This window comes from Chaetomium strumarium (genome assembly GCF_033439665.1).
Source record: "Chaetomium strumarium strain CBS 333.67 chromosome Unknown B0T15scaffold_2, whole genome shotgun sequence".
Lineage (NCBI taxonomy): Eukaryota > Fungi > Ascomycota > Sordariomycetes > Sordariales > Chaetomiaceae > Chaetomium > Chaetomium strumarium.
The window spans coordinates 353394-1375613 of record NW_026944430.1 but is presented as its reverse complement, the minus strand read 5'-3'; the positions used below and the strand labels follow the sequence as shown (position 1 = coordinate 1375613).

The 1022220-nt window shown below is 55.5% G+C and overlaps 306 protein-coding genes, 8 non-coding genes and 2 pseudogenes across 316 annotated transcripts; 158 read left to right on the top strand and 158 right to left on the bottom strand.

Annotated features, from left to right (window-relative positions):
• Positions 1-4163: 4163 nt before the first annotated feature.
• B0T15DRAFT_523563 (nuclease-like protein) lies at positions 4164-7628 on the top strand. The gene is made up of 6 exons (XM_062868696.1): positions 4164-4535; positions 5017-5053; positions 5120-5454; positions 5510-5607; positions 5658-7096; positions 7168-7628. Exons 1-6 carry the CDS (start codon positions 4529-4531, stop codon positions 7445-7447), a joined length of 2196 nt encoding a protein of 731 aa, XP_062723888.1. The 5' UTR covers positions 4164-4528; the 3' UTR covers positions 7448-7628.
• On the bottom strand, positions 7629-8804 carry B0T15DRAFT_523562 (uncharacterized protein). Its single transcript, XM_062868695.1, has 4 exons — positions 8502-8804; positions 8377-8430; positions 8246-8278; positions 7629-8131 (listed from the first exon to the last, which is right to left on the bottom strand). Exons 1-4 carry the CDS (start codon positions 8584-8586, stop codon positions 8091-8093), a joined length of 213 nt encoding a protein of 70 aa, XP_062723887.1. The 5' UTR covers positions 8587-8804; the 3' UTR covers positions 7629-8090.
• Positions 8805-10965: 2161 nt separating this feature from the next.
• On the top strand, positions 10966-11610 carry B0T15DRAFT_508615 (uncharacterized protein; the record flags this gene model as incomplete). Its single annotated transcript, XM_062867736.1, has 2 exons — positions 10966-11116; positions 11168-11610. The coding sequence occupies 2 exons, from the start codon at positions 10966-10968 to the stop codon at positions 11608-11610; spliced, it is 594 nt and encodes a 197-aa protein (XP_062723886.1).
• Positions 11611-12355: 745 nt separating this feature from the next.
• Positions 12356-13413, bottom strand: B0T15DRAFT_98051 (uncharacterized protein). Its single transcript, XM_062871511.1, has 3 exons — positions 13389-13413; positions 13161-13248; positions 12356-12968 (listed from the first exon to the last, which is right to left on the bottom strand). The coding sequence occupies exon 3, from the start codon at positions 12947-12949 to the stop codon at positions 12494-12496; it is 456 nt and encodes a 151-aa protein (XP_062723885.1). The 5' UTR covers positions 12950-12968; positions 13161-13248; positions 13389-13413; the 3' UTR covers positions 12356-12493.
• A 400-nt stretch (positions 13414-13813) lies between these two features.
• B0T15DRAFT_523546 (anion-transporting ATPase-like domain-containing protein) lies at positions 13814-15495 on the top strand. The gene is made up of 2 exons (XM_062868694.1): positions 13814-14528; positions 14595-15495. Exons 1-2 carry the CDS (start codon positions 14139-14141, stop codon positions 15225-15227), a joined length of 1023 nt encoding a protein of 340 aa, XP_062723884.1. The 5' UTR covers positions 13814-14138; the 3' UTR covers positions 15228-15495.
• Positions 15496-15851: 356 nt separating this feature from the next.
• B0T15DRAFT_97950 (DWNN domain-containing protein) lies at positions 15852-18310 on the bottom strand. Its single transcript, XM_062871510.1, has 3 exons — positions 17869-18310; positions 17524-17809; positions 15852-17469 (listed from the first exon to the last, which is right to left on the bottom strand). The coding sequence occupies exons 1-3, from the start codon at positions 18041-18043 to the stop codon at positions 15999-16001; spliced, it is 1932 nt and encodes a 643-aa protein (XP_062723883.1). The 5' UTR covers positions 18044-18310; the 3' UTR covers positions 15852-15998.
• Positions 18311-19626: 1316 nt separating this feature from the next.
• Positions 19627-20936, top strand: B0T15DRAFT_97748 (PRELI-like family-domain-containing protein). The gene has a single exon (XM_062871508.1). It carries the CDS (start codon positions 19788-19790, stop codon positions 20502-20504), a length of 717 nt encoding a protein of 238 aa, XP_062723882.1. The 5' UTR covers positions 19627-19787; the 3' UTR covers positions 20505-20936.
• B0T15DRAFT_97504 (Alpha/Beta hydrolase protein) lies at positions 20822-23124 on the bottom strand. Its single transcript, XM_062871506.1, has 4 exons — positions 22820-23124; positions 22585-22760; positions 22256-22530; positions 20822-22198 (listed from the first exon to the last, which is right to left on the bottom strand). Exons 1-4 carry the CDS (start codon positions 23016-23018, stop codon positions 21139-21141), a joined length of 1710 nt encoding a protein of 569 aa, XP_062723881.1. The 5' UTR covers positions 23019-23124; the 3' UTR covers positions 20822-21138.
• A 977-nt stretch (positions 23125-24101) lies between these two features.
• B0T15DRAFT_97612 (uncharacterized protein) lies at positions 24102-25737 on the bottom strand. The gene is made up of 2 exons (XM_062871507.1): positions 25448-25737; positions 24102-25384 (listed from the first exon to the last, which is right to left on the bottom strand). The coding sequence occupies exons 1-2, from the start codon at positions 25533-25535 to the stop codon at positions 24186-24188; spliced, it is 1287 nt and encodes a 428-aa protein (XP_062723880.1). The 5' UTR covers positions 25536-25737; the 3' UTR covers positions 24102-24185.
• On the top strand, positions 25668-27697 carry B0T15DRAFT_523542 (uncharacterized protein). The gene has a single exon (XM_062868693.1). The coding sequence runs from the start codon at positions 25940-25942 to the stop codon at positions 27407-27409; it is 1470 nt and encodes a 489-aa protein (XP_062723879.1). The 5' UTR covers positions 25668-25939; the 3' UTR covers positions 27410-27697.
• A 9-nt stretch (positions 27698-27706) lies between these two features.
• On the top strand, positions 27707-29175 carry B0T15DRAFT_97488 (uncharacterized protein). The gene has a single exon (XM_062871504.1). It carries the CDS (start codon positions 27963-27965, stop codon positions 28758-28760), a length of 798 nt encoding a protein of 265 aa, XP_062723878.1. The 5' UTR covers positions 27707-27962; the 3' UTR covers positions 28761-29175.
• An 87-nt stretch (positions 29176-29262) lies between these two features.
• B0T15DRAFT_390563 (gamma-glutamyltranspeptidase) lies at positions 29263-31247 on the top strand (the record flags this gene model as incomplete). Its single annotated transcript, XM_062864547.1, has 4 exons — positions 29263-29427; positions 29479-29497; positions 29558-29907; positions 29982-31247. The coding sequence occupies 4 exons, from the start codon at positions 29263-29265 to the stop codon at positions 31245-31247; spliced, it is 1800 nt and encodes a 599-aa protein (XP_062723877.1).
• A 95-nt stretch (positions 31248-31342) lies between these two features.
• On the bottom strand, positions 31343-32493 carry B0T15DRAFT_97496 (thioredoxin-like protein). The gene is made up of 3 exons (XM_062871505.1): positions 32072-32493; positions 31680-31989; positions 31343-31575 (listed from the first exon to the last, which is right to left on the bottom strand). Exons 1-3 carry the CDS (start codon positions 32096-32098, stop codon positions 31394-31396), a joined length of 519 nt encoding a protein of 172 aa, XP_062723876.1. The 5' UTR covers positions 32099-32493; the 3' UTR covers positions 31343-31393.
• Positions 32494-32606: 113 nt separating this feature from the next.
• On the top strand, positions 32607-34169 carry B0T15DRAFT_97911 (uncharacterized protein). Its single transcript, XM_062871509.1, has 4 exons — positions 32607-32625; positions 32680-32775; positions 32835-33372; positions 33479-34169. Exons 2-4 carry the CDS (start codon positions 32765-32767, stop codon positions 33962-33964), a joined length of 1035 nt encoding a protein of 344 aa, XP_062723875.1. The 5' UTR covers positions 32607-32625; positions 32680-32764; the 3' UTR covers positions 33965-34169.
• Positions 34170-34374: 205 nt separating this feature from the next.
• On the top strand, positions 34375-35658 carry B0T15DRAFT_490695 (CoA-transferase family III domain-containing protein; the record flags this gene model as incomplete). The annotated part of the gene is made up of 2 exons (XM_062866702.1): positions 34375-34435; positions 34517-35658. 2 exons carry the CDS (start codon positions 34375-34377, stop codon positions 35656-35658), a joined length of 1203 nt encoding a protein of 400 aa, XP_062723874.1.
• Positions 35659-36791: 1133 nt separating this feature from the next.
• On the bottom strand, positions 36792-39958 carry B0T15DRAFT_523534 (Dynamin central region-domain-containing protein). Its single transcript, XM_062868692.1, has 6 exons — positions 39580-39958; positions 39379-39513; positions 37894-39283; positions 37565-37835; positions 37418-37502; positions 36792-37320 (listed from the first exon to the last, which is right to left on the bottom strand). Exons 1-6 carry the CDS (start codon positions 39639-39641, stop codon positions 37152-37154), a joined length of 2112 nt encoding a protein of 703 aa, XP_062723873.1. The 5' UTR covers positions 39642-39958; the 3' UTR covers positions 36792-37151.
• An 863-nt stretch (positions 39959-40821) lies between these two features.
• Positions 40822-42900, bottom strand: B0T15DRAFT_482913 (WD40-repeat-containing domain protein; the record flags this gene model as incomplete). The annotated part of the gene is made up of 5 exons (XM_062866134.1): positions 40822-40933; positions 40998-41142; positions 41208-41688; positions 41742-42169; positions 42234-42900. The coding sequence occupies 5 exons, from the start codon at positions 42898-42900 to the stop codon at positions 40822-40824; spliced, it is 1833 nt and encodes a 610-aa protein (XP_062723872.1).
• Positions 42901-46681: 3781 nt separating this feature from the next.
• Positions 46682-47109, bottom strand: B0T15DRAFT_97291 (uncharacterized protein). The gene has a single exon (XM_062871503.1). The coding sequence runs from the start codon at positions 46989-46991 to the stop codon at positions 46773-46775; it is 219 nt and encodes a 72-aa protein (XP_062723871.1). The 5' UTR covers positions 46992-47109; the 3' UTR covers positions 46682-46772.
• A 3517-nt stretch (positions 47110-50626) lies between these two features.
• Positions 50627-52759, top strand: B0T15DRAFT_390162 (uncharacterized protein; the record flags this gene model as incomplete). Its single annotated transcript, XM_062864526.1, has 3 exons — positions 50627-50689; positions 50750-50896; positions 50978-52759. 3 exons carry the CDS (start codon positions 50627-50629, stop codon positions 52757-52759), a joined length of 1992 nt encoding a protein of 663 aa, XP_062723870.1.
• Positions 52760-54182: 1423 nt separating this feature from the next.
• Positions 54183-57501, bottom strand: B0T15DRAFT_482911 (CAS/CSE protein; the record flags this gene model as incomplete). The annotated part of the gene is made up of 8 exons (XM_062866133.1): positions 54183-54804; positions 54861-55164; positions 55220-55302; positions 55357-56666; positions 56726-56896; positions 56958-57125; positions 57181-57323; positions 57432-57501. 8 exons carry the CDS (start codon positions 57499-57501, stop codon positions 54183-54185), a joined length of 2871 nt encoding a protein of 956 aa, XP_062723869.1.
• Positions 57502-58675: 1174 nt separating this feature from the next.
• Positions 58676-63671, top strand: B0T15DRAFT_390166 (uncharacterized protein; the record flags this gene model as incomplete). Its single annotated transcript, XM_062864527.1, has 2 exons — positions 58676-58993; positions 59061-63671. The coding sequence occupies 2 exons, from the start codon at positions 58676-58678 to the stop codon at positions 63669-63671; spliced, it is 4929 nt and encodes a 1642-aa protein (XP_062723868.1).
• Positions 63672-64280: 609 nt separating this feature from the next.
• Positions 64281-64798, top strand: B0T15DRAFT_97213 (uncharacterized protein). Its single transcript, XM_062871502.1, has one exon. The coding sequence runs from the start codon at positions 64373-64375 to the stop codon at positions 64715-64717; it is 345 nt and encodes a 114-aa protein (XP_062723867.1). The 5' UTR covers positions 64281-64372; the 3' UTR covers positions 64718-64798.
• On the bottom strand, positions 64785-66254 carry B0T15DRAFT_96942 (uncharacterized protein). The gene is made up of 3 exons (XM_062871501.1): positions 65861-66254; positions 65031-65800; positions 64785-64936 (listed from the first exon to the last, which is right to left on the bottom strand). The coding sequence occupies exons 1-3, from the start codon at positions 65967-65969 to the stop codon at positions 64877-64879; spliced, it is 939 nt and encodes a 312-aa protein (XP_062723866.1). The 5' UTR covers positions 65970-66254; the 3' UTR covers positions 64785-64876.
• Positions 66255-68493, bottom strand: B0T15DRAFT_96941 (uncharacterized protein). Its single transcript, XM_062871500.1, has 4 exons — positions 68293-68493; positions 66719-68186; positions 66502-66645; positions 66255-66435 (listed from the first exon to the last, which is right to left on the bottom strand). Exons 2-3 carry the CDS (start codon positions 68168-68170, stop codon positions 66607-66609), a joined length of 1491 nt encoding a protein of 496 aa, XP_062723865.1. The 5' UTR covers positions 68171-68186; positions 68293-68493; the 3' UTR covers positions 66255-66435; positions 66502-66606.
• Positions 68494-70122: 1629 nt separating this feature from the next.
• On the top strand, positions 70123-72919 carry B0T15DRAFT_96526 (Mis6-domain-containing protein). Its single transcript, XM_062871498.1, has 8 exons — positions 70123-70382; positions 70446-70821; positions 70877-70948; positions 71007-71130; positions 71184-71354; positions 71419-71682; positions 71736-71853; positions 71910-72919. Exons 1-8 carry the CDS (start codon positions 70328-70330, stop codon positions 72812-72814), a joined length of 2085 nt encoding a protein of 694 aa, XP_062723864.1. The 5' UTR covers positions 70123-70327; the 3' UTR covers positions 72815-72919.
• A 231-nt stretch (positions 72920-73150) lies between these two features.
• B0T15DRAFT_391233 (P-loop containing nucleoside triphosphate hydrolase protein) lies at positions 73151-74029 on the bottom strand (the record flags this gene model as incomplete). Its single annotated transcript, XM_062864576.1, has 1 exon — positions 73151-74029. The coding sequence occupies one exon, from the start codon at positions 74027-74029 to the stop codon at positions 73151-73153; it is 879 nt and encodes a 292-aa protein (XP_062723863.1).
• Positions 74030-74690: 661 nt separating this feature from the next.
• On the bottom strand, positions 74691-79214 carry B0T15DRAFT_96711 (uncharacterized protein). Its single transcript, XM_062871499.1, has 2 exons — positions 78667-79214; positions 74691-78608 (listed from the first exon to the last, which is right to left on the bottom strand). The coding sequence occupies exons 1-2, from the start codon at positions 78739-78741 to the stop codon at positions 74829-74831; spliced, it is 3855 nt and encodes a 1284-aa protein (XP_062723862.1). The 5' UTR covers positions 78742-79214; the 3' UTR covers positions 74691-74828.
• Positions 79215-79774: 560 nt separating this feature from the next.
• On the top strand, positions 79775-82309 carry B0T15DRAFT_96452 (kinase-like domain-containing protein). Its single transcript, XM_062871497.1, has 4 exons — positions 79775-79976; positions 80045-80112; positions 80173-80340; positions 80398-82309. The coding sequence occupies exons 1-4, from the start codon at positions 79925-79927 to the stop codon at positions 82132-82134; spliced, it is 2025 nt and encodes a 674-aa protein (XP_062723861.1). The 5' UTR covers positions 79775-79924; the 3' UTR covers positions 82135-82309.
• Positions 82310-83245: 936 nt separating this feature from the next.
• On the bottom strand, positions 83246-85014 carry B0T15DRAFT_523487 (RAI1 like PD-XK nuclease-domain-containing protein). Its single transcript, XM_062868691.1, has 8 exons — positions 84711-85014; positions 84356-84598; positions 84252-84280; positions 84148-84175; positions 84086-84093; positions 83919-84019; positions 83698-83868; positions 83246-83630 (listed from the first exon to the last, which is right to left on the bottom strand). Exons 1-8 carry the CDS (start codon positions 84861-84863, stop codon positions 83257-83259), a joined length of 1107 nt encoding a protein of 368 aa, XP_062723860.1. The 5' UTR covers positions 84864-85014; the 3' UTR covers positions 83246-83256.
• A 1-nt stretch (position 85015) lies between these two features.
• Positions 85016-89052, top strand: B0T15DRAFT_410321 (Sec8 exocyst complex component-specific domain-containing protein). The gene is made up of 2 exons (XM_062865372.1): positions 85016-87865; positions 87940-89052. The coding sequence occupies exons 1-2, from the start codon at positions 85317-85319 to the stop codon at positions 88652-88654; spliced, it is 3264 nt and encodes a 1087-aa protein (XP_062723859.1). The 5' UTR covers positions 85016-85316; the 3' UTR covers positions 88655-89052.
• A 1546-nt stretch (positions 89053-90598) lies between these two features.
• On the top strand, positions 90599-92587 carry B0T15DRAFT_549971 (uncharacterized protein; the record flags this gene model as incomplete). The annotated part of the gene is made up of 2 exons (XM_062870239.1): positions 90599-90606; positions 90805-92587. 2 exons carry the CDS (start codon positions 90599-90601, stop codon positions 92300-92302), a joined length of 1506 nt encoding a protein of 501 aa, XP_062723858.1. The 3' UTR covers positions 92303-92587.
• Positions 92588-93647: 1060 nt separating this feature from the next.
• Positions 93648-94383, top strand: B0T15DRAFT_508589 (uncharacterized protein; the record flags this gene model as incomplete). Its single annotated transcript, XM_062867735.1, has 3 exons — positions 93648-93740; positions 93836-94194; positions 94320-94383. 3 exons carry the CDS (start codon positions 93648-93650, stop codon positions 94381-94383), a joined length of 516 nt encoding a protein of 171 aa, XP_062723857.1.
• Positions 94384-95110: 727 nt separating this feature from the next.
• On the bottom strand, positions 95111-96022 carry B0T15DRAFT_508588 (uncharacterized protein; the record flags this gene model as incomplete). The annotated part of the gene is made up of 3 exons (XM_062867734.1): positions 95111-95619; positions 95676-95873; positions 96001-96022. 3 exons carry the CDS (start codon positions 96020-96022, stop codon positions 95111-95113), a joined length of 729 nt encoding a protein of 242 aa, XP_062723856.1.
• A 5932-nt stretch (positions 96023-101954) lies between these two features.
• B0T15DRAFT_96138 (kinase-like domain-containing protein) lies at positions 101955-103958 on the bottom strand. The gene is made up of 5 exons (XM_062871494.1): positions 103460-103958; positions 103135-103391; positions 102729-103077; positions 102258-102656; positions 101955-102192 (listed from the first exon to the last, which is right to left on the bottom strand). Exons 1-5 carry the CDS (start codon positions 103503-103505, stop codon positions 102059-102061), a joined length of 1185 nt encoding a protein of 394 aa, XP_062723855.1. The 5' UTR covers positions 103506-103958; the 3' UTR covers positions 101955-102058.
• Positions 103959-105085: 1127 nt separating this feature from the next.
• B0T15DRAFT_96149 (uncharacterized protein) lies at positions 105086-106658 on the top strand. The gene is made up of 3 exons (XM_062871495.1): positions 105086-105964; positions 106097-106348; positions 106497-106658. Exons 1-2 carry the CDS (start codon positions 105289-105291, stop codon positions 106273-106275), a joined length of 855 nt encoding a protein of 284 aa, XP_062723854.1. The 5' UTR covers positions 105086-105288; the 3' UTR covers positions 106276-106348; positions 106497-106658.
• On the top strand, positions 106028-109200 carry B0T15DRAFT_428689 (MIF4G like-domain-containing protein). Its single transcript, XM_062865692.1, has 4 exons — positions 106028-106348; positions 106497-106966; positions 107049-108129; positions 108185-109200. The coding sequence occupies exons 1-4, from the start codon at positions 106282-106284 to the stop codon at positions 109021-109023; spliced, it is 2457 nt and encodes an 818-aa protein (XP_062723853.1). The 5' UTR covers positions 106028-106281; the 3' UTR covers positions 109024-109200.
• A 486-nt stretch (positions 109201-109686) lies between these two features.
• Positions 109687-111090, bottom strand: B0T15DRAFT_96170 (uncharacterized protein). The gene is made up of 2 exons (XM_062871496.1): positions 110964-111090; positions 109687-110896 (listed from the first exon to the last, which is right to left on the bottom strand). Exons 1-2 carry the CDS (start codon positions 110975-110977, stop codon positions 109735-109737), a joined length of 1176 nt encoding a protein of 391 aa, XP_062723852.1. The 5' UTR covers positions 110978-111090; the 3' UTR covers positions 109687-109734.
• A 274-nt stretch (positions 111091-111364) lies between these two features.
• B0T15DRAFT_490676 (TOM7 family-domain-containing protein) lies at positions 111365-111778 on the top strand (the record flags this gene model as incomplete). The annotated part of the gene is made up of 5 exons (XM_062866701.1): positions 111365-111391; positions 111458-111504; positions 111568-111596; positions 111655-111691; positions 111757-111778. The coding sequence occupies 5 exons, from the start codon at positions 111365-111367 to the stop codon at positions 111776-111778; spliced, it is 162 nt and encodes a 53-aa protein (XP_062723851.1).
• An 89-nt stretch (positions 111779-111867) lies between these two features.
• B0T15DRAFT_96107 (mitochondrial carrier domain-containing protein) lies at positions 111868-113469 on the top strand. The gene is made up of 2 exons (XM_062871493.1): positions 111868-112413; positions 112488-113469. The coding sequence occupies exons 1-2, from the start codon at positions 112290-112292 to the stop codon at positions 113414-113416; spliced, it is 1053 nt and encodes a 350-aa protein (XP_062723850.1). The 5' UTR covers positions 111868-112289; the 3' UTR covers positions 113417-113469.
• Positions 113470-117093: 3624 nt separating this feature from the next.
• B0T15DRAFT_508583 (uncharacterized protein) lies at positions 117094-118690 on the top strand (the record flags this gene model as incomplete). The annotated part of the gene is made up of 8 exons (XM_062867733.1): positions 117094-117338; position 117526; positions 117583-117747; positions 118015-118055; positions 118142-118252; positions 118284-118372; positions 118443-118477; positions 118610-118690. 8 exons carry the CDS (start codon positions 117094-117096, stop codon positions 118688-118690), a joined length of 768 nt encoding a protein of 255 aa, XP_062723849.1.
• A 3281-nt stretch (positions 118691-121971) lies between these two features.
• On the top strand, positions 121972-123949 carry B0T15DRAFT_95942 (uncharacterized protein). Its single transcript, XM_062871491.1, has 3 exons — positions 121972-122952; positions 123015-123197; positions 123259-123949. Exons 1-3 carry the CDS (start codon positions 122146-122148, stop codon positions 123805-123807), a joined length of 1539 nt encoding a protein of 512 aa, XP_062723848.1. The 5' UTR covers positions 121972-122145; the 3' UTR covers positions 123808-123949.
• Positions 123950-126399: 2450 nt separating this feature from the next.
• On the bottom strand, positions 126400-126887 carry B0T15DRAFT_390021 (uncharacterized protein; the record flags this gene model as incomplete). The annotated part of the gene is made up of 2 exons (XM_062864518.1): positions 126400-126517; positions 126592-126887. 2 exons carry the CDS (start codon positions 126885-126887, stop codon positions 126400-126402), a joined length of 414 nt encoding a protein of 137 aa, XP_062723847.1.
• A 321-nt stretch (positions 126888-127208) lies between these two features.
• Positions 127209-130155, top strand: B0T15DRAFT_523422 (WD40-repeat-containing domain protein). The gene is made up of 2 exons (XM_062868690.1): positions 127209-127624; positions 127681-130155. Exons 1-2 carry the CDS (start codon positions 127448-127450, stop codon positions 130078-130080), a joined length of 2577 nt encoding a protein of 858 aa, XP_062723846.1. The 5' UTR covers positions 127209-127447; the 3' UTR covers positions 130081-130155.
• Positions 130156-130281: 126 nt separating this feature from the next.
• B0T15DRAFT_523419 (uncharacterized protein) lies at positions 130282-131168 on the bottom strand. The gene is made up of 2 exons (XM_062868689.1): positions 130806-131168; positions 130282-130676 (listed from the first exon to the last, which is right to left on the bottom strand). The coding sequence occupies exons 1-2, from the start codon at positions 130912-130914 to the stop codon at positions 130471-130473; spliced, it is 315 nt and encodes a 104-aa protein (XP_062723845.1). The 5' UTR covers positions 130915-131168; the 3' UTR covers positions 130282-130470.
• Positions 131169-131313: 145 nt separating this feature from the next.
• Positions 131314-132193, top strand: B0T15DRAFT_523418 (RF-1 domain-containing protein). The gene is made up of 2 exons (XM_062868688.1): positions 131314-131590; positions 131749-132193. Exons 1-2 carry the CDS (start codon positions 131387-131389, stop codon positions 132139-132141), a joined length of 597 nt encoding a protein of 198 aa, XP_062723844.1. The 5' UTR covers positions 131314-131386; the 3' UTR covers positions 132142-132193.
• Positions 132194-132398: 205 nt separating this feature from the next.
• On the bottom strand, positions 132399-134502 carry B0T15DRAFT_95678 (actin). Its single transcript, XM_062871490.1, has 6 exons — positions 134191-134502; positions 134039-134069; positions 133835-133890; positions 133704-133734; positions 132876-133647; positions 132399-132821 (listed from the first exon to the last, which is right to left on the bottom strand). The coding sequence occupies exons 1-6, from the start codon at positions 134195-134197 to the stop codon at positions 132591-132593; spliced, it is 1128 nt and encodes a 375-aa protein (XP_062723843.1). The 5' UTR covers positions 134198-134502; the 3' UTR covers positions 132399-132590.
• A 1697-nt stretch (positions 134503-136199) lies between these two features.
• B0T15DRAFT_508576 (nucleotide exchange factor Fes1-domain-containing protein) lies at positions 136200-136907 on the top strand (the record flags this gene model as incomplete). The annotated part of the gene is made up of 1 exon (XM_062867732.1): positions 136200-136907. The coding sequence occupies one exon, from the start codon at positions 136200-136202 to the stop codon at positions 136905-136907; it is 708 nt and encodes a 235-aa protein (XP_062723842.1).
• A 247-nt stretch (positions 136908-137154) lies between these two features.
• B0T15DRAFT_490666 (ribosomal protein L5 domain-containing protein) lies at positions 137155-138397 on the bottom strand (the record flags this gene model as incomplete). The annotated part of the gene is made up of 4 exons (XM_062866700.1): positions 137155-137280; positions 137335-137423; positions 137489-138084; positions 138153-138397. The coding sequence occupies 4 exons, from the start codon at positions 138395-138397 to the stop codon at positions 137155-137157; spliced, it is 1056 nt and encodes a 351-aa protein (XP_062723841.1).
• Positions 138398-138582: 185 nt separating this feature from the next.
• Positions 138583-141199, bottom strand: B0T15DRAFT_410292 (uncharacterized protein). Its single transcript, XM_062865371.1, has 2 exons — positions 139821-141199; positions 138583-139769 (listed from the first exon to the last, which is right to left on the bottom strand). The coding sequence occupies exons 1-2, from the start codon at positions 140812-140814 to the stop codon at positions 138820-138822; spliced, it is 1944 nt and encodes a 647-aa protein (XP_062723840.1). The 5' UTR covers positions 140815-141199; the 3' UTR covers positions 138583-138819.
• Positions 141200-141439: 240 nt separating this feature from the next.
• B0T15DRAFT_490664 (putative low-temperature viability protein) lies at positions 141440-142757 on the top strand (the record flags this gene model as incomplete). The annotated part of the gene is made up of 2 exons (XM_062866699.1): positions 141440-141459; positions 141515-142757. The coding sequence occupies 2 exons, from the start codon at positions 141440-141442 to the stop codon at positions 142755-142757; spliced, it is 1263 nt and encodes a 420-aa protein (XP_062723839.1).
• Positions 142758-142895: 138 nt separating this feature from the next.
• On the bottom strand, positions 142896-145593 carry B0T15DRAFT_95614 (pyridoxal phosphate-dependent transferase). The gene is made up of 3 exons (XM_062871488.1): positions 144933-145593; positions 144237-144840; positions 142896-144165 (listed from the first exon to the last, which is right to left on the bottom strand). Exons 1-3 carry the CDS (start codon positions 145108-145110, stop codon positions 143034-143036), a joined length of 1914 nt encoding a protein of 637 aa, XP_062723838.1. The 5' UTR covers positions 145111-145593; the 3' UTR covers positions 142896-143033.
• Positions 145594-146035: 442 nt separating this feature from the next.
• Positions 146036-147668, bottom strand: B0T15DRAFT_95632 (uncharacterized protein). Its single transcript, XM_062871489.1, has one exon. The coding sequence runs from the start codon at positions 147464-147466 to the stop codon at positions 146063-146065; it is 1404 nt and encodes a 467-aa protein (XP_062723837.1). The 5' UTR covers positions 147467-147668; the 3' UTR covers positions 146036-146062.
• A 151-nt stretch (positions 147669-147819) lies between these two features.
• On the top strand, positions 147820-153580 carry B0T15DRAFT_523395 (uncharacterized protein). The gene is made up of 2 exons (XM_062868687.1): positions 147820-148486; positions 148535-153580. The coding sequence occupies exons 1-2, from the start codon at positions 148100-148102 to the stop codon at positions 153158-153160; spliced, it is 5013 nt and encodes a 1670-aa protein (XP_062723836.1). The 5' UTR covers positions 147820-148099; the 3' UTR covers positions 153161-153580.
• Positions 153581-154840: 1260 nt separating this feature from the next.
• Positions 154841-158172, bottom strand: B0T15DRAFT_95578 (uncharacterized protein). Its single transcript, XM_062871487.1, has 4 exons — positions 157201-158172; positions 156479-156909; positions 156023-156348; positions 154841-155923 (listed from the first exon to the last, which is right to left on the bottom strand). Exons 1-4 carry the CDS (start codon positions 157889-157891, stop codon positions 155047-155049), a joined length of 2325 nt encoding a protein of 774 aa, XP_062723835.1. The 5' UTR covers positions 157892-158172; the 3' UTR covers positions 154841-155046.
• A 3202-nt stretch (positions 158173-161374) lies between these two features.
• Positions 161375-164088, bottom strand: B0T15DRAFT_572305 (uncharacterized protein). The gene is made up of 4 exons (XM_062870887.1): positions 163769-164088; positions 163666-163704; positions 163581-163608; positions 161375-163510 (listed from the first exon to the last, which is right to left on the bottom strand). Coding segments are annotated over exons 1-4 (1854 nt in total). The 5' UTR covers positions 163771-164088; the 3' UTR covers positions 161375-161725.
• Positions 164089-166598: 2510 nt separating this feature from the next.
• On the top strand, positions 166599-170197 carry B0T15DRAFT_95387 (SNF2 family N-terminal domain-containing protein). Its single transcript, XM_062871486.1, has 3 exons — positions 166599-166768; positions 166959-169644; positions 169714-170197. Exons 1-3 carry the CDS (start codon positions 166726-166728, stop codon positions 169922-169924), a joined length of 2940 nt encoding a protein of 979 aa, XP_062723833.1. The 5' UTR covers positions 166599-166725; the 3' UTR covers positions 169925-170197.
• A 536-nt stretch (positions 170198-170733) lies between these two features.
• Positions 170734-173962, top strand: B0T15DRAFT_523382 (uncharacterized protein). Its single transcript, XM_062868686.1, has 2 exons — positions 170734-173347; positions 173424-173962. The coding sequence occupies exons 1-2, from the start codon at positions 171097-171099 to the stop codon at positions 173669-173671; spliced, it is 2499 nt and encodes an 832-aa protein (XP_062723832.1). The 5' UTR covers positions 170734-171096; the 3' UTR covers positions 173672-173962.
• A 391-nt stretch (positions 173963-174353) lies between these two features.
• Positions 174354-175625, top strand: B0T15DRAFT_490656 (uncharacterized protein; the record flags this gene model as incomplete). Its single annotated transcript, XM_062866698.1, has 5 exons — positions 174354-174405; positions 174502-174601; positions 174667-175016; positions 175082-175552; positions 175615-175625. The coding sequence occupies 5 exons, from the start codon at positions 174354-174356 to the stop codon at positions 175623-175625; spliced, it is 984 nt and encodes a 327-aa protein (XP_062723831.1).
• A 3201-nt stretch (positions 175626-178826) lies between these two features.
• On the top strand, positions 178827-183934 carry B0T15DRAFT_549957 (P-loop containing nucleoside triphosphate hydrolase protein; the record flags this gene model as incomplete). Its single annotated transcript, XM_062870238.1, has 4 exons — positions 178827-179626; positions 179677-180325; positions 180418-181493; positions 181555-183934. Exons 1-4 carry the CDS (start codon positions 179298-179300, stop codon positions 183932-183934), a joined length of 4434 nt encoding a protein of 1477 aa, XP_062723830.1. The 5' UTR covers positions 178827-179297.
• Positions 183935-184608: 674 nt separating this feature from the next.
• On the bottom strand, positions 184609-186649 carry B0T15DRAFT_523374 (uncharacterized protein). The gene has a single exon (XM_062868685.1). It carries the CDS (start codon positions 186202-186204, stop codon positions 185083-185085), a length of 1122 nt encoding a protein of 373 aa, XP_062723829.1. The 5' UTR covers positions 186205-186649; the 3' UTR covers positions 184609-185082.
• Positions 186650-188239: 1590 nt separating this feature from the next.
• B0T15DRAFT_95144 (Fcf1-domain-containing protein) lies at positions 188240-190010 on the top strand. The gene is made up of 10 exons (XM_062871485.1): positions 188240-188450; positions 188514-188617; positions 188679-188730; positions 188800-188817; positions 188873-188926; positions 188977-189032; positions 189087-189130; positions 189197-189258; positions 189321-189366; positions 189420-190010. Exons 1-10 carry the CDS (start codon positions 188415-188417, stop codon positions 189530-189532), a joined length of 585 nt encoding a protein of 194 aa, XP_062723828.1. The 5' UTR covers positions 188240-188414; the 3' UTR covers positions 189533-190010.
• Positions 190011-191911, bottom strand: B0T15DRAFT_549941 (NmrA-like family-domain-containing protein; the record flags this gene model as incomplete). The annotated part of the gene is made up of 2 exons (XM_062870237.1): positions 190011-191531; positions 191573-191911. 2 exons carry the CDS (start codon positions 191909-191911, stop codon positions 190488-190490), a joined length of 1383 nt encoding a protein of 460 aa, XP_062723827.1. The 3' UTR covers positions 190011-190487.
• A 3403-nt stretch (positions 191912-195314) lies between these two features.
• On the bottom strand, positions 195315-196630 carry B0T15DRAFT_410273 (C-8 sterol isomerase). The gene is made up of 2 exons (XM_062865370.1): positions 196118-196630; positions 195315-196053 (listed from the first exon to the last, which is right to left on the bottom strand). Exons 1-2 carry the CDS (start codon positions 196443-196445, stop codon positions 195689-195691), a joined length of 693 nt encoding a protein of 230 aa, XP_062723826.1. The 5' UTR covers positions 196446-196630; the 3' UTR covers positions 195315-195688.
• A 71-nt stretch (positions 196631-196701) lies between these two features.
• B0T15DRAFT_95128 (putative exosome 3) lies at positions 196702-197800 on the top strand. Its single transcript, XM_062871484.1, has 2 exons — positions 196702-197454; positions 197535-197800. Exons 1-2 carry the CDS (start codon positions 196957-196959, stop codon positions 197703-197705), a joined length of 669 nt encoding a protein of 222 aa, XP_062723825.1. The 5' UTR covers positions 196702-196956; the 3' UTR covers positions 197706-197800.
• A 688-nt stretch (positions 197801-198488) lies between these two features.
• Positions 198489-199813, top strand: B0T15DRAFT_523364 (uncharacterized protein). Its single transcript, XM_062868684.1, has one exon. It carries the CDS (start codon positions 198633-198635, stop codon positions 199563-199565), a length of 933 nt encoding a protein of 310 aa, XP_062723824.1. The 5' UTR covers positions 198489-198632; the 3' UTR covers positions 199566-199813.
• Positions 199814-201525, bottom strand: B0T15DRAFT_523361 (pseudouridine synthase; the record flags this gene model as incomplete). Its single annotated transcript, XM_062868683.1, has 2 exons — positions 201249-201525; positions 199814-201188 (listed from the first exon to the last, which is right to left on the bottom strand). Exons 1-2 carry the CDS (start codon positions 201304-201306, stop codon positions 199816-199818), a joined length of 1431 nt encoding a protein of 476 aa, XP_062723823.1. The 5' UTR covers positions 201307-201525.
• A 432-nt stretch (positions 201526-201957) lies between these two features.
• Positions 201958-204172, top strand: B0T15DRAFT_508558 (uncharacterized protein; the record flags this gene model as incomplete). Its single annotated transcript, XM_062867731.1, has 4 exons — positions 201958-202228; positions 202288-202718; positions 202771-203996; positions 204061-204172. 4 exons carry the CDS (start codon positions 201958-201960, stop codon positions 204170-204172), a joined length of 2040 nt encoding a protein of 679 aa, XP_062723822.1.
• A 369-nt stretch (positions 204173-204541) lies between these two features.
• Positions 204542-205945, bottom strand: B0T15DRAFT_490646 (S-adenosyl-L-methionine-dependent methyltransferase; the record flags this gene model as incomplete). The annotated part of the gene is made up of 4 exons (XM_062866697.1): positions 204542-204701; positions 204787-204904; positions 205012-205724; positions 205785-205945. 4 exons carry the CDS (start codon positions 205943-205945, stop codon positions 204542-204544), a joined length of 1152 nt encoding a protein of 383 aa, XP_062723821.1.
• Positions 205946-206445: 500 nt separating this feature from the next.
• On the bottom strand, positions 206446-206560 carry B0T15DRAFT_t47. Its single transcript has one exon. It is a non-coding gene; the product is annotated as a tRNA-Leu (tRNA).
• Positions 206561-207763: 1203 nt separating this feature from the next.
• B0T15DRAFT_95079 (uncharacterized protein) lies at positions 207764-213648 on the bottom strand. The gene is made up of 2 exons (XM_062871483.1): positions 213370-213648; positions 207764-213308 (listed from the first exon to the last, which is right to left on the bottom strand). Exons 1-2 carry the CDS (start codon positions 213446-213448, stop codon positions 208072-208074), a joined length of 5316 nt encoding a protein of 1771 aa, XP_062723820.1. The 5' UTR covers positions 213449-213648; the 3' UTR covers positions 207764-208071.
• An 875-nt stretch (positions 213649-214523) lies between these two features.
• B0T15DRAFT_392246 (peptidase family M1-domain-containing protein) lies at positions 214524-216559 on the bottom strand (the record flags this gene model as incomplete). The annotated part of the gene is made up of 4 exons (XM_062864622.1): positions 214524-214814; positions 214887-215389; positions 215446-215555; positions 215622-216559. 4 exons carry the CDS (start codon positions 216557-216559, stop codon positions 214524-214526), a joined length of 1842 nt encoding a protein of 613 aa, XP_062723819.1.
• Positions 216560-217450: 891 nt separating this feature from the next.
• B0T15DRAFT_508554 (uncharacterized protein) lies at positions 217451-219643 on the bottom strand (the record flags this gene model as incomplete). The annotated part of the gene is made up of 10 exons (XM_062867730.1): positions 217451-217651; positions 217805-217857; positions 218350-218485; positions 218826-218866; positions 218896-219019; positions 219103-219204; positions 219334-219372; positions 219411-219441; positions 219472-219496; positions 219616-219643. 10 exons carry the CDS (start codon positions 219641-219643, stop codon positions 217451-217453), a joined length of 780 nt encoding a protein of 259 aa, XP_062723818.1.
• Positions 219644-224688: 5045 nt separating this feature from the next.
• B0T15DRAFT_490643 (Up-regulated during septation-domain-containing protein) lies at positions 224689-226818 on the top strand (the record flags this gene model as incomplete). Its single annotated transcript, XM_062866696.1, has 3 exons — positions 224689-224941; positions 225000-225877; positions 225943-226818. 3 exons carry the CDS (start codon positions 224689-224691, stop codon positions 226816-226818), a joined length of 2007 nt encoding a protein of 668 aa, XP_062723817.1.
• A 1775-nt stretch (positions 226819-228593) lies between these two features.
• On the bottom strand, positions 228594-230491 carry B0T15DRAFT_94773 (uncharacterized protein). Its single transcript, XM_062871481.1, has one exon. It carries the CDS (start codon positions 230420-230422, stop codon positions 228728-228730), a length of 1695 nt encoding a protein of 564 aa, XP_062723816.1. The 5' UTR covers positions 230423-230491; the 3' UTR covers positions 228594-228727.
• A 1-nt stretch (position 230492) lies between these two features.
• B0T15DRAFT_94772 (uncharacterized protein) lies at positions 230493-231506 on the bottom strand. Its single transcript, XM_062871480.1, has one exon. It carries the CDS (start codon positions 231292-231294, stop codon positions 230854-230856), a length of 441 nt encoding a protein of 146 aa, XP_062723815.1. The 5' UTR covers positions 231295-231506; the 3' UTR covers positions 230493-230853.
• Positions 231507-231851: 345 nt separating this feature from the next.
• On the top strand, positions 231852-232790 carry B0T15DRAFT_392592 (putative nitrilase; the record flags this gene model as incomplete). The annotated part of the gene is made up of 1 exon (XM_062864642.1): positions 231852-232790. One exon carries the CDS (start codon positions 231852-231854, stop codon positions 232788-232790), a length of 939 nt encoding a protein of 312 aa, XP_062723814.1.
• Positions 232791-233065: 275 nt separating this feature from the next.
• B0T15DRAFT_482879 (Spermidine/spermine synthase) lies at positions 233066-234824 on the bottom strand (the record flags this gene model as incomplete). Its single annotated transcript, XM_062866132.1, has 5 exons — positions 233066-233343; positions 233662-233902; positions 233970-234262; positions 234328-234363; positions 234794-234824. 5 exons carry the CDS (start codon positions 234822-234824, stop codon positions 233066-233068), a joined length of 879 nt encoding a protein of 292 aa, XP_062723813.1.
• Positions 234825-236394: 1570 nt separating this feature from the next.
• On the bottom strand, positions 236395-237162 carry B0T15DRAFT_523330 (uncharacterized protein). The gene is made up of 2 exons (XM_062868682.1): positions 236943-237162; positions 236395-236889 (listed from the first exon to the last, which is right to left on the bottom strand). Exons 1-2 carry the CDS (start codon positions 237133-237135, stop codon positions 236744-236746), a joined length of 339 nt encoding a protein of 112 aa, XP_062723812.1. The 5' UTR covers positions 237136-237162; the 3' UTR covers positions 236395-236743.
• Positions 237163-237477: 315 nt separating this feature from the next.
• On the top strand, positions 237478-239354 carry B0T15DRAFT_94766 (guanine nucleotide-binding protein alpha-2 subunit). Its single transcript, XM_062871479.1, has 5 exons — positions 237478-237874; positions 237936-238120; positions 238192-238349; positions 238408-238666; positions 238728-239354. Exons 1-5 carry the CDS (start codon positions 237754-237756, stop codon positions 239070-239072), a joined length of 1068 nt encoding a protein of 355 aa, XP_062723811.1. The 5' UTR covers positions 237478-237753; the 3' UTR covers positions 239073-239354.
• Positions 239355-242210: 2856 nt separating this feature from the next.
• Positions 242211-244505, top strand: B0T15DRAFT_390894 (glycoside hydrolase family 3 protein; the record flags this gene model as incomplete). Its single annotated transcript, XM_062864560.1, has 5 exons — positions 242211-242427; positions 242482-242570; positions 242639-242742; positions 242793-243086; positions 243134-244505. 5 exons carry the CDS (start codon positions 242211-242213, stop codon positions 244503-244505), a joined length of 2076 nt encoding a protein of 691 aa, XP_062723810.1.
• Positions 244506-245168: 663 nt separating this feature from the next.
• Positions 245169-245259, top strand: B0T15DRAFT_t68. Its single transcript has one exon. It is a non-coding gene; the product is annotated as a tRNA-Phe (tRNA).
• A 454-nt stretch (positions 245260-245713) lies between these two features.
• B0T15DRAFT_t46 lies at positions 245714-245803 on the bottom strand. Its single transcript has one exon. It is a non-coding gene; the product is annotated as a tRNA-Arg (tRNA).
• Positions 245804-246275: 472 nt separating this feature from the next.
• Positions 246276-246367, bottom strand: B0T15DRAFT_t45. The gene has a single exon. It is a non-coding gene; the product is annotated as a tRNA-Glu (tRNA).
• Positions 246368-246553: 186 nt separating this feature from the next.
• Positions 246554-246646, top strand: B0T15DRAFT_t69. The gene has a single exon. It is a non-coding gene; the product is annotated as a tRNA-Ala (tRNA).
• Positions 246647-247364: 718 nt separating this feature from the next.
• B0T15DRAFT_94617 (POT family-domain-containing protein) lies at positions 247365-249526 on the bottom strand. Its single transcript, XM_062871478.1, has 2 exons — positions 248218-249526; positions 247365-248129 (listed from the first exon to the last, which is right to left on the bottom strand). The coding sequence occupies exons 1-2, from the start codon at positions 249368-249370 to the stop codon at positions 247435-247437; spliced, it is 1848 nt and encodes a 615-aa protein (XP_062723809.1). The 5' UTR covers positions 249371-249526; the 3' UTR covers positions 247365-247434.
• Positions 249527-253597: 4071 nt separating this feature from the next.
• B0T15DRAFT_392498 (major facilitator superfamily domain-containing protein) lies at positions 253598-255135 on the bottom strand (the record flags this gene model as incomplete). Its single annotated transcript, XM_062864637.1, has 3 exons — positions 253598-254606; positions 254688-254830; positions 254938-255135. The coding sequence occupies 3 exons, from the start codon at positions 255133-255135 to the stop codon at positions 253598-253600; spliced, it is 1350 nt and encodes a 449-aa protein (XP_062723808.1).
• A 3023-nt stretch (positions 255136-258158) lies between these two features.
• B0T15DRAFT_94588 (uncharacterized protein) lies at positions 258159-260953 on the top strand. The gene is made up of 3 exons (XM_062871477.1): positions 258159-258260; positions 258398-258912; positions 258961-260953. The coding sequence occupies exons 2-3, from the start codon at positions 258467-258469 to the stop codon at positions 260888-260890; spliced, it is 2376 nt and encodes a 791-aa protein (XP_062723807.1). The 5' UTR covers positions 258159-258260; positions 258398-258466; the 3' UTR covers positions 260891-260953.
• A 1942-nt stretch (positions 260954-262895) lies between these two features.
• B0T15DRAFT_482873 (glycoside hydrolase family 37 protein) lies at positions 262896-265395 on the top strand (the record flags this gene model as incomplete). Its single annotated transcript, XM_062866131.1, has 5 exons — positions 262896-263066; positions 263127-263190; positions 263247-263371; positions 263434-265175; positions 265248-265395. The coding sequence occupies 5 exons, from the start codon at positions 262896-262898 to the stop codon at positions 265393-265395; spliced, it is 2250 nt and encodes a 749-aa protein (XP_062723806.1).
• Positions 265396-266094: 699 nt separating this feature from the next.
• B0T15DRAFT_410236 (nucleophile aminohydrolase) lies at positions 266095-268736 on the top strand. Its single transcript, XM_062865369.1, has 4 exons — positions 266095-266758; positions 266836-267819; positions 267876-268306; positions 268369-268736. Exons 1-4 carry the CDS (start codon positions 266498-266500, stop codon positions 268403-268405), a joined length of 1713 nt encoding a protein of 570 aa, XP_062723805.1. The 5' UTR covers positions 266095-266497; the 3' UTR covers positions 268406-268736.
• A 291-nt stretch (positions 268737-269027) lies between these two features.
• B0T15DRAFT_t44 lies at positions 269028-269114 on the bottom strand. Its single transcript has one exon. It is a non-coding gene; the product is annotated as a tRNA-Lys (tRNA).
• A 776-nt stretch (positions 269115-269890) lies between these two features.
• On the bottom strand, positions 269891-271615 carry B0T15DRAFT_94316 (uncharacterized protein). The gene has a single exon (XM_062871476.1). The coding sequence runs from the start codon at positions 271477-271479 to the stop codon at positions 270370-270372; it is 1110 nt and encodes a 369-aa protein (XP_062723804.1). The 5' UTR covers positions 271480-271615; the 3' UTR covers positions 269891-270369.
• Positions 271616-273376: 1761 nt separating this feature from the next.
• Positions 273377-274824, top strand: B0T15DRAFT_523302 (mitochondrial ribosomal protein subunit L20-domain-containing protein). Its single transcript, XM_062868681.1, has one exon. The coding sequence runs from the start codon at positions 273647-273649 to the stop codon at positions 274349-274351; it is 705 nt and encodes a 234-aa protein (XP_062723803.1). The 5' UTR covers positions 273377-273646; the 3' UTR covers positions 274352-274824.
• On the bottom strand, positions 274825-276830 carry B0T15DRAFT_523301 (uncharacterized protein). Its single transcript, XM_062868680.1, has 4 exons — positions 276304-276830; positions 275901-276198; positions 275606-275838; positions 274825-275539 (listed from the first exon to the last, which is right to left on the bottom strand). The coding sequence occupies exons 1-4, from the start codon at positions 276543-276545 to the stop codon at positions 274957-274959; spliced, it is 1356 nt and encodes a 451-aa protein (XP_062723802.1). The 5' UTR covers positions 276546-276830; the 3' UTR covers positions 274825-274956.
• Positions 276831-279921: 3091 nt separating this feature from the next.
• Positions 279922-283410, top strand: B0T15DRAFT_94263 (glycosyl transferase family group 2-domain-containing protein). The gene is made up of 3 exons (XM_062871475.1): positions 279922-281999; positions 282107-282753; positions 282855-283410. Exons 1-3 carry the CDS (start codon positions 280090-280092, stop codon positions 283211-283213), a joined length of 2916 nt encoding a protein of 971 aa, XP_062723801.1. The 5' UTR covers positions 279922-280089; the 3' UTR covers positions 283214-283410.
• A 142-nt stretch (positions 283411-283552) lies between these two features.
• On the bottom strand, positions 283553-286027 carry B0T15DRAFT_428612 (acyl-CoA dehydrogenase/oxidase). The gene is made up of 3 exons (XM_062865691.1): positions 285636-286027; positions 285345-285561; positions 283553-285285 (listed from the first exon to the last, which is right to left on the bottom strand). Exons 1-3 carry the CDS (start codon positions 285730-285732, stop codon positions 283608-283610), a joined length of 1992 nt encoding a protein of 663 aa, XP_062723800.1. The 5' UTR covers positions 285733-286027; the 3' UTR covers positions 283553-283607.
• Positions 286028-286209: 182 nt separating this feature from the next.
• B0T15DRAFT_523292 (P-loop containing nucleoside triphosphate hydrolase protein) lies at positions 286210-289760 on the top strand. The gene has a single exon (XM_062868679.1). The coding sequence runs from the start codon at positions 286268-286270 to the stop codon at positions 289421-289423; it is 3156 nt and encodes a 1051-aa protein (XP_062723799.1). The 5' UTR covers positions 286210-286267; the 3' UTR covers positions 289424-289760.
• An 869-nt stretch (positions 289761-290629) lies between these two features.
• B0T15DRAFT_94164 (isocitrate lyase) lies at positions 290630-292882 on the top strand. Its single transcript, XM_062871474.1, has 5 exons — positions 290630-290981; positions 291042-291197; positions 291265-291607; positions 291677-292235; positions 292397-292882. The coding sequence occupies exons 1-5, from the start codon at positions 290751-290753 to the stop codon at positions 292752-292754; spliced, it is 1647 nt and encodes a 548-aa protein (XP_062723798.1). The 5' UTR covers positions 290630-290750; the 3' UTR covers positions 292755-292882.
• Positions 292883-298460: 5578 nt separating this feature from the next.
• Positions 298461-300926, top strand: B0T15DRAFT_549931 (uncharacterized protein; the record flags this gene model as incomplete). Its single annotated transcript, XM_062870236.1, has 2 exons — positions 298461-298642; positions 299270-300926. 2 exons carry the CDS (start codon positions 298461-298463, stop codon positions 300657-300659), a joined length of 1572 nt encoding a protein of 523 aa, XP_062723797.1. The 3' UTR covers positions 300660-300926.
• Positions 300927-302618: 1692 nt separating this feature from the next.
• Positions 302619-304056, bottom strand: B0T15DRAFT_94137 (uncharacterized protein). Its single transcript, XM_062871473.1, has 2 exons — positions 303227-304056; positions 302619-303160 (listed from the first exon to the last, which is right to left on the bottom strand). Exons 1-2 carry the CDS (start codon positions 303633-303635, stop codon positions 302673-302675), a joined length of 897 nt encoding a protein of 298 aa, XP_062723796.1. The 5' UTR covers positions 303636-304056; the 3' UTR covers positions 302619-302672.
• A 574-nt stretch (positions 304057-304630) lies between these two features.
• B0T15DRAFT_508533 (uncharacterized protein) lies at positions 304631-305392 on the top strand (the record flags this gene model as incomplete). Its single annotated transcript, XM_062867729.1, has 2 exons — positions 304631-304849; positions 304952-305392. 2 exons carry the CDS (start codon positions 304631-304633, stop codon positions 305390-305392), a joined length of 660 nt encoding a protein of 219 aa, XP_062723795.1.
• Positions 305393-307121: 1729 nt separating this feature from the next.
• B0T15DRAFT_94127 (cytochrome P450) lies at positions 307122-309765 on the top strand. The gene is made up of 4 exons (XM_062871472.1): positions 307122-307533; positions 307605-307704; positions 307785-308389; positions 308445-309765. The coding sequence occupies exons 1-4, from the start codon at positions 307410-307412 to the stop codon at positions 309563-309565; spliced, it is 1950 nt and encodes a 649-aa protein (XP_062723794.1). The 5' UTR covers positions 307122-307409; the 3' UTR covers positions 309566-309765.
• Positions 309766-310137: 372 nt separating this feature from the next.
• Positions 310138-311593, top strand: B0T15DRAFT_508531 (uncharacterized protein; the record flags this gene model as incomplete). The annotated part of the gene is made up of 3 exons (XM_062867728.1): positions 310138-310217; positions 310490-310708; positions 310795-311593. The coding sequence occupies 3 exons, from the start codon at positions 310138-310140 to the stop codon at positions 311591-311593; spliced, it is 1098 nt and encodes a 365-aa protein (XP_062723793.1).
• A 1016-nt stretch (positions 311594-312609) lies between these two features.
• B0T15DRAFT_508530 (uncharacterized protein) lies at positions 312610-313689 on the top strand (the record flags this gene model as incomplete). The annotated part of the gene is made up of 1 exon (XM_062867727.1): positions 312610-313689. The coding sequence occupies one exon, from the start codon at positions 312610-312612 to the stop codon at positions 313687-313689; it is 1080 nt and encodes a 359-aa protein (XP_062723792.1).
• A 257-nt stretch (positions 313690-313946) lies between these two features.
• On the bottom strand, positions 313947-317742 carry B0T15DRAFT_523280 (uncharacterized protein). Its single transcript, XM_062868678.1, has 5 exons — positions 317521-317742; positions 317151-317465; positions 315756-315796; positions 315534-315697; positions 313947-315459 (listed from the first exon to the last, which is right to left on the bottom strand). Exons 1-5 carry the CDS (start codon positions 317562-317564, stop codon positions 314218-314220), a joined length of 1806 nt encoding a protein of 601 aa, XP_062723791.1. The 5' UTR covers positions 317565-317742; the 3' UTR covers positions 313947-314217.
• A 555-nt stretch (positions 317743-318297) lies between these two features.
• On the top strand, positions 318298-320520 carry B0T15DRAFT_93924 (rab-GTPase-TBC domain-containing protein). The gene is made up of 4 exons (XM_062871471.1): positions 318298-318341; positions 318407-318532; positions 318583-319936; positions 320020-320520. Exons 2-4 carry the CDS (start codon positions 318513-318515, stop codon positions 320275-320277), a joined length of 1632 nt encoding a protein of 543 aa, XP_062723790.1. The 5' UTR covers positions 318298-318341; positions 318407-318512; the 3' UTR covers positions 320278-320520.
• On the bottom strand, positions 320353-322417 carry B0T15DRAFT_93701 (uncharacterized protein). The gene is made up of 2 exons (XM_062871469.1): positions 321429-322417; positions 320353-321352 (listed from the first exon to the last, which is right to left on the bottom strand). The coding sequence occupies exons 1-2, from the start codon at positions 322235-322237 to the stop codon at positions 320764-320766; spliced, it is 1398 nt and encodes a 465-aa protein (XP_062723789.1). The 5' UTR covers positions 322238-322417; the 3' UTR covers positions 320353-320763.
• A 1143-nt stretch (positions 322418-323560) lies between these two features.
• Positions 323561-325208, top strand: B0T15DRAFT_490617 (flavoprotein-domain-containing protein; the record flags this gene model as incomplete). Its single annotated transcript, XM_062866695.1, has 10 exons — positions 323561-323723; positions 323838-324054; positions 324140-324150; positions 324224-324247; positions 324322-324347; positions 324431-324544; positions 324623-324748; positions 324807-324817; positions 324894-324919; positions 325114-325208. 10 exons carry the CDS (start codon positions 323561-323563, stop codon positions 325206-325208), a joined length of 813 nt encoding a protein of 270 aa, XP_062723788.1.
• A 913-nt stretch (positions 325209-326121) lies between these two features.
• Positions 326122-331238, bottom strand: B0T15DRAFT_93696 (uncharacterized protein). Its single transcript, XM_062871468.1, has 4 exons — positions 331075-331238; positions 329676-331022; positions 329564-329616; positions 326122-329499 (listed from the first exon to the last, which is right to left on the bottom strand). Exons 2-4 carry the CDS (start codon positions 330985-330987, stop codon positions 326287-326289), a joined length of 4578 nt encoding a protein of 1525 aa, XP_062723787.1. The 5' UTR covers positions 330988-331022; positions 331075-331238; the 3' UTR covers positions 326122-326286.
• Positions 331239-332992: 1754 nt separating this feature from the next.
• On the top strand, positions 332993-336089 carry B0T15DRAFT_523245 (Sec1-like protein). Its single transcript, XM_062868677.1, has 9 exons — positions 332993-333281; positions 333343-333482; positions 333554-333627; positions 333682-334067; positions 334123-334136; positions 334200-334439; positions 334495-334645; positions 334713-335154; positions 335220-336089. The coding sequence occupies exons 1-9, from the start codon at positions 333242-333244 to the stop codon at positions 335878-335880; spliced, it is 2148 nt and encodes a 715-aa protein (XP_062723786.1). The 5' UTR covers positions 332993-333241; the 3' UTR covers positions 335881-336089.
• Positions 336090-338177: 2088 nt separating this feature from the next.
• B0T15DRAFT_508523 (chitin synthase I) lies at positions 338178-340952 on the top strand (the record flags this gene model as incomplete). The annotated part of the gene is made up of 3 exons (XM_062867726.1): positions 338178-338330; positions 338390-340173; positions 340232-340952. 3 exons carry the CDS (start codon positions 338178-338180, stop codon positions 340950-340952), a joined length of 2658 nt encoding a protein of 885 aa, XP_062723785.1.
• A 2033-nt stretch (positions 340953-342985) lies between these two features.
• B0T15DRAFT_93739 (uncharacterized protein) lies at positions 342986-344016 on the top strand. The gene has a single exon (XM_062871470.1). It carries the CDS (start codon positions 343305-343307, stop codon positions 343791-343793), a length of 489 nt encoding a protein of 162 aa, XP_062723784.1. The 5' UTR covers positions 342986-343304; the 3' UTR covers positions 343794-344016.
• Positions 344017-344988: 972 nt separating this feature from the next.
• Positions 344989-346736, bottom strand: B0T15DRAFT_523239 (Actin2-like protein). Its single transcript, XM_062868676.1, has 3 exons — positions 345961-346736; positions 345444-345899; positions 344989-345378 (listed from the first exon to the last, which is right to left on the bottom strand). Exons 1-3 carry the CDS (start codon positions 346267-346269, stop codon positions 345043-345045), a joined length of 1101 nt encoding a protein of 366 aa, XP_062723783.1. The 5' UTR covers positions 346270-346736; the 3' UTR covers positions 344989-345042.
• Positions 346737-346771: 35 nt separating this feature from the next.
• Positions 346772-348376, bottom strand: B0T15DRAFT_549913 (S-adenosyl-L-methionine-dependent methyltransferase; the record flags this gene model as incomplete). Its single annotated transcript, XM_062870235.1, has 2 exons — positions 346772-347425; positions 347509-348376. The coding sequence occupies 2 exons, from the start codon at positions 348374-348376 to the stop codon at positions 347100-347102; spliced, it is 1194 nt and encodes a 397-aa protein (XP_062723782.1). The 3' UTR covers positions 346772-347099.
• Positions 348377-349910: 1534 nt separating this feature from the next.
• On the top strand, positions 349911-351780 carry B0T15DRAFT_482861 (S-adenosyl-L-methionine-dependent methyltransferase; the record flags this gene model as incomplete). Its single annotated transcript, XM_062866130.1, has 10 exons — positions 349911-349952; positions 350044-350067; positions 350144-350249; positions 350330-350371; positions 350535-350636; positions 350730-350773; positions 350832-350869; positions 350945-351085; positions 351151-351570; positions 351678-351780. 10 exons carry the CDS (start codon positions 349911-349913, stop codon positions 351778-351780), a joined length of 1062 nt encoding a protein of 353 aa, XP_062723781.1.
• Positions 351781-352206: 426 nt separating this feature from the next.
• B0T15DRAFT_490610 (uncharacterized protein) lies at positions 352207-352666 on the bottom strand (the record flags this gene model as incomplete). The annotated part of the gene is made up of 2 exons (XM_062866694.1): positions 352207-352279; positions 352455-352666. The coding sequence occupies 2 exons, from the start codon at positions 352664-352666 to the stop codon at positions 352207-352209; spliced, it is 285 nt and encodes a 94-aa protein (XP_062723780.1).
• Positions 352667-353343: 677 nt separating this feature from the next.
• B0T15DRAFT_523219 (GHMP kinase) lies at positions 353344-355261 on the bottom strand. Its single transcript, XM_062868675.1, has 3 exons — positions 354606-355261; positions 354213-354511; positions 353344-354118 (listed from the first exon to the last, which is right to left on the bottom strand). The coding sequence occupies exons 1-3, from the start codon at positions 355039-355041 to the stop codon at positions 353777-353779; spliced, it is 1077 nt and encodes a 358-aa protein (XP_062723779.1). The 5' UTR covers positions 355042-355261; the 3' UTR covers positions 353344-353776.
• Positions 355262-356760: 1499 nt separating this feature from the next.
• Positions 356761-362479, bottom strand: B0T15DRAFT_391282 (uncharacterized protein; the record flags this gene model as incomplete). The annotated part of the gene is made up of 3 exons (XM_062864581.1): positions 356761-356804; positions 356877-358749; positions 358808-362479. The coding sequence occupies 3 exons, from the start codon at positions 362477-362479 to the stop codon at positions 356761-356763; spliced, it is 5589 nt and encodes a 1862-aa protein (XP_062723778.1).
• A 1760-nt stretch (positions 362480-364239) lies between these two features.
• On the bottom strand, positions 364240-366096 carry B0T15DRAFT_93046 (interferon-related developmental regulator-domain-containing protein). The gene has a single exon (XM_062871467.1). It carries the CDS (start codon positions 365872-365874, stop codon positions 364495-364497), a length of 1380 nt encoding a protein of 459 aa, XP_062723777.1. The 5' UTR covers positions 365875-366096; the 3' UTR covers positions 364240-364494.
• A 1762-nt stretch (positions 366097-367858) lies between these two features.
• Positions 367859-370586, top strand: B0T15DRAFT_549901 (uncharacterized protein; the record flags this gene model as incomplete). Its single annotated transcript, XM_062870234.1, has 5 exons — positions 367859-367871; positions 367962-368128; positions 368231-368415; positions 368467-368984; positions 369041-370586. 5 exons carry the CDS (start codon positions 367859-367861, stop codon positions 370264-370266), a joined length of 2109 nt encoding a protein of 702 aa, XP_062723776.1. The 3' UTR covers positions 370267-370586.
• A 6710-nt stretch (positions 370587-377296) lies between these two features.
• B0T15DRAFT_92778 (WD40-repeat-containing domain protein) lies at positions 377297-378701 on the top strand. Its single transcript, XM_062871466.1, has 4 exons — positions 377297-377432; positions 377499-377520; positions 377590-378085; positions 378153-378701. The coding sequence occupies exons 1-4, from the start codon at positions 377411-377413 to the stop codon at positions 378567-378569; spliced, it is 957 nt and encodes a 318-aa protein (XP_062723775.1). The 5' UTR covers positions 377297-377410; the 3' UTR covers positions 378570-378701.
• A 592-nt stretch (positions 378702-379293) lies between these two features.
• Positions 379294-382526, bottom strand: B0T15DRAFT_523186 (armadillo-type protein). The gene is made up of 7 exons (XM_062868674.1): positions 382269-382526; positions 382060-382197; positions 381892-382002; positions 381674-381820; positions 381245-381618; positions 380897-381191; positions 379294-380838 (listed from the first exon to the last, which is right to left on the bottom strand). Exons 1-7 carry the CDS (start codon positions 382389-382391, stop codon positions 379582-379584), a joined length of 2445 nt encoding a protein of 814 aa, XP_062723774.1. The 5' UTR covers positions 382392-382526; the 3' UTR covers positions 379294-379581.
• A 1137-nt stretch (positions 382527-383663) lies between these two features.
• Positions 383664-386125, top strand: B0T15DRAFT_523181 (uncharacterized protein). The gene has a single exon (XM_062868673.1). The coding sequence runs from the start codon at positions 384090-384092 to the stop codon at positions 385902-385904; it is 1815 nt and encodes a 604-aa protein (XP_062723773.1). The 5' UTR covers positions 383664-384089; the 3' UTR covers positions 385905-386125.
• Positions 386126-388522: 2397 nt separating this feature from the next.
• On the bottom strand, positions 388523-391504 carry B0T15DRAFT_428579 (aconitase family-domain-containing protein). Its single transcript, XM_062865690.1, has 2 exons — positions 391415-391504; positions 388523-391356 (listed from the first exon to the last, which is right to left on the bottom strand). Exons 1-2 carry the CDS (start codon positions 391457-391459, stop codon positions 388966-388968), a joined length of 2436 nt encoding a protein of 811 aa, XP_062723772.1. The 5' UTR covers positions 391460-391504; the 3' UTR covers positions 388523-388965.
• Positions 391505-392163: 659 nt separating this feature from the next.
• B0T15DRAFT_92731 (uncharacterized protein) lies at positions 392164-394611 on the bottom strand. Its single transcript, XM_062871465.1, has 4 exons — positions 394301-394611; positions 393565-394208; positions 393475-393510; positions 392164-393416 (listed from the first exon to the last, which is right to left on the bottom strand). The coding sequence occupies exons 1-4, from the start codon at positions 394306-394308 to the stop codon at positions 392320-392322; spliced, it is 1785 nt and encodes a 594-aa protein (XP_062723771.1). The 5' UTR covers positions 394309-394611; the 3' UTR covers positions 392164-392319.
• Positions 394612-395501: 890 nt separating this feature from the next.
• Positions 395502-396704, bottom strand: B0T15DRAFT_92716 (Cut8 six-helix bundle-domain-containing protein). The gene is made up of 2 exons (XM_062871464.1): positions 396511-396704; positions 395502-396354 (listed from the first exon to the last, which is right to left on the bottom strand). The coding sequence occupies exon 2, from the start codon at positions 396346-396348 to the stop codon at positions 395518-395520; it is 831 nt and encodes a 276-aa protein (XP_062723770.1). The 5' UTR covers positions 396349-396354; positions 396511-396704; the 3' UTR covers positions 395502-395517.
• A 1263-nt stretch (positions 396705-397967) lies between these two features.
• Positions 397968-399638, top strand: B0T15DRAFT_92650 (uncharacterized protein). Its single transcript, XM_062871462.1, has one exon. It carries the CDS (start codon positions 398083-398085, stop codon positions 399505-399507), a length of 1425 nt encoding a protein of 474 aa, XP_062723769.1. The 5' UTR covers positions 397968-398082; the 3' UTR covers positions 399508-399638.
• Positions 399639-400255: 617 nt separating this feature from the next.
• B0T15DRAFT_92681 (uncharacterized protein) lies at positions 400256-403378 on the bottom strand. The gene is made up of 2 exons (XM_062871463.1): positions 402893-403378; positions 400256-402803 (listed from the first exon to the last, which is right to left on the bottom strand). Exons 1-2 carry the CDS (start codon positions 403019-403021, stop codon positions 400383-400385), a joined length of 2550 nt encoding a protein of 849 aa, XP_062723768.1. The 5' UTR covers positions 403022-403378; the 3' UTR covers positions 400256-400382.
• Positions 403379-405287: 1909 nt separating this feature from the next.
• Positions 405288-407277, bottom strand: B0T15DRAFT_92554 (uncharacterized protein). Its single transcript, XM_062871461.1, has 5 exons — positions 407071-407277; positions 406840-406974; positions 406769-406786; positions 406404-406686; positions 405288-406341 (listed from the first exon to the last, which is right to left on the bottom strand). The coding sequence occupies exons 1-5, from the start codon at positions 407150-407152 to the stop codon at positions 405459-405461; spliced, it is 1401 nt and encodes a 466-aa protein (XP_062723767.1). The 5' UTR covers positions 407153-407277; the 3' UTR covers positions 405288-405458.
• A 1809-nt stretch (positions 407278-409086) lies between these two features.
• B0T15DRAFT_92550 (CASC3/Barentsz eIF4AIII binding-domain-containing protein) lies at positions 409087-411656 on the bottom strand. The gene is made up of 2 exons (XM_062871460.1): positions 410786-411656; positions 409087-410715 (listed from the first exon to the last, which is right to left on the bottom strand). Exons 1-2 carry the CDS (start codon positions 411457-411459, stop codon positions 409215-409217), a joined length of 2175 nt encoding a protein of 724 aa, XP_062723766.1. The 5' UTR covers positions 411460-411656; the 3' UTR covers positions 409087-409214.
• A 1793-nt stretch (positions 411657-413449) lies between these two features.
• On the top strand, positions 413450-413563 carry B0T15DRAFT_t70. The gene has a single exon. It is a non-coding gene; the product is annotated as a tRNA-Leu (tRNA).
• A 522-nt stretch (positions 413564-414085) lies between these two features.
• On the bottom strand, positions 414086-416462 carry B0T15DRAFT_92534 (uncharacterized protein). Its single transcript, XM_062871459.1, has 4 exons — positions 416121-416462; positions 415065-416037; positions 414535-415008; positions 414086-414478 (listed from the first exon to the last, which is right to left on the bottom strand). The coding sequence occupies exons 1-4, from the start codon at positions 416289-416291 to the stop codon at positions 414243-414245; spliced, it is 1854 nt and encodes a 617-aa protein (XP_062723765.1). The 5' UTR covers positions 416292-416462; the 3' UTR covers positions 414086-414242.
• Positions 416463-416605: 143 nt separating this feature from the next.
• Positions 416606-420591, top strand: B0T15DRAFT_499875 (aspartic peptidase domain-containing protein). The gene is made up of 5 exons (XM_062867356.1): positions 416606-417509; positions 417565-417637; positions 418829-419224; positions 419297-420127; positions 420211-420591. The coding sequence occupies exons 1-5, from the start codon at positions 416794-416796 to the stop codon at positions 420295-420297; spliced, it is 2103 nt and encodes a 700-aa protein (XP_062723764.1). The 5' UTR covers positions 416606-416793; the 3' UTR covers positions 420298-420591.
• A 729-nt stretch (positions 420592-421320) lies between these two features.
• On the bottom strand, positions 421321-422512 carry B0T15DRAFT_490593 (t-SNARE; the record flags this gene model as incomplete). Its single annotated transcript, XM_062866693.1, has 3 exons — positions 421321-421683; positions 421743-422360; positions 422450-422512. 3 exons carry the CDS (start codon positions 422510-422512, stop codon positions 421321-421323), a joined length of 1044 nt encoding a protein of 347 aa, XP_062723763.1.
• Positions 422513-424054: 1542 nt separating this feature from the next.
• On the bottom strand, positions 424055-425078 carry B0T15DRAFT_490592 (anticodon-binding protein; the record flags this gene model as incomplete). Its single annotated transcript, XM_062866692.1, has 3 exons — positions 424055-424695; positions 424774-425017; positions 425073-425078. 3 exons carry the CDS (start codon positions 425076-425078, stop codon positions 424055-424057), a joined length of 891 nt encoding a protein of 296 aa, XP_062723762.1.
• A 5347-nt stretch (positions 425079-430425) lies between these two features.
• On the top strand, positions 430426-431758 carry B0T15DRAFT_490590 (AhpC/TSA antioxidant enzyme-domain-containing protein; the record flags this gene model as incomplete). The annotated part of the gene is made up of 2 exons (XM_062866691.1): positions 430426-430785; positions 430919-431758. The coding sequence occupies 2 exons, from the start codon at positions 430426-430428 to the stop codon at positions 431756-431758; spliced, it is 1200 nt and encodes a 399-aa protein (XP_062723761.1).
• A 395-nt stretch (positions 431759-432153) lies between these two features.
• On the top strand, positions 432154-433541 carry B0T15DRAFT_523160 (uncharacterized protein). The gene has a single exon (XM_062868672.1). It carries the CDS (start codon positions 432421-432423, stop codon positions 433159-433161), a length of 741 nt encoding a protein of 246 aa, XP_062723760.1. The 5' UTR covers positions 432154-432420; the 3' UTR covers positions 433162-433541.
• A 1008-nt stretch (positions 433542-434549) lies between these two features.
• B0T15DRAFT_549887 (uncharacterized protein) lies at positions 434550-436127 on the top strand (the record flags this gene model as incomplete). Its single annotated transcript, XM_062870233.1, has 3 exons — positions 434550-435343; positions 435427-436004; positions 436065-436127. Exons 1-3 carry the CDS (start codon positions 434890-434892, stop codon positions 436125-436127), a joined length of 1095 nt encoding a protein of 364 aa, XP_062723759.1. The 5' UTR covers positions 434550-434889.
• Positions 436128-436526: 399 nt separating this feature from the next.
• Positions 436527-437865, bottom strand: B0T15DRAFT_391646 (aminotransferase; the record flags this gene model as incomplete). The annotated part of the gene is made up of 2 exons (XM_062864598.1): positions 436527-436700; positions 436774-437865. 2 exons carry the CDS (start codon positions 437863-437865, stop codon positions 436527-436529), a joined length of 1266 nt encoding a protein of 421 aa, XP_062723758.1.
• Positions 437866-440040: 2175 nt separating this feature from the next.
• Positions 440041-441984, top strand: B0T15DRAFT_508494 (uncharacterized protein; the record flags this gene model as incomplete). The annotated part of the gene is made up of 3 exons (XM_062867725.1): positions 440041-440522; positions 440581-441745; positions 441898-441984. 3 exons carry the CDS (start codon positions 440041-440043, stop codon positions 441982-441984), a joined length of 1734 nt encoding a protein of 577 aa, XP_062723757.1.
• Positions 441985-442897: 913 nt separating this feature from the next.
• Positions 442898-444459, bottom strand: B0T15DRAFT_92390 (uncharacterized protein). Its single transcript, XM_062871458.1, has 2 exons — positions 443820-444459; positions 442898-443745 (listed from the first exon to the last, which is right to left on the bottom strand). The coding sequence occupies exons 1-2, from the start codon at positions 444407-444409 to the stop codon at positions 442920-442922; spliced, it is 1416 nt and encodes a 471-aa protein (XP_062723756.1). The 5' UTR covers positions 444410-444459; the 3' UTR covers positions 442898-442919.
• Positions 444460-445221: 762 nt separating this feature from the next.
• B0T15DRAFT_92376 (uncharacterized protein) lies at positions 445222-447110 on the top strand. The gene is made up of 4 exons (XM_062871457.1): positions 445222-445538; positions 445599-445716; positions 445776-446511; positions 446563-447110. The coding sequence occupies exons 1-4, from the start codon at positions 445439-445441 to the stop codon at positions 446905-446907; spliced, it is 1299 nt and encodes a 432-aa protein (XP_062723755.1). The 5' UTR covers positions 445222-445438; the 3' UTR covers positions 446908-447110.
• An 895-nt stretch (positions 447111-448005) lies between these two features.
• Positions 448006-449590, top strand: B0T15DRAFT_92329 (WD40-repeat-containing domain protein). Its single transcript, XM_062871456.1, has 3 exons — positions 448006-448428; positions 448480-448931; positions 448994-449590. The coding sequence occupies exons 1-3, from the start codon at positions 448165-448167 to the stop codon at positions 449349-449351; spliced, it is 1074 nt and encodes a 357-aa protein (XP_062723754.1). The 5' UTR covers positions 448006-448164; the 3' UTR covers positions 449352-449590.
• B0T15DRAFT_92325 (uncharacterized protein) lies at positions 449591-450727 on the bottom strand. The gene is made up of 2 exons (XM_062871455.1): positions 450450-450727; positions 449591-450363 (listed from the first exon to the last, which is right to left on the bottom strand). Exons 1-2 carry the CDS (start codon positions 450618-450620, stop codon positions 449830-449832), a joined length of 705 nt encoding a protein of 234 aa, XP_062723753.1. The 5' UTR covers positions 450621-450727; the 3' UTR covers positions 449591-449829.
• A 2977-nt stretch (positions 450728-453704) lies between these two features.
• Positions 453705-455616, top strand: B0T15DRAFT_523147 (acyl-coenzyme A:6-aminopenicillanic acid acyl-transferase-domain-containing protein). Its single transcript, XM_062868671.1, has 2 exons — positions 453705-455185; positions 455246-455616. The coding sequence occupies exons 1-2, from the start codon at positions 453924-453926 to the stop codon at positions 455400-455402; spliced, it is 1419 nt and encodes a 472-aa protein (XP_062723752.1). The 5' UTR covers positions 453705-453923; the 3' UTR covers positions 455403-455616.
• Positions 455617-455743: 127 nt separating this feature from the next.
• On the top strand, positions 455744-457405 carry B0T15DRAFT_549883 (endoplasmic reticulum vesicle transporter-domain-containing protein; the record flags this gene model as incomplete). The annotated part of the gene is made up of 3 exons (XM_062870232.1): positions 455744-456190; positions 456239-456829; positions 456936-457405. The coding sequence occupies exons 1-3, from the start codon at positions 456052-456054 to the stop codon at positions 457403-457405; spliced, it is 1200 nt and encodes a 399-aa protein (XP_062723751.1). The 5' UTR covers positions 455744-456051.
• Positions 457406-457500: 95 nt separating this feature from the next.
• On the bottom strand, positions 457501-460799 carry B0T15DRAFT_549879 (uncharacterized protein). Its single transcript, XM_062870231.1, has 2 exons — positions 459222-460799; positions 457501-459169 (listed from the first exon to the last, which is right to left on the bottom strand). Exons 1-2 carry the CDS (start codon positions 460368-460370, stop codon positions 457667-457669), a joined length of 2652 nt encoding a protein of 883 aa, XP_062723750.1. The 5' UTR covers positions 460371-460799; the 3' UTR covers positions 457501-457666.
• Positions 460800-462458: 1659 nt separating this feature from the next.
• B0T15DRAFT_490577 (glycoside hydrolase family 76 protein) lies at positions 462459-463993 on the top strand (the record flags this gene model as incomplete). The annotated part of the gene is made up of 4 exons (XM_062866690.1): positions 462459-462537; positions 462594-463073; positions 463126-463367; positions 463424-463993. 4 exons carry the CDS (start codon positions 462459-462461, stop codon positions 463991-463993), a joined length of 1371 nt encoding a protein of 456 aa, XP_062723749.1.
• Positions 463994-464091: 98 nt separating this feature from the next.
• B0T15DRAFT_92185 (uncharacterized protein) lies at positions 464092-465205 on the bottom strand. The gene is made up of 3 exons (XM_062871453.1): positions 464417-465205; positions 464211-464326; positions 464092-464158 (listed from the first exon to the last, which is right to left on the bottom strand). Exons 1-2 carry the CDS (start codon positions 465023-465025, stop codon positions 464243-464245), a joined length of 693 nt encoding a protein of 230 aa, XP_062723748.1. The 5' UTR covers positions 465026-465205; the 3' UTR covers positions 464092-464158; positions 464211-464242.
• On the bottom strand, positions 465206-466737 carry B0T15DRAFT_92194 (uncharacterized protein). Its single transcript, XM_062871454.1, has 2 exons — positions 465810-466737; positions 465206-465685 (listed from the first exon to the last, which is right to left on the bottom strand). The coding sequence occupies exons 1-2, from the start codon at positions 466441-466443 to the stop codon at positions 465387-465389; spliced, it is 933 nt and encodes a 310-aa protein (XP_062723747.1). The 5' UTR covers positions 466444-466737; the 3' UTR covers positions 465206-465386.
• Positions 466738-466946: 209 nt separating this feature from the next.
• Positions 466947-469149, bottom strand: B0T15DRAFT_92137 (ABC1 family-domain-containing protein). Its single transcript, XM_062871452.1, has 3 exons — positions 468663-469149; positions 468456-468606; positions 466947-468399 (listed from the first exon to the last, which is right to left on the bottom strand). Exons 1-3 carry the CDS (start codon positions 468974-468976, stop codon positions 467083-467085), a joined length of 1782 nt encoding a protein of 593 aa, XP_062723746.1. The 5' UTR covers positions 468977-469149; the 3' UTR covers positions 466947-467082.
• Positions 469150-469809: 660 nt separating this feature from the next.
• Positions 469810-470748, top strand: B0T15DRAFT_499856 (uncharacterized protein; the record flags this gene model as incomplete). Its single annotated transcript, XM_062867355.1, has 2 exons — positions 469810-469843; positions 470109-470748. The coding sequence occupies 2 exons, from the start codon at positions 469810-469812 to the stop codon at positions 470384-470386; spliced, it is 312 nt and encodes a 103-aa protein (XP_062723745.1). The 3' UTR covers positions 470387-470748.
• A 1251-nt stretch (positions 470749-471999) lies between these two features.
• B0T15DRAFT_549872 (uncharacterized protein) lies at positions 472000-475382 on the top strand (the record flags this gene model as incomplete). Its single annotated transcript, XM_062870230.1, has 5 exons — positions 472000-472107; positions 472276-472468; positions 472519-472651; positions 473005-474988; positions 475029-475382. 5 exons carry the CDS (start codon positions 472000-472002, stop codon positions 475182-475184), a joined length of 2574 nt encoding a protein of 857 aa, XP_062723744.1. The 3' UTR covers positions 475185-475382.
• On the top strand, positions 475303-475849 carry B0T15DRAFT_92118 (uncharacterized protein). Its single transcript, XM_062871451.1, has 2 exons — positions 475303-475315; positions 475478-475849. The coding sequence occupies exon 2, from the start codon at positions 475555-475557 to the stop codon at positions 475777-475779; it is 225 nt and encodes a 74-aa protein (XP_062723743.1). The 5' UTR covers positions 475303-475315; positions 475478-475554; the 3' UTR covers positions 475780-475849.
• On the bottom strand, positions 475638-477525 carry B0T15DRAFT_523133 (methionyl-tRNA formyltransferase-like protein). The gene is made up of 4 exons (XM_062868670.1): positions 477115-477525; positions 476983-477053; positions 476786-476913; positions 475638-476660 (listed from the first exon to the last, which is right to left on the bottom strand). The coding sequence occupies exons 1-4, from the start codon at positions 477362-477364 to the stop codon at positions 475919-475921; spliced, it is 1191 nt and encodes a 396-aa protein (XP_062723742.1). The 5' UTR covers positions 477365-477525; the 3' UTR covers positions 475638-475918.
• A 501-nt stretch (positions 477526-478026) lies between these two features.
• On the bottom strand, positions 478027-479833 carry B0T15DRAFT_508481 (uncharacterized protein; the record flags this gene model as incomplete). The annotated part of the gene is made up of 2 exons (XM_062867724.1): positions 478027-479169; positions 479831-479833. The coding sequence occupies 2 exons, from the start codon at positions 479831-479833 to the stop codon at positions 478027-478029; spliced, it is 1146 nt and encodes a 381-aa protein (XP_062723741.1).
• A 10-nt stretch (positions 479834-479843) lies between these two features.
• Positions 479844-480803, top strand: B0T15DRAFT_490569 (uncharacterized protein; the record flags this gene model as incomplete). The annotated part of the gene is made up of 2 exons (XM_062866689.1): positions 479844-480320; positions 480408-480803. The coding sequence occupies 2 exons, from the start codon at positions 479844-479846 to the stop codon at positions 480801-480803; spliced, it is 873 nt and encodes a 290-aa protein (XP_062723740.1).
• A 54-nt stretch (positions 480804-480857) lies between these two features.
• Positions 480858-482504, bottom strand: B0T15DRAFT_91793 (Pex19 protein family-domain-containing protein). Its single transcript, XM_062871450.1, has 5 exons — positions 482410-482504; positions 482016-482323; positions 481783-481958; positions 481166-481729; positions 480858-481109 (listed from the first exon to the last, which is right to left on the bottom strand). Exons 2-5 carry the CDS (start codon positions 482164-482166, stop codon positions 481011-481013), a joined length of 990 nt encoding a protein of 329 aa, XP_062723739.1. The 5' UTR covers positions 482167-482323; positions 482410-482504; the 3' UTR covers positions 480858-481010.
• Positions 482505-482970: 466 nt separating this feature from the next.
• B0T15DRAFT_91396 (ubiquitin-conjugating enzyme/RWD-like protein) lies at positions 482971-484070 on the top strand. The gene is made up of 4 exons (XM_062871447.1): positions 482971-483378; positions 483462-483622; positions 483684-483707; positions 483781-484070. Exons 1-4 carry the CDS (start codon positions 483344-483346, stop codon positions 484032-484034), a joined length of 474 nt encoding a protein of 157 aa, XP_062723738.1. The 5' UTR covers positions 482971-483343; the 3' UTR covers positions 484035-484070.
• A 1172-nt stretch (positions 484071-485242) lies between these two features.
• B0T15DRAFT_482842 (uncharacterized protein) lies at positions 485243-487682 on the top strand (the record flags this gene model as incomplete). The annotated part of the gene is made up of 10 exons (XM_062866129.1): positions 485243-485268; positions 485426-485476; positions 485546-485571; positions 485660-485686; positions 485771-485806; positions 485861-486009; positions 486078-487070; positions 487132-487415; positions 487472-487576; positions 487643-487682. 10 exons carry the CDS (start codon positions 485243-485245, stop codon positions 487680-487682), a joined length of 1737 nt encoding a protein of 578 aa, XP_062723737.1.
• A 736-nt stretch (positions 487683-488418) lies between these two features.
• On the top strand, positions 488419-489685 carry B0T15DRAFT_490565 (eukaryotic porin/Tom40; the record flags this gene model as incomplete). The annotated part of the gene is made up of 4 exons (XM_062866688.1): positions 488419-488463; positions 488576-488698; positions 488766-489476; positions 489536-489685. 4 exons carry the CDS (start codon positions 488419-488421, stop codon positions 489683-489685), a joined length of 1029 nt encoding a protein of 342 aa, XP_062723736.1.
• Positions 489686-489787: 102 nt separating this feature from the next.
• B0T15DRAFT_523112 (uncharacterized protein) lies at positions 489788-491121 on the bottom strand. The gene is made up of 2 exons (XM_062868669.1): positions 490794-491121; positions 489788-490716 (listed from the first exon to the last, which is right to left on the bottom strand). Exons 1-2 carry the CDS (start codon positions 490985-490987, stop codon positions 489936-489938), a joined length of 975 nt encoding a protein of 324 aa, XP_062723735.1. The 5' UTR covers positions 490988-491121; the 3' UTR covers positions 489788-489935.
• Positions 491122-491285: 164 nt separating this feature from the next.
• Positions 491286-493037, top strand: B0T15DRAFT_91372 (peptidase M24, structural domain-containing protein). The gene is made up of 4 exons (XM_062871446.1): positions 491286-491398; positions 491452-492596; positions 492651-492737; positions 492791-493037. The coding sequence occupies exons 1-4, from the start codon at positions 491356-491358 to the stop codon at positions 492845-492847; spliced, it is 1332 nt and encodes a 443-aa protein (XP_062723734.1). The 5' UTR covers positions 491286-491355; the 3' UTR covers positions 492848-493037.
• A 619-nt stretch (positions 493038-493656) lies between these two features.
• Positions 493657-494531, top strand: B0T15DRAFT_91364 (PRELI-like family-domain-containing protein). Its single transcript, XM_062871445.1, has one exon. It carries the CDS (start codon positions 493783-493785, stop codon positions 494377-494379), a length of 597 nt encoding a protein of 198 aa, XP_062723733.1. The 5' UTR covers positions 493657-493782; the 3' UTR covers positions 494380-494531.
• Positions 494532-495082: 551 nt separating this feature from the next.
• On the bottom strand, positions 495083-496303 carry B0T15DRAFT_523110 (uncharacterized protein). Its single transcript, XM_062868668.1, has 2 exons — positions 495820-496303; positions 495083-495659 (listed from the first exon to the last, which is right to left on the bottom strand). The coding sequence occupies exons 1-2, from the start codon at positions 496027-496029 to the stop codon at positions 495303-495305; spliced, it is 567 nt and encodes a 188-aa protein (XP_062723732.1). The 5' UTR covers positions 496030-496303; the 3' UTR covers positions 495083-495302.
• A 90-nt stretch (positions 496304-496393) lies between these two features.
• On the top strand, positions 496394-498223 carry B0T15DRAFT_572218 (P-loop containing nucleoside triphosphate hydrolase protein). The gene is made up of 4 exons (XM_062870886.1): positions 496394-496745; positions 496946-496975; positions 497033-497383; positions 497624-498223. Exons 1-4 carry the CDS (start codon positions 496670-496672, stop codon positions 497881-497883), a joined length of 717 nt encoding a protein of 238 aa, XP_062723731.1. The 5' UTR covers positions 496394-496669; the 3' UTR covers positions 497884-498223.
• Positions 498224-498505: 282 nt separating this feature from the next.
• Positions 498506-499654, bottom strand: B0T15DRAFT_508471 (uncharacterized protein; the record flags this gene model as incomplete). The annotated part of the gene is made up of 5 exons (XM_062867723.1): positions 498506-498743; positions 498813-498960; positions 499038-499090; positions 499214-499262; positions 499639-499654. 5 exons carry the CDS (start codon positions 499652-499654, stop codon positions 498506-498508), a joined length of 504 nt encoding a protein of 167 aa, XP_062723730.1.
• Positions 499655-501218: 1564 nt separating this feature from the next.
• B0T15DRAFT_499842 (uncharacterized protein) lies at positions 501219-502515 on the bottom strand (the record flags this gene model as incomplete). The annotated part of the gene is made up of 3 exons (XM_062867354.1): positions 502351-502515; positions 501948-502267; positions 501219-501831 (listed from the first exon to the last, which is right to left on the bottom strand). Coding segments are annotated over exons 1-3 (975 nt in total), but the record flags the coding sequence as incomplete, so codon positions are not given.
• A 210-nt stretch (positions 502516-502725) lies between these two features.
• B0T15DRAFT_91215 (glycosyltransferase family 69 protein) lies at positions 502726-504310 on the top strand. The gene is made up of 2 exons (XM_062871444.1): positions 502726-502959; positions 503017-504310. The coding sequence occupies exons 1-2, from the start codon at positions 502818-502820 to the stop codon at positions 504156-504158; spliced, it is 1284 nt and encodes a 427-aa protein (XP_062723728.1). The 5' UTR covers positions 502726-502817; the 3' UTR covers positions 504159-504310.
• A 631-nt stretch (positions 504311-504941) lies between these two features.
• B0T15DRAFT_523098 (cytokine-induced anti-apoptosis inhibitor 1, Fe-S biogenesis-domain-containing protein) lies at positions 504942-506729 on the top strand. The gene is made up of 3 exons (XM_062868667.1): positions 504942-506023; positions 506076-506283; positions 506343-506729. The coding sequence occupies exons 1-3, from the start codon at positions 505188-505190 to the stop codon at positions 506388-506390; spliced, it is 1092 nt and encodes a 363-aa protein (XP_062723727.1). The 5' UTR covers positions 504942-505187; the 3' UTR covers positions 506391-506729.
• Positions 506555-510306, bottom strand: B0T15DRAFT_91115 (fungal-specific transcription factor domain-containing protein). Its single transcript, XM_062871443.1, has 6 exons — positions 509886-510306; positions 509731-509797; positions 509400-509652; positions 509180-509344; positions 508952-509130; positions 506555-508893 (listed from the first exon to the last, which is right to left on the bottom strand). The coding sequence occupies exons 1-6, from the start codon at positions 510042-510044 to the stop codon at positions 507029-507031; spliced, it is 2688 nt and encodes an 895-aa protein (XP_062723726.1). The 5' UTR covers positions 510045-510306; the 3' UTR covers positions 506555-507028.
• Positions 510307-514183: 3877 nt separating this feature from the next.
• B0T15DRAFT_91110 (type I 3-dehydroquinase-domain-containing protein) lies at positions 514184-516857 on the bottom strand. The gene is made up of 2 exons (XM_062871442.1): positions 514276-516857; positions 514184-514202 (listed from the first exon to the last, which is right to left on the bottom strand). The coding sequence occupies exon 1, from the start codon at positions 516639-516641 to the stop codon at positions 514356-514358; it is 2286 nt and encodes a 761-aa protein (XP_062723725.1). The 5' UTR covers positions 516642-516857; the 3' UTR covers positions 514184-514202; positions 514276-514355.
• A 2229-nt stretch (positions 516858-519086) lies between these two features.
• B0T15DRAFT_91003 (uncharacterized protein) lies at positions 519087-520434 on the bottom strand. The gene has a single exon (XM_062871440.1). It carries the CDS (start codon positions 520172-520174, stop codon positions 519140-519142), a length of 1035 nt encoding a protein of 344 aa, XP_062723724.1. The 5' UTR covers positions 520175-520434; the 3' UTR covers positions 519087-519139.
• Positions 520310-521513, bottom strand: B0T15DRAFT_91056 (SAM-dependent RNA methyltransferase). Its single transcript, XM_062871441.1, has 5 exons — positions 520918-521513; positions 520881-520883; positions 520732-520857; positions 520564-520682; positions 520310-520502 (listed from the first exon to the last, which is right to left on the bottom strand). The coding sequence occupies exons 1-5, from the start codon at positions 521234-521236 to the stop codon at positions 520446-520448; spliced, it is 624 nt and encodes a 207-aa protein (XP_062723723.1). The 5' UTR covers positions 521237-521513; the 3' UTR covers positions 520310-520445.
• A 552-nt stretch (positions 521514-522065) lies between these two features.
• B0T15DRAFT_490552 (pheromone-processing carboxypeptidase KEX1) lies at positions 522066-524133 on the top strand (the record flags this gene model as incomplete). Its single annotated transcript, XM_062866686.1, has 3 exons — positions 522066-522235; positions 522310-522670; positions 522724-524133. 3 exons carry the CDS (start codon positions 522066-522068, stop codon positions 524131-524133), a joined length of 1941 nt encoding a protein of 646 aa, XP_062723722.1.
• Positions 524134-524754: 621 nt separating this feature from the next.
• Positions 524755-528067, bottom strand: B0T15DRAFT_523088 (Spc98 family-domain-containing protein). The gene is made up of 2 exons (XM_062868666.1): positions 527758-528067; positions 524755-527689 (listed from the first exon to the last, which is right to left on the bottom strand). The coding sequence occupies exons 1-2, from the start codon at positions 527901-527903 to the stop codon at positions 524980-524982; spliced, it is 2856 nt and encodes a 951-aa protein (XP_062723721.1). The 5' UTR covers positions 527904-528067; the 3' UTR covers positions 524755-524979.
• A 210-nt stretch (positions 528068-528277) lies between these two features.
• B0T15DRAFT_499835 (transcriptional regulator of RNA polII, SAGA, subunit-domain-containing protein) lies at positions 528278-530597 on the top strand. Its single transcript, XM_062867353.1, has 4 exons — positions 528278-528818; positions 528883-529172; positions 529228-529339; positions 529396-530597. Exons 1-4 carry the CDS (start codon positions 528587-528589, stop codon positions 530136-530138), a joined length of 1377 nt encoding a protein of 458 aa, XP_062723720.1. The 5' UTR covers positions 528278-528586; the 3' UTR covers positions 530139-530597.
• Positions 530598-530900: 303 nt separating this feature from the next.
• B0T15DRAFT_572208 (MRC1-like domain-containing protein) lies at positions 530901-535061 on the top strand (the record flags this gene model as incomplete). Its single annotated transcript, XM_062870885.1, has 2 exons — positions 530901-533926; positions 533987-535061. The coding sequence occupies 2 exons, from the start codon at positions 530901-530903 to the stop codon at positions 535059-535061; spliced, it is 4101 nt and encodes a 1366-aa protein (XP_062723719.1).
• Positions 535062-535859: 798 nt separating this feature from the next.
• B0T15DRAFT_490548 (uncharacterized protein) lies at positions 535860-537329 on the bottom strand (the record flags this gene model as incomplete). Its single annotated transcript, XM_062866685.1, has 6 exons — positions 535860-536102; positions 536202-536278; positions 536357-536462; positions 536515-536562; positions 536626-536919; positions 537021-537329. The coding sequence occupies 6 exons, from the start codon at positions 537327-537329 to the stop codon at positions 535860-535862; spliced, it is 1077 nt and encodes a 358-aa protein (XP_062723718.1).
• Positions 537330-537669: 340 nt separating this feature from the next.
• On the top strand, positions 537670-540262 carry B0T15DRAFT_572206 (major facilitator superfamily domain-containing protein). The gene is made up of 4 exons (XM_062870884.1): positions 537670-538683; positions 538764-538829; positions 538899-539051; positions 539133-540262. The coding sequence occupies exons 1-4, from the start codon at positions 538081-538083 to the stop codon at positions 540096-540098; spliced, it is 1788 nt and encodes a 595-aa protein (XP_062723717.1). The 5' UTR covers positions 537670-538080; the 3' UTR covers positions 540099-540262.
• Positions 540263-541285: 1023 nt separating this feature from the next.
• Positions 541286-544891, bottom strand: B0T15DRAFT_482832 (uncharacterized protein; the record flags this gene model as incomplete). Its single annotated transcript, XM_062866128.1, has 2 exons — positions 541286-542041; positions 542120-544891. The coding sequence occupies 2 exons, from the start codon at positions 544889-544891 to the stop codon at positions 541286-541288; spliced, it is 3528 nt and encodes a 1175-aa protein (XP_062723716.1).
• A 2963-nt stretch (positions 544892-547854) lies between these two features.
• Positions 547855-550334, bottom strand: B0T15DRAFT_90734 (mediator of RNA polymerase II transcription subunit 1-domain-containing protein). Its single transcript, XM_062871439.1, has 2 exons — positions 549672-550334; positions 547855-549618 (listed from the first exon to the last, which is right to left on the bottom strand). The coding sequence occupies exons 1-2, from the start codon at positions 550026-550028 to the stop codon at positions 547927-547929; spliced, it is 2049 nt and encodes a 682-aa protein (XP_062723715.1). The 5' UTR covers positions 550029-550334; the 3' UTR covers positions 547855-547926.
• A 234-nt stretch (positions 550335-550568) lies between these two features.
• Positions 550569-552727, bottom strand: B0T15DRAFT_523071 (uncharacterized protein). Its single transcript, XM_062868665.1, has one exon. The coding sequence runs from the start codon at positions 552256-552258 to the stop codon at positions 550918-550920; it is 1341 nt and encodes a 446-aa protein (XP_062723714.1). The 5' UTR covers positions 552259-552727; the 3' UTR covers positions 550569-550917.
• Positions 552728-554230: 1503 nt separating this feature from the next.
• On the top strand, positions 554231-555672 carry B0T15DRAFT_523070 (uncharacterized protein). Its single transcript, XM_062868664.1, has one exon. The coding sequence runs from the start codon at positions 554494-554496 to the stop codon at positions 555283-555285; it is 792 nt and encodes a 263-aa protein (XP_062723713.1). The 5' UTR covers positions 554231-554493; the 3' UTR covers positions 555286-555672.
• A 215-nt stretch (positions 555673-555887) lies between these two features.
• Positions 555888-557416, top strand: B0T15DRAFT_499829 (uncharacterized protein). The gene is made up of 2 exons (XM_062867352.1): positions 555888-556284; positions 556390-557416. Exons 1-2 carry the CDS (start codon positions 556044-556046, stop codon positions 557094-557096), a joined length of 948 nt encoding a protein of 315 aa, XP_062723712.1. The 5' UTR covers positions 555888-556043; the 3' UTR covers positions 557097-557416.
• Positions 557417-557598: 182 nt separating this feature from the next.
• On the bottom strand, positions 557599-559748 carry B0T15DRAFT_523067 (putative zinc finger in N-recognin-domain-containing protein). The gene is made up of 3 exons (XM_062868663.1): positions 559486-559748; positions 559370-559424; positions 557599-559319 (listed from the first exon to the last, which is right to left on the bottom strand). Exons 1-3 carry the CDS (start codon positions 559599-559601, stop codon positions 557880-557882), a joined length of 1611 nt encoding a protein of 536 aa, XP_062723711.1. The 5' UTR covers positions 559602-559748; the 3' UTR covers positions 557599-557879.
• A 129-nt stretch (positions 559749-559877) lies between these two features.
• B0T15DRAFT_428486 (MCM2/3/5 family-domain-containing protein) lies at positions 559878-563145 on the top strand. Its single transcript, XM_062865689.1, has 3 exons — positions 559878-560079; positions 560155-562555; positions 562631-563145. Exons 1-3 carry the CDS (start codon positions 560075-560077, stop codon positions 562889-562891), a joined length of 2667 nt encoding a protein of 888 aa, XP_062723710.1. The 5' UTR covers positions 559878-560074; the 3' UTR covers positions 562892-563145.
• Positions 563146-563260: 115 nt separating this feature from the next.
• B0T15DRAFT_90684 (uncharacterized protein) lies at positions 563261-567895 on the bottom strand. The gene is made up of 4 exons (XM_062871437.1): positions 567463-567895; positions 565244-567320; positions 564428-565173; positions 563261-564352 (listed from the first exon to the last, which is right to left on the bottom strand). Exons 1-4 carry the CDS (start codon positions 567515-567517, stop codon positions 563631-563633), a joined length of 3600 nt encoding a protein of 1199 aa, XP_062723709.1. The 5' UTR covers positions 567518-567895; the 3' UTR covers positions 563261-563630.
• Positions 567896-569218: 1323 nt separating this feature from the next.
• On the bottom strand, positions 569219-570677 carry B0T15DRAFT_90518 (uncharacterized protein). Its single transcript, XM_062871436.1, has 3 exons — positions 570469-570677; positions 570302-570339; positions 569219-570243 (listed from the first exon to the last, which is right to left on the bottom strand). Exons 1-3 carry the CDS (start codon positions 570469-570471, stop codon positions 569379-569381), a joined length of 906 nt encoding a protein of 301 aa, XP_062723708.1. The 5' UTR covers positions 570472-570677; the 3' UTR covers positions 569219-569378.
• B0T15DRAFT_523059 (HAD-like domain-containing protein) lies at positions 570593-571870 on the top strand. Its single transcript, XM_062868662.1, has 2 exons — positions 570593-570916; positions 570985-571870. The coding sequence occupies exons 1-2, from the start codon at positions 570815-570817 to the stop codon at positions 571804-571806; spliced, it is 924 nt and encodes a 307-aa protein (XP_062723707.1). The 5' UTR covers positions 570593-570814; the 3' UTR covers positions 571807-571870.
• A 522-nt stretch (positions 571871-572392) lies between these two features.
• On the bottom strand, positions 572393-578896 carry B0T15DRAFT_90514 (uncharacterized protein). Its single transcript, XM_062871435.1, has 3 exons — positions 578594-578896; positions 572674-578523; positions 572393-572611 (listed from the first exon to the last, which is right to left on the bottom strand). The coding sequence occupies exons 1-3, from the start codon at positions 578765-578767 to the stop codon at positions 572597-572599; spliced, it is 6039 nt and encodes a 2012-aa protein (XP_062723706.1). The 5' UTR covers positions 578768-578896; the 3' UTR covers positions 572393-572596.
• Positions 578897-579897: 1001 nt separating this feature from the next.
• On the bottom strand, positions 579898-581805 carry B0T15DRAFT_390511 (uncharacterized protein; the record flags this gene model as incomplete). The annotated part of the gene is made up of 4 exons (XM_062864543.1): positions 579898-580530; positions 580582-580877; positions 580938-581523; positions 581680-581805. 4 exons carry the CDS (start codon positions 581803-581805, stop codon positions 579898-579900), a joined length of 1641 nt encoding a protein of 546 aa, XP_062723705.1.
• Positions 581806-583742: 1937 nt separating this feature from the next.
• Positions 583743-585293, top strand: B0T15DRAFT_482824 (acyl-CoA dehydrogenase/oxidase; the record flags this gene model as incomplete). Its single annotated transcript, XM_062866127.1, has 1 exon — positions 583743-585293. One exon carries the CDS (start codon positions 583743-583745, stop codon positions 585291-585293), a length of 1551 nt encoding a protein of 516 aa, XP_062723704.1.
• A 4230-nt stretch (positions 585294-589523) lies between these two features.
• Positions 589524-591968, top strand: B0T15DRAFT_90073 (DNA repair protein endonuclease SAE2/CtIP C-terminus-domain-containing protein). Its single transcript, XM_062871434.1, has 2 exons — positions 589524-589759; positions 589849-591968. The coding sequence occupies exons 1-2, from the start codon at positions 589672-589674 to the stop codon at positions 591879-591881; spliced, it is 2121 nt and encodes a 706-aa protein (XP_062723703.1). The 5' UTR covers positions 589524-589671; the 3' UTR covers positions 591882-591968.
• Positions 591969-592906: 938 nt separating this feature from the next.
• B0T15DRAFT_390329 (uncharacterized protein) lies at positions 592907-595964 on the top strand (the record flags this gene model as incomplete). Its single annotated transcript, XM_062864533.1, has 5 exons — positions 592907-593545; positions 593610-594470; positions 594524-594630; positions 594680-594842; positions 594894-595964. The coding sequence occupies 5 exons, from the start codon at positions 592907-592909 to the stop codon at positions 595962-595964; spliced, it is 2841 nt and encodes a 946-aa protein (XP_062723702.1).
• A 1694-nt stretch (positions 595965-597658) lies between these two features.
• B0T15DRAFT_89890 (uncharacterized protein) lies at positions 597659-599874 on the bottom strand. Its single transcript, XM_062871432.1, has one exon. The coding sequence runs from the start codon at positions 599759-599761 to the stop codon at positions 597710-597712; it is 2052 nt and encodes a 683-aa protein (XP_062723701.1). The 5' UTR covers positions 599762-599874; the 3' UTR covers positions 597659-597709.
• Positions 599875-600562: 688 nt separating this feature from the next.
• B0T15DRAFT_522985 (uncharacterized protein) lies at positions 600563-602869 on the top strand. The gene is made up of 4 exons (XM_062868661.1): positions 600563-601046; positions 601107-601556; positions 601608-602461; positions 602545-602869. The coding sequence occupies exons 1-4, from the start codon at positions 600890-600892 to the stop codon at positions 602641-602643; spliced, it is 1560 nt and encodes a 519-aa protein (XP_062723700.1). The 5' UTR covers positions 600563-600889; the 3' UTR covers positions 602644-602869.
• Positions 602870-603746: 877 nt separating this feature from the next.
• Positions 603747-605457, bottom strand: B0T15DRAFT_89740 (uncharacterized protein). The gene is made up of 3 exons (XM_062871431.1): positions 605192-605457; positions 604275-605121; positions 603747-604214 (listed from the first exon to the last, which is right to left on the bottom strand). The coding sequence occupies exons 1-3, from the start codon at positions 605241-605243 to the stop codon at positions 603902-603904; spliced, it is 1212 nt and encodes a 403-aa protein (XP_062723699.1). The 5' UTR covers positions 605244-605457; the 3' UTR covers positions 603747-603901.
• Positions 605458-608056: 2599 nt separating this feature from the next.
• B0T15DRAFT_428463 (DNA glycosylase) lies at positions 608057-609503 on the bottom strand (the record flags this gene model as incomplete). The annotated part of the gene is made up of 2 exons (XM_062865688.1): positions 608578-609503; positions 608057-608511 (listed from the first exon to the last, which is right to left on the bottom strand). Exons 1-2 carry the CDS (start codon positions 609239-609241, stop codon positions 608057-608059), a joined length of 1119 nt encoding a protein of 372 aa, XP_062723698.1. The 5' UTR covers positions 609242-609503.
• A 2805-nt stretch (positions 609504-612308) lies between these two features.
• B0T15DRAFT_391650 (Anp1-domain-containing protein) lies at positions 612309-613805 on the top strand (the record flags this gene model as incomplete). The annotated part of the gene is made up of 6 exons (XM_062864599.1): positions 612309-612481; positions 612553-613181; positions 613236-613283; positions 613337-613417; positions 613475-613612; positions 613660-613805. 6 exons carry the CDS (start codon positions 612309-612311, stop codon positions 613803-613805), a joined length of 1215 nt encoding a protein of 404 aa, XP_062723697.1.
• Positions 613806-614606: 801 nt separating this feature from the next.
• On the bottom strand, positions 614607-615514 carry B0T15DRAFT_522972 (cytochrome b-c1 complex subunit 7). Its single transcript, XM_062868660.1, has 2 exons — positions 615208-615514; positions 614607-615068 (listed from the first exon to the last, which is right to left on the bottom strand). Exons 1-2 carry the CDS (start codon positions 615321-615323, stop codon positions 614810-614812), a joined length of 375 nt encoding a protein of 124 aa, XP_062723696.1. The 5' UTR covers positions 615324-615514; the 3' UTR covers positions 614607-614809.
• A 953-nt stretch (positions 615515-616467) lies between these two features.
• On the top strand, positions 616468-617683 carry B0T15DRAFT_508437 (mitochondrial carrier domain-containing protein; the record flags this gene model as incomplete). Its single annotated transcript, XM_062867722.1, has 2 exons — positions 616468-616819; positions 616881-617683. 2 exons carry the CDS (start codon positions 616468-616470, stop codon positions 617681-617683), a joined length of 1155 nt encoding a protein of 384 aa, XP_062723695.1.
• A 2128-nt stretch (positions 617684-619811) lies between these two features.
• Positions 619812-620627, bottom strand: B0T15DRAFT_410067 (merozoite capping protein-1; the record flags this gene model as incomplete). Its single annotated transcript, XM_062865367.1, has 2 exons — positions 619812-620115; positions 620314-620627. Coding segments are annotated over 2 exons (618 nt in total), but the record flags the coding sequence as incomplete, so codon positions are not given.
• Positions 620628-621635: 1008 nt separating this feature from the next.
• Positions 621636-622365, top strand: B0T15DRAFT_391431 (NADH-ubiquinone oxidoreductase; the record flags this gene model as incomplete). Its single annotated transcript, XM_062864588.1, has 2 exons — positions 621636-621698; positions 621850-622365. The coding sequence occupies 2 exons, from the start codon at positions 621636-621638 to the stop codon at positions 622363-622365; spliced, it is 579 nt and encodes a 192-aa protein (XP_062723693.1).
• A 310-nt stretch (positions 622366-622675) lies between these two features.
• On the bottom strand, positions 622676-623368 carry B0T15DRAFT_392809 (uncharacterized protein; the record flags this gene model as incomplete). Its single annotated transcript, XM_062864661.1, has 1 exon — positions 622676-623368. One exon carries the CDS (start codon positions 623366-623368, stop codon positions 622676-622678), a length of 693 nt encoding a protein of 230 aa, XP_062723692.1.
• Positions 623369-623877: 509 nt separating this feature from the next.
• Positions 623878-624779, bottom strand: B0T15DRAFT_392496 (uncharacterized protein; the record flags this gene model as incomplete). Its single annotated transcript, XM_062864636.1, has 2 exons — positions 623878-624677; positions 624728-624779. 2 exons carry the CDS (start codon positions 624777-624779, stop codon positions 623878-623880), a joined length of 852 nt encoding a protein of 283 aa, XP_062723691.1.
• Positions 624780-625189: 410 nt separating this feature from the next.
• B0T15DRAFT_410056 (acyl-CoA N-acyltransferase) lies at positions 625190-626464 on the top strand. Its single transcript, XM_062865366.1, has 2 exons — positions 625190-625669; positions 625806-626464. The coding sequence occupies exons 1-2, from the start codon at positions 625357-625359 to the stop codon at positions 626249-626251; spliced, it is 759 nt and encodes a 252-aa protein (XP_062723690.1). The 5' UTR covers positions 625190-625356; the 3' UTR covers positions 626252-626464.
• On the bottom strand, positions 626465-629171 carry B0T15DRAFT_522962 (uncharacterized protein). Its single transcript, XM_062868659.1, is given in 2 exon segments — positions 626465-627136; positions 627155-629171. 2 exon segments carry the CDS (start codon positions 629017-629019, stop codon positions 626614-626616), a joined length of 2388 nt encoding a protein of 795 aa, XP_062723689.1. The 5' UTR covers positions 629020-629171; the 3' UTR covers positions 626465-626613.
• B0T15DRAFT_522961 (uncharacterized protein) lies at positions 629172-631267 on the bottom strand. Its single transcript, XM_062868658.1, has 3 exons — positions 630917-631267; positions 629779-630864; positions 629172-629723 (listed from the first exon to the last, which is right to left on the bottom strand). Exons 1-3 carry the CDS (start codon positions 631012-631014, stop codon positions 629630-629632), a joined length of 1278 nt encoding a protein of 425 aa, XP_062723688.1. The 5' UTR covers positions 631015-631267; the 3' UTR covers positions 629172-629629.
• A 358-nt stretch (positions 631268-631625) lies between these two features.
• Positions 631626-632574, top strand: B0T15DRAFT_508430 (50S ribosomal protein L30e-like protein; the record flags this gene model as incomplete). Its single annotated transcript, XM_062867721.1, has 2 exons — positions 631626-631986; positions 632057-632574. 2 exons carry the CDS (start codon positions 631626-631628, stop codon positions 632572-632574), a joined length of 879 nt encoding a protein of 292 aa, XP_062723687.1.
• A 431-nt stretch (positions 632575-633005) lies between these two features.
• On the bottom strand, positions 633006-634493 carry B0T15DRAFT_89180 (uncharacterized protein). Its single transcript, XM_062871428.1, has 3 exons — positions 634149-634493; positions 633368-633806; positions 633006-633298 (listed from the first exon to the last, which is right to left on the bottom strand). Exons 1-3 carry the CDS (start codon positions 634159-634161, stop codon positions 633247-633249), a joined length of 504 nt encoding a protein of 167 aa, XP_062723686.1. The 5' UTR covers positions 634162-634493; the 3' UTR covers positions 633006-633246.
• A 610-nt stretch (positions 634494-635103) lies between these two features.
• B0T15DRAFT_89042 (NLI interacting factor-like phosphatase-domain-containing protein) lies at positions 635104-637303 on the bottom strand. Its single transcript, XM_062871426.1, has 2 exons — positions 635675-637303; positions 635104-635535 (listed from the first exon to the last, which is right to left on the bottom strand). Exons 1-2 carry the CDS (start codon positions 637092-637094, stop codon positions 635384-635386), a joined length of 1572 nt encoding a protein of 523 aa, XP_062723685.1. The 5' UTR covers positions 637095-637303; the 3' UTR covers positions 635104-635383.
• Positions 637304-638442: 1139 nt separating this feature from the next.
• B0T15DRAFT_392470 (cytochrome b-c1 complex subunit 8) lies at positions 638443-638734 on the bottom strand (the record flags this gene model as incomplete). The annotated part of the gene is made up of 2 exons (XM_062864632.1): positions 638443-638497; positions 638550-638734. Coding segments are annotated over 2 exons (240 nt in total), but the record flags the coding sequence as incomplete, so codon positions are not given.
• A 596-nt stretch (positions 638735-639330) lies between these two features.
• Positions 639331-640539, top strand: B0T15DRAFT_89128 (band 7 family-domain-containing protein). The gene is made up of 2 exons (XM_062871427.1): positions 639331-639751; positions 639828-640539. Exons 1-2 carry the CDS (start codon positions 639428-639430, stop codon positions 640332-640334), a joined length of 831 nt encoding a protein of 276 aa, XP_062723683.1. The 5' UTR covers positions 639331-639427; the 3' UTR covers positions 640335-640539.
• A 204-nt stretch (positions 640540-640743) lies between these two features.
• B0T15DRAFT_428421 (P-loop containing nucleoside triphosphate hydrolase protein) lies at positions 640744-643500 on the bottom strand (the record flags this gene model as incomplete). Its single annotated transcript, XM_062865687.1, has 1 exon — positions 640744-643500. The coding sequence occupies one exon, from the start codon at positions 643498-643500 to the stop codon at positions 640744-640746; it is 2757 nt and encodes a 918-aa protein (XP_062723682.1).
• Positions 643501-644266: 766 nt separating this feature from the next.
• B0T15DRAFT_88974 (uncharacterized protein) lies at positions 644267-646213 on the top strand. The gene is made up of 2 exons (XM_062871425.1): positions 644267-645940; positions 646011-646213. The coding sequence occupies exons 1-2, from the start codon at positions 644480-644482 to the stop codon at positions 646110-646112; spliced, it is 1563 nt and encodes a 520-aa protein (XP_062723681.1). The 5' UTR covers positions 644267-644479; the 3' UTR covers positions 646113-646213.
• A 556-nt stretch (positions 646214-646769) lies between these two features.
• B0T15DRAFT_88849 (PapD-like protein) lies at positions 646770-648285 on the bottom strand. The gene is made up of 7 exons (XM_062871424.1): positions 648154-648285; positions 648033-648103; positions 647958-647980; positions 647835-647893; positions 647665-647780; positions 647499-647612; positions 646770-647445 (listed from the first exon to the last, which is right to left on the bottom strand). Exons 1-7 carry the CDS (start codon positions 648191-648193, stop codon positions 647002-647004), a joined length of 867 nt encoding a protein of 288 aa, XP_062723680.1. The 5' UTR covers positions 648194-648285; the 3' UTR covers positions 646770-647001.
• Positions 648286-648629: 344 nt separating this feature from the next.
• B0T15DRAFT_522939 (ubiquitin-related domain-containing protein) lies at positions 648630-650463 on the top strand (the record flags this gene model as incomplete). Its single annotated transcript, XM_062868657.1, has 4 exons — positions 648630-649048; positions 649113-649329; positions 649392-649542; positions 649600-650463. Coding segments are annotated over exons 1-4 (941 nt in total), but the record flags the coding sequence as incomplete, so codon positions are not given.
• On the top strand, positions 650464-651712 carry B0T15DRAFT_522937 (uncharacterized protein). Its single transcript, XM_062868656.1, has 5 exons — positions 650464-650648; positions 650756-650995; positions 651103-651158; positions 651274-651428; positions 651574-651712. Exons 2-5 carry the CDS (start codon positions 650904-650906, stop codon positions 651616-651618), a joined length of 348 nt encoding a protein of 115 aa, XP_062723678.1. The 5' UTR covers positions 650464-650648; positions 650756-650903; the 3' UTR covers positions 651619-651712.
• Positions 651713-653852, bottom strand: B0T15DRAFT_522932 (uncharacterized protein). Its single transcript, XM_062868655.1, has 5 exons — positions 653279-653852; positions 652832-653217; positions 652612-652778; positions 652159-652558; positions 651713-652086 (listed from the first exon to the last, which is right to left on the bottom strand). The coding sequence occupies exons 1-5, from the start codon at positions 653490-653492 to the stop codon at positions 651877-651879; spliced, it is 1377 nt and encodes a 458-aa protein (XP_062723677.1). The 5' UTR covers positions 653493-653852; the 3' UTR covers positions 651713-651876.
• Positions 653853-654157: 305 nt separating this feature from the next.
• B0T15DRAFT_508420 (60S acidic ribosomal protein P1) lies at positions 654158-654717 on the top strand (the record flags this gene model as incomplete). The annotated part of the gene is made up of 4 exons (XM_062867720.1): positions 654158-654226; positions 654292-654369; positions 654458-654599; positions 654671-654717. The coding sequence occupies 4 exons, from the start codon at positions 654158-654160 to the stop codon at positions 654715-654717; spliced, it is 336 nt and encodes a 111-aa protein (XP_062723676.1).
• Positions 654718-657211: 2494 nt separating this feature from the next.
• B0T15DRAFT_390944 (uncharacterized protein) lies at positions 657212-660976 on the top strand (the record flags this gene model as incomplete). The annotated part of the gene is made up of 3 exons (XM_062864563.1): positions 657212-659501; positions 659559-659957; positions 660045-660976. The coding sequence occupies 3 exons, from the start codon at positions 657212-657214 to the stop codon at positions 660974-660976; spliced, it is 3621 nt and encodes a 1206-aa protein (XP_062723675.1).
• A 165-nt stretch (positions 660977-661141) lies between these two features.
• On the bottom strand, positions 661142-662967 carry B0T15DRAFT_88465 (uncharacterized protein). The gene is made up of 3 exons (XM_062871423.1): positions 662656-662967; positions 662496-662584; positions 661142-662423 (listed from the first exon to the last, which is right to left on the bottom strand). The coding sequence occupies exons 1-3, from the start codon at positions 662731-662733 to the stop codon at positions 661307-661309; spliced, it is 1284 nt and encodes a 427-aa protein (XP_062723674.1). The 5' UTR covers positions 662734-662967; the 3' UTR covers positions 661142-661306.
• A 150-nt stretch (positions 662968-663117) lies between these two features.
• Positions 663118-664553, top strand: B0T15DRAFT_88391 (S-adenosyl-L-methionine-dependent methyltransferase). Its single transcript, XM_062871422.1, has 2 exons — positions 663118-664191; positions 664267-664553. Exons 1-2 carry the CDS (start codon positions 663468-663470, stop codon positions 664434-664436), a joined length of 894 nt encoding a protein of 297 aa, XP_062723673.1. The 5' UTR covers positions 663118-663467; the 3' UTR covers positions 664437-664553.
• Positions 664554-668459: 3906 nt separating this feature from the next.
• B0T15DRAFT_88323 (NADP-dependent oxidoreductase domain-containing protein) lies at positions 668460-670019 on the top strand. The gene is made up of 3 exons (XM_062871421.1): positions 668460-668932; positions 669006-669300; positions 669367-670019. The coding sequence occupies exons 1-3, from the start codon at positions 668660-668662 to the stop codon at positions 669837-669839; spliced, it is 1041 nt and encodes a 346-aa protein (XP_062723672.1). The 5' UTR covers positions 668460-668659; the 3' UTR covers positions 669840-670019.
• A 269-nt stretch (positions 670020-670288) lies between these two features.
• Positions 670289-671582, top strand: B0T15DRAFT_490503 (fatty acid desaturase-domain-containing protein; the record flags this gene model as incomplete). The annotated part of the gene is made up of 3 exons (XM_062866684.1): positions 670289-670483; positions 670547-670825; positions 670884-671582. The coding sequence occupies 3 exons, from the start codon at positions 670289-670291 to the stop codon at positions 671580-671582; spliced, it is 1173 nt and encodes a 390-aa protein (XP_062723671.1).
• A 2103-nt stretch (positions 671583-673685) lies between these two features.
• Positions 673686-676811, bottom strand: B0T15DRAFT_88312 (vacuolar segregation subunit 7-domain-containing protein). Its single transcript, XM_062871420.1, has one exon. It carries the CDS (start codon positions 676637-676639, stop codon positions 673778-673780), a length of 2862 nt encoding a protein of 953 aa, XP_062723670.1. The 5' UTR covers positions 676640-676811; the 3' UTR covers positions 673686-673777.
• Positions 676812-679579: 2768 nt separating this feature from the next.
• On the top strand, positions 679580-681153 carry B0T15DRAFT_87757 (arylamine N-acetyltransferase 2). Its single transcript, XM_062871416.1, has one exon. The coding sequence runs from the start codon at positions 680025-680027 to the stop codon at positions 681069-681071; it is 1047 nt and encodes a 348-aa protein (XP_062723669.1). The 5' UTR covers positions 679580-680024; the 3' UTR covers positions 681072-681153.
• Positions 681154-681717: 564 nt separating this feature from the next.
• Positions 681718-684171, bottom strand: B0T15DRAFT_88240 (uncharacterized protein). The gene is made up of 2 exons (XM_062871419.1): positions 683261-684171; positions 681718-683197 (listed from the first exon to the last, which is right to left on the bottom strand). The coding sequence occupies exons 1-2, from the start codon at positions 683895-683897 to the stop codon at positions 681870-681872; spliced, it is 1965 nt and encodes a 654-aa protein (XP_062723668.1). The 5' UTR covers positions 683898-684171; the 3' UTR covers positions 681718-681869.
• A 1140-nt stretch (positions 684172-685311) lies between these two features.
• Positions 685312-686090, bottom strand: B0T15DRAFT_482791 (50S ribosomal protein L30e-like protein; the record flags this gene model as incomplete). Its single annotated transcript, XM_062866125.1, has 5 exons — positions 685312-685410; positions 685577-685625; positions 685797-685834; positions 685895-685990; positions 686043-686090. 5 exons carry the CDS (start codon positions 686088-686090, stop codon positions 685312-685314), a joined length of 330 nt encoding a protein of 109 aa, XP_062723667.1.
• Positions 686091-686342: 252 nt separating this feature from the next.
• Positions 686343-687591, top strand: B0T15DRAFT_87869 (ribosomal protein L10e/L16). The gene is made up of 3 exons (XM_062871417.1): positions 686343-686530; positions 686713-687097; positions 687154-687591. Exons 1-3 carry the CDS (start codon positions 686486-686488, stop codon positions 687381-687383), a joined length of 660 nt encoding a protein of 219 aa, XP_062723666.1. The 5' UTR covers positions 686343-686485; the 3' UTR covers positions 687384-687591.
• A 1990-nt stretch (positions 687592-689581) lies between these two features.
• B0T15DRAFT_87748 (uncharacterized protein) lies at positions 689582-691953 on the top strand. The gene has a single exon (XM_062871415.1). The coding sequence runs from the start codon at positions 690082-690084 to the stop codon at positions 691861-691863; it is 1782 nt and encodes a 593-aa protein (XP_062723665.1). The 5' UTR covers positions 689582-690081; the 3' UTR covers positions 691864-691953.
• Positions 691954-693301: 1348 nt separating this feature from the next.
• Positions 693302-697237, top strand: B0T15DRAFT_87702 (uncharacterized protein). Its single transcript, XM_062871413.1, has one exon. The coding sequence runs from the start codon at positions 693408-693410 to the stop codon at positions 696942-696944; it is 3537 nt and encodes a 1178-aa protein (XP_062723664.1). The 5' UTR covers positions 693302-693407; the 3' UTR covers positions 696945-697237.
• B0T15DRAFT_87715 (CHAT domain-containing protein) lies at positions 697237-703647 on the bottom strand. The gene is made up of 6 exons (XM_062871414.1): positions 702189-703647; positions 702035-702109; positions 701430-701906; positions 699587-701334; positions 697479-699469; positions 697237-697417 (listed from the first exon to the last, which is right to left on the bottom strand). The coding sequence occupies exons 1-5, from the start codon at positions 703446-703448 to the stop codon at positions 697591-697593; spliced, it is 5439 nt and encodes a 1812-aa protein (XP_062723663.1). The 5' UTR covers positions 703449-703647; the 3' UTR covers positions 697237-697417; positions 697479-697590.
• A 214-nt stretch (positions 703648-703861) lies between these two features.
• Positions 703862-704791, top strand: B0T15DRAFT_490493 (uncharacterized protein; the record flags this gene model as incomplete). The annotated part of the gene is made up of 1 exon (XM_062866683.1): positions 703862-704791. One exon carries the CDS (start codon positions 703862-703864, stop codon positions 704789-704791), a length of 930 nt encoding a protein of 309 aa, XP_062723662.1.
• A 696-nt stretch (positions 704792-705487) lies between these two features.
• B0T15DRAFT_428374 (uncharacterized protein) lies at positions 705488-707869 on the bottom strand. The gene is made up of 2 exons (XM_062865685.1): positions 706235-707869; positions 705488-706142 (listed from the first exon to the last, which is right to left on the bottom strand). Exons 1-2 carry the CDS (start codon positions 707368-707370, stop codon positions 705572-705574), a joined length of 1707 nt encoding a protein of 568 aa, XP_062723661.1. The 5' UTR covers positions 707371-707869; the 3' UTR covers positions 705488-705571.
• Positions 707870-707879: 10 nt separating this feature from the next.
• B0T15DRAFT_522872 (S-adenosyl-L-methionine-dependent methyltransferase) lies at positions 707880-710427 on the top strand. The gene is made up of 11 exons (XM_062868654.1): positions 707880-708400; positions 708470-708511; positions 708574-708788; positions 708861-708965; positions 709024-709072; positions 709125-709144; positions 709204-709236; positions 709300-709328; positions 709394-709460; positions 709513-709900; positions 710040-710427. Exons 1-11 carry the CDS (start codon positions 708184-708186, stop codon positions 710069-710071), a joined length of 1197 nt encoding a protein of 398 aa, XP_062723660.1. The 5' UTR covers positions 707880-708183; the 3' UTR covers positions 710072-710427.
• A 1300-nt stretch (positions 710428-711727) lies between these two features.
• On the bottom strand, positions 711728-715150 carry B0T15DRAFT_490490 (uncharacterized protein; the record flags this gene model as incomplete). Its single annotated transcript, XM_062866682.1, has 3 exons — positions 711728-714476; positions 714544-714965; positions 715043-715150. 3 exons carry the CDS (start codon positions 715148-715150, stop codon positions 711728-711730), a joined length of 3279 nt encoding a protein of 1092 aa, XP_062723659.1.
• Positions 715151-716520: 1370 nt separating this feature from the next.
• On the top strand, positions 716521-718346 carry B0T15DRAFT_87322 (WD40-repeat-containing domain protein). Its single transcript, XM_062871409.1, has one exon. The coding sequence runs from the start codon at positions 716617-716619 to the stop codon at positions 718273-718275; it is 1659 nt and encodes a 552-aa protein (XP_062723658.1). The 5' UTR covers positions 716521-716616; the 3' UTR covers positions 718276-718346.
• Positions 718347-719194: 848 nt separating this feature from the next.
• On the bottom strand, positions 719195-720941 carry B0T15DRAFT_87354 (kinase-like domain-containing protein). Its single transcript, XM_062871410.1, has 5 exons — positions 720733-720941; positions 720508-720640; positions 720379-720445; positions 719992-720306; positions 719195-719908 (listed from the first exon to the last, which is right to left on the bottom strand). Exons 1-5 carry the CDS (start codon positions 720843-720845, stop codon positions 719295-719297), a joined length of 1242 nt encoding a protein of 413 aa, XP_062723657.1. The 5' UTR covers positions 720846-720941; the 3' UTR covers positions 719195-719294.
• Positions 720942-722129: 1188 nt separating this feature from the next.
• B0T15DRAFT_482782 (protein-tyrosine phosphatase) lies at positions 722130-722743 on the bottom strand (the record flags this gene model as incomplete). Its single annotated transcript, XM_062866124.1, has 3 exons — positions 722130-722402; positions 722451-722542; positions 722605-722743. The coding sequence occupies 3 exons, from the start codon at positions 722741-722743 to the stop codon at positions 722130-722132; spliced, it is 504 nt and encodes a 167-aa protein (XP_062723656.1).
• Positions 722744-723859: 1116 nt separating this feature from the next.
• On the top strand, positions 723860-725628 carry B0T15DRAFT_87485 (uncharacterized protein). Its single transcript, XM_062871412.1, has one exon. It carries the CDS (start codon positions 724179-724181, stop codon positions 725433-725435), a length of 1257 nt encoding a protein of 418 aa, XP_062723655.1. The 5' UTR covers positions 723860-724178; the 3' UTR covers positions 725436-725628.
• B0T15DRAFT_87451 (uncharacterized protein) lies at positions 725629-727393 on the bottom strand. Its single transcript, XM_062871411.1, has one exon. The coding sequence runs from the start codon at positions 727129-727131 to the stop codon at positions 725821-725823; it is 1311 nt and encodes a 436-aa protein (XP_062723654.1). The 5' UTR covers positions 727132-727393; the 3' UTR covers positions 725629-725820.
• Positions 727394-727779: 386 nt separating this feature from the next.
• Positions 727780-728860, top strand: B0T15DRAFT_508398 (nucleophile aminohydrolase; the record flags this gene model as incomplete). Its single annotated transcript, XM_062867719.1, has 5 exons — positions 727780-727786; positions 727854-727916; positions 728055-728149; positions 728207-728419; positions 728474-728860. The coding sequence occupies 5 exons, from the start codon at positions 727780-727782 to the stop codon at positions 728858-728860; spliced, it is 765 nt and encodes a 254-aa protein (XP_062723653.1).
• A 2113-nt stretch (positions 728861-730973) lies between these two features.
• On the top strand, positions 730974-731975 carry B0T15DRAFT_508397 (uncharacterized protein; the record flags this gene model as incomplete). Its single annotated transcript, XM_062867718.1, has 4 exons — positions 730974-730986; positions 731199-731436; positions 731563-731728; positions 731844-731975. 4 exons carry the CDS (start codon positions 730974-730976, stop codon positions 731973-731975), a joined length of 549 nt encoding a protein of 182 aa, XP_062723652.1.
• Positions 731976-732594: 619 nt separating this feature from the next.
• On the bottom strand, positions 732595-733747 carry B0T15DRAFT_87172 (uncharacterized protein). Its single transcript, XM_062871407.1, has 3 exons — positions 733115-733747; positions 732885-732977; positions 732595-732808 (listed from the first exon to the last, which is right to left on the bottom strand). The coding sequence occupies exons 1-3, from the start codon at positions 733479-733481 to the stop codon at positions 732738-732740; spliced, it is 531 nt and encodes a 176-aa protein (XP_062723651.1). The 5' UTR covers positions 733482-733747; the 3' UTR covers positions 732595-732737.
• A 713-nt stretch (positions 733748-734460) lies between these two features.
• B0T15DRAFT_87208 (uncharacterized protein) lies at positions 734461-738148 on the bottom strand. Its single transcript, XM_062871408.1, has 2 exons — positions 737603-738148; positions 734461-737521 (listed from the first exon to the last, which is right to left on the bottom strand). Exons 1-2 carry the CDS (start codon positions 737839-737841, stop codon positions 734560-734562), a joined length of 3201 nt encoding a protein of 1066 aa, XP_062723650.1. The 5' UTR covers positions 737842-738148; the 3' UTR covers positions 734461-734559.
• A 407-nt stretch (positions 738149-738555) lies between these two features.
• Positions 738556-740243, bottom strand: B0T15DRAFT_522848 (uncharacterized protein). The gene is made up of 2 exons (XM_062868653.1): positions 739670-740243; positions 738556-739601 (listed from the first exon to the last, which is right to left on the bottom strand). The coding sequence occupies exons 1-2, from the start codon at positions 740008-740010 to the stop codon at positions 738881-738883; spliced, it is 1062 nt and encodes a 353-aa protein (XP_062723649.1). The 5' UTR covers positions 740011-740243; the 3' UTR covers positions 738556-738880.
• Positions 740244-740384: 141 nt separating this feature from the next.
• B0T15DRAFT_522843 (glycoside hydrolase family 47 protein) lies at positions 740385-742651 on the top strand. The gene is made up of 4 exons (XM_062868652.1): positions 740385-740710; positions 740800-741420; positions 741509-742242; positions 742368-742651. The coding sequence occupies exons 1-3, from the start codon at positions 740464-740466 to the stop codon at positions 742153-742155; spliced, it is 1515 nt and encodes a 504-aa protein (XP_062723648.1). The 5' UTR covers positions 740385-740463; the 3' UTR covers positions 742156-742242; positions 742368-742651.
• Positions 742652-745081: 2430 nt separating this feature from the next.
• B0T15DRAFT_392862 (uncharacterized protein) lies at positions 745082-745866 on the bottom strand (the record flags this gene model as incomplete). Its single annotated transcript, XM_062864664.1, has 2 exons — positions 745082-745710; positions 745761-745866. 2 exons carry the CDS (start codon positions 745864-745866, stop codon positions 745082-745084), a joined length of 735 nt encoding a protein of 244 aa, XP_062723647.1.
• Positions 745867-752731: 6865 nt separating this feature from the next.
• B0T15DRAFT_409956 (uncharacterized protein) lies at positions 752732-754508 on the top strand. The gene is made up of 2 exons (XM_062865365.1): positions 752732-753360; positions 753437-754508. Exons 1-2 carry the CDS (start codon positions 753157-753159, stop codon positions 754310-754312), a joined length of 1080 nt encoding a protein of 359 aa, XP_062723646.1. The 5' UTR covers positions 752732-753156; the 3' UTR covers positions 754313-754508.
• Positions 754509-754846: 338 nt separating this feature from the next.
• Positions 754847-755943, top strand: B0T15DRAFT_522832 (HotDog domain-containing protein). Its single transcript, XM_062868651.1, has one exon. It carries the CDS (start codon positions 755022-755024, stop codon positions 755742-755744), a length of 723 nt encoding a protein of 240 aa, XP_062723645.1. The 5' UTR covers positions 754847-755021; the 3' UTR covers positions 755745-755943.
• Positions 755944-758239: 2296 nt separating this feature from the next.
• On the top strand, positions 758240-758998 carry B0T15DRAFT_565311 (uncharacterized protein; the record flags this gene model as incomplete). Its single annotated transcript, XM_062870668.1, has 2 exons — positions 758240-758586; positions 758631-758998. 2 exons carry the CDS (start codon positions 758240-758242, stop codon positions 758779-758781), a joined length of 498 nt encoding a protein of 165 aa, XP_062723644.1. The 3' UTR covers positions 758782-758998.
• A 383-nt stretch (positions 758999-759381) lies between these two features.
• On the bottom strand, positions 759382-761605 carry B0T15DRAFT_508388 (uncharacterized protein; the record flags this gene model as incomplete). The annotated part of the gene is made up of 2 exons (XM_062867717.1): positions 759382-761432; positions 761491-761605. 2 exons carry the CDS (start codon positions 761603-761605, stop codon positions 759382-759384), a joined length of 2166 nt encoding a protein of 721 aa, XP_062723643.1.
• Positions 761606-762919: 1314 nt separating this feature from the next.
• On the top strand, positions 762920-764068 carry B0T15DRAFT_391453 (Nicotianamine synthase; the record flags this gene model as incomplete). Its single annotated transcript, XM_062864590.1, has 2 exons — positions 762920-763210; positions 763277-764068. The coding sequence occupies 2 exons, from the start codon at positions 762920-762922 to the stop codon at positions 764066-764068; spliced, it is 1083 nt and encodes a 360-aa protein (XP_062723642.1).
• A 1015-nt stretch (positions 764069-765083) lies between these two features.
• B0T15DRAFT_572142 (uncharacterized protein) lies at positions 765084-766600 on the top strand (the record flags this gene model as incomplete). The annotated part of the gene is made up of 5 exons (XM_062870883.1): positions 765084-765248; positions 765477-765563; positions 765657-765750; positions 765793-766280; positions 766342-766600. The coding sequence occupies exons 1-5, from the start codon at positions 765217-765219 to the stop codon at positions 766598-766600; spliced, it is 960 nt and encodes a 319-aa protein (XP_062723641.1). The 5' UTR covers positions 765084-765216.
• A 755-nt stretch (positions 766601-767355) lies between these two features.
• On the bottom strand, positions 767356-768474 carry B0T15DRAFT_572141 (uncharacterized protein; the record flags this gene model as incomplete). The annotated part of the gene is made up of 3 exons (XM_062870882.1): positions 768139-768474; positions 767820-767951; positions 767356-767756 (listed from the first exon to the last, which is right to left on the bottom strand). Exons 1-3 carry the CDS (start codon positions 768443-768445, stop codon positions 767356-767358), a joined length of 840 nt encoding a protein of 279 aa, XP_062723640.1. The 5' UTR covers positions 768446-768474.
• Positions 768475-771725: 3251 nt separating this feature from the next.
• B0T15DRAFT_482794 (uncharacterized protein) lies at positions 771726-773194 on the bottom strand (the record flags this gene model as incomplete). The annotated part of the gene is made up of 2 exons (XM_062866126.1): positions 771726-772549; positions 773161-773194. 2 exons carry the CDS (start codon positions 773192-773194, stop codon positions 771726-771728), a joined length of 858 nt encoding a protein of 285 aa, XP_062723639.1.
• A 1180-nt stretch (positions 773195-774374) lies between these two features.
• Positions 774375-775288, bottom strand: B0T15DRAFT_86933 (trimeric LpxA-like protein). The gene is made up of 3 exons (XM_062871405.1): positions 775114-775288; positions 774813-775051; positions 774375-774739 (listed from the first exon to the last, which is right to left on the bottom strand). Exons 1-3 carry the CDS (start codon positions 775150-775152, stop codon positions 774421-774423), a joined length of 597 nt encoding a protein of 198 aa, XP_062723638.1. The 5' UTR covers positions 775153-775288; the 3' UTR covers positions 774375-774420.
• Positions 775289-776633: 1345 nt separating this feature from the next.
• Positions 776634-777737, bottom strand: B0T15DRAFT_86845 (Rhodanese-like domain-containing protein). The gene is made up of 3 exons (XM_062871404.1): positions 777363-777737; positions 777037-777151; positions 776634-776968 (listed from the first exon to the last, which is right to left on the bottom strand). The coding sequence occupies exons 1-3, from the start codon at positions 777537-777539 to the stop codon at positions 776775-776777; spliced, it is 486 nt and encodes a 161-aa protein (XP_062723637.1). The 5' UTR covers positions 777540-777737; the 3' UTR covers positions 776634-776774.
• A 1-nt stretch (position 777738) lies between these two features.
• On the bottom strand, positions 777739-778437 carry B0T15DRAFT_86838 (uncharacterized protein). Its single transcript, XM_062871403.1, has one exon. The coding sequence runs from the start codon at positions 778323-778325 to the stop codon at positions 777921-777923; it is 405 nt and encodes a 134-aa protein (XP_062723636.1). The 5' UTR covers positions 778326-778437; the 3' UTR covers positions 777739-777920.
• A 514-nt stretch (positions 778438-778951) lies between these two features.
• On the top strand, positions 778952-780445 carry B0T15DRAFT_508381 (Intradiol ring-cleavage dioxygenase; the record flags this gene model as incomplete). Its single annotated transcript, XM_062867716.1, has 6 exons — positions 778952-779181; positions 779269-779417; positions 779462-779628; positions 779730-779898; positions 780016-780390; positions 780429-780445. The coding sequence occupies 6 exons, from the start codon at positions 778952-778954 to the stop codon at positions 780443-780445; spliced, it is 1107 nt and encodes a 368-aa protein (XP_062723635.1).
• A 25-nt stretch (positions 780446-780470) lies between these two features.
• On the bottom strand, positions 780471-783379 carry B0T15DRAFT_565304 (isoprenoid synthase domain-containing protein; the record flags this gene model as incomplete). Its single annotated transcript, XM_062870667.1, has 7 exons — positions 780471-781226; positions 781292-781446; positions 781512-781613; positions 781718-782009; positions 782071-782474; positions 782535-782707; positions 782775-783379. 7 exons carry the CDS (start codon positions 783377-783379, stop codon positions 780909-780911), a joined length of 2049 nt encoding a protein of 682 aa, XP_062723634.1. The 3' UTR covers positions 780471-780908.
• A 2264-nt stretch (positions 783380-785643) lies between these two features.
• B0T15DRAFT_522801 (uncharacterized protein) lies at positions 785644-786240 on the top strand. The gene has a single exon (XM_062868650.1). The coding sequence runs from the start codon at positions 785749-785751 to the stop codon at positions 786025-786027; it is 279 nt and encodes a 92-aa protein (XP_062723633.1). The 5' UTR covers positions 785644-785748; the 3' UTR covers positions 786028-786240.
• Positions 786241-787651, top strand: B0T15DRAFT_522800 (metalloprotease). Its single transcript, XM_062868649.1, has 3 exons — positions 786241-786581; positions 786669-787201; positions 787289-787651. The coding sequence occupies exons 1-3, from the start codon at positions 786321-786323 to the stop codon at positions 787365-787367; spliced, it is 873 nt and encodes a 290-aa protein (XP_062723632.1). The 5' UTR covers positions 786241-786320; the 3' UTR covers positions 787368-787651.
• Positions 787652-787734: 83 nt separating this feature from the next.
• Positions 787735-788897, bottom strand: B0T15DRAFT_86811 (uncharacterized protein). The gene is made up of 2 exons (XM_062871402.1): positions 788331-788897; positions 787735-788234 (listed from the first exon to the last, which is right to left on the bottom strand). Exons 1-2 carry the CDS (start codon positions 788757-788759, stop codon positions 787926-787928), a joined length of 738 nt encoding a protein of 245 aa, XP_062723631.1. The 5' UTR covers positions 788760-788897; the 3' UTR covers positions 787735-787925.
• Positions 788898-790178: 1281 nt separating this feature from the next.
• Positions 790179-792593, bottom strand: B0T15DRAFT_499757 (uncharacterized protein; the record flags this gene model as incomplete). Its single annotated transcript, XM_062867351.1, has 3 exons — positions 790179-790913; positions 791814-792101; positions 792374-792593. The coding sequence occupies 3 exons, from the start codon at positions 792591-792593 to the stop codon at positions 790243-790245; spliced, it is 1179 nt and encodes a 392-aa protein (XP_062723630.1). The 3' UTR covers positions 790179-790242.
• Positions 792594-794780: 2187 nt separating this feature from the next.
• B0T15DRAFT_499756 (uncharacterized protein) lies at positions 794781-795775 on the top strand. The gene is made up of 3 exons (XM_062867350.1): positions 794781-795219; positions 795334-795513; positions 795618-795775. The coding sequence occupies exons 1-3, from the start codon at positions 794944-794946 to the stop codon at positions 795681-795683; spliced, it is 522 nt and encodes a 173-aa protein (XP_062723629.1). The 5' UTR covers positions 794781-794943; the 3' UTR covers positions 795684-795775.
• Positions 795776-795873: 98 nt separating this feature from the next.
• B0T15DRAFT_522794 (uncharacterized protein) lies at positions 795874-797049 on the bottom strand. Its single transcript, XM_062868648.1, has 2 exons — positions 796225-797049; positions 795874-796153 (listed from the first exon to the last, which is right to left on the bottom strand). The coding sequence occupies exon 1, from the start codon at positions 796918-796920 to the stop codon at positions 796285-796287; it is 636 nt and encodes a 211-aa protein (XP_062723628.1). The 5' UTR covers positions 796921-797049; the 3' UTR covers positions 795874-796153; positions 796225-796284.
• A 428-nt stretch (positions 797050-797477) lies between these two features.
• B0T15DRAFT_508375 (uncharacterized protein) lies at positions 797478-798150 on the top strand (the record flags this gene model as incomplete). The annotated part of the gene is made up of 4 exons (XM_062867715.1): positions 797478-797733; positions 797791-797813; positions 798029-798046; positions 798100-798150. 4 exons carry the CDS (start codon positions 797478-797480, stop codon positions 798148-798150), a joined length of 348 nt encoding a protein of 115 aa, XP_062723627.1.
• Positions 798151-799999: 1849 nt separating this feature from the next.
• B0T15DRAFT_86706 (general substrate transporter) lies at positions 800000-802231 on the top strand. The gene is made up of 4 exons (XM_062871401.1): positions 800000-800301; positions 800377-801396; positions 801455-801562; positions 801619-802231. The coding sequence occupies exons 1-4, from the start codon at positions 800103-800105 to the stop codon at positions 801861-801863; spliced, it is 1572 nt and encodes a 523-aa protein (XP_062723626.1). The 5' UTR covers positions 800000-800102; the 3' UTR covers positions 801864-802231.
• Positions 802232-802898: 667 nt separating this feature from the next.
• Positions 802899-804672, bottom strand: B0T15DRAFT_428309 (uncharacterized protein; the record flags this gene model as incomplete). The annotated part of the gene is made up of 2 exons (XM_062865684.1): positions 803772-804672; positions 802899-803735 (listed from the first exon to the last, which is right to left on the bottom strand). Exons 1-2 carry the CDS (start codon positions 804342-804344, stop codon positions 802899-802901), a joined length of 1410 nt encoding a protein of 469 aa, XP_062723625.1. The 5' UTR covers positions 804345-804672.
• Positions 804673-805643: 971 nt separating this feature from the next.
• Positions 805644-807993, top strand: B0T15DRAFT_482758 (uncharacterized protein; the record flags this gene model as incomplete). Its single annotated transcript, XM_062866123.1, has 3 exons — positions 805644-805694; positions 805759-805954; positions 806015-807993. The coding sequence occupies 3 exons, from the start codon at positions 805644-805646 to the stop codon at positions 807991-807993; spliced, it is 2226 nt and encodes a 741-aa protein (XP_062723624.1).
• A 6145-nt stretch (positions 807994-814138) lies between these two features.
• Positions 814139-815604, top strand: B0T15DRAFT_549733 (uncharacterized protein; the record flags this gene model as incomplete). Its single annotated transcript, XM_062870229.1, has 3 exons — positions 814139-814270; positions 814418-815198; positions 815296-815604. 3 exons carry the CDS (start codon positions 814139-814141, stop codon positions 815355-815357), a joined length of 975 nt encoding a protein of 324 aa, XP_062723623.1. The 3' UTR covers positions 815358-815604.
• A 4545-nt stretch (positions 815605-820149) lies between these two features.
• B0T15DRAFT_86545 (uncharacterized protein) lies at positions 820150-822379 on the top strand. The gene has a single exon (XM_062871400.1). The coding sequence runs from the start codon at positions 820379-820381 to the stop codon at positions 822134-822136; it is 1758 nt and encodes a 585-aa protein (XP_062723622.1). The 5' UTR covers positions 820150-820378; the 3' UTR covers positions 822137-822379.
• An 897-nt stretch (positions 822380-823276) lies between these two features.
• B0T15DRAFT_549727 (NADP-dependent oxidoreductase domain-containing protein) lies at positions 823277-825145 on the top strand. The gene is made up of 2 exons (XM_062870228.1): positions 823277-824125; positions 824291-825145. Exons 1-2 carry the CDS (start codon positions 823742-823744, stop codon positions 824984-824986), a joined length of 1080 nt encoding a protein of 359 aa, XP_062723621.1. The 5' UTR covers positions 823277-823741; the 3' UTR covers positions 824987-825145.
• Positions 825146-828449: 3304 nt separating this feature from the next.
• On the bottom strand, positions 828450-829819 carry B0T15DRAFT_409911 (putative SIR2 family histone deacetylase). Its single transcript, XM_062865363.1, has 2 exons — positions 829211-829819; positions 828450-829115 (listed from the first exon to the last, which is right to left on the bottom strand). Exons 1-2 carry the CDS (start codon positions 829647-829649, stop codon positions 828568-828570), a joined length of 987 nt encoding a protein of 328 aa, XP_062723620.1. The 5' UTR covers positions 829650-829819; the 3' UTR covers positions 828450-828567.
• Positions 829820-829989: 170 nt separating this feature from the next.
• B0T15DRAFT_499748 (uncharacterized protein) lies at positions 829990-830938 on the bottom strand (the record flags this gene model as incomplete). Its single annotated transcript, XM_062867349.1, has 1 exon — positions 829990-830938. The coding sequence occupies one exon, from the start codon at positions 830936-830938 to the stop codon at positions 830258-830260; it is 681 nt and encodes a 226-aa protein (XP_062723619.1). The 3' UTR covers positions 829990-830257.
• Positions 830939-834278: 3340 nt separating this feature from the next.
• B0T15DRAFT_390344 (major facilitator superfamily domain-containing protein) lies at positions 834279-835981 on the bottom strand (the record flags this gene model as incomplete). The annotated part of the gene is made up of 3 exons (XM_062864534.1): positions 834279-835179; positions 835245-835783; positions 835811-835981. The coding sequence occupies 3 exons, from the start codon at positions 835979-835981 to the stop codon at positions 834279-834281; spliced, it is 1611 nt and encodes a 536-aa protein (XP_062723618.1).
• Positions 835982-837875: 1894 nt separating this feature from the next.
• B0T15DRAFT_390781 (NADH-ubiquinone oxidoreductase B18 subunit-domain-containing protein) lies at positions 837876-838314 on the bottom strand (the record flags this gene model as incomplete). Its single annotated transcript, XM_062864556.1, has 3 exons — positions 837876-837980; positions 838087-838211; positions 838284-838314. The coding sequence occupies 3 exons, from the start codon at positions 838312-838314 to the stop codon at positions 837876-837878; spliced, it is 261 nt and encodes an 86-aa protein (XP_062723617.1).
• A 2051-nt stretch (positions 838315-840365) lies between these two features.
• B0T15DRAFT_522758 (uncharacterized protein) lies at positions 840366-841037 on the top strand. Its single transcript, XM_062868647.1, has one exon. The coding sequence runs from the start codon at positions 840518-840520 to the stop codon at positions 840983-840985; it is 468 nt and encodes a 155-aa protein (XP_062723616.1). The 5' UTR covers positions 840366-840517; the 3' UTR covers positions 840986-841037.
• Positions 841038-843896: 2859 nt separating this feature from the next.
• On the bottom strand, positions 843897-844374 carry B0T15DRAFT_549706 (uncharacterized protein; the record flags this gene model as incomplete). The annotated part of the gene is made up of 3 exons (XM_062870227.1): positions 843897-843919; positions 844004-844199; positions 844261-844374. The coding sequence occupies 3 exons, from the start codon at positions 844372-844374 to the stop codon at positions 843897-843899; spliced, it is 333 nt and encodes a 110-aa protein (XP_062723615.1).
• A 2534-nt stretch (positions 844375-846908) lies between these two features.
• Positions 846909-847726, bottom strand: B0T15DRAFT_508365 (uncharacterized protein; the record flags this gene model as incomplete). Its single annotated transcript, XM_062867714.1, has 5 exons — positions 846909-846938; positions 846998-847036; positions 847258-847357; positions 847401-847543; positions 847709-847726. 5 exons carry the CDS (start codon positions 847724-847726, stop codon positions 846909-846911), a joined length of 330 nt encoding a protein of 109 aa, XP_062723614.1.
• Positions 847727-849685: 1959 nt separating this feature from the next.
• Positions 849686-850859, bottom strand: B0T15DRAFT_490449 (uncharacterized protein; the record flags this gene model as incomplete). Its single annotated transcript, XM_062866680.1, has 4 exons — positions 849686-849824; positions 849915-850172; positions 850285-850488; positions 850573-850859. 4 exons carry the CDS (start codon positions 850857-850859, stop codon positions 849686-849688), a joined length of 888 nt encoding a protein of 295 aa, XP_062723613.1.
• A 7233-nt stretch (positions 850860-858092) lies between these two features.
• Positions 858093-858170, top strand: B0T15DRAFT_t71 (annotated as a pseudogene). The gene has a single exon. The product of its transcript is annotated as a tRNA-OTHER (tRNA).
• Positions 858171-875808: 17638 nt separating this feature from the next.
• B0T15DRAFT_86228 (uncharacterized protein) lies at positions 875809-880040 on the bottom strand. Its single transcript, XM_062871398.1, has 7 exons — positions 878509-880040; positions 878432-878437; positions 877869-878362; positions 877718-877738; positions 877502-877641; positions 876914-877412; positions 875809-876840 (listed from the first exon to the last, which is right to left on the bottom strand). Exons 1-7 carry the CDS (start codon positions 879896-879898, stop codon positions 876211-876213), a joined length of 3180 nt encoding a protein of 1059 aa, XP_062723612.1. The 5' UTR covers positions 879899-880040; the 3' UTR covers positions 875809-876210.
• A 616-nt stretch (positions 880041-880656) lies between these two features.
• On the top strand, positions 880657-882204 carry B0T15DRAFT_390981 (uncharacterized protein; the record flags this gene model as incomplete). The annotated part of the gene is made up of 2 exons (XM_062864564.1): positions 880657-881673; positions 881902-882204. The coding sequence occupies 2 exons, from the start codon at positions 880657-880659 to the stop codon at positions 882202-882204; spliced, it is 1320 nt and encodes a 439-aa protein (XP_062723611.1).
• A 1217-nt stretch (positions 882205-883421) lies between these two features.
• B0T15DRAFT_86264 (uncharacterized protein) lies at positions 883422-888812 on the top strand. The gene is made up of 2 exons (XM_062871399.1): positions 883422-885772; positions 885912-888812. The coding sequence occupies exons 1-2, from the start codon at positions 883817-883819 to the stop codon at positions 888378-888380; spliced, it is 4425 nt and encodes a 1474-aa protein (XP_062723610.1). The 5' UTR covers positions 883422-883816; the 3' UTR covers positions 888381-888812.
• Positions 888813-889565: 753 nt separating this feature from the next.
• B0T15DRAFT_549674 (putative hydroxymethyltransferase) lies at positions 889566-892172 on the bottom strand (the record flags this gene model as incomplete). The annotated part of the gene is made up of 1 exon (XM_062870226.1): positions 889566-892172. The coding sequence occupies one exon, from the start codon at positions 892170-892172 to the stop codon at positions 889566-889568; it is 2607 nt and encodes an 868-aa protein (XP_062723609.1).
• A 1375-nt stretch (positions 892173-893547) lies between these two features.
• B0T15DRAFT_86079 (RmlC-like cupin domain-containing protein) lies at positions 893548-894802 on the bottom strand. The gene is made up of 2 exons (XM_062871397.1): positions 893960-894802; positions 893548-893815 (listed from the first exon to the last, which is right to left on the bottom strand). The coding sequence occupies exons 1-2, from the start codon at positions 894474-894476 to the stop codon at positions 893751-893753; spliced, it is 582 nt and encodes a 193-aa protein (XP_062723608.1). The 5' UTR covers positions 894477-894802; the 3' UTR covers positions 893548-893750.
• Positions 894803-894934: 132 nt separating this feature from the next.
• B0T15DRAFT_t72 lies at positions 894935-895018 on the top strand. Its single transcript has one exon. It is a non-coding gene; the product is annotated as a tRNA-Thr (tRNA).
• Positions 895019-895589: 571 nt separating this feature from the next.
• On the bottom strand, positions 895590-896955 carry B0T15DRAFT_522714 (uncharacterized protein). The gene has a single exon (XM_062868646.1). It carries the CDS (start codon positions 896713-896715, stop codon positions 895834-895836), a length of 882 nt encoding a protein of 293 aa, XP_062723607.1. The 5' UTR covers positions 896716-896955; the 3' UTR covers positions 895590-895833.
• A 10549-nt stretch (positions 896956-907504) lies between these two features.
• On the top strand, positions 907505-907581 carry B0T15DRAFT_t73 (annotated as a pseudogene). Its single transcript has one exon. The product of its transcript is annotated as a tRNA-OTHER (tRNA).
• A 32165-nt stretch (positions 907582-939746) lies between these two features.
• B0T15DRAFT_86037 (armadillo-type protein) lies at positions 939747-944905 on the top strand. The gene has a single exon (XM_062871396.1). The coding sequence runs from the start codon at positions 939964-939966 to the stop codon at positions 944701-944703; it is 4740 nt and encodes a 1579-aa protein (XP_062723606.1). The 5' UTR covers positions 939747-939963; the 3' UTR covers positions 944704-944905.
• Positions 944906-950670: 5765 nt separating this feature from the next.
• On the bottom strand, positions 950671-952294 carry B0T15DRAFT_409892 (uncharacterized protein). Its single transcript, XM_062865362.1, has one exon. The coding sequence runs from the start codon at positions 952062-952064 to the stop codon at positions 951081-951083; it is 984 nt and encodes a 327-aa protein (XP_062723605.1). The 5' UTR covers positions 952065-952294; the 3' UTR covers positions 950671-951080.
• Positions 952295-952574: 280 nt separating this feature from the next.
• B0T15DRAFT_391504 (1, 4-beta cellobiohydrolase) lies at positions 952575-953808 on the bottom strand (the record flags this gene model as incomplete). The annotated part of the gene is made up of 2 exons (XM_062864594.1): positions 952575-952791; positions 952874-953808. 2 exons carry the CDS (start codon positions 953806-953808, stop codon positions 952575-952577), a joined length of 1152 nt encoding a protein of 383 aa, XP_062723604.1.
• Positions 953809-955058: 1250 nt separating this feature from the next.
• Positions 955059-956751, top strand: B0T15DRAFT_549668 (uncharacterized protein; the record flags this gene model as incomplete). The annotated part of the gene is made up of 3 exons (XM_062870225.1): positions 955059-955167; positions 955226-955941; positions 955984-956751. 3 exons carry the CDS (start codon positions 955059-955061, stop codon positions 956281-956283), a joined length of 1125 nt encoding a protein of 374 aa, XP_062723603.1. The 3' UTR covers positions 956284-956751.
• B0T15DRAFT_522682 (GTP cyclohydrolase II-domain-containing protein) lies at positions 956675-958311 on the top strand. Its single transcript, XM_062868645.1, has 2 exons — positions 956675-957994; positions 958071-958311. Exons 1-2 carry the CDS (start codon positions 956873-956875, stop codon positions 958116-958118), a joined length of 1170 nt encoding a protein of 389 aa, XP_062723602.1. The 5' UTR covers positions 956675-956872; the 3' UTR covers positions 958119-958311.
• Positions 958312-958469: 158 nt separating this feature from the next.
• Positions 958470-963056, top strand: B0T15DRAFT_490434 (uncharacterized protein; the record flags this gene model as incomplete). The annotated part of the gene is made up of 2 exons (XM_062866679.1): positions 958470-958738; positions 958805-963056. The coding sequence occupies 2 exons, from the start codon at positions 958470-958472 to the stop codon at positions 963054-963056; spliced, it is 4521 nt and encodes a 1506-aa protein (XP_062723601.1).
• A 2579-nt stretch (positions 963057-965635) lies between these two features.
• On the bottom strand, positions 965636-966373 carry B0T15DRAFT_390813 (ribosomal protein S24e-domain-containing protein; the record flags this gene model as incomplete). The annotated part of the gene is made up of 3 exons (XM_062864557.1): positions 965636-965715; positions 965833-966080; positions 966291-966373. 3 exons carry the CDS (start codon positions 966371-966373, stop codon positions 965636-965638), a joined length of 411 nt encoding a protein of 136 aa, XP_062723600.1.
• Positions 966374-966457: 84 nt separating this feature from the next.
• On the bottom strand, positions 966458-967864 carry B0T15DRAFT_409875 (uncharacterized protein). Its single transcript, XM_062865361.1, has 2 exons — positions 967518-967864; positions 966458-967457 (listed from the first exon to the last, which is right to left on the bottom strand). The coding sequence occupies exons 1-2, from the start codon at positions 967764-967766 to the stop codon at positions 966672-966674; spliced, it is 1035 nt and encodes a 344-aa protein (XP_062723599.1). The 5' UTR covers positions 967767-967864; the 3' UTR covers positions 966458-966671.
• Positions 967865-969484: 1620 nt separating this feature from the next.
• Positions 969485-970886, top strand: B0T15DRAFT_508350 (transcription initiation factor IID, 18kD subunit-domain-containing protein; the record flags this gene model as incomplete). Its single annotated transcript, XM_062867713.1, has 4 exons — positions 969485-969526; positions 969589-969678; positions 969748-970749; positions 970881-970886. 4 exons carry the CDS (start codon positions 969485-969487, stop codon positions 970884-970886), a joined length of 1140 nt encoding a protein of 379 aa, XP_062723598.1.
• A 264-nt stretch (positions 970887-971150) lies between these two features.
• B0T15DRAFT_499735 (uncharacterized protein) lies at positions 971151-972247 on the bottom strand. The gene is made up of 2 exons (XM_062867348.1): positions 971775-972247; positions 971151-971688 (listed from the first exon to the last, which is right to left on the bottom strand). The coding sequence occupies exons 1-2, from the start codon at positions 971810-971812 to the stop codon at positions 971175-971177; spliced, it is 552 nt and encodes a 183-aa protein (XP_062723597.1). The 5' UTR covers positions 971813-972247; the 3' UTR covers positions 971151-971174.
• A 433-nt stretch (positions 972248-972680) lies between these two features.
• B0T15DRAFT_522671 (mannose-6-phosphate isomerase) lies at positions 972681-974367 on the bottom strand. The gene is made up of 2 exons (XM_062868644.1): positions 974083-974367; positions 972681-974012 (listed from the first exon to the last, which is right to left on the bottom strand). Exons 1-2 carry the CDS (start codon positions 974224-974226, stop codon positions 972795-972797), a joined length of 1362 nt encoding a protein of 453 aa, XP_062723596.1. The 5' UTR covers positions 974227-974367; the 3' UTR covers positions 972681-972794.
• A 608-nt stretch (positions 974368-974975) lies between these two features.
• Positions 974976-976088, top strand: B0T15DRAFT_482739 (SGF29 tudor-like domain-containing protein; the record flags this gene model as incomplete). Its single annotated transcript, XM_062866122.1, has 1 exon — positions 974976-976088. The coding sequence occupies one exon, from the start codon at positions 974976-974978 to the stop codon at positions 976086-976088; it is 1113 nt and encodes a 370-aa protein (XP_062723595.1).
• A 747-nt stretch (positions 976089-976835) lies between these two features.
• B0T15DRAFT_85796 (ADP-ribosylation factor family-domain-containing protein) lies at positions 976836-977838 on the top strand. Its single transcript, XM_062871395.1, has 3 exons — positions 976836-977193; positions 977258-977404; positions 977475-977838. Exons 1-3 carry the CDS (start codon positions 976938-976940, stop codon positions 977627-977629), a joined length of 558 nt encoding a protein of 185 aa, XP_062723594.1. The 5' UTR covers positions 976836-976937; the 3' UTR covers positions 977630-977838.
• Positions 977839-978621: 783 nt separating this feature from the next.
• On the bottom strand, positions 978622-980705 carry B0T15DRAFT_85773 (kinase-like domain-containing protein). The gene is made up of 2 exons (XM_062871394.1): positions 980201-980705; positions 978622-980124 (listed from the first exon to the last, which is right to left on the bottom strand). Exons 1-2 carry the CDS (start codon positions 980427-980429, stop codon positions 978761-978763), a joined length of 1593 nt encoding a protein of 530 aa, XP_062723593.1. The 5' UTR covers positions 980430-980705; the 3' UTR covers positions 978622-978760.
• Positions 980706-981172: 467 nt separating this feature from the next.
• Positions 981173-982912, bottom strand: B0T15DRAFT_522659 (actin-like protein). Its single transcript, XM_062868643.1, has 3 exons — positions 982744-982912; positions 982227-982646; positions 981173-982148 (listed from the first exon to the last, which is right to left on the bottom strand). Exons 1-3 carry the CDS (start codon positions 982760-982762, stop codon positions 981418-981420), a joined length of 1170 nt encoding a protein of 389 aa, XP_062723592.1. The 5' UTR covers positions 982763-982912; the 3' UTR covers positions 981173-981417.
• Positions 982913-983168: 256 nt separating this feature from the next.
• On the top strand, positions 983169-984028 carry B0T15DRAFT_390915 (Asp/Glu/hydantoin racemase; the record flags this gene model as incomplete). The annotated part of the gene is made up of 2 exons (XM_062864561.1): positions 983169-983282; positions 983351-984028. The coding sequence occupies 2 exons, from the start codon at positions 983169-983171 to the stop codon at positions 984026-984028; spliced, it is 792 nt and encodes a 263-aa protein (XP_062723591.1).
• Positions 984029-984093: 65 nt separating this feature from the next.
• On the bottom strand, positions 984094-986949 carry B0T15DRAFT_390503 (major facilitator superfamily domain-containing protein; the record flags this gene model as incomplete). The annotated part of the gene is made up of 3 exons (XM_062864541.1): positions 984094-985527; positions 985973-986291; positions 986351-986949. The coding sequence occupies 3 exons, from the start codon at positions 986947-986949 to the stop codon at positions 984094-984096; spliced, it is 2352 nt and encodes a 783-aa protein (XP_062723590.1).
• Positions 986950-987466: 517 nt separating this feature from the next.
• On the top strand, positions 987467-989552 carry B0T15DRAFT_522651 (uncharacterized protein). The gene has a single exon (XM_062868642.1). The coding sequence runs from the start codon at positions 987508-987510 to the stop codon at positions 989260-989262; it is 1755 nt and encodes a 584-aa protein (XP_062723589.1). The 5' UTR covers positions 987467-987507; the 3' UTR covers positions 989263-989552.
• A 761-nt stretch (positions 989553-990313) lies between these two features.
• On the top strand, positions 990314-991771 carry B0T15DRAFT_85639 (uncharacterized protein). Its single transcript, XM_062871393.1, has one exon. The coding sequence runs from the start codon at positions 990558-990560 to the stop codon at positions 991365-991367; it is 810 nt and encodes a 269-aa protein (XP_062723588.1). The 5' UTR covers positions 990314-990557; the 3' UTR covers positions 991368-991771.
• Positions 991772-993145: 1374 nt separating this feature from the next.
• Positions 993146-993757, top strand: B0T15DRAFT_391887 (uncharacterized protein; the record flags this gene model as incomplete). The annotated part of the gene is made up of 2 exons (XM_062864608.1): positions 993146-993502; positions 993551-993757. Coding segments are annotated over 2 exons (564 nt in total), but the record flags the coding sequence as incomplete, so codon positions are not given.
• A 671-nt stretch (positions 993758-994428) lies between these two features.
• B0T15DRAFT_482728 (cyclophilin-like domain-containing protein) lies at positions 994429-996014 on the top strand (the record flags this gene model as incomplete). The annotated part of the gene is made up of 2 exons (XM_062866121.1): positions 994429-994508; positions 994577-996014. 2 exons carry the CDS (start codon positions 994429-994431, stop codon positions 996012-996014), a joined length of 1518 nt encoding a protein of 505 aa, XP_062723586.1.
• A 5680-nt stretch (positions 996015-1001694) lies between these two features.
• On the top strand, positions 1001695-1003367 carry B0T15DRAFT_428227 (uncharacterized protein; the record flags this gene model as incomplete). The annotated part of the gene is made up of 3 exons (XM_062865683.1): positions 1001695-1001751; positions 1001914-1002021; positions 1002103-1003367. The coding sequence occupies 3 exons, from the start codon at positions 1001695-1001697 to the stop codon at positions 1003261-1003263; spliced, it is 1326 nt and encodes a 441-aa protein (XP_062723585.1). The 3' UTR covers positions 1003264-1003367.
• A 2872-nt stretch (positions 1003368-1006239) lies between these two features.
• B0T15DRAFT_522639 (uncharacterized protein) lies at positions 1006240-1008387 on the bottom strand. Its single transcript, XM_062868641.1, has 2 exons — positions 1007705-1008387; positions 1006240-1007615 (listed from the first exon to the last, which is right to left on the bottom strand). The coding sequence occupies exons 1-2, from the start codon at positions 1008067-1008069 to the stop codon at positions 1006298-1006300; spliced, it is 1683 nt and encodes a 560-aa protein (XP_062723584.1). The 5' UTR covers positions 1008070-1008387; the 3' UTR covers positions 1006240-1006297.
• Positions 1008388-1009879: 1492 nt separating this feature from the next.
• B0T15DRAFT_85528 (uncharacterized protein) lies at positions 1009880-1011605 on the bottom strand. Its single transcript, XM_062871392.1, has 2 exons — positions 1011120-1011605; positions 1009880-1011044 (listed from the first exon to the last, which is right to left on the bottom strand). The coding sequence occupies exons 1-2, from the start codon at positions 1011382-1011384 to the stop codon at positions 1010317-1010319; spliced, it is 993 nt and encodes a 330-aa protein (XP_062723583.1). The 5' UTR covers positions 1011385-1011605; the 3' UTR covers positions 1009880-1010316.
• Positions 1011606-1022220: the final 10615 nt, after the last annotated feature.

Sequence of the window (1022220 nt, the reverse complement as noted above, 5' to 3'; positions counted from 1 at the left end):
ACAACTTCTTCCGAGCCTCTCATCGCCAATCTCCTTTCGACCCTCATGTCGGCGAAGGCAGCGATAAGACGATGACATAAGGCGGTCCTCCCCGGTTACTCCACAACCGGGAGTATTTTGAGAATACGTACGGGGGGAAATGCAACGGGCGCCCTTGGGGCCGGGAACTTACAGTGAAGCCTTCCCCCACAGGAGTGTGATTAGTTGTGATTCAGTACAGCCCATACCATGGGTGCTAGTCCTCCCGCGGTTAAGACCAGCGGTGAAGACTGGAGGGCGATGTACTGGAATACGACACTGCCCAATGCAGTCTGGAAGCGGCGTCTGCAAGACTGTGGCAGATGCACGCCCTCCCAAGCCGCAAGATCCGGATACTTGGTTGAGCATGGTATTGGCCAGTCATGGACAAGTTTGTCTCGAAAAGGAAGCTACTAAACCGTGGTGAATCGCTGTGGGGGCCCCGTTTGGAATGACTCGGACGCCTTAGCCACCATTGAAAGAATACGGCTGAGCTCACCACCTTGCAGGTAAGGTATGCACAAACTGTTGGATGCCTGGAAGCCTGGGCTGCAGTGTGTAAGCACAGGGCTAGGTGGCTAGGCGGTTTGCACAATTGTGCTTCAGTTCAAGTAGCCGCATTTTTTTCTTCGCAGCGACACCGAACGAGAGGCGATCGCCTCCTCCACCAATCCGGACCTGTTCCTCGCTTACTGTGTGTATTGATGCCTAGGCAACCCATTTCCTGATTTCGAATCACGGACTTCAATTTCTCGTTTGTCTTCTCTCTACTCCGTACGAACGCAACATATCTCATCACCGCATCTCACCCTCATGCTGGGGTGCTGCTGGATCCAGCGATGCCGATTATGCAATCCCGGGTGGGCGTAGCACGGCGTTTCCGCATTCCGGCTCCGTGGTAGCGAAAAGCCGGACGACTCGCGAACCTGTCGACGCAGGGTTCTGGTGGTTCACCACACACACTTGTTGCCGAAGAACCAGACATCTTCTGGCCGTTGAGTCAACGGCTACTCTCACCGGCGGTTTCCGGATTGCTCTGTGTAACACTATTAGATACGTCATATCTGACACCAGACGGAAAACGCGCGCGGCCTTGGAACCTGGAACCGGGTCATAGGACGAAGTATTCAAGGGGGCTATGGTCCAACGTGACACGCCATTCGACCGTTGTGCCGCCGGAGCGGTGCAAAGCCTCAGGAATCCCGGCCGTGGACGGAAGACACGATTCCTGGTGAACCCGCGCAAATTTACTCGGTGCGGCGACTTCTTGATCCCCATTGGATGGTCGGACAGGGTTCCTGCATTAAGCACGCCGCATACCACCGACTCAGGATAGTTACCACGCGCACGCGCTGACCAGCAAGCCTCATCGAGGTTCGACTCATTCGGAGAAGCACTTCTAGCATTCCGGACGCTTCTCTCAAACGCGCACTGCTATCCACAACTGCCGGGATGGCATTTGCGAAACCGGGAGCCGCGGGAGTCTCCAGACCCGCGTCAAACCGGCTTTGCCCAATACCCCTAGCCACGAAGGTGATTGATTGCTTACTACTATGACTGCTTATTTAGTTGACCTCGCTGGTCCTCGTGCAGCCTACTTGGGTCAACCAAGCGGCGCAGTTACGCGAGCCAAACCGCGGGCTTGATGTCGTCTCCCGGAAGCTTTACCGAGCGTAAGGTGCCCGAAAGGAATGCACCGGTGAGCGCGGATCCAACCTTAATGCCCGCGGCACCCCTTACCTGATCACCGGTATCACGGTATGGCCACGCTGCGCAGCCGGTGCTCCTGTTCCGCCCATTTCAGGTTCACCACAACGCCTGCATAGCAGGTTGCAGCACGATAGAGGTAGGAGGGTTGTCTTCTTGCGGCTCTTCATTGCCATGTGCGATGCAACGCGAGATGGAAATCAACTGCGTTCGAGCGGCATGACGTTGGGTAGCACCGTAACACTGTCGGTGCCACCACGTGCGGTCTAGCATCTCGAGACTGAAGGGCTGAACCGCCCCGCCACCCCTTCCGCTGTCTGCCGTGAACAGCCCTGTGCTCGCCGCAAAGCGCTAGCTCCGGCCTCCGGGACGTCGAATGCTTGGCGCGGAGGTGGACGGATTTTGACGCTGAAAGGGAGTTCAGCACGAGTCTAGATCTGGTTAGGGCTGTCCCAAGCTGCCATCTAATAAGACTCAGACGGGAAATAATAGCCCGCAACCATCAGCACTGCTGCGAACTACCTCTCAGCTTTACAGCTTAGGTAACTTGTGATGCTATACTCAGCAAGAGATGCCTGGCTTTGCACTGAGCGTTACTAATCAGCTTTCGGCCCGAACTCGTGTAACAGTTCTGTTCCTCTTCTCGAAGAACTGCGCCCGTTTGGCGAAACGGTGGGTTGCGAGAGTTTCGGTCCCGTTGGACAATGCCTCATCATCAGATAAGCGAGTGGACAGCTTGTTTTGTTCCTTGCCTTCTCTTGGGATGGGAAGTATTGACATTGAAGCAAGCCGTTTTTTGTCTGTGCCATTATCCGACATCGAACACTGCTTGGCACCGGGCAGCCATTCCCCTCCCTTAGCACACAGCTTACTATCCCATTGAGTCATGTGCAGCTGGAGGTCATCTTCATCTCAAACCGCAACAGGCCAGCAAACGAGCCGCTACCTCAAGAGGCCGCCAGACAGCCATTGGCCGGGGTTATACCTACATATGTCAACTTCTACAGGAACATACGTAAACTTCAACACGGATGGCGGCGCCGTGCCAAGCCCTATCCCGACCCCGACCCCGACTGGCCGTCTCAGTGTCTCCGGCCCAAGAACGCCGTCATATTCCTATCCCGAATCGGGCACGATAGGACAAATGCTTCCCTGAGGCGTTTGTTCACTTATTACACTTGTTGAAATATGGATGGGAAAGGGACTTGGAGCACCCGAGGTGCGAGGGTGGACCTGAAAACACACCTAGCCCTCATCCCGTTGCAAAGAAGTTGACGCTTTGGACCCCAAATCTTCTTCTGATGCTGTTCTTGCCGTCCGTTCGGGCCCGGGGTTGATAGTTTCGGCCTCGTAGCGGTGCGGCGCGGCGCGGCACGAGCGGTGAATGCCCCTTTACTCGGATGACGGCCGGATACGAGTTTTGATGTTTCCCCAATGATCGCAGACACGTCAGCACCTAGTTATGAACTCGCGTGCCAAGCCGGGATGCGCACAGGCGACTCTGGCTCATGATAAGTCTCGTGCATGCTGAAGGGGAAGTAAAGAAGATGAAACGGGCGCGAAGAGGAAGGTGAGTGACTGCAGGGGTGGGGCGGGGGGTTACCCCATGTCGACTTTGTGGTTATCGATTAGTACTTCATGCTTGATCCCCTCGATCCCTCAGCTGATACACGTTGTGTATCTGGAATCTTGGCCTCGCGGTTGTGAAGGCGCTTCAGGCATGAACAAGCACACAGCTAGCTCCGTCAGGGCTGCTTATTACTACCCAAGTACCTAGTATTAACCATTTGCTTTCTCATGGGTTCCATGCGCGTTGTTGTCTGTAACGGATGTTGCTGTGGTTGAGGCAGCCGCGTCATGGAATGGTCTAACTGGTCCTATAAAATAAAAGGGCGAGTGGTCACTTACAGATCCTAACATTGAGTGTCCAGAAAACGTTGTTCTCGATGGAAATTGGGTGCTGGGAAGAAGTAAAACAGTCTCGCAATGGAATATGTTACCACTGGCACGCTTTTATTTAAGCAGGCGTGGCAGGTTTCCGTTATAGTAAAGACAACGGGGACTCTTGAATGCAGCCTTAAAGTTATCAGTAACCAACCGATGCTGTCGAGTCTACTAGTGTATTTACCTCCCAGGCTTTAAGCCTTCCACTCTTTACTCGATTCAAACTTTCGAAGACCCGTTAGTATCATCCGTGAAGCGAGCATTCGTCGCGTGCAGCTCCATAGCATTGATTCAGTTGCCCATGTACTAGTGTACTCTGATGGACTGAGAAGGTTCATACCGTCCATGATAAGGCGGTGTCTCATCTGGGTGATATGGGCACAGTGTAAATTCACATTACTCGGTAAAATACACCGTCACACAAGAGCTCGGGCCACACTTAGCTTTCCACAACCTGTGGTGGGGCCCATTGACCCTGAGCCTCAATTCCAAATGGAACCTAGCTCGACCTCTCCTCCACGAGAGCCCTGCCCGTTTGACCTTGTGGCCTGATGATGGCCAGTGTTTGTTGTTGACAAACTCGAAGTCACTCATTGAACCCTCTTGTTCGATTCTTTGGCGCTCTTCTGTCGCTTGGTAGAAAGCTGTGTCGCGTGAACTTTGTTTCGCGTGCAGGTCCGATTCGATTTAGCGGCGGCGGCCGGTTCGACTTTGAGCTCCACCATCACTCAAGTCCGGCGCTCTTGGAACCTGGAAGCAAGGCGGCGGAAAGGACCACCCTAGCTTCTGGCCTCAGCCGCGTGGGAGAAGAGAGCTTGCCGCGATCGTTGTGGGACCCCTCTTGGGCCACCCCTTCACGATGCCGAGTAAGTCCAGATCTCATCGTCATTGCTTCCTGTTCGGGTTTCTCTTTTGTCATTACCCTCCTACCACCTGGTAGGTAGTCGCGACCTACCGCAACTACGACCGTCCCCATATCCTCGTGGACCGATTCCTTTCCTCATTTTTGCGCCTGGTGTTTGTTTTCTTGTGGAAATATCAGGCTCGACCCTTTTTATTGCACTGCCCGCAGAGCCAGGTTGTTTTGCATCCCCCGCGATATCACCCCGCTGCAGCTCACACCGGATCTCCATCTTTAACGTCCTTGCGCAATCTGCTTCACATGCTCTGGTGTACCTAGACAGTTTGCGACATCTAGCTGTACCGGTTGTGACTGGCTGTGTGGGGGAGCTGGCGACTCGGTCTTGGTATCACGAGCTCTGGGCGCTCGGTTCATCCACAGTCCACCTTTCGCTCCGACACTTCTAGGCCGCTTTGGTACAATTGACACTAACGAGAACATGGAAGACATAATTGGGGACAGCTTCATCTTCGCTCAGCAAGTGTACGCCAGTCTTGCCCCTCCATACCCTCACTTCCGACTCGCCCAAGGCTGCTGACTCTTTCCTAGACTCTATCCACTGAGCGAGATAGAAGACTGTGCGATTGCCGTTGATGCGACATACTACCTCCGGCTCCACCTCGATTTTCTGCCGAACAATGAGCCGCTCCTCCCTGCCCTCGGCGGCTTGACTGGGATTCGCGGGCGCATCGAGCAAGAGCTGGATCAATGGAAGGCACATAAAGTTACTCCCTTTTTCATCTTCGATGGCCAGCCTATGACCGGCCAGGACGATGCGGCGGTCAGGGTCGGTCGACAGAACAATATCAAGACCGACATAGCATGGGACCTTTATTTCAACAGCCGCGCCGAGGAGGCCGTCGCGGCGTTCGGCACGAGCACTAGTACGTAGGCCGCTTGTACAATCATCGTCTTGTAGCGTTTGGCTAACGTGACGAGGTGCCTTTCCTATCCGCGCGCTGTACCCCCTCCTTCAGTCCATCCTGAAGCAGCGCGGCCTTCACTTTCTTGTCCCCCCCTTCAGCGCCGCGGCACAGGTGAGCCTAGTTGCCTTTGTCCGTCATGGAGGTCTTCTGACACTGGGTAGATGGCATATTTCGAGATCTGCGACTCTGATCAATGCGCCGGAGTCATGGGTCCCTCCGAACTCCTGCTCTACCCAATCCGGGACTGCCTCATCCGCACTATCGACTGGGATATGAAAACAGTCAATGCCGTCTCCAAGAAACATGTCTTGAAGATGCTAAATGTCAGCGAACCCTTGTTTGTCGACGCCTTTCTGATGACGGGAACATCCTTCCTCTCGCCGTTCCCGCCCCTGGAAGACCAGACCATCATCAAGACGCAGCCTTACACGGTGGCTGACGCAGTTAACATGCTACGCACCGCTGAGAAGTCTGTGACGATGGTCTGCACGAGTTTCCACGACATTTTGAAGGCGCAGGATCCCAATTGGTTGGACAAGTACCGCAAGGCTCGGATGGCGGTCGACCACTTCATCTACATCGCCGAAAACGGAGAGGTCAAGGTTCACGACTACGAGCACCTGACGAAAGACAATCATGAATACCTCGGTCTGCAGCTTCCCTCAGAGCTGTTCCACTACCTCAACACTGGCCTGATCGGACCCCGGGTTCTATCTTGGATCACTCACGGTCAATTGCACGTGCTCCCTACGGTTGATGGGGTGGCTTCGGACGAGTATAAGAAGCTGGTCACAACGCAGTCAGCACGCATCAAGGAGGCCGCTCTGAGCCTGGTTATCCCGCGGCTCAATCGAGGCATCGGATACAAGAACATCAGCATGAAAGTCTGGTACGACCGCAACTTCTCTTACACCGTCTGGGATCGCCATGAGCCCAGGGCCAACTTTGAACCTCAGGTCGCCAGCTGGAACACACGGGAAGGGGTAGTTGCCGGACACTTTCCCAAATTCGCGCACGGCTCGATCCTGTCGGAGGTTGTGGCGCTGAAAAACTCTGAGTTCGTCGCTTTGACTCGTGCAAAGCCCAAGGAAAGGCTAAGGGGCGTCGAGTCGGCTGCCTGGATCAAGTCGATCTGCCTGTGGAGATTTCTCCATATCCGGGGCTATATTGACGATCAGCATGAGCTCACGAAGTGGGGCTCGGCATTGGCTGCTGCCCTATCTGCGATTGAGCCGACCGTCAACAAGTACCCGAGCTTTGGGAATCTGTACGAATCTGTGCTTGTTGCTTTGGAACTGGTCCGCTTCGAGCTGCTCAACGCTAGGAACAAGCACGACGAGTTACGTGGCCTTCCCCTGAACGGGTCCGAGGATGACCAGGCGAGCCTCCTCCTGATCAGCCGGTGCGCGAGTCTGCTTAAGCTGCGGCATCACGCAAACGGATACACGGGGCCCCTCAGCAAGAACTTGTTGGCATTCCGCTCACTCGTGTCTGAGGTGCGGTCCGCAAACCGTGATCTCGTGGAAGCAATTCTCGCCTCCATGTTTATGCATGCGCAGGCAAAACGGAAACGGGATGACGGCTGGGAGTTGAGCCATGAGTATGTTTTCCTTGACTATATGAGTGCTAACCTCCTTAGCCTCCACCATCGTACTAACGTCCATCTCGCAGTCTCCCCTTCCTCTACGATCCGGACGTCGCCCTTGGCATTGCTGTGAAGACCTACTTTGACGACCTATTGCCGAACGATCCTGACAAGGAGAACAAGTTGCGGGTCTTCCCCGGCATCTATGTACCGTATGCTGTGAATTTCGCTGAGGATCTGGATGTTGCCTGCAACTTCTTTGAGGCACTTTATGCCGGTGTTAAGACCTTGGACTCCAAGGAGATTCCAGTTGTGGACCGCGTCACCTGGGATAAGGCGGCTAAGTACCTGGCGTCCAGGCGCTAAGATGATGGGGTTGGTCGAGGAGCCGGGCGCGAGGGGATGAGAGAGTATGAGCCATCGCTAAACTGAGGCTGTTTTTGACCTCGAAGCTGCGAGAGCCCTTGACGCACTCTCCGGTGTGCAAACAGGGAGAAGCTCGACTAAAATCTGACGAAATTCGTCAACAATGAAGTCAACAAATCTACATATGGTCCTTATGCAGCGTGCTGTGTAATGCTATCTAAATCCATACAGAAAGGCTATCCCAAAGAACCATGCACAATCCAGAGGTGGGTTCAAACCACATCACGAGAAAGTTGTGTTCATTTACAATTGCTCTCACCGCAGTGGAAATACCACACGCCAGCCTGGGGCTGACAATGTGGGATAGGTATCTTGCGCCGCACCATTTCCTGCCGCTTCCCCAGTTCCCAGTAAAGTTTCTACCCTTCATGCTGATGGCCTTCCTGTATTTATAAGCCCCGCCCCCCAGCAGCAACAATCGCCGAAGTTCCGTCTCCCGTAAATCACGTACGAGGTGTGAGCGCCGAGTTCGTCCCGAAGTACTGCTCACATGCTGCCTCGATTCCTTCTGCCTCGATCTATTCTGCCTCGCAACCATCCAAATCGTTCTCGGTACGCGGGTGAGTCCGATGAGTTGATGGGTTTATGCGCCGCCGACGAGGATGTTGTTCAGGGGGACGTGGACTGATTGTGCCTGTTAGTCTGGTTCACCTTCACTCGGCGGGCGTGGTGGTGGGCAGTTCGCGGAATTGAGTGCATGTATCAAGCAAGTTGGGATGGAGGAGGGAGAGGGCGTACTCAGTTTGACGAAGTACCCGACTGCGCCCATGACTGTTCGTTGATATGTCGTTAGTGATACCGTTCACAATATAGCTGTCCAGAACGGGAAAAGGGGGGTCCAGTAGAATATGGTGACCCGGGAGGCGTACTGAGGAAACCAACGCCGACTGCCTGTGAGATCTTGATGAATTCGCGCCTGTCGGCTGTTGTAGGATTCCGTGTTAGCAAATGGTCCTGCCTGACATCTTCTCGTCTGTCGAGAGGTAAGGCGTACGCTTCTGGGCCCTGTTGAGGAACTGGATACCATCCTTCAGGAACTCGCGCGGCACGTCGAGGATCTCTTGTACTTGGTCGGCCATTGTGTCGGTGGGGAAAGGGATCGTGTATGTTGGATTAGAACAGATACAGGAGAGAAATTGCCAATGGGCCGGTTCCAAGGGTGACGGCAGATCGTGGTTTTCGAGGTTGGAGGGCACAGGGGACGATCAAGCTGGGCTGCGTCGCGTGAATTGGAGAGCTGGCAATTCGCTTTGGGTTTAGCCTTTGCCAATGTGCCACATCGCCTCAAGCATTCAGGCCTTGGCAGTGCTTGGGTATGGCTCAGTGGCCCGTGTGCTTGCTCAGGGGCTGAAATGGGGCTGATAGGAAAGTGGGTCGCTACCTACCGCATTACGGGTACTGTGTAACGGCTTCAATGCAAGTAATGTATTCCGTATAAGTAGAGTATCTCACGTTCTTTCATAAAGCCCTCCTAGGCCGCGGTTCTTCACTACCGTAGGTATGGGATATCAGCGAGTATTTGATGACCCTGAATACACAGAGCTAAATCCTCGGTTCGCCGGCGTTGAACCTCAGCTCCTCTCGAGACCACCAGTCCAGGGTTCAGATCCCGATCCCAGGAAGTTGACAAGACGGGGGAATCTTTCTTCACTGGATCTCCCACCTGTGTACTGAGGCAACTTGGAACCTGGAAAGCTTCGAGCTGGTCCGTGAGCTCTTCTCCCTACACTACGGGCCTGATTCATGGCCGATCTTGCTGTGCAACTTGCAAGATGGTCCATGCCGCAACCTGCAAACCCCCACATATCACCTGGCCGAATGACAAGCGTAGCCAAACAGCAGCCTCAAAAAGCGCAGCTACACTGAGACATGCAGATATCGCGATTGGATTGAGACGCATTCGAGAGCACATTTTTCTGAGACTTCGGCCCCTCGTACCAGCAGCGGTGAGGATCATGACGCTTCCCTCAGTCCGGGAGCTTCCGGATGGCTGCTGCAGCCTGCAGTATCCCACAGTCAACACAATGGCCGCAATCAGTCATCCAAACTTCGTTTTATTCATCCGTTCTCGCTGCGATGTACAATTACGGGGTAGAGCCCAGAGGCGTCGGCGGGTCGCTAAGGCGGCCGGCCGTCTATAGGGTCCGTTCGAGGCCAGGTCGATGACACCGGTCTCAAACTGTTCGTCACTGCATCAGAGCATCTGCTCAATCTATGCTCAACAGATCCCTAGTTCTCGACTAGTCTTCGAAAAGCCGCAAAGAAAGCGAGATGATTTCCTGGCTCGAGCTGGCATTTCAGAGGAGTTCCCGAGAGATCCCCACTGCTCGCGGGTGCTGCGTGATCATGCATCTGCAACCTGCTTCTCAGCAAGACATGGCCACCAATTGTTGAACCCCGCGGAATGCCGTCTTTCCCGAAGACAGTTTAGAGCGCAGCCGGCGTGCCGGCTGAACCGTCTCCGCCTACGCAAATGCAGAGCGCCATGGGCGGCGAATCGGCTTTCCGATGGACTATGGCTGCCATGGCTCACACCTTTGACTTGGGGCCACTCGTCGCCCGCTTCTTGAAAAGCCCAGCAACCCCCCTCGACATGCCGTCTTCGATGGCTCTCCTTTCTACATCTGCGAAACCGCCACATTCAAAGCCCCTCTATACTCACCGGGACGCATACCCCGACCCATAGCCCAGTCAATACGTCAAAGCGAGCCTTTGTTTGGCCAGACATCGAAACGACAACCGCCTGATCCTCGATTGGCCGTCGTTGTTCGGCCTGCCGCGCGCCTGATTCGCGGATTCTTTGTACCCGCCCCGGAGGGCTGCCCCCACATTTTAAGCTCGGCCAAGGTGAGTGAAGGCGGCCCTCTCAACCACCAAGTGGTAGTTCACTTGCACAACTCGAGACCAGGCCACGCAACCAAGCGGCGATGGTCTGGACGGGCCCAAAGTAGCATTCGTGCTATTGCGTCGGATGAAAAAGCATGGCTCCCTGTATGACATGCGGTCGCCTAGCGGCGGCCATATTACCGGCATCATGCCCCATTGTTGAATTCAATGGGTCTTTTGGCCTTTGTACCGGGCAATTCATAAGACCCGTGAGACTATTCGAGCACACAGCCCCCCCTTTCCCGGAGGTTTCGCACTCACTACCCAAAAGAGCCTTCACCTAATAATCCATTTCCTGCAACACTCAGGAACACCTGGAGTGTCTCCTCTCCGCTGTTCGTTTGGTTGAGTTCTCACCTTGTTTCTGTGAAGCAAACCATCACTCATTTCATTGCTGTTGATCGTTGTTAAGAGCGACCCTGGACCATTAGCATCGGCATATTGCCGACTGTTCCGGACTCGACAGCCCAAGGCAGCTCCACAGTCACTACTCGCTGCGCCTTGTCTTTCTCGTCATTTACAGAACGATCGTCGGGACCGCGGAGGGAATCATATACTAAAGCTTGCCCAACATGCGCAGACCGAGGTTTCGGAGGACCTCTTCCTCAAGGACTCCTTCCTGGAGGTCCAGCGAGCCCGACTACGTCATGCCTGCCGCCCCAAGCCCAACACAGATGTCGTTCCGGAACAGAGACACGGGCTTTCCGGAGCCATTCTGCGGGTGTAGGTACCCCTGTCAAGCAGTGGTTGAATCACCAACTCATCATCTTTCAGGTCGGAATACATCACTACCGCACCCCGAAGCAAATCTCAGTCCCGACGCTTGCATCACTGAGGAAGATGTCAACCCGGCGCGCGCGCTCATCAGATACCGGATGACGTTCAAGGCCAGGCAGGGGTTTCGGGACGGCTCACCAAACAGACGCGATCGAAGACCCAGTTACTCATCTGAAGAAGGAACCTTCGCCGCCCTTGGCCGGTTCGCAATCAACTCGCTTCGAACTGCGGAAATTCCCGGATTCGATGCGTTTCTCTCCTCGTCAAAGGACGAGGAGAGTATTATTGAGTCGTCGGACGGAATGAGCAGCAAAAGTCCTGATTCGCCGCTACAGCCCGGGAAAGAGTATGGTCAGGCCTTTGACCCACGAGACGCGACGCGGGATCGTCGACGAGGGCGGCGCAGAGGAAGCTTCATTAGCAGGCTGGTGCCGAGGTAGGCAGTTTACACCCGCCTGTCCCTGGGTATGCTTGCCGCCCTCGGTGTGTTTGTTGGAAGCCACATGAGGACGCGGGATATCTATCAGAAGACTGCAACATTTTACAGCATTACTTGGAGCGCGGAGTACGGTTTATTTTTGCATTGCATTTTCAGAGGCTGGAAAAACACGAATAACGAATGGCTGGCGTTCTACATCAGGTGCGGACTTGGTAAGCAACGTGGTCTGAAGGGCATAGGAGTCGTATTGGATATTAAACTTCTCTCAAGAAGTCAGTCACTCGTTAATAGTTTAATAGCGTCGCGATATCAATGCATGGTCCTACAGGCTGGGACCAGCAGAAACACTCGTTGGGCATCGTGGATCACAACGCACGTCAGATTGCTGTAATCTTATCATGTTAACAGACGCCGAACGCAAAATCGGCCTTAGCTTCAGAACGATTTCATGAAGACACGTCCGTGATAATTATGGTATGAGCACACACAGGCACCGCCAACTGTTGATAGCAGGTTTGGCTCACAACCAGACAGACGCGGACGAGGTGCTGCCTTACTTGGCAGCTGTGTGGTAGTCAGGAATGTATGGGCAACTGGTGGCAGACTCATGAGACCACACTGTGATGTTCAAAACAATCACTTTGCCTTTGCACTCATCACTGATCATCCCCTGTCTCTTAACAGAGATAAACGTCATAATCCATCGCCATGATCAATTCAACACCCTGTCGCTATGACGCCAACATAATTTCCCGTAACCTCCCTCATCTCCTTCATAGTTGACCCATCTCATTATCATATCACAAGCCCTCCTTCAACATCATCGTGTTCAACCCCCTCTCTCCCACCACACATCCACCCAGCTCTTCCCCTCAGCTCAACACTCAGCTGCCGCGGTACGTAGTATACCCGTAGGGCGCGAGCAATAGCGGGACATGGTAGCGCTCGCCCTCCTGCACGGTAAACACGACGCATACTTCCGGGTAGAAGGTCCGGTCCGCCCCGCCAAAGTAGCCCGTGCTGTCGAACCGCAGCATCCACCGGCTCTCCCCCGTGATCCCGCCCAGCACGTCCTCCAGCGTGTAGACGGGCACTTCGCCCGACGAGGTCGCGCTCGAGTAGGGCAGCCACGCCTTGATGCGCCCGTCGTCGTCGGTCTGCGACTCGAAGACCTTGTTGTTTGGCGGCGGGGCCGTTGAGAGATTCGCGGAGGAGGCAGTGCTGGGCGTCGGGGTGTGCGTGGAGAGGAGCTCGAGCTTGACGCGCAGGCCGCGCGCGGGCTGGCCTTGCGTCGTGTCCAGCACGTGGCAGGTTATGCGATCTTTGCTTTCGCTGGACATCGTGGATGGCTTTTTGAAACTGTCGGCAGCTTGTCTTGGCGATGGGTTGGGAGTGTCAGCCTAGGGACCAAGTGTGGCAGGAAGTAAGCTGCAGGGTCTTCCAAGAACAAGCGTGTGGAGAGTGGGCGATGAAGGCGAAATGTATGATGTATTTATATGCATGTTGGGAAAGGCCATCCGGTGAAAGAGTTGACTCACTTGCACGACAAACGTTTGTTGTTTCCTTCTAATCGTTGCTGGCAATGAATGTGTTGATGACTACCACAGCATGGTGGGGTAGCGGGGTTGTTGAGATAAGGCTGGAAGGAGTTGGGTGTGAGCTGAGGGTACTACTAGTAGTACCCCACAAACGAGAACAACTGGCCTGGGGAGAGGAGCGAGCACGGCGGAGGAAAGGTCTCAGAAGGGATCAGACAAGAATAGGTGTTTATATCTGTACCTCCGAGATGGGTTTATGTCCGTATCAGAATTCAACTACTCCCTGTCATCTTCCACGCGGCCTGGGGGCTGAAGGACATCCACTTCGGCTCAGCCCCGCTTCCTTGTCCCCAGGATAAAATGCGGTTGTCCGCCAACGCCTTGAGAGCTCTGACTGGATGTACGGAATATGGGATTCAAGAATGAGTGAGAGCCATCAGTCCACATGCCTTCGAAGTGACTCGCGGCGGTACCAGCTCGCCGCCATCGTGTGTGCCAATAGAGCAACGGAGATTCTCATAGACACATTGAAAGATCGTCAGCCTCCCAGCTGAAAATCAACTGCTCAACTGCCTCAACTGCAACGGTGAGTGAGCGCTGATCAGAAGTTTCAGCTGAGGAGCGACTGCACATGAACGCCAAGCCCACCTGCCCCCTGCCAAAAACCCAATGACGTTGCTTCAGCGGCGGGCCAGATCAACGGAACCGTCCGAACCCTGAATGTGACTTTGGGTTTCCAATTGTTTCCAAAGGCGAAGTCTACCTAGAGTATACATGTCGTCGTGCCCAAACTCGCACACGTGTTTTTGGTCCATCGATACACTTGAGAATACAACACTGACCTCTATTTCCCTGTCCAACCTTGAGTCCTTGCGCTCCTCAAGCACGACACGACGTTGTGTAAGTGCTTCTTGCGCAGCCCGCAAACCTACCAATTTGAACAACACCAGACCACCTTCAACCCGAACCCGACATTCACAGACCCGCAAATATGTCTGCCACGCTCATCAACGCCGACGACGGGGATGCTCTGGAGCCGACACTGCAGTCAATTCTCGATCAGCGCTCGCTGCGGTGGATCTTTGTCGGCGGCAAGGGCGGCGTGGGCAAGACGACAACGTCGTGCTCTCTCGCGATCCAGTTGGCCAAGGTGCGGCGCTCGGTGCTGCTCATCTCGACCGACCCAGCGCACAACCTCAGTGATGCGTTCAGTCAAAAGTTCGGCAAGGAGGCCCGCCTCGTCGACGGCTTCGACAACCTGAGTGCCATGGAGATCGACCCCAATGGCAGCATCCAGGATCTGCTGGCCGGCCAAGGCGAGGGCGAAGCGATGGGGGATATGGGCGGCATGGGCGGCATGATGCAGGATCTGGCGTTTGCTGTAGGTTCTCGTTCTCACCTGGCCATTCAGCTGGTATGCCCCCGCTGACACTCGATCGGCGCCCAGATCCCCGGCATCGACGAAGCCATGTCCTTCGCCGAAGTCCTCAAGCAAGTCAAGTCGCTCTCCTACGAGACCATCATCTTCGATACCGCGCCGACAGGGCACACCCTCCGCTTTCTGCAATTCCCCTCCGTCCTCGAAAAGGGGCTCGCCAAGGTCTCCCAGCTCTCCAACCAGTACGCGCCCCTGCTCAACGGCTTCCTCGGCAGCAACGGGACCCTCCCCAATGGCCAGAACCTCGGTGAGATGATGGAGAAGCTCGAGTCGCTGCGCGCCACCATCTCGGAGGTCAACACGCAGTTCAAGGACGAGCGGCTAACAACGTTCGTCTGCGTCTGCATCCCCGAGTTCCTGTCACTCTACGAGACGGAGCGCATGATTCAGGAGCTGGCCAGCTACGGCATCGACACCCACAGCATCGTGGTCAACCAGCTGCTTTTCCCGAAGCCCGGGTCAGACTGCGAACAGTGCACGGCCCGGCGGAGGATGCAGAAGAAATACCTGGATCAGATCGAGGAGCTATATGACGAGTTCAACGTTGTCAAGATGCCGCTGCTGGTGGAAGAGGTCAGGGGGAAGGAGAGGCTGGAGAAGTTCAGTGAGATGCTGGTCAAGCCGTTCGTGCCGCCTTCATAAGGGGGCTTGGGGATGGAAGATGCAAAGAGGGTCGGAAAGGCGTTTGGGGATACACCTGCGTCAGCATTTATCTAGACACCTATGTAGTCCGAGCCAATACCGCTTCGTACGTTGCTCGGACGAGACCTACACATAATGGTATGAGCGAGAGCAGGCAACTTGAAGATGCTGCGTCCACAAGTAGGGCCCATGAGGTAGCATTAACAGTTAGAAACGAGCCATCGAAATCGGAAAATAATCCTCGTCTCGCACGGGTTCAACTGTTTCATCTGGATTGCCACCGAGAGTGGTAATCGTGAATAAATCAAATGTCAATTCGTCTACTGCGCGGCAAGCGAAGTGACGGATAAGCACAGTTAACAATAATCATATTTTTCCGAGGTTTCTTCGCGTACTGTACTGTCTTTGGGCACATGCTTGTCTGTCCTTTGCAACCAGCAAACCAAACCCAGACGACAGAAGGCCCATCCACTCTCATGCCAAACGCCAACGCCAAGAATAATGCCGCCAAGTGACTCAAGTCCTCCCTAAATAGCGTCTAAGTGTCAGATGAAACGTCATCCCGAAGCGGCTGGGGAACAGAAACGCCGCTCCATTGGACCCCCCAGCCAGTTGTAACCCAGGTGACATGGCATCCCGTATATACTGTTTGTCGGCCCAGCTTTGTGTCAACAGCGGTGCGGGTCAGACATGGAAAGGTACTAGTAGTTATGTATGCATTGTCGACGACTTCGTACGGTCGGTCAGGATTGCTTGCGAATCCACTCCTCCTCATAGCTCCCTGTAATCGCTCGGCCGGACCCGGCGCTGACGATTCTGATGCCGATGGGGGTTCACCGGCTTGCGGAAGTAGGCATCCTCTTCGTCAGCGGGCTGATATGTGAAATTCGGGTGCTGTTGCTGGAAAGCCGGCCCTTGCTGCTGGCCCTGCTGGGGTCCGCCGCCATATCCGCCGCCCATGCCCATTCCCATGCCACCATGCATCCGCGCGCCGCCGCCGTTCATGTCCAGGCCGCCCATGTCTCCACCGCCTGGGCCAACCCATCCGCCGTTGTTGTACCCTCCGGGGCCGGCCATGCCGTTCATGCCGCCGAATCCGTTCGCGCCCATGCCCATCATGGGATTCATCATGGGGTTCATCATAGCCATGTTCATGTTGGGCATGCCGCCCATGGGACCGAAGTTGCCGGCCATCATGGGCATCCCAGGGAACATCATCGGCATTCCGCCCATGGGACCGATGCCGGGCATTCCGCTCATCCCGGGCATACCTGGCGCCATGCCAGGCATCCCAGGCATCATTTGCCCCATCATATTTTGTTGCTTGACTTCCTGCGCCTTCTGCATCGCTTTTGGGGCTTTAGGTATCTTCGGGTTCTCTAAGGCGTCCTCCGCCGCACGCTTCTTGGAAACCTGGGTTTGTTCTCCTGCCGTAGTAGAAGTCGAGGTAGGTGTTGTCCTTTGGCCTGCTTGTGTCGTGGCGGGCGCGGCAGCTGCAGGCGATGGCGATTGCGACTTTGTCTTCGTGGCTTCTGTTTTGCCGTCGACGGCTGTCTCTCCGTCGGCGGCCACCGGCGAGTCTTGCGCTGCGGCACTCCTGGGGCTCCTGGAACCCTCCTTTGCCTTACCGTCCTTCTCGGCAAGAAACGCCTTGATTCTCTCAACAGCCTCCTCGTCCGGTTTTAGATCATCGATGAGGACGCCCTCTGTCTTGCAGCTCGGGCAGATGAAGTCGCTCTCAATGAGAGCATTAGTGATGCAATCATTGCAATACGTCTTCTCACAACACGGAGTCTTCATTGGCTCTAAGAACATTTTGTTGTCCATGGGGCACTCCAGACCTCGCTCCCGGATTTCCCTATCCTCCTCGGCACTTGCCTTTTGAGCGGTAGGGTTCACTTTGGCTTTGGCCTGGAATTGCTCCCAAGCGGCCTTATCAGGCTCAGCGATCACGAACTCTCCGTCTGCATTAACCATAATGCCAGAGGGCGCCTTGGAGTCAGCGCCATCGCCGTTCTGGCCGAGCGCCGTGGCCTTGTCCACTGTTTTGAGGAACGACCTGGGAATGCCGGTTGTTCGCTTGACGCGCGGACGGTTGTCATAATCTGGGTTGTCGTTGGTAGGGCAGAGCTGGATCCAGTGCCCCTTCTCACCACAGCGGTAGCAGATATACCCTTGAGGTGGGTCATGGTCTGGCACATTTGTCGGCTTCTTGGGGCCTCCCTTGGCCACGTATTGTTGCCTACAGCGGTTTGTTAGTATTCAATGCTGGTTGAAGGGGTAGAAGGGGGCGTACGTAGCCATCTCCTCTTCGCGGGACGTGAAGTTCTCAGTCTGTGCCTGGAAGACTGCCGCCATCTTCTCCTCCTCCGTCATGGCACTGCTTAACTTAGCTAGTGTGTTAGACTGCGTCTTCGCGACTGGTTTTGCGATGTGTTCCCGACGAGACGAGTTCTTCGCATGGACGGGCATCTTTCCAGACACATATCGGGCAGCCCCTCCCCTACCAGGAATCTTCGGAGGCAGGCGGCGGGCAATGACGGTAGTGGACCGGGGTATGATGGTCGTATCATCATCGTAAACTGCGTCAATGTCAGTATATGAAAGCCCATTGCGTAACTACAGACCGCAGACCACTCACCCTCCTTCATAGCCTCGTCCGCACAGATCACAAGATCGAAATCGGTTCCATCGCCGAGTCCGCTCCGTAGAATGATTTCACGCTTTAGCTCAAACACAGAGATACCCGTTCCGTCAAACTCCACACGGGTGGGCTCCTTCTGGGACTTGAACTTGAAGAAAACTGACGAAGACATCTTGGTTAATGTCAACTATGCGCTTCACAGCTAGAGTGCTGGGCGATAGTAACTATCGGAAGAAGCAACGCTCAGAGAGCGGGACGCTGTACGTGGATCAGGTGTCTCTCGAAGCCTGTCTCGTGCACTGTGAATGGGGCGAGAAGTGACGTGCTCGCTTGGTTGTTTGTGTTTTTTTTTTTGGTTTCGCTCTGCCGGGATCCCGTTGGGCTAAGCAGATTGTGCTCGTCTCTTCTTCAATCCAGAGACTGGATGATACTTAATTCTGATTTTGTAGAGCAGACAAAAGCGCATTTATGAATGGAGGTTTAGCAACAATAGAAAGGAAAGTACAAAGACCCCTTGCGAAACTCTGGTGCCGCCTATTGAAAGACTGGGCGAATAGTGGAATCGCGATTGACTTCCATCGAGAATAGCACCACCCACGGCCAGCAACTCAGATCACCAAGCAAGACGCCAAATATTAGGCTTGAGTCAAGCGGCTGAGGACCTCGGCAACGATGCGACGAGTGTTGTACGACGATCTGTGATGGATTAGGTAGAGTCGACGTGACAAAAATGTCCCGAAAGTCGGTCACTGTGCTTTGTCTTGATGGGAGTGGCGAAAAAGCAACGTATTGAGAAGATGGTATCCAGAGCCGCTGCCTGGTATAATCGTGTCGCACGATTGCAATATGCGCGATGCTTTGATGTTGAGCGATCGGGGTACTGAATGTCGTGGTTGCAAGAAGAAGAATGAGGAATGAGGAATGAGTGTTGGCGGAGCCTGGAGTTGCCTGCACAAGAGCCACCCAAGTGGCCTGTGCGCACGGAAGTGACTAAGCAAGTGGAATACCTGCATGCACATGACCTGTCATGTGACCAAAAGTCAACTATGCCCCCCTATTCGAGTCTCGAGGAGCCACAGGCCCCACATACAACATCGCAGAGCGCTCATAACGCTGGCAACCGTAGTCCCTATCTGAAAAAACAGCTCGGCTTTAATATCAAGAGGTCGACTGGCAAGTAAGAGTCAAATAATACGGACTGTATCGGCCTTCTATGGTTCTTTTTGTTCTCAACAACCTCTCGTCCTCGTCGATATCTTCAATACCACTGGTTTACAACCCTTGAGGTGTTGCAGCTGTTAAGCCATGCGGTACCCGCTGAGGAACACGTGATAATGACGCTCGGCCGGACCATTTCCATCTGCAATCGAGACAGGGCCACTTAAAAGTGCAGCGATTTGGTATTGTACACCCGATGATATCGTCAGAGCTGCTTCCCGTCTCTGGCTCGTTTGGCCACCCATTTTCCCTGGGACAGCTCCCAATTAGACCGATTCATTATTACACCTCCACCCCAGTCCTCTTCAGACTACCTCAAAATCGTGTTTATTTGTCCGTTCGGGCCACCCCAAGCGAACTGTTTCGCCGGAGCTAAGAGCCCATTCGACTTCAAATTAGAGCAAGAGTTGAACGGTCTTGCTCGGGGAAGCACATCTCCAATGTCCAACTCATACCCAATCCGACCGTGAGCTGCATCCTCACATAAATCTCCAAACGCACCACACAGATTGCTTTCATCATTCGGCCGATCTAGCCCCGTGTAACTCGATATTTGCCTTCCCCGCATCATCACCAGCTTGCCCTCGATCCGCCTTATAAGCTCCCCGCGACGCTCCTCGCCACCCATTTCAAGCTGCCTGCCAGGAGTCTGTACATCAACGATAACATCATTCAAATAACACAACAGACGACGCAATATGGTCCTCACGCACACAACCAACCATACTTACTCTCACCCTTTCCCAACCGTCACCCTCGCCTTCTTCCTCCGCTACTGCTCGCCGCAGCTCAACCCGTTCGCCAGCCATGTGCTCAGCACCGACACGATTGAGTCCCGCGTGGACCCGGTTACGGGCCGCCTGCACACGACGCGCATCCACCTGAAGAAGTCGCGGCTGCCGCCCGCCGTCATGAAGCTTTTGCCGTCGAGCCTGACGGGCGGCACGTCGGACAAGGCATCGTACATTCTCGAAACGAGTGTTGTGGACATGCGCGAAGGGTGGATGCAGACCGAGAGCCGGAACCTGAACTTCGTGGGCGTGCTGTCGGTGGTGGAGAGGCAGCTCTACACGGTGCCCAAGAACAAGCCGGCGGTGGAGAACACCGAGGTCGAGACGAAGGTGGTGTTCCGCTCGCGGCTCGGCGACCGCATCCGGGACCGCCTCGGCCAGGCCCAGGCCCAGGCGGAAGCGGCTGCCAACGATGGCGGCGGCGGGTTCTTTGCGCGGCTAGGTGCGCGTGGCGTTCAGCGCAGCATCGAGACACTTGCGTCGACGAAGACGCAGGACCAGCTGGGAAAGAGCCGCGAGGGGATGCGCATCATCCTGGAGAGGCTGCGGCAGACGGGCATTATGGGCGTTCTTGAGCTGAGGAAAATGGCAAGCCAGCGGAGTTCGGAGGCCGTTCCGCATTGAGCGAGGGCATGCCGTCGGCACTTGCGCAATAAAAACCCAATGCTCTAAGGCAGACTCAAAGTTGATGCGTCGGGCCGCACCTCTGGCCACGGACTCGTCATCGGCAGCATCATCGCACTTGCTCCCTTTCGACTACTCGCGCGCCACGATGGGGCTCCTTTTACGCCTTTGGCTTCGAATTATCCTGTCACGTAAAGAAGAGGGTCCTTCTGAGGGAAGTCGGCTCCAGGCTGTCCCTGTGTTGTACATTTACGCCTTTTACCATGTCTTATATCTTTTAGCACGGCGTATCGGATACCTGTTTGATGTCAGCGCGATTTAACGAGGGAATTACGCTCATGAACACCGGCCACGGGAAGGAAAACTTGGGGTGTTATGGAGAGGAAGGCATTATGCCCGGTTCCACTCTTTGTATGATAGTGACATTATAGATGTTATTGGGGTCTTCAGCCTCGACGGATGGTTTCGACGAGGAAGGGCACACAGAACGGGATGGACAAGTGGACGCAGTCATTACTGGCCATCAATTCAAAGTTCATATCCTTTATTTACTAACTGCCTTGGTAAAGAAGGGCGATGTGCAGACCATTCCTCTATCTACCTGGTGCAGGGATCCAGCGCTTTTAACCTCTACCTACTTCCTACGCCTCCATGGCCGTCCCCCCTTCCGTTTCGTACTCCATCCCTGCGGCGCGGTCCCCTTCCCCAGCGGCTGCGTACTCTGCGGCGTGCCCGGGTCCGTGGTAAAGGGCGTCGTGCAGTTCATGCAGTCCACCCTGCCCAGCATGTACTCGACATGCCTGTACGCCGCGCTCGGCGCATACTGCGGCACCATGTGGCCGGCCAGGTCCACGCCGACGTAGGTCAGGCCGCGCTCCGACACCAGACTGCCAAACACGCCGCCGGCGGCCAGCGTGGCAAGCGTCGAGATGTTATTGTACGGCACGTAGAACGGCTGGTCGGGCCGGGCCTGGAAGCCCGTCTTTCCGCCCCACGTCATGTTCTGGATCGCCAGCAGCGTGCCGTTGGCCAGCAGGATCATGTCCAGCGCGCTGTGGCCGATGATGACGTTCTTGGTGCGGTCGATCACGCCCGGCAGGACCGAGACGGTCGACGGGAGGGAGTTGTCGGTGCCGTTGGCGAACACGCCGTCGGAGGAACACTCTTCCCAGGTGGTGTTCGGCGGCGCGTGGATCGCCGCCTTCACGTCGGCGCGGTCGAAGTACACCTCGGCGCCCTCGGGCAGATAGGAGAAGGAGCCCGGGAAGCCGAGGACGTCCCACAGCAGCGGGCAGGTCGTGGCCACTTGGTAGACGTCGAAGCACGGGTTGAGCAGCGAGATGGCGTCGAAGATGTCCCAGTAGATGTTCCAGCACTCGTCGCGCGTCTTGCCCGTCTTCTTGTCGGTTCCCGGCAGCGGCATCGGGATCGGGCCCTTGGGCGGGTACACGAGGTACTCGGCCAGGAAGTCGGCGTAGCCACACTCCTTCTCGCGGCGCTTGATGTCGGCGCGGAACGTGTCGTTGAAGGGAAACAAGCCGGACCAGTACTCGGTGAACTGCACGACCGGGATCGGCTCCTGGATCTCGTCCCACGTGAGGGACGGGTTGTAGATGGTCATGCCGGACAGACCGTAGTACGTCTGATCCTCAGCATCGAGGAAGGCGCTGGCGATGTACGGGCAGTAATAGCCCCTGTTCCCCCAGTTAGGACAGCCATTCCCAATCTAGCTCCGACGGTGAAAGACTTACGCGTAGGACTCTCCGGCAATGTAGACCTTGTAGCCGTGCATGCCAAAGGTGTCGATGAAGTTCTTCCAGAAGCCCATAAACTGGGCGGCAAGTTCTTTCTCGTTGGTGATGGTCACCGTCCCCGTCGTGAAGCCGGTGCCGATGGGTTGCTCGACATAGACGATGTTGGTCAGGGTGTGCCAGCTCCAGGGGTTCTTGACCGGCTTGTAGGTGCCATACTGCCACAGGAAGGGTCCGTTCTCTTGAAGCAGACCCTCAAAGGACGAGCATCCAGGCTGTGTCCACGTTAGCGGGTGAGTGAGCGAACATGGTGCCAAGAGAAGACTCACGCCACCATTCAGCCAGATCAGGATCTCCTTGTCCGCTGCCGGATTCGTGGAAGGGAAGAACCAGAAGAAGAGGTTATTCTCATCGTCCGGGTCGCTACTGATGGGCAGAAGGCCGGCATAAGACTCGCCCACGTCGAAGTCAACGTCCGGTATGCTGGTTCCATTGACAGCGAATTCTGCACACATGGGGTATTAGCATGACTATCCGGGCCTCTTGAGCTTATCGAGCACTCACTTGTAGTGTTTGCGTTCAGGAACTTGTGAGGCGCAGCTTCGCGATCGAGGAGTGGAGGATGATTCGTTGTCACAACAGCGGGCGTCGCCCTCTTTGCCGCATGTTCGACATGGCGCTTTCCCGCGTGTGCTATACTTCGACCTGCAGCTTCGGCCGTCCCAGACAACACGAGCGTGAAAACAATGCCTGCCCACCTCATCTTGGCCAATGGATGCTGTCCGACCTGTCGTCTGGCATGGGCTTGTAGACAGCACCAGCGGTGTCTTACAGCGGCAGTTTATATGCTCGCACACCAGCGCTCCTAGCTACCTGGCTCATAGGCAGGGCGACCATAAAACAAGTGAACATTTCCTAGGAGAGTGGCAGGAGGAAGGGGAGGTGAGTACTAATAAAATCATATCCATCTTCCAATCAAGCCGTCATCCCTGTGCTCTGACGTCCCTTCCCCGTCCTGCCCCTCTTGGGGAAGCGCACATGAACCAGATCAACGAGAGAGCGACATATTAAATGCATATGCGATGCATTGTCCAATGGGATATGTCGTATGCAGAAGGTCAGGGTGCAGACCGTAGCCCAGCTCCATGCGCGATGCCACCGCGGGTGAATGAGTCTCGTTCTGCACCTACCCGTCCAGGAAGTTTCCCGCGGCGAGCAGTGGATGGGTCCGGTTCTGTGGTGAATCATGGACAAGGTCGTAGATAAGAACAGGCGGGGGCGGGATCCAATTACAAGGTCTTCAGTCCAACTACCCACCTAGGTACCTTACACAGCATCCATGTTGCGGGTGTCGGGAAGTCGGAGAAATCCACGCCAACAATGGCCAAAACACATGGAAACGGAACCCTGTGGAGACAATTGCATCTGACTCGAGGAAGAACACAAGAGCAGCAAAGCGTAACGAGCACAAAAGGCTCGGCACCAAGATGGCACGGGAACGGCGGAAGTCGGATTGGAACGGTTCCATGCAAAATGTGCCGATCGAGCGGACGGCAGCTGGAGACCGTCCGCCTACTGTAGACGGCCAGACGGCGTTGAGGAAGGTGCTGCTGGGCTGCCAAGGACAGGGCTGGGGCGCTGTCCGGATTAGGGAGGTGGATGAGTTAACCATCCCGCCTGATTGGGCAAGCACCCGGCAGGCAGTTGGAGCTTGGGGCCCTGGGGGCCGAGCGATTGCGGGCGATTGCGGACGGGAGGGATGAACGAGTTGCAATGCTGTATGACGAGGCTGCGGACACGGCGTCGGTTCAAATGTCGGTAGTCGGTACCGGTAGTCTTGATCTATGTATAGGGTATTGGGTCTATCGTTTCTCAATGTCGTACTGTACATACCTTACTTTTCAAGATGTTTCTCACACGGAAGAGCACATCACTTGCCCTCTTTCCCAGCAGCCACGGCAGCAGCCGCCTCCTCATCGGCAATGAGGGCCTGGATGTCCTTATTGATCAGCCAAGTTTGAACGCTCTCCATGACCTTCCCCAGCGTCTCTCCGCCTCGCAGCACGTCCGGAAGATTGTGTGCATCCAACCCGCTCCGATGGTCAGTACACCGGTCCTGCTGGTATTGATATGTCCTGATCTTGTCTCCCCGCGTGATTTGATTATTTGCTAGTACGCTGCTGCGCAATTGGCGTGCCATTTCCTCCCTCGCCTCGCGCCTCTGCTGTGCGATCCTCGAGCGCAGCAGTCTCCAGGCGCTGGCGCGATTCTGTTGTTGCGACCGCGAATCCTGCATGCTGACCGTGGTGCCCGTGGGTATGTGCGTCAGCCGGATGGCCGACTCGGTCTTGTTGACGTGCTGCCCGCCCGCGCCGCGGGCCCGCATAGTCTCGCTGCGCACCTCGGTCGGGTCAATGTAGAAATCGCTTTCCGGGTTGTCCCAGTCAGCCTCCGACTCCGAGGTGCCGTTCTCCGGGAACGAGGGGAGCACCCAGACGGCAACGGCGCTCGTGTGTGTCCGCCCGCTCTTCTCGGTGGCGGGGACGCGCTGGACACGGTGCATGCCTGCCTCGCCGCGGAAGGTCCCATACGCGCCTGGCTCTTGAATCTCGAGCACCGCTTCTTGCAGTGCAATCTCGCCCTCTGAGCCCGTCTGGCCATCGCTGTCTGAAGCCTCGTACTTGACTGTCCGCGTGCGATAGCCCTTGTTCGAACAGTACGCCTTGTACATGTGGAAGAGCGAGTCGGCGAAAAAGCGGCCCTCTGTGCCTCCAGGTCCAGGACGGATTTCGAGCAGGCAGGGCATGTCGGCGAAGGGGTGCTTGGGCGTCAAGGCGACCGAGAGGTTACGGCTCGAGTCGGCAAGCTGGGCGTGTGTCGCCTCGAGATCATCTTTGGCCAGTTCTCGTAGCTCCGCATCGTTGGAGTCTAGCAGTCCCTGTAGCTCGCGAAGCGCCTCCTTCGCCTTTTCAAACTGTTGCAGCGCGCTGGCAATTCTGGAGATCTCGCCCGCACGCTTCGCCTTCTTCGGGTCGAAGTCCTTCGCCAAAGCCGCGCTCAATTGGTCATGTTCGGCGGCGAGTCTCCGGGCGCGCTCGAGAAGGGCAGGTGGAAGCTTGATTGACGATTCTGATAAAGGAATTTGGTCAGCTTGGACAATTGCAAATTGATTGCGGATGTAGGACAACAAACCTGTGCTCGATCTACGAATGAAGTGGCAAATGCCAGTGCGTGCCAGCGACCGCGCACAGTTCCAACACACCCATGGTGCCGTCAGCATTCTTCCAAGGCACCGGGTGATGTGGCGTTGTTGGCTGCGGGCAGCAGACGAGACTGGAATCACGTAGGTAAGGTAGGGACGGATGTAGGTATATAAGAAGCTCAGGGACCCTCTTCATCGCTATCCTCGAGTCTTCCTTTCATCACCAATTCTTAAGCTGAACCCAAGTCCTTATCAATTTTGCCGGATATCTCCGCCTGCCCATCCAGGCAATTGCCAAGACAGCTTTCTTGAAGTGCCCCTCCCCCACATTGTGACACACTGGCCTACAAGTGAGTCGAGTGTCTGTCATTCAGTTGAGACCTTGAGTGAGTCACCACATTGCGGAAGCATTCTCGGTCTGCCTTCGAGCCTATCGCACCACGACCTGGGTCATAGAACGCAAAGACAACACACACACAATCATGGCGACACACGTCAACGCCGCGGCTCTCTCTGAGTCTCCCGTACCGCAAGACGCACAACCAAAACAGCAGACCAAGCAGACTGTTGACCCTTACAATGTTCAAGGCGAGGTCGACGAGAATGGCGTGGTCCAGGCGATCGATTACAACAAATTGGTCGAGGACTTTGGGACAAAGAAGATCGACGACGAGCTGCTCGCGCGCTTCGAGCGCGTGACCGGCAAGCGACCGCATCACTTTCTGCGGAGAGGCATCGTCTTCTCCCACCGAGACTTTGAGCTCATCCTCGACCGGTACGAGCGCGGCGAGCCGTTTTTCCTGTATACCGGCCGGGGGCCTTCTTCGGATAGTGTCCATGTCGGCCACACGATCCCGTTCGAATTCACGAAGTGGCTCCAGGACACCTTCGATGTGCCTCTCATCATCATGCTGACGGACGACGAAAAGTACCTGTTCTCAGAGAAGAGAACCATCGAGGAGGTTCAGGGGTACTGTAATAGCAACGCCAAGGACATCATCGCCATTGGCTTTGACCCAGCCAAGACCTTCATCTTCTCGGACTTCGACTATGTTGGCGGCGCTTTCTACCGGAATGTTGTCCGCCTATCCAAGCACATCACCCTCAACCAAGCACGCGCCATTTTTGGGTTCAACGACAGCACAAACATCGGTCGTATTCACTTCGGCAGCATCCAGGGCGCGACCTCTTGGGCCTCTTCGTTTCCTCACATATTTGGGGACAATGAGGCAGAGACGGTGGGGATACCCGCCCTCATCCCGTGCGCCATTGATCAGGATCCATACTTCCGCATGACTCGCGATGTGTCGGCCAGGTTAAAATATCAAGGCAAGCAGTATGCCAAACCATCACTCATTCATGCCTTGTTCCTGCCAGCGCTGCAAGGGCCGGGCACGAAGATGTCGGCGTCCATTGACGAGTCTGCAATCTTCATGCGGGACACGCCAAACCAGATTAAAAACAAGATCAACAGGTATGCTTTCTCGGGCGGCCGCGTGTCGCAAGAGGAGCACCGGCAATTCGGCGGCGACACCAGCGTCGATGTCGCCTTCCAATACCTGCGCTTCTTCCTGGAGGACGATGACGAGCTCGAGAGGATCCGGGTGGCGTACGAGAAGGGGGAGATGTTGACGGGCGAGCTCAAGGCCATCTGCATCGAGCAGTTGCAGAAGTACGTGGCCGGCTTCCAGGAAAGGAGAGCGAAGGTGGACGACGAGACGGTGAAGCTGTTCATGGAGAGGCGGCCTCTGAAGTGGGGAGGCAACCCGCGGGCACCGATAGTAGTGCCCAAGGTTGAGAACGGCGAGGCGGGTGAGGCGAAGGAGGATGGAGAGGGCAAGATGACCAAGAACCAGCTTAAGAAACTGGAGAAAATGAGGCAAGCGGAGGCCAAGAAGGCACAGAAGAAGGCGGAGAAGGCGGAACAAGCGGCTGCCAAGGCGACCGCGTGAGCGGATGCGTGTCGAGGGAGGGTATACCACGTTGTCGTGTAGAATCTCATGCCGTTTATTAGCGAGAGGCTTGTGATCTCGAGCGGAATCAGATCAGATAGATGCACCCACCGCGAGCCATAATCGTGACTCCACTTGATCCTAAGCGAATGGAGTTTGGCCAGAGGAGAGAAGCACATACGGTGCAGATTCGGAAGAGCAACACTGGTTATCAGGCATGAGGCGTACTGCGTCGTCGAGTTGCCTATAAGAGGCAGCAGTGCGGGAGATGTCTATGGGGCCCGGGCCTTCGTTACAACTGTGAAGCCTCACCGGCTCACCTCGCTGAGTCCCACCACCCTTACCCCCCGGCCCTTATCCCCACTTACATGCCGAGTCATAATGATATACCGAACAGAGAGGTGACTCACTCACGCCAGCGTCCTTAATAAGAGCACTAGCACCCACCCGCCATGACATTCACCTTGACCACCCCCACCAAGCCAACTTCTCTCAATCACCTTTACGCCCATCCACCCGAAACGTCTAGTTACCGTCCCTGATCGAAGACAAAATGACCTACCACCTCTACATCACGAACAAGAACTACTCCTCGTGGTCACTCCGCCCGTGGCTCCTGCTCCGGCAACTGGGCATCCCGTTCGTCGAGGAATTCCGCCCGCTCACCTCGGGCTCTTTCCGGCAGCCGCAATGGCTCGAGTTTTCCCCCGTCGCCCACGTCCCGTGCTTGCACGTCCTTCCTCCTACTTCTTCATCATCTTCTTCTTCTTCTTCTCCTTCGGGGAATGAAAAGGAAGAAAAGCAGGAAGAGAAACTCGTCCTGTGGGAATCTCTCGCCATCGTGGAGTTCCTCGCCGAGCAGCACCCGGACAAACCCGTGTACCCCTCCCGGGAGGCCAGTCCGGTCGCGCGGGCGTGGGCGCGGTCGGCGGTGGCGGAGATGCACGCCGGTTTCGCCGCGCTGCGGCAGGAGATGGGCATGAACATCGGGATCCGGGTCGAGCTGAGCGGCGCCGCGTTTACGCCGGCGCTGGTGGCGGACTTGAAGAGGGTGGATGAGCTGTGGACCGAGGGACTCAGGAGGTTTGGCGGGCCGTTCCTCGCCGGGAACGCGTTTACGGCGGTGGATGCGTTCTACGCGCCCGTGGTGCTGCGCCTGCAGACGTACGGTGGCGCGTTGGAGCGCATGGGCGAGGAGGCGAGGGGTTATGTGCAGAGGATGCTGGAGCTGGACGGGATCAGGGAGTGGGTGGAGGAAGCGCTCAAGGAGACGGGGAGGGAGGTGCTGCATGATGCGGAGAATGTGGAGGGCGAGGGAAGGAGGCTGGTTGCCGACTTGAGGGCGAAATGAGTTCGGGCCAGCAGTCATCAGTCAGGCAGCATTTCAGGAGCAAGCTACGCGAATCAAGTCAGGGCCTCCGATTCAGTAGTGGTACTGGTGCAATTGATTCATGGATAACGAGGTAGAAAGGCCGCGGTGTTTCTCAGTTCTCTGAGCCCGTAGAGCAAGTGAAACCAGAAGAGAAATAGGCGGAAACTGTCAATAACCGAAAAGGGGTCCATATTGGCCCGGTGCCCCGTTCCCCAGCACGCCCCGCGTCATCTCGCAGTGAAGTTGCCGGCCCGGCCCTCGGCTCCCCGCGGTCTCCACAGCACTGTACTTCCGCTCAGAGGGCGGGGGTCGAAGACTGAAAGGAGGGGGATGCCGCACCCGGCCGGCTATCGGTCGACGATCATACAAGGGGGGAATGGCCATGATAAGTTATTTATACCAACACTTACACTTCCCAGTTGCCAATCGCCCTGCATACTTCCTTATTAGAAAATTATCGACCCAGGCCTCAAGACTCAACATGCCTCTCACGACGCCATCCGTGTTTCCCCCGCCGTCCGCCGAGTTCATCAAGTGGCCGAGTCGGAGGAGCGTCGTGCACAGCACCAAGGGCATTGTGGCATGCACGCAGCCCCTGGCGGCCAAGTGCGGCATCGACATTCTCAATGCCGGGGGCAATGCTGCTGTAAGTGGCCGTCCCGCATACCCGCCAGAGCCAAGCTGACTGCTTCCGTAGGACGCTGCCGTGGCCGTAGGTATGGACTGGTGCTCTGACAACACAAACTCAACCTGGAATCCATGCTGACAGGCCCCAGCCGCCGGGCTCAACATGACGGAGCCCTGCTCGACGGGCATTGGCGGCGACATGTTCTGCCTGTACTACGACGCCAAGACCTGCAGCGTGTCGGCCCTGAACGGCTCGGGCCGCTCGGGCGCCAAGTGCACGCTTGAGACGATCCGAAAGAGCCTCGGCGTGGCCGATGGTGTGGTCGGCGAGATCCCCATGAGCAGCGTCCATGCCGTCACCGTCCCCGGAGCCGCGGCGGGCTGGGTTGACACGGTCGAGCGCTTCGGCAGCGGCAAGCTGAGCCTGGAGCAGATCTTGGCGCCAGCCATCGAGCTGGGGGAAAAGGGGTTCCCCGTGTCCGAGGATGCCGCCTTCTTCGTGAGCAACGCGACACCACTGTTAAGCTCAAGCCCCTGACATTCCAGCGCCTGACTCCTCTCTCTACTCTCTAGTGGCAACGCTCCGAGCAGATCCTCCGCAGGGCATCACCAAACTTTGCCGAGATGCTGAAGGCAGACCCGTCTGCACCGGACGGTGTTCGTGGCCCGCGAGCAGGGGACATCATCAAGCTGCCCAACCTGGCCCGCACCTTCCGCACCCTCGCCACCGAGGGCAAGAAAGGCTTCTACTCGGGCCGCATCGCCGACGAGATCATCAACGTCGTCCGCGACCTGGGCGGCCACCTCGAACTCGCCGACCTGCAACACCACCTCGAGCAGGGCAGCGAGCCGGTTGACCCCATCTCTCTCGAATTCCGCGGGCAGGGCACGGGTTCTTCCGGCGTCGAGCTCTGGGAACACCCTCCCAACGGCCAAGGCATCGTCGCGCTCATGGCGCTGGGCATCATCCAGGAGCTGGAAACCCAGGGCAAGATCCCGACCTTCACCGCCGCCGACCACAACACGGCGCCGTATCTGCACGCCATCATCGAGGCCCTGCGCATCGCCTTCGCGGACGCCTCCTGGTTCGTGACCGACCCCTCCACGACCGCCGTGCCGACGTCCTCCCTCATCTCCCAGCCTTACCTCGCCCAACGCGCCGCTCTCTTCGACCCCGCTCGCGCCAGCGACATCCTGCGGCACGGCTCGCCGGCCCTGCGGTCAAGCGACACGGTCTACTTCTGCGTGTCCGACGCGCAGGGCAACGCCATCTCCTTCATCAACTCCAACTACGGCGGCTTCGGCACAGCCATCGTCCCGCGCGGGTGCGGCTTCACGTTGCAAAACCGCGGCGCCAACTTCAGCCTCGACGCGGCCCACCCCAACGCGCTGGGCCCGCGCAAGCGGCCCTACCACACCATCATCCCGGGGCTCGTGACCAACCTGTCGGACGGGTCGCTGCACTCCGTCTTCGGCGTCATGGGCGGCTTCATGCAGCCGCAGGGCCACGTGCAGGTGCTGCTGGGCCAGCTGGTCGGCGGGCTCAACCCGCAGCAGGCGCTGGATGCGCCGCGCGTGTGCATCGGCAGCGGCATGGCCGACTACGGGGACGTGTACGACCGGACCGTGTACGTGGAGGAGGGCATGCCCGAGGAGACGGTGCGGGGCCTGCGCGAGCTGGGCCACAACGTGCAGGTGCTGCGAGGGTGGGGCGGCAAGGGGAGGCAGATGTTTGGCCGCGGGCAGATTATACGCTGGACGGTGGACGAGGTCGACGGGACCGGCGTCTGGTCGGCGGGGAGTGACATGAGGGGCGACGGGGCTGCGTATCCGGCGTGATAGGTTAGCATTAAGATGAAATCAGGCAGATCAGATAAAGTAGAGGGGGGAATATGGTTACAGTTCTAACATGCCATGGGCCGTGGTATCGTTGGGTTCCGTAAATATAGTATACACAACCGCTGAGCTTGCAGTAGTTGGCACTTCTATTCCTTCGTCTCGCCCTCCGCTTGCTGTCCCTCCTCCTTCAGCACCACCCCCTTCTCCTCCAACAGCTTGGCCAGCTCCCCGTTCTGGTGCATCGACACGATGATGTCGCACCCGCCGACGAACTCCTTGTCGATATACAGCTGGGGAATGGTCGGCCAGTCGGAATACTCCTTGATGCCTGTTCGGAATTTGTCAGCACCAGTCCATAACACTTTCTCTCATACCTCAAACCAGCCCAAACACTTCCGGGGAGAAGCGGGGGAAAAGAAAAAAGGAACATACCCTGCCGTAGCTCTTGGTCCTCCAGCACGTTGAAGGCGGCGAACTTATTCGGATCGACCCCCTGCAGCCCTAGCACCTGGATGCTCGCGCGCGAGAAGCCGCACTGGGGCGTCTCGGGCGTGCCCTTCATGAAGAGGACGACGGGCGCCGAAGCGACCGCCTTGTCGATGGCCTGGCGGACGGCGTCGGAGAGCAGGCGGCGCTGTGATGCGAGCGAGAAGAGAAAGCTGGTAGCGGGGGCCGGGTGGGAGAGGGGTGTTGGGCGGGCGGCCGCGAATGCGCTCGACCGGGAGGCGGTTTGGCGCACTGCCTGTTGAAGGTAGTACTAGTAGTTAGTAAAGGCGTTTTATTCTTCAATTTTAGTCGGCTTCCGGTGGGATTTGAAGGCTTACCCTTGAGAAGATCGTTCGGGAAAACATGGTGGTGGTTCTGGTAATAGTGTCGTGAAGGGTGGTTGAAAGATGGAATCGGAGACGGCGAACAGGGTGCTGCTGATATCGCGACTTTTTTTGGTCGATTGGTAATGATGTCAGGCGGGGAGGTGAAGGACTTGGGTAGTAGGGTTAGGGGCAGATATGATTGCAACAGTCCTCTATCTCGGGTGCAATCCCAACCCTCAATATCGTACCTCTCGCTTCCAACCACACAACATCTTCACAGGCTCATCGTCCTCAGTTTGTATCATTAATCCAGCGCGTCCAGGTCCACGGGAGTGTGGAAAGGCAGATAATGACGGTAGCCGTCTGACGGGGATGACCGTGGGTCGTCGATAGGAAGCAAGATCAATACATCTATTCATCCTGCTCGTCTCAGCTCTTGGCATTTACCAAAATTGGTTCTGATAACTACTATGCCCAAACGGGGAACCACCTGTTGACGGAACCTCGGGAGTTTGTTGGACCTACACAGTAACATTCTATAGGGCTGGCAACACATAGCTTATTAGGTAACTCTTTCAACTCGATGTGTTCGCTCACTCGCTCGCTCAGACTCAGATTAGCCCAACATCACCAGCCCCTGTTTGCTCCCATCACTCACAATCGATCGATCTTAACATACCAATTTTACTACTCCCTTGATTCGACATGGCCAGCCTGTAAGTCCTCTGTTACGCCCCCGTCAGTCTCCGCCGTCCGCTTACACACCTCCTCCTAGCCTCGCCATCGGCTGGCATTTTTTCCAGCGCCAGCTGCGTTCACTGCCCGTACCGACCACGTCGTACGAGGGACGCACCGTCATAGTCACAGGCGCCAACGGCGGCCTGGGGCTCGAAGCGGCGCGCCACTTTGCGCGTCTGGGCGCTGCCCGCGTCATTCTTGCCTGCCGGCGCACTGACGCCGGGGAGGCGGCCAAGGCCGACATTGAAAAGACCATCATCGCCAGCACCGACAGCAGGTCCGCAGCAACGGCGATCGAGGTGTGGCCTCTCGACCTCTGCTCCTTCGACAACGTGCGGGCCTTCTGCCGGCGCGCGGACCGAGAGCTGGCGCGGCTGGACGTGTTGTTGGAGAATGCGGCTGTGCTGCACACGGAGGGATTCAAGATGGCGGAGGGCTACGAGATGCAGGTGACGACCAACGTCATCTCGACGTTCCTGATGGTGCTGATGCTGCTGCCGTTGATGCGGCGGACGGCGGCGAGGTGGAATGTCGAGACGGCTGTCACAGTCGTGGCTAGTGAGGCGCACTTTCTCGTGAGTATACGTAGACACCTCCATGCACTACATCTATCTAGAATCAATCTTGCGCAGTTATCATCTAAGATTTGGTTAACTAACCAGGATTTTTTTTCATGGATAGACTAAGTTCGTGGAGAAAGACCAGCCTCGCATCTTCGAGTGCTTCCGCCCCGGTGGCGCCGAGTACGATCGCTACGGCACCACCAAGCTGCTGGACATTCTAATCGTGCAGGAGCTGGCGGAGCGACTGGACGCGGCGAGTGCCACCGGCAGTCCTGTCGTGGTGAACACGGCAAACCCCGGGCTATGCAAGTCCAGCCTATTCCGGGATCTGCCCTGGTATGCGCAACCCCTCTTGGCCGGCGCCATGCTCCTGCTTGGGCGCACGCTGGAGGAGGGCTCGAGGGCGCTGATGGCAGCGGTCGCTGGGGGCAGGGAGAGCCACGGCAAGTACGTCGACAGCAGCAAGGTGGACCATCCCAGCGCCTTTGTCCTGTCCGAGGCGGGCAAGGCGGTGCAGAAAAGGGTGTGGGATGAGCTGACGGAGATATTGGAGGGCATTGAGCCGGGCGTCACGGCCAGGTTCACGAAGGCCATCCCAGTCTAGAGGGACCTAGTCGGTGGGCTGATTGGGTGGCTTCCTCAGCCGGCTGTCAGCACTTAATCTGGCCAATGCCCGATGCACAAATGCATCCGATCCATCCCACGTGGTATCGAACGGAATACGGCCCAACCCGTTCTCCACCAATCCCCACAACGGGCCGGAAATCCGGAACCTCGGTATCCAAGGCGGACAGGCGGGGCCATCCATGGCACCACCTGCAAGTGCGGCATATCCAATCGACGAGAGGGCCAGGAAGGTAGCGCGATGGAGCAATGCTCTCCGCGCATTCATTCAAACAGGCCGACCCGGCGGACCGCCCCCTAATCTGGCTCATTGATGATACCCAGTGTTCAAACCCCGGGCATTGATTCTCCTCGCCTTTGAGAACCAATCTTTCACCGAAATCCCTCACAATGCCAGGCCAGCCGCCCCTAACCGGGCTCAGAGTCCTCGAGTTCGCTGGGCTCGCCCCAGGTAAGTTCTTCCCCCCTTCCTGGCTCCACCAACTCTCTCCCAGGCGGGAAGCATCCGACCGACTGACCCAGCCAAAACCAGGCCCATTCGCCGGCATGCTCCTCGCCGACGCAGGCGCCTCGGTCCTGCGCATCGACCGCCCGCCTTCCCTGACGAGCACCCCACCGGCGCCCGACCTCCTCACGCGCCACAAGACCTCGGTAGCCATCGACGTCAAAGACCCCGCGGGCGCCGCCGTCATCAAGCAGCTCGCGCGCCACGCCGACGTGCTCATCGATCCGTACCGCCCGGGCGTGCTCGAGAAGCTCGGACTCGGCCCCGCCGACCTCCTGCGGCTGAACCCGCGGCTCATCTACGCCCGCCTGACCGGCTTCCGCCGCGAGGGGCGCTTCGCCCACATGGCCGGGCACGACATCAACTACCTGGCCGTGTCGGGCGCGCTGGCCCTGTTGGGCCGCGCCGAGCACCCGCCCACGCCGCCGGGGAACCTGCTGGGCGATTTCGCCGCGGGCGCCGTGTTTGCCGTGCTGGGCATCCTCATGGCCCTGCTGGAGAGGAGCCGCCGGTCCGGCAGGGGCCAGGTGGTGGAGGCGAATATCGTTGACGGCGTCAGCTACCTCGCCACGTTTGCGCGCTTTGCCATCCGGACCCACGTCTGGAACCAGCCGAGGGGGCGGAACCTGCTGGATTCCGGCTGTCCGTTCTACGATGCGTACGTGACCAAGGACGGGAAGTGGATGGCCGTCGGGGCGCTGGAGCCGCAGTTCTTTGCCGAGCTCGTGAAGGGGCTGGGCATTGACGGGCAGGGGTGGGAGACGGGACGGAGGAACGATATCAAGCAGTGGCCTGAACTGAGGCGGGTTCTGGAGGAGACGTTTAGGAGCAAGACGAGAGCGGAGTGGGAGAGTGTGTTTGAGGGGAAGGATGCCTGCTGCACGCCGGTTTATGAGTATGAGGAGTTGGCGGTGGATGAGAGTAAGGAAGGGGATCAGAGGCCGGCGGTGACGCTGAGGGAGACGCCGTGGCTGGCTGTGAGGAAGGACGCCTCCGATGTTCGCCATGGCCAGGGACCTGGTGTGGAAGGCGAAGGGTTTCGTGGGTATCCGCTTGAGCCAGGGCAGGGAGGGGAAGAGACGTTGAAGGAGTGGCTGGGTTGGACAAGGGGCCGGCAGTTTGAGGTGAAGGATGGGGGTGTGGTTCTGAAGGAGACGGCCAAGCTATAACAACCAGACTGAGTGAGGGTGGGGTGGGACGATGATGGGACGATGATGGGACACAAACCAGGGAAGTAAGCCCTGTCTCTCCGGTGTACTACATTGATGACGCAGAAAGAGAAATGAGACATGACATTGATACCCTCCATGAACTCGTCCTGGAACACACAAACTTCCATGATTAGGTACTTTTGCCCACCAGGATCAACAAGGACACTCGTCCCTCACCAAACACGTATTGAGACGCAGAGCTGAAACAGACAGAGCAGAAGAGTCAGCTCACCATTACAATGCAATGCACCTGAGAGCGAGCAAGAACGTACAGTTTTCTCAAGCCGAATGTCGCCGTCACATACCACTACGCCGGGCTAGGAGGCGGATTCGGCGATGGTTCTGGAGTGGGAGGATCTTGCGAATTCTGACCCATGGTTTTTTTGGTCGATGGCTTTTTCAAACCCCGCGACTGTCTCTCACGCTCAGCGGTGTTGGGTCCCGGAGCTTTGCTCGAACGGTAGCTGGGAATATGCCCGAGAGCTTTCGGCCCCCCCTTATTCTCTTGGGCGTATCCGGTTTATATCACCACCGTGTGGTTTTCGGTGCGCAGCTGCAGCTCCAAGACAGCCAGCCGCGTCCTATAGAAGCTTGCGACACAGCCATGAGGGCCTCGCTCACCGGCAACCGGAGTTGCGAGCGGCTCCTGCTGGAACGACCCCGACTCGGCGGCCATTCCCTCGGCTCATCCACACCGCACGGCTCTCGCGGGAGATGGCATGCATATAATCCGTACACTACGAGAGCTCGAGCCCAAGCCCAATTGGATGTCGCCCCCGCATTTTATCTCCTTTTCGAGAGATCACCAATGCAGGGTATAAGTGAGTGAATGAGGCTGGCTGGGCCGCCTGGCTGCTGTCCAAGGTCCCGGCGCGGGATGGTGCAGAGGAATAAGCAAGACTCTGATCGAGATAACCTCCCCTTTTTTCACCGCCAATCTGAGCCGTGGCTGCATGCCACACCGAAGACATGCAGCACATTCTTTATGCAGTATTCAAAGCAAACGGGGTCTGTCTAGGTCGGTAGTCTTGCCATTGCGGGCTGGTGAGAAGGGTGACGGGCCTCTCAGCATTGTCTCGGTCTGTCCTCCAGTCCAGTTTCATTACCGGTAGTCAAGCTTCACTTCCACCGGCTGGGATACATCAGACGGGAGATAAAGCAGAAACTGATCTTCATAATCTACGAATGGTATCGAAAAAGGAATAAGGAGCAGATATGAGCATCCCTCTACAGCAGAACTCCCTCCAGTCCGATCCATCATCAGGGTTCTCTGTTACACACACACATCACTTTAACTCACTCCCCCCTCTCTTTCACACCACAGGCATATCCATATCTCGCCTCATCTCATCTCATCTGGTCCCATTCATCAAGTCTCCACTGTGTAACACACACGCGCTTGCTGGCCTCATTCAAATCATGCATACATAACCTGGCAGCCAGACTCGAAACTACTGCACCTGACTAACAATTTCGCTAGCCCTCGACAGCGAGTCCACCATCTGCTGGCACTCCTTCCGGCGACGGATCGTGTAGTCGCTCTCCTTGAGCAGGTCGTCAAGTTCGCTCTGGCGGTACATGTTCTCCAGCAGCTCCTTCTGCATCTCGTCTTTGGTAAAGCTATAGACACGCACAAGCTTATGTTAGCACACAGGAAAGATACCTGGCAATATAGGGGAAAGTGAGACGATGGAAGAAAAAGGCAAGAAAGACGTACCTAACGAGATTCAGCATGATGGCCTTGGGGACCATGTCGATCATGGTGCGCTTGACAATGTTGTAGTAAGACGAGATGAGCAGTTCTGGTAGTCGTCGTCGTTAGTCTTCTTCTCGTCTCCGATGCAAACACGCAGAGTCTACTCACTGATGACTTCAACCTCGATACCCTCACGCTCAGAGAGTGTCCCCGACGCCTTGAGCGTCGGCGGCGGCGGCTCCATGGCGGCAGCCTTCTTCTTGTTCTTCGCGGCAAAGAAGCTGCCGAAGAAGCCCGTGTTCGAACTGTCCGAGTCCGTGCCGGCGACCAGCGTAGGGCTAGCCGCCCGCGCCGGTGTCGAGGACAGGGGCTTGCCCGTCTTGGGGTCGACCTGGACTGGTTTGGATGGGTTGTGCCTTTCGTTCACTATCGCCATGGCCTGTGCTTCGTTTTAGTGTACTGTCAACCATTATTGATGAACACGGAGCAAAACTTACCCGATGCCCATTCAGGAAATCAGGATGCGCCGTATTGATGTAGCACGCCTCCATCGCTACCAGATCCCGTACCAACTTATTCGTCGGCTCCATGGCCTTCTTGAAGAAAGAGATCACAACCGCATGGATCTTCTCCTTCAGCTGCGGGTAGCGCCGGTACAGTTGCTTGCTGAGGAGTTGCGTGAGGATGCGCACCAGCTCGTCGTACACAAGAGATGCGCACTTCAAGCTGGGCTCCTCCAGTCGCTTGATTTGCTGCTTGACGATCAGCTCGAACGCAGTGGTACCCACGAACAGCGCCGGCGAGGAACCGGACGAGTTGTACAGGATCGTGCGGATGTCGACGTCCTTGACCTGATCAAAGGGATCCACCGCCTTGACACCGTTCGAATAGAGCTCGTGGAAGACAAAACTGATTCTGGCGCCGCCCGACAGTTCTGTGCTCGACAACTCCGTGTTGTTGCCGTCCAGCACGGTGCGCCACTCATTGGTAAACTCGGTGATAATGTTGAGCACAATGTTGGCGCTATTCCCAAGCATCGACGGTCCCAGAGACTCGAGCTCCCGCGAGTACTTCTCTAGCGAGCTGGAGATGCGGGCCTTGATATCCGGCAGCGTCTGCTTGATATGCATCATCAGGATAAGGTTGAGCTTGCGGGCGAGATATGGCGTGCCACAGTACGAGCTCTTGTTTCGGTACGCTTTGTGGTTCTCGAAGAAGTTCTTCTCGGCCTCGAGCGCTGCTTGAATGGGCTTCTTATTGTCGATATCCCTTTGCCCACGGTTCACGACAGGGACGTAGCCCAGCCGCAGAGGAATGATGCGCCCAGCCAGAATGTCAACCACATCGGTGCCCTCGTCCATCAAGTCGACCTTGGTGAGCACACCAATCGTCCGCTGGCCCTCGGGGTCCACCTCCCTGGCCAGCTTTAGACCGTCCGAGTTCGCCAGATCAATATTAGCGGCCGTCACGGCCAGAATAATGGCGTTCGATTTCTGAATGTACTTAAGGATCATGTCGCGAATCTGCCTCTCGATATCACGCGGTTGGTCACCGACAGGCACGCGTGTCAAGCCGGGAAGATCGACGAGGGTAAGGTTTAGCACGTTGGGTGAGTAGATGCGCAGGTTGATCGGGGCGGGCGAGATGCCGGCATTCCGGCCAACCTTGGCCTCGGTCTCCCTGCTAATCTCATCGCGAATCTTGTTAAAGTCGTAGAACTTCTGGCCGGGGATGTGCAGGAACTCGCCCCACTCCTCGGTGTTCGCTGCCTTATCGGTGGTGTTGGTGATTTCCTTTTCCACCCCGTTCTGCAGCGGGTTGCCTGGCCGGTTGATGAGCTGGAGGACGAGCGGTCGCCGGGTGACGATACCGGAGCCACGGGGTAAGCTGTCCCAAGTCGCGCGCGCGTTAGTCTGTACAGGGGCGCCCGTGCGGCAGATGCAGGGGACTAGGGCAGGGAGGGGGCGGGGTGAAAGACTCACAAGTCGCGGCCGACGATGTTTTCTAATACCGAACTCTTTCCGCTAGACTGGCTACCGACAACGACTATTTGCGGCAGATCGATAGGGTTGGTGACACCGACAGTGGTGAAAACATCCTGTAACTTGTTGACGAGCCTGTGTGGGGCACATGTCAGTGCCTGAAGAGCCCAAGGGCGACAGCTTCAACATCGAGGGCCGTACTTGATGAGGCCGGGGTCAGAGATGCCACCGGGGGTTGCGAGCGACCCGGACACGTCGCCCATATTTGCTGTGTGTGCGGAAGGGAAAGCGGTTGCAACTGTTGATGTTGGGCGGCCAGGGGGCGGGACGCAACGGGTCAACGCTGGCGGCGAGCGGCGTTGGGTCTGCAATGAACAGTTGGAGGGGTCGTGATACTTTAAAACGCTCGAGCGCTTCGCTGTGCCTGATCGAGAACTTTGAATGTCGTTACCGGGAGGCTATCTGGCTATTAAGAGCTGGCCGTTCGTGGGATGGGATGGGCGGAATCTTTGGCAGTTCGATGGAGGGTTGCAGACCGGTTCCCATATGTCGGTCTTGATGTGGATCTGCAGGCCGCGCAGCCTCCCCCCCAGGCGCATGCAATCAGGGGCCCGCTATTCTGCCGAAGTGTTTCACGTGATCTCACTTACTAGGTACTAGTACCTATACGTACCACATTGTGAAATGTGAACCCCCTGACTCGCTGTCTTCCAACCAGCTTCTTATCTCTGTCATCGCAGTCATCTCGTGGTGGCTGCACAATCCCCAGCGTCACCTTTGCAATGCAAGAACTCAAATCCTGGTCGCATATGCTATGAAACTCACAGGACTACCATATAATGGATTTTTCCTACATTTCTGCCTACCTAGACATGTTGCGTAGTAGCCCGCTCGAAGCGTACGTCAGCTCGAAGCTAAGGTACTCATTACGCAGCATAGCCACCCAGCGGGCAGCGTTAACAATGTGAAATCACATGAGACAGAACGGCACGCGCTCAGTCCCGTGGAAGGGAGCACCTTGGGGATCGTTGTGTTGAGTGGAATAAGCTCGATGCGGTACGAAGACTAAAGCAACGACGTCCGCTATTCTAATGGCCATATCCTAATTCCCGAGACCCTTGCCCACGGTCGCCATTGTATTATCTAATTAGTGCGTCCTGAACGTCGTACACTGCAGTTTCCAGCTATCCATTCGAACCCGCACTCGTCTTGAAGCCAGAGAGGATAGTATAAGCGAAGAACTGAGTGGTAATTCCATGTACCGTGATGAAAGCAATGCACCAAGCCTTGTAAACCAGCCCCGCCATCTCCAAGCTTCGCCGGCCCATGCTCATGACTTGATCCCGTTCGATCCCACAATGACAACTGCGAATATAAGGAAATGGAAACAGAGGGAAGGGAATGAAAAGCACATCCCCGTCTTCCACGATCCGGCCTGCCACGTCAAGCCCACATCTCCTCGGAGTACTGGCTGCCGTTGCTCGAGCCGCGCACAGTTCCGTTAGTGTGCCGGGCTGCTGACGACGCTGTCCTCGCCCGCGCCCTATTAGACCAACTACAGAAACAGGAGCGGTCAGTAACATGAGCATTGGTCCGCCAAAGGATAGTTGCAGACTCACATCTTGATCCTCCCGTCATCTCCGGCTGTGGCATACATACACGGGTCCGCGGGATTCCACGACGGGGCATTGCAGCTGGTGTGATGACCTTCCGCCTCGTGGACTAAGATTCCCGTCGTCTTGTGCCAGATCAAGACACGACCATCTAAAGGCTATGCGTCAGCAAACGCTTTCCCAAATGTGTCTGCTTTGGTTAGGGCACCGACTCACCTTCGCTGCCGGTGATGATGAAGTTCTCATTGGCACCACCGAATTCGCTCCTTATGATAAACTGCTCGACGCTGTGGCCCCGATACTTTTGCACCGTCTCACGGGTCTCCAGGTCGATCAACAGTGCCTCGCTATCTTGCTTGTTCACTAGAAGATACCGCGAGTCGCGGCTTATGCTCACCGAGGTGAGGCGCGTATTGAGGGTGAGGTCGTAGAGGTGCTCCCGCGTAGCAAAGTTGTAAAAGTGCAGGTTATGCCGGTCGTCCATGGCAACCAACCACCGTTGATCAAGTGACAGTGTGAGACCTTCGGCCCGGTATGTTTTGGCCCACGTATGAACGCACTCTCCAAGCAAGTTCCATTGGCAGACCGGCTTCGTCTTGTCGAACGAACCGGTGATGAACGTCTGACCGTCGGCAGCCCATACACAGCTGCTGACGGGCTCCTCGAAGTCGTTGAGAACCCTGAGACACTCACCGTTCTGCAGGGGAGCGTTAGTATGGTGGGCTAGGATCCGTCACCAGAACGACTTACATCGGTATCCCAGAGCTTCGCAACGTTGTCCATACCACAGCTTACCAGCAACTTGCTGTCTGGCGCCCATGCGACATTACCGATACCGCTCCTCTTATGACCATGTAATTCATGCAACAGAGTGAAGTTCTCGGTCTCCCAGATGCAGATAGCCTCGTCCGATCCACAGCTGGCCAGGCGTTTGCCATCCGGAGAAAAACGTACCTGCCAGACTTCTTCAGCCCGCTTAGATGACTCGACCCTCGGACTATATAACTCCATCACCACCTCCGTAGGGAAGTGACTTCTGTCGCACGAATGATCTACATAAAGCGATGGTGGGTTACTCGCGGTGTGAAAGAGACACCGTTCCACCTGGCTGCGTTTCAAGTCGTCCAAGAGAACAGCCAGGCGGCGCTCCGGGAGCATAACCGAAGGTGATATTGATTCTGCGTGAGTAGCGTCAGCCACGCGGCACGAGGACCATCCAGGCGATCCTTCCTCTAAACTTACCTGAGAGCTGTGCTAACAATACCTGCCTCGACCGGCCACCCGCGCCATCCCAGTGGGCCTTAATTTTGAGATCCTCAGCGTCCTGGCACATGAGGAACCTAGAGAGGAGATGTAGAGTCTGGTGCTGTTGCGCACACAAGGGCGTGAGTTCGTTGCGGAGCACGGACAGAGCCTGGGACGTCTCCCGCTGTTCCAGTAACTCCAGAAACTTCTGCTGCCGCAGCCGAAATCTCATCGCGTTGCGGTCCGCTCCGGGAGCCAGCACAAGCCCCTTCCCAGAGGCCTGATCGGGACCCAAAGCGGCATGCCCACATAGCAAACCCTCGGCTCTAGTCCAGTCGCCGCCCAGCACAGCATGCCGGAAGGCAACCACGTCTGGGCTCTCGACTTGAAAACCGCTTTCCTCGCCGACACTGTCCGCCGCCGCATGGTAGCCTAGATCATCCAAGGCCTGTATCAAGATGCGTGTGATCTCCTCCCGGTTGTGGCCAAAGTAGGTTTCCTGCTGGCGCCCACCAGAGCCTCCATTAAGGCGAGAGGAGTGCATGCCGCCTGCCGGCGTCTTACGCGCTGTTGCCGATGGGAACTCGCCGCCGGCCCGGGACCCGTTGGACACCACCCGCGCCGCCCGGCTTGAAGGTTCGCCGTTATCGACTTCCGCGGGCATGTTTCCGCCGCGCCTTCGCTTGGAGTATGAGTGGGAACCCGGGATGCCTAGGGCGTCGCTGTCTACCCCGTCTCCCCCTGTTGTTCTTCTTCTTCGAACTCTGTTCTCCGCCTCCTTCCGAGTATCTGCGCCGGGGCTGCTGTGGATGACGATGACGGAACTCTATCTCCGGAACCAAGCCCAGTGTGGAGGGGAGATGCGGAGAAAGACGACGTCGGGTTCCACAATTGCAGCGGGGGAAGTTGTGAATGTGACACCGAAACTTGGGGCGGCAGGGTCGAGTTCGAAGATGCGGCCGGTGATGGGGTGGGCGGGTTGTCGGGGCCGGGTGGGATGTGGATGGAAGACCTCTCGGGGGCGTGGTCCGCCACGGCGATAGAGTTCGGTTTCTGCGGGACCGGTGTGTGCTCCCGCAGAAGATCAACCTGAGGCCGTGTGCTTGTCCGGCAATGTTGATAAATCTCGGTGGCAACCGTTGGCCGAGTTGATGCTGCGCTCGGGCATACAGCTTAGCCGTCGGTTGACAGCTACAACTCAGTCGTTGACGTCTTTCAGATCCGTCATAAAGGTTCCCGGGCTGCCGATGCCGTCATCAAGGCGTCGGGCCACGCAGGCTGCCCGATCAGTACGGTGCGGGACGTGCGCACTGGGAATAGTCGAGTCGAGTAGATGGCTGCCAGTTGTGGCCGTTCTGAGAATGTTGAAGATGTAAAAGAATAGATGTAGCTGTTGGCTCGTTTTAAGCAGCAGATCGCATTTCCACTTGTCGACCGTGCTGTGTTGTGAGACTGTGATAACGTTAATGCCTGGTAACTAATCAAGCTGCGTTACAGTGTGTGGTAGGGGCAGGCTTGGCTCTGCGGGGCTTGCCAAGATCGGATTCGGGACATGCCTGAGGTACGTACTTCCGTAATCCAACAGCACTTGGGTTTGTTGAGGAAAGTTCCATCAATGGACGGGAGGATCACAACTGGCACCTGCGTGTTTCCCACTCAGGCTTCAGGCATCTGATGCTACTATAATACAAACAGCACAACTGTGTAACCTGTACCCTAGCACGCGTCTGAGATCGAAACTTCGTCCTGTTCGGAAGACAACAGAGCAGGTTGCAAATCAGCCACTGGTCTAACGGAGGTCTGCGGTGCACGGAGGTAGGTAGGGAGGGGACTCGGAAGCTAATAAGAGGTGACTCCTGTTGAGAGCTTGACGTGGAAGGAAACGGTGCACACGAGCCACGGCATAGAAGGAGGCACGGCCCGGGGGTTCGGGTTGTCAGCCAACCCAGGGCAACCTGGAAGGCACCCTCTCAACAAGCACTTTCAATTCTTCAATAAAAAGAGTTCGAGGGTCTCGAGGACGCAACTAAACTGTAGTAAGTGGTTTGTTTCCCGTTTGACGGCATCCTACATGCTTCAGATTGTAGGTTAACTCTGGTCGAGCTTAGGTGGATCACTATTTCAGATGCTTCGGATTCATGGCCGAGCGATGAGAATTCACTCCTTGATCTTAGTCCCTATAAATGAGACTTACCCAAGAGAAACCCGAATTCACCGGTTCCAGGTACCAGGACACCGCGTACCTCCGCTGGTCCTTCAAGCTATGTACAGTGTGACCTTTGATGAAGACCTGCCGCGAGCCTGCGTACAGGGCTGTTACCTCGATGGATGGACAGAACCACAACTCACACAGCCCCATCGACTCTGATTCCTACGGTTCTGTACTGTGATCTTATCTTTACTTGATATAGTCGCTCTTACTGAACCACTTGTATACGCCCCCTTCGCCGTCCATGGACATGATCGGTGTGTAACTCTCCCGTGATATCACGCCCTGGACGGCAACTAACAGGTGAAAACAGGCCAAAGCAAAAGAGCGTAGCGTCTCGGTACTCTCTGAGTTGTTAGCCAACTTTGAATGGTTCGGAAGGAGGGTGGAATGTCAGAAACCAAGAATCTTCGCTTCCGTCCAAACCCAAGAACAGAAAAGCACTTCGCCATCAGGACGACGTGCGGAGGACATGACGGCGAGAATGAAACTGATTCGAGAGACGTTAGGCGGGCATGTTGACGCCCTCGACCGGCCTGTCGAGGGACTAATGACCCCGAACAAACGAATCGGGGGGATCTGCCCCGAGCGACATGATCTTTTTAATAATCTAACAGCAAGTAGGCGGAGAGGCTCCTTGCAACCTCCGGGGACAAGACGTTCTCTCTACTGACTAGCGGACTTCCTGTCAGCCGGCGATTTGAAGTCATTACTCATCAAGGATCAAGGCCTGGTCTGAAGACTCACACGACTTTATGCGGCCGAGAGGGCAATTGAGGCAGTCCAAAGCTCCGCCTCCCAAGGTTGTCCATCGCCACATCAAGCCGGACATACTCCCATCGACGCATGCCGCCATTAAAAATTCGCCAATTTCGGTTTCTCCAAGAGCCCGCGTAGAGACTTCGATAGCGCCTAGTTACCGTGAGCTTCTGCAACAAGCCGTCTTCTCCAGCCGAACTCGAAACCGCAACTCGTTCAACCCAGACAACATCAACCGGACACTGAACAGCCACGCTCAGACCAATGAGTGGCGGTGCTCCAGGAGCATCGTAGCTTGCTCGGTCGTCTGGAATCCCAATTACACCACTCTGAGTACCCCTATGACATCGATTGGCTGTCAATGGGAATAATTTTAGTAGGTACGCCTGAAAGCAGAACATATATGGTTGACCTAAGGTGTCTTCCAGCATTGCCGCCTCTCTACCTATCTAATCATATGGGGAATCGAGCCAAAGGGCTAACGAGACGAAACCTGGATGCCTCGCCGGTTGGCCACCCACGCCACCTTAGCTTCCATGAACCCCTAGGACAGTTCCTGCAAGGTCGTCAACTGGCAGAACAACTTCCCCTTCCCGGACGGCATCCAGGTTCACCCGAGTGAGCAGTCCATCCCATTCGAAGGTACGCTCTCTCCTGAAGGGACGTAGTGGGCCCCCTTGGCTACCGAACCACCGTTCGGTCCCTTCGTTGGCAACGCTCCTCGCATCCTAGAGGTGGAACGGGTTGGCAGGCAGAATGCCAATAACCTGAGGGGAGGGGGATCAGATGCTCCAAGACTTCCGGTTCTCGCTACACATCATTAGTATATTTCCTTCTCTGCCTGCCACGCTCCGTTAAACGCTGAAAAGACGCTGCGACTATGAGCTGGACGGAGCCTGGATGTTGCCGTCGATCTTATTCCTTAACCAACGTCTCCGGCGCTGTTTGCGGGGATAGGACTAATAATAAGTCTGGCGGGGACATCGGCAGCGGGCCCGAGTCCCAGCCTCGAGTCCGTAATAACGTCGCAAGCAGCAAGACTCTGCGGTTGACACTTGTCGCACGGTGACATGGCGCTGCGGTTTTATTTCCCCTGAGCGGAGTGTACCGTCAACCATTCTCACCGGCTCACCACAGCAGAGCCACTCTGCCAACTCAGATCGGTCTCAAACCATGGTACTGGAACCTTCGAACCATGGTATTTGGAACCTGCAGGTCTGGCAACAAACATGCCCAGACGAGCCAGACAATCAAGCCCGGCGCCACCTCCATTCCCAGAACACTGCCAGAGGCGCCCAGAGGGCGGACGATCAGCAAACATCCCGCCCATCTCGGAGCTTGGCGCACGGCGTTATGGAGCCTCCCTCGCCGTCGATGGCTACATAACTAGGTAATATCGTGGTGCTTCCGGCGCTGGCCGCGATAATCGGTGACCGCGCTGTGAAGCCCGCAGGCCAATATCTCCATGGTGTCGAAAGGTGACAAGCCGACTCTCTGTTCTCCTAACCGTCTTCCACCATAGTCCATGATTGATGTATATCAACTTAGGACGAACCCAGTGCGGAGCGTCAGCTCCGGCGAGCTCGAAGCTGGGCGGTCGCCTGCCCCGCGCGAATGCTGGGGGTTGGTTCTGTCAAAGTGCCACTAGCGTGGCGCTCACGGCCCGCCGTGGTGATCCAGCGGATCATATTGCGCCAGTCTGGTGCTGACGTTTCAGCGGAAGTAGCCGTCGAGGACAAGAACACAAGCATTGGCAGACCTTGGACAATCCTTTTTTTGTTGCGCATGTGGCCCACCAGGATCCGAAGGTAGGGGGGGAGGGAGGTGGGGGGAGGGACGCAGCTACCACCTGGACATCTTGATCATTCTCTAAGCTGGAATGGGAAAAGGCTATGTCTCACTCCCAAGAAGGTGTTGGCAACCTATCCGTGATTACTGGCGATAGTGAACCCTAGCGTTGAGGAGAAGCGGGGGTGATCAACACTCCGCGCACCAACAGACCAACCAGCCATGTACATACATACTATACTGTATGTAAGTAGACACTGGAGATCACAAAAGGTGCCGTGGTAGTGCATGATGGTCGATAACTTGATAGGACCGCGTGTGAGATATCGCAGAAACTTGCAGAATATCTGGGGGCTAAAAGCATGACAGATGGGACTCATTGATCCACCGGTATTGCCCTGTCGATCACCGATGCGATGTCGTAGTCTGCTGAGGAGCGGGACCTGATGCAACCTGAAGGAACCGCTTATATAATATGTAATGGCTGTGTATGCATGGCTGCAAACGGAACTCGCCCATATCAGGCGGCATACAGGTGTGTGTGCCTTCGGAGGGTTTCGGGACTATACATGTACCTACCTACTCCAGGTAGGTACATTGGCATGGCAAAGCATGACGGAGCATATCTAAGGTTATGTCTCGCTTTCTCAAATCCTCAAATAGAGTCACGATTGCTCGAGGCATGTTTCCTAGTACTGTACAGACAGTTGGTAGACTGGCTCGAGACTGGCAGACTTGATGCCCAGAAATGGACGTCTCACAGTTCAGTTGAAGCTTAAAACAATGCATAACAAACCAACCAATAACGACAATCGGTGTCAAACGTCAATCCAGGCTTCGAGACGGCCCGAGTAGCTAGTCGAGTCGAGCCGACCGCTGGCTGCAGGGGCGACTGGATGAGGAAGATTGTGGGTCCTGCTGCTGGAGAAAGACGAACCATCCTCGCATAGCGCGATGGACGCACAGGCCAAGATTGCGTGGAGCTCCTGCAGGCGCCGCAAATGCCCGGAGCAGCCATGCCGCGACTTGAGTGCACAGTTCACCAAGTGCCCAATACGCAGCTGTTTAACACACAACATAAGGTCGAGGATTTGGTGACGGGACGGCGCGGGATACGGGGCCCAAAAGAAGAAACAAAGTTGCATGCCGTATGCGATCGGCAAAGGATTCCCCGGTTGGCCTGCGGCGGCGGTGGGCTCTGTCATTGGAACCTGGAACGGGAATGTCAAGGGTCCGACCGACAGGGAGTCAACAACTCACAACGCTGTAGGAATCGTCGCAAGGCTCATTGGAAGCTGAGGTTGGAAGGCCACAGGATGAATTCACATTATGGCTCCGTCGGATAGTTACTGCGCAGCACCACATCTGGCGAGGTACTGCACCCTTCAATCTATATAAATTGAGGTCCGCAGTTCGCACCATCGGTCTTCTGGGGGAGCCACTCCAACACGACGATTGGCGATAAATCTGAGGCCAGAGTGGTTAGATACTGGCCGTTTGCTCGAACGTTGTTTGGTATGTACCACCCCGCAACTTCGGCGGCCCAAGCGTGTTGAACGATGCTGTCGGGTGCGTGTGATTTGAGAAAATGCGGTCAGCCGTTCACCGTCGCCAGCACCGTGGCTCGCGTGGACACTGGACAGCTCCTAGCCCGAAGTGCTGTTGGACGCAGCTCTGATCCTGCCGTCTCTTCCGTTCCCGTCAGAGATCGGGCAATCCGCAAGGGCTTTTTGCATTTGCCTCTCTGGCGATCGGGACCAGCACCAAACTGCTCTTGGCTTAGTCCGACGCTGCAGACGAGGGGTGCTCACGCTACTGTCGGGAATCGTTAGCACCGTGTGGCCAAGACTGGATGGAAGGTTCGCATAGCAGCATGTTGCCACATACGGGTCAGCCACATGGTTCTGAACCAAGGACCAAGGGCGCGGTAGGCTGTATACAATGAGCGTTCTAAGCTATTACTTATTATTAGGTATTGTACCTACCAATGCTCTATGCCCGGCTTATTGGTAGTCTCATCTGGGTAGTCTCTTGTTGCTGTTGAACTGGTAGTCCTGCACACAAAAGTATAACTATACCGGAGACCGGGAGAGGCGGCGACATAATGTCCCTCGGCAGGATGCAACAATAGGGTTCTTGCGTGGGCGCGTCGCCTCGCCGTCAGAGGCGGGATTCCTACATAGACTAAATGCTTCACTACCCCATACATACGACCTAGATACCTACATTGTAAAGCCACATCCGGCAACCTTGTCGAACTCTCTCTGTGATCTACGTTGGCCCGCAGCAATATCGGACTCCCATTCATCATTCGTGCGCGCCGAGATTCCAGAAAAACTAAAATGTCACCCTACCGCAGTCGCAGTCGGCAAGACTCAGGCTTCTGTCCAATCGATTGTACACGTACTTCGGGTAACCATCGTGCTAACCAGGAATCGCCTTAGCGGGATGCGATGTTGCGTGTTCTGACCTTGCAGCTTGTATGTAACTCCTCGCTTCGATTTGCAATTGCACATGCGTTATCTACATAACATCCAGGTTACAAGTCCGGCACATTACCCACCTAAGGTAGGTACGTCTCTGTCTTCTCTCAACAAGCCAGCGAAAGGGCTCTAGAGACTTCAGGGCTTCCATATAACGCCCACCGTTCCGATGAATATTGTCGTCTGGGCTATATAGGTACCGTAGATAGGAGGAATCAGACAGATGTCACTTGGAACCCCATAGGGTCTGTGCTGCTGGTGGTTGAATTGACTTGTCTGAAACGGCATGGCGAAGCGAGCGATGGAGGGTCACCCTGGCACCCACAGTCGACACCTACCTAGTGTATGTACGCAGCCTGTAGATAAGATCCCCTGGAAGCACAATCTCGGAACTAATTCAAGTCAATCATTAAAATAAGTTCAGCTGTTAGTACATACAATTTATGTCTCAATGTGAGGAAGAGAGAATGAACTGTCCTCGATGCCGTGTGAGTCCCGAAGATTGCCGGCCCGGCCTTGTGGCGGAATCATCGAATGAAGAGTGGGGTTCCACCGAGCCCGGTGACGGAGAGGTATCCTTGCCCCTTCAGGGTTCAGTGTTGCACCACCACTCCACCTCCGTTTGTGGCCCCTGGGGCCAATGTCCCCAACTTCTCCATCGAACATTGCGGCTAGCGCATGCTTTTCTGGAAGATGCGCAGCACTTGAGCTTGGCACAGTCCACATGTTACGGAGCGGGCTGTTTTTTATTAATTTGGCTCCATACCATCTTCGGCGCGCGCTCGTCTGGTCACTTGTAGCCCGGTTTTGGCTTCTTTTTGGGGCAAATTCCTCCGGCCTTCAAGTTCGCTCGCCCTATTTCCTTTCTCCTTGCCGTTCGTGCGACTTGGAATGCTGAACCGCGGTCGATAACTTTGATGGTGTGTCTTTTTGGTGGACGGTTTTCGTTGACGAAGTCGCCCTTCTGCTCGGTGCTTGCTGGGAAACGGCTGGAACGGCTCTTCGTCCTTTGGCAGTCCACTTCTTTCTAACAACATGCACCTCCTTTAATGGCTAATGCGTTCCATTCCCGCCCGAAGCCGACACCCCTAATCGGGCTCCCTTTTCGGTCTCCTTTGTCCACCAGCCGACGAGAAAGCATAGCATCAACTATGGAGGGCGCTCTCACCATGCCCCCTGACCGGGGGACTATTATCGGCAGAGCAGCCTGGAAAGTGAGAAACCGGTCTCCTTGACTATCGGCTAGGATCACTCGCTGACCGTCTGTCTGGCAGATGCGATATGTGGTCGTCGGAGGCGCGAACCGAGAGCAGCCGCAAGCCGCGACCATCAACCGGCTCCAATCCAACCGCGCTTCGAACCCCGGGGAACTTGGGAAGGCAGCTTCGGAAGGCATTTATCTCTCCATCTACAAATCCAAGGTAAGTGCTTTTCGCTACTGGTCCAGACGTCCCATCAGCGCGGCGCGCCTTCTGTAACGCTGACCATGCCTGCTCGAACAGGAGGATCCGGAATCATTGATACAGCAGTACTCGATCACTTCAATCGCCGAGTGTCAAGTTCAGATGCTGGCGCACCGCAAGCAAGGCCCGATCCTCCCAACACTGGTCATCAATGTTCTGCCAGATCCCGCCTTGGACAAGGCCAGGAAGCGGCGTTCGAGTAGGACCGCCGGTTTCACTGCGCCGAGAGAAACGGGCCCTACGACGCTGCTCTTCCGACCTGGGGATGAACAGCACACGCTGCAAGAATGGGCGCAGTACATCCGGCAGCTCATCCTACCCTTTGCCTATGATAGAGCACCGCTGAGCCCGGTAACGCCTGCCTCGCCCACCTTCATCAACCCGTTCTCGCCTCGCCCCAGGGAGCCCAGCGACCCGCAGCAGAGGCCAGACAGTAGGAATGGCTCCCGTTCGGTCTCCTTTCTGAAGAATTCCTTCCAATCGCAAGCTGGACGCGACCGTCCCGTGACATTTTCGGATTCCCCAAGCCTACGCTCAAAACGAAGCGATATCTCATCACAAACTAGCTCGGTGAACCAGTCTCACATGGGTTTCAATAATTACACCACCATGGTCGGTCCTGCCGATCTTCCGTCTCCAGCGACAACAATCGGGGAATATCAGGGGGAGTTTATCGAGGGTTGGACGTCTGCTCAGGGCAGATCGTCAGCGCTCAGCTCGCCCATCAGGGGCCGTGAGAGCGTCAGTTCGCAAGCGCCAACCGCCTTACCAACAATACCGGATTTCCACACGCCGCCTGGCCCGCGAGAAACGATCCTTGATCGGGCGTTCCAGATGCGCCTCATTCCCGGTTCCGAGCGGGAGGTCCCGGGAGAGGAGAAAATGAGCTCTCTGGCTAGGTTCGACGCGCTGATGCGAGAGATGGACGAGAAGAGGAGACAACGCGAAGCTGAGGAGGCAAAGTCGAAGCCTGAGGCCGCCGCCGCGCCATCCTTCGGAACAGAGGGTTCCGAGCCGAAGAGTGCCTTCGATGACGATGACGATGACTCGGACTCGGACTCGGACGATGACAGTGACAGTGACAGTGATGATATGGTAGCGGAGGGAGACGTCGAAGATTACTTTTCGGCACCAGCGACATCTGCGCAGAGAGCTCTGGATTTCATCACTGGGAGATATGAACCCACCGGACGGTACCAGTTGTCGTCGCGTTCCATGAGATCCTCGTCGAGTTACAACTACGAGGCTTACAGGACACTATCAGCTTGTGGGCCTTCCCAGCTACGGCCGCACACAGGCTATTCCAAGAGCCGGAGCAGGCCCGGGATGGCGCAGAGAACACACAGTCAGCCGCATATGGCATCGATACTGGCATCGTCATCAATGCCTCTGGAGGGCGCTGCGTCGTTTCCAACCGGAGACTCCGAGGACGGGCCTGGGACATTCAGTTTTACTCCAGGGTCGCCATCGGCCGTCCACCGCAACTCCGGCTCAGCCGAAAAGCGGCAATCGGCGTCAAGCGCCAAGCATCTCAGCTTTACCGAGTTCACAAGACGGCTCAGCAGCACGAGTAGCTTGCTGATAATGCAGACGAATGCCAGCGGGGCCAACAGCAGCCGCGCAAGCAATAGCGACATGGATCTGCAACAGCCCCCGCATTCGCCCCAGCAGTCTTTGCCTCATTTGCATCCCAGAATCGGGCCGGCCTCGCCCCTTCACCAGTCCCTGCCGCAGTCTCCGCCGCCGGCGAGTGAGCGCGAGCGGTGCGGATGGCGGGGCAGTGTCGGCGTGTTTGGGGGCGCCGAGGGCGGCTTCCTGTAAAGCGAGCGGCGCAGGCCACTCCTCCAATTTCAAACCTCATAGTCTCTTCTCGACGCTTGATGATATTCTTCAGAGCACGTTTTCGGTGTTATACAATATCCGGTATTTCATTCGGAGTCATAATGCGATGTTTAGTGGAGCCACGGCCGGGGAGCAACATGCATTCAACTTAGGTTCCATCTTGAATTCTTTCGGCAATCCCGAAGCTTACCCTTGCCTATTTCGCCATCGCCACCCTTTCGAAGCCGCCTACCTTCCTCACTCAACCATCTTCTGTCCCCGACCCCGTGACGACCGGCTCAATGACCGAGAGAGCATTTCCAAGTGCGTCTGGCGTTAATCATTAATCTATCACAACACCACCGGGCTTTTTTCGCCCGCGAACTTGGGGATGAGCAGCCTGGAGAGTCATGAAGAAACGGTTATTTGGGTCTGTGTAACATGCTTACATTTTCGTTCTTCTGCCTCATTGGGATCAACTTATTGCTTCTCATTCGTCTTCTGGGTAACAAGCAGCATTTTGGATTCCCACATTGGGAGAAGCTATTTACGGTGCATGAAGAAGGGCGTATTGTACTGTCCATACAGATATGTAGTACACTGAAGCATCCTATGCATACCTCGCCTTCCAGTACATATAACAGAATTGACAAAGATTTAAAGCACATGCACCATGAGTACCAGGTAATAGGTAGACTTTCATGTACCTGCACGCACATACCTTACGTAAGGTACCTAAGGTACCTTATCTCCCACTCCCCTTATCGTTAGATCAAAACAGTCCATACACAACGTAAACTCAGTCAAGCAGGGCGACATTCGGCTCAGGCCTATATTAACTATCCTCAGACTCTCATAGAGCCAACCGACCCGTGGCTCGATTCATGTCTAAACCTCTCCAGAAGTCACATGTACGGTACTAGTACACTTATATTGCTCCCTGTCTGTGTCTCTGCAAGGCTCCTGGCAGGTTGTAACATGGGATCAAGGGTTTCTCCACCAGTTCTATCTCTCACCGAGAGCGACGTCTTCCCTTTCCGTCCGTGTCCCCCATTATCATGAACGATATCGTACAACATCTACGCACTCACGGCTGAGAGATTGCTGATAGACCCGAATTCATCTTCGTGTCTGAGTCCTATCTAACCGAACACACAGGCTGAAGATACATAACCACAGTCACACCCGTGTCTTCCAAACGCCACGAGTCGCAATTCCCACAGATTATTTTCATGTCATGGCAGCATACCTACTACCATACCTACCCGGTCCCTCGCTGTCTAGATCCCGGCCAAACCATAGTTAAGCAGTTCAGCCTAGGCACTCGCACTTTTGACCCGGCACAAACACCGTTCCCAACCGCTGCCCCCGTCCAACGCGATCCATCACCGGGGTCAAACTCCACCGCCATTTTCGGCCCCTCTTAGGCGAGGTACGGAGCCAAGGCGGCCTTCGCCTCGGGAGACAACCGCTCCTGCACATAAGTGACAATCGTGCCACCATGCCGCTGGTTCGCCTCCTTCATGTACTGGCTCACCCACTTGTCGACCTCGACAATATCGGGGAAGTCGTCGCGGGGCCCGCGCTTGCATGTGTTCAGCGGTGTGAAGCCGACGCCAAAACCAATATCATCGACGTCTGCTTCGTTGACGATCTCGTCGCCGACCCCGGCAGCCACCCGCGGCGGGTTCTTCAGCAGGTCAAGCAGGTTGTTGCACGTGAAGCCCCAGCCCTTCTTGTAGCGCTCTGCGAAGTTGGTTGACTCGCAAAGCGTCTTGGTGTACGAGATGACGCCAAGCTTGCGGTCGACGGGCCGGGCAAACTGGCCCGTCGTGGGCAGGATGACCGTGAGGTAGAAGGGCGTAAAGACGTTGGCTTGGATGGCTTCGGCGTGCCTGATGAAGAAATCGGCGCCCATGCCGGCCCTGGCCGAGACGAGATGGTAGAAGCGGGTCACGCGAGACTTGAAGGAGTCGGTGGGGTTCGCCTGCAGCTTGCTGAAGATGAGTGTGACAATGGTTCCGAAGTACGGCTCCAAGACATCCCTAATAATCATTAGATTCAAGTTACCGTCACGACACCAGGAAAGCCGGTTACGTACGCAGGGAATGTGCCGACGATGGCCTCGAGAATATCGAACGCGTTCTGTTCCGTTTTCTTCCCAGCCAAAAGACGCTGGAAGATGGCGAGGAAGGCTTCCAGCTTGTTCTCCGCCTTTATCTCCTCTGCCGCCTTGGGAATGATCGCTGCAATGAACCTGGACAGGGGCGGTACATTGCCTCTCGTCTCCCACGGGCCCGGGCCAAGCACAACTTCGATCAGAATCTTGAAATCTCCCGGAATCTGGCCCGAAGGGTTGAGCTCAAGGAGCAGCGCGGAGATCTGGAAGACGAATGGGACGAATTCTGCCGGTCGGGATCGTCAGAACACGTTCGGAAGATGTGTTTCCAGCCTACTCACCAGAGACGTCCTCGGAGAGGATGGCCGCAAAAGGGGCCCATAAGCGACCAATTAAGTCCAACTTGGGGTTGTTGCTGCAGTACCTGCGTGGAGTTAGTTGAGGGACGAAAATTAGGAGAGATACAGCGAGTTCTCACCTGACTAGAGCACCGATCGCTTCGAAGTGGTAGTAATAGAAGCGAGGGTTGCTGGGATTCTCCTTGATCACGTTTGTAATGCTGATGAGATGAGTGAGAACATTTCCGACGCCACAGTCGAATAGGCCCTCCTTCATGACAATCAACACCCTCATAATGCACCTCATCAAGAACTCGTTCTCTTGCAGCTTGGCAGCAGACGTGTCCTTTTCGATCAGGGTGAATAAGTGTTCTAGCAGATCCTTGGCATACGGCTGGATGTCGTCCCGCGTAAATAAGTGCTGCCCCTGGTCATCGGTCAGGAACAGCACTCTCTCAACAGCAATCGCCGCATAAGTGTAGACGACATAGTTAGTCGAGCCGAGACTCTGGATGAGGGGCTGAATGGCCGTGGCCCACTGCGCCTTGTTGAGCTGACTCCGGAAAGTATATAGATACTTGATGGCATCCACCTTCGCAATGGGCTCGCTCTCGTTGGAAAGGAGGTCCGCAGCGATGTTCTGCTCGAAGAACTCGACGACATTGACGTAGCTGTTAACCGTCTTCACTCCATGGGCGGCAGTGACGGCGCCCTTGGCGGCGATGGCAAGGAAGAGATAGACGGCGGTGTCCTTCGCCTTCCAGTCGTCCTTGCCGGCGGTCAGGTAGTGGTTGATGTATTTGAATACCACTTGTGTGACGAGCATTTCGAAGTTCTCAAGGAGTGCCCGCAGGAAGTCGGTTGCCGCTCTCCTTCGGGAATCCGTGTCTGAACCCTCAAGGTCGCGCCTGATGAACTCAATAGGCTCATCCTCAAACAGCTCAATGTCGGACTCTCTAAGTGCGACATTCGGAAGGATGACCTTCTCCACGATCGTGCCTAAGACCTCCGGGTTGTTGAATATTTCGGCATGGCGCCGCACCGAGGCAACCGCCGTGAGGAACTGCAGGGCCTTGCTAGTGAGGATATCATATCTCTTCTCGGGGCCGAGACTCGACAGCACATTCCAGACGTTGTTGGTGAACTCCTGAACGTATTGCCCAAAGTCGTCGTCGTACTTATTGGTAAATAGCTGAAGAGCATCGCATATGTCCGACTTCAGAGTCTCCAGCGGCGTGGCCTCGTCCTCCTCGCCGTCGAAGACAGGGTTGGTATAGGACATGTACTTGTGGAGGAGCAGAGTGATGTCCTTCAGGTGCGTCTCGATGATTGGCGGGATATCTTGGCATGAGAGGTCATAGAGAATCCTAATCAGTAGGCTCATAGTCTCGAGCCACCCCCTGAGGGCGGTGGCATTGTCTTGGTTCGCTCCGATTTGTTGGTCCGCGATCTATCACATGCCTGTTAGACGCGGGTCACGGGTCGCTACTCAGGGAGACTCTTCCTTACGCTCAGCATTTGAATGAAAGGCTCACCAAACGTCCCGACGACGTGCAGGATCTCCCTGTTGAGATCATTGGACTGAAACAAAGGCCGCCACCGCACAAAGATTGAATGTGCAACTTCCAACACGCCATTCGTAATCTTGTAGTCGGTATTGGAAAGACGGCTGACAAGGTCCTAAATCCACCATGTCAGCCGCGATTGTCCAGCAGGAATTTGCAATGGCTCCGGGGCGAACCTTGGTCAACGTGTCCCAACGCTCCCAGAAGTCCGAGTCGGCAATAATGCTGATGGCTTCGCCGAGCTGTGTCTGTATGGAGGGCGGGGACGAGATCATCAGGCCGACGAGCTCCTGTTTGATTGTTTGCACCTCATCCAGAGGGAGCTTATAGCTGCCCTCTTCGTCCTAACACGAAGTTAGACCCGTCGTATTTCGACCAAAACAGATTGATTGTACGCACAACATAATTGTGGCGGATGAAGTTCTTGAACGCGAGGGCAGCGGCAAGGCGAATCTTGAGGGGTTGAGCTGCGGAGCTCACGATGCTCAGGAGCGATAGCGAGTATTTGGGCTTCTTGGCTTCTTCTCTGAGAGCCGTCTCAGCTGCAACATCACATGTATTAGTTCTACTACGTGCTGCTTCCTCGAGCCCATGGTACTAGGCATGGCGGGGTTGTTGTTTGGGAACCGTAGCTCATGATCGAAACTTGCCTCTGCGATGGTGTTGCGCATCCAAAGTTGCGTTGAGCAACTGCGCAAGATGCTCCAGGGTAGAAGCCATGATGGAGCGGCGTGAGCTTCCTTGGGCAGCGTGGTGATTATGTCGAACTTCACAAGCCGAAGCAAGAAAGCAAAACACCAGAAAAAGCGGCAGCGGTTGCTAGAGTTATTGGTGGATTCTGCCGTCCAGCTTCTAGAAGCAGCATTAAAGGCAAGCCAGAGGGGAGCTGGTTCAAGGTGGGGGTGTTGCAGCCGCGCGAAAATAAAAGTGGGGATCCGGACAGACTGCGAAGAGCTGACCAATGATGTTTACTTTCACTGCTTGCCAGGCGACCCGCCTTTGCTGGTCCCCTTGTGTGACCCCGATTATGACTGGGCAGGGCAACTTCGTCGTCATATACCGTCTTGCTGTCCTGGTTGGCGGATGCAGCAGAAAAAAGTCTCTTCCTACAATTTTGCCCTGTGCATCCAGCAGCCACGCTAGTTATCATCTGCTGAACGATCGACAGCAGAGAGAAGCGACAAGTTTGATCACGCCAGACGAGCAATCACCTGTGAGGACTAGTTGCAGTTGGTACCCCACGCCGTGATGGTGTGTGGACTTGGTTAACCGGGAAACTTGGAAGCTGGTTCCCCTCATCCGCCTCTCTCAACGAAATCGAAGGTTGCCCGGTGGTCGCCTGATAAGTGGTGTCTTTACATTGGGGCCTTCCTGCCTCTCTGCCTGATATTTGGGCTTCACACCCTTTCATGCAGCTAACGTTTTGGCGCGTAAGTCATGTCTGATAATTCGCGGCTTGTGTCTCACTTCTCATATTTCGGCGCATGCCTTCGCGGAGTCCTACGGCCCATCTCACTCACCGGGGCTTTGTGGTCCATGCCTGGCCCGGCCGGCGACTCGTGCTGCACCTCTGCTCCATTCTGGGAAGCTACCTACCGTACCATGAATAGATGCATAGCTACTTATATTGCATCCCCCGACATCTGATCGATCGACCGGGACGATTCCAGCCCGCCTGCATGCGGCTGCTGCAAGCTCCTGCATCTTGCTGCAGGGCGGAACTTCTCCCATCCCGCGTTCTGGGTCTTGATTGTTGAACGTCACACTTTTCCCGCCGCTTTATGCTCAGCAACCTTTTTACCTCCCGGTGGTCTCGGCCACCCATGAGCCGCTTGCTAATATGTTGCGGAGATTAGCTTCTATAGGCGGCCACTCGGTCTCGGAGGACCGGCCCATGTCGCCTTCCCCTGGAGATGAGCAACAATCGCAGGAGACGAGGGCTACCGGTGGTCTTGCCGGCGTTTTCAAAGGGTTGGCAGGCGCTGGGAAATCGACCAAATCCCCGCCAATTCTGCAACAACCGTTCGCACCTATCCCCGGAGCTCATACGCTCCCTGGACGATCCGATGCCCGTCCTCCGCCGTCTGCCCTCCATGGGCTCTCCTCTGAGCACTCGGAGTGGTTCAGACACTTGAGAGATGGGCAGCTGAATGAGCGGGTCGCTGCTGCGAACTCCTTGCGTTATGCCATCTCTGACTTCCCTCTCAACCCGGTACGTGGTAATGCCCTGGATGTAATTGCTCACGATCGGAATCTGGTTCTAAATCATCCACTGCCAGGTCCATGACATTTGGAACGCTGCCAAAGACTTGATCGATCCTGAGCAGCCGGCACATGCTCGACAAGCCGCCTGGGAACTCCTTACCGAATGTATCAAGTACCCAGCCTCGACCGAGCTCGACCGCCGCGGGTATTTCCTCACCCTGACAGCGAAAGCTCACTCGGATGACTTCTATCTCCAGCTGGCTGCGCTAGATGACCTGACGAACCGAGGTCGCAATGTCACGGGGTTCTACTACGAAATCTTCCCGCTCCTGACCCAATGGCTACAAGACGCGTACATGGCTGCGAAGACCGCGCGGCGACAGGCCTCTCGCGAACCCGGCAGGCCTTCCAAGGGGAAGATTCTGGCGTCTGGCGAGGACAAGAACTTGTCCCAGCTGTTCACGCTCCTCAAGGATGTCATCAAATTCAACTCCAAGTTTGCCACGGATGCCGTGGTAGGGAATCTGATGGACATACTTCTCAAAATATGCATGAACACGAGCGTGGAAGATGACCTGAGGGCCTGTATTCAGGTCATTGATGCCGTGGTCACCTTCGGCTCCATCCCAAACGATAGGCTGAAGGACTGCATCCAAGTCCTCAGTTCGATCCACTGCTTGGTGCCAAACCTGCAGAAGGATTCGTGGCACACTTTATCCATGATTTGCAAGTCTCATCATGGCCAGTCGACCGTCAGGATATTGCTAGATCTATTGCGGACGTTCTCGACATCTCCCGACAGGGAAATGGATAAAGACCGGGTCAGGGACGTTCGCGGTGCGCTTTCCGTTCTGAAGAAACTCCTGTCCAAGACTGTTGAAAAGGGCTATCCGGCGGTCCCCTTGGCACTTCTTGTGGACGGGCTTGAAACTGTTGCCAAAAGCGGTTCCACGAGGATAGCGACTGAGATTCTGAGGTTGATCAATTCATTATTCGACGACCGCGAGGGCAATATCAATCCCATCCTAGTTGAGGAGCATTGGTCGCCCATATTCTCCGTGGCTGCGCAGTGTGCGACCAAGGCGGTCCATCTGCCGCCCAACACCGAGCCCAATGCGTCTGCCCTGCCGACAACCGCCAAGGAGGAAGCGGAATCGGAAGACAACGTGGCACACCAAATTAGGCGTCTGGTCAACCGGATCGAGAAGCTGGTGGCTCGCAACGACCCCGAAATGTTGCAGCACGATGAATGCATGATGTTTCTGGCTCAGGTCCAACAAGCTCTTCCAGACTCAGCAGCGGCTCTGGTGGTCGCATATCTGAAGGAGACTCGGGCTTGTTTCCCTTCAGAAGTATGCTGGAAGCACAATCTCGACCTCGTTCTGGACCACTTCTATCTCAATCGCGGCCGGGACCCCCCTACTCGACTGCGTGCCCTAGAAACCATCATTGAAGTGTACGACTTCCTATGTCTTGCCGAAGGCCTAGTCGGGGAGGAGTCGGTCGATGACCTCGTCCAGCGGCTACTTTCTGGGCTGCCCGAGGAGAACGATAGTCTCGTCCTCCAGGAAACTGTGGCTTTCTTGGTTACTGTGGCCGCCACGGCGGGGGATCGTCTTTTCGACGGCATCCAGGATGCGTTCAGGGGCGTGATCGCCAAGGACATGTCCAGGCCACCTCTGTCGGTGTTCGCGCCGGCTCCGCACAAGGCTGACTCCTCCAATTCCCGCCAGTCGGTGTATTGTGCGAACCAAAGCCTGTCCAACGTGGTCACGCGGGGCTATGTCCAGATATTCATCCAAGCAATGATCAGCGACGGCTCCAAAACTGCCAAAGCATACACGGCACTTGTTCATATTGCTCGCTCGAACTCGGTTGAAGTCGACGCTCGGCTCACGGCTATGAAGATGCTCTTTCGCCTGCGGGCCGACTTCGAACACCAAGTCTACCTCACGAAATCAACTGGGGCGGAAGCTCTTGCCGGAACCCTGTATAGGACCGAAGCGTCTCTTGCGCGCAAGTTGGCTGAAGATGCGGCGCAGCCCGCCAGGCCATCGAGGCCGGACTACAGCGGAGGACGGCCGACGCGCGGCATATCATTTACTCAGGGCCAGACGGCAGAGAGAGGAGGAATCCCCATTCGGTCGGCTTCTACCCCGAAGCCTACCCTCCAGCAGCGTCAAAGGCTCTGGTCGGTGCCCGACGCGGATGCTCTGCCTGGATCTCCTCCGGCGAGGCCGAGCCCGCTTCTCGTTTCGCACGAGCGCGACACAAGCGCAACAGTGTTGAACATGAATTCCTGGCTGGAGGCTCTGTTGAGTCTCCTCGTCCAAGGGTGCGATTGGGAGGTCTACAGCTTTATCCTCGTCCACCTCCCGGCCCAGCTCAGCAATCACCCCCTGTTCCGGGGTTGCGTCCCTCACATCCAGGAACTCCGGCGGCTGATTTGCGAAATGATCCGGTCGAACAGCTTCCAGGAGCCGCCGCATTCGTCGGGCCTTCGCCGCACCGACGTCGCCAACTGCCTGTTCCACTCCCTGATCATGGTCACCAGCTACCACCATCACTTCCAGAAGGTGGACGAGGACGAGATCGTGAGGACTTTCATGCATGGGATATCAGACAAGACGGCAAAGACATGCATCCACGCGCTCTCGGTGTGCTCTCATGAGCTGCCCATGTCGGTGAGCAAGTCCCTGGTCACGATCCTGCAGAAGATGTCGCAGGTCATTACCCAGCCGTTGGTGGCGATGCACATCCTGGAGTTCTTAGCCTGCCTCAGCCGCCTGCGTCCGCTGTACTCCAACTTCCGCGAGGACGAGTACCGCATCGTTTTCGGCATCTGTTTCAGATACCTCCAATACGTCCGCGAGAAGAAACTGGCCATTCGTGCCAGCGTGGCGAGCGAACCGACTACGCCGAGCGTCGGCACGGCGCATCAGCCCGACGTCCTCGCTCAACAACCGGCCGTGGATGATCTCCCGCAGTACGTCTATGCGCTCGCATACCATGTCATCACGTTTTGGTTCCTTGCTGTCAAGCTGCCCGATCGACCCAACCACATTGGCTGGATTACCAAGAACCTGTTCACAGATGTAGACGGGAGCGCCAGTAATGAGGAGCACGCACAGATTACTCTCGACTTCATGCAGCGTGTGGCTTTTTCGGATGCCAGCGATTCCGCCCAGGACCCTCAGTTTAAGGAACAATACTTTGGCGAGATTCAGAAAAAGCGGTGGGTCATTGGAAACAGCATCGTCACGATTCGGCAGGCCACCGGGTCATCCTGGGCCGAGATCACGCGTCGCTATCCTTCTGGCACGTCGTCGTATGCGCTGCGTGTCGAGTTCACGCCGACGCCGGATCTGCCAGCCCCTGACGGCTCCGACGCGGCGGCGTGGGAAGGGCGTTTCCAGCATGGCATGACCATCTTCCCAAGCCACCTGTTAATGCAGCTGCTGGCCCCGATGCCTCAACTGTACGACCCGACCATCCGGCCGATCCCGCTTCCCGATGAGGACGGGGTCGACCGAGCGATCCGCGTCTTTGATCGGAACTCGCCTGTGGACGGTCATAAGGTGGGTGTCATCTACATCAAGGAAGCCCAGACGCAGGAGACCGAGATCCTGGCCAACACGGTCGGTAGCCCGGACTATCTCCACTTTCTCAAAGGGTTGGGCGCCTTGACGAAGCTGAAAGGGGCGACCTTCAACACTCAAGGCCTCGACCGGGAAAATGATATGGATGGACAGTATACGTATTGTTGGCGAGATCGGGTCACGGAGATTGTCTTCCACGTAACGACACAGATGCCGACCAACCCGGAGACTGACCCACAATGCATCATGAAGAAGCGGCATATCGGCAACGACTACGTCAACATCGTCTGGAACGACTCGGGCGTGCCCTTCAAGTTCGATACGTTCCCGTCCCAGTTCAACTACGTCTACATCGTCATCACACCCACGCCGTTCCGCCCCTTCACCGCCTGTCACATGCAGCAAGAGGAAGACAGCCCGCGGTTTTGCATGGTGCAGGTCATAAGTCGAGCGGACTTCCCCGAGATCTCGCCCGCGGCGGAGCCGAAGATGATCAGCCTCAAGGCGCTCCCCACCTTCATTCGGCTGCTCGCGCTCAACGCCTCGGTCTTCTCGCTCGTCTGGGCCCGCAGGGAGGCGGGTGAGCATGTGTCCTCGTGGCGTGAACGTCTCCGCCAGATCAACGAGCTGCGCCGCCGCTACGGCCCGAAGGGAAGCCATCCCGTCGCGCCCTCACCGCCGCCCGGCGCGATCAACACCACTGCGGTGGCTGCGGCGGCGGCTGCAGTAGCAGCAGCGGCGGCCAGCGGCGCGTCCGTCATGGGTGGCCACCACCAAACCGCCAACCAGGGACCGTCATTGGGAGGAGGAGGCGGAGGAGGAGGCGGCAGCGGCAGCGGCACCGATGGCAACGCCATGGCTCCTGGCATGGGTAGCAACGCGCCGCGGGGGGGAGGCATGCGAGACAGCTTCAGCAGCAGCCTGCGGAGGTCGTCGGTCGCGACCTTCTTTACCAGTGCCACAAGCGCCGACCAGTCGCATCGCTCGAGCATGCTGTCGACGGTGACAACGGAGAATACCGAGGTGCTGCAGCCGAGCACGGCGGAGGCGTTGGTTGACTCGGTGGATTTCTCAAAGTGGACTTGACTTTTGCCGGCGCGTGGCATGGTTGGCTTCTTCTTTCTATCCTGGGAAAGGAATGCATACGCATGGACGGGCAGCTTTGCGTTAGGTTACCGTGACCAGAATGGATATGGGTCGGCGTAGAAAGAAAAAGAAACAAAGAGGAGACGGGCGAATAGTTCCAATAGCTTGGGAATGTGGTGTTAGCATGTCCTTGTCAATTTAGAGGATACTAATGGAATCTCACGAGAACAAAGGCCTATCATCCTTTTCCATCTTCCACCCCCTATTCTCTTCCATGAAGTGTATACCAGCATCAGCGATCCGGCTTTCCTCCCCACCGGTCAGATCATCACATTAGATGACCCAGATGCGGTGCTCGGATGATAATATTCATTAAGCGGTGTTACACAGTGAGGCAGAGCAATATGGAGCAAGAGGAAGGTGAGAATGCCGAGGAGTTGAGGTTGGGGTGGGATAGAGTTGGACCGGACATCATGGGTGTATAGCACGCGCAGTATTGACTATAGAATAGAGTATGCAGACATGTGCATGGGAGGTCTTGCATAAATTCCACAGTACAGGAAGGTGTGTGCTTTTCATGCGCAGAATTTTTAGGAAGAGAACGATATCTGTATTGTACCATACCACCGAAACTCATCAAAACCTGTATCACCTCAGCTCACCGCCAGACGCCATGGTCTAGCCTTGGGATAGATATATGCATGAACATGTCCGTTGGCTTTGCGATGGTGATTGGGACCTGGCCTTTCTGCGCTTCACACGCACACCACATGTGCGCGTTGCATGCTCGACATGTTTCTTTGTGCTTCTCTCCTCGCCACGGAGACGCAGGTGGTGTGGCAAACGGTTGCCAGAAGCCGTTTAGAAGGCAGCACAGGACCAGGAGGAAGGAACCCAAGCGTTACACGGCATCCTTCACGTTTACCATTAAACGAGGTTTCGGGGAGGGACGGGGGGACCCAGAGACGGAGCGAAAAGTGAAGCAACGCAGGAGAAATGGGATGAGACAGACATCTCCACATCTCCTCGGTATTTCATGCCGATAACCTAACGCTAGATTCGACAGGGTCGGAAGGTTGAGGTCCCGAGAAACGACATAAGCCCGGATCGAGAAAGATGAAACTGTCAACCTTGGGAACTTCCCTTCTTATCCCCCCATTTCCTTTCTCGACAAGCCAGGCCTAGCTATCTCCCATCTCCTCATCCTATGGACCCCCACCTCCCCGTTTCCATCTCTCCCATCCCCGATTGGTACACTGGGATAACCAACGCAGGAGGTAGCTTAGTATTGATGTGCCGGACGGAGACTGGGAATGGGGGGCGGGGGATGGCTGGCAGGGTAGGCCGGGATGTACATACTCCATGGTTCGTGCCCAACTGGTCGTGGTCAAGGCCATGCAGCTTGTAGGTCTTGTCGTGCTGAGGTCGCAGTGCCAACCCATAAGCATGTCGGGTTTCTCCTATACTATAGCGACGTAGGTGCCGCTCCCGTGCAGAAGATCCTAGGGCGGACAAGTCCGGCGCGGCGTAGCCCGTACCGCCGCCGCCGCCGCCTTCCCACATATCGACTGGGGCCTGAGGGACCGAGCGTGGGATTGGGCGCAGGTACGGATAAAAATCCTTCTTCCTCTGGGAAAGGGTTGACGTGAGTCCGGTGTATGTATGCACACTGACCCGGCGGTGTGACAGCAGACGCCGAGGTTCATCCCACGCCATAACAACCCCTCTCTGGCCTGTTTGTTGAGCATCACATGTTGTTGTGCCATGTACAGTCAGCCAGGTTCGAACGGGCGTGACCGTATGAGGCCTGGTTACACAAACCGGACGATATCGGGTAAGCGGCGTTTTTGGCCACAGCCACTGAGACCCCAGTGAGAGAGTACTCAGTAAGATCGGGTAACCCGCTGCGGAAATGCCGTGCGAGATCCAGGGCGGCGAGGGCAATGACAGAGGTAGCTGCCCCAAGAACAAAATGGCCACTCTTGCAACGGCCCGTGTATCAAGCACGGCGTGGTGTTGCGGGGTCCTGTTGTTGACGGCGGTTGACTGTGAGACACACAGGGGAAATGGCCCACTATTTGGATGAATGAGGCAGGCGATGACGGTTGAGACTTGAGAAGTATAGGTACCTATGTACTGACCGCCAGGTCACTGCCGTTCGCCAACAGTGGGGCTTCGCATTCTCTTACTGGATAAGGCAGTTTTTTGGGTCAGGCAGTTTTGCTCAGAGTGATCAGTAAGGTATGTACCTAAGGTAGTTATCCCGTATTCAGGTGCTTGGTTGGAACGCTCGGTCATTGCTGACTGCGGTGTCAGATGACGGGTCCAAGCCAGTTATTTGCCGAGGAATCGCGTCGCAAATATCAAGCTGCGCAGCAGGCCCGTGCTGCATGTCGATTGTAACTCTTGGTGGTGTCGAAAAAGGCGGACAAGCAAGTATGGGTATGCGGTCGCGCAGCCGCTGGGTGTGCAACTCTCTACTCAGCTCCGTGGCTTGCTTGCGTTTGGGGGCAGCTTCCCGCCATTCTGTCCGATTAAATAAGGCGGACCACTGGCTGGTGCTCTAACAATGTCATTTGGGGGCCGGAGACTGCTTTGAAAGCCCAGGTTGAACCGGCCGTCCACGCCGCATAATCTGTCGGATGAACTTTGAGAACTTTGAACCTGTGTTCCCCGTTTGCCCTCGCTTTGCGCCACGGACACCGGAACGCCTTTCTCTAGACATCTCGCCAGACGTCTCTGTACGTAGCCCACTTCTGGAAGCCTGATGTCACGGTCAGTCAGTGTTCGTAAAGCCAGCCATGGATGGTACTTTTTGGCAGCAACTCACCCATGGATTGGAACCCCTCGACCCCGCCTTTGATGGCGTCAATGAGGAGCGAATTCATCCCTTGATCTGCAAGAAGGCGGATGCAGCTGTCAAGCAGCCTAATCATTATGGCATCTCGCTTGGTTGCACCATCTGGTCCCTCATCTGGGGGTAATTGTCAGCATTCATACATTGAACACGGGGGGCGGTATTCAACAATGCCACACTCACTGCTTACGGCGATGCATGTGACACCCCCGACATCGTCGCCGATGGTGTTGGCCCAGGGGAGATCTTCTGCCGCCGGGCTTCCGGTGCCTTTGGAGTACGTCAAGGCTGCCGCGATGATATTGCCTCCTTCAAACCCGACGATGACATCCCGGATGTTCATCGTGCCGGCCAGCTTGGCGTACTGGTCGTACCATCCCAGCGTGCCGTCTTTCTTCGACACCCTCCCGACGAAATCCAGCATCATGTCGAAGTCGCGGAAATCGCAGGGCCGGAAGGTGAGCCCCGACGGCATAAGGCTTGTTGCCGGCCAGTCCTTGAACTTGAGAAACCAGTCCGAGACTTCCTGCCCCGAGCCAGGAGCCGCCGAGAAAGGCTGTATTGGCCACCGTCTCCGTCGAAACCAGTCCTCCGAAGGCGAGCCGATCGGCAGCCCGTAGAACAGCCGAGGAAAAGTGCTCCCAAGCTGTAGACGGAAGACCCCGCGCGTCTTGGTAAGTTGGCGCAGCGCATAGTCGTGCAAGCTCATTCCAATGCCCCTTTGTCGGTAGGATGGTCGCACGAGGAGAACCGCCAGAGAGCCGAGCAGATGCTCCCCGCCGCTGTCGGCATAGGTGGTGTAAGTGGCACAGAACCCCAGAACCCGTGAGCTTCCGGGCTCCCGGACGACGTAGTGCATGGCATACCCGTCGCGGCGGAGCAACGATCCGAGCTGGTACCGGCTGAGGCGGAATGCGGCCGGGAAGCACTGGCACCACAGGTCAAGGATCTCGGGTACGTCACGATTCGCATCCCATATTTCTACAGGCCAGACTCTTGGGGCTAACATGGCGCTCTGTAGGTTCAGTCCCGCGGGGCTTGGATTCCGGGACTTCCCAAACAGTAGATCGGCTGTTTTCTCCAGGTCTGAGGGGAAGAGGCTAGGCACATGCGCGACCGTCGAAAAAGACTTCTCGAGCGGTCCCAGTTCTTGCATGTCGCAGCAGGTCAGAATGATCTGGGGTCGATGGTCGCATAGCTGTCGCGTGATCTCAGCTAAGGCCATCTGTGAGGGCTGTCCGTGACGAGGAGGACCCGAGACGACAAACACCACAGCGGCGGCGAGTCTGATATGTACGACGTGAGTGCCGGTGATTCCATTCCGCGGCATGTACGGGACATGACGGACCCATGGGTGATACCTTGCCAGAGCTTTCCCGAGAGGCTCGAAGGGGTCGCTGGACGGGTGGTTGGGATCGCGATTCAAGGGGCTCACCTCCGGTATGACTGCAGGCGTCAGAAGCAGGATGATGTCGCCATCGTTGAGCAAACGTGAGAGGGGAATGCAAGACTGTGAGTCTTGTATGGATATCGAGCCTGGCCGCCCTGTTGCATCCATCTCCAAGGGGGGAGGAGTGGGCGCAGGTCGAGGGAGAATCCCTCTTAGGCCAGCTTTAGTGGTGAGGAGCTTCGAGGACCTCATCAGGCATCGATGTGTTCTAGTTGTCTGGTTAGTCATTGTCTACTTCAGCTTGCTTGAGGCGAAAGAAAACAGGTCCACGGTTATGGCTGGAGCTTGGGCTGGAAGCCCTCCCTCACACGTACTTGCCAGGAAACTTGATACTAAGTACTGTCCGCAACACGGCGTCGCCGTATGGGGCAAATCGTTCACCACGCTGCTTTCTCAGTTATGTGGTGGCTGAACACATTGTCGGTGGCAAGCGGTATATCAGATGTGAGTGGTCAGGCTTGACATCGCCTGCTTGTGATCTGTTCGGTCGTTATAAACCCCAAGTAGACGGGACCCTGGCGAGGTCCAACGGGTGCTTTTAGACGCACGACAACGGAGGATTCACACGCGCCTTCCTCGGGAACGCCGGGCTCGAGCCAATAGGATCGGCAGGGGGATGCACCACAGCAGCACCTGCTGTGTCGAGCAATGAGATACCGTAGCGGAGCAGGGACGCAAATTTTCTGCAAGTTGCAGCTCGGTCTGAGAGCGCTGTGACACTCAAGGACCGAGATGTCTGGCTGCCCGTCACACCCTGATCTTAGCCCATATAAGACTGGAGAACCGCAAAGCCGCGATCATAAGCAGTCCCGGTCATACCAAGCCTCTGTCAGCCAAACACAAAAAGCCGCCTGCGCCTTTGGGTGCCGGTGCGACCTGCCGGACAAGACTAAGCGGGTCAGACCATGTTGCAGCGTGCGTAGGAGCAGCACCGTCATTCCGAAGAGGCGTCGAAAGAAAACACCCATATAGACGGGGATCGAGTGCATGAGCAGTGCATCTGGACCCTAGATATCATTGGTCCGGCCGACAGGCCTGAAAGCATCTTCGGGTGGTACAGGAGCGCGCGGATAATGTCTCGCCGCGCATGACGCCAACCCACTACTTGTCACTGTAGAATCCTTGTGTTCGACAATACGACAGAGCGCTTGATCTGCTCGATGTTCGATGTCAAGTTAACGGGCTACCCCCTTGTCTTCGTTCGTTAATCGCAAGGTGGTAAGAGACATATAGGCGGCGCCAGCTCAGAGCCCCAGCGGTATGAGTCACTGCCCGTGTGCGTGCCTGGTGATATCGATGGGGGCATGAAGAGATGGGGCAGCAGCAGGTAGTATGGTTACACAGAAAACCGGCGGTTGCATCGAGACCATCGAGACTTGACAGACGTGGTAGCCCATGCCGTGTTGCGGGCGTCGGGAAGTTGGTAGGCCGTCCAGTCCTTTCCCGCAGGTATGTTCAATCGGGTGACCTCATGCCTGTGGCACCGCAAGGTGTCGAGGCTGGAACTTCTCAGATCCCGTTGCCAAGGCAAGCGACCTCCTTGGTATCCAATTTTGCCTTAATGACGAGGAGGGTTGGGGTCGCACAGGCGGACACAAGGATCGAGGTTAGACGGCCTTCTAAGTATTGACTGCGCAGCTCGATAAGTTCTTCAAGGCTCGGTGGTGTGTAATAAGTAGAGAGAGGAAGGGGGGTTGGGGGGGGGGGGGGGGGGGGGGGGACAGTGCATGTGTGGGGGCAATGGCGCCCAGAGGTCTGACGCACAGAAAATCGGAAGAAGGCCGAATACGTTGTGAAAAGGGCCCCGAGTCCTTGGCTAAGGACAAACCAAACCCTGATCCAGGCAGTTAAGGTATGCCGTATTAATGCACCAAGTCCAACAGTCAGGCAATAGGTTGGGGAAGGCACGCCTTGGGCAGCGTGAGAGCAACATTAGCTACATAGGTAGATAACGTTACGTGGTAGTGGTGAAATTTCAGTAAATACAATGTCAAAGGTGGGGTTTCAGAGAGCCTGAGAGACAATTTAATGGTATGTGGATTATCTGTGGGTAAGTTACGCTAGGTATGTATGTAAGGTACTTACGGACCCGTACAGAAAAGGCGGCTTACATCGATGAGGTATCCGTATTGTACCCACATCCAAAGGTAACGCGTCTGAGACGCGGGAGAATGTAGTAAAGCTGTTACAGCCTCGGGCAGCCTTACAATCACCGGGATCAGGTAGTGCGGTTGGTTGCATATGGGTTGACGCGCTGAACGCAATGCAAAAAATGCCACACTGACAGGAACTCATTAGACTCAAAAGGAAAGAAAAACGAGGAGAGGAAGAAAAAAGAAACGGCGAAAAATGACATCTCCGGAAGGCGATGACCTCGACCGTCTTCTAGGGGACCTTGAGGCGGGTATGGATGTGACACCCTTAGCCAGCACACAGATGAACCAGCGTTGCTGATGACTTTTGGTAGCTTCCAAGGTGCCAGCGAAGCGCCGTCAGGTTAGCATCAAGTCCACCGTCGAGAGAATAGCATCGCTCCTCAACGACCGGGGCGCGCTCCCGGATGAGCTGGCGCGCATTGTCGAACTGGTGACTGTCCGGAACCAATTGGACCAGGCCAGCCTCGCCGCCATTCTCCGGAACCTGTATCCGTTGGGGAAGGTCAGCGATGAGGTCGTCTTGCGCATTGTCGGTGCGCTGGGTCACGGCCAGCTCAAGCCTTTACTCCCTCTCCAGGCTTTGATGCTCCGGTGGCTTGTGATGGTCTACCACCTGCTGGAGAAGCCGGCCATCCTGTCACAGACATACGGCGTTCTGTTCGGCCTGCTCGATACCGCTGCAATCAGGTAACCATACGTCGGGCCCGCCCTTCAACCGAACGGGGCTGACCCCTCCTGGCAGACCGCCGCTGTGCCATCTCCTTGCGCTGGTGACGAGGCGAAAGCACGTGAGGGCATTTCGCATACAGGCCATGTAGGTTCATTTATGGCGTGGCACTGCGGTCAGAGCAGCCCTGACAAGGAGACCGCAGACTCAACCTGTTCCGGCAAACGGGCGGCGACCCCAACCTGACGGGTCTGCTACGCGTCTTCAAGAACTACTATCCGGAGATCATTGTGGGCGACGCCACCAAAGGGCGAGCAGCAGCCTTCAAGGTAGGCTCTGACTGGGAACGTCCAAGGTGTTCAAATGCTGACCTCGTGTGTAGCACCCCGATCCGCAGTGGCGTGCAAGGCTCGACGAGATCCAGCAACAGCACTCCGAACACCAGGACGATGGGGGAGTCAGGAACGGCTTTGCTGTCAACCATGCCCTGGGTCGGCGGCTGAAAGGGACGAAAGCTCTGTTCCCAACCGTCCACACCCTCCACGCCCACGAGGTATAGCCCCCCCTCCCGTCGCGAAAGATGGAACATCTGCTCTTTGTATCTAACCGGTCAGTAGGACTCGGTCACCCTGGAAGAGATCGACAGCGCCGAGTCGTTGGCCAAAAATCTCGAGAAGATCGAGCTGCCGAGCCAGCTTGTTGCCGTCCTGGCCGATCCGCTCCTCCAGAAGCTCCTACTCTTACGGCCAGATGCGGAGGCTTCGTCCCGCATCTCCAACTGGTTGATGGCATGCGTGGATGACGTCGCCAGAGGAGATGCTGACCCGGCTTACTTGGAGGACATGCTCGAAGTGGTTCACGACTATGCAGTCTCCACCAAGGTCAGTAAACGTCGGTTCGGCCGAGAGACGGATCGGCTCACTCGTTTTGACAGACATTGCCCCCGTTATTACTCACTTTCTTCGAGCGGTATCTGAGCGTCTGGAATGGATCCCACAATAGGGATTTGGTCTTCGAGGCCTTGAGCTTCGTCCCATTGTTGGAATTCAAGGGTCAGTATCTCTTGTCATTGATCTCGCAGCGCTGAGACTAAAAAGAGCAAAAACAGCTCTGTCCAGGATTCTCGAACTGCTGGAGCATGCAGTACTGGACAACACGCCAGCCTCCCAGGTGTCCGTTCTGAAATTCTACACCCTCCTTCTCCGGCGTTGGGCAGTCACCGTGGAGGTCTCAGGGCATCTCGACTCCCTGCCATGGGCCTCAATACCAGAACTTATCCAGCGCGTCAACAGGCTCGCCCTGACGCTGACACAAACCTCCCCCACTGTCGGCACTTACCTAGCCATCCTGGACTCCCTTGCGGCTTCCTCCCGACTGTACTCCAACCCGGAGATGCTACAGCACATAGAGATAACGATTCCGCCTCCCACCCTCGTCTACCTCTTATTCTTCAGCCCGTCGCTAGCAGTCATGTCACGGCTGTGCGGCGTGTTGGTCGCCTATAAGCGTGCCCTGGAGGCCGTCATGTCCCCGTCGGCTGGGCGCGAGCTGTCGCAGCGCGAGAAGCCCCAGGTCAACGTGTTCAATGGCTTCCTAATGGACCTTTGCAACTGCCTGTGGCGTGGCCGTGCCTTCTCCACGACGGACGTCAATGCCCAGGGGTGCCGCATCCCGCAATCGATCCAACCAGCACTCCAGTCGTACCTACGGGCAGCAGACCCGGACCTCTCGCTGAGTACGGCGTTTGACTTGTCGCACTCGCCGCTGCTGTGTCTCCAGTCTATCTCCTCCGTGCGGTTGCTGGAGGAAGTTGACTTGGAGGGAATCCGATCCAGACACGCCGGGCCCGTAACGCAGTCTTCGCTAAGCCAGCTCGCTCATCGGGGAGGTCTGAATCTGTCGTGGCAAGAGTATAGGGCTGGCGTTCTGGATCACCTGGAATCGCAGGGGTTTTCGGGTGTCTCTCAGCTGATGCACAACACGATGAAGAATCTCATGAAGGCGAAAAGGTGACGATGAGTCAAGGACATTATATGGAAGATAACCCCCCACCCCGTGTGTATAGCGAACTCGGAACGATAAGTGGACAATCTGTGTTGATGCGGACTGTCGTGAGTTAAATATACCCATGTATGTACCAGTTGATGTACGGATTATCCGATTCCCAATGCTCCTTTTTTTTTCGACCCTTCTGGGACGTCCCGCTTGCAAACCCCATGTTAAATGCCGCCTGGGTATCATGTTAAATCACCAATCCGGACCCGGACTCCGACCCCGACCCCAACACCACGCAAAAAGATAGGGAAATCTCGAAACATCACACCTCGTGGGATTTTCTGTCCCCCAGCCCTACTCGGTCGAGTCCTTCCGCTCGTAACCGTAGCCTCCAATGCCCGTCACGCTATACGTCCAGCCCTCGGGGCCCCGCTTGTGCTGGCTCCGCGGGCCTCTCTCCTTCAGATCGTCCCGCAGCCACCTCAGCACCAGCTCGCCCAGCTTGCTGTTCCCCGGCGCGCCCGCCGGGCCCTCGGTCTTGTTCCGCTCGTCCACCTCCCGGAGCATCTCCTCGGCCAGCCCCCAGCCCTTGACGGTGCCCAGGTGCATGTGCACCAGATGCGTCGGCCAGCCCGCCAGGTTGTCCAGGATATGCGTCGCGTAGACCACGGTGCACTCGCGCGTCTCCGTCTCGCGCCTCAGGAAGCCCAGAAACTGCGCGCGGCTCCAGACGTCCAGGTCGACCGTGATCTCGTCCAGCAACAGCACGGTCCACGGCCGGATCAGGCCCATGGCCAGCTGCACGCGGCGCCGCTCGCCGTCCGACACGGCGTGCATGCGCCAGCTGGTGTCGATGTCCAGGACGCCGACCAGCTCGTCCCGGCGCGCGGGATACACGTCGCCGCCGACGGAGCGCAGCAGCTCCTCCACGCCGATGTCGGTCCGCACGATCGCGTTCAGCACCCATTCGAGCCCCAGGTAGGTCACGCCCTCGAGCCCGTCCTTGAACGGGTCGACGCCCGACACGCGGATCGTCCCCGCCGGCGCCAGCCGCTTGCCGGCCAGCAGCCGGAGCAGCGTGGTTTTGCCCGCCCCGTTGGCGCCGATCAGCAGCGTGCGCGAGCGCGCCGGTAGCGAGAGCGTGATGTTGGACACGCCCGCCGATTGGTCCGGGAACGTGTACGTGAGGTCGATTGTCTCGATGGTGGGCGAGGGGGCTGTTGAGGGCGCCATATTGTGAACGGGTGAAGAAGGGATAGATAAGAGATTCGGTGCTCGGTGGATGTCTGGATGACGGGCGAGAGTCGGGTATTTTGAAGGTGCCGGTGAGAGGTGTTTGTGTTGTGTGTTGTTGCTGATGGGAGAATATTCATGCGAGAAGCCCTGAAGAGTGAGTCAAGGCAGCGCAGCCCCTGATGAGTTAAATATCTGCAGTCCAATCAATGACATAGCGGGAACACCATTTGGGCAGGTGGTTGCCATCCAGCCGTACGATTAATCAGATGCGGAGGAAAAGCGGAGCTTGCTCGGCAATTGCATCACTGAGTGTTTGCAACCGCAGCGGAAACGAAAACGAAAGCTGCCAGGACAAATACCAGTTACCTTTGGTACGGTACTCGTTCACCAGCCCCGAATATCCTTACACGGATATCATTGATGCTCTCGTCTTCAACCCTACGGATACCTCCCTCCCCCATCCGTTAGACCATCCCATTCAGCTCTCGCCCAGCCTTGAGCCCCGTACACGAGTTACGTAGATAGAATTAACATTAACGCCCCTGTATGCAAACCAAGCCAGCTGATGAATCACAACAGCTCAAGCAGAAATACAGCCAAAGCCCGCTAAAATAGAAAAGAAAAAAACAGAAGAAGAAGAAGAAGAAGAAGAACAGCAGATGCCCCATACATGACGCCGGAGTCTTCTCTGACCAACTGAGGGGAAAGGTCCGGCCATATCCATCACACAGAAAGTAATTGATCCAACACAGATTCCGATCTTTTTTATCAAAAGATCAAGTCAAGTCCAAGGATCTCAACCCTCGCAAATCCACTCCGCAAAAACGCACCACCTCGCCGTCCGGTCGGCAAGCACCAGCCCGCGCCAGACGCCCCGCTCCGAGCACTTGATGATAGTTTCCCACACCCCGCCATCGCCGGCCTCTTCCTCGCCGAACAGCGGCCCAGCTGCCGGCGATTGCGGACCCCGTCCGCCGCCCAGAACGCCTCCGAAGCCGCGCCTCTCCTCCTTGCGCATCAGCCGTAGGATCTTGCCACCCGGGGTCTGGATCGCCAGCTTGGCCGGCTTCTTGGAGTTGCTCCCGCCGCTCGCCGCCGATGCCGCGGTGCTCGGGTTGGACCCGGCCGCGCTGGAGCTGGTCATGCTCAAGGCACTGCCGGGCCGGACAAAGGGGATCGGGCTGGCGTTGCCCGGGTTCGTTGACGGCGTCATGGCCGAGGTGCCCAGAGAGCTGGGATGCTGGCGGATGGCGAAGACAAACGTGTTGTTGAGCGCGAGGCGCTGGCACTGCGGCTGGACGACGTAGATGTCGTGCCGCTGGGCGTGCGGCGTGGGGTGGCGCATGACGAATTCGTACGGAGGGTTCTCGCCCGTGTGGATGATGGGCAGCGCGAATGCAAGTGGGTGTGGAATGTCCTTGATGCTGTGCATCAGGCCCCGCTTGCCGGCGTAGACCTTCAGTACACCGGTGCCTTCGTCGCCAGGGAGGAGCGCCTTGACCGTGTACCGCTTGACGCCACCGAACCACTCTGCCTGCGCAAGCGCACGCTTCTTCACCGTCTCGCCCGACTCGAAGAAGTCACCATCCGCGTCGCGCGCATAGCTACGGACCTCGACCTCGGCCGCCACCTCGACGTCGGCGGGGACACTGACCTTGACGTGCACCATCTCGAGGTCCTCGATCCGGGTTAGCGACGTGTTGTAGTCGACCATCTGCAACCCGCTCTTGAAGTACGGCGGGCAGGCGCAAGGGAGGTTTAGGAGGATCTCAGGCGCCACCGGCGGGCAGATGTGCTGCTGCTCGTGGTGCTCAGGAATATGCGTCCAGCAAATCTCGGTGGGACGTGCCAGGAACCACCACGGATCGGCGGACGAGCTGTTGTGGCTCGAATACATGACTCTCCGTGGGTTCGACGGGCTGGCGAGGCAGCAGTCCATCATCCGCCACTCGTCATCAACCAGCACGGCATTCCACCAGTGGTTCGATCGGGGCATCATGTTGACGTCCGGGATCTCGCCCGGCGATTTGAGATAGCCACGGACGATCTCGCAGGCCAGCCCAACTGCAGCGCACATCTCCAGCACCAGCGTTGCGTATTCCTCGGCGCATGCCCGCTTCGTCTGGATAACCCGCCGTGTGTCGATCGGCCCGTCAAAGTCCTCCTCCCAGCAGATCTTCTCAGACACCCATGTGAAAATAGACCGGAGGCGCTGGACGTCACTGCGGTATGGCCGGCAGACATACGTGGTTGCCAACGTGATCGGCGTGGTGGTCGGCGGAAGGTTTGTCAAGAAGCGCGAGTTCTTGTCTACCTGACTCAGGTTGATCGCGTTGTAGTTTATCGGCTCGGCCACCGGCATCCCATCAGCGCCCTCGTCCCCATCAATGCTGTTATACAGCTCGTCCACGGGGTCCAATGCTGGATAATCCAGCATCTGACACCTCTCCTTCCGCTCCAAGAGCTCATTCTGGCTGAGCGAGTTGGACCGATTAACATCCCGCCGGACCTGGACCCAGTCCACACCGCCTCCAAGGCCCGTGTCCCTCCCATGCTCCCGCCCGGATCTGCTAAATGGGGAGCTTGCTAGAGAACGAAGACCGGGCGTCGATCGACCTGAAGCAGGCAGCTGAGCAGAGCTGGAGCTGGAGGTGGCGATACTGCCCCTCGTGTTGGCGACACCAGTCTTGGCTGACTCGAGGATGCGCTTGATGAAATTCTGCCTTTTCGGCTTCGGTTGGACGAGCCCTCCCACTGGCGGCATGGCGTCCTCGTGAAAGCCCACCTGGGACTTGGATCGCGGCGCATCGGACGCGTGGCTGCTGTGATACGTGACGCCGGTAAATGGTGTTTCGGGACGATCCGAATCGAGATCCCGCATGGCAAGTGCGCTATGAGCCCTACTCCGCGTCTTTCTTGCCAGGCTACCGGCGCTCGTGGCGCTGATGCCTCCCGCTGACACACCGCTCATCAAGCTACGATCGGTGCTCTGCGTCGCTGACGAGCTGTTTGTCGAATTGGTCTTGGTAGTGAATGTCCTATTGAGAACCTGACGGCCGATCTCGTATGCAGACTTTTTGTGGCGCAGTGTCTGGTCCGGCTCTCCATGCATGTCCATTGAGGACTTGGGTCTGTCGAACATATGTTTGCCCTTTGGAGGCACAGGGGGAGCTTCGTCATCCACGTCGGCTACAGTTGAGCTTTGCTGCTGCATGCTTCTTAGCCTCGACTCCATCCGTTCGACGTAGTTGCTAAGTTTAGGGGGTGGATGCTCTGTGTAACTGTTGTGGCGGGCGGGCTCCTGTGATGATCCCGCACTCCCGCTGTATGTCTCATATCCTTCATCTAGATGGTGCAGAATACCCGCAGATGTCTGGGGTCTGAGTTTCTGATCTTCCTTCTTTTTTGAGCGGTAGTGCACCATATCGAACGACTCCGGAGACCAAGGATCCAACTCCCGCTCAGGAGACTCGGCTTCTCTGTCGACCTCTCTGCCGGAGCCCAGTGCATCAAGCTGCTCCATCACATCATCCATCGCCTCCCTCAGAGGAGACGGGGTCAACCCGCCGGGTGAGGGAGGGCATGGCGACGGCTCCCTGGGGGTATGATATCCTGAGGCAGCGGGCTCGTATGATGCGTTGAAGTGTTGCCGCGGCTCGTAGCCATACGATGCATTGGAGTGCTCTCTCGACAACGCCGACGGCTCCCTCGATGACGACAAGGCCCCAAAGTATCCCTCGTCGTATGACGCATGTGGCACATGTCTGGACAGCCTCGAGCGATGGGGCGGAGGAGGCGGCGGAGGAGGGGAATCACCCCCTTGTGAGGCTGGCGGTCGGTAGGGATCTGGCCTGTTGTCTAAACTCAGGTGGTATGCATGTTGGCGAGACTGCGGCGGCCGGTATGGTATGTATGAGGGCGCGGGCGATGGTCCCCTGGAGCCGAAACTAGGAGCTCGCGAAGGGGATGGGTCCCGGCTGATATTGCTGCGCGCCGAAGGAGATGGCTCTCGCCCCAGGAGACTCGGTTCTCGAGAAGGGGAGTGCTCTTGGCTGATGAAGTTCTGTGCTCGGGAAGGAGAAGGATCTCGTGCGATGAAACTCGGGGGTCGGGAAGGGGAAGGGGAAGGGGAAGGGGAAGGATCTCGTCCAACGCTGGCGTTCGCACCCGCATTCACGTTCACGTCGTCGAAGGAATTGGCTGAAACCTCGCGAGACCGAGCAGTCTTTCTTGGATTTGCCTCGGCTGTCTCGCGCGGTCGCACCGCTCCATCCTTGTATGTCTCCGGTGTCTTGGCTGTCGTGTAGTGCGGCGCTTTGGCGTAGGCCTCGAATGGCTTGCGGAAGGTCCTGGACTTCTGGGGAGTGCCCTTGGGGCTGGGTGTGTTGCTGTTCGGTAGGGGGCTGACTGATCTTGTCGTGGGACGGAAGGTCTCTGGCAAAACCTCGACGAAGTTAGAGGGAAATAACCCAACTGCTCTCCTGTCACGGAACAGTCTGCCGGTCCACCACGAGCCGTCGCCTGCGTTAAGACACTCGATGAGATCACCTTCGATGAACCCGAGATCGCGTTTAGACTGCAGCGCGGCTGTGGTCAGTACAAGTCACGGCGGCATAACAGACCAAAACACGCACCTCGCCTCCCCACGAGTATACTGCTCGGACCCAGCACGGGAAGCGCTTTGGCAGCGCTGGTGGTGCCGGAACCATTGTTTGTGTTTCTGCCAATCCGCGCCCTTCCTCTTTGTTTCGGTTCCAGATTGCTTCGATGCAAACTCACGAGGCGCACGCAGTCGGATCAAGACAAAGCTGGCTAGGTTCCTATGACGGCACCAGGCTCAATAAAAATCGCTCGGGAAGCAATTGTGGAGTTGGAAAACAAGGAGCCATCCAAGCTTCGTCTGATATGCGACGGGGTGTCTGGTAAATCGTGGTGAGGGACGCTAATAAACCCTGATATGGTCGGTATGTAGTGTCGCCGCAGTTGAATGGGGTGACCTAATTCCCCCACAGTTCGCGGAGTGGAAGCAGGATTGCAAAACGAAGCAATTGCCTGACGTTAGCAGCTGGCGGGCATTTTACGAACTGGTCACGGCCACGCTCCGAAGTGAGGCGGACCAGCTGATCGGTGATGCTGCGCAGGTCCAAGCTTCTTCCCGGAGACAACAGTTGCTAGGGGCAACAGCTGTGCCCCACCTACCCAATGTGGTTCAAGGGAGGGGTGCAAAAGCAGGGGAGCTGGAACGATGCATGCCACTCAGGTGCCGTTCCTGTCTCAATTGGCCCGGGCCTGGGCGTGGCCGTCTGTGCTGCCCTGCGTTGAAAGCGGCTGAAGAATGCGACCACAGCAAAAAGTCAAGGTCCTGAGTTGTGTTCCCGGCAGCGAGACTGCCCTGTCCAAGTCTGCATGCGAAGGTGCCGATTAACGCAGGATTTCGACTCCAGCACTTTTGCGTCAATTTCAAAAGATTCGACGCATGGAGTCTCGAAGCCTTGAATTGCTGCCTTGTCCTTCCGATTTGAGTGCGTTGAACCCTGGCGTTCAGCTCCCCCACCCGTCATCCAAAGTAAACAATGGCCCGTGCCCGTCATCCCAGCACCCGGACAACGATAGCACCCTGTTCGAGACGGACTTAATTTAAGAACCCTGGGCTCGCCTACGGCGAGGTCGATTTTGGCTTTTCTCTCCGGTCAGGAAATCTCATCATATCCTCGCTCTTCCCAGGTCCAGGCACCAGGTCATCACCGGGTTGCCGCTTCGCTCGGCTTAGCCCGCCCCGCGAGCCCCGTGTTTCTCGGTCTCCACCGTTCGTCCGAACGGGTCGTACCATAGTGTACGGCCGGCCCCGAGTCTTGCACCGCCTCACTTCCACTTCGGCATCAACGAGGAACAATGGCGGACCAAGGCATTGCAAGTCGCTATCAGGTGCTCGAGGAGCTCGGACGTGAGTCACGTCGATGGCCGCGCTGCATATGGAGCATTGGGCTAATTGACGATGTGTGCACTGTGTAGGCGGCAGCTTTGGCGTTGTGTACAAGGGCATCGACAAGGCGACGGGGGAGGTCGTCGCCGTCAAGCACGTAAGCGCAGCTGGGCAGCCGTGAGAATCCGGACGAGCGTTAACTGTGCATCGCGGACAGATCGATCTCGAGTCGAGCGAAGATGACATCCAGGAAATCCAACAGGAAATCTCGGTGCTCAGCACTTGCGCCAGTAGCTATGTCACGCAATACAAGGCCAGCTTCTTGCGCGGGCACAAGCTGTGGATTGTCATGGAGTACCTGGGTGGCGGATCCTGCCTCGATCTGGTATGTCTCGTGGCGAGTAATGGCTGCCCGCCGCGGATGGCGCTGACGACTGCGTAGCTCAAATCAGGCGTCTTCAACGAAGTCCATATCGCCATAATCTGCCGGGAGCTGCTGCTGGGCCTCGAATACCTGCATTCCGAAGGGAAGATACACCGCGATATTAAGGCCGCCAATGTGCTGCTCTCGGACGCCGGCAGGGTCAAGCTCGCGGATTTCGGCGTCGCTGCGCAGCTGACCTACATGAAGTCACAGCGGAACACCTTTGTCGGTACACCCTTCTGGATGGCCCCGGAGGTAATCCAACAGGCTGGCTACGACTTCAAAGCCGATATCTGGTCGCTGGGCATCACGGCCATCGAGCTGGCGCTTGGCGAGCCTCCACATGCCAGCCTCCATCCCATGAAGGTCCTTTTCCACATCCCAAAGAACCCGCCCCCGAGGCTCGAAGGGAAATTCAGCAAAGAGTTCAAGGATTTCGTGTCGCAATGCTTGGTCAAGGATGCTGATTTCCGGCCGACGGCAAAGGAGCTTTTGAAACATCGCTTCATTCGGTCGGCAGGTAAGGTGGAGGCGCTGCAGGAGTTGATCCAGCGCAAGCGGATGGCTGATGCCAGGGCGGACCACCTGAAACATCCTGTCTACTACCAGGAGACGCTGCATACCATCTCGCCCAAGGATGAAGCCGACGAATGGGTATTTGAGACGGTGAAGTCGAGAGTGCCGAGAAGGGGTACTGTTCGGTCCAGGAAACCGTCTTCCGTGTACGCCGTCGAGGATGCAATGCACAAGCTGGACCTGAAGGACGCGCCTCTTCAACCGAACACGCCAGGCACGGCGCGGAAGACTACGGTGCGATGGCAGCCGTCCTCTGCCTCCCGCCGGATCTCGCGTCAGAATTCGGTTCGCCGACGTGAATCCAACGGCTCCCCACGACAATCTCTCGCACCAAAGCGCCCTCTTCAGCCGGATATGTCGTTCGGCAACTCCGGTTCAACTATGCGTCTCTTCCGCCGCGTGCCCTCCGACAGTTCCAATCCAGGCGCTCTCGGCTCCCCTCCTCCGGAGTTTGATAATGAAAACCATCCTCCGCCGGCCTACCACGCACCGGCCGAGCCAAACAGCAAGGAGGCCATGCTGGGACGTCGACTATACAGCAAAGCCCTGGAGCCCTGTCTCGACGAGCTTCACGCGCAGACAGCCGCCTCCACCAAAAGGGAAGCTCTCGCGAAGCTATCCGACGCCTTTGCTTTCCTCGACGCAGTCGACCCCGAAGGGGCTTACCATCTCCTCCGCAACCTGGTGTCAACGATTTCCCAAGACACCAAGCTCGGCAACGCCTTTCTACCACAGCACAGCAGCAATCCGCCGTCCAAATCAGCCGGCGACGGCGTGCCACCACCGCAAGGCACCGTCCTGCACAGATCCCGCGGGACCCCTTCTTCTACGCCTGCTGTTCCACCGTCAACGCCACCCTCGAAACTGGTCTTCAGCCACGACAACCCTCATCTCCTAAGCCATCGCCGTCGCAGGGGGAGTATGCTCCCGCAGCCGACCCCGGCCGACCATCACGGTAGCCCCCGGTCATCGCCCGAGAAGGATCGGGAACAGCCGCTCCGCGATAACAGGGACCGAGAAAAGGAGAGAGAGAGAGAAAAGATGGCCGCGCTCGAGGCGAAGTTCCCCGGCCGCCCGGCCGTGCCCGGCATGGAGCATTGCAGGGCGCTATCCGACTTGCTGTATGCCCGTTGGACGGACGGGTTGAGGGCAAGGTGGGGAGTTTTGGCCGGCGCTTGATCGGGGGTGTATACATGGGCCTCCTCTTGTAGGAAGGAGGCTCGTTGAAGAAGAATGGTACGCTGGTGGTGGAGATTTGGGACGTTCGAGGGCGAGGATGAAGGGAGAATGAGCAACGAACTTCTCGTCGATTCCCTTTCGCTGATGGGGTACGGCTGATTTGATGGAGCCAGATGTCAAGCAATGTCATGTTACATCCCATGAGGACGGATGGCTTACACTCGCTACATTGGATGGCTATTGTGGGTCTGCTTTGCTTGGTTGAGATGATGGACGGGTCGATGAATGCGCTGGAGGTCTGTATGATTGAACGGATGGATGACGAGGGGCGGCGGATCCTTTCTGTTGAATGATTGTAATGTGGGGGTGTACGGGGTCTTGGTACAAGTTCGGACTTTGGAGCCACGCTTTCTTGCTTCACACGGGGGGCTCCGTCTCGTTCATTCGTTTTTCTGTTCCCCCAAGGGGTCATAGCATGGCATATCGAGTAGCATACAGTTGGTTGCACTATTTCATCCAGGACAGGCTTGGGGTTCCCGGAGTATCGAGCTTGTAATCTGCACCCGAACCAACGGTGGATTGGATAATACAGTTTGTTCTCCATCCCGATCCTGAATTGTTCACTGTCCAGAAGCTGCCTCGCCGAAGGATCCTGATTCTATGTTGCAAACCAGCACCCGATCCCATGTTCCGCCATCCCGGTGCTCCGCACTCCGTGATACTAACATACAATGAATGACCCACGCCGTGGTATCCATCCTAGTCCTCCTGCCTTCCTGGATTCTAAGAATACAAGTCCGTACCATCTAACACCGGTGCTCTACCCGGATGCCACCGGTTCGAGCGTGGGTCCTCGTTCTGGTGTCGGCGTCCGCTTTGTCGACCGTCTCCGTTTCGGCGATGGCTCAGGTTCCGGTGTTCGGCTCCGTTCAAGCGTCGGCCCCCTCGCCGAAGATGATGCATGGTCCGATGGCTTTGACTTATTGAGCGTGAGCATTATCCGCCAGTTCATGAACTCATCCGTGATAATCTTGCCGTGCCCAACCTCCTCGACTTTGAAGAGCTCGATATGGTCTGCCCCACGTCGCCGCCTGATCCTCCAAACGCCTTCGTCGCTGATGGTCATACGGAGCCCTGGGCACCGGCGGTCAGCGTTCTTTGATATAGTCGGTAGGGTGACAAGGGGTATGTCTTACATTCAAGGAAGAGGGCGGCAAACTTGATGCAAACGTTCCCATCCCACTTGGCCATTCCTCTGCGCTGGACAGCATATGGTATGTTCATGGTCTGAAACTCCTCGACACTCGTGAGCATGCCGTTCTTCGATCGGAAGCCCACTATGATCTTAGGCACGCCAAGGAGGAAGGATTGGATCCAGAATTTCATGAGTTTCCTATCGAAGACGAACTGGTCGTTGTAGGAAGTGATCTCTGCGCTTGTCTTGAGCTCTACCCAGTTGATCGGATCTCCAGGGGTTTCAGGCTTCGCGTCCCAAACTATGCACTTCAGGTCAGCATGTCGCGAGGAAAGCAGGACTCGCGAGTCAGGGGAAGAGCTTCTTACTCGCGTCGACCTCTCCTCCGAGGCAAACTATTGTCTTTCCGAAACCTGTGCGAACTACCGAACAGTACTGCTCCTTGTTGTTGACGATCTCCTTGCCTCGATTTTCGATATACTCTCTTGACGTTTCACCCCAAGGGCGTGGTAGTGTACTGAGAGTCTCAAATTTGTAGCCTGCCAAGGACTTAGTCTGGCACTCGAAGGAGAAGAGAAGCGGGACTCACCCCAGTATTGCATCTCCGAAGATGGTATTCCGTTCTTCCCTCTACGGTTTTTTTCGAAGGCTCGTTGCTGCTCCTTGAAGGCATGGTTCTCTTCGATGAAGCTTTCGTATTGTCAGTCTAGGACGAGTAGAAACAGCTTGGAGGTCCCATTCATGTCATTCGCTTACATGCAGTCCTTTGGAGAAAGTCAGCAGGGAAAGACGCAGTGTGAAGGGACAGGGGAGCATACACGATAAAGCGTAGCATTCATCTCAAACCTAATGCATCGAGATAGGTAACTTAGCAGTGAGTCCTAAAAAGCGCAGCAAACTAGGAACTGAGGTTCTGGCTCACGCCTGGTCGTCAAAAGGTGTGGCCATGATCTGTTTGTCGTCAGCGGATGCCATTGCCCGCAAAGGTGAAACAAGTCTCAAGCCCGAGAAGACGAGAAGCCATACCTTGGTCATCATGCCTCGCCAGGTGACGATGTGTGCATCGATCGGCTCGCCCGTTTTCCGCTCATGGCTCGCAATCGTTTTAAGCAGGCTGTCGAGATGTTCGTCTATGCGATCGTCGTGTTGGACGAACTTGTCGAGTCCCTCTGACAGGTTTGCGGGGATCTCAGGCGGATAGTACCATTTTAGGGACGAGTCGTCCTGGCGGAAGTTATGTTCCTTGTCATATGAAAAGCAGGCGATTTCCTGGCAACGATATGTGCCATGTTAGCTGCTACTTCTACTAACTGAATCGAAGGACACTAGACTAGATAATGACAATCTCCCAGGTCAACGAGTCCAGACTGAGGCTTCCCACCTTTGGCCGCTTCACAGGCTCACTTTGTCCTGCATAGCGTGCAGGTGGATAGATGGGGAACGTCAGGGCCATCGCAGTCGCAGCCGCACGGGACAGGTGCCTAACGAGCTTAACGACGGGTCGTGTTCTGACGGGTCGTAGTAGCACCCTCATCCCCCGGTGCGTCCAAGTAACCAAATGGTCTGGACGCTTGCCTGCATGAGTAGGTACAGATTATCTGTACAGAATGAAGCATTGAGGGCCTGGAAGGAGATGCTTGGCGCTCTGGTGCCTTCGCGACTGGCGACCGGGAGTTAGATGTTAGAGGTGGGGCTAACGTTAAGCTGCAGGGGTCAAACCCCAAACTGCTGCATCCATGTCATTGTGCCGGCAGGAACACCGACCACGCAGAACACCAACCTAAGGCACGGGAGTGCCTGCGTCGAGCAACGTTGAACGAAGCTCGAGGCCGGACTGAGTTCGGAAAGCTCAAGGGCTTAAATCCCCCACCCGGGAATAAGTTCGGCTCTTTGACGAGGAGTGCCCTTCAATTGCCTGACCGAGACGGTGACGAGAACTCAGGATGACGAGCAGCTCGATGCGATAGCGTCCCGCCTCGAGTCCACCATGTCAAACCGATACGGCCAGTCGTATCGCAACGGCGGTTACGGCAATTTCAGCCGTCAGGATGACGAGTACGACCCGTACGGTGAGGGCTACGGCAGCGACCGCTATGTGCCTCCTGCCCGGCAGACGAATCCCCGGCCTCCTCCCGCCGTCCGCAATGCCGCACCCCCGGCCCGGTCTGCCCAGCGGGTCCAGGAAACCAACGCTGAGCGCGAGATGGCCAAGGTGCTGGAGTTGATCAAGCAGGAGTGGCCCGCAATGTGCGACAACGACTGCATTCCCGTCCAGCTGGCCCTGCAGCTCCTCGACACAAGCTCCGTCGGCCGCGCCCGGGAGTACGGCAACTTCCAGCGGACGCACCAGTATCTGCAGGACTCGCTCAAGAAGATCGTCCACGAGTACCACCAGGGCTTCAACAGCTCCATCGGCACCTTCCACAAGATCCAGGGTAGCATCCAGACATCGCAGAAGAAGGTGCGCGCCCTCAAGGAATCGCTAGCTGCATCCAAGGCGGCCCTTTGCGCGACCGACCCAGAGCTCAAGAAGCTTCACGCGACGTCCCGCATGTACGACGAGGTGTTGCAGACGCTGAATGAGCTGGACGATTTGCGGACTGTACCCGACCAGCTCGAAGCTAGGATATCCGAGAAGCGCTTCCTCACGGCTGTCGAGGTCCTCCAGAATGCGCTGCGGAAGCTCACGAAGCCTGAGCTGGATGACATTGGCGCGTTGAGCGACTTGCGCAGCTACCTGGCAAACCAAGAGACGGCACTCATGGACATCTTGGTTGAGGAGTTGCACGAGCACCTTTACCTAAAGTCGCCCTATTGCCAGGAGCGGTGGCAGAACCTGGCCAAATGCCAACGTGCACTCAACGAGGCCTTCAAAGACGCTCCGGCTGTGCCACCCTTTCACGCAATCCTTGACTCAATAGATTGGGATCGGTCCGTGACAGAAGATCCGCACAAGAACCCCGAGGCAGACACGTTTTCCTACGTCATGCTCTTGGTCGAGTCACTGAACAGGCTAGGGAGGCTAGAATCCGCCGTTGACACGCTGAAGCAGAGGCTGCCAGTTGAGTTGTTTGCGGTGGTCAACGAGACCATCGATGACATCGACCAAAAGCATCCTAGCTCATTACGAGGCGGCTCCAGTGGCTCACATGGGCTCCATATCTACGGGCAGCGCGAGACCAGGATGAGGGCAGACGTCATCTACGATCTGCTGTGGACTCTTTATGGCAAGTTTGAGGCCATTGCAGAGGGCCACCGCGTGTTCCACGAATCCATCAAGGCCCTGATCCGCCGTGAGGGAGCTGGCAACAACATCGCGCTGCTAGGCAGTTTCAAGGAGCTCTGGAATCTGTACCAGAACGAGATCCGTTCTCTTCTGCACAACTACGTCACAACAGATGCCGACGTTTACCAGTTCCGCTCGTCGCTCAGGCCGGGGGCGGGTTTGAACGGCAATAAAGATGCGTCGCGAGAGCACCTCTTCAAGTTTTCCGAAGTTGACTCCAAGTCAGTCGAGATGACGACCGAGTATGAGGCGTTGGACGGCATCATCCGTGCTGCTGTCCCCGGCTTGACGTCCAACTCGCGGAAAGGGCCGGATAGCAAGAAGGTGGGCTTGGTCGTTCCTCGGTCCGATCCTGCAGCCGCCAGGAAGAGCACAGGTGCCGGCTATGGGAACAACCAGGGAAGTGGGACGTACAAGTCTCTCGTCGAACCGAGCGTCTTCAACATGAGTCTGCTGCTGCCGCCCACCCTTGTTTTCCTTCAACGATTGAAAAACATCGTCCCGCCCGGTTCGGACCTAGCGACGAGTACCCTCACGTCGTTTCTCGACAACTTCCTCGTCAATGTCTTTCAGCCACAGCTCGACGAGACGCTTGGAAAGCTCAGCGATACCGTCTTTGGCGAAGCAGACGCCTTTTTGCAAGACTCGGAGTGGGCTCGCGTTGCCAAGCGACCAGTCTTCAAGGGCGCGACGGCCTTCTTTACTATTGTAACTGCTTTTTGCAGAATGCTGGGCACAATCCCGCATGACCAAGCACTCAGCTCGCTTATCATAACGCAAATGCTCAGGTACTATGACAGGTGCTTCAACTGGTACAAGGCACTTGTGACGAAAACTCAGGAAGAGGCATCAAGCGCCCAGGAACTGCGAGCGTCTGCGGTCATGGCGCTTGGAGCCAGTGAAATCCACGAGACGATGAAAAAGCTGTGGGAATCGGAAACCACGGATCTCGAGCTTCTCGATAAGGAGACCAGCTTGCTCATGGCACATGCTAAGCAGAATGTGCTAGGGGCAAGCGATATCATCCAGGACCGTGATACCATCTCATCGCTCTGCCTGCTGTACACCAGCATGAAGTGGCTGTCAGTCAAGATTCTCAGCCTGCGACACATTACTAAGAACGAGGCAGATTCTTCCCGGTCCAGCCTCCCCAAGCCAGAGAAGAAGCGCTGGACATTGCTCAACGACCCGAGCAAAGCCACGACGGAAGAAGGCCCCGTCTACCTCCCCATGACGCAAGAAACCGTCCAGTACGTGCACTCTACGTCTCACTTTACCTACCTTGGGTAGCCTCTATGATTTTCTGGCTAACCCGACTCCGCAGATCTTTCGACAGCATCCTGACCTCCTACACCGAACTCGCCACTACCGCCCTCCTAACTCTCCACTCGGAAGTCCGCTGCCGCATCCTCCACTCCCTGTACACTGCCCTCTCCCCTTCCCAAACGGCCCCTTACCTCCTCGACCAGGAAGTCACCGAGCCCGACCCGCAGATCCTCTCGCTCAACGCAGAAATGGTCGCCTTCGACGAGATCATCTCGCACTTCCTCCGCGAGCGGGAGGTGTCCTTCGTGCGCACCGGGCTGGGCCTGCTGATAAATTCGTACCTCGTGGGCAACGCCCCCATGACAGCGCCGATGAACAGCAAGGGGTGCGGGCGCATGCGGCTGAACGTGCTGGTACTGCAGCAGAATCTGAAGAACATCGAGGAGGGCCCGGGAGCCGAGCTGGGAAGGGCGGCGAGGTATTTCGAGCTGTTTGATGAAGGCCCTGACGCCGTGGTAAAAATGGCGCAGGAGGAGGGACAGAAGGCGAGGACGCCGCTACCTGCATCCGGCGAAGAAAGCGGTGACGGGAAAGGAGGTGATGATACGCAGCGGAGAGGGGCTGTCAGGTTTACCTATGATGAGCTCAAGGCATTGTTGGAACTGTGCTACAGTGAGCAGCTCGCCGATCCTGAGAGGGGCGTGGCGGCTGCTGCTAAGAGGCAGTTGGCCGATAAGCTGTTGGGGTTGAGCGAGTATATGTGGCAGAGCTAGACCACTCCTGTGTTTCTTGCTTGGTGCAGTTGGAAAGGAACTTGCGGTGTTCAAGGGGCGTCATGGACATGACGGCTTAGCGGGAGGTACAAGTCCTCGTATAGCTGTTGAGATGAACCCACGAGCGAGATGAGGTGGCCGTAATACGAACAGAGGCGTATTTTTCTGTCACTCCGTTGTCCGTGTTCATTTTTGATATGATCCATTTTGGGATGCGCTTATCTAAGGCAGCTAGCTATGTTAGTAGGCTGTGATGTTTTGTCATGTATATATAGCAGATTCAAGTCATGATAGCGCTGCTGCTGTCTTCAGTCTGGTAACTGGAGCCTGCATGTTCTGCTTGGGGTATCATTCCATATCAATATACATAGAGTAGGGCTAGTAGAGATGATGAAACAAGTGGCTTGCATGAGACCTGTCCACTGTTTCGTTGTATCTTACGGATATGCCCACATCAAGTCCGGTCTAGACCCTGTCAAAAATAACTGCCCTGTGCCAATACAATACATATGGCGGAACCCGGCCTAAATGTTTCGATAACTACTAGTATACTCGGGGACCGAGGAACAAGAAGCAACTAAATAACCACCTTATACTGCGTACGTCATGCGCAACCACTCCGAGGCGGGGTTGGAACTTGAAACAACACAATCAGCTTTGAATGGTTGGCCACTCGAGGACGCAACATGAAGCTTATGTCGTGCGAGGGCGGGAGGCAGCGCCACCTCTGCTGATCCTGTGCCTGAAGCTTCCAATGATGTCGACTTCTCATCGTGTCGGGAGAGATGAGGGGAGGACGATGTCGTACTCAGCGGGCAACTCGAACCCGAAGCTGCCAGAATACCTAACGTTACCTCTGGGCTGGGCTTGTTCTGCTTCGACTGCGGCCGCAGGCAAGTGTTCCAAGGCAAGGAATAGCCAGCCATATACCTCCCTTACCTAACGTGCCACCTACATACCTCTTCGTTTTTGTACGTACGGAGTAGAAAATCCAATCTGAATACGGGATGGCAGACCTCTCAAACTCACCCCTGTGTTGCTTAACTGCTGAACCCGAGGACCCTTGGAGACAACTCCCTGACTAATACCTTAAGTTAACGTTAAGGTAAAGCTTGACGCAAGGAACAGACACAGTGGAGCATTTGACCATCACAGATGTCCAGACGAAACCATAAACGACAATGAGAGATAATGACGTTTGGTTCCAAGTTCCTGAAGACTTCAAATCGCTTGAGGTGTGATTGAGCCTGGAAGCTTGGTTCTGCATTAAGGTCGAGAGATGCAGATAGAGGGTGACGTGAAGTTGCCCCTGCTGTCGCTCGAAGAGTTCGGTATTGTCTCAACAATGTGCATCTTAATGCGCTGGTCCTGCGTTCACACCAGGGACCTGACCGCAACCGTCCTTGTCCAATGGGAGCTGACGGCTGCCACCGGCAACTCATATGTGGGACCCCGAAGGGTGCCAGAAATCGGTGCTGGCCTGGCCTATCAGAGGCCCACATGTGCGCGCGAGTGGGAACCATCCCCCTTTAGCACACCCTTCCTATTAAAAATGTTGTCCTGCGGCGGGCTCACCGTTTGACAGGCTTACATTGGCTGATTTCTTCCCCCGTTGTTGCAACGCGGGAGAAGCTTGGAAGCCACAGCAACTTTCGGATCGTCTCCTATTCTCCTGCAGCCGCCCACTACATCATCGCGTCCACGCAAATGCATTGGTGCTCCCCTCGTTATTCTTCTGGTTCCTGATTTCCTCTGCGGTTTTGCGTGGGCCTGGCTCCCTCCCTCTGCTTCTGCGGTATCAAGCTCGCCCTCGTTCACTCTTGAGACAAATCTCCCTCCCATCGTTTAACTGCTTGGGAACGCGGTTTCGCCCGCGCTAATTCGAATTCCTTCTCCGCCGCTTTCCCTGTCACTCCTCACCACACTGATATCCGGTTGCCCGACATGGCTGGGTATGTACCAACAACCCGGTGTACCTACTGCCGGGCGACTGCTGACCATATATTCGCGACTCCAGGATAGGATCCGCTTTCAAGACGTTCTGGCATTCTATGACCAGCTATGATCGACGTTGGCACGCCCGATATCAATCCACATTGGCTCTGGCTGCTGACCATAACACTAGATTCCGGACCCGACTCTCCTTATAGAACAGGGCGCCATGTCCCCCTGAATGCGAGGAATGGTTTGACTTCAATCGCGACCGCTGGCGAATCGCGCGCCGATATCAACTCGGGGTACCACGACGAAGGCCGCCACTCCACGTCCACCTTCGATGCTGCTCATGGCGGCCCGGTTACATCACCCGGTTTCAACCCTCCTTACTCTCCCGGGATGAGGTCGCAGACGGCGCAACGGTCGAGTGCAACCGATGGATTTGAAATGCAGAGCCCAACGGGCGAAATCCCGATGCAATCTTTCCGAGATGGTGTGCCGCCGCCGCCTTCGGTCGCTAGTTCCTGGACCAAGATCGACAACTGGGCTGATGAGAACTACCCCGAACTATTTGACCAGCTCTGCGAAGGCTGCACGACCAATGACATCAACGAGCTCGAGTACCAGCTCGACTGTTCACTTCCGCAGGATGTCCGGGAATCGCTGCAGATCCACGACGGTCAGGAGCGAGGCGGAACCCCCACGGGTATCATTTTTAGCGGGATGCTTCTTGACTGCGAGGAGATCGTGCAGGAATGGGAAAATTGGCGCAAGGTCAACCAGGAATTCTTACTTGAGCCGACTTTCCCCAGGCCGGCGGTTCCTTCAAAGGCTTTCGGCGGAAGCAACCAGGCATCGTCATCCACGGCAGCGTCGTCCAGCTCGGCTCCGACATCACCTCGAAACGTGAACTGGAGGCAAGATTTACTGGCTCGTCAAGACTGCGTTCCTCCAAATGCGATTCAAAAGGCCTATGCGCACCCCGCCTGGATCCCCCTTGTGCGGGACTGGGGTGGCAACAACCTGGCGGTCGACCTTGCGCCGGGGCCAAAAGGCCAGTGGGGCCAGGTGATCCTCTTCGGCCGCGATTACGACACCAAATACGTGGTTGCGCGGTCATGGGCGGCCTTCCTGGGTATCGTTGCGGATGACTTGAGCAGTGGGAGGTGGTTTATCGACGAGGACTCTGGCGAGCTCAAGCTGCGTGAATTCAAGCAGGCTCGTGTCGAACCATCTTATTTCGACATCCTGAGGTGGAGAACGGACCAAAAATACGGCCGCACGGCCGCGAAGCGGAAGTCAATGGCACCAGCGGGTTCACTTAGCGCGCCGAACTCGCCCTATGCCAACCCTACGGAGCCCGGTGGTGAACCCCGCGGCCGGTCGATGCAGCGTCTTAGCGCCATCTCGCCGATTCCCAGTCCCATCCGGCCCGGTTATGGGAAGTCGAGCCCGCTGGCGCGTGTAGCCGAGGAAGGGGCGGCAACTAGTCCAACCGTGGGGTTGAAACCCGGAGAGAAGTTAGTCGAGGTCGATACTCCTCGGCATAGTAATGAAGAAAACAAAGAGACCGCCCCGAGGTTACCGGACCTGGCCAACGGCGAGGCGTCTGCGGATGAGACCAAGCCTGAAACGCAGGCAAATGGTTCGACAACAGCGAACGGAAAGCAGCCCGCTGAGGAATCCGAAACGATGAAGACAATTGAGATATGAGGTGCAAAGAGCGGGCGCGCAGCTACGCCGGGCAATAGTTTGCAGGCGGATGCTCAGCCCTGGACGAATTTCATACATACACACATCGACGCGGGACCGAGAACTACTTCTGGCGTTTAGGGCGCCTTGATCTGATACCGATAAAACGATTGCGGCTTGGGAAACTTCTGTTCTTGGCGTCATCAAGACCTCCGCTGCTTATTATCTTTGGGGGCTTTCTTTGTTCCCCCCGTTACACGCGAACACAAGAGACCTGCCAATTCCTACGCCTTGTCTTCCCCTTGACTTTCGCTTTTTGAGTGGACTACATTCTTGCCTGTGCTCAACGCAAGAGGGCGGAAGGGCGTCTTATTCTTCTGTACATTATACCTGAGGTTTAATCACCTAGCTACCTACCTAATTGCCAGGGCTCTACTTCACTTCGGCCGGGAAGCCGAACGGGTGAAGAGACCTCGTACTTGTTCGAGGGATCGGTGAGGTTACTTGGGCCGCGACTTCTGTTTCTGTCAAGAGCGCTACCTCCGGGCCTTGGTTGCGCAGTACCGATGAGGCAGGGAAATTCTACAATCGTAGATCCGACCTCGTGGAGATGTAATGCGAGCGCTGAGTGAGTCTGTGGCCAGGGGGCGTGTGGGCTGCGGAATGGGAGGACCGTCGCGGATTCTGCGTTTCTTCCATTATACTGACCCATCGTGAGGCTCTCCGTCGTCTCGAGTCGTCTCCGTGTTCCACTGGACTCGGTGGGCGTGCGGCGGAGTTTGATAGTCCCGTAGCCTGAGGAAGAACCATAGAGCTGCGTCGTCGCTTGACTTACATCCCATCCCATGTTCGCCTCGGACTCGGGCGGCGTGGTGTGTACCTCTTCCTCATCAGCCAAACAGGCGGCATCCTTGCTCCTAATTAAATTCAAGTATTCTTTGAATTAACAGTATGCACCCCAGTAAGCCAGGAAGGTAGTTATTACTATGCCATGCGCAATACAGTGAGTCTCGAAACACGAGTAAGAGTGCGAGTGGCATCAGAGTGGTCACGTGTCTGAGCTCCGTACCTGAAGTCGTCGGGGCTCTGCCATTTGCCAAGCTTTGACAGCCTTGGCTGGGTGGAACTGGGTGGGCCGGTCCGCCGAGCGCTCCAACATCGTCATCCGTCACAAGCAACTTGAAGCTGAGCTCAGCCCTGTATATCTCCCACCGACAAGTCAACAATCGCTAGCACGTCGAGGCGTAACGGGCGAGAACTGACCGGAAGCATTCCGTACGAGACGAGTCCCCGGAAGACAATCGGACATCCATCCATAGCTTCCGCCTTTTTCAACCGCGCAAGCGGACCAACTAAACTTACCATCATGTCCGAAGACCGCCTCTGGAAGTTCAAGAGACCAGAATGGCTCAATAGCGTTTGGGCGCGCAACGCAGGGGTCTATGCCGCCGGCGGCCTGGTACGAACCCGAGCTCGCCCCTCCCCCTTTCGCTGTCATGCTGTGCTGTTCTCGGACGACAACTGACCATGTCTGTCTCTGTCGCATCCTCCCAGTTCTCCCTCGCATTCTACACCCTCCTCGACTCGGCCGTCTGGTCCAAGTCGGCGCTCAACGGCTCCACCCTGCACGTCACCTTCGTTGACTGGCTGCCCTTCATCTTCAGCAGCCTGGGCATGCTCATCATCAACAGCGTCGAGAAGGCCCGCCTGTCGGCCGACAGTTTCAGTTATTCCGGGTCGGGCGTGGCGTGGAAGGCGCGCGTAGTGCTCTTCCTCGGGTTCGCCGCTCTCGCGGGGGGGATGGCCGGCGGCGTGACGGTGTTCGTGCTGAAGTTCGTCGTGCCGGGCGTCCCGTTCCCTGCTATGACTATGGGCGTGGAGAATGTGGTGGCGAATGCGCTTGTTGGGTTGAGGTGAGACTTCTTTCTATCTATCCTCGTTGTTCTCCGGGTCCGCGCCTTGTTCAGCTGCGCAGATCAAGGTGGGACCTGCTTGGGCAGTGATGGCTAATTATGGACTTTTTTTTTCGCAAAACCAGCTCGGTCGTGCTTTGGGTCAGCCAGAACATGGAGGACGAATATTCATATAACCTTGCTCTTTGAGTTGAAGCATGGGATGAGGGTGATTGGGGCTGTGGTTCCTCAGCCGTGAAAGCTCATCCCTGGGGGAGGATTGAATCATGGGATAGGGGGTGAGTTATGGCTGCTTTGGGAGGGTCCAGTGGCTTCGTCGGGCTTTGGCGTTCTCGTTGACACTGATTTGGCAGGCAAGGCGCTTGGATTGAGATGTATGATGCGTTGGCAGTCAAATATTTACCACCTAACCTCTACACCGAAGTCCAGTCCATCGATCCACGGCGTCAATCGCATTGAACCCAGTCGCCGGTCAACAATTCTGCGCTCTCGTAGGTATAACTTATTTCTCTAGCTATACTCACTCTTTGGCTCCATCATTTCTCTGGTTTTCTTGAGAGAGGCCAAGACGAACAAGCGCCGGTCGACAGGGAGATAGAGTACCACAGAATCTCGTGGGAACAACTTGTAAGAGCATCGATGGACGGAAGACCTGACTATCCAAGTCTATTTATGGAGACTAGGCAGTGGGATACGGCTTTTCAAGATTCCTATACAACGTCTTGTCATGGCTTCGCATCACTTCATTCGCGTCACTCGCGGCACTCTCCCAATTGGAACATCACATTGCAAAGCAGGCCACAGAGACACGAGTTTCCAAAAATGTCGCCGGTATCAAGTATTCCTTAGCAGCTTACAGGGAAGCTGCGCCCACGTCAAATCTTCATGACATTAGTAGACCGCCGCGGTGGGACGATCAAGTGCAGATGGCGGACGTCTGCTCTGACGTGAGGAACTCATAATCAGGTCTGTAGACCCAAGGGCGCTGGTCCTGGCCTTCTTTTGGCCAAATCTCGGGCAGGGGCGATCCATTCAGAGTACTCTGCTCCCTGATTTCCGTGATCCAGCGCCTTCCGTCGATTTCCTTGACGACAAAGTAAGCTGCGTTGGGAGCATAGTAAGGCTTCCCGGTTGCCTTCAGGATACCACCGTTGTATCCCATACCAGTGACAACACCGCCTCGACTGCTCGTATTGAACGCGTCGGCAGACACGACGTAAAAGTCGCGCCATGGGTGCCATTTGTCACCATAAGATTCTGCAATGGCTGCACTGAAGAACCTGTAGACCTGGACGTAAGTGGTGTAGTCGAAACGCGTGCTGTTGAAAGACGCTCGGAGGGTAGGGTGAAAAGTGTCGTAATAGCCCTTCTCCCAAGCGGAAGTGTCGCTCAGGTTCTTGGGGTCGCGTGGGTAAGGATAAAAAGCTGCGGATTTCTGGTCAGCTACTAGAAATACGCTCCCCAAGGAGAGATTGGCTCACCTAAGATCTGGCATTCAAGCCAAGCAGCGAGCTGTACGGCGCGAGACTGCGACTCATCATCGGCTTGCGCGCAGGCCTTGGTAGCATCGATGGTGATGCGGGCATTTTCCGCCTCCGTAGGGAAGGGCGAGGGCGCCACACCGGGAGTGAAAGCAGCGGTGGTAGGACTGGGCTGGGGCTTGCCTGCAGCAGCAGCAGCTGAGACGGAGACGGCAAGTCCAGTCACGGAAACTAGAATGCCATGTTAGCCTTGCGATGCCAATGTGGTGGGCGCAAGCAACACGCGCTATGAAGTTTGACAGTCTGCTTGCGGTGTAAGACATACCAACCAAACTAGACCAAAGCATCTTGACGGGCAAAACAAGAAACAGTCTGAGAGCCAAATAAGCTCGAGTAGTCAAGGAACAAGAATGTACAAGAGAGAGAATCAAACGAACACCAGCAACACCGCTCCTTATACCTCCTCTCTTCTCCCCCTATCCCCCTCCCTATACGGAAGTACACACTAGCCTCTCTCCCCCTCCCTCGGTTACGGCCATCTCGTCCACGGCGGAGTCGTGAGGGATGCAAAGCGCTCCATCAAGCAGGCTACCAATACCACCTTAGAGGAAGGGCCGGGATCCAGCAAACGTTTACCTGGACGTTGAAAACAGATTTAAATCGTTGCCCAACGCACCAGGAAAGTAAACTACTGTACGAACGTCTAGGTGTGTTGAAGAACGGTTTATTATTGACAGGTTGGAAGTTGGAACTGCGTCCAAACGTTCAAGCAGCACAGCACGGAAAATCATGATCCCATCCGAGGCTCCCGCCATCGCTTATATTATAGCAAATGTTAGCAACGCTACCATGCGACTAACGGGCACCGTCGCCGTCGGCCCTCCATTTCTACACATTCCCAGCCTCGATGAAGTCCACTGTCCCGCCCCACCCGTTGCAGCACGGGTCGCGCCAGCACACGCGATTGGTCTGTTGTTCAAAGCCCCTCAAGGTAAATTTATCCGCAAAGCCCACAAGAACCGCAATAGCAAGCGAACATCGCTTACAGCCCGGCACGGCCCTAATCCTTAGTTTACAGATCCTTAGTGAATACGGTAGGCATAGTAAGCACTATACCTTATCCCCCTTTATGGTCGCTAAGGTGCGATTTCTTATATGTGTGGTAAGCTAGCTATCTGCAAATGCCCTACCTCGCGGACGTCTGTTCTACCATTTTTCCGGCAACAAGGTCCATGATAAAGTAGGGCTTAAGCGGTTTTGAAGGGGAGCTATGCATACACCGAGCTGAAAGGTTCCTCCCTGAAGCTTAATAGTTGTTCTCATTCAACTCCTCGGTCCACGTAGACCTTTCTGTGATAATGGTAGAGTTCATTTGCACAAAGTGTTGCCACGCAAACCTTCCATGCCGTTTCGCTCCGGCATAACAGACCAATCCGGGCACTCAAACAGCACGAAGAGGGCATACCATGCGGTTTCGGATCTGCATCTCAGTCCGCGAATAGGACGTATAAATCCCCGCCCCCGAAGAGAGCAGCAGGGCAGCGCTCCCTCCTCGTTCCCATCGCCGCTCGGTTGCCGGCTTGCTCAGGCCGCCTACAACACTGCAAAGCCCTTCACCCCGAGGATCTGCGGCATAGTGGCAGTGCTATAGGGATCATTGGGCAGGTCAACGGGATATTGGTTGCAACGACGGCTTGCTGGCTTCCCGCGACCTCGTCATCCGGTCTCAGGGCGGATGTCGCGGGTTGCCTGAGACAAACCCATAACTCTCTGTCTGTCAATCCGCTGAATACACGGAGAACTTTGGGCGCGACTAAGTGGTACAAGCGTAGAACATGCATAGGGTAATTGCGCGGACGCGCGAAATCGCCGGTCTGCTTCTCCCGGGTGTTCCCGACGATGCCTAATCTCATTGCTTGTTGTGTAAATTGGTGGAGGATGGAGGGAGCGAGTCTGGAAGCTGTTGCTAGTGATCGGAGGGACTCATGAACGCCGGGTAGTCGGCTCCCGTACCCATGGTTGAGAGAGAGAGCGCCACGGGGAACATCGCGGCGTTTCTGATTTATCCAACCACCCGTCACGTCAGGCGCTCACTTTGCTGCACGCTGCCCAAAGGGGTCAAATAGGCCCAGGACCGGCGATTACCGACTGGATAAAGGGAGGCGAAGGAGGGGGGATGGCCTTGCTGACTCGCGAGTCTTGGGTGGCACAAGCTACCCAACCTAAATAGAACAATCAACAAAGTAGGAAGTCCGCCATAGCAAGGTGGCGAGGAGGTCGAAAGAGAATACTGCAGTGGCGGCGACCGGCTGGCCGCCACACTGGGCGCTTGTATGTGGTTACATGGCATGCCTCGCCCATGTGTTAGTGCAGGGAACGGAGATTATCTCTCAAGTCCACGAAAAAACCGGAGGGTTGCATAATGCGGCAGATAAGTAATGGCGTCTGGGTCACATTTCCTCGCCGCTGCGGCCCAGAGAGAGCACTCGAACCATAACTGCCCAGACTCCAAGAGGGATCGCGAGGATGGCGGCGCGATGGTTTGCTGGTGCAGCCGGCACAGTCAGGGCACCTCGGGCCGGTCCTGGTGCCCCTCCCAGTTCCGATTACTCGGGTACTATGGCTTTTGACGGCGGACCTGAAGCCGTCGTCGTGGCACCGAATCACGTGGATTATATCTCTGTTCTTGGTTCGTTTTCGGGACTTAAAAGGTCACGAGCTTTGAGCCAACGGACAGCCCAGCCATTGCCTGCCGTCCCGTCCAAGAGGAAGCATGCACTGGTACACTTCAGTTGACCCCGAAGGAAGCTGAGAAGGCATAACTTGAAAAGTAAGTGGCCGGTGTTATGCATAAAACGTCGAAAGCCAGCAAATGAAAACGAAGGGCATGCAGCAACAGCTGCGAGAAGGATTGGTGTTACCGCTTTGAACCAGTCCAGGACTCGTGTGTCGTCCCTGTTTGTGTTCAATTGGCTTCGTCCTTTTCACCTCCAAACAGCACTGCAGGCCACCAAGAGTAACGTGATTGACGATGGAACTGAATTCGAGTACAAGTTAACTTGCAAGGTGCTCCGAGCCCGTCCATGAAAGTCGGATGTGGTCAGTGCGCACACCCTGTGGAAGGTGGCTCGAGGGTAGTACCATGTAGGTGACCCCACTGCATTGACTCCACAGAGGGCACTGACCACCATTGCTGCATTGCAGCATCGCAGCATCGAGCCCCCCACCGGAGTTGAATCCTCCAATGGGAGTGACTAACGTTGGGAATGGACGGAACACATTGAGACTCTCGAGGGCACAACAATAACGCCGACATTCAGGTGTCGTCATGATGCTCTTGGGCTCACGGGAGACATCGTACCTCTAGTGGTATCGTGCTCTGAGCGCGGCTTCATCCGGGCAGCGAGAAGAGTCAAAGACCTGTCACCAATCACGGCGTTTCGATCGCCATTGATTTCAGACGGAAACGTTCTGGAATTGGTCATGACAAAACTCCGGGAGTGCATTCCTTCGGAGGTTGTGGGTTTCTATTTTGGTAGAACGCTGGCCGGATGATTTGCGGTGGCACTTGTCTCACGCCCGTCCACGATCCGCGCGGGCGCTATCTTAGGGCCATGGCCTCGGGATGCCGTCAACGGTCCATCTCGGCTTTCAGGGGCTACGAGTCTTCCTGGTTTACCTAACCTTCAATTGTCGGTGGTTTCTAGCCTCGAGGTCTCAAACGACCACCCTCTGGCGGATGAGGCATTGGAAAGATCCCAGCCGTTCCAGCCAAGCTCCCCAGCTGGCAGGAGAAGGTCTTCATCCGCCGTCGGTTACCCGACGAATGTCAGTCGAATGATGTCTCGTTTTTCCTACCCAAATGACTGCAAATGACCATTCCGCCTCCCTCTGTTGGGTCAGCAGGTCTCCGGCCGTATCATGGTCTCCCTGTCCAGCCCTGAGGATTAGCGCCCTTCGGATGGTCATGAGACTCGAAAGAGCTTCAACAAGATCCACCTCTCTTACGCGCAGGTCCCCAGACATCGGGTGGGTCGTGGGCATGGCAGAACCACAGGCGCGGCGACGACGATGGCATCGTTGGGCACCAGAGAGCCATGCTTCCAACCCGTACCTACATTGTTATGTGCCAATGAGCAATTGGGCGTTGGCAGCCGACGTGATGACGCATGTGAGCATCGAGCTATTTTTCAGCCCCAATCGGAGATGATTGATGTTTGATGCTGCGTGGCAGCCAGGGGCAGAGCGGCACTTGCATATGGCCCCTCATCTTTCGAACCTTATTAAGGCAAAGTGAGTTAGTACCTACCTACCTAGGTCGACGTCGGCCATGAGTGAGGACGGCAAGTACGACCAAATCGAGAACATCACAAGGTGTATAAAGAAACTGTCTGTTAAGCTCCCAGCTCCTGTGTCTCTGCACGCTGCACAATGCAGAGGTTGCTGTTGCCAATGCAGAGAGACACCCGCGACGGAAGGCAGGAAGACGCTACCCATGCCGACAGACAAGATGTCATAACTCATGGTGATTCGAGCTATGGTAGCCATAAAGCTACTTACCTATAGGGAGGCATCTAACGTTATGCGGAGAGGAATGGAACAATCCCACCCTGAACTGTGTGCCCCACTATCCCTTCCAGCATGTTTGGGGAGTATCATTGCCTCACTCGCAAGTAAGGTACTGTGCGGGAGAGGAGAGAGAGACACTGCCGGCAATCTGCCCATGGGGCACGGTGGAGTGATTATAAATGTGCAATGCATGCCTTGGAGAAGGGGCCGATGATTCCGGACCAAGAAACATGAGAAATAACCCGGTGCTGCACGTTAAACATTGTTGAAGGCAAGGGGCTTACCACTGTGCAGAGTTACTGGTACCTGTATCTTACAGCCGGCTGCCGGATCTTGGCTTTGGCATTCCAAACCAAGATGGTGGCATAGAATAGTTCACGATATTTGCCACACCGTATCTGCATATAGCACTACTAGTAATAAGTAAGTAGTCAAGACTTAGGTCCAGGTTACTGCTCGGGCCGGGGTGTTTCAAGTCGGTGTAGCCATACCAGTTCCACAACTTGCGGTTGTCAGCCGCTGCTGAACTTGACTACCTAACTTTCATACGAGTAGCCTTCTGATAGCGCTGGTTGACTCGTATAAGGGCATCTCATTCCATCATATTGTATGATGCCCTCCAAGGGGTAGTGCTCGAAATGATCACCTAAGCAAGATGAGGTAGGCAATAAGCAATCAAAAATGATTTTCTTCGCCATGCCCTAGAACCAAACAGAGGCAGGGGAGTGACCCAGCCCGTGTATGCCCATTTTCCCAGCCAGCCTTCCAAGAAGAAGGCAATGTACGGTAGGTAACATGGCTGAGTTAGGCGCACAGACCGAGCTGGGCAGCCTCCCCTATTTTCGCTGCGACAACAACACAATAATATCCCATCACATTCCTTTCTTCTTCTTGTCGCTAAGTAGTCATCATCTCATCTACCCGTCGACCATAACAACCCTCCCAGGCGGCCAGTCCACCCCAACCATTCGATATCGGTACTCCCATCGAAAACCCCCTTTCCCCTTCGTGATAAGGCCCCCAGGGGTTTACGTAGCGAGACAGGGAGAAGAAAGGCGCAAGCCAACGACGTCGAACCCCCGGCATCTGACCACAGCGGAAAAAGACCAAGCTTATACGCTATGCCGTAACCCCGTCCATCGTAGCCGTCCAGGGCAGCAAAGGTGCATGAAGGGTTAAGGAACTTTCAGAAAGCCGCTCAAGAAGCAGAAAGGAAGGCCTTAGCCATCATTTTGTAGTTGCCATTGCCCGCTGCTGTGGACACCCGCCGCAGCAACGAAAAGCCGCGTCCTAGAAAAGATGGCGAGTGATGGAATAAGTAAAGGCCATCACGGTCATGCAGGATGAAGAAAAAAAAAACTCTAAAAACGAAGGAAAGAATCAGAAGAGAAATGGACCGTGGTCCAGCGGCATCATTGCCACCGACGCGGCTCTCCTTCAAACACCTGATTGTGCTTGCGCCTGCGAAGACGACTGTTCGCCGACCATGGCTGCGCCTCGACCCCTTCCACGCCCGTACCTCGTACGCCATCTCTCGACACAGCTTCGTAGGACAGGGAGTTAGTGGCAGGGTCCCAAGTCTCATCGCCTTGTATGTAGGTTCCATTGCCACCTCTCGCTCATGTGCGCATCAGAATAGCATTGCTTCTTTCTTGTCATGGTGGACGCGGCGAGGGACGGAAGAATCGCTGCCTCCAGCTAAATCTCGTGGCTGGTGGTCGCGCTGACGAAATACAGCATAAACTGCCCATTATAACCGACGCTGTGAACGTGAATCGATGGGAAGCAACTTCGTCAACCCCGGCCCAGCCAACTCAATCTAGCTTGGCCATCATCTCTTGCTTGTTCATGGGTGTGAAGTCGTCGATATCGAGCCCACGTGCCGCGAGGACAGGAACCATGTGTGGGGGTACGAGCTGGTGGTTCAGCTGAGGATTGATGGACAGCTCTGGGACGAAATGACGTCAGCAAACCGAAGCTAGAAAAGTTGGACCATGGTAACGGAATCCTTACCGTGACGTGAGAAATCGAACAAGGGAGGCAGATCCCTGAGTGTGCCTGTTCCGTGCCTTGAATCGGGGAGCTTCGTGTTGGGATCACGGAGCTCGTCGAAAAACGGGTGAACCATGGCATCGATGGCACCCAACCGTTCTGTCGGGGTGTATTCAAGCAGCCGCGCGATCAGATCGATGGCATTGGCGTCCGCCTTACGGAACACCTTGTTGAAGGGGTGGGGTTTGATTTGGGGAAACTTGTGCTCCATGTAGTTCGGATTCATAGTTCGAATCTGTTCGCGGGTCGGCGTTCCCAGAACCTTGATGATCTCGACGAGTTGGTCGATTCCAGACTCTCCAGGGAAGAGCGGTTGCCCCAGCATGAGTTCAGCCATGACACAGCCGGTGGACCAGACGTCTATTAACCATGTGTCAGCGGGGTGCAATGACCGAGGGGCAGTGGACCATCCCGCCTGATGATCTCGCTTACCGATCTTGGTTGTGTAGTTCGTTGCGCCAAAGATCAGCTCCGGGGCCCGGTAATACCGCGAGCAAATGTATGACACGTTAGGCTCGTTCTCTACCAGGATCTTAGCACTGCCAAAGTCGCATAACTTCAGCACACCGGTGCTAGGGTCCAAGAGAAGATTCTGCGGCTTGATATCCCGATGGCAGATTCCTTGTGAATGGATGTAGGCAAGGGCCCTGAAAAGCTGATAGATGTACAGCTTGACTTCTAGCATGGGCATCGTGGTCTTCATCTTGTTGAAAAATCTCGAGGCCCTGTATACGGTCTCGGGCACAAACTCTTGCACGAGGTTCAGATAGACCTCGTCTTTCTGTGGCAATGATGAGCATGAGAGCCACATGTCCTTGTAATGAGCAGATGAACTTACGCGCTCGCCGTTGGAGTAGTAGAAAGCCTTCAGCTGCACGATGTTGGGGTGCCGCACGATCCTCATGATCTGGAGCTCGCGGTTCTTGAACCGCTTGTCCTGCAAGACTCGTTTGATCGCTGCATCCTCATTGGACGGCGACAACTTCGTCTGGAAGACTACGCCAAAGGACCCGTTGCCAACGATCTTGCACTGGGTATACTGTATTTCCCGCGTCTCCCCGGTGACACCATCTTGAACCTTCTCACGGATAACTTCTGCATTGCTCATCAGTACGTCTGTTCATCCGTCCGGCGTCCGGAATTATGTTGTGGCGTAATCTCACCTCCCATCCGCAGGGTGTTGAATGCTGCCGGCCTATTCGACGACATTGTTGAGGGATGCGAACCAAGTCCGTGTTACTGTTGAAAAGGGTCGAAGGGTCGTAGTGGTGGGTGAGAAGGATGGATCGCGGAAGCTCTGGTGACCGCCGTGGTGGGCAACAAGTTGTCGAGTGCTGACGACGAGAATAGTCGAGTTTCTGGGCTCGACGTTAGGGCCCAGGCTCGATGGCGACTCTGTAGGTTGTCTGTGTAGGAACCCAGGAAGCGCGCGGTTGGAGATCGGATTGACAATTTTGCGCAAAGCTTTAAGGCTCGTTTTGGGTGCTGGCGCCTGCTCGCCCGATGCCGGGGTATCGGTCGGTCCTGGAGCGGGAGCGATGCAGCTGGCGGCGCAGGAGAAATTCCGGGCGGGGGAGCTGAGGCAGCTGGCGGACCTGCGACAGACTTCCAAGGTGGTATTGGCTGTAGGTGAAGAACTGAGACCCTTTTGTTAGATGAAGAAGGTCTTCACCGTTCCTAACTCGTATAAATGTCGAGAGATTTAGCTGAGGAGGAAGAGTCAAATGCTTGCGACGTAAGAGGTGGAGACCATTTGATGTTGAGAAGGAAGGATGCGAGGGCAGCAGAAGTTAAGGTTGAATTCCAGAGGTTGAAGTGAGGGTTTGGAGGGGCGGGCACGCTAGCTCAGTGAAATGACAGCGGGGAGCGACAAGGGCACCGTGGTGCATGTGGCGACCGCACAGGACAGCCTGGTCCTGGCAATGCAGCAGTGCTCCAGTGCCAGGGTCAAGTGGTTCCGCGAAGAAGTGGATGCAAGACGCATGGACTCGGCCTGAGCTTGCTGGGTTGATTTTGGCTGTGGAAATAAGAATCACTCCAATGCGATCAATGGGACGCGATCGCTCACGGGGGCAACGCCGCTGAACTTCAGGGAGCAAAGAAATCGGGGTGGAATGGGGGGAAAAGAGGAAAGGAAGACCCGACGGAAGCCAAAAAACGACCTGGAGGGACGGATCGACAGGCTCGAACAAGTCTTCTTTCACTTTGCTGGTGCAAAATTCCTGCGTTTGCATGCTGCGGCAGCTTCGCACCTCACATCTGGTGAGGTCAGATGGCCATGGACTTGGCGCTCTGTACGATCGCTGCAGCCAACCAGAGCAGGCCAAATGAGGGGTTGGGGACAGGGGAGGGGCAGGTCGGAAGGCAGGTGAATCGTTTTGGACAGCTCGGTGTAGAGCTGGACACCGGGGAGGTGAGATGCGAAGAGTTGAAACCGACAGCGGGAAACCTGACACTTACGCGCGCTTGTATCTCGCGTTGCAGCGAGATCGTGTGCAGCCTCGTCGCGGTTGGAGGAGAGGATTGGCGAGACAACCCACTGGTTCTGCCCAGGCTGCTGAGGGGTTCGATACGCTCGGCCCGTGAGTTCGGGTTTAGCTCGAACGCAAGGTCGGCAAAGTGGCTCGGTGCGCTGGATTGACAATGGAAACGGGCCACGCCCGGTTGGCTCCAGCGAGTTTGTGCCTTTTTGATGTCACCAGCGCAGCCGCAAACCGGTCGACGGGTCGAGAAGCCTGTATATAATTCACCAAGGGCGGTAATTCAACGCTCACCGTTTTGTGAACAAAAAGCGAGGCCGGAGCTCCTCCGATCGAGAACACCTGCTAAAAGAGGTTGACGTCGTGTGCTTCGATCAGTTCGACGGCCGGTGCCACTTTCAGAGTATCACTCTTTGTTTTTGAGGCGGATGGAGGCACCTTATGATGCTTCTGTTTCCAATGGGAAAGGAAAGCAAGGAGAATCTATCACATTTGACTGACATCACGGCGTAATGCAGGATCAGTACAGCTGTACTGGACCAGACGGAATCCGGTTGGAAATAGCCTCAAGGCAAGCGCCTGTGGATAAGGTACTTTCCAAGCTGCTTGCCTGGCGTCTCAGAGTGTGTGGGTCGGCCGCTGCCAGATCTTCCCAGGCTTCATATTTGTCGCCCCTGTCGGAGACCCGAAGTAGGCATGGGGCAGATTGTAATGCTCAGGTGATCACCTGCCTCGCTCGCTGCTGGACGAGAGACCAAATGGATACGCTATCATTCAGAAGCAGGTGTCCCGACGCTACGGGCCTTTGTTTTGGGGGAAACACTGAGCTGGGGGTACTTGTACAATACAAATTACGTAGCCAGAGATATGGGACGCTTTGTGGTCTTTTCTCTGCCACAGGTAGTTCGCCTAGAACAAAGGGACTGAAACTATCAAGCGACCAAATACCAACACTGCCCGGGTTGTCGGTGTTTTGGTGCTGTGGTAAGTTAGTATCCGTACCAATGAGGTATTTCAGTGGCTCGCTGCGTTGCTTGTTCTTGAGCATACTCCGTACGCAATCCACAAAAAAGATCTCAGGTAGGCCCCAATACGAAGTCAACAGTATGCCTAAAAGCATAGTGTACTCGTTTGCCGAATCAAGCATCTTGCTGAATCAGACTGATGATTTCGACGCTTATTACCAAGGTAGTGACCTACCTTACTGTTTGTTGTATTGTGAATCTCATGAACCGCTGCTCCACCTACTACCTTAGATGTAATGCCTAACAAATCAGGCAACAGAAGCACCCTGGCTGCTACGGTGCTAACATCACCTAGGACCCACACCCAAGTCGCGCTTGGCATGTGCAACTTCTCGTGAAGCCGTTTCTAACCAGTTTCTCTGCCACCAATCCCGAACCAGAAGCACAGCCAGCAACCGCAACAACTGCTTATTCAACCGCCATACCCATCTCACAACTCATCACCATTGCGGCTGGGGTGACACAATTAGATAGCTTACAATGGCGGATTACGACCGCAGATCAGGCGGCGGCAGCAGCTACAACCCGAAAAAGCGTCGCTATAGAGGTGAGCCTCGCTTGCACACATTCCTGGAGCGTTCTCAGCTTTACGTTTGAAGTTTGGAAGCGCGGCAAGCTGTTTGCCGAATTCCCTTCTTACACACCTGTCTACTCTCCTCCACAACGAACCGGAGCTGACAAGGACTGTGCCCCAGATGATGACGACTACGACCGCCGTGCGCCCCGCAGGCGCTTCGACGCGCCGCCGCATGTGCGCGTGCGCAAGCAGCTCATTGCCATTGCCGAGAACCCCATGCGTGCCTGGCACGAGGAAGTCCAGACCATCGCCAACCTGTTCACAGACAACTGGGACGACGAGCTGCTTCGGTCTAATTTCGTCGACCTCGTCCTGCAGCTGGCAGTGGAGCAGCCTCTCAAGACCCCCTTCTTAGCGGCTGTGGTGCTTGTTGCGAATGGGAACAAGCCCGAGGTCGTGGATATGCTGTTGGAGAAGGTGGCTAGGCTAGTGGAAGATAATATTAAGGCGGGCGAGTGGCGGGACGTGAAGCTCCATCTGAAGCTGTTGGCCTGCCTGCAGGGGTGTCTCGAAGGGGAAGGCGTGTTTCCCGTGCTGGAGGGGCTTTTTGAGAGGGCGGTAGACTTGCAAACTGCTAGCTCCGATGATGTAAGTTGTCCGTCCGAACGTGCTGGGGGCTGGGGGGTTTGGGGGGTTGTGGTGGGATTGTGCTAACTGATTGATGGCGCAGACGATCGGGACGGAGATTGTCAAGATCATCCTCTTAACTCTTCCATACGTCATGGTCGCTACTCCAGGGCAATGGGTGCAAAAAGCGGCAGATTTGATGGAGAAGACGGAGATTATCGCTTCGGAACCGCACACCCTGCAGGCACTCATCGAGCCGTATCACCCGGAAAACGGCGACGAGAACCCGCCGCAGTCGCAGAGTCTGATTGGCCTCCTGCAGACTCAGCTCCAAAACGAGGCGAACAATGGGTGGGCATTAGCCTGCCTGCCGAGGCCGTGGGAGTTCCCCCTCAACGAGGTCGAGAAGCGGTCGAAGCTTGACGATGCCGCTAAGCATGCTCTACCTACCATTGCAATCCCTCAGACCGTCATCGCCGGACCACGGCCGCTGTTCCCAGAAGTTTATTTCTCCGTCTATGCGAATCAGGAAGTCGAGTCGGTCCCTCCTCTCACTAGCGCTTCCGCGTCTCTGATCCGGGATGCTTTGTTGGACACGATCAACGTACTTCACTTCAACCGGAACGTCACAGCACGCCACCTGATTGATATAGACTGCTATTTTGCCCCACGAACGTTTGCAGCAAGAGCTACGCCCTTCGACAAACTGCGTGGCATCGAGCCACCGAAGTCAACTTGGAAGCCGGAAGACGTTGCGGTTGATGCCGTCTTCTCCCAAATATTCCAGCTGCCGAACCCCGAGCACAAGCTTGTTTATTATCACTCAGTTCTTACTGAGGCATGCAAGCTCGCGCCAGCAGCGATAGCACCAAGCCTAGGGCGCGCCATTCGGTACCTCTACCGGAATTCTCCCCGGCTCGACTTAGAGCTCGCGTACCGCTTCATGGATTGGTTCTCGCACCATCTAAGCAACTTTGGCTTCACCTGGAAGTGGACCGAGTGGGTGGATGATGTGTATCTGCCGGACGTGCACCCTCGCAAGGCCTTCATCGCCGGGGCGCTCGACAGGGAGATCAGACTCAGCTTTGCGCAGCGCATCAAAGGCACTCTGCCGGATCCGTACAAAGAGATGATCGGCCCAGAGAAGGAGCAGGATGTGCCCAAGTTCAAGTTTGCCAATGACGGTGAGCCTAGCCTGCGGGAGTTCATCATTCATACCTGTCGCTAACCACAATCCAGACACCCCCTTCGCAGCCGAAGGGCGCGAGATTGCCAGCCTACTTAGGAACAAAGCGCCCGACGAGGAGATCGAGGCCGTGATTCAGCGCATCCAGTCCATGGCCATCGACCGCGACATTGACGCCCTCGTGGCAAGCACCGACGTTTTCGTGACTTGCGTCCTGCACGTCGGTAGCAAATCCCTCTCGCACGTGCTAGCCGCCATCGAGCGCACCAAGGATCGCCTCACCAGCCTTGGTGCCGCCTCGGACGCCGCCCGCACCCAGATCATCGCGGCTACTATGAGTTTCTGGTCCGCCCACCCGGGCGTCGCCCTCCGCATCATCGAGAAGCTTCTCAACTACAGCATCCTGATGCCCGAAACCGTCATCAACTGGGCCTTGCTGGCCCGTGCGGGAAGCACCCGCGGCGAGGCGCTCTCCATGTCGTACATCTATGAGCTTGTCTTCAACACAGTTGTCAAGGTGACAAACCGTGTGCGGCAGCTTGTAACAAAGTCCTCATCTTCCTCGCCCTCAGATGCCGACGAGTCCGAAGTGCCGATCAAGCAGATGCGGACGCTATTCACTGCCATTGAGGACGCGCTCGCGTCGTGGGCGACGGGCAGCAAAGATGAGATGGTCGAGACGGGCGATGGTGAGAGTAGCAACGAAAAGTTCGTGCGGCGCTGGGGTGAGCGGTGGCTGCGGGTGTTCAGGAGACGGGCGGCGATCGAGGAGGCCTTCTTGGTAGAGGCCGAGAAGGAGCGGGCGAGAACGGCGGAGGAAGATGCGCAGAACGGCCATGGCGGGGAGGCGTCGGGCGAGAAGATGAATACCGACGCTGAGGAGGCCGCGTAGAATGCGGGAGTCATTATCTGAAAGTGGATTCGGATGGCTCGTTGCTCTTCTTAACTCTGTAATTTACCAGGACTCCTCCAGAAGGGAGGCAAGGACGAACACGGGGAGGCATTCTGAACTATTAGTATTATAGTCTCGCCACAAGAACAGATCACCAGGCAGGGCAAAGTACAGAGTCGTGAGACAGAACCAATTGTAGTTTGCCATCCATGGGTATCTATCTCCAACTGAATTGCCTTAACCCGAATCGGGCTACCCGCTTTACCTATCCTACCCCATACGCCGTGCCTGCAGCCTACGAATTCTCTGTGGCTTCATGCCACTTCTGTTTAAGTACGGTTGCCTCCTACGACCGCCAGCCCGAGCGGGGGATGCTGGGACATACTCGGCGCATCGCTATCTCGCTTGTTAGCTCCCGCGGTCGAGACGTAGAAGATGTGAGGGCCGCTTGCTAACCCTTTTTGAAGGAGACGTTGACAGCTCAGGGGCACCCTATGAGGCCATCGGGCGCTGCGATGTATTCGACTACAGGGTCAGCCGTTTGATATGCGCCCATTATAGCCGTAGATCCCGAAACGCATCACCGTGTGTCATCAATTCGGCACCGGACGGTTGAGCTCTGCTGGGTTTCTGCGTCCGGCCGTTCTCGATGGAGTCCCCCAATTCATCTTCAGGTATGACATCGTCGCCGCTTCTTTTCTCCCAGTTATTCTAACGCCTAGCGAATCCAGGTGGTGGCGGCGCTCCAAAGCCCTGTGGAACACCACTAGGCGGCGGCATAAAGCCGGGTGGGGGTACCGGTGCGCCTGGAGGCGGGGCGCCAGCGAAACCACCCGGCGCTGGCGGCATGCCGGGATACATCGGTGGCTGCCCTGGGCTGGGCTGAGGACCGCCGGGGAACCCCGCGGGCGGATGATGGAAACCACCCACTGGCCCGCCAAAGCCGGCGTGGCTGGGTGGAGGGCGCGCGGGGAGACCGGACGGTGCTGGAGGGAGCCCAACGCCCATTGGTGGGCGACCGCCGAAGGCTGGCGGTGGTGGGCCTGCGCGCCCCATGCCGCTTGGTCCTGCGGGAATGGCACCGTACGGAGCTGCTGGAGGCACAGCCGCAGCGATGGGTGCGACGGGTGCGACCGGGGGGATAACGGCAGGAGGAATAGCTCCTGCCCCGTCAATAGGGGAGGGAACAGCAGCGGCTGGGCCGGTAGGTACCGCTGCTGCTGCTGCTCCGACGGGGGCGGTCATGTGGAAAGCCGGGGGTAACGGCTGCTGTTCGGGAACAATGTTGTGTTTCTTGCCTTCGGCGGCCAGCTTGCGCTCCGCCTCGTCGCCATGGCGCTCACCCTTGCCGTCTTTCTTATATGCGTACTCGACAGTGATAGCTTTGCTGAGCAGGTACTGGCCGTTCATGGTCGCAAGCGCAGCATCACTGGCCTCAAACGAGTCGAAACTGACGAAACCATAGCCCTTGGAGATGTTGTTCTCGTCACGCACGATGTTGGGCTGGCGCAGAATCTGGCCGAACTGGCTGAAGGTGTCGTAGAGGATCTTCTCGTCGACCTGAGGATCAAGATTGTTGATAAACAGTTCTGCGCCAATGTCGACCGTCTTCTGCTTGTCGGCGCTCGCCTTGTTGACGCGGATCGGCTTGCCCCATATGCGGATGCCGTTGAGAACCTTGGCAGCGTACTCGGCCGAAGCGGGCGTGTCGAATTCAACAAAGCCGTAGCCCTGGTGTGTTTGCGAAACCCTATCTTGGGGCATATGCACCTGACGCACCGGTCCAACCTGCGTCATAAGCTCCGAGAGCAGCTCCTGGGTGAAGCGCTCGTCTATGTTGCCGACGTAGACGGTGGCATCTTTGTTTTGTTCCCTGCAAGTTGTTAGCGCGAGGGCTCCTGGTGCTGAGATAAAGCATAGCTGGCCGGGGCAGAGCCTACCAATGCTTTGACATGGTCGCGGATATTTATGGCACGGCGAAATAGGATTGTTGGGTTGATGCGGTCGCCTGCCCTGCCTGAACTCTAGGTTCCGCGTTGGAGCAAGACCCAATTTGTGAGCCGGATTTCTGGACCGCGTTCTTGAACAGTGGGGCCGATGCAGGGACGCTCTAAAATGCTGGAGCCGCGCCAGGCCCGAGTGGGTCAAGGTTTCGCGACCGCCCAAAAACGACAATTCATTCTGCCGCACCTTACGGATCCGTACCGTTGACAACCTGGAAAGCTTCCGCCTGCCATCCACAACTCGTCAACAAGTCCATCTGCTTGCGCCCCATCGTTCTCGGCAACCACCAACAAGCCACGAGGACAACCCGACGTGTCTACTGACGCCGGCATTCAAAATGTTTGCCCTCTCAGAAGAATCGAAGGTTCGCCGATTAATCACGCTGCGGCAGCAACACACCGGCGAAAAGAGTCGCTGACAACCTTGACAGGAGCGCATTGGCAAGATCATTGAGATCTCGCGGGTGGCGATTCACTAGTATGTGCAGTTGAAGAAGGTGCCGACCTCTCTCTCCCAGTCCGGTGGGCTAACCGTAGCAAGTGGCTACCTCCCTCTGATCCTCTATCTTGGTATGCACCCTTCCTCTGGAGCCCTCCTACACTGCGAAGCCGTGCTAACTTACCCCAGGCTACACCCGCAGCGATCCTCGGCCATCTGTCATCCGGTACGTTTCACGGAGATATTGTGCTTCAGCGCCATCCCAGGTCCGGTCTGACAGTGATGTTGTAGCCTTCTCTCGCCGCTCTCTTAAACCAGCTAAAAATCACGATCGACGACAAGGATTCCACGCAATGTATCAATATAACGAAGAATAAAAGGGCTGCCTTATTTATTTAGGGAATGGATGCGCTGCGGGGCGTAGACGGGGTTGAGCAAGAGGGTGGGGATATGGGACTACAATAGGTCACAGGGTACCATGACCAGAACTGTATACTATAGTAACGGGCCAACTCCGCGATGATGAGCACGATATATCGGGGACATCTCAACGATCTCGAGTTATTCTGTTGTTGCTGTGTGGATAGTAAACTGTTCGGCTCCCATGGCGCGATTCGGCGTTTTCACTTTCGGCCGAGAGCGTCTGTTAGTTTTTCTCGAAGCCCTTGCGTCATAGGTACGACACCTTTAGGTTTTTCTCTCTGCGCCTCTCCTCCCACGCGACCATAGCATTACCGCAGCGCTCGTTCAACGATGCGCGACCTCAACAAACCCCCTACAGCGTTTTTGACGGGCCCATGTAGCGACTGTCGCCAGGCGTCTCCATGACGGAAACCAAAGATGCGGGCCTCTCCCCCGCCTTTGTCGAGACGGTCGCCGGTCTGTCGGCCGGCACTATGGCCACCCTGATCGTGCATCCGCTCGACATTGTCAAGACGCGCATGCAAGGTGCGATAATGCAGCCCCGCCTCCCCCTACCCCTATGATTTGTTCGTGTGCAACTAAGAAATTTCCACACCCAGTCCACCGCAGCACCCTTGTCTCCTCCGGCAGCAGCACGAGCAGAACCCTGACCACCGTCTCGGTGATCCGCTCGCTGACCCGCACCGACCGCCCGCTCGCGGCGCTGTACCGCGGGCTGACGCCCAACCTGCTCGGCAACGCCACGAGCTGGGCGTCCTTCTTTTTCTTCAAGTCGCGTCTCGAGCGGGGCCTCGCACATCTCCGTGGGCCGCAGCACCATGACCACGACCATGACCGTGTAGAAGAGACGCAAGCCCAAGTCAAGCAGCGCCTCACGCCCGCCGACTTCTTCGCCGCCTCCCTCGCGGCCGGGGCGCTCACCCAAGTGATCACCAACCCGATCTGGGTGCTCAAGACGCGCATGCTGGCCTCGGACCGGTCGGCCGCCGGCGCGTATCCGAGCATGTGGGCCGGCGCGGTCCGGCTGCTGCGCGAGGAGGGCGTGCGGGGGTTCTACCGGGGCATGGGTGTCGGCATGCTGGCTGTGAGCCACGGCGCGGTGCAGTTCGCCGTGTACGATCCGGCGCGGAAGGTGTACCTCGCTCGCAAGCAGAAGGGGAGGGCGCGGCTTGGCGGCTGCGGAGACGAAGGGCAAGGGCAAGGGCAAGGGCAGGTCAGTGTCTCGAATGAGGCGACGGTTGTGCTGTCTACTGTGTCGAAGCTCGTCGCGGGCGCCGCGACGTATCCGCTACAGGTGCTCAGGAGCAGGCTGCAGCACCATGATGCCGAGGAGCAATTTGGGAAGGGGATCCGCGGGGTGGTGAGGAAGCTGTGGCAGGAGGAGGGCGTGAGGGGGTTCTACAAGGGGGTCATGCCCGGTGTAGTGAGGGTACTGCCTGCGACATGGGTGACCTTTTTGGTGTATGAGAATGTGAAGTACTACTTGCCTCGGTGGGCACAGGGCGGGAAGGAACATGTGGTGGCATAGACATAGATATAGACAGGCTCCAGACGTTCTGGAGTGGTGGAAAGCGTTCATCGTCCGTGATGATCCAGTTCGAAACGCGATCGATCCGGGTAAAGGCCCGTCCGGATCATACCGAGACACGTATGATTTGTTGCTGGATGTAGATACGTGAGAGCTCACCTGCTGTCGCAGTAGCCGACCTCTGTAACCGACACTGCATCTTTTGGATTATACACATGAACAGCTCTCCGAGGGAGTGATCCTTCAGGGGCTACGTGGACCGTCACACACTGAAATCACTACCAGAGCCTCTCACATCGGTCGTTATATGGACCTCAACTTAGGGAGATTACTAATATCGGGCATCCGTCCCTTTCTGTCGCAATCGCTGCCAATGTCTTGAGTCCAACACTCACTCGACACTTGGCAATGCCTTCTCCGGAGGATGAGAGCGATAGCACCAGCTGAGCAGGACAGGAAAGGCGAGTCTGGGCAATCTTTCGTAAAGACCGGCGTTCCGATTACCGGCTCACTTATACTCCGTGATGTTGTCACGCACCAGGACAACAAGCAACAAGCGCAGCAGGAACCACGCCTCGTCCCTGAGGCAACGGACCGCCAACCCCCACGCACGATCCATCTCATACCGGATAAATGAGATCATCGCGGCAGAGACCCGGTCACACACAAGACACAGCAGTCTCGCCGTCCGGGCGATGCCCAACTGCACCCATCCATTAAGCTGTGTAACTATCCACAGTGCCCATTATCGCGTCATTGGCCGGCGCGCGGGGGCAGAACCCCAATCATCAGAGCGAACATAAGGGATAGTATCCGTATTTTCTTTTCATTCGATAACGAGAGACGAGTTGGGATCGTCGGCATCTCAGGCGGCACGCCCCCTTTCAGCCGTCCACCGACATCCCCCCTCAGAAAGGTCGGGCTCAGAAAGGTTGGGTGGCTGAGGGTGGGTGATATGGTAAGTGTGGCAACGATGGAACCATTGCCCAGAAGATCGTCAAAACTTCTATCTGCCACTCAGCCAGACCGGACGAGTGAACCCCTGGGTAGAGGAAGCCGCATTTATGCCGGGTGTGGCACAACGCGCACGGCATTCGACGATGACAATGAAGAAAAGACAGCCAAGAAACACGGGGAGAAAAACATAAGGATGCCCACAACAGACAGTTGCAGAGCGGCCGCAGCTCGGCAGCGGTACCGTGGGATGTGGCGGTGTAACTATTGTCCAAGCAGACTGGGCCACACATGATTTCTGCATATTTTGCCTGCCCACGACGTGTGTGGTGCAATAACTTATGTACTTGTACATACGTATACCTATACAGTCGTTAGCAAGTTCGACAAGAGACCGGAAATCTCCGCCTCCGCAGAATCCGGACGGGAATGGCAGTCAATGGCTGGACATTAGCGGGCAGAAGATACGTTAAGAGGCTCAACAAGCTGATCGTCTCATCCGCGCAATGCGTCGGGCCGGAGGAGACGGGGAGCCGGCAGGATTCACCGACGCCTCCGGCACCATCATCACCAAGAAAGGGGACTGGGAGGATGGAACAAGCACCTTCCCATTCCATCGTCAGTTATTAGACCGAGACTGCGTGTACGCCCGGATGTACAATAACTACCTCTCAGTTCTGTATGGCGACAGCTCGCTCTTGCCACTGCCCACTGGGAGATGAGGGATCCAGACATCAGGCCATGGCACTCTCCTCCGCTCTCCTTCACGGACAACCTCTATCACGAGAACCCAACCATCAGTCGATGCGTCGCTCCCCCATCCCATAGCGCCGTCGATCACCCGGCGGAGTATCTCCAGTCGTCCGCACGGTAGGGTAAGACATTGGTGCCGCCGAGACCCCGGACACCACCTGCGGAAGTCCACTCACTAGCGGGCCCCTTGAAAGACGACAAGCCAGTAGGGTGGTCGACGCTAACGTTAGTTAGGTGAAGAAGCCAGGGGAAATGGTAAGACATTGGACCCCGCAAATCTCTCTTGGCTTGAACGATCTGGATTCTGGACCGCCGTCGTCAAGGGGACCCCAAGCACCAAAGCAAGCACCGAAGAATTGGGGGGGAAGGGGGGGGGGGGGGGGGGGGGGTCAGTCATCATCCATCCTGGAGGCTCATCAACGCCATTGCCGCTCCCCCTGTGGACCCTAATTCCAATTCCGAGGGTAGGCCCTTGCCTTGAAATCCCCCACTGGACGGTTTATGAGCCGAGCAAGGGTCCGCGGTTTCAAAAAGGGTGAAGAGAGGAGGGAATCCGCAGTCGCGGCTGACGGCTCTGCCCGCCCTAGTTGGTGGAGATTGTCGAGAATGTCATTAACTAGTAACGTTAGTTAAATATCCCGTTGCGCCTCTCCACGAGGGTGCGGCTGTCGACGGCCGTGCACACTATTGCCCGTCACTGCAACCCCCACTGACAACGTGCCCCGACCTGTTGGTAGGAAAGGTCGGGAGGAAAACAGAGAACACGCCTTGGGCGACGACCCGGATGACTGCGAACCCGGGCGATCTCCATCCCGGCTTGACGGACCCCTCCGCCACTGCCGAATATTGGACAGGATTTGGGACCGACTTGACCAATCCGGGTTGGCTTTAGGGGGGTGAGTGAGGGCGGACTGGCTTGCCCAGATCGGCTGCCCCCTGTTGGAACCAGGAGGACGGGTCCATTGGATGGTACGTACTGTACACTACGAGGATGTGCAGAACATACACGGAATACGGAGTATTCGTACCTGCACGGTAATATGTAGTGTAATACTGTATGATAGGGGTTGTCAAGCGAAAATCTCCGTAGTGAACAAGTCTATTATAATGTAACGACCAGCTGGTGAATCAGTGATCCACTGGTCGCCGTCTTGGTTGATGCGGGTCACCGCGATTCGGGGACCTGGGATGCGGCGGATGCCAGATACGGAGGAGCCATTCGTCCAACCGGTTGTTGCCGTGGCACGCAGCACAACATCCGGGGCTGCGTCCCGATGCAGGTACGGAGTGCGGCGGCGGCCACGGCGTCTCGGGATTGTCTGGGAACCTGCTGGATCTTGGGAACACCAGCAGCAATGCTGTTGGGAATTGCTTGAAAAAGCTCGAGCCGCAGTGGGCGAGAAGCAAAGTCCAACGTTAAGTTATCCGAGTTCAGCTGAATCGCCCGTCGCGGGTGCTGACATGGCCATGGGTCAAAGCGGCGCCTGCAGGTGGAGATGCTGAGTCCTGCGGTCAGTCACTACTAAGATAAGTTAGGTACGGCAATCAACTGAATTCAAGCCAACAGGTGTGCTCGAGATGTTCTCGTAAACAGTCGTGGCGCAGTTTTGTGTTCCCAAGGTTTCACCCAGCTGTCGACGACGCCTTCCTTTCTGAACCTGTAATGGCCATCTGTTTCCCGGTCCCCGACAATCCTGTTGCTATGCGAGCCTCGGCCTGGGATGGAAGAAGCTACCAAGGGGTTCCTGTGCAATTGAGCGGTTCCGGGTGCCGGGTCCCGGCCCGTTCCACGAAGTTCCACAATAGTGGACAAGTCCATCCTTTCCAGGACAGATTTGCGAGAGTGGAACCCTTTCACGTTACTCCATTCTGGATGGATTCTCTCCGCGATCAGACAGATCTTGCAGTTGCGGGCGCCTCCATCGATACGCTTGCCCGGCGTTTGACAATGATGAGCAGAGGCAGCCATTATGCCCGCCGCCGGCATCGCTCAAGACGAAATTGCGCAATCCGCGCTAAGCGCAATATGCGACCGTTTCACGACGTCTTCACCCGATTTCTATTTCCTCGAGGCCTCGAGCGTGCGCATTATTTGCCCCGCCCCCACCGAAGTTGGGGGTAGCATGAAGGAATTGGCGGATGAGTGCAACAACCAATTCTGCCGTGAAGCTTCTGCCGAGTGCCCCCCGTGCGGCTTGCAGAGCAGAGGGATATAGTTAGTATTCTCTGCCCAATAACCATCAAGGCAGAATCTAGAGGTTAGTATCGTGGCACCTTTTATAAACCGGTTCTCCCAAGATCCTGTAGGAGATTAATGACAGCTCTCCCTCGCAGGCCATCAGCTGACTTCCAGCCAACTGGAAGGGAATCCGCGTCTGCGGCAACATGATGTCGGTGCGTAGTGTATGTCGCTGCAGCAAGCAGTAGGTACCGTGCTCGTATGTATTGTACCTAGGCAGACTTGGAGGAGCCGGATCACGCCCGGAGACCCGGAAACCGAGCGCCGGCCTCTGCGCCCGCATGACTCCAGCGAGAGTGAGCCGTTTCATCTCAAGCGCAAAATCGCGGAAGCAGACCCGCGGACGTGGGACGGGGATGCCGAGGTCAGGAAACCCCGTCGCCAGGTAACATTCACCCACCTTCTCACCCCCATCGACGTCGAGGAGCCGCGCAAAAAAGGCTAGGTTGATAGCATTAGCGTGCTTAGCGCGTTATCCCCCCCCTCGACCCGCGGCTGGAACCGATGGGTTTGGAACCCGAGCTCGGTAGCCAATGGCGAGCCGGGCTAGAGCGTTGTAGGCGGAGAGGCACCTTCGTGGCCACTGGCTTCAAAGGCTCCAAATCTTGACCCCCGCAACTGCTGACAGACGCCATCAACCTTGGCGGTGAAGGGACGGCTGGACGACCCGGCATCCCATGATATGGCGGCGACGTGGGCATGAGATGACAGTAGCCTCGCCAAGCGATGTGGGCAAGGCTGCATGCAGTGCACTAATAAGATGGGGCTGATGTATGTAGTCGAGAGGCACGCAAAGCGTTGCTTTCGTTTGAGGTTGCCAAACCGGGGATGGGTCGGACTGGGGTGAAGAACCTTCATCACGCCTACTTAGGTCCTGTACCTAGTGTAGTGTAGGTAAGGTAGTAATAACTTGGAAGGTAGATATTACATCACCTCAGATGTCGGGACGGGACGGGGTCATGTCATGGTCTGCAGTGCCCGGAGCGCTGCTTTGACGGAAGGAAGCAACGGTGCGTGCGGGGCTGCTTCCCGTCTCCAAGGCATAAAAATAATAATAAGCTAGATAAACTGGAAGTGAAGTGTTGCATGGAGCCCCCCACGTTGACAAGATTGCGGTGAGTGTAGCAACTCCGTTGATCCTCCTGGTTGCGGGTGTTGGGTTTTCGTGCGCATGTACGAGGGGCTGTTTCCCTTCCAAGTTCTCTCTCTGTCAAGTGAAGGTGTCCTGATGTTAGAACTTAAAACAGCCTCCAGTCCGGAACGCTACCACTTGCCGACGCCATGGCCAGCACGTGTCCTTGACCATGGACCTGGAATCGGTGGACTGAATAGCTATAGTGTGTCCGTCGATGGAGGCGAGTTGGGAATATTTGGGGTATGAACTGGGAGTCTCTGGGACCAATTATCTCCCAGAGGATTGCTCCGAGTCCGACCCAGATCGACCTCAACCACAATGCTGGAATCAGAGACAAGCAAGGGCGGAGCCGCGGCACGCAACATTCCTTGCCAGAGGCACCCTTGAAACAGAAATTGGCTTAGCTGCCCAAGGTCGAAGGAGGGCGGGACCCCATGAACGATACATTGGATACCACCCTACCTACCTGGGTATCTCCGGTCTTTCAGCCCTCGTACACTAGAATGACGACAGAGTCGGATTTGAAGAACGCATCTCACGGAAAATGGAACACTCTCTGATGCAGGTGCCCATGACCGAGCCTGTATCTGTGCGTCAGAACCATATGTCTGCCTCTTGCCTCTGAGATGAGGCTGATTGGGGGTGCGGTGTCCTCGTTAGCTCCTCGTTAGCTTCCCCGGGGAAGCATCAACCTCGCCGGGTATTTCAGCCGGCCGTAGTCGAACTGCAACCAACAGGTTGCTGGCTGAAACGGCCCAGTCCCCCGGAGTAGCATCGGCGGATAAGCATCAGAGAGTGACGGGAGGGGGTACGAGAACCCGGTTTTGCTGCTCTGGCTTGTTCGCGAGAACCTGCCATATCTGGCGTCACCTGCAGGGGGCCGAAGAGGGTTGCAGGAAAGATGATGGCTCACATCTTGGCTTCCGGGGTGCTCTGAAAACCTGTGAGCTAAGAATAAGAACTAGTAACTACCGGCTCGCGGTTGGTCGAGGCCCAAGTCCTCGGATCATGTGTGGCAGAGACACGCGGGCGAGATGTCTTGCTTAGGCAACGTTGTCCCATTAAATCAGGAATGGGGACTTTCAAGGATGTCGGTAATATTCATCAGCTGTAATCGCCGAGGCGCTGAGTGAAGGACAACGCGCTGGGTAATATCGTACTGTCCCTTCTACATTCCATGAGACATGGAGATCGTATGAAGTGTTAGGGTCGATAGCGTACTCTGCTCGGCAAGTCAGCTATCCGCTGCGTCACAGCGTTACCTTTTCTATGTACATGTATATACTGTCCTGCGTACATGGCATTTCGAGAGATATCGCTCATTGCTGCGACCTGCAGTCCCACAAGTTAACTCGTCATGCGCGGGGTAGGTAGATGTGATGGACGGTCGCGCTGGAGCTGAAGCTGGAGCTGAAGCTGAATGACTTGTCATAGATGCTGACCGCTTCACTCACCCTTGGGCATGTAACTCATATGTGATTGATCGAGACAAAGACGCGTCTTCCCTGCGACGTTCTCGGATCAATATCAGAGTTGTGTGTGTCCTGCAGTGTATCACAGCACCCGGGAATAATTGACCAACGAGAAGGCCCATGGCTGCTGCTGCAAAGCCACCAAAAAGCCTCCTCCGACTCTAGCATCCAGTGAAGTCGTGTATACGCTGCATGAAACTGCCTGCCTTGGCTCTCCCAGCGTCTGTTTCCCCAGACTCGAGACCAACGGCTGGGTCTGTTGCCTGGGTCCCTTATTATTATTATTATTATGGAGGACCGGCCTTACCTAGGTATAGGTACCCGGGGGACTACGTTAGCCATAGATGAAATAAGGTATCCTGTGAAGAAAACTACCTTCAATTCTGTTTCAGATCGACGAGCGTCTTGCAAAAATGCAAAAACAACCGAAACCCGTGGGCACAGGCATGGCTCGAGGTTGTTGATAGTTACACGGTAATCCGTATATGATGCATCAAGCCTGAGCTGGGCTCCTCTCAAAGAGGGGCTGGGATGCTTGCTTGCCTCGATAGCCGCGATGCACGCACGGTGCATGGCGGGATGCAGCTCCTGGTCCCCCGACGCGGCGCTGAGGCGCCATCCATGGTAATGGGAAACGACTGCCGCGCTCGGGTTGCTCGATCCGGTTGGCATGCGGACCTTGATAAGTAATTGCTGTTCCAATTCCAGGGGCAATTCCCATGTAGTACAAAGATACGCACGTGCATGGCAATTGAATGCGGCAGGGCGAGTTCTTGAGAGCTTGGAGAATCGGCGATACAAGCGCGACATGCGAAGTCGAGCTTAATTGTTGTTTGGGACATCAGGTATTGTACCTGGTAGGTAGGCTGATGGCTAGTAAGGTACTAGTAGTACGGATGCGTAATTTACGGATCCGTACTACCTAACGGAAGAAAGCGGCCTTTCAAGTTTGTTGAGGGAACTTGCCGTGGTGATGGACTAACAAGTCAACCCATGTCCTGGAGCGCCGAACGTCAGGGGAGGTTTTCTCCCAATCACTTGGCAGGTTGCCTGACTGCCACTCAGGACCCTTGTCGCTCTGTCGTCTCTGCTACCACACCCGGCTACTTGCAACCGACTTGGAGAGTCTTGCGAAGTTTCCAACAGTACTACCTACCTAGGTACAGATCCATTGTCGATTCCTCATGGGAGCAGTTGCGGCTTCCGAAGAGTCGCTCTTGCCAAAAAGCGGGACGAAGTGTTATGCACGCACAATATTGCCCGGGGTAGGGGCAATGGGAAGCGTAGCCGATAAACAGGCTCACAGGACACTTTGAACCCGAAAAGGCGAAGCACTTATTTTTTCATTGTTAGATCCTGGACCGGGAGCTGCAAGTCAGCGAGAGATCTCAAGTCGTCTCCATGCCTCCTGCAGGATCTTGTCAAAGCGCCGAGCGGCTGCCGCCGCATCGAAGCAAGTCAACTGGAAGCAGGTCACGAATCATGATGCCCCTCAACACCAGGAACGAGGCATGCAGCGGTAATTTCCTAGGTCACCCGCTGGGGGCGCTGGGGGAACTTGGAGGAGGTCTGGATGCCATCCATGGATTGTGGCCCACAGAGGTAGTACATACAGATTATCCTTGATGTGGCTGCTGGCCCATGTCTCAATCTCACAACCCTGGGATGGGCAAGAGAGGGCTCCCCCCCTGCTCCCGGGCCACTTCACACACCCCTCGACGCAGTGTACAACACCACACCCCTCCCCGGCGACAGTCATCCACCCTTCTGAAAGCCACTCTCCGCTACCTATGTGGGGGTAACCAACACAAGGGCTCCATGGGTTTGGGTTAGGCAGCGGAGCCCATTCGATGAGATCGAGGCGTGGTGGCTTCCAATCGTCTGGCTCCTCCAGATCCGTGTAGTTACCCTGCCGTCCAAGTAGGATAGGTACTGATATAGAGACAGTCTCTCCCCAGCCCAACGCTTCTCCCCCCCCGTTGTCTTGATCAACACTCCGCATGGCGAAATGACCACATAAGGAACTCCCAGTATCTTGAACTAGATTGAAACGGCCCGAGTTCTGTTTCAGTACTATCTCATTCCTATATCTGTTCTGCCTCTCGTGGCCCGAGCTGCACACAGATCTTTCCGAAAACCGGTACCCAACAGAGAGATTGACCACATCACCGCCGAGATGGCCCTCGGAACCTTGCCTTCCAACGCGGCTCCTTGGGGCCGCTGGCCTCATCAGCAGCATGCTAGCACCGAGTGCGACTTGGTGGAAGCCAGCAACATGGCACCCTACGACTGCCGGTCAGGCACCGTGGCCCCTATCGCGCGGCCCGAGCTGGGCCAACAGTTCCTTCCAGGGCCCTTCACACCGGCTCCGCCGATGCACTCTCCAGTCTCTCTACAATACCAAGTGCCCGTCGCCTATCCATCATTCACACCATACACGCCCACGCCAGCGCTGAATGCCCCTTTCCGGCACCGTGAGTCTCTGGAGCACCCGCAGCCGCGTGGTCTGCCTGCGCTACCTGCTGTCGTTGGGGACTTCCAGGGCCGTCATGATGCTTTGCATGATGAGAGAAGCATCAGTCCATCCATCAAGAGCGAACCCAGGTCGACCGTAGCAGAACCCGCCTCCCCGCACTCAAAGACCATCGTCCCGAACTTACGGGTACAAGGGGCCCCCGTCTACCAATTCCACTCTCCTATAGACAGGCTTGCCAGGGTAATCGAGATCAAGCGTGGGATTCTGGACCCGCCAGAGCACAAGACAACGGGACCGGCAGAAGCAAGTGTCAAGCCAGAGGGAGCTGACACCCAGGAAAGCCACGGCAAGACGAAGCGGAAGCGTTTCTGCTGCGATATCCCTGGGTGCAACAAGATGTTCGCCCAGAAGAATAACCTGGACACCCACCGACGAGCTCATACTGGGGAGAGTCCTTATATATGCCCAATCTGCCGGCACCGTTTCACGCAGACTGTCAACCTCAAGGTAAGAAAGCCCCCAAAACTATTCCACGATGGAAACATTGAACCAAGTCTTACGCGATCCAGTCACACATTCGTCGCCATTTTGGAGACCGGCCTTACAAATGCCCGCAGTGTCCCAAGGCATTCTCTCAACCGTCCAACGTCAAGGCGCATATAAAGACGCACGAGAGGAGAGAGCTAAGGGCGCATTGGGTTTGCAGGTTTGATGGTTGCAAGAAGTCGTTCACTGCGAAGGGCAATCTCAAGGTGAATCGGTTCCGATGCTACGTACCCGCTCTATAGCATTCGACTAACCCCTGATTTTCAGAGCCATCAAAACACCTATCACCGCGAGGCCATCGAAGCCTTCAATGCTAAGCTCGCTACCATCGAGGACAAGAGCATGATCTCGGAGGAGGACAAAGAGATGGCGCGGTACATCGCCGATGTGCACAACCTCGCCAACAAGGGGATCAAGGGCCGCGGCAAGGGACGCAAAGTCAAGCGGATCCTCCCGCACCCACTACCGCAGGCGTCCGCCACTCCCCATTCGATCATCACAACCTCCACCACCCATTGTCCGATGCCCCTTGTAGCCCATGGGCTCCCTCACCTCCAAGCCCCGCCCCAGCAGCAGCCTATGGCACCTCACGGCCACCACTTTCACGGCTTGAACAGCCCTGCCGCCTACAGCATAAGCAGGCCATCCAGCTACCCCTACGGCGTCCCTCGGGATGCCCATGGACACGGCAGTTATGGCATGCTGGACTCGGACCAGATCAGCGAGACTAGCAGCCTGCACTCTCCTTCGCCGGTCATGGATGTCTTTGGCGATGAGCATGACCGAGGATTGGCATTTAGCGAACGGATGTACTGACCAACACTCTACAAGACGAAACGAAGATTACGGCGGGAGGCTAGTTAGTAGGTGGTTTTCTGATTCTTGTGTGTTTTGGATCGGCTGTCTGAACAGTGTGTTGCTTTCTGGTCTCTCTAACTCGACCTGTTGCTTTCCTTAAACTGCTTCCATTGCTTGTTGCGTTTCTGTACACCTCGGACCGGACGTAAAAAGAGGAGCGGCGGTTAAGCGGCTCATTATACCTAGGGAGGCGGCTTTCTGACTTTTTTTAAAAAAAAAAAATCACACGGGGCTCGTTGGTCATGGGAGGGGGCTCTGCTTTGCGACTTGGGGAGGAAGAAGGCCATCTGTTTCCGTTTGTTTGCTTCTCTTTCTTGTTGCCTGTAATGCAAGGCTCGAGTGTGCAAGTTGCTTTGTTGCTCTCGCTTTTGATCCTTTCCAGTCACGTGCAGTGTACGGCGGATCACAGCACGTCGGCCCTGGATAGGTTACCAACACAAACAAAAGTGGAGGCCGTTTCTGTTTCCAATAGTCGCATCCGAGGTCACATTAGGAGGCGGTCTTTGGAATTCCTTATTTGGGAGACTCGAATGGAGGAACGGACGATGCAGCTGCAATTACATTGACACGCGGGTGGACATATGACTCGGAGGCGAACTGGAAAGGACACTTGTTGATGGCCATCGCGGATGCTGGCTTAACTATGCCAACATCACGACAGACTGCCTGGTATGTACATACATACCTTACATATTGTACACAGCCGGATAGGGACGTACCTACTGTGTAGTTATGGTATGCGTGTTATGGCGTAATTAGTTGTGTCAGATTTATGAACCTGAGGTATGTAATTACCTCCACAACCGACACCGATCTCATCAGACTTTCCCGCGTGATGCAAGATCCAGCGATCCCGTTGCAGCACAACGTCGCATGCTTTTTCCCTTTCCCTGAAAGCCATTTCAAAAGTCCGATGTCGACAAGCAGGTCCGGACAAGGCACCTTCACCCAATGAAATCGGTCCTGAGTAATGAAGGCCTACGTAACCAGGAGGGCGCATAGCGGATGCACTCGCCGGTCTTCTTCTACACTACCTACTGTTTACTCCGCACGAAGGTATCCGTAGGTACATTACCACACTAGGTAAAACGCCGATCTCTCGCCCTCAATCAATTGGCTTCCCCACTTCCCCGGCGCCGCGGAGTGCTTCCGGACCCGAGGCGTCTTCAAGCCACCCCTTCCTGTCCCTTGCTTTCGACAAGGATCCGCCCCGGCTCCGGGGTTCCAGTCCCGGTGTCCACACTCTTCAAGAGGTCCACAGCAACGTTAGTGTACATACCTATTGCTTGCTTGCGAGGCCTGAGCCAACTCGAGAAACTGCCGACATACCGGCACTACTCCGTAGGTGACTGTAGGCTTGTTAATAAGGCGGTCGTTGTAGTTGTGTGGTTACATATACACAAACTCGCTAGTATATGCATTACCGCAAGCCACATCTAAGGACAATCTAGGTATTGGGCCCCCACATAAGGTTCAGACTGATGTCTTCGCATCGCAGCGCCATAGTGTGCATTATGTTATTTATTGTAGACACCGCCTGGGCGAAGGCGGGACGGTCAATACTAGTACCGTCGGGAGATTCAAACTCCCGCCGTGCCCATGTGCCTATGTCATGATCGAGAAAGACCGGCTGACGAAATTACTGTGTGGGAGGGGACAAGCAGCTTCGCTTTCACTTTTTGAGGGTGTGCGCATCACTAGCTTGATTCGATTCGGGCAGCTCCGTGTTTGTTAATTACTGAGTAAGTCAGGTTGTTCTGGGATAACATGTTTTCCCTGTCCCCGGGTTCAACCCGAAGTTTCGGGGCGGCCACCCGACTCGCGGCAGGGCCTTGTGTTCCTTTCGCCCACCCCTGGCCTATACCATACAGTTGTTATTCCCCGCGATCAGCCGCCGTTTTCTCTTCAGCTGCCTTGTAAGGCAAGGCGGGATGACATGGCTTCAATCCGCTTTTCGACCTGGTGACCGTCTCTCCGAGTTCGTGTTCAGTGGGTACGGTACCGAATGAGATGAGCAGTGTCCCCTTGAGCGTTGAGCAGGCTCCCCGGCTCGCCGTTTGCCCGTTTGACCGCTTGGTTTGTTGGCTCGATTTTGTGTGAGACATAAGCCGGCGCACCCCGGTAGAAGTAGAGGTGTGGAGCATGTTGGTTATATGCAGGACCGAATGGTCAGGTGAGTGGCAGCGAGTCAACGACCAAGTACCTTACCTACCTGTACCTATCTTAAGGTATCTGGTAAGGTATGGTACAATACCTGTAACCAACTCTCAGTTGTCGCCTCAAGTTCCTTGCTTCAGGCGCCGATATCAGAGGAATCTCAAGCCGCACCGTGCACCGTGCGCAGAAGACAGGCCTGTACAGTACGAAATGCAGCGGTACTGCACAAAAACAGGAAGAACTTTACTGGTTCTTGGGAATGATGCTCGGCAGGACAGGCCTCCGGTTGGACATGGAAGATTGAGATTACCTAGGTAGAAAGAAGGGGTTGCATGGCTGGCTGTTGGAGGTTGGAACCTGTAACATTGACGTCGCTTACCCCAGGGTAGCTGATCAGCCACCATGGAGAGTCGAGACAAACAGGATGTTGTCGTGCGGCTGGATCACATAAGCTTCCTCGCCCTCGAGTTCCCAATCGGCGTCGTTGATGAGGACTAGGATACCTGGGCGGCTGTCTCAACGGATCAGCCGGGCTATATCGGGCTGAGATAGATCTTAGAGAGAAGAGATGACTGTGAGACATACATATGCTTGTCCAGGACGAATAGGTCGACTCTGGGATCTTTCATGAGGTTTTTGCAGAGGTAGTCGATGAGGAAGCCAACAGTGGCGGGCTTGCCGTCGTCGTTGACGGCAGGAAGTGAGACAGAGTGCCGGCGTTGGTTGTCGAAGAGCATCTCGAGACCTCCCCTGAAGGCGGCGTGCCATGTCAGTTGTGAGATGTGGCAAAAGGAACCCCCCTTGCAACAAGGCTGTCGCTGGAAAGGGAATGTTGAGATTGACTCACGAGAAATCGACGGTGATCGGGATCGGTGCGGCATCGGTTACGTCAGACATGGTGATGTCCGCAGAAAATATCGCGCGTTGGATGGGTCCGTTGCGCAGTTGGTCAAGACCGACAGAGCGGGACTGAGTGAGGTTGTTACCTTTATTAGGCGTTCAAAGTTGATCTTTATGATCTGTCTGCAGGTGTTCCAAAGCTGTAGGGAAATCCCGGGGGTTTCAGTAAAATCGGGTACACTGATGCAAGTGGTGTTGTAAACGTGTAATACATGCAATGTGCCGTAAATTACATCAGTGACTCGTAAAGTCCTGCGGTCTGTGGTATTTTGAAATTGTCTTTACGTAACGACTGCATAATCGGCCGCCAGAGACTCAGGTATAGCTGGTCTCAAGTGTATTGTACAATACATGTACTAGCAGCCATAAATAAGGTAGTGTACCATGAAATTTGGTTTGCTGTTTATTACGCAGCTCAAGCTCTGAATTGCGCTTTCCTCTTCCAGTGTCTTCAGGTCTACAATAACTACAGAGGTACCTTAGTTTTACCTGCCCGAGAATCTGCACGGACCAATCAGACATCGCCAGGCGCTGCCTAACGATGAGCGATGAGCGGGAGAGTGAGAGTACGCGCACGAGTGAAAGTATGGGCGGAACCACTGTAGAAAGCCAGTATCTCTCGGCGGGCGCAAACAGATACGCGGCCGCTGCCGACTGGGGTGAGGCTGGGCTGGCTGCATTTGGTTCCGACACCAACGTGTGTTTATGGGACCCTACAGTGAGTTGCGCCTCGCTTCCCACTCACCGGAGACGCCTCGCTGATGGTGGTTTTAGGACCCGAGAGGCATATCACGCATTCTCGGCGGCCACGTTGCGCATGTGCGGGCGGTAAAATTCCTGCCCCGAGATGAGGGGGAGAAAACCGCCCACCTGGTAACGGGCGGAGACGACAAGCAGCTCCGGCTTTGGGCCATAGACTCGGAAACTGGCGCTGCTTCGTGTGTGCAGCATGTCCAGGAACACAGTGAGCCGATAAACTGCATAGCCGCTGTGCGAGGGGCAGCGTCCGCAAATGTGGCAAGACGAATTTTCGTTACCGGGGGCGCGGATGCCACCGTCAAGGTATGGGCTCGAGAAGGAAGCGAACTCGCCCTCCTCCAGACCATCAAAACGACCAAGAGGTACATGCCCCTCACCGTCGCCCTAGTGGCACTCGACGAGGAGGGCAGTGCGCTCATGCTGGCGGTTGGGGGGACCACCAATTCGGTCCAAATATTTACTGCGTCAGGGGCGGACGGGATCGAGGGGGTTGAGTTCTCGCTGCAGGCCACCTTGTCTGGGCACGAGAACTGGATTCGCTCGTTGGACTTCATCTGTGAGAAGCCGGAGCAGGGCAGCGACATCTTGCTGGCTTCGGCAAGCCAGGACAAGTACATCCGTCTCTGGCGCATTCACCAGGGCACGGCACTGTCTGCGCTGAATGCCGCGGGACTCGACCTCTCAGCCGAGGCTCTGACACCAGGGAACAAGATGCACAAGATCTCCGCTGGCGGGACCAAGTACTGCATCATGTTCGAAGCTCTGCTCCTCGGTCACGAAGACTGGATTTACAGCGCGAGGTGGTCCCGCGCCGCCGACGGCAGGTTGCAGCTCCTGTCTGCCTCGGCGGACAACTCGCTCTCCCTTTGGGAGTCGGATCGCGAGTCGGGCATCTGGATCACGATGGTGCGGCTGGGAGAGGTCAGCCGGGAGAAGGGAGCAACAACCGCCACAGGGAGCATCGGCGGGTTCTGGACCGGCCTGTGGTCGCCCTCTGGCACGACTGTCATTACCCTCGGCCGGACAGGCAGCTGGCGGCGGTGGGACTACGACGCGGCCGAAGACGTGTGGAAGCAGAGCTTTGCCATCTCTGGCCACACCCGTGCAGTGACGGGCATCTCGTGGTCCCAGGACGGCAGCTACTTGCTCTCGACCAGTTCCGACCAGACGACCCGCCTCCATGCGCAATGGGTCGTGGACGAGACGAGAGCTTCTCACTCCTGGCACGAGATGTCGCGGCCCCAGATCCACGGCTACGACCTGAACTGCATCTCCACGCTTGGCCGCTCCTCCTTCGTCTCCGGCGCTGACGAGAAGCTCATGCGCGTCTTCACCGAGCCCAAAGCCGTGGCACGCATGCGCAGTCGCCTGACCAACGCCACCACTACCACCACCGCCGCCGCCAACCCCTCCGAAGCCGACGACCTCCCCGACGCAGCCAACATGCCCGTGCTGGGCCTCTCCAACAAGGCAATCTCCACCATTGACGACGACGACGCCGGCCTCTCCTCCGCCCTGGTCACTGCTGCAGATCCCTCCAACCCGTCCAGCGACCGCGACGCCCTGGTGGACCCGGCCTCGGCGGTGCGCAAATCCGCCCTCGAAATCGACCACCCGCCCTTCGAGGAGTCCCTCTCGCGCCACACGCTCTGGCCCGAGGTCGAGAAGCTGTACGGCCACGGCTACGAGATCTCGTGCCTCGCGGCGAGCCACGACGGGACGCTGATCGCGAGCGCCTGCAAGGCCAGCTCGATCAACCACGCCGTCATCCGGCTGTTCGAGACGCGCCGCTGGACCGAGGTCCGACCGCCGCTGCCCGCACACACGCTGACGGTCACACGCGTGCGCTTCTCGCCCGATGATCGGTTCCTGCTCAGTGTGGGGAGGGACAGGCAGTGGGCTGTCTTTGAGCGGGTTGCAGATGACGAGGGTTATAAGTATGAGTTGCGGCAGGCGAACCCCAAGGGGCACACGCGTATGATCTTGGACGCGGCCTGGGCGCCGATGCCGGCGGATGGCGATGGAAGCAGCACGAGGCTGTTCGCTACCGCTGGGAGAGATAAGCAGGTCAAGGTGTGGATTAGGAGCGATGGCGGGGGCCAGTTCGAGCCAGCAAAGGCGATAACTGAGGATCATCCCGTCACGGCGCTGGATTTTGTGCCCGGGTTGTCGAAGGCGGGGCTGTTGCTCCTGGCTGTAGGCACCGAGGCCGGCAAGCTGCTGGTGCTGTCATTGAAAGTTGAGGGCCGGGAGGTCGATGTCGTGTCGACGATGAGCGTCAGGCCGGAGCTGTGCTTGCCCAAGGCGGTAATGCAGCTAGCTTGGCGGCCGGCGAGAGAGGGACAGCAGGGCAGGGACCTTGCTGTTGCGGGTGAGGACGGGTCTTTGAGGATATACTCGTTTCCTCTGCTATAAAAGGAGAGGGGTCATGCGAGAAGAAATAGAAATGAGCATCCCCTAGGTGACAATCGTTCCGTCTCGTCGAACGGCGCCCATGAACCGTAAGGTGTTACATGTCATGTCGTATTGTATTAGTCTACTATCGCCCAAACAGCGGGCTTTATTATCCTTGACAGCTGTATCCCAAACGCCAGATCCGCTTTCATCCTACATCTAGTCATCGGTATGCGACCAACCGAGAAGACACCGCCCGCCTCGACCATCGACACCCGCCTTCGCGTCGCAGCATTACCATCCTCTCCAACCAAGTAAATACAACCCATGAAACCAGCCCAGTCCTCAACCACCAAAAAAAAAAAGAAAAAAAAAGGCCCATTAACCAAAAGAGTATGTACTCCCATACGCTCATAGTTCCCTCATAGCATCTACCGCCGTCTGCGCCGCCATTCCAGTAACCGAGGTCACCACGCCCTTAGCCAACTCCCCGGCCGAATCGCACGCGTCGCCGTGCATGTAGAACCACGCGCGGCTGATGATGAACTGCACGTGCTGCGGGAGGTAGAGGACGGTGGCGATGAAAGTGAGGGAGATGAGCAGGAAGAGGACCGAGTCTGTTTGGAACAATGTTTCATTAGTTTCTCTGCGTGCTAGTGCTAGTATGCTGCAGAGTGGTGGTTATGGGGAATCTGGGACAGCCGCAGCCGCAGGAGGCCTCGACCAGATAAACAGAGGAGACGCACAGATGACGAATTTCTCGAACGGCGTGAAGATATATACGCTGAAGTGCACCTCGAACTGGTAGATCTTGAGCTGCAGCCACTTGCTGAAGGACTCGAGTTGGGAGGCCATGGTGGACGGCTTTGTGGTGATGGGAGGTGTGTTCGCGCGAAAAGGGGCTTCCAAGTCGATGTGGTGCGAACAGCTCTCCAGCGGCCCTGTTCCGATAAGTACGCGTCGACCTGATCGCTGTTGACAGATTGCTGGTTTCACAACTTCGGGTTCAGATTACTCCTTGATGTACAACAGGTGCTGGGATTTTTTGCTCAGAGGTCCTGTTTGAGAGGTCACTGTCGGGAAACACCAGGATCACTGCACTTTCTTTCGTGACGCTTGCCAGTAATTGACAAGGCTTGCCTGCTGAACGGAAGGGCCGGCAGACACTTTGATTGGCCAATCCTGTGCCCCGCCGGTTCCCATGCAGCTCGCAGGGCTGCCTGCGCGTTTGACAGCCGCGGCAGCATCCGGCGACCGCATTGGGAACTCGGTAAGCGATCCTCGACTGACAGCACGATGAGCTGAGAGAGTCCGGCTTACAATCGCCATGCTCCGGTTCCTCCCCAACGCGCGTCACCTCCTCCATGTGGCAGGCCCATTACAGCGCTGCAACGGCCCGCTCATAATAGCCCCGTTCACGACCACTGCCCCGGCCAGTCTGAAACAGCTTCCCCCTCGACCAAAACCGCCGCCCGAATCCGAAATCGAAGAGTCCTTCCTCAAGGGAAGCGGACCAGGCGGGCAGAAGATTGTATGCATACGCATCTTTCCCCTACCCCCCCGTGTCTTATATATTTATTCATATTCGTACCCGTTTCCCTTTCCCCTCCTCGGGCATCTATACAACTAGCTGTATTCACGCTACTACTGACTACAACACCATGACCCTGATCTGACCTGGGAGCGCAGAACAAAACCAACTCAGCAGTCCAACTCCGCCACATCCCCACCGGCATCGTAGTCAAATCGCAAGCGACACGCTCCCGCTCTCAAAACCGCAAGATCGCGCGCGAGCTGCTGGCGGCTAGGCTCGACGAACTGACCAACGGGACCCAGTCGCGCACGGCCATCGTGGCTGAGGTGAAGAAGAAGCGGGCAGCCAGCAAAGCCAAGAAGAGCCGGCGCAAGTACAGGAAGCTGGCAGAAGAGCAAGAAAAGGAAGGGGAGGAGGAAGAGGAGGGAGGAGAAGACGAGGATGAGCTGGAAGAGGGGAGCAGATCCGATGAGGTAGAGGAAAAGACAAAAATCACAGGAAGCATTAATACCACTGGCACACAAGTGATATCCCAGGGGACGGGATGAGGTAGGGTTGGCAAGAAACAATATTAACAAATACCCGGTTGTCGAGCCGAATGCGCAACCAGTCATTATCCTTGTATTCCTCTGCCCGCTCTAAACACAAGATATCCCTTAACGGCATCGGCCAGCTACGAAGTTAATTGACAACGACGGCTCGGTACGGCAGAACGAAATAAATGTATCATCAAGCTCGGCCTAGTTGTCCGCGCCAGTCTACGCACTCGCCCGCCCGCCCTTATGCCAAACGGAGAATGCTAGACGCCCACCAGCCCCTGACCAGCGTCAAAACTTTTGTAAGAAATGAGAGTCTTCCAGGAGATACATGCGCGACGCCAGATTCGTCCGTGGCGCGGCCAGCTGTGCCTTGCAACGATCCGGGAAGTTGCCAAAGTCCTGCGCTAAACGCTTCGTGAGCTGAAGCTACTATCGGAGGCGCCCAGTTGGTTCTTACCTTAGAAGCACTTGCGGTGCACGATCGACGGGCCGCTCTCGTCGTATTCCTGCTTCGAGATCCACATCTGCTGGAACGTGGACAAAGAAGCAAGAATCGAACCACCGATCCAGACGGAGTACTTGCGCTCGGGCGGAGCAATGATCTTGACCTTCATCGACGAGGGAGCAAGAGCAGTGATCTCCTTCTGCATACGGTCCGAGAGACCAGGGTACATGGTGGTACCACCAGACTAGCGCTCGTTAGCTGTGTTTCCCAGACGACCCTGCTTTCATCCGCTACTCACCATGACAATGTTGCCGTACAGGTCCTTCCTGACATCGACATCGCACTTCATGATCGAGTTGAAGGTGGTGACGTGGATACCGCCGCTCTCAAGGCCCAGGACAGACGGCTGGAAGAGAGCCTCAGGAGCACGGAAGCGCTCGTTGCCGATCGTGATGACCTGGCCGTCGGGAAGCTCGTACGACTTCTCCAGGCTGGAGCTCTGGGCGGCAGTCTGGATCTCCTGCTCGAAGTCAAGAGCGACGTAGCACAGCTTCTCCTTGATGTCACGGACGATTTCACGCTCGGCCGTGGTCGAGAAAGTGTAACCGCGCTCAGCCAAGATCTTCATCAGGTAGTCCGTCAGGTCACGGCCAGCCATGTCGACACGGGCAATGGCATGCGGCAGCGAGAAACCCTCGTAGATGGGCACGACGTGGGTGACACCATCACCGGAGTCGAGCACGATACCCGTGGTACGACCGGAGGCGTAGAGCGACAGGACGGCCTGGATGGACACGTAGAAGGCGGGGGCGTTGAATGTCTCGAAGACAATCTGTGTCATCTTCTCACGATTGCTCTTGGGGTTGATAGGAGCCTCGGTCAAAAGCACCGGGTGCTCCTCGGGAGCAACACGGAGCTCGTTGTAGAAGGTGTGGTGCCAGATCTTTTCCATGTCGTCCCAGTTGGTGACGACGCCGTGCTCGATGGGGTAGCGCAGAGTGAGGATACCACGCTTGGACTGCGCCTCATCGCCGACATACGAGTCCTTCTGCCCCATCCCAATCATGATGCTGAGATTGCGTTAGCTGACCGAGCCGATATCGCAAACGTCTGGACCAGAGCCTACCCATGATGGCGAGGACGGCCCACAATGGACGCTGGCCAGAGCAGTTAGCTTGTCCGTTCTTATCCCAAAGAGAGGCTCCAGCTTGGTTATCGCCGACTGGCCTCATATCGGATCGGATATGCGAGACTTACGGAAGACAGCGCGGGGCGCATCATCACCGGCAAAACCGGCCTTGCACATGCCGGAGCTGTTCGCAAGTTAGCTCCATGTATTCATATCACCTCTTCTCTGAAGCTATTGTATGTAGAGACCGAGACAGGTCGCGGTGGACAAGTGGGCCGCAGCTGAGGATACTCCGCTCGTCAGGTCGGTGAGATTTAAGGGGCTCGGCTTACCCATTGTCGATGACGAGGGCAGCAACTTCTTCTGCACAGTGAAAGCTAGATCAGCAGCTGCTCTAAGAAATGCAAGAAATGCGCGATGATGATGGAACTAGAAGAGGAGAGCTCGGGTTACGGGGACCGGAACCGGGACTGGGGGAGCTTACCCTCCATTTTGATCGTCTAGAAGGCGCAAGAAAATCGAAAGGGTGAATTAAATATCAACTTGCGCGATCCTGGGATCGTTAGCGCGAGTCGTGACGGTATCTGATGCGAACACGCAACAGAGGTAGAAGGAAGAGATGGTTGGTGTCGTGGCGCGAGGTTGGAAAAGGGAGGTGAATTTAAGGTCAGTGCTTGGGTTGGCGTGGGTTGAGGGGGGATATGTGTGCGGGTGGAGGCAAGGAAGGAGATGTTCTGTGGGGCAGCAGGCACGACCAGGTGGGCGGTGTGAGGAAGTGCTTGGTGGGGCTGGCTGGGTCCCTGGAGGCAGTTCAAGGCTGCGCTATTGGAAGAAATGAGGACATCTCCTGCCCGCTTTCTTAATGAAGGCTTCGTCATTTGTTGCGCTTGTAGGTTGTGTCCGGGATTTTTGGTCTAGTCCAGCTTCAAGACCGGGTCATCACCTACAGAAGCAAGCACAGGTTCTATCCGCAGGCAGCCAGAAATATGGCACGGCGCTGTAGACGGACACTCCCACTGCTCTCTGTCAACCTTGCTAGGTCTCGGCCGGACCTGCCCAACGCTTGAGAAAGTACGTGGCAAACCGCAATGCGGGACAGCAATGAACAACGGTCCTCTTCTTGGCATCAATGACGAAGACCACCCAAGATTAATCGTCCAGAAACGGTGCAGGTCTCGAATTTACGTTGCTCATGCCGTTTCGCACTCAACATATGAAAAGACACACGCACCACCCTCTACTGCCAAGCAGGCACCCCCATTTCATGTGCTCGGAGTTGGTTTAGTCATGAGCGTCTGGTTGAGGAGCCTTGGAGGTTTACGTATGCTGTCTCGCGATTGGGGAACTCGACGGGTTTCACGGAATGTTTTCGGCATTTCGGCGCCTATTACTGACTTATGCCAACTCTAAGTCTTAGAATTGAAACCCCATGATGCTTGATATGAGGTAAGCTCTTCTCGGAAAACATCCTTCATGAACACTAAGAATCTCAGATGATGCTCCCCGATCGCCATTCGGTACGCGGTATCCGTATGACATCGCTTTGGTTCAGTAGTACTATTGTAAGACTCGAAGCTCCTTAGGGTGCTTCAGGTCGACGGTTTGGCTAGTACTGTGAAGCAAATAGACTTATTATTAGCCTGACGGTGAATACGGCGAAGGGCAACGATGTAGAGACTTATACAGTCTACGCCAGATCCATGTACCTTAGTGAACAGGGAGAGGTGCTCCAGTTCCCCTGAGGAAGTCGGCGGATCTAAATATCTTTCAGTGCAATTCCATACACTACCCGTTGTTTTTGACGTTTATTATTAGAATACGATCCCGGCGGTAGTGACGGAGATTGTTCACACCCGAGACTCAAGATTCCATCCTCATCAGCATCCAGCCTGCTTACACTTTATTAGTTACTCAGGCTGCGTAATTTCCTTTAGGGGATACGAACGAGGGGCATAAGTTACATATAACTACGGTAGTGGGGCACTGAGCTCTTTCCAGCTTTGGCATGGAGGGGTCAGTAACGCACATACCAACGAGGTACCTGAACAGAAATAAATTAATAGTGAACGCTTTCAACATGAGCTTCCTCAATCACGCACAGGGTGAAGAACATGTATGAAATTTTCTGTCCAGGGATAGTAGGATGCTGTAACCTACAGGTAATTCTCTATCGTTTAAAATCCCGATCTCTGGGACTCTGGGAGGTTGTCGATGTTCTCCCATGTGAGTCTGATGCTAGCCACTTTGGGATGGAACTTTCATGAAAGTTCGTGAATTGCTAGCGTAAGGATCGCTATCGCTGAGCGCGGCAGGCAGAGAACTCATGGGATTAAATATATTCAACGGACTTCCAAATACTGATGTCACTGTTGCATCAACAATTGGAAGATATTTGCCAGTATATCGGCTTTCTCGTTCTATAGGACAGACTGACCTAAACCCCTCGACAAAAGCAAGACTAGCTGGTACGCGCTTCCACAACGCCCCTCCAGGATGGACAAGAACCTCAACAACTTGCTCCGATGGGGCATCGAGAATTCGGCGCCGGCATCCACAAACGGCGCCAGCGGCGCAACGGCCGTAACTGCCCATTCCGCCGACAGTAACGCCTCGTCGACAAACTCAGCAGCGCCACAGGCCCCGCGCAGCGACCTCAACCCCGAGCTCCTGCAAGCGCTTTTCGGCGGGCCGTCAGAAGCGGAGCTGATGAAGGCGGCCATGGAAGTGATCACCGACCCGTCCGCAGACCTCGAGAACAAACTGGTCGCCTTCGACAACTTCGAGCAGCTGATCGAATCGCTCGACAACGCCAACAACATGGAGCCGCTCGCGCTGTGGACGCCCCTGCTTAGCATGCTCTCGCACGAGGAGCACGAGCTCCGGCGGTATGCGGCGTGGTGCGTCGGGACGGCGGTGCAGAATAACGTGCGCAGCCAGGAGCGGCTGCTCGCGATGGGCGGGATCCCGCCGCTGGTCGGGCTGGCCACGAGGAAGGAGGAGCACGAGGCCGTGCGGAAAAAGGCCATCTATGCGCTCAGCTCGGCCGTGAGGAATTACCAGCCTGCTATGGACGCTGCGGCGGAGGAGTTGAGAAAGGGCGGGCTTGATCACGGGAAGGGGGATAAGGTGGATGCGACCGATATGGATGCGATAGACGATATCATGGCGTGGTTGAAGCGGATGGTCACGGAATCGGCGTAAGGACCTCGCGAGCATTGTGGCCCGGGTGGGATAGATTGGGTGGCTTCTGGTCTGGATTCGGCGGCGTTATAGGTTACGTACATACCGGCATTTGACATGATCTGGACCCCGGGTTTCACGGAAACGGACATAGAGAAATAAGGGCATGTGGAATAAAGCCGTCTATATTCCGCATCGATCATGCAGGCTCTTCTTTGACTGTTAGAGTTATACACAGATGGTATTGTACAATACATCCATACGGGCCCTAGTCCCGGACGGTTCCATAGAACGGCACGCCGAACGCCTGCAGCAGTAGCCGCGCTTGTCTGTCTGAAGTCGCCGACGTCTTTACGTACACCCGGCAACCGGGTACCATCTTGGCCGGATACAGCTGCGAGAGTCAGTCATGAATATCCGCTCAGGGATGACCCATTTGGGACCTTACCCAGTAGTTAACCTCGACCTCCGGGAACAGCTTTATCTCCTCCGGAGTGAAGCCCCAAGACAGGTTCCCGGAATCGTCACCCGTCGTCGCTACATCCCCTTAGTCAGCGCACAGCCTCCAACCACAGTAATCTACGTCAGGACAACAAACTCACCCCTTATTCCCCTCCAGTCCTTGATCCTCGGAAACACCATGTGCACGCACCGGTCGAGGAACTCGTATGCCGCGTTTCCGTAGATGGTCGTTTTGACACCCGCCTTCTCCCCGGCCTTGATCCCCCACTGCACGACGTTGCTCTTGGTGTGTGTGATCTCGGGCGTCGTGCCCGTCAGCGCGAGCAACACCGACCGCGCCACCAGCAGGTGGTCCGGGTCCTTGATCGCGTCGGGCACATAGCTCGCCAGCGTGACCTCCTTGATCTCGGGGATGTTTCTGAAGTTGATATGGCGCTCCATCAGAGGGAGCGCCGAGTTGCCCATTGGGCCCCTCAGCGGCCGGTTCTTGTGGTAGGGGGACGAGCCATCCCAGGCGCGCAGGCGTTCCGGAGCTGGTTTGGGCGGTGTCCCTGGCGGTACGTGCATGTAGGTGAGGGTCATGAGGTCGGGGGCGATGGTCGAGTGGTAGGTTTGTTTTAGGCGGGGCAGGTTGAAGGGGCCTGGGACAAAGTCCCGCGCGACAGGGTCTGAAGACGGAGGGGACTGGATGGGGTGGAGAGGGCCCCGTTGGTACTTTGGGGGGTGGAATTGGTATCTGAGAAGGTGGTTTGATTTAGCAGCGTCCGGGAGCACGAATGATGGGGTGTCAGGGTCGTGAAATACCTCCCGCCGGGCAGCTGGAACTTCCTGTCCGCTCCGCGCTTCCATGGCCTAAACTCCTTCTTCTCCTCCGGACTCAACTGTGGCGCCATGAGTGTCGACTGTTCAAGCTCGTTCAGGACTGGCGCGGCGGCCTCTGCCGCTTGTGACGAGGCGCATCTTATCGAGCCGGCTGTGAAGGTCTGGCGGGATAGTTGGGAAAGTGGGAGGCTGCGGGCCGGTCTCGACAATCCCCGGAGGCTCGCCATGGCTGGACACGCGGGGGTCGACTGAAGGGAGCGAGCGAGACACGGAACTTCAGCCACAAACCGCGAGACCGTCTAAGATCGCAAGGGGAAATATTTTCTGGGTCAAGGTGCAGAGACCGGATGAGCACAGGGTTAGGGTTCGTCGCAGCAACACACACTAGTATTTGATCGCTCTGAGAGACTGAGGCTTAACTGCGAATACATCAACTGCTTCTTGAAGCCCTTCGAAGTAAACTTGGAACCTGTTTGTTTACTGATTTGGGTGTATCCGAGAGATAGATACTACCTCAACCGTGGTTCAAAGATCAATTCAGCAATGCTGGAGCCCATTCACCTCAATTCGTGCCATCTCTACTCCGTACTGTATTCTATTCGGACAGGTCATCGTGGATTCTGACCGAGCCATGCGCCTCACCAAAAGTTTAAGGACGATAGTCCTCCTCGTCAGCATCAGTCCGGTGCTTTCCCCTCCCCTTCTGTCTGCCCTTGAAATGCTTCTTCCCTGTCACCAATTGCACATCCTTGGGATCAATCCCTTTCTCGAGTGCCACCATCGTCCGCAACTTCCGCCCGCTCAGCTGCTTCCCTGCGGTTGCTGTCATCCCCTGCTGCGAATATTTGTAGTTGAACGGCATTGACATATGCCCGGCGCTACCCTGGCCGGCCTTGAAGAAGGCCTTGTCCAGGTTCTGCGACTTGGCACCCTGCGGGACGGGAACCATGTCGGACAGGAGGGATGCGGTGTCATCGCCTTCAACCGACATCTCCTCCATCGCGGTGACGAGAGCCGCCCGTCTCTTGGCTGGAAGCTGTGACATGTCGTAGAGCTCGTGGTTGAACTCTTCGGGATCACTGATTCCGGGAGGCGGCTCGACGTAGAGCAGCTTGCCGTTGACGTAGTCCTTGAGCACATACCTCGCCGCTCTTGACTGATCTGGCTGGCCAAGTCCCTGGGTCATGAAACCTCTCCGACGGGCGTATGCGCTAAGCAACTCCTCGCCGGTAGGGATTCCGGTTCCTCCTTCCTCTAACGGACGGGTACGTATCTGGATACCGTAGACGGCCTCCAGGAAGGCTTTTGGGATCCTGCGCGCCACCAGGGCAGCTGGCCCGCTGTACTCCCGCAGTTGGTCGATGGGAAGCACACCGTTGCAAACAAGTTCTGCCTTGGTACTGGCAAAGTTCGGGAACACGAGACCCGGGCAATCGCACAGGATGACCTTGTCGCTGAGATGGATGGTCTGGAAGTGTTTTGTCTTGCCGGGAGTCGACGAGACTGACACCTTCTTCGCTCCGATGAGCGCGTTGATGGTCGACGACTTTCCAACATTGGGATAGCCCACCAACCCGACCTGGAGTTTCCGATCAGGGTCTGTTTCAAGTTAGCACCGAGTGATTCGGCCGACTCGAAGATATCACAAACCTGCGTCTTTTGGCGCGTACTGGAGGAGCATGCTCTCCAGTTCGTCCACGGTCAAGATCCGAGTGTCTGCCTCACTAGCGTCCTCCCGTTGCTCGACACCCTCTTCGTCTGAACCCTCCTCGCTTTCTTGGTCCGACTCCCTCTGTTTCAATGGTGCACCGGCCTCGCTGGGGCCAGCCTCCTCGCTCTCGTCCTCGCTTTCAGATTCCTGAGCCTCAAGCATTTCCTTGGCCAGGTGGGCCGAGAAGAACCGATAGGCGATACCGGCACCCTTCAGGTAGTTTGCCCACGCTTTCCTTTGCTTGTACGTCATCATGTCCGCCTTGTTGATGAGCAGCAGGTTTTGCTTTTTAGGGTCGACATCCTTGACATATGCCTCGAGATCTTCGGACCGGAACATGAGCGGGTTCCTAGCATCGACAATTTGCACAACCACGTCGGAGCGCTCGATGACTCTCCAGAGCTGCCTCCAGACCTCCAGGTTCCTCTCGAACGGCGTCATCAGCAGATCCTGGGTCTCCTGAAGCTCTGCAAGCCCCTTTCGCCATTCTAGAAAACTGTCGCGCTCAAGACGGTCCAGTTCCTCGCGCGTTGTCGACGCATCCCAATGCGGTCTCCGCGGCACTGTGAGACGGGCCTTGTGTTCCTTCTGCTTTCCCAGCACTGCTCTCTCCTCAGCCGCCGAGAGAAGGTAGGGATTCCGCTGGTCCGCGTGGATGATCTTGACGTTGTTGATCTTCTCGGCCGTGAAATCAGTCCCGGCGAGCTCGGCAGTGGCCAAGAACTCGTCCAAGGCACCCTGCTCGGTGACGGACCGCATCTTGACCCATGATGCTTCCTCTCGGTCGTTGGTGATGTACTCCTGACCGGTTGAGTGGTCGACACGCGTAACTGCCCCGACTCGCTTCCGGTCGCCGCCCTTGCCCTTGCCAAACCGGTCCTTCATCAACTGGTTGCCAAGGCCAACCGACTTCTTTGACTTTGCGAGCACCATCTTGGCGGTCTGGCTGTTTCAACTTGGCTCCAGTAACACTAGTTGGTGGACGTTGTTGCACTAATTTGAATGCTTTGGCTGGTAAAGCTGAAAAGGCAGCAGTAGTCTTTCCGCAGGAGGCGGGGGGCGTAATGTAGGGGAGCTTGCTGATAAATGGAGGGGCAAATTTGCGACGGAGTTTTGTCGCTTAGATTCAAGAGACGTCACTCCTAGTACTAACTGTCATATGAGGCGCAACTAACCTCCATAGTCATGCGACGATCGGGGGGCTTGGAGTGCAGCGGACACGGTACTGAAGTAATGGGAGGGACATCCAATAATCCTTTCTGCGCAATCAGCATGGCGTACATTTGACTCCCACTCCTCTGACCCCAGAGCTGTTGTTAGTACGCTCTGTACATGAGGCATGTTGTGAGGTTAAGTCTTACCGTGACCATAAGTGCGTATCGATAAGATAAGGCGCGTAGTTACCCCACCAAAATTTTCCCAGTCTCGAGGTGCCGCTTGCTGTGCGCACTGGATTAATCCCCCCACCACACAGCTTCCATCGATACGGTGTAACGCTTGGCTGACCTACAACTGTACCTCCCTACGAAAACACTCTATCTTTCGAATTGTAGTCAAGATGCCGAAAGGAAAGTGGATGTATGCATACCCCACGATCTTCAACCCCTCACAGCAGCCCGCTGACCCCTCCTAGCGACAAGAAGACGGCCACACACTTCACCTTGGTGTACCGCCCTCAAAATGACCCGCTCATCCACGACGAGTCGGCACCGGCCATGGTGCTCAACCCGACGCAGCGGCCTAACAAGTCAAAGGGCAAGGGGCTAAGCGACCTGGCCTCCGAACTCGGCTCCGACGCGCTCAGCATCCGGGACAACGAAGGCGAGGCGGCCAACTACGGCATCTACTACGATGACACTGAGTACGACTACATGCAGCACATGCGAGACCTGGGTCAGGGGTCCGGTGAGGCCGTCTTCATCGAGGCCGACCCGGTCATCAACAAGGGCAAGGGCAAGCAGAAGCAGTCGCTCGAGGACGCCCTGCGGCAACTGGACCTGCAGAACCAGTCCGAAGATCTGCTCGACGGCGAAATCCTACCCAACAAAAACCTCCAGCGGCTCACATATCAGGCGCAGCAGGACGTGCCAGACGCGATTGCCGGGTTCCAGCCTGATATGGATCCGCGGTTGCGGGAGGTCCTGGAGGCGCTCGAGGACGAAGCCTACGTGGATGAGGAGGGCGGCGAGGATATCTTTCAGGAGCTGGCCAAGGATGCAAAAGATCTGGGTGGTGAGCTGGCTCCGGACGAGTTTGAGGAGTCGTATGAGGACTTTGAGGACGATGACGGCTGGGAGTCGGACCGGACGGTGAAGGCGACGAGGGAACATACGAAGGAGGACGGCGGTGCGCCTCAGCTTACCGATGCGAACGAGGATAAGCCAGTGGAAGGCGCGTCAGAAGATTGGTTGGAGGAATTCAAGAAATTCAAGAACGACCAGAAGGCGGGAAAGAAGCCCAGGGCGGCGGCCACGCCATCTGAGTTGCAGTCGTCAATATGGACGACCACGACGAACGGCGGGCGGAGGAAGACGAGGAAAGGAGCGCTGACGAACCCGTCCGCGTATTCCATGACGTCGTCCTCTCTCGTCAGAACCGAGCAGCTAGGCATTTTGGATGCGCGGTTCGAGAAGATTGAGGAGGAGTACAACGCGGATATGGACGATTTGGGGTCCGTGTCGGCGGTGTCCACCATGTCGACGGTTCAGGGTCCAACGCGGCAAGACTTTGACGGCATGCTGGACGAGTTCTTGAACGACTACTCGATGCGTGGCAAGAAGAGAGTGAAGAAGGGGAAGTGGAAGAACGGGCTGCAGGAGTTTGACGAGATTAGGAAGGAACTAGGGCCCCCGATCATCCCGGCGAAGTATCGGTAGAGGGGCGAGGTGTGAACGAGTGGCATGGAACACACCTTCAATACCTGGGCGGTCTACTTCGTGACACCAAGTGATCCCATACTACCTAAGGTAGTACCTACTGTGACGGGTACCTTGATTTACCGTATCTTCCAAGACATTGGCATCCGCTCATTCCCGTTTCATATGAACTCTAGCCAGGCGCCGGGTTGTTTTGGCGAGAAATACATACACCGAGATGAACAAAAGGGGAAAAAAGATAGCGAACACCCCACCGTATGAATCAGCAACACTTAATCAGCACCCCATGTACCATCCCAGCTTACTCACCTCGTCATCCGCAGCCCCAAGGTCTTCGGCATTCCCGTTCGCCTGCGTCTCCAGCTCCTCCAACAACCGCTCAACGACCTTTACATCCTCGACCTCCCAGAAGGCATGCACGCCCTGGACAAACCTGTGCGCCGCGCGATCGATGTTCTCCTCGGCCTCGGCGGCGAAGCAGATGCGGTAGTACGCCCACCCTTCGACCTCGCGGATCTGCTCATCAGAACTGAACATGGACCCTGTCGCAACCAGCACCAGGTACGGCTTCGTCGTCAGCCACACCATCAGCGCCGTGGAGAGCGCAGGACCGTCCAGCATGGGGAGCTTCGGGTTTCGCGTGGTGGCGTTCCATAGCGGGTGCGACTCGAGATGCGCACGCAGCCAGATGAACATGCCTCCGCGCGGCCAGGTGTAGGTGTACAAGGGCGCGGAGTGGATGGCGATGGTGGCATCGTCGCCAGGGATGGGGGAGGAGGTGACGAGGCGGGCGCCGGCGTCCAGGATGCGGCACATGCGCACCATCCGCCGCTCGTAGGACCCGCGCAGGCCCTCGAGCCAGCGCACCCAGCCGGCCATGTCCCAGCCTTTGAAAGCGGCCTTTTCGCGCGCGGTGCGGAGGAGGGAGAAGGCGGAGCGGGCGGAATGTTGCTGCGGGGAGGGGGAGGAGGAGGGGGGCCCGAGGACGAGCTCAGAGATGAGGCTCTGCACAAAGCCCGACGGCTGCTGGGTGGTCTGCTCGTTGATCCGCTGGAGGCGCTCCGCGAGGGCGGGCTGCGCGGTGATCCAGCCGAGACGGCAGCCGGGCGCGACCGTTTTGGAGAAGGTGTCGAGGCGGACGACGCGGCCGTCGCTGTCGATGCTGAGGAAGGATGGGGTGAGCGAGTCGAGAAAGGCGTAGCCGGAGGAGTGGGCGGGCTTGTGCGGCTGCGCCGCGGGAGGAGGGGGCAGCCCGCGGGATTGGGCTTCTTCGGCGGCGGCGGAGGGGAACTGGAGGTACCAGTACGGCTCGTCCTCCACGATGATGACGTCGTACTTGCTGCAGACGGCATAGATCTCTCTCTTGCGCTCAAGAGAGATGACCCTGCCCGTGGGGTTGTGGCCGAGTCTAGGAGAGCCGGGGTCAGCGACTCAGAACGGTTGCAAACGGCCACTTCGCCGCCGGGGAACGGCACCTACGTGACGGTGTACATGAGATGCGGCCTCTTCCCCCTGGAGGGATCCCAGTTGGCCAGGACATCCTCCAGCCCTCCGGGCCCCTCCACTGCCATGCCGCCAGCATCCGCCTTGACGGGAACGATCTGCACGCCCAGCGGCCGCGCCTGGTCTAGCGCATTGCTGTACGAGAAGGTCTCGCAGAGAAGGCCGGGGCGTTCGCTGGCCTCATTGATGCCCTCGGTCCACTGGTCGACGAACAGGTTCAGCGCTTTGGAAAAGCCGTCGGTCGCACCGCAGGTCAGAACGACATCGGGCCCGCCACGGTAGGGCGTGTCCGGGTGGAGGTGCTCGCGTGTGAACTGGCGGACCCAGGAAAACAGGGGCGGGTACCCCTGGGCGAGTCCGTACTGCAGAGCCGTGGCGAGGTCGATCTTCTTGAGGGGGTCGGGTTCATTGACGACCTTGGGTACGGCAATGTGCGTGGCTGCCCTGGGGTCCGAGGGCGAGGAGGAGGACGACGATAGCGCGGCCTCGCCGGGATCGTTCGGTGAGGGCGTCCATCTCTCCGGCTTGGCCGCCTGCGCTTCGAGAGTATCAAAGGGGAAGAAGTCCACGTTGGGGAGGCCTAACGTCACAGCCCGAGTCAGTGTCTCCAAACTCGAGGACGCTGTGATGAGATAGATAAGGGCCGAAGACGGAGAGATAAGAGGCACGCACCGCCGGCAGCGTTCAGGATGCCTGGGATCTGGAAGAACTTGTACGCTCTTTTGATCTGGGACGGCAGTCGCCGCTTGGTGACCACCGAGTAGTGGTGACTGAGGTCCAATGGCGCCGGCTTCTCATCACCTGTCAGTCGGTGGGAGGCCATGGTCTCTATCGTTGATGGCTCTGCCATTGCGTTACCGAAATTACCCCCGTTGATGCTATATTTCGGTATGTCTACTTAATTCTGATGTCTTCAGGAGCCGCAAGGGTACCGGGCTTCAGACGCAATGATGGCGAGCTTCCAACAATGCTAACAGACGCAGATGTTGTGAAAGATCTCAAGTTGATATGCTTATAAATCCTCGGATGCGGTGGGTGAAACCCACCCTCATGGTTGAAGGATCCTGTGCCCGGGCGAAGAGATAGCTAAACTAACAATGCTCTGCATGGCAACGACGCCAAAGACTTACTCTTACTCTATTGGTATGTGCCAAGCCACATTGTATGTATCTTATTGGGGATTTTGGCACTCACTGTACTGTACCTGACGTTATGTCTACTCACGGAAGAGCTTACAGACCTCAAATGCCTGTTAGGCAAGTCGTTTTCCAAGTTATCCACTCCGAGCCCTACTGCTTGCCGATAGCATTAGCGATGTGAGAGCTGTACAAAGTGGGAAACCCGAAAAGAACTAGACACTGTCCTAGTAATCGGGGCTAACAGTTTGTTGCCAGATTCGATAAGATTGGCTATCTAGGTAAGTAGCTCCACTGCGTCCCGGGCCTCCGGTGGTGCGCCCTTCCGGTAAGCAAGGGGTCGCATTGCAGCGTGGGATCCGGATCCGGATTCGGATTCTGCCAACGTGCCTTATCTGCGGCCGTGGCTTTCCGCATTCTTTTGCAGATGAAGCCTTTTGGCCCCGGACCCGGGCTCGGTCCTGCTGTCCACGCGGAGTACGGAACGTCGCCGGCGATCAACCGCTCACTCGGCGGTCAATGCGAGGCATGTGAGACATGCATGTGGCTGACGCCCTATCGGAACTCCGTACCGATCCCGCCACTATCTGTATCCTGCCCAGCCTGTCTCTAATTTCTATGGTCATGGACATAAGTAGTTTGGTCTAAAACAGGAGAATGTCCGACTTAGCTATTCTCCACATTTGGTGAGTATTTGAAACCGAGTTCTTCAAGCGTATGAGCCCTTCGCCCATCCAACTCGAATTTTAGCTTGGCTTGGAAGTAGATCTGCCTCTGCCAAACCAGTTCCGGGTCCCAATGTGGCGGTTCCTTCCCCGGTGTGCCCGACCGCGTGATCAAGTCATGGACCGAGTTTATGTACGCAGCATCGCCTCCCTCCGGCCAAACATGGAACTTGGCCCCCTGTCTCTGGGCCTCTTCCTCCTCCCACTTCCTCATCTCCTGGGCGGGCGGCAGCGGTAGTAAATTCGCCCATGTCCTCGCAACTACGGCGGCCTGGCTCTCGGAGAGTGGGAACGGCACCACCTTTATGGGCAGCCTCGAGAAGACCAGTGTCGGGTGGTCGATGTGGAACAGGTGCTGGTACAGGCCGTGCACCCGCCGCCCGTCCGCCACAACTGGCGGCTTGAGCGACCGCAGGAAGGGGAAGGCAAACAGGTAGCCGGTAGCGAAGATGACGGTGTCAACGTCGCGTTCAACCCGTCCATCCTGGAACCGGATACCTCTTTCGACCACCAGGAACTCCTCGATCACCGGAACTTCCTCGGCGCCAGCGTACTCTAGGTTGGCCTGCGGTGTGGGGGACTGCACGGATAGCAATAGCGGCTTTTTGCACACAGAGCTGATTTGCGCCGCGATGTCGAGACCGGAGGCGGCATTGCCAACGATGACGACCTTCTTATTGGCGAATGGCGCTGGAGACCGGTACTGCTTGGAATGAAGAATGACCCCGGGGTGTGCCTGGTGGAATTCACGGATCCCCCTCGCATCAGGAATGTGCACGGCAGTGTAATGGCCAGATGCAACCACGACGGCATCATATGTAGCGCTCGTGGTCTTGCCCGTTCGAAGACACAGAGCGTCAAGATCCCACCGGTCCTGGCCATCCACCTGCCTCAAGCGAACATCCCGCACTTGTGTCGAGAAGCGAATGAGGTGGCGGATATCTTTTGCGTACTCAACCACATACTCCTGGATGTGCACCCTCGACGGGAAAATGAGCGAATCCTGTCGTATCGGAAGATCCGAATACCGCATGAGCGCGCGCGGGATGTTGGTGTGTAAGAGCTCATACATAGGCGATGGGAACACGGGCGCCTCTTCGCCCGGGACCGACAGGGGCGGATCGGCAGGGCAGTCCGCGCTCACCTGCGGCACTTGGAGCGTATCGGAAGGTCTGGGGCTATAATTCCAAACCCCGCCCGCTTCGGACTGCTGCTCAAAAATGTCGATTTTCTTGAACGCATTCTGAGCAAGCAAGTATTTGGCGAAAGCAAGACCGCACGGCCCAGCGCCGATGATTGCGATGTTGCTGACATCGAACTGTCTTACCACTCCTTGCGAGCCCATAGTGAGTCCTTGAGGTAGCGAGCGAAATAAGGAGAGCAACACAGCCTTTAGGCGAAATACACCGATGCAGCAGAACACCGAGGTACTAAGGAAAGGAGCTGTGCTGCAACTTGTCTATCCCGAATCTGCTCTCCTGAGTGATGGGTCGATGAGCGTATTATTACTGCTCCGGTCTCGGTTACCGTTAGGTACTCCATACCGGTAACAACGTCAGGTTGTTCTTGGCTGGGGGAAGCCACTCGGAGCTCAACCTGACCGCCTTCCAATCACAGCGATGATCGTGTGACAGGGGTGCGTTAACTCTAACCAGGTGTAACGTACCTGGTACTAGTTAGTGTCAGCGCGCAGCAACTGAGCTTGCCGCGCTTCGCTTCGTTTTTCTCCAGAAGCTCTGGGAGCTCCTGCTCTCTTCTTTCAAACCACGAACAGGTCAAGACCTAAAAGCTTGCTACCTACTGGTACCTCCTGCCATCGCCTTCCAGAATTCATTTCCTTTCCCCATTTTACGAAATCTCCATCCTCCGTCGCGACCCACAAATGACCTCACCAAGAGCTCCAGCAGCTCCGATTTCCATGACATAGCTGCAGTAGCTGCAATTCTGGTCGACCACAACGCTCTGGCCGGCTTACAGCATGACTTCGGTCAACATCGACAGCGCTGCCCGGCTGGCATCGCAACCGCCTACGCCAATTGCGCAGCTGCATCCGGACTTGCCAGATCAGGTTTCGCGGGTCGTTCGCGGCGAGATCACGATCACATGGCCTTACAGCTCAGTCAACAAGACCTTCGCCTTCTTGCTCGCCGAATGCGACGTGCGCCTTCGACGGGCCAGGGGACAAATTCGGATAGAGCTCCGTGGGCCCAGCGCGAAAGCAGCCTCTGAATGTGGCCTCGGGGCCGGCGATGAGTTGCTCGTTAGCTTAGAAGGTGTGGTGTGGGCTAAGGATGAGTCTCCAGGCCGCATACCTGGCGCAAGGGTGGAATGGCAGCTGCAGTTTAGCGAGAAACTTATCCTCCAGGTATGAGAGCTCAATCGCTTGCTTGTGCAGCATTCTAAACCTGTCCAGGCCAAATCTGGTGAATCGGGCGAAATAAAGCATATCAACACCGACCACAACACAGCACAATCTGCAGACGGCCCTGTACCTGAACCGCCGAAAGCAGCTACCCCCGAGCCAGAACCTGCCACGCTTGAAGTGCAATCTGCCGTTCGGAAGATATCGGAGTTCCCAGCGAACGAATACCCTTCGCCAGCGTTTGTGAAGAGGGCCAGACTTTCATATGGTGCTCTGTTCGAGGGCGGCTTTGATATTTTTGAGGAGGATGGCGGGGTGAGAGGCAAGGGTCGGAAGAGGACCCGGTTTGAGCACGGCAGAAGCGCGTGGAGGTATGCTAGTCAGTCACCTAGCCCCGAGCCTACTTCGCCTATTCAGGATGAGGCCGGAGAGGATGCTTCAGCGGATGTGACACCGCAGCCGTCGCCTAAGCCGCAGACGACGGACGAGGGTTGCCAGACTATCGATATTGAGATGGCGGAGGCTGCTCCGGAACCGGTCGAGACGGCCGGCGCACAACCGGCGCAAACCTCAACTCCGGTCTCCCAGGAAGGCCCGACTGCTCCTGTGCAAGAGGGAGAGGTTACAATACGTCAAGTCGACGATGCGTCCGCTATCCCGACCCCCGAAGAGAAATCGCCCCCTGTGGTCGAAGAGGGACAGGCTAGGGAGGAATCGGCCATGGCTACACAACCGACGACAATTGTAGAACCACAAGGGCGATCTGTCGAGGAACACGCCCAAGATGAGAAGGCCCAAGAGAAGCAGGCCCAAGAGAAGCAGGCCCGAGACCAGCCTATCACGGAAGCCCCGAGATCAAGCCCGCCGCCGCCGAATACTAAGAGCACTCCAGTCGGCGATCCGTGGCCTCTCGGTTCTAGTTTCTCCATGTTTGGCACTAGCGCACCTGTCCGAGCAGAATCGGCACTGAGCCTAGCAGATCAGGTCAGATTCGGCTTCTCCCACATACCGCACACTACACGCCCATCTTCCCCGCGGAGACCAGAGCATGATCACCAGCCTAACGATCAGGAGGAGGACCCATACCCTGTATCCTACCTTAACGAAGGATCAGCTCCCGGGAAGTATGCTGATATGAACACCTACACCAATGACGCGGATGAACAGAGCGACATGGCTGTTCTCGGTCAACCCGTAGCACTAGAACCACCCACGGTAGCGCGTTTCGACCCGGATCAATGGGAGATATCGACCCATTCTCCACATTACAACCCAGTCGAGGGCGGTCACTTCAGCACGGATGCTCTAGAAGGAGCGAGGGTCACAGCGGGACACGAATCACCGCCTACGAGTGGCGTTGTCACAGAAAAGGTTCCTGAGGGCTTTGCCAGCTACGGACATGGAAGCGTATCCGACAGACAACAGGATAGACCTCCGCGGGAAGAACATGGCCACGATGAACAGCTCCTCGTGGAGAAAGACGAGACAATGAGTGAAGACGGGGTCAGCATTGATGGGCAAGAGGAGGAGGAGGAGGACGCCAACTACGAGTATGCATATGGTGAACAGCTTGAGGAAGGCGACTATGATCAACGCGCCTATGAAATCCCTGACGATGATGACGAGGGCTTATCGGAAGAAGATGACGAGGTCGAACTAGAAACCGAGGAACGCTACGGCAATGCGGAGACGTACGATGAGGATAGTGAAGGCGAAGAGTGGGATGAAGATGATGATGAGCAAGGCGAGGAGGAAGAGGATGAATACGAGAGCGGGGAGGAAGACTTTGAGGAAAAGTATGACATGGGGGGGTGCCAGCCTCGGAAAGCAGCTGCGCCTGCGCCACCAGGAGAGCCAGTCGTTATCAGCCTTCTCTCCGATTCCGAAGATGAGGATGAGGATGAGCCAGCTCCACCACCGAGCAAGCCAGCAGCTGCTACGCCGCCTGCTCCTGTACAGCATCCGCGTCCGCCCATCACCTTTAGAAAAGCGTCTCGTCCAACGCCACCTGAGCGTTCGCCCCGCGTTTCAAAGACGGCCGACTCGGACAGCGTTGTGAAAGAGCCTGAGCCTGAACCTGCACCGAATAATATCTTTAGCCAGACCCAGGTCGTCGACTTCGCTGAGCGGTCAAACCAAGGTGCTAGTCAGCAATCGACAGTACCGGCAACTGAAGCAGGTGCCCTTACTGAAGGCAACTCATTCACCAGCCAAGTTCCAGGCTCGTTCGAAGTCTCCAACGCACGGGGAGAATCAGCTCCGCCCCAATCCGAACCTGCGCCGAGTGAAATTTCCTCAGAAGGCCTTTTTGTCTCACATTCGAAGCTGCAGCCCGAGCCCGAGGTCGGGCCCGAGCCAGCGCCGAGCGAGACTTCTTCACAGGGCCTGTTTGTCTCACAGCCCCGTGCTAGGTCTCCAGCTGCGCATGATGAGGATTTTCGCGAAGACCGTCAGGAGCCCAGCGAGAGACCCACAGATGGTGACATGGAGTGGGATCAGGAACAAAACCGGTCTAGGGGCGTTTCTATGAGTGTGGAAGAAATAGAAGAGAGCGAAGTGATTCAAGAAGAAGCGAGATCTCGCGGTGATTCTATGAGTGTGGAGGACATGGAACAGGCTGGGTCTCGGGGTGAATCCATGAGCGTGGAGGACGTAGACGAGGAGGGGAGCCCACACGCCGGCTCCCGGGGTGAATCCATGAGCGTGGAAGAAGCTGGAGAGGGCGAAACTACTCCCCGACCCGTTAAGACTCAAGTCGATACGCTCAGCTTGCCAGATGCAGATGACGATTCCTTCGCCAGCCAAGTCATGATGGAGGACGTCGTGGAGAATGAGGATGAGCATATGAGCACCGAAGACGACCTGCCAAAGGATACCGTCAACCTGGAAGAGCCGTGGTCCACAATCGAGGTTGAAGAGATTGCAATGTCGGAAATGGATGTGGACATGCTTGACGCGGGCTCACCGCTGGTGGAGTCAGCTTCGTCAGTGATGATGGCTTCACAAAGCCCCCAGCCGGGGACTTCGGCCCAAACAGCGGTGTTCGGATCTGATTTCATGGTCAGCGAAGTTGTATCTGAGGTTGCCGTGTCAATTGCTGCGGACGAGTCTATCCCGAGTTCTCAGATATCAGCGGAACAAGAGGCGGAACTCCCTATTAGTACTGCAGATTGGCAAGAACCGACTGAAGCGGCGCGCTTGCAGGAGACACCACGAACAATACTCAAACCGCAAGCTGAGGTTTCGGCAACAAGTGCTGACAAGTCGGGGGGAACAGAGGACCAAGAGAAGATCAGGTCTACGCCTTCGGATGTCATCGAGGGACCCTTGGATGCGCTGCCATCTAAGACCCAGCAGGAGGTGGATGAAGAGGTAACCACCGACATCAGGTCCGCCAATGCTACACAGAGTATTGGTTCGCCGGAGCTTGGAGAAAAGGATGCTATGGAAGATCAAGTCGCTGAGCTCCCTTCTCAGACGGAACAGGACGGGGCAGAGCAGGGGGCGAAGGAAGGTGAGGAATCTGCTCAACAGACTCCGGGGCCTGAGCTAGCTCCGCAGGCTACCTCCGCGGAAGCAGAATATCTAGACGACGAGACTATGATACTTCAGCAACTCACCCAAGAATCCCTCGATATCAGCGTCAGCCTAGCCAGGGGAGCTCTGGCCTCCCCCTCGAAATGCACCCAAGAGCAACTCACCCAGAGACTACAAGTCCAAGTAGCGGAGGCAGCAGAAGGCCAAACACCCGACTGGTCATCGTCTCCTGATCCCAGCGCCAGCCTAGCTAGGGAAGCCCTGGCATCACCCTCCAAGCATGCCCAGGATCTACAAGAATCCGCTGAGGATGAGGCAGCAGAACCTCAAGTACGAACCCGATCACCGTCTCCTGACGCCGGGGCAGCAGTGGCCTCGCTCTCGAAGCGCGGCACCCGGCGCCAAAAGAAGGCACTGGAGCCACTTCGAACGAGAATGAGCCCTCCTGTCACTCGCGCACGGTCGAACAGTCTCCGATCGGATACCACTGCGGAGACTTCCGAAGACTTCAGCGTCAGCCTAGCCAGAGAAGCCCTGGCCTCGCCCTCTCGGCGCGGCGCTAGCCCGGCAGCTACTACTGCCGCGACGCTAAAATCAGAACTCACCAAGCGACTACGCACGGAGCTGCCCGAATGCATCCCGCTGAAGTCCCTGCGCACGTACGTCGACAAGTTCCCCAACGCCGTCGTTGTCGTGACAAGCCAGCCTTCCACGCCGACACGCGCTAAGGGCGGGCCGCGCGAGTATTTCATGTCCTTCCACGTCACAGATCCGTCCACCGCGCCTTCGCAGGTGGTCGAGGTGCAGCTGTACCGGCCACATAAGGACTCGCTGCCGGTCGTCAAGCCCGGGGACGCGATTCTACTACAAAAATTCCAGATCAAGGCGCTGAGCAAGAAGGGGTTCGGACTGCGCACGGGGGTCGAGTCGGCTTGGGCTGTTTGGGATGATGGCGCTGACGACGATGGCGGCGCACCCCAGATCAAGGGCCCACCGGTGGAGGGTTGGGAGACTTATGTGCCATACGTGAAGACGTTGAGGGAATGGTTTGGCTTGCTGGTTGCGGATGAGGCAGCAACGGCGAAGCTGGAGAAGGCGGATCGGAAGTTGGCCGAGGTTGCCGGTGTTGGTGGGAAGTGAACAAACGGCTGGCGCGGATTTGCTAGGCATCATATTCTGAGTTCGGTTCATCATTGAGAGGTGCGTAGAAAAATGGTCACGGGCATCGGGATGGAGTTTCCGGGACAGGGGTAGCTATCTGCTAGGTATGGTAATATGGTAATGGTAGACGGTTATGCGATCTGCACTACCTCCAATATATCCTCGATTGGAGCCCAGCTTCTAACTCCAATCTTGCCTTGCAGCAGCATCGGGTAACCCCTTTCTGGCAGCGTTCTTTGCTTGGCTGGTACCGGGCTGGATGCCAAACCGCTTCCTGGCCAACACAGATCAACCCAATAGTGTAAGCACAAACACGTCTGTCCGCTGAGTTGTTTGCCTCATTTCTTTTCTACGTAACTCTACGTACTGCGACGTCTGAAGTTATGTCATGCCATATCATGCCTCCCACGTCGGTGGAGAGTAACCCCCCACGCCACCATCAGCTGATAGACCCTGTTCAAGGCCAAGACCGTTCAACACGCCCTCGCCCATTGCCGTCCACCCCTCCCTCCCTGGCGCCACGTGGTTGTAGCCGTGGTATCCAGCCGCCTGCGGATCCTCATCTCGGCATTAGGTACAGGTAGCTTAGACTACCTCCCTGGGTAGGTACCGGTTAGTGTATGGACGACCCCCACGTCCTACAATACGAACCGTCCTATAACTAAACCCCACGCCATTCAACTACAGCTCATATGTATATCCGTACCACTGCAACAATGCAGGTAAATAAGTACAGATCAGCCGACCGGTCAAGCCAACTGAGGCTGTGGTCGAGCATTAACTACCGTACCTTACACGTGTCTGGAGATGATGGTCATGTTATACACATGTCGATGTAGTTAGTATCATCCCGGTCTTGTATGGCCCCATTCTCTGTGTGGCGTGACACATTCTGCCCGATACGACCACATGAGTTTCCTAGTGTATCGTTGCTGGTCTTTGAAAGAGCAAAACAACAGGACCTAGTACATACATACATACAGTTTATGACGCTAATAAGCAGAGACCTGCTTTTTCTGGGATAAGTTAGCACCATCGTTTCCACATGGACTAACTCTGGCTCTATCCAGCCTCTCCCTGATCCGGCTCTAAGCTCTGCGTGACTGACGAGGTTGAACGTGATGGGGCTGCAGGAATGAAACATAGCTGTAGTTGAGACAGTAAAGATATATATACCTAGCTGTCGGTTAGGTGAGGCATCCTGTGGTGTGCGCCAACTGGTCGATGTTCACCGTGTCAGGTAGCTTGATTTCTTTACCTGGGCTGATGATGTATGAGTATGAGCAGGTCGAGGGCTCCACGGATGCATCTGCCTGAGTGCTGTGCCCCTCCCTGCTGGGATCTTGGACGCGACAACAAGCACATGCGGATTGTAGTCATTGCCACCTCTGGTACCAAACATCTTTAGGAGCGCCAATAAAATGTATTCAACCTCAGTCCTGCCCAAACCCATCCCCCATCTAAGCGAATGCGCTTATCCCCATCGAAACAGGAACAAGCCCGAGATGCTCACCCTCTGGCGGGCTCTTCTTTTTGTCTATGCGCTAACCATACTCGAATAAACCAGCAGTGTGAGAGTGTGTTCCCCCAGGCCCAATGCAAAGTCCCATCCAAGCCCAGTCCAAGCGCGTTTCAATCATGGGGCTGTGCCGTCCAAAGCAAGACAAAGGCTAGTTAAGCAATCAACCAGCCGGGGAATCATTAGGTAGTTAGTAAGAAAAGGGGTCGCAGCGTCAGGCGGTTGTGGGCCGGTCAGCCGAGAAAGGAACACTGCGCTTGGACAAGCCAAGGCGAAGCAGACGAATAAAAGAAACGCTATCCTTCTAAGAAAATGCCTCGTTGCGTAAAGACGCCCCGCGTCTGGTTCAAAGCTGAGGATCGTAGATCTGCGCCTTGATGTACTTGTCAAGAGCCGGGTCTCCCCACTCCTCCCACTCAAGCCACTGGTCCTCGGGCAGCTGGCTCACGCCATCGCGCCGCGCAGCCTTCATGACCTCGCGGGCGACGATGAGACTCGCGTCGCGCACGCGATCGATCCGCGGGTAGATGAGGCCCTTGTGGATTTCGTCGGCGTTGAGCGTGCCGGCGAGGGCTGCAGCCGACGTGTAGATCATGTTGTCCGTCACGCGGCTGGCCTTGGAGAGGATGGCACCGAGCCCAATGCCGGGGAACACGTAGACGTTGTTGCCCTGGTTGGGGTAGTAGGTCACGGCGTGGTCGCTAGTCTTCACCGTGAAGTGCGAGAACGGCGAGCCCGAGGCAAAGATGACGGTGCCGTCGGTCCACGTCACGGCCTGCTCGAAGGTGCATTCCGCCTTGGTGAGCGGGTTGCTCAGAGGGAACAGGATGGGTCGGCGCCCGAGACCACCGGCGTCAACGGACGCCTTGAGAGCGCGGACCACGGACTCGGTGAAGACGCCATAGGTAGCCGTCAGACCGACCAGGGCGGTCGGCTTGACATACTCGATGACTTCCTCGAGGGTGCGGAACTGGTGGCCGTTGTTGTCGGTGCGGGCAAAGTACTTCTTGTGCTCGGCGAGCTTGTCGCCGCGATCCTTGGTCACAAGACCCTTGGTGTCGACGAGCCAGAACTTGTCCTTGGCCGCCTGTTCCGACAGACCGCGCTTGGTGTAGTACTCGACCAGCTGCTTCGCGACACCGACACCGGCGGAGCCGGCGCCCATGAAGACGAGGCGTTGCTCCTCGAGCGGCACACCCGAGAGATTCACGGCGCCAATGTAACTGCGAAGCGGGTGAGAATGGGTAAGTCGCAGTTCGTGGTACGGATTACAAAGTAGGTACGGAATACAATAACCATGTGGGGCCCGGATGAACACTTACCCGCCCAGGACGACGGCACCAGTACCCTGAATGTCGTCATTGAAGCACTTGTAGTTATGCCGATAACGGTCGAGATAGTTGAATGCCTTCTCGCTCTCAAAATCTTCAAACTGCACCACCATGTCCGGGTACACCTCGGCGGCAGCCTGCATGAACTCGTCCATGAACTCCTGCTGCTCGGCAACCGAGGGGCGCTTGGCGCGCAGGCCGAGGTAAAGCGGGTCCTTGAGGTTTGCCTCGTTGGCCGTGCCGCAGTCAAGCACAATCGGAAGCGTCTTGGACGGGTGGATGCCGGCAGCCGCCGTGTACAGGGCTAGCTTTCCAATCTAGGGCATTGGACACACGTTAGCCGACCCATCGCGCCATTGCATTGGGACCCGTCCGCCCACGCCGCCCGCACGATTGAGAATTTGAGAGATTCGCTTGGGGTCCGTGGGCTCTGCCGAGGCCACCTACCGAAATCCCGACGCCGTTCACGCCCAGGTCGCCCAGGCCGAGAATGCGGGAACCGTCCGTCACGACGCAGATCTCCGGGTTCTGGTAGCGCCAATTCCTGAGGATCGTCCTCATTGACTTCCGCTGCTTAATCGAGATGTAGAGCGCCTCAGGCCGCGTGTACAGCGTCGAGTACTGCAAGCAGACATCGCCAATGGTGGGCGTGTACACGAGGGGCATCAGCTCCTTGGCGTTGTCGATGAGCAGACGGTAGAAGAGGTCGACGTTCTGGGCCTTGATATTCGACAGGTACATGTACTTGTCGATGCTGGTCTGCCGGGACCGGATCACTTTGAGCGCGCGCTCGCACTGCTTGCTGGCGTCCTCCATGACGTGCGGAATGAGACCGGTAAGATTCTTGGCTATGCGCTGCTCTGGTGTAAAAGACAGGCCTTGTGGAGGAGGTAAGTTAGCAGCCAGGGCGCGAAGACGAGGAAGGGCTCGCGAGGAAGACATGGTCAGGGCAGGTGAGGGAAGACTGGACGGCGTTGCCTTCTAGGAGTAGAAGGTGCGAGAGAGACTAAAGAAGGAACGAAGTGACAATGCTGCTCGAGGTGAAAGAGCGAAGCGATGAGGAATTGGGGGGAGGGGGGGGGGAGAGACGGGGGTTGGGATTGAGTGGAGGAAGTAGAGACTCGAGTCAGGGACACCGCTCGGGAGTCGGGACTGCCAAGCTGACTCACCCTTATTCCACATGGGCTCGCTGAGCACCTGGTAGCCGAGGGCCTGGTTCTGGCTAATGTATTCGGTACTAGCATATTGGTGCACCTCGGCGTAGTGGTTCTGGGCGTAGCCCCGGAGGACGTCTAGGTTCGCCATTCTCATGGCTTCCTCGATGGCGACAATGTCAACTGACGACATGGGGTTGGCAGCCGAGATGCGACGCGATGACGAGATGGACATGCGCTTGGAGCTAGATATAGACGAGTGTGACGACCGAGCTGACGCCACGGAGGAAGGAGAGATGGACCGAGGTGTGTTGATGTCGGAATTGGATGCGCTACTGTTCGCAGACGACGCCATGGCAGGTGTGAGTGAGGGAAGGGAGAAGTCGAGGAAGGGGAGCCGGGCGAGGAAAACGAGACTGTAAATCCACGGCGCGAGGTCGAGGCAGGGCCGGATCAGATGCAGAAAGAGGGTCCCCTGCTGAGGCGTGATTCTAGCAGTACGTGTATTATTAGAATTACGACTGGGACCGCTTGTCCCCTGGTTTGCAGCAGCGGTCGTCCGGGCCACCAGAGCCTTGGTCAAAAGAAGTGAGAGTTGCAGCGTCCGGCCAACGCGCCTGTTGCTGAGGGCGAGGCGGTTTAAGACCTTCTGAACGCCGGACGCCCGCGACGCGAGCAGCGCCAAACCGGCTCCTCGTTTGACCATGCCCAGCCGACACGGAGAAAAAAAATTAGTGACGGTGATGGACGATGCGACAGTGGCCGGCTTGTGAAGGTTACGCTTCGCGTTTCAAGACAATGCCGGCGTCGAGGGAGCTTTGCCGGTACACGCCTCCCTCATCTGGACCAGAAGGGGCGCGGGAGAAATAAAAGTGGAAAGCGTTTGTCACCTTGTCAACAATTCCGGGCACCCCCGGTAAGCAACTGCGTACTGGTCCGAAGCCAGGAATGAACCGGGCGTCACTCTTTGGCTCCTGTTGAGGAAAGGGGTACACTAGGTAGGTAGGTACATGGCTTCGGTGCAGTTCGAATCGAGCATTCCTTTTTTGGAAAGCACTTACAGTACGGATGTACACACGAGCAGGCTCGAGGAAGGAGTCACCGAGATGACATCCCGGGTGGAGTCCGGAGGGACCGTCCGTTCGCGCCATGGATTTTCATCATATTGCGGATTGCAACAATGCCCCTCGTTTTTCTTCATACAATTTCCGTTGTCTCCCGACATGTTGCCAGATTTATTGGGAGTGCAGTTGGCTGGTTGGCTGACCCGAGAACTTCTGAAAATGCTGACTTTGGCCGCCGCGCCGTTGTGCGACGTCGCAGGGTTCTCTCGGAGCTTGTGCGGCTGCCCGCGTCAGACATCATGCCAAGTGCCAAGGTATGATGGACCTTAGACCTCGCAGCTTGGCGGCACCTTTCAACGTCCTAATGTGTAAGTAAGCAAGTTCAGCAAAGACTCTGACCTGTTTTCCCCCCCGGGGTTCTAGCAGCGAAGCAGCAGACATCCGAAGTCATTGTCACGCGTTCGAGCTTGCTATCTCATGATTTGTCTGTCCCCTAATTGGCATCAGTCATGCGACACATTTCCAGGGCAGCCGATGAAGAGTTGGTGGACCGCAGCAACGGCATGCGAGACGGTCAGGGCAGTGCCCTGCTGTCCAATCAGAATTCAGACAAAGGGGAATCGGTTCCCTGTTTGGGCTAAGAGGTTGCGTCCCGATCCGTTGGTACCTACCTGAAGTCGGGATCTGTTCTCGGTCCTGTTGCTCAAGCATAACCGGCCGCTCCTTACACAGGCTCGGGCACGAACGCAAAGGAATGCCTTCTGTCGGGGCATTACCGCTAGTTTGTTACCTAATACATTAACTAGCAACTACACTGCTAATTAGCCGGCAGAAGCTGGTCATTCCCCAAGGGTCCAAGAAACACCGTCACTCTGTCTCGGGACACGGCACGGTCTTCTGCATAACGTTACTCTGTCAGCGCCGGGAAATTCTCTATCTTGACGGGACTCGATAATGTTACGGAGCAATTCCCGAGACTGTCAGATTGCAACATACCCAAGCTAGTGACTACGTGACTACTGTACCTTATAGTACTGCGGGCTCGACAAGCGCCTTCAGAAGTTCATCAGACTTCAGACGGCCAAGAGATGCACGCACACCTGTGCGCATCCCGTCGTTCTGTCCCTGGGGCCTGGGCCCACAAGCCGGTCCCCGTGGTGGAGCATTGGGCATTGGTGGGTCTCAAAGGTGGAGTTTCAGGGGAAGCTCAAGAAGCCGAGAAGCCTGCATCTCACAGCCATGGCCCCCGACATCACCCGATTTTCGACAAGGGCATGGTGCCGAACCCAGTCACAATTTTCCCTTTCGGAAAACAACCAGGCGCAATGCTTGGATGCCAAGCGAAGTGTTCCAGAAAGCACCGCTGCGTGATGAAACAGGCCACACCCGCGTCTGATGTCTGACGTGCCGCTGCCTGTGGGCGGCCTCCAGTGTCTCAGACAAGCCCTCGCTGACCGAGCATCTCCCTTGGCCGTCCCGAACTCCTCTGGTTGGGAACAGTTCGCTTGCACTGACTCGTATGTACATACCCCCGCAGACCACCACCACGAGGACCCCTTGTCGACAAAGGAATGCGGTCTCCATCTTCGGGACGAGATTTACGGTTGCAGCAGGCTGCTTCTCATCAGCTCCATGAGGAACACGGCGAAGGAAAGGCTGGGTTCGAGGAAGTTTATCTACGACTAATCTACGGTAGATCTCCGCTAGCAGACCGGATAACTACGTACATGTACCTTACATACATACACCAGTGTAGCGCATCCTGTGCATTCAGTGATCCGAAGGTCAGCATAGCGGTCGGTTGTGACGCGGCACATCGCAGATGTTTGATCACCCAGGCTCTGCGTCCTTCATCTTTAGGGAGCTTTTCAGCTGCTTGACGTTTCGCCGGAAGGGACCAACTGCTTCTCATTTAATTCACTGTCACTTGTTTAGCTCCACGATCCACCATGGCGCTTCTCGGTGCTTGGCCGGCAATCCTCCCGATGCAAGCCGGTCCGGCAATGGGCCTCTCAACAATCTCGGGAAGCAGCCTCCACCCGTTGCTGACCTGTTCCCGAACATCGGACACCGGGGGGGATATCGGGAGCACATGACCGCGTGCTTACGCAAATCGACGGCGAGAGGACGCAGTGTAATGCCGATAACGGCCCTCAGCATACATAGTGTACTGTACATGCCAGAAGGCCCCGACAGGACGCTAAGATGCATCCTCAAGCTTCCCCGGACCCCGCAATCCCCATGAGCCCAGAAGCTCGACCCGAGTCTAGCCCGACCATGCATACTCCACCTCCGGCCAAGCCCCAAAGCTTCGAGAACCTCACCGCTCCTACATACCTGAGGTATCCCCGGGCAACGGCAGCGACCCAGGCAGTCTTATCGCGCCGCCACCCCCGGATTTTACGCCGCGCAATATCGCCAGTCTGCTTTTGCCACCGAGGCTAATAACCCGCCGTGGGCCCAACAACCGCCAGCAGAATCTAGACACCTTGTCCATAGGTACACTGCCAGTGTTTCCTCTGTCTATTATGTACATACATGTATAGTACCGGCCAGTCATCGCTAAATTGGCTTTGCCCATTATGCAGTCTTGGTCCCGCAACTGGGGACTCAGCACGGCAACTACGTAGCTGCGAGTGGTCACGGAAAGGACTCTCTACCTAGCACGAAGGGACCGAGAAGCTCGACAGAGGAGTTCTTGGAGCTACCGAGCCCCAACAGCCCCCGTAGGCTCCGGCTACACTTGGGACTGTACAGGATGCCGTGACAGAAAAACACTTACAAGCGAGGATGAGCTCTATGTCGGATTGGGACAACCCGCCATTAACTCAGTACTCCCTACAGGACTCGCACCAATATAGGTACTTTTAGATATTACAGAGTCTAGTCGTCAGAGGTTATGTGGTCAACCTCAGTGACGGACCTCCTCTATCAATGCCCTTCGGACCATCGATGCTCAGGTACCCTGTTATGGCGCATGAGGCGGGCAATCACGTTGCCGGCAAACAAAGGCCTGGGCTGTTGGCTTCCGGTGGTTTCTAGATAGAAGCCAGGATGATGTTCTCGGAGGCACATCGCATCGCCTGATCTAGAAGTACATGTACAATACAAGTCTTGAATGCACCCCAGCGATACCCATCCCAGTCTTTAGACGTGTGGTGTAACATAAGTCGATTTCTACACGAACTGCGCATGGAGATATTCTATGAGCAAGGTTAGAGACCGAGGCAAACTATCAATCCCGTATGGATACCTTTTAGGCACCATTTGGCCGAGTTCTGTGAAATTTCCGCCTGTCTCAAAACATAAGCCAGCTTGCTCAACAGCGAGATTCTAACCCCCTTGGGCCCATGATGTGTGCTTGACTTTGAACACCAAAAACACCATGACCCAGAAGCTAGTCGTTGCTGCAAAAGACAAACCGAATCAATCAAGATGCCTCTCTCAATTCCGTCACTGCCGCCCGTGTTAATGTCTCACTCATTATCCTCGTCATCACCCTCGATAACCATTCCCTTGGCATTCGGGACGCCAACAAGGATTTTGCCTCTCGGTACCCGCACATCTTTGACTTTCATGCACCCAAACACATTCAGCTCCCGCAGGTTCGGACAGCTTCGGAAGATGCTGCCCGCCACAAAGTCAGTTACCTCCTCGCAGAAGCTGATCTCCAGCTTCCTCATCGCGTCATAGACCTTCTCAGGTCCAAACGCCTCCTCGAACGCAGCCGCCTGGATGTGCCGGCATCCATGGACATTGAGGAACTTCAGCGTCTTGCCCGAGTGCGCCATCAGCGCGCGGAAGCCGTCCGAGCACAGGCCGATCCCGTCGGCATTGGCTCGCGGGTGGGTTGAGTCGAGTTGCCGGCACTTCTGCAGGTCCAGGAACACTAGGCCTGGGTTGGCCCAGTCCTGGAACAAGCGGACGAAGCCCGCGTCGGTCATCTCCTCGCTGTCGGTGATGCGGAGTTTCACGAGGGAGCGGCAGTGGGCGTGGATGGCATCTAGGATGCTGTTATCTCCTGTTCTGACGCGGGTAAGGGAAAGGGTCTCGAGACTCGGGCCGATTTTGCTGAGCACGCCGACGTAGACGTCCGGATGGACCTCATTGCGCAGATCGAGGCTGAGGTGGCGGAGGCAGTTGAGGTTGCCGATGGTTACCACCCCCGTTCCGGTGACTTCCTGGTTGTGGCAGACCTTGAGCCGGGTCAGGGAGGGACAGGCGCTCTCAAGGAGTGACAGGACTTCATCGCCGAAGTGCTTGTCTGTCCAGTAAACGCGCAGGGAACGCAGGCTACGGCCCTTTTGCTGAAGGAATTCTTTCCACTTGGAATTTGACAGGAGGTTGGCGCCATGGACGTAAAATTCCTCCAGTTCGATGTGACGCGACATCAGATAGTCCAGAACATCGTCCTTGAAGTGGATCCCGTTGCGGACTTTCAGCCTCTTGAGACCAGGAACTGTACGGAAGATGCGGATGAAGTCGTCAGACGAGAGCTTTGCACCGTCATACACATGGACCTCCTCCGCCGTGGGGTTCAAGAGCAGGCTGAGAGTCCGTGAGTCAAGGAGCCGGTGTTTGGATAGCTTCCGAGCGACCATGTCCATGATTGACGGGGGGAGATCGCCCAAGTCTTCGGCCAGGTCAATGTTCTTTGCAAGAGTCTCGATGCATAAAGTCATCAAGCTCTTAGCACCCAAGGTATATGTCCCATCAAGGATGTTGCTCTGCAACTGTCGTCGCATACCGACCGCTCCGCCGCCGGCTCGCTTTGCCTGCTTCTTCTTCTTCGCAGCTGCGTCGTCTTTCTCGAGTTCTTTGCCGCACTTGTTGCAAAGCAAACCCCCGTTGGGTCCATTTCTAGTGTACGGCGTAACGGTGAATCGCGTCCCGCAAACCTCGCAGTTCTCCATCTGGCCCGGGAGCGGAGCGGAGCGTTTCAGGAGGGCGTCGACTAGATCATCCTCGTCCTCCGAGTCCCCAAGACCGCGCTTGCGCTTCTGAAACTTCTTGCTGGCCTTGATCTTGTCAATGGCCTTCTGCTCTTTGCTTCGCGCCGCCTCGTCCGGCGCACCCGTCCCTTCTGCGCGTCTTGACCGGGTAGCCCGCGCAGGGCTAGCGGACACGGCTGGAAACGGGGCTGGAGTAGATGCTGCGGCTTGGTCATTGGTTTGATCGTTCGCCTCGTCTTGTTCATTCTGCGCTGCTCTACGGCGAGCATCGGCATCCAGGCGGATTTGATGAGCAGAGATATTGTGAGACTGGTAGTACCAGCAACTAAGTCAGCATCTCAGCAGCCTTAAAGAGCAAAAGGATTGTGCTTAGACCCACCGCTAGAAAGTCCGTCAGAGCCGATTGCCTGCATTGAACACCATCAGTATAAGAAATCATTCTACCCAACGACGGAGGCACTCACGGGCCTACTATACGCCGCGGCGGCCGATTCTGTCGCGACCTGAATTGCGTCAGCAGAACTGCAAGTCAAGTGTAGGTTTTCTCAGAAGGAACGTTGAACTCACATGTTGGAGGATCACCATCAGAAGTGTCGGCAGCGTTGTGGCAAGAGTCCCAGAGATCAATAGGATTACAAGATTGGCCAAATTTTGAAAGGGGTGATCGAAGGATGGGACTTCGTTGGATTTAACACGCTTTGACGCGAGAAGGGGCGAAATCATTAAAGTGGCGGCGCCAAAGCACGTGACTGAAATGTAAAAGAAATGCAGTGCCAGCAAGCTTGTAAGAATAATGAAAGTTCAAGTTATTGAAAGAAGCTGCCTAACCATATTAGGTACCTCTGCGGTACCTTAGCTAGACTGCCTGCAGCAACTTGACCAGGCAAGCACAGACCGCCAGACTCGAGTAGGTAGTCAACAGGCGAATCTCACTATCATGTCTTCTGTCATGGCGATATTAATTTCTCAAACATGCTCAAGTCAACTGCTGCTTCGTTGGCGTTCTTTGAGATGTCATCTCATTTGCATCATCTGCTCCCAACCCAATAAGTATCATTCTCTTATCTCAGGAATCAGACGTCCTTCCAGGGTGCTTTTGGGGCCTTTGGCCGGTTGGGCTGGTATACTCGCTGGGCTTCTTAAAACGGCGATCAACCCCCCACTCTTGTCGGCTCCATTGATCGGACCCATGGGTTACGTGGAAAAGGCACACTCCAGTCCAGATTGTTTGTTTCTCGACTTTTGGAAGGTGTGACATACAACACCTGGGGTATAAAAACCTTTTGCACGCACTGGCCGGGCTCTGAGAAACCAACTTCTCTTCACTTACCAGTCAGTCCCCAATCCACATTTTACACTCATTCCATCCACCGTGTTTTTGCGCATCAAGAACCAACGCACATCCTCTGCAACAGCAACAAGCATTCTACCATGGCGCAGCCAGATTTCGATACGCTGCAATAGTCCGTCGACCAGCTGCAACGGACCGTTGAACAGCTGCAACAGTCCGTGGACCAGCGGCTCAACCAAGTTGACATCGCTATCAGAACACTGTACGTGGTATGCTCTTTTATCGTGTTCAATACCAGATATCTGACTGTGTGGCCTTTCTAGTGAGAGCAATGCGGTGGCCCGCACAATCAACACAACGGCGACTCGGCCAGAACATTTGCTACAGCCTTTGCGGAGTCTGAACGATGGCGAGGAGATTCCCGGGTTTCCACGTAATGTCGAGGCGATTCATACAATGCCCAGTATGCAAATGTTATTCTGCCCATATTATACCATTGTACTAACGTTTTTGTGTTATCTAGGCGCACAGTTGAATCAAATCTTGGCCGCACTAGGAGAGCCTACCACGGGTGACGTCCAAAACAGACGCCGTCGTCCCCACTTGGTGATTGGCGCCATAACAAAGCATGTCGTGGTACGGGGCGGCGTTTGATGTTCTTACTCAGTTCTTGTTCTTCGTTGGTTCTCGTTTTTCGTCGGTGGGAAATGCGTTGTTGGAACGCATATGGCATGTATAGAGCATTGTAATTGAAGACTCGAGTGCGAGTCTTTTTTTTTTGTTTTGTGGGGTTGGGGTTGGGTGGGGGGTAGGGGTTGGGGTTGGGGTTGTTACGGTCAGTATGGGTGCCGCCCCGGTTGGGAGTCGAACCCCCGACCTTGATGAACTGGTGGAACGGGTGGAGTGGGGCATAGGTCACGTGATCCGCAAATTAGGAAATATCTCTGTAATTCTGGGTCGGTTACCCAGAACCTTTTCCTTTCCTTTCCTCAGGCTTAGTTTAATAGAATTAAGTGTCACGAACAGCCGGCTTGACCACTGTTGAATGCACCATACCGTCACACCAGAGCGATATATTTGGTTGGTTGGAAAACGAAGCTTATAGTCAGTGGTTGGCTTTGACGAAGAGGATAAGAGCCGGGCCGGTACGACGGGGCCTCTAGGGCTCTTGGGAACCGAGCCTCGGCCGGAGTTATCGGGATTAACAGAGTGTGTCGACGTCGATGGCGGGTGCACCATAGTTGCGGTCGACGTCGATCTAACCGTTGGTCACGACGACGGTCTCGTCGTCCATAAGAGGCTCTCCCACGCCCCGCGCTGACCGTTCGACAAGGTCGTCAGCGTCGAGGCTTGTTGTAGGCACCATTTGCTAGGCGATATGGTCCTCGAGCAAACAAGTCCGGCTCCTTAGGCCGATGCCGACATTCGAGGTAGTCGTAGACTACTCACCTCCCCCAACTAAGGAAGGGTAGTGCGAGCACCAGTACTACTTGGAATAGCCGAGCCGTTGTCGACCGGGCCTATAGGGGCACCACTTGTAACAGGACAAAGTAATGTAGGTAAGATGGTTGAATTTCGAAGATGTGGAGGGCAACAGAGGTGCCAATCTATATACAGGTCTGTGGTGGAGCCCACTGTGGGTCCGGGTGCCGGGCAGTTGCGCCCGGGTTGCCGGAGCCAGGTGTGAGCCCACTTTTCCAAATTTCCAAGTGCCATATTCCTCCTGTAACAGCTGGACCCAGCACCCCCTGGTGGTCAAATCAATTCAGTGGGTGCTGCTGCCTGGGCCTTCTGTCAGCAAGCGATTAAAATTGCTCCGCAAGTCATGTGCCTTCGCGTTCGTAGAAACGCGACCCGCCTTCCTTCCCACTTAACGAGGTGGCGATAACTTTCTGCTTCACCGCACTGGACTTTCGTATTTTGTCGCTTTCCCATAACCAAGTTGTTTCACAGACGGGGCCTTCAGCATTGTCGTCCATTACACAGAGCCGGCCACGCTCATTCCATTCGCACCTCAAGTGCGCACAGCCTTGGGTTGCAGCCTTGATCAGCTGCGGCGGCCTTGCTGCAGATCGTACCCTCTCTTTGTCAGGACCAGCCTAGTGCGCCTCCTTTCTGGCAAACACTCGTGATCTTGAAAACTCATCTTTCACAGCCTGATCCGTTATTGTCTTATGACCTCTACTGAAAGGTTGCGTTTACACTTTACACCGCATGTGTGTGCAGAAGCAAGATGGTGAGGACAAGAAGGTCGGCGGTAGCCGAGGAGATTATTGGTAAGGTCCCCCTCCTTTCCTCACAACCTGGGATCTACTATTCTTTTACAACATTCATCAGCTTGGACCGCCAATTCCAGCCAGAACCCCAGAACCGCGCGAACAAAACGTGGTACTGTTTATCTCACGCACAATCGCGGTCGTTCCATCTCCAAATCTCAACGCATTTGCTAACATTTCATCCCATCAGCCGCAACTTCGCCACTCGATGCGATGAATACGTCAAAGAGACCTGGAGGCAGATGTAGTGCGTCGAGTGTCACCTCCGACTCGTCGGCTGTTTTTACATCAGTCACACCCTGCTTCGGAAGCGGTTATACGACCCCTCTCACTAGCAACACGGCAACCCCGGCGGAAATCGGGAGCCACCAAGCTTCCTCAGGCAAGCGGATGAATAGGATAGAGGTTCACTTACCTGCTGTCAGAGCGCCCGTAAACCGCACCCTCAAGAACAGCATATTTTCCATGAACAGCAAGCGCAAGCGAGATGTGGTTGACGACAGCGAGGAGGAAGATTTCTCCGATACCTCGCCAGATGCGGCACTTGCGCGAAAGTTGCAGGCAGAAGAAGATGCAGCCGCCACCAGGATAATTGAGCCCGCTTTGGAACCCAGCCCTGCCCCACGCCGTAGCCTGCGAGGATTGGCAGAGCCAGCTAAGGCCGCCACCCGTCTCGGTCCCGCACGAGTTCCCGACTTTGGCAGAGCCACCAGCAAGAGACGGGCCATCACCGTTGCTGATTCGGAAGACGACGAGAGCGCCTCGTCGGAATCGGATGAAGAGGACGATAGTGACGAGCCGCTTCAGACATCAAGCAGACCCCGGCGTGTTACTACGCGCCCACCCGCCAAATCCAAGGCTAAGAAGGGTCGGAAGACGGTGCGAGCACCTGCATCTGAAGAAGACGATGATGACGAAGACCTGTCGGACCCCGATACTAGTGATACGGAGTTCGGCTGGAAGGCTCTCCTCTCTGATTCTAGTGATAGCTCTGAGGTAGAGAGCGATGCCGAAGCCGGCGATGCTGGCAGTGGCAACGATAACGACGGTGGCGGAAATGATGTTACCGCTGCACAACGCTCAGCCCTGCAGACTGCGATGAATTCGCGCCGTGCCTACCGCCAGTATACTAGCAGACGCCGGGTCAGGAGGGATAGAGCGCGTCTCGAGGAACACCATCCGGAGCTCACGACGATGTGGAAGGAGCTCGAGGACATGCCTATTCTGAAGGCTGGTAAGGCAGAGCAACCCGAGTCCATAACCAGGCAGCTCAAGCCTTTCCAGCTAGAAGGCTTGGCTTGGATGATGGCGATGGAGAGGACCAAGTGGAAGGGTGGGCTTCTCGGCGATGAGATGGGCCTGGGCAAGACTATCCAGGCCGTCTCTCTCATCATGTCCGACTTTGGCGCCGTCAAGAAGCCTTCGTTGGTGCTGGTGCCGCCCGTGGCTCTGATGCAATGGATGACCGAAATCGAAGCCTACACTGACGGGAGGCTCAAGACGCTCGTCTTTCACGGGACTAACTCCAAGTCGAAGAACCTCACGGTCGCAGAACTCAAGAAGTACAACGTGATCATCATGTCGTACAATAGCCTGGAATCGATGTATCGCAAGCAGGAGAAGGGGTTCAAGCGCAAGGATGGACTCTTCAAGGAGAAATCCATCATCCACCAGACCGAGTTTCATCGCGTTATCCTCGATGAGGCTCACTGTATCAAAACGCGGACGACGATGACGGCGAAGGCGTGCTTCGCCCTCAAGGTCACCTATCGGTGGTGCCTGTCTGGTACGCCCCTGCAAAACCGCATCGGCGAGTTCTTTTCCCTCATCCGGTTCCTCAACATCCGCCCCTTTTCGTGCTACCTCTGCAAACACTGCCCATGTACCCAAGTCGAGTGGCAGATGGACGAAGATAGCCGCTGCACAAGCTGCAAGCACAGCAGCATGCAGCATGTGTCCGTTTTCAACCAAGAGCTTCTCAACCCGATCCAGAAGTTCGGTAACTATGGCCGCGGCCGCGAGGCCTTTCAGAAGTTGCGCGTCCTGACTGATCGCATCATGCTGCGTCGTCTGAAGAAGGACCATACCGATTCCATGGAGCTGCCCGTCAAGGAGATCAATGTGGAGCGTCAATTCTTCGGCGAGGAGGAGAACGACTTCGCCAACAGCATCATGACCAACGGTCAGCGCAAATTCGATACTTACGTCGCTAGCGGAGTCCTGCTCAACAACTATGCCAACATCTTCGGTCTTATTATGCAGATGCGTCAGGTAGCTGACCACCCGGATTTAATCCTGAAGAAGAACAGCGAGGGCGGCCAGAATGTTCTCGTGTGCAACATCTGCGACGAGCCTGCGGAAGATGCGATTCGATCGCGGTGCAAGCACGACTTCTGCCGCACCTGCGTCAAGAGCTACTTGAACTCTACGACCGACCCGAACTGTCCACAATGCCACATCCCTCTTTCGATTGACCTCGAGCAGCCGGAGATCGAGCAGGATGAAGCGCTTGTCAAGAAGTCGTCCATTATCAACCGCATCAAGATGGAGAATTGGACGTCTTCCTCCAAGATCGAGCTGTTGGTGCACGAGTTACACAAACTCCGCTCCGACAATGCCTCGCACAAGTCTATTATCTTCTCACAGTTCACGACCATGTTGCAGCTCATCGAGTGGCGGCTGCGTCGCGCCGGAATTACTACTGTCATGCTGGACGGCAGCCTGACCCCGGCCCAGCGGCAGGCCTCAATCAATCATTTCATGACAAATGTTGATGTCGAGTGCTTCCTGGTCTCTCTCAAGGCCGGCGGCGTCGCCCTTAACCTCACCGAAGCGTCCCGGGTCTTCATTGTCGACCCTTGGTGGAATCCTGCAGCGTAGGCCTTCCCTTCTTGTTTTTTTCCGGCCCCGGACTTATAGCATGACTGACCGTGGATACAAATCAGTGAATGGCAATCTGCCGATCGATGCCACCGGATCGGTCAGACCCGTCCCTGCACCATCACGAGACTCTGCATAGAGGATTCAGTGGAGAGCCGTATGGTTCTCCTTCAGGAGAAGAAGACGAGCATGATCAACTCCACCATCAATGCGGACGATGCGGCCATGGACTCGCTCAGCCCGGAGGACCTGCAGTTCCTGTTCCGCGGGACTTGATCGTTCGGTCTTTGCTGCGCAGTCTGCCGGGGAGTTTCGGCTCCCGAACAAGGCTTCTTCTGCTTTCTTTCTGCTTGCGAGGGTGCTACTTTTGCTATTATGAGATTCTGGACAGCTGGTACGACACGTCATATGGTTCGTGGACCGCCAATCTAGACACAGGAACATTGTTTATGGGTGTGCAAAGATGTGCTTGCTAAAAAAAAATTTTTAAAAAAAGAGGAGTAAAAGAAGAAGAAGAAGAAGAAAAGGAAAGGAAAGAAAAGAAAAGAAAAAGAAAAAGAAAAAGAAAAAGAAAAAGAAAAAGAAAAGAAAGTGTTAAGTAATGCTTTGAACGGTATAAATGGCTGGTTCCGGTAACCTTGATGGCTGCCCAGGTGGTGTTGCGGGCCGCAAGGAAAGGACCCGGTGAAGAGGGGGGGTGCTTTTGTTTTCGTCGGGATGGTCACTTGCTACTTGGTTGTGCTCTGTCTGTCTGTCTGTATCGTACACATTGCTAGATGACAAACGCAATTGCTATCACGGACAAATTGTCTGTGTTGCAGCCTCAAGCCTCGGAATGGTTGTGAACCTGAAGGTCCATATCCGTAGTTACGTACTGTGCATCCGTCCGTTCATGTGCTGTTCGAGACATCCCCCGTCTTGAGAGACTCCATTGTCCTGGGTTTCAGTCATCGACCCCACCAGCTGCTTGGCGGCGAGGGGAGCTAAGTACTGGGGCCATGGACCCCACCATACTGAAACATGACATCCTGGATGCGGGGAAGCAAGCCCGCAGCCCTGTGAACGGGCCCCATGACCTGGAATGAGGTTGACAATGGAAACGCAGCCGCTGAGCGCCATTCGGGTTACCGCAGCGCAGCTCGAGTTCTCCTGAGTAGGTAAGTAATGTAGAACATCTAACTACCCTCTTTAACATCGCTATGTGGTTGCATTCTTCATCTCTTTCTCTTGAAGTATTGGATACCTTAGTCATCTTGTTTTGCTGCTGGTTCAGTGGAGCCAACAACAGTCTTTTGTCTTTAGTCTGTTACTTGCTCGCCCCTTGCTTGTCGAGCTGTATTACCTTTGCGGTGGTTGGCCGAGTCCAGCGATGAGGAGCTGCTGATAATTTAGCCTCCCATCGCTCTGAAAACTTGAATATTGCTTCCTTTCCGTCCTGACGGTCCAGGATGCGGCTCAGCCTCCTGGCGCTGGGCGCTGTGGCCGGCGCATCGACACTCACTCCCAATGTTCTTCCGTTGATCGTCCGGAATCCGTACCTGAGCACCTGGCTCTACAACGCCCGCGATGCGCCCTGGGAGAATTGGCCTATGTTCTGGACCGGTGCTCATGTGGGCTTCTCCGTTATGGCATCCGTTCCCGAGACCGGCACGGTCTACCCCTTGCTCGGAAGGCCCCATGACTCGTTGCCGCGAGGCCACCACGTGTATGAGGTCGCGTACCCGGAGTATCTCGGCGCGACCTTCGATGCGTCAACGACGAATCTGACATATCGGATCCGAGGGACCTCGCGTAACAGCTCTGCGCGCTTGACCCTCTCCTTCCTGTCGCCCATCACGCCCTCCTCAACGTTCAGACAGTCGATCCCCGCCGCGTATCTCACTCTCACCGCCGAGGGCTGTCTTGATTTTAACATCTACACGGACGCCAACGGCGAGTGGGTTACCGGGAACCGGGACAGTATGGTCAAGTGGGAGCTGCACAAGCTTGTTCGCCGTGACGGCGACCCGGGAACCGCACTCAAGACATGGAAGGTCGCCCGTGCTCATGAGCAGCTCTTCACCGAATTTGCTGACCGCGCGGAATGGGGGACACTGTATTTCTCGGGCCCGGCAGACGTCCAGCATCAGAGCGGGACGTCTGCCGTTTTGCGCCAGCACTTTGCTGAGAAGGGCTTCTTGAGAAACGAGGTGGATAACAGGTTCCGTCGGGTGATGGATGATGAACCGGTGTTTGCCTTCTCAAAGTCGTTCAAGCTGGGGAGTACACCGCGCGACCGCTGCCGCCCTGGAGAAGAGAGCATCACGTTCACATTTGCGCTGGTGCAGGACCCGGTAGTTCAGTTTGCCAGGGCAAAGGGATTGGCCCACATGAAACCGCTATGGAAGTCGTTCATCGGTACCGCCGACGAGCTGATCGCCTACCATCATGCTGACTTCAAGACGGCAGCCGCCCTAGCCAGGAACTACTCGGACACGCTCGCCCGCGATGCCTACAATTCAGGCTCGCGGGACTACCAGGACATTGCCGCGCTCTCGGCCCGCCAAGTCCTGGGCGCGACCCAGTTCTCCGGCACTCCAGACAACCCCATCCTCTTCTTGAAGGAGATCTCCTCAAACGGCAACTTCCAGACAGTAGACGTCATCTTCCCAGCCTTCCCCTTCTTCCTGTATACCAACCCGAAATGGCTGGCGTATCTGCTCGAGCCCCTTCTCGAGCACCAGCTGAGCGGCCAGTATCCGAATGATTATAGCATGCACGACTTGGGCGCGCACTTCCCGAACGCGACCGGCCATTCCGATGGGAACGACGAGTACATGCCGGTGGAGGAGTGCGGAAACATGCTCATCATGGGTCTTGCCCTGGCCAATGCCCTGAGATACGACACCGAACCGGCTTTCGTGGAGGCTGCTGCTGACAGCAACGCGGAAGCGCTCGCCGCTTTCAGCGCGTGGAACACCTGCGTGGACGAGTACGGAGTCGACTTGCGAAGGGGAGAGAAACCGAGCTCGAGGACGACAGGGTCGAAAGCGGCGGAGAAATGGCTCTCCCGCGCCTACAAACTCTGGAAGCAATGGACGGGTTACCTCGTCAGGGAGTCGCTCATCCCTCACAACCAGCTGTGCACCGATGACTTTGCCGGATGGCTGGCCAACCAGACGAACCTCGCGCTCAAGGGGATCATCGGCATCAGGGCCATGAGCGAGATCGCCCACATTGTCGGCCAGGAAGACGACGCAAGGCACTACCGGGACATTTCCGGAGAGTATATCGACAAGTGGCAGGAATACGGCATCTCGAGGGACAAGACGCACGCCAAGTTGGCATACACCTGGTATGGCTCGTGGACAACGTTGTACAACCTTTACGCCGACTCTTTGCTGTGCTTCCACGTCAAGGACCGGGAGGAGGGGGCCGAAGGGGAGGGGGACGAGGACAAATCTGTCTCGAGCCCACCGAAAGGTGGCCAGAAGCCAATCGGCGGAGGAGGAGGTCGAGAGACGTTTGTCCCGGACAAGGTCTACCAGATGCAGAGCGACTGGTATCATGCTGTGCTGCAGAAGTACGGCCTACCCCTGGACTCGAGACATCTATATACCAAGAGCGATTGGGAGTTCTTTGCTGCGGCCGTCACAGGGCGGAAGACGAGGACGGAGATCCTGACCGCTGTGGCGCGGTGGGTGAATGAGACCGTTGTCGGTAGGTGATCCCTTTACCCTCCCATGTTACCAGTGTTTCGCCGGGCCATGTGTAGCCCACTGACCGTGATATATAGATCGCCCATTGACGGATCTGTACGACACAGAAGGCGATGGCGGATTCCCAGGCATCTACTTCATGGCGCGTCCAGTTGTGGGCGGGCATTTCGCCTTCCTGGCGCTGGAGAGGGCATGCGGGGGCAAGGCGGTGGAAGCGCTGTCGTTCCTGCATGAGAAGCTGCCTGCTGGGGTCAATGTTGAAGAAGCACTGCGAGAGGATCGGGATGGCGGGATGACAGTAGGCCGCGAGTGGGGGGAGCTCTAGGAGAGTAAAGTGACGAGGCATCGAGCGGCATGCCCCTTACCATCAAGTCGTTGAACTAGCATTGTAAGGGAACACTCAGTTCAGGGCTGCTCTGTGCTGACCCTTCATCTGTGGCCCCATGGAGGCTTCACAGCGACAGAGGATTGAATTGATCAATACTAGAATACAATATCTGAGCTTGACATTACTTGTAGGATATCATTTGACCTCCAGTACCGACTCCAGGCTTACTGAGCTGATCGGTTATTGAATGGATAAGGCTAGTACGCCAATTTCCGCGGGAATAAGTGGGGCCTCGCAAAAGAGCACGTCGCCTCCAAAAATTTCGCCTTCCCTTCCGCTCTTCTTGCCTCGCGTTTGCCTTGACAGTTGACACGCACCCGCCCGGTCTTGAATTCCATTGGTATTTCTTTGTTGCCACCAGATATCCCCCCACCCGCTCGACATTCAACCATCTGCTTTCCAGTCACCCAGTGCGAGGCAACAGGAAGTTTCGCGCATTCCATTGCTTCCACAAAAGCTGAATTTCGCCCTCGGATCGCTTGTTTTGCCCTTATTATTCATTTCACTTTGACCTCACTTTTGCAACTACTTCTCCGCCTCGCTCCACTCGACCACAGCGGCTATCCCCGTTTCCCTTTTCTATCGCGCCTCAACGACGTAGCGCATCCATTTCATCGCCATGGCGACCACCTCCATGGACTACGAGAACGCGGCTGGTGATCGGTTTGACGGTAAGCACTCCATTAGATGCATTCCCTTCATCCGCCTGCACGCATTCGCGCGACGACATTGCTTCTCCTACCGAACACTGCTGACCATCGTAATAGATGACGGCGCCCGCTACGACCGCGATCGTAGCGCGTCCCCTCGTCGCGATGATGGCCGCGATTCTCGCCGTCGCTCCATGTCCCCGAACGGCAACGATCGGTGCGTCGTCTATGCATTGAACCCGCCTGCAACGCTCGCAAAACAATCGCTAATACCCACAACAGTGCCCCGGTTAAGAATGAGAGCGGCTCAAAAGGTGGTGATGATGACGCCATCAATCCCGGCTCCAACCTTTTTGTTACTGGCATCCATCCCCGGCTGGAGGAGTCGGAGATTACTCGCCTCTTCGAGAAGTATGGCGAGGTTGAGAAGTGCCAGATCATGAAGGACCCACACTCCGGCGAGTCGCGCGGTTTCGGCTTTGTCAAGATGGTTACACCCGAGCAAGCTGATGCTGCCATGGAGGGTCTGCGTGGTGAAATCATTGAAGGCCGCACTCTGAACATTGAGAAGGCGCGCCGTGCCCGCCCCCGGACCCCGACTCCGGGCAAGTACTTTGGTCCTCCCAAGCGTGGTGAGTCTGGCCGTAAGCATCGTTGATCCCAATCGTCGATTCGCATCGCTAATCAACCATTTCAGAACCCCGTGGTCGTTTCGATGACCGTCGCCGCGGCGGATACGGCGGCTATGGAGGCGGCTATGGCCGTGATGACTCGTACCGTGGCGGCTCTAGGGGTGGCTACCGCGAGGACCGCGGTTACGATCGCGGCTATGACCGTGGCTATGACCGTGGCTATGGCGGCGGCGGACGCGACTACCGTGACGACCGTGGTTACAGCCGTGAGTATCGGGAGGACCGTGGCTACGATCGTCGTGAGCGGGATGACACCTATGGTGGTAGTCGCGTTGATCGTTACGCCGGCCGTGAAGACCGGGACCGCTATGGTGGAGGCCGTGGTGGTCCGGATGAGCGCCGTGGCCCTAGCTACGACCGCGGCGACCGTTATGACCGTCCCACCGACCGCGATTCTCGCCCTCGTGACTCGGCTCCAGGCAGTGCTGGTGCGTACGCTGACCCGGCCCCGCGTGGTGATGCCCGCGAGCCTTACGGTACCTTTCCTCTCCCTTCACCCTTATGCTCATATGAAGACTAGCAATACTGACTCTTGTAGGCGGCCGCTAAACCTGTCACTCATCGAGCTCCTGTCCACCAGGCTGCTAGCCATCTGACTAGTCTGCAGCACACTGATTTCCTTTTCTCTCGTTTTCGCTTTCATCATGGTCACATAATTCGGTTGTTTACGAAATTCGATCGATTGGAGTTCACGGCAGGCACTGGGGGATCAAGGGCCCTGTTCCATCACACCGCCTCTCGCCAGACAAAACTGGGCGCCTAGATTAGCCGGTTGGTGGTTGCGACAACTCGACTTTTTGATGGCAATGGGATCTAGCTCGGGCTGCAGCGGCACTAGTCGACACTGTCTTGGCCTCCATCTATTCCTTCTCTCCGCCACGGTTTCGGATCAGAAAAAAAACACGGAGTAGATGGGAGCCGCCTCTGTACCATTATCTTTTCCATTGCGCCTATTCACGGCACAAACGGCACGCTACTATCGTGACAACTCTGCTGTTGCAGCAGCAGTTTTATCGCCAGGGTTTTCACTTCCATAGTCGGCATGATACGAAAACAGCGTCAACCAGCAGCATTGATCGTGACACCGTCGAATGCCCTCGATTTGTGGCAGCGTCTTCCCTGACTTGGCAACTATCGGCCTGTTTCGGAAGCTCAGCAGCCTCTCCGACCCTGTAACGTTAAATGCGATCCCGGCGTCGCCTATCGCTCACACCTCATACCTTCTTGACCATATTCGCCTTGCAACCCGCGACTCGTGCCGTGCGTGAACCTTGCAATACCCGCCGCCTGCGATGGGCGATGACCTCAGATTGCACACCATTCGTTTTTCGTCCAAACCGATTCCGTGAATGGCGATACAAAATGGCCAAGCTCTTGTCTGTGGGCTATATTGGCGGCTCCCGGGATGTCAGCGCGTTCGAAGTTGAAGGATTGCACACTTCCGATGGAAGAGCCAAGGTATGTTTCTTGTTTGACGAGACGAGAAAGTTAACGTGGGTTATTTCCAGGGCCGATGCAACGGCATATACTAACTTGACGCACCCTTACCATGCCACCGACGGACTTAGGCCATCCAGCTTTGGATCTCGTTCTCAGCGATTTGCGTCATCCGTCTTGGCGATGGTGTTTGATCACCTGGCTCCACAGATGACTGATGAGACAATGATCTAGTCCCCCTCTCATGCCATGCTACACACCGGTCCGGCTTGCCGGAACCCCTTGGGTTGGAACCGGTGCGGCTCGTCCCGTCCCATCGGAGTGAGTTGTATGGGTGTGTTGACTTCATCTCGGGCCTTAGCTGAACTGGACACGCCGACTGGACTGTTCCATGCGAACTGTACCACTGAGGTTATTGAATGCTTGCCCAAAGGTAAACACGTCTCTTCATTGGTTCTCTCCTTTTGTCTATTCGCGTCACCTGGTTCCTCATCATCTGCTGGTCTCGCTAGCATGCTCCTTTTGAGCATTGAATGTTGATTGCCTAAGCCAAGTGGTTTACCTTCCTATGCTTTTATTGTCCTCGGGGCCTGGAACTCGATAGCAGGTGGCTTCAAGCCAGAGCTTCGCTGTATAGCTTGGTTGTAGACAAGCATCGAATTCCATCGGCGCAACGTAAGTCTCAGTTACCTGAGGTTCGTAGCCAGGGAGTCTGCATATGACTTGTGACTGATTCGGTCAAACAAGGCCAGCATAAGCATGTGAATAAGATCAATCCATACAATAGAAGACGATCTATCTAGCTTGGTGCTCTGTGATGCTGTCGTCGTCGTCCATTGTGAACCGTTAAAGCATAACATGAATTGCAGCGCCAGAGCCCGGCGCATGCCTGGTCAGATCGAGTCCGTGATGCAAGCGGAAAACCCGCCTTCTGTTACATCTCAACAGTAATAACTAAGTCGGGCATCTTTCATTCCTATGACCATCGATAATATCTGGACTGAGTACCATCAACAGCACCTCCCCGCGCAACGACCATCAGCAATGTGGTACAGGAGCGGGACTGACGGTTGGATAACTGTCCAGTAAAGCGGACTAGCCGCCAACGGACGCGGAGAGGGGACCATAGGGTGGGGAGGACCGGAGCCGGACCAAATATATCATTTGATTCCCGGCGGCTTCTTGGGAGCCTGCCTTGGTTTCCCAACATGGAATGTCACTATGGGCCCAATACTAAGGATGGAACTTCGATGGGTATCCGTATAGCAGGCCCTTACTTGATCTACAATCGACAGGCTCTCGGCCGAAGCGGAAGTCGGAGTGCGGTGTACTAGTGTCCGGCAGGACCGGTGAGATCAAGGATACCGTACCTTGCGCACGGTCCCAGCGTCATAATCTCGAGATTGGAATCCGACAAGAACATTATGTATGGTAATTGCTTCGCTATAGTGTAGGATTGGCGACATATGGCCTCGGAGCCGTCTTCTCTTCCGCCGGAGTGCAAGCTCGGGCAAGCTGCCACGGTATGATCTTGTCGGTGACGAGGGTCGATGACCGCCTTTTCCGTTCTTCAACTCATCAGTCGGTCAAGCCATAAGGCCGCGGCCCTGGATTTCACAGTCCTGGTGGAGGCTCAAAGGGGAACGGATTTAATCAAGCCAGGCTTGTTCTACATAAGTTTCGGTGCGGAAGTCGGATTTGGGGACTTCAATCCCAGGGTGACGCAATGCACACACTTGCGGAAGTCTCAAGCCGCTGTCTTCAGGCGGGTAGAAGAGTTATGATTTAACGATAAAGCTCTGCCGATCCACTAGGAGCTGTTGGTTGTCAGTTGCAGATTGCAACCCCTCATGGGAAGGGAACTCACGCATCGGCAGTGGAAGCACCGCATGTCGGGAGTGTGCATACATGATTTTAGTGGCGTCTTTCAAACTGCCATAATATAAGCGTGGTCCCGTCACCAGCTCGGTCTCGGATATGTTGAGGCAGAAGAGCCGCGTAACTGTATTCCGTACTGTACCGTGCGTTACGCGAGGACCAACCAAACCGGCGGTCCAAACGGATGGGAGGGAATGTTCTCTCCCGATATCCCCGAGCTTTTTTGATTGGTCATCAGGCCCACTTCAAACCCTGGATCGTGCCTTCCGGTGACAAGAAGAGCCAAGCCGGGACCGGACCGCCAATTTGTGGACTCCAAGACTCCGCAGAAGAAGCGGCAGAGTCGGAGCTTTCCCCTGCCGATGCACCGACGAACAGGCAGTTTTTTATTACCTAGCTCCCTAGCTAGGCAGGTCATCGATGTCATGGCTCGGGGGACGCTAAAAGCCTGCCCCTCCTGCTCGGCTGACCGGTTGCAACCATTCGGATCCAGACAGGGAAAGCATGGGACGGGCAGAAAATGGATGGGTCACTTTGAAAGTTTCCGACTCCTCCAGTCTCGCTGCAATCCCTCAATGTCAAATGATGGCTTATTTCCGTTAGAGTCCTTCCCAGATATGTAAGTCAACGCTGCTGCTGTTGTGCTCTCCGTTTGCTCTCTGCATCTCTGCTTTGGTGCCGCCTTGAAAATTGTAACACATTCAACACCGTCGGCGTCGTCATCGTCGTAACTGTTAGACATCGGCATTGCAGCTCCACTGGGCATCGCAAAGTGCAGCAATTACATTTTTCTTTGTGCAACACATCTGTCTGGTATCAATCTGCCGATCCCAGAACCTCTTGGCCTGGGCCGTGCTGCACACCACTCCGAGCCTCTGACGAGGCTTCGGCCTGCACTGCTCAGCCATGACGGAGCCATCGCATGAAAAGCAACATGAGGCTGGCGCATCAGACCCTCTGCAACCCTCGCCTCTCCGGCATTCAAACGATGCATCGATTCCCGAGATCTCAGAGAAGTCGGCGGCGCAGGGCCAGTTCCGAACGGAGGATGGCGATGCTTCGGGGGACAGAATAGCCGAGCACGGCGGCGGGGATGACGACCGTCCTGGCTTGAATCGCATGATAACCACGGCTACCACGACCAGTGTGACCAGCACCGTGGCAACAGCGAGACTGCCGGAGCAGAAGCCATGGTACAAGCAGCCAAACCCCTTACGATGGGGCAAGGTCCCCCAGTGCCCAAGGAGAAGAGTGTTTCTCCGGAACACAAGGCTGGCTTCCTCAGCCGGCTCGTCTTCCACTGGATGGCTCCGCTGATGAGCACCGGCTACAAACGGCCGCTCGAGTTCAACGACATCTACAGCGTCAACCCGGATCGCGCCGTCGATCCCCTGACCGACAAGATGCGGGGTTCCTTCAAGCGCCGCGTTGCCGCAGGCGAGAAGTACCCGCTACTCTGGGCCATCAACGAGACCTTCTTCTGGGAATTCTGGCTGGGTGGCTTCTGCTCCTTGGTATCTGCCGTTCTGCAGGTCATGTCCCCGTTCACGCTGCGCTACCTGATCCAGTTTGCAACCGACGCCTACATTGCACGTGTCCGCGGAGGCCCAGCACCACATATCGGGGAAGGCATCGGCCTAGTGCTGGGTGTGACGGCCATGCAAGTATGCCAAAGCCTGGCTACGAACCACTTTATCTATCGCGGGATGGTCATAGGCGGTATGTCGAGGGGCTCTTTGATCAGTTTGATCTACGAGAAGTCCATGGTGATCTCCGGCCGTGCCAAGGCCGGAGGTGCTGAGCTCCCGGACATCCCAGCAGCGAAGGCCGTCAAAGGAGCGGCCAGGGACAATAAGGCTGAGGAGAAGAAAGGGTCGGCGGGAAACCGACCGGGCGTCTCCGGGGACGGCGTCGGCTGGGGCAACGGAAGAATCGTAAGTCAACAACAACAACAACAACAGCAGCAGCAACAAGAGCACCGAGCGGATTTGCTGCTGCTCCTACGTAGATGCTGACGATTTCCTAGGTCAACCTGATGAGCGTTGATACGTACAGAATCGATCAAGCATTCGGTCTGTTTCATATCATATGGACGGCTCCCGTTTCTCTCGTTATCACTCTCGCCCTGCTCCTCGTCAACCTGACCTACAGTGCGCTCGCCGGCTTCGCCCTCCTGGTGATCGGCATGCCACTGCTCTCCGCGGCCGTCAAACGCCTCTTTGTTCGCAGGAAGGTCATCAACAAGATCACAGATCAGAGAGTGAGCCTTACACAGGAGATTTTGCAGTCGATTCGCTTTGTCAAGTTCTTTGGCTGGGAAAACTCCTTCCTCGAACGCTTGGACGAGTTCCGGAAGCGCGAGATCTCGGCTATCCAGGTCGTTCTGTCCATCCGCAACCTGATCATGGCTATCGGCCTGTCCCTGCCCATCTTTGCCTCCATGCTCTCGTTCATTACCTACTCGCTGACCCATCACAACCTCGCGCCGGCCGAGGTGTTCTCTTCCTTGGCCCTCTTCAACGGCTTGAGAATGCCGCTCAATATGCTTCCCCTCGTCATCGGCCAGGTTACGGATGCGTGGTCGTCACTGTCGCGTATCCAGGAGTATCTCTTGGCCGAGGAGCGCGAGGAGGAGGCCGTGTACAAGGCGGACGCCCCGAACGCGGTCGAGATGCACAATGCTTCGTTTACCTGGGAGCGGACACCGACGCAGGACCCGGAAGGGACGGTTGCTGGGCCGACAAAAGGGAAGAAGGGAAAGGCTTCGAAGCCGAAGCCGGAAACCCACGATAGCTCGGCAGCGGATTCCAGCGAAGAGGCTAGCACCCTGGTCGAAGAGCGCGAGCCGTTCAAGCTCGAGGACCTGAGCTTCGAACTTGGCAGAAACGAGCTGGTTGCCGTCATCGGCACGGTCGGAAGCGGCAAGACGTCCCTGCTCGCCGCCTTGGCTGGCGACATGCGCAAGACAAATGGCGAGGTGGTCTTGGGCGCCTCGAGAGCCTTTTGTCCGCAGTACGCCTGGATTCAGAACGCGACGGTGCGACAGAATATTCTCTTCGGAAAGGAGATGGACAGGGATTGGTATGCCGAGGTCATCAAAGCGTATGTGTGCCTGCATCCTGATTTGCTTCCAGTGATCCTAGACTAAACATCACACACGCAGATGTGCCCTACAGCCGGATCTGGACATGCTGCCCAACAACGATATGACAGAAATTGGCGAAAGGGGCATTACCATATCCGGGGGCCAAAAACAGAGACTGAACATCGCTCGAGCGATTTACTTCGACGCTGACATCGTTCTTATGGACGACCCCCTGAGCGCCGTCGATGCGCACGTCGGGCGTCACATCTTTGACAATGCCATTCTCGGCCTGCTCAAGGACAAGTGCCGCGTATTGGCGACCCATCAGCTCTGGGTCTTGAGTCGCTGCGATCGGATCATCTGGATGGAAGGTGGCAAGATCCAAGCCATCGACACGTTTGACAACCTCATGAAGAACTCGGAGGGTTTCCAGCAACTCATGGAGACGACGGCCGTCGAGGAGAAGAAGGACGAGGCGCTAACGACCACGTTGGTGGGAAACGACGGCCTGGCTGAGAAGAACAAGAAGAAGAAAAAGAAGAATGAAGGCGGCCTGATGCAACAGGAAGAGAGAGCCGTCTCTAGCGTTCCTTGGTCGGTGTACGCTTCGTATGTCAGGGCGTCAGGTTCGATACTCAACGCCCCGCTCGTCCTTGGGCTGTTGATCCTGTCTCAAGGAGCCAACATCGTGACCAGTCTGTGGTTGTCATGGTGGACCTCGGACAACTTCGGGTATTCCATGGGAACATATATGGGTGTCTATGCTGGCCTTGGAGCGACCCAGGCCATCATGATGTTCTCCTTCATGGTCTCGCTCTCCATCTTCGGTACCACGGCTAGCAAGGGGATGCTGCGACAGGCCATCACCAGGGTGCTGCGAGCCCCCATGTCCTTCTTCGACACGACGCCTCTCGGCCGCATCACGAACCGCTTCAGCCGCGACGTTGATGTAATGGACAACAACCTTACAGACGCGATGCGCATGTACTTCTTCAGCGTTGGCTCTATCATCGCGGTGTTTGCCCTCATCATCGCCTATTTCTACTATTTCGCCATCGCGCTGGTGCCCTTGTTCATCATCTTCATCCTGGCCACGAGCTATTATCGCGCCTCGGCGCGCGAGGTCAAGCGTATAGAATCACTCCTCCGATCCGGAATGTTTGCCAAGTTCTCCGAAGGCCTGTCTGGCATCGCCTGCATCCGAGCCTACGGGCTGCAAGACCGCTTCGTAGCCGACATCCGCAAGGCAATCGACGACATGGACTCGGCCTACTTCCTCACCTATTCTAACCAAAGGTGGCTGTCGATCCGGCTGGATATGATCGGCAACTGTCTTGTGTTTACGACCGGCATCCTGGTGGTGACGTCGCGCTTCTCGGTCAACCCTTCGATTGGCGGCCTGGTTCTATCGTACATCCTTTCCATTGTGCAGATGATCCAGTTCACCGTCCGCCAGCTGGCCGAGGTCGAGAACGGCATGAACTCGGTCGAACGCCTCCAGTACTACGGAACGCAGCTCGAGGAGGAAGCGCCCCTGAAGACGATTGAGGTCCGCAAAACCTGGCCCGAGAAGGGCGAGATCGTCTTCGACAACGTCGAGATGCGGTACAGAGCGGGGCTTCCGCTGGTGTTGCAGGGCCTCAGCATGCATATCCGCGGCGGAGAGCGTATCGGCATTGTCGGACGCACCGGCGCCGGCAAGAGCTCCATCATGTCGACCCTGTTCCGACTGGTCGAGCTCTCGGGGGGTCACATCACCATTGACGGCGTCGACATCTCGACCATCGGCCTGCAGGACCTGCGCTCGCGCCTCGCCATCATCCCGCAGGATCCCACCCTCTTCCGCGGCACCGTGCGCAGCAACCTGGACCCCTTCGGCGAGCACAACGACCTCGAGCTGTGGTCCGCCCTGCGACAAGCCGGGCTCGTCCCCGCCGACACCGGGCCGACCACCGCATTGCAGGCAGCCGATAGCAACAACACGAAAGACACGGGCCGCATCCAACTCGACTCGGTCGTTGAGGAAGATGGCCTCAACTTCTCGCTGGGCCAGCGCCAGCTGATGGCGCTCGCGCGCGCCCTCGTGCGTGGCTCGCAGATCATCGTCTGCGACGAGGCCACCTCCAGCGTTGACATGGAGACGGACGACAAGATCCAGGCCACCATCGCCAGGGGCTTTCGGGGGAAGACACTACTGTGCATCGCCCACCGGCTGCGCACCATCATTGGCTATGACAGGATCTGCGTCATGGATAAAGGGCGCATCGCCGAGATGGGCCCGCCGCTGGAGCTATGGAAGATGGAGGGCGGTATTTTCAGGGGTATGTGTGATCGCAGCGGAATAAGGGTGGAGGATATCCATGGTGCCAGGGAGGCGCTGGCTGGATATGACTATGATGGTGGCGAGGGTGAGGGTGAGCTCGGAAGGGGTGTGGTGGAAGAGAAGAAGGGGGAATGAGACAGGGAAGTGGAGGAGGTTGTTTACAGCTTTACCTAATCCGTACATTTCTGACTGACTGCATCGTATAGAGAATAGCGCCACATTGCAATGCCAGTAACACTACGGCACCACACAGTAGAAAATACAGGGCGTGAGTTTCTGCAGATCGTGGGTAGCTTTTAATGAATGACAAAGGCATAGATCGGCATAGGTCCATCCGTCGGTTCTGTTCCATTTGGCAGGGTCGTTGACTTTCGTACAGTGGGATGGGCATTGTATGAGCATTGCGGAATCATCCAAAATAAGTTACACTGCTTTATTTAGTCTCTATACAGCATCACCCGCTCTAAGTCACAGGTGTAGCACATACAAACTCAACCGATAGTGTGTAACGGTGTAATTAGAAGTCGCCGAATAGACAAGACACCCTTGGCTGGCCACCCCATCACCTCTTGTCAGACACCGACGTCACGAAGGAAAGATACATGTATTGTATTGTACCACCGTTCATGTGGTGTTGTGCAACATTCCTGACCCTGCCTGTCAGACCGTCCGTCCCACCTACCTGGCACCTGGTAAGGACTTATTATATCGAGATCTGATCTGATCCGAGTCCCCGTACCCGGGAAGCTGCAGGATCTCTAACAGAACCTAGTCACGTTAGACAAGACACCCTGTGAATGCGGACTAGCGATGACACGTTTTCCGTTCATTCTGACGATGGCACTCAAGAGGACTGGCATCAGGATACATCGCTGTCTTGCTCCTGCGAAGTTAGCCCTAACTGAGAAGCGTTGGCGCATTACGATGCCTGAATATGTTCATTACTGACGATGGAGCGTAAGCAAGTAAAGCAAAGACTATGTACAGTACTTTGACCCAAAAAGAGAATCGGGCAAAAGAAAGAAGGAAGAAGACCAGGCACGCGGCCACACCACAACACCTTCTATGCCGTGCAACAGGGGGGGGGGGGGGGGGGGGGGGGTTTACTCGAACCGAACAGGAAGAACAAAACTCCGCAACAAGAACCCCACGACAAACATGCCTCCCCATCTCGAAGCAGTATGCAAGTCTTGCCTTCGAAAGCACAAGCCAGGCCCAAACGAAAAGAAACCGCTGAATGCGTCGCAAAATCTTTTCCACCTCCGTTCTAGTGAAAGTAGAGTCTAATATCTCCGCCCGTGACTGCCGTGGGGCGACGGACTCCCGGCGGGCGGCGGGAACTGGCCTGGCTGCTCATCCAGCAAATCCTCCAGATAGGCGCTGGGCGCCCTAGCACCAGCACTTGGCGGGCGGTTCAGGTTGAGCGAGCTGGCGCTGAAATTCCTAGAAACGACACGCGGCCCGACATTGGGCGACTCCGGCGGCGACGGGCCCAGCTGTCCTCCGCGCCCGCGCGACGAAGGCCGCAGCGTGCTCATGCTTATTGAGTTGCCGTGGCCGTGGCCGCCCGGGCTGCCCGGCGAGGCAGACGCGTAGAAGCCCGAAGGCAGGAAGCGGGCCGAGTCGCGGTTCGCGCCGCCCAGGCCTGATGCAGAACCGGCAGCGGTGGGAGAGAAGAACAGGTTCGTCTGGCTCGGCGTGGACGAGGGAGTCGGTCCGCGGTGGGTACGTCGTCCGGTGGGACCGGCCAACCCCGCGGCGGCAAGCGAGGGCGAGGATTCGCGCTCCATGTACTTGTAGAACTGGGCAGGCGGCGCGGGGAACGATGCGGCGTTCTTGTCGCCCGCGGCGCGGCCGTTGTTGGCGGCGTGCTGGGCCTTGGCGGCGCGTTCAACGGACCGGTGCAGGAGGCAGGCGACGATGCCCCGCCATGCGAGAATGGCCACGCCGAAAGCGCCGAGAATGGCGCCCACTGCAATGAAGACTGTTCCATCGGGGAGGGTGGAGTGATTCATGAACGGAGCATTGTGTGTTGGCGGGACCGTTGGCGGAGGATAGTCGGGAACCGCTGTGTCGACAGTTTTGGACAGAGTTGGGAGGCCACTTAGTCTGGGGGGGGAGGAAGATGCAGAGGTGGTGGCTGTGGTCAACGCCGGCAGAGTGCGTGTGCTCGAGGTCGACGTTGATGTTGCTTGTGTCGTCGACGACTCCCTTTCCGAGGTGCTTGTTGTCTCGGACGTTGCGGTCGAGGTTGGGGTGGTCGAAGTTTTCTCTGCGTCCTGCGTCGGGGTAGATGTTGGCGTACTATCTTCCTCATTGTTGTTGTTATCTTGAGCCATGACTCTTAAGGCAAAGAAGGCCGTGAGAAGCAGTGCGCGCTTCAGTGAGAGCGGCGATGAACCCATGGCGGCGGTTTGACTCTCGATGGGAACAGAAACGAATGGAAGGCGCGTGGGGTCCAGGTCCAGTGGACACGGGATGGCCACCCCGGAAGCGCGGTGATTCTTTTCGTGAGCAGAGCGTAGTGGAAGTTGAGGGAGAAACTCGAGTTGCTGGCCTGTGAAAGCGGCTGAGTGCTTATTTGCGGCGCAGAAGTCGACGTCTCACGACAGGGCCCTGTGACTACACACAGGGGCAGCGAGACGATACCGCGCAGATATGGCGAAAGGTTCCCAAATAAAGACGAACGAGAGGATGCGACACGTATTTCAACGGCCGGCTGCGAGAAGGGAGGGTGGTGAGCGAAATGGATACGGATCGCGATACTCAATTCATGACCGGCAGTGAGGGACGGTTGAAGTGGGTTGGGTCGGCGTCGCATGGGGCAAAAAAGGAGGCAGTTTGTCTGCCTGGGCCCTGGGGTCGATTCTCTCTTGGCAGTACCTGCCGTATTGGCGAGCAGGACTCGGGCACGGGGTCTGTGCGCTGGTCGTAACGGCCATTCCATCGGGTCCGAAAACGCCGTGGATCAGGAAGGAACAAGACCCTCATTCATATCATTCGTATTCTTTTCTTCCTCTCGACCACCTCCATTCCGCTTTCTTGCACTCCTCTTCTCGTCTCTCTTTGATTTTCTTTAAAAAATGGATTCTGCTTGATTGACCCCTTCTTTGCTCAAATGTCGGGCTACCAAGTTTGGCGCCCGGCTTGTTGCAGAGTACGTACCTACCTCATGCTCCTGAAAACGCCAAACATGCAGCTCAGGGTCGGCAATCTACGCGTTGGCTACATGAAGAGATCGGACCACAAGCGAAGCCTGCAAGCCGCACGGCGATGCAAGTTCCCGATTTACAAACTACTCCGTAAAACCCTGGGAATGCCACTTTCGACTAGTCCGCAACATGAGCTCGTATAAAGATAACTTATAAGTGGTTGTGTTCCCTAGCCCGACAACATGGTGCTGAAGTCGCTGTGTGCATTCATCAACAAGCACACAAACATGTTGATCAGTCAGGGTGCCGAACTCATGGTCATGTAGACATGCAGTTGCAGTTGCCCCAACGACCATGAGTTCGGATGATTCGTCACCCGGACTGATTAAGAGCCAACAGGAGAGGTCTACCTACCTTATACTCGACCCAGGGCTAGACCCAGCAATCGCCGCTTTCTTCATTGTTCACCAACCTCTTCCAGCATAGGCTCTTGAACTTCAGGCCATCAACGCCCTACCCCCCAGTGCCTACTAAGATGGCGCTTCCTCACCTTTTCAGGAGCGAACGGGCCGATGATTATATTCTTCCTCGCTAACAACCCAACTCCGTACCTTCTACCATCGGCACCTGGACCGTCGACGCATAGAGCATCGGCACCTCGACCATTCCACCGTCCACTAGCCTACTCCCCTCCACCGCCGTACATCCTACGCATGCCGGAAACAGGACCCTCATCGAACACACTTACGACCCGGCCACTTGAACAAGCAGGTCGGCAACTACACCGGCAAGAGGCCTCGGATCCCACCATTTTCTCCGTCGAGATATCGACTGTGGTATTGTGGAGCGTCTTAGTCTTTGTCGCGATAATCGTCGCGCTGGCCGTCGTCAGGGCACTGTGGTGGGAAGTATAAGTCTTGGGACATGTCGGGGTACCGATCGTGATCATGATTTTGTGAGTGAGATGGCTGGTAAGAACGGGCCTGCAAGAAGCTGGCAGCAGAGCCACAGAGAGCCCGCGAGCCCTGGCTAGGACGCGGCGAGGTAGTCACATGGCGGGAGTTTCCCATAGGATGCAACTACAGAGGAAGAGAATGTAACACGGCTTGCACCTTGAGATCAAAATCATTGATCGAGCTCTAACGAAGTCTCTTGTTGTATGTACTAGTATGTATTTGCATACAATACAATACAATATATATGTACATTACCAGGGCTGGAATTCCAATTCAGTCCAAGCTCAGCCGCGCGTCAGCTGGCAGTCAGCTGTCCGTGTACAACACCTTCCGTTTACGACTTGCGCCCAACGCCGTGGTGAACGATCCATTGAATTTTCACATCAAGAGATCACGACGAAGTGACTAAGGTCTCACAGCAATTACTCGCAGAACCGCCCATCCGTCCTATACCGCCCAGAATCGATTCAGACTCCCATCCGCCTTTCGCTGTGAAAACATTGAAATATGGGTGTCGCCAAACGAACAAGAAAATTCGCCACGGCACGTGACCTTGAGATGCCGTCCTGATCATCACAACGCCGCAGAGACTAACTACCGAGACAGGTCAAGCGCATGATCGGTCGGAAGGATGACCGCCGCAAAGAGGAAGCAGTCAAGAAGGCCGAGATGGAACTCAAGAAGAAGGAGAAGCAGGCCGTGCGCGAAGTGTGCGTTGCCTCGCCTCGGCCAATGCTCTCGCCGTCGTTCTCGTCTGACATGTCCATATAGACCTCAGATGCCGTCATCTATGTTCTTTCAGCACAACGAGGCTTTGGTCCCTGTGAGTACACTCCGTCGAGTCCTTGCACGGGTGGTCGAGGGACCCGGATACTAATGATGGAACAAACAGCCCTACCAAGTGCTCGTAGTATGTCCTTCCATCGCGGGAGAGCAGGCCGTCCATTCCTCTAACCCCGTTTTAGGATACCAACTTCCTGTCGAGGACAGTAGGAGCCAAGCTGCCGCTGTTAGAAACGGTATGTGTCTATGGACTTGGCTGCTCGGACAGTCACTGATGTTTTCTCAGGCCATGGACTGCCTCTACGCATCATGCAACATCATCATCACATCCTGTGTTATGGCGTGAGTATTTTCTCCGAATTGCCATTGTGGTTACGTCTGACATCCATGACCTAGTGAGTTGGAGAAACTAGGGCCAAAGTACCGGGTAGCTCTGATGAGTGAGTGCCTACCATCGCACACCGGCCCCTCCGCACCGCAAGCATAGGCTGACCGCTCCTACCTAGTTGCCCGCGATGAGAGGTGGACGCGCCTGACTTGCGATCACAAAGGCACATATGCCGATGATGTCCGTTTGGAACCCCAGATGTCGACAACTCTCAGGCGAGTTGCTAACTGACACGGGTGTAGTGCATCGTGGACCGCATACAAAAACACCGCATTTACATCGTTGCCAGTATGTCTGTGCCGCTCATCTCCTATTAGAACCCCTTCTAACATTGATAACAGCAAACGATCGTGATCTCAAGAGGAGAATTCGCAAGGTCCCCGGCGTACCTATCATGTCCGTCGCAAAAGGCAAGTATGTCATCGAGAGACTTCCGGGCGCCCCCGCCACCTGAGGCGTCCGCGGGATATCCAGGACAGGACACCAGTCAGCGACCGGTCGGCGATAATGTTGCCTAAAGCGCCGAGGCCCGTTGAATGAGCATGAGCTCCGACAGACCTGCGGCGCGTAGAACGCTGGCTCGTTTCTTCATAACGACGGCTCCTCCCGAATTGCCCGTCTGTTTCCTCCTGAATCACATCATGGGTGCCTCCGGGCCTACGATGGCGTTGTTCTCGCAAGTGGGAGTCGGTCGGAAAAAGAACAATATGCTACAAAGTAGCGGCTTGACAGGCAGACACGGCCCTGACATTGATGGGGTTGGGAAAGATGGTGCGGTTGTCCCGGTGTTGGTAGAGTTCGCCAAGGTGAAGAACGGTGGTTGGTGTCAGCTAGCCGCCATTACTCGCATTGTGCTACCAAAAATGATGGGGAGATTGGAATGCGGTTGGTACGGGTACCGTGAGACCAAAGTTCGATCAAAGCTGTCGCTGGGGTGGATACCTATGATTTAACATCCTGCAAGACGGCCTTAAACGGAACAGCTGCTCTAAAGAGTCTGCGCCGTGACAATGCCCGTCCGAAGAAGCGCTGGAGCAACTTGGGACTCACCATAGTATCTATTTGTTTAGTGACTCTCAAGCAGAAGTCTTCCCATATCACTGCTGATGACATATGCTTCTTCTAAGGCCCTGACCGACCTTGGCCGCGCCTAGCAAGTTTATACATAACCATGTCTTTGGAAAGCACGTAAGATACAGGCCGAAACGATCACTCCAGCGCCCACCACGTCACCAAATGACGCCCTTCTCCACCTGACCCGACCGCCTTTTTTGATTCGCCGCACTCCGGAACAGATGCTTTTTTTGGAGTAATATCGTCATCGAGATACTTCGTTGAGATGAGGGGGAGGGAGATGGTGCCATAAATAATCGCGGGAAAAGCGACCCGAGGAGAGCGGCAAGCTGGTCCTAAGCAAGCCACTCCTCGTCGTCCCGCTTGACGCCGCGCATGACCAAGCCCTCGTCATCGTCATCGTCGTCGGCATCCGAGTCGAGACCAATTTGGGCTAGTGTGGTGATATACCCGTTCATATGCGGAGCATGGCCATTTCGAGTTGGATTATTCCCGCCGCCGCCGCCAGCACCACCACCACCACCATCACCCTCATCTAACATCCATGTCAAGCCATTCGCCTGCTCCTCCAGGGGAAACACCTCCCGCGCGTACTCCTCCAGGCCCCGCGGTCCCTCCCAAAGCTCCAGCGCAACCTTTGGGCAGCTCTTTTCGAGCTCGCGGTCCCCAAAGTAAGGGGGCTGCTTCTTGGGGTCGTCGTGGCCCAGCCCGAAAAGCTCCTCCAGCGCCTCCAGCTGGGAGCGGTAACCCTCGGGGATCGTCACCTTGATCTCGATTGGGCCATGGACGTAGCGCACGGGCCGGCCCACTCCTCTCGAAAACACCTCGCAGGCCTCCTTGGGTGAGAGCATCTCGTACGCGAGAGCAATGCGCTTGCCGCCTCCCCACTTCTTGACGCCGTCCTTGAAGATCTGCAGGATGGCCGGCCCAACGTCGTGTTCCGCGTCCAGCCAGGGCAGTTTCACGTCTGGGTGGAAGGGGGCCTGCCAGATCCAGGACCCGTCCGGCTGGAGCTCTGTGCAGAAGAGGGGGTAGGGAAGTGAGGTGAAATTGTTGTTGTAGATCCCGGTGTAGACGAATGTCGCTGGGAGCCCGATCTGCTTGATGTATTCCTCGACCTTGTGCTTGTTCGCCCAGAGTGGTAGCGATGGCCAGTCCTTGTTGTAGGCTGCGTGGTCCGGCATGGACGAATACACGTAGTGCTGGATGCCAGCCTTCTTGGCCGCGTCGGCGAGCGCCTCCCCTATCTTCAGCTCGTCCCCGTAGAAGGTGGTGTTGATGAATGCCAGCTGAGCCCCCCGGAACAGCTCCGATATCAAGGCGTGGTTGACGCCGATGCCGGAGATGGGACCGTTCCGCGTCACATCGACTTGCGCCGTCTCCGGACGGTTTTCCTTTGTGTACAGCTCCCCCGGAGGACTGTGACGTTGGGGTTGGTGGCTACCTCGGTCGCCACAACGCCCTCGAGATTCCTCAGCTGCGCTCTCACATGGTACCCGACCGCAGTGGCCACCCGGATGAAGGAAGCGGCCTGCCTCCCGCTGGCGTTGATGACGGCGATGGTTTTGTTTGGGGTGGGCATTGGGCGCTTCGCCGGACGGAAGGTCAATGAATTATTCCTCGACGTGAGGGGGGACGCCTCCGAGTACGATGACCTCGAGTGCTTGTGTCTTCTCTCCTCGCTGGCGACGTTGCTGACTGCCTTGATGTCTCTCGGAACCGGCCTGATGGCGAGGTCCGAGTGCAGTTCGGCCGCCATCATAGGATGGGATTGGGCGCAGTGCTACCCAAAAAGGTTCCCAAACCGGGAGGCGTCACCTGTCTTAAAATCCAGTTCCTTTCGGTAATTTCTGCGGTAAAGACCCGCAAAGCCGGGAGGAACGCGATCGCGTCCGGGGAGGGCGAATGGTTTCCCCCTGGTTGCGGAACGTGGTGGGATGGTTGGCGTCCGGGTGTATTCGAGTAGGGACTTTTGATGCAAGATGGTCTACGCCAGCGAAGACGCCGGACCATGCACAGCAGATGGGCACGGGAACACCAAGATATTGGGAACGCTCAGGCCGCAGTGAGGTAGCCTCCCAAATGCTGGAATTGGTCTGCAGGTGTATTGGAATCGGTCGAGGGCCTTGATGGGCAGCTCGTGCCGCATATCATAGGAACTTAGGTACCTCAAGGTATATCACAGATGGCGTATAATTTTGGTCGCGTTTATCTGTTAGTGGGGTTCATAGTAGATTGCGGGGCAGGCGGCATGGCAGGGTCGCTGATAAACGATATGGTTCGGGCAAGAGCTTGATTGTGAACCCGAAGGCAAAGGAGGGACGGAGGGTGGCAGCCGAGAAACAGACAGCGTTTAAGGCCCCTTTTTTGCCCAGAGCAGCCAGCGATGGTGCGAGAGCAAGTGAGAATGGACGAAGTCCAGGCGTTTGTCCACATGACGAGCCGCAGCTTCAGATGGAGACGGTGTGCTGCAAGCATCGTGTCCGAGATGGAGACATTGAATGCCCCACCGAAGCCGCGACCGACAAGCTCTTTTTTGTGTGATGCAGCAATTGAAGGGGACGATTTCAGCACGCTAATCCGACAAAGCGAACTGCAGAAGCCCACCATACATATCCACACGCTAGGGCTCAGCAGGCCAGCAAGGGGGAGGAAAAAAAGGACTTCGAGGAAACAGGCCCTACACCCGTCCAATCGGGAAGACCAAAGAGCCGTGTGGTGCTGTTTGACGGATATCAGAGGACCCGGGCGTCAATCCAAGCAGCATCCCATGTTCAAATTGTTTGCGTCGGTCACCGACTTCGGCCGGAAGGGCACGGGCCATACACAGAAGCGGAAAGAAAGCCAGTGTGTCTCAGATTCCAGGGGCCTGGTCTGCCAACCTTAAAAGCGTGCATTCTCGATGAATCGACAGCCTGCCATCGAAAACGCCTGGGTCATGCAGGATAAGAAGGACTGCATGCAAGAACAGGAACTGACCGGTAGATAACACGTGTATCGGTGCACGTCTTACAGGCACGGAATGCAGATGCGCCAATCTCAGCAGACGGATCCTAACGAGTCGAGCTTGTTAAGGCGGTACTTCAGACAATGGCCGTGGTACAGGAGCGTAATAGGCGAGAGTAAAGATACGCCAGGCTCGGTTGCTGGGATGCTGCTTCCGGGCACCATTCCTCGTTGGCGCTGCCTCTAAAGTCTGTCCGAAAGGGGCAACTGCGGTAGGCTGGCGCTTGCTTGCCTTATTGCGCAAGCTGGTCAGCTGAGAACATCTTAGAGATAACGACGTCTGCCGGGCCACTGACAGCATCGTTCCCATCAGTTCCTCTCCCCACAAAGAGAAAATTTGACGAGGGACGTGAGCCGGGCAGAGGCTCCAGTCCTATGCAGTTAAGAGGTTGTTGTTACCTGATGAATACCTTCCAGGTTCATAGCAACGATCAATTCTTTAGCAAAAGGTCTTGGCAATCCGGCGGTCGGCGGAAACGGCCAATTGGGGGCAGTTGGAAGACACCAGAACTTGGAACCTTCGAACCTTCGAACCGCGAACCCAGGAGTTGGGACGAGGAACCTCCTCAAACCTCACGGGTTGGAATTCGACAGGCTGATTTTGAATGATCAGTCTCGGTCACCCGCCCATTCAACGATGGATCGTTGAAAGATACGATTCCCTGTGGTGCCTCGGGCTATGATAAGGCAACGACCATGCCTCCAAAAGGCCTTCCTGACCATGGCCTATAACATTAACGTCCCGAGATAGCGCCGTGCCGTTTGCTTGCTGTCGACTGAGACTTGGTTGTTGAGGGTGTGCTGCTGTCAACCTCCTCAGCGGTTCACACAGTTTGTTGAACGTCAATAGACTAGGGAAAGAGCGCGTTCCATTCTTTTCAATTACGTACAAACCCGGCCACTAACATGGTTCCGGCAGGCCTGGGCCCTCTCACGTCACGCAATGCGTCACGAACGGCACCCAACCTTAGTAGCGGAGCCTGAGCATCTCCGCGGACACTGCAACGCCAACATGACAGTCGCAACGTGCTGCGCCAGACTGCCTGTCGTCTTTGAGAAAGGAGTGCCTTACCATCATGCGCTCGATGACCCAGGAGACAATGACACTACGTAAATAACTCTAATTTCCCCGCAATTCACCGTTAGCGGATATGCTCCGAATCGTGGGGAAGACCACCGGGGGTTTCTGTTGGCCCCGGAAGCGTGTTCGAGCCGACTGGCCCCGGCCGGGTGCTCCGCATGCTGCAGCGCCGGACCCACCATTCTCGGTTGGCCTTCCGCAACGGGTTCAGATTTTCCCTCCGCCAATGATTCGATCACGGGACCCAGGCAGGCAAACTCCCAACGACGCCTGAAATTCCAACTCGACGACGTTCAGCGACCACTATGCTTTACCGCCGATCCGTCTGAACGTGGCTTGCGCCGGACAGTGATTCGGTCCAGCGTCGTGACACGACCGTCAAGGCTTGAGACGTAATGACGCGAGGAAACACTGGTGAACCGAGCAGATGCCGCCTCAGGTGGTTGACAACGGCGCTCTCGCGACCGATTGTCCGTGCCTGGCATTATTAGCGTACAAGTTTTCGTCTGCCACAAATAGTCCGTATCGGGGACGGTGCAAGACACTGAGCGACGCTGGGTGTGTATCAAGCTGTCAGTCAAGGGGTTATGCCCATGGAGACAATTGGTGTGCGGGAGGAGCGCGTTTAGTCCTCAAAGCGTAGATCGGCGCATCTAAGTTCCTTGTCGTCGCAGGCTCGGCGCCTGTCCGCGTCGAGAGCAAGACTGCTAAGGCGCTAACATGTAGGATCGAGTTTCCCGCTCCAGGGGCTGTCCGGCCTTTAGAAGAGCCGAATGGCCGCACAACTGATAGTCCGCAATGGTATCAGAGGCCCCGAAAGAGCTTGAGCTGACATGACACCTTTTGTCCGCAATGGTTTGGGCGGAGAAATTGCGTCCTGCAAGCAGCACCCTCCCTGGGCGCTGAACTGATACGGATTGTCGTGGTGCTCGACGTCTGGCTCAGGGGCACGCAGCTGAAGCTCCGTTCCAAAGGCCACGACGGGGACGCAGCGGCTCCTGGTGTAGACTGACGAGCCTTGAGGGGGTGATAGTATCCATGGATGGTTGCCGCCCATGCGTGTTCTTGTGTTTGCCCAGTATTGTTACCGTTGAGCAAGCCTGGCGGCAGGGGAGTTAGCAGAGTTGCGCTGGAAGTTGATCCGGGACGATCGCATGCTCTCTCAAGCCGTTGACGGCCCGTGAGCAATTCATTACAGATTAGATGGCCCTCTAAGTCTAGATACATGGATGGCCTCCATATGCCGATGGGCCTTTACCCATCCAACCCGTCTAGGTCTAACCGTCTAATATCTGACTCCAAAAGAGCAGGGACAGCACTCTCTATCGTGCGACCCAATGGCTGGTTGGTATCGAGTGGCCCGCCTTCTCTTCTCCCTGAAGTCCTTTCCTTCAATACCCAACATCCCGGGACCCCAGTCCCCTCTGCAAGAGCTAGAGCCCCCGAGGATCAGAACTTGCCCCGCGCCAGGTTCCCCAGCATCTGCTTTCCCGTCACCCAGACCGTCCGCCACATGGTGGGCAGGTCCAGCGTGCTCGACAGGCCGTCGGCGAAGCCGAAGAAGAGCATGGGCGGGATCCAGCCGCGCGCGTACTCGAGCGCGAAGCAGCTTTCGGGCATCTTGTACTGCTTCACATCGCCGCGCCGCAGGTGGTGCACCGAGCTCGGCGGGTACACCTCGGGCTCGTACTCGCCCGGCACGTACGCCAGCTGCGTGCCCGTCAGGATGTGGAAGTAGTCGTCGGCCGTGTGCCGCCCCGTGTGGCCCTCGGTGCCGACCGCCGTGCCGAAGATGATCAGGTACTCGGTTACGCCTGAGTTCATGGGTTAGGATGATGAACGGGTTTCATGGTGGAAGGGAGGAAAGAAAAAACGCACTGGCGTGGATGATGTACATCGCGCCCATGGCGCCGCCGGCGTTGTTGAAGATCCATTCCTCGTCCTGGTTGATGTAGCTCGTCAGGCTGACCTGGCCGCTCAGCTCATCGACAATGTGCCGCACGATGGCGCGCGTGTCGTTGCCATACGTCTCGATGCCACGTTTCGCGACGTCATGGAGCTGGTCCAGCTTGAAGATGTAGAAGCGCTCCAGGTTCTGGTCGAGAAGGTAGTAGACCGGGGTCATCACACCGAGCAGGATGGCGAAGAACTTGAGCCAGCCGCTGAACCCGCTGGAGCCGGGGGTGGACGATGATTTTGGCGCCATTGCGACTGGGCGACGGGCGACGATGGCCGTGAACGGGGAGGAGGAATGGGAAAGAGGAACTGCCGTGACCCCGGGAAGAGGACAGACCGGGGAATTTTCCTTTAAGATAGGTAGTGAGTGCGTTGTCAACTTTGTCCCAGCCTAGGTTCAGGGGCCCCCTGGGCGACGGTCTTGGGAAGGCGGTGACATGGGGTAGCTGCAGCTTGGGTGGGTTCGGCGAACAAACACCGCTTATCCCAGCGAATGGAATGCCATCTCTTAACCCAGCTCCGGACCCTTTGGCGGCAGAATTTCCTTAGCTCAGATTTTCTTCCCACTGCTCATGATCGCACGACCCGGGTGCACAGTTTCCGACCGACGCCAAGGTTCAGCATCTCCGAGCATCTCGCGTCGTCCATTCCGCAATTCCAGAACGAGATTCCGCACCATTTATTCTCTCCCACTGCGGGGCATTAACAACGTCCAGCCCAGCAGCTACCGTACTGTGGTATAGTCGCATCGAATCTCCCCAATGACGACAAGCGCCCCCACCCTGGCCATCCCCGGCCAGCTGCTAGGCCCCGCATCTAAGTACCAGCCGGGCCCGGGCACGCACCTGCACGAGTCCAATCTCTACTCCTCCCTGCTGGGCCAAGTACACATCACGCAGCCCGCGCGTGCGCCCGGCCCCGCCAAGCGGCTGACCAAGATTACGCCCGCACCCGCGCCGGCTGAACTGCCTACGATTTCAGTCGCACCGGTACGAGCCCCTTCTTCCGGGTCGGCGGCGACGTCTGGTGGCAGCACAAAGAAGAGGGAAGTTCTGCCGGAGGTGGGAAATGTGGTGCTGTGCAGGGTAATCCGGATCACGCCGCGGCAGGCGGTGGTCGCGATCCTGGTGTGCGGGGACACGGTGCTCGATGCGGAGTGGCAGGGTTTGATTCGCGTGCAGGACGTCCGGGCGACGGAGAAGGACCGGGTGAAGATCTACGAGAGCTTCCGGCCGGGGGATATCGTTCGGGCCGAGGTGGTGAGTTATCTGGACCTGCAGCTGGCCGGGAGGGAGACACGAGGTGGGCAAGTGCTGACTGTGATGGGATGGCTGGGCAGATTTCACTCGGCGACCAGGCGAATTACTATCTTTCGACCGCAAGGAATGAGCTGGGTGTTATACTGGCCACGAGTGAGGCGGGGAATACCATGTACCCCGTCAATTGGAAAGAGTACCGGGATCCGGAAACCGGGCTAACGGAGCTACGGAAGGTTGCGAAGCCGTACTGAGGGGTGCCAGCGGCCTACTAGCTTTGGCTTTCAAAGTGTGATCACATCGCAGGCGCAAGTGCAGGGCGCTGCATCCGGCCGTTGGAGCCAGGTTGAGCAGCCCGTGACGGCGTGCATACCAGGACCGGGTTTGGGATTTGCAGTCCAGCTCCGCTCAGTTCAAGTTGTTCGCCGTCCGGGCCGACCCCCATGAGTTTGCCTGATCAGCATGGGAGGTGGGCAGATCGAGATACCAAAAGGTGCTGCGATGTCTATGGAGGTTCCGGTGACGGGCGCCTTACGCCTGCTTCTTGGGGCAGTTACACAGGCGCCGTCTCCTCCTGGCGGACTTTGGTGATCCTGTTCAACTACAAAAACTATCTACCGCAGTTGAGCGTCGGCATGCATGGCGTATAGTGTGTACTGTACATAGATACATAGATACCTGTAGGGCAGGACGGTACCGTAAGGGCCTGGATGAAGCCCTGCTTAGGACTACGTGAGTATTGGCCCTGCATGACAAGCATGCACTAAGGTACCTAACACACACCCAAGCTTCATTGGAGCCGTGGACCCAACAACGGGGTGGCGGTACCTGCAGCTACTTCGTTTCTGACGAGTAACCACGTAAGAATCCGTCAGTTCTGTGTATCTACATGTACTATCATGTCCGAGGATAGAATTGTGTCTGATTCTCGGTATCCCGTCGCCGATCGTGGGGGCTGAACAATGCGAGACGATGGCCGACGTCAGAGCTAACAATGGATCCTGGCATGCCAAGAACCAGCCACCCCTCGTCGATCCGACAACATCTCGCATCTCTCAAACTTCCAAGTCATTGCCGCCACCGCGAAAAAAGAAACGGTCGGCCAGGGTGGTCCTGAAATTCTCAATCGGTCGCGAACACATTCAACCGAAAACATTCTCGCACACAGCAGTTCCGGCATCATGACCATCGCAACCATGACTGTGGCAGGCGCGGGGACCTTGACGACTATACCATCTTCCACGTCCTGTTGCCCAAACTGTGGCTTCAAGGTGGACCTGCCACCCTTTGAAGAAACACAAGCGGCCCTCGCCAACGCGCAGAAGCAGATCTCCGACCTCGAAGCCCAAGTGCGCCTCCTCAACCAAAAAGCCTCCGCCGCCGTCGATCGCTGGGCCGACTACGAAGACGAACTCGCCAGACTGCGCGCCCAGCTCGAGTCACGACCGAAAACCCCCACACCACCGGTCGACTCCGCATCAAACCAACAACCAACCTCTCTCCCAACCCCGCCCAGCTCCGTAGCCGGGCTCCCTACCCCGTCGCCCTCTCGCGCCTCATTTCTCACCACCAGCGCCGCATCCCGCATCTCGGCTCTCCTCTCGCGCAAGTCAGCCCCGAACCTAAAACCTCTCCCCTCAGCACCACCACCACAATCCTCCCAGCGATCGTCGCCGGCGGCACCAGGACCGAGTCCCATCCCGTCACTACCCTCTTCCGCGTCGTTCGCAACATCCACCACCGCCACCACCACCGCACGTGCCGGTCCCGCCTCCCCGCCACCATCAGTACCCACCTCGAGCCACCTGACGACCGAAGACCTGCTCTCCGCGTTGTCGCGCGAGCAGGCGCTGCGGCAGGAGGCCGAGGCCAGGATGCACGACGCGAGCCGCGAGGTGGAGGAGCTGAGCGCCAGCCTGTTTGAGCAGGCCAACGAGATGGTGGCGACGGAGCGGCGGGCGCGGGCGAAGCTGGAGGCGCGGGTGGGCGAGTTGGAGCGGCGCGAGGCCGACAAGAGGAAGAGGCTGGACAGGCTGGAGCGGGCGGTCGGGAGGATCGACAGGGTGAGGAGCGTTCTGGGGGAACTTGAGGAAGAGGAGGGGAGGGCAAAATGAGGAAAGGGTGGAAAGGGAGGAAATGCAGGGAGGGCGGTATATGACGACATGATATAACACCGGTTTGGGAATGGAAAGCCCCATAGATACGGTAAGGTCTCGCTGACCGAGTTCATAATTGGGATTGCATCTGGGGATATATCCGGCACAGGTAGAGGTACATAAGCGATGGGAGGTTACGGTCGGGAGCAGGTCTGGGGCATCGGAACACGCATCTTGGTAGGCGTTGCAGGTAGAACAAGAGTTTGAATCAGTTTGCTTGCGGAATAGCTTCGGCGTCTTCGGCAGCCTTTCCGCCTTCCTCAGCCTTCTCCGACGCCCTTGCCTCTTTGTTACTCTCGGGCTGCCCCTTGAGCTCATCTTTGGGCTGTTCCTTGGGCTGTTCCTTGGGTTGTTCCTTGGACTGTTCCTTGGGTTGTTCCGCTTGCTTGGCCTCTGGGTTATTCCACAGCTCCAACATGTTGCGGACCTTAGGGCCCCAGATATCCTCCCCCTTCAGGAGCTCCTCGTACTCCATGCAGTTGGCGCCGCCCAAGACGAACTGGCCCTGCCGCGTCCGGCTCAGCTCGGCCATCATGCCGCCACAGCCTAACTTCTCGCCCAGATCATGGCACAAGCTGCGCACGTAGAACCCCGATGTCACAGTCATCCGGATCTTAGCCGCGGGGGGGCCCTTGCCCTCCCAGGGCGGAGGCGTGTTGGGCGCCGGCGGCGGGGGGACCAGGTTCGAACCCTTGCCGACCGGCGGGGAGGGCAGTGTGCCGAGCGCGCCGGACATCATGGGCTCGGCGCCGCCCTCGTTGGTCTTTTTCCGCTTCGCTGCCGGCGGCGCCTGCTCGTCACTGACGAGGCTGTCGACGCGCTCCTCGGCCTCGCGCTTCTTGCTGTTGTACTCCTCCAGCGCCTTGGTCTCCTGCTCTTGCTGCTCGGGCGTGGGCCTGCTGCCTTCTCCCTCCTCCGAGGCTGCGACCTGCCGCTTCGCTACCTGCCAGACCGAGTCGACCAGGTTCTTCTCGGCCTGCCCGGCCTCCTCCGCCGGCCAGCGGTGGTTGTGCGTGCCCGGCTCGTACCACTCGACCAGGTCGAGTTCTGTCACCTCGACCTCCCTCGTCTCGATCTCGCGCGGGATCGGCTTGCCCTCGCGCGCGTACTCGTAGAGCGGCTTCCCCTCCATCTTGAGCGCCGAGTAGAGAGGCGGCAGCTGCCTGAACTTGCCGCGGAAGCAGTCGAGCGCCTTCTCGGCGGCCTCCCGCGTGACCTCGTCGTACTTGCCCTTCTTGATGATGCGGCCGGTGCGGTCGTACGTGTCGGTGCTCGCGCCGAAGAGGACGATGGTCTCGTACGTCTTGGTGCAGTTGAGGAAATTCTGCAGCGATTTGGTGCCCTTGCCGACGCCCAGGATGAGCACGCCCGTGGCCAGCGGGTCCAGCGTGCCGCCGTGGCCCATCTTGACGCGGAGCTCCTGCTTGGCCTTGCTGCGCCGCCTCTTCTGGTACTTGTTCTCCTTCTCGCGCATCGCCTTTTCTTGGGCGATGAGCGGCGCAAAGAGGTTGGAGGGGTTGAAGTACAGCTGACAGTCGCGGATGACTTGGGCTGAGCTCATGCCAAACGGCTTGTTGATGGCTGTCTCTCAAAATTAGCTTGAGTCAGCAAACTAATGCCATACGGATTAGATTTGCGCACCGAAGACGCCTTCGAGGACCTTGTCGGCAGCCATCTTGGCCAGTTGAGGAAGCCTCATAAGGAGGGAAGAGCTCAACGATTGGGACCTAGCAATGTCTACGCATCGAATGCTACTTCCATTAATCCTCCTTTACCCAGGCTAATAGGTGACGGTCTACGCTTGGACCCCCGCGGTAGTGAATAAGTTTCGAGACAGAACGCATGCTTTACGCGCTAACCTAACGCTAGGCATCTTATCGATTGCATGCATTGGACTCGGGCCGAGCGAGCCGATTGATGTGAAGCCCAGAGTAATAGTGAAGTGGGTCTCGTGCTATCGAGGACTGAGACCCACGTTTATAATTAAAGCTCGACCCCACCTCCACAGACCCGCGTTCCCTAGCCGCGTTTGCGACGTGCCTGGCTGGATGTGTTACCGCGTGAGCATTCCATGTTTCAAGCTTTCAACCAACCGGCGCCGGCCATTACCTCAGACACTCCTGGCAGTCATCCCCTCCATTTGATCACTCGTCCTTCCCTGGCAGACAATTCTGATTGCGAATCAGCATCGGCGACTCAACCACAGTCTGAGGTTCAAGCAACATCGAATTCCTGTGGTTGCTCGTACGTTAGACAACGGCGCAGCCAGCAATGCCGCGGCGCGGACGTCTACGCCCGCTAGACCACTGACTCCTGTTGTCCCGCGTTTCTGACGACGAACATAACCACGATGGCGGGCCGCCCGCGAAGGCGCAGGTCATCCTCGGCTCCATCCGTTGAAAATGGGCAATCGCATATTCGGTACTCCAAAGAGTCGTCTATGCTTAGAAAGGCTCCACAAGATGTCCCAGTCGACGAAATACCCTCCTACGTGCTGACGGACGCTTCAATATATCAAAAAGATGGCAAGTCGCTGGCCAACCCGCTCCTGATTAACGTCCAAGGGCCTGTGATGGTCCGCGGCTTTCTCGAAGAGGTCGAGGAAAAGTGGCATCCTTACCGTGAGCCAAATTACTATCTCACGTACCGCTAGGGACGTTTGGCTAACCATCTGTCAAAGTGGTCCGGTCGAGTGTGAAATCTGGCTACATCGAGATCCCGCATTCAGAGGAATACTCCATCAGCGACGGCCCGCTCGCTTTCTGGGTTACGGGAGCTTCCGGCTTTTTCGAGATCCGGCCGTCCCGTATATACCAGCCCATGTACGATCAGATGATAGAAGCGATTACTCTCTATTACTCCGCTTTGGAAGTGTATGATGAATACGAGAAACAGTGTGGACAGAAGAAGAAGAGGAACTGGCCAAGTCCGCCAACTTTAGACGATATCTTTCTCAGGTATGCTGTCAGGGCCGGTGACGGCATCCTGCGGGACGAAGTCGAGCCTCTGTGCCATAAATGGGCCGAGTTCATGATTGCCCATTTCCCTAAGGAGGTCGACCTGGATTGGGAACTCACCTATTTCGCCAAATGGCTGCGCGATGCCCACCCGGTAGGTTACGATCATCTGATATACTATGCTATCCGGCGCTAATTCTAAACAGGACATTGAGAAGAAAATTCACGATATAGCGAAGGGTATAATCCCTCCTCAGCCTCCTCCAGAGACGCAGAACTCGGATGAAAGCAGGGCCCTGCACAAGCGGGGAAGCACCACGGTCAAGAGGGGCGTAGAGAAGCGAGATTCACGCAGTCCGCCGCCGAAAATATCCATTCCAAGGAAGGCCAAAACCAGCGAAACTCCCATACCGCTGCCAGAGAAGTATAGGCAGCATGTCCAGGCAACAAGTGTCAAATCATCCTCCGCGCCCATCGAGACCTCACGGAGTACGCCCACAGAGACGCCGGCGGCAGGTGGCGATGCCGACTCACCCGTGGACAGGCTGCTGGGGGCACTACAGGAGATATGCGAGGAAACTGACATCAAGAAAATCACGCAATCCAAGCTGCACTCGATGCTCTACTTCAAGTGCAGAATCCCTCAATATAACGTGGCTAAAGACGTGACTTCCTTTTATGCGAAAGAGCTCCTTCTCCGTCTAAGCCCCGAGTGGAAGGGCACTCCATGGTACGAGTGGCTTAAAGATGCCGCGACACAACCATGGGTACCGGGCGAGTTGACGGCCGAGATGGTCCCTAGTATGACCATCCGACGAACCAAAATGAAAAAACAACAGCCGGATCCTTCGAACAGACCCGCCGCGGAATTACCCGCTTCTCTCAACATCAAGGCAAGGACCAGAAGTGGGATTCAAGAGGAAAGCGAAGGCGAGACGGACGACGAGGATGTCACGGCGTTGCAGGCGCTGCCTCCGATGCGCAGCCGCAGGTCCGGCAAAGCGGCCGGCTTACGCCTCGTCACAAGCGGCAAGAAACGGCCGCATTCAGACATGGACGAGCTGGTGGTCCAAAGCCGACGAGGTCGGAAATCAGCCAAGACGATCCATCGCGAACGCGTTGACGACGATGTCCAAGAAGACGCGAGCGATGATGAGGTCGCCGGAGACGAAGACTTGGACGTCGGCTCGAGTCTGCCTCCGCCCGAGGGCGCAGTCCGCCTTGTTGTTCACGCTGAGCGGCTCCCGTCGACGAACCCGACCGGACCAGATGGGACCTGGACATGCGATCAGGAAGGGTGCACCTACGTGGTGCGGTCGGCGGACGACGAAGACGGGCAGCAACTGATCCAGGAGCATTTCCGCGAACACGAGGCGCAGGCTGCAAAGATTAACCTCGCTCTTAAGGAGAGCCGAGGCCATATGCCGATCAAGTTAGTCTATCCCCAAGCGCTGCTGTCTCACATATGTACGACTCTTACTGACTTGATGCTACAGCCATCTTCTCGACAAGATCCAGGCTATCGGCCGGGCTGCCTTGAAGAAGAAGCGGGGGACCCTCAACGGGAAGCCAGTTCCTGCTCCCGTAAAGCGGCGATTGCTGATCTAAAGGGCCTCACTCCATCTAAAAGGGGGGGTCGCGTGAATTCGACTCATGATGGGGACCGTCTTCTGTGTTTGTTTGTCATGTAATGATACGATACCCCGTGCACCGGCGATCAGAGGATATCTGGTGTACATGGCAGGTTGGGTCGATAGGCGGGTTCAGGGCCGTTGATTCGGCGTCGGTCGGATGGGTTGAGATCCGACAGCGGGATGAAGGCCGGTGTAACGGGTTCCATGTATTAAAGGTCGGGTTCCTTTCTTTCTGAGGGCCCCAAAGGGATCTAGTAACTATCTAGCTCCCGGTCTCTAGCCGAGATTTATATGATATGCGAAGGTACAGCACCCCATCGCTGTCTCTAAAGATGACCCCGGATCACGGCTTCACAAATGACATGACGGCATACCGGAAGCTCCCATTCGCATAGCCCCTCCTCATGGCGCGGAAAGCTTGCAGGAAGGCAACGCCGTCTCGCCCCTGGCTGAAGGCGAATGCCCACAGGGAAGGGTTCTGCACCAATGACCACGAAATGTCCCTGCAACCCGTCAGCCTCAAGCACTTACTCCAGAGCATCAAAACAGCTTTATTTTTGATGCAGGACAGAGAGCGGTGACACATACCAAGTCTTACTAACATCCCTACTAATATCCTTCGGCTCGCTCAACACCTCCAACCCGGCACCTGTAGCCAGGCCGATATACCCTTGCTGCGTACACAGCGGCGGGAGGAGCATCCCATCTAGTCTTTTACATCAGTACTCCTGTCTTTCTCTGCAGCCGATAGAGATAGCAGGGACAAAAAGGGGGGGAAGAGAAGGAAGGAAAGAGAGGAAGTGAAATACAGACCCTCGATAGGCTTAATATCAGCCTCAAACGCCCGCTGGTCCAGCCCCTCGGCCTTGAACCAATCCGCCAGCACAAGCTTCCCTCCAGGGCGAAGGAGCGTGTGCGCGTTCTGGAAGAAGAGGGCCTTGTTGGGGAAGTGGGACAGCGCTTCACTGATCCAGACGGCGTCGAAACAACCACTGCCTTCTTCTTGCCCGTCTCTTTCGGAAGAGGATGTGGAGGAGGAGAACTCGCCCATCTTCTCGGCGTCCAGCTCGATGAAGCGGACTTTGCCTCCCTTTGGGCCGAGGGGGATGAAGGAGGAAGGTTCATCATCATCATCATGGGCTTGGGCGCCTCCGTTTGCAGGGGTACTACTGCTACTGCTGAGGGTAGGAGTGGTGGCGGATGAAAAGGAGGAGGAGGAGGAGGAGGAGGAGGAGGCGGCGGCTTTGCTCAACCGCGTAGCGATATGGACTTGCTTGCTTGAGATGGTGATGCCTGTTACGGTTGCGCCCAGTGTGCTGGCCAAGTAGCGGGTTGTGCCGCCTATTCCGCAGCCTACGTCGAGGATGCGGAGGGGTTTTGCATTGGTTCCAGCGGTGCTGCTCTCGTCCGGGGAAAGGTGGGAGATGTCGAGGAGGAGGCGGATCAGGTTGAGCTGGGCGGTTTCTTTCGAGTCGGAGGCCTTGGACTCGTCCGTCGGCCAGTAGCCGTGGTGGATGTGCTCGCCCCTTGGTTCGAGTGAGGAGGTGAGACATGAGGGTACGAGGGGGCAAGGGAAGCTTGCGTACCACAGGTTCAGATAGTAGTCGCTGGCAAGGTCATAGTGCAGCTTGATGCGGTCCTTGAGCGCCTGCATGGTGCTGTGGGCGAGCCCCAACGGCGTGTCATATTGCTTGCTGAGACCGGTCGTCTCATCACTGGCAGCAGGGGAGACAGTGGTGGCGGACATGTTGCTGATGTCTTTGGCAGCCAGCAGCCTGTTGTCTACTTCAAAGTTAAAATGATAATGGGCTGTGTACACGACGGCCCTAGGTACCGTATTGCGGAGGGAAAAGAGCAGGTGTGTGCAACAAGCTCTCGGTTTTCCTTGTTAAACCCCAAGCTAGAGAGAGCTGCCGTCGGCACCTTCCCGGGCCGGCTCGATGACGCCCGGTTTCCAACTTGAACCATGGCACCCGCCCTTGCATCGAGGCACTGGACCTCAAGACCCTGTTATTGGTCGGGCGTGTTCATCGTCAGAGCACACCTAGTGTAAAGGGTGCTAGCATCATCACGGGCACTGGCATCTTAATAACCGAGGTGTTTCTGCTGTTCATACGCAGATGGTAGCACACATTCATTGCCGGTTCGAATCTGCGACACGGATAAGATGACTTAAAATGGACTCGGAAACAAAAAGCAAAATAGATCACACAGGATAACGAGGCATGTGTAACATAGCAAAAGATATGACTGGAGCGCGATTCGAACGCGCGCCTCTTTCGAGAGTAGAATGCACCCCGCATTTCCAGGGCAAGAACCAGGTTCTTGAGTCTACCGCCTTAGACCACTCGGCCATCCAGCCAATTCGATGGAGGGACAGTTCCGCACAGAGGTACAGTAGGGTGCGACAGGAAAAGCCGGAAAAACAAAACTTCTCTGTCACACCGTAGACAACCACAGTCGTCCCGGACCGAAATTGGCAAGTTATGATTTTCCGGATGAAAGGTCACTGCGCCCTCTTGTTTCATTCATTTTGCATAGCATTGATCCCGTGGAGCTGGCCATTTCCAGGTTCAGGACCAAGAAGCGATCATGGCCTGAACTCTAAAGGGCTTTTTTTCGGAGCCTACATCTAGACGTTGCGTCTTGCGTCGTCGACTACTGTGGCTGATTGTGAACTGTCGGCCACGTCTGGCGCTTGGAGCGGCACGGGAACACATCCCACACTCCATGTCCACACTAGTACTGTCGCTGGACTTGCTGGTCGATGGAATGGGATTGATCTGACCGAGCGGCTTCTTGATGCTTGATCGCAATGGTTCAGCTCCAGGCTTGGGACCTCCTCCCTCGTATGGACGTCGACTCCGCCTCGTCATGCCAGTCATTGCCGCGTCCAACCTGGGGACTGGCTGGCCCGCATATCACTCCGTATGCAAGTCTCGCTGCTGTATATTGCACTGCGACGGAAGCATAGTCGGTTGAGACGATTACTCTCTCCGCCACACAGACACCCGCTTCTGGCATTCCTTATGACTGGTTGTATTATGTATATGCTAGGCTCCCCAAACGAGTGTGCCCATTCTCGGGAAGGTATGGCGCAGGATCACCATGGGTGCAGGAATACTTGGTTGGGAAGCATCGCTACTCATGATGGGTTCGCTCCTTTATTATGTCTGTCGATGGACACTAGGGATGGACTTAGGGGCGCACTGGTCTCCCATGCCATAGAGAGTTCTGTCTTTATTTGTCGCCGATGACGGGCATATAAGCTCAGTCGGTGGTCTTGCGCTCTCCTAAGGTGTCAGATAATGTATAAGTCCTACGGTACCCTCTGCATCTCAAATCGATACTGCTGCATACGTCTCATTGTCTGGGAACCAAGGGGGTATACTATCTAACGCAGATACTCAACACGTTCATCACTCTAGTAACAGTAATAAAGCACCGTCACCCATCTCGCATGTCGCCGTGAAGCGGTCCTTCCAAAGTACGTCTATCCTTCCTGTCTAGGTAGGTACCTTAGGGTATCATCGCACTGGAAGAAAGGGAAAGCAAGTTGAAGATGGCATGTAGGGGCATAAGCGAGCGTAGACCTCGTGCATTCATACCAGGTATCCTTTCCTACCTGGGGTGTGCCATTATGGAAACGGAAAGACCAGTATAAAGAGCCGTCCTGGCATCTATAAAAACGAAAAGAAATTTTCGAAAGAATAGGGGAAGAAACTCATTATCATCCCCCGGGGTATCCCTAAGAATCGATCAACCCTGTGCTGTACTGCCGCCACGGCGCCTGTAACCCACCGCCGCGCCGTCTATCCATCCATCTAAATATCCATCCATCGTAGGTAGGTAGCTTCAGCCACCACTAGGTAATCACCAACCGCCGACCCGGGGACTGACCGCCCCGCTCCCGCTCGCACTGACGCTCGCGCTGCCCATGGCAAAGCTCTGGTCGATCTTCCCGACCCAGTCCAACTTATCCCGCTCGGAGCGCGCCGCAAACAGCCAGGTATTGTCCGTTCCGTAGACAGCAAACACGCCGGCCTGCAGCCGCTCACTGAGCTTTGTGATCCCTCCACCTCCGCCTCCTCCGGTCGCTGCTGTCCCGTTGGCATGGCGAGGAGGGCTCTTAATACCGCCACCGTTATTACTCGTAGCGCCAGGCCAAAGCGAAGCAATCAACCTCCCGGTCCCACTACCTGCAGTAGGAGTAGGAGCAGGCGGAGATCGTGATGGCGAAGGCGAGATGCCGCGCCGGGGCGTCGTGAACCCGTACCCAGTCTGTTCCGTTGTCGCCCCCTGCTGTTCATGCTCGTCACCGTACCCGTTGCTATGGACATCCAACAACCCTAAAATGCCGGGCTGGCTGTCCACGCGTGCATTCCGCAGACTGACGACACCGATCTCCTCGCCGTCGCCGACGGAATGCACATGCAGATAGGGCCGGCGAAGCTCGACGAAGCGCTTCACCCAGCGCGTGGAATCGGCGTTGGGAACGAGCAGGTAGCCGCCCTTGAGGACCGTCGGGTTTTTGGGTACGCGGATGACGGTCGCGACGAAGCATGGCGCTGGCGGAGAGGAGGAAAAAGGGTCGGCGGGCCCGTCTTCGGGAGGGTCGGTGTTCGCGGGGGAGAGGATCTTGATCGTTGGGTCTGGGTAACGTTGCCAGAGGTTGAGGCAGCGGGTCAGGAGCGAGATTTGCTGTTCCGAGTATTCGGGAGCTTGCGCCGCGGTTTCTTCCGACTGTTGGGGGACGGCGGCGTCGTCCTCGGCTGGCTGGGGCGATGCCGTCGCTGGGGATGAGGCTCCAGAGGGTTCTGGGGTGTCGTCTTTGAGGAGCTCGGCGATGGAGTCGGCATCCGAGTTGATTGCCGGAGGAGGAATGTCTTCGTCTCCAGGCGCTTCGTGGCCGTTGGCCTCGTCCTTGAAGCCGACCTTCTTGAGGAACGCCTGGACGGCCGCAATCTCGGCCATCATTCTTCTCCTCTTCCTCGAGCTGATGTGGTCCGCTACAAGCGACACGCCCCGCGGCGTCCACGCGGTCAGATTCTCCTCGCCCTTGACGTAGTCGTGCTGGCTGTTCATGCGCCACAGATCGCCCACCCGCTTGATCGGTGCCGGCCGCATCTGCAGCGTGAAAATGCCTGTGGCCGAGTGGACGATGCGCACGTGCTGCCACAGGGCAGAGAACATCGAGGTCTGACGGACGAAGGATCGCGACAGGATCTGGCAGCAGACGTTCATCGAGAACTTCATCGGCTCGGCGAGCTTCTCGGAGCAGATCTCCCACGACACGGTCATCTGCACGCGGTACTTATCCGACGTGACCCGGTCGAGGAGCAGCGAGTTGTGCAGACTCGAGTCCCACTGGCCGACCATAGAGACGCTGCGGGTGCCGTTCGCATTCGTGCGGAACGTCGGCTCCGTCGCCAGCTTCAGAGGGATCTCGGAGCTGGCGGAGCCCATGTCTGGCGTCTTGCCCGCGCTGTCGAGGAGTTGGATCTTGCCGGCCCGCATCGCCGTGACTTCGTCCCACGGCAGCGCGTCGCCCGAGCTGTGGGTCAGGGTGATGGCGATGCGCCGCTGCAGGCCCTGATGCAGCTGGAAGGTGCCGCTGTCCAGCTCGCTGTTCTGGTTGACCTCCACTGGCACATACTCGCCCTCCTCGTTCAATTCCAGGATCTGCACCCGCGCTAGCAGATCGTGCTTCTCTTCCGTGAAGAAATGCGCCTCGCTGATCCTCGCACCCCTGGGCTTGCCGCGGGAGCTGGGCACCGCGTCCCTCATGTCGTCCCAGCTGAGCAGCTTATCCAGATGCATCGCCGAGACCTTGGCGAAGATTGCCACCCTCAGCATCGTCTGCGGCGGCGCGAACAGCGGGACGCTCATGCTATGAACGCTCTCGAACCGGATCGGGCCCTCGTCGAAGTCCTTGATCATCTGGGTGGTGGTGATGCCGTCTTCTTCCGAGATGCCCGGGATGAAGAGCTGCGCGTGCACCTCGGTGCCTTCGCGCTCAGCAAAGCCCACCAGCTCGTGCATGACGATGTTGAACTTGAGCGTGTTGCTCGGCGCCCGCGCGCTGGACGGCTCCAGCGCGAGCTTGATGATGCCGATGGCGTGTGACGTGTGCGGCGAGAAGACGTCGAGCGTAAAGTCCTGCACCCGACTCTCGAAGACGGCTTTCAGGGGCACGTCAACCTCGCCGACCAGCGTGTACTGAGGCATGCAGGCCTCGATGAAAGGGTTGTCGATGCTCAGATGCTGGGCGTATTCCGGCTGATCGAGGTACTGGTACATCTGCCGCATCTGCCGCACCCGGTCGTGGAGCTTCTCGATGCTCCACAGATGCACAACGCTGTGCTTGTAGTCGATGACGCGGACGCCGATACAGGGCTTCGGCGCCTCTTCCAGCGCGATATCATCCCCCTCGCCGGTGAGCCCGTTGAGGACCATATCGTAGGACGAGCACACCATATGGCCGACGTCGACCACAGTGAACTGGAACACGACGTGTTCGTCCAGCTCATGGCTCATGATCTGGGCCTCCTTCAGCGTCGCAGCGTGTTGCAGGACTGCCTCGGCCATCCGCACGTAGTGCCGGCTCCGCCAGTGCCGGACGGCCACTTTCGCACGCTTAATCTCCTCCTCGGACAGCCTTGGCTTGGCCTTTGGCCGCTTGAGCGGATCCAGCTTCTCGATCTTCGCCTCGAACTCGCGCCGCTGGACCTCAAGCTGCTTCTGCATGTCAGCCTTGAGCTGGACCAGCGTCTCCTCCATCCGGGCCTTTTCCTTCTTGATCTCCTCAACCTCGACGTTGGCCGCCTCAGCGGTCTTGAGCTGGCCGCGGTACTCCTCCTTCTGCCTCTCCAGCTGGGTCTGCATCTCCTCGCGTATTTCGCGCAGCTTGTCCTCTGCCTCGCCCTGCTTAGGAGTGGACGGCATTGTCAGGACGGTGTCCAGCGAGAAGTTGTCGAGGGTGCCGGTGGACATGTACTTTTCCCTAATCGGGTACGATGCCATCGACTCCATGTCTTCGTCGCCTTCCCGACCGTTGACGCGCTCGGCCCGGGCTCGCTGAACATCTTCGAAGAGGGCATTGAGTTGGTCGTCCGTCAGGTCGGCAAAGTTCTGGTCTGTGCCGAGTATCGCAGGCGCCGCTTCTCTCCGCGCAAAGGACCAGTCAAACTCCTTTGCATTGCGTTGGAACGTTGCTGGCGAATCTGGACGACTATCGCCCCACTCCGAGACGCCCATGCTTAGACTCCGATCATGGCCCAGCCTCGAAGGACTCGGAGACGGCGACGTTTTCTCTAGGGCTTGCAGCTGGCTGGCGGTGATGGACTGCCGCAGAAGACTCTGCTCCTGCCGTTCCTGCCGTTCCGCCCGTGCTTCCATCGGATGGTTGAACCTGAAAATGTGGAAGTCGCCCAGGATGATGCGGTATCCCGAGTGCAGTCTCGTTGGCTCCGCTATTCGTTTTCCGTTCACCATCACTGCCGCTCCTTCCTTGGGTACAACCGTGACCGTCCCATCTGGCGCATTCTCGAAAGTGCAGTGTTCGTGGAGGATTTTCGAGCCGTTCAGACGGATATTAGCCTGGTGATCTGCGTTTGACTCGACGTTGCCAACCGTTGTGACACCCGGTTTCAAGTTGTAAACCAGGCACTCAGCCAAGAGGGGGTCATCTGAAAGATTGACCAGATGAGGCATCTTCTTCGGCGTCGACATGCCAATGAAGCCCTTCTCGATGCTGATTCCCAGCTCCTCCAAGGCAGCCTCTCGCTCCTTGTGGATTTCCTCTGTCTTGGCGAGCTTTTGCTCCCACGTCTGGTTGAGATCCTGCAAGAGCTTCTCACTCTGGTTCAGCTGCTCTGCGATTTCCGCCTTGGAAACCTTCTTTACAGTGCCATCGGCCTGCGTAATGCTGACGATTTGCTGTTCTAAGGGCGTGCCTTCAGCGTACACCTCCTCCGGAGGTACCTGCGCGCCGCCGGCACCACCTCCGCTGCTCAGTTTGCTGCGGAGCACCGCCAGTTCCTCCTTCAGTTCGCGAATCATGCGAGCGTTGGCGTCCTCGTTGATGACTGCGTGGTTCTTAATGCGTTTCGCAGAATCTGCATACCGCAGCGTACTGAGCGTCTCGTCGTAGTTGATGTCCGCCGGACTGATGGCAGCAATCATGGCTGTCATGCTGTTGCCGCCGAGCGAGTCCTTCAGGAGCCAGGTGAGAACGCTGTCGCGGTAGGGAACCTGCGCCGCGCCGCCTTTCTTTTTCTTGCCAGTCGACAGATCTGCCAACGCAGCAATAACACGGCCGAGCGTAGAGAGAGAGCGATTGATTTCCGCGCCTTCTTTGAGACGCGCGCCCGTGGCGCCTGTGGAAGTTGCTCTTTCCGAACCTGCAAGATCGACCAGACTGATCTTCGCTGCTTTCTCCATTTCCATTTTCGTTTCCGGGTCGAAGCGCTTCTGGGTCAGCATCAGCGTAAACACGGCGTGACTTCGACTCGATGTCTCATTCATGTTGGTCGCCGCCACCGTTCTTGCCTTGTTACCCTCGTCCATCAAGTGCTCGATCTCCTGGAAACTCCCTACCACCAGCTTCGCCAAGTCCTCGACGTACGGGCCTGTGGAAGGGTGTTCGCGGACCTTCAGGTTCCCTTTGTTGGCGGGGTTCAGCAAGTCGCGCACTCGCTCGTTGTAAATCTCGAGATACGACACCTCGACGGTGCAGCGCAGATTCTTGTCCTGTTGCATCTCCCCGATTCTCCTGAACATGTCCTGGCAGATGTTGGGGATAATACCGGCGTCCTTGCCATAGCCCATCATCGAGTACGACTTGCCAGAGCCTGTCTGGCCATAGGCGAAGATACAGTTGTTGTACCCCTGAAAAGCGTTGTCCAACAGCGGCTTGCCCAAGTCCTGGAAGAGATGCTCCTGCCCCGCGTAGTTGGGCGCATTCTTGTCGAAGGACCAGTAGGACTTGTCGAAAGCGAACACCTTCGCGCCATGGTCCTTGAGCACTTTCCCTCCAGCATCCGGTGGCGGCGTCAGGATGGTTTGGTTGTCTTTCATTTCTACGATACATTTTGCGCCTCGGTCATGTTCTATTCGGGCACCAGCATCAGCTTCCCTGCGTCTCCTCTGGTTCCGCAAGGAACGGCTTACCTCTCCCGTTGAAGGGACGGACTCTGACCACCACCTTGATATTCCCTCCCCCTCCCGAGGGGGCCGCGCCCGGAGCCATGGTTGCGGCTTCACGGAGATGCGCTGGCTCGGATTTCGGGATGTGCGACGGACGACTGCGTCACGCCTGGCCCTGGGCGACAGAGGGAGACCCCTATTCGAGCAGATGGGGTGTTCTCGGGATTATTGAGCGGTCCTCGGGGCTCCTAGCATATAATTCCCGGCTCGTAATGCAGCACCCAGGCGCATCCTCGCGCTACACACCCGTGTTGGCCAACTCAGGGCTGTCGAGCCGGGACCGGGCTCCAAAGGCTGTTCACTGTTGATTGAGTGTGCTGCGGGGCCGGGCGGGGACAACGGCCGGCCTCGGTAGATCGAGTCGTCGAGCTGTCTTGTCGCTGTCGGGATGATGTCTTTGTTCCTGTGTAGTGAAATAAGCGTTTGAGCGTTGTGCAATTGGGTCAGGTGTGCGCGGTGTTGGTGATGTTGTTGCCAAAGTGGCGGCGCAGGTTGATCAGCGGCGCAAAGGGATGAACTTCGAGAATGCGTCTCTTGTGTCAACAAATTCGGGGATCCGACGCGAGGCGCGAACTCACCCCTGTCCTAGGCGGACTAGCGGCTGTCCGGAGGGCGGGCCGACCGCCTATTGGTGGGTTTGTGCCTGCGTCATCACTAAATCATGTGCCTCGGTGGCAGCATCTATGACGAATGTTGTACGGATTACGGATTACAAGGTACGTAACAATCCTAGCGACGGTATCGAACCATTTTCATATACTGGATTCTGGTGCTCATTGCATTGCCCTCTTCTACACCACCCATACCTCGGCCTGCTGTACCTTACCGTACCTAACGTACCAGAGCTCTCTAGTCAATGCCCATTGTTCTGACCAAGCGTCCAATGGACTCAATCTGGGTTGGCTGGACGTTATAATAACCAGATGAAGTGGCTTACATTTTCGATGCTTTACTGCACCCGGGAGTTATCCTCAGATGATACCAGCGCTTGCCCTCTGCCTGATATCGCGAATGTCTAGTGTTTGTGATTCAAGGCGTAGCAGATCAGATGTGGCTCGACACATGGCGTGAAGATTGACGTCCTACCCGATCCAACTGCTCCAACTAGTGCACCTCTATCAAGACGATTTCGCATCAGCCAAGCCCAAGTCTTTCTCGACCATCTGCCGGCAAATCGGGTGGTAGAAATCACGATTCTTCTTGAACGTCTCGACGGCAAGGTCATGGTCCACCTTGTTCAAGCTGCGGAACAGCGGGCGGACAAACTTCATGCGGCCGACCTGTCCGAGCAGCTCAGCGACACTCGGATAGCAGCTGGCGTCCTTGGCCCTCATCGCAATCTGGTAATACGCCGACTTGAGCTCGACGTTCTTGGAGTCGGCGATGTTGTAGACTTTGCCCAGAGTTTGCTGTGATGGGGGGTGTCAGCTATTCGTTGCAAATTACGTAGGTAAACACATGTCGGCAGCAGCTCAACGTACCGATTGCTCCACCGTCAGGGGCTCCTCGAAGTCTTGGACGATATTTAGGAACACGAGGACTTGATTACCAGTCCAAGATGATATGTCTGACGGACTGGGTACGAAGTCCTTCTGCCTCCACTTGCTCGCCAGCTGGAAGCACACATCGACAAGCGAAGTGTTGAACTCGGGTTTCGGGGGAAGACCCGTGTTGTAGAAACGGCCCTCCCAGTCGATCGTCGAGATCTTCTCTTTTAGGCTGGAGTACTCGGGGCGGGTGAAGAACGCGAGGAAAGTGTCCTTGAACTCATACGAGTCCAGTGACTTGTTCGCCCACTTGGTGAAGTAATACGGGATGAACTTGTCAAAGTTCTCTCGCCCGACAAGGCGGTCAAGGTAGTAGACGAAGTGAAACCCCTTCTCATAGGGCACCGTGCTGAAGGCATCATCTGGGTCGATGCCCTTGTGGCTGATGCAAAGCTTGGTGAACTCGTGGTCACTACCGTACTCCTCGATCGCCCCCTCTGGAGTAGACAGTCGTTAGCGTGACCACCGCACTATAATGGGGAGCACTACCTACCAAGAGCCTTCCACCCGATGATGGCAGAAAAGTCGAAATAAGCATCACTCTGGTGTACGGAGGCAACGATGCGCCGCTCCAGATACATGGTCCAGCCTTCATTTAACCAACTGCGTAGTCCGGATTAGCATCTGGTCGACGGCTTGGCATCCCTTCGGGGGCAATATCGGGCTCACTAGTGCTCCCAGCTGCAGCTCGTTACTAAGTTGCCGCTCCAGCTGTGGGCGAGTTCATGGGCAATGACATCGACGTTCTGCCGGTCGCCACTGATGATGGTGGGAGTCGCGAAGGTGAAGATGGGGTTTTCCATGCCTCCGTACGGGAAGCTGGGAGGGAGAACAAGAACATTATACTCTCCCCATTTATACGGGAAGACAATCTTTTCGGCAGTATCCAAGAACTTGTCCATGTCACCCTGGAGTTCCCACTGCGAAGCCTTCAGCTCATTGGGGCCCGTGGCGACCGAGGAGCACCTTCCGATGGGCGCAGTGACGATGTCTCCGGAGGCCAGGGCAAAGAGATAGGAGGGAATCGGGACCTTCTGCTGGAACTTGTACACCTTATCCTCACCCGCATCCTCGGTTGCGGCGGGCACGGGGACGCCGCTGGCGACGACAACGTGGGGGCTGCGAATGATGAAGTCGTAGGTGCTCTTCACATCAGGAGTATCCTGGCAGGGAAAGATCGAACGAGCATGGATGGCTTGGCACTGACTGAACATGAAGGGGGCCTTCTTGTTGCTCGTCTGGGCAGGAGTGAGCCACTGGAGCGCCGTGCACTTGTCCGTGGTGGCCAGCTCAATCTCGAGTTTGACTACCTCGCCCTTGCCGGCACCACCGGGAACCGAGACATGGACGGGTGAGCCGTTAGGCTCGGAGCGTGCCTTGATCTCCCATTGCGAAGGCGCCGCGTTGAGCTTGATGGATGAGACATCGAGGTGGCTCGAGTCGAGTATGATCTCATTGCTCGCCTTGTCTGTCTGGGACTCGAGCTCGAGAATCACGGACCCGCGCAGACGCCTCTCGGCAAAATCCACCTTGAAGTTGGCGGTGGTGTGCTTGGTCCGCCACTGGTCGTAATTGGACAGCGTGTTGGGATCCCGGACTGGCGCCATTCTCGATGTGCTCAAGCTGAACCAACGACGTTGAAATTGCTCTGGTGTTGCTTTCCGAGCTGTTGAGTTTGCTGTTTCTCGAGAGAGTCGGCTCCCAAGTCGAAGAAAACCCAACATTACTGCCTAGCACTCCACTCTCCGCTGTCTGCAGCTCTCAGCTTAATAATGCCCAGAGCCACGCTGTTTGTCTCTTCACGCCTTCCTCCTTTGTCATGCGGGCGCTCAATCGACCCATCTGATAGGCCAAGAGTCGTGATACCAGCTACATCACGTGACGCTCAGGCGCGCGATAGATTGCACTAATTGCATCCACCTTCCGATTGCGTTCCTGAGTCCTGACAACACAAAGCATTAACAACAATAGGACCTCTCCTCGCTCCTGTTAGTATTGTTCTCAAGTCCTCACTTCTCCTCGCCGCGTTTTGTTCAAATCCCCACCTGACTCATTCATGTTGCTTCAATTCGCTTGTTCCTGGCTCTTACGTAAAGCTACGTTCATTGCCATCGTTAATAAGGAACTTACACTAATCCTCCAGCTGACTTTTGACTTGCGGCAGTGTTTGGCACCCCGAGGTGAGACATGGATGTTTCAGCGCTGCCGGGAAGCCGGGACCTGACCGTGATGTTCGGCTGAGTGGTCAGCACGGAGGCATGGTATAACCGCCCCGATGAAGAGATTTCCTTCTGACTTCGTCCGAATCACCTTCTGCAAGTGCAAACCAGTCACTCGGTCCGATCTACAAGGAGAGCTTTATGAAGGGTTGATGCTCGGTGTCCTACCTGATGAGAGCTTTGTGCCTCTCGGAGAACATCAAACCAGCATCATCGACTGCGGGACACCGACCGTGGAGCATCGGCCGTGTAACGGCGTGCTTGCCGAACAATGCACACCTACACGGTGCGGTACGAGACCGCAGCTCGAAGCCCAAGCTGCACGTCGGCCCGGTTGGGCAGCTCCAGACGGTTTAGTGCTATGGGCAGCCAGCCACCAAGGCGCTGCCCATGGAATGCGTCGTTGTGTTGGCAGGCGGAAAAGGTGCACTGGGCTTTCTCGGCCGTCTTGCCACTCAATGTGGGAGATTGCGACTCGCCCTGGACTCATTATATGTCGACATATGGCAAGGCATATCTACACCGGGCATGGTTCGTACCGCTAAGATGTCCATCCCACCGCTCTCATTGCTCACACAGATGATGCCCCTGATGCTCGTGATCGCCCGATGGAGGCTTCCCTCGCAGACTTACCCGGGCCACTCCAATATCTGCGCACCACAAATCCAACTCATGGACGGTTACGACTGGGAGGTTGAACTAAAGTCTATTAACCGGAATGCAGGGCGGCGAGCTTACCAGATATGGCCGGTACTACTCAAGTTATCACTTGCTTTGGCCCTCGCTCTATGGCAACCCCTTTTGCTGTGACAGTCCTGGCTAACGGTAGGAATGATTTCCCTAAGCTAACTGACGGCATAGTGAACTGATATATATGACTCCACTCCGCAGCAGAATTCTGAAACGGATTCTCGGGTTCCGGCCATAACGCCGTGACAGTTTACTGGAGACAGCTATACCTGTGCCGTGCTATTATAAGATCATCGGCCCCGTCATATCCCGAGCCTGCTGCTACATTTCGTTTGCAGTTCGGATGTTTCGTTAGTCATGTGACTTTACAAATGAGGCTTCATGAAACAGCTGACGTCTCCGAAACATGAAGGCCCCCATGGTTATATTGGAAGCTATCCTCGCAGGGCCGCACAACATGGTTCCCAAACAGGAGGTTTATAGCATACGTTCTTGCGGCAGACCGTGAGGGTCTTTGCTTGATGCATGGCAAGTGCCCCGTCTCAGAGCCTGGCAGGCGCAGAAGTTGCTCATGTAGCCTGCTGATGTTCCCATCCTAGCCGGGGTCAAGCAGCAGGTCTTGTACTGTTATGTTCAGTCCAGTCTGAGCCCGCCAAGTAACCCAACTTGATGCTTCGATATCTCTATCACTATGCGGAACAGAAACCCGGGCCATGGTTACCGCAATGCTCCTGACTATGCCGTTAGCGACTGAGATGAAGAGCAAAGGTAGCTGGCGCCCGGACCACCGGACGGCTGTCCGCTTGTCTCAGAAACCTTGTTCACTGCATCGAAGCGACCTCCGCCTTTGCAGCTCATGCAGCGCCCGCCACGGATTTGGACTGGCGCCAATGCATGAGCTTGCTGCTGGTGGCTTGCCCGGCAGCACCTCGTCACAATCCAGTGTTTTGCTGCATATCCGTACATTATCCTTTGTCCGCTCGGACTTCCTCGTGGGATCTACTTCTGTGCGTGCATACCAAGTACCTACGTACGGTGCGACAGCATGGTCTCTTCTTGGAGTACCTCTCCTCCAGGTTCGCCCATCAATGCAGCTCGGCCGGTGAAGAGACAGCCAGCGTGGCCACACGCCGTTAGTGATGGATGGATGCCTGTGCGCTGCATCTGGTGGCACAGATCGCTTAAGCTTAGCACGCTAACCTTACTCTAGCTTCATTTCTTAGCTCTGACACACAGCTCACCAGATGTTGGCGCTTGAACCAGAAGAGCGCAAGGTCCGATGCGAGGTCCGAGTTTTGGGACGTGTGACATCCCAGGCCATTGTTCTGCGCGCGCCACAGGCCCTTTGATGAATTGATGAAGAAAGCAACCCGCCAGCCCGGTCCCTGTTTGGTTCCCCTCTCTCGGTGACCGGTCCGATGTCAGGGGTCAGCTATAGCTAGGGCATCGCCGGCCAATGGGAGCTGGCTTACCCAGTACGCCGACAGCAGGGCGTCGTGAAGTGATGGAAGCTTGGAAAATATTCCATGAGACACCAGCCGAGGCTGACTGTTTCAGAGAGCTCAACCTGGCCACCGGGGCTGCTTTTTGTTCTAAGTGGCTTAACTGACGGTTTCTGGAATCCGGAGCATCGGCCTGTTGGAAATTAAGGTTTTTAGCATTTCCGCCGAGCAGAAGACTGAGAATCAGATCCCAACCTGGAACCCATGTTCCCCCTTCTGTGCCCCCCTGGGGCGATTGATGAGAGCTCTCACCCCGCGTGTACACTAGCTGCTGCGCCATCTAGCCCGACCGGGCCGATGCGGAGATTTGCCCTGTACTCAGGATCTATGTACTGTGGTATATGGGTTGTAACTTGTCCGCCGCCCTCCCTCGTTTCTTGACTCGATGATCATTGATCGGCCATCACCCTCTACGCGGAATCCGGGATACATACCCGCCGCACGTATGTAAGAGCCACCGTAAGTGAGCCAAGATGTGTCTAATTCTTGTTTGGATTCGCGGGTAGGTGTGAGTAGCCCAAGCCCCTGCGCTGATCACTATCACTGTTGCTTTGCGTTTAACTTTGACGGTTTACGGACTACTGAAGCTCTCATGTCTCTACTGTCACCCTACGAAGCTGACTCCTGCCCAGTCCGAGCTGTGGTGACTTGTGTTGTCAACACTCAACTGTGGCCTTCGACTCTGGAAGAAGATGATGAAAGCAGTTGCTTCGAGATGTCATTTCAACAGGGACTCCGGTTGTAACGGTGGAATAATTCCCTCTCTGGGGTAGTGTATACAGAGACCAAGCTATATCGCCAGTCTATTAATACACTACTGCGCGAAGCCAATCTTTTGACCCCCTCATCTTGCAGTGAGAACAAGGATCTAACCTCAAGCGATATGCACTAGTTATAGGTACCACGGTAGGTATGTAGTGTACATACCTCAACCCCCACTGTCACTACAACACAGAACGTCAAAATCGTACGATGCGCAAAAGCTTCTTGCTCGCACATAGCGAGTTTCCTCCGCTTCGCTTGGCGCTACGACGTATGGCGAACTCGACTCTGTTTCCAGTCTAGACTCGTCAATACTTCGCACAGACCTTCTTCCCCCGAGAAGACGAGAAGACGGCACGGGAGAAGACGGATCACTGCAAAGTGTCTGTCTGTATTCCCTTGATATGCATTACCTACCTTACTGTCACAGCACGCCGGGCGAGGAGGATGCGCGGGAAAGACGGCAGGAAGACGGGTGTGCCGCGTTGCTACAGAGAACACACTGGAAAGCTCTACAGTAATGTAGGGGTAAAGTAAGGTAATCCCTTCCCGTCTTTTGGTGGGCGCCTGAGCACTCACGGCACGTACAGTACAGTACAGATATAGCGTATAGTGGAATGTGCTTAATCAAGACTTGTTCATCTCGAGCCGTCTTGAGTCTCTCTCTCTCTTTCTCTCTGTGGTGCCTGTAAGACATGTACGGTACGACCATGACCGAGCCTGTATGTACCTACGTACACAGTAGGTAGCTACTAATAGTAAAAGGAAGCTGGAGCAGATCGAACCCCAAATTCCGGACGCAATCGACGAGTGAGGGAGGTGCCCCGGGGATGAAACGGTTTCTCTGGTGGCCCTGCAGTCTGATGCGACCTTGCGCGTGAGGCAAGAAATCTTGCTGTTGAGGATTGGGGAAAGGTTTCGTTTTGGGATTTGGAACGGGATTCCTGCCGTGGTCCTGGGACGAAGCGTTTCCCCCTTGCATCTGGCATCTGCACCGTTGCTCTGTTTCTTCGAGCTTCATCCATAGTTACATACACTGTGTATGTAGTTCCCATTGGTGTTTTCGCGTCAGGCACCACCACGCGGCGGAAAACTTGCCTCACACGTCCGCACTCCGCAGTCGGTCACTGTTGCTCTCGCTTATTTAAGTGCAAGGTCAGCCACAGATGGGTGACTTGGAATTGTTGCGTGTGAGCACTGAGCAGTCATTTCCCATCAACACTGGCCAACAAACGTCGAGGGGTCGTCGATGGTAGAGGCGCGCACCGGCTAAGGAGCCGAGATCACGGCCCCTGCCCTATAGCGTGTGACATAAGGTTAAAGCTTGGAGGATCTCGGGGAGATCGCTGCTTTTCCCTGGGTTCCACAGCCAAGGTGGGAAGGGCAGTCCTTCGGTTAAACAACAAACTCGAAGCGGGAAAAGCTCCGGAAAGTGGAACGGCCAGGGGTCTCTTCCTCTCCGTCCCCGAATCGTCTTGATACCGGCACTGGATCTCGCCGTGTCTCTTGATGGAGCCAACCCGAGCGTTCAATGCGGGTGCTCAGGCGCCCTGATACGCTCACAGTGGTGTATGTCGGGGTACACATGGGACATTGACTCCGCGGTCTGCATTTCTTCCCTTGAGGTAAGTACGTAGTGTAGTGTACAGGATTTCCTACTGGCTGAAACCGGGGAGAGGGTTAGGTTAGGAGAACGGCTCCCCATGCGCCATGGGAACGGCAGTTGCGAAGATCAGCTCTCCATCAGAAAGCAATGGGAAGCAGGGTGTTGCTCCCGAGCCAAAGACTAACCTACTAGGTATACAGCTGGAGCTGGAATCTGAACCACGTTTTTGTCGCTTTCTCGGCCTACCAGCCTTATTGTAACCGGCTGGTGACAGGGACGGAATACAGTACTAAGAGCCCTCGAACATTGCCCCGGATATTTGCATCTCATACGAAGTACCATTAGGCCGGTTCTTTGGCTGGCCAGTTCTGTGTCTTCGTGTGCTGTTGCTTCATCAGAATCGCAGTCCCATTGCCGAGGGGGAATGAAACTGCAGAAAGATGCCCGCTGCTGGTCAACTCTGCCCAACATCGATCTGTGAAGCCTTGATGATTAGTAATGCACAGTAACAATCCTCGTTGACTTTTGATTTGAAGTTTTGTCCGTCCATCATATAAGTTATTTTAGTGTAGTCCGCCGGCTGCCTCTGTTTCGTATGTATCCTTCGCTTCTGTGAACGGATCCGCTTGCAGAAAGATGGCCGACGAGGATTTTCAACGGTTGTTTCTGATCAACAAGGGCCAATTGGCAGCGCCCTGGGCTGAATCCACCAGGTGCAGGGATATCCTGTCATATGCAGTTTGACAGTTCAGGTTGATAGCGGCTCCCTGGGGGTGAGCAAAAGGTTGCAACGCGATCCGGATTGATGATGTCAATACAAAGTAGGTTCATCAGTTGAATCGCAATCCAGGTCCAGTAATTGAACCCGGTTGGTGTTTGACACTGTTCCCCAGTGTACATACGTACAGGCGCATACCTCGTCTGTTTCGCCGAGTCGTGCATTCCAAAATTTGCACAAACATCGGAGTGCCAGTGGTATGAGATTCGAAGTTTCAAATCTTTCGAGAAGTTTCCCCACATTTATAAGTTCAAAGTTGCCAGTGCCGGCAATGTGAGAGCGCTCTTGAGTAAGTCTCCATCTTCTTTGCCACAAACATCATGCAACAAGATGCCTCGAGCTAGCAGAGTGGAATGCGACTCCATGCACATGACCAGGATGAGCCGGCGACACACTTTCCACTATTCCCCATCAAAGATCGAAGACGACCACGTGCGGTTTGGATGAGAGACGCTGTTGAGGAATAGGCATCGAGAGGGCGAACAGTCATCGCTTCACTATGAACTATCGTCTGTACATCGACCGCCATTGGGCCACTTCGGGAGACATCACGTCCGGGCGGGAAGTTTAATCCTCTGACAAGATTCACCTTAACCTTGGTTCCAGGTTGTAGAGAGTCCTGCTAACGAGCAAGATGAGGAACTCCCCGAGCGTTTGTGCTGTGCCTCCTGCAAAGCTAGTACACAGTACTCCGTAGGTACTGTATTGTACAAGACAGGCGGGCACTTGGCTGAAAAATGTCACAGCGTCCCTGAGCCGAGTGGCGAGTCAGCGACTCTGTCGATGGCTGGAGGCTTGCAGTGGTCCACGACTATGTCCGCCGAATCTCGAGCGTCTGTTAGGGCGCGTGCGGGGTTGCTAAATAAGTCTTGATCTGCATCACGCAAAGCGCAAACAACTCAAGGCAAGATCATCAGCGGCTCTCAGCACGGACACTCCAGCGGTGGATATCTTGAAGCCATCGCCAAAGACCCAGCATCTCCAGCTCGGACCCCATGCTAGCTCGTGCTGCCTTTACCCGTCCTGTGGGGTTTGACGTATCAACTGCTCCTGTCCTGGCCGCATACACTACATAGCTTAGTTACATACAGTATGCACCTCAACTGCACCAAATGATGCACTCCAGCTTCGACCGATATCTCTTCGTTTAGCCAAACAACACCCATTGGATTGCTGAAGAGGTCTGTTGCACCCGTGGCGTGCGTGGGTCCAAAACGAATGCCCCGATGCGGACAGGTGTGGATGCGGCGGCAGCCCCCTGCTGACTAGTGGGGCGGGACCAGGCCCCCCCGGCCACACCCGAATCGGCAACTTGCTAGCCGGCTCGACAGGGATGCTGCTCAACAAGGGGTCTTAGCGGTTTCATTGTCCCTTCTCGTGCAGCTGCTTCTCACCTTGCAGGACGGTCACAGTGTTCCCTTCGCCATGGCCATTCCCTTCTCGGCTCGTTCTCCATGCCCCCGAGCAACCGACAAGGTGTCCCAGACATGGCTGCGCCTCTGTGAGTGAGTGCAAGAGCTTCGCAGAAGAAACAGACGCCTTGTCTCCGACCCTCCTCCTTGTCATTATGGCGTCGAGGCCGAAAGTGCCCCGGTACGGGAGGTACCTTTGGGGATCGCTCAACCTGTCAAGCCAGGGGGTCATCACCGTCCCAGCATCGGTCCCCTTGCTCACACAATCTTGCATTGGAGCACATGGGCTTCATTCCTCTCCGAGCTTTCGCTGCCCTGTCACAGGAACCCAGTCTCGAAGGACCCGCTTAGCCTAGACTGTTGTCGGAGCTTACAAGCACAGTAATATATTATATATCCTCACCACGACCTACCCGCCAGCCCGTCAGTACAGGCGGGAACCTTGACATGTCTCCCGGTCCTTATCCGCACTGCACCTCCTGAGCCAGTGTGTGCCATCTACCTCTTACGCAGACCAGACCCTGCATCCACTCCAATGGCCCACATCGCCAATTGCCTGTTGGACCTGGACTCGGACGATTTCCCAACCAGCCTTGATAATTATATAGCAAAGAACGTCTCCCCGCAGAACTCCAATGAGTCGGTATGCAGCCACTTTATCCTCTCCAGCCAATGTCACGTCCCTTGCCGTTGGTCAAAGCTCACCTGTGTATCCTCTCCAGTTAGGTAGCGCGTCCCCTTCGGGAGACAAACCCTTTGCTTGGAGGATGCAACATCCCGAGAGGAAATACCAACTCTTTCCCAAGGACAGACCAGCGGCCACCGCGCCGTGTAAGGCGCTGGATCCCGAGCAGGCATTTGCGTTGGCCATGGCCCAAAACAGTGATAGGAACGAGAAGACGACTGGCGGGACAGGCTTGAGGATCCGGATCAAGGAGCACAACCTCATCCGCAGGCGGAAGATTAGCGTACCGGAGCTGGGTCCCATGACGACAGTGCAAGAGACTCCTATGGACTCTCGTATGTTGCTGAGCCCCTCTTCGATTCTCCCATCCGCCCCGTGGCTGACACTTGCTAGCTACTATCCCGGGACGACCACCCATTCACGAGAGGTCCATCAGCGCTCCGGGAACTTCATGGAAGCCGTACTGCCTTGGAGACTTCACAATGGCATCGGGAAGGACACAAACGGCAGATGACAAACCCGAGCTTAGATCGGCTTGCAACAGCAATGGGGAGCCGCAACCGCAACGACCTGAAAACGAGGCCCGACAGCCATTATCGCCTAAGATGCTGAGGCCACTCGTGATTCCGACCTCCAACGCACCCGCTCCGCGCCTAGCACGGCAAATCTCCGTCAACCGACTCCGCTCCGGTACCGCGCCCGGCGAAGGGCCGATACGCCCAGCGAGGCCCGAAGACTCTCCTCGGACAAGGACGCCTTTCACGCCACTGTCTGCGTCTTTGACCACGCCACGATCTGCCGCGACGACTGCCATGACAACCTCAACGCTGCCGACTCCGCTATCAGCACCAATCGAGTGCAGAGCATCTCCGAAATCGTGGGAGAAGCCAGTGAACTGTGTTGTCTTGAAAACGGCCAAGGAGACCACGCCAGATGTTTCCACCACGCCAAAGGCGGAGCTCAATGACCCAATGGAGAGCGTTCCCCATTGGCATAGGAGGCACCAGTCCGAGTCGGGAAGCATCATGGAGCGGGGGCGGCCGCGGAAGCGGTCCGAGACGTGCGGGGCTGCTACTGTGAAGCGGACCGGTTCAAAGAGGAGCAAGAGTTCGGATAGGCGAGCGTTCGAACAACTGCCCAAGGGATGGAAGGCAAGCGACGCGGTGAACGTGCTGAGCCCGCCAGAAGTGGCGTCCTTGCACAAGCAGGCTGTTCAGCAGGCGGCTCGTTTCGAAGTCTTGAGGAAGGAGGAGGTTGACTGTCTCTCACGGGTGCGTCCACTCCCATTTCGTCAGTCCCCCTTTGGAGATCCCATTGCTTACTTATCTTCTTATAGGAACTTCGTCATCTAGACGAGCGTACTGAATACCTCCGGCGCACTTACACGTCTCTCCGAGCGGGCAGACGCAATCTGCACACGCGTATCTGCCAGTATCTTCGTTCCCCGCGGACAGCCAAGTTCAGCCACGATTCCATGCTCAAGCAGGAGGAAGCTCTTGCGGAGCTCGATAGCTCCATCGACGAGTGGGTCAACAAACTCGAACAGGCTGAAAATCGCCGCACTCGGGTCCGCCAAAAGCTGCTCGAGCATGTCGCCGCCGCCCTTACTCTGGCTCCTCCCAAGGGAGACATTGTCGGAGTCAGTGAGAGCTTGCAAGCCGCTCTCGGCGTTCGTCCGCTCAATGCCGTCGACCTTTCCACACCGCCCCGTAGCCCGACCAAGGTTTCCAGTCATACCAACTCCCCTTCTTCGCCTTCCCCGCACCGGGTCGCTCATGTGCCGTCCACGATTCTTGAGCAGCCCCTCTCCGAGGAAGCCGCGGCCGCCGATGAAGCCAAGGAAGGTGAAGACAAGGGAGGCGAAACTAAGGCGCCCTTGCGCCGGGCCGAGACCATTCGCATCTACGCCGATAACGACGTCTATGCTCTGCTCGCTGACGTGGAGCACACAATTACCAACATGGGCAGCGGCGACACCTCGGCTAGGGAACCTGCAGAGGCGCTATCGGATGCGGAGCGGAGAAAGCTATGCCGCGCCCTCAGCCACGACGTCTTGAACGGGTCGCCCGCCAAGAAGCCGTTGCCCCTTTCGAAACTGGCCGAGAAACCGTCTTCTTCATCTCTGGCTTCTGCTGTTACGGTCCCACCGGCGGCTGAGCCTGCCACTGAAGAGGTCCCAGTCTACCTCACCAGCGCCGTCTTCAAGCCCTGAGCGCTGAGTTATGTATTCCTTCATCCCATGTGTCGATCCTGATTCCACTGCCATCTCCGAGAGTATGGCGCCCACTTTACACTCTCACTTTCCCCCATCTTTTTTCGCAATGGCGTTCTGGTTTACTACGGTATCATCACGATGCTACGGCCGACCACATGCTACCATTCTCATGTCATTCCTTTCAAGTTCGCATTTTTTATGATACCCTTCTAGTCATTCCTTCAACTCGGCTTTCGACTATTACCTTGTATAACTGAGGACCATCGCTATCATTTGTACTTTTTGCATCTTGCATTCTTCTCCGTTTCCTTCTGTAGATGTATTCCAGCATACACGTTACTTCAAGGGCATCAGGGCGTCTGTGGAGGCAATCTTGATTCCGATCTGAAAAGGCCCTGTTCACTTCGTCACGGCCGGAACTATAGCATGACGTGCCTGGTGCTCAAAGGGCAAGGTAGTCATTAGCAACGATACCAGCGGGGGATAATTCATATTGGACTCTTTCCACATTCGTCTCTATCTGTGTTCACGACACTAGTTACCCCTCATAATGCAATATGATCACCTAAGTGTACCGAGCCGGAAAAAAAGCCAGGGTGGTCCGAGTGAGACAGGTCTCGGAGGGGCGCAGGATCTTGGAAAAGGGGTGGTCGTGTGAAGGGTCAGGAGAAGGGGGTCTTGCGTGTTCTCTCGAGGTAGAATCTCACGCACAAGGTTCTGCCTGTCTTCGTTCACAGGGAAAGCAAACTCCATGCTATGTATGTACCGTACCGTACGAACCTGTGAGTCCACTGGGAGCAAACACTCGGTTTCTACCCCGTACTACTGTGTAGGATCCGCGAGTCAAACACGCATCTCCGGACCCAGATCATTACCGTGACCTATATCCATAATCATACGCTGCCATGCACCGCATGCTTTGTATTGTACTTACTACAAGACATGGCTCCGGAAAAGTATATGCTCTGAGAGCCCGAGCCTTCGGACTCTGAAAGCTCGGGGCACCCCAATGTCTCGCACATTCTCCCTCCTCTGCTGTGGTGCTGTGTAACGGGTGCGCTGCATGTCAATGGCGTAGGTGGCATATCCTGTCTCAGCTTGGTTACCCCATGCTGCTTTGTTTGTATTCTAGAATCTGCACATCAGTTACCTACAACCCGAGACTGAGGTTATAGTTAAACACCTTGGAGTCTCTGCTCGCATAGTTACAGCATCTAAACAACCCCCCTCTCCCTATTCCCCCCTCCAACCACGCCGGCTCCCCAAACACACCCTGTCAAGAGTGTGACAGGCACTTCACCCAAACAAAAAAAAAAAAAAAAAAAAAAAAAAAAAAAAAAAAAAAAAAAAAAAAAAAAATTGAACTCAGTCCTCGGTGATGCCGTCCCCTGCCAGCTTGGCAAAAGTTCTAAAAGAGTCTCAAAAAAGTTTTCACGAGTCTTTACACTAAACTACGGATCTTGTCTCGAGTCATGTCTCCTGCGTGTGGATAGTACTGCGGATTAAGGGGGCGCGAATATTCTCAAGTTTGCCTTTTGTTTGCTTCCAGTCGTTTCCGGGTATTCCCAGTATAACTGACTCGTTTGTATTGTGCAAGAACGGAACCCGTTGTTCAGATGAGAACATAACTGACTCGCGACAAAAGGGGAGTGTTGTACATTGACATGGGGGCGACGTCGAGGTTGTGGACCGCCCGGGACAGGTACGGTACATGTTTTGAGGAGGGGAAGTTGAAGAATCGCATATGAATGGTTAGCGGAGTGTATTTTGTACACTACAAGCACGTGTAAAGTTGTGTTGTCGTGCGAATGTGTTGGCTTACGACATGAAATTCCCTTCCATTGTCCACTGCATCTAGAAACTGAAGCTACGGTGAAGCCAGCCCGGTGATCAAAGACAGGATCTCTCACTGCTCTTGGCCCACTTTATTCCGTCTGCACTGCTTTGTGTACTCCGAGCCGGAAGTGACCGTATCAAGCTTCCCCTGACACATCATCAAGCCAGCTCGAGCGCGGGAAAGAGGGATTTGGGGGGGCCGCTCTTCGTCCTCAAACTCCTCAATTGGATCACTGTTGTAGTTAGGGAGTGCCCGAATATCCGCTCGGCCATCGTTAGCCCGCTTCTTTGGCCGACCTCGCTTCCTCTTTGACAAGGTGATGCCAACACCAGGCCCTCCCACCAGGTTGGGCTGTGGCGCGTTTGAACGGCGGCCCACGAAGGATTTGGGCTGGACAAACCGGAAGTATTCTCCCGGCGTCCCAGTTTCACTGGACGCAACATGGGAGCGAGCGGGTGCGACCGCTAGCGAGGTTGTTACCGAAGGCGGACCAGCGCATGGCTCTGATAGAATACTCTCCTTGCTTTGCACAGATCCCGGCCCGGTAACATCTGAGCTACCAATAGCATTTGCTACCGACACGTTGCTGCTACCCGCATTGACCTCAACACTGGGGGCGTGGGCAGGGCTCGAGATGTCCATCGCTGGTTCCGACTCATGGTATGCGGCTTCGAGGCTTGAAAACGCGTCGTTGAGAGGGTGTGCGTCTACTGGATCGGATGGTTCATCATAAGGAGGCGCGATTAGTGTGCCGACAGTTGCACTGTTGCTGTTCGCATCTGAATCAGGTCTATCGTCAAGGAAAGCTGGTGAAGTTGATTGTTGCAGATTGCCTATCGCTTCGTGTCTGGCATCTTCGAAGGCCGCCTGACCGAGTTCTTCGCTGCCCTCATTGCCGAAGACGAAGCTTTTCCACGCATCGTCGGGGTCGGATTTCTCTGACACCGCAGGCCCTTGTCGTACGGCCAGAACCTCTTGAGCACTTGAGTAGTTGGGAGGTGTGGTGTTGAGATGGGCAGTATCACCATCGCCAGTAACCAGAGAGTCAAGGCCCTGTTTGTTGGCTTCGAAAGGCAGACTGGCATTTGTCTGCACATTGTAAACAGCGGGGTACGCCGTACCCCCCTCGCGAGTGTGGGTGTCATCGCTCAGTTGCCCAACATCGATGTTTGCTTCGACAGCATGCTCACTCGTCGGATTGCTATGCACAGGTGTATCGGGTCGTTCAAGCCGCCGTAACCGAGCAATAAACTCTTCGTACCGACTCAGTATCTGGGAAGTGTCACTAGAACTAGGAAGCTTGCTGGAATCTCGTGGCTTTCGCAGGTTGTCACGGTCAAGCTCCCCTGGAAGTGAACCACCCGTGCGGTCCGGAGACTGAGGGTCTTGCTTCAGTCGACGAATCTCACTGACTCCAGGACTCACCCTGTTCTCGACGGATAGACGACTCCCTTCGACCGCGACATCACTGCTGACAGGGCTGCTGGACTCATGCAACAACTTGTGCCATTTGGCATTATCGATCTTCTGGGATGATGGCACGGGCGATATCGCCCGCCCGACCTGCGCGACGGCGGTGTCGGTAGTCTCGGAATCGAACCGGTCTAGGAAGGAAACGACCTCCGGGATGGGCCGTAATGAGAGCGGATGAGAGAGGGAGGGGAACGATCTCAAGATTCGACCGTCGGCAGAACTCGAGATGCAACAACGCCCCTCATCCCTTTCATCCCGATGATGACTTGGCAGTCCTCTCCCTGGGAGCATGGAACGTGGCAGTCGCTCCTCACCTTGGTACGGACTGTCCGAAACCGAGATACCTATCGGGCCGTCAGTACAAGAGTCGACGCAACGGGAGTTGTGGAAATCGTGCCATTTGTGGTTCCTGACACCGGTTGCCTGACTAGCCTTCCGGGTTCTCGCTGCGGCGAATTGCGGACCGAAATGGTGGCTCGCGACCTCGTCACGCTGGAGCTTTCTCCCGGGCGCTTCTCCTGGCTCCCAATTCGAACCGTCACGTCATGACGGTCCAGGAAATATGTGTGTTGCTTCTCACGTCTCAGGGCCTGGTGTCTGTCGTTGAGTAGATGAGACCGCCTTTTCCTGATCCCTTGCGGACTTGCAGTTGGGCTCTGAATATGCGATCTAGTAGCTGAGCGCTTCCTGGGAGAACTTGGTAGAGGCTGGCGAATGGTTCCCTAGTCCTTCTTCGCGAGCAGCTTCTGCCTCATTCGCTCCAGTGCCTCCTCGTCATATTGAATAGGTGAGGCAGCGGACTCTACGGCGCCGGAATATTCCTGCAGAAAGCGGCTGATGGTTGGCAGCGGGGTGTCGTGAGGAGTGCTGGCTGTGACCTTGCACCACTTCCTGTCCGGCTCGGCAGTCCGTCGGCTTGGTGGTCGGGAGGCATGGCGGCCGGCAGAAGACGCAGACCTATTTGAGGTCTGGGAGCGCCGAGACAAAGGGGAGCTGTTTTGAAGATACGAGATCGGAGGCGGGCCGTTCTCTACTGCAGCCTTTTGCTCCGCGTTGCGGGCACGGGCACGAGCGAAGTACTCCTTCTGGCGTTGACGGTCCGGATTTACTTTCCTCAGCCGGCCGCGTTTGTGTCGATAGAGGGCACCCTCGGTCCAGTTCATGATGGCGATTTCAGGCGTTAAAGATGAAGTTGCGTGGTTTATCTTTCCTTTAGGGGACACGAGATTACAGGGTCACCGGATCAGCTCATCAGCAGGTGATCTGGCGGACAACTCCGAGGACTAGGGGTTTGTGAGAAACATCAGTTCAGATCTTAGTGCTAGGAGGAGGTTCGATGTTAGAGGATCCTCGAAAGTTTTGAAGTAGAGTATACGGTCGACATGTCAAGCCAGGGGAAGCTAAACCCAGGATCATTGGCGTCAAGACTCAAGTTGTGCATCGGCTCGTTCCTTCCGTCGTTACCCGCTGTCCCGCGCCGCCAGATGGGACCCACTCGTCAACACCCCGCGCCGATGACCTTCCGAACGCCGAGAGGGAGTAAAGCCCACCGGAGCCTCTTCCATCCAGCCCCCCGCTTACCTCCGCCATGCTAGTAATAACAACAGCTTGGAGGACGTTCCGCGTCCTCGCAAACTCCCTTGCCCGACCATCCTGCCGCCACCGCGCTTCTCTATTGAAACGGACCCTCCCACCATCAATAGCCCCGCTCTTCCGCACAATGGCGTCATCAGCAGCAACACACTCCCCGGTCCTCAAACAGTCAGTCAAGCTTGCCTGCGTGCAGCTCGCCTCTGGCCCGGACAAGACGGCCAACCTCCTGCACGCCGCCGACAAAGTCCGCGAGGCAGCCTCCGCCGGCGCCAAGATCGTCGTGCTCCCGGAATGCTTCAACTCCCCCTACGGATGCGATCACTTCCCCCGCTATGCCGAGACGCTCCTCCCGTCCCCTCCGTCGCGGGACCAGAGCCCGTCCTTCCACGCGCTCTCCGCCATGGCGCGCGACAATGGCGTCTACCTCATCGGCGGCTCCATCCCCGAACTCGCAACCACCACGGGGGAGGGCGAGAGCGAGAAGAAGACGTACTACAACACCTCACTAACCTTCTCGCCCACGGGCGCGCTGTTGGCGACGCACCGCAAGGTGCACCTCTTCGACATCGACATACCGGGCAAGATCACGTTCCGGGAGTCGGACGTGCTCTCGCCGGGGAACAAGCTGACGGTAGTCGACCTGCCCGAGTACGGCCGCGTGGGCATCGCCATCTGCTACGACGTGCGGTTCCCGGAGCTGGCCATGATTGCGGCGCGCAGGGGGTGCTTTGTGCTGATCTACCCGGGCGCATTCAACATGACCACGGGCCCGCTGCATTGGCAGCTGCTTGCGCGGGCGAGGGCGGTGGATAACCAGGTGTATGTGGCGCTGTGCAGTCCAGCAAGGGATCTGACTGCGGGTTATCATGCTTGGGGTCATAGTGTTGTGGTGGATCCCATGGCGCAGGTGCTGGTGGAGGCGGAGGAGAAGGAGGCTGTTGTAGTTGCGGACTTGGACGGGAACAAGATTGAGGAGGCGAGGAAGGGGATTCCATTGAGGGATCAGAGGAGGTTTGATGTCTATCCTGACGTGAGTCAGGGCAAGGTGAACTTCGAAGAGCCGTAGGGTGCGTTGTAATCGCAGTATTTGTGGTCACACGAAGACTCGCTGTGTCCCCTTGGAAAGGGAAGAGCTGGTCTATTCCGGGCTTTCGCCCTCCTCCCATGGCCTGCCAGCCTTCTGTGGCAGTCTGGCGGTCTATGCCAAGCACCGTCGTCTATCTGCTAATCCAGCAGCCTTCGGCATCGTTCTGATGCTCGCTGCAACCCCCTTTTCCTGTTGGGCTTCTTAAATCAAGCCAATGGCCCCGAGCTTGCTTCAACACGTCATCGTCCCGCGATTCATTGCAGAGCCTCCTGAGCAAAGGTGGGAAGGATGAAGCTGGCCCTGTGGATCTCGGAGTTGTAGTACTTGCACAGCTTACGTTCCTCCTCCTTGGTCCACGAGCGGAGAGGCTCCCGGACGTTGCGGTTCGCGTCCTTGCAGCAGACCATGAAGCCGATCTGACCGGACGGGTAGGTCGGGATGGTGGTGTAGGCGTATTCAGCAACAGGGAAGATCTCCTTGCAGTCCTTCTTCAGCTTGGTGATCAGGGGTAGGTGGAGCCATTGGTTCTCGGCTGTGTCCAGGAGTTAGCCAACGTGATAGCGTCCAACGGTGTCAACGCGTACGGAGTAAGAGAGATCTGGGAGAATCATGTGTTGGACTACAAGAGTAAAACGAGAAGTGAGATAAGCGGGCAGGAGGAAACGAGTTGGCGGAGCCGAAGAAAGAGAAAAGGAGGGAATTCGTCACAAAGGTGAAAGCCGAGACGAACTACCACTCGGTAGCCTCCTGAGAGATGACAGAAGATGGGATCAGGCAAGTTGAGTGCCTGGCCCGGTATAGGTGGACATTCCTCCCAGGTCTCGACTTTCGTAGAGTAAATGAGACATACAACCTTGGGTGGTGATAACGCCGCCCTCGCGGAGGGCATCGTGGAGCAGCTGAAAGTAGGGCTTCTGGAAGAGCGACTCGGCCGGGCCTTCGGGGTCGGAAGAATCCGTGATGATGACATCGAAAGTGTTCTTGTAGTCGTCGAGGAACTTGAAACCGTCGCCAACGTGGACCTTCACCTTGGGGTGGTTGAAGCCTGCTGACATGGTCGGGAGGTACTGCTTGGAGAGGCGGATGACGGCCTGGCAAACATGTCGGTACGCGGCACAAGACTTGTGTTGGTGGCCCAAAAAGGAGCAGGAGGCTTACCTCGTCGATGTCGCACAGGATGGCCTCCTCGACACATTCGTGCTTGACAACCTCGCGGAGCACACCGCCGTCACCGCCACCAATAACCAGGACCTTCTTGGGGTCGGGGTGCGAGTTCATGGCAAGATGAGTGATCATCTCCTGGTAGGAGAACTCGTCCCGCTCAGTGCACTGAATGACATTGTCCAGGACCAGCACGTTGCCGTGGTTGGTGGACTCGAAGATGAGCACATCCTGGTACTGGCTCTTCTCATGGTGCAGGACCTTCTTGACTCGGAGGGTCATGGCCTGGCCTATCGAGGTGGATGGTCAGCGCCAGGGGTCCCGTCTGATGGAGGTAATCTGATGGATGACTTACCGGGCCACATTTCCGAGATCTCACGGAACCAGCCATCTATTTGCCCGCCCGACCTGGTCAGCAATGCCTCACTTGAAAGAACAGACGAATGTGTGAGTGCAAGGCGGTGATGTGCGTGATTGGATGGCTGCACCATGGCCACCCTCTGAGGCTGCCCGTGTGAGGCACAATCCGCCCGTTGGTGCCCTTCATGCTGCGAGTGTGGTGATACGGAACGGCACCGCCTGAACTCGGAAACCTCCGCGGCCGACAATGGCGAGAGCGGCGGCAGAATGGGGAGTCGGAGTTTAGCAGTGCCGGCAGTGCAGGCAGTGCAGGCAGATACACAGGTAGGGGGACTATGAAGGGAAACAGGTGGCCGGGGTCTGGACAATATCCGTTGGGAATGGCGGGGTAGCTGCGTATCGACCAAATCCCACGGTATGGACGAGATGGAGGAGACAACGAGGGGGGGATCGTAACATACCCTTAATGGTAGCGTGCGTGATATCACCCATCTTGCGAGAATGCCCTAGGCGGAAATGTCTTGCAAAGGCAGAGTTGTTGACTTGAGGCGGCTTGGGGAGGAGCCGTCGTAAGCAGAGCAGAGGTAACTTGAGCTGAGCCAGTGATGTCGAGGCGGGGTAGTGTGTAATGTAAGCTGTCTGTGTGTGAGTGCTCTTCTCTATGTATGAGTGTGACTTCAAGTTTGCAAAATTTTCGTCCTGCGGCCGCGTTTCTCAGATCCGACCGATGCAGTATGAGCGAATAAAAATCGCTACACGGAATAGTTAAACCCTCAAGTGGCCGGAACCAATGATGACCGGAAGGTGGAGAGCAGGCTGTGAACATCCAAACATCTCCTGAACGGGCAACTGGAGAAGTCAACATTCGCGCCGCAACTCGCCGCAGTGTTGCATCAGACCGAGTGTCTTTTTATACTTCCCGTTCCGCTGCATACCGTCTTTTGGGATAGAGGTCCTCATTGTTTCTCAGCGGATTCGGGGACCTCATGGACAAGTTCCATGTATCTGATGAATCCGAAATGCCGGCCCCGCTGAGTGCCCAAGGCCGCCGCATGCCCCGCTTTGAATTCTTCGGCAGGGCAGGCAGACCGACAACGGACTCGGCGGTGTTTGGTCGGTGAATACCGTACCCGAACCGGCCTAAGCTAACTCACCATGCATCACCAAAGCACTGTTCGCCGGACCATGCGAGGTTCAAGTCGTGGTTGGAGACTGCTAATGCTTCTAGCTTTCCCGTTCCCAACACCCTGGCGAGCTGAAGATACCACGGATACCAACAACGGTGAACTAGCCCCGAGTGTACGACACATCCTGTAGCCTGTTTAATATGTGGCTTGTACGGTAGTACAGGACGGCTGTCACTTCTTGTCAGCACGACGGAGACCAACCGGGAGCTGGTTATCGCACTTCCAGCGGCACGTGCTCCCCTACAGTACGTACAACTTACTCACTGTCGGCTTATATCTGACTGCCCACGCCGCTGCCCGTAACGATGTGAGATGGGTAAATGCTGCTTGATGTCAGGCACGACAGCATTTATATAGGTAGATTTATCGAGCGCCAGTGGCGTCCGCAACAAAGACGCTTCTGGCAGCTATGCGATACATCACCGACTGCTCATTTGTCGTCCATTTTTCAAGGTCATGTATTGTACAATACAGACCAGGAATAGTAAGGTCTCACAGTAATATATATGCATGTATGTATGTCAACATGTACAGATCCGTACTATATTCTTATTTAAGAGAGAAACGTCAACTGGAGCGGTGGAAAGGAACCTTCAACTCAACTCGACCAACGCTGGTAACAACGGACTCCGCATGGCGGCCATTTGCATCAATTTTCAACATCCCCAGGAGCAGTGGAAACTCGCGTGGCATCGCGTGTGGGGTCTGACAGTAGCTTGTGGAGACTCGGGCAGCGCTTTGACCAACCGCATGCCGCAGCCGCGGTATTTCGAAGAATGGTCCGCGATTGGCTAAACGCTTGTCCGGACCCGCCGTTCTCTTTCTCTCATGCCAACGCCGATGCACGAGAGTCCCATGTCCACATGGGGCGTACCACAGAAATTAGGGGTTGAGCATCAAGTTCCACTTTCCGTGCCCGTTGCCGCGCGACATCTTCCACCGAGAGATAGTGTATTGTACGGCCAGATACCGATAGGACGTGCCCGCAAACTCAGGGGCTCGGCGATTCAAGGATGAGAGAGAAACCGTTAGCTCGCAGGCACAGATATCACACTGGGAATTGTGAATCCTAATCGGATTCAAGGACCTGTATATAGGACTGTGTTTTGCAAGTTTTCACTGGGGAATGAGACTTCGAGACAACCCTACACTACGAATCGCTGATGTCGATTTCTCCCTGCCATCCCGCGCACCCGGAAAGGGACCAGGTTCGGATTGCACGGACTAGCCATGCGGAGCTAGTTTAAACAGTCTGCAAAACCGCTGGCACGTTCTGAAAATGGAGCCATTTGGTTGCGATCGACCACTTGTGGCCGTTGACGACCGGCGTGGGCGGGAGAGCCCGATGGTCCCGTTCTTGAGGTCGATTTGTGCGTTCCCTTACCACAAAACAACGGGCCTTATGTACACTAATACACAGGAGGGTGAGGTCGAGTCGGACCGTGCCGGACTCGGATGTCTTCAAAACAACGTGGTTTGGGGAAGAAATGTGGAAGCAGTGGAAAAGATGGTGTGGATCTAGGTAGGCAGAAAGCCACATGTGGGCTTGCCGGGCCCACCCTTGCTTGTCGCGGGAAGAAGCAATGGACAAGGGCGCCGAGACGCCACGCCGACATGGGGTCTGGTGCGCGCGGCAGCAGATGATTTTAATACGTAGGGGGTGGTCGCACCTTGTTCTGCGCCCCAAGTAATGTTGTATGCACCTCTTCGTCTTCGACTGGCTCTTTCTTTTTCGTGTCTAGAGTTTCAATGCCGATAACTCACACAACGTTCTTTGCACCTCTTCAGCCGTACCTCGTACGCTTGTCTCGCTCTTCCTCCTCGCCTGAAGTCGACTGATCCCCGATCACCAACACCTGCGAGAGCTTATTACCTACGGTACACAATACCTGAATCCAGGCGTCTGGGAGAAGAAGCACCACGAAAGTCGGATGGAGTAGCAGGAACATAATCACTCTAGCTTTCCATTGACTTGCGTTTGCATCTGCATCGATCGCGCGGTGACTGGGTTTCACACAGCTCGGAGAAGCTCTTCGGCAGCTCCCGTATCGGCGTGTTTCAAATCGCTCCGTCTCTACCTCTTAGCACCCGCACCTGCCCCGCCGGCATCATCCCACTAACCACTACTCGCGAACTTGGACGGACGCCGGTGGACTTTCCACTGAATCTGACGTTCGGGATTGGATTTGGGATTTTGACTACGAGGTGAACGTTTTCCGAAGAACGACATCACGATGTGTTTCGGGAGTCGCGGCAAGAACGATGAGGAGGGCGCTGCCCGGTCTCGGGAGTTGGATAAGATTATTCGCGCGGACGAGAAGAAAATGTCCAAGGAAGTGAAGCTGCTACTTCTAGGTGAGGACTGGTCGTCCCTTAGCCGGGGGATCGTCGCAAAATTGACGTTTGGGGAATACAGGAGCCGGAGAATCCGGGAAGTCGACAGTGCTCAAGCAGATGAAGCTCATCTATGCGCAAGGGTTCAGCAAATCCGAAAAGATGGAGTGGAAACCTGTTGTGTTCACAAACATAATCCAGTCCTTCCGGCTCATCTTCGATGCGATGAACGACATGAATCTCAAGTTCGAGAACGCGGACAATGAGGTGAGCTGCCGCGTTCTCTTGCCCATGTCTGGCACAGAGGCCACCCACATGCTTACTCGCTGTCTGGACAGAAAAACATGGCCCAAATCATGGTCGACTACGAGATGACGGCGCACGAGCCGATGCCCGAGGAGTACTTGGAGCCCATAAAACAACTGTGGATCGACGCGGGTGTCAGGAAGGCTATGGAGAAGGGGAATGAGTATGCCCTACACGACAACTTGGATTAGTAAGTTGGAAGCGATGCGTTAGGTCCGGCGCGCGGCAACTGACAGACTTCCTTCAAGCTTCTGCGATGACTTGGAGCGGATTTGGGATAAGGACTACGTGCCCACAGACCAGGATCTCCTGCGGTCAAGACTAAGGACAACCGGCATCACCGAAACCATCTTCGAGCTGGGCCAGCTCACTTACCGGATGTTCGACGTGGGTGGTCAGCGGTCGGAGCGAAAGAAGTGGATCCACTGCTTCGAGAACGTCAACTGTTTATTGTTCCTGGTGGCCATCTCCGGGTACGACCAATGCTTGGTAGAGGACAAGGACGGCGTATGTACTTGGGACCCTGTTTGCGTGGAGCGGTGGGGGTGACTAACAGGGCATGCCACAGAACCAAATGAACGAAGCGCTGATGCTGTGGGAGTCGATCGCCAACTCCCACTGGTTCACCAAGTCAGCGCTCATCCTCTTCCTCAACAAGATGGACCTGTTCAAGGAGAAGCTTTCCAAGAGCCCGATAACAGAACACGGTTTCAGCGACTACCACGGACCGCCGGATGACTGGAAAGCGGCCAGCAAGTACTTCATGGACAAATTCCGGGCACTGAACAGAAATCCGGAGAAGGAGATCTACGGCCACTTCACTAATGCGACCGACACAAACCTGCTCAAGCTCACGATGGGTTCTGTACAGGACATGATCATCCAAAGGAACCTGAAGCAGCTCATTCTGTAAGAGGCGATATTCACACATTCAGGAACTCTTTTCTTTCCTCATCCTTGCGGGGCCCCAAAGGCTTTACGGTCAACGCAGCACCATGCGCCAGGCGCAGGCGCAAGCAACCGTGTAAGGCATCCAGGCCGGAGTGTTTGTTACTCACTCGGCCAAGGTTGCGAACAACAGCCGGGCCCCTTTTTGCACGTTTTCATGATCTTTATGATACCATTCTTGCAAGTCTCAATTCACACAAAGTGCTGCCCTACCTAACACTGGTGACTTGTTGATAGGGTTTAATTGATGCGCACTCCACTACCGCGAGCCCGATTCCTGTCGAGATGATTTTCAGCCACATTGCTTTCCAAATCTTCTCTTTGTACGTATAGGTGCTAGCGGCATGGCCATTTGTTTTCGTCTTGTCTATATTAAGAACTTGGTACGGTACGGAACACTGGGTGGATTCTTGCGTTCATCATCCCACAAACGACCGCCAGCAGGAACCGCCGATCCCGCTACCCGAAGCAACTTTCTCGGCACTATCCGCTCGCTCTACTTTCAAAGATTCGGATTATTATATACCACATGTGCGCGGAGCTCTGGCTGGCTGGTATTACTGGCCTGGCTCCGTGGTTGACGGTAGAGACGGAGCGTGATGACCAGTTATTAGACAGAAAGATGGATGGGGGAAAGGGGTGGTTTACCCAATCAATAATACACCCTACCCGGGCTGTGGAGAAGGGGGCCTCGGTTCTGGTCTGCGGTCCTGGACGCCGACGCCGCCGGGCCGGGGGATGGGGTGGATATGAGAACGACACTGGCGTCACAGCGGCTTGAACGCTTTTACCATGGTGTAATGTATGGTACACGTGTATGTAGTGGCCTGGTATTGTGGTATATTGCACAAGGGGCAGAATCTGGCTTGGCTTGCGATCAACTGCATGAAGCGATGGAGGCAATCAGAGACGAAACGCCAATACTGGTATGTTAACTTTCAACATGGATTTATTCCTACGCATGCTCCCTGTCCATAAGACTCCCATCCGGCCGGAAATAATGTGGGTTGATCAGCGTTTTTGATGTGGAGGTCTTGTCGTCGCTTGGTAATAAAGCCCCGTGGATGGTAGCGCTCTTGTGGGGGCAATGACATTCGCTTTCGGCTTGTGCCCGAGACAGCGCACGTGTATGTCGGCAGTTGCTGGGATGTATTCGCGATAAGTCAACTACAGGAAATGATACAGGCTCGAGACAGGCTTGTGATAACCCAGTTCCAGGCGCAGCATCCTAAATATTTTCTTACGTGTGCTGGTGCTTCGTTGATCGCCTCGCCGAGGGAGCCTTTCCCCTGCTAGGGCAACCTTCCCGCAGATCAGCGCCTCGTTCTCTGGGCTCGATTTGTTGCTTTTCGGCAGCCGGCCAGGCCCTCCGGAAGCCGTGATAGTGGGGGGTGGTCTGTGGTAACTCCACGTAGTGTACGGAAGACGCTACCAAAAGAAATGGTACACAGCCCGATTTGGCCTAGCGGGTTACAGCGGGTTTTCTGCCAGGCAGAACCACTGAGCGCTAAAAGGCGGTGTCCCATTTCTTTTGGTAGGGTCATCCGTACACAGCAGTTATCTGATGGACCCGAGGATCTGGTGTTACGCGGTGGACTGTTTTCTTCCTTTTCTACATATGTTCCCGGGATGGCGGTTCCAGTCCGCACGGATGGAGTTTGATTTGAATGTGGCTGATGGGAGCTTGCATAAGGCTTGTGCTTCCGAGCTGTGAATCCTGGAGTATTGCGCATCATAGGACGGATGACATTTTGACTGCTCTGTGGAGGACTATTCTGTTTCCTTATTAGTTCGTACCCTGATGTGAAACATTAGATTTTGTGGCTTGCAGAACACCATCAGACGCCACCATGCAAGAGGATGAACTGGTTTAAACATGGCTGACCACCAATTGACCAAACCGCAGGCGCTTCCCCACGACCACGGCCCGATCGCAGCGAAGAGCACCATACCACCGCGTCAACAGCTGTTGTTGCTGTCTTAATAACACAAGCTTGAGGGCAGAAATGAGAGAGAGACATATAACGAAGTTTACCAGAGTTTTGCAATCACAGCAAAGCTACCACAGTTGACTATCTGCCGTCAAATTTCCGTCCTTTTAAGAAATATCCCAACTCCAGGGGGGCTTGGCCCAGTGTTGCTCGGGTGATACCTGAGGCAAAGTAAACAGTGTCCAGCGCACCTTCTCTGAGCTTGAAATCCCACGGCATGATACCGCTTGGGACCCGCCCCAGCTTTCAGAACGAATTCATGTTTTGTGTTAGTACTGATCGCTGAACATCGAGCAACGAAATCAGAGTAAATGCACAAATTATAGTTTCTGTTTCGCTGGGAATTTCGCTACGTATGCTTCCCCCCTGACCTGCACTCCACGCTCGTCAACTCGTCAACTCTCGCCTACTCCACAGCCAGCACAATGGCGACGAACTCCGCCAGAAAGCCCCTCATGAGGGACACCGCTGTCGCCGCCGCGGCGACCCCGAAGACTATGAGCACTATCTCTCAGCCACATGTCGCCGCCACGAGCAGTTGACAATCAAAGCTGACGCGGCGCTTCCCCTTCCTCAAGACGAAGCGCGGCATTGCCATCCTCATCGCCGTCATCCTTGTCATCATCGGCGGCGGCCTGGCGGGTCTTGCCGCACTTCCCAAGAACAGCAAGAGCCAGGCGGCTGCGGCTGACCAGCAGAGTGAACATGACGGGGAGATCACGGATGACACATATTTCTACGGCCAGTCGCCGCCGGTCTATCCTTCGCGTGAGTGTGCCCTTTCTCCTCAATGGCGAGAGTATATGTGGGGAAGAAGGGCAGGAGGGCTGACCGATGGCCGGCCGCAGCGAACATGACGGGTTCCGGTGCCTGGGCGGAGGCGTTTAGCAAGGCCAAAGATTTGGTGGGGCAGATGACGCTTGAGGAGAAGGTATGTACAAGACTACAAGTGCATGTACATGTATTATGTAAACGACGCGGCCAAGGACTGGCGTCTTGCTGGTGACGATGATCTGACTGGACGGGTTTAGCTCAACCTGACTTCAGGCGTCAAGTCGAACACCAGCTGCCCTGGCTTTCTGCCTGCCATCGAGCGCCTAGGTTTCCCTGGCATGTGCCTAGGAGACGCGGGCAATGGACTCCGCGGTACTGACTTTGTCAGTAGTTGGCCGAGTGGCATCCATGTCGGTGCCAGCTGGAACAAGGCGTTGGTTCGTGAGCGAGGCGCCGGCATGGGAGGCGAGTTCAAGACCAAGGGCGTGAATGTCCTGCTGGGACCTGTTGTTGGGCCCGCTGGCCGGGTCGTGCTCGGCGGCAGGAACTGGGAAGGTAGGACAACGCGCAGAATGTTGGTGCAATAGTACGGTCGCTGACACACGCCAGCCTTTTCAGCAGATCCCTACTTATCGGGTGCTTTGGTGCATGAGACGGTGTCGGCGGTGCAAGCTGTTGGCGTGATCACCAGTACCAAGGTGCGGTTCCCCAGGCGCGGGCAAGTGAGAGAAAAAAGCTCGCTGACGCCCATCTCCGCATTCTCCAGCACTACATCGCCAACGAACAGGAGACAAACCGAAATCCATCCGGGAACATAACATCAGTCTCGTCGAACATTGACGACAGGACGATGCATGAGCTATACCTGTGGTATGTTCATAACTGCCCGGCTATCTCTCCCTCTTCTGACGTGTTCCCAGGCCCTTTCAGGACGCTGTTCACGCCGGTACCGGCAACATCATGTGCTCGTACAACCGACTCAATAACTCGTATGGGTGCGCCAACAGCAAGTCGCTCAATGGCCTTCTCAAGACAGAGCTGGGATTCCAGGGCTGGGTTGTCAGTGACTGGGATGCCCAGCATTCCGGAGTTGACACAGCCCTGGCAGGCATGGACGTAACTATGCCTAATGACGGCCATTGGGGGTCTCGCCTTGTGGAAGCCGTCAACAATGGTTCGGTTCCGGAGAGCCGGGTCGACGATATGGTGACAAGGTAATTCGATGCTTCAGACCTCCGCTGCTTCTTGCTGACAACGGTAGGACTATTGCAGCGTGGTACCAAATGCGCCAGGATCAAGACTTCCCGCAACCGGGGATCGGCATGGCAGCCGACCTCACCAAGCCCCACCGGATCGTTGATGCGAGGAACTCATCTTTCCGCTCGACTTTACTCAATGGCGCAGTCGAGGGCCATGTCCTTGTCAAGAACATACGCAATGCCTTACCCCTTGACCGACCGAAGATGCTGTCCATCTACGGGTACAGCGCCAAAAACCCCGATCACAACTATCCCGCCGGCGGCAACTCGCCCTGGCTCTTTGGCTCCGAGTCGTTCAACTACACCGAGTTTGGCAACGGGTTCTTTGGCGGGTCCAGCGACTTCGGCCACGCAGCGATTGCCATCAATGGCACCATCTACTCCGGCGGCGGTTCCGGAGCCACCTCGCAGTCCACCGTCATCTCTCCCTTCGATGCCCTCGTCCAGCAGGCCTATGACGACGGGACCGCGCTCTTGTGGGACTTCGCTAGCGGCGAGCCCGTGGTTGACCCCGTCTCCGATGCCTGCCTCGTCTTCGGCAACGCGTACGCGACCGAGGCGGCCGACCGCCCCAGTCTTCGAGATGACTACACCGACGGGCTCATCAAGCGCGTCGCAGACCAGTGCAACAACACCATCGTAGTCCTGCACAACGCCGGCATCCGGCTGGTCGACCAGTTCGTGGACCACCCCAACGTGACGGCCCTCATATTTGCCCACCTCCCAGGAGAAGCCAGCGGCCGGGCGATCGTTTCGATTCTGTATGGGCAGTCGAACCCTTCGGGGAAGCTTCCCTACACGGTCGCCCGCAACGAATCGGACTACGCCGTGCTCGGCCCTGACCAGCCCGAGGGCATGTTTGCGAAGTTCCCGCAGAGCAATTTCACCGAGGGTGTCTTTGTCGACTATCGGCATTTCGACGCGAGGAATATCACGCCGCGGTATCCCTTCGGTTTTGGGCTGAGCTACACGAGTTTCAACTACAGCAACCTGTCCGTGGTAAAGGTGGAGGATGGGAACTTTGATGAGTACCCCACGGGCCAGGTCGTCGAGGGCGGCCAGGAGGACCTGTGGGATGTGCTGGTGAACGTGTCGGCCGACGTGTCCAACACGGGCGGAGTGGATGGCGCCGAGGTTGCGCAGTTGTATGTGGCCATTCCGGCCGAGGGTGCCCCGATACGCCAGTTGAGGGGGTTTGAGAAGCCGTTCCTGAACGTGTCGAGCAAGGCGACGGTCACCTTCGGGCTGACCCGGAGAGATCTGAGCGTGTGGGACGTGGTGGCGCAGAAGTGGAAGCTGGTGAGAGGCGAATATACCATTGAGGTCGGCGGGAGCAGCAGGGACCTACCGCTTGTTGGGAAGGTCACGATTTAATGAGTAATACGGGAGCGGATAATGAGCCTACGGTTATGCGATGAAGGACGCACGAAAGCAGGGCATGACTGATGGGAATGGTAACGATTACGAGCGTATAGGATTTATTGTATGGTCCGGTATTGTTTGTCGGCGTTTCTGAGGGCCTAGAATATATAGTAGTAAACCAGGATGATATGTTTAGTATAGCCTGTGGCCTAGTTCTGCCCTGGCTCCTTCCCCTTTCCTCCCCGCTTTGGTCACCTCATCTAGGGGACCGTACTACTTCAGCATCTGATCGAGCATGGCAACGACTGTCTGTTCAAAAAAGAAATCCTGGTATACGCTCTCGCGAGAGTCGCCAAACTAAGAACCCTTCCCTGACCTAAGTAAGGTAGTAAGGTGCATGTAGCTAAGGTAGATATTCGGTGGAAGAGCAAGTCCGCCCACGCACTCCGTTCCTCGAGTGAGCACTACTAGTAGACAGCATCCGATGTCCTCTTCCACATGCCATTATTATTCCATGAGCCATAACAGAGACATTCCCTTTATCAAAAGGGTATAACTTCAGGCGGTTTTTGAGTTCTCGTTTGCCTGGGTGAGTCAACCCCCGAGGCCACGTTGGTCTCCACAGCAGTCCTCCACATACATGAGAATTTTCCAACCACATGGACCAGTCAACAAGCGGGTTTAGCTCAGTTGGGAGAGCGTCAGACTGAAGTCAAACTTCAGGAACTCAATCTGAAGGTCGTGTGTTCGATCCACACAAACCGCATTGCTAGGAAGGGTGTTATCGGCGAATCCTCAGCTTTTTACCCCTCAAGACACCTCACTGCAAGTAACCCCCCTCGTTGCCTTGCTGGGCTTTTTCACACCTGCAATGAAACGGTGCGCGAGCTTTAAACCGAGACTTCATTCTTGATTCCCGTCTTGTAAGACGGTTCCCCCTAGCCAGACTAAAGAAATCATGGTCGGGGGGGAAGTAAGCAGTCTTGGGTGTTCTCTGGTATGTGCGCTTCCACTTATCTCTAATGGACTCAGCAAGCCGCCATTCCAATATCAAGCCTACCCCGAGCTACCTCAAGCTGCGGGGAACGAACGCAAAAGAAGAGTAACTAATCAATCTTACGAGTCTGCGCACCGTCTCTTCTATTCTTTCTTCTGTTTCTCTCATTCGAATCACGAGCAAAAAATTGATGTGGGCTCCAAGCCCTGGACAGCAAAAGACTCGATGATACTGGGACTCGAACCCAGAACCTTTACCAACCTGAGATTTCAGGAGACCGGAAAGTAACGCGCTACCATTGCGCCATACCACCGTTAGTTACATGATAAGTTTTAGAGAATGAGTTTATGGCGAGACGGAGCAGGGTCCGATAATGACTGCTCTGGTGGGGTGAAATGGCGGGGTCGTGCAACCTTCTCTCAAGTTCTTGTCTCACCTCAACTCTTGTTAAGAGCAGTTGGTCTGCGCAAAAGAGTGCCTATTTAAAACAGACGCTAGTGGTATATAGGATAGAGTTAGCTATTGATGTCCCTTCTCAACCACTAGAGATTGCCTTGCTATACCTACCTGCCTCTCAAAGTTTCTATAACGTCTATACTAATTATGTAGGTATAAAAAAGAAAAATGGAGCTAGCTAGAAAGCTCTTCCAGCCATAGGTAGATAGGTGCGACGTTTCAATTATCAGCAGCAGCGTCGGATCATGTCACCTTACGCTTATTAGTTAGATAGGTAGGTAGGACATCTAACAGGAAAAAAGTTGTAGACATAACCCTTGGACATCTAACTCGGATACCGGGAGTCGAACCCGGGGCTGTTGAGAGAGCAGTCACTCCTGAGAAGTGAGAGTCAACGATGTTACCGCTACACCATACCCGATTCCGCAATCGTGTGTGGTTCCGACAGGGGTTGCTTGGTTGGACATCGAGGTCGGTGGGAGGAGTCTTTATCTTTTCTTCATGGAGCAGAAAGGTTGGTCGTATTTTGGGGCAAACGGGGGAAGTTTCCCTTGACCTTACTGCACATAATGCTTAGGGAGGTAAAGTGCCTCTTAACAGAGCCTACGGGCGTATGGTCTAGTGGTATGATCTCTGTTTTGCAAAGCCCCAGCGGCTCTACAGATACAGATGGTCCCGCGTTCGATCCGCGGTACGTCCATATGACTCTTATTTTTCCTTTTTTTCCATTTTTCCCTTTTTCTTTCTATAATATCCGCATGATCTAAGAAATGGCTAGACTGTAAGAGAAGGTGGTTGAATAGATTTATGGAACGAGGGGCAGTGCTACAGAACGCTTCAGCATTTCGCGGTACTCCGTAGGTAGGTAGAAGCATGTTCCCAAGACACCCTTCCACTGTCCAATCCATCCTATGCTTTTGAATGGAAGACGATTTTCTGTATCAGTAACAAGCACCTTCAAGCAAGTCAAATGCTCGATAACCTTCATCATCACCCCTCCATACAGGCCTACGCTAGCCGTTCCCTTTCGCGCAATCCCCTACCAGATCCGTGGACTACGAAAGCAGCGTGCCTGTTGTACGTAGCTAGGAGGGACTGAGCCAGACCACAGAGTTCGAGATTTATACAGGTCTTTTGGCCCACGAAACAGGTCCGATAACTGTATCCCGGCTTCAGGGGAATCAACTGTTGGATGATGTGGACAGTTCTTTCATTTGGTGCTTCCGTAGGGACATGGTGTGGAAAGCGGAGGCAACGGGCGGATGGCTTCCTAGTACAAGTAGCACTGAAACAGACTGGGCATCAAGTGAATGAAATAGATCACAACCACTGGGTATATTTCCCCTAATATCCCACCGCCCAAGCCCACACACACCCACTGTCTGTCTCTTTCCCCCGAGCCAAATTTGGTATCAAACATGTTACATAGGTAGGTATCCATTCATCCCATCGTCCCAGCCCAACGCAAAACAAAGCGACGGAATGCGCTTACGCCCTGGCATCGGCCTTCTCGTCGTCGGCAAACTTGGCGGCCGCGACGTCGCCGCCGACCTCGCCCTTGGGCAGCATGTTGAGCTCGTCCTCCTGCTTGTCGAGGTGGCGGAACTGCAGCCAGAACATGGTGCCGCCAAAGACGGCCAGGATGGCGACCACGGCATAGTTCCAGATGAGCAGCGGGTCGCCGGCGAGCGCGACGAGCGCGAATCCAATGGCCGACGCGATGGCGTTCATGAAGAGCGCGATGGACTGCACCATGGAGCGCATGTTGGCGGGCGCTTTGGAGTGGGCGTACTCGAGCGACGTGATGGAGGCCATGATCTCCGAGAAGGCGATCAGCACGTAGGACCCGGTCTGGGCCCACATGCTGATCTCGACGTTGGCGCACTCGCGCGTCGTGCCGTCGGGCATGTCGCCGTTGGCGTAGTAGCCGCACTCGCTGGTCTTGTAGATGTAGTACTGGATGACGCAGGCCCAGATCATGGCGGCCGCGCCGGCGAAGTAGCCGACGGCGATGCGCTTCAGCGGCGTCGGGTTGATGCGCATCTTCCGCAGCGCCGGGTAGATGACGCCGTCGAGCAGCGGGATCAGGATAATCAGCGCGAAGGGGTTGAGGTTGGTAAGAACGTCGTTGGGCACACCGCCGATCTTCATGGTGGCGGCCTGCGAGATCAGGTTGTTGTTGACTAAGTAGTACAGCGAATAACGATTAGCGAGGAGGATCGGCAACCCAGCGCACGCAGAATAGGAGTCCGGAGTCCAACCACGACTTACTCTGGTTGTAACAAAGCCAGAACAGAGGGTACCACAGGAACACGGCGCAGGCATTGAAGCCGCGGCGGACCTCGTCGACCCAGGCATCGTTGAAGTCCATCCACTTGGGCCGGGTGGCGGCGTCGAACCGGGATGGCTTGACGCTCTCCCAGAAAGTGCCGTCGTGCAGCTGCCGGTACGTCTTGACCGGGTTGATGGACCAGCGGCCCTTGTTGGCGAGGAAGAACAGCTTGAACGACCGGCCCAGCACGGAGCCCTGCGGGGGAACACGCTTGTAGCGGCGCCGCCCCCACAACATGACGAGCGGGCAGAAGCACAGCAGGATGGTCGGCAGCGTGTACGACAGCCAGAAGCCGACGTAGTGCTCGCAGTACACCATCCCGAGCTGGCCGGCCAGGGCGCCGATGTTGATGAAGAGATAGAAGTAGTGATAGACGCGCGAGGCGGTGGCAGCAGGGTCGACAATGACCCGCTCGCCCGTCTTGAGCGTCTTGACCACCATCCTCTCCAGGTCGAGCTGCTCGATAATCAGGGGGTTGACGTTGGGCTTGAAGCCGCCGGTGCCGATGCCCATGAGGATGATACCCATGGAAAAGGCAGCAAGCGAGCCGTTGGCGGTCTTGATGACGGGAGGAAGAGCCGAGACGATGAGGATGATGTGGCCAAGAATGTCGATCATGAGAGCACCTCCAATGGTCCGGTAGCGGCCGAGGTAGCTGTCGGCGACATAGGCGCCGAACAGGGGCATGGTGTACTGCCAGAACGAGTTGAACGTGGTCAGCGCGGTCGAGGTCCGCTGGCCCAGGCCGAGCGCACCGGCTTGGCCGTTCTCGATGTCATAGCTGGCGCCGGTGGCCGAGCCCTCGGGTAGCGGCTGCTGGATGAAGTTGGTGAAAACGGCGGTGGTGCCGTAGTACGAGAAGCGCTCGCACAGCTCGACGAAGGCGATGGTGTAAATGGCCCACGGGATCCTGTCCGGCACCCGCCGGAGCGTGTGCAGCTCCTCCTCCGTCGGGGAACTGCCGTCGGCCCCGAGCCCGATGCTGTCGTTGTCCTGCGTCGTCAGAACGGGAGCCAGCGCGAGCTCCTTATTATCTTGGACATCAGCGCGGACACCGTCGGCGACGGCAACGTTGGTGGGGTCCGATGCCATCGTCGGGCAGGACAAGCTCGCTACCTCAGTCGAGGTTGCGACTGACTATCTTAGGCCAGGAGGCGAGGGAGAACAGAAGAGCGGGAGATGGGAGAGCTTGCCTGGAGAAGGTTGCATTGGGGCGAAGTGGCAGCTATATAGAGTAATCGTCCACGGGCGAGTCCCGGCGGATATCAACACGGCATGTGACAAGCTCTTGATGTCGTCTATACTTTTCTTCATCTTATCTCCCGCTCGCCCCGCAGCCCGTTACGGTCTGCTTCAGCTGCCTCTCATCTCGACGCAGGCCGTTACGGGCCGTTGCGCGCGGTAGCTAGCTCTCAAGGAGTGTATAAGTGACTTGGCCGGTGGCAACGGAGCAGCGTGATGCTTCCGCATGGGCCTGTTTCCGTCCGGAGAGAGGTGGTGAGCCATCCACAGAGCAAATCACAATCCTCTGGCAGACTGGAGACGATTGCAAGCTCTGGGCAACGGACCACGCAAAGGAGCAATGTCCATGTGTGGAAAGCTGCGGTCTTGGAAGCCTTGCCACCTTCCGGAATTGACCAAAGCGCCAAGTGATATGGCGATCTTGGGGGATCCTGCAACCTGTTGGTAACGGCTGGGTAGTGTAGAGGTTGTAGATTATCGTATCGTCGTCGCTATCCAAGGGCGTCGCCCTCCATACCCTTGAAAGCATCCGCCATCCGCAGCAAAGGCCGGTTTATGTATGCATGTTGCTCGCCTCCACACCGAGATACTACATGTAGTGTAGTGTACTAGTAGTCAGAATCTGCTTGAGCGAAGCTTTCCTACCACGCCGCCACCGCTTGGCCTTGATCCTTGAGGAGCCAGGACGCGCCTCATAACCGCCCGGCGCCCGCAACGGCTCGCTTCACCCTCGAAGCTTGATAACTAAGTAAAAACTCAGCAACGGGAGCTTCCTAAACGATCCATGCCCAGCATCTTGGCGGATAAACGCCCAACCCGCTACTGGCTCGACGTTGATGCGGATGTCGCGAGTCCGCTTGGCAGCTCCCACCTCCGGTTGCCGCCAAGGAGCGCCGAGAGAAGTCGAATTCTCGGCGATTCTCGGCAGACAAGTTCCGCTTCCCACGCCCGGTCAGGGCCGGAGCTAACGCCGCTCCTGCCAGCGCGCTGACTCCACTCCTTCCCCGGACCCCGAGGCGAACAGCCACGTGCCGGATATCCAAACTCGATGCCTGGAGTCCTGGACGGCAGTTCCTCCCTCGCGCAGGCGGCAGGATACCGCTATGTCAGTATCAGGGCGCCGTTCTCTCCTCCTTCCCAAATGGTAGGCTGATGCTCTTATCTTTGACAAACGAAATCGAGTCCGCGGAAGAGAGTTGCCGCTCTACACCTCCATAGAATGCCTTCTTAGTTTCTCTTTAGGTTGAAGTGGAAGACTGCCAAAGCCTATACACGGAGATCGCCAGAGATGGCGCGTGACTGAGCATCTTGCTCATAGTCATCACTGCGTGATGCTATTTCTCGTGTTATGGGCATTATCATACCTGGATAGAGACTCCCTCGCTTGAGGGGTTAGATTGGCTGGTCCTTCGTCGCGCTTTGTCGGGTGCTCTCTCTTCTGAACTATTGAGGCTCTGGGCTTGTTGTCAGAAAATTGGAAACCAACCGCGGGGAACGTCTGCGCGCCGAGACGCCCAACACGCCAGTCTTAGTTGCACCTTCCAAATTGGGAGACCATTACGGTCAGAAAGCTCGGGCCGAAATTGAGGTGCCTAGTGGCAGTAAGTTAGACATTACGGATGTACACACATGAGAAAAGCCAACGATGCAATGCTCGTAGTTGGCTCGCACTGCGACGCCCTATTCTAGCGAGATGTCATAATGTGTAGAATAAGCTGCAGCAACTCGGGTTGAGTACATGTGCATACAATTGTCAACCTTACCTATTCAAACATAACATCACTCTCCATCTCGTGCACGTCCCGCGGCTGGGCATTGGGGAAGGGTAATACACTTACAGTATAGTATATAGGGTAGTGAGAGTGAAACTAGCACATAAATTCTCGTAACAGAGAGGCTCAGGTCAACCTTTCCATATGCGAAGCACGTCTGACGGACTGAGGAGAATCGCATTCTACACTGTAACTAGGGAATGACAAGAAATTGCAGGGCTCAATCCGGGCAGTCCGGAGAGAGTGGGTTCAGCGGGTTTTTATAAAGTCATTTATTGTACTACAGTATTTTATGGCAGCCCAGTGTTAAAAGTTGTACAGCAAGCTCTTCGCCCCAATACCTTAAGTAATGAATGCAGTAGAAAAGAGTGGGCAAAAGAGAAAACAGAGAAAAGAGAAGAGAAGAGAAGAGAAGAGAAGAGAAGAGAAGAGAAAAAGAGTGAAGGAGGAGATATAACAGGAAAAGAGCAAGTAAACAAAGACGATAAAATGTGAACCACTATGGAAGAGGACGAGGAAGAAAGTGTTAGTTAGTAGATAAATAAAAATTGTTCCGCCTACTACCTAACGTGCGTGTCTAATTGAGAGGATATTTAGGTGAACGGCACATATGATAGGACGTAAATGACAGTTCATATTGGCAGGATGTCCGGTATCGACGACTTAATAACAAATCATACTTTAAACTGTCATCATTAAATGATTGAAAGTTGAGTCAGCTTCAGAGTGCTGGAATAAAGAAGGTGTACAGGACCAAGTGAGTACCTTACCCTAATGACCTCAATGTACCTGACCCAAGCTGGCTGTATTACGGTCACCGTTTCTAAGTAACGTTGCTCACCGTAACGCCGCCACCGTTCAGATCTAGGTAGTTGCCTGGTCTAGCTTGACTCCAACGCGATGTCGTCGAGCGAGGGACGGTTCGTCCAACAGAGATCTGGTAGGTCTGCGAGATTCAAAATTGATGAACGATACTACGCTTTGACACTATGGGTTTGATGACCTTGGCAACACACTGTATAATATATTGACTGTTCGCCGCCGAGTACCGTGGGCCAAAGGCCTCCACCAGAACGTTGACTGATCAGGATTAACCACCTATGCTGCCTCTGGGTCCGTCCAACTCTGTTGCCACTCTCCTGTAGGATCACTCAAGCGGAAGAACGGAAGTTGAATTTGTCTCAATTGAATAAACATGGCGCAGCGAGGAACTTGGGCAGACGAGGGGCGCCTTGGGCTAGTGTTGCTCAGCCAGGGCTTGATCGGTCCAGTTTAGCTGTTTATCCAGCCAGGCTCTTCTGCTCGATCTAGCCCGGGTAGCTGGGTTCAATCCGGACTGGATCTGTTTGATCCCGGCTTCGCCTATATTCAACGTAGCTGTTCAGTCCGTGCAGGCTCTGTTCAGTCTAAACAGCCATGTTATATCTTGGCCGGTCGCTGTAGAGCTCATCTGAACGGGAGTCTGGCCGAATATTTAAAGGAGAAGCCCTGCTCGCAAATTGTTCACTCTGTTGTCATTCCACACCTCCACTTCCTCAACTCCTCAGACCCCGGAGAGCCGAAGCCGGCATTGACAACGAAAAGGACCAACACCCTCCTCACGTTTCACTATGGCCCGCTACATGGATCTCCCTCCGGAAATCCGCCTCCTAATAATGGAAGAGTTGGTCCACAACGAGGGTCCTATGGTGGCGCTCCATAACTTGGTGGCAGCGTCGCCGGTAGATTACCGGCTCTTCGCCCGTTACGGAGCTGCACTGCTGGGCAGCAAAGAGAAAGCGGAGAGATTTAGACGCAATCTCATCAGCCTGTGGTGGAGGTGGTGACTCCCCTGGTCATCACACCACTAGTCCGGCAGGCCAAAGAAGGGATTATCCGATTGTCCGGAGACAAAGATTCGGGATGAGTATGGTTAAGGGGATATTCGGTTACGGGGGAAGTAATATGGGGGATGTGTGTGCACGATGCAGTGGTTCATGGTTCGGGTCATCAGATGTATGGTAGAGCCCTTCAGTGAGCGGTTAGATTGGCATAATGAATGTTATCGGGCATGAGACGGATTATTATCCCTACCTCAAGTGGCCATGTGACATAGTAAGCAAATGCGTGTTACATACACCTAAGGTATATAAACCGGCACTCAGGGGCATAACATGTCTGTTGCTGCACACCGTCATATGTAAATTACCGACTGCATGTTATAGGCCCAGCGTCTTCTGATTACCAATACCGTCCTTTGAGTGATTATTGAATACAGCTATTTACGCTTCGTCGTTTGTACCCCGGCTTTACCTAATCTAGTGCCTTATGCCCCGTTGGCCCTGCAGCCGAGTTCCTTCCTCGCGACAGTCTGCTCGGCCAGTCTCCTCGCCCTGCGCCATCGGTCCACCCTTTCCCGCCAGCCCTTCCCCCACCAGATGGTCGCTTGCGTCGCGGCCGTACTGACAATCAGGAACAGCGCCGTGATGGTCGAGAACCAGCCGACGCCAATCGCCTCGACAGCGGGCAGCACGCAGGCCGTGGCGGCACACGCAAAGAGGTAGCGCACAAAGTAGTTCCCCGCGATGACCTCGGCGCCGCGGCCCTGCATCACGTCCAGGCAGTACGTGTTCAGGCTGGGGAAGCAAAACAGCTGCGCCACGCCCTGCACAAACAGCGTCACGACGGCCAGCGGGATGCCGCCGGCCTCTTTCTCGATGCCCCAGCCATAGATGAGCACGCACGCGGGGATGACGACGCCCATGAACGGCAGGGCCGACCGCAGCCTGTCCTCGGGCACTCTCACGCCGTCGCGCCTCCGGATCCAGCGCTTCACGACGTGGTCGGCATAGCGGCCGCCCACCAGCGTCCCGACGAGGTAGCCGGTGCCCGGGGCGAGGTAGAACAGGCCCGACTGCATCGGCGTCGTCAGGTCGAACCGCGGGTTCAGCACGTACCGGATCGGCGTGAGCAGCGAGTACATGTTCCAGATGACGGCGGACGAGGCCAGGCTGGCGGCGATGAGGTTCGGATACACGAACAGGCGCAGCACCCGCACCGGGTTGACCATGCGCCAGAGGACGGTGAGCTTCTGCCGCGGCGAGTAACCCTCTAGGTCGTCGACCTTGCGGTGGTAGATGGTCTCGGGGAGCAGCGGGGTGAAGGTGAACAGCGCGGCGAGGCCCGACAGCCCCGTCTGCAGCCAGAAGATCACGCGCCAGGACGTGTAGGTGACGATGATGCCGCCGATGAAGGGTCCCAGGGCGGGCCCGATAAGCGTCCCCGAGAGGAACCAGCCCAGGGCGGTGGCGCGTTCGGTGGGCCGGTAGATGTCGCTTTTGGTTTGTCAACTTGACTCCTATAAAAAAAAGGAAGAAAACAGAAGCCAAGCGGAAACTACTAGTACTGGTACTCACCCAATGCAAGCCGACCCAACCAGGATGAACGCCGTCCCCTCAAACGCCGTCAGCACCCGAAAGACGAAGAAGGCGGCCAGGTTCGGCGCGAGCGCGGTCCCGATACTACACCCGCAAAACAACACGGCCGTGACTTGATTTACCTACACATGCCATTATTAGTCAAACGAAACCCCCTCCCCCCCCAACTTTCCCCTCTCCCCTTTCCCCACAACGTGGTCTATGCATGCAAGTTGTTACTAGTACTGACCCTGCGACGGCCATAGACCTCGCTCATGGGGCCCCAAACGACCGGGCTGAGGCCCATCATGAGCATGTACACGGCGTTGACGACATTGACGACCGTGCCGTCGGTGGCATACTCGCGCGCGACCTCGGGCGTGGCCGCCAGTACCGACGTGCTGGAGACGGGCGCGAGGAAGGAGCAGAACGAGAGCAGCGCCACCATGGCCAGCTTCCGGTGGCGCGGGAAGCGGTCGTACACCTCGTCGGGTATCTCCACGAAGGACGTCGTGTGCTCGATCGGGTTGTCGCCCCCCAGCGAGACGTGGTCTTGTTGGTCCGGGGTTATTACGGGGGCGATGTCCGAGGCGGAGGACCGGCGGGAGGAGGAGGCGGTGGAGGAGGAGGAGGATCTCCGTGTTCCGGTTGTAGCGTGCTCCGCTTCCGGCTCCATCCCGGTGCCCGTACCCGGCGGCACTTGTGGATGCCGCTCTGTGGAGGAGTTCTCGTGAGGTTCTTCTTCTTGTCGCACCCCAGGAGAAAGGTCCTCCGGGACGGGCCCGTTTTGCTTCTCATCATGCGCCTCCTCTTGAAGTCCTTCTCCTGTGACTTTCGAGTGACTCATGGTTCATACGGATCATACCGGCTCTCAGATCCTACGTAGATCGTGCCCTCGCCCCTCTGGCGCGCTTGGCGACTGCTTTGTTAGCTAGGAGACTGCTGGTATAAAGATTTTTTCTTTTTCTCTCCAAGAAGCGAGAGTAATAACAGAGGTTAGGCTGATATCATGTGGTCGGATCAAGATTTTTCTTGGTTGGGTTGCTCCTGCCCGGCGGAGATAGACCGGGCAAGGGGTTTACCTCCGGTTCTCGGCTCCGTTGCGGCAGGGGTGCCGGCCCGTTGCCGAGGCATTGACCGGGGTGGGCCGGATGGTAGATTGGGTCTTCATGGCTTCGTCGCCCCATATATAAACACCTTATTAGTGATAAAAGGTTCCGTTGGAGATCACATATGTCTGCGAAATCAATACGAAAAGAGGTGGAGGAAGCAAGTGGCAATGCAGTCAAACTTGCTCAGCTGGTACTTAGTTACAGGAGCCTTTTTAATTTGATTTCTTGAAGCAACAAAGGAAAATGGTACTATGCTGTGGCCTGATCATAACATGGATTTGGACAAAAGGTCATCCTCCGTCGGACTTGAAGAAGCTTTAGGGCTGATTCCTTCCGAGCTCGCCTATGTTTGTTGACACCCGATGATGTCGTTCCGGAACCTGGGGGCCAGGTCCTTTCAGAGCCCAAAATGGTAAGGGTAACTAAGGCATGTCTCGTTCAGGTCCATCGCGTCCAAAATATTACTTTCGCCAACAGGGGCGTTGTCGCTTCGCCCGGGTGTAATCAGGGATGGGGGTTGTCCATCTTTGGCCGCGGTATGCGTATCGCTGACATAGAGTAAGCACAGTCCCGAGCTGGTTTTCATTCTAGGTGATTCGCCTAGACTAGGTAGGTAACCATCAACGCAAACAGCGGCGACGGGCGTGCCGACGTCCTCTGTCATGAGACCAGCGGTCGTATCACTGGCTGGCTCAATCGCGCAAATGGCATGGTGAATGTTGGCCTAGGCACGTTTGCAGAGGCTTGGTGGATTCATACCCCCTTGAGTGTGCCTTCTCAACGGCAGACTAATAGCGCACTGGTGATTCTGTATGGACCGTGCCGACCTCCGTTTCGCCGACGTGGAGAGGTCCGGACGAGCTGATATCATCTGGCTCGACAAATACACAGGGGCGGGAACGGTTTACTCCAGCGCTCCCAACAACGCAAACAACGCAGAGGCGGCCTTCGCTTTACGTTACGTTGCGAGGAACGGGCACCTTTGTGTTGTCTCTCCGTTAGTGCAAGCATTCTTTGTCTGGCAGTACGAAACAATCTTACCTACCTACCTACCTACCATAAGGTACCTGTATGTATGAAGCACTGTTTGTCTCAGACAGATTCCCTCGAGCTCCGAGGTGTGATCCGAAGGTTCTAAGTGAGGCTTTTGGCGAAATGTCCCGATGACAGAGTCCTTTGAACTTCGACGTCGACAGTACAGGCCACATTGGCACTTCCTTCTCCGATGGACACACGTGCTGCTGCCGTGGGGTTGGCAACTGCATGGCACAGATCGCTCGGATCTAGGTAGCTTCCAGGGCAGCGGATATGGCATGAAACGGCTCTCACAGTCCAGGTGCGGCGTCTCGAACTGGTATTGTTTCACGGGCCTTTTTTGATATGTTTGGTAGGTTTACCGGCGGAGTACTTGTGACACGCTTGTCACAATGAGCGAGCATGCCTACCCGGATAATCGATTAAAGTGTTCGAGGAGGGAATGTTAACATGTTGAGACTTTGTGTCTCGCTCCCCAGGATGTATGTATGTATCGTACAATACAATACATATAAAATTTACATCCGTACACTGACCATCACAGCTTGCTGCAAATAAACCCCCCGAAAGAGGATCTGAAACTTGGCATTCTGGGTGTTGGTTTTGGGTCCTGTTACTGGCATTAGAGTTGAGGGATGATGCGCGGCGCAGCATCCGCAAGTCTTTGTTCGTTCTAGAACAACAGGTTTGGGGAGTGATGTAATTACTGTACTACGTACCTATTCATACTGTGGTACTAGCACTATTACGGCTTCAGCACAGTACGAATCAGAGTTGCTTCTCATTACCACACGTTGAAGCCTTGGCAGATCCGAGAGGACGGGACTTGGTGGTTTGCAACCTCTATCGTAGGTCTTCCAGGTAACTCAACTAATAAGGGATGCACGGAATCATTTGTTTTGTGCCACAGTTTTGAGCTCTGCCACTGAGTCGCCACAGCACTCATCGTCCTGACTTGACCATTTTCGGCAGAGGCCCATCTTTGCGACATGCTTACATCACTCCCGCTCACATCCATATCGTCTGCCTGGTGTTCCAGGCCACTGAACCGCCCTCTTGCCGCACGGAAGGTCAGAAGTGCCACATGCCGGATGTTATGGGATGCGAGGAGATCCACAATCCGGAGGGATTGTAAGAGGCTCTGGCCGTGCATTTGACGAGGCACCTATGGCGTCTGCTCGCTAGGGCATGGCCGAGGGGCGTCTGCCCTTGTGTCGCCGGAAAACCTTACGGGCATTCTTACGGTCTCTCACGCCTTCGATGCTGATGCAAGTGTACAGTATATGGCCACCCGACCGTCTCTGGTTATGCTGTGAACTAACTCGCTTCCCGTTCCCATGCCTGGTGCCCGGTTGGTTGCTTGATGCCCAGTGTAGGCTCTGACGCTCTGGCGTATTTGTGCTGTTCCCGTCGTCTGATCTTCTGGGTACGTACTTGTACCTAGCGTCCCTTTGCAAGCACCTCTACCTTGGAGAGCTTAAACATGCATTGCTTCCTTCCCTCCTTCTCCCGACTTCCCGCTTCTCTCATTTAGAAGTCGTCCCTCGCTTACACGCTCGCTAGACGCTGTCGTTTGCTGGTTACCTTAGCCAGGACGAGGTTTTGCCTAACCTCGCACCCGCCTCCTAAGCGATGGACCACCGCTCGTTCCTCAAACGAAGTTCTTCATTTTTATCGAATCTCTTCTCCAGCGACAAAGGTAGCCTTCTTTCTCGATCGCCACACCACAAGCCGAGGGTTCAATTACGGTCGCTTCTCTGCCACAGCTACATTCACCGTGTTATCCTCTGGGCTGTCGGATCGCTCCTTCTGCTATACCTCGTCACGCGCCCCATCGGAACCAGCGTGCAGAGGGAAAGGCATCTAGCACGGATAATATTCGAGCAGGCTGGAGATGGCGACGATGCTGACGCCAACAATGCTCTCGACAACACTGCTGGCGGCCACATCGCTGACAGCAACAATGTCGGGGACACCGATGCTGACGGCATGGTCCTTATCAGCATCGATCCCGGGTCAACGAAAGCCGACAGCTCATTTTGGCGCGAGCCTATGCCCCGTTGGCTGAAGTTTAGACAGTGAGTGTTCACACCCAACCCGAGGAACAGCGAGCGCTGACCCAGCAGCCTCGACGGTTTTTATGTCGGGCTCAAGGCCTTAGTACCGGTCAGCGAATACAGGCCTGAGCACCCCAGACCAAGAGGCGAAGAATACCCTTTCCCAGTCACAGTCACGTACACGGGGTTGCCAACTCCCACCCCGTTTATACCCCAGCCTGATTACAACTCGGCGGACTACACGGACCAGTACCACCACGTCGAGCCGTGCCATCTGGACAAGGATGGGAAGGTTCCGGTCCCTGACCTTTACGCCTACACAGGTCTCATCCAGGCCCAGCCCGAGCCCGTCATCGGCTCGCATAAACTCCTGGGTCTTAGGGACGATATCTGCTTTGACAGGTTCGGCAGGTTCGGCCCCTATGGCTTGGGCTACAGCATCGAGGACGGAGGTGTGGAAGTCGGCTTGGATACTGAGCGAGCCGGGAACGAAGTTGTCTGGGCCAAGACGGGCAAGATCAACTACACCGACATCGATTGGGGCGATGCCCAGGCTCGATGCTACCAAGCCAACAAGAAGCGCTTTCTTGAACCGGACGGCCAAGAGGATCCGTTGAGGATGATGAGCCAAGGAGAACCGCCAGATAACGCGGAGCAAGCCTTCCGGGAGACGGAGCGACAAAGGATACCCCGGACAGCCGTCGTGGTGCGAGCGTACACCGGGTTTCAATGGAGCCATCACGCGATTCTCAATTTCCGAGCCATGATCTCGGAGCTTGCCCTGCGGTCTGGCGGCGAGTATGCGGTGCACTTCCTACTCCACGTCCGCGACAACAACGAAGCCATCTGGGCCGATCCGGTAACTGCTCAGCGAATTCTCGACGACAACGTACCGGCCGAGTTCCACAGCATTTGCACGCTCTGGTCCGAGGAGCAGATGCGCCTTGTATATCCGACTCAGTTTGGCCTCAGTTTCACGAACCCGAGTGGTCAGGCTATCCATGGAGTCTACCGCAGTGCGCACATGCCTCTTCAGTATTTCGCCATGACCCACCCGGAATACACGCACTTCTGGAACTGGGAGTTGGACATGCGCTGGATCGGGAACTACTACGAGCTGTTCGACCGGCTCGGGGAATGGGCCAAGCAGCAGTCGCGCGTAGAAGCGTGGGAGCGATCGGCGAAGTACTATATCCCCAGGTATCACGGAGACTGGGACAACTTCACCGAGCTCGTCCACAACGAGACCAGAGCCAGCGGGCGCCCCGCCGTGTTGGGGCCCGTGTCCTTCCCTGGCCGCACGCCTCTCCGCTCTGAGCTGGGCGGCGAGAGCTTCCTCCCGTCCTCATGCTCCTCCAGCTCCGACATGTCACAGTGCGGTGTAGGCGAAGACGCTGACCTGATCACGCTCAACCCCCTTTTCGACACCGATCAGTCGGGCTGGATCTTCGCCAGCGACGTGACGGGCTACGATACCAAGCTCCCCATCCCGCCCCGCCGGTGCGCCATCGTCACGGCGGCCCGCCTGAGCCGCCGTCTGCTGGCCGTCATGCACGAGGAGAACTGGCGGCTCCACCACAACATGTTCAGCGAGATGTACCCGGCGTCCATGGCGCTGCATCACGGCCTCAAGGCTGTCTACGCGCCCCACCCGGTCCACCTCGACCGCGAGTGGGAGCTGCCCGCGGTGGACAAGGCGTTCAACGGCGGCCGCGACCACTCGTCTAGCGGGAAGGGGAGCCCGTTCGACCTCAGGAACGAGCACAATCACAAGGGCACCAGCTGGTACTACCACAGCGAGTTCGCCGGCCTGCTGTGGCGCCGCTGGCTGGGCTATGCGCAGTATGACGGCCGGGGGCCGAACGGCGGCCGTTCCGGCGAGGGTACCCTGAGGGGCGGCAAGCAGGAGGAGGAGAGCAGCGATAGCACGGGCCGGATGTGTCTCAGGAGTATGTTGCTTCATCCCATAAAATGGGAACATCCGTCTGAGGTTTCATAACCTGGAAGGTGCCGCCGCACGTTGTGTTTTGGTTCACTTATTTTTTTCTCTTCTATTTTCATTCTTGGTTTTGTTTTTTTCAGCACTCTCTGCATAACAACGTTCCGACTTGCATAATAATGGCGTTAAGGAGCTGAGTTCACATCTGTACTTTTACCATGTACAATACCTTGCCTTTTTCTTTCCCATGTTTGGTGCCCTGGCCGGGTCCCCGGGGGGGGAGGGGGAGGGGGGGGGGCGGACCGGCCAACACGTCCGGGCTATGAAAACGGCGTTGGTCGGGATTTGTTTCAGGATCTTCCCAACACTGGATAGAAGCTTATTTTGGTACATACCGGTCTGAAGACGGGGGCATATATGTACACGTGTACTAAGGCGCAGTCGCCGATGTATTGTTTAATGTACATATGTAATTATCATGACACTAATGAGATGAAAGAGGCTGCGTTGCTCTGGCTTGGGTGAGACCCCCACGGGCAGTCTGAAAACTGGTACATCCTCCAGCCATGGCGCCTATGTGGCTATCTATACTAGCTACCTTACTTTATTAGGTAAGCCAACTACTTGGAGCGCTAGCGCTATGACGCTGTACTATGTACCAGGATTAGAGTGGTCGGCGCCAAGCTTCGAGAACCATCGGCGTCGTTTTCGAAGAGATGGAAGGCGACGGAGAAATACCACAGGGTAGGTAAATTGAAGACAGAACCTTTAAGTCACCAGGTGTTCACGCGTGATTTTCCTTCAGCGACTTCTTCCCGGAAACGGAATGGAAATCGTGGGGTAGGCGCGGGTAGTGTTGTACCTACCGGGCCGTGACAGGACTGCGGGGGTCAGCTCGGAATGATGACATTCAGCCCTGTGCGCTCGCTTTCCGAAAACACCGCGATTGCAAGTTTCCGGTTTCGCAAACAGGAAGCTAGACCTCGGTGTCGGATCCGGGACAGATACTTGACTTGTCGTGCTTGTGAAGAGCTATGCGTTTTCAGCTTGTGCCACTTCCAGTTTACTCCTCGCAGGCAGTTCAGGCACTGAAACGTGAGAGAGCTTCGTCATAGTGGAACCAGCCCGCTTGTTCCGTTGCTGACTTGCATCCGTACGTCACCCTTTTACTGTTATGATCCACATGTCAGTGCATCTGCAAAAAGGGAGTTTGACGATAGCACGATACTGTCTACCAGCAATCCAGTGTTTTATCCTAAGACAGTCGCAGAAAATAGGGCACAGACGAAAGATTGCCTCCTAGCTTTGCTTAGATATAACCCGGAGGCTTCCTCGTGTCTAAGAGGTTATTTGTGAATCGGGGCTGTCAATGAGGAGGCCAATGGAATCAGGGAATCAGAGATCTGCATGCAGGCTCATCATCACGTATCCGTAGTGTAGTGCAGAATTTATCGTGGGTTGCCACAGATCCACTATGTACAAGCGTGTGTTCTCTTCAGGTTGCACGAGCTCTTCAACATTAACTGTTGTCCTTGACACAAGATTACCTACCTGACCTTATCTGAGCAGGAGCAACCGGTTGAAGCTCTCGAGATTATCAATCCAGAAGCGAACACTGAACGCATTTCCCCGCTTTCAACCCAACGTTCGCATTACACGGCAACATTACGATAAGACTCGCCTTCGCCTTCGACTTCGGCAATCTTCTTGCCAGCTGAACCCCGTTGCTGCTGCAAGGCTAGTTAGTTGTGGTCCTTTTTTTGGGTCCGCGTGATCTGATCCCAATCTCGGCCGCCCCTGCCAGTTTCCGCGGACCCTGTCCTCCTGAACCCGGCCGGACTTCGCCGGACTTGAGGCAACTTCTCCTAGCAACGCCGCAGACCTTCATTTGCACCTGTCCTGTCCTCCTTACTGCTACCAACAACAGACCACGAGGCATCGTGTGAGCGATCTTGATCACCAGGGGACAAACTTTCCTCGATACGAAGCACGAGCCTAGCCCATCCAGTCCTTCCTTAGCTTTGTCCGGCCACCAATCCGCCTGTTCTGACCGTCGCGATTCACGATGCCCGTGATCAAGGAGCACGATCTCGTGGGACCCGCGCCCCCTGGTCCCCCGAGGGCGCGAGGGTCAATCGATGAGTTGGGAGTCTACGACGATGCGAGGACATACTATACCGCGGAGGAGCGCCACAGGAACAATCGGGCTGGGCCGCGAACACGTACCTACTCTCAGGTAGGCGACAGTGAAGCTCTCGAGTACACGGCTGGTCGCTAATCAGGATCTACCTTGCAGAATAGCTTGTTGAAACAGATGGAGCAGATGCGTATGCATGAGCCGTATAGGCGAGGAAGTCATGGTACGGGAAAGGTCCTCGACTGCAACCCGAGCTTTCCGCTGACAGCTGGTTACTAGACGAGTCTACGATCCCCCATGGCCGCCGCTTCCTGATCCAGGTCGAGCCGACGCTACAAAGCCTGCAATTGCAGGAGGACACAGACAGGAACATGCAAATCACAATTGAGGACAATGGGCCTAAGGTGAGTTAGTTAGCCGTCCGAAGACCTCATTGAAGCAGAAGATTGACAGATTGGCCGCCCAGGTTCTTACCCTCCGCACAGCGGCTTCCAACGGGCACAATCGCTTCGACGTCCGCGGCACCTACATGCTTTCCAACCTTCTGCAAGAGCTCTCGCTCGCCAAAGAGTATGGCCGGAAGCAGATCATCCTGGATGAGGCGAGACTGAACGAGAACCCCGTCAATCGGCTATCACGGATGATCCGGGACCACTTCTGGGAGGGGCTTACGCGGCGCATCGACGCTTCGAGCATCGAGATTGCCGCGCGGGATCCAAAAGACTGGACCGATGACCCTCGACCACGGATCTATGTGCCCGGGGGCGCCCCTGAGCAGTACGAGTACTACAAGAAGCTGGCGGAAGAGAGACCCGAGATCCGACTGGACGTGCAGCTGCTGCCAGAGAAGATCACACCGGAATTGGTCCGGGACATGAACTCTAAACCCGGGTTACTGGCAGTGGACATGGAGGAGGTGACGGATCCTAAGACAGGGGAAAAGACTATGAGGGGTCGGCCATTTGTGGTCCCTGGAGGTCGGTTCAACGAGTTGTATGGCTGGGACAGTTACATGGAGTCGCTCGGGTTGCTGGTCCACGACAAGGTCGAGTTGGCCAAGTCGATGGTTCTCAACTTCTGCTTCTGCATCAAGCATTACGGCAAGATTCTCAACGCTACACGGTCGTACTATCTCTTACGATCACAGCCGCCATTCCTGACCGACATGGCCCTCAGGGTGTACGACAAGATCAAGCACGAGCCGGGCGCGCTCGAGTTCTTGCGAACCGCCATCCTTGCTGCAATCAAGGAATATCACAGTGTCTGGGTAGCCGAGCCGCGGTTAGACCCGGTTACCGGTCTCTCCCGCTACCGGCCCGAAGGCCTCGGTGTGCCGCCGGAGACCGAGGCTGGCCACTTCGTCCACATCCTGGAGCCTTACGTCAAGAAGCATGGCGTCACCTTCGAAGAGTTCGTCGACGCTTACAACCACGGGAGGATCAAGGAGCCCGCGCTGGACGAGTACTTCATGCATGACCGCGCGGTGCGCGAGTCGGGCCACGACACGACGTACCGCTTCGAAGGCGTCTGCGCCAACCTCGCCACGATCGACCTCAACTCGCTCCTCTTTAAGTACGAGACCGACATCGCGCGCACCATCCGCAACGTCTTCGGCGACAAGCTGGTCATCCCGGCCGAGTACTGCGTCGGCAGCATGACACCCAACCACGTCGAGACTTCGGCCATCTGGGACCGCCGGGCTAAGCGCCGCAAGTTGGCCATCGACAAGTATCTCTGGAACGAGGCCGAGGGCATGTACTTTGACTACGACACGGCCAAGCGCGAGCAGTGCACTTACGAGAGCGCGACGACCTTCTGGGCACTCTGGGCGGGCGTGAGCAGCCCCAAGCAGGCGGCCGCCATGGTGACCAAGGCGTTGCCGCGGTTTGAGGCGTTTGGCGGGCTGTTGTCCGGGACCAAGGAGAGCCGCGGCGAGATTGGGCTGGAACGGCCGAACCGCCAGTGGGACTACCCTTACGGATGGGCGCCGCAGCAGATGCTGGCGTGGACGGGGCTGTATCGGTATAGCTTCACCGAGGAGGCCGAGCGGCTGGCGTACAAGTGGTTGTTCATGATTACCAAGGCGTTTGTCGACTTCAATGGCGTGGTCGTGGAAAAGTATGATGTCACGCGCCCGATCGATCCCCACCGCGTCGATGCCGAGTACGGGAACCAGGGGCTGGACTTCAAGGGTGTTGCTAAGGAAGGGTGAGTCTTTTCTTCAGTTCTATTTCCGTAAGCGTGAAGCAGGCAACATGGGGACTGACTGGTGTGGCACAGATTCGGCTGGGTCAATGCCAGCTACGTTTACGGCTTACAGATCGTCAATGCCCATATGCGCCGGGCACTGGGCACGCTGACCCCGTACGAGACGTTTGTCAAGGCGCTGGAGGACAACCGTGCCAAAGCTCTTGCCGAGTTGGTTTGATTTTTTGGTTGAGTTCGGGAATTGCTGTTGCTAGCGTTGTACATGCTGGGAGATGGCCTTTGTTATGGGAGTCATTCCGCATCTTTCGGTGGAGAGGGGCAGAATACTGCATATGCATATTCAGGTTGACTGCATTCGGGTTTAGGTGCAAAGGGGACCAAGGAACAAGGGGGCAGAGCCGTACGGGACCTACTAGGTGAGACGTCAGTGGCGAGAAGGCAAATGAACAGCATGGCAGCTAGACGCAATAGCTATGCTACTGCAAGGTTATCAGCTTCTGGCTGGGAATCAGGGGGACATATTTCCCATTGTCCGTTGGTGTTTTAGGTAGGTTCTAGGCTAGGTATGGCATTCAGATGCGGTCAGTTAGTCTGAGGTAGCATTTAGCTTGCGGGTCTTTAGCAGAATAGCGATAACATAAGGTAGTCCTTATCAACCACTTAGTTGCTAAGGTTTCAAACGTCATTGTGACTGCCCGCTTGTGTTCCCCTGCGCAAAGAATTTGGACAGGTCTTGCAAGCTGTGACTTCGCCGTTCTGCCACGTTCCGGATCTCTTTCCGGGCCGTTCTGGAAATCCGGGGTTCGGCAACCGCAGGAGTGGCAACCAATCATAATAAAAGTGCCAAGCCACAATCAACAAACAGCGCAAGACGGATTTCACATGCCCCGCAAAGACTTGCCCCTCTAGAAAATTTTCCCCGCCATATATGGAGAGCTGTTGTTACCCGTTCTCCGGTTGAAAAAAGTCAACTCCTAAAAAGATGGAATCAAGTACAGGTTATTACTATCACTCCTTCCATTTGGTCCTCCTGCCACGAGGGTGAACTTGAATTCGCGGGGGTTGCTCCTGGTCTCCCCTCCCCTCCACCGTATCTTTGACCCCGTGCCCTTAGCCTTATCCCGGGGACAAGACCGACTTCGGCACCGGCCAACATTCCCTGTGCGTTGCCTCCGTCGACCAATCTTTCAAGTGCCGATTTATCGCGCTCTGCCGGTCTCGTGTTCCCTGCTGTGCAGTACCTTCAGTCATCGATACCGTTCATCCATCCGAATTATTCGTGTATTCCTGAGGGTGACAGTGTGCCCGAATTCGGCAATAAGATGTGCGGCATTCTCGGCCTCATCCTCGCCGACTCGTTGAGCGTCGATGCGGCAGTTGACCTCCATGAGAGTCTGTACTATCTCCAGCATCGCGGCCAAGATGCCTGTGGCGTTGCGACGTGCGCGGCCGGCGGCAGGATCTTCCAGTGCAAGGGCAACGGCATGGCGTCCAAGGTCTTTGAGGACGGCAAGCGCGTCGCGGATCTGCCCGGGTACATGGGCATTGCCCATCTGCGGTATCCGACGGCAGGGACTAGCTCGGTACGGTGCTCTTGCCCGGCGTGAATCAAAGCTGTCTGGTTTTGTTTAGTCAAGCTGACCCCCTTATTTGCTCTCAGAGCGCCGAGAGCCAGCCGTTCTACGTCAATTCCCCCTACGGCATCTGCTTCGCGCACAACGGCAACCTGATCAACGCCCCCGAGCTGCGCAACTTCCTCGACAAGGAGGCCCACCGCCATGTGAACACCGACTCCGACAGCGAGCTAATGCTCAATGTGTTCGCCAATGCCCTGAACGAGACGGGTAAGGCTCGTGTCAACGTCGACGACATCTTCAGCTCCCTGGCCCAGACATACCAGCGCTGTCAGGGCGCCTGGGCCGCTACCGCCATGGTTGCCGGTTTTGGCATCCTAGCCTTTCGCGACTCCTTCGGCATCCGCCCGCTGATCATGGGAAGCCGGCCGTCGGCCACTGTCGAGGGAGGGACGGACTACATGCTGGCCTCGGAGAGTATTGCCCTCCGGCAGCTGGGGTTCCGGAACTTCCAAGACATCCTCCCGGGCCAGGCGGTCTTCATCCAGAAAGGCGGCCAGCCGCAGTTCCACCAAGTCGCCGAGGCCAAGGGCTACTCTCCGGACATCTTTGAGTATGTCTACTTTGCGCGGCCGGACACGATCATGGACGGCATCTCTGTCAACAGCAGCAGGCAGAACATGGGCGCTAAGCTGGCTGACAAGATGAGAGAGGTTCTCGGCGAGGAGGGTATCCAGGAGATCGACGTCATCATCCCGGTACCGGAAACCAGCAACACGGCGGCGGCCGTTGTGTCGGAGCGCCTGGGCAAGCCCTTTTCGAACGGTTTCATCAAGAACCGCTACGTATACCGTACCTTCATTTTGCCCGGCCAGAAGGCGCGGCAGAAAAGTGTTCGGCGGAAGCTGAGTGCCATGGAGTCCGAGTTTGAGGGGCGCGTTGTCTGTCTGGTGGACGACTCGATTGTCCGGGGCACTACCAGCAGGGAAATCGTCAGCATGGCCCGCGAGGCTGGGGCGCGCAAGGTCATCTTTGCAAGCTGCGCCCCGCCTATCAAGCACCCTCATATCGTATGTTCCATTCAGCAGTTAACCTCTTGAAAAGCAGCACCTAACTAGTTGCGCAGTACGGCATCGACCTGGCTACCCCTCAGGAACTGATCGCGCACGAGAAGACCAGGCAAGACATCGCGCGGCACATCAACGCCGACGACGTCATCTATCAAGACCTCGGTGACCTCAAGGCCGCTTGCATGGCGGTGGCGCCGGGTGGTAAAGTTAAGGACTTTGAGGTCGGCGTGTTCTGCGGCAAGTACAAGACGGAGGTTCCTGAGGGCTACTTTGAGCACCTCAACGAGATCCGCGGCAAGAAGCGGAAGATGGCCGAAGAGGCGGGCACCCAGACCGCGGTTGGCAACGGCGGTGCCGTCAACGTGGCCAAGCGCTCGCTCACGGATGGGAGCGCAGGGCTCGAAATCAGGAGCCAGAATGGTGCCGATGGCGGCGTGGAGGATAAAAACGCGGGCATGGCGAATCCTAACAACCGGCAGGATATCAGGTATGTCTTGTCATTGCTCTTTTGAGTGGCTGGGTGCAATTGCTGACATTGAACTGCCGTAGCATCCATAACCTGGCGAACGAACCGCCCACCCAATAAGAGGTGTTTGACTACCCAGGGAAGGTGGATTGGGGTATTGCACATAGACAGATACAGGCCGTGTCCTGAGTAATCATGTCTTTCCCAGGACATGTCGCATCATGGCGGGATTCATAGCTGGCGGCTGTTTGTGTCAGTTTCGTCGGCAACATAGACAAGGATAGTTTAGGGATGGAGCAAACATGTAATCAGGGTTCTCTTGGGAGTCTTGACGTGCTACCACAGTCGTCGTGTAACGCCGGGGGGATATTACCTCGCTCCAGTCTCTGGCCCTCTTAGCTGGGATATTGAAGCCATCTACATCAAGTCCTGTGCCACCCCAGTCACTACATGCATAGGCATACATGAGAACACATTCTCGTCTATTGCAAAGACATGGTAAGGAGTTCGACTAGGTGGTGAACAAGGCAATCATTAGAAACGGCGAGGTAAAACTAGAGGAGGCTCAGACTTGAGGATGAAGACAACTAACTACCGATGTAAGAGCTAGCTAGATACGGTCTCAAAGGAAGGAAAGCCACGGTGGGCACCTCAGAACCGGAGCATATAGCAAAATGGACGAAAAATACCAGAGATACGTGATGGAAAACAGTAGAAAAAGAGAGTCGTTCGACGGGAATTGAGCCCGACGTGGGGGTCGAACCCACAACCTTGAGATTTCGGAGAACTCCTTAAGAGTCTCACGCTCTACCGATTGAGCTAGCCGGGCAGGCTATTATTTGATGTTGAGGTCGGGTCAGAAGTTTGTTCCTATAAGGTCAGCGTGAAATCAACAATTCCTAAAACCACTGCACAACCCTCTCCTTTACCGCCAGGAGACTTCTGGAGGGAGATGAGCAGCTGCCTGCTGGAATTATTTAGGTGTCACTGCACGGCTTCGATACCCCCTGAGCTTCTAGTACTAATATACTCAGTCGAGGTGCCATGGCAACGAGGACACCGCAGACTGCATAAACCCGCCCCCTTTTCTCCTAAGCTCAATGCAATACCATTGCCACATTGGTGAACGGTTTATTATGAGACTCTCTGAAATGGTTACGTGACCTAACTAACAAAATGTAGTAAATACTTATGACCCTATACTCTGGAGAACATGACCGAAAGTTGTTCTGCCACGGTGGTGGTCGATCCGCCCTTCTGGGGCAGACTGACTTGCGGCGACAGGGACACGTCATGAACGCTCGCAGGCTGCCCGGCCCACAGAGAAGTCGATGAGTACTAGTAGTCCAAATTGGAAGGAAACCACAGGAGCATCTTATTCCCTTCCCCACTGTTAACTTCACCGTACCGTTCAGGGGTAGCCAAACCAGTCGACAAATAGACACATTTCCTCCGATTCTCAGCGAAAAGCTGGGGCGATGAGGAAACCCCTATCAAAACAATGGACCATCGGGGACAAACATAGGAGGGGCCGGGCGGGGTAAAGACAAAATGGCTGTAAATAGCCCTCCGGCCAAAAGAAACGAAGACCCCTCCCCTCCTCCTCTTAGGAGAGTTTGACTCTGCTAGGTAGAGCCTTTGGTAATTCGGACGCAAAATAGGAGACAGCGGAAAGAACAGAAGTCGAGACAGCAAGGGAACCAGAACTCCATTTCTCCAACGGTAATAGGCCAGAAAAGTAAAGCAAAAGTAAAGCACGAAGCCCGTCCCGCCCACTCCATACTCGCTTTACCCGCTGTATCCCATCGCGTTGTCAGCTGGCTGGCTGGGTATCCTGCGAAATTGCTGCCCGCAACACAACGCTCTACAACCTCTTCCCGGGTCTGCCCCTATGGAAAGGCGACAACCCTCTCCCACTTAGGGACCCAACCGTGACATATGCCAACCCTCCCTCGTTCTTGTATCACTTCCCCTCTTCACCCTAGGCAAAGCAGACAGTCTGCCCCTCGTCACCTCTTAGACTTATCAGCCGCACACGCACATCACCTCTCCTTTCCTCCCTCTCCGACTCCTCGTCATGGTGACTAAATAGGACTCGCCGGGAAACTCCTCACTCCGCCACCACTGCTCAGATCCCCGCTCCCCGTCCTCCTCAGCGCCTGCGACATGGTCTCGATGGCAATCTCCCCGCTCACCGTCGGACCCCCCGCACCCAGCGCCAGGCTACCGTGCTGCATGCTCATCATGCTGGTCGGACTCCCGAGAGGTTTGCGACTGGGCGACATCTCCAGGCCCTTCACCGACCCGGACTTGCTCGTGGGCGGGCTGCTGGTTCCCGGCCCGCCGGCGCTAGAGACTGGGGAACGGATGGGCGACGGCGAGCGGTTGTTGCGCCCCCCGCCCATCGAGGCGAGGGACGTCAGGCCGGCGAGGTGCATGCTGTCGCGCGAGCCGGCGCCGGCGGGGTACTGCGCCTGCTCGGCTTGGACGACGTCGGCAAACGAGATGAAGCTCAGACGGCGGACGTCGGTCGTGTCGAAGCTGCCGTAGTTGGACGCCGTGTCGGTCGCCGGCGCCGTCGCAGCCGTGGTCCGTTGCGCCGAGAAGGCGGCCAGCTCGTCGGCCCACGAGGGCTCGTGCGGCACGAGGCCGATGCCGCCCGCGACGGCGAGCGACGCGGGCTGGTGGGACGTGTGCGTGATGATTTCGACGTTGTCCGGGTCCAGGTGGTCGTCGGTGATGGCTTCGGAGGACGCGTCGAGGACGGGCGGGATGTAGTTCTCGGTCTGGATGTGCGAGGGGATCGCGGGTGAGTTGGGGATCAGATTCTCTTGCACGTCTCGTTCGAATATTTGGCTTCCGGCGGGAGAGGAGAGGCGCGGCGAAGAGGCAAACCCGGAACGCCCTGGCGAGGAGGGCTGCATACGCCTGTGATCTGTTTGGATGGGTGATGTAGTATTTGCCCGACCGGTAGTCGGCGCGGGCTTGCCCGTGGAAGTGGGCTTGGATTGCGACTTCGCCGAATCGTCTGCCTTCTTCTTCCCAAAACCGAACAAGCTGCGCTTCTTTTTCTTTTCTTCTCCGTCTGCTGTCGCTCGCGGGGTCACGTTGCCCGTTCCCGGCTCGGACTCAGGCTCAGCCAACGTGGGCACCGCGGCCCTGCCCTGGGCGGGCATCGAGGTCGCCAGGCTCATGCTGTCGATAGGCCGAGATTCGCGCTGCTTTCAACACAAGATGGCTCACTAAGATGGCAAGGTCCTCGCGGAGCTGTTGTATGCAATCTGTTAGCAGGGAGGGCTTATAGGTGCAGGTACAGCTCTGAGGATCCCCCAATCTCCCGGCGGAGTGCACCCGCAGGCACTGAGGATGAAACGGGTGTCTCGCGACAGGAGAAGATGGCGTGTGGCCCGTTGGACCAGTTTGCCGATTCGCCGCAAATTAATCACTTGTAAAGTGGCCTTCATGTATGGGACCAATTACCGCGGCAAGAGATGAGAACGGTCGTACCTTGCTCGAGACCCAGCGCGGTGCGACCAAGAAACAGTTGAGCGAATGCAAATTTGGAAGTGGTCGATGCTGTGTGTTAATGTTTGGCGTACAGCTTTTGGCGGCTCGGGCGATACGCGCAGCGTGACGCAGGAAGGCCGGGCGGCTCTCAGCGTTTCTTTAGCCCAATGCAATTCGAGATGTTTCTCTTCTTGCCGTTTTCCGCTTGTCGGTTTCGGCCCTAATCAGAAACGGGTATTCCGTTCGCGCAACCAAGGATATTGTCGTTATGGGAAGTGCAGTGAAAAATGCCGAAGATCGTAGAAGGGAGGATGAAGCTGTGCGCTGCTTCGATTGTGGGCGGATGCGGTATTATTGAGTCGTGAAACGGGAGTCGCGGATCTTGCTTTGTCTTGTCCTTCAATGCCCGCTTGGGATCCGGTGACCTCGGAGTGCTCAACAGGAATGACGCTGCTTCTATCATGCTCCACAGCGTTAAAAGAGAGGGGCAGCTCAGGGCCTTCAGCACCGTGACGCCGCCAAGTCGGATCCGCAGGAATATCCGTATGTATACCTTGAAAACGGGGACCTTGCTCATTTCAAGTTGTCCTTCCCGGGAGCCGTTATTCTAACAAGTCGACCCCTGACTGCGCCTCACGATTCATCAATTTGGAGCCAGGAACTGGGCTGATAAACATGACATCCTTGTCATGATCTTCGATTTCTGGTACCTACACACCTACAACATTCATGGGCCTACGCGGCCCATCGCGCCGCATGAACTCATGTAGTGAAGGGAGCGGGAAGAGCGCCGCGATGGGTGGGATGCGCAACCACATGCTCCCTTCTTCACCCCTTTCCATCTTCTCAGCCCAATTTCCGGATGCGATACGATGCTCGACCTGAAGGCGTATGCGTTCACCCAGCCATATCTCTCCACCTACACTCCTGGCCTGTCCACACAGCCCGAACCGGAGAAACAATCGCATGGAAGAGCAGGCCCCGGTGACGGCATTCTGTCGACGGCAATAAACTAACTGGAACGCGTCCTGGAATCAGATGCGGATGCATGTCTGCATTCCTTGACTTTGTCGCACAGTACGGTTGCATGCGGGAAGGGTGTCAGAAATGGACCTTTCTGTCTCACACTGCAGCATTGCATCCGGCGGGTGGTACCGACTGCACCGGTACCTTCACTTGTCAACAGCAAATGACAGACCTGTTGGCACGCTGCTTTCAATTTTGCGATGGACCTTCTACAAGGCAGTAAACCAGGACTGTAGGCTCACCTGATCATGTAAGATGGAAACCAGAAAGTGATTATGGTTCTACATGGGACGGTTACTAGAGTCGTAACAGGAAATGCGGTATCCTCTGCGTCCATGGTATTGAACCATGGGCAGAGGCGCCCAACCGGAACGCGGAGTCGATGTCAGCAGGAAGTCAAACCCTTCATCTGCCAGTGGGTTAATTCAGGTCATCCAACCGGTCCTCCGGTCAGTCCACGCATCAGCAGACTCCACCCGGCCGACCTCCGGAGAAGTGGAGCATAGATTCGGCGCACCGATGATTGGCTTACGATCCACAGCGCCCGACACCGTACGAAGACGGTCCACCATCCACGTGACAATACCCGAGATCCTCCAATGCATTGAGAGAAAAAGTTCATTTGCATCGCGACCCCCAGACCGCAGCTGCCGAGCGTGAAGGAGGTGGACGGCGGCCACGACAACACACAAGCCTAGCCCGGTTGCTAATTGCAGTTCCTACTTCCCGATCCGCACACCAGGCGGGTTGACGTCCCATTCTTTTCTCTCAGTTGTGTTTTGGTAGTGTAAACCTCTCCTCCGCCCCTCCTCCTCCACCACCAGCACGATGGAGGCCATCGCAGCACGACCCGCCTTCTCCTGCTGCCGCAGCGCCGTTGCTGCCGGCTCAGCGTCTCGTCGGCTGCTCCTCAACACAAGCCCCGCGAGCGCCCGCCAAAAGTCTAGCACAGCCCGGACAAGAAAGGCGCTAAACATCCCACCGCACCAATCCTTCCTCAACTTCAACGGCTCAGATGGTGCGACCCGCCCGACATCTGACCAGATCATCTTCAACCCGCCGTCGTCCGCCCCGTCCGTCTTCCACACGCCGTTCAAGTTCCTGCCCCCGTCCGACCCCCGTCGCCGGGCCAACCTCGCCTCGGAGCTGTTCGCCTCATCGGCCCACAACAGCCCCTCCAGCTCATCACAACCATCATCATCAACATCAGAAGCCGCGGCTACACCGGAGGAGCTCCCGCTTGCGGGTGGGGTCCCGCCCCTCAAGCCGCGGCACCACCTGTCGAAGGAGGATATCGAGGAGATGCGGCGACTGCGGGCGGAGGACCCGGTGAAGAACAGCGTGCTGAACCTCTCGCGGCAGTTCCAGTGCAGCAAGCTGTTTGTGCTGATGTGCTGCCAGGCGCCCAAGGAGCACCGCGAGAAGATCCAGTCGCAGCTGGAGCAGGTCAAGAACCGGTGGGGCCCGCGGCGGCGGGCGGCGAGGGAGGAGAGGCAGCGGCGGTTTGCCATGCTCTTCAGTGGGGAGCTATAAAACACGGAAAGGGCACGGGGGTGGGAGAAGAAGAAGCAGTGGTGGGTGGCAATGGTGCCCACTTGTTCTTCTCACACCAGACCACGATGGCACACCTTCTCATGTGAGCAAGGGCAGGATGGCTGCAGCAAAGAGGACGGCACTGTCCACGGGATTGGGCGGACATGGGGCCAGCCGCTTTGAACATCACCGACGACATACTACTGTTGTCCGGTCTTGTACCTCGGAAAGGGGGGAATAACCACAGGAAAAGACGCTGCGGAAACTTTGTACGGGATGTTGGATGACACGGGAAATGCCACTGTACGATCAGGAGCATAGGCATATTAAGAGGCGCTGGGGGGCATAGACGGAGTTGTAAAAGAGCCGAAAGGGTTGGGCGGCCGGATTCTCCAGTCTCAAGCCACTGTATAATGCACAGAAATGCACCTTGTATGTTTCCCATGCAACGGAGCCGCGCCATTGGACGATTGATGGACTTTGAAGTGTCTTGACCATGGAGCACCCCGTTTATTCATAGACACCTTAGTTAACCCCTCTCCCGACCATTTTTCGAGCTCTAAAAAGACAAACCCAGCTCCTACCACGACCAGCATCCCGTATTATCACCCCGTTAGCTGGGGTTCCGGGCCCTCCTTTTCTTTCCCTTTCCCCTTAGCCTCCGACCGCCCAGCCTCCTCGTAATCCTTCCTCGAGGGGATAACCCTCCTACACCAGCCACACCAACTCCTCCGCCTGCCCTGCACCTCGCGGCCCAGGATCTCTCCCTTTGCCCGCTCATCGTCCCATTCCGGCACGCACGCGCCTACCTTTACCATTCTCACCATCTTCTTCTTCAGGACGCCACCAATCCCTTCGATCTCATGCCTCTCATACCCTGGCTTGAGCGCCGGGCTAGGCGTCCTGCGATCGAACAGCGAGGTGCCTGACGAGCTGCTCAAGCTCGCCGTACTACCAGGGCCGCTGAGGGTCCAGGGCGCCAGGGATGAGACGACGCTGCTGGCACTGCTGTGGGAATAGTGCTCAGCCTCGCGTGCGTCCTCAGCGTCTCCGTCTGTCTCCTGCTCTCGTTCACGCGCAGCACAGCACTCTGTCTCGCGGCCGCAGATGACGCCGCGGTCGCCTTCGCCTATGCCGGTGCCGAGGCCGCCGAGCACGTCGGTGTATTGGTTGCGCCATTTCCATATGCTGGGTGACGGGGTGCACGGTGAGACTGTGCCATAAAAGGGGAGAGTGGAGTGGATGCTAACTCACCCCTGATATTCGGAATCATCACCAAGGATAGATCGGCCGCACGGCTGGCAGAGCCAGACAGCCTCGGATTCGCACCTGCAGATCGCTCGTTGCATGTCATCTGACTCGATGCGGACCTCTGGCCCGAGGGTTGGCTTGACAAGCGAGCCAAGAGGTGCGTGCACGCATGCCTCGCAGAGCCGCCGATGTCGACCGCTGAGGGCAACGGGCGCTGGAGGCTTTTTGGCACAGTTCTATTGTGGGTGGTTAGGTTTAGACGTGGCCGAAATTGTCATTTGGGGCCCTAAGCACTTACCCGACAGACAACAGTGCCGCACCGCCGGCACTCGGCCACTAGATCGCGAGCACACCGTCCGGACTTCCCACCATGCTGCGACCTTCCAGCATCTTGCATATAGTACCAGTTGGCAGCACGGGCTCGGTAACGCAGTGTCTCCTCCGGATCTACGGGAAGGCCCTCGTTGACGCAGTGCAGGGTCGAGATAAGCAGCATCTTGCGGTACTGGAGCAAGCCCTCCCGGATCTGTTTGCAGGTACGCGACAGGTTATCGAGCGTGTTCAGGTCGATGTGGGAGGCCACCGACATGATGATACTGATTACCCGGTCAGCAATGCTTTCCCTTGGCAGGTGGAACTGCCAAGGTGTTGACTGTTTCATGCAACGGGAACGCAAGCATGAAAGGGTGGTGTCCGCCTACGGATAGCATCCCAAAGCCTGCGTCATGGAGTTCCGGTTCAGGTTCTCCCTGACGGCGAGCCCGTGAGCCTCCTCGCGTTGCTTGCCCTCCGGGGTGTTGATCCCGGAATCGGCGCCCGGCAAGCTGCCGCCTGCCGCGGTTACGGGCATCGGCTTGACGGCATCGACTCGGCCGGGCCACAGCGGACGTCCGTCCTGTTGAGGGCTATCATCTTCCTCGGCCAAGTCTACGAACACGGCCATGATTGCTCAATGCGATGTAAAACGTGAGGATACGAGATGTGGTGTCCGTGCAAGAGTCGGGTCGTTGCCGAGGATCAGCGGTGTTGTTTATCGGACTCGGAACATAAACGAGGAGAGGTCACAAAGTGAGTGGTAAGAGGCGGCCGAAACACAGAGAACGATCATAGGAGAATTGGATACGAAATCAATGGGGCGGTCATTGTCACAACGGACGAACTGGCATATATCTGGATGCCAGCCCTCCTTGACGTGTACAATCCAGCGCGCCTTGTACCGTAATAATAAGGTAGCTTGAATCAGGGAAAGGTTTCCGGACAGAGCATCTCCCTTCCAAATCTCCACTTGACGAACCCCGCTCACTTGGGCGCAATCGGAGCCCCGCCTGCTAAGAGTTTGGCAGAAGGCTCACTGCCGCCACTAACTAACGTGAACGAACAGCTCCAACTCCTGCACAACCGCAGGTGACTTCCCGTCTATGGAAAGTCACCAGCTTATAGTAGGTCCACGGGTAGGTACCCGTACTTACCATTTCATTCAACACCGACTGAGCCCGTCCACCACGTGGATTACCGCAGGTAAACATTATAGCTGCACACCAATCGTTGCTGCGGCGATTTCCCGGAAGTGTGAGGCAATGCCGTTTGTGCTTTCTTCCTCAATTGCTTTGGGGAGTTTCGAAACGCAGTCGTTCATGTCGAAAGGGTTTTCAATTGATGATTGGAGACACAGCCACCGGATAAACGGTCTACGGACGACTTCTCTCAATGCTCGTCTGGGGCATCCTGAGATTCCGGTATGAGGCATCTCGTTCGCACGAAGGAAGATCTCCCGTTGTGCAACGTCGAGGCTTCGTATTCTTATGCCCCGTTACTGGGCACTCGAGGTCAATAAGCGCATCGAAGACAGTGCATTGATCTCCTTCCACGTGTGTAAAGCACGTTGTTTTGTGTGGAACACCTCCTGGCCTGCAGTCGCCTCGTCTACGGACTACAGCTTGAAGGTCAACGGGCGCCACGCTGCGAATGGCAGCGAACTAAGGGTCGAGACATTCCAACGCGCTGGAAATTGACCTCAAGAGGCTCAAGGTGGTGTAGCCGATAAGATAAGCCTGTGTCTGATATACTACCACAGTAGGTTGTTTGTCCCATGGCAGGTGACGGTCGCTGATCGTATAAGCAGGCAGGAGTGTCTCATCGTATCTCCCGGCGCAGTCACCATCACCTGCAGCTTCTTTGCGTGCGGATTCTGCGGCCGTCTGAGTTCGGCGATTATGCGCAATCTCCTTTCAATGTCGAGCTCGGATTGGGCGGTGACACCATCGATAAGGCAGAATTCGGGGAGTTCGATGTTGCGATACTGATCATCGGAAACCCGAAGCGATCCTCCTGCGCACTTTGCTCAGCGGCCAGTTTTGCAGAAAAGCTGCTGCATGGCAGGTTCAGCTTCGTCGGGAAGAGCCATGGAACTGTTATACCCCCAAGGACGTCAGGTTCTACTCCGTACATCGCTGGTTGCTTGATTACCTACACAGTATGCACCATGATCACCGCCCGAGCTCGTGCCGAGCCACCCTGGACTGTTGTCTATCTTTAGCCCTAACAAATCGTCGATCATTTCGGCGGGGGGTTGCAGCGGATCGGCGGGATACGACTCGGCCCAGCGACAGAAGCGCCGAGCCCGTACACTATGCGGACCAGATCGCGAGGGATTTCGAGGAGTCAGCTCACAAAACTGCAAACAGCCATCGATAGGTCGCAGCCAACGACTCGCGTGGGGGTCCTCGACCTTTTCAGAGCGGCAGGCACCCGTGGGCCCTCCTCCCTTTTCTGCTGCTATGGTTTGACATTGGCTTCACGCCATTGAACGCCAACACCGGAGAGGCTTTCGGGTACATATGGTGCCGAGCAAGGACAGCTTAGTAACTCAGACCTCGAGCCTCCTGCTCTTATTACTACTATCACCGGCACCTGGAGCCATTTACACCGGTTAACTAGCGGGAATGGGAGGCGCTAGAAAATTTGGTTGTGACAAAGCGCGCTAGTTGTACGGACGGCAGAGCGGGCCAGCTGAACGGGCTATGCAGCCAAGACGGCATATGTGATTTGAGGTGCCACGATATGGCAACGTGCGACGCCCAGTCAAGCCGCCGGTGTCACAGACTCATCACAGGTTCCCGGCGGTTGCTGGAGGTTGGGCTTTTAGATGTCTCGTGCATCACCAATTGGTGCTAACTAACTAACTATTTACTGTGTAGTGACAGTACCGGGTGGTGAGGATCGACGTCTGGGATGGAAGGCGGGAGCATGTTGTTTTTAGAAACTCCAACTGACGCGCCGTGTCTCGTTATTGCTTCATTTTTATCGAGAAAGAAGCCGTTCTGGATTCTTGGCATTCGTTTCCGTTGATGCCGGTATTCCGAGACCAGGGCCAGATCCGGAAAAGTGGAAAACAGCTTCTTCCACAACGACAGCGACCTCTCAGCTCCCCAGGGCCTGCGCTCTTGGGCGTTGCATGGTGCGTGGGGTTGCGCTTGTGAACTGGCTACTAGGCTATGCCTGATGCGGGAGACTATCAAGATGGCCGACGGCCACCACCGCCAGCCGAGGCCGCCTCATGCAGGAGGATGCAGAATTCCATGAGCATGGGTTCGCGCGAGGCCTGCTCCCTTAGCCAGCGCCAAACGAGGGCGCAACACAAGCGGCAGCTCGAACCGTCTGACGAGCTCTCGAGAACGCACGGGTGTTGCTCGGATGGTCTGCTCGCGTAAAGGGGGGCGGCAGCTGGTCTTCGGCGGTGAATTTGTGAGACGCAAACCTACAGTGTACGGAGATACGTACAGAGGCTGAACCTACCTACCCTTGTCTGGATAACCACTCTGCCTGCAGGGGTCTCGCCGATCGATGCGTCCTTGGGAGGGGCCCAGGCGGCTCGCACACTGGGACGGTGCGTTGGCCCTCTCACAGATCCACTGCTGTTGCGTTGTCCAGAGCGTGCTGAGATGAGCGAGCTGAAGGGGCCTGCATCCTGCATCTCCGTCCGCCGAGATAAACATGGGTGCGCGAAAAAAAGAAGACGCGGACGTGGGCCGGGGCTGGGAACTATGGACGCCTCCAGGTTAAGGCCTTGGCAGCACTATCAGTGCTCAATTTCTGACGGCTTGCAAGTGTCTGAGCGGTCGCGGCCGAGGGTATCTCTCTCCCGATGCTAAGTAGAGACCTAGTGGCTCTTGCTCTATGCCCGCAGGGTACCCAAGGGCCCCGTTCACAGCAGCTGTTGTGCCCAACTGCTCTCTTCTCTTCTGTTCCTTCTCTCTCTCTTTCAGTCCTTCTGCACCTGTCGATCACTTCCTTACCAGCTTCCCGGCTCTCCTGTCTTGGGTTAGCCCTCCCCGGTGAAGGCATCTATCTTCCTTCGACACTCTCCCTCGACACAACGGAGCAAGTGTAACCAGCCCGGAGGTGACCCGACGGCGAGGTCAAGGGGTATTCCGGGGCGCACCTTGAAGAGACCCACGCGCACCGATCCGGTCTGGTCGTTGCCGAACATGAAGAAGTTAAAGTCGTATATCTCACCCACACCCCCCGCGGGGGAGGAGCGGAAGAAGGAAACGAATGAAGGGACAGGGGCAGCCGGAGGCCGGTCGAGGAGAGCGGGCTCCAAGACGCCGGCACATCAACTACAGCAGATCCGGCCGCAGCCAGAAGGGAGCTCATTGCAGCCCGCGGCGGCGGCGGCAACAACAGCGCCATCGGCACCATCAGCGGCCACCTCAGCACGAGCGAGCATGCTCTCGATTCCGGGGGGCGGCACCGGACAGGCCAGCCAAGGCAAGTCGCACAACCACAGCCCGGGCACGTCCCGGCCGGCGTCGCTGCGGCACTCGTCCTTCCTCCCCGCGGGCGACGTCCGCAACGGCGACTCGGAGGCCATCAACGAGATCCGCAGCGACATCATGGTGAACTGGCTGTACGAGCAGCAGCTGCGCAACCAGTACGCCTCGGGCCAGCACGCCTTCGAGGGCGTGGTGCTCAAGCGGGCGCGCGGCACCTTCACGTGCTGCCCGCCGCAGATGGCCGCCATCCCGGACTCGCTGTTTGCCGTGGTGGCGCGCATGAACGTGCGCTGCGCCATGACGGTCAACACGCGCCTCGTGCGCGCCATGCTCGACTCGGTCCTCTCGCGCACGCGGCTCGACTACGTGCCGCTGCCGGACGGCCTGCGCGTGCAGGTGCTGCGGACCATGGCCGACCTGCCGCGGCGCGGCCAGCTGCACCACTTTGCCGCCTTTGTCGAGGACGTGCGGCTGCTGGTGGTGTGGGACGACGAGCCGGAGAAGCTGCTCGCGAGGGCGCAGGGCCTCGAGGCGAAGCTCATCGAGATCACCTGGGGCAGCGGGGACGACGCCGAGGCTGTGGACGAGGACGACGGCGGGGCGGAGAAGAAGGGCAACAGCAATACGGCCGTGGGCGTGCAGGAGCTGGAGCTGGACCCGGCGCAGCTGGAGGAGGCGCTCGCCAGGGAGCACCGGCCGGTCCGGCTGGAGAGCGCCGTCATCGTCACGTTCACGCTGGCGCTCTGGCTCGTGTGTCCGGCGCTGGGGATCCGGTGGCTGGTGTACCAGTCGGTCGTGGACGGCACGTACCTGCGATGGGCGCTGCTGGCGGCGCTGCCGGCGCAGCTGTTCGTGAGCCTGTTCTTCTTCCAGTCCATGGTCACCAGCCTGTTCCAGGTGTTCGGCCCCATCTCGGCCGTGGCGAGCAACAGCAGGTACTACAGCGGCAAGCCGCCGCGGCGCATCGACCGCAACCAGGGCCCGCTGCCGCACGTCACCATCCAGATGCCCGTGTACAAGGAGGGCCTCGCGGCCGTCATTAAGCCGACCGTGGTGTCGCTCAAGGCGGCCATCAGCACGTACGAGATGCAGGGCGGCACGGCCAACATCTTTGTCAACGACGACGGCATGCAGCTGATCTCGGACGACGACGCCCAGGCGCGCCGCGACTTTTACGACGAGCACAACATCGGCTGGGTCGCCCGCCCGCCGCACAACCCAAACCCAACCGCGGACGGCGACGACAACGCGCCGGCCGAGAAGCGCTTCGTCCGGCGCGGCAAGTTCAAGAAGGCCAGCAACATGAACTACGCGCTGCACGTCAGCAACCGGGTCGAGGACAAGCTCGCCGGCGTGGAGCGGGGCAGCCGGTGGGACAACGAGCAGGAGACGGCCGCCTACCAGCGCTGTCTGGCCGACGTGCTGCGCGAGGACGAGGGCCGCACCTGGGCCGAGGGCAACATCCGCGTCGGCGACTACATCCTGCTGATCGACTCGGACACGCGCGTGCCGCACGACTGTCTGCTGGATGCCGTCAGCGAGATGGAGCAGAGCCCGGAGCTGGCCATTCTGCAGTACCAGTCCGGCGTCATGAATGTTACCAAGTCGTTCTTCGAGAATGGGTGAGTAATATCTTTTCTTTATCTTTCCTTTTCTTTTTTTTCTTTTTTCTTTTTTCTTGTTGATATTGTTCTCTATACTTGTATATGCTTACATCCGGCCCCCCCAGCGTCACCTGGTTTACCCGCCTGATCTACTCGTGCATCACCTTCGCCGTGGCCTCGGGCGACTCGTGCCCCTTCGTCGGCCACAACGCCTTCCTCCGCTGGCAGGCGCTGCAGGACGCGGCCGCCTTCACCGACGAGGATGGCTACGAGAAGTACTGGTCCGAGTCGCACGTGTCCGAGGACTTCGACATGTCCCTGCGCCTGCAGGTCGCCGGCTACACGATCCGCTACGCCTCGTACACGGGCGACGGCTTCAAGGAGGGCGTCAGCCTGACCGTCTACGACGAACTGGCTCGGTGGGAGAAATATGCCTACGGCTGCAACGAACTGCTGTTCCACCCGCTGCGCTTCTGGCTCGTCCGCGGGCCCTTCACGCCGCTTTTCCGCCGCTTCATTACGAGCAGCATCCCGCTGCCGAAGAAGCTGACCATCCTGGCGTACATTGGGACTTACTACGCCATTGCGTCGGCCTGGCTCCTGACGCTGGGGAACTACTTTGTGACGGGCTGGTTCTATGGCCACCACGACAAGTACTACCTCGACTCGTTTGCCATTTACATCTCCATCATTGTCGTCTTCACCGCGCTAGGCAACGCCTCGCTAGCCGTGCTGCGGTATCGGCTGAGCGAGCAGTCTCTTCTTTCAGCATGTACGTTTCTCATCCCCCTCTTTTCTTTCTTTTTTGTTTTTTTTGTTCCCCCCATTTCATTCACACGATGAAAACTAACTAACACGCCCCCACCCCTGCAGACTTCGAAAACCTCAAGTGGATCCCCATGTTCTGCATCTTCCTCGGCGGCATCTCGCTGCACCTGTCGCAGGCCATCCTGTCGCACTTCTTCGAGATCGACATGGTCTGGGGCGCCACGGCCAAGGAGCTCGAGGAGGTGCGCTTCGGCCCGGAGATCCTGCGCATCATCCGCCGCTTCAAGTGGACCTTCCTGTACTGCTTCGCCTGCACGGCCCTCATGGTCTGCGGCAACACCGTCTTCCCCGTCGAGTGGCGTATCAGCATGTTCTACAGCATCTATCCGCTTGCCGCGACCGTCGTGTCGCATTTCTGCCTGCCCGTGCTGCTCAATCCGGCGCTGATGATGTTTACTTGGTGAGCTGGCGAGCGGGGGAGGTGAGGGAAAAGGAAGGGTGGTAAATTGTTAACCTATTTCGTTTTGGGCTTCCTTTTCTTGGCTTTGTTCTACTTTGCCTAATGTTTATTGGTCGTTATCACCCTTCCCCCCCGTAGTCGTCTGAAGGGGTCTGCGGGAGTGCAAAGTCACAAAAGGCAGAAGATCGGCTTTGGTCAAGCTGCCCTACCTACCATTCGGGTCCACATAAGTACTAGTACCTACTAGTAGTTTACTTCCATATATTTCGCCCATGCCATAGAGATGTCGTAGAATCGATAGCAGCGGTGGATATCGTACCAGCCAGACAGCACAAAAACAACTCGTTTGGAAATACTATAGACCCAGTGCCCACGAGCGCTCCTCAGCAACGAGACTCTCAGAGCTTAGAGCCTGCGGCAGCCCCTTGACCGGGCGCCTTGCCAGCGCCGTACACGATCGCCTGGTCCATGGCCAGCGCCTTCTGGCCACGCCATTCCTGCTCCCCCATGAACCGCTTCTTGACCAAGTACCTCCTACACATCTCCTCAATCTCCGCCCCGGGATGCACCGCCGCATCCACCATGTACAGCACGGCAATCAGGACCTCGGCCAGCCGGAACACAACCCCCCTCGCATCGGGTAAGAGGTCCTCTTGGCTGGTCTGTTCCACCCTCTTCTTTAGTTTCTCCCATTCTCTTCTGACCCCTTCCTCCGCCTCTTTGGATAATACCCCTTCTTCCATCCCCTCCTTGTTACCGCCCCACCTCTTATCGTTAACAACCCCTCTGACGAACTCCAACCCGGCATTGACAAACCACCCCACCGCCGCCTCCACCGTGTCCTCCCCTCCTTGCCGGGAATGCTTCATCGCCCGCAGCGTATCGCCCGCCAACACGTCCGTCGTGCCTTCCCAGATGGCGCCGACACAGGCGTCGCGGAACAGCCGTGCCACGTTGATGTGCTCCGACTCCGAGTTGAGCAGATACCCCACGCCGCCGAGGGCTTCCATGCACGCGTAGACCAGCGGGATGGCGGTCTTGCATATGTAGGATTTGTGCAGCGACGACAAGGCACGCAGTAGGGGAATCACTAAAGCGGTGGTGGGTGGTGTGAGCGGTGCCACGGGAGGGGCAGAAGCAGTACTAGGGGAAGGGCGTTCGGATAAGCCCAGGAGATAGACCGTGTAATACGTCAGGAGCATCAGGCCGTGGTAGTCCGCGGTAAGATCGGCGAGCGTGCGCATGTGCAGGCGGTGGGAGGACAAGGGGACGCGGCGGCCGCGCCCGGCGCCGGCCTCGCGCACGCTCGCAAAGGATCGCGCGATAGCTAGGCCGCGGCCCAGGTAGCCTACGCTGGACACGGTCGTGTGCACGCGCGTGATGGTCAGGATCGTGCTGATCTCGGCGATGCCCTGGCCCTCTGTCCCGATCAGCCAGGCGCGCATGTTGTTCAGCTCGAGCTCGGCCGTGGGGAGCGACTGCGTGCCGAATTTGTGCTTGAGCCGCTGGATGGTGACGCCGTTTAGTTCGCTGCCGCCGATATTGCCTGTTGCGGAGATCAGGGCAGGGTTGTGCCGGCGCATCGGCGCCAGGAAGGCGCTCACCCCCTTGGACGGGTCGGTTTTGGCCAGCAGGATGGCCATCTGCGAGTCGGTCGCCGAGGAGAACCACTTGAAGCCCGAGATGGACCAGGGGCCGAGGGGGATGTTGTCGTCCACGTCGGCGAGGGGAGCCGGGCCGGACTCCTCGGGATAGGGGTCGTAGGTGGCGACTGTTTCGGTTCGGGACACGTCGCTGCCGCCGGGGCGCTCGGTCATCCATTGCCCGCTCGTCCAAGCCCTGGCCGGGTCCCGGGAGGTAAGATGGCCAAAGGCGTTCTGGAAGACGCGGCGCTCTGTCGGCGAAAGGCCCGTCTTTTTGTTGGAGAGATGCCGCTGCAGGAGCCGGGCGGCGCCATCCTGCATCGCCGCCGGGCACAGCGTGTTGGCGCACGACGCCTCCCAAAGGTGGCAGCGGATGAACTGCACCAGTCGAGTGTACGGGCCATAATCCGAGTCGTAGTTGAGAGCAACGACGCTGCGGGGGGGTAAGTCAGGCTAAATACGAGGACTAGGTAGGGGTATCGGCCTGCTTACCCCTTTCGGAACCCGAACTCCTGCAGCTTCCTCCAACCCTCGCTTACGACCAGCTCACTCTTGGGCTTGCCAAAGGCGTCGCGCCCGCTGCCACGCAGATACGGCTGGCTGCGCTCGGCATCTATTACCCAATCGAAGACTTGTTGCGTGAGAACTTCATCTCCGAGCTGCGCGGCTTCTGGGCTGATCTGGTCCCGTACGGGGTGAGGTAGAAAGACTAGAGCGGTCAGCATCAAGCACGGCGTGACAAGGCTAGAGGAGTTGAGGAGGGAAGAGAACGCGGCTGCATACGTCTGGTTATCCGCTGCAAACTAACATCGTCGTGGAATTGGTTCTTGATGACGGGCTGCTGCTGAAAGAAGCCTGTGTTGGAACTGGACGGTTCCATGGTCTCCGATAGCTGCTCACGTCAACAACGAATGACTGTTGCCATGAAGACGCCTGGAGCCTTGGGAGGACGATCAAGCGTGGACGAGTTCAATGGGGGTCATGTCGGTTCGCCCGTATCGATGAGCACAATGCAAGATACCTCAAGGATACCTATGTAAAAAGGCAAATGCTCCCCGTGGCATTGGATGTTAACGTTGCTAAGCATTATCCCCTTCCGGAAGGCCGCCATTAGGCCCGCGTCACCTGAAGCCTCGGCTCGCAGTGCCTGAACAAGGCAGTTTGTGAGCCGTCCCATTCCAAGCCGTTGTCGAAGCCGGGAACTGAATAAGAGCACGCGGGGGCAACAGGGGTTGAGCGCTTGAGTACAGGGTTAGGGTATCTGCTAACATCAATTCGTCCAGCTCATCTCACGAGTCACGTGCGCACGTTCTGCGATCGCGCTTTGTCGCGTAACGTACTACTCCGTAAAGCAACCCCGGAGTCTGTGTGGCACAGCTCACCCTGCCTCGTCGCAATGCCACAGATTTCCAACAATGACCAATGCAATCGAAATATCCGACGATGACCGCACAGCGTCATCAGTGGATGACAATACGTCCTTGAAACCAACGACACTCGGGAAACGGAAACCGAGATGCGACTTTGAAGAAAAGGTCGCCTGGACCGACGATGAGTCCGATCGCGACGAGTATTCGAAGCGCCAACGAACGACAAAGCGCAGGAATTATACCAAGGGGAAAGGGAAAGGGGCAGTTGGGAAGGGTGCCGCCCGCGGGACAACGCTCGCGAAGAAGACCGCCGCCGATGCATTCACCACGCAGGGCCAGTATGCCGACGCCTGCGTGCCAGAATACCTGCTGCAGCGAAAGAAAAACTTCGACAGGGACAGAGAGCTGCTGAAGGATGCGGGGCTCAAGCTGCCCCCGGATTATTCCGACATCTACTTCTCGGACGACGAGCTTCTATCGGCCCTCGAGGAGCGCCCCAAGTTCGACGACAGCAGCGGCGTCAAGCCGTGTCGGCCCTACCAGGACATTGAGCTCGAGTATTCGGCAGGCATAATCCCGGCCGCGATTGCACAGTATCTCCGCGACTACCAGATTGCCGGCGTCAAGTTCCTGCACCAGCGGTTCGTTTATCAGAAGGGCTGCATCCTGGGCGACGACATGGGTCTGGGGAAGACGATACAGGTCATTGCGTTTCTTACGGCCGCCTTCGGGAAAACGGCCGACGAGCGAGACGCGAAGCGGATGAGGAAAATGCGACGGGCGGGCGACCACTGGTACCCTCGGGTACTGATCGTCTGCCCCGGCTCGCTGCTCCAGAACTGGCGGAACGAGCTGGATCGCTGGGGTTGGTGGCACGTTGACACATACCACGGCGCCGGGAAGGAAGACGTTCTGCAAGCGGCCAGGGCCGGGAGGCTAGAGATCATGATTACGACCTACGGCACCTACAAGAGGATGCGCGAGGCAGTCAATGAGGTCGAGTGGGACTGCGTCGTCGCCGACGAGTGCCATGTTCTCAAAGATCGCAAGTCCGAGACCACCCAGGCCATGGATGAGGTAAACGCCCTCTGCAGGATTGGCTTGACCGGCACGGCCATACAGAACAAGTACGAGGAGCTCTGGACGCTCCTGAACTGGACAAACCCCGGCCACTTCGGGACGCTTGCCGAATGGACACAGACCATCACGAAGCCTCTAACCGTCGGCCAGTCGCATGACGCTACGCTCAAGCAGCTCAGCATTGCCAGGACGACGGCCAAGAAGCTGGTTCAGAACCTGCTCCCTGACTTCTTCCTGCGGCGCATGAAGACGCTCATCGCGCACCAGCTCCCCAAGAAGAGCGACAGGGTCGTCTTTTGCCCCCTAACAGATATCCAGCGAGAGGCCTACCAAAATTTCTTGGAAGGGGACCAAGTCGTCACCATCATCACCGCGTCCGAGCCCTGTGACTGCGGTTCGGGGCACAAGAGAGGCTGGTGCTGCTACCAGTCACTGCCCGATGGGAGGCTGTGGAAGAGCCTGGTATTTCCGACCATCATGACTCTCCAGAAGATCTCGAACCACCTGACACTCCTGATTCCCTCTGCCACCGACCCCAGCGACAAGCAGAGCTCCGAGCTTAACGCGCTCCAGACCTGCGTGCCGGAGGACTGGGAAGAGCTATACCGGAACCGAGATTCGATGCTCAATCTGGCGAACCCCGAGTTTTGCGGGAAGTGGAAGATCCTGAAGAAGCTGCTGCGCTTCTGGCACGAGAATGGAGACAAGGTTCTCGTCTTCTCGCACAGTGTGCGACTCCTGCGCATCCTACAGCACCTGTTCCACAATACGAGCTACAATGTTAGCTTTCTAGATGGGTCTCTGAGCTATGAAGATCGGCAGAAGGTAGTCGACGACTTCAACTCCGATGCCTCCCAGTTTGTGTTCCTCATCTCGACTAAGGCCGGAGGAGTCGGCCTCAACATCACCTCGGCCAACAAGGTGGTCATCTTCGATCCACACTGGAACCCGTCGTACGACCTGCAGGCTCAAGATCGAGCATACAGAATCGGTCAAGTGCGTGATGTCGATGTGTTCCGCCTCGTGTCAGCAGGAACCATCGAGGAGATTGTCTATGCTCGCCAGATCTACAAACAGCAGCAAGCCAATATCGGCTACAACGCGTCCAACGAGCGACGCTATTTCAAGGGCGTGCAGCGGGACAAGCACCGAAAAGGGGAGATCTTCGGGCTGCAAAACCTCCTCAGTTTCCACGACGATCAGGTCGTCCTGCGGGAAATTGTCAATAAGACCAACGTCGCTGAGGCCAAAGCCGGCGTCTACCTCAGCGACATCGACATCGACCGAATAGCCAAGGACGAAGACGACGAGCTGAACTATATCAAGCAGGAAGACGACGACGAGGAAGGCGGCATCAGCCAGCTGGCCAAACTCCTGACCACCGAAAACCAGGAAGAGCTGATCAAGGCCAAAATGGCCACCAAGCCGAAAAGCGACGCCATCGCGGCCATCCTCGCCTCCGCCGGCGTGGAATACACCCATGAAAACTCCGAGGTGATTGGCACCAGCCGCGTCGAGGCGCAGCTCTCGCGCCGCGCCGAGCTGGCCGTGATGCCAGATAGCCAAGACCCGGAGGGCAACAGCGCGCTGTTCGCCGACAGCCAGGCTAACCACGTGGCTCCGGCGGGTAGCGGCGGCGGCGCTGACAACAACACTAACAAGGCCTGGGGGAAGAACAACCCGTGGAGGATGCACTACGTGTTCAATCCGCCCGACGACGTCATGCGGCGCCAGTTCTGCTCCATGGCGAGGGAGTTTGGTTTCTCTAATGCGACCGAATTCGCGCTTGTCGTCGAGAGCTGGACGCAGGAGCAGCGCAGGAACTGCTTAGATATGTTTTACAGGGTCAGAGAGGTCAAGGTGTTGGAGAGGGAGGTGGCTGCGTTGAAAAAGGAGGAGCCGGATCCTACTGATACTGCGGCTAAGGCGGCGGAGATGGTCAAGACTGAGTCGGTTGCTACTAGTAGTACTACGACTACTAAGACGGAAAGTGAGGGGGCTGTGGTCAAGGAGGAGAAGATGGCATCGCCGTCTCCGACCCGGGTCAAAGTTGAGAAGGTAGAGGTTAAGAGGGTGCCGACGATATCCTTGTTTGACGATGACGAGGATGATGAGCTTTGATTGTAGCTTGCATTGGCTTTTTACACTGGCGTTGGAGGATGGATGATACCCCGAGCGTTTTCGATTTCAAGATTCTAACTTCCCGGTTCTCAAACATAGATGCTAGTGCGTTTAGGTCTTGACTACCTACCGATATAATATGGCCAACGGGATCCTTTTTGCCCGTTGGACTTTTCCCTTGTCACAGGACATTCCCACAGGAATCAGTCTTTCGATCAGAGGGCCTACTGCCTGCTCACAGGCATCATGAAGGTACTCAGGGCACTACTCTAGTATCATCATGTTACCATTGACATTACAGAGTTTCGGACACGGGGATCGATCCATGAAGTACGTAGCTGAGTCATCAGTAGCGGAACCACTACAAGGACCCCACCAAATCCACACACAGCAAAGGTATCATCTTCACATGCCAACATGCCAAAACCGAGTGTGAGCCAGCCCAGCCCAGCACGTGACACTGCGGGTTCCAACTTTCAGACTCACTCACTGCAGCTCCTTTCTTGCGGGGGTGGGGCGACCGCGGATTGGGGCCCCCCAGCCAATCAGCCCAAAGACGAACCAATCAAACTGCGCCGGAGCCGGCAGGGCTCGGCAATTCGGTCATGGATGGGCTCGTGGGTCCAATGCCGAGGGCGGCGAACATTGGCAGACGCAAAGCTCGGCTCAAAGGGACTCTCGGAGTCGGAGAGCCTCTGACACACACACTTCTCGAAGCCCACTTGGCCAATCCAGTGCGGTTTTAGCATGTGACGTCGACATCGAGACTTCAGCCTATATGGTGCTCTGAATCATGGGCAATTGGCCTCTGCGGGATCTCAAGAGATCAATTGAAATGGCGAGGACGCCGGAATCCAGAGACGAGCCTGCCATAGGGAGCTGCTCACGGATTATCTGGGCATGGAGAACTATTAGAGTCATCAGAATGGTAGTCCTCTGCCCGCGGACCAAGTGTGGAATGTGGGGCCAGGGTGATAGCCGTTGGACCGATCCGTCCCGAGTCCCTTGTCGTCCTCAGCCCGGGAGCTCGCCGGTTCGGTGCCGTTCTGGTCCCTGTCTCTGTGACTGGGCCTGGTGTTTTTAGTCACTCGTGCAATTCGATTCTGTGTGCTTCTTCTTTCCATCTTCCCGTTGCTTCCTCCCTCTTCGCCTTTCTCTCTTCTCCTTCTTTGCTGAGGTGTTTGTTGTCAACGTATAGACCCCAGTCTCATCATCCCTTGCGTCGACCGCTGCGCCGGCACCGCACCGCTTAGCTGTTGCAACACCATAACGTCATCCCGGTTCTTGACTAGATCCTACTCACACTACAGTGACTAGACCGCCCAGCATGGCTGCCAACAACATGGTGAATCCCTCCGTGGATCCAAACCTGGAGGATGAGCTCTTCGCCAAGGAGGTTGAGGAGGTCAAGAAGTGGTGGAGCGACTCGAGGTGGCGGCACACGAAGCGGCCGTTCACCGCTGAGCAGATCGTCAACAAGCGAGGCAACCTCAAGATCGAGTATGCCAGCAATGCCCAGGCGAAGAAATTGTGGAAGATCCTTGAGAAGCGCTTCCAGGTGGGCAGCAGAATACGCAGAATGGCAGAAGGCATCCATGGCTGATTGGAACGGTAACAGACGCGAGACGCCAGCTACACCTACGGGTGCTTGGAGCCCACAATGGTCACGCAGATGGCCAAGTATCTCGACACCGTCTACGTCTCGGGCTGGCAGTCGTCGTCCACGGCCTCGTCGTCCGATGAGCCGGGCCCGGATCTTGCTGACTACCCCTACGTAAGTCGGTTCCGCAAAGGGGGGCAGAAAAGAGAAGAGAAAAGGGGGCGGGAGCTGACGGGCGCAGACCACGGTGCCCAACAAGGTTGGCCAACTGTTCATGACCCAGCTCTTCCACGACCGCAAGCAGCGGCAGGAGCGCATGTCGGTGCCCAAGGCGCAGCGCGCGAAGCTCGCCAACATCGACTACCTCCGCCCCATCATCGCCGATGCCGACACGGGCCACGGCGGTCTCACGGCCGTCATGAAGCTCACCAAGCTCTTCATCGAGAAGGGCGCGGCCGGAATCCACATCGAGGACCAGGCGCCCGGCACGAAGAAGTGCGGCCACATGGCCGGCAAGGTGCTGGTGCCCATCAGCGAGCACATCAACCGCCTGGTGGCCATCCGCGCGCAGGCCGATATCATGGGTGAGTTTTCTCTCTTTCCGAGACGGCGTAGCCCCAGCAGAGATTGATGAGAGAATGTGTGGCCGCCAGGCTCCGACCTGATCGCCATTGCCCGCACCGACGCCGAGGCCGCGACGCTCATCACCTCGACCATCGACCCGCGCGACCACGCCTTCATCTTGGGCTGCACCAACCCCAACCTCCAGCCGCTCAACGACCTGATGCTGGCCGCTGAGAGAGACGGCAAGGCGGGCGACGCGCTGCAGGCCATCGAGGATAAGTGGCTGGCGGAGGCCGGTCTGAAGCGGTTCGACGACGCTGTGCTCGACGCCATCGCCCAGGGCTCCTACTCGAACTCCAAGGGCCTCGCTGAGCAGTACCGCAAGGCCGTCCAGGGCAAGCAGCTGTCCAACACGGAGGCCCGCGCCATCGCCCGGGGCATTCTGGGCAAGGACATCTACTTCGACTGGGACGCGCCGCGGACGAGAGAGGGCTACTACCGCCTCAAGGGCGGCTGCGACTGCTCCATCAACCGGGCCATCGCCTACGCGCCGTACTGCGACGCCATCTGGATGGAGAGCAAGCTGCCTGACTACAAGCAGGCCGAGGAGTTTGCCAGGGGTGTGCACGCCGTCTGGCCGGAGCAGAAGTATGTTTCTAAAAGTTTCTCTTTCACTCACCCATCTCTCTATCTTTCTCCCTCTCCCTCTTACACACATTCCCACCAACTCACCAGTCAGTCACACACACACACACACACACACACACACACACACACACACGCACACATTACTGACCTCCGTGGTTCAGGCTAGCCTACAACCTCTCCCCCTCCTTCAACTGGAAGACGGCCATGGCGCGCGACGAGCAGGAGACCTACATCCGCCGCCTGGCCAAGCTGGGGTACTGCTGGCAGTTCATCACGCTGGCGGGGCTGCACACGACGGCGCTCATCAGCGACCGGTTCGCACGCGCCTACTCGCAGCAGGGGATGCGCGCGTACGGCGAGCTGGTGCAGGAGCCCGAGATGGAGCTGGGCGTCGACGTGGTCAAGCACCAGAAGTGGTCCGGCGCCACCTACGTCGACGAGCTGCAGAAGATGGTCACGGGCGGCATCAGCTCGGTCGCCGCGATGGGGAAGGGCGTGACCGAGGATCAGTTTCACTAGGTAGTCGGGCGGTTTTGCAAGGTGAAGTGCCTACCCAAGGTAGGTAGGTAGATGAAGAAGAGGCATGAGAGAGTGTGTTGGGAGGTTAGGTGGTGAACGGAAGGGCATGGAGCGGACTTTTTTGTATGGGTTTTGAATTTTGGGATAGTTTAGTATATTTCTTATATACGGGAACGCTGCACTTGTCCTTTTATTCTTGCAGTTGCCGGCTCTTGTTTGGTTTATTAGCGTCAACTTGATAGCGGGGTGGATCGGCTATAGTTGGCGCGCCGGCGTAGCCAGTTGAGGGAGGCCTATACTACTTACATGTAGATTACTACACCAGCGGTGCCGGGCTGGTGGTAACAGGTAAGGTACCTTAGGTAAGGTAGGTTTGGAAAGCCTCCACGGGAACCCTCCCGAGGTCCTCGTCAAACTCGCGGCGAGGGCTAGGTGGCACGGAGAGGGCTGGCACCGGTCTAGGGCGTGGCTCCATAATAACAGCCCGGTACCCTTCAGCGCTCTGAAATTCCATATCCTATGTTTCGGGCGCACCACTGAGGAAATCAATGTCCCCTCTCCGCGGGCAACGGTTATGAGGTTTATGACGGTTTCGGGCACACCGATAAGAAAGTGCAACGTCCATGTACCTTCTCCGTAGCAACCCTCCGTGGCAGCCTTGCGCAAATCTATGACGGTGTCGGGCCCACCGCTGAGGAAATCGATGGGCCCGGACCCTCTCTCCGTGGCAACTCTTCATAGGAACCTCACGGAGAGAGCTGCTACTAGCCTAGGCCTAAGGCGTGGCTCTATAGCAACCACTTAGCGCTTAGAAAGATCGGAGCATGAGCCATGACCCTTTGGCGCCTCAAAAGAGCATGTCACATGGTTTCGGGCGCACCGGTCAGATCATCAATGACGTCTCCTCTCCGCGGCAGAATGACGAGAGTAGATTGTCCGAGCGGCGGGCGGCTGCAAACGTGGTGGAACAGCGACCAAAGACACATGAGGGCAAATCAAGACCACAGAGCTGCGTATCGCGTACCTTCTGTGTTCTGTGGATGTTCACAAGTTAACGGTTGCACCATGTATAAATAAGTCGGTGACCGCGGTTTTTCACCGTCATTGCCCGCATCCAGACAGTGCAGTACTCCGCGTCTAGCCCAAACTCGCGTCAAATTGACTGAACTTTCAGGTCTGAGGGCAGTGCTGGCTTGGGATGAAGACGGGAAGGAGGAGTTCAGTCCAGGGGGCATCAACCGGACGGCTCCAGTACCTTACCACAGTAAGCTTCGGTTTCTTCCACAGCAGTATCAGCGTGCGAACAACATGGCAATGCCACTACAGATAGGAATCCAGCTCGAAGGGGCTTCGGGAAGCAGAGGGCAACGCCGCCTCACTTCGCGGGCTACACCCTTCGCATCGAGAAGGCGCCCGATCTTGAACGTCATACATACGTAGAAGAAATTTTTTTCTATTCTCCTGAACATTCAGAAGTACCCCTCATACATAGCACGCAAATGAGGCTGGCTAGTACCGTAGGCCGGGAATTACCTAACTACCTTAGGTACCTTATCCAAGAAAAATGTATAATACCTTGGTACCTACGGTAACTCCCTTATCCCTGTGTGGCTGCCTTCCGGACCGAAAGTCGTCCGCAGAAGCTCAAGCACAACCCCAACCCCCAACGAGACGCTTGTTACCTATCAGTGCGTATGAGGCGAAGGGGGCTGGGGGGAAAGGGGGGGGGTGGTATTGTTCCACACACACCCATCACACATCCTACAAGTCTAGACCGTGTGAGGTTGCTGAAGAAACCTGTTGATGATCTCGGCTCTGCTCGGTGCCGGGCTAGGGATCACCGTTGCGAGCGTTTACTGGTGCCTTAGGTGTGCAATGAGATAGGAATCGGCGATGCTGAACTGTATGTACACTGTAACTGTATCGTACTAGTACTTGTCATAGACGGTGTTCAGTTCAGCCGCGTCAATCCGATACGGTACGTCCATTCAGCGACGGTTAGTGTAATGCACTGACTATGTGTAATACCGGTACTGACAGGCTGGCAAGCCGTAACGGACGGGCAGGCAGACTGAGAAAACACTTGTTGGAGTGCATGTTTGAATAACCAAAGTCAACCACTTGACTTGGCAGCGCCCTGCTCCCGCCGCAGATCCAACAAGCAAGACGAGATTGTGTGGTACTGGAACATTGACATGCGGCACAGATCCTCGACTTTGGTTTATTAAACCTTCACCGCCGCCTGGGGTTTCTTGACGGGCTGGTCTTGGTGTTGGGTCGAATTTCTGCCGTGCAGTGGGATCAGTGGCCTCAGGAAGCTGCCCATTGTATGCATTTTCGTAGATCATGAAAATGGCCGATGAGGGGAGAAGGGGGTTTGAGAAGAGGCGTGGCAAAGGGAGAGGCTGTGGCATGGTACAAGTACGAAAACAGGCATTCGAGAGGCTCTGGACCGTGCAGCGGCAACATTGCCAAGTTTTTCGAGGGCTTCGCCCACGAGGTGTTACCTCCGGTCGGTTTTGTCGATAGTACCTTACGTTCCATTGGTATCGACAACGATTGAAGTGGACAACGAGAGAGTAGCTTCTGATTAGCAATGATGCCACCGTGCTGCTCAGGATCCCGGTAAACTGCCCAGGCACTGCGCCGCAGCCTTGCCGCCCCCATCGTCTGAAGCACGATCCTCACTCCAAGGCAATTGCCGTATCTATTTTTGCTACCCGACATCAGATTTCTCTTCTTCCGCTCGGGAAGGATGATACAAGCGGGTCAGCGCGGGATGGTCACCTGCCTTACCTACCTTACCTATGTTGCCATCTATCTTGCCGGCCGATTACCTGGCTGCCGCATTCTGTATGTCGGGCATGGTATTGATTATTGAGCCTCTGTGCAATTTTGCAGGATGCAAATCGCAAGCTTGAGAAGTACGGAACAAATACACGATACTGTGCAGAATGCCCCATAGGGTCAGTTTTGTGAATTGTTTCGATAGACCATTAAAACGGCACGGGGTTTCTCTGCTGTGGTCGGACTCTGCCCAAGAGTACCTAGGTACTTACCTGACCTACTTTCAGAGTAGTACTAGTACCTCGTGTACCTCGTAGGTTGCACGAGGTGCATAGGCGTGAGGTGCAACTGGACCAAGGTAAAGTCGAACAAGTTCAGTACGTCGGAGTGCAACTTGGTGTTCGCTGACTTCGCTCCCTCTCATTGACTGTAACTATTCATCTACATGGAAGAAGCCTACCTGGTACCTTAGGTACCTACTCACTAACCACGATGGTACAAGACCGTTGCCGACATTCACAAGAAACTTGCCAGCTCTGGCAAAATGTCATCGCCATAGCACTGCAAACCGAGGAGTTGGTCAGAAGCCCACTCCCTGATGAGCGAGGCCTCTCCAATCTAGGGCTGTGCTGTCTCACCAGTTGCACGGAATATGCGGGTGCACAATTCCGGTGTCTCTGAGGTTGTGGGGCCCGCTCGGTATGGTAGTTGACAGAAAGAATACCCGCTGAAGGTGAAGAGGCCCGATACTGAACAGTGTACAACCGTACGGTAAGGTAACCGGTTCGCAATCCCGCCAAGAAACGCAGTCAGGGTTCCAAAACCCGGTGTGGAACCTAACCCCAAGATCAGCAACCAACCGCTTCCAGGTTGTTTCCCGTGGCAGGTACCAAAACATACCTAAGCACATACCTAAGGTAAGGTTACTACCTCAGGTGGTAGTACTAAGGTAGAATAAGCTCAAAAAGAATCCTTAAAATGTGCGGCACTTGTAGCGTCATTGGCCAATCGCAAGATGAGCCATCATACAAATCACTTACAATCATACAATCATACATGCCTATTTGGGCAATGTCACTGTTAGCCTAGGGGCTCATCCGTAGGAGGTGGTTCGTACACATGGTCTTATTCGGCTTGGAATGGCGGAAGTTACCTTGATGCTTACCATTGTATGATGGGACCATCTGTTAGCATCTTCACTAACCGTGACATGTATGAAGGATCGCAATTCAAGCAGCCTCTGTAGTGGGCGGCAATCATAGTACTGCACTGTGTGATTAAGCAGCCCTTCAGCCCTGCGAGAAAATGCTGCGAAGTGTGGATCAAATCACCGTTTCGCGGGATGCAGGGTCTGTAGAGAATTCCCCGAGCCGTTGAGCCTCCTGTACATGCGTACTGTAACTTACCGTGACCCACCAGCCTTCCCAAGCTCTAAGGAGTACTCCGTAACTAAGGTACCTTACCTTACCTTACAGGTAGGTAACCCTCACAATAAACGCTGCTGGTCAATTGAGGGCCGGAGCTGACAAGCGCAGAAGAATCACTTGCCTATCAACAAGTACGAATTCATCTCCAATTGAACTGTTATTTGGCTCCCGCCAGTGACGTCATCTGGTGCATTCCATTCAGTGAACTGACAAGGTGCTAGGGTACGGACTCATCTGGATAGGTACAGGTACGTATTGCATACAATACCATACGCATGCCCCATGGATGATGGCACCCGGACTCACACAAGTCTCGGCGACAGCCGTTTCAGCCCCACCTCACACAGTTTCAGCCCGTCGATCTTGAAGCTGTTAGTGACTCTACTGCGCCTCTTCCACCACCACCACCAAACTATAGCAATGCTATCAAGCTTCCTTTGACAGCACCATCTAAGAGACACTTAGAAAAGGTGGTGCTTGGTGGTCATAGCATTGAGAGTGAGTCAACAGAACAATGAGAAGCAAGAAACATATGAAGCTGTCGTATTTGTGAAACTGTGTTCGTCCTCTCGCGCAGCGGAGTTAACTGTGCCAGAACTTCCAGGTTAGAAGAAAATGAAACAACGTAAGAGCGGCGTATCGGTACCGTGACCGTGAAAGTCGGGTCAGGACGTCTGCACTGACGCCTTTCGAGTTACTCCTCACGATCATTGACGCAGACGTATCTGGGCCGGGCGCCTCTTCATGATGACCCTAAGGGCGGGATCACGGATGGGTTAGGTTACTCTTAGGAAGGGGTCCCATGCGCATGCTCCACCTCCTGCACCACATCGGAGTGGGTGGTCCCAACAGCTGACGTTCGTTTGGTGCCGCATTAAGGCATTTATTAGGACCCGTGCCCCCAAATGATCTATGGGCGACGTATCTTTCTTCTTCATTTAGACGAACCTGCCCATACACACGCAGCTTTTCACGTGCTGGGCTTCCTTTTCACCTGCTGGCCTTCCTAATTTGGCACGGTCCTACGAATCTTCGTCATTTGTTCACGCCCGGGCTCAACATGCAGATGATGGCTCCCCCAAATCAGCAGGGATGTTCCGAAAGGCTGCCGGGTGTGGCGGCCCTGTTGAAGGACATCGAAAGAATGGGATGGTACCAGATGAATAGCTCGGTTCTGCCACTCTCGTTCGGTATGCCACATCATAGGCCACAACAATCGTTGGCAGATCGAGATCGGCCACACCCGCACGTGCGCAATTGTGTTCGGCCAACCCAGCCAGATCCGCTGGTTTCCCTCGAAGTTGTGACCTACAAAACCCGGTCGCATACCAGGAGGCGTTCACTCTCCTCACCAGAACTTTCACCCACCACAGTCTCCCCCACAGTCAATCGATCTGGACAACATTCGAGATTCTCTTCACTCTCCACGCTTGTTGACTTCAGCACAACCGAGAACACATCTCAAGTGAAGCACCTCGATAATACTGGCAGAATGGCTGAGATGGCGCCCGTTGGCACAAGCACAGACACGTCTCAAGCCAAGATCGAGATAGATAATGCCACCAGAACGGCCGAGATGTCGCTCATTCCCGCGAACGCCTCTCAAGGGAAGAAGGAGATCGACAACACCAACAGCGTAGCTGATATTGCGCCCGGGCCCGGGCCCGATCCCCAGTGAGTTAGATCATACTGATCGTCCCTTCGTTACTTTCGCCCCGATTGCCGCTGCGGCGATTAGGAAATTACCCCGGAAGCCCGAAGCCCTTTTTTCGTGGTTTACGTACCCCTGCCCGCGATCTGAACGACGATGGGCTTCATATTCGGGATCGTCAGAGTTCAGATCGCGGGGGTGAGTGCCCGTGGTTCCATCGCGCAAAACACTACGTCCTCATTCACATTCCCACAAACCGCATTCTGATTAACGCTGGGGCTATGCCGCCGCTCTCGCTGGGACCCGTCTGAAAGTTCAGATCGCGGCTGCTCAAGGCTTGGTTCATGGGCGAACTTTCGGCTCTCAAACCAAGAGTCTCCGGGGACACCATCTTTGCACATCCTCCCGATGGGATACCTACTTCCGTGCAAACCCCGCTTGACTTGCGGCTCCCGGAGCCGGGCATGCCCCACACTCGCGCCGAGACCCACTTTCCTCCTTCCCTTTGCGGTTACCCTTTCAGCCTTGTATGGCCGACGTCACAACCCGGTTCCCGGCCCCACCTCCGCATCTAATGTTACCTTATTCCGTACAGACATCCCCCCCAATTCACTGCAGGCTAACCATACAATCAGACCCGAACCATGTAGATCGCCACACCATTACCTGTGGCCTACTGGGTTGCTAGACAACGCCATTGGCCGTCTCTTTACAAATCAAGAAGAGATGGAGAGGTGGTTGAATATCCATGACCCCACCCCATGCAAATGGGATCCCAAATGCCCACTGGTGTTTGGCGAAAACGACCCACCTACTCGGAAGTCGATGAGCCATATTTTTGGCCGCAACAAAACTTGCACGAGGTCGATCCCCTTTCACGTGTGGCTGTCATTTTGTCGAAAACACTACCAACGAGAGAGGTACCGCAACATAGCAGAGTATGTGGCCAATCTAGCACAGATCGTAGAGATCCAGGTTTTGCGGGTCGAGTCATGGAGTTACTACAACCATCACAGCGGCACCCCAGAGAACGGGATCGTTCAGTCCTGGGCGATCCAGCTGCGCAAGCGTCAGGCACTCCTCCTGGAGAAGAAGAAAGCCGAAGCGAAGGCGGAGGCAGAGGGTGAGCAGGCGATGAGCCCCCAGCCTTCTTCCAGTGTAGTCCCGGTGCCTGACTGGGTGCACGACTGGGTTGGGCAGGATTACACGGCCGCCACGATCCAAAAATTTTTGATCAAGATCTATGACGAGTTGTTGAATAGTCGCCTGGGCCAATTCCCGGAGATTGAGATCCTCCCCACCATTACAGGGGCGAACGCGAAGCCGGAGAATAAGCGTCGCAAACGTCAGCAAGACGAAAGCGAGGCTGGCCCATCTCAACCCCCGAGCAGACGGCGCCGCAGCCGCCAGGAGAGCAGCACGCCAGCACAACTGGCCCCGGCACCACCACCCGCCAGTCAAGCATCCGCCATACCGCAAGTGGCAGCTGGACCGGCACTGCCGGTGTCCCAGCCGCCCCCAAGGCCGCGTAGAGCGCAGCCGGCACGTCCACCCCAGCGGGCCCAGCCCTCTGTTACCGCTGGACCGGCACTGCCAGCGTCGCGGCAACTGCCCATTCCCCAGGTCCCGTCACCCTACTCCGGGGTCATGGGGCCCCCACCGCACAACATGTATGGTGCCCAGGCTTGGGATTGCGTCCAGGCGCCACAGCAGCAGCCCACATTCCAGCCCTCCCAAGTCCAGGATGCGTACAATTTCTGGCAGTCACAACCGGCTGTCAACTCGTTCAACACACAAAACATCGAGCCGCGCTATGCGGGAAACCCTTTCAGCGGTCACAATGTCGACCCTCGTTATCCGGCCAATACGTTCACCTTCCAGAACGTCAACCCTAGCTATCCGGCCAATACGTACGCCTTCCAGAATGTTGATCCTCTCGTTCCGGTTTACCCGTTCGACTCCCAGAACATTGATCCTCAGCTTGCGAACTACTCGTTCAACAGTCAGAACATCGACTCACGCCGTTCTGGTATGTTGTAGAAAAGGATGGAGGGCGCAGGATGGGACGGGGACATAGCATGGCGTACAGGGGATTGGGGCAGGAAAAAGAAAAAAGCATCTGGTGGTGGTGTTCTGGAGATGGGTTTTGGGCCTTTTGGTTTTGGGGTTTTTTTTTTCTTTATTTCCTTTGTAATATTCTCTTTCTGGTCTTTTGGGAAAGGGCGGGGAAGTCAGAGGTCGTTCCCAGCTCGTCGTTATCGCCAGGTCGGCCATCAACCGACCAGGTAAAAGCACGCGGCGGGCTCCCACTTGGATGGAACGGACATCAGGCAGTAGGGTCGGTTAAAATCGCCCTGCATAAGGCCTTGGAGTTGCTTTTTTCTTTCTTTTTTCTTTGCTTCGTTATGAGATTAGTGGCCTTGTGAGCGGTGGCCAAGCCATAGAGTTACCTTAATCATCGTTGAGTTCTCACTTTGCTGTTGTTGTTCTTGCTGTTTCTGTTGCTGTTGCTGTTGCTGATGCTTCCCACGGTCCTATGTGGATTTTGGATACCCGTGTGTGCGCGCTGAGTCACGCGGTGTGTGTGCTTTTATGGATTTGTTCCTTGACTTTGTGCTACCACCTTTGGAGATTGTGTCGTGCCTTGACATCTATTCTATCATTCCTTTCTGTCGATCATTTCTGGCTGTTTATCCCTCCTTACCTGTTATTCTGTTCATTCCTTCAGTATACCTTTATCTTAGATAGTATCGTCTCCCTTGATGGCCAGGCATTAGATACCTACATACAGTAGTTAATATTACCCACTACGGTGGATGTCACTCCTTAAGTCAGCTTGGCAACTCCTTGTCTGAGAGGTTTGTGTATATGTGAGGATCAAGTCCACGAGATGCTTACTTTTTGTTGAGTAGCCGTAAGAACGAACGGCTACTTTGACAAAAGCTGAGAGTTTCACTTGTATGTACAGGGTGCCTGCGAGCCGGGGATACGGAGGGGTTCATTGACTGGATATGTTCAAAGTATCACGGGTGTGTGTGATTGCATCAGGGCGGTTTCCCAGGCCTTCACTTAATACTTATGTACAACTATCCGGGTGCAATTGGTGTTATGAAGTCCGCCTGTAGCCCACGCTGTCAGTCTCTTCAACTACCCGATTGACCCAGTGCTGGCTTTGACATCATACACACAGAGTTCTAAAGGTATCGAGCCAGTCCCAGAGCTCCGTCTGTTCTGTCATTGTGGTGTTATATAGCCCAGGGAGGTAGGTGAGAGAGTCTGTGACGGTTACTGCATTGGCCTAATAGGATGCTAATAAGCGTTGCGTGGCCAGGCTGCGAAGCTCGACATGCCCGTACGATCTAAAAAGGTGGCGGCGGCTAAGCTTAAACCCCTCAACTCATCTCCAACACGGCCACTCCTTGCAAGCAGGGTCCAGGTCTTCGGAGGTCTTCCGTCTCTTGGGGACGTTGGTTCAGACGGGCTCTAGGATCGCACCGTGAACTAAGTTGCCGGCGTAGATCTCTGGCATGCTCATCCCGTCTTAGCCATGATCATCGGGCGGGGGCAGGGAGGAACTGCCGGGGTCCCCAGGGGAGGGATGGGATCAGAGACGTGAAGCCCGGGCCGAAGGGTATGTGATCGATGGCACCTGAGTCATGTCCTCTTGACTCGTCGCCGTCCGATTTGTGGCGCACGGCCCGTGGCCGAAGGGAGAATCCGGGGCAGCTATCTCTGTGAGGGCCCAACTTCACGCATAGTACTGGTTCGTCCGAAAAGGCGTCGACAAATGTGCTCAACGTTGAGATGTTCGGTTAAGGCCAAGCTAAAACTGGTAGATCAACGGTGCGGAGTCCCCACCAGCCCTCTGCTGTCCGTTAGTATCGTAATTCAACATTTTCGGTATTTCTCATTACGGAGGTGGACGGAGAAGGGGAAGGGGGGCTAGACTCCGGGGATTCAAAGAAAGTTTAGTAGAGTGATCAGAGGTGGTTCTGACTACGTGAACAATGGGGAAGAATTTGACGCTTGCCTTGAGCCACTTTGAATGTCCTCTCACAACCACGCCTTCATTGTGCTTTCCTCCCCCTTCCTCATCGTCTGCACCGTCTGTAGGGCGACCACCCGGATCTCCTCTCCCAGGCCAGATTCCTCCTTAGCCAGCACTTGCAGGCGGTGCAGCCAGAAGCGCCAGCGCTCAATGCACATGATGGCCGGGCCATCATACAACGGACCTCGTTTGATGTAATTCGAGCCGTCCTCCTCATTGCCGTAGCTCTCGTTCTCCCGCGCCCACCAGAGCAGAGGCTTCGCACCATGTGTAAGCCATGCGCAGGCCACCTTGACCCTCCATCCGGCCATCTCCACCTCGGCGCCAGAGAGCGTATCCAGCGGCTCCTCGAGCGCGGATTGCACCGCATACATAGCCTGGGCGTGGACCGCAAGCACTCCAGCTGCCATGCCTCTCGCCCCGAAGCTGCTCAGCTTATGCCAGATCTGGGCCGCCTCTGTAGTGAAGGACTCTTCCCCCTCACAGGTGGGGTCTGCGATTTAGACTGTAGTCAGCAACTCTACCCCTTCCCAGGACTATGAAAGTCAGCACCACATACTGGTATAAGAGGCGTCGAAGCAGTCGGCAAGTCCAGGCAAGTCCCTCCAGACCCGTTTCTCGTCCAGCTCTCCCTTCGCGCACTGTAGCAGCTCCTCGAGAATGGTCAGGAGACGCCCGTGGACGTTGTCCTCCACCTCCGGGCTGCTAGCGATATCGAGCATGATCTCCCAGGTCCTCCAGAGGTAGTCGCGCGCGTCTTCTTTGTGGTCCAGAGAAGGGCAGAGACTGTTGAGCCGGTGCGCCGCTTCTATCGCGGCATCTGACGCGCGGCTGGCTCCAGGCTCAGCATGCAGATTGGGGATGGCGAGAGCGAAGGCGTTGAGAACATTGCTTTCCTGCTCCGACAGCGGCCTACGTTTAATGAGCTGGAGCTGCGCTAGACTCCCTGCGTTTGCATTGTATGCCATGTTCGGTTGCACGCGTCTGCCTCCGTCATGGGCGATGAGAGTTGCAGGCTGCTGGAGAGTCACGGTATTAGCGGTTCGAGATACTATCCATAAGAATCATGTAGTAAAAAAAAAGAAGGTTCGACTAATGCGTGGAGAGCTCCACCTGTCGGAAGTTGGAACAAGTTGGCCGTTGTAAATGGAACGTGAAACAGCGTCACTACAAGGCTAATCCAACACGCTCCACATAATGTGGATGACCTTGGTGCGGCGTAGCCATGTGGTCGTGGGTGAGGCACCTTAGCTATCAGGTACCCAAGGTAGGAAGTTACTGGCTAGGTGAGACGCTATAGGATGCTAGGGAAACAGGGTTAGATAATTTGCCTCAGGCTTTCAGCCAATTCAGTTCAGATTTCAGAACCGACCCTGGCACTTGACTCCCTGATCTCAACCAGCAATGAACGTCCCGCTGGGAGTGTCGCGGCGGAGAAACTACCTGGTATTTGCTGCATGTTTTGTGGGTCATCGCTTTGGACCTAGACGACGATTAGCTGTGTGAAATGTAAATTCAAAGCGGAAGCCAATCGTTGCTGTTGACTCCCGTTGGCCGATCGGCCAGGCCTAGCATGAGCCTATGACTCCATACGGTCGGCCACCTGAGATGTTCAGCTGAACGAACAGCCGCTGCGGCCCCATGCAAGTATGGTTTCAGAGGTTGGTCGACAAATGAACTCGAGGACATGGCCAGACATGGATGGTGCCATGGTGGACCAGACGGGCAGGCAGTAGGTACTTAGACGGACGGTACGCAGAGTAGAAAGCAATATAAAATCCATTCATCTCCCGGCATCGTCCTTCAAACTCCCATGGTCCATTCTATGCTCCGTAGTTGACAGAATTCCTCGCTACAGCCCTCCTAACTGACACCCAGCTTGCATCTCGTAATAGTCGGCGGGTCTCGACCTTCGCCCTCAACCCTTAGTCAGCCCAGGTTGCTTCAATTCCCTGAGCACAGCATGTCTAGCTCTCGTCCAAAAAAAACCACGACCACCACGACCACCACCACCATCTCGCACTCTGGTGGTGGTACTCGCTCTAGTGCGAGCACCTCCGCTGCTTCGAGTAGCGCGACCCACAAGATTCCCGTCAAAATCACGGACCGGAACGGGCAGCCATACGCCGGGGACCCGTACGAAACCCCCGGCTCTCCTCCTTTTGTGCGGCAGGGTTCCTATGTAAGCGATCCCATTGCCTCTGTGCAAGTCACATACCAGAGTAGGCAAGCATGCTGGCAGCTTGGTACTTTTGTATCTGACAGAGTACGGTGTACCACATAGTACGAGACGAACTCCAACAACGAGGAATTCAAGTACCTAAAGGCGTCAGACGTGCGCCGCCAGGCCCAGCAGGCGCCCGCGCAGAACGCATCCGTCGGGCGCTATCCCAAGCCATTCGCCAACCACGAGAAACTCAACCTAACCTCGCAGGGGCCGCACAAAGAGTTCCCCCTCAGCCCAAGCCCGGGTGCGAGCACGAGCACGAGCGGCAAGCCGCCTAGTAACTACCGTGGTGGCGACCCGGGTCCCGTCCGCGCCGTGTACAGCGATGACAGGAAATCCGTCGACGTCGTCTACCACGATCCCAACGGCGCACCCGTTGCCCCCCGAAAGGGCAGGGCGAAACCGAGCACGCCCTACGCGATGGCCAAGTACCGCGAGAGCCCTACCTATGCGGATACCAGCAACGTAAAGCCCAGCTCCTCCACCAAAGAACGCTGAACCTGACTGAGGTGGTAAGGTAGGTAGGTCGGCGGGAATGGAATGGCGTGTCCTCTACTTACTCCCGTGCTGGCCGCGGGGTTTCGGTAGGACTCGGTTCTAGTTGACGATTTGCAGCTCGATCTTCAACATAGCATTGTTGACTTCCAAACTTCCTCATATAAACGGTCCCCCTTTTGCTTGCCGGGCATTGCACCTTTTTTTACCGATTCAAGGTAACGCAAGTGACATCGAGGATATACCACTTCGTAATTGAGCTGAGCGGGAAACTAAACCTGTGGTGGTACACACCTAGGGAGGTGAATCAGGCGACCATGGTAAACCTAAGGCATTCTCTGGTTCTCGCTTGCAAGCAGATACCTATAGGACAAGAGCCTTTTAATTCAACCGTTGAGTTTAGAATGAAATTATCAATCTGGAAGCGATGAGCATATATGCCCCGGAATGTGACAGCTTTGTAAAGATGTGCCTCCTCGCCCTGTAAGGATGTGCTCCTCGCTCACGTTCGACTAACATCCATGGTAAACGCTATTTCTACATCAATCCTAGCTCATTCTCATGAATCCATTGCGATATCTCTGCATTCACTCCTCATAGTTCTTGTTGCCCTCCTCATCACCCTCGCTGGCAGGTGACTCCCTCAGAATTGTGAAATGGAGTCAATGATCTTCGGGTGAGGTCTGTTTCCCAAGTTGGAAGGAACCTGTGGGAGGAAACCACCAAGTCCTCTTGGCATGTCTGTTTGGCTGCCCAGCCTTTGTTGTTCTTACCTGTGCCGTCAAATGCAATGCCAAGAGGACTTGGTGGTTTCCTACCACAGCGGCAATTAGCTCCGGATCTTTGACTTCCCGCTGCGGGTCTCGGCTTGGCCTGCCATGTCAGGTGTGGGGCTTCCGCAGGGAACTTTCAAATGGAAGGGACTTTGTAACCCCGATCATTGCGGGCGCACAAGATCAACTTGCCACTTTGCGCCATTGGCAGAGAGCTCACCACTAGTATGCTCGAAAAGTCGCGAAAAGCCTGGTACCCTCGAATGGATTGACTTGAAATTATCATCATCGGGATTGTTTCATCAGCTCGACATGTCGTCTTGAATCGAATGCGACACTACACTAACCAACACCTAGTGGAGTCCAGGTTCTGCATGCTGTTGCATCCACCCCGCTGGGCCGGCCCGGGGCGGCCCTCCTCTGGACACTCGGATGAATTCGCCAAAAAGACAGTCAGTGATAATGTTGCTGCGGATCCTCCGGATGGTGGGAGCGAGTTCACAATTCCGGTCCCAGTCCGATGGACTGGGTCAAACATAGCAGCTAGCTCACTTACACTACTGGTCGTCGCAGCGGGAATAGACGGGAGATATGCTGTTCAGTACCTATGTATTGTACCTAGTGTATGTACGGAGTACATACTCCTATTCCAACAGGAGATGGTTTCCCCGGCCGCCTCGGTACTGACCTATCATCCACGCAAGCTTTTGAAAGCGTGGCTGACGAGTGACGACCAGGTTATGTGGTGGCCGAATCATTGGCGCTTCCCAAGACCGAGCTTCTTGTTCGAGGCAGCGCCGCCTAGTACAAGCCGGGCGTGGAACTTTCGCACAGCAATGGTTTCACTGGGTGCTGTGAGTGTGGGCAAGGCGCGCCGAGAAGCTCCGGATGTAACATAGCCGATCTTCCAGACTTTTGGTGTTCGCTTGAGACATGGCGCATCACAACAGGGATTGGAACTTTGCCCCACCTGGAACCCCAAGTTCTCAACCATCCCGGAGTACTAATTCATTCCCCATCTCCCTCTTCGATATTTAAACTCGTTTCTTCCCGCCGCCGTTCACTTGTTGCCGGCAGCTACATACCCGGGTACTTAGCTCCTGGGCTCGATCTCTTCGTGCTCCATAACCCACCCTTAACCAATCTCAACAGATATCTTCAATGAAACACTGTCCAGTGAAAGACTGCTAGAGCACGGAGCCACGTAGGGCCCATCAACCTCCGCTCAGGCGTGGTGAGGCGTGGCCATGGTGTTCCCTATCCTCGCTGCCGTTGGCGCTGCGTTCGCAGTCGCTATCTACAAATATGTCTCGGGTTTGCGAAACAACCTTGCCAAAGCGCGCAGGACAGGCCTTGTCTATATAACTGTCCGTAAGTGGTGTTCCGCGTCTCTGATGCCCATACATGCGCATCCGAGCACCACTCTGACGAACGGACTCCAGCTGTGAATCCCATCTGGGTCGTCTGGCAGCTCACGTTCAAGCTATGGGTCCCCCTGATCAAGCTGTTCTTGCCCAGGTCTTGGTGGGAGAACTGGCTCTTGTAAGCCCTCGTCTCTGCTCGCCTGCTCATCTGCCCCCCTCCCCCACCCAGCATGATGCTATGATACTGACCAGCATCAGCGTCATGATCCCGGAATGGGGATATAAAACGGGCCAGACACACTTTGACCGGCTGGGTTCCGAGACCTTCTTGGTCGTTACTCCCACCAAAATACTGCTGTACAGCCAGAACGCCGAGGTGATACACCGAATCACGCAGCGCCGCGAGGCCTTCCCCAAGGATGTGGCGCTGTACGATATCCTCTGCATGTTCGGTATGAATGTGCTCACGACGGAGGGTGCCCTCTGGCGTATGCATCGCAAGATCACCAGCGCCAGCTTCAACGAGAAGAATGCCGCGCACACCTTCGCCGAGGCGATCAAGCAGACCAGGGGGATGCTCAACGTGTGGTTTGGCCCGGAGGGCGAGGAGAAGGGCACGACCAAGACCATCAGATCTCTGGAGCACGACACCATGACTTGGGCGCTCAACATCATCGGCTACGTCGGGTTTGGCCTCCGCCTGCTTTGGCCGGGCGAGCAGCTGCCCAGCGATACTGACCCCAAGCTGGCCAAATACGGCAGCTTGGACCCGGCGCCCGGGCATACGATGAGCTTTGCCGAGTCGATCGCGCTCACGCTGGAGAGGATCATAGCCATCCTCGTCTTCCCCGATCTGCTGCTGAGTGGGTTATGCTGCTCTTGCTTCGTCTTCCTTCGTTGAAACTGACTCCCGTGTAGGAATCCTGCCTTTCAAGTGGGCCAGAGAGACCCTCCACGCCAAGGTCAACTACACCAAGTACATGGACGAGTTCCTGCACGACAAGATCGAGGAGGCGCAGAGCGGCGGCGCCCCGAGGGAAGGCATGGACATCATGGGCCAGCTGGTGCAGTCCAAGTACGGCGCGAAAGCCAGCAAGGAGGGCGGCGCTAGCGGCGGCGGCAGCGGTAGCAGCGCCAAACTCGAGGACAGCGACATCATCGGGAACGCCTTCATCATGACGGTGGCGGGGCACGAGACGACGGCCAACACGCTGCACTTCGCGCTCGTCGAGCTGGCCGAGAACCCGGCGACGCAGCGGCGGCTGCAGCGGGACATCGACGCGCTCTTCGGCGACGCGGACCCGGCCACGTGGGACTACGAGAAGAGCATCAACGCGGTGCTCGCCAGCCACGTCGGCGCGTGCGTCAACGAGACGCTGCGCCTCGTACCGCCCGTCACGGGCGTGCCCAAGATCGTTACGCCCGACGCCGACCAGCCCATCACCATCGATGGCCGCACCCACGTGCTGCCCGCCGGCACCTCCTGCACGCTGCTGGCCGTGTGCGCCCAGCGCAACCCGCGCTGGTGGCCCACCAAGCCGAGCGAGCGCACGGGGGCGCCCCACGACCTGGACGACTTCCTGCCCGAGAGGTGGTACCGCTCGCGCAGCGACGACGAGCACAAGGACGACCACGACGACATCGACGACGCGGCCGACTACGGCGGGTTCCAGGGCAGCGACGTCAGCGCGTCGCTGTACCGCCCCGTGCGCGGCAGCTACATCCCCTTCAGCGACGGGCCGCGGTCGTGTCTGGGCCGGCGCATCGCCATGGTCGAGATGGCCGCCGTGCTGGCCGTCATCTTCCAGAGGTACAGCATCGAGCTGGCGGTGGACGAGTGGGCGAGCGACGAGCAGGTGGCGGACATGAGCCCGGCGGACAGGAGGGCGGTCTACAGGAAGGCGCAGGACAAGAGCCGGGCGACGGTCAATGGGGCGGATTCCGTGTTGACGCTCAAGCTGCGCGGTGGGAACCACGTCCCCGTGCGGTTGGTCAAGAGGGGGATGGAGAGGTTTGTCAGTGATCCGGAATTGTCATGATTGCTTCATGGTTTTGGATGGATTGGATAACTGCGTTGGTTGTATGTACGGGTAGGTAGATTGGCATTTCACAGCGCAGCCATGTCTAGCGAGTATGCAAGCACGATATCTTCACTTCTCTGCTCAGTAGTAATAGGTAGTTACACCGCTACGGATGCAAGATAGTTAAAGCCAGGACATTGATCCTTTTGGATTCCCAGCGTTGAGTGAGTTTTCGAAGTGGAGTGTAAATCGTCAGGTCCCCAGCCACCTCAATTTTTCGGGCGCTGCGAACGGCTTAAAAGCTGCCGCGTCGGCCACCCCTAACCCCAAAGACGTCAGACAAAACGTAAACAACTTGAACTGAAACGCACTGGCACAGTTCACCTCTGCAGCCCCCTCCCCCTCCACATCTCATCCCAGCATTCTTGCATCATAGCTCACCGCAGCTTTCGCCCCGTAGCTCTAAACAACATCCCAGCTCCCCCGACCGCACCGCGCCAGCTTTCCCTCGCAACCTGCACATTTTTGCAGTCGCCTTCTTTGTGCGACCAGAACGCTACCGATCACGTTGAGATTCGGAAACCCGAACCATGTCTGGCGCAAACAGCTGGCTCGCGCGGCAGCGCAAGTCGGATCTCGTTGCTTTGGCAGAGGCGGTCGGGCTCACAGAGTACGTCACTTGAAGTTTACGTTGCCTGCACGTTCGTTAGATAGTTCATCCTGAGCGAGAACTCGATCTTTGGGTTTCTTGCAAGCGTTTGCCACTTTTTTCGCAAGTTGGAACGCGTGTTCGGTTTGAGTGTTACTCGAGTGTGGAAGCCGCCTCGCGTTGCCTCACCACCACTCCCTGTCTCCCTGGGCCGTCTCACCGCGACGCGAACGCGTCTCAACACCTGCTGTGCTCCTCAAATTGCATTATCTAACACGTATTGCCGCCAACAGTTATGATAGCATGCGAAAGAGTGAACTGGAGGTCGCGCTCGACCAGCACCTCTCCGAGCATGCCACGCGCTACCAGTCCAACCCACGGTTCCAGGACTACTTCAAGAGCCGCGCCCGCGCAGGGGGGTCGCCCGTCAAGAAGGAGCTCGCGCATGAGCTGAAGGTATCGAGAAGGCGAATTGCCAAAGCTGTCAAGGAGGTTATGGCACCTGAGCCTGAGTGAGTTCTACCCCCATGGGAGGGCGCGTTCCGCCCACCTAGCCGAGTAAACAAACACAAATCACCTGACTAACACCCCCCGAAAGAGATGAGGAAGAAGAAGAAGAAGAAGAGAATAGCGAACCCTCCCCGGTAGCACAGGCCACTCAAGCCGCGTCCACCGCGCTAGCCCAGACTCCGGCCCGCGCCATGTCCCTGGCGTCGCGCCTCCAACTCCCCGCCACCCCGGCCGACGTCGCCCAGGCCGTCGACCGCGGCACCGTTGCGGTGCGCGAGCGCGTCGTTTCCCTCTACCAAGAATCCGGCATCACGGAAGCGACGCAGACGACGCGCGAGCGGCTGTCGACGGTGCACTCGGTCATCTCGCTAATCGCGCTCTTCGAGCTGTACAAGCTGCGCCAGGAAGTGCTGCCCGACCGCTACGCCTTCACCATCCCCGCGCTCAAGCTGCTCCACACGCCGGACTACCCCGTGCACCTGCCTGACATGTTCGCGCTGCTGACGGCCAGCTTCTGGGGCCCCGCGCTGACCTGGCTGCTGACGAGCGTCGTGCTGCCGAGCCTGTTCGGTTACTTCTTCAATCTGAGTGCCGCGCATCACAGCAACAGCTCTTCTGCTTCTTCTTCTTCCTCCAAGAGCAGCAGCCGTCGCGCTCAGTATGCGGCGGCGGTGTCTGAGTACGCTGTCGATCCGCTCACCTTCAGCATCGTCAAGGCCGTGGCTACCTATGTCGTCTACGCGCAGGGCGTCACCTTCGGTGGGCTGATCAACCCGGACTCGGTCAGCCGCATCAACTCGGCGCTGTACAGCGGCTGGAGGGGTGTGCTGGTTGGCACTGCGGTGTCGGCGCTCACCTCCGTGTATGATGCTGTGTTGAGCAAGTAAGGGGGCATGCCATAGAAAAGGCCTTTTTTGTGATTCTAGTTGGGGACGGAAGGGGAAGGGCGGACACGCGATGCTTCCGACTTAGGCTTGGCTCGAGTGGGAAGGGGGGCGAGAAGCGTTCCCGGCTATCTTGGGAGTGAGCGGGAAGACGGGCTCCGCGGCGTTCGAGGCGTTAGGATTGTGTTGCAAGGAGCCCCTTTTCTTGGTTATCATTTCAGATTTTATTTTTTTCTATTATCTTTTTCCGGCGTCACGGAATTCTGGATTCTGGAATTGCCTGATACCATCCTCTTCTCTAGTCTGACTTCCTCTCCTCTCCGTTGTCTCCCTCTCTCTACATTGGGACTCTGGTCTACCGGACTCGTCACAGAGGGGCCGCCAGGAACACGACGGAGGAGTGGTTCGTGTTTATATTCGCCTTTCCCTTTCCTAGAGTTGCTCTCTTTTCATTGTAAGGATGGGGTCTGGGTTTCGCGGCGCCGTAAGGGTTGTGGGATGCTTACCGATGGGGATGGGGTCTTGCCGACGTTCTTACCTCCTAGTCTTCACAATGTTTTTGCAAGATGCAATGGGACAATAACCTGGAACCTCTACACGGTGCTCTGTTCCGGGATCGGCTAGATTGCGGCGTGTTGTGTGCAGAACCGTAGGGATTTCGACATACTTGCCTTAATCTGTCGCCAGCAGCTTTCCTGGAATCTTGGGGGAAGTCATCCTCCGTGCTAGTAGGACGCACATGTGGAGAACAACTTTGTTGTGAGATTGTTGTCGCAGCGGACTTGCTCGCTCAGTGTGTTAACTTGAAAGACATGGAGAGACTCGAGATAAGATACTGGCCTCTTAGACGGCGGGGTCAACTCACCCCTCATCTCAGCATCACCCGAGGGAGCTCTCTTCTTCAACCACCAGTAGACCACCTTTTCACACTCTCGTCATAAACCCAGCCCAGTTGGGACAGGACCTACATCTCTCATTCTTACAAGGTACTCAGGAAATAGAAAGAACATCCCGCCCGCATGGCCGACGATCAGCCCATCCAGCAAAAACATACCCTTTCGGAGTTCACCGAGGAGGAGGGCCTCACCCCCTCGCAGCTCCACGCCTTCAACCGCGACGGCTTCCTCATCATCCCCGACGCCCTGCCGCCGTCCACCGTCTCCGCCTTACTCGCCGAGACGCATCACCTCCTCGACTCCCTGGACCTCTCCACCCACCCGCTGACCCGCTTCCAGACGGGCGGCGAGACGGGCAACAACCACGTCGGGGACGAGTACTTCCTGACGTCGGGCGACAAGATCCGCTTCTTCCTGGAGGAGGACGCCTTCGACTCCCAGGGACAGCTGGCCAAGCCCAAGCACCGCGCCGTCAACAAGATCGGGCACTACCTGCACGGCCTCTCGCCCGCGTTCGCCTCGCTACTCACCACCTCGCCCGACGACGACGATGATCCGCGGGGTGCTGGTGGCTACGTGGCCGGGATGAAGGCCAGGCCCGCCGCCGTGGCGAAGGCGCTGGGCTACTCGGACCCGCGCGTGCTGCAGAGCATGGTGATCTGCAAGCAGCCCGAGATCGGCGGGGCGGTGCCGCCGCACCAGGACTCGACCTTCCTGTACACGGACCCGCCCAGCGCGGTCGGGTTCTGGTACGCGCTGGAGGACGCGACGCTCGTGAACGGTTGTCTGAGCTTTCTGCCCGGGTCGCACCGCTGGTCGGGGATTGAGAGGAGGCTGGTGAGGAAGAACGGGACGGCGGAAGGGACCGAGATGGTTCCCAATACGGAAGGGAGGAAATTCCCCGCCGGCGGCGGGGAATTATTCTTCGGGGAAGAAACGCGGGAGCTGGTGAAGGAGCAGTTTAGAAAGGAAGGGCTGGAGTATAGGGAGGACGAGTATGTCCCCGGGGAGGTCAAAGCGGGCTCGCTGGTGCTGATCCACGGGAATTTGCTGCACAAGAGTGAGAAGAACACCAGCCAGAAGGGGAGGATTATCTATACCTTCCATATCATCGAGGGCGACGAACAGACTTGCAAGTATGATGAGCGGAACTGGTTGCAACCGCCTGCCGAAGGGTTCACGCGGTTGTATACGGACAAATGAAGGCTGGAGTGGAGGAAGCGAGTCAGCAAATACCTACATACCCAGATAGCAGTGTTACACCAACACGCCACCCATTGGTTGGCTCGTATTTTCATCTTACTCTACCTAGTTATTCACTACGGCTCCGATATATACTGGGAGTAGTGCTACAGGTGACGGGAAGAAGCGTAATAGATTGTGCAGCCAAGGCAACTATACTATATTGTACAAACGAACCAAGAACCGTAATGGAAACACCCCCCCCCCCCCCCCCCCCCCCCCGTTAGTGTTGCTGATGCTCTTTAGGAAACCCCAACGATTGTTCTCTTCCCCCTTTCTCGGATTAGCCCCGCTGCCATCCACCTTTCCTGCACAACATCCTTGGCCTCTGGGAAGCAAACCCAAACAGTACCATAAGACAGCCAATGCGAATAGACTAGCCCGTAAAACGTCGAAGCCAATGCCGAAGGAACAGCAGAAAGGAGACTAGCAGTGCGTGGAAGGCCAGACCAAACGATCACTCTCAACCCACAAGAAGCAAGGCTTCTTCTAGCTCCTCGCATACGGGTGGAACCCTCGGTTGCCTCCACGCCCACCGCCGCGATAGTTGGCGCCCGGCCGGCCCGCGTTCTTGGGTCCTGTCGGCGCGTTCGGGGGCGGCGCGTTTCCGGGGTCTACCGGGCCCTGAGGCATCATCTGCTGTCCGCCGCCACGGCCGCCGCCCTTGTGGAACCCACCACGCCCTCCACCAAAGCCACCGCCAGGACCGCCGGCTTGGTTCATCATGGGCTGGGGCACGTCGTCGTACATGCCCTCCCAGCTGGTAGGGCCGCCCTGTCCGCCGCCAAACCCGCCCTGGCCATAGGCCTGCTGGTGCTGCATCTCACCACCGCCCGGTCCGCGACCGCCGCGCCGGCCCTGACCCTGTCCCTGCTGTCCCTGCTGCTGGTCGAATTGCTGTTGGTCGTAGCCGCCGCCGTAGCTGCCCCGGTTCGAACCGCCGCTCACACTGCCGCCGGAGCCGGCACCACCGCCGTGGCTCCCTCCGCCAGGACTCATGCCGCCCTGGTTCATAGCAGCCGGACCGCCAGCGCCGCCGGCCTGGTTCATCATCTGCTGCATCTGCTGCATCTGCTGCTGCATCATGGCCGGGTTCATGTTTCCCATGCCGCCGGGCCCGCCGCGTCCCTGCTGCTGCGCGGCCAGCATCATCTGCTGCATCTGCTGCATCTGCTGCATATACATCATCTGGGTGATGTTGGGGTTCATGTTGCGGTTCATCATCATCTGCTGCTGCATCATGGCGAAGGCTTGCTGCATGCGCTGGATGTACTGCGCCATGACCTGGGGGGACATGCCCGCGGTGCTGCCGCCCATGCCGCCCATGCCACCCATGCCGCCCATGGCTCCCTGCCCGCCGGAGCCGTCGTCCATGCCGCCGCCCATCCCCTGTCCCTTGCGCCCGAACTTGCCGCCGCGCCGGGCCGCATCCTCCTCGTCCCGGAGATTGCCGCGGGGCTGGGCCTTCTTAACTTCGATCGGCTTGCCGTGGATCTCCAAGTTGGCGGACAGACAGGCCTCGACGCCGGCCTCGCTCTCAAAGGTCACGAAACCAAAGCCGCGAGGGCGGCCCGTGTCCTTGTCCATCATAAGCGTGGCGTCGACGACGCGGCCGAACTGGGCAAAGTACTCGCGGAACTCGTGGTCGGTGGTATCCTGGCTGACGCCGCCGACGAAGATCTTAGATGTCTTCTCCTGCTCATCGCGGGGGATCGCTCGCTTCGGATCGATCTGATACAGGTGTGTTGTGTGGTTAGCATGCGCTGCAACAATGCCACGACAAGCGCCTGGGGGAGCCCATTTACAATTTTGCCGTCCAGATAGTGTTCCTTGACCATAACAATGTTCACTGTCTTGGGGTCTTTGAACGTCAGGAAGCCGAAACCGCGCGAGCGCCCTGTGGCGCCGTCTCTCATGACCGTGCACTCTACCACCTCGCCGAACTGCGAGAAGTAGTCTCTCAGGGATTCTTCAGGAGTATTAGCATACGCGTTTCGGCAAACAAGCTATCTTAGGCAGAAACCTACGGTCCGTGGTTTCCCAGTTTAGTCCACCGATGAACATCTTTCTGTTTTCGCAATACTGTTAGCACCATCTCCGCGTCATCAGACTGACTCCTCTCAACAGCCCTCGTCGGCAAACATTGACTGGGAATGAACAAGCAGGCAAAGGATGTGGTGGGTTAAAGTGCAGGCAATCAGTGGCTGAGCGCGGGTTCCTCGTCCTCGCCGCTCTAGCACCCCCCATCAGCATGGCTGCTCAAGTAAAGCATCCGGTAGGTGATGGTGTTGGTAGCCACGTGGGGTCTCATGGACTCCGGTGTGCGTGAAGCGAACAATATGCAATGTGCCGCTGCTGCGTTCTCATCCCCGCTATGTCTGCGCGCGCCGTTGGGCACTCATGGCTGTCCCAACCTTCCATTCGGCCCATAGACGTCGTTGACATTGGACGCGTCATCCTCCGTGTTGTCGTCGTCATGGTCGGTATCCTCAATCTCAAAATCCATTCGACCATCAATCTGGAAGTCGCGGGAGGTTGAGGGTTGTGGCGCTGGCGATGAAGACACAGAAGTGGGCGACGAGCTGTCGCTGTCGCTAGAGTCGAAAGGGATGAAGTCGGGGCATGGCGATAACTTCGGTCTTCTGCATTGGACGACCCAAGATTTGCTGTCTGGCATGTTGGCGGCGGAAAGGCGACTGTCTTCGAAGCGCGAGGTGTTGTAGAGCCCAATGCAGAGCACGCTACAGCGGTTCTCACAAGTGAGAAGAAAGATGCAGCGCAGAGTGCCAGTGAGGATGCTTTGCCGAATTCTTTTCTTGTTCCTGTCTCGTGCTCTTGCCTATCGTCAAGCTAGCTGCTTTGCTGGTTGCTGCGCTATTCGCTGCCAAATCTTGACCTAGATACCGGCGCCATCGGTTCCCAAATCTGCTGGGCCCGTGGTTTCCTGGTGCTAAGATTATCTGCGACTGGGCTAACAAGACAGGAGCACAGACTCCCAATCTATCGTGTTGGCGGTGTATTATCGGCGAGCGTGCGTTCAGGCAGAGTCCAGTCCCTCCTCTTGTTCCTTTTGGCCTAGTTGATTGCGCACCATCTGCAATGGTTTCTCGCCCCGGTCGTGGGTCCGCCCATGTCGGTCCCGGGATGCGAATCAGAACCCTGGGGCCAGACCCTGATACCATCTGCGCATACACCTTCCCAATGGCTCACGCCGAGACCTAGCCCTGCTCCTCAAGTCCTTGCTTCCAAGGTATCCAGCTCTTCGCCGTCATGCCATCCCACATGCCTTTGCTTTGCCAAAGCACTGTGAAGTTCAGGCAGAGTAACACTGCCACGATGCAGTAGGGCATATCACATCCAAGGGTTGGGAAGGTTCGCGTGCGTTCATGTACGTCGTCTCAAGCAGAAGAAGATTCACTTACCCGTCTTCTTTGGCATTTGGGCCCTTTGCCGGGGCAGCGGGTGCAGGCGGTGTACTATGCATCGGCCTTTCTTCCTGTTTTATTGTGGCAGAGGGTCCATTCCCGAGATTGAAGTCGATCTCGTCGTCATCTTCTTCTTCAGCATCCTCATCGTGGTTCGGTTGTGCGTCATACCCTCCGTCGTAGTCTTGGCGCTGGCCAGTATCTTGGGTACGCTCATTCCTGCTCTCTGTATCCGCGGGTTGTACAGCAGAGTACTGTTCAGGCTCCGAAACTGGCACTGGTTTGGCCCCCGTCGCGTCATCATCGTTATATCTGTTAGCCATTAGTATTCGCTTCCGACGCAAGGGCTGGTTAAGGTCGGACATACAGGTCGGCGAACAGCTCGTCGTCGAAGTTCTCGGGCTCCGTCATGATGACGCTGTCTTCGGCGTGGACAAGAAACGGGACGCGTCGCAGTTAAGAGGAGTGTAAGAGAGTGGAAGAAGTTCGCAGAGGTAAGTAAAGTCCAGATAACCTCTGCGCTCGCGTATATTGAGTGGACCGGATGGAAGTGTATCGCGTTCGCTGTTGATGGTCTGATAAGAAAGTTGGTTGAAGTTGTTGCTCCAAGCTCAGGCGCCTGCCAAAGGCGCAATTTTATGTACCGTGGTACTGTACATACATCGGTGCCGGAGTGGGGCCAGTTGCCTTGTTGAGCGACGGTGTCGTCCAGTCACAGCGCCCCAGTGTCCTCGGGGTGGGTCGCCTGCCGTGCAGGAACGCTAATCATTGAGCACCTGCTCGGCTGGCCACGCCCGGCAAGCAGCTGTCACCTATAAGACGGCCGGCTCACTGTCAGCGCGTGACGGTATGTAAGGTAGGTACTGATGTACTAAGTTAGGTGGAAGGTCAAGTAGCGCCTCGAGACAACGGCCTCGGACAGGAAGACAAGCCATGCGATTGCTTTCGGATAGCGCAAGGAATTTATGATGTTCTCTTCTTCCGCCGGCGGAAAGAAGGTCCCTCCCCAGGTACGGTTGCCAACAGAGTGTCCTGGCAGAGACATGGCTAACATTGGCCGTCGCGGAAGCAGGAGATGGTGCAAGTCGGTATGTACCAACGCCCAAGACGACAGCGAAGGATATGTCGCCTTCACCACAGCAACACCTGATGCTAACTGCGCCTTGTGTCTGATTCAGACAGATCCGAGTATGTCTTACCTTTTTCACTTTATTCTTTTTCACCTTGTTCGTCGCTAACCATAAGGCTGCCAGCTCGGCCTCGCCCTTTTGGAGGGCCCCTCCTCGGGACACCCCGCCTCCAAAGAAGACAACACGCGACTCGGGCCTCGTTGTCGGCGCCGCATATTCCCATGCAGACATGCTCAAGATCGATTCTTTGTATGTACACCACCTAGTACCGGCACATTGCGCCGCTGACTTGGCTCCAGGTCCCTTTCGAATTCGGGCTCGCGCCCAATGACCCCTCCGTCCGCGACTTCGGGACACGAACGAAGCGCCTCACTGAGCTCTGCGTCGCGCCAAAGGAGCTCCAAGTCGCCACCGCTCAAGACGTACATGAACTTCCTTTCAAACACCAACGATGACTGGACTGTGGACGAGGAGGAGGAAATGTACGGCTACGAGTCGGACGACGGGGATGACTTCGGCCTACCAAGCCTGTCTAACATGAAGAGGAGGACAAGACGGATAGCAGAACAGAGTAGGGCACAAACCGACAGCGGCCTAGGTCATGACAGTCATGGCGACGCGGTGGGGGAGCAACCCCGCCAACGAAGGAACTCCGACAGTGCAGACATTGCTATTGAGCGGCCGACACCAGCCTATCCCGTGCCCAAGAAGAGCGAAGGGAAGATCCTGCGACCACAATACAAAGACATACTGCGCGACCCTGCCAACGCCCTCCATCTCATCAACTACCCATCGATCCCGCCCAACGCGACGCCCAAGGAAATCGACGCAATCAACTCCAGGATAACAAGGATAAACAAGTTCAAGAGATTATTACAAGCATCAACAATACCCCTCTCCGACCTCCGGGCGCTGGCTTGGTCCGGTGTGCCAGAAGAGGTTCGCGCGATGACCTGGCAGCTCCTCCTCAGCTACCTCCCAACTAGTAGTGAGAGGCGGGTAGCGACCCTCGAGCGGAAACGGAAAGAGTACCTGGACGGGGTGCGACAGGCCTTCGATAAGGGAGGCGGAGGAGGAGGTGGTGGGGGTGGTAGCAGCGCCCCAACACCCTCAGCCCGCGGCGGGCGCGGGCTAGACGAAGCCATCTGGCACCAGATCAGCATCGACGTGCCGCGTACCAACCCACACATCGAACTCTACGGCTACGAAGCTACGCAGCGCTCGCTGGAGCGCATCCTCTACGTGTGGGCGGTGCGGCACCCGGCCAGCGGCTACGTGCAGGGCATCAACGACCTCGTCACGCCGTTCTGGCAGGTCTTTCTGGGGACATACATCACAGATCCGGACATCGAGAGCGGCATGGACCCGGGGCAGCTTCCCAAGACGGTACTAGACGCAGTCGAGGCCGATTCCTTCTGGTGTCTGACCAAGCTGCTGGACGGCATCCAAGACCACTACATCGTGGCGCAACCGGGCATCCAGCGGCAAGTGTCCGCGCTACGCGATCTGACGGCGAGGATAGATGGGGGGCTGGCGAAGCACCTAGAGAAGGAAAACGTCGAGTTCATTCAGTTCAGCTTCCGCTGGATGAACTGTCTCCTGATGAGGGAAATCAGCGTGAAGAATACGATCAGGATGTGGGACACATATATGGTATGAAGCATCCAACCCTCTCCTCCGCCCCAGTTGCGTAACCACGATGAACTGACACTCTATTTTTTTTGCCGGCAACTCAGGCCGAAGAACAAGGCTTCTCCGAGTTCCACCTCTACGTATGCGCCGCCTTCCTAGTGAAGTGGTCCGACAAGCTGGTGAAGATGGACTTCCAGGAAATCATGATGTTCTTGCAGTCGCTGCCCACGCGCGACTGGACCGAGAAGGACATCGAGCTTCTACTGAGCGAGGCCTACATATGGCAGAGCCTGTTCAAGGGGTCGTCGGCGCACCTGAGAGGTCCGGAGAACCGGGTGCCTAGCACGAATTTCCAGTTATGAGGAGTGGCTCGAAGAGCGGACATGTATGAATTTTAATGATCGAGCTTTTCAGGGCGCATAGCATACCTACGTAACAGCACAGGCGAGAGCATCTCAGAAACGGATAGATAGGATAGCAGTTACTAATACCCGGGAAGTGCCACCGGTCGAAGGCAAAAAGGCACAACAACAATCATCTGTCTGATTAGTTGTATTTTTCTGTGTCTGTAACTCACATCGTCCTTGCGCCCCTATCCCAGAACCGACCATTTTGCTCTTAAAGACATCCCAACCCGTAAAGTACGCCGCCCCGAACAGAGACTCTGAGAACAGAGACGGGAACAGGAAAATGAATACATACTAGTACATCGATGCCTTCCAGATGCCAGTTGGGACTTCCTTTTCCATCAAGCCAACAACACCAAACTCATTACCAGGGCTTCATGCGTAGCTGAAAGTCAGCTATCAAGCTCAAGTAAGAGCATAAGCAAGCACACACGACCCCACCTAGGTCATCTTCGCATCACCATCTTCCCGGGCCTTCTTGGCTTCGATCTCCTGCTCCTCAGCAGGCTTCTCCTCAGCCTTGCGCTTCTTCCTAACCAGACCGGTCAAGTCGGTAGCATTGTTCTTCACCTCGTCCGGCAAGACCTTGGGAATCTGCTGCTGTGCGGAGGCGGGGATCCCGAGGGCGGCGTTGATATCGACCGGCGGCTTGCGCAGGTCGACCAGCCGCTGCTCCATGTCGGCGAGCACCTCCTTCACGTCGGCGATCTGCCGCCGCGAGGCCTCGTTGTCCTCCGGGTCGTGGAGCGTCGCCAGCTCGACTTCCTTGTTTTGAAGCTTCTGCTTGGTGCTGTTGATGGCTGCCTCGAGCTCGGCTGCGGCCTCGTCGCGGAGTGCTTGGTCGATCTTATCGTCACCGCTGCCGCCGCCGGCTTCCTTGTCGTCGTCTTCGGATGACTTGGTTACCGAGGCGAATTCGAGGGCCAGCGAAAGCTTGAAGTGCGCTTCCGCGATAACTTCGGATTCGAAGGGGTACAGCTGCTCTTTGTACTTGAGCGAGGCGCGCGAGTCAGTGATGGCGTTATGGTACCTTGGTATGTCAGCTTGCGAGAGTCGGGAAGGATTTTGCGGTTTTGTGTGTGGTCCTTCACGACCCTGCGACATACCTCTCGTTCTCGAGCGAGATTTCCGCGAGGAGATCGTGCGTATCGGCGAGTCGTTCCTTGATGTGCTTGGCCACGGCAGAGTCACCGTCCTCGGCAGCCTCTTTCCCCTTGCCTTGCTGTGCCTCGTCCTCTGCCTGTGTCGCTTCGAGACGCTTGTTGAAGAGGACGCGCGCGAGGTCGAGAACCTCAAAGGCAACAGCAAGGTCATCCTCCTCCTCTTCTTCCTCATCGCCCTCACCCTCCTCAGCTCCATCTTCCTGTTCGGAGTCGACAAAGTTGTCGTCGCCCTCGAACTGGAAAAGCGGCTTCTTCTGCTCGGGCTTCGGCGCCTCCTCCTCCTTGGAGGCGGCCTCCGCAACAACCTCGTCTAGTTTGCTCTCTGCCTCGGCAATTGCAGCAGCCGACGAGCCGGCGACCTCAGTTGTGTCGTTCTTCTTCTCCGCTGTAGCCGGACTGCTCCCGTTGGCGGACTTGGCTGCCTTCGGAGGCTTCATTTTGGCCGGTTTCTTGGACTCGGGCGCCTTGCCGCCGAGAACGTCACTCTTACTCTGACCGACCTTAAACAGAGCACGGCCGTAGAGAAAAAGGATCTCGGCGTTCTCGGGGTCCATCTCGCCGTTCATCTCAGCCTGCATTTCGGCGGCCTGGGCGTAGACTTCGGCAGCCTCCTCATATTGCTTGTGCGCGTAGAGAGCCGCCGCCTTGGCTGCACGGTCGGCGAGCGACACCTTGAGGCTCTTGGCTGTCTCCTCCGGGTCGAGCTCGACCTGTGGCGTCGATGCGCCGGTTGCGGGCGTAGGCGTAGCCATTGTACCAGCGGTCCAGTAGGTATGTTGTGGTTTTCCAATTGATTGTCAATGTATCCTTGACAGGGAGCAATTGATGGTGTGAAACACTGAGGAAATTGATGCTGAGATTCGGTCTGAAGGTCTGCTGTTGCATCAGGTGCTCAGCCCGCTGTTGGTCGAAGAAGCTCGAAGTGACGGAAGGAGGGAGCTCTTGGTAGGCGGGAGGCTGGGTAGCTCTTAGCGGAGCTTCGAAGCAGTGCACGGGCAACCCGTCGCACTGCCCTTGGCTTTCGCGACGCCGGGCAATGTCACTGCTGTACCTGTCCTCTCACTTCTCTATTGCCATGTAAAAGGCCAGAGCACATACATCACGCTTCTCTTTCAATTCGCATAATTGAGATCTTGCTGTTTGCACCGCTTCAAGAAGTCTTCGTCCTCAAAGGGGTGATCAGGGTTAGGGCTATGACGTAGACTTCGGTTTCCCACCATGCGAGCAAAATACGCTGTACTGTACAGATTCGTTACATGCTCCGCCCCATGGATTACCGATATTGTATTCCATACACACACACACACCCTGTTCGTGCCATTCCTTTCTTCCCTGCTCTTAATCATTCTCCTTTTATAAGTCCCCAACTACTTATTTACTTTATTTCCCCGTACGCAAACTGTCGGTCAGTTCAATTTGGTGTGAGCGAACAGATGTACAGTACATACATGGTACATACATATGGCTTTTGAGAATGTGGAGCAGCTCTGCATGAGGGGAATCAGACCCCGCATTCTCAACTGTTCGGGTTGATCGCGTCAACACGCCACTTAATAAAGCGGCCAAAGGAAGACCCGAGACTCAGAACATAATCAAAGCAGATCGACTGCTCTGCCTTCGGATCGCTAGTTCTCGTTGTTTCACAGTGTGTTTGGTAGGAATGTGTAAGCGATTCCCTCTGGCTCGCCTAGCATTCGATATCATTGTCGAAATAGATTACAGAGCAAGAGCCGAAGCTTTCCGGTAACGCTTATTTGCTGCCTTCCCTTTGAGATTGGTGTCGTGATCGTCTCGTCGCAACATTCCACTGTCAGCGTCCTATCACAAGCTGCAAGAAACGGGCTGGGGTCATGCATGGCCTGAACGGAAGCTGATGCGAAGCAACCTCCTCCAACCGGACACGACTATCCTGACGATCGAGCATATCAGTCCCATGTCGGGAAGGAAGTCATCGCCACCAGATACCGTTGAAGCAATCCCCAAGTGATTGTTGATATATTTAATTGCGTTTTAGTTTTCTCGCTCCACGACGGTAGTTCCACGCCACAGGGGAAGAGAACTTGAATCGACTCAAGATGTTGCATCCTATCAGTTCAGAACACGACACACACTACGAGCACAGCCAGTCGAACTCTATCGAGGCTCTAGTCGCAGCGCGCAACGATGGGAAAAAGCATCTGCTCCTAGCGTACGCTCCTGATTTCCGCATAGTGCACCTGCCTGATACCAGGAAGCTTTGTATCTGACACATTCTACCCCAGGGCGTCTGGCTCCGTAGCCACCATCAAAAGCAAGTAGAAATCCTTATCACCGTGCTGCTGCTTCGGCTCCCGACATACTGATGGACCGCAGTCCCCGTCATCGTCGAGGCTCTGGCCAAGTATGAGGGCACCCTCTCGATCCGCATCATCCTGACTGAGTCGGCTACCCACTTCCTCGGCGGGCAGAGTGCTGAGCAACCTACTGTCTCCTCTCTGCTGCATCTGCCCAACGTCGAGGCTGTGTACCGGGACCATGACGAATGGGGACCTCAGCCATGGCGCCGTGGGGCGAGCATCTTGCATATTGAGTTCGTTCTTTTGCCTTGCCGATCCGTCGGTTTCATACGGATGTGTCTGGTTAAGTAGACTGACGAACATGGACTCGGCGGGCAGATTGCGGAGGTGTATGTGTGCTGCTTTCAACTGCGGCTTGGAGAAGTGTGTTATGATGATCGCTAATATCCGGGCGGCACATAGGGGCTGATTTGCTGGTGGTCGCTCGTACGTGGTTCCCGGGAACTCAGACAACCCCTTTTACGACAGACGCGTGGGCCAACTAACAAACTCGGCAACAGCACTTAGCGCAAATACACTGGCCAAGGTGCGCCTATGGGAAGATGCTACGCTATCACTCGGGGCCTGTTGCTGCCTCGATCCCTGATCTCATTGCTAAACAGAAAACAGGTGGTTAACGGCATGTCTGACAACCTCTTGACGTCCGTAATCCGCGCCTGGGACACAGATGCCAGTATCGACATGAAGAAGAAGATCATCATCGTCGCGCCCGCGATGAACTCGGTAACCACCTGCCCGATTCTTCCTCTCCATATGCTTCCTCTTGCAAAGGCACACTAACCGCCGTCCTGCTATGCCCAGGCCATGTGGAGAAACCCAATCACAGAGAAGCAGATCCGCGTGCTCACAGACGAATGGGGCGTCAAGGAGGAAGAGCACGCCGCGGGGCGGGTGCGGTCCATCACGGGGTGGTTCCAGATTATCATGGTAAAGCATCCTTTGGGCTGGTCAGGGACAGATACGCTTACTGACCTTCTCTTTGCAGCCCGTTAGCAAGTATGTTTCTGCTACCCATCCGCCTGTAATAGAAACGGAATGGGCTGGGGCATTGCTGACGTGGACTCCCAAACAGAACGCTTGCATGCGGTGACACAGGAGGTGCGTCCTTCGTCCTTCCCCACAAACCCCCCATTCTCCCCCTCCCGTATCCTTTGCCAGATCTTATATGCTAATATTACCCGGTACCATAGACGGTTAGTCATTCCTTCTAACTTGAGACTTTCAGGGACTCAATCCTCCTTCCCTTGACCACTAAGAGGAAACTGTGGGTGTCGCTAACCACGTCTATGCAGGTGCCATGGCGGCAGTGCCCGATATCTGTGCGGCTATCGAGCAGAAATTGAATCTGACTGCGGCGGGTGAGCCAGGTCCTACTCATACAGGATGACAAGACGGGGTTAGAGAGCACTCCCGGGGGGTTCGGACACAGACGATATGATATGCTCCTCACCACCAATGGCTTGAGCCACAAGTATACCTAATACCGCCTCCATTCCTCGTACTTGTTCTCTCCGTCCCCTCAAGTCCGATAGTCTAGAAATGGAGCTCATGAGTTTAGATGGATTATACAACTGCCTTCTGGATCTCTTGCTCTTCCCCGGTCTTAAGTTGACCCTTTGACGGCCGTCATCCGGGCTCCAGAGCTGCCCTTACGATCCGTACCGACTGACAACTTGACAAGCGTTTTGCATCTTTCAACCTAGCAGCCGTCTGCTCCCATAGTGGTTTACGAACGCGGACACAAAATGTTATATTCGCTTATGTCCTACTCTTGTGTACACATGCATTGTATTGCACACGCTTCACTTCCCGGCCATCAGACATACTGTTGTCATGTCCAGGTCCAGATGAATTAGGGTACCTTAGTATCCGACAATTGTAATCTACAATACAGTAGTGCCTTTTTGACCGCCGCCAATGCCAATGCCACCGGGATCTCTCAATCTGGATCCCAGAATCCATTTGGTAACTGGCCCTCTTCTTCATACCAGTTCGGCGAGGACGCGAAGGGTAACACCCCTTCATAAATGCCCAAGCTCGGAAGAATCCTCTTGCGGCGCGAAAAAAAGAAAAACAAAGTATGCCGTCCCAAGAAGGCGAGGTGATGGAGGCAAAGACAAGAGAGATGACCACCATCTCCTCCGATCATGACCGTGACCGATGATGCATCGCATGCCACCTTGCTATTTGCGCCCCATGGAAGAGGGAAAGCAAAGAAAACAGGCGAAAAACAACAACAACAACAACAACAACAACAAAGTAAGCCTCCCACATGCCGTGAGCCGCTCAATGAATGGATAAAGTAACGTTCCATGCAATCGGATATCGCCTATCCCTCGTGCCGTAGTCCTCCACGTTGTTGGGAGAGACAAGATACTTAGTTTGCTCTCGCAAAGGGCGGATAGTGCACCAATAGTGAAGTGAAACGAAAAAAGGAACAGCGAAGCCAACCCAAGCGAGTACGCCTACTCATGGCGGAAAGTACAGTTCTCTCCTTTTGCACACTGACCCTTGGCCCAGAAGGCGCAGGTCTTCGTGCCGATGAGGGCGCGGTTGATCCCCCGGAGATGGTCGGGGACCTTGTCGTGCTTGTTGCCGCCGCCGCGGCCCTTGCCGCCACGGTGGTGAAAGTCGCGATCACGGTTGTTGTTCTCGCGCTCGCGCTCACGCTCGCGGTCGCGCCCGTAGCTGTCGCGCTCCCGGTCTTGACTGAGGCCGTATGTCTGCCCGTATGCCTCACGCTCTTGGTGGTTGGCTTGGCCATAGCTTTGGCCGTGAGTACCGTACGCCTGCGAATTTTGGCCATAGGAGTTCCAAGTCTGCTGGGCGCTCTGGCCAGCTTGGGCTTGCGTCTGGCCTTGGTTCTGGGCGGTTGCCCACCTCACCACTTCCATTACGTACTGGGTGCTCTGAGGATCGGCTGGGGCGGGAGCCGCGGCCTGGCCTTGATTGCCACTGGTAATAGCAGCTATAATTGCCTGGAGCGGAGCATTGGGGTCAGCAGCAGATGGGTGCTGAGGCTGCGCAGCGTGCTGCTGTTGATTGCCGAGCGCGGCGAGGATGCTGGCCACTTGGTTGTTGGGGTCCGCGGTCTGCTGCTGAGCAGTCTGCGGGGCTTGAGCCTGCACATAGGGATTGGCAGCTTGAGTGTACGGATTCTGATACTGGCCGTACCATGCTTGGTGCGCCGCCTGGTGCTGCTGCAGCTGGTGCTGTTGTTGGGCGGCGTAGTACTGAGCCCAAGCAGCGGAGTAATCAGGGGCCGAGGCCTGTGCGTCTTGTGCATTGGAAGCTTGGGGAGCCGAGGCCGCTTGCTGCACGGGTTGAGAAACAGGGACAGGCTGCGCGGGCGGCGCGGGCTGTGCGGGCCGCGGGGGGTCCTTGGGGATAGATGCGACAATCGCCGCGATGTCGGCAAGCGCTTTTTGGACCTTGGCCTCCACTTCGGGATCGGGATCGGGATCACGCCGCGCAGTCCTCGCGAGTTCGTGGTTATACGGATCGGGGTCCTGCCAGTTCCTGACGCGATCCGAGTGCAGGAGGTCTACGACTTCCTGGTCGCGCCGGGCGGCTGCGGCGGGCTCGTACCAGGCGCGCGGATCCTGAACGGCGGGCTGCTGAGCGGGAGCCTCGGGCTGACGAGTGGCCTGTCCGTTGACAGACTCTGCGATCGACTGAAGGGATTGCAGCGTATTGGTATAATTGGCATAATCCGGACGAGACTGGAGATCCGCGCGGGACTGGGCTGCGTGAGAAGCATGGCGAGAGCCCCATGATCTCCACTCTTGAGTGCGCCGCATCATCTCATCGTATCCAGGAGTGGCGGGAGGCAGCCGCGACTCCTGGCCAGCACTGGAAAGCGACGGCTCATAAGGGGGCGACCTCGGAGTGGGCGGTATGTCCGCGCTGTTGTGGTAGATAACCATCAACTCCTTTGACTCTCGCTCCATGGTGAGCTTCTGCTCCTCGGTCTCAAAAGTTCTGAGTCCGCCCCGGGTGTCGTAGGTCTTCGCCCTCTGCTCGGAAATGATGTGGGCGGCGAAGTCGATGCCAGACAGCTCCTCCCAGTCGCGGTCATTAATTTCAAAGGCTTTGATGCCTTTCCCTGAGTGAAGCCGCTTCATCATCTCGCTCTCTTCGCTGTTTTTGTAGCGGCCTTCCGTCGCGGCGTTGCGGGCCATGCTAAGGCTCTCGGCAATTTCTTCGGGGTGCCGCATAAACTCGCGGACTTCGACCAGTGCGTCCCCGCTCTTGAACGCAACTCTCAATCCTCGGCGGCTCTCCTTACGAAGTCGGCGCGCCCGCTGCTCTGGAGTCTCGTTCGGATCCGGAAGGGTGGCCCGCTTTGCGGCCGTCTCCGGCGTCTTGATCTTCTTTGCTTCGTCAATCTCCTGCATCAACTCAGAAAAGATAGACCTGCTCGCGGGAGCTTGCTTGGTCGCTTCGGCTGGCTTGGGTTTGGCGCTCTTCGCGGCGCCGGACGCGGTCGGTGTGGACTGCGCCTTCGTGGTGACCGACTTGGATGCGTCGGCCTTTGTGGCTTGCATCTTGGAAGTCGAGCTTTTCTGAGCATCGACCTTCGCGGGGTCGGATTTGGGCACCGGCTTTTGAGCCGGACGTGCCTTTCCAGGAAGCAAAAGTCCAGACCGCGGCTTGGTCGGGACAGCGGTGGAACTAGAAGCCGTCGTGCTTGTCGATGCCTTCGTGGCGGGAGCCTTGGTGCTGGGACCCGCCGGTGACTTCCCAGCAGCAGAAGACGCCTTCGTGCTGCTGGACGATGAATTGTCGGTCGCAGGCTTCTTTACTGAGCGCACTTCGGCGCCGGCAGCATCCTCTTCACGCGACCGCTTTGCTCCGGCAGCGGGGGCAGGCATCTTTTTGGGTACCTTCGCCGCGGTTTGGTCAGCCCCTGTGTTAGGTGCCGTGACTTTTGATGAAGCAGGTAAGGATGAATTTTTTCGTAAGTCGGTCGTTGAGCTGGCCGACTTGTTCGTGGACGAGGGGCCCATTTTCTTGGTGTCGTTTCCGGGAGTCGATTGTTTTGAAAGCACCTTGGTCTGCGCAGGCGCGGCTTTCTTCCCACCGCCACCTGACACCGTGCCGGCCGAGTCACTTTCATTCTCGGCCTTTTTATCATCGTTCCAGCTGGCCATCTCAAATATGGTAGCCATCACCCCCTTGGCCTCCTCGTCTCCTGCCTTCTCCAACCTGTTCCTGATCTTGTTCATTTTCCACAACATCAGCTGCTCCGAAGTCACCTCGGTAAGGCGTGTATACAGACGGAGAATGCCCTTGACCAGAGAGGAGTTTGCCTCGCCCGCGTTGATGAGGTTGACGAGGACGTTTATCAGTGTGGCGAACAGCTTGTTTTGGCTGCTCAGCTTCGCCAACAAGCCGACAGGTTTGGCTTGAAGTCCTGCCACAATTGCGCGCTCCAGCAGGTCTTTAGCCAGACGAACCTGAGCCTCGGCGTCGACCTTGTCCTCTTGCGACTGTTCATTGGGCTTTTTCAAGGCAGTCAGGAGGCTCTGGGCCCTGCTGTGAAGGAACACGCCATACTCGCTGCACACGTTCTGGATTACGTGCTTGTTGTCAACATGAGCGGGATGAACCCGCAGGATTTCTTCCGCCTTGATGGTGGTGTAGAGCGGCTCTGCTGGAGGACCAAGACGCTTGGGCTGGGTGATCACCGCTTGTCAGCAAACATCCGGCATCCGACATTGCATCTGGACCACGACCTACCTCCTTACCCAGACCATCTTTCAACCCTTTCCTCCACCAATCGGGGGCGATTTCTAAGACACGAGATTAGTAACCACACGTCAAACTATTTTTTGTCTGCCCTGGGACTCACCGGTATTTCCCCGCTTCATCCAAATCTCAAGGCAAATATCAGCCCGTTGGAAGTCCACGTCACCCGTCGCGTGCTGATACGCATAGAGATGGTTTCCAAGGCACTCAGCTGGAGTCCATCCCCGCGGCAACTGGGGGAACAGGGGAGGTTTGCCGCCTTTTGATGCCAGAGTCATGTTTCGAATCGTCGGCGGCCGACTCTGGAGTCTCACCGGTGCTGCACCAATGACGAGATTGGCCACTCCTGGCAACATCGCCCCGGGACGGCCCTCGGCAGCCGAGAGCAGATCATTGTCCTGAAAGTTGATCGAACATATTCTCCCGGACACAGTTTGGGGTTGGGTCTGCGTGGATGCAGAAGGGGAGCCCACAGAGGCAGAACGAGGACTGGCAGCGGCCGTGGGGAGCAGTTTGGCCTTCTTTGCGACAGCCGAAGCAGCTTGCGGTTCTGATGCTGGCCCGCGCTTAACACCTGCAACAGCAATCGGAGCCGAAGACTGCTGGGCATGCAATCCTGCTTGAATCTGATTGACCGGCTGTTGGTCAGAGGTCTGCTGGCCAGCTCCGGCGGCGCGAGGGGCAGGCTGGACACCAGACCGCTGAGCTACCTGGTGGGGGACCTGCTGAGGGGGTTCCTGGCGAGGAGGACCAGGAAAGGTTGTATCTCGCGCCGGCGGCTGCGCGTGAACACGTGGGCTGCCAGTGACGGCCACCGGCTGGTCCAACGCGCCGTCGAACGACGCAGCAAACTGCGGGTGTACCGGGCGTGGCGCTTGCTGGTGCTCTTCTTCCTGGTATCTGTGGCCAGAGAAGAACGGCGCGGGCGCGCCATGGGGAGCCGGAGCTGAAACGGCCGGTGGCCGGGCAGCAGCAAGCGGATTCTCGTACTGGGGACGAGGTTCATATCCGGCCCACTGTGCAACCGGAGCCTGGGTATACCCGGCAAGCGCAAATCTGGTATCGACCGTCTGATTAGCGTCGGTAGGATGGTGTGCGTCTCCGAAAAAGGCTTGTCCATACCCAAGACCAGCGTCATGAGAGAACGGGGCGGCTGCCGCCAGAGGGTCATCTGACCAAGCGCCTCCCTGGCCATAATAGGGATCAAAAGGTCGAAATAAATCGACCTGGTTGTCTGACCTCGCTGGCGGCGGGTTCAGACCGCCCCCAGCGAGGAAGCCTGGGTTGGCAAAGGCATTGTCTTCGCCTCCGCCTTGATAAGCTAAATGCGAACCGCCGAAGTCATGATCCCACGGCTCGCCGGGATAGCTAGCCGGATCCCAGCTGCCAATCCCTTCGCCATGGCTTTGATCCATGGCGCACTGGAGTGCGAAAGGGGCGTCACGTGAGACTATCAAGCAGTTAATACTCGGTTAACGGCATATCTCCGGCTAAACACATACAGTTGTATTGTTTTGTGGCAATAAGCGTTCAACAATGTCGTGAAGATCCGTGCACGACGGTTAAACGCAAGGTTGCAAATAGCCGGAGTTTTTGCGGTGCAATGAATTTGTGGGAAAATTTGTGGGCAGGTTTGAAGTGGGGCGAGCGCGCTGCGCCAGATTCGGACTAGTGCCAAAGCTAAACTCACAAACGTCAGCCAGCGAGATCCCTCAAAATTTTGCAGTCCCTGCGGGCAAGATGCCAGCCCTGAATCCAGCATCCATCATGCTGGCTGCAGACAGCCAAGGAGAGAAACCAGTAGCAAAGACAGCAGCCATTCCGCAGCAAGAGCAACACGCAGCTTGAATGAATGGTCTTCCAACATGGCCAGAGGAAGAGGTGTTTGCTGGCTGTGGGACTGTAATGGATGCAATAGCATTTGCATTCGAGCATCGATTAAGCTGATCCCGCGTTACCGGAGGAGGGGGGTTTGCAGGTATTCCGTGGTCGAGATCGGGAATCCGGTCGTTAGGGTTGGTTCCCCTTGTTGCCCGCCCTCCATGAAGCTCGAGATGCGATCTGCGTCCGCTCGCCAAGACCACGAGTCACCACCTTGGAACCGCTCAGGATTGACTTTGGACATTTGTGTCTTCAAATTTCCCAATTTCCCTCCTCCCAACTTCGCGTTGCCAATTTCAACGAATCTCGCAGAGATTGAAGCTTCCGGGTAGAGAAGGGGAGCGAAGAGTGACAGCTCCAAGGCCGGAGGTCACCCCCTGAAGTTGGAGCGTCCATTCAAGGGTTGGTGAGGCCCCGCAGTGCCATCATCACCAAGGCCACGTAGTGCTACTGCGGCACCAACAGCCCAAGTTGACCTTAGTCCCAAGGGGAAGGCGACCAGCAACTCTGGAACAATTAAAGCCCAGCAGGGGCGTGCGGGTGACTCCGATGGCTGATGGGTGCTGTGGCATTTTGAATATTATTGCCAGCGTTTGCAGGCAGAGACCTCTGTCTCCCCTGGAACAGCGGTGGCCGTTCTTGGCCTTCTGCTCTCACATTGCTGTCATGCTGCCTTGCTCTGTGCTGGTCTCTCCTGGGTTGGCTGCCTGCATATCTCGTGACAGGGTTTTCAAGCGCTACTTGCAGCGTATGGCGGTTCCGTTGGACACCCCAAGCACGCTTTCGCTGTCGCTTTGCAGCTCTTCAGCACGCAGATCAAAGCCGCGGCGTCCAGGCCGCTAGGCTGAGCGGGCATTCAAAGGAGGAGAGAGAACACGCATTATGCTGCAGGATGTTTTAGACGGGGGACGGGTGATTTATGCATACCCTTGATTTGAGTGAGCAGCAGTCTTTCTCCGCTCTGTGTTGCGACGCCACCTCACAGGGCGACGCCCTCTGGAAGGCAACGACAACGCTGCTCACCGGTTCTTACAACATGACCCGCGTATATATTAAACAGGAGACCTGTATGGCAAATTGACCAGAGAATAGGGGCGCGAACGTGCGGGAAAATGACCCGGTTGAGAGGTCAACGTGCGTCTGGGATGTGTCGAGAGGTGTTCAACTGCCTATACAACTGGGCTGACGCGATAAGATATCACGAGATCCCGCAACCTGAGCATCCGGGTGATGGCTAGAGACGGGCGCGTTGATGAAGGAAGATGGGAGAACTGTCACACCAGGGATGCTGTGGTTGCTGATGAAGGGAAAAGTTGGCATCCACCACAGCAGACCGGGCCGCGGCTGCCAATAATAAAGCGGTGGCTGTTGGCGGGCTTGATGGTGGTCAATGCTTTGTGGCGGAGACACACACGGAGCGTGTCCCACCTTCAGATACGCTAGTCCTAAAGAAGCTAGCGATCAATCCGGGCTTGGTAGGTACGTACCGACGTGCTGGACACAAAGGTGTCTTCATGTGGGGAAGCTTCGAGCCATGTTGTTGAACATCTGAAGGAGCTTGGAGATAAGAGAACCTAGCAACGAAGAAAGGCTTTCGTTTACGCCCTACCAAAAGTGTGACAGCATCCTGACCTTAATGTCCCGCCGTTCGTTCGACAAACAAGGACTCTAATGCTGTGCAGCCGCCTTCTCTGAACGGCAACTACAACCCAGAACTTGCTCATCCAGGGCAATTGCTTCGACCTATCCTCCAGTGTCAGTAACGTAGACGTTGATAAGGGGCCAACCATGGCGGCGCGGGGGAGTTCCTTGCGCGACAAACAGATCTGTGTGTGCCTCCTGGAGAACTTGAAGTTGCATATGTTCCCCGTCAAGCTAATGCGCCTCAGTCGCGATCAAGAAGTTACTCAACCTTAACGAGCCCCTCGACACAAGCGAAAACGATGACGTCCATTCCAATGGCATCGCTGTGCCCTCTGCGCCGATAACAAAGGATGGGAATCCGATCTGGAAGCTTCTCATATTCGATGTGAGCGACACCCTGTGTCTCCGCTTTCCTGGAACCGTATGAACAGGAGCTGAGCTGACGGCGCCGGACAGGACCTCGGTCGCGATGTGATCAGCCCGGTGCTTCAGGTGTCGGACCTTAGGTCTATGGGTGTGACAATGCACATGTGAGCTCACACATCTTGATCTCTCTCCACGGAAATAAACGCTGACCCAAGAAGGCACATTGGGTCCCAGAGAGCCGCCATACCCGATGTCCCGGCGATATATTTGGTCGAGCCGACTGCCGCGAACTTGAAAGCGATCACGAAAGACCTTCAAAAGGGGCTCTACAGCTCAGCCTACCTCAACTTCCTTTCCTCCATACCACGACCTCTGTTGGAAGACTTCGCCGCGCAGACTGCTGCTGCGGGCACCTCGGAGCAGATCTCGCAGGTCTATGACCAGTATCTCAATTTCGTTGTCACTGAGCCCGACCTCTTCAGCCTGGGAATGCAGAAGGAGCACACCTACTGGGCATTGAACAGCGCAAAGACAAAAGATGAGGAGCTGGACCGTGTCATAGACCGGATCGTCAGTGGCCTGTTTAGTGTCGTGGTGACATCAGGTACGGCTTCAATCCTCCGCCAAGGCACCGAGTCGTTGGGACTGACACCTCTCAGGAGTGATACCCATTGTATGCCCCGATTCCTGGCTCCCGCCAATTTCATCTGACGTGTACTGACTTAGCGTCACCCAGATCCGCTGCCCTAGGGACTCTGCCGCTGAGATGATTGCTGCCAAACTTGACCGCAAGCTTCGCGACCACGTTGTCAACTCGAAAGACAACCTGTTCTCTTCACAAACGCGATCTGGCCCTTCGGCTACCGGGACTCCCACATCAAGACCTGTACTGATAATTCTTGACCGCAATGTCGACCTGATACCCATGCTATCTCATTCCTGGACATACCAAAGCCTATGTTTTGATGTCTTTAAGGTGCGCCCTCCTCATAGATACAGAGGCATGATGTCGTTGCTAAGCTCGGTCACAGTCGGAGCTAAACCGCATCACTATCGAGACCCCTGTCGACTCCAGCAACCCAGCAAAAGGGACCACGAAGAAAACATATGATCTCGCCGCAAATGACTTTTTCTGGGCCAAAAATGCGTGCTTGCCGTTTCCCCAGGTCGCCGAGGATATTGGTAAGGCACCCCGGGCTTGTTCCATTTCCCTCGCGAGACCCGTCTGTTGCTGACCCCTGGGACGTAGATACTGAGCTTACCAAGTACAAGGAGGAGGCGGAGGCGATCACCAAGAAGACCGGAGTCAGTAACTTTGAGGATCTCCAAAATGACACAAGCGCTAGCGCGCAACACCTCAAAGCAGCCATCACCCTTCTCCCAGAGCTCCGGGAGCGCAAGGCAATACTGGACATGCACATGAACATCCTTGCCGCCGTCTTGGGAGAGATACAAAATCGGCAGCTCGACAACTATTTCCAACTCGAGGAAAATGTGATGAAGCAGACCAAGGCGCAGATGCTCGAGCTTATCAAGACGGGCGATAAAGGGCAGCCGATGGACAAGCTGCGCCTCTTCATAATCTGGTTCCTTAGCACCGAACAGGATGTGACGCGGCAGGAATGGTCACAATTCGAGGAGGCACTAACTGCGGCGGGATGTGACAAGACATGCCTGGCATATATCCGACAGTGAGGCACAACCAGACTCTGGCTCCCATCTTTCGCGAACGGGTTGTGTACTGACGTGCGAATAGGGTCCGAGCAACCAACAAGATGACACAGCTTACAACCATCAACAGCCAGGGGTCAGCAAACCAGCAGCAATCGGGCTCTTCGGACCTCTTCAACCGTTTTTCAGCGATCTCGACGCGCCTGACAGACCGGCTTAAGGAGACGGGCGTCCCGACAAGCGCGCTGACATCCAATGTGGCGTCACTACTGGGCGGCATTAAGAACTTCCTGCCCGTCGATAGGGATCTGACAGTGACCAAAATCACCGAGTCGATCATGGATCCCTCAAGTGCTAGCTCGTCGGCGATTGCTAAGACGGAACACTACCTGTACTTTGACCCTCGCAGCGCCAACGCGCGTGGGACAATGCCTCAGCCGTCGGCATTACGCGCTTCCGGGAGTGGAGCTACGGCGCCGGGCGGACTGCCGGGCTCAGGTCTTGGCACGCAGGTCGGCGGTACCGGGGCCACCTTTGGGCAGCGGAGGCAGGGGTTTTCGGAAGCCATGGTCTTCATGGTCGGAGGCGGGTCCATGGATGAATACGGAAACTTGCAGGAGTGGGCAACCCGCACAGCGGCCGGAGATCGGGTCAAGCGAAGGGTCATTTACGGCGCCAGTGAACTGGTTAATGCAAGCCAGTTCATCAGGGATGAACTGGATAAGCTCGGCAGGGAGATGTCTTAAATCCCCATGGCTCCGGTATGGATTAGGCTTATATGTACAGTACCTTCCAGGGTCTCAAAGCATCAAGGGTACTTGGTGATCGCTTCGGAATGATGCTTATACAGTCGCCGATGCCTATCAGGACGGGCCGCGATGAAAGCTAGGCGAACGACCGAAAGCTCAAGGCATTGTATTGTGTGCTGAAGTGAAAGGCGATCAAACAGAGCGAGATACCAGTGAACGCTGTTCCTGCCCTTGACTGTCCCAAGCCAGGGGTTTCGCTCCGCTAACAAATCTCAGGGTCTCGAATGCGACATGGCCTTGCATATGCAACTTACCGTACTGTCGGCAGTTAACTAGTCGGAGTCCAACAGGACGCGCGTTCAACTGCTAGTTACGAGAAAAGCTTACGCTGTACAGTCACCTTCAGCGGCCGTGTCTTCCGTGGACATTGGAAGTTGCCGGGCAGTGCCTCTTGGAGGCGGCAATGCGACAGTTGAGCCAGTAAGTTAACGTTGATTCCGTCTGCGGCTGATAATGGAGCCTCCTGACAATCGCGCTATTTTTGATAGTCCAAAGGTTGATATCAACAAAGGCTACGACAGCGAGACAGCCTAATGCCATCCCGCATACACTGTACTAGAGAGAGCTTCACCCGATCTATGGCAAAGGGCCAAGCAAGCAGCTGCATCCGTTACCCAGTGACTAGGTAGGTTACACAAAGATCTCGCGAATCGCGATATCTCAATCATTTAGGAGGCGCGTTGAGATAGTGGTGATGTGGTGACCGCGGGAGTGAAGAAACGGGAAGCGGCATGGACCGCTGCGAGGCGGTTTCTGTGGTTTCCGTCGCGCACAGCCGCCAGGTCTAAGCCTTCCAAGTGTTTGTCGTCGTGTCCCTCAGCTGCCAGATACCAAACTCTGCTCTTGTGGATTCTGGGATGGATAACCCCCTTACCCTGGGCCATCATTGACCTTGCTTTCCCCGCACTGCCGCATTTCCGACAATCGCAGGGTTCAATAATAAAGTGTCGATCCCGAGACTTTAAAAACAACAACTGTTGTGAGACGCAAAACTCCAGGGCAACGAACGGGCTTTATCCACCGTTACCGCCTCCTAAACGGAAGCCTCGACCCAATCACCAGCGCCGAAAGGCTTGCGACGTCGCACTTGCCCAGATTGGGTGCTGAAACAACCACACGCTCTGCCGGCGTCTTCCCGGCAAGGAGAGCCCCTTCATTCAATAGCCCCTCGATAGTCTTGGCAGCCGTCCGAACAACTTCCTGATTCTGGGCGGAAATCTGCCTGGTCTGAAACTGCGACTCCTGTTCCTGCTTGCCGATTTTCCGCGCCTGTCGAGCAGTTGCGACAGCATCTGAGCGCCGTGCTAGCCAACAAGCCAATCGATCGAGAAAAGTCGGCTCGTTTTGACCGCGGCGCGGTGCAGATAGACAAAGGCCGAGCGCTACGGATCGCGCGCCAAAGGAGCGTTTGCGCACAGCCAACCGATCGACATCTGCGCCTCAGTTCGACAACTGCGGCCGCGCGGCTGCCGCAAGGGAAGGCAGACAGGCGGGAGCCGAGGAACACGGGGCCGCGCGCCGACACCACCCAGACATTCACGACACCTCGCATTCCCGGCGGGGAAAAGCACTTGGAGACGCGCAGCCGTCCGAATTGGAAACGTCTCTTTGGAACCGGTGTTGGCATTCGCAAGGGAGCATTTACATACTTGCGCCTGGGGTGGCGTTTTGGCACATTTTCTTTCGAGATACCCGGTCCAGTGTGTTTCAAGTCCACCGCAACCACCACTAAGCAACCATGTCGTATAATCGATTAGGCAAGTCGAAGTCTCCATTCCTTATTTCACGGCCTTTTTCGCTCTTGTGGGCCGGTCTCCTCACGACCCGACCTACGTACCGTTTCCGAAGTTCTTCCCTTCAGTCCCCGTCCTAGGCGTACGTGCCTTATTTTGGTATCACATTCTTGTACCCAAGAGGCCGGTTCCCTGGGACCCGTTGCTCGTACGCCTGACCGCGGCCTGGAAGCCGTTCCTGCGGGCTGTTGCTTGTGCGGTAGTTTTGATCCCATTGCCCGGTGCAAGGAATACCGCGATACCAGCTTGGACCTGTCCGGTGTTGAGGTGTATCAGATTCCGCGGCGCAAGCAGCTTGGCTTTTCACCATCGCGGGTCCGTACTTTGTTGGCCCGCACGCGGAGGAATCTCCGACGTCCGGGCCTGGGGAATACTGTTGCACGACGGATTGGCTAACCTTGGCGCCATGTTGCAGACGACGACTATTACGAGAGCCACCCCATGGAGAGCCGGGTGCATAGGACGCCCTCCCCAGGGCATCCACTCCAACACGGGTATCACCTAGAGGACAACCCGTACGGCCATTCACAGCTAAACATACCGGCCGGCCCCGGGAGGTACAGCCCGGGCGATTCATTACAGATGCAGACTGCAGTTAGTAAAGCTCGTTGTGCGGGGGGTTGCGCTGTGATTGAAGCTGACGGAACCACAAGCAATCCGTCGACAACCTCGGGAGCTACTCGGTCAACCCCGAGGCGCATCATGATGCCTACTACAACCAGCCGTACGAGCCAAATCCCGCCCAGGGCTACGATCCAAATGTGCACCAAGGTTACGACCAGACACCCCAGGGCTATGACCAGACGCCGTATTACGAAGACGATAGGCGGCCGATGTTGACGCATAATGACTCGCAAGTTGGCGCGAGCGACCCCTTCCACGACAACCCGCAGCCTCCGACGAACAACCAGCCGATTAAGAGGTGGAAGACGGTAAAACAGGTGCTCTTGTACCGGGGCAACTTGGTTCTGGACTGCCCAATCCCTCCTAAGCTGCTGAATCAGCTGCCGCACGGTGAGCGCGATGAGTTCACCCACATGCGCTACTCGGCGGCGACATGCGACCCCTCGGAATTCTACGAGAACAACTTCACTCTCCGGCAGAAGCTGTTTAGCAAACCCCGGCACACCGAGCTCTTCATCGTAGTGACCATGTACAACGAGGACGAGATTCTGTTTGCGCGGACCATGATCGGCGTGTTCAAGAACATCGAGTACATGTGCAAGCGGACCGAGAGCAAGACCTGGGGCAAAGACGCCTGGAAGAAGATCGTCGTGTGCGTCGTCAGTGATGGTCGTGCCAAAATCAACCCCCGGACAAGGGCGCTGCTGGCTGGTATGGGTGTGTACCAGGAGGGTATCGCCAAGCAACAGGTCAACGGCAAGGACGTCACGGCGCATATCTACGAGTACACAACACAGGTCGGCATGGCGATCAAGAACGATGTCGTCCAGCTTATTCCCAAGCAGCAACCGGTGCAGATGCTGTTCTGCCTCAAGGAAAAGAACCAGAAGAAGATCAACTCTCACCGTTGGTTCTTCCAAGCGTTTGGCCGTGTCCTAGACCCCAACATCTGCGTGCTGATCGATGCCGGTACGAAGCCGGGCAACAACTCAATCTACCACCTGTGGAAGGCTTTCGACCTGGAGCCTATGTGCGCTGGCGCTTGCGGTGAGATCAAGGCTATGCTGGGGACCGGAGGCAAAAACCTCATCAACCCGCTGGTCGCAACGCAGAATTTCGAGTATAAAATGAGCAACATCCTGGACAAACCACTAGAATCAGCTTTCGGCTTCATCTCCGTCTTGCCCGGTGCCTTCTCCGCCTACCGATACGTGGCGCTGCAGAACGACAAGAACGGCCAGGGCCCGCTGGAGAAGTACTTTGCCGGCGAGAAGCTACACGGCGGCGACGCGGGCATCTTCACGGCGAACATGTATCTCGCCGAAGACCGTATCCTCTGCTTCGAGCTTGTCACCAAGCGCAACTGCCACTGGATCTTGCAGTACGTGAAATCGGCGACCGGCGAGACAGACGTGCCGGACACGGTCACCGAGTTGATTCTCCAGCGCCGTCGCTGGCTGAACGGTTCTTTCTTCGCTGCCATTTACGCCATTGTCCACTTCCACCAGTTCTTCCGGTCCGACCACTCGCTCTTCCGTAAGCTGGCCTTCTTTATCGAGTTCGTCTTCAACACTGTCAACATGATCTTCGCCTGGTTTGCGATCGGCAACTTCTTCTTGGTCTTCAAGATCTTGACGACGAGTCTGGGCGACGAGACGCTGCTTGGCAACGTCGGCTCGATCCTGGGTGTCGTGTTCACCTGGCTCTACGGCGTTTCGTTGATGACGTGCTTTGTGCTGTCCATGGGCAACCGGCCGGCTGGTTCAGGGCGGTACTACATGGCCATGGTGATCTTCTGGGCGATCATCTTCGTGTAGGTTGCCCTATTGCTTCATCCGCAGCCGGTTGCAACACCAAACTGACCTTAGCAGTTACCTCATGTTCGCCGCAATTTACATCTCCGTCAACGCCATCATCACCGACCTCCAAAAGAACAACTTCTCGATCGACTCGCTGTTCAAGAATGAGGTCTTCTACACGCTCATCATCTCAGTCTTGTCCACCTACGGCCTCTGGCTGATCGCGTCGCTGCTCATGTTCGACCCCTGGCACATGCTCACCTCTCTCATCCAGTACATGCTGCTCTCGCCGACCTACACCAACGTGCTCAACGTCTACGCCTTCTGCAACACCCACGACATCTCGTGGGGCACCAAGGGCGACGACAAGCCCGACAAGCTCCCCAGCGTCAACACCAAAGACGGCCAGGGCAAGACGGACCTGCCGGACGAGGGCGACCTCAACGCTCAGTACGAGCGCGAGCTGCAGGTCTTTGGCCGGAAGGTCGTCAAGGAGAACAAGCCACCCACGCCCGCCCAGCTCGAGGAGAAGCAGATGGACTACTACCGCGGCGTCCGCACTGTCGTCGTGCTCTTCTGGATGATCACCAACTTCGCCCTCTGCGCCGTCGTGCTCTCGACCGCAGGGCTCGAGAACATCGTGCCCGGCAAGGGCCAGACCGAGGAGGAAGTCAAGACCAACCGCGCCAACATCTACCTCAGCGTCGTGCTCTGGTCCGTGGCGGGCTTGTCGGCGTTCAAGTTCCTGGGCGCCATGTGGTTCCTGGTGGTGAGGATGTTTAGGGGTGTCTAAACGAAGAATGAAAGCGGTTTACAAGTAAATAAATGGCGGGGAGTGGCCGGTTTTGGCTTTCGGGTTTGGTTGGGGACGGGGTTGCGCTTATTTATGATGATTCGATACTGTAATGTTTGGGCATACGTTCTTCATTTCAACACCCCTTTCTGTGGGTTGGCTTCTTCTTTTTGAGCAGTGAGTGAAAAGGGGGGTGTGCGAGGCCCGCGTTTTGTATGACTTACGCTTTGTTTGGCTTTGCTTCTGTCGCCGTTGGAAGACTCATTTAGCGACGTGATTTTGTGGGGAGCGATAGAGACATGTGTATTCCCTATGTAAAAGAATAATACCCCCTCGTCAAACGCGGTCAAATCCTTCCCAAATGTGATGAGTTGGGAGATCTGCTCCTTTTTGAGTTCCGATGTATATGAGACAATGACCTAGGTATATCATTGTTACATCATCGGTCCGAGAATCTATTTGACAAACCCTGTTGTACCATGTCATTCGAATACCTTAGTGATATACATGAACGGAACGTAGCACCGCATTTATGAAAAACATCCATTTCCGTGGAAGCAATTTGCCGAGCTTCGCTTTTCACACATTTAGAGTGGGCATACCATTTAAAGCCGCGCTGGCTTCACCGGTTTGAGAAAGCTCGGAGGAGAACATGAACAGAATATCTTAAGCGGGAAGAATGGAAAAAGTGAGGTATCAGAAAGGGGAACCAAATCGGGCACAAGCACCACTGCCGTCATTCATGAGATGAGGAGGGGCGATGAGGCGACAAGGACCCGGAAATTCAGGTGAGGCGAGCTGAAGCTGACGTTGGGGCTGAGGCTGGGAAAGGCACGCGCCCAACTTGCGTCCGCTGGTTGCCCCTGCCGAACCAGCAGAGCGCCCAGATTGGTTCGGTCAAGACCGGAAGAGTTCATACGACGACCTACTCGACGACTTGCCGGGCTGTAGCTGTTGGACAGCACCCATGATTTTCTGCTGAGCTGAACCGCCGTCGGACCGAGCATTCCTTTGCCCTACCAGGCAGAACAGAATACTGTAGTACGCAGATTGTTTGCTTACACTACACGTGCAAACTACACGCCTCCAATGGAAGTTGATCGCGTCCACCTTGACAGGCTCGAGACAGGAACCGGCAGCCCCATGACCCATGAAAATCCGGGGTAGCGTCATCGACAGGGGCAACAGCCCCGCCATGCCCTCAACGATTGGGTTTCTCCTGAGGTCCACATCCGTAACATGGGAAGCTTTCTGTGAAATGGCAAATTCTTCCAGCTTGTTCGCGCCAACTCACGAGATATGAAAATTTTGGCTGCCAAGTCCCGAGGCTTCAAGGTCAGCCTGCAGGCAAAACGCAACTGCGGCCATCCGATGGCGATGTTCCTGCCGAAGGGATTCAAAACACCCCCGGTCGAATCGGAATTGCCAAGCCCTTGCTTTCGACCTGTGACGTCGAGAACGCTTGCAGGGCTTGCAAGCCAGGTACCCTATCGATCCATGCGAGCCATGTCGGCCAGAGAAGGGACAACGTGAGAATGATGAGAAGGCGCGGCTCGAGTGCGCAGGTGGCATCGTCCCTTGATGTGGATTGTGCCGAGACAGGAGAGGTACCAGAAGGCTGGAAACACAGCAGAAGGGTACCTGAGCGGGGCGCAAACCATAACGTAACAATAAGACCCTAGCGGCCCGCGTGACTCTCCCCTGAGTTTCCATCAGCTAACGGAAAGCTCGAGTGGACTCGACAACACGCCGGCATCAAACTTTGCAGCCCAGAAGCGCTGGAGCTGAGCAAGCAGAGCACCTGACACCATTGGCGCCTTTGAAATCTGGATACTTCTCTGTCTTGGCCATGGCCCATCAGGCGCCGCAAAAACTTGTAGGTATTGCCAAGTGGCGGAGGCTGTTCGTCTCAACAATGGCCCGGTTGGGCAAGCGTTTGCCCGTTGTTGTGGTATATTGCGCGATTCTAGCGCAAGGGCATGTTAGTCATGCGGCTTCCCGCCCAGCGCTTGTGCTCAAGTTGGAGCTTTGTTTGCTAGTTCGTACTGTACCGTGTACACCGAGGGGCTAGTGCCACTTACACAATACAATCCCTTGGAACCCATCCTGGATCTTAAGGATCCGTTCTCTCCCTCAAACTCTCTCCAGATTTCGGACCACTTTCACACTCATCCACCGAAAGAGAATCGCAAATTCAAACACTTCTACGGGCCAGGTCCATAGAGTTTCCCAGCTACCTCTTGTCAACAAAAAGCCTTCTCCAACAAACCGACTTGACGCTCACTCACCAGACCATATCCATACAACCCCAACATACGGATATAGCGTCGACGACCTAACGAAGCAAACAACATGCCTTCTCTCAAGTCCGCCTATACAATCACCGAACCGCACCCCACCGTGCCCCAAAACACATACACCCACTCCGGCCGCGGCGGCCTAGGCAACTTCTTCCGCGCGCCAGCCACCACCCCGTCCTCGGGTGTTCCGACGCCCGCCACCTCATCCACAACAAGCAGCAACAGCAGCAGCAGCACCCGCCGCTTCTACTCGGGCCGCGGCGGCGCCGGCAACGCCCACGCCGCGGTTGAGCGGCCCGTGCTGTCCTTCGACGAAGAGTTCCAGCGCGCCGAGGTGCGCGAGAAGACGGCGACGATCAGCCACGTCGGCCGCGGCGGGGCGGGCAACATCTTCAGCGCCTTTTCCCCGTCCTCCTCCAAGGGCGGCAGCGGCGACGACGGCGAGTCGCTAGCCCGCCACGAGTCCGGGAGCTCGGACAGCAGCACGCGGTCGGTTGCTGACCGGCTATGGGGGCGGATCACCAGCGTGGGACACCATTAGCCGGCGGTTGTGACAACGGATTCTTTGACGGCCCTTCGAGAGGGATAGCTTTTTTTCAGTCGGGCGACCTTTCCTTTTATGTTGGCGATTCTTGTTTTTCTCCTCTCTCGGCATGATGTTGGCCTCTCTCAAGCATGGCGTTTCCAGGGTTGTATCACGGGTTTTTCCAGGCGCCGGTTTTGTTCGAGCCGAGCAATGAGTCAATGAAATGGGGCCAACAAAAAAGTTGATTTCTTTTTACGGTGTCCAGTGGGCGGGCAAGGAGTTGGGGACTCGTTTGGTGTGGTTGACTAAGCCGTCTGGGCAGAGCAGACGGTGACTCTCAACGGCATCACCGTCATCGGGGTGGCGAGAAGGACCTCCTAGGAGTCCTCCGAGCAAGGAGCAAGTCCAGGTGGTTCCGGCGCCGCGTCCATTATTGGCTCACCCAGATGCGAAAACGGCGATGTGTGAGGGATTGGCGTTAGTGATGGCGAATTGCGGTCTTCTGTACAATTATATCAATATACCCCCCAGCTGCGGTGTTGGTGATGAAACGATGCGGTCACTTGCTTCTACTCTTGGACACTGCTCACGACCATGCTTGTATATGGAACTGACTTATTGGTGCTTCTCATGTTACCGTCTCAGCTGGCATCTTGGGGTATTGTCACCGAACAAACACGCCGGTGCTGCCCCCTCAGAGACGACTCGGAAGAAGCAAACGTCTAGCGGGTCCGTGGTCCTCAATTAACTAAGTAATTTCATCAACCAAACCTGGGTATCATTCGTTCCTCTAAAACGCTCGCGGCCAGCCTATCTCGATACAGTGCCTCCGGGCAGATGACCCGGATCCCCCAGTTTATTTGTACGCCAGCCGACCCTTTCAGACATTCGTCCACCCAGCTGCCACTATTACTCTCTCCACCTCGAGACGAAGATCTCTGATAAAGTCTGCCTGCCAACCTTCTCCTTCATCCCACCCGCCAACTGGATTCAACACCTTCCACGCGTGACATCTTGCGGCAGGAGTTACGCCTAGGGGGAAGCGGCCGTGCCGAGATGCAAGTTTATCGTTTGGTGAGTCCATAGAATTCCATACAACGCCGCGAAGCGCGGAAAGCGCATGTTGAATAGAATACTAGGCGATCCCGGCATTCACTTAACGACAGCTTTAGGTGAACTTGGTGTGGATAATGTCGGGATTCTCGTGCCAGTCGTCAATGCTGACCCACATCTATGGGGATCTTATTAGCGAAGGCGTCCGTGGCTAAGATGAAGAGGGACTGACCTTTCTGAATGTACTGAGACCAGCAAGAATGCTTCCGCCGATCCACGTCGAGTATTTGCGCTCTGGAGGGGCAAAGATCTTTATCCTCATGTCCTTGACCGCGACACGTTGCACCTCGGACAGCAACCGGTCGCCGAAGCCCTTGGTGAGGGTGCTGCCGCCGGAGAGCACAATGTTGGAATACAGGTCCTTTCGCAGGTCGAGATCTGTCCTGTTGATCGAGTCGACCACAATCTGATGCACGCCGGGGTACTCGAGGCCAATGATTTCCGGGTCAAAGAGGATCTCTGGCGCACGGAACCGTTCTGCCCCGATCTGTTGTGTCATGTCAGTGCTCCGCGTCGCCAGAAGAAAAGGACAAGAAGGAGCAGTGGGCGTACCTTGAGCTTGTTCCCATCCGGCAACACATACTCGGCGATTTTGCTTTGGTCCAGTTTGGCAGCCGCCCACTCCTTCTCCTCCTTGCGTGGATCCCTGGCGACGTAGGTGACCGCCTCTTTTATCAGCCGAACCACCTCCTTCTCGGCGCTTGTATGGAACACGTAGCCGCTCTTGCGGAGCAGCGTTTGTAGGTACTCGGTCACATCTCGGCCGGCCACGTCGATCCGCCGTATGCTGTTAGGTACTGTAAACCCCTGGTATACTGGCACGGCGTGTGACACGCCGTCGCCGGCGTCCAGTACCACGCCCGTTGTCCGGCCGCTAGCGTACAGGGACAGGACGGCTTGTATGGACGTGTAGAGGGCGGGTACGTTGAAGGTCTCAAAGAGAATTTGGGCGGCTGTGTCGCGGTTGGAACGTGGGTTCAGGGGCGGCTCAGTAAGAAGAACGGGATGCTGCGGCGGGTCAGCCTGGGTTTCGCACTATGGCTTGCCCACCCAGCATGGGATCTGTTACCTCTTCGCTCAGTGTCTTCAACCCCTCGTCATATACATATGCCCAGATCTTCTCCATGTCGTCCCAGTCCGTAACAATGCCGTGCTCGAGGGGGTATCGAATCTTGAGCAGCCCCCGCAGTTCCGTTGCGGCCTTCTGGCCGATGAAGACCTCGCCTTCTAACGCGCCTGCAAGCACACGCAAATGTTTCGGTCTCCCTACCCAGGAGGGAAAATGGCATTTCGGGACATCCTCCCCAGCAAACCCCGCACGGATGGTGCCCGACCCATTATCGAGCACAATGGGCGCGTTGTGGAGTGAGTCTGCCATCTTTGGTTGAGGGGGGCTGAGAAAGGCTATCGGTCCAACATGCAGTTTTCAAGGGCTTTTATTACTCGGGGACCCGGCTGTTCCGTCGGCTAATGCCTTGATCGCCGCACCGATGTAGATGTAGAGGACCTTCCTCGACCTGTCACGCCTCTTGGTTACGTTGCCCGAGGAAGAGCTCGGGTAACCTCGACTGAAGCTTGCCGAGGATTGTCCGATATGTTGAGCAGAGCGCGTTGGAATTGGTGTAAGAGTGCGTGATAGTAACGCGATCGCAAAGTAGCGGAGGTTGCTGCTGTCCGTTGTCCGTTTGGTCCCCTCGGCTGTGGCAGGAGCTGCTGTCCGCGACGCGTTCTTCGAGACGAAAGGGCGTTCGTAGAGGCGCATTCATTGGCGCTCGCACTCTGCCGAGTCTGCCCAATTCAGGTTGTGGATCTAGGACCGCTCTCTGCACAGACCATCAGGGGCTGGATTGAACTTCCAAGTTGATGCCAAGCTCGAATGAGCCGGGAGCTCCTTCCTCACCAAAACTCCCGAGTGGGCACTTCAGTGACTATCGCTCCCTGGGGGGCAGAACTGCATTGGTAGACTCCTAGTCAAGGGCAGATTTATGAGTCCTCTCCAACTTTGCCCGAGCAAGGCAGGACAAGATTCGCCACATACTATAGTATGAGTGCGGTCAGTACCGGCATCAATACGGTCATTGCCAGCATTACTACAGTCAGTCCCAGTATCAGCCTTATCAGGTCGGTCAGTACCACCTTTAATTAGTATGGTCGGTATCTACCTAGTACACCATTCGACGTAGGTTGTCCCAGCGCAAGAACCTCTACTTATCTTGAGCGCTTCAGCCGAGTCTCGAGCTGCACCGTTGCCCCGATGCTTGACGGCCACACCTTGACTAACTCCAGTCCCACGGCATCGAACATCTCCCTGAACTCGTCAAGCGTCTTTTCCTTTCCGCTGATGGACATCAAGTTCAGATCCAGCCAGTACAGCTCCTTCAGATGGCCCGGTTCAACCTTCTCCGGCACCAACATGTCGCAGACGATCAGGCGGGACTCCGGGCCCATGGCTGAGACCGTGTTTCTGAGGATGTCAATGCACACAGACGGGTAGAAGTCGTGGAGCAGCCGCCGCATGAAGTATACATGCGCGTCTGTAGGTAAGTACGAAGGTCAGCCGATCAGCCTCTGACGTTGTCTGTGCAGAGGCATGGCCCGTGCAAGGAGAGGAACTCACTCTTTACCGGCTGTGGTGTGAAGATATCATACGCCATCGGCTCAATGTTCGGGATTTCCTCCGGCTTGAGCGAGTTGATGACGATAGGCAGATCCTGCAGAATCAGTTTGCCGCCAAACGTCCCAGGGATCTCCTCCTGGAGCTTCAGACAAGCTTGGCCACGGCCCCCGGCCACATCAACGAAGAACGGCCGCTCTGGTTCCTTCTCCACTTGCTCCTTGAGCGACTCCCACGGAAACATGCCCGAGATAGGCATGTTCTTCTCAATGATCTGAAGGCACTTGTTCCAGATATCGCGCTGCTCGGCATCCTCATCTATCGCCTCATAGTATGTCTTCCCTTCCTTGCCGATGCTGAAGCAGAACGGCGACTTCTTCAAGTCGTAGATCTCTTCGGGCTGGTGCGTCTTGAAGTACTCGGGAAGCGTCATACACATCTTGTTGAAGCCCATGCAGAGGACGAAGAAGGGCCCCTGGGCATCGAGCTGGTACGCCTGCGAGAGTGCGTTGTGCGCGTACGTGTCGGGGGCGGTTTCGGCGAAGAAGCCGGAGACGATGGCTGCTCGCATCAAACGCTGAATGGCCGACACATCCATGTTCATCTCGACGGCAAGCTCCCTGGCCGTGATGGTGCCCTCGTTCGGGACCTTCTTGATGGCCCCAGTCATGATCAAAGTGTACATGACGCCAGCAGCGCACATGACTTCCTGCTGCCTCTCCATCACATCGTACGGCGTCTCGAGCAGGCTGCGCACCTTGTCGACGCGTTCGAGCAGGGCGAGGTGCTCGGCCTTCGACGCCCGCGGATGGCGCTTGAGAGCTTCGACGAGCTCTTCAGCGGCTCTGAGCGCAGCGCTTGTGTCCTCCATGGTTTGGTGCTTCAAGGAGATCTGGGGGTTGCAGTCGGGAGGGGGAAGAGGATACCGGACTCAAGTGAGTTTCGTGACGGTCTTATTGAACGGATAGAGAGGCGGAGGAACGCCCCAAATAGTCTAAAGCGCAGCAGCTAAAGCGACCAGGGCCTGCTCGGTGCCTTATCACGCATCCCATTCCTGACTGATGGTCAGTTACCTGGTGGGATTCGCCCTGGCCAAGAGGACCTTAGTGAACAGCGGCCCGCAGGGTTCGCTCCACTGGGCTCCAAGCTCTCGGCATCTGGTGAGACATGACGATAACTTAACCAGGTTGACAGCGATCATGGCCTATGGCAGTCGCGGCACAAGCGAACTGCCACCCTGACCCTTTGGACTTTTCGCTCATCGGGACGGAAATAAAAGCCGTTCTTCAACAAACCTCGTGGAGACCCCGCAGGACAACCCTGGCCGTCCCCTTCTGCGGGGCCACAACCAGGTGTTGCAACGTCTCAGCTGCAAGATGGTGGGAGCCCACCAACCACGGGATAGAACCATTGGGTGGTTGGCCGTCCGTAGTGCATGCTTCGTGCAGACACACGAACTGAGCGCCGACCACAGCACATAGGAGCCGGACCCGCGCAACCCTCCAGTACCTTACCATCTCATACCGAACAACCTGGAAGGCGTCATGACGCTCGTGGTCAGCGTATCAACCCGTGCCGGGCACCACACACCTCGACAACAGACACAAGCCACCACCGTGTTGATAAAGCCAAGGAGCCAGTCGGCTGTCTGAGGAATCCGGCTCCCCGCGCAAAGGCCCGCAAGCCGTAGTTGTACCTGCACCTACCTACTGTGGTACTGTAGCAAGAACAGCATTGTCGAATCAGCATCTGCATTCGCACATCTGGTGCGCTCGCCTGCATGTTGAAGTCGATAGATGATGTGACTGCTGCTCAACGTTATGAAAACAGGTGGCTTGATGCTGCCAGGGGGTAAGATTCTGAACGCGTCTCGTCTCATGTCCATACCCTCTTTTGCGATGGAATGCTGGCCACTTGTATGTACGCTGCTCTTGATTGCGTGCGTTCTCACCTACACTACCTTGCCTTACCTACATTACAGGTACCTATGTAGCGTGTGGGCTCGCCTCGGGTCGTCGATAGGTGTCCGCTCATTCTCCGCGCTAGCGGGATTCAGCTACCCCTGCCGAAGAGCTAGGGAGGTCGGCTTGTTTTCCGCTTTGTCACTCAACTCGCTCAGTGGGCCATGGCCCCCCCGGAACGTCCGACTAACGTACATACCGACGGCGGACCGGTTACGGGAGGAGCCTATAATAGCGCTCATAACATTTTAGGCTATACCACCTAACTAAGAGTGGCAGGAGCTCCCATCCGTGGCTCACTGCTGCCGACACGGAAGAGTCTCCGCGACCAACTCCAATCTCGCGAACTATCTTTCACCTCAAGAAACCCCGTCTCCACCGTTTTTTCGCTCGACGAGTAACTAGCGTGACTCCTCCGGGGCGCCCAAGGACGCTGGAATCATAATGGCCAACCCGCAGCAGCAAGATCCGATTACCCCTGACGATGTAAGTTGTATGAAGACGCAGTCGAGTGTTGACCGACATGGTGCATCACCACCCACCCAAACCAAAGCAATGGACTGACCGAATGCGCTAGGCCTGGGATGGTTGGGACGACGAGGTGTGTGTGTTTTTCTCTGTCTGTTCCCGACGTAAAACGTGTTCGTCCACCAACCGAAACATGACTCGCTGCACAGGGCGCTGAGGTGATGAGTTCCGGGACGTCATTGACGTCCATCACCTCGTCGATTCTTCGGGGCAAGGTCGAAGATGGGCGTGTATATGCCGTCTACGGCAAACAAGGTATGTCTCCCTCTTACCTTGGCCACAGCGGGCGCCCTGTTGGATGGGAATACACGTGCACAGAGTCTCACACCAGCCAGAATACGGGATGCCGATGGACGACGCGGAACTCGATAGAATTGGTCAGTGTTCTCTAGTATATTTACCTTCTTTGTGGTCATCAGGCCGGGACGGAGACGTGGCTCGCGAGGCCGTGATTAACGCCAGACCGGACCGGAGTGATGATGGAGACTGCTCCAAGAGGAGGAGGTAAGACCCGCGGCTCTGACAATTGGATGCGTGCAGATATGTGCCACGCAAAGTACTACGCATTACTCGAGAAGAAGCGCTTCATTGCCCCGATCACAGAAAATCCTCAGAAGATCCTAGATCTGGGTTGCGGAACAGGTAGGTTTATTTTCTGTTTCACACCGCATGGCGTGCGCGGTTAGGCTTGGTAACTACTAGTACCGCACTTCCCCCTGCTGACTCATGTCTCAGGAATATGGTCGATTGATGTCGCCGATATGTATCCCTCGGCCGATGTAAGCATTCTCCATGCCTAAAGTCGTGACTGGCCACGTAGTCTAACATGGTGGCGAGGTTCTGGGAGTTGATATTGCGCCTACACAGCCAGAATGGTAAGAGGACTCGGAGTTGTGGCACAGGAATGTATATTGTATGGAGTCTCCTGAAGCTGACAATGGAATTCTCAGGGTACCGCCAAACTGCCGCTTTGAACTCGACGACATCGAGCAAGACTGGGACCGCAAAGAGAACTCGTTCGACTTCATTTTCGCCCGCGACCTCATTCTTGCCATCCGGAACTGGCCCCGGTTGATAGACCAGATCTACACGTATGTGCTTGTACATATTGAATCCCATTTCCATTCTCCGAGCAATCCACTAACTGGCTTCCAAGACACCTCAAACCCGGCGGCTGGGCCGAGCTGCACTGCGTGACGGGCGTCCTGGGCTGCGACGACGGCACGCTCACCGACGACAGCCCGATGAAGAAGCTGTCGGACGCGCTGTACGACAGCACGCAGAGCTTCGGCACGCCCATCGACGACCCGACCCGGTGGAAGCGCTGGCTGGAGGAGCGCGGCTTCGAGGACGTCACCGAGGTCGTCTACAAGATGCCGTGCAGCCCGTGGCCCAAGGACGAGCGGCTCAAGTTCATCGGCGCCTTCGAGCTCGAGAACCTGCTGTACGGCCTGAGCGGCATGGTCACGCGGCTGTTCTGCAAGGGCCTGAACTGGACGCCCGAGGAGGTGCAGGTCTTTCTGGTGGACGTGCGGAAGGAGTTGAAGCGGCGGGATTTGCATGTTTACTGGCCATAGTGAGTTTTCTCTTTGCTTTTTCTTGTTTCTCCGGTTCCTTGCTTTTATTCCTTCCCCAAGGAAGGCTAGATACTACTACTGTCTGCTGACACCACGGACCTGAAAGCTACGTCGTGTACGGGCGGAAACCCGGTGGCTCAAAGACCGCTGAGAAACCAGTGCCCCAGCCATCAGCGCCCGAGCCAGGGCCGTCATCAACAGCAGGGTAATAGGATGATAGCTGGCACTAAAAAGGAACCCCGGTCGGGGGAGTTTGTTTGCCAGTCTTGCAAGCCGACTGGGTCCATCGCGGAACTCGGGGCATATGTACAAGACAGCGGCAGAGCTTGCGATGCCTTGTCTTGCTTACGACGTACAAGCACATATGGATATCCACCTTTCTGTCAACTACTTATTGTAATGATACCTCTCTCTCTCTCTTTCCAATCTATCCAAAACCAAATATATTGCTCTATGGCAGTCCGTGGTCTTTAGCCGCGTTGAATAGAATCGGATATCCAAAACCCCCCTTTAGAATGCTCCACCATATCCAAAAACGCCGAAGAAGCAAATGCAGTACTGGGTAGTGTAGTATGTACGTAGGTATGTATCTCGACCAACCCTTCCCGGATTCTTAACACCCTCCGATCCGTGATTTAGATATTCCCATCCAGCATAAGTCTAGCTGCATACGGCCACCCAAGCAGCGTGAGGCCCAGAGGGAAGTACCTGTTCATTCATCCGCAATTAGCATCATACTGAATCCCTCACAGATATAGATCTGTGTGCGAGCCATTCGAGATCGGTAAAAAGGGAAAGGAATGCATCAGGCGGTTGCAGGGCACCTCGGAGAACATGGAACGGAACGGGAACGGGAACGGAAATGGAAACGGAGAAAACGTACACCATAGCCTGCGCCCCAGCTCTCCGGACCAGCCTGCTATAGTCGGCCGGCTGCGGCTTGCTGGCCACGGGCAGGCGCTGGAAGGGATGCGGCTCGAACTGGCGGGCGAAGCTCCGCAGGTTTTGCATGAGGGAGAAGTTTGCCCGTTGTTGGGGGCCCGCTCGGCGGGCGAGCACTTGGAGGGTTGGGCGGGCGGCGGCGCGGGCGAACATCTTATTTTGTTGTGATATTGGGCGAGGAAAAGGGGCGTGTGGTGCGATCTTGGTTGGAAGGTGAGGTGAGAAGCGAGAAGCTCGAGAGATCTCAGCGGGGGGGGGGGGGGGGGTTGGTTCAGGTTGGAGTGGAGAGTTTGAACCCCCGGATTTGTATTGTACAACAGAGATAAGGAAGATGATTGAGTAGAGTTGATTGCAGGCGTTGGTAGCCAAGGTTGATGATGCTGATGCTGGTGCTGGGCTGAGCGACAACACCACCCATCCAGGGCACACACATCACATCTTATAACAAAGTCGAGCCCGACAGCTTCCAACCGAGATATCCCGCAGCTGCTTCCTTCGCCTCTTCTTTTCCCGACTAAGATCTTCTCCATCTGACCACCGCGAGCACGCTCCCATACCAACGCGCCGGGTCTTGTTCGTCCTCCTTCCCCAGCATCTCACATGGCGGGAGCAGGCGGACCCCCCCGCGGCCTAGTTTCGGGGCGCAATACGGCGCGGAGAGGCCAAAGGGAAAAAGAAAAGGACAAATCAAGCAGGAGATCACGCCAAATCGCCTGGAAAGCATCCCATCGCAGGCCGATGCTTATAGGCGTCCAACCAATGGGCGGTGGCCATGACTGAAGGTAGCCGGCGCGGTGGCACGATTCTGGATCGAGTTGTGAGGCTCGTGGGCTGATCGAGGCTTGGGTACCCGGGGACCTGGGCCAGGCTCCACCCGACGTCGGGGCCGCCCGTGGTTTGATTAGTTAGGAGGGCAGCGATTGGTCAATCTCGGCAGGGGCTTCTTGTTGTGGGGCTACTGTGGTAGGTACTCCGTAAATCCGGTGCCTTCCTCCAAGTTTCCAGGTTGCTTCACTGTCTCCTGTTTTGAAGCAGGTGTGTAAGTAACCCGACTTTGACAGTTTTGTGGTCTCCCGATCGGATCTGGCTGTCGGGAACTTGCATTGCCGGGCCGGAGAAAGCATATCAAGGGCCATCCGGTTGAGCCTCCGCTGTTCAACATGCACGCGACAATCTGAATGGTAGAAATAAAAAAGCGACGGAGAACAACGAAAATGGGGTATCACGATTATATTTCTAGTCCCATCCCCCGGTCAAACAAGCCTACGCCCTGATCACCTGCGTGCCCTCGGCCGGCTCCAGCACCTTCCAGTTACACACAATCTTGTTCTCCTCGAACTTGGCGATGATGCGGTCGGCAATCTCGCCAAAGTGGCCCGTGGCCAGCGCCAGGATGGTCGGCCCGGCGCCGGACAGGCAGACGCCCAGCAGGCCCGGCTGTGTGGCGGGCGTCATGGACTCGACGATCTCCGTCAGGCCCGGGATCAGCGTCTGCCGGTACGGCTGGTGCAACTTGTCTTGCATGGCTAGGTAGATGAGCTCCGGGTCCGGCGGGGACTGGCCGAGCGCGACGGGGAGCAGAGCTATTCTTTGGAGGTTGAAGGTCTGGTTTCGTGCCGTTTTAGTATTGCGCCGGTTCCGATCTAGAAAGGCCATGCATGGATCTGAGGTATTAAGGTAGTAAAGTAGTAGTACTCACCACGTCTGGACGAGGATATTGCAGCGGGAGAACCTCGCGTGCCTTGGCCGTGGGAACCTCAAACTCAGGAATGATGGCGACAGCCTTGATCTCGGGCGCCCAAGGGAACTTGATGTGGTGGCCGATGCCGTGTGGTGGCGCCGGCGGCTTCGCACCGGTGTCGACACCGCCGGCTGGTGCAGGAAGCACCTCGCTCAGGGGGATCTCCACGCGCGCCACATCCTCCGGGGCCAGCGGCTTCAGGTAGGTGCCGACAAAGCCGCCGAAGAGTGCAGCGCCGACGTTATCCGGGTGACGCTCTTATTTTCATCCATCCCGGGTTAGTCATGGGCTAGATAAAGACCAACCATGTACATGTACATGTACATGTAAATGGGGAGAAAACAGACTCACCGATCATCAAGCAGAAATCAAACAGGCGCTCAGGAGTGAGATGATGCAGACCACCGCATTCCTTGCCCAGCATGACACCGGCCACGACGGCCGCACCGGACGACCCGAGTCCCCTGCCGAGCGGGATGGGGTTCTTGATGTGCACGTGCGTCTCGACGGGGAAGCTGCGCTGGTCGTGGCAGCGCAGCACGTACAGGGCCACGCGCGTGAGCAGGTTGACCTGCGGGTCGAGGCTGATCTCGTCGGTGCCCTCCCCCTCGCCCTCGTACGTGATCCGGCAGTTGAGCGGGTGCTCCGACTTGGTCTTGGTGCGGTCGATGGTGACCTGCAGCTCCAAGTACATGGACAGCGCCAGGCCGATGACGTCGAAGCCCGGGCCGATGTTGGCGCTTGAGCAGGGGGTTTTGATGGTGAAGGACTCGGTAGCGGACGCCATGGTTGGCGGTTGGTTGTGTCACTTCAACTTGAACTCGGCAGAAAATTCGTCCTTTCTCTTATTGTCCCATATAAATAAGTTATCGGGTTCGACGTGAGAGCTGGGCAAGTTGAATCAACGTGAGGGCGTGACTTCCAAATCGACACATCGACTCATTTACTGTGTTTATGAGTTGCGTAGAATGAGCGGTGCTCAAGACGACTCACCCCCGGGGCTAATAATTCGATTTTTGCTGGATCGGGCCACCGATCGCGGAGCGGGGGCAGACAAGCCGGTCCACCCGGTCGAGCACGCCCGAGGCCCCCACAGCGGCTACGACCGGGAGGCGTCGACCCCCCCCGAGACCGATGCTCAAATTGGGTGCATCCCGCACTGCCCACCCCGAAGTTCGAGTAACAGACGAAGCTAGCAATAGTGTCATGAGAAAAGTTGAGAACACATGTTTCCGTGACGCCTTGGAGTGTATGTACAATGGATGTATGTACCTATGTATGTATTGCACCCCACTCATCTGAGGAGTTGAGAAACGAGTATCTCGCTGAACATATCTAACCGAGCGACAAATCAAACCTAGTAATTATAATCATCCCCTATATGTCACACCGGCGAACTCAGTCCCTATTCCGAACAAAGACATAAGTTAAGGCAGTATAAACGGTCAGAACGGCTCTGAGGGAAGGTTGCCAACATGTCCCCCAGAAACCCGCTAACATATCCCCCACGCCAAAATCCCAAATTGTTTTGGAAACTCTGCGAAACGGGGATCAAAGGTCTACATAGCGGTAAACATCAGAACGTTGTACACACAGTATCAGCATATCTACCAGAAGCACAAGCATTATGCGAGAGGACTCGGGAGCATTCCTTTGTATCATCACATAATCGTAACCCAACAAATGGTATAGAGTCAGAGCAAACAGTTTTTGCTTACGGCCCCTTTTCCCTCCGGAGTCAATCAAAACGACACCAGCTCTCTCAAGGCCTCCTCGTCTGTCTGTATGTACCCCCGGCTTCCCAACCATTTCTCCCAACCCCCTCTCTCCAAGTTAATGTGAATCATTAACGGCATTTCCCAACGGCATAAGCTACCTCTACGCTCCTCTTAGAAGAGATACCCATAACCAAAACACACGAGGTAAGAGGAAAAACAGCCCAGCTAGATCCAAACCCATCATTCCTGAGCAGGAGGTAGATAATAAAAAAGTCTAGGTAGTCATATAAAAATCAGACCCCAGCAATAACACACACAGATACACACACGCACAGAGAGAACCTAAACATCCATTCGTTCAGTCATTCATTCCACCCCCGCCCCACCCCTTAGCACCCCAGAAATAACCCCCGTGCTTCCATTCCATCCCATCCATCCACTTCCCAAGCCAAAAAACGTCCGCCGAATATTGTAGGCAGCCACACCAAGCTCTTCCGCCCTCTCCCGCCTAACCCGCTTTCCCGCCAACTCAAGATTACCTAGATACGGTACGTGGGGATGCTTCGTACGTCAAAGAACCCAATACAGGAATATATCGGGGGTGAAAAGTGGTAAGAGAGTAGAGAGGAAGTCGGCCCAGACCAGCCGGCAGCCTGGACCACATCGCATCCCATGTGAATTCACCCAAAAATCCAATGCCATGAAAAATTTCTTTACCGACACCTCGGAGGCATCGGCTCTGGTGCCTACAGGGTGGTGCTGGTGGCGGTGGTGGAGGTAGCTTTCACCTAGAAAGTCTCCGTCTCCTGCGAGGCCATGGTGCCAAAAGTATCTGAAAAGTTTCACAGGGTGTCAGCAATCCTCCTTCAAGACCCCACCCTGAACAAATAAAGAAAAAGCTAACCTCGTTTCCGCCGCTCATCCTCGCCCTGCGCCCCCGCCGCCAGGGGTGACGGGCTACTCCTCCCCATGCCCTTGGTAGGCGTCATGGGCCTCGGCCCGCTCGGCCGCCTGCTGACGCCGTCGCGGCCCAGGGCGCCGCTCAGGTTCCTGTTCTCCAGGCGCGGGCTACTATTGCCGCCCGTGGCCGTCCCCGTCGTCCCGTGGCTGATGTAGCTTGCCGTCGGCGCGCCGTGGGTCATGGTCCCGTACCCGCTCTCGACGCTGTGGTGAGGCAGCGGGCTGCCCGGCTGCTGGTGCTGCAGCTTGCTGAGCCGCTTGTTCTGCGGCGGGGTGGCGTGCCTCATCATTTGGCTCGGGCTTGAAGGGGGCTGCTGCTGTGGTGGCTGGTCAAGTGCCTCCTTGGGCGGGCGCGGTGGCGGGCCGCCGGCCGTAGGCGTCATGTTTGCCGGTCCCGGGGAGGACGAGGTCCAGTGCTGCTGGTAGTGGTGGTCACCGCCCGCCGAGCCGTAGCTGTCGGTGTGCTGGTGCTGGCCGAACCTGTTGAGGCTGGTTGCCGAGCCGGCCCAGTCTGCGGACTTGGGGCTCAAGGGCGAGTCGAATCCAAGAGCTTGGGATTCGAGCGCTGCCTTGAAGCGCTCTGTCTGGCCCTGCCGGGGCTGGGGGTGCACCAGGTTCAGCGAGTCGCGGTGGGCCTTGTATTTGGCCTCCTCGGGCGTCATGTTCATGCTGACCCAGTTAGGATCAGTCTGCGAGGACTGCATGTGCCCGTACATCATCCCTTCGTGGTCCTCGTGGTAGCCGTGCTGGGCCAGGTCAGTCTCCGAGAATCCCGTGTGGAGCTTGTCGCTCTCGATGGGCTGCGGAGCCGAGAACTGGTAGTTGTCCTGATAGTGGTCCAGGGAGCCCGAGCGAGAAGCTCCGGTGGGGAAGTTGGCGTTCTCGTCTCTGCTGGATTGCTTGCTGTGCCCGGACTCCGGGACACCGCTCGACGCCGTCGTTTCCGACCACCGCGAGATTCTGGGAATGCGGAACCAGCTTGATCTCCCGGACTTGCGCTTCTTGCTCTCTTCAGTTCGGGGAGTGTTCTCATTGCTCATCGAGTGCTGCGTTTGTGCAGCAGCGCCAGGCGGGGTCGCCAACGGCACCGAGCCGCCGCGTTGCTCGTGAGCGGCAGGCGTCATCATATGGAGCTCGTCGTCCCTTCGGCCGTGGTCGTAATCCTCCTCGTTATCCTCGGGCACGGTGCTTATCCTGTGAGCAGAGACCTTGCGGTTGTCGTAGCCCTGCTTGACCGACGTCCCGCGGGATTGGATCGAGAGATAGCCAGACTGCGACGCATGGCTGGTGGTGGAAGTGCCGGCATGGCCTTCGGGTTCGTAACCGTGATCTTGCTCGTCCTGAACCTCGGGCTGGAGGTGGTCGTACGACTGCTCGCCGAGCAGCTGCTGGCTCTGGTTCCCCTGCATATTGCCCGGCGCCGTCTGGGCCTTGAGCACGTCCACCTCGTTCAGGAGCTGCATGAGCATATCCTCGATCCGGCCGAGGTCGTTTGCGCCCTTGGCACTCAACCCCTTCAGCGCACGCCGGAAGATGCTCCTCTTCTTGGCGGTGACGTCGTCACCGTTGATGGTGCCGGCCTGCGAGCCACCCTGGATGGAGTGCCGAGCGCTGCCGGGGTAGGGGCGCGGGCCGTTGATGGCACGCTGGACGGACTTCTCGGTGTTGTCCTTGACCTCGGTGATGATGACATCCTCGGTGTCGGCAAGCAGCCGCTTGAGATCCTCAAAGTTATTGCGCATCTCGGTAGCGGAACGGACGAGCGTGACCAGGATCTCGGTATCCCGTGCACTGCGCTGGGCATCTCGGACCATCAACTGCAGGCGTTGTTAGCATCTTGCAGCACCCCCCAGGAATACGAATTCGAGAACTCACGTGTTGCATCAAGGCGATGATATCCTTGGACTCAATCCGCTCAATGCCTGTGCCGGTCGCGGCGTCATACATCGGGGTTCCCATCCCCTGCGACATACCGCTGAGGTGTCTGCTGTGGTTCGAGGTGAAGAACGGATCCTCAACACCCTGACCACCGGGCCCGGAGGTCATGCTGAAATCGACGCCTTTACCCTTCGGCACCTGGATGTCTGGCGTCTTGTTGGGGCCCTGCGAGATGTAGCCCTCGTCGAGAACCTTGTGCCCTAGTGGGCTGCGGGTGCCGTACAGATCGCCGTAGCCCGAGTTGTCGAAGCCCTGGCCGCCCAGGAAAGTATTGTTGATGCCCGGAAGGTTGGCGATGGGACTGGATCCTTCGTACGGGTTGGTGACAATTGTGTCACGCTTGTTGTCCTCTGCGTCGCGGTACCACTCATCATGCTCCTGGCTCGGCTGGCGGCTGTGACTCTGAGCAGCCGCCATGCCCACAGCTGCGCCGACTGCAGCTGCTGCACCGGCGACGCCGGCAAGGTCCTGCCCACTCCTCTGCTGCTTTGGCGTCCCGTCCAGGTGCTGGTAATCCACGTCGTCCTCTCGGCGCTGGGGATGTTGCCGAGGCGTCGCATCTCCCCCCCAGTGCTCCTCCTCCTCGTCGCGGCCGCCGTGACCGTCGAGAAGAGAGGGGTTGGTCAGCAAGTCGTCGTCCTGCCAGTCTCCTATTTCCGGCAGAGGATCGTTCGGGTCGGGCATGCTGCTGAAGCCCAGCTTCGGCTTCTCCGCGTTGTTGGCCAGCCCCTCAGCGCTCGCAGTGTCGATACCCGGGCGCGGCCCGTTCTTCGTACGCTCCTTGAAAGACTTGTTGCGCTGCACACCGGCTCCTTGGAACTCGACATCGTCATCCGAGACGACCTCCTGCTGCGCTTGGGCATGCTTGGCCCGGAGGACCGCGGCCGCGGCACCGACTGCGGCGCTGGTGATGGCCGCCTCGGACACGGTCGGCGACTGCCGGTAACTAGTCTGAGGCACCTTCCGGCCATACTCGTCGAGCTCATACTGGACGAACTCGCGAGACTGTTGGCTCCTGGCGGACGGAGTCTGTGCCCGCTCCTCCGCATACTCGCGCTGACTTGCCACGGACCGCTTTGTCGGGGTGCCCGGATCGCGGGACTGCTCCTCCTCGAGCGTTGCCATCGATTCCCGTCCGTTGTAAGCCTGGTTCCCTACCGCGCTGGAGGCGGTTGTCAGGGCAGAACCCTCGAGCATCGATCCGTCAACAAGAGATGCCACGTTTGACTCAACGCCGGGCGGGTGCACGAAATCTGGGTTCATGGCCACGGCCCGAACAGCTTGTCCGGATGTGATTCGGTCAACCTCGCTGCCGGGCGGGCTCACAGCATCCCCCTGATCCACGACTGAGCTTAGCCCGCTTCGTTCATCCTCGACAAGTTCGTGGCTTGGCCGCGAGTGCATTGACCCGTCTTGCCGCGGCGACCTCTCTGCTGAGGACACGGATTCGTTGGTGCGGTGAGTACCCCCCGACCCGCGATTTGGTCCTTCGCTGCCGGCATCCGTGTAGCCTGATACACTTGGGATCGGACTCAAACCCCGTCGCTCGGGCTGATAAGGAACGTACTTCAGCGGGGGAGGAACGTCCTGAGTGCTGTAGTAGTCGTAGGGACTCTCGGGCGCATACGCCGGCATGTCACCGTTATCCTCATACTCCTCGTCCTCCTGGTACTGTTTGGAGAGACGCGAAGGGACTTTCTTGCCATTGTCATCAATGACGTATTCATCCCACTGCCCGGTCCGTTGATTGGGCAATGCTTTGAGGTCTCCGTGCGAGACGTTGGCGTGCTGAGTGCCCAAGGCCTGCAGGGTGGTGGCGGGAGTCCTGGTTGGTGTAGATGTCGTCGATGGTACAGACAACTGATCCTGCGAGAGACCGCGGCCCGGAGCCACTTCTTCAGTGGCCGAGTGCGGACGATCCGTTTCGGCCGATAGGATGGATGCCCGTGTCACATCCGAGGCGTTCACCTCGCTCATCAAGGGCATTGGGAGCACCGGGGGCCCGAGCTCGGATTCTTCGTCCTCGAGAGCATGGTCGGACCCGCGACTCCGCATCTCAGCCCTCCGCCGCCTCCTGGAGCGGTGCTTGTCGTCCGAAGGGGACTGGAACACCTCATGTGCAGCGACGGCCGCCGCGCCCATAGCCGCACCAGCAACAGCAGCCTTGAGACGGTCGTTACTGCGGGTCGGAGTGTCTTCGATGACATGGTCGTCTTCGATCGAGTCGTGACTGAGAGCGCTGCTGTCGTCGAAGTCATTACGCGCCTCGCGATCCCGGCTCTCTTTGCTCCTCATGCTGTCTCGCTGTGTTACCATCTTCTTGTCAGTAGCGCCGGATCGCCGTTTATCACTCGCGAGGTCATCCCTTGAGACGGTCGTTGTACTGGACGTGGTCGAATCGCGGCGAGTCTTGCGACTGCTCTGCTCCCTCTTCAGGGCGTTGAGCTCTGGCAAGATGAGACGGCGGATGGCATCCTCGACCGTCTCGAGCAGCTTTGGGTTGTTAATAGATGATGCCTTGGAGGCCCCTGACCGGATAGAGTGTTGATCCACCGACCGATGACTTGGAGCCAAGGCTGATGACACGACGCTAGAATCGGCCGCGGAGACAACAGACTCGCTGTAGCCTTTGGATCGCCTGCGAGGAGATTTCGCACGCTCGGCATACTTATCCTCCTTCGCAACACTGCTAGCCCGGCTTTTGCTAGATCTATGCCTGCGATCCCTCTCCTTCTCCTTCTCCTTCTCTCTGTCCCTGTCCCGAGTTTTAGACACGCTCACTCTGTCCCTTTCACGCTCATCACGGCTCTTGCTCCGGACCCTGTCGGCGGCGGCCGCGGCGCCCAAGCCAGCGGCAGCACCAAGGAGATAATCACCGGTCCGAGACATCTCGGGACTCCTACTCCCCGTACTCTTCACGTCGGACATGCCGAACGATGTTGCCGGTCCCGATCCGTCAAGAAAGCTGTCGGCCGGGATAGCGGAAATCTCACTCGCGGTGCCATGATAGCTGACCTTGCTGTCGGCGGCTGGAATCAACGGACTCGCTGGCCGGCGGCGGCGTACGTTGCCACTCCGGTCGATTTCAATGTCGATGGGGTTGCGGCTGACGGTGCTCTCCTCCGTTGCCGAAGCATACGAACCGGCGTCCTCCATATCCCCGCTGACCGCCGAAAGCCCTTCAACTTCGCTGCGCGTAGGGCCACCGGTAGGCACCGACCGGCGGCTGGCGCTGCTTTTCCTCGATTTTGTCTGCGTAATCTGGATGCGGTCCCGGTCCGATCCGCCCTTGGACTTGGTCTTACTGCTCGGTGTAAGCCGGACGCGGACGCTCGGCTTACGCTGGTCGGTGGCACCAGATGCGCTGCTCGCCTTGCCGCCTTCAAAGTATTCTATGAGCAGTGACGTCTGAGACCTGCTGGCGCGGTGGCCTGTCTTGATGGTGACGGGTGTGCCGTCGTCCGGAAGCGAGTAGGACGATTTCTCGTCGCCGGACTTGGACAATTCGGTCCCCACGTCGCTCAGAGGGGCGCTTAAGAGCGTCGAGTTGGTCTCGGTGGGGGCGGGGAGCGGCGGAGGAGCGGATCTTTTTTGGCCTTCGACCCCCATGGTTGTGTTCAGACCCAGCGGGCAGCGATGTGTTGGTTAGGTGTCAGCAACCCCTTGTCCTTCGTCCAATTAGTCCCTTCCACGGAGTCCTTCGCCGACAATTCAGAGGCAAGGTGGAGCCGGAGTCGACAAGCGAGCAATCAGTCGGAAAAGCCGAAACTACTGTACTGGAGAACAATTAAATCGACTGGCTCCCGGTCAGGCGGACATCAGGTGCGCGAAAGTCTGTGGAGGGCGAGGGGAATGTCAGCCGGCACTGCTCCCATACCCAAGGGCGGGCTTCGACGAGAGGTTGAACACAGCCGGTCAACACAGCCGGTCCGCTGGTGAAACAAGCAGAGAAAATGCGCCCGAAGAAGCCGCGGTAGTAGAAGGGGAGTAGTGATGGTTGTATGCACGTACGTACAGCAACGGAAGCACGAAACAATGGGAAAAAGGTGGCCTGTAAAAAAGCGAGAGGCGGCGCAAGACGGGTGATGGGGCGTTGTCGAAGCGGCAACTAAGGTCGCGGGCGCAGCGGGGCAGGTCGTAACGTTAACCAGCGCAGGTCCAATCGCAGCGGCCTCGGCTGCTGCAACTCGACGGGGAAACGGGCTGCTGGTGATGCCTCGGGGAGGTCGATCAAGACGTGCGCCGAGCAGTGGTGATGGCCTAGTCCAGTGGCGGATTTGTGATGAGCACAGGCAGAAGAATTGGGCTGAATCTCCCGTTCCGTGGCTTCTCACAGAGACCTCCCGGCCTCCGTCTTGGTCCTCAACGTTTTCGCTGGCGGCCAACCTATGAGAAACTGTGCTATGGCCAGGAGTGGCTGGGATTGCTTGATGCGCTGGCGGTGCGTATTGGAACCGGCCAATGGCACTCGGAGTCCGGTGATTTTCATGCAGCAACGTGCAGCTTGGGAAACGGCGGAGCAGACAAGAACGAGACCAGGCACACAGGTTGCTGCAAATGCCGTTGTGGAACTTCGCAATGCAAAAGTGTCGAGAAGCTGAGGTTATGCGCAACGGGCTAGAACTTTTCTATCATTGAGACACAGTTTTGTTTGCGCTCCTGCCCTGATGGGTTGGCAGATCCCGATGACGGGATGTGGTCAAAATGCCGGAGGCTGGAGGAGGTTTGTTGACATTCAGCTCACAGCTCCTCCGCCAAGGAAAATCGGCAGGCCGCCGGTTCTATCAAGTGGGGCCTCCCACGACAGGGACGAACTGGCTGTTGGCCTTGCCCCTGCTCGGTTGGTCGACTCCACGCCGGCGTCGATCTCTTGGGAAACCAGAAGCGCAGGCCCACAGCTCAAAACCGGCGTCACTCCTGCCCACGCACATGCCACGCTCGCCACGGCCACCCCAAAGTCCGGGTAGGGTACGGAATACGGATAGTGTACAGATTACTACTAGTAGTCTCGCAAACGCAGACCCCACCACCCGCGGCAGGTCCCAATCGACCAATATCAGCCGTCTATCCGTTTTGATAACGATCCTACGGCCTGTGGCGAGTCTGTGCGACATTCGGTGATCGGGTCTGCTTTGATTTCGCCGGGGCTCAGCCGCTCAAACGGCGGGGTTTACGTCTGCTGCCACGGCCATGTTCTGACGAGGAAGTTTCCATTTACTTCATGGCTCTGTTCGCTGTCGTACAATACACTCACTGGTTAGGGCATGCTTCGACATTGGAATTTCAATCAGGGACTGGGTTGTCTGGAAAAGCTACGGACTGGTTGACAGGCTGCACTCGAGCTTAGATCCATGGTGTCCCGTCCTTGCCGCCCTGTCGATGCGCTCCCGCTCGGCTGGACTAGAGCAACATTCGTGAGGGCAGCTTACTAGGTGTGAGCTCCATGTTGCACGGCAAACGAAGGGTGAAATTAACAATGTAAAGAAAGTCGGGACGCTAATATTAAGTCCGAGTGACTTCCATGCTCTCTTAAGTACATAAAGAACCAAAACATACTTCCAACCGACTCCAAGTCGAACCCTGCAAAGTAGAAATTACCTCATACCCATACCAATTCATTCCGTTTAGTCTCGAGTATTCCTCCGCAACTTCGCTTCCTCCTTCCTCCGTTTGCCTGTCGAGATGAACTCAACCTCAGCATCGTTGAGAATATCCTTCACGACTGGGTTCTCCAAATAATGAACACCCAGCCCGCCGCCAAGCAGAGTCTTCAGCAACTCCGCTCTCGCATGGAGTGACCAGGTGTCGATGAGCAGGACCTGGTTGCGGATCCGAACTCGTTCCCGGTAACCAAACTCTTGGACATCGCCTTGGTCGTCGGCCTTGGACCCACCGGTGTGTGGGTTCGGCCCTGAACGACCGGCTGTCGAGTATCCTGGTCCCGTGCCTCGCTCAAGGGATGTAACGATGCTGGAGAAGTTCGACCGGATGTGTCTCCGGCCCTTCTTCGACACCGCTTTCGATGAGTCCCGGACAATCTCGGCCATCCGAGTCATAATCCGGTACCGATTGTACTGCATATCGAAGCTCTCGCCGGTTTCCTCTTCGTAATCGCGTGCAGCTTCGAAAAGGAGGGCAATGTTTACCCCAGCGCTGGTTTGGACATCCGGATCTCCACTGTCCAGCTGCTCCATGAAAGCCTCAATGGCGGCCTCGCTTTGGAGTGTCAGGTCCTCCATATGGGTCGCCACGAACGCCCATGCCTGCAGTGCCGCCGTCACTACCGGACCGCTGTCGTCTGCTCCGACCGACTGACCATCGCTTTCGATAATCTCGAGGAGGAAGTCGAGCGTCTCCTCCGCAGTGCTGCCTGACCCTCCTCCGTACGAAACGGCGATACAGACGGCATGGATTGCTGCCACCTTGATGTCGTCGCCGTCTGCATCATGGCATGCCGCTTTCAGAATCGGCAGTGCTTGCTCGAATATCGTGTCCGAGGGACATGTAAGGACGGTAAGGGTGAAAGCTCGGAGCGCCCGGAGACGCTCTTCGTCGCTGCTCCCACTCCTAATACCCCTGAGAAGGATAGGCAAGAGCTCTGCAACCGACCGGTCCAGCTCTCGTTGGGCGAAGTGGTGTTTGAGAAGATGGTTGTAGGCTCCGAGCGTCGCTTCACGCCCCTGCACGCTGCTTCCCTTGCGATCCTGTAGCTCCGTCACACGGTCGTGCAATCGGTCGGCCCACGTGTTGTCAACCTCGTCTTCGTCTGAAACGGAGTTGGTGCTCATGGTCATGGTGTCATCCATTTCAGACTCGCTGTCAAACTCGTCCTCCGAGGCGTAGCGGCTACCGGGCCGTGAGCCGGCGTGTGAGCCCGCTCGCGAGTTTCCGGGAGATCCATTTGGGGAATGGTTGGCAGAGGAGAATCCCGATTCAGGCTTCGAGCGCGCCTTGCGTGACACCGTCTTCCCTCCCCCGAGAGCCTTCCTCCGAAGCTCAGACATGTTCGCCCTCAGTTGTCTCGCGGTTCTCTCTTAGGAGGCGAGGTAGGAAGTAGTTTGCGTATGATTTTGCGGTGGACGTCGAATGTTCTTGATGACAGGTTTTATTGTTTCTTGCCGTACACAACGTGCTCAGGTCACCGTGGAGATGGCTGGCAAGAGGCGGTGTGTGTGGGAAGATTTCAAGGTGGAATGGATTTTTGCAATGAGGATTGTGTGGACTGCAACAGGTCCATAGGGATAGCTGAAGATAGTGTTGGGTGAGCTGGGTGGCCAAAGCCGTTGGAAATTGTTGGTGGTTATGAAGGGCGATTCTTCAAGACTGGGAAAGTAAGGCAGAGAAGGTGAGTTTGGTTGGGATGAAGGCAATCGGGTGACGCTGAACTCCATATATATACCTGCCCGGGTTTGAGCACCTGGAACACATGACAAAGTTGTCCGTGCGTTATCACGCAGTGACGCAAGCGAAGCAACGCAACCGCCACCATACCAGTAGACAATGCACGCTCGCACAGTAAGTATCGTACGTTACACGGTGAGTCGCACAGTAAGCTGTCGGCTCGGGGTGGTTCGGAATCATGCACACAACGTCGTCGCTTCCATTCGCGAACCCGACATTGGATAATCCACGAGACCGTATGTTAGGTAGCTTTTGAATGCTGTCTCCTTTCTCTGTAGCTGTTTTTGCTCCTTTCGGTTGCCAGTCTCCCAGTATAGGGCTGTCTGTACGGATGTACGGAGCACTGTAACAGTCAAGCCTCGACATTGCGGGGCCCTCCGCATGGAGGTGGAGTTGGCATTCATACAGTAAAGTGGTTGCATAATGTACTGTACTACTAGCCTACACAGTATGATAAAGAAGTATCTCGGCAATGATTCAACACATGTCAGGTAACAGCATGTGAATCCTTGAGATTTACGGAGTAAACACCTGAAAGTGGACTGGACAAGTATCAGTGTACGTATCTAGAAGAGAAGAGTATAGGTAGGTGTGTAACTTGGGAAAGTCGCGGACGATAAGGCAGCTTACACCAAGGGGCCGTACCAACTTGGAGTGACACTGTTTGTCCCTGGGGAGTGATGCGATGGAAGTTGCTACATGCCCTGATGCCTTATATTGAGTTCGATCAGGGTACGAGGCATGCTTATTAGCTATCTCATTTATTACCTTAGGCATCTGATTCGATACATGTCACAATAGTATTAGTGGCTCAAGCTGGACATAAGTACCGTCGTTTCCTTCCACGTTGCTGAGCTGTTGTTCAGCCCCGCATCCCGTCCGGGGGAGCTCCGATCCACATGACTTGCAATTAGGTGGTACCTACGGAGTACCGATTCCCGTCATCCAACGCAGGCCTCAAGCGTGGAAACCTCTCCTTTCATGAAGTGATTAGAAACCAGAGTATGGTCGGAAACAAACCCTCATTCTTCCAATATTCTGGCTGCTTTTCAACCTAGGTAACCTCTCCCTGACCTCGAGCACCTTGGAAAGAAGTGATAAGGCAGTCGTCCAGCTTATCATCGACCTGGAGGGCTGGGCTGCCTGGAACCCCGCCTTCCGAAACCGCCTGAACCAACAGTGTTACTCCTTTGACTCGTCATCTCGTCACCGATCCCCTCCTCTACTCGAATTCATACTTCAGTCGACCGACTAGTTTCTTTCTCGTAACCCTGGTGCATGCACACGTACAAAGGCCACGGCAAAGACAAAACAGTGGCATCAGCGAAGCCGAGGGAATCGAGCTGCTGCACTCCGTTGGGCCTCATTCTGGGAGTACCGGCTACCACTCGAGCCTTCTCTGACGTCGAAGACTCGAAGCACACCACTCAAGCTCGAGCCTTCGGCCCTTCTCTGACGTCGAAGACTCGAAGCACAACACGCATGACCGACCGTTCCCTCTAGGCCGCCGTCAAGCGTTTCCCCACTCGTGTAAACCACCTCACAGTTCAGGCAGGAAACCGACTGTAAATGGGCACAGCTCGCAACATGTCAAGACACGGTGCGTTCGGCTTCTAGTTTTAGCCTGGCTCACTACTCGCCATCCTCACGAGCCCCTAACTACTTGGAACTAATACGACTCCATCATTAGTCCTCCTTAGCCTCTCCGCGGATTCGCCTTCGGGTTCCAACATTGTTTATCCTGAACGTCGCATCATACTAACCCCAGAGAACGCTAAGATTACCATTGGCCGAGCGTCCAAGAAGCTGGACAGTTGTTTCGTCGCTGCCCTTGACAACGCGTGGTTTGATTGCGCAGTAATGTCAAGACTGCATGCACAAATTTCTGCGAATATGGACCAAGAGGTGCGATGCCATCCATCCCGTCTCCTTAGTTGTCGGCTTGCTGATATTCAGCAGAAGCTCGAGATCCATGACGTGGGCTCGCTCCACGGAACCTTTATAAACGGCGGCGGCCGCATCCCCCGCACGGAAACCCGAGAACTCAAGGATGGAGACATGCTTCGATTCGGCGCTCCGATCTGGCGGGGTACGGAGCAGTATGTGCCGACCACGGTCAAGGTTGGCGTCCAGTTTGTCAATCCGTAAGATCCATCCCCCGTTCACTGCTTGGCCAGCTTCTAAATAAGTATCAGCGATACATCAGCGAGTGGTACATTCCAGGTACCCGACTCTGATGATGAGTCGGATATCGATGTATCCACCGATAGCGATGAGAGTGGGGAAAGCGCGGAGCAGCGTTCGCCCACTGCGCAGAGTACCAGAGTCCTCACCCAGCCCAACGTGATTGACCTGACGAGCAACCATGGTTGTGCCGGATCTCGGCAGGTGATTGACTTGTCATCCGACTGTGGCTCTCCCATCTCGATCGGCGACGACAATGAGCACCACGCTACCAGTCATGCGGATCCCGTCAACCGCAACTTGGATGATCTCGACATCAACCACTCAGCCAGCCCTGATGGCACAGATGACCTGAGTGACTTGGGCGATATCGATATGGACCAAGACACTCAGATCCATGACCACGCCGAGGACGAGAGCGGATATGGTGAGAACTCTCGCGGTGGTGTGACCGATGACATCAGCAATGCCACGGACGATGGATTATCTGAGTACACCTCAGATGATGACAGCTGGGACTTTTCCGATGGTAAATACCATTCTGCATCCTTGAACTTCATATCCTCAGCCGCTGACGCTCTCCAGACCAGAGTAGTGACTCGAGGGACGACCCGCTGAACCCTCCTGGCCACCCTCCTGACTACACTGGGTCAGTTGAGCATCCAGAGACATTGGCGCTAATCGAGTCCTTGTCACATCCCATACCCCAGCCAAGGATCGTCGCGCCAGTAACCATCATGGGCCTTCTGAACAGCGATGAGCCAGAGCCTCCTGCTCTCCCATCTCCTCGCCTCCTGCCTCGTCCGGAGCCGGAAAAGACAAATCCGGAGCAGCCAGTCAGCGCCACCAGCCTTCAGAACTTGAGACCTCCTCGGGACCTTATCGCAGATTTATCATGCTCGCTTCCCCACGACATCAGTGCTGAGTACCTCGGCGCCAAAACGGGGAAGACGGAGTTCTTCTTGGCGCGGGAGCAGAACAAGTTGGCGCTCATCGCTGCTGAGCAACAGCAGAGGACACTCATGGAGGAGGTCCAAAATTCCCAACGACGACTGGCCTCTGTGCAAGCTCCTCGCTTTTATAATCCTGAGAACATGGCGCTACCGTACCAACTTGGCCCTGCATGCTTGGAGCCTCTTGGGCCTTTATCTAAAGGCCCAAGTCTTCCTCGTCTTGCCGATGTAGCGGAACCCTATGCTCTGCCCACCTCGTCAGGACTTGGGCGGGCCGATCTAGACCGGCCATTGTCTCCTCCCATCATAGCTCCTTCTATAACCATGGCTGGAGATGTGGACAGCTTTTTCCGCCGGACCCATGTAGGGATCTCGGACATCGTTGAAACTCACCAGCAGAGCCCTAGTAAAAAGCGGAAGGCCGATGACATGTCGTCAAGCACTCATAAGCAGGAGCGCTGGGCCATCGAGACCGCCCAGACACCTCAGACAGAAAACACAAACCACACGGTTGCCGCCAGCCGGGAGGACTCTTCGAAAGAAGGCGAGCGTGCACCGGCTAGCCACTGCGAGGATAACCTCCTCCGTGTTATGGGCCGTGTCAGCCCTGCCCCAACACACTTTTCCGATCAACCTTCCATCGTGGAGGAGCCGAATCAGTCGTTCGTTCTCTCCAAGCAAGGCAAGGAGAATACCGAGAGTAGCGTCATCACGCCCCCCCTCACCCCCGAGAGACCTGTGAAGAAGCCCCGCATGATGATGGTTGCAGAGCGACTCGGATACGCAGCTCTCGGAGGCGTCACCGCGGGAGCTATGATCATGGGCACACTCATCTATACGGCTCCTACATTCGGTTAAGCGGCAGTAGACATACACGCCGCTTTCCATTGAGATTTTGTATTCCCCATTTGCTATAACTTAAACATCTCACTTCATCGCGCGACGGTTTTCTAGGCGGAGGGTAGGTACATTCGGATGGCGTTAGGAGCACCATTCGCGTCACACTCTCCTTCATTAGGACACTGGATGGGTCGGGTTGACTTGGGACATGCGGACTGGAATGGTGCATGAGGTGTCCTGGAGGACACCACAACGGGGCTTGACCGGGTTATGGGACAGGGAATTATAAGGGGTGGGTAAGGCCGGAACGGAAGGGATATTCTACCGAGTGACACCGAGCTCTCGGGGGTCATGGCGATCGGTTCCGTATTCTCATCATCTTTTTTTTCGTTCTCTGCAGGGTCTGGACATGGCCATTAATTCCTCTCTTTCTGCCTTTTTTTTCTAGTCGTTGCATTACGGAGGCCATCTGGCTCATTTCTCTCACCTAAGTAGGCCGCCTCTTTACGTGGCCGACTGGAGATCGGCTGAGCAATGGACTACAGTTCTACAGGGCTAGGCAGTGAATGATACGCGATTCGATCCATAAATGACCGACTATCTCTCTCTGATGTTACCGAATGATCTAAGTTCCTGGAGCGTGATCGAGGGGATAATGAACGCAGCCCCCCCTCTTGGTCTTCGTTCGCCTGCCCTCGATCTAAGTAGCTACCTGATTCATAGCTTCAACCAGGCAACTCGCATCAAAACAGCAAGGGTGGAGACAACAGATGATAAGATAAATGAGCAGGAGGAGCAGATGATTTATGTTTAAAAGCCAGTACAGTTCGCTGTGTAAGCGCTGCAAACCCTCCATTCTGGCTTAGCCTTGTGTAGGTAGGTAGGTATCTGGGGCATGGAACGGTATTTGAGACGATCTCATATCTTCTTCTTGACCCCCTTTTCCCTAGCGACCTTATTATTACAAGTAGACGAGTCCGGAAACTTTTGCTTGGAAGATATCCTCCTCGCCTAGGTATCAAAGGTACCTATCTATCCATTTCTCAGCTGTTGCGTTTCTTCATTGCAACGCAACGACGCACATAACTTACCGCAACCTAGGTTTTTATGCAGTCGGTCAATTTGTGTTGGATGGCCTCTGTGGCGGCAGCAATAGGCAAATACTATGGGAAGTGGGAAGACTGAGGATTCAGTATGCCTAACCTTGGAATAAGGGAGGGACGGCAGGGACGGGTGTGTCGGCCCACGCCCCCCACCCCCACCGCCCAGCCAGTCTGCAAAGCTAAATCCGGTCGCCTACTTACCTACGTAGTAAATAAGAAGGATGAATGAGGTGACGGGGGGATGCCTGGGAGCCTGGGAGTGGATCATGACCAAACACCATGGGCCGTTAAGGCCGCCATCATCAAATCAGCTGGGATCTATGGTACATTAGTTAACCCTCGAGAAACATGTAAGTGTCTTTCAAAGTAATTCCTGCTTTTGAACTTCCTCTGCAGTTTCAAGTCTACCGTTACGCGTTTTAGCAGCAGAGAGCCTACGAGACTAGAAGCGAAGCCATAAGGACAAGGCTTGATATGGGCATGGTGGCACATAACTACTGAGGTTTATTGTACAATACATGTACAAATGCATGGATGAAAAGACGGGGAGCTCCGGGGGGAGAGGCAGAGAGGGTGAGTGCTGTATGTGTTCGGGCGAACAAGCAAAGGAGGGTCTGGTGCTTATGCCGACGAAGGCATCCGATTCAAGTACAGAAGTAAATATATCCACATATTGAACATTACAAACGGGAACTGGGTGGGTATTCATTTGGAACTTGTCTGGAGGAAGCCAGCCACGCGGCTAGAAGCCGGAACATTCCATCGGTGGTGATACTTACTACCTGCCGGATCTCTTCCAGAGAGAATGGAAGTCTGAGTGTCGTCAGAGCACTCTGCAATCAAAAGCCGTGCTTGGCTATACTGCGGCAACAACAAAGCTCCCTTGCTTCTCGCCGTGCCATGAAAGGCAGTCTTGCATCATACCAGTATAACTGCTGCTTTTTACGCCCGAAGCTCCCAGACCAAGCACAAAAGTCAGCCAGCAGGAGCAAGACAAACTAAGCAAGGCAAGGCAAGGAAAAGTAAAAGCACAGTCACACAACATCTGAAGTATCTCTCCAGCTCATTCTGCTTCCGCTCTACCGACGACAAAACGACGACGTGTGCAGGTACCGTCCTATCTAGTATCAGTATAAGCGGCGATAAGCGGTTGGTTCCTTGAGGTTCATCAGTGACGAGCTCGAGCCGCTGGCTAACCGCCGACACCGCTGCTGCATAATGCCGGGCCGGAGGGAGAGGGGGAGCGTGGGGGAGGGAGGCAAGACAGTGCAGTCGTCCCCTTGCCGGCCAATGCTTAGCCGAAGGTAGGTGAAAGTGATAGTTACCTAGCATTCCCGGTCTCTACTTCCATCACGACAGTCGTCCGGAGTGTAAAAGCTGGTACTCCAACTGTAGCTCTCAGTGTGTGTGTGTGTGTGCGTGTGTGCGTGTGTGCGTGTGTGCGTGTGTGTATGTGTGCGTGTGTGCGTGTGTGTGCGTGCGCGCGCGTCTCTGTTCGTAGGTAAGGTAAGCAAGGCACAAGGCGGGATATTGGACGAAGAAAAGAAGAGGATTGCCTGTGGACAGCAATGGATGTCCATCCCACGTGGAACCAAGAGCAAGTGTGGTCGTTTGGTTGCCTCACTTCCGTGCGACTCTGCTCACCGACAGTACCTCTGGTCTTCCGCGGATAGTGATCCTAAAGGGAAGGTGTGCCAGAGCGTACGGACCGGTGAACCAGTACATATCCGTTTCTTTTCCGTGGTGTCATCCAGGACAGCCTATTTTGTCTGACAGAGTAGGGGGAGCTATCGTCCTTCTCAATCCAGGGCATTCTACGAATGAGACTACGGAGGTATCCCCGACCTTTGGCCCTCACAACGGCAGCTACGAAATGTGCATTATTAAGGGGCTGTGCTATGCAGAGCGTATAAGAGCGATGACGTACATTATGCATATAAGAGAGGTTAGGAAATGGCCCGACTCGAAGGAAGTGACAGGTCGGAATCTGCGAATTTGGGAACGCACGTGTTTGGGTCCTGCATGATGTGCAGAAGTGCTTGCCGAATGTGATCAAAATGAGCTTCTGGATAAAGACCGCCTGCCGCGATCCCAGGTCTGAAGCACCAAATTGACCAGAGATTGACTGTCCCCCCTTGGAGAGAGAGGCAGCGACGCTGCGTTTTGGGATCTGCAGTTATGCTGTCTGACATGGTTGAACATGGCCGCTGCAGTTAGGCCAAGCCACTTTCGCTTTCTGAGCCAGTCCGCCTCAGTTCCTCCTTGGTACCTTTCTCATCGAGTTCCTGCGAGGAGAACCGGTGTGACGGCTGTCCACACGCCACAACTGCCCCGCGGGGGTGGTTCGCTTCCAGCTGTTTCGGTTTCCAGTTAACATCGTGAAGTCGTGATAATGGGATAAGGCGACCCTCTCATGTATCGCCGCGATTCCGTCCACCGCAGAGTCGAGAGGCTTGCTTAATATGTATATAGTTGGGAGTTGGCTGTGGTTTGTGTGAGACCTAATTCTTTTGGTGTAGTTGGTATTGGAATGTTTTGAACCATCTGATTTTCACACCAGTGGCCCCAATACGCCCTGCCGGACTTGCCCGCTGCAGATGCGGCGCGCTTTCCAGGGGATCGGCACATGACGGTTTGGGGATGTATACAAAGCACAGGTCCCTTATCAATCTTGGGGTGAGGGAACGAATAGCCTTCGTTCGTGATGGCGTGCTGGCTTTGGTTACACAGCTCCCAAGCCAAACATAGGTAGGTAGCTTTTATCTGTCGACGCCAGGCAGCCGGTGAACCGTAAGGGTGCATGGAGCGTTTCTGCCGTTGCCTTTCGGCACCACCTTCGACCGTTGCGGAAGCTGCCCGGAGTAGCGGCACGGAAGGGGCCTCGGACAACTACTAAGAGTAGTGCCTCGGAAGTTGAGGGTTGTGACGGTGTTACCCACCCGCATCATACAGCTAGACCAATGCGGAGAGCGGATCCTTAGGCTATTCGTCCAATTCGCATACTCAGCACCCGTAGGTAGCTAGCTCTCTTCATACAATTGACGCACGTGCGTGATTATGTGCTTGCTGAAACAGGGCCCGGCGCCCTGGAACTATATTCGGCCCATTGCATGCGGGCCTTAACAGTCATGGCCGACCCTATTGTGTGCTCGACTTGCAAAATAGGAGCGGGGGACGAACGGATACGGGGTTCAAGTGAAGTTACGATCCGCCCCGACTGAGACCCCAATGGTTTGGGTATTCCTGTTGCAGGGCTAGGTGGCATTTGTCCCTACTCTGGGGACCTGCGGGTACCCGAAGGTGGGCTTCTTTTCGAAGGCCGGCAAAAGTTCGTTGGCAGGAGCAAGGAAGAAGTGGCGCCCTATCAAAAACCGGTATGTTGGGCTCGAGTCGCGGGTAGTTGCAGCTGATACGCATGATCTCGGCTTCAGCCCGCCGGTGTAGTCGTCTCGTTGTTGGCTCTAGAGTACCAATGACGAGGCCGTCAGCTAGACTTTTTAGAAAATCGTATCATGTAGACAAGGCAACCGTGACGGGCAGCCAGATAGCTTCCCAAGCAAGAGTGGATGGATGTGACTCAACCGGGTTAGCAACTTCAGGTCAGGTCTTCTAGTGGCACATCGAGTCCCATAGTTGTCTCACCGGCCGGCTTCGTTAGTCGTTGTGCCGTCTTCCCGACCTCTGAGCTGACCAGTCGTTGGTGCCGGTATCGCCAATCTTGGCATCAAATCATGATCAGCAGACCGTCTTCGTCCTCGCTTTCAATATCGTCATTGGCTTGTGGGATACCGATGGCCCGGCAATGATATATGGATACCGGGGTAGGCGGTGAGTCGGAGTGTGGAAAGGAGTACCAGAAACCTGGGCTTTGAAGCCGAGGAGGGTCCCTCATGTCCATATAAGGCCAACATGTCCTGTGTGGATCTTGAGCCCAGTCCTGAATGATCCCCTGTGGTTCGCTCGCACTTCCCAGGTCGCAGGTTCCCAAGAGACTTCTCTACAGCCCAACCAGACGTCAATCAACGTTTGATGTACACCCACCATATCGGATCTCATCCATGGACTCTTGCGGATGTATCTCGTTCGGCGATGGGCGACTGTACGAGCCGGTGACCTGCGTATCATGCGGAGGAAACATGAGAGTGTATGGCGTTAATGTCCGTTCCCATGACTCGGAGATGAAGCTGAATGTCCTAGGTATTGTGATCAATGTGGTGGCCGAGGGTACGTGTATGTCCCATGCTCGCACCAGCGGTCGATGGGTATACACGCCAGCCCCTTGGCTAGGTCGGAAGGCGTCCCGTCCCACGGCAGCAACGTCGCTTCCAGAAACAGCCACTCTTCGAAAACCCATGCGACAATGACGCCCCATGGGGTATGAACCTGCCAGAGCCATCAACGCCCCAAAGCGGCTGTGCTATGGACAAGCACAAGAGTCTTGTCCTGGGGTATTCTTTTGTTTCCTCTGAAAGTCTGGAGTTAGAAATGGTTCACGGGGGCTTCGTTGTGCATATTTTCACACCTTTTGCTGTCTCTCCTTGCATCCACGAGCCATTGACGATACTAAGAATCGGCACTGGGCTTATGAGTCAGGGCGTGGACAGCATTGTGGCTGCTCGATGTAGGCGTATAAGTTGCATTGTATCGCATCTGCCTTTGAGAGTTTGTGATTGTTCCAGTTACGATTCGTGCTCTATGTGTCAGTTATCATTATAGCACATGACTTTCCCCCTATAGCACAAGTAACCACATACCTCTTTCCAGCCACGTCGACTCCTTGTGCCCTCTGGATTGACCTTGTACCTGGATCGTTGCTTCATGGAAGCCACGGCAACACCGCAGTGGAATTTATTGAACAGGGACGTCATTTTGTGCCACGGGGCTCGGCCGAGTCAGACAAGGCCGCAAGGATAAAGTTGAAGAGCACAAGTTGTATCCATGTTTAGTACCTGGCTGTACTTCGAAGTTGGTGACCCCGGGAGGCTCGAATTCCCCAATAATGAGACTGCATAGTCCGTTGCTGTAAGTCGAACAACGAGGGAGGTGTTCGAGGCGTGCTGACCTCACGCAGTCACGGCTAACATCATGGATGGCTTTCCATTTTGCTGGATCGATTTGAGTATCTTGGATCTTGCATCGGTAGCGGCAAGCGGGTTGCGTCTTCTGAGTCTGAATTTGCTGCGATGGCTCATAAGAAGTTCGTAACTAGCATTGCCGCGATCGATCCAGCTTGTCTTTATGTCCCAGAATTCAATCAAGATGCTTGAGATGGTGCAGTGATGCCAGGGTTCGGAAGAGGCACGAGGGAGACACGGCATGAGCAAGCCACACGGCATGTCTCTGGGCAGGAGCCGATTGGACGCAACCACGGTTCATCAGGGAGAGCAAAAAGTGAGAAGTGAGAAGTGTGATGGATTCGCTGCCACAACGGATGCATCCTGCTTCTTCTGGCCAGTTGAGGCTGAATTGAGCAGTCGGAGGTAGTCGTATACACCCTCAGAGCGCGCCTAGAAACACCAGGACCATTGATTGAATTGCAACACGCGGATTGCCGACGGGATAGACACTCTTAGATTGGAGCCTTGCCACCGAGAGACAGCGAATTCAGGTTGTGCCGGGGTAGCACAATCCGCTAATAAGTGCACACGGTAGAACAAGGGATTCTCAATCTCTAGTTCAAGAATGCTGTCTGTCTCAATGAGTAACTGCGCAATTGGCAAAAGAGAAGAAGAGGACCCACAGATAAGTTGCAATAAGGGGCCTAAACAGGAATGATTCATGGCTAGAGGTACTTCGTAATAAGCCCTACTGTGTAGCCGCTTCAATGGAAGTTCGGTGATCGGGATCGCGACCCCGCAGGCCCGCGACTTGAAATCGGACGGTGGAGCGGCAAGGGGTCAAAAGAGCCCCACTTGGTGAAAGTGAGTTCTGGAATCGCGAACCATCAGCGCAACTTTACGACCATTATTACTTTCGGCTTATTACACCGTCTCATTTCTCCCCACAACATTCACTCTATCAGAAAGAATCGCCATGATGGGCATGTGATTGTCGTTAAAATGTCGGTCATTCTTTGCACAGGTAATTATTCCCTCTCATCGTATGAAGCGCGGTATACCAAGGTGGTTGCTGACATGATGAATACAGCTGGTTACGACCATACGATTAGGTACGCCGTTATTCAGTGAACTCGGCCATCCCATCGTGGGTCTCATCGCTGGGCTGACCTGTTGGCTAGGTTCTGGGAGGCCCTCTCTGGAATCTGCTCACGAACCATCCAGCATCCCGACTCGCAGGTCAACCGGCTCTGCATTTCTCCCGATAAGCGGTTCCTGGCGGCTGCTGGCCACCACACCGTCAAGCTGTTTGACATCCGTTCCACAAACCCCGCCCCGCTGCTCGAATTCGAGGGCCACACCAACAATGTCACCGGCGTCCAGTTCCACTGTGAGGGAAAGTGGATGGTAACCAGCTCCGAAGACGGCACCGTCAAGATCTGGGAGACGCGCACCGGCACTATCCAGCGGAGCTACAATCACGGCTCGCCGGTCAACGATGTTGTCATCCATCCGAACCAGGGCGAGATCATCAGCTGCGATAGGGGCGGCAGCATTCGGCTCTGGGACTTGGCTGAGAACACCTGCGCCCACCAGCTGATTCCGGAGGAAGAGGTCGCTGTCTCCAGTGTGACCGTGGCCAGTGACGGCACTCTGCTCTGTGCCGCAAACACCTCGGTATGCTCACGTCCTACCCTATATCCCAGAACTTGGGTGAGGCAATTTAACTGACGACTTTCAACAGGGTAACGTATTTGTCTGGCAGCTGATCCAGGCGAATGAGCGAACTCAGCTCATTCCCCTGACGCATTTCTCAGCGCATAAAGAATACATTACCCGGATCCTCCTCTCCCCCGATGTAAAGAAGCTAGCTACCTGCAGCTCCGACCATACCGCCAAGATCTGGCAGGTCACGGAGATGGAGCCCGTCGGTCCCGACACCGAGCCCCGAGCGTTCCCGCTCGAAGCCACCCTGACGGGCCACCAGCGCTGGGTGTGGGACTGTGCCTTCAGCGCCGACAGCGCCTATCTCGTCACTGCCTGCAGCGACCACTACGCGCGTCTGTGGGAGCTGCACACGCAGCAGATCATCCGGCAGTACAACGGCCACCACCGCGGCGCCGTCTGCGTGGCGTTGAACGACTATTCCGAGGCACGCTAGGAGCTGCCCAAGGAAGAAGTCCTTCGCGTAATGTCTGCCACCGAGAGACGCGCCTACATCGAGGCTTTCAGACTCCTTCACTCCGGGTTTGAGGAGAAGCAGCCCCTGGAGGAGGGGGAGCAGTCCCTGGAGCCTGAGGGGGAGCAGTCCCTGCGGGAGGAACACTTGATCCAGACCCAGAGCGCACTGGAAGGCAGTGCCCAGCCGTCAGGTTCAGGATCGGCCTCCGGCTCGGATCCGCCACCCACGGCAGGGGAGAAGAGATGGCTTGGGCTGCCACCATGCTACCAGAAGGACAATGTGTTCCTGGCACCTATGCGTCCCGACTCTCCCCCTCCAGCCCCACCCGGGTCGGATTATCGACCCGAGCCGACTCTGACGCCGATCCCACGCTCGGCCCCGAGACCCATCACCCCGAAGAAGAAGGAGTGGGAGCACTGGCCTATCGCCTAGAGAAGGGCTTTTCTGTTGCTGTGACCCTGTGTCTGTGCGAGTTAGTATTGTACATGGTGATTTGGTTCAGTGAAGGGAAGCTAAATTGGTTCACGCAACGATCTGTCGGCAATCGATTAACTCTTCTGTCACATGGACTGAGTGGGAACGAGTGCCTTCATCTGCTGGATTGATAGCATAATTCAGGTCATCTTGCTCACAAGATGTACTTATATTTCTTTGCACGGGGTAGGACTTAGAAGAAAACTGAAATCACCTGTATTTCTGGGGTTTCATAGTTGCCACTCTTCCACAATGATAATGCGTGTTGATGCCTCCATTCAAAGACTTGGCGCATCGGGATCGTTATGCACTCTACCATCACTCCATATTATCTATCCGTATTCCTAAACAGAACCTCATCCAGACGCCACGCATGCCCTTCCAGAAACCTAAACCCAGCGTGCCGCTCTTTGCTGAAGGATTCTATACCAAAAGTCAACTTCCCATTCACTTAGCGCTCTCTACCATGCAACACGCTCCCTCCAGCCCCTGGGCCTTGAATCTTTCTTAACGGGTTTCACCACCCGCCCCACCCATCATCTTCATCAGTCTCCTTCGGCTTCAGCTCAATCTTCTTCTTAGCAGGCGCCGCCGTCACCTTCGGCCTCGCGACCGCACCGCTGCTATTCGTCTTCTTTGGACCAGCAGGACCAGACCCCTGAGTCCCGGCACCTGAAGAAGAAGACTTAGCCAACCCTTTGGGCAGCGCCTTGCCACAGCTCTTCTTCTGCGCTTGCGCAGCCAACCAGCCGGCAAAATCGGGCTCGGAGCCATCGTCGAATGGTGTTGCGCTCGCCGTTGTTGTTTTCTTTGGTATTGATGTTGTCGATGACGAGGATGAGGGTCGTAGTGGCAATCTTGAAGACTTGTCGCTGTTGCTTTCTGCGGCGGCGAAGACAGTCTCTCCCGGGGAGTTGTTGTTGTTGTTGTTCTCGTCGTCTACCATATCGTCCATGTCACCCCATGCGTCCACGGCGTCGTCTTCGTTGTCTGCAGACGCGGACTCGTCTTGGAAGAAGGAATCCCTACCCAGGGAAGAGGCTGAGGGCGGCGGAGATTTGAGAGCTTGGCGGTGCAGCGCAGAGGCGGAGGAGGTGGATGGGGTTTGGGACACTGCAGCGGGGTGTTTGGGCGGTGGTGCAGCGGATCCGTTGACGGGGGTAGAAGATGGTTGGATCTCCCCTGCTGCAGCGGAGAGCTTGTTGGTGAAGGAGGAGATGGCCCAGCCTGCCCAGGAAGATGCAGAGGATTCGGCTGGTTGTGGCGTGCTCATCCTAGGCCCCCCAGCAACAGCGATGCCTTCTGGTGCGAGCGTGGTGTCGGGCATGCTGGCTGCCGCTTTCTTGATCTTGGCTAGGTAGACGTCGACGGTCTTGCTTGCTTGGTCGCGGACGAGCTTCTCCTTGTCTATCAGGGAGGGGCAAACCGCTGGGAGAATGCGAACCGCGCAGTCCTCCTCCGAGAAGTATTCTGATGTTGCGCCGAACGCCAGGAGCGCTGCATTCCTAGCATGGACGAAGGGATCCCGGAGTGATCGAGTAAAGGCAGCTATCAGGACCTTGGGTCTCGAAGAGGACCCAAGGTGCTTGGCGATCTTGCCAAGACAGATAGTTGTGTTAGTGCGGATGCCTGGCTGCTCATCGTTGGCGGTTTTGGCCAGATATCTCAACAATTCGCCATTGATGGTCCGATCTGAGAGCTTCGGGACAAAGGTAAGGACAGACTTCAACGTCTGTTCTCTTACGACCGGCGCAACATCCGTAAACCCGGTTACCTAGCCTACGTAAGTATATGCCTTTCATCAAGCCTGCCGGGGAGGGCTCTGAACTTACTATTTGAGGAAAGATTTTGTCGTTTACCACTTTCTGGGACAGACGATCAATCATACGCGGCAGATTGTCTAACAAGCACACCCTGATCGCCCTGTCTGGATTGCTAAACAGCCGAATCAAAGCCGGAGTGACCTTGGCATCGAAGTCCTCATCCGACAGCTTCGTGGCAATCTTCATGACAAGTCCAAAGGCCTTGGGGCCGCCGTTGCCGAATTCTACCGATTTCAACAGCTCAGGCAAGACTTTCATCTTGAAGAATTCCTCAGGAAAGTCATCTGTAAGCTGCTCCAAATCACTGAGCGGGTCAGCACAGAGCGATGCAGGGGGAACGGAAAATCAAACACTTACTCTAGGAAGGCTTCCCGTTCCTCCTCCGTCTTGACGCCCAGGTTCTCGATCCCGTCGGTTAGTTTGATTAGAGGGGTATCAAAAAAGGCGCCATTCCGGCGGCCCTGTTCCAGGAAGTGCGCCACGCTGAGCCGCGCCTTGGGGTTGGCGTTCGTAAGGCGCTTGTAGCTGGAGTGCATGCTCGGTGGGATGTTCTTGGTAAGTCCCGCCTGGTCTCCGCCATTGAAACTGCCGTTGAAGACCTCAAAGATCAGGGCGCCAAATCCATAAGCATCAACAGCAGAGTGAGGGCTGCCCTTGAGCGCATCCCAGCCTGACGTTGCTAGTTCAGGCGGGGTGTACCTTCCCGAGTCCGGCACGAGGCTGCTATAAGTCTGGTCCTAGGTTAGACGCTACGTGTGAGAATCGCGATCGCGGTGGAATACGCACGTAAATCACGGCCTCGTCGTCTTTGACATTGCTAAGCACCTCAAAGCCGCCAAGCTTCCACTCGCCGCTCTCAGTTGTGTAGACTGACGCAACCTTCAAGCTGCCGTGGACCGATGATGCCTCATCATTGATAAACTTGACTGTCCTCTGCGCTCCGCGTCAGTTTGTGTTGTCAGACAGAGCTCGCAGTGTGCCGCCGAGGCCTCCGTGACACGCACCGCAATGCTATATAGACCCCATTTTGCCGTCTCCGGGCTTAGGCTCTTCCGTTTAACGTGCCACCGAAGAGGTACCACGCGCTCTGTGGCAATGTAGATGTACGAATCCGACTTCCCGCAGAGATGTCAGCCTCGGTCGCCATTTCAATCGTCGAGCAGGTGTCGTACCTCGGCCGTGTCTAGCACCTTGATGACTCCGGGGTGCCGCAGCGTTCGTAGCTTCTTCAGCGCGTTCTTAGCTAGGGGCAGGGCGGAGCGGTTGGCGGAGATGTCGAACGAAAAGATGCTGCAGTTCGAGCCGTCTTCCTGCAGCACAGGGTTAGTGAGACGGCTTCGGCTAGCGTCTGGCGGGGAAACAGCCGGTCGTAAGGACATACTCGCCGTGTGCCATTGTAGAGTGTCCAAATGGAGGGGTCGAGGTCGACCTTGTCGCCGAAGCTGTATGGGAACGATGGGCCCTTCGCTATTGCCGAGGCGACGGCCGACTTGAGGAAGTCCATGGCGCGCAGAGGAATCAGGGGGACTGCGCGGAAGCCTGTGTCGACGTCGTGGATCGGACAATACGTGGTCGCCGTGGGGCGCTGTGTAAAAGGAGGCTATCGCAACTCGCAAGGTGTTATCGCGAATGCCCAGCTTGGCGCGCTAATCCGATTCGGTGGACGAGACTCGAGAGAGACAGCGCCCCACCCGACTTTAATTTGCCAGCGTTCACTCTTCCCCACGCTTTTCCCTCGTTATTTCAAATACACATGCTTCTTGCAAACCTATCGCGAGTTGTCGCAACGCCCGTCGTGCTATTCTGTGGCACGTTCAGAGCCATACCAACGGCTGCTGACTCGGGTCTACAGAGAGCCGCAGTTTTCCACGGCCGCGACGGCTACCACGTGGCTGATCCGGGTTATACTCCCATGACATAGCTTCGCCGCGCCCGCTAGTCGAATGGTCGCGAACGGCGAGAGAAGCGCGGCTGTAGCGGGCGAGCTCGCGCTACGACAGCGCTGGTCATTCGATTGCCAAGCCGTACTCTCGATTACTCAGGTAAGCACCTCTTCACTGTCTCTCTTTTTGCTTCGTCCGGCGTTTTGGTGTCAGTGATGAGCGAACTGGTAAAAGGTCAGACGGCCAAGTGCTCTTCTGGTTTTGTGTTTCTGAGTGACACGGCTATTGCGCCTCGGCGCGTCCGGCTGCCTGTCTCCGCTACCGCACGCTGCCTCAAGACAGCTGGCAGTATGGGGCCGCGGTGGCCGGATATATCAAAACAACGTCAGAGATCTCGGTCGATGATGCTGCCACTTCCCGGAGTCTGGTTTTCATTGATTTCACAAGACTGGGCCCAAAGGCTGTGGTAGACACTAGGCACCCACCGGGCTAGCATTGGAGGGCTCGGCTCTCCCCAACGCCTGCCCCGAATACCTAGTCCGCCCGTCACTCCAGAACCACGAAGCCGCTGCAGCTGTGCCGGGTGATGACTCTCTATAAACTGAAAAGACCTGAGACACCTCCTCCTATTTGATTTTGGACGTGTTTTGAAAACTCGCCTGCTCAATCTCGTAGGCAGAGTGGCGCTAACCCTTGTTTCACAATCATCACAGGACGCCCTCCGAGGCTGAGCAGGACGAAAAATGGCGCGCCGTTGTAGACGTTGCAAAGGAGAAGAGTCAATTGACAAACCACTCTTCGGATGTGTCCGCTGCCGAAGATATTACCATTCTGCATGTCACCGACCCCATCCGAGTGCGCCCGCGTAGGTCGTCTTTCTCTTCCATTCCTATCTTGCCAGTCTCCACAATCCTCTCAACCCCATTACATCAACTCCAGCCAATGGAAAAGTCCTACAGAGTCCGAGCGGTCCAGCTGGGCCCCACTCGTAGCCTATTTTCCTCGTCCCAGGGCAGCCGTGTTTCCTCTCCGGCCTCGCGCTTACCTTGCCTTGCCCTCCTCCTGCTACAGCACACTATTCTTATTATATAGTATTGACTACGCGATATTCAATCGATCATTTTTGGACGTATTTCTAGCCAAGAATAGTAGCTAACGGAGCCCACAGCACCAACTGGGTGTGCAAGCGCTGTCTTGCCGACCAGGGCCTGGGGAAGCGCCGCTGCTACCATGACAATTCGTTCTTGTCGTCGCGGGCCGCCTCTCCCAGCTCCGCAGCAGCATCATTATCGAGCCGTGACAGGTCCCGCGGCACCAGCATGGCTACGTCTAGCGCCACAGATACAGCCACAAGTTTCTCATCATCATTTGTAAGCCAGCAGAAGGACTCAGCCGCGCCGATCATTAACTGCCCGGTCCCCGGGTGCTCGGCCAAAATAGACGCTAAGCGTCAAGTCATCTGTGAAGCGCATCTGCGGTCTATGTCAACCGCTGACCGGAGTCGCGATGCTTCTCAAGAAGTTGGCTCACGCACGGCGGGGCCGCCGGGCACCTCCAGCTTGGCGCGCCCACCTATGCCATCCACAAGCCCAAACCCGAGGAAGCTGCTGCAGGAGACCGACAAAGATCGGCCAATGATCCTGCGGCGGAAGACCGCTGGCAACCTACCGCAATTCATTCCTCAACAGCCAACTCCCGGACTAGCTTCTCGCAGCGGCCCAACTCTCACACCACCCTCACCTCAACCCTTGGCGCCCCCTCCACCTGTTCACTCACCACCCGCTAGTCCTGCTCAGTCACGGAATGGTGAGCCTGCGTGGAAACGGCAAAGATTATCGCCGTCCCTAGAGCACTCGCCGAAAGGCAGAGTGAATGGGATCTCGTCCAGGCCGCCGAGTGCAGAGTCTGGCCAGGGGGGCAAGTCGGTAGACTCAGGGAGCCCGCAGCTCGGCCGCCGTCCTTCTAATGTCTCGCCTCAGCGTATGAAGGACGTCAAAACTAACTCGAAGCCGAATGTCAAGCATCCCGTGAGGAGAATACCGCTGCAGCTATCCAATCTTAGGTTTATTGATAGCGTCGAGGAGTCTACCTCCGGGGTCCTTTCGGAGCAGTCAAGCTCTGGTCTGAACGGTTGGCCGAGAAATGTCTCACCATGGAGTGACGGCGAGTCGGTCTTTGCCCTTAGGGAAGGGTTAAGGGGCTCCTGGACGGAAAACATGGGCTTTCCAACCCCGACCGTAGCCCAGGTTGACGCCACAGACACACCGCGTGAGGTGCAAAGGACCTCTGATTTATCGAACGGGTATAGCCACAAGGCACCGCCTCCTTGGGAGACACCGGATGGACGGACCAGTGCTCAAGGGCTGCTCCTCGCCAAGGGCAGCGTGGTCTCAAAGCAGCCAAAACCATGCCCTCAAACAGAACAGACTCCTGTTCTACCGGCCCCTATCGCAAAATCCAAGCGGCCCGTAATACCACCACCGAAGAAGATTGACCCAGCTCATTTTGACGCACTCGTTTACTCCCAACCAGGCGCCTCAACGCCGCCACCGGGCGTAGAACTCGCCACCATTGGGCCCGCAGAGCCCCCGAAGTCCAACCATGTGAAAAAGGACAGCATAAAAGACGAGCCACTCTATCTTGACATTGACCCGCGGATTCACTGGCCTCAACGCCATTCCGCGGCGTGGCATGCCGCAAAACAGCGGGAGATTCGCGCCCGCGGGAATAAAAAGGCGAACTTTGGGCGCGCGGCAGAAAGTCTGCGGAGGCAGCGGCAGGAAATGGTGAAACGGGGCGTGACCTTCGAGGATACGTTACCGGACAAGATCCTGGAAAACCCCGCGTGGGTGAAGGTTTTGAGGAAGCTAAACGGTTTACCGCCGGCTCCGGAAGAAGAGAGCAGTAACTCTGGCGGGACCGGAAGCGCCGATACCAATGGAGTGGAGGGGCACGGCCAGGAGCAGGGGCTTGAGCAGGGACACCAGAAGAAGGGGAGGAAACAAGGTAGGATAACGGGCAAGAAGGTTGGTCCGGGCCGGGTAGTGGTTACCGGGCTGAACGGGTTGGAGTTGAAGAAGCGTCTCGGGGACGGACTGGCGCTGAAGAAACGCCTTGGGGGAAGGAGTACCTAACCAACGAGTCATACTGACAAAAAGCGACGACGTCGGTGAGGTCACGAGGGAGTGAATAACTTACTTAGCTTGGAACGACGACGTTGCAGCGGCGAGGAGCAGAGGACTCTGGTCTGTGGATCTTGGAATATAACATTTTGCAAGGTATTATTGCTGGCTGCTCATTGCTGCCGATGTATGTATACAACAGTTTTGGAGGCAGGGGGCGGGGGAAGGGAACTTGGAAGGGGGCCATGGGACCGGGTTGCATTGTGAAGGCGCACCGCACCGTTTCTGCCAAAAGCGGATTTTTGCTTCTATAGTGCTTCTTCCTAGCTCATCCGGAATATCTATGAGCGTGGGGAAGAGTTGCTTATATTTTCTGGGATGTAGTCCCGAGAAAAGCCATTTCTTGTTGGTGTTGGGCTTGTGAGTTACATGTATGTAGCCTTGGTCGAGAGCCTAAAATAATCCCACCCGTGTACCGTGTACCTCAGCTTGTGCGACTGCCGCCGTGTCCGAGAGTGGCAGATGTGAAGCGTCCGGTGAAGGGGAAGGTGCAAGGAGGCAAATATGTCTACCTACCTTACCTACCTCTGAACGCTGATGCAACTGCCTGACCCCTACGGTACGGTGTATCTCCGCACTTGAGCGAAGGGGAGGAGTGAAGAAGCTGCAGCAGAACTGCTGAACACGAGTGAACCGGAAAGCAGAACGCGATTCGTCGTGATCGATATGCATGTATGCATACATCGAGCCGCAGCTGGACCCATGTAAGCACAAGTTGACTAAGGTAGGTAGGTAGGTACTGTGGTAAACAGAGACTATTGGGGATTAGGGAGAGCCAAGAGTCTGGTAAGGTGGTAGTTACCATGCCAATGTTGTTCTCGGAATTCAGTACAGTACTACAGCCTCATGAACATGATCTTTCTCTCTCGCACTACCACACCTATCACTAACGGCCTTCGCAATCTTCGCTCCATATTCCTCCGCGAGGGGGCCCGGATGGATATGATATGGCAGGGGACCTTCACTAAACTCGGGCCCACCCAACGCCGGATTCCAGATTCTCGGTTGGAGTCTCTCTAGATGGGTGATGACGATGGACAACTCGGATTCGATTTCCGTTCAAGTAGGATGCTGATTTGGAGATGATGTTACAATAAAAGAACCCTGCCGCCAACTTGTTCCCTGACGAAGCATCCAAGGTAGGTAGTTGGCGGGTTGTATCGAATCATATTCGGTAATGAAAATTCAAAACGGTATGGATTTCCATTAAAATGGGAGAGCTAGTATTAGCAGTCACAGTGGTCACCTAACACAGATTGAGCCTCCCATATCCATAGTCGACGAGACATCACCTCCTGAATTGTCAGTCATACATCCGATTCCTACGTCGAGACAATCACTTCCAGCAGGGATCAGATCCATGAGGAAGTTGTGGTTGATGGTCAAGTATCCTGCAAAAGAAAACTACCTACTACCACATGGCTCTAGCAGAGCTAAAGACTCACAAGTCAGCGGTCATGTACCTACCTCCATGGACTCATACCCCGTCTCTAGGGTTCGACCTAAGGCAGGTAGGTAATACCTGGACTGACATGCCAGGCGCTGTATGCTTACGGTATTTTGGATTTGATACTACACAGTGGTCACACGGTACACCACCTTCCACCTGCACCCTAGTAGGAAGATTTGGCATGTCAAGCTACCCGGGGCGAATCCATGGCATCATCGTAACCCGTCCCAGAGTCCAAGACGAAGCGCTGTCCTGTTACTCCTGTCAATATCCTCTTCCGCATCTCTTGTGACAGGTGAAAGAGGTAAGTAAGGTTACTGATTTTCTCCGTGACTCCGCGAGCGCGTGTCGAAGATGTAGAAAAGGGCCATGCTGGTAAGGTAGGTAGGTAGCGAGCCACCCTGGGTTGGTCTAGCTTTGCTCAGATAACGGGAACTAGAAATCATGACATAGTACCGTATTTGTAGTAGAAGCGTAACTTTATTCGAAAAGCGTCGCCAGATACACCACCTTCTCCGACGCGTTTCTGCTCATGTTAATGCTACTTCGGTTAATCTACTGCGTCTGGGACTAGCGAACTGTGAAGTTTATGAGACAGGTATAAAGTTCATTAACGTGAAGCAAACGATCCTCTTAGCGATGGGCTAATACTAAGCCCGGTAGCGCCTACGAAGATTTCGAGGTAGGGAGCATTGATGCCAGACTTCATTGAGAACGCCATAGCTGCTGACAAGGCTGTGTAGCAAGGGTCCGTAGAAAATGAATACCAACACACGTGGATTAACAGTAAAAGTTGTCATGTTCGGCTAGAAAAGCTACTAGTAGATTTATCCCCAAGTCAGACTTGTCAGGGTGTGATTACCGAATGTAAATGTGGCCACCGTCGCGGTGGAAACCAAGTAGCGTTTAGCTACCAGGTAGGATCGTCTGTTTACTCGCTGCCATCTCTCCTCCAAAATGGCGATCATGGATTTTCGTCTCCTTTAAGTTGCTGTGACTTACTCAGCTCATAGACGGCCCACCCAATCACCTGGTAGGGTCGATCTTGGCACTGGCATCGGGCGACATTTGTTACCTACCTAGGGACCTACCTACCTTACGCAAACTTGCAGAACGGAGTAACGGTCGAGTCAATCACTGACGGCCTGAAATGCAGTTAGATTGACTACCTTGCCTAAGTAAGGTAATTATAACGCATGGTCAATGGACACCTCCGAGGGGTAAGATGGGGGTGAAGTGAGCGAGTACTGTATGCATGTACAGCACACGAGGTACTTGTATCACCTACATTACCTTAGGTGAGGTCTGTGTATAACATAGGTAGTACTAGTAGAGGCAGATTGACACAATGTAGACTCCGAGTCATTACAGCAGCGGCGAGCTGAAGCCCTTGTCTTATTTTATTCCACTATGTACCAATCCCTTCCCATGGCAGCACCAACACTTAGTGGGTAACGGGTATACGGCATTGATCCTTCCTACCTACCCTAGCACAAACACACCTTAGTATCTCCATCCCTTGCGTACCTAGGTAGGTACGGATAGGTATCTTAAGTTTTCTTTTCAACCCCCTCTAGCGAGCAGGTTCAGCGCGCTCCCGGCCAGAATAAACCTCGCCTGGTCCGCGCTAACGGCATGCTTGACGGGGATGAGCACCTCCTCGCCCGTCGCCCGCCTCTTGACCTTCAGCTTCACCTCGCCCCGGGCCCCGTTCCGCAACATGTCGTACAGCCCGACCGTCTCGACCTCGTCGCCGGCCCCGATGCGGTCGTAATCCCCCTGGTCCGCAAACGTGAGCGGCACGACCCCCTGCTTCTTGAGGTTGGTCTCGTGGATGCGCGCGAAGCTCTTGCACACAATGATCCTGGCGCCGAGGTAGCGCGGTTGCAGCGCGGCGTGCTCGCGCGCCGAGCCTTCGCCGTAGTTGTGCTCGGCGACGACCAGCCATGGCTGGCCCAGCTCCTTCCAGCGGCGCGCGAGCTCGGGGATGGTGAACTTCTTCTTCTCCTCCTCGCCGCTGCTTCCGCCGCCGGCATAGTCGTACGCGGCGTTGACCTCGCCCGTCTCGGCGTTGACGGCCGTGTTGAGCGTGTTGGCGCTGATGTTGGGCAGGTGGCCCTTGTACTTGAGCCAGGGCCCCGCGGCCGAGATGGTGTCGGTCGTGCACTTCCCGGACACCTTGACCAGCACCCGCAGGCCGGTCAGGTCCGATTCGGGGAAGGGGTCGAACGGCTCGAGCAGGGCGAGGCGTTCGGACGCGGGCGAGATGGCGACCCGCACCGAAGGGTCGGGCGGCTGGGAGGCGACCGAGAAGACTTCCTTGCCTTGCTCGAAGGGCGTCTGCGGGCCCTCGAGCCCGCGCGGCGCGGGGAAGCGGAACTCCTTGCCGTCCGGGGTCGGGATCACATCGGTCATGGGGTTGAAGGTGGTGGAGCCCGCGTAGGCCATGGCGGTGACGACCTCGGGCGAGGCGAGGAAGTTCATGGTTTCCAGGTTGCCGTCGTTGCGGCCGCGGAAGTTGCGGTTGTAAGACGTCAGGATGGCGTTCGGCGTGCCCTTCTGCACGCCGTCGTGGCGCTTCCACTGGCCGATGCACGGGCCGCAGGCGTTGGAGAGCACGATGCCGCCGGCCTTGGTGAAGGTCTCGAGCGTCCCGTCTCTCTCGAGCGTCGCGCGGATCTGCTCGCTGCCGGGCGTGATGTAAAAATCCGCCCTGGGCTTCAGGCCGGCCTTCTCAGCCTCCCGCACGATGCTCTCGACGCGGGTCATGTCCTCGTACGAGCTGTTCGTGCAGCTGCCGATGAGGCCTGCGGAGAGCTTCTCCGGCCATTGCTGCTCCCGCACTGTCTTCTTGAACTGGGACAGCGGCGTGGCAAGATCTGGTGTGAACGGACCGTTGATGTGCGGTTCGAGCTTCGAGAGGTCAATCTCGATCAGCTCGTCGTACTGCGCACCCTCGTCGGCCCCGAACTTGAAGAAGGCATCGTCGGCGGCGCCAGCGCCCGGGAAGTTCTGGAAGAGCGCCGCGTTTCTGGCGGCCTGCTCCCTCCGCGTCGCCTTCAAGTACCGGCTGGAGGCTTCGGTGTAAGGGAAGATGGATGTGGTGGCGCCAATCTCAGCGCCCATGTTGCAAGCCGTGGCCATGCCTGTCAGGCTCAGCGTCTCGACGCCAGGGCCGAAGTACTCGACGATGTAACCGGTCCCGCCGCGGACGGTGAGAAGCCCGGCAAGGTGTAGAATGAGATCCTTAGGGGCCACCCAGTCGTTCAGCTTGCCCGTCAGCCTGACACCCAGAATCTTGGGCGCCTTCAGCTCCCAGGGAGCGCCGACAAGCGCCTCCACGGCATCTGCCCCCCCCACCCCGATTGTGATGGTGCACATCCCGCCGGCATTGGGCGAGTGACTGTCCGTGCCCAGCATCATCAGGCCCGGCAGCGCGTAGTTCTCCAGCACCGTTTGGTGGATGATGCCCGCACCGGGGGGCCAGAAGTCGATGCCGTATTTCTTGGCCGCGGACTCGAGGAAGTCAAAGACCTCCCGGTTCGTCTGGATCCCCGCCGACAGGTCGTCGTCAGCACCGCGCTCGCCCACGATCAGGTGGTCGCAGTGGATGCTGGCCGGGATGGCGGTCTGCGGCAGGTTGCAGGACATGAACTGCAGGAGCGCCATCTGCGCCGAGGCGTCCTGCATGTTTACGCGGTCGGGCCGCAGCTTGAGGTTGGCCTTGCCGCGGATGTCGCGCCCATCGTTCGTGTTGGAGAGCAGCGACTCCTCGACGTTGTCCAGGTGGCTGTACAGGATCTTCTCGGCCAACGTTAGCCGCTGCGCGCCCAGCACCCGGCGGACCTCCGAGTACTTGTTGTAGAGCTTCTCGTACGTCGGGGGCAGCAGCGGCCCGTTCGAGTATGGTCGCGTGATGGCGATTCGGCGGAGCTGCTGCGCTCGGAAGGCCCTCTTGCGTGTCTCGTTAGTGAACTGCTGGAAACCGTTTGGCCTGAACACCAATACACACCTTCAGGGCAGCGCCCGACCGGCCGGCGAGATCAATTGGCCTCATGTTTGAGTGGCCCGGTGAGTCTGCTGGCGGGGTTCACTGAAGAGGGAAAGAAAAATTAAGGACTTTGCGCCATTCGTCAGACTGTCAAGGGTCCGATCGCGGAACCGAGAATCCGGGGAACCGGGGGCGGGCGATCAAGGAAGGCTTGGCATCATGCTAAGATCTTAAACCTATCACAGCCGGACCAATTCAAATCAGCTCCTGGTATTGAACTTTTCAACTTCTCTCCGCAAATTGCAATGCAAACGACGCCCCCCAAAAGCCATCCTCTTGCCGGGAAAGTGGGACACGGATCGGGTGGAACGTACGGCAAGCCGGTCAGCTTATGCTTCACTGCACTGAGGGGTTATGTGTATCCGTACTCGGTACCTGTATGCTATATACTATAGTATGAATAGTAGGTACATTGGTCATCGCAAGGCAAAGGATGACCTAGTGCGCAATTCATGTGACGGGATCCCAGCTTTGGATAGACTGGGGATATATCCACCCAGCAAGTCGTCGTTGTCTCCTCAATTCCTATGCGTCCGAGCAAGAGACTCGCCATAAACATTCAATCCAGCTGCCCGTGAGATAGACATATATCCCCGCAGGTCCCGTTCCATAAAAGGAGCCCACAGTAGTAGAACCTTGGGGCCTTTCCCCATCCCATGCAACGCCTACAAGCAAGCCTGTACCATTGTATCCCGCCAGAAAAGCCGAGCGAGGATGAGGTAATGAAAAGCCCAGAAGCAATGAGCGCAACTCAATCCGGAGCGGTTCGATCCCGCGCACATAAGCCACATCTGATCCGCACACTCCCTTCCTAACCAATCCACCTCCCTCATCTAAACCGACCCTTCGTCGTAAATGAACTCATCCTACGAAGTCCGCAGTCTCTTCGCATCCGGCTCAGACGGATTTCCTCCCGCAGCCCCCACCCCAGGGAACGGGTTATTCGAGACGTCCTCCAGCGGCACCCTCGCCACGCCACCACCGTTGTGTCCAGGACCAGAAGAATCAACAGCTGCAGGCCTCTTGACAGTCAGCGGCCGGAACTGCCCGCGGTTCCCGACCGGACTGGACGAGATAGGAGGCGCGCCGATCCGTCTTGTCTGGTCCAGCTGTGGGTTCACAACATTCCCTGGTCCCGGTCCCGGTCCCGGTCTCCCATTCTGCACGACTGGCCGACTAGGACCGGAGCCGGCAGCTGCGGCGGGTTGTTGTTGTTGTTGTTGTTGTTGTTTTGGTTGTTGTTGTCCGCCCATGGCACCTGGTTTGATTGGCGCGGCAGTCGCGCTGATGTCCGGGTCATTCACGTCATCGGCGATACTTATCCTCGGTGGGACGTGCTGGCCGCTCTTGGTCACCGGTCTGCTCGTCCTGCGGTCTACGCCTGGCGTCCGGCGGATGGACGGGCTTTCGTAGTGAGGGTTAAAAGCTTGGTCTGCTTTGGGGGCTATCGTGCCATGGACCAGGATGTCTTCCGGGATCTGTTTCACGGCTCGGGCGGAAAAGAAGTCGCCAGGTTCTTTCGTAGGTGCCGCGCTGTTGTTTCCAGCGGCTTGTGGAGGTACCTTGTGAGCTTGAGCGTTCTGATTCTGGTTCTGGTTCTGATTCTGATTCTGGTTGGCACTATTGGACTGAGCCGCTGGCCTGTTTTGGTTGAATTGCTGCGGAGGCCGTGGACCCTGAGGAGGACCACGGTTCTGTGCCCCGGGGAAGTTGTTGGAGTTGGGCCGCGGTGGTTGCTGGACTGGCGTCTGTGGCGCCTGTCGAGGAGGGTTGCTGCCTGCTGAAACTGACCTCGCTAACTGTCTTGCTGGGGGCTGCATAGACTTGTTTCCGGCATTGCCAGCTTGGTTACGGCTACTGTTCGACGCACTGGACTGATTTGAGTATGTCTCACTCGAGTTAGGTAGGAGAACCTCGTCTGGATGGCCCTCATCAGAAATGTTGAAGTCTGCCTCGTCCAGCTCTAAGAAGGAGTGTTAGCCGAGTATCAGAAATCAGTCGTTGTCTTGATCAACCGTTACCTCCCAGGAAATCCTCGAATGATTCTGCACTTGGCACTGTCTCCGATATTAGCCTGAGCCCTCCCCCAGAGACATCTTGCACGGGCTTACACTGCGGCGGCGCCTGCTGCGGCGCACTCGTCTGCTCCTTGGACACCTGATTCACCACCGGATCCGTCTTGACAACGAAATCGGGATGCCGATGTAAACCGCTCTCATCAAACTTTACTGGCGCGGCCTTCATCTTGGTGACCTTTGCCAGGTATGCCTTGTCGTAGATGCAGTTGCCGAGCACATTTCCAAACTGCCTCAGCGCCCGCTTCAGCGCGTCTGTGGTTGCTTCTTTCTTCGCTTTCTCGTATGCAGCCGCCTTCCCCCTGCCGTTCTCAATGTGGCCATACCCGATGTCCTCATGGTATGTGCCGTCGCGCAGCGTGACCCGGACGATGACGGATAGGCCGATGTTGACCTTGAACGTGTTCGGCTCCACATCGCAATAGTCCAGCTGGAGGTTTACGATGCTCGATGACCATCCGTTGAAGCCAAACACTTCATTGGCAAGCGCAATGCACTTCTCGGCGCCGATGTAGTAGACCTTTTGGCCATTGTGGCCAGGGCGTGATGAGAGGTACTCCGGGCCGAGCTGCTTCTCGAGTCGGCTCTGGAGTGTGGCAATCTCCTGGGCAGTGTACTCGGATATGCGCTGCTTGGGTTCCTCAAAGGGGTTGGGAATGCTAGTGTGCTGGTCGCCGGGGCTGCGTTGCGCGTTGTCAGTATCAAGCTATCAACTCGAGGTGAGGACCTGGTTCGCGCATTGATGTCACGCGCGCGATAGTGACGAACATACGCAGGCATTTCGGCGACGTGATGAGAGGCGCTCTCTCATAGAACGGAGGGCAGCGGTGACAGAAAATTCAATAGCTTCAAATCCCAGCCTCTCGTCGGTCTGGGCGCTCCTTGGGCTTCTGCCTGGGCTACGACAAGATGCCTTGTGTCAATACGCTACATCAGGGTATGTAAGGTACCGAACCGTGTCGGGCAACGCGCAGGTGGAAGCTGCCATACGCGCTGTGGGGCTCATCCCGGACAGGCTGTCACGTGAGTGATTGCGTCAACCTCGGAACAATTACTGTGTAAATCACTGAAGAATCATGCAAGTAATCCACAGGTTGAACCAAAGTAAAGATTCAACCGCCGTTTTCTCAGATAAATATTGGGTATGTCTCGGTGAAGGCAAGAAAACGGGAATGGTGCTTGAATATGCTGCCAATGGACCCCCACCCTGAGTTGGAAGTTGCAGATCGTTCATGTCACTTGCAAGTTGCAACTTCAAGTCCTTAACGCATGACAAGCGGGCCCAACTGAAGGTCGAGGGACCAGTTGTTCTTACTTTCGCTCACCTACCTATTTTCTTCCATGCCGTGGACTTGAAGAGCGGCCGGGAATAGCTGCAGCTCCGCCTAGAACTCGCGCTACGCAAACTGAAGAGATGCCAGAATCGTGCCCACTCGCTGGATAACGGAATTGGAACAACTCAACCCAGAGACCGGGAGGGCCCCTTGTGTCGGACGTCGGCCGCATGTGTAACAGGTAGCTGGTGCGCCAATGGACTCTAATCCAGGGTTCCATGTGAGCACCGAGACGGCAATGAGAGAATAAAGCGATACCAAGAACACACGTCGTCGCGGCGTTTAAGTTCGACAGGGATCGCCTCCAAGAGCACCCAGCAACGTTGTTATACGCGCATCAAGAGACCCCATACACACAACATACAAAACCCAGACGCTTGGCCTCCCCATCCCGCCCGACCGAGCCCTTCGTATAGGAGGGAACATGATGACGCCATCTGGAGTGCGAATACATAGGAAATGGTAACGATGGATATCCGAGGTAAGAGAGAAGATACAAACGCCTTTAGGCAAATACCCCCAACTCCCCAGGTGTGCCCCGTTCGCTGCATGAACTGTGTTGGCTCGTTGTGGGGCTTCTCGTCGAAGAGAAAACCATTTGGACCGCTATCGACCAGTAGATAAGATGAAGTGGGCGTTCCTGTCCATGGCGGCTCTATCTCTGCCACGGACCGACGCGTACAGGGGCGCCGTACGTGTTGTTCATGAGTTGATTGAGGATCGAGTTTGGGTCAGACAGCTTCGAGGTGGGCGGTGCGCTTGAGTTTGAGTTGCCGATCCATCCAACTTCGCTCGACATCACATTCATTGCCTGTTCCAGCTTTCCTCCCGACTGTTGATTATGCTTGGCCAATCGCTGGTCCCATCCACCCCTAAGCAAAATGATGCCCCCTCCTCTTTTAGCCGCCTCAGTGATAACCACAGCCCATGCACACGAGATTTCGTCATATGCATTGTCCTTATGGTGTCGGTGTGGTCGGGTCTCCCAGTCGGGCAAATCATGGATTAGTTTTGTCACAGCATCCAGATATTGTAATGAGACGCCTGCCTGTTGTTCGACGGGCGGAAGGAACTGCGGTGTGAAGTCCGAGATGGCATCGACAAGTGCGACAAGTGGTTGCTTGACTCGGAAATATATGTAGTCGGAACTCGACTGGCCGAAGGGAACGGCGGCTCGCAGCTTCTCCTGGTATTCGCCGAGTACCTGGAGCGCCGAAGCGACGGAAGGCCGCGGCGCACTTGTCACAACCTCCTGACCAATATCTGGGTGGCGCTCGCAGATTGTTTGTAGGACTGTTCGCAGCTGTGCGTTGTCCAGTGTCTCGAGGAGTCTTGGCAGCGATAAGGGCCGGCCCGACATGTCTCTGACCCCTCGCACTTTCTTCGATGGTCTTGCAAGCTGTCTAGAAGACGTCGCAGGCGAGCTTAGCGGTGAGACCGACATCTCTTCGTTTTCGTCATCCGCCTTTCGCTTCCTGGAAGCCATGGTGTACTGCGACGCTGCCGAAAGGTTAGTAAGCCTGGGCTGCCTGGCTGCTTACGAGCTCACACCGCGAAATAGCCGCCTTCTATTTCTCGTCATGCGCCGACGAGTCCGATAGCGCCTACCCAAGGTGTTGACACAAAGACTATGGAGGGCAAAACTCACCAGGGAATGGCGGTGGGAGTCGGGCCGTTTCGTACTTGAGGGCAAAGATCGGGGGATGCGGCGATAAAAGGACGTTCATTTTCAGACGCAAAGACCTCGGGCGAGTTGTCGACGGGCCGGCCTATGTGCATACAAATGTCAAGCCGCCAAATTGCCAATGTCGAGCACGAAATGGAAGGGTTGTTCCTGTGGAGGAGTTCTGGGAAAATGGGGGGTGCGGCGAAAGCAGCAACTTGCAAGGAACCATCCAGTGATTCCAGGCGACCAGGTTCCGGTGCTTGGCCAGTCATGTGTTGTTGTGGAAGAAGTTCGGTGAAGTGGAGCAGATGTGCTGTTGCTGGGTAGGTAGCTTTTCTAACCGAATTGGGTAGTTAGAGTACGTAATGATGACGCTCTAGCTGCAAATAGCAAACAGAGCTGCGTCGTCCTTTATTATTGTTAGTGTAGCTAGCAGCTCTCCCTCGCTTAGCTTTGTCCGGCAATGGTCGGGTGTGCGTTTGGGTATCAATTCGCCCCGCCACCCTTGTCCATTTGAACTTATGCAAAGTGGTTCCTTGGGCTTTGGTCGTGCCGCGTGGCCGAAGACGCCTTACCTAGGTACTCCGTCCTACTATTCAGTTACTACCTATGGAATCGAAGCTCATTCGAGCACAAGAGTTACCGGGTTGCCGAGGGCATTGCGAATGTGATAGGTGATCCCTTGCATAATGTTGCTTGGCCACCACAATGTCATGTACAGTAAAGTTAAGGTACAATACGTAAATCTGCCCGCTACTTATCACTGCCCTGGATGCTTGCCTCAGAGGTTGTCCACTGTTCGAAATACATGGCCTTTTTTATGGCATATACTGGTATTTTGGCCATCAATCCTGCTGTGTCGCGCAAAACTTCCGCCCATCCATACTTCGGCCTTCCCTATCCATGTTAAGTCTTGAATGACGGCTGGACTGGAACCGATTGCCCGTGAAGGGTAGGTGGTGTCCCATGAGACATGATCAGGTGGCGGGCTCCCTTTGTCAGGTCCTGAGTAGTGGGAGAGACACAGCAATAAGAGATCCCCTGTGAAAGGAGAAATAACAAGGAAAGGACCACCAGCGAATTCAAGAATCGAGGCCCTGCCAGATCAGGGAGCGAATACCTAGACAGGAGCTAAGGGTTAGGGGCACCCGTTCTCAAGCAGCTTGTTGAGTGTCAAGATGCGAGTAGTAGATTTGCTAGGACATTGCAGCTTGTCATAAAAACAACGCTCGAGGTCAATGGCTCACAAAGCTTTCAACTTGATAAGATGATCAAGGGGCAACAGTTCACAAACTCTCAGCTTGGTAACCTGTCGCAATGTTCAAAGTATCCGGGGTGATTTTGGCGGGGCAGCTGGAATAACCCCGCCAGGAGCTAAGGTTACCACGCTAACTGAACGCTAAAATTGGAACAATCGCTTATCACTTATCAAGCTAGGAGTTGGTGAAAAAAAATAGGGTACCTCGTAGATGCGTAGACATCGGATGCTTGGAATTCACGTCTGAAGCTTAGTCTCGCCATACCAGCGTCCATAATAAAGCTAGCTCAGAGACCATGGCAACAAAAACCCTGGAAGCAACCGCTCCCGAAGAGCAACAAACCGCCTCTTCCACCAAGAAGCGCAAGTCTGCTCTCACCGAAATCGAGGTCGATCTCTCGCTCCCGGAACCACCTTCCAAGAAGGCGCGCCGCGCCCTCAAGAAGGGCAAGACACTGCCCGCAAAGCCATCGTCAAGCGATGATGAGGACAACGAGAATACTGCCGCGGACGGCAAAGCTGAGGGAGGCAAGGACGGCAAGAAGAAAACGAAGAAGGAGCGCTCACCGTACGGCGTCTGGATCGGCAATCTCCCCTTCACTACCACCAAGGCCGACCTGCGCAAATGGCTGGTCGACAATTCGGGCGGATCCATTACCGAAGAGTCCATTACGCGCATACACATGCCGACGACGAAGAAGCCCGTGGTAGGAGCCGGGCCGAAGAAAACGGCATCCGAGAACAGGGGCTTCGCCTACGTCGACTTCGCATCGTTCGACGCCAACGTCGCAGCCATAGCGCTCTCCGAGACCGAACTTAACGGGCGCAAGCTGCTGATCAAAGACAGCAAGAGCTTCGAGGGTCGGCCGAAGAAGGAGGAGTCCGCAGCCGCAGCTGACGCGGCGGAGGCCAAGGCCGCGTCATCATTAGAGACCAAGGGCCCCTTCAGCGGCAGCACCAAGATATTCGTGGGCAACCTGTCGTTCAACACGACCGAGGACGACCTGCACGCACACTTTGAGAAGTGCGGCAAAATCCGGTGGGTCAAGGTGGCCACGTTCGAGGACTCCGGAAAATGCAAGGGATACGGCTGGGTCAACTTCGAGGAGCCCGAGGCAGCATCGTGGGCGGTGAAGGGGTTCGTCAAGGTGCGCGAGACGGTCGAGACGTTGGAGGATTTCATGGACGAAGACCAGAAGCCCGCAGAGACGGAGGCGGAGGCGGAGGGTGACGGCGACGCGGCCAACGACTCAGGGGAAGAAAAGGCGAAGGAAGAGTCTGATTCTGACTCCGACGCCGAGTCCAATTCCAACTCAGACCAAGAAGCAGAGAAGAAGCCAACGCAACCCAAACCCAAAAAGACCACCACTACCACCCCGAAGAAGGAGCCACCCCGAACCCGCACGCGCAAATGGTGGGTCAACCAGCTGCTAGGCCGCAACCTTAAGATCGAGCTGGCCGAGGATGACCAGACCCGCTACCACAAGCGGTTTGGCAAGGGCGCCAAGAAGCACCAGGAGCAACAGCAACAGTCCAGAACCAAGAGGGAGCAAGAGAACGGAGAGCAAGCCAGCGGCGCGGGGGGCGCGGGGGACAACAGCTACAAGAAGGAAAGGAAGAAGGAAGTCAAGAAAGAGGCCAACTACCAGACGGATATCAGCGTCGCTCGGCTGACGGGTGCGGCGGTTGCGCCGCAGGGCAAGAAGATTACTTTTGACTGAGTGTGAATACAGAGATACCCTAGCTTGTGGGTGGTGGCGAGCTGGGGTTGAAGCTCCCGTCGGTTCAGGGGGAAGGCATGTTGAAATTGCTGACTGGAAGTCCATGTCTGCCAACATATCATCGATATTTCACGGCTTACTACATCTGTAATGTGTGTGTGTTGCTGTTCGTCCCGGATACCCTGCCTGTAGCTACCATGAATACACTAGGCCATCAAGGTCGTGCATGTAAGGCTCAAGTAGAACGCGAACATCGATTTCATGTTTCCCTGGCCTGCGGCCCTAGCTACGGGAGATAGATGTCAATCTGAGAGAAGTACATTCGTGACACACTCAAGCAAAAGCAGACCTGTACAAGGAAAGTGGGGAAAAAGACAAAACAAATCCTGCGAAGGCAAAGCCATCGCGTGGTCGTCCAAGACCAACTTGAGCGTTCACACCCCGACAGAGTCGGCAGACGTGATCGTCCAGCCGGAAAATATCCGCCTTTCAGTTTTCACCGTCCTGTTGATAATCGGATCTTCGTACGCCCCATCCGGCGCAAGGCCTCTCAAGAGGTGATCGGCATCTTTCAACCCGGCGCATTGGTGTGCGCCAGTTGGATGGTCAGCTTCTTGTCGCCCAGTCCCGTGGTACCTGCTGCGTTGAAAAGCGAGTACGAGAGAAAAGGATAATCAGGAAAGTAAAGAGAAAAGAAAAAGAAGTGGGGGAAAAAACGAAAAGAAAGAGCAAAAACCATGACCATTTCCCATGCCCACGAACCCAAGCCAAAGAATCCTTTTGCCCCAATCCCTATCCCTAAATTACCCGCTCACGCAAGGCCAGATGCAGAAAACCGCGAAGCAGCATGCCTCCGTCATACCTTGGCTGACTCCTTATTTCCGGGCCACGCTATTACCCACGAATTCGTCATCGGAGGCAGTAAGGACGTCGTACTCCTCGTCAGTCGAGAAGCCGCTTTCGTCAATGTCGTCTTCCTCCCACTCAGGGTCCTCGCAGTCCTCGAAGTCCTCAGAATGCTCGTCCACGCCCACACCGTCGGCCTCAGGCTCGACAGCCTGGTCAGAAATCGGCTCAGCCTTGATCTCCTCGTGCACGCTGGCGACGGGCGATTCTTTGTCGAGCTTGGGAAAGATCATCAGGCTGTGCTCAGGCCGAAGCTCGGGCTCAGGCTTGATGACCTTTGCCTCGTTCTCCTGCTGCTTCACGGGTTCCTCAGCCGCCGGCGGCCGGGGAACGGGCTGCGACTCCTCGACGACAATGTCGCACCAGAGACGATGGCCGAACCGGAAGCCATCCTTGGTAGTCAAACGCCAATTTGACACGAAGCGGCCGCTGCGGCGAGGGGCTCGCAAGACCACGTTGAATCTGAACTCCTCGCCGGGCTGAACGGGCTTGTGGCAGAGGGCAGATTCGCACGATGAGTCCAGATCCTTTGAGGCGGCCGGGTGCTCAGAATCAAGCTGACCCATGTAATCTCCACCAACAAACTTGATGAAGCAACCAGCCGGCCACGCGACATTGCCATCGTTGCGAAGGAACCAACACTGCTCGAACACGTCACCAGGCGCAAAGACGGTTCCGTCAGGGACTTCGTCTCGCACAAACGTGGCAACGAGAGCATCGGTTGTAGCGGGCTTTGAGGTACCAATCATCGAGTCCTGCATCATTTCACTGAGACGCTTGATTGCCGTCTCAATCTTGGCAGGCTCGACCGTCCTCTCAGTCTTGGCGGGCTCGACCGGCTCTTGGTTGACGACCGTCTTAACCTCGCCAATCAAAAATGAAGACCGCTCGCTGTCCCGGCGCGTGGGAGCAGCCGGACGAGGCCGGCGTAAACGGTCACCCATGATGGGCATAGGCCGGCCATTCTCGTTCTCACCAGTAGTCGTCACGTTCACGTGGCGCACCGGAGTCTTGAACTTGATCAAGGGGTGAGTGCGGTTATGGGTATTCGCGGGGCTCGCCTCGCAGGAGGCGCAGAAATCGGTGTCGTCGCAAACGGCACATTTGTAGCGGTCACCGATAATGTAGTTCGACCCAGAGGTGCTGCGGCGGTTCGTGCACAACGGGCCGTCGCAGTAAATGTGAGGATGGACGACGTTCATGCGGGCTGCATTACCCAGCGGCTCATAGATCGGTGCGAAACGATGGCCAGGGTGGATGTAAGGAGCATTCACCACGCAGCCAGAGCAGTAATCCCAGTCAGGGCAGTTCAGGCACTTATGGCGCACGCCCTCGACTCGTTTATCGCAACCGTCGCAGATGACGGGGTGCGGTTGTCCACGGCCAGCGGAGAGACGGCGGACGACCTCTGCCTCCAACGTGCTGGACTCGACAACTGGCACAAAGGTATGCCCGGGGTGGTGGCCATGGCGGTCCTTAGCGAAGCAGGCCTTGCAGAGATCATAGTCAGGGCAGTCCTTGCAGTGGACAAACTCGGCGTCGGGGAACTCCGTGACGCAGCAGTTGCATGTACGGATGCTGGCGCGGAACGCCAGAGGCCCGTCGAGGAGCGTACGGCCCATTATCTCCCGAGCAGGCGGGGCTGGAGTCGAGACGTTGTCGGTCTGAGGCTCGGGCTTCGGTTTTGGCGCCAGGCGATCGGTTGTGCTATTGATGATTACACCATTCTGGACGAAACGCTTGATCAGCCAGTGGTTCGGTCCCTTGCATGTGACACCCCGGTCGACACAATCCTGGCATAGGTCGAAGTCACCGTCGTCACAGGTGGAGCAATGGTAATGAGCGTTGGGAATGGTGCGGTCGCAGCTGTTGCAGCAGACACTGTAGTTGACACGGGCCACGGGGCCGGGCACAGTCCAGACCGGCGCACAGTGTGCATCGCGCATTGTCAGCGGGGAATTGACCGCCAACAGATTGTCCAGTTGACAAAGTAGCTCTTGCTCTGTAGTCGTCGATTCATTGTCGACGGTGGTCTTGGGTGCATCCTTAGCGCTGATGCCCTCAGATGTGGTAGGTACATTCGTCGAGTTCGAGTCGCTGGTTGGCGCGGCTTCCCGCTCGATATCAGTGGGCTCAGCACTGGTGCGGGTCTCTTCCTCGGGTTCGTTCGTAGCCTGAGTCGACTCGGGCTCCGTCTCCTCTTCAGTCTGGCTTTCCTTGGGCGTCGTCGTGACGCGGAACTTCAGCTTCAACTTCGCCTTAGCAGCGCGCTTGAGCTGCTTGTACGCCGGTACGTTGGCTTGGTTTAACACCATGTAGCCTTGAAGCGAGTCGGACCACCGCTCGATGAGGGCGTCCTTATCATCAGGGATGTCTAGCGCCGTACGCATCTGTCATACGTTAGTAACTTAATTTGATACCGGAGCTGCCACGATCTTCGGCATGAGACCAGATCCCGTGTAGAAAAATCATGACGCACCTTGCCCTCGAGCACATTTATGCCCACATCGCTAAGCGGCAACTTGAAACGGCGAGCAGCGCCGTCGATGGTCACCTTGCAGGTGACCATGGTGGGTTGGGGACCCTCTGTATTGCACTGGGATTCCATGGTGCCGATAACCAGTAGCTATGGTCACTAGTTGGGCTATTGTTGAGACACCGGCTTTTCCGGTGTCGATATGGGCAGGTAAGCTGATGGACGATGATGACAATGACGATATGAGGCTGCGGAGGCAAACGCGGAACACAGGGAACCGGTGATGCTCGCGAGCGAGTTTGATCACTCGCTACTTGTGTTGGCCTTTTTGATAGCCGCAACAAACAGGGTAAAGTTTCCGTGATTGAGTGCGTTAATACGCTGAGATTCAAATTGTGTCCCCAGGGTTGGGAAGGATGGGAGTTGGTGGACGGTTGGAAGAAGCGGCTGCAGCTTGTCGAGCGAGGAGATGGGGTGGTAATATGGGCGGCACGGGCCAACTAGCGCTACAGTGCGCAGAGTGACGACACTGGGGTAGCGTTGACCTCGCACTGCTAGGTTCCGCTCACCGCCAGCTTGCCTCCCTGCCGTTTCGCCTCACAATCAACTGCATCTGCGTTGAGATTGGCAGACTACCTTACCACATCTCAAATACACATACACAGAAGTCACAGTGCCGCACACCCAGTAGCGGCCGCGATCCATGATTGCCTCACGCTTCTGTGGTCCAGCTTAAGCTTGCTGTCACCTTGGAGGGGTGGAGCAAGTGCTAACAAAGCATCGGTAACTTTCACTTCCCCATCAGATTGCCCGACGTAATCCATCTGCTGCCTACCGATCCGATCGGAATAGCGCAGACAGAAGCGTTAAGTAGGTACCTTAGGTATGTGTCGACCTTGTACTGTAGGAGGTTATCCCCGCTCCCAGTTGTTTCGAAAACTCACCTACACTAGGTACCTGTGTAAGTAGAGGACATGGGAGGCACGAAGCTGGCGTGTCCGTCTGTAGGTACTACCCTAATAACTACCAGTACCTGATCTCCATAGGATGCCGTCGTTCGCTCTTGTGTATGCGAATACTGCTCACCTTGGCTTCCAAGTTCCTCGAGGCGCTGCCCCCTTTACCTCTGCTTCCGGCTTTCTAAGAAATGGGCGAAAGAAGTGCGATCTGGAACCGCGATACCATTGCCTTGTTAGTGACATCCAGGCCAGACTCAAGACGGCTGACGCAAGTCCCTCACGTGGGGCCTGGGGAGGTGCATTGGGGCCATTTTGGTGGCAAGCTTACCCGTGTCCTACCCCACCTTCATCGCGCATTTGATCAGCAGCTCGGAATCTGGAGCGCGAGAGCGCGTAGCAGGGCGTCGCCTCTTTAAGTTTAGGTTTCAGTTGGCTAGGCGCAGGATTACGTATGGAGCAACCTGTGGTGATGTTCTGAGATTTACGTCGCTGTTTGCACCGCTCTGATTCATCAAGTCGGCTGGTGTTTGCTTCTGACCTTCACCAATCAGTCTCAAGAGCGCAGCGTTGGTTCCAGCACTGGATTCATCAGAGCCTTGCGTTGTGTGGTCGTCCTCGGAGGAAAGGAGCTCAAGAGGAGATCGTTCCAAGATTTGATCGGGCCCATCTTGATTACCTAACCTTCCCATAACAACCATCTCCGCCTATTCAAAGACCGATCGAGATCTGACATCTACATGTAATACCGAAGAGAGCGGAAGGGCACGGCTTATTATCGATGGCGGCAGCTATACGTACGCATCCGTGCGGCTTAGGAGTCCAGTTGCCATCCGATGGGTTGACCTGCCGTCGGGAATAGCGGGCTATCATAGGCTTTCTCTCGCGGGAGGTCGACGTCAGTTTCTTGCCTGACCACATCATCACCTTTGACGTTGCCTCGGAGCGATGCTGTCGCCGTACTCCCGATCCTGGCGACTTCCCCCACGGCCTCGATCACTCCGACTTGCCGTGTTCTAGATGGCGAACTACACGCAAGCCGTTTCAGCCGCCGTTCTACAGCGTCTCTTGGCGCATCTGTTGTGCGTGCTCCCTCTCTCCGCGTTACTGACAAGCATTATTCCAAGGAAGCCTCTAGATACCTGCCCTGAAATGCGTTGGGCTGTTGTCTGCTACCACCTGCCGGCTCGAGCCCCTCCCACGCCGCTGCTTCATGTGACACAGAGTGTTCTCGGATCACCCCGCGGTGGTACAGGTGTTCAAGTCTGCTAAGATGCGAACTACGATGTTTCTTGAGATGCCTCTGGAGATAAATCTCTCTTGGTTGGTTGTGGTGTAGAAGGAGCTTCGCCCTTCATGTCGTCTCCCCAACGAGAGTCTGCTCATAAATCGACAGCATGCTGGATAGAGCGAGGTGCACCGGTCCTAGCGTAGCCTCTATGCCGCCATTAATTATTCTAAGCTGCTTTGGAGAAATAGCTATGTCCTCATCATAATCGACAGATTTACATTAAGCTTCAATTACGGCCTCTATTCCACGGTCATCTGCCCAGTTCCCACGATAAATAAGGGCCCATCCTGTGTAGATCCGTCACTAACACCGCAGAATCTCGTCAGGAATCAATGATAGCCTCCAAGACCTCTCCCAACGCTGCCTCATCGTACTTCACCGCGCCCTTCTGGCCCGCACCGCCGCCAACCGCCTTCCCAGCAACCTTGACGCACTTGATGCCCAGCCTCTCCAGCTCGTCCACATCCACCGCCGGCCCTCCCGCAGCGCCGTCCAAATAAACCAAGTGACTCACGTACCTCCTGAGCAGCTCCTCCCTCCCGACCTCCGCCGGCGCGGTGCTCTCCACGCAAGCCCGCGCAATCGCGGCGACAAAGTCCCTAGCCGTCATGGGATTCGCCCGGGGCCCCGTCTCCCTGTCGATCCTGCTGTTAAGGATCAGGACGCGGTGGCGTATGCGACCCGCGGCGGCGCCCTCGCCGATGGCCTGGCCGACCTTGCGCAGCACCAGGCTCGGGATGATGCTCGTGTACAGGCTCCCGATGCTGTAGATGACGGTGCGCGAGCCGCCGAGCGCCTCGACCACCTTGGGGTTGGCCGTCGGCGCGATCTCGTGGCCGTACGGGTTGATGTACCAGAGGCGCTCGATGCGCGCGGGCAGGTCCTCCTCGTCGTGCTTGCTGAAGGCGATGTTGGGCCGGCGCAGGGCGGGCAACGAGCCCGGGAGGTTGGCGTCTTCGATGCGGTCGTGGTCGGCGGCCGTCAGGGCTGGCGCGATCTCGGTGTCGTCTGGGAGCGCGGTCGGGTAGGACGGGTGGCTGATGGCAACTTGGCCTGCGATGGTGCTGCCGTCGGTAAGGCCGGCCGAGATGTGGTGGGTGAAGTTGGAGTTGATAGCGGGGAGCACGGAGACGGAGGGCGGGATGGAGCAGATCATGGACAGGAGGTAGATGGCGGACTCGAAGGAGCCCGAGAAGATGCGGGCACTGACAGCCGGCACGTCAGCGGGTGAGCAATCTTGTATGGATAGATCTCTTGAGGTACCCACCCAGTAAGGAACATGTTGCCAATGCTGGCACCGGCAAAATTGAACACGTTTGGTGGCCGGGCCCTCTTGACGACCTCCAAGTTCAGAGTGTTGAGGACGGAGCGGATGAGCTCCCTTTTGGGGCTCGAGATGAAGCCCCATAACAGGGAGCGCGACTCGACGATGTCCAGCCACTCTGCTCGGGCTTTCAGGGGATCCGAGTCGAGCCGATGCTCGAAGAGCAGCTTGAGCGCCGACATCTCCTTGTCTCCCTCATGATTGGGAATGAGCCGGACCAGACGGCCTATATCAGAATTCAGAACCAGGCGATTAGATTGTGGTCCCCAGTCCCACACGTAGTCAACCGCTCCAACATCGAGACTCACTCCGGATATCGCCCACGCCTGCAAAATGGTCAGCGTATGCCGTTCCAGCTTTGAACACATTTCAGACATACTCGGCCCTCCGACAAACCTGATCAGCTCCGACGAGCTGCCGCCGTTGTCGCTAATGGGAATGACGTAGTTCAGGCGGCATCCCCGCCTCTGCACGATTTTGTTGAAAACATCCACGAGGCTATTTGCCGCGGTACCTTCAGGACGAATAGTTAGTCACTCATTCATGGTTTGATTCGTGGTGGATGGAATCTGGAATATGTTTATGTGCCAGCACCTCATCATGCACATACCTCCCGAGAAGACGGTAATTGCCCCCTGCTTGGTCTCGGTGTGCCCGTTTACGTTTGTGTCGTCAAGAGTAGCTGAAGCCATGAGAACGTCGAAGATATATAGGGAGTGAAGCGAGCGATCGGACCCGACGAGGATTGTTAGAGGTTGGCGTTGCTGTGGTGAACCCCTGACTGATGTTGCTCTACCTAGGCACCTACACTTACAAGACGAGTCTGTGGGATTTGTAGCGTTGCCGGGGCCACCAATTTAGGTAAGACCGACACCGAGCGGTGGTAAAGAGCGGCGCCGAACTCTTCCCAGCCACATCCATTCAACGTGTCAACTTCGTATCATCATTCCTTCAATTCTCGATGAAACAAAGGATTCATTTCCGAGTCACTAAGTTCTGAACACGCTGCTGAATTCCGGACGGAAACCAGTACGATGATAAAAGTCACCGGCAAATCTACGGAGATTACAATCACTAACACAGTCACCCTGACTGAGGCTGTGATGCACATCAATCTCGCCGTTCCAAAATGAAATCAAACTTTATTAGCTGGATAACCTGAAGTTGGATACAAAAGACCACGTTGACACAGTAAAACCCCCATACTAACTTACAAACAACGAAAGTGCAACGTCAGCTCCTACGTGGCCTCAACTTTTCCAGCCGCCCGTTAATGAGGATGAGTACCTTAGCTTCCATCACGGTCAAACAGCAATGCCCAGCACTGACACGGGAAAGCCAACTGGCACGAAGACAAGCACCTAGTATGGCAGACAAGTCCACAATACTACATTGCTTTTAGTACGCCGGAGTACCGTAATCAAGCAAAGCACCACCTCAAGCCAGAAAGAGCAGCGCCGCCTATGATTCCGCAGAAGCCCAAACCCAACCCAGCCAAAAAAAACTTGTGAACCTCGATTGGGGGAGCCCGGTATCAGACCCAGACACCGTTACCGTTCGCAGTTCCAATGCCATGCTTAGCTGGAATTGACCATTGAACAGTAATAAAGGAGAAGAGGCAGACAGGAAACCTGAACACCTCCAACACCGCCAGTGCCATACAAATCAAAGAAACTAGGAAAACAGAGAGGATGTCATTGAGCAGGAGGATCATGTTAGACGAAAGTAGTCTTCCTTGCGTTGTCCTCCATAGACGAAGTCGAATTGCAATTTGGACCTTGCCCCTCGATGCAATCCAACAAAAAGGAGAGACAAATGAGAAGCCCCTCGAGCCATGAGCAAAGCGACGCAAAATGCAGCATTATCATGAGAGCATTAGCAGAAGCAGCAGCAGCAGTAGAAGTAAAAAAGAAGAGACAAAGGAAAGGGAAGGAAATAAATGAAGGGGCGTTCACCCAAAAAACAGAACGGAAAGACCTGAGTTCCCGAAGCAACCAAGCACGATAACTACCTAGTCATCCATACACCCAAGCAACCAGATAGTCAGACGATAAAAAGGAGATTGAAGACAATGCTTGGTGCAAGAACCAACTGCAACCCTCGAGTAAGGATGGTAAGACATGGTAAACCAAAGGACGGACTTTAAAGCTTCTTCCCTCTTACCCGCCGCCACCACACCATCCGTCGTGGCATTTCTCCATTCCACAACGGTAAGCAACATCCCCTCCTCTTCAGCGAAAACCAAGTTGAACAAACAAAGCAAGAGAGGCGGCTGAGCGAGATGATGAGGATGAACAAAACGAGCTGGTTGCGCGAACCCGTCGTAACTCTGTGATTAAAGGAGGTAGACGTAGGATAGGTAGGTATGTGGGTAGGTAGGCAAAATGATATTTCATCTTCCTAACAGAGCGCGCGCGTCGTTCGTCAACCGCGAATGAGTTTCTTGGGTAGGTAGTAGGTAGCGTAGCGTAGAAGCTCCGACGTCCTCTGCATTTCATCCTCACCCGTGATCAGAATGTCCATCCTCAACATCCTCTCTTCTTCCTCCTCCGCTGCTTCTCCCCCGTCCGCGAAGAGGATTCCCTTTCGCTCTCCATCCAACTCAATACGTTCCTAACACCCGCCTTCCCGAGAAGTCCAGTCCAACACCACTCGCATGCTTCAGCCTACCACCGTGGAAGTCTTCAGGCCATTGAAAGGACCTATGCCCGGCGTCGAGAGCACAAGACTGGCGGTCTTCGTTACTATCCCGTACTACTGGGAATAGTAGATCATGGGCTGTTGGTAGTAGAACGTGTCGGGACTGGGCGTCATCATACTGCCCATGCCCACCATGCCGGGAGGAGCATAGGGTTGGCCAGGCGGCGGAAAGTGTGCGTAGCCGGGCATGGGGCCCACCTGAGAATAATAATCGTAGTACACGGTGCCTTGGGACTCGCGGGGTTCCACGAGGTTCTGAGACGGCGTGCCTTGCGCGGGGGGCTGCGCAGCAGGTCCGTCGCCTTGGGCCGGCTGCGTATAAGGGACCGGCTGGGGCTGCTGCTGGTGTGTTGCCGGGACAAAGGTGGGAGCGTTTGCGTTAGGCCCCATGTTGGGGCCAAATGCTTGGGGATAGTAGAAACCCTGCTGTGGCTGCATCGTTGCGTATTGCTGGCCGTAGAAACCGGGTTGGGCATACGTGTTGGGCTGGAAAGGAGCGGCATGGACGGCACGCTCCGGGATCTGTGACAGGGGTGTGGCGGAGGAGAATTGCGACTGATAGGATAGATTCCGCGCGTGTGACTCTTGGGCGAAACCACTGGACACCTGCGGCGGAACCTGTTGATGAAAGGCCTGCTGGTAGGGAGTCGGAGCGTTTGTCGTCTGCTGAGCGGGTGACTCGATGTTCTCAACGGAGACAGTCTTCTGTGGACGTGGTTGGTGCATAGGTATTGTGTTTGGACGGTTTTCTTGGAAGGCGGGTTTTTGCGGGAGTGGGTGCATCTGTGGCTGTGGGAGCTCGCTGATAGACGTCTCCGGTGCTTTTTGAAGAGCATCAGACCTGGGCGGGATAGGCATCGGCCCAACTGGTGGTTGAGCTAGCGGGGGGAGCCGGACGACGGGTCGTACAGTATCGACCGGGATCGGGGCGCGTGAGATGGCGGAACCCGTTGGTGAGAGCAAGAACTCCCTACTAAGGTCGGGGGCAATGGATGACCGCCGGCTGAGAGCGATACTGGGGGAGTAGATGCTCCCGTAAACACTGCCGCCCCACATACTAGTCCCGCGCGAGAAAACCCCTGAGCCTAGTATCGACCGTGGACCTTTACCCCTCGTCCGTTGCTGATTCGGCCGCATTGCGCGCGGGATAAAGATGAACGATCTGTCACTGGCCGGGAAGATGTAACGCGGCATCACGGGAGGATCGTGGTCGGGGAGAGAAATCCGAACAGGTTTGTCGCGGCGAAGAGGTGGGCGGTGATCGGGTAGTTTCGTGTATTGCTTCAATGCAACGCCGGGGAAGAGCTTGGGCGCAGTCATTGGCGGTAGAAACACCCTGATCGTCGCGTTACCAATGTGCTTTTCGGTTGACATGGCTCGATTAATCGGCGTCTTGCTTGTCGGCGCGGTAGGAATGATGCCGTTACCGTTCGGGGGGCCCTCGTTGTTAGGAAGGTAGCGGGTCTGCCGTGGCGGTTGCGGCTCGGCGACTACTTCGTGCATGTCATGTTTCCATACCCCGTTCGCTATCGGATCCGGCACATTTGGGATTTGGCTGCAAGCATCGGTCAGCTTCAACGAGGAGCGTTTCAGTCACGGGCAGAAAACCAGCAGTTGCAACATACCTGAGCGGGACGAAAGCGCTTCCAAACGCCCCTCGTCCCCGACCACGAGCCCCCCGCGGAAAGGGCCGGAAGCCATTCGCGGCAGGGCCAGCATGCCGGTGGTCGTGCAGGAAGAAAGCACCCCTGTTAGGAACGAAGGTTGGGTCTTCGTCCCTCCTCCGCCTGTACTCCTCGTGCTCCCGCCTCTTGAGCTCCTGTGAGGGCAGCCGTGGCTGTTGCTGAGAAGCAGCGCTCGAGCTCACGACAATCGGGGCCGCGTCCTTAGCAGGCGGCGCTTGTTTGATGTCGTCGAAATGCAACTCTTCCGGCCTGTTCTCCTTCTCGGCGAGGGACAGCTTGGTGAGCATAGTCTCGGCGTCGGCTATTGTGGGCTGCAGTGGCTTGGCCGCCGGACTCTTGGTGGGCTCGGAACCGGTCCGGCGGCGGAACCCGCCCTTCGCGTGCCCGTTGCCTATGGGTTTCCGGACGTTAGGCGATGTCGGAGACACATCGTCGATGTTACTTGTATCGCTATCGTCGCCCGGATCGTGTTCGTCGCTCGCGATGGAACCGTCGGTCACAGAGTCATCTTCGAGGTCTGCTAAAGACTCGACGACAGTATCGTCTTCCCCCTCATCCTCGACGCGGCGTCGTTGGCCGATGATTTTCCTGCGTCTTGTTCCCGCTGCGGCCATCGTACTACTGTGGAAGCGGGCCCGGCTCGGCGCTGAGTCGGCAGGATGATGAACCGGTTGCACCTTGGTGTGGAGGTGCAGAGAGTCGTGATGACGTCGAGCTGCTCGGTCATGCGTAGGTGGGTGGCTAGACGACTCTGTCTCTTGCTGCCGCAACGGATGTCTGGATATGCGTGCCGCAGCAACCGACCTGTGGGCGATATTAAGTTAAATCGAAGGTGGAATCCCGCCACGATGTGCACGTCGGGAACCAGGGGAACAGCGATCGGTTTGCGATTTCCAGGTCAAGCAGAAAGATGCAAGCTCGACGGGATCAGCCCAGTGCGAAAGTGCAGCTTCAATGTGGGTGGGAGTGGGAACTCTGCGGTGGATGTTGCTGCCAGGTGGAACAAGCCTACGGATCCGTAGAAAACTCCAGACAAGGCTCAGGCCTGCGAGAGCTCGGACCGTGCTCAATCAGTCGGGGGTTGCCACAAGCCCAGAAAACGGAGCTAACGGAGGAGGGATGGCGGGCTCCTCTAGCGCTGCTTAGAGGAACGAGTAAGGCAGATATCGTGACACGGGAAGGACCAGAATTTGACGAGGCTGCAAGATAATGATGGCGTTGTCCTAGTGTAGTTCCCATGTCTTTCACGAGATGGGCTTGAAGTCCGTTGACATGGTTGCTCACTGGTTCACTGCGGTCCAAGAGCACAGTGGGAATAAGCAGCATCTATCCGCTTCCGGTTAGACTAGCTAGATGACGACCGTCATGTCTCCGTCATGATTCATCTGCGCATTTGACGGCGCGATGAATCCATCGTCTTTCTAACTAAACTGCACTGCGCATCATTTATACCTTACTCTGCCTGCCACATACAAAAGACCGGGGTTGACAGTTTTCGTGCATTCCCACCATTTGGTTCGAGCATGCTTTGCGCAGGTGCAACCCCCACGGAGCCAACAGCAGTCGCATATGGCATCCTCTGGACGTCCCGCCCGCCACGCATCCAGCAACCAGAGGAACCGGAACGAGTGCGATGATGCACAGAAGCACACGGCTGCCTCTGGCAAGCCAACAGAGCCAGCCATCTCCCCAACCGGAAAAGCACGGCGCGTTCACAGCGCGCCAGACCCCGTCCGCCGTCAATAGGCTTCGATCAGACCACTCCAATCCCAACGGCGTCCTGCAAGTGCACTCGCCACCTATGGAATCATGAGATGAATGGCAGTCCCCTGCGAGCGGAGGTCCTGAGGTCAGTTATTAGAAAGCTGTTCCCGGGCGGCCAAAGCGGGGAAGGTTTTAGCTTATGAGATCATGCGAGGGTTGACCATGTCTACCTGGAAGTGATGACGAGCAGCATCCGATGGATGGCGCTCCGCCGTATATGGGCCGTCCGTCTAGAACTTGCAGACACTACGACTTATCGGCACTGTACGTCGAAACAGCCTGTATCCCCATCCTTCATGAAAAGGCCCGGGGAGCATTCCGTCTTCTGGGTTTCAAGTCTCACCTAGCATGTGATTCTGATTGGCGATCCATGTCCCATTGTCTGTTGCTTGTCAAAGCAGACTTCGACAGCTCCATGGCCTTGGGATTTCTTGTTTTCTGAAGAGTCCCTTTTTCCCGCCGGCGTCTGCTCAATCTCTGCCGGTCTTGATAATCTTAAGTGAGATGTCTAGTAATCACCAGCAGCGCGGTCCTTGGTAGAGGCTTAAATCCGGAAGCCCCGACCTCTTGGCTGACATTACTGTGAATGGGCAATCATTGAGTTCCCAAGCACAGGTGTGTCTAGGTAGGTACCTTAGGTATGTACTTATTGTGTATCCAATCTGGAGAGTTGCATGTGAATCCTTACCTCGGCCCGTGTCTACTCGCGATGCGGTAACCTACTGCCTGCTTGGTTAAGAAGAGAAACATTCAATTTCAACCTCTTCCCGAGCCTACCCTCAGGGCCTAGAATGTAGGCTTCCGCTTCGCACTGTCTGTCTAACCAATTGGTACGAAAACGGCAAGGTGGCCGAGCGGTCCAAGGCGCCAGGTTCAGGCCCACCTGAATTTGATATCTCCACGAGATTTCCTGGTCTCAGAAATGGGGCGTGAGTTCGAATCTCACCCTTGTCACAGTAACTTTTGCTCATCCTTGTGGCTTAAGGTGCCTATGAGCCTCTTATTTATCCCGGTTGAAATTATTTTTGCATATACCTTGAATAATCGCCGTGGGTCAAAGAATGCGGTACGATTTTGGCTACCGTTAGAGTACCTCACATATGACTTTACGATGATGGGAGCAACCTCATCTTGTCTCATCCCCCACCAACACCTTGCGCCCCGCAGAGTAACATGTGAGTGAAGTAACATTAGCTTAGCTGCACCAGGTAACCGTAACCTTTTTACAACACCCGACAACGCTGGATGCCCTAAATCATCCTCAGGCACCTGCGCAACGATCATGTCCTTTCCCCGTAACTTCCACAACCGCGATATCATATATAACAGCCAGCCGTTTTCACTGAGGGCATCTTTTCGCTCCTGTAGCAAAGGGCCCCAATTCCATGTACAAAGAAGGACCGTCGCCCTCTCCCCCCAGCTCCAGATACCTAGTTACAAAAGAGAATCCCAGAGCCCGTAATGTGCTTCTTCGTTAGGTCAACCCAGTTATGGGCTGCATCTGTGGTTCGTTCTTTATATACATCAACATATCTCCGACAGACTCGCCGGTGGATGGGGCAGTCTGCTTGATTTTCTTTTCCCCCTGAATCATCTTCTAACGGAAGGGTCATTGCGGGAGTGTAATGACGCTTTATCGCATCACGCCCTGGCCCATGCCCTGCAGCTTGCTGGCCAGCTTCGGGTACTTCTCCTGGACCTGGATTTGGGTTCTTGTCGCCTCTGCGTACGATAGAGCATTGACCAGTTCACCTTCGGTCCGGGCGAGTTCAGCTGCCCGCTCAAAGTACTTGAGCGCCTCTGTCACCTTGCCTTGCTGGAGGAGTAGCTGGGCCATGGTGGCGACGGCAATGTCACACTCGGGGTCGACTGCAATCCCACGTTAGCGGGCGTGCAGATGTCCTCTGGGAGCGGTGGGGACTTACTGATGAGGGCCTTCTCACAGAGCTTCTCAGCCTCTGAGAAATCCTGCTTCCACTGGAACAGCGCAAGCGACTTGTTGATGAGCGGCAGCACGTTCATGCACGTGGGCTTAGTCTCCTTCTCGAGCTCGATGGCCGTGTCGAACTTCTCGATGGCCTCCTGGTACTTGGTCTGGTCCAGGAGCAGCTCGCCATAGTAGTTGTAAACGTCCGGCGTCTTGTCGAAGTTCTTCATGCATCGCCGGAAGGTGGCCATAGACGAAGCAATGGAACCCATCTTATACTGGGTCACGCCGAGCTGGATGTGGGAGAAGATGAAGTCGCGATCCAGGTCAATCGACTTCTGGTAATCCTTCTGCGCCTCAGCGAATTCGCCCTTGATGAAATGCAGTTGAGCACGGTGATAGTAAATATCGGGATCCTCGGCGTTCTTCGCCAAGGCAGCTGTGAAGTCTTCCTCTGCTTTATCCGGAGCACCTACGCAGAGATCAGTCACTGAAGGAACCACATCAAACAGAGAGGGTTGGACATACCAAGCTCCAAATTCATACTCGCCCGCTTGATGTAGCTCTGCGTCATCTCAGGATCAAGCTCGATGCTCTTCGAGAGATCCGCCAACGCCTCCTCGTGCTTGCCCTTGAGGCAGCGAAAGGTACCACGCAGGTTGTACGCGTACGCCTCATGCTCTCCCAGGTCTCCCAGCTCCAAAGCCTTGTCGAAGGCTTCCGCAGCCTCCTCGTAACCCGGGCCGGTCTTGCTCTCCAGTGCCTTCAGACCCTTTTGAAGCTGGCCCTTTCCGGTCCCCTCCGACAGCTCCACCGAATCCTCCAGGCCCTCAGGGCGCGGTTTGGCTCTGAAGCTCTGGAGGTAGTTCCCAACAAATGTAGAGCTCGGGAGCTTCGCCGGTTTGGTCTGCAGAATCTCCTTCGCTTTCGACTCGGCCAACTTTTTAAGCAGCCGCTCCACTGCTTGGGCACTCTGTTCGTTCCTAAAGCCGTCGATAATGCAGCTCGCGGTGAAGTCGAGAAGAGCCTCGCTGTACTTGCCGAGGTGATCGTAGGCATTGGCGCGGCGATTCAGAGCCTTGATGTACTCGGGGTCGAGACTGATGGCCGCCGTGGTATCCTCGACGACCTTCTCCCATTCGCTGAGAGCGTTGTAACAGGCGGCACGGTTGGAGTAGTAGACAGGGTCGGGCTTGCAAAGAATAGCTTTGGAGTAGAGACCGATGGCTTTTTCGAAGTCCTTAGCATTGTACGCCTTGTTCCCGGCCTCCTTCAGCTTCTGGGCGTATTCCTTGCGCTCGAGCTCCGAAAGTCGCGGGACGGTGTTCTCGTCGATCTCGGGCAGCTCGTCGGCGGTCTCAACCGTGGCAGTCTTGGCCGCAGAAGCAGCAGCCTCGGCCTGCTTTGCTGACGCCGCTGCCTTCTCTTCTGCTTCCCGCTCAGCCTGCTTCCGTTTCCGCCTCTCCTTCTTGCTCGGCCTGGGTGCTGTGTCCTTGGATTCCTGCAGGGACGCGTTCGAGGGTCAGTACGGGACAGCTAGACCCGACAAGAGGTGGGGCAGGTATTCGAGGAATGGAGGCTCACGCTGCGGATGTAGTAAACAGCACCGGCCGTGGTGACGACAACGGCCACGCCGGCAATAGTGTAGACAACGGCCTTGTGCTCCGAGACCCATGTCGAGATGCGATCCCACAGCGACGAATCGGGTGGTAATGGGGCCGAAGGTGTCCCCGTGGCAGGGATAGTGGGAGCCATGGTCGTGTTGATCGCACAATAACAATGGGAACTCTGGGGAAGACGGAAAGGTCGATCGAAGAACCTCGTTGCGGCAATACCAAAGGAACGGGGAGATGTTGTGAACCGACGTGGTGCTACTCGATTCGATGATGCATGCGCATTGAGCTGGTCGGCTGCGGGCAGTTCGGCCGGCGGGAGCTTGGAACAAAAAAATCAGCGGCCTGACGCGCCCAATTGCAGCGCCTCGGAAGTATCCGCTTGCCGCAGCCCCTTGAACCCTTGTCAACTTGGGACGCCAAGAGCCCAAGCTTTCGAGATCCGTGACAGGGTCAGGCAACTCAAGCTTGATACTATGGGACGCAGATGAAGATAAAAACACCGACACGCGCCGGCCATCAGCTTATCTGCCATCTAGGAGGCTCTGCGCTCAAACACAGGACTCAAAGCCGACCGCTTGGATATAGGCGGCCAGCCTGCCCCGCTTATCTGCGTCCCCGGAGCAGCCGCGAGTTTCGCAGCAATGGAGGATGACTTTCAGCTGTTCTCTTCTCTGCGCTATGACCCGGCGCTGCTGCACGCGCCCGCCAGCAATTTAACTCATGCTGGGTGGAATTGGAATAACTCTTCGCCCTTATACATGCTTGATTACCACAGGGACCGCATGCTACTAGCAGCCACTCATTGGGGCTGGGATGCCGCCGTTGGGGTTCTTGAGGGCGATGCCGGTCTGAAAAGGTTAAGGGATTTCATCATGAGCAGCGTTGGGGACAACCAACCAACCCCAATAAGAGTGAGGGTGGCCGTCACGAGAGAAGGGGAGTTGAGTGTAACTTTCGGTCCGGTTCCAGAAACACCCCTCGCGAATCTCTTCCCAGAGCAGCTTCCGCCTCCTGGAGAAACACACAGCAATGGGTTGAGCGGACATATTCCGACTAAAGCAACAGAGTACCAAGTCTTGGTGGATGGCGTTAGGGCAGCCTGGACAAAGCACAGCCACTTCAAGACGACGAAGCGAGCGGTGTATGACGTGGCTCGGCAACGGGCGCAGATCAACCTTCACGACAAGGAGGTTCTGATCATCAACGAGGCGGACGGTACTGTGATGGAAGGCTCCACGACCACTCCTTACTTCTGGAGGGAGGGCAAGTGGGTCACTCCCGCTGTGAGCATGAAGCAGGGCCCCGACAAGGGGATTGGCGGCCAGAACGGCACATCGAGAAGATGGGCGCTCGAGAGGTGCGTCACGCGCTCTTCCCTGGCCCAGTTCGGGGCCTATCACTAACAGACACAGGGGGCTCGCCGTTGAAGATACCGTCCTGGCAAGCTCGCTGAGGGACAGCGAGGAGTGCTGGTTGAGTAATGGTGTCAGGGGGTTCATTTTCGGGAGAATAAAGCTCTCATGACACATCCTTTTGCCCCCCAAGGAGGCTTTTGCCGAGGCAAGTCTACAAGTCGTCCGAGAGGCCAGCTCCCACGGGGGATATCATACGGCCTCCCTATTCCTGTACAGGACTGATAGTCTCTGTCCTTCTTTCCAATGAGCTGAGAGAGGATTCGGATTATCAGTGCAGGTCGTGACCACCGTGGTCAACTGTCACTGGCGTTGGCGCTTGCCTATGCAGGCTCGGCAGGGACGATGCAAGAACACCGAAAGCCTGGTCCAGCCCTCAACTTGAGTGCACAGAGCAAGGCACCATGGTTCGATACCAGCAATCAATGTCCAACCACACACCGGGAGCACTTAATCGGAGACACCACACGCCCCACTGGACGCGTAACGTACACATTGTAGCCCGGGAAGCTGCACTCTGGCCTTGGCACCAAGCGTGCCTGGCATTAATGTGGTCGGTTCGACTAAGGGAACCGAGATGCATCCCGCGCGGAGAGCTTGAGCGGGTGACATCACTCCTCGATACCTGCAGGCAAGTGGGATTTGGTTTGGGAGATTGCCTCCAACTTGGGGATCAATAGGGGCCATCCCTGGCCGATGTAACCTACAAGCAACGGCAGCTCGCCTTGTTTTGACGTCCACGCATGTTGAGCCAGTCACAGGTTGTGCTTCAGGTCCAATGCCGGCTACGTCCGTTACATACCCGACAGGACCACTCAGGATGGCCTCTCCCCTCCGCCCGGCAAACAAGAAACATCTTCATGCTTCGTTCATGTCTTGCAGGAAGAAATGTTCGACCTGGGTGTGCTCGACAAGCTGTTTGGCTGCCAGCCAGGGATGGAGTTGCCCGTTTCAGTCCATAGTCCCTGGTCTTACCCATCGTCGCTTCCCTGTCTGCCATCGTACTGCCATCGTCAGTGGCGCACTGGCATCGCATGATGTGCTTTCCGTTCGCTGAAGAGGACCGGGCAGGGACACTTCTCCCCTCGGGGTATTTATGACCCATTGCTCACCACCTCAAGTTGTTCAGACTCTCCCTCGACCTGACCTGCGCCACTCTTCATTCGCACGCTCCAGTCTTTCTCGCTTCCTTTCAGGAAACCCGATCAAATCCCTCAAGACTCATCAGCGTCTTCTGATGCCATCTCTGTTCCACTATCGACAGTTCTCTGCCAGCCTCCAGAAAGCCACCGGTCTGCCCTCCATGGACGCGAAGTCTCTGCACAAAGTGAAGGCCATTCCCAACCAGAACTACAAGCGCCATGGCACCAAATCCTATGTCTACCTGCTGAACCGCTTCGGGTTCCAACCCACCAAGCCTGGCCCCTACTTCCAGAAGTTTGTCAAGCCCAGCGCCGGCACAACCCCCGGCAGGGCCGCGCCAGGTGTGAAGCCGGGCCTGGTGTGGGAAGGCTTGTACAAGAAGACCAAGGACCAAGAGCAAGGGGAAGTCACTGCGGAGGACCAACAGAACGATGCCGAGTACCTGTGCGAGGTCTCAATTGGCACTGAGCCTCAGAAGGTCCTCCTAGACTTTGACACCGGCTCTGCTGATCTCTGGGTATGGCTCTTCTTTTCTCTTTTATCATAGATATTTCCCAACAGCGCCCAATGCTGACCGGGATTTGTGCAGGTAAGCGAGAAGAGCTTCTCGCCCAAAAAATCATCGACCTTCAAGCTACAGAAAGGCATGACCTGGAGGATCCAGTACGGCGATGGGAGCTCGGCCTCGGGCACCGTTGGGACGGATGTCCTCACGGTTGGCGGTCTTGCCATCAAGAACCAGGCCATCGAAGTGGCGAACCAGATGTCTGCCCAGTTCAGCCAAGGCAGCATGGATGGCCTCCTCGGCCTTGCATTCAGCAAGATTAACACCGTCCAATTGAACGGCCAACCGGCACCCCAGCCCACTCCTGTTGAAAACATGATCTCCCAGGAGGACATTCCTAAAGACGCGGAGCTCTTTACGTCCGCATTCTACAGCTCCCGGGACCAGGGAGAGAAGTCGTTCTACACGTTCGGCTGGATCGACCAGGACCTGGTGAAGGAGTCCGGCGAGGAGATCGCCTGGACAGACGTCGACACCTCGGAAGGCTTCTGGATGTTCCCGAGCGAGAGCGCGACGATCAACGGCCAGAAGATGACGCTGTCCGGCAACAAGGCGATCGCCGACACTGGCACCACGCTGGCGCTGGTTTCGGACGAAGTCTGCGATGCGCTGTACGCCCAGATCAAGGGCGCCTCGTACTCGGAGGAATACCAGGGCTACATCGTCCCCAAGACCATCACGGTCGCCGACCTCCCAGACTTCAGCGTCGCCGTCGGGGGCAAGGAGTTTGTGATCCAGAAAGAGGATCTGCTCTTTGCGCTAGCCGACGACAACAATTGGTACGGCGGCGTGCAGTCCCGCGGGGAGAACCCGTTCGACATCCTGGGCGACACCTTCCTCAAGTCGATCTATGCGGTATGTGTCTCCCCGAAGTCGGCTGACAACTCTATGACGTGTTCTGGTCATGAGACTGACGGGTGGTTTGTAAACAAATCTAGATTTGGGACCAGGGCCACAGCCGCTTCGGTGCCGTCCCCAAGATCGAGAAGACGCAGAACATTACTCCTCCTTCTGATGAGCAGTAGCCCCAGACGTCAACGCCTCGCTAGGCGGAACGGCGACTTTCGGCATGTTACTTGGCTGAACCACGGCGTTCGAATATACCGACACTAGGGCAATAATTGGTTCTACTAACAGATTCTGTCCTGACTTTTCAGTCACTTGCTCTGCTTGTTTTGCTTTTCCGTTGAAGCCTAGAATTGTTGGAGAGTGTTTGGGTGGGGGAGTCAAACTCAGCCGAGTCCACGTTCCTTGTACTGGTAGTGTGGTATTGTTAAGCTCTTTACGACGAGATGAAATAACGAGCCTGTATTCTTTTCACCTCGCCGTATTTGAAAATCGTGGTGCGTTCAATCGGTCGACAGTGATTGAACCCTCTGTCGGGCCAGCTACCTAGGGATGACGACTCACTGTCACTCGGCATCGAACTAACGAAGTAGTTCAAGTCGTGGCACATATGCAACTGGAAGTAGACACAGCAGAGAGATCCTCAACACACCATGGCAACACCAACAACCTAACTGAATCACCGTATTTGTATCGTCTTCTCTAACTCAATTCGCAAATGAACCGAATATTACTGATAGAGGGGAATCATTACTCGATGGCGGATACACAATACATGTATGTACGCTTTGTGTGTCGTACACCATCCTAAACCACACATAGATAAATCCTTTATAAAGAACCCGTCGCATCCCATCAAGTCCGACATCCCCAGCTCAAGACGAAGAAACCCTACCAATCCCCAAAGGCATACCAAGGACAAGTAGGCGCCGCTGGCCCACACTCACTGGTCCGTTGAACCGAAGAGAAGCCAGGCCCTCCCACGCATACATCAGAGCAACGTAAGAAATACCGACGAAAAGGAAACTCAACGGGAACACACCCGCCGGTGGGACCATGATCCATCCATCCCAAATGAGCGGGTGGCATTTGTTGCCCGTCTCCCGCTGTCGCCCAGTCACACTCCCTCCCAATCCGGATAGGTAAATCACCACCACAAACTCACCCCTGCTAGACCTAAGTTAGGTAAATAAGGGTCCTTACTAATTGTTGTTGTTGCCGCCCCCTCTGTTGGCCATTGAGACGCCCAGCCCGACGCCGAGCGCGATGACGATGCAGATGAGGACGACCACGCCGAGGCACCACCACTTGAGCTTGCGGGCGCGGCGGGCGCTGCGCACGCCCTGCTCGATCTCGACGTTGGCCTTGTTGAGGTGGCCCGTCGTCTTCTCGGCCTGGTCGGCGATCTGCTCGACCACGGCGCCCTGCTGCACGACCTGCTGGTTGAGGATGTCGAGCAGGTCGAGCAGCTCGATGATGGACTTTTCGATCTTGACCAGGTCGTTGTGCCGCGCGCGCACGGCGCCCAGCACGGCCGACGCTTGGCCTGATCGGTTGGTGCGTAGCTACGAAAGGAGGTTAGTCGGGTGGACAGATAGATAGGGGGGCGAAAGGTTGAACATACGGCAGTCTGGAAAATGCCCTCGTCGCCCCAGTCGGCGTCCGCGGCCTGCTGCACCTCCTCCTCGGTCGCGTCCGGGTTGACGATGCGGTACTGCCGCGCGATCTGCTCGCGGTAGCGCTGCTTGTATTGCCGCTCCTCCTCGAGGAAGCGCTGGATCGTGTCCTTGAAGTCGCCGTTGAGGCTCTCAAACTGCCGCTTCTTCAGCCCGAAGCTGGCGTCCGTCGTGCGCTCTGTGTCCGCCTTGAGCTGCTGGATCTGGCTGCGGATCGACGTGTTCTTGATCTGCGTCGCCGCCACCAGGTCGTCCAGCTGCTGCCGCGCCGCGTTGTCGCTGCTGTTGAGCGTCTGCTGGTGCAGCGTCGCGATGTTCTGGATGCTGACCGTCAGGCCCTGGATGTCCTGCCGGATCGCCGACACGCGCTGCAGGAACTCGGTCTGCGAGAGCACGTTCACGCCGGCCCCTTGCTGAGGGTGAGGCGACCCGTATTGCTGCTGCTCCTGATGCCCGTACTGCTGTTGCCCGTACTCCTGCCCATACTGCTGCCCGTACTGCTGCCCGTACTGCTGTTGAGGAGAGCCATATGACTGCTGTCCGTATGATTGCATCTCATGTTGCTCCTACCGCGTCGCTCGTGTTAGCTACAATATCAACTTGCGGTGGCCTGGACCGGACCTGGGGCTTCCGGCGCGTCCGGGGAATCACTCACTGACTGGCCGTGTCCGTAGCCGGACTCAGCGGTCGGCCCCTGGTTGTAGGGGTTGTAAGACATGGCTGCTCAATTGTGTGCCTTTCCCTACGTTCGGTGCTCTGAAGCGAAAATTTTCAATCGCCGATTGTGTGATGGTTTCGTCTTCGCGGTGAATGATGCGGCAATCGATGGCTCTTTGTTGAATGGTTTGCACAGGGGCTGATAGGTAGGTAGTCTCTTTTTCTGGCGCGACTGTTCCTTGGCTGCTGCTTCGCCCTGCTGAGTCCTTGGACGGGTCCGCTGTGGCTCGTTGGGGTCTGGTCTGCGAAAGGAGCCCAATTGGAGGTCCCACCGCCCGCCGTTTTCTCCGCATTCAACGTCAAGTGTCCACTGAGATCCAACCTGTCAGATCATGCCCCTGCTTCCTACTCCACAGTTACGAACCCAGGCACTGACACAGCCTGAGGTTTACGACAGCCCGAAAGACACGGGACTTAACATACGGAAGCTGGGAAGGAAGGAGAGGCAACGGAAGTATCTCATAAAGTTGCGAGATTCATACCCGTATTCGTAAGTCTAGTGTACATTACTGTAGAATCAACCCGACCGTGGGCTTGTTCGGTTCGCGGATGGCAACTGAGATGGCGTCACTAAGCGAGGCTGAGGACATGATCTGAAGATCCCCACTTCCTGCCCTTGTTGCCCCATGACGCCAGCCTCAGCCTTCATCTGCGTAGAACAGCGCCGATGAGCATGCCCAACCCTTACTTGGTATATGGACCATTGGAATGTCCGAGGCTCCACGGCAAGCTCCCTGCTTTGTGTGAACTCTGTCGCTGCGGCTTGTGAAACCTCGGCTTCTCTCTTGCACGAGGTACAATACCTACGTCGGCACACCTAGGTCAAAAAAGCTGACTCCCCAGACATGCACCGATTCGAGGAAAGCAAATAAAAGTAAAGTCGAAAGGGAGGAGGGAAAAAGGAAGAAGGGGAAAAAGGTGCAAATAAGCAGGAGATGAAGAAAGAGGAGGAGGTAGAGAGAGAGAGAAAAGAAATCAAAGAACAAGACGAAGAAAAGGAATAATAGGACTTATGTCCTGATCCCCGCGTTGCAAGTCCGTGCAATGACGACAGGAGGCCTGGCGTACGGCTACTTTTGTCCACAGCGAGACAGGTAAGTTCCTAGACTCGCCCGTTGGTAAGGCACGGGGGCCAGATCTCCTAGTGGCTAATATATTGACATGTCGTAATTGCGAGGCAATCCCTCGTCAACGACGCCCATGATGCCCCGACAGGTATTCCACGGTGATCCCTCACGGGAACTACTTCTCATCCTTCCCCAGGTTTGGCTCTTCCACACCACAAGGTGAGACACAATCCAGCGACCGTCAACGACTCACGTACCGCCATGTACTGCACGCTCGAAGCCCACGCGGAGTGGACTTTCATTCTTTAGTCGCGCCACCTTCATGCCTCCTCTGTGGGAGTTCCATTGTTTCCCTGACGGACCAACACGATATGGCGTTCCATACACCAGCTCAGCCGTCCGGTCTGGCAGAATGGCCTGCCACCTCCACGATGACGCTGAGACGAATTCGGCAAGGTTATGCAAGCAAGAACCACCTAGAAATAGTTCTTCTTCCGGCCGGTGCGCGTGTACTGGCTGAGATGCCACTCCACATCCGCGTCCTTGTTCTCTAGAGTGCCCATGGTGATAGAGAATGGCCTCATGGTGAACCGCGGCCCAACCTCGCTCAGCTCCACGGACTTGTAGCTCGTCCTGACGTAAACGTGATGGCGTACTTCGATACAGTCGTCTTGGTTCACAAAGGTAATGACCCGGTTGCCGGCTGTCTTGCTGGCAGTGGGGTCCCGCGGAGGAAACAGGTGCTTCAGAATCTTGACTATGCGTTGGCCGAGCGGGGTCTTGAAATTCTCGAAGATCAGATGGGGATAACTCTCGCTCACCGTCCCCTTGATGGATCTAGGAATGTCGGCCCGCAGCACTACATTGTGCAGTGACGCCATCAACGTCGGCCCATGAGGGAAGTGACTGATAGTGATAGCTGTCGGTGTCCCGCGGTGTTCGTGGAGGAGAACCACATCGCTAAGGCGTTCGCTTTGCGCCGACCGGACAAGTTCTGGGAGGACAAGGTTTCCTCGGTTGAGCCGGATCGCCGTTGGGAATAACAACCTGATCTCTTTGGAGAAGGACATTAACCTAGAGCTGGGATCTCGTGATGTCGTCACCAGTACCCTCGGATCTGCAGCAAAGTTAATAACTGCCCCCAAGATGCACTCTGGGCAGAGCGTGCGGCAGACGGCCACTCAAAGGCACTTACCAACAACGCCGGATAACTCTGAGTATTCATCATCGATGTCGAGGGAGTCGTCCTGGGCGACATCCCGGGACGCATCGTAGTCGTAGTCCTTCCGTAATTGTTTGTCATTCGCAATCTCCGGATCCAAAGGCTTCCCCGAGGCCAACGCTGCTCTCAGCTTCGCCCGTTTTTCCGCGACTTCGGCATCGCGCAGGAGAAGTGCTCGGCGGTAGAGGTAATCTCTTCTCTGACGGGCTTGCTTACGCTGCAACGAGTATTAGTATCGTGCGTTCTACGGAGGGGAAAGTACGAATACATACAATCATTTTCCCTTCTTGACGTTACTTGACAGGACAGCCAGATTAAAATGCAGAAATATTCCCGGCTGGCCTGGCAAGGCTGCAAAAGACAAGGGGATTTTGGCGCTGGGCGGACTGAAGCAATGCAGGGCCCCGCTAAAAAGTCCAGCGCCAAGACCTCTGGCCGGGGCTTAATTCCGACCCACCCTCTCCGCCACTTTCCATTTTCAGCAGCATCTCCTCGTCGTTCGTGCCACACTACCGTGCCGCCAAAAATCGTAAACTTCCCACAACAGCGACGGCAAGGGATTGGAGCGTTGATTCAACAACAGAATAGACGAGGGCAACGCAGTCCGAGAACCGCGAGCTCGTAGCCGCTTCGACACCTGCCCGCGATGACGTGACGGTCTCTCTGCTTGCAACTTTCCCAGCCTTTTCCGACGAACTCACTGCAAACGAAGCCGCCCGCGCGCGCTGACGTTTAAATTTATTTCTCGACAGTGGTGACTCGAAGGTAGTTTCCACCCTCTTCCTTGCCCACCGTTGGTGCTGCCGACGCTGCAGAGATTTCGGTACAGCGCGATCCGAAAGGCCTTGCGATTGGTGTGCCTCTGCGTCAATTCCTAGCATAAACTAACCGTCCGGTTTTCCTAGCCGCCACTGTCCCTGCTTCGCTTTCTCCGAAATGGAGGGCGCTTTCACCCACCTCGGGAACCACCTCATTTCCGACTCCGCTGCTGCTATCAAGGCCGGCGGCTCTGACGAGTTGTCCAACATCGACCCGGACGAGAACCTGCTGTACAGCGGTTACGGAGGACGCGGTGCTCGCGCTGGTCTGGGCAATGCAAGGCGCCGCCAAGATGACGAGGACAACGAGACCGAGGTTTTCGATGATGACGATGAGAGCTTGGCTAGCGTCCCCGTTGATGGTGTGAAGGCTCTCAAGTTGGATGCTCCAGAAGTGGAGAGGGAGCTTCCGGCGCACGCCTGCGCGTGAGTTGTATCCCTACATCCAGCAAATGGTGAAGTCTATTAACAAGATGACAGGTACTGCGGTATTCATTCTCCAGCTAGCGTTGTGAAATGCCTTGCCTGCAACAAATGGTTCTGCAGCGCTCGTGGCAGCTCGAGTTCTTCCCACATTGTCAACCACCTCGTCCGGGCTCGCCATAAAGAAGTTCAGCTTCATCCTCAATCATCCCTGGGCGACACCATCCTCGAGTGCTACAACTGCGGGATGAAGAATGTGTTCATGCTCGGCTTCATTCCGGCCAAGTCCGACACCGTGGTTGTTCTCCTGTGTCGGCAGCCTTGTGCCGCATCCACGTCAACGAAGGACATGAGCTGGGACATCTCGAGATGGCAACCCCTAGTGGAAGATCGGTCCTTCTTGCCGTGGCTTGTACAGCCGCCCACAGACGCCGAGCAGCTTCGGGCGAGACATCTCACGCCACCAATGATCGCGAAGCTCGAGGAGATGTGGAAGGAGTCCCCTAGCGCCACTGTCGCCGACCTGGAAAAGGGGGTCGGTGTCGATGATGATCCGCATCCAGTTCTGCTCAAGTACGAGGATCCCTACCACTACCAGAACATTTTCGGCCCGCTGGTGAAGATGGAGTCGGATTACGACAAGAAGCTCAAGGAGGCGCAGTCCGAGGATAATCTTACCGTTCGTTGGGATACTGGGCTGAACAACAAGCATATCGCCAGCTTCATCTTGCCGAAGATCGAATCGGGTGATGTCAAGCTGGCGGTGGGCGACGAGATGAGGCTGAAGTACAAAGGCGACCTCCGCCCTGCGTGGGAAGGTGTGGGCTATGTCATCAAGATCCCGAACAACCAGTCCGACGAAGTTACGCTCGAGTTGCGAAAATCGGGCAATGACAAGGCGGTGCCGACCGATGTCACCACCAACTTCTCTGCAGATTACGTCTGGAAGGCGACCTCATACGACCGGATGCAGTTCGCCATGAAAACGTTTGCCGTTGATGAGATGAGTGTGTCGGGCTACATCTTCCATAAGCTGCTCGGCCACGAAGTCGCAGTGGCTCCGATGAAGACGCAGATGCCCAAGAGGTTCCATGTCCCGGGCCTGCCGGAGCTGAACCACAGCCAGATCACGGCCATCAAGACCGTGCTATCGACCCCGCTCAGTCTGATTCAAGGCCCTCCGGGCACCGGGAAGACGGTCACGTCTGCGACCATCATCTACCACCTGGCAAAGATGAACAACAGCCAGGTACTCGTCTGTGCGCCTTCTAACGTCGCCGTTGACCAGCTTTGTGAACGGATCCACCGCACCGGCCTGAAAGTCGTCCGCCTGACGGCGAAGTCCCGCGAGGATGTCGAGTCCTCTGTCAGCTTTCTGTCGTTGCACGAGCAGGTCCGCATGAACGACTCAAACCCCGAACTCGCCAAATTTCAGCGGCTGAAGAGCCAAACCGGCGAGCTGATTTCTGCGGACGAAAAGCGGTACAAGCAGCTGACACGTGCCGCCGAGCGCGAGATTCTCAACAACGCCGACGTCGTGTGCTGCACCTGTGTCGGAGCCGGGGACCCGAGACTCGCCAAAATGAAATTCCGGAACGTGTTGATCGATGAGTCAACACAATCGGCCGAGCCGGAATGCATGATCCCCTTGGTTCTCGGATGCAAGCAGGTGGTGCTGGTTGGCGACCACAAGCAGCTCGGTCCAGTCATTATGAACAAGAAGGCGGCCAAGGCAGGCCTGAACCAATCGCTCTTCGAGAGATTAGTGAAGCTCAACCTGACCCCGATTCGGCTGAACGTGCAGTACCGTATGCATCCCTGCCTCTCCGAGTTCCCATCCAACATGTTCTACGATGGCTCCCTGCAAAACGGTGTCACGGTTACCGAGCGGCTCAGAAAGGATGTGGACTTCCCCTGGCCGGTGGCCGAGATGCCTATGATGTTCTGGTCGAACAATGGCCACGAAGAGATTTCGGCATCCGGCACGTCCTATCTAAACCGTACCGAGGCCGCAAATGTCGAAAAGATAGTCACCCGCTTCTTCAAAGCAGGTGTCAAGCCGAGCGACATCGGCGTGATCACGCCGTACGAGGGGCAGCGCAGCTATATTGTCAGCACCATGCAGAACACTGGCACTTGCCGTAAGGAGGACTACAAGGAGGTGGAGGTCGCATCGGTCGACGCGTTCCAGGGCCGGGAGAAAGACTTTATCGTGCTGTCTTGTGTTCGCTCCAACGATAACCAGGGCATCGGTTTCTTGTCGGACCCTCGCCGACTCAACGTCGCGCTGACCCGAGCCAAGTACGGCCTGGTCATTATTGGGAATCCGAAGGTCCTCTCGAAGCACGAACTCTGGCACCATCTCCTTGTCCATTTCAAGGACCGCAAGTGCCTGGTTGAAGGCCCCCTGACGAACTTGCAGACCTCGCTCTTGCAATTTAGCCGACCCAAGGCCGCCTTCCGCCCGCCTCGTCACGGCGCTCAGCAAACTCAGCATGTGGCTAGCGGCTACCGATACGGCGGCACGAATGGCTCGACCAGGGACTATGAGACGGGTTCGACGGTCTCGTACATCCCTGACGATGTGTCATCCATCCACAGCTCCACCTTAGGCGGCGCAGGGTTGAGCTCGGCTTACCCCCACATGTTCTCGAGCTTCCATCCCGATCAATGGCCGGGTCTGCCGGGTGTGGGTGCGCCTGCGGGTGCGGGTGGTCGTCCTGGCGCGAAAGCTCGGGCGCGCGGTACCGAGAGCGTCGCGGGCGAGAGTGTCGCCAACAGCGAGTTTACGGACGCAACCGCCAGCGTGGTTGGCGGTAAGGGTGTTGGCCAAGGCGGAGCCAGTCTCGGAGCCGGCCTTAGCGAAGCCATCGGCTCGGCGCGGCCGACGTCTTACAGCCAGAGCGACCGTCTCTTCAAGCAGTACGTTGAGAGTGGTGGGCGCATGGGCAGCAACGGGTATGGACGGCGGTTCGAGGACGACGAGAAGAGCGTCAGCACCGCTTTCGCCAGCCAAATTGGGTCCGGGTTCGACTGAAGGATCCGAGAGAGATGGTTTGTTGGTTTGCCACGAGGCAAACTAAGGGACAGAAACACAGGCACCACATCAAATCCCCACGAGCAACAGGCTGCCTGCTTGCTCGCCTTCGGGCCTCTAGACCTCGGATGCGACCTCGAACCTGCAGGCATCGCTGGATTCGCAGACCAGGGAGAGCCGGGAAGATGCTTCTCAAAGAGCACGCCCGCTCGACCGGTCGGGTACTTGCTTCTACGCCGTTTGCCGCATACTGGCCGGGAGCACACCGCAGGAGCCACTCCGCCTGCCATCGTTAGCACGCGGGGTTCTCGGCTCCTTGGCCGATGTGTTGGCTGGCGAGTTTGCTAAGTATTGTTAGGCTGCGATGTTGACCGTCAATGCGCTCTACAGAGACCAGCTGGTAGCGGAGCTTCTGGTCGGACAGGCAGCGGAGAAGTCAGCGAGTGCCCCGTTGGAAACGGGCCTTGCTATTCTGCGCCTGGTGACTCGAGGGGCGATCTTAGGCAGCGTTGGACGAGGTGGAACTGAAAAGAACGGGACAAGGATACTCACTCATTTTTCAACCGCCGATACAGACGTTCACTTCATGAGGGAGAACCCGGATGTGCCCTGGTTTGGGATCCCGGGTGGTTAAAGCTGCCAACAGCCACTCATTTCTGGGGCAGTTGATTTCAGCGAATTGCGTGTGGTCAGATAGGAATAGACAGACAGACAGCTGATGTATTCATTCGTTTACTCACTAATTGAGCGCCACATCAGCATGCTTCCATACGAGCAGGTCCAGAGAGAGTCGTCTTGCTTTTATCCCTCCCCTGTTGCGCTTAGAGCGGCTAACTCGCTGGAACCCAAGTCCAACCTACCTGAGCGGCTCCCGGACTTTGCGCGGCGTCTGCACGGCGCTTCAGCGGTAGACCATCCCAATCCTCAGTCACAGCAGCTCATGAAGCGTGAAACACCGCCATGTCTTGGCGGCATGTGATACGTCATCGGCGCCTAAAGCTCATGCCACATTCAAAGATGGTGAATTGTAGCTGTTTTAGTTCTTTTCGTTGCGTTTAACAACTTCGTTTCTTTACCCTACCCCTAGTGTCATAACTGCCCAACAAGCGCAAGCATCGATTCCCACTCAATCATTGGTATCAAGCGCCCTTGAGAGCTGCCACGTGCGTCACTCCGCTGGACGACTTACAAGGACACAGCCACCCTCGTGCAGCTGGCTCTGCATGTTCATATTTACTTATTTCCCACTCGAGGTTGAACTTCTTTCCTAAGCCCTCTCCACACCACCGAACTGTGACTACGGTATCTGGTTCTATCCGTCTTGTTTTCCAACACTACGAAAGAACAATGGCATCAGCACCGCAAGCCGTCCCAGGCGCCATCCCAGGCGCCATCCCCACCACCGGAAGAGACTCGACCAAGAGGCCTCCGACGGCGACGACAGTCGGGTCTGCCGCCGCGACCGCCCCGCCGCAGACGGATACCGCAGCCGTGACAGGCGGCGAGGGGGTCGACCCGCTGGAAATCGAGTTCGACGGCTCGGTCGACAGCAACCACGAGCTGCCCAGTCCGGAAACCATCCGCAAGATCGACAACTACGTCGTGCTGGACAAGGACGGCAAGTCCCACACCTTCCGCAGCCTCTACACGGGTCGGCACACAGCGCGCCGCGTGCTGATTATATTCATCCGGCACTTCTTCTGCGGGGTATGCTTTTCCTCTCGCTCTTCTCTCTATCTCTCTCACCTCCCGCTCGTCCTTTTCACTCCCCATATTGTGTGCAAACCAAAAATCCAAGTGGCTAAAAACTAGATATACACATTTCCCGTGGTGGTTACAGAACTGCCAAGAATACCTCCGCGCCCTCTCGGCCTCTAGCATCACGCCGTCCTCACTCCTAGCCCTACCGCTATCCACCTTCATCTGCGTGGTCGGCTGCGGCGACCCGGGGCTGATCGACATGTACGCGGCCGCGACCAGCTGCCCGTTCCCCATCTACGCCGACCCGACGCGCAGGCTGTACGCCGAGCTGGGCATGGTGCGCTCCCTGGCGCTGGGCCAGCGGCCCGCCTACATGAAGAAGCACCTCGTCAAGAGCAGCCTGGAGTCCATCGCCCAGGGCCTGAAGCAGATCCCCAGGGGCTTGGCGCTGAAGGGCGGCGATAGCAAGCAGATTGGCGGGGAGTTCTTGTTTGAGCCTGTTGCTATGGTCACAAGTAATAATAGTAGGAGTGGTGGTGGTAGTAGTGGTTGTGGTAGTAGTGGTGGTGGTGTTAGTGGTACGAATAAAGGCGGGGAGGGGGGACTTTCACTTGGGGGGGAAGATGATGATGATGGAGTAAGTCCCCCGCGGGCATGGGAAGAACAGAAGAAACAACAGGGAGAGGACGCCTCGAACCTGACGACGCGCAAGAGGATATCGGAGACCAGCCTGGACGGGAAGGGCGAGCCGGGCAGCGAGGGGGAGGACAAGGTGGTGACATGGTGCCACCGGATGAAGACGACGCGGGACCATGTCGAGATCCCCGAGCTGATGGAGGTGCTGGGGCTGGATGGCCACGGGCGGCCGCTCACGGGGGATCGGGAGAGGTGGGAGCGGGCTTTGAAGGAGCGGAAGGGGACGGGCACGAGCTTGGCGCCGCAGATCCGGGAGATGAATGCTAAGGCTGAGGTGGCCTAGTAATTCTGCTCTTCTTGGTTGGTTGAAGACTGGGCTGAGAAGAAGAGATACCGGGGTTAGGCTTGGGATATGGAAAGAGTGCGGATCTTTGCCTGCCTCAACTTTGGGTTGGGTGTTGGTAGGGGGCCTGGGAACCGGCGTTGGGCCATTGTCAGTCATACTGCTGAATGATACCAAATTTCTCGTTTCATGACACGGGCATCAGGATCCTCCTACCTAGGTGGGCTCAAAGCCGGGCTTGGGTTGTGCAGGAGAAGCTCGGCTGCTGTGTGACTGGCGTGACAGGTTGGACAAGAGCAGCGAGAATATCCTCCGCCACCAGTTGTCCCAAAGCAAGCGGCTGACTGCCCCGGACGGAAGACACGGTCGTGCAGGTACGAGCTCATCTCAACGGTCCGGCTACGTGGGCGCTCTTCTGATGGTAGACCAAGGCCAGTTGCACGCAATCATGCAAACCACTGCAGTCCCGGTCTCTCTCGAATTTTTGCCTTCGTGAGATGTTGCGCAGACATGGCGGGTTGCTGGCTCTTCCATCCCACCAACCCCCCTAGATCCCATTTCTCTCTCTCTTCGTGCCTGTCTGAAACTGTACATCCTCGTCCATCACATGCCATACCGGACTCTGGACATCAAGACAATGCGACGATACCCAGGAGCCCATTATGTCCACCGTGTGCACCATCCAAGGTAGCCCGAACCTCTACGGCCTCGGCATCCGTGTCTCGTTCTACCTCCTTTGGTTTTTTATCCCGCTCGCCGAGCGATGGCATGAGGATCATGCTGGAGTGCCTCGGGCCGCCGAGCTGATTCTAGCCCTTGCCGTCTTTATCGGCCTGGCTTTGGCCCTGTCAGATGGGTATCTCTTTGCCGTCGAGGTCTATATCGCACTGCTACTTCTTTCGACAGGGATCTACCTCCTCGTCCCTCGCAACGTAAGGCACCTGGTGGGCTGGATCCGCCCGGACTGGGGCTCAGGGACCCGGCGTAGTAGCTTCGGTATCGGTGGAGTGATCCGGTTCCTGTTTGTGCTCATCATAGTCAGTCTTCAACTGTGGTTCTGGGCTTCTGGCGTTGAGTCGACATCCATCGACCGTAACTTGAGAAATCCGAGCGGGTGCTGTCCGTGTGAGCCGCCGCAGCAGGTCGGCTTCATTTTCGGCCCCGTCGAGATGCATAGTGGCGGGTTCCGGGCTACAAACGGCCTGTTTATGCTGGGAGTCCTTCTAGGAGCGTTGATCATCGGTGCTATGAAGGCGGGAGTCATCAGGAGGAGGAGGGCGAGACGTCGAAGGAGAGCCAAGTATGTAAAGGGATGCAGGCGGGTCCCCCTGCTACTCCCGCGGTTCTTGCTAGCCCGGTGCTCCAAGCTGACCATTGCAGCCCCTTGCCCAATGCCGTCATAAAAGAGGTCCAAACCTTCGGTGGTCTAACCGTTGCAAGCCTTCTAGTGGCTGCTATTGAACTGACCATCGAGTGGAACGGAATTTCGGCTGCCGTTAACCAGGTGAACACGGCTGCGCAGTTGATCCCCCTTGGCATTGTCATTGGGATAATTCTGGCGTTCCTGTATGATCGGAGAAACGACTCTCCTGGCAACGACAGAGAGAGCAATACCAATGGCGGCAGGGGCAGTAATGGTACCGGCGACATAGACCCCACTGCCTCGTCGATGTATTGGTGGGGGGATTACCCCGTGAGAATCGCCAGGTCAGTCACTGCCTTAGATACACGAGGGTAGTTGGACAGAAGACAAGACTTACGATGTGCTCTAGCCCACGGCTTCTTCGTGCTCCCCCTTCCCCTGCTCATTTTTCTCCCCCCATCGCTCGTCCGGTTCGACCTCCAGTACCGTCTCCGAGCCCGTCTCCGGCTCCGTCTTCGGCTCCGTCGTTAGCTCCTTCTCCAGGCCCTTCGCCAGGTCCCTCACCAGGTCCTTCTCCTGCCCCTTCTCCTGCTCCATCACCTGCTCCGTCTCTTGCTCCCTCTCCAGCTTCGTTTCCGGCTCTTTCTCCTCCACCAGATACTCCTCCAGATACTCCTCCAGCGGCTTCCTCAGCTCAGTCTCCCGTTCCAGACCCGCCTCCCAGCTCGGCGCCTTCAACTTCAACACAACCGCCAAGTACTAGTGCAGGGCCATCAGCCATGGCAGAGCATCCGGCGACCCCAGAGCCGCCTGCAAGTCCAGAACCTCATCAGTCTCCTCCGGCAGCGCCGGCGAGTCCAAGAGTGAGGTTCGAAACACCGTCACCGTCTCAGTCGTCTAGAGAGCCACCTATGGTTGTTGACGTATCTCCCAACCGCAGACCAAGGCTGGTGAGAGGCGTGTGGACACTCTGAGAACTGGTATAAGCCAAAATTCATCAACCATCGGCGACAAGCGAGACGTAGGGTTTCCAAATCAACGTCTATACGGCAGAGCTCGCCAGCCTGGACGGTCCAATGTGCTCCATGGCATCTGACAGGTCCAAAACGCCGCGGGAAAGCCCTAAATACTGGCCTGTCAGTTATGGGTACCGAACGGAAACCAGCTCTATGACCTATCCCGAGCCACGTCACCGGCATCGTTGAAAAGGAGAGGAGCATCGTCTTATATGATGCGTACCTATATGATGCGTACGAGTGGTTGGGCAGGCCTCATCAACCAACTCAACGCCAATGGGTCAAATTGGTGCCATGAAACGTAACGTGAAGTCATTCGATCATGCCGCATCACGTCATCAGATTCCAGTAGTAGAAGATGGTATACCACGGACTCATGACCAGAGAACGTCGAAGACAAAACAGGAGCACCAGTTGATACACGTCGTTTTCCGAAGAGCTTTGAGCACGGGCTCTCGAAATGCTGCAGTGTTCAGTCCTTATGGGAACCCCGAGTTGGGCGAGCTAAGGTAATCTGAACCCTCACGACTACCAGCCGGTCGCGCCTTCCTTCGTGGTTCATAACCAGGCAACCAACCCCTCGTCCCGGGCCATCCTAAGGTTAGTAGGTTGATATTGACAATCAAACAAAGGCCGATTATTCTTCAGTGTCGGTACAACGGCATGGTGCCGGTCTGGATTGCGTGTAACTTCACAACATCGCTCAGCAGCAACGCCAACGCACTTGGAATTACATTCATTGTATCCTCACCATGTGTTCATCCACTGATACACCGCCGATTGAACCATGGACCGAGAGACTGCGGACAACCCGGGCCCGAAGCCTCAAGGGGTCTCCGAAACAGCAGCGTTCTCGCCGCCTCCCTTCTCCGAGACCAACAAACCTCAGCAGCACGGACATGGTTGCCTCTTCCTCTTCGCCAAACAAGCACAAGTCGAAGTCCAAGGAGAAATCACTTCAGTCCCTCCGCGAGCGCCTCAAAACGCCAGCTAAGAAACTCACCAGCCTCTCGCCCGTTGCCAATGCGACAGCTAAGAGACCGCCGGCCAAGCCCTCCGTTGCCCCTTTCTTCAAGCGCATTGAGGCTGCCTTCCAAGATAAGCCAACAAACACAGCAAGATCTACCAGACCCGCCCCTCGAGCGCAGGAGCCAGTCCGCCGTGCCGCTTCGCCAGATGCAGAAGACCTGATCAACCAGCTGAAGGGTATTGTCCTTCCAACCATTCCCAACCACTCCGCGCATAATCCTCTTTCAAAACTAACCTTCGCTCCATGTATGCATATGCAGAACACTACCTGCGCACGGCAACCAGTCTCCACAAGCAGGCAACGATGCGCCTCAGCCTGACACACGCCGACCTGAACCGCAAGCTGACGCAGTCGCTGGTCAAGGACGACGAGGCGTTTCTGGCCGACACGGAGGCCCACATCAAGAAGCTGACCCAGCCGCTGGACAGGTTCCGCATCCGCTCGCAGCAGCGTGTTGGTGGTGCCGCCGCCGCCGACGGGGACGGCGACGGAGCGCTCCGCTGCGAAGAGAACAGCGTGGGCGAGCTGATCGCCCGCGCGGAGGAGCAGGTGCGGCTGTTTGAGAGGGACGTGGCGGCGCTGTGGAAGGAGTGGGCTGTTGCTGAGAGCGAGGTGCAGAAGTTGTTACGGGGGGTTGTTCATCCTGCTTCTGCTTTGGGACAACAGGGTGGAGGTAGTGTTGGCGGCGGCGACGGAGAGGGATATGGTGATGGTGATGAGGGGGAGGAGATGCTCAGGAGGTATAGGGAGGTGGTCGAGAAGGAGATTGTAGAGGCCGAGGAGGAAGTTGTTGAGATTGGGGAGGAGGCGGTGGCGATGATGAAGGATGTTGAGAAGGTGCGTCCGTGAAGAGCAAGCGAGTTGAGTCTGGGGGGGCGAGGGCTAACGGAAACACAGGACTTCAGGAAGACCACCCTGCCTGACTTGCACATTTTCTTTCAGTCTATTGACGAGCCGTGAGATTGTCATGGAATCTGAGCTGATGATTTGCTTGCTTTTTTGCTCGGGTTGTGTTGCCAGAACTTCACTTCACTTGCCTGTTTCTGAAGTCTAAAGTTACATCCCGTCACCTTGCATTCATCCTCGCAGGCCATGCATGCGTCAAGCTAATGGTTTATCAAATGTCTATTCGGATGCTGCAAGTTATACGGAGCATCTCTTATGATCAGCCAGAGGCGGCTGAGTAATCCCATGCATATGCATGAGGTGTGACCTCTTAATCTGAGGTATATATGCTATGCCACGGTCCCATTTTCTCAATGACCTGATCTCCCTGAACGCCCTGCCCGAAACCTCTTCTTGCAGCCCGTCGCTCAACTCTATGCACGATGCAACGGAAAATAGTACCAAATCGCATATTTACTGCTCCTCTTCCACCACAACAGCCCAAGGATGCGACGGCTCGTTACCCCACATGATATCGGCCACCCACCCCTTGAGCTTGGATGTGTATTGACCAGCATGGCCCTTGACCATGGGGATGTGGACGTCGTGGTTGCGGTGTCGGATCTGTGAGACGGGGCAGACGAAGAACTGAAAGGAAACGTCAGCAACCGCTCACATGTTGGATGGACGTTAGAAACGAAGAACAAGGCAGAACACATACCGCCGTGCCAGCGGCAAAGGCCTCGACCAGCCGGCCCTCCTTATCCGCCTCAATGACCTCGTCGATCGTGTATTTCCTCTCGACCACCTCCAGCTCGCCCGCCAGCCGCTCCCGCGCCAGCTCCACGATGCTCCGCCGCGTCACGCCGTCCAGGATGAGCTTGTCGTCCAACGGCGCGGTCACGAGCTGCAGCTTCCCGCCTTGCTCCCCCTTCGTCCGCCACACGACGAAGAAATTGCTCGCGCCAGCCTCGGTGCAGTACCCCTCGGGCCCGTACAGCCACAGGATCTGGCCGAAGCCGCGCTCGCGCGCCTCGTTGGTGGCCAGCAGGCTGGGCCCGTAGTTGGCGCCCACCTTGGCGTAGCCGAACCCGCCGACCCACGCGCGGATCATGTCCTCCGGGTTGGTGTGCAGCTTCATGCCGCCGGGCGGCGCGTCCATGCGCGGCATGAAGGACGCCGTGATGAAGAGCAGCGCCTCCTTGGGCGCCTGCACGCCCAGCTGCGGCTGCGTGCCGATCACGGCCGGGCGCAGGTACAGGTAGGAGCCCGGGCGCGACCGGGGGAGCCACTTGGGCCCGTCGACGGCCATCAGCGCCACGATCAGCTTCTCCAGCTCGACCGGGTCGAAGCCGGGAAGCGAGATGCGCAGCGTCGACATGAGCATGCGCTTGGCGTTGAGGTCCGGGCGGAAGAGCCGCAGGCGGCCGTCGTGGCCGCGGTACGCCTTGAGGCCTTCGAAGCACTCGGTCGCGTAGTGCAGCACCGACGCGGTCGGCATGAGCGAGAGGGGCCCGTACGGCTTTAGCTCCGGCGCCGCCCAGCCCGTCGACGCTTTCCAGGTGCAGGTGATCATGTGGTCGGTGCAGATGGTCTCGTTGCCCGACGTGGCCGTGACTTCGTCCGGCACTTGGCGGGCGTTGGGGTCAGCCCGCGTGACGACAAGCTTGGAGGCGTCGAGGCCGGCGAGGCTGTCTTTGCCGTTGGCGTGGTGGCCGTTGCCGTTGCTGCTGGTGAGCGCCGGCTGCTCAGCGATCTTCTGCTCCATGGCCGTCGAGGTGAGATCCTCGGTGGGGGAGCCTTGAGAGATCATGTTGGCACCTATTTTTCTTGAGATCTTCGAGTCGGTGCCGAAAAGATGGAAGTGTGTGTGTGTGTGTGTTGTGGAAGTAGCAAGGTACAAGGTATTAAGGAGATATGGCCCGGACACCAGACAAAGGAATGGGTATGGGTATGTGTATGTGTATGTGTAGAGTAGGAGGGAGAGAACGCTCAGAGGAGTCACGGGGGTCTGAACTTTTAACTCGGTCTAAAAGTTTACTGAGACGAACTGGAGCCCGGATACCGGCTTCGACGTTTCTGTTACTTGCCACCGACTGATTGGTCAATCGAGACGCCCCCAAGTTTTACCCACCTGCACCGAGTCGACGATAGGGCGTAGGGACCTTGTGGAATCTTCTGCCGCACCGCACTTACACGGCTCAAGGCCGAGATACCGGCTCGATTGTGCCGGAGCTTACCGCGGAGCGTCCGTTAGTCGGACCTCCCGCCCCCGGTTACATAGAAGAAGAAACACCGTCATTGTTTACTGCTATATTGTGGAGATGGACTTAGTCGACCTATACATACCGTATGACCCTGCCGCAAACTCCGAGCACCGGAGCCTGAACTACATTGGCGAGAGACGCGAGTTTCAGTATCGTACAAGGCCCGCTTTGTGAGTCAAAGTTGGCGGCGAGACTCCGGGCCTAACTTATCTCTGGACCCGGACGGACCAGATCCCGATTCCTCGACCCGGTGGTGGAGTCGGCTCACACAAACGGGCCTTGTTTGGTACTGGACCTCGAGCTACTGCCCCTCGGACACATGACGAGGAGATCACAAGATCAATCGATGCCCTTATTATGGCGTAGCTGAATTTACCCCATTACACTTTGTATGCACAGAAACCCGACACAACGCGCGGAAAAGCGGTGGGATTTCCTCGTTGATTGCCTTTATCGGACGTCAGATCTTGAAGCAATTGGCCCGTAGATAGCCGCTCATAAGCGTGACAGCGAGCGCTGTGATAAAGACCGCTCTCCGCCCAATCAGACCCTTATCGCTGTGCCCCGCGCCGAGACGAAGAGTTTCCTGGAATGCAGTCATGCTGTCATGCTCCGCAGTCTCATCGCTCCGAACAGAAGTTAGACCCGGCTGCTGGTCAGGCCGATGCTCCCCCGCCGTGCGACCCGGCCGTGATCGGGGGCCGGCGCCAAGTGCTTGTTTGCGGTGGTCTTTCATGATATTAATGGCCGAGCGCCAAGAAACCGGGGGCGGCCAAGTCAGCTGAACCGTCGTCACGCGCTCTCCGTTACTCTTCCCACCAGGAACGTCGCTGGTTCTATCTCACCGGCCGCTCCTTTTTCACTTTGAACCTCAGGCTCGCTCTCCGAGCTCGCAACTTCCGGGAGCTACTGCCAAACTCGACTGCCGGCCCGGCCTCCTCTGGCGCCGCCGACGGACGGTGTTACACGTGGATCCCGGATTGCCCTCCGGACCCGAGCCAAGACGTCAACAACTACCTCAAGACAGCCAAGGTCACTCGTCCACAAGACCGGACCATCCAAGTGCCCTCACGCGTGCTGACACGCGGCGATGCACCGTCACCTATACGCAATTGCCAACTCACCGCTCCAACCTCGGTGGCCGTTGGTGTGGTTGTAGACGGCAAGCCGCTCCGTGGCCGGACCAGGACTGCTGAATAAGAAACTCCGAAGTGGTTGCTCTCTCGGGTGTGTCACGATTCTCTCCTAGAAAGAGCCGCGCCCGTCCGCCGTGGATAAGATTGTGAGTCTGGGTCTGCGTGACCGCCATCGACTTCTTGGAGGAGTCGCTCAAAATAATCACAGAAGGTGAGACTGTACCTGAATCTCAACCCCACACTAGTAAACAACACTTTGCATCGAGTGATGCCAGATGGCACGACGGGAGCAGAATGCTGCATGATGGGGACCTGCCGCCGTGATTGGGCCCCGCACTCATTGGCGATGCCGTGCTGCAGTTGTGGCCCAACCTCCACGCCCGAACTCCCGTCAGCTTCAGCTTCATCAGCACACTCCTCAGTGTCTGTCCATGATACCAATTGTCGCTCTTGTGAGAGCAACTGCGTCCTGTTTTTCAAGGCAATTCCATGTAGCTTTAGTCCGGGCAGAACAATTCTTGATGGTCTTGTCATCTAAAGACCCCCCTTTTCCTTCTCCTTTTCCCTCGCGACCCGGCTATCGCTATGTCCAAAGACGCCAAAGACCCAAAACATAGATTTGAGAACTCCCGCCAGCCGCATAGAAAAGACTCGCTGTCCTCCATTCTTTCGTGGGCCGCATTGCATGGCAAGATCACGGCTTCCAAGACATCGCCATTGTCTTCGTCTGCTTCGCAATCACCTCAGACATCCCTTGGCAACGGCAGTTCCAAACGGCGAAGGCACAGCCATAGCGCTAGTACCGAGACAAAACCGAAGGCACGTAGAGGTTCCACCACATTGCGGAACTTCTCGCTTTCGAATCCGGCGGCGAGCCAGGCTGGGGCTGGTACTAAGACGAGACATGCAAAGACTTCTATGGCGCCCGATCCGAAAGCTTCTCCGGGAATCTCCAAGACAGGAAGTGATGACTTCTCAGAGAAGGTCAACGAGACCGCCTCCCCAGGCTCAGGTGGAAAGGACACGACACAGACTCGGATCGCGCAAGGACCTCAAGACAAGCCAAGGTAAAGCGCAAAGGTCATGGGACCCCGTCGTTCGGTACACTAACACGCACATCTCTAGGTCTGCTAGTGCTCCGATTCCCATCAAGTCCATTCTGCGTGTCTCAAGCCCAGACGGATCCAAGCGGCCAAAGCAGTTCGTCAATCCGGAGAGCCGCGAGCCGACGAGCCCAGGACTGCCTGCTTCCAGCCCGGAGACGGGAGGAGGCATGTCGCCAGCCTCATCACCGGGCTCCGATCTGACGTCGCCAATGAGCAGACCCATGTCCCCAGGCGCGACCGTCCGCTTCGCCAAAGCCACGATCCACCGGGTCGAGGTTGGCCCAGGCCGGCGCTTCCTCCCCGTCAAGCGCAAGAGCAAGAGCACCGTGACCTACATCTCGCCGCTCGACCCGGGCCCGCAAAAGAGCGCCCCCAAGACGATGCTGCAGAGCCCCACCAAGCTGCGCCGCCACCAGGAGAACCAGAAGGCCATGGGCCGCTACTGGATGCGGACCGAGGAGGAAGAGGCCCAGTGGAGAGCGGAGGCCGAGCGCAGAGCCCAGGAGGAGGCCGAGCGGTACCGCAACGAGCCCGCCAGCCCGCCGCCCGCGTCTGCTTTGCCCAAGGCAGCTGTTGAGGGCTCACTGGCGGATAAGGTCAAGGCCATCGACAAGCTGGCGCCCCTGGAGAGCGATCCGTCCAAGGATAAGGTGGATGAAGAGTTTGCGGATTCGGAGATCTGCGATTCCGACGAGGATTCGGGGGTGGAATGTGGTCAGGGGGCGGGAGAAACAGAATCCGTTGCGTCGACGGAGTCAGCCCAGGACAGAAAGGTAGTTTACAGGCCCGAGACAGCCGGAGCGGAAAAGGGGGGTGCGGAGAATCCGAAGGTCACCGACGTGCAAGCTCGGCTTTCTGTGGCAGGGCCAGATGAAGCCAAAACTACCCCTACTCCCACCGAGAAGGCCAATAACAAAGCGCCCAACTCAGTTCCGGAAATCGCAATTGCTGCAACCAGCGCATCCATGGCAGCGGAAGCTCAGCCATCAGCAAGAAAGGATGCCAATCAGGCGGAATCCGGATCGTTCTCCGGAAGGCTAGCAGAGAAGCAAGCGGGAGAAGAGGAATCAAAACAGGTAGCAATCCCAGTCGGTGCATCGAAGGCAGATGTGAACGAACCGAGCAAAGGAAGTTCGGCCCACATCTCCTCCGACTCACCCTCAAGGGATAAGCCAGAAGAAGCAGTGAGCCGACTGTCAAGGAGTCTCAGCACGAGCAGCCTGCACAGCTCCTCCAGCTCAAGCTCACGCTCGAGCTCGGGCTCCACGACAGCGCGACTGCGACTCGTCAGGGCCCAATCCAGGGATATGAAAGGAAAAGAAACGGAAGGAAATAGCAGAGAAAGGCCGAGGCTAGAATCATCACCGACCACCAGAGCTTCTACTTCCTCATCATATTCGTCCAAATCATCAGCGGGAGTTAGCAGCACGTCAGACAGACCCCGAACTAGTCCAAGCAACAGTCACAGCCACAGTCATAGTCATAGTCACAGTCACAGCAGCAACAGCAGCAGCAACCATTTGCATTTGTCTGGGCGCAGGAGCAGGCGGCGTTCTGAGGATCATCGGCAGGGGATTGTGGCTTAATTGCCTACTTTTCTTTTCTCTTTTCCTCCTTTCTTTTTTGTCTATTTTTTCCCCCGAGGAGCGTAGCATCACGGAGTCCTTTACCATCCGTTTTTTCTTTTCCCCTTTGTATTGTACACTGCTACTACTATCCACGGCGGCACTCTCTTCTCTTTTGTTCTGTTTCTCCCCTTAATGTTCTGTCCTGATTACTCCTGCATCCAAGGTGTTCAAAATATTTGTTGCATGATATGAGATATGGGCGATGTATGATCTTCAGCCTCAGCTTTCAGCTTTTCTTTTCTCCGCGAGTCAGCAGCGTCTCTGGACGGGTGCTTTTGGCACATCATGAACAGCCGCTATCCTATTAGGTTAGTAGTTCTCAGATAGCTTGCATTCTGCAAGCAAAATAGTGAATGAACCACGCCGCGATTCATTGACCATGATGCAATGTACTATGCTGGGATATCTCTCATGCCATCATACGTCCCATCCAAACGCCGGTTGCTTCTCTGATATCCGTCAACCACCAAATTAAACTCGAGACCATGCATGTTCGCTCAGCCGAGCCACATAGATCCCTTCCTGGGAGCGACCCATTCCTCCTCTATAACCTCCCAACGCTCATTAACTTCTCCTACTCGCCGCTGCACCCGGGAATAGATGGGCCAGCGACTTCACAGACTCGTCGTGATGATCCCCTCATCAGCCGCCGGCGGCTCCTTTTGGCCCCTGATTGCACGCCCTGAAAGGACCATCCACTTGACCAACCTCGCCTTCTTCCCAAGTGCTCTCACATCAACCCACCCAAAACTACCTTGCCCACATTCGCCACCTCCGCCTTGACCCCGGCCCGCCCAGACTCCTCAAACTCCCTCACCACGCCCTGGATGAACAGCTTCTTGATCTTGCTGTCCGCCTTGGTGAACAGCTCCGCCACCGAGCCCGTGCAATCCCTCGGCGTGGGCAGCAGGCTCAGCAGCCGCGTGTACGTGTCAATCAGCACGTCGCACAGCGTGGCGAACGTCTCGAAGAAATCCGGCTCGAACGGTAGTGTGGGCGTCAGCAGGTACGTGTACTCCTCCCCCGGCAACAAATCCACCTCGCTCGCGCCAAACGCCATCACGCTTCCCGCGGGCGGGCCCAAGTCCCCTGCCGCACCACTGAAAGAGGAGGAGACGGTGGTGGAGGTGGCGCCGGCGCCGGTGTTGCTCTCGACTTGCTCCAGCGGATACCCGCCTCCTCCTCCGCCTCCTCCTCCTCCTCCCATGTCTCCGTCGCGCCCGGCCGCGCTGCTGCTCCGCCTGCCCTTGGAGACGGGCGCGGCGGCGCGGCGGAACATTTGTGGGATGCGGGTTCGGGTGAGCGAGGTGGCGCCGATGCCGTTTTCCGAGTGGATTTGCTGGAAGGTGTCGAATTCGGCGAGCAGGGTGTTGAGGCTGCGGAGGAACTCGACGGGCGTGCTGGAGTTGAGGTCGATCACCGCGGGCAGCGAGACGCCGAGCAAGAGATAGTTCGTCGCGCGCCGGCCGAGCTTGCGTGGGTCGAAGTACGCCATGCGCTGTAGGTCGGGCTTGTCGAAGAGCAGCGTGTTGAACCAGTAGATGCGCCCTTCGTGGCTGCTTTGGGTCATTAGCGATTTTTTGAGACGCGGGAGAAGGAATAGGTTTGGAAAATGGGGTTGGGCGCTTACGCTTTGCGCAGGTACTCCAACGTTGATATCCTCTTGTTGGCCGTCTCTTGTATCTGGTGGTGGACGGCCCCCAGCTCGCTTGGTTGCGCACCACTGCCGCCGCTAAGCATAGAGCCCGAGACTGACATGCCAACGGGGTAGCCGGATACCGGCGTCACGGCGCCCCGGCTGAGCATCTTGGAGAAACCGTCGCCGGTCCTGGGGGAGGGGTCGGGGAGTTGAAGCGCGGTATTGTCGGAGAATTGGATGGTGCCCGAGGGTCGACGCGCATTACCAGCGAGGGCAGCCCAGTAGCCATCGACTGGTGGCCCGGTGTTTGAGAACTTCCTCTTCCCTGGCGATGTCGAAAAGAATGATGGTTTGCGGCCAAACGAGGGTTTCCGGTCCTTCTGCAACAGTTTCTGCCTGGGACTGTCGCCAGCAACGTCTTCGCCGGAGGTAGTCGGTCGTTGCAATTTGCCAGTTGGTGATGATGGAGCGTTCCGTTCGGCTTTGGAGTCCTGATTGTTGATGGTGCCGCCGCCGCCGCCAAAAAGCGACGAAAAGAAAGGGGCGGCGGTCTGCGTCGGAGTGGCTGCCGAGTGCTGCATGGCGCCTGTTCAGGGTTCAGCAACGCCGCGATATCATTTGCTGTCGCGGCGTTAGCGTCCCGGATTGGGTAGGAAGCGCTGGCAGGGCTAGAAGGCGCAACCAGGGTCGTCAGCAGGGGTTGGGTCGACGCCGGAGAGTTAGGTATAGGATAAAGTTCTTCATCACAACCACGAGGAAGAGCGGCTATATACAATCAAGAAAAAGATGTTGAGAATTGAGGAAGAAGACTCGACCCGCCGGCGAATCGCTGTCGTCGAAGATTTCGAAATGATCACAGGATGAAAACAAGGCGACCATCCAGGGTCTCCCACGCTCAACTTTCAAGGGTCTCCCTATTCAACATTTCGGCTCATGTGTTGCGGGTTACCTCCATCCACGGCTTCCGGCCATAATGGGTTCCCCCACTCAAGCAAATGTCGTGCTTGGGCGATCACAGCATGAATGTGTTGTTGCAGATTCAGCCGCCATCATCAACGGAGGCCTGGGACATACATCCTTGAAGTCGGCTGGTTTTGGTCATCATTGCTAACCCCAGTGTATGTAGGGGACCACCAAGTGTTGGAGAATATTGGATTGACGCCCCTGGGACTCCATGCCGCCGTATGGCGAGGCTGTGGTAGTTTCCCTATTATCTGCCTGCTTCGCATCCATATCCGTCCTGGGTTTGGAAGTCGCAGCGGCATCAATCGAACCTAACATTGCGGGGCCACCATTCCACCACGAGTGGTGTGGGGGAGGGGCACCTATGTACTGCGGGAGGGGTTAATGATGCCTTAGAAAACAGTGGTGCAACCTGATGAGGCAGGTTACGTATTAGCAACCTCGCTTGCAAGCTTGTAATGCAATCTTAATAAATGAGCCACTTTGGGTTTAATGACATCTCAAACACATCATCGTTATTTGCTGGTTCGCAGTATACATGAGCCACTGCTTGCGCCTGCCACGGTCACCGGACAGAACCCAACGGACTGTTTTTAGCAAACAGCCGTCTTTGCATACTGGATTGATCCCGCATAGACTCACAAGCAATGGCTGCCACAAATGACACTCTCCCGCCTGGAGACCCGGTGCCCGAGCTGCTCGAAGGACGCCTGTGGGTTGACGGGTGCTTTGACTTCTTTCACCACGGTGGGTTGGCGTCTCGGCGCCTTTAACAGTTCAGTCATGTTGGCTAACTCAATGTCTCAGGACATGCTGGAGCCGTGGTGCAGGCCCGCCAGCTCGGCGATGAGCTTTACGTGGGCGTCCACTCTGACAAGGCCATCCTCGAGAACAAAGGTCCCACTGTCATGAACCTGAAAGAACGGTACCTTTTCTCTGTGCCCACTTCCCCTGCCGGCACCGTCACTGACGGCACCTCATCAGCCTCCTCGCCACAGACGCGTGTCGCTGGGTGACCAAATCGATCCCAAACGCCCCCTACGTGACCCAGCTCGACTGGATCAGCCACTTCGGGTGCAAGTACGTGGTGCATGGCGACGACATCACGTCCGACAGCAGCGGCGAGGACTGCTACCGCTTCGTCAAGGCCGCCAACCGGTTCAAGGTGGTCAAGCGCACACCTAGCATCTCGACGACAGATCTCGTGGGCCGTATGTTGCTGTGCACTAGGGGTCACTTTATTAAATCGCTTGAGAAGGTGCTTGTCGGTGAAGAAGGGCACGGGACCGAAGACGAGAGGAAGGCCAATGGTGAGGCGATGCGGGAGAGAATCCGGTTGTACGCAACCGATGAGACGGCCAAGAAACCCGGTGCGGATGTGTGGTTCTGGAGCCCGCAGGGCGGATTTAAGGAGCTATTCCGTGGGATTGGCCCGAAGCCCGGCCAGAGGGTTGTGTACGTGGATGGCGGGTTTGATCTCTTCTCCAGCGGCCACATCCAGTTCCTGCGCCTGGTGACAGAAGCCGAGGAGGAGTTGGCCAGGAAGGACGGTTGGTACTCGGAGCAGGCCGTGAACGAGAGGCGAGGCAAGGGCGCCGATTACGGGCCTTCTTTTGTTGTTGCTGGCGTCCACGACGACGAGGTCATCAACAAGTGGAAGGGAGTCAACTACCCGATCATGAACATCTTTGAACGCGGCCTGTGCGTTCTTCAATGTCGAGTGAGTTGGAGCCTAGGGCTGTTAAGGAGATCATGGCTAATATGACAACAGTATATCAACGCCGTCATCTTCGGCGCCCCGTTCACCCCTACAAAACGCTATCTTACCTCTCTACCCTGGGGCACTCCTGATGCTGTCTACCACGGGCCAACGTCCTTTATGCCCTCCACCGACGATGTCTACACTGACCCCAAAGAGATGGGCATCTACAGGGAGATCGGACACCACGAGTTCGAGGACGTCAACGCTGGCACGATAGTGCAGAGGATACTGAGGAGCAGGGACCTATACGAGGCTCGACAAAGGGCCAAAGGGATGAAGGCTGATCTCGAAGCTGCCCACAAGCAGCGTGAGTTGCTCGAGGAAGAGCAGCGGAAAAAAGAGGCGGCGCGTTAGAGACGCGTGAGGCGGATCGCCGTGAAATTGGTGTTTCAACCAAGAGCATGAGAGGAGTGGGCTAAAATGGGGGGGTTCAACAGGCCGGGGGCCAGCAAAGGCGGCCGTCATAGACATAAACCTAGTGTAAAGAGTACTACCTAATTCAAACAGGAATAATCGTTGGGCAGTCCATCAGATACCATAACGCATTCCGAGTCATCAACGGGGTCGCGCGACGATTTACGCCGGCTCCACCTCAGAGCTTGACTCTATAAAATGGATTATCATCACTTGAACTGCGACCCTCTTTAGACACCGGGACTCGGCGGCAGGCAGCACAGACAATGGGGGCCTCCCGCGAAGCCTAGAGTTTCCGTTTGTCCAGCTGTTTGCTGACCGCAGAGCACCGGGCCTTAGAAAAGATCAGAAAGTGCGTTGAAGCCCCCCTCGCACCAAGAATGAGCCCCGTCGAGTAACTCGCCCCCCTGGCTCCAGGAGAGCGAGCAATCGCATATCTGTGGTATCTTGACGAAATCTCTCGAGCCAGCCATGACGCTCCCAGTCCAGACCGGACCAGCGGCAGCCCCCCATCGGCCAGTCAACCCACCGACAGGCACAGCACATCGCGGCCCAGACAGCCAGAGCGCGGACTCATATCTTCGTCCATGTGGTCTCCAACCCGGGAACCGGACTACTGCATGAACCCTGCGATGAGCAAGTCGGCCGACTTTGGAGTGGATGGGCCGGGCGGTAGCCGAGACAGACAAGGAACAGGCGGCCGAGATCAGCCGCAGTGCTTCTATGGCGGCGCGTTTCCGCGACCAGCTTCTTCAGTGACAAAGAAGGTGGATGTCCGGGGACTTTCTCCCAAAGCTTGTTTGTGTGTGTGAGTGAAAGAGCAAGTGCTCTCTCCGTTTGTGAGCTTCGAATAGCGATTTTTCGGACGAGGGGGCCTTGAAGAGGGAAGAGGAAGAAAGAGTTCTCGTCGCAGCTGGTTGAACTTTTTATGCAGCTGAAATTTTGGGATTGTGGGGCACCTTTGGTGGCCCAAGCTTCTGGCGACTACGTATCTGCACGGACGGGGGTGGTCTTAGCGCTCGCGACTCGAGCTGGAATCCAGCCTCTAGCGCGAAGGCAGCGTTGCCACTTGTCGCGGTCGATTTGACATCTTTCGTCCGAGTCCATCTGCACCCAGATACGGAAAACTGCTAGACAAAGAACGCACACCCGTCTGGCAGCATCGCAGACAGACTCAAATATCCAGCAACCGCGACGATGGCGGGCCTTTTTGGATCGGCATCGGCGGCGACTTCTAACACACTCGGCGACCTCAGTAAAGATGTCGAGCTCGGGAGCCCGCCCGAGGACAGCATCTCGGACCTCGCGTTCAATCCCAATCCGACCGACCCCAAGGATTTTCTGGCCGTGGCGAGCTGGGACAAGAAGGTGCGGATCTACGAGATCATGAGCAATGGCCAGGGCCAAGGGAAAGCGCAAATCGAGCACGACGGCCCCGTGTTCTCAGTCGATTTCTTCAAGGTGGGTGAAATGCCGTGATGGGAACAAGAACAGTCGCTGACCGCGTGGCAGGACGGCCAAAAGGTCATCTCTGCGGGTGCCGACAAGCAGGCCAAGCTGCTTGACCTGGCCACCGGACAGTTGGCGCAGGTAGCGCAGCACGATCAGCCCGTCCGCTGCGTACGGTACTTCGAAGTCAACGGGACGCCGATGGCGGTCACAGGCTCTTGGGACAAGACGGTCAAATACTGGGACTTCCGGAGCGCCCAGCCGGCGGGAGTGGTCAACTGCCAAGAGCGGGTTTATACCATGGACGTCCGGGATAACCTTCTGGTCATTGGCACTGCCGACCGGTACATTAACGTGATCAACCTGAAGGAGCCGGCTAAGTTCTACAAGACTCTGCAGAGCCCCCTGAAGTGGCAGACGCGGGTTGTCAGTTGCTTCACCGACTCGCAGGGGTTCGCCATCGGCAGCATCGAGGGCCGCTGCGCGATCCAGTACGTCGAGGACAAGGACGCGAGGTAAGCCATCCCTCCCGGCTCAGCTGCTGACATCCACAGATGCTGACCATGCATTTAAACAGCATGAACTTCTCATTCAAATGCCACCGCGACCAGCCTCAGGGCAACGTAACGAACGTCTACGCTGTCAACGACATCTCGTTCCACCCACAGCACGGTACCTTCAGCACGGCCGGTAGTGACGGCACGTTCCACTTCTGGGACAAGGATGCCAAGCATCGGCTGAAGGGGTACCCGAACGTGGGCGGGAGCATCACCTCGACGACGTTCAACAAGACCGGCACCATCTTCGCGTACAGCATCAGCTACGACTGGTCCAAAGGCTACCAGGGCAACACAGCCAACTACCCGACAAAGGTCATGCTGCATCCCGTGCAGCCGGATGAGTGCAAGCCGAGGCCGAGCGTCAAGAAGAGGTAGGACAACGGAAAGACGTCTCGGGCAAGTAAGTGATGGGGCACCATGGGGTAAAGCAGTTTGCTAGGTAGCAAAGAGGTCGACTGCTCGGATTTGCATACCAAAATAAAAAACAAAAGAAAAACCGAAGATACCAATCGAGATAAGGGGAATGGACAGTCAACAAGTCAAAGTCGACGGGGAGTAATACAGGCGTAAGAGAGCCAATACTCATCTGTCTCGGGGATGGTTAGTGTAGTTGTTACATTGTTACAGATAGGTAGCCAAAATTGCAATTCAAAAGCCCACTCGTGGCGACCATAGTAATAACAACCTGTGTACCTAAGGCCCGTGGTTGAGCTTCGGGCCGTGCTTCAAGCGCCCTCACAAAATTACAACGTTAGTACATCATATATCGTCATGTCATCCTAGATAATAAAAAGGCAACCACACCTCCCCCACCGCCTCATGTCGCAGACAAGTCAAGGCCACCCCACCTCCATCAAGCAGCAGCAGCCGAACCCCCGTTCTCAGCGTCGCCACTACTACTACTGCCACTATTCAAAACATCATCCACCATCCCGCGCCACATCCTGATCATCCCCTTGCCCATCTCAAAACTCTCTTCCACTTCCCTGCCCAAGAGGTGTGCGAACCCGAGCTCCACGCCGTCGACTCCCATCCCTTCAACCTCGGTCAGCGCGGAGGGGAGGACCTGCTCCGGATTCGCCGCGACGACCACGATCTCCGGCTGCGGCAGCGGCGCGTCCACCGCCTCGGCGGCGCGCAGGCCCGCGGGAGGGGAGGTGTTGTCCGGGAGTAGGGGCACGCGGATGTGGGCGTACGGATCGTACTGCGCGTCCTGGGCGGCGAGGTCGGGGAAGATGGCGCGGTCGATGGTCACGAACGAGGGGGCGGCTGGTTTCGGGGCCGAGTGGTGGAAGGTCTGCATGAAGGGGATGGTCCTGGGCTTTGACTGCGACGGCGGGACGGGACGGTGAGGGGATGAGGAGGAGGTTGTTGAATGGGCGCGATGCTATGAAAAAGGGAGTGTGATGTTAGTGAGCTGGGGATTGAACCTCGAGGCGCACCTCGGTGAGGTAGGTGATGGATGGCACTTACGTCGGCCGAGGTTTCCTCGGTGACCGGTTTCCTGGCTTTCCTGCCTGCGCCGGTGGCAGCTGCTGCTTTTGAGGCCTTGTTGAGGAGCTGGCTGGGCCGGGCAGCGGCGGGCGTGCTGCTGAAGGAGCGGCTGACCAGCTTGGAGACGGGAACTGTAAGTCGCGACGACATAGCTATGGTACGGCTCGGAGATGTCGCTGATGGTTCTGGTTGATGGAATCTGATACGGATTGGGATCACACAGACGGGGACTCAGGTCAGGAACGGTTGGACAATGATAGAGCTTTAGGTAGAGTCGGAGAAGGAGGGGAGCCAAACTGACTCAAACGGAAGAGGAGGGCAGGTATAAGTGACGGCAGATCCGGACCTCCGACTGAGGATGGTGCATGGAAGGAAGACCACAACAGCACACCTCCCTGACACCCAGTGGACCGGCTAATTCCATTGGCGTCAAACAAGGGCCTAGAAGGTGGTTGCATACCGCACCTGGACGACCGTTTCTGCAGACTCGACACGGTACATGTCAGGTATGTAGAAGGTGGTTTCATGCTTGCGATGAGCCGATGCTTGCGTCGCACCAACCCCTCACCGGCATGCAACGAAATGCCATTTCGTCTTCAAGAACTTCGACAATTGGATGCCAAATTGATCTCAGATTCGCGGTTCTATCTCAATGGCCACGACTGAATTCGCACTCCTTCCCCTGTCACCTCAATCTCGACAATTCCCAACGAACAGGGCTATGTCCGCGCGTCGGAGTCCGACCCCGGTCGACCACGCAACTCCCGACTTGCGGTGAATCCACTTTTGTTGAGTCGGAGCTTGGACCATCGGTGAACGTCCCGTTCCCTTGGGAGGCGGTCAACCTTAACAGACATGGATGACGACCTCACCAGATTCGTGTTAGTGTAGGTAGTAGTTATGTACGTACCTTATTAGCGCCGGTACGCTGTCACCGAATCTCGGGGCGGAGAGGCCGGATTCCGAGCGTAGCGAGGATCTGTCAAGTCACCTGAGCACTTTGGCCGCCTCACTCACTGGCAGTTTGCAACCCACTTTCTCTACACGTGTACACATTACACAGTAGTGTACGGAATAGTAATAGTGTAAGATGATTGTGGATAACGATGTTGTTCTTGATCTCCTTGCCAATATCCTGTCCTTGTCACGTTCGCCCAGCTCGCGGACTCCCACCCCGTGGGGTTGATGACTTGCATCCGGTTCAGTCGATCCTGAGCTCTTCCCGAGGCCCGAATGAGTCGGAACGACACTGCCGCAACACCGGCCTCTTATCGTGCCAAGGCGGCAGAGCCGCAATTCCTCGGGCGAAAACTAATGTTAGTTTGAGTCGACAAGATGGGCTTGCACATGTTCAATCATTCAATCTGTGTCAGGCCGCTGTCACTCTCCGGTGCAATGCCTTCGACTGCTTACTAGGGATATGTGACAGCAACCGGACGAGAGAGATGCCGTGTTTTGTACCCCCTGAGCTGTAGTTCATAGAGTGAGTGATGGGTTGCCAAACCTTTGTAGTCTAGTGACTACTTTGTATATGCCCTGTGTTTCCCATCCCACAAGGGCATGCCCCGTGGTGACCGGCGTGACGACACACCAAGGCGTGCTGCTTGATAAAGCCAGCGCAAGCCGGAATGTGACCAAAGTGTCCATCGACCCTCATGCAACCCGGTTGGGATTTGAACTGGTCTGAAATTCTGGATGAACAGGTTTGGAAGAACACGGTACAACGGGTAGTATCCCTGTGGATCCGCTCAACATGAGAGTCTTCAAGTAACATGTAAGGCGGAAAGGTGAGGCGGTCGACGTGGCTCCTACGTCAGGCAAGTCACCTTACCTTAATTAAGGTACGGTAGGTAATACCGCCCATGGAGATTAGCCCACCTCACCGTATTTCACATAGAGCTGCATACTTGGCTGAAGTTCCTGCCGGGCAAGTTGCAAACTCTTCCACCCTCAAAACATCCATTCCGGACGGGGGGTTTCAAACGAATATAGTCTGTTGACAGTCTGTTAGAGCCGCAACATCCAGATCACGACTCGAGCATACTTCTGACATCATGTTCAAGCCAACATAATAAGGGCTGCTTACGATGCTGTTCACTCAATAGGCTTTTCACTTGATAACGTACTCTTCACACTAGCCTAGGTCCTATAAAGCTACTTTCTCTGTTCGTGGCCGAACAGACTGTTCTATCTAACAGGCGGATATCCTGCTGAACAGAGCCGTCAGCAGAACCCGCCTAGATTCAACAGAGAGAGGCTCGCACCTGCCACCATCGCAGGCGCCAAACCTTTCCAAGGTTATTCGTAGACTGCGACTTCCACACTCTCCTCAATGTGTGCTTGCCTTCGTAGTACGATCGTAAACATCGCAGCTTATACCTTGTAGTCCCAAGATCCTAGGTTCGAATCCTCGCTTTCCCACGTTCATTGAATTGAATGATACTATCAATTGAGAGAAAGAAGGAGAGCGAGGATTTAGCTTTTGGCATTACCCCCTCCTATTATTGGAACCATAACCTGGTAGGTAGGTGATCTGTTTCACTCTCTATACAAGACATTAACAGACTGTTATAGGGGTAACAGACTATTGGTGAGACAGGCTATTTCTGTCTAAATAACTCTACTCGGTTAACACTATAGCAAAGGGCGCAAGCCTCCAGCTGTTATACTTTTCATAATATTCTCCAATACTAGTAGTTATGCTACGCAATACTGTTTCAGTCAAAACGCTGTTACCGACCTAACAGACTATGGTGACGAAAGGCTCGTTGTATGACCCCACCCTCCATCCAATGATGTGGTGGCGAGGCGGCCGGAATGAGATCATGAATCATGATCGAGAATGGATGAGCTCAGCTCATTCCGCAGGGCGGCCCCTTCCTAGGTCCGCATGTTTGGAATTAGCACACATATTAAGGGACCTAGGGGTGGGCTCCTTCCCGAGAGCATCACTGCCCTGGCGCCAGTGCTCTTTCCGTCTCACTGGGTGTCATTGCCTTCGCTTCCCCATCTTGACCACCAGTCTCCTTCCCCATGTCACGGTCCTGCCGCCGAGCCAACATAACTTAACTTCCCGGTTTCCTTGCTCTGTTCGTGTTCTGACCGACGAGGGGAACTACAAAACAACCCGCAGGTTCAGTTTCTTTCGACATCAGTAACAACTTATCCAAGGCTTTTCAATTTATTTCCACGCAGAAACACCATTCAACAGTCTCAGTCGACTTGCGGAGTTTACACAGAATACACTATACAACCCATTCAACATTGTCAAAATGGCCAGACTGAACGGCTCCGGGATCACGGACGAGCCTCTTAGGCTCTCGGAGATCGACTATGATACCCGGCACAAGATCTATGGGGGCATGGTTCTGAAAGGAGGAGCCCTGGAGCGCGGCATGGCCTACGGAGGGGTCTTTGCTGACAAGATCAAGGCCAATGTCCATCGACGCATGAATGACCCGAACATGCCCTCATGGTAAGTTGACGACCTTCCTCGCCCAGGGTATTCCGAGTGAGCAAATCGAACCGCTGACCGTTGTCGTCAGGGAGGTCTGCTCGCAGCTGATCATACAGCACTACATTCCGTCCCTGAGGGACCAGTGGCTGATTGGATTCGATGAAATGCGCGGCATTGCATTGGGAAGCGGCGTGCCCCTCGAACGTGTGGTCTTCCTCAATGTATGGGAGGACCTTGCCGCCATCGGCCACATAGGAAAGTCGGGCGACCGACGCGGGGGCCGGCCGCCGCAGCCACAAGATGCAGACGAAAGCATCAGCGCCTTCTTCTCTCCCACGGCAACTGTCGACGGCGAGACCGTCCTCGCGCATTCCTTGAGCTCGTCCAAGAAGATCCAAGACGAGAACCTCATGGTTTACCTTGAGATCCGTTATCCCGAAGCGGATTTTCCCACCATCTTTACCGTGGTCGAGGCGGGCATGATCAGCGGGTGCGGCATGAACTCGGCAGGCCTGGCGGTGACGGCCAACTGTCTCTGGTCGACCGATGACCACCTCCCTCAGACCGGCCGCGGCTTCTACTTTCCTGTCACGTGCATGCAGCGCTTTCTTCTTGAGAGCTCGGACATCCACGAAGCCCAAGCGGCTATTCACGACATGCGGCGGCACGCATCAAAGCATGTGCTGCTTGCGGATGAGTCTAGATCACTCTCGTTGGAGCTCGGCCCGGAGCACGTCTTTACCCACCATGCGAGGTACGACAGCAAGGCCAAGGTGCACACGAACCACTTCCAGTCGTTTGAAGCATTCCAGTGGCGCCGCCAGATCTTGGACCGATACCAGGGAAAAAGCAGCCAGGCCCGACTCTACCGCCTCGAGCATCTCATCGATGACCGCGTGCCTGACCGGATGTCGAGACAGGACATCGTGGATGTGTTCTCTGACCACAACGGCGATGTCCAAAGCATCTGTCAACACAACGACGAGGGATGCCAAGACAGGACGACCGTGTCGTTCGTCATGTTCAACCCGAAGAGGAAAACTATCTCGGCGTGCAAAGGTCCCCCGTGCGAGGGACAGATGATGCACTTTACGCTGGAAACGGCCGCCGAAGCGGCTGCGCGCAAGCAGCAGGAGGAGGCGGCCAGACGTCTCCGTGGCAGCGGCGGTATGCGTCGGCGTGTCAGGGAGGAGATGGATATGGAGACACCGCGGTCTCGGGCGCCGTCTCCGCCCAATCATCGGTTTGACGGCCTTGTGTTGGTGCCCGAAGAGGGCAGCTCGGACGACTACAGCCCAGTCCTATTGACACCTCCCAGGTACCCTTCCCCGGTCGGGGTTACTTCGTCATTGGACGCCATGTTCTCGCTCACGACGAAGGACTTTGAGAAGCTGGAGAGTGTCCGGAAGGAGAAAAGAAAGGCCAAGGAACCAACCGGTGCCAGGATGAAGTCGACGAAAAGGAAGGAGGCTTGAGCATCGAGTATCTGGTAAGCAGGTACTGCAGAGGAAGGAGAACAAGACTCAGTTGTAGTGTGTAGGGATAGCGGCATTTCTTAGTGGAGGGCGTGTGGTATGTGGGATAGAGTCTCTAGTGTAGGTTTGCTTTTCAAAATTCATCAAAGCGGGAATCCAGACTCCTGTCGGGGACTCGGATGAAAAAAAGCTGCCAAGAAGTGATGTGCCGAACCCCTGTTTGACGATCCACATCCGGCTCAGCCCAGCGAGCAGCATGGCCAATGAGTGTGAGCAGGCCCTGAACAAGGGTCCAGCGTACGCGGCGTCTAGGCTGGGATTCTTTTTGGTCAAGCTGTCCTCAAGCATCTGATGTGACGGTGTTGGTTGCTGATGGTTTGGGTGACGTTGCTTTGGGACAGCTCTTCAATTCGATTCAATTTTCCGCGCCTTGCCGCGTGGACTGGCAATCAGCGATGCGGATGTGACTTGGCTTTCAATTCTTGCTTTTTTACAAAGAGACCCGACGTTTCTCAAGTCCTTGCCCCGTGGAGGGCTTCCGGCTCAACCTAATCTCCGGCGTTGGCCGGGAGAAGCAATAGAGACAGCTACCCCGACGAAAGACAACGAAGCGCAAGTGACACCTCTGTGAGGTCGCGCAACCATCGCCATGATGAATGGCTACGATGAGAAGCGCGAGCTCGACGATGATGCCTTCGGCGCAAAGGGCAGCATCGTGAGCGCCTTTGACGCATTCCGTACGACAATCCCCGTCCCAATACTCCCGACCCTTCCTTCTATACCCGTCCGTACGTAAAATCTACATACCCACTGACAGCCACTTCCCTTCTGCACAGCCAAATCCAAACCGCAGTACGTCCAGCGCACAGCCGGCGGCGGCAAATGGACCGTCGCCATGGCGCTGGTCTCGCTCGTGCTCTTCTGGAGCGAGCTCGCGCGCTGGTGGCGCGGCGAGGAGCAGCACACCTTCGCCGTCGAGAAGGGCGTCTCGCACGTGCTCAACATCAACCTCGACGTGGTCGTGCGCATGCGCTGCGCCGACCTGCACGTCAACGTCCAGGACGCGGCGGGCGACCGCATCCTGGCCGCCGAGAGGCTGCACCGGGACCCGACCCTCTGGCAGCACTGGGTCGACGGCAAGGGCATGCACAAGCTCGGCCGGGATGCCCAGGGCCGCGTCGTCACGGGGGAAGGGTACACGGGCGTCGGGGAGCACGACGAAGGGTTCGGGGAGGAGCACATCCACGATATTGTCGCGCTCGGGAAGAAGAGGGCGAAGTGGAGCAGGACGCCCCGGTTATGGGGCGCCGAGGCGGACAGTTGCCGGATCTATGGTACGCTGGAGCTGAATAAGGTGCAGGGGGACTTCCATATCACGGCAAGGGGCCACGGGTACAGGGGATTGGGGGAGCACTTGGATCATAAGGGTATGCTGCCGTCCCACCGCTCGGCTCATCCCCCCTACCCTCCCCCCCTTCCCCCCGTTCTTGAAACTCAGCAGCTAACCCTCAACTCGGCCCCCCCTAATCACAGCATTCAACTTCTCACACATCATATCGGAGCTCTCCTTCGGGCCCTTCCTTCCGTCGCTCGTCAACCCGCTCGACCGGACCGTCAACGTCGCGTCGGCCCACTTCCACAAGTTCCAGTACTTCCTCTCGGTCGTGCCCACGACGTACAGCGTCGGCCACCCGGGCGAGATGGGCTCGACCTCCATCTTCACCAACCAGTACGCCGTCACCGAGCAGAGCCAGGCGGTGCCCGAGACCACGATCCCGGGCGTCTTCGTCAAGTACGACATCGAGCCGATCCTGCTCAACATTGTCGAGACCCGCGCCAGTCTCTTGATGTTCCTGCTCAGGGTCATCAACGTGGTGAGCGGCGTGCTCGTGGCGGGCCACTGGGGGTATCGGTTGACCGACTGGGTGACTGAGGCGCTGGGGCGGAGGAGGAGAGGGCATAGCGAGGGCATGTTGGGTGTGAAAGGGCATTTTGATGAATGAATATTACTAGACTGGTTGAGGCGGGCCGGGGTGGTATATTGTACAAGATGCCTCTTGGTTGGAGGGGTTCCAATGGTTTAGTCATGTCAGGCGTTTTGCATTGCATTGTTATTTCTCGGCGGAGTACAAGTCATAAAACATCGCTGTTCATTCTTGCCAGTCCCAAAGACACCAACACATCCGGTTCTTCCCCTAGTAACATCAGGGGAAAACTCACTCAACGCCACCAAGCGGCTAGAGGAGCAAAGATCCCTTACCAGATTAATACCGCTCCATCAACCACTGCCGCCGCTCTTCATCTCCCATCTCGCCGAGAAAGTTCAGCTCAAACTCCTTGAGCGCAACATACCGCTCCACCAACTCAGGCCCCATCAACTCAACCAACTCCTCATCCTCCTTCAGCGCCGCCAGCCCCTCCTCCACACTGCCAGGCAGCATCTGTGTCACCCCGAGCTCCTTGCGGTCATTCTCGGTCAGCTTGGCCGGATCGATCTCGCAGTCGTCCCAGTTGAACGCCTCGCGATCCGCGAACCCGTTCACGCCCGCGAAGAGCACGGCCGCGACGGCAAGGTAAGGGTTGGCCAGCCCGTCGAGGCACTTCAGCTCCCAGTGCGAGCCCTCGATCTTGCGCAGCGCCGCCTCCCTGTTCTGCGTGCCCCACGTCACCCACCGGCCACCGGACCAGGTCCCGTCCGACATGCGCTCGTAGCTGGCCGGGTTAGCGTAGGTGAAGGCCAGGACCGCGCGGAGGTGTTTCAGGACGCCCGCGTAGAAGGGCTGGTATACCTCCGGCTTGTCGCCGTTGGCGTTGGGCGAAGTGATGGACAGGTGCATATGCGAGGCGGTGCCCGTCGCGTGGGCGAAGGGTTTCGGGTGTAGCGTGAGCCTGAACCCGGCTGCTGTGGCGAGGGCGGACATGACGTCGCGCGCGTGGAGGAGGGTGTCGACGGCTTCGACGGGCGGGTACGGCGGCAGGACGAGCTCGAATTGCCCCGGGGCGCTCTCCGCGTGGACCTGCTCGGCGTAGATGCCCGTGTCCTCGAGCGCGGAGACCATGTCGCGGAGGAGTGCGGAGATCTTGGGATCGGCGAAGTAGCGGCTGACAGACCAAGCGTGGCCGTCCGTGGTGAGGGTTGAGTAGCGGGTTGTGGTGCCTGGCTTGTTGGACTCGACGCGCTCGATGAGGACGAACTCGATTTCGAAGCCGATAAGGAAGGACAACCCATTCTCCGCGCCGAAATCGACGGCCCGTTGAAGGGTCGAGCGGGGGCAAAAGGGCACCCGAGCGCCGGACTGCTCGCGGAATTCGCCGTTCATGCTGATATGTCCCTCGACCGGGCCCTTCTTGAGCGAGGAGAAATCCGGGTGGAGACGGTATTCACCTGTCGGATATACGCCCGGTAGCAACGAGTCGTTCTGGAGCAAGCCGAATACAGCCTTGGTGATGCCGATGTCTGTCGATTTGCCCTCGTTCAGGAGCGTCGTAAGCTTCCTGAAGGGGATCATCCGCATTCGCTGTGTCGCGGTAAAGTCGTTCCAGCAGATCCTAACAAAGTCAGGAGCCGGCTGGGTCTTCAAAAAGGCCCGAAGGATCTCAGCATCACTGAGGTAGACACCCGGCGCCAGACCCATCTCTTCCTCCAGCTCAGAGAACTCAACTTCCAGATGATACAGCTTGTTGGCGTTTCTGAAAAGAACATCTCGTACGAGGTCGATTGCGGCCCTCCAGCCCATGTGTCCTTTGCGGACATAGTCGCACAGGACCTGTACAGGGTCAGTCATGTGTCCGTGGCACAGCAATAAGGAGAGCTCTTACCGTCTCGAAAACTTCCCGCATCTGCTTAAGGGCGAGCAGGTATGTCTCGGGAAACCAGTGCCCATCTGTGCTCCACAGGATCTTGGACCACGGGCAGAGCTCTAGTATCTCCCGCAGAATCCGCTCCTGGCCATCCTGGCTCACACAGGGGAACACTTCCCCAATGTCTGCGTAGACGTTCCCATAGACCGATGCCAAGTACCCGATCTCGCGAGTGAAGGGGTAACCAGCGTGGAGGAGCACGATGGGAACCGTCTCGTACGTCCGGATGAAGTCCTGGAGATGAGACGGGGACGATTTGAGCAGGGTTAGGTCGTTGTCGCCCAGGCCGGTATGGAACTGGATGGGCTTCTTCTGCCCCGTTGGATTGTCGCGGATGAGTTGGGCCGTATAGTGAACCAGCCAGTCGTTCAAGCCCTTCGCCTGCACTCTCTCAAAGCCCGAAGACTCATACGTCTTGATGATATTCTGGAACACTTCGCTCCCTTCGGAAAGGCCAGCGAAGCCATCCGCGCTCACAATGTCGAGCCCGGTCCGATAACATATCACCGACTTGAACCCAACCACATCAGGATCGTCAAGGGCCGTCAACATCACGGTCTTGAAGTCGCGCTTGAATTCTTCCCACGCCTCATCCAACACTTCGATCGTAAAGTCTGCCCCTTGCCGTGCTTTGCCAATCCGATGGATGAGGTCAGCAGCGACCTTCTCGATCCGCACGATGCGCTTGCATCGGCTCCGCGTGTAGTCGTCGTGCCACGCATAGGGATTAGCATCGTCCTGACTGTCGAGCCCGTCGTCGATCAGAATGGTCTCGATACCCGACAGGCATTCGGCCGTCCAGTCCTCGGGGCAAGACAGACGTTTCTCTTCAATGGCGGCCACGACCGATTCCCAAGTGAAGCCGCAGCTCAGGGCGGAGGCCAGCTGGCGGACAGCGCGGAGATGGGGTAGCGAGGTAGTGGCCGAGTGGATGGCATCCCCGTTCGCCTCAGTCGTGATGGACAGCAGCGGGTGTTTGCTGAGAGCCTCCGGCTTGAGGAGGGGATGCGCATGATGGTCGATGATCGGGGTACTGCGTATGGCGCGGGCGACAGCGTCGACCTGGGACGGCGTTGCCGTTGCCCGCATCCCAACCCACGAGGCCATGTTTCTCAGCGGCCAGAGGACTCTCCTTGTGGTTGGTAGGCTGGAACGCCAACAAGAAACCGGGTCGCTGGTGACTTACGTGTCGTCACGATGGACGTCGTTCGGTCGATGCTGCCAAGCCGCTATGATGCAAGCTGACGATCGAGATCCCGTTGGTTGGAGCGGCTGCTGATAGCAAGCCCGATCGGGAGAGCAAGCTAGAATATGTGCATGTACTTGCCGTGCCGGACAGACTTACGAAGCTGACGAATACTCGCCTGTCTGGAAGCTGGAATGCAGGACACTCACTGCTACACATGAGCTGATTCGGCCGTGTGCACAGAGTTGTTAGATCCCCAAAAGGGAAACCAGCTCCCCAACGAGCATTTGCCATACTATTCGCGAGTTTGTATGGCACATGTGTGTACCTCTCATCGTAACGCAACATGGGTACAGTGTGTGGTGCAAACCTGTGAACACGGCGATTCTTAGCATATTGCAGAAAGATATCCGACCTGTGACTCCGCTTTGCAACAGGTATCTTCGCTCAAGGTTTGTAACACCATCTAATGGAGGATGTTGTTGCGATGGAGGATCGCAAGGGTTAGTGTAGCCAGTCCCCATCTTATATACAAGAAACTTGGTAAGTCCGCATTTCATCGCTGAATGCAGCACAGATGAAGGGCTCGTCCAAACCGCTGTCCAAACATCGAGACTGAGAAGGGAGCTCATGCCCAAGGAAAGGAATACTTCGAGACTGTAGCAAGACAAAGGCACTCTACTGCAATTTGTTCCACCTAATCAGATTTGATATTGCGCAGAGTAGTCCGTACACATGCACGGTTACCACGCATGCGTCTGTACAATACGTGCTGTACAGATAAGGAGATTTACGGCGTTCTTTGTATGGCTGGAACCCTGGCTGTGACACTAGGATCCAAGTGGGACTCGGGACAGTTCTTGGCATTGAACCCGAAGATCACTTCGAGTTGCAGTGGCAGCCTTTGGTGTCGGACGGAGTCAGCCTGAGCAATGAATCTTTTTGTTGGTCGAGTCGGCTTCAACCATTCCAGGTTTCCCTCGAGACATTGTCGATCAAGCGACTGATTTGCACATGCCGTATAGAAGTGAGCTTTGTGATTGCAATTCAATGTCGAGTCTGTTCCGTCCAGAACACTGCTGCATTGCTGGACTCACCTGGCAGCATCGCCATTGCGTACCGTCAAACTGTACAGTCCGTACAGTACTGTGCAAACCTTTGGATATCGCTCGTTGCCATCCCATCTGATGTTCACCACTCAAGAGCACATGGTACATAGTAGGGAGGGACTAGGTAGGTATCATGTCGCTGTGCCGTCGGATTGCTTTGGGGCGTATCTCGCTTGGCAACGCTTGTTTAATCGCCAAGAAGCATGGCGGCACGAAAACAAGCTCAATCGCCCAGGAACGCCCAGAAGATGCCCAGCAAAGCCAAGATGATCTTCTCAACTCCATGTGGAATCACGTCACATGCATTTTATGGCTAGAATAAGAGCAAAGAATTCTGACGGTGAAGTGTTAATTGGAGCCCCGTATTCTATCGGACAAAATGCCGAATAGGCGCCAGACGGAAAGTGGGAGATTGCATGCTTGCCTGCTGTTGTTACCTTACGCGTTCATCCCAAAGCGTCTCCACCGATCAGCGAAGACGCAGCGTGGTTCGCATGTCCCGATAGCCGAATGGCGACGCATGGGTGGCCATGAATCATGAAATGACGGGTGACCACCTCCAGCTGGGACCGGTGAGCTGTTAGACTCGTGCCCCTACTTTCCACGCTTTCACTATTTCTTGGCTCGTACCTCTCAGCGGAGGGACACTGTAGCTCGAGCGCACCACACTCCGCTGAGACAGGACGCCCGGGTTCCCCCAATTCCAACCTGGAACTTTTCCCTTCCCCTTTCATGCAGCCAATCTCCACTGCAAGGCGCTTGTCCAAGGAACAACACCATAACCCTCGTCGATGGTCTCAGTCCAACCGCCATCGTAACTGAGGGCCGTTCGCATTCTATCTTTTCTTCCCTTACTCTTCGCGCGTCCTACCTTAGTCGCTCACTTACCATTTTCATACCATGTTTCTGCCACGCCTCGCAGTGGCAGCCCTCGCAGGTGCTGGCGTCACAAACGCTCTCTACAGTATCGCGACAAACGGTGCGCGCCCATCGCTTCGATAAAGCTGGGGTCAGATAGACTGACAAGGCATGCAGCCGACATCAAGCAGACAGCCGCAGATATCGCATGGGACCTGTTGCAATACTATCATGGCAACGAGTCGGGTCAGACACCAGGAATCCTGCCCGGGCCGCCTCCGGCAGGCGATTATTACTGGTGGGAGGGCGGTGCCATGTGGGGGACGTTGATCGACTACTGGAAACTGACGGGCGACGACACGTACAACGACCTGATCATGCAGGCGATGCTCTGGCAGGTCGGTCCGAACAAGGACTACATGCCGCCTAACTACACAGCATCACTCGGCAACGACGACCAAGGCTTCTGGGGGATGTCGGCCATGTCGGCCGCCGAGAATAACTTTCCGAACCCGCCATCGGACCAACCGCAGTGGCTGGCGCTCGCTCAAGCTGTCTTCAACACCATGGCAAATCCCGATCGGCACGACGACACATGCGGCGGCGGCCTGAGGTGGCAGATCCCGGTAGTGAACAACGGATACAACTACAAAAATAGTGAGACACGCGCCAACGTAGTTCGTTGCTCGGACCTTGCTGACGGTGGTAGGCATCGCAAACGGTGTTTTCTTCAACATAGGTGCGAGGCTCGCTCGTTATACCGGCAACAAGACCTATTCCGACTGGGCAGAAAAGACATGGAACTGGGTTAGGGGCGTGGGTTTGATGGACGACAATTACAACATCTACGACGGCGGCCACGTCGAGTACAACTGCACCGACATCAACAAAGCGCAGTTCTCGTACAACAACGCCGTCTATCTCTTAGGAGCTGCCCACATGTACAACTACGTAAGTTTCAGCCCTCGCGGATGTGGCGGGCGCTGTGGCTGATTCACCTATTACAGACAAACGGGAGCGATGTGTGGAGGGGCAGGCTGGAGGGCATCATCAACGCAACAATCAACACATTCTTCAAGGACGGTGTTGCGTATGAAATTGCCTGTGAAGAGCACATGTCGTGCACCACGGACATGCTTAGCTTTAAGGGATACCTCCACCGGTGGATGGCAACGGCCACCACGATCGCGCCCTTCATCAAGGAGCGGGTTCTGAACGTCCTCAACACGTCAACCGCGGCTGCAGTGGCCACATGCACGGGCGAGGCAAACCAGCGAACGTGTGGCTTCAAGTGGAGCACAAAGACGTACGACGGGAGTCACGGGGCGGGCCAGCAGATGAATGTACTAGGGGCGGTGTCGTCACTCCTGATCGACACTGTTTCGCCACCATACACGAATAACACGGGCGGTACCAGCAAGGGCGATTACAATGCAGGTGCGCACTCCGACTCGTTCAATTCCAAGCCAAGCCCCCCATCAGTGGGGGACAAGGCAGGCGCGAGCATCCTGACTATCGTTATCTTGATTTCGGCGATGAGCACTTTTGGGTGGATGAGCACGGGCATATCGGAGTAGCTTGCTGATGGGACAGCGATAGGGACGGCGATGGGGCGGCGATACGATGGGGGATGAATCGTTACTTAGGTATGCTCGATGTGGTGGCTTTCTCATATAGCTGGGCTGCGCTTTTCTTTTAAAGGACCTCGCGGCGTTACGGTATGACGTGGATATCCCTATGTTCTATGGATTTAGTTTCTTTTCGGCAGCTCATCTTTCACTTCAGCTTTCTCACCTTTCGGATGATGGCGGCCGCAGCTTGTTGGCTCATGGCCATATTGCACGAATGGCCTTGATAATCTTGCAATCGGCCTTGTGTCCGCCCTCGTTCCAGCCCTTGACCTGGCAGTCCTGGAATCATCACAACCACCAGATAAGTCATCGCACTCCCGGCACACAGCTATCGCCATCAACTTTGTGAGACGAGATACTTGAACTCACCTTACTACAATAGGCAACCTCCCCACAGCCAGTACACTTCCTCATCATCAGCCCTGCTTCCCTTCCTCCACCCCTTTTTGGAGTCTCCCTACAATTCTCACAACAACCCCCCTCACCACCACCACCACCCCCTTCCCCTTCCCCATTATCCCTCTTCTCCCGCTCCCTCAACCAGGCCCCAACTCGTACAACTTTGTCCAACCCCGCGGGAATAACCCTCACACTGGCTTCCTGCTCCCTCTGCACCGCCACAAATCCCTGGCCCCCCCCACCACCACCACCACCACCACTGTCTTCCTTAGGAGGAGTGCGCTTGGCGTTGGGTATGACCAGCGTCGAGCCCTTCTTGAACCCCAGCTGCGCGAAGAAGGGCGTCTCTGGGCCCTCCTCGGCGGCGGACCGGGAGTCATACACAAGCGCGAAGGAGGTTGAGGAGCGGTCGGTGAGGATGAGGGTTGGCTTGGTGAGCGTCATGTTCTCGGTTATTTGTCCCAGGAGGTAATAGTCGTCGACGTCATCGCGGGCAGAGGACGACGGAGAGGAAGTGGTCAGGGGGAGTGAGGGGAAAGGGGGGAAGATGGTTGCGGAGGTGAAATCTGGTAGGGGCATCGTTTGTCTTTTCTTTGGTTTTTTTAGAGGGTTGGGTTCTTATTGGGTTCTAGATTGGGACCGGGTGAGTGGATGCCTTGATTGGGGGGATGAGAAGAAGGACGGATAGAACGCGAATATGTCCAAGCGCGGGGTCGGGGATGAGAATGAGGTTTAGGAAGCTCCACCTGGGCTTGGCATGGCCGTGCTTGGCGTGGGTACGGTACCATGAGAATTCTTGGTGATGATGGTGGGTGTAGATGGCCTTTTCCTATATTTTGTTTTGCGTATCTGGGACGGCACGCCCCAGCAGATACCTTAGGTGTACGCTAAAGGGGACTACTACGCTGTCCACCCACACTTCCCCTCAAATGCAAGCCCCTTACTCGCCCCTGACGAGCTCATACAGGATGTCGGTCCGCATGGTGTACTTAGTCCCAGCCAGGACGTCCTCTCCAGAATGATACAGCCGCCGGTGCTGGAAGATGAGCACGCGCCCCGCCTTCGGATTCACGTCAATCTTCCTCTTCTCGTCGCTCGAATAGAACGTCGTGGCGCCGCCAACCAGCTCGGCACCCTCCACCTCGGCCTGGGAGTCGTTCAGGTACAGATGGATGGTGAACATGGTCCGGACATGCTTCGAGTCGTCTTTGTCCTCGAAGTACGGCGCGTCACAGTGTGCTGGTCAAGGTCAATCACTCTAATTCATCCCCCGACATCAAAACAAGCAGCAAAAATAAAAAGGAAATCAAAAAATAAAAAACAAGAAGGAGAAGGAGAAGAAAAGAGAAGAAAAAGAACTCACGCCTAAAAAACCCGCCCTTCCCATACTTCAAAAACCGCATCCTCTCATTAACCCTCACAAACACCCACTTATCCCCCTCCCCCCTCACCGAGCCCGTGATGCCCTTCTCGCCATCCCCCAACTCAGCAAACCGTTCCGCCAACCCTTGCCCGGCACCACTGAGACACCGCTGCCAGAGCCGATCGACCACCTCCTGCCGGTCCCACACGATCCGCTCGCCGTTGCGATACCCTTGCTCCAGCACCTCAAACCCGCCGCCGACGTTGACCAGCGCGGGGCCCCACGGGTCGTCGGGCCCGTTCCGCAGGACCTCGCCGCCGTCCGGCGGCACGCTTGCCTCGGCGAGGGAGAGCAAGGTCGCGCATTCCGAAGGCGACAGCACGTTGTCGAGCACCACGGCGTAGCAGTTGGCGTACTCGGGCAGCGGGCTGGTGGCGAAGTCGATGGGCGTCACGGTGATGGGCTGGGCGTCCGGGGGCAGCGTGGTGAGGAAGGAGTCTGGGAGGGGGATGGGCACGGAGGCGTAGGTGGTTTGGATTGGTTTGTTTGCCTTTCGCTTTCGTACGGGCGGCGCGGGGTCCGGCGGGGTGGGTTTGACGGTTGACTTGAGTTCTGCCATGAGTTTGGAGAGCATATTTGGTGGTATTGGCCGGGGTGGTAATTGTATGTAGTTGTAGTTGGAGTGGTTGATCCTTTTGATGGTGTGGATAACGGTATAGACTTCAATCACCTTATTACCGGTGGAACCGAGAACTGTAGGGTGGCCGTCAATGAAAGTTTGGGATATGTCCTGATATATGATTTTATCCAAGAGTAGACACTGTGGCAGTGTATGTTGATGCCTGCCAGGAGAAGTCGCGTGGTGTGCTTGGCGCCAACACCGCCCCTGTCCAATCGCGAAGGTGACCTTCCAATAGTTACGGTACTACCTAGAGGTGAACATGAGCCGGACTCACACCTCGAGTGCGTCAAAGCAGAGCGTAAAAGACTGGACATTGCCATCGCCTTGGTGGTTTGACTGATTCACGGATCCTGGCGACGTGTCAATTCCACAGCAGTCTTCACCAAACACCCACCACTTACAGCGATTCGAAAGTGGAAGCCTCGAAAGTGGAAGCCTAAAAAGATGTGCGCCGTCTCTCCTGATCGCCCAAATATCGCACATCAACACGGCCAGGCAACCTCCATTACAAACCTGTTCATTAGAAATAGGAACATCTGGAATAAGTACTATAGTACCCCCACGATACATCAACCCGACCGAGGTATCTCTCTATGCCATGGCGCCCAAGTCTATCGTATGCTGATGATGCCGTGACCCAAACGCGCGCTTGATGCCAATCCACAGTTCGAACGCCTCCAGTTTGATTTCCACCCTCAGCAGCCCCAGCCATGCCGCAAACACCCGCAGAGCGTTGGGCGGCCAATACAGCGACCCGCGCTGGCGTATCTCCTCGAGCTGCTCGCGGAACACGGTCCGCATGCAGTACCGCGCCAGGATGAGGAACTGCCGCACCGGCCCCTGCCGCGTCTGCAGGTTCTCGTCCAGGCTGCGCGTGAGGTCGTTGGTCTTGAGGATGAGCAGGATGATGCGCGGCACCTGGCCCAGCATCTGCACCAGGTCCACGAGCAGGCCCTCCTGCAGCGCGCCGCTCATCGTTTTCTGCTCGCTCGGGTCCTTGGGCTTCATGATGGACGAGCTGACGATGCTGAAGTCCCGCCCCGTGATGGCCGACGCAAACAGCGGGAACTTGTCCTCGCCCACGCCGGCGACCTCCGTCACGTACTTCTTCATCCGCTCCATGTCGCCGTCAATGATGGCTAGCCACATCTTGGCGTACGACCGCCGTAGTGATTGCGGGATGTCCCGGTACAAGCCGTGGTCGTACAAGATGATGTCGAAGTTGGCTCCTCTCCGTCGAGAGGCGTTCTTGCGGATCGCAATGTTCCCGCCGTGCGGGTCGCAGTGTAGCGGCGCCCCGTCGCCAAAGATCATCTCGTTGAATATCCTGGCCAGTGTTGCTGACACCTCGTCGCGGTCAATCCCGTTCGAGTCGAGATACCCGAGGTCGTCCAGCCGACGGCCTGTCTCGCAGGCCATGACGAGGATGCGCTTCTGGGCCCAGATCACGTCCGGGATCACGAGCGGCAGTTCGGGAATCCGTGCGAAGTACTCCTTGGTGCGTCTCGAATTCTCCGCCTCGCACTGGAAATCTAGCTCGATGGGGAGAGACACCTCGATCTCGGACGACAGCCACTCGAGGTTGTATTCGGGGAAGAAGCGCTTGAGGGTGGAAAAGGTGAACTTGGTGAGGGACAGATCCAACTTAGACCATTGTTCCAGGTGCGGATGTTGGACCTTGACGGCCACCCTCTGTCCCGTCTCCTTGATTGTTGCTAAGTGGACTTGCGCTAACGAGGCGGCGCCGATAGGCTCAGGCGAGAAATCGGAGAAGTAGTTCCACAGCTCTTCGCCTGTGTCCTTCTTGAACATCTGCTCAATCGACTCGAAGGACGACACTGGGCATTTGTCCTGAAGGGGTATGAAGGTAGTCGTCCATTCGGCTGGGAGGAGGTAATTCATAGCGCTCTGAGCGTGGGTCAGCGACGGTTCTTATTTGCCTTGTCCTCGTTGGATTAACCTACCAAATGTTGCCCAAGCTTTATGAAGATCCCCCCGTTCTTCTCAAGCACCTTTAACGTCCTGACAGCGCATCGCTTGTGGCAGGCCTTCAGCACATGATCCCTCTCCTTTTCGTCTTCTAGTTTCTCTCGCTGGTTAAGTGTGGTCCTGTAGCTGTCCTAGGTCTTAGCATTCACTCGATTGCAGTTACGACTGGCGATATAGCTTACTCATTGATACATAGAACAAGAGTCGCCGCCACCCTCCCCGTCCGCTCCATTGCCTCGTAGCTATTCTTTACATCGTCTCCGACCGACAGCAGCATCGCAGCCGCGCCGCCTCCGGCCGTGGCTAGGAGCACAGCTACCCGCCGTCGAGACTGAGGCTTCGGTACAGCGAACGCAGGTGCCGCTCTGCTGCCATATTGCCTTGAAAGTGGCGTCCGGACGAGGCTCGGTTTGGGAAGTTGGCTGCGACACCGGGCGCATGTCCAGCCCGGCGCCAGACGCTTCGCTACGAGCGAAGAAAAAGTAGGGTTCATCATCCTTCTCGGTCCAGGAATGTCATTGTAAGTGTATGCTCAACATCTCAGACAAGCGCAACTACTCAGCGCATGTATCTACTAGTAGATGGAGGCAGACTCGGAGGACAGTAGAAACAACCCCTGCTAGAAATTTCGAGCCGGCATCGCATTCGCAAGAATTTTGGATCACAGCCCGGCTGCGCCTCGGGTGACTCCGGGCCAGGGGTGCCAGGTGGCCATGGATTGCAGTCAGTAGGGTTAGGGTTATTCTCACATTGTCTTGTATAAGTCGTCGATCAATATAAAAGGAACAGTGCGCTCCTTACATGTACAGCTGTAACAAGCCCGTGATTAGCTAGAGGAGCCAGGGGCGGAGGCCAGCATAAGGGAATCGTATACTGTAAGGTAGCCGTACGCTTCTTGGGCCCACAAAGTGTCCGGCGATGCTAGGCGACATCTATCAGCATTGCGTCAAACAACAAAAGTGGGAGGTTAAGGTTGAGTCTAACATCTACAATTTCCAGCTCACGAGTGCCTTAACCAATACAGTTGATAATATCGTTCTCCTACCATACTCACTCTGACCTGGATCACTCGAACCAGGCGCAGTCTTGAAGCCCGCGTGTACACTGCAAGCGACTACCCGATTTTGCTGTATCCCTGGATACCAGACGCCGCTCACGGCATGAAATGTTATGTAGATCACGACGAATGCTGCCTTGACTGATCGTAACCGTACTCGAGCCGTATTTAATTGTAGCGGGCTGTGATATCAACATTGTGGAGCGACCAGAAGCAGATCGGTGCCAAGACCGGGCCTACTGCAAGTTGTTCCGGGGTAATAAATGACGTAAATGACGTCACCGCCACTACCCATTGAGGTCCCCAGTACGGATAGAAGCAACTCGATATCGATATGTAGACCCGTCTCCGTAGCTCTCCGTGCAGTATTTAACTTCTAACTTCGATTCAAGTTCCAAACTCTTGCTTCTTCATTCTATCATTGACAATCATAAAGCACAGCAGACCAAAAAACCTTTCGAAGAGCTTTGAGACTCTTTCTTCGCAACGCTTTACACACTCACATCCAGTAAGTTGGCCATGAACGAGTTATACCAAGAACTCGAAACCAGTTAACTAACCACCGATCCAGAAATGGCGCAATCCAAGGCCGACAAGATTGAGCAGGTCAAGTCCAACCTGCCTCTTCCCGAGCAGCCGCCCCAGGCCTCTGACTGGCAATCGGCCGACACCAAGACCACCGCTGTATCCAGCGGCGGCGTTTCTGCTGGCGACGTCTCAACCGGCGACGGAGTCACTTCTGGCCTGCGCGAGCCTGCTACCAAAGCTTCTGGCGACGTTGACATGAGCGGTATCGGTCGCCAGGGCAAGGAGGGCTTGGAGGATACGCCAAAGGATGCACGGAGATAGGCCACTTCTTCCCTGAAACACAAGGTGGCTAAGGAGGGAAAGGAGCATATCCATTGATTTATAGTGGTCATTCTGGCGTTAAGGACAATCTGCATTTTCTCGTCTCGGCATTGCGATGGATATGGGTGCAGTAGTCAATCGGTACATTTACCTCTCGGTATCCAGCTCACTGGACACTGGACAAATCATCAGCAATTGACTCACAAGCCTGGTTTCCGTAATCACTCCCTGCTCTCTAGTACCTGTAACAAAGCTCTGACGACCCCGGCTTTACCATAGGAGAGTGAAACCTGAAGCAAAGGGAATGGTCACCAAGGAGCTTGATACTAGCTTTGAGACATGCAATTGAACCCGAATTCAGATCACATGTCATTTCAATAACACCGAGATCTTCAGAAGAGCATGTGTAATTTGCGATGGAACGTTTTAAAGCTGCTCGGCGGTGCCAGTGACGCTAGCTTTAACACGATGGTGGCACACCCGGGCACCGCACGGACCATATCAAGAAGCGCCTTGAATTACGAATAGGGGGTAAGTAAACAAGCTGCCTAGCAACGCATAAAGAGAAGTAAGTGAAGACGCTGATATGAGATTGAAGTGCCTCCTTTGGTTCGGCCCTAAGCGATTTGCTAACCGGAAGTAGGAGAAGTCCCTCGTAATGAGAGCCTCATCACGGTGTTGGCGACAGGCGTTCCGCACCGCAGCTAGGGGGCCATCGTCAGTCCGATACGGTGTGCCTCAGGAAGGGGTGTCACGCACTGGTCTGGCAGCACAACGGCCACGATGTCAAGGCCGGCGTATGATATCGTGATCTCGGCGAATGACATCGTGCCTCCAGGCTGAAAGCCAGCACCGGAAGGAGGGCTTGCGCCCTACAGCCACTTTCTCTTCTTTCCGCCGTGTTCCGGAAGCCCACGCCCCTGTTTACCCATAGAGCATATATTGTTGAGCTCTTCCTCGGCGAAAATTTTCTTTCCCTTTTCCTCTTCCTCCAACACAAGCTTTCCAAGGCGGGGAGCACCTCCATTTCTTTCCTCTCTCCCCTAAACCAGCACCAAGACTGGCTGCAACCTTGCTTATTTCTTTGCATATCAAGTCTCTCTCTATTTGGCTTTGGGCAAACCAAAGCGCAGGTTGGCTTATTTCTTCCTGAGCAAGGCACTCGTGGCAGTTGTGTTGAGCTGGTCGGTTCGGCTCGCTCGACCATCTCCCTTGGGAAGGCACGGCAGGCGCAACTGACGGCAATCTTTCTTCCTCAACCGTTCCTGCGCTTACCAACTGCGCCTTCCTACCAACTGCAATACTAGTCCTGGCACAGTTTCGTCAGCTCTCAGTTTGTTTCCCATCTTTCTGCCTTCTTTCGTATCCTTCTTCACGGCATCGATAAACCTCGCGCCGCCACGAAGACGCCTAATCCTGTCTTGGATTTCTGACAGCGAGACCGATTACTCTTCGTTCTATTTTCATTAGCTCTACAACCATCAGGTCGTTGACCAAAGTCGGTTGATCCATCCTTTTCGGTCGATGTTCAAGCCAGACCTAACCTTCTACTCAGCGAACCAGCTGACTACCTTACTCCGAGCACGGCTCTCGACTTCCACGGAATCGTCACCATGCCTTCCATTACGCACGCTCAGCTGCGTAGCGGCGCGTCTACAAGCCAGCAAGCTGCAGGCAATGAAGAAGAAACGAGAAGAGCTGCTATGCAAGCAGCAATGATGGTGAGCGTTTTCGCTTAGCACCTGTTTTCCGTCACTTGGCCGTCCGCCCCTACTCCACCCTTTGCATATTCGCTGCTTCACGGCATTTATTTAGCTCGAAACATCTCGCCCTTGTTCTTTCATTGATGTTCGATGTCGTTGCCCTGACCAGTTGCTGACAATTGATAGGATGATCTGGGCATAGCTCGCGTGGCAGAGTTACCCCTGGACGATGGACATGGGGGTCGTGATCGTCACAACCGCGGCCCTGGTGCCAATCTTAACCACCCAGCGCCTCTCCCGATGCCCTCGGCGTCTTCACTGTCACGCCAAAGTGGCAATGCTGGAGCAGCGAGCTCGAGCGCGGGTGATCTGTGGAGACGTATGTTTACCCAAAGCTAAGGGCGTATCAAGTTTGCTAACCCTTCCTAGAGGCTTATACTGCCGGCATCTTCGATGATGAGGATGCCGCGGCAGTCAGGGGCCTAGATGACCTTGGTGGTGGGAGAATCTACGAACGGGTCGTTAGCCAGACGATGGAGATCCTCAATCAGCACACCAGGAGGTTTGTGGTGCACCATGGACACTCGAATAGCTGTCAGGGCTAACTCCTAGTTTGTAAAGGTCTAACCGCCAATCCGCTGAGCAATCAACCGCTGATAGAAGATTCCATTTCAATGTACTGCCGAGGAGAATCGGCCACAGCCATATCCAGTCTCGTCACCAGGATACGAACGGAGCACAAGCCTCTACAGGCCGGGCTTCAGTCCTCCCCTCGGCCAGCTCCAGGCCGCCCTCTCGGGAACTCAACCCACTGGCGAGACCGGCGAGGGTGCCATCGCGGCCGCGTCCCGTGGGGCCCCGTCCGGCTCCAGCGCCCCGTCCGGCTCCAGCTGCCCCCTCTTTGGCTCCTGCAAGCAATCCGATGATTCCAGCAGCCCCTGTTGCTGGTCCTTCAAGCGGTGCGGTAGTTCCTAGCTCCAACACTCCGCTGCCTTTTGTGGACACTTTCGTGGTACTCAATGTTGTCTACCAGCGGTCGATCAGGTTTTCGAGCCGGGATATCAGGGAGCCGGCTCCTGCGATTGTCCTCCTATCAGCAGTCGGGCCGCCAGCAAATGGCGGCTTCACGGTCGTGATTTGCAACCACAAGTACTGCCAATGGCCGATCTCCGCGTGGTACGATTATACCAGCGGCCCTGATCTGCTGTTGGGCGTTTTCTTCAAGGAGGACAATGGAACCATGCACGGCTATGAGCTTCATTTCGATGAGCAGAATGACCTGCTGGATTTTATGGCTTTTGTCCAGAGGCTCAGGGAGGGCCGGATCTCTCCTCCAGTCGGCCAAGCATATACTTCCCATAGGTCGACGGCGCTACATTCTCAGCCCGCTTCCGGCGCACCTCATCCTGGTCCCGCGATGGTACCAACTCAACTCGCTCCCATCGCGCCTCTTCAGCACACTCAGACTGCTCCTCTTCAGTCCGCGCCTGCTGCTCCTCCCCCGGCTCCGGCGATCAACGCAAGGAGTCCTCAAACTGCAGTTGCTGGTTCTTCTGATGCTGCGGTTGATACTCAACCTAGACGTGGGTCGGAGCAGCCGCAGGATAGTCTCCCATCCCATCGGACCGCAAGGGGTCCTACGGGCGAATCGAATCAACCCGAGGCACGAGCCTCCTCGTCCGCCAACACTAGCAACACCGCACCGGTGGTTGCTGCGGCAAGTACTCGGTCAACAGTGGCTTCGATTCTTGGAGACAGCCTAGCCGAGAATAAGACCGAAGATGTCAACTTCGTCAGCCATCAATACACGACGTCATCCCCCGGCCATGGCACAGTCGATGCTACTTCCATAGCGGGAATGTCCCCGGAGGGAGTTTCGGTTGCGGTTCGCGGTCTCTTCCAGTATTTCCTCAGCAACCCAAACCTTGCTGCTATCTGGACGGCTGAAAAGAAGAAGGAGATGGCTTCGGCAATCAAGACAGGTGTTTTAGACCACATAGCACAGGAGGCAAGATCTCAGGGACTCGACGATCAGCAAGTTCACGGTATCGGGCAGTTGCTCGATGACACCCTTGCTCCCCTCATTCAAGATGGCCAGGGCGAGTCTGATCACCAGGGCGAGCCGGACCACCAAAGCGGGACGTCGCGTATTCGATACCCCATTGAGGAGCTGATCTCAATGCGACCCGGCGCCGTCAGCCCTCCTGCCTTCTTAGCCGATATCCCGCATCTCCCGAAGCCGAATGAGCGGAGACAGCTTCAGAGGGTCCTTGATGCCATGATTTGGGTCCAAGGGGAAGCACCATTGATGGACATAGAGGAGACTCCCAAGGTAGAACCGGAGGCGGCCGCAGCTCCCGCCCCAACTGTTACGAGACCTGCTGATACTCAGGTCACGGGCCTTCGGGGCTCACGTTGGGCATCTGACGAGGCTCAGATCAGGCACGCAAATCACTTCACTGGTCCGGCGTACGAGAATGTCCGGTCCGGGCACGGTCACATGAATGATCTCGCTCAACTTGAGCCCCAAGCCCAGGTGACTGGTTCAAGTGTAGACCTTATTGGTCTTGACTTCCACGTCTCAGACACCGACACGGCTAGAGCGGGACTTGAAAACTCTCAGGTAGCAGTTGACCACATTAGTCAGGCGTCTGCCCTGACTAATAGCACCTATACGACCACCGATAAGATTGAGAATCTTGGCCTCAGCATGTCTCGCCTAACGATCAGGTCCCCGACAAAGGCTCGAGCGCAGCTGGTTACGACCTCAGCGGCCCAGTCATCGGACCGGGGTTCAGTTTCCTCTCCCGGCCCCGCTGCCCCGACTACCCTCCACCCGACCGCGCCGGTGTTCACACCTAACACGCTCCTACGTCCCTCGGTGAACCCTGCCCCGGTGGTAAACCCCGCCCCGGTGGTAAACCCTGCCCCTGCGGTAGCTCCGCAGTTGCCGGCAGCGACGGCGCCACGTCAGACCTTGCCAGCCCATCCCTTGGCCGCTCCTGAAACTCAGGCAAGGCCGCGGGGCCTTCTTGCGTCAAGACATGCCCCTGGAAGTGGACTTGCCCGGAAGTAGCCGCCGAGCCACCTACTAGGTGCTGACTCCTGTATCCGGCCTCCATCTACTCATTTACTGGAGAAGAAATCTCGGAAGTCACGGTAGGAGCGACTTTCGTTTTTCAGGATCACAGACATCGTGTGAAAAATACACCATGTACAACTGAATGTACGTACCTCGTCGCCAAGGCACTCGATCAACCTGGGCAGAATGCCTACATGCTACGGTTCGTGGGCGGCACGTTGGGCTCATCAAACGAGATCAGGTCCTGTCTCGACAATGGACCACATCTGAATTCTGGTCGTACTGAAACCCCTAGTTCGCCGACAGACTAGATCTCGAGCCAATTCCGGCGCTCGCTGTCGACATGAACCTCCCCGGCTTAATGAGGTCTTCGACTTGGCTTCATGAGCCGTATGCTCTCGTTTCCTTTCTCTCTGCTCTCTCTCTTCTTCTTCTTCTTCTTCTTCTTTCTTCTCTTTTTGGCTTTGCGAGTTTGGGGTTCCTGGCGTTCACAGTCTTGGTGGATGGAGTTGGGAAAGATGGTTTTCGGGCTATTAGTACTTGGGCTCCTGGGTGACACCCCGCTGCTGGGAGTGAGCAAGGATTTGGAACTTCTCGCAGGCTATTGACGGTAATGGCATGTATGTACGGATAAGCAAAATGTAAATATGTCGGAGTACAGAGAATGCGGGATGTTGATTCCTGCCAAATTCTTTATTACCAGTGCATGGCCGAGCAGTAAACTAGCAGCAGCACGACGCGAGTAAATCATCTCGGTCTCATGCTCTCCAGAACGCCCCTTGCGGGCTTAGAGATGGAACCTTCAACCTTGATTCTTCCCACCCTCAGCCACGACCCGTCGACCATCTGCACAAGAATGGACTTCCCAGTGCCGCTACCGCCCACGACATACCTCAACGTGACGACTTCCGCCTTGCCCAGTGCCGGATCCACACCCGCTTTCCCAGCGCCATCTGACTTCTGCAGCCAGGTTACATGTCTCGCCCCTCCTCCTCGCCCTTCTCCCTCCCCGGACCTTCCAACAACTGCCTCCTCAACATCCTCCAAAATAACCCTCTTTCCCACCCCTTCCTCTATCGCCAGATGACTCCACAATGGACCCAGCACCCTAGCCTGCAGCGCCACCCTGCCCGCCCCGGACGCAGTCCAGCGGATCTGCCTGTCCGCGGTCGTGATCTTGGGCGCATGCCGCAGACGGCGCCCTTCATCATCATCATTATCATCATAATCATTCTCCCTGACAGGCCGGTACGGCGGGACGTGTAAGCGGCGCCGCAGGGCCTCGACCAGCATCCTGGCGCCCTCCGGCGCGAGCAGGTCGTGCAGCTGCTGTGGCGTGCACTGTGGCGGGATGGGGATACCCGGGCTCGGGGTCTGGAGTAGGATCGTCCCTTCGTCAAAGGCCCGCGGGGAGAGGGTCTGGATGGAGATGCCGGTGTGGGTGCGCTCGGCGAGGAGGGCGTGGTGGATTGGGGCTGGGCCACGGAGGCTGTGATTTTATGTTTAAGAAAATGAGGTTTTGTTTTTTAAATTAAAGGTAAAGTAATGACTCGTTGGGATGAGAAGGGCGGGGTGGGTTAGGGGTTGAATCGTCTGGGGAAGGAAGGGGCTTACTCGGGCAGCAGGGAAGGGTGGACGTTGAGGCCGCCGTACTTGGACGCGTTGATCAGGCGGGGCGGGACGAAGAGGCCGAAGGAGACGGCGATTATGAGGTTGATGGGATCGCCATGGGGTTTGGGCATCTGTTTGTTTGAGATGTCAACACAATCTGTGCGTGAGGGAGGGAAGAGGGGTGCGAGCGATCAGCTTACAGCCCAACCCGTAAACGTGTCCCTCACATGGACTGGGAGATTGAGCCGTTCTGCAAGTGTCCGGATAGGAACTATGTCTATATGTTAGAGGCTTGTCGTTGAGGGGGAAACTTCTTTTGCTCGGCTTGTTACCTTCTGACATCACCTTGTTTCCTCTCCCCGTTGGCTTGCTTGGTCTGACTACCACATCGATGGAACGGATAAGGTCCGTATCACGCTTGTGCTCGTCGTGCAGAGCTTGCAAAGACTCGCAGCTGAACTTATCCGAGCCGCAAAACAGAATCCTCAGAGGCTCGGACGCTTTGGTGGCTATGCTATATGATTGCCGCCATCGTATAGGTCTGGCGGCTGTCCGAAGGAGAGATCTCGTGAGATGTAGCATCTCACCTTGGGTAGGGAGCTCTCGGGGACCTCACCATTTCATACTTTCCAACGGCCCACAAGTTCGTGCCTGATGAAGTGAATGACACCGAGAAGGCTTCTTCCTTTCCTTGTTATGGTCAATCACATGGGTTGAGTGACTCGATCATTCATGTTTTGAGCTTACCACTGTGTTGTTGTGGTGGAGTTTAAACCCCTGGCGGCGAGTTGAGGTGCGAATCCCTGCGCGGCGCACCATCTGGGAAGTACCAATGACAACTTGCGCTACGGTTCTTCGTAGTCTATATATAACCCTAAACCTCTCCATCCACGTCCGTCACCCGCGTTCGTTGTTCGTTCTTCTTTTTTACTTGATTCTACCACCGATGCTTATTGTATAACCTAGGCCCCTTTAATTTCACTCTCCTCTTGTTTTTCTTCAGTTATACGCATGACATAACAACTGTATAGACCGGATATCTTCTCAGCCACTTGGGCCTCGGTGGACCAGGGGCCAGTTTTAGAAGTTAACAGCGCGAGCTCAAGTCCCAGGGCACGTTTTCTGAGGAGCGAGCCCGACACGACAAAGTTGACTGTGTACTAAAGACATGCGAGAGGGCGTCCTTAGCTAGCTGTGCAGCCATGCTCAGCAGTTCCCAGCTCAGACTTCCGCTTCCTCCTTCATCATCCGACGTCGCCGCCAGGCCGTTTCACCGCCTCCCACCGGTAAGCAACTGCCCACCGGCTGTCCAGTTCCACGTCCCACGCAGGTGGTGCAATAGAAATCACCGCACCAGGAGCAACCGAGCCCCGATTCCCACCCCCTCGGCCACCGCCCAGACCCTCGATGTTTCCCTCCCCAGCCAAAATCAACCTCACTTCGGCGTCCTGTCTACCACCGGCAGGGGCATCCACTAGTCGACCAGATATCAGCGTAATCCCCGGGCCGCTGAGGGAAGCCTCGTCCACGACCACGCTCGCCGTGGTAGTAGCGGAGCTGAAACTCAGAGCGGCCGAACTGGTTTTCACTTCTCCCGCCCCGTCCACCCCCCCTTTCACATCCACCAGCCAGTCACGCAGCTCCGCAGCCAGGCCGCCGGGGAGGTACCTGGCTCCGCGACGCTGCGGAGAGAAGGGGTCTGTTAGGTAGATATCAGGCTGAGAGTACAGCTGGTCGGATGGCTCGGTGACTTTGAAGCGTGGCGCCGCGCGGAAAGCCGGTTTGGCCCTGGTTGGCCTCGGAGTCGCTTGATTGTTTTCTGAATCAGCTTTTTCGCTGTCGGAGTCCACGGACCCGAATTCGCCTTCTGATTTGATATCTGGAGACTGTGGACATCTTGGGGAGAAGGCGGCAGACTGGGAGGGTAAGATACTAGCTTCCCTGCCCCGTTGGTTCACCTCATCGTCGTCGGTGTCGGAGCTGTTAGAGAGAATGTGCTGGTTCGGAGCGTCTGGGAGAAATTCGACATCGGTCCGCTCTGACCCCTGCGAGCTGGGTGCTGAGCCTGTCTCGGAATCAGAAGAAGCGATCGATATGCGCCTGCGCTTTGGCGAGCGTCCTCGTTCTAACGGTTCAGGATGCGATGATTGGGGCACTAGGGAGGAGTCGGGTTCAATAGGCTCCGGAACCGTAGTGCGCGTGTTAGGCGATGCGGATGGTGACCCTCCATTGGGTGAAATTGGCGAGCTGTCGTCAATGATATCCTGGGTTGAGCGAGTCCTCGGCGCTCTGGGCTTAATGGCCAATGCTGGCGTTGTGAAACCCGCCCTCGCCTGAGTTGAAGACGGCCTCGGCGTCGAGGCAGCAAATCTTGGCGTGGCATAAAACTGGCGTGGCCCATTCGTATGCTGACTTGGTGTGTGACCTTGGGGCTGCTGTTGCTGTGTACCCGGTCTTTTCGAGGCCAGGAATCGAGAAGGAGCCGGTGTCTCCATCTCCAGTCAGTCATGAGCCTGCGGTATGGGACATGCTAGCCACACCCACTGCTGGCGGCATCCTTTGCGTGAAAAAGTGAGTAAATCCAAAAGCCCAATGCTGAGGGGTGTTTAACTCAGCATCTGAGTCCTTTAGAGTGTCTAAGTGTTTGTCTGGTCAGTATTCGTATGATGTTGGTTAATAACCTAGTAGGTAGGCAGCAAACTGGTAGATGAGTGAGATGGCGATGAAGCGATAACTGGGTGACCCTAACCCTGACCTAAGCACCGCTTCCCGCACCGCTGTTAGTGCACCTGAAAGTTTCAAGACCGCCAAGCTGCAATTACGCCACGAGTCCGTGCGTCCAATGTTGCCATTAAACGAAGTCGGCAGCGCGTAACCGCGTGACGCTAGCGCGCCGCGTCGCAACAGTTTCGCGTTCTCCCGCATTAACTTTCCCGCTATCCTACCAGCGCCACTACTGTTCAGAGTGGCACTCAAATTGGCATAAGCATTCTCATCATCGCTCAGCAAGAAACATTAGTCCTGCCATCCTAACTGAGTTCAACTTACCATGTTTGCCATAATGCCACAAACCCCGCCGAAATTCTCGTTCAGCCGGAGTCGTGACCACGCTCACCGGCCCACGACCTCCTCGCCTCTGTCCTCCTCCCCAATACGAGCCTCCTCATCCTCGCCGCCGCCGCTACCACCCCCGCAGCAACAGTCAACAACATCGCAGCCGCTCTCACCATGCGATCCCAACGCACTCAACACTCCACTACAACAGCGCGGGACACAGTCCTCTCCGATTTCTGGTCCATCCTCGTCATTATTCTTTGGCAGCAGCTGCAACAGTACTCCTCAAACTAGCATCAGCAGCGGTAGCTGTAGTAGTAGCAGCAGCAACAGGAAATCCCGCTTTGCCACACGCAACCCGCGGCCCAACCCCGTCGTGAAGCGACGCGAGGAGGCGCAGGAGAGCAGGCGGCGGGTGTTCCTGCAGAATGTGCGGCAGAGACAGGACGACAAGAGGTGGGAGATGCGGGGCGGGGAGGATGAGGTAGGCCGATTGAAACCCCCGCCCGCCAGGGACGGTACTTCTCTATGGTTAGACCCGTGAATCGGCTGACTGGTTTTTTGGTCACAGCTCCTCAAACTCGAGTGGTATCGCCTCAATCGCGAGAGGCTGCAAGCCAGGGACGCCGAGTTGGACGAATATCTGGCCGCGATGGACGCGGATTTGGTGGCGCAGGAGGAGGCGGAGCTTCGTCGGATATGGGAGCAGCAGCAACTGCAACAACAACAACAACTGCTGCAACAACCCGGTAATGCGGACGTGGACGCGCTGATGGCGGATGTTATCGCGCAGGAGGAGGAGGCGGAGCTGGATGCGTTGGTTTCTGCGTTGCAGGCTGACTCTGACGGACAACGACAGTCGACGCATTTCTCGGATGATGAGGACTACGATGGGCTTTTTATGGATCTCATTCAACAGCAGGACCGGGAGAGGATATGTTACTCCCAGGATGTGGAGATGACCTGATGAGGCTGGCTTTCCTGTGCGGGTACTAGTAGGTTGTGCACATGTACTGTATCACATGTTGGTCGGCGCTTTGGGTCTTGCTGAACACACAGGGAAGTGTGATGGGCTCTTGCATTGAGTTATGGTATTAGAGTTGAAGAAGGGTAGCGGTTAGAATTATGCTGAGCTATCCTGACTAGTTGCTACGCCTTCTCGGATTGGTTAGCACTATTGGGGATTGCACGACTCGTCTGGCATGTTGAGCACATCCTGAGTCGAGGGCATATCCCCGACGAGGTCTGAGGGCGGCGACCCGGAGGCTTGCATCTGCTGGCAGTTAGAAGCATGTTGCGGGTCCTTGAGAACAACCAAGGCTCGCTCACCTTCTGCATCCGGTCAACGATGTATTCCCGGTGAGCCGTGCTAGCGTCCGAGTACGTTGGTTCCTCAAACTTGGCGACGATCTCTCGCACCAGGGTCTGCTGCTCTTCGTATCTTTTGAGATCCTCCGCGGAGGTTTTGTCCCTATTCTTCTCTAGCCATTCGGGGAACTTTTCGTCGAGCTCTTTCATGGGCTCGTAGAGAATCTCCTTGTTGGTAAGTTGCTCCATCATCCCCATGAGCATCTTTGAAAACTCCTCGTCATTGCCTTCGCTGCTGTCAAGACTACTACTCTGCATCGCTTTGAGGAGTTCCGCAATGAAGTTGTCTGAGCCCTCGGCCGCGGCTGCCGCTGTCGCCTGCTCGCCCGAGGTCTGCATCCGCTCCATTGTCCGTCGGATGGTTTCTTGGAACGATGCTTCAGCACCGGCGGCGGTCTCTGTTGAAGCCGAGCCGCCGGCGCCGAACCCTGGAGGGGTCGGAGCTGTCGAGGTCTGCTCTGCGCTCGCCGATGCAGCGGCGCCCAGCTCTTTGAATATGCTCTCGAATTGCGCTTGCATCTCCGGCTTCGGCAGGGTCAGTTCGCGCGTCTTCGCCATGATGGGTCGTTGTCACTCACAGAACTTTCCAACTCCCCTAGCAGATCGGCCATACCGGCCTGCAGTTGCTTTGCGAAGTCATCCTCGGACAAGACCTGGTCCTCCTTGACGCCTGCGGCACCTTGCTGGGGTGGTCCTGAGGGCGCCTCTGGCCTTTTCGCATCGATCCTCACCGCGGAAAACTCATCCAACATTTCTAAGTCTGACCGTTAGCTGCGACCCCCTCCCGTTTCACGCGCTGCTCGAGGCTTGCCATCAAGATCGTCCAAGTCATCCTCGTCCGGGTCAGGAACGTCGTCCACGTCCTCTACCGTCACGGTCTTCTTCCCCTGCGCGTCCACGGCGGATGCGCCTCCCTCTGCATCGTTCTTCGACCCACCAATATCACCTGCGGGTGATGCCATTGTGATGGTGTCTCAAAGCTTGTGCCAGGGTGAGTTGCGAGGGGCAGATATGAGACCCCGGGGTGTGGGTATGGATCAGGAAGTTGGAACCCCACGTGGGAGAGCAATCGCGGGGAAGACTTAAACTAGCGCGCGGGGGATGCTTGAGGCTGTCAATCTGTAGGACAGTCGTAGATGGGTGAGATCACTGCCTACTGGGACGAGAGCATGGAAATTACTGCGGTACAAAAGGTAGCTACCTACCTAGGTACTCCGTAATGCTTAAGGTACTTGGCGACGTCGGCATTGGCATGTGCAAATTCCCCGACCCAATAGCTCCATGCCCCACCATGAGCCGAGGGCATCCCACAGCGTACAATACCTATATATTGGGATATGTATGTAACGGATCGGGTACGTCTACCCGCGCGCAAGGAAAGTCGGGTAGGTAAGGTATTGGCGAATTAGGCGCACAGGACCGCCCTCAAGTTACAGTTTGGCTACTGTTGTCTTCCTGTCTTGTTTGTCAACTACATAATTTGGGCTGCGTTGACTCCTCCACTGGTCTCTAGTAGCTCCTACCCCGCGATTTCGGGCAACGATCCGGCGGCTTACCGGATAAGTCTACAGTTGGGTATCTCCGGGCCGTCGTGTTCTAGTGGTTCCCTCAATCTTTGGATACGCCAGTATGAGAAAAAGAAAGAAAGGCTATGACAACGGGGCATGGAGGAGTGAAAGAAAATAACAGCTCTAGTTAGGTTCGCCACGTTACAATATGTGAATTGATGCACAGGGCAACTTCTCAAGGTACTTCCAATTCCTCTCCGCCTTCCTGTTTGAGCTCCGGCAGGCAACCACTGGCGTCCGTGCGGATACCAGAATTTCGGCCGCGAAGCTTCCGGTTGAACATCCTCAAAGGTCAAATCTAAGAGCCGCCCGTTCGTCCCATTTGTTGAGGCGCGCTGCAAGCTTATCTCGTTGCACATTCGAAAACCAAATTGTCCCCCAGATTTTGATCTCTCCGCCATCAGCTCCGTGCCACCTCGCTTCTACAAGCAGCGTTCGAATCACCTTTCCCCACGTTCCTCTCGCCGTTGACTGCTCCAACCCCCGCAGCAACATCCGTTGGCGCTGCTTTTGCTTTCAAGAGAATACCGAATACCTTACTTCTCTCGCGCAGTCCAAAACAGCCAGCATAATGTCGCTATGCCAGAATCGCTTGCAGGAGGAACGGTGCGTAATCAATCGCACCCTACAAACAGAGCTCGTCCGGTGTGAAACCACGACGGCCCGGCTAATCTATCTTGACGCTCCAGGAAGCAATGGCGAAAAGACCACCCGTTTGGCTTCTATGCCCGGCCGCAGAAGAATGCCCAGGGAGTGCTTGATCTCAAGGTTTGGGAGTGCGGCATTCCGGGCAAAGAGAAGACGATTTGGGAGGGCGGTCTGTTCAAGATGATAGTGACGTTCCCTGACGGTATGCGATCCTTACTTTTGTCACAGTATTTCGTGGCTTCTAACCATTCCGTTCGAGACAGAATATCCCACAAAGCCCCCCAAATGTAAGTCGAAGCCCCTGTTCAGCGAGCATCGTGATCGGCAGGCCAGGTGTGACTGACACGCGGCTCCGCGCAGGCAAATTCGTGCCCCCGCTCTTTCACCCCAACGTCTACCCCTCTGGCACCGTCTGCCTGTCCATTCTGAATGAGGAAGAGGCTTGGAAACCGGCGATCACGATCAAGCAGATCCTTCTCGGCGTCCAAGACCTCCTCAACGACCCCAACCCGGAGTCTCCAGCTCAGGCGGAGGCGTACAACATGTTCAAGAAAGACCGGATGCAGTATGAGAGGCGAATCAAGCAAATCGTGCGCGAGAATGCCGCGCCGTAAATCGACCACCCCTTTCAATGTTTCTACCCAGCATCGGTGGATGAGATCGGCACGCAGAATCTGTTACGGAGTTTACGGGATACCACTTGGGATGGGCATATGGAGTTCGGACGACACTATCCATTGGGGTGGCCTTCCTTCCGCCACAATTTGACGGGTGTTTAGTTTGTAGAGACGCGCTGGGTGCTGGGCGGGTGAGTCCAGTCTGCCCGACTTGTGTCTGTGCACACGTTCCGGGGCACATTCACCGTTTCGACCCATCGTGTTGTCTGCGAGAGTGACGGGCTATCTCAGGAGAGAACACAGGAGGCACGGCTCGTGACCTGCGCCCTGAGATGCAGCATGACGCATTTGGCGATGCTGTTAAGGGCCCAGACTCCCAGCTTCACTTACACCCCGCGCAACCTCAGTTCACAGCTCAACCTATTGGTCTGACCCCCACAATGGAACTGTGGGATTTCAACTGGGAAGATAGTTCATGCAATTTGCCATTTTAACTTCTCACCAATATGTACCACTCTCGCACCTCTTATACACAGTACTAGTATAACGCTTCACGTGAAATTTTGCCACTGAGCGGCCCAGCTGCCCCTTATCATACTGATTTAGGTAAGGGAGCGGGTGGAACTCCAAGAGGGTGTCGGACCAATCATTACCATGCCCCGACATCGGCCTAGGAATTTGTGACTCCGGTTGCCCGCCGCTTGGAGCTCCGTTCCCAGCTCGGCGGGCCTCCTAGCTCACAACTGATAGCCATTGAGTCAAAGCAGACTGGCCATTGCCAGAAGGCCAGATCTGGGACCTGGAGCCGCTAGTCAAATCTCTAACCTTGCCATCGCCCGGGGGTCCCTGAGGCGAGCCGGCCGGATGTACAGTACATATGAACAAGCGCCGAATTTAGACACTCCACACACTTTTTCTGAGGAGTGTGACTCTTCTCTCCCTCTTCCACACACCTTCCACTGTCCATATCATCCCACTCTGCCCCGTCTGTGATATCCGTTGTGCAGACAGTTACCCACGCCATCATCCAAAGCGCCCAGTAGATCACAGGCCCCCCGTGCCGGCGAGCGTAAGTATAAAAGGCCCTTCCTCTCTTCGCTGACGGTGGTGACTAGGCTCTGCTTCTCAACGCCCGCGCGCAGAGTTCTCCTCAGACTCAATCCCATAACTGCCTTGCCGAACACCCTGACAAGCCTACTCCCAAGATGTGTGGCATCTTCGCCTGTCACAAGTGAGTTCGTCCATATCGGCCCTCGGTCCCGCGATAGTGTTGCGAAAGCTCCATGCTGTGTGCTTCTGATGGAGGGGCACCTTTCTGCCCCGCTATCGAGACTCTCGGCGCAGACAAGGCCACCAAATTTGCGGCGCGCTGCTAACATAGCCGATAGCCACCCAGACGTGGTCAAGTTCAAACCGACTGCTTTGAAACTGTCAAAGGCGTATGTGCCTCCGGATTGAGCCTACAATTGCAGGAGAGACGGTGTAATTGACATTGCCTCACCGCGCAGGATTCGGCATAGGGGACCTGATTGGAGTGCGTTGGCCGTTCACCTTCAACACCTCCCTCGGCCCCTGAGACGAGAGAGACAAAACAGACACTGACACATATGACACTCTTCCAGGCGGCAGCGTCACTTGTCACAACACGAGTATGGATTGCATCCGGGCTAAGAACACTCCCTTCTTGCCAAAAAACCTCGGTTGATTTAGAGGCATTGCTGACAACTTTGCAGTACTATGCCATGAACGGCTCAGTATCGTCGGCGTTGGTGGGTCCGGTTCCGTCTATGCGATCGAGAAGCGATCTTCTCACACTAAAGCAGAGAGCGGAGCTCAGCCACTCACCAATGCCGATGAGAGCATTGTACTCGCCGTCAACGGCGAGATTTACAACCACCGTCTTATCCGGAAGAACTTGAAGGAGCCCTACCACTTCAAGACCACCTCGGACTGCGAGGTCGTGATCCCTCTGGTGAGTCTGCGCCCCGGGATAACATGGAGCGGCGACGGGACACCGAAGATGCTAATCATTGGCGGCAGTACATGGAGCACGGTCTCGATGCGCCCAAGCACCTCGATGGCATGTTCTCTTTCGTGTTGTACGACAAGAAGCTTGACCGCACGATCGCCGCGCGTGACCCCATCGGCATCACCACTCTCTACCAGGGTTGGTCCTCGAAGGAGCCCGGCGCCGTATACTTCGCCTCCGAGCTCAAGTCCCTGCACCCCGTCTGCGATAAGATCGAGTCCTTCCCACCGGGACACATCTACGACAGCAAGACCGGCGAGCGAACCAGGTATTTCGAGCCGACGTGGTGGGACGGCCAACGGATACCTGAGAAGCCCCTGGATCTGAAGCTGCTGCGCGAGACGCTTGAGAAGTCGGTCAGGAAACGGCTCATGGCCGAGGTTCCGTATGGTGTCTTGCTGTCGGGTGGTCTGGATTCCAGCCTGGTTGCGTCCATCGCGCAGCGGGAAACCTTGAGGTTGAAGAAGCTGGCTGAGGAGGCCAACGGCACTGCCGAGGAAAACGTAGACCCCGACAGTGGCGAGGGGCTGGTCGGCATTGACGACGAGAACAAGCTCTCCACCATGACCTTCCTTCCGCAGCTGAACTCCTTCTCTATCGGTCTCCCAGGATCGCCAGACAACGAGGCGGCGCTGAAGGTGGCGAAGTTCCTCGGCACCAAGCATCACGTCATGACCTTTACAATCGAGGACGGCCTCAACGCGCTCTCGGATGTCATCTATCACCTAGAGACGTACGATGTGACCACCATCCGTGCCTCGACCCCCATGTATCTGCTGTCCCGCAAGATCAAGGCCATGGGTATCAAGATGGTTCTGAGCGGCGAGGGGAGCGACGAGATCTTCGGCGGCTACCTCTACTTCCACGGCGCCCCCGACAAAGCTGCTTTCCATGAGGAGTGCGTCCGTCGGGTCAAGAACCTGCACCTGGCCGACTGCTTGCGCGCCAACAAGTCGACTTCGGCTTGGGGGCTGGAGGCTCGGGTGCCATTCTTGGACAAGGAGGTGAGTGGATCAGCAAACTCGAGAACGCCGGCGTGCGTCCAGAGAGCTAACTCGTTATTAGTTCCTTGAGGTGGCCATGAACATCGATCCCAAGGAGAAGATGATCACGGACGAGCGCATCGAGAAGTACATCCTCCGGAAGGCCTTCGACACCACAGACGAGCCTGAGACCCAGCCGTACCTGCCCGACAGCATCCTGTGGCGGCAGAAGGAGCAGTTCTCGGACGGTGTCGGCTACGGCTGGATCGATGCGCTCAAGGACACCGCCGAGAAGATGGTCACCGACGAGATGATGAAGAACCCCAAGCCCGAGTGGGGGAGCGATATTCCGGACACCAAGGAGGCGTACGTCAAGCCCCGGTCTCTCCCGGGCCATTTGCAGAAGCTGACCGTGAAAACAGATACTGGTACCGACTGATGTTCGACGAACACTTCCCGCCGTCCTGCGCCTCGACAGTGATGCGGTGGACACCGAAGTGGTCCAAGCAGACCGATCCCAGCGGCAGGTGAGTGAACCGTCCTCTGGCTGGTTTCTCCTGGTGTCTGTACGGTGGGCTAACCCGGTTCCATAGAGCGATTGCGATCCACAAGGCCAAGTACGCCGATGCGTGATGTCTAAAAGCAGTTGTGTCCTTTCCGTAAATATCTTGCCCTTTAGATGGCCTGGTCCGTTGCCATGGCGTTGTATGATTAGGTCATATACCTCGAACGTCTGAATGAAAACGGGCCACTTCGGTTGTCTTGTCCCTTATATCGGTCCAAACCCTTATTAACATGGTTGAGGAAGCTGGGTATCCTGGCCACAGTAGCTGTCCGATGTCGCTGTTTTGCCTCATCAGCTTCTTGTATATATATTAGTTGAAACATAGCATGCATAACACACGACCCTGAGTCGGGACACTAAGGAGAAAAGAGCGAGGGGGTTCGGAGATATCGCTGTTTGGCAGGTCAGGATATTCCGCGAGTCGCCCTTCCTGTAACCGTATTATCGCCTTGGATTCCATGATGTTTGTTTGAAAAAATGATCGAGGTGAGGAACTCGGAGAGCTGCCCGACGTGCAGATTCGGAAATGCATGGACTCAATGCCATTGGTAGGCCCACGTGGTTTCAGAACGCTTCATCGTGAATGGGCGAGCGAGAGATCTCCAGGACGAGTGTAACCGAGCCACCAATCACAGCGATCAAAGAAATTCTCGTAGCATCGTGTGGCCGAATTCCGACCCCTTCCTTCCCAACAAATCCCCAGGCGTTTGTAGCTCGATAACAAGAAGCTCGCTCACTTCCTTCCCACCACCTTCGCACCAGGCACCAATACTTCAAAGTCTGCCCTTCCAGACCACCGCCAACATGTCTGTCCCGGCCTTCTCAGATATCGCCAAGGCGGCGAACGACGTATGTGCGATTATGGAGCTTCGGCAAGCTTGCGCTCGGCGGAGCGGCATTTCTCGAGAGCTTCCCCCCTCAGTGCGCGAAAACCACTGACCACTGACTGGCTTCCTTTCAGCTCCTCAACAAGGACTTCTACCACCTCTCCGCCGGCACCATCGAGGTCAAGAGCAACACCCCCAACAATGTTGCCTTCAAGGTCACCGGCAAGAGCAGCCACGACAAGGCTACCAGCGGCGCGGTATGTCATTGCGCCCAGCCCGGAGCAGGAACCGACGAACGACATGCTGACCAACCGCGTTGAATAGATCGAGGGAAAATTCACCGACAAGCCCAATGGTAATTTCAGAGATCCCCCAAAGAAGTTGAAGAAGATGCGACCCCCGGCCCTGATCGACTGCCAAGTGGCGCTGGGCCGAATCCCCGGGCCGCGGATCTATAACGCACGAGTCCAGTGGATGGTTGCGATGAGCGCGCGCAGACCAGCACAGCTGCTAATGCACTGGACACGCGCAGGCTTGACCCTCACCCAGACATGGAACACCGCCAACACTCTCGAGACCAAGGTTGAGATGGCCGACAACCTGGCCAAGGGCCTCAAGGCTGAGGGTATCTTCAGCTTCCTCCCGGCCAGCCAGGCGCGCGGCGCCAAGTTCAACCTGCACTTCAAGCAGAGCAACTTCCACACCCGTCTCTTCTTCGACCTGCTCAAGGGCCCCACCGCCAACTTCGACGCCATCGTCGGGCACGAGGGCTTCCTCGCTGGCGCCTCGGCTGGCTTTGACGTGCAGAAGGCCAAGGTCACCGGGTACAGCGCCGCCGTCGGCTACCAGGCTCCGACCTACACCGCTGCCATCACCGCGACCGACAACCTGAGCGTCTTCGCTGCCAGCTACTACCACAAGGTCAACAGCCAGGTCGAGGCCGGCTCCAAGGCCACCTGGAACTCCAAGAGCGGTAACACTGTCGGCCTCGAGGTCGCTGCCAAGTACCGCCTCGACCCCGTCTCTTTCGTCAAGGTAAGTCTCTTCTAAGACAGGAATTATATGTCGAGCTGGATGCTGATAAAGTGAAACAGGCCAAGATCAACGACCGCGGTGTCGCTGCCGTTGCCTACAACGTCCTCCTCCGCGAGGGTGTCACCCTCGGCGTTGGCGCTTCCTTTGATACCCAGAAGCTTGACCAGGCCACCCACAAGGTTGGCACCAGCTTCACTTTCGAGTCGTAAGCTGCTGGCACCTGATTGGCGGGCGGTTGGTCTCTGCGACGGTGTGGGCCATGGGATTTGATCTGCGGACTCACCATGGGGTGGACACAGCTCGGTAGCATTGTATCAATCTAGAGCTAATGTGCACTGTACAAGTAACGCCGCTGCGACTGTACATGCCAATTGCACGCGGCCTGATGACTTATGTGCGTATGTATATGATGAGAGAAGATGACCAACCATCCGGAAAGCCTTCGCTACGAACTACTCATCACTTCGCCTTGTTTTCCCTCTTGCTCTCCCTCGCTGCCGCCTGCGCAGCTTTGTCATTCTTCGTGTTCCTATTCCCAGTGAGCATAAGCGGCGCCATCACCACAACCGCCAAGATGGCGGCCGCGGCAAAGAAACTCATGTTCGTCGGCGAGTCGGGCTCATCAGGATTCAACCCAGCCCGTCGCGCCGCCCGCCGCGCCCGCAACTCCTCACCCCTCCTCTGGGCCCTCTCATGCGCGTCCCTATCAAAATGCGGGACGTCATCCCTATGTCCGAATGGGTTCTGCCCGGGCCCCATCCCTCCTACACCCCCACCACCACCTCCTCCACTCCCGTGCGGCGGCGGCGGCGGCGGTGGGGGCTGCTGATGCGCAGCCCCAGCAGCGCCTGAGCCGCCCCGGCTAGAATCGGTGCCGTATCCAGCCCCGAACCCGGTACTCTCCTCGTGCGCGGCGCGCCGCTTGGCGGTGTGCGCCCCCCACCCACCGCTGCGGAAGAAGGACGGTGGCGGGCCCTGGTAGGTGCCTCGTCGCCGACTGCTCAGTCCGGACGCCGGGCGGCCGCCGGCGGGTCCCGTGCTGTGGTACGAGCCCTTCGGTGCGTGGTGATAATGCGGATTGTTGCGCGTTGTGCGCATGACGTCACGGTCGTATAGCGCGCGCTTGTCGGCGTGGCTCAGGGTCGCGTACGCCTCGCTGATGCGCATGAAGCGGGACGGCGCGTGCGGGTCGGATGGGTTGTGGTCTGGGTGGTGTCGTTTGGAAAGGAGGTAGAAGGATCTGTTGAAGCGGGAAAAGGGGGGGCGGATTAGTGACATTGCATAGTTGAGAGAAAGGGGAAGTAGGAGGAGAGTTGCCTTTTAATTTCCGCCGGAGAGGCATCGGGGCGGACGTTGAGGGTTTCATAGTGATTGGAGGCGTCGCTTGTGTTGCTGTCAAGGTGGAGGAGACGCGGGGAGGTGTGGAAGAAGCGTCGGCCGCTCCATGCTGCGGTTTGAGTTGCGAGCTGGGCGGTTATCGCCGTGCCGGTGGGAGCGTAGCGGAGTGGCATGCCGCATCCCGATGGTTTGGCACATTGTCTAGAGACGGCGGGATGGCGGGTATGTTCTGGCTCGCGGAGGTTGAAACGAAAGTTGCCCTTGTACTGGTTGGATTGGCGGTTCCACTTTATATGACGAGTGACGAAATCAATGAATGAGCGGGCGAAGCTGGAAGGAGTGGCTCAAGCTGATGCCAAGACAGGGCTGGAGTCATTTAACAGCCCGAAGCCACAACTGCCCCGCGCCGCTCTGGTGGGTCCAGAAAAAGAGACCGTTGGCGGGGCTTTGAAGCGTGAAACGGATTCTTAGTGTTGGTCGTTGAACCCTCCAAGTTCATCGCTTTTCCTCTCCAGCTGATTTTTAGTACAGAGCCTTCAAAATGGCGGCCCAAGCCCCTACTGAAGAGCTCAACCAGTTGAGTGGTAAGTGTTGCTGACGCGCAATAGATGATGCAGCGTTTTCTAATTGCGCACAGTCGAAGACGCCGGGAGTAAACCGAAGCCAGATGCGTCTGCCACCAGCAACGGCAATCTAAATCATGACAGCGATGACTCCGAGGATGACGCTGAAGACCCTGCCGCCGCCGGCGGTGAGGGCGGTGCCGCTAAGAAAAAGAAGAAGAGAAAGCCCAGGAAGAAGAAGAAGAACCCAAAGCAACAGTCGGACCCTCCGCGAGTCCTGATTTCGCAGCTGTTTCCGGACAAGAAGTACCCGAAGGGCGAGGAGGTTGAATACGTGAACGAGAACCGCTACCGCACGACCAGCGATGAGAAGCGCCATCTCGACAACCTTAAGAGCGAGTTTGTTAACGACTACCGCCATGCCGCTGAAGCTCATCGGCAGGTTCGGCAATGGGCGCAGAAGAATATCAAGCCCGGACAAACGCTGACCGAGATCGCCGTGGGTATTGAAGACGCCGTTCGCGCCCTGACTGGCCATCAAGGACTCGAGGAGGGCGATGCTCTGGTCGCCGGCATGGGGTTCCCCACCGGCCTTAGCATTAACCACTGCGCAGCGCACTACACGCCCAACGCGGGCAACAAAATGGTTCTGCAGGACGACGACGTGATGAAAATCGATTTTGGTGTCCACGTGAATGGCAACATTGTCGACAGCGCGTTTACCATGGCCTTCAACCCCCGCTACGATCCACTCCTGGAGGCCGTGAGAGCTGCCACCAACGAGGGCATCAAGCAGGCCGGCATCGATGCTAGACTCGGTGAAATCGGCGGCGCCATCCAGGAAGTCATGGAGAGCTACGAGGTCGAGATCGACGGAACGACTTACCCGGTCAAGTCAATAAAGAACCTGAACGGGCATACCATCCTTCCGTACAACATCCACGGCACCAAGAGCGTGCCAATCGTGAAGAGCAACGACACGACAAAAATGGAGGAGGGCGACGTCTTCGCCATTGAGACATTCGGAAGCACGGGTCAGGGGTTCGTGCGTGAGGATGGAGAAGTATCGCACTACGCATTACGAAGCGATGCCCCGAAGGGCGACCTTCGTCTGACCTCAGCCAAATCGCTGTTGAATGTCATCAAGAAGAACTTTGGCACACTGCCCTTTTGCAGGCGATACCTGGATCGTTTGGGGCAGGATAAGTATCTGCTTGGGGTGGGTTTTGCTGCGAAGCCGAACAAAATCGACGGCCTGCTGATATCGCTGTAGTTGAACAACCTTGTCTCGAACGGCATCGTCGAGTCGTACCCGCCGCTGGTCGATAGAAAGGGCTCCTACACGGCCCAGTTCGAGCATGTGAGTGGCTGGCGACATCTGGAAAAGTCCGTTCACCTGCTAACGCGCTGCAGACCATCCTCATCCGGCCTACCGTAAAGGAGGTTATTAGCCGTGGAGATGACTACTAGTGGAACTGTCTGAATAGGAATCGGGTTGCGCTAGTCTTCTCCCTGTCGCGGCGTAAAGCTGTTGACACAAGTTTGGTTACGCAAATGGAGTTGATACTATGTCAACTGGCTCTACTTGAGGCACATCTACACTCAAACAAAACAATTGATTGAATTCCGAGGGTCGTGGCAGTCGGATGGTACGAATCCGGACCCCGAGCTACGAATGCCGAGACTGGGATGCCGAGACCGGGCCGGGACCCGGATACCTCCGCAAGCAGACGGAACGTCATAGATCGCGAACGCCGTGGAATGCTCCATCCGAACCCGGGGGTGCCGTCATGGCCGTAGTGTACCACTGTGTACCTCCACAGGTGCCCCTACTGGACAAGTAGTGTAAATGCACCGGCCTCCCCGGATGACGCACGGTGGAAGGGACCATGACGGCAATGAGAGGAGTGGCAGTGGCAAATGGAAACCTGAACCCTTCTGGAATGGTCACATTCGGTCATTGGTCACTAGCATTCAAAAGTTATCCTGGTTTTTCCGAGATTTTTCATCACTGCCCCACGCCTTTGTCCGTTTTGGATCCTTGGCGAGCGGGTCCGGGGGTTGCCACCTCATCCCGCGAGATAAGAAAAAAAAGCCTCCCATAGAAAAGACCCGGCCTGAAACCCATCTACGGCGTTGTTGGGATTTTTGACTCTTGCATGTGCCACAGCGGCTTCCACAACATTCACTAGAATCATCCGGGAATTGCATAAGAAGCTTCCTGGAGTATATCGACAACGCGAAGGCCGATTGTCGAACTGCGATCTACGATTCAGCGATCATTTAACCTCGCAGCCAGCCGAGAAGGTTTTGCCGATCTCTGCGCGTCTCTGCCGAGGCACGCGAGCGACATCTACATCATACTATATCGCAACTCAACCAACTCTTGCCGCATACCGACGAAAATGAAGGTCTTCTCCAATTCAGAGACCTTTAACTACTCCTGGGAGGAAGTATCAACCGCCAACTGGCGGAAGTACTGCCCATGGAACCAGAAATCAACGCACGTTGTGGCCGTCGACACGATTACCCGGGCGGTCGACCCAGACACTGGCATCCTGCGCACAGAACGTCTGATCACCTGCCGACAAAGCGCACCAGAATGGCTCAAGAGCCTGATGGGCGGCTGCATGGACGAGTCACAGGTCCTCGAGACATCCTACGTCGACCCGCGCAACAAGACAGTCACGATGGTGTCGAGCAACCTGACGCTGAGTAATCTGATCAACGTGCAAGAGACGGTCGTGTACCGTCCGCTCAACGACCACCAGACGAAGTTCGAGCAGGCCGCACAGATCACCGCGCTCTGCGGCGGGTGGCAGCGGATTAAGAACAGCATCGAGGACACGCTGGTCAAGCGGTTCCGCGAGAACGCCATCAAGGGCAAGGAAGGGTTCGAGGCAGTACTCGCCATGAGCCGGCGCGCGTTCGCCGAGGAGCGCGAGCGCGAGGGCATGATGATGCTTCAGGCGCAGGCCCAGAACATCCGAGCGGCTGCGTGACCGGAGGATGAGAAGCGCCATCGACGCATCACGATTTCAACAATGGGGTGGGTGGGCGCGCAATAATCATCGCGCCATTGTCACTACCCCGTAATCGGGAAGAGCAACAAACAGGGGAGCCACAGCTTTGCACACATATGGCGAAAAAGACGACGGTTGGCGTATGAATGACGAACAATGAGACGAAGGCAACCTTCAACATAAAAACATTCTTTGCATCTCTCGGGCAGGACCGGCTTGCATTCTCGCCGTCTTACCGAGCCGGTTAGGAAAAGGGGTTTCATCAAAAACGGCAGCATTAGAGATGGCGATGGTTCAAAGCGGGTTCGAGCATGGCGTCACGGTTGATTTTCATTCCCTCGCTGTCTGTACTTGTACAACACAGGGTCGGGTTTCTATTTCTATTTCACGGAGTCCGGGATATACCCGTGTTAAGCAAGAGCTGCCTTTGTTTCCTCCGCGCCTCACGCTGCCACGCACCGATAGATTCATTCGGGGCTTCCTGTCATGGGCGGAGGGGCTGTTTCTTGAGAGCGACAGCCGCCCTAGCTATGGGGCCCCAGAGCATTGATAGAGGATAGATACCTTATGTATAATTGAAAAGGCTACACTCTCCCCTGCGCACATATTCATGACGCTGCGTCACATTTGTTGGTGCATTGATGAACGCAAGCCATCATCAGTACCTCACCGAAGCTGCTCCGTCGGCACTGCTATTGGAATTCCAGATATTGACTTTAACGGTATCCATAACGTAAAACAACACTCTTCAAATAGGGGGTCTTCTCCATGACGACAGACGGCCCCGGTAGCGTAAGGTACCTACTCCTTTCGTGGCCCGGTACGGAGCTCAAGTTAGTCATTTACATGTTTCTCCCATTCTAATCCGCATTTCTTTTATCCAACCGTCCCTCTCTCCCCACCTAACTAACGAATTCAGATAACCCCTTCTGTCCCCGTTGTTGAGTGTTCTGCTTACGCGTCTCCTCATCCGAAGACAGACGAGCGAGACATCGACGCTGATAATCCTGCAACAGCCACGCCGTCTCACCATCGATCAGTCGTTGTTCCGCCTTGTCCTCCCCCTCCGCAGCAGCGACAACATCAGTAGCAGCGAAGACCTCCTGCAAGAAAGCCGCTGCCTCGGCGTACCGCCGGAAGAAGTACAGCTCTTCTGTGGCGTGCAGCAGCGCTTGGGCTTCTGGTTTCGATAGCTGGGCTCCACTGGATGATGATGATGACGGTGATGGCGAGGTGGGGAGTTGTATTGTTTTGTAGATCTTGGTTGATTGTTAGAACTACTACTTGAGATAAACAGCTATATATGTCTGTCTGATTGAGTGGTCATGGGAGGAGAGCGTTTCTCAGGTGATTGTCATGGAAAAGGGGGGAAGGCGGGAGGGGGAAGAAGGAAAGAAGGGGAGAAGACAAAAGATATACATTGCCGTTCTCAATCTTGGGCCGATAAGTTTGTTTGAGGCGTTGGAAGGTTTCTTCTGAGAGGGCGGTGCGCTCGGCGCGGGTGGGCTGGTGTTCCGTTGTTGTCTTGGTAGCGGCGGTGGTGGAAGGGGCTGCTGCCTCCTCAGGCTCGGAGTCGGACAGGGTAAGGGAGAGGAGGAGATTCGGGTCGAAGCCGTCGCCTGTCTCCATATTATTGAGGATGCCCTTTTTCTGTGAATGTACAGCCAGATGGTGATCGGAGTGAATTGTCGTTTTGGCTGAATGCTGTCACTCTTGTGTTTGGTGATGAGATGCGACTCTCACTAAAGATGGAAATTATGGTGGCCCCTCGTCAAATCCTTAGTAGATGTTGGATAGTTTTGTATCTGGGTGCTCTCTGCAAAACAGATGGAGTTGAGCGAGATAAAGAAATATAGCAGGCCCGAAATATAGTAGCTGGCATTTCCAGACAGCGGAGTCTAAGTTGAGCTAGCGCCGAGACAGCTTTCGGCGCCGTGTGTATTGTGGAGCTCGAAACCGGCGCCGAGCCGTGTCGCCTCCACCTCCGGCATTTCTCCGATCTCCGCAGTAGATACACGCTTACACCTTCCTTCCTTCCCCCCCGTTACCCGTTGCGACCGTTGACCTTCAAATTTAGAGCGAGTCTTGGCCCAGACCAACAGCCATTATTACCTCGTATTAACAGTACGCTGACCGGGTCATAGCCTCGGGGGTTCCGCATCTCGCACGGGTCAAGGGGCATCAACACACCACACCCCTTCCAGGATCCCGCCGATTCGTCCACCAGTGCAGCTTTCTTACCAACCCGAAGGCAAGCCCTCTAGCCGCCATGGATTTAGCACTGGACCGGCTGGTCGGCGAGGCCTGGAGTGGATTTCTCGAGACGCCCAAGAACATGCGGTACTGTAAGTTCACATTATGTTACGATCTGGGTTTATGTGAGGGCTCGCCATCTACAGGCTAGCCACATCGTTGGGCCTTCATCGGCGATGGGACCCATGATACTAATTGCTTGCTTTCTATCCTGCCCTTTCACCTCTCTCAAATACCTTAGCTCTCCCACAACACCAAACTCCCCTTACTAATAGCTAACCCAGTCCCACAGTGATTGCCATAGGCGGCATCCCCGGCTCCGGTATACACACCGCTTTCCCACCCTGCCTCCCTCCTTTCCACCTACTTACATTTCCAGGGAAAACGACCCTCTCCAAGCGGCTCACAGCGGCCCTCAACGCGCGGCACGCCGCTCAGTTTCCGGACCAGCCCCAACCCGTGGCCGCGTTCGTGCCGATGGACGGCTACCACCTCACGCGCGCCCAGCTGGACGCCATGCCGGACCCGGCCACGGCGCACGCGCGGCGCGGGGCCGAGTTCACGTTCGACGGCGAGCGCTTCTACGGCTTAGTCCAGCGTCTGCGGGAGCCGCTTACTGATAAAACGGGAACGGTCTGGGCGCCGTCGTTTGACCACGCCATCAAGGACCCCAAGGAGGATGATATTGCTGTGGAGAGGACGCATCGGATTGTTGTTTTGGAGGGAAATTGTAAGTCTCTTTTTTCCCCTTCTCTCTCTTCTGTTTTATTCTTCTGCTTCCCTCCTTTTCTCCTTTTCCCCTCCCCCCCCTCCCCCCCCCCCCCCCCCCCCCCCCCCCCCCGGCTCTCTCCTTTTCCCTTTTCCTGGTTTCTTTCAACCCCACTTTCTTCTCTTACTACCATTATGATTTCGCGTTTCGTTTCATTTCAATGGAAGATAACTCATATGGATACTCTGATGTTTCGGGCAGACCTACTCCTAAACAAACCCCCTTGGCGCCAGGCCTCCCAACTCGCCTCCCTCAAAATATTCGTGTCTGTCTCCCCCGACCTCGCACGCAAAAGGCTAGTCGCAAGACACCTGGCCGCCGGACTGTGTGCCACGCCAGAGGAGGCAGACCGCCGCGCGGTCGAGAACGACCTCCCCAACGGGGAAGAAATCGTGCGGCTACGGATCGAAGACGTCGATGACGTTGTGGAGAGTCGTGAGGATGGTTCATGGTCTAGTTGAGTTGAGCGGCTTCAATAAGCGAGACCTCACGCCGTCTAGTAAGTACAATCAAGACTTCGAGAGGTCGAGTGAGAAGAAGTTGAGACCGAACCGGTGGGTAATGGTTATGGTACAATGAGGGAAACCAAGGCCTGATGGACGAGTGAGTCAATGAATGATATACGAGACACGACTATAGATCATAAATGGATTTTACCGTAGTCAGGGGTCTGATACTCCTGCTTGTACGAGACGACGGGACAGGTGTAGGGCGGAACTTGATGAATCTGTTCTGATCAAGACAGGACACAAAGGTATCGCATATTGACCTACCCCTGGCAGGTACATGCACTCATGAACCTGGCAGAAATGACACGTGTATGAATTGTGAACGGACCTCGTCCGTCAACTGTGAAGTTGATGCTATCGTACAGTGCGGTATGCCAACCGCGTCATAGCTCGATGAGCTCGTCGTCATGTGTGGTAGTCAGATAGAAGGCATCTTTCCCGGCTGCTGAATATCGCCCCAGAACAGAAACGCCCTCCGCCATGATCCATGGATTCCCGCTATGAAAATTCATTCGCAGGTGACTGCCGCACTCACATCGTATGTAACATATTTCGCGGTACCTCTAGCACACGTTCACAGGTCCTTGTGGGGGGCCTTGCCCTCGTCGACACTAGTTGCGCTCGACGAGCTCTCCATCTTGTCTTCCTCGTCCTCGGGACCCATGCTCTCCTCGAAGACGGGCTCGGGCTCATTGATCTCGAACTTGGTCTTGAGGTTGTCTAAGTTGGTCGACAGGGTGCTGCTGTTGGAGCGGCGACGGGGGTTGGCGAAGTTGAAGTCCTGGTCGATCGCCTCGTCACCGGCGTTGCCCCTGGGGATACAGGTCAGCACTGTTGACTTGGGACATGTCGAGACCGTTTTGACTCGAAGGGCAACATACCAATTGGCCTTGCCGGCACCGTTCTTCTTGGTCTTCTTTGGGTCAGCATCGGGGAAGCCATGCTTGGCGAAGAACTTCGGGATATGCTCCCCGGTGCCGTCGGCCAGGCCCGAGTGGTCCTTGTCGTTGAACTTGTGAGAACGAGTCACTATGGGTAGAAGGGCAACTGGTTAGCTGCTGATGATATCACGCCGGACATAAGACAAGAGATGAGCCGAGCCTTACTCTTGATGAACTGAGATGGATGAGACTGGAGGGGATAGCCGAATGGGTTGTTGCTTGAGTGTTGCCGTTTAGTGACTGCTGGGTAGAGGTCAGCGTCGTACAAGGGATGCGGGGTCGGTTGATATGAAGAGCCAGAGACGGGAGTAATGAGCTGCAAGAAGCAGGGGCTTTCTCACCTTTCACCGATGTCGTTGGTGTCGCAGATGGCTAGAGAAGGGGGATTAACTGCCAGAGGTAATATAGAACAAGTGGTAGGTCGGTTCCTGGCGATGGAATTGGATGGAACAAGTCGATGGAGACAGATAGTTGATCGTTTGTGGCTTCAGTGAGACAACGAGGAAATGGCGACAATGCGGAGGATTGGAGCAGCTGCCTTTAAACCATCGAGCAGCTCATAATGACTCCAATCGCCAGCTCGAGTTCAGCCAGTCACAACCCGAATTGGTCAGGCGAGCGTCTCCAAATGGCAAGAACAAGGGGTGCTGGCGGAACACTGCTCCTGAGCCGCAACCAGTAGGGAGCCAGGCAGGCGTTGAGGGAGTCGCGTGATGAGGTGTGGTATGTATATGGAGTCTGGGCCGATCCCTTACCAAGAGCTCACCATAGTCACCGTGCATCTGTGATCTGCACGAAAACCTGGCCTTAAACCGAACATCTTGACCTCCATTATCAATTTACCCATAGTGGAATTTGCGCATCTTTCTCATACCCAATTGATGCCTATTGAGGGCCATAAATGCAGTGCTGTTGCTGCCCCTTTGTGAGCTTCGCCTCGAGACCGTTCTCGAGTGTTCTTCTCGCAGGAAGCTGCCAAGATGCGTGACATCAACTCAGGCCCCGCACGGCTCCCCATTGTCTCAGGGACTGTTGCTTCCATCCGCCGGACCCCGGCTGTCATTTTGCGGGGTATGCAGTAACCAACGCAGAGCCATCCTTTTACTAGCTAGCGTCGTTTGTCACCCAACCAGCTGGGTCTTGATAGGATCTTCGCCCTTACACTACCCAGACTTATCACTAATAGGCGGATAGTCGGGGAATTGAGAGCCTACCTACCTAGTTGAGGAGTAGTTGCGGTTAGAGCTGTGTGTTCCTTTCCGAAATGTTATTGTGCACTGCCCTGGCAAGGTAGCGCAGGGTAGGTAGCATCAATGAGTCGCAGCTAGCGCCTCTTTTCGCTATGATCAGGCCAGCCCCATCCCGGACGTCTCCGCGGTTGTATCGATATGCACCCGGGGCCATCACGCAACTCCTGCTGGTGTCTGGCTCATGACTCGATCTTATACATACGAAATATGCATGACAGCCAGGAGCGAGATGCATTACACAGTGGTATTGCTCCATCGTCTACCAGGATTTCTGGTTGCTATTCACTTTGGAGACCATGTATAGGTGATCCTGGAAGAACTTGAACACCCAACGGCTGTTGACATCGTGTGACGTTTTGAGAGAGGCCATTGGTCGTGATTCCCAGGCTCCTACCTCTATGGCCAGGAACCGCTTGCATCATGAACATACGCGTCTGTATGGTGTCATTGGCGGCATCAGAAGCCATTCTAGTTTAACAGTTCGTTTATTCCATATATAACTCCGTTGCCAATCTATAGTTGATCTCGTGAGGCAGGCTTTGCTGACTGGGAATGACGTCGGCATCGAAGCGACATCGGCCCGACCCCCAGGGCGAGAAGTGGACAGTGTCCGTTTCGTATTTCATACTCAGGGGTATGCTGAGTCAGCCGGCCCGGAAAAGTTACTTGTAATTGTAAACCTTATCCACATTTCAAACTCCACGGATATCTCAGCCAGCATGATGACATCTCAACCGGAAATTTCAAGGTGGTCTGCAACACCGCTGGGTCCCGCGATTGACTGCTCTCTTTGTATGGCTCTCGGCGCTTGCATTATTATTGCCGACTCGTACTCTTCTCGCATCGTTAGGCTCACTCTGGCTCGTCTGGTTCCACGACTCTTGCGGCCGCATCGATCGCGCAGGGTCCAGTTTGGTGATGGGGTCTTGCCACAACCTCAACGCATGACCTCCTCCACCGAGTCCCAAGTCATCCGCCACTTTCAGACACAATGAGGACCAAAGGGGTTTCAGGAGTGTCTAACAGCCACTGCAAGGCTCCATAGGTTTGATACATTATTAAAGTTCTACGACATCCGATGGGAATCATTATAGACCTTGTTGCGCAGGCAACTCGGCCGGTGGTAGCACTGGTGGCTCGCCATGGTGGTCGTAGACAGGCAGCTCCCATCGGCCGCTTTGTTCATACTGCATCTTCGCCCACACCTCTTGGTCCCACCGGCCTGCCGATGGACACTTGTCTTCCAGGGTGGATGCTTCAGCGGCACCTGCTTCCCGTCGACGAGCGAGGTTGTTCCGCAGCAGGTAGACGACGGCAATGATGCATCCTACCACTAGTGCCAGACCACCTATGGCGCCGCCGATGATCGCCCCCGTGTTACCGGCGTTTTCTCTGCCGCCGCTGCTGGGGCTGCTATTAGAGTCCTCGAAACCGCTGTCGCTACCGTTTTCGGTACTCTTGTAGTTCAACCCGGATGGGCTTGACATCGGAGAGGGCGTTGTGGTCGAAGTTGGCAGGCTCAGCGAGGAGGGGCTGGCTGACGGTCTTGATGATGGTGTCGTCGTGGCCGGTACAGCGATGGGCACGACAAGATAGGTTGCTCGGCCGGCGCTGCGGGCACAGTCGACATAGTCGTAGGTTTGGTCGGGTCCGAAGATGAGGGACGCGGTCGAACAAAAGACGGCGTTGAGTTGTTGTCCGCCTCGGGGCTGGCGTGTGGAGGTGCGTGTTAACGACAGTGTTCTTCATGTTGACACTTTAGGGGTTAGTGAGGCGTACCAAGTCCAGGTCTTCACGTTAGGGTTGTTCTTCAGGCTCGCGCGACCGCAGCCTGTCCGACACGGGCCAGCGTCGAAGCAGAAGCCGCCCAGGCCGCAGTCGGTGGCGGCGATGACGGTTGTTGGGAAAACCCCCAGATGCCGTGAAGCGTGTCAACGCGGCAGTTGAACCCGTCGGGCGCCACCCACGACTTTGCCGGGTCACCGTCACGGAAACCGCACGTAGACAGCGCTGTGATGGCCTCCCGGCCTTCGAGATAGCGTGGGAAGGCGGTGCTTGCTGGGTTGGGCAGTGACGATGTGACAAGCGCGCTGCGTCCGAGCACGACAAAAGGGCCGCGAGGCGCATCTTCTTTTGGATGCTGATCTAAATGAATGGCGCGAAAAGAACGGAAAGAAAAGCACTTGCATTACCTCCTACACACATGTGCCTTATATATAGTGAGGTACTGTCACCGGTCGATTTATCCCCCTGGGAATGCTGGCTCATCATACCCGCCAGCTCATAAGACTTGATACTCCCCGTCTATAGCTCTTACCCTAACCGCCCGGTTGCCGGTCAAATTTCAAACGTCGTCGGCGGTCTGTTGGTGTCGTTCACAGGGTGGTTCTTCACTTTGGGAGGCACGGCGGCCGCATCAGCAACCGGCGCCAACGGTAGCGATGCTATTGGCTCAGCGGTCCCGACAGTTCGGCTCGGCGGCTATTCCCCCCGTTTTCCTCCCTATATAGCAAATTATTCAGTCACTTAGCCTAGCGTTGCATTGACCAAGCGCTGAGTTCTCTCTTTTTCTTCGTCTTGAGGTTCTGTTCCCTTCCAAACTAGATCTTATCAGTCAATCCACGTCTTGGCCTTGGACTCGGCAATGGTGAGGTTTACACCACGTGCTTCCGATCCTTGGGCACATGGATGAACGATGCCTCGCCGGAAGCCTCTTATATACGCCCAGGTTGCTGTCATCGTTCTAATTGCGCTGGCGCTGTACATACATAGCGATGCAGGGGCTGCAGTCGGTTGGCGGTCGGGGGTCGACGGTTTCGCTGATGTGCCTGCGAACGGTATATCCTCACACTGCTTTTGATTGACCCGAACCCTTCTAACGTAATGCACCACAGCGACACTATCGCGGGCAGAACTGAAAGGGTATGTCAAGGCGATACTTGACCCCGACGACACGGCGCTACCGCGGCTTGAGTGCCCGCGCGCAGACATCTCGCGTTACGAGTACCTCCGGGTAACGGGCTCGGCATCGACGCGGACGCCCTACTTCTTCGCGCTCGACCTGCGCAACTGCGTCGGCCTGTTGCCGCGGCTTCTCGGCAGCGTCGTGGAGGCGATGCGCTTCCTCGGCCCCGAGCACTGTGCGCTGTCGATAGTGGAGGGAAACTCGGTCGACGGCACCGGCGACGTCCTTGCGGCGCTACGCCCACGGCTGGCCGCTCTCGGCGTGCGCACGCACCTGGTGCTGGGTAACGAGATCGATCCGCTCGCGGAGGGCACCCAGCGCTTCGCGGCGCTGGCCGAGCTGCGCAACCTGGCGCTGGCGCCGCTGCGGGCCGAGCCGGAGCGCTATCTGGGCACTGGCGACCGGGACGACGAGTCAACTGTGATCTTCATCAATGACGTCGCCATCTGCCCCGACGACATCCTCGAGCTCGTGCACCAACGCCGCCGCCAGCGCGCCGACGTCGCATGCGCGATGGACTGGATCGGTGACGATCCCCCCGTCTTCTACGACTCGTATGTCGCCCGCGCTATCAATGGCGACACCTTCTTCGAGATCCCGGCCGGTGGCAGCTGGGCACGGGCAACCGACCTCTTCTGGAACGAGCCTGTCGCTCGCGCGCGCTTCGCCGCCCACCGCCCCTTCCAAGTGTTCGCCTGCTGGAACGGGGCCGTCGCCTTTACCGCGCGGCCTGTTGCAGAGGGCGCAGTCGTCTTCCGCGGCTCGCGGGCCGACCGCGGAGAGTGCCATCACGGCGAGCCGCAGCTGTTCTGCAAGGACATGTGGGCCGCCGGGCGTGGTCGCGTCATGGTTGTGTCCTCGATCAATCTCGAATACTCGGACGCAGCGGGGCGCGCTATCAAGGCCGCTAAGGGCTTCACGTCACAGTGGGTTGCCGCGGAACAGTCCGGCGGCGACGGCGGCGACGACGGGGCCCTTATAGACTGGCAACCGCCTCCTGAACAGGTCAAGTGCATGCCGACTTTCCAGGACCAAAGTTGGCGACCCTGGAACGAGACGTTGGATTTGTGATACCACGGATATGGTGAAACTGTTACACTCTGTACAGCGCGAAATATGGTCTTAGACGGATAATGACCAGCCATGAACAACGATCTCGGTGCCTGATTCCATTTCCAGATTCTTGTAGGACAATTCTCATGGGTGGTTTATAGAGATTCATAAGACACTACCTCCCAGCTGTTCTAGTAACAGTGCGAAGTTGCCTTGTTTACCCCGAGTCCCTTCAGTTATTCGCTCAATCGCTTTACCCTATATATTGACACCCTTTTAGTCCTCTCTGCTTTCATATTTGTTCTCCCCTTGCCCCTCCGTAATGATCAGAAATCTCCCAACGTTCAAGCAGCAGCATAACCGAACCTCTTACACGGAGGAATACAGACGACTATTCCGTACATGGAATAAGATATATAGTCGCGACCGATATCGGCCCCTCTCTGGTATTATACAGAATACGTACAGTACGTATTGTACATACCAGCGTTACCTCGTTACGCCCCGATCGTAATACCCAGAGCTGGACAGTTCACCACACGACAGCCGGTTTACCTTTCAAGACCAGATCCGGCATGTAACATGGTCTTGGCTTTGCACAAGTCCTCTTACCTCCCGCTCTTTCCTTTGGGAAACGCTTTATATGTACCGAGTTTCAGCGGATATGAGTACTAGTACCTGATGCCGCACCTTTCACTGGAGCTGCAGGTGGTCCGATACCGTATCGCGGGGCGTGATTACATGGTTTGTGGCGAATCTTTCTCCGTTTGCAGCATGGTGCGTACCTAGGTAACTACTGGTATCGATTGTGGCAATGCTTGGCAATGCTTGGTAATTGAGCAACTCCACGGAAATTCTCGCCATGATTTAGCAATCTTATCAACCCCTCCATAAGCCAAGGGTCCTCCTACCTACTAATCGGGCTGCCACATACAAATCTCAACGAACACCTCACTCGACACCATTCACGTTCCCGTCTTTGCGTAAACCGACCGGCGGCATTCCTCTTATTCTCATCCCACCCACTCATTTCGCCGCGTCTGCAAGATGTCTCCGAGTCTCGAGATGGATCTAACCCCCGATTTCGACCCCGCCAACCGCGCGGGGGCCGGCGCCGGCGCCCCTCCATCCACAAAAACCGCCACAACAAATGACACCTCTTCTTCTTCATCATCATCATCCAGAACCCTCCTCCTCGCGCCACCCTCGCTTGCGTCCCGCCAGGACCGCATCGGCGCGCTCTTCGCCACCCACCCGCGCGCCACCACCGACCTGCAGATGCTGGACCGCCTCGCCGCGGGGCTGGTGACGCTCCCCGCCGCGACATACGACCTCGTGCTCGTGCTGACCGACCCGGACGGCTCGCGCCGTGCCGAGGCCTTTGCGCTCCTGCGCGACCGAGCCGTCTGGGCGCGCTTGGTGCCTGCGCTCAAGGCGGGCGGGACGCTGCGGAGCGAGGACGGGAGTCTCGCGCCGGGCCCGGATGCGGGTGCGGAAGCGAGGGAGGCGGTTCTGGCTGGGTTGGTTGCGGCTGGGGGGGACGGTGTGGATGGGTTCACGAAGCCGGAGTATGAGGAGGAGGTGGTGGTGCCGTTGCGGTTTGGGTTGAGCAAGACGAACGGGAAGAGTACAAATGGTGGGGAGGAGGCGACGCAGAAGCAGAATGGGACGAACGGGGAGGCGAAGGCTGCGGCGCCGGCGGGGGTTGGGTTTGTTGATTTCAGCGACGAACTGGATCTAGATGTGGATCTGGACGCGGAGGATGACGACGATGTTATTGACGAAGATACCCTGTTGACGGAGGAGGACCTGCGGAGGCCGATCCAGCAGCCGCCGGAGTGCCAGCCGCAGCCGGGCAAGAAGAGGAGGGCGTGCAAGGATTGGTAGGTTCTCTGCCCGTAAAAGACTCGCCAAAACAAAACTAACAATTCCCAGCACATGCGGCCTGGCGGCGAGGATGGAGGCCGAGGACAAAGCGCGACGTGCCAAGGCTGACAAGGAGCTGAACACACTGAAGCTCAAGTCCGAGGATTTGAACGAGTTAGACTTCACCGTCCCCGGCAAGACCGGCTCCTGCGGCAGCTGTTACCTGGGCGACGCGTTCAGATGTTCTGACTGTCCCTACATCGGTCTTCCCGCATTCGTATGTACCTCGCTGACGTCCCCTGATGTATCAAGAATGAATGCTAACGAGTTAAACAGAAACCTGGTGAGGAGGTCAAGATTCTGAACAACACTGTTCAATTGTAAAGGTGGCGGGCTTAGGAGCATAGCATGAGAATAAGGAATACCACAACCATTTGGCAAGCTTCGGCGGACGAATGCGGATAGTGCGAAGGATTTCTGGCCGTACGATGAGAGGCACCACGTGGTTAGTTCTATCACTGCCGTCTCTGCAGAAGGATACGGTACTGGGTTCGATGACCAAACGAGTACTCAACAGTAAGAAGAAACCCTGCCCTTAAAATTGTGAATGAGCTGGTGAAATAGAAGGACCCTTGGCAACGTCTGGGTAATGACACACTTGTTGATGATCTGTTGTGCGATAATGGCTTATTCTAGTCCTGTGTTGTGAAGCGCTGTGGAGGCAAATACATGTCTCTGTTAAACTTGGATGTATCTCGCACTTCGAAGCACAGCGTCTCCATGTCATTGTTTTTGATTTGTAACCCATAAACCAGCTCAAGGCTGGTCATCTACAGAATCCCAACCATTCCGTTCATACACCCCGCCAGCAACTCCCAAGCTCGCCGAAGCCCATTTCATCACCCAAACTCCGTACATGTATGGGTATCTTTTAGTACACATCAACCCTCACCCGACCCTTTGGGCATCTCACGCGCTCGGTGCAAGTAGCTGTTTGAGCACTCTTGGTGGACCCCCATCCATCATCCGGCGTTGGGGGCTCCGTTCAGGAAGAAGTCTAGCTCGTTGCCGGGACCCATGAACGACTCGTTCTCAGCCAGCTGCTCCAGTAAGCTGAGGAATGGGTCTTTTTCTTCTCCCGAGCCTGTCGTAGCGGCACTCTCGTTCGGACTCGTGTCGTTCGGAGCGGCGCCCAACCCGTTGCTCGGTCTGTTATCTCTCTCCTCGTCGCCGTGCCAGGCGGTGGGCGTCGCAAATGCGTTGGTTGGCAACTCGCCAAACATGGGGTCAAACCCTTGCGGTCCTGCACTTGCGCCGGGCGTTGAGCCAGAAATCTGATTGAAGTTGAAGGATGCGCTGAACGAGCTGCTGTCCATGCCGCCGAAACCTGGAGGGATATCACTTGGTTGATTGTCCGGATTGCCGTTGCCAAGAGAGAAGCCAGTCAAACCATTCGCAGCATTGCTATTGTTCCCGGCCACCGGGCCATGCGACAAGCTCATATGTCGAGTTTGTTGCGGGACCCCTAGAGGCGAAGTCAAGGAGGCAGGCGTGTGAAGGACCCCCGGTGATGACTGCGGCGGTAAGGATGCTGGCGAGAACAGCGGACGATGCGCGGTTGATGGCGCGGATAACGACGGAGTGGCTGGCGGGTTCAAGGCGGTTTTCAAGGAGAGGAGGGTCTTGAGCTCTGGCCTGGGGCGCCCCGAGGGAGCCGTGTTCTTCCTCTTGAGGTTCGGCCGAGATGTCCCAGGCTCGGTGGCGTTGAGACGCGGTGCATAGAGACCCTGGCCCGGATACGTGTCTGCCGTGAAATCGACTACCACATCGGCGAGGCTCAGGTTTGCCGCATCAAAACTGAAACTCTGCCCTCCGGGTCCACCAATGTTCGAGTACCGGTCGAAGAAGTCCTCTAGCTGGAATACCGGAGAGTACCGCATTGGGCTTTGCGCGAGGCTCTTGACGAGCTCCGAGTGTGCGTTGTAGATGCCCTGAAGAGTCTCCCGCTGGTGCTGGACGCTCGCCCAGGAATACCGAAGCTCGCTCAGTTGCTGCATCTCCCTCGACAAGAAATCGGTCGACGAGCTGAAGACGTTGACCTCGCCAGCATTTCCGATCCTGCTGTAATGCGTCCCGTGGATGTGTACCGTGCCGGCAGTGCAGATGCAGTAACCCACGAACGCTGGCCACTCGACCGATGCTGTTTGCCTGCCGAGTTCCACCAGCTCGGCGATAGCATTTGCGTGCAGGAAGCACATATTGGTGGCCTCAATTTGCCACGACTGGTGCTGCCCCGATCCTGCCAGCTCCGCCAAGTCGATGGGGAGAAAAGGACGATACACGAGGCAGTGAATAAGGTGATAGATCAGCTTGCTGAGCACGAGAACCGTAGAATCCGGCCGACCAAACAGCGACTCTACGCTGGAGAACACATCTTCCGTCCCCGATGCCCAGACATCCAGGTCCTGGCGGATCTTCGACAGGTTCGACAGCGAGTGCCACGGGAAGTGGGAGTCGCCCTTGACGCCCCCGGCCGCCAAGTACTGATTCGTGGTGCCGAGGATGCGGCAGATATCGATCAACATCCCGCTGCTGCCCTGGGGTTTCTTCCCGCCGCCTTGCAGGTGCTGCAAGTTCGTGTAGCTCTGAAAGAAGTCCCCTTCAATGGGTAGCGAGCCGGGTGTCGGAAACCAGCAAGGCAGGCGTAGGAGAATGGCCCTATCGGAGATGAGGGAAGGACGCTTCGACCCGCATGCCAGGAATCGGTCAAGCAGGTAGCAAGTCCAGAACAATCTCCGGCGAGTCTCTCGTTCAATCTGAGTAACGCGGGCATTGAAGTCCATTTCCCTGTGCAGTTCCAGGGCCATGGCCATGCCGACAGCATTGGCTAGCCACGACAGTCAGCTGGCAAGCTTCGAGGGCGGGAGGAGAAACGGAAGCCATACTCAGCAACATGTATGCTTTCTTGCCCTTCCCGGACGCTGTGAAAGCGGTTACGAGGAGGACCAAGGTTTGCAAGGCGTCCACAGACGGTTCGTCTGTGTCAATTCCCTGCCTCGCCTTTGCGGCATATTCTTCGCTGAGTTTTACGGCAGCTTGATACCCGCTCGGATGAGGCGCATACCTTACCAGTTTAGCAAAGAGGTTACCAGCAACATGAGGTGGGCGCTTACCTTGCCGCTACTGCGTAGATAGCATGAACCAAGTAGGTTGGTACTTGGTTGAGCTGGAGGCGCTGTCGTAAAGTGGACTCATCGAAGATGTGGAAAGGCTTGTCGTGAAAGCGGGTGAAGTAGATATCGAGCAAGATATCAGGATGAACCCCGGCAGGCAATTCACTGCGACGAGTCAGACGACACAGCCCTGGCGAAACGCGAAACATGAACCTCTCACCTTGGCGGGCTAGGGGAGAGGAGCATAGCTGAATCTTGGGATGCTTGAGAGGGATCAACATTTGCTCCAGCTGTCCCGTTGGATGTTTGTTGAGTGGAACTTGACACCTCAGAGCCTTTGTCCACGGCGTTCTCAGAGCTTGAGGTGTCAGATTCTGCCTTCTTGTCCTTCAATCGGGCTTCGAGCCCATCGACCCTCTTCAACAACGCTTCCAATACGTCCGTTTTCGGCCCCCTTTTCTTCGGAACAGCATCTGTAACATTGCGTGAGAAATCAGATCGTGAAAGGAGGCTAGGCATCGGAGCTTAGCTGCGCTTGGAAAAGGATTTACCATATATACAGGGACACTGGAAGACTTGGCATGCCTCGCAGGCGGGACGAAGCCGGTTGCACTTGATCTGGATTTCCAAGACTGCATTAGCTTATAAAGGTTCTACAGCAGTGGGTGTGAAGGTGAGTGAACTGCTCAGCAATCGAGTGGCATACCTTGCGCTTCCGACATGACTTGCAATTCATCGATTCCCGTGGTTCGTTGCTCAGACGACGAGTGGGGAGCCTCTCGATGCTGACTTGCGGTCGTGGCACTGGTGTTAGCGGCATACGGGGCAGCGTTGACACCGCCCCTGGATCGAAAGGCTGAGCCATGGTGTCTATCAAGATCGCGAGGGTAGGCTGCGTGAACCCGGCGACGGATTGTGTCTAGAAAGCTTGTAGACTTCGCAGTCACCGAATTTTTCTGGGCATGACTCTATTGGACGAAACGTCTAGGACACAGCGCGAGGCAGTTCTTCGCCAAAGAATAGCGTAGACTCGTATGAGTTGTTGGCAGACACTCGATCCCGCCGAGTTCGGCTCAAGCGAGCCCCTAGTCCCGAAATGCTGTCTTGTTGCAGGCCGCTTGCTCGTTTTCCAGATGCCCCGTTGGTGCGGACTAAACTGTAAGGGCCGTGTTCCCCAGACTCATCTATCATTCATCATCGTGTTCAAATCGCGCGAGGGTGCCTTCCGTCCCGGAGATTCTAGCGGAGGGTTAGCCGGCACCGGAAACCAGTGAGCTTGCCAGCCCGGATGGGTCCTGCAGGAAGCCGGGGCGGAGCTGGACGTCGACACAGTTTGTGTCTAGAGGCAACAGTCGACGAACCCGTACTGCGATGGCAGAGCAAGAAAAGGTATTGTAGTTCAGAAAGACGCGGCATCGGCTAAGCAGCCGGAAGTGAAAGGGGCAGGCGCTTCTTTTGGGGACAACGGGTTCTGGCCCTGCCCTGGGATTTAAACGGGGAATCCCTCCGTCGCATTCATCCACCGTGGACCGGGGTCGGCAGGTTCAGGTCACGGGGATCCATCTAGCCACGGCACCCATTGACAGCTTCACTGTATGTATGCACATACCATCAACTGTGCCTGATGGCAACTTGACACGGGGGTTGAGGACGATTCGTAACGAGCACGTCGACCGGGAAAGTGTGAATGAAAGATGAAAGGTCAATTGCTTGGGTAGGATTGAGGTCGCGAGACACCGAGGTCTATTGGTCGCTCCACCTTACCATGTCGAGGACCCCAAAGCTTCGGGATCAACGAGACGGAATGTGCACCTCATGCTGTTTGTGTCAGGGCAAGTTGAAATTGACGGGGGCACAATTGAAAGACAAGCCAGTGTGCCCGTCCATCCTCGTAGGTAGAATTGTACGATCCGGAGCGTTAACTCTTCCAGAACAATTGGCCGGTGCAATGCCGTCCCGAGAAGCACTGAAGAACCGACGAGGATCGTGGATCGTGCGGGGATGGGGTGGAAGCGTGGAAGTGTGGGGTTAGCGCTGAGGAGGTATGGAGTCTCGGTGTCACCCGAGCTCCACTCACCTGCGGCTTTGGGTAAGGCCATCCGCTGCAGTTCCCTGAATTCGACTAGGACCGGACCGGACAGAAGCGAGCTTTCAATGGAAGTCAACACCTTGAGCAACACGCGAACGTGAAATGCCAGAATCAGTGACCTGCCTCGAGCCTGAAAGCCTGAAAGCCTGTGTGGTATAGAGCGTGCATTTGATTATGCACGCTTCGAAATGGCCGTATCGGTGCCCATCGAAACCGGGACGGACTCTGGCTGTCATTCACATTCGCATCCATCCTCTGCATCGGGTCATTCGATGAATTACTACCGCTCTGATGAAGGCGCGTTTAAGTTCAAGTTGCCTTCCTTGGCGCCGGCAGGCACTTGAGTGCAGGTTGAGTGCCGGGCCTCGGAGATCCACCCTTCCAGGACCAAGCGATGCTGCAAGCACCACGACCCGAATGGAACCATCGCTCCCAGGACAAGCTCTTTGCTCCGAGTCCCCTCAGACTGAATAGTAGCAAGTCCTGAATATACTTCGTACACCCATCGATTCACCTCGTCCCGACGTCTCCGAAAGTGCATTGCATGCGGGTGCAGGATGACCGAGCATAGCTCTGCTTGCTCCTACTGTTCGCGCTTGCGAATTATCTGCAAGACCTGATGGCTGATGTGGCCGCTGCTCGGGGGTTCAAGTCACTGTCACGTCTATCTACAAAATGGTCTAAGGAAGCCAATCGGTTGCCACATTCCCTGTTTGCCGCTCCAATGACGAATGGTTCCTCGCGACACAACGGGCCCGGCCTGCACGGACTGGTTCAATCTCAAGGCTGTTGCCGGTACTCCGTAATGGCCATGCTCTGTCCCAAGTCCAATCGGGCTGCCCCATATGGCGGACTGGATATGATCTTAGATGGGGACTACTGAATCACCGTCCCAGCTATGTCGTTATGGCAGTCCCGTAGCAGCATTTGGACTCAGCGATATGATGGAGGGCTTCTCTACGTCTAGCAATGCCACTCACCCACTACGCGCCGTACCAGGTCATCCAGTCGTGGTATAAGGACCGAGCCTCGGCCGAGAATGTTCCTCAACCGACGGCCGAAGCAGCAGCGAAGCTGTCGTTCGTGTGTCGCTGCAGACGGGGGGACGACCCCCCCCCCGAACGGAGCTCTCGAAGTATCCCTATTCACTTAAGCACCAACAAAACGGCTTCTGCACCCCGCAAATCTCGGTGTCCAGGGGCAAGCCCCTGGACGTACCCGCCACTGATGAGCGTCGCATCCGCGGATGCTCGACTCCGTGTTCGAATGTCTTGTCGCCTTGCCGGTCCCCTTTAACTACATCTGGATCAAAAGCCGATCAAAGAACTTGAGCTTCCGGGCTCTCAACAGGGGAAGTGTCGCGCTCAGTTACACCACCTCGCATCGCGAGTCTGTTGCAGGGGACTATCAGGGTCACTCCCGTGAGGCGGTTACTATGTAAACTCCGGCAATCTGGATCCGATTACTGCGTCTGCCTATCTGATTAGGGCCCCCTCCAGGGGTTAGGCTACTGCCACGCGAATTCACCCCACAAAGGGCTGAAACGAGTCCTGGATGCCGCTTCGTCGAAGTCCGAGCCCTGACATCGCCGGTCGTTCAACGACTTCCAAAGCTCGACCTGGGCTGGAGTTCCTTGAAAGGAGCGCTGTTATGAAAGGGGTGTTGAAGTGGGCTCACATGCCAGTATTGTAGCACTGCATCGTGCAGACGACAGACGGAGAACGACATGCCGGACGCCACACACACATAAAGGTCACCGCTCTTCGTACAAGTACATACCTTACATTAGGTACATAGCAAGCTTTTCTCAGAACTCTCTAAAAGCTACGGGCCATGTCTCCTCAAAGGAGCTATCGGACCGAGACAGCTCCGTCCGCCGTCTCGTGTGCGGACGAGCTGCGCATGCTTTCGGCTCCACGGGGACGTTTACCGACAGGCCCGGATGTTTGGCCAACAAGGTTCATTATTAAGATGTCGGGCCTGGTTTCTCTGCTCGTGACATCGCGCCTCACTTGGAGAGTCCCAGCTTCCCGACTCGGGCATCAGGGGGGCCGGTCCGGTTCCAGCGTTGTCGCTACTGGATCTCTCCTCGACAACCATTTTGGGCTCGCTGCATAGAAAGTGGTGAAAGATCGCCTTCCGTGTCTACTTAGAAAGTAGTAAATACCACAGGATTACATCCATGATCATGGTGTGATCCAGCCATCAACAGCTCCATGGTCTCTGTTACAGCCTTGTGGGTACTGCAAGTGGGCAGTCATATAGGTAAGTACTTATCTACATACCACAAAAGTAAAGGAGAATCGTCTTCAGGGGTAACCTTAAGTGGCCCTCTGGTCTTGCTCGTGTCTTCCCGCTCCTCCGGCTCCATGTTACACCTTTTTCCCCATCACTTTGGATCCGACTCCTCGCTCGGTGCGAACTGAGGTCACAGCTCAGGGGTAAACAACCTTGAAGTGGGCAGTGATCCCTGGTGTTTTCACCTCCAGGCTTCAACAACCCTAGCTACCTCTGACTTGTTTCGATGATGCAGATAACCATGTGAGACATGGGATTATGTAGTTCTCCATTGTATGTGCGGTAAAGTACGTAGTCCTCGCATACATACAGCTCGGGGAATCTTGGAAAGATGGCTGAGTTGTCTCGTCGATCCAAAAAGCCTTCAAAGAATTCCAATGCGTCCATGCTATGTATCGGTACATGTCAAAAAGCGACATCCAGACCGGTCGCGCAAAATGCTTCTTCACACACGCCACCCTCTCCGTTCTGGTCTGGTCTAGCAAACTCACAGAGCCGTCCCCTGAACTCCCCTCCATCGCGCCCCACTAACTCCCTGAAATATCATCCATGTGCATCGGTTACATCAGACCCATATGCCGAGACAGGTGTGCGTCGTCTGAGATCGTTGAAACTGTCGGTACCGGCGCCATGTCTCTGCAGCATTGCTTTAGACAGGTGTGCAATTCTAAGCGAGCTCTTCTGAGCAAGTTGGCGGTCTCGTGCTAACCTCTGATACCGCCGCCGGGCTAAAACACCTTGCCAGCATCACTTCGGCCATGATTGGAACAACAAACCCGGGCTCCATGCTCAGAATAATGTCCGACCACTGGCCAGCCGGACAAAGCTGTACGGGACATTTTGCCCAACCAGAAGCCGCAGAGTTTCCACCGTGGTAAAAGCTGTGACATCGGCAGCACCGTACGCTGCGAACCCGCTCTGCTCGGCAACCAAGGCTGGATCGCCCTTGCGGGATGCCGAGCGATCGGCCAGATCCAGAAAGACTTTCCGAGCGTTTGTCGAGCCTCGCGAGCCAAACAGCCGAACCAGCATTCCCACGAGCGTGCTCTTTTCTGGCCCAAGAGCGCTCACGACCAGGAACGGTGATCCCGTCCCTGCCGACACGTCCGTCCCAACCCCGCCGACCGTGCGTGCTCGCTGAATGCTCTCAAGGCTGGTAAAAGGCTCAATGAGTAGGTTTTTGCCGAATGCCGGGGGCGTCTTGAAGCCAACAGTGTAGACCTTGCCAACCTTGAGAGCTTTAAGGGCGAAGAGGGCGCTGGCTGCGTCTTCGGCTGATGACGCCAGTACTACAGCGGCACATCCAAAGTATGCCGAAGGGGCAAGGTCGCGCGTCAGAGTGCTCAGAATGCCCTTCCATGACGCATTGTCGAAGATAAACGACGTGGTCGGCGGAAGGCCGGACTGTGCCGGGCCTAGTGTACCAAATGAGTCCTCGGTTCTGTGTCGTGGAGGGCTCGACGGGTTGGATGTTGGCGCTGAAGGCGGAGCGCTGGAGGAGTTCGGCCGCACGACGATGGTGTCGACCATGCCAATGAGGCGAGCTGCTTCGCTGAGGATGGGCCCAGCTCCGTTGTTGAGAGATGAGAGGAAATCGCTGTTGGCTACCAGGCTCTTGAAGCTGACAGCCGGGTTGAAGTAAGCACCACCGAAGTTCTTCTGGTTACACCAAGTCCCAATGCTGCCGTATCCTTTTGGCTGCCACTCCACGACAGCAAACTGGTGCGGTAGCCCTAGCTCGTTAAAGCACTTTTCGTAGAAGGGGGCTTGAGGAGTGGCGCTGCGCATTGACGGGCTAGTAATGCCATACATGCTCTTCTTTGGCAACTGCCCGAGCATAGCCAACGCCTGATTGATCTCGGCAGCGCTCATCTGACCGGGGGCTGCGATTATGGGCAACAGGGGATGAGTGATGGGCGTGAAGAACTTGTTCAGGGTTCGTGACCATTGGCCGGTTTCGCCCATGTTTAGGGCTGACAGGGGCACAGCGTCGGAAAACTTAGCTTTGATCTTGGACCGGAAGTATTCCAGCTCGAAGTTCTCGTTGTGGTCGTTGATGATGGCGATCATCTTCACACAGTCTGCATACCGCCGTGATTCGAGGAAAATGGACTCTGCCCTTTCTGAGGTCCATTTAAATGTCCCAGAAAAGTCGTGGAAGGCTGACATGACGCGGCTGTTTCCTCGTTGTTCGTACAGTTTTCTCCTGATCTCCTCTGGAAGCCAAAGTTCAACGTCGATGTACTCAACACCCCACTGAATGGCTCGGTAAAGGTAGTCGTAGTACAGGCCTGGATTGTCCATCGGGAACCGGCCATTTTCTCTGGTACACCTCGTCGTGAAGATTATAGGTAACTCAGTCCGCTGACGGAGCAACATGACCTGCTCGCCAACGTAACTCAGACTGGGGACCTCGGAGAATGTGCCGTCGCCAAGTGGCTCTTTGAGGAGATCGACCCGGATTTCGATGGCGTCTGCCCCAACCGTTAATATGTCGATGTTCGGCAGGGCGGCATGTACGTCTGGGAACGTGGTCGAGATGATGAAGGTTCTCGGCTTCGCCACCAACGCTTGGTGCTGGCAAAGTTGCCCAAGAATGTGTGAGGTGAAGCGAGCCAGATCCCGGCGGAAGAAAGGGGTCTCGGTATAGAGGAACTCGTAATCGCAATGGGCCGAGAGATAAGTATCAGGAGGCATGCCCAGCCCAGTGCAATGGGCATTGATGGCAACAACCAGCCCCCTGTTTCGCGTCTCAATGTCGGCTTTTGCGTTCTCTGCGGCGAGCCCAATAACCCAGTCCCGGTCCTCCTGGCCAACATCCCCAAAACGACTCTTCATCCTGAAAGGCTTCCCAAGCACCTCCGCAAAAACACCGACGATCTTTTCCTGGCCATGGCCGTACATGATTATGACAATCCTGGTGTCTCCTCTCCGCGGCTCGCTACACAAAGGCGTGCCGGGTCCAAGCGGCACCGGTGCCGCGTCTATATCGACGTCCCTGGTGAATGTCCCGCCGTTCATGCTCTGTGGCCGCGCCAGCGTCGGCACCGGTTCCATGTGCTGCACGGCCGCCATGATGATAACCCCTGGCCCCGCTTGGGTTTGTTGCAGAAATAAGTTAAGAATGCTCGATGTCGTAAGATCTCAGGGCCGGGAGCAGACGTCTTCAAATCCAACCTAGGTGAGAGGTGCAGCTGCCCGTTCCCCGCCCACAAGGTTCGTCTTCCAAATCCAACCGGAAACAATCGGGATGGTATTGATGCGCATGGCCCTGGTGTCTGGCTCCGGGGAGTTCCTCAGGGAGATGATTCCCAGACTTTAATCCCGGAAAAGTGTCGTAGGGCTAAGAGTTACGTAGTCGTCGATGCTAAGGGAGTTGCATGGAATCGGAGATTTGACACTGTCTCTTAAATGTTATGGAGCTGTCGCTCTCTTCTGTTCTGACAGCTGAGACTCTGGAGTCTGCCACGACCAGAAAGGACCTCGGAGAACGAGAGGTTCGGATGTATGTTGTTGACCTTGCGCTGGTACCGAGCGGTCGGTGACTTCTTGGAGTATCCAAAGACACCTTTGTGGCCACCACTGCCTTCAAGTCCTATTGGCAAGTGGATCTGGCGCCAGAGGCTCAAGAAACAGCCGGAGACACGCAGCCGGAAAAAAGAAGGACGAAACGGAGCGGCTAGAACAAGGAACGAAGATCCGGCGGCGATAGCAGCTGGTGTACTATATCACTGCACCGGGGCCCGCCGTGTCATGGCTTTGGAGGAACAGATTCCCGGGAATCAAGATGGAAAGAGCTGCAAGCAGTAGATAGAGCAGAGAGCATATACTGGCTCTCGGGGCCACGCCAAGGCAAATGGAAATTTCGCCGGTGGTTCCTCAGACGGCTGGAGACAGTGATAAGCGTCCAGACGATGCACAGCTCGGGAATTTGGGACGGACTGGCGGAGGCCTAGCTAGACAGGGTTGTAACGGCGACGACTGGTTGAATTGATAGTTGAGGGAAGACAAGTGGAGCTAGACCGCCGAGCAGTTCCGGGGAACTTTGCGAGATCCACGCGTTGTGTCACTCCTCTAGCAAGTCGGATATTGTTGCACGGTACGAGCCTTCGCTGTTGAATAGAGCTGGTCCGTTTACAAATTCGAGAAGGCAACTTCAGCTACTATAATGGAAGAGCACTGTCCAAAGGTAGAACAATAAATCGTATTTTGGACAGAGTTGCGGGCAAGGAAAGCATTTCCAATTCGAGATCCGCCTGCTCGATGTTTCGGCCCAGGCCGACCGTTTTGCAAGGTCGAAGTGGACAGCCGAGCAAGGTACCCCGCATAATCTCCACAATTCCTCCAGCTCTGGAGAATTTGTCCACCAAAGTCCGCCAATGATCGCTCGCTGCAGCCTCGTCCCCACACGCCGCGTCCACGTCAAGGAAGAAGCGACTCAGCATTTGGGGGCCTGAGAGACAGGGCAATCGGGCCTGGGGTGCAGAAGACGAGCCCCTGAAGGACTGCTAAGCTTTAGGTAGCGGTCCATTCAAACGGGAGAAAACCCGGCTGTCTCAGACAGCATCCACCATTCAAACAGACCGTGACACGCCTTGTTTTCACAAGATCAATCGCTCAGTCCACACCTCGCGAGATGTACAGAATTCCTCCGGCGTGCCTATTATCAGCCATGCCAAAGGAACGGAATTCTCACTTTCCATCCATATCTCGGGCCCTGTCGGGTTGATCTCGCCACAGCAAGCCGCAATCTTCCGTCTTCGAAACGGTAACATCATTCCGGAAGCCCGTTTCACCTCAACCCTGCTGGATTACCATCGTGCTTTCAGGCTGAATAGGATCCCATATTCCCGTCAAAGCCAGGCTTGGGCAACCCCCAAATTTTTAGGGGAAACTGCTGCTTCGAGCCAGCAACACACTGGGCAAGGCTACCCGGTTCTCTCATGCGTTAATTCCCTGACGTCACTAATAATAACTTATCGTCGGTCCGTGATTCAAGCCCACAACCAGGCACGAGGGAACCGAAGAGAGGTTGAAGGATGGGCATACAAAAAGAAAGCATGTAGAGGACAGTAACCGCAGAAGCGATTCTTCAGTTCCTAGGCTTCTGGGTAGCATCAGCATGCTGATATGGTCAACCTCCCGATTCGACGGCCCGATCCATGCTGACCGATGGACCATACCACTACGGCCAAGAACGAGCCGCTCCTTATCTCTGCCTGGAACGTTTTCCACTGCTGGAAAATTTACATGTCCTAGCTACCCGAGCTTGTTTCGCCAAGTCGTCGTCTGTGGCTATTGCGGCCCATGGGGAGAGGGCGGGCTATCGCAAGAAGAAAAGGCGGCCAACGGTCCCATCACGCCATGTGCACAGCTGGCTCATTCGCATGTAGCCAGGGTATGGGACCACCAGTCAAACGATCTTTCAAGTCGGGATGCCTCCAACCCGGAAGTCTGGGGAAACTGAGAAGCGGCAGATACAGTCTGTCCTCGTTCTGATCCACATGGTGGCTCGACGCTGTCTGGTAACCGGGGAGATGACCACAGTGTCCGGACGAGGACCGGGAGACGCCTTACCACTCCCCTCGCAAGCCCGCCTCAATCTCTCCGAATATGTCCACCCCCTTCAAGCCCAAGCCAGTCGCAACACCGACCACATGTGCCCCCACAGCCCTCATACGGCGATATCCCTTGGCATCAAGCACCCCGCCCACCCCGATGACCTGCACATGACCCAACGTCGCAGCCCTCGCCGGAGCATCCAGCATACGGCGAATCGTACAGACGTTTCCCAACGCAAGCGGGTGGAGCGGCGCTCCCGCCATACCGCCTAGTCCAGAATCAGGTAGGGCGAATGAACCGAATAAGGATAACGTGGGGTCCTCAACCTCGGAACCAGACTGAGGAGGCGCAAACACGAGACATGATCCAAGCGTGTTGGTCGCTGTGATGAAACTGACGGGGCATACCCCGCCGGCGGCCGGGGCGGCCCTTTCCAGAGCCGACATCAACGCTTCGTACTCGGGGGCGTGAGTGAACGGCGGCGTCTTCAGGCCGACGGGGATGTGAGGGATCTCCTTGTCACCGGCGTCATGGATAGCTTGTTGGAGATGGCACAGGTAGGTCGAGAGCGCTTCTTCGGAGTATGCTGGCGGCGGCTTGTTGCGAATGTTGGGACAGCTGAGGTTGATCTCCATGGCGAGGGGAAACTGTAGGCCCAGAGCCGCGGAGGCGACCAGCACGTAGCTCTGCGCAATGTCCTCCGGACTGCCTGTAACGGACACGATGAACCCTTTACTAGACCTGGTAGGCAGAGCGTCCGAAATGGTTTTGATGAATCCAAGGTAGGTTTCTAACGTGAGCGGGCTGTACCCGAGAGAGTTGAGGCTTGCATTTTGGGCGAGACCGGTTTGGGCTGCGTCGAACAAGATGTACTGATGCTTTGCCGGATCATGGTCAAAGCCATTGATCAGAGAGGTCCGCGTCGTAACCGCTCCTGTTGAGGGACAGGTATAGAGACGCCGCAGGTCGTCGAGGGTGGTTGCCCAGGGGTTGGCCGAGTTGATCAGGGGCGGACTGATCTCCAGACGGGGAGGCGGCCCAGTCATGATGCACCATACTTCTCAAGCCGCACGCCCCTCTTTCTTGCCCCGAGCGCTGTTAGACTGTATGAGTGTCTATCAAGCCCTTGACGGGAGTCGATTGCTGCCAGCTCATCTGCCCTGTGGTTCATTTCGGTGAGGGTTGTACGTAGATACCGTGAGCTTCAAGATAAGCTGCAATAGACAACCCCACTTAGACCCGGACCAATCAGAGGATCGAAGGGACTACGGCAAACGGGTCAAGATGTATCACAGGATGAAAGCAAACACTGCATCATCAGAATAGATCATCAATTGCCTTGTCAGAGTCCTTTTTGATCAGATCAACCATGCCCTGCGCCGTGTTCGTTAGCAGCCTGAGATTGAGGGAAGAGGACGACATCAGCAGCACTCACCTCCGGCATGACGGGTTTCCCATCCTCGCCCTTGACATAGCGGAACGGCATCTGGGTGCTCTCATGTTCGTTGAACTTGAGCTCCGGGTGATCGAGATAGGGAATCTCGCTCAAAGGGGCTAATACACTATTAGTATAGATCTCGAATTGGGACCCAGATCAGCATACCTTTGTCCTGGACAACCATCCGAGTAACTCGTACTGCCGTGTCCGTGGTCATCTGCACCGGCCCAAGCCGGCGGCCTTCAAAACCCTTCTTGCGCAACTCCGAAGTTCGATCTCTCGGCGGATCATCTCCTGTGGGTGTATCAGCAAACATCCTAAGCGGCAAGCTCTCGCAGTCGAGCCACACACCTAGAATCCCGCCGAAGAGAAATGCGTCGAACTTGTCTCCATCCTCCGGTGCCAAATCGCTGGCGGCAGCAGGGTCGAGTAGACACACACGTGACTTGTCATTGGCATAAATCTCTTCAACTCCCCTACTCTCAGCCGTGAAGGAAGGAATCTGCTTCAATGCCTCGGGGACCTTGAAGTTCGGGGGGAGGGATGACAGACAGAACTTGGCCCCGGCATCGTGCGACTCGCGGGCGATGGCAAGGTATTCGAGCTCTGACCAGGCTCCCAGTTCTGGGTCGAGATGCTCGACGATGTAAGTTTTGCTCATGGAAGCCATCGCAAGAGCAGAGGCACATCCGATATTTTGATTTATGAGTCGTTTATTACCTCTCGTGATGCTTGAAATTTAGCACCATAACGCTACGCTAGATTTGGCGCCGATGCCAAGAATGCTTGGCAACCGGAGCCGGCACATCGGGACCCCGCCCCACCTGCTAGCGAGGTGACGGAGAACGGATATAGCTCTTCATCAATGTGAAGCATTCATAATAATTTAACAGATGTCGCCGCAAGGGACCGAGCGATAATGTAGTGTACAGAAACATAAACGTTTCACGAATATCTTGTAGTCACGGCGATCGAGAATGCGGCGTTTTATTCAACCCCTATTCCGGAAGGGCCGCCCGTGCGGGCCAACTTTGCCTTTGTTAGTCAGAGACACCAGCCTAATAACGTTTTGAAACGGCCCTGGACGCAGAGCATCGGTTCTCCGACTTGTTCGCCACCTACCTACGGAAGTAAAAGGGAAAAGAGAAAACGAATTCTTCAATAACTAGATACCTCTTGTAGCACAGCTGGGTCCTTTTGTCGTTACTTAGGCGGGGCCGTAGAACCAATACCTTTGGTCCTACCGTGACCTCGCGCGAATGCCAAGCTGCTGCGGTCGTCAGCCGCCGCCTGCATCCGCGCTCCCGTCTGGCCAGATCTGCTCCATCTCAAACGGAGCCACCTCACCTCCCCTTCGTATCTTTGCAGATGCCAGTGTCACCGATCCTATGACGGAAAGTGTCAGAATTCGGTAGCCATCATCTCTGTCGTCCTCCTTTCCCCTTCATTCGCTTTACTTCGTTGCTGTCGGGTTCGTCGAACCCGCGCAACCGGGCACCATGGCGCACCGTCGGTCATCCGCAGGTTGGAGACACCTGCCGGCCATCATCAGCGCCCTTACGGTACCATGGATGGCACCACTAGCCGCTGCCGACAAGGCGGCCGGCGACTACTTTGTCCATTCACTCCCTGGTGCCCCCGAGGGACCCCTGGTGAAGATGCACGCTGGGTAAGAATTCCGCTCTAAGATGGCGGGCGAGGAGGGTAAACAACCCTGAACGAGGCTGACGCGATGCTGTTCAGGCACATCGAGATCACGCCCGAACACAACGGCAACATCTTCTTCTGGCATTTTCAGAATAAGCACATTGCGAATAAGCAGCGGACAGTCATATGGTTGAATGGCGGGCCGGGATGCAGCTCTGAAGATGGCGCGTTGATGGAAATCGGCCCATACCGGGTGAAGGATGACAACACCCTCGTATACAACGACGGCGCCTGGAATGAGTTTGCCAACGTTCTGTTTGTCGATAACCCCGTCGGCACCGGTTATAGCTACGTCAACACCAACGCCTTTGTTCACGAGCTCGACGACATGGCTGAGCAATTTGTCACCTTCTTGGAGAAGTGGTATGCATTGTTCCCAGAATATGAGCACGATGATGTAGGGTTTCTCCGCGTACTTCTGCTACCTTCCACACTCTAATCTTGTCTCAGCTTTACATTGCCGGGGAGTCGTACGCCGGCCAGCATATCCCTTACATCGCGAAGCACATTCTTGCTCGGAATAAGCTCCCGACTACCAAGCACAAGTGGAACCTGATGGGTCTCCTCATCGGCAATGGATGGATCTCACCTCCTGAGCAGTACGAAGCGTACCTTCAGTTCGCGTTCCAAAAGGGATTAGTGCAGAAGGGGAGCGATATTGCAAACAAGCTCGAAGTCCAGCAGCGCCTTTGCCAAAAAGAGCTCGCGGTCAGCGAGGGCATCGTCGACAACCCCGACTGCGAAAAGATCCTCCAGGATCTTCTACAGCTCACGTCTTCACGCAATAAGGACAATCGGCTCGAATGCTACAACATGTACGACGTGCGTCTCAAAGACGTCTACCCGTCCTGCGGCATGAACTGGCCCCCGGACCTCAAGCAGGTCACCCCTTACCTCCGCCGCAAAGAAGTGGTCGAAGCCCTCCACGTCAACGCGAACAAGGCGACAGGCTGGGTCGAGTGCGACGGTTCGGTCATTGCGAACTTCAAGCCGGTCAAATCCAAACCTTCCATTGATCTGCTCCCCGACATCCTGACCGAAGTTCCCATCATTCTCTTCTCCGGCTCTGAAGACCTCATCTGCAACCACCTCGGCACTGAGGCCCTCATCAGCAACATGGCCTGGAACGGCGGCAAGGGGTTTGAGCTCTCCCCGGGCACCTGGGCGCCGCGGCGGGACTGGACCTTCGAGGGCGAGGCGGCCGGCTTCTGGCAGGAGGCGCGCAATCTCACCTACGTGGTCTTTTATAACAGCAGCCACATGGTGCCCTTTGACCACCCGCGCCGGACGCGCGACATGCTCGACCGCTTCATGGGTGTCGACATCAGCTCCATCGGCGGCAAGCCCACCGACAGCAGGCTGGATGGCGAGAAGGGCCCCGAGACGACCGTCGGCGGCGCCGCGGGCAACGGCACCGCGGATCAGCAGGCCCAACAGGCCAAGCTGGACCAGGCCAAGTGGGAGGCCTACCAGCGTTCGGGGGAGATCGTGCTCGTCATCGTGGCCGTCGCCGCCGTGGCCTGGGGATACTTCGTCTGGCGAGACCGGCGCAGAAGGCAGGGATATCAGGGCCTGGCCGGGGGAGAGAACGGGTCCGCTGCGGGGAGGAGGGACGCGGGTAACGGTGGTGCTATCATGAGTCAGCGCGCCCGGCGGGACAGGGATCTGGAGGCGGGCGATTTTGATGAGACGCAATTGGACTCGCTGCACGTGCGCTCGCCAACCGAGGAGGAACGGGATGCGAGGTACAGCGTGGGCGGCGTGAGTGATGATAGTGAAGATGAGGAGCAAAAGCATGGAGGTGGGGAAAAGAAGGAGAGCGGAAAGGATAAGGGGGGACACGATGCGGGGAGTTCATGATTTGGTTCGTGTGGGATACCATGGGAGTTTGAAAGCGAGATATACAAGAACACATATGCCTACATACCTGTCTGGTTGATGCAAGTCCACGGGTGGGTTTGGCATGACGTATAGTGAATAAGTGCTTTTATAGATTTTGACTAGTGGTGCTATAACATGCCTCCAAGACGGAAGCGGCTCCTTATGTGGACAGACAGACTTCCACCACTCTCGTTGGCATTGTTGAAAGGAGATAACCGATGCAGGGTACGGTTGTGTTGTCTGGAGGTGCCATATTACCTCGAGAATACAGTTTGTGTATCGGCGTTGCTACTTCCTGCATGGTATGTGCTACCTGGTAAACCTCGCTAGAAGGTCCAGATTGTCAAACGGTGTTATTGGCATTCAAGTCCCTCAGAGACACAAAAGAGACCAAGCTACGTCTACCGATATAGACACCAGATATACATCATGTCTCAGTACTTACCCGGAATAATCAAAGTTTAGCCTGGCAACAGGACAACTGAAGATCGATCGCAGTTTCATCACCGAAGGGCGCGGCCGCTATGGCGGAGCTGAAAAAAGGGAAAGCATATACCCGTTGATGCATCCATGTCAGTCACACAAACACATATCCACGAGGCCAGAGAATGCAAAGCTTGATTCATATCTCAGTTATGCTTACCCCCTTGAACTTTCATTCCCGTCCCTCACGACCTTTTCCATTCCCCTTCCCCTCCCAGCACCCAAAACGCTCCTAACGCCCGAACAAACCAACCTAAACACTACCCGACCCCGTAAGATAAACCGCTAAGCCGAGTGAATGACTTGTGCCACAGGCGTCTTCGGCGTGCTCACCTTGAGCCCCTATGCCCGAGACGTATTCGCCGCCGCAGCTGCCGATCCACTTCCCCCTGCACCGTGCTGAGCTTGAGCCTGAGCCTGGGCGCCGGCGCTCCCCGATGACGCTGCTGCAGACCTCTTCCGCTTCACTGGCTGATACACATCATTGAAATTCATCGACACGCCCAGGAAGCGCATATCGACATCCGGCTGGTACGCCAGGTCGCCCAGCAGGATCTGCAGTCTGGTGCGGAAGCTGGAACCCAGCTGTGTCAGCCGCTCTTGGAGCGCGGGCAGTTCCGACTTTGGATCGTTGGTATCATTAGCTCCCAGCCCGCTGCCAGCGGAGGAAGTGGTGGTGAACGGGTCGTTGTCGAGATCCATGCTGCCGCTGCCGCCTCCTGACGGGTGATGATGGTGGCCGGACGATGACAGCTTGGGCCTCTTCGCCCTGCGCATGATCCCCACCGCGTCGGCCTCCTGCCGCCGGGTGAAGTCGGAGAGCGACCAGCTATACAGGCCGTCCACGCAGTCGCGGTAGGCGAGCATGGTGCGTAGCAGCTCGCTGAGCTGGACCATATACGAGTTGCGGTCCTCCGACACGCCCGCGAGATCGGCCGGGTCGCGGCCCTCGCGCGCGGCGGCTTCTTTCAGGGACTCGTGGTACTGCCGCCGGCGGGCGCCGAGCAAGCCCTTGTGCGTGATGGCCGTGAGGTACCGTGTGTGCGCGGTGATGAGATCGTCGAGCGTGCAGTCCTCTTTGCGGATGTTCTTTTGGAGCTCGGTCCAGCTGGATTCGATCACCTCGAAGAGGATGTAATACTGCAGCTGGCCGACGAAGTGGACCATCTCGGCGAGCGTGCCGCGGGTGCGCTGCCAGATCTGGAGGACCTGCTCGTCCGAGGTCTGGAGAACGCCGCGAGAGCCGGTCATGCACTTGCGCCAGGTGGAAGCGAGGGCGAACTCGACGCGCTTGACGCGCCATAGAAAGTTGAACACCTTGAGGTATTGCCGGTTGCCCCACTCCGTGACGACCACGTCGACGGGCGCATCGATCTTGTATTCGAGAGTGAAGCAGTCCCAGCCGATGTCACCGTGGCTGAGCTGTAGCATGCGGGCATCTAGCCGCCTGAGGACTTCGTCGCTGTCATACTGGGCGTTGGAGCCTCGGATGGCATGTTCCAGCTGCGCTGTCAGGGTGTGGCGGTACTGCGCAAAGGCTGGCCGGTCTAGGTTTGCCGCAAGTGACTCCATCAGCAGCGCAATGAAATCGCCCTGCCCGAGGAGGATGTAATTCTTCAACGCTTGTAGGTGGTCGAAGAGATGGAAGCGGTTGCTCATGAGGTGCATCAGGCGCCGCATTGTTGTCTTATACGCTTCGTCGATCCACTTCTCGAGCGTTGCCGTGTCACCGTAGCTTAGTTGCTTGGATGAAGACTTGCTGTATGCGTCGACCCATTGGCTGTCACCGCAACTATGGCGGATAAAGTTGAGCGACTTTCCTATCAAGAACACCTTCTGCGCGAAGTCGGTCGTGATGATGCTCGGCACCATGGCGTCAACGACCTCGTACTTGGAGTTCCAAACACTGGCCTGACCCTTGGCCTTGGATTCCTTCCGATTCTCGTCGCTGGCGCTCTGCTCCCTGACGAAGAATTCCAGATGCGGGTCCGAAAGCTCCCCGTCATAGATCCAGCGCTGGAGAATGTCGTAGAACGGTCGCGTGACGTCGGCGAGGAGTCGCTCAGCAAACGCGGCTACAACCGGGTCTCCGTGAGAGGTAGAGAAACCGTGGATCATGCTGATCAGCTGCCCGCCATGCTTGGTGTTGCTCTCCTCGGCGATGAGAGACATCAGCCGTAGGCCCATGGTGGCCTCGCGGGTCCAGACCACGCAGCGCTTCAGGGTCACGCCAGCCTTGCCAATCCCGCCGCGAGGCGCAGATTCGTCGAGAGAAGAGAGCGCTCGCCGTATTTGGCCTTCGAGGGTTGCGACAAGGGTGAGATATGACCGCAGCTCATTGTTGATGGCGGCACGCAGACTCTGGCCCAGCAGCCCCTTGGCCGGCGATTTCGCAAAAGATGCGAGTCCTCTGTACAGTAACGAAGGCTCGGCGAGCGTATGCAAGAGCGAGATAATGGGAATGGGCAGTGTGGCGGGTAGCTTCAGGGCGGTATCCTTGGCAAAAGAAAGCGTGGTGGACGAGAGCCCTTGGAGAGTGTAAGGTAGATCTCTCAAGAGGGCCATCTCCGACGGCGCAAGCTCGTCAGAGATCTCGGCCGGCTGGGCCGGCTTTGTCGAGACATCCCTTCCGGCCTTCTTCGGAGGACTGTCGGCGGGGGCTTCCGTGGGCGGTCTCTCGTCCGTTTGGCTGCGCTTCGGCTTCTCCGTGGGGAGCTTCTTCAACCCGCCCGGGGCAAACGCCTCGCGGACGGACTCATCCTCGGGTGCGCCGACGACCGTTGACGCCCTGGAGCGCCTCTCTTTCTCGACAGGACCAGGGGGGCCTCGTTGCGCCGGGCTCAGCGGTAGGGGCTCGTTGGCATCCGGGGAATCGGAGAGCTTGTACAGCAGGTATAGGATCGCCCACTTCTGGTTAAGAACTGGCAGCGAAAGCAGCCTAGTGTAAAGATTCGAGAACCTCAGGGCCTGACTGGGGTTGCTCTGGATCAACTTGCGCTTGATGAGGTCTGAGGCGTGGTTGACGTCGGATGAGATGGCAGGCGAGTCCGGGCTGCCAAGAGCGTCAGTTATCTCGTTGCATTCTGCCCCGGCAAGCATGCGCAGGAGAAGGCGTCTCACCGCTCGAGCATGGTCCGGACGAGCTCGAAGCAGGCATCGTGTCTCTCTTGGGCCCTCTGTTCGTTCTCGCCGGGAATGCTGGGCACCAGGTGCGTGATCAGACTGTCGATGGCATTCGACACTCGGTTGCGCTGATTGTTGGCCATGGTTGCATAGTGCCCAATGGTAGCCGTGTGGATGACCAGTGCCCATTCATCGCATCTTGCTGTGTTGCTGTGTTTTCCTAGCTGGACATTCACGCTGCAGGTGGTAGTAACGCGACGCGACGGGGTGGGATAAAGGCACCTGAAAGAAACGGCTAACAGCGTTTATTACTGTGTAACTTAGTGGTTATCTGTCATCAATGATAGCTGCTACAGCATACAGTACCACTAGTAGTACAGGGCAGCAGCACCTAACAGACCGAAATGTGGGGAAGCGCGGTACCTTGCTTGCAACGTACTTCTGCAGCAACAAGAAGTACTGTACATGTACTTGTACCCTTTGCTGCAGCCACCATCATTACGCCCGTCCGCGCTACGGTCCATAAAATTGACGACCACCGAACCACCGAACCCAAACCGACCGCATCAGTCCGGGCCGGTGGACGCGATTACCATCCCATTCGGCAGCGTCAGCATGTCCGATCCATCGATCTGAATCCCGATTTCTGATCGCATGAGCCCGGGCTTAACTTTCATGCGCAAATGAGCGCGATATCGGCCCAAGACTGTGCTTGAGTCTGCGCGCGACGGTCCTGACGCCCCTTCGTTTCGCGCTCTTGCCCGTCCACTTTCCGCATCGCTCGCTTACCCAATCCGTGGTTGGCTGTCCATCGCGAGCTCCCACCATGGTTGACATTAACCCCGCCGCCCTGAGCCGGCCATCGATTAGCCTCTCGACACCGGTCCTTGCTAAGCAGTCCATTAACGTCTCCGTACCTTCAACACACAAAACACCCAAAAGCAGTCAGCTTATCCCGGCCCGCATTGATCTCGAGCCCATTTACACAGCGCTGAAGGCCAGCATCGGCGCGGAACAATGGCCCATATACAAAGGAACGATCACCAATTTCTTCATCGGTATGCATTGCAAACTACGACGCAACATGCCCATTTGGAGATTCATGCTGACTTGTTTATACAGGCCGGCTCAACCAGGCCGAGTTGAGCGAGCGCATCGACCCCCTTCTCGCCTCCCCCGACGGGTCGAGAGAGCACCTCCATAACCAGCTTATCGCTGCCATAATCGGCAATGTCACGCGTGAGATGCCCGACCAGGGCCTTGCGCCCTGGGTCAGCGCCCACGACAAGCCTTCGACGACATCAGGGAACAAGCCTGTATCAGGCGATGCTGCGGAGCGGAAGTTGAAGGGGGAAGTCATGCAGCTTCCGGCGCGTGACCGGAGGCGAATCAAGGACTTGGTACACAACGACGTGAGTCGAGGTTGCACGGGGCCTGCTTTCTTGTCCATACTGACCGTCACCTCAGTCTGACCCCTACGACTCGTTGGCAAACATGTTCATGGACCATGCCCGGATGCGGCCCGCCAAGGCCGCCGAGGTGCCGGCCAGTGCGGGCGGCGCCGGGCTCAGCAGGATGAGTATGACCACACCCTGTCGAGTATATTCCGGGCATCTGTCTAACCTGCCTTCCTAGACTTCGACTTAGAGATCAGAAAGCGCTATGCTCAACCATTAGCCGTCGAGTCGGGCGAGTTTCCAGACGTGAGTAACATCGAGGGGCGGATGCTCCCCTTCTGCTACGAGGCAGGCCTCGCATCGGGCCACGCGCCAGACGCGGCGCAGTTCATGTCGATCGCCACCGAGACATTCATCAAGGAGGTCTTGTCATCGATATTCAGCCGCACCCGAAGCAACGCGCCTGGTGACTCGGGCAACGCCGGGTTCGGCCCCAACAATAACTGGATACAGACGCACAAGTACCGGCGGCAACTCGCGAAGGAGGAGGAGGCGTTCCAGCGCGGCGAAGTCATACGCGATAAGAGCGGTTTGCTTCCCGTGGAAGCCAAGGCGGCGAGCGAACGCGGTCCCTTGGGCATGGCCGATCTCCGGCTCGCGCTGGAGATGGGCGACTGCGGCCTGGCCAATTTCCCCACTATTGTCAGGTCGGTCATCTACAGCTACCGGGAAGGGGAACTGGAGAACTGGAACGATTACACCTACGTGGACGGCCGAGAGAGGATTGCCGATTTGGAAGGAGACGTCGAAATGGCCGAGGTAAATGGAACAATGGCGAAGGCTGAGCCGCTCACGAACGGGATTTCGCACGGTGGTGACCACATGGATATTGACAACGACTTGGGGTGGTGGGAGGGTGCCAAACCCGCGGACGGCGACTTTCTTAACGGAGTCCTCGACTCGTGTCTAGCCGCAGGCTGAGACCAGCTCAGACAGCGCGGATGCCACATACGAGTGAGCTCCATATCTTTCTCTGGGAGTTTCTGGGAGTTCCTTAGCGGTTTGCGAAACGGCGTTCACGAAGCGAGATGGCGGCGAACGGGTTGCTTACACGGCATTGCATCGGCACTGGCATTCTTATTTTGCAGCCTGCCCTGTATAACTTTTCTGGTTGGACACAGGAAAACAAGGGCGGACATCTGGGCGTCAAATTGGGGACATGCCGGCCATCTTTGGGGATTTGACGCATGTTTGGATGGGGCTTCTGTACTCTGTCCTGTAATTTTACGCACGATACCCGGAAAAGTCCTGGAGTGGATGGAGATAGATGCACTTAGCTCTGGGGTGCTTTGCTCTATATAGTTGCAGCACGGATTTCTGGATACGAAACAATGTTCAAACTCATCTCCCGTGTTCCTCAGGAAGCTGCGTCAAAGATGCCTGCCGTGATGCGTCGACCAAGTGTTATTGGTGCAGGGCCTCAACACGGTACGTATTGTACAACCAAACAGCAGGGCTGCCGCAAAGGCGCGTACCCGTAATTGATACGCAAAGAAACGCGTCTTGCAGCGCGTCTTCCCCACTACATCAGATCGACCCCCGGCCACCCAACATACGTGACTACCTCACCGCACGCATCTCCCGAGTCTACACACCATTTTAGAGGCAATCATAGGATATGTGCCTCAGAGGTCAATATATTTGACCGTTTATCTCTAGAATACACCCACTTTACCGTGCACAATGGCGCCGTCAAGGTCCCCGTCACCCGCTAAGGGCGAGCCTCGCGGCACGACACCCACGACGACACGTCCAACAGCCGGAAATCCATTTGCCGCCCTCTCCGACAGCAGCGCCGAGGAGGATGGCGATATCCTTCGACCACGCGGGAAAGTGGCGTCAAGAATGCAAGTACGCGGCAATACACAGCAAGCTTCCGACTCGGAGGCCGAACATGACGCGAACCAGACGCGCGCCAGCTCGCCGAGGAAGAGCAGCAATGGTACCCAGGCCACCGCGGACCACAGTAATGCTGACGACTCCGACGACGACGATGTGGTTCGAACGCGTCCCAGGACTCTAAAGCCCCGGCGAGATCGCAGCTCTACGCCCGACACACGGCCGCAGGAGGGACATGACTCTCCCGGTCTCTTCGTCACGCCATCCAAACCCCGCTCTCCCTCTGCAGATAACAGCGAAAGCGATGATGATCTCCCCAGTCCCCCCGCGCTGACCAAGAACCCACGGTTTCTTGCCCTCGTCGAGAAGAAACGACAAGAACGGCTGGCCAGGGAGGCCGAAGAGGCCCGCAAGAAGGCCGAGCGCCTGAAAGCGGCGGGACACAGCCTGGACGACATGCTCGTAGATGACGATGAAGACAACATCACGGATGACGATGGCGGCCGCAGGCTCACGCAAGAGGCCGCTGCGACACGGCCTCCGCGCAAGGCTAGCAAAAGGGCTCTTGAGGAGATGAACCGCGAGACGCAGCGGTTGACCCGGAGCCTGCAGCTGGCCCATGAGGCGAAGGTCAAGAAGAAGATCACCAAGGCCGCCTTGTTTGAGCGCTTCAATTTTAAGCCCGAGGGAGCAGCAGCGCAGGCCGAGGAAACGGCACCGGCGGCGACGAGCTCTAGCCGTGCTCCGACGCCAGCGTCAGCCCGGCAGAGCGATTCTGAGATGAAGGATGCCGAGACGCCGCCTAGCTCCCCGCCGCAGATTAGCAAGGATCGTAGGGCAGAGGGCCCTGTTGCGACTGTGGCAGGCCCAACGCCTGCAGCGGACGACGACGACGACTTCCCCACACTGGAAGAGATGGTCGAAGAGGCCGCCGCCACTCGCAGGAGACTTGACAAGGGCAAAGCCAAAGCAACCGCGGCCGACCTTGACGAAGCGTCATCCAAGGCAGAGCAGCAACCGCGGAAACGCAACATCCGCGTGAAACTGCCTGCCCTCCAGGGCAACGCCGCCACCCTCTCCCTCTCTCTCGACGAAGACGACGACGACGACCTGCAAGTCCAGCAACCGACTCGCAAGGCCAAACTCGACGCCATCTTCGACCGCGTGCCGCTCAACCAAGCCAAGGAGCCACACTCGCTGCAAATGCTGCGCAAGCTGGCCCACATCGACGATCCCGACAAGAAGGCCGCGCCCCCCTCCCGCCGCGGGGGCAACAAGCTCCAGAGCAAGCATGAGCAGCAGCACGCCATGACGGTTGCCGAGCTCCAAGCGAACCTGCTCCAGCGTGCCCGCCAGCAGGCCAAGCTCGAGCGGGACCGGCATCTGGAGATGCTGAGGGCCAAGGGGATCCATGTCCAGACGGCCGAGGAACGGGAGAAGGAGCTGCAGGAGGTAGAGAACATTGTCGAGAAAGCGAGGAGGGAGGCCGAGGAGATTATGGAGAGGGAGCGGCAGGCGGCCAGGGAGGAGAGGAGGAAGAGGCGGGAGGCTGGGGAAGAGGATCCGTTGGGGTGGGATGATAGCGATGAAGAAGACGAGGAGTACGTGGAGGATGAGAAGGTGGAGGCGGCGGCGGCGGCGGCGGCGGAAATTGACTTATCTGGCTCGGAGGAGGAAGAGGAGGACGAGGAGGAGGACGAGGAGGAGGAGGACGAAGCTGATGTCGCTGGGGTGATGATTGATGATGCTGCCGAGAGCGCTGAAGAGTCTGAGACTGAAAACGCCGAGGAGCAGGAGAAGCCTGGCGGCCAAGATTCGGATGAGGAGCTCGTAAGCTCCAAGCCAGTCCGTCGCCGGCCGAGGAAGCAGGTCGCTATCGTCTCTGACGACGAGGACGATGCCGGCGAGCCGCTCGTCAAGGCTACACCCCGGCCAAAGGCTCACTTCGCCGAGTCGCCATCGAGACGAGGTGCTAAGTCGCCCAGCGTGCCGACCTCGGTTCTCCGGTCAGCCACAAAGACTTTCATCCCGGGTCTTCCCGTTGCCGGCCCTGCCGGCCTGGGACTGACGCAGATCTTTGCCGGGACCATGGACGACAGCCAAGTGGACATGCCCCTTGAGGACTCTCGCTCGCAGCCGCGGCCCACGTTTGACGTGGCTGCCTTTCCGGGCTCCAACTTCTCGCAGACGGCTCAAGAGCCGGCCGAGGACATGATCTTAGACAGCCAACCGACACGGGACACCCAGCAAGCCGAGACTCAGGGCGTCCAGATTCACTTCGCGCAGTCCCAGATGCACGGCTTCGACAGCCTGTTCCGGGATACGCAGAACCCGACCCAGGCCTCGGAGCTCATTGAGCCAACTCAGGACGAAGGGTTCCACGATTTCTCGCCTCTGCGCCAGCGCTTCGTCGAAGCCCCTGTCTCGACGGTCGCGACAGTCCCGGTTGGACACAGCCAGGCAGACGCAGACCAGAGCGAGTCGCCTCTGGTGCGAAGGACCGGCAAGCTCAGGCGCAAAGCTGATGTGGTGCTTGCCTCGCCGAGTCGCCACCGCGCCGCGCCGGATGAGCAGGACGAGGGGATGGAGGACGAGTTTGGCTTCGGCACTAGGTCCAACAACGCCTTTGCCGCCATGAAGGAGGCCGCGCTCAAGGAAAAGAAGCGCAAGGAGGCCTTCGACAAGAAGAAAAGCAAGGCCCGCGAGATGGTGGAGGAGCAGGCCGAGGAGTCCGAGGACGAGTACGCCGGGCTCGGTGGTGCGGACGGCGAGGATAGCGATGATGAGGACGATGCGTCCGTCAAGGAGATGATTGACGACGAGACCAAGAATGACGAGAGCGACGAGAGGAAGCTGGCTGCCTTTTACGCGTAAGTTTTACCCTTGGGCAGGGAGTCTATGTGTGCACTATGCTCACCCTCGTTCCACAGTGACCGCGAACGCGCAGCCGACGAGAAGCAGGTCGAGAAGCTCTTCCACGACGTCACCACGGGCATGCTCCGGCGTAAGCGCCAAGGCAACTGGGACGACCTGTCCGACTCGGACGACGGGGGTGAAGCCCGCCGCCGGCTGAAGCGCCGCCAGTTCGCCAAGATGCAGCGCGCTCTCCTCGCCGATGAGCGCATCAGCAAGGTGGCCGAGAACCCGCGCAACCAGGCCTTCCTAAAGACCATTGAGGACCGCGGCAGTGACGACGATATGGACTTCATCTTTGCGCACCCGCCAGCTGTCCCGGGGTTGGAAAGCCAGGAATCGCAAGCTTCCGTTGCCGCCGGAAAGAACGCAGTCATCCCCAACAGCCAGCCGCAGACCGCGGCGACTGCTGCCTCTCGCCCGCTTGCCAACCCCCGCCGCACCAAAGAAGGCAGCAAGAAGCCCTCGAGCATCGCCGAGATCCGCGAGTCCCTGTCCAATCTGCTCGAGGAGCCCTCCTCCGTCATCCCCGCCACCGAGCCCGACTCTTCCGACGGCGACGAGGAAGAAGAAGCAGACTCCCGTCCTCCATCCAGCAGCAACAAAGAGAACGATATCCGCCACCCGCGCCGGAGCAAACCGACCCCCTCCATCATCGACCGCATTACCCTCAAGCGCAACTCGTCTTCCTCCCTCTCCTCAAACAGCAGACTCGCCTTCTCCACTACCACCGTTACCGCCACGGGGGGAGGAAGAGGAGGAGGAGCAGGAGGCGGAGGAGGAGTCCCGCCCCTCCTCCGCCGCGCAACAACCAACAACTCCCTCCTCTCCACCGCCACCACCACGTCCTCCTCCGGTAGTAGCATCTCCACCAGCAGAGTGGGCATGATGAGCAAGCGACCAGGAGGTGATGACATGAAGATCAAAAAGACGGCCGGCAAGCGCTCTGGTGTCAGCTACCTCGCGCGCGAGACGGAGCGGCGCGCGGCGCTGGCCGAGGCGGAGCGCCGGCGGGAGGCGAGGAAGTGGAAGGGTGTTGAGGGGAGGGCGAAAGCGGTGGGTGGGCTATTCGGTAAGGGGTCGTTTGAGTAATTCGCATCCATCATATCTCAGTGGTCAAAGGTTATGTTCTTGGTCTGGGTCGGGTCAGGTTCCCCTGTTGGCTTTGGGCTAGTTAGTGTTGGCGTCGGTTGAGTTGAGCATGGGTTGAAGTGGTTCGGTCTTGCATCGCTATACTACTGTTATACAATCTGGTTCTTGAAGATGTATGACTACCTTAGTTATGGGTGTTGGAATAGGTGCGGTCTGTATCTGTCTGGGCGGCGGTGGCGTACGGGGCAAAGCAAGGGGTACAGTACATAACTAGACTGTATAGGATTGAGGATGTTATGGCATGACTCGGCATGGTTAGAGTGGTATGGGTGAGGATAATGGGCGTTACACAGGTTACTGGGCGTTGAGAGTGGGGGATTTTGGAGCTATGGAGCGCTTGTTGTCTCTCCGTCTTATGCTTCGAACAATGAGGTATTCAAATCCGATTGCCTGTATATTGTGCTTGTGACCGGGCAATTCGTTGTGACGAACTACGAGCAGCCTTCGCCCTGCGTCTATATCCCAACACAAATTGCTCTTTGCCATCCGCCGTTCATCATCATCTCGCGCTCCTCAGCAAGCCTGATGCAACCGGCTTTTCCCTTTTGTAACACCCACCCCGTTTTATATACTCCTCTCTCCAAGCCACTTTACCCCGCCATGCATGTACTATCATTAACCCGCCCTAACCCTTCTTATTACCAAGCCAACCAAACCATTTCATATCACTCCTATATCCTCCCCCCCACCCTTTCCTCAAGCAGCTGATTGGTACCTTTCAGGGACAGAATAAACGCACTACAACCACTCAACACCCCAGGTCTCCTCCCCGGCCCGGAACGGCACAACCTCGACGTCGTCCCCCTTCAACGACTCCTCGATCTTGGCCCCGCCGCGCGTGAGACGGATCTGCTGCGTGGCGGGCGGGAGACCGTAGAACCTCCGGCCGTAGTCGGAGAAGAAACCCCGGAGGGCGTCCTCCGTGACTGACGATTCGGGGATGTCCCCGCGTGCGACGGCTTCTTCGAGCGCTGTGAGGACCTGGACGTATTCGGGATTAGCGTGATGGGGGTTATGGAAATCCTCCCGAGTTCGGGGAAAGGGGGTATGTATAGTATATGTATATATGCATTGACATACATAGCCTAAGGCGTAGGGCTGGGTGAAGACGCCCGCGGCGGTGTTGCCTTTGCCTTTCTTGGCTGTTATGTCGTGGGCTGGAAAAGAAAAAGAATTGGTGTGGTCAGTGAGTGGGTTTGAGATCCCGGAGAGTATGGGATGATGAAACAACATACGTGCGCTGTCGGTGCCCAGGAAGAACTTGCCGTTGCTGGTGACGACTGCGTTGAGGAGGGTCCGCCGGTCCTCGGGGGACTTGGCCGAGGGTTTGCAGTAGTGGTGCTGTGCGGTCAGCGGTGGAATGGGAAGGATCGAGGGGAAGGCGTGGACTTACCACATTGGCGGACCAGTCGTCGACCAGAAGAGAGAGGTGATGAGCCGTCTATTCAACGAGCCACGTCAGCAGGCTGTTCAGTCAGGGGCAGCAGGAGGAAGAGAGACCTACAATAGTCCCCACGACATTCTCGCCCAGCGACCTGACGGCCTCGACCGCATCCGCCGTGGTGCAGTGCTCCAGAACGATCTTCAACCGGGGGTACTTCTCCACGAGCTCCTTCAGCACCGGCAGGAACCGCGCCTCGGCATTCATCACGGTGACCCCCTCGGCCGCACTGCTGGGCCTCTCGCCATGCAGGTTCAGCACGATGCCTTCCTCCTCCATGGCCTTGAGGACCTCATGGAACGGCTCAAACGACACCACACCCCACTGCGAGTTGGTCGTCGCTCCGCGGGGATAAGCCTACTTATACATGTCAGTCTCAGTTTGTCATGATATCACATCTCACCCCCTGAATTTAAGGTAAATACTAAACTAAAACACACAAATACCACAAGACTCACCTTAACCCCATAAATCCCAGCCTCCTTCGCCCTTCTGATCTCATCCACAGTGATGCTCTCATGCAGGTAAAGCGACATGAGATAGTTCACCCGCGAATCCAGCGCCTGCAGGGCGTCCCTGTACGCGCGGGCCTCGGCGACCGACACGACGGGCCGCGGCGCCAGGTTGGGCATCACGAACACCGTGTCGATGCCGGCCCTGCGAATGGTGGGCGTCACCAGGGAAGCGATGGGGCCCGGGGCGTTGCGCAGGTGCACGTGCATGTCCGCGGCCGCGGGGAGCGTGTAGCTGTCTCGGAGGGGGGCCATTTTTTCTTTACGGATTCTTTTGGGGGTTTCTGTTATGGTCGAAACTGGGGTTTCGTGGTGTTTTCACTTCAGATCTCTGAAAACAGAAATGGGGAGGGGCGTGTCGTTGAGATTGGTCAATACAACATCATCATGGAGGGGCAGAAGTTCATGATGGAGGGGTGGTTTAGGGTGGAGTTTGTTGATGCCTCTCGACAGGGGGATTGTGTGAAGTTCAAAGTTGTAGACTTGTGGTCGAGTAGAAGGGGTTAGGGTTGACGCGGACATCATCCCATGATCCCCCCATGATCCCTTTGCCTCGTGAACTTCAATTCAGTTTCCCTTGATCTTCGACCCAAGTGGGTGGTTCGAAGATTTGGCGGTAGGTAGATCGTTCACCAAATAGTCTCAGTCAAGAAGACGATTCGCCTCCCCCTTAGTTAGCCGGTAGCCTGGCTCTGCCGTCTTCACCGCTAAGCCAGGAAGGAGCGGGCCGGTATCCTCCACCACTGAGATCGACTTACAAATCATCCTTCATAAAGTGCCCGAGATGACGTCTAATTCCGCGATCAGGCCGGGCTATTCTGCCAGAGCGAATCTGTTGAAGTCAACACAGGATGTGAACATCCAAGACATACCTTCGTTTCCTTTTCATCACGCTGTATATTTATCAAATCCCCTCACAGTTTAGCCCAATTGACTGCCCACTGCGTCGTGCGTCGTCCCGGGACACCCGGAACTTTGTTTGGGAAGCGGGCCCAACAACAGAAGAATGACCGCCAACGTCGAGCCTCGCCGACAGGGCGGGGGAGACGGCTGGGATACGTCCACGACGGCGACCGAAGACACGCCGCTGCTCCGCTCCGAAACGGCCAGCTCACGAACTGCGCGGGATGAGTCTCCCACTCCCCCAACCAGCGCGCGGCAGCCCAGGTCCGCGCCCGCGCCGGCGGAGCAGCCGCTCGGCTGGAGGCGGGCGTCGTGCATCGTGCTCAGCATGTGGGCGCTGATCTTCCTGCAGGCCAGCAACATGAGTGGCATCTCGACGACGCAGTCGACCATCGCGGCCGACCTGGACGCGTACGAGTCGGCCATGTGGTTCACCAGCTCCTACATGATCGCCATGTCGTCGGTGGCGCCGCTGGCCGGGCGGCTGTCCATGATCTTCTCGCCGGCGACCATGATCCTGCTGTCGTCGGGCTGCTTTGCCGTGGGCGCGCTCACCACCGCCCTGGCGCCGACCTTTGCTGTGTTCATTCTGGGCCGCGCCATGTTGGGAATCGGCAGCGGCGGCATCATGACGCTGTGCATGATCCTGGTCATCCACCTCACGTCCAAGAAACGGAGGGGTCTGTGGGTTGGCTTGACCAATGCCGTGCGTGTCACAACTACCTTACCCCGGCAGCTGAATCGTTTGAGAAGCACTTCGGAGCTAATATAGATGCCTAATCTCAGGGCTTCACAATCGGTGTGTCGGCCGGCGCTGTGGTGTTCGGCGCCTTGCTGCCCGTGTTGGGATGGGTATGTATATTATACTACCGCTCTTTGACGGTTCCTTGATATCCTATCCCTGTGGCTTACCATCCGCAGAGACTCCTCTTTGGAGCCCAAGCCCCCATGGCCGCCCTCGCCGGGTTGGGCGTCAGCCTCAGCCTGCCCTCTCACAGGAGCCACGAGAACGTCAAGGACAAGACCACCCTGCAGAAGCTCGCAGGCCTTGACTACGCCGGCGCAGCCACCTTGGTCCGTCCCCCACAACCAAAGAAAGAAAGAAAGCAAGCCAGACCACTTTCTGAACTAACGCAAAAAAAAAAAAAACTTCAGGCCATAACCATCGTCCTCTTCCTCTACGGCCTCTCCGGCTCCATCCGGCCGCTTCCCATCCTCCTATCCTTCATCACCCTGCCCCTCTTCCTGCTCATCGAATCCCGCGCCCACGACCCGGTCATCCCGCTGGCCGTGCTCCGCTCCCGCGGCGTGCTGCTCTCCTGCTTTTCCCAGCTCGGCTTCATGGCCGCGCGCTGGACCGTGCTCTTCTACGCGCCCATCTTCGTGCTCGCCGTGCGCGGCCTCTCGCCCGCCGTCGCCGGCGCCGTCCTGATCCCCACCAACCTGGGCTTCGGCCTGGGCGGCCTGGTCGTCGGCGCGCTGCACATCCGCCGCGCCGGCGCCTTCTGGCTCCCCTCGGTCCTGTCCCTCGCGCTCTTCGGCGCGGCGCTCCTGGCGCTCGCCTTCGCGAGCAACGCGGCCGCGCCGCCTGCCGTCTACGTCGCCACCGTGTTCGTCAACGGCCTCGCCACGGGCGCGGCCCTCAACTACACGCTCGCGCATCTCCTCCACCTGTCGGCGCCCGACGTGCACTTCATCGTCACCGGCCTGCTGTCCACCTTCCGCGGCTTTGCCGGCTCCTTCGGCACGGCCATTGGCGGCGGCGTGTTCACGCGGACGCTGCGGGACGCCCTGATCGCCGGGTTCCGGAGGTTGGATGGCCGTGACGGCGGTGGCGGGGCAGCGGGGAGGGAGAAGCTGATCTCAATGCTGATCGGCAGCCCCGCGGTCGTTTGGAAGGACGGGGTGCTGAGCGCCGCCGAGCGGGCCGTGGCTGTGCAAGGGTATGAGGCGGCGCTGGCGCTGTTGTACAAGTCGGCTGCTGCCATGTGTGTGTTAGTTGTGCTTATGCAGGCCGGAACCGGGTGGATGGCGCCGGCGGGCGGGAAGGATGGGGAGCCTGATGATGATGGAGAGTTTGAAGAGGAAATTGCTGAGCAGGATCGGGCGATGGAGGCGTGAGGGAGGTTGCTGGCTCGGCTGTGTACCTACCTTAGTCTACTAGGCTAATTAGTAGATACCTTACCTCGTACTTGGATGTCTGGGGACTTGACCATGTCAACAGGACTAGAAGGGAACATGAAGCTATACATCTCTGGCGTTATGTTCTAATCATAATCTACCACAGCTCCCGGCAGACACATTTCCGACCCGCCCTCCTCAACTTCGCTCGACCGACAAAGGAAATAGTATTATGTTGGTCCGAAGGTACGTACATACAGAGTGAATTCTTGCCTCTATATCGTTGTGTGTCATCCCATCGTTATTATCGTCGTGACGATCGATTCCCCTCCGCTGAAAAACATTTTGCGAGCGCCGTAATGTGTGCCGCCGCCGCCAACCACCAGCCGCCGCCCGGCAGGAGCCAGATACCCATAAGCCAGTCCAGCAAAATGCCAATGCAACCCAGCCGTAGTCTAATACATGGATGCATGGATGCTCTTCATAATACAGGTTCGTCCCCGCCCAAAAAAAAAAAAAAAAAAAAAAAAAAAGAGAAGACAGAACAAAGGAAAAACCGGCGTGCCGAGACTGTACCGAGCATGTTCCTCGTGTCTCCGTACCTCCGGCGTAACGCTTTAGTAATGAACGGACGAGACCAACACAGCTGACGCCGTTGTCTCAGCATTACTCCCCGGGGTGGTTTCCATCGGTCGCCTGAGGGCATTATCCGCCCGAGTGCGCCTTGATGGTCAGACCACCTCCATGTAACGATAACCCCCCAGCCCAAACAAAATTCCAAGGTCAAACAAATATGCTGCCCAACTCCTAACGATGCTCCTCATCTGATAGAAACCCGACGCCATGGGTAGATGCAGTTGCATCAGCGACGTGAAGCGTCGTCTGGAGCACTCCGTAAACCCGCGTCGTTGTTCGGAGTCGGCGTCGGATATAATGAAACCGAAGGACCGCACACCCATTCCAGTTGAACTCCATACCAAGCCCACAACATGGCCCACCATCCACGGATTCCAAATGGCCTTGATATCCCATCTGCTATGGATATCCAGCGATGATAGCCGTCCAATTCAACTCCTTTACTACTCAGACATATCCTTCTGATGCCGTGCCATAAAGAGGGGCGGCGTATCCAGCATCGTTAAAGACAAAGAGCGGTGATCTGCTCTTAAAGACCGGCAGGAGGGCTCTCACACGTCGGTCATCTCCGTGTCGACAAGCTCTGCCACGGATGGGCCGACCATGGGTCCCCAATTGCCTTCGAAGACCGTTGCACCAGCAGCGCGGCGGCTCGAGATCCAAGCCACCGGTGTGAATGCCAGCAGCTGTTCGGCAGTGGGGCGAATGGCGGGTTCCGGCTGGATCATCCATTTGACGAGGTTGTCCAGAGAATGGGGGTGGTCCGGATCCAACATGAACTCGGGCGGGTGCTGCAGCTCCGTTCGTTTTTGGGCGCCAAAGAGATTGCTTGCGTCATGTGTGGTAGCTCCGAAGGCGAAAGAGTCGCGTCGTCTGGTGCTGATTCCAAGGCCGACGTCGTGGCCATCCGTTACCTGAGAGATGCCGGAGTCGTGTTCAATAGGCAATCCCTTGGCATCGCGAGCAATGACCCCGGCCTCGCCGCATGTCAGCGTTGCGACCGTGCTCAGGTCACCGTTCCGTAGGGCCTGCCAAGTCGGGCCGTTATCAGGCATGAACACGTTGCACGCGATCTCTAGGATGACTAGGCCTAGCGAGAAGATGTCGGCGGGCTTGTCAAATTTGCCGCGAAGGATCTCCGGGGCGATGTATTCGCGGTCACCCTCGCCCTCATGGCCCTTGGGAGCTGGCAATGGAGTCGCGAGGCCAAAGTCGCCGATCTTGACGTAACCGTCAAACGTTATGAAGATATTTGCAGGCTTGATATCGAGGTGAGCGAAATTAGCCTGGTGGATGGCCGATAATCCCTAGAAACTTGTGTCAGCAAATATGACATGACATGTCTGTAAGATCTATAAGATGTCTGGGCGCTACGTAAACCTTACCTGAGTCGTCTCCAAGAGTATCTTCCAGATTCTGAAGTCATCCAATCGGCCGGCCTGTCCGACATCCTTCAAAAACCCGTCGAGGCTGCCCTCAGAGCAGTACTCGGTCTGGATGTAAAGGTGGCCATTGTGCTCCCAGCTGTCGATGAGCTGTATGACTTTGCTCGAGTGGCGCAGAGACGCCAGGATGGCAACCTCTTGAAACTTCGCCTGGCGTGCCCTGACGTTGTGGACGGGAATCCGAAGCTTCTTGACGGCATAAACCCTGCTCTGATCCGGGCTGGATGGTGTCCGGGGCGACGTTGAAAATGCCGTCATGAACGAAGCAGGAGCCGAGTACTTGACAACGCGGTACACCTGGGAAAACTCTCCTTTGCCGACGACATCCGACCTGTCGAACCGAGCCATCAGAGACTCGTCGAGGTCGCTTGGACCATGCCCATTCTGAGGAGTGATGCTCACTCGGCGGCCGGTCAGGCTCGAGAACAGCTGCCGTGTCTCCGAGTTGCTGGGCGTTGCCGGCGTTCCGACTAGCTTCGCGTGACCGTTCGAGATCGACAGACCACTAGGGTCGGGCGGCGCCATCGATGCCGCTGCGGCGTGGGACGGCGTATGAGGCGATCCAATCCTCATGTTGAGGGGGCTGGCGGTGAGCGCAGGGTCGACTCTGGCATAGTGATTGGCCGCGTTGTTGACTGTCGCGAAAAAGATTGGGGATGTGCGGGCTGGCGCAGGTGTAGTAAACGGTACTGGATGTGTGCGGCTCCCAGCCAAAGAGGCGAACGAAAAGCCCACAGGGGGCGATGAATCGTAAACAAAAGGAGTGGAAGGACGAGCAGCGCCGCCCTCGCCTGCTCGCTCGTCCTTGGTTGACGCGCCTTGCCGGTTCTCCGACTTGTAAACAGCGTCAGCACCTTTGGGGTCGCTTCCCAAAGAAAACAGTGGCGCGCGGGCCGAAAACGAACGGAAGTCGCCAGGCGACTGGACGCCTTCGCCTGGGGTCGTTAGCGACTTGAAGAACAAGTTCTTCGTCGGGGTCGGCGGGAGCTCGTCATGCACCCCAGCTAAATCATCACCATCTAGACTCAGCGCGCTTCCCTTCCTAGCATGGCTGGAGTTAGCCGGTTGGAAAAGGAGGTTGCCGGACTTGTCCTGGCTTCCGAACAGGTTTCCCCGGACGGGCGCGCCGACCAAACTGAAAGGGGTGGACGGGCTCCCAAAGGAAACTCGGGACCGTCGCCCGCCGCTGCCGCTTCCCGGCGGAAAGGTGGCCGAGCTGTAGGGCTGCTTTTTGCACGGTGTATCCGGCATCGTGGTGATCGTCGATCCGGGTTGCTGAAGACTACCATCCCGGTTGCGGTTCATCTTCGAAACAAGACCGGTCGACATGAAAGCCGCCTGTAGTGGCTTGGCATCTTTATATTGAGGTGTCGCAGTCGGTTTCGAATCATCCAGCGGCCGTTGGGAGCCTGGAGGCAACGACTTTGAGAAGTTGTGTAAGGCCCGCCGCCGCTGGCTCACAGGTGCGACGGCAATGTGGGTTGCCGTGTCGTCAGGGAGGTCCGGGCCAGACGAGGATTGAGTTATAGCCCGAGACAGAGGATGAGGCTGGTTCGCGGACCGGTGGAATGGATTGGCGGCCAGATGTGACTGGGGCTCCTCGGAGAATGGTAGTCTCCGTTCCTCCGGCGGAACATACTGATCCAGAGAGAGTCGGGGCCTGGCCCGAGGGCTTACTGTATCGGCCTCGGGTGTGAATTGCGCCAGCTGCTTCTCCCCTGCACGGCGACCCAAAGATGATCGGTTCTCGCCATGCCGCTGCTGAAGTGTGCTCTTGCGCAGCGAAGTCGTGCGCTTGGGCAGCGCTGACTGTGTAGGCGAGCCAAGAGGGTCCCGGAACGGCGACCCGGACGATCCAGTTAACTGGTACTCATGGTTCCCATCGTCATGAATGTCAAAGCTTTGAGGAGGCGCGGAGGGCTCATCAACGGCGGCTAGTTCGCCTTCGAGACTTGAAATGCCGTGGAGACTCCGGCGCTTCGCCACTGGGCTTCCCATGCTTGCCTGCCCCAGACTCATGGTCGCGTCGCTGCGCTTCATAGGGCTGACGGTGATGGACTGGAACGTCTCGTTGTTCATGTCGAGAAATTTCGAAACGCCGCTCTTTGTTGACGTCAACACGTCGAAATTGGTCGAGTTCCGCATTGGCCGCTCAAAGCTGCGACGATGCGAGGGGCTTGACGCGATATGGAAATCGGTCGGGATCGCGTTTTCTTGACCGCGTACCTCAGCGCCGAAGGCGGCCGGAGGCATTTGATTGCCAGAATCTGGCGCAGAGCCGAAAACGCGCTTCAGGGGGCTTTTCGGCGACACGCGCGATCGGGAGAGAGGCCGATTTACTTGCTTTGACCTCGTAGAGCGAACGGCTAGCTTGATGTTGGGTCTGAAAGGTGTGCCGGTCGCGGGCAACTGAGGCGCCGAAAACGAAATGGGCGAAAGCGGCCGGGCCGCAGGTCCTGCGGGCGTTGCGGGAAGTGATGTGGTTGCGGAAGGCTCTGACTGCGCGGCAGGTGACGGCACTGGTACTGGTGGCTGGCGGAAGACTGCTGACTTGGCGGGAGTTGGAGAGGCAATTCCCGACAGCCTGAATTTAGAAGGTGATCTCGAAAGAGACCTCCGCAGGGAGCGAACGGTTGCGCTCACGTCGACGTGATGAACGTGTGTCGGCGAAGGCAGTGTGAGTGTGCCGCCGCTTCCGTTGGAGTATGACATCGTTGCTCCGACTTAGTGCGGAAAGCGGTGCGAACCGCAAGGCAAGCGCGTAACTCGAAGCACTCTGGGCCCTAACGACGATCGGCCAGGCGATGGGAATGCTCGCAGAGAGAATGCGGCTTTCAAGATGCGAAATCAGCCGATGGCTAAGGTCGGGAAGATGGAGGAGAGTTGGTTGTTTTGCTAGAATGTTCGCTGGCGGTTCGCTGTGAGGCGGTTGTTGCGAGGCCAGGCAAAGTTAAGCAGCAGATGGGGCCGCGTGGACAGGTCGGATTATATCAGTTCGCCATCAGCAACTTCGATAGCGCCTGCCTGCTACCCAAGCCGCAAACAAGTTCTCCAATGCTCCTGCCTCAGGTGTTACCAGTTATTCGCCACAAGCATACCACAGAGAAGGGACGGTCGACTGGGGGTGGATATCGTCGGAGCAAGGCTTCCACACCTTTTCGGTTGGCGATAACGCGCGGGTGCGCCAGGATGCTAGTTTGCGATGCGATGCGATCGGCGGGGTTGACGCAAGGGAGAAACAGTGATGCAATGAGGCAGAGACAGCCACAGGAATCTGACAAGCAGTCCAAAGGAATTGAGAGAGGCGACAATATCGTCAGACAGGACTTTCGATATCACATTTCGTGTTCAGACTGGAAAGGAGCGTGAAGGAGGGTAGATCACGCGGCAAAAGCGCACAAGAAAGATGGAGCGCCACCTTGTTTACACGGCGCATTTGACGCGTCTTCGCGTTTAATCAGCGCGTTTTGGCAGGGGTCCTTGTCGTGCCTGACGTTTAGCGTTAGCGCGGTCTTCTCCACTCCAACCGGCAGGGTCGAGGGTGGCGTGGTGGCTGCGCCGTTCTGCAACTTCCCCAAGCTGCATCTCGGCCATCCTTCCCGCCCGGGAGAAGAGAGGAAGACCCATCGGATTATGAGGGTCACCATTATGCGAGCCGCCACGGTCACAAGAAGCAGACAGCCGGAGACTCAGAGCATTGACAGATGACCTGGAAGCATACAATATTGATCTAGTCGGTTGTTAATATATGTACCTCACCGCTTTAAGCGAGCCAGTAACTGCGGCGTTGAGGGGTTCGTACTGTACACAACTGGATTGAAACTCCAAGCGGTGAAATTTTCTATCTCAGTGGTAAGTAAAGACAGACAATCCTTGATCTTTGAAGCTTGGTCAGTCTTCGGCTAGCATTCAAAGCCAATTAAGACCAGTGCGTAGGAACGGTAGGTATGCGGGGAAATGCACGATAGGTTCACACCGCTCCAACGTTCACCTCCCCGCTCACATAGACGCCGCTAGGAACACCAACTCGAGTCACTCTTTTCCCAAGAATTGATAGCCTCGCATCTAAGAATGCAGGTTCGCACATGAAACGTGATCGTGCGGCTGTCACATGCCAAAAAAAAGAATGCTGTGTCACAGTCGGTCCTCATTGTGCCTCATAGACGACCTAAAAATGTAACCAACTCTGACCACCTTTGAGGGCCTCTTACTCGACCACATTCAGGCACCTGCCTGGAAGACGAAACAGTCATCCTGTTAGGCCAATGCCCATGGGCCTCCTTTCTGAGTCAGGCACAAAATACTCAGCTATGGGCTTGTCGCAGGCTTCTGTCCTGTTGTTTTGTTGTTTTTGTTTACTTTCACCAGACGCGTCAAAAGTAAACACCGGAAGTTCTCTTCCAGGACCCCGTCAAGCCTCTCTGGTCATCCCAACTCCCAAGAGTCCCAAATCGGGCGAGGAACACGGAAGTCGCGGAATCGGAGCAATTCCATTCGAAGACTTCAGCGCTATCACAACCTGCAAGTCTCAAAAAAGGAAGCCCACCACTTCAATGGTCTTGTCCGACCTTTTCTTTTTTCCTGCCAGGTCCCCTGCTCCACTCCCCCTCTTTCCTTCAACGGTCACGGGTTTCCCACACGCAAGGGGACGGACCCAAGCATCCGACTGGACGGCCGCTCACCGACCCTGACCCTGATCAGCACTACCTTAACCCCGGGGGACAAGATCAACCACGAACAACCGACCCAGTGGCACCCAACCACCTCTTTTCAACTGACTGCCTCTGTGTCGCGTCTCCGCGAGTGACGACCACAGCACCGTACCTCCGTACTAGTAGTGTTCAATTAACAAGCCACTTTCTTTTACCTCTCTGATCGCTGCCAGAACGAAGCTGTACAATACATAGAACCCTCTCGTCAACGCAGTTGATGTGCACAATGGGACAAGTATGTAGGTGGTCTGAGCGGAAATCCTTGGAGAGCTGACATCTGATGACGTCTCTGGGGTTGACCCCTGTTTCTTTCTGCAGCAGTCTGTACGGCGCTGTACGTAGTGCTGATCTGATCTTGAAAATCTGCATGTCTTGGCCTCCATCCCGTCCCGTCCCCAACAAAAGGGTTCCTGTCATCCATGCGTGTTAGGTGCTTGCTTATTATAAGACGCTGTGCTTTATACACATTATAGTACTGTACATTAAAGTATGCCGATGACGCACAAAAGTACTTGTGCAAGCGATCAAGTCCAGTTGGTACACATTATTATCGTTCATTATCTAAGTGACGGTTTCCTTTTTTCCTGTCCAAGTGAGGCGTTTTGTAAACACCGCGCGCGACTGTGCGTCATTGAGATCGTACCCTAGGTACGCATCCAAATCCGCAGAACAGATGTGCCCGAGAAGCAGACCATCGAAGAAAGAGGGTGAGACATCAGTTCACTCTGTAACCCCAATGATGCCATCAGTGACGTCTGAAGCCAACCCTCCCAGTAGAGCCAGGGGTATCACCACCCCCCGGCCTCGGAACAAAACATGCAGCCAGCATTCCATAACTGTGCATTATGGACAGTGCCACGCCCCGAGGCCGCCCTTCCCCAGCCTACCATGATGTAATTGTTCGAAGAACCCCTGTCGGCCAATTCCTCCTCCTCCAGAAAGCTGGCTATCCCGAAAGGCCCCTAGTACTGTACTGTAGTGTACTGGATGTAGGATCCCCGCCCAATCCTGTCCCAAACTTCGCAAAGCCCCAGTTCAAGCCCACCTCGTCCGAATGAACTCCACCCACTTCCCAATGTCCTCAGTGTACTCCAGCAGCGCGCCGATATCCTCCACGCGCCTCTGCCGGCCGTTAGGCGCCATCACATTGCTCTCGTCGAGCACGTCCTGCGCCACGACGCTCAGGTGGCCGTTCTCTTGGATCTCGAGCGTGACGTCGGCAGTCTTGTCTGCCCGAAAAGGGAAGATGATCTGCAGGCGTGGAACGGGCAGCAGGGTCAAGGAGATGTCGACTTGGAGCGGCTGTTGTAGTAGTTGTTGTTGTTGTTCCATGTCCGAGTCTTCGGGAGGATGGGTAGGTTTGTCTGTTGTGCCTATGAAGTTGGTGAAGTCGTCTTCATTTGTGGTCGTTTTGTTTGTTGTGCCTCTTGTTTTGGTGGACGGCTCGCCGTTCACTGTGGAAGAGCGGTCTTGTGCTTCCTTGACAAAGCTCTGCTCCAGTAACCTGGCGAGGAAGACGTACTGTCGCAAGAACGGAAGGATGGTAACAAGCTGCTGTGGGTGAGAGAATGTCATTTCGGTCAGCGTCCTACATAGGACTTCCTTATGGACTGCGAGGGTGTTCGCATGACTCCTCCATGACAAGTTGGACGGATCCTCTGGCGGTCCGAAAACGATCTCTTTGTTGCAACTGACGATCCTCGTCTCCTCCGAGCCGAAGGACTTCCCTGGGGGAAAGGGGATGATAAGACTGTCGAACGATACTGGCTGGCTCAGCGATGTTTCGTCCATTATGCAGCCTAGCTCCTGGATCTGCTGCCACAGGCTAAGTGGAATATGGACAGGCGGCTCAAAAGCGGCATGGAACACGACTTCGGGAAGACGGGGCCCGAGAAGCTGCGCGTCGGGCTGCATCGGATCGGCCTTTGTCTGATTGGAATCGGGAAGAAATGTGCTTTCCGGCTCCAACCAGTCGATGACAGGGCCGCCCGCATGCAGCTCATCAGGAAGAGGTGCTTTCTCGACGTTGGGGCCGATCCACCTGTCCGAGATGCGGACGGGACTGACACCGATATGACGCATGGGAGCGCAGCCGATGAGAATGCTCCAGGTCTGTTCGTGGTCTTCGACCCAAGGAGCCAAGTCCGGACTTGGCGGTGGCTGGAGCCTCCTGTCCTTCCAGTACTCGAGCGCCATACCCACTCGGCCCTTGACATTCATGGTTGGCTTGCCGCTCCTTGTGCAGAGCACGAGGTTCTCGAGGTACTGATAGGGCCGGCCGGCCAATGTAGGCTCCTGGCGGAGCTTGCGTAGTTCCCATGCGTGGAGACGGCTGAGGCTTTCGTAGATGCCGGCTACAGCCTCGTACAAATTAAGTCCGGGGTTGATGCTCAGCTTGTCCAGCACAGCGAGTCGCTCAAAGTTGGCGGCAAATCTCTCCATCGACTTGGTCAGGGGGCTTTGGTCTTCGCGCAGGCGCAGGTCGTTGAATAGAATCTCCCCCGCGGATTTGGCATGCTTGTTCACGATCTCAGCAGAGTCTGGGAAACCCAAAGTGACCGACTGGACGACGTTGCTGGAGAACTCAATGACCAGTTCGAGCGCAGAGCCGGCGACGATGAGCGTCCTCTTGCCGCTGCTGTCCATAGCACTTTCCCAGATGAACTCCAGCTCGAGCTTCTTTGCAAGCCTTTCCAAGCCCGCCTCACTAACCAAGCCCTTGTTCCTCTTCCAGCGATGCATTAGTCGGAGCGTGGCCCGTAAGTTCAGGGCAAACTCACACCAAGGACTGCAATAACAGCGTCTAACCGCCTCGCTCTCTCATCCTCATTGGCTCTGCCCAGTTGAACAAGATTTCGGAGATTGACGTCTAAACCGGAACCCATCTCCAGAGCGGCGGCAGCAGACGGGCTCTCGAAGTTCACGGGAATGCTGGAGTTGGACCGGCCCATGGTTACTGAGGTCATGGCCGCTGGAGACTTCTTGACCTGCTGCGGTGATGACCGCGGGCCATGCGGCGACAGGGCTGCCTGGGCCATCGAGAACGGTGTCGAGACTTGGGGAGTCGCCGCCGCCCCATGATGGGGTTGCGAGGGGGTCTTGCCCTGCTGCGACAGGGAGTTCTTTGGAGTCGACATGACTGGTCGGTCTTGGTAATTTTGATGTTACCAGCATTCGAATGCAGATGTCGCGGGGTGACAGGAATGTGAGCGACTGCCCAAGAACAGTATAAGCGCAAACGGAGAACTCGCCTGGCTGAGTTGCAAAGCCACAGCCAAGAAAGGGCAAGCTGCTGTCCACCACAAGTTAAATATCCATCTCTGTGGAAGGGGCTTGAGGAATTGCGCGCAATTCGCGTCGAGTTCAGATCAGCTATAGTAATGGCGTTCGCCGGCACCGAGACAAGTACGAACGTTGTGATTGAAATGAATGGCACGAATGAGTGTCTTTGGTTACTAACTTGGATGTGAAGAGAGCTTTGTTGGGCGTCTAGATTCCACAATAGAAAACCAGCCACGAACCCTAACCCTACAGACAGCATCCGTACTAGTAGTAGCTTGGCCTAAGACTCTGTACCAACATACCGGTAGGTTAACAATGAAAGCTGGCTATCAGCGTAGCAGAGTTGATGCACCTGCGAGTGAGTTCGAAAGTTGTCCGCAAATACCTTTTGGGTTGCCTTTTGGGACTGATGCTCGGCCCCACGGGGCCTCGGACTCTATCAGGTGATTCACTCATATATAATCCTAACCCCAGCTCTCTGATAGACTAGCTCTCTTTCTCCCTTACCTCTTATCTTTCTTTTCGTTTTGTTCCTCTTTTTCCTCCTTTCCCTGTCATTGTATACTCGTTCTGTTCCTTGCTTCGTTGTTTCTTTTTTCTCTTTTGTTCTTTCTCCTCGTAACTTATGCGTTATGTTTTCTCTTCCTCTCCCTGTGGTTTCATGGTCACATCCTCGGAGCATCTGATTAGCTCAGTCATCAATGGCATACATTGAGACAAAATGATGATCAATGATCACACTCTTCATCCTCCAATCCCATGCAGACACAAGACCATATCATCCGTCTGATCCCCCCTCGTAACATTCAATCCATTCACCGACACTCTTACCCACCAGTCCCTCTCCAGCCGCGGATTGCCCACCCTCTCCGCCACAGTAACAACAATACTGCCGCTGCCAGCGAGCGCGTCCACCATGGTAAACCCGCACGCTCGCACGCGGGGCACGATGGCGTCGACATACTCCTTGGGCGTGCGCGTCACGGTGACGATGGTGTGGCAGTCGCTAGTCGTGCACTTCCTGCTGCAGCTGCGGCTCGAGCCGCTCCCGCTGCTGCTGCACGAGGTGCTGCACCGCTGGTCGCAGTCCCGGCGGTCGTAGCAGTCGCCCAGCCAGCCGTGCAGGACGCCCGCGATGGTGCCGTTGGGTGACACGAAGAATTGGTTCCAAGCTGGCTCGTGGCCTGTGCAGGGGTAGGCGGAGGCGCCGGAGGGCGAGGTGGAAAGGATGGTGAGGGAGGCCGTGGTTGCGGTCGCGAGGGAGCTGAGGCTTGTACGGGGCTGGCTGCCGCGCCGGGATGAGCTGCTGCTGCTGCGGCGTGAAAGGGGTCGATCGTCGTTGTTGGTGGGCTGGTGGTGGTGGTGCTTCTCGTCCTTCCACATTGCTGGACGGCAGATGGACCACTTCTTCCCGTTGGACGACTTTTCTGCTTTTGCTGCCTCCTGTTGTGCCTTGCTCGTTGTCAGGCGGCGCCACACCACGTAGGTGATCACGCCACCCACCACACCACCCAGGACAGTCAGGACGATGATAGCCAGCTGGTTGCGGTACGACTGCTTGACTCGCTCCAGCTCCACGCCCATCAGCAACTGTGCCACCGCCATGAGACAGGCCTCGGGGTATCTGTCTGCTGCGGCCCAGTTCCACATCTCTTCGCCGGCGCAGATGATGCCCTTGACCTTGGCCTGCGCGGTGAGTTGGCATGCGTTGTAGGCAAAGCTGGGGTCACTGCAGTCGTTGCAGCCGTAATAGCACGCATCGTATGCCGCAGTACGGGCGGTTTGGAGCCATCTCGACTTGTCGCCGTCCACGCTGGCATTGGCGATCAGGTTCTGAACCCGGGAGACGAGCGCATAGGTCGTGCCGCCGGTAATGGCTCCGCCTACTAGGAGGGCAAGGGGAATCGCGAGGCGGCTGAGGCCGAACCGCTCTGGCAGTGTATCCCGCTTTTCGGAAAAGTCGTCTGGACCGTCCCGTCCCGACGTGTCAATGCCGTCGCGGACAGACTCATTGCTGGAGTCTGATGGTGACCTTGTGGATCGAGCCTCTGGAGCTGTTGAATCTCCAGCCATGGGCTCCCCCATCGTGTAAGAGGGTGGGTAGGTCTCTACTGTGAGACGCCGAAACTGGAGAGGTTTGATTATTCCGCTCGGGATCAGGTATCAGCACCTCAGAGTCAAGACCCAAGAGAGCAACCCCAGGGGAAAGCAGGCTTTGGCCAGGCCGTCCCACGACAGCATAATGAAGACTCTGAAAAGAATCACTAGTTTGGTTGTTGCTTGTCAGCTGAAGACGCCGCTCATCAACGGGGCCAGGATATCCCCAATGGTCGGGCCATGGGGCTGAACAAGCTTCTTGGCGCCGGTAGATAGCCCGGATCTAGACCGCCTTAGCCCTCTCTAGTCTCTACGACTACCGAGAAGAAGAGTCAACGGAAACTTTCAGACGTGGCGACTAGCCTAGGAATAAGGAAGTGCGCGGCACGCTAAGTCAAAGCCCTAGGAGGTGAGTCGTGAGACAAGGAGGAACAGCTCCGAAATGTCTTAAAGGAACAGACATCGCCAACTGTAAGACTAAGACATAGAAACCTAGTGAATCACAGTATAGTTACAGTCAGCCTGTAACGTCACTTGGCAGGGACAGGCCGATGGTGGTATGAGCTCTTAGAGCTTTACAGAAACACCAACCAAGCAAAGGCTGTTGTTGAAAGACTCCGGCTTGAGATTGGGTTTGCTGTTCGACGCTCATGCTGCTAGGTCCTTGTCGTCCTTCTTCCTCGTTTCTGCTGTTGGGATTGGAGCTGTCATTTCAATACTGCGCTCCCTGGTGTGATGAAACGGATGCCGGGCATCGTGGAAAAAGGGTGTGATGACTGGGTACGAACAACCTCCGTTCTGCATGCAAGGGATGTTATACTCTCCTCAGCCAATACCTGACTCGTTGATTCTGGATAGCAAATAAAGCCAACAACAGGGCAAAAAAAGCAACTACTAATTACACTTCACTTTCAAAAGTTTTCAAAGCAAATTTGTAGGGACGGCCCTCTGATCTCGTCTTTATCTAGTCTACTAGTGCAAGGAGCCAAAAGCATTTGCAGAGTTGAATCAGACACTTATGTATATATTAGAGTGCTAGATAGTAGGTAGGTATAGTAGGCTGCTGAGGTCGTATGCAGCGTGTGAGCACGGAAGGGCTCACCCGGCTCAGTACATTACCCAGCATGACCCTCCCGCTTCCACGCAAAGAAAATGTGATTCCTTTTGACTGTGTCCCATGGTGTAGTGAGTAGTTGTCCTGTACTTTATTTGGATGCCTTATGTTTGTCTCTGAAGACTAGTTGATACTATGACGCTGATGGACGACACCAATAAAGAACGCCTATCATTTATAGTCTTCCGACTCTTGCTCTAGTCTATTTGGTAGCTCACCCTGATTCGGCCTTCCTATCGTCAGTCGCTGAGATGGATCCAAAGCCGCTCGAGAGAGCTCCCATTCAAGAAGTGGATGAAAACTGCCCAGACGACAAATACCAACAAACACCAGGAAATGGAACAGCAAGCTATGACCTGGAAACCCTCGTCACGTGGTCTGCTTCAAAAGCTTCCGGCCGAGATCTTGATCATGATCTGCGGGTATGTGCTGGAGGAGATCAAAGATGGAAAGAGGGCCTCAAATGGCCGGCGGGACTTGATTTAGCTGGGCAAGACATGCAGATGCTTGTACCACCCTGCTCAACAACTTCTCTACCGGGAGATCACGAGGATTACCGCCCGTATAAACCTCGGCAAACTGGTTTGTCGTCCCTTCAAGCTTGCCACACAGCATTGGTAGAAGACAAGTCCTGACAAGGTTGGGCTTTAGATACGTTCGCTTTGGCGAAACCCGAGCCTCGGGGCTTTGATCCACCATATTGGTCTCCGCGAGAATTCCTTTTACGGAAGCAGTAACCACAACTTCTGGTTCATTTCGAGAGCGGCGAGACGATTCTTGGGCCTGGGTCTCCGCAGAGGTTCCCCATCATATTCTCCTTTCACAGCGGAGTGGTGTCGTCGTAGCGCGGTTCCCATGTTTCTTCTCATGTCTATGGCGCCTAACCTGAAGTCGGCGGTTATACACGTCCGTAAAGGGTGGAAGGCAGACAGCTTTGCTCTCGAGCTCGCTCATTCCCGCAACCCACCGAGGATGACCTTCCCTAGCTTGACCAGCCTTGTGCTATGTAGCACTAGCCGCTACCCCGAGGACCGCAACCAAGCCTTTGAAGAAAGCTTTCTTTGCGGCCTTCTGGCCGCCGCTCCCATCTTGAAGTCTCTCGAGCTCGAATGCTTTGTCTTCCTGGAAGCACCTCATCCTCTTCTAGCCCCCATGACATATTCATATCCACCTTTACCACCCAGTGGCATCACATCTTTGAAACTCAGATACGTCGAGATTTCCGCCGCCTATCTTCATCACATCGCTCGGAGGTGATCGCAACTAAAGAGGATTTCCTTTACCGTGACGCCAGCGGTCAACGCAGCGGCCACACCTGGATCCGTACCGTCTCCCTGTACACTCCGAGTCAGCTCCTAGAAGCTCTTTCTCCGCTGGCCGAAACACTGGAGAGTGTCCATCTTCAATTCATTGACCTCGGACAACTTTCGATCTCGCCGCAAGAAGCAGACCGCCTGTCAACAAATGCATTGAATGCATTGATTACCAGCATCACGCCCTTCCGAGCTCTGAAAGGTTCTCGGCATCGCGTACCGAGCCTGGCCTTCCTCGAGTCTTCTGCTCGGCCTGGTCAGGGCCTGTCCACAGCTCCGCGGCCTCCTTGTCCATTCAAGGCGCCTAATCCGAAAGGGGACGTGATCCGGTTCGAGGATGCTGTTTCGAAAAGACACATTCCCAACGCGTTACGGGAGGTCAGGCTCTACGGCGGCCTGTCCGGCTTGCATGCCTCGGGCTGGGTTCCCACAGACTGGAGCATTCCCCAGGACTCGATTCGGAATCGCCCACCGTACCCCAAAAGAACGTACCGGAAAGGAAGCATCCAAGTCATATCCCTGAACAGCACGTACAAGATTAAAGAAAGAGCCTTCGAGGAGCTGGAAGCAGAAGTGTTGTCGGGATGAAGATGCAGGGGAATGGAGAAGAGATACCTGGAGTAATTCGAGGAGGTACAATACAATACAAGCCGTTTCAGGGGCTTTCTTTGTCTTTGAGGAAGACCCCATGGCTGCAGCAATCGCTTCATACCTGTAGTCTCTGAGAGGGCCGATTCAAGGTATTCAACCTCTGAGGGAGTGCGCCTCTCATAAGTACCTAGGCTGAAAGATCTTGCCCCAGGCCCCGGGTATGGTTAGAACTTAGCGGTTAAGGTTCATTCCGCCACCCCTAACAGACGCGCCTTGGTTTGGGGTCAGCGGTAGGGCTTCAACTTATCTGGTTAGGAATTCGGGCATGTTACATAGGAAAGTCGGCGATGAGTGAGACCTTTTTTGTTAATGTTATGAATGTTCGTTCTCTCTAAGTCCCTAAAGATCGTGCAGCCCCGGCTGAGGTATTGTATTGTAGGTAACATCAGCGACCGGGCTTTTGACCCAATCAGAGGTTAGAGCTCTAAACTTTGGACCCACTGGACCTGGATAGCACCCACCGGAACGTACGACGGAATAACGTTACATGTATCATCATATGTGTACAGGTATGTACTGTATTGTACTGTACATACATACCTTAGGTACTCGAACATGCACTTCCAAGCTTCATACTCCTAGACATCGGCGCCATCTGCGTCCGCTGCACACTCAACGATATCTCCTTTCCAGCTCATCATCGACTCCAGCCGCTACAGCAGCAGCGGGCTCTGAGACACTTGCAGCTTGTCGTCATGAACGGCATGAACGGCGGCAACATGCCCGGCGCCATGGTCGGCTTTCCCACTCCGGCCGGCCACCAAGCCGAGCTCAATTACATCTACGGCATGGTAGAAGAGCTCAGCCGTCAGCTCGCCGAAAACCAGCGCACGTTGGAAGAGGTCGTCGCCGGCGTGGGGCGCGTACGCAGTCACGCGAAAGCACAACAGCTTGGGAACGAGGAGCTGATCAGCGGAGCAGCTGATGAAGTGAAAGGTTGACATTTCACTTCCTCCCTACCCCTTCCTCCCTCCCCCTTCCTCCCTCCGGCTTCTTTAGCCCTTCCTTGCACATCGTTGCTGACTCGGGACTCCAAAACAGCCCAAGAACCCAACCTCGACACGCTGATCTCGATCCTCTCCGAAGCGCTCGAAAAAGCGAAGTTCTCGCGCGACGCCAACGCCGCGCTGCTCAGCCAGTACGCGTCGGCGCTCGCGGGCATGCTCAAGCAGTTCCACGACTACAAGGCCAAGCACGTGGCCGACGTGGCGGCCTGGCACCGCAGCTACCGGGCGCAGCTGGCCGAGGCGCGGGCCGAGAACAGCCGGCTGCGCGAGCAGATCTGGGAGATGCAGGCGCGCGCGGGCGCCGCCAACGAGATGCTGCGCCGGTTCCGCACACGCTACGACGCCGACGAGGCCCGCTGGGAGCGCCGCGTCGAGGCCAAGGCCGTGCGCCAGGAGCTGCGCTTCTGGAAGCGCATGGCCATGCCGCACCTGGAGGACGACGACTCGTGCTGGAGCGACGACGACGATCTGATTGATGTGGCCGAGAAGAAGAGGCTGGAGGAAATGCAAAAGCTGGCCGCTGAGCAGCAGCTGGCGGCGGCCGCCGCCGAGTTGGGAGATATTGTTGGGGGAGGAGGAGATGATGGCGGGGTGCCGCCTGAGGTGCCGTCCGCGCCGGTCCCGCAGAGCATGATAGGCGGGGTGCCGATGCAGAGGGACGATGGGGGAAGCATGATGCTGCCTATTCCTCCGCCAAGGCCATCGAGTGTGGCGAGCAGTACGGGGTCGTCGGGGCAATGAGCACCTGGTTTGCCCTTATGATGTTTCTGGTCAAGTTAATGTACGAGTAAAGGCCACTCTTATGGGTTCTAGGTGCACGATGGATGATATTGGAGCCTGGATGGCGTCGGAGGGGATGGCGTTTAAAAGGAGACTGGCTGCGATTTTACGGATGATATCCCGATCACTGTACGGCAGGGGTCCATAGCAAAAGGAAAATGGATGTTCTTGGGATAAACAAGGCGATGTTACACATCATCCCTTATCCCTTAAGATTGCGGACTATGACACAAATGTGCTTTCAGAATAGGCCCAGGCAGGACGTAGGCTAACGTTTGTCGAACCCAGTCTGCAGACCCGTGGCTGAGTGTCACTTGGCTCGGTGTCTTTCTCGCAGGATCAAACTCGACGAGCTGCAAGGGCAAGGACTCGCAGCAACGTCGCCTGTACCGGTTGGGTGGGAAAATCCGCCCGAGATTGCGAACACTTTGTCTCATCTTGTAGCCATCGGTAAGGGAAGCGTCCATGAGAGAGGTCTGCCCTGATAACGAATCACGAATACTGGCACGGGCACCAGCGCAGAAGACATCCATAGTGCAGGACAACTAAAACCTAGCATTTCCCCAAGCGCGCACGCCGTACTGTTTAAACCTGCCAACGACAACTACAAACTCCGGAAAATGCATATTAAGCCCAACCATCAAGCACAAAGCCCAAATGAAAACGGATCATAATATTCCCTTTCCTTCCCAGCCCAACCCCCTATATCAAAACAAACCCACCAAAGGCTTACACGCGACTACCTTAGTAACCATCCTGCTCCCTCCTAAAGTCAGCCCCATCAGCCCCATCATTCTCAGCCAGCTCTCCAGCGTCCTTGATCGCCTGATCATCACCCCTGAGCTTCGCGAAGTACTCCTTGATGTCCTCGGCGCTGATGGCCTGCTTGCTCTCGGCAAACTGCTGAAAGAAGGGCATCAGCTTGTCCTTGAGGTGCTGGTACGCCATTACGCCCTCGATGGCGCGCACGCGGTCGATATTGCGCAGTGCCGCCTCGCCGCGGTCGTATAGGCTGCTCACCACGGAGCCGCTGTCCTCCGACACCGGCGGTTCATAGGTCTCTTCCTCTTCCAGAAGCTGCGGGTGGGGTGCCAGCAGCGGGAAACAGGACCGGCAGTGGCAGAGGTGCGACCTGAAGGACTCCGTGAAGAAGAGCGAGAACTGCCCTGATGGTGCCGGAGGAAGGGTTGACAGCTTGCAGGCAGGGGATGATTCCTTTGAGGCTTCGGTGGCGGGTGCCGAAGTGCTGGGGATCTCGGTGGATTGAGGAGCAGTGTCAGTGGCTTCGCCAGCGCCCTTCTGGCGTTTTGAGGCCTGGGAATCGGTTTCGTCGTCTTCAGCTTTGCGCTTCCGAGATTCCCCATTCAACTGCTCGTTATTGAGAAGAGTGCCTGGTGGACTGGACCCCTGAGTCGCATCCGCGTCACCCTGCTTGGAGAAGACCGGAGCCAAAAACCCAGGACTGCCGGCGTATCTCTTGATCCAGGGATGAGCGTCAACGCACTTGTAGCAGAGGAAGCCGTCGAAGTCGTCCTCGGACGGGAAACCGGGTGGAGGCGGCGGGTCGTCATCCTCCTCATGTTCTCCTGCTTCCCCAGGTGGGACGTCGCCGTTCTGCTCTGTCGCGTCCGCATCCTCTGCAATGACTGGCAGCGCGCCATTCGGCTTAGAATCCTTAGCCTCCGCCTTCACCTTGGTTTTGGGCATACTCTCAAACCACCTGGGACCCAAGCCAACAACACAGCCAGGGTGCCACCAGTCCTCGCCACAGCCACCCGTCTCATGCGTTCCAAGGCCTAGGCATTGGAACATGGTGCCTTTTTGCTCCAAGGGGTCGTATTCGCACTTGCAACCACAGAAGCGGTTGCGGAAGTTTTGGTTGTACTTGTTGTTTGTGTTCGGCTCCTCGGAGTGTACGCCTCCCTTGGCGTTGGTCTTCGGGTTGATGCGTAAATTGCAGGGGGCTGATTCGGGGAACCGTGTTGTGCCGCAGTCGCATGTGAAATTCCGCTTGTTGAAGATTTCCACGAGTGTATGCTCGCCGTGGCACTGCACGGAGCATGCATAACACACACCGGCTGCATTGTAGGCGTCTGAGGGGTTCGTGGGAGGTGGGTTGCAGGTCAAGCATGCAAAAACGCTTTGGCGGAGCGGACCCAGTGGTTTCGTACAGTGATCGATGCTCTGAAAGCAAGTCAGCTAAGGGCGGACATGTCTGAAGAAAGCGGTCATACATAGGGCAAGGCTTCGCGCGCGTCCGCCTCAAGTTGCATCTGATCTCGAATGATGCTGGGAGCAGAAGTTAGATTCCAAATCTACCACAGCAACTTGGAGCGGATCATGGACATACTCCGCTGCAGTTCGCGAGTCATCGGAACGTTGTGAGACGCTTTCGCTGCGCACCTTGGTGCGCAGCGCATCGGCGCCGTTGCAGGGAGCGGACGGCTCGGAGACGGAGGAATCCATTGTCAGAGAATGACAAGATGATATGTAGACACCTAATTGAAGAAGCTGGCGCCCAGCTCAGCTCTGGCGATACAATAGCTGAGAAATCGACCTGTGATGATCGAGGTTGTGTTGCGGGAAGGATGTGAGTTGCTTGCGGCGTTGTTGTGTAAGTCCAGACGGGACCGTTATCTTATCGCGGGGCGGCCCCGTATATAACGTTATCCTCAATCAGCAACCACTTTACGCGACCTTACAGATTGGGCTTAGCGCTGTCGCGAAAGCGCGTTTACTTTTGAGTGGACAGCGCGAAATCCAGGGGTGAAGCAAGCAGCCGTTGTTGCCCAATTCCCGTGCCCTCATTTGCATCCCCTCCACAACTCCCGGCCGGCTGCAGTGTCCTCGACCTTACAACTACGGATACAGCAATACCGTAACTATCTTCTCAGCCCATTGAGTCCTGGACTTCCTTTTTCCCAAAGCGAACGGCAATCATGAGGTGAGTTTGGGAATCTGGCACTGTGGAGCCCACCAATATTTGCAGCCTCGAGAGATGTGTTGACCGAGATGTTAGCTCCCCGCTTCGTGAGCACCCGTCGTCAGCAAACCGAGGTGTGCCGGCCGGCAGGGCAGGCCGCAAGCGTGCTCGCACAAATGGTGACGATGCCGCTTCCTCGGTCGGGGCTGCCTCCAGCCCCATCATGCCCTCGTCCCCGCCCGCCTTCAATATCGCGCACGGTGGCGACGACGAGGACGACATTGAAGAGGAGGTCGAGATCCAAGATGACATTGACGACATCGACGAGATGGCTGAGGATGATGTTGATCTGTTCCGTGAAGGCTTCGAGCGGGACTACCGCGAGAAGCCAGACGATGACTACGAGGACATTGACATCGACGACGAGGGTGAATACGAGGCTCTGAACCTGGGTGAGAGGAGGCGCCTCGAGGCCCAACTCAATCGCAGAGACCGAGAAGTTGCTCGGCGACAGCGCATCCCCGCTGCCTTCCTTCCCGGCGAGGACGACGACCGCGACATTGACCTCACGGCGCAGCCCCGCCGGCGCAGGTATCGGTACGATGAGGACCCCGATGAGGACATGGATGCCGACATCATGGACGAGGAGCTCTCGCTCGAGGCCCTGCACGATGTCAAGGCTTCCAGTCTGACCGAATGGGTGGCCCAGCCAGCCGTGCAGCGCACCATCAAGAGGGAGTTCAAAGCCTTCCTGACCGAGTACACAGACGACAGCGGCTCGTCGGTCTACGGCAACCGCATCCGCACTCTCGGCGAGATCAATGCGGAGTCTCTGGAGGTCTCGTACGAGCACCTGTCTACCTCGAAGGCCATCCTGGCATACTTCCTTGCCAATGCCCCGGCCGAGATGCTCAAGCTTTTCGACGAAGTGGCGATGGATGTCGTCCTGCTGCACTATCCAGACTACGAGCGCATCCACTCAGAGATCCATGTCCGCATCTTCGATCTCCCCGTCCACTACACCCTCCGCCAGCTTCGGCAGTCGCATCTCAACTGTCTCGTGCGGGTCAGTGGAGTCGTGACCAGGAGATCGGGCGTCTTCCCTCAGCTGAAGTACGTCAAATTCGACTGCGGGAAGTGCGGTGTCACTCTTGGCCCGTTCCAGCAGGAGTCAAACGTGGAAGTCAAGATCACGTACTGTCAAAGCTGCCAGTCGCGCGGTCCCTTCACGCTCAATTCGGAGAAGACGGTCTACAGGAACTACCAGAAGCTCACTCTTCAGGAATCCCCGGGCACCGTCCCCGCTGGCCGACTTCCTCGGCATCGGGAGGTGATCCTGCTCTGGGACCTCATCGACAAGGCCAAGCCTGGCGAGGAGATTGAGGTCACCGGCATCTACCGGAACAACTATGACGCTCAGCTCAATAACCGCAACGGGTTCCCGGTCTTTGCCACGATCCTCGAAGCCAACAACATCGTCAAGTCGCACGATCAGCTTGCTGGCTTCCGGATGACTGAGGAGGACGAGCACAAGATTCGCCAGCTCGCCAAGGATCCGCACATCGTTGATAAGATCATCAACTCCATCGCTCCCAGTATCTACGGACACACCGATATCAAGACAGCCGTCGCGCTCTCTCTCTTTGGCGGTGTGGCGAAAAAGACAAGAGGCGAGCATCACGTCAGAGGAGACATCAATGTTCTCCTGCTGGGCGATCCGGGCACTGCCAAGTCGCAAGTCCTCAAGTACGTCGAAAAGACAGCCCATAGAGCAGTCTTCGCTACCGGTCAGGGCGCCAGCGCGGTCGGTCTCACGGCTAGTGTCCGTCGGGACCCGCTGACGAGCGAGTGGACCCTGGAGGGCGGCGCCCTGGTGCTCGCCGATAAGGGCACCTGCCTGATCGATGAGTTCGACAAGATGAACGACCAGGACCGGACGTCGATCCACGAAGCCATGGAGCAGCAGACCATCTCCATCTCCAAGGCGGGCATCGTCACGACGCTCCAGGCCCGCTGCGGCATCATCGCCGCCGCCAACCCAATCGGCGGCCGGTACAACTCGACCATCCCCTTCTCGGCCAACGTCGAGCTGACCGAGCCCATTCTGTCGCGTTTCGACATCCTCTGCGTCGTCCGCGATACGGTCGAGCCCGAGGAGGACGAGCGGCTTGCCCGCTTCATCGTCGGCTCCCACAGCCGCAGCCATCCCATGACTAACACCCAGGGGACGACGGCCGGCGGCGCTGATGGCGAGTCGATGGACGTCGAGCCCGACTCCGGCCGCACCGACACGCAAGCCACCACCACCGCTTCTTCTTCTTCTTCTGCAGAGCGCAACAAGGAGGGCGAGATCCCGCAGGAACTGCTCCGCAAGTACATCCTCTACGCGCGCGAGCGCTGCACGCCCAAGCTGTACCACATGGACGAGGACAAGGTGGCCCGTCTGTTCGCCGACATGCGCCGCGAGAGCCTGGCCACGGGCGCTTATCCCATCACTGTATGTCACCCCTCCTTCCCACCCACCGCTTCAATTCCCTCAGATTATACAAAAAAACTAACGATTCTTTTGCAGGTCCGCCATCTTGAAGCCATCATCCGCATCAGCGAGGCCTTCTGCCGGATGCGGCTGTCCGAGTACTGCTCGTCACAAGACATTGACCGCGCCATTGCCGTCACGGTCGAAAGCTTCGTCGGCAGCCAGAAGGTCAGTTGCAAGAAGGCGCTTGCGCGGGCGTTTGCCAAATACACGCTGGCCAGGCCCGGTGCGGCGGGTCAGAGGAGAGCAGGCGGCGGTGCTGCGCGGGGTGGAAGACAGACTGCTGTTTCGGCTTAACAAGTTTTTCGTCTTGTCTTTTTTTGCTGTGTTTTCGCTTTGGTAAGTCTGTGGGGAGGCGTTCATGGATGTGTATGTCTTGGTTTTCGGTTCGGGGTCATATGTTGAGACGAAGCGGTTGGGTTGTGAGGAAAGCTGGGTACAGGATGGGTGGATGTGATACTGTTATTTATGGTAGGAACAATGAATGTTGTTGGTCTGCGTCAGGGGCCATCCAATATCTCAATCTATCACACTATGTTCACTTTCCGGGCCCCAATCTTCTGGAGGCAATGATGCACTCTGTGCAGTGGAACCTACGATGTGAACAGCAAATGGTTCTGTGTATGAAGAGTATTGCTCATGGCCTTACATGGCATCGACCTGTTGAAAAACCGCCAGAAAAGACTGGCTTGACTGACTTGATTATAAGGAGTTATGTTGCCGTCTGATCAACTCCCACATCATAATAAACAGTATGAATAACTCACTCCACCTCCAGCCCAGCCGAACGCCCCATTTTCGATCCTCAAGCCAGGTGTCTCTTAAAGTGAGAGAGTATTGCTTCAAACCTGGCATTCAATGAACCCCCCGCGCAAGCTGTTATTTCACCACCATCGCTGACCCGGCCTCCCTCCCTCCCATAGCTGCGTGTGGGAAATAAATAACCACACCGCTGGTTGTGCAGCGGTAGTACCTCCGTTACATACTATCAACAACACTGTCGGCCAAACAGACACAGTTTCGCACTCAGTTCAGTTCAGTCCTCCACAGCCATCTCATCCACACTCGCCGCACCACCACCACCGCCGCCGCCCTGTCTCTCCCTAGCAACGGCCTCAAGCTTGACATTAGCCCTCGCCATCTCCTGGCTCTCTACAAACCGATCCCAGTGCGCCGGATCCGCCGCCCTCAGCCGTCTCAGCACATCCAGCCTGCGCTCCTTGAAGACACTGACGACGCCCTTTTCCCTGGCCTCGGCATTCAGCTCCTCGTCGCCCAACTCTTCCAGCATCTCGTGCAGCAGCCGGGCATGGTTCGGATCGGCGCCCACCATCTCGACGCCCGACGCCAGCAGCGCGTAGTGCTCGGATCGCAGGTCCGGCGGGCCGTCGTCTCCGTCTGCGCGCTGGGCGCCGATCACGCCGGCGCGGAACTTGTGGCCCGCGCGGAGGACGCGGCCTTCTTCGTGCGCGAGCGCCCTGGAGCTGAGCGAGAGCTGCGAGTTGGAGCGGGAGAGGGACGGGGATTTGATGAGGGTGGCTACGGTGCCGTCGTCTTCGGCTTCGAAGTTGTCGTCCGAGTCTGGGAGGGTGATGGCTGCCGGGTCGTCGACGAGGTCCTCGTTTGAGACGGGGATGGACTTGTCGCTGCCTCTGTCGTCGCTGTCTTTGTTATCGCTAGGGATGCGCGTGTCGGGAAACTCGTCCTCGAAGCGCTTGATTATGCCTTTGAGCGTGTCGTCAAGGAAGATGAGGCGATCTGTATGCGGAGTAACAGGCATTTTAGTAAAGAAGTCCGCTACGTCAGGAGCTAGGGGATGGGTGAGGGACATACAGTAATTTTGGGTGTCGTCCGTGGCAGTCGCCCTGGCCTTCGCAATCGCCGGCTGCAGGCGGAGCCTGATCTTCCGTGCGCTCAGCAGCAGGTGTTTGGACGTCTCCTTGGCCTTCCCGCCGCTGGGCACGGCACGCGGGTGGACCACGCCGTTCTCTACGTCGCGGATGAACTCGCCCGACTGCCGTCTCGACTCGTCGCCGCGGTTCTTCAGACAGGCCGTCAACGCCCTGACAACGCCGGTGCCGCCAATGACGTAGTCCTCGTCCGGCGCCGCATCCACGTCAGCGTCCATGTCCGACGACCTGGCGATATCGTGACCAACCAGCCGCTGAAGCACGTCCGGGTACTCTGGCTCGGGCTTGGCGAGCACCTCGGCCTGGGCCTTAGCCGCCGTCGCGGCCGCCAGCTCCATGTTGCGCAGACAGTACGCCACGACCTGCTTGGCCAGGGCTTTGACGAGGTCGCTCGACTGTTCGCCGGGCACCTCGATCTCGAGCGCGACCAAGCTCGTCGAGACTCTGGCGGCAGCCAGCAACGAGGCGAAGAGAGCGCAAGCCTCTTCTTGGGTGTCTTCTGTCTTGGCGTTCGTCGCCAGCTTCACGAGTTGCGGGTTCTCCAGGAAGCTGACATGGGCAAGACCGGCGACTTCGGGCAGGATCTCGGCGAGCGCAATGGCCTGCTCGGGGCTCATGGCACAGTCAGCCAGGTGGATGCGTTTGAGACACGCCATCTTGGGCAGGTATCTGCAGAGATACATCATTAGCCTGAAATCTAACCGACAGAAGAGATAAAGAAAGACTTGTGCTGACTGACCTCCTCAACACGGACACGGCGCTAGGGTCCGACTCGAACAGTTCGTGATTATGCGACAGGTCGATAAAGCGAAGCCGTGCCAGCTTGGCCAAGGTCGGCAGCAGCTTGCACAGCGACGACGGGGTCAGGTTGCAGTCGGCCAGACTCAGCGCCGTCAGCGGGCAGTTGTCGACCGCCAGGGCATCCGCCAGAGTCGCCAGCCCGTCCCGCAGATCGTTGCCTCCCAGATCGAGGCCCTCGCAGAGTCCCGTCTTCAGGAACCTCGCAACATGGCCGAGCCCTTCCGCATCAATGCCGTTGTTGGCAAGGCCCAAGCGCTTAACGCCACACCGAATGATACCGTCAATGATGTACCCCAACTGCTCAGTGGTGAGGCCCGTCTGGCCAAGACTAAGCAGGCTGAGCGTCGACCCACCGAGTCTTTCCCCTAGTGACCGCGACAGCAGCTGGCACAGGCCCTGCGGCTGTTGCTTGGATCCTGCCGGCGCCGGGCTGCCGTTCAGAGATACGTGGGACACGGCCTGCCGAGGGATTTGTATCCCCGAGAGATCGAGGCTCTTCAGCGTCCGACAGAGGTAGATGAACAAACAGATATGCTTCCACCCCTCCGGACCGATCTTGTTGTTCTTCAGCACCAGCCGCTCCACCACTCCGCCCTGCTCGGTCAGGCCGTCCGGCACGGTGACCGGCCTCCGCCTGTTCCGGCCGCCGTGGGGCGTCTTCCGGGCCGCGAGCAGTCCGGCTAGGATGACACGCAGGCCCTCGTCTGTCAGGCCGCAGCTGTCCAGTATCACCTCCCGCACGGGCACGACGGCCAGGTAGTCGCCGAGGGTGATGAGGTCGGTCAGCTGCATCCAGTAGCCGCCCAGGTCGAGCTTCTCCACCACGCCGGGCTCGGCCGAGCAGTTGGCCGGGTCCATGAGCTGCTCTGTGATCTTGCGAAGGATGGGCGTCTCACGGAGCTGACAGCAGCGGCGGTAGATCCGGACCGGGTTGGTGGTGGGCGCGGCCTGCGTCTTGGGCGTACCCGGGCGCGGAGGCGTTGCGCCGGACGAGGAATCGCTGTCGTAGTGCAGTTCCATCGGGATGGTGCCGTTGGCCTCGGCCTGTCTCCGCTTCTTCTCTTTCCTGGCCTTCCGCTCCTCCTCGCTCTTCTTCTTCTTCTCCTTCTTCTTCTCGACCGCGGCTGCCGCTGCCGCTGCCGTCGCCTTTTCGGAAGTGCTGTCTATGCTCGCTCTCGGCTGCTCGCTGCTGCCGGGTTGCTCGGTGCCTGCCTTCGTTGGTGGCTCCTTCGGGAGTTCTTCGCCGGTGGCCTTGATCTCGCCGTCTGTCTCCTTTTGCAATTCCACCTCCTTAGGATGCTTAAGCGCCTCCCCTTCGCCCCTCTCTTTCATCTTCTTCTTCTGCTCCTTACTTGCCTTGGCCCCGCCTTTGCTGTCCTTATCTTCCAGCTCGTCGGCGTACTTGGGCATGGGCGCAATCTCCACGTCGACGCAAAAGGCAACCCTCCGAAGCTTGGCCTGGTTGAGCCCGTTGATGCCGCAGCGCTCCCTGTGGCGATCCACGTTCAGCACGCGCCGCTCAACCAAGCCGTGATTGTGCGACTTCATATTCGGGCCCAGGTTGCCGTTGGAGGACGACAGTCGCCGAAGCACCTGCAGCAGGCCGGTTTGTGAAGACCGCGGCGGCGCAGGGGTGTAGGGGCCTTCACCCTCGTGTTTGGATGCATGTTGAAGTACGGCGTTCTTGGACGGGACAACCTTGGGCACGGAGAACTCGGCGGGCTTCGGCGAAGCGGTGTTCGCTTGCGGCGGGCTCTGCGCGGCGCCGCCTCCGGAGCTGAACTTGGACGAGATGTTGGAAAACCAGGAATTGCGCCGTTGAGGTGTGGATGCCGGGGCTGGCCTTTTCTCATCCGTGCCTGTCCCTCTCAACGAGTTCGATCGTGCGAGGGTGGTCTGATTGCCGCTGGCGGTCGGCGACTGAGGAGGATGTGGAGCGGGGTCTGGGGCTGGCGCCTCGCGGCCTGCGTTGGATGATGACCTCGGCCGTGCTGTCGCATTCTTCGCAACCTTGTCTGAGATGTTTCGAGACCATCATTAGCAACGCACTCTCAAAGCGTCGCATCCCAATCCTCCTATCTATCCCATGCGCGGACCCAGTATCGGAGGATAACTGCGCAAAAAGTAATGTCAGATTGTGCTGGATGGGCAACCCACCTTTTGGATTCCCGTGCGTCATCCAGCTCACATCCAAACTCTGCATGTGCTCCATCTTGCTGCTGTCGCCGTAACCACGGCGTGCTCGAAACGGATGTCGTTCGCCGATAGCCACCGCGAAGGGGGCCACCCGGTTCGCTACTTAATCACCCTTCTCTATCCACCGACCAGATGCAGGCTGGCAGCGCTGCAACCGTGATCCCCTCGAGCAGTCGAGATCGCAGTGTTCGAATCCGCAGAGCGGTGATCCAGCTGTGGATGCTATGTGCGGTGCGCTCTTCTTTGTCGGCGGGGCTCCGTCACTGATGACATGTGATAGTACTTGATCTGGCCATGGTCTCGGTCAAGGCTGAGGCTGGTTGTCGTTTGTAGGAGTAGAGGATGGCAGCGATCGCAGCAGGAGTCGGTGGTCGCGTGCCTGCGGTTTCCAATATCCGTGTCTCTACTAGTACTTCCCCACAGGTTGACGATACTGCGGGATGAGGTTATTTTCTGGGTCCCCGAACCTTTGTCGCTGGCGCGCGGCTGAGTTGGAAGGTCAGTGCACTGCAACTCAAGGTATAATAACGTAAAGTAAGCCAATGAGCTCCAAAGCACTGGGGTACGTGAGTTGCTCAGTAAGGACCCAAGGAGGCTAAAGAGTCATGTAGTGTTTGTATTAATGGCTCTGTGCTTAAGTTGGCCAAGAGGCGACTATCCCGAGGGCGTTGGCTTGTAGATCACAGGGTCGCCCAGTCGCCACTTTAAGCTCGCCCAGCATGGGCAAGCCAGCGAACTTGTGACCAGCAACTTCAGCAAGCGACCCGCGGCAATGACGCTCAGCTCCATCTTGTGCGCTTCAATGCTGGCTCGGCGCCTTAGGAAGCGGTTCAATTACAGATCAAATGGACCTGTGCCACCCTTGTCCAGCTTCATTGTGAAGCCCTGCTGTGCGAGGACTGGTCCGTCCCACCTGCGCGGACAAGATCGACACAATCACAGAATGCAAGATCGTTTCTTAGACAGACAATCCAGAAAGATATTATAACCTTGCTGATTGTATCATCATCTGGTGCTCAGCACTCCAAGGTTTTTTAAACAATCTTGAATATGTGGAGCTCAAGCGATTACACAATACTACATCCCGAGTACATGTAGAAGCCCGAAGCGCGAGAGGAATAACGTTATGAGGAAGATACAGCATGCAGCCGAGAGGTCGAGCAAGCATGGGCAGAAGACTGACTGCTACCAGGGATACATGGCGATGATATCATAGTCCATATAAAACTTCACTTAAGCTAAGGTTCCACACCTGGCGGACTCGCCGATTTCGAGGGTCTTGCTCTCATATCGGGGGTTCGGCCCACCACCTCTCCATCCGCAGTTCCCTTCGCCAACAAGAAGAAAGGCCGAAAAGAGCGAGGCGGCAAGGTAAGAACACAAACAAAAATAGTTGGAAACGACTCCATCTTGACGAATATACGCCTTAAGAAAGCTCAGCCTCAACAACACATGAGAACGTTCCTGGGGAATCCGATTCGGGAACGGCACACTGTTTAGGTACCTGGCTGCGGGAGTCCCAGTTTGTCCCCATGACCGCATCATCCAGAACGCCTCCCTCTCCTCGTCTCTAGAGCCAATCTGAAACATGCTACTACACTCAACCCAGACACTTTTGGCGCTTTATGTCTGCATACTCGCTCAGCCGCTGTCCTGTTTTACCAGAGCATATATTAAGAAACATCGAATCACCGACTCAAATGCAGCTCTTGCGTCACAGAGCTTTATACGCAAGCTCGGAAGTTGATTGGCCTCTTTTTGGTGAACCCTGGTCATTGTCCCATTTGCCCGCCCCGTCCCATGCGATGAAACTCCTAAAGAACAAGCAGCCATGAGCCCAGATAATGTGCGACCAGTACCTAGCAAAAGAAAACCATCTACTCCTCCCGAAGCTCGGCAATCTTCTCCTGCACCCGCTTTTCGCGCTCCTCCTTGGTGAGCTTCGACTTCTTGTACTTGAGCGACTCCTGCTTCCACTCCTCCTTGCTCTTCTTGGGAGCGTCGCTCTCGTACTTCTTGAAGGGGTCTTCCCGAATAGCCTTGTGGGCCTCGGCGTACAGGTCCTCCAGAGCATCCGCCTCGATATCGTCCTCAATGTACTTGACGAACTGGCTCCTGTAGCGCTCCTCATCATCATCGGCGAGCGTCTCCATGTACTCGGCGACGTGACCACCGAAGATGTACTTCTTGAGAACCTCGGCATCGAGCTCCTCGGTCTCCATGTCGAAGCCAGGGAAGCGGTTCTCGGAGTGGGGGACCAGGATGCCACCGTCCGAGGCGCCCTTCATGACGCCGAAGACACGGGCACCGGTCGAGGTGCGGGCAAGACCGACGTCGAGGAACGCCTTGAAGGGGCGGCGCTCGCCGTCGTCGGTCTCGGCAGCCTCGGTGAGAGTGTACTCTCCATCGGGCTCCTCAACACCAGTGAAGGTCTTGTCAAGGCCGAGCTTGGCGAGGACACGGCGGGCGAGCAGGAGGCCGGTGGCGTAGGCAGCGGCCCAGTTGGTCAGACCGTGCTCAATGCCGTAGGCACGGAGCTCGTGCGAGTAGGCGGCGGCGAAGACCTTGTCGCCGTTGATCTCGGAGGTCACGATCTGGGTGATGATGTCGCGGTTCGAGAAGCGGACGACAAGGCGGTACTTGGGCGCGCCATACTTGTTCTTGGCCTGGGTGATCAGGCGCTTGCGGGCATAGTAATCGGTCTTGCCCTCTCTCCTGCGCTTGTACTTGGTCTGGAAGCGGCTACGGGCAGTCAGCACGTCTCTGCCGGCATCTCGTTAGTCAAGCCGAGAGCACTCACCTGTAGTACGCGCTGTTCTTGACCAGCTTGTGGAAGGCCTGGAATCTCGCGATCCCCGAGTCAGCAATTTGCGCTTCAGAATATTCCCCTCTTCCGAAGCATCTTGCATTGACTCTCGATAACTCGTTCGGGAGCTGCCGCAATGGCAGACCGGCATGTTAACTCACCATTTTGACTGCTTGTCGGTGGGCGATGCGTGTTCAGCAGGTCGACTCACGGGTTGCACAATCGAAGGAGCGAAATTCGCGGCACGAAATATTTCGTGCGTCAATTCAACCCCACAGCCCTAGCGGTGGGGGACGAGGGCGGTGAGAGAGCCGGGTTGGGGACGACTGATTACATAAGGTAGCCAAGCCAAGCTGTTCCTGGGCGAGCCGAGGTTCTCATCCTCGGTTGCCGGGCCCGTTCACGTCGCTGGCCGGAGCCATCTCAGCCGCGCAGCGGTGCAACCTCCTACCACGATGGCCGTTTCAACATTCCAACGTCTCACTCCTGGAGTGACATAGCACGGGGATGTTCTCTAAAGAATTTTCTGTTGAACTGATCCTCGAAACCATCGACAACATGTCCCAATCACCGCCCAAGGTCGTCCTCTTCGACATCGGCGGTGTTTGCGTGTGTAACATCACAAAACCCAAGTATCTTTGCAAGAACTCTCATTGACACTCATACTCCGCAACCAGGTCGTCTCCCCCTTCCAATCCATCCTAGACTACGAGCTGAGCCGAGGCATTCCGCCAGGCTGGATCAACTACTCCATCGCCAAGTCCGCGCCCAACGGATTCTGGCATCGGCTCGAGACGGGCAGCATCCCGATGGACGCCGCCTTCTTCGCCGGCTTCAACGCAGACCTGCATGACCAGTCCCGCTGGGAAGCCTTCTACCGCGCCCAGCAGGCCCGCAACCCTTCCGTTTCTTCTTCTTCCCTGCCCAAGCAGGAGGTGCCCCCACTGCCACAGGTCGACGGCGAGTGGCTGTTCCACGACATGATGGCCGCGGCGAGGGCGCCCGATCCGTGGATGTACCCGGCGCTGAAGGCGCTGAAGGCGAGCGGGCAGTACATGGTCGCCGCGCTGAGCAACACGGTCATCTTCCCGCCGGACCACGTGTACTCACAGAAGGATTTCCTCGACGATCCCGTGCGGAGCCTGTTTGACGTGTTTGTGTCGTCCGCGCATGTGGGGCTGAGGAAGCCTGATCCTAGAATCTACCAGTTGGCGCTGGAGAGGGTGGATGAGTTTGCCAAGGCGAATGCGGACTCGGATAGGGGCCGGGCGCTGGGGTGGTCGGAGGGCGTCAGCGCCGGGGAGATCGTGTTCCTAGATGATATCGGCGAGAATCTGAAGGCGGCCAAGGCCGCTGGTTTTCGGACTATTAGGGTGCCGCTGGGGAGGGCGTATGAAGCCGTGGAAGAACTTGAGAAGGTGACGGGCCTGAAGCTGGCGGGTGATCATCCGAAAATTCCTGTCAAGCCGAACTTCAGGGGCAGTAAGGCGAAGATCTGAGACGCTCTTATTAGGTCTGGGCTCGGGGGGCGAGATTCACATGGCAGCAATGATACCCAAGACGATATTTGGCTATGTTCTTGCGAGATATTGACCAGACTACTGGCTCAGTCGGTTAGGTGATTTGTTGCGTAAAGCACCTGTCCACCTTCCTCTGGCCAATGCTCTACATACCACGTCGCCCGTTCCCGGTGCTATTATGCTATAACCTCGCCCTACAGTCAATCCTCCTCCTGCCAGACAGGAGGCCTAACCCGTCTCTCCATGGTCAAAAGAAGACATATATACACCAAACTTACCCCAACAGTCGAAGCAGAGATGGGTCGAGGAATCAGAATCAGATCCACGAACAACAATGGAATAAGAAAAATGAGAAGACCTAGATAGTTAATCTTCCACTTTGTGAACATCGTCCCGCCCCGTTTTCTATGTGATGCCCAGCTCCCTCCAACCCGAACAACACGGGATATGCCATCCTAATCGCCCCGCGCCAGTCTAGATGCAGAAACCCCCGTTCAATGAGAAAGCGCGTAGATCTGCTATTGCGCGGAGTCATCCAGAAGAATATGCTAGCCACGGTAGTAGGGAAAAGGAGTGAGTCCAGCAGAGAAAAAAGAATAATGAAAACCAAACCGAGATAATGGCTAATGAGTCAGTCCAGACATAAACCCCCACCCCCCCCAACTCCATTCTAAACCTACTCAAGCGCCACCATACCTAGTACCCATATCAAACATCATGGGATGGAGTACCCAGTTACTCGATCCTCGTACGCGCCGCGATTTCGGTGCTACTTCTTGTATTTCTGCTCACAGTCAGCGATTCCCGTCCAGGGCAGGCCTCATATTTAAGATAGGCAAGACTTACCGCGTCCACCCGCCTCCGGTGCATCGGATCCAACGAGTTAGTCACGCCCAACAGGGTCTGCCCAATCGCCCTCGTCGCACCGATGGCCGGCCGCAGTATGATAGTAGGTGCCTGCTTCAGCACGGCCTTCGCCGCACCCTGTGCGTTCTGGCTCTGCATGACCTCGGCCGGCACCGCAATGATGGCGTCCCTCGCGACGGCGAGGTCTCTGGCCAGGCCGGCGTACGCGCCCCGGATGCCCTGGACGACGCCTAGCGGCTGGTGCGCGTAAAGGCTGATCTTGCGGTGGCTCTCCTCCTCGTACTCGTCCACCTCCCAGTCATCGCCAAGGACGGCCACGCCGGCGGCGGAGCTGCTGCCTTCTCCCGCCTGGTGGGGCGCAAGCAGGTCCTCGGCGCCTTGCAGGGCGTTCTGCGTGCCGATGGCGAGCTTGGCGCCTAGCTTGACGACCTCGATGCCCGTTGACTTGGCAAAGGCGGTGGCGCCTTTCTTGATGCTTCGGATGATGCGGCCATCCTTGCGATACTCCCTGATTGGGACTTCGATCAGGTCTCGAAAGCCGCTTCCTGCGTTGACAAGCGACCGCACAGACGCTAGACCAGCGAGGAACGTGGGCAGCTGGTTGCCGATCACGTCTTTCATCCATACCTTGTCAAGCCGCTTGCCGAGGTCCTCGAGCCCGGGCACGCCGTACAGGATGACCCGATGGAGGACCAAGCGGGCTTCCTCGAGGATCACGAAGTTCATCAGCTCCGTCGTCGAGCCCGAACGCAGCCCGGCATAGTCGACCCGCTTCGGCTTGAAGTCAAGTTTGACGGGGATGCGGCTGATCTCCGCCCGGTGGATGAAGAGGATATCGCTCGGTGACGCCACTGGCACAGACTCGTCTTTGAACTGGAAGAAACGGATGATGAAGTCCAGCGCGTCCTGGTCGACGTGCAGCCTCAAGGGCAAAACCTTGGCCTTTACGACCAATTCCGTGACCGGCGTCTGCACAGGCCGTATAGTCATGATCTCCAAGTGCACCATGCTCGCCCCCATTTCCCGCTCGCCGGCGTCAATGTCATACGTAGCAAACTTCTTCCATGTCGATGTAGGAACGTGGTCGAAAATGTCAAGGTCTCGGACCCTGACATCGACCGAGCTGAGCGTCTCCCCGGATCCTGGCGGGAACGCGACCATGTCCGCATTCACGCCCTTGAGCTCGAATGTGATCTTATGACGCTTGCTCCTGTTCAGTTTTAGGCTCTTGGATCTGCGATGTTGCCCAGCCGCGCGAACTGTCGTCTGGGTGACGGTCGTGGTAGCGACGGATTCCGTGTCCCCGAAATCCTGCAAGCCCTGGTTGATGGCCTGGGTCAACTCTCTCGGGTCACGGCTGGCCGGAATGCCAATGTAGATCGAATTGAAGAGGCAGTCGCCAATGACGGTCTCATCCTCGTCGAATTCTTCGTCATATCCGCGGCTGCGGTCTGCCCAAGTTCGTCGCTCGTGCGCCTTTGTCTCCACCTCTTGAACAGCCCTGGCAATCACCTCCCGGGTGCGGGCCCAGTCATATCCATCAAACAGGTTCCATATGATATGCATATCACGAACCGAGACCTTCAAGGGGTAGTGCTCGGGCCCGGAATTGTTGTTTTGCGCGTATCCGTCCTCCTTGGGGTTCCAGCGATGCGTTGTGCCGTCATCCTGAGGGGGCTGTGCAAAATAATCCTCGTGGATCGAGAGATCGGAGCTGCTGCTTTCGAGTTCGCTGCTGCTCTTAACTCCAAGACTGGCAGTGCTGAGAAGAACACCGTCATTGGTGTCTTCGATCTTTGTGCTTTCGGACGCGGCGTTAAACAGTTCTTCATGGAGAGCCCCTTCCTCGTACAACTGCGAATCGAGATTCAGCGGGTTGTCATTTGGTCCGCCATACAACTCCTCGTCGCTGCCAATGCTCTCTCCGAGCTCCTGTGCCACGGCGAAGTCGTTGTCGAAATCGTAATCCCCTTCGGCACCACCAAAAGCCTCGAGCCTGATGGAGTTCAGTAGGTCTTCGAACGGAACCACAGACGTCCGATACTTATTCTCCTTGCTTGGCGGAGTAGGCGGCGCGAGTGCACCGGCCAAAGCAATCAGCGTCTGTGTCGAGTCCGCGCATGTTTCGAGGATCAGGAGGTCGTCGCGCACTTCGACCTCTAACCGGGTCTCGCCCGCGGCGTCTTTGGTCGCCTTTACCGTGGCACCTGCCGAGGAGATCTGGCAGATATTGACGTATCCCTTCCCGCACAGCTCAGTGACCTGCGGAGACGGAGCCGCTTGGGGCCGCCGGGTCGATGCGAAGGGAGCTCCGCCGGACTCGAGGATAGAGACATCATCGATGAGTAGGACAGCGGCTCTCTTCAATCTTGTTACTGTGATCAAATTGTCTTTTGTCCCCGGCACCACGTCAATGTGAGCATCGGTAAGCGCAAGGGTCAGCTTGGACGGTAACCCAAGAGGATTGAGGCCAACGAGACAATCCCGGAGGGCCACATCCACTTTCATCGGCTTGGACTCTTTAGCTTTACCCGTCGACAGCAGCGCCTCTGAAGGGGCTCTTTGAATGGCGGCATGAGCTTGACCGCCCAAATTCGCAACAGACGCGGCTAGGCTGGCCTCGTAGTCTTGAGGTGTGGCATCCTCAGCGAGATCCAGAATGTCCATGATCGTCGGCACTCGGTACTCCACGCTCAATCCGGTCAGAATGAGCTTGAGGACCGGTTCGATGTCATCGATCATCCTCATCCTCAAGACTGGCGGGTTCTGCGAAGAACCAGTTGCCGGTGCCGGGGAAGTCGCCACAAGCTGCTCAACCGTGTTCCGTTTGAGGGAAACATGGCCCAGAGCGATAGCAACCAAGGCAGGCACTGTGATATGGGCAAGTTCGAGGTCCGCGAGGGAGGCTTGAACGGCACCGAACCTTCCGCCAAAATGGACACGACAATCAGCACTCTTGACGTGACCCAGAGTCAGTAGACCTGGCCGGTCATCTTCGGGTAGGTATTTGGCGACAGTCCCAAGCTTAGCGAGATCCTCGGCAAGACCAGGAAGGCAGCTGAGCTGCTGCAGGTTGCCCGCGTCAACCCTTACTTTGCCAACAGTGAATGACAGCACCGGTCCCTTTCTTCGCTGCCGGAGCAGAGTGTCGACCATGATCTCATCCTCGTCCTCGTCGAACTTAGTTTGAGAAGGAGTGATCAACTCAAGCAACTCCTCAAGGTCTTTGGTCCGCGGGAGCAAGAAATAGTCGAGTCTGGTATCCACGATTTCGACAGCGACGGGGGCTTCGGATTTGGAGGCATTTAAGTAGGGCCCGAGCACTTGTATCTTGCTGAAATGAATGCCAATATGCCCACTCCTGTTGATCAGTTTAAGGGCGCTAGTGTTCAGTACGGCACTGCAGTCCTTTCCAACGACATCGAGCTGCAGACCGTTGATACGCAAATCAATCTTCTTCGCGTTTGATGCGGCCCCCTCGCCCGGGTGGGAAGGTTCTTCAAAACGGACCCCTCTGGGTTTCTGAGCCGACTTGGCCGGAGTTTTGCCAGCCCTCGACGCGGTTGATGTGATCGAAGCCCCCATGTTAAGGAAGCCACTGAGCCCACCGAACCAGCTGAACGCCTCGTCGAGCCTCTGAAGATCCAACTTGACGTGGAGGGGCAGAGTGTTTACCTCTATCCGCGAAGTATCAGACCCCATTGTGGCCTTGACAGCGATGTCCTGGCCGGCCGAGGGAAACGTGTTTGCCACGGACTCGAACAACTGAACGGAGCGGTCGAACGAGATTATGTCCTCATTTGCGTACCCAAACCTCAGCTTCTCGACGCTGAGGTCCGCTGCTGTTTGCGAACCTTCGCTGGACACCGTGCCTCTAAGGTCTCCAAGAATAATTTGGAGCAGAACAGGGGTGCAGTTAGATGGTTGCTTCTCTGATGTCTTGCGAGCGATGGTGGAAACCCCGGGAAGCCTCTCCAGTAACAATACGGAAAGCTTCTCCACGGCCACTTTGATATCAGGAGTCTTAGATTTGGGCCCCGATACCGATGAACCAAGACCGGTAGCTTCGCTCGGTTCGCCTTGGGCCGCTTCAAGAAGCCGAGCCGCCACCATAGCCACCAAAAACCCAATCGAAGCATCGAAACGGAATTCTACGGGTTTCAATGCAATCTCGATGGATGGTTGCATGCTCGTCTTTTGAGCTGGCTGCGTAGGAATCGGCATGACTTTGGGGCTCACAGTCGCTGAGGCATGGAGTGAGAACGCCCCTGGCATGTCTGGAGATATCGACTTTTCCATGTCAGGAGCCGCGAGATGAACGTGCTCGCGCGGCGATGGCACGTAGACTGATACTGAGTCAACCGATAAAACCTCTTTCACCAGGCGAGGTGGACCACGAGGGGTGGGAATATCTTCTGGTGCGGGTTCGGCCTCCTCAATCACCGGCTGCGCTTCGTAAAGAGTTTGTTGCGCGGAGTTCTCGGCCCGGTCACTCCCTTCGTGGAGAGCAGAGGGGGTCGCCACGGCCGCAGCCACGGTGTCATGGGGAGAATCTTCGAACGCATCCCAGGCTCCCGGCATTCCGCCACGCAATCTGGTCGATTCAGCCTGCGAGAAAGCACTCATATACATACTTTCAGCTTCCTCGTGGCTGTAAAGGTGGGATTGCGTCAAGTCCTCTGAGGGCGCGCTTCCCGAACTGATATTGGAGTCCGAGTGGACGGATGCAGCTGGAGAGAGGGCAACTGGCTGCGAGATATGTTCGGGTGGTTGAAGAGAAAGCTGAGACTCCGCTTCCTGTCCATAGGGCGACAAGGCTCTAAACCGCTGAAGTATTGTCGATTCCGAGTCTTCGGTGAGAGTATGAGGCGGGGGAGAACCTCGGTAGACCGAAGCCCTCGGAGTGGAGAGTGGCGAACTTGGTTCCACGACTTGATCAGAGCCGGTGTTTCCCCCCAAGTCGTAGGGAATGTTGAAAGCCACCTCGCCATCTCCCGGTAGATATCGGCTCTGTGAAAGGTCGCCGGAACCTGCCATCATCGAATCGGAGCTCACACTACTAGCGAGTCCAGCGGCAGGGAAGGTGCGCGACCCAGTCACTACTGGCGACCGTGATGCCATGGGTGAGAGCATCGCCGGGGAGGAGACCATAGATGAGAAAACATTCGCCTCGGTGATCAAAGCGGCGCGGATGTTGTCTAACAGGATGTGTCGTTTCCCATCCTTGTGCACAATCAAAGGCCCTTCGTCTGGCGAGTCCGTGGGCGTAGTCACTCCTTCCACGTTGATAGTGTCCAGCGATAGTTCAAAGGTCACCGGTTCTAGAGTCGAAGCACTTGGGTCAAGCGGCACATCGACATCAACCTGAAACCGCACACCCTGCACACGGATTTGCATTCTGTCGATGATCCCTTGCAGGAAGCCGGTCAGGAATGTAGGCAGGGACAGGTTCTGACCAGTGCCAACCGTCGAGCCATCGACGCTGTCAGGCTCACTTATGGCCACTGAAGCCCCGAGGTCTTGACTTCCAGCTGCGAGGGCCTGTTCCAGCTCTTGTTCCAGCTCCTCCTTTTCTGCCACCGGCTGTATCTTCAGAAAAGCCTGCGCAAGATCTGCAGCGGTCGGGACAGCGTCAGAGACGCCCGCGCCCTCGCCATGTTTGGCAGCCTTGTCTTGCTTTGGTGCAACCTTCAGGCGAATGTCAACGCCATCTACCTCGACCGTGATGGGGCTGGTGTAGAAGTCCATGGGGACCGTGACTCGGAGAACGAGAACCTTGGCCTTTTGCAGTGAGAAGGCTGGTGGGAGCCCCAGCAGCTTCTCGAGTTTCTGGGTAGAGCCGTCAGTGTCTGCAACCCCCTGCTGACTTGGGTAGGGAGTAGCGGGGAAGGGCGCGTACCTGAAGCACGAGACCGACATCTCGAAACTCGAGGACCGTATTTCGACCGAGAGCGAAATCAAGCTTCTCCAGATCTAGTGTCTGCTTGTCGAGAACATCCAGGCGGGACAGTGCAAAGCGGAGTAGTTGCTTGGGCATCAGCGAGGCCCGGAAGGACTGGAAAAATGACGCCATGGCGGGCAGGCGGTCTCGATGATGGTTGTGATATAAGAATCCGTCCGAGAAGTTGCGAGATGGAAGCTAAACAAGTCGACCTTGGAGTGAGAGAGCCGAACCGGGTGGCAGCGTTCTCATCAATCGACCACCGGGGTTGAGCACGGGGGACGGAGGAAAGCAATAGGCACGGTCATGATGGGACGAGCATTCGGCACGGCCTGGAGGTCGAGGCTGGATCTAGATTCGTGTTTGATGGCGCATATATGATGTAAACCACTTAAGGCAGAACGAGGGGGTAGAGACCGATAGAGTCTGTGAACGCTGGCGCAGGGAGAAACCGCCTGGTGGGCCGCAACAGCAAAATTGTTGTGAGGTAATGAAGTAAGGTCGGGCGATACCAGATCATGAGCTGGCGGCACTGCTTGGTGTGATGGTAGTGCATGGCACAGAGCACCCGTGACGATGGTTTGAGAGCCCGTGTCGGGCAGGGAAGCCAATCTGTTGGTCGACCTTATCGGCAGGCAAGTATGAGGCGCGGGGCGTGGGGCAATGGGGATTCAGGGCCCACTTTAGAGGTTACCAGCTCCACAGTTATGCAGCGGCGCTGAAGGTGCAGGTTCTCGGATGCCGGCTCAGTCCTTGCAACGGGTGGCCGGAGCTCGAGCGACCTCCACCAAAAACAGTTCGGCATTAGGCAAGGCAGAACACCAGAACAGGTAGCTAACCGTTACCTAACTCCAGAATGTATCCAATGGATGTTAGTATTCGGCATTCTGCTAGCTAGTGCCGCTGCCTTCCGGGTCTTTCAATAGGCAACCAGCGAAGTGGCCGGTAACGATGGGAAGACGGTGTGCTTCTTAGCGGTCTATGCTTGCGAGCTACCTGAAAGAGGCAATGCCGGCCGCCTCTGCGATCAGATGATCAACCTCTTTCCTGAAGGACGAAAGCGGGATCGACGACACATTCGGGGAGAATACAAGACCTCGAGGCTCTTACTACAAATAGCCCGAGAACCCACAAATAAACGGTAAAAACGCTGTGTTTGTATGCAAGCACGAAACTACATCTCTAACGGATTCTACGGTGTAATGGATGACTCTGTGTCCCAGCTCTCCTCACCCCACGCTCACCTCAATTCTAAGAAAAGTCTATTCCCCCCTTTCCACCTCAGGCCCCTTCAGCTCGCCGTCCCCGTCTTGAGGTCTCCGATCCCCCTGGGCAATCCTCTTCGCAACTTGCTCGCCGCTCCAGTACGCCCCCGTCACCGTTCCCAGGGCGACGAACGGCGCCGTGTGCTCTCCCGCAAGCCATATCCCCTCCGCCGGCATGCCGTTCCGCATAGCTACAATATCCTTGTCCCCTTCGAGCAATCCCGCCTGGAAGTTGGCGTAGCTCCCGTTGCCCGCCAGATCGTCGCCCGACCAGTCTGTCGCAAAGCAGGCTGTGGGCTGGCAGTCCGGGTTGGATGCGTCGTACGACGGCAGGCGCGAGTAGTACGGCTTGAAGTACTCGAACAGGAAGGCGTCTCTGTCCTTAGCAGAGGGGAGGGAGCGGCGTTTGGAGGTGAGGAACCGGGATTGCTCCCCATAGGTGTAGAATAAGAGAGTTGGGTGGGCGTGGCCGGCGGCAAGGGAGCCGAGCTCGACCATTTCTTCGAGCCAGCGGTTGGGGTTCAGATTGGGCGCGTATGTCGGGGCAAGCCACTGACAGAAGCCCTGCACTGTGCGGCCGTCGTCCGGAGACGGAGTGAGCCAAAAGGCGGAGGGAAATGAGATGTAGACCTGACAGCGCTTTTAGCAAGTGGCGAAATACAGGGCGGCGACAGGCTTAACCTTCTCTAGGGTCCCGTAACCGATGCTTCGGATGGCTTTGCATAACCGGTCGGGAAGCGGAGGGAAGAAGGATTGTAGGTTCTGTTTTAACCAGCCCAGCGGGCAGGTAACCACAACTTCATCGAACTCAAGGACCTGACCATCGGTGGTTTTGACCTTGACCGTGTCGTTTTGCCCTGTGGATTTCCCATGTACTTCGGACACGCGGGTTTGGTAGCGAATGTCTGCGCCGCCAACAGCTGGCTGGGCGACCCTCTCTAGGACTTTGTTATATGTCCCCGCACAAAAGAGGTTTTCTAGGCGCATGATTAGCATGGGCACTGCCACAGCCCCGCGGACGGCGGGATCTATCTCACCGCCCTCTATGCATTCCTCCAGCCAGAAGAACTTCAAGCTTTGTGTGCTGAGAGGGCTGCCCACGAAGGTCCCCCATAGCTCAGCCATCTGGAGAACCATGCGTCTTTGCCTCACATAACCTTCCTCCGTGTCGGGTATCCTCTTCGTAACCTGCTCCTGGAAGAAATCCAACAGTGACCTATCCGGGTCTATCTCTGAGCCGCACTTATTCGAGTACTCAAACGCCTCCTCGATGATAGTCCACATCAAGGTCGAGTACTTCTCGCCCTCTTCGAACGGCAAGAGCTGACCACCCTCGTCGAACGCGTAGAAGTGGTTCTCCAGACCGCCGACTGCCGTCTTCGTCTCCCGGACCAGGTCCATGATCGGGTTGTCCGTTGTACCGTGAATCCAGTTTGCGCCAACATCTACCAGGTGGCCATTTGGCAGCCTTTCCTGGAATATCCTGCCGCCCAAGCGATTCCGTGCTTCCAGCACTGTGACGCGGAAACCGTTGCGCAGCAGCAAGTCGGCGCATCTGAGGCCCGCGAAGCCTGCACCCACGATACCAACATGCGGTTTCCTGCTCTGGTCGAGGGCCTCACGCTGCGGTGGATGATTGTGAGCATGGTATTCGGTTTTTGTCATGCTTTCGCACCCGGCTCCGAAACATCCCGTCGTACCCGCTTAGGCACTGTCAGGAGTGCCCACGAGCTGGAGGCCACGGGATGAAGCAGCTATTTTGAGCTGGGTACCAAATACCTTCAAGATTTTATCCATGATGCTAGATCCGCTAATGGTGGAGAGTCGAGCCCGTTTTAAATCCTGGTATATTTTTGATGAGCTCTTGCGTGCTGCACTGGTAACGGACATTGAATAAGCATCCATGTTGAGCTGTGAGAAGATGCGCAGAGTGGATGCTGAGACTTCAAGCTGAAGAAAACGAAGACTGTAGGTGTAGGGCAGGGTGGTATGTCCCGCCTGAAATTGCCACAACCAGGGCGGTTTGGGTACTGGGGAAGGACAGAAGGTGCTTGCGGTAACAACTCAAAGACGAGTCATCATGATGGAGTAATATAGACGACCCGGTGAGTGGTTATTTGAGGTTGGGGGACGAAACTCAGCGGGAATGCCACCGGCCGCCGGGCTGGATTCACCTGCCAGGGCATGGGAATGGCGAGACGGGACGGAGAGAATACTAGTAATCTACCTCCTGAGGATCAAAGAGGACATGGTGGTATGGATGTGAATGGCCACCTAGGCAAAAGCCAATAAGATCCCGCCGCCGGCCCCGATAAAATAAAGGCAGGTATGCACAGTACCTCCCTCCTTATTATTATTATTTGCGGTCTGCTGCGGCGCGGCAATGTCGACAGCACGCATATGGCAAAACGAACGGAGTCCCATTTGGCAAGTCTGGGGACTGGACAACCTATCCTCCACCCAATGGAGCCGGGGAGGGATGAATGCAGGAGAAACCGTTGTCGGAGTGCTCGGTTGAGACCGGGTGACCACTTGGTATCGCCGCGTGCTTCTCCTTCCCCGCCGAGCAGCCAATAATGGTCGCCCTCTTGAGCATGCCATCTGACCTCTCGGCCTGGGCTAGATGTGGTGCCGTGCTGGGCGAAAGCGGAGAGAAGCAAGCTCACCGAATTGGAACACACTTTGTTGGAGGGAGCCTCCATAGAGAGAAGAATAGGGGCTGGCTGTGTGCGTAACACATGCGCGCCTCAAGTTGGCAACTTCGATCTTGTGTCTAGTCTAGACCTCGCACCAGAATAAGAATGCGCTAGTAGGCGGACTGCTAGCGATTCCGATCGGAGACAATCTAATACTGGAAATAGGTCGATAACTTATAAGGTGCCAAAGAGTAGATGGCACGCACCTCGGTTTTGCTTCTGCGGCTTAAGTTCTTGTTCGTTAGTGCCGGAGTCGAAACCTCTTATAACATCATGCTAGAGGTAGGCCGCTAGCAGATCGCGGGGGCGGAGAAGAATCCCGCAGGAAGCAGCAAGGCGAACAAGAATCCTACAATACCACACAAGTCCGCACCATACTCTGTCTCGAGTTTGTAACTACCGTCCTTCGCAGTGGTCTCCTTTTGTTCCACATCCTCCCGTCAGTGATATTCTCAATGTTGATCCTTGGCCGGGCAGCGAGCCTGAGGGGGGCGATTGCGGTGAGGGGTAAGTATCCATGGATGCAATCCGTACAGACCGTGATACAATATCGTACCTGTACAGAAATACCTTTCGTTACTTTCCAGTGGACATGAAACACGGGACAACGCCAATTGCTGAGGCAGGAGGAAGCCCTCCACCAAAGCGTCGCCTGCACTGACAGATTTATGCCGTGGTAGGCACCCAGTGACAATGACTTGCCATTACAGCGGAGCAGCCTCATATATCCAAGCATTTGGAACTGTAGGTCTACTTTCCAGGAAGAGACACACTGATGAGTCTGACACTCGAGTCATTACAAAGCCCGGGATAGTTGCGTCCCGCTGACAGGTGCGCAATCCAAGTGACATGCCAAGGCTTCGCCTGTGGAGCTGGACCTGGGCGCCGAGGGCCGCAGCCAATCAATGCCAGTCTATTTACCTTCGGTTCCCCAGATTCCCGAAACGGCCTGAAGCCGAGCACGTGCCGAGGCAGTCAGGAAGGTGCCGGCACAAGGCCGCGGGCACCTCGATGGTCCAGCCGTCAAGGTGCGAGGAATAAAGTGTCAGCGTCGGCCGCTCTTTGTGTTCCCCTGGACATACCTTCCATACTTTTCTTTTTCTAATACCCCCAGCTCTCTCCGTCCGTTACCAACCAACCACAGCCATGCCCCTCGAAGTCCCCTCCAAGACCTTCACGCGCGCCGAGGTCGCGAAGCACAACACCGAAGATAGCACATGGTTCATCATTGACGCCGTGGTCTATGATGTGTCCGACTTTCTAGACGCCCATCCGGGTGGTGAGGCGGTGCTGCGGCAGGTCGCCGGGACAGATGCGACGGTGGCCTTCTACAACCTGCACCGGCACGAAGTGTTGCAGAAGTACTCGGACCTAGCCATCGGCACCATTGAGGGCGAGAAGCAGTCCATCATCACCCCCAAGCTCGGCGAACTGTCGCCCGTCCCCTACGCTGAGCCGCTATGGCTCACGCCGCAGTTCAAGTCGCCCTACTTCAACGACAGCCACCGCCGCCTGCAGCGGGCCATGCGCGAATTCACCGATACCTACATCACGCCCGAAGCCCTGGAAAAGGAGCGCTCCGGCGAGTATGTCAGCCAAGAGCTCATCGACCGCATGTCACAAGCAGGCCTATTGCACATGCGGATGGGACCAGGGAAGCACCTACACGGCGTCAACCTGCTCAACGGCGCCGTGGACGGTAAGGAGTTCGACTACTTCCATGACATGATCTGCGCGCAGGAACAAGTCCGCGCCGCCTGCCGTGGCTTCCAGGACGGCAACCTGGCCGGCATGGTGATCGGCCTCACCTGCATCCTCAACTTCTGCAACAACCCGGAGCTGCAAAAGCGCGTCACCAACGAGGTCTTCTCGGGCAAGAAGAAGATCTGTCTCGCCATCACCGAGGCTTTCGCCGGCTCCGACGTCGCCGGTCTCCGCACGACGGCCACCAAGACCTCCGACGGCAAGCACTACATTGTGAACGGCACCAAGAAATGGATCACCAACGGCGTCTTCTCCGACTACTTCGTCACGGGCGTCAATACGGGCAAGGGGCTCAGCGTGCTGCTGATCGAGCGCAGCGAGGGCGTCGAGACCAAGCCCATCAAGACGTCGTACTCCCCCGCGGCCGGCACGACCTACATCACCTTCGACAACGTCAAGGTCCCCGCTGAGAACCTCCTCGGCGAGGAGAACAAGGGCATCTACGTGATCCTGTCCAACTTCAACCACGAGCGCTGGACCATGGCGTGCGCCACGATCCGGTACATGCGGCTGGTGGTCGAGGAGTCCCTCAAGTGGGCACACCAGCGCCTCGTCTTCCGGAAGCGGCTGATCGACCAGCCCGTGATCCGGCAGAAGCTGGCCAAGATGATCGCGCTGTGCGAGTCGCACCAGTCGTGGCTCGAGACCATCACGTACCAGATGTGTCACATGCCCTACTCGCAGCAAGCGAAACATCTTGGCGGACCCATCGCGCTGCTGAAGATGAGCGCCACCCGGGCGGCGCATGAGATTGCTGACGAGGCCGTGCAGATTTGGGGAGGTCGTGGACTGACCCAGACTGGGATGGGGAGGGTCATTGAGAACTTCAACCGGACCTACAAGTTTGATGCGATCCTGGGCGGTGCGGAGGAAGTACTGGGTGATCTGGGTGTGAGGCAGGCCATGAAATTCATGCCGAAGGCGGTGCTCTGAAGGATATGCTCCAAATGAGAAAGGAGAGGGGAAAGGGGGGCGGGGGAGCGGGGGGGACTCGCCCGAGACAGAACATCTATACAACTTGTGACCGGTTACTCGGCATTTCGGCGTTTGGGGGGCATCACCATGGGCGTTTACAGTCGAGAGTTAGAGCGGGGGCAGTCAAGAGGAAGCGCATCCGCTGTTTTCCGTTCCACCAACCCTGGGCCAACGAACCCGGACCCGTTGTCATTTCTATGGAACCTGAGGTATGAAGCCCATTTTCCAGACCCATCATCTAGTCATGAATCCGTGCCGTGAGAGAAAACCCAGAGGCCTGACCTGCAACAGAGTCGTTGCAGCGCTCCACCCGATGAGGGAGACTTCAACGGAACCCTTTTAAGGTAGCCTTCGCCGTCCCGACGCCAAAGTGGTCAAACTTTTTCCGTTGCCCGATGATCCCTGGTCATGATGCCATCCGAATGGGGAGAAGTGTAATGAAAAGAGGATGAAAATCGGAAAGTGGAGTGCGAGAAGGAAAAAAGAGAAAACAAGAATGAGCGCTCTATGCCATGAACGCGAGAATAGCCATGCGAGGGCATGCCAAACTGAATATCGGCATCCAGATGGCCACCGAGATACCAGCAAATGCAACCCGTGAAGATCCAGCGCGCGAGCACCAGACCTGCCCAGCAGAAAGGCAGTATAGCGCACCCAGCGCCACCCTCGTGTCCATCAACCTTCATCGGGGGCGCCAGTCACCAATCCAATTGTCTTTCACCCATGCCTCGTGTGCAACGAGCTAGAATCGATCGCATAAGGCCGGCCGATCTCGAGGAATCAGTCGAAGAGGTCTTTGGAGGTAAGGTTGCCGAGCCCGCCTCATAGCTGCGACTTAGTTGTTCGGGCACTGAGACTGAACGTGGCCAGGTTGCTGGCACTTGTAGCAGATCTTCTCGCCGCCGCTGGACTCCTTAGGGCAGTCGCGCGACAGATGGCCGGAGACACCGCAGTTGTAGCACTTGTTGCCGTTCACGCAGTCGCCTGTGAGAGGTTAGATTAAGCGCTCAGGGGGCCTCCAGGTGTTGCGGTGACTTACGGGAGAGATGGCCGATGCCACCGCACGAGTAGCAGGTCTTCTGGCCGAAGCCGCCGCCGCCGCCATAGCCGGAGCTGTAACCACCACCGCCATACGAGTTGCCGCCCTTGCTGCAGTTGCGGGCAATGTGGCCGACCTCGCCGCACTTGACGTCGCGTAAGTAAAGAACTTTCCGCTTAGGAGAACTGAGTCTTACCTTGTAGCACTCAGCACCGGACTGGCCGCCGCCGCCGCCGCCACCAGTCGCGCAGTCGCGCGAGATGTGGCCGGGCTGGCCGCAGCGATAGCAAGTCTTGGTGTCCCTAGGACCTTCAGGGCAATCACGGCCTGTTTGTTGTCAGAGACTGATCCACGCATGCAGTAGAGCGATCTTCACTTACTCATGTGACCCTCGCCTGGAGCACGCAGCGTTCTGTTAGTCCAACATGTCCCGACAGACGTTCGAATGGCAGCCAAGCTTACCACCGCAGTTGTAGCTGTACCAATCAACAGTCAGAAATCATAGTGTTCAGCGGCATCTGTGATGGAGAATCAACTTACCACTTAGCTGCACCCTTGTTGGGGCAGTCCCGAGCCTGGTAGTACGACATGAGTCAGTAACTGCAGAGGCAACATCATGATACTTCCCCGTGACCACAAAATTCCATTTCTCCAACTCGCCGACTTGTGCATACCTGATGCGTGGTTTGGCCGCCTGTAAACTCTCATGTCAGATGATCTCACTCCCCCAAACTCAAGCATAAGGTGCGTTTGACAGTGGTGCTGCAAAAGATAACGGCCGCGGAGCACAAGCGGGACGACTTCGAGCGGGCAAAATGTTCTTCCCAGTTCAATTGCCGGGTCTTGGCTGCAATTGACCAGTATTCCAGAACCTCTGAAGGCGCCCGCGATCGTGTAGCTGAGGCTCCAAAACGTCCGTTGCGATGGATTGACATCACCAAGGCCAAGGGACCGACCAATTGCTGTGCTTGCGTGCGCGGAGAGGTACACATTCCGCGCGCGCGTATATATTTGGCGATATGTCCCAAGCTGGCTATCCGACCAAGATCGCCAACGTTGAAGTGCGGCGCATCATGCGCAACATTCCCAAAAAGGTGGGTGGGTGGCGACTGCGCGCAGAGCCGCGGGGCAAGCAGGAGGGGCAGAGCGAAGGAATTGCGACGGCAAACTCACAAGTGAAGCAGGCCCGTCCCTGAGATTGGAAGTCCATCGTGAATACGAGGTTGGTGATTGTAGTTGAGAAGTAGACTTTGGTTCTGCGTGAGGCAATCGAGCGTCAGTATGGTGGTGTAAGTGGTAAAAGAGTTTCCAATTCCAGAATGTGGTGATGTGCTCAGGTATTGGAGGATTTTTCCGCAAGGAGGGCGCAAAACCAGAAAATGGTGGGGGAGGAGACTTCAATGTGGGGTAATTCCTTACCGACCGCACGGGTGGATTCGTGCAACACAAACTGCCAGTAATTGATTGAAAGTTTTGTTCGAGAGTTGGAAAGCAGCCGCACGGCAGAAGGAACACCGAGGACTATGTATTCTCCGGATGGTACTAGTAGTGCTCGATAAGGCAGGTCGAGGCAAAGGGAGGCGAGGCGGGAAACAGGTGGACGAGGGAGCGGGTTCACTGTCGTTGAAATTTTCTGGAGTGACAATTGGGTGGGTCAAAGATCCCCCTGCGTCCGAGCTACTTCGCCTGAAGTTGGCTGCCGAAACCCTCTAACAGGACAGCCTCAAGCTTGTGGCGCCGTGTGGATGTCGATCTTATGATATTGGCTGGGGCAGCAGGCGGAAACAACTTACAGAGGGAAAGTTGTCTCGGTTGAATGCATCCCCCGCGGCATAGAGAGAAGCTACCTCATGCTTTCTCCCTCGGCCGATACACTGCATCCTGCTTGAGCCTCGGTCTCAGAACGTTGCCTCCACCTCCCATGCCGCTAAGACGTTTCCGAGTTCGGCTCACAGCTGATTAGGTCAGTAAGTAGGTCTCTTATTAGGACGGCTTGATTCAGTATCCGTGGACTTGGTTCTTGGTAACCCTAGCCCGCTCTGGTGGGACGGCTGCTCGACGCAAACAACGCGCGGGCAAAACTCCGTAGCCCCTGCATAATGCGCGGGTCTTGTTCGTCTGGACTTCCATCTCCTTTCTCGAACAATAACCCGTTAGAGAGCCAATGCAGACTCAATACGTGGCTCGACCTGGAGCCAGCCCCTTGATGTGAATTGTAAGCACCGCTCCCCCAGGGTCCGATCATCGTCTTGAGTGTTTACAGGGCATGCAGTTTGCCTACTGCAGATGTGAACATCCATCTGCTGTCCAGTGACTCCAGTCAGACCACATGCGAGCCGAGCTATCGTACCGCTCGGCTTCCTTTCCGTCGGCCCGCTGCTACGTTCATGCTTTTCGCAGGGAGATTCTGTTGGGCATACAGACGCAAAGAAAGGGAGTTCTCGGATGCCATACATAGTGGCTGCGACGGAGCAGGTTTCTAGTTTTGTCCCGAGCCCTTTATCCTAGGCTGTCACTCAGGAGGGTCACATCCATCCTTCTCGGACATCATCTGGAACTTCGCTGGAAGCTTTTTGGCAGATCAACCCCTATCTCCATCGTTGATTGCCCTCGAGTAGGTTGATCGAGGGGACGTCCCCCAGTTGTGGCATAGTATCGTACCAGAAGCTCGAGTGCAGCAGACAAACCCATCAAGACGTTGAGGAGTCGGAGGTTAATCTTGTTCGTGAATTGATTATCCGTATATGCCGGAGTGGTGCTACCGGGTGATAAGGCCAAAGCGCCTCTTTAGTAACGGTAATGACGGCTCCATGCAATGGAATGGGGGTCTGTTGCTTTCATACAGCTGGGTCCATGCAGACGGTCGCTCACTTCGGAGCCGCTTCGGCTGAAGGTCGCACCGAGGTCTGCTTGCCCATGTTCGGGTTTCGACGGACCAGCAACACGAAGATGACCGCAAACATATTCATAATATGGCACCTGTAAAGAAGCTAAGGCCATGAGGGTGGAGGGGGTTCACGTTGACGCGCCAAACTGGAAATCTACCAGCAAGCAAGCGTGGCAACCTAGTCGCCCTCATCAGTCGCCAACCTCGTAAGGTCCTGTGGGGCACGTTAGCTTGGCGTGCGGGATTCCAATACCTCATTCCGATTGGCTCAAAAGCTGGCACTTTTGGGCACAGCACGTGAGAAGGCGAACCGCGCGTCTGGGGACTTTGGCGGGAAATCTGACGCGACGCGATCCACGGCTTACTCACTTCGCTGTCGTCATTGTCGGTTCCTCACCTCCGCTGCAGCAATGGATTACTGGTCTGCCAAGGGACGGCCGATGCTCCTCGCGGCACTGGAGACGGTCTGTAACACTGTGGAGAAAGAACTAGCTGCTGGTGCGTGCCTCTGAATACTATCATGAATTCTTGATCGTTGCAGCACATCTTCAGGCGAGTCATGTATGGCTCAGCTAATATCCGGTCAGACATCCAGCAGCAGGCTGAACGCCGCCATGCATCTATCCTGGATGAGATCAGTCAGCTGAAGGCTACCGCTGCGAGAGCCGATCAGCTGGAACGAGAGAACAGGTCGCTTCTTCGGGAACTGGAAGAGTTTCGGAAAAAGCAGGTTTCCCAACATCCAGCGACAGCTCGATCTCCAGTTCGCGGTTCGGTAGCATTGGGAGAACAGACGCTGCCGGCAACACGACCTGCCCTCGCAGAGGTATCCGCCAATGTCAATGCACGCCCAGTTAAGACCCGCGACTCCGCAGCACGCGACCCAGTGAAGCCAGACCTCGAGAAGGATTATTCGCGACTTGTAAGAGTGCATACTGCCCTGGTCGAGAGATACCAGGAGTCCAAGCTCAGGGCGACGAGACTCCGTGAAGAGCGGCAGAGCTGGATAGAGTACGCTCAGTCACTCGAGGTCAAGATACGGAAGCTGGAGAAGAAGCTCGAGCGTAACAAGGCTCATAATAACGAGCTACTTCCTTCCAGCAATACGACGAAACCAGAACCGGCTAGAAGCGTTTCTGCCAACGGCATCTCTAGTAGGGCGGCCTTTGAGACAGCGGTGTTAGATCATGGAAGAACACCAGTCGAAGAAGAAACGCAGGATGAGAGCGGTCAGACGCCTGAGCTACCACCGGTACCTCCAAGCATGTCTACGGATCCTGTGGTCGAGATCAAAGAGGAGCCGTCCTCAGATGAGCCAGTGATGATCTCCGAGAGGATCATACGCAAACGCAAACATCCGTCTGACGATGCTGAAATACCTACGCCGCCGCGCAGAATCAAGAGTGAGCAGAGCATCAATTCAGACCCCATTATCACCAGCGAAGTTCCCGTTTTCCGTCCTCACGAGAGTATCGACCTGGATGAAGAAGATCAAAGGATGCCGACACCGAGAAAACAGCGCGCGTCGGGACACCAACGCCTTCAAGAGGAAGGCCCCATTAAGCATGAGGACCCCTTTTGGCTGCATTCCTCCGAGCCACAGTCCGCCAACAGGGCTGTGAACGCACCGCGCGGCGGTCTCGATAGACACTCCGATCGACCGGTTGCAACCAGCCTGTGCCCAACGCACAGACAGCCAGGGGCGCACAAAGATGGCAGGTCACCAATCAGGGCAGGTTGGACTTTAGATAACGGGATTGCGGAAGTTGCCGAAGACGGCTCTGAACTCTTCGAACCCCGGGGCATCGGGGAGAATGAAAGGGATCATATGCCCGCACATGGTCGGCTGCATTCGCTTTTACATCAGAACGTGCCGGAAAAGACTTCTCCTTTGGTTCCCCTAGCGGGGCCTGGTCGTGGCACCCGTCCACCTCGAATGGGCCATGGACACATCGAAAACGTGACGGCACGACAAACCCCAGGACAACGTCGCAACATCTCGGCCAGAGCATCTCCTACAGTGGAAACGCCCCATACCACTTCGCCCGTACGGCACGCGCGGGAACAGACCGATCAGTCGAAGCCTGCTCGGTTACGGGACCGGCCATTAGCAGAGCTGCGACCGGAAGACTTCAAAATCAATCCAAAATACAACGATGGCTACAGCTATGCCTTCTCGGAGGTTGTGCGCAATAAGGGTCAGCGGGCCGAGCTTGCTGGGTGCACCGATCCGAACTGCTGCGGTAGAAAATTCCGGGCCATGGCAGAATCAGAGCTCAACGCAGCCGGACCAGGCATCCTCTACCGGGTAGCGGACACCAAGATGATGGAGGACTATTTGGGCAACGAAGCGTATCGGCTCCTCTGTATGACCAGGGAGGAGAGACGGAGGTTGTGGATCAAGGCTAAGACGCAGGATTTGGCCGATCGATATGGGCGACATCGAGACAGGTTTGCACGGAGACCATCTCCGCCGGGGTATTGGAATCCGGATTTCCCGAGCACCCAGGATATTGAGAAGAGCAAGGAGGAAGGCGAGATCATGGAGAAGAGACTGGTCGAAGAGAGATGGAGAGAGGCAATGCGAGGTGGAGGTAGATGGTTGTTCCGGGACGAGTGAAGAAGTGACCTGCCAACACGGGACTCGAATTTCTCTTGGCTGCTAGGGGGCCGGAAGGAGTACCCACCACTCAGCACGCTCGTCGCGAACGCAGCGTTGCTCGACCCTTCCATAGATCTACTCGAAGGTCTAGGTACTGCGTCACACGTCGCTATTGGACTTCCTGCTTCCCTGATGTTCGCGATAGATATCCCATTGTGCCATGTTTTGGACCTCGTGCGAAGTTGGTTCCATAGCGTTTACGAATATTTAGCGCTTATTTATCAAAACTTTTGTAACATCCTTCATTTTTAAGTCTGATGCCCGGAAGCGGCCCGTGTGAGTGTCATGGGTCCTTCCGATACCCCACACCGACCCCTGCCCTTTCATGGTGTCAAGATCGGTGGCCATTTGGCCCGAGCGCCAGCCCAGGTGTTTGCCGCATGAGTTTTAGCGGCAGCAATGTTTCCCTCGATGCAGCCCATCCTAAATTTTGTCACAACCTGAAGCTGGTGGAAAGCCAGCAACCAAGCCCGCCAGCTCCTGCATCACCTTTCTCAGCGGCCATTTGCTCGCTTGCGCAGCAACGGGCTGCTTAAACAGATAGCACCTCGATCCCAGCGCCTTTGAGGTCGTCGGTCGAGGGAACAAGGGCAGAGGCGGATCGCCGTGGAAAGAGCGCCCACCCGACCAACGCGCACCAACAGCCAGGCGCCCGGTAAATCCCCCAGCTGCAGCTGCAAACCATTTGAACGCAGAGGGCACTTTCCGACAGACTCCTTGCCGGTACCCCTAACAATCCTCGTCATCACTCCAAAAGACGTCAACACTGCCATCCCGGACGCCCACTTTCCATCCTTCGTCACGGCTGCTTCTCAAGATCCCGGCCTCTTTGCTGGGCTTCATTTATCGCCGTTACGCCGCGGTGGCCCTCACGTCCAAGTGAGAAGCTACCGCAACACTAGCCACACCACCCACCCCAGGCCGGCATGATGAACAATCGCGGGCATCTGCCGGCTGGGCAGCAGGTGCATGGTGGTGCCGACATGGGGCCCGCGCCTGCCGGCGGTGCCCCGCCTCGCCGGGGAGGCCGGCAGCACTACCCGCCCGCCCACGCCTACCATCCCGGCGGCCATCACCACCAGCACGTGGGCCACCCCATGTACGCCACCACCTATATGCCCGCCGCCTACGGTGCTCCTCAGTATTACATGCCCCCGCAGTACCAGAACGGCGCCATGGCCGCACCGGCTGGCTACATGCCGTATCCCAACGCCGGGTATGTTCGGTCGCCGCCCGCGATGCCGCACTACATCCCCGTGCAGCAGCCGTACGGCCGACCCTCTCAACACTCCTCTCCGATCGTGTCATCCCCATACCATCCTCCACCGCCTACAGCGCCGGCAGTCGTTCCTCCTCTCCCCCACACTCCATCCTCGACACACTCTTATGCGGTTCCTCCTCCTATGACTCCGCCTGTCCGCCAGGTCCACGAGGCCATTCCAGCCCCGCCGCCAGTCCAGCAGTCACAGCTGTCCGAGCCTCAGCCCGAAACTCAAACTGAACCCCAACAGCAGCCGCAAACAGTGCTGCCGCCCTCACACCAAGTTGTCGATACCGAGGTCAAGCCAACTTCGGCTCTTGCTAGTCCGGCCTCGTCTCCAAAGGCGCCTTTCAGACCACCAGTAAGTGTCCGGAATCGGATCCAACAGGATTCCTATCCAAGTGGCAGGCGCTGACTGCATTTAGCTTCCTTGGACCTCGACTGATTGGCCCTTTCCCCCACGAGCTGCGAGGCTTAGGAGGAAGAGGAGGTTTCTTGGCGCCGATGCTGAGCGATTAGAGCTGCCCGAGAAGCCCACCCCGGCAGCGGATGTTCTTACTAAGGTGCAGAAGGAAACCGAGCAACAAGCGCCGGCTGCCGCCGCAGAACCGTCGTCCAAGTCTCAGGATCATCCACCCCGGTCTGAGGCCCCGTCCACACCAGCGCAGCCATCGGAAGACGCTGTCTCGACCTCTCCGACCTCGCCAAGCTCGGTGCAATCCTCCAAGACGTCTACCACTGCCTCGGCCGCTCCAACGAACACTGTGAAGCCGTCGGCGCGGTCGGCTGTTCCTGCGGTGCCAGTGATTCCCGCCCTCCCCAAAGCCAGTCCCAAGGAATCCAAGCCTGCAACAGGTGCTGAGAAGAGGTCAAGCGCCGAAGCCCAACCCGCTGCCGAAGCCCATCCCGCTCCCGCAGCCCCTGGCGACGGACCGGCCGAGGCGAGCCAAGCAGGTGAGGGTGTGAACGGGACCACCGAGACCGAGGCACCTAAGGCTGCTCAGACTGCACCTGCCCCGGCCAAGCCTAAACTGTGGACCGGTTTGTTCAAGGCCGGCACCTCTACCGCGGGCACGAGCTCTGCCGCCCCTGCTGTCCAAGGGCAAACCAATGGCAACGCGGCCGATGGATCGGCTGTGATCGCCGGAGCTGGCAGCTTTGCGAAGGCCAATGCTAGCTCTCTCGCTCAGGTTCTGCAAGCCTACCGGCCCGGTGTACAGGACAGACTCTCCTTCTTGGAGCCGAGAGGATTAGTCAACACTGGCAATATGTGTTATATGAATTCGGTAAGAGCCAAACCATGCCGAGCCACGTCCGATTTTCTAACCGTCCAAATCAGGTGCTACAAGTTCTCATTTTCTGCGTTCCCCTGTACCATCTCTTGGATTTAGTTGGCAAGAATGCCGCTCACAGCTTCAAGAGCGAGACGCCCTTGATAGATGCGATGTGAGCCTTTGAGTCTTCTCGGCTCGCCATCACTGCTAATGTGTAACAGGGTCATGTTCATGCGCGAGTTCAAGGTGATCGACTCGGCCCCGTCAGCCGAGCAGCTTAGGAAGCGCCTCAAGAGTGAAGAGTACGAGAAGTATGGCGAGCCATTTACGCCCGAGTTTGTTTATGAAGCCATCCGTACCCTTCCGCGCTTTGCAAGCATGAGAGTAAGTTTTGGAGCCGCTTCAAAGTCCGCTCACGGCACTAACGGTTGGCAGCGCGGCCATCAACAGGATGCTCAGGAGTTCCTTGGATTCCTCCTCGAGCATCTCCATGACGAGTGCGTTCAGGTGATGCGCGCCGCTCCCGCATCGACCGCTTCTACCGCCCCTAACTCGTCTCTTCCGTCTCCGACCTCTTCCCGGGCGAATGACGCCTTGGAAGGCGGCGATGACTGGCTCGAGGTTGGGCCACGCCAGCGTGCCGCTGTTACCCGGTCCTCTGGCCACCCCAATACCTTGTCGCCCATCACCAAGATTTTCGGCGGGCAGCTCCGCTCCGAACTGCGTGTCCCCGGCAATAAAAACTCGGTCACCCTGGAGCCGTACCAACCCCTCCAGCTCGATATCGGCTCCCCCGAGATTCGCAATATTATTGACGCTCTCAAGGGACTCACGCGGCCCGAGGTGCTGCACGGCGATTTCAACTCACCGCACGGCAAGGATGTTCGGGCGACCAAGCAGGTCTTCATCGAGTCCGTGCCGTCGGTTCTCATCCTGCACCTGAAGCGCTTCCAGTTCGACGCCGAGGGTTCCGGCGGCACCGTCAAGATCTGGAAGAAAATTGGCTACCCGCTGGAGTTTGAGTTCCCGCGAGAGGTGCTGTCGCGTCAGACGCGCAACACCATCCTTGCCGAGAACTCTGGTGCGCCCCGTTACCGGTTGATTGCGGTGGTCTACCACCACGGCAAGAACGCCAGCGTTGGGCACTACACGGTTGATGTCCGTCGGCAGGATGGCCGGGAGTGGATCCGCATCGACGACACGGTCATCAGGCGGGTGCGGGATGAGGACGTTGCCGAGGGCGGCGCCGAGGAGGAGGCCGGCAAGGTCGACGGCCGGAAAGACACCAGCACGCCCGCCACGGCTAACCGGTTCCTCGGCATCAACGACGAGGATGCCGGTGACGACGACGGCTGGAAGCAGGCGGCAGGCGGCAAGAAGTGGAGTAGTGTTGTCAACGGGGCGACGTCCAAGACAAGCAACGGCCAGCAAAAGGCCAAGCAGCAGCACAAGGAGAGCATGAAGGAAAACAAGGTCGCCTACCTCTTGTTCTACCAGCGGATCTGATGAGCGATCCGCGTGGAACGGAAGCAACACCGGTTTACTGTCGCGGCGTGGCAGCGCAGAGCATACAAGAGAAGGAAATTTCAAAGTCGCCAAGGTACATGGTTAATCACGCAAAACACCGCGGCGTGAGCGGTGTGCGCAGGCGGCCGGGCAGTAAACTATGCTTAGCGGTCGTTCATGGTCGCTACATTGGAGGCATCCGACGTCACAGAATGGACACGGTTGCCGCAGTGGCATGAGACGCGACGGCTCCCAGGAAGGGAAGGAGTCGACGATGTCAATAAGTCCATACTATCGACGGGTGAAGTATTCGCGGACACCATCCCGACATCTACCATCATCCGAAAACCTACGTAACCTTATTCCGCATTACCACATGCAAGCTTCCGGACTCTACGTCCTCATCGCTCTACCTACTACCTCGAGCCTACAACCCTCGCCCCTCTTCCCTGTGGATCCTACCCAGTACCAGCCATGATCCATAGCCTACGGAATGGAAATGGCTGGTAGCGTCACCGGGTGTGGAACGTGGAGTAGGCTGTGAGGCAATCGCCTGCAGTGGAACAGACCTAGAAGAAGAAGAAGCAAATGAGCATGCGTTGGTGGGACGGCGGCTCGACTTAAACCTAATCTTACCCAGGGGAGAGAGACCTACAAAGCAGGCTCAACGCGATTAGGTCATATCTAGGTAGATATGGATAGCGTATTGCGTAGATAAAAGTTGTTTATCTTGACACTTGTTGACATGTGACTCTGCTATGCCTGCGCTGCGCTTTGTTTGGTTGATTCTGACTATGGTCGGTGGATTGTACAGCATAGTAAACCATTCATCACGACCGGCGCCAACCACCCCCTAATGCCGACCTTCTCCCAAACCCGTCTTCTCTTCGACCCTCAAAACCTAACCACTGGCCGACCGGGCCCAATTCAGCAAAGCCACACCTCTCCTTCCTTCCCTTTGAGGTACGTACTAATAATTAACCTATCCATCTTCACCCGCCGTCTTTCATCTTCATGTTAGTATACACCCTGCCACACCCCAAACCCTTTCCCCCCACCTAATATTATAAGACAAATCTACCCAACATTCTCCCCTGAGACTACCTCCTCCTATAATCCACCTCGACCTCAGCTCCTGAAAGACTGAATGTCGAAAGCATTGCCGAAGAGACAACCAACAACTTCAACAACATATGGACTTATTACACAGGGCATGCGGTAGTGCGGTGGGCTCCTTGCCGCTGATGTCCCTCTGAGAAACTGGTCTATCTCAGAGACCAGTCAGGTCAACTCATGCATAGTTGCATACCGAATTTGGCTGGAGATATAAGCCGACAGAATGAAATCCGTCAGCCGCATCGTGTGGTTAAGCCTTTTTCATGGTCTTCGTTGGATAAGGAGCCATCAGGCTTGATACAAATAGAAATCTCGACCGCGAGGTCCTCACACTCCCTCATGGTCACGAAGTTCCTGGACATAAAAGCATGGGAACGAGTACCACAGGAACGAACCATACTCAATCTTGATGTCCGCTGTAACACACTTCTAGTTATGCCTATATGGAGGACCGATGAACTCGACGCAGCGACCTCACATCTTCGTGCATCGCCTCACAGCCTCAATGCCCAGACGGTGTATTTGTAGTGTGTTCCGCGCTCCTCTCTCTACTCGGTGTCTTTGTCGCCAAACCGGTTGCTCGCCGGACCGCCATCCAGGAGCTGCACAATCCTGGGTCCAAATCCATGTTAGGCAGGCGTCCCCTCTTCCTCAACAACCTTCTCCTCGCTCGAGTCTCTGCTCTCTCCGCCAGGAGCCACGAACTTGCCGTCGACGATCCTCCATCCCTCTCTCTTCATAGTGCTCCACTTCTCCTGCACCTTGAGCCGCACCAACTCGCCCGCCGCGCGGGCATCCTCGGCACTGTCATGCCCCATCGCCTTGCCGTCGGTCTCTTCTACTTGTATCGCTTTGTTGAGCTGCGTCTCCATGAGCATCTTCAGTCCGTATCGCATCGGCAAGCCGCCCTTGTGGTGTGGGTACAACAAGATGGTGTCGATCACGGTGGGGTGTATGATGCGCACCGCATTCAGGTCGTTTTCCAGTCCGTGACCGATCAGAGGCGTAGTGGGCGATATGAGGGAGAACAGGAGATCGCGGGCAACAACAGGAGACGGAACGATGCGCATCCTTTTCCGTTCTGTGGGGTCCGCGTCTTTACTCGCTTCTCGCTCTTCTTGGGTCTTATCCTTTTGGCCTTCGCTACCCAGCGTCTCACCTGACCAGGGCTCGGCGTTGACGATGTCCTCGGGCCATACGCCAGAGTATCTCGAATTCAGGTCCAGGATCTCGCCGAGGGGCTGGACGAGGACATCCAGCAGTTCCTTGCCGTCAGGCCAGCTTGTGGCCGTGATACGGATCAGCTCCAGCCCGTAGACAGTGTAGCCCATCTCGCAGTCGAAGCAGACAGCGCGGTCCTTGGGCACCGACGGGTTGGGTGGTGTCCGGACGAAGGGGATAAGTGCCGCCAGGCGTGCTGGAGACGTCGTCTTGAAGACATGCGTGTCGCTGGCCGCGCAACCAGGCGACTCGCCCACCACCTCCTGGCAGCATCGGTAGCGCTTGGCGGGTCTATTGAACACGCCGGGCGTCCGATCGGGGAAGTACGCCCTCCCTGGATGATGTACGCATTTGCCGCCCGACGCCAGGGCCCCATCCTCCTCACGTCGGCCGGGAAATACCTGAAAGCGAGTCGCACACCGGTCGCATACCTCCCATCCTCCTGAAGCCTCATCCCCTTCGCGGGCCCTGGCAATGTCCTCGTCGCTCGGGGCCGTGGGGACGTAGTTGAACTCGGAGAGGTGGTCAATAGGAGTGTACAGGTGGGCCAGGAACTCGACTTCTTGCTCGGGAGTTAGACCAGTTTGGACATCCTTTGGCGGGCCCATGACGGCCTTTGCTAGGTTCTTTGAACTCAGTGTATTTGAACCCGGCGTCGCCGTGGCCGACTTCTTCTTGAGCTCTGCCTCACGCTCGGTCTTCCACTGGGCGGGCGTCATGCGCTTGTACGCCATGATCCGGTTCTTGATGACGTTTTGGTAGATGGATGGCTTATCCGTCGCCATCCGCTGTTCCTCATCCAACGCCAGCCAGATGACTTCTTGGTCCGAGAGTACCAGCTTTTCCTCATCTTCCTTGGCGTCCCTCTTCAGCTCGTTATTGAGGCGCTGAAACTGCTCATGGAGAAGTTTGAGAGCCTTGTAGCGGAAATCATGGCCCGTGGGTGCAGACTTCAGATGTCGGGGATTTAAAGCCTCCGGCTTCCTTGGTGTTGCCCTTACTGGTGTCGCCTTCACTGGCGAGGGCTTCGCCGGTGCTGCCTTCACTGGCGTGTTCTGATGGGGTGCGACATGTTGAGACGTGGTGGCCCGAACCGGCTCGCTTGCTGGCGTAAACGATCCCGCTGAGCTCGGGGGCGGCTTTGGCGATGAGGCAGTCGGAGCAGTGATATTTGTAGGCTGAGGAAGCTTGCGTTTCAACGGCGGAGGAGAGACCGGTCGCAGTGCTGAGGAAGGCTCTGGATGAGTCGATAGAGACCCTACTGGGGCAGAGCCAGGTTCAGAAGAGAGCTTTCGACGTTTTCGTGGCCCGTCTTCGTCCTGGCTACCATCATGTGCTAGACCTGGTGGAGACTTGATGTCCCAGCTGTGTTGCCATTGGCAATCACGCTTGGAACAACCGTCCCCTTCTGGGCAGGGAATCAGCTTGAAGTTGCGCAGAACGGCATCCATCGCATCCATGGGTCCTGAGACGTGTCTAACAATGAGTCATATGTGACGTGGCCGCCAATGACCCCCTCGGCGGATGGCAGGAATCACCGCAGGATGGGTAACTTGATGGGAGAATAGCGATGCGCCGCTCAACCATGGACGATGGAGGAGGGTGGGAGACGAGTCCAGAGCGCAACCGAACCTGGGATTCCAGCTCAAGATATGCTTGAGCAGTCTTGACACTCCGGTCATCAGCAATGCCCAGCAGTCCGGGAGTGGATGGTGAGGCCGGGTTCGGAATAATGGTACTCGGTAACAAACCACTCGTGGAATGTCTCGCAGATGGTATCGCGCCCGAGATACGGTTTGGTATCAAAAAGCGAGTGACGTCAGACAAGGAGCGCCGTATGAAACGCCGACGGCTCCTTAGAGGCCTTCAGGGTATTTTCTGGGCGACCGCGGGAGTTATGAAGAGTGTGACTACGGTCCGTCTCTCAGTTTGCTGGCAGAGAGGGACGATGTGTTGATCTCGGCGATGCAAATGCAGCAGGTGAGGTTGAAGGCGAAAGCAACGATTGGAAGGCGCGAGGAACGGAACCCGCCACCAAGGACCCAGAATTAAGTATGGACGTCTCGGGAGATGAAGAGGATTATCAGAGAAATGCAAGTCTAAGACTGAGCTGAGGCAGGACATGCAAAGTAATGGATGCTGTTTTGTTGGTTTAGAGAGTTGAATTGCTGATGTAAATACACAGTGAGCAGGGATACAACTGAACAATGGAAGGTGCCTTGCGCCAAGGCTGAACCTGTGACTTACCTTCAAGGGTCGAAAGTTAGGATTCGAGGTTGCACTTTGAATGTAGTTTAAGCGGGCACATCAAGGAAGGAGGGCTAGAATCAGGTTACCTGCTCTCATGAGTGCAAGCCAGGCAACCTCTGGGTTCGATCATTAAGGTACGTACTACCTATAACCTATCCATTTTAACAGACACATAGGACTTGGACTCTTGGAACGGCCCCACCTCGAGCTTGTGACTGTCCGCCTCGTGAACAAGGCTGCGCCTCGTCTCGAGAATTCTCCGGCAGCTCGGTTTTCGACTTCCATAGCCCTTTCCCACGTTCCACCCTGAGAGCGGCGAATCCAGTGTTCCCGTTAGCATGGCGGCACCACCTCCGCAACCGCCGGCACGTACCGGCTTGTCACTCTACGCCGACCTCCTCGAGACCGACAGCTCGGCCTCCATCTCGCGCGATCCCGTGCTGTTCAAGGATGAGAGCAAGGGCGACGCGGCTGCAAAGAAGGCCCTTGATCCAGGTATGCCCCGGCAATCAGGCTAGTGCCTTGACGGTGAGGTTCTTCTAACTCATTTGCAAGCGCTGCGCTTCCAACCCATCCGCCGCCCCCAAGTCAAGCAACCCAGCAAGCCGAAGCCCATCTTTCCCAAAGCGCCGCCCACGATACCAACAGCAGCAGCAGCGGCTGCAACTACAGCAGCGGCCGCACCAGCACAGCCGCGCAGCACCCTCGCCGATTGGGCCGCCACCGAGGAAGATGAGTACCTTTACGGTACGGCTGAGAAGCGGCAGCGCGGTGGGCGTAGGAGGAAGAAGAAGAAGGCCGACCAGCCCCGCGAGACTGACTGGGACGAGCTCTATGACCCGGCGCGGCCGACCAACGTCGAGGAGTACCTGCACAGTGAGGAGCGCATACGCGAGGTGCAGGACTGGAAGGCCGTGCTTTATGCCCATCGGAGGCGGAGGCAAAGGTCCGAGAGTTATGAGAGCGAGGGACGGAGCGGTGAGGAGGACAGGGCTACGTTCAGGAGTGAGTTACTTGTTCTGTCTCGCGTGCATTATGGCAGTGCTGACTGTCTAGGCCAATTCGCACCGCCGGCCTCACTCGCCTTCGCGCCGCCACCAATGTCTCCCCCGCGCGCGACTGCTCCTGTATCGAACGATGCAACTGGAGACGACGCCTATGCTCGCCGTCTAGCGCTGTCAGGCATGGCGCCACCATCTCCTCCACCGCCACCACCACCACCGCCCCCTGAATTCAAACCACCGCCTCATCCCCAGCCATCCACCGACAGCGCGACCATATCCCGCGCCCCCGTGCGGTACGAAGCCCCACCACCACCACTACCGCCACCACCACCACTCTCGGACACCACTCCAATGGACCTCGACGACAAGGAAGAAGACGACTACGACCCCGAAGTCGACTACGCGTCCATCCTCCTTCCTGCTCCTCCCACCAACCCATCCGACGCCGCCGACGTTGCCCAACAAGAACGCACCAGCCGCCCAGGCCAGAAGGGCTTCGCCCAACGGCTCATGGCTAAATACGGCTGGACCAAAGGCACCGGCCTCGGCGCCTCCGAATCCGGCATCACGTCTGCCTTGCGCGTGCAAGTCGAGAAGCGCCGGCGCAAGCCGGACGCCGAGGGCGGCGGATTCGCCGAGCCCGGCGGGCGGGGGCGAATCATTGCGCCCAAGGCCAAACCCCGTGCGGATGGGGAGGATGCTGGAAAGGGGAAGATGTCGGTGGTGGTGGTACTCCAGAACATGCTGGATAACATGCCGGACCTGGAAGCCGAAGTCGAGGCAGGGCTGGGCCAGGAGATTGGCGAGGAGTGTGGGGAGCGGTACGGGCGGGTAGAGAGGGTGCTGATCGACGTGGAGGGACGAAGGGTGTTTATCAAGTTTGTGGAGGGGGTGTCTGCTCTACGGGTAAGTTAACTTCTTCCTTCCCGTATCCGGTTCTCCCCTGCGTGGGTGATTGCATGTGAGCTAACAGCCGAGGGGAATCATAGGCCGTCAATGCACTTGAAGGCAGGATATTTAACGGAAACTCGATTGCGGCGAGATTTTACGATGAGGAGAAATTTGAGGAGGGCATATATGATGGATGAGCTGGAAGATGTCTCTTATCATTTCGAGTCCTCAACAAATAGAAAACCATGTCGTTGTACTGTACCGAATGGTTGTTGACGCTCTCCTGTAATGGCGCAAAGCGGTGCACAAGTCGTGGCACTTGGGTTGTCTCACACTTCCCAGTAACAAGGTTGCCTACCTGGGACACATGCTGTCAGCATATGAATGCCTATATGTTGCGCAGGGCACACACACACACACACACACACACGATACACTACATGACTTCGCCCACACGAGCACCACCTAGGACCCGGATCCGGCGTATAACAAAAGCGTACCAGAGTACAACCAAGACACTCTGATTCAACGACAGAACTGCTGCTCTTGCACACCACCACGCATACCTCTGTCTCGTAGCATAGCATAGCCCCCGTCAGACACTTCGCTCAAGCGGGCGGCGGAAGCCTCACACTTCTTAGAAGCCTTTTTGCATTGCATATCTTAAGGTGTTGTACAGAGACAGAGGAATCAGAGCACACACACACACACACACACACTAAAGACAAAAAAGGGAGACATCATAAACACCAGCCAGCATTATTACAACGTACTAGAGAGACTTGCATACAAAAAAAAAGTGCGAGGAAACCAGGCGACAGACCAAGCACAGCTAGACACAAACAATTCCATCGACTGATTACAAACCCCTCTGTGATCGACCGGCTATGAGAACAGACTTTGTGAGCGTTGGGCAGCACATTCAGACATCCCCCCTCGCTTACGCGCAGACCCTCTCTTTCTTTTTCCCTGTCCAAGAAGTACCTGGTAACCTGACCATCGTCATTACCGGTCCTCATGCCCTTCTGTAGACCCGAAGCCCCTTCGTTCAATTGAATGACTGGTAGGGTTTGTTCATTCCCCTGTCCTCGGCGGTTCGTGCATGCCGGACGGCTTTCCCCACTGGGATGCAGTTTATCACACATAGGCAGGGAGGGAGGACAGGAACCCAAATGTACAGATCCAGCGTCTCTATCGAGAGATATTAAGTCTAGCGGACCCAGTGTGTAGAATGGGCGCGGCGAGGTATGGGGAAAGCCATTATCATCGGCAGTGATAACTCCAGACAGTTCGTTTCAAAGGAAAGACAGAAAGAATCCAGCGCGATGACGGCAGGGGTGGGTGCCATGTTACGGAGGTGCTGCGCCGACGGTGACCACCAGACCAGAAAAGAATCCGTATTTGCCTGACCTAGTAAACGCCAAAGGACCCAGAACAAACATGGGTATCCGTCACTTAGAGAGCCGAGGCAAAGGCGGCAACGCCGACAAGACCCAGGAGCGCGGCGTTGAAGGCAATGCCCGCGGCACCGTTTTCATCGTTGCTGCCATTGCTGCCACCAGAAGAGCCGCCGGCTGAAGTGCTGGAGTCGGTGTCCTCGTTGGCCTTCGAGTTGTTGCTGGTGCACGCCCAAGTGCCCTGGATATTGCCGGAACCGCCCTGGCTGCGGGGAGCGAGCTCCTTCAGCTTATCGCACGCCTCGTCGATATCAGCAGTGCTGGAGACATCGAAAGCACCCTTGACGACATCGAGCTCCGGGAAGCTCACGCTAAAGGGATGAAATGTCAGCCGAGAACATAACTACTAGTACAGTACCGGGACGTCTTACTCGGTGAAATTTCCGCGGAGCTTGACAGCACCACCCACGGTCTCAAGCTTGTTGAAGGCGTCGATCTTGTCCAGACCGGTGTTGTTGGCAACGAGCAGGCCACCACCGATCGCCGTCAGCTTGGGGAACGTCATGTTCTGGAGCTTGGCGTTGCCAACGAAGGAGATATCGCCCGACTCGGTCTTGGTCAGGTTAGGAGCGCTGAACGATGTGAAGAAGTTCGAGTCAAAGCGAGCGGAGCCGTTGACGACCTTGAGTGACGGAATCGAGAACTTGGTGACATTGGCAACAGTCATGTTGGCGATCCAGATCAGGTCGGGGAATTCCACCTCGAGGTTGAGACCGTTGGCTTGAATGTTGAGGAAATCCGACAGGCTCTTCAGCGAGTTGCTGATCTTGACGAGGCGGCGGTTGTTGTTCAGGTTGAGGACCTTGACAGTGCTCAGGTTGAACGCGTCCAGGTTGTTGAGGAAGGTATCGCTGATGATGACCGAATCAGCTTCCCTCAGAGGTCCAAGGGTGACCGAGTTGATGCCCGTGAGCGATTGCCAGCTGAGCGATTGAACCGAGGTCAAAGACGAGAAGTTGATGGTGTTGAGCTTGGTCACGTTGGTCATGGTAAAGGCACCGCCAACCTTCTCCAGGCTGGAACTCGAGATTTGCGAGATCGCGCCATTGTTGAGTACCTTGAAATCACCGGTGATCTCCTTCGGACCGTCAAGATTGATGTCGCCAGCAGTTGTGCCGACCACGACAGAGCCCTTCACGGTATCACAGTCTGCAAGCTTGGTCGCATCGGCCTGGCTGTTGACAGTCGTCGTGGACACAGTGCACGTCGACGTTTGGGCTGTAAGAGGGTGTCAGGAATACCTGGTCCGGGTCCTGGTAACTGCGCGGGTCTTATCAGGAGCACTCACCCGCTACAGAGCCGATTGCCACGAAGGCAGGGAGAAGCTGCTTGACAAACATCTTGCCGGAGTCTGTTTCCCGCGTGTTAGCAGGGTAATTCTGGAGTGCAGTGGAACTGAAAAGAATATGATAGTGAAGCGATGTGGGCTGGGACGCGAAGACGCGAATTAAATATGTCCTGGTTGAGTCAAGCGATGTTTCGAGCGATGGTCTAGACCGCACGTCAACCAGCACAGACTGCCGAAGCTGGCCAACGTTGAGTCTCGCAGAATAAACACGACAGCAAGCAACTGCCTTCCGTCTGGTGTCCGTTCCTTAAGCCAAGCTACTTCCAGTGGCTCTCCAAACGCCCGGTGTCAGGAAGGCGGGATGGGCCTTGTTCTGGTGACTTGACTCGTGAACTCGTGGACCGCGTGCAGTGGAGAGATGCGCCAGAAGAGTGGGCAGCCACGTTTTCCGTCCTGGTACCGAATCCCTCTGCGCTGTGGATGCAAACCGGAGTTCAAATACAAACGCACCTATTCTTCAATAGAGTATCTCGAATGTCGAATCCCTTGCGGTCAATTGGCGATGATCTCGTGTTCCTGAAGTCAAGAAAGGAGCAAAGGGGGGAATCGGGGAAGCGACCTTCGTCGTATCACTTGCTTCCTTATTCAAAGCAGTGAAAGGTCAACACAGGTAGTAACGAGTGAATGGAAGCAAAAAGGCGTTCGGGAGACGGAAGGAAGAGGGTGATGTAAAACAGGAAGGAAAGAGGTGTGGTTTGAGGAGCAGCTGGGCCAAGGGGCAGAAAACACGGCAGGCTTCGAAACCTGCCCAGGAGACGGCGAGGGCGATTGGGAGCTCAATAATTACTGGTGGGCCCGTTTCATTCGGACACGCCCCTGCAAGTTACCGGTACGAGCGCACCCGCGATGTCTCCAAAAGTAGTACCTTACACTAGGGATGGTGTCAGTTTCTGGGAAACGATCGTGTGCCCGGTCCGGGTCGATTTAGGCGAGTATCTAATATCTACAGAGTATTCCAGCATGCGGAAGGAAGCAGATCCATATATTCTTGTTGTCGGCTTCAAAACGGCGACGGACATGACTGCGCAGATTGGTGCAACCAACATTCTCCCGCCGATGCATCCGAGCTTGGCGGGAAATGAGGGTGTGGATCTAGTGCCCGCTACTGTGAGCACTGTGACACTGCAGTGGGGCAGATTCCGTGAATGACAAGGTTCTCCTGGAAGGTCGTTCCAACTTCCCAGCTCGGCGACACATGCCACCGTTCTGCTTCGGCGGCCGCGCGACGTCGATGGCGCTCTTGGCTCACCAGGGGCCAAGCTCTCCCTCGACCAGGCAGGGATTTGCAAGTTTGCAACTCGATCTCTAACGTTACGAAGTATTCTGTACCGCGAGGCGCATCGCTGTGCCAGTGCCTTGGTGCCGTTTGTGTTTTGCGGGATTGATGACAACTGAAGCCAACCGTCCGGAGGCGCAGCATCGCGGACGACCCGGCAGAAAGCCTGCATCATCCTCGAGTTGATCAACGCAGACAGCTTCCTCTCCATGTTCATGCATGACGTCGACACAAAACAGGGCGAATTGAGGTGCACTGCTGAACTGCATTGTCTGTTCTAGCCACAGGCACTGAATGCAGAGAACTGCAATACGAAAAGCCAGTTTCGCTCATTGGTCAACCATTCCTTGCCAAACCCACCTTGGCGACGAAGATCCTCTGCGCCCAATGCACTCTAGCCCACAGAACACCGCAACGTCCCGTCTTGGACGCGGGTGGCCTCCTGATAGAACTTCACCGAAGAGCTCGACTTCTACCTACATAATCTCCCTGCTGATACACCAAGCACATCACCATCCTCGCTGTGCCTTCACACGAGCCTCCTAATCAGCGCATTCCGGGTTCCCTAGCGACTAGGTATTCCTGTTCACGGATACCTAGGTATGCTCTGTCCTACGCTTTGTTAGTTACCCCTAAACTAGCTTCGCGGTGCTTGCTATGAACTCCGACCTGGATATTAGTCTACACTATTCTTCTACCTACAACATGATCATGACAACGCCGACAGGTTTGTGACGTACCATCCACCAACGGACGGGAAATCTGTGTGCGCCATGGAGGCATGCCCTTGTGGAACAGCCGTGCGCGGCCTCTATCATGCTTGCGTAAGCTGCGCTGTCCATGTGCCCGTGGTCCCAGTTCTCGCTCTGTGAATAACTGCATTCTCGACAAGCCAACGGAAGACACTCGATCGATCATCCCTGACCTTGACGAGGCTTGTTGCTCCTATCAGCGATCCTGGCCCCGCCTCAGCGACGTTCCTCCGCGGCACAATAACTACCTAGGTAGCTGTATTCCTGTGATAACCTAGCATCCGAGTGGGCCAGGAATTCGCAGTGCCGTATCGGCTTCTAAGGGGAAGGCGAGCGTCGTCTCGCCAGTTTCGCGGTAGTTGCTCTGATTCTAATTGATGGGTGTACCGTGATGTACGAAGGGGCCAAATGCTGACCCTATTGGTGACTCAGTCACAGACTTGAGACATACACGTACCTAGTTACAGCAATTCACCACCAATCCGAGCTCGGAAGGCCATGACGAGGCGTACGGTAGGTAGGTCAACTAAGACCTGTTGAAACAGACCTAGACGTTGGCAACGATCGACAGAAATTCCTGCCAACGGGTGTCGCGATGCTTCTGATGATAAGCTTGTTTCCTAGTGACCCCCCTGTTCCCACCCTGACACCGGATGGTCCGTTTGAGAGACTTCAGGTTTGTGACGTGCCCCAAGGAGACGGCACCCAAGAGCAGTCGTACGCGCATACACATACCACGGTGACGGGATCCTGCACACACCCTCCCCCGCCAGCCGATCACTCCAAGGTACTGATATCTGTCTCCTCGACCCTCCACATATACCACATAAACACGCTCCGGAAAGGCCGAAACCGCTCGCTAATCTCCTCCATCTCCTTCTCACTTATATACTTCCATTTCCCGCCCTTCGCCTTCAGCTTGGCCACGTCCCTGCCCACGAACGCCGCCATCCCCCGCTGGACGCCCAGGTCCCCCGTGGAAAACACGTCCATGCGCTTGAGCGCGAAGCAGGCGAACATCTCGACGCTCCATTTCCCCAGCCCGCGCACCGCCGTCAGCTTCTCGAGGATCTCCTCATATGGCGCATCCGCGAGCATCTGCGCGGTGAGTTCCCCGGAGGCGAACTTCTCAGCCAGCCCCTTCACGTACTCTGCCTTGCGCTGCGAAAGGCCCGCCGTGCGCAGTGTCTCGAGCGGTGTTGCGGCGACTTGATCCGGACGGGGGAAGATGGCTGGGGGGGAGGCTGCATCATCTACTACAGGGCCATCCGGACCGGAATCCTGGCTGTTGTTACTACTGTTGCTGTTGTCCTTGCTGTTGAAGAGTGCAATGAAGCGCGCCTTGATCGACTTGGCGGCTGCACCGCTGACTTGCTGCGAGATGATGCTGCTGCAGAGTGACTCGAATGGGTCGATCTGCTCGGCAAGGCCCTCCGGGGAGAAGATGCGGCAGTGGTGTTTGTCAATGAGCGGCTTCATGCGCGGGTCGACCTTGATGAGGTGCGCGCACGCCTCCTCGAGGATGTTGGCCGTTGTTGTTGTTGTCGTTGTCCCAGCTGTGGGCTTGATCATCTCACGGAGTTTAGAGGGGACAGCGTCGACGGGGGTGGAGGAGATGATGCGGGATGTTTTTGGGGAGCGGAGCAGCGCGTTGGTGCGGCTTGGGTCTGCTAGACGGGTGATTGCTGCCGGTCTCGGTTTCCGTGAGTGAGCCTCCTCCGCGATCAGGCTGACTGGGTTGGGGGTCGGAGTCGGAGGCTCCCCGGCATCCTGTTTAGCTGTTCGTCGTCGACGAGGAGTTGACGGCACCTTCCGCCCCGACTCCTCCACAGTTGCCGAGGCCTGTGTTGCGGCTTTCCGTTTACGAGATGCTACCGGAGGCGGCGGTGGTGGTGCCGGGTCAGTGATACTGCCGTTGTTGCTAATCAGCGCAGCCAGGCGTGCTGATCGTCGTGATGCCATAGTTCCAGCTGTTCTGCCTTCGGTGGACGAGTATGTTGTCACAAGTATGCAATGCTGGCAAGTCGAACAAGGAGTGCATCCAAAATCGGAAGAACCCCCGGCAGAAGGCTCGAAAGGAATGGATGGGTTTCCCCCAGGTCGAGAAGGGGGGGGGGAACGGATTGAGGCTGGGCGTGAGGCACACGACTATAAAAGGCAGCAAAACGCGCCCTTCGGGATGTAATCGCGCCGCTGACGCCTGCTCACGTGAAGGCTCAATTTGAGCTCGCCAAACAAGGACACTGTGCCGCATGCAACGCTGGTTTCCAGGTTCCGGAAGCCGCCTGTCGCCCCGCCCCCGCCGCTTCTGCAATAGCAATTCGGATCACGCAAGAACCTGTCTTAAATTATCGCAGGTAACTATTACCTAGGTATGTAATCTGTAAGTGATTCCATACCGGTTTCAAGTAAATATCCCATTGCTCTCCCCAGAGGCATCGCATCATTAGTATCCAAAACGCCACTTTAAATGAGCGTTGGGTGCTGATGATCAACTTCCATTCTTGAAGTTTGCAAGTTGACACTACACCTCCTCCAGCATATTACACGTTAGCGTGGTACTTGCCCCACCCACTATCCCATTTTCAGCATACAGTTACGTCAAAATCAGCATACAAGTCACTTTTCTAGTACTTTCCATAGAAAAGTGACCTCCTTCAAAATCCGTTCAGCCGACCCACTAAAAATCCATAATCTTCGACTTACATGCGCATCAGGAACACCATGGACATCGACACTATTATCAACCACAACCAAGACCTACACAAGTCGCCCTGCGCAGAGCGTTTTTACCGACTACATGCAAATAAGGCCAACAACCGTACAAAACACTGGTTCCAACAGGCCACTAGGTCCCAGGACCTATCACGTGATAAGAAGGTAGGCACCTTGCCTACTAGATTACCTACCCACCTACCTATCTTACTAACTCTCTCTCTCTCTAATAGATTGAAATTCGAACCTTACACAAGCATGCCGGCTGGGACTATTCCACTATTGCGAAGGCTACGGGCACAACACAACGGCAAGTGCAGCTTGCCCTGCAGGGTCCTTTGACCCCAAGGAAAAAAGGAAGGGTTGGGCCCCGGCCTGTCGTCAAGTCCCCGCAAAAGAACGAACTGATCGAGTTCCTACGGTCCGATCCGCTGAACCGCAAGCTTCCTTGGGCTGATTTGCGGTACTATATTCCAGGTTTCGAGCTCTTCGGAGAGCGAGCTATCTCAACGGCACTCGAAGCCCTTGGATACAAACGGACGATTCGACCCCGTCGCATTCAGCTTACCGATAAACACAAAGCCGATCGCCTCGCCTTCGCATACGAACAGCTTTCATTACGCCCGTACCAAGAAGACTGGGAGAATGTCCTCTTCTCCGATGAAACGTGGGCGACCAACAATCCAATGTGGAAGCAATGGATCACAATTCACGACACGGAAGATCCAGAGACCTGGGCACTCATACGAACTAAGCCACACGGGTGGATGTTTTGGGGCTCATTCGCCGGCTGTCGCAAAGGACCTAGCTTCTTCTGGGAGAAGGAGTACGGTGGTATCACTGCAGAGAAGTATCAACGGTTCATCACCCCTTTGGTCCATACATTTTATATAGAGTTTGAAGACATGTGGTTCCAACAGGATAACGCAGCACCCCACGCAGCTCGCGTAACCAAGGCATTACTGACGGCACTTGGGATTGACTACATTGTATGGCCGGCACGGAGCCCAGACCTTAGCCCTATAGAAAATGTATGGTTCTGGATGAAGAATTGGATCGAGGAAAACTATGATATTCAGCGGTTAACCCGGGCTTCGCTTCGCCGGGCTATTCAGGAGGCTTGGGATACAGTGCCCATAGAATTCTTACGGCAACTAGCTCACTCAATGCCCCGACGGCTCAGACAGGTCATTGCAAATGAAGGAGGGAGAATTATGTACTAGGTACTCTGGATGCAGTAGAAAATTGTATGTGTATGGTGGTATCTTGACTCTCTCTTGACTCCTGCAGGGGGTTTGCCAGCTCTGGTTAGTCGGGTGGGGCAAGTACCACGCTAACGTGTAATATGCTGGAGGAGGTGTACCTGCAGTAGCATCAACCCTGCAAGAAACCCTGGAAATACCTCGCTGCAATCGTCGCAACACTGTACGGAATACATACAACTGATAACGTTAGCTTTAGCTGGATTTGACCGCCGTTTTTCCGTGTGTGTGTTTCGAGGGCCGCATCAAAGTTCGCATCCCGCAGGCGGCGTCTTGGCCCGCTTCCCTGCTTCCGCTAACTTCCATATCTGGTGGAAAGTCCCGTCCAACCGCCTCAAGGACCTAACTAAAGGGTCTTCTGTACATGATTGGGCTGCAGAGGTCCGCCCGATGACGCGGGCAAGGCTGGACAGACTTTGCTCTTGCGACCCGGTCATATGTAATGATCAAAAGAAGCCGAGCTACCGGTATGTCTCCCCGTTCATCTTGAACTTGGAGACGGTGATTGCGTGTGTCTGTCGATCGAGTGGGAGGTTGACCATTGGGAGACCGAAATTTCATGCAGCAAAGGAGCTAGGAAGTGGGTCCCGACCCCCCTACTCCGGCGGCTCGGCAGTGGACGCTAATCCGCAACCAAGATTGTGCATGCCTCCTGTCCGCTAGGCTTGGCATCAATGGATGTCTCGAGGGAGAAGCTCTTGAATTCCCACGCCCTTTTCCAGCAACCCAGCGCGGACGAGTGCGGCCAAGTACATAGACGAGTGCCAGCAGCGGACACGATTCGATCTTGCGCATTACCAATATATCAGCAGGCTGGGTCCCTGTTGCATGATCAACTTTGCAGCGCGGCCCGCCGTCGCACCAAATTCCTGACGGCTCTTGACACTTTGCTGTGCCCCCCCACGACACCCCCCCGGTTTTCGGATTGGCGCAACCCGGACCGCGTCGAGGGACGAACGGCGCCGGCGGCCCCGTGTTCTATCAGCCGCGCCCTTTTACGTTTCAAAGCGGTGCTGAGGGCCACCGGCCACCGCGGTCCGCTGCAGCTCAAGATGCTGCTTCCGAAAGGTGGCGTTAGCTGGAAGGCCGCAAGAGCAAGTCTTCCTCCAACGAGGGCGATTTGGGTGCTGTTGACCAGGACGCGTTTCCTTTTTCTCCTCGCCCTCGCCGGCATAATATTATTACTATGGCGTGGGATACGCAGTTCAGCCTCCGAGATGCAGAGGTTGGTCTTCTCTCGCACCATTACCATGCTTGGGACGACCCTCGTCGCTAACGTGGCTCCCTCCGCGGCAGTTTTTACTGTTGGGGACCGTCGAAAACGCCCATGGAGATGACCCCCAACGAGCAAGCTGCATGGACATCACACCTGCGCACTCCCGTCATATTCAACAACCACGCCCCGATAGAAATCAACTCGTCAAGCATCCAATATGTCGATCTGAACCCTATCAAATCGACGACGAGGGCGGTACAAAACAAGGAACGAGTACTCATCCTCACGCCGCTCAAAGATGCCTCCAGTCACCTTTCTAAATACTTTGAGCTGCTCGCAAAGCTTACCTATCCCCACGACCTCATCGACCTCGCTTTCCTCGTCAGCGACACCACCGACGACACCCTTGCTGTCCTCTCGGCCGAACTCGCCCGGCTTCAGAAGCGGCCAGATAACATCCCCTTCAGGAGCGCCATGATCATTGAGAAGGATTTCGATTTTAAGCTGAGCCAGGATGTGAATGACCGTCACGGGTTCGAAGCTCAGGCCCCCCGGCGGAAGGCCTTGGGCAGGGCGCGGAACTACCTCCTGGCCACGGCTCTCAAACCAGAACATTCGTGGGTGTATTGGAGAGACGTGGACATTGTGGATTGTCCTGAGAAGGTCATTGAGGACTTTGTCGCACATGATCGGGATATTATCGTTCCTAGTACGGGCAGGCCCGCAATCACTGTACTTGGTGCATCAGCTAACCGCTTTGTAGATATCTGGTTCCATCGGTATGAGAACGGTCGCGACATTGAGGGTAGATGTGAGTGCTGGTGCGGTGGCTCCGTTACGGGGCTCTAGCTGATCATTTCTAAGTCGATTACAACTCTTGGGTCGAGTCAAGAAAAGCTCGCAAGCTGGCTGCGAGTCTTCCAAAAGACGCGATTCTCGTAGAGGGTGTGTTCGCCATCCCTGAATATCCCCTTTGCTACCCCAGCTAACCGTGGGCCCCAGGCTACAAGAAACATTACGACACCGGGCGAACATACATGGCCCTAATGGGTGACTGGCGGGAGAATAAGGATGAGGAGATTGAGTTGGACGGTATTGGCGGCGTCAATATCCTTGTCAAGGCGGATGTTCACAGATCAGGTGAGTAATGACCGTCTATCCAGCACTTCCGTGCTCACACGATCTAGGGATCAACTTCCCGTGCTACGCCTTCGAAAATCAAGCGGAAACAGAAGGATTCGCAAAGATGGCTAAGCGGGCCGGGTACGGCGTGTATGGACTCCCCAACTACGTCGTTTGGCACGTCGACACCGAAGAGAAGGGCGAGAAATGATGTTCTCGCCGCAGCATATTCCCTTCATGATTTTACTGCATGACAGCCGACGACATTAACCGAAAACAGCAATCTGCGACAAACTGGGGTCAGGCGTTAAAGGGGGTCAACACGGAAATCTCATCTTGGTTTTATTGTTTAGTTTGGGCTTAGCCGCCACAGCGCGTCACCCCGTCTTGCGTGTACCCTTAGGCGGTTTCCGGAGCTTTCAGAATCCGGGCAAGCCGTGTTTTCCATTCTCGCCGGTGTCAAGGGCACAGGGGCAGCGGAGGCGGTGCCTCATTAATGCAATTGCTGGGTTTGCTGTGGGGATGGGACTATGGTCCCAAGTTGGACAGAAGCGAGGAATTATACCCTCTATGTTGGAGTGAGACAATGGCTGCTTCTACCGGGTGTCTGGAAACTATGAGTGGCTGGTTGTGGCATGATCGGATTTGGGATTCTTTGCATCGACTGGCGGTCTCAAAGGTGTTGCGGCCTCGGCATTTGGGCGTGCTTTTCACTTTTGGCGTGAAACGGGGTGCTCTCAATGCATATATTCCCTTGGCTGAAGCTGGAAGATGAGGGAATACTCATATAAAAGCGGTTTGGAAAATCCTCAGCCCAGCACAGCGGTTCTGTGTACATAGCGTCGAAACGCTGAGAAAATGCTGTCAAGTATCAAGTGTCCAGTCTCTAGCCTATGAAGGCCTGGTGTTGCTCTAAGTCATACCGTTGCACTCTGATAATGAACCCCAAAGGGATGTGACAATACCTACCTTAAGTAAAGACGGGAAGGGGAGACCTGACTAAACGAGGAAACTGGGCGAACGGGTTTTTGATTGATGAAGCAATCCAGAGTCTATACACACATGCCGTCTGGTCTCCGTAGAGATGGCAGCTCCCCGTTTCCCCAACGCCTGCTTCAATTCTCTTGTCGCATGCCTCTCCTTTACAGTACAGGGCGTAACCAGCCGGCAGCCTCCTAATCGCCAGTACTCCTTATCTCTTCATTTACCCGCCGCTTAGTGCTTCTTGAGGACGGCCAGGGTATCGAGCTGCTGCTTTTCCTTGGCCTCGGCGATCAGCTGCTCCAGGATGGGCTGGAGGTAGGGCACGTCCTCCTCGGGCTTGGTCCACTCGTTCTTGGGCAGGAGCTTATGTTGCAGACTGAGCTGAGTCGCGCGGCGGATCCGGTAGAGGCGGTCGTATCTCTGCCTGGGTGACAGGCGGTTCAGGGCCTGCAGCACTGTTTCGTCCTCCTCGAGGATGAGGTCGTCGGCCCTGGTGGCGGGGAGAATAAGTATTAGAAGACGTGGGCAACGACGAAGCGATGTATTCGGCGCGGGCGGGGTACCAAGTGCAGGTGATTGGCATCGCGTGTAGTTCGTGTGAGCGCAGAAGGATGTCCGAGAAACCTTACCAGAGACCCATTTGGCGGTAGCCCGCAGCGTTGACGTATGTGTTGGCGACCGGCTTGAGCATGTTCGCAAGCCAAGGCCGCTTGAGCACGAAGCTAATGAGGGACGGTGCAGACATGGCGGCGGTTTGAGCGTGCTTCGCTGGGACGTGGTGGATGCTCTCGACGGTCGTCGACCAAATTGCCGCGAAATCAGACGCCCGCAAGCTCAATTGAAGCTGGGTCGGGAAAAACCGTTGCTGCCTGAAGTTCTGCCTTACGGTAAGGTTGTCAGGCTAGGGTAACGTACGCATCCATATTTCATACAGTGTACGTACGACTATGACATGGTATATTACAGGGTTCGGCAATGAACTTCGCTCATTGCGCCAATACGTCAATGCGCCAAAGGTTCGGGTCTTTGCAAGCCTCGGACACCTGGATCTGCACATCTACAAGCTTGCATCACTAGCATCTACTGCGCGGACATCACGACTTGTGACAACGGGACAAATCTATTTTCTATGACAACCAAAAGGCTCGCGCAACCCCTTCGGCACTCAGCGATAATTGTATGACCCTGAGAAGACCATCATTCATACCAAATCGCTCAGAGACGCCGCCCTCTCATTCAGCGAATAGCTGACGCTACCGACAAAACCCGCGTGCAGCCGACCGGCGCCCATCTACGCTCCCGATCTGCGGTCTCCGACTCTGCAGTCCGCCCGCGATCCACCTGTTTGCCAAGAGCGAGTTGGATTTCGCGTGCAAGTTCCTCTTATCATCGCTTTCGGGACTCTGCCAACGCATTACAGAGCAACTTCGGCCGGGCCTCTGCGCCGCGAACTCTGAGCTTGAAACTTTGACTGTCCCATCTCCGGCACTGTAGTCCATGAGAAGGGGCAATTACTAGGAACCGCCGTCACGATCCCCTGCCTGCGCGGGCTTCTTCCCCGCACATCGGCACCAAAGGGAATCGCAGACGAAACCGCACGGGAAATTTCTCTTTCATGATATCGCCACGGCTGCTGCCCAAATCAAGGAACCAGAACCCCGCGGCCCGTGACACCTGAAATTGCAGACACACCTGCAAAACCGCTGAACACGGACTGTGCCCGTCCCGAAGGCGGCATGTCTCATAACCAACACTCACTCTCCACCCACGGACAACCTACGCCCGCACCTCCAGCGGAATATGGGGTAGCACTACCTCAGTCTCGGGTAACTCAGTCTCAGTCGTCAGACTTGCGAGCAGAGTCGACGACATCACTGGTTGACGAAGCGATGCCAGTCTCCAACCAGCTCACGATCGAGGAGCGATGGGCTGTCAGCGCCACAGATTCGCAGTTCAATGCGCTTTCCGGCGCGATTGGAGGTTTCATGTCGGGCATTGTCACCTGCCCCCTGGATGTCATCAAGACGAAGCTACAAGCACAGGGAGGGTTTACGGCAGAGGGGACGCAGCGTCCAAGGGTCTATAAGGGCTTGTTCGGGACAGCCAACGTCATATGGAGGGACGAAGGGCTCAGAGGCATGTACAGAGGCCTTGGTCCTATCATAATGGGATACCTACCGACATGGGCCGTATGGTTTACCGTCTACAACAGAAGCAAGTTGCTCCTGGGTGAATACCACCGTAAGTGTCGAGAGTTTGGATGGTTAAACTGTGATGTCCAGCGCTAACTGCGGTTCTGCAGACAACAGCTTCGTCGTCAACTTCTGGTCATCGATCATCGCAGGGGCCAGCAGTACTGTTGTCACGAACCCGATTTGGGTCATTAAGACCCGTCTCATGTCGCAATCAACGAGCCACGACCGGACGAAGCTCTCACTCTTTCCTAAGGGTTCGAATACACCAACCTCGCGCCCAACATTACACCAACCATGGCACTACAAGTCGACATGGGATGCCGCGCGCAAGATGTACACCACGGAGGGCCTGCTCTCATTCTACTCTGGACTTACCCCGGCTCTTCTGGGCCTTTCTCATGTGGCGGTTCAGTTCCCGGCGTACGAATATCTTAAAGTGAAGTTCACCGGCAGACCTATGGGGGCAGCACCCGCAGCAGGGCAAGACGACAAGGCACACTGGTTCGGCATCCTATCAGCATCAATAATGTCCAAAATCCTGGCCAGCAGTGCCACATATCCACACGAGGTCATCCGGACCCGGTTGCAAACACAACGGCGTCCCATGCCCGGCCGCGAGTATATGGAGGGCATTGGTGGTGTGGCGCCCGGAATCAACGGGGGCTCTCAGCAAGTGCAGGCCGGACCCAAGTACAAGGGCGTTATCTCCACAGCCCGAACGATGCTGCGCGAAGAGGGGTGGAGGGCGTTCTACGCAGGGCTGGGCACGAATATGATGCGCGCCGTCCCAGCAGCCACGGTCACGATGCTAACATACGAATATGTGATGCGCCATCTCAACCATGTGCGGGCGAGTGGGAAGGAGAAGTTGCAATTGCAACACAGAGAGGGCGAGCTGTCGGGCGCATGAATCTGGGATCGCGGACACAGATCCTCTATCCACCAGGAGCTTTCCAGCATATTCCGTCAGCACTAGAAGCCGATGCGAACCAAGCGATCCTCAGCTTCCCTATCATCCGGACGACATCCCCTTTGGCAGCAGGAGAGTGCCGGAGCGTGTGGCACGCCCACCTCGTGCCAAGATAGACGAGAGGAATGAGGAGAATAGTCTTTTCTTCATGCGATACCCCAAGATCGAGAGGAATAGGTGGTCGATGTAACGATAGACTCGGCGGGCGGACGACATCAACATGCTAGCGGGAGAACCTGAGGAAGGAAGCAGCGGCAGCTAAGCTGTCTCCCTCGGTGCGCACGTTTCGTTTCTGTTTTCTTCTGGGGGCGGGCAATTGGCGTTTGCCGGACACATATTGCGTGCATTTACTTGGTCGGTGGTGGGCGGTCGGCTTTGCTGCATGTTTGGTACGGCACGGCACGGGGTTTTTATCTAGTCCTGGGTTGCACCCATTGTATGTACAATACATATTGTACATTCATGCATTCCGCTTGGCGGACGGCGACTAGGTCAGGAGAAACCATGCCTCGCTTGCACGGTCTAGTGAAGTGTATGTGAGGAGATGGTTAGTGGATGTACAGATAGCAGGTAGGACTGCATTATACAAATGCGAGGTGCATCATATGATGGCACAAAAGACACCACCTGAACAAAAATGCTCTCATGGTGAGAGTATGATATGACCTAGGAGATACCTTCACAGGGGGGATACTATGCAAAGGAAAGCCGATACAATTTGTACACTTCAAATCTCTTCGGACTAAACATGGATAGCGCCACGAAGCTTCAGGCAATTGGCAACCCATTCGGTGTCTTCGGTGGGAATAACAAGGGCTGGGCTATACTACAGGAGTGCTCTCAAAAAGTATGTTATGTACAAGGCCAACATGAATGCCGTGAAACCCCTGCTTATAAAGGTCAAGTCCCTCCATCTACCGCTAATACCCAAACCCGGCCAGTCATACGATACTGTGAAATCACCCAACATTTCCTCGCATTTCTCACTGGACGCCTTCAAAGTGCGGTAATAAACCAGACAACAAAAGATGAGACCCATGCAAAATGGCGAGAGGTAGCATCAATCCGCGGGTAAGTTGTCAACATGCGCATCTGACACGAACACTGGAAAGGGATCGCTAGTGATGCTCATCCACCAGACCGTCATGGCGCCGGCAGCGGCGTTCACCATGGCTTGCGTCCTTTTCATGCAAGTGCTCACATAACTATCTGCGTTTCTAAATGAACACTACCTTGGTGCTAATCTGTCTGGTGTAGGTATACACGGTCTTCAATTCGCGCTGCGAGGATGAATGCGGTGAGTACTACTACATACATATCTGAATCCACGCACTATGTGCAAAGGTTGTGGAGAGCGAGTTCGTTTAGTTACCTTTACTTTCTATGTTGTCCTTCATTTCGTTTTCCCAGCTTCACTGCTTTAACTTTGCTATGTGTCTTGTCCTCTGGTGCGTTGAGGATGTCTGGTTGAGACGCTGACATGGTGATAGAAAGTTGAGCGAGATAATCCACAACACCGGCACCTGCATCAGGAACGGGAGGCAGAGAAGAGACAGTGACAGGCCGGGAAAAAAAAGGAAGGTGGTTGTACAGCATGGACACCATGATGTTTATACAGCGGAATCTGGTTTGAGATGCTGCAGGAATAAGCGGATACTTCTTGAGTCCGCTCCAAAGGTACTACTGTAAACACAGCGGATTGCAACGTTACCTGCCTACGAAACTCGATTCATACCAAACGCCATCATATATACTGCTTGGCCGCTACCTTCCTCAAACTGCCTCGTACACCACCTTATCCAACACAGCACGCAAACCCAACAGTGTGCTCATTCCCCACCACCCCATCATCCAACCGCATTCTCTACTCCTCTTTCTTCTCCGCATCACCCTTCTCCTCGGCCTTCTCCTCCCCGTTCGCTAGCGCAGCGGCGCCCTCACTCTTCTCCTCCTCCTTCTTCTCCTGCGCCTCCATCTCCTCCGTCTTCTCCCCGACCTCCGCCCGTTCCGCCTCCTTCACGGCTTCCTCCACCACCTTCTTCCCCTCCGCATCACCACCATTACCACCACTCAACGACTCAACAATCCCCTTCACAACATTCACCGTCCCCTCGGGAGTGCCAGCCTGCGCAGCGAGCACCTTGCCCGCCTTGTCGACGACAAACACGCCGCGGGTCGTGCCCTTGGGCGCCTTCTTGAGCCCGACGGCGCCGATCAGGCTCGCTTGCGGGTCGCACAGCAGCGGGTAGGGCAGCTTCTGCTTGTCCTTGAAGGTGGTGTTGGCCTTGGGCGAGTCTGTCGACAGGCCGTAGATGGCGAGGCCCGAGGCGCCCGTCAGGGCGGTGTAGGCGTCGCGGAAGAGGCAGGCTTGTCTGGTGCCTATGATTTATGTGTGTGAGAAAATGTTTGTTGGCGTGTGAGAAGAGATGGGGAGGAGGGTGATTAGGATGGAAAGTAGGGGGAATATCTAAGTAGGCTTTGGAAAGGGGGGATTATGTGGCTAAGGCAAACTGATGGGTTGCAAGGTTGCAATGTTGGGGTTCGGGGGCGGAGGATTATATGGGACGCACGACTTACACCCTGGAGTGGAGGCCTTCGGGTAGGTGAAGAGCACTACGCCGGCCTTGCTCTCATCGACGAGAGCCTTGAGGGTCGTCTTGGTGCCGTCGTTGGTCTCGATCTCACCACCGAAGCCGTCGAGGGTGATGATATCGCCAACGGTGGGCTTGCTGGTGGAGCCATTGGCGCTGCCGACGGCTTCAGCCGCCTTCTCCTTGACCTTTTCCTTGGTCTCGGAAGCGATCTTGGCCGCCTTGCTGGGCTTTTTGGCCGTCGGCGCCGGGGGAGCAGCGGGCGCCTTGCGCTTGCGCAGTTCCATAGGCATGATGGACTCGGGAGCTCTCGCGCACGCGCGTGACTTATAAGCTTACAAATTGGGAGCTTAGAGTGTCTAAGGGTGGATATCGAGTACAGCACAGGGTCGCCAGCTAGCCGCGACCACAGCACGGTGGAGTGGAGTGTGAGAGACGAGATATGAGAAGAGAGGATGAAAAGAGATGAAGTTGGGAGCTGGGGGAAGGTAAACAGGAGGTTGAGCTGGTTGCGCAAGGAGCTAGCCAATCACGACGCGGCGCGACCGCCAGAGGAGGCCAGACGGCCCAGACCAGGGGACGGGAGTTCGGTTGCGATGGAGCTCCGCTGCGCCAGAAGCCCAGAGCACAAGCATAGCAAAAAAAGGTCCGTGGGAAGTGCCGTCCGGGGCTCGGGTTACAGGGTGACCTGGAGTCAGCCCGGCCGTGTCAGTCTGTGCGGTGTACCTTTAAACAGATGCAGAAGCAACTTCCAGTAAGTGAATCGCCCAACAGCCGCTGAGGGCGACTCAATATCAGACAATGGAAGCATTCAAACCACTCCAACCTGACAGAGATGTCAACCAGCTTCTTCGAAGCAGCCCCCGTCTATCTTTTCCCGTCGCAACTTGAAACTTCCTTGATTCGACAGTCGTACACCTACGGATTCGTTGGTGGATCCATCTGCTTGACTGGATGGTCATTGGAAGTGCAGGTGAGATGGTGTAATTTCGGCGTTGCGAAAGCCTTCTGCTCCCGTCGCGAAAGAACAAGAGGATTCGGATGGTCGTTTGTGAAGCTGGGGATGTGGTCAATGCAGCCCCTGCAATCATGCGGGTCCAGCCGGGATTCTGTAAGTGGTCAATGCGTTCAATCGTGACCGGTTAAACTCCGGAGCACGTACCTAGGTGGTCGAAGCCCGAACCCTCGCATTGACATCGTTTGGCATCCGGGAGTCTGGGTCGTTGATGTTAGAGCGATTGCACATCCTCCGGTGCACCTAAATCGCGAACCCGACTGCACACTCGCTACCTGCTGCCACCATGGCTTCCAAAGCGGTAGCGACGGCAGCGAAGGCTGCAAGCAACGTTACCAGCATAACAAAGGTAAGCCGGCCTGCAGTCGTCACTCAACTGCACGACTTGAGATTAGATATGCCTCGTTGTCGAAGAGCCGCCATTGGAATCAGCCACTACCTACTCCACCGCATCCTCCCAACAGAACCTCTGGGCGGGCACTAACCCGGCGATCTGCTAGAAATACACCGTCCAGTCAGAAGGCATCTGGGAGCGCATACGCCGCTCGCTCGCGATCGACCCCAACCGGTCCAACGGCGTGCCGCTCAACCCGTACAACCGCAACCCGGCCCCGGGCTCGTTGGAACCGCTCAAGTACGACGACCCCGTAACCGTCCCCGCGGGCGACATCGCCGACAACCCGTACTGGAAGCGCGACGCCCGCCGCAACTACCCGCGCCACAGCGTGATCGGCCAGGCGCAGCAGGTCGCCCTGCTGACCGTCGGCAGCGCGGCCCAGCCGAGGGTGGAGCTGATTGGCGAGGAGGGCAGCAAGGCGCTCGTGGCGGCCGAGGAGTCCGGCAAGGAAGGGGGCGTCGCGCTGTATCTGGAGAACAGCGGCGTCGAGGCGGCCAAGAGGGTGCTTGACTTGACCGGCGGGTTGCCGCCCCTGCCGAGCGGGCAGAGCCTGGCCACCGGGAAGTGGGATGTGCATAAGTACGACCTGGACACGGAGCAGTCTTATCCTGAGGAGTGAGTGTTTCGTTGAGAGGAGACCGAGAGAGGGAGAAAATGCTGACTTGACCCAGGTATCCGTGCAGGTCCTTTGTATAAGGAGTGGGGGAGTGGAAGACGAGCGTGAGCGTGTACATATCGGCGATATGAGGGCATAGAGGTTACAGTTGAAGACTTCATACGCTCTGATGGTGTTCAGCGCATTACAGTGAACGCATTCCGGTCGGAGAAACCTCCCTGGGTGTACATGTCAACCCAGACGCTGCATTCCCTCAATATACCCTGCCCAGCAATCGACATACATCCCCCCACGGGCATAAATCGGCACGCGCTCAAACGTCGTTTAGCACATCCGCCTCCGACGGCCCAGCCCCAGGATCATGCGCCTGTCCAAGTGCATCACTCCCAGTGTCACTGCCAGTTCCCTTCCGTGTCTCCCCTCCTACACCATGCTCTCCAACCATGCGCTCAATAACCTTCGCCCGCCCGTGTGCCCTCCGCAACCTATCATCGAAGTCGTTGACCGCCTCGTCCGTGTTCTCTGTCGACAAAGTCTCCGACTCTACCAGCGCATACAGCGTAGTGATATGCTTCTCCAACCGGGCGTTATCTGGCAACGGCGGGAGCTCTACTACCCCCTCACTTGTTGCTCTACCCCCGTCTTCTAGCTCTGCATCCCCCGCCTCCGCCGACGATCCTGGTGAGGCTAATGGACCGGTTCGCTGCTGATCAACCGAGCCCGGCAATTTTGGCCTTGCTGTCGGTTTGGAAGAAGGAAGACGGTTCGCCCAGACGATGGCCCGCCCCTGGAGCCGTCCGCTCTCGAGAAACTTTTGAAACCCTCGCTCGAGACCCAGCTGCCGACCCTCTGTCCGCCCGGCAACCTCGCCGTCGGCAAGGCCTTGGCTGTACCCTTCGGTGTAGAATTGGTCTTCTAGCGTCAGGAGGGTGTCGAAGGGGTCTGTTGCAGCTGAGGGTGGCGTCGTAGAGGCGGGCGGAGGTGATGATGTGGTTGTTGTTGCCATGGTGTGGCTTTGAGGTGATGTATGTGCTTGCGATCGAATGAGGATTATGGATCTTGTTAAGAGACGAATTGGATGAAGAACGAGGCAAGAGAACGGTGTCTGTATTCTAACCAGTCGGGTCGCGGATGAGTTGCGATAGCGGGGTTGCTTCGGAGAAGCACCGGAAGCACCGAAGCGCGGGGCAAATTCAAGGCCCCGCCGCATCCGGGCGGTGGCAGACGGAACGCCGAAAGCTCCTTATACCGCTCCACTCACCACGTTTTACTGCCAACCTGCGCAACCTATAGCTGTCTTCCTTCCCTTGAATGGGAGGTGACATGGCGTTTCGCAATACGAGAAGCTGTGCCATTAAGCTGAATTGGCCCTTGCTTGACGGCTACTGGTCATCACGAGCTGCCCGGGATATCAGAAGGAGCAGTTTTGCCATCCAAACCGAGAAATAGAGGTGAAGACAAGAAAAGATGAGGGAATATAAAATCTGAGAGCATAACCACCTCAACTCTCACAATCTAATGCAGCATTACCATCCCGCCGTTGGCACACACCACCTGCCCGGTACACCACCCAGCCTCCTCACCGCACAGCATGCCCACGATGCCCGCAACCTCGGTCGTCCGCGCCGGCCGGCCGCCACTCTCCTTGGCCTCCTTCACCACCTCCTCACTGTCGACCCCTTCCCTCGCCTTCATCAGCGGCGTGTGCAGCACCCACCCGTGGATGCCCTCGAGGAACTCGGGCGTGTTCGACGCATACATGGGCCCCTCCACGGGACCCGGGTTGACCGCGTTGACGGTGGCATTCTCGGCCAGCTCGCGCGCCCAGGTGCGGGTCATGGCCTCGAGCGCGGCCTTGGTGCCGCCGTAGACGGACTGCGTGACGAAGCCGGTCGACGAGGAGACGGACGAGATGTTGACGATGCGGCCGGAGCGGTCCCGCGGCAGGTAGGGCTGGGCCGCCTGTACGACGAGCAGCGGGCCTAGTACGTTGACGCGGTAGGTCGCCTCGAAGTCGTCGACTGTGACCGAGGGCAGCAGCGCGTTACGCGCGATGCCTGCGTTGTTGATGATGATGTCGATCTGGAAGTGGTCGGTGCTGCTGTCGGTGAAGTGTTCGCGGGCAGCGCTGATCAAGGCTGCCGGGCCGGTGGCCGTGCCGACGTCAGCTTGGACTGGCACCGCGCGGATGTTGTATTTTGAGGAGAGCTGCGAGGCGAAGGAGCTGGCGAGCTCCGTCGAGGAGGCCGAAGTGTAGTTGATCACGAGGTTGCAGCCTTTGGACGCGAGGTTCTCGGCGATGGCGGCGCCGATGCCTGGTGATGGTCAGCTGCTATGCTCGAAGGTGGATAGTAAGGTAACGAACCTCGAGACGCGCCGGTCACGATACCGAGCTTCCCATCGAGTGGCCGGGACATCGTGGTGTGGAGGATCTCTAGTCTGGCTGTTGCTAGGCGTGTAAGTCGGCAAACCCGACTCTAGTACCTGCCAGTGATTTCAGGGTTAGGCTATGGAATCGAGATGCAGCTGGACCGTCAAATGCAAAATCTGGAAGCTGAAAGTAGCAATATCTGTAGTTCAAGTCAATTCGAGACGAAAGCTTCACATATATACAGCCAATATGTGAACGTGGCATGTGGACACAAGAACCCATGCGGCTAGTGTTCATGACAGTATCACCGTTGGAGAAGGGGTCGTGCCCCGCATCGCCCGCGATGTCGGTCGAACTCATTGTGATGCGCTGCCCCGCCATTTGTGCGGCTACCAGAGATCCCCACATGGCGGCCCCATCTTCGGGGCACTCCCGTGGAATTTCAACTCAGCCCCACAGCAGCTTGCGGCAGGACTAACCTTCACACCAGGTGCTATTCTTCCGCGTCTACTAGTAGTTTACACAGCAGAGCCGCCGTCACCCTTACCCTGGCATCGCATACACAGTAGACCCGGAGCAGACCAAGTCGCAATCTGCACTCCCCAAGAAGAGAAATCGCCGACATGGACATCCGCCTCCTCCGCTCGTCCGACATCCCGCTAATCCAGCACGCGAACCTCGAGAACCTGCCCGAAAACTACTTCCTCAAGTACTACCTGTACCACGCGCTCTCGTGGCCGCAGCTTTCCTACGTCGCCGTCGATGTCTCGCGCCCGCCCAAGACACCCTACGACTATCCCAAGATCGTCGGCTATGTCCTCGCTAAGATGGAGGAGGAGCCGGCGGACGGCGTCCAGCACGGCCACATCACGTCGCTGTCGGTGATGCGCACACACCGGCGATTGGGCATTGCCGAGAAGTTGATGCGCCAGAGCCGTACGTCTTCACTCCTTCCCTCCTTCCTTCCTTCCTTCCTTCCTTCCTTCCTGTTCTTTTCTCGTCCAATTCCCACTCCCCTTAGATCTCCGGTTGGAAAAAGATGAAAATCACTAACACGAACGGGGGAATGCAGAACTAGCCATGGTCGAAACATTCGGGGCGCACTACGTGTCGCTGCACGTGCGCGTTTCCAACAAGGCGGCCATCCACCTGTACCGCGACACGCTCGGCTTCAAGACGGAGAAGACCGAGTCCAAGTACTACGCCGACGGCGAGGACGCCTACTGCATGAAGCTCGACCTGGGCTTCATCCGGGAGCAGCTGCGCGCCGAGAGCGATGACGAGGATGAGGGCGAGAAGAAGGAGAAGGCCGGCGCCGAGAACGGGGAAGGGGAGAAGAAGAAGAAAAAGAAGCAGGATAATGCTGAGGCTGTTGATGAGGGCGAGCCGGTGGGTGACGTGGGGAGGGATCCGGCCAAGGCGGAGAGTAAGAAGGGCGAGCAGAAGATCAAGGTCAAGGTAGGGAGGGCGCTTGGGGTCGGGGAGTTGATAGAAAAGGTCGAAAGTAAACATAGCTAAGGGCTGTATATAGCGTCGGGCGGAAAAAGAACGATCGATATGTCTAAATCCTATCTCAAGCACCGCTAATGTTTGCGCTGATGGTCAAAAAAAGGGGGGGCACTGGAGGTTACCATGTTTGGAAGGATAGCGAGTTGGAGAGCTGCAATAGATCTCGGTCCTCGGGGCGTTACACTCAGCAACGATACATATCTTCCGAAAGGAGATGGAGAGGGTGGGTTTGAGTAGGATTGTCACTACCTAGCTAACTAACTACCTAAGCCTTGGAACCAACCACTTTGCCTAACCAACCTCAAGAAAACTATTCAAATCATACTCTTCCCAAAGCGGGCCATGAGCGTCGTCACAGCAACAACAGGCAACTAGAAACTCGCCTGCCGCTTCTCCTTCTCAGCCAACTCCCTGGCGAACTCCTCGTCTGCCTCTGTACGCAGCCTCTCCATCTGCCCGGCGAGCTCCTCCATCTCCTTAATGACCGCCAGGGCCTCCGCCTCCATCTTCGACGGCCCGGGCTTCTCCTTCTCAATCCCATCCCCTTTGCTACTGCTACCGCTATGCTGTCCAGCATTACTAGCAGCCGCCTGCTCCTCCACAATTCGCTCATACAGCTTCAGCAGCTCGGCATCCTTCTCCGCCATCTTGGCCTCCAAGTCCCAGGCAGCCTTGTACTTGGCATGGTAGGCGGTGTAGGTGGTGGCATCGGCGACGCCCTCGGTCTGCTCGTAGGGCGGGCTGGTGTCATCGGCGGGCCAAGCGCCTGGTGTGCGGTTGTGACCGGCCCAGGGGAAATGGGAGAACGGGCTGTCTATGGTTGGGCCAGAACCGGGCTGCCCGTCATCATGCGGCGCCGGCGGCGGGCCGCGATGGCCGAAGATGGGGGGCATTGGCGGCATGGGAGGCATTGGGGGCATGGGAGGCATTGGGGGCATGTGTGACCCGTGGGGCATAGGAGGCATGGGAGGCATAGGCGGCATGCCGAAGTGATGGAAGGGTCCGCCGTGGCCGTGGCAGTGGCCATGGTGCCGTCCCCGTCTGGCGTCCTTCCCCGCACGCCTCGCTTCCCGCCTCGCATCTCTACGCTCGCGCTTCGCCTGCCTGCGCAGCTGCTTCCGTTCTCGGCGGAGCTGCTTGCGAGTTCGCTTCTGTTGCTTCTTCAAAGCCTTCCAGTCCCTCAGGAGGTCCTTAACCTCACGGCGGAGGGCGGCCCTGTCATGAGCCATTGTGGCTGGATCGGTGGTGTGTATAGCGGCTTTGATTTGTTCTTTCAGGTTCTTCACCTGCTCTTTCGTGATATTCTGGTCAGGCCGATGCAGCCATTCTTGGAGGTACTGCTTCGCAACGGGCAGCTGAGAGTCGCGGAGGTCGTCATAATCCGGCAGGGAGCCGATAGAAGACTCGGAATGGGCAGATGACGACCGCGACGAGCAACTGGATGCGGAGCTCGAGCGGGACCGGTGGCAATCTCCGGGATGAGGACCGCGTTGATCATCCCGCCCGCGTCCACGACCGTGACCATGATCACCAGTGTCACCCGGATGCGGTCGATCCCACCAGTTACCTCTGCCCCAACCACCACGGTCAGGCCACCAACGACCGCCCATGGGACCCCCGCCCCGCGGTCCCCACGGACCGCCTGCCCCGCGACCACATCCCATCCCGAGACCAGGCGGCCCGCAGGGTCCCCGACCGGGACCACCGCGAACACCAAACATGGGCCGGCCGTTGATCCTAATCCCATTACTATCCGCTACTATCCCCCCAACACGCAGCGAGCCGGTCCGGCCGTCAGCTTCGAGAATGTTCCCGATCGACACGCGGTCATTCTCAATGTTGATGCCTCCGAGTCGGAACCCGCCACGACCGTTGCCCGGTCCGTGACCACCGCGGGGACCACCGGCACCACCAAAGAAAGGGAAGCGGGAACGCGGCGAGGCCGGGCCACCAAAACCACCTGTGGCAGCACCACGCTCGCCTTCTCGCTCAGCCTGCTGGTGATCAAAGGACTGGTCCCATGCACCGGGCATGGGCTGCTTCTCTGGCTGCGAGGTTACTTCGTTGAGGCCGCTGTTGTTGTTGTTGTTGTTGGTGGTGGTGGCGGCCACGGGTTCGACTTCCACATGGATGGTGACGCGGCGCGGGCCGAAGAAGCCGTCGTTCCACTCGTGGACGGTAGCATCGATGGTCTGGCGCTGCTGAGCCGGGTCAACATCGATGGGCGTCCGGATTTGGTTCAGTTGGGCCTCCGCGTGACTCCGGGCCGAGGACTGAGAGCGGACCTCGTCGTCATTATTACCATTGGTGCTGCTGATGGCGGTCATAGTTTCGGCACGCAGTTTGCGGTTGATAACTTGTTCGTTGACCGTTGCTGAGTGGTGCGGTATGAGACAGTTGACGAAAGTCTGCCAGTCTTCGAGCCGTACGTCCCGGGACGAGAGCACCCTGGGGTAGGGCAGGGTATCTGGCGTGGAGTTGGGGCGAACAGTGATGAAGTGAGATATATGAGGTTGAGGACTGCTCAGGCGAGGTGCTGGTCGAGTCTCAAAGTATGCTGCAGCTGCTGAGCTTAAGGTGTGGTCAACTTCACCGGCGAAGTTGGAATTCTGAGAGCTCCTGGGACTCAAGGGAGGGGTATAAATAATATCGCCATTTGAAGATGATGTGGAGCGACTGGCGGCGTCGTCAGCGGCGTGCGCGTCTCTCCCGGAGGTCGAGTAGATGTCCGTCTCAGAATACGGCGGGGGAGGTACGTCCTCGTGCGAGGCCATCATGGAGCCGTGTAAGTGAGCAAAGTGGGAATGACGCGCAAGGATGTCGGGGAGGAAAATGTCCGCTTGCTTGCCACCCAGAGGATTTCAGCAATTAAATGTCGAACGTTTCGGTGATGACCATGACAGTTGCACACAAAGGGGGGCCAACGAGTGGTGGGGTGATGTGGTATATTGGATGAGCAGAGCAAGTCACAGCAGTGCCTGCCTTGCGGCCTCGACATCGCCCCGAGGCGTAAGCTTAATCGCCACCCATGTCAAGGCGCTGGCCTCCCATTTGCCAGCGCACTGCGGTGGAGACCCTAAGCGAGAGCGATCCCGAATGGCCAGGCTGACAGAGCCCGCTTGTTCCGCTTCCTCATTTGTTCCCCCGCCCTGTGTCCCACGCAAGCTCACCCCTCGATTACGCGGCCCAACCTGAACGCTGCGGGAATGACATGGGTTTCGTTGGACATGCTGTATTCTGGAACTTCCAAATCCAGACGGACGTCACTAGCCAGGCTTCGATTTGCTTCGAAGGACACAAAGAGCTGTCGCGTCCTGCGGCGACCCGACAGTCTAGAACTCTAGATAGATCGAGGATTATTAGGCATACTAGTATTGCAGCACCAGCTTACGGCTCGCCGGGCTGCATGGAGAAGCCTATATCCTCGGTCTTATAGTGGTCCGCTAGGATATTGGCCAGGTGATCTCGGGTTTGCGGACCCCTGCAGCGGAGGTTAGTAAAGGCCGAAATGCATGCTTTATCCGAAATCTACCCACAAGTTGGTAAGGTATACGTCAACGAGCTCTGGCGGAATGTAGTCCGTGACCGTGTTCTCAACCTCAAGGGCGTCCACCCCGGGGCCGTTCGCATAGCTCACATAGCTGGACGGGTTGCCCAGCTCTCCTCGCGAAACCTCGTCTGATGGATCTTCGGGGCAGAATTTGTAAACAGGACAAAGGACAATGACGGGCTTGAGATACTCATGTGCCGCCTGAGCAGCAATGCAGCAGCCGCTGTCCACAAGCAGCCCTCCGTTCTGGTAGACTGCTTTTGCCCCGAATATGACCTTGTTGACGCGGGGTATGTAAGCCATCAGGCCATTGCTCGCAAGGTTGATCGTGTTTACTCCCGCGGCATTGAGCTTCTTCCGTAACGCGGCATATGGGCATTCCACTGCTCTACCGCTAGGGGGGTCGAGACTGGCGATAACCGCCGTGAACTTCCGCTTTGATGCAGCTTTCATTAGAAACCTCTCGACGGAACGCGTCGGCTGATAGGCGAGCACGTAGTCACCGGGATGGATCTGAATGTCTGAAAAGCCTGCAATCTGGTCGTCCGCCTGGTTGATCTCGTCCAAGATTTCCTCAATGCCGTCCATGACCTCGGATCGTAGTGCGTGCACGCTGGCTGGCTGAGCCTGGGATAAGGGAGTCGACGCCCCCGTCGCCGGCGAGTCGCCGGGGTCTGCTACTGAGAGCAGGTTGAACATCGACTTAGAGACTTGCATGCCCGTCGTAATGGCCGACGGGCCGGGGCGGATAGTGACAGGGACGGGCCTCGCCGGAGGAGGCGGCGCACTTGCAGCCAGGCTCTGGATGTCGGACGCGGCCTCGCTGGCCAGATCATCGGCATTATTTCTGTCCTCGGACGCCTCATCCCGGATTAGACCCAGCACTCGCCGTACGATGTTTCCAATAACTGGCTCCAGCGGAGCAGCCCTTACGAGCCTCGACCCCGTGCTCTGGACTCTGGAAAGGAGCTGGTCCACATCGTGCCACTTCGACTTGGCGACAACCTGGCGGAGAATATGCGCAGTCGCTCGGGCGCACTCATCGCCCTTTACTTGTCGTCGCTTGAGAAGACTGCGACAGGTCAGCTGCTGTTAAGCAAAGCTCAGTTGGGCCAACGACATACAAGACCAGTGCTTCAATTGAGGCCTCAAGCGGCTGGCTGTTGAACGACTTGATCAAATTGTCCAACGTGGGCACATGAGCCGCCTGTGAAGGCGCCATGGCTTTGTGTGAGAGCTGAAGACCGGGGAGTGACAACCCGGACCACTAGTATGTGTGACAACGACTTCGCGGCGGGGACGAACAATGCCGATACCCAAGAGAGATCAAGTATCCTGGGTGTAATTCGATATCCTTGTCCTTCACAGCACTGTAGCGCACAGCGATGGAAGTGTTTGCTTCTGGCCGTGGACGCGACCAGGTCCAAGGTTAGCTTGAGTCGGTTTGATGTGAGTCAATGGCATGCTAAGCTTTCTCGAAAGATTATACAGCAAGTGGGGGAATATGCACACCCTGCCCCGCGATCCCCATGGCATGGACCGGCTAAACTCCGGGACAAGACGGACCAAGGCCCTGCTGGAGCACGTGTGGTCGGAGCGTCACGCTAGCGTGAAGTCCAGAGGCGGATCGGCAATACAATTGGCCTTCAAAATTTATGGCCTGCCGATGCCATCCAAAATCTGCAGCGCAGAGAGCGATCAAGTGGTGAACTGCACGGAAAGAAACCAACGAGTATTCTCTCCACCGACACCTCACGCAAGCTCTTTGCCGATAACTGACATCGCATTGGTGACTTACATACTGGACAGTTCACACCAAACATAACCGACACAATGGCGACAGACGGGAAGGTCGATGTCGTCGACGACAAGAAGCTGAAGAAGGAAAAGAAGAGCAAGGACAAGTCGGAGAAGAAGGAGAAGAAGGATAAGAAGGAGAAGAAGCGCAGCGAGAGCGAAGGCGTGCACAAGGAGAAGAAAGACAAGAAAAAGGAGAAAGCGAAGCAAGATAAGCTTGCGCGTGCCCTTGATGCCCACTTACAAGCCGATGCCGCGGCGTCAGTCGCGGCTGAGGGTGAGATGGTCGAAGTCGATCCTGAGGATATCATCAAGCCCGCCGAGGACCTCGTGCCATTTGCGCTGCCGCTGGCCGATGACAAGACACACAAGAAGATATACAAGCTTATCAAGAAGGGTGCGTCGTCAGCTCACTGTTTCCCATTCTCTGGCTGGAGTCTCTTGTGTCCCACTGACCATGTTCACAGGCGCCAAGCTCAAGTCCATCCACCGCGGTGTGAAAGAATGCGAGAAGGCCATCAAGAAGTGTCCCGTCAAGACAGCCGCCTCGGGCGAGATCCCCGCTCCAGGGCTGGTCATCATCGCGGGCGACATCTCGCCCATGGACGTCATCATGCACTTTCCGATCCTGTGCGAGGAGCACGGTGTGCCGTACCTCTACGTGCGGTCGCGGGCGGATCTGGGTGTGGCGGCGTGCACGAAGCGAGCGACCAGCGTGGTGATGCTCAAGCCTGAGGGCAAGAAGGGCGGGAACAACGACGCTAACAATGCCAACGACAAGGGCAAGAAGAAGGATGACGATGCGGAGATGGAGGACGGCGAGGATAAGAAGGTCAGCGCCGAGGAGTATCTCAAGTCGTGGAAGGAGCTGGTCAAGGCTGCGGAGAAGGAGTGGCAGGTGCAGGTGCAGCCGTGGGTCAAGGGCGTTCACCCGTTGCAAATTGCCACGAGGGAGAAGTCGAGGCTGCTCGAAGCCAGCTCTTGAGCGGGTCCAGGTGAAGCGGAACCACTTCCCTCTGCTTGGAAGTTTATGGTTGTCATGGAAGGCAGGCGCCAGTCCACTTACAATCACCATGTGGACCCGCTAGGCCTGCCCGTGACTGCTTCCGTCCTTGGACTGGTCGCATTCTAAAGTTACTCAGTCTCGGGGGCACTACGACACCAATTTCCATCTGGGATATCGCGATTGCACAGATCACTGGTTGCATGATTCCCATGTGCTGGCCGGCTCTATTTTGTTGGCTCATTGGCTCTTGTGTAATGGATGGCGTTAAGAGGGGTTTGGCTCTTTGCATGGGTTACGGGAACTTAGAGGGATCCCGTTTGTAGGTATTGAAAACATGAGAAGTTCTCTCTGTGCTGCTGTGACCGGAGAAGCCACTAATGGTTTGTTACGTTGTCTTTGGAACTGTGATTCGGGGAGAGTGTGAGAGAGAGAAGAGATGCCGGCTTCACAAGCGTTGAGCGGATCACAATAGTGATTACTTCAGAAGTCTCCGATTCGCAAATGCTAACTCCATATGGATTTACAGACAAAAGAAAATCAGAATTCATTGCCCATTCCGTCCCAGCAACCCTGAGGTCACTCAATCAGGTGCGCTCGATGCATGTAAAGGCGTGTCGACACAACTCTGCTTCCCACTCCCATCCTATCCGCTTACTCGGACCGGAAAGGGCTCCGGCTCAGGGGTGTGCCACCAGCGCCAGTGCTGCGCTCTGCGTTAGTATCTACTATAAAACACCTCGGACACATAGATCGGATCGAGGATATCACTTACTGCTCGAACGGGTTGGTGCGGGTTCCCCACCAGGTCAGGACAACAGATAGACCGACAGTCTCGAACAGCTTAGCCAGCACGCTGACACCCACTTGCTCCAACGCGCGCTTCTCGACAAGCAGCTGGCTGATGAAGGTAGGGGCGCTGGTAGCCGCGAAGATCAGGCCGCCGAGATATGCCGCGCCCTTGTAGCTGAGGGTGCCGGTGGCGTTGATGAGCGCACCGACACCGTATGCCTGCAGGGCCGAGCCGACGAGCGAGGTACCCCATGCAACCGCGGCGCCCGTGGCTTCCCGGGACCGAGCGAACTCCTCCTTGCTATTGGCTGCCTTGGCGCGCTGGTAGGTCTGGCCGAAGAGGGGCGCCATTACCGCGAGCTCGGCCGTCTGGTTGAAGACGGTGCCGAGGGCAATGGCTGACGGCTTAACGGCGGGGAGATCTGCCAAGAGTGGGTTAGTCTGTGAAGGGATATATGGACAGCTTTGTAAGACGTGGTGATTCCGTTGTTGTTCGAGTTCCGACAAGAGACCATCTTCTGTTACACCTCCCCGGCCTCATCCCCGACTGGATTCGTCGCACCCGACTGGATGCCAACAGACAGAACCCCGATTGAGGTGGTATAAACCCAAGGCGGTACCCCCAGTGGAGTCCTAGTCGGTCTTGTATCACCCAATTGCTGCTGAGATCTGAGGTCTAGGGGCGTGTGAAGATGGCCAATTGCTTCACGGAACCCGGAAACGGTAGGGTAAGACAGATGCATGCGGGAAAGGACTGTACTGACAGTGCAGAGACATGGTGGCTGGAAGTTCTGGACTCTAAAGTGAGATGATTTCGTCGAGCTAGTTGATCGAGAAAGCAGAGGGATTGGTTTTTGTTGTTGATTGTTGTGTGAGAGGTCTTCGGGGACAGGTGGAAGGGTTAGAGAGGGCAGGCAGGTTTATAGCACAGGCAGCAGGACGAAAGCAGGGCCACAACCTCCGAGTCGGTCCATGGCTTTGTAAAAGCCTCCACTTGTTAGACAATTGACCAGCAGCCGCACCCGGCGCATAACATCATCGCATCGCATCATAGCTCCTTGGAGGGAAGCGCTCTTGAGCAGCTGCACAATGACGTCACCCACCCTGACCTTCCGCTCCGGTCCCTGGTCTGCCTGGTCCACCTCGGCGACCGAACAGCCTTGGTTAGCAGCAGCCGAACCCCATGGTTGTATGCCGAGAGTGTTTCAAAGGTACGCAGAGCGCCAGTATAGGCTTTTTGTCTTCCTGTGTTACAGAATCCGTAGCTGGCTTGGACTTTTGCTCGTCTCAAGCCAAATTCCGTATCCGGCAAGTGACGTAATTTGGGTCGGACGGTAGCCCATCTCGGGCCGAGACCGCCTAGCCGCTGCTTGGGTCCACACCGGAACTCCCTGTCCTCAACCCATAGAAGGTGGCTCTACTAGGGCGCTTGAGTTTTCAGTTAGGACTCGGTCCAAGAGGCTTGCGATGATGGAGTAGGAATTCTAACTTTCACTACTGCCCCTTTGTGTTGACAGGGCCTAAAGATAGTACGGGTGATATCGTGGTTCAGGTGGTCAGTACTGTTAGTCTTCCACCCACCCAGTACAGCAGACATTCCAGGTTCATTTGTCACATTTTTAGGAAGAACTGCACTAATATCTTTCTATGGTTGGTCAGGGTATTAGTATCCCGTTTCACGCATGTACGTTCTCAAGTAGGCACGGTAGGTAGCAACATCTTATAGACAATACGCTTTACAGACCTAATCCTCCATGATAACGATAATGATGATACTGCTCGCTAGAACCAAGCGCCATTACTTCCATCCGTGCCTGCTCACCTGCTTGCGCGGAATGTAAACGTTGAGACTCAGACAGACCTCTTTTGTACTCCCTCTCTTCAGAAAAGAATCAAATATCAATGACAATGCTTGCTCCTTAAGTACACCCTCCAAAAAGTGATGTCGACGCCCAATGCTCCCTCCCTGCTAGCAACATCTCACACCATTTCCCGTCAATCACGTCATATGCTGGCCGTCCTCTCCTCCACGCAGCGCCAGGAGTGCACGCACGTCTGACACGTACTGCAGGCCTTCTAATAGGGGTATCAAATACATGAGGTCGCTGTCCGTCGGATCACTTATCCAGCCCTGTATAGGGATCGCATTATCTAAATAGGAAACCGAGCATTAGTATAGCTTCGGGAGCGGGACTCGGAGACACAAAGAGAAAAGTAGGAAAGGAGAGAAGGGAGAAAAAGAGGGAGAGGGGGGGGGGCGCCACGGTACGTGGGCTTGACAGGAACACACCTTGATGAAACATGTAGCTCAGCGGGCTGTTGTCCAGGATCATGACCTTGCTGAGATCAGGCTCGACGGAGCTGAGGTCCTTGATGAAGGCGCCGTGCCGGAAGGTGCAGTGCTGGCGATAGTAGCGCGCCGAGAAGTACTTGCGCTCCGTCTCGAGGAAGTCGATGACCGGGTCGGCGTACTCCTGGACCGACGCCGTGAAGACGACTAGGTTATACCACTTGCTCACGCGGCGCAGGAACTCGTCGCAGTGCGGCCGCTTGTGCACGTAGTAAAGGATCGGGTGCTGCGGGCCGATGGTCGCCTGCCCACCCACGCCCGTGTACGTCGTGTTGAGCCGTACTTCCACCATGTGTCCCGAGCTCATCCGCGTGCCCTTAGACATGCTGTGGATCAGAGTTTCGTCCAGATCGAGAATCAGCGTCTTCTGGTGCCGGACATCGGTCATTTCTACGTTCTTATTAAGATAGGAGGGCTGCCGACGCGGTATTAGCGGTCGCGGCGGTGCTGGGGTCTTGGGGTACTTGGTGAGAGCGCCGGCGGGAGAGGTCGGCGATTTCAGCTGAGCCGAGATGTCGCCCACGCCATCGCCAGATCCCCCATTTCCCGTCGACTGCGCTTTTCTATGTTTTCGCTGCCGCAGCGAGTCGTCGGAGCTGAGCTTGATTCTTATGGATCTCTGTGCCGGCGCCATCGCGTCTGAATCTGGGAGTGACTGGGAGCGTAAGTGCTTTCCGCTTGAGCCTCGACGGCCGCCATGCTTTTTACGGTCGGGATCTGACTCCGACTCCGATGACAGCCCTGACGACGAGGAACCGTTTGAACCAACTGCACGCAATCTTCTACTACTCCCTCGACCGCTCTTACTGGCGGACCCGCCCACGCCGTGCCGGCTCTTTTCGGACGCAGCTATCCCTTCATGGTAATCCAGGGCCATCTTCTTTGGGTTTCCACCGTAGAAGCCGAACAGTTTCCTAAGTTGCCGATATGGCGCAAAGCTGCCGCTCTCGTCGCAGAAGCATGCGTACAAGTAGACGCCGGGAGCCGTTAATGTCGAGAGGATCCACCGTATTGAATTCACGAACGCATTGGCGATGCGCTTGGGGTAAGCCACCCAGAGAGAGCCCCGCGGGCTGAGGACCTTGGCCTCCGCCGGAGCTATTGGGGGAACCAGCTCGTCGCGTGCATAGTCGCGACCCCCGTCGTCCGCTGGTGCGCCCTCTCGCTGGAACTCGTCTGGTTCGGATGTCAATCCGCCCTTCTCGCTGATCTGGGGGAGTGCGCTCTCGGTTTGGTTCTGTCGCGATCCGTCGTTCTCGGAGCTGACTGCTAGCCCTAGGGCGCTGAGTGAGTTTGACCTCGAGGGTGTTGGGCTCGGCGGAGGGGATACTCGAGCCGAGATAATGTTGAGGGAGTTCATCTTGTCGACATCGAGAAAGCCATGAAGAACAGGCGCGGCGGCCCCAGGGGGGGCTGGGAACTTGGAGAATTGCCTTGCGACTGAGCAGGGCGCCGGGCGAGTAGATCGTGGCCAAATGGCCCGAAAGCAAACCGTCTAGGCGCGCAGCAGATAGCTCTCGCTGTTTGAGGCCGCCACTAGAGTCTGTCGTATACGGGACCCGTGTAGGGGCAATCGGATGTTTGGGAGGATGATGCCGAGAAAATGGTGAGGGACGGGATGGGACCAGTGCTTGCTGCGCAGAGGCAGGGGGTTGGTGTTACTAGTTACACAGTACACTGGAAAGCCCAGTTTGGACGGGCGATGCTATTCGCCTCGGTTCCATTCAAATCGGGCCCTGTTCTTTCGGCTGTTCCAGCCCCGATTTGCGCCCATCAACAATGACAACACTTGGGAATGATTTTACAGAACATCGCCGAGTTGCAATGCAATGTCTTCTTCTCTGGCTTCGCTGGGACAGACTCAAAAGTCCCAAGCTCGTCAGCCTGGCATTGGCGCGAGAAAGCGCGGCGCTAGCGGAACGGTTCAGCAGCTCACCCCAACAAATGGCACCCCTGCTCCGAGCCCTGTCACAACGCCTGTTCCCTTCACGTGCGAAAGGGAATGCCTGGATTTTGGCAAGGATCCACAGGAACACAATGAACTCCCCCACTGACCATCAACCCCAGCAGTCATGTGCGAGCCCGGACGAGAGCATTCATGTATAAAGTTCCGATCGCGCACCTGCTTTCTTCCTGCGCTGGTAACAATGAACTTGACCACCAGTTTTGGATTTTGTCCTGGCCAAATCCAGAGTGAGCACGGTAAGCTTCACTTGAACGGATCGCTTAGTAAAGCTCGATTTCGGTACGTCAATGGTTAGAGACGGGAAGTTGGCCGCACACACGTATCATGGGCTGACTTGCCCTGGCTTCTCTTCTTCAGACAAGATGCTTGCTACAGTAGTCGAAAGCGAATGCATTGGTCATAATCTTTGTAGGTCCTGGGTGCCTAAGATAAGGTATATGGCTTGCCGTGGGTCCTACGGCATACTGTCGAAGTACTGTAGAAAAAGAGAGGGCCGGTCAGGTGATGCCTTGATTGCTTCAAGCATGGTCATCGACTAGACTCGGCGGCCCTCGGAAATCATAATTCGGATCTAGGTAGACTTAACTCAAAGTTGCCGACGTCCGGTCACTGTGCGCGGTACAAGGCCCAACAAAAGCAGCAACATTGAGCCAACCCTCGACTCCCGCGTTTGTGATGTACAAGCTCCTCTCTATATCACACAGGTTCCCATTCTCTCCGCTATCCCTCCTTGCCAACCCGCTTATTCCTCGCCGGCAAACTCAGCGCGGCCAGCCTTCGAGTTGAGATACTCGTTCCTGTAGTTCTGTTAGCGGCAGATTCTCCCCCGTCGTAGATCGGATGGCGTACCTGTGGATAGCCCAGTTCAGAACGTAGTAGCCGGCAATCATCGGGGGCGCGAAGTAGATGACCTGGTTCCTAAAGCGTCTCCAGGTGTTGAAGAGGGCATCGTGGAAGGCGCCAGCGAGGGGGTTCTGACGGTTAGGGGCGACGCCATAGGAGACGATGCCCTTCTGCTTTAGCCCACCTGTCGCCAATGTTCCGTCAGCTCGAGGTCTTGCCGAACCCTGAGTAAGTTGCTTGCTGTAGCCGTCCTCCGCAGCTCTCCGTTTCGTGTGCTGCCTCGCACACTCGATCTCGTCCTTCTCAACGGCCACGCCCTCGTCGAGTATCACTCACCAAAGTTGCCCCAGGTACCGAGGTAGCTGCAAAAGGGTTAGCAAAGCCTGCCGTCAAGAAATCAAGGCCCAAAGGGCCAGGTGCATGCCGCCTCGGGAGCTCGGAAAAGGCGCATTGCGTGACCGCAAGTATCCGGCATACTCACTGGTTGTATTTGCCGAGGGGGATATCGCCGCCTCCGCGGAGAGCCTGTGTAGGGCGCATATTGAATTGGGTATCGGAACGAATGCGTGGGAGGTTGTCAGTCGTTGCGGATCACAGAATCGGAATCGTTTGCGGTGGTTTGCAGTCGAATTGAATCAATCGACAAAAGCCGGGAACTACCGTCCCAATGTGGCTAGTGCAAGCCTATAATGCCTACCCGGCCGGAGTTCGCGGCCGGACCACCCGCCTCAAGCCGCCCCACCACTTTTCCACGGGCTTGAGCGCAGACTGCAGCGACAAGCTCCAGCATCCAGCATCACCGGGTGGTAGGATAGCTCCCTTCAATAACCCGCCAATTCAACCGCCACAGCCAACAGCAGCACCGCGGAACCTCCGGACTTAAGATGGCGTCAAGAGGGCTGCAGTTCGTCTACGCGGCCGCCATCCCGACGGCAATCGGAGTCAGCCTACTCCAGTCGTCCATCTACGATGTCAAGGGCGGCAGCCGGGCCGTCATCTTCGACCGGTTGTCGGGTGTCAAGGAGACGGTAGTGAACGAGGGCACACACTTTCTGATTCCCTGGCTGCAGAAGGCCATCGTCTTCGATGTGCGGACAAAGCCCCGCATCATCCCGACGACGACGGGCAGCAAAGATCTGCAAATGGTCAGCTTGACGCTCAGAGTGTTGCACCGGCCTGAAGTACAGGCGCTGCCCAAGATCTACCAGGTGCGCTTATCCCTATCTCCCTTCCACTGCTCCCAAATTCCGCCATACTGACAAAGGCACCCCCACCCCCCCACAGAACCTCGGCCAAGACTACGACGAACGTGTGCTCCCTTCGATCGGCAACGAAGTCCTCAAGTCCATCGTGGCTCAGTTCGACGCCGCCGAGCTGATCACTCAGCGCGAGGCCGTCTCCCAGCGGATCCGGCACGACCTGATGAAGCGGGCGGCCGAGTTCAACATCGCGCTCGAGGACGTGTCAATCACGCACATGACGTTCGGCAAGGAGTTCACCAAGGCGGTCGAGCAGAAGCAGATCGCGCAGCAGGACGCCGAGCGGGCGCGCTTCATCGTCGAGAAGGCCGAGCAGGAGCGGCAGGCCAACGTAATCCGCGCCGAGGGCGAGGCCGAGAGCGCCGAGACCATCAGTAGGGCGATCGCCAAGGCCGGCGACGGCCTGATCCAGATCCGCAAGATCGAGGCGAGCAGGGAGATTGCGCAGACGCTGGCCAGCAACCCCAATGTGGCGTATCTGCCGGGCGGGAACAAGGGGACGAATCTCTTGATGAGCGTGGGTCGGCAATAGGCGGGGGCATTTGGAGAGGGGATGGGAGGTCCGGTGGCGTTGATGACACGATAAAATCAGACGAGGCTGTGTATTACTACTCTACGACTGCTGTTTATTCCCCGCTTCGGACTGTCAATAGGAGTACGGATTCCAAATGGTTGTCCCCTTATGAGCCGGGAACAGGCTCTAACTGTCTCAAAACACGGCATGAAACGTTGCGTATTGACTGCTCCTAGGCCGTTATTGGACTGTACTCCTGATATAGTGACGTTCAATAACTGTTGAAGGTAGCATGTCATCTAGTGTTGCCGCCGATGCCCTGTGCTCCATGGTTATGCGGAATCACCTCTCCCATAACGTCACAAGATCCTTGGTACTTAAAACTCCTGAATGGCTCTCCCCTTCCTTGCTACGGGTATCTCAAATTTTAATACTTCCTCTCCTTGGGCAATTTCTTATGCTCCAACAGCTCCACGTCCTTCTTATCATAATAATGCCCGCCAAACTCTGACAGCCACTTCGCATCGATCGGTATGACCGACCGCACATACTCGCGCGACGTCACCACCAGCTCGTGGTAGATGATTACCTTGGGCGGCGGGTCCATCGACTTGACCACGCTGCTGGGGTGCACATAGACCGTCATGTTGTTCTTGAGCGTGCGGTACCCGTCGCCCCCGCGGTTCAGCCGCGCCGCGTTCAGGAAGAAAGCCGACGTCAGGGCCCGCAGGATAGGCTGCATGTTCGAGATACCGCCGCACGACGACGTCGACCCCTCCAGCACCCTGTCGCACAGCTTGGCCAGCTGGTCGCGCACGTCCCTCGCGCGCGTCAGCGAGCGCTGCGTCAGGAAGTTCTCCTTGGCCCAGATGGGCGAGTAGTCGGCCTCGACCCACTGGTTGTAGACGTTGAGCAGCGTCAGGTGGTCGCCGCCATCCTTGACCGTAAAGCGGGCGCGCGCGCTGTCGGCGTGCACCTTCTTGTCCTTCGGGCGGAAGAAGAGGGTCGCGACCTCGCTCAGCATCGAGACGATGGTTAGCACCTCTTCGACGCACCCTTCCTGGGTGGCTGCGATGAGAGCCTTGGCCAGCATCGGCTCGGTGGGGAACTCGCCCATTTGCCGCCCGATGCGGGTCAGGGCACCGGCGCTGTTGAGGGCGCCGAGAGCGTAGAGCATGTTGAGCGATTTGATGAGGAGTTCGGTGGGCGGCGGGTCGAGGAAGTCGAAGCCGAGGAGGTCGTCTATCCCAAGGGCTTTGAGCTGCAAAACCACGCTGGAGAGTGACGTGCGCTGTATCTCAGGGGTCGGTGACTCGTCCATCTCGGAAAGGTAGGCGAACTTGGTGTAGAGGCGGAAGCACTTGCCCGGCCGTACACGGCCAGCTCGGCCCATCCGCTGGTTTGCCGCGGCCCTGGAGCAGGGCACGACTGCTAGTGTTGACTGCCCCGTCGTGCCAACCGGGCTGAAGGTATTTTCTTTGACGTACCCGCAGTCAATGACGTAGACGATGCCGTCGATGGTCAGCGATGTCTCGGCGATGTTAGTTGAAAAAACGACTTTCCTCGCTCCGGGAGGCGTCGGCTCGAAGATCTTGGCCTGGAGCTCCGACGGCATGTTGGCGTAGATGGGCAGGGCTATAATCTCCGGTACTCGACTGCCTAGCTTCCGTTTGATCTCCTCTACCCTTTCGCATGCGCGGTCAATCTCCTCCTGGCCCGTGAGAAAAACGAGGATGCCGCCCTCGGGTTGCGTCGCGTGGATCTGGAAGACGGTCACCAGGCTGGCTTCCAGATAGTTGCTCTCCGGCGCCGACGTGTAGTAAACTTCCACAGGGTGGACTCGGCCGGGAACGTTGAAGATGGGCGCATCATCGAAGTATGCGCTGAACTTCTCTGCATTCAGCGTCGCGGACGAAATGATTAGCTTCAGCTCTGGCCTCGCTCGTGTGAGATCCTTGATTAGGGCTAACAAGATGTCGGTATGCACCGTTCTTTCGTGCGCCTCGTCGATCATTATGGCCGAGTAGCCCTCGAGTGTTGGGGACGTGACCATCTCCCTGAGGAGCATACCATCCGTCATGTACTTGAGGATGGTCTTCTCGCTGGTGCAGTCCTCGAATCGGATCGAGTAGCCCACTTCGTGTCCAACCCTCACCCCCATCTCATCAGCGACACGGGCAGCAACGCTCATGGCTGCGACTCGACGTGGCTGCGTGCAGGCGACCTTCATGCCATCCTTGGTAAAGCCAGCCTCGTGTAGGTACTGGGGTATTTGTGTCGTCTTGCCCGAACCTGTTTCGCCGACCAGGATGAGGACCTGGTACTCCTTGATCGCATCCAGGAATGCATCGCGGTACGCATATACTGGCAGGCTCTTCCTGACTTCCTGGATAGTCTTGTGTGCCTTTTCCGCCGCGTCGATCTTCTCTTTCAAGATCCTCTGCTCCTGTGTTAACCCATCATTTGGCTGCGCATACTTGGCCGCGTCCCGGACGAACGTGATGGCGTCTTCATCCAGCAAAAAGTCGTACTCCCCCGCGTCGTCCCGCTCGCGGCTCTGAATCTGCGCTTTCGCCTTAACTGTCTGCTCGCGCTCCCATTCCTCGTATTCTGTGACGTGCCTCTCGTTGCCGAATTCGTCTCGTTCCACCTGACGCTTGTACAGGGCATCCTCCTTCCTCTTGCTATCGACACCGTACTGGTCAGGTAGCCGGTAGCCGTCCTGATAATCGTCTATCCGGGCGCGTTCCTCGGCAAGGCGCAGAATCTCGCGGTTCTTTGCAAACTCGGCCTTTTCCCGCTCCGAGAGGCGTACACCAGACCTCAGCTCCGCTGTCTCTTCGGCAACCTGTTTCCGTAGCAGAGCGAGCTTTTCGGCCTCTCTCTTGGCGAGATATTGCTGGCGTGACTTAAGCCGCAGCTCGGCCATCTTAGGATCCTCGCGCCGGGAATCGCTCCGGCTGGTCTTCGAACCGCCATCTCTATCGCTTCGTGGTGACCTGGATCGCCGTCGAGGGGAATCATCGCCATCGTGTCGCCTGCTTTTGTGTCGCCGCGGCGACCTCGACCGGTCTCTGGATCTATCGCGTTTCCTGTCCTTTCTTTCCCTGTCTTTCCGACCATCGCTAGAACGAGGCGCGGGCTCGTCGTCCATCGGGACGAACGCATATCGTTGTGCGGACATGTTTCTAGATACCGGGACAGCCTGGGCGGTTGGTGTTTGTATAGGTCTGGCTCGCCGTTACCATCGTCGCCTGCTCTGTGACAAGGCCACTGGAAACCTTATCTTATCAGAATCCATGCACGGCGCAAGGTGCCGAGCCATTCTGGGGTGGCTAGCGTCATTACGTAGGCGGTATGTAAGGGTACTATGTATGCAACTGACAGTACATACAGAATCTATGTATGCAATACTGAATCTTACAGATCTCTTCACAGTTTCATCAATGCAGCCTTGCAGGTTCTCTTCTAAGTTCCGTGTCTTGGACTCTTGGCCACGACGCATACTGGTTGCTCTCAGAGTCGATGGTCAGGATCTCGCCATTTATATAAGTCAGATGTTCAATGGCTGTCGAAGGCATAAACTATTTCCCGTCGTAGCTGGTGGATTGTTGCAGCATCTCCGTCTACTCCCGCATTGCAATGTCCCTAATATTGCTAAGACGCCCACAAGAGCTAACATTAAGATATCCGTATCGCTAGCAACACTGACCACTGCGTTGACGCTGCGTCCCTGATATATGCCTCCGCAGTCCCTCCAGCCCTTCTGTCCATCTACCTCCTACCCTCCATACCGGATATTGATCTCTTTTCCCAGAGACAAGCGTTTCGTACCTTATTAGCATCCTCGGTAATAGCATGGGGGTTGTTAGACCCACTCGTGTCGAGACAGTCGCGTGAGACTGAGCCAACGGCTTTCGGCACGGCTTGACGAACTCGAATCAACCACGACGAAGGGCCCGGATATACCCATTGATTTCTCGTCACATAAGCTCATTTTCGTGCTTGTCTGTTTCGCTTCAGTGTACAAAAGCCTCGTTTTCCGGATTGCTAGACAACTCTGGCTTAAGCAAGCCAGTGATACCTTACGTTCATCATCTGTCATCCGAGACGAGACATACAAGTCACGTACGTTTACCCGATACAGTCAACAACTCGACACAATGAGTGCCAACGGCTTAACACTCCAATCATCCATTCTGGGTGCGGGCGACTCTGTGGCCATCATTGTGCCCTCCCAGCCTCAAGCCCTGACTGTCACCTACAAGGAGCTGGTCTCCGAAGTCGGCCGGTTCCAGCAGAAGCTCGCTGCCATCGGCATCGGTCAGGGGTCGCCGGTCTCGATTGCCACTGTGAACTCATATGAATTCATTGTCTCCTTCCTCGCCGCCGCATGGCAGCGCGGTATTGCCGCGCCGCTGAATCCCGCCTATAAGCAGGACGAATTCGAGTTCTACATCGAGGATGTCAAGTCAGCCATCGTCCTCGTCCCGCGCGGCGCTTACCAGAGCGGCAGCCCGGTCGTGAAGGCAGCGCAGAAGTTCAACGCGGCCATCGCCGAGTGCTACTGGGATGCCACGAAGAGGGAGGTCGCTCTCGACGTCAAGGAACTCGGTCAGCTCCAGGGAAAGCCTGCACAGCCTGTCTTGAGGCCCGAGCCCGAGGACATCGCCTTGGTCTTGCACACGAGCGGAACCACGTCCAGGCCCAAGGTCGTACCTCTCTCCCACCGGAACCTGACTCGGACCATGAAGAACATCCAGCAAACCTACCAGCTCACTGCCGCGGACCGGACGATGCTCGTCATGCCCCTGTTCCACGTCCATGGTCTCCTCTGCGGCCTCCTTGCGCCGCTGTACTCGGGCGGATCCATGGTCGTCCCGCCCAGGTTCTCCGCCTCCGACTTCTGGCGCGACTTCATCGCCCACAAGGCAAACTGGTACACGGCGGTGCCCACCATCCACCAGATCCTCCTCAAGAGCCCAGCCCCGTCTCCCCTGCCGCGCATCCGCTTCATCCGCTCCTGCTCCTCCCCGCTCTCCCCGACCGTCTTCCACGCGCTGGAAAAGACGTACAACGCCCCGGTGCTCGAAGCCTACGCCATGACCGAAGCCGCGCACCAGATGACGTCCAACCCCTTACCCTCCGTGGGAAAGCGCAAGCCGGGCACCGTCGGACTCGGCCAGGGCGTGGAGGTGGTCATCCTCGACGAGGCAGGCAAGGCCGTGCCGCAGGGCCAAGAAGGGGAGATCTGCATCCGCGGGGAGAACGTCACGCGCGGCTACCTCAACAACGCGGACGCCAACAGGTCCGCCTTCACGCGCGACGGCTACTTCCGCACGGGCGACCAGGGCCGCAAGGACGAGGACGGCTACGTGGTCATCACGGGCCGCATCAAGGAGCTGATCAACAAGGGCGGCGAGAAGATCTCGCCCATCGAGCTGGACAACGTGCTCACGCGGCACCCGGCCGTGTCGGAGGCCGTGAGTTTCGCCATTCCGGACGACATGTACGGCCAGGACATCGGCGTGGCGGTCGTGCTCAAGGGCGGGATGAGGTTGGATGAGCGGGAGCTGAAGGGGTGGGTGGCGGAGAAGCTGGCCAAGTTCAAGGTGCCGAAGAAGGTGAGCGAATCGTTTTATGACTTTTAATTATCAACGGTGCACTGGCTAACCATCTGTTTCTCCTCGACAGGTCTACTTCACTGATGTTATGCCCAAGACGGCAACTGGCAAGATCCAGCGGCGTATTGTTGCCGAGACCATGCAGAAACAGGAAGGCCGGTCGAAGTTGTAAGAGGCGCCGTTTTCGCTGAAGCATAGGTACTTTGTAAAGCTAGTTGGCAGTGCGGCTGTATTAGACCTGCGAATGGCATAGACCGTGTTGTCCGGAGTTCACAAGATAGAATGGATATGAAGAGAGTTTGTACATACATGCGTATATATACAAATGGTAATCTCAGTATGGCATGACTACGTTGTGTACGTTTGCTGTATCTTAACCGCTTGGTTTGTCTTGATCGTGTTTGTTTTCAGGGGTAAGTAAGCCTGAGGACGAGCCTGAGTTCATAGAGGCACCATCAATGGCCTCCAACGCTTTTGAGACCTTTGCTAGATGACACTCTTCTGCCTCGAACGGTTCAAGTTGCAGAGCCATCCTGATGACTTGCCCATGTAAATGCCGCATGGCACAAGTAGGGGAAGCTGCACGACCATGCGACATCGAACGACACGTGGCTCAAGTGACTAACCAAGTGATTTCGCTACCATGAACTGGCCCGCTACCAGCAAATGGATGGCTAAAAAGTACAAGTTGAGATATACCCGTTCCGCAAAAGTCCGACAATATAACAGCGAATTCAGACAAAGGAAAAGCCAAGATCCCGGCGCTGCCACAGCGGTACAGGATGAACAGCCGACTCTCGAATTACACCGTCACCACCGGCTGGACTCTGTCCACAATAGTAAAATGGTGTCTGGTCTTTCCGGTTCCGCCATCCTGTGACCAGCCAACGGCACCAGCAAATAAAAAAGCATTAGCCACGTCTATCCATCCCGTAACCACATATGGAACACAGCTGTCTGCTTTTGGGCGTCAAAACGAGCGACTGAGCTTAGCGTTTACTTCCCCACCACGGCAGATGAGCCTGCGCAGTCTGAAGACGCTCAGAATACCCCTGGTCCCACTAGAAGAGGAAATATGCCAAAAGGAAGCTGGCGAGGCAGAGTATGGCGACGATCTGAACGGGAACGCCCTCTGTGGCTTGGGGCTGTGGTCTCTCTGCCTGTGCCAGCTGCTGTGTTGCCCCGCTCTGCTCTGCTGTCTCGGATGTAGTCTTCCGCTGTCTCAGACCGCTCGTCGCCTCGTTCTTCAGCGAGGCGATTGTAGCCTCGGCCTTCGCCAACTTGTCCTTCAGCTCATCGTAGGTCTCTGTCGCGGCCGACTTGATGGTCGCAGCCACGGCGGCAGGGGTGGAGAAGGCGTTTGTCTGTGTGGCCGGTGCGGTCTCAGGCTCTTGCTTGACATCCTTCGATTCGGACTGGGATACGGGGGCGGTGTCGTCGGCGACCGTGGTGTCCTCCTGGGGAGAAGAATACGCTGGGGGAGCGGTATCGGGGGTGGCATCGAACTAGGTCGAGAGGGTTAGTTGCCGGGAAACAGCAAAAGAAATAGATGACATACGCCATTAGCAGCTTGCCGCCGAACAGGGGTCGCGACTCCGCTCCCTTGCGAGGGGGGAAGCCAAGCTACACGAATCTTCTTCTCTTGAATCTCCGACTTGTCTACTGAATCCCACTGCACAAGCAGTTAGTAAATCGCTAGAGTGCATAGAGTCGCTCAAACCCACAATCTCCGACACATTTGTAAACTCCTTGTCGGCGGCAATAAGTACTGATTGGACCAGGAACTTGTCACGACACTTGGCGTCGAGCGGCGGCTCCTGCTTCATCGCTTGCAATAGAACTGCGAGGGTTAGCGCCTGTCCGTTTCGCCGACGACCAGGCTCCAGTGACCAACCTGACACCTCGACTTCATACCCCGGGTTGATGCGGCCAGAGTTCGGTCGGACGCAATACCTGGGCAATTAGTCAACCTCAGACCCCGAGCGACCTGAGCTGGTTTGACCAGGGGTGGACATACTGCTTGGGCGCCGTTGTTTTCACCTGGATTCCGTCAGAAAAGAGAAGAGTATAGACGAAATTGGTATCAAGTTACCTTGAAGGCGACGGGTGCAGTATTGGGGTTCTTGATTCTAAGGACTTGCGCAACCTCCACAGTGAAGGGCCCTGCTCAGTCAGACACGGGCGGGCTCAAGAGAGATTCGGAAGGGACGTACTGCGAAAGCCGAGCTCCAGCGGATCGATCTCGACGGACATGGCGGCGGTGTGAAGTCCCGAACACCCTAACTTGGGTCAAATGTCGGCAGGATGGCACTCGATCGATGCACACGACCGAACAGACGGGAGATGGCAGGATGAAGCGTAACTGGACCGACTGCTGGGTTGAACCTCGGTAACAACCTTGGAAGCGTGTTTGTTCACGCACTTTGGGCTTGAAGAAATCAAGGATCAAGCACAGCGGCGGATGTCGTTTTTGGCCAGAATCTGACAGTTGGTAAGAGTGTATGAAGTGTTACAACATGGATTCGGGGCACATTGATGGCAAAACACCACTGCGCTTGGTCAGGACAAGCTTGTGGGCCCCTGCTGCAATGTGGACTGCCCGGGGGTGAGCAGAGTACACTAGTAGTAACCCGAACCCTAGCCTAAGCCTCCGCTCGGCTGACCAATTATGAACAACACCATCTGATGTCCGTAGTGTATGACGTGCGACTTGTCAGCCTGCTAACACCCGTTGAGGCAAACGCACAGTTGTAATAAGTCTGTGCGTACCTGCAATAACGTCAAGCTTGTTCACCTGGTTGGCTCAAGCTCTCACTTTTAGGTTACTGATTTGCCCCCAGACCGGCCTCCTTAAATGCCTGCAGCTTGCCCCGCCATCCAACTACTCGCTGGGCCTCCCCCCAATTCCCGACCCCCAGTCCTGCAGGATCAACCATTTCTCAACACGGGAAATTTCCAGCTTTGATATCGGAGTCTGGTTTTCATCTCTCTTGATCTCGTCGCGATTTACACCGATATTCACGATGACCCAGTCAGACCTCGATCTCCTGCTCGAGATGGGCTTCGAGCGGGCGCGTGCCGAGCTCGCTGTGAAGAAGACCGGAGGATGTCAGTAACCTATCTATGACACACTCCTCTTGTATGATGCTCAGGGTGCTGACGCTGGTTCCAGTGCAGCAAGCCTTGACCTGGCTCGAGGAAAACCAAGATAAGCCTCTTGAGGAACTACAGGCAAGCCAAGCCTCAGCCGCCACTGCTGGCGAGGGTGAGGGTGATGAGGAAGGCGCACCCTCCATTCCTTCAGGCGTGACCGCCCAGTCTCTTGTCTGCAACGAGTGTGGCAAGAAGTTCCGCAATCACGATCAGGCCTCGTTTCACGCTTCCAAAACGTAGGTTCTCTCTCACTGTTTATCACCGTTGCTCCGATCATGGTTATTGATAGTTGCTGCAGCGATCACACCGACTTCTCAGAGTCAACGGACGAGATTGCGCCGTTGACCGAGGAGGAAAAGAAGGCCAAGCTAGAAGAGCTTCGCCGGAAACTGCAGGAGAAGCGGGCCAACCAGGCCATCCTAGACAAGGAGGAGTCCAAACGGAATGAAGTATGTCGAGGGCCAAATACATTGTTCATTACGACATGTACTCACGTTTTCTTGCAGCAAATCCGGCTTAAGGCTACCAAGGAGTCACAAGACATCAAAGAGCAGTTGCAGCGCAAAGAGCAGATGAAGGAGGCTGCCAAGAAGCGCCAGGAGAAATTGGAGGACCTGGAGGCCAAGAAGCGCATCAAGGCTCGGATAGAGGCTGACCGGGCGGAGCGCAAACGCCGGGAGGAAGAGGCGAAGGCGATGCGCGGGGGAAAGCCGTTGCCGAATCCGACCACTACACCGGCCGCTCCGTCCGCTGCCGCCGGGTCATCCGCTGCCGTTGCCCGGCTGCGGCTTCAAACAGCGAAGGGGAACCTTGTGAAGTCGTTCCCTAGCGAGACCACGCTGTTTGAGGTTGCCCAGCAGATCGAGGCCGAGGTCGGGGCTCCAATTCAGAGCTTTTCACTGACCTTTCCCAGGAAGACGTTTGAGGCTGGCGTCGACTTTGGGCAGACGCTTGCGGAGGCCGGCCTGGCACCCAGTGCCGTGCTGGTGGTTAAATAAGCCGGCAGCAGAGTATGTGGGCATCTCGGAATGGCAGGAAGCCGGCGGTCACCGCCTTGCCTGCTTTCCTACTTTATGAGTACTGTGATTTAATGACATGACATCTTTGGGAGAGGATGTGGCCTCTTTGGGAGAGGATATGGCCTCCGGTGTTAATAAAGAGGAGTTACCCGAACCCTGTATCGGATCATAGGGAACCTATGTCAAGGATGGGACGTGGCACTGGGGATCTCGTCTTTGAAAGGGCGCACCATGACCTACACTAGAAACCAAGCGCCTTTCTCGCTACATCCCCACCATATCACACATATGCTGTATAAACAAATCCCACTCGAGCGATGTTTTCCCTGGTACCTCTCCTCAATTCACTCTACTTATGCGATAGCGACCCCGCATCCCCTGCTCGAGACAGGGGTTTCTTAGTCCTGTCCGGCAACAGCGGCTCCGCACCTTCTCCGCGTCTCACGGTCCCGTCTTAGTCGTTCTCAACCGCCTATTCAGGCCACCGCTGTGACCGCCCGCTTATTATTGACCCGCCTGTTTCCGCTCACTAATAGGTAATACCTCGACCCCATTGGCGACCCGGCAGACTTAAGACTTCCCTTCCCGTATCTCACTTCTGCACTCCGAGTCCGCTCATGGCCTTACGCTTACATAGTAGCAGCCTCCTCCTCCGAACCATCTCTCAGTCTCGCAACTGCACCTCCAATTCTTCGTTTAGTAGCAGCAACTCCTCCATCCTAAGGAGGAACCCGGCAGTCTCACTGCGTAGCACCGCCCTCCCCACCTTCCAACTCACACAGCGCAGCACCATGGCGACAGGAGCGGCGCCCAACAAGACGGAGTGGCTCGTCGTGGTCCCGGACTTCCCGGGCGCGCAGCAGAAGAGGCTTGAGGTCCGCCCGTAAGTTCATTATTGCAGGACGTGCGACACGCCTGTTCTTGTCTTATATCCCGTCCCTACATGGTCGAGTCCGCCCTGCTAACCCTGCTTGCCTTGGCAACGTAAAGGCAGCACTTCGCTGGCATCGGCCCCTTCAAGGAGTCGGGTGTTTACCAGATGGGCGGTACGTACAATACATATACATACATACAGTAGTATCCTTGATGCATCCCCCCGGGGGCTTTATGCTCTTATGTTACTGTATGTAGTACTAACGGCACCCGGAAAACAACAATTAGGCGCCGTCCTGCATGAGCCGCCGACCTCAAACGACCCAGCGACCTTCTCGTTCGCTGGCAGCACACTAGTCATGCAGGCCTCGACCCGCGAGGAGGTCATCGAGACTCTGCGCCAGGACATCTACGCCAAGAGCGGTGTGTGGGATGTTGACAATGTGAGTCTTCCCCCGCCCCCTCCACCCCCCCCCCCCCCCCAACAATGACAAACCCTCCTGTTGTCCTCGTCTCCGGTGGGATAGAGATCTAGGATGTGTTGTGTGGGTGAGATACATATGCTCATCATGGCTGTGGATCGTACAGGCTCAAATATGGCCGCTTCTGTGCGCCTTCCGCCACCCGAAATGAAGGGCCGGTCAGCTGTTGAGGTGACATGAGTGCGGAAGCCAGCTATTAAGGACCATCATCATAGGCGTTGAGGAGAAGGCAGATACTTCATCTATGTTCTTCCAGACAAATATCGATGTGACCTCCCCCTGAGCCCCGTGGAAACCGCTAATTGGCGTTGCCGCTTCGATATGCCCGCCATGTGCCTGCTCAGAACGCCATACAACAGAACCACCAAACCGTAGACTGATCGTACTCATACACAAACCCATACAGCCATCATGCAGTCCCTTGCGGGGCAGGCGATTCTGCGCCGCTCTGCTTCCCGCTCTCCTTCCCGCTCCCCTCCGATTCCTCCACGGCGACCCTCAGCTCGTAGTTGAGATCGAAGCATTCCGCCAACAGCTCTGCTACACTCCCTTGGCCTTCTGGGATGTCGTCACCGACCATGAACTTGCCGTCCACCCTCATGTTGTCAATCGAGTTCAGCTACATAACAGCCAGTCAGCGAACTGCATCAGCTAGGTTTAGCTGGTTTAATGGCGGCCGCGGTTGACGAACCTTCATGCTGTAAGGATAGAGCTCCCGCACTGAGCTGACCCCCCCTGAATTCTTGACCTCGATCAAGCACCGCTTCAGTGTCTGCAACTGGTTGTAGATAGGCAGCAGAGCCTCCGATACCGGCTCGGAGGACATCATAAGGTAATAGATGTAGCCGTAGCTACGTCGGATGAGGTAGAGCAGAGTCCGCTGGACGTAGAGCTCAGCCGGGTTGCCGTCTTGATCCAGCCAGTTGCCATCCACCCTCGACTCGTCAATCTTGTCGAGTTCGCGCTGGAAGTCGTACAGGTCTGTCTCGCGCAGCGACCAGGCCTGCGTGATCGACAGCTTCTCAAGCTCGTTGCGGATATTGATGAGAACGTTGTACTTGTCCCGGAAGGCTTCTGGGATCTCGCCCTTTCTGGAAAAAGTGTCAACAAGAGAAACGTGCTCGGGTAAAGCACATGCGCATACCTCTCGATCACAATGTTCGACCACATCAGGCATCGCTTCAGCAATTCTGAGACCGCATCGCTTCCACGCAGCTCCTTGCCTTCAGCATCCACAAACTTGCCGTTCACCATGGTTCCTTCGATCTCCTTCAGTTTCGCAATGAACTTTTGGACTTCAGTGACAGAAAACTTCAAACCAGGTCAGCACTTTGCCGTCGCTCACCGGGCTTCTTTAGTAGTACCTTCGACTTGGTATTGGCAAGCGACATAGACCGCATGATGGAGATCAACCTCTCGTAGGTCGCCTGTAACGGCTCGTCCAGCTGGTCCAGCTGCTTGCGCAGATTGGTCAGCATGGACTTGCACAATGCCTCCCTATGTGCCAACAGCTCCACGAGATATGGCGAGTGCGCCGACTCGGCGTTCTTCAGGATTCCATCAAGTCTGCCTAATGTGTTGGATATGCTGTCGAGGTCCTTAGGTGAGAAGAGTCTCGCTTCCGTCAGGTGATCCAAGAGGCGCTTGATGGTCGATGTCAACGCGTAGGCTGCAGGGACGTCGTTCGTTCGTCCGATTGTCATGAAGAAAAGTGAGATGAGCTGTAAACAACTCTCGAGAACTCTGTCCACTGGGGTAACTATCAGCATACAGCGTAGAAGATGGAGATTGCTGACCCGTGCTAGACCTACGTCTGTTTTCCCCCCTATGCTCGCCCTTGCGGATCTCATTCAATTGCTTGACCTGGTCCACTAACTGGTCATAGAGCACCATGACATCTTGAGATCTAATGTACTGTGTACGGTCCCTCTTCAGAAGCAGCAGCTTGTCTCGGATAACAGTGAGCCGATCTAAGATTTGCCGCTCCTGTTCATCTTTTGGCATTGGGACAGCTGGAGTGTCCATCTTGGGGTGCGAAGGAGGAGAAGGACGCCTTGAGACAAAGAGAGATAGACTTGTTTGTGAGCGACGGGAACTTCACTTTAATACCTCTGATTTCGAAGCTCGGGTTGCCCTTCGCTGACCGAGTGGGGAGGCCGATCTGCTATCAACCGCCGCTCAGCCACTTCAGACTTGCGCGTAGATAGTCGACCGGTGAACGGGAAATATTTGACCTTTCTAAACTGCACCGTGGAGATTACGCGACTGGAGTACCGGTAATTCTCTTGCTGACAGAGCACCAAAGCTATGTTCTGGTTCGTCGAAACGGTTTGCCAATGCATGCGCATTGCTCAGTAAGGTTGCAGCTTCTCAGCGTCGTGTCCGACGTCAGTGGTAGTAAGTGGGGAGGTGGGTCATGCAAGGTTGCCTTGCCCATGTCGAGCGACCCCTCACCTTCTAACCAATCACCGGAGCTGAGGGTTCTTCATTCATCTTATCAGCTGACAGATGGCAGGCAGCTGTGCATTTGCCACTTGGCGGCCGCCACAGGGCCACGCTTTGCGGATTTCGAAGGCACACAAGTTGAACTAAATATTTCGCCGCTCGCGAATTTCAAGCTCGGCCTCAGCAACCCACGTCAAGAACGCCCTTCGAGTTCAGCACTTTGCGCCTCGACAACCACAGTCAAAATGTCCACCGCTGAGCTTGCCACATCATACGCGGCGCTGATCCTCGCCGACGACGGTGTTGAGATCACCGTAAGAAGCAGCCTTGAGGTTTGGGGGCGACCCTAGGGGTGCACGCAGCTGACATCCATCTCCAGGCCGACAAGATCCAGACCCTCATCAAGGCCGCCAACGTCGACGATGTTGAGCCCATCTGGGCTTCATTATTCGCCAAGGTACGAAGCCGGAAACCAGGCGGACTTGCGATCGGAGGCTGGAATCGAGACGAACATGGTGACTGACTGGGATATTGTTGCACTGTAGGCTCTCGAGGGCAAGGACGTGAAGGATCTTCTCTCCAACGTCGGCGCGGGCGGTGGTGCTGCTGCCCCCGCTGCGGCTGGTGGTGCCGCTGCTGCTGGTGGCGCTGCTGCTGAGGAGACCAAGGAGGAGGCTAAGGAGGAGGGTGAGTTTGCCCCAGCGCATACTTCGGTTTCGGGCCGTTGGTATGCTCGGATTGCTGACAAACTGCTGCAGAGAAGGAGGAGTCGGACGAGGACATGGGTTTCGGTCTCTTCGACTAAGCTGGCGTTGCCTTGGGCAGGGCGTGGTTTTGACTCCTCGGGTTCCCTTTGTTCATCCAAAACTTGCATGGATTTGCGGCGGCATTTCGCACACGACCACAGGGATGGAGAATCTGATATCGGGGCTCCTGGTTCATCGGCGTAGCTTTACATGGAATTTGAAGATGCGCGTTTGAGCAACTGCGGCGGCGCTCGGTCGGCGATGTCAATGACGGAGGTACTCTCCAGGTCATCGCGCCTGGAGTCATGGTCAGTGGCAGTTCAGCTTGGACCTCTATCCTGCGGGCTACGTCACAGAAGCAATTCGAGGATTATTGCTGCGCCAACATGACTCGTCTGAGAAAGCGAGCTATCTAGTTCATCATGTGGATTCTATACCTACATTTCCCTGCTGCTGCCGAGCCGGTTTACGATGGATCGCGTGGGACGGGTCGTGAAGGGGTTCGTGATGCCTTCCCCTGCAGCCATATTACGCTCCGTCACGAGGGGCTTCATGACACGAGCTGTCGTGTAAGTGAAAGCCCATTCATATTGAACATTCATACGCCACCCACATTCCCGGAATCCTGTAGACGGATCGCGTGGGCAAGAACCTCAGACAAGCAGTGCACGAGCGCTGCTTTATTAGATATGGATTGTCAGGGCGCTGTTGAGACCGTCGTTGAGAGCATCAGCCGTAGGATTCTTGGCAACCTTGGAAGCTAGCCTCGCTTTCCGACCGGCATCTGATACGGTGGGGCTACACTACGATGACGAAATGGCTCCTCCCGCCCAGCAACAGCGGGGTCGAGCTTGAATTGATCTTCTCCAAGCTATTGCTGTGTCTCATTGCTTCGACTGATTGCAGCCCTTACAGGCGGTAAAGAAGCATACATCGACAGTTTCTGGGTGTGGGCTTTATTTTGTGAGCATGTCAGAATTGCGGCGCAGAGGTCAGAACTTGAAAGGGCCTCGCACCCCACCAAGACTGGGGAGGGGTAACGGGACGACATAGCGAGTCGCAAACCGGTCGAACGCCTCTTAGAATGATGGGTCGATTCTCGAGGGTTCGTTCTATCGGCGCGGTATCTCTCAGGACGAATATGGAGCGAATTCTTGGGTCAGATAGAGCCGTGAAACTCGGCGAGATTTGTTGGGTTGGTCTCACTGTTATGTGGGACCCGAGAGGTACTAGGTAGTGATGACTCTATGAGCAACGCCGCCCTCAAACGACCGTCTGAATGCTCGTGGAGTAGCACCTCAACATCACCCTGCAGAGAATCACTACAATACGTTATATCAGAAAGGTGTCAAGGACCTTCGGAAATACTAGAGTGGCTGGTGACCAGGTCACAGGGCTGTGCCTCGTACACACACCCTGGCCTGCTCGAATGCCGTGTACGGTTCCGGCTCAACTTCCATCGGGCGCAGTGTGGGGCCTCCGGCCGCACCGGAACTCCCTCGTGGACCACAGACAGCAGTTTTTGCGCCTCGTGCACCTGGCTTCTGCCACCGTGTTCTCGAAATTCGGTGGTCCCAAGCTGCGGATGAAATATGAGGTAACCTATCTCATTGCTGGTAGTGCGACAAAGGGTCATCCGGCGAGTCTCCTGATGGTAGCACAAGACATGCATGCCTGAGAGATGAGAGAGGATGGTTCGCAAACACTGCTTCTGCCGCTTTTGCTTCGCTCTCGTCACTGTCGACTGGAGGGGCTGTTGGGCTTTTTGTGAGTAGAGAGAGGGCCCTCAACAAGCGGCCCACTGCTGTGACTCGAAATCTACATGGTTTGCGGCGTAGCTGAGAGCGGCGCAAGCACGCCAGGCGCTGTCCTCTGCTGCACATCGCCTAGAGTGTTACCTCAATAAGGCCATCTTCGACGACCTGCCCGGCGGCAGCATGTTTCGTTTTCTTTCTGCAGCGCCATTTTCGAAGAGCCCGAATTTAGCAGCGAGGATCTGCTCAACGGGTCGGTCGCTATCCCTGGCCAACATCATCTGGAAACCAACAAGGCGTCTACTGTGTAAGGGACCGATATCGTCACATCGTGAGTCTAGAAGGCGCCAGCTGCGCCGCGGTTGGTTTCTCAACGGAAAATGCTATGCGTTTCTCCTGCTGCAAGTAATAACGTAATGCATCGCTGTGCATGGGAACCAAGGCCTGTCAGCACAAGGCAGGCGCTTCTCACGTTCCGGCCCCAGCCATCCCGTCCCATGGACTTTCCACCTTCCAAGCTTCCTTCGATCCACATCCCCCTCATATACGACCCTACCTTACTCACAGCCTCCAGCCTCCCTTTCCCACCCTGCCTTGCTTCGAGAGCCTCTGAACCTTCCACACTCTGCTTCGCGTGTTTTTACGTTCCTTCCTTTTTGTGCGATACCCCAACCGCAAAATCGGACAAAAATTCAGCGCCTCCGATTCTCGATTTACAGCCTGATCTGAACTTACACTAGCCCACTTAAGATCGCCCTTCACAGCCAATTGCCGGGTGTGACGACGCTCACCAACCGGCATGCCTGAGGTGTACCGCGAGTCCCGCTACATGCGGGAGCGGGACCGGGACACGTCCGACACTGAGGATGAGCGTTACAAGAGGACCACAGTTCGCCGCTACAAGGTCGCGCCAGACCATGTAGAGCGGGTCGAGCGTGAGGTGGATGTGGTTGAGGAGGAACGTCGCGGCCGCTATGCGCCCGCCCGCCGCTCCAGCCGGGATGAGATCGTTGAGGTCGACCGCCGCGTCGATCGCCTGTACATTCCTGAGAGACCGCGGTCCACAATCGACCCATCTCCCCACAGCGCAACGTACGTCGAGCGCCAGGTGTATGAGCGTGAGCGCGAGCGCGAGCCCAGAGACGAGCACTACACCCGTGTCGACCGGGTCGAGTATCGCGGGGATGGCGCCCGAGGCGCCGTGGTCGAGCGGGAGCGGGTTGTCGAGCGCGATGAGCGCGATGTGTATTCGCCCGAGCGGACGCGCACCGTGGTCGAGAGAGAGATCGTCGAGCGGGACCGTGATGTTTACTCGCCAAGGGAATGGGAGCGACGCTCCTACTGGGACGAAGACAAGGACACTGAGGTGCGCGTCGAGAGGAGGATTGAGCGCCGGGATTCGCATGGCAACGAAATTCGCGTAGAACGTCGGGTGGAGGAGCGCCGCGATGAGGGAGCGGAGGTCGAGCGCTACCGGAAAGAGACCGAGTACTATGAGCCAGCTCCGCCGGCTCCCGCTCCCATCGTCATTCGGCAGCGAGCTCCCGAACAAAAGATCATCCTCCAGGAGGCTCCACCGGCAACCGTTGTCATTCGAGAGCAGCCAGAGGCTCGGGAGGTGGCTGTTGCTGCTCGTGGGGGCCGCGACGGCGAGTACTACTATCATCGCGAGTCTCGGGAAGTTGGGCCTTACCGTGGAGAGCGCCGCGAGGAGGAGTATGCGATCGCTCGGTACGAGGACGATCATCGGCACCGTCATCATCACCACCATCATCACCACCGACGTCATCACCGCGAGGCTTACAGTGACGCTGAATCCGATGACGGGTACTATGTCAAGCGCACCATCGTCCACCGAGAGCGCAGCGCGTCAAGTAGCCCGCACCGTAAGCGTCATATTGCTGAAGGCGCTCTTGCTGGAGCCGGCATCTCTGCTCTTCTCGCTTCCCGGCGCGATAATAACGGTGAGTTGAAGCAACACAGAGGCCGCAAGGTTCTCGCAGGCGCTGCTCTCGGCGCCATCGGCACTGAGGTCGCCCGGCGTGCACACAGTGCATACCAGGAGCGGTACGGATCCGATGAGGAAAGAGAGCGCTCCAGGTCGCGCTCACGGCCGCCGCATTCCAGGCTCAAGACGGGCCTAGGCATCGCGGCCGTTGCTCTCGCAGCCGCCGGCGCCGCCAAATACTACCAAAGCAGCAAGATCGAAAAGGAAGAGATGACCCGCGGTCGTGCTCTCCATCGTGACAGCGACAGCGACCGATCGCCCAGCGGCAAGCGATCCAGGAGCAGGGCTTCGTCGTTAGCCAAGGCCGGCTTGGGTGCGGCGGCCGTAACCGGGCTGGTGCAGCACTATCGCCACAAGAGCAAGTCGCGGGACGGGAAGAGCCGCTCTAGATCGCGCCTGCGCACTGGCGCCGAGATCCTAGCGGCTGGTCTTGCCGGTGCCGGCGCTAAGAAGATGTATGACCGCCACAAGGACAAGAAGGAGGCAGAGCGCGAGCGCGAGCGCGACTTCAGTGACGACGAGTACTACGATGATGAGCGTGACTACAACCGCCGCAGTAGGAGCAGAAGTTTGACTCGGTCCGGACCCACGTATCCCGACGGTGACTCTTCCTTAGCTGATCCTGAGCTAGGCATGGTTGAGTACGGGGCCCACCCCCTGTACGTGGACCCCCCGTACCCGGCGCACGGTGACGCGAGGGGGGGAGCGGCAGCGGGGTATGACTCTGCGGCGGAGCAACGGAGCCGCAGGCGTCGGGGGAGCCAGGGCGGACGGAGATCGAGAGGCGACGACGACTATTCTGCGGATAGCGAGGCTGAGACGGACAACGATAGGAAGGCTGGCAAGAAGCGCAGCGGGAGCAGACTACGAGACCTTGCTGCTGGGGCTGCTGCAGCTGGCGCAGCCGCGATTGGAATCAAGAAACTTAGTGAGCGGAAAGAGAAGTCGAAGGACCGGGAGAGGGAGGAGCAGAATCGCGAGAGGGACAGGGACAGGGACAAGAGAGACAGAGACAGAGACAGGGATAGGGAGAGGGAGAGGGAGAAAGAACGGGAAAGGGGGAAGGAAAGGGACCGGCGCCGTGAGTGACTCCTTTTCCAAGGACATCGCCGAATAGCCGTGTACTGACGATGCCAAGGCTACGGAGACGAGGCTTCGGACTATGACACCTACGGCGGTCGTGGGCCTTCGCCGCCGCATGCGTCCGGAGGCTACTATAATCCCCCGCCGCAAGCAGCACCGCAGGTACCTCCAGCTGCAACCAATGGCTTCACTCAACATCCGAATGTCCCCATCACCAATCTGAACCAGCAGTACACTCCCTATCCTCCAGATCCAAATTACACCCCACCGATGCCGACGGCGCCGCCAAACTCGGCTGCACTTCCGGACGGTATCCCTCCTGGCGTGCCTCCGTCATTGGTGCCCGGCGTACCTCCACCGACCACTCCAACAGGCCCTGAACATGTGAGTGAAGCTTCTCGTTCCACTCCAAAGCCAGAAGCTGCCGCCCGCTCCGGTGATGGCGGCGAAAAGGGTGCGTGCTCTCTCGGCGGGCCCCTTGACAGACCAGTGCTTCATCGCAATGCATCATGTGGCTATTAGCTAACCCCGTTTCTCACAGATGGTGTAAAGCCCAAGCTCACCTGCGTCCCTCCTGTGTCTGTCCCCTCCGAGGCGGATCCCGAGGAGCCTCGTACAGCCAAGTCGGTCACATTCATCCCCTTGTCTCCCAAGTCGTCTGCCACGCTACGCCGCCATCGCGAAGAGCAAGCAAGCAAATCCGAAAACGAGGACGCAACTAGCGATTTCGAGGCCCACAACAGCAAATCTCGTCGGCGTCGTAACTCCGATCCGTCTTCGGACAGGCCACTCGTCTCCAGCCGCCGCCGGGACACCGATTCTGAACCAGACACCGACGACGAGGACGTCATTGAGATGCTACCAGATCGCTTCGACGCCCAGGGCCGTCCGCTCGACGGGTCCGGCGCTACGACCCCACGCGGCGGCTTTCCGTGGCACAGCCGGCGCGGCGACTTCGAGTACCGGAGTCCTCGTGGCGCGGATGGGCTGAACATGCGGGGTGAATGGGGCATTGCGGGGACAGATGCTGAGACGGTGGAGCGCATCGTCAATCAAGTTACCGGGGTACTGGAAGGCAGGGGCAGTTGGATGGGGCTGATCAGCGGTATTCTGAGCGGGAGTCTGCTGGAGCCTCCGGCAGAATCCGGGCAAGGGCGGATATCAGACAAAAGGGATCGTAGCCGGGAGGACCGAGATGAGCGTAAGCGCAGGCGGCGGAGGGATTATGAGGGTGAGGACGAGGGGAGAGGCGAGCGCAGTCGGAGGAGCGACCGGAGGTGGAGGGAGGACGAGAAAGGGGAGAGCAGTAGACATGCTGAGAGGCGGGAACAGCGGAGGAGAGACAGGGAGGATTACGACGACTATGACTCCGATGATTATGACCGTCGCCATGACGAAGACATGAAACGGAGAAGGCGAGGGAGGGAGGAGCCGCGGGATCGGGGAGTTGGGAGGGCACAGACTTGGGCTTGAGGATGATGTTTTACGGCTTATGACTTGATGACTCTGCTCTCCTTTCCTTTTCGTTTTTCCCCCCTATCATAGTCCTTGTTCTTTACGCTAGATACGATGCTTGCTTGTTTTGATCTACTTACGCGAGACGACTCTAATATCTCACGAGCTACGAATACCATCAATAAATAGGTAGTTTGATTTGTTTGCTTTTGTCATATTTCATTCCTGGTAAAATTTACGTGATATCAAGCTCTCTATTCAAAACGGCCAAATTTTGTCCATGGCAGTAGCATGGTTTGTTTATATGAGGACTCTAGTCTACATCCTTTCCACAGTTTATTTTTACCATCATAACTCCTCATGCCCATGCTCATGCACATCATGCATAACCGGCTTTTCAGGTCTCCCGCTGTCCTTATGCAAGTCCACACCCTTCTTCGCGCGCCATTTCTGGAACAGCGCCCACAGCTCCTGCTCCATGGCGCTCTCCATCTGGTCCGGCAGTACCACGACGTACTCGACGTACAGGTTGCCAAACTCGGTCTTGTGGTACACGCTGTCGCCATCCTCGTGCCACTTGGGCATGCCCTCGCCGGGGATCGTGTCGACGTGGTTCGGCTGCACCACCTCGCCCCGCCGGCGGCCCAGCCGCACCACGTGCCCGTCCAGGTGCGTGAGGTTCCGCGTCCAGTCGCCCATCAGCGCCTCCCGCAGCGAGAGCACCTCACGCCAGAACAGGTCGTCCCCCTTCCGCCGGAAGAACGCGCCGTCCACGTGGTCCGGGTTGGTGTTGGTGTCGTCCCCGTCCCCTTCCAGGCTCGGCTCCTTCTCCACGAGCGTCACCACCAGGTCGCCCGCCACCCAGTCCGGGCTCTCGTCCGCCTCGTTCTCGTACGCGATGCGCGTCCCGTCCGCCATCCCGCGCTGCACCGTCACCGTCACGGGCGTCGGCTTGCGCACCACGCGCTCGCCGCGGCACGCGGGGCACGGCTGCTTGATGGTCTTGCCGCGCCCGCCACACGCGTCACACTGCATCTGCACCTGCGTGATCATCCCGGGCGCCAGCTGCTGCCGCACCATGCGCACGCCGCGCCCGTGGCAGGCGTGGCACGTGTGCACCACGCGGTCGGCCGCGCCCGTGCCCTCGCACTCCTCGCAGATCTGCTGCTTGTCCCAGTGGAACTCGGTCGTCTTCCCGTTGTAGAAGTCGCGCAGCGCGATGGCCACCTTCACCTCGACGTTGTGGCCCCGCCGCTGGCCCGGCTGGTTGCCGAAGTGGCCGCCGCCGCCGAAGAAGCGGCTGAACAGGTCGAAGGGATCGTGCGTCTGGAAGCCGCCGCCCTGTTTGCGCTGCTTCAGACCCTCGTGGCCGTACTGGTCGTAGATCTGGCGGGACTCGGCGTCGGAGAGCGCCTCGTACGCTTCCGACACCTGGACGAACTTCTCGTGCGCCGTCGGGTCATTGCTGAGGGGTGGGTTGGTTAGTCAGGGGAGATATTGAGCATAGGTGACTGAAACGGGGAGTTAAGGGGCGTACGGGTTCTTGTCGGGGTGGTATTTCTTGCTTAATTGCCTGTAGGCGGACTTGATCTGTCTGTCGGTGGCTTGCCGGTCGAGACCGAGGACCTGGGCGTCGTTGCATGTCAGATAAAGAAACATGGACAGAAGAGAGTCAGAGGGGGGATCCTCGGTCGCACCTTGTAGTAGTCTTCGGCGCAAAAGGCCAACTGCGCCAAGGCAAAAAGAGGCAGGAGGATCGCCCTGTAAAACCTCATGGTGCTGTGGTGGTGCGCCGCGGCCGTTGGCCAGGCTGTCCACTTGTGACTCAGATGTCGATTGCTTGGGACTGGGTTGTCGCCTGGCCAAGTGTCTGGGCCAACCAAAAGTACAAAAGGTCTAGTGTGAGCGACGATAAGCAGGAGCGAGGACGGCTCGTCGGAGCGGCAGGTCGAGGGCGTGAGATGGGGTGAAGTGAAGGGTTCACTTACACGCGCGATCGAAGGCTGCGGCGGACCAGCTGCCACCGAGACATTGAGCCAGCGTGGTCACTGCCAGCCGTGAAGCTTATCGGAAGCCTGCGGTTGGCTTACTCTTCGTTGCGTATGCCAAGCAGCCTTATCACTAACACAGGCCCCTTCAGCCGGCGCGCTAGCTTAGAGCCCTAACCCTTGACATCGAGTCTTTCCCTCAACTTGAGGCTCAGAAAGTTCTGATCCACACCGAGCAGTTACTAACGCGTAATAAGTCCCCGGGTGATATGAAGGCGCATAGAAATGTCTCCGAGAAAGCAACAGAGTCACTTGAATTCCTCTCACTTGAGCTAATCTGCAGTCAATCTCATCTTGATCTGCTTCTAACCTCACATATCCGCGCCTTCCTCAACCCCCTGTCTTCTTTATCCCAACCTCAGGACAACAGTCATCAGGACATCCAGCCAGCAGGGTACACACCGCAACCACCGTCACCACCACCACCACCAACCAGCCCTAAATACTAATAATAAGTCACGATGTCAATCTTCCTCACCGTCCTCTCCTACCTCCCCCCGCCCCTGGCAGCCTTCCTCGATCCATGGCACTTCATGGGCCTAGCCCTGTCCTTCCTGCCCTCCACCATCCTCTCGTGCCTCCTATCGCGGGACCTCCGCACCCTCTTCTCCTGGCATCGCCTCCGCGCCGCCTGGTTCGGCCGCTTCTGGGCCGTCGCGGGCCCCAACTTGCGCCTCAACGGCGAGAAGAATGTGGTCCCCCTCTTGCGGGGCCACGTCTCACACGGCCACATCTCTGTTGACACCACCAACACCAACACCAACACCGCAAACACAGCCACAGAACATCACCCAGCGGTGGCCGGCACGGTGATAGAAGTCGGCCCCGGCTCGGGAATGTGGACGTCCATCTTCTCCCCGCGCTACCTGCCGGGGGTGAAGAAGGTGTACGGCGTGGAGCCGAACGCGGCAGTGCACGGCCTGCTGCGGCAGCAGATTGCCGCGGCCGGGCTGGAGGGGACGTATGAGGTGGTTCCCGTGGGGATCGAGGACCTCGCGGCGAGCGGACGGGTGCCGCGCGAGAGTGTGGACTGCATCGTCACCATCATGTGCCTGTGCAGCATCCCCGAGCCGAGGTACAACATCCAGCGGCTGTATGGGTATCTCAAGCCTGGGGGCAGGTGGTACGTCTATGAGCATGTCAAATGCTTCGAGTCTCAAGGGCGGGGGATCGGCATGTATCAAGGTTGGTCTTTATCCGTTTCTTTATTTCCCCCATCGTGTTCATGTTTTGGCAGAGAGCACTGACTCGCTTGTCTAGCCTTCTTGAATCTGTTCTGGCCCCAGTTCATTGGCGGATGCGAGATGTGCCGCGACACTGGAAAGTGGCTCAGGGAGGCCGGCCCGTGGAGCGAGGTCGACCTGTGCCCGCTGAAGAGCGAGCCATGGTACCACACTATGCCTCATATCATCGGCGTGCTCACCAAGTAGAGAGCCCTCGAGGCGTCTAGGGACTCGCCAGGTCCCCGTCGGGGAGCCTGTCTCAGAAGGAGGCCCCATACAGCAGGCAACGAACACCCCAGGTCACGCGTAGCAAAGCAAGCAATCTCGCACATTCCAACTTGGAATCTCGGAGGCCGAAACCATTTTATCTCGTCATCTTGCGCCGCCGTTGCGGTATCTAGGCGTGGCATCGTCATCCATCTCGCTTGTTATCAAACGAAATGCAACGCTCGAAGCCAATGGCTTTAAAGATCGGCCAAAATCGACGACCTTTGCCAGTTTGCCTCACCAAGGAAAGATCACCAGCCATAATTTGGCCATGCATAAACAATCTACCAGCCGCCCCCGTTGGCAGGAGTCGACTCCCAATCGCCGGTGGCAGCAGGAGTCGGCGCCCAGTCTCCACCGCCGCCGTTGCCGAAATCGCCACCGCCAAAGCCAGCATCCCCGGCATCGGCAGTGTCCGGTACCAGAGGGTTGGGGCAGCGGACCTTGGTGTGGCCCATCTGCTGGCAGTTGCTGCACTTGACGCGCGAATCTGTAAATACCTAGTTAACAAACATCAACATCCATGCCAAAAATCAAACCTGGACTTACAGTCGCGCGGCTTCGGGCAGTCCTTGCCCATGTGACCGTACTCATCACAGTTACGGCACTGGACGGCGTCCATGTTGCGAGGCTCGGTGCAGTCTTTCGCCATATGGCCCTCCTGACCGCAGTTGCGGCAACCACGGCTGCCGCCTCCCTGGGGGCAGTCACGAGAGAAGTGTCCCACTTAGCAGGATGTCAGCAACAACGACCGCGACACTAGGGGGAAAACAGCGAGCTCACTTTCGCCGCACTTGCGGCACTCGACATTGTCAGTGTTCCGCGGCTCGGGGCAGTCGGCGATCTTGTGACCGGATTTTCTATGCCACTGTCAGCCGCGTCCATTCACAAACAGTGGAGGAGTCTTGACGGACCCGCAGTTCTTGCAGGCAAACTTGTCGACGCGCGGGACAGGGCCTGGGTTGTGGACTTGTAGTTAGCCTGTGGTCTACACTCAGCAACCCATCGTTGAAGAATGTACAATCGCGAACACGATGGTTCTTCTCGCCGCAGTTATAGCAAACGACCTCCACTATGGTTTGCTCTATCTTGTCTTTGGGGCAACTCTTCGCCACGTGGCCGAGCTCATCACAGTTGCGGCATTTGGGAAGGCCGCCAGGCACGGGCTCTCCGGCGTCCTTCAGGCGCTCCAGGTTCTCGGCTTCATCCTTAGGCCAGAGATCCCGCTCACGAGGGCGGGGCGGATTCCACTGCAGGCGGTATGTGACCGTGTATTTCTTGCTCAAGTGACCTTGCAGGTCCATGTTGGTCAAGGTCACAGCCAGCTGTTTCTCGATGGCAATGAGCCACAGCGGGATGTCCTGAGCGCGGAAAGCCTTCTCGAGCTCTTCATAGGTTGTGTCCGGAGACGACTTAGAATAGGCCTTGACGGCGAACTTGGCGTCGTCGATATCGCGCTCCTTGGCGGCTTTCTCGATGAGCGCCCAGGCCTCTTCGGTCGTCATGTCAGGGATCTCGGAGTGGTCGATCTTGCGAGGACGGTCGCACTTGCTGACGGTGTGGCCTAGAAGTCACTTCAGCAAACCCATCTCACCAAGAACGGCCCGCTCAGGTGGTATCATACCAGTCTCGCCGCAGTTCTTGCAGACACGGTTGGGGCAGTCTTTGGCGAGGTGCTCAGTCGATTCGCACTCTCTGCACTGCATGGGCGGAGCATTGGGGCAGTCCTTGCTCCAGTGGCCCTCTTCGTTGCAGCGACGGCAGGCGCCGCTGAGGACACGGGGCTTGGGACAATCACTCTTGACGTGACTACAGCGCCATGTCAGTCATGTTGAGTCCTATCGCCAATGATTCCAAGAAAATGAATGTCTCACCCGGTCTCGCCGCAGTTGAAGCAGGCACGATCACCGTCGGCGTTGCCAGCATCTCCATTGCCGCCATCCTGCTTATTGTTGATATTGAGCTTCTCGACGCCGAAGTTGTCACCGCCGGTGGCTACAGTGCCCCAGTCCGCATCAGCGGTGCCAACCCCGCCGCCCCAGCCGTTCTCGTTTCCAGTGCCGGGCATGATTCCTTGCCGTAGTGGCGATCAATGTGACTGGTGGGTTGCTTGTCAGTGAGCCTTTCTACTCAGAGGAAAAGGGAAAATCAATAAAACAGGCCGAACGAAGAGAGACTCAAAAATGGAAAGAGGGCGCCAGAAAGGAGAAGACAGGAGGCCCGAGTAATGCGAAGCGCCCGCAACTAGAAGACATGGGCCAAAGAAGATTCCGCTTCACTTACCTAGTGGGAGATGGCGAGGAAGTCGGATTCTGTTGCGGCAACGCAGGTCAGCATTGCGATGACCACGCCACTTGTTACCTTCCCCTTTACGAGGAACTCGCGACTTGGAAAATGATGACGATAAGAGGTCGCAGTTCTCAAAAAGAACGAAGAGGCAGGCAATGAATGTGCTTACTTGCTCTGATGATACGCTCGATGAAGTCGATCAGCCAAGGGGTGACCGACAATGATTAAATCGAGGGTGGGTTGTGGAAGGAGAGAAGAATTCAGGATGGAGAAGAGGAAGTGGTGGTCGAAAGAAAAGAGGTTTGGGAGGAGGCAGAGGCAGAAAACCTAGCCGAGAATGACGCCAAACCTTTGCCTGCTTTTCCACAGTCAGACTCCTCTTCTTTCGCGGAAACAGATTCGATACCTAGGGTCGGGTATTCTTCGCTGGCAATGATGCCGTAGTATTGCCGTAGCCCGGCTTACTAGGAAGGTGCGCAGGAGGAGGAGAGGGCACAAGTCTACGTACTCGCTGGGCCTCCCAAAGCGGCCAAACCCAGCTCCCCGCCAAAAGGCGAGTACCTACTACTAGGGCGAGACGGGGAGGCGGTCTGCGCCCTGCTTGGAACATATTAGGAAGGAGCAACTCGTCACGAAATGCTCATGGAGGATGAGTGTTGATTGGCTTGACACTGGACAAGGAAGTATATGAGGTTCTACACATCCCAGGGGGCGCGTAGGAACCGGTGGAGGTGATCAAGGATTTGTCGATATGTCTTGACGTCTCGGTCTAAGAAAACGGTGATAAAGGGGGCAATGTAAATAATCATTCAGGGGCTATCACTCGTCAAGCTGCATGACGCATAGTCTATATTCCTTACGCCCATACCGGGAAGGTAACTCGGAAACACTGCTAAAGCAGCTTTCTAGTTCTGATAAGCAGCTTTGAATATCAGCTATAACTTACTGAGTTAGTCGGTATAGGGCCTATCCAAGACAATGTTTTGATGGATTATACCGACATCCCTATCAATAAAGGCGTATAGCGATGGTCAGTACTGCTCCTGATCGCTACCTTATCTTACTAAGTACTACCTAGTCAATACAAACTGTCAACCTCGTCCCAGCTATCCGTCCATTCATAACCATGATTGCAACGTCCTACACTAAGAACCCCATGGCCAAGAAAGTCGTCCAAATCAAAACAAAAGAGGATCGAAGTAAAAGTGAACGGGCTACGAGAGAAAGAGAAGATTCGAGACAGCAAAGAAGAATTAGATCTAAGAAAGGAAAAAGACAGATATTAAAGAAGATAAACTCAGCTGTCTTACGTGGACCGCACAATGGAATAGCAGCTAAGATCGGGGTTGGTGTACGGTCTCTTTCCGGCCAGGAGGAGGCAAGCTCTAGTAAATGCCATCTGACTGACTGCCTGGACCAGCCCCCGCGGAGGAGGCTTAATGCTCGCAAACATCTCCCAGAGTTAACCGGATAAATTCCAATATGGATTTCACCGGACTTAGCTTCAGCACTTGGTCATCAAACGCCCACAGGGCCCTTTCCCGCCGGGACGGAGTTACTGAATCCGACCGGCCGGTCTTTCTCGCCGCTAATCTCTAGTCCGGCTCCGCTCACTAGACAGCTACGTGAACTTAGCTGCTCAACAAACCCCGGGGAAACTGCGGAGGGGCAACCTACAGCGGGGCATCCAACACCCCGCAACCATGCAGGCCGGCGCGACTGCCCGAGATCCCGGGGCATCACCACTTAGACTATAAAGGCAGGTTGGGACTGGCAAACGAAGGCGTCAAGAGCGATTTCTGTGATATATCCTTCCTCCGGAATCTCTGCTTTACAGCGTGCCGTTCGGACTGAGTCCCGGAACCACAACCACAATGTCGAAACCAGACAACCTTCCCGAGATGGAATACCGCTTCCTGGGCCGGTCCGGCCTGCAGGTGTCGGCCATCTCTCTGGGCGGGTGGCTTACTTACGGCGGCCACGTCGATCGCGAGGGGACCTACGCTTGCATGAAGGCTGCCTATGACTGCGGTGTCAATTTCTTCGACTGCGCCGAAGGGTATGCCGATGGCGAGTCGGAGAAGGTCATGGGGGAGGCCATCAAGAAGTTTGGGTGGAAGCGGAACGACATCGTCATTTCGACCAAGGTATGCCGCGACCACACTACTGTGTACCTAGACCCCCCTTCCATCCCCGGTCTGTACACTGACGGTTCTACAGCTCTACTGGGGCGATGCCTTCAGTGACAAGAAGGTCAACACCAGGGGTCTGTCACGGAAGCACATCATCGAGGGAATGAACATGTCCCTCGAGAGACTGCAACTGGAGTATGTCGACCTGATTTATGCTCACCGCCCGGACCGGCACACGCCCATGGAAGAGACGGTGCGCGCCTTCAACCATCTGATCAACACGGGCAAGGCGCTGTACTGGGGAACGTCCGAGTGGAACGCCGATGAGATTGCGCAAGCGTGGCGCTATGCCGACAAGCTCGGCCTAATCGGCCCCGTCATGGGTACGTAAACCTGCAGCTACAGCTTCCCGGGGCGATACGATCCTCAAGAGCTAATCGGATCAACAGAACAACCGCGGTACAACATGCTTGAGCGCATCCAGGTCGAGAGGGAGTACGCGCACCTGTATCGCGAAGTCGGCCTCGGTTTGACCGTCTTCTCTCCGATGCGGCAGGGCATCCTGTCCGGCAAGTACAAGAACGGCATCCCGGAGGGATCTCGCTTCGCCCAGACGCAGGTCGAGTTCATTGCCGGATTCTGGAAGCAGACGGGCAGGGCCGAGTTCCAGGCCATGGCCGACACGGTCAGCAAGCTGGAGCCCATCGCCGAGCGGCTCGGCATCAAGCAGAGCGTGCTGGCCCTGGCGTGGGTGCTTGCGAACCCCAACGTGAGCTCTGCCATCACGGGCGCCAGCAGTCCGGCGCAGGTCTATGAGAACATCGAGGCGGTGCGGGCGTACAAGAAGTTGACGCCCGAGATCATGAAGGAGATTGACGACATCCTGAACAACAAGCCGCCCGCTGTTACCATGAGATATTAACAAAGCCGGAACAGAATTGAAATATGTAAGACGATGTTCGTGACATCCATAACCGTACTGATGGGACTTTTGACGACACTGCGTGGCGTATTGAACATTGAGTTTTTCAGCAATCATCAGGCGATTTGCGCAAGAGACAGCCCACCATGACAGGTTCCTGGAACGATGCACCTCCTTTCCGATCACTGGAGGGAGCGGGGAGCAGTGAGCCCCTGCCAGTGGATCGCACGTTTGATTGGCCCAAGCTTGCCCGCTGCTCCGCTCAAGGTTATCGGGTCGCTGCGCTCCGCCCCGCTTCCCCTGATCGATAACGCTAAGAAGCAGTACGAATTCCGTACTGGGCGGTGAAATTCCACTGCATGCTCCAGGTCTCCGATTCTTGGGACCGCCGTTCGTTTCGACTTCCTCCAACTCGGCCGCTGGCAGCTCTCGGTCGTGTACAGGTTGCCATGGCTCGCTCGGTGACAGCAACAACGAATGGCACCTCCAAAAGGAAGAACCGTGCCGTCAATGGCAGCGCAGACGGTTCGGCGGTCGCGAGTTCAAAGCTCGAGAATGACCCAGGGTACCGAGACTTCTTCTGGACTTACACCGAGGAGCCGCACCGGACAAGACGCCTTGCCATTATTAAGGCGCATCCAGAGGTGAGTCCATTGCATCATGGGATTTCTAGTTGACTCAGCTTTGCTAACAGAACCCTCTGTCAGGTCACAAAACTATGCGGGCCGGAACCTCTGACCAAGTACGTGGTCGCTGGTGTTGTAGCTCTCCAGCTGCTGTGCGCCCACCTCCTGCGAGATACATCCTTCTGGTCATGGAAGTTCTGGGCGGTCGGCTACGTTATCGGTGCCACTTCGAACCAGAATCTTTTCCTCGCCATTCACGAGATCTCTCACAACCTCGCCTTCCGGTCAGCCATGGCCAACCGGCTCTTCGCCATCTTTGCCAACCTGCCGATCGGGGTGCCATATAGCGCCTCGTTCAGAGTATGGCATACCCTTTGACCCTGCTCCAGATAGAAGCGGCCATACTGACGTTCTCTAGCCCTACCACCTTACGCACCACAAGTCCCTAGGCGTAGACGGCCTCGACACCGACCTCCCCACTGCCCTTGAAGCTTTCTTCTTGGACTCCATCCTCGGCAAAGCCTTCTTCTGCACCTTCCAGATCTTCTTCTACGCCATCCGCCCCATAACCGTCTACCGCGTGCCGTTCACCTGGGTGCACTGGATCAACCTCCTCATCCAGCTCGGCTTCGACTACGTGCTGGTCTACTGCCTCCCCTCCTTCTTCAGCATCAACTCGCTGCTCTACCTCCTGCTCTCCTCCTTCCTCGCCGGCTCCCTGCACCCGACGGCAGGGCACTTCATCGCCGAGCACTACGTCTACGAGAAGGTCCTGCCCGAGGCCAGGGACCCGAGCAACAACATCCCCGTGCCGGAAACGTTCAGCTACTATGGCCCGCTGAACCTGCTGACGTACAACGTCGGCCTGCACAACGAGCACCACGACTTTCCAGCCATCCCCTGGACGCGGCTGCCGGTGCTGCACGAGCTGGCCAAGGAGTTCTACGCCGATCTGCCGCATCACCGGAGCTGGACGTATGTGCTCTGGCGGTTCATCTTCGACGAAGAGGTGGGCATGAGATGTCGGGTGAAGAGGAAGCAAGGGGGCAGAGTGGTGGGCGGGGGCACCGCCGTCGCCAAGGTGGCTGACTGGAAAGAGGATGAGGTTGAGGCGTAGATTGGCGGAGTCCAACCCTAGATCTTAGATCTCTCACCCCCCCTTTTGCTGTTGAGCGAGACACATAGACTAGATTTAGGGTAGAACTTGTACAATACGATGGGTTTTTGTTTTCTGCATCGTGTCACCCGGAGTATCTTGGTGGACATCCGGATCGAGGTTTTAAACAGTGGAACGCGTTCGGTTTCTCCTAGGGCGAGCTGGTCCCCTAGCTGGGGCTTGGCTACGAATAATGGACGCGGAAAGGAGAGGATGGAGAAGGGGGCTGGTGAAGTGGGACAATAAGCAACGCGACAACTGCTACACATGGGAATCAGGTGCTGCCTCGTGTTCACCCAAGATCTTGCACCCCGTGACGATGCCGTCCGACGCTGTGGACGTGAAACGGGGACCACTCGGGCCACAAGGTGGAGGCAGATCTACCAGGTGGCCATCTTCCCTGTCGGTTGCCTCAATGCGTCCTTCTTGAGGCAGTCTATCCCCGTCAGACGTGATGTTCTCGTTCAAAAGGCTCTTCCCACTCAGCGATGGTGTTCCGTTGTGCATACCTAACTACGTTACCTATCCAAGCTGGTTGGTATGAGCTGACATTGGTACAAAGGGATGATAACCGTACCAGGTACATTAGGTAAGACGACAAGAGGAGGGCCAGGCAGTATCTTCATCAACCCTGTGACATGATCGGAGCTCGCAACCTTGTATCACGGCTTACACGATCGATCACAATCCACAGGCGTAAGCACAAGATATAGAGTTGTGTTGTGTTTGTGCAAGCACCTAGTAATACTCCGTCTTCTCAAGACTAACTATAACCTGTACTTGAGTCGTACATATGTACAATGCCAGCCTAACTTCTGGAGCCGCCCGTACCATGTAACTAACCCGCCCTCCTAACAACCCTACCTAACAGACTGTAACGACACACTCACGTCAGGGTGATCACTGCAGCTGAGAGATGCAGGCCAGCAATAGCAACCGAGGGATGTGTAGTAGTGGGTGTTTTCGCATTGCTCAACAACTGAACCTTAGGGGGGATGTCCTCTTGCTTCTTCTTCTTTATTTTTTCCACATCAATGATTTCGTTTGATTCACTAATATAAGCTCTAGGATAAGAAGTTTTGATGAACGGCCGTTTGTGATAATAGGGTGACTACCTACCTTAGTTAGGGTGCCTCAGCGGGGATGGTTGATGCTGGGTTTTGGGCGTAGAACTGGCCAAGAAAGTTGGTCCGTCATATGTCAGACATGCAGTTGGGATATTTAAGGAACCTGCAAGCGGTAGGCAGATAGACCTGAGATGTATGTAAAAGACACATAAGTACAGTAGTACATGTGGAGGAAGAGAACTGTAGACAAGAGATAGAACATAACAGTACTAGTTGACAATAACAAGCAAGAAGAAGGGGCTCTATGTGGATGGATGCCGCCCCGCTTTACCTACTTCCTCCCTCGTAAAGAGCTTTTCCCGCTTATTGACATCGTCACCCTTCCCTGGCTTATTGACATCATTCACCCTTCCCATCTCTTGTTTGTCTACCGGTATATCCACCCCGGACTCGACCCCCGCATGTTAAAGAAAAAGGTCGAGCCCATCTAGGTACTAGAAATTCAGAGAAAATGACTGTTGCTCCAAGCTTTCAGCCTCCATCATATCGCGGCTGAGCGAGCCCTGAGGCACTTGCGGTTTAAAAGGACATGAACAAGGTAGGTAGGCATAAGACATGACCGCGGCCAGAACCGTTGGCCGGGTAGATAAGTAAATCATCAGAAATCCGCCGACCCTCAGCGGCCCCAACTCCTTCATACTTCCCAAAAAAAACCAAGGTGCGAAAGGCAGTAGCCCGCCATGAGAGCAGAAAAAAAAGGCCTGTTCCCTGTGTGTCTTCTTATGTGCTGTATCTTTTATCCATCCACCCATACCATTCAACGCCCAGAAGCAATCCCTCCGTTCCCACTCCCAACGCTCCAGCTCTTTAAAAAAGGGGGGGAAATGTTTGTCCCGCAGCACCATGCCATACCATGCACGCTTGAGTAAGGTAGTCAAATCAGTGTACAGAAACCCGCTCCAAAACCCCGACCCAAAACGACAGGTGCGAAAATTATCTTCTCACAAAGGAAAATGATGATGTGTTGCTGGACGCAGGGCCAAAACCCTGCCACTGCTTCGGTTTCAACCTCCTCCATCATTTGGCCCCTCAACGAACACGTACAGGAACAGAAATAGAGACCTGGTCCCCGTCGTGGGGCGGACGAGCTCCATCTGTAGAATTCGGCCTCCGGGTAGGGGGATCGTTCGCCGCGTTGGGCTTGACCGTCGTCTTGCCCGAAATGGTGGCGGTCCTCACCCGCTGGCTCAGCGGTAGGGTATACTTGAGGACGCCTTTCAGGATCAACTGGAATTCGTCCTCCATGATACGCTCCCATCGCTCTGGGCCGCCGTACGTGCCGTTGCCGGGGTTCTTGAGGCGGACCTCGCCGCTCGAGTAGGAGATACCCTTATGGAAGAAGGAACCTTCGAACGAGAGAGCGCTGTCGAAGTCTGTGATGGAGCCCAGGCGCATGTTGGGCGCTGCGTCGTCTGGCTGTGATGGATCCGGATTTGCCTCCGTAGCTTTGATACCGCCTTCACCGCCCTGCTTTGGCGGAGGAGGGCCCATTTCCCCGGGGTGTGTGATGTGCCACCATTCGGAGTCAGTCATCGCGTGGGGAGACTTCGCAAACACTTCGATGTCGGCTGAATCGACCACAACAACAACGACGTTGGGATTGTGTGCTCGGATTGTGAGGTCGAGCATCAGTTCCTGTTGGCTCGCGACGACATGATCCATGGATACTAGTTGAATGTCTGTGAGTGGCTGCGACGTCGCAAACATGAATCCAATGGCGCCGGATACAACGAGCAACAGCATCACCGTCAGGACGAGACAGCTGGCAAACCGATTGAGGACCGAAGGTGGTGCGCGATGATATGTCTGCGCCTCCATGGACCGCAATGAATGTATGCCCCTCCGTCCTCTGCCTGATCGAGACGATCTTACGGTCCCGGACGGGATCAGCGGTGTTCTCTCATCGTCGGCGCCGGTCGTCGTATCGTCGAGATCGTAGCCTGCGGACAAGTGCGAACCCCGCTTGCCGTTCATCCCAGCACCGCTACGGTTGGCGAACCGAGGACTGGGGGGCTGAGAAGATTGTCGGGAGCCTAGATTCCCCGTGGCTAGTGATGGGCTGAATGGAGAGTGCTCGGCAAACAGAGATGGGTGGCCGTTACCGCCGCCGTTGCGGCCCCACCGCCCGAAATGATGATGGTGACGGGCCGTACCCCGAGTAGATCCGGCATTGCCCCTCCCGGTACCTCTGCCGTCGTCATCGACAAACGCGCTATCGCTGTTACCGTTTGCGTTGGATGAGTTCACAAACTTCATGCTCTTCTTGACCATCGGCGGCGGCGGGCCTCCGCTATCCATGACGGCGTGGATTGACCGCATGCCGCTGCGGTCGATTTGACTAACCATCGAAGTGGCACTCGGTGTCCGCGAATGGAACCTCAAAGGTCGGTCGCGGGCATCTGGAGGGTTAGAATCGTACACGAAGGTCTCCTCGGAGTCGGACGAATTCGCTTCTTCCACGGCACTTGCCACCTTCGCCTCGAAGATGTCGGCCTTGGACGACGCTAAGCGATGTCTTGTTAGCAGGCTGCTCATTTGGTAAATGACCATACTTTGTCTTCGCATGCTGGGCCGATGAGAACGACTCTCTGCTGCTTCGTCGAAGTGGGATTTCGTCGGCGAAACAGACCTTTCAGCCGATGGAATGACTGATCCCATGGACTGATAATGGCGCAACCGGGGGAAGAAAACAGCTGAACTTGGTGGCTCACCGTTGGTGGCCGTCACGGTGGTCTGCTTCCGTGTCGGCTTCTTCTTCTCCTTCTTGGGCCGGATCGTTTCTGTGCTCGGCTTTGTGCGCAAGCTGACACTCGATCCTTGAACTCCTGTTCCCGAGACAAGCGGGGCTTGTGGAATCGACGTCACCGTTTCCGTCTCCACGGTCATGCTCTGTATCGATGGCTCGCCCGTTTTGGTTTTGGTTATGCCCTGCCTGATAGCGGTGCTAGATTGTCTCTTGGTCAGAGGCGGCACACTTCCCGCTCCGCCACGTTGCCCAGTTTTGACGTTGTCCGTCTCGCTGCCGCTGTCGTTGGCACTTGACCTCCTGATCCCTACATTCTTCGACAGCATAAGATCCAGAGACTCTGCTTGTGACGCTTCCGACACCATGCTGTCATCGAGCTTCTCCTCGGCTGAGTCCTGCGGGCCGCGCGGCGAACCTATCGGGCTGGCCTCCTGCACAGTTTCGAGGGTTGACGAGCTCCCGCCTCCCCCTCGCGCCGGCGTCCTCAACCCCGTCGGCATGTGGAGATCTTCCTGATCCGTGTCCGATGGCAAATCTATAGGTGCTGGTGCCGGTGGAGTTGGGCGCTGGACATTAACCAGGGGCGCCTCTTGTTCTGTCTTTCGGGGCGGCCCGAGATTCGGCTTGTGCAGCATTGGCGGTGGAGAGCGTAACCTCGGCGAGACGGGCCATCTGGGAGACTCTCGTAGATGTTCCATTGTGGTGGGCGACTTGACTGGCGCGCCTACATTGGCACTCGGATCGGAAACGGACGGCAGTAGCGTGGGAGTGTTGGTGGAGGACAATGTCTTGGACGAGGGGGCTGGCGCTGAATTGGTAGGCTTTGACAACCTCGAGGGACTGAGATCCTGCTGACTATTCTTCCGAGAGCGAATTCCCGAATTGACAGACGAGGTGCGCGAAGTAGCCGTCCGGGATAACGGCCTGGTTGGAGAGGGCTCGCGTGAGGGGAGGGGCGACGGCGCGGCTGATGATGAGCTGGACGTAGCGGCAGTCTGCGAAGAGAACTTGGACGGTCCCGACTCGGTCATTGGTGTTATTGTTGCCGTGCTTGCGGAAGACTGGCGGGAGAACGTGGGATGCGCACTTTGGTTGGGCTTAACGGCTTCCGACGGCCCGGTCGATATGCTTGGTGATTTGTCCATGTCTGCATGCGAGCACTGGTGCTGGCTGGACTGGCTGAAGGGAGAAAGATGGAGGATCGATCCGGGCCACACATGCCACGCCTAGCCTGCTTTCAGAGTGAATTCCTAGATTATGGGCTCACTCCGCCAATCTAGCGAATCATCAAGCCTGCCCAACTGGAAAGCGAGTCCGTCGAGAGCGGGTGCGGACGGGCTCAGTAACCGGAAACTGCGTGGTGTTGTGCGACGCTGTCCCGGCGTGGGTGTGAGTTGTATTGATGCTCTCCACGGACAACCTCGTAATTAACCGGATTGACAGAGGGTCGGCAGCATCACGGGGTGTTTCATGTGTTGAACGCGCAGGCAGCTGTCTTGTTGACGAGCAGGGTTGTCGGGCGACGCGGGTGGGCTTCGATCAATGTGTGGGGAGTCGAGAAACACAAGAATTGGGTGGATGATGTCGTTGGTCGATCCAGTTCAACGCCCAAGCTTCTGTGCGAATGTGTCTGGAAGGAAAGAGTGGGGAGCCCAGCTCTGGTGCGCTGGGCCGTCCTTCACCGTTTGGGCCTGGACCCTCGCTTCGCTACGACGGAAGCAGTGCCGAAAAGGGTTGGGCGGCAGTTGACGGCCCAGAAACGGCGCAACAACCAAGGCACCATCAACTCAAGCCGGAAGGCGAGTAACCCTATGTACTTTGCACGTACCAGTTTATCCCACCAAACTCATCTTCATCACACTCCACTGCGGCTCATAGGCTACTGTTTCTTGGTTCTTGGTTCTTAAAGGCCATATATAGTAATATTATCTGTCTGGTTTCATCGTTTGTGTTTCGTCGGATCTCATTGCGAAGGTAATATAGTCCAGTTGAGGTAACCAAGGAAGGTTGATGTTACACATACGCATATTGTGACATATTACAGTATTACGGTATATTACCGATCAACACTTTTATCAGGGCTGAAACTTTCAGAGGAGAATACCTGGTACAATACAATACAATACATGCACCTATAGCGGGATACGGATACCTGTTGGGTACCGGTAAAGTAAGTCGCGCTGTTATACCGCGAGTCCTAGTGTATTTATCAACTCCAAAGGCTTCCACTATGCTTGCCATTCCATAATCAGACCGGTATCTCGAGGAAAACTTCAGCCACTGTCGACAGCTTGAGTGTTGTTAAGGAGATACAACATGGATACGCTGGGGCTCTGTGGGACTTGTAACGTAAGGTAGGATAACGAGGCGATGATGCACTACTAGTATGTACACAGCAGCCGACATTCTGAAGTTCCAAGTGCAATAATGACGCCATTCTCCAGTCACTATACCGTAGTTATGGAGTTTTCCTCGCTTTTATGTCTGTCAGGTTTCAGGCTCGCTCGTGTTCGTCGGCTGGAGGTGGCACAAATTCTCCCTCGACTGAGGTGGCGATGCCCGTATCTGAGGGTTGAGGTATCGATCCCGAGTTTCCGGTTCAAGCATGGCGGATCGAAGCCATCGCGGGCGGCTGCGGCTCTCGGGTGGACAATTTTCGGGGGGTTCTCTCGTCATGTACTGTACGTATTGTAATACAGTACGATTTCGCCGTTTAACAGCGCCACATCAGTCCGAACTGCTAGCGGGCCCCGTTCTTCCCACCGAGCAAGATCAGCACTCGGCGAACATGATGGTAACGATCACACGACACCTAACTAACTGTTGATTCACTAGAAGGGAAGATCACCTGATGAAGACGCTCTCGAGACGCTGAGCTCACGGCGGCGACCAGTGCCTGTATGGGTCTGGCATCCACGACCTCTATGTAATAGCCGGCCCGGCCTCTCACAAATGCCCAAATTGGATGGTGACACATCTGCAACCTGCCACAGCCCTGTTGTTTGGGTGTCAGCGGCCACGCCTTTCCTTCCCGTCTCGGTGACGGGAACAAGGAACAGACGCAGTACCTAGATTGTCGCACCTTGACCACAGGTTAAGGGTTTGTTGCGCAATCAATCTGCCTGACGTAGCGATCTTTATGACAACCATCCTACCGGTACGGATACTCCGTACCTCTTCTCCGCTAGTATTACTACGGACGTACGGAGTACCTAGGTAATAGGATCTTGCCGAGCCCCGAGCATTCCGGCGGCAGGGGCCGCTTCGGCCCCTGTCAGCATCTCACGCACAGGGGCAAGTTGTGTCTTCTCTAAGCTTCTGCGGCCCCTTCCATTGTCGGACCGCGTTTGATATTCCGCACCGCAAAAGAAACGGAGCAACAAGAAACGGGGAGACCAACAACGACACTCACCGCTCTCCCTCTTCACAACTGGTCAGGCAAAGATTGTTCGTACCAATCTCAAACCACGCAACCTCACGACTCATATCGAGACTTGTACCAACGGCCGAGTGACACGTGGTACGGGTGGGAACCAAGTTTCTGCTCCCAAGACCGTGCCATCCACCAATCCCCATGGGCACCCCAAGGAGCACACCCACGCCTAAAAGTGCCGCAGGCTTTTCTGGTGAGCACTGCGTGACAAATAGGGCTTTGTTAAGCCGATAAGGGAAGCCTGATGATATGGATGCTCCCGCCCGCTCCTGATGAATGGGCTACCTAAGGCACCTATTCTTGGTGATACCTTAGCTCGAGCTTAGGTATCCCGCGGCGCGGGCGGCGAGATGTCACCTGGGTCAAACTCGTCACTTCGACCCATACACTATGCGCAGGAACCCGCGGCTCGTCACTGGCTCGGCGCCGCCATGGTGCAGTAGTCGCTGACCTACGCTTACGCAGTATAGGCATGTGCGCGCACATCATCCTCAGCCCTGCGCTCTGGATGGATCTGGCGATGCCCAAAGGTGAACGTGGGCTCACGCACACCTGTGATGGGTTGGGAGTTGACTGCAGCCAAAGGCTCTGAGCTTGCCACGAACGAGCCAACCTATAGTCGCGTGACAGGACGGCTCGAATCCCACCCCCACGGCCACTTTGGACCCTGAGTTTTAAGTGACTGGGACTTGTGCTAGCAGCATGCTTCGACGGACACCTCAACGTGGAGTGGTGGAGATCCCCTAGACCCTGACGCAGCTGAAGAGATGGTCTCTCTCAACTGCTCAGCCCACTTCAACAACAATCGCTGATGGTCTCCGTAGTATCTTGGTTAAATGCAAGGGTTGGGGTTGTGATTCCAAAGAGGATCAGAGTGAGGATGGCGCCTTACGCCCTCTCGATGACCGCTCCGATAAGCGGTCTCACCATCAAAGTACTGCTGTGGTGAGTCACACAAACAAGGAGTGAAGATGTAACAGGATCCATAGCTGTAAACAACATCCCGTTGTGAGAAGAAAAGAAAAGAAAAACGAAAAGGACCGCCGTTGAGTTGCCACTCCCATCACCCGCATCCGCCTCGCAAGGTGTTGTACAAGATGGCCTCATCAGACTCGGCCTACTCGCCAGCCCAGGTAGCCGAATACCTCGAGTACATCGGCCTACCCCAGACCTTCCACCCGTCCTCCAAGCCCACGCTGGACCTGGATTACCTCACCACGCTCGTCACGCACCAGATCACCGCGATCCCCTACGAGAACCTCGCGATCCACTACTCGGCCCAGCATGCCGTCGACCTGGACCCGCAGGCCATCTTCGCCAAGATCGTGGCCGCCCGCCGCGGCCGCGGCGGCTACTGCATGGAGAACTCGATCCTGTTCCACCACATGCTGCGCGCGCTCGGCTTCGCCGACGTCTGCTACCTGACCGGCGTGCGCACGCGGCCGCGCGTCGACGGCGTCCCGCAGGGCGACTCGTACACGGGCTGGGTGCACCTCGTCAACATCGTCGCCATCCCGGCGGGGGGCCGCCAGCCACCATCCTCATCCTCTTCATCTTCATCATCATCATCCGTCAACAGATACGTCGTGGACGTCGGGTTCGGCGGCGACGGCATGACACTCCCCATGCCGCTTGTCGACGGGCTGGTGCACCACAACTCGGTCGGCACGCAGCAGATCCGGCTGGTTCGGGACTTCATCCCCGACCAGCGCTTCCGGGACGAGAGTCGGGGCGCGCAGAAGATGTGGATCTACCAGGTGCGCAACGGCGGCGCCGAGCGGGAGTGGGTGAGCTTCTTTGCGTTCCATGACCAGTTCGAGTTCACCGAGCCGGATTTCGCCGTCGTCAACTGGTATACCTCGCAGTCGCCCGAGAGCTTCCAGACCTTCACGCCGCTGGCCATCAGGTTTGTGAGGGGCGCTGGGGGGGAGGATGGGAGAAGACCCAAGGTCGTGGGGAAAGTGATGCTCGTGAAGGGGGTGGTGAAGCGGAATCTTACGGGCAAGACCGAGGTGGTGAAAGTGTGCGTGACGGAGAGGGAGAGGGTCGAGGCGTTGAGGGAGCACTTTGGGATTCACCTGACTGAGGAGGAGGCGGAAAGCATACGCGGGAGGCAGGTAGAGTTGCGTGGGCAGGCTGCGTAGACGGCTTGGGATATAATGAATGAATAAACTACACCTTTCTATACTTGCACTGTTCTGGAATGGATTCACTACCTAAGTAGCCAATTCCTCCCCTCTGTTCCCATGACCCTCCTACCCCCGTATCAACCCAGACGAAGGCCTCGGGAGTTTTGTGCGGGAACGTGACACAGGTAGTTTCTATTCGCACGAGTACCGCAACGCCTGTCTGTCCCTGGTAGAGCAATGTACGGAGCAGAGTTTGGTGTTTTTCAGGGTATGTGCTTCTATATCATACCAGGATGACTGACACCCAAGTCAATGAATCATTCGCATTACTTCCCGACCATTACGTAGGCAGCCCCTGGCCTGACTTCGCCAGTGCAAGACCACGCAAACGAATCCCAGATGAACAAGTGATACCGTTAAGGGGGTAAGCTGGGAACAGAGAAGCAAGGTAGTAGTAACATATTGAAAAAGACTTTGATTTCTATCCTGACCGTGAATTTCGTCGCCCATGGTCTTCTGTAACAGAAGCAGCACATCATCATCCCATGCCCTTCCTCGTCCTGGGCCCTGTTATATAAGGGGCCAAGAATAGAGGGAACTATAGGTACATCAACTGCGTCAACATGGCATGGCCGTCGTTTTCCGCCAGGGACAACAGAAACGACGACAGAAAAACAAGTGGACATCCTCTTTCTGAGGGAGATGCAGACAAGCTGATAAGAAAGAAAAAAAGGTTAGGAAAACAAGAAAATAGATCCCTCGGACAATCTTTAAGGATAAGTCACCGCACATCATCATTCTCATTACCATCTCTCACTCCCGGATAACCTCGCCCCCGACACCCGAGGTAGTGGTCTCCTCCTTCTTCCCGCCAAAGCCACCGCCCAAGAAACCGAGCCAGCTCTGCCTCCTGTTCGCATTCGCCGCCGCCGCCGCCGCCTCGGCCGTCTCCTGCACCAGCCTCAGCGGCCTGGGCTTGTTCCCCGCGAACGTGGCGCCCTTCTCGTGATGGTGCACCGACCGCGGCGGGCTCTGGGTCGGCGAGGCGCTGCTGCTGGTGCTCCTCACCTCGGTGTTGGGTGTCGCGGCCGACACCGACTCGCCGCTGGTGCTGCTCGTCTCGGACCTCATGCCCGGGAAGTTGCCGCTGGTGCTGGCGCTCGTGCGGTTGCCGGCGCCCTGCGGCAGGTTGAAGAAGGTTCCGCTGGAGCGCAGCGACGGCGAGAGCGGGCCGTCGACGGCGCCGGGGCCCTTGTACATGGCGTTGACGATGCTGGCGGCACCGGCTACGCTGGTGTATTGCTCGCTCATGGGCCGACTCCGCCGGCTGCTGGCTGACCGGTTCAGGCCGATGGGGATGCTGGGCGCCGTGTCTGGGTTGCTAATCGCGGAGGCGGCGCTGGTTTGGTTGGCCGAAGGCGCGAAGGTCATAGGCCGGGGTTTGGGCCTCGTTGCGGCGGAGCTCCCGCTGCCGATCGCCATAGACTTGGCGCGTTGGAGGAGCGATGGCCCCGCGGCGGGCTTCGGAGGCGGCGGGGGAGGGAGGTCTTTGTTGGTGTCGGGAGCACTGCCCTTGGCATCGTTTGTCTGGTCAAGGATGTGCTCGAATCCCTGGTGCTGCAACAGCCGTTCTATGATCTTGTTGATGTAAAGTGTCAGGGCCTTGTTCTGGTCCTTAACATTCTTCAATTCCGTCTCCAGCCGTCGCTGCGTCTCCGTGTCTTCCTCGTTGGCTCCCGAAAGCTCTTCGGCCAAGCTGGTGCCGTTGGTCCTCCCCTCTAGCGCCGCCAGGGCGTCTTGGTTCGCCGAGGCGCCGCCAGAGTAGCTGAAGTCGTTGGTGGCGAAGTCTCCTTTGAGCGTACGATCTTGCAAAAGGAGCTGGTAGCTCTCATTGTCTTCCATTAGCCTCGCATTGGCCACACGGGCCTCCATGAGTTGGCGCTCGACCTCCTGCAGCCGACCGCCGCCTTGATTTTGCGACTCGACCAACTTGATCTGCGCCTCGGCCAGCTCGAGTCTCAGCGACTCGATCAGCTTGTCCTTCTGCAGCAACAGTTTGGAATTGTTCCGCGAGTCGCTGCGCTGGATAGAAGATGGCGGCGCAAAGCTTCCATTGTCGATGCTTGGCGAGCTATTCACCGCTGTTTGAGGAAAAATGCCAGGTCAGCATGCGTAAACGAGGAGGGGCAGCAAAGATCACCTACATTGCCTGGTTGGGCGGTCCTCGTCGAGGTTCCTCTGCGCCAGGCTGTCCTTCAGCCTCTGAATGACTGCCTGCATCTCTTCTTCTCGGTTGGCCATCTCCTCCTTCTCCTTCATCATGGCGCTGCGCTCCGCCTCGTATATGGTTTCCATCTCGCGCATCTGCCGAGCAACTTCGCGTTTCTCGTTGGTAAGTGACTCGATTTGCTCCTCGCTTTCGTGCACCTTCTCCTCCAGCTTTGCCTGCTCCTTCAACGCATCGTCCAGCTTGCTCTGCAACACCTCCGCCTGCCGCTTGTACGTCTCGGAGGACGACTCAGCCTGCGCTAGTCGTTCCTTCAGGTCGTCTATTACGGCCATCGTTTCGGCGCGGATAGCCTCCTCGCGTTCAAGGTCCGGCGAATTTCTGCCTTTGCCGTTGACCGCTGTTCCGTTGCTCATCATCGACTGGCGCCTCTGATGGGCGGCAGCACGAGCAGAGACCGGTGTGCCGGTGCGTGTCGAGCTGGTGCGGGCAACGCCAGCGTTGCCAGGGTTGCTGGTTGATGATGGTGTCGCTGCTCTAGGAGTCGGACGTTGTGGTGTTCCTGTCGGGGTCTCGCGGCCAGTCGCGGGGGGCTTCTTGACAGCGCTCGCCATCTTGGTACTCTTGAAACGGTCCGCGCGATTGTGAAATATTCATAAGACGCACGACGCGTGCGTTCAAACGAAGTTATTCTCGGGGTCGAATGCGTAGTCCGGCTCCAAAATGTCCTGCAACGCGTTCTGTTGGGGGGGCAAAGGGAAACAGCGGTCTTGGACAGTTGCGTGCAGGAGATATTTGCTGGCCCACTTGCAACCTTACTCGGCCGGGCGTTGATGGCCCCGGATTTGAGACCCATTAACAGTGGCACTCCAAGGGTGCCGAGCAACAAACGGAAACGTCGTGCAGTGAGACAAGGGAGATGCCGAACCAATGAGGTTAGACCCGATCTTGCGCCCCTTTCAGCTCGACAGCGCATGCCAGTCGAGGCTGTCTGTCCTTTGTGTTACAGAAAAAGCGTCGACGGTTCTGTCTTGAACGAGTTCTCCGGTCAAAGCTGACTTCGCCACCTGCATTGGGTAAGATAAGGTACCGTTCCTTCTGGGAAATGCCACATCTAATTCATTCTCATTAGAGTTGAACGGCATGAATGCGCAGCGGAAGTCGGTTGGAGCTTCCGTCGTCGTTATGGCATCCCTGGACCGAGAGCCACTTTTGTAGTTCCAGCGTTGCTTCAAATGCTCCCTGGCCTTGTGTGGCCGGAGCTGAATAACTACCTTACTTACAAGTAGAAACGTCTCGCCGAATTGGATCTGCCCGAAAAATCGGCTGGCATGCTCCTTCGCACGCTATGCAACCAGTCTGATTGTATCGAGCACGAGCTGTCAAGCACTCGAGGACGGAAGATTTGTCTGTGCTGCAGGAGGTTGGCGAAACATACCGCAGGACACAAGAGCGGTCTGCTCCGGACGCTAAAGGGAATGCAACCACTACGATCGGGTGTTCCCACCGCTCTTATGTTTGATTATGATAATTTGGGATTCAATGCAACGACCTGCGAGGTGGGCACAGCCAAACCCACTCTGCCGGCATGAACCATGCTGCCACGGAGTATATGTCAGGCAGGCAGTGGAGGGTGCAGAGTAAGACAGTAATCCGCACAGTATCGCGCACCTTCGGCCACAGAAACCAAGTACGAAATGCTCGATGTAGCACTACGGATACAGTACCATAGTCAACTGCTCAGATCTGCAAACCACGAGTCATGGTGCCTTGAAGCCGGACTCGATCGAGCTCAGCGTCCGAGCAACGATAGAAGCGGCATATCAGAACAGGCTAGAGAACCGAGTTGTCATGAACTGAACTACGACTAGTCTACGGAGCGCCTCTCCTGGTGCGACTCCGAATGTCGAAGATGGCCGTCAAAACCTTTTGCAGCCGGATATCGCCAAGTCGTCATGTCATTTTTTTCCCCATTTCGGACCGAACGCCGTATCAATGCCAACCGGTAACCCACGCCTTGCCCCTGACTTAGGCCTGCTGGTCGCTGAGGATATCACTGTCACCAGCATCCAGAATGGCCATGGTGGAGCAGCGGAAGAGTTTACCGCAAGCGGTGCCGAGCTCAATCTGTGGAGGGAGAGTAAGCATGGGAACGGTTACCCTCCAAAGTCTGCCACGAGACTTCTTCTCTGGGTAGGAGAGAAGACATAGTGTCTTCCAGTAGGAGAACAGCGACGAGCGGAAGCTTCATTCTGCTCACGCGCAGACCTGGGGTTCAAGGGGGCAAACTCACGTTGGTGCCGGTGTAGTGGTGGACCGCAGTCTTAGACATCATGGAGTAGCTGCGCACAACATTAGCCTCGGCCATCCTGCACCACGCGCCTGGTAGATACTGAAGATGAATCGGGAGCGCATAGTAGTAGTATCACGGGGGAAGTAACCCTCCGAAAATGCTGCTACAGGCGCTCGTCCAACACACTTCTCGATGGCGGCGAAGGCTAGATATAACGTACTACTCAAGCTCGGACTTGCGGAGGGGAGGGGTGTTGGCCTAGAAGATTGTTAGCATCAATGTGGTTTGCAACATATGTCGGGTGCGCCAGCAACTTACGGCGATGAGGATAAGCTTCGCCTTGCCGCTGCGGAGGGCCTTCAGGGTGCTCCGGTAGCCCAGCACAACCTTACCAGACTTGATGACGAGGGCAAGCTGCGATCATGGTCAGCGGATGAACCTGAGATCTCAGGGCATCGAAACCGACCTTGGCGCCAATGGACTGGGCGTCGGACTTGGACTTCTTGGGAGCCATTGCGATGATCTGTTGGTGAAAAGGAGGAGAGGATTTGAAGAGCTCCTGTCGTTGTTGTCACGGTCCTCGTCGTTGGCTGAATACCTCGGAGTCGCTCTCAAAAGCAAAACCGTAACATAAAATCCCGAAATATTCTTGCAGGTGTTGATTCCCACCGAAAGAGTGGGCTGAGGTCTCATTGGCTAACAGATGGCCGTGCACTCCTCAAGCCCTAACGACCCCACTATTTCCCGGTGAGTCTCATCCGGCAGGATTAGGAATCCGGATTGGTAATCGCCCCGGGAGGCGAATTTCAGGTTGGTCAAAACTGCAGAGGCCTTCCAACCATTCCATCCTCTCACCCCCAACACCAAGTCGATACCCATATCCTGTGACATCACAACAAATCAGTCACAATGGCCCGCCGTCCCGCTCGTTGCTACCGGTACTGCAAGAACAAGGTGAGCGACCTTTGCTTCGACGGCGACCCCAGCGGTATTCGCACCGACTTTTGTGAGGGGATACGGGCAATGAATGGCCTGATCGGAAATGCTGGGACAGATCGACAAGAGGAGGACTTTGCGACCGGGATTGCACATCATGGGGCTTCCACGTCAGCATGCTAACCAGTTGTGCTTCACAGCCGTACCCGAAGTCGCGGTTCAACCGTGGTGTGCCGGATCCCAAGATTCGCATCTTCGACCTTGGCCGTAAGCGCGCGACCGTCGACGACTTCCCTCTCTGCGTCCACCTCGTCTCCAACGAGTATGAGCAGCTGAGCTCCGAGGCCCTCGAGGCCGCGCGTATCTGCGCCAACAAGTACCTCGTCAAGATGGCCGGCAAGGAAGGTTTCCATCTCCGTGTCCGTGCCCACCCGTACCACGTCGTCCGCATCAACAAGATGTTGTCTTGCGCCGGTGCCGATAGACTGCAGACTGGTATGCGTGGTGCGTGGGGCAAGCCGAACGGCACTGTCGCCCGTGTCAACATCGGTCAGATCATCATGAGCGTCCGCACTCGTGACTCTAGTGAGTACTCCTTAGCTTCCGCCAGTCGCTGCTCGGAGACGCTGACCGGTATACAGACCGTGCCATCGCTCTCGAGGCTTTCCGTCGCTCGCAGTACAAGTTCCCTGGTCGGCAAAAGATCATTGTCTCCAAGAACTGGGGCTTCACTCCCCTCCGCCGCGAGGAGTACTTGGAGAAGAAGGCCGCTGGCCGCGTTAAGGTCGATGGTGCTTACGTCCAGTTCCTTACCAACCACGGCGACCTCGCGACCAACATGAAGCGCTTCCCGGAGGCTTTCAGCGCTTGAAGTGGCTTGTTGGGGGTCAATGGGGATGGTTATCTGGTTCGGGTTGGCGTCTACGGTCATTTTAGGGCTGAAACGAGAGCATGTTAACTAGCATCATGATCTTGATTTGGCACAGTCAATGGAACCATTCAGCCAAAGTGGTTCTCAATGGGCAACATAACAACAGTGCACTCGCCGGCGGTCCTCCCGTCCTTGCCGTCGGAAATACGTGACATGATGGAAATTCTTGGGCCTCTCAATAGTGCACCTTCCACCGGATGGGAAGGACCAGAGGCTGAGCAGAAAAGGCGAGGTAGCGGCTTGGGAATCATACGAGGGGTGGCAAAACCGAGACTCACCCCACACTGGGATTTGCTTACACATCCTCACTCATGCGCATGAGAGTGGAAGGTTGAGATGACTTGAGCCATGGCCTGAGTTGACTTAGTGCCCCGGTTGCTCTCGACAAGCCTGACGTCGTCGAGCAGTGTTCGGGGCCAGACTGCAGTGGTACGTTCAGGCAGAAGATAAGGGAGTCATTAACGGTTACTTGTCCCACCTCCAACCACCCACCGCCTCATATGCCATCGTGATGGTCTTTATCGAACCCTGGTATTCCGGGTCTACTATTCAGAGACCTGAATTTTACCCTACTTTCGGCTGATGCTGCTATGGGCTAGCTTTCCGAGCCGAAGCCGAATCTTTCTGACACCCGCTTCTCCCCGTCTCTCTCTGACTACCACACCTACACCGTCGACCCGCAACCCCGGGGCCAAGACAAAAAACAAACAGGGCAGATCCGAGAACAGTGCAGCAGATAGGGGAAAAGAGCACACCAGGCCTTGGTAGACAGGCCGGGACTCGATCATTGGTATGGATACTCATCGTAAATAGATGTTGATGCTGGTGGTCTAATCTGCTGGACATTCAAAGCACCGGCTAGAGGCTTTCCCTGTCTGCGGGACATGCTATTGCGTTGACCGCGTCGATGCTATCTAGACGGTCCTCCATCTTGAGGTCGGTAAGACTCTGCCACCTCTGGATAGTGATATCGTCGGCTTCTTCGTACCTGGCATCGCGGTTAGCCGGAACTGTGCCACTGACTCGGGCTCATCGATGACATCAAGGGACGACATGTTTCTTGAACTGGTCTGCTCGTGTGTGTCACGCTGCAGGCTAACCAAGGATGGAAGACTTGTGTAGGAAGACGTCAGACTAGGTATATTGTACGGATTCCAGCATTATATTTTGAAGAATGCGAGAAACGAAAGAGTATCGTAGCTCACTGAGTCATCCGGCATCTTGAGTGAACCCAGTCCACACCCCGGACAAAAACAAAAGGAGAAGTGAAAGGAAGACGACTGATTGCCCCCTCACTCGACCAAAATATGCCATGCACCAGCATCGCTATGTATAGAGGCTGCTTACGGATAGTTCCTCAATAAATCATTTAGGATCTTCTTTTCGTTCTACCTCTTCGCTTTCGCTCTTCCCTTCCTTCTTCTCTTTCTGGTTCTCTCTCATTTTCTTGTTTTCTTTTCTTCCTATTTCCCTTGTTCTTTGCTTTACCTTCTATCTCACTATTTCTATCCCCATTTTACGTAGGTATTTTCACTTCGATTGACTTGCTTATGGGAGATTGGGCGATCAAAGTATACACATAACCCTAACCCAGCAACGTGCCGCCCACTCATAGTCAACCATGGGGCGAGAGAAGCGGTAACAGAGTTGCCAGTCGTGACACTATAGAGTGTAGTCTGGATTTCATAGACCATTCAACTTACAAGTGACCATTCATCCTGATTACAACGCTGTGAGGACTATTGTTCCGGTTGGCTTTTGTGGTTGTTGCGAGGTGGGCCATATCGGAACCCCTCGGGCTGATAACGTTAACGTCAGACAAGGCTCATTCAGCTAGCTGTCAAAGGAAGCGGCGCTGCGGAATCGCTGAACACTTGGTACTCCGTACTCGTACAGTGAGCCCGAGATTCGACCGGAAATCCACTCAGAGTTTTCCCAAGTCAAACCGGGGCACAGTACTAAGAGGTCGGACTTACTAGAATACCTTCCGTGGCCTGGTAAGAGTTCAAGCGAAAGCGATCGTTACAGAGTTATCACAAGATCGATAGGTAGAAGTAGAGTGGGGCATGCGAAGGTCAGGCGGCGGTGGTGGGGCAGAGCTGGACCCGAGTTGTCCTGCTTGTCAACATTGGCGTGTCCCCTCATCATCAAATCATCATAGGCCGATCACACCTCATGCTGAGAGCTTAACTTGAGCACCCCCCCAAAACTGCCTCTCCCGCTCCCGCATCATCCATTCCAAGATTCCCATATTATACCTGCTTGTCCCTACTCTGTACCCGGAATCGCCGCTTTTTGGACCCGCAACCGCGAATCTTACCGGGTTACACGACTGCACTCAGCCGCCAGCGGTCAGCACCTTGCAGCCATGAAGACATCGCCATCGATATCTTTAGTTCCGTAATCTTTGTCCCACGTATCAAACGGTTGTTCACCGCCTCTGCCCAGCCTAACCCGCCACCGGGCACCTTGAGATCTGCAGTGCCCACCGTGCTCTTTATATTCCCCATCGTGAGCAGCGGCCTTTTATGCTGCTAATTGAATTATCCCGGCTGAGTGTCTTCCGCCAGTTGCACTCAACGACGGTGCCTGTCCCGCGATACCAACCCACGATAATTTGCGAGCTGGGGCATACATCATGGCTTTCCAGCCGCCCACTCGACGGCTCCCACCGCAAATAAACCGCTCCGAATCGGAAGACGGGGAGTCTGCGATCCTCTCGCCGCTGAACCACCCGGCGCTGAACCACCCGGCGCCGAACGAGTCCCAAACATGGGTTCTCTTCACACCGGGCACTGATGCAGGAACTACAACCTCTTACCTGAGTTCGGCCCAGGATGACCAAATAACGCCCGGGAGATCGAGGATTAGTGACCCTGGCAGCCTTGATCCTGCGGCTAGGTCCGATTCCAACCTGCAAGCGCCCTCAGAGGTGCTAGAGGAGAGTGTTGCCGAAGAGGACGCCGAGCTCGACAGCCTTGACAGCCATCTAGCGGAATTTAGAGCTGTCCCCAACCCCTACAACCAATTCGAAGTCCCGCATGCGGCACCGGTAGTCCCAGGACATGATGGACTCGGCTCGTTCAGGTTCGATGGCGCGGGTATGAACGTCGAGGCTCAGGAACGATTGTATGCGTTCGAGCGATTCAATCCCAACCGTGTCATGCGCACGGTCGAGAGTTTTGATCTCGCTAAACTGGAGCTCGAAATGGAGGAGGCGCAGGAGCTGGAGAGAAACCGCAGAATAGAGGCGTGGCGGCTAGAGCAAAGCCAACTGCTGCTCGAAGACGTCCGGAAAGAAACCAGGAGACGGCAGTCGGAGGCGTCAGTTCGGAAGCTGCAGCAAAAAAGCGGCCCTGCGCAAGAGGTTGCGGAAAGAAGCGTGGCAGACGAGGAGGCGGCAGATATCAACCTCGCTGGAACCGACTGGCACGACCAAGACACGCCGTCATCGAGCGAGGCGCAGCCCGGCTTTTGGAGCCGAATTGCCCGGAAAGTCATCTGCGACCTGATGGGGATCGATGACAAACTGCTTGCCATCCTCTTCGGGGAAGCTCTTCCGGACGAGGCGATGCTTCAGTCGACGCCTCAGGCACCCGTTACCGGCAACCCCGCACAGCGTCGCACCGACGCGGAGTCATCGCATGACTCTGAATGGCAGCTGCGTATGCTGGAGCGCATCGCTAGGGAGCTTGGCGTCCTGGTGCACCAGATGTCGACTCATCCCGGGGCCTTCTCTACCTACGCGCGGGTGCAGCAGACAACCTTGCCGTATGCGGGGCTGCCTGTCATACCAGAGACGCCTGGCGATATGAGCGATGGCGGACAAAAGATAGATGGCAGTGTTCCATCCATCCCGCAGTTCAAGCCGACGTTTGGCCCGCCGGCCGACAATGATATGGATGCCCAGGCGTCCGAAGCCCCCCAACCTTCGGCTCCATCGGCGCCTGACGTGACTCCGAGCGATACCCAGACCTTCACGCAGCAGGAATGGGAACAAGACCTCGATATCCGGCTTGTGTTCCGTTACATACGCTCCCGCTTCACTTCGTCACGCTCATCACCGCCGACATTCACATCCGGTACATCCCATCTCGCCACCTCCAACACCCAAGACGCCGCGGCGAAGGCGGCAAGGGTGCGTCAGCATCACCCGCTCGTCTCTCACCCACATACACACGGCTATCACCGCGCCCGCCCGGTCGAGCGGCGCACGTTCAAGGCGACAGTGCCATCCAGTCCTGTCACAATGAGGCATCCACCCGGCAGCTGTGCCAGTCAAAGCACTCGGCGGTCTGCGAGGAGGAGCAGTATCTCCTCGAGGCACTCGTCCCGCCACTACTGGGATATCGGTGGTTCCATTGGAACAGGAAGCGTCATTGCGAGCACCGGGCCGATGGGGAGTTGGGGCGAGGTGTAAAGGGTCACCACACCATGCCGAATCCCGGTGTGAAACTGTATTATTATCTCATCTCTTCTGGCTGTCACATTCCGGGTCTCAACAGGGAGGGGGGTGTTTGGATGATATGATCCCATTTCGTCTATTTAGATACCACAGAGTAGATGATCTGTAGATCTCGCGGTGCATTAAGGGATACGAAATGCATTTATACCCTTGCCCGTTCCGCCCCGGAATGCTTGCCTTGCAGTTTCACTGGTTAAGGCGTATTCTTCGATCGCATGGTATATGGAATACGCCGAAGTCTTATCACCGTAGTCATTTCGCCCGCCTTGTTCTAGCAGAATATAAGCTTTCTTGTCCACAGACGTGCCCGCCTCGAATACATGGTACCTGGTAGGTTCATTGCACGTCATGGACAAGGGTGTGCGGGAAAGTTCACAGGAACGCTACAAACTCAGGTACCGGAGTATTCAGGTCGTGACCCTGAGGATGCAAGTCACCGTTCGGGAGAGCAGCCGCTGCTTCAACGGGAGGACGGTGAAGCTGCTCACCAAGGTACTCCCTCCTCCCTGAGGGTTACACAACCTGGAAGCAGCGACGCGAAAAGTAGACAGGGGTCTAAAGTGGCTTCGAACCAATCAGGCTGCTGCAGCTTGCCAGCGAAGCGAAGCGAGCAAGGGTCCGTCAGCCAATTCCGTTGCGGCCCGCTGCGGACCAGCGCGTCTGGACGTGTTTCGCGTGCCAGGCGACCAATGGGCCTTGCGATTGAACAGCTTTCAGACACAACAAAAAACAACCAGAAAGAGCAGCTGCGATGCCGCAGCAAGCCCTAACAGGAATAGGTTACCGTTCGCTTGAATCCATACCGAGATAGCGGCCCTGTCGGCTCAACGCAAGGTCGAGTCACCGTTTGCCTAATGCCGTCGACCGGATGAAGCTCCACAGCTCCCACCCTGGTCCCCGTCCGCCAGCTGCTTCAGCCAAAAGTGGCCACTGCCCGCACCCCGCCTTGCATTTCATCGGACCTTGCCCGATTCACCCGCTCATCCAGAGTTGCGACACACCTCCACCTGCGCCTCACTTTGCCTTTGCGCCGTGCGAACCTGATTCCACCTGATTTGCGACTGTGCGCCTTTCGGTTTAAACTCCTGCTCAGACGCCGACTCCAATACAAGTATATATGAAGAGTTGGTCCGCGCCCTTTCTTACATAGCTCTCCTCCCTCCCTCTCGTACACGTCGATGTGCAAGGGCCAGGTGCATTTGGCGCTGCCTAACTTTTCCGGCTGTGGGCTGGGTCGCGACAATTGCTTGGGCCTCGAAGCTGACCGCATGCAGTATCATGTACTAAAGCCGCTGTGCTTTGATCGGACTCGGCTAGCCCAGCGTTGGGTCGCCCCGGGAACCTGCCTGCCGCCCCGATCGTGCGCTCCCTCTCCTCGCCGCCGCCGCCGTAGTCGAACGGTTCGCAATCCGAGTCTAATCTTGGGCTTGTCCTAACACGCGCGTTTTCGAGGTCCCTCGGAGTCCAATCGGTCCGAGGGATGGTGTCTCGACGACTCAATGGCTGCAACAACACCGTTTGACATCACCGGGCTAGGCAGTTCCTACGCTTTCGATATCTACAATGACGCCCACGCACTGCCGGCGAGCGCGCCAGCACTCCCTGGCGGGCCCTGCAACTACACAGACCAGACGTTGCCGCGCTGTGGTTGTCGCCGGTTTTGGAGTCGCGCGTCGCTCAGCAGCGGTATCTTCCAGGACAATGCCGTGTCGAGCCAAGCTGAGGTCTGCATGTGTTCGCACCATGCCTGCTTCCATGAGGATGTCCAGCCCGGACAGGCGCAAACCATGGCCATGACTGCTACTGGATCACAGGAGAACCAAATGCCCAAGCCCATCAGGGAACCATTGAGCCCCGCCCAGGCTTTTGCCTCTCTCCACATGCCTGCCACTTCCGGAACATCCCTGGATCTCAACTTGCTCGGTTTCCATACCTCCGGTCCTGTCCCACGGATGGATCCCGCCAATCCTGCCCAGGCTGAGGATACCCGCCCCGCCCAGGATAGTCTAATGCCGGATACGTTCAATAGCTGGAGTGACTTGAGGCCTCAAGTCGGACATGCCAATGGAATGACGCCGTTTCACGCCCAATCGTTGATGTCGCCAGCGCCACCACCGTCCACGGCCTCATCTAGCCAGGGCAGGTACCTCAGGCCGTTCGCCGGGAAGGGGCTCCAGACACTAAGTGGTGCCTCGGGCCTAAGATCAGAAGCACGGCGTCCGGAACGGATCAATGAGGAGAGCGGCCCGGAGACAATAGCAGATCCTGGATGTGCTGCAACGGAAGCCGCTTCCACTCCTAAAGCATTACCTTCGCAGGCTCGCTCAGCGTCGGAGGCAGATGCTGCTTACCAAAAACTAGCAGACAGGGTCGACAGTCATGAGCAGCGACTTGACAGACTCGAGAGCACCTCGTTTTCCATCGCCGGCCACGACGACTGTCACGACAAGCACGAACACACCGATCTCCGCGTGACCGAACTTGAGTCCCGGGTGGAAGAGGTGGAAAAGATCCTCAATGACAACGGCAGTGTGGTCAGCGGCAGGCGGACCGCCAAACAGGATGGTGGCGCCGACGATGCCACGGCCAGTGTCGTCTCCGTGTCCACCAACGCGACCGTGACGGCTGCGACTCGTGCCGAGGTGTACAGTCAGCTGCAGCAGCTGCAAGCGCAGGTCAGCCAACTCCAGGCAGCCTCGTTGCCCTCGTACACCAAACCCTGGGAGCTTGAGGTCGTGTACCTCCCGTTTCCGCTCAAGGGCATTTGGGTCGAGGCCAAGGATTTCTATCAGCGCCGATCGATAGGGTCCAACGCGGACGACTGGACACAGATGCCCAACACAATCAGCAGAGCAACTCCGGATCCGCAGTCCCCCAAATTCCAGGAATGGGCCGGGCAGGGGCCAGACTCGAACTGGCTGCTGCCGAGGGCCTTTGTTGCAGGGCGCGTCATCGACCAGAGACTGAAGAGCCGTGGCTTGATCAAGACGGTGCTCGTCAGAGGACCAGACGCCCGCAGCGTTCAGCTTGCCATTCACAACGCATTCGGCGATATTCTGCGGATAGGCAACTCGGATGCGCGGCCAGGACTCGCGCCAGAGTATCCCCTGGCTGAGTTTCTCGGGCTGAGACATGCGTGGGTCCCGTTGCGCAAGCTCCATAAAGATTCGAGGCTTCGCTTCCTCGCGCCGGCCGAGATGGCAACACCAGCGCTATGGGACTTTACGTTTCTCGTGTCCAGCGTCGTCATGAAAGCCACGGGTGTCCAGCGACTGTACATCACCCAGCCCGAGGCGTACCTCCAGGACCACCCCTTGGGGTACCACGCACTTCAGGGGGGTTGGACCTGGCAAAAGTTGCGACAGCTGAGCAGGGTCTACCCTGACTCTCAGAGCAGCGCGGGCGACGTGCCCGAGGCCGACGCGCTGGAAGAATGCTGGAACTGGAATGAGCGCCTCGACGAGATGCCAAGCATAGAGACCTCCGCGATTAGTCTCCGTCGATCCATCCATGAGAGGGCATCCAGGCGCTCGTCAACTGAACCGTCAGGGCAATTCTACACAGGAGTGCAGTCGCCCATCCTCTCCAACGGCCCCAGCCGGTCGCGGGCGCAGTCGCCCCTCATCCAGCGTGAGCGCAAAGGTTCTTGGCCGCCTAATATCCGCACCGGCTCTCTTCCTCCAGTGGGACCGGGTCTCATGTCGCCAGCACAATCCCGCCGGCGCGTCTCCACCCACGCAACAAGCATTACGCCCTACGAGCGGCGCGCATCGCCCTTCGTGCCCCGGGCAACCCCCCGGCCCAGCCCTCGTCTCTCCGCTGCCCACCACGGCCACATACCATCCACATCAGCAGCAGCAGCTGTCCCGAAGCGGCGCTTCACCCGCTCCCCGAGCCTCATTCCCCGCAACACCCCGCGCTGGAGCCGCACCAGCATGTCCCGCTCTCCATCCCTTGCACCCGGCGGCCCTTACGGCTTCCACGACGACAGGGAGCGTGAGAACCGGGAACGGCGCACCACGCCTTTCTACTACGCGACGCCACACAGCGAAGCCGTTCATGAACCGTACGGCTATCATCGGGCCGGCAGCCGTGGTCCGCCCCCTGCCGCGGTGTTGAGGACCAACGGGTACGAGCCTGATGATGACGAGGACGAGGAGATGGGCTTTGACGATACCGACCACGGGTCGGGGACGGACGGGTACGACGATGAGAACGACAGCGAGATGACCAATGCCGACGACGATCACCACCAGCGCCATAGCCGTCAGAGTGGGTCAGGGAGGCGGCGCCTGAACGGGCAGCATCCTGGTCCCTTTGGGTTCAACAGCGCGGACGTCGACGGGGACGATGCAGATCTGGACATCGATGTCTACGAAGACGAGGACGAGGACGAGCTAGACGGGGTCGACACCGATGTCGGGAACAATAACAACAACCCGCACCATCACCATCACCACCACCATCAGAGCAACAGGGCATGGCACGGCTTCGGCCGGCAGCGTGTCACGCCGTCGCAGCCAAGTCACCACCAGGCCCTCATCAGGCCGGAGGACATACCCTGGGCGGGGATCGAGGACGGCGCGGACGCCGAAGGCGACAGCAACATGTCGGACGGCGAGAACATCGATCCCACCACGGGCGCCTCCTCATCGTCACAGTCGCAGTCCCATCACTCTCAGCCGGAGGAGATTGAGATCCATCAGGACGACGATGTTCGAGGGCCTGAGAATGACGACGACGAGGAGGAGGAAGAGGGCGACGGAAGCAGCAGCGAGGCGCCGAGCGTGTACGAGAGCAAACCCGTCGACGCGTGGCAGCTCGTCCCGTCTGTGCCTGGGCCAGCATCCATCGAGACGATGGGGATGGGGCAGAAGCAGCTGAGTGGTAGCCGGAGGGGAGGAGGCGCCGGGGAAAGTTCGATGATGGGGTTCCGGATCCATGAGGATGGGACGGCGACGGCGGCGGGTGGTGGTGGTGATGGCGGTGGTGGGCTGGAAGCGGCCGGGGGGGTGTTGGACATGCAGTGGGGTTGAAACCTCATCTCTCTATCTCTCTCATTTTGCTTTGTTTTTCTCCTCTTGGATGAAGCATCTCTCCTGGTTCTCATGATTGGCATCTAAGGTATCTCTATACAGGCACGCAGGCATATACTACGTTGGACTTTTGGACAGCGGAACTGGAGCTGGTGGGTGGTTGGCCGGATGAGTGAAGCGATGCTTCTTTTTTTTTGCCAAATCAGCGCGAAAGGCGTTTGGTGGGTGGGTGTGCATGAGACGGTTTCCCCGAGATACCTCCTTACCTCTCTCCTCGCTAGATACTACTAACTCTTATCTTACTCAATGTTTCTTTGTGTGCGGATGTGAGGTGTCGAAGATGGTGAGGGTATGTGTTTGTATGTGTTTGTAGTGTACGGAGTACCACTATGGCTTGGGTTGGTTATGAGAGGAAAGGTGATAGAACACTCCCGTCTCGGTCTTGATAATTATCAGCTGCAAACCTTAGGTACCTTATCTGAAATTCTCAGCTCAGTTGTCTTGGTCGTTTTTGTGTCTAATGGCCTCAGGTACCTACCCAAGACAAACTACGGCGGAGATAGAGATAGAGAGAGAGAGTCTCAGAGAGCGCAGTTTCCTCTGTTGCGACCTAGCCAAGAGTGGGGGGAGGTGTAGGGGGGTTCTCTCATCCAAGTTGATGATTCTGTACGCCAAGGACCCAGCTTCCCCATCCCACAAAGGGAGCCCAGTGATACGGCGTCGAGGGATGGCACCTGAGCCTTTCCCCAGGTTCCTTCCTGGTCCGGAGGCAGCCTCGCCTCTGACACGTCCTCATGGCTCGCACGGCGCTCTGGATCGCCGTGGCAAGGTCAATGAGTTGTTGTTGTTGTTGTTGTTGTCGACATTCCTCACTGCCCCCCTGTCCTTGCTGCTGCTGCTGCTCTTGTTGTTCTCGTTGTTCTTGTTGTCCTCCTTCTCCTCCTCCGAACGCGCACAGGTAAAAGTGCCGCGCAAAGTCCCTCCCGTCCCGGTTGTCCAGCGGCCAGAGCGTGCTGACCACGGTGGTCGCGCCGGCGGCCAGGAAGCCGTTGACCAGGCCCAGTGCGTCGTCGCCCCGGCTGACCACCAGCTCGCCCGACCCGCAGCCGATGAGGAGCACGAGCCGGGCGGTCAGGGTGGATGCGTAGATGTCTTGCAGCTTGAAGGTCGTTTCTGTTTCTGCATCTGTCGCTGTCCCTGTCGCCGGCAACTCTGCTAACGGAGAGGGGGACTGCTGCTGTCGTTGTTGTTGCTGTTGTTGGTCGGCGACGTCCAGCTTCAAGTGGAGGAATTTTTCCAGGTTCCTCCCATCGACATGGCCATGGAAATGCACCAGGTCTGCGTCCGGCAGCAGTGCCCTCAGCTCGGCAGCCGACACGCCTCTGTCCCGCGTCGTGACCGTGAACGGGATGCCTCCTGCTCCGCGACCGCGCTCCTCCAGCACCGTGGCAAGCTCGGCCATTGCGTGGTGGGATGATTTTCCACCGCTATCGTCATCGTCGTCGGTACCGTAGCAGTCAAACAGCCGCGCTTGGAGCAGGCGCTGCTGGGCACCACCAACCCTGGACCTGGTGTCGTCGTCGTCGAGCGCACGCTCCACGCAGTCGCGCAGCGCGGCACAGCTGGGCGCGTACATGACCGGGTGGTACTGGATGACGGGCTCGTCGTCGTCGCGGCCGTAGGGGAGGGCGTGGAGCGGGATGCGGTTCAGGCATAGCGAGGGGGAGAAGATGAGGGTCGCGCCGCGGGGCAAGCGGTTGGCGGCCGCAGCAGCCGAGATGGGCGCCACCAGCATGCGGATGCTGTTCAGCGCGGTTGCAGCGCCGATGGGATCGGTCAGGAGGTCGCCGCCGGGTTCGACGTGGTCGCGGATCCATTGCTCGATCGTGGGCACGTCCAGCTCCCGGATGTGTTGCTGGATGCACAGCGTGCCGCCGCCGCCGTCGTCGGATGCGTTGAATCCGCAGATGTAGAAGTGGCCGCGGTAGAGGATCCAGTCGATGAATATCACAACAGCACTGGTCGCCGCTGCCGCCGGACTGGGCTGCGGCAGCTTGTTGCTGCTGTTCACGCGATCGCGCACGAGAGACGACATCTCTTCCAGCGTCGGCCGCCTCCCCACCCTCCGCAGCAGCAGGGGCAGCAGGTCCGGGTCTTGGAGCATGGCCAGGCGGTGTCGGCCCAGCCGGCCATCCAGCCTGGAGTGCGGCAACTCATCCATCAGCGCGGCTTCCTCTTGGTAAAGCCGACGCGCCGCGGGGAGTGCCATGAGGCGGTCTAACATGGCACGGGGCACCGTCTTGCGGTACTGATAGCCGAGGACCGTCCCCTTGAACCTCTGCACCTGAACCCAGAAGTACGCCCCTCGCTGGCGGTTTGCAAACCTATCGAAGTCCTTGGCGATGAGACCGAGCTCAAGAGCAAGCTGCTTGGCTTCCCTGAAAAGGGGGTTCTCGGCAAGCCGGACGAGGTTAAAGTTCAGCTCGAAGGGGCTGTCGATGCGGACACCGTCGGCGATTGTATCGCTGGGATTTGTCCATCTCTAGTATCAGTGGCCTGGCACAATTACCTAAGGTACTTTGCCCCCGGGGTCTAGAAACATGTACAATACGTAGCTAGAATAGGGGTTACTAAGTACTCACAATGCCTGCTCGATCTTGCTTATAGGGTTCTCAGCTCTCCGGATGAGCTTCACGACCCGCAGTAGCATATCCCTTATCATTCCGGAGGAAGAAGAATCGTCATCTTCCGGCGGCGCCGCGATAGCCATGTCGAGCATCGTCTTGCACGCGCGCGCCTCGTCCAGCAGCGACGAGACAAGCCAGAGGTTTGCCTCGATGCTGTAGAGGGCCGAGCCGGACAGCAACAGCTGCGAGTCGCTCGCCATGTCGGCCGCCGCCGAGGCAAGGAGCAGCCGGCCTGGGTCGACGACGTGCATCCAGTGCTCCGGGTCGCGGTTGCCCAGCGCCACCATGAGCTTGCCAGCCTCCAGCCGGAGGCGCATGACGGACAGGGTGTCCTCGGAGTGGCAGCATCGGATGCCCTCCCAGTAGCACCGGATGGCGAGCTCCGCGTTGCCGATATAGCCCGCCACGGCGCCGAGGGCGTGGGCAAGCCGTGGGACAATTGCGGATGCGGCGTATACCGGCATCGCTGCATACAGCCCAAATGCCACGCGCAGGTGGTCGATCAGGGCGTCTTCGAGCGACGGGTCGCGGGCCAGCACTCCGTTCTCCGGGGCCCGCTCGATCCGGCCAGCGAGGGAGGGCAGAAAGCAGGCGCCATCGATGAAGCGCTCGATTTCGTCGCAGCGGGGCTGGCCCTGGTCCCATCGCCGCAGCGCCGTGGACTCCAGCCATCCGTTCCATCGATCCTTGAGCGCGGGAAAGCGGGACTGCAAGCGCGGCTCTGCGGCGACGGCCTCCGAGAAACAGTGCAGGGCGGACAGAACGGCTGTCTGGTGGCTTTCGGCGTCGTTCTGGATGCTCGTGAGGCTGAGGTGGAACAGGGCGTTGAGCGAGGCGGCAAAGTGGTTGCCGAGGGTCAGGTACGCCTTGGCCAGGTTGAAGGACGCCATGGTGGCCAGCACGGTGCTGTGCACGACTGCGTCTCCCTTGAGCACCTCCTCCGATGCCTGGATGCACGCGCCCACCACCTCGTCGCCGGCGTATTTTCTCATGTTCCAGCGGTGGTAGGATATCATGTCGCCTGCCTCGAGGGCCAGGCCGCGCAGATCGAGCACCTGTCTGCTGCGCCAGGTGGCCGCAGTGGTGTGGATGCATGCCGTCTCGGAAGAAGAAACCTGGCCGCCCGTCGTGTCGACCGCCATCTTCCGCAGAACGCGGAGCCGGCCCAGGTCGTTTCTCGCCCGTAGCTTATCGTAGAGGGGACCGATGGAAGCATATGTCAGCGGCGAGTGGAGGATTTCGACGTCCAAGCAGCCGACCGCGCAGCCCGTGTCTCGGTAAAGCTCCATGGCCCTAGATGCGGCAACCGCCGAGGACGGCCGTCTCCCAGCGTCTAGGTGAAGTCTGGCTTCCAGAAGAGCAGCATGGCCTCGCAGGACATCAAACTGCCCTCCCTGCCCGAGCAGACTGCGTTGAAAGCGTTCGATGATTTGCAGAGACGCCTGTTCGTCGTGCAGGAAGTGCGTCATGCTGAACGACGCTTCGTGTTGTAGGTATTGGTCTCTTACCCATTTCTTCTTCATCTCCATCTCGAGCAGAGCCACTTGCCACAGCATCGCAGCGACTTGGATGTCGTCAGACTGCGGTGCCAGATGGTCTTGGATGCTCTGCAAGCGGCGGATGGCTGCTTCCTGCGGGCAATGTCGCAGGATGTCGCGGTAGGCCGCAAGAACGGTCTTGTGGAAAATAATTTCTAGTTGGACCTGCATAGTAGTTAGTAGTAGTAATGGTCAGGACGAATCTTAGTTCTCGAAATGTTAAACCACTCCCAGCCAGCACCAGCAACTCCCTCACTTACCCGAAGCAGCAGGTCTTTGCGGGTGTAGCCTTGGGCGATGGCATCGTCGGGAGGCAGACAGTGATGGTGAAAGAGAGTGGGTAGCAGCGTGAGGGCAGCCTCCCAACCGGTGGGACTCCTGAAGCACATGGCGTAGAGAGAGATTGCATAGATGCAGGCGGCGGCAGCGCTGGTCTGAGCGAGCTCGTGGACGGCCTGCCCGGGATGTTCCGCCCCGTTCGAGAGATATCGGAGGTAGGATTCAGCCTTTCTTAGGCAGCCCTGCTCAAGGAAGCACAGTTGGACTTCTAAGACGTCCTCCAGGGACGGACTGCTCCGTCTCTCTTCATCCCCGCCCCCGGGCTTATTAGGCATGAGTGTTGCAGCCTTATCATAGTCGCCGAATAGTCTGTGGCGGAAGGCAGTTTCCGCGATAGAGGAAGCGTCCGGCGATCCTATAGACTCAGGAAGCTGGGCGAGGTTTGTGTCAGTCGGAAGCTGTTTCCGTGTTAGCGTCGGTAAGTACCTGGGTAGGCAACCCTTGCCGGCACTCCTAGTATTAGTAGTAACCTGGGAATCTAAATGACGTGAAAAGGACGATGGTCACCAAGGTCCCGCCAACTCACAACTTGGTATTGAATTTCAAACAGTGCGTTGCGGACCGCGAGTTCTCTAGCCAGGAACCGGTCCCATTCCCCGGACTGTATGTATTCCAGGGTGTCAGCGGGCACATGATACATCCATCCGGCTTACCGGAAGAGGTGTCGATGCTGCACTGACCGTGTATTGCATGTAAGGGACAAAGTCGTTGAATACCAAGGGGGTCCTCAGCTTCCCGAACCCGTCGTCGTCTTCAAAGATAGCCTTGAACATGGGCCACAGTCTATCCCCCTCTGTGAACAGGAAGTTACTGAGATGGCTGCCCATCGACGTGCCAGCAAACAGATGGTGGCCGTGGTCCCCGGCTGACACCAGAAGGTCCTGGCCATCCTCTCTGCAAGGGCGCACGACCCGGCGCAGCTTCTCCCTGTTGATGTCGCCGTTCAGGGACCCAGTCACATGCAAGGGGACAAGGTAGCAAGCGAACTTGCTGGGCATCAGCGCTTCGAGAAAGCCAGAGGCATATAGAGCTGCCGCGTCGTAGGCTATGTCCCCCTCTCCATACTTGCTGATCTTCTCCTCGACAGAGCCGTGCAGTTGCTCAAGGAGCCCGCTCAGCGCCGCGGACCGGCGAGCGACGTGAATCCTCTCGTCCACCAGCGGCTCGACTCGCGCGTGGAACTGCTCCCAGTTTCCCGTGGCATATATGCGCATGTACCAGTCGACAGGGGCGCTTATGAAACGGTAGATGTCGTCACTTTCACTGGTTGGGACTTCTACCGGGTCCCCTGGACCAAGGCTCAGCGAGCGGAGGAGATCCTGGATCGGGGAGGACTGTAGAAGCGCATGCTGATACACCAGCCGCAGCTGATCCATGCCCTCAAACGAATGGAAGAACCACGGGAAGTAGAGGAAGAACTCGTCCATGCTTGTGCCGGCCTGCTTGAAAGCAAGCAGCTGGTCGAGATCACCGCCATCAAACACGGGGGACCAGTACGGGCGAGAGGTAATAATGATGAGGCGGCCATGTTGGGCGTGAGGGTAGAGTAGCACTGCGACAATGGCCGGGTCTCCCTTCTCGAGACAATTCCCGCACAGGAAAAAGCCGGGACAGCGGGTGCAGTGCAGATACCGCCAGTGGACATTGTCTATATGGAAGCTGTCCAGGTCGTCGCCGTCGCAGCAAGAGCGGCACAAGATGGGAAGCTTGAGCATCTTCCATGGCTGATGTGCCTCGAGCACCTCGATGAAGTTGATATCTTCGACGGTCCTGCCCACCTCGGGTGCTGGGAGTTTGGCCGGGTCGTCCTGGTCGGGGTATCTGTGGCGGGACAGAGCCCAGTATTTGTCACGTCGAGCGAGCACGGGATCGGGAAAGGCCCCCGAATGAATCCCCGGTTGTTGTGTTTGGCCTGGCAGGATCTGAGGGTACCGAATCATGATTACTATCACTATCACTATCAGTATCAATAGTTTCTAGATCATAAGCCTGAACCTGGAAGAAAACAGGTGTTGAACTGGGCGGGGCATCGAGCCATCGACATTGTTTGGCAACTTTGGCTGAGGTGAGGTAAGGGGGGTTTTGAGCTGAAGGTTCGCTACCTACTACCGTACCTTATCGTAATGTACGTGGTCAGCTGAAGCTCCCATTGCCGATGGCGCTTAACCAGCGGAATCGATTGGGTGCCACGGGCTTGCTGCCTGGAGGATGAGAATGAGGCTAACGTTAGTTGAATTGTTGAGCCATTTATTTAGGTGACGTTCACCACCTCATTTCAATTCTCAACAGTCCTCAAAAAAGCAAGAAATTAGAAGTGCATCACTTCAATAGACCACAATCAAATAAAACCAGCATGTCGACCAACGTCAACGGCAACGGCAATGACAATGACGACGACGATGCCGCCGTACGCTCCTCCGAGTTCGAGTTCGAGCCCATCACCGTCACAAGCGAGTTCGAGCCCATCGACTCGCAGCAGCTCAGCCTGGGGAACGCCAGCACCGTAGGCACCGCTCGGTCGTCCAAGTTCGCCGCGACCACCACGGTGCGGGACGTGCGCCGCGGCGTCTTCCGGGACGGCAGGGACCCCAGCATCGAGCACGTCGGCGTCGTGGTGGTTCTGTGCTTCGAGTTCGGCGTCTACTACCGGCCCGACAGGGTGAGCATCAAGATGGAGGTGGACGAAGCAGCCGACATCGACGGCCAGGCTCAGCAGCCGAGTACTAGTAATCCCGAAGCCGAGCTCCGCATCAAGGCTCGCTACCCCAGGGAGGCGCGGGGCCCTTCCACGGAGAAGCCGGTCACGCAGACCATCGCGGGCGTGATCGAGCCGTCGGTGGGCTCGGTGTCGGTCGGGAGTGTGCGGTTTGAGCGGTCGACGACGCGGGTGCAGCGCGGCGCTACCGCCGCTCTCAGCTCGGCCATCGTGGGCGACCTGTCGGTCGCGTGGAGTCTCGAGGGCGACAGGAATAAGATTATCAATAACAGTAGTAATAATAGTTTTAAGGGGGCGGCCGGCGTGCCAGGTTCGCTCGCCTGTGCTGTGCTGCTGCAGACCGACTGCATACCCTTTGAGATAAGCGTCGAGTTCACCGCGCCGCTCTTCGGGAGGCTGTATCGGGCCAAGCCAAAAATCGTCATAAGCCAGAATCATCTCTGGGAGAGGCGCGGCCGAGACCCGTGGGAGGCGGCCTCGGAGTGGAGAGACTTTGATTCGGATGCGTTCGGCGACTGGATACAGCGGAAGACCAGGAACGAGTGGGCGGAAATGGTCCTCTATTAGAATAGAGGGAATTCTTGTATTGTATTGTATTGTACATAAAAGGAGGGGTCTATCGTAACGGGCCATTTGTTGAGAGGCGTTGTATGCACAACTAAGTACATACTGTAATAGGACTGCCAACAGCGCTTCTGATATGTGTTTGAAAATGTTGGCTCCCGGCATGACTGCAATGGTCCGAAGCCGCGACCGACTTTTCTGAGAAGCTCCTTAATAACAAGTGCCTTGGGTTCCCTTCTTCCACTTCCAACCTCGAGCGACGCAATAAGAAAGGCATTCCCCTCGGACCATTCGAGAAATCAAATTAACCCTTGCTAGAAACAACCCGGAGTTTTAAAGCAGGACACAATGGTAAACACTCACGCAGAAGATGCCACGACCTCTCCGTTCCCAGACTACACTTCCCTAACCATGATGCATATCCAATATTGCACATTGGCTCTGGTGTAAACATCTACGCTGCCCATCTTCCCATCCCACTTCTCTTTCCCCTTCCCCCTTCCCACTCAGACTCAGTTGAGCATTATTGTTTCCCACCTTCATCTTCCCTCTCTCAACCCCATACCTACCTTGAACAAACCATCCGAGTTCTGTTCAAAAAAGAAAAGAAAAAACGGCAGCTCGGGAGTTGCCCTCGGTCCCCTCCTCATCGTCTCCCATTTATAAACCCTAGTACCACCCCAACCCCAACCCCACCTCCCCTTTCCCTTTTCCCTTTTCATTTTCTTATTCTTTACCCCAGAGCTCCCCCTTCTTTTTCCCATTATCAACACCTAACCTACCCTACCCCTTCTCCGGCGGGAGGCTAGTCTCATCCGTGTCCGTCACCCCGCTATACGCAGGCCGCGCCGCGCCCGGCGGGAACACGGGCCCCGTCATCTCCTCGGCCATGGCCTCCTCGTATGTGGGCGGGGCATCGTCATAGGGCGGCGCAGCTTGCTGCTGCTGTTGTTGTTGGGCAGCCGGCCGCGGTGGTAACGCCGGTGCTGCTGCTGCTGCTTGTTGGTGGTGGTGTGTTTCTGCTGATAACGGAGATGATGGAGACGGGGGCGGCCTTTGTTGTTGTGATTGTTGTTGTTGCTGCTGCTGTGGTCTGGGGCGTGTTGAGGAGGAAACCCGGCGGCCTCGGCCCTGGCGCATCGCTTCCACCAGGGCGGGCGGCGGGGTGAGGCCCGAGTAGACCTGGACGGTGCTGAAGTGCAGCGGGAGGTGCAGCTCCTGTGGCAGGTCGGAGGGGTCTCGGGATGGTGGTGGCGGTCTGCCGCGGCCGCCGCGGAAGGAGGTGCTCGCCGTGGCCGGGCCCGCGGGCTTGCCCCAGCAGAGGCCCAGCTTGACTTCGAGTTGGTAGTCGCGGCTGGGTGGAGAGGGCGGTGAGTAAGCAGGGATTTCAGGGGTAGGGGGTGGGGTGACCGTTGGGGGAGGGGGAGAGGGAGATGGGGAACGTACCTGAGGTTACATGTCACGAAGGTCGGCATGACGGTGTTGGGCAGCGGGAAGCTATTCCACAGCGTATCGGGCACGACCATCTCGGTCCCGACGGCGTCTTCCGGCTTCGACAGGGGAACGGAGAGGCCGTGGCGAGCCACTATCACCCAGCGGCTGACCTCGGTGTTCACGAGGTTCTGACAGCGGACAGTGGTATTGCCTACGAGCTCGATCTGCAGGGCTATTAGGTACACTTCCGCGTGTGATGGCACCAGCTTCTTGGCTATTAGACGCAGAGGTATCGGTTTGTTGCACGTGAGAATGGCTGGGTGCGGCAGCCGCGCCGACATCTCGACCGACGGAGGGGTTGCCGAGCCGGCTGGCGACGGGGGGCCGTTCACCGGTGTTGATGGCGCGCTGCTGGATCGGCCAAAGAAGGAGGACCGCTTCTTCTGGGCCAGCGGCGGTGGCGTGGGACTGGGACTCTTCGTGTGGAAGGCGTACGGACGACGAGCGTATGCTTCCTGGTTTGTCTTCTCGGGCCGGGGCGGCTCGATGGGCAGGAACTTCAGACCCATCTGGTATCGCCAGTTCTCCCGGAGCAGGCCGGGCCGCTGCACGGTGACTTTAACGAAGTAGCGGATCTCCGCCTCGCCCGGGAAGCCCGTGAAGCTGGGGGGCAGCGTCTTGGTGACGTGCGAGTACATCAGCTGCTTGGTGCCGTCCATGACGCGGAAGCCCATGCCAAAGATGCCGCCGGCGCCCATCACGCCGCCGATCCGCGCCATGGCTTCCGAGTTGCTGCACGCGTTGTTGAACGGGAAGCGGAACTGGAAGGGGAAATGGTGCTGTCCCCGGTTGAGGACAAAGGGCGGCTGGGCCGCGCCCCCGTTCTCTTCGGGGAAGACCTGGGCGACTTTGTACAGGATCTTGTGGTTCTCGTGCACCGTGTCTCCGGCGGACCTGCGCTCCCTAGCGATGCCCAAGCCGGGGTTCTCGGGCGGGATGCCAAGCGCCGTCCTCGACTCGCCCTCGAGCTTGACCGTGATGGTGCCGACATGCTCGTCGCGGACCAGCGTGAGCACCACCTGGCCCCGGATGGTGTCCAAGTTGGTGTAGAACTCGGGCGGGCTGTCCAGGATGATGCGTATCGACATTATGCTCGCTGCAGCTGCCAAGGCTGCTGTGTCTCAAGCACTAACTCAAAAAGATGTCAAGACAGGGCGAGCTCGCAGTTGAATAAGGAAGCAGTGTCAGTCGCCCACAGATGCCCCATGCATTATTAAAACTTGGATCGTGGAAGGCAATGTAAATTCAAGACGGATTAATTACGACAACAGCAGTTCTGTATAATAGCGCCGTAACAGAACCTGCCAGTAATGGATCAGCAAGCGGAGTGAACGCAAAGCGGAAAGTGCCCTTTGAAGCCGCCGAAGTCTGCCTTTCACAGAAGCTCCGCCGCAAAGCTCACGCGGCCAGTTACGTCAGGTTCCTCCAGCGGCGGCTTACAAGGGTGCTGAACGGCCTAGAAGGGAAATCCACGGGGCCAAGCACAGCCCAGGAAGCGTCGCGGCACAGAGGTCGTTTCAGGTTGGGGACATCTACTTCGTAAAGCCAAGGCGGTTTGCGGAAGTGTCGGCGTTGAATTGGCACCACACACACCACCCTTTTGGATTTGCACAGAATGACGAGAAGTCCCCGGGTACTATATGTACTGTGTTTGTCGTAGGGTGTCACTGTCACCGGGACCCGCCTATGGGCTGCCTCCACCCGGCTTGGCAAGCGGTGTGGCCTGCTTGATATCTTATCGCATTTGGCGGGGCATTTTTTCTGCCCGCCCAAAATAATTATTCGCCGTGATGCGGTGAGCGATGGATGATGGTGTTGCTGGCGAGGAGCAGACGTACCTGATCACCCTTGCTCGCATACCGAACCATAGAGGATAAACCCGTTGAAGGGCTTCGCTTACGATGCCCAAAGCCGCCAAGCAGAAGCGTGCCGGCGCCGGCAGCGGCCCTTACGATCGCAAATCGGCCAAAGGCGCCGGGGCCACGAACATCTTCCGCTTCGACAAAGACTTTGGCCAGCACATCCTCAAGAACCCCGGTATCAGCGATGCCATTGTCGAGAAAGCCTTCCTGAAACCCACCGATGTCGTCGTCGAAGTGGGTCCGGGTACCGGAAACAGTGAGCCCTCATCGCGCTGCTCCTCCGGATACAAATTGGGGCCGGACACTGACGAGCATTTGCCCATAGTTACGGTCCGGGCACTCGAAAAGGCGAAGAAGGTCATAGCAAGTACGGCACATCCTTTGCCAAAGTTATGCCGCGCAGGAATCGGCTGACCGCTGGCCCAACAGTCGAGCTCGATCCCAGAATGGGTGCCGAAGTCACCAAGCGCGTACAGGGCACGCCCCTGGCCAAGAAACTCGAGGTCATCCTGGGCGATGTCATCAAGATGCCCGAGATGCCACCCTGCGACGCCCTCATCTCCAATACACCCTACCAGATCAGCAGTCCGCTCATCTTCAAGATGCTGTCTATGCGGAACCCGCCTAGGGTCGCAGTGCTCATGGTGAGCAGCAGCCTTCCATTGTTGGAGTGTCTCGGCAATGTCTACGGCCCAGCCAGCTGACCATGGCCGCAGTTCCAGCGAGAGTTTGCCAAGAGACTGGTCGCGAGGCCTGGTGATGCGCTCTACTCGAGGCTAAGCGTGAATGTGAATTTCTGGGCCACATGTAAACACATCATGGTATGACGGCACACACTCGTGGGGGGCCCCGGAACGGCAGCGGACTGATTTCTCCCAGAAAGTAGGAAAGCAAAACTTCAAACCGCCTCCCAAGGTCGAAAGCGATGGTATGTCTCAAAACTCCCTGCTGGCACGGCCGTGGCTGACCTTCCGTCTCAGTTGTGAGGATAGAGCCGCTGGTATGAGTGTCACCCCTCCTTCTTTAGTGTTGCGTGGAATACTGAAAGGAGAAATCCAGCTCGGATCGGCGCGGCCAAATGTCGCTTTTGAGGTGTGTAGCCGTCTAAACACTACCGACCGCTCTGTGCCAGCCAGCTAATAATACCCTGATCAGGAATTTGATGGTCTTCTCCGTATTGCATTGTGCGCCACCCTGCCAGCACTCCTCACTCCGTTGTCAAGGGGAGTAGGAACTAACATGGTATCAGCAACCGCAAAAATAAAACATTACGCGCCGCCTTCAGCATAAAAGAGGTTCTCGCCATGTGTGAAAGAGTCAGCATCCCCCTGCTCTCCTCCCAACGTCGGTACTGACTGACTCTCTCAGAACTACAAAATCTACTGCTCCTTGAACAACATCCCCATAGACGAGTCCGTCGCCGACGCCGACGCCACTACTACAGGAACCGTGGACGTGGACATGGATGTTGACGACGACGACGCCGATGATGACAACGAACCCGGGGACGACCAACCCATGAACGCAGACGCAGACGACAACGACGACGACGAAGACGAGGAGATGCCCACCTTCTTCCAAGAACTACGAGACGCCGAGGCCGCCAAAGAGGACGGCAAGACGCCGAGCCGCAATCCCAAGTCCAAGGTCGCCCTGGTCGTCCGGGCCAAGGTAAACAAGGTGCTGAATGGCACTGGCCTGGGCGACAAGCGGGCGCGGCAGTGCGATCAGAATGATTTCCTGAAGTTACTTCTGGGTACGTTTCTTCCTTTCTACCCCCTTTCTTTTGCCCCCTTCGTAGTCAACCCTGATCCAATCCCGGCGGTGAAAGGGTAAGTAGCTAAAGAGAGAGTGTGTGTTTGTTTGCTAACACTTGGGGTGGTGGTGGGGTTTAGCGTTCCATGAAGAGGGGATCCATTTCTCGTGAGGAGATGAGATGATATGATATGGTGAAGGGGGATAGTTTATCGGGAGTAAAGGGATGGAGTTGTTGGCGTTCTGGAAGTGGAAAAAGAACTTCATGTAGGGGATATACGGATAGTTCAGCTTTGATCAAGGCGAATGTGCCAGTTACCTAGGTACCTACCTGCCCTTACCTTACCTCCCCGACTAGTTGTATAGTGGATATGCCTCATGGTTTGTATAAGGCAGGAATGGAGAAGCTAAGTCGGCCTAATTCTTGTTCACGGGGATAAGGTATGTCTGCATACATAGGTATATACCGCGACAGGGCAGCATGATCTAAGTAGTAGTGTATCCAAGCATGCTATTCTAATAAGTAAATACCACGGACAACGTCTTGATCATGCAAGGCTCGGCAGTTCTGCATGGTAATATGTAGAGATACATATCGTTCATAAGACCACCTGGATATCTGACCCATTGACACCCCGGCATACCTCTTCCATAGCTCCCTGCCCTGAAGCAGACCTTTAGCTTCATTAGGCACCTTACCTATAAACCGAAATACCAGGTAACTAGTTGTAACGCACAAGAAGGGATGTGAGGTATCTGCCACTCAACGACATCAAATTCCTGAGAGCAATGCCGCCGGATCAGAGCGCTATGTCAAGTGCTAAGTCAGAACGAGCTGTACCGACTGCCCCTTTCCCCGGCTAACTACATTTACACACTTGACGATAGCTCTCTGGTCACTGTTACTCCCCAAGGCGACCCTTACAGCTATCACGGCTGACGGAAGAAGTGACGGCATGGCAAAGCCGCCGATCAATACACAGGGTATCTACCAAGATAGAAAGGTAGATACATACCTAGGCCCATACACATGTGCGTAGATGCATACATAGACACGTTGCTAAAGCGCCCCCCCATCAGCATTCGCCAAAGCACCTCACCATGAAATCATTCACGAAGCCCCGAACCCAATGCGCCATGTCCTCTTGTCTCCTCGCTGCTACCTTGTTTCATCTGTTTTGACTCCCTGTAATCAATCGTCTTGGCGTTAAACGTGGAAAGTCTCCTGTCGAGAGCATGCCAGGTTATGGCATACTCATCATGCTCATGCAGGAACCCCCAAACCTGACGCCCGCAGTGAATAAATCAAGGCAATAGAAAGATGAGAAGAACTCCACCTCCCCTTGACACCCCTTTGGCCCGAGTTGCCGTGTCAGCCACCCAGACTGATGAACCGAAATGCAGATGACTGAAAAGAGAAGACGATAGAGATGCGCCTCTGGTGACGTAATGCCGTGATCCAACCGTTAACGTTGAGCTCCTCGGTTGTGGGTAGGGTCATATTCCCCACTAATGGATCACCGAGCGATCGCAAGAATTAAAGAGGTTCGACGCATGCTGCAATAAGCCAGGCGATTGGTATATCTCCCGGCTGTGGAAGTTGTTGTTGTTGTTGTTGTTGGACGTGAAGGCCGCGACCAGCATTGAACATGGCCGGATGTGTTAGCGGCAATATGATCCGTGAATTAGTAGTCGTAATAACGGCTGCGGTGGCAGGCCGTGTTCTCTGACTGAGGAGGACCGCGATGGATAGAGGGGTAAGAGTTATTAGGGATCGGTTTCAGCCGGTCGCTCCGGGGCCATGTTCAGAGGGAGCCAAAGAAATTGATCAGTCAATCTCAATGACTTCCACTTCTTTCCTCACACCTGTCGTCGGTGCCGGCTGGTTCGCCCTCACGGAAGCCGAAGCCGACCGCGCAGTAGGACCCTCCCCGTCACTTTCTCCATCCTCGTCCTCCTCAAGCACGACCGACCAGCTCCCATCTGCCTTCACCCGCATGCTCTTGGTCCCCAGCTTCCCCTCCCGTTCCAACTGCGTGCGGACCTTGAGCAAGAAGATATCGATCCGCAGACTATACGGCCTCGCATCCTTCGAGCAGATGGGACAACGCCACTTATCCGGGTTCGATGGCTCCGGGGTGTTGGGACAGGTACACTTCACCAGTTTGTGCGGACACTTAATCTGCGGTTTAGACGGTCGCGTGTTGAGCCATGTCTCGAGGTCAAAGCACTCCATGTGCGTACACGCGGCGCCGCGTGCGGGAATGTTGAAAATGGTCGATGTGAAGGGGTCGGCCAGGTCGATCGAGAGGTCAGGTGCCTCAAAGCACACATCGTCGTCCGCCGTTGGTTCTAAGCGCTTTTTGATAGTTGCAAGCGTCTCTTCTTCGGGTATCAGGCCGTCTGACCAGACAGACTTGAGGATGGTGGAGTGATTGAGCGTCTCGAGCAGCTCCACTGCCACGAAACGGTTCGGGGCGCTACCCCTGTGCACGTCAGGGATGCTTATTTTGAGAGTGTTAGTGCCACAGATGACGAAGTCGGTGATTTCTGTGGGCAGATCCTTCCCATTGTGCTGTACCCGGCGGACATCAAGAGGTCGGTCGTTGAGCGACATAAATATGCTAGACGGCCAGCTAACATCCAATGTCGCCCACTGTTGCTCTGTTGGTTTGGTGATTGAGACGGGGACCGTGCAGCACTTGATCCGCCATCGCAGTGCGCCATTGGAATGCTCAACGACGGGTAGAAGAACGCCATCCGTTTTAAATTTGGTCGCTGCCAGGGCAAACTGTTCCTCAGTAACCTGAAAGCGGAAATCATACAGCGTGTCCTTGGGTGCCAAGGGTGCAGGTGCAACCGAGAATGTCCTCATAGCCTGGTACAAGCGTTCTTTCTCACCGTCTTTGATGACCCGCTTGGGGCTGCGAACATGAGCCTGATGGAGCGACATCATGATCGATTTCTTATCTGATGGGTCGTATGGCCAGTCTGGCCGCATGATGAAGGCGCCTCTGGGAGGGAACAAAGGATCCTGTGCCTGCAAAAGTTGATTCCTCTGAGAAGCGTCACGCTCTGTCTGATCTGGTGCTCTCTGATTAACGCGGGCTGAGGAGCCAGCAGAGTTTTGGCTAGCAGCAGGCCGGGCAGAAGCCACAGATGGCTGCGCTGGTTGGGCCCCGGGGATGTACTGCGACTGTTGCGGTTGGGTGTTTCTCATGGACTGGGTTCCGTACAAAGCTCGAGTCGCGCCGGTCGAAGACTGTGCTACTGTAGCCTGGTGACTGGCCTGGACAAACAAGCTTCCGGCTGCCTGCAAGTTTCGTTGATATTGCTGCTGATTGAACTGCTGCAGGGCTTGTTGTTGCTGTCTTTGCACCATAAGTTGCTGCTGCTGGGAGGCATATTGCGACGCCTGCGTATGCGACTGCTGGCTCGAGACGCTGCTACCCGCAGCAACAGGATAATACTGCCTCGGGTTGAAGAGAGGCTGTCCCTGTGATGTGAGAGGTTGAGAATGCCTTGGCGGGCCCCTTTGCATTGTTCCTGCAGTGCTCTGCCCTTGTTGATGTCCATAAGGATTCAACGGCGCCATCATCGACGGTAAAGACGGCACCGGTATGGCAGAGCTTGGGAACATCGGCGGGTAGGCATTTGCAGCAGATTGAGGAGCAAAGGCAGCTTGGTGCTGCTGTGCATGCTGCTGTGTAGTCTGCATGGAAAGTAAGGGGTCACGGAATCCTGCTTGCAGGGGGCTGATGGGTGACGGCGCGCCGGGAATGGGGGGGGACCCGAGGTTCCGTTGTGCATTTGGCCCGCCGCGGAACGGCACGGCGGACTCGACGATACCCTTGAAATAGTCGATAAGAGCAGCATTCCGACGGTCGATCTCCCCAGGGTGGTTGAAAGGCTGCAGAATCTGAACCCCGGAAAGGTCGCTTCGATGATTTTCTTGATCGTCGCGGAAAGCTCTGTCAATCTGACCCCCGAGATGGCCATCTGGCACGCCCAACCTTCTCCTAGAAGCAGTAAAGAATATGAACTGCAAGACTGGGGAATAACAGTGTAGCCGGTACAGCAGCTCGTCTACCAGAAGAGGGTACCGTCGCTGCAGCGATGCAGTCATCAAAGACGTGTATTCTCTGCTGAGGTTGCCCAGGAATGCCGCAATGCGATTAATCACATCAGTGCCGCCGATGGGTCCTCGGCCGAACTGCTCAGGTCTCACGGGAAACCGAGCAAACCACAGCTGAAAGGGCCGCGATAGAAGCTGGTTCTTCTTAAGCACAGTCTCGAGTATGGCAAAAGCGCTGTCAATGATCTGCGGTGCTTGTGGGAGACGTTGGTAGGCATCGTGTGGATTTAGGGACCACATAGCGAACACCTGATGCAGAACGATGAAGAATTCATCTTCGCGATGGCAGGCATCCCGGAGGAGCATCACCCGTGGTTTCACGACGTTGTCGACGTTGGATTCGAGAGCATCGTCTCCTCCATTACACTGAACATAGTCATTCAGGATGGAGAGCAGTGACGAACAATTGGCTGTGGTAGGTGCAAGAGTAGGCACTTGCGGACTAGGTGTAGAGTTAGCATAGCAATACGGTGGAGTACTACTAGTACTTTCTCTCATCAGTGACGTACTCTGTGCGCCGCTTCTTGAGGGGCGGAACCGGACCACGCGCCGGGGCAGGACCTGCGGAAGCCAGTGTTATGCTCTGCCCGCCCTGTCCATTTCGATATTCGTGTGTAGAAAGCTGGAAGGCTTGGCTTCCGAAGTGGTTACTGTTCTCAGGGACGACGCTCGAGCCCGCGGTCGCTTGTCTCGGCACCTCCTGCAAGTCAGGAGCATGGGAAGGTTCATGGACAAACCGGGCCTCGGTAACCGGCAGTGCAGTTGGAGTCGAGACGGCAGTGGATCCCATGTTGCGGGTATCAGTCAAGGAGATCGAGTGGGTGTTCGGGCTATCGAGCACGTTCGACACCGAGGGGCTTGGCTCGTCGCTGGGTGCTGGTGATGGGAGGACAGCAGGCCTGATATAGAGGAATGGAGTCAGCGGGTTCAACTCAAAGGCGCGTATCAGCGAGGCGACAGCCTCAAAGAGCACTGGCGCATGACTCCTTAAAGCATAGGCGGCCTTACTGATGCTGGTGTTGCTGCTGCTGGACGGCCTGCGCGACCGGCGGCCGGGAGATGGTTGGACGTGAATTCAATCTTTTTGTCGTTGTTGCCCCACCAGAAGTCATCCATGATGGCTGTCGGCCGCCAAGAAAGGCACTGGCCGTGGCGTTGGACGACGCGATCTGCTGGTCGGTGGTGGCAGACGGACGTGAATTTGCGCCCGGGCCAGGATGAGAGGGCGGCATTGTACACTCTACTCTCCTCCTGGTCGGCCGGTCGCAAAGCGACTTGTTGCGTTAAGAGACTGCAAAATGACCCGTCAACTCCTGGTTGGCAAAGAAGAGGAAATGCCAAAATGAGGTTGGTGCGAAATGAGCGGTGGCGGCGATGCGTGAGGAACACACACCATTGAATGCGAACTGGGTGACCTCATGCGGAAGTTGGGCGGCGAGGACAACCTCAAGGAAAGCGCGAGGTCTGAGGCGGTGAACCCGATGAGCCCGGGAAACACAGAGTCGGTTCGAATTTCTGCACGCTGCTGGCAAGAACTGCAGTTGGAAGGTGCGGTTGGTTACAAACGAAGAGGGAAGTCGTGACCAGCAACCGACAAAGATGGGAGGAAAGCCTCAACAACCCCACACAGGCTCTAACTAGCAGTCTGCCGGATTCGAGCACATAGAAACCTAGAGGCCGATACAAGAGGCCATGTTGACAACTTGGACTTTTCACGACGACTTCGACATTTGGGATGCTATTTCCCCCCCTGCTATTGGCTCTGGAACTCATGGTGTTTGATGCATATGATGCTGTGACAATTCAGTCCCCCGAACGCCTCCAACATGCTTAATATGTAGCATTCATCGCTGGGGTCCTCCACGCCGGACCATTGCACTCGTACAGGGCAACTCATGGTTGCAGCTCACAACAGGGTCTTCCACCTATTATGGAAGGAGAGGTCCTTGTGGACTAATATTACCACCGGGACTGTATCACAACGTTGTCTCTGTGCTTTGTCCGAAGTGTTCGGACTTTTGTGCCGTGACTGCCATCAAGGGTCATCGATCCATCCCGAATGTTGCACGGAACCGTGCCGCAGAAGTACGGAGGTACCAGACGGGAAACATCGATTCCTCGGGTAAGCTTGATAGGGAGTAGCAAGGGGATCTGCCTCTTAATAAAGGCAGTACTACACCACCGCTATGCGCAGTGTATACATTGAAGACAGTCGACATCCAATTTAACACATATGCTATAAAACCTTGCTCTCAACTGGAGTGAAGCATCATCATGAGCAAGAAGAATCTGCACGGACCACAGTTTATTAGTGAAAACAACTTTGGCTTGGCTGAGCTTGGCAAAGCCTAGAATACCATGGACCCCGCTTCGATACGCGTGTGGTGGGGTCAGTCACCCGAGAAACCAATGGGCTGCGACGCCGCCGACAAAGCGCCATTGGGGAGGCTTGGCTCCAACTGCAGGGCAGATCCGGAAGAGAAAAAGTTAAACCTTTCGAGCATCGATCGCAGCAACGAGAGTGTGCAATCTGCCGACCGACAAGCCCGCGCACCGCCAAGGTCGGATTGAAACAACACGAAATGGCGGCAGAAGTGCTCCCGCTGGCAACGGTGAAGCTGCCCTCGGGACCCAGTCCCGTAACGGCCGAGCAGCGGTATTGGAGGTCGTTCAAGAACCAAAAATCCCACACCTCGACGGCGGCATGGCCCATTTCACACATCAACTTCCCCGCCGCAACCGGCGCGGCGCACTCCAATTCACTTGTCGCTGCCGCGAAGCTCAACGACCTGTTTGCCGTGACGTCGGGGCCGCGTGTCGAAATCTACTCGATCCGCAAACGTGAGCCGCTCAAGACGATCGGTCGCTTCGACAGCGAGGCCCACTGCGGCGAGATCCGCGCCGATGGCAGGGTCCTGGTAGCCGGCGAGGACTCGGGCAGGATGCAGGTCTTTGACGTCGGCGGTGGCACCAGGGCGGTGATACTCAAGACGTGGCATGTCCACAAGCAGCCCGTCTGGGTGACGAAGTGGTCCCCCACAGAGCTGACGACCCTGATGAGCGCGAGCGACGACAAGACGGTCCGACTGTGGGACCTTCCGTCGAACGAGCCTAGCCGGATGTTCACGGGGCACTCGGACTACGTACGTTGCGGCGCCTTCGTGCCCGGGGGCAATGGCAATCTGTTGGTCTCGGGGTCCTACGATGAGACGGTCCGTGTCTGGGACGCGCGGGCAGCCGGTGGCCCCGTCATGACCTTCAAACATGCCGATCCAGTCGAAGAGGTCTTGCCGTTACCGTCAGGCACCACCCTCCTAGCTGCTTCCGGCAGCGCCATCTCTGTCCTCGACCTCGTCGCAGCGAAACCGCTTCGGCTGATCACAAATCATCAAAAGACGGTCACATCTCTCTCGCTTGCCTCTAACGGACGGCGGGTCGTCAGCGGCAGCCTTGACGGCCATGTCAAAGTTTTCGAAACAACCGGTTGGAACGTCGTGGCCGGCTCTAAATACCCCAGCCCGATCCTGTCCCTGTCCGTCATCGCCGCTGGCGCGGCCCAGGAAGACCGGCACCTCGCGGTAGGCATGCAATCCGGCGTGCTTTCCCTGCGGACACGGCTTTCCGGCACGGCCGCCGAGAAGGCAAGGGAGCGTGCTGCGGTAGAAGCAGCGCGCGACATCGGCACGGAAGCGCTCGAGAAGCTCGACGCGAAGAAGGCGAAACGCAAGCGCTCGGCCATGACCAACAAGTCCATGGATCTCCTCGGCGAGGGCGTTGACGTGATCATCCCCACCGACCTCTACGGTGGTGGCCGCTCTCGGCGCGCCAAGCTCAAGCCGTGGCAGCGCAATTTCCGCCAGGGCCGCTACGCAGCCGCTCTCGACGAGGTCATCGACATGTCCAGCCCGCAGTACCAGTCAATCACCGCGCTCACCCTGCTTGTCGCGCTCCGCCACCGGTCTGCTCTGCGTGAGGCGCTCGAGGGCCGCGACGAGGTGACGGTGCTGCCCCTGCTCAAGTGGGTGAGCAGGTACATTCCGGACCCGCGGTATCTCAGCGTCTGTGTCGATGTGGCGTTCCACCTGCTCGATATCTACAGCGAGCACGTGGGCGGGAGTGCTGATCTGGCATGCCAGTTCCAGGCGCTGCTGGGCAAGGTGTCCAAGGAGGTGGAGAAGGCGCAGATGGCTATTCAAACGAACGGGATGGTCGAGAGTCTGATGTTTGCCGGGATACAGTAGCCATTGGGGCAAGCGGGGAGAGAAATCTGCTGTACCCTTGTCAAGGGTAGTGATTTGCATTGCGCCGGCGTTTTCTGGTTTGGGAGTATGGGAAGGAAAAGATCTAGGTTGTGTGGTATGGTACAATACCATCTTCTAGTGGTCAAGCACAGGTAGATAAAAGGTGATACCTCAGCAATGCTGCTGGCGAGGAATCGGATTCAGTTACCATGTTGACTGCCTCAATATTAAACGTACGCTGTCCTACAGTTGCCTGAACTCTTTCGCGGGCTCCGAGGGCATCTGCTGAGAGAACTCGGGGGAGGTTATGACGCCTTTTGTTGACTAGGTACAGCAGAAACTGCAACATCACTGTGTCCTCTAACTGCGTCTGAACGATACGTGATAATGGATAACTCCTAGGACAACGAACAAACCGCGTTATGGTCAACCTCTCACAGCAGAAGATGACCCCTTTGTTACCCTATCCTTACTCGCCTAGTCAAAACAGATATTTGGCAAGCCAACGGTGAGACAGCTTACCCTAAATCCCCTCCTAGACGACGATGCTCGCTCACTCGACAACTGCCTGCTGTGGAATCCACGGGACGACTCGGTCTATGCAATGATATGATATGCCTGCTGAGAAAGAGATACCTTCAAACAACTGAAGTCGAGAAACCGCTCGGCTGACTGACACAGGTCTCAAACCGCTTACAATACGCACTATAAGCCTCACGTGCCTTTTCAAGACATTGCCTTCGAACCCGCTCGCCACGGCTCTCATGATAGCGCATGAAGTCTTTCCAAAACGACATGTAGCACTCCCACCGCGACTCATCCCAGTTCCTCTCCTTGCCCAACCACTTCCTCTGCTTCCGCGTCATTTTAGTCTTTTCAGGTCCGCTGTTAACCATGTCGGGAATGTCCACTGCCGAATCCTCGAATTGGGACACCTTTAGCGTGCCTTTATCCACGTTCCACTTATCAAGGAGCGCCTTGGCAGCGGCAGCGAGTCCAAAGTCAGGGTAGCAGACTCCTCATCTGCCACCCAGCTCAGCCTCCAGCCCCTGCACGGCCCCGTACTCCTGCGGTCTGGGGTCCTCCGCAGTCCACTGATGGGGAGCGCCATTGGCGGGCAGAGGTACCGGCGCCGCCACGGGTTGCTGGCCCGGGGCGCCGTGACCGCCCGAGCCGGGAGCGGTGCGCACCAGTTGTCGGAACCGGAAGACCTCGTCAAGGATCATCTTGCGCATTTCGTTGACGTCCTCGATCACTTCAAAGTCGAAGTTGAATGTAGCCGGGCAGTCCGGCTCATCGCTGGCGTCGTGCCAGATGGCGAGGTACGGGTGCTCGAGCGCGGCCTCAACCGAGATTCTGCGCGACGGATCGAACGCAAGCATGCGGTCCAGTAGGTCTAAGGCGTCTGGGTTGGCGTTCGGGAAGAGCGACGGGAACGACTTCTTCGCCATGTAAGGCAAGTTTCTGACATATTCCTGGGCGCGGGGTGAGCCGATGCGCGAGAGCGTCTCCTCGTTGGGCGTGCCAAGGATGTGCAAGATCTGGTTGAGTTGGTCGACATAGTCGCGGCCCTTAAAGAACGGGCGGCCGCCGAGCAGCTCGGCAAGGATGCAGCCTACTGACCACACGTCGACTGTCAAAGGAAGCGTGTTAGTCCACTGTGCCAGGCAGCGGATGGACAAAGGTTAAATCCCCCTCTGCCGGGGCATGACTTACTGGCTTTGGTATAGTTCTGGAAGCTGAGCATGATTTCGGGCGCACGATACCATCTCGTTGCGACGTACTCGGTCATATACCCGGCGTTCTCTTCGGGATCAATCGAGAAGCCGCGCGCGAGGCCGAAATCGCAGATCTTCAGCTCGCAATCGGCATTAACAAGCAGGTTGCCCGGCTTGAGATCGCGGTGCAGCACATTCGCCGAATGGATGTACTTCAGACCGCAGAGGATCTGGTAGATGAACGATTGGAAGTGGGCATCAGTGAGCGGCTGCCCAGACCGGATAATAGCAGCCAAGTCGCATTCCATTAGCTCTGACGTCCGATACTGTCAGTAGGTATGTTGGGCTGGGGGAGAGGAGACCGGAGCCAGGCTGGGAGAAGTACCCTCGTAAAGATATGTCTCGTTGAAGTTGTCCGGTCGCGGTATGTCCATATCGTACAGACAAGTGATCTGGTTCGGGCGAGCCAAGTTAGCATGGAGCGGCCTCCGCATGCTAAACTAAAAGGCCTTACGTTGCGGTGGCCCCTGAAGTGCTGCAGAAGCTTGATCTCGCGCAGAGCGCGCTTGGCCAGGATCTTCTTGCTAAAGACATTGGTGACCTTCTTGATGGCAACGCCCTCGTTCGTTTGATTGTTGACGGCCGCGCTTCATATTCCTTGTCAGTTCAGTGCTGTCGTGCAGCCCCGACTCCGACCGCGCGACCACGGGGGCGGGGCTGAGGAGAAGCGCCCGCGTACCAGACAATGCCATAAGCTCCTTGGCCCAGCTCCTTGGTAACCGTGTACCGCTCATCAACGATGAAATCCTGATTGAAGACCTTAAAGATCTTGCGGCCCTGTAGATCGGCCATGGCGAATACTTGTTCTCCGGGTTGTTTGTGAAGCTTTCGCGACCTAAGATGGACCGGAGGTGGGGACGAGGGGTAGATAAGCGCAATCAGCTGAAACTGTCAGGCACGAAAGACAAAGGACGACGGAAGGAAGCAGCCAGCCCTGAGACAACACGGGACAGTGCGGCTTTGAGGTCGAAAAGAGAGTCGGTGCCTACAAAAAGATAACCCAGCAGGAGTCCAGCTTAAGAGACCATAGTAAGCACTGATCGAGGCTCGACGTTGTACAAGTATGGAGCTGGGGCCGAGACAAAGAGCAGGGGAGTGGCTGGCAAACGGCGAGGGGCAAGCGGGGAGGGGCGAGGGTGGTGGTGATCCCCACTGTGCCGCATTGTCTTGCTCCGCTTTGGCGATGTTGGTGCTGAGCCGTGCTTGGGACCATCGGTGATTGGTGCTGTCCCGTCAAGCTGACTTGCGGAACTGGGCAGGACTGAAGTCCTGCCTCAATACGCGCGCGACAACTCCGGGCATCCCCACACGAATATATTGCAAGCTGCAAGTGACGCGCCGTGAACCGCACGCCGTGCATTCCAAACGGCGCTGCCCAGGCGGCAATCCGATACCTAGGTAGCTTCCTGTGCATGTGCTACTTGCCACCACGGTCCCGTTCTGCTCTCAGACCCTGCCAGGCGTATCGAGTCCAAACAGTTGTCAGTTTGGCGCGCCCCTTTCAGCGGGTCTCTCCATCCTTTGGACAGGTCTTTGGAATACCGACTGTGTAGTGGGTGTCGGGTATTTCCTAAGCCATCTCAGGTGAGTTGATAGCTACTCGTGGGGAGAGGAACTGGCTGTCTGGTCCCGCTAATATTGATATTGGCTGGCTATGTAGATCGGTACCGAGTGGCCGCCTCATCGGCAAGGCCATTCAGCTGGTCGTAGGGCTGAAGTTGTGGTCAAGGGGTTCAGGGGTGGAGGCCCGGCATTGCCGGCCAGTGGTCTCAGGTCGGCGTATGAACGGTCCTTGGGATATGCTCGCAGCGAGATGCCCTAACAGTATGGACGGAAGTATAAGACTTCGCCGTATCCAAGCAACACAGTATCGGACATCTTGGCATGCTGTGGCAAATTCAGCAACAGTGTCGCAAATCTCAAATCCTGGAGTGCCGTTGCATAGTCGTGTGGGATGTTGAGCAGTCGCAGAATGACCGGACCTCCGAAGCCCCTGACTTCACCATGCGCCATTGCACCTCACTCCCTACCGACCTGAAATTTCAATACCTACCCTACTCCGTACTCTACCCAGCCTCAAAGATTGGGTGGCTCGACATCCGGAAATACCTCCTTCAGGAAATTTATCGAGAACCGGGTCGCTTGCTCATACGCCTTCTCGAAGCCTTGCCTACCGCCATAGTACGGATCGCTAATGACCTCGGTCTTGCCCGTGCCGGAGTACTCGCCGAAGAGCATAAGCTTGGCTTTGCTGTTGCGCTTGCGCCGCTGGATGCGCTGGAGATCCTCGAGGTTGCCCCGGTCCATCGCGAAGATGTAGTCGAACTTGTCGAAGTCCGAGGCATCGACCTAGAACCGTCAGTCCTAGCTGCGACCCTTGAATCGAGACTTACATACCTTGCGAGCGTAATGCACATAGTCTGTGATTCCATGGTCCTCTAGCGTCGACATCGTCCGTTCGTCTGGCCCTTCGCCGATGTGATAGCCGCCTGGGTCGGGAGTCAGTTCTACAGGCGAAGTGGAAGGTGGGGACAAAGGGCTCCGAGCTCACCAGTCCCGCACGAGTCAATCTTCCCAACAAGGTCCTCGTATGGCGGTTTCCTTGCCAGCGACTGAAAGACGCCTTCCGCCATGGTGGATCGGCAAATGTTGCCGAGACAGACGAACAGCACTGAGATTTGGTCGGGCATGGTAATCTTGAAACGCAGATGTTCCGCGGCCTACGAGATGGAAATTCTACCGACACCGGACGCTTATGCAAGTCGTAATCGCTTTCAGATTAGGTGCAGAAGCAATGGAAGTATCTCATAGTAGGTTGAGAGGGCGAGACATGGTGATCAGAAGGGTCCAAACTCTCAGTCGAGGAACGACGCTACTATTGACGATTGTGATAAGGGTTAGGGTGAGACATGGCAGGCAGGGTCTCCTGGTCTGTGCACAGCTGCAAATCAGCAAGCGTGCACAGACCAGCAGTTCCTGTCTATAAATTTCCTCTCCTCCTCCCCGGGTCTTGCTTCTCTTCTTTTCCTTTCTTCTTCATACTTACCTTGGTTGGCTACCCCTAGATCAAGAATTAGGGGTAGCAGGGCGGCAGGCCTCCATTGCACATCGGGGAGTCGGCCGCTCTGGATTGTCCTTCGGGGCCGTCCCGGCCGTAATTTTTGATGTCAAACACTCTTTTTCACTGTATGCTCAACTATGAGTCGGGCTATGGAGAAGAAGGATTGAGCCACGGAAATAGGCGCGCAGCTTATGGTATGACCGTACTATGATCGTGTTGTCCGCGGGTGCCACATGCGCCTTGTAGCAGAATGCAAAGTGGATTACCATCACGGTCGGTCTGTTTGGTGCGCTGGTATGAGAAGTCATTGATTGACATTGACATTGATAGCCCCTCGAAATAAAAAGTGACCTCGAAACACGTATCACCCGCATCCACAATATGAAAGCACGCGAACTCGCGCGAGGGCAGGGGATTGATTGCATGGTCGCACAAGCGGGGACCCTGCAGGAAAACCGCCACCCACGCAAATCGCTACCCCACCATTGGGATGTCGATTCATCAGCAACGGCTACCGTTCCCCAATGGAATGAGATGCAGTGCTGCTAACTCCGTCCGATTGTTACCTAGTAAACCGAATACCCAGACATCTTGAGGATCTAGGTGTGATCGGTCATTCTTTTCAGGCAGGTAGTTGACCATCGATCTCAAGTACGAGTCGAGTACTGCAGGTCCCCCGCAGCGTCGGCCGAGTTCAACTCATACGCACTGCCACGGTATTGATAGAGATTCGGATATGACGGGATGCGACTATAAGCCGTCGGTGCTCCGAAGCCGTTATACCTAGCTTTGCTCACCCATCTCCGTTCTTCAACATCCCGTTTCCTTCCTCCTCAAGTTTCTTTTTGTTTCTCGTCTCGAGACGCTACGGATTACTTGCCGACAACACCCGATCACGGTACTACCCCTAATCTCCTCCGGAGCAGTACTCCGTAATCCGACCGGTCGCCGCTGGAAACCGAGCCGACAACACGGGTCCACTTAAGCATCAGATATCCCGTACCTACCTTAGTGTATGCTGCAAGTTCCGCTTCCGTTGAGAGGATAAAGTGAGAGTCGCGAAAATGGTGCAGCAATGTACACAACGGTTCCCGCCTTCTCCTATCACACCAGCCGAGAGCGACTCATCGCTCGCCATTGAATCTCTCAATCTCCAAACGGATATCACCGCCTGCGACAAGAAGCTCGCCGTTGAAGGACGCGTCTCCCGCGCTGTCCATGTTCTCGCGACCGAGACCAGCGCCCTGCAGAACCTGACTCAGCTCTACGCCTCCGACCGTTTCGCCCGCGATGAGTTTAACCGCGCCATCGAAACGCTCACCCGCCGCCAGGCCAGCGGCGGAAAGTTGGTTCTCATCGGGGTGGGCAAGTCAGGGCACATTGCGAAGAAGCTCGTGGCAACCTTCAACAGCCTCGCCATCCAAGCCGTCTTCCTGCACCCGACCGAGGCGCTGCACGGCGACCTGGGCCAGATCTCGCAGCGCGACACCTTGCTGCTCATAACCTTCTCCGGCAAGACCCCAGAGCTGCTCACGCTCCTCCCGCACCTCGACAGGTCTCTCCCCCTGATCCTCATCACATCTCACACGTGCCCGGAGACATGTGAACTGGTCCGCCACAGACCAGATACGATCCTCCTCCCGGCGCCGGTACACGAAGAGGAGACAACCTCCTTCGGCGTTCCCGCGCCGACCACATCCACCACCGTGGCGCTCGCAGTCGGGGACGCCCTCGCCATCGTCGCCTCGCACGAGATGCACTCCTGTGTTGCGTCGGTCTTCGCGCGCAATCACCCGGGCGGCGCGATCGGTGCTGCTCTCCGCGGGACGAAACCAAGGGAGGACGTCCGCTCCGTGATGGTCTGCTTGGAGGACATCAGCTCGCTCCAACACCACACTCGTGGAAATCCAACAGGCCTGGACGTTCTCCGCGCGGGGTATGCGAGTCCCTCCGGCTGGGTGAAGCTGGTGCCCGACGAGGACGGCCACAGCGGGAGTGTGAGTGGGAGGGAGACTGGCGGCGTCATCGCGCCGAGGCGGATCAGGCGGATGGACGCTGAGGATATGAGTCGGCCACTGGACGAGCTGAAGAAGTGGCTGGTTGCGCCGAGGAGCGGCTTCATCCCTGTCGCGGCGGACACCAGCGTGCAGCGGGCGGCGGAGTGGATCAGGGGGTTGAGGACTGCCACTACCACTATCGCTGGGGAAGAGAGCGAGGATCATGAAGGGGGCGCGTACGGCGACGAGGCGATTGTCGCGGTCATGGAGAGGGGTGAGTGCATCGGCTTGTTGGAGGTTGGACGGCTGCTGGAAGAAGCATGATCAGAGAGGAGTTTGGATATGAGCACCTCGGTACCTACTTAGAGCGGCTTGGGAGGCATTTTGTCGCATTTGGCATGGCATTGGATCTGGGTGGCGTTTTTGGCATGGCACAGGGGAAAAGGGATACAAAGGATATTTTGTTTATGATCGGATCTTTTCTTTTCCAGGACGGCAGTCGGCATGTCTCACGACTTTTAGACATCGGGTGGCAGCATCCGGTGCCACAGCATTTGGGGGTACAATACAGGTATTCTTGCTTTAGAACATGAATGGTCGTACGCTAGTTGTGCAACTAGGATAGTGGTACAATACATATCCAACTCTCCGTGGGTATTCTAACATCGGCTGCCCTTCCTCCTTCCAGACATCGTGGCACAACCCTTGTTCAGTCCTCCTCACTGCTACTACTCCCCCCTGATTCACTTTCTGCGTCCGACTCACTCTCTGAGTCTTCTTCCCCTTCTGATTCCGATGACGAGCTGCTACTACTCGAGCTCGAACTTGCCCCGTCGAGCGCCGCATCTACCATCTCCTCATCCTCCGACTCATCATCGCTAGAGCTGCTCTCGGACTCGCTCTCGGACAACTCCGACTCGGACGAGCTGCTGTCGTCATCAGCGATGTCGGTCCGCACGTTCCTTAGCCTCCTCCGCTTGGCCGGCTGCTGAGAGCTGTCGCTCCGTGGCCGGCTCCTGTCCACGGTGGCAGTGGTGGTGGCTTCTTCCTGGCCGCCGGAAGAGGCAGAGGAGGACGTGGTTGTTGTGCTAGCGGATATTGTTGTTGTTGATGTTGTGCTCTCGTCACTGTCTGATAGCTCGTCTAGGATAACCTCGGCGCGGATGCGCTTGAGGAGGCGCTGCTTGACCTCCGGGGTGGCGATCCGGATGACATACTTCATTTCGTCGAGGGCGCGCTTGCCATTGGCGTTGGTCGTGCTGCCATTGTGCTGTTTCTGGTACTGTTGGAGGTCTTTCAAGAATCGGGATATCGTTTCTTCGTATTCTCTTTGCTTGCTCTCCCTGTCCTTGACTGATGCCGGAAATGCGCCCTGGCCGGCCTCCATGTCTTTCTTCTTGATTTCCGCTGCCGTCTCTCGTAACCTTGTCCGAACGGATCCTTTTAGGTCTCGGATGTATTCGTAGAAAATCGAGATGTCGGACGAGGGAATTTTGCCCTCGTCGAAGACGTACTTGATTAGAAGCGTCTGGTGGTTCTTGTTGAATTTCCAAGCTTCCCTCGCCGTGTGCCACTGGCGGAGGTAGTTTAGGGAGGGCTCGAGGCTGAAGTCACTCTTCGGTGTGTCGGTGGTCTGTTTGGTCTTCTTCTTCTTGGCCTTCTTCTTTGATGGCTCGGAGGTCTTAGCCTTGGTGTTGTCCTTGGTACCGTCGGCGAACGAGACCTGTTTCCTCACTGAAGACGGCGTCCCGCCATTCACTGCCCTTTGCTCGTCTGTCCGCGGCTTCTTATTCGGTGTATGCGTGGAGACAGCGTTCGCCTGGGAAGCAGAGCTTGGTTGTTTCCTTTTCAAGGCGCTCGCTGGATTTCCAATTGCACGGGTTTGGTGGGCATTGGGAACCTGCGCGAAGGGCTTTGTGCCTGCATTGGGGCCTCCCGAGCTAGGGATAGCTTCGTCAGATCCAGGCCCCTTGAGCTTGAGGCCCAATCGCTTCCAGGCCGGGACGCGCGAGGCGGACATGGTGACCACCGAAGGGAGGAGGGAGCAAGGTAGAGTCTCGGGAATTGGACGATCAGGCGCGACGGGTGGTCGGGAACGGGGCTGCGCGAGATTCGATAGGAACAGGAAAACTTCGGCTAGCCAAGCAACGCCTCTTCTAAGCCCAAGTTGCCGATAATGCTGGAATTGGATACCTGAACGGCATTCTGTGTGTTCTATTGGGCGTTTGGACTGGTGCTCCCAGAGCTTCTCATCCCACGCGCAGCAAATTTCTGCCCAGATGGATCTTATCGGTACCCGATGCAGGGGTACAGGAGCCGATAAACCTTGAACAGTGGGGCATTTCAGGCCATCAGGGTGGTCGGGCCAGTGATTTCTGCCTGAGGCAATGACGCACTGACTGCCCCGCAAAACGGGGCCTGACATTTGAGGCAGCTTAGCAACTTAGCACCTGCTTTCTGTCAGCCTTGGCTCTAGGCAAACCGCAGCAACGCGTCAATCAGTTGGACTTGGGAAGCTCCCGATCGAACAACGAAGCTCTCCCGCCTAGTCCAAACAACCCCGTTCTTCAAACCACAACAACAAATTCCGGCCCTATTCAGCGAGCTTTGATTCATCCCGACCTGCTATATTACGACACAATCTTAAGGCGCTCTATCGTCCGTCAAAATGGCGGGTATGTCTACCATCGGCTGCTGCGACAGCTCGGAGCTCCACTTGGTCATTGCTAACGCAGGGGACAGGCAACGCTGGATATGACAGACATATCACCATTTTCTCGGAACAGGGAAGGTTGTTCCAAGTCGGTACGTGCGAACGCGATATGCGGTTCATTGGAAGACGGCGTGGGGGGAATCATATTGGAGACCTGGTGCTCGGGGCCATGGTGGAATACTGGAAGGGGGGGTTATGTCGACGATGCTGACGGTATCACCGCGCTGCAGAATATGCCTTCAAGGCGATCACAGCTGCGAACATCATGTCGATTGGTGTACGGGGCAAGGACTGCGCCGTAGTCCTGTCCCAAAAGAAGGTGCCGGTATGCAATTCCCGCCGTGTGCCCTCTCAGGCCGGCCCGAGCTGACGGCGTGACTAGGATAAACTCATCGACCCCTCGTCCGTTTCGCACATCTTTCAGATCTCGCCGTCGGTTGGCTGCGTCATGACGGGGTCCATCGCCGATGCGCGGGCGTTTGCGCAGCGCGCCCAGTCCGAAGCTGCAGAGTTCAAGTACAAGTTTGGTTACGAGATGCCATGCGACGCCTTGGCTAAGCGGCTTGCCAATATCAGCCAAGTCTATACTCAACGGGTACGGATCGGATAGCGAGTAGAACAAGCCGAGCTATGCTGACACTACTTTCAGGCGTACATGCGGCCGTATGGCGTTGCAACCACGCTGATATCCCTCGACTCCGAGTTCGGACCCCAGCTGTTCAAGACCGATCCTGCTGGCTACTACATTGGGTACAAGGGCACCGCCGCCGGGCCCAAGCAGCAAGAGGCGCTCAACCAGCTCGAGAAGAAGCTCAAGAACAAGGACTGCGCGCCCGGTGATTGGAAGGACGTTGTGGAGCTGGCCATCACTACGCTCAGTTCTGTACTCAGCATGGACTTCAAGAAGACCGAGATTGAGATTGGGATTGTGGGAGGGCCGCGCCCAGATGGCAAGGAGGGAACGTACCCAGGCTTCAGGAAGCTAACGGAGGACGAGATCGACGAGAGGTTACAGGCAATTGCCGAGAAGGACTGAGGAGGTACTAGTAATGGGTAGCCCCTTTTGGGGCGGACGGGCAACTTGCTGGATGAGTAGGTTGATCCGTCACCAGTTGTCCAGGCCAATCGATGGCCGTCAGATGAGGCTGTCACACACATGGTGCGGTTGATAACTCCGATTGTCAGGTTACTTATTTTCCGCCCCAACCATAACGTCCACATGCATCATGCAGGTCAGAGTTCCGAAAATAGAGCGGTTGTTGCCGATGACAGTCGAGCCAAGGTCCAGTCAGAGCTCAATGCTGGAACGTTATGAGGTGTTCATTAGGCATGTTGTTGCAGGCGTCTGCGAACGGGGACTTAGATGTTGGTGATGGCGTTCGGCCATGCATGTTTGCCACTTAGGTTGCCGTCAGCCCAGCCGGACAGACGAAAGCCGCCGTGAATACGGCCGTTGACGGCGGCAGTTGTCGATCACTGACAAATCGTGAATGAGCAGTCCAATGCCTTGTCGGCTCACGTGGCAGTCGATGACATTTCTTCGTTTTGGGTCCCCTGCTTCAAGCTGCCTCAGAATATACGGGGATACGTTCCATACTTTCCGTGGAGTTCTGGGGTCGGATTAGGCTCACATGAGGTTAGACAGCGGGCTTTGGGACGCCGATGACATCTGTTGCAATCTTCGGGAGGGTTCGTCAACAACAAAGAGCGGATAGGCTTGAGCTAAGAACCCTGCGAAGCTGATATCCAGCTTCTTCGAACTCCTTGGCAAGGTTGTCAACAACGGCTCGGGATGAGCGAGACTGGACGACAGGATCTCACCGCAAAAACAGCTGCTCCAACCTGCAACTACCAGGTACCTGGACAAGTCAACTCCTCGGGTGAAGCCGATTGAAAAGACGAACTGGAGGACTTGTCATCGTCGCGATTCAGCGCCGAACAAGCACTTGGAGGTTGCTCGACAGCAAGGCTCTCCAACATGATTGGTTCCCAATAAAGCCGAGCACATGAGCTGCCTCCCGCAAAAACTGGGCTGAGGCCAGGGCCTTGCTGGATTGGGCTGTAGCGCGGTTCAGAGCGGCGCTGAAACCTCGCCAAATTATCCATTTCGGGGACCCCCCTGTCGAAACAGCCTCCACTCTGACCCATGACAGACTCCCAAGCCACGCCGAGCGGCTCTTCGACCGACGATTGTCCCACATGGCTTGGCATCCACCTCAAGCTAAAGAAGACCGGCCACTTGGGCGATGCGGATGCAGTGCCGCTTGGAGATGCAGCACGCAAGGAAAGGGAGTTCCGGACGAAAACCCAGGTCTCCCGCTCGCACTTGTCGTGGCATGCACACCTCCATCCATCTTCGTGCATGCGGCTGCATGCCGTTCCCAGCCTGACCGGGGCCAGTCTCTTAACTCACCGTTGCAGCCGTGGATTCCGACCGTCGAATTCTCCGTGAGCCTCCAACGTGCCGCACTCATCATTGGGCCAGGTGAAGCTCCTGTGGACTCATTGCATGTGCCATACAGCTCTGTAGGGGCTCCCGTTAGGCTCTCTTACCCCGTCGGTGGCGTCCGGCTGCTGGAAGCAGATGCAGGAACAGAACCATGGAAGTTCCAACTCCCAACCCTCCTCCTGCAACCTCGCATTAGCCTTGCAGCCGCGGGACTGGCTCGTGGTGCCCCATGACATATGTGTGGTGTAGATGCGGATGACTCCAGTTAGTCAAGTGTAGACATTGTGCTGTTGAGATGGCGGACTACACACACTGGCGTTCCCCCACAACGCCGTGACGTCTGGAGAACTCGGGCTATGGGAGACCTCCCGTGCAACTCCCTTTCCCTAGTCTCAACGGTTATGGAGACGGCGATGGAAAATTCTACAAAAGCCACGAGAGGGCATCTTCAAGCCCACCACCAAGAGCTTCATGCTATCAGCGATCCTCAACGGCGAACGCCAATCTCTTCTCCTTTCAGCCCTGCGCTTCTTGTTCCGCGCATAAACTGTACATTGATATCTTCCTGTTATTCCGTCTTTCTTGCGGCATACTTCATTATCTCTCAACGCCCACTCTCGGCGAGACAGGATACAGCGGGCTTGCCTGTTCACATCGCTTGCTACCCTTCTGGGTGTCCTACCGCAGTAATACGTACAGAATGGCAGACGGACGTATGTTGATGATTTACCATGGCCACTCCTCCCCAAGCACCCCAAGCGCCCTTACAACCAAACACGCACTACAAGAGTCCTTAGCTCTCTCCACTGCTGGGCCCAGACAGCCCTACAGGGCGTTTCCCCAGACGCCTCCCCCTCCCCCCCCCCTCTCCTCCTCCCGGGGGTGGCAATACGAGGCTCTGACTAACCAAAACAATGGTCAACAGTCAACGAATACCGCACGGCGCGCGTTGCTGAGCTGCTCTCGGACTTCCGCACACTACAGTACTACATCGCCGCGGCACCGTGCAACCCGCCCGACATGGACGACTACTACACCGAGGGCTGGGCCGCACTCCGGCAGTGCGCCATGGACGGACAACACATCCTCAACTGCGCGGCCGACGTCACAGTGCCGTGCGCTACGGGCGGGCCCGACGAACAGGCCAAGGCGGAGCTGAAGCAGTGCGTTTTTGTCTTTTGCCTTTTGTTCCATCCTCCTTACTTCCCGTCTCCTCCCTTCGCTATATTTCCGCCCTTTTGTGGCTTGCCACCGCTCCAAGCTAACCCTTACCCATCCCCTCTCTTCAGAGTTCTTCTCGACGCATACGCGCGCAGGCATGAGGGACAGAAGATCTACCTCCGGCAGGCGGCGGCGCAGCGCTGGATCGAATGGCGGGACCAGATTCTCATGGGCGGCAGGCCGCACCCGGGCAACCAGGCACAGCTGCTCCAGATCGATCAGCAGTTGCGAGCTGTAAGTGTTTTTCTAGTCCTTGTTCCGTCTTATCCCCTTCCCACTAGTACTCCCAATCACCCTCTCTCGTCCTTGCGTGAACCACATTCCAAAACTGACAACACAAACTCCCCAGGAGCTCGCCAGCATCACCGACGAACTCGTCTACTCCGAGCTTCAAGCCTCCGACATGAGCATGGGCCGCTGGACGGCCGAGGACCCGAGCCTGCGTGCTGTGCAACGCTGGGTGCGGACCCGGAGGTGTTAGCTAGACGAAAAACACGACAGACGCCATGACGAAAGCGATGGCATATTTCCCACTCTAATCACGACAACGACCACGACTCTGATGAGCCGCCCCGAGATACCCAAGGCCATCCATTCTCCCTTTCCGGCGGAGCTCCATTACCTTCTCTTCCTACATTCTCCTCCTTTTTTGTCCCTATTATTTCACGGGTTTTAGATTGTCAGGAGCATTATTATTACTATGGGATACGGCATTGGTAACAAAAAGGTTCGGGTTAGACTCATTCTTGGGGGTTTCATTTTGTTTTTGTTTATTGCGATACCACGGGGATATCTGGAACAGAGGGTGGACAATGGTCGGGCTGGTGCCTTTCCATGTTGCACATGTTTTATTGGAGGTTGCGGCGGGCACGCTTTCCGGTTTGTATATACTGTAATGGTGCACTGGTGTGTTGATCTTAGCGCTGAGCGGACGGGGGTGGATGTGCAAGGCACCTAACTAGGGGTAGGCAGTTACATATGAGGCGAAGGCAAGGGGGTAAACTGCCTGGAGCAGGATGGGTGAAGGGGAGATAGGAGCCATTGTCCGAACTCGAGACGGCCTGAGGCATAGGTAGCCGGTTCGGCCAGATGGTTTCTGAAGATTATCGACAGTACTACATTCTATGAAGCGGCAAACAAAGAGGTGAATTTTAAAGAGAGGAAGGAGTCGAGCGGTGGCTATATTCCCAAAACCCGACTCTCACCCCCGTTGCCTGTTACGAGACCCGGAACCGATTCCTACCTAGGTAGTGTTCTTGCTATGCACACACAGCGCAATGCCCCCAACCGACAGGAACATCCCCATCAACGTCTCTATATAGCAGATCAGAACCCATCATCAGCACATCACGACGGGCCATTCAACAGCGCAGGAGCAGTGTGGACATACCTCGACTAATCACCTTCCCCTCAACCCACCACTCCCCGAGCACGGTGAACAGGAACGCCAGTGTGTTCACCACCGGCACCGTCAGGCTCAGTTCTGGCCAGGTACACACGATATCAGCATCGCCCTCTAACTCCATTGCGAGCAAGCAAAGCAAAGCAACCGGTAACAGTGGAATATAACGAGAAAGGAAGAAGATGGGGAAAAAAATAAGAGAGAAAAAAAAAACATACCAGCCTGCCCAATCAACAAAAAGAACCACACGCTCCCCGTCAGGTTCAGCACCAGCGGCACCGCATAGCGCGGGTTGCGCAGGAGGTCGAGCACCGCATAGGCCGCGCCGCATACCCGTGTCTTTAGCCGGGCCCACCACGTCCCTGACAGGTTCCTCTTCCCGTCTTCTTCTTCTTCTGAAGAAGAAGGACGTCGATCTCGAGGGCGGTGGTCCCGGGCTGCGCGCCGGATGAAGGGGACTGTGAAGCCCCATGCTAGGCCGACGAGTAGGAACGAGAGGATTACGTTTATTGTTGGCGGAGGGGGAGGACCATGGGAGGGCGGTGGCGGCGGCGGTGGTGGTGAAGGGGTTGTTGTGATGGTCATCTTAAAGAGCAAAAGGATGAGAGTGAGGCAAGGGATGAAGGAGGAAGAGATGTGCGTCCGCGGTGTGGTTGTATGAGGTGGGATGTGAGTACCCGCACCTAATATTTTCCTCGCTCAACGGACTGCTCGAGATGCTCTGGGTAATGGCGGAAGGTGCTGATCATCTTCGACGGGAGTTGATAATGTAAGGAGGTGCAGTACGGAGCTATTGGGTGTTGGCAAGGAGTCGGGGTGCTTATCGATAAGATACCCTCAACCCTGGAATGAATGGAACAGTTTAAGGTGAGAAAGACATCGACCAAACCCCAACTTATCCGACAATAATGAACGGCTTATTTTGACGAGTCGCTCATTTAGGTTGACCGCTGAATGAGGGAAGATACTATCTTGGAGTTGCGTGATAGTCCCAGCTCGAAACTTTTTACTGCTTTACCATTTCAGCCGATCGCTTTATTAAGATGTCAATACCTCCGTAGTCGACACTGTGTTAACCGCTCCTCGGACTTCCCCATGCCCCGGTAAGCTACCTTACCTTAGCTATCCACTATATTCACGGCATACTCGAACTTGAGTACAAGGTAGCCTCGCCTTGTTGAGTCTTTCGCCAGCCAAAACGAACGTCCCGTAACCAGGCGGTCGGCCAACCCAACGTTATCTCCTTGGCCCCTACACACTTTAGCTAAGGTATGTAGGCAGGTGCTGACACACTTTAGGTAGGGTCCATATTGTACCCTGAATCTCACCATCTGTGCGCGCCTCAGGATTTGTGACTTATTTACTAATACCAGGTAGTTGAGTTGCACAGGTAGGACGGACGGAAGCCAAAAGAAGCAAGAGGCACCGGGCCTGAACTGAAATTCCCCCATATCATAACATATCATATCTAGTATCTAGTATACAGTACCCCCAAGCAAAACCCCCAAATCACTCCGATTTCTACACCAACCAAACATCAATGCTCAAAGAAGAAGAAGTCTAAACCCCAACGAACAACCCGAGACAGGCAAGGCAGACAAGAGCGTCAATACCACCCACCCCCCAGCCCGGCCCCGTCTGAAGAAAAAAAGGCCCGTCAATGTCAATACCCTCCCTGTCCATACACAAACCCCTGATTGCCATGCTGACCCGAATGCCTCCCCTTCATGGAATAAGTAGCATATTTTCGCCTGGAACTTCCCGTGCCGATATCAATCTGCCTGAGCTCCTCCTCCAGCGAGAGCGCTCCATCACCCCCCCTCCCTCCAGGGACACCATCATATGCACGGTTATACCCTTCATACGGTTCATGCTGATGTTGCTGATGCTGGTGGTGGTCATGGTGGTGATCAAGCTCTTGCTCAGAGTAATACTCGTCATCGATCCCGCTCCCCGCCCGTCTGGCAAGGCTGCTGCTGTGCAACTGCAGGGCGCCACTCATACCACCAGGCCCTCCAGAAGAGTTAGCATTGTTGCTGCTGTTGGGAGCGGGCAAGGCAAGCGGGATTTTGGCGGGTATGGGCGGCGGACCGGAGCCTCCACGCGTGTGATGAGCGTGCGGGGAACAGCCGTGTCCTCCATAAGAATGGGAGTGGGAGTGAGAAGGTGCGTAGTTCTCGCTGCCTGCTCCCAGGGCATAGTCGAATGTGGCTGCGCGCGGGAGATGGCGCGGCGGGGTGAAGTTGTCTTGATGCGGAGGGATGGGCGCGAGAGGGGTGGGTTCGATGCCATTCCCACTGCTGCTCGGGCGGAAGCCGTTGCTATTAGAAGAGCTGGGACCGGGCCCGTTGGCGCCTGACATGACGGGGGCGATTGCCGACGTGGACTGGCGGTAGACAGCCTTTTTCTGCAGGCGGCTGCGCGCTGATGAGGCCGGAGATGAGGAGGATGTCACGGACTCGTTGACGTGGTCGGAGGAACTGCCGAACGAGACAACAGAACTGCTGGGGAGCATCGATTGCGGCCGGACGCGCAGGGGGCGACGACCCGAGGACGGAACGGGCTGCGGTCCAGACAGAGAGGGGCGAGCCGACGGAGATGAAGATGACGGAGGCTTCGGCTCGGGTTCCGGCGCCCAGCTCTCCATCGGCAGGTGGTCGGAAGGGTCGACCTCTCGGCCATCGTGCGTGATGATCTTGCCAGTCGCTTCGTCGTAGTCTGGACGCGAGGATGCGGCGTCCTTAAGGGCAGCGGATGAAGCATTGGGGTTTAGCGCGTCGTAAGAGTCGGGGCCAAACGGCACGTCAGATATCTGGCGCGTGTTGTCCACCGGCGGTCTCGGGCTGACTGACTTGCGCCGAATGGTGTGCTGGGTACGTGGGTTGGGACTCGGGTCACGGGCCGGGTTTGGCGAGTAGGCGCGGGACTTGATAACAACATTGACACTTGAGGTCGATGGTCCGTTTTGGTACGTGACGGGGCTCCTGCTGTGAGCGGGTACGACAGCGTTGTACGCGGCCGGCGAGCCATCATGGCCGTATCTCTGGTCCATCGTTCTGCCCCGGGGCGGCGCCTCGATCATGGCCGGCTGTGTGTATCGCCGTTGGGTAGGCTGCTGTCTGTCCTGATTAATCCTCTCCGAGATCTCCTGAGCGATGTTCGGATCGATGCCGGGGATCAGCGACGGAGGCACAGGAGGCACAGAATAGCTCTTCGAGGCTTCGTCTACCTCACCCCGGTACGTCAAGGCTCTCTGGTCCGCGTGGGAGCTGTGGGACCCCAGCGCAGGTTCGGAGTGCCTGCCGAAATTCGGCGCATACTCGAAAGACTTTCGCCGCTGGCTCTCCGACAGAGCCATCTGGTACCCATTCGGTCCCTGGTGGCTTGGCTCAGGAGCGGCCGGAGCATGGGAGTACTGCATCAACTCGCTGCTGCGGCTTCCTGAAAGAGTCAGCGGTGCGGGGCTGGCGGTCAGATCATAGTCCGGGGTGAACTGAGACTGGGGCTGAGGTTGCTGCCAGCGCCCGGAGGTTCTTCTGTGCGGATTGCTCATTGATTCCGGCGACTCGGGAACATCCTCAACGGTCGGCTGCAGGGCCCTATGGGGAATATCATAAGCCGGATCATACGAGTAGTGGCGCACCGGTGGCGCCTGTTCCGTGATGGAGTGTTGAGAGCCGGAGAGTACCGCCGGGGCAGTGTCGTGTGCTTTGTATGTTGGCCGTCCCGGATAGCTTGCAGGCCCAATTGAGTTCCGATGAGCTTCGCTTCGCAGCACATCGTGACGCATCGTTGGAGGGGTCGCCTGAAACCCTGTATTCAGGGGAGGATTGCTACCAGTCCTGCTCCGATGTGCGGGCGGCGGTGGTGGCCTATCATCCTCAAGATTTCTTGCTTCGTTTGCCTGGGGAAAGTCGTATGGCCCTTGATGGTCGTAAGTCAACTGTTGCTGTTGCTGGTACTGGGGGCTATAGCCTTGGTCATGATGTTGGATGGCATACTGCTCCGCTCTGTCGGGGGTTCGGAATTGCTGCGTAGGCGCTTCCAGCCTTCGAGGCGGAGTCTCGAACTCTCGACTGGGTTCCCGGCGGAGATGGTCCGGCTGTTGGTAGTATGGCTGCGACGGCGCTGGTGGGGCTGGGTTGTACTCGGCCTGCTGGAAAGACTGGTGCGAGGTAGGCGTGGGATTCGGTTGTGGACGAGGCGGCGCCTCTACTACTTGCTCTGGAGCAGGAGCAGGAGCAGGCGGAGCTGGGGCCTCTCCAGTGACCGGATCCGAGGGCAAAGGTCGACGCTTGGGCACCTTCCTGGGACCGCTTGGACCAGTTGGCGCGGAAGTTGCTTCAAGCTCGGCTTGGACCGGTGGCTTTGCCTTCGCCGCGGGCTTCTCGGGCTTGGGGCGGCTGTCGTAGAATGTGATCTCGATGCGGACCTCGCCGGCATACTTACCTCTGCACCCGAGCTGGTGCCACTGGTCGCTCTGGCCGCCTCCCGGCACGACAATGTTGCGTAGGTCGATCCAGGCCTCTCCGATCAGTTCCGTCCTCTTGTCGTCGTTGAAGACCGAGACCTTGAGCTGATAGTAGTCGGGTGAGTCGTGGACGGTGAATCGGAGTTCCTGATCCCTGCGTCGCCGGATTCCCCGCGGTTAGCTTCGATGTGGGACAACAACAACAATTGGAAGGGTCGTGGTCTGTAGCACTTGCCATTTTGGGGTCTGGCCACCGCGGAGGTCGGTGTTGGTCTTCTTGGCCTCTTTCCCGAGGCGAGCAGCGCAGTAAGGGTTCTGCTTGCCAATGGTCTTGCGATTGGGCAGGTTCTTGGCCCGGTCGACCACCATAACCAGCGTGCCGATCTCTGGTCCGTCGACGCTCATGTCGGAGTAGATACCCGCCGTGTGCGGGATCCCGTTGAGGGGGTTCGCTTTCACCAGCTTGGTCGTCATCTTGTCTGTTTCGCTGCGCGAGGCCGTCTCATGACCCGAGGTCGTGGTGTTTTAAGCGGCGGTTTTAAGAGCCTGAGTCCTGAAAAGGGAATCAAAGCGGTTTGTTTACTTGGACTCGGGGGTTCGTTTGTTTGTGGAAGTTACCCCGCCGATGGCTACAAGCAGTTCCAAGTTTTGGTTGTTGTCGACAAAAACCGGCACGCACACAAAAAGGAAAAAGACACTCGGAATCAATAGAAAGCAACAAAGGGAGGATTCCCTTTCATTGACACCAGACTGCACCAGAATAAACCACACCAAGCGAGGGGTTGGTAGGAACTTGAACGAAGAATGAGCTGAGCTGCTGGTCGCCGGGATTAAAGAGCGCCCACATGCAGGTGTGATTGGCTGCGTGTTGATCTGCAGCAGCCCGGCAGGCAAGCGGAGCTTGGGCAGTTCGCGTCCGCAGTGGCTGGGGCCCGGGGGTCAATTGCGATTGCGCGTCGCTAATCAGGATTCGAGATCCGGGTGGCTGGCATCCATGGATGCGGAAAAACACGCAAATCAGTGAGGCTGGGGGCCTGTTGGGCGCATCCGTGCCCCGCAGCCGCTGAAACCTGGAAGCTGCAGGCGGGAGGAATGCAACACCACTCCACCAGGGCGCTGATGCAGGCTTCCAGATTCTGCCGATCCTTGTTAACGTTTAGCGACGTTTTTAGTGCATTTCCGTTGTTGCATTGATGGACGGGAGTCGACATCTGAGACTCGTCATCCCACGGGAAGGGACACGAGAAGGCTACCCTCGGAGAGAGGGAAGAGACACCACAAGATGAAACTCATCTCATTCATACGCTTCACTGAGAATGCGCAGTACATACAATATCCACAGACATGATCATGGAAAAAAGGACACCGCCAAAACGCCCACGCTCCGCTCAATCAACCCACCTACGGTAATTAATCCCGGTATCAGATCCGGCCACTGCTCCAAAAAATGAACAAAACAACCATCAAGGCAAAAAGCACACCAACACCGCTCATTCCACGTGGAAGACTCTCGCTAGGCCAGCTCATATGGCCGGACACCGTATTGCTGTTGCTGTTGCTGATGCGAGCCCGGCAGTTCTGACCGCACCGCCTCGGGCCAAAGCTCATGGGGCCCGTACGCCTCGGCTGATTTCGGGGGCGGCGGCGGCGGCGGCGGTGGGCCACCTTCGGCCGGAGGTTGTGTTCCGGACATTGCCGCTTCCGCCTCTGCTGCTGCCGCTGCCTTTGCCTTCCTAGATCGAAGGAGGTACATGGTGGCAAGGAGTGCCGCGATGCCGACCACGCCCAGGCCGATGCCTACGCCGATACCGATGGCCGCGCCGGTTGGTAGGCCCGAGGATCCACTTTCGCCCGATGGTGATGATGATGATGAGCTTATGCTTATGCTGGCCGCACCAGGTGCTCCGATGGTGGGTTCCGTGGGCAGGATCGAAGTGGAAGGGGCAGATGTTGGAGGTGGTGTCGTCGTCGTCGTCGCCGAAAGTGTTGAGGATGTTGTTGTTGTTGTGAGAGATGACGATAACGATGTCGCCGCCGTCTGCACTGCGATGCTCCATCCCACTACGGCGATGGCGCCCACCACAGAACGCCGGGCCAGGGTTGTGGTAGCGATTGACCACGCGTCCGACTCCCCCAGTGGTGTCGAGGCGAAGGTCAGAACCGCGCCCGAGGGGACGTCGGATCGGCAGTCGCCCGCGACGGAGCCCGAGATGCCGTTTGCCAGGTAGTAGTCCCTAGGGAAGGGCGGATGTCAGCGTGCGCGGAAGGCTGATGGGGAGATGACCTGGTATACTATACTCACGGCGGGCAGCACATCGCTAGTGTGCTGCTGGCGTCTCTAACCGAGGTTACCACCGTCGTCCACGCGTTGGGACACGTCATCGGCCCCAGACTGGCGGCGGTGTGCCCCGGGTCGTCACCGCCGCCGAGCCGGCCTTGCTCCCACCATGTCGTCACAGCCGGTGGTGCGCATTTCACTCTGGGGTCGATGTCGAGGCCATAGCCGGGGTCGTACGCGACGAGACTCGGCCCGTTGAGGCGGAACTTGGTCTCACATCCTATGGATGGTGTGAAGGTGGTCGTGAGCGGTACCCAGGATGTCACTACCCCGTCGTTGGTCTCGGGAGGATATACAGTTGCCATCGCAAAGAATTACCGTATGCCTTGGGAAAAGGGGGGCGGTGTTGTGAAAGGTGGACATGATGTTCGACACAGTACCAGGGAGTAGGCGGGATATCTCAGGGGGTCGTTGTTGTTGGTACCGTAACCGTAGCGCCTACCAGCACCCAATCAACCCCTTGACACCCCTGGACACCCCTTGGGGAGAATGTCGTGAGAACATCAAAAATGCATGCAGCCCTGTATGCGCACTGTGGATATGCGGTGTGATTATGTGGTATCTTAGCCGTTTTGTTCAAGTCTGTTGGCGGCCGTCGTCTAATGGGCACTGTCTCATTCGCTAAACCAGGGGGTCAACAACCAACAGTCATGCAACATGCAGCCAACAACCATGGAATAACAAATTACAGCAGAAGGCCGTGTCCTTCTTCACCTTCTGCCTTCCTCGTCTTCTTCTCTGGACAAACGCCACCGAATATGACGGGGAAGAAAGGAAAACAGACGCGGCGACCGGCACCGTCGCGGATCCCGTCACGGCTACGCTATGGCGTTGCTACCCTCGCTGCCACAGCAGCTCTCGGATGGGGAGCATTGCAATGGTACACAGATAATCCGATGGGCTTCTCTCATTACCAAGCATCCTCTGTCGACTGGGACGCCCGTCGAGATGCGGTGAAGGAGGCATTCGTCACGAGCTGGCAAGCATACACTCAGTACGCATGGGGTGAGTTAAGTTTCGCAGTCACCAACTTACTTCAACTGACTCCCATAACCGCGGGCCATCTAACATAACGGTTAACCTGTTTGTTCCAGGCCAAGACCGATACCACCCCATCACGGCCCGGGGCTCGCAGATGAGCCCCAACGGCCTTGGCTGGATCATCGTCGACAGCCTGGACACGATGATGGTGATGAACCTGACCGAGCCGCTGGCCGAGAGCCGCCGGTGGCTGCACCGGAGCCTATCGTACGACCAGGACCAAGACGTCAACACCTTCGAGACGACCATCCGCATGCTCGGCGGCCTGCTGGGAGCGCACCACCTCGCCAGCCGCTTCCCCGACGTGGCCTCGCGCCGCGACTCAGTCTATCTGACCAAGGCGGTCGACCTGGCCGACCGGCTGCTCGCGGCGTACGAGTCGCGGTCCGGCATTCCCTACGCGAGCGTGCACCTCGGCAGGAAGGCGGGCCTGCCCTCGCATGCCGACGGCGGCGCGTCGTCCATGGCCGAGGCGGCCACGCTGCAGCTCGAGATGAAGTACCTGTCCCATCTCACCGGCGACGAGCGGTACTGGCGCAGGGCCGAGAAGGTGATGCAGGTGCTGGACGACAACGCGATGGAGGCAGGCTTGCTGCCCATATTTGTCCACCCGGAAACGGGCCAGTTCACAACGGCCGAGATCCGCCTGGGGAGTCGCGGCGATTCGTACTACGGTCAGTTCCTCTCTCATGATTCATCTCGTCATCGATACCACTAGCACATAAAATCATTCACTGACACAAAAGAAAACAAAACCGGCAGAATATCTCATCAAGCAGTATCTCCAGACATCCGGCCAGGAGCCCGTCTACCAAGAGATGTGGGAGGAGGCGCTGGCCGGCATCCAAGCCCACCTCGTCACCACGACCCGCAGGGCCGGGCTCAAGATCGTTGCCGAGCTGCCGCAGGGCATCGGCGGCGTCCTGTCGCCCAAGATGGACCACCTCGTCTGCTTCCTGCCGGGCGCCATCGCCCTCGGCGCTACGGGCGGCCACATGCTCGCCTCGGCCCGCGCGCGGCCCGGCTGGTCGGAGGCCAGGGAGCAGCAGATGCAGCTGGCGCGCGACCTGATGAAGACGTGCTGGGCCATGTACGCGGTGACACGGACGGGGCTGGCACCCGAGATCGCGTGGTTCGATGTCGCCGAGGAGGATCTCGTCCGCCGCCCTCGGCGGCCCGGCGACCGGATCAGCAGTAACAGTGGTGGTGGTGGTAGTAGTATTAGGCGTAAGACGCGAGACTCGCTGGCGGCGTGGAAGCAGGACTTCATCGTCAAGCCGCTCGACGCGCATAACCTGCAGCGGCCCGAGACGGTCGAGAGCCTGTTCGTCATGTGGCGCGTCACCGAGGACCCGCTGTACCGCGAGCTGGGGTGGAAGATCTTCCGGGCGTTTCGGGAGTGGACGTAGGCCGGGCTGGATAAGGGGTATACGTCGGTGAACGACGTGAATCACATCGCGCCGCCGTTTAGGGATAATATGGAGAGTTTCTGGCTGGTGAGGATATCCTGACCCTTTTTTTTTCCCTTTTCCTTTTCCTTTTCCTTTTCCTTTGCTCTGCTTCTGTCGAACGAATGAGAAAGCAGTGCAGCTAATCACCGACATGGTCTCATGTCTACTAGGCCGAGACTCTGAAATACTTGTACCTGCTGTTCTCGCCGACCGACTTCCTCCCTCTGCATGAGGTTGTTTTCAATACGGAGGCGCACATCCTGCCCCGGTTCAAGAGCGAATGGGAGACGGGGTGGAAGCGGAAACGGTGAACAAATGGACGCTTTTTAGGCCGAAATGTAAAACATGCATCGATTTAGAAGTTCACTGATTGACTTGGCCCAACTCGAAGTCTGGATTGTTACTGGGCTGACTCAGTGTCTCAGATTGCAGTTTTGAATTCAAGTGGCTTGAAACTCTTCTTCAGGGGCGGATTGATTCGCGGTAAGCCGTTTTGCTACCCTGGTTTCCGTACTGGAGTGAGCATTTCAGTTGCCTAAAGTGAGGTAGGTACCGTACGGGTACATTTCGAGACGCTGATATCCCTTTAGCATCGCCTGACATAAAGCCTGCCCTTGTCTTCTTTTCGTTTCGTCTGCATGCAGAGATAAAGCTGTGTTAAGTCCCTGGTAAGTAGTGTAACTCGTCTCACCCCATTGGCTCGAGGAATTAGAAGCGGCGCTGCACCGACAAGATGTCGAGCGCCGAGCTCTCCGAGGCCACCGACTCCAATGTACGCATGATCCCGCGATGCGGAGATATGCTATGCCTACTTGGAAGACGTACCGTCTCCTACGTTCGGCCTTATCAGCTTCGACTTGCCGGCAGCCCGCTGGTTCACCACGTGGCTGGTGTCTTCAGGAGCTCATCTGCGCCTCGCATACTGGAGTTCTACGCCTCCGACTGAACAATAACCGGCACGAAGGCCAGTCTATGCCGCATAATTCAGCAGAATACAGCAATCCCACAGAGGATGCTCATCGGGGAGATTGGTATCCATATGCCTATGTTATATATGGCGAAGGAGAGCGGGCATTTACCGGCTGCAAGAAGAGATCATCCGACAAACGGAGGACTATTCATTTCCTCTCTGGACTACCATAGCGGAAAAAGGACGTCCTAGTCCCCATTCAAGGAGGAGTTGGTAAGCCTGGACGTTGTGCTCCCGTCATCGCCGGCCACCACCATCACCATCGGCAGATACAACCAACCGTTCCAATTCTCTGGAAGGTCACTGCTTCCTGAGGATCTCCTTTGAAATTCTCACCCACAACACACCTTCGACTGGAGGTCCATCGCGTCACCATATCCAAGTGAACATTTGGTCAGGGCGCGGGCCGGTCAGTTCTTCAAGATGCTCGCTTCAGCTGGCTGGAGAAGGGTGGCTCGTTGCACCCGGATCCGAAACCCGTCCAGATCGTAATAGGGCAGACTCTTACACTCCCAAACGACCAGACTGTGGTCGCATATGTCAAACGAGTCAAGAAAGCACTTATCATACTGCTGGTCGACATATTGGGATCTCCCAACGAATCCAAATAAGTAGGTAAGTAGTAGTGATGTTTAGGAGAATGTAATCTGAGCCATGACGCAACCTCAAACAACCAGTCCTCCCTCAAGACGACGCATTCCTCTTTTCAACAAAAAGGGATCGAGAAGAGAAGATTTGGTATTGGTAGGCGCAGGTTCTATGGGTGCATACTCAATGGATAAGACTCTGTGAAACATCATACACACCAGCTGACGCAGGACGTGACCTACGGAAACTGGGCACCCTCCAGGGTACCTAATTTGAAATGAATAGCGGAGATCGGAGCACACTCACTGAGTGGATTGGACATGTAGTTCGGAGGAGCTTAGGGAACGGGGACTGGAAGGGGAACGGAGGGCGGAAAGAGAAGGGGGGAGGGGTGGTGTTGCTGTAACACTGGTATTCATGAAATTTCCTTTGGTGAGATTGACTGCCTACTTCTGCTTTTTGCAGCCGAGGGAAATGGTAGGGGAGCTTGAACACTTCCAGTACAAGGCACATGACCAGATGCCCGGTGGGGGCTCCTGGCACGCACGACCCGGGGGGGGTGGGGTGGAATTCTGGATGAGAAGCCTGAAACACAATGACAAGCTCGGTGGTAAGGTAAGGTAGCGGATGAGATTCTGAGCGTTATTGGCAGTACACGCCACGCATTGCAGGCCGCTGTGGAAGAATTATCATCACGATGGTTCGCGAAGAGAGGATAGACCGCCTTGGTACGGGGGTGCCTTGAAGCCACGTCAAGAACGGCAATGCAGCTTGGGATTGTCCGTAAGAACCCTCTATATAGGTAATAGCAACCGCGCGTCCCAGAAACTCCTGCCCGAGCCCATTGACCTCCGACTGAAATTACTTTTGCCCCGTAGATGTGATAGAGGGTATATATCCGATCCGGACCGGATTAGAATAGAAAGAAATGCACACTCAAAGCCAGAGCCAATCCCATAAGCGGAAGCAGAAAATTGATCCGATGCAAATGTCGCATGTGACGGTGTAAAGAGGATGAATGAAGAAGAGAAGAGGTGTGCCAGGCCTCTGTGTTTTATGAGAAGAAGAAGGGAGGTGTCATGTTGCACAGCGATGAGATGAGTTAGGTAGGTAGTACGGAAGAGGCGGGAGTGGCTTTGGTTGGCCGGATAAAAATAAGCCTGACGGCTTCCCTCCGACAGGTGCCGCCCCTTGGCCGCGTCCATCCCGTCCGTTACCCTCCCCAGACCATTTTCGGTGGTCGGACGCCAACCCATGTGTGCCGCGGAAATAAGGACCATGTGCTTCGTCCACGCCGCTTCAAACCCAGAGCGCCCACTGACGCGTTCACCCGTAGAACCAGTAGTAGGCCGTGTAGGGCACGCTCTGCACACCGGCGCCAGAGACAGAGCAAGCCTGGGCGGCGCCGCCAGCCGTGACGACGCGGTAGACCAAACTCACGCCCTGTGATTCTCCGCTGCCGTTGTCCCCAAGCTGCAGCCACTGCACGGCGCCGGAGTCGGTTATGCCCTTGTCGGCGTTGCTGGGCGCGTTGATGCCATCGAGCTTCTTGACACTCGCCTTCAGCGATGCGGCGCTCAGGTCGAAGGTGGGCACGCCGGCGGAGCTGAAGTAGTGGTGGCCGAGGAATTTGACGGTAGGCACGTCCGGGCAGGTCAGGTCTGCCGGGTCCGGGAATGGGTTCGCCGGGTCGGCACCGTACTGAGATCCGTATTGTATGTTGAGCGGTATCTCCGTACGCCTGAGGACAGTCGACGGCAGATTGTCCCAGACTTGCTTGCTGATGCCGGTCTTCTTAGTTCCCGGGTAAAAGCTCGTGGCGTCGTAAAGGACGGCGAGGGCGCCAGTTGCCACGCTGGTAGCGGTGGCGTCTGCGCAACTGTAGTTCTGAATGCCATGACCGATGGCAATCTTCTTGACAACGAAGCTGGCAGCCGGGGCAGGAAGTTCGGTGCCTATGACCAGTTAATCGAAAATCTCAGGCCCGGACCAGTGACAGACTTACCCCCGCCGACCTGGGGGAGAGTGGGCGTGGCATCCTGTTTGCAGGTGGGAGCAGCGGAGACCACTGCCGCCAATGTGGCGAGGAGAAACGAGGTAGCGGAAACCATGATGGCTGATGGATCGCAGTGCAAAGAACGAAGACAAGATATCTGGAAGTACGAGACTGAAAGTTGAGACCCTTGAACCCGAAGGTGATCCTGTCAAAGGTAGGAAAGAGAGAGAAAAGATGACCAGGAAGAAAGGAGACGCAATGTAAGACTTGGAAGACCGGCTTGAGTGGGCAGTTTCGAGGTGAAGCCGCGGGATGAACGAGTTCTTAAATCTTCCAGACCGACTCGTGGTTGAGAGTCGGTTCCAAAGAGGTTAGATAGCTTGTGGCTTCCGGAAGCCTACTCCACGCCGGATTCGGATGAGGAGAAGAAGAGGCAGGAGGAAGGCGCAAGGGACAAAGGGAAAGTCGAGAACAACTGACAGGGTTGCTCTTGTACGACTAGTACCTCTACATCCTGCAGGAAGGAGCGACTTTGAGGCTCGAGACGAGGAGGTCTCAGCTCACAGGAACACCACCCCTGTTTGCCATGTAAGTACCTCTCTACGAACGAACATGGAAGCGTGACGCAAGCACTGGCTTGGAACAGGCAGACCGTCTGCAGCCAAGAACGAAAAATGCGCTTCAACGGCGGAAACCGCAGACGATAGAGACCAAGCAACAACGAAGTATGTAAAGCTCTAGGCGGAAAAGTCACGCAGGGCACGGGAGTGGCACGGATACATACGGTACGTACCCCCGGGCCATGATCGGCTGAAGCCTCCCCGTTGGCTGGCGAAAGCAGGGGTCCGGGCGGCAGGAGGAAGTCGTTCAGATTAAGGCGCGAGACCCACAGCACTAGGAGTTGCAACTTGCAAGGGTCTTCTCGAGTAGGGGCCTGGAAGTGTGGGTGGGATCGTGGATGGGACGAGGGATGGTCTCGCAGGGGTTCCCAATACTGTAACCTGCAAGCCAGAGACCCCCGCCTGTACTGTGTATGTGAGTCGGGTGCATGTAGTGTACAAGACATCCGCAGCAGGCAGTGTCCTTCTCGTCTACTGGCATGCCCCGGGACGCACTCGTTTAGAAGACAAAGGGGGAAACATTGTAGCTTCGCTCCTCCTGTGGGGAGGCTATGGAAGCGGAGATGGCAGCGCTGCACCTATGCTGCCTCGCCTGGACGGGATGGAGATTGCACCGGCTTTGAACGAGTGGCCGTACACCCAGCTCCAGATGCCAATGAATTATCCGACCGCGGGTTGTTTACCTACTACTCCGTGTTAATACCGATATGCTTTGGGATATCTTGGGACAACCTGGACGGGACCGAGAAGGCGGGGCAAATTCGATCTCTGGTCAAGCTGCCATAGGGTTACTCTGCAGGCGCTTGGCCGCAACGACGGGCCTCGCTAGGCCGTTGAGGGCTTGGAGCGGCTGCCAGCGTGCGGCAAGCAAAATGAGGGGACTTGGCTTTGCGGTTAAGGACGGCGGTGGTGTACTGTGAGAATATCAGAAGCATTTTAGCTTTCAAATATGCCTTGCTGTTTGCCGAGTCCCGATGTACGCGTGTATCAAATGTATGGCCTTGAAGGTTGTGCTGCGGTTCTCATGGCACGCAGGGCAGCTTCCCAACCACCAACATGCAGCATTTTGAGACGTCAGCCTCGAAGACGCCGCTGCAGAGGTTTGTATAATCCTGCATGGGGCATCCGAGTGTCGGGTTCGTGCCGTTGGTGCCTTCGTGCTGTGAGCTTGACCGGAGGTTTGGGAGGGGGCTCGAGCGGATGAAGGAACCATCGGATTGACAATTTGACATGGATGTTTATTTAACTACCTGGTATGTAAATTCGCGGGGCTAACTTTATCTGGCTTGGCCGCTTGGCGTACCTTACTCATTCTCCGGGAGCATTTTACCGGCTCGACTGGCCCATAGACCTACACAGGAAGGTTACCTAGACAGTAACTAATTACCTAGAAGCTAAGCTATTCGCCATGGATCCTCGCTACCTTTGCGATCGGAGTCATTGTCGACTAGGAACCTTGGGTTATCTATGCAGTAAGGTATGTATCTACCCCGTGGAGGAGGGCACAAACGTTACAGGTTTCCAAGGCTATGAAACGCGGGCGGACGATTCCGCTGCGGGGGATCACCATCTGAGAGTTCGGACGGCCGGGGATTTGTAGGTCATCTCTGAGCAAGCCTGTTGCGCCTGCGCAATTCATCAATTGCCCTGGGAACTGGGAAGACGCAGGTCCTGTGGCCCGTGCTGCTGACAGGAGTCGAGCTTTGCAGGAAGGGAACACTCGAAACTTAGCTCACTCACTCGTGAAATTTCATCCTCTTTTGCAACCTCCTGGGCGAAGACGCACCCAACTCAGATCTTGAAACATCTTATGTGCGTGCTAGATAATGGTCTTCGTGTGATAGTCTCACGGATGCGATCCTTTCTCAGTGACGCATCGCTCTGAGGTGCAGCAGCGATGGAGCGAGCACACATCCATGGATGAAACGAGACAACCTGGAAGCCCTGTGTTGTGGAAGACCGTCCGAATTACGCTCGCTACGGTACGCCGCGGGCGAGGCTCCGGGAGCACTCCGTTGGTTGAACTGACAGTCTCCCGAGATCTCTGGCCATCGCTGCCACTGCCCGAAATAGCTAACTTGACGAAACGCCGTCGCCGCCAACGCTCAGACCGTTGGCCTTTCCACCCTTCCAGAAACTACATGTACTACAGTAAAAACCAAAAATTCCCCGCCATCACGATCTGCGGGCTCCAGCAAGGCTCTGCACGTGGCAGAGATCGACCGGTTGACCTTTCGCGTGACCCGCGACAACTGCGCCTGTTTTACCAACTGTTGCTGGGAGAAACCTTGCCCTAGATACATCCAGACCTCCGGGGCACTTACGCCTCAACCCTGCTCAAGCCCTGCGCGATACGATACCAACCGAGACGGGTTCCGGGAAGCTGGTGTCATAGTCGTTGGGATTGAGCATCGCAAGCATTGTCGAAACATTCTTCTCGATTTAGCCAACTATTTTGTTTCGTTTCAACGTTTCATATCCTAGTAGTTCGCCCGCGTTTGAGGTCGAGAGCCCCTGGCAACGTGTTGCACGGACCTCTTCAAGCTCAGAGAGTCATCACGTTCACCGGCTGAATGCAACACCTCCTGATTAGAGAATCTTAGAAATCCGACTTCGAGATTCCTCCTACGAGCAGGGAGGAGCATCCCGAACTCACACGGGCGCACTGACCTCATCTGAAGGGATGCGACTCCTACCACCGCTACCGACCACCGCTAGCTTGGATTCCTGACCCGTGCCGCGAACCGGCAGCGATCCGGGAACAGTTGCGAGACCACAAGGTAACTTACAGTACAACGCTCTCGGATACTCGACTTCGATGCACACGCTAGGATTCTGCCAGCAGGGCGACATCTTCCAATCTGACAAGCGGGACTGTCTCCGGAGTCCAGGACTACAGAAGCAAACAAAGCACGCTGCTTCGCGCACAGTGCTGCTCTTGACACCAGCATCTTTCCGCCCAGGCCGGCTTCGCGCAGTGCGGGATTACCTACCTCACAGAAGTCCCCCTCTCCACGCAGTGTAACGCTCGCAACGGGATCTGGCATCGGTGGTCAGCAGCAACGGGCAGTCAATATTGCAATGTCGGCATCATGTGCGGATTCCCTGTACGAATGAGGTGGCGCAAGTCCGGCCAATGGGGACAGAGGCGAAGCGGTGCATCCGGCGCTTAGAAGCGTGTTAGCTGCAGCTGCAGCTCCTCTCGGGCTTTTTTGCCTTCTCCTCATTCACCGAGATAAACGAGGATTGCCGAATAACCGCAACAAACAAACAAGCTCCGCCGCGGGCAAGAAAAAAGATGTCTTGGCCTTCCTAGCTGTCCCATATGCGCGTTTGCTGCGCGTGGTCGCGGCTATCGAATCCCCTTTGCTGTCCGGATGTTTCTCGAGCCGAAAGGGGGACGTTCTCACTTCTCACTTCCAGGTCTGCATTGGAAAAGCAACTTAACATGCAGCTTTGCGGCAGGTGAAGCTAGGGATTGGCCCATTGGCGCGACTATCGAACTGTCGTGGCCGGATTAGCCGACCTTCCCGGCAAGCCCTGTGCTCCTTCACACGGACAGCACAGCGGGAAGTTGGAGTTCCGGAATGTTTGCTTTGTTCACTCAGATTCTCTCTGACCGCCGACCGGCCGGATTACTGAATACCCGAGGCAGCACAGCCAACAGCAAGCTCTTCCTCACATGACAAGTTGCTTCTCCAGCGTCTGATTTGCCGTGTCCGCCGGTCGATACGGCCGGCTCTAGCTCCAACAGCCAGGACTAATGCAATCCTCTTCTCTGGAAAGAGCCACAGATTCATGAGCCACGTCGCTCGCATTGGGTCCAGGACCATGACCGTAGGAGTCTCTGTGTGCCAACAGCTTGCACTAGGTGGATCCCATTGGACGGTATCCTATCATGACCCAAACAAAAGCCTATGAAGAGGAGTGTGCTGCGGTTGGCTTAGGCTTGCAGGCCAGGCGTGATCCTCGTTCGTTGACAAGCGGGCTTGGTTGATTCCCACGGGCTTGGGTTCCATGCAGTTGGAATCCTCGGGACAAACCTACCTCTATGTATGTACAAGTACATGTGAAGGTACCAGTGAAGAAGGCTGAGGGACAAGGGTAAATCCAGACGGCGCGGGTGATCTGGCCTATGGGTAACGAACGATGTCATGAAGATGTCGCGTAATATCGTACTGATTCTAGACGCTCTGGAAAGGGCATATCGGCGAGAAAGCTGGTCGACTCCCAATACAGAGACAATCCTTCAGGCAAGCCCATGCGTCAAAACCGACCGCGCGGCTCTGAAGGAGCCCACTGCAGAGCCCAACTGGTATGTGGAAGCGGTAAGGTGCACTACGTGGTGGGGAGCAGGTCGTCTTGTTGAGTAGCTGGCGGAAGGGTTCACGACTCGTGAGGATGGTTCTCACACTTCACTTCCTCTTCCCTCTTCCCATGACTTTATCAGCTACAACCCCAATCGGGTCTTCTCTGGATCAGAAGACTGACACCCTCACTGCCGAAAAGATCAGGATTAGGGGGCAAGTCTAGTTCATGTTCACACCTTCTGGTAGCCATCTCATACTCTACCCAGGTAACACGGGCGACCTGGTGGGGCCACACAGAGTACCTATGTAGTAAGTACCTACACGATAGGAGACAGGCGCGGCTATTGTTTGCTTGATATTGGCTACCGTTGGTCGGTCGGTGGTGTGTGGCGTCTTGCTAGCTTCGTGGGATTTGAGGACTCGCGGGATGTGCTGTTGTAGTTTGCTGGCTTGGTGGCGTTGTGACTTTTGGAGTCTCGAAAAGTCTTGCTTAGGCATGCTAAAGAGGTTGGGTTGACGTGGATGTTTGGCTGTGGCATTCATCCTGATGCCGGCAAGGCTGGACTGATGTAGTTTGGCCACTGTGTCGTACTGTGAGAGCTATCACTCCCCAATGTCCGTGGCCGTTGTTTGCACTGCTCTTGTGACAGCCGTACTCTGCTGAAGATGTGGCGGTGAGCAGGGTTAGACCATGGCTGACCGTGTGCCTCGCAATAAGAAGCGGCTCAGTGGAAGCTCGGTTCTAGTGTGCTCGAGTCAAGCTCGTGCTCTGCTGAGTATCCTACCTAGGTAGTGAAAGAGACACAAGGCAAAGGAGGCTCAGAGGTCCAACCACGCGGATCACTCTAGAATGGTCTTCCCATGCGCGTACGGCATGTAGCATGTCGGTTGCGCAAACGGTGCTAGTACCCCAAGCCTTCGTCTTAGCGCCAGGATCGTGCAGCGGGAAAGCCATCTCGCTTCTATATCCTTCGTGTTCAATTGACCAACCCTATGCGCTAGGGCAATATGACGGCGGAGCTGATCGTTACCTGCCTTCGGTAATCAAGAAGAAGCAGGCCAAGGCAAGCCATCTACGTCCAGGCTGTCCATTATCGAGTACGGAACATCAGCATAATAATCAGACCGGGGGAAACTAGAGATCAGAAATCTGTGCGATACTGACAAGGCCCAATTGGGACTTCCCTGTTGAGAAACACCGATATCTCGCCTTGCACCAAAGCCGCCTTACCAGCGCCCTCCATCGTGACATATTGCCAAGGAGCTCGGGTACTCCTAGCGGGATGGATATTGCATTAGGAGTTCAGGACATGCCTTTCCAATACTCAAGCAGATACTGTCCCGTCCGTGTTGGCACGGCTAAGTTTGTAGTACCTCCTGACTACCATCATAGGAGTCATAGGACAGCATGGCCTATGATATGGGAAATGGCCTTTGCATAATTTTGGACAACACTACACTCCAAAAGTTGTAATGCTCTGAGGTCATCCCATACGCTCTTCCAGTATCCCGACTGCATAGAAGAATAAATACACCGTTGTGCTTTGCAGGAGCTGATTCGAGATACTTCTGGCTGTACGAGTGCTCTATGAGCGATATGAGGAAGTGGGAGCTGCGGAATTCAGGGGTTTGTTTACAGTCGTTAGGTTGCGCCAGCGACAACCCTAACCCACTTCGCACCTACCCACAGGCGCGACCTAAAGAGAACCTTAATAAAGCCCGGCGACCTTGCTAGTGCCAACCCGGTGTCTTCACTAGCGCCTTCGTTATTAACTCGCTAGGTAGTAGCCATTGGCAGTATCTTCTCGAAATAAGAGGCTTTCACATGTCAGCGGCTGAAGTGCAACCTCATCGCGCAAAACTCCCCAACAAATTCTAACGTCATCAGCAAAAACGAACGGCGATCGGGCCCGGAGCTGCAGCGAAATCCGAGCCTCGGCTCAGCCCCCACGCACCTAACAGCTCGGATTGGACAGTTCGCGCTGACAAGGCGCCGCCCCGCTCACAATCAGCTTTCCAGCGCGGTGTTCCAGAAACTTGGCGTGCTTGGCTCGGTCACTCGGTGCCTGAACCACCTAGCACTCGGACTCGGATCCCCTGAGACCCTCCCCACCGCGATCCAACCCACTCAGCCTCAACAGAAAATGTCCAGATAACTAAAAAAGGGTGCCCCCGGTCCCCATCCGGCGCGATGCCTCTGTCGGTCGCAGACGCCCGCAGCACCTCGTCGTTCCTTGTAGCCAAGTGCGGCAGCACGCTCTTCTGCATCGGTCGGAGCGTTGTCCTCTGGGCCGCCGTCGTCGCTGCGCTATTGCTGGCCGCCCTGCGGAATCGCGTTTACACATTCTTTGCGCCCCGTGCTGCGGAAGGGGACGAGAAGAAGAGCTGAGCTGAGCTGAGCTGAGCGGAGGCTTGTTGTCTACACACACTTCCAACCTGATTGCGACTCGCTCGTCAGCAAAAGGAGCTGACGAGATGGCTGTCGGCACGCTCGCCCTCTTCTACCCGGTGTTCCTGCCGATGAGCGCCGCGGCGGTCGCGTACGCCGGCCACCGCGCGCTCTACGTCGACTGGCGCACCGTCCTGACGCACTTCCTGACCGGGCCCGGGCGCACAAGCCGGATCCTGTTGGTGTTCTTCCTCGTGCTGAACTGGAAGAGTTTGCCCCTGGCATGGACGGTAAGGTGTTCCCAGCCCCTCGCGCTTACACACTTAACATCGTATGCCACCACAACCGTGAACTAATCAAAACTAGGTCCGCGTCTTCCACTCCTTCATCTACCACTTCCTGCGGCGGCCCAAGACGCTCCCGCCGCGCGCGCTCTTCCACTACAGCGTCACGTCGTCGCGCACCTCGCTGCTCGAGACCGACTACAACATCCACAAGAGCAACTCGACCTACTTCGCCGACCTGGACGTCAGCCGCTCCCACCTGGCCGTCCACCTGCTGGGGCCGGGGATGCACATCATCGGCGACAACGCGACGCACCAGCGCGTGCGCGACAAGCAAGGGAACCTGGTCCAGGGCAGCTTCGGCATCGGGCTGGGCGCCGTGTTCTGCAGCTTCCGCAAGGAGATCGCCCCGCTGCAGGGCTACGAGATGTGGAGCCGCATCCTGTCGTGGGACCGCAAGTGGGTGTACCTGGTGACGCACTTCGTGGTCAAGGGCAAGGTGCGACCGACGAGCTGGGACGGCCGGCGCATGGGCCCCACGCGGAGCCGCGTGCTGCTGAAGAAGAAGAAGGAGGCGGACGGCAGTAGCAGCATCACGGGGGGGGAGGAGGAGCTGCCGGTGGACGGCGAGGACTTTAGCAAGTATGTCATCGCCACGGCCGTCAGCAAGTATGTCTTCAAGCTGGGGCGGTTTACGGTGCATCCTGCGCTGGTCATTGAAGCGGCTGGCTTGCTGCCCGAGAGGCCTGGCGACGGGTGGACGGGAGGGGAGACGGGCACGGGGACGCCGGAGGATTTGGGTGACTTGGATGAGGAGGGCGAGTGGGATTGGAGGCGGGTCGAGGCTGAGCGGAGGAAGGGGATGCAGTACGCGGAGCATTTTGCTGCGTTGGACGGCACGAATTCGCTGTTTGATGGCGGGGAGGACGGCGCCATTGGACGCTTTCCGTTGGGCTGAACAAGTGAACGGGCAACTGCGGTATTTCGGGACTGGTTGAGATAAGCCAGGTGTTGTAATGTGGTAGAAAGCTAGAGTCGCGAGACGACGTTAATCACTAGAATAGAAATGCTCTAGATCTGTCTTTAGTTGGGAGATAAACAAGATCTGTCGACCTCTACCTCTTTTCGGGAATGGCGCCAAAGGTAGAACAGCGATTTCTTGCTAATAAGAACCCTTCAGATATGGGCTACCTCAGGCACTATGAACGGCCAGTGTGCTGTTCCTTATTAACCTACCTCTCAATACCTAGTCAATACAACAGATGCTGTTTTCTCTCTTTCCACACTCATCTTCTCACTATCAAGAGATACACTGATGCTGGATGCTTGACGTGGTTTCGCTGCTGCAACCCATGAGTTCGTCCCGACGTTGGTGATCAACAGGGTAACCGCCCTGCGCTCCCCACCCTTGCATAACTAACCTGCCTCGGCCTCCGGCATTCGCACCGGCGGCAGTGGAGCGCCGTGGGACTGCGGGCTCGGCATTCATTCCACGGCACCTAGCTTCAAGTCCCACAACCCCCCAGCGTCTAGGTACCTTCACATGCGTCCTCGTTACGAGCTTTTTTTTTTTCTTTTTCTGCAGTCGGTAAGGTATCCTGGCTGTCTCAAGGCTCCTCATAAAACCAATTCATCTCACCCCCAAGAGTTCAACCTCTCCTCAAGTCATGGCCTCCCTACGGTCCCTCTCAAAACAACTGCCTTCGGCCCTCAAAACCACCACCACGATGGACCTGCAGCAAGCCAGCGCCCGCGCCGCCGCGGCGCAAATATCCTACTTCCGGTCCATTCCCTGGTGCGCCGCACACTTGTCACAACCGGGCCTCGTCATCGACCAGGCCCAGTCGCGGTGCCTCAAACCCCTCCACGCGGGCGACACGCTCATCTCGCGCACGCTCAACTCGGCGGAGGCGATTCCGGCCTACATCACCTTCTACTCACCACCACCACCACAAGCATCTTCCACCTCAACCCCTACACAACCAGACGCAACAAGTACTAGTAATAATACCAGCGCCAGCACCAGCACCCTCATCCGCGAAATCAAGTCGTTCGTCGCCCTGGGCCCGATGGTGAGCGGCTGGCCGAGCATCTGCCACGGCGGGCTGGTGGTGACGCTGCTGGACGAGGTCATGGGCCAGACCTTCGCGGTGAACAAGGCGCACCGGCTGCTGGTCGACATCCCCGTCATGACGGGCTACCTGAACACGCGGTTCGAGAAGCCCGTCCCCGCGGGGACGGAGGAGAGGGCCAGCGTGCTGATGGTGACGGCCAGGCTGGTGAGGAACGAGGGGAGGAAGTACTGGATGGAGGGCGAGGTGCAGGGGGAGGATGGGGCCGTGTTGGCGAGGGCCGAGGCGCTGTTTATCATGCTCAAGGCCAAGCTGTGAGAGGGCGGTAGAAGGAGGGGAGGGGAGGGGTTTGGTCTGGATGGAGGCATAGACGGTGTGTTGCTTACTTAACATGTGGATGGGTTAGACGGCGGGGCTTAGAGTACTGTAGACGGCGTTGGGTGAATCTGTTTTGGCACTTTCCTGCTATTAGTTAGAAGTATAACGTATCTTATAAGCGAGCGAGACATATAAGCGAGCGAGACACTAAGTTCTTGGCACGACGCGTCCTTCTTCAACCACCCCCAACAGCGCGTTTTTCCTATAACCAAGAATGTCTTCCGCTTCAAAGGAAGCCAGGGTAATCTTGGCCCTTCAAGCTCTTCAAAATGACACGAAACTGAGCCTCCGAGCCGCGGCCAAGCTCTATAACGTACCAGTTTCAACCCTCGGCCACCGACGTACCGGCCGAGCTGTACGACACGATCTTCCAGCTAACTCGCGGAAGCTCACCGATCTAGAAGAGAAGGCTCTTATTCAGTATATAATTGAGTTATCCGAGCGAGCTTTTCCACCAAGACTCCGTGGTGTAGAAGATATGGCCAACCAACTGCTACGTATACGCGACGCGCCCCCTGTCGGCAAGCTCTGGGCCCATAACTTCGTCAAACGCCAGCCAGCCCTCCGTACACGTTGGTCGCGTCGATATGACTACCAGAGGGCTAAGTGCGAGGATCCAGAGGTCATTGGCGAGTGGTTTGCACTTGTACGGAATACCAAGGCCAAGTACGGTATTGTAGATGACGATATCTATAACTTCGACGAGACTGGGTTTATGATGGGCATCATCTTCGCGGGCATGGTGGTTACAACCTCTGATGGCCGTAGCAAGGTAAAGCTGGCCCAGCCTGGCAACCGCGAGTGGGCAACGGTGATCCAGGGAGTCAATGCTCTTGGCTAGGCCATCCCTCCGTTCATCATCTTGGCCGCACAGTACCACCTCGCTAACTGGTATACCGAGTGCAACCTCCCAGCCGACTGGCGTATCGCAACTACCGACAACGGCTGGACGACTAATGCCGTAGGCCTGGATTGGATCAAGCACTTCGACTACTATACAGCGCCCCGGGCAAAGGGCAAGTACCGGCTGTTGATCCTCGACGGCCACGACAGCCACCACTCGACCGAATTCGAGCTCTATTGCCAGCAGAACAACATCATCACGCTTTATATGCCTCCGCATTCCTCGCACCTCCTCCAGCCACTCGATATTAGCTGCTTTAGGCTACTGAAGCAGGCGTACGGTCGCCAGGTTGAGGACTTAATGCGCGCACATATCAACCACGTGAGCAAGCTCGAGTTCCTTTGCAGCTTCCGCGAGGCCTTCTTCGCCTCGATAACGGGGAAGAATATCCAGGGTGGCTTTGCAGGTGCTGGCCTTATACCGTACGATCAAGAGAAGGTACTATCTAAGCTGGATGTAAAGCTCCGTACACCAACGCCCCTGAACTCGCGGGCCAGCACACTACAACCTTAGGTATTCCAGACGCCACACAACCCTCGAGAAGCCAACTCACAGTCAACGCTCATCAAGACTCGTATTGCCAACCATCAAAATAGCTTCCCAACTTCGATATTGGCTGCTATAGACCAGCTTACCAAGGGTACGATAGCTATAATACACCAGGTGGCCCTCCTTCAGGCAGAGGTGTCTTCGCTCCGCAAGGCTAACGAGGCGCTAAGCAAGCGCCGGAGAGCCAAAAGAACACGCGTACAGCTTAGAGGATCGCTTGCAGTACAAGATGCAAAGGATCAACTGGACCAGAAGGCCGTGGTTGGGGAGGTGGCGCAAGAAAAGGAGCAGGATAGTGGTGGTGTAGGGGGGGCTCGTACGAAGGTTCGGTGCTGTAGTGTGTGCGGCAAGCCTGGCCATAATGCCCGTACGTGCCAGGAGGTTACAGAAGGGTCTGATTCAGCTGTCTCTGATGTAATTATAGTTGGTTCCTAGTGTTGTTGCGTTGCAATTGAGGATAGTTGTTATAGAGTGGTGGAGAGTGTCTCGCTCGCTTATATGTCTCGCTCGCTTATATGTCTCGCTCGCTTATAAGATACGTTACCATATTGCCTTCGGTAACTTCAAGTTACTTCATCCCAAGTTGGAGGATACCTTATTGAATCCACCTGACGGCCGCCCAGCCGGAACTTGACTACCGACTGCAACCGTACGTCGTCGCAATGGCACGCTCAAACCCCCATGATCCCAGGCCAAGGTGTGTCTGAAACGAACAACACCACGGCAGTCGGAGGAAATAGCCTAAACGAACGATACCGCTCGTGAAATTCCACGAATCCGGCACCCGATCTTATAGAATAAAGCGCATGATAAGGCCATGCATGATGCGATATGTAGCATCAATTTCAGAGCTCAAGCCCGGTTAGGAAGCCATTGTATATAAAACAGTTTACCTACCTCACTACGTCTCTATCAATTACCAGCGCCACCGAAACTGCGACTTTACCAGCATCCTGTCCACCCGTCTTCCACCCCAGAGACCATGCGCCTCGACATCCTGACACTGCTCTGCGCCTACGGAGCAGCGCTGAGCTCCGCAACGATCACCTTCCGCGTCCAAAAAGCATCCAACCCAACCTCCGACCAAGCCGACGCATACGCACGCATCGAAGCGGCCATGAGCAAGGCCGTGGCGCGGTACAACCGGCTGGCGCCGCGGGCCAGCAAGTCGCTGACGGTGCAGTACGTGCCGTCGGTGGCGACGGCCGACGGCAACTTCAACGGCAACATCCGGTTCGGGTCGAACCGGGCGTACATGACGGAGCGCACGGCGCTGCACGAGACGGCGCACACACTGGGCATCGGCCAGACGCAGGCCTTCAACGACCGGTGCGCGGCCGACAACACTGGCCGGGCGCGACGCGGCTGCTGAGGTCGTGGGACGGCGCCAGTGCGAAGATCAATTGTGGCGGGGGCCATATCTGGCCGTATGGGCTGAACTACGAGAATGAGATGAGCGAGACCAATGCGGAGAGGCATTGTTTGTTGATTAATGCCATGTTGGCGGATGGGCTGGCTGGTTGAGGGATGGGACAATAAGAAATTGGGATGGGCTCATGGGGCTCATGAGCAGAGGGCTGATAGGTACCTAGAAAAATATCATGTCATGTTTGTTGGCGCCATGTGACAGGAAGAGGGTGAAAAGCTTACAGCTAACGGCCAAGCTCGGTCCACATGTCCTGCACATACTACGAGTTTGAATTATAGACCGTTAACTAGACTCACAGATTATCAATTAACGGCCTTCACTCACTTAGGGGTTATATGAATATCTCTCAGCAACTACAGCCTACCTAGGAGGAATATGGCAGAGTGAGCGTCCAGGGATATCGTTAACCGGACTGCACCTCTAGGTATGTTCAAGAGTAGCGGGCCACTTGGACTGGTGGTGCAACAACGACGCCTCTCCGGACACTGATATTCTCTTGATCTAAGTATATTACAACACTACGACAGAGTAAGGCCACATGGAGGTACCTGGTAGCAACACAAACAGTATCTAAACAATATCGCCGGATCTGACAAACCAACCTAGGACCTTTTTCCCACCGAAGAAAAACACGGCCAGCATGGACCGACAGCCCTTCTCAACACCCTGTAACGCCCTTGTCCCCTACCCCCCATCTAGTCCCCCTCGATGTCGATTTTGAATGCCTTCAACACCTCGTCGCCCACCTCAATCGCATCCCTCCTGCTCACCCGGCTGCAGACCAACAAGTGCGCGACATATGTCCTGGCCCCGTCCGTGTACATGGTCACCTTCTCGCCCGGCGCGCAGTAATCCACCGCGACCACAATCCTGTCCTTCAGATCCGGCCTGCGCCGCTTTAGCTCCTCACACGGCGACAGCCCCGAAGAGGCCCACCTGACACGGCCCTCCTTCGGCGCAGGGACGTACACCAGCCTGGACCAATACTGCGTGCCGCGCGTTCTGCCCTCGCACGCATGGTCAAACGACCGCGCCGCCAGCCTCAGCCGCTCCGCATCGCCCACGGCAGCGAGCATGTGCGCCGCAAAGAAATCCACGCCGTACGTGTGACGCGAGGGCACGCTGACCCGGTACCCGGGCGGGCGGGCGTTGATCTCGACAAGTTTGCACGCCGCCTTCTCTCCCGGCAGCAGTCCCTCCTCCTGCTTCGGCACAAAGTCCACGACTCCTCCCCCGAGATCCTTATACTCCACGTTCGAATTCACCATCCTAGCCTCAACGTGGAACACGCCCGTCCTAAACCCAAGCTTCACGAGAATATCCCTCAGCGTCTCCCTCGCAATCACCTGCTCCTCGCTCGGCAGGGCACTCGGCAGGGTGAGCGCCTCCGGGCTGAACGTCGCATCGACCCCGGCATCGCGCGCGTCGGCCTGACAGGGCGGCTCGTCGGCGATTTCGCAGAACAGCACCTGGCCGTCGAGCAAGACAAAGTTGACGTCGATTTCGGGGCCGTCGAAGAAGGGCTCGATGACGGCGGCGCTGCCGTGGCGCGCCGTGGCCTTCGCTACTGCCGCCGGGAGGTCGGCGGGGCATGTTACCTTGCTCACGCACTCGGATGACCAGCCCTTGGTTGGCTTTACAATCAGGGGGTATGTAGGGGTGAAAGCGGGTTTGTTGTTATTCAGAAGATCGGTTGAGGAGGAGGAGGAGGATGGTAAGAGGAGGGATTGAAGTTCCTCGACGCTCGACACGCGCGCTGTATGCCCCGGGCTGTCTTGCAGAAGGCGGGAGCGGTACTTGTCCACGGAGGTTTCGAACGCTGAGACGGGGCTGGCGGGGAGGCCGAGGGCTTCGGCGACCTTGGCGACGGTGACGAAGAAATTGTCGGAGAGCGTGAAGACGCCGTGGATGGGGAGCGGGTAGCGCGTGATGGAGGCGATGATGCGGTCCACGACCCCCGCGTCTTCGGTCATATCGGTGGCCAGGAATGCCTCACAGTGCATCCTGTTCTCGTCTGTGTCCGCTTGCAGCCAGTGACCTTCCTCGTCGACGATGACCAGGTCGAGGCCCAGCGCCTTGGCAGCTCGGTAGACGGGCCCGCCTGCGGTGAGGTTGGGCCGGCCCCTGACTAGGGCAACGCGCTTGCGGGCAATAGGGTGTGAAGTGAGCCAGGGCGCATTGTTCAAGCGGTCCCGGAGCTCTTGGGTCAACCCTAGCAAGTAACGCTGGAGGTCAAGAATGGAGACGGAAGCCTCCAGATCAGCCCACTGGATGACTCCTGCGGCCTGCTCGATGAGGCTGGCCAGGCCGTCCTCCGAATTGACAGATGCAGAGGATACCTTGCAGGAGGTGTACTTCCTGAGCGGCTCTACACATTCCCGGATCTTGGAAATTGGGAACGGGAAATCTTGAAGTCGGAGGCGCAGGAAGCCGGCGCGACTGACGTAACCATCTGTGGAGGGGAGGATGGCGGTGAACACTGACACGCCGGTTGACGCCCACTCTGCAGAGCCGAGGCCAAGGTTCGTGAGAGTGTCGGCGAACCGATTGCTGGCGAACTGATTGCTCGACTCAGGCTTGGCTCGGTGGCCATTGACCCCGTTGGTGGTGCTCACCACGTTACGCGAAGGGAAAGGGGTGTATGAGGTGCACAAAGAACTGGGAAGAAGGATAACATGCGTGATGGTGTACAGGTCGCAGAGCGGCACGACTTCCGAGAAGAAAGGGCGGTGGAAGGCTCCTGATCCTGGCATGAAGTCAGCTCAGATGTGCTTACATGTGGCTTCAAGAACGTGCTGGCTTACCATCCACTGGCGACGGAGGTATGGAGAGAGGCGGGGACTCGACTTCTGTGTCCGAATCAAAGGACAGTTTGTGAGGCCAGCCATTCGCCTGGCCGGGCAGCACCCCGACAGCCATGGTCCGTGATGCTTTGAACGTGCCAGGGGAGTGGAGGTGATGGTGTTGTTGTTGTTGCTGTCCTTGTTCTTGTTGACAGTTGACTAATGGAAATGTAGAAAGGCGGAGGAAATAGAGACTAAGGAAAGTCGGTCGGGAAGTCGGCCTTACGTCGATATCAAAGAGGGAACTAGGAAGTAAAAAGTGTCCCAAGTATCGGCATTTGACCCTTGCACGATGCACCAGGAACAGCCCAACACAAACCTCCCCTTGTCTGCTAGAATCCCTGGAAGCCCGAGACACGAGATAACCGCCCGTGCGTAACGGCTCGAAGCGAAGCGGAAAGGCAACCAACGATCCGGGCCTGGGGGAGGCAACAAATAACGAGGTCTCGCCAGAGAGCCAGGGTTCCCTACATAAATAAGCCCACCCTCTGACCGCTTGAACGGGGAGTATGGAAGTGATGTAGCAAGCACGCAACTTCTGCGTCATTGGAGCCGCGCTGTCCGGAATTAGACGGTTTGTTGAGTCGGACAGGGCGCTGAGACGGGCGGTATCGGGTGGGAAGTGGCTCAGTGAGATTGCGAGAACCTTGATGGCTCCGTCCGCCTAACGTACACAATATCCTGGGTGGTCTGTTGATCTACAATCTGATAAAGCACATCCTTGCTCACCCATCCTTCCCCCTTGTTCCTCTCCGCTGTCTCATTTCTTGGGTCCGTTTGGCCGCCTCCTGAGCGTAACGCTGACGCCGCTTCCCAAAATCAACAACATCCGTCAAACCGTTTTGGCGGACGGGGGTTATTAGCGGCGTGGGCCTGGGAACCTTGATGACCAGGACACCTTGATGGCCAGAGCCCACCGCTGCGTGGCCAACACAATTGCAGCAACCTCTTGCGGCGGGGGCTTCATGTTGAATTGGCCGCTTTATTGAATATGCGGGCACTGGTGGGAGAAAACTCGCACGTAGGGCACCAGTTTTGAATCTGCCCAATCCCGTGGGCACCAAGATCAACACAACATACGGGAAGGCAATTTGGAAGTCGGTGCAATATAGGCCGTATTGCGCTGCCTAAATTGATTTTCCCTGCCATCTTCCGCTTTATTGTTTCAGCCCTCTGTGTTTCATCCTTCGTAGGGGCCCGGCGCGCGGAGCGAGGCAGCTTCTCAGGCATTCGGATATCAGGGTCCACGAGGACTCGGACGTTCAGAGTTCCCAGACAGCCTGCCTGCCTGCCCGGAACCGAATGTTTGCAGAGCCAAGCCTCTCCTTCAAATACTCGCGAACCACCCGCTGCAAAAGCAGCAATAATGCTCGAGGCAACGCTCGCCAGGATGCCTCTGCTCGCTTCTTGGTTCCGGCTGGGCAGCCCTACCAGCAAGATGGACCCCTGTCCCTGCCCTTCTCACGACTCCATCGCCATCGTCGAGAAGGCCGAGGTGCTGCAGGACCAGCTCGTCGACGCTAGGTCCGAAAAGGTCCACTGGCTCGTCCAGACCGTCGTCCAGACCCACGCCGAGCTGCTCAAGCTGCCAAACCTGCGGCCGGGCAAGGCCATCAATCAGCTCCTGGGGAACCTTGTGTCTGTCTGCTCCGAGATCCACGACCGGGACATCATCGAAAAGGTAATACCTCCACACCCCTGGCATAACCAAACGTATCATTAACACAAGAACAAAAAAAAAAAAAAGGTCCTCTCCCACCCCTCAATCAACGCCCTCCTCCCCTCCCTCCGCCAAATATGCGCCTCGGCCGAGTCGTGCCTTGAGCTGCACTGGGCCGAGCACATACTGGCCGGCCAGACTCAGGACGAAGTGCTGGCTCGCCTCCAGAGCTTCCCCTACTACGACAACTATGAGGACCTTACCCGCCTGGAACTGTGCGCCATCCTGTCTGTAAACAAGACGGCGCCCCGGCGCGTCGCCTTCATCGGCTCCGGCCCGCTGCCGCTCACCTCGCTCTGTCTGCTGCAGGCGCTCAAGGAGAAACGTGGTGGTGGTGGGCTTGTTCAGCGTATGTCGGCCGCATCTGGTTCTGTTTCCGGTTCTGGGAATGGTGATGGAATGGAGGACGATGAGGAGCAGCACTCGGTGGTGGTGCTGAACGTGGACTACGACGAAGCGGCGATCGCGGCGTCGCTGAGCCTCTGCCTTGCGTTGGGCGAGGCGGGGCGCGGTATGGAGTTCATCTGTTCCGAGGCCACGTCCGCGGACAAGGACCTGGCCGAGTTCGACGTCGTGTACCTGGCGGCGCTGGTGGGCATGTCGCAGGGCGACAAGGAGGGCATCATCCTGCAGGTCGTCGATCGCATGCGGCCGGGCGCCCTGCTGGTGGTGCGGAGCAGCTGGGGGCTGCGGACTTGCTTGTATCCCGAGGTGGATCTCGCGACCGAGACGCTGCTGAAGCGGCTGGAGCCGTGCGTGGTGGTGCACCCTTATGGGCAGGTCGTCAACTCGGTGATTGTTGCGAGGGTCAAGGCATAGAGTAATAGAGCTGGGGTAGGGTAGGGGGAAAAAAGGAACGGGCGGCAAAAAGTGAACACGGGGAAAGGGGAGGTCGTTTGCCTGATATCCAACATCTCTTACAACTACGGGGATACCATCTTCATGTGACCTGGACGGGGAAAAAGTCTCAAAGCCATGTTTTTAGCATGATTTTCAGCATTTGCTGGCAGCGCTCGCAGTTGCATTGCGGTTGACTCATCCACTGAGTCCTCATAGAACTTCATGGCTAATAGACCACGGATTAATTTCGCACGCCTGGAACACCGAGAGAATCAATCACGCTGTGCCAGTGGTGCCTTGATGACGTTACAACACGTACGATACCGAATAGACTTGCTAGCTGGCCCCTTGAGTAGCGTAAGCCCCGGCGATATCGAGTTTATCTGAATGAAAGGGCGAGCATGCTGTTCGGCGCCTGCTGGATTTTGGTGACCGAGGTAGATCAGCATTCGAACTGGCAGAGGGGACAGGATTGAGATACAAGCCTGAGGTAGATGGGAGTGCTGCGGGTAGTGGTGGGTGCCTGGCTCTCTCACGAGATGGAGATTTGTGTGATCACACCACACATCTATTGGATATCAGGTATTTGCCAGGGCTTGCAACGCAACGTACCTTACAAGAACAACGGAAATGATTCTGCTGCTATCTCTAAGTCTCATTTCCTCTCAACCCTTTGGGATATTGATTCCATTGCTTAGCCCGCTGCTTCATTTCCGGCGAGAGGTTGGTGTATGACTTGGCTCTGATCTCGGTGTCCCGTGCGCCAGGGCACCGGCTTTCCTCCCGGGTCTGGATTGAGCCCCGGGTGATTCCATGTCAAGGAAAGCCCACCCTGCGGTACTGCATGCTCAAGTTCGCTCGGGAGCAGCTCTTGCGATCCGTGAAAAGATCAGGAAGGGCAACGACTCGGGCGGCCTCCGTGGGTTCGTTAGTGGAAGGCACGACTCGGAAGGTAAGGTACCTACCTAGACAGCCGACAGTCCGCCATTTAAACCATCTCCTTCCGCCCGCAGTCTCTTGATATAACAATTTTCCATTTGGTTTGTTCCGATATTTCAGCATTGAAGCGTAATAGTCGTGCAAGAGAGCCTCCCCTTCCTCTATCCGAATCGATATCAGGCACGAAAATGGAAGAAATCATTCGCACCGAGGAAGCAGAGTATGGCACCCTGCCACTAGTTGTATCATTACATCCTCCGATGAGTTTGCCCGAGGTTTGGGCCGTGCTCCGCGGGCCTTGGCCTGGGTCCCCTTGGTTCCGTCGCCAACGGCTTGAGAACATCAGAAATCGTTTCCAAGTATGGGAACAAAACCCGATGGCCGACCCAGAATACGTTGCGCCCATCAGCACGCGTTGGAGCGGCCGCTAGATCGGGTTCCTCAACAGGTGCGGCAATTTCACGTACGACGCCTCCGAATACGGCAACCGCCGCGGGGGGTTCCCAGAGGATGATGTTTTTGGAGAGGAGGGAGTGTAAGTTGCAGGCGCAGGGCTCCATATTCCCGGGGACCTTCTTGGGCTCCCGGGCGACTTGCGATGGCTCAAGGCTGACTTCTGCATTGCCAGGATCCGCAGGCCGTCTATCAGATATCGTACTCGAAACTACATCCTGAGCCTGAACTACGTGCAAGCACAGATTGCCGGCTTCGCACCATTGATCGTACGTTGGACGGTATTTGATGCCAGGTACCATGAAGAGCAGGTAGCGATGTACAACAACGATCTCCGAAGAGAACTTCTTGACAATGCGCTGCGGCGCGGAACGTTTGCGCCGCAGCTTGAGAGCATCCTTGCGGGTCTACCACAGGTCGCGGGAAAGGTCGTAGCGTTCGGGAGTAACGGTAACATATTCGGATTCACGGCCGCTGTTGCACAACGAGAGGACTTTGAATGCTACCAGATGGTGGCCATGCGGGCAGTTCAAAGGGTGTTGTCGGACCGGCATCCGGGACGCGAGATCCCATGCTTTGTTCAGGATCGCTTCTACCGGGCTGCGGAGTCCCACTCTCACCCCGTGCAGCCAATTCACTACGTCGACGACCCCACGGGCATTCTGGAAGTTGATGAAACCGCCGTCGTAGTCGTGACCGCACCGGAAAGGGAGCTCCCGGTTGTAGACATCATCGCCGACGTCGCTCTGACTCGACCGGCTGCGATCTTATGCGAAAGACTGTCTCTCGTCCCAACAAGGTATGCCTGCTATCCGTCTTCCACACTACTCTGATGCTTTCTCCGTCTAAGATCACAACAGCGTTCGGTATCCCGGTTTAGCAGACCCGCCGGGTGAGAGGATGCTCCGACTCGAGTACAAGGAACACGTTCCGCCGGAAGGTTGGGCCTCATCAAGCCAAGCTGCCAAAGACAGAGCAGTCTACATATTGAGACACCTGAACTCTCGGCCCAATCCCGATGGCAACGTTACGGAACACACCAACGCCCAACAGCATACAGAGGATATCGACCGTGGAGCGGGGACGGGGGAGAATCCCTGGGATTGGGGTGTTCACTAGCGAGTACGCTCATGGCTCGATGGGATGTCTACTCATTTTGTTGGACGCGGTCTAGATAAGCTTGGCAAGAAGTCGGCAACAATACTAAAGAGGGTAAAGAAAAGGGTAAAGGGTAAAAGGGGTAAAGAGGCGGCGAGAAAGGAAAGCAGCTGAGTTTGAGCTTGTTGTAGCGAAGCAGCAATATTCTGTCACAACTACGAGCTTCACCGCTAAGTACTATGCCACTCATTACATCAGATATATGCAGTGCAGAAGTTGGGGAGGATACTTTCCTGACCAGACTCTGTTTGTTCAAGCAATGCAGACGCTCAGCTTTGACGCCATAAACGGTCCCGTCTGAGAGTAACATCCACTCGAGACACCTTTGCTCTGAGACACCTTCGGCTTAGATACGGATCATTGCTATTCGAAAAATGAGAGAATTTATTACAGGTCCTTGCAAACAGATATGGACCCGCCCCGCAGAATGATGCGTAATAACCCAGCATTATCTACAGGCTCTACCACAGCAAAGCGCCGCCTCTACCGGCCCGCACGCAGGCTTACTGTGCTCAAGACTCTCTGTAGATGCCGGCGGCACAAGTACATTCGAATAAGAAGTCAAGGGGGAAAGCTAATTGCACCAGAGTCACAAGGAGCACAAGTCAGCAAGAGTGAATCAATCTTTTCCCAGTATCACTCTAGCATTCATCCACTTACTTCGTTACCTGGTGCCTACTAACACTACACACTCCAATCCCCACCCAAACAGAGTCTCACAAGAACTTGCCCATGGCCTTCATCACACCATCAACCGACAACCAACCCTCACCCATCATCTTCTTCTTCTCTTTCTTGTTCTCCTCCCCCATCACCCTCTCCATCTTCCTCGCCACCGTCTCAGCATCATAGCCCATACCAGGCAGCAGAAACACAGCCGACGCATCCACATCCACCCCCCAGCAGCAGCAGCAGCGGCGGCGGCGGCCCGTCCCCGTCTCCGTCTCTCCCCCATCATCATCATCATCATCAACAACATCAACAACAACAACAACCCCTTCCACAACATCCACATACACGCCCCAATCATCCGCCGCGCCGGGACGCGACAGGATCCGCTTCTCGACAAGCTCGTCCAGCGGCTGGTCATCATCCAGCGTCGTCAGTCCGCAGGGGACTAGCTCCTACGCCTCGTCGTCCCCGCCGCCAAAGGCTAACCGGGTACGCTTCGCTTGCTCACCATCGTGGTGGTACCAGTGGTATCGCACACGGCGGCCCCCGCCGTCGAAGAGGGCTGAATCGATTTCGAAGCGCTCGCGAAGCGGGGTTAGATGGAGGGCTATCATCCTCTCTGCCTCTCTTTTTCTTCTTCCTTCCACAACCGTTTCCGGTTTTGTTGTTAGTGTGATGGTGATGGTGGCGGTGGTGGTGGTGGTGGTGGCCGGAGGAAGAGGAGGAAGGGGAGAGAGAGCAATCTGCGCAGAGAACATTCTCGGTTGGATAGAAGGTCTTATATCCCCCCCTTCCCCTCCCGCTTCCACCATCACCACCAGCACTACCAGGAGAAGCAGCAGCAGCGGCGGCGATGATGGTCTCCGGGCAGGAGAGCTCGTAGCCCGGGTCGAGGATGTAGCCTGACTTGTGGGCGGCTTGGTACGTGGCGCAGTGCTCCCAGTCCGGTCCGGGGCGGGGGATGGAGGTGAGGCAGGAGTACAGGTAGAATTGCACGGTTGGGGGGAGGGTGGAAGGGGTGGTCTCGGGATGGAGGGAGATGTGGTGGGGGCAGAGGAGGCTGCCGTCGCTGTCTACTGCCGAGGGGTCCGGGCAGAAGCACCATGAGTGGCGCGGGATGCGGAGGATGCACATGTTGACTGACAGATGTTGGTAGTTGTCCCCTGTTTGCGCTGGGTGATGTGTGTGTTGTTGTTGAGTGTGTGGTGAGTGTGAAGGAGCACGCATGTTGTTGTTCAGGGGCAGGATGGGCCGTTTAAATATGTGGATATCACGAGTGTCCAAGAGGTCTGTTCTACTCACAAAGTGACGACCAGGTTGTTGTTCAATGTGTCTACTCCTGACTGTTTAGAGAACAGCACGTCTGACGACGAGAATAATGCGTTGCTGACATTCATGGGTAGCTCGTTCAGGGGAAAAGTTGAGTAGAGGGTTAGGGTTCTCTGTTGAGAATCTAGCTCAGGGGCTAGCGAGAGGACCACAAAGAAAGAATAAAGCCGCGGGCACGGCACTTAAACGGAATGTATGTTCTGGATCAATGAGAAAATACATGTAGTTCGTATAGTGGCCTTGGAAACTTGGACAACTCAGCGACGCTATAGTAGTGCAGATCGACTATACCCAATCCTAGCGACCTCTGTCACGGCCTCCGTAAGACAAGAACAGTAGTAAGGTAGACACGGAAGAGCGCACTGTTGTATTTACAAGTATTACACCGTCGAGTCAAACAGCCTTATTCAAACTTCAAGTTTACGAAAAGGGCATGGCCATGTCGGCGTCGCTGGACGATTTTGCCAAGGTTGGACAATCAGTGGGAACATGTCTTCAGGACGCTTTCTCCTTCGTAAATGCCTTCAGTGTCACGGTATGTACAGGTTCCCAATATTACACAATATCCTCGGCAAGTCCACCCTGCTAGACTGTGAGACCCTGATGGACAAGCTGTCCACGTAGCCAACCCTTGCCGGCGTCTGATTGGAATATCCAGTACTATACTGGGCATGAGTACAAGCTTCCCATCGAAGGTGAAGCCATATCCTGAGGGGGAAGACTGGTTGTCTGGAATGTTGGGCTGGCTTCCCGTATGGCGTCAAGATATGCCGGAGGCATACATCTGCTGAGTCTTCGCGTGGCGGATATGGGTGCTTCTTGCAGTAGATAACACCCGGGGGTCAGGTTTCCTCGCCCCCTTGCCGTCGGTCGCGCGCAGCAACCGGGCGGCTTCGCCGTTCCGGACTCCCCGTAGACAACAAAGCGGAGAGTCTAGAAGCGGGTTTGTCAGAGATGGACGCGGCGATGCTCTGAGAGAGTTGAGCTCTACCGCGCCGCATGTTCTGTTCTTTTGCACTGTCCGAACAAGGCCTTCGCCCGTGACCCGTCTCTGTGACCTGAATACGCGGTGACGTCGTGGCCAGAGCGATGGAATCCCGAGGAGACTGAATTCTGAGAAGCCACAGGGGTCGTCGGATACACCGCGGTCCTGGTCTTCTGGAACCCGTTGGGTGCGCCACCTCGATTGTAAATACCAATCACACTACGACCTTCCCAGGTCGTGTGGTTGAAGGTTAGGTGTCCGAGTCTACCTGTGGAAACCGGCTCGCCAGGTCCCTGTAGATCTCCCCAAAATAATGGTTGGCAAGAGGCCATGTGATTCTGACCTGCCGGCGTTGCTTTTACAGGGTTGTCGGTCCTCGTCCGGAATGAAAAACCCATCGATTCCCTTGGGAGGTTCCCCGGACTCCTCGAGGTACTGGCGGATCAGATGCTCATCAAAGGCTGGACCCTTAGAGGACCTGCAACCCCTCGGCACATCTCATCGACTAATCTACCGTCGCCGCGGGGATGCCTGTCCGGCACAAGACGCCGACCTGGGCCCGCCGCCCCGGTGGCCGGCCGGTTGGACAAAACTCCTTCGCCCCCTTCCAATTCTGCGTCGTCGACAGTGGGCCAACACCGCATGATGTGTAACGCGGCGACGGTCTGCTTTTTGTTCTTCTTCGGGGTCTTTTGACCACGGCCTCATGGAAGAGTGGACAGTTAGTGTTGAGCGCATTTCTCCTCCTCACCGCCATAGCCGGTGTGGAAGTGCCACAGGATGTCCTCTAGTGGGGCATCGTCGTGATGGTCGTCGCTAATGCGCGAAGGGTGTGGAAGCCCCCGTCCCATCGCCAAGACGGCAGACAAAACAGTGCGCCGCCATGGGCTTCACACGGATGGAGAGACCTCAGAACCCGACGTCGGAAGAAAGGAAGTGCGGCATGCCTACGTCAACCTACTGCCGGTACGGCGTCGGCGAGAGGTTCCATCATAACTTCCATTGCAGCCCATTCAGGGACGGTCAATGATGAAGATACCGCCATTGACTTGCTACGCCGTCTTGCTATCGCGGAGAGCGTGGATCAGAACACCGTCGCGAAGAGTTTGGGGACGTCGCCATCCTCGAAGATCGAAGTCCTCTTCCGTTAACAACCGGGAGCAGCGAAAGCCGAGTTTGCGAGGTGTCTGGACGTCAACAATGGCTGTTTGCTCCAGCAGCCGGGTCGTGGTTGGAATGACGACGGGGGTGGTGGCCGATACATCTCAAAAAGCAGCGTCCGTGTCGCGGTGGATCGCCCTTCATCCACGACAAGCGTGGGGGATCATCGCCACGCTGACCGGCATCCACCACGGAGGGCTACGGCGGGCTGCTCGTGGACGCTCGTGTGAGAAAAGCATCCGGTATAATAAAGAGCGAGGTGACGCGCCTGGTGATAACCATCGCTCGCTATTGTGGCGCGGCCTGCTGCCGACTGCTGCTCGGCGCCGTCGAGGGCGGCTTGTTCCCGAGCATGGCGGGACGAATGGCTCTACCGGCCGAACAATATACCAATATTTGAGTTGCCATTCTACTGGCATGACAATACCGATGCCAGCAACGGGGAAGATTACATGATTACCCAGGGTCATTATCGTGTATGGGAATGACGAGGAGGAGGGAGAGAAAGAGGTGTGTGTAGGCCCGAGTCTAATGTTCGCTTCAGCCTATATACAACAAAATTTGCAATTAAACACACAGCGTCTGGATGTTACTTTCCCAAAAGCGTGGTTGGCTGTGTGGATTACTAACCTGCCGTCTTCGCTTTTTCCATCAGTGTTGGGTGTCTGGAGCGACGACCGGTTAGGTTGTGGGAGGCGACACCTAAATGGAACTAGTAACTTATCAGACGGGCAAAACATATGGAGCCAGTGCATCCCGTCGACCGCGTGTGACGCAGTGGACCATGGGAAATTAGGCGTGGAATGTGGCAGTTCGCGAGGTGCTGTTGGAAACCCTTGTGGGCTGGTACTCATGTTGAGAAATAGACATCCTTCCAAGGTGGGTTTCTGTTCATTCGGGGGTATCATAGACATCCATATTTGCTTTGCTCGGATGATGTTACACCGCCCCGTCCCCCCTAGCCGCCATCTCCGCCCGTATCCTAGCATCACACACCCCAGGGTACGCACAATCGCAGCCAATTTCGTCACCCCTTCTGACAGTACGCATAGTAATAGAATACCTCCCTTGCCTCGGCACCGTCTTCCCATCAACAACATCCGTCTTGCGCGGCCGGATGGCATGCGTATACCCGTAGCGGGACGGTCCCGTCATGAGGAGCAGCGAGCGTGGCGGGAGGAGGATTTCCCAGCATGCAGCTTGCTGCTCTGCGTTCTGGGTCTGAGTCTGCTCCAAAACTGCTGCGGCAGACGCCGCCTCGGTGTTTGTTTCATCACCTCCCTTATTGATATTCTGAGTCTGGACCGACCGCTTGGGCAGCCGCATCTTGCGCGCGTCGTTCGGCCCGGACATCCTGAACTGCATGGGCACGGCGCTGCCGAACGACAAGCTATAGAGGGCCTCGGCAAACATGGAATGCGTGTCGACGTGTGGCGGGATGCCGGCGCCGGGCGGGTAGTACTGGACGGTGAACTGGTCCGGAAGGTAGGTCTGGATCGGAAGGCGGGGGAGGAAGTTGGTGATGTACGACGGGACCGGGGTGAAGTGTGTTTCCGAGGCGCCGAAGGTGGTGTAGTCGAAGTGGTGGCCGAAATGCTGGCTGATGCGTCTCTTTCCTTCTTTTTGTGGGTCTCGGGCGTGGAATGCTTCAATCATGGCTGCTTCTTCGTCTTCGGTGATGAAATTGTGGATGAGCGTGAGCCCGATGTCTTCCCATCGTATTATGTTAGGATTGGAGGGGTCGACCGTTGCAGTGGGTGGCTCTTTGGCGAGTGTCATTATTCTGTCTGGGGACTTAAGCTCCAACGCCGTGAGTTGGTGTGAAAAACAGGTCAATATGAGAGAGGTGTTGAGACTTGAAAGGTGACCAAAGAAATTCTCGTGAATTCTTCTGCCAAAACCCTAACCCGGATGCCCGAGTCCAGTTCAGGGTATCAAGATCAAGACGTTCAGGAACGGCTCATGGGCGACACGATTGCTGAGGCACACGGAGTTACCTCACTGGATGATTTAAACGATGGATCAGGCACCTACCAGTGACAAAGGCACTGTTCATCTGTGAAGCTAAGGTGATGCAGGAGGGTAAATAAATTGGTTGACACTGTAAGGGCAGTGCCGTGACCGGCGAGGGGTATCGTGTCGACTGAGGACTGTCTAATGTTGTGTAGATGATGACGCCCTACAATTATACGTGATGTATGTCTCCATAGCATACCAGCTGTTATCTTGATGCTCTCAGCGTGGGGATGAAGGGAGAACTCCGGCAAGTTCACATCAACTTGGGACGAAAGGCAGCGAAAGAATTGTGTGAAAAAATGAACTCGCTTTGATGACTCGGCTCGAACATGCGTGCTTAAGGAAAGCTGGTACTTACGCCAATCGGTTGGTGGTACATGTACAAGCGACATGCAAGCATCCAAAGAACGCCGGCGGTGGCTAAGCAATCGCCGAGGTAATCCAATGCTGCAACCTCTTAGCCAAGAGACACCCCCCAAGATACCCAAGGTTAGTGTGTAACTGTGACAAGGCCGTCAGCATATGGAATCTCAGTAGTCTGGGGTTACGAAGGGTGCAACGCCGTTCCATTGAGCCATCTGCGAGCTTTGTGGGTTGAGGATAGAGGCAGCTACCGATAAGCTATATCGTTCTTGCCTGATGTGTCCAAAATATGAGAGCCGAGGTTTTCCCAGACGTTCTCAGAATATCCCGATACCGAGTAGAGATTGGGCAAGGCCAACATGAGCTAGCTCTCTAAGTCTTCAAGTGCCATCTCACCAGGAACGGGACGGGACTCAGGGGACACAGTACTTGAAGGCTAGAGCATAGCGTGATGATACCAAAGCGCGGTACGAGGTGTCACTGTATCCATGAGAAGGAATAAGTAACCATCCCTGGTGAAGGCACCACTCCTCGTGCTTATGCAAACATAGACTCCTCAGCTCAGGCTGACACTGCTCGGAGCTATTGGGGTATGGTCAGTAGCAGACCATAGCCACATTATCTCGGCTTCACGGCTGCCTATCTCTTTGCCCAGCGCACAACGGAGGATAGAGCAAGACTTCCATTTGAAGTGGCACAATGTTGGGCGCCTTAAAGCGGGTATCGCTGGTTGATGGGAGATGGGATATGAGCATTTGGTGGTCACCGAGGACGACTCACTGGGTGCACAAAGTGCTGGCTGAGTGTTTCCATGGTCCATTCAAGTCTGGATCGCCGGGGAGTGATGAGCTAGCTCTGTAATGGAACGCCATCTTTGTGATGGAAAGCCACCAGGGTCGAATAAGGTGTTATGGGTATCTTCAATATGTCGTGAATGTGCTTCATACACAGGTACTGGCCCTTGATCGAGCACACAGCAAGCGGTGTTGCCCTGCCAACCCCCCTGGTGCATTCTCGCCGCTCCAGTCAGCGCACTGTCTTCCCCTCCGTGAACACGTCTACCGAGAGCATGGTATGCTGCTGATTCGCAGGACAACAGCTAGGCGTACGGGGCGAGACACCCCCTCTCCTCAACCTCGAATCGAGACAGCGGGGTGCACGTAGTATGTCAGGAGTGCAGGGCATGGCGATGACGGCCGCCCCTGACGCTTCATAGATCGATATGACTCTCTCTCTCTCCTGCATCTCCACCACTTCATGAAGGCGCCGGCTGCGGATGATTCCCGACCGTCTTATACAGGTCGCGCAGCTCGAACGCCTCGTGTCCGCCCTCGGGCACCTCACCGATGAGCCGCGCCGGCTGGCCCGCGACGATGCTGAGGCTCGGTATGACCATGTTCGGGGGCACGACGGTGCCGTCGAGAATGCGCACGTAGTCCTTGATGATCGCGAACTCGCCGACCACCACGTTGGCGCCGATGTGCACGTGGCTGCCCACCGATGCCGCCTGGATGACGGACCCGGGGCCAACGAAGACGTGGTCGCCTATTCGCAGGGGCATGTATGTGAATGTTCTGAGGTGCCGTACATGGTTAGCGTGCTGCTAGCAACCTCTAGTTGAGAAGTGGACGGAAAAAAAGTATGTACCCCTTGTATAACCGCCCTGGCGGACGCAGACAGGAACCCCGGCTCAGGAAGCAGTACCGGCCGATCGAGACTGCAGTGTTGTTCGGGGGCGCGCCGCTCGCGGACTGGGAAGATGCCTGGATGGTTCGGATGAGGTCGCCCCGGATCATGACTTCGGGTTGGATGACCGTCTTGCCGCCGAGCATGATGTTCTGGGTGCCGACAAGCGTGGCCTTGCGCGCCACCTTGTTGCCCGTGTCCTGGAGAAGGTCTCCAAGGTCAGTAGTGATTTGTGGGATGGGCGCGGGGAATTTGGACCTACCGTCTCAATATACTCTCCCCTCGGCGGTCTTCGCGACATGGTGCTGGATGTTTAGCAATGCCGACACAATAATGCTCTCGTTCAGCCAAACCGCTTCTTTATTAGACGTTGGGATTAACGCGTTATCAGTGTGCGGGTGACGCGACTGGAACAAGCAACGGTAATAATAGCGGGGTCACCCCTGTCGTGTCACTGGTGTTGGCGCTTGGACCGCGCCTGAAATCAGCATATGAGAGACAAAAGTTTAGCCCCGGTGGGTTGCTTCCATGATTTCCAGCTCGCTTCATACGCTCTTGTCCGAACGAACAATACAACAATGTATCATTCAGTTCCAGGATTCTCGTCATCCCGCCCTCACAAGATGCATTCTTGGCGCTTGTCGGCGGCGACGGTAGCTTCCCACGCTTCCCTGGCGCGCGCATACCTTAGGTAGCTGTGGCTGCTGTGTGCTTGTGCTACCTGGTGAACCAACCTCTCATGCTACTTTCGAGGGTATACTGGGGCTTAGAGATGGAGTGGAAGTGCCTGTGTCGTCGACTCTGCGAATGTGGCGAGGTCACCTGGGACAAAATAACTGCACCCGATTTCCCGTTACACCCCAAGCCCTCGACACCTGCCCGCCAGGTTCTATCTTCAAGAGCCCAGTGTCTACGAAGAACAAACCTGTTTTAACCATGTCTCCAGGTGGCGCAAGTTTATCAAGGAGTTTTCGGGACGAGCCCTCGCAACTCTGGAGACAAATCTCCGGCTCTTGCTGGTCTAGCCAGGCGCGTACTGCGCATGGCCCATAGTTCTTCCAATGCTTTTAAGGACAGTTATTATGCCGGAACGCCATCCACAACACGGAGCCCCTTCTTGGTCCTGGGCATCCGTCTCAGGAGGGGTCATCTTCTAGGAGCATCACCTTTCTCTATCCTGGGTGGTCTACGGTCGAGCTGAGGCGGACATACACGAGACCTTTTGCGAGCCCGTCCACCCGGAAAGCCCAATGGGAGCAATCAGACATGGCTACATCGACATTACGGCTCCGCTAGTGTGTGTGAAGCTGGCGGTATTGGAAGAGGATTATTCGAGCATTCATCCGAGCATAACTGTCCGTTTTAGGTTTAGGCTGCTGGTTACTGACGAGGACTTGCCCGACGGGGATATTGGGATCGAGCTCGAAGGCATTCATGCGGGTATGCCAATGTCATGGTCGACAAGGAACAAGAACTCCTGCGGCTTCTACCCGGCAGTCACTGGTGTAGAGTCATCGCCACGGGGGGGCGACTACACGGGTCACACGACTCGAAGGTCCTCCGAGAGCAGTACTTCGCCTGCCGTCTGCGTACCCGGGTGGCTGGATACCCAAGTGACCAGCACGCGGAGTGCTGCATAGACTTTCTGATCTTACAGAAAGTACCGGACAGCGGCGCGTACCGGAGGATCGTGTTCGGCTCTTGTATACTACGGGTATCGTCCCATGCCTCGGACAAGGACCTGTTGTTCACCACAGCTGCCGAACAGCACATTAGGATTGTTTGACAGACAAAGGATGTTTTGTCCTTGGCAAGTGGTGACACTCGATCTATTCGGACGCTTTCAATATCGCCAACATAACACTGTACGATTCAAATAACCAACCGGGTACTGATCTAATCCGCGTTTAAGGTCTTCAATATTTAGCATCCCCCACCGGTCTTCGCCCACACGGCCGGATCATACTCGTCCATCCACTCGACATATTCCTGCCCTGCCGCGGCCCACCCCTTGATCCCCCCCGCGAGGGCAAGACTCTTCATAGTTGTGTCTCCCACGCTAGCGAGGTGGTCGGCCAGCCAGGCCGTAGCTCTGCTTCCACGACCGGTGGATGATCCTTGGGTCATCAGTGTTAGATGGTATGTCTTTTTGAGCAAACTCAAGGGATCATCAAGCGCAACACACCACAGTAGAAGATGACCTTCTGCAGGCCGGCTGCCTTGAACAGGGCATAGAGGGTGGGGAGAGTGGGATAGAGACTTTGGGCGGGGAGGTTGATGGACCCGCGGATTGTGCCGCCCTGTGAGGATTGCTGTTAGACGGGCGGGGGAGACACTGCTTTACTCATGCTGGCTCATAATCAAGGTTCCCAGGTATTCGGAACACTTCGCTCGATCCACTGCCCTTGTGAATCACGGGAGCTGTTCGCAGAAGGACTCAGGAGCGCTCACAAGGCGAACGTCGATTGCCAAACATTCAGAACACTCATGTTGATTCTCTTGCCAACTCACCTCAAAATCATTCCGCCGCAGATCAACCAGGATAAAGTCCCTCTTCTCAAGCGGAGTTGTCTTGAGCATCTCAAGGACTTCTTCGCGCGAGATGGTGGCTACCTCCGACTTGGGAGCGGGGTAGGCCGCATACCATGGCGCTTCAGAGGCGGCTTTGCTTGCGTCTGCCGTTGCCATTTCGAAAGCCGAGCTTTGTTGAAGTTGAATAACAGTCCTGGAATTGGATGACTCACCGAGGTCTTTGTGACGGGTGAAGAGAAAGGGTTTATTCTATTCGAACAATGGCTTTCATTGCCTTCAGGCTTCGGCTGAAGCATGCGATGGAGTCACTTCCGAGACATGATTGGTTCGTGTGCTTCAGCTTGCCGAGGATGTCGTCCCTTTCACACTTTACTGGCCACTAGCAGGAGTACTGCTTGTAGTCTCATAACTTAAAGGTACTAGTAGGTAACCTAATCCGAGAAGATTCCGCCGACTTGTGAGCTACTCAATCTATATCCATCTACCACTACTGGCGCAGATTCTGGAGCATGACCGCCACCAGACTCGTTGATTACCTTAGGCAATGCACCACGATGACCTTTCAATATTGACCGACTCTTTTTCAGCAGCAGGGATGGATGAAAGCGTCAACCGCATCCGGAGAATCGCGTCCCCCACAAAGGTACAATCGTCAGCAGGAAATCTATAGTTATTGGCAAGCCCAACTAACTCGGATGAGCGAAGCGGTGGACTACCTTTCTCTAACCGATAACCTGCAAAAATGGAACATCGGTATAGATCGCTCTCCTCGGCAAGCACTCCGAACCCAGGCCCATAAGCAGCCACCGGCAGCATGCCCGGGCCCAAAGGGAAGACACTGGGATTGGGAACCAGTGACCACAACCGGAGTCCGGCAGAGCACCCTGCAGTCAACATTGGAACTGCCGAGATCCTGATCCCAGATATATACCACCCAGGCATCTGGATAAAGCTGTGGAACTTGTCATCACCGTCCAAATGTGCATGGGGCCAAACAACAGCACGACCTGCATCTGGCGGCTTACAGTCTTACACAACAGTACTTTAACCGGCGTCCTTTTGGAAAGAACCGCATCTGCCGGACCAGCCGATTCGCTCGCCCAGGTCATCATCTTAAACAGACGGAGATTAAAAATCCGGGGAAGAGGCTTGGCGTTGGACGGGTGATGGCACGACGGTTGCATGAGAAGACCAATCATGGTGGTTTGGTATGTCAGACTGTCGTTTGCGTTTGTTTGCGTGATATGGATTTTATGGCATGGCGCTATAGTCCATGGATGATGATGGGTGATCCTCACCTTCCTCCTTGGCTCAGAGCGGGCATCACTTGCCCACGGGTGAATTCCGATGAGGCGACCCGGATATTGATGGTGCCTTCCCACTCTCGAAGCCAGCTGCAGCAAAATCCGGAACAGGAGGAAGGGCGAGGACCCACGAACTCAGAATGTGACGTAAATAAATAACATTTACCCCCCAGCCGGACACCGAAGTTTTTGATCTTGGTTCCATTCCCCGTACAATATTCTTCGCTTTGCAGGAATTAGTACTCTGAGTCGTCAGCCGAAGCTATGGCTCTCAAAACCTTCCTGGCGAGTCTCCTGCTCGCGGCGCCCCTGGCCGTCGGCCATCCGGGCAAGGAGGAGGCGTTTGCACACGCAGCACAGCCCCTCGAGCGCAAGTCGCTCGCACACTGCGAGAGGGAGTTCTCGCACCCGGAGTTCATCAAGAAGACGGTCGAGATCCATGGGCGCGAACTGGCGCGGTTGCGGCGGTCGCTGGGCATCGAGGTTGACGAGAAGTGAGCGAAACTCGCCATTCTTAGGAACACTTGTGGCCAGAAAAAGAAAAGAATAAAATGGAAGACGCTGACACTGAGCTTCGCCAGGCCCAAGATCCGCCCCCGCGACTACATCTCGGTGTCTCGCATCGACCACAAGAGCAACAAGACGGTGTCCAAGGGCATGGATCTCAGCACGCTGTTCTCGGACTCGGGCGCGTGCATGCTGATGCCTTCGGTCGACCAGGGGCCGTTGTGTAGGTTATACTACATCTAACCATGTGCGGTTGGCCGGGAGCAGTTCTTGCTGACGACAGCCCTCCAGACGTGAAGGGAGAGGAGATCAGGAAGGACATTACGGGTGGAGAGCAGGGCATCAAGTTGACGCTGGCCATCCAAGTGGTCGACTACAAGACCTGCCAGACCGTGCCCAACGCCTACGTCGACATCTGGAGCTCCAACTCGACCGTGAGTGCCTTTACTCTACTCCTCCAATTCCCCCCCCCCCCCTTTTCCCCCCCCCAAACACTTTCACAATAAAACAAACCTGACTGACCCGCGGCTGCCAGGGCATCTATGTCGGCGTGCAGGGCTACCCGGGGATGGGCGACCCGAACGACGCTTCCATCCTGAAGGGCACAACCCTCCGCGGGGTCCAGCCGACCGATGACCACGGCGTGGCCTCGTTCGACTCCCTCTTCCCGGGCCACTATGAAGGACGCGCGACCCACATCCACGGTATTGCCTTCCTTTTCCTTTCTTTTCTTTTCTCTCCGTTATATTTCCCCCTTCCCCCCCTCACTCTCACACCATACTAATACTAATCCACCAACTAACCACCTTACCTTCATCCAGCAATCGTCTACCTCGGCGCGCAAAAACAACCCAACAACACCATCACCGGCGGTCGCGCCGCGCACGTCGGGCAGCTCTACTTCGACCAGTCGCTCATCACGGCGGCCAATAAACTGCCCCCCTACTCCACCAACAAGATGGGCATCACGCCCAACACGGCCGACTTTCTCTTCATGCAGGGGGCCAACGGCGACGACCCGATCGTGCGGTACGCGCTGGTCGGCGGGGACCTGTCGCAGGGCCTGTTCGCGTGGATCCGCTTCGGCATCAACCAGCAGGCCAGTAAGAATGTCAACCCGGCTGCGTTCTGGACCGAGAAGGGCGGCGTGATGAATCCCAAGGGGCCTATTAGCCAGCTGCCTGGTGGTGGAGGTGGTGGGGGTTTTCCGGGGTGGGGTGGGTGGCCTGGTCAGGGAGGAGGGAAGAATAAGAAGAAGAGGGGGGTTGTTGTGAATGAGGAGGTGAAGGTGGAGGAGGAGAATGTCGAGTGAGTAAAGGGCAGAGGGGAGGGGGAAAGTAGTGATTGTTTGTGGGGTCTTTGTTTATTTGGTGAAAGGAACTTTCACGGGAGACCAGGGGATCATGAAGTGATTGTGTGGACAGGCTCAGGAATACCATCAGTCGTTACCAGCAGTGGAGTAGGGTAAGGTACGCAATTTCCGTGTTGACCACAACAAGGCTGTTGAAGGATAGTGCTTAGCTCCTTCAGCTCTGGTGACTTCAACCAAGCTCATACCCCTCTAAGTCCTCGGGCAAGCATCACAAGGATACATGGTGCCGGAGTGAAATCAGGAATACAGGTGGGTGAATACTAGCTAGAAACCCCCTGTTTGGGTGTTCCGTAGGGCTATCGCAATCCATACTCATCGTTGCCCATCCTTCACATGGCTCATTCACACCTTCAAACCCTCCAGCAGCCTCTTCAGCTCTTCATTCTCCATCATGTTCATCTTCTCCGCCATGTCCCGCAGCACAGCCTGCAGCGCATGGACCGCCCTTTGCGTATGCGCAAGGCTGCCCTGCTGCTGAAGCTGCTGCAGGACCAGTTTCTTCTGAGCGAGGGACATGCGGCCCTGGACGTGGCGTTGCGCCAGCAGGTTCTGGAGGACCGTGCTTCCGGAAGGCAAGCCGGCGCGCGACAGGGCGTGGATGAGCGGTAGCGAGTACTTGCCCTCGTCGAGGTCCTCGCAGAAGCCCTTTTGCTTCGTGTACTGAGCCAAGCATTAGTTCCATAGGCCTTGGATGTTAATTCCAGACAAGACAGAGGAGAGCTTACATCGGCCGATGTCAGATTCATGTAATCGTCGCGGACCTGGAACAGCCGTCCAAGCAAGGTCATGAACCGCGTGAGCTGTACTACGTCCAGCTTCGTGGGCGAGGTCGACTTCGCATCCAGCATTCTCGCCAGCATCCGGAACAGTCCGGAAGTTTCTGTGACGATGGTCAGGGAGGAAACCGTTTCGGAGTGGCGACTGCGTGTTGAGTGGTGAACTTACTGCCATCGACCATCGCTAGGTACTCCTCCACCGTGGGGCAGGCCAAGTTGTTGGTCCATTCCAGATCATGGCTCTGTCCAATGTACAAGTCTCGGATTTCCTCTGCGCTGTCGTCAGAATCCAGTGGTCGCCAGCCCTTCATTCGGGAGCTTGCCAAAATACCAGACAGCAGCACTCACCGCAGAAAATAGTCATGCACCGCTGACTCTTCAACTTCCTGATCTCCTCCAGCGCGAGAAGAAAGCGGTACCCGGCAGAGTTGATGGTCTGCATTTGTCCAAAGACAAGGTGGGTTGCCGGCGAACCGCGGCGGAGCTGCGATGAGTCCTGAATGTCGTCCATCATCAGAGACGCTCCATGCAGCAGATTGACCGTCTTCTTGATTATGGCCGTCTCCTCCGCCGGCACCCGGAACCAGAAGTTTAAGGCATCGATGACCTTGTCGCGGATGCCTTTGGCCGGGAGCGAGTCAAGGTAGCGCGTGGGGGCTTCGAGAGCCTGTGCCAAGGGTTAGGAGCCTACCTACAGCCCTCGGGGTCGCCCAGTGTCATACGCATACCTCTGTACCCAAAGGTGGGACGGACTGTACAACCGCCATAATCTGGTAGGTGAGGCTTTGGGCAAGAGACGGAGTGTTGTCCGTTTGATGAAGGCTGAGAGAGCTGAGAGAGCTGAGAAGCACCTTTTCGCCCCCTTGTTGACCCGGGCATGCCAGGCTGGGTCCGGTGGCTTCATCTGCAGAGATCCCCCTTGCCATTTCGAGCTGCGCCGGCGTCAGGGTTTGGTTGTCATGATATCGGGGGCACTGCTGGCTCCAGACAATGTTCCCGCTCATGCCGAACTGCAGTGTCTCGAGTAGGAACTTGGCATCTTTGCAGAGATCATCCCTGGCTCTCACGCCCTCGAGAACCCGCAGGTACTCGGCACAGTACTCACGTGTCTTCTCACGCCACACCGATTTTGCTTCGTCGAGGGTCATCGAGTGTTGCATCCACAGCACCTAGATGGCATTATTCACCGCACTCTTGCCCTGGAGATCTGCCTGTTTCACTTCGCGGGCGAGGGAATGGTAGTCGTTGACGAGCAAGGTCTGCAGCCAAAAGGGCCGTGAGAGGTCCAGACACATCTGCTGTTGATCCTCTGGGATCCGTAGACCCATGGCGAATAGCTTCAGGCCAATCGCGGCTCCGTTGATGCTGTTAGACTTGGGAGCCGTAGTGAAGAACCTAAACTTGTCGGTTGAAGAAAAGTCTGAGAACTCACTGAGAAGTAACATCGACGAGCCTGCCCTCTAGATACTCATCCAGGCTCTTCGGATGCCCAGCCTTCGCTCGGCCCATACCCATCATCAGCTTCACCCACTTCTCCAGCCAGCGCACAGCGTGCACGGCGGCCTCGGGATCCACGGCAAACATCTCCCTTCCCACGCTCGCCATGAGCTTGGTCGCGGGCGAGCACGACGACACGTCATCCACCTCACCGCCGCCGCCGTTCATGACCAGCTCCCGCGCATGCAGAACATCGGCCAGATGCGGAGCAGCGAGCTCGGTAAGCGATGACTCGGCAGCCATGTCAATTCTGTCGTTAATCAGAAACATCATCTCAACGATGTACCCCACGAGCTCGAAGCGGTCGGGCAGCGTCTCGGGCATGGTGACCGCGACGAAGTTGAACGCGGGGCCCATGGTGCCGGAGAATCCGGGCGGCAGAGGGCCCAAGACACGCTGCCAATCCTTCTGGGCACGGAGGGCGCCGCGGTCGGCGAGGGATGCGTCGCGGTGGACGCGGACGGGTATGAAGGTGCTGAGACCGTCCATGTAGGCCGGGTACTCGGATGTCTCAATGAGACGGGAGTTGGGGAACTCCATAGTGGTGGTGTTGGGATTGATCGTGATCGTCATCGGCGTGATGTGTCAGGCTGATGTTGTGCAGGAAATGTGATATAGTGTTGTAGGATAGGTAGACTTGAGCCCGGAAGTATGCTGTAAAATATACTTAGAATGGGAGCCGGTTGGGGTCTGGAGGAGTAACCGCAGGGTGCGAGCAATGTCGGTGTGATGAATGGTGTTAAAAGGTTATGAGGGCACTTGAAGTTACAGTACCTATCTGGGACCGTGGAGCATATTCTGGTGAGGGAAGGCACGTCAACCTATCGGCCCCATTCGACTAGTGTGATGCGCGATACGCGCGTCAGGTTTCGTCAGGCTGCTCCTGCCCATTGAATAAGAAAGAAACCTAAGGTAATTCTGCCATAGCCAAGTGTAGAAATGTCTGGGAAAAAGACTGTACTGTGGGATGACGACGGCGAGGAATAGATGTGCTCAGGCAAGCCAAGGAAGTGGCTTACATATATTAAGATCTTGAAGCGACAGTGAAGATACATAGGCTATAATAGAGCCCGTGTTGATATTCAATACCGTGCGGGCAGAGAAAGCTGACTACGATCTCCGATCTCGCCCCTGGCAAACCAAGATGGCACAAATGATCCCTCCCGCTGCTATCCCTGGCAGACTCACCTCTCTCTCATTTTGGATTGGGAGCCTCCAATACAACTCTGGACTGCCAGTTACTGGGTCGTGACAATCAGCTTCCGCGGCAGCAGCAACCACCTTTTTACCGCCGGCAGTGCGGTACTATAGGCACAACTCAGCTCACATTGCGGCAATTGCTTTGTTCAGCTTATGACGTATGTTTGCAGCTCACTGTGATTTCCTAAGAGTAAACGTACAGGTGCAAGACATGTCTCTCGGATTACTTTGCCTCGGGGCACACCGACATGAGCATTTATGAGCACACGATGTCTCTCAGTCTCTCTGCGGGTACACACCTGCATATGCCCGTGGGACCTGCATTTACCATCGATGACGTTATGGGAGGCTTCTTCCTGATTCTAAGGCTGACTGTTGCTGGGCTCAGCCTCCCATGATGATGGGTAGTACGAAAGGGGTGCCGTACCTGGCGGGATCTGATGCTCTGCCGGCGGCGGAGGCGCAGATTTAATGAACAATGACTATAGGAACCATCGTAATTATTAGAGCTGGAGTAGCAATGGGAGTAGTAGGAGCATTACTGCTTTTCTTCCCCCAGTGGTGCTGACAGCACTGGCCTCTGATTCCATGAGCAGCTCCTATACCATGTGATGGTGGAGAAGTTGAGAATGGTACAGCTCAGGATGCGATACTGGCTGTCTTGAGTGACATACGAGCAAGAGCTCTAGATAAACATGGGATATGATTGAACCACGGTACGTCAGAAACACAATGTTTACCTTATTACTTACAAGCCGGCATTCAAGCATGAGTACCTTAGGTGACGCTACGTCTTCGTTGACAGGCCACAAGACATCAGTGAAGCTCGGGGAGTTCCTAAGAATCAGGCAATTCAAGACCCGTTCCGAGAGCACTTTGAAGTCTCATTTTCTGAAAGTCGCCAGCCACAGTGCATAAAATATTATCAACAGTGCCACATGATGTCGGTTCTTCCGTACGGCGTAGAGGAAGAGGCTGTTGGGTCCCAGACTCTCAACTCCGTGTGTTTCTTGTCCTCGGCTCACATCAGTGTGACTGCCCACAAGTGACAACCTGATGCCGCAAGGACCTTTCCCCCTTCACTACTATCTTGAACTTTGGGTATATGCTCTATCAGAATTGGTTGTCTGGTGAGCGTCGTCCGCATGCCCGACAGCTCTAGGTTGCCAAGCCGGTGTTCGGCCTATTCTGAGGTAGTCATGGTAACACCGACAGCGTTCGTCCCACAGAGTAGAGGGCAGAGAATACGAGAGACCTCTTTTGCTCAACGGAGTAATCTACCCCGCGGTTGTTAGAATCTTTGGAAATTTGGAAGCTCGTTGAAAGTCGGCTTGAATCGATAAACCCTTTCCCCATCACAACAGCGACAACACCGACTTCGGCACTTCCAAGGCTCCAGCCACCCCGTCATAGAGTTGCAGTGTTGTGTCAACACGCCTGCCTCGCACAGTTTGGTGGTGCTTGGCAGACCGGAGTGTCATGCATTATCATGGAGTCGTGTTGTCTCAGCCAGCTGCCGAATCGGGGAGGTCGCATCGCCCGGCACTCGAAATTCCCGTGAGCCTCCTTTTTTTGCCGCTCGCTTTTTTTTGCGGGGTGTCGATCTTGGCGGCCCATCGCTGTGTGACTCGATGGCTTCCAAGTACCGGGCGAAATTGAACGTCGACTGAACTCACCCAATCTGGGGATTGCTTGCACGCGGCATAAACATGGCGTGCATGGCCCGGTTGGTGGGATCGGTCATGGCCATGGCCCCCCTTGTTCTTCAAAGTCTTCGAGACAAAAGGTTGGCCAAGTCCCGGGCGGCCAAATTGGTCTACCTTCGCTGTGTAACCCTACCTAGATATCGAGTTCCCAATGGGCGGCCCGGCACGCGTTTGGCGCAAGCCAGTGGCCGGAGCTTATCTCATAATAGGGGAGGTGCAATGGATCGCCAGGGGACTCTACCGGAGCGGTGGTCACGATCGGGAAGGAAGTTCCCCCCTTGATCAAGGTCGCATTTCGTGATCACGGGCAAACGGGCCGTGGCCAAGCCAATCTCGGCTTGCAAACTGACCTTCCACAATCCGACAACACGGCCGGGTATCAGATGGCTGAGGCCTGCCCCTAGGCGCGTGAGGACGGGGGGAGTGCTAGGCGCACGAGGGCGGGCATATAAGTCCACGATGCCTCCCCGTCACTGTCCTCGTGTAGAAGAGAGCAGGCGATCTCAGTCATCCCTCTGGACTATCATCTCCCCTCAGCATTCGCTTCAAGCTTGAGCTACAAGCGCCATTCCACAATGCGCTTTACACGGTTCGCTCTCGCCGCAGCTGCGGCGCACAACGCCCTCGCAGCCCCGTCGCTGCGGCCTGCCGAACGGGCCTTCAGCTGCGGCGCCCCTGAGCCCGAAGCCGAGCACATCAAGATCTCGCAGAAGTTTGCCGCGCAGGAGGCTGCCGCCCTCCGCGAGGGCAGCTTCTCCGTCCAGGCCGTGACCACTGTCGACGTGTACTTCCACGTCGTGTCCAACTCCACTTCTCTGAAGGACGGCTATGTCACCGTAAACCCTCCCCTTACCGTTCCTTGATAAATCTCACCATTTTACGCCCGAGAACAAAACTAAGACTAACCCCGCCTTTTCACACAGGACGCCATGCTCCAAGCACAGCTGGAGACGCTCAACACAGCCTACGCACCGCACCAGATCCAGTTCACGCACAAGGGCACCACGCGCACGGTCAACGCCAACTGGGCCGACGACTCGCGCGGCTACGAGATGACCATGAAGCGGGCCCTGCGCAAGGGGTCGTACGGCACGCTGAACCTGTACTTCCTGTCCGAGATGGGCGACAACCTGGGGTACTGCTACTTCCCGACGTCGTCGGGCACGTCCAACCCGGGCTCGTCCAACTTCATCCGCGACGGCTGCACCGTGCTGGCGCACACCGTTCCGGGGGGCAGCCTGAAGAATTTCAACCTAGGCCATACCGCGACGCACGAGGTCGGCCACTGGTTCGGGCTGTACCATACTTTCCAGGGGGGGTGCACCGGTGCCGGGGATAGCGTCGCCGATACGCCGGCGCAGGCGAGCCAGAGCTCCGGGTGTCCTGTGGGCAGGGATAGCTGTCCTAACCAGCCCGGGGTGGATCCGATTCATAACTATATGGATTATTCTTATGAGTGAGTAATTCCATATAGTACCTTATGTTTTAACTCTTGGAGGTTCTGTGGGAGAGATAGATGACCGACTGACGAGATGGAAAACAGCACTTGCTATGAGGAGTTCACGCCCGGGCAGCAGGCGCGGATGCTCAGCTTCTGGAATAACTACCGTGCGGGCAAGTAAATGTGATGGGATGAGTTTCGGGGAGAGAGTGTACGGAGTCATTTGGAGTGTGGTGTCGGTTTTAGTTGTTTGGTTGTTTGCCAGTCGATTGCAGCTCTGGGGGAATCTGCATTGCGCGTGGATGAGATGTCGGAGTTGCGGTTGGGTGGCCGGGAGGGTGTTGGATAGCGAGTGCATTGCGTAGCCGAATTTTCCTGTTCTTAGTACATATACGTAGAATTGTAACTACTTCACCACTGGATGTCCCTTTGGCAGGGAAGTCTACTCTCGAACGGATTTGCTGCATCAGGTGTTCCGCTTGTTCCCCTGCAAGACAGTTCGATACGTTGTAGCGCTCTTTGTTTTCATTGACACCATACAATGCTATCCGCCAGTTTCTGTTCCAAACCAGAGGGTTGACAAACTCCATGTTTCTAGCGTAAATGCAAGCAAAGTCTCAGCAGAAGAGATTGTATGTACATACATCCAAAAAGTAGACAGCGAAAGGAAGCCACAAACAATTTAAAGTGAAGTGGCGTGAGAGATTCCCATCCCTCGAAATACCCCCCTTTGGAATCCTTAAAGACCCCCAGCAGAGCAGATCTTGGTGGCCTCGGCGACGCGCTTGGCGTAGCGGTCCGGGTAGGCCGAGACCTGGACCTTCTGGCACAGCTTGCCGACGGCCATGGTCTTCCAGCCGCTGACGCCCTTCATCTTCTTGAAGAACTGGCCGGCCGACTTGGCCGGGTCCATGTCGGCGGCGATGTCCGGGTAGTACATGACGCGCTGCTGGAAGATGCCGACGCTGTCGTGGTCCGAGCCGACCTTGTCGTGCGGGTAGTTGAGCGACTTGGGCACGTTCTTGTTGGCGTAGACGTAGATGTTGGTCTGGGAAGTAGGTAATTGAGATTAGTTGATGGGGTCCCTTTTTTTAAAAAAAAAAAATGAAGCTGCAGGTAGTGATCTGGGGATATCCGTCTTTACCTCGACAAGAGCAGTGGCAATGCCCGCCTCGCAGCCGTGTCGGCCAACGCCATCCTTCTTGGCCTGGGCGATGATGGCCCGGGCGTGCGAGGACTGCACCTTGTTCAGGCCGGGCAGGGTGCCCTCGCCGCCGCCGCTGCCGCCACCGCTGCTGCACTTGGGCGCAACATAGCCCGAGGTGCCCGTTTTGACGTAGTAGTCGGCGACGTAGCAGTTGTCCGACGTCTTGTCCCACAGCGAGGAGCCCTGGACCACTTCGCCGGTCTCCTGGCAGGTGATCTTGAGGTCGGCGCCCTTCTTGTACGTCTTGATCACCTTGTAGCTGGTTCCGGGCCCGGACCGGCAGTTGAGCGTGTCGGCCTTGACCGGGTACGCGCTGACCAGCGGCAGCGCGGCCACGAGGGAGAAAGCAAGAAGGGAGAGCTGCATGGCGAAGGCTGTCGACGATGAAGATGAAGATGCCGGGACTGTGTGCAGCGGCTGATGAGAGTGTTTAGGTGAGTAGGCTTAGCGATAGTGCTGAGAAAGTCTGTTGGGAAGAACGGAGTGTGTCGACTTGGTTTATATCCTCCTTTTCCCCTCATGATGATCTCTTGAAATCAACACTCTGTGCCGTGTCTGCAGCCCTGCCTCGGTGGTTGTCTTTGGCGACCCGTCAACCGCGCTGTAAGACCACCCCACACTTGGCCATCTTACTCTCAACAACATGCCGAGACATGGTCAGAGGTGCGTTCAGACCCAGCAGCGATTGCCAGCTGCAACACGATTCTGCAAAGTCAGTTTGCGCCGCATGTCAGAGTCGAGCCATCCCGGGGCAAGGACAGTCCGCTGTGGAGATGCGGATCTGCCCGACAGCCGTAAGCAGCATCCATGGATGTCTATTTTTCTCAAAGTCGGAAATTGCAATGCATGCTCAAGGCGGGGAAAAGGGGTGCGATGCCCACTAAGGCAGGTCCCCGTCCTTTTCAGCTCCAGGGGCAGGTAGGGCTGGGGGCTGTGCTACCCGCTACAGTTGTGTGCTTGGTCCAATCGCTGCAGTGCTAAAAATAACCGCGCCCTGGCGTGCCTTATACGCTACCCCGGTTTGTGTGACCGAGGCTGTTCGTTATGGCAAGGAGGGGCAGATCAAGGAGATAAGCTTGTTCTATTCCTTGTTGACATGCAGAAGACCGACCGCTCTCGGTTCAAAAACAGAAGCCCGCACGCTGAGCATCACGTGGTGCCGCCTATGCCGCCTTCGTCCCAACTACACCTCGACGGTGGCATGCAGGTGCACCTCAGGAGTCAGGGTTAGGGCTTTGTGCTGTAGCAACCGCAAGAAACTTGAGGACGGGTGCGATGAATCAGACCACGACGAGTCGACGATAGATGTAAGTGCTTCGATTAACCTGTGCACCAACCTGCCTTCTCCGATAGATCGCGGTTTGAGAGGAGAGACGGGTTAGTGATTTGGAAGGTTGGATGTCTTGGGCGGACATAGTAATACGTTGATGGTGACGATGGAGAGCGAGGTCATGTACAAAAACAAGATTCGGGTTTGTGCGGGGTTGGACTGGATTCCATTTCTGCCGAGTGGGTGTGGATGTACTGATGTTGTGTCTGTCGTGTGCTTGGCTCCAGCTCAACTAGCATTTGCAAGTCCTTTGTCGTCGCCACATTTCAGCAAGTCTATATGTAGTCTTGTGACTTGTCCTCCTCCTCCCACTCTTGGCTCGCCTCGCAATCAATTGAAGGGCCAAGGCGCGCCTCAACGGGGCAGGCTGCCATATCCGAAGTCTGGCTTCTCACACAGGGTGGCTTGACACTGGTGCTCTCGCGATATGTTGGATTGGACTCGGTTGCCTTGCAAAGCATGCCGTCAGCCCGAGTGCTTACTGGACAACCTCTATGAGAAGGAAACGGCGGGGGTTACTTACCACAATGCCATGACCCACGCCTCCTCCTCCTCCTCCTCTTCTACTGCTTTGTCTGCCGCCTGCAACAGATGCGAGTAATGGGCGCGAACAGCCTCCGGTTGATGCTGTCCGAGATTGGGAATGTTGTCGAGCATTGCCAAGGGTGAAAGGCTTTGCGGGGATTGGTTCTTATAGTAGGGCTCCCAACGGAGAAGGTATACCCGCTGGGCCCCTAAGAAGGCGGCGGTGTACATGATCTGGTCTCCTAGGGCAATGCCCTGAGGACCGCTGCCGCCGCCGCCGCCGACCACCAGCTGTGGTTCCACTGCGATGGTGTGCAGAGGGGGCACGACCGCGATGTCATTCCCCTCCCTTTCCAGGGAATTGAATAAATACTTTGCGACGGTCAGGACGTCGCGGACGCAGAACTGATCCCTCGAGAGGCTGACGGGAAGCCACGCAAGGGCGAACCCCTTCTTCTTCGGCTTGGGGACCGCCACGAGGGCCCTGTCCGGCAGGGCTCGGCGGACCTCGACGTAGGCCTCGCGGCAGACCTTCATCAGGTCCCATACGGGGTTTCCGTGGCGGGAGAAGTCGGACTCGTCCACAAACTCAAACCATGCATCCAGCGTTTCGGGGCTGCCGTACCCCCGGATGTTGACGCGGAGGATCCTTGCGGGGACCGCTTCTTGCCAGATGGCACATCAAGCTCGGTAGGGAGCCGCGGGAAGGGCGTGAAGGTGGTCCCCGCCATCGGTTGGATGGGTATTGCTGCTGGAGTTGATGTTAGAATTATGAGCGGAGGGAGGATCAAGAGTCCGTTTGTGTCCGACTGAGAAAATGACGGGAAAATTTACTTGCCACTGTCTTCTGTGAAAACACGGGAACAGTTTATGAAGAAGAATCGATTCACCGCCCTCACGTGGGACGAGATATTTGCGAGATGAACAGTGACCTATTCATTAACGAGTGAACCTCGCTATTGTTCGTGGCACGGACCTCTCCATTGAAGCAAAGGCTGTATAAGCCAGGTGACCGATTGTTCTATATATGGGACGAAATTCGCTGATGACCGGCAGTGACGGGTGGGATGAGCTTATGGACCACGAGGAAGACGATCGTAAAGTCATCTCTCCATATCACAAGTAGAACGGACGCCTGTGGCGGAGCGGAGACACAAGCAATCAGCTCGTCCTATGCGTGATCCTTTGCTAGGTACTATACTTGAGACGTGTTGTTAATGACTCACGACACCGAGTACTGTATAGTGTATAGGAAATCCCTTACAACTCTAAGTCTTAATCCTCGGGCGGGCCTAAACAAGCTATATTTGCGTATTGAGTAGTGTAGGTATGTACCTCGTGAGACCTCACTCAATAAAACAAGAAACCATGGGCCTACCTTAGACAGGCGCAGACTGGGGTCGAAGGTAAGATCGTTTATTAACCACTTTTATGAGAAATATCCTGTCGATATGTATTGTCTAAATAATCAAAACACTAAAATGCCATCTGTCGGAAGTCAATCGTGATTATTGTCCTGCCATAGCACGAGTGGATGGCCCGTCGAGTGCGATCTTGATCCTGACCGGCCGATCGAAACTCGTGCTCGACCTCGCGCTTCGTCCTATTGAGCAGCCGCTCGATGGTCGACGCGAGGTTAGCGATGTTCTTTACGCGAATTTGACTCGCGAGGGACTTGCTGTGGCCCAAGGTCCGCTTTGGCGTCGTCTGTGGATGACGAGGGCGCCGCTCGCTCGGATTGAGGGCGTACGCCGCGTCGTCGAGACCAGTCGGACAGTGATAAACCGTCAAAGGCAGAACAGAATCTAGAGTTTTGCAAAGGAGGTCGAGCTGGAATTCATCTGGGGCTGTGGCTTGGGATGCCTGAGAGTTAGTGCGTCGGTTTCTCTTATGTAACTCTCCTCTTCGTCTCTTGCATCAAGGATGGCGACTTTCCAGCACCGTTAGGACCGACGACGGTGATACGCGAACCAAGCAAGCACTGGAAGGAGAGGGCCGTAAGCTACGGCTTTGAAGTTCCAGGTCGAAGCGGTCTCTTGACGCCCCCGGTCTCCTGGGACGGGGCTGACATCCTTCTCGCACCAAAGGTGGAAGTTGCCGCGGCGGAGTTAAGAGGTTCCCGTACAAGTCGCCGCCCATCCGATAGTAGACTTCCGGTTTGTCGTCTGGGCACACGGCGTGGCAAGGCTCAGATAGTCAGCCAGGCCAGCAGTCAGCAGCCGCTGTGGTGAAGGCGAGCGCTTGTCCTGCAGTGCAGCCTCGTGGTACGCTTCTAGCTGCTGTATCTTGTTGCTGGAGCTCCCTTCTCGACCTGGTGGCATCATCTTCAACGTCAAGCTCTGCATCGCGAAGCCGACTCATCAGGCGAGAAGTGTGACGTGTCCTCGTATTGACGGAAACATTCGTTGAAATGTCCGTCTGATCTCGGCCTGGTCCGGATTCGGCGAGCGGCTACGAACCAAGGACTCACCGCGAGTTAACCTTTCAGCGCTTCCACGGCGGCGGCGCCGCCGTCGACCCCCTCGGCCGACGCCGCTCCGGCTAGGACCTGGACAACTGACCCAAATATGGTTCCGCGCGCTCCGGCGCATTGGCTTATTGGTGGATTCTGTCGAGCAGCAAGACAGAAGGTTCTGACGCCGAGTTGCCCGTGGCCGAGAGGTGGGCTAAAATTCCGCCGACGGGATAAGGTATCAGGTACTAATTCGGCGCCGTCCTGATTACTGCGTCAATTTGTTTGTTGGGATCTGACTAAGATGTAATCAAAGCTGAGCTGTCTTGTCATTTTTCTGAATTTTCATGTACGCCATAGACGTATCCGTACCACTAATGTAATTATAACAAAGCTCTTCTGTTTGTGTTTTGTATTCGGCCTGTACTGGGCTTGTATATATAGATATATTTGCACGAATCTCCTGTGATGCTGATATAACTACATCCGAGCTCTCTTGGTATTTGGTCTGGTCCTGGACCATACCTAAATTTGTAATGTAAGTGTACCTACCGTATGTACACTGTCGACAAGGACACGCTTCTCAGTCTCTGTAAACTATATACTGGTTTTGTCAGTCCATTCTTCTTTCGAACCATTGGAGAACATAGTATGATACATGGCAGATTAAGAGCTGTTAGGACGATCAGGCCTAAGGGGGACACTTCCTACATGAACCCACAGGCTCTGGCGCACACCTGTTCTCTACTCTCTTGAACCAAAAGGACCATGAGATCATAATATTTCTTTCAGTCCATACGCAGCGTCTTGATAGACTAAAGAGAGGAAAGTTCCCCGCCAAATTCCGTAATAGCGCTTGGGGAGCCCGAGGACAGATCCTCGCCTTCCCGCTACCTCTAAGAAAAGGCGTTTACTACCTAGCCGACGCTATCTCGAAATGAAGAGGTAGCCGCTGAACAGGCGAGCTTGGACCGTGCAGAGCTACATTGTTGCAGCGCATTCTGCACTACGCCACCGATCAGATATACTTAGAGTGTAGCCAAGGATTCCGGAGCGAGGACGGCCACCAGGCCCAGGGACGATACAATAGCCTGTTCCCAGGACCCAAGCCTAGGTATCTTGGACACTCCTATGAGATGGTCGCGGCGTCGGAGGACGACGATAGCTGGAACCTCTTATTAGTGAAAGAGTATACCAGGCGACGGTTGACCATCGCCAACTCTAAACTCACGGTGCTGTCAGGCCCCGCGCAGATATATGGGGCACGTATCAAGGCTCACTACGTCGCAGGGCTGTGGACGACGCTATGGTCGAGGGCCTGGAGTGGGAAGCAGTCGGTGCCTACAATGAGGAACTTCACCGAATCGGTCGCCTCAGTACATCGCGCCCTCGTCTTCCTGGGCATCGTAACGAGATCTGGCGTCGGTTGGACCGACGCGGCAACGGTACTGGACTATCACACTTCGGCAGACTGACAAACGGCTGGGTCCGCGTATGGGCACCTCTGATTCCCCTAAGCATCAGCCACGTACCCAGCAATAAGGCTCACTCTAACGCAGAGCATCGGTGCATGAGGCTCAAGACACCATGGGGACTACCCCAAGAGCAACGAGGCCGTCATCCACAGTCTTATGCCGCTCTTTGCCCTTGTGCTCTCACGGATGGATGAACAAGTCCAACCCCGTCATGTGCAAGGCACTGATTGTTTCTGCATGTCGCGGGAATCTCACATGCTCACAAATCCGGACGCCCATCATCAATGACCCTGGCAATTTCTCCATTGTTACGCTTTTCTAGAACCCATTCTGTTCGTTTCATCTTATGACACATGGTGAGGCAGACTACGCAGACTTGCTCGTTAGCTCCATGTTTCTGAAACCAATGGTCTCAGGAAGTGACTTCAACTTCTGCATTCGTCAAAGGTGGTAACAACTTGAACTAGTATCTGCCGAGGTTCGTCGGTCGACGTTCCATTTGTAAATTGCACGCAAATTGGAGCCCAGGGACCAAGACGCCTATTTAACCATGACGTCCAGTCAGAACCGTTGCTTCACCCAGAATATTATCCGCCTTAGATAGCCAAGGTTAGGGGTTTGTGGGATATCTCCATGGTCCTCGTCTACCCCTCTCCGTCACGTTGTAACATGTAAGTAGCTATAAAAAAGTTTGTTCCTACATTCTCCCTCCTCTCTGGCAAGGCGAACTAACCCAACTGCTATCGAACCAAAAACAAAAAAAAAAAAATGCACCTCATCACCATAGTCGTTGCGGCGCTTGTAGCGCCCTTTTGCATCCTCGCTGCTCCACTGACAGCGACCAGTACTAGTACTGCCTACTACAATGAAGTCCTCGATAAGCGAGAGAATCTGTGCAACCTGAGCTCTCCCCCACAGCTCTGCCAACCCAACTCATCCGTGACGATCGAGGAGACGGCTCTCAGGGCGTACAAGTTCTACCGCGCCTTTGTGGTGGACGGCGATCCCCGGACCATGTTCTCCCTCATCGACAGTGTCTACAAGGTGGGTAGACTTCCCCCCCAACCTAATCGACCAATGCTCTTCTGCCTCGGAAGTGCGCTACGTTGTTTTTTGCATTGTACCCGGGGCTGATGCGATGATCATTACGCGCTCCAGCAAAACTCGCCCGGGTACCAGAGCGGGCCGCAGGCCATCTGGCCCCTCTTCTGCAACGGCAGGAAGATCGGGACCGAGCAGAACACGGCGTGGTGCTTCGACGCCAGCACCAACATGTCGTATGCCCGGTACTCGGTGACGGACCGGTGGCGCTGGGTGGATGGCTGTGTCCACGAACATGTATGTACTGCTGATGCAATGCCCTTTGTCTGTCCCGTCCCCTTTTAGAATGGCCTTGAGAGAGAATGTATAGCGTGCTAATAATAACCGTGTGAGTCGAAAAGTGGGATCGGAATGAGAGGATTCCTTCCCAGGACAAGTGCTACAAGTTGCCTACGGGCACTGTATGAAGGTGAATAGGTATGGTTTTTGGGTCGGTTGTGTGTCTTGTATGATTCGGGCTGTCTGGTCCTGCCTAGGTATCTAGGTCGTCAATTCTTGTTTTGGGGGGGGGGGGGGGGTTGTTGTTTCTTGACAGTTTATGGGGGTTATCGCGGCAGGGTGCTAGGGATCAAAACAACTTGAAACTTCATTACTTATGGGGAACTCTATGAAAATCAGAGAGGCTTGTTGAAATGAGGCCTGCCACTTTCGCTATTCCAATCCGTCAATGGGTGACTATCAAATAGTAAATCTCTTGCGGCTCGCAAGTCAAGCAAAACACCTTCCGTCCCGTAGATCAGTTCTCCATCGCTTTGGCGAACTCGTGGCGCCGGTGATGCAGCTTGATGCCTTGCGAGTGATTCTGGTAGCACCTGAAACACATGTTGAATTCGCCGCACGTTTCGCCTCGGAAGAGATAACGATCCCCGTAGATTCGCTTGTACATGTTTGTTGTCAGTCAGTGTCCTGTCTTCCCGAAGATTTACTAAGTCATGACAGACAACTCACACAGTAGCAGATCTCGCGCCGTTTTCCGTGTCTGACGGCCATCTCGTTGGGCAGGCCGGCTCAGTCGTGCGGAGGCGGCTCATCCAGTAAGCAAATGTATTCGTAGCGACTTGAGAACTGTAGGCCTGTGTTGGATGACAAGACTGAGAGCCTTGGATGCTGTGATCTCGTCTTTCCGATTTCCTTTCGCCTGACTGGTGTAGTTGCGTACTCTAGCATAGTACCAGCCTCGTCTTTGAGAGGCCCGGGAAGTGCCCTTTTAGCACCCTTTTCGAGCAGAAATCGAACGATCCTTGGCCTCTCCTGGTAGATAGCCGTGCTCAGGGGCGTCCCACCATCATTGCGAGCCACCTCTATATCCACGCCCGAGTCAATCAAGACCTGCACAGCTCCATACGATCCGTCTCTCGCAGAAAGTAGCAACCGAGTCCTGCCGTCGCAGTCCCTGGCCTCTAGCGGAAACCGTCTAGAGATAAGAAGCTGCGTTAGCATGGTATTATGTACATGCTGCCCAGCGCATAGCAGTATCGGAATTCTCATCAACAGCCTCGGCGCTGTATCCAGGGTCGAGCAGGAGCTCGGCCGCACGGTTCTGTGCTCGTTTATCTGTCTCAATGAGTCCCTTTCCAGTTCATCTTTAGTGTGCCGTGGGAGCAGCTCGTTGATGACATCAACTTCGCCAGCAACGAAAGGCATGTCGTTTGCGTTGGGTACGTGATTTTCTGAGCGGTAATGCAAGATCCAGTGCTTGACAGCGCACTCAGCCAGTGAGCAGATGGGCCTTGACACATGAAGCCTGACTCATGACTTTCGGTCCGCGTAAACTACCAACAGCATGCAAAGTAATTAACAGCCAGCTGTGTCACCGCCAGCTCAGGGCTTGGCCCATATGGGAATAATGCAATCGTCTTACCATCCCCGCTTTCCTCTTTCCAGATCACCACGGCAGAGACGGGAGGAAAGTAAACCACCTGAGACCCGTTACACCAACTGACTCGCTCCCTTTTGAAGCATTACTACCTATCTACAATGACGATCAAATACCAGATCCTCTCTTGTTGCACCTACCATTCTACATTCACCTACCCTTTCACCAACCTCATAGCTGGGTATCTATTCTCCCAATTTCTCTCCAGAAGCACATTTTCATCTCCATTCTCACACTGATAATCACGATTACTTTAACACCGAGATACACAACAACCTGCCACAAAACCACCCACAATTACTATCTCCTCCATACAAAATACAAAATGAGACTCATCCTCTCCTTCTTCTTCCCTGGCAGCCTCCTTCCACTTCTCACCTCTTGGCTGCCAATGGCACAAGCGCTGCCGCTGGCCGCCACTGTCACCCCCACCCCGGCCAGCTCCTACAACAACAACAATAACAACAACAATATGCCCGAGGAGTTGCAGGGCAAACTGGACACCCTGGCCACGTGTGGCGGGGTCACGGGCTTCTGCAGCAGCGGTCGTTGCTTGTGCTCGGGCTTTTGCGAGGGGGTCTGTCAGTGGTATGACTGTGGACCTTGCTGAAAGTGAGGGCTTCGTCCAGGTTCCTTAGGTATGGGATTTGGGAGGTCGAAGGTATGAATTGGTGGGTTTGTGTTTTGCTTATCTGCCCTGGTGATCGTTCTGCTGGTTAATAGGGGGGTTGTTGTTGTTGGAGTGAAGAAGTGTTCTTAGGTTTCCTGATGTTCGGTCTATTTGTCTAAATAGTATCAAGGGGGGTTGGGCTCTTCGGTGGAAGAGCCACCTGTCTACCTACCTGCTACCTAAGTAAGACATTTCTCTCCTTTTAGGTCGACATGGTCAGGACCGTGAGTGAACTTTTGATAATGGCAACGACTATTATGACGTGCCGCGAATACAGCTCCTGATTTTCATCGTGAACCAACCCCGTGGCATCATGTTGTGTGAATAGAAGCTACTGTCAGCTCCATGACTCTGGACAACAGCCTGGAAAATCTCCCAGCAAAGCGTCTATCCTGTGTCGCCTCTGGTTCTGTATATACCTTGAGACAGTCAGGTAGTCGAAAATACACCGCGTGCCAAACCCATCACGCAGCGGACAGCCCGTCTCAGACGTAATGTCCATATCATTTGCTCCTACATTTCTTGTCAACATCTGGTACCTAGTGCAGTCGCACAGAACCAATCCGTACGTACAGAGCTCACGGTCTCACCTGGCCTTTGCATAGGTAAGGCACCGAGCCACACCACACCACACCACAACACCAGAGAAGCAGCCAACCCCCAACGCGGGGTAAGTCTGGAGTAACCCCAGAAAAGTCCGAGACAGTAAGTACTAGTAGTACACAGTCACCAGCCGACAGTGAAAAGAATGCGGACGCGAAGAGTCTTGATTGGTGCTGCCCCAGCACTCAGTGCCACTCACCCGTCTTCTTTCTCCCCCGCAATCGGGCTCAGTTGGGTGGTCAGCTCGGCTAGTGCCTAGGTATTACAAGGTTGCAGCGGACAAAAGTGCGATGCAGGCGTGTATATCAATAGTTTATTCCTTCCTATATGTTCCCTTTTCCGTTGTCCTGCTATAAGCCCTCGCGTTTGGGACTGAAGTCTGCCTTTGTCTCTGTCTCCAAGCCCTTGGCACGGCTTCGGCGTTCTTGGGTAAAGCTTAGCTAGAGGGCCAAGAAAGAGCCCAGCAGCCGTTTCGCTTTGATCTGGCAAGCAGAATGGCGTGTCAGCCTTCAGCGAGAAGCTGCCGACATGGCCAAGCACGTATTAACCGGTAGGATGCAATGCAACAATATCAGGGGGCAGGATGGATGGGTTGATTCGAATGGGGCCGTATTTATACCCGTCCGCCCCACCCGCGGCAGCTGGTTGACTGCAACGTCAGCTAGCTCGGACGGATGGCTGATAGGCCTGCGCCGTTCGCTGCTCTTCTGTTAGGCTTCGAGAAGTTCCTTCTCCCGGAATGGGCTGAGTGTCGCAAGGTCTCCTCCGCCCGCTTCTCTCCACTGACACTCTGATAGTCACGTTGGGCAAAAGACAACATGGAGAGTCTCATGACCCAATTCAGACAGAAATGAGCCCCCTCATGTAGATGAACGCAACTGAGCTGAGGTCTGCTCTCAAATGCTGATCTCGGTGACCCTGTCCGACCGACCTGGCAGCTTCCCGGCTGGACAAGCCCGCCCAGCCGGATAGGATCTCTTGGACTCGACGCCACCGAAAGCTTGCCCGCCCCCTAGACAATCCACCCTCCCCCCCTGGTCGATTTCCCGGCTAAACGTCCCGTCGACCCTACCCCATGTCCCGCCCGTCCTACCTTCCCCCGCGGGCTCAGGTGTCGCAACCTCGAACAAACGAAAGCGTGCGGCCGGTTTCCCCGGACAGAGCTGGCATTGTAAGTGGTCGACCATGCAGGGGCTGTCTGCTGTTGTGTTGTCCCTGTTCGGACCGACCTGCTGGTGCCTGTGGCCCGGGCCAATATGGCTCGATATTGAGGACAGGCGCGTAGGGATTGGCGTCCGGCCCCAATATGGGGAATGAGAAGTCCGATGGGGGTAAACGGGTTAATCCGAGGGGGGAAAGATCTCTTGTTCTGTTCCCATCGAGTTGGTGGTTCGCGCCAAGCCTATGGGACCGACCAACCAACATCTTGAAGGGAGGGTGATGGTGTTCTCTCTGCCAAGAGCGGGACATGGCGATGTCTTATATGCTTCCCCCAGACCCGCGGCACCGGCGGTTGATGGGCGCTCACTTCTCTCTTGCAGGTCAGGTCCCCCTTTCAACTCTCACCACACTGAGACCGTCCGAGAGTTGTGAGTGAGTTGTAATAACTCCGACATCGAGAGGTGTGCTTCCAGACGAACCTTTTCCACACCGTTTCAGGGAAACACCTCAGCAAAGATGGGCGGCGCCGACGGAGGTGGGTCAGACAACCTGATCCATCGCATGGCGATGGACGACCCCATCCCCTGGTGGAAGAAGCCGAACCTGCGCACCCTGTACCTGCTGCTCTTCCCCTGTGTCATCGGCATCGAGATGACCTCCGGCTTCGACTCGCAGATCATCAACTCGGCGCAGCTGCTGCCGGCGTGGAAGGACTGTAAGTCTTTTCAACCCGTGTCTTCTTTTCCTCCGTGCTGTTGTTAGTAATCCCTACCTAACGAACCACCCCCAGACTTCGGCCACCCCAAGGGCGCGTACAACGGCATCCTGGCGTCGGCCCTGCCGCTGGGCTCGGTCATCGGCCTGCCCTGGATCCCGCTGATCAACGACACGTTCGGGCGGCGGTGGTGCATCATGTTCGGCTCCATCGTCATGATCATCGGCACCTTCATCCAGGGCTTCGCCTTCAACGGGCCCATGTACATCATGGCGCGAGGCATCATCGGCTTCGGCCTGCCCTACGCCATCGTGGCCGGTTCCTGCCTGATCGGCGAGCTGGGCTACCCCAAGGAGCGGCCGATCCTCACCTCGCTGTTCAACGCGTGCTACTTCATCGGCGCCATCGTCGCGGCCGGCACCACGTTCGGCACGCAGGAGATCAAGAACGACTGGTCGTGGCGCATCCCATCGCTGCTTCAGATGGGCCCGTCCATGCTGCAGGTCATCTTCGTGTTCTTCCTGCCCGAGTCGCCGCGCTTTCTCATCAGCAAGGACCGCTACGACGAGGCCGAGCGCGTGCTGGTCAAGTACCACGCCGAGGGCAACGCCGAGTCGGCCTTTGTCAAGGCCGAGCTGGTCGAGATCAAGACGACGCTCGAGCTCGAGATGGAGATCTCCAAGCGCAGCTGGATGGACATGGTGCGCACGGCGGGCATGCGCCGCCGCGTCGTCATCGGCTCGCTGCTGGGGCTGTTCACGCAGCTGTCCGGCAACGTGGTCATCTCGTACTTTTTGGGGGACGTGCTCAAGCTGATCGGCTACACGGACCCGGCGTTCCAGACAAAGTACAACCTGGGCAACCAGTGCTGGTCGCTGGTGTGTGGTGTGAGCGCCGCGCTGGTCGTCATGCGCTTCAGGCGCCGCACCATGTATCTGACGGGCATCCTGTCGATCCTGGCCGTCTATGTCGGCTGGACCACCTGCACGGCCATGTTCATGGTGCACAAGTCGCAGATCGCCGCCAAGCTGTCGCTGTTCTGGATCTACGCCTACAGCCCGGCGTATAACCTGTGCTTCAACGCGCTGACCTACAGTGAGGTTTATTCTTGCAGAAAAGAGGAGAGAGAGAAATGCTAATGCGATGTCAAAAGCCTACCTGATCGAGATCTTCCCCTACGCCCAGCGCGCCCGCGGCATCTCCATCTTCCAGTTCTGGGGCAAAGCAGCACAGTTCTTCGGTACCAACGTCAACCCGATCGGTAAGAACCAACCGCCCCACCCTTAATCAGCTCGTATATTTTAACACACAACACAGGCACCGACGCCATCGGCTGGAAGTACCTGCTCGTCTACTGCTGCTGGATCTTCGCCGAGGCCGCCCTGATCTGGTTCCTGTGGCCCGAGACGTCGGGCCGCTCGCTCGAGGAGCTGGCCTTCCTCTTCGAGGGCGACGACCTCAGCCGCCGCGCCGAGAAGGCCGTCACCAACGCCGTCCTGGACGTCCATGACGACGAGAACGAGAAGACGGGCCATCACGTCGAGGCTCAGGAGAGGGTCTAGTCTAGTTCTTGTTCTTGTTCTTGTTCTTGTTTAGGATTGATGGATTGATTGGTTGATTGGTGGAACGGGGTGGGGGAGAGGGGTGTGTGTGGTTGAGTTCCCCCGGGACCCCTGCCTGGTGGTATGCGCAAGAGAGTTTTAGGTTGTGCCCTGGGTAACAAACAGCTCGTTGGGTGTCTCTCTGCCGAATAACCCAGAGCAGTTGACTTCTCGCAACATGTGGGGTGATAATTAACGTCTTCCATACCTGGGCTGACTGCCGGGTTGAAATGGTCCTGCCGAGCATGAATGCGATGTAAATGGAATTAGTATTGGGGCAGGCGGCACCTGACCGCTCGCTCTTCTATATGCCTCTAATAAATCTTTGCGGTGCACCGATGATGGCCGACCTGCGTCGATGGTCACCGCGACCCGCAACCATCTAATAAAACGGGTATCAATCCCACCCTGACTCTCAACAGTTCCTGACCTTCCGGACTTCTTGTAAAGCCCTGTGTCTCTGCGACCCTGAAGCGTGTCTGTGTTAGGGTTGAATGGGCCGCAAGGCAGCAAGCATCCACCCGAGGCGCATGTATAGTTTATGCATCGATGTGTTCAGAGCCTCTTCTCCTCAGAGCCACAGCCCAAAGCGGTCATGTCACCCTCCATACCTGGTGTCCTGCTGGTAGCGATCATGTCGTCCGTACTGCGAATTGCATGTGATTGCCGTGTCTCTGCATCAGGATTCATCGTCCAATGACCCCGTGCGAGCAAAACACAGGCAGACCCTGGCCTCGCCCTCGTTCTCCTCTAAACTCACGAGAGAGTCGCTTGTCACACCCAGGTACTGTACGGTGCCACTCGAAGTGTCGAATACTTTGGCGTCAGGGATCCCAGCTACCGTGTACGAGGAACTCTTGCCGTCTTGACTGCTGTCTTGGACACTCGAACGGAGGTTGCGCGAGATAGGACCACGTTCGCAGTATTCCCGCGTGGCCACTGCTGGGCCAGCTACTAAGCCAAGCCTTTCCGAGCAGGCAACCAACCCAACTGCCGCTAATCCTCCTCGTCGCCGCTGAAGTCAACCTGCTTCGTCCGCTCCTCCTCGTTCATCTCGCGCCACGTGCTCCAGCTGAGCACGGCAAACGCCACGATGATCAGCAGCCCCCCAATGATGGTGCTCGGCTGGAGCGGCGTGCTGGTGTAGTACCAGTCCACCACCGCGACGATGAAGATGGTAAGCAGCGCTGCGACCGAGCTGAGGACGGGGCTCGTGAGGGAAATGAGCACCAGGAACGAGCCGGAGAACAGCATGTTCATCAGCACGCTGAAGGCCAGTAGCCACGCCGTCCGGCCCGTCGGCACCTCAAATATCTCCAGCCCCAGCACGTGCAGCGCCGGAATCGGGATCCACAGCACAAACATCGTAAAGGCGCCGATCAGACTGCCAAACGTGTTGGCGAAGATCACCCCCTTGGTCGCATCCGTCCCGTCCGGAGGGCAGGCGAACCGCTTGTAGAGCACCTCGTAGAGCCCGTACAACACCGACCCGGCGCCGATGATGAGATTCCCCGTGAGCCGCGACGCCGGATCAGTCGCCTCCCCGATGCCGCCGGACCGCACCCCCTCGGTAAAACCCCCGTCCCCATACGCTATAACCAGCACCCCAGCAATGGCCACGGTGACCGCCGCCATCTTATCCAATCTCAACCGCTCCTTCAGCAGCGGCACCGAGAACGCATACGCAAAGAACGCGCTGCAGTTGTAGATAGCCGTCAAGTCACTCGGCGTGGTCATGCTGACAGCAAGGTACCAGCTCAGCCCGGCGACCGTCAGCGCCGTGGTCACAAAGACCGTCGTCCTCAGCAGATACGGCCAGGGCGAGTGCGGGTACTCCAACAGCCCGCCGCCGCCGCCATGCAGCAGCACCCGGTCCGCCCCCCTCCCCCTCCCCCTCCCCACCACTCCCCGAACATCCCTCGTCTCGACCATGAGCGCGATGGCCCGCAGGCTCCTGACGTGGCCCTCCCAGAAGCGCCGCCACTCCTGCTCCGGGCGCATCGCGCGGAGCACGGCCAGCTGCAGCGGCCAGAGCAGGATCCACGAGCTGTGCGTCACGTACAGCATGCAGTACGCCTTGTCCCACCCGAGGTCGTGCTGGATGTACGAGGCCAGCTCGGTTTGGATCGTGAAGGAGACGAGCGACACAACCAGGAAGATGGAGGCGTACGTGTAGCGCTTGCGCGCGTCGAGGCGCGCCGTGGGGAGCAGCACCGTCGAGGCAGGGCTGCGCGACCGGAGGAGGCCGCGGCTGGCCGATTCGTTCGCCATGGGGGAGTGGTGGTGGTGGTGATGGGCGGTGGTGTTGGGCGGTGGTGCGGGCGTTGCTGAGAATGGGATTGAGATCGGTGGTCTTCGAGCGCTGGCGGAGGAGCGGCGGCCACGGTCGTGTTCGTCTTGGAGGAGGGGTTCGGATAAGCGCGCGTCGCTGTAGCTGGGCATCGGAGGGACGATTAGGGAACAGCGATGATGGGATTCTGCATGGACATGTGTGTACAGGTAGGATCGCTGCGTCGGGACCAACGAATCCAGGACCTTCGGTTGAATCGTCGGGCGGATGCTGTGCGATTTGAACCCGGCGTGGCCTCAGCTGCTCTTATTGCTTGTCGAAAGGGACTAGCTAAGGGCTAAGCCATCATATCTTTGCAACAGTGTGAGTTTGGAACCAACAGCGGCAGAGGTTGAGCAGCTGGCGTTGTTTGCTTGCTGAGGTTCTTGAGCCCCGAATTGAATGTGCTGGACGTCGAAAGTCAGGGGCACCTTACGTGTTCCATGGGGACCCCAAACCCCGTCCGTGACATTGGCATCAGCTTGCAACTTTCCCGATCTGTGGAGGATCTGCCAATCAGGGCTCTTCACCGAGCTGCTGGGTGGGGATTTTCAGGGCATCACACCTTCGTCAACCGGAACTCGGAATTGCCCTTGTTCTGACCATGATGCCTACAGTACAGAGCATACAGCAGAGATGCTTATCTTCGCACATTTCATATCAGGTGTGACAGTATTGCCAAAAGTCTCAGTTACCGGAAGCATGGGCATATGTAATGAAATGGCGGTGCCGCCTCAAGGCCTCTCAAATCTGTCTGTCAACCTGGAAACGCGGCAACTCGTTTGACCCATCAGCTTGTGGTCGCCAATGTCCGGGTCCTGCCATTCTATACATCGGGTACCGTGTTTACCTATGACAGTTTTGTAGTAATCTGTACAACAGGGTTTGATGTCTCGTTTCAATGGTTGGCCAAATGATCCATCTGTCTGCAACCTCAACTTCCTATTCCCGTTCCATCCTTTTTCTTCGATCCAGCCACGTGCTAGCTCCCGTGAGACCCTAACCCGTGGTCTTCTGACCGAAGTTTGGGGCCTGGCTACTCTCTGATCACGTGAGAGGGGATAAGGCACGTTAAAGCGATGCGCGTCACGTCGCGTCACTCCTGCCCTTTCCCCCACGTCTCGGAAGAGGACCGCGTCTTTTTTACTACGACCCCGGCACACCTTATTGGGCGCTGCGTCCATCTCGGAGTCCCGTTGTTCGACTAGGCTGAATACGTACCAATCGTATAACACTTCCTAACCTTTCAGTTCTTGTTCCCTCAGCCTCTCGGAGTCGAAACACAGCAATTGTTTTGGCGTCGCCCACTCCTCAAGCGGGCGATCGTACATTCCCCGTCATTTTCACCGACCCGGTCGGTTGTTCGCCCCTTATTCCGAGCATTCTGGCGAGTGCTTCCCGCAGTCGCAACCATGGCAGCCGACCATCCCATGACGGGGATATACAGCGCTACATACAGCGGCGTAAGTAAACCCGTTCTCCAAGCCTGCCTCGCAGCGCTGACCGCCGCCCGCGAGATGCGAGCAGATCCCCGTCTACGAATTCCAGTTCGGTCCCGACCTTAAGGAACATGTCATGCGCCGTCGTGAAGATGACTGGATCAATGCCACTCACATCCTCAAAGCTGCCGGCTTCGACAAGCCCGCCCGAACCCGAATCCTCGAGCGTGAGGTGCAGAAGGACGTGCATGAGAAGATCCAAGGTGGCTACGGGAAATACCAGGGTGCGTATCGCTGAGTCCGCTTGCGGCTGACTTCCAATGGCTCACTCACTCGGTTTCCAGGGACCTGGATTCCCCTCGAGCAGGGCGAAGCGCTCGCTCAGCGAAACAACGTCTATGACCGGTTACGGCCCATCTTCGAGTTCCAGCCAGGCAACGAGAGCCCGCCGCCTGCGCCTAGACACGCCAGCAAGCCGAAGGCTCCAAAAGCCCGGCCTGCTGTTCCGAAATGGGGCAGTAAGTCGCAGAACAAGAAGCCCAGCATTTCACAAGCCCCAGTCCTCTCACACGGTCATCACCAAGGTGCTGCTGTCCACGAAGAATATGATAACGCCAGCCAGATGAACGAAGATGACACCCCGGATAACCTGACCGTCGCCTCGGCGTCGTACATGGCTGAAGACGATCGCTACGACATGTCGCATTATTCTACAGGCCACCGGAAGCGGAAACGGGAGGAGATACTGCAGGACATGACCGAGCAACAGCATGCCGTGTACGGGGATGAGTTACTAGACTACTTCCTGCTTTCTAGAAACGAGCAGCGTGCCATCCGTCCGGACCCTCCAACGAACTTCCAACCGGACTGGCCAATCGACACAGAGCGACATACTGCGTTGCATTGGGCGTCTGCTATGGGCGATGTGGAAGTCATCAAGCAGATGAAGCGGTTCGGTGCGAACCTTGCGTCGCAGAATGTACGGGGCGAGACCCCTTTCATGCGGTCCGTCAACTTTACAAACTGCTACGAGAAACAGACCTTCCCGTTGGTCATGAAGGAGTTGTTTAGCACTGTGGATGTCCGGGATTCGTCCGGATGCACAGTCATTCATCACGCCGCTGTTATGAAGGGCGGGCGTGTGACGAGCCATTCATGTTCCCGCTACTACTTGGACAACATTCTCAACAAGCTGCAAGAATCGCGCCCCGCAGACGAGTTCCAACAGTTGCTGGACGCCCAGGACAACGACGGCAACACCGCCGTGCACTTGGCTGCCATGAGGGACGCTCGGAAGTGCATCCGCGCCCTCCTCGGCCGCGGCGCATCAACCGACATACCGAACAACCAGGGGGTCAGAGCCGAGGATTTGATCAAAGAACTCAATGCCACCAAGAGCAAGCACACTCGAGGGCCGCCGCAACGGTCATCAAGCCCCTTTGCCCCCGAGTCCCAGCGGCACAGCGCCTTCCGAGACGCAATGGCCGAGTCGGACAGCAAGCACCAAGCAAGCTTCCGCAGCGAGGCGGCGAACACCGTCCAGTCACGCATCACCCCGCTGGTCTTGCAGAAGTTCCAGGACCTGGCACAGAGTTACGAGAACGAGTTGGACGAAAAGGACGAAGCAGAGAAAGAGGCACGGCGGATCCTCCTCAACACTCAAGCGGAACTGGCCAACCTGCGCACCTCCGTATCCGACTTTGAATCCCGCGCCGAGGCTGACGAGGCAGCGGCCAAGACGGCCGCTGATGCCGCCGACTTGGCCCGGAAGGTCCTCGCTTATGTCACACACCAGAACCGTATCATAGTAGAGGATTCCGTCAGTCGTGAGCTAGCGACCGTAAACGGCGACGCAAGTACGGGTAGCACCAAGCCCAACGGACAGGTCTTCGAGCAGGACCAAGCCGTCAGCAACCCTTCGCAAGGGCAAGACGACCACCAGCACCATCACCGTCAAGCCCCGCAGGAGTCGCCAGAAGAGCGCCTCCGCCTCGCTGACGAACTGCGCAGCCTGCTGAACGACCAGCGCCGCGCCGAGGCAGACTACGTCGACGCCCTGGGCCTGATGGGCACGGGCGAGAAGATCGACAAGTACGTGCGCCTGCTCAAGTCGTGCCTGCCGCCCGAGGACCACGAGATGCTGGACGAGAACCTCGAGGACATGATCAAGATGATGGAGGACGAGGCCGAGGTTGTCACGGGCGCCGACGGGCCCGCCGGCGCCGCCCACGTCCCCCTGCCCGTCCCGCCCGTGCCCGTGCCCGTGCCCGTGGGGATGGAGATTGCCCCTGCCGCCAGAGCTGCTGTTGCTGTGCCTTTGTAGGGTAAAGGCCCAGCGGTGCTGGGATGGTCTTATCTCTCCCGGGGAGTGGCCTATTTTGGTCGGATCTGAGGTTATGTGCCAATCTGTGTTGTGCACAACAAAGGGGGTTATGGTCTTTGTCCCTCCGCGCTTGCGTTGGGCGGGGGATCTAGGGGCGGGGGGCTTGTAGCATGGTTTGGCTACGATCACGAGTTGCAGGCTTGACTGAACCTGTAACGAGAGATGTCTGGCTCGCTGGATGCGTCGTGTGTGCGTTTTAGGCACAAGACGGAATACTTACTGTGCATGCACAGTGGTCAGGACAGACAGGGGGCGGTTCACTCCACTTGTATTGGACTGGCGGAGGGCGCTCTAGGACGACATCTTCTAGGCTACGCACCACCGTTTTCTTTTTACTTCCCTCTCCTTTGCTCAGCCCCTTCCTTTTCTGGTGGCTTGGAGTACTCAAGTAGGTAGTTGATGGGGATACCGGATTTGGGAACGGCGTCTTGGGGTTATGTTAGGTACATAAGGCACCTTACCTACTACAGCAGAATCGGCGTGGGTTGTAAGTCCTATTGGTATTGGTACGCCAGAACCTCATTCAGTTCAGTCAACATTTACTCCTTTGTTATGACCGCTCCCATTGTTGCTCGGTGGTGTGTACTCAAGATGTGATGGGTGAATTCTCTATACAGTACTGGACCCGCGAGGGCTTGGTTACAATTCATCCAGACTACGGAGAGTGTGCTGTCACGCAGGTATCTAGGGAGTTTGTTGAGACATGAGCAGCTGCGAGTCCTACACATGTATGGTCGTTTAAAGCATGCGAGTTACCATTTACGTTGTCCCCCTTTTCCGCAGTGGTGAACCAACTGTGTTTGATTCCGCAAGAGAACTGTGCCATGCCGCCGATGTCAGTCCGAGAAAGCAAGGCGGATGGGGTCCACATCCGGGAAACAAGTCCTTTCATGGCGAGAGCGGTGGCGGATGCCGTAGTTCAGTAGAGGCCAACCCCCGAGAGCCAACCGCTTGATCCGGACTCGTTGACCGAAATCGTATATCGGGTCCTGGCGGCAAACTGTGGTTCCGGTACCAGTCAATAAAATCCGCCACCGGAGTGCGGGTATATGCTAGTTTGACGCCTGGTCAGTGAAAACTGATCAGGGTTGGTCCCTCCTGGAGATGCGGTGAAGAGAGAGATGAGACTCTACTCCGGTTCCAACTCGTCCCTCGTCACCTATTGTTCGCCGCGAAGTCCCTGTCCCTGTCCCTGACCGTTCCTTGTTGGTTGATGGGGATGACAGCCTCCTTCTTGTGACCCGGATTTTCGGAGGGTTTCGGGCAGGCGCGTGCTGAGAACGGCTATTCCTGCTCTGTCAGTTAAGATGGTACGGTCGGGAAGGCAGAAGAAGAGGGCACCGAAGAAGGCGTGATCCAATGGCAGCTGACCGCAGCCAGTGAAATCCATGGCTCGCCGGCATGGCATGATATCGTGATGAGTGGCTTGGATGGGTACGCAACTCGATCCATTAGCGACTGGTTGTTGTACGGCCTCGGATTCCCAGCCAGCGCCTCATCGCCATCTAAGTCTTCACGCCCGAGTATCCGTGAGTCTGGCGGTCAGGATCAGTTCCAGCGTTGCCAACAGCAAGTACCGCTTTCCACTTACGGCAGTCCTACCACGTTCCACCGGAGGCATCCTTACAAGTCTCGGCTCAACAGGTCGGCGATTACACAGCCTCGGCACCGTTCAAAGCTGCTCGACAGTCCTGACTGGCACGTCGAGACTCCGGATCCGACCAATAAATCGTTTGGGAAGTCTTGGTCCACCGATAATTCGCCACTATACGGCATTTTGAACCACTTTGTCCACCCCTCAGGCGGGAGCGACAGCCTGGACGACGACAAGGCAAAATTCGACTCTGAAGTCCTGGACCTGTCCGGCTCGCAAGTTTGGAGGGACCCGCTCTGTGGTCCCGTTCCGCGGATCCGTCGATGCCAACAAGATTGAGTGCAGGATACTGGCTCATTATGACATGGATGTTGCCCGACTTGAGCCTCATTCCGAGCCTCATTCCGAGCCTCGAACGCCCACGTAGGTACTAGGTAGGCAAGGACAAGGACCGTATCATGTCCGGAATTTCGAGGCAAGAGACCGATACGCAACCTAGCACTCTGCTCAGCCTCATCACTCAGCGATAAGTGGACCGCGATCCCGCGGAAACTTACCTAAGGTGTTTCCGCCTCAGAGGATGGTCGTCGTGACTCGACCTGGCGACCCATCGCGTGGTTCAGTCAGCAGAGCCCAACTTCGGCAGCTTCGGCCGCCGCAACACCGTATCTCGACCATTCACGCTGAAGTAAACTTATTCAGGAAGGATCGGATTCATCAGGTTGGCACGCGGCGCGGGTTTGCAGTTTTTCGGTCAAGGTCACTCTCTGATACTCTCCGCGAAAAGTACGTTATGAATAAGGGTTCCGCTTCGTCCAGATTGCCGAAGGAGAGATCCTTGTTCGGCTGTGTTCCCGCCCAGTTTTCGTAGATCGCAGCTGTAAAGCGACCACAATGGAGGAGAAACACGAAGTTTTGTGGAAGTTGGGTCGTCAACTAACAAGTTCAGGTTCCAGGATCGCGGCCCGTGGCGCGCCGTCCATGGGAGCTGAGCCACATCGCAGCGGGCCAACGAGCGTGCGGAAATGAGTCGCCACAATGGCGGTCTCGGTTCTTCGCTGCAAACCTGGGGCAAGAATGCGAAAGCGGCCCGAGAAAATAGAGCATGCTTGGAAACGATACAAGACAGTCATGGCACAAAATAAGGTGCTCGTGGAAAAAGGAAAATGGCGGTCAACGAATCGGTGGATCGGAATGGAACCTCGCATGCGGTACGCCGGTACAATTCCTACCCACGGGAAGTGTACTTTCGCAGCGACGATCATCATCCTGTCGCTAGGAGTGCAGGCGTCGGGTGTTTGCGGATCGAAACCAACGCGTTACGCACGCGAGGATCACGTTAGCTCACTTACAGAGGTTACAGTAAGCGTCTTGGCTGGCGCGGTAACATATTGGTGTCCGTGTTCCGGAATTGAGGTTATCTGTGTTGCTCCAAAGTTAGGTACGTAGCCGCCCTTCGGTTGCCGGAGCCCAAAAAACAGGGGAATAAATGTGTGGGTCCGCAGGGGTCTGTGGCTCGTAGGGCTGAGAAATCTGAGGAATGCCGGCGGGGCGCTGGCGATCATTCCCCCTCGTTGCAACGCTTCCGTCAGCACTGATGCCCCCCTCCTCGCCGGAGAAAGCCTCAATCCCGGTGAAGGCAACCTAGGCGCCAGATTAGCAAGAGTAAGCGCCGGCACCAAATGACTGAGCTCTCCATGTAACGGTTGGCTCACAGCGCGTCTATGGGAACATCAGCCGTGCGAAGCGCTCCATGTATCCTCCATTCGCGGGAGTGAGGTCTCTCGTCGCATCCAACGGTGGAAGCAGCCGTGAGCGGGATGTCTTCGAAAGTCGCTGCCTGCAGCAAGCATAATGGCGTAATCAGACGGAGTGATTCACGTTGCATCTTACTGCATGTTGCCAATCACATGAGCAATTAGACTGAATCCCCCGAAGGTCCTCTTCATCAGTCCAGGTTGCTAGTGCGATCCGTGTTCATGCAGGGCGGCAGTGCATGAGAAATGGAAAGAAGGAGCTGAGGTGATCCACTGCCCCTCCTGCCTTTCTCGGCTCGGGGCTTTTGAGGCTTCGAGCGCGCCGCACCAACTCCAGCCCCCAAATTTTGCATCCATTCCGAGCCATGCTTCCACAACTTGGAAAGGCTGCAATACACCGAAGATTCTCCAGGGCCATGTTTCACATCGGGCCGGTCATCTGTTCCCTGCGACTAGTTATCCGAAGCCTGCCCCGACAGATTCGGGGCAAGTAACCGAGCACTCGCCGCAGCACGCGCGTTTCGTATCTGGCATCGCAAAGCTGAACGTTTCCAGGGCCATCACACTTTCATCCAGAGATCTTCCCACACACTCTGCGGTTACAGATAACGGCCTGCATCTCTTGGGCAATGTTATGTTGAAGCGGCATAACTCGCGCCGTAGAAGAAGACAACTATGTGAGGGAACGTGACGCAGCGACTTGAAGGAGACGGACAATACTCGATAGCATAAACGGGCAGGAAGCGATAGCAACAAGGACGCTTTTCATGCCATGTGATCACAGCTTGATCTCGCAACTGGGATTTGCTTCATCAGCTTGACGAGTCGATACAGTCCCCCGCGCCTTGCAAGCTCTACAATCTTTGTGTGCGACGCAGCATTGGCGATGCGGTTGCTGCATCAAGCTGCATGCTGTGAGACGGCGTGTTAGCGACCAGCTGATGCAGGGGACCAGACAGGGATTACTTCGACTTTCCACCCCACTAAGGTAGCAGGCTCTGTTTCTCGCAGCAGCAGCAGCAGGCTGAGGTTCGTCCTTTGTCTCAACAAGAACGCGCCAACACTAACATAATTCGACATAATTGAGCTGAATCCTTCCACCCACCTATCCCCGCTTGCCCATCATGGCACCCTGCAAGGTTCATAGCAAGGTTCATAGGGCGGGAACAAGCTTAATGGCTGCAGACCAAACTGGAACACTCGTACAGCATGCGCAATCCGGCAGTCCGAATGGCAATATCACGCGCACTTTTCTAGGCTGCATGGGCGGCTCTCCGTCCAATGCAGCTCGCGCTGAGAGCATTTTAACTACGGAGTACCCTAGACGCGGACAGCTTGGCCTGGGTGTGCGACGAACTAGTACGTACCTTAATCAGGGCGTGCTTCTATCTTGACCCATCAGGTGCTGAGTGGGTCCCTTCCAGGATTGGTCATTCACTTTGGACCCAGCACGCTGAACCGAGCTGACCTTCAGACGAAGGGGTCTGGGCAAAACAACACTAGTGTCCTTAGGAGCAAGAGTTCAACCGTATCAGCCATTACACGATCCGATCTCCGCTCACTAGCGCGCCTTTGACTTCCCCAGGTCCTGGCAACATGATAGTCTGCGTTAAGTGGCACGGCGGGATCCCGCGAGGGACAGGCTCGGCGCGGTGTATAAGTCTTGGAGCTTCCCGCCGCCCGAAGCTGGGAGCTGCATCGGAGCATCTCAGAACGCGGCCCCCGAATTAGCCCAGTCTTCACAGCGTTGCCTAAGTCAGATGTCACATTCCTCAGCGATCACCATGCCATTGCATTGTTGACATTCTCACAACTACATGTTACACTTGGGGCCATCAAGGAAGACCGCGCTCTTCACGCTTGTGCTACCTCATCTCGTCCGGCGTGTAAGTGCCCTTCCTTTCCGAGCGCGCCCATCTTATTGGGTCACGCATCAGGCCTCGCATCTTACGGAGCTGGAGGACATCGTCGCTGAGTATGGTCTGCCGACAGTACCGAGACGGCCTTCCGTGAGCCTCACCTGTGCTAGGCGCTCGAGCTGTCTTCCACTCCCAGTCCGGCTGATTCGCTCTCTCCAGACCCCAACGCAGTGGTGTTACCTACCGGGGTGAGACGGGTGTCAATGTTCCTCAGCGTCAGCCATCCTAACGGCCACTAGCTCAGCACAAGTGGAACCTGCAGACGCCTGACGCCGGGAATCCTGGCACTGAAAGCCAGCCAATTTCCGTGCCACGCTCCGGCTTTCAGGGCGCACTATAGCGCCGGCCACCCACCAAGTATAGCGGAGGGGGATCCCTGGCCGCCCCCAAAGCCGCAATAACTGATCCTTGTTTTTCCTGGACCTGTCGCCCAGATGCCAACCCTCAAGCAACCCCACGATAACCCGGTGCTGGAGGTGCCTGCTTGGAGCCTTTACTACCCAACAGGCGTGACCGCGTATATATACCTCCTTGCAGCCGGCATCCTTCCCATCTTAGCTGTGGTTCACCTCATCATCAGGCGTAAGCGCACTTCAGAACACTCCAGCGCAAGACTTCCTCACGCCTTCGACGTTAAGCACAGCTTAACCCAGCTACCGCTTGGCTCGGGCTGGGAAGAACAGCGCCAAAAGTTCTTTCTCAGCTTTGGACCTGGCCCCTGGCGACATCGATCCGGGGCGGATCCGGCGCCGCGGTTTGTGCCTTCCACTCTTGTGCCCGGCCAGGAGCTCCAGCCTCAGCGCAAGCTAGTCCCCATGGACGGCAGCGACGGGGAACTCGGGGAGGATCACTACCCATGGTCAGCACTAGCAGCATCACGTGGTGTCAGCACCCCGAGCCCGAAACAACACCAGGGGCCCTTCCCCACTAGTCCGAGCTCCCTGACGGTAACAGCAAGAAGCAGACGCAGCCGCTCGCCTCGCGCTTCTTCTCGAGCATCTGTCGGAAAGCGCCACAGCGGCAGCTCAGATGGGAGTCGCCATCGAGCTCTCAAAGGGAAAGGAAAAGGGCCAATGGTGGGATATGGCAGCCAGGTTGATGGCAGTCCCAAGGGCTCAGAGTCGGACGGGGAAACAGAGAGCTACGGTGCACAATTCCTCGACGGTCACCCCGGCTCTGCACGGGATTCCACGTTCCCAGGTGCCGATTCAACGGTCCCCAGACACTTCTCACGCCCTCCGCCGCCGCCACCCCTGACGCCACCGACTCTCAGCGCTGGTGCGTTCCCGTTCGAGGACCGCCGCCCGGGCTATGCCACCTCGGTCCCGCCAGCCCTCGACATGAGCTTCATCCACCAACCCAACCCAGACTATGGCGCCTCGGCCACATCCACTGACGCGCTCAGCTCAAGTGCGCAGACAGCCCTCCCTCGCCGTAGGTCTTATACCAGGAGCATTCCCATTGGCATCCCCACCGCTAGCACTCCCGCCTCCTCGTCCATCACAGAGACAGACACGAGTACCGCTTCCGGGAGGAGCACGCTCCACAACTCCTTCGCCCCGTCAAGCCACCCCCAGGCCTCCTTCTTCCTCCCTCCCCCACCGCCAGGGCACTACGACAACGTTCCGCCATCCGCCCCGCCAGAGTACGAGTTTGTCGGCGGCCCCGGCGGTCCCGGCGTGGAGATCGATGTCCAGGGGGAGATCATCTCGGTCGTCGACGACGCCGGCCACGGGTGGACGCGCCACACCCGCGTGTACGGCGGCGGCGTGTGCCTCGCGTGTCTGGCGGCGGCCGAGCGGCACGGCCCCGGCCAGGGCGGCTTCTATGGGGATAAGGTCCCGCTGGAGGATCGGAGAGATATACATATGCATAGTATGCATAGTATGCAGTCGAAGCCGGATTTGGGTCTGAGTTCTTCGGGTTCGGGGGTGGATGTGGGGAGGTGAAGCGGGACGGGATGGATTAGCAGGGTGTGAGTTTGCCGTGCGAGAGAATGGAGGGGAGCTGGGTGACCGGGCAAAGGGTGCCTAAGGTAAAAGGTACTTAGGGCGTTAGGCGGGGGGTGGTTGTGAACATAGTAGGTAGGTAGGCAACCCTTCGCTAGAACGTATACCAGGTACCGTATGAGAACGCCGGTTAGGTAGTGGAACTGCGCTGCGCCGCCGCAGGTGCTTTACATCCCCACACACGTTCCATGTGTCCTCCCGAAAGGGCCGTGTCAATGTATGTACGGGACAGAGGAAAGGGGCGCCGTGCTTCGATGATTTCAGTTTCTAGGGTGCACAAACGGTGGGTGGTGGTGGTGAGTGCTCAGGGGCTTGGGTTGGGACCCAACATGTTGGCTAGGTATTCAACCCCAAGAGTAGGCGCTTACTGTGGGAGGGGGTGGAGGTCACGGCGTTCTCGCGGTAAGAGTCTCGGTCATGCATAGCTGAAGAGTGAGAGGAGGTTAGCTGTTGCTAATGCCGTTCAAGTCTCCAAATCCTAGCGTGTCTTAGACGGTGTAGCCTGGGCTTGTGTTCGACCTACAGCTAGTGGCCTGGAAGCAGGTGGTTGCGTGGTTATCGTGTCTGGCGTGTCAGTGCCAGATGTGCTGTTCGTTTCCTAACGTAGTAGGTAGTATGAGAGTGCGCGTTCTGGCAATGACTGTTAGGTACTACTAGTAGTAGGTAAGTAAGTACAGGACTAAATGTAGAATCAAGGGTTTATGTGTTACAGTCTCGTTAGGTGCTGGTATGATACGCTTTATTATCTTGATAATAATTTATCATTGTCCAATGTGGATATACGCGGATTCGCACGATCTATCGCCGTCCTCAACCCCAGCGATCCATTTTTAACAGGAGAATCCCGGACTATCATAGGACGGTTTGAGTAGCATCACCGAGAAAACTGTCGGAGTCACTATACTCATGGTCCCAGGGTCCGCCGCGATCCTCATCCCCCGGTAACTATTGGTTGCGCAACGACGATGCAAACAGCGAAAGTTCCCATAAACCAGCTCCCGTCGATATATCATCAACGCCCGTAGAAAGATGTGGGAGGTGTCTCCTGCGGTGAATGAATAGAAGCACACACCAGACTGAGACAGTCGACGTCTGCAAAACTGACAGTGAGTATCAAACGGGGTCATATCTGCTGATTGGTGTTGAATATTGTTACTGCGCCCGGGCTTATAATGAGAGAGTAAATCACACTATTGCCACGTTCTACTGAAACGGGCAGGGGCGTAGTCTGTGTCTGGAGACTGTGATTCAAAAGCTAATGATGCTTTGGGCTACCTTTAGAAGCCACGATGGCTCGCCTTGCCCCTGAAGAACGGCTCACGATATGGTATTGCCGTGTCCTTATTTCAGCACTTCGAACAACAGCCAGAACAACACTGTTTCAGTGTGAGGAGTAGCTTCGCGTCGCTCCCTTCATGATTTCTCAAGCGGGGCTGGACTGCTACAACTGGCCTCTCTTCTGTTCCACTGGGCCGAAGAGTACGCTTTGCGCTTCTGCTTCCTTAGCATAGTTCTACGAACGCCTGCTTCGATGGTTCGGGCTAACAAGAACGAGCGACACTCGCTGGGCCACCCTAGTCGAGACTCCGACCGGGCAGCCACCCATGAAGAGTGGATAAGGATACGCGAGACGTTGGACGACCCTTGGACTTCGTTGGGCGGCCGGGCTTGCTTTGACGAAAATATGGTGGTCCCATGCGGCTTTGGCATCGCTTTGATTCCCCGTCAAGGCTCTTCCTGGTATGTGGTCAATGCATCTTTGTTCGAGAGCTTAAGGTCCTTAGTTAGACGTCTTCACAGCCTCGGTACATGACTCGGGGATAGGGCATGGACTATGCAGACCCGCACCACCGTTCCAGTCTGTTGGGTGAAAGGAACTGTATAGTACCTGTCGATCTAGCTTCGGCAGGGATGCTTGTTGCTTGGTATATTAAAGGCATATTTGGATGCCAGTCCCTCCTGGGTGACGCGACGTGGGTGCGTGGATGTATTGTACCGGTTGATGGAACTTAGTACACAATGCTGGGCCAATGCCGAGATCAGCGTGGGAATTCATGAGCAGGATGATGAGCGACAAACAGCTCAACCGCAAACACGAGATATGTAGTGTCCGGCGCGTGGGTCGGCCTATCTAAATAAAGATATCCATCATGGCTGCATGACGTGATGGCCGTCCTGGCCATGTTTTGCGATCCCGCGTTCGTCTGGTGTTCATCCTAACATGTGAGCCGACAATCTGCTTCTGCCGCACCTCACGGTACCTGGCACTAGCGATGCGGCGCAGTGTATGGGAACACGCTGAACGACATGGAACTTCCGAATCGCCAACACAGAACAGTGGCTGTAGGTCCATTCTATCCGTCCTTCTGAGATATTGTCGAGCACTGAATGAGTCAATGAGGGCATTGTGTCGCATCCCTTGCTATGTGTAAAGGAAGTATACCTCCATACATATTTGGTGGGAAGGCCTGCTGAAGATCTGCACCGGGGGCTCGGCTAAGCGCTCTTGAGTGCAGCTGGTTTGCAGACACATACATGCCTTTCTCACTAACGATGGTTACAGCGGGGCTGGAGCTGGGGCTGGAGTGATTCATGCAAGGGCATGAGAGATCCGCAGGGGGCTGTTTCATCGGGACGCGTGCCTGATTCTTTGTGGTCACGACAGACGGGTTTGGTAGTCGTGCACTTGGAGAATGAGACATGATGTTGAAGGTCCGTTTGTAGGGGCTGAGAGGCGCAGCGACGCCCGGCACTTCCCATCCGAGAGCGACCCGCGATGGGAAGCTGCCTGTGGGACGCGAGGTCTGATCGTGTAGGGACTCGGGAGGGATAACCTCGGCCAAGATGCCCTGCAGCTACAGTGTAACCCTGTGCGACGTTCAGGGGCGGTGCGCAAATGATCGTGGCTTGGGGGTCTGATGGCCTTTCTCGATGGCCACTCTTTAGTCTTTCCTCATGAGACTGTAGTTGAGCGACCGGAGTGACGTTCGCTTGATGCTTCAACCATCCCTCTGGATTTCGAAACGCGAAAGGCCGGGCCAGGTGCTGGTCTAGTTCCGAGACGGGGCCAGCCAGGGGCGGAGCCGAGGCGGCCGCTTTGTCGTTACAGGATCCATGTCGTTAGGGCTACCACGAGGAGGCCATCGAGATCGCCAATCTTTTGTGGAGTTGGGCCATGTGTTCCGGGGCAACCCTTTCCAGCAGCACGGTTCGTAATCTGCCAGATCTTTGGTGTGTCAATGCTGCGTGCGTGTCGATGGGCAAGGCTGCAAGGAATACCTTATCAGATTGTATGCATCGAAGTTTCGAATAAATGCGCAGCCACAAAAAGAAAAAGGGCAGTCAGGAATGGAGTGCCATTGTCCAAGACTCCCAAGTCTGTCCTCAACGGTCAGTCGAACTCGCGCTGCCCGAAAAAAGGAGCCTGAAACGATCAGGCACTTTCTCTGAAGTCAGCGCATTCTTCTGCCCTTGCGCTTTGGACAATGATTGATTTCGTATCTTCCGACGCTGCCAACCTGGGGGCGCCAGCATGACCACTCAAAGCTTGCTGTTGTCCATGCCCATTGGCCTGCTCCTTCGCAGGCAGGCACAGCTCGTAACCCGATTTGGCTTAAGCGGCGTTGAGCTGCCCGCTCGTTGCGTGATTCGTGGGACAAAGCCGCCTAACAGGGACGGGTGGTGTCCTAACAACGCGAGCGAAGAATCAGGCCCGTAGATGATAGATGGACACACCCCAATTCTAGTTCACGAAGTACCCTCCACCACCCCGCTTATGCTATCCGCCGATTGAGAGTCGTCTGGCCAGTTGATTGGCCACTTGGCTCAGATGGACAATGTTCCTCCATTGACAGCATGCAGCCTCGACTTGGAAGCAAGACAGGCGCACACACCCATTCTGCCCTCCTGCAGGCCCTACGGCGCCTCTGTTCAATCACCGTGGCCCGCTATCCGCTCGGCCCAGCTTGCGACGGGTGCCCCTGGCTCGAGCCCCTGTCATCAGGCCAATCAACACGCCCCCTGCTTCCCCTTGACCCGCCCGCTCGTTCTCTCTCCGCCCCGCCCACTCGTCCTGGTCTCCATCAAGCCAGCCTTTCATCTCTTCTCGCTTGGGAAGCCCTTCCTTCCTCTCTCTTCTTTCTCTCGTCGCTACACCAGCACACCACCCTTCCTTTTCGCCCTTTCCCTCTTCCTCCGTTCGTGGTGCGTCCTTGTGTCGTTGCCGTCGTTGCCCGTCGTATTTTTGGTTTGACAGCCAGAACATCACAATCGCCGCGTTCTCTCGACCCACTGCACAAAACGCGATAAAAAAACATTGGATAAAAAAAGGAGGCATTCGGAATTTGGAAGGCACTCGACGAAAATCGCTTTTTAATCCTTGTATTCTATCGCCGCCATTTCCTCCATTTCATCGGCATCGTTCTGCGAGTTTCGCCCTGATTGCTTTCAGCTTCGATACGACTCACCTAATCCAAAGTGACGGGTCTGCTCTGCGTAACGGAAGATCTGGAACTGCATTGCCAACACCGTCCTTCGCCCAACCCGGAAATCAGCGCTCGACCCGGGACACTCTGTCATCCCAGCCTTGAGTTTCGGACGAGTTACCTGCAACCTCGGAGCAAGCGAAACTGGGTGAAACCATTTCTGCTTGCAAGCTCGTGCAGCATCCTGGGTTTCGTTGCCATCTTGGCACTTGCAATCAACAGAGCGTCTCATTGGCGTCGAAGGGCAACTGAACTCGCCGAATCTTTCCTTCTGATACGCATTACCAACTTCGGTTACTTGGCCGCTCATTTTCGAACATAATTTCGGCTTTCGTCTCTTTCAGACTCGTTTTCGCATCATTGGTTGAGTCTCCGAGAGAGACACTATAGAGTTCGTCGTCCGGTGTCGAACGTTCGAGCACGTTTCCGCCGCGACGATAACATCAGTACTTTCTAATATTCACATTGACGACTTTGCCGCCATCACCGGAGACATATCACCATCTCTCCGTCAGGCTGCCGAATTCTCACCGGAGGACGATTGAAGGCTGATTACGTCATCATGGACGCTGGCAGTCTCTCCCGGATGTCTCAGACTCCTTCTTTCCACCAGGCGCATGGCTTGGCCATGAGCTCTGGCCTGGCGTCTCGCAGGGGAGGTCAGAACATCAAGCCGCTTTCGTTCGAGGCTTTGAAATCGCAGCCTGAACGCGACAACGGGGTGCCAACTCCTCGCACCAGCCGGTCGCATTTGCTGGCCGGTCTTCGTACGGCTCCCAAGTCTTCGACCGCCACGAGCTTTCCGAACCTTCCTTCCCCGACAACGGCTGCTCCGCAGACTCGTAATCGCAATTCGATGCTTCCTGGCATGTACGACAATGCCACGCTGTACAACGGACCGAAGACGTCAATGCCGCGCTTTGCGTCGCAGCAGCATCAGCAGCATCAACAGCACCAGCAGCCACAGCACCAGGGGTACAACAATCAGATGATGGGGTTCAACCAGCAATACACGGCTGAGCAGGTTCTAGCGCCCCCGCAGCTCGAATTGGACGAGGTTCAGGAACCCATTGATCCCAACCTGCACGCCCGGCTGCTGTACACGAATGCGTACTTGTCGGAGCAGCAGCAGCGTCTTCAGCAGCAGCTTAGAGTCCTCCAGGCGGCGGCTCAGCAGTTCCAGACTCTGAACATTCACGGGCAGCCTCAGATGATGCAAATGTACCAGCATCAGGGCATGATGGCTCCAGCCACGCCCCAGCAAAATGTCTACACCGTCTACGATCCTGCGACGGGCCAGCACGCCATGTACATGGACCAGAACCAGGCTCAGGTTCAGGCGCAAGCGCAAGCGCAGGCCCAGGCACAAGCTCAGCTCAACGCTCAGCTGACGGCGCAGCTTCATGCTCAGCTCGCCAACCTCAATCTCAACCAAGCTCAGCTGGCCAGCATGTATGGAAATGTGCAGCAACCGGCTGTAGGCACTCCTCGTCTGCAGGTTTCGCCTCCTCCTTCGGACCCGAACAAGTCAAGCTTCCGGATCCCGACACCGCCCCGCCAGTACGAATCTCAGGGCGACACTTCCAGCCCCTTGCCGCCGCCGAGCGCCAATGCGTTCCGCCGTGGTCATAAGAAGGCCCCGTCGCTCTCCAACGGGAACAGGGCGGCTCACTTGTCGATTGCGACGAACGAGGAACCGCCCAGGTCAGCGGGCCCGAGGACCGCTTCCTTCCCACTCACACCCCTGACTGCTGGCTATGGACCTGGCCAGGGACGAGCTGGCGAGCACCCAATTCGCCAGCCGCGAAACCCGCCGTCGCTGGATGAGCTGAAGTCGAAGCCCACGGCCAAGCATGAAGGAAGCAAGAACTTTGTCACGCGTACCCGTCGCTCTGCTATCAACAATCTCGTGCGAGCCGGTCTCGAGAGGCGCAAGGAAGCCCGGAGCTCTGGAAGTATTAGTCCTATTTCGGAGAGCACCGAAGAGCTTGTCGAGACGCCCATGACCGATAACGACAGCGACTCGGTTCGTAGTGGGTCCGGCAGCCTGGTGGATCGCGACGATGCCGAGTGCAGTCTTCCTAGCTCGAGAACTAGCACCGGTAGCTGGGGCGCTATTGGATCCGACCGGCCCAGCTCGCGCCAGAAGACCGACCGTGGTAGCGCGGCTTCCTCGGACTCGGAGAGCGCCCGGGAGCCGGGCAGCTTCGCCAGCCTCCTCAAGAACAGCAACCGGGCCGCCAAGCCAGAGGGCGAGGTTCAGCGCAAGGCGCCGAGGCTCGTCTTGACGAGCGCTGAGAGGCGGAAGCTGGCTGCCTAGACAACAACATGAGTTGGAAGGGGGTGAAGAAACCTGCATCTCACGCGAATTCACGATTATGTCCATGTCTTTTCACCATTGTCCGCGTCTGGACGGACCCGAGACCGGGTTGCGGCGCCTCCTACGGTCCGGGCTGCTCCTCCGGCGGCATGGCTTTACGAAAGTTGTCTCTTGCCCTTCTTAACACGACAGGTACCTGACGTTTCACAATTCAATTTACGTTCGGGGAGCCCTGGCCTTTCTCTTTGTTTCACAGTATGATGGGATTAGTTGGTTGCATTTTTGGGGAGCAGTGCTTTGTGCTCTATGACTTCGATTCTCAACGGCGTCAACTCCGCTGCCGGGCCGAGGTTTCGGCGTCGGCATGTGCAGTGCCTGGTTTGGACTCGCACTGGTCCTTCGATTCTTACAGTCGTTTACCGGAACCCACGACCACGATCAGCCTGGTCCCGTCTTTCGGGGATGTTTTGCAGCTCGGGAACAGGCAGTCCAGAGCTTGGACCATGGCGGCTTGGAGCATGGGGATATCGGCCAGCTGGGCGGTTGATGGATGGGTAGCTGGGACCGGTGTTTTATGGGTAAAAAAGGGCAGAGCCATCGTTCGAGAATGATCCCTGATGCTCGTCGGCGGCCTGAAACTTCGATTCGGGTGTTTCTTACCGTGGGCCCCATTGGCGGCAATGAGGTGCTCCATCGAGACTTTGCGGAGATGCAGGAGAGCAGGGCAAGGCTTTTCGCGGGTTCAATGGGCTCTGATGACAGGCGCCATCTCATGGACACCACCTGGTTTGCGAGATGGACGAGGAACGCGTGCGGAGATGCCGACAGACGGCTTACATAGCTAGCTATTCCCACCCTAGTCTTCCATTCAATGTGCATTCTTTGCCTGGTCTTATATTACATCTTGTCTTCCTCGGCGCGTGGTGCGACTCCTCCCTTTGGAGTGTTTTGGGTCTCAATGTGGGAATTCTTGCTAACAGTTTACAATAGACGACGGTTCAGTCCAAGATGGGACGAACTCCGGGTTCAATCTAGTCTGGGACAAGTTGACCACATATGCGGAACCGGTGGCCTGACGAAATCGCGTTCGACTCCTTAATTCCGACGGTGATAGAATACAGAATTGGGTCTGATAGAATCGGATTCGACTCCATAACGCCTCGGGCTTAACTGTCGTCTACTGCAATAATTATTAACGCCGAAACCGCGAACCGCGTTACCGGTCCCTAGCTCCGGCAAGCGGGTCCCCGGCTCCGCCGAGCTCCGCCGGTGACCTAACGGCAGCTAGTGTAGTGTCGTCATTTCTGTGTTTTCCCCAGAGAAGAGGGGAAGAGAGAGGGGCTGTTATCTATCTACGTACGTACGTAGCTCGAGTTAATTAAAACGGCTAGCGTCTGGAGGAAGGAAGTTGAGTCACAAATCTCGCGGGACAACAACTGTCCGTATTATATATATACACCGTATCTCTCTGTTCATCTCTATCTACGCTTCGCTTCGCCTCCCTTCTCTTAGTAGTTTCGTGTGATTCGGGACCCTCACCGTCGAAACGAGTGTTTTACTTCCTCTCGCCAAAGCCCGCCCAACAACAAGAGAAAACAAAAAATCATGTCCCCCCTCGTAGCGCAATCCTCCAGCGGCGGCGGCGGCCGCCGACAACCCCGCGTCATCCTCGGGCTGATGACCTTCGGGCCGGACGAGGCGGCCGGCGCGCGCATCACCGAGCCGAGCGAGTTCGGCAAGACGCTCGACCTGCTGCAGTCCCGCGGCTACGGCGAGGTCGACACGGCGCGCGTGTACGTCGGCGGCCGGCAGGAGGCCTTCACGCGCGAGGCTGGGCGCTGGAAGGACCGTGGCCTGACGCTCGCGACGAAGGTCCGGTACCCCAACCAGCCCGGGGACAATCAGTATGACAAGGTGCTGGAGAGTGTCGAGACGAGTTTGAGGGAGCTGGGGGCTGAGTGTGTGGATTTGCTTTATTTGCATGCTGCTGTGCGTATTCATCCTCTTTTTCCTTTTCCTTATTTTTGTCTATTTATGTATTTCACAGGGGACGAAGGTCTGCGTGTGAGTGTGAGAGAGAGGGGGGTGTTAATAACGAAGAGAGGTGTTGAACTTGACTTATTAACTTGGTAAAAAAACACACAAACAAAACAGGACCGCGCCACGCCCTTCGCCGACACGCTCCGCGCCATCAACGAGCTGCACCAGGCCGGCAAGTTCGTCCGCTTCGGGCTGTCCAACTTCACGGCCTTCGAGGTGGCCGAGATCGTGCTGACGTGCCAGCACCGCGGCTGGGTGCGCCCGACGGTGTACCAGGCCATGTACAACGCCATCACGCGGTCGATCGAGCCCGAGCTGGTGCCGGCCTGCCGACGGTACGGGCTCGACATCGTCGTCTACAACCCGCTCGCCGGCGGCCTGTTCTCGGGCAAGATCCGGTCCAAGGACATGGTCCCCGCCGAAGGGCGGTACAGCGACAAGGTGGCCATGGGCCGGCTGTACCGCGACCGGTATTTTCGGGATTCCACCTTCCGCGCGCTGCAGACGGTCGAGCGGGCGGTAGAGAAGGCCGGGCTGACCATGATTGAGACGGCGCTGCGGTGGGTGGTGCACCACTCGGCGCTGAAGGTGACGGATGGGAACGACGGGGTGATTGTGGGCGTGTCGAGCGTCCAGCAGCTCGATCAGAACCTGACGGATCTCGAGAAGGGTCCGCTGCCGGAGGAGGTGGTGAAGGCACTGGACGAGGCGTGGGCGCTTAGCAAGGTTGATACTGTCGTGTATTGGCATAAGGAGCTGGAGTATACGTATGACACGCGCGAGGCGCTGTTTGGGGCCGCGTCGCAGTAGGTCTGTTAGTTGGAAAGTACTAACGTTAGTTATGAATAGGCAAAGGGAAAATGATAAAATAATGTCAGTGCTGGAGGGAGAGTCACAACAGAGAAGTGTTGCTGGGAGGAAGAGAAAGGTCTCTCAGTGGGTCAGGATATAACTGAATTGAATTGCTCGAAGGAAATCTAATCCAATAATGACAAGTCTATCCCATGCGCCAAATACAAAGTACTGTACATACAAAAAACATTCGACCACTAGTATTACTCTATCCTCTCCCAACATCCCTCCCTTTCCCCACGGTCTATTCCCAGGATGGTCTCAAGTCTAGCTTCCGGAACTCTGGGTGTGTGTTCTTGTTCTTGTTGTGGTTGTTGCTCATCATCGGTGCCGCTGCCATGCGGAGGCGGGTGCTTGTAGCATTACACGTCAACAAACCTCGCATTGTATTCAGCATCCGTCAGATCGCCATACCATGTTTGAACCCCCTAATTAGACCCGGACGGAGAAGGGTTGGGAGACGGCTTGGGCGGCCATGGCTTCTCGTATGCTCCTCTCTTTTGGTGAGCCTGGCGTTTGGGGTTGATGATTGCTTGAGCGCCGGGGTGAACCATTGTCGAATATTGGGCTGCTGATCCCGAAGGTGATAGAAGACAGTGTGATGATGGTTAGGCTGTGCGTTGAAGCTTGAGTTTCCAAGAATTTTGCGGAGAGCTCACCAGCATGAGCTGGGATGTCAGACAGATGTGGGAGGTTGATAATATCACAGCAACAACAGCGTCCAACGAGCTAAGGGTAATGGATGTGTTCAAATACTCCCGTCATACATATGCGAAGACGCAGCTATGACCACCAGAGGCTTCACCCACCGCGCTTTATTTCGGCGATGCCGATGCCAGATGTGCAGGATGTGAGTATCTCTCGATGAAAAAACGTGGCAACTGAAACCATCGGTCCTGGCTTTATTCACAGTGCACTTTCTATGTATGCAAGGGAGTGTATGTCAGTCAGACAGATGAGCGCGGTGGCTTGCCCCCAGTTTCGGATATCTGGGCCCCCTGAGACCGCCACGAGGGTGCCGTGAAACTGACAGAGACATGCTGTTGTATGAAGCACAAGCCGGAGAATTGAGTCAAACATCCATCCAATGATAAATGGTTAAAAATGATGCAGCTGCGTGGAACATTTCCCGCCATGATTGAGGGAATGTCTCAGCTGGCCGCCTCGGCAACGCCGCAGCTCATCCGGGCAGACAAAGAGAGCAGCACGTGGCGAACCTCAGGGGATACAAAACATGATGCTGTCATTTCTCTTCTCATTTTCTCAACCAAGCTTCCATTAGTTGGATACTCAATCTCGTCTCTTCTACTGTTTTGCTTGGCTTACAATCTTGGGGTGAGGTGTGTGAGGGAGAAATCGTGGGAGGGTAACGGGTTGATCTGTGATTCGAAGGGTACCTAGGTTGGTTCTAGCCTATCAATCCTGCGGTAAGCCAGGCCGAGAGAACGGAAAGAGCATATATGTTGGGGCAATCATTTGTATTTCTGTCGCCTAGATCAATATTGACACGAGGGAAAAGCGACCTGAAGCAGAATCCCAGCCTACGTCTACCAGCGCCCGTCAGGCCATCGACCCGCGACGGCCTTCGCTGAGGAGATGGCTCCCGCGGCCTTTACCTAACCCAGACATCCGCGTGCTCGCTCTTGCCGTGGCCGCACGCACATTTGCTGCCACCCGCGGGTCGGAAGGCCCGGCAAGTGCAGGGAAGCCTGGGCTCGTGGGGATTGAACTCGTAGGGGTATCTCCGCTCATGGTCCCGGTGTTTGGGGTTGGTCGACATGTGTCTGCAGTGGCCAGCGTTAGGAACGGGCCTCGCAGGCATTTTGACGGTGGTTTGGTTTGCGGTTGAGCTGTGAAGTAGGTAAGAAAAGGTCCTAGAGACTAGAGAGGATAGGGATGTGGGAGGCGATTACCAGAAGATTAAGTATTGGCAGCAGAAGAGTGAGTAATGGGACCTCGGGGGCCTTCTTTATCTTGTAAAGAGAGGAGTGATACGGAATGAAAAGTCGTTGACTGTCGTTGCCGTCGTGGACGACGGAGCGGTATATATCTTCGATTCAGCTGGCGAAAAAGTTGCAGACGACCACGGAGATGTCTTTACAAATGGCGTAATTGACCCACGGCGAAACACAAAGTAGCAAGGCATAGTTGGCCTTTGACGGCGGTCGTGCATCAGTGTGTTGGTGCCTGCATTCTTTCCCCTCCATGGTTTTTCAACTTTTTCTCCCTCACCTACGGTTGTGATACTCTTTTCAGACTCGCAAAAGAAGCTTCTCGGTGATTGCGCTTTCAAGTTCCACTTCGGCCGCCGGACTCGAGAGTCGAGGCATAAACCTCTTGCTCAGCCCAACAATCCGGAGCCAACGCCGAGAACGGACTATTTACACACGTGGCCGCCTGCTCCGGTCCCGATTTCGCGGCGGTGCTACGCCGCAGAGAAAAACAAGGCAGCGGCACCGCGATCATACATTCTGCGGCGTCCTGCCGCGGTCCGCGCCGTATCTCGTCCCACACGATCCGGCAACCGGCCAACAGCCGAACCGCTTTCTAGAATCTACCCTATTCTTCACCACCACCACTTCCAGCATCACGACTCCCGCCCATCCATACAATTTGAGGTATCCAAAATGTGAGTAGGTTCGAATCTTGAAAGGAGGTTATTACTATTATACAGGAACATGGAGGGCCACATCGAAGCACTTACTAGTATTTAAGGTACTCAGACACATCGACCCCTTTGATCTCCGCCAACGCCTTGATACTCGCCCCGGAGAAATGCTCATCAAGCCCATACCCCCCAATCCTGCCCCTCGTCTCGACAAGTTCATTCAGCGCATTCCCGACCCAGTCCCCTCCTCCTCCCTCCTCCGTAAGTATCTTCTCCCTCCTCTCCCGCCGGCGGTTGAACAAGGCGTGCATATCTTCCACCCTTGCGCGCGCAAGGTATCGGACGTCCTGCTTCTTGATGCAGCGCCCGCCCATCCTCTCCAACGCCGCCCAGTTCTCCTCAAACTCTGTACCCATGTCCTGCTTTGCCGGTTGGATCTTGAATAATTTTACTCTGTTCCTTTCTACGACGAACCCATGGGCCCAAACTGCTAGCAAGGCTCGAGTGGTGGCCACTACCATCCAAGTACCTAATACTAGTACTAGTAGTAATCATTTATTCTTAGTCAAGTCTGAGGCGCAAGACGGCCACTGGGGACAATGGTAGGGGATCTGAGAAGAATAAGATGGACATTGTCAATGAGAAGCACAACGGAGGCAAGAATTAAGAACTTACATACCGTTCTACGGATGACGTGCCTGGTATGTATTGTGCCTATGTTTTCAGCTTGTCAGCGCGAAACCCCTGACAGGTCCCGGTCAGAGATTCAGTGCTCGCTGGGCCTCCTACCAAGGGCGGGGGCGGGCTGATCGCCGTTTTAGGAGGCCCAGCGAGTACTTCTTACTTGGAAGATATGAACAACTTCTACGGTACAATAAGCTAAAAGGCTTGTATATCCGGTGAAGGTCAACCTGCGCAGTGGAATGAAATCCTAACGCCTTACGTTTCCAACCACGCCCTTCAACATATCTGCCACAGTCTCCGCTGCGTCTCCCTTGAAGAACCAATCTCCGTCTCGCAGCCGTCCCGGCTCTTCCTCGCTTTCCTCCATGTTGAAAAACGCCACTCTTGCACCGGCGTTGCGCGCAATCGGGATATACATGGCCGCGGGAAGTACAACCGCACTCGTACCGATGACGAGCATGAGATCGATGGTGCCGCCCGAGGTAAATTCGTATATTCGTTCCGAGGCTGAGAGAGGTGTCGCTTCGCCGAAGAACACGACGTTGGGCCGGAGGAGGTTGTTGCATTTCGGACAGTGCGGAAGATCCGAGCGAGCGACGTGTGGTAGGGGCACTTTTGCGTCCGAAATATCGACGTCGTCTGGGAGAGCGAGATGCTCGTTGACGGGATACGTGGCTTCCCTCTCGTAGTCGCATCTATCCTTCTCGGCCTGATACTTGCTGCACTTGATGGAGAACAGCGTGCCATGGACCTGTGCAATCTGGGACCGTGGAAATGCCGCCCTCTCACAAAGCCCTTTTGATATCCATAGCGGGTTAGCAGGAAGCTCAGCTCGCTGCATATCCTATGCAAATGGCTCAATAATAGGTAGGTAGTAGGTAGGTACTCACCATCAATGTTCTGATTCACAGCAAAGAACCCCCTCTTCGCACATGCGAGTCTCGCCAAAGCGTAGTGTGCGGCATTCGGCTCCGCCTTTTGTGCTCCCATCATGCGATGGGAAAAGAACCACCACACCTTGGCCGGATCGTCGAAGAAAGCCTGGGCGTCGGAAAGATCCTGCGGTTCGTGGCCGCGCCATAAGCGATCCGAGCCACGGAATGTTGCCAGGCCTGATGCTACAGAGAGCCCCGCGCCCAGGAGCGCGAAGATGCGCTTGGAGGACTGGAGGTGCTGAGTGAAGGACGTGAATTCGTCGAGTGAGATGCCGAGGGACGGGTCGGGCGCTGAAGTGCCTCGGAATTTACGTTTCGCCTGTTTAGCTTTGAGTGCGTCGAGCTTTTTGTCCGAGGATCTGACTTTCCGCGGCCTGCTGTTGACGGTATCCATGTTCCGTTGATTGTTGTGGATGCAAGGCGCGGAGCACTGAGCCGTGTGTGTGATGTGTGTGTGGAATGTGTGTGTATTGTAGGAGGGAAAGGCAGTGGTGCTGGCTGCAGAGATGGGGAGCCTAGATAAATAATGGGCCGACAACACATGTTAGTGCTTCTCGGCTTGGCTGATGTTTGAGAGTGCTTGACTTGGAGTTGGGCCGACGTAATCCCTTCACAATGTTGCCGTGTCATCCCGCCATTTCATTGGAGCATATGCAGCTGTGTGTATGGATATGTCAAATGTCAAACTGTTAGAACAAGCTGGGCTGGTTAGCACCCAGAAGTTAGAACAACATGTGGTTTTGGGTTGTCACGCAGAGAAGCAAGAGCTTACAATTGTTCATCACCACTTTCCTCGTCTTGCGCGACCTCAACAATGGACTCGAGATGCTCATTCAAACCGATCAAGAGCCCGAGGCAGTCAAGTTGAAGTGCCTCACATCAAGAATCAACCAGAGGCTAACAAACCAAATCTGACTGATTTAAAATACGCTAATATTAGTCGACAGCATGAGGCTTTCTCATAACGTAGTATTACGATCATACTGCCTCTCAGTTCCCCCCCTACGGCCTACTAGGCAACCCCTCCCGCCACCGCCCCAACACCTTCGACAATCTCTCCGTCCACTCCACCTCATAATCCCACTCATCCCTCCTCGACGAAGCCTCCCTCCGTTCCACCAGATCCACCAACTCCAACACGACCCTCTCCCAACACACCAAGCTCGCCTCCAACCCCTTCAGCGTCTGCAGCCTCCTCAGCGTGGCATCCCACTTCCGCCTCTGACTCTGCCCCCTCGCGAACCAGTCCTCCGGGCTCATATCCTCCAGGGCATTCGCGAGGAAGAAGGCGGCCGCGTGCCGCCCGCAGAGGGCGTGGCCGAACGCGCTCATCTCGCGCGAGACGGTTTCGTTGTCGGGGATGGTCCCGCTCTGGACCAGCGCCTGGGCAACGAGGGCCCACCCCTCCTGGGCGATCTTCAAGCGCTCGATGGCGCATATCGTGCGCTTGAAGGCTATTTCGCGCGGGGTGTAGTGGATGTTCTCGGTGGTGAATGGTGCTGGGTAGCGGTCTGGTGAGGAAAGGGATGGAGCAGCGGTGTTGGTTCTGGTAAGGGTGGTGCTTGCTGCTTCTGCGGCGAGAGTCTCGCTTTTGAGGTTGCGATAGGCAGCTGCGGAGGGAGTTGAGGGGAGGGTTAGGTTGGAGGGGTTGATGAACTGGGATGAGTCCCGCTTCTCAGACATAGTGATGGTGATCTTTGTTGCTAGGTGAAGCAAGGGAAGTGTGTAAAGGAACTAGCTCAGTTGCAGTGATCTGTATCGCTGAGTTCGAGGCTCATGGTAATAGTGGTCTATTAATATGTCTCGGACTGGAGGTTCGCTGGGAGAACAAGAAGTCCGTTTTGTGAACAATGACCGGTCAGTAGGGCAGGCATGGACTTCAATGTCGTTCGCCATTGTCTCCTCGCTCTATCCGTGTACTCAGTGCTGCGGAGATTCCGTGCTGTCATTGGTTTGCTGTTCAGGCAGACAAAGCAAAATCGCCACGCGATCTGAACAGGTTTCAGCAGCAGCTACTAGTACTACTCACACCTCATGAACTTCCATTCTAATTCATCACTCGGCCAAATGTCACCATACATACAACCGTGTGGGCGTAACACCTACCAGAATACTTCTAGATGTCACCACCACTGCAAACAGACTTGGCTATGAATGGGATCCTGCTGTCAATATAGCGACGGCATCCCCACGGCTGGCAGTACACAGTGCCTACGCGAATTCCGGCACGATCGATATACGACCAAACCAAGGGTATAAGAGAATCTTAAACGGTCTTCTGCAGGTCCGCTGAATCCCATAACTCGTAACGACCTCAGGAAGGACTCGATCAAAGCTGTTGATCAAGAGCAAGCCGAGTAGCCGTTCATACCGAAAGAAAAGCGGCCAGTGACTTCTCATAGGCAATCTCGGACTAGCTGCATTGTCTCGACGTCACCAGCGTCTCAACGGCCACGCAAAACGATGGTACGCCGCGCCGCGCTGGAGATATCTCTTCTCTCATCATCCCGACCTGGTCCGTCTTCTCCCTGTCATCCCGTTCCTTGGTTGATACAGGTTGCATCCATCTGCCCACAAGCCTCGGCCAAGCACCCCCTCCCCCCAGCCCTCGACGTTGGTACTCCGTCAGTGCGGCGTGCAAATCCTGGCCGATGTAATATCATTCATTACCTTTGCCGTCGCAGGTTATACTTAGACTTGGCTGGTCTGGTCGCCCAAGGAATAGGAAAGGGCATCGAAGACGGCCGTATTGAGATTCCCTTCTTTGACAAACTTTCCCCTTGATGAGGAGGAATTGGTAGGGCCATCGCAATTATGAGACTCGACAAACAGTAAGCGAATCGGTCGTCCATGCAAGGGGTAGTCATATTAAAATGATGACTCTTCGCTAGATGCCCATCGTTCGACCCGTCCGCAACACCAGATGAAAAACAACGGGTTACGCAGAGTACGTACTAATATTCGCCATTGACATGGATGAGACAAGCTTGCCATCTCACAGGTTCGTCATCATGATTCCCAATTCATTAATAGTAAAGTACTAACGTATCTTATAAGCGAGATGAACATATAAGCGAATTGAACACTTTGACCGCGACGCGTCTTCTCTCCATACCACAACCAAAATCCTCTACACCCAACGATGTCTTCGGCTTCAAGAGAGTCTAGGGTAATCTTAGCTCTTGAAGCTATTCAAAAGAACCCAAAACCTAGTCTTCGCGCCGCAGCAAAGATCTATAACGTCACAGTCAATACCATCCGAAACCGACGCGACGGCAAGCCTGCACGACGCGACACTACGCCCAACTCGCGCCGGCTCACCGATTCCGAAGAGAAGGCTCTTGTTCAGTATATAATTGAGCTATCTGAGCGAGCCTTTCCCCTAAGACTACGTGGTATGGAAGATATGGCCAACCAACTGCTATACGTACACGATGCGCCCCCTATCGGTAAGCTCTGGGCGTATAACTTCGTTAAACGCCAGCCAGAGCTCCGGATGTATTATACGCGTAGATACGACTACCAGAGTACCAAATGCGAGGATCCAAAGGTCATTGGCAAATGGTTTACCCTTATATAGAATGTTAAGGCCAAGTATAGTATCGTAGACGACGATATCTATAACTTCGACGAGACTGGGTTTATAATGGGCATCATCTTCCCAGGCATGGTGGTAACAACCTCAGATAGCCGTGGCAAGGCGAAGCTAGCCCAGCCTGGCAACCGCGAATGGGCGACCGTAATCCAAGGCGTCAATGCCCTTGGCTGGGCTATCCCTCCGTTTATCATCTTAGCGGCGCAATACCACCTCGCCAACTGGTATACCGAATGCAACCTCCCGGCCGATTGGCGTATTGCAACTACCGACAATGGCTGGACTACCAATGCAGTAGGCCTTGATTGGATCAAGCACTTCGACTACCATACAGCGCCTCGGATAAAGGGCAAATACCGGTTGTTGATCCTCAATGGCTACGAAAGCCACCACTCAACCGAGTTCGAGCTCTACTGCCAGCAGAACAATATTATCACGCTCTGCATACCTCTATATTCCTCCCACCTCCTCCAGCCCCTTGATATTGGCTGTTTTAGGCCGTTGAAGCAGGTGTACGGCCGCCAGATCGAGGACTTAATACGCGCGTATATCAGCCACGTAAGCAAGCTCGAGTTCCTTTGTGCCTTTCGCACAGCCTTCTTTGCCTCTATCACCAAGAGGAATATACAGGGCGGTTTTATAGGGGCTGGCCTTATACCATACGATCCAGAGAGGGTACTTTCGAAGCTAGATATCAAGCTTTATATACTAACACCCCCAACCTCACGGCCAGGCACTGTACAATCTTGGGTCTTCCAGACACCATACAACCCCCAAGAAGCCAACTCATAGTCAACGCTCATCAAGACTCGCATTGCCAACCATCAAAATAGCTCCCCGACTTCGATGTTGGCTGCTGTAGACCAGCTTACCAAGGGTACGATAGCTATAATGCACCAGGTGGCCCTCCTTTAGGCAGAGAATGCTTCGCTCCGCAAGGCCAACGAGGCGCTAAGCAAGCGCCGAAGAGCCAAAAGAACGCGTGTACAGCTTGGAGGATCACTTGCAGTAGAAGATGCAAAGGATCTACTAGACCAAAAGGCTGTAGTTGGGGAGGTGGCACAAGAAATGCAGCCGGATGGTGGTGGTGCAGGGGGGGCTCGTACGAAGGTTCGGTGCTGTGGTGTGTGCGGCAAGCCTGGTCATAATGCCCGCACTTGTCAGGAGGTTGCAGAAGCATCTGATTCAGCCGTTTCTGATGTAATTATAGTAGGTTCATAATGTTGTTGTGTTGTAATTGTAGTTGACTGTTATAGTATGGTGGCAAGTGTTCAGTTCGCTTATATGTTCATCTCGCTTATAAGATACGTTAGTAGGTAAACATAGCATTGTCATTCTATCAGCTCGCTCAAACCCGCTCAAAGTCAAAAGAAAACTCTAAAAATATTCCATCCCCCTTCCCGTATAACATAAACCGAAATATACCCCTCAGCGACCGCCAATCTGCCCCTTCGGAATAGGCGGGATCCAGCACACGGCCAGGTTAATCGCAATATGAATAATCCCACTGACCCAAAACGCCTTCGCATAGCCCGACCCATTATCCATAAACCTAAAAATAATCGCAAACACCACACCCCCCAGATTACCCCCGGCACCGGTCAGGCCAGACAGCACACCGTTCGCGTACGGATACACGTGCGGCACCAGCGCAAAGTTCGCGCCATTCCCGGCCTCGAGGAACACCGCCATCAGGACGATCAGCCCGACCATGGTGCCCAGATCATGCGGATCCAAGAAGCCGATGACCATCAACAGCGCGCCCGTCAGGAGGCCGCAGACGTGGATCCAGATCTTCTTGAGCCACAGGCTGCGGCCGAAGCGGGTGTAGACCAGGTCGGCGACGACGCCGCCCAGCGGGCGCGTAACAAAGTTGAGGAAGCCGAAGACGGCCGCGTAGTTGCTCGCGCGCGTCTGGCCCAGCGCGGGGAAGTTCTTGAGGTAGTAGGCGCCCAGCACGCTGTTGATGGCCAGCTCGCCGCCGAAAGAGCAGAAGTAGGTCGCCACGTGGAACAGGCCGTGCAGCGAGCACATGACGCGCACGGCCTCGCGCACCGACGGCTTCTGGATCACCTCGCCCTGGGCCGTCTCGAGCGCTTCGGTGATGGTCACGGGCGCCTCGTGGGCCGAGAGCGGGCGAAGCGTGTTCTGCGGCGGCTGCTTCTCGACATCGTCAGAGGACTTTCCCTTTTCCAGGTCCGACGTGTTGCCTGAGGAGGGGAGGGTGCTGGATGGGTCTCGGTCGGCGATGGTGCCGGGGACGGTGACGATGGCGTCGGTGATGCCGTGCGATTCGAGGTTGTGCTGGACGTTGAGGTGGCGGTCGTTCCTGCGGGAGGAGGTTGGTCAGTCATACAGTGAGGGAGGAGGATCATGCGAGAGAGAGAAACATACCATTTGCCCGTGGGCGTGTCTTCGCACAAGAGAAGGAGCCCGACTCCGCAGGCGATCAGGCAGATCAGCGGGACGACAAAGGTGATGCGCCATGCCACGTCGGGGGTATGGCCCCAGCGGTGGTACAGCGAGTCATACACAGCCGGCATGATGAAGTAGGTGATGCCGCCGCCGGCGTTGCCCCAGCCCCCGGACAGGGCATTGGCGGTGCCCACGACGTTCTTGTCGAACCAGCCGGTGCACCAGACCTGGCAGGGCACAAAGGACCCGCCCAGGATGCCGATGAACAGGCGGATGATGTACAGGCCCGTCGCGTCCTTGATCAGCGGGGCCAGTCCGATAGGGATGCTTCCGACCAGGATGAGCATGCTGAACACCTTGCGCGGTCCAAACTGGTCGCACAGCGGGCCGGCAAAGAAGCGAACCGCCAGGGTCGCCACGAGCGAGACGATGTTCGAATTTGCGACCTGCTCCGAGCTGAGGCCGAGATCCTTCTTGATGGTGACGCTCAACTTGGGACGGGTTAGCGGCGTGTCCATCTTTCACTCTCGGGTTGTGGGCCATACCAAGGGCGGGAAGGTGTACCAGGCCCAGAAGGCCAGCATGAAACCGAGCCAGGAAAAGAAGAAGACACGGCCATGCCTGTCGACTGGGTTGAAGATTGGTACGCTGCGTGCTTTCTTGTTCACCGGGTTGAGCACCGGCTCGCGCCAGAGGTCGGATATCTGGAAGCCCATGTCGGCTGGTCTTGTCGAGGACCGTTGCGGATGACAAGGTTCTGGCCGGGAAGTGGACGTTGTCTTATGGGGTGCTTGCGGTTTGCGGAGTGCTCTGGGGAAAGCATCAGGGTCCGTGATAGATATAGATCCAGAGGTTGCCCATCTCAGCCAGGTCGAACGTCGAGGCCGCGATCATCCCGCCGGCATCCATGGTGACGATCCGATGGCCAAGCTCGTCGAGGGAGGGATCCGGGATGCTTTTGAGGGCTCGAAATCTGCATCTCCGAGACCTAGTAATGAAACCGTCCCATCCCACGCACCGGAACGGGCGAGGGCGCCCCCACCGCCAACCGGGTAGCCCTGCGAGAGCGTTATCTCCTTATCTGCACTAGGGCTGAGGCTCCGGCCAGGGGGAGGCTTGGCAGAGATAAAGGAGCCATCTGGGTGCGCGCCGGATGTTACCGCGCACCAACGTTATCTATAGCGGCGAATGTTATCTGGATTGACATCCGGTTTGGCAGGTTATCAAAGGGGATCATCTCCGCGGGATAAAAGGCCTGTCCCGCCCGTCCCAGGAGTTCGGACCCGGGGAGATGTCTGTCTTCGTTTTCCTGGTTTCTCGCCAGGCCCAGACCTTGGAATATTCATGCTGGATTCGCTTCGACGGGCAGTCCGGCACAGGTAGGGATTTCAGCGAGGGTTCCCTTATCTCCTGGCTGCATCTCGTCGGATGTGCCCAAGGGGGCGACACGCCCAGTGCACCCAACCACCTCCGGCTATAGCGATTCCTGCTGAGTAACCTGCAACCGGGTATTTGCAGCCCCGACAAAATCGATTGTCTGCTTCCCCGGCATCCTCAGGCGTCAATAGTTCACCTCTCGATTGGTCCCTATCATCGGCGCAGCCCTTGGTTATCGTTGAGGACCCCGGCATCGAAGGAACTGGCGGCTTGACACTGAGATTAGCGATCCGTCCGGAAGCCATACATACACGATGGAAATTACCTAGTAGAGCGTCTGAATAGGTACCACAGTCTTTCCCATAACTTTTGGCATCCCGGCTTTCGCGGGACAACATCAACATCATGCTTGTCGCCTGCGTCGCGCCACAGGCAGATACACAGTAGAGGTGCTACTGCAAGCATGCACCACAATTTTGGGGGTATGCTTGAACTTGGATGCGTAGAAATGACCTTCATGTGACTGGGCAGCGGCACGGTTCCACTCACCTGGACACATCTCGTCGTGGACATCGAGACTCGCGTGGAGAACAGTGATTGATGTCTTGGCTCAGTTTGACGAATCGCATTTGTGTCTGCGAAGAGCGAGACCACTTACTGGATTATCAGTGGTGAAAGATTGATTTCCACGGACCTTTCTCTCTGAGATCGCAGCTAGGCTTGCTGGAGGTTCCTCGCGGAAGTATCTATTGGAAGCATGTGACTGTTGCGGGGGCCAGTGGGTTGGAGACCCGAACGGCTGATGGCAGCTGAGTGCTCCCAAGCGTCATCGGGGAACCGGGCACCCATAGAAAAGCCGCGGCCGGATACGAGCTGTACTGAAGTGTGTTTCGACGCATCGTGTTGAGAGTATGGGGGCGGCGGCCGAAATGCCCTTTGCGTGAAAGGTTTTCTGGGCGTTCGATAGAGAAGCAGCTGCACCCTCTATTATGTCAGCAGAAGGTCCGCTTCGTCTCATGAAGATGGGCTTGGAGCAATATGGCGGAGAAGATGCTCGGTCGCGTTTCGCAACCTTCTCGACCATGGGGAGCCATAAACCCTGCCGCCAGCCAAACATATCAACCCCAGGATGCAGTGGTATGCAGTCTATCATTGCCACCCTACACTGCGCTCCTCGGTATGTACACGGCGAGCCCGTCGCTCGCCCCTCCCCTATGCCAACATCGCTGCCTCTCAGTTGCTGCGAGCACCGCCCTTGGCTTCCCGGAGCTCATTCATCTTAGCCACCCGCTTCTTGAACTCGACATATTGGCACTTCTCGTAGCTGTGCCTCTCGTCCTGTGGGCAAAACGGAGTCAATCGATGTTCATCACCCCTCCACACAGACCCCTTTCCCTTTATTGCCACAGTTTGTTTCCTGTCATATTCAATCGTGGATTCGTACCTCGCACTTCCACGGCAGATGCCATGTCTCGAACCGGCAGCGATTGAGCGGGATCAGCAGGTGTGCGCAGCTGTCGCGGTACGGCAGGGGAAGCTTCGCATCGCGCATTTCCTCGCGGGTTGCCCCTGTGGCCGTTGTAGGTTAGCAAAGCTCGCTCACGGAGGTGGCAAGGCGTAGAATTGCTCGCTGGGACTCACGCCTTGCAGTCTCTGCTGTTTCTAACGCCATTTTATGGTGCAATTGCGGCGACCGCAGCGACAATTGCGACAGTTCGATGTGGATGGTAGTGCTCTTCGCTCAACTCTGACGCCAGGAAGCCGAAGTGGAGCTCACGGCTTGCGCCCTGACGCCTGAGGCAGGATATGGGGCTTTGGAACTGCACGTGGTGCTCACGTGAGTGTACCCCACATATCGGTTAAACACTGCATGATCTCCAACTTCTCCTCGTCAAAGGGGGCGAGCTGGATCCGGCCGTTTTGGGAGGCCCAGCAAATACCACCCCCGAAGAGAGACTGCCTGGTGATTGCCGCTCGTTTTCAATCTGGCTCGGGGCCCTTTACGTTTAGATCGCATGCTATTCAGACTTTCAGCTAGCCCGCCGCCATAATTTTACCGCATTAGCCATCAGGTTCTCGTCAAGATTCCTGTCGTCGTGACCGTGCTCCTGTACAGTACATTGGGGAGGCGTATCCTGTCCACCTCCCGGCTACTGCTGATCGGACGGCGCATGGCACACCAACTGCCCATCTCCGTCTCGCAACATCTACATCGGATCGAGGCAGCTGACCAGCAGAACAACAACGTGGGGGTCCGATTGATGCCGGAGAAACGAATGTTCAGCTTCGATTCGCCGAAACTCTCTTCAAGACACAGAACCCGAAAGAGTTCAGACTTGCCACTTGCGTCCGGCCCAAACATATACCTTCTTTGAGATTCAGTAGGAGATGATCTCTTGAGTAGACGCCTCTTCACAAGACAGGATGGTATACCTGGACGCCCGAAGGGAAGGCAGAGCTGCCGCTCCCGAGAATCGGAAGAGGGGAGCCGGACTCGAACCGGCTGCCTCAATAGAGAGACGCTATATGAGGCTTCCGAGGGCAATACCATCCACTTTCCCCGTTCCCCTGTTGAATATGGTGGTGATCACTTGCTGGGCTGTAGGTGAGTTGTGGGAGCTGATCTGTCGGGCCTATCTTTGGTAGGGAATGGAGAAGGGGAAGGGGTGGTAGAACAAAAGCAGACGAACCGGGCGAAGCAGGCAAAACCCAAAGCGGGCAGTGAAGTCAGACGCTGGAGAAAGCAGAGAAGCTAAAAGAAACGAAAGATGCTGGGGACGCTGGAGAGATTAGAGGAGGGAAGGAAGGGGACGCTTGAGAAGGGGACGCTTGAGACGCTGGAGGAGCGGGGCCCCTGGGAGCGAGGGGTGGGGAGGAGGAGGAAAGAGGAGGAGGGGAGGAAGGGAACGCTGTTACCTCTCCATTACCTACCCAAGAGGGGCTCGACGGATCAGCTACCACAACTCACCTACAGCCCAGCAAGCGATCACCTGAAGAGAAAGTCAGTCGTCAATTAGACCTATAAGATGTCTACCGCTACTTCATTAATCCACGACATCGACTGCTTATGGCCCATACCACGCCTGTCCTCCGATCAGTCAGTCTCCGAAGATCGTCGTCTCTCAGAGCCCATGCCCGACCCAACCACCCTACCACGCGGGCATCGCCTCTGGTTGACAGTCAGACAACCAGCTTGGAGAATTCCAGCCTAGCCGTTAAAAACGGGGGAGGACTCGAAGCTTATGCCCGATGGACGGTCCAACCACCAACATCTTCGCCACGCAGAGCCTATGCCCGACCCAGCCACACTACCATGCGGGCACGCACTCAAGTTAACGCTCTACAGAGCACCTCGGAGTATCACGGCTTGGCTTTCGAAAGCTAGGCCGTTTCGTTTGCTGGCGCATACCCAGAATCGTTAAGCGAGAGCCCCAATGATCCTCGCTGAGCCCGAATATTCGAACCCAGCCACGCCAGCATACGCGGACTCCTTGGCCACTCAGAGAGCCCCCTTAACTTGAGATCCGCCCCGCAGAACCCATGCCCGACCCAGCCGCCCTACCATGCGGGCACGCACTCTTGTTGATGGTCGGACAAACAGCTTAGAGTATCCCAGCCCAGCCGTCAAAGGCAGGGGACACCAAGCTTATACCCGATAGTCAAGGTTGTCCAACCAACCATCTCCGCCCCGTAGAGCCCATGCCCGACCCAGCCACCCTACCATGCGGGCACGCACTCTTGTTGATGCATCAAGGAACACCTTGAAGTATCACGGCCTGGATTAGAATCGTTGGAGAAGAGCCCCAATGATCCTCACTGAGCTGGAATATTCCAACCCAGCCACACCAGCATACCGGACTCCTTGGGTCACTTGAATGCTCGCTGCAACGCGCGCTCGGTGTTGCTGCGCCCAGGCCCGACCCAACCGCCCAACCATGTCGGACCTATTATCGTTTAGAGTACACGCCCCGGCTTCGATACAGGTCGCAAACTCCGTCTACTTCTTAGTATCACGGATCATCGAGCACAGCTCGGACGATCCTCGCCGAGTCCAAATCCAGCCTCCCAACATAGCCGGCCTTAGATGCCGGACTACATTGTCGCTTGGATTTCTCGCCCGCCTTGGATGGTCTGTGGTCCTGTTAGTGTTGTCGTTGCTCTCCGCATCGCAGAGCCCAGGCCCGACCCAACCACCCTACCATGTCGGACCCGTTTTCGTCTGGCGTACCACGCCTCGCCCCTCGAAGTCCAGTTCTGGATACTCCGGCTGTTGGCTGAGACGAATCCAGATTCCAAACCCAGCCGTGAACGTTACAGCTGCACCGGACATCATTGTCGCTTAGGCTTTATGCCCTGCTTGGACAATCTGTGGTCGGTTAGTGTTGTCGCCGCGCTCGTTGTCGTGGCGCCCAGACCCGACCCAACCACCCAACCATGTCGGACCTGTTAGAGAATCACGCCCCGGCCTTCGAAATCCAGGTCGTGTTACCCCCTGTGCTCGTCGTCGTCGCGCTCTGTTGTCGTGCCGCCCAGGCCCGACCCAATCACCCAACCATGTCGGACCTTGTCCCACCCAGTCCTCCTATACCGCCTCCATTCCTCCTCTTTTTACCACCCCCTATCCATCCAGGTAATGGGCGACTCCGTTGGTGGGTTGTTGTCGAAGTCGAACGCGGCGAGTTTTGCGTTATCGTCGGGCCGAGCCACTCAACGGGTGTCGCCTCGGGTCCTGCGCGGTCGCATTGCCATGTCCTCCAACCCATCCAGTCCTCCCATACCGCCACTGTTCCTCCTCTTTTTACCCCCCATCCATCCAGTCCTCCAACCCCTCCTGTGATCGTATCGGTAGTGGGCGATTCCGTCGGTAGGTTGTTGTCGAGTCCGAACGCGGCGAGTCTTGCGTTGTCGTCGAGCCGAGCCACTCGACGGGTGTCGCCAACTATGCTGAGCCCATGCCCGTCCCAACCACCCAACCAAGGCATGGCGCGACTCCGCCGGTGGGTTGTCGAGTCGAACGCGGCGAGTCTTGCGTTGCTGTCGGGCCGAGCCACTCGGCGGGTGTCGCCTCGGGGGTTCCGCTCGGTCGCATCGCCACGTCGGTCGCAGGCGGTCGCATCGCTCGGCCGCATCGCCATGTCGGTCGCAGGCGGAAAGGCGTATTCGAGTCGGCGACTCCGTCGGTGGGTTGTCGAGTCCGAACGCGGCGAGTCTTGCGTTGTCGTCGAGCCGAGCCACTCGACGGGTGTCGCCAACTATGCTGAGCCCTTGCCCGGCCCAACCACCCGACTACGCGAGCAAGAGCTGAAGAGAATAGAGAAGAATAGACAGATGAAAAGAGTGGTGACTGATGAAAAGATTATAGAAGAGTGGGCAGAGAAAAGAGTAAAGATGGATAAAAGAGTAGAGAAGAGTGGGTATTTGAAAAGAGCAGAGAAGAGTGGGCAGTTGAGAAGAGTAAAGACAGATAAAAGAATAGAGAACAGTAAGTAGAAGAAACGAGCAGAGAAGAGTGGGCAGATGAAAAGAGTAAAGACGGATAAAAGAGTAGAGAAGAGTAAGCGGATCAAAAGAGTAGAGAAGAATAGACAAATAAAAAGAGTATAGAAACGTGGGCAGATGAAAAGAGTAGAGAAGAAGACGAGCCGCAGGTCCCCAGGACCGATCAGACAGCCGGAAGGCCCAGATGACCTTTGGACCGATCAGGGCATTCGGCCCGGGTGCTGTGTAGAGAAGCCCCAAACCACGCAGACATACCCAGGACATCTAGAAAACCCTCAAGTACGCTCGGAAGCCCGAAAGCACCCGATGTTCCTAAGGATCAACCAGACATCCTAAGGCCTTTGTGATTTTGGAGATCGCCCTAGACAGCCCGAGGCCTGATCCACATCAAAGGTCTATCAGACAGCCGTAAGGCCCAGATGATCCTGGGGTAGGTGCCAGACAATCCGATAAGCCCAGATGACCAGCCAGGAACCCGAAGATTCCTGGGAGTCTATCAGACGGCAACGGGTCCGGCGATCGAACCGACACCAAAAGGCCCAGATGATTCGTTAGAGACAGCGGAGCCCGGGCTCTAGATGTCCTAAGAACCGATCAGACAGCAATGGGACGGGAGGTTCCTGCGGCTCTAAAAAGGGGGTCCCGAATCCCAACCCAACCACCCAACCAATGTGGGATTCAGGAAGTTGCTTGGCCGCGCCTAGTAAAGCTCTGTGTATAAAGGTTAAAGTGTCCCATGAGCCGTTGTTTCAGATGTTGGGAGAAGACATACCGAAGGAACCAGAGTGTACCGAAGGCCAAGATTGTCCGTTGCTTTGCTGGATCGAAGCGAAGACCGCTAGGTATGGTAGCAACTGCTCAAGGGATGGGAGAAAGCAGACCGGAGGGAAGTGTACTCTGCTTTGACGACTTGGAGATGATATGTTAGCAGCACAAGGGTGATCGGGAAGACATACCGGAGAAGGATGTGGTTTGTTTCGTTTGCTCCGAGAAGATACCACAACGAAGTGATGAATCCTCGAAGCCCATGCCCGACCCAACCACCCAACCACGCGGGCAAAGCGAACGATCGAATGATCGCGCCGGAGTATCATATGTATGTGCCTCGAGGCCATGATACTCCTCATGCTTGGCAAGAAGCAAGCCGTACCGGAGAGGATCACTCTGAAACCTAAAAAGGTATAAAGAAGAAGAAGATGAGGCTATCTCTTGCCTCCGGTTTTGCTTGGTCTGAGAGCCAGCGAAAGATCATGGATACCTATGGGGTCCGGATGACATACCGCACGTACCACGCGGGGTGCGGATTTTATCCCAGGCCCGACCCAACCTCCCAGCCATGCGGACCTAGGTTAGTTTTCTTTTCTTTTTTATGCGCCTCTTCTTCGTGCTTTTTTCTGCGCGTCGTTTTTTCTTACTTTTTTTCTTTTCTTTTCTTTTTTTTTTGCACTTTTCTTTTTCTTTCTTTTTTGCTTTTTTTCTTTTTTTTTGCTTTTTCTTTTCATTCTTTTTTTCTTTCATTTTTTTTTCTTGGACTGAGCCGGGTCCCGACCCGCCGCCCAACCGCGCAGGACCGCTTGTTAGGAAAGGAGAAAATGAAGAAGTAAACAAAAGGAGAGGAGCGCGTGAAGCGGAAAGAGGCATCTGGCAGAGGCTGTGAAATCCTCCTCGTCATCGATGGTAAAGATCGCTTCGGGGAGGGCAGTTGTAACATTACTAGTCTTATGCGCGCTCGTGTTGACGGCGGCCAACTGTAAGTTACCAAGCAACGAAGCTCGGCTCTGTGAGGTGAGAACTGTGTTGTGTTAGCAATGGGTAGACAGAAGGTTAGGAAGATGGTGAGGGGAATCTGTGTGGTGACTTACTGGTTACGCAGCGTCGAGTAGCTACTTCCTTGGCGGTATCAATGTCGGCCGGGTCAGGGCAGCTGCTGAGAACGCGAGACTTAGTGACCGACTTGAACTGCTTATGGATGCAAATGCAGTGAAGGTCCGGATTGCCGTTGACATTGGCACAGCCGTATGTAGGGCCTAGACTCAGCATCTCAGTCATGGCAGATCTCTGAAGAATTATGTGAGTCTATGATGATGCAAACGCCTTTTGGATGATGGGTAGTACTTACTGCGCAAACCGGAAAGTCGTCGATAATATCTGACACAACAGGAGATGTTGTGTTCAGAATGGGCGCAGTGGCAACAATGCCGATGAACGACAAACTGATGGTGGCTTGGAACATCTCGAATCGATCTGGTGCGGTGTCAGCCTGTGAAGGTCTGAGTTTGTTTGATGAAGAACTGAAAGATGGGAACGGAAGATGGGATGAGAAAATGTAATGGGAAGATGGAATGGGCAGATGGCAAAGGGAGATGCAATGCGAAGATGGAATGCGAAAATGGGAAGGGACGATGGGATGCGAAGATGAGATGGAAAGTTGAATGTCAGGGGAAGATGGGAAGAAAGGGGAACAGGTGAAAGTCAGCTTAAGATACCTGACTAATGTCGCTAGTACGAACTGCTGATTTTGCCCGAGTGAAGTTGAGAGTTGGAGGAAGAGAAGAAGGAAGGGAAGCGGGTGGGAGGTCAGCTTGATATACCTTCCCGCAGTGCTGTACGTACCTCTGCCATCCCATCAGTTCTGCAGGCTACCCTCACCAGCTCCCAGGGATTCTGTGGCAAGAGAATGGGTTGACGTCAACGTCTCTCGCTCTGAATGGCTCAGTTTCAGTTCTGCAGGCTACCCTCACCAGTCTCCCGGGCAAGCGAATGGCTTGACGTCAACGTCTCTTGCTCTGAATGGCTCAGTTTCAGTTCTGCAGGCTACCCTCACCACCTGCCAACGCACAATCGTGTGCACACTCCACCAAAACTTACGTTGTCCACTTACTTCGCATGTGCAGCCCGGATTTTGCCATCCGTTACCGAATTGCCCCCGAAAGGGGGGTAGGGTACGCATGCAGGACAAAACCTGCGCAATCCAGAGCGAGAAGCGTTGCGGATGGTTTGCCCACATGACCAGGGCTGCAAATTGGCGGCGTTGTTGGGAGTTATCGGTGGGTGGTGAGTGTCGGTTGTGAGGAAAGTCCATGGGAAGGAGCAAGTTAGACAGGGGCCAGGGGTGAAGTAGTACCTACGCCCCAGTTCAGCACTGCTTACCACCTTTTGTCGACATGGCCATCTCGCCACACTGTTCAGAGCACTGTTCCCAGCGACAGAATACCTGATTTGGATGTCATGCAGTCTTACGGAATTGTCTTCTACTGAGGCAAGTGACCATGCAATTCACGCTATGAATTGATAGCTTTCTAGCAGTGATTCGTGTCGACTGTTGTTGACTGCGCTAGTTTCCCCTCGGTCTCACGTCCAAAATCTTTCAGACAAGGCATCATGTGTCAGCAGCCACCTGCTGGCAATTTCTTGGGAATTATCCCCGGGAGTTTCTTGCGCTATCAATGCCAGACAGTAGTCGAGTGCTGACTGGGTTGTGATCTCCGATTTGCGTATTCAGAATCATATTACGGTTATTACCATAGTACCCGGCGTACCCGCTAGGAATTGGCAGTGTCGAATACTCGTAGGATCCGACACCGGTAATAATTACGAGGTGAGCAGGAATAGCGCGCACTTTGACCAACCAAGGTACCTGGAGCATCAAGGCTATGGCCACAAGCGTTCCGTTGTCCATCGCTGCCGTTCGAACTTCGGGCAGCTCTGCACTGTGCAGCGCTTTTTCTGTTACAGCGGCCAATCGCATTGACCAGCTGAAGATGCTACCTTCACGAACTGCACTCCATGATCGTATCTTTGAGAAGCGGTAGTCCTTAATGTGTTGCACTTTCCGACGAGATGCTGCACATCGCTCGCAGCACCGAGGGTCGACTTACAAAAACGGAGACCATGCATCTAAAGTAGGCATGACGTCTCAGTTGTTGCAACTTTCTGCCGGAATTCAACTAACCGGATGGCTTGCCTTGTTCGAAGGTCCGTGCGGGGTTTGCTGATTGGACACAGGACTACCCCACCTTCCCGCTACGTACGGAGCCCCACCCTGCAAGTGAAGAGAATTGATCAATCATCTGGCTGGAGGTTTGCTCCACTATGGGTAGTAAGTTGCTTCAAGTCTTCAACCAACTTGAACCGTGCAGAAACTTCAAGCTGGTGACAACGGTCCTAGTCTGAAATTCACAGAGACTACTCGTATGCATAAGAGTTAAAACGGCTATGAATGGTGATCTAGCGCATGAGTCAGAAAGCTCGGCAACACCTCGTTTTGCAGGATACGGGCTTTTCCTTAGAAAAGTAGCCATTATAACGCCTTGGTTGAAATCTGGGAGCTGAGTGAGAGTCTCTTTCTCAAAGTCTGACGACAGTGTCACGACACTTAATTGACGCACAACGGGTGGCTGTACAATCGAATCGACACAGTCGAAGTTTTGCCCGTCACTCATAACAGCGCCGATTGCATTTGCCCTCGTTCGACTGATTTCTAAGAGGTCAGGTGTGTCAGGTGCCTTGGGATAGCCACCATGTCAAGCAAAGAGCTTACCTTACACAGTACCGTAGGTAGAGACCTGGAAGTTGGAACCGAAGCCCACATCAAACACCATCAATCACGGAGTGCCGTGGTATGTGCACTCATGGCCATCCAATGCCGAGCTCCTCGGAGAAAGGTTTTAGGTTGGCTCCCGGGAAAGGAAGAAGAAATCGCACAGGGGCTTCATGCCGTCCTGGCTGCCACGATTCTCCAGAACTCCATATCCATATCGATACCTCCTACCGTTCTGTGCCCTCGTGGGATTCACTCTGAGAGCGGGATGAAAAATATTAATAATAACGGAAAACATGTTTGAGCTACTACATACCTCTGCGTTGCGCAAGTCCAGCTGGGCGATGCCCCTGAGCTGGTCGGGAAATCAGCACCAATTCTTAACTACGGTACCTAGGTACTAACTAAGGATCTCTCCAAAAATCTACCGGCGTTCCGTTGGGCCCGTGGGAGCGAGCGTACCGTGTTTTAGAAACCAAGTCTTGGATTCCATGCCCCAGCTCGTGGAACAGGAGCACGACAAAGTGGTGACCGATGAGACTTCGTCTGAGGTGTAGGTCTAATAGTAAGGACTACCTGCACACCAGCCGTAGTGGCCGAAAAGTGGCGGGTGCCGTTTTCCCCGAGTGAACCCGTGCGAAGGTTGATAACCGGCAGGACCATGGACATTTTTTGACTGGGTAGAAACGTTGAATGGGTGGTGACAGTCAGCAACTCACTACATACCGGCGCAATGTTGAAGTTGGAAGGAGGCCGTACTTGGCTCCTGGCCCAGGAAAGAGTCCCCGTCACCCTTTGCGTCGGTATCCCACCCGGCGAAGACCTGGACCTTTTCATGCCAGACTATGTCGGCGCCTCTTTGCTAGAGGGCGAGAACTTGTCGCGCTCTTTACCAAGCCATCTCAACGACCCAAAGTCCGAATAGGTGCTCATAGATCTTTGAGGACTTCAGTGACTGTACTGGTATACTGCAGAGGGAAGCACTCCTTGACTATCAGCCACCGGCTACTATAGGGCTTCGACTTACTTTCCAAGAGCAAACCATTATAATATTGGATTTCCTAGGAAAGTAGACATTCACTAAAGGAGCCACCCTTTGATTCTATTTCTCGTCGTTTTACCTCCTTTAACTATTCAACTAGTCTTAGCGTTTCTTACGCTCCTACTATAACGTCGCTGCGATAGGGATATAGTCCTTAGCAGTCGTAACCTGGCATCTCCCTCTTTATTAGCCGCTAAAATTAGATAAGATACTATAAGGCCATAGGTATTCCGTCTAGTTCGGACGGCTATAGCTCGATGACGTCACTGGTTAGCCTACTCCTATAGTAGTCTTGGTAAAGCCTTAGCAGCAGATAATAGGTTATAGGAATCCGTATATAGGATGGTCTTTTGTCCTTGCTATTGCCGCTCCTGGGTACTATGGCATCGGCAAAGGCAAGCAAATCTTCCTATATTGACATTTCAAAGACGAATCTATCCAGTAGCATATGAGCCTGCCGGGACGCCTCTTACGGAGCTCTGGGCTAGTTGATAAAGAGACGTAGAGAGCAAGCCTATAGACTCCTAAGATATAGGAATCACCGTTGTAGGCTAGAGGTATAATTATATTATAAAACGGTGCCATATCAGGCGTTATAGTGGCCACGATCTGGTTGTACGCTTGGTAGAAGCCTTTAATAAGCCGCTTGGCGCCTAAAATCACCGAAGCGGGTATAGCCTTAAAGTATAGGGGCCTTTTCGGGAGATTGTTACAATATATACGCAGATTTAGTAAAGCTTGGAGATTGCCAGGTCTCCTAATGAAGTAAGAATTGATCTATAAATGCAGTAAGCCATTTAAAGCTGGACGACATTTATAATTTAAGCTAGAGAGAAGGTTGCAGTTTCCTCTCTTGATCTTCTTAGCTCCTATATCTATTATATTAGTGGTGGGATTCTGATATCTGTATCAATGTTGTAAGTTAATGTAGCCTCTACGATTAGTTTGTTAATATAACCTCTTCTGAATCTCGACATCTTATACCTATAGGGCCTATATAGCTTGCACTGGCGCTAGATAGGCTACGTATACTGCGCGCACCCTATTTACACTATATATACTCTGTTTATACTCTGTTCACGCCCTGTTTATACCCTATTCTTACCCAGTGCACGCCCGCTCTGCCCTAGCAAGAGAGGTTGTATTACAACTCTAACCAAGTATTCTCAAGCAGCAATTAAAAATAACACCCCTATTTATAAGTAGGTTATAAAAATAGCTACTTGTCTTCTGCCCTAGTCCCACCCTTATTCTCGGGATTAGGTATAACCATAGCCTTGCCGGGCGGCGGGGTTCCATCGTCCGCCGGTATAGGTAAAAGATACGGCCGCTTCTCGTCCGGCGGCTCGGGAACGTCGAGCTTTATTAGGTCTATACTATTAGAGGCTGAGCAGGCCTCGCTAAAAACTCCTTCGATATAGCCTAGACCGTGTTGAATTCCGGGAATGTCGTGTCCAGATCAGGCCTGATAATAGCGGGCGCTACGAAATAATAGCCGATAATATATAAGCTAGTATTATCTTTAATATTGGTTTAGGAGAGGATCGAGTCCATCAAGTTATTACCCGAGGGGGAGGCGGTAGGGTCGTCGGCTTCGGAATCTCCAGGACCTGGTATTAGAGAACTGAAAAAGGGTGGGAAAGGAAACTTACATTGTGCCCACATCCTCTTAGGCAGGGCCTTATCGAACGGGAGCACTCGCCAAGACTTGCCGCCTTCGACTAGGGCACCGCCCCACAAGGCCTTAATAGTAAGCGTCGACTTCAGTAGGCGGGGGTTTTGGGTCAAACGCCTATAGATCGGCTACTTGTTAAGGACAGTTGCATCGTCGCGATGCTCGGGATCTTCCTTGATGCTGCTATAGATAAAGGCTTCTCCCACCGCGAACTTGGACTCGACCCGGAAGCGCAACGCCCCCGCGCGAACCGGCTATAGCCCTCCCATCTTCTAGTCGTACCCCATCTAGGTATCCGTTATAGCGCCCGCGGAGAGAGCCACGACCACCAGCGCGGCCTTATCGGCGCCTTTGGTCCCTTCTACGCCCGTCAGGGCCGGCTTGGCCACGGCGTCGGCGAACTCGTCAAATATCAACGCCTTAGGCCTGACGTTTCACGGACCAAAGTAGATTTAGAAGTAAATAAGCTTAAAGTCGACTTTGATATATCCGCCGAATGGCGGACCGCATAGGTACAGATCCGCATTAACGGTGCCGTTGATGTCGATGCAGATAAAGCCCATATTAATGCAGGCGCCGACCGTAATGCTCAGCCCCACCTCGGTGACAAAGAACAGCGGCTTGTGGTTGAGCAGGAATAACACCCAGGCTTCAAAGTCGGCGTAGATCAGCCCTGTATTGAAGGTGGCAATCATATATGCCCCGCCTATGACCGCCTTCGGGGGTGATGGCAAAGTAGCCTTCGCCGCCGACGCGGAGCCCGTCCGATACGACCTAGGCGATGCTCAGCCGCGGCGGGTTCGGCCAGTGGCCCGGCACCTTGAAGGCAGGGTGGTAGCCGCCGACGGAAAAGACCTAGTCACCCGCGTACGGTGATATTCCGTACCAGAACGCTAGCGCGAAACCGCCCCGAATCCGGCACAAGGGCGTAAGCACGAAGGAATTGCTGCTAAGCTGCGATTTGACTACAAACGAGGTGCTATCGATCGACGCCACAATGCCTAGCTCCGCATATACAAACGTGACGGGAGACTTGTTCGCGGCGGGCGGCATCTGTGCCGTGGCGCGCCCGATGAGACTGGCCTTAAGCCTGCCGGCAAGAGCAAGGATGAGCGTTGCCTCTACAGTCAGGACCTGGCACGCATCGGCTTGGAGACCGACCGAGAACTAAAACATGCCTTCTTCGGCCTGCAGCCATGAGCTGAAGCTAGACGGAGAGTTGCCAATGATCATGTCGAGGGGGTTGCTGTTTGCTCCGACCTCCGCGGGACCTTGGCGGGAAAGCAATGGGAAGGTCTCGACATCCGCCGCACTCGGCGAGTGCGATGTGTAGTTGTACCCGGAAGATACCGCAACACCCGAGACTTCGGCGAAGCTTATCGTAAAGAGGGGTCCGTTAAGACGGCCATACACGAAGACGGATCGGAAGTCGGCGCTCTTCGTCTGGCGATATGCGCCCATGGCGGTGATGGAGTACGGTGGGATCGTGATGACCAGGCCGCCAACGTACTGCTCGTATTTTGCCTGCTTGTCCAATGGGCAGGTTATGGGCTGTAACTGAACTACTAGTATGTGCTTGCGTTTTCCCATCCAGTCTTCATGGCCAGATAATCAAAGTATGGCCACCCCTGGCGGTGACCGTCCGACGATTCTCGCCAGATTCGCACTGCAAGCTAGGTACTAGTTGCTTCAACATTGCCTTCTGTGCTCGGCTTTACAACGTTGTCAATCGGCACCTTCAGTCCGCCAGCTCAAAACCGACGTGATAGGCAGAAACGATACGGAAGTCATAGAGACGGACGAACGAGAGCAACCGGGGCTCGTCCCGGCAGACCTTATTACCGATCCCCCGGATCCTTAAACTCGTGGGGGCGCCACAGTCGCTACGCCTGCGACCAGAGGGAGGGTGGCGACAATGAAGCCGCGGAGGAGAGGCAAAACAGACCTAGTTTCAGGGAGCGTGTAAGGCACTTCGCCACGGTTGTTGGCAATATGGCGCCTACGGCCACCAAGACAGCCGGACCCGGAGACGGGGGTAATAATCCGAAGCCGGCTCGGCCTGATTCGACTGATCCTGCGCCATTCTATCTAAACCTGGCCCTCCCCGCCCCTATAGTTCCGCCAAAGATCGAAAACCACCATTATAAAATAGACAAAGATCTGGATACGCTAAAAAAGGCCATCCGCTACGGCAATAAATCGCAGATGCAAGCGATCCTAAACCAAAAAAATAGCCTCGTTAATAATCGCATCGACAAAGACGGAAGAACAGCGGTTTATTACGTTATCTTCTAGGAAAACAGCGACGCTAGTATAGAGGAAGGGCGGTGGGTCTTGCTAAAGATCCTTAGGGGAATTACCTATATAGACTAGAACGTGAGAGACGGTCGTCAAAGGACTCTATTGCACTTGGCGCACTTGCTAAAGTACAAGGAGATTACGGCCTATCTCCTGGAATAGAAAGCTAATCCCAACCTTCTAGATGGTACCTAGCGCTCTCTGCTTTATATTGCTATTAAGGGGGGCTAGAGTAATCTAGTTTATCTCTTAATCTAAAATGGAATAAAAGTTAGCCTAGTAGATAGCAGTTTATATATAGCGCTTTATAAGGCTGCCTATATAGGCAATTACTAAATTTTCAGTGATATTCTCGATAGAGACCCTAAAATCGTTAATGTCACAAATTAAACCAATAGGGGCCCCACCTAGGGAAGGCGCAGGGGCGCGGGACGCCCCGGACCAGTCATTACAAGAGAATATAAGACCAATAATGAGCGACTATGCGAGATGCTTAGTAGGGGCCATGCCAAGGAATCGAGCAAGGTGATTAAAGTGATTAGTCCGACCACTTTGAGCACTATGAGCATCAAGGCGACCACGATGCTCAAAGCCAAGACTATAAGCACTTTAGACATATAATGTAGCTAGTATATAGTCACTCGTTCTAGAGGACTCGAGGAGTTCTCCAGTAAGTAATTCAAGCAGTAGTCTATACCTATTATGTAGATATTGCAACTAGCATTATTATAAACCTTTTAGCTTTACCAAGATATGACGAAACCGTAGGCAGTCCTATTCCTGAAAGGGTTCGCCGGTCAAAGGTATCTGCTGGTCAGACTATAGGTCTCGGTGAAGCCAAAAGGTTCACGACAATGCTTGCCGCAATGTCTGCACAATAGGTAGGGACTATTGCTTGAATTGCTCACTGGAGAACTCCCAGAGTCCTCCAGAACGAGTGACTATATACTGGCTATCTTTGGGTGCTCTTATATACTCTATAGAGCTCCCTAGAGCTTAGTGCTCTGTTGACTCCATCGAGAGCTTCTATTCCCTCGCGCTGATTGGCTTAGCTCCCTAAGCTCTTGTCTGCTCTTTAGAGCACCTTAGAGCTCCTTTTTATTGGTCCTAAATGATTGGTTCGGGTGCGCCCTGCGCCACCCGTCGGGTTATCCCACCTGCAGCTATCCTGTTGGCTTAATTCGTGACACTAACGAACTCGAGTTCTTCCTTTAGTATTATATATAACGTATATTATTAGCGAACGGGACATATCAGCGAGCGGGACACTCTCCACTACTCTATAATAACTACTCTCAATTGCAATGCAATAACACTAAGAACCAACTACAATTACATCAGAAACAGATGAATCAGACCCTTCTGCACCCTCCTGGCAAGTGCGTACATTATAGCCAGGCTTGCCGCATATACCATAGCACCGAACCTTCGTACAACCCCCCCTAGCACTACTACCATCCAGCTGTGTTTCTTGCATTGCCTCTCCACCTATAGCCCCCTGGCTTACCACCTCCTATACCTCCTGCACAGTAAGTGATCCTCCAAGCTCTATACGTGTTTTTTTGGCTCTCTGGCGCTTGCTTAGCGCTTCGTTAGCCTTACGGAGCGAAGATACCTCTGCCTGAAGGAGAGCCACCTAGTGCATTATAGCCATCGTACCCTTAGTAAGCTGGTCTACAGCAGCCAACATTGAAGTCAGGGAGCTATTTTGATGGTTGGCAATGCAAGTGTGACGAAACCACAGGCAGTCCTGCCTCTGAAAGGGTTCGCCGGTCGAAGGTAACTGCTGGTCGGACTATAGGTCTCGGTGAAGCCAAAAGGTTCACAACAATGCTCAGTCGCAATGTCTGCATAGTAATATAGGGCTACTTTACTGCTTGTAATTGCTCACTGGGGAACTCCCAGAGTCCTCCAGAACGAGTGACTAGCTTTCCTATATACTACGGTTCTTCCTATGGATTACGGCCTCCCTCTGGTGATCCCTTATACTGGATCACCTTGGATCACTAGTGATCCCTTGTGAGCCTTATACCTGGATCACCAAGTCTTCCCTATGCCAAGTGTGATCCTCTTCTGATTGGTCCGTTCCTGGACCGGAACGATTGGACGCAGGCGTCGCCCGCAGACTATATAGGTCGGCCCCACCGGCCGCTGTAGGTTAATTCATGATACGATGCCCCCTTTCTAGGGCTGTTTGTCCCGAAAGCCCAAGTTTGTTTCAAATAGCGCCAACATCCTATATTGTAAGCATACTATGCGCCTTCTCTTTTCCCTTTCCTAAGAGATACTGACATAATGACAGACTGCGTCCGTAAGCGTTAGTCTAAGAAAGCCTAGGAGCGTACGGCTCTTGCGTCTTTTGTCGAATCCTCTAGAGTAGATATTATGCCTTGCTCTTGGTGTTTCAAGCGCAACCTTGCTTGCTATATCGTATAGAACTTCTCTTATTATAGCAAATACATTCGTTATAGTCGTTCTTGCGATAGTTCTAGTATAGTGTCGTCTTATAGGCTATATTCCCTTCTCCCCTCCTAGCGTAACGTCTGACTTTTCTTAGTGACAAAGATTATATCCGAGCAGAAGCGCTTAGAATAAGAAGAGGCCGATACTAAAGAGGTATTCTTCGTTCTTCAAACTTAGTTATAGACCGCCGTTAGTCGTCTCGCTAGGTTGTAGTATTAGAGGCGTTTCCTAAAGGAGCGGGGCTCTAAGTTGTTCCGTTATAGTATACAATCGTTAGAGGAGATAGAGGCGGAGGACCGTCGGATTCAGGAGTCCGAATCCCGTATGGTTAGCGACATTTAGGCGCTTAGGGCGGACGTTCCTTTTAACTAGGGTTCTTTAGGGCTTGATTTATCTGATATTGACCTGGCCGCTCTAGCGGAACTGTCATCCGAGGTCGATCCGGGTCCTTCTAATGGGACTTCCTTGGTTCCTTAGGGCAGTAGGGGTTTATAGTTGGTAGTGGTCAGGTCTTAGTCGCACCTGCCGTATATGTCGAGTTATAGCGTGGCTGCCTACAGCCGCTTTTTCCTGCCTGGGGTTCTTAATCTGATTCTTGTTGTCTGTTTCCCTACAAATGAAATGGCTTAATGGTATAGCTTGGTTATTATACCCGAGTGATTGCTCTAGGAGACTGTAGGTTTGAATCCTACCTACGCCTTGTCTCTATATAAGTAGCTTTACTACGGGGTAAGGCGGCTTATACGGAGATTTTTACGCCTTCCTCCTGGCTAGTCTGGGTTCTGACAGTGGAATTCCCTTAGTTTTTCTATATAGTTAAGGTATTCTGCTGGTTCCTATAAGTTATCTTCTAGTCCAAAGTCGAGCTATTTAATCAAGTACTCTAGCCTTCTATTGGCTATTTGTAAGTCTAAAATTTCCTTAACGTTCTATTCTTCTTCTTTATCCTTGGCTTCGATATCCTTTGCAACCTATATATTCCTAGGTACTAGTTTAAAGAGTAAGATATAGAAGACGTTAGTATATAGCTTTATCGTTAATAGTAACGAAAGTCGGTAGTTGGATATCGAAATTCTTATGTCGATTTTGAACGGTCTAATCTTTCTAAAATCGAGTTTCTGGCTTAGCCGTTTCGTTCTTAAATTCCGAGAAATAAAGTAGACTATATTTCCTCTCTTAAGGCAAGGTCCCTTAAGCCGATATTTATTGTAATACTCCTTTATCCTAAGCCTAACGAACTCGAGTTCTTCTTTTAGCATTGTATATAGCGTATATATTTTTTCTGCCTTGACTTTTGCTCTAGGTACTATAATACCTAGTCCCTAGTGCAAATCTGCTTTATAACTAAAGTTCGCGAAGAACGGAGTAACCTTTATTATCTCTATTGGCATTATATTATATATAAGCTATACCGCTGGCAATAGATTAACCTAGTTGTCCTATTAGAAGTTGACGAACATTCTAAGGTATTGTTCGATGATCTAGTTAAGCCTTTCTATCTAGCCATCTGTCTATAGATAGTATGCTATTAAGAGCTTACTCTTTGTACCTAATCGCTTTATAAGCGCTTGCTAAAACTTTAATACGAACTTAGTGTCTCGATCTATAATCTATTCTTCTGGCCATCTATGAACTACTGCGATATACCGATAGATTATATCCGTAAGTTGCTCTGCTAACTATAATTCTTTATATAGGAAGAAGTAGCTCTACTTAGTAAGTCGGTCAACCATAGTAAGAATGCTATCGTACTTTGTTCCAATAGTCGAATCTTTCGAAAGTAGTAGTTTGGTGATAAAATCTATTGTCACCGAACTCTATAGTCGTTCTACAACTGGCAACGGCTCTAAGAGCCTGTATGGTTTATATCGTACCGACTTGCTTCGATTGCAGAGGTTATATTTCTATACAATGGTTTTGACTCTAGTCCTAAGTCCTGGGAAGTCGTAGTGTTGCCAAACCTTGGCGACTGTTTTGGCAATTCCTATATATCCTCCGAGTTTCGACTTATAGATTATCTTAATTAATTCCGTTTGATCCTATAATATAATATAGGCCTTGCCATTATACTATAACGCTCTATCTCTCTAAGAGATGCCTGCCTTCTCGTCTATATCGTTCTGCTTCCGGTCTTAGAAGTCTTTTCCTAGCCGTTCTTCCCTGAAGACTGCGCAATATTCTTCAAACGGTTGCAGAGGTTATATGCCGGGATCTTCGTCCTATCGTAGAAGCGTATCGTTATCGAGATCTTCTATCAGTTGGGGAGCGTACCGTAAGGAACCGTCTGGCTATTGTTGAAATAATAGTGGCGAGGCTTCTAGTTGGCTGTTTCTAAAGTGATCTAGCCTCCTGCTTAATGCATCTACCCGTACCTTCTCCGAGCCTTTCTTATAATTAATTTTGAAGTTGAACTCTGAAAGGAATTCTGCCTATCGAGTCTATCGTCCGTTTAACACCTTAGTAGTAGTAAAGTACCGCAAGTTCTTATAGTCTATATAGACCTGGACTTCGTAGGTTATACTGCTAAGGTATAGTCTCCATTCTTAAAAAGCCTCGATAATAGCTAGCTGTGACGAAACCACAGGCAGTCCTGCCTCTGAAAGGGTTCGCCGGTCGAAGGTATCTGCTGGTCGGACTGTAGGTCTCGGTGAAGCCAAAAGGTTCACAACAATGCAAGTCGCAATGTCTGCACAGTAATGTAGGGCTACTTTACTGCTTGTAATTGCTCACTGAGGAAGCTAGCTATCTGAATGAGAGGCAGAATGGTAGAACTATATACAGCTTCCTCCCCTAGGTATCCCGTACCTAGATCTCTGGAACATTTGGAACAATTGTCGTTCCCATTGTTCCATCTGGAACAACGTTCCTTGGCGTTGTTCCCCAGGAACAATCGTTCTTGGCATTGTTCCTGATTTCCCTAATCCTCATTGGTTCCTTCTTCCTCGTAATGATTGGGTACGGGCGCCGCCCGTTGACCATGCAGGTCGGCCCCCACCGGCCTCTGCAGGTTAGTTCATGACACGATGCCCCCTCTCCAGGGCTGTTCGTCCCGAAAGCCCAAGTCCGTTTCAAATAGTGCCAACATCCCACGTTGCAGGTATATCATGTTGTTCCTCCTTCTTCTTCCTTAAGAAATGCTGACAAGATGTCTGGTCGCGTGAAGAAAACGAAATCGAGAGCGAAACCGGAATCCAAAGTCAAACTTGCCGAACGCAGCGACCTTTTATCCATCATTCTTCGTACTGCGACCATGGCGAAGAGTCCTTGCTCATACTGCAAGGCTCGCGGCCTTGATTGCAAGTCTTCCGCCGACGCATCCTCCGCCTGCTACGAGTGCGTTCGCAGTCATCAGTCTTTCTGCGATGCGCAAGGCGTTACTATATAGCAACTCCAGCGTATCGTTTCCCAACATGATAAGTTGGAATCCGAGATGGAAAAGGCGGAGGCCGAGCGCGCGGCCCTTGATGCAAAGATCAATCGCCTGCGTCTTTAGAAACGAATGTGGTTTGAGAAGATGACGCGGGCCATCTCTCGTGGTATCGATACCGTAGAAGAACTAGAGCGGGTAGAGCGTGAGGAAGCGGAGGCGCTGGCAGCGGCGGAGTCGGCTTCTGCCCCTCCTACTTCGTCAACCCCTCCTCGCTTATCGCCAAGCTTTATGCCGTTGTAGGACTCGGTATATCCTAACGTTTCCTTGGAGCCTTCTCTGATAGTGGATTTTGGGTTGGTTGGCGGTGGTCCGTCGTTCTTATCCGAGCAGGGTTCCTCTGGTGAAACGACGTCTTCCCAAGGTGGCGGTGGTTCTTGATGGTGGCCAGGTCTTGGTTGTGCCTGCCGTGCGTGTCGTGTTATAGTGTGGCTGCCTGCAGCCGTTCTTTTCCTTCCTGGGGTTCTTACCCCGATTCTTGTTGCCTGTTTCCCGACAAATGAAATAGCTTAGTAGTATAGCTTGGTTATTATACCCGAGTGAATGCTTCTGGGAGACTATAGGTTCGAATCCTATCTGGGCTTCTTCTCTATATAGGTCGTGTTACCGTAGGGTGACGCGACCCGGCCGGAGATTTTTATACTTCCCTCCTAGTCGGTCTGGGTTCTATCGGTAGAACTCCTTTAGTTTTTCCGTATAGTTAAGGTGTTCTGCTGGTTCCCATGAATTATCTTCTAGTCCGAAGTCGAGCTATTTGATTAGGTACTCTAGCCTTCCGTTAGCTATTCGCGAGTCCAAGATTTCCTTAACGTCCTATTCTTCTTCTTCGTCCTCGGCTTCGATATCCTTTGCAACCCGTATGTTCCTAGGTGCTGGTTCGAGGAGCGAGATATAGAAGACGTTGGTATATAGCTTTATCGTTGATAGTAGCGAAAGTCGATAGTTGGATCTCGAGATTCTTACGTCGATTTTGAATGGTCTAATCTTTCTAAAGTCGAGCTTCTGGCTTGGCCGTTTCATTCTTAAATTCCGGGAAATAAGATAGACTATGTCTCCTTTCTTAAGGCGAGGTCCCTCGAGCCGATGTTTGTCGTAGTACTCCTTCATCCTAAGTCTGACGAACTCGAGTTCTTCTTTTAGTATTGTATATAGTATATGCATCTTCTCTGCCTTGATTTTTGCCCTAGGTACTGCAATATCTGGTCCCTGGCGTAAATTTGCTTTGTAACCAAAATTCGCGAAGAATGGAGTGACCTTTGTTGTCTCCGTTGGCGTTGTATTGTATGCAAGCTATGCCGCTGGCAATAGATCAACCTAGTCGTCTTGTTGGAAGTTGACGAACGTTCTAAGATATTGTTCGACGATCTGGTTGAGCCTTTTGGTCTGGCTATCTGTTTGTAGGTGGTATGCCGTTGAAAGCTTGCTCTTCGTACCCAAACGCTTTATAAGCGCTTGCTAAAACTTTGATGCGAATTTGGTGTCTCGGTCTATGATCCATTCTTCCGGCTACCTATGAACTGCTGCGATATGCCGATAGATTATATCCGCAAGTTGCTCTGCTGACTATGATTCTTTATATGGGAAGAAGTAGCTCCACTTGGTGAGTCGATCAACCATAGTAAGGATGCTATTGTACTTCGTTCCAGTAGTCGAGTCTTTCGAAAGTGGTAGTTTAGTGATGAAATCTATCGTCACCGAACTCTATAGTTGTTCTGCAACTGGCAATGGTTCCAAGAGCCTATATGGTTTGTGCCGTGCCGACTTGCTTCGATTACAGAGGTCGTATTCCTGTACAATGGTTTTGACCCTGGTCCTAAGTCCTGGGAAGTCGTAGTGTTGCCGAACCTTGGCGACTGTTTTGGCGATTCCTATATGTCCTCCGAGTTTTAACTCGTAGATTATCCTGATTAATTCCGTTTGATCCTATAGTGCGACGTAGGCCTTGCCATTGTACTATAACGCTCTATCTCTCCAAGAGATACCTGCCTTCTCGTCTATATCGTTCTGCTTCCGGTCTTGGAAGTCTTTTCCTAGCCGTTCTTCCCTAAAGACTGCGCAGCATTCTTCAAACGGTTGCAGAGGTTGTATGCCGGGATCTTTGTCCTATTGTAGAAGCATATCGTTATCGAGATCTTCTATCGGTTGGGGAGTATGCCGTAGGGAACCATCTGGCTGTTGTTGAAGTAATGGTGGCGAGGCTTCTGGTTGGCTATTCCTGAAGTGATCTGGCCTCCTGCTCAATGCATCTGCCCGTGCGTTTTCTGAGCCTTTCTTGTAGTTGATTTTGAAGTTGAATTCTGAAAGAAATTCTGCCTATCGAGTCTGTCGTCTGTTCAATACCTTGGTGGTAGTAAAGTACCGCAAGTTCTTATAGTCTATGTAGACCTGAACTTCATAGGTTGTGCCGCTAAGGTATGGTCTCTATTCTTAAAAGGCCTCGATGATGGCTAGCAGCTCCTTGTTGTAGATTAGGTAGTTGAACTATGGTCCTTCGAGCTTTTTTGAGAAGAATGCAACTGGGTATAGCTTCCCTTGTTTGTTGTACTGACCAAGTTGTCCCCCGATTATATAATCGGATGCGTCGGTTTCCACCTCAAATGGCTTCCGTAGGTCTAGTAACCAGAGCACTGGATTGGCGATGATTGCGTTGCGGATCTTCTGAAACGCTTGTTCGTGCTTGGCTTCCTACCGGAACTTGATGTCTTTCTTCGTGAGTTCGTGCAATAGTCGTATAAGGTCGCTAAAGTTCTTGATGAACATTCGGTAGAAATTGGCGAATCCGATAAATCCTCGTACCTCTATTGTTGTTGTTGGTTATAGCCATGTTTTGATCGCTTCGATCTTTGCTGGCTCTATCCTAATTCTGCCAGGCGAAATTTTATATCCAAGAAACACTGTTTTCGTAATATAGAATTCGCTCTTGTCCTTATTGACTGACAATTTATGCTTATAGAGTGCGTTTAGCACTGCCCTTATATGTTCCTTATGTTCCTCGAGTGTTTTGGAGAAGATAAGGATATTATCTAGGTAATAGACTGCGAATCGGTTGAAGAATAGGCGGATCGTATAGTCAACGACCGCCTGGAAGGTTGCCGGTGCGTTTGTCAATCCGAAGGGCATTATAAGGTATTCGTAATAGCCGTAGGGAGTGCGAAACGCTATCTTCTATTCATCCCCTTCCTTAATGCAAATATAGGCGTATACTATTGGAAGGTCGAGGCAAGTAAAGTAACGGGCGTCTGCCAACTGGTCTCGAAGCCGCGAGATAAGTGGCAAGGGGTACCGGTTCTTTACCGTCTCTCTATTCAGCTGTCGGTAGTCTATATATATCCAAAGCTTCCCGTCCTTCTTTAGAACGAATAGGACTAGGTAGCCCGCCGGCGATATCGATGGTCTGATATACCCTATCTTGAGATTCTCCTTAAGATATCTCCTTAACTTAGTATCTTGTTTTTCGTTAGTATAGTATACCTTGAAGAACTTCAATTGGGCTCCTTCCTTGAGTTTGATTTTATAATCCCAAGGTCCATGGTCTGGTAGCCCCTTAAGATGCTTTGCTTCGAACGCCGGGTGTCCTTGGTATTCTGCTGGGATTTTGCCTGTTTCTACGTTCTTCTCTATACTCCGGTAGTATGAGAACTTGTCTCCGGCCGTAATACTGGCCGCTTCCCTCTAGGTAACCTAATCCTGGAATTCAAATTCTCCGGTCTTATCGATTAAGATAACAGCGATTTCGATATCGTCTGTGTCTCTCTAAGCCGTACGAGGGTATCGTCGCAAGTGGCGTCGTCTCTGGCCTGGTCTTGCCGATTCCCGCTGTTCTTCCTAGTGACTGCCGCCTCTTCCTGAGTCCGTAGTGCGCTGCCTGGCACTGTCCGTCTCTTGCGGTGGATCTATAGGGGCCGCCTTCCGGGGCGATCTTCCCTGCTATGATCTGTCGTCTGCGCTTTCTATCTCGTTGGTCGGATACGGCCTCTATTCCCGAGGTTGTAGGTGGCTACCTCCCTTCCAACTGATGTCTGGGTTGTAGTCTCGATACTATAGGCGTCCTAGAATTATGTCCTTCTTAGGCCCTATTTCAACAATGTCAAATACTACTCTAGTGGTTTCCCCTTCTACTGTGATCTCAAGTAGTTCCGTTTCCCGTCGTACCTATTAGGTGTCGAATGGTCCTTTAACGATATACTGTTTCTTCTTGATCCTCTATAGGATCCTAAGTCGATTGACAAGTGTTGGCAAGATAAGGTCGACCTAAGATCCTCCATCTACTAGTGCCAATGTTTAGAATCCTTTCCAGTATGCTATAACCTAGATTCTGTCATCGGGCTTGTCGTTCTAAATCGCAGCGGCTTCCTTTTTGCTCGCTAGGAGGTCGTAGATCCTTTTCCTTGCGTGGTTCTTCCTACACCCGCGGATCTATCGTTGTTATAATAGATTTAGTGGTTTCCGGGCCCCTTGGAGGGCCCTGAGCTGTTTCCCAACTCCGTCCTGGCGTCTGGATAGGCGTCCCTATCCTCCTATGCCTCTTGGTTGCCGTCCTACGGTCCAAGTCTCGGGAGTTCTTCGAATAATTGTCAAGTTTTGTTGGCTCTTCTTCCTTCCTTTCGTCGTTCGCAAGGCGTCATCTATCTTCGTATGTATATCTTGCGTTCGTAATGCTCTTGGAGCTTTGCTTATATATAGATTAAGCAATCCTGGCTCTCGCACTATCGAGCGCTATTGGGCCACCGCTGGCAGTCCTCTGGCTGGGTTCTTTGCGGTGTCATCCTGATTCTATCGTATGCGTTGGTCCTCTCGACCTTCTATAGGAACTAGTCGGCGCCGGTCCCTGCGTCCTAAACCTACGGGACTAGTCGAGGTTCTCCGTTTTAGTCGGTAGGCCTATCGGGCCAAAAGTCGTTGTCAAATTTTGATCGAAAATGGTATCGGCATTTGTACGCGATGCACTGGAACTATAGGACGTAGATATAGTCGTATCGCTAGGGTTAGAGTCGAAGTGCGTCTCGTTCGTAGGGTTCGTAGCGTAGGCCGAATCCAATCCAAATGCATACTGTATTGCTATCCCCGACGCCGTTGTACGGCTTCTTATTCCAAAAAGTGTCCTAATCTTATGGTTTCTACCCCTTAAGTCTTCGCTGGTTCTAGGCCTTCTAGTATTCAGCCTTGGGGTTCTTAATTCTATTATTCCCCCTGCCCTGGCTTAGGTCCTGTGCTAGTCTATCCTACAAGTTCGAGTGGTACTCTTCCTGGACCCTGACTAACTTGGCCTTGACGAATTCTAGTTGGCTTATAGCCTGAGCCTTTTCTTCTATAAGTCTTCGGGCAATTGTTCGAAGCTCGGCTTGTTCCTCTTTAGCCTCCTAAAGGCGCTGGGCGAGAAAGATAGGGTTCGGGCCAATGGGTTCGTTATCCGATTGTTATATCCTCTATTGACCTTCTTCGTTCTAGGTCAACTGGAATCCCTAACCTTCCGCGAGTTGTAATGCTACGGCGGCGGCAATATCGTAGCCTATAATAGGTTCTTCGAACGTAACGTAGGGGCTGTTGCTTCCTGACTAAGAGAAGTCGTTAATGCTTCCTTCGGCCATACCCCGGTTAACTGTATCGTCGAAGTCATCCTCGGTATAGCTTGCTATAGCTACTTTAACTATATAGGTTAACTTGTCGATCGTAGTATTTTCCTTGCCGGGCACCTGCTTCTAGTTCTTCTTGCTATAGCACTCCCGCTTAAAGTACCCTTTCTTGCCGCAATTGAAATAGGTGGCCTAGGACTTGTCCTTACGTCCCTTATCCTTACACTAGGTAGTGTCCATGTCCATCGGACCAGCGTAGGTGCTATATAACGTGCTAGGGTACTATTGCTTCTTTTTATTGTTGGCCTTAACGAATATAGGCTGTATTCTACGTCCCTTGCGCTGCTGGCGCCTAGCATAAATTCGGTCGTTAATATAGATAGCTATAGCAATATATTCGTTAAGCGTATCGGGTCGGTCTTTTTAATATAGTTCATCCTTGACTTCTTCCTTCAAGCCATTATAGAACAACTGCATAAGACCTTCGTTATTGATCTCGTACCGAAGTGAATCCTAGCGGAACTATATAGCGTAGGCGGCCGCCGACTTTATCTGCCTCAGGCGTGCGAGTCGCTCCTACGCATAGAGCTTCTTATTATAGTCTCCGAACACCTTCTGAATTTCCTGCTTAAACTTGTCATACGATTTAAAGATTTCAATAGTGAAGTCGTCCTAAGCGTCTGTACTATTGGTTAGCCAATCTTTAAGGGTAGGCTCAAACCATTGGAGTACCTTCCCCTCGAGCCGCGAGAAGATAAACATGACTTTGGCAGATTCGTCCGCAAACTTGTCCGGGTAGTACTTAAGGTAGGCCCTTATAGATATAAGGAATCCAATAAGTCCTTCTTTATCGCCTCTATACTTGGGGGGTGCTTCGAGTTTGGCTTTGTCCTTGGGCTTGCCGTTATAGGCCTCGTTAACGAGCTGCTGTATATGGCCGTTTTCGGCCTTAAGCTGGGCGATTTTGGCGTTGAGAGCCTCGAGAGCCTGCTGCATTTGGCGCATAGTTGCGGCCTGGCTCTGGGATTCCGGGGTGCTAGGTGTCTGGGGCGCTATGATGGTCGGTGGTACCTTCGATCTAAACCGTGACAGAGTCAAAGGGAGTAAGCAACGTATGACGAAACCATAGGCAGTCCTGCCTCTGAAAGGGTTCGCCGGTCGAAGGTATCTGCTGGTCGGACTATAGGTCTCGGTGAAGCCAAAAGGTTCACAACAATACAAGTCGCAATGTCTGCATAGTAATGTAGGGCTACTTTACTGCTTGTAATTGCTCACTGAGGAAGCTAGCTATCTAAATAAGAGGCAGAATGGTAGAACTATATACAGCTTCCTCCCCTAGGTATCCCGTACCTAGATCTCTGGAACATTTGGAACAATTGTCGTTCCCATTGTTCCATCTGGAACAACGTTCCTTGGCGTTGTTCCCCAGGAACAATCGTTCTTGGCATTGTTCCTGATTTCCCTAATCCTCATTGGTTCCTTCTTCCTCGTAATGATTGGGTACGGGCGCCGCCCATTGACCATGCAGGTCGGCCCCCACCGGCCTCTGCAGGTTAGTTCATGACACTAGCAACTCCTTATTATAGATTAGGTAGTTGAGTCGTAGTCCTTTAAGCTTCTTTAAAAAGAATGCAACTAGATATAACTTCCTATGTTTGTCGCGTTAACTAAGTTGTCCTCCGATTATATAGTCTAATATATCGGTTTCGACCTTAAATGGTTTCTATAGGTCTAGCAACCAGAGCACTAGATTAGCGATAATTACGTTACAGATCTTCTGAAACGCTTATTCGTACTTGGCTTCCTACCGGAACTCGATGTCTTTCTTCGTAAGTTCGTGCAATAGTCGTATAAGGTCGCCGAAGTTCCTAATGAACATTCGATAGAAATTAGCGAATCTAATAAACCCTCGTACCTCTATTGTCGTCGTTAGTCGTAGCTATATTTTGATCGCTTTAATCTTTGCTAGCTCTATCCTAATTCTACCAGGCGAAATTTCGTATCTAAGAAACACTGTTTTCGTAACGTAGAATTTGCTTTTATCCTTATTTACTAATAATTTATACTTATAGAGTATATCTAGCATTGCTTTTATATACTTCTTATATTCCTTAAGTGTTTTAGAGAAGATAAGGATATTATCTAGGTAACAGACTACGAATCGGTCGAGGAATAGGCGGATTATATAATTAACGACCGCCTAGAAAGTTGCCGGTGCGTTTATTAATCCGAAGGGCATTATAAGGTACTTATAATATCCGTAGGGAGTACGAAACGCTATCTTCTATTTATCCCCTTCCTTAATGCGAATATAGGCGTACGCTATTGGAAGGTCGAGGCAAGTAAAGTAACAGGCGCCTGCCAACTGGTCTTAAAACCGCGAGATAAGTGGCAAGGGATACCGGTTCTTTACTGTCTCTCTATTCAGCTGTCGGTAGTCTATATATATCCGAAGCTTCCTATCCTTCTTTAGAACAAATAGGATTAGGTAGCCCGCCGGTAATATTGATAGTCTAATATACCCTATCTTAAGATTCTCCTTAAGATATCTCTTTAACTTAGCATCTTGTTTTTCGTTGGTATAGTATACTTTAAAGAACTTTAACTAGGCTCCTTCCTTGAGTTTGATTTTATAATCCTAAGGTCTATAGTCTGGTAGCCCTTTAAGATGCTTTGCTTCGAACGCCGGATGTCCTTAGTATTCTACTGGGATCTTGCCTGTTTCTATGTTCTCCTCTATATTCTAATAGTACGAGAACTTATCTCCGGCCGTAATACTGGCCGCTTCCCTCTAGGTAACCTAATCCTGGAATTCGAATCCTCCGGCCTTGTCGATTAAGATAATAGCGATTTCGATGTCGTCTATGTCTCTATAGGCCGTGCGATAGTGTCGTCGCAAGTGGTATTGTTTCTGGCCTAGTCTTATCGACTCTTGCTGTTCTTCCTAGTGACTGCCGCCTCTTCCTAAGTCCGTAGTACTCTGCCTAGCACTGTCTGTCTCTTGCGGTAGATCTATAGGGGCCGCCTCCTAGGGCGATCTTCCCTGCTACGATCCGTCGTCTGCGCTTCCTATCTGGTGGGTCGGGTATAGCCTTTACTCTCGAGGTTATAGGTAGCTACCTCCCTTCTAACTGATGTCTGGGTCGTAATCTCGATACTATAGGCGTCCTAGAATTATATTCTTCTTAGGCCCTATTTTAATAATGTCAAATACCGCTTTAGTGGTTTTTCCTTCTACTGTGATCTTAAGTGGTTCTATTTCCTATTATACCCATTAGGTGTCGAATAGTTCTTTAACGATATATTATATATTCTCCTACTCCGCTATGCCTAGCTATTTACAAGGCGCGCCGGACCCTCTACTGCTATGTACAAAGGAAAAACCGTACCGTTTAGGCCGGGTGAAAACCTTCATCAAAAATAATAGGAAAGACATGGTTCCAGTGATACACGCTGCTGCAAGTAAAGAAAAAGGCCTTGGGAAGGCCTTGGGCCAACGGCTAGTAGGGTACTAGCCCGGCTAAGCCGTGGCCATGGGTATGGCTAGCCGGGCTCCCTAGCTTCCAGTTCGTCATCAAGGTTCCAAGCGAGCCTGTATTCCCCTAGCCGGCCCGAGTTCATCAGCCAACCCAGTACCTTCTTCAGAAGTCTTCGGTTCCGGTAGCCTAGGCCCTGTAAAACAAGGCTAAGATCCCGGTGGGTGCGTATTAGTTGCCTAGGCCAAGTTCTTGGTATAGGTGGTATAGAGCACCAAATTACGAGATGCTCCACTGTCTCTCGGGCTTCTCCGCATTCGCAATAGGGGGTAGGCTGGTTACGGGCCTTTTGTTTGAAAAGAAAGTCCCGTAGGCCTATAGCTCCTGTACGAGCCTGTACTAGTAGGGAGCTCTTGGCCTTTGTAAGGCCTTGGTGTTTCCGTAGGCCTTGGTTTGTGAAGAGGACTGTTGGTAGGCCTTCGTCGGCTAGCCTGGTTGGCTGTCCCTGGACCTGGGTTTTCCACCTGGCCTCCCAAGCTCTTAATAATGCCCAGTCATCCTGGGTCTTGGCCAATGGTGGGCCCAAGGCTTTAGCCTGGGCGTTCCATTCGGCCACTACAGCCGAGGCCTTTTCGACGTCTGTTGGCTTTCCTGGGCTCCGGGGCCGGCCCCGTAGCCTCCGGAACCTTCGTTGGAGCCTGTTGCAAGCCCCTTGGATGATTTCCTTTGGTGGGCGTCTCGGGGCCTCTGGGCCTAGCCCGGCCTGTAGGGTAGGCTCGTTGAGCCGGCCTTCGAAGTCGGCCAGCCTCTTGTTAAGGTAGAGGTCTAGGGGAGGGATCCAAGTTTCCGTCTCGAGGTTCCGTATAGGGGTGGCCTTGTAGGCTCCGGTTACGATGCGTAGGCTTCGGTTCTAGGCCTTTGCTAGGTCCCTGGCTAGGCCTTGTGGTGGGCCGTTGAGTGTTGTAAGCTTGTGGAAGCTGGATGCCCCATGGGCTATTGCGCTACGAATGCACTTGGTATAGACCTCTCTGGCCCTGATTAGCCCCGGGCCCCAGGTCTTGGCTGCTATCCTTGATAGGGCAAAGTCTTGGGTTCTTAGCTTAGTAGCTATGCTGGCTCCGTGGGCCTTCCAAGAAAGCCTCCAGTCGAGCCAGACCCCTAGGAACCGGGCTGAAGCCGTTGGTTTAACCATAGTATAGTCATGAGGGTGGCCCGGTTTGGCTAGTCGTAGTGGTTCAGACCACTGTTTACGGCCTTTGTTGAAGTGGATCAGCTCTGACTTGGCTCCATTGAATTCCATTCCGTAGGATCTAGCCCACTGTAGGCATGTAGCCCAGGCTTGTTCCAGTTGCCGGCAGTTGATATAGGGGTCCCTTCCAAAGGCTAGGATATTGGTGTCGTCTGCGAATCCTACTAAGCTGACTAGAGGGTGCTTTTCCTTTAGTACTTTATATAGCGAGGCTATATATAGTATAAAGAGGATTGGTGATAGTGGTGATCCTTGTGGCACTCCAGCTCGGATGTCGATTTCCGGGGCAAGTTGGCCGTCGAATAGGAGTGTGGCCTTCCGGCCCGTTAGCCACGACCGTAGCCAGCCTACAAGCCACTGCGGGAGCCCAAGGTCCCAGACTATAGCCAGTAACCGGGTATGATTTACCCGGTCGAAGGCCCCTGTGAGATCTAACTGCAATAGGGAATCCGTAGCGCGTTGTCTCCAGGCCTCTTGGATCTGGGCTACCACAAGCCGAATGGCTAGGTCTGTTGACCTATATTCTCGGTTACCCATCTGCTCGTCGGGTAATAGGCCGTAGGCTTCGGCTGCCTCTGTGATTCTTTTGGTAACCACTATTTCCACTACCTTGCCAATAGTAGGAAGGAGCGAAATAGGCCTATAGCCTCCGGGGGTAAGGTAGTCAGCTGGGGTTTTACCAGGCTTTGGGAGCACTATAGCTATAGCCTCCTTTAGCCTAGCTGGCACCCATTGTAGTTCGAGGCATCTCTGGGTGAGTAGTGCGAGGATCCTGTACAATGGCCTACCACAGGCCTTCAATAGGCCTATAGGGAGGTAGTCGTTACCTGGGGCCTTCCAGGGAGCGGCCCGGGCAATGGCATCTTGTATGTCCCTAGCACTAACCACCTGGCTTATTGGGATCTTCGGTTCCCACGGCTGGGAAAAGGTGGGATCTTGGATGTTGGAGAGGTCAGCTGGCGGGCTTGGAAAGAAACGGTTGGCTAGGGCCTGGGCCTTCTGGGTATGGGTGGTATAGCCGTTGATGGCCGGGAGCCTAGGGGGGCTAGTAGGCTGGAAGCTCTTGCAACGAGCCCACCGTTCTAGGCTCCAAAGGAGTGATTCGTTATGACTGGCTTCCTGTAGGGTAGACCTCCAGGTCCTTGTTCTAGCCTGTCGTATAGCTCTTGAAAGGTCCCGGAGTCTCTGATTTAGCTGGGCCTTGTTATAGGCCGTAGGTGCGGCTTTAGCCGTACGTTCGGCCTCCCGGGCCCCCTGGACCTTTTGTTGCACCTCGTTTGTCCACCAGGGGGCTTGAAATCCATTGTTAGGCTTCCTTCGGGGGGTGCTAGCGTTGGCAATCCTTGTAAGTTCTTCGACAAGCCAGTCGAATGCCTTATCTAGGCCTTCTACTGACTGGGTACGGCTCTGTAGGCCCTGCGGGCCAGGGTTATCTAGCCTGCAGAGGCCTGGTAAGAGGGCTGCTTCAGCCTTTACCCTCTTTTTATCCATCTTTTTCCAGGACCAACCAGGGGGGGGTGGGGCTATAGGGGGGTGTTCGAGGTAGACCTCTACTACTTGGGGGTAGTGGTCGGAATCTCCCCTTTCTTTAATACCGTAGTAGGAGCAGGCAAGGTCCGTAGAGGCCCAGATTAGGTCGATAGTCGATGGGCGCCCCCGTTGCCTACCCTGTGGTTCCCTAGTTATAGTGCCCTTGGGGGTTACTAGCCTAAGGTCCCAAGAGGTGGCTAACTGGAGCAGGTTGTTGGCTTCGTTATCGTAGCGTTCGTAGTAGTCCCAGGCTGGGTGTTGAAGGTTGAAGTCCCCTGTAAGTATTACTTGGCTAGAGGGTCGGGGGTATTGTTGCAAGAGAGTGGCCGGTATTGTCTTGATTGCCGGGGGGTTATAGACCGACCAGACCTCGACCCCCTAGCTACCTGCATAGCTTGCGAACCGAACCCAGCACCAATGTTCAGCTACTCCATAGTCCCATTGGCTAAGGTCAATTGTCTTCTTAACCAGTATAGCCGCCCGACCACTAGGTTGATGGACTAGGTAGTACTGGCTACGTCGAGGGCAGTAGGTAGACTTAGTTTGGTGGTTGATCCACGGGTCCTGTATAGCTAGGACGTCGAACTTGGCCTCCTCCACTAAGATTTCTAGTGGTTACTTGATGCCTCCGGTATTCCATTGTAGTATGGTAACTACCATGTAGTACTAGAGAGTTAGCTGGCTAGGTGGTCGGCTGGCTGGCTGGCTAGGTGGTTGGTTGGCTGGTTAGTTGGGTCGTTCTGGTTTGCAGCTTGGTTTGTAGCCTGGCTTATAGCCTGGCTAGTAGGCTGGGAGATGGATAGTCTTTAACGATATATTGTTTTTTCTTGATCCTCTATAGGATCCTAAGTCGATTGACAAATGTTGGTAAGATAAGGTCGACCTAAGATCCTCTATCTACTAATGCCAATGTTTAGAATCCTTTCTAGTATGCTATAACCTAGATTCTATTATCGGGTTTGTCGTTCTAAATCGCAGCGGCTTCCTTTTCGCTCGCTAGGAGGTTGTAGATCCTTTTCCTTATGTGGTTCTTCCTATATCTATAGATCTATTGTCGTTATAATGGATTTAGTAGTTTTCGGGCCCCTTGGAGGGCCCTAAGCTGTTTCCCAACTCCGTCCTAGCGTCTGGATAGGCGTCCCTATCCTCCTATACCTCTTAGTCACCGTTCTACGGTCTAAGTCTCGGGAGTTTATCGAACAGCTGTCGAATTTCGTTGGCTCTTTTTTCTTCCTATTGTCGTTCGCGAGGTATTATCCATCTTTATATATATATCTTGCGTTTATAATGCTCTTAGAGCTTTATTTGTATATAGATTAAGCAATCCTAGCTCTTGTACTATCGAGTGCTATTAGGCTACTGCTGGCAGTCTTCTGGCTAGGTTCTTTGCGGTATCACCCTAATTCTATCGTATACGTTGGTCCTCTCGACCTTCTATAGGAACTAGTCGGCGCCGGTCCCTATATCACAAACCTATAGGACTAGTTGGGGTTCTCCGTTTCGGTCGGTAGGCCTATCGGGCCAAAAGTCGTTATCAAATTTTGATCGAAAATAGTAGCGGCATTCATACGCGATGCACTAGAACCATAGGACATAGACATAGTTATATCGCTGGGGTTAGAGTCGAAGTGCGTCTTGTTCATAGGGTTCGTAGCACGGGCCGAATCCAATCTAGATATATACCGCGTTGCTATCCCCGACGCCGTTATACGGCTTCTTATTCCAAAAAGTATCCCAATCTTATAGTTCCTACCCCTTAAGTCTTTGCTGGTTCTAGGCCTTCTAGTATTCAGCCTTGGGGTTCTTAATTCCATTGTTTCTCCTATCCTGGCCTAGGTCCTATGCCGGTCCATCCTACAAGTTTAAATAGTGCTCTTCCTAGACCCTGACCAACTTGGCCTTAACAAATTCCAGCTGGCTTATAGCCTGAGCCTTTTCTTCTGCGAGTCTGCGGGTAACCGTCCGAAGCTCGGCTTGTTCCTCCTTAGCCTCCTAAAGGCGCTGAGCGAGGAAGATAGGGTTCGGGCCAATAGGTTCGTCGCCCGATTATCGTATCCTCTATTGACCTTCTTCGTTCTAGGTCAACTGGAATCCCCAACCCTCTACGAGTTGTAATGCTATAGCAGCAGCGATATCGTAGCCTATAATAGGCCCTTCGAACGCAATATAGGGGCTATTGCTTCCTGACTGAGAGGAGTCGTCGATACTTCCTTCGGCTATACCTCGGTCAACTGCGTTATCGAAGTCATCCTCGGTATAGCTTGCCGCAGCCACTTCAACCACGTAGGTTGACTTGTCGATTATAGCGTTTTCCTTGCCGGGCACCCGCTTCTAGTTCTTCTTGCTATGGCACTCCCGCTTAAAGTGTCCTTTCTTGCCGTAGTTGAAACAGGTAGCTTAGGACTTATCCTTCCGTCCCTTTTCTTTACGCTAGATAATGTCTACGTCTATTGGTCTAGCATAGGTGCTATATAACGTACTAGGATATTATTGCTTTTTCTTGTCGTTGGCCTTGATAAATATAGGCTGTATTTTGCGTCCTTTATGCTGCTGGTGCCTAGTATAAATTCGGTCGTCAATATAGATAGCCATAGCGATATATTCATCAAGTGTATCGGGTCGGTCCTTTTAGTATAGTTCATCCTTGACTTCTTCCTTTAAGCCATTGTAGAATAACTATATAAGACCTTCCCCAAGGGGCTTGCAACAGGCTCCAACGAAGGTTCCGGAGGCTACGGGGCCGGCCCCGGAGCCCAGGAAAGCCAACAGACGTCGAAAAGGCCTCGGCTGTAGTGGCCGAATGGAACGCCCAGGCTAAAGCCTTGGGCCCACCATTGGCCAAGACCCAGGATGACTGGGCATTATTAAGAGCTTGGGAGGCCAGGTGGAAAACCCAGGTCCAGGGACAGCCAACCAGGCTAGCCGACGAAGGCCTACCAACAGTCCTCTTCACAAACCAAGGCCTACGGAAACACCAAGGCCTTACAAAGGCCAAGAGCTCCCTACTAGTACAGGCTCGTACAGGAGCTATAGGCCTACAGGACTTTCTTTTCAAACAAAAGGCCCGTAACCAGCCTACCCCCTATTGCGAATGCGGAGAAGCCCGAGAGACAGTGGAGCATCTCGTAATTTGGTGCTCTATACCACCTATACCAAGAACTTGGCCTAGGCAACTAATACGCACCCACCGGGATCTTAGCCTTGTTTTACAGGGCCTAAGCTACCGAAACCGAAGACTTCTGAAGAAGGTACTGGGTTGGCTGATGAACTCGGGCCGGCTAGGGGAATACAGGCTCGCTTGGAACCTTGATGACGAACTGGAAGCTAGGGAGCCCGGCTAGCCATACCCGTGGCCACGGCTTAGCCGGGCTAGTACCCTACTAGCCGTTGGCCCAAGGCCTTCCCAAGGCCTTTTTCTTTACTTGCAGCAGCGTGTATCACTGGAACCATGTCTTTCCTATTATTTTTGATGAAGGTTTTCACCCGGCCTAAACGGTACGGTTTTTCCTTTGTACATAGCAGTAGAGGGTCCGGCGCGCCTTGTAAATAGCTAGGCACAGCGGAGTAGGAGAATATATATATATAAGACCTTCGTTATTGATCTTGTACCAAAGTGAATCCTAGCGGAACTATATAGTATAGGCAGCCGCTGACTTTATCTGCCTTAGGCGTACGAGTTGCTCCTATATATAGAGCTTCTTATTATAGTCTCTAAATACCTTTTGGATTTCCTGCTTAAATTTGTCGTACGATTTGAAAATTTCAATAATGAAGTCGTCCTAAGCGTCTATACTATTGGTTAGCCAATCCTTAAGGGTAGGTTCAAACTATCGAAGTACCTTCCCCTCAAGCTGCGAGGAGATAAACATGACTTTGGCAGATTCGTCCGCAAACTTGTCCGGGTAGTACTTGAGGTAGGCCCTTATAGATATAAGGAATCCAATAAGTCCTTCTTTATCGCCTCCGTACTTAGGGGGTACTTCGAGTTTGGCTTTGTCCTTAGGCTTGCCGTTATAGGCCTTGTTAACGAGCTGTTGCATATGGCCGTTTTCGGCCTTAAGCTGGGCGATTTTGGCGTTGAGAGCCTCGAGAGCCTGCTGCATCTGGCGTATAGTCGCAGCCTGGCTCTGGGATTCCGGGGTGCTAGGTGTCTAGGGCGCTATAATGGTCGGTGGTACCTTCGATCTGAACCGTGACAGAGTCAAAGGGAGTAAGTAACGTATGACGAAACCATAGGCAGTCCTGCCTCTAAAAGGGTTCACCGGTCGAAGGTAACTGCTAGTCGGACTATAGGTCTTGGTGAAGCCAAAAGGTTCACAACAATGCTCAGTCGCAATGTCTGCATAGTAATATAGGGCTACTTTACTGCTTGTAATTGCTTACTGGGGAACTCCCAGAGTCCTCCAGAACAAGTAACTAGCTTTCCTATATACTACGGTTCTTCCTATGGATCACGGCCTCCCTCTAGTGATCCCTTATACTGGATCACCTTGGATCACCAGTGATCCCTTGTGAGCCTTATACCTGGATCACTAAGTCTTCCCTATGCCAAGTGTGATCCTCTTCTGATTGGTCCGTTCCTGGACCGGAACGATTGGACGCAGGCGTCGCCCGCAGACCATGCAGGTCGGCTCCACCGGCCGCTGCAGGTTAATTCATGACAGCAAGTCTTAATAAGTGTTGACTGTGACTTGGCTTCTCGAGGGTTGTATGGTGCCTAGAAGACCTAAGATTATATAGTGCCCGGCTATGAGGTTGGGGGTATTAGTATACGAAGCTTGATTTCTAGCTTCGAAAGCACCCTCTCTAGATTATACGGTACAAGGTTAGCCCCTGTAAAACCACCCTATATATTCCTCTTGGTGATAGAGGTAAAGAAGGCCGTGTGAAAGGTATAAAGGAACTCGAGCTTGCTTATATGGTTAATATGCGCGTATATCAAGTCCTCGATCTAGCGACTGTACGCCTGCTTTAACGGCCCAAAGCAGCCAACATCAAGTGGCTAGAGGATATAGGAGGAATATAGAGGTATGCAGAGCGTGATAATATTGTTCTGCTGGCAGTAGAGCTCGAACTCGGTTGAGTGGTGGCTTTCGTAGCCATTGAGGATCAATAACCGGTATTTGCCCTTTGTCCGAGGCGCTATATGGTAGTCGAAGTGCTTGATCTAATCAAGGCCTACTACATTGGTAGTCCAGCCATTGTCGGTGGTTGCAATGCACCAGTCGGCCGGGAGGTTGCACTTGGTATACCAGTTGGCGAGGTGGTACTGCGCCGCTAAGATAATGAACGGAGGGAATAGCCCAGCCAAGGGCATTGACGCCTTGGATCACCGTCGCCCATTCGTGGTTGCCAGGCTGGGCTAGCTTCGCCTTACCATAGCCATCCGAGGTTGTAACCACCATGCCCGGGAAGATAATGCCCATTATAAACCTAGTCTCGTCGAAGTGATAGATATCGTCATCTACGATACCGTACTTGGCCTTGATATTCCGTACAAGGGCAAACCACTCGCCAATGACCTTCGGATCCTCGCATTTTGCCCTCTGGTAGTCGTATCTTCGCGAATAACGCGTACGGAGCTCTAGCTGGCGTTTGACAAACCGATGCGCCTAGAGCTTGCCGACAGGGGGCGCATCGCGTATGCGTAATAGTTGGTTGGCCATATCTTCTATACCACTTAATCTTGGTGGAAAAGCTCGTATAGATAGCTCAATAATATATTGAACAATAGCCTCCTCTTCAGATTGGGTAAGCTTCTTCAAATTGGCTGGAAGATCGTGTCGTATAGGCCGGCCGGTACGTCGGTAGCCGAGGGTTGAAACTGGCACGTTATAGAGCTTGGCCGCGGCTCGAAGGCTTAGTTCTGTATCATTTTCAAGAGCCTTGAGGGCCAAGGTTACCCTAGCTTCCTTTGAAGTGGAAGACATCTTTAGTTGTAGGAAAAACGCGTTGTTAGAGGTAGATGAGGAAGGACGCGTTGTGCCAAGAAATTAATGTCCCGCTCGCTGATAATGTACGTTATAAAAAAACATAGCATGCCGAGACCAGCCGATCGAGAACCCGAAGGCGGGGGCGGGGTCACTGCAAAGTCCTCCGTGTTCGAGTGGTCTATAAGCCGAGACAGCGAGTCTGCTCTGGAATAGTAGTTAGCTGGTAGGTATGGAATCCACTGATAGGGGGTGTAGACCTGCCTCTTTTGCTAGAGAACTTTGTAGACTCGAATTAAAGGAGCGAGGGGTCGAGAGCGGGGTACGGGTACGGTATTGTGTTGGAACCCCAAAACGGAAACCGGCTCCCGTGCTGGGAACCTGAGGAGAGTGGGCTTATATGGGCCGCCCAACATATTGGACCCAATAGGCAAACCCCGACACAGATTGTGACACAACGGGAGAACTGTGTGTAGGAGGTGACCGCAAGTTTCAGCCTAATGCGAATCTCGACGTTGGAATTTCCTCCTTCAAGAGTAATCCGTGGACGGTTAAACTTGCCGCACAGCAGGACTGCTGCCCAATCAAAGGCATTGTCACTTAAATACTTATAATAGAGCGTCACTGGCAGAATTATTCCGAAAGAAGGAGTGCCAAATTGACTGGGTGTCTAGTTGCCCAGTGCCTACTCGCTGGGCCGATTGGGGGGGGGCAGCGAGTAGACAAGCTAGGCTGCTAGGGCACCTGTCACCAGCATTACGTAGGAAAGAGGCCATAAGAAACAAGAAGCAAAAGAAATAGAAAAAAAAAGTACAGATCAATGGCTAGTCCAGGCCTATGATGCCGCCTATGCTTACTGCTCGTTGTCAAGCCCCAAGCCGCACCTGCTTTTTCAGACCGAACAACTCCGCGAAGACATCGCTGGGTCCGAGGATGCTGCCATCCTTGCTCTGCTCTTTGGTCTTGGCAAAATTCTCGAGGAGGAGATATTTGTCGGCCGGCCCGTTCCTCATCCGATCCAGGTGCTCCTTTATGATATCGATAGGCATCTTCTGCTGTTGATAGCGCGTGTTCGCGGACAGTTGTGGGTGGGCGAGCCGGTAGCACGACAGGATCAGGGAACTCAAGCCCGCCACCAGCGCGGTGGCCACCGAGCTGCCCGAGATGCGGTCATTTGAGTCGAGGAACGGGATGGCGCCCGCGGGGACGTCGACGGCCTCCACCTTGTAATCGTAAAGCGGCTTGTCGTTCTCCGCCACGTCCCGGATAAGCTTGCCGTACTTGTCGCAAGCTGCAATGACCATTTTTGAGCTCGACTGATGGGCCGCCGGCCACGCCTCGAACACCCTGGACCCTTCGTCGTGGTAACTGCAGACCATGACAATATTCTTCGTGTTGGCTATGTTCATCTGAGTCTTCAGATCGTCGTGACTGTCAAGCATGGTGAAGCTCATAGAGATTACGTCGACCCCCTTGGAGATCGCCCATTCGATAGCCTGTCAAGAATGGACGGCAGTTAGTCGATCGCCGCGGAACAGCAGAATGGTTTGGTTGCTCTTGCACACGCACCCTCGCTACCCTCTCGGGCTTTATCCCACTCATGCCGTCCGCCACCTTGGCCACGTAGAGCTTGCACAGCGGGTCGATGGCACAAATCAGGTTGGCCATTTGCGTTCCGTGGGGGTTGGAAGCGAAGGACCAGGGGCTGAGCTTGGCCGTCTCGCCGACGAAGGAACAGCCGAGCTCGATCCGTGATGACAGACTATTGTCGCCAAAGAATTCGGCCCAGTCGCTGCTGCTGTTTTCCTTGCCGGCAGGTCGGTTGGCGTTGTCCTGGTTGTTGGGCTGGTCTTTGGTTGAACCACTCTTGGGTCGCTGCTCCTTGCCGACGCCGGACGCCGCTCGCAGTTTGTCCTGCGCCTTGGGTGCTATGCTGAGGATGCCATTATCAATGATCGCCACTTTGATCGGCATGAAGCCCTTGTTTGGATCTTCTTGGCGTCTTGTGTGCGCCAACATACGGTAGCTCCGGATGAACTGGGATAGCTGGGGAGCCACCCGCTGAGCCCTGGTGAGGTTGGAACATTAGCATTTTCGGGACGCTTGACAGTGCCAGGCGCTCTCGCCGCCGGCCCGGGCTCTCTGCAAAAAACATACAATTCGTTTAGGTTGGGTTGTTTTGGCCGTCCATTCCAAAACTCCGCAAGCACAGTCACACTAACCCTCGGCTCGAGGAACTCGAACTCCTCTTTAATGCGTTTGACGGTGGCTTCACAGAACTGCTCACTCCCCATTTCCTGTGGTCGTGCCCTAAGGTTAGCGTCGACTGATCTAGATGCGGTGTGACTGGGAAACGGCAATGAGCGCTTCTACCTGTATGACGTGAATCCGGAGCTTCTCCAGCTGTCGAGCACATGCGAGCGAAGGCGTGTCAGCAATCCCGGGTCAACGGTAAAAGCGGTGAAGTCCCTGGTAACGAGGCAACACAGATGGAGAATGCCTCCGCCAAATACCTACTACTTACGTTGCGGAGCGACTGGACACCTTCGCTGCTCAGCCAGTGTCTGATTGGCGCATGCTTTCCGCTCGCGTATAGGTCGAGCTCCCGGATCCTATCCCGGACCTCTCCTTCCTCCAGGACGTATATAGACATATCGAGGAAGCGCCAGTCGAGATTCTCGACTTTGAACTTCTTCACTTCTGCGGCGATCGCCCACTCGTCGTGCGGGTTGATCAGACGGTCAGGCACCTTGAGGCTGATAATGTTTTGCACCTGGTGCTTGTTGCGGAGCCACTTCAGGATTTTGAAAGCTTCCCTGTGCTCAACTGCCAGGTATTTATTTTCGTGGAACGTCTCCCACTTTTCGGCGTTCAGGTCGAGCGGTGGCAACTCAACATACCGTAAAGTCTCCTCGTACTCGACCAGCTTCTTCTCGTCGTCGGTCAGCGACTCGACCAAGTCTGATACCTGATACCGCTTGGAAGTGAAGCCGGAGAGGTCGAAACAGAGATCCTTTGCTAGATAACCGAATGGTTTGAGCACCCTGCGCGCTTCTCGTGCAAGCACTGGGAATCATGGGGGCCTACCTGGCTCTGCTCGCAGGTCCCAGTGTTAGTGGCGACCAGTTTGAGGGAGATGGGGGTTCTGGGTCGTGGTAGCTTACCTCCTGATTTTTGGAAAGTGATGGCCAGATCTTGCATTTTCTTCTCGGTTCTGATGGTGTGATGAACGATAAGGGAGCGTATGGATTTATCTCCCTTGCAGTCAACCCAGCCCCTCTTGCCCTCGTCCCATTGTTTGTTGTTGTACCACAGAGGATAGAACCCCTCTTCTATTGCCGTACTGTCGAGCGATTTGTGGAACTCGGGGAAACTGACTTTTTCCTTCGCCAACTTAGGGTATTCCTTCAGAAACCTTCTCGCAAACTCGAAGTTCCGACGCAAAACGGCGAGGTGAAGCAGACGGCGTTGACACTCCTCGGGCACGTCCTTAGCTATCGTGTCCCACGTCTTCATCAGCCCGTGGTGTATCAAATTGCCCAGCACCTCGATGTTAAACCTAGCCTCCGTCCCCGCGTGCGAGAGGAGGTCCTGAACCATCTTCATTCGCGGGTTCCCAGAGCTCTCTTCGTCGGCCGGGGTCACTTTCGCCAGGGCTTTCTTGATGTACTTGCTCGTGGCGAATAGCTTTTGGCCCTCCTTGGGCTCGAGGAGTTTCGCCGCAATCTCGAACTTGTCGTTTTCGAGAGCCGTCTCGAACAATTTGTCGGCCTTCTCCACGAGGCCGGGGAGCTTGTCGAGGAGTGTCTTCAACGCCTCGAAAGTATACTGTTCGTCGATATCCTCCGCCAAGATGTCTAGCGCGGTGTTTGCGTGCTTGTCTTTGTGCCCCGCCACATGCAGCAGCAGGTCAAGTTTGGGACTCGCAGCATCTTCAGCAGGCCAGAAAGCGCCATCTCTGCGTGGGACCGTGCCGGTGCGGACCTTATCGCAGAAGTCCTTGCCCCTGGAAAGGATGATCTCGATGGCCTTTGCGTTCCTGTGTCTGATCGCCTGGTGAAAGATGGTTGACTTCTCGCTCTTGAGGCTTTTATCCTGATGAGCTTTCGACCGGCAGCTGTTCTTGATGGGTTCGTGGTTAATGTTCTCAAAGGCAAGATAGCCTCTCTCCCGCAGTATTGTGTCCAAAATATTCTGCTCTTGGTCATTACTGTCGGGGGTCACAGCAGCAGAGAGGATCACCCAGCGAACACAGTCGTCCATAATGCTCTTGTCTTCCGCCGCGTTTCTGTACCTGTCCTTCTTTCGGTCTAATCTTTTCTCTTCGTCGACCGGAAACAGGAAGCGGGAAATCTGGCGCGATGCCTCTTCCTCCCTGACGCCCTGTTCGGAGGCCCTCTTTAGCGCGGAAACGAGGTCTCTGTGCAAGCCATTGACAAGGTAACCAAAACTACTGCTGAGATCGAGCTTCTTCTGGAACTTCGCCCAACTGTCGTTTATATCCTTCTCCATGTCAACCGAGCTGCCCGTCGCCTGGGTTTTTGTGTAGTCCATGGCAGCAGGCTGATGGGAGGGGGCAATGAATCCAATGATTTCCAACTCTGTCCGACAAACTGAGCTGCGTCTCGGGTAGCTCCAAGTTTTGATCGAGAGCGATGCGAAGTAGGAAGAGGGTGGGTGCAGAAAAGCCGCCGGAGGCAGCGGGGAGATCGGTCCGTTGACTCAGTCTTTTCCTGTTCAGCATGGGCAAGGCTGCAGTCGCCGGCACGCAGGTGATTCGTTCACACCCATGCACGATGTATGCAGTATATCATCCCCACGGCGGCCGCATCGCCTTTCTAGGTAGCTCTAGTGGTGTGTAGCCAGCCAACCACGCTGCCAGGCAATCCGTATCTCGACGGGATGTGCCCAGCTGATTCGCCCTCGATTCCAATGGGGAATATTTGCTCGGACCTTTGGCCAGGTACAAACTCATTACGTACCTTACCTTCAACGGGCTCTACATACCGCGTGGCTGCAGTCAGATAATAGATTGGGTTAGCCACGGACAACTAAGGTATCAGGCAGACACCTCACCTTCCATTTTCGGAATCGGGCGTTTATCCCACCCAGGTACGCCGAAAGGTGTGCACACGGCACGTACAAGGCCCAATCACCTGCAAGGAGTTCGTCGGTGCTTGACCTGGTGACACCGCCTATTTATCTGGTCCAATAGAGGCGGGAAGGCGCTCTACTTCCACCGTAACAACCAGCATCGCGACCATCGCGAGAGAAAGCTCCTCGACCCGTGCTACACGCATAACCACTCCAGGATGAGCAACGTGCACGACAACGATGTCCTCGACCTTGAACTCCTCGACCCGTCGAAGGATTTCTCCTTTCCGCTGTACACGGACCCGGCGGCGGACCCTGACTTTGAAGACGGCAGGCTCAGATACCAGTATGAGGTCTTGCCCGGCAGCGTCCCAATTTATCACAAAGAGGACACGGATAGCACGCTCTCCGTTCAGCGGCTGCTCTGGGCGGACGGGTGGCTCGACAAAGACCAGAAGCCCTCCAAGGAAGCAACGCTTGTGGTGCTAAAGTTCGTGTTCCTGTCCACCCCCAGCAGCGAGTCTGAAACGAAGCTGCAGAGCGTCACTGCCGCCTTGCGATTCCTCGACCCCCGCGGCGACGACCCGGAGGTTGTCGCCTGGGCTCCGTTCCACGAGACAGAGCGGTTCAACCGCGTCGTGGCCCATCACGAGACCGCCAACAAGACGGGACAGGCGATCGACGTGGGATACGAGGGCTCCAAGGTCACCCTCGAGCACAGCAGCGAAGGGAGCGTGTCCTGGGATCGGACATGCTTCGACGAGGCACGTGTCGTGCACACATTCAACGATAAGGGAAGACCCAACGGCGTCAAATGGTGGCTCAAGCAGAACCACCTCCAGAACCAGGGTATCACGCCCGAGTTCTGGGCGGCCATCCTGGTCTCGAGGGCCTCGTCAAGTCCGTATACGGTCAGGTTCACCATGACTGGGCGAACCCACACCTTTCGCGATTTCAAGCTCACAGCCAAGGAAGCCATCGGGCTACGCAAGGACGGCAGCAAGTTTCCCGTGACTCCAAATCCAGGGCAGGCGACGTGGTGCAACTTGGAGGGCAACGACATCATCAAGTGCGTGGACCTGGGCCACCTGGGAAAGCTCGTGGATCCCAAGTCGAGCACCAAGCTGAACGTGAACTGGGGTCCGAAATATCAGCTTGGCGCGGGGGAGGCACCTGAGTCCGAACCCCAGGAAAACCAGGGGCTTGTCGATGCCAATAAGGAAGAAACCGCCGAAGTGACCAGAGGGCACCCGGCGACGGTTAAGCCTGACGAACAGGAGGAGCTCGTCGCTATGAAGAAAGACGGGCATGCCCCGATGCGAAAGGGGACGGGCCTGGAGGCCGCGGAGATGGCCACAACACAGCAGGCGGTCCGGGTCCAGCCTGTCACGGAGCGTCCCATCTCCCAAACGGAAGCGGCAGCGCTGGATCCGTCGCCAGTCGTGAGCACGATGACGCGACAGGAACTTCGAACCGATTCCAGCAGGCACCACCACTTTGGCGCGGGGTCCGACCGTGGCGGCGAGGCGCCATCACGGCAGGCCGCGCCGCGTGGTGCACCCGCACCCACACCCTGTGCTGACGTGGCACGGTTCACGAGTCTCGAAGCTCGGATGGCCCATCTCGAGGCTCGCGTCACAGCGCAGGACACCACCATCTTGCAGCTGCAGCAGGCTCAGCTCGACAAGGACGTGCAGCTGTTCTGGCTAAACCAAGATCTGGCCCGCATCCAATCAACAATCAGAAGTTGGACCAACCCAGCCTGATAAAAGCATGTAACCTGCTGAGAAGGGCGGGGGCCGGGCCTTCAACGGGCAAGTCCAATAAGTTATGGGGTTGGGCATGGGGCGACCCTCAATTAAGGTAGGTAGGCAGGTCGAAACAGAGGAGCTTCTCGAATCTGGGCGCTCAATAGGTATTGAAAGACCAAGTGCATCTCGGCAGTGTCGGCGCGCTTCGCGAGATAACGTATTGTTTTCTGCCGTCCCCCGCACCTGTGATACCGAGAAGCCCTAACTATTGGCTAGTTGGAAAGGAGCTGAAAACTACCTAGATAAAGGTGACACCCCGGCCGTCCCGAGAGCCTCTCCCCGATAGACCACTCAGCCGTCATCCCAACCCCAACCTTTGCGCTTGATGTGGGTTGACGAGGAGAGCTGGGGTACTTTGGATCGATGTATCTCACGGGTAGGTAGCTCTGCATCAGGCTGCAAGGTTACATGTACCCACCCTTCCACGATGTCCGGAAAGAGGCCGTACAGCGGGGGGTTGCTTGTACACGCTTGGGTGATTGCGATGTCCCAGGTGCGTATCTTCTCAAGGCCCATGCCGTTCCTTTTTCTGGGCCCGTGGCTTTGAGCACCGCTGGAGCTTGGTTGCCTTGGCGCCTACTATGTAGTCCGCATCCATGCGGAGGCATACCTACTGAAACCCCGTGTCCATCCGTGACTGTTTGTCCGCTATCTGGCAATGGCGACGGAGCAGCACCAGTCGAGCAAGGGATCTGCCCATGGTCCCGGATTTCTATCGACGGCCAAGAGACTGGGCAAAGGGTTGATCCGACCGGGCGGGCGATCGAAACCCCATGACGGCGGATCTCGAGCGGCGTCAACACCTCCCACAACGGACCCCGGTCTTCCCGGAGCTCCTAACCCTCCAGGAAAGGGTACGGAAGCAGGTCCAGGGAGTCTTGAGCAATCACTTCCCGCAGCGGAGGCGCAACAGAAGGAAATAGACGCTCACGGAAACGATAACGCCCAGAACCAACAGTCCCTGCCGCTTCCTGATGACTTGGCCGGCGGGGTTGCGTACAGCTCTCGAGCCGTGCAAACATCCCCTTCGTCCTTCCCTCTAGAGAATGACCTGAATCTGTGGGATGAAGCCTACGATGGGCTCAGAGAACAACATCCAGACCTGCTAGCCGCGTACGAGGAGACATTGTCAACCTGCCTGAGATGCACCGATGGGGATCTCGACATCGTTTGGACAGATTGGATCAAAAGACGGGGGCAAATGTCAAAGGCTGTGGACGCGTGGGCATGGCTGAACGATGGTGGCGAGACACCGAGATCTGGCGACGACACAGAGGTCCCTCCCTCTCGGCTTAGATCCCTAAGAAAAGAGATCCGAATCCTAACCGAGAGACTTTCGGCGCTCCCCACGCTCTGGGCGGCTACGTGCCTGAGCGTCGAGGTATGGCCCAGCCTGCATTACCCACTGTCTCATTCAAGCTCTGGGCTGTTCTAATGCGACGCAACATATCTGCTTCTATAGCAAGCAATAGTTCACCATGATCCGGGGACCGAGGCCCCGAGTTCGGGAATCATCCTCCTCACATCGAGGCTGGAATGGTACATTGGCCTCCCTAGGCTGCTTGCCATGGACAGAAGCGACCAACAGCCTCTGAAGAGCGCCGCGCCTCAAAGAAGCCTCATTCGAGTCGGTCTAATTGGCCTATTCCAAGCCATTCTCTTCTACCAGATTCGCATTGCTTGCTCACGACATGATGTCATAACCGAGATACATCAGCTGCTCGATCACGATCGGTTGCGAGCGGATATTTCAAGGCGAGAACATTCCCTTGTGATCGACTCCGGCGGAATGGATATAGAGGCCAATCTCCGACAGCTGCTCGTAACAGAACAATGCTGGCTAGAGAACCGAGAGCAGGAGAACGAGCCGACAGAAGAGTCCCAGGAGGAAGCACAATCGACAGAAACGTCTGAGGCGGATTCTCAGATGACGACGACTCTCCTCGCCAAGCTTCATGCCAGACACGTACCTCCTCGGCCACCTGACAGCGGCTCAGGTCGTGCTCCGGACCTGATCTACGAGTGGGCAGCTGGCACCTCGGAGTATCGCGACTGGAGCGCGAACGACGGCAGCTGCCGAGTGCTCTGGGTTGCGGGTGATGCGGGCACCGGCAAGACGACGTTCCTTCAGGCCATCGTCAGGAGGCTCTTGGATGACCCAAACAAGGAAGTGGCCTATTTTTTCTCCAACGCCAACCGCAGCTCTCGGCGGGATACCGTCACAGACGTCATAAAGAGTCTCATCTGGCAGGTTCTTTGGACCCAGGATGCACTTCAGACGCACCTAGAACGCAAATTCTCGTCCACGGGCTTGAAAGACTTTGACAGCCCGGGTGACTTTCACGCCATGGCGACGCTCCTGTGTGACATCTTGCAGGACAAGAGCTGTAAGCCGATGATTTTCGTGGTCGATGCGATGGAAGACCTCTGCGATGAGATTGGCGACCACCAAGACTTTGAAGCGAGCTCTCTTGAGCCATACGCATCCGAATGGGGAGCCAGGGACCTGATCCAGCTAGTCACGGTGACCTCGGAGCTCTCGGATAAGGTCCAATGGCTAGTCTCTACTTGCCATGCTAGCCTAGCGACAGAAGTCTTTTGGAGAGAAGACCGTACCGATGTGCCACTGAGTTCGAACAGTTCCCTTGCCGTTACCAGTGAAGCTGCCCCCTCCGAAAGGGATGATGCGGCCAGGGACACCGACAAAAACCGTAGCACTCAAATCGAGCAACGGCATCTTCTTATCGATTCAACTGTGCCAGAAGTGCGCGACGCGGTCCAAGAATATGCTTCCTCCAGGGTCTCTTATGGCGGCACACTCCAGACGCAGGTGGTGGAGACATTCAAAGAGTTGTCGCCTGGAAACTTCCTTTGGGTGGACATGGCTTGCCATGCAATCGAGTTGCCGGGCATCCCCTGGAATGCGCCTCGCATCCTCAGCGGCCTGCCGAGGGACGTCCCGTCCCTGTTTTGTCAATTGAAGAAAGAGCTCGACAAACTGGAGGCCGACGACAAAGCTCGCTGCGAAGCTGCCCTGTCGATCGCGGCAGTCGTGTTCCGGCCACTATCCATCCCTGAGTTCGCGGCCATTGTCGACCTGCCTCCCGAGGTCGACCCGAAGCTCATGATACCCAGGATGTGCTCCTCATTTTTGGTGGTGCGCGAGGACGAAGTGGGCTTTACCAGCCTGTCAGCGAGAGATCACCTGCGACGGGAACTAAGAGAGAAGAGGATGGTGTCCAAGACGCACAGGATCGTGATAAAACGATGCCTGAGCATCCTTCGGGAACAGCTTTCTAGGAAGCCCGAGCGCGAAGGCGAGCCAAGACCAGACAGCTACGAACTGGTTTACTGGATACGGCACCTAGTGAAAGTCGACGTTGACGATCTCGAAAATGAGATGAAACACCTCAGCGATTTTCTCGGAAGCTATTTCCTGCCATGGCTGGAGATCCTGGCATCGCAGAGCCTTCTAGGGCGAGCCCTGAGCGACCTGCAGACACTCGAGGCCTTTCTCAAAGAGGTATGTACGAAGTACCCAGGCAGCCATCCCTGTAATTTTGTGGACGAAAGGCCGTGACCGCTCGCTGGGCTGCAGCACCGTTACATGCAGGCAATGACATCGACATGCTAACCCGATGCGTGCTGACACTGCTGAGCAGATACGGCTGCCCTGCCACGAGCATATCCGCACGGCTACGTTGGCCCTCCGATTCCACGAATTCTCGGGCAGTCCTCCCGACCTCGATCCCCGTAACAGTTTTCTCTTTTGCTCCCGCTCGGCCCAACTGAAACATATATTGGCCCCGGAGGCGCTGCAGGCATTTACCAAAACGCTCGCGCTGGAACCAACGGGGTGGGCACGAGATGCCTGCGTGCACGTCCTGGAAGGCCACCAAGATTGGGTTCGTGATTGCGCCTTTGTCGCTAATGGGCGGCTTGTGGTCTCGGTATCGGACGACAAGACGGTGCGTCTCTGGGACTCTGGGACCGGGAGGCCTCAGCACGTAATAGAGGCCGAATTCTCGTCCTACGTGGAATGTGTGGCCGTCTCCAACTCTGGCCTTGTTGCTGCGTCGGACGCTTCTGCTATCCGGCTGTGGCACTCTGCAACGGGGAAAGTCGTCAAGAGGTTAAATCCTGGCGACATTTTCGCGGCAGCAGAACCGCCAGCAGCAGGCGAAGAATCGGAAGGTTCCATTCGATGCATTGCCTTGTCGCCGAGTGGAGACACTCTCGCAGCCGCGACCAACAACTCTGTCGTCGCCTGGGATCTTCCATCCTACCGAATGAGTGTGCTGGCTGCCACTGAAAAAACCAAGAAAGTTGAGAGCGAAGCCGAGAGCAAAGACGAAGACGAGGACAGGACCGATGATGAGAACGAATACGCGGAAGACCAAGGCTTCGGATGCGTGACGTTCTCCGCAAACGGCCGTCAGCTGGCATGGCTCGCCGTAACAGTTTCCGGCACTACCATCGAACTGTGGAAATGGGACGGAGGAAGGGGGAGGGTGCAGCATAAGCTGTCCATTCCCAGCCAAACCGCTTGTGTTTCCTTCTCTCACGACGCAAAATTCTTGGCATCGCCGTCAAATGATGGCACAGTGCACATTTGGGACACCGCCAGTGGACAGCTGCTTCGAAAGATCCGCTCAGAAGGCCGAGAATACGACATATCCACGATATCGTTCTCTCCCGACGGGCAGCGTCTCGCCTGGATCGCGGACGAGTCGATACGAATATGGAAAGCAGCCACGCAGGGAGACTTTGAGAATGTCCAGCAGGAGCAAGTCCTCACAGGACAGTGGAAACACCGCCAGATGTTGTTTAAGATCTATTTCTCTCCGAGCGGACGCCACATGGTTTCAGTGTCGGCGGACAAGACAGCACGCATTTGGCGCATTGAGGACGCCGTGGAGGCCGCAGTTGACCTCAACCACGTCTCAAACCAGGACACCTCTTCGCAGCAGCAAAGCCACACGGCGCCCGTCACCTTCGTCACATTCTCTCCAAACGGGAACAGGATGGCATCGGCCTCATCAGACGGCCTGATCGTGCTCTGGGACGCGGACGAGGGGAAACAGCTGCACCAACTCCCTGGGCACGATCGCGAAATCCAATACCTCGTTTTCTCCAGTACTGGGAACATCCTTGTTTCGGCCTCGAACGACCGGACGGTGGGCGTTTGGGACGCGGGCAAGGGTAAAATGATTCGAAGGCTCGAAGGGCATACGGACTGGGTGCGCTGCGTCGCGCTCTGCCCCAAGGACCGGCTCGTAGCCTCGGCGTCCGACGACAACACGGTACGGCTGTGGGAACTCGATGACCCATCGCCCGGCGACAACATAGGCCCGGGCGGCGCCGCAGCCGCCGACCACGATCAAGGCCGCCCGGCGCCGCTCAAAAGCAGGGTGCTTGTTGGCCATGAAGATTACGTCTTTTGCGTAGCCTTCTCTCCGAACGGAAGATGGCTGGCCTCGGGCGGGGACGAGGACCGGATCCTGCTCTGGGACCTGGCCGAGCAGCAGGCTGCGACCGGGGACGACCAGGAACAGCAGAAGCCGTGCAAGCAGCTCGATAGCACGTGGGATAACGTCCGCGGCCTCACGTTCTCGCCGGACGGCACGAAACTCGTTTCGATCTCGTCCGTGGGTAGGGTCAGCCTCTGGAGAACGCAGAAGGGGGAGTGCGTGTGGAGGGTTGTCGACGAGTGGATCGAGGAGTGGAAGCCGCGCGTGCTGAGTATTGACCCAGCCCTCCCAGACGTGCTACTCACTGAGTTCGGCGCCTGGCGGGGGACGGACCTGCTTCTGCCGCCGGAAGACGATAATGCGCCGGCGCCAGCTTCGTCGAGACCGGGGCGGCCCATCCGCTCGGAGAAGCTCCCCCTGGAGCGTTCGTACGGCCTGGACACCGAAAAGCGATGGATCACATGGAGGGATCGGAAAATCGTCTTCCTCCCCGCGCAGTATACCCCGAGCGACTACGGGACGTCTAGTTCCATCGCCGTCCGCGGCGGCAGGGTCGTGGTGGGGTGCGAATCCGGAGAGCTGCTCATCTTCAAGTTTCCGGAGGACAAAAAGCCTTCGTTTTGTTTTGGGCCCGCTTATAAGCTGCGTGCTGCTATATAATTGGGTCCAGAGGTCATCTAGGAGCTGGGACTTTATCTGCGTCCACAGCGCGTAGCAGGCTCCGCACCTCATTCTGTGAAGCGCATGGTCTCGCTTCTCTTTTCTTTTCTCTTCTCTTCTTTTTTCCCTTTTCCATTGCTTTTTTCCCTTCTTTTTCTTTTTTTCTTTCTTTGTCTTTTTTTTTTTCTTTTTCGAAGTAACTTCAAAAGGCCACAATCTAGACGTCAGAAATATCTAGCTGGGGGTAACCCCCTCCTAACATATGGGCAACAGACAGATCACTAGTATGTCACTAGTAAGCTATAGTGCTGACTTTATATACGGCTTTGCCAGTAAAAGCTATAAGATTGTGCTTGCAATATATATATATTAGTAACCTATGAAAAAGACAAAACTTAAAGGCTTAGTCAACCTAAGCAAATTTTACTTTAGGTCCTATATAGGCAATTAACCGCAATATAAGAATACTGAACTTGTAGGACGAAGAGAGAGAGGAAACGGTCGAGCACTGGGCGGTTTGGTGCCTCTAACCGCCCGTCCAGAAGACCTGGGAAGCCCGAGAAATTCGGTCACAGCGGGACCTGGACCTTGTCCTTTAAGGAATAGGGGCCTGGAGTGCTCGCTTAGCAAGGAAGGTTATAGGTTGGCTGATGGACTCCGGCCTGCTACTAGAGTATAGCCTAGCCCGACGGCTAGAGCTAGAAATAGAGGGCTAGGTAGAGCCTGGGGGCTAGCCTTATAGCCCTCTTTTTCTTCGTAGTATTTGTCTGGTTTTAGAGTCTTGATCTTCGACGAAGGCTTTTGTCCGACCTATACGGTACGGTTTCCTTTGTAAATAGCAGTAGAAGGACCGACGTGCCCGAAGGCAAAGCGGAATAGGAAATAATAATAATAATAATAATAATCTTGAATGATCGCTAACCATATCTATAGCTTTCGGCTCCAGAGCCTAGCTTTAGTGCTATGGTTGATAAACTCAAGGAAAAAATTGCGAGGCTTTCTCAGGAGGTATATGAATTAAGAGATAGAGCAGACGAGGAATCGGCAAAGAGACATCTCTTAGAAGAAGAAAACCGGCAGCATTGCCCTTAGGTGGTGTAGAACTTCGAGCCACCACTGCCCTACACCGACGCCGACCGAACCCGTCACGCTCGCTGACTTCAGTGTTTCCACAGTTCTCACTTATTACCCCACCTTGGCCGTCTGGAGGTTGATAGGACGCTCCATATACTTGTTCAACTTGTTCCTCACCCACGACTCCGGGTTGCCGACATCACTCACAATGCCCGTCGTCGCTCCGCCGCCGAGCAGCACCGTAAAGATGCCGCGCACCGGAAAGTCCTCGTAGGCAGGCCGACTGAAATCGAACGGCTCACCGCGGATGAACATATCCCTGGGGTTCTTGCCCATGAAAGGCTGGTGCACCGGGGGGAGCTCCAAGTTCAAAATGTTCTGGTTCACAGTGTGGTAGTCCGAGCCGACCTCGGAATGACCCAGGATCCAGCTGCCGGCCGTGCCCCAGTGCTCCTTCTCAAGGTCTGACACGACCTCGGTCGTGAGCGGGATGCGGCTGGCGGGGATCTGCCAGGGCATGACGGGCGCCGCGAGGTGGGCGCTCAGCGCGCGGCAGAAGGCGAAAAAGCGCCGCCACTCGTGCGGGCCGTAGCAGTAGCTGTTGTGGTAAGCGCGCAGCGTGAAGTCGTCGGCCTCGTAGCGGTCGACGGCGATGAAGTCGGGCGGAGCCGGCAGGTACGTCGCCGCTTCGAAGTCAGCCAGGGTGACCGACCGCATCGTCCGCAGGTTGAGCTTGACGGGCGACGGGACGGGCTCGTACACGCCCAGGCTCAGGACGTAGTCGGCCGTCTGCTTGGCCAGCTGGGCCGGGTCCTCGGCCGCGTCGCCCGTCGAGTACAGCCACCGGGAGTGCCCGACGCCCCAGAGGTTGACCTGCCATCCGTATGTCACCTCGGGCGCGACCGCCCGGACCAGCCAGTTGACCGCGCGCACGTAGCTGCGGAGGTCGTCGGTGATGGCGGCCGGGATCTTGTCGGGCACGTTGTGGTGGTCGAGCGCCGTCTGCAGCGGCTCGGTCACGGGCATGCGGTAGGACGGCGCGAGTCCTTCCTGCTGGCAGGCTCCGAGGAAGTCCGGGTTGACCACGAACCCGGCTGGAACGGGGTGCTTCTCGTCCTTGGCCTCCTTGGCAACCTTGAGTGCAAGGATGAAGTTGGCGAAGCTCCGCGCGAGCTGTTCCTTGTTCTGCAGCTGGCCCGTGGTGTGCCCCAACGAGAGGTTGCACGTGTAGGACACCATGACCGGCAGCACCGGGTTGCCGTCGGCGAGCTTGGTCTCGATGCTGCGAGCGAGCTGGATCGTGGCCTTGGTTTGCGTGTCGTCCGGCAGGTAGACGCCGCCATCACCGGCACCGTCGATCCCGGCGTACTTGAATACGGAAGACGCCCGCGCCGCCACGAAGTCGTCGAGGTTGGTGGGCGTCAGGTTGGCGCAGCCGCCGAAGCTCAGGAAGTCGGGGATCCCGCGGACATGGAGACCGGGACCCTTCTTCAGGTGCACGTGGAGCTTCGTCGTCCCGTTGCTGGCGACGGTGAGCGTCTCATCGGCGTCGACGAAGTAGACGACGCCGTCCTGGACGAAGCTTGCCGTGTGAACGGTATACTTGCCAGGGCCGACATTGCAGGCGAACGACGTGGTCCCGGGCGCGGCCTTCACTGTCTGCGTGTAGCCAAGGGTGGCCGAGCTGAGTCTTACCAGGATCGTCCTGTCAAGCGTCACGGCCGAGTCCATCACAATGGGCAGCTGGACGAAGCCGGCCTCCTCGACCTTCTTCTTCTGGGCGTCCTGTTCCGAGAAGGAGACCGTGAGCAGCGAGGGCGACAGAGGTTGGCTGCGGGTCGGGAACGAATACTCAACGTTGTTGAGCGTGATCGTGCCAACGTTGATGGCCGCAGTGCCAGTCGACGGCAGCCGGCGGAGCGAAGTGGTGTGGTTGATGGGGCTGGAGAAGGTGGCCAGCTTGGAGCCATTGCCGGCATCGACGGCGACGAGCAGCTGGTCGTTCTCCAGCCCAGGCAGGTTGCCAATGGCTATGTCGAGAGCGCTGTACGCCCTTACGTTGCTGTAAGTGACGCTAACCAACGCGGTCTTGCCGGCCTCGACAACCAAGCTGGCGGGCGTGGCGTGGGCGGTGGCGACGTAGGTCTCGTCCGCCGTGGCGAGCTCGCGGGCTGCAACGGCGTAGTTGCCGGCCTTCGCCGATACAACCTCGTTCTTGCCGGGCAGCACGTGCGCAGAGACGACGCGGTTACCTTCCGTGAGGGTGACCTCCTGCTGCGAGTTGGCGAGCATCGGATGGGGCGCGGCCTCGCAGTGGATGTCGACCTTGCCACTGGTGTCGGGAATCTTGTCGACCGCGAGCACGAAGGACTTCACGTACGTCTCGGTGTCATGGCCCAAGTCGCCATTGATGCCGATCGTAATGGTGTCCCCCGTGTTGAACGTGTGGGGGGACTTGACGTGGAGCCCAGCCGAGACGGAGTAGAGCGACGAGTTGATCTGTTCGCTCTCGACCATGGCCTTGACTTCCTGCCACGGGGTAAGAGACACATTGAAAGCGGTCTTGTCGACCGCGGCCGGAGATTTGAAAGTCAGGCCGAGGAAGGAGCTGATTTTCACCGCGGTGTTGTCGCTGTTGCGTATGTTGCTGACGGTCAGGGTTCCGTAGTACTGGGTGTCGTACTTAGCCTGGACATCGCAAGTGATGGTAGTAGCCATGGTGTTGGTTGGTTGGATTTGGAAGAGATATGGATCTCAATAGGTAGTCAATGAGTAGGCAGTGTTCTAGGAGCAGTGTGAGCAGATTGAGCTGAAGCTTGATCTTTGATGGAGAGCTCGTTTCCCCAACGTCGAGCAACCTGCCTGGCCTTTATATATCCGGGAATTCGCCCCCGTATAGCACAGCAGCACACAATCGGCACCTTCAGCATTCCTTCGAGTCCGTAATGACGTATGGTGGTCGCAGACTCGCAGGTTTACCTGCCGTCTTCCATGCCAGTGGTGATCTGGCCGAGGAATCGATTCGCGATGGATCAGCGTCTGTTTCCCGTGTCCATGCCGCTATGGTGACCTGGATGATGTGATCAAGCCGTTCGTCCTATGTCGTCTTTGCCTGGGTTGTCTCGGCCCTTGGCCAACTTTGTTCGACCTCCCTTGCAGTATCCTGCCGCGATGTGTATCTCAGACTGTGGGAGAAATCCGGGTCAAGTAACTTAACTCGGGTCTTGAACGCTTGAACAGCACCGCCTGCAGATGCCTACGTTGAGAGAATGCACGGAATTGTGAAGACACACTTGTTACTTTTCTACAGAGGAAGTACTAGAATGAGCAGGATATACCGCATTGCACAGGTGGACCAAGTCGTTAGGCAGAACGTAGACTCCAGAATAGCAGGAGTATATCTGCAGTGCTAACACTACAACAGTAGCACCTACGCTACTCTCTAGCGGACCCCGAAGCAATTGAGAACTGGTGACTTGTAAATTTACAGCCCTGCGCTGTCTGTCCTGTCGTCTTGAACGCCTACAACAGCCTGAGGCAATCAAATCATGCACCTCGTTAGCGTCATGTTTCAGTTGCGAGTGGTTGTTAACTGATCAGCGTGGTGATGGAGAGTGAGACGGCTGGCATGGAAGGTGACGAGCACAACCCAGCCGCGCCCATGAAGTACAGTACAGAGACACAACGGAGCATGTGGAAAAGATAGAATTCTGGGTCTGGGTTATCCCCATACATACTATTCAAAGAAACGTGAAGTCCCAGTCACGTTGTCCCATGACTCCTATCGGACCACCACTCGACCTTGTGACCCTCAAACTCTACGAGGAAGCAACTGGACATGTCATAAAATACCACAATCTTGCTCCTTTGCTAAGTACTGACTACTTATAAGCAGCGGCTTCGGAGGATGTTCCGCTGCCAATGTAATCCTGTGTGGGTTACCGCTTTTCATCTTTGTCTCGGCCCTATTCAGCCGCGCTCAACTCCGTCCCGCGCCGTGACATAATCCCGTGTCGATTGCATTACTGAGGATAGGCCATAGCAGCGATCGCTGCTGGCCGGTGAGGCGACAAGCGAGCGGAATTAACCGACTAGGCCAATCAACCTACAGTATCAGCGCACGATCATCACTGCAGCCTGCAGCCCCTTTCCGTTCTGGGGCTACATGTCTTATACATATGTCTTCTCGTCGCTCATGAAGTGTGTGGTAAGACGGGATAGCGAGACCATTATGCATTCACAAGCTGGCTCTATAGTCTATACCACAGCGGCTGAGCAGAGACACAAGGGACCACCTCAAGCATCCGGCACCCAGTCCGGATCCGCAAGCTCAACACCATTCGGATCAAACCCAGGCGCAACTAGAACAATAGCAACAAGGCAAGGTTAGCCTCCGAACTCAGGTTCAGCAAAAAATAGCAGGCCATCCCGCGGGCGGTCCTCCAGTCATCCCAACCCCAAGAAGAAGAGACGGAAGGGAAAAAAAGAAAAGAAAAGAGACGTACCAGTCGTCCCAACAAGCGTCCACTTCCCCAAGCTCCTCGCCCGCTGCCACTCCCACGTCGGGATCGCAACCTGCGGTTGCTGGCCGGCAAACACGTCCGGGCCCAGGGTGACCTCGCGCACGGGCGACCCGTCGTCACGCGCCAGGAACAGCGTCAGCGGCGCGCCGGCATAGTAGTGCCACACCTCGACGGCATCGACACGGTGCCAGAGGGAATGCCCCGTGGCGCCCTCGAGGAGGTAGTAGATCTCCGTGCTGGCCGAGCGGGTGGTCACGGCGCCGGAGGTGGTGCCGTTGGCGCTGGTCGCCGTGAAGGTCACGTTGGTGGTGTCGCGGAAGGTTTCGATGTAATACCCGCCCTCGACATTAGGGATTAGCTTGAGTTGGGTGATGACCTCCTGCGCGGTGCGCTTGTTCATCGGTGTTGGGTGGTGTGTCGCGGCGGTGGCGTAGGTTCCTGTGATGATGCCCAAGAGCATGATGCACAGCCCAAGGAAGAGGTTGTGGACTCGGAGCATCGCGATGGTCAGGTTGGCGTCGCCTGGATATCACGGTAAAAGAGGGTAATGGATGTTGTCCAGCCTTTTAACCAAGAGTGGCATAGCTTATTCTTTTATAGTCAACAGAGGTGACGTGGTGCGGAAGGGCCTTGCATGGGGATCATCAAATTGTCGGGTTTGTCGGCTGCATCAGCATGGCACAGCATGTTGTCAATCAACAAATGGATCCGTCGCTGCGCCTGCCTATGCCAGCACACATGCTTACAAAAGATCATAGGACTTAGAATTTGCTTCGGATGCCGGAGTTTCCCTTATTGACGTTGGCCTGGGTTCCGAAACTTCCGAGTGTAACTACGGTAAACAATAACTAGAATTTTAGGTACTCAGGCACGTCAGGTAGATACCGCAGACGGTCGGAATCCGGAGCATATTGTACCATAATTAGGCAGGGAAAAGAATCGAAATCATAAATTGAAGCCTGCTTAGCATAGTGGCTAATGCGTTGCACTTGTACTGTTTGACAAATGCAAAGATCACAGGTTCGATTCCTGTAGTAGGCATCTTTTTTGCGCTTCAGCTAGTAAATATCCAGCTTGAACCGCTTGTCAAGGATGAGACTAGATTGTACGAGATACAAAGCCAGAGCCCACAGATCCAAGCCCACAGGAAGCGAGGAGTGGAAGATGAACAGCTCATCTGCCACGAGGTCATGCATAATACTTGGTACTATCAGATTATTTATAGTGCGCCTCCCACGAATTATTCGTCAGCCCACTGCACGACACTGCCACCTACGGTTACTGAAGGGGAATAGAACAAGGAATGGGGGACCCAGGTAGCTGTTGACCTGTGGTGACGGACCGAGAACTCCAAAGCCAAATGTCCAGTGGTTAAGGTTCGGGCTCCAGTTGGATCCTCCGATTAACTGACGTACTTGGATACCTTACCAGAACGCTTGGTACCCTTCAGCAGCATTGGATGGACAATGGGTTTTCGGTTGGCTTGTTGAGCCTGAACCTAGATGCTAATCTTGGGATGTGGTGGTATCACAGTTGTACAATACCAGGGGTGTAATCACAACGTCGAATGCTTGAAGAGGACTCGGAACCATAACAACCTTGGTCTGATCTCGCAGTTATGTTTTCATAAGGCCCTCCCCTTTGAGCATGGTTAACAGCGACTGGCGGCCTGTTTGTGGATCAATAGGAGTAAATGTACGATACAATTGATCCCCCTTACTGGGTACCTATCAAACTGTTACTCTACATTTCTTAGCTGTTCCTCTTTGCGTCGATTCGCAGCGTCTGCCAGTTGGCCTTCTTTAGCATCCTTGCGAAACTCCTTCGGAGGGGTTTGATATCTCCCTTGCACTCTCCTACAGACAACCGCTGAGTGACAGCCCTGACCTGGCTAGGTAAAGCACGGGGTCCAGTCGAAAGTCCCATCCCCATATAATTACCTGGTCCGACTTCACCAACTCGAAACTTGCACCGGCTTTCGTAAAATTCTCCTCCAACTCCGCCTCAACATCAGCCCAAGTCCTCCAGTTGTACCATGGACTATTTGGCCCGTATTTGGCCTCCGACGGCGCCACCGTCACTTTCTCCAGATAGCGAAACGGCCCAAATGCGGCGACTCTCGCAAAGCTCTGCATTGCCGCCCGCATAGCCAGCCCCTTAAGATCCCAGAATGTAACTTCTCGAATCATCGGAGGGAGTATGCTGGACAGGAAGCTATCCGGTTCGCCTGTGTACCGGTTCTTCTTCTTCCAAGCATCGTAAAGCGCGCTCAGTGCGTGGTCGTTCAACTTGAGCACTTCGAGCCGGCGAAAGTCGCGAGGCGAGTCGCGCTCCTCGGGTACTTTGCTCTTGATGTAGTCGGAGATATGGACGCGCAGCTCGCGGAGCGAATCGCGGCACGTCTGGATCACGTCCCATACTCCAGTAGTGCACCGGACTACGGCCTCTCCGCTGTGGAACCTCATTTCGTACATGCGCGTGAATCCGGCCCAGTGCAAGGCTAGAAATTCGAGCTTGGGAGCGTTCGATACAATCTCGGTCAGAAGCGTCGAATGAAGGTTGCAGGAGACGTCGAAGAAGAGGCGCCGAAGGTTGATAAGTGGTGCAGTTGGGAATGAGAGGCGGGAGGCGTCGTACTCGGTCGATCCCAGGCAGAGGCAGTGCAGGTTCGGTGCGGCCTGTACCAGGGCGTCGACTGGCAAGTCAATCAAGCCCTTGTGCCCAGTCGGGGTTGCCATGGTCGAACTTCGGGAAGGGAACTCAAGAAGGACAGGCCGAAGCTGGAAATTGTCTGGTTGTCGGTGATTTGTGATGTGTAGGTTTGAAGTTTAAGCTAGGGTCGGTGCTTGCTGAAAGATTCAAGTTGTTTTGAATCGTACCTAGGTACCTACCCGTGACTTTATCCAGTGCTGCACGCAACAACGCGCCTTCCTCCACGACTAAGCTTATCTGGTACAGCGACACGCTTTGCAGTGCCCTGAAGCTGTAAGCTTGGAAACAAACCTGAGTTACCTAATATAGAAACTTTACCTAACGTACATGATAAGCGAGCGACGCAGATAAGCGAGCGACGCACTTTTAGTGCGACGCGCCTCCTCTAAACTTTTCCACCAAATACCACCGCAACAAGCCATACATAGCCCCTCAAAAGAAGCCAGGCTTCTTTTAGCCCTCGAAGCTATCAAACAGAGCGAGAATCTCAGTATCCGGGCGGTAGCCAAGCTATACAACGTTCCAGAAGCAACGATTCGCCACCGGCGCAAGGGACGTGCTGCAAGACGCGATGTTCTAGCCAACTCGCGTAAGCTCACGGATCTAGAAGAGAAGTCAATAGTTCAGTATATAACTGAGCTATCTATATGCGTATTTCCACCTAGATTAAGTGGTGTAGAAGATATGGCTAACTACCTACTACGCGAATGCGACGTGCCCCCTGTCGGCAAACGCTGGGCTTATAACTTTGTTAAACGCTAGCTAGAGCTCCATATACGGTATATATACAAGCATAATTACTAGAGGGCTAAATGCAAGGATCTATAGGTCATTAGCGAGTGGTTTGCACTTGTATAGAATACTAGGGCTAAATATAGGATTGTCGATGACAATATCTACAACTTTGATAAGACTGGGTTTATAATGGGTGTTATCTTTACGGGTATAGTGGTTACAACCTCGGATAGGCGTGGCAAGGCAAAACTAGCTCAGCCTAGTAATCGGAAGTAGTGTTACGAACCAACCATATAACCCAACCTAGTGGGACCATGCAGGTGACGGGGTTACCAATCGGGAAGCGTAAGGCCGCAGGATGCCCCACATGGACGCCGGGGGACGACAGCGTCCAAGAGCGACCGTATGGACGCCCGAGGACGCTGGCGAGCACGGGCGTCCACGGGGAAATAGCTAGTATATAGTCATTCATTAGGGAAGGCTCTAGGAGTCCTCCAGTAAGCAATACAAGCAATAGCCTACACCTATTGTACAGATATTGCGACAAGCATTGTTATGAACCTTTTGGTTTTACCGAGACCTATAGTCTGACCAGCAGTTACCTTCGACCTGCGAACCCTTTCAGAGGCAGGACTGCCTATAGTTTCGTCATACGTTGCTTACTCTCTTTGACTCTATCATGGTTCAGATCGAAGGTAATATCGATCATCATAGCGCCTTAGACACCTAGCACCCTAGGATCCCAGGGCCAGACTACGACCATACAGCAGATGCAATAGGTCATCGAAACCCTCAATATAAGGATTGCCTAGCTTGAGGCTTAGAATGACAATACCCAGGTCCTTAAGACTCTTAACGATAAGATCGCCTAACTCGAGGCCGAGAACAGCAATATATAGCAACTTATCAACAAGGCCTATAATAGCAAGCCTAAGGACAAAGCCAAATTTGAAGCACCCCCCAAGTATAGAGGTGACAAGGAAGGACTTACTAGATTCCTTATATCTATAAGGGCCTATCTTAAGTACTACCCGGACAAGTTCGCAGACGAATCCGCCAAAGTTATATTTATCTTCTTGTAGCTCGAGGGGAAGGCACTTCGATGGTTTGAACCTACTCTCAAGGATTGGCTAACCAATAGTATAGACGTTCAGGGCGACTTTACTATTGAAATTTTCAAGTCATACGACAAATTTAAGAAGGAAATCCAGAAGGTGTTTGGGGACTATGATAAGAAGCTCTATATATAGGAGCAACTCGTATGCCTAAGGTAGACTAAGTCGGCAGCTGCCTATACTATATAGTTCCGCCAGGACTTGCTCCGGTGCGAAATTAACGACGAAGGTCTTATATAGTTGTTCTACAATAGCTTAAAGGAAGAAGTCAAGGACAAACTATACTAGAAAGACCGGCCTAATATGCTTGACGAATATATCGCTATAGCTATCTATATCGACAATCGAATTTACACTAGACACTAGTAGCATAAGGGACGTAGAACACAGCCTATATTCGTTAAAGCCAACGATAAAAAGAAGCGATAGTACCCTAGTATATTGTACGGTACCTATGCTAGTCCTATAGATGTCGATACCACCTAGCGTAAGGATAAAGGACGGAAGGATAAGTCCTAAGTCACCTGTTTCAACTACGGCAAGAAAGGGTACTTTAAGCAGGAGTGCTATAGCAAAAGAAATTGGAAACAGGTGCCCGGCAAGGAAAACGCCACGATCGATAAGTCAACCTACGTAGTTAAAGTGGCTGCGGCAAGCTATACCGAGGATGACTTTGACAATATAGTCGACCGGGGCATGGCCAAAGGAAGTATCGACGACTTCTCCCGGGCAGGAAACAATAGCCCCTACATTACGTTTGAAGAACCTATTATAGGCTACGATATTGCCGCCGCCATAGCGTCGCAACTTGCAGAAGACTGGGGATTCCAGTTGACTTAGAATAAGGAAGGTCAATGGAGAATATAATAATCGGACAACGAACCTATTGGCCCAAACCCTATCTTTCTTGCTTAACGCCTTCAGGAGGCCGAAGAGGAATAAGCCGAGCTTCGAACGGTTACCTAAAGACTCGCGGAAGAAAAGGCTTAGGCTATAAGCCAGCTAGAATTCGTCAAGGCCAAGTTAGTCAGGGTCTAGGAAGAGCATTACTCGAACTTGTAGGATGGACCGGTATAAGACCAAGGCCAGGGTAGGAGGAATAATAGAATCAAGAATCCCGAAACCGAATACTAGAAGGCCTAGAGCCAGCGAAGACTTAAGGGGCAGGAACTATAAGATTAGGACACTTTTTGGAGCAAAAAGCCGTATAACGGCGTCGGGGATAGTAACGCGGTGCGTATTTAGATCGGATTTGGCCCGCGCTACGAACCCTATGAGCGAGACGCACTTTGGCTCCAACCCTAGCGATACGACTACGTCTATGTCCTATGGTTCTAGTATATTGTATACGAATGCCGATATTATTTCCGATCGAAATTCGACAACGACTTTTGGCCCAATAGGCCTACCAACCAAAGCGGAGAACCCCGACTAGTCCCGTGGGTTTAGGATATAGGAACCGGTGCCGATCAGTTCCTATAGAAGGTCGAGAGGACCAGCGTATATAATAGAATTAGGATAATACCGCGAAGAATCTAGCCAGAAGACTGCCAGCGGTGGCCTAATAGCACTCAATAGTACAAGAGCTAGGATTGCTTAATCCATATATAAGCAAAGCTCCAAGAATACTACGAACGCAAGATACATATACGAAGATAGATAATACCTTGCGAACAGCGAGAGGAAGGAAGAAGAGCCAACGAAATTCGACAATTGTTCGAGGAACTCCTAAGGCTTGGACCGCAGGACGGTAACCAAAAGGTATAGGAGGATAGGGACGTCTATCCAGACGCTAGGACGGAGTTAGGAAATAGCTTAGGGCCCTCTAAGGGGCCTAGAAACTACTGAATCTATTATAGCGATAATAGATCTGCGGGTATAGGAAGAACTATACGAGGAAAAGGATCTATAACCTCCTAGCGAGCGAGAAGGAAGCCGCTATAATTTAGGATAATAAACCTAACGATAGAATCTAGGTTATAGCATACTAAAAAGGGTTCTAAATATTGGCATTAGTAGATAGAGGATCTTAGGTCGACCTTATCTCGCTAGCATTTGTCAACCGACTTAGGATCCCGTAGAGGATCAAGAAGAAATAATATATTATTAAAGGACCATTCGACATCTAATGGGTCCGATAAGAAATAGAACTACTTGCGATTATAGTAGAAGGGAAAACTATTAAGGTGGTATTTGACATTGTCGAAATAGGGCCTAAGAAGGATATAATCCTTGGATGCCTATAGTATCGAGATTACAACCTAGACATTAGTTGGAAGGGAGGTAGCCACCTATAACCTTGAGAACAAAGGCTATATCCGACTAATAGGATAGGAAGCGCGGATGATGGATCGTAGCAGGGAAGATCGCCCCGGGAGGCGGCCCCTATAGATCTATCGCAAGAGACAGACAGTGCTAGGCAGAGCACTACGGACTTAGGAAGAGGCGGCAGTTACTAAAAGGAACAGCGAGAATCGGTAAGACTAGGCTAGAGACAACGCCACTTGCGACGATATCCTTGTACGGCTTAGAGAGATATAGACGATATCGAAATCGCTATTATCTCGATTAACAAGACCGGAGAATTCGAATTCTAGGATTAGGTCACCTAGAGAGAAGTAGCTAGTATTATGGCCAGAGACAAGTTCTTATACTACCGAAGTATAGAGAAAAACACAGAGATAGGTAAGATCCTGGCAGAATACTAGGGATACCCGGTGTTCGAAGTAAAATATCTTAAAGGGCTATTAGATTATAGACCTTGGGATTATAAAATCAACCTTAAGGAAGGAGCCTAGTGTGACGAAACCACAGGCAGTCCTGCCTCTGAAAGGGTTCGCCGGTCGAAGGTATCTGCTGGTCGGACTGTAGGTCTCGGTGAAGCCAAAAGGTTCACAACAATGCAAGTCGCAATGTCTGCACAGTAATGTAGGGCTACTTTACTGCTTGTAATTGCTCACTGAGGAAGCTAGCTATCTGAATGAGAGGCAGAATGGTAGAACTATATACAGCTTCCTCCCCTAGGTATCCCGTACCTAGATCTCTGGAACATTTGGAACAATTGTCGTTCCCATTGTTCCATCTGGAACAACGTTCCTTGGCGTTGTTCCCCAGGAACAATCGTTCTTGGCATTGTTCCTGATTTCCCTAATCCTCATTGGTTCCTTCTTCCTCGTAATGATTGGGTACGGGCGCCGCCCGTTGACCATGCAGGTCGGCCCCCACCGGCCTCTGCAGGTTAGTTCATGACACCTAGTTAAAGTTCTTTAAAGTATACTATACTAATAAGAAGCAAGATACTAAGTTAAGGAGATATCTTAAGGAGAATCTCAAGATAGGATATATTAGACTATCGATATTACTAGCAGGCTACCTAGTCTTGTTTATTCTAAAGAAGGATAGGAAGCTTCGGATGTATATAGACTACCGACAGCTGAACGAAGAGACAGTAAAGAACCAGTACCCCTTGCCACTTATCTTGCGGCTTCGAGATCAGTTAGCAGGTGCCCAATACTTTACTTGCCTCGACCTTCTAACGGCGTACGCCTATATTCGCATTAAGGAAGGGGATGAATAGAAGACAGCGTTTCGCACTCCCTACGGTCATTATGAGTACCTTATAATGCCCTTTGGGTTAACGAACGCACCGGCAACCTTCTAGGCGGTCGTTAACTATACGATCCGCCTATTCCTCGACCGATTCGTGGTCTATTACCTAGATGACATCCTTATCTTCTCTAAAATACTCGAGGAATATAAGAAGCATATAAAGGCAATACTAGACGTACTCTATAAATATAAACTATTAGTTAATAAGGATAAGAGCGAATTCTATATTACGAAAACAGTATTTCTTAAATATAAAATCTCGCCTAGTAGAATCAGGATAGAGCCAGCGAAGATCGAAGCGATCAAAACATGGCTATAACTAATAATAACGACAGAAGTACGAGGATTTATCGGATTCGCCAATTTCTACCGAATGTTCATTAGGAACTTTGGCGACCTTATACGACCTCTATACGAACTTACGAAGAAAGACATCGAGTTCCGGTAGGAAGCCGAGTATAAACAAGCATTTTAGAAAATCCGCGATGCGATTATTGCCGATCTAGTGCTCTGGTTGCCAGACCTACGGAAGCCATTTGAGGTCGAAACCGATGCGTTAGACTATGCGATCGGAGGACAACTAGGTTAGCGCAACGAACATAGGAAATTATACCCAGTCGTATTCTTTTCAAAGAAGCTTAAAGGACCATGGCTCAACTACCTAATCTACAATAAAGAGCTACTAGCCATCATCGAAGCTTTTCAAGAATAGAGACTATACCTCAGCGGTATAACTTATGAAGTTCAGGTCTATATAGATTATAAGAACTTGCGGTACTTCACTACTACCAAGGTATTGAACAGACGACAGACTCGATAGGCAGAATTCCTTTCAGAGTTCAACTTCAAAATCAACTATAAGAAAGGCTTGGAAAACGCACGAGCAGATGCGTTAAGCAGGAGGCCAGATTACTTCAGAGACAGCCAACCGGAAGCCTTGCCACCATTACTTTAACAATAGCCAGATGGTTCTTTACGGTACGCTCCCCAACCGATAGAAGATCTCGATAATAATATGCTTCTACAATAGGGCGAAGATCCCAATATATAATCTCTGCAACCGCTTGAAGAATATTGTATAGTCTTTAGAGAAGAACGGCTAGGAAAAGACTTCTAAGACTGGAAGCAGAACGATATAGACGACAAGGCAGGCATCTTTTAGAGGGATAGAGCGTTATAGTATAACGGCAAAGCCTATATCGCACTATAGGATCAAATAGAACTGATCAAAATAATCTATAAGTCGAAGCTCGGAGGACATATGGGAATCGCCAAAACAGTCGCCAAGGTTCGGCAATATTATAACTTCCTAGGACTCAGGACTAGAGTCAAGACTATTATATAGGAATACGACCTCTGCAATCGAAGCAAGTCGGCACGATATAAACCATACGGGCTTTTAGAGCCATTGCTAGTTGTAGAACGACTATAGAGTTCGGTAATGATAGACTTTATCACTAAGCTACCGCTTTCAAAGGACTCAACTACCGGAACGAAGTATAATAGCATCCTTACTATAGTTGACTGACTTACTAAGTAGAGCTACTTCTTCCTGTATAAAGAATTATAGTCAGCAGAACAACTTGTAGATACGATCTATCGGCATATCGTATTAGTCTATAGATGGCTAGAAGAATAGATTATAGACCGAGATACTAAGTTCGCATTAAATTTTGGCAAGCGCTTATAAAGCGTTTGGGTACAAAGAGCAAGCTTTTAATAGTATACTACCTATAGATAGATGGCTAGATAGAAAGGCTTAATTAGATTGTCGAATAATATCTTAGAACGTTTGTTAACTTCTAATAAGACGATTGGGTCGATCTATTACCAGCGGTATAGCTTATATATAATATAACACTAATAGAGATAACAAAGGTTACTCCGTTCTTCGCGAACTTTGGTTACAAAGCGGATTTGTACTAGGGACTAGATATTATAGTACCTAAGGCAAAAATCAAGGTAGAGAAAATATATGTGCTATATATAATACTAAAAGAAGAACTTGAGTTTGTTAGGCTTAGGATAAAGGAGTATTATAACAAATACCGGCTCGAGGGACCTCGCCTTAAGAGAGGAGATATAGTCTACCTCGTTTCTCGAAATTTAAAAACGAAACGACTAAGCCAGAAACTCGACTTTAGGAAGATTAGACCGTTCAAAATCGACGCAAAAATTTCGATATCTAACTATCGACTTTTATTACTATCTATAATAAAGCTATATACTAATATCTTCTATATCTTGCTCCTTGAACTAGCATCTAAAAATATACGACTTATAAAGGATATCGAAGCCGAGGATAAAGAAGAAGAATAGGATGTTAAGGAAATCTTAGACTTGCGAATAGCTAACGGAAGGCTAGAATACTTGATTAAATAGCTCGACTTCGGGCTAGAAGACAACTTATAGGAGCCTATAGAATATCTCAACTATATAGAAAAATTAGGGGAATTCCACCGGCAGAATCTAGACCGACCAGGAGGAAAAAGCATAAAAATCTCCGGCCGGGTCGCGTCACCCCGCGGCAATGCGACCTATATAGAGAAGAAGCCCAGATGGGATTTGAACCTATAGTCCCCTAGAAGCATTCACTCGGGCGTGATAACTAAGCTATACCACTGAGCCATTTCATTTGTTGAAAAACAGGCAATAAGAATCAGATTGAAAACCCCAGGCAGGAAAGAGCGGCCGTAGGCAGCCACACTACAATACAATACGCACGGCAGGCGCGACTAAGATCTGACCGCCACCGACTACGAACCCGCACTACCTCGAGCCTTGTTAACGACAGGAGGAGAACCCCTAGACTATAGGAGCGCGTCAAAATCAAGGGGCCCTGGCAAAACACCAGAACCATAAGGAATAACGCCAGCAGCCTCCTAGTCAACTATACTAAAGGCACCTAAGGCCTGCGCCTGGCCAATAAGCTGCTGCTCCTCCGATATCAGTTTCAGGGAAGGGGGCCTATCCTCTTCCAAACCCTCTAGCCTATAAGCTAGCAACGATAAGCCGGTCTCTGCTAGGCGTTGGCGTTGCTATCGAAGCCGGGAGAGGCGGCTCAACGCCTTAGCAAGCTGGCGTTTAGCATCTACAATCGCTTTATTAATCTTGTCGTAGGCCGATAAATTTGCTACCACTATTTTATTAGGAAGGGCCTAGCAAGCATAGACAAAGGGGGTACCTATAAGCGTTTGTAATACTAGGACTACTGTACTTCTTCCCTATACGAATATAAGAGGAACACTTATCGGAACCAGGCACTATAATATAATACCTACGTGGCTTTATATTCCAATAACGTTCGCAAGGTATATTGGACTCCTCGCCGTTACGTTCAATCGCTATCGTAGCAATACAGTGTTCGAAGGCACGGTTTCGACAGGGCCTAGCCGCCACTATATCAGCCATAGTAATAGTAAAGGAAGAAGAATGACAACTCACTAGGGAACCAAATCAAGGGGGCAGTTAGTGCTAAAAGGAAATACAACAACGGCCAAGGTCTTTCGGGGCGAAAGACGTCGAGGAGGGGTATTGTATTACGAACCAACTATATAACCCGATCTAGTGGGACTATACAGGTAATAGGGTTACCAATCGGGAAGCGTAAGGCCGTAGGATGCCCTATATGGACGCCGGGGGACGACAGCGTCCAAGAGCGACCGTATGGACGCCCGAGGACGCTGGCGAGCACCAGCGACCATGGACGCTCGAGGATGACGGCGAGCACGGGCGTCCACGGGGAAATAGCTAGTATATAGTCATTCGTTAGGGAGGGCTCTGGGAGTCCTCCAGTGAGCAATACAAGCAATAGCCTACACCTATTGTATAGACATTGCGACAAGCATTGTTATGAACCTTTTGGCTTCACCGAGACCTACAGTCCGACCAGCAGTTACCTTCGACCGGCGAACCCTTTCAGAGGCAGGACTGCCTATGGTTTCGTCACAAGTAGGCAACTATGATCTAGGGATCAACGCCCTTGGCTAGGTTATCCCTCCATTTATTATCCTAGCCGTATAGTACTACTAGAGTAACTAGTTGTGACGAAACCACAGGCAGTCCTGCCTCTGAAAGGGTTCGCCGGTCGAAGGTAACTGCTAGTCGGACTATAGGTCTCGGTGAAGCCAAAGGGTTTATAATAATGCTTGCCGCAATGTCTGCACAATAGGTGAAGGCTATTGCTTGAATTGCTCACTGGAGAACTCCCAGAGTCCTCCAGGACGAGTGGCTATATACTGGCTATCTTTGAGTGCTCTTATATGCTCTATAGAGCTCCCTAGAGCTTGGTGCTCTGTTGGCTCTATCGAGAGCTCCTATTCCTCTGTGCTAATTGGCTTAGCTCCCTAAGCTCTCGTCTGCTCTCTAGAGCACCTTAGAGCTCCTTCTTATTGGTCCTAAACGATTGGTTCGGGTACGCCCTACGCTACCCGTCGGGTTGTCCCACCTGCAGCTGTCTTATTGGCTTAATTCGTAATACGATATCCCCTCTCCGAGGTCGACGCCTCGGCGACCTTGCTCTTCCTATATTCTAAAATAGCGCTATTAGTCTTTAGCTATAAGTGTTTCTCCTTCTGTATCTTCCTATCCTCGCTAGTTATAGCTGACCATATACGAAAGCGAAAAACTTAAGCCGGGTCGAGTACTTAGCGCCGGTCTTATCTTACCGATTTTGCTATATCTTCTGGATTCCTAATGCCTAAGTATTCCTACTGCTATAAGTATAGGCTCGATTATTAGGTATCTAGTACTTCCAAACGTTATAGTTCTTGTAACTATATAAACTATCCGTCCTATAATATCTAGGGCATCGATCTAAGGATATATGAGTTTGTTTTTGCCGCTGCCTATTGTTGGTACTAATAATGCTAGTTCATTCCTTTATCTCTAAGAAGGACAAGCTTAAGCATAAGAAGGAGGAGATCTTAGCAAAGCTGCTTTGTCTCCGTAAGCAGAAGCGTGCCTTAGAGGAGAGGGTAAGGAAGGCGGTATCCTGGGAACTTCGGGACATTTCGGACTTAGAGCATAAGGAGCGCGAGGAATGTAAGAAGCGCGTAGCTACTCCCGCACCTGCTTCGCCAACGCCTCTTGTGCCGGATCCTTTTGCGGGGTTTGACTGGTTAGATGCTCCTATAGACTTGGGTGCTGTTAGGGAAGGTCCTTCTTTCTTGGCCATATAGGGCTCTGGTAGAAGCCCTCCGGTTTCCTAAGGTAGTAGGGGTTTGTAGCTGGTGGTGGTCAGGTCTTAGTCGCGCCTGCCGTGTATGTTGTATTTTTAGTGTTGCTGCCTATAGTTGCTTTTCCCTGCCTGGGGTTTTCAATCTAATTCTTCCTGCCTACTCCTTAATAATGAAATGGCTTAGTAGTATAGCTTATTTATTACACCCGAGTGAATACTCTAGGAGATTGTAGGTTCGAATCCTACCTACGCCCCTTCTCAGTATAAGTTGCTTGATCGCAAGGTAGAGCGATTTATACGGAGATTTTTGTTTTTCTCCTTCCTTGGCCGGTCTAGGTTCCTTCGATAGAACTCCTCTAGTTTTTCTGAGCAACTGAGGTATTCTACTGGCTCCTATAAGTTGTCTTCTGGCCCGAAGTCAAGCCATTTGATCAGATACTCTAGCCTTCCGTTAGTTATTCGTAAGTCTAGGATTTCCTCAACGTCCTATTCTTCTTCTTTGTCCTTAGCCTTGATATTCTTCGCGAGCCGTACGTTCTTAGGTGCTAGTTCGAGGAGCGAGATATAGAAGACGTTAGTATATAGCTTTATCGTCGATAGTAACAATAGTCGATAGTTAGATATCGAAATTTTTACGTCGATTTTGAATGGTCCAATCTTCTTAAAGTCAAGTTTCTGACTTGGCCGCTTTATTCTTAAATTCCGAGAAATAAGGTAGACTATATCTCCTTTCTTAAGGTAAGGCCCCTCGAGCCGATGCTTATTATAGTACTCCTTTATCCTAAGTCTAACAAACTCGAGTTCTTCTTTTAGTATAGCGTATAGTATATATATCTTCTCTGCCTTGACTTTTGCCCTAGGTACCGAGATATCTAGTCCCTAGCGTAAATCTGTTTTGTACCTAAAGTTTGCGAAGAATAGAGTAACCTTTGTTATCTCTGTCGGTATTATATTATATATAAGCTATGCCGCTGGCAATAGATCGACCTAGTCGTCCTATTGGAAGTTGACGAACGTTCTGAGGTATTGTTCGACGATCTGGTTAAGCCTTTCTATCTGGCCATCTGTCTGTAGGTAGTATACTATTGAAAGCTTGCTTTTCGTACCTAAACGCTTTATAAGCGCTTGCTAAAACTTTAATGCGAACTTAGTGTCTCGATCTATAATCTATTCTTCTGGCTATCTATGAACTGCTGCGATATACCGGTAGATTATATCTATAAGTTGCTCTGCTAACTATGATTCTTTATACGGGAAGAAGTAGCTCTACTTAATAAGTCGGTCAACTATAGTAAGGATGCTATCGTACTTCGTTCCGGTAGTTGAGTCTTTCGAAAGTGGTAGTTTGGTGATAAAGTCTATCGTTACCGAACTCTATGGTCGTTCTACAACTAGCAATGGCTCTAAAAGCCTATATGGTTTATATTATACCGACTTGCTCCGATTGCAGAGGTTATAGTTCTATATAATGTCCTCGACTCTGGTTCTAAGTCCTGGGAAATCGTAGTGTTGCCGAACCTTGGCCACTGTTTTGGCGATTCCTATATGTCCTTTGAGTTTCGACTTATGGATCGTCTTGATCAGTTCCGTCTATTCCTATAGTACGATATAGGCCTTACCATTGTACTATAACGCTCTATCTCTCTAAGAGATGCCTGCCTTATTGTCTATATTGTCCTGCTTCTGGTCCTGGAAGTCTTTTCCTAGCTGTTCTTCTCTGAAAACCACGTAGTATTCTTCAAGCGGTTGTAGAGGTTGTATATCGGGATCTTTGCCCTATCGTAGAAGCGTATCGTTGTCGAGATCTTCTATCGGTTGGGGAGCGTGCTATAAGGAACCGTCTGGCTATTGTTGAAGTAATAATAGTAAGGCTTCCGGTTGGCTATTCCTAAAGTGATCTGGCCGTCTGTTTAATGCATTTGCTTGTGCGTTTTCCGAGCCTTTCTTATAGTTGATTTTAAAGTTGAATTCCAAGAGGAACTCTGCCTATCGAGTTTGTCGTCCGTTCAATACCTTTATAGTAGTGAAGTATTGCAAGTTCTTATAGTCTATATAGACCTGAACTTTGTAAGTTATACCGCTGAGGTATAGTCTCTATTCTTGAAAGGCCTCGATGATGGCTAGCAACTCCTTATTGTGGATTAGGTAGTTGAGCTATAGTCCTTCGAGCTTTTTTGAAAAGAATGCAACTGGGTATAACTTCCTATATTCGTTGTGCTGACCTAGTTGTCCTCCGATTGTATAGTCCGATATATCGGTTTCGACCTTAAATGGCTTCTATAGGTCTGGCAACTAGAGCACTAGATCGGCGATAATTGCGTCGCAGATCCTCTAAAATGCTTACTTATGCTTGGCTTCCTATCGGAACTCGATGTCTTTCTTTGTAAGTTTGTATAGAGGTTATATAAGGTCGCCGAAGTTCCTGATGAATATTCAATAGAAATTAGCGAATCCGATAAATCCTTATACCTCTATTGTTGTTGTTGGTCGTGGCTACTTCTTGATTGCTTTAATCTTCGCTGGCTCTATCCTGATTCTGCCAGGCGAAATTTTATATCTAAGAAACACTATTTTTATAATATAGAATTCGCTTTTGTCCTTGTTAACTGATAGTTTATAGTTATAGAGTACGTCTAGCATTGCCTTTATATGCTTCTTATGTTCCTCGAGTATTTTAGAGAAGATAAGGATATTATCCAGGTAGCAGACTGCGAATCGGTCGAGGAATAGGCAGATTGCATAGTTAACGACCGCCTAGAAGGTTGCCGGTACGTTTGTCAATCCAAAGGGTATTACAAGGTACTTGTAATGGCTATAGGGAGTACGAAACGCTATCTTCTATTTATCCCCTTCCTTAATACGAATATAGGCGTATGCTATCGGAAGGTCGAGGCAAGTAAAATATTAGGCTCCTGCCAACTAGTCTCGAAGCCGCGAGATAAATAGCAAAGGGTACCGGTTCTTTACTGTCTCTCTATTTAGCTATCGATAGTCTATATATATCCGAAGCTTCCCATCCTTCTTTAGAACAAATAGGACTAGGTAGCCCGCCGGTAATGTCGATAGTCTAATATACCCTATCTTAAGATTCTCCTTAAGATATCTCTTTAACTTAGTATCTTGCTTCTCGTTAGTATAGTATATCTTAAAGAACTTCAACTGGGCTCCTTCCTTAAGTTTGATTTCGTGATCCTAAGGTCCGTAGTCTAGTAGCCCCTTAAGATGCTTTGCTTCGAACGCTAGGTGTCCCTAGTACTCTGCTAGGATCTTGCCTGTTTCCGTATTCTTTTCCGTACTTCGGTAGTATAAGAACTTGTCTCCGGCTATAATGCTAGCTGCTTCCCTCTAGGTGACCCAATCCTGGAATTCGAATTCTCTGGTCTCGTCGATCGAGATAATAGCGATTTCGATATCGTCTATGTCTCTTTAAGCCGTACGAGGGCGTCGTCGCAAGTGGCGTTGTTTCTAGCCTAATCTTGCCGATTCTCGCTGTTCTTCCTAGTGACTGCCGCCTCTTCCTAAGTCTATAGTGCGCTGCCTGGCACTGTCCGTCTCTTGTGGTAGATCTATAGAGGCCGCCTCCTAGGGCGATCTTCCCTGCTGCGATCCGTTGTCTGCGCTTTCTATCTCGTTGGTCGGATACAGCCTCTATTCTCGAGGTCGTAGGTGGCTATCTCCCTTCTAACTAATGTCTGGGTTGTAATCTCAATGCCATAGGCGTCCAAGGATTATATCCTTCCTAGGCCCTATTTTAACAATGTCGAATACCACTTTGGTGGTTTTTCCTTCTACTATGATCTCAAGTGGTTCTATTTCCTATTATATCTATTGGGTGTCGAATGGTCCTTTAATGATATATTGTTTCTTCTTAACCCTCTATAGGATCCTAAGTCGATTGACAAGTGTTGGCGAGATAAGGTTGACCTAAGATCCTCTATCTACCAATGCCAATGTTTGGAATCCTTTCTAGTATGCTATAACCTAGATTCTATCATCGGGTTTGTTGTCCTATATTATAGCGGCTTCCTTTATGCTCGCTAGGAGGTTATAGATCCTTCTTCTTGCGTGGTTCTTCCTATACCTACGGATCTATCGTCGTTATAATGGATTTAGTAGTTTCCGGGCCCCTTAGAGGGCCCTAAGCCGTTTCCTAACTCCGTCCTAGCATCCGGATAGGCGTCCCTATCCTCCTATGCCTCTTGGTTACCGTTCTACGGTCCTAGTCTCGGGAGTTTATCGAACAACTGTCGAATTTCATTAGCTCTTTTCCCTTCCTATTGCCGTTCGCAAGGCGTTATCTATCTCCGTATATATATCTTGCGTTTGTAGTGTTCTTAGAGCTTTGCTTATATATGGATTAAGCAATCCTGGCTCTTGTACTATTAAGTGCTGCTAGGCTACCGCTGGCAGTCTTCTGGCTAGGTTCTTTGCGGTATTACCCTGATTCTATTATATATATTGGTCCTCTCGACCTTCTATAGGAACTAGTCGGTGCCGGTCCCTACATCCTAAACCTATAGGACTAGTCGAGGTTCTCTGTTTCGGTTGGTAGGCCTGTCGGGCCAAAAGTCGTTGTCAAACTTTGATCGAAAATAGTATCGGCATTCGTATGCAATATATTGGAACCATAGGATATAGATGTAGTTGTATCGTTAGGGTTGGAGTCGAAATGTGTCTGCTTTATAGGGTTCGTAGCGCGGGCCGAATCCAATCTAGATGTATACTGTATTGCTATCCCTAACGCCGTTATACGGCTTCTTATTCCAAAATATGTCCCAATCTTATAGTTCCTGCCCTTTAAGTCTTTATTGGTTCTAGGCCTTCTGATATTTAGCCTTGGGGTTCTTAATTCCATTATTTCTCCTATCCTGGCCTAGGTCCTATGCTGGTCTATCCTATAAGTTTAAGTAGTGCTCCTCCTAGACCCTGACCAACTTGGCCTTAACAAATTCCAGCTGGCTTATAGCCTAAGCTTTTTCTTCTGCAAGTCTTCGGGTAACTATTCGAAGTTCGGCTTGTTCCTCTTTAGCCTCCTAAAGGCGTTAAGCGAGAAAGATAGGGTTTGGGCCAATAGGTTCGTCGCCCGATTATTATATCCTCTATTGGCCTTCTTTGTCTTGGGTCAACTGGAATCCCTAATTTTCTGCGAGTTGTAATATTACGGTAGCGGCGATATCGTAGCCTGTAATGGGCTCTTCGAATGTGACGTAGGGGCTATTGCTTCCTGACTGAGAGGAGTTGTTAATACTTCCTTCGGCTATGCCCTGGTCGACTGCGTTGTCGAAGTCATCCTTGGTATAGCTTGCTATAGCCACTTCAACTATACAGGTTGACTTGTCGATTGTAGCGTTTTCCTTGCCGGGCACCTACTTCTAGTTCTTCTTGCTGTAGCACTCTTACTTGAAGTATTCTTTCTTGCCGTAGTTGAAATAGGTGACCTAGGACTTGTCCTTCTGTCCCTTATCTTTATATTGGGTGGTATCTACATCCATTGGTCTAGCGTAGGTACTATACGATATGCTAGGATATTGTCGCTTTTTCTTGTTATTGGCCTTGACGAATATAGGCTATATTCCGTGTCCCTTGCGCTGCTGGCGTCTAGTGTAAATTCGATCGTCGATGCAGATGGCTATAGCAATATATTTGTCAAGCATATCGGGTCGGTCCTTTTAGTATAGTTTATTCTTGACTTCTTCCTTCAAGCTATTATAGAATAACTATATAAGACCTTCGTCGTTGATTTTATACCGGAGCGAGTCCTGGCGGAACTATATAGTATAGGCAGCCGCCGACTTGGTCTGCCTTAGGTATACGAGTCGCTCCTATATATAGAGCTTCTTATTATAGTCTCCGAACACCTTCTGGATTTCCTGCTTAAATTTGTCGTACGATTTGAAAATTTCAATAGTGAAGTCGTCCTGAGCCTCCGTACTATTGGTTAGTTAATCCTTAAGAATGGGTTCAAACTATCGAAGTACCTTCCCCTCGAGCCGTAAGGAGATAAATATGACTTTAGCAGATTTGTCCGTAAACTTGTCTAGGTAGTACTTAAGGTAGGCCCTTATAGATATAAGGAATCTAGTAAGTCCTTCTTTATCGCCTCCGTACTTAGGGGGTGCTTTGAGTTTGGCTTTGTCCTTAGGCTTGCTGTTGTAGGCCTCGTTGACGAGCTATTGTATATGGCCATTTTCGGCCTTAAGCTAGGCGATTTTAGCATTGAGAGCCTCGAGAGCCTGCTACATCTGTCGCATGGTTGCGGCCTAGCTCTGGGATTCCGGGGTGCTAGGTGTCTGGGGTGCCATAATGGTCGGTATTACCTTCGATCTGAACCGTAACAGAGTTAAAGGGAGTAAGCAACGTATGACGAAACCATAGGCAGTCCTGCCTCTAAAAGGGTTCGCCAGTCGAAGGTAACTGCTAGTCGGACTATAGGTCTCGGTAAAGCCAAAGGGTTTATAATAATACTTGCCGCAATATCTATACAATAGGTGAAGGCTATTGCTTGAATTGCTCACTGGAGAACTCCCAGAGTCCTCCAGGACGAGTGGCTATATACTGGCTATCTTTGGGTGCTCTCATATGCTCTATAGAGCTCCCTAGAGCTTGGTGCTCTGTTGGCTCCATCGAGAGCTCCCATTCCTCCGTGCTGATTGGCTTAGCTCCCTAAGCTCTCGTCTGCTCTCTAGAGCACCTTAGAGCTCCTTCTTATTGGTCCTAAACGATTGGTTCGGGTGCGCCCTGCGCCACCCGTCGGGTTGTCCCACCTGCAGCTGTCCTGTTGGCTTAATTCGTGACACTAGTACTAGGAGTGCAACCTACTACTTACCTAGCGCATTATAACTACTGATAATGGCTAGACTACCAATATAGTAGGTCTAGATTGGATTAAGCACTTTGATTACTATATAGCACCTCGAACAAAGAGCATATACCAGTTGTTGATCCTTAACGGCCACTAGAGCCACTACTCGACCAAATTCGAGCTCTACTGCAAGGAGAATAATATCGTTATATTCTATATACCTCTATACTCTTTCTATAGGCTCCAGCCTCTCGATGTTGGCTGCTTTAGGCCACTTAAGCAGGTATACGGTCGCCAGATTGAGGGCTTAATATATATGTATATCAACCACATTAGCAAGCTTGAGTTTCTTTATACCTTCCGAGAAGCCTTCTATGCTTCTATAATAGAGAAGAACATATAGGGTGGCTTTGTAGGGACTGGCCTTATGCTATACGACCTAGAGCAGGTGCTTTCTAAGCTAGATATAAAGCTTCGTATGCCAATACCCCTAACCTCACGGCCTAGTACTACGCAACTCTAGGGTCTTCCAGACACCATATAACCTACGAGAAGCTGACGTACAGTTAACGCTTATCAAGACTCGCATTGCGAACCATCAAAATAGCTCCCTAACTTCAATATTAGATGCTGTAGACCAGCTTGCCAAGGGTACAATGGCTATAATGCACCAGGTGGCCCTCCTTCGGTCAAAGGTCTCTTCGCTTCGCAAGGCCAATGAGGCACTAAGCAAGCGCCGGCGTGCCAAGAAAACACATGTGCAGCTTAGAGGTTCACTTACTGTACAAGATGCAAAGGATCTACTAGATCAGAATGCCGTAGGTAGGGAGGCAGTGCAGGAAACGCAGCCGGATGGTAGCGGTTCAGGGGGGGCTCGTATGAAGGTTCGATGCTGTAAGGTATGCGGCAGGCCTGGCCATAATGCTCGCACTTGCCAGGAGACTGTAGAATCATCTGATTCATCTATTTCTGATATAATTGTAGTTGGTTGCTAGCGTTGTTGTATTATAATTGAGGATAGTTGCTGTAGGGTAGTAGAAAGTGCGTCTCTCGCTTATCTGCGTCGCTCGCTTATCTGCGTCGCTCGCTTATCTGCGTCGCTCGCTTATCTGCGTCGCTCGCTTATCATGTACGTTAGTCAGTACCTAGGTGTAAGGCATTTTCTGAACGTCACCAACTCACTGGGGCGCTCCGTGATTGCCATAAAGTGACAATTAGATGAAGTCTCGATGGGATTATGCTGCCGCTTGGGTGATACAATGGTGTCAACATTCAATCCACTGCGACGACCGAGTTTACAGTGCTAAACTAAATGACTAACACAATATCTCTCAGAATCACGAATTCCGACTCGTTTTGCTCCTGAACCTCGTGCAAACTCGCATTCCTCTCATGCATCTTCTCCGCCATAGCCGTGTCATATTCCAGAGTAGGTATGCGTCACGGTGCAGTGGTGCACCATCTAGTCGCCAAACAGCCCATCCATCTACCCCAGGGACCTGCCCTGCACCAAGCACACCCGCGGCACCGGCCCACTCTTGAAGGAGGAAAGGCTCAGCGTCGAGATTCAGAAGAAGTTATAGCCTGTAACACCAGGTAGTGACGACTCGCTGACGCATTCATAGGCAACAGACCGATCTGATAAGATTTACCCCTCGAAATCTTTATACAGAGCTGCTCTATCGGCTTTTCTATCTCTTCAGTCGTCAACTAACCCTTCAGCCAGGTATAACGGTAAGGCCTACGTCGTACTATAGGATCAGACGGAACTGATCAAGATGATCTACGAGTCCAAGACTCAGAGGATATATGGGAATCGCCAAAACAGTGGCCAAGGTTCGGCAATACTACGATTTCCCAGGACTTAGAACTAGAGTCAAGGACATTGTATAGAACTGCGACCTTTGCAATCAGAGCAAGTTGGTACAGTATAAACTATACGGGCTCTTGGAGCCATTGCTAGTTGTAGAATGGCTATGGAGCTCAGTAACGATGGGATTCATTATAAAACTGCCACTTTCGAAGGATTTAACTACTAGAACGAAGTACGATAGCATTCTCACTATGGTTGATCGACTTACTAAGTGGAGCTACGTTTTCCCGTATAAAGAATTATGGTTAGTAGAGCAACTTGCGGATATAATCTACCGGCATATCGCATTAGTATATAAATGGCCAAAGGAATGGATTACGGATCGAGATACCAAGTTCGCATTAAAGTTTTAGCAAGCGCTTATAAAACGTTTAGATACAAAGAGCAAGCTTTCGATAGCATACTACCTATAGATAGATTGCGAGACAGAAAAGCTCAACTAGATCGTCGAATAATACCTTAAGATATTCGTCAACTTCTAATAAGATGACTAGGTTAATCTGCTACCAGCGGCATAGCTTGTATATAACACGATACTAATGGAAACGACCAAGGTTACTCCATTCTTTACGAACTTTGGATACAAAGTAGATTTACGCTAAGGGCTGGATGTTATAGTGTCTAGAGTAAAGGTTAAGGTAGAAAAGATATATATACTATATATACCAGCCATGGGAACCAAAGATTCCAATAAGCTAGGTGGTCAGTGCTAGGGACATACAAAATGCCATTGCTCAGGCTGCTCTTTAGAAGGCTCCGGATAACGACTATCTTCCTACAGGCCTATTAAAGGCCTGTGGTTGGCCGTTGTACAAGATCCTCGCATTACTCGCCCAGAGATGCCTCGAACTACAATGGGTGCCAGCCAGGCTAAAGGAGGCTATAGTCATAGTGCTCCCAAAGCCCGGTAAAACCCCAGCTAACTACCTTACCCCCGGAGGCTACAGGCCTATTTCCTTCCTTCCTACCATTGGCAAGGTAGTGGAAACAGTAGTCACTAAAAGAATCACAGAGGCAGCCGAAGCCTACAGCCTATTACCCGATGAACAGATGGGCAACCGAGAACATAGGTCAACAGACCTAGCTATATGGCTTGTAGTGGCCCAGATCCAAGAGGCCTGGAGACAACGTGCTACGGCCTCTCTATTGCAGTTAGATCTAATAGGGGCCTTCGACCGGGTAAACCATACCCGGCTACTAGCTACGGTCCAGGACCTTGGGCTCCCGCAGTGGCTTGTAGGTTGGCTATGGTCGTGGCTAACGGGCCGGAAGGCCACACTCCTATTCGACGGCCAACTTGCCCCAGAAATCAACATTCGAGCTGGAGTGCCGCAGAGATCACCACTATCACCAGTCCTCTTTATACTATATATAGCCTCGCTGTATAAAGTATTAAAGGAAAAGCACCCTCTGGTTAGCTTAGTAGGATTCGCAGATGATACCAACCTCCTAGCTTTTAGAAGAGACCCCTATATTAACTGCCGGCAACTGGAACAAGCCTGGGCTACATGCCTACAGTGAGCTAGATCCTACTGAATGGAATTCAATGGGGCTAAGTCAGAGCTGATCTACTTCAATAAAGGCCGAAAACAGTGGTCTGAACCACTATAACTAGCCAAATCTAGCCACTCTCATGACTATACTATAGTCAAACCAACGGCTTCGGCCCGGTTCCTAGGGGTCCGGCTTGACTGGAGGCTTTCTTAGAAGGCCCACGGAGCTAGCATAGCCACTAAGCTAAGAACCCAAGACTTTGCTCTATCAAGGATAGCAGCTAAGACCTAGGGCTCAGGGCTAATCAGGGCTCGAGAGGTCTATACCAAGTACATTCGCAGTGCAATAGCCTATGGGGCATCCAGCTTCCACAAGCCTACAACACTCAACGGCTCACTATAAGGCCTAGCTAGAGACCTAGCCAAGGCCTAGAACCGAAGCCTACGTATCATAGCCGGGGCCTATAAGGCTACCCCTATACGGAACCTCGAGACGGAAACTTGGATCCCCCCCCTAGACCTTTACCTTAACAAGAGGGTAGCTGACTTCGAAGACCGGCTCAACAAGCCTACCTTATAGGCCGGGCTAGTGTCACGAATTAAGCCAACAGGACAGCTACAAGTGGGACAACCCGCCGGGTGGCGCAGGGCGCACCCGAACCAATCATTCAGGACCAATAAGAAGGAGCTCTAAGGTGCTCTAGAGAGCAGACGAGAGCTCAGGGAGCTAAGCCAATCAGCACAAAGGAACGGAAGCTCTTAGTAGAGTCAACAGAGCACCAAGCTCTAGGGAGCTCTATAGAGCACATAAGAGCACCCAAGATAGCCAGTATATAGTCACTCGTTCTAGAGGACTCTAGGAGTTCTCCAGTAAGCAATATAAGCAATAGCCTACACCTATTGTACAGACATTGCGACTAGCATTGTTATAAACCTTTTGGCTTTACCGAGACCTATAGTTCGACCAGCAGTTACCTTCGACCGGCGAACCCTTTCAGAGGTAGGACTGCCTATGGTTTCGTCACATGTTGCTTACTCCCTTTGACTCTATTACGGTTTAGATCGAAGGTAACATCAATCATTATAGCGCCTTAGATACCTAGCACCCTAGGATCCTAGGGCCAGACCGCAACTATACAGCAGATACAATAGGTTATCGAAACCCTTAACACAAGGATTGCCTAGCTTAAGGCTTAGAACGACAATACCTAGGCCCTTAAGACTCTTAACGATAAGATCGCCTAACTCGAGGCCGAGAACAGCAATATATAGCAACTTATTAACAAGGCCTATAACGGCAAGCCTAAGGACAAAGCCAAACTCGAAGTACCCCCTAAGTATAGAGGTAACAAAGAAGGACTTACTAGATTCCTTATATCTATAAGGGCCTATCTTAAATACTACCTAGACAAGTTCATAGATAAATCCGCCAAAGTCATATTTATCTCCTTACGGCTCGAGGGGAAGATACTTCGATAGTTTGAACCTACTTTTAAGGATTAGCTAACCAATAGTATAGACGCTTAGGACGACTTTACTATTGAAATTTTCATGTCGTATAATAAATTTAAGAAGGAAATCCAAAAGGTATTTAGGGACTATAATAAGAAGCTCTATATATAGGAGCAACTCGTATGCCTAAGGCAGATAAAATCGGCGGCTGCCTATACTATATAGTTCCGCTAGGATTTACTTCGGTATAAGATCAATAACGAAGGCCTTATATAGTTATTCTATAATAGCTTGAAGGAAGAAGTCAAGAATGAACTATACTAGAAAGACCAACCTAATATGCTTGACGAATATATTACTATAGCTATCTATATCGACAACCGGATTTACGCTAGGCGCTAGTAACATAAGGGATATAGAACGCAGCCTATATTTGTTAAAGCCAACGACAAAAAGAAGCGATAGTACCCTAGCACATTATACGGTACTTACGCTAGTCCTATAGATATTGACACCACCTAGCGTAAAGATAAGGGACAAAAGGATAAGTCCTAGGCCACCTATTTCAACTGCAGCAAGAAAGGGCATTTCAAGCGGGAGTACTATAGCAAGAACAATTAGAAGCAGGTGCCTGGTAAGGAAAACGCTACAATCGACAAGGCAACCCGCATAGTCGAAATAGCTATAGCAAGCTACACCAAGGATAACTTCGATGACGCTATCGACCAGGGTATAGCTAAAGGAAGTATCGACAACTCCTCTCGGTTAGGAAGCAATAGCCCCTATATTATATTCGAAGAACCTATTATAGGCTATAATATCGCCGCCGCTATAGTATTATAACTCGCAGAAGGATAGGGATTCCAGTTGACCTAGAGCGAAGAAGGTCAATAGAGGATACGACAATCGGATAATAAACCCATTAGCCCGAACCCTATCTTTCTCGCCTAGCGCCTCTAGGAGGCCGAGAAAGAATAAGCCGAGCTTCGAATGGTCATTCGAAGACTTGCAGAAGAAAAGGCTTAGGCTATAAGCCAGCTAGAATTCGTCAAAGCCAAGTTGGTCAAGGTCTAGAAAGAGCACTACTCGAACTTATAGGATAGACCGGCATAAGACCAAGGCTAGGATAGGAGGAATAGGGGAAATAAAAACCCCGAAACTGAATATTAGAAGGCCTAAAACCAACGAAGAATCAAGGGACAGAAACTATAAGATTAGGATACCTTTTGGGATAAGAAGCTATATAACGGCGTTGGGGATAGCAACGCGGTATATATCTAGATTGGATTTAGCCCACGCTACGAACCCTACGAACAAGACATACTCCGACTCCAACCCTAGCGATACAACTACGTCTACGTCTATGGTTCTAGTATATCGTATACGAATGCCGATACTATTTCCGATCAAAATTCGACAATAACTTTTGGCCTAATAGGCCTACCGACCGAAGCAGAGAGCCTCGACTAGTCCTATAAGTTTAGGATGCAGGAACCAGCGCCGATCAGTTCCTATAGAAGGTCGAGAAGACTAGCGCATATAATAGAATCAGGGTAATACTGCAGAGAACCTAGCCAGAAGACTGCTAGCGATGGCCTAATAACATATAATAGTGCAAGAGCCAAGATTGCCTGATTTATATGCAAGTAAAAATCTAGGAACACTATAAGCATAAGATACGTATACGAAGATAAATAACGCCTCGCAAACGGCGATAGGAAGCAAGAAGAGCCAACGAAATTCGATAATTATTTAATGAACTCCCGGAACTTAGGCTATAGGACGGTAACCAAAAGGTATAGGAGGATAGGGACGCCTATCCAGACGCTAGAACGGAGTTGGGAAACGGCTTAGGGCTCTCTAAGGGGCCCGGAAACTACTAAATCTATTATAACGATGATAGGTCCACAGGTGTAGGAAGAACTACGTAAGAAAAAGGATCTACGACCTCCTAGCGAGCGAAAAGGAAGCCGCTGCGATTTAAAACGACAAACCCAATGACAGAATCTAGGTTATAGTATACTAGAGAAGGTTCCAAACATTAGCGTTAGTGGATGGAGGGTCTTAGGTCGACCTTATCTTGCTAGCACTTGTCAATCAACTTAGGATCCTATAGAGGATTAAGAAAATACAGTATATTGTTAAAGGACTATTCGACACCTAATGGGTCCGACAAGAAATAGAACCACTTGCGATTACAGTAGAAGGAAAAACTACTAAAGTAGTATTCGATATTGTTGAAATAGAGCCTAGGAAGGATATAATCCTAGGACGCCTATAGTATCGAACTTACGACCTAGATATTAGTCGGAAGGGAGGTGGCTACCTACGACCTCGAGAACAAAGGCTGTATCCGACCAATAAGATAGGAAGTACAGACGACGGATCGTAGCAGGGAAGATCGCCTTAAGAGGCGGCCCCTATAGATCTACCGCAAGAGACAGGCAGTGCTAGGAAGAGCACTATAGACTTAGGAAGAGGCGGTAGTCACTAGAACGAACAGCGAGAATCGGCAAGACCAGGCTAGAAACGCCACTTACGATAATACCCCCGTACGGCTTAAAGAGACATAGACGATACTGAAATTGCTATTATCTTAGTCGACGAGACTGGAGAATTCAAACTTCAGGAATAGGTTATCTAGAGAGAAGCGGCCAGTATTATGGCCAGAGATAAGTTTTTATATTACCGAAGTATAGAGAAGAATATAGAAATAGGCAAGATTCCGGCAGAGTACTAGGGACAACTAGCGTTCGAAGCAAAGCATCTTAAGGGGCTACTAGACTATAGACTATAGGACTATAAGATCAAACTTAAGGAAGGAGCCTAGTTGAAATTCTTCAAGGTATACTATACTAACGAGAAGCAAGATGCTAAGTTAAGGAGATATCTTGAGGAAAATCTCAAGATAGGGTATATTAGACTATCGATATTACCGGCAGGCTACCTAGTCCTATTTGTTCTAAAGAAGAATAGGAAGCTTCGGGTATATATAGACTACCGGCAGCTGAACGAAGAGATAATAAAGAACCGGTACCCCCTGCTACTTATCTCGCGGCTTTAGGACTAGCTGGCAGGCACCTGTTGCTTTACTTGTCTTGACCTTCTAATAGCATACGCCTATATTCGTATTAAAGAAGGGGATAAATAGAAGATAGCGTTTCGTACTCTCTATAGCTATTATAAGTACCTTATAATGCCCTTTAGATTGACAAATGCACCGGCAATCTTCTAGGCGGTCGTTAACTATACGATCTACCTATTCCTCGACCGATTTATAGTCTATTACCTAGATAATATCCTTATCTTCTCTAAGATACTCGAAGAATATAAGAAATATATAAAGACGGTGCTAGATATACTCTACGAATATAAGTTATTAGTTAACAAAGATAAAAGCAAGTTCTATGTTATAAAAACAGTATTTCTTAAATATAAAATCTCGCCTGGCAGGATCAAGATAGAGCTAGCGAAGATTAAAGCAATTAAGAAGTGGCTATAACCGGCGACGACAATAGAGGTATAAGAATTTATTGGATTCGCCAACTTCTACCAAATGTTTATTAGGAACTTTGGCGATCTTATACGACCTCTATATAAGCTTACGAAGAAAGATATCGAGTTCCAATAGGAAGCCGAGCACGAATAAGCATTCCAAAAGATCCGCGACGCAATTATCGCCGATCTAATACTCTAGTTGCTAGACCTAAGGGAGCCATTCGAGGTTGAAACCGATATATTGGATTATACAATCGGAGGACAACTTAGTTAATACGATAAATATAGGAAGTTATACCTAGTTGTATTCTTTTCGAAAAAGCTCGAAGGACTATAGCTTAACTACCTAATCTACGATAAGGAGTTGCTAGCTATTATCGAGGCTTTTTAAGAATAGAGACTATACCTTAGCAGTATAACTTATAAAGTTTAGGTCTATATAAATCATAAGAACTTGCGATACTTTACTATTACGAAAGTATTAAACGGACAATAGACTCGATAGGTAGAATTTCTCTTAGAATTCAACTTCAAAATTAACTATAAGAAAGGCTTAAAAAACGCATAAGCGGATATATTAAGCAGGAGGCTAGACTACTTTAGAAATAGCTAACCAGAAACCTTACTACTATTACTTCAATAATAGCCAGACGGTTCTTTATAGTATACTCCCTAACTGATAGAAGATCTCGATAACGACATGCTTCTATAATAGGGCGAAGATCCTAATATATAACCTCTACAACCGCTTAAAGAATACTGCGTAGTTTTTAGGGAAAGAAGGCTAGGAAAAGACTTCTAGGACCGGAAGCAGGGCAACGCAGATAAGAAGGCAGGTATCTCTTAGAGAGATAGAGCGTTATAGTACAATGGCAAGGCCTATATCGCACCGTAGGATTAGACAGAACTAATTAAAACGATCTATAAGTCGAAACTCGAAGGACATATAGGAATCGCCAAAACAGTCGCCAAGGTTCGGCAATACTATAACTTCCTAGGACTTAGGACTAGAGTCAAGAACATAGTATAAGGATATAACCTTTGCAATCAAAGTAAGTCAGTATAGCATAAACCATACAGGCTCTTAGAGCTATTGCCAGTTGTAGAACGACTATAGAGTTCGGTGACAATAGACTTTATTACTAAACTACTACTTTCGAAAGACTCGACTACCGGAATAAAGTACAATAGCATTCTTACTATAGTTGATCGACTTACCAAGTAGAGCTACTTCTTCCTATACAAGGAATTATAGTCAGCCGAGCAACTTGCGGATATAATCTACCGATATATTACCTTAATATATGGATGGCTAGAGGAATAGATTATAGACTAAGATACTAAGTTCGCATCGAAATTTTAGCAAGCGCTTATAAAGCGTTTAGGTATAAAGAGCAAGCTTTCGACAATATACCACCTATAAATAGATGGCCAGATAGAAAGACTTAACTAGATCGTCAAATAATACCTTAGAACATTCGTCAATTTTTAATAGGACGATTAGATCAATCTATTACTAGCAGTATAGCTTATATACAATATAACGCCAACAGAAATAATAAAGGTTACTCCGTTCTTTACGAACTTTAGATATAAAGTAGATCTACGCCAGGGACCGGATATTATAGTACCTAGGGCAAAAGTCAAGGTAGAGAAAATATATACGTTATATACAATGCTAAAGGAAGAACTCGAGTTCGTTAGACTTAGGATAAAGAAGTACTATAATAAGTATCGGCTCGAGGGACCTTGCCTTAAGGGGGGAGATATAGTCTACCTTATTTCTCGGAATTTGAAAACGAAACGGCCAAGTTAGAAACTCGACTTTAAAAAGATTAGACTATTTAAGGTCGACAAGAAAATTTCGACATCTAACTACCAACTTTCGTTACTACTAACAATAAAGTTATATACTAACGTCTTCTATATTTTGCTCTTTAAACTAGTATCTAAAAACGTACGGCTTACGAAGAATATCGAAGCCGAGGACGAAGAAGAAGAATAGGACGTTAAGGAAATCTTGGACTTGCGAATAGCTAACGAAAGGCTAGAATACTTGATTAAATAGCTCGACTTCGGACTAGAAGACAATTTATAGGAACTAGCAGAATACTTTAGCTATATGGAAAAACTAAAAGAGTTCTATTAACGGAACCTAGACCGACTAGGAGAGAAGTATAAAAATCCCCGGCCGGGTTACGTTACCCTATAGTAATACGACCTATATAGAGAAGAAGCCTAGATGGGATTCGAACCTATAGTTTCCTAGAGCATTTACCTAGGCGTAATAACTAAGCTATACTATTGAGCTATTTTATTTGTTAAGAAACAGGTAATAAGAACCAGATTAAGAACCCCAGATAGGAAAGAGCGGCCGTAGGAAGCAATACTATAATATATACAATAGCAGGTATAACTAAGACCTAACTACCACCAGCTATAAACCCCTACTATCTTAGGAAACTAGAGGGCTTCTACTGCCAGAGCCCTATATAGCTAAGAAAGAAGGACCTTCCCTAATAGCACCTAAGTCTATAAGAGCATCCAACCAGTTAAATCCTACAAAGGGATCCGGCACAAGAGGCATTGGCAAAGCAGGTGCGGGAGTAGCTATGCGCTTCTTATGTTCCTTACGCTCCTCGCACTCTAAGTCCAAGATATCCCGAAGTTCCTGGGATACCGCTTTCCTTACCCTCTCCTCCAAAGCACGCTTCTGCTTACGGAGACAAAGCAGTTTTATTAAAATCTCCTCCTCCTTACGCTTAAGCTTGTCCTTCTCGGAAATAAAGGAACAAACTAGTATTATTAGCACTAACGATAGGCAGCGGTAAAAATAAACTCATATATCCCTAGATTAATGCCCTAGATATTATAGAATAGATGATTCATACGGTTATAGGAACTATAACGTTTAGAGGTGCTAGATACCTAATAATTAAGCCTATACTTATAATAGTAGGAATACTTAAGCATTAGAAATCCAGAAGATAGTAAAATCGGCAAGATAAGACTGGCACTAAATACTCGACCTAGCTTAAGTTTTTCGCTTTTGTATACGGTCAGCTATGACTAGCGAGGATAGAAGGATATAGAAGAAAAAACACTTATAGCTAAAGACTATTGGCGCGATTTTAGAATATAGGAAGAACAAAGTCGCTAAGGCATCGATCTCGGAGAAGGGACATTGTATTACGAATTAAGCCAATAGGACAGCTATAGGTAGGACAACCCGCTGGGTGGCGTAGGGCGTACCCGAACCAATTATTCAGGACCAATAAGAAGGAGCTCTAAGGTACTCTAGAGAGTAGACGAGAGCTTAGGGAGCTAAGCCAATTAGCACGAAGGAACGGAAGCTCTTAGTAGAGTCAATAGAGCACCAAGCTCTAGGGAGCTCTATAGAGCACATAAGAGCACCTAAGATAGCCAGTATATAGTCACTTGTTCTAGAGGACTCTGGGAGTTCTCCAGTGAGCAATACAAGCAATAGCCCACACCTATTATACAGACATTGCGACTAGCATTGTTATAAACCTTTTGGCTTCACCGAGACCTATAGTTCGACCAGCAGTTACCTTTGACCGGCGAACCCTTTCAGAGGCAGGACTGCCTGTGGTTTCGTCACAGCTAGGCCCGGAGGCCCCAAGATCCCCACCAAAGGAAATCATCCAAAGGGCCTGCAACAAGCTTCAATGAAGGTTCCAGTCGCTACGGCGCCAGCCCTGGAGCCTAGAAAAGCCAATAGATGCTGAAAAGGCATCAGCTATAGTAGCTAAATAGAATGCTGAGGCTAAGGCCTTAGGCTCACCATTAGCTAAGACCTAGGATGACTGGGCACTATTAAGAGCATAGGAGGCTAGATAGAAGACCCAAGTCCAGGGACAGCTAACTAGGCTAGCTGATAAAGGCCTACCAACAGTCCTCTTTACGAACCGGAGCCTATAGAAACACTAAGGCCTTATAAAGGCCAAGAGCTCCCTACTAGTACAGGCTCGTATAGGAGCTATAGGCCTATGGGACTTTCTTTTCAAATAAATGGCCCGTAACCAGCCTACCCCCTATTGCGAATGCAGAGAAGCCCAAGAGACAGTGGAGCATCTCGTGATTTGGTGCTCTATACCACCTATACTAAGAACCTGGTCTAGACAACTAATACGTACCCACTAGGATCTTAGCCTTATTTTATAGGGCCTAGGCTACCAGAACCAAAGACTTCTGAAGAAGGTATTGAGTTGGCTGATAAACTCGGGCCGGCTAGGGGAATACAGGCTCGCTCGGAACCTTGATGAGGAACTGGAAGCTAGGGAGCTCGGCTAGCCATACCCGTGGTCACGGCTTAGCCAGGCTAGTACTCTACTAGCCGTTGGCCCAAGGCCTTCCCAAGGCCTTTTTCCTTACTTGCAGCAGCGTGTATCACTGAAACTATGTCTTTCCTATTACTTCCGACGAAGGTTTTTACCCGGCCTGAATAGTACGGTTTTTCCTTTGTATATAGCAGTAGAGGGTCCGGCGCGCCTTATAAATAGCCAGGCATAGCAGAGTAGGAGAATATATATATATATTTCTTAAGTATCTTAGAGAAGATAAGGATATTATCTAGGTAATAGACTACGAATCGTTCGAGGAATAGGCGGATTATATAGTTAACGACCACCTAGAAGGTCGCTGGTACGTTCGTCAGTCTGAAGGGCATTATAAGGTACTTGTAGTAGCTATAGGGAGTATAAAACGCTATCTTCTATTCATCTCCTTCCTTAATATAAATATAGGCATACGCTATTAGTAGGTCAAGACGAGTGAAATAGCAGGTACCTGCCAACTAGTCTCGGAGCCACGAGATAAGTAGCAGGGGATACCAATTCTTTACCGTCTCTCTATTCAGCTATCGGTAGTCTATATACATCTGAAGCTTCCTATTCTTCTTCAGAACGAACAGGACTAGGTAGCCTGCTAGTAATATTAATAGTTTAATATATCCTATCTTAAGATTCTCCTTAAAATATCTCCTTAACTCAGCATCTTACTTTTCGTTAGTATAGTATACCTTGAAGAATTTCAACTGGGCTCCTTCCTTGAGTTTGATCTTATGGTCCTAAGGTCCATAGTCTAGTAGCCCCTGAAGATGCTTTGCTTCGAACGCTAGATGTCCCTAGTATTCCGCTAAGATCTTACCCGTTTCCATGTTCTTTTCCGTACTTCAGTAATATAAGAACTTGTCTCCGGCTATAATACTAGCCGCCTCCCTCTAGGTGATCTAATCCTAGAATTCGAATTCTCTGGCTTCGTTAACTAAGATAATAGCGATCTTGGTATCATCTATATCTCTCTAAGTCGTACAAGGGTATCATTGCAAGTAGCGTTGTCTCTAGCCTAGTCTTGCCAGTTCTTGCTATTCGTTCTAATAACTACCACCTCTTCCTAAGTCCGTAGTACTCTATTTAGCATTGCCCGTCTCTTGCAATAGATCTATAGGGGCTACCTCTCGAGGCGATCTTCTCTGCTGCGATCCGTCGTCTACACTTCCTATCACGAATCAGTAGATGCAGGCTAGGCTCAATGGCTCTGGTGGGCAATTGACTATATTGCAAGAATACTGAACTTGCAGAAGGAAGAGTTCTGCAAGTGGAAGATGCGAAGCAGGAAAGTCTAAATACAGGATGTGGGATGTGGGGCACTTGCCAGATATAGAAGGTGGGGCATGCGCTCCACAACTAACCAATCATACTACATACATTATGCATGGTACAGTGGGTTCCACCGTCACACTTCCCATCTCGTTGGTTGGATGCAGCCTCTAGTTTCGAGGTTATAAGTGGCCATCTCCCTTCTAACTAATGTCTGGGTTATAAATTCAATGCTATAGGCGCCTGTCACGAATTAAGCCAACAGGACAGCTGCAGGTGGGATAACCCGACGGGTAGCGCAGGGCGCACCCGAACCAATCGTTTAGGACCAATAAGAAGGAGCTCTAAGGTGCTCTAGAGAGCAGACGAGAGCTTAGGGAGCTAAGCCAATCAGCACGGAGGAATGGGAGCTCTCGATGGAGCCAATAGAGCACCAAGCTCTAGGGAGCTCTATAGAGCATATGAGAGCACCCAAAGATAGCCAGTATATAGCTACTCGTCCTGGAGGACTCTAGGAGTTCTCCAGTGAGCAATTCAAGCAATAGCCTTCACCTATTGTGCAGACATTGCGGCAAGCATTGTTGTGAACCTTTTGGCTTCACCGAACCTCACCCCATTGTCAAGATACCTTTAGTTGTCCCTCTCAGAGGATTGGGGCAAGAGATTCGTCACAGCGCCTAAGAATTATATCCTTCCTAGGCTCCATTTTAATAATGTCAAATACTACCCTAGTAGTCTTCACCTCTACTATGATTATAAGTAGTTCCGTTTCTCGTCGGACCTATTAGGTATCGAATAGTCTCTTAATAATATACTGCTCTTTCTTAATCCTTTATAGGATTCTAAGTCGGTTAATAAGTGCTAGTAAGATAAGGTTGACTTGAGACTCTTTATCTACTAATACCAATGCCTAGAACCCATCCTAGTATACTATAACCTAAATTCTATCGTCGGGTTTATTATTCTGAATTATAGCAGCTTCCTTTATACTCGCTAGGAGATCGTAGATCCTTCTTCTTATATGGTTCTTCCTATACCTACAGATCTATTATCATTATAATAGATTTAGTAGTTTCTAGGCCCCTCGGAGAGCCTTAAGCCGTTTCCTAACTCTGTCCTAGCGCCTAGATAGGCGTCCCCATCCTCCTATACCTCTTGGTCACCGTCTTACGGTCCAAGTCTCGGGAGTTTATTAAATAATTGTCGAATTTCGTTGCCTCTTCTTCCTTCCTATCATCGTTCGCGAGGCATTATCTATCTTCATATACGTATCTTGCGCTCATAGTGTTCCTAGATCTTTGCCTATATATGAACCAGGCAATTTTAGCTTTTGTACTATCGTATACTATTAGGCCATCGCTAGCAATCTTCTAGTTGGATTCTTTGCGGTATTACCTTGATTCTATTATATATGCTACTCCTCTCGACCATCTATAGGAACTGGTCAGCGCCGGTTCCTGTATCCTAAATCTACGGGACTGGTTGTGCTTCTCCATTTCAGTTGGTAGGCCTATCAGGCCAAAAGTCGTTATCAAACTTCGATCGAAAATAATATCAGCATTTGTATATAATGCACTAGAACTATAGGATGTAGATATAGTCGTATTACTAAGGTTAGAGTCGAAGTGCGTCTTATTCATAGGGTTCATAGTACGGGCTAAATCCAATCCAAATATACACTATATGGCTATCCTCTATACTATTATATAGCTTCTTGTTCCAAAAAGTATCCTAATCTTATAGTTCCTGCCCTTTGATCCTTCGCTGGTTCTAGGCCTTCTAATATTCAGCCTTAGGGTTCTTAACTCTACCGATTTTCCTATCTTGGCCTTAGTCTTATACCAATCTATCCTATAGGTTCAAGTAGTGCTCTTCCTAGACCCTGACCAACTTGGCCTTAATAAACTCAAGCTGGCTTATAGCCTAAGCCTTTTCTTCTACGAGTCTTCGAATAATTATTCGAATCTTAGCTTATTCCTCTTTAACTTTCTAAAGGCGCTAAGCGAGAAAGGTGGGGTGTAGACTAACGGGTTCATTGCCCGATTACCATATCCTCTATTAACCTTCTTCGTTCCAAGTTAACTAGAAACCCCAATCTTCTACGAGTTGCGATACTATAGTGGTAGTAATATCATAGCCTATAATAGGTTCTTTAAACATGACTCGAGGGTTATTGTTGTCTGACTATAAGGAATTATCGATACTTCCTTTGGCTATACTCTAGTCGACTATATCGTCGAAGTCGTCCTTAGTATAGCTTGCTATAGCTACTTCAATTATATAGGTTGACTTGTCGATCGTAGCGTTTTCCTTACCAAGTACCTTCCTCTAATCCTTCTTACTTCGGCACTCCTATTTAAAGTGTCCCTTTTTGCTGTAATTAAAGTAAGTAACCTGAGACTTGTCCCTTCATCCCTTTCCTGCTTCGCACTAGGTGGCGTTTATATCTATAGGCCCTATATAGGTGCTATACGCTATACTAGGATATTAGCACTTCTTGCCATAGTTAGCTTAATTGGCATTGTTGACTAAGGTGCTGACGATAAATTGTCCTTAACCCTTCCATTGCTACTTCCTAGTAAATAGACGGTCGTTAATCCGAATTACCTTAGCAATATATTCGTGGAGGGTTATAAGTCGGTCTTCTTTATATAACTTATCCTTTATATCCTCCTTAAAGCTATTATGGAATAGCTATATTAGACCTATCTTGTTAATACCAACTCTAAAGGTATCTTATCGGAACATAGTTATATATACTGATGCTGACTTTGTCTGCTATAGTCGTATGAGTCGATCCTATATATAGGTCAACTTCTTTCTTTTCCACTTGATCGCCGCTTGCCCGCAAGGGCGGCAAACTCTTCGAAACATATACCATTCTAACCGCCTCGACGAGCTCTATCTAACGGTATTGGTTGCACTTGCGCGGCCGTCCTTGCGCGGCCGCAACAGGCCGTTGAAGTAGCTGTTGTGTTGCGGGCACCCGACCGTCAGGCAAGATTTTTCCCTACGCACAGACCAACCGGTTATTCCCGGACCACCTACCCTACTGGACCCGGTTACTCCCGAACGGCCCACCCTATCAACGATCCCCCACACTCCTCTACGCTACCCACCCTATAGGCCCCCACAGGCCCCATCCTACCAGGAAGAGCTGAAAATGAACGACGTTCCGGATCCGGCACCTGACATTGAGATGGGGGAAACCTCCCCTGACCCCCTAGGGCTACATGCAAGCCAACATGCAAGCCAGAAGACCCTACCTACTATAACCAAGCCGGCCAGAACAACCAAGTCTACTAGCCATCTACATACATATGAGCACATTACTAGGCTTGTCAACGACCTACTTGCCCTGGTCCCCGAGGATAGGGGCAAGGCCCGGGCACTTGCAATGGAGATTCAACGAGCTTACCAACAAGCCTACCAGCAAGCCATCACACCGCCCCCCCAGGCTAAGGCTACGGCTACAGCGTTGAACCTACCTACCCTACGGAAGGTAGTAGCCGAAGAGGTGCGAGCGGCACTAAGGGAAACTAAACCAGGGGAGGCCCAGGCTACTCGAACCTGGGCTGACATAGTTCGGGAACCCCCACAAGCCACTATAGCCCAGCCAGCCAAGGTTATCCCAGCCAAGCAGAACTGCGAGGTCCTTGTTCGCGGGGGCCATCTATCACCTGACCTAGCCAAGAGGACCCCTCTAGAAATCATTCAAGCCGTTAATGGGGCCTCTAGCCGACAAGGGGCTATTGCAGCCCGGAAACTACCTAGCGGAGATACAGTAGTTACCTTCAACAACCCAGATACCAAGCAATGGCACTCTACCAACCACGACTGGATTCAACGGGCCTTCGGAAGCCAGGCAAAGGAAGCCCGACGGACCTATGGAGTGGTAGTCAAGGGTCTACGGAAGGCTGACCTCCAGGGGGCTACAGAGGCTAGTTTTCAAGAAGAGGCCAGGCTACAGGCAGTGGAAAAGATCATCTTCCAGTACCCCCATAACCCAGACTTCACTAGGGTCCCTGTAGTTATAGCCTTTACTAGCCAGGAGGAGGCTAAAAAGGCCTGTGACCTAGGGGTCCTATACCGGGCTCAGCTCTTTAGCTGCGAGCCATACTGGGCTCCGCTACGGCCAACGCAGTGCTTTAAGTGCTGGAAGTGGGGCCATATAGCCCGCTACTGCAGAAAGGACCCCCTTTGCCCCCGTTGCGGCGCTGGAACCCATGGGCATGGTGGTAAGGAAGGCGAAGAGCAATGCCCTACCTATACTACAGGCCAGTTTAGATGCCCAGCCTGCGGGGGTCACCACTCGGCCAGGGACAAGCAGTGCCCAGAACGGCTCCGAGTACGGGCTATAGCTAAGGAGGCCTACCAACACAGGCCCAGAACCTTCGAATCAACTACTTCTAAGCTACAACAACTAACCTTCGACCTCGACTTTACTCGAACAACCCACCCTACAACCGCAACTACAACCCCTATCTTTGGCTCCCTCTCTCTAAGCCACGACGACCAAGATATAGGCCCTTCTAGAAAACGACCACGGGGCAGGCCAACAAAGGCCCAACAAGATCCCAAGCAGCTCCGACTATCCATCTCCCAGCCTACTAGCCAGGCTATAAGCCAGGCTACAAACCAAGCTACAAACCAGAACGACCCAACTAGCCAGCCAACCAACCACCTAGCCAGCCAGCCAGCCGACCACCTAGCCAGCCAACCCTCTAGTACTACATGGTAGTTACCATACTACAATGGAATACCGGAGGCATCAAGCAACCACTAGAAATCTTAGTAGAGGAGGCCAAGTTCGACGTCCTAGCTATACAGGACCCGTGGATCAACCACCAAACTAAGTCTACCTACTGCCCTCGACGTAGCCAGTACCACCTAGTCCATCAACCTAGTGGTCGGGCGGCTATACTGGTTAAGAAGACAATTGACCTTAGCCAATGGGACTATGGGGTAGCTGAACATTGGTGCTGGGTTCGGTTCGCAGGCTATGAAGGTAGCCAGGGGGTCGAAGTCTGGTCGGTCTATAACCCCCCGGCAATCAAGACAATACCGGCCACTCTTTTGCAACAATACCCCCGACCCTCTAGCCAAATAATACTTACAGGGGACTTCAACCTTCAACACCCAGCCTGGGACTACTACGAACGCTACGATAACAAAGCCAACAACCTGCTCCAGTTAGCCACCTCTTGGGACCTTAGGCTAGTAACCCCTAAGGGCACTATAACTAGGGAACCACAGGGTAGGCAACGGGGGCGCCCATCGACTATCGACCTAATCTGGGCCTCTATAGACCTTGCCTGCTCCTACTACGGTATTAAGGAAAGAGGAGATTCCGACCACTACCCCCAAGTAGTGGAGGTCCACCTCGAACACTCCCCTACAGCCCCACCCCCCCCTGGTTGGTCCTGGAAAAAGATGGATAAAAAGAGGGTAAAGGCCGAAGCAGCCCTCTTACCAGGCCTCTGCAGGCTAGATAACCCTGGCCCGCAGGGCCTACAGAGCCGTACCCAGTCAGTAGAAGGCCTAGATAAGGCATTCGACTGGCTTGTCGAAGAACTTACAAGGATTGCCAACGCTAGCACCCCCCGAAGGAAGCCTAACAATGGATTTCAAGCCCCCTGGTGGACGAACGAGGTGCAACAAAAGGTCCAGGGGGCCCGGGAGGCCGAACGTACGGCTAAAGCCGCACCTACGGCCTATAACAAGGCCCAGCTAAACCAGAGACTCCGGGACCTTTCAAGGGCTATACGACAGGCTAGAACAAAGACCTGGAGGTCTACCCTACAGGAAGCCAGTCATAACGAATCACTCCTTTGGAGCCTAGAACGGTGGGCTCGTTGCAAGAGCTTCCAGCCTACTAGCCCCCCTAGGCTCCCGGCCATCAACGGCTATACCACCCATACCCAGAAGGCCCAGGCCCTAGCCAACCGTTTCTTTCCAAGCCCGCCAGCCGACCTCTCTAACATCCAAGATCCCACCTTTTCCCAGCCGTGGGAACCGAAGATCCCAATAAGCCAGGTGGTTAGTGCTAGGGACATACAAGATGCCATTGCCCGGGCCGCTCCCTGGAAGGCCCCAGGTAACGACTACCTCCCTATAGGCCTATTGAAGGCCTGTGGTAGGCCGTTGTACAGGATCCTCGCACTACTCACTCAGAGATGCCTCGAACTACAATGGGTGCCGGCCAGGCTAAAGGAGGCTATAGCTATAGTGCTCCCAAAGCCTGGTAAAACCCCAGCTGACTATCTTACCCCCGGAGGCTATAGGCCTATTTCGCTCCTTCCTACCATTGGCAAGGTAGTGGAAATAGTGGTTACCAAAAGAATCACAGAGGCAGTCGAAGCCTATGGCCTATTACCCGACGAGCAGATGGGTAACCGGGAATACAGGTCAACAGACCTAGCCATTCGGCTTGTGGTAGCCCAGATCCAAGAGGCCTGGAGACAACGCGCTACGGCTTCCCTATTGCAGTTAGATCTCACAGGGGCCTTCGACCGGGTAAATCATACCCGGTTACTGGCTACAGTTCGGGACCTCGGGCTCCCGCAGTGGCTTGTAGGTTGGCTACGGTCGTGGCTAACGGGCCGGAAGGCCACACTCCTATTCGACGGCCAACTTGCCCCGGAAATCGACATCCGAGCTGGAGTGCCACAAGGATCACCACTATCACCAATCCTCTTTATACTATATATAGCCTCGCTATATAAAGTACTAAAGGAAAAGCACCCTCTGGTCAGCTTAGTGGGATTCGCAGACGACACCAACATCCTAGCCTTTGGAAGGGACCCCTATATCAACTGCCGGCAACTAGAACAAGCCTGGGCTACATGCCTACAGTGGGCTAGATCCTACGGAATGGAATTCAATGGGGCCAAGTCAGAGCTGATCCACTTCAACAAAGGCCGTAAACAGTGGTCTGAACCACTACGACTAGCCAAACCGGGCCACCCTCATGACCATACTATGGTTAAACCAACGGCTTCAGCCCGGTTCCTAGGGGTCTGGCTCGACTGGAGGCTTTCTTGGAAGGCCCACGGAGCCAGCATAGCTACCAAGCTAAGAACCCAAGACTTTGCCCTATCAAGGATAGCAGCCAAGACCTGGGGCCCGGGGCTAATCAAGGCCAGAGAGGTCTATACCAAGTGCATTCGTAGCGCAATAGCCTATGGGGCATCCAGCTTCCACAAGCCTACAACACTCAACGGCTCACCACAAGGCCTAGCCAGAGACCTAGCAAAGGCCCAGAACCGAAGCCTACGCATCGTAGCCGGGGCCTATAAGACTACCCCTATACGGAATCTCGAGACGGAAACTTGGATCCCTCCCCTAGACCTCTACCTTAACAAGAGGCTGGCCGACTTCGAAGGCCGGCTCAACGAGCCTACCCTACAGGCCGGGCTAGGCCCAGAGGCCCCGAGACGCCCACCAAAGGAAATCATCCAAGGGGCTTGCAATAGGCTCCAACGAAGGTTCCGGAGGCTACGGGGCCGGCCCCGGAGCCCAGAAAAGCCAACAGACGTCGAAAAGGCCTCGGCTGTAGTGGCCGAATGGAACGCCCAGGCTAAAGCCTTGGGCCCACCATTGGCCAAGACCCAGGATGACTGGGCATTATTAAGAGCTTGGGAGGCCAGGTGGAAAACCCAGGTCCAGGGACAGCCAACCAGGCTAGCCGACGAAGGCCTACCAACAGTTCTCTTCACAAACCAAGGCCTACGGAAACACCAAGGCCTTACAAAGGCCAAGAGCTCCCTACTAGTACAGGCCCGTACGGAGGCTATAGGCCTACGGGACTTTCTTTTTAAACAAAAGGCCCGTAACCAGCCTACCCCCTATTGCGAATGCGGGGAAGCCAGAGAGACAGTAGAGCATCTTGTGATTTGGTGCTCTATACCACCTATACCAAGAACTTGGCCTAGGCAACTAATACGCACCCACCGGGACCTTAGCCTTGTTTTACAGGGCCTAGGCTACCGGAACCGAAGACTTCTGAAGAAGGTACTGGGTTGGCTAATGGACTCGGGCCGGCTAGGGGAATATAGGCTCGCTCGGAACCTCGATGAGGAACTGGAAGCTAGAGAGCCCGGCTAGCCACATCCGTGGCCACGGCTTAGCCGGGCTAGCACCCTACTAGCCGTTGGCCCAAGGCCTTCCCAAGGCCTTTTTCTTTACTTGCAGCAGCGTGTATCACTGGAACTATGTCTTTCCTATTACTTCCGACAAAGGTTTTCACCCGGCCTAAACGGCACGGTTTTTCCTTTGTATATAGCAATAGAGGGTCCGGCGCGCCTTGTAAATAGCGAGGCATAGCGGAGTAGGAGAATATATATATATATATAGGTCGCCTTATCTTAGTCTCTAAACACCTTGATAAGCTCGTTCTCGAACTCCTTATAATTATTAAATACCTTATATATAAACAGCTGCTATTATTTAGTATTATTCTTGACATAGTCCTTAAGAGTAGGCTCGAACCATCTAGTAGCTCAGCCTTCGAGTCGAGATGCTATGTACCGGGTCTTAATATCCTCATCGGGGAAGCAGACATCGTAGTATTTGATATAGGAGAATATTTCTATAAGAAACCGAGAGAGGTCCTCTTATTCTCTGTAGACCTTATTAGGTGCTTTAATCTTAATTTTAGCTTTCTTAGTATCATTAATCTTACTATTAACTTCGTTAATAAGGTCCTAATAAATAGATACCTCTTTCTCTAGCTTAGCGATCTTGGCTTAAAGAGCTACGATAACGCTAGTGATATCATCCGTAGGCGTAGAGTCTATGCTAACGTTGGAACCGGTATAGCTTATAGTATCAGGTCCTATACCTTTGATCTAAACCGTAGTAGAGTCAAAGGGAGTAAGCAACGTATGACGAAACCATAGGCAGTCCTGCCTCTAAAAGGGTTCGCTAGTCGAAGGTATCTGCTAGTCAGACTATAGGTCTCAGTGAAGCCAAAAGGTTCATAACAATACAAGTCGCAATATCTATATAGTAAGGTAGGGATACTCTACTATTTATATTGCTCACTAGAGAACTCCCAGAGTCCTCCAGAATGAGTGACTATATACTAGCTATCTTTGGGTGCTCTTATGTACTCTATAGAGCTCCCTAGAGCTCGGTGCTCTATTGACTCCATCAAGAGCTTCTATTTCCTCGCGTTGATTAGCTTAGCTCCCTAAGCTCTCGTCTGCTCTCTAGAGCACCTTAGAGCTCCTTCTTATTAGTCCTAAATAATTAGTTCAGGTACGCCCTATGCCACCCATCGGGTTGTTCCACCTATAGCTGTCCTGTTAGCTTAATTCGTGACACTATATAATATAAATAGCTGCCGACTTAGTCTATCTTAGGTATATAAGTCGCTTCTATATATAGAGCTTCTTATTATAATCTCTAAATACCTTTTAGATTTCCTACTCGAACTTATTATATAACTTGAAAATTTCAATAGTAAAGTCGTCTTAAGTATTCTTACTATTGGTTAACTAATTCTTAAAAGTAGGTTTAAACTATTAAAGTACCCTCCTTTTAAGCTGCAAGGAGATAAATATAACTTTGGCAGATTTATATATAAACTTATCTAGATAGTACTTAAGGTAGGCCCTTATAGATATAAGGAATCTAGTAAGTCTCTCCTTATCACCTCTATACTTAGGAGGTGCTTCGAGTTTGGCCTTATCCTTAGGCTTGCCGTTATAGGCCTCGTTGACAAGCTGTTGTATATAGCCATTCTCGGCCTCGAGCTAGGCGATTTTAGCGTTAAAAGCCTTGAGGGCCTGCTATATCTAATGTATGGTTGCGGCCTAGCCCTAAGAGTCTAGGGTACTAGGTATCTAAGGCGTTATAATAAGCGATATTACCTTTGATCTGAACTATAATAGAGTCAAAGGGAGTAAGCAATATATGACGAAACTATAGGCAGTCCTACCTTTAAAAGGGTCCGCCAGTCGAAGGTATCTACTTGGTCAGACTATAGATCTTGGTAAAGCTAAAAGATTCACAATAATACTTGCCGCAATATCTATACAATAGATAAGGACTATTGCTTGAATTGCTCACTAGAGAACTCCCAGAGTCCTCCAAAACGAGTGACTATATACTGGCTATCTTTGGGTGCTCTCATATGCTCTATAGAGCTCCCTAGAGCTTAGTGCTCTGTTAACTCTATCGAGAGCTTGCATTCCTTCGTGCTGATTGGCTTAGCTCCCTAAGCTCTCGTCTGCTCTCTAGAGCACCTTAGAGCTCCTTCTTATTGGTCCTAAATGATTGGATCGGGTGCGCCCTGCGCCACCCATCGGGTTTGTCCCACCTGCAGCTGTCTTATTGGCTTAATTCGTGACACTAAGCTCTTAGGAGCTTCGCAGCCACTATCAGCCACCACCTGTGGCTGCAAAGAAAAATCGATTTTAAACTGTGATTTAAGTGGAGAAAACTCTCAAAAGAGGTCCGTGCGTTTACAGGTGGTCCGAGCTTGGGTAGGGCCATGGTTTTTGGCGGAAAAGGAACCTTATGGAAGTACTTGTTTCTCGTACGTTCCTCTAGGCAAGATCAGCCAAAAGCTCCCCTTGTCATCGGTACAATGGGAAAAGCGATTTATGGCTGAATCCGTGTACAGTAACCTCAATATTTCCACCCAGACTACATGTGCCGCAGTTTGGACTGCTGTTTTTGGCGGGCGCGAGGCCTCAAGTTTCCGCAGTCTAGGCCGCCCCATAAGTACATCTCGGGCGGGGCACATGTCCCTATCGGTGTCAACAGTACCCGCACAGTACTAAACCCCTGGCACACTTGCAAGCGCCGCACACCTCAGCAGGTCGGCGGGAAGTCGAATCCATAGCGGTTCACACTTGCCGCGATGAAGACCACGAGCCTGTCTTAAAACCTGCCATGTCTGTACCCACCGGCGTTCGCATTGCTGATAGCCTTTTGACACTGTTTCGACAATTGTTCCCGCATACGATCAGTCACAGTTTCTTGTAAGCTACTGTACTTAGATCGAACTGAGTATGGGCTCTGCTCACAGAGGGCAGAGTGTTGTGCACAGTGCGACTAGCCGAACAAAATGGACGCTGCAGCGGAACGAGTGCCCAACCCCAGCCGCGGTACCGTTGACAGCAGTTGAGCTTCAAAATATTTACCACCGTGGTAATAATAAGCGACGCCTGCTGCCGCCTGATCGTGCCGATAACACGATAGTCAACCTTGTTGTTGCGGAGAAACGATGGCGCAGCTTCTGCGCGTTCTTCCGGGACCCCCAAGATCGCGGGTGGAAAACCCACTCGGTTCGTCGATTGGAATCGACTGCTCTGGCCCAGCGCACCGCGACGATTCCTCGACGACGACGCCTTGTCGGCCGCCAACATGTCGGACTCCTAGACCCAGACGTATTCGTGGCCTAGCAAGACGGTCAAGACCGACTACCCAGTGAGTCAATTGCCATAAAGTGGATGGCGACTGCAACTCTTTGCGACGTTTACTGACGCTTTGATGATCTACGCAGCTCATTGACAATGACCTGTACGCTCGACAGCCCCTCCGCCGACGAAGTTCTGAGCAACATACATCATCTGACAATTGCCGCGACAGACATTTCATCAAGGTTTCCCCTCCTTGAAGTAACAACTCCACAATGCTGAGTCTACCCTCCTGGGCAGCCCACAATAATGACGTCCGATCTTGGTGATGAATGTGATGGATTGCAACCCCGCCCGCCAGCTGCACCTTCACCGAGCGTCGCCGAGGATCTCGCCCGAGGTCGTCACGTCCTGTCTATGCATACCGTATTGCTGCCCGCGCAACCGTTCTGCGCACCATAGTTGTACCAACCAGCCCTCCGCGTCACTCCTGCGCTCCGCACGTCCTTCAACATCTTGCGGCCCAGCATGGCTCGGGCCCCGTTCCAGTCCAGGCCGACGAGGACGGACGACCTTGTCCGACGCCTACGGAGCAACGACACCGATCCGAAGGAGACGAACGCCCTGAGAGCCTTGGCGAAGGGAATGATCAAGATCTTCCAAGACGAGCGCCGTCCATCGCACGTGCCGGAGGCCGCCGCGCTCGCCCCTGTCACCACCGCCAGCAGCTACCGAGACCTGTCCAGGGCTTTCGGCAACGCCGTGATCCTCGGCACAGTAGATGGCAGTCTCCTCGACCCTCAGCTCCTGCCGGCGTTTACGTCCGTCCTCCGCTGCGCTGATGGGGACAAGACGGCTGATCTCGAGCTTGGGTGCGTGATGAAAAGTTTGCAGACGCGGCTCAAGGCCGCCGTTGAACAGGCCGATCCCAGATCCCAGTACCGGTTGATCTGCACGCTGTCATTCGTCCTCGACGCCCTGATAGACACGAAGACCGCCGGTCTCAGTCGAGAAGAACTGCACGAGCCCCTGCTCAAGCAACTCGGGACGTTGAGCCGGGAGCGAGAACTCCGCCTGGCTCAGGCCGCTCGCTACGCGTATCAAGCCTTGCTTGGGATACCGAACGACGAGGGTCCGTACAAAGCTCTCTGGCGCAATATGCTGCCCGTCGTCCAAGGTGTGGCTAAAGTGGCTGGCGCGGTTCCCACCATGGATCCGGCCAAGCTCTTCGACGGTCTTACGCACTTGGGGGATCTGCCGGCTCTGGTCCGCTCCATGGTCGACGTGGTCAAGGCGCTATCCGGCCTGGTCGACACCTTCGGAGGCGCGGCCGAGGGCGTCAAGCTCCTGCAGAAGCAGAAGAGCTGGTATGTGGCTCTCCGGTTCACAGATATGTTGATCCAAGCGAGGGCCTTCAACTACCTAGAGGAGTTTGTCGGAAATGTGCCCTGCCACCAAGAAAAGGAATTTCTGTGCGGCCTCTACGCACAGCTCGAGCGGGCCTGGGAAGTAGGAGACTCATCGGCCAAACAGCAAATCGTCCAGCTCCTCGAACAAAACCTGGTTCCCGCGGGGTGTAAATCGGCCCATCCACGCGTCCGCGAATGGGTCAAGCTGGTTGCGGTTACTCTTGGACGACCCGACTGGAGAGACAATGTTCTGCCTGCGCCGAAGTCCTGCTGTTCGTGGAGGAAAGGGTATACGGTCTCGATTCCCATCTGGGAACCAAGCGATGGCGCGTTCTCGGCAGACCTGCTGAACAAGGCTTGGGAATGCTGTCTCGAAGCCCAGGTTTTCTACGCGGACGTCAAGGTGCGGGAACACTATATGGAGAACGACGAGCGACTCCTCAAGGTCGAACGGCTCTCGGGCGATCGACTGCCGATGGAGCAGTGCTATATCAACCTCGCCGTTGTGGAGCAGGCGGATCACAATCCCGGCCGCTCAGAGCAAGGAGATGCGGAGCGCAAGTCTTCCCCGTTCTCGCTCCCCGCTCGGCTGAAGGTAGAGACTCCGGTTAAGGACAAGCAGGTCTCCTTGCCTTGCTTGTTTGACGCCCGGAAAAGACAGGATAGTACGACAGCTCCACCACAGCGGATCTTGATTCGGGGCCAGGCAGGCGTGGGAAAGACGACCCTGTGCAAGAGGATAGTCTACAACTACCTTCACGAGGGCATGTGGGATGGCATGTTTGACCGCCTACTTTGGGTACCTCTGCGAACGCTGAAAGGGAGGTCGGCCTATAATCTGGAGCAGTGGCTTCGCGACGAATACTTCCGTACTGGAAACGGAGATATATTCGCCAAAGCAGTAGGACAGACGGTGGGCAACCCTGACGGGCGTAGCAGGACGCTGTTCATCCTTGACGGTCTCGACGAAGTGTCTCGGGAGCTGGATTCCGAAACGCCAGGGCTTCTTCACGACCTACTAAAACAGCCTCACGTCATCATCACCTCCCGGCCATCCGGGCTGAGCCTGACTCACGTCGGACGCGTCGATCTGGAACTAGAGACCATTGGCTTCTACCCGGACCAAGTACAAGCCTACTTGAAGATAGCTGTAGGTGAACAGGAGACAGAGATCGAGACATTCCTCCAGGATCATCAGCTTCTTCAAGGACTAGTTCGAATTCCCATACAGTTGGAAGCGCTCTGTTACAGTTGGGACGCTTCTATGAACTCGCAAGGAGCACCGACGACCATGACAGCCCTCTATCGAACAATTGAATCGAAGCTGTGGAAGAAGGATGCCGCACGGTTGGAAAAGACGCACGAAGGCAAACCGCTCTCTGAGGACGCCGCGAAGCGATTGCTCGACAGCGAGATCGCATCGCAGGTAGTGCCGGAACTCAACCTTCTCCGCTGCCTTGCTTTCACTGGTCTCTGCAGCGACGTGGTCGAGTTCGACAAAGATTATCAAGACAAGATATGGGAGCAATGGAGCCGTGTCTCGGGGTTACAAGCTGCGGAAGCTCGGCCGTCGTCTCTCTCACTCGCGAAGGTCTCGTTTCTACGCTCGTCAGACGCTCCCTCTAGTCAGAGACACCGAAGTTATCACTTCTTACATCTGACATTTCAGGAGTTTTTCGCTGCGCAATATTTTGTAGAGCATTGGAAGCCTGGGGAGAAGCTTCCATGTTTGGGACTCGGCGGCGGAGTAACGAAACCCACAAACGCCGAAGACTTCCTTCGGACGGAGAAATACAAGGCGCGCTACGATGTCTTTTGGCGTTTCGTCGCCGGCCTCCTTTACGACAAGGGCAACGAGACACAACTCTTCCGATTCTTTCGCACGATCGACGACGAGCCGCGCGACCTCTTGGGCCCGACGCATCAGCGGCTAGTCATGCATTGCTTGAACGAGACGCCGTCGAACAATTCACCAAGCTTTACCTACCTTCGAACAAGCTTAGAGGACGAATTGTCACGATGGGTGTTGTTTGAATGCGGCTTCCAAAACTGGTCATCATTGGCCCGCGAAATGGAGATTCCAGAACATGTCCTGGGTGACGTCTTACGAAAAGGATCTGAGAATGCAAAAGTGAAGATCCTGTCCTCCCTACGAAAGGTCTCGGCAAACGCCATTGAACAAGCACCGAGCTGTCTGAAAGATGGCGTCTCTTCCCGCTTGCAAATTGCAGTGCTTCGCATACCACAGCCACTCAAAGGCTTCCCGCGCGAGATCCTCCAGGCTATAGCGGGCCGGCTCGAGGACAAGGATGGACAGGTCCGGCAGGCGGCGGCCCACGCCCTCGCACGCCGGGCGGACCTCCCGCCCGAGATCCTCCAGGCCGTAGCAGGCCGGCTCGAGGACAAGGACGGACAGGTCCGGCAGGCGGCGGCCTACACCCTCGGACGCCAGGCGGCCCTCCCGTCCGAGATCCTCCAGGCCGTCCAGGCCGTAGCAGGCCGGCTCGAGGACAAGGACGAGGACGTCCGGGAGGCGGCGGTTGACACCCTTAGAAGCCAGGCGGCCCTCCCGTGCGAGATCCTCCAGGCTATAGTAGGCCGGCTCGAGAATAAGGAGGGGTACGTCCGGCAGGCGGTAGTCTATATCCTCGGATGCCAGACGGCCCTCCCACGCGAGATCCTCCAGGTTATAGCAAGCCAGCTCGAGGACAAGGAGGGGTACGTCCGGCAGGCAGCGGTCGATGCCCTCGGACGCCAGGCGGCCCTCCCGTACGAGATCTTCCAGGCGATAGCAGGCCGGCTCGAGGATAAGGATTGGTACGTCCGGCGGACGGCGGCCAACGCCCTCGGACGCCAGGCGGCCCTCCCACGCGAGATCCTCCAGGCTATAGCGAGCCGGCTCGAGGATAAGGAGGGGTACGTCCGGCAGGTGGCGGTCCAAGCCCTTAGAGGTCAGGCGGCCCTCCCGCCCGAGATCCTCCAGGCCGTAGCGGACCGGCTCGAGGACAAGGGCGAGCAGGTCCGGCGGGCGGCAGTCTATACCCTCGGACGCCAGGCGGCCCTCCTGCCCGAGATCCTTCAGGCTATAGCGAGCCGGCTCGAGGACAAGGACGGGTACATCCGGCAGGCGGCGGTCTATACCCTCGGAGGCCGGGCGGCCCTCCCGCCCGAGACCCTCCAGGCCGTAGCGAGCCGGCTTAAGGACAAGGACGGGTACGTCCGGCGGGCGGCGGCCAATGCCCTCGGAGGTCGGGCGGCTCTCCCGTGCGAGATCCTCCAGGCCATAGCAAGCCGGCTTGAGGACAAGGAAGGGCAGGTGCGGCGGGCGGCGGCCGACGCCCTCGCACGCTACGCGGCCCTCCCGTCCGAGATCCTCCAGGCCATAGTAGACCGGCTCGAGGACAAGGAGGGGCAAGTCCGGCGGGCGGCGGCCGACGCCCTCGGAGGCCAGGCGGCCCTCCCGTCCGAGATCCTCCAGGCCGTAGCGGGCCGGCTCGAGGATGAGGACCAGGACGTCCGGCAGGCAGCGGTCGATGCCCTCGGACGCCAGGCGGCCCTCCCGCATAAGATCGTCCAGGCCATAGCGGGCTGGCTCGAGGACAAGGACGAGCAGGTCCGGCGGACGGCGGTCTACGCCCTCGGAGGCCAGGCGGCCCTCCCGCCAGAGATCCTTATCCGGTATGCAGAGTCCTTCTACAAGGTCTGGCTAAGGAGGAGCTTCGACGAGTATTTCAGTTGTTACATAGGCGACGCGGTCTACATTCATACGTCGGACGATTTCAAAGCAATCCATTCCAATCAGGTAGATCGGTTTCGAGAGGCGATCCAAGGAGTACGGAAAAAGTTGAGAATTCCGTAGCCATAGGGAGCACCCACAAGTAAGGAATTATACCACGTAGGTTAGGAGTACAGTCGAAACACATTGTATGTCGAGTAGGGCGATGTGGTAAAGTAGACTATGACTTTTCCAGATCCACCACCACACTGCTACGTGTGTCAAGTACTCCATCAAGGCGGTTTTGAAAGCGGGCGTGGAAAAGTTCAAAGCGCAGCTGTGCCGGTTCCGGGCGCCTTGGCAACTCGTGCCGCAGACCGGCTTTACGGACGACGGCCTGCTCGAGGTGAAGAGGGACCGTCCGATGGTTAATCAGTATAACCAGAGCATGGCGATAGGATTGCGGCGCAACATCGACATATCGCTGATCCTCACGCATAAGAAGGGGCTGGCGCTTCTACACTACCTCGGCAACTACGCCACGAAGCTCAACGCTCCGATGTGGAAGCAGCTGGCCCATGCTGAGAGTTGGTGGACCTAGCGCGGAAGCAGCAGGGAGGATCAGACGATCCAGGTGCCTCGTCAGCGATGGGTGAGGAGACCAAATCGTTCCTCCTACGCGTCGCAAATCGAATCCAGACGAGTAGAAAGCTCTCATAGCCCAAGGTGCTTGGCTACCTGCTATCGTCTGGTGGCAGCGTAATAAATCTGGCTGTTTGCTGCACGTCAATGTTCTTGTCAGGGTTCTGGCTCAATAAATCCAACACTCACCTATGGAAGTAGTAGGTAGGGTACGATTAGATGTCGCGATAAGGTGCCGTAACCTAAGGCCACCAGTCTAGTAGAACTGCGCTTCTTCCATCTATGCCACTAGGAGCTCCTTCCCTAGACACCAAAATGACATGTACAGCAGCTAGTATAACTGATCCGTTAGGGTAAAGAGGGCATGCACCCCAATCGAACTAGGAGAGCAGTTTGTTGTATTACGAACAACCTGACCTGCTGTAGGTCACAGGTGTTTTGCTTCTCGATCAGAGCGTTGCCAGTACATGAGCTAAGATACCGCATCATCAAGGTCTAATGCCACGACTTGGCCAAAAGAAGGATGAGTGGGTTGGCAGGTTGTGGGACGTGATGTTCGGCATCTCCTTCACCGGAGTCGAGGGTTTCGAGATCGAGGCCCAGCCATGCCCCGCTCGAATATAAAGAAGCCTATACCGTTGCCATTGCCTACGCGCACCACCCTAACAGCAAGATAAAGGCGCTGAGGCGCTCTGCTTCTTCGACACTCGGACAGGCGCGTATGAAACGAGGGACATGCGGTATAGTCTACTAAGTCTAGACAACTACACTAAGGTATAGCTAGTTTAGTAAAATACATTGGGATAGGAATAATAGGAGCATTGGGAGTCATTGAATAGGTGAAAACTTATACCGACACCCTTAGTGCGTGCCAGAAGACGACATAATTGACTGTCACGGCAGGTTGCTCCTCGGTGTGGCCGAGTGGAGCACGCGCTGCGGCGCGCCTGCGTGAACGCGTATATGGACCACAGAGTCGCAAGGTCGGGGGACTTGCGATGTCGGCATCCTTTTGGAAGGTGCGAGCTAGCCGAGTGGTTCAGGTAGCTCAATCCGTCACATTGACTATATAAATTGTGCCCGAGCCGGCATACAATTTTATAATGGCAAACATAATAAGTTTGATAAGTGTTCAATTCTTCAGGCTCGACCTGTAAGCCCCGAGTCTCGATTAGCCGATCTATCAAAGATCTATCAATAGACCTCATATCCCCCAGTAGGTAGCTTTTTGACGTTGAGCGGGTAGCGCGTCTGGAGCGGAATGCTATATTCCACATGTTGGCTGACGACAAGTTCAACGTGGTAGGTGCTTTGGGCGGAGTTGTCAACCAGCTCGGAGCCCCCGAAATATGTGACGCTTATCCTCCGAACCAACATTCCAGGGGCAATCCTTATAGGTTGGTAGAAACCCGCTATCATAGTCACCCCCTTCAACGAACCATTCTTGTCATATGATAGGGAACGGCTAGAGAGACGCGTAGAGATATGGTTAGTATAGAAGCTAGACGCCCCCGCTCTCTATGCTTGGGTAGATCATATCCAACATACCTATGGACCTCGACTTTTATATTACCACTCGTAACTCCTAGGTCTGGCAACCCTTGCTTGATCATATACTCGACCACAGCTTGCTCTTCTGCCAGTCTGTCTATGGGCCAGCGGGTGTATTCGATCTGGGGTCCTCCCCGCGAAGGACCTTGCTGACCTGCAGCCTGACGAGGCGCTGGAGCGTTGGAGGCACTTGATGCCGCAGCCTTGGGGGCATTTGGCGCCGCAGTCTTAGAAGCACTTGACGCTGCAGCCTTGCGATGGAGCATGATGGAGACGTGGTGGATAGCTGAAGATAAGGGAGTAGAGGTAAAAGTTTATTGTGAATCTAAGATGATAATGAAAGAGCCTGATTATTGATTGTAATTAGGGTAGGGAAATAAAGAGAGAAACAGCCTTTTTATAATTCCCCTGGCCTTGTGAGCAAGGCAATTATTCGAAACATTGGACTTCCTATCTTTATTTCTACTTGGATATCTGAAACACTTCTGCTGTTGCCTACTGTACCTACGATAGGTAGTAGGTATTTAGCTTGGACTTGTCATGCGTACTGGGCCACTTTAAGCTTGAAAGGCAATGGAGAGAGCTAGGTGCCTAGGCTAGTTTCATATGATCCTGCCTGCGGCAAAGGCAGTAACCTTTTCCACTTAATCTAACTAGGTAGGTACCTGGGTAGGTACTTCTACCTAGGGAGGTGTGGTTCCTACAGCATGTAACTGTAAGCATGTTGGCGCCGGAACACGGTCATAATACTGGAGGGGACATCCTTGAAGTTGCATGCCAAGCCAAAGGTGGTGCGATGTGGTCCCAATCGTTGTCGGGCCGAACATGCTCTTCCGGTACATGTACATATGCCTGTATATTTGAAGCAAATCTCATGCTAGTTGCGCTTCAGGTCCCTCTTAAAGTCGGTTTTACATTTGCTGCAATGGCGCTAGTATAAAGTATAGTGGTCGGGCTATCGTTAATGTCCTTGAGACCGGCTTTCACGGCCTCGGAAAAGGCACGGCGAAACCCATCTGATCAAGAAAGTTCGCTACTTACGAGGCGTGATGTATGCCGCGATGGCCGAGATTGGCGGCGAGCTAAGAAACTGCGAGGAAAACGTCCAGTGGTGAGGGATTGCTAGGCGCGTGAGAAATTTGACTGGAAGTTCGGTTAATAATAACCTGGAAAGCTGAATCTTGCTAGTGCGCGGGTATGCTTGTGGATGTGGCAGGAAACCTGGTTTTGGTTTGTGTTCTGTGGTGGGAGATGGAAAGCCCGGACTTGGTTTGCCTTGCGTTAAGGTAGGAAGCCCGTGGTCCTAGCTAGTCGACTGTTTTGGAAGGCGTCCCTGGGCTAGCAGGATTAGGAAGTAGTGAGAGGGTTTCTCATGGATCTTTTCACAGCTGGCATTGCCGCACAGTATTGCGTCAAGGTCGGGAACGAGGCGGAAGTGGTGGTCCCCGAGCTCAGCGCTGGTGGGCCGGCATGACATGTCAATTGTATCTTAGTAGGGTTGTGACCTAGACACGGGCCGGCTGTGAAAGTGATGGATAGATATGCTTTATTAGCTTCGAGCTGCAAATCTTAAGCGTTAGTGTTATCTAGCTAAGTTACCCTATTGGGTGTCGAGATCGAGCAAGCTGTAAAACCATCTCAACCGTGTCAACCAGATCAAGCAACATTGGGATAAGAAATGATAAGCATACCAGTGACCACAGTCTCCATCATAACTTCCAAGCGCTGCAAATTCACAGCTATATTAGCGATCGACTACTCCTCCGGCGGGTATTCCTCTCCGTCTTGCTCGACCGAACCACCCATAGTATAGTTCTCGGTCCCCTCGAAGTCTCCCGTGTAGCTTCCTTGCTCCGTACCCTCCACCCTATATTCAGCCACATTATTATCATCATACTCTTCCTCCTCCTGGTCACGATAAGATGCGGATTCCTGGTTACCATCGAACTAATTCAGGTCGCTGATGCTCGGAGGGCTCGAGTATTCCTTGGTAGAGGCATCTTCGATGTACCCCGGGTCCGTAGGTAAAGGTTTCTCCCAGCCCGTGACGCCTAGCACTGGCGATTCGATGTATGATTCTTGTTCGTGCGGTGTCCCTAGTGCTGTCACTCGTGCTAGCAATAGCGCTGGCAACTTTGGCTCGACTCTTTGGGGCCATCTCAAATGTCTGCGTGAACCTATTACCCGTTAGAGATTGCTGCCCTATGGCGAAACCCAGACAGTCCTGCCTCTGAAAGGGTTATTCTGTCGAAGGTACTGCTGGTCGGGCTGTAGGTTTCGGTGAAGCCAAAAGGTGCACGACAATGCTTGCTGCAATGTCTGCACAATAGGTAGGAACTATTGCTGGTAATTGCTCACTGCGGAAGCTAGCTATCTGAATGAGTGGTAGAACGATGGATCTATATACAGGTTCCTCCTTAGGTACTACCGTATCTAGATACCTATGATCGCCCACGAGCGTTGGCTACCCCGAGCTATCATGATAGCTCGGGAGCACTGGCTATCCTCAGCGATCACGATCGCTCTAGGTCGCCGGCTATCTTTAGCGACCCACGTCAGCCTACATGACGCGGCAGAGATGATTGGTTCCAAAGCCCTGTGGAGGCCCTTGAATGGTTGGTTCGTGACATGCCCACTTGTAATGCTAAACACTCACAGCGCTCGCAATAACCCAATCAACGCAACCCGAGCCTTCGGGTTGAATTGAGGTTGCCTGCAGAGGCCGAAGTTGGGTTGAACTTGAGTTGAGTTGTATAGGTTGATTGTCGGCCGGCCTACGTTTTTTCCGTGCCGACCCCATACATTTCCCTAACCCTGGCACATCAAACACTGAAAAATTGGACGCAAGACTGGCACATGCAACGGAAAAGGCTTACTAAAACGACGATTAAAATGACTGTAATACTGGAATACATATAATAGCCCATATATACGTTCTAAATCCACTGTCCTCCCTGTATGTATTTGGTGGCGGTTTGGTCTAAAACGCAGAGGAACAGAGTCCCGAAGGGGCCTGGAAGTACCAGGGACCCTGGGAAAAGTTGGGAAAATCGGCCAAATGCCAGGGGGTATGGTACGTATACTGGCTCTTGGCAACCTTCGCAATTCTCGCAACTTCGGGGTCTGGGTTGGTTGTGGGTTGCCATGCCTGGGTTGCGTTGACTCTCAGATCTTTGGGTTGAATTGAACTTAAATAGGTTGAGTTGTTGCGAGCGCTGATCACTCATGTCTGCTAGCGTACACTTCCCAGAATTTAAGTATTCAATTGTATCTTCTTTGGCAGCTTGGCTTTAGCTTCCTCCGAACCGGGTTCGAGTCATACTTCGACAGATTTGCTGTAAATCCATTCTGCAGTGCACGTCGAATTAGCTCGTCGTTGCCTATGTTTTCTTTCCCGCTTCGCCTACTACCACTTTTCGTCATGGTAGTTGTAAAGTGGTCTTGTGCGTGGGATGTTGATAGAGAGAAAAATGGAAATGGGTAGAGTTGTAAGGGCATGATGGTGATGATGAGGCGGGACCGGGGCAGAGGACAAGCAGCCATTTTATAACTCACTTATAAACAGGGATGCTATTTTTGACTGCTACAACCTTCCGGGGTTTGTTTTGTTAGCTCGAGTGAATTGCAGGGTCATGGCAATCGGTGGCAATAGCCAAGCTTGCAGATCCGACCATCCATACCAGGTAGCTTTACAGCCATTTTACCAGAGAAGCGACTTCGAGTCTATGACTCGCACAGACCACCCTCAACCAGGTAAGAGCAGGAGGTGAACAGGGCGTGAACGGAGTGTGCACAGCGTGCACAGGGTGCGCGCGGTGTGCGCAGCCTGTCTAGCGCCGGTGCAAGTCACGTGGGCCCTGTAGGTGTAAGCCGTCGAGATTCGGAAGAGGTTACAACCAGAAAATTGCAACGCTTTCCCCTATGTTGAGGAACAGGTAATGAGGTAGATGAACAACATGGCATTTTCACCACGCTGCGCTGCGCCATTGGCCATGTCACCATCCAGGGGAAAGGCGCCGGCCAGTCCAGTCAGACAGGCCAAGCCAACGGCATACCCAACGTCCCGGTCCCGAAGCATCTTGGTGCGTACCAGTCTGTCGAGAACGATCATGGCGAAAAGACACGAGATGGGTCTGGCAACCCCATAGATGCCTGGAACTCGATGAGCAGAGAGCGAAATGAGTCAGTAGTGGATTCCGATTCGGCAATATACACTAAGTGAAATGGTCGGGTTGGGTGTTACGTCAGGGACGGCTTGAGTTGACACCTGTATCATAAGTCTACCCCACTGAAGAAGAAAAACGCTCTCTTCTTTCGCCTTCGTACCCTCACATCATAGACCCCGCCAACCCGCCCAGCACCATCCCCCCGAACAGCGGCGCCATCATCGGAACCCCGAGCCCACCACCGTACCCTCTCCCCGGAACCCGACAGTACGCCACCCCAGGCCTTTGCCAGCCCCCTCCGCCGTACGGATACCCTCCCCCTCCATACATTTCTCCACCACCAAACCCCAAGCCACCACCACCACCACCACCATACAACCCCTCAGTCCTGAGATACCTCCCCGCCGGCCTCCGCTCGTCGTACACAACCTCACTAACAAACGGACTAACCCTCCTAACCTCCACGACCCCGGGGAACCTGACGCCAGGCGGCTCGATAAAGACCTCCTCCCCGCCACGGCTCTCGTCCCTCCCCAGCGGCTGCGGCTGGCCCGTGCGCATGGCCTCGCGCATGGCGCGCCGCAGCGCCTGGTGCTGGCGGTACAGCTCCTCCTCGGCGCGGGCGCGGCGCTCGCGCTCGCGCGCGCGTTCTTCGTGCGTCGTCCCCGTGAGATGGTCCTTCAGGCGGCGGCCGAGGGATCTCCTATCATTGTCTTCTTTCTTTTTTGGGCGAGGGGGAAGTGCTGCTGCTGATGCTGATGAAAATGGGTCGTCGTCGTCGTCTGTATCGCTGTCCTCGGCCACGATGTCGGCCGTGCTCGGGCGGCGGTGCATCTCGGTGGCGGAGTGGCCTGTGGCGAGGATGCGCTCGCGCTCGGGAGCGGGCAGGGAGTTGAGGTAGACGTCGTCGTCGTACGGGTGCTGCCAGATGGAGCGTGGCGGGGTGGCCGTGGTGTCGACGAAGAACTGGTGCTGTGTTTCCGGGTCGAAGTCGCGCACCCACCCCGCCGGTAGGGGCCGCAGTTCGTCTTCCATGCTGCGTCGCGCGTGGAGCGGGATGCCATTGCGCGGTTCCTGCGGCAGGGAGTGCGGGTGGTCTTTGATGGCTTGTTCGTACGAGGGCGGTGGATCGGAAGGGGTCGTCATATTGGATTAGATATGTGTGTGACTATGTGTTGAGCTGGAACGTTGGTAGTTATGCAGGAAAGTAAAAGTCCGGGGTGAAATTGTGCTCCGAATGCCAGTTCTGGTTGCTGAACTTGACAGAAGGAATGGTGGTGGATGTTCATGATACTCAGGGTCTTAGTATTGAGAGGTGATACCTAGTTTGATCTCATGCCGTCGTGTTGGCGCAGCTACGTCATGCGACGTCATAGGGGTCCAGGGGAGCACTACACCACGCAGGTTCAAGTGTTGCTACTTGTTACACAAAGGGATCTGTAAATCCCTAATTGATATTTTACATTCCAAAAACAAGTCCGTGTAGGGGATGTCATATCGAAAGTTCGAAAGGTCGTTCGCATCAAGTGTCGTCTGTAAAGTTCGGATCCTTCCGACCTACGTATCTACAACCCATGTGATAGGCTTGCATGTAGTACCACTAGCGATCAAGTAATAACGATCAATTTGATTAAATCAGATCGGAGATTCAATTGCCTAGAACCATTTATACACCGACGGATCCGCGTTCTTCACCAGCATTTGCGCGTACTCGTCAAACCACTCGCCCGCCCTTGGAGCTCCCGTCAGGCCACACTGCCCGTCGCTTTCTCCGCCGGGCTTGACCCAAACCAGTGCGTCCACGACGGTGTTGTTGGTGCTGGTGGTGGGCGCGGGGCCGAATCCAGCGGGGAAGACGTTGCACCATTCGCCCCTGTTTGTGCAAAGGGGTGTGTTAGTTAATGTTCTGTGACGCACAAGGAAGGGATTATAGCATTTTATAAAGCTTCACATACCACTCCTTCCGGGCCCCGGGAAGCGCCACACGGCCCTGGTCGACGATGAAGTGCGCTGGGAGGCCGTTCTCCTGCAGATGCGGCGCCAGGGACGTGGCGTAGTGCGACTCGTCCCACGAGTTGCTCCACTCGGTGTAGTTCTCGCGCACGACGGCGTTGAAGGGGTTGTAGTTGGACACGTTGGTGACGAAGCCGCGGACCTTCTTGCCCTCGCCGGCCAGCTTCACCACCTCGGCGAACTCCTTCGCGGCCAGCGGCAGGTTGTCGTCCCACCCCAGCCACCCACCGTGCGCCGCATCCATGTACAGATGGACGTGGTCGTACTGCAGGCTGGCGATGGCGTGCGCAATGCCCTCGCGGTACGTTGGCGCCGCCTTGGCGCACAGCTCGACGCCCATGTTGGTGACCAGGTTGGCCAGCGAATCCGGCTCCAGCACGATCGCGAAGCTGAGGTCCTTGGCGGCGGCGACCTTCTCGGCGTGCGGCTTGATGAATTCGTTCTTGTAGCGCTCCAGGCCGTTCTCATCGCTGTGCAGCTCGCCCGCGCTCTCGCCCGCGCTGCAGTCGCGGTCCGGGAGGTTGTAGAGCACCAGGCCGACGATCTGCTTCTTGCCGGTCTTCTTCTGGGCCTTGCGGGCGGCCACGATGGCGTCGTCGATGTTGGAGAGATCGGCGATGCGGGACACCCACACGAACGAGCCCATGGTCTGCTGGATCTTGCGCACCTTGAGCGAGTTGGCGATGTCGCCCTTCCACAGGAACGACTTAAAGGTCTGATCCAGCTTGGCTGCCCACTTGGGGTTGACAAACTGTGCCTTGCCCTGGAAGGGGTTCACGTCACCGCCGGCACTGGTGGCCCGCGGCTCCTTGATGCTGGGAGCGGCCGAGACAAGGCCCCCGGTGGCGAGGGCCGCAAGCAAGGACGAGGCACGCATGGTGAAGAACCGGTGGCACAACTCAAGCAGTTCGACAACGCAGAAGGGAACCCAAAGACTCCATCTGGAGCCGTCTGCAAGGGTGGTCTTTATACCCAGCTCAGCACGATTCATAACGTGATGCGGCTTCTCATCCTCCGGGTACCGGGTTGATGGGCCGTGGGTGAGCGGCTGATTCCGTGGGTCCAGGTGCCATGGCTGGGTCGATACCGTTTACCCGGTCGTCTCGAATGGATACCTTTGTTACGTGCTACTGTAGTGCCACGGACAACGATGAGGACGACCCGCCCGGAAGGGAACTACACGTGTATGTGTTGGATGCCAAGACATTGGTCGAAAGTGCGGCTCCGGGTGTGTAGCCGAATATCCGCAAGCCGCAACTCCACCAGTCCACCTCGACGACGTTGACCTCGGCTCATGGCGAGCTCATGAGGCTAAACAACCGGACGGATCACAATGGCCGATCTTCCAGGATACTTGTTGCCATTCTGAATCGGTTGGGTCGTTCGCCCCACGTCCTGAAATATTCGTCCGGGAAAGCGGCCTGAAAGATGAAAGAGCTGGTCTTCTCGGCTCTTGGACACGAAGATCTGTCGTGACACAATCCAGTTCCAGTACCCTATCAACGCCCGCCAGGGTCGGGAATGCCTTGGAGGGAGTCTGTTCATGAAGCCCCGGCTTAGCCATCGTCTTGTTTGTTGAAGATATTCCGTCTGTATTGTCTTGGTTACACAAGTCTAGGACAAGACGGCACTGATTTCGGAGGGTCATTTCCGCTTGCCTGCCGCGCCTGCGAACGCAGTGGGTCAAGGGCCTTGGCGTACCTCGACGTTCCTGATCAACATTCAACGGAGAATTTACCAATGTCCCAACAAACAGTACAATCGGCATTTCATTTGCTCCCAACTGACCAGGAGTTGTGACCTTCAGGCTGTAGCGAGTGATTCGGGAGTAGGATTGCTTCAGGATGAGCGATAATCATAATAAACGACCGTCGTCTGATGTGCGATTCGGGACTTTCCGATGTGGTGGGTCCGGCCCGCACCGGATCTCGGATTCAAGCCAGGAAAACCGGGTGAGTCTTCCGGATCCGTTTCTATCTTCAAGTTCCACGGCATCAGCAACCCGCCAAACCTGAAAGCTGCGGGATGCCAGAGATGGGTTGATCATATGACCGTATAATGGCTACGGTGATTCGAGGCCTGCCTCCACTCTTCGCGCGGGCGACTGTCCGAAGCGCGCGCCGGTCGATGACCACCGCAGCGGCAACAGGTTCGACTAAGGCCCGGGTAGCCGTTGTGTTCCAGGCGCTCGATCCGCCAATCATCAACGGTGTCCGGAAGCCCAAGAAGCCGAATGGTCGGTACCTCTCTTGATTAGCTAATACTGGTAGTGACCTTCTTACTGACTACTGCAGGCTACCGCGATTCGGGCGCAGACATCGCCTACAACCTTCGCCAAGTCGAGGGTATTAAGGTGATTTGCCCCGTGCCCGATCCCAAGCCGGACAGGGACGTGGATTGGTGCTTCCAGGACACGGAGGAGGATATCCTGCAGGCCCTCGATCAGGGCGCCACCCATCTCTGGGCCAACACCATCCTCTTCGCCGCTCACCCATTGCAAACGTCCGTCCGTATCGGCGCCTTCCAGGACAAGGCGTGCGTGGTCGGCCAGGGGCCCTTGGCCATCGAGAAGTACGATGACAAGAACTACGTCAACAGTCTGCTCCGGCGGGCGGGCGGTTTCACTTTACCTCGCTCGTGGACCATGACGGCTAGTTCCTCGAGTAATATTGGCGAGGCCCGTTTTCCACGGTCACTACTACCATTGGCGAAGGAGCTTCCGTATCCCATCGTCGCCAAGCCGATCCGCGGGCGGGGAAGCCACGGCGTGCGCGTGTGCCACAACATGGACGAGCTAGTCCAGCACGCGCCCAGGTTGTTCGAGGAGTCGCCCGCCATTATGGTCGAGGAGTTTCTCGCCGGCGAGGAGGCCACGGTGACTGTGATGCCGCCCCTGCCCGCCGTGGGCAAGGCCGACTACTGGGCGCTGCCAGTGGTCACGCGCTTCAACCACGTCGACGGCATCGCCCCCTACAACGGCGTCGTTGCCGTCACCAAGAACTCGCGCGCCGTCACCGAGGCGGAAATGGGCGACGACCCGACCTACGCCTAGGTCATGGACGAGTGCGTGCGCGCCGCCCGTCTGCTCAGAGTTGCTGCGCCGATCCGCATCGATGTGCGCCGGCTGGACCAGTCGCCGCGGTCTAAATTTGCGCTGTTCGACGTCAACATGAAGCCGAACATGACGGGGCCCGGCCGGCCGGGCCGAGACGACCAGGCTAGCTTAACCCTGATCGCCGCCGCTGCACTGGGCTGGGACTATAAGACGTTGCTGAGCCACATGCTGATGACTTCGTGCCCGCTAGCGACGCTCAGGGGTTTGAAGCCAGTCAATTCGGGCAGTGAACCGTGATGTGTATGTCCAGGAGGTATCAATCTGAATCCTGATTAGATACTGAGCGCCTGTTACTCGACCCTTTACCGACTATGCCAACCGGGTGAGAGTTCCGCCTCTAATGCGGGGGGCAGACGCCTGCTTTCTAGGGCAGACAATAGAACACTGTATGTAGTGTTGGCATCTAAACTGAAAACGTAGGTTTGTATTCGTAAAATTGCTGGAGAATTGGCTAGCAATTCGCAAGCAATTGTCCAAGGCGAAACAAGATTCGACAAGGGGGCGTGGGAATAACCGGGCCCCGAGCGGTTGGTCATCGAACGCCGGCTCCCGTTCCCCACATTGCGGGGCAAACTGCTCGGCATCACATCAGAAACCGCGGGTCCTGACTAATGCCTGTGAAATGACCAGCGTCGGCCCGGCCGTCATTGACATTTCTCGACCCGCGAATCGAATGATAAACTCAGATCTCCATTGCCTCCACCATCAATTGATGCGCCTGTGATCCAATTCAGTACAGAGACTTTGACACCACCTGCGCAAGTCTGAACCTGAACTCGCCGCTTGAAGCCTTGCTTTGCGCCGAGTCCAACCCCGCGCTCTTACAATGCCGAGCCCCGCGATAGAACACATTCAGTCCGACGACCGGACCCGGCTCCCGTCCTTCTACTCCCCGCGGACGACTGCGAGCGGCCCGTCACGCAATAACCAAGACGTAGAACAAGCCGACTTCTCCATCTCCTTCGGCAACCCCGCGTCCAGGAGCGCGAATAACCAAGATGACGCATCACAGCCAGAGACGCCATCCACACAGCCTCCACCACCAGTATCCCTTCTCTCGCCCGCATTTACACCGCCAGCAACGCCGGGAACAGCGACACCAAGCAGTGCGCCACCCGAACCCCGCGGCATACCCGTCGACAGCACGATTCCGACAGGAGGATGCGGCACCAAGCAACCGCGGCTGCTCGAGACGCTGCCGCAAGTCGAATGCATCGTGCGCGCGCGGATACCGACCACCACGGGGGCCGAGATGTTCCTCCACCTCTACACCAACAACGTAGATAACAAGGAACACTTGGCCATCGTGTTCGGCAACAACATCCGGAGCAAGTCCCTGGACGCCGTGCGCGAGGGCGAGACCGAGATGGATCGCTTAGTAAGAGGCGCTTACACCGGCCGGCTATACCCTGGGAGAACTACCAGCGGCACAAACACGCCCTCGCTTGAAAGCACTAGCGCCAATGAACAATCCGCACACGGGCCGCCGCTCGTCAGGATACACAGCGAGTGCTACACGGGCGAGACGGTGTGGTCGGCGCGGTGCGACTGCGGCGAGCAGCTGGACGAGGCGGCGCGGCTGATGTCGCTGCCCGGCAACAAGGCCGGCGGCATCATCATCTACCTGCGGCAGGAAGGGCGCGGCATCGGGCTGGGCGAGAAGCTCAAGGCGTACAACCTGCAGGACCTGGGCTCCGACACGGTCGAGGCCAACCTGCTCCTGCGCCACCCGGCCGACGCACGCAGCTACGGCCTGGCCACGGCCATGCTGCTCGACCTCGGGCAGAAGGAGATCCGCCTGCTGACCAACAACCCGGACAAGATCCGCGCTGTCGAAGGTCCCCACCGCGAGATTGTAGTCAAGGAGCGCGTCGCCATGGTGCCGCTCTCGTGGAAGGGGAGGGGCGGGTTTAGGGCGCCTGAGGTGGAGGGCTACTTGAAGACCAAGGTAGGGAGAACCCGGTTCTTTTCCAAAAGACTATTGATCCGTTCCAAAGCTAACTTTGGATTACCCCTTGCCGCAGATCGAGAAGATGGGTCATATGCTAGATTTGGCAAGCCTACCGCGCTGACGCATCATATATGCACGCCGCGGCTTGTAGATTCTTGTGTATGTGTCATAGATACCTTGTGCATTGGCATTGGCGTTGTTCTTTTGGGTAGACATTGGATCTGAAAACAAGGACATTGTGTACCGTCTCAGCTTGAGGTGGTGTTGATTTAGATAGCAATGTAGCCTTATCGATAACCGGATGGCCCAGAAAAGTTATCACGTCGTGCACGCGTCGAGCTGCCAAGACACCGAACCGCGCATCTCGTTCCGTAAGGTACAGTAGCTTCAAGCTCCTCGCCCCGAGCCAGCGTACAACATCCTGGCAACAAACCCAACAAACAAATACATCACAGTCTCCTCCATTCCCAGCATGAGAGACAGCAACAGCCTCCGGTTGCGGTTGGTCGTGCGACGCCACGAACTCCCCGAGACGCGGGTCGTCTTCGCCGTGCAGCTCGACAACGACCCCACCATCGCGAACCTGCTTGAGCAGGTCGACGACATCATCCCGCTGGAGAGCAATGACTGGGGCCTGGAAGACTACGTCGTCCAGCTTCGCGACGAGATCAATGGCCGTGGCTTCGACTGCCTGCATTTTCAACAGGTCTCGGCCATTTTGAGAGATAACGAGGAAGTCTTGTGAGTGCCGATACATCGAATATGACGGGAACGATATGTTGACGTTGTTTTCTTTTGCACGTTTAGTATCCGACCCCTTGACACTGGTGACCGGCGAAAACGTCGGTTGAGTGGGAGGGACCAGATCTCGGCAGACGGCAGGCACCTTATCGACGGGGTAGCGTTCGGCCGTCCGCGCCTCAAGACCCCAAGAGACCGACCCCCCGTTGATATCCCTCCTCTGAAGCGCCGGAGGATTACCTATGAAGCCGAAAATGGAGTTGAAGAGGACGGCGACCAAGAACCGCAATTCCTTCTTACCCAGCATGGCGAAGATGATAGAGCCGGGCGACGTGTGCGCATCCACCCGAGTCCCAGCAACGCTCAGAGTGACGGGTCCGAAGGCCATGATGAAGATGAAGACGACGAGTTCGTGGACAATGACGACGATGTTGATCAGGGTTCAGATGCGAGCGGGCAAGATTCCGACGTCAATTACCCCAGCCCGACTGAGATAGATAACGAGCTCGAGGGTCTGCGGGAGGATAACGAGCATTTTATTCTAAGACATGGAGAGTTTACGAATTTTGATAGCTCATCTCAAGCCTCGGATAGCTCATATCAGCTCTCTATACAACAAGAACCTAGTCGACCGGAATTAATTCCCCCAAACAAACTCCCCAGACCACTCTCAACCAAGGGCAAGACGCAGATACTTCGAGCGGCTTTCCCGACGGTTTCGTTCAAGGCTTGCGGAGCTGCCTTGGTCCGCGGCCGCGGAGACCTCAAACTGGCCTACCGTAGCTTGCAAAGGCGGCACCAACCGGCCCTGTCCGTTGACGCAATGCTTGGGCAATCCGATCGTCATCCAGCCAAGCCCGCGGCAACGGAGGATGCCGAATCCGACAGCGAGGCGGAATCGGTGGCGTCCGTTGTGAAGCACTTCGACCAACACGGCTTTCCCAGTGGCTCCATCCTCGCCGGGACCGCCGCCGCCGAGGTGGCCGAGGCCCTGCGCAAGGCCGGTCACGCTGTGAAGCCTCCGGTTCATACCAGATTCGATGAGGATTCCGCCCCAGTCGACGCCGCGCAAGTGCCGTTGCCCGCGTCGGGGTCAGAGAACAGCGAGAGCGATAGTGATAGCGATAGCGACGGCAGTCCGGAGGTAGCATCCTCAAAGGTGCCCGAGCCAGAGGGAGGCGCCAAGCTCTCGGGGTCCGATGGTTCGTCTATGTCAGAAGACAGTGACAGCCAGAGCGGCAGCAGCGACGAGTCGGAGAGCGAGGGCGAGAGCGACAGTGGCAATGACAGTGGCAGTGACAATGATGATGACAGCGATCACGGCAGTGATGCAGGCAACGTCGGAGGTCACACTGATGCCAGCGACGACGACAGTGGTGGTGGCGAAGGTGATAGCAGTGATGCCGAATACAGTAGCAGCGAGAACTCTAACAGCAGCGTCGCTGATAGCTCGGCCAGTGAGAATGAGAGCGATGCGGCAGATTCATCCAACGATGACGACTCATCGGACGACGACTCTTCCGACGATAGCGCCGATGAGGCGTCCAGCCAGCCCTCGGCTGAGAAGAAAGCTATTGCCACGATCCCTTTGAACCAGGCTGCTCAAGAGCCGGGCCCTGAAGAACCGGAATCTCATGCTACGAGCAACTCCACGGCAACCCCAAAGCCAGTTCCGCCGGGGCAAGGGAAGCTCGCTACGCAACGTAGGAACGCTAGGAGAAGAGCTGCACTCAAGGCGCAGAAGGCTGCGGCTAGAGGGGAAGGCTTGCCGGCACCTGACCAGACTGCTTCTCAGGAGATAGCCAGTGTGGGAGCTCTCGGACGGGAGTCATTCGCCGAGAAGAAAGCTGCATTGCTTGAAATGCTCAATATGCCGTCAGAGGCATCTGCTAAACAGCCGAGCCAGGTGAACAGCAAGCAGGATTCCCAAGATGTTCCGGGTCAGAAAGAGGATGCCGAAGACGATGGGGCAGCGAAAGATCCAGAAGCATGGCGCGACAAGATCATTTACCGTGCGGTGGAATGCTGTCACGACGACATGGAGCTCAGTGAGCCGCCCTTCCCCTTCGTCCAGGGATGGGATCCGCAACAGCAAGAGTTGCGCGGGCGCAGGAACCAGCGCGGCGGGCGCTCGAAACGGAAGCAGCGTGACCAGTCACAGTTCCTTGACGAAGAAGGCCGCTCAGCTGCGAAGAGACAGAAGTACGCAGGCTACGGTACTTATGGCAATGATGACAACTCGTTCTACAGCAACGGCGGCGACGCTGGGGTTGACGATACGGAACTCAACTATGACGACGAACCGGAGGAATCTGCACAGCAAGCAGAGCAGGCGCCAGAAGATGCGGATGAGGAAGATCTGCCACCAATTCCAACCGATGTGTCAGCTCTACCCACACTCGAACCCGGCAAGGCCAGGCCCGGCATGATCCTGACATGGAAGCAGTGGCTGCTCTCCAAAGCCACCAACTGGCAACCTCAAGTATCCTCCCTGACAGGCGTCGTGGTCGATGTCTTGGATGATAACAGCTTAAAGCTTCGTCTTGCTAGGCGAGATCGGAAACTAGACCGCCCCGAGAAGACCTACGATGAGGAGGGGAACCGGGTCTATGACAAGTTCGAGCTCCCTGGTATGGAAGATGAAGAAGGCGAGAGCGAGGACGAAGCCGCCGAGCAGGGATATCGCACGTTGGAACTCGCGGATATGATTGAGCCTCGCATCCTTCAACAGCCTCCTTCCTCGGCAGCGGAGGCCCCGGCAGCGGAGGGCGAGTCTCCGGAACCTCAACCATCTGGTTCTGTGGAGAGGAGTACAGTGCATGATGCAACAGCCAATGCTTCAGACAACAGGAGCCCCTCTGCACCGGATCAAATTGAAGCAGAACAGGTAAGCGAAGCAATCGGTTCTCCAGACGCGGACATTGATGTCGCACACGGTGATCAAAGCATTGTTTCAGAGACGTCCGGTGCACAAGAACCTGCTGCTATTTCGATCTCGGACGACCGTCGGCACGAGATCAGCGGGCTCATCAATGATGCTGGCTTTCGAAGGGAGGTTGATCCTTCAGTCACCAGCAATGTCGGCTTGGACCTGAGCAGTCCGTCGCGACAACTGGAAGAAGAAACCATCCTGGAAACCGGCGGTTTCTCCGAAGGTTCGCAAGACCAAAGCCAAGCGACTCCGAAGCCGACCTGTCAAGCGACCTCGACTTCTAACAATGTCGACTCTCAGCCTATCTATCTCGAGCCGTTCCGCGGCTTTTCGGATCCCGTCTCGGAACCTCCCGTAGCCTACCCCAAGCTGGAGCTACCGCCCTCCGAGACAGGCAGCCTTCACAGCGGTCGGCAAGTCGACCTCGACTTCAGCATCGAACTCGGAGAGGATACTCTTCACGATATTGACGACGCTGCCGGGGAGTCTCGCTCCACCTTGGGTCGGCGTAGTAGTGACGAGCAATTACCCCCTAGGAAGATGCCGACGAAGCATGACAGCAGCTCGGACTCGGAGGCGGAGTCATCCGTCAGCTCCGTTCCATCGCTCAGTCAGAACTGGGCATCGGCCTCAACCAATAGATCCCATTCACCCAGCAAGCGCGATATTGAGTCCGCCATCAAGGCCCGCAAATCCGAGGTTGCCCCGGATCCGGAGTACGAGGCGGAGATGCGGCGTCCAGAAGATGCCGACGACATGTTTGATGAGGAAAACAAGTTCTCACAGCTCGCTCAGGAGCTGGTCGAAAAGCCCATCGAAAAGCGGACGCCGAAGAAGCAGCCGGCGCAGCAACAACGAAACGAAGGTCCGAAACCCTCGACTACTCCATCTCGCATCAAAGCGGAGCGCGCATCCCCGCCCGCTCGGATCAAGGCGGAACGCGCAACCTCCTCTTCTTCCAGAAAGTCGCCGTTCGTCGTCCCGGAAGGGTCCCAGGTCGTCTCGCTCCTGAGTAGCAGTCCGGAGCCAGAGCTGGAAGAGCACTATGCCGAAGACAGCATCGACGAGACATGTGCGGAGCCGAGCTCAAGTTTGCCCGACGGCTCGGGCTGGGTGCAGAAGAACAAGAAGAAGGAGAAGATGAAGAAGGAGGCGCGACCTGGGCGGGGGCTGGGCGGCGGAAGGAGGGTGCCGCCGCCGTCGTCGGCGCCCGCGGCGGTGTCTAGGCGGGCGGTCTCGCGGGAGTCTGCTGCTGCTGCTGCTAATGGTGGTGGAGGTAATAAGGAGAGGAGTGGGGATGGTATCAAGCGCTCGATATCCGGGTCTCCGGCGGTAAGGGATGCCTTGCTTAAGGCGAGGAGGAAGGTGTTTGGGAATATTCTGTGAATGGTGCGACGGGACCGGATTTACCCATTGCCTGTGACGGCGCATCGGCGCATCGCTATTGTGTATCATTATTCAGATCATGATTGTGTCCCTAGAACACAGTGGAGGTCTCAGGTGGCTCTTGTATTGTCGGTTCTGGTGGATGGATGAAACATGTGCATACCTGTACCTTACGGAACATTGGCACATTGAGATGGTATGCTAATGGGTTATCATTGGGCGGTCATTCTCTTTGCTTTGCATTAGTAGCCTACCTGGGTAGTTGAGCAGACTCTTGTGGGGTGGTTGGCCGTAGGCTACTCAGGGTACCTTATACTCTATGTAAGTGTAAGGCTTCCGGGCTGGTTGACCAGGACTGGAACAGGAACATGTGCTGATTCGGCTCGGCTCGGTTCGGTTGGATGGAAACCTACCGAAGATACCTACAGTAGGTACCTTATATGATACGCTCTGCTGAGCTGACTTCACCTCTCGGGCTGTTATCAGGGCTAGGGCAAAGAGGTAGTACTAATATTGGACTTGGGGCAGCCGTGTTGTGAGCAATCGGCTCTGGATGTCGTGTTGTCATTATTTCAAGTACTGTCAACGGCGTGGTCTATGATCTCTGCATATTCCTTGGTTCTTTCTGTTCGCCTTGGAAGCAATCTAGTTACGACTGTGTAGGAAACTACGGTACCTTACCGGTGTCTTCCTAGAAGATTCACTCCTTCCTTGGAGCTGGAGTATTTAACGTACCTGTTCAGAAATGCTCAAGACATGGCAAGCAGGTGTAAGGCAGAGTATCATGTAAGTCTACCTACCGCCCACCCTGACCTGAAGTCTCCGAAGGTCTCATGTTGAAGGAAATTGCAATTCCTAGACCGTTACTGTGTACAGCCACACGCCTTGTTGGTCTCAGAGACACAGAGAAACTGCTGTTGGGGCGGAAAAGGGGCAACACTACAACGAGGGGCGGGTATCGTTTTCCTTTCCAGGACAGTAACTGCTAATGGTTACTAGAAGATACGTTAGCCATAAAGTAACTTCGTATGGTGTTGGCATGTTCAAACTCACTGGTACAATACCCTTGTGTTGTGACTGTTCGGCAAGAGCCAACTTTTCCTGCAGATCCCTATGTCCTGGTTTGTAGTGAACTTCCAAGTAACTACCTAGGTACCTGGTGAGCTGAACTTTAGACTCCTTATCCTGATATTGGTAGCTACTCTGTAGTTCAAGGGGGGAGAGGGCGAGGCAACCTGCTGTGGCCCACGAGTAGGTAAACTACTACGGGGTGGCATCAAAGAACGGGGGTATAAGCCCGCCTGGCGGGCACTCCTTCCAATACTCGCCGCAACCACACGCACATCATCATGAAACTCTTCATGGCGTAGTGGTCGAGCTGTGAGAGATTGTCCAACATCCTCCGCGTGCACAGTCTCTTTTCTATAATTTCCCTGATTGTCGAGACGGGGTACACTGTAATCGCTTCATATCTCTCATACCACTTGGAGATCTTGATACTCGATACTCGCGGTCCTACTTACCTGGGTAGGTATGTACTGTAAGTAAGCCAGATTAAGTCTTGCCTTCACCTGTGTTCCCTTCAAGCTGGCCGCTACAGTCCACTGATCCCTTCTCATCATCATAATCCCTCACGCAGCGGAGGGCAGCCTGATATTCCATACAGGTAGCGATATAGCCGGTCTTACCCTTCATGGGCGTTCCGGAAGGTGGATGCAACGGCCTCTCCCCGCTACCGACTTTACGCATCATGCCACCGTTCACATCCGGGAGCACACATCATGTCCGCGTATAGGTTGACGTTGAAAGTCATTTAGAGATGGAATAGGTATCTAATGCGGTATCAACACATCTATACGGAGGTAGTACTCGGTGGGCCCTGAACATGGATAGGAATGCGGATGAGAAGGCTAGAGGATATGGCACTACCGCTAAATCCAACGGCATCAGTAACGGAGTGGTGATGTCCAGGGAAGCCTGGGAGTGAGCGATGCGCCCTTAGTGAGACCAGGGACGGCGGTCATGGGCAGAACACCATGTTCAGGTCGAATGCATCTTCGAGCTCATTCTCGCCGGGATATCAAGCTTGTTACACGCCGTTCGTTGAGCTCGTCTAATTCTTCTGGTTCCCGTAACGGATATGTTCTCAGGCCGGTCGTTGATACGGGCACACACTGTTTGCAGGGTGTTGTAGAAACAAGAAGTCGAGCAAGGCAAGCCAGAGACAGGAATATCGTTTGTTTCTCTCTCGAACTTGTGCTTGGCACTGCTTCATTTGTTGCCTCGACATGCGGACCGCCTCGGACACGTCCCTTCTTCTCCGGGACCCTGGGAGCCCGGAGCCGCCTGGAGTTGGTAACCGACGACGCCCTGTATTGAATGCTAGGTTTTGCCAGAATCATCGAGTCCCTGACCATCACGCCTCCGTCATGAATTCCAGTTGCATGTGTAACGGCAGTAAAAAAGCTTTGCCAGATGCAACAAGCAGTCCAGGGTAATGCACAAAGCCCACAGCCATCGTCCGCCCCTTGCCCAAATACCCGGTATAGCAGACGACGCCAAAAGAAAACGCCAACCGTTTATTTCTCCTTCTTCGACTTCGCACCCTTGACCTTCGCCGTGCCCCGCAGGGTCTTCTGCCTGTTCTTGCGCTGCTTGCCTGTGTGCGGGAAAGAGATAACGTCAGTCAACGCCATTCGCGGTCACCCATTGCTGCTTCTGGACAACCCTCCAACAGCTGTCTGCACCGCGGGGGGGGGGGGGGGGGGGGACGTACGCTGCTGCCTGCTCGCCTTCTCGACCTTGGTGGCCAGGCCGACGCGGACCAGCCTGTAGTGGGGCTCGAACTTCTTCATGGCCTCGGGGGAGTCGTAGATGAGGGCGAAGCCGGTGGTCTTGCCGCCACCGAACTGGGTCCGGAGACCGAACACGCTGACCTGGTCCTTCTGGGCCTTGTACATGCCGGCGAGCTTGTCGCGGAGCTCATCCTTGGAGATGTTGGCGCGGTTCGGGTGGAGGATGTCACTGCGCGCGAAGAACAAGGCCGCCGGGTCAGCAAGATCAATTTCTCCATCGAGCCAGATTCAAGTCAAGCAATCCCCAATCCCCCCCGTCCTCCATACCCATCGTATGCAGTCGGTTCGCAGAGATTCGTCCAAACAATCCGTCGCGCGAAAAGTGCTGATGGAGGGGACGGGGGTCGCGGGCAGAGCGGGAAATTGGTGGGAGACTCACACGACCATCTGCTTGCGGCCGAGCAGAGGGTTGCGGATGAACTTGCGCGTGCGCAGCGTGACCGGGGAGTCGGAGTCGGCCATCTTGGCGGTTGTGATGGCGGTCGATGTTGGCGATACTTCCACGATCTCGGGACCAGGAAGGTTTCGAAGTCGGATTTTCCCTTTGGTGGTGATTTTTGCAGGGTGCTGCGCAAGGGTGGGTCTCGCAAAAATCCAGTCACGGGATCGGTTAGCGAGCCCTAATCTGCGTGTGGCCTCGATTTTTAGGCGACACATGAAGGTGGGGCCATTCTCGAATTCCAGTCTCCACAAATCTTCCCAATCCCAAGTTATTCCCAACATCGCAGATGCAAGCATGCAGCTCTGGGGAACACAGTTCTCACATCGGCCGGGTCAATTCACATATATGTATCGGACTATCATCATTGTAGAAAGGACCTCTTTGCTCGGCCCTTGGCAGGACCGGAAATGACAGAAGGCTCACGACCAACCCATTTTCCCGACACCATTGCAAGAAGTCTTCGAAGGTCTCTCTGTTCCTTTCCGTCGCCGCAATCAGGATGGTAACTCCAGGGAACAAGATTGCAAGGTCCCGCAGCGTTGGGCCAAGGCAGTGTCTCGACGTCCAGGAGTCGTAGGTGATGTCGGCGCCGACAACCATGTCCACCCGTTCTCCTCTCCATTCACTCCCCCCGGTATCGTCAGGGAGAAGACTGCCCCATCGCAACTGCCTGGCGGCGACTTTCTCAGACCCTCGAAGACCATTGAGGTTGAAATTCCGGGGAAGCTTCCTGACGACATCGTCAGATCCATCCGTCGCCAGGACGTGGCTGGCCCCGAGGTATTTGGCGCAAAGCACCGCGAGATACCCTGTTCCGGATCCCAGTTCGACGATCCGCTTGTCCCGCACAAGGGATGGGTTGGTACAGAGATACTGTCCGAGGTGCAGTGCCGCTTCCCAAGTCCGCAGCCCGGTGGTGCCTGCTCCTGAGATGAGAGACCGGGTCTCGAGGAGGGTGACATGCGGGCAGCGGATGGCTGGCGTTCTTTGAAGCTGCGACAGATGGTAGGTCACATGGCAGTCCTGGAGTACAGCTGTTTCCTCGGACGGCAGTGGTTGCAGAAGCAGATCCGTGAGGACAGACATGAGTTTGTCTGAGACGCCCTGTCATGGCCGTCAGCCCATCTCACACTTAGAATGATTTGCAGAAGCCGCACTGCTTACATGCTGGTCCCAATCCTGGATGGCGGACTCTATTTTGGCTACCAACTGCTTTAGGATCCTGAGTTGGTACCGTGGTGGTAGAGACGGCGCGGCGCCAGCGTCAAAGGCGAACAAGCCGTCGTATATTGCGTCTTGGACGCTTTCCTCTCGGAGCAATTCGTCGTCGGGGAAGTCTGGGGTTGGTTCCAGCTGCAAGACCTGCCAGCAAAAGCGAGAAACCTGCGGGTTGGTAACGAGCGCGGAGGACATGGCGAATGACTATCGGAGGTGACTGCGGCTCCTAACACCCCGTAGTATGCTCACTACGGATTGCAGACGTTCGGGCAGACTGGAGAAATCTAAGCAGCTAGGGTCTGGTGCCCAGAACCTGTGAGCGTTGCCAGCCGCTTACGGCTGGTGGGGATGCATTTATGGGCTCCAATGAAATGCTCGCAGCTGGCGCCGTACCTAGATCTACGACTCTTGCACCACCTAGGTAAGGTATGTATCGTACCTTTACTGATGGTTTTGTCCTTCACTATGCGAAACTTTGAAAGCTAACTGGACTCCGCATCATGATGTGCCCTAGATAGTGGACGCCAAGCAACTACTACTAGTTGTAGCACCAGGGAGTCTGAACTCTGAAGCCATTCCCCTACCTTTGGTTTGTAACGATGGGGGACGATGGGGGATATCTGCCCGAGGCTCTGGCCAAGGAAGCCTACATCCAAGGTTTCTCGCGTTCCTAGTATTCAACAGGAAGGGTCTGGAAGGGATTCAGGGGACCCGCGACCTCCAGCGAGCCATCATCGAGAAAGGTTAGGAAGGGATCTCCTGAGCTCAAGGGATCAAGCAGGTCATCAACCAAGTAAAGGCATGAAACAGGACAAGGTGTTGCCAGTCAAGCTGGCTGTTGAGTGGCCTTAAGCGGGTGTGGGTGTGGAAGACCGGGCCTGTTTGTGAGAGGCTGCAGGTGAGCACTTGAACTGCCATGCACAGTGCCAGACCATATCGTCTAACGTTCAACATGGCAGAAAGAAGATGGGTTTCCTAAGATATCAAACACATTCCTAGCTCACAGACGTCCCGTGATGCGGGTTAAGGGGTTGGATGTGTGGGATCTCTGGGTGTGGCAGAGCCAGTAGGCCGAATACCATGGTTAAACTACAGCCGGCGACGGTTACGGGAGGAGGTTCTACCCATTTATCATAGATACGAAGCCAGTTGAAGAACTAGTTTAGTATATCTCACGGATTATGCCCTCACTCTTCCTTCTCATACTGGTTCTCATCATCCGCCCAGTGACGCAGCAACCCAACATTGAAAGGTGGTCCCCAACATACGTCATCTGCCTTCAGTTTGGAGCGCATATGAATTGATCAGTGGTCTCAACGTATGTGAAACGCTTGCCAACGGGGGCGCCGGGGGGGGGCTGCTTGTAGAGCTGGGTGGCTGGAAAGACTAGATAGAACTAGAGCTATGGATGACCTGCGCTGTAGGCCGTATCTCCAAGCATGACTATTAAGAACCAAACGTGGGACCGATATCGGGAGGCCACCAGCCTAGGCATCGTGACTCCGTGCAAGCCGCACTCAATACATCCAGACATCAGACGGTCAGTGGCAACACGCCGTCAGGGGTTACTTGCGGGGGCAGTTGAGCAGCGAACAAGGGAACCTGTTCCTTATCGTCGACCGCTTGATGTCAGGCGTGATCCGATTTATGTTGCGCAGTGCCGCTTAACTGGTTGGGGCACTGAGCTAGCCACGGCGTCGAGTTGCGAGTGACTCGCATGGGAAAGTACCTCCCCCCCCCCCCCCCCCCCCCCCCCCCCCCCGTCAGGTACCGCTATATAAAGCAGCCATTTGCCACCACCGTTGACCTCCCTCAACAGCACTTCGTGACATTCTAATCCTTGAAGCTCCGGCAGACTTTCCGTTCTGAACCTTTATCCATTCGAGTAGTGTCGAGAACCTCAAAACACGACAATGACCAGTTACAAGTCACAGTATCGTAATGAAATCATCAAGGTAGGCGGCCCCAGGCGGTGCTGCCAATTCAATATCCGCGGACTAAACAGCCACCCCTACAGATGATGTACGTGGCCGGGCACACTGTTGAGCCGTCAGTCGAAACCACTAGCCTCATCGAGAGCATTGTCCGAGACGAGACTGCGAATATGGTGAGACAGATATTCAAACAAGCCTGATGAAAAAGAAACAGAAAGCCTATTGCTAACCTGGGTAAAAAGGTGGCAACAGCCGGCGAACTCGCCTCCCGCCGCGGCCAAGCCAGATTCACAGCCAACGACCTGCTCTTCCAAGTGCGGCATGACAGCAACCGGCTGGCCCGACTGCGTCACCTGATGCGGTGGCATAAACTCCGCAAGCAGGCCAAAGGAAAAGAAAGTGACAACGCAGGGCCAGAGGAGCTCAACGAGCTCATCGACGCGGAAGACGTAGACGACGACGACGATGGCGGTGACTCGACTACTACTATTATCAAAGACGACCCAGCCGAGACCGGCAGTAACACCACCACAACAAAGCACGTAGCCCTAGCCCAAGGCGCCCCTTCCCTCCCGCCCCTTCCCTGGTCCACCCCCTTCTCCTTCTTTTTCTCCTCCTTCTCCCCCCCGCACAACACCAACACCAACAACACCACAATAATAACAACCTCCAACACCATCCCATTATCCATCACCTCCCTCGCAACACAAGACGACATCACCAGCGAGCGCCAAGCCCTCCAGCACAAGCTAGAGCGCGACGACCTCCGGACGCGCGACATGTCCGCCTACGAGTACAACACCCGCTGGTCCGGCGCGCGGGCCGCGTCCTTCACTCACAAGCAGAGGACACGCTTCCGGGCGTGGTGCGGCCTGGGTGCCGTGGCGGATCACGCGGCCAGGGACGATGGTGTCTGTGTTCTGATGCTGGGGGCGCTGGCGCGCGAGTGGGTGCAGGATTTGACGGAGCGGGCTATGGTTGTTGCTGCTTCGCAGGAGAGGGAGGAGGAGGGGTGGTGTCTTACCAGTGCTGGTACTACTACTACCAGGGTGGGCGGGAAGAAGAGGAAGAGGGAGGGGGATGAGGTGGTGGAGGAGGAGGAGGCTCGTTGCAAGTTGCGGGGCGGCTGTCCCATCGAGCCGCGGCATGTGGGGAGGGCGTTTGAGCTACTGACTACGGCGAGGAAGGGGTATAGCGGGATGTCGAAGGGGATGCGCTTGGGGCAGGGGAAGAGGCGCAGGATGGTGAGTTACTAATACCGGAATAGAGTCGCTTGCATTTTCTTTTTTTTTTTCTTTTTTTTTTCTTTTTTTTTTTTTTTTTTTTTTTTTTTTTTTTTTTTTGCAGGTTGAACAGACTAACACGTTTCCTCCAGTTTTGAAAACGATAATCAAAACAAGAAGAGAAGAAAAATGAAGCAACGATGCATTGCGGCGGGATGATGTCCGTCGCCGGTTGAAGCAGTTGTTAAGTTGTTTGGAGTTAACACAACAACAACAAAGGTTGACATATATCTTGCCAGAGTCAAGTGCGGGAAGGCAGGAGATACAAACAGACAGACACCCTCCCTCCTCCTTTAACAAAGGCGTTATCGCCGTTTCCCCTCCCCCCTTCCCTCTTCTCCCCCCAAGCGGACCCCCTACCCCCTACCCTGAACTCGGCCAACTTATTAACAACCACCAGCAGCAGCGGTCTTGACATCATACACGGTCGTGCAGCCGATCTTGTTGCACGAGTCCGGGTCGCTGCACGGGAATGAGACCGTGGCAGTGGGCAGGGCCCCGTTACAGCCGCACGGCCGCGTCACCACGCTGGTCGTAGTGCACTGCGGCACGAAGCAGGAGCCGCACGCCGTCGCCGTCTTGGTCAGGGTCGGGCAGCTGACGGTGGTGCAGGGCTTGGTGGTCGTCACGGTTGCCGTTGCCGTTGTCGTTGTGGCCGAGGTGATGGTCTTTGTGTCGGTCTTGGTCTTGGTCGCGGTCGAGGTGAGGATGCTGGTGCTGATGATGGTGGACGTGGCCGTGACCGTCTTCTCGCGGATGTAGCTCTCCGTCTTGGTCACCGACACCGTGGCTGTTTCGGTCTTGGTGTCTGTCACGGTCACGGTCGACGTGGGGAGCCCTGGCCGCCCCGTGCGGACGGTCGTTGGCGTCAGGGTGATACCCCCCTGGCCGAGGGCGGCGCTGTTTGTTGTTGCGAGGGACGCAAAAGTCAGTTCTGATGGTGGGTTTGGGTATGGTAACAGCTTTCAGGCGGAACGGAAACCTACCTCGCGAGGCTGAGGAGGAGTAGCGTTTGAGACAGCATCTTGAGACCGGTTGCTGAATACAGCTATTGCTCGCTCTGTTAGAAGAAGTGGGTGTGTGAGCGATGACGTCCACTGGGGGTATTCCATCACTCGAGGATACTGTGTGGCATTTATGCTCAGCCCTTCTCCCGGACTACCCCGGTTTCTCGAGCGTGACAACTTCCCATCGTTGAGCTTGGCGTGAGCACTGAGTGGGAGTTCTGTATATTGATGTTTATATCACGGAGCATCTCCCATTGGCGATCCAGCCCTCGGCTCGACCGAAGAAGCAGCGCACAGTACATATCCGAACCGGGAGTGTTTCTGGTTCCTGGGAGGTCCCAGACTTTTGGTTTGACTTTCCGCCTCCAGCCCGCAGCTGTGATAGCATAAATAGAATCCACGTAACCCGGTTCTTCGCAACGCTGTACGTTAGGGCAGCAATATTAGGTTGCAGCAGTCCTGTGACTGGCGTGCCATTATCTGTGCGTTCAATTTCGCGGCTATATTGGAGTCGTCCTCTTTCCCGGAACTTTTAATCAACAGCAGCCTATAAATATCGACACGCATGTCGCACGCTAGGCCGTGTGCGGGCAGAAACGCGGAGAGCCGAGGCCAGTTTCCCGTGTTGAGAGCTTACATGGGATCATGGGCCGACGTTCGCAGCATCGACGGATTCGACACTGATGGCACCATGACGGTGGTGACGGCAGCTCAACTAATACCCCATACAGCAAAAGCGACACTGCTATCTATTTCCGTCCGTTTGGTGTGTTGGATGACACAGGAAAGGGATAACGGGAGTTGAAGGGGCTGCTAAATGATCATCCGAGGCGTCTACCCTACAGGACGGTCAATATCAAGATCAAGAGTGCACGAGCATGCATACAAGAGAGAGCCAGCGTCTGTTCTGCTTTGGTTTCAACACTTGGACTGTGTCGTATTTAGAACGACTTAGCTATCAACGCTGCCCCGTGGCCCATAAAACGCCTGCTATCGCCCCTATGACGTGCCGTTGCGGTGATCTTCGACCTCGCAGAACGCCTTGAAAGTGATAAACTCGTCATCGTCACTCGCGCCCTCCGATTCGAGGACACACTCAGCAGTTGCCCCGACAAAGAAGACATATCCCTCCTTGATCTCCTGGACCGTCGGCCCCACCGAGATCTTGCCCTTGCCGGCAGTGCAGATGATGATGCTGGGGCCGTCGACCGGGTCAAAGGTCGCCTTGGCTCCGCTGCCCCTGAGGTTGGTCCGCACCACGCTGAACTCGTCAATTGGGGGATCGTAGAGCGTGATGGCGGACCCGGAGCTGTAGGCTGTCCGGTTGAGTGTGGCGTACGGGTAGTCCACGGGGTGCATCTTCTGCTCATCGATGGGTGCGTAGTTGTAGGTGAGCATGTTGACGAGCGTGCCGACGTCCTTGAACTTCGGCGTGAAGCCCGCCCGCACGACGTTGTCGCTGCTCGCCATGCACTCGACGATGTCGCCGCTGACGTAGGCGTGGATGTCGTCGGCCCGGAGGAACAGCGCCTCGCCGGGCTGCAGCGTGACGTAGTTGAGGAAGAAAAGCACAAAGAGCCCGTAATCAGGCCCGAACTGGCCGTGCAGACGGGTCACCAGCTCGGCAAGAACCGACCCGGACGTGGCACTGACGCCGCCGCCCGCGAAGTCGGAGCCGGCGCTGGCGGTCGATTCGACCAGCACCTTGGTGGCAGCAGCCATGTCGGCTTCAGAGGACGACATCACCGCCGCAAAGACCTTTTGCAGCGCCTTCTTTCTCCGCTCTACTGCCTCCGCTGACTCATCATCCTTTGTGCTCTCCACGAGATTCGCGAACTCCTTGGCCTTGTCGTCGCCCACAAGCTGGCGCAGTGCAGGGACCGATCTCAGAAAGTGTGCTATCTCCTCCAAGGGGCGGAACCCGCAGAGGCCCTCAAACGGGGTGATGGCAATCGCCATCTCAGGCTTGTGGTTGTCGTCGGGATAGTTCCTCGGGTCTCGGGCGTGCAGCTGCTCGGCAAGCTTCTTGTTGGGGTGCGCCTGAATCGAGAGAGCCTTGCCGATGGAAAGGATCTTGAACAGGAACGGTAACTTGTTCTCGTAGCGGGCAGCAACTGATGATGCCAACAGTGCCTTATTATCCTGGACAAGGTCAAGCAAGGTGCGGCCGGTCGTCACGTCTTTGGACGGGTTGGACGGATGGGTCCCCATCCAGAGCTGGCGCCATTGTCGTCAGCCAACGCTTTCCTAGCAAGATAGCTCAAGTGGAAGAGGGAGAACGACATGCCTCCGCATATGGCCGATCATCTTGGACTGCGAAGTCGTCAGACGGCGTCGCCGCCGCGAACCTCGCAACTGCAGACGCGCTGCCCTTCTTCCCCCACTCATAGGAATTAGCCCCGCATTGGAGCCGAATGAGAGGAACCTGCATCCTCCGGGCTTGGACGAAACGTGGCTTCGGGCTCTCGTCGAGTACAAGGGTTGCGGATCTCTTATGACAGCTGAATCGCAGCGGATCGTTAAGCTTGGGGTGGGAAGAGGGGTCTCGAAGGTGGTTGTCTTGGTTGGAATGTGGATCTGTATCTGTACTCCCGAGTCTCCGCGGGGCTTGTGCCCCTCGTTTTACGTCACAGCTGGTACTTCAAGTTGTACTACATAGGCTGGGAGCTTGCTGACAGGGGTTCAACAAACTTCTGTGCTGAGGCTTGGTTTCCTCCTACAGCTAAGTTCAACCCAAACGAACCAAACAACGTCTGGTCCTATCGGAATGGTGAGACATACCGTCCACCCGGGTACACAACGCGCCAGCGTCAGGTAGTCGAACTCCTGGAAGCTGCGGTCGGATTGCGACGGGCCTCGATAAGCTTGATAAGGTGAGCTAGGGCGGGTCGTCGTCGCATCCCGCAGCGCTCAAGGTTCCCTTATTAGGTCGTAGAAGAGGATCACCCGTTGACGCGCCGAAGACACGCTTCCTCCCACTGAACCGCGAACAAGACAATAGCACATCGCCACCCGACACCAACTACCGTCGATACAAAGACAGAAGAACTCAATTAAGTCAACACGACATCCCAGCAGCATACGATACCTGACATTACGCAGGTGCATACCTAGAGAAGCACGTGGTTTGCACGCAAGGGAAGAACACTCTTTACCCAGCAAGGTGCCGCCGCTTACGCCATGTCTTCGCGCAACCGCAACTCACGCGGGCCGAACCGCAACAGTGGCACCACTCAGGGAGAGGAGGCACATTTGTGGGGCCAGATCCGAGACGACATCCGAAGCATGGTCGACGGCGTCAACAGCAGCAACGACTCGCTCCGCGCCATCGTGGCACAGGACAGCTACATTGCCAAGAACAAAGACGACATCGACATCGGCGCCGAGGAGCAGAAGCTCGACAACCTACTTCGGAGCGGCGTTAAGGGGGCCGACACGTCAAAGCAGCAGATAGACGCGCTCATCGAGCACGTCACCGTCCTGAGGGCTCTGGTCAAGGCTAGGGAGGACTCAGAAGCCCAGACGGCCGGTCCCTCGGGCCTGTCCGGTCGCGAGAGGCCAAGCGGGCTGCTGGCGGCATCGTCCAGGTCGGCATCGGCGCGTGCAGCATCTAGCGCGCGAGAGAAGGAGCGCGAGAGAGATAGTCAACGAGATCGCGATCGGGATCCCGGGTCGGTCTACGAGTTCGACGGTTCCGGCGATTCACCTGTGCCGTCCCCGGTTGGGAGAAAACTAGGAGGCAGCGGCGGGGCGGGTAGCGACCGTTCCGTCAACCGGGACAGCGTGCCTCCACGCGGCGGAGACCGTGATACGCCGGGGAAGGCTGATAGCGTCCCGCCCGAATCCGGCGCCATCGGGACGGCCACGGCAGCGCAGCGCGCGAAGATCACGTTCTTCAAGGGCCAGGACGTGGTCTTCAAGCCGAAGCCGGCGACCACTACAGAGAGCACGGAATGGATGCTCGGTCGAGTCCAGCAGGTCCTGGGCGAGGGCAAGTCACGGCGGTACAAGGTGCAGGACGCCGACCCCGATTTACCGCCAGATCAGCGGGTGGAGTACCGGACCAGCGCCAGCAGCATGATTCCGATTCCAGCACCGGGCGTGGAGCTGCCAGAACTCCAACCGGGCAAGACCGTGCTGGCCCTCTACCCCGATAGCACAATGTTTTACAAGGCCGAGGTGATCGGGACCGATGCCGCGACGGGTAAGACGAGTCTGCGATTTGAGGGTGAAGAAAACAACGTCACTCTGCAGCTCGTAGACAGACGCTTTGTTGTCGAGTACAGGAATTGAGTGGCGCCGTGTGCGGCAATGAAGCTTATAAGCGACCACCAGCGAGATAGCTTGCTATCAGGCGTGTGCATGTATGTATTGTACAACTGGTGCTGGTAGGGGGTGAGTGATGGAGATTGTCCTTCACTTCTCATTTTTGAAAGCCGAAAGCGTTGAGGCTCCATCACTCCATTCGACCAGGGGCTAGCCAGGATAAGCAGCCGGCTAACCGGAAACTGATTGGTCATAGATCCAGGGGTAAATTAACTTCGGCTCCACCCGGCTTGGGAACACAAGGTTCGAGCAATGCGGGTGGCCCTCTTCCATGTCAGGGGACAAAACGCGGCTCCAGCCTCCCGCGTGCACAACACCACCACCACCCACCGCCCTCCTTGTCCAAGTTTCTGAGACATCATTCGGACGTGAACAACGAAGGCCACAGCCGATCTCGACTTTGCGCGTTTGCGATAACAAACGTCCCGCAACGAATCGCTTGTCGTCCTCACGTCTCACGGTATGCGCTTGCCTGTCACGAATCCGTTGCCTTTCCACTTGTCCCGTTTCCCAGGGCTGATGGCCCGTTTGCGAGACATAAAATTGCCCGTTTGCTGACGCCAAGCGCACGTACCAGCCTTGCGATCCCGGCTTTCTCCTCGTATCGCTCATCGCCGAAGCCGATCAATCCAGGCAACACATCGAGTCTGCCTTCTCCCCCGCAACCCCTTGACCGTCAGATAGCGTGTCGCCGAAGACAGTGCAAGATCTCGTCCCTTTAGTCGACTCTCAACACCGAGAACGGACACTGGCCACCGCATCTCGTCGGCAAACCAGGCGTAGCAGAGAAGTCCGCAAGGACAGACATCGACCAAGATGGGGGCCTCCATGTCCATTACGAGCCTCTTCGGCAAGCTCTTCGGGTCCAAGGAAGTGCGCATTCTGATGCTGGGTCTCGATGCCGCGGGCAAGACAACCATCCTTTACAAGCTGAAGCTCAACCAGACCATGACGACTATCCCCACAGTCGGTTTCAACGTCGAGACCTTCACATACAAGAATATCAAATTCAACATGTGGGACGTGGGTGGTCAGGACAAAATTCGCCCGTTGTGGAGGCATTACTACAGCGGTGAGCACACCCGGGCTGGAGATGGTGAAAAGGTGATCGTGAGGAAGGCTAACGAACCAGGCAGGCACACAGGGACTTGTGTTCGTCGTTGATTCATCAGACCACGCGCGGATCAAGGAGGCAAGGACAGAACTGCACCGCATTCTCAATGACCTAGAAATGTCGGATTGCCTGCTGCTGGTATTTGCCAACAAGCAGGACCTCGCGGGCGGTATGCATTTGTTCCCGATACTTCACAATCTAGAAAAAAGGACCTGCTTGCTGACTTACTACGATAACAGCCATGGACATCAAGACAATCACCGAAAAACTCGAGCTCTCCAAGCTGGAGAAAAGGCCTTGGTTCGTACAGCCGGCCATTGCTATCCAGGGCGAGGGCTTGACCGAGGGCTTCGGCTGGCTCTCGGACAACATCAAGAACATGGCCAAGAAATAAAGAGCTAGATAAGACGGCTCGAAGAAGACGATGCGGATAGCGAGAAGGAACACGATCCGAAGCCCTCCTTCCTCTTGCATTCCCATTCCCTCGCCGATGCTCCAGATAACCGACTGAGGATGATGAGGTCGCCGTCGAAACCGTCAACCACCAAGGTTCTCACGTCAGGCCCCGACAAGGCCAGAAAGGTCGGCTCGCAAACCTGGGCTGAGACCAACCGGTGCAGTTGATAGCTGCCACTACTGATTTCGAGCTCGGCGGTAGTAAGAGCGGTCAAGCTCTTTGTTCATCTCTGGCGTCTTCAAGTTTCCCCTGGACACCTTCACGTCAGGTCCTGCCTCTGCTGTACCCCCCAGCCAGCCTACACTACACTACCCCATGCTGTTCGTTTTTTGTCACTAACGTCTCTGTCTGAACTTTACGACCAACCCTCCTTACTTATCCTCTTAATGTACGGGACTCTAATCTGTCTCTGTGTTGTTCCGCTTTTTTGTTCATCTGTTCTGCCAATAGCACCGTAGGGACTGCAGTCTATACCCCAGGGAGTGGAAGGAGGGAAGAAGATGGATGGATGGGCACAAGCTTCCAGCGTTCGGAGTTTGAGTATAATGGGAAGAAATGAAATCTGGAAACAACGTAAAAAGTCCGAATTTTGATGAAGCGCAGGGTGGCACTCTCCGCAAGTGAGATCTTGCAAGCAAATGTGTTTCACTGTTATCACAGCCCTACCTCCTACTACCACCCACCCGATGATGACCTAACATGCATCGTTGAACCCTTAACGCCTATGCTAGGAGGGCGGTGTAAGGTTTCTATTGTACGCTTGAAGGTTCCTTGCCAACCTCCTGACTGAACACCAAGCGCCTGCCGAACACCGACACCCAACGTGATAAGACATGCCCGGCCATCAACATCAATATACTATCCTTGAATCCGCCAAACCGTATGAATACTCCGACCTCAAAGCAAAACACAATACAAACCTTTAGAACTGAGGAATTTTTCCAGTTGCGCTCTGCGACACTTACGAGTCATTACCAAGGAGCCCGCCGTTCTGGGTTTCTTCGTTGCACCCAATGCACTACTGCAGGTGCTGAGAGACAGAAAAAAAAAAAGAAAAAAAAACGAAAATCACCCGTCCTTCATCCTCTTCGCAGGCCTGCCAACCAACGAATCATCCCCCAGCCCGCTGCGCTTCGTCCCCGGCAACGACCCCGTGCGGATGTCGTTGTCGTCCTGGCTGACCCTGCGGTGCGGATACTCGGCCCGGAGGCCCTCGAAGCAGTTGGTGCTGACGGCATCGCCCGTGCTGAAGAACGGGTGGTGCAGCGCCTGCGCGGCCGTGAGCCGCTTCTCCGGGTCGTACTCCAACAGTCCCGAGAGGAGTTTGTAGCCTTCTTGTCCGAGGCTGGAGAGCGGGGAAGAGGAAGAAGTTGTTGTTGCTGTTGTTGTGGTTGTGCCGCCGGTGGATGATGGGGTGGCAGGTCCTGAGGCGCTGCCCGTGCCGATGGTGCTGTAGTACCATTTCTCCAGGTGGCTTACCCCGGCCGCGGAGGCGGGCTGCCGCTGCTGGGTCTGGTAGTGGTGGCCGTGGTGATGATGGTGGTGGTGGTGATGGCCGCCGTGGCCGTGGCTGATGGGCGGCTGCAGCGTGGCGAGCTGGCTGTACTCGGGCGTGCTGGTTAGCAGCGGCCAGCGCTCCTTGGTCGGCAGGCCCATGATGTCGACGATCTTCTGCATCTGGTTGCGCTGGAACGGGACCGTCTTCTTGCTGTCCATCTTGGCCTCCTCGCCCTTGAATATGGGCCTCAGTGAGAGCAGCTCGGCAAAGATGCACCCGACGGCCCACATGTCGATGGCGGGCGTGTAGTGGCGGCTGCCGAGGAGCAGCTCGGGCGCGCGGTACCAGATGGTCACGACGACCTTGTCACCGCTGTAGAGGCTGTGGAGCGGTTTGTACGACAGACGGGCGAGGCCGAGATCACCGATCTTGACTTCTCCGCTCGAAGTCACCATGATGTTCGCAGGCTTGAGATCGCGGTGCAGCACCCAGTTGGTGTGTAGGTACTGGCATCCGTTGAGCAGCTGGAACATGATGCTCTTGATGGTGGCGGGCGGGATGGGATGTCGCGGCTGCTGCGTGTGGTGATGGATGATCTGCAGCAGGTCGTGCTCGGCATACTCGAACACCATGAAGATGCACTTGTCTTCCAGGATGATCTCGATCAGCCTGATGACGTTCTGATGGTTGAGCTCGGAGCACAGAGCCATCTCCCGCACCGCCGACTGCGAGATGCCCGTGTACGACGTCTGCTCGCCCTCCTTGTCGGGCTTGAACTTCTTGATGGCGAACTCGCCCGGCTGGCCGTGGCGGCCCAGCGCCTTGTACACCCGGCCATAGGTGCCGCTGCTGATGAACCCCACAACCTTGTATTTGTCTGTCACCCGGACCTTGCTCTGGTAGCCCATGCCTCTGGTGCCGCGGTTTGTAGGGTCTGCGGGAATGAGTTAGCTCTCATGGATGGTCCATATCTTCATGTAACAGGAATCCAGAAATGAGTAATGACTGACGAGGCCTCGGCTGGAAGCTGGCTTCAGCCCTCAGACGTCTGGCCTGGTTCATGGGGCGAAGTGAAGTCCGTTCAACCCCGCCGAGCGAAGGGAAGGCGGGAAATGGAGGGGCAACAGAAGTGTGTTGATACATCAGGGCCGGCGAGTTGAATGCCAGGCCTGCTGGCCCGGAGACGGTCACGCCGTATGGCCTGATGCCGTGCTGTCCAGCAATGTGTTCGGGCTCCATGATAATATCCCCCGGAAGCTATCAGGAGCACCACATGCCGGCGTGCTGCAGTGATGCCCAAGTACCGGCGAAAGAGGGCGACCGTCTGAGGAGAAAGGTGGCAACGCTCGGACTCCTCGGATAGCCACAGGGTTCCCGGCTCGATGCGAAGGTCCACGGAGTATGCGATCGGGGAAAATGGAAGTGAGACAGGACAGAACAGGGCTCGAAGCCATACCTGTACACTTAAACAAAGCCTGCACGTTCCTCTTCAATGTCTGACTCCTGCCTAGCGACAGCGGATACCGACCAAGCCTGGTAAGCGGTGGATGGCGGGTTTGTGAGGTTCATTTGCTGAGCTCCAGGGACCAGCCCGGGCGCTCCGAAAGACGGGACCAATGATGGCCGGCTTCAGTGTTACTAACAGTCCCCCCAGAGGCGGGTGACCGAGGGATTTGCTGGGAGATTCGAAGGCAATTCGAAGTGCGGAACTCGGTCCTCAGATCAGATCACGTAGCGAGATTGCCAGCGCGGCATGTTTGCCTAAGAGGAGCTAAGATGCAAGCAAACAAACTACAGGTATTGTATTGAATGGGAATGGTGTTGAGAATCGAAAGCGAAACGGGAAATTCGAGGTGGGGCTCCCGTCCGTTGGGCGGCAGCCTTCGGAGTTCTTGGCAGCTCGGAGGCGACAAACAATTTTACCTTGTCCCGGCTATCCATGATCTGGCACCCGACACACACAGCTAAGGCTTACTGTGCCCAGGTGCCAATATCTAGGTAATCCGGTCACGTTCTGACCAGAGGCTGTGTACGGTACTGAAGTGCGTCGCCTGCTGCACATGTGGATCTTTCCTCAGCACATCGGGAAAGTGTCCAGCGGCGGAACAGGAAAGGCGATGTACGACTCTTCGATGTCCAGTACCGTCGGCATCGCGAAATCACGGGATGAAGCCGTAGTAGTCTTTTCATCATCTAAAAAGTGCAGCGCTTGCTCTACCGAACCAACCTATCTCGGCCCCAGCTTCTCCAAGACTCTGGGTCCCTGCTCCTCCCACTCCTGCTTCGAGATCCACATGTTCTCGTTGTCCGCCATGATGTTGGCCAGCACCGCGCCGCCCAGGAAGACCATGTGCCTTCTCCGCGGCGGGTCTTCTATCCTGACCTTGAACTTGCTCAGCCGCTCTGGGTTCCCTCCTAGCACCCTCGTGAGCCATAGCTGCTTCAACTCCTTCTCGAGACGTGACGGTAGACCCGGATACATGCTGCTGCCGCCTGACAGGACAATGGCCTTGAAAAGAGACGAGCGGACGTCAACATCCGCAGCCTGGATGGTGTTGAAGAGGAACTCGGCAATGCCCGGCTGGTCGCAGTCGACGAGGTGGGGCTGGAACAGGCACTCAGGTGCTTCGAACCGTTCTGATCCCACGCGGATGACACGCCCGTCCGGCAGTGTGTAGCTCTCTACCAGCACCGTCGTGTCCTCGCTTAACCGCTTGTCCAGCTCCAAGTCGTAGGAGACATAGCAGAGCTTCTCCTTGATCTGGCGCACTGTCTCGAAGTCGGCGGTTCGGTTGAGCGCATAGCCCCTGCGGAGGAGCAGCGCAATAAGGTTGCGCGTGACATCACGCCCCGCCACGTCCAGGCGGCGAGTGAGGTGGTTGAGGACGACGGACTCATAGACAGGGACAATATGTGTCACACCGTCACCAGAGTCGACGACCACGCCCGAACTGAGACCTGTGCAACCACAACACTGTCAGCGGACCTAGCTTGATCTATGGTAATCCAGGACGCCCATAGTCCGGGAGATCGCACCTTGGGCATACAGAGCCAGAACGGCCTGGATGGCGACATAAACACCCCCGAACCCGTACCGCTCAAACATGACCTCGCACATCTGCTCTCGGTTCTTTAGCGGGTTCAGGGGCGGCTCCGTCAGGAGGATCTTGCGGCCGCGCGGGTCGACCTTCATCTTCTCGAAAAAGGTGTAGTCCCACAGGTGCTGCATGTCATCCCATTTCTTGACGATGCCGTTCTCCATCGGGTAGCTGATCTGCAGCATGGTGCGCGCCGCGGCGGCCTCGTCACCGCACATGATGTCCTTGATCACCATGTCGCTGCCGCCCTTCTCCTCGGTACGGAGGATCGGTCGGCCAACGATGGACGGGTACTGAAACTCGGGGAAGTTTTGCGCCGCATAGCCGACCTTGAGGAAGCCGGTGCCTCCATCGAGGACTGTGCGGGTTCGAGAGGCGGAGGTCAGCACTCGTCCAAGCCGAGCAGCCCCTGATGAGCGTCGCTGCAGGGTATGGGAATTGGCATTTCGCTTTACCTATGGGAGGCTGAGACATCTTTGAGTCCCGCGCAGCTTCCGAATACGAATCGACGATTAGGGAAGTTGGGTGTAGCGAACGAGACCTCCTGGAATGCTGTCGATACCTAGCTGCGGGTGATGATGGCTTGGGGAGATGTTCATGGTGGGGTTCCTAACGTTGCGCAGCCTGGCAGCTGCCAGACCGTAACAGGGGTACTGTGTGGCTGGCCGCAGACATGGGGGTGCGTGGGCCCACGTGATGCCCCGCATCACCACCTCCATTCCCATCACGGTGGGGCTCAATGATTATGAGACAAACTGCTCGATGACAAGATCGAAGCAGTTGAAGCATAAGTCACCAAGAATCGAAGAATTGGTGAAAACCTGACAGAGTTGCATACACCTTCCACTTCCCCTTCACTCCCATTCATTCAATCGACAACATGTCCACCGATTTCGTCAAAGGGTGCACAAGAATCCTGGTTCTCAATCCAAACTCGTCCTACCAGATGACAATGGGACTGGCGCGGGCTATCAAGGACATGGAGCTATCCCAAGTTTGTGTCTCCCAGAAGCGGCAAGCTGAGAGGGAATCAAGGCAACTGACGCAAAGAAATGGCCTTAGTCCGTCGCAATTCATACATACACCGCTCCTAGTGAAAGCCCACTGAGCATCAACGACAGTGCCGACCTCGAGAAAAGTACCGATGTGGTCCTTCATGACTTGAGAACTACGTCATTGCTTGGGGGGTTCGACGCAGTGTTGGTAGCTTGCTTCAGCGTCCATCCATTAGTCTCGGTGCTACAGATGAACTATCGGTTTCCCGCGGACATCAGCGTGACAGGCATATTCGAGGCCAGCATCTTGACGTGCCTTTCGCTGCTGCAGCCGGGGGAGCAGTGGGGAATTGTGACGACGGGGAAATTCTGGGAAGAGCATCTGACACGGGGCGTAAACACCTTTTTGGGCGTACAACCTGGGTCAGCCAATGCCAAGTTTGCCGGAGTCGAATCAACCGGTCTGAACGCTAGCGACTTCCACGGCGGCGTCGAGCCCGACATTATTCGTGAGAAAATGGGGCAGGCCACTAGGAGGCTTCTGAGAAAAGGGAACATAAGTTGTGTCGTGATGGGCTGCGCGGGTATGGCCGGATTGGAGGATATCATCCGTTCGGCGGCATCTGAGGAGTATGATGTACCACGAGCCTGCGAGCTCCGCATCGTTGACGGAGTAAGGGCTGGGATCGGCTTGTTAGAGCAAATGACCCGCAACAAGCGAGCTTTCAAACAAAAGAATGATTAAGGGAAGAATCGCTCATGGAATTTAGCATAGCACCTGCTTAAGAGACTCCGCGCTTAATCATCCAGTCAGTCGACGCGTCTCGTCCGACCCCATACCTCGTCAACATCCTTCTTTCCCCTCGTCTCCGGCACATTCCGCGCGACAAAGGCAGCAAACAGCAGAGCGAAGCCGGCGAAGATAAAGTACACCCAACCGGCACCACCCAAGGCGCTGTTCAGCGCCTCGTTGACTATGGGGAACAGGTATGCAACAAGGAAGGTCGCAATGTAGTTCGCCGCCAGGGCCCACGATTGCGTCGCGCCAACAGCCTCCGGGCCGACCAGCTCTGAGGCCAGGATGAACGGCACAGGGCCGAGCCCGAGAGCGAAAGACGCCACGAAGAGGAGAACTGCGATTGCCGACACAATCTTCCAGCCAAACTGGATAGACAGGGCGAGTACGAGTGAACTGGTGCCTTGGCCGACGATGGAAGCAAGCAGACATGTCTTGCGACCAAGGCGGTCCGGAAGGGGCGAAGATGCGATTGTCGTGCCGAGGTTGATAATGGAGATGATGATCGTCAGCAATGCCGAGCTGGTGGGAAGAAGGTCTCTGAGCAGCGATACCGAGTACATGATGATAGAGTTGATGCCGCAAAGCTGTTGCGCGAACATGATGCCCACCACGGCAAGGATTGCCGGCCTGTACAGCGGGTCACAGACAAGCTGCACGAAGCCCAGATGTGCCTGTTGAGATCGCGAAGCGGTGAGTGATGGGTTGAGCAAGCCGCCGCCAGCCTCCGACTCGCTGTCGTGGCCAGCGAGCAACCTATCTCGCTCACCAGGTGGCTTCCCGTTGCCGGCTCCCCAGGCCTCGACTTCCTCATCAACATTGCTTTGCTTACCCCGGATCCGCTGCAGAGCGCCACGAGCATCAGCAACGTCCCCTTTCACGTTGGCAGTCCATGACGGGCTCTCCGGGACAATTAACAAGCCGAGACCTTGCGCCAGAGCAACAATCACAGCGGTGCCGAAGATCCACCTCCAGGCACTATCGTGGCTCATGAAATAGCCCAGAGTCTGGGTGAAGAGGATCCCAACGTTGATGCTGATCTGGGTGAAGGCGCCGAAGAAGCCGCGCTTCGCTGGGGGGGCCACCTCACTGATGTACAGCGGAACAATCACCGTGCTTGCGCCGGCACCAATGCCGGTCAGGAAACGAGCGACGATCATGACAGGCACGGACGACGCAAATGTCTCGATGGCAGATCCCGCGAAGAAGAAGACGGATGTCATCTGCATTGAGAGCCGTCGTCCGCGGCGCGACGTGAAGGGCCCGGCAGCCAAAGCACCGATGAGCCCGCCCACGGTGAAGATGGCCGAAATGGCAGCAAACGAGGCCCGGCTCATGGGTATGCAGTCGGCAGCGCTGGTCTTGCTCCCGAGTGACCAGATCTTATCTAGTGCGGGAACCGACCTCTTCTGGCACGTAATGACATCCTCGGGCGCGTTCAGTTCGGCCTTGGGACAAAGTATCATGTTAGGTCAACCGCCCTAAGCGAACTATCAGGGAATGGCGGCAATCCGTCTCACCAAGTGGTAGCCAAACTGTAGCGGGCCGAGTGTGGCTACCGCCACGATCACCACCAGGTATGGCGTGACGTCGCTCAGAGTCGGTGCCATTGCGGACACTGATTCAACGGGTCTAGAACAAAATTTACTCAATAAACATATCGCATGCGTATCATTCAAGAGAAAGTATGGATGGTGAGCGACGAATTCAATGAAGCTGAAGTAGTATGGCTGAGGGGAAGGAACGGGCTAGGTACCTTATCCATGCCACGCAAGAGCGGCCCGATTAGCGCATATTTATTTAGCTAACAGGTAGACCCATGACCTGGTTGCACGTCGCTCTATTCAGCTAGAAAGTGTCCTTCTTGTAGCCCCCTGCAAGCGCCTTCTTGACCGCTACCTCGAGCGAGTCGAGGTTCTCTGGTTGCATCCCAACCAAACCGTTATCATTCTGAGCGTACAGCGTTCCTCCTTCCGCCCAGATCCTTCTCAGTGTGACAAGAGTCGCTCGGGGATTTCCCTCCTCCCACTTCTTCGCTTCGAACGCCCGGATCTCGTCAAGCGGGGTCTTCGTAACCTCCCACTTGGAGCCCGTCTGCCGCTCGTACTCGGCCAGCACCTCGTTTGGCGTGACCACGAAGCTCTGCACTTTGAGCGCCTTTCCAAACGATGCCTCTGGCGCCTTCACCGTGGCGACGACGAATTTGCCCACACTACCGTCCCGATCAGTTGTTTGTTCTTGGACTGACATCTCGGAGGTGAGTCAACTTACTCTGGCATCGTGCAAAACCCGACCTTGCCGCTGCCATCCCCAATCACGTACGCGTGCTTCTTCTCGGGGATAAATCCGCCAGCCACCTCGAAACCGGGGGCGGCGTCCACCCACATATCGAAGTACGGCCCTGTCACAACATACGTAACCTTGACCCGCTTCAGGTTCTCGCGGATGTACTTCCGCACCTGCAGCTTGAGCTGATGCGGCTTCTCATTCGGGCTCTTGTCGTTGTGCTCGATATCGGTGCCAAACTCGGACGGGAGGAACCACTTGACGCTTTCCGACTCCTCGGCCAGGCGCAGCAGGTTGATCTGGTGCTGGAGCCCGCCCCTGCCCACCGCCGAGATGACCGTGTCGACGCCGGTGTAGGCGGCCTTGACATCGGCTTCGGACGTCAGGTCACCAACAATCACGGAGAGGCCCTCGGACTTCCACTTGTCCAGCTGCTGAGCCTTCTCCTTGGCGCTGTTGGGCGAGGTGAAGAGGATAAGCTGCTGGGAGGAGGGCTTGGCACGGAGCAGCGCGGCCGTGATGTACCGCCCGATCGTGCCCGTGCCCCCGAAGATCAGGATCTTGGATGCTGTGAACGACGACATCATTCCCCGCGGAATCACACTGCCGCAGATGAGATGCTATAGGATTGGCCGGTACTGGAGCCGGCAAATGCTCGATTTGACGAGGTGATGTTGCTTGTCGGAGGTGGTTTTCGACGTTGTTTGAGATGCCGGATATGGAAGATGCGACGTTCGAGCGCTCTTGCCCGAAGTTGGCCTCGGAGAACTTCTACTGGAAACAAGACGGTAAAAACGTCGCACATTTATCACTAATCACCTCACGGCAGTCACGACAGAATAAGCTGTAAAGGGGTCATTTCCGAAGGGCGCACTGCATGTCCAACCCGCCCCTCAGTTTGACCCCGCCTTATCCAAGGTTCAAGTGATGGGTATCGCCGGCTCTCCGTCGAAAGGTGGGAAGCGCAGGAGACTCCATGGAATTCATTAACGCTGCATGGGCCCTCCAAGCCTCTCGGTTCACCTAAACTTCAAGATGTTTAGCCGCCATATGGTGATCTGCTACATTAGGAACTACGTACGGAGTACTCGCTATGGTTTGGATAAGGTACTGAAGCTCCTGGGGTATTGAGAAGACGTAGCATGGGACGACATCTCCAATCTTCATTCCCCACCCGTAACCGGAGCCCCACCTTTACATCTTATCGGAGCTGCGCATCTGATTTGTCAATCAAGCTCACCGCGGCAGGCACCGCCAGGAATTTTTTCGCGCCCAACACCGGAAAATCAGAAGGTCGAACCAGACCTGGGTTGAACCCGCGGACGGATTCAACCCGATTCTCACCCGATAAACTTCCCACCAATATGTCCGCTCCTGCTGGTGGAAGCTCGCAGGATGCGGTAGTTCCCAGCAGCCAGAGGTCTGAGAAAAAGCACAAACGAACAAAATCAGAGCACAAGAAGAAGCGAGCGCGGGAAGAAGACGAGGCGGCCGTTGTACAGGAGACCCCTAGGAAATCGAAGAAGATGAAGAGCGAGAATGCCGGCGATGATGATCACGTTGCTCCCTCCCAGCAGTCTCTTACTGCACCCGACAAACCAGCGAAGAAGAAGAAGCACAGAAAGCATGAGGAGACCGAGGATGCACAAAATGGGATAGACACAGCCGCGGCCACGGGGGATTCCAGGAAGAAGCGCAAGAAAAAGAGCAAGCACGCACAAGAGGTCGAGCAATATGTGGCGGAAGCCATGGAAGTCGATCCCCCGGAAGCGACACCGACAGAAGAGCACCACAAGTCAGAGAAGAAGCGCAAGGAAAAAAAGTCAAAGAAAGGCAAGGTGGACGGAGATGGGCACATGAATGAAGAGCCTCGGGAGCCAGATACGGGTGTGCATGAGAAAAAGAAGCGGAAGAGCAAAGAGAAGATCAAGGAGGTCTCAAGCGCAGGTATAGCAACCGAGTCCCAAGAGAGCCAAGCAACGGATGCATTATTCGCTGAGCCTTTGAGCGCCGAGTTTCCATTCTTCACTCAGACCATCTCTCTCTACGTTCCGTTCTTCCCGGTCGGTTTCGACAAACCTCTCACCAACGTCGCTGCCCAACACCTGGATCCCTTGTTAAACCACTATTCACCCACGCTACGCGGCGTCCTCCTCAGCTATTCCAACCTCAACCTTTCAGACCGACCTGCCAAGGCCAGCATCACACATCCCCCAACAGACCAGACGCCGGCATTAATGCACTCGGTGGGCGAATATGCGGTGGGATTCGGTTGGCTCACATTCGACGCCCAACTCTTCGTCCCAGCTCGGGGGAAGTGGATGGAGGGCGTGGTGCAGCTCCAGAACGAAGGTCACATTGGTGTGGTGTGTTGGAACAAGTTCAATGCCAGCATCGAGGCAAAACGTTTGCCGGAGGGATGGAAGTGGGTGGACTTGACCAAGAGCGGGACGAAGCCAGACGCCTCCCCAGCCTCTGACGAGGACGGGCCAGATAAGCAGGACCAGGAATCGGACATGCTGGACGGGGAGGAGCTCCAGGTCGTAGAACAGATTCACACAACAGGCTACTGGGTCAACGAGCGCGGGCGAAAGGTGAGCGGCAAGCTGCGGTTCCGCATAAAGAACTTCGACGTCGGCCTGGCCGGCGACTACGGCTACCTCAGTATCGAGGGAACCTGCCTCGACGACGAGGCGGAGCGGGCCTTGGCGGCTCGAGAACGCGAAGCGGAGCGGGCGCGGCGTGCGAAGCAGAACCCCGCCGGCCTCCTCCGGCCGTTGTCGAGACGCGTGCCGGAGTTCAGCATGACACGGTTCGGGAAGGAGGACGAGGAAGAGGATGGCGGGCAACGAACGGTCCTGTACAAGGGCAGTCGCCCTGGCACGCCCGACGATTAGGTGTGGTCTGGCCTGACACGCCAATTCTCCTCGCCGCCTTCTTCCACTCGGAGCGCGGCACGGAGTCCCGGGTTTTGTTGAGTTGCGTTGTGTGGTCTGGACTTTTTTGGGGTCGGAGTCGGGAAATTCGCTGTATTGCCGGTGCAGAAGGCGCATGGTTGTAACCAGTTGTTGTGTATAGATGACTGCTGTTGTGTTATTCAGCGGTTAGAGGGTTGTGGTCATACCGATCGTGCGCGGACTGGGCAGCAAACTGCTCGGGTTGACAATCTACTGTGGTCACGTCTACTGCGATCCCCGTATGGCTCATTCCTGTCGCGATCTACGATGCCTCGGGCAGCCGTATTATTCTGCCTCGCCCATAGAGGAGCAGGTGGTGCGGATTCTGAGCCGGCTTCGCCCTCCAGACCACACCGTTTGTACAACGCTCGGTGCATTGCTGGCCCCCCAGAAATCGCACTTGGAGTACGCATTCAAAGCCAGCAAATTCACGGAACCACGACCACGCCCGACCCCAACCCCTCCCAGCTGAGCATCAGGCATGCTGTGCAAAGTATCTGGTGGCCAAACATCCACGGCGTGTGTAGATATGACTAAACATGGCCTGACTTACCTAGTTCATCAATCCTCGAGCGGCTTTCCGCGGTCGAGCGTGGGATGCTCGTTCCTAAGGTCCAGCATTCCTCCGGCAATCATTCCTCGCCAGCATGAGCAGCCAGGCCTTGAGAAGGCGGCCATGTGGTCAACAGGGGGCTTCTTAGAGCGCAAGTCGCTTGCCGGGTCATATGAGCCATCTCAACACGAAGATCGACGATGGAAGCATCATGCAAGTACCCGTACGATATGCAAACAAGCCGCTGCCTGTAATATGAGTGACAATTTTGTCGTTCGGGCATGACATTGATGTCTTCTCCGCCTTGGCCGGCCTGGCCGTGGACAGGGCCGGAGTCCGGGGCGCCGGCCGTGCCGCATGAACGCCCCCGGGTCTGCCGCCACCGGCCGGCCGCTTAAGCCGGGCCACAGAACCTCTCCTATGTTTGACGTCGGTCCACCTCAAGGTGTGGATGGTAAAATGGTAAACAGATATAAGAGGCCGCAATCCTTGGAGGTCCTGACTTCTCTCTCTTTCTCTCTCTCCAGCCTACAGCAGCAGCCTGCAACTCGGCTTTGCTAGACAATACACAACAAAGCAACCTGCTCTGTTCTCCCCGCTTACACCAGCATTACTCCTTCCACAACTTCTGCCCGGCTCTACAGACGTCTTTACCAAACCTTACACGTCCCGAGCAAAGCAAATGGAAACATTCCGCACAATGCTGGCGTGCATCCTCAGACAGCGGAGGAGACACGATGGGTACACGGAGCTCATCTACGACGACGACAAGATGGCGGGAGTGTACTCTGACTACGACAACGAAGGGTACAGCACACAGCACGAAGTCATGAGCTACTACTACGACGCTGACGCCCGCCCCATCAGCGACGGCGACGACAACTACGACGGCGCCACTGCCTTCAACGAGAAAGCCGGCTTCGACACCGGCGACACGGACGCCCGCAGCGTGGAGGAGGTCGCGCGCGACGTGGCGCGCCTGCTGTGGCGCGCCGAGTGGAACGACGACGCGCTGCAGGGCGCCATCTCGGACTGCGTGGGCGAGCAGCGGGCGTGGAACCGCAAGATGGTGGAGGCGTGCCTGGACGGCGTGATCGACTACGTCGAGCAAGGGCGGCGGCTGATGGGCGACGCCATGTGCGCGGCGCTGGACACGGCGACCGACGTCGCGGACGAGGCGTTTGCGTTCCCGCGCCGGCACCCGCCGAGCCTGGACGGCTTCATCGCCATTGTGTCGGTCGGCGTGTTGGCGCAGCTGCAGGGCGCCTGGGTGCTGGAGCTGCTTGGCTTCGGCGAGGTGCGCGGCAAGGAGGGGATGATGAATGGCGATAGGGAGGTGGCCATGTTGACGTCGGACAAGATTGTCTTCTGGGAGGAGCCCAAGCCCGGTTCGTTCGCCGCTTGGTGGGCGAGGGAGTACGCCGACTACATCCCCGGAGGCTCCGTCTACTCGTACCTGCGCCAGCTGGGTATGATTGAGATCGAGGACTGATGAGAACAGCACAGCTCTGGACTCGCAAAGGTTGGATTCTTGCGGGATGCTGTTCTGTTCTGTTCTTTCGAAGTCAAGGTCTCAGGTATGTGCAGCTCGAGGTTACGGGTAAAGGTGGCTCAGGAGCACAGCAGTGCGCGAAACCGTCAATCACTTACAAATCAGGCTTGGGTTGAATGAAGGATTTCGGGACTATGGCGTCAGGTTGGCACAGTGCTTGTATGATAAGCAGATCTTTAGTGAGGATGACGACTTCTGAGACGTCTTTGTTGCCATTTGATCATTCTGACTTGCGCGTTCAATTGGCTCGAACGTGGCCATCCTAAGAAACGTCACCTCGAAAACAATTGACACTGCGCTTTGTGGGCTGCCTACTGACTCGGTAACTTGACCAATCCCTCACCAGCGCTTGTCACGTATCCGGTAGTCGCTGTTCACCGTTCAACAACCCCACAGATATCACATCCGTCATGAATCGTGTTCTCAGTTGGGGTCGGGCACCAGGAAGATGCTGACTCGGGTGTTACGAATCTATCCCTGTCGCCATTCAGGCCAAGGCTTGATGTGAAGTTGAAACATGCGCATTCGCTCAAACCTCCGAGCTTCAAGCAGCGATTCCGATGCGCCACCACACCAAAGATAAGGCATTTCAGCGAGAATCTCGCGGCTGCAGTTGGAATTGGCAACGAGAGGTCACTAGGCTCGTCGACTGGCGACCATTTCAGCCAGGAGTGACACACAAGATTGTACGTGTCAGAACGGAATTGCTCGGCTCCATCGTCTCGGTCTGGCCCCCTGATGGTGATGTCTCCAATTTGGTCAATACCGTTGTATCCAGCGCCCTTGTGCATCTTGGCCCGCTGTCTATTGGCGATGGAGCCGATAAAATATGCGAAAATATGCAGGAATACGCACTAAATAATAATAAGTCGCGCGGTGTGGTAGCAAGGAAGCCTGTCATGAGATTTCCGGGAACAATCTCCCCCTCATTATGGAAGGGTCTGGCCCCTGCCGCGAATTACCGGCGTGCACATTGGCAAGAAGTGGCAGCTCGCAATCGCCCAAAAGGCTGCGCCGCCTATCAGCTCCTTTCTAGCTGAAATGACGATACCCGACACAATCATAAGCTACTGTAGGTTGCATGATATGGACTCGAGCACCCAACTCTTAACTGTTTTTCCTCTCCGAGAAGACGTAGCCTCCCAATGTCTATCAGTCTCTCATCGCCCGTGCCGTGATCCCTCTAACAGCGGGCCGGACTCAGTTCCCGGTTACCGTCTCCACTATCGCCGACTGTACCGCCCAAGTAGCGGGCCCGACGGAGCTTGGGTGACGACAACGTGACGATCCAAGCGGGAAGTTTTTGGGGCAATTGGCCAACAAAGAAGCCGCAAGACCAGCGATCGAAGAACCAGCCTCAAATCGGAAACACGCTGCTCCACTGTTATTCGATTCAGTTCTCCCATATATCTTAATCCTCCGACCAGAGCAGTGTTCTTTGATACGGAAGCAAACGCCCACTGCACCAACTAAGAAACACCACGGCTTCCCACCAACTCGAACTTCGGTTTATCATACAATAAGCAAGCAGCCGTCCGAGTCCCGACAGTCGCAGCACCTCGTTTGACGTTCCCCGTTTGCAACCCGCAAGGCCATCACCACCATCCCAACCCTAGCCTTCCAATGCTTCGATTGTCATCCTCCTCCCCTGCGAAACAGCAAAAGATTGGCAGCCTCTACCACCAAGGCTTTCGCCCAGGAACCTGAATTGCTCGACAAACAAAATGACCAAATCAATCCTGACAGACGCTCTCCCCGAGCCGCCTACCTCGTCCGTCCGGCCGTACCCCACGCACTGCCAGGACCTCGCGCTGCAGAAGTACCTGCTCCTCCATGAGCAGCACGAGTCCCTGCGGCAACACCTCGACGAGCTGCGCCCGCCGCGCCACCAGAGCCTCACAAACTCCCTCTACACTCCCGTGTCCCCCAACCCGCCGCCCACACGCCGCATGTCCCTGTCGCCCATGACCGATCACACGTCGCCGTCGTCGTCACGACACACCGGCATCTCGCCGTCTTCGCTGAGAACCCCCAGGAGAAGCATTAGCCCCCCTTCCTCCGCGGTAGCAGCCGCTGTTGTAAGGGGAAACCACCACCACCACCACCACCAATACGACGAGGAGGCAGCGTGGCGGATGGCCGAGGTCGCGGTCGAGGAGGCCAAGCTGTGCGACGTCAACGAGGGCATGAAGCGCGCGCTGACCGAGCTGCTCAATTGCGAGACGGTGCGCGGCGATCCGGCCTTCCGCATGTGGGTCCAGTGCCGGCTGCTGGACACGGAGCGGGAGCTGAGGAGTGGGCGGAGGAGGCGGAGCGCCCCTGGTGCTTGAGTGCAAAAAACTACATCTACGGAGTACACTACGAGAATCCGCTAATAAGTCGGATTCCGTCTTCGGTTTTTTTTTTTCTGGGGGAAATGGCCTGGAATGGGCTCTGCTTTGCCCGCATTGCCGAATTTACGTTTTGTCTCTGTTTCATCTGGGGGATATCATCTCTTAGGAAGCTTGTAGTCAAACGTTCGAAAACCTTACGGATTTGGTTGGAGTTTATGGGGTGGCTATCGCAAGGTATTGCGACGGGTGCTTGGTTGAGCCCTGAAAAAGGGGCTGGGATTGGAAAACGCACCCATCTGGTACGGATCATCTGTCTGATCTGGCAACTATCATTAGCGGGAATATCAGCGAAAAGTTATGGTCGATCACAAGGTCGATACTGAGTAATCATTGTTCAATCTCGTTGTTTAATGTGATGTGAAGACGCGAGTCGAGACGTCGATGTCTGCGGAGCTCTCACTTGTGACAACCCTAACCCTGCATTGCCGAGTTCCAACTTCCGGCAGGCAGTTGCCCAAACTTTGGTTTCCGACTCCATTGGTGTTGATCTGACGTCGCTGTTCGCGTCACGCCAACTCCCAAAGCAGCATGACCGTGAAGCTTTTGCGGCACCATCTCAGCCTCAACAGCAATATCATGCGACCTAGCTTCAGATCTGAGAATTTATAATGTCCGTCCTTCTCGAGACCAGTGCGGGCGACATCGTGATCGACCTACTGGTCGATTACGTGCCCAAGATGTGCGAAAAGTAAGTGAGGTCACGATTTGCCCCAGCAGCGCGCTCCGTCCAGTAATGCTTATCCCGGGCACATTCAGCTTCCTAAAGCTTTGCAAGGCCAAATACTACAACTTCTCGCCAATTCATTCCGTCCAGAAGTCATTTTCCTTTCAGACCGGCGATCCTCTAGGGCCCATGTCCCCCGAGTCCGATGGCGGCACCTCCATCTGGGGCCTTCTCTCGAGCAACCCAGCCGACAAGACATTTACAGCACTCTTCCACCCAAAGCTAAAACATCTCGAGCGTGGCACCGTCAGCATGGCGACAGCTTCGCACCCATCCGACCCAGACCAGCGCGTGGCGGGTTCGCAGTTCATTGTGACACTGGGAGATAACCTAGACTACCTGGACGGCAAGGCGGCCATATTTGGAAAGGTAGTGGAGGGCTTTGACGTGCTTGAAAAGATAAATGATGCCATCGTCGACGACCGCGGGCATCCCCTTGTCGACATACGCATCAAACACACCATCGTACTCGACGATCCGTACCCCGACCCCGCCGGCCTGCACGAACCCAGCAGCTCCCCGCCTCCGACCAAAGCGCAGCTCGCTACGGTGCGCATTGCCGAGGATGAGGAGCTGTTAGACGAGGAAGCCAATGAAGAGGCGGCCGCCGAAGCGGAGCGGAGGAGGCAGGAGCGGGAAGCCGCAGCCCGGGCTCTGACGCTCGAGATGATGGGCGACCTGCCCTTCGCCGAGGTCAAACCGCCGGAGAATGTGCTCTTCGTCTGCAAGCTAAACCCGGTCACGACGGACGAGGATTTAGAGCTCATCTTCAGCCGCTTTGGCAAGATACTGAGCTGCGAGGTGATACGGGATCGCAAGACGGGAGACAGCCTGCAGTACGCGTTCATCGAGTTTGAAGACCAGAAGAGCTGCGAGGAGGCCTACCAGAAGATGGACGGGGTCCTGATCGATGACCGCCGAATCCACGTCGACTTCAGCCAGAGCGTGAGCAAGCTGAGCGAAGTCTGGCGCAGCGAAACCAACACGAAACGGAAGAAGGCTGCCGCCCGGAGAGGCGGCGGCGGCTGGGGTGGCGTCAAGGAGCTCGAAAAGCGACGGCAATACCGCAACGAGGATGTCGAGTCTTCTGACGAGGAGAGGGGTTACAAGATGGTCCACGGGATGGAGGACCTACGTGGCCGTCATGGCGACGACCGTGACAGAGGTGCCGGACGAGGCGGGCCGAGCAACCGGGCGTCCGGTACATATGACGGGGGCCGTCGGCGCGAAGACCGCTCCCCAGAGCGACACGGGGTCAGGTACAGGTCGGGACACGATGACACGAAGCGTGGCACGGAACGGCGCAGCCGAAGCCCAAGGCGGGAACGCCATGGAGGGCATCGCTACGGAAGGCCGGACGACGATAGGGAATGGTCTCGCAGAGATCGACGAGATGACGACCGTGATCGAAGACGAGGGGAGAAGGATAGGGACAGATACCGTGGACGTGACGAGTACAGGAGCAGGTGAGCCCGTGGCTGCCGGGCTCCTGCGAGTACTTCCTGCATCATGCAATGGAACATAGTACCTTGGCAACACGGCCCAAGTCACACAACAGACACCCCCCCTTGTCCCTTAGGTATGACATTGGCACGACCACATGCAAGTCTTCGGTTCGTTCTCCTCTCGTCATTCAATCTACCCTCTTATCTGACCCCACCGAGACGCCAATGCTTTCCTAGGCGACGTGCTCGTGACAGGAGCATGTTACTGAGAAGAGTTGAGCAACCGTTCTTTCGAGCGACGGCCAGGGAGGTCATGCCACTGTCGCCGTCTCCTAAACGTCGTGCCTTGTGTGGTACGGCTATACCCGGGAACAACAGGGGCCGACACCGGCAATCGATGCGTCCCAAATCCCGGCCAGCCTCTGGCTCGAAACCGACTACTGCAAGCAAGCTGCGGATGTTTTCGAGGTGCCTATACGCGCGACATATTCCGAAGCAGCTACGCCCGAATGCGAGTGGGCTTGCGACAAAGCCATTATTACGCTCGTTTCTCGCTGCTTCTTCTTTATACGAGCTCAATATCTACGTGGCCGGCTGAGAAGCTGTGTGGATGTGAGGGGAGCAGTTGGCCTTGTTTCACAGCTTAAGGCCATTGCCGTCGGACGACAGCACCTACCCCTTGCCCCTCCCCTCCCCTTCCCCCTGTTTCCCTCGTGCTGTGTTCCACAGAGACAAAGCGAGATTCCGACGCCGCCATTATTGCGTTACACATGCATGTCGGAGCGTGGGCGGTCTGTTTTAGTCGGACCTCCCGCAACATCGGCGGCTCATTATAGCTCTCAGCTTCGGCCCGCTTCTAGCTGTCCTCGTCGCTGTATGCTGAGAGCCAAGTATGTCATTTACGCGGTCGTTACTGGCCTGAGGCCACATGTTTACTATCTAGAACCTCTTGTGCATTTTTATGAATTGCCGTTGGCTGTATCGGTCAACATCTCTCTCCGTCTGGGACTTTGAAGCTTGCGAGTTTGCAAAAGCGGAGGATCTATCTAATCTCGATCCTCGGCTTCCTCGGTGCATGTTTCCTCCTCTCTTTAGCGTCCGCTATTGGGGCGACGGGCTCCCTGGATGCTCTTGTTGGTTGGCCCTCCTATGCAATCCGCGCTACTGTGTAGGAGATGCGGCAACTGCAAGCTACGCAGTCTCCCACGGAGCAGATGGCCGGAGATTGCCTCGTGCCCCTGAGCACGACGTGGGAGTTAGTGCGGCAGTTTGATTGGCTTGAGACCAATCCCAGCCTCTTCTTTGGACCGTTGCAGAGACATTGAGTGTCCCGCGTCGGCATCGTGCAGCGCTTGTGGCAGGTGACCAGACTTGACAGCTCCGTCTTGCCCGTCAGTGCTGCGAGTACCCGACAGGAGAGCCAGGCCGCAATCCTCCGTCCCGCGTCTCTCAAGACGTCGTGTTACCCACACAATCCCCATCCGCAGCCTCCCAGAAGCCGTGGCTGGGCCGGCCCTTAAGCTTCCCCGTTCGCCTGCCATGTGCGCACCCTGTTCATCGACGGGGAGAAAGTGGTGCTGATCAGCCTGTCGGCTGGCTTAGCCCTCTGAGAGGGCCAATCCTGCCGAGCTGGAAGATTCCGTGATACAATTCGACTCCGGCAAGCCGCCACCTGCATGCCGAATCATGGCATGCGAAAAGATGCCGCGGGGCTGGGTCTGCCAGTCATCACCAGTCGTCGCCATCGATCGCTCAGGCAACTCCTGGCGTGTGGGTCAGTCGGTAGATCGATCTCAAACCATCGATCCTCTATTACGGGCGATACCCAGTTTCTCCTGACACGTGTGCCATCCCATCGGTGCTTCAGAGACCCATCTTGTCCAACCCTCGGCGTTTAGCTCTTCCCCTTTTCATCGGCACGGCTTCGACTGAGTCCCCCATAGGCCCGATGAAAGGCTACCTCTCCGTCGGCGAGGCCGTCTATGTAAGGCCGATCCGAAACCGGAACTATGGGAACACACACCCGGTGCGTTTGAGAGGGGGTGGCCTCGTGCTACGTAGGCGCAATTATCCTGAGGCGTCACTAAATGGAGACGGTGGTGACGAGAATCTTCTCACCTTTTCGTCGGACACGACCACGATGAGCCCGGCCCCGATCATCCATCATCCAATGGATGGTAAGGTGATTCAATGCAAGTTGAAATGCGTTCTGCAATACGGCGTTTACCGATGCAAGACATATGATGCTCCTCCGCTTTGGAACCTCCTATGGAGGAAAGGGCCGTTTGCAGCGAATCAATGAAGCCTCCTCTCCAGAGCTGTCAAATCGGATGGATGCCCTCTCACGGGGAAGCGGCGACGGGAGGATCTCATGTATCTGCTCACAATTGTTGATCAAATGTGATCCCCTGGACCCCTGGTACGGGATTACCGAGATCAGATCGCTCGGCTCTTCTTCAGGGAGACCAAGATCATAGAAGCTAGGCTGGATAACCCTGGCGCTGGGGGTGGCGGGAATCGTGCCGGTTCCTGTTATGTAGGTACCCACTGTGTACTGTAGTGTACAATACAAGCACATCCATGGATGAGGTACGGGTAACGTTACTCCGTATTGATCTTGCTTTTCAAACCGCGTACAATTTAGGTACCTACCCTTGCACGCGTACAAGTACCTGGTAGTTATCCAGCCCACAGCAAGTGCTGGCTGAATCTCGGGCTTTCTATTCGCTCGGCCCTGCATTCTCTCGCCTTCTGTGCGATGGATTCCCCTATGGTCGGAGACAAGTGGCGTTTGCAGCAAAGTCTGCCAGCCCGAGGCTCAAAAAACACGAGTGGCGTCGGCGCCATCTGCATCATTCAGCCTTGATCAACAAGGGTGGGTTTGTTGCAGGCTTGATTACCTCATGCAGATGATACGGGAATTCAGCAGATGACTCGATCAAGGTTTTTTTTTCTCTTATCTTTCAGGGTGAAGTGAGAGTGCCTTGTCCTGAGCATCCGTCCAATGATGCACCACAGTAAGGTATACCATATTGATTGACTTCAGGGGATGCTTCATTATATCAGTAGCAGTCGGACATCCCATCCAGACGCGTCATGATATCTAGTAGTAGTATTTGACTGGTATCCGTACAGCAGAAAACAGTATCCTGCAGGTTGAAACGGCATTCTAACGATCAAACAAGCTGCGAACCGGTCTCCTCCCTCCGTCGTCCGTTTGTTAACAGACCTGTCAAATTGCCACTTGACTCCGGGGGCTGCGTAGAAAAGTCCTTCCAGCCTGCAATGCTACAGTCAAACGTCTTCCTCCTGTGAGACCCTTGGTGTTGTTACGCGAGCCCTAGTCCATCTAGGCAGGGTGATGTGGCCTAGATGTGTACACTGTTTCTTGTTGTGTACATAGGAACGTCCCAGAGTAAGGTATGTGCCCTCCTGCGTGACGGTTCTCAGATTACAGCGCCACCGGCTTGTTTTTGGGTTTCCGGTCTTTTCAGAGGCCATTTCGTAATACGCTACCTAAGTTCGCTGCGCCACTCAGACGTTTCTTATCATTATACCTATGCTCTTACCTATACATCTCTGTTCTCGCTGCGTTTGACCGACTAGGGTGCCATTGGTATCTATGGCCGACAATGGAGCTGGACGTGATACGTCCTCCAGTCTGTTCGTCCTTCATCCTGTCCAGTCTGTAGGCACAGGCTCACAGCAGAAAGTGATCAGCCCTCAGACGTCAACTATTCGCGGTGCCTCTCTCACCATTTACACACGCTGTACATCGAGCAGGGCTATCAAAACGCAGTGCATCCTGGTGATCATCTGTTTGTTTCACTATCTCCCGTCCCCTTGGACCTGCAGTCCCACTGCCGGGGTACTCGGCCGTCTACACAGTGCTAGTTAGTGTTTGTGGAACGCCGCAGACGAGTTTTGAAAGCTAGCCAAGGGCAGGCTTCTCTTTTTTTATTTTATTTTATTTTTTTTTTTTTTTTTTTTATGATGTAATTCTGTGAGTAACAGTCCCGAGCGGATGGCCGGAGAATGTACCTCGGAGCACACGACCCCATTCATTTCCAAACCGTTTGAGCAGCACGAGTCACGAGGCCTTCCACAACATCTCGTTGTTGTTTTGAGCTCACAGTCAGCGCGAGGCACCCCGCGAGGGCCACTCCATCTCCCTCCCAGCAATTCATTCAAGGATCCGAGCCGATGACTGCGGGGTGTAGATACCCATATGCAGATGGCCGACGGAAGACCCATATGCTCTACTGCAGCTAGTAGTCCTGGAGATGGTCGGTCATTAGACGAAGGCCCCTGTTGTTAACAGATATACAGAAATGGGCCTATGAGAGATCGGCTAGGTACGCAGGCATCACGCCCTGGGTTTGTGCTACCGGCTTGGGTGGGGGCTGCGGAGCCCAGATCGCGGCGGGCAAGAAGTACTCTGTGTAGGTAGGTACGATGGAGAGGGGATCATCGTGATGTGCTTTGCAAACAGACAGGTTTGGCACCCCAAGTTACTAATACGGATTAGTAGACTGTTGAGGCAAGTCAGCCAGACCACTTGGTGATACCGGCGGTTTATAACACCTGAACACTTTGCAAGGCATCCTTTCCCCATTGTCTCTCCTTTCGTTCAGACCAGATCCTCCACTATCGCGCCTGACAGTGGGACCTTGTGTGTGGCCAAGAAAGCTGTTTGAACAACTGAACATCCAGTTGAAACTTGAACCGCCACCAGCCTCGGGTACTTCGTCGACAAACCACCGCTGGTGCCTCGGTTCGAGTGTTTGATCCTTTACGTTCGTTACTTCCTTGCGCTGTCTTTACCGCCGGCACCAGCTCTTTGCTCCAAGGGCCTAGCAAGCGGAAGGAACGACCGGCCCGGACCACCTTCATCGTCAATAAGAATCTTGAAAAGACAACCTACAATCGTTCACAAAAACCCTCCTGTATCTCCGGAACCGGTATGTCTCACCCCCCTTTCGTGCCGGTCACAGGTATCTTGATCTGGGGGTAGTCATGGCACTGCGTTTCGGCCGGCCTAGTGCAACACCGACCAGCAGGGCGGCGAATGCGCGGGGGGCCACACACCACTTGTCAAATCCCGGCCGGCACCAAACGCTCCGTTTGTATATGTCGCTCATGTGCTCGACCAGGTCCTCAAGGTGTCAGGCCCAGACCAGACACGAGAAAACGCCTCGTGACAGCTGTTGACCGTAACCTCTCACAACCTGCTTTCGGAGCAACATTCGCTTTGGAGAGCTGTTTTTCAAGGTCTGCCAACTTTGTCCTTCGGTTCTCCTGACGGCTCTGGACGGTCCCTGTTGCGTATCTCGCTGGGCTACTGAGAGTCAGGTTGTAGCAGACGCTGGGCGACGACCTCACTCTCACGGCATTTCGGTCCCTTTGCGGCCGAGTCAACCGTGGAAAGAAATTCTTCAGGGGCGGTCCTGAGAATAACGACGCGCGCCTGACCCGGCGGGAGTCAGTGAGAACAACAGGAAAGGGAAACAGGAAGAACAGCAGAACGCAAGGAAAATAAGGACAGGGCAGGGCACGCATCGACCGACAAGCGGACAATGGTATCCCAGGCCTGTTATACCAGCAGCGACGGAAGACGATATAGCCGTCCCTATCCACTGTATTTCCCCTCGCCCTCCACGGATCGGCGGTTTGCATTGTCGTCGCGCGACGGGCGGACAATCACGATGGCGGACCAGACGGACTCGGACACGACACCGCAGAGAAAGCGCATTGCCGTGGCTGTAAGACGCTATCTGCCCGCTCCCTTCCCGGCCCCCCTCATGTCCATTATGCGCACGGTCTCCCTACCGCTCTCTTTACTAACACATTAGAGCCTTCGTGTCTTCCACCATGGAGCCTGTAATTCCGAATCCAACCAGTAGCTGACATCCTCTTTGTTGCAGTGCGGCCGCTGTCGCAAGCGTAAGATCCGATGCAGTGGCGACCCCGGCCACGGCCAGCCGTGCTCCAACTGCAAGAACGCAGGCGTGGACCAATGCCAGTTCCTTCGGGTACAACATGCTTTCTTAACCTTGCTCTCCTCGCCCTTTTCCCTTCAACAATGAGTCCTAACTTGTCTGCCGACCAACCAGGTATCCTCCCGAGAAGCCCACTTGCGCGACGGAGCCAGCGATTTCGGCTACAGCGTCGGGGACGCCAGGGTCTACGCGAGTCGGACGCCGGTGGGGGGGGGTATGCCATACAACCAAGACCTGCCTCCGACGCTGGGTTCCAGCGACGTTTTGGGCTCGTACCGGGGCGCCGGGTCAGCGTACGCCTTTACGCCAACAGCAGCAGCTACAACAGCCAGGGCCTACTACCCGGCCATGCACGCCTACGGCACCCCCTACGCCGACGACTTCGAGCTCGGACTCGGCGTCTCATCTCCGTCAGTCATGAGTCACGACCAAACGGGCATGCTGCCGGGGCAGTGGAGCTCAGGGGCAGCGGCAGCACGGCAGACGAGGACGCCCACCTTCAGCAGCATGTACATGGATCCTTCTACCCCGGACGGCGGGGCGTACGGCGGTTACGGCGGCACACCAGGGGGGCTCCTCCACCGGACAAGCGCCGACTCGCCCAACTTCTCCTTCTCCGCCGTGGCCGCGTCCCTCCCGCTCTCCAGCACTCCCGGTCCAGACCGTGTGCTCCCCAACCCGACCGGCCAATCCTCCTCCACCCTGCCATACCCGGGAATGAAGCCGCCAACACCCGCTGCTTCCTCGGCTTCCGCGGTAGCCGCAGCAGCGAGCACGCTAGCCGACGTCGCCACTGCAGCAGCGAGCTACGCAGGCGGATTTGAAACCACCGCCACCGCTGCAGCAGCGTATGCTGCCTCCTCCGCTTCGTCCTCGTCCTCTTCTTCGGCCACCGCCAGCGGGAGCAGCATGTCCGGGACCTCGCCCTCAGTCGCGTCCCGCTCGAACTCGGACAGCTACTCCGACTTCACCATAACAACCGGCGAGTCGCACGACCGGGGTCACCAGTCATCCGCGTACGAGTACACGTCTCCACGACGTGGTTCGAGCAGCCAGGTTTATGGTGAGAGTGCACATGAAGTGGGGTACGATCATCATCACCATCACCAGCATCATGGACACGGTGGGCATCCCCATCAGCATCAGCATCCTCATCAGAGTGGCTTCTCGTACATGAGCGATCCGGCCGCTGCCCATCCTCATGCCCACGGCCAAGTCGATGACCGGCATGTGGTTGCGCAGGCCGCCGTCAATGCTGTGGCCGGCCGTCACTGATCGGCTGCAATACTATGGCACTGGAAACAAGGTTGGGGGCCGGAAGTGGCTGATTCGCTGGCTGGCTAGATGATGGTTCAGAGGCAGGTCTGGCCTGAATATGGAGTTAACTAGAATCTCCTGCGCAGGTCATCCATCCATCCATCCATCCATCCATCCAAGCTGAGTCGGACTCAGAGTCGGCCCGGCTTCCTCTCTCCCCCCCTCTCTCAATCCCTACTTTTTACACTGCGGGCTCGATCTGTTCAAGCCATGCCGCGCGGGCGGCCGGGGTGTGAAATCCGAGGCGACACGGCGTGCTGCAGACACGGACGAGGTGACGAGCTAGCCCGGCTGGGTGGGCTGCGAGGTTTTGGGAAGAGACACACCTTGCCACGAACAAACGGGGAGGGGTCGAAAAATGCAGAACGGGAGTCAGGACCAAAATCGTGCAGCTTATCCCCTAACTTATCATAGACATTTCTCTTTTCGGTGTTCAGACCGGGGTCGGGTTTGAGGCGACGACCAACCAACCTATTATTAGTGTGCGTGTGTGTATGTATGTATGTATGTGTGTGGGCATGATGTCTGCGCGGCTGGGGGATATTATCGAGGCGTCTTTTTCTTCTTTGGATTGCGTTTTGTGTCTCTGGTCGTTTGTTTTGTGGTTGGTTTGACTTGATCCTTTTCACTCTTCGACTCACCTGTACCTCGCTGCTTTGCCTAGAGGTTAGAGGCTACCTACCAACCTTTTAGGTAGCTAAAAGAGTAATCCAACGCGTCTAACCTGCTCCAGTATCGAGTGAATGGCTCTTTCCAGCGTTGTCTCATAAGGGGGTGGGATCTATTGGGAAGTGGGAAGCTTGAACATTGATGTCTTCGGCGCTGACCCTATGGTGGTAAGTCCAGGAGTGAAACCGTCTCATGTTTTGGATGTTTTGAGAGCGAACGTGGAACTTATGAGGTGCCGAGACTGGTGGTCCTATGACATTAACCACTCACGCTTTCTTAAAACCATACTCGAGCCTAACAGAGATCATGTATTTGTAAGAGCAACCGTCAATGGCAAGTTGTATATCCATAGGTACCTTATATATAGAGAGCTACCAGTATAAGCAGAACGAGTAATGGCTAAGTCCGAGGTTCATAATAAAATTACTAAGTGTATTAACGTGATTTATAAACGAGTGTTACATATAAGCGAGTGTTACAGTCCCCACTACCCCTACCACAACTATCCTCCAAAATACAACAACAACAGCATCAACCAACTACAATTACATCAGAAATAGCTGAATCAGACGATTCTGCAGCCTCCTGGCAGGTACAGGCATTATGGCCAGGCTTGCCATATACACTATAGCACCGAACACCTGTACGGACCCCCCCTGTACCACTACCACCCGGCTGTATTCCTTCAACTACCTCCCTACCCACAGCCTTCTGGGCTAGCATATCCTGCGTAGCCTGTATAGTAATTGATCCTCCAAGCTGCACACGTGTTCTTTTAGCTCTCCGGCGCTTGCTTAGTACTTCGTTGGCCTTACGGAGCGAAGAGACCTCTGACTTAAGAAGGGCCATCCGGTGCATTACGGCCATTGTACTCTTGGCCAGTTGGTCTACTGCAGTTAACATTGAGGTCGGGGAGCTGTTTTGGTGGTTGGTAATACGGGTCTTAATAGCTATTGACTATACGTTGGCTTCTTGAGGGTTGTATGGCGTCTGGAAGACCCAAGGTTGTACAGTGCCGGGCCGTGAGGTTGGGGGCGTTGGCGTACGAAGTCGAATATCCAGTTGAGAGAGTACTCGGTCTGGGTCGTACGGTACTAGGCCAGCTCCTGCAAAGCCACCCTATATATTGCTCTCTGTTATAGAGGTAAAAAAAGCTTCGCGAAAGGCGCAGAGGAAGTCGAGCTTGCTAACGTGGTTGATATATGCCCGGATCAGATCCTCGATTTGGCGACCATACGCCCGCTTCAGTGGTCCGAAACAGCCAACGTCGAGTGGCTAGCACTTATAGGACGAGTGTATAGGCATACAGAGAGTCTTGATATTGTTGTCCTAACAGTAGCGTTTGAATTCGGTCGAGTGGTGGCTCTTATGGCCGTCAAGGATCAATATCCGGTAGGTGCCCTTTGTACGGGACTTTGTATAGTAGTCGAAGTGCTTGATCTAATTGAGGCCTACTTTATTAGTAGTCCAGCTGTTGTTAGTAGTTGCGATCCGCCAGATAAGTGGAAGGCCGGCCTCGGTATACTAGCTACTTAGATAGTACTGCCTAGCCAAGATAATGAACAGAGGGATAGCCCAGCCAAGAGTATTGACTCCCTGGATTACTATTGCCTACTTGCGATTGCCGGGCTGGGCTAGCTTTGCCTTGCTATAGCCGTCAGAGGTTATAACTACTATACTAGCATAGATAATACCTATTATAAACCTAGTCTTGTCAAAGTTATAGATATCGTCGTCGACAATACTATACTTGGCCTTGACATTCTATACAAGTGCAAACCACTCGCCAATAACCTTTGGATCCTCGCACTTGGCCCTCTGGTAATCGTACCGACGAACAAAACGCATCTTGAGCTCTGGCTGGCGTTTGACAAAGTTGTAGGCCCAGAGCTTCCCAACAGGGGGCTTGTCGCATAGACGTAGTAGTTGGTTGGCCATATCTTCTACAGCCTGCAGTCTAGGTGGAAATGCACGTGCAACTAGCACAATAATATACTGAACAATAGCCTGCTCTTCGGATTCAGTGAGCTTCTTCAAATTGGCCGTACAGTCGCGTCGTATAGGCATGCCACGGAGTCGTCGAGAGAGGGTTATAGCTGTTACGTCGTAGAGCTTAGCTGCGGCTCGAAGGCTTAAACTTTTGTTATTTCGAATAGCCTCGAGGGCCAAGATTACCCTTGCTTCCTTGGAAGTAGAAGCCATATTAGGTTGTAGAAAAGAATGATGTTATATGCAAGGAGGACGTGTTATGGTGGGGGCTGTAACACTCGCTTATATGTAACACTCGCTTATAAATCACGTTATCTGAACGGCTATTAAGGTATCAACTTCTATAGAACTCTGTTGTCATATTCCCGCCCATCCCTTTCCAAACTAGAGCTTTCCAACTAAGTTCCGACGACGCTGACCACGTGGTCTGGTTGACCTCTCCGTTGACGCCAACCACAAATACGCCCACCTTCTCGGGCTGCGTGTTCGTGATATTCACCAGCAGAGGCGCGCTATTCCCAAACACACCCAAGTCCTCCCACTCCGAAGCCCACTTCAGCCCCTGGAGAACCCGATGCTGCAGACGATCGTTGGTCCCCAGCGCCACCACATCCACCCGCGAACCGGACCCCGTGACGGCCACCGACGGCACGCTCTGGAACGAGCCACCCGCATCCTCCAGCGGCGTGTAGCCCCCGCCCGTGGTCCAGGTGAAGTGGTACATGTGCCGGTCCTCACCAATCCCGAAAAAGTCCAACCTATCCCCCGTCACCTCCACCACCACCGGCTCCCCGACGAACTTGCCGCCCCGGTTACTCGGCGGCGTCCAGCCCGTCTCCTTGCTGTACTGTGTGTGCCGCACCGCCCCGTCGTCGGCGCCATACACCACCAGGTCGTGGAAAAACGGATACGGCCGACACACCACGCCCGGCGGCACGCCCGGGGCGAGCCCGGGGCCGTCGAAGTGTATATCCCTCCCCCACGGCGCGTTGCGCTCCACAGCCCAGTGCTCCTCGAAGCCGGCGCCCACCCCGAAATTGTGCGCCACGCCCGTGTCGTCCGCGAACCACAGGTCCGGCCGCGACCCGTTGAGGTTGCACGCCGAGATTGGGCTGGAGGCTGGGAAGCCGCCGAGGACTTCCCAGGTCCCTGGTCGGTAATGGGTCTTCTCGTCGTCGTCGTCACTGAGGACAAACTTGAGCGTGTGCACCATGTGACTCGGGTCCGAGAGCGCAAAGACCGACGCGCGCGTGCCGTTGCCCCAGGTCAGTGCCGACGGCTGGCTGAGGTAAGGCCCGCTGCCGCCGGCGGTGATGGTGGTGTCGTTGATGGCGATGGAGGCGAGGCTTTGCCATTTTGTTGTTGTTGAGGAGGAGGAGTCTGAGGAGGTCGGCCAGGAGGGGGAGAGGGCCGAGGCGGCGGCTGAGGTGTACCATATCGCGTTGTCGACGCCGCGGGCGAAGAGGAGGATGGTCGCGGAGGAGGAGGGGGGCCAGGCGCCGAGGGAGGCGGAGGCGAGGATCTGCGGGCAGACTTGGTCGCGGCAGGCGCTGCGCTGCGTCGTGCCGTTGAAGACGGGGCTGTTATTGTTGCTGTTGTTGTTGCCGCTGTCTGCGGGAGAGGGGGTTGAGGAGTTGGAGTTGTTGTCGGACCTGGCGTGAGAATTGGCTAATGATTAGCGAACGTTGCTTTGCAGGGCAGGATGGGGAAGGACGGGATACGGGAAAGGGAGGGAGCTCACCGCGTTGCGACCACGGCGCCCACCACGGCGCCAACGATGATTAGCCCGGTGACAGTGATGGCGCTTAGTATCCAGCGCTTGCGCTTCCACCACGGCTGTTTGTGTGGGGCAGGAGCTCCCAAGGCCTCGTCGGCTTTGCTCACGTCGCTCAATTCGTGCAGCTCGCTCAATTCGGGCGCATCGGCGACCTTGCCATATGGAATCAGTGGCGCCTGGGCGTAATAAGAAGGGTGTTTGAGCTCTATGGGAACAGCCTCTGGCAGGGAATTCAAGAGGACGGCCTGCGGCGCATCGGGTCCGTGATGTACGACCTGTAAACCCGAATAATCGGGCTGAGCCTGGCCGCCGTCCCACCGTGGCTCCATCGTGTCAGAGTCTCAGGTTCGATGATGTGGTCGAGTCATTGTGTTTAGTGAGGGAGGAAGAAGACGGCGAGGAAGTTAAAAAGATTGTCTTCCTTCGGGAGGCATCCAGGCGAAATGTTTTATTAGTGTGTGCGATGCTGCCGAACTAGGAAGTCTAGGATTGTATGCGTGTGGGCCTGTACTTCCAGGTTGCAGTTGAAAGTCCGACCAGGCCAACGAGGGAGCGTATGGGAATTTCCGTAGGAACCGAAAATGGGTCTCTGTGCCGGAGCCGTGCAGTGAATTACCCACTTTGGCACTCACGCTTATGTTGTATTTATTATTAGGGAGAATGGCGGAGAGCTGAGGTCAAATATCTGTGCCTAGCGCAGCTGCGCAATAGGTAAATAAGCGATGATGGCAAGGGTGAGTGCCTGGATTCGTCCATAATAACTCCCCAGGATTCCAGACCGTACTCCGTACTGGAGTCTGGAACCGCCATTTTGACAGTGCTTCAATACTCCGATGATTCAGTGAGATACTGTGCCGCTGCGCGTTTCATTACCCGGCACTTATACATAAGTTACTAGTAGTACTTGGATGTTTGTCAGGTTCATCACCGTGGTCAACCGCTCTCTTATAGATGAATCAGATTTCGAGTTAGCTCACAGTAGGCGGTGCTGTGGATTGCTGAACCTGTAAGTGTCAGCTTCGTTGAGGAAGGAATATAAACTTGGACCACAAGTCGGCCGGTTTTCGATAGGGCTACATCAATCCGACGCTATCGAGGGCATCATGCGCTTGAATCATCTTCTAAAGTAGGTCCATTATAGTTCTGAAGTTGAATATCTGATGTTTGTTCTTTCCTGTTAAACCTCACAGTATATATCATCTTCTCTGCGTGTCTGGTTTTCCGACCGAGAAGCTTAATAGTCGAAGTTCCTGGTCTGTTGGACTAGATAGAAGACACAGCAATATAATGAATTCGACATGCCACCTAAGTACCACGTCATTGGACCCTATAAGGAGAAGTAGGACGTGAAGAAGGAAGTCGTGGTGAACAGGATAACATTAAGGCAAAGCAGCAACTCGGCTAGCTCAGCCTCTTCCTACGATGGTAGGTGATCCAAAGTATACGTCTCACCATGTGCATGGTTTGGCCTTGACTTGCTTTCGACTAAGGTACCTACGTAGCGTAGTTGTCTCGAATGAGGGCCAGATGGTGACATGGTGCGTGTGATGATGGGATGGTTGACCTGCGCCCAGCGCCCACCATTTCCACCTTCCTCGCCGTTTGCAGACGGCACCTTTGCTCCCACACACCGCACGAGACCAATGGAATTTCACCACCGCCCTCACGACATTGCGCCCACCACCGCACCGACTAAAATATGACGATGCATTTGGTCACTAGGCCGCCCCGCCGGGCGATCCCAGGGAATATCGGCCATCGCTGGTTTCGCGCCCCAGCTGTCCTTGGATCTCGCCAATATTCCGGGCTGTGGCTCAACGAAAACAGGGCATTGATGCCTCAATCGTCCGCCAGATGAGCACGCCTGCCCTTATTCCATACACAATCGCCATGATGGAAGCATCGCGTCTACCCCGTCCCGTTGTCGGGAGCTCGGTCACCGCCTTGCTTGATAAACTCCATTCCAGGCCCGATCACCTCGCTACCTGTGTCCCGCACCTGCCGACTGGCCTTATACAACGGGTCAACCAGACCTACGACATAATGGACGCTATGGTGACCGACTTTGCAGCTTGTGCCTTGATGCCCATCCCCGCAAGCGGCACGGCTAAACCAACAAGTGTATCACTCTCGCCGGCCGAACATTTTCGCTTCCGTCGCGCCTTCTATCGATTCGCCGCTGTTTTATACTCTCGTTCAGCATCGTGCCTTCGCTGACGATAAGTATCGCGTGTTCTTCTCGAGGCATCCCCCTAGCTGGGAACGAGCAGCTAGGTAGCTTGCATCCACAGGCATCTAGGAACAATGCTTGACCGAGGTTTGTTAGCCGATGCTAAAGGGACGCTTGGGTTGGGTTCGTTGCTTGAGCTGTGCGAAGCTCCTACTTTGCTAGTCATGAGACTAACAACGCCTAAATTGTAGCTATCTCTGGGCGTCGAATTCATCTACAACTCGGTTCTATCTTTGTGGACTCGATTGGTGGAAATGTCAAGGAAAATTCGAACTTCCATCACCGTTGGGGAAGTCCATCTTTCGACCAGACAAGACTAGATTGGCCACGCCTTATCAGTGTCGCGTTACTGCGCGCTATGAGGAGAAGCAGTATGGGAAGAAGGACTGGTGGCGACAGGAGAATACAACGGAAACCCGGCTAGCTCGGCTTCTCCCTGCTGAATGTGCGGATGGTAGCCCTGCAGCTCATGCGCGACCGGCTCCACGGGCAGCTCCGACTTTTGACTGTGACGAGCGTCCCCGGCGTAGTAGGTCGTCATCGGGAGCCCCTGGGCCGGCTGCGGGTACGATCCTGGCATCGGCCCGGTGGCCTCCGCCATCTTCTTGATCTTGTTCAGCTTCCACCACAGATAGGCGACTGCCCCGACGAGGAGCGCACCAACAGCCGCGCCGACCCCGATGCCCGCCTGCGCACCCGTGGACAATCCGGTCGACTGCCCGGAAGGTTCGGCCTGGCTCTGGTTGTCTGTTGAGTCCCCCGAGGCGGTTTGGGCGGGAATGGTGTTGGCGCTCGATGTAGCGGCCGTTGACGGCTCTGCCGAATCCGTGGTCGGCTGGGCCGAGGCGTCACTGGTCTTTGAGGCTGAGGAGGACGTGGTCGAGCGTGGCGTCACCACAACATATTGCCTGGATTCTGAATTCAACAAAGCCCAGGTCTTCGGATTCGACGGGGGGACCTCGAACCGGCCGACGCCTCCATCGCAGCAGTTCGGCATCTCGTCACAGCAGTAGGACGTATCGCGCCCCGTGACGTTGGAGCAGGGGACCAGGTCGTGGCCCACGCTATCCCAGTCTAGATTTTTGTGCGTCAGCATTCACGGGCCGGTTTCTACGAACGTTCTGTAAAAAAAGAAATGGGTGCACCGACTAAGACAGAAATGGGGACATTCGGGAGACATCCACGTCTCGTCCGTACATGAGCCCCGAATCACCTTCCCGTCCTTGCCCTGGCAGAGCCCGTTCTCGAGGCAGGCGAAGCCGAAGGGTGCCCCGGCACAGCAGGGGCTGTTCTCGGCATTCTCGTCGCAGGCCCAGTCGATGCCCGCTTCGTTGCCGTTGGGGTAGTAGCACTTCTTCCCGAAACATGTCCGCAGCAGGGCGAGCTGGACGAGCAGCGAGAAGAGGGCCCTCATGGTGGTGCCGAAAGACAGTCAGTCGCCCAGAGTTCTTCAGTCTTCTTGAATTCACCGCCACTGCCCGCCCCTAGCGAAATTGAGTGACGCGATTGTCTGTCCTCTTGTTCGCGTTTTGGAGATGAGATGCCACTGCCGCCGGGGGGCGCTGCCACGTTGGACATGAACGTCGGGGGCGCCAGGTGGTGAAAGAAAAGGAGAATTAGGGGAGCATGACGAAGGGAAGAATAAAAGGTTCGAAAAATGTCGCCGGGATTCGAGACGCGAACCTGAAGTCGACCCTCCTCGGCCCCCAACTTTGCGGCGCATGCAGGGCCTTCAGGGGTGTCATGCATCATCTCAAAAGCTTGGCCCGGCATAAGTTCAGGTATGTAGCTTTGCTGTCACTGCTGCGCCGCCGCTCGTCGTCGTTGGGGGCCAGCGAGCTGTTCCACTAGGTCGCCATGGAGCCAATGATCTCTCAATGGGCCCGACCCAGACTATTCTTCTTCGAGTGTTAGCTTATGCATGGGCGCTTATTTTAGACTTTGCTGGTACGGATTAACGTTACCTATCGATGCAGATCTCAGCCGGACCCCGGACCACCGGTTCTTCGCCCGAATTGCCGCGAGCGGTGTGCCCCATGGGGGAAGGGGGCAAAAGAATCTCTATGTTCGGGGTTTGCACAAGTTGAAAGCGCCTGCGATTCACTGCCAACTATTCCAGATGCAACTGGGGCGCTTAGATTCGAAGACACATACAGTGTAGACTTTCCTTGAAAGAATGAAGAAAACACAAGCTCGTCAGGAGAGCTACCCCCGGCTTAGCCCCGGATAGTACACAAATCCTTCGCCGAAGCGGGGACACCACCTGAGATCGCCCACGGACTTTACTCCGAACCACACAGGGGCACATGAAGTCATATATTTCGAACCGGCGACCTTCGAAGAGACCGCAGCGATCCCGGCCTAAGCGCTTGACCGTTGAGCCATACGCACACAGCGGAGGAGTTATTGGCATCTTGGACCGACTTTATCAATGCCTCCCGCCCTCGGTGCACTCGGGTGGCCTTGCACCCTGCGCGTATCCAACAATGGCCTCCGAGTTCCTGACGACATCTTTCATATCTCGGGACTGGCCGCCTTATTACTTCTTGTCGGTGACGTGCTATTGCTGCCCCCAAACAACAAGTGCATTACACCTCATATCTCCGGCGTGGTGGAAAGTAGCAAGGTGCCGCACGCCGCCGTGTAGATACCGTCGAGCTCCGGGACCGAAGTGCAGGCGGAGGTGTCGCGTGTGTGCTCCCGTTCCCCAATGGCCACGGCTGGATTAAACTCTTCTGACTGGGTGTATTTGCCATCTCTCGCCCGCTGTTGCAAAATCTTGACTTTCGCACAACTGCAATTGATGACTCAGCAAGCACAGGCCAAGCCCTCGGCCGAAGTTTTGGCGGCCGGGAACCCGTTCGCGTTCCCGGAGTGGGGCCGGCGCCGTAACGACTGCAAACGGCGCCGGCGACGGAGGCCGGAAGGCGTCGCCCATTCTACTTCATTCACACCCTATTAAGTCACTTAGCTCGCACCTGCGCATTCGCGATGGCGGTGCATTTCCGGCGCCAGGATCCCGTTCCCAGGATCCCGTTCCCGGTTCGGGGACGCGAACCAACTGCACCCGACCCTCGAGCCTCGGTGCTGGCCTTGGTGGCCTTAGCTCGCTCATGCTGTCGTGGCCTCCCGCTTTCCCCCCTAAACCCTAGAACTCCCTTCTCCCTTACCTTCTCGTCGTTTTTCCTACTCCTAACGCTCTCCTCGACTCACGATGATGGTACCACGATAGTCGCGCTTCTTTGGAGCGGGCTAGAGTAGAGTTAATGCGCTCCTCTAGGCTTATATAGCTAGCGCCATCGAGGAGGAAGGCAATAAGAAGCTCTCTGTTGCTTTAGGTACAAAGGTGAAGCACGATAGAATATAGGACACCTAGACTAAGTATATCTCCTCCCTCTTCTTTTTAAGCTTCTTTAATCTAAACTACATCTCGATATAAAGCCTAAGAGAATGTTTCGATATACTACTAATTTCTACTATCTTATAAAGTTTTTATAAACTTACTAGAAAGAAAGAAGGTATAATAGTGAACAGGTGCAGAGACTACTACAATTATACCTAACATATATACATACCACTGCTTAGTATAGTGAGGTTATATATCAGCGTGAGAGAGGAGAGAGATCAACATCTCATAGATAGATCAGGTGTCCCAGACTCGACAGCTATAAATCATAGATAAACTGAGTCCTCTGCTTCTAATCAGAGGATGACTGAGGTCATGAGCTCAATAGCATGCACTATTAGGTCCGGGCCGAAGCCTAAAGATAGGATCCAAAGGAAGGCTCATTCTAATCAAATATACTCCGGCCCTAAACACACCGCTAAGAATCAAATGCAATGCAAATCCACTAAAAAGAAGTGGAGCCTAACTGCTAATCGCATGCTGTAGCTCTCTGCCCTAGTACAATAGATAGATATAGCGCTCTCTAAATATATATAGCTTAAGCTCCAGCATTAATGCTAACTAAGTGAAGCTATAATAATGTCGACTCTTGCTACTTCTAGATAGGCTTTACCTAGGATTTATTAACCTTAAATATTTGAGCACTAATCTAGATATTTCTATATTAATATATAGAAACCTCTCATAAAAAACATATTATACTAGACCTTAAGAAGCGCGCTATAGTCTATATAGTCAACTCTACTTATAGTATTATTAAGGTTTAGCGGAGGCTATTGAGTCATCTATTTATTAGAAGCAGAAGCTAGAGAACAAGGTTAAAAGGCTTCTAGAGAGAAGGAACTAGCTAGGCAACGATGCTAAGAATATAATATATATAGCAAGCGCGACTAAGATCTAACCACTACTACTAAAGACCAGAACCTAAGACTATTAGGAACTCTTACTATCTAACAACGACTACGAAGCCTTACTAGAAGGATCTAAACTAGATAAAAGCGACGAACTCTTAACTAAAGTATAATCTACCATCAATGAAAGACTCAGAGAAACCTCGGGATATATGCTCTCCTAGAGCGGCATAAAATCGGCGTCTTATAAAAGAGGTATGCTCGAAAGAGCTGGGGGTGCTGAAGAGGCCTCAACTGCTACTACCGCCTCTGCCGTCTTATATTTTTCTCGCTCTAACTCCTCTATAGTATCGATGCCTCGGGAAATGGCCCGCGCCATCTTCTCGAACTATATCCACTTCTAAAGATGCAGTCGGTCAATTTTAGTATCTAAGGACACTCGCTCCACTTCGGCAGCAGCTATCTTATTCTCCAACTTACTATACTAAGCCGCTATATATTAAAGTTATTAGACCGATATGCTCTAAGCATTATAAGATCGGTAATTGTAAACATACTCGATATAGAATGAAGAAACATTAGACGAGGCCTTGCATTCAAGACTACGCTCTTTATAAAAGAAATAAGAAGATTTTACTGCTACTAACGCTTATAGGATTACCTCAAGAAGATAGTGACGTTCCATGACTTTAACTTTCGACTTTACTAAAGGCTTCCTAACTCGATTCGATATTTTGTTAATATCTACCACGATAATATATAAGAGAAACTAGAATATACCTATAGAGTAGGATATTAGCGCTATTTAAAGTTGTAGAGAGCAGGTTATTAGAACTTTCAAGACGAAAGGCATAAAGGAGAGGCATTATATTATAAATATAGCTATATATAGTAGCTTAGCAAAGCAGAAGTAAATGTTCCGGGCTAATTATTTAAAGATAAGATATAACCAATCATGAAGGGAGCACGAACGTAGGCCTCGTACTAGGATAGGAGCGATGAGAGCGACAAATGCTCCTAGCAGGATAGGAGCGACAAGAACAATACTCGCTTCTACTACTCCTATAGATAACTAAGGAGAAAGCTATATATAAGTTTATACTCACTAGGTCTATAGACATTATAATAGCTTTCTTAGTAAGCAATTCAAGCAATAGCCTTTACTTATTATATAGACATTGCAGCTAGTATTATTATAAACCTCTTAGCTTTATAGAGACCTTAGGCTAACTAATAGTATCTTTGATAGAAGAACTCTTTAGAGGTAGGACTATCAGGGTTTCGTCATAAGAAAGCAGTTCACGCGCCTATATTTTTCACTCGCTTATAATATATATTAAAGATAATTAGCTATTTCTTAAATATTAAAAAGCTAGCGTGGTTGATAAGCGAATGCTCCAGATAAGCGAATACTCTACAAAGTTGCACCTATATAACAAAATGTATATCAATCCCACCAAAACCGCTTCAAACAAATGAAACTACTCGGAATCGTCTTCCTCAGACGTTTCCACAACTATCTGACAGGTACGCGCATTATGGCCAGGTTCGCCGCAGGTGCCACAGCGCCGCGCGCGCGTCTCGACCCTCGGCTTCCGACCACTACCCGCCCATGTTTCCTCCTTTATCTGCACCTCAACCTCTCTCTGACCCTGCAAGTCCTTTGCATCTTATATAGTAAGCAATCCTCCTTGTCGGAGCCATTGTTTTTTAGCCTGCCGACGCCTGCTTAGTGCCTTATTTGCTGCTTGGAGGCTTTGGTTCTCTGCTCTTAACAATGCTAATTGATATATAACCTTAGACGTCCCTTTCGCAAGGATATCAACTGCTCTTAAAATCTCGGTTGGAGAGCTATTTTGATGCCGGGCAATTCGATTCTTGATAAGGGCGGACTACGAGGAGGCTTTGGCTAGATTATTCGGGGTCTTGGAAACCTAGGTATAGGCACTGCCAGGCCGGGAGTTCGAGGGTATTAGTATCTTTAGACAGATGTCGAGCTGGGAGATCACCTTCTCAGGATCAAACGGAACGAGTCCAGCGCCTCTAAAACCTCTCTGAATATTTCCGGGCGTTATTACTACCTAGTGAGCTACAAGGAATACGGGAAAGAAGTCTTCTTTAGTAATTGTTACGAACCAACCATATAACCCGACCTGGTGGGGCTATGCAGGTGATGAGGTTACCAATCGGGAAGCACGAGGCAGTAAGATGCCCCACATGGACGCCCGAGGACGACGGCGAGCACGGGCGTCCATAGAAAAATAGCTAGTATATAGTCATTTGTTCTAGAGGACTCTGGGAGTTCTCCAGTAAGCAATATAAGCAGTAAGGTAGCCCTATATTACTATGCAGACATTGCGACTTGCATTGTTATGAACCCTTTGGCTTTACCGCGACCTATAGTCCGACTAGCAATACCTTCGACCGGCGAACCCTTTTAGAGGCAGGACTGCCTATGGTTTCGTCATACGTTGCTTACTCCCTTTGACTCTATTACGGTTCAGATCGAAGGTACCACCAACTATCATGGCGCCCTAGACACCTAGCACCCCGGAATCCCAGAGCCAGGCCGCAACCATACGACAGATGCAGCAGGCTCTCGAGGCTCTCAACGCCAAAATCGCCCAGCTTAAGGCCGAGAATGGCCATATACAACAGCTCGTCAACGAGGCCTATAACGGCAAGCCCAAGGACAAGGCCAAACTCGAAGTACCCCCTAAATATAGAGGCAATAAGGAAGGACTTACTAGATTTCTTATATCTATAAGGGCCTATCTCAAGTACTACCCGGACAAGTTTGCGGACGAATCTGCTAAAGTTATATTCATCTCCTTGTGGCTCGAGAGGAAGGTACTTCGATAGTTTGAACCTACCCTTAAGGATTGGCTAACTAATAGTACAGACGCTTAGGACGATTTCACTATTGAAATTTTCAAATCGTACGATAAATTTGAGCAGGAAATCTAGAAGGTGTTCGGAGACCATAATAAGAAGCTCTATATATAGGAGCGACTTATACGCCTAAGGCAGACAAAGTCGGCGGCTGCCTACGCTATATAGTTCCGCCAGGATTTACTTCGGTACGAGATCAATAACGAAAGTCTTATATAGTTGTTCTACGATAGCTTAAAGGAAGAAGTCAAGGACGAACTATATTAGAAAGACCGACCCGATACGCTTGACGAATATATCGCTATAGCTATCCGCATTGACGATCGGATTTATACCAGGCGCCAGTAGCGCAAGGGATATAGAGCTCAGCCTACATTCGTCAAAGCCAATGACAAAAAGAAGCGACAGTACCCTAGTATATTGTATAGTACCTATACTAGTCCTATGGATATTGACGCCACCTAGTGTAAGGAAAAGGGACGGAAGGATAAGTCCTAAGCCACCTATTTCAACTGCGGCAAGAAAGGATACTTCAAGTAGGAATGCCGCAGCAAGAAGAACTAGAAGTAGGTGCCCGGCAAGGAAAACACTACGATCGATAAGTCAACCTACATGGTTGAAGTAGCTATAGCAAGCTATACCAAGGATGACTTCGATAATATAGTCGACCGGGGTATGGCCGAAGGAAGTATTAACGACTCCTCTTAGTTAGGAAGCAATAGCCCCTATGTTACGTTCGAAGAGCCTATTATAGGCTACGATATTGCCGCCGCTATAGCATTACAACTTATAGAGAATTAGGGATTTCAATTGACCTAGAATGAAGAAGGGCAATAGAGGATATAACAATTGGGCGACAAACCTATTGGCCCAAACCCCATCTTTCTCGCTTAGCGCCTTTAGGAGGCCGAGGAAGAACAAGCCGAGTTTCAAACGGTTACCCGAAGACTTGCGGAAGAAAAGGCTCAGGCTATAAGCCAGCTGGAATTCGTCAAGGCCAAGTTAGTTAGGGTCTAGAAAAAGCACTACTCGAACTTATAGGATAGACCGGCATAAGACTAAGGCCAAGATAGGAGGAATAGTAGAATTAAGAACCCCGAGACCGAGTACTAGAAGGCCTAGAGCTAGCGAAGACTTAAGGGGCAGGAACCATAAGATTAGGACACTTTTTGGAGCAAGAAGCCGTACAACGGCGTCGGGGATAGCAATGCGGTATATATCTGGATTGGCCTAGGCTACCGGAACCGAAGACTTCTGAAGAAGGTACTGGGTTGGCTGATGAACTCGGGCCGGCTAGGGGAATACAGGCTCGCTCGGAACCTTGATGACGAACTGGAAGCTAGGGAGCCCGGCTAGCCATACCCGTGGCCACGGCTTAGCCGGGCTAGTACCCTACTAGCCGTTGGCCCAAGGCCTTCCCAAGGCCTTTTTCTTTACTTGCAGCAGCGTGTATCACTGGAACCATGTCTTTCCTATTATTTTTGATGAAGGTTTTCACCCGGCCTAAACGGTACGGTTTTTCCTTTGTACATAGCAGTAGAGGGTCCGGCGCGCCTTGTAAATAGCTAGGCATAGCGGAGTAGGAGAATATATATATATATCTGGATTAGATTCGGCCCGCGTTACGAACCCTACAAAGAAGACGTACTTCGACTCTAACCCTAGCGATATAACCATGTCTACGTCCTATGGTTCCAGTGCATCGTATACGAATGCCGATACTACTTTCGATCGAAGTTCGACAATGACTTTTGGCCCGATAGGCCTACCGACCGAAATAGAGAACCTTGACTAGTCCTATAGGTTTAGGATATAGGGACCGGCACCGACCAGTTCCTATAGAAGGTCGGAAGGACCAGTACATACAATAGAATTAGGGTGACACTATAAAGAACTCAGCCAGAAGACTGCCAGAGGTGGCCCAATAGCACTCGACAATACAAAAGCTAGGATTGCTTAATCTATATATAAGCAAAGCTCTAGGAACACTATAAACGCAAGATACGCATATAAAGATGGATAACGCCTTGCGAACGGCAAGAGGAAGGAAGAAGAGCCAACGAAATTCGACAGTTGTTCGATAAACTCCCGAGACTTAGACCGTAGGACGGTAACCAAGAGGTATAGAAGGATAGGGACACCTATCTAGACGCTAGGACGGAATTAGGAAACAGTTTAGGGCCCTCTAAGGGGCCCGAAAACCACTAAATCCATTATAACGACAATAGATCCGCGGGTATAGGAAGAACCACGTAAGGAAAAGGATCTACAATCTCCCAGCGAGCAAAAAGGAAACCGCTATAATTTAGGATAACAAACCCGACGACAGAATCTAGGTTATAGCATACTAGAAAGGATTCCAAACATTGGCATTGGTAGATAGAGGATCTTAGGTCGACCTTATCTCGCCAGCACTTGTCAACCAACTTAGGATCCCATAGAGGATCAAAAAGAAACAATATATTGTTAAGGGACCATTTGACACCCAATAGGTCCGACAAGAAATAGAACCACTTAATATTATAGTAGAAGGGAAAACTACCAAGGTAGTATTTGACATTGTTAAAATAGGGCCTAGGAAGGATATAATCCTTGGACGCCTATAGCATCGAGATTATAACCCAGACATCAGTTAGAAGGGAGGTGGCCATCTATAACCTCAAGAATAAAGGTCGTATCCGACCAACCAGATAGAAAGCGCAGACGACGGATCGCAGCAGGGAAGATCGCCCCAGAAGGCGGCCCCTATAGATCTACCGCAAGAGACGGACAGTGCCAGGCAGGGCACTACAAACTCAGGAAGAGGCAGCAGTCACTAGAACGGATAGCGAGAATCGGCAAGACTAGGCTAGAGATAACACCACTTGCAACGATACCCTCGTACGGCTTAGAGAGACACAGACGACATCGAAATCGCTATTATCTCGATCAACGAGACCGGAGAATTCGAATTCCAGGATTAGGTCACCTAGAGAGAAGCAGCTAGTATTACGGCCGGAGACAAGTTCTTATACTACCGAAGTATAGAGAAGAGCGCGGAAATAGGCAAGATCCCGGCAGAGTACTAGGGACACCCGGCGTTCGAAGCAAAGCATCTTAAGGGGCTACTAGATCATAGACCTTGGGATTACGAAATCAAACTCAAGGAAGAAGCCCAGTTGAAGTTCTTTAAGGTATACTATACTAACGAAAAGCAAGATGCTAAGTTGAGGAGATATCTTAAAGAGAATCTTAAGATAGGGTACATTAGACTATCGACATTACCAGCGGGTTACCTAGTCCTGTTTGTTCCAAAAAAGGATAGGAAGCTTCGGATATATATAGACTACCAACAGTTGAATAAAGAGATAGTAAAGAACTAGTATCCCTTGCTATTTATCTCGTAGCTTTGAGACCAGTTGGCAGGCGCCTATTACTTTACTTGCCTCGACCTTCCAATAGCGTACGCCTATATTTGCATCAAGGAAGGGAATAAATAGAAAATAGCGTTTCGTACTCCCTACGGCTATTACAAGTATCTTATAATGCCCTTTGGATTGACAAACGTACCGGCAACCTTCTAGGCGGTCGTTAATTATACAATCCGCCTATTCCTCGACCGATTCGTAGTCTACTACCTAGATAATATCCTTATCTTGTCTAAAACACTCGAGGAACATAAAAAATATATAAGGGTAGTACTAGACGTACTCTATAAGTATAAATTATTAGTTAACAAGGATAAGAGCAAATTCTATATTATGAAAATAGTATTTCTTAGATATAAAATTTCGCCTGGCAGAATTAGGATAGAGCCAGCGAAGATCGAAGCGATTAAAATATAGCTACAACTAACAACAACGATAGAAGTATAAGGATTTATCGGATTCGCCAATTTCTACCGGATGTTCGTCAGGAACTTTGGCGACCTTGCACGACTATTATATAAACTTACGAAGAAAGATATCGAGTTCCGGTAGGAAACCGAGCATAAGCAAGCATTTTAGAAGATTCGCGATACAATCATTGCCGACCTAGTGCTCTAGTTACTAGACCTACAGAAGCCATTTGAGGTAGAAACTAATACGTCCGATTATACGATCAGGGGACAGTTAAATCAGCACAATAAATATAGGAAGTTACACCCAGTTGCATTCTTTTCAAAGAAGCTCGAAGGACTATAGCTTAACTATCCAATCTACGACAAGGAGCTGCTAGCCATTATTAAGGCCTTTTAAGAATAAAGACTATACCTTAGCAGTACAACCTATAAAGTTCAGGTCTATATAGACTATAAGAACTTGCGGTACTTCACTACTACTAAGGTGTTAAACAGACGACAGACTCGATAGGCAGAATTCCTTTCGGAGTTCAACTTCAAAATCAATTACAAGAAAGGCTCGGAAAACGCACAAGTAGATACATTAAGCAGGAGGCCAGATTACTCCAGAAATAGCCAACTAGAAGCCTCGCCACTATTACTTCAACAATAGCCAGACGGTTCTTTACGGTACGCTCCCCAACCGATAGAAGATCCCGACAACAATATGCTTCTACAATAGGGCGAGGACCCCGACTTACAACCTCTGCAACCGTTTGAAGAATATTGCATAGTCTTTAGAGAAGAACAGCTAAGAAAAGACTTCTAGGACCGGAAAAGGAACGACGCAGACGATAAGGCAGGCATCTCTTAGAGAGATAGAGCGTTATAGTATAACGGCAAAGCCTATATCGCACTACAAGATCAAACAGAACTGATTAAGATACTTTACAAGTCGAAGCTCGGAGGATATATAGGAATCGCCAAAACAATCGCCAAGGTTCGGCAACACTATAACTTCCCAGGACTTAGGACTAGAGTTAAAACCATTGTATAGGAATACAACCTCTATAACCGAAGCAAGTCGGTACGGCATAAACCATACAGACTCTTAAAGCCATTGCCAGTTGCAGAACAACTATAGAGTTCGGTAACGATAGACTTTATCACCAAACTACTACTTTCGAAGGATTCAACTACTAGAACGAAATACAATAGCATCCTTACTATAGTTGACCGACTCACTAAGTGGAGCTACTTCTTCCTGTACAAAGAATTATAGTCAGCAGAGCAACTTGCAGA

Bases quoted from the DNA above. Each gene is read 5' to 3' on its own strand.
- B0T15DRAFT_92118 (XM_062871451.1), top strand. From the start codon at position 475,555: ATGAGCCGTATGCTCTCGTTTCCTTTCTCTCTGCTCTCTCTCTTCTTC.
- B0T15DRAFT_91364 (XM_062871445.1), top strand. From the start codon at position 493,783: ATGAAGGTCTTCTCCAATTCAGAGACCTTTAACTACTCCTGGGAGGAA.
- B0T15DRAFT_94617 (XM_062871478.1), bottom strand. From the start codon at position 249,370: ATGGCATCGGACCCCACCAACGTTGCCGTCGCCGACGGTGTCCGCGCT. The intron at 248,130-248,217 runs GTAAGTCGTGGT...TGTACTACTTAG, and splicing joins CTGGCTTTGTTACAACCAGA to TCAACAACAACCTGATCTCG.
- B0T15DRAFT_523302 (XM_062868681.1), top strand. From the start codon at position 273,647: ATGGAGGCCATCGCAGCACGACCCGCCTTCTCCTGCTGCCGCAGCGCC.
- B0T15DRAFT_94137 (XM_062871473.1), bottom strand. From the start codon at position 303,635: ATGGCATACAATGCAAACGCAGGGAGTCTAGCGCAGCTCCAGCTCATT. The intron at 303,161-303,226 runs GTATGTGGTGCT...TCTAAATCGCAG, and splicing joins CTTCGACGCCTCTTATACCA to ACCCCACCTGTGAGGGGGAA.
- B0T15DRAFT_88391 (XM_062871422.1), top strand. From the start codon at position 663,468: ATGTCAATCTTCCTCACCGTCCTCTCCTACCTCCCCCCGCCCCTGGCA. The intron at 664,192-664,266 runs GTTGGTCTTTAT...TCGCTTGTCTAG, and splicing joins GGGGATCGGCATGTATCAAG to CCTTCTTGAATCTGTTCTGG.
- B0T15DRAFT_92390 (XM_062871458.1), bottom strand. From the start codon at position 444,409: ATGCAGCACTCGGCAGCCACTCCGACGCAGACCGCCGCCCCTTTCTTT. The intron at 443,746-443,819 runs GTAAGCGCCCAA...GACCCAAAGCAG, and splicing joins TTGGAGTACCTGCGCAAAGC to CCACGAAGGGCGCATCTACT.
- B0T15DRAFT_93696 (XM_062871468.1), bottom strand. From the start codon at position 330,987: ATGGATCAAAGCCATGGCGAAGGGATTGGCAGCTGGGATCCGGCTAGC. The intron at 329,617-329,675 runs GTGAGTCCCAGG...CTCGTGTCTTAG, and splicing joins GATGAAGCGGGGAAATACCG to AAATCGCCCCCGATTGGTGG. The intron at 329,500-329,563 runs GTAGGTCGTGGT...GTGATCACCCAG, and splicing joins AAGATGGTCTGGGTAAGGAG to CCCAAGCGTCTTGGTCCTCC.
- B0T15DRAFT_523071 (XM_062868665.1), bottom strand. From the start codon at position 552,258: ATGGGGGAGCCCATGGCTGGAGATTCAACAGCTCCAGAGGCTCGATCC.
- B0T15DRAFT_522962 (XM_062868659.1), bottom strand. From the start codon at position 629,019: ATGATGGCCTCGCACGAGGACGTACCTCCCCCGCCGTATTCTGAGACG.
- B0T15DRAFT_97488 (XM_062871504.1), top strand. From the start codon at position 27,963: ATGACCTACCACCTCTACATCACGAACAAGAACTACTCCTCGTGGTCA.
- B0T15DRAFT_95632 (XM_062871489.1), bottom strand. From the start codon at position 147,466: ATGGGCTCGCAAGGAGTGGTAAGACAGTTCGATGTCAGCAACATCGCA.
- B0T15DRAFT_96526 (XM_062871498.1), top strand. From the start codon at position 70,328: ATGACATCTCCGGAAGGCGATGACCTCGACCGTCTTCTAGGGGACCTT. The intron at 70,822-70,876 runs GTAACCATACGT...CCCTCCTGGCAG, and splicing joins CTCGATACCGCTGCAATCAG to ACCGCCGCTGTGCCATCTCC. The intron at 71,355-71,418 runs GTATAGCCCCCC...ACCGGTCAGTAG, and splicing joins ACACCCTCCACGCCCACGAG to GACTCGGTCACCCTGGAAGA.
- B0T15DRAFT_522651 (XM_062868642.1), top strand. From the start codon at position 987,508: ATGGGACGACATCTCCAATCTTCATTCCCCACCCGTAACCGGAGCCCC.
- B0T15DRAFT_94316 (XM_062871476.1), bottom strand. From the start codon at position 271,479: ATGAGCCTGGCGACCTCGATGCCCGCCCAGGGCAGGGCCGCGGTGCCC.
- B0T15DRAFT_522659 (XM_062868643.1), bottom strand. The intron at 982,149-982,226 runs GTGCGATCTCCC...GTGGTTGCACAG, and splicing joins TCTGGCTCTGTATGCCCAAG to GTCTCAGTTCGGGCGTGGTC.
- B0T15DRAFT_522985 (XM_062868661.1), top strand. From the start codon at position 600,890: ATGGCGGCACCACCTCCGCAACCGCCGGCACGTACCGGCTTGTCACTC. The intron at 601,047-601,106 runs GTATGCCCCGGC...CTCATTTGCAAG, and splicing joins AAAGAAGGCCCTTGATCCAG to CGCTGCGCTTCCAACCCATC. The intron at 602,462-602,544 runs GTAAGTTAACTT...GGGGAATCATAG, and splicing joins AGGGGGTGTCTGCTCTACGG to GCCGTCAATGCACTTGAAGG.
- B0T15DRAFT_523110 (XM_062868668.1), bottom strand. From the start codon at position 496,029: ATGGAGACAGGCGACGGCTTCGACCCGAATCTCCTCCTCTCCCTTACC. The intron at 495,660-495,819 runs GTATATCTTTTG...CAATCAACCAAG, and splicing joins CCAAGATTGAGAACGGCAAT to ATCTACAAAACAATACAACT.
- B0T15DRAFT_90734 (XM_062871439.1), bottom strand. From the start codon at position 550,028: ATGTCGACTCCAAAGAACTCCCTGTCGCAGCAGGGCAAGACCCCCTCG. The intron at 549,619-549,671 runs GTGAGTTTGCCC...CATCGCTGGAAG, and splicing joins CTGTTATTGCAGTCCTTGGT to AGGAACAAGGGCTTGGTTAG.
- B0T15DRAFT_87715 (XM_062871414.1), bottom strand. From the start codon at position 703,448: ATGATTCGGTACCCTCAGATCCTGCCAGGCCAAACACAACAACCGGGG. The intron at 702,110-702,188 runs GTCAGTGCAGCA...GAATACATACAG, and splicing joins TCCCTTACATGCAATACACG to TCCGGGGAATGGGACCGGTT. The intron at 701,907-702,034 runs GTGAGTTGGCGG...ACACGGAAACAG, and splicing joins TTGAAATTCAATACCAAGTT to CTTCCGACTGACACAAACCT.
- B0T15DRAFT_88849 (XM_062871424.1), bottom strand. From the start codon at position 648,193: ATGTCCGTCGAGATCGATCCGCTGGAGCTCGGCTTTCGCA. The intron at 648,104-648,153 runs GTACGTCCCTTC...CTGACTGAGCAG, and splicing joins GCTGGAGCTCGGCTTTCGCA to GGCCCTTCACTGTGGAGGTT. The intron at 647,981-648,032 runs GTAACTTGATAC...GACGGAATCCAG, and splicing joins CTGCACCCGTCGCCTTCAAG to GTGAAAACAACGGCGCCCAA.
- B0T15DRAFT_96138 (XM_062871494.1), bottom strand. From the start codon at position 103,505: ATGTCGTCGAATAGGCCGGCAGCATTCAACACCCTGCGGATGGGAG. The intron at 103,392-103,459 runs GTGAGATTACGC...TGAGCAATGCAG, and splicing joins CAACACCCTGCGGATGGGAG to AAGTTATCCGTGAGAAGGTT. The intron at 103,078-103,134 runs GTAAGTTCATCT...TCATTGCCACAG, and splicing joins ACTACTCCAACGGCGAGCGC to AAAGACGAGGTCTATCTGAA.
- B0T15DRAFT_87485 (XM_062871412.1), top strand. From the start codon at position 724,179: ATGGTGCAGCAATGTACACAACGGTTCCCGCCTTCTCCTATCACACCA.
- B0T15DRAFT_94772 (XM_062871480.1), bottom strand. From the start codon at position 231,294: ATGAACTGGACCGAGGGTGCCCTCTATCGACACAAACGCGGCCGGCTG.
- B0T15DRAFT_86811 (XM_062871402.1), bottom strand. From the start codon at position 788,759: ATGCAGCTCTCCCTTCTTGCTTTCTCCCTCGTGGCCGCGCTGCCGCTG. The intron at 788,235-788,330 runs GTAAAGACGGAT...CCTACTTCCCAG, and splicing joins TTGCCACTGCTCTTGTCGAG to ACCAACATCTACGTCTACGC.
- B0T15DRAFT_410273 (XM_062865370.1), bottom strand. From the start codon at position 196,445: ATGGCGCCAAAATCATCGTCCACCCCCGGCTCCAGCGGGTTCAGCGGC. The intron at 196,054-196,117 runs GTGCGTTTTTTC...CCATGAACTCAG, and splicing joins GATGTACATCATCCACGCCA to GCGTAACCGAGTACCTGATC.
- B0T15DRAFT_522972 (XM_062868660.1), bottom strand. From the start codon at position 615,323: ATGTCTGCACCGTCCCTCATTAGCTTCGTGCTCAAGCGGCCTTGGCTT. The intron at 615,069-615,207 runs GTAAGGTTTCTC...CCCCGCCACCAG, and splicing joins TACCGCCAAATGGGTCTCTG to GGCCGACGACCTCATCCTCG.
- B0T15DRAFT_91115 (XM_062871443.1), bottom strand. From the start codon at position 510,044: ATGGCTCAGCCTTTCGATCCAGGGGCGGTGTCAACGCTGCCCCGTATG. The intron at 509,798-509,885 runs GTATGCCACTCG...TTGGAAATCCAG, and splicing joins AGTCATGTCGGAAGCGCAAG to ATCAAGTGCAACCGGCTTCG. The intron at 509,345-509,399 runs GTGAGAGGTTCA...GACTCGTCGCAG, and splicing joins CTCTCCCCTAGCCCGCCAAG to TGAATTGCCTGCCGGGGTTC.
- B0T15DRAFT_89128 (XM_062871427.1), top strand. From the start codon at position 639,428: ATGGCGTCAAGAGGGCTGCAGTTCGTCTACGCGGCCGCCATCCCGACG. The intron at 639,752-639,827 runs GTGCGCTTATCC...ACCCCCCCACAG, and splicing joins CGCTGCCCAAGATCTACCAG to AACCTCGGCCAAGACTACGA.
- B0T15DRAFT_522800 (XM_062868649.1), top strand. From the start codon at position 786,321: ATGCGCTTTACACGGTTCGCTCTCGCCGCAGCTGCGGCGCACAACGCC. The intron at 786,582-786,668 runs GTAAACCCTCCC...CTTTTCACACAG, and splicing joins TGAAGGACGGCTATGTCACC to GACGCCATGCTCCAAGCACA. The intron at 787,202-787,288 runs GTGAGTAATTCC...GATGGAAAACAG, and splicing joins TATATGGATTATTCTTATGA to CACTTGCTATGAGGAGTTCA.
- B0T15DRAFT_95678 (XM_062871490.1), bottom strand. The intron at 133,891-134,038 runs GTAAGCCGAGCC...ACTTGCGAACAG, and splicing joins GCCCTCGTCATCGACAATGG to CTCCGGCATGTGCAAGGCCG. The intron at 133,648-133,703 runs GTAGGCTCTGGT...ACGCAATCTCAG, and splicing joins GGCCGTCCTCGCCATCATGG to CATCATGATTGGGATGGGGC.
- B0T15DRAFT_92325 (XM_062871455.1), bottom strand. From the start codon at position 450,620: ATGTCGTCGCGACTTACAGTTCCCGTCTCCAAGCTGGTCAGCCGCTCC. The intron at 450,364-450,449 runs GTAAGTGCCATC...CCTTTTTCATAG, and splicing joins CCGAGGAAACCTCGGCCGAC to CATCGCGCCCATTCAACAAC.
- B0T15DRAFT_90073 (XM_062871434.1), top strand. From the start codon at position 589,672: ATGGATTACTGGTCTGCCAAGGGACGGCCGATGCTCCTCGCGGCACTG. The intron at 589,760-589,848 runs GTGCGTGCCTCT...ATATCCGGTCAG, and splicing joins GGAGAAAGAACTAGCTGCTG to ACATCCAGCAGCAGGCTGAA.
- B0T15DRAFT_523487 (XM_062868691.1), bottom strand. From the start codon at position 84,863: ATGAGGGTGCTACTACGACCCGTCAGAACACGACCCGTCGTTAAGCTC. The intron at 84,599-84,710 runs GTGGGAAGCCTC...TATCGTTGCCAG, and splicing joins AGCCTGTGAAGCGGCCAAAG to GAAATCGCCTGCTTTTCATA. The intron at 83,869-83,918 runs GTGAGTCCCGCT...AGTCCTTGGCAG, and splicing joins TTCGGAGATGCAATACTGGG to GCTACAAATTTGAGACTCTC.
- B0T15DRAFT_523245 (XM_062868677.1), top strand. From the start codon at position 333,242: ATGGCGGCGCGGGGGAGTTCCTTGCGCGACAAACAGATCT. The intron at 333,282-333,342 runs GTGTGTGCCTCC...AATGCGCCTCAG, and splicing joins CTTGCGCGACAAACAGATCT to TCGCGATCAAGAAGTTACTC. The intron at 335,155-335,219 runs GTGAGGCACAAC...ACGTGCGAATAG, and splicing joins TGCCTGGCATATATCCGACA to GGTCCGAGCAACCAACAAGA.
- B0T15DRAFT_522671 (XM_062868644.1), bottom strand. From the start codon at position 974,226: ATGCAGGTTCCTCTCATTCGGCTCCAATGCGGGGCTAATTCCTATGAG. The intron at 974,013-974,082 runs GCATGTCGTTCT...CAATGGCGCCAG, and splicing joins ATGATCGGCCATATGCGGAG to CTCTGGATGGGGACCCATCC.
- B0T15DRAFT_85773 (XM_062871394.1), bottom strand. From the start codon at position 980,429: ATGGAGCCCGAACACATTGCTGGACAGCACGGCATCAGGCCATACGGC. The intron at 980,125-980,200 runs GTCAGTCATTAC...TCATTCCCGCAG, and splicing joins CAGCTTCCAGCCGAGGCCTC to ACCCTACAAACCGCGGCACC.
- B0T15DRAFT_86706 (XM_062871401.1), top strand. From the start codon at position 800,103: ATGGGCGGCGCCGACGGAGGTGGGTCAGACAACCTGATCCATCGCATG. The intron at 801,397-801,454 runs GTGAGGTTTATT...CGATGTCAAAAG, and splicing joins CTTCAACGCGCTGACCTACA to CCTACCTGATCGAGATCTTC. The intron at 801,563-801,618 runs GTAAGAACCAAC...CACACAACACAG, and splicing joins TACCAACGTCAACCCGATCG to GCACCGACGCCATCGGCTGG.
- B0T15DRAFT_91056 (XM_062871441.1), bottom strand. From the start codon at position 521,236: ATGGCTTCCATGAGCAAAACTTACATCGTCGAGCATCTCGACCCAGAA. The intron at 520,683-520,731 runs GTATGCTGATCT...ATAGTGTATTAG, and splicing joins GATGGTTGTCCAGGACAAAG to CCCCTTTGAGCGAGATTCCC. The intron at 520,503-520,563 runs GTGAGTGCTGCT...AACACGGCGCAG, and splicing joins GGAAACCCGTCATGCCGGAG to GGCATGGTTGATCTGATCAA.
- B0T15DRAFT_91215 (XM_062871444.1), top strand. From the start codon at position 502,818: ATGCCTCGCCGGAAGCCTCTTATATACGCCCAGGTTGCTGTCATCGTT. The intron at 502,960-503,016 runs GTATATCCTCAC...AATGCACCACAG, and splicing joins CGCTGATGTGCCTGCGAACG to CGACACTATCGCGGGCAGAA.
- B0T15DRAFT_523098 (XM_062868667.1), top strand. From the start codon at position 505,188: ATGTCTCCGAGTCTCGAGATGGATCTAACCCCCGATTTCGACCCCGCC. The intron at 506,024-506,075 runs GTAGGTTCTCTG...AACAATTCCCAG, and splicing joins AGGAGGGCGTGCAAGGATTG to CACATGCGGCCTGGCGGCGA. The intron at 506,284-506,342 runs GTATGTACCTCG...CGAGTTAAACAG, and splicing joins ACATCGGTCTTCCCGCATTC to AAACCTGGTGAGGAGGTCAA.
- B0T15DRAFT_85528 (XM_062871392.1), bottom strand. From the start codon at position 1,011,384: ATGAGGGCCCTCTTCTCGCTGCTCGTCCAGCTCGCCCTGCTGCGGACA. The intron at 1,011,045-1,011,119 runs GTCGGTGCACCC...ACAAAAATCTAG, and splicing joins ATGTCCCCATTTCTGTCTTA to ACTGGGATAGCGTGGGCCAC.
- B0T15DRAFT_499875 (XM_062867356.1), top strand. From the start codon at position 416,794: ATGGAGGATGACTTTCAGCTGTTCTCTTCTCTGCGCTATGACCCGGCG. The intron at 417,510-417,564 runs GTGCGTCACGCG...TAACAGACACAG, and splicing joins AGAAGATGGGCGCTCGAGAG to GGGGCTCGCCGTTGAAGATA. The intron at 419,225-419,296 runs GTATGGCTCTTC...GGATTTGTGCAG, and splicing joins CCGGCTCTGCTGATCTCTGG to GTAAGCGAGAAGAGCTTCTC.
- B0T15DRAFT_523546 (XM_062868694.1), top strand. From the start codon at position 14,139: ATGTCTGCCACGCTCATCAACGCCGACGACGGGGATGCTCTGGAGCCG. The intron at 14,529-14,594 runs GTAGGTTCTCGT...ATCGGCGCCCAG, and splicing joins TGCAGGATCTGGCGTTTGCT to ATCCCCGGCATCGACGAAGC.
- B0T15DRAFT_92376 (XM_062871457.1), top strand. From the start codon at position 445,439: ATGGCTGCCACAAATGACACTCTCCCGCCTGGAGACCCGGTGCCCGAG. The intron at 445,539-445,598 runs GTGGGTTGGCGT...TCAATGTCTCAG, and splicing joins CTTTGACTTCTTTCACCACG to GACATGCTGGAGCCGTGGTG. The intron at 445,717-445,775 runs GTACCTTTTCTC...GCACCTCATCAG, and splicing joins GTCATGAACCTGAAAGAACG to CCTCCTCGCCACAGACGCGT.
- B0T15DRAFT_428579 (XM_062865690.1), bottom strand. From the start codon at position 391,459: ATGAGGCCAATTGATCTCGCCGGCCGGTCGGGCGCTGCCCTGAAG. The intron at 391,357-391,414 runs GTGTGTATTGGT...GAGACACGCAAG, and splicing joins GGTCGGGCGCTGCCCTGAAG to AGGGCCTTCCGAGCGCAGCA.
- B0T15DRAFT_87208 (XM_062871408.1), bottom strand. From the start codon at position 737,841: ATGACGACCAAGCTGGTGAAAGCGAACCCCCTCAACGGGATCCCGCAC. The intron at 737,522-737,602 runs GCAAGTGCTACA...CCGGCGACGCAG, and splicing joins GGTGGCCAGACCCCAAAATG to GGATCAGGAACTCCGATTCA.
- B0T15DRAFT_94263 (XM_062871475.1), top strand. From the start codon at position 280,090: ATGAAGAAGTTAAAGTCGTATATCTCACCCACACCCCCCGCGGGGGAG. The intron at 282,000-282,106 runs GTGAGTAATATC...CGGCCCCCCCAG, and splicing joins AAGTCGTTCTTCGAGAATGG to CGTCACCTGGTTTACCCGCC. The intron at 282,754-282,854 runs GTACGTTTCTCA...CCACCCCTGCAG, and splicing joins GCAGTCTCTTCTTTCAGCAT to ACTTCGAAAACCTCAAGTGG.
- B0T15DRAFT_87702 (XM_062871413.1), top strand. From the start codon at position 693,408: ATGGCTGCAACAACACCGTTTGACATCACCGGGCTAGGCAGTTCCTAC.
- B0T15DRAFT_95079 (XM_062871483.1), bottom strand. From the start codon at position 213,448: ATGGCTCCGGGCGCGGCCCCCTCGGGAGGGGGAGGGAATATCAAGGTG. The intron at 213,309-213,369 runs GTAAGCCGTTCC...GTGCCCGAATAG, and splicing joins CCGTCCCTTCAACGGGAGAG to AACATGACCGAGGCGCAAAA.
- B0T15DRAFT_410321 (XM_062865372.1), top strand. From the start codon at position 85,317: ATGTCAAACCGATACGGCCAGTCGTATCGCAACGGCGGTTACGGCAAT. The intron at 87,866-87,939 runs GTACGTGCACTC...CCGACTCCGCAG, and splicing joins ATGACGCAAGAAACCGTCCA to ATCTTTCGACAGCATCCTGA.
- B0T15DRAFT_523374 (XM_062868685.1), bottom strand. From the start codon at position 186,204: ATGGGTTCATCGCCGCTCTCACTGAAGCGCGCACTGCTTCTCACGGCC.
- B0T15DRAFT_92731 (XM_062871465.1), bottom strand. The intron at 393,511-393,564 runs GTAAGCCCGTGC...TATCGGAGACAG, and splicing joins GCAGCAGGCGCCGCCGCAGT to TGCCAAGTGCAGAATCATTC. The intron at 393,417-393,474 runs GTAACGGTTGAT...ACTCCTTCTTAG, and splicing joins ATTCGAGGATTTCCTGGGAG to AGCTGGACGAGGCAGACTTC.
- B0T15DRAFT_92534 (XM_062871459.1), bottom strand. From the start codon at position 416,291: ATGGCTCCCACTATCCCTGCCACGGGGACACCTTCGGCCCCATTACCA. The intron at 416,038-416,120 runs GTGAGCCTCCAT...GCGTCCCTGCAG, and splicing joins CTGTTTACTACATCCGCAGC to GAATCCAAGGACACAGCACC. The intron at 415,009-415,064 runs GTATGTCCAACC...ATCTCTGCGTAG, and splicing joins GAGTATGAATTTGGAGCTTG to GTGCTCCGGATAAAGCAGAG.
- B0T15DRAFT_91110 (XM_062871442.1), bottom strand. From the start codon at position 516,641: ATGGCGGCCGTGCAGCACATGGAACCGGTGCCGACGCTGGCGCGGCCA.
- B0T15DRAFT_522794 (XM_062868648.1), bottom strand. From the start codon at position 796,920: ATGCCTTTCGTTGCTGGCGAAGTTGATGTCATCAACGAGCTGCTCCCA.
- B0T15DRAFT_428689 (XM_062865692.1), top strand. From the start codon at position 106,282: ATGGCGGATTACGACCGCAGATCAGGCGGCGGCAGCAGCTACAACCCG. The intron at 106,349-106,496 runs GTGAGCCTCGCT...ACTGTGCCCCAG, and splicing joins GAAAAAGCGTCGCTATAGAG to ATGATGACGACTACGACCGC. The intron at 106,967-107,048 runs GTAAGTTGTCCG...TTGATGGCGCAG, and splicing joins AAACTGCTAGCTCCGATGAT to ACGATCGGGACGGAGATTGT.
- B0T15DRAFT_95578 (XM_062871487.1), bottom strand. From the start codon at position 157,891: ATGGTCAAACGAGGAGCCGGTTTGGCGCTGCTCGCGTCGCGGGCGTCC. The intron at 156,349-156,478 runs GTAGGTGGCCTC...CCAATGCCCTAG, and splicing joins TGAACGGCGTCGGGATTTCG to ATTGGAAAGCTAGCCCTGTA. The intron at 155,924-156,022 runs GTAAGTGTTCAT...CCCGCTTCGCAG, and splicing joins GGTGCCGTCGTCCTGGGCGG to TTACATTGGCGCCGTGAATC.
- B0T15DRAFT_523088 (XM_062868666.1), bottom strand. From the start codon at position 527,903: ATGGCCAACAATCAGCGCAACCGAGTGTCGAATGCCATCGACAGTCTG. The intron at 527,690-527,757 runs GTGAGACGCCTT...CGCTCTTGGCAG, and splicing joins GTCCGGACCATGCTCGAGCG to CCCGGACTCGCCTGCCATCT.
- B0T15DRAFT_94164 (XM_062871474.1), top strand. From the start codon at position 290,751: ATGGCTGCCAACAACATGGTGAATCCCTCCGTGGATCCAAACCTGGAG. The intron at 291,198-291,264 runs GTAAGTCGGTTC...TGACGGGCGCAG, and splicing joins ATCTTGCTGACTACCCCTAC to ACCACGGTGCCCAACAAGGT. The intron at 291,608-291,676 runs GTGAGTTTTCTC...TGTGGCCGCCAG, and splicing joins CGCGCAGGCCGATATCATGG to GCTCCGACCTGATCGCCATT.
- B0T15DRAFT_87172 (XM_062871407.1), bottom strand. From the start codon at position 733,481: ATGACCATCACAACAACCCCTTCACCACCACCGCCGCCGCCACCGCCC. The intron at 732,978-733,114 runs GTATGTTTTTTT...GTACCTGGCCAG, and splicing joins TTTGTTGATTGGGCAGGCTG to AACTGAGCCTGACGGTGCCG. The intron at 732,809-732,884 runs GTATGTCCACAC...TCTGCTATATAG, and splicing joins GGGGAAGGTGATTAGTCGAG to AGACGTTGATGGGGATGTTC.
- B0T15DRAFT_94127 (XM_062871472.1), top strand. From the start codon at position 307,410: ATGGTGTTCCCTATCCTCGCTGCCGTTGGCGCTGCGTTCGCAGTCGCT. The intron at 307,705-307,784 runs GTAAGCCCTCGT...GACCAGCATCAG, and splicing joins TGGTGGGAGAACTGGCTCTT to CGTCATGATCCCGGAATGGG. The intron at 308,390-308,444 runs GTGGGTTATGCT...ACTCCCGTGTAG, and splicing joins CTTCCCCGATCTGCTGCTGA to GAATCCTGCCTTTCAAGTGG.
- B0T15DRAFT_409911 (XM_062865363.1), bottom strand. From the start codon at position 829,649: ATGGATACCGTCAACAGCAGGCCGCGGAAAGTCAGATCCTCGGACAAA. The intron at 829,116-829,210 runs GTGAGTACCTAC...GGATATCAAAAG, and splicing joins TGTGAATCAGAACATTGATG to GGCTTTGTGAGAGGGCGGCA.
- B0T15DRAFT_91003 (XM_062871440.1), bottom strand. From the start codon at position 520,174: ATGACTGGGCCGCCTCCCCGTCTGGAGATCAGTCCGCCCCTGATCAAC.
- B0T15DRAFT_95128 (XM_062871484.1), top strand. From the start codon at position 196,957: ATGACGACAAGCGCCCCCACCCTGGCCATCCCCGGCCAGCTGCTAGGC. The intron at 197,455-197,534 runs GTGAGTTATCTG...ATGGCTGGGCAG, and splicing joins ATATCGTTCGGGCCGAGGTG to ATTTCACTCGGCGACCAGGC.
- B0T15DRAFT_523181 (XM_062868673.1), top strand. From the start codon at position 384,090: ATGGCTACGTCTAGCGCCACAGATACAGCCACAAGTTTCTCATCATCA.
- B0T15DRAFT_410236 (XM_062865369.1), top strand. From the start codon at position 266,498: ATGTGCGGCATTCTCGGCCTCATCCTCGCCGACTCGTTGAGCGTCGAT. The intron at 266,759-266,835 runs GTACGGTGCTCT...ATTTGCTCTCAG, and splicing joins CGACGGCAGGGACTAGCTCG to AGCGCCGAGAGCCAGCCGTT. The intron at 267,820-267,875 runs GTATGTTCCATT...CTAGTTGCGCAG, and splicing joins CTATCAAGCACCCTCATATC to TACGGCATCGACCTGGCTAC.
- B0T15DRAFT_97291 (XM_062871503.1), bottom strand. From the start codon at position 46,991: ATGCGCAACAAAAAAAGGATTGTCCAAGGTCTGCCAATGCTTGTGTTC.
- B0T15DRAFT_523382 (XM_062868686.1), top strand. From the start codon at position 171,097: ATGCGGCTCAGCCTCCTGGCGCTGGGCGCTGTGGCCGGCGCATCGACA. The intron at 173,348-173,423 runs GTAGGTGATCCC...CGTGATATATAG, and splicing joins GGTGAATGAGACCGTTGTCG to ATCGCCCATTGACGGATCTG.
- B0T15DRAFT_87748 (XM_062871415.1), top strand. From the start codon at position 690,082: ATGGCTTTCCAGCCGCCCACTCGACGGCTCCCACCGCAAATAAACCGC.
- B0T15DRAFT_97911 (XM_062871509.1), top strand. The intron at 33,373-33,478 runs GTGAGTATACGT...TTTCATGGATAG, and splicing joins CTAGTGAGGCGCACTTTCTC to ACTAAGTTCGTGGAGAAAGA.
- B0T15DRAFT_86264 (XM_062871399.1), top strand. From the start codon at position 883,817: ATGGACAGAAGCGACCAACAGCCTCTGAAGAGCGCCGCGCCTCAAAGA. The intron at 885,773-885,911 runs GTATGTACGAAG...ACTGCTGAGCAG, and splicing joins TCGAGGCCTTTCTCAAAGAG to ATACGGCTGCCCTGCCACGA.
- B0T15DRAFT_523133 (XM_062868670.1), bottom strand. From the start codon at position 477,364: ATGCTACATCTCACGAGATCTCTCCTTCGGACAGCCGCCAGACCTATA. The intron at 477,054-477,114 runs GTAACAAGCCGA...ATATAGACATAG, and splicing joins AAACAAGGTGATGTCAGAAG to TTCCTATCCGGACACTTGCA. The intron at 476,661-476,785 runs GTAAGCCCCTTC...ATAAAATCACAG, and splicing joins CACCCTTCCCTGCTGCCCGA to CCTCCGTGGCCCAGCCCCAA.
- B0T15DRAFT_522714 (XM_062868646.1), bottom strand. From the start codon at position 896,715: ATGGCAACCCCGACTGGGCACAAGGGCTTGATTGACTTGCCAGTCGAC.
- B0T15DRAFT_97612 (XM_062871507.1), bottom strand. From the start codon at position 25,535: ATGCTGACGGCACCATGGGTGTGTTGGAACTGTGCGCGGTCGCTGGCA. The intron at 25,385-25,447 runs GTTTGTTGTCCT...TTCCTTTATCAG, and splicing joins CATTCGTAGATCGAGCACAG to AATCGTCAATCAAGCTTCCA.
- B0T15DRAFT_97950 (XM_062871510.1), bottom strand. From the start codon at position 18,043: ATGTCTTCGTCAGTTTTCTTCAAGTTCAAGTCCCAGAAGGAGCCCACC. The intron at 17,810-17,868 runs GTGAGTGGTCTG...ACATTGACGCAG, and splicing joins GGACGAGGCTATGAAGGAGG to TTTACGATGATGATACGACC. The intron at 17,470-17,523 runs GTACGCCCCCTT...AAACCGCTGTAG, and splicing joins CGCGAAGAGGAGATGGCTAC to GCAACAATACGTGGCCAAGG.
- B0T15DRAFT_92778 (XM_062871466.1), top strand. From the start codon at position 377,411: ATGTCGGTCATTCTTTGCACAG. The intron at 377,433-377,498 runs GTAATTATTCCC...TGATGAATACAG, and splicing joins GTCGGTCATTCTTTGCACAG to CTGGTTACGACCATACGATT. The intron at 378,086-378,152 runs GTATGCTCACGT...GACTTTCAACAG, and splicing joins TCTGTGCCGCAAACACCTCG to GGTAACGTATTTGTCTGGCA.
- B0T15DRAFT_523563 (XM_062868696.1), top strand. The intron at 5,608-5,657 runs GTGAGCCTAGTT...GACACTGGGTAG, and splicing joins CCTTCAGCGCCGCGGCACAG to ATGGCATATTTCGAGATCTG. The intron at 7,097-7,167 runs GTATGTTTTCCT...TCCATCTCGCAG, and splicing joins GGCTGGGAGTTGAGCCATGA to TCTCCCCTTCCTCTACGATC.
- B0T15DRAFT_86545 (XM_062871400.1), top strand. From the start codon at position 820,379: ATGGACGCTGGCAGTCTCTCCCGGATGTCTCAGACTCCTTCTTTCCAC.
- B0T15DRAFT_523239 (XM_062868676.1), bottom strand. From the start codon at position 346,269: ATGGCAGACTCACTCCACAACGCGCCCATTGTGCTCGATAATGGGTCG. The intron at 345,900-345,960 runs GTAACAGATCCC...GACCCGCCGCAG, and splicing joins TGAAGACACTGAGCGAAGAG to CATCCCGTTCTTCTTACTGA. The intron at 345,379-345,443 runs GTACGCCCACTG...ATGACACAACAG, and splicing joins CGGATGGGAACAAGCTCAAG to ATCGGGGCAGAACGGTTCCG.
- B0T15DRAFT_86845 (XM_062871404.1), bottom strand. From the start codon at position 777,539: ATGGCAACGGCAGACGCAAGCAAAGCCGCCTCTGAAGCGCCATGGTAT. The intron at 777,152-777,362 runs GTGAGTTGGCAA...CAATCCTCACAG, and splicing joins TGCGGCGGAATGATTTTGAG to GGCGGCACAATCCGCGGGTC. The intron at 776,969-777,036 runs GTGTGTTGCGCT...TGATGACCCAAG, and splicing joins GAAGGTCATCTTCTACTGTG to GATCATCCACCGGTCGTGGA.
- B0T15DRAFT_92716 (XM_062871464.1), bottom strand. From the start codon at position 396,348: ATGGCTTCCAGGAAGCGAAAGGCGGATGACGAAAACGAAGAGATGTCG.
- B0T15DRAFT_95614 (XM_062871488.1), bottom strand. From the start codon at position 145,110: ATGGCAGAGCCATCAACGATAGAGACCATGGCCTCCCACCGACTGACA. The intron at 144,841-144,932 runs GTGCGTGCCTCT...CTGTGACGTTAG, and splicing joins CATCCTGAACGCTGCCGGCG to GCCTCCCCAACGTGGACTTC. The intron at 144,166-144,236 runs GTAGGTGCCGTT...CGGCTCTCCTAG, and splicing joins CATCTCATGTACACCGTCAC to ACTCGGCCACAACCCCACGG.
- B0T15DRAFT_86933 (XM_062871405.1), bottom strand. From the start codon at position 775,152: ATGTCGCGAAGACCGCCGAGGGGAGAGTATATTGAGACG. The intron at 775,052-775,113 runs GTAGGTCCAAAT...GACCTTCTCCAG, and splicing joins GGGGAGAGTATATTGAGACG to GACACGGGCAACAAGGTGGC. The intron at 774,740-774,812 runs GTACATACTTTT...ACGGCACCTCAG, and splicing joins CCAGGGCGGTTATACAAGGG to AACATTCACATACATGCCCC.
- B0T15DRAFT_85796 (XM_062871395.1), top strand. From the start codon at position 976,938: ATGGGGGCCTCCATGTCCATTACGAGCCTCTTCGGCAAGCTCTTCGGG. The intron at 977,194-977,257 runs GTGAGCACACCC...CGAACCAGGCAG, and splicing joins GTGGAGGCATTACTACAGCG to GCACACAGGGACTTGTGTTC. The intron at 977,405-977,474 runs GTATGCATTTGT...CTACGATAACAG, and splicing joins CAAGCAGGACCTCGCGGGCG to CCATGGACATCAAGACAATC.
- B0T15DRAFT_89180 (XM_062871428.1), bottom strand. The intron at 633,299-633,367 runs GTAAGTGATATC...CGCAGAGCGCAG, and splicing joins CGCACCAACCCGTTCGAGCA to CACTGGCGCTGGTGGCACAC.
- B0T15DRAFT_97496 (XM_062871505.1), bottom strand. From the start codon at position 32,098: ATGTTTTCCCGAACGATCTTCTCAAGG. The intron at 31,990-32,071 runs GTAAGCCTTCAA...TACCTTCAACAG, and splicing joins CCCGAACGATCTTCTCAAGG to GCAGTGCGCCAAACCGCCTC. The intron at 31,576-31,679 runs GTATGTTCCTTT...AATTCCGAACAG, and splicing joins GGACCAAGAGCTACGGCAGG to GCATCAAGGAGTATTCCGAC.
- B0T15DRAFT_92194 (XM_062871454.1), bottom strand. From the start codon at position 466,443: ATGCTCTCCAAACTCATGGCAGAACTCAAGTCAACCGTCAAACCCACC. The intron at 465,686-465,809 runs GTGAGTTCTTTT...GACCTTGACCAG, and splicing joins GAAGGGCGGGTTTTTTAGGC to CACACTGTGACGCGCCGTAC.
- B0T15DRAFT_572305 (XM_062870887.1), bottom strand. The intron at 163,609-163,665 runs GTGAGTGCCTCC...TGTTCAATGCAG, and splicing joins CCGCGGCGTATAGTAGGCCC to GCAATCGGCTCTGACGGACT. The intron at 163,511-163,580 runs GTGGGTCTAAGC...TGGTACTACCAG, and splicing joins CTCTGACGGACTTTCTAGCG to TCTCACAATATCTCTGCTCA.
- B0T15DRAFT_523301 (XM_062868680.1), bottom strand. From the start codon at position 276,545: ATGGCCGTGTTCGTAGACTTGGCCGAGGAAGATGATAGCCCTCAACAG. The intron at 276,199-276,303 runs GTAGGCGGACAC...CCGGGTAATCAG, and splicing joins CAGGCTTTGGGATGCTATCC to TATCATCATGTCGGTGGCCT. The intron at 275,839-275,900 runs GTAAGTGCTTAG...CACCCACAATAG, and splicing joins GCGGCACTGTTGTCTGTCGG to AACTGTGCCAAAAAGCCTCC.
- B0T15DRAFT_410292 (XM_062865371.1), bottom strand. From the start codon at position 140,814: ATGGTGCTCGCAAAGTCAAAGAAGTCGGTTGGCCTTGGCAACCAGTTG. The intron at 139,770-139,820 runs GTTTGTGATATC...AACTTGAAACAG, and splicing joins GTACGCGCCAAAAGACGCAG to ACCCTGATCGGAAACTCCAG.
- B0T15DRAFT_95387 (XM_062871486.1), top strand. From the start codon at position 166,726: ATGGTGAGGACAAGAAGGTCGGCGGTAGCCGAGGAGATTATTG. The intron at 166,769-166,958 runs GTAAGGTCCCCC...TCATCCCATCAG, and splicing joins GGTAGCCGAGGAGATTATTG to CCGCAACTTCGCCACTCGAT. The intron at 169,645-169,713 runs GTAGGCCTTCCC...GATACAAATCAG, and splicing joins CCTTGGTGGAATCCTGCAGC to TGAATGGCAATCTGCCGATC.
- B0T15DRAFT_93739 (XM_062871470.1), top strand. From the start codon at position 343,305: ATGCCTTCTCTCAAGTCCGCCTATACAATCACCGAACCGCACCCCACC.
- B0T15DRAFT_86037 (XM_062871396.1), top strand. From the start codon at position 939,964: ATGGCTCGGGCCCCGTTCCAGTCCAGGCCGACGAGGACGGACGACCTT.
- B0T15DRAFT_96149 (XM_062871495.1), top strand. From the start codon at position 105,289: ATGCAGGATCAGTACAGCTGTACTGGACCAGACGGAATCCGGTTGGAA. The intron at 105,965-106,096 runs GTAGTGACCTAC...AACATCACCTAG, and splicing joins TTTCGACGCTTATTACCAAG to GACCCACACCCAAGTCGCGC.
- B0T15DRAFT_523364 (XM_062868684.1), top strand. From the start codon at position 198,633: ATGACCATCGCAACCATGACTGTGGCAGGCGCGGGGACCTTGACGACT.
- B0T15DRAFT_97213 (XM_062871502.1), top strand. From the start codon at position 64,373: ATGAACATGTCCGTTGGCTTTGCGATGGTGATTGGGACCTGGCCTTTC.
- B0T15DRAFT_92185 (XM_062871453.1), bottom strand. From the start codon at position 465,025: ATGCCCCTACCAGATTTCACCTCCGCAACCATCTTCCCCCCTTTCCCC. The intron at 464,327-464,416 runs GTGAGTTCAAGT...TGATGATTCCAG, and splicing joins AGGTTGCCTATTGTAGTAAG to GACTGCCAGGTCAAGGGCTG.
- B0T15DRAFT_428612 (XM_062865691.1), bottom strand. From the start codon at position 285,732: ATGGAACCGTCCAGTTCCAACACAGGCTTCTTTCAGCAGCAGCCCGTC. The intron at 285,562-285,635 runs GTATGCAGCCGC...TGACCGCTCTAG, and splicing joins TTTGCAGCGGATAACCAGAC to TCTTTCTACCTCACCCCGTA. The intron at 285,286-285,344 runs GTAAGCAGGCCG...ACCCCCCCGCAG, and splicing joins GAGTTCGGGTTCCGAAAGGG to CGTCGTTGCTCTCAACTACG.
- B0T15DRAFT_96942 (XM_062871501.1), bottom strand. From the start codon at position 65,969: ATGACCGAGCGTTCCAACCAAGCACCTGAATACGGGATAACTACCTTA. The intron at 65,801-65,860 runs GTAAGAGAATGC...GTCAGTACATAG, and splicing joins CCAAAAAACTGCCTTATCCA to GTACCTATACTTCTCAAGTC. The intron at 64,937-65,030 runs GTATGTACATCC...CTCCTGCGTTGG, and splicing joins AGTTGGGCACGAACCATGGA to TTATCCCAGTGTACCAATCG.
- B0T15DRAFT_95144 (XM_062871485.1), top strand. From the start codon at position 188,415: ATGGGTGTCGCCAAACGAACAAGAAAATTCGCCACG. The intron at 188,618-188,678 runs GTGCGTTGCCTC...ATGTCCATATAG, and splicing joins AAGCAGGCCGTGCGCGAAGT to ACCTCAGATGCCGTCATCTA. The intron at 189,033-189,086 runs GTGAGTATTTTC...TCCATGACCTAG, and splicing joins ATCACATCCTGTGTTATGGC to TGAGTTGGAGAAACTAGGGC.
- B0T15DRAFT_523562 (XM_062868695.1), bottom strand. From the start codon at position 8,586: ATGGCCGACCAAGTACAAGAGATCCTCGACGTGCCGCGCGAGTTCCTG. The intron at 8,279-8,376 runs GTACGCCTCCCG...ATCAACGAACAG, and splicing joins AGTCGGCGTTGGTTTCCTCA to TCATGGGCGCAGTCGGGTAC. The intron at 8,132-8,245 runs GTACGCCCTCTC...AGGCACAATCAG, and splicing joins CGGGTACTTCGTCAAACTGA to TCCACGTCCCCCTGAACAAC.
- B0T15DRAFT_90684 (XM_062871437.1), bottom strand. From the start codon at position 567,517: ATGGAGCACATGCAGAGTTTGGATGTGAGCTGGATGACGCACGGGAAT. The intron at 565,174-565,243 runs GTCAGTCAGCAC...GTATCTCTGCAG, and splicing joins GCCGTGTCCGTGTTGAGGAG to ATACCTGCCCAAGATGGCGT. The intron at 564,353-564,427 runs GTATGTCCCTCA...CTCCGCATACAG, and splicing joins GGACGACACCCAAAATTACT to ATCGCCTCATCTTCCTTGAC.
- B0T15DRAFT_92550 (XM_062871460.1), bottom strand. From the start codon at position 411,459: ATGGCCGCAGCGGGAACAAGACGCAGGAAAATCATCGGCCAACGACGC. The intron at 410,716-410,785 runs GTATGTTGCAAC...CGATGCTTGCAG, and splicing joins AGCGCTTTCGTCCCGCTCAG to CCAAATCCCAAATGTGCCGG.
- B0T15DRAFT_523330 (XM_062868682.1), bottom strand. From the start codon at position 237,135: ATGTCGGCGTGGCGTCTCGGCGCCCTTGTCCATTGCTTCTTCCCGCGA. The intron at 236,890-236,942 runs CTCCTGTGTATT...AAGGGAACGCAC, and splicing joins CGGTCCGACTCGACCTCACC to AAATCGACCTCAAGAACGGG.
- B0T15DRAFT_549879 (XM_062870231.1), bottom strand. From the start codon at position 460,370: ATGGCCTCGTGGGTTGGGATGCGGGCAACGGCAACGCCGTCCCAGGTC. The intron at 459,170-459,221 runs GTAAGAGCTCTC...GACCCTGTACAG, and splicing joins TGCGGGAAGTTTTCGAGACG to GTCCTGTGCGACTATGTCCG.
- B0T15DRAFT_89042 (XM_062871426.1), bottom strand. From the start codon at position 637,094: ATGAACTCCCTCAACATTATCTCGGCTCGAGTATCCCCTCCGCCGAGC. The intron at 635,536-635,674 runs GTGTGTTCCTGT...TTTCCTATTTAG, and splicing joins GAGCTACATGTTTCATCAAG to ATAATGCGATCCCTATACAG.
- B0T15DRAFT_523219 (XM_062868675.1), bottom strand. From the start codon at position 355,041: ATGGCGTCCGCTACCGAGTCCTTCACCATCAAAACCCCCTGCTCAAGC. The intron at 354,512-354,605 runs GTGAGTCTGTTT...GATGAAAATAAG, and splicing joins TGATTTCTGCTTGATGATCG to AGCGTCACCCGGATAACGTC. The intron at 354,119-354,212 runs GTGAGTACTACT...GCACGAAACCAG, and splicing joins AATATCCTCGTCCAGACGTG to ACCTTCAACCTCCAAAGAAT.
- B0T15DRAFT_88974 (XM_062871425.1), top strand. From the start codon at position 644,480: ATGAGTGCCAACGGCTTAACACTCCAATCATCCATTCTGGGTGCGGGC. The intron at 645,941-646,010 runs GTGAGCGAATCG...TCTCCTCGACAG, and splicing joins AGTTCAAGGTGCCGAAGAAG to GTCTACTTCACTGATGTTAT.
- B0T15DRAFT_86838 (XM_062871403.1), bottom strand. From the start codon at position 778,325: ATGCCTGGGTGGTATATATCTGGGATCAGGATCTCGGCAGTTCCAATG.
- B0T15DRAFT_499835 (XM_062867353.1), top strand. From the start codon at position 528,587: ATGGTTGACATTAACCCCGCCGCCCTGAGCCGGCCATCGATTAGCCTC. The intron at 529,173-529,227 runs GTGAGTCGAGGT...CCGTCACCTCAG, and splicing joins AGGACTTGGTACACAACGAC to TCTGACCCCTACGACTCGTT. The intron at 529,340-529,395 runs GTATGACCACAC...CTGCCTTCCTAG, and splicing joins CGCCGGGCTCAGCAGGATGA to ACTTCGACTTAGAGATCAGA.
- B0T15DRAFT_93046 (XM_062871467.1), bottom strand. From the start codon at position 365,874: ATGTCTGAGCTTCGGAGGAAGGCTCTCGGGGGAGGGAAGACGGTGTCA.
- B0T15DRAFT_92650 (XM_062871462.1), top strand. From the start codon at position 398,083: ATGGCAACAAAAACCCTGGAAGCAACCGCTCCCGAAGAGCAACAAACC.
- B0T15DRAFT_523280 (XM_062868678.1), bottom strand. From the start codon at position 317,564: ATGACGGAGCCCGAGAACTTCGACGACGAGCTGTTCGCCGACCT. The intron at 315,797-317,150 runs GTAAGTGAATCT...TTGCGAAAACAG, and splicing joins CCAAATGCCAAAGAAGACGG to AAAGATGTTCATCGGTGGAC. The intron at 315,698-315,755 runs GTAGGTTTCTGC...ATACTCCTGAAG, and splicing joins AAACTGGGAAACCACGGACC to AATCCCTGAGAGACTACTTC.
- B0T15DRAFT_522848 (XM_062868653.1), bottom strand. From the start codon at position 740,010: ATGGCAACTGTATATCCTCCCGAGACCAACGACGGGGTAGTGACATCC. The intron at 739,602-739,669 runs GTGAGTATAGTA...GCCCTTCCCTAG, and splicing joins CTAGCGATGTGCTGCCCGCC to GGACTACTACCTGGCAAACG.
- B0T15DRAFT_549727 (XM_062870228.1), top strand. From the start codon at position 823,742: ATGTCCCCCCTCGTAGCGCAATCCTCCAGCGGCGGCGGCGGCCGCCGA. The intron at 824,126-824,290 runs GTGCGTATTCAT...CAAACAAAACAG, and splicing joins TGCTTTATTTGCATGCTGCT to GACCGCGCCACGCCCTTCGC.
- B0T15DRAFT_87322 (XM_062871409.1), top strand. From the start codon at position 716,617: ATGGCGGCAGAAGTGCTCCCGCTGGCAACGGTGAAGCTGCCCTCGGGA.
- B0T15DRAFT_92137 (XM_062871452.1), bottom strand. From the start codon at position 468,976: ATGATGAACCCTACTTTTTCTTCGCTCGTAGCGAAGCGTCTGGCGCCG. The intron at 468,607-468,662 runs GTAAGCTATATC...GACCTAGGACAG, and splicing joins CTTGTTCTATGTATCAATGA to CTACAGGACCACACTTAACC. The intron at 468,400-468,455 runs GTAGGTTAATCC...ACCCACGCTCAG, and splicing joins TAAAGCTTGGGCAACATTTG to AGCGCTATGAATTACCTCCT.
- B0T15DRAFT_428486 (XM_062865689.1), top strand. The intron at 562,556-562,630 runs GTATGTCACCCC...ATTCTTTTGCAG, and splicing joins CGGGCGCTTATCCCATCACT to GTCCGCCATCTTGAAGCCAT.
- B0T15DRAFT_522932 (XM_062868655.1), bottom strand. From the start codon at position 653,492: ATGGACACTCCAGCTGTCCCAATGCCAAAAGATGAACAGGAGCGGCAA. The intron at 653,218-653,278 runs GTAGGTCTAGCA...TAGTTACCCCAG, and splicing joins GCATAGGGGGGAAAACAGAC to TGGACAGAGTTCTCGAGAGT. The intron at 652,779-652,831 runs GTACTACTAAAG...CCTGGTTTGAAG, and splicing joins TTGCCAATACCAAGTCGAAG to TTTTCTGTCACTGAAGTCCA.
- B0T15DRAFT_92681 (XM_062871463.1), bottom strand. From the start codon at position 403,021: ATGGAATCCCAGTGCAATACAGAGGGTCCCCAACCCACCATGGTCACC. The intron at 402,804-402,892 runs GTGCGTCATGAT...AACGTATGACAG, and splicing joins TAAATGTGCTCGAGGGCAAG to ATGCGTACGGCGCTAGACAT.
- B0T15DRAFT_499735 (XM_062867348.1), bottom strand. From the start codon at position 971,812: ATGCTGTCTCAAACGCTACTCCTCCTCAGCCTCGCGAG. The intron at 971,689-971,774 runs GTAGGTTTCCGT...AACAACAAACAG, and splicing joins CTCCTCCTCAGCCTCGCGAG to CGCCGCCCTCGGCCAGGGGG.
- B0T15DRAFT_93924 (XM_062871471.1), top strand. From the start codon at position 318,513: ATGCTCAAGATCGATTCTTT. The intron at 318,533-318,582 runs GTATGTACACCA...ACTTGGCTCCAG, and splicing joins ATGCTCAAGATCGATTCTTT to GTCCCTTTCGAATTCGGGCT. The intron at 319,937-320,019 runs GTATGAAGCATC...CCGGCAACTCAG, and splicing joins GGATGTGGGACACATATATG to GCCGAAGAACAAGGCTTCTC.
- B0T15DRAFT_523160 (XM_062868672.1), top strand. From the start codon at position 432,421: ATGTCCACCGTGTGCACCATCCAAGGTAGCCCGAACCTCTACGGCCTC.
- B0T15DRAFT_87757 (XM_062871416.1), top strand. From the start codon at position 680,025: ATGGCCTCATCAGACTCGGCCTACTCGCCAGCCCAGGTAGCCGAATAC.
- B0T15DRAFT_523534 (XM_062868692.1), bottom strand. From the start codon at position 39,641: ATGGGCGACGTGTCCGGGTCGCTCGCAACCCCCGGTGGCATCTCTGAC. The intron at 39,284-39,378 runs GTGAGTCTTTCA...GACTTGGGACAG, and splicing joins AACATCGTCGGCCGCGACTT to CTTACCCCGTGGCTCCGGTA. The intron at 37,836-37,893 runs GTAAGTTTTGCT...AACGAAGCACAG, and splicing joins ATTTCCTGAATGGGCATCGG to GCCATGGCGATAGTGAACGA.
- B0T15DRAFT_523147 (XM_062868671.1), top strand. From the start codon at position 453,924: ATGACCCGAACATGCCCTCATGGTAAGTTGACGACCTTCCTCGCCCAG. The intron at 455,186-455,245 runs GTTGGTGCCCGA...GACACCTCCCAG, and splicing joins CATCGGTTTGACGGCCTTGT to GTACCCTTCCCCGGTCGGGG.
- B0T15DRAFT_86228 (XM_062871398.1), bottom strand. From the start codon at position 879,898: ATGGACTACACAAAAACCCAGGCGACGGGCAGCTCGGTTGACATGGAG. The intron at 877,739-877,868 runs GTAAGTAGTAGG...CAGCTGGAGAAG, and splicing joins GTGTCCAGTCGCTCCGCAAC to CTCCGGATTCACGTCATACA. The intron at 876,841-876,913 runs GTGCGTGTGCAA...CATTCTTGACAG, and splicing joins AGCCCGAGAGGGTAGCGAGG to GCTATCGAATGGGCGATCTC.
- B0T15DRAFT_523112 (XM_062868669.1), bottom strand. From the start codon at position 490,987: ATGCCACTCCGCTACGCTCCCACCGGCACGGCGATAACCGCCCAGCTC. The intron at 490,717-490,793 runs GCAACTCTCCTC...CCGCTTCAACAG, and splicing joins TCTCCGGCGGAAATTAAAAG to ATCCTTCTACCTCCTTTCCA.
- B0T15DRAFT_86079 (XM_062871397.1), bottom strand. From the start codon at position 894,476: ATGCTCCGAGTCCACAACCTCTTCCTTGGGCTGTGCATCATGCTCTTG. The intron at 893,816-893,959 runs GTACGTCTCTTT...CTATTGTTCTAG, and splicing joins GACGCTTGTTGGGACGACTG to TTGCGCCTGGGTTTGATCCG.
- B0T15DRAFT_428374 (XM_062865685.1), bottom strand. From the start codon at position 707,370: ATGTCGATACGCATCATCCTGGACAGCCCGCCCGAGTTCTACACCAAC. The intron at 706,143-706,234 runs GTACGTTCCCCA...CTCTCCACCCAG, and splicing joins TTCGTGACATGTAACCTCAG to CCGCGACTACCAACTCGAAG.
- B0T15DRAFT_85639 (XM_062871393.1), top strand. From the start codon at position 990,558: ATGGAAACATTCCGCACAATGCTGGCGTGCATCCTCAGACAGCGGAGG.
- B0T15DRAFT_91793 (XM_062871450.1), bottom strand. From the start codon at position 482,166: ATGGCATCACCCGCAGGTGATATTGGTGGGTCGAAGAACGATGCAGAG. The intron at 481,959-482,015 runs GCAAGCCTCGAG...GGTCAGACTTAG, and splicing joins TGACTTGGACGATCTTGATG to AAATGTTGGATGAGTTTTCC. The intron at 481,730-481,782 runs GTGAGTGACAAC...ACCCTGCCGAAG, and splicing joins TAGGGGAGTTGGAAAGTTCT to CCGGAGATGCAAGCGCAATT.
- B0T15DRAFT_95942 (XM_062871491.1), top strand. From the start codon at position 122,146: ATGGCCCTCGGAACCTTGCCTTCCAACGCGGCTCCTTGGGGCCGCTGG. The intron at 122,953-123,014 runs GTAAGAAAGCCC...TACGCGATCCAG, and splicing joins CGCAGACTGTCAACCTCAAG to TCACACATTCGTCGCCATTT. The intron at 123,198-123,258 runs GTGAATCGGTTC...CCTGATTTTCAG, and splicing joins CTGCGAAGGGCAATCTCAAG to AGCCATCAAAACACCTATCA.
- B0T15DRAFT_523395 (XM_062868687.1), top strand. From the start codon at position 148,100: ATGACTTCGGTCAACATCGACAGCGCTGCCCGGCTGGCATCGCAACCG. The intron at 148,487-148,534 runs GTATGAGAGCTC...AAACCTGTCCAG, and splicing joins GCGAGAAACTTATCCTCCAG to GCCAAATCTGGTGAATCGGG.
- B0T15DRAFT_522639 (XM_062868641.1), bottom strand. From the start codon at position 1,008,069: ATGGAGCCACGGTGGGACGGCGGCCAGGCTCAGCCCGATTATTCGGGT. The intron at 1,007,616-1,007,704 runs GTGAGCTCCCTC...TTCTCACGCCAG, and splicing joins GGCGCCGTGGTCGCAACGCG to GTCCGACAACAACTCCAACT.
- B0T15DRAFT_523422 (XM_062868690.1), top strand. From the start codon at position 127,448: ATGAGCGATGAGCGGGAGAGTGAGAGTACGCGCACGAGTGAAAGTATG. The intron at 127,625-127,680 runs GTGAGTTGCGCC...TGGTGGTTTTAG, and splicing joins TGTGTTTATGGGACCCTACA to GACCCGAGAGGCATATCACG.
- B0T15DRAFT_87451 (XM_062871411.1), bottom strand. From the start codon at position 727,131: ATGTCCGCCTCGCGCGTCCCGGCCTGGAAGCGATTGGGCCTCAAGCTC.
- B0T15DRAFT_572218 (XM_062870886.1), top strand. From the start codon at position 496,670: ATGGATTTAGCACTGGACCGGCTGGTCGGCGAGGCCTGGAGTGGATTT. The intron at 496,746-496,945 runs GTAAGTTCACAT...CCAGTCCCACAG, and splicing joins GCCCAAGAACATGCGGTACT to TGATTGCCATAGGCGGCATC. The intron at 497,384-497,623 runs GTAAGTCTCTTT...TGTTTCGGGCAG, and splicing joins TGTTGTTTTGGAGGGAAATT to ACCTACTCCTAAACAAACCC.
- B0T15DRAFT_98051 (XM_062871511.1), bottom strand. From the start codon at position 12,949: ATGTCCAGCGAAAGCAAAGATCGCATAACCTGCCACGTGCTGGACACG.
- B0T15DRAFT_94773 (XM_062871481.1), bottom strand. From the start codon at position 230,422: ATGCTCCCAGGGAGAGGACTGCCAAGTCATCATCGGGATGAAAGGGAT.
- B0T15DRAFT_523542 (XM_062868693.1), top strand. From the start codon at position 25,940: ATGGCGACACACGTCAACGCCGCGGCTCTCTCTGAGTCTCCCGTACCG.
- B0T15DRAFT_499756 (XM_062867350.1), top strand. From the start codon at position 794,944: ATGCACCTCATCACCATAGTCGTTGCGGCGCTTGTAGCGCCCTTTTGC. The intron at 795,220-795,333 runs GTGGGTAGACTT...TACGCGCTCCAG, and splicing joins TCATCGACAGTGTCTACAAG to CAAAACTCGCCCGGGTACCA. The intron at 795,514-795,617 runs GTATGTACTGCT...TGAGTCGAAAAG, and splicing joins ATGGCTGTGTCCACGAACAT to TGGGATCGGAATGAGAGGAT.
- B0T15DRAFT_96452 (XM_062871497.1), top strand. From the start codon at position 79,925: ATGGCGGACCAAGGCATTGCAAGTCGCTATCAGGTGCTCGAGGAGCTC. The intron at 79,977-80,044 runs GTGAGTCACGTC...TGCACTGTGTAG, and splicing joins GGTGCTCGAGGAGCTCGGAC to GCGGCAGCTTTGGCGTTGTG. The intron at 80,113-80,172 runs GTAAGCGCAGCT...CATCGCGGACAG, and splicing joins AGGTCGTCGCCGTCAAGCAC to ATCGATCTCGAGTCGAGCGA.
- B0T15DRAFT_91372 (XM_062871446.1), top strand. From the start codon at position 491,356: ATGGCGGCCCAAGCCCCTACTGAAGAGCTCAACCAGTTGAGTG. The intron at 491,399-491,451 runs GTAAGTGTTGCT...AATTGCGCACAG, and splicing joins AGAGCTCAACCAGTTGAGTG to TCGAAGACGCCGGGAGTAAA. The intron at 492,738-492,790 runs GTGAGTGGCTGG...AACGCGCTGCAG, and splicing joins ACACGGCCCAGTTCGAGCAT to ACCATCCTCATCCGGCCTAC.
- B0T15DRAFT_87869 (XM_062871417.1), top strand. From the start codon at position 686,486: ATGGCCCGCCGTCCCGCTCGTTGCTACCGGTACTGCAAGAACAAG. The intron at 686,531-686,712 runs GTGAGCGACCTT...TGTGCTTCACAG, and splicing joins ACCGGTACTGCAAGAACAAG to CCGTACCCGAAGTCGCGGTT. The intron at 687,098-687,153 runs GTGAGTACTCCT...ACCGGTATACAG, and splicing joins CGTCCGCACTCGTGACTCTA to ACCGTGCCATCGCTCTCGAG.
- B0T15DRAFT_409892 (XM_062865362.1), bottom strand. From the start codon at position 952,064: ATGACGACCCCTTCCGATCCACCGCCCTCGTACGAACAAGCCATCAAA.
- B0T15DRAFT_522682 (XM_062868645.1), top strand. From the start codon at position 956,873: ATGCCGAGCCCCGCGATAGAACACATTCAGTCCGACGACCGGACCCGG. The intron at 957,995-958,070 runs GTAGGGAGAACC...CCCTTGCCGCAG, and splicing joins AGGGCTACTTGAAGACCAAG to ATCGAGAAGATGGGTCATAT.
- B0T15DRAFT_523419 (XM_062868689.1), bottom strand. From the start codon at position 130,914: ATGGCCTCCCAACTCGAGTCCTTCAGCAAGTGGCTGCAGCTCAAGATC. The intron at 130,677-130,805 runs GTGCGTCTCCTC...TGTTCCAAACAG, and splicing joins GTTCGAGAAATTCGTCATCT to ACTCGGTCCTCTTCCTGCTC.
- B0T15DRAFT_94588 (XM_062871477.1), top strand. From the start codon at position 258,467: ATGGACCACCGCTCGTTCCTCAAACGAAGTTCTTCATTTTTATCGAAT. The intron at 258,913-258,960 runs GTGAGTGTTCAC...CTGACCCAGCAG, and splicing joins CGTTGGCTGAAGTTTAGACA to CCTCGACGGTTTTTATGTCG.
- B0T15DRAFT_96941 (XM_062871500.1), bottom strand. From the start codon at position 68,170: ATGAGGTCCTCGAAGCTCCTCACCACTAAAGCTGGCCTAAGAGGGATT. The intron at 66,646-66,718 runs GTAAGCAGTGAG...AATTACCCCCAG, and splicing joins GGGGTGTCACATGCATCGCC to ATGAGGGACCAGATGGTGCA.
- B0T15DRAFT_523292 (XM_062868679.1), top strand. From the start codon at position 286,268: ATGACCAATGCAATCGAAATATCCGACGATGACCGCACAGCGTCATCA.
- B0T15DRAFT_522937 (XM_062868656.1), top strand. From the start codon at position 650,904: ATGGCGACAGGAGCGGCGCCCAACAAGACGGAGTGGCTCGTCGTGGTC. The intron at 650,996-651,102 runs GTAAGTTCATTA...GGCAACGTAAAG, and splicing joins AAGAGGCTTGAGGTCCGCCC to GCAGCACTTCGCTGGCATCG. The intron at 651,429-651,573 runs GTGAGTCTTCCC...TGGATCGTACAG, and splicing joins GTGTGTGGGATGTTGACAAT to GCTCAAATATGGCCGCTTCT.
- B0T15DRAFT_523067 (XM_062868663.1), bottom strand. From the start codon at position 559,601: ATGGATTCCTCCGTCTCCGAGCCGTCCGCTCCCTGCAACGGCGCCGAT. The intron at 559,425-559,485 runs GTATGTCCATGA...TTCTGCTCCCAG, and splicing joins GACTCGCGAACTGCAGCGGA to CATCATTCGAGATCAGATGC. The intron at 559,320-559,369 runs GTATGACCGCTT...ACTTGCTTTCAG, and splicing joins CGCGCGAAGCCTTGCCCTAT to AGCATCGATCACTGTACGAA.
- B0T15DRAFT_410056 (XM_062865366.1), top strand. From the start codon at position 625,357: ATGGACATCCGCCTCCTCCGCTCGTCCGACATCCCGCTAATCCAGCAC. The intron at 625,670-625,805 runs GTACGTCTTCAC...GGGGGAATGCAG, and splicing joins GAAGTTGATGCGCCAGAGCC to AACTAGCCATGGTCGAAACA.
- B0T15DRAFT_91396 (XM_062871447.1), top strand. From the start codon at position 483,344: ATGTCGCTATGCCAGAATCGCTTGCAGGAGGAACG. The intron at 483,379-483,461 runs GTGCGTAATCAA...TTGACGCTCCAG, and splicing joins AATCGCTTGCAGGAGGAACG to GAAGCAATGGCGAAAAGACC. The intron at 483,708-483,780 runs GTAAGTCGAAGC...GGCTCCGCGCAG, and splicing joins TCCCACAAAGCCCCCCAAAT to GCAAATTCGTGCCCCCGCTC.
- B0T15DRAFT_572206 (XM_062870884.1), top strand. From the start codon at position 538,081: ATGACCGCCAACGTCGAGCCTCGCCGACAGGGCGGGGGAGACGGCTGG. The intron at 538,684-538,763 runs GTGCGTGTCACA...GCCTAATCTCAG, and splicing joins GGGTTGGCTTGACCAATGCC to GGCTTCACAATCGGTGTGTC. The intron at 539,052-539,132 runs GTCCGTCCCCCA...AAAAAACTTCAG, and splicing joins ACGCCGGCGCAGCCACCTTG to GCCATAACCATCGTCCTCTT.
- B0T15DRAFT_92329 (XM_062871456.1), top strand. From the start codon at position 448,165: ATGGCGGGCCTTTTTGGATCGGCATCGGCGGCGACTTCTAACACACTC. The intron at 448,429-448,479 runs GTGGGTGAAATG...ACCGCGTGGCAG, and splicing joins TCTCAGTCGATTTCTTCAAG to GACGGCCAAAAGGTCATCTC. The intron at 448,932-448,993 runs GTAAGCCATCCC...GCATTTAAACAG, and splicing joins GTCGAGGACAAGGACGCGAG to CATGAACTTCTCATTCAAAT.
- B0T15DRAFT_89740 (XM_062871431.1), bottom strand. From the start codon at position 605,243: ATGTTTGTCAAGCAGCTTCTCCCTGCCTTCGTGGCAATCGGCTCTGTA. The intron at 605,122-605,191 runs GTGAGTGCTCCT...ACCCTCTTACAG, and splicing joins GGCAATCGGCTCTGTAGCGG to CCCAAACGTCGACGTGCACT. The intron at 604,215-604,274 runs GTAAGACGTCCC...TCATCCCTTTAG, and splicing joins CTCCGCGGAAATTTCACCGA to CGTGAGCTTCCCGGAGCTCG.
- B0T15DRAFT_523418 (XM_062868688.1), top strand. From the start codon at position 131,387: ATGCTCCGGTTCCTCCCCAACGCGCGTCACCTCCTCCATGTGGCAGGC. The intron at 131,591-131,748 runs GTATGCATACGC...CTGGGAGCGCAG, and splicing joins GACCAGGCGGGCAGAAGATT to AACAAAACCAACTCAGCAGT.
- B0T15DRAFT_96711 (XM_062871499.1), bottom strand. From the start codon at position 78,741: ATGGTTCCGGCACCACCAGCGCTGCCAAAGCGCTTCCCGTGCTGGGTC. The intron at 78,609-78,666 runs GTGCGTGTTTTG...GCCGCGCTGCAG, and splicing joins TATACTCGTGGGGAGGCGAG to TCTAAACGCGATCTCGGGTT.
- B0T15DRAFT_87354 (XM_062871410.1), bottom strand. From the start codon at position 720,845: ATGGCCGATCTACAGGGCCGCAAGATCTTTAAGGTCTTCAATCAGGAT. The intron at 720,641-720,732 runs GTACGCGGGCGC...AGGAATATGAAG, and splicing joins GGAGCTTATGGCATTGTCTG to CGCGGCCGTCAACAATCAAA. The intron at 720,307-720,378 runs GTACTTCTCCCA...ATCGGACGTCAG, and splicing joins CGAGACATATCTTTACGAGG to AGCTAATGGAATGCGACTTG.
- B0T15DRAFT_522843 (XM_062868652.1), top strand. From the start codon at position 740,464: ATGACGGGGAAGAAAGGAAAACAGACGCGGCGACCGGCACCGTCGCGG. The intron at 740,711-740,799 runs GTGAGTTAAGTT...TGTTTGTTCCAG, and splicing joins ATACACTCAGTACGCATGGG to GCCAAGACCGATACCACCCC. The intron at 741,421-741,508 runs GTCAGTTCCTCT...CAAAACCGGCAG, and splicing joins TCGCGGCGATTCGTACTACG to AATATCTCATCAAGCAGTAT.
- B0T15DRAFT_90514 (XM_062871435.1), bottom strand. From the start codon at position 578,767: ATGGCGTCATTTTTCCAGTCCTTCCGGGCCTCGCTGATGCCCAAGCAA. The intron at 578,524-578,593 runs GTACGCGCCCTT...GGCTCTACCCAG, and splicing joins ATGTCGGTCTCGTGCTTCAG to AAACTCGAGAAGCTGCTGGG.
- B0T15DRAFT_88323 (XM_062871421.1), top strand. From the start codon at position 668,660: ATGTCGAAACCAGACAACCTTCCCGAGATGGAATACCGCTTCCTGGGC. The intron at 668,933-669,005 runs GTATGCCGCGAC...ACGGTTCTACAG, and splicing joins ACATCGTCATTTCGACCAAG to CTCTACTGGGGCGATGCCTT. The intron at 669,301-669,366 runs GTACGTAAACCT...TCGGATCAACAG, and splicing joins CCTAATCGGCCCCGTCATGG to AACAACCGCGGTACAACATG.
- B0T15DRAFT_88465 (XM_062871423.1), bottom strand. From the start codon at position 662,733: ATGAGGTTTTACAGGGCGATCCTCCTGCCTCTTTTTGCCTTGGCGCAG. The intron at 662,585-662,655 runs GTGCGACCGAGG...AACGACGCCCAG, and splicing joins GCGCCGAAGACTACTACAAG to GTCCTCGGTCTCGACCGGCA. The intron at 662,424-662,495 runs GTACGCCCCTTA...CCCACCCCTCAG, and splicing joins TACCACCCCGACAAGAACCC to CAATGACCCGACGGCGCACG.
- B0T15DRAFT_97504 (XM_062871506.1), bottom strand. From the start codon at position 23,018: ATGAGGTGGGCAGGCATTGTTTTCACGCTCGTGTTGTCTGGGACGGCC. The intron at 22,761-22,819 runs GTGAGTGCTCGA...CCATGTGTGCAG, and splicing joins CCTGAACGCAAACACTACAA to AATTCGCTGTCAATGGAACC. The intron at 22,199-22,255 runs GTAAGTCTTTCA...CTGGGGGAACAG, and splicing joins ATTGCCGGAGAGTCCTACGC to GGGCTATTACTGCCCGTACA.
- B0T15DRAFT_89890 (XM_062871432.1), bottom strand. From the start codon at position 599,761: ATGGATGCGATGGATGCCGTTCTGCGCAACTTCAAGCTGATTCCCTGC.
- B0T15DRAFT_90518 (XM_062871436.1), bottom strand. The intron at 570,244-570,301 runs GTGAGTGCTCTC...GACTGCCCGTAG, and splicing joins AAGAACAGCGCGTACTACAG to CCGCTTCCAGACCAAGTACA.
- B0T15DRAFT_94766 (XM_062871479.1), top strand. From the start codon at position 237,754: ATGTGTTTCGGGAGTCGCGGCAAGAACGATGAGGAGGGCGCTGCCCGG. The intron at 237,875-237,935 runs GTGAGGACTGGT...TGGGGAATACAG, and splicing joins AGTGAAGCTGCTACTTCTAG to GAGCCGGAGAATCCGGGAAG. The intron at 238,667-238,727 runs GTATGTACTTGG...GGCATGCCACAG, and splicing joins TGGTAGAGGACAAGGACGGC to AACCAAATGAACGAAGCGCT.
- B0T15DRAFT_96107 (XM_062871493.1), top strand. From the start codon at position 112,290: ATGACGGAAACCAAAGATGCGGGCCTCTCCCCCGCCTTTGTCGAGACG. The intron at 112,414-112,487 runs GTGCGATAATGC...TTCCACACCCAG, and splicing joins TGTCAAGACGCGCATGCAAG to TCCACCGCAGCACCCTTGTC.
- B0T15DRAFT_523059 (XM_062868662.1), top strand. From the start codon at position 570,815: ATGTTCTCTAAAGAATTTTCTGTTGAACTGATCCTCGAAACCATCGAC. The intron at 570,917-570,984 runs GTGTGTAACATC...CTCCGCAACCAG, and splicing joins TCGACATCGGCGGTGTTTGC to GTCGTCTCCCCCTTCCAATC.
- B0T15DRAFT_523186 (XM_062868674.1), bottom strand. From the start codon at position 382,391: ATGGACTTCCTCAAGTCGGCCGTCGCCTCGGCAATAGCGAAGGGCCCA. The intron at 381,821-381,891 runs GTGCGTGTCACG...CGCGGAGCGCAG, and splicing joins GGGGTCTATATAGCATTGCG to AGGACAGTCAAGTTTATCAA. The intron at 381,619-381,673 runs GTGCGTATTCCA...ACCTAGGACCAG, and splicing joins ACGACGAGGCCGTGATTTAC to ACTTATAGCAGCCTCGTGCC.
- B0T15DRAFT_93701 (XM_062871469.1), bottom strand. From the start codon at position 322,237: ATGGCTACGCCTACGCCCGCAACCGGCGCATCGACGCCACAGGTCGAG. The intron at 321,353-321,428 runs GTATGTCGCAGG...TGACATACCAAG, and splicing joins ATCTCGCTCGAGAACGAGAG to GTACCATAACGCCATCACTG.
- B0T15DRAFT_522801 (XM_062868650.1), top strand. From the start codon at position 785,749: ATGGCGTGCATGGCCCGGTTGGTGGGATCGGTCATGGCCATGGCCCCC.
- B0T15DRAFT_522961 (XM_062868658.1), bottom strand. From the start codon at position 631,014: ATGGCGCCTTCACAGGCGGCTCATGTGCCCACGTTGGACAATTTGATC. The intron at 630,865-630,916 runs GTATGTCGTTGG...GACCTGTCGCAG, and splicing joins TCAATTGAAGCACTGGTCTT to TCTTCTCAAGCGACGACAAG. The intron at 629,724-629,778 runs GTGGGTAGATTT...CCTCCGCTGCAG, and splicing joins GACGTATACCTTACCAACTT to GGGTCCGCAAACCCGAGATC.
- B0T15DRAFT_409956 (XM_062865365.1), top strand. From the start codon at position 753,157: ATGGCTGTCGGCACGCTCGCCCTCTTCTACCCGGTGTTCCTGCCGATG. The intron at 753,361-753,436 runs GTAAGGTGTTCC...AATCAAAACTAG, and splicing joins GTTTGCCCCTGGCATGGACG to GTCCGCGTCTTCCACTCCTT.
- B0T15DRAFT_97748 (XM_062871508.1), top strand. From the start codon at position 19,788: ATGGTCCTCACGCACACAACCAACCATACTTACTCTCACCCTTTCCCA.
- B0T15DRAFT_92554 (XM_062871461.1), bottom strand. From the start codon at position 407,152: ATGGCTTCAGCTACTCTTGACGACACAAACGTAAACGGGCACACCGAG. The intron at 406,975-407,070 runs GTATGTGCATGA...TTCGTCCTGAAG, and splicing joins AATTACCGTCTTCTCGGGAG to GTACCGCGGCAAATAGCCTC. The intron at 406,342-406,403 runs GTGGGTACCTCA...GCCGGCTGTCAG, and splicing joins GGCAACATGTTCCTTACTGG to TGCCCGCATCTTCTCGGGCT.
- B0T15DRAFT_88312 (XM_062871420.1), bottom strand. From the start codon at position 676,639: ATGGACAAATCACCAAGCATATCGACCGGGCCGTCGGAAGCCGTTAAG.
- B0T15DRAFT_522872 (XM_062868654.1), top strand. From the start codon at position 708,184: ATGCCCAAAGCCGCCAAGCAGAAGCGTGCCGGCGCCGGCAGCGGCCCT. The intron at 708,401-708,469 runs GTGAGCCCTCAT...ATTTGCCCATAG, and splicing joins GGGTCCGGGTACCGGAAACA to TTACGGTCCGGGCACTCGAA. The intron at 708,966-709,023 runs GTATGACGGCAC...GATTTCTCCCAG, and splicing joins CCACATGTAAACACATCATG to AAAGTAGGAAAGCAAAACTT.
- B0T15DRAFT_522832 (XM_062868651.1), top strand. From the start codon at position 755,022: ATGGCCTCCCTACGGTCCCTCTCAAAACAACTGCCTTCGGCCCTCAAA.
- B0T15DRAFT_499829 (XM_062867352.1), top strand. From the start codon at position 556,044: ATGAACGGCATGAACGGCGGCAACATGCCCGGCGCCATGGTCGGCTTT. The intron at 556,285-556,389 runs GTTGACATTTCA...ACTCCAAAACAG, and splicing joins AGCAGCTGATGAAGTGAAAG to CCCAAGAACCCAACCTCGAC.
- B0T15DRAFT_523070 (XM_062868664.1), top strand. From the start codon at position 554,494: ATGCTTTGTCTTCCTGGAAGCACCTCATCCTCTTCTAGCCCCCATGAC.
- B0T15DRAFT_409875 (XM_062865361.1), bottom strand. From the start codon at position 967,766: ATGTCCTCCGCGCTCGTTACCAACCCGCAGGTTTCTCGCTTTTGCTGG. The intron at 967,458-967,517 runs GTAAGCAGTGCG...CGGCCATGACAG, and splicing joins TCCAGGATTGGGACCAGCAT to GGCGTCTCAGACAAACTCAT.
- B0T15DRAFT_88240 (XM_062871419.1), bottom strand. From the start codon at position 683,897: ATGGCGAGCGCTGTCAAGAAGCCCCCCGCGACTGGCCGCGAGACCCCG. The intron at 683,198-683,260 runs GTAGGTGATCTT...TTCCTCAAACAG, and splicing joins GGACCGCCCAACCAGGCAAT to CGGTGAATAGCTCGCCAAGC.
- B0T15DRAFT_522758 (XM_062868647.1), top strand. From the start codon at position 840,518: ATGCTCGCTGCAACGCGCGCTCGGTGTTGCTGCGCCCAGGCCCGACCC.